Below are 1,153,433 nucleotides of genomic sequence, written 5' to 3' on the forward strand. Positions count from 1 at the left end.
TCCCTCTCATAAGTCAGTCCTGATTTTTTCAATTTTTTTTAAAGTATTGGCAGTGAACCATAAACACAGGTGTACAGGTACAAAAACCTTCTTGGGACTTAAAGACAGAAGATGGCAGTGTCAAAACTAGGCTGAGACTACATCCTCAACATAAGCCATGAGCACAAAGTAACACCTGTACAAGCCACCTTGGCAATACAGCAGGATTCGAGTGGACACCACCTGCACAGAAAAGAGGGTCCAAGCAGATAGGTAAGAGAGATCTGGGAAGCAGATGATATAGTAATTCCTTAAGAGGTCTTTCAAAAAAAGACCTTCCAGCATCACAACATCCTGCTTCTAGTAGGTCTCATTTTCAAAGGAGCATTTTTGCTCCTCAGCTGTTGGCTAACAGATACTGTCATTACTTTGTTCCTATGTCTCAGTCTCTCAGTTGTCCTCCTAGAATAGAAGGCTATGCCACGAAGGCATACATATTTAGTAAATACAGGATCCAATTTATAGGGTAAAACTGAAAAGCATATTACACACAATATTTTCATTAATAAAATCAATTCTTAGCAAAATGATAATCCTAAAAATGTTAAGATAAAGTATTTTTAATAAGATTACCAAAATATTTTTAAAGAAATATAAATACACATATTCTTTGCTGCCCAAATTAAACTTCTAATACTTGTTAACAGTTACAAATGGTCTCTGCTTACAAATGGCAAATATCATGAACTTACACAAAACACATTTACACTCCAATTTTAACTCAATGTATTGGGGGGGGGGGGGGGGGGGGAATAGTTGAATTGAGCCTTTAGCTGTAACCAACCCAAATGGAAGAATACCTGGTTTTACATAAATCAGATTGTGTTCAGACATCTCCACAGTATGGTTCGGTGATATGCAAACTGAGGTGTTTGCAAATTTCTGCTGGAATGTGTTCTACAAACAACTGTGTTGGTTTGTTGTTTTTTTTTTTTTTAAAACTATCCTTCACTGCACGTAGAATACAAGATCTGAATTTTATGTTCTTTACAGAGCAGTGTATTTTTAACCATATTAAACTCTTCTTTTTTAAGGACTGATTTCTGGAAACAGCCTCCCAAAGCAAAACCTACACTTATTAGCTAAATCCTAACTCCATAGGCATATTTACAAACAAGACTGACCACACCTTCCCTAGCATTTACGTCAAGAAAGTTGATTGCTTTTCCTGTTACACCAGAAACTTACCTGGTGCTTTAGTTCAGCTCACCTGCCATGCTGGACATGTTAACCAGCCTCCCCTGGGACTTCCGAAGTAATGGTAAGAAGGTCTTGGACACCTCCACGGCCCCGAAGAAGTTCACCTCCATGCACTGCCTGTACACACTCATGGGGAGCAGCTCACCATCAGCAGGGAAGCCCAGGATGCCCGCATTGTTCACAACTCCCCAAAGCCCTGGGAAGAGGAGAAAGCACATGGCTGTTATAACAGCACCAGCTCCATTAAGGTTAAAGTGATGAGCTGGATGGTGCCTCCAGATCAAAGTAGAGATGATCTGTAGCTATAGATACACGGTATCCCCTCCCCGAGCAGTCATCACTGTTTTTCCTGTGTCTACAAAAGCAGGAGCCATCAAAGCAAATTCCCTGGCTGCCCACAGACATACACAGGACAGAATGGGGCCGACAGGTAAGAGATGTCTTGTAAATAGGTACATTAGTACCCCCATATATCAGCATAAAATCTGTACCTGTATTTTGCACCTTCTCCAAGACTTGTAGATAGGCTTGCTTGACTTGGGTGGGATTGGTTATATCCAGCTGCAGGAGAGAAAGCCTCTGAGAACAGGTCCGCCTCAGGTCCTCAGCTCCAGGGCCGTCCTTATTCAAAACCCCAGCAAACACAACAAAACCTAAGTTATCCAGATACTTAGCCAGCGCGTGTCCAATCCCAGTGTCACTTCCTGAAAGAATCAAAAAGACACGTGAAAAGTCAGTCTGCCCCAAACCATCATCACCATTAAAACAGAGGGACAGAGAGGCACTCATGGGAAACACACACACATAACCAAAAAGAGGATGAAAGGAAGTCACTGAAATATATGAGTAGGAAGGAAGGTTGTGATTCATAGGTGTGAGGAGCTGGTCCTTTGCCTGTTTAGCAAAAGCTGGCAGACCTCCTCTGCTCAGAGCTGAGGGCATCAGCTCATGCTCCCACTGAGAGATCCTAAGACTTACTCCATGCATACAGAAGAAATAAAACCACAGACTGGTTTAATACAAATATTCAGGCTGAAACCTGATAATAAAAGTATCTAGGAAAAAAAAGGAAAAAATAGATCTTAACGTAAAATTTCAGCTGGACAAAGCAATTATATGGCATTGGAATTGACAGAAATTCACTTGCATCAGACTTTCTAGCATCAGACTTATTCCCAAACTTTATCTTGCACACTTTTACATTTACCTATAAAGCAATGAACTGCCAAATACATGAAGCACCACTAAAGCAAGTACACAGCAACAACCATGATCATGATCACCCAACTTCTCCCACCAGGAAAAAATGATAAATATTTAACAAATAAGTCTGTTGATTCACAGGTTTTCATGTCACCTTTCATATGATATTTTGCTGCCACTACCTTAAGAAACTTTTAAGGGTTTCCTGATGTATTTCGTAACTATATTTTCCATTCTGCCCATCTACAGAGAAGCTTCTTACCAATGGAGGAAGCAACTCATCCATCTTCCTACCAAGACTCCCAGTGAAGTGACATAAGACTCTGAAGACAGGAAGGGAATTTATAGGGACACTGCTGCAGCAGTTTTGCAGGAGACAAGGTCAGGAGGGAAATGAAGAGGTTAAGGAATGGATGTGATTTTCACATCATGAAGAGGAGATGTAACAACATGTCCCACAGCACTGCACTGCGCCCTCCTTTGCTGCAAAAAAGCTCCTGTGTGCTGATGTGCAATATCTGTGGAATTATGCCAGGGTTTGCCTACCTCCTGTAATAGCCATTTCTTACATATATGCTCAACTTCCAAACTCATCTGCAGCATGGGTGGAAACCTGACTGTGGGACAAAGGGCTGGGACTTCTGTCAGCATTTTTTTTTTTTTTATTAAACCATTTCTTCATTTGTGGAAGGGCCACAAGACTCCCTATGTAACCTTACCAGAAAGGTAAAGGGTTAATTTATGATTCCAGCACACGTAGAGGGATATTATAATCATTATTGGCAGGCCAGCCCCTGCACTCAAAATCCTTAGTCAATAGAATTTGATTGCCAAAGAGACTCACCTTAATTCATGCTAGATCTTCACTTCTGGGTTTTGTCTTCTATCTAGGACTTCAGTCCCAATAGATGAAAAAATTAATTCCAGGTGACTTGAGAGAAATATGTACTAAATGCCTCAATCAATAAGTGCAAGATGTTGAAACAAATTACTCATGCTCTGTTTAATCCCTTCTTTAAAAAATTGCTTTGGGACATTTTTGAAATCTACAGTTTGTTGAAGATGCACCAGACCGCAGCATACATCACGCCTCACTTCTTACAGCCCTGGCCTGGAAGAGAAGAGATGAACAACCCTACATTCTTGGAATTCCCTGGAAAACATGAGGAGGCCTGCAGAGATCCTAAAGACATGATGGATTTCTGGGCATGGGCGTGGGGTGTCTTCCCCTTTTAGTGAGGAGCAGATTTCTGGGTCAAATCCTTCCCCTTTTGTGCTCCCCAGTAAGTACACAGACATGAAACTATATATGCTATAAGAAAAAGCCCTACAACACAGCTTTAACTGCGAAAGTGGCAGAGTGCTTAAGAACAGGCGTAGCAGCCCTGAGAAGGAGAGAAAATCAATGTTTATTTGGGCCTGCTGCTGGGTTCATCCCCAGCTTTTATCAAAATCAAACCTGATTTGAGTTCCAGACCTGTTATTGATGTCCAGAGAAACTACCTTTCAACTCAAAGTTCAAACAGCATCAGCTTCTTTCAGCTTTAGTTAGGTCCCCCTGTACAGAAGAATTAGATTTCCTCCCCACATATAAAATGACCATTTGTGAACCATTTGAAGATTTATTGAAGAAAGGCAAATCAGTACAGACTGCAACTGAGTCATCGTTGAGAATCCATTGGCAACTCAGCACCGAGCATCAGAGACACCAAGTCGCACACCAGGAATGGAAACTCCAAGGTAACTGGAGGAGTTTGCCCACTGAACACAGAATAACTGAAGCAAGACTTTTATAGTCCCTGCTACTTTGCATCTGCATGATGTTTTTGTTTTTAGAGATGCTGGCTGTCAAGACCATCAAGCCACAGAAAGCATAAAGCACCTGCATGCTCAAGACCGCATTTGAGGACAATGATGCACTTGCTCCCACCAAGAAGATCAATGAAACGTTTCATCAACAACTTTCAGACTGCTCACACACCCAGAGTTACTCATTCAAAAAAGCTTTTTGACAATTGGGCAGTTTTCCCCAGTTGTGGTGCTCCGCTGAATTAAAAATAAATAAATAATGCATAGCAGCAGCTGTACAAGGGCCATCCCGAGAGGACCAGAAAAAAGTTTGACAAAGCCCGGACAGATGAGCACAGAGGTTGCTCCATCCCCTGGCCATAGGCAGCCGTCTCATGAGTGATAGATATGTGGCAGCTGCTCCGAGCACAGCAGCATTCCTCAACCATGCAGGGCTGAAACAGGGGGCAGAGGGGGGAAAAATCACTATTTCCCACGAAATAGCTGCCTCAGGACTTGTCTAAATTGGAGACAAATGACAAAAATTGATGGAAAGGCACCCTGCACCTGTGTGCATGCTGCCACACGCACCTTGCTGTCAGTAAGAGGATGAGCACTGCAGACAGAGCAATTTGACAGAGAAATGTGTTGAGTAAAACCTTCATTTCAATTGATGGAGTGTTTGATTGACTGCATACCAGCCTGGAATCAAAGAAAGATTGAGATGAGCCTCTTCAGATGTGTCAGCTGCCAGAGGTGTCCATGTCCAAACTTGCATTTCTTCAGGACAGTTGCAGCACAGGTACAAAGAAAACATTCACTTGCTGCAATGTAACTCAGTGTTCTTCACTCCCCGGTATTGCCCTAACTCCAGTTCTCCGGAATAAATAAGCTCCAAAAGAGCCTATTTGGGTTTTTGTGTTCTCCCAAAGAACCACTGAAGAGCAGGCTTGCACTCAGGCACCCTCCTGCCTTTTTTAAGTGTGAGCCCGATGCCTGCCCAGTGGAGAGGCACAGAGGCTCTCCCTTCCCATGCGTGATGCCCATCTTCATCCCAGCCACCTGCACAGAAAAACCCTGCTGACTGTCAGGGGAGAGCTTGCTGCTCATCCTCTCCTCCCTTAAGTTTTGTGTTTAATCCCCATAGCAATGCCTGCTAGGGAGATTTAAATCATTTCCATAAAGCAAAATGAGATACTGCAATAAATAGCTATGTAATCCAAAGCAACTTAACTCAGCTTTTCAGAGGGGAAAATGGAAAATAAAACAAACAAAAAAAAAAAAGAACAAGTTAGTGCAAGAACGAGTAGGTAGGCACTCCAATTCAAAGGTTTGATTAACACAGCAACATTTAAAGTTTCAGAAGAAGCAGGAGGAAAGCCATAAAACTACAGAAATGCCATCCCTGCAAACCAAAAGTGGGTTTTGAGTAGATCAGGGTGTTAATACAGAGAGCAAATTCATTAGCTCTGAACTTTCATTTCCAGTGAGAAAAATTACTCACTCCCAAACGATTTCATACCTCATTTCAAAGAGATGGCACCAACCTGGTATCTTGAAATATAGGCATGATATACACAGCGTGTACTATGTAAATGCGCACATCAAAAGATAACTGTACGCCAGTACCTATTGCAGTAAATTCAAGTAAACAAAAGTAATGTATGAGTGTAGTATGCTGAGGGCTTCCAGAAATTAATGTCTCTCCTAAAAAATTAGACCATCATAAGTATTCTTGTGCTTTTTTTTTTTTTCAACCACTTATTTTCACAAGCATATCTAAAAAGCTACTTGTAAAGATTAAATGAGACACTTTAAAAAAAATGGCATCTATTAAGATGCTTTTCTACTTAATTTCAGAGCACTTCTTCACCAGGGAAAGGAAAAAAAAATTTAAAGACATTTCTGGAAAAGCAAATAAATCAAGAAAAGAAAAAAGCAAACCCCTGGGAGCACACGTTTCATAGATTCCTGACCCGAGAACGCAAAGTTTTCCAACACACCTCTGAGAAAAGCCCGGTCTTCGCTTCCTGCAGTGCCTTACCTGTGACGAGCACGGCTTTGTCACCCACGGGCAGTGGCGCCGTGCCACCCAGGTAAGCGGAGGAGACGAGGCACGCACCGCAGAACACCAGCAGCCCTCCGCAAGCCCCCAGCACAGTCCCGCACAGCAGCCCCAGCAAGGCAGGCAGCAGGCTCCAGACCAGCACGCTGCCTTTCTCCACCAGGCTCCTCTTGGCCATGCAGAGCACAGTGGCCCCAAAAATCACAGTGACACCCATGCAGAGCCATCCCAAAGGGCTGCCAGCGAGAGCATCCATCGCCTGGGCAAGTAGCAGGCACGAGCAACCCACCTCACCTCCACAGGGCAAAGCAGGTGCTGCTTGCTGCAGCCCGGTAATATAGGAGCAGGGCCAGGGGGTGGGGCGAGAGAGGGGACTCTGTTTAAAGGTTTGACATAATCTCACTTACCCTTGGCATCTGCAAGGAGCAGGAGCCTTCTGGTTTTCCTTACCTTTTATTCCTTCTGCCTGACAGCTCCACCTTCTGAATAATGTGCCAGCTGGGTAATGATTGATAGCAGCGGGAATGGACATGATGTAGGAATGAAGCACTGGCTTTAGGAAAAAATTTAACCACTGTATGCTTTAAATACATTTCCCCAGAGAGGTTACAAAAACAAAAAAAAACGCTTCCTTTGTGGGAACTGTTGGAATGCCCTGCCTAAAAACTTTGGGTGTAGTTTCAGGGGACTTGGTTTTGATGGGCAGTGACAAAAACGAGCACCTGGCTCAGGTGGCAGGGGAAATGGGAACGGTGGGTGCTGGCCTGCCACGGAAGGCAGTTAGTTAAACAATGACATTTAACACACCTGAGGTGGACTCCTCAGCTGACCTCCGGTGGTGACATTAACCTCTGTTTAGGCAGGAATCACTGGTTCGATACCCGGAGCAAACTGAAGACAAACATGCAATCAACTAACTATATTTGAGAGATCTAACACCTCCCCGGTGTACTCTGAGGATTATTTAAACAAGAAGGAAAGAGTGCTTTAACATCCAGCTGGCTAAAAGGCTTGAAATGCATTTTAGGCATGTTTAACTCTTTAAAAATCTCTGCTAATTGTTTTGAGACCACAACAAGCTAACGTGCTGTAGCTGTTTTTCAGACAGGAAATATACTGCTGCCTACTTCTGTTTAGAAAGTAACGGGGAGATTAAAGTACAGGGTGCATGCCTAGCACGAGATACAGGCATATTTCCATTCGAGTCTTCCTTCTGGGTTTTATGGGGTGGTAAATCTGTTGACTCTGAATTTTTACAGCCAGTAAAAATGTTTACATACCTCTATATGTCGTTTACATTAGAGGTGAAGTCACTTTCTTAAAGGCACATTACCCCAGAGGTCTGCTTGTCATTCACTATGTTGGGAACATTCGTTCATCCCTTCCCTCACAGCAACACTAGTGCAAAAAGTGCAAACTATTTCCACTTGTCTTTGCTATTTGCTGATTCTGCTTTTATTTGTGTGGTATTCCTGAGGTCAGTTATACCCTGCCCTCTGCTAAAGCATCCTCGTGAAGATTTCCTTGGAGAATTTTGCTCTCTCTCACCACTTGGTCTTTACTGCATGGTTGAGATGGTCACAGACATGTTGGCATTTAAAGCATCAGCTCTGGCAGTGGAGGACGCAGCAAGCTGGAGGTTTTGCGGAGTGGGAAAAGGGGCAGAAGTGACCACCTCCAGCCCTCTCTCACCCCAGGTCCCATCAGCCCACAGGGACACCAGTCCTCGTCCCCACACGGTGGTCCCCATTCAAGCCTTCTCCTCTGCCCCATGCACACCTGCCAGGTCCTCTAGTGAAATATATATGTGCACCCCCACACACACACACTCTCAGCTGGAGGGCAGCGATGTGTGGACAGCTGAGGATGCCACACGCAGGCTGTACACGCTCCTGATGCTGTGTGCTGACACAACACCTGTCTGCACCCACCGATGTGCAGGGCAGCCGTGGGAAGGGCTGGTGCAGACTGCTCTGTGTCTGAATTCATGCTGAATTTATATATTGAATACTAAATATAAGCACTGAAGGCCCAGGGGCAGCTTTTAATGAGGGGCTGACCATGTGCTCAGCCTGCAGCGTGTGAATAAAATTACATGTGAATACACACCGTGAGACGGGCTGCTAGTGGAAAGGAGGGCACGATCTACAAGTGGCTAAAAAAAGTTAACTTGGAGTAACCACCTCATGTACTCTCAGCACGTCCTCCGACACCAGCAGAGACAGGTTGCTGCTTGAGGATTTCTCAGTACAATTTTGCAATGAGATAAGTTTTATCATCCCATGCCCACCATCCATCTTAAGAAAGCATCCACTCCTCTCTCCTCCACTTCGGTATGTCTCCAGTCCTCACCAATGTACATTAGCACAAGACTGCAATTGAGCTTGCATTCTTTTCTATTTCTCTGGGCCGTGCCTACTCACGCTGTGAATATTCATCCTTCTCTCTCCTCTTCCTTGACAGTTTTGCTGGCAAACACGGGGCTCCTCCAAATTATCAGGATGTTCCTTCAATAAAAGGTCTGAGTTACAAGGAGGATGGATTTGGGCTAATTAATTTTGAGCTAAGCTTGACCTTCTTCCTTTGCCAGGATATTTGTCTTCCTTCCCAGCTTTTCCAAGCCATCAGACAATAACTCACTGTCCTGTCTCTTTACACCCTGGCAATCTACATATGCTATACTGAAGCCTAAACACTGCTTCCATGGTCATGCCAAACAGCAGAAGAGGAACAATTCAGACCAGCTTCCTGGATGAACTGTCCTGCCATGCGGTTACGATACCTTTGAAAGTCAATTAAAGCAATGGCAAAAGAAGATGCAATATCAATGGCCAGTATCTACAGAAATTATTGAGTCCAAATCCAGTTTGTTTTTTCTCTGAACCCTACAATTATGGCATCTTTCACCCCATTGTATTATCAGTTCAGAAGACTTTCCCTAAGACAGAGAAAAGACACCTCTCCAGTTTGTGGGATCTTCATCATTGCAAGCCTATGTTTGGATTTACATATTCCTCTGAAATGTGGTCAAGTTGGGCCTGTCCATGACTTCTTTGAAATGCACCACTGAGCATTTCTTCTGTTCTAGCCTAGTAATGAGCATTCTTCTGTCTTTGCCTTGCATGGCTCCATTTCTGGTTCAGAAGTGTTCCTGTTGGGTTTTGGTTTATGCCTCCACGGCTATCTAGCATAGCAGCAGCTTCCAGCTCTACGATGGGGTCTTCATGTCCCTGTAACCTTTCCTTGCATCGACTGTCATTTCTTTGGACATGTTTCTCCTGTGCTTTCTTTGTACTTTCCAGTAGTCCACTCGTCAACATTTTTCCTTTCAGCACTTTCCCTTCACCCAGAGGTACCACATGCCTCATCCAATATTTGTTTTCTGTTGATATTTTTCTGTCCCTGCTGCAACATAAATTACATCGTCTGCAAGCATCTCTGCCCAGTCTCTGTTTCCTTTCTCTCTGCCAGTCACCGAATTGTCTTTCAGATCAGGCTGGAAGTTCACACAGAGCCCTTCAGTTTTCCGTTTTGCTCTGTTTTGTTTGCTGATGCAGCCTTTTTGTGTTTCAGCTGTGCAATTCAATGACTGCTGCTCCTGAGAGACCGTGCTTCGTGTGCCTCTGTAAGTAAGGGAACTGCGCTTCAAGTTCTGCGGGCTGGTTCTTGGCTACAAGGTTTTTCTTGGAAAACATAATTTCAGCAGAAAATGGACTGGAATTTGTTTCACCAAATGAATCATTAACCAAGATAGGAAAGTGTTTCTCAGGAGTAAATACATATATAAGTAGCAAAAATATGAAATTATTTACTTTGACTACAGTTTCTGAGAGTACATATCTTCATACATTCGGATTTTGGTGGACTTAATGGCTACACCAGCACTTGTCAGGCTTTACGTCCTGGATGCAGACGTTATTGACCTTGCAAACACAAAACTCATTTGGGCAAACAGACTTTGCACTTACAAATACCACTGAACTCCTATACAAAGGTTGAGATAATCCTTTGCCTTCAGCAATTTATCTATTCATGCACTCAACTTGAAGCACATGAATTGTCCCAGTAAAGACAGCAAAACTATTCATCTGCCTAAAGCTAGGAATGTAGCCAAGTACCTTTGTGAATTAAGGTCTCTGAAAACACAGACATGTACTGAATAAGTGCAAAAAAAGGGTTATGTGCAGCTGAAAATTACGTCTAACCTCTTCTCTATTGTCAAACTACTTCATTAATAGACACTTATGGAAAATAATTCCGGTAGAATAAAATATGTATCTATTGAGGAAAAGTATAAAATATGTATTTACCTCCAAGTTATTGGAGATTTTGTCTTTAGAAATAGAGTAATTGTAAAGACTGGGAATTCAGAGATAAACAGTAGTTCCTGAAGATCACTTGGCAGTGAAGAAAGAGTTGCAGCTCACCATTTCTCAATATTCAATTTTAATAAATGCTAATAATGATAATAATAGTAGGAATAATTATAATAAGTTCCTCAGCTAAATCTCCTGCTACTTTCTCAAGTGTTAGAACCTCGGAATCAAGGAACTTGTACCCATGGTCAAAGCGGACATATAAATCCTTTTGGCAGGTACTCATACAATGCACACCTTAGTTATAAGACCCTCAAGAGAAATAATTGCAGCCTTCATTTCTCATGTGAATTCAATGCCTGCAGCAGCTATACCTGTGGAGTGGGTCTTGTAATAACATGCAATATGAAATGAACCCTTGGGCTGTAAGTTCTGACTTGCTATTTACATGAACTCTAATCACCCTTTTTAAATTTTCTGCAATAGACAAAACATCTTAAATCAGAGAAATAATTAAGATTATGAGCACTCCTCTCTGTATTTGCAAGGGATGTTTTCTTCTGCTTCTTTCAAGAACAGTTGAAAGTGGATTGCACTCTTTCCAAAATAAGTCACTTTTTTATCAACCTAATTGTCGCTATCTTCCAAAAAGACAATGGAATCCAAAAAAAAAAAAAAAAAGGCAATTAGGTACTCTTCAGGAAGTTAGCCAGGAATCATCTCTATGTTATCCTCATGAGAAATTACATTTGTCTGCCTTTCTTCTGTCATCCACTAACACAAAACAGCTTTCACAGAACCACTGGTGTTAGAGAAGAAAAGGTAGCAGTTTATCTTAACCCACTTCTCTGACAGAAAGAGACTCTTCCTTAAAATCTCCTTTGGTACACTGAGAGTAAAATTCCAGCCCTGCCTTAGACAGAGCATGGCACAGTGTTACCTCAGTACAAGAGAAATAAAGATGTAAGCTATACTCTGGGATGGAAAATTAGTTTGTTTTTCCAGCAAGATTTTTATTATATCAACTCTGTTGCCTTCCCTTTCGTTCAGCACTGCCTCTCTGAAGTTAATGGTAGAATCTATGTTCCCAGAATGCAAAGGATTTCCACAATTTGCTGTCTGCTGTCCGACAGTCTGCTCATTTCTTCGGTGATGCTTCTTGAAATGCAACTACAATTTTCCTTGCCTTGCTTCTAGATGGTTTCACAACCATGGGTAAAACAGACCTTATCCACATCAGCAAAAAATACTCCTTACATCTTTTTTTCTGTAACGTTTCCTCCTGCATGTCTCCAAACAATGGCATTTGTGGAGAAACTTCTGTTTCACATCCAACCTTTCTTCCATACTTTTCAATAGTAGATGACAAAACACTTTCAAATATTTGGGTATTATCCATGCAAAAGTCACACAATTTTTATCATAATTAAACTCATAATTAGTGATGTGAAAAGGGAGGCACACAGAAAATTAGGCATACATACTAATCAGAAGTCTGATTAAAGCATGGGTAGACAAACTGAGTAGCAAAGACAGGTAATTTTAGTCATGGAGATGCAGACTTCAGCAATCCCAGCTGATCAGGGCCTCCAGGTTCTCATGGTAGACGATTAGTTCCCATTGGAATCTGGGCCTTATAGCACCCTTATAGACATTTAACCAAATTTAACTTACAGCTAGCATAAACATATCTGTGCTGCATACGTTTTATCATACCTTTAAGTGCAATCGAGGCATGGACCAACTTGTCCAAAGCAAGATTTTGACCAAAAAAAAAAGATCCTCAACTCCAAGCTTATCGGCACTTCTTTCTCTTCCCCCCCAGAAAAGAGTCCCCACAAAGCAGGGGGATTTACTACATCACCAACACAACTTGCTGTTCATAGTAGATAGTGACAACATTTTGAATAAATCATTCTTGTTTGTGCCCCCCAACATGTTATTGAGCTCTGAGCATGGATTCTGTGAAGGGGATGAAAGGAAATGAGTGGAAGCAAGTCCCCATAGTCAGGTGGGTTATTAAATATGCACACCTCTGGTACATCTTCCCTTCCATCTGCAAACTCCTAAAAACACCTCTCCCCTCCTAAAAAGGAATTCACACGTTTTTTTTTCCTCACGGTCTTATCAGCTAGTCTTTGAAATGCAAACTGAAATGAAATGAGATGAAAAATGAAAGATGATTCAGAAAGCATTAAGTGATCAGCCATGACAGTGTGTCAGCTGCCCTAAATGCATTCTGTTTTCTGTCGCTTGAAGGACAAGTCCCTCGCTTTTGAAACGTGAAGCCATGTATTTTTCCTGTTGAGGAATCACGACCTCAGTCCGTGTTTAATCAATGACTTACATTACTGCTTTGATTGAATGTATTTGCTGTGTACCGAATGTCACCAATTTCTCCTTCAATGCAGTTGATCCGAAGGGCTTCCCTGCGGCTTTTCGGCAATGCCTGTGCTGCTGGCAAACTGCTGCAATCTCATTTGAGCGCTGCTGACAAAACCAGCTTTCTGTCAGGAACGACTCAGGGATGGATGATCCTCCCATGGAGCAGGGGGCAAACTAGGTGACCTCTCAAGGTCGTATTCAGGATCTGTGGGGCGGGGGGTTGATGGTGCTATGGCAGGTACCATTTTAGTTTGTGTGTTTGTTTTTTTTTTTCTTTTGGCAAGTGGCTGACAATGGAAAGTCTGTATACTCAGTGTAATTTGTTGTTGTTTTGTTTCCCTTTATTATATTGTCTATCTTCGACATTTTGTATCATGAAGTAACCTTAACCCCTGACTCAAAAATTATCTAGATGTAATATCTAATCCCATTAAAATCACTGTGACTATTCACACATATAAAATTAGATAATGATCAAATAGCTTCCTGAACAAGCATCCAAATACTCATTAGGTCTAAACATTTCCTGAGAGCCCGAGCCCACAGACACTTATGTACATTCTTAAATATAAACATAGCTATCTGTGCACAAGTAAATGACATAAACATTCATATGCATAAACATACCTGCAGAATTAGACCCTGTTGTAAAACCCCTCTCCACCTGGATTTGAGATATCTACATGCCGATAGATTCATGCAAATGAACACACACCATAAAACTATTTACTTCAGTTTCTAGGTAAAACAATTTTCAAGTGCAACTTCTATGAACTTTTACACATTTTGTACTCAATATTAAAATATTGCCAAGCCCCAGGTGGAGTCGTACCCAAATGGGCACAGATTCTATGGGAATAAGTACGCACACATACTTCAAACAAATCATCTCTTGCATGGGATTCCTTCCTGAGCCATGCTTACTTTGTAATTTGTTTTATTAATACTGTAAACTGTCACTTGGCTTTTAATTTTTATTTCAAAGCTGCTTTTTAACAATGTACATGACAGCCTTGGGGCAAGCCTCTCTCATGGATGAGCACATGCACACTTTACTTGAATCACCAAGGGCTATGCACATGTAGCTTCAAAGGCAGATTTGGGACCTATAACTTTAATTCATCCACCAAATGGAGCTCCAAAATCCATTAAGGAAAAATAACTAGTAACCATCTGTCTTTATTCATCAGACTGAAAGCAGTCAATCAAACCTAGTGGACATTTTTACTTTCTTCTTTCTCACTCAACAGCTTTGAACACAGATGCAGCCTTTCCATAATTAAGCTGAGCACAGTAGCTCCTAGACAGATTAATTCTGGAGAGCTTGTCAAAAATGTCAGATGGCATACAGGTTCTCTATCTTGTCCCTGGATTTATATATATATATTTATATATATAAGATTCTGAATACAATTATTAAAATTAACAGCTATCTATAGCCCACACTGTTGACCCATCACAATAACAGCAGTGTTAGGAGAACCTGTTCTCCATGACAAGGTATATTTTTTTCACTCACTGCAGCTCAGGACACCACCTCTGCAGCTGAACAAATGTCCCTGGGAATACAACTGAAGCACAGGATCCAAATGGCCCCCAGAAGGCTGCTACTTTTACTCCCTGCTGAGCCACATTTTCACTAGTGACTGAAGGGCAAAAATCTCTGTAAAGTCATGGACGGTATTTTGAACATGAAGAACCTAAAGGTGTTTCCAGTTAGAGAATTTATATTCTAACAAGCTGGAATATAATTAGATAGTTCACACCCAATAACTGTTCCAGATAAGTTTTTAGGGAAGTTCTCAGATATATAAGATGGTTCCTGTTAACTCTAAGGGGGTAATCACAAATATCCAAGACAGCTTTTAGATCTCGATTACTATTAATAATGAGCTCATATGTGTTTTCAATTTCCCTTTTTCTGAGTTATAACATTTTAAAGCGGAGAGCACCTCCAATTCTTAAGGATTTTATGTTACTTGTTAAATATTCTGGTTTTTCAATTTAACTTTATGATAAAATCTATGGGCTAAAACCAGGATTTAGAAGTGCCAGCCTTTTTTGCTTCCCTTAAATTGGGTTTTTATCTTATTTTTAAATAAAGTAAAAACTCAGATCAAATCTATTTTGGTGATGTTAGATTAGAATTCCAATATCATATAAAAGTGTAAAAGTTCTTATCTTTTTATCTGGTGGGAAGAGTTGGTTACTATTGCTGTTGATTAAACAATGTAGTTTGAAAACAAGTTGTACAAAACAAGGAGAGGCTGTCCCAGAGAATTTCATTGCATGTCTCTGGAAAGGAGAAAAGAAATGTGTTTTCAGAGTAGTCAGGAAAACTAGACCAATTGAAGTACTGATAGAAATGAGCAGATACTGGCCGAACTTCAGGAGCCAAATTCTGCACATGGAATCTATTTGTGTAATTAGCAGTATAATTTTGCTTCCATGTGTTTAATTAGTGATAACTGGCTCATCCATCCCCACAGATGTATTCAAACTGGCAAATGGAGATGAGGCACCCACCTGTACTCAAAAAAGTGGGCAAGTATTAGATAACCTTTACACCTCTAGATAGCAGACTCTACAGCAGAAAATAGACAGAAAAGTTATTTTGAAAAAAAAAAAAAAGTATGCTGGCATGATCTCTCTTTAAATGGTGCTTCTTTCCCTTAGGAACATTTGAGCACTTAACTATCATAAATGTTCTACAAGGCAAGATAGAATTATTGTTCCCACTGTACACACGAATGAACAGAGGCAAAGAAAGGTCATTCCCTAATTAGTCAAAAAATCATAGATTAAAACTCCAGTATTGTAGTGCTCAGTCCTAGACCCTGCTGCTAGAATGTCTTCCCTTTTAATTTCTCCTGTGACATTTCCCAGTTCACCGTTTAGTAACTGCTACGTGGCAGCCAGATAGCCTAACCACAGAGCTGCTCCCTTTGTGCTAGAAGCAATACAAGTAGGAAATGAAAAGGACAGTTTCTTCACCCCAAATGTTATCAGCTAAATTCACAGGAAAGCGCAGGTGTTGGACACAGACACTGAAGAATAGATTGAGTCAGTAGTGATCAACTTGACAGGCTCTTGATTACAAGTAACCTAAAGAGCATCAAATAATGTTTTATAGACATCATAACAGAGTTTTAAGGTCAGCAGTGAATCACACTGTAGATGCTTACACAGGATTTCTACGGAAAATGACAGAAACAAGCAAAAGTAGGAAGCTGAAAAAGTAAGGAGTGGTCAGTGGAGACTGGAATTGCAGACTCATCAGAAGAGGGTGTTAGCATCTCTCTGCTGAATCAGAGAGAAGTGTAGACGATAAAGACATACATGTGTAAAGGGACAGATACAAGTGAAGAAAAATAGTTTTTATGAAGAAAGCCAAGGCTAAACCATAGCCCAGGACTGTACAATAACACATCTGAACAACGGGGCTATGCTCTACAAATTGTCTATTAAAATCAGAGTACAAGTTTACAGTAATGCTAGCTAGAAAGTTAAGAGAAAAGTACAAAGACTTGTAATAAAAAGGAAAGAATTTGAAACAACTATTTTCATCCATTCTTATGAATGCAATTATATACTTCTGTCATGTTGTTATAAAGTCTCTCTGCACAAAGTTCCATTTTACTAAAATGCCAGAGAACATGTAAAGCTTTTATAAAATCAGTATTTATAATGAAAGATGATGAATTATAATGAAAGAAGATGAAGCCTGATCTGAATAGTATTAAAGGTTTGCATTACACTTAGTATGTCACCTGCAAGAGTACAGCTCATCTACTAAAATTGGATAGCTCCATCACCCAGCAGCTTCAGAAAGTGTAACTGCAATACGACAATCACAGCTCAAAGGCTGCAAGTGCAGCCAGAGAATACATGCAACAGAGGGAAAAAAAATTACTACCTCAACCTTTCTTAAGAGTGCTGTTGTGCAGCCCTCCAGCATGATGTGCTAAGTGGGCTATAGCCACCATGCATTAAGTATATTCTATAGTATTTACATACATAGGTTTAGTTTAGCCTTAATTTTTGTACTTAATATTCCCCTTTTCACTCCACAAAAGAGGAAAATAAATTAAAAGTTCATACTCCACAGCACCTTCATCCCAAGATATCAGGCCATGATGTTAACTTCAGCTATTATGGCCAGAAGCAACCAGTGGGTAACTTGTTAAAGAAATTTAATAACTCCAATAATCTAATAATTTTAGTTTTAAGAAGTATAAAGTATGGAACACACAAATGATGTGATTTTGCACAAAGATTACAGATCAAAACTGGATTCAGTGGCAGCAGAGATGCTTTCTTAAAGCACAGTCTACAGGAATTGGAGGCCTGCCTCCTTATTCAGTCCTGGTTGGACTGCTTTATGTCATGTTTATCTTACCAGAGATAATAAGGGAAATAAATTTGCTGTCTAAACGGGGGCATTGTCTGTAGCCTGCTTTCAAAAGGGCCATTCCAACTTTGAAATTCTTTCCCAAGTTAGTAAACTTTAGAACACAATGAGAAGCACTTCCCTGACAAAAAAAAATAATAATAATAATAATAAAAAAAAAAAATCTGGAAAGGCAGAAGCACTGTGATCCCTTTGCAAACACAACACAAGGAGAGTTTGGCTGCATAATGTATTCTCATTAACACTTACAAACTGTGACTCATTTTGTGGGTTTTTTTTTTTTTTTTTAATTACAGTTATGGAAGGCATTTTCTCCATAAGCAGATAAAACATCTCGGAAGGTGAGATGATTCTGACTGATAAGTTACAATGTGTGTGCTACTTACGTGTGATTAACCGCCTGATTTAGTTGATGCCTGTTCCTAGAACGGATTACCTCCACTTATGAGGTTAGGAAAAAGAGCCAGGATCAAAACTACACGAGAAACACAAACAGTGAAGTCCTTTGGCTTTTCCATTAACCATATGGCACTCAAGGGATTCTCACTGGTCATTCAAACTGCATTCCCAGGATTTTCCAGAGTATTTTTAAAGGCAATGTCAGTAACAGACTTGGGGAAAGAATTTTACTAGGTAATGCCTTCCTTTTAAAAGTGCTAAAATGATGACTGCTAAAACAGACATTCTTATGATAATAATAATTGTAAGTTGTTAAAGCTGAAAATGTAAATTGATTAAGCAATAGGATTTCCTCTATAACATTTTGTTCAGATAGTGTATAAAGAATTTATTTGCAGCATTTTTTTTTTTTGTAACTTTAAGATTGCATATTAGATGTGCAAAACTTTCATTATACAGGACATCCAGTTTCTAGAATATGTCATTCTTCTAAATCATTCAGAAGAACATTTCAATTTATACAACTTTTCCATAATGCATCTGGTGTTGTATTCTTACGCATTCCTAGAATGAATGACAAATTAAGCTGATGTACTTCCTGGAATTAATCCAGCATTGTCAACCAGCACAAATCCTGTTTCAACTAGCTGGATACTCTCTGAAAGATAAAGAAGAAATACATTAAGTACAAAGCCCAGTCAGAATTCCTTTGCTACAAAAATCAAACAAAAAATCATATATTTGAGTCCCACAGGTATTCAGGTCTTGCTTTTCCCTCAAAAGTAGAACAAATCAAAATTAGTTATAACCAGATGCTGCACCCACAATTTCTGTTAAGTGGAATGAAAACTAAGAGCAAAAATATCTTGCAGAAAATTACAGTGTTACAGCTCTTGCACACTCCCAGTTGAATAGTTCCCACTTTGAACGTATCCTTCACGTTACCATTCTAGGATAAAACATGTCTGAATAAGACTTTTGAACAAGATAAATGTATTTTATAACTAGCTCGTCTTTGAAACTGTGCCCCACTGTAGAGCAAGGGGATTTACCTTGTTTTGACAAAGAGTCTACAACCATCAGAATTTTGGGTTCTGAACAAATCCATTTCAAAGGCCCGGCTTTGTGCCAGAACCACTTAATTTGAAATGGCTCAGAATGAAGTAATGTATCAGGCCATGATAAAATGTTTACAAATTCTGAATTCTACTAACATTAATTTCATGGTACAGATAAATTATACGGATACATAAGAAAACTGTTATTGTAAATACCGAGATGCCATTAAGTAACGCTTACAGAGGTTATCTAATGTAAATACAGCTGCAGCAAAAAAGAGATTGCATCCTTTTTTGAAGTTGTTTTCCTTTACTTTACTTAGATGTTCAACTTCTTACCTAATCCTTCCTCTGCAAAATAATGTAATTTTTGCAATGTTTTCAAGGTAATTACAAAACTAAAATGGGCAGTATTGTTTCTGATGCCAGTGCCTCTCCTGCTGTTACAAGTGCCAAAAAAGTGAAAGTGGAGTTCCTTCTGACACATCTCTTCTCATCCTCAGCACTGGTACCTGCAGATTTGTTATTCACAGATAGAAAATTAACACAGTACAAGATACAAATTAAAGAACGTATTTTACCTCCAGTTTGTTCTACAGTTTGTTTTGTACAGCACATGATTAGCTGCTTGTGAAGCCGAACTATCCTTTAGATCCCTCCAAATGATCAAAGTAATACATTTCCAACCATCAGCTGGATGTTCAATTATTAGTGTTAATGATTGATAGCAGACTGACATTTTGTTTTTGCTAGCTAAGCATGTAAAACTTCTGCAAACCTACAGATAGCAGAATTAAATTAGAATTTACTACAACAGGGAAGCCGTTCATCATTATCAGCATGGTAAATCAGGGCAGCTGGATGCACTTGAATCACACTTGAAAACTAATCAGACAATTACTGAAATGTAAGTGTATAATTCTGTTCCAAAGGAGTTGCCCGTTTAACTTAGGAGAAGACTTCCTTTAAGTGACTGAATCAAACACATTCAGAATTGCATCCCAAAACCTGTCCTCCCTCACTCTGAAAGCAAAGACATCTGTGAAAGTCTTTTCAAGAATATTTTGCTAACCTTTTCATCAGATGTTTCTCAATGCACTAAGTTTTAAAGCATATAATCTTTTCAGGTACAAAGGGGCTCAATACTTCAGCCCTTAGAGTCCTATGTACTTCCTTTGCATTACAGAAATTATTCATGAAGTAAAGGCAGAGGTTAGGCTAAAATTTGGCCTTTTACCTACGAGGCACCTCAGTGATACTGGATAACATGCTTTTGTACTGTTAAATACTAATATGTTTGTAACCTATTTTAATTTAAATACTAATAGGTTTGTAACCTGTTTTAATTATATGAATACCATTGATATTTCATCAGATTCTGAGGTAATCGTCTATGCTTTAAGAATCCTTGCAAAAATAATCCAAGACATTTTCATCGTCTTTTATAATAATGACTTTTCATATATATATATACAGACTGATGCACTAAATATGACCACAGTGAAACCCTGTTATAAAATTCAAGATAGTCATGGCATGACCGCCTAGGTTATGTCGTTCTGATCTGTGAACAGCTGTACGGAGGGAAAGCTGATTTCTGTCTTCCTATTGTTTCCTGATTCAGCACACATACACTGCGTGAAACACCAAGATGGTAATTAAGCTGTAACGACTGTTACCATGACTCCAAATATAACACTGATATTAACGATGTCAGATACCTGTGCTACATTAACACTATGGTACAACAGCACCCTCTCTCAGGGTGACTGCCGTTAGTGTTGAAATCCTTTCCCTTTCTCAATGTGGAACAGATAGGCTAAGTTTTTCTATTATTGGAACAGGAAAAAGAAACTCTAATACTTGGCTTGTCATCTCCACATCACCAAAAGTATGGCACATTCCACAAGCAATATTGATGGGGAACAGATACCTAAGAAGTCAGTGATAACCCTTTCTGAATGTCTAACTTGCATACTTTCCAAAACTCTTGAAGCCCCATACAACGGGTCTCCTGTTTTATCAATATTTGCGTAGCACCTCCAATTTGAGCTTCAGAAACACAAATGAAACAAGCACAGTGAAAAAGTGCTTCATTAGAGGACAGAAATCGATTTTCTGAAGGTCACTCAGAAAACCCCTATCCAAGCCAAGAACTCAGACTAGCATTTTTATTCATAACCCTGCTCCCCTTTAAAAATATTCCTTTCTAATCTAAATGGAATGTTTGATCCTAATTTTGAACATTCCTGTTCTCTCTACTTCTTCTCACAACACAGATGTTTTGTCTTGTTAGTAGTGCTCTAACCAATTGTTTTTGCACATCTTAGTAAGACCTCTGATGCAGCTTGTTTAGATCTAGTTTTGAGTCTTGTGCTTCTGTCCCAACCCGTTGGTTTAATGAAAAAAAAAAAAAAAAAAAGCAGAATTAAATAATACCAAAAAGAAATCAATTGAGTAATATAAAAACAGTAGACTAAGGTTTATTTCCACAGATGAAATACTACTGCTTCCTGAGATGGTACTGTTGGCATGTTACATTTTGATGACAAAAGTAATTTTACTGGTGAAGTATTTTAAGTTGCAAATAGAATCTGATGAAGTAACATACAATAAAAGAAGAATAAATGAGTTCATTACTCAATCTTTCTACATTATGTGGTTCAGTACAGCTGCTTATTTAGCTCTGTGTAGTTGCTGATTTAAGGAGTTCTTTGCAGTCCGTTTCAGCTTCATTTCGTCTAAGGTTATGGCAGATAACACCCTATTTACAGTGCAAATGGTTCTATCCTGACATATCTTGTCCTAGCATGTAATTGCACATATCAATACAATCTCTTCAATCGACTGCAACACAGTTTGATTCTCTGCATTCTGGGATATACGCAAGATGTGCTATAGCATGGCACCAGCTCTAAATGTCTGGTTCTTTAAAGTGAAAATGGTAGTGGAGACCAGGATTACAGGTTAGAAAAAAAAAGTCAAAAAAAAGTCAAAAAAAGAAACAATCTCAGGCAGGACAAGCATTCTGTCATACAAAAAGTAGAAGTGGAATTCTAGTTATTTGATGGTAATATACAATTTATGATACAGTCAAAAAGTCCATAAAATCTTAGGGAAAAACAGAGTCTCATAGGAAATTAATGAGATAGCATGAACAAATGGATTGTGCAAAATGTAAAGTTTTAAAGTCAAATCTGTCACTGTAAAGTGAGGAATGACTGTTTCCTACTATGTTTTGAAGACCAACTAAACGAATAAATAAATAATTATGACTTCATTATAATGATAGTCATTTAAATTTTACAATATCTTAACCACAGCTTTCTTATATTCATAATATTTACACTAATTATAACATAATCTGACACAATTCTTTCACTGTACATAACCAGGCAGAAAACAAGTAAAAGCAGAATGTAGATGAAGAGAGAGGTCTCAATCCCGCAAACTGTCCTGCACAGACATATCGCAAAGCCCAGGGGACAAACTGTCATACTGAAGTTAACCTATTCAAATGCAAGGATTTACCCACATAACATGGAGAGCAAGGTCAGAGACACAGTTCAGGTAGCTCCAGAATTCTCATATTTAGTGGTTAAGGATATATAAATGATTTTCTATTATTGTTTCTGAGCTAGAATTCTTAATGCCTTTATGAATACACTGCAAGCTATTTTAAGGGATGCTTCAAGGCTGCCTCAAGACCCACTCTTCTGCGCCTACAGACAGCAGACAGGGAATTATAGCATCAGATATGACTGAAGGATGCCTTCTAAGCCAGACACTCCACACATCTACCTAGATGCAGCACCTCTGCATAGTCAGGTTGTTCACAGGCTGACCACAACTGATAAGCATGTGACATGCAAGTCATTTGCTCTGCTCACATGCAACATTTGCTCTATGCCTGAAATTGCTATTTAAGAGCCACAGAGGTTCACCAGAAAAAAATAATTGCTAAAAAAAAAAAAAAATTAGTGCTCATAGTATTCTTTTCAGAATCTGCTTATTTTTAATTCTTGCCATTCATCAATCAAAATAAAACACAGCATATTTTGTCTACTTCTCTCAAGGTTTTGCAAAATGGAAACTCATGTTTTAAGTAGTTTTGACAGTGAATTCACTTTTTGAGTTCTTTTTGACATTCCCCAGGTGACTCACACTGCTTTGAAAGAAAAAGAGAAAATACTACAAAACAGACTTTGAAAGTGTAATTCTATGTTGTTTTCCTATTACTGCTCTCTCTTGTAGGCAGCTTGCACTGGATTTCTGATGCTTAACTCGGGAGCAATTCTGTTGAAGTCAGTCACCATTATACATTGCTTTCCTACTAGTAAAAACATTTCAGCCTCTCCATGAGATTAACACTCTTCTGTTAGCATGCTATACAATACAGGCTTGTGATAAATGAACGTTAGAGTAACTACACGTATTAGTTATTATTTAGCCTTTGTGCAGCACAGATTGCACTGTGAGAATCTGGGACAACTAGCACGACATCAAGCTGTCCCATTTCTTACTCAACGTTATGAGAAATAAAGTTCTTCCAGATTGATGACAATATAACGATAATGAGAACCTCTGTGCTCTAGAGGAGAAAGTGATTTATGTATCAAATTTTTGATCTCTAATGAAATCATCTTCCAAAAATAACTGTAAGGTCTTACATTACACTTTCCAAAACATGAAGCAAGCCTGATGAGGCTCTGTCACCAGGTACTTTTAACACACTTCTGTGAAAATGAGCTCCAGAAGCAGGGCACACCTCAAGCAGGTTCATGGCCCCAGGATACCACAAATACACAGCTCTCCTGAAGGTCACAACCTGTTTGAGGGTGGCCGAGGTATCTTCACACCGGTGTCATCAGCAGCACGGCCTGAGTGGAACTAGACTAATTGGTGCAGTGTATTGTCTCTCAAGCAGTAAACAGAAAGATACTGGGTTTAGCTGGGGGGGGGGAAGTGATTCCAGTGGTAGGCATGTGATGGAAACCAGCATTTAATAATGGGCTCCTGGTGAGGTTGTAATTACGGCTCTTTTTTGCACCACAGAGGCATCTAAAGGCTTTGTGCACACTCGGAGCACCAGGACTAAAAGAAAAAGACAATTAGAAATGAGGGAGAGAGAAAACTAGCTCTATTTTTATTTCAAACTATAAACAGTGGAATGTGACACAGCATGAGAAGGCTCAGGCTTCAAAGATAACCAGAGATTCCCCATCTTAAAGCGCCTCACAGTGAACACCAAGCTCTGCTCAAGCACCGCTGGAGAAGGAAGGGTGGAAAGCAGCATCTGCGGGCACACAGGCTGACACAGCACGGCCCACAGACACCAAAACCCAACGCCCACCGACCCATTGCCCCCCCGGGCCACCCTCCCCTCTTGACGCTTCCCGCCTAAGCGGCCGCCATTTTGTGGCGCGGCGCGGGAACTCCATTTCCCGTGGAGCCCGGCGGCCCCGCGGCGCTGCGGGAAGGCGGCGGCGGGCGGCGCGGAGCAGGAACGGGGCCGGGGCTGAGGTACGGGGCTGGCGGGGCTCCGGCGGTGCCGCGGAGCGGCCTCACACGCAGCGACCTCCGCGGCCAAACGGGCAGGAAGCGGCCGCGGAAAGCCGGGGAGGGATGGCTGAGGGCGTCCCCGGAGCTTCCTAATGGCAGCTGTGGAGTCGCTGTGTTTTCACAACAGGCAGCGCTTCTTCAGCTATAACCTGGCTTGGGAGCAATGCCAGGTTCCACCTTTCCTGGCGTATGGTGGAAGGAAGGGCCTGAATCAAAGCATGAGCTACAGCTGGGAATAACTAAACGCATGTTAGAACTCAGAATGGTTTTAACGTGCATTTTTACTATGTGTTTTATAGGTTGATCTCCTTAAACAGCACCAAAGGCAAAAGGATGGAGGCAGAAAATGTTGCCAAGAAAAGAGTCCTCATTACTGGAGGAGGTGGCTATTTTGGCTTCCGGTTAGTGCATTAAATAGTTATTACATACAAGAATAAAAGTAATAGAGCACTGTTGGTGAGGCAACAGAATCCGGCTGTGAAAGGAAATCTACAGGATTTGAGGCTTGAGATTCCTCACCTCATTCACCCCATCGCCTGACGGTTCCTATTGGGGTCTCATTTTTCAACAAACAAACATACACTGCTTCTGAAAGTTTTAAGCAATTACGTTATTCTGTTTCCATATGTTTGCAAGACAGTTAGTCTTGATATTTAATCAGCCTGGGCAACTTTGTAACAGGAATTTACATTATTATCCTTGAACTACTCAAAATATATAGGGAACAGGAGGAGAGAAATGCCTAGGTTCTTCCAGAAAGCAAATAGAAACACCAGTTAGTGGTGGTGTGTTTTTTTCTTTTATTGTAGTTTCCCCACAATGTTTTTTTCTTTTGTTTTGTTTTCCTCTAAGTAAAGATGGAGCCAGAATAAATTTAAAAATATATTAAAATAGTTAATAGGCTTCTCCTACCTCCAGGTGAAATGTTTCATGCATTATTATGTTATGTATATAACGTGGTTTCTGTCATGTTTCAGTTTAGGTTGTGCCATATACCAAATGGGAGTTGATGTAATTCTCTTTGATGTCACGAAGCCACTTCAACCAGTGCCAGAGGGAATAAAGTTTATGCGAGGGGATGTCTGCTGTCTGTCTGAAGTGGAAGAGGCTCTTAAAGATGTAATCTGCGTATTCCATATTGCTTCCTATGGAATGTCTGGCAGGGAGCAGCTGAACCGAAAACTTATAGAAGATGTTAACGTGAAGGGAACAGAAAATGTCATCCAAGCCTGCAAGAACACAGGAGTGTCAAGTCTGGTTTATACAAGTACATATAATGTGATATTTGGAGGCCAGATTATAGAAAATGGGGATGAATCTCTGCCTTATCTACCTCTTCACCTTCATCCAGATCACTACTCCCGGACGAAATCTTTAGCTGAAATGAAGGTGCTGAAGGCAAATGGTGCTGAGCTTGGAAATGGGAAAGGTATATTAAGGACTTGTGCTCTCCGACCAGCAGGCATCTATGGGCCAGGAGAGCAAAGACATCTTCCAAGAATAGTTAGTTACATTGAAAGGGGACTATTTAAATTTGTATATGGAGATCCTCTCAGTTTAGTAGAATTTGTACATGTAGATAATCTTGTTCAGGCTCACATCCTTGCCTTTGAGGCCCTCAAAGCCACCAAAAAGCACATAGCTGCAGGCCAAGCCTATTTTATTTCAGATGGCAGGCCAGTAAATAACTTTGAATTTTTCCGACCGTTAGTAGAAGGGTTGGGTTATAAGTTCCCAACCTGCCGCCTTCCTCTCTCGCTTGTCTATTTTTTTGCATTCCTTACTGAAGTAGTTCATTTTCTTGTAGGTCATGTTTATAATTTTCAGCCTCTCCTCACTCGCACAGAAGTTTACAAAACCGGTGTCACACATTATTTTAGCATGGAGAAAGCCAGGAAAGAGCTGGGGTATGAGCCTCAAAAATACAGCCTGAATGAAGTGGTTGAGTGGTTTAGAGCTCAGGGCTGTGGACCAAAGCCAAGAAAGTATACCATTATGAAGCTTGTTAGGAATGGAGGATTGCTCGTGTTGTTGATTGCCGTGGTGGCCGCATGGTTTCCATCTGCACTTACATTTTCACACTGAAAAATGAGACACTGAATATCATGGAGTATGGAAGACAGAATTTAGTTATGTTGAGTACTTATTAATTTTGACAGGTATTTAAAAAAAACACACATTTGTGCTATTCAGGTTACAAGATATTTACATTTCTAGCCGCAAGGAAGGGAACTGCTAAGTAAAAAAGATGTAATTTTTATACAAAATTCCTCTTCAAAGTGAAATTAATCAGATCACTAACAAGACGAAGCTTAGTACTACTGCAAACAGCATTTTATTTTCTGGTACAATGGTACACTTAGATTGACCCTTCCTCCCCAACAATGTTATACTCTGCCCTTTTATTCCTAAGAAGTTTCTGCTACATGATCCAGAGGAGAATAAACTTACTCTTTGATCACGTTCCAAAACCAAATTCTGCTTTCCAGCTTGGATGTATATATGCCTGACCAAGAATTTGCCTTAGTTGCTTGATTAACTGTGTAAGTGGTAGACAATAAATGAATGTTTTGGGGTTTGATTTGCTTTTTTAAAAAAATACATTCTGATGTACTTCTGTAAGTAAACTGATACCTAATGACACTTCTGGAAAATGTTGAATTGTTAATAAAATGACAGCAAAGTGCTTGAAGCAACACAGCTCTGTAGATTTTTCAAACTACAATATGCCTGTTTAAAATGAGTTATCTAAAGTGCATTCATAAGAAACAGCTATGATTTTTCCCAGCATTACTGAATGGTTAAACAAAAAAAAATTATCTAAAGGACATCGGGTAAGTGATCACACTCATGTTCCATTGCTTATAAAATCTTTTTAGCCTTTAATAATATTTCTTTAGCACCTGACAGCATTTGAAGAAAACTTCACCTTTGAAGCAGGATGATAAACACACTACACAGTGAAAGTCAGGATTTTGTGAAGTGAGTTTTAAGAATAGAAAATACTTTGCTAGAAACAGTAATGGTCTGTACTTAACAACTCCCTCATCTCTTTCAGTTTAACAATAGGAAGAGATGCTGAGAAACTTCACATCATAATGTTAAATCACAAAGTTGCGTTCCCTAAACTGATAAGCATTACAGTTTCTCAGTATCTCTAGATAAAAACACAGTCCTTCGAGAAGTTCACACTTCTTAGTCTTTCCATTTTAATAGCTGAAAGTACGCTATCTTAAATCAGTTTTATGCAAGTTCCAGTAACTTCAGTTCTGGATTTAAATAGGGAAACAAAGAGGAAGAGTCTTCTATTTCATTGCTGAAAGACTCTCAAAAAATAAAAATGGCTAAATAGAGAAACCAAGCTACAAGTACACAGCCATCTGTGTTTTGAAGATGGAGATATTTTCAGTTAACGTTGACCGAAGCCATTCTTTGAATGTTGAGTTTGTTTCCTCAGTTAATTTTTTTAATCATTGATAATTAGATGTTTAGTTTTACTTGAAATGTGATTTTTCCCCCCTTCATTCCTTCACCACTGTGCATACCATAAAAGAAACTTAATTTAATAGTTAATTTAAGGGACAACTGAAGACGACAATGTTTCAGTGTTCTACCATGCTGATGGCAGAAGGGCCACTTACCAGACGCCGTTAATATACATAATCATAGTTTGCAGAAAGAAGAATCTCGCTTTACGAAAAGATGGAAAAATAAAGACAGTTGTGATCTCATGAAAGCATTGGGCTGCTGTTCTCCTCCCAGCAGGCCCTGTTTTTCAAGTGGAAACCACCTGGTTTGTCTGTCCTCCAAGTACCCTGGTTTTGACATAATGTTATCAGAAATAGATTAAGAGATTTTAATGCTAACAGAAGCAATAGACAAAAGAAAATGTACAAGAAAGTGCACAAGCCTGTTGCATGGCATGAAATACCAATGTGATGGTTCTGATTCTTGTAAAAAGCAGACCTTTTTAAGATGTGGAACAGAACTCCTGTGTCCCAGAGGAATTTCTTCTGCTATTTGCAATAGCTTGGGGAGGGGAGCGCGAACACAAATACCAAAACTGAAGCAGCAAATCCTCCTGCAGAAGCCGAGCAAAACACATGAAGCTCTTCATTTGTCTGGAGTCAAGGACAGAACTTCTCACTGATAACAGAGTAAGAGGCATTATTGTGTCCTAACTGCCCATGACTTATGCGTGAGCACGGGGTACTAAATCAGGCCTAGTTCAGAGAAACAAGCGGGAGCTTGGCAATGGTTATCCCAGACCAAAAAAAAAAAAAAAAAAAAAGGCAGAATCCAGACTACAGAAGAGATGAAGGATACTCTTCTTCTTTTACTTTCCAAAATGAAAAGAGGAAACGTGGCTTAAGGAGTTTAAAATTGCTTGAGTTATGTACATACAAAGCCAGTCACAGCTGCTCTATTTCAAGTATTTTTCAATGAGAATTCTCTCTCCTCCTTCCTGTTTTTTGTTATTACTACTTTTGGATGAGCAGCTGAGTAAACTAAGGTAATTCAATTGTTGTGTCTGTTTCAAAATTGTCATCAATTATTTGTTTTCCTCAAGGTTAATTACCAGAAGAACACACCTAAAAACTGAAAAAGCAGAACTGAAAAATTGCTACTCCACACCATTATTTAACAAATTGTAAAAAGAACAGTGCTGATGTTTTAGGTGAACAGTTTAAGAACACCAATATTCACAAATGAATAGGCGAAGATGACCATTTGGCTCGTCTAACAGCCTCCTAGATGACTTAGGCTAGAGATACCTCATATTGATTGCTACTCAACATGCACACAATTTTTAAGAAAAGACTGATAAAATTTTTCTTCCCAAGACTCCCAAGATACAAATAAATAAATAAATATGAAGACATCATGCCTTCCCCCAGCAACACTTACTCCCATACAATTAAGGTGACCTTGTCAGCAGAAAGGGAACATGCGTTCCAAATTACTACAAACTTCATCTTTGCCTTGTTTATGCTTTATTGTTTGAGTTGATACAAATCTGATACTCACTACAACCAAAGTTAGTATTTACTACTCCTGGAAAAGGTCAGTTAGGAGCTGCAAGTTATATGTGATCTTTGACCTTTTCCTTCTGCAGTGCTCGTTTGTATCCAGATGAAATGCAACAATGACTTCTATGGAAGCAACCAAAGTCAGTTCATCTTAAAAACACAGAGATGCCGTTCTTCTGACCTCCAGCACAACACACCATAACTCTTAACAGACCATTTTTCAGTAAAAACACACTCATGCTGACTCAAATGGCTGGAGATTTTAAGTTGTGAAATTCAATAAACAATGCTTAAATGAAGAAGCATCTGGCATCATTTACATCACCGCTATCAAAAATTATTTATTAAAAATAAGTTATTTTAAGGATTTAAAATAGTTTCTGTAAGAATGTAACAATACAACAGATATTGTTAACTTGAAAAATTTATAAATGTTTTTCCTTCTAGATTATAGAATTAGCACACACATTCAAACCTAGTTTTGTATTAAAACAGCTGCAACTGTGAAAAAGTTGCTAGAGTCTGCCCTGACAAAGAATTGAGAGGTGGGGCTTCAGAGTTAAAACACAATGCAAGAGAAGAGTTAGTACACAGCCTGACCCATCACTCGCACATCAACCAAACAGCCAATGCAGTATTTTCTTTCTGAATACAACATAACGTTTATACTCAGAGGGGAAAAAGAAAGCCTTACTGTAAAATGAAATGGATTTTCATAAATACTGAGTACCACCTCGTAACTTTTGCCATTACATACGTGACATAACATACACACAACTTTCTGAAGGACTATAAAAGGTGCTATTTCTTATGCATTTGGACAACAGCAGCACAAGGAACTCATACGTTCATCGCACAATGGCTGTTCTGTGTCAGGAACATGCAAAATGAAAGTAGTCAAGACAAATGACCCACGTGGGCAATCTGGCTATGTCTGCTCTGGAACTGAACCAAAAAAATAAAATCACAACAACCTGGAGCTCTAGGCTTTGATCTCCCTCAGCCTGAGCATCTTATAGTCTCTTATTTTTTGTAATCAGTACAAGCCCAGCTGGTATTCAGCTGCCTACAGATCCAGTCCCGACTGCAGCAACAGCTTCAGGACCTTCCAAACAGGGCTTTGGGCCCCGTTGTCTGATCAATACTGACAACACAGCATTCTCAAAACATTAAATGAAACCCACATAGGCTGGTGAATGAAATACATAGCACAGGGACTGATCATATGACAAAACAAAACACATCTCAGATCACGCTACAGAACACGCATGCACCAAAGGTCCTCACCTTCCAGCAACAGCAACTGGGTCATCCCATCACGCGTGGATACTGCAGATAAGCACAGCTTTACACAGCAGTATAGGTTATTGCTGTACCTTCAAAATCCACAGTTGATGATTTTTTTTTGCCCCCCCCCCCCCCCTTCCTTTTTTTTTGGCATCCATCTAATCCTTGAAAAGACCAATCAGAGCTGGGGACTGAAGGGATTTCAGGCAGGAAGAAGCCTAGAATTACCTTTAACTTTATCCTCTTCTCTTTTCCAGTTCACTGATTGGTATTAATTTCTCCAGGAAAAAAAATCTGCAGAAGCCACCCCACTGTGGGACACTATTACAGCACTTTCATCTCAAGATAAGTGAGACAAGACTCTTCTCAGAGTAACTAAAACCTCAAAGGGCTTCCTCAAACCATCACTGGTGAATGCACTATGGCATCAATTAAGTGCATCTTGAAACAACAGAAGTCACAGCATGAGGAGGAGCAAGAGCAACTGAGAACTGCTGAGGCAGCTTCATCAGGCAATGAATCCCAAATCCAAGCAGGTTTTCTGTGATCAGAAATACACCATGATGTATGCAACATTTTATGATTCAGACAGAACTTAACTCCTCTGCACACACATGAAAGGTAAACTCATGCATACAGATAGCAAAACTCCACCCATGTAGAGAGAAAGAAACTAGGAATTTGATAGTAGTAACGTAGTACTATCACAAAGATCCAACATATACACAAATTAAGGCAACTGGTTTTAAATATGCCATTCAAGGACTTTCATTCTGCTCTTGCAATAAAACACACTTGCTAATCTAACGAGTTTTCTCATCTGTAGCTCAATGCTCTTCATTTGATTAAAGCTGTAAGAATGACTGTGTATACTATCATTCTTGGATTAGATACATTTTGGGAAAATGGTCTACGCATTTACAGAACACTATCATTTGACGCTACCATCTAACTAGGATTGCAAGATTAAAAATGGACAACTCTTTTAAAAAAAACATTTCTAAGCACATTAGCAGCTGAAAGGGTTTGCAAAATGATACTATACCAAAGTAAATGCTTTTCAGATTTGAAACACCTTTCCTTTCTGCAAATAGATATTTCCTACCACATATATTAAAACCTTTCCTTCCAGTGCTTTAAGGTAGGAATATAAATTCAGAGGGGCTGCAAACACAGGTTTACACATTGTTCCTTTCCTAAACTTTTCAAGAAGAAACGACTACAGTCACAGAGGATATTTGGTTTCAACAAAATTAACATTATTTGGTACTCAAAAAGAGAACAGAAAACTTATAACGAGACAATACAGTATGAGCTATTAGCTGCCCAAAATACTTTATACAGTATCGAAAGTACAATCTGCTGTAACATACATTAAAAAAGAAATGCTGGTGCAAAAGTGCTTTTACAGCATTTAATAAATTAAAAACTCACTACCAGTTAATCTTAAGGAGCCAGGTTGTTAAAGTGGTGAGGTTCCATGCATGTACATTGTTATGAATGTCTTATCTACAGCCTGTGTACACAAATACAGTGGATGATTTAAACTTGTGCTTCAGGTATTGATAAGAAGTGAAGTCTATGCAATTACCCACCCTCCAATTTTAAAGATCTTGAATACACAGAAGTCTGGCCTGCACAGAGGGTACGCTTTGTACAGAATATAAATTATTAGGAATTTAAACAGTTTTTCTTATAACAAGAAATTATTAAGGAAACCCATCTTTTCTCCTCCTCCTCTTCTATTCATTCAGCTTGATGAGATCTGCATGGAGTAGGATGACCAGGATAAATGAATATCTCCTCCTGAATTGCTCCATAAAACTTCCATCAAAGAATGACTGCTTTAGGAGTAGAATTTGCTGTTACTGACTTTCTTCTCTTTTAATCTTAAGGGAAAAAAAAAGAAAAGAAAAAAGAATGAACAGTCAAGTTTACTAGGAATTCCTCAGAAGAAAACAGTTTACTACATTCGTTTTACTTAGACACAAATGGCGAGTAACATATCAGCAACAAGTATTGTTTTTCCTGCAATAAATGGGAATAAACCAGTGATTCACACAGCTGTTCAGCACACATAAAAAGGTAAAAATATTTAAAGAAAAGTCTTCCTCCCATCCGATCAGCTCAGAAGGGAAAAAAGATCTACTTGACTGGTACAAGAAGCTTCTGTCTCCCTCACAATGCAACGGCAGCAGCAAAGGAAACAGACCTTTCTCTCTTAAGCTTTGGATAGTGCACTGACACTTAACTGATAGTTCTGTGCTCTAACAACTAACTACTGCTTTTATCTTTTGCAGCTTGTCTGTCTGGAAGCGTGCTTTGTTCCCACACATTTAATATGTTAATAGCACTGCCAAGGACATAATTCCGATATTGTAGGAGTAAGGTGGCTTGTTTATTTGACTATACAGTCTATTTGGCTGTACATATTTCTAGGCTTTTCTCCTAGAAAGCAGGAGAAAAGAAACTCACAGGATTACATGTTTCATTGTGATCCCTAAAACCAGGATTTCACTGAGCAGACATTTCATTGGGTCTGCTGGCCTCTAGTGGCTTGCAGCCCAGCCTCACCTCAGATATACTCATCCTACTCCAGTCACTCTTTAGATGCTTATTTTAATAAATCTGAGACCTCCTTACCATAAATCATGTTTGGACAGAGCTGCCTTGGGAAGGAGAATGATTATCAACCCACCTGCGGTTGCATGTCTCTTGATATATCTGTAGTTTGTGCTCATTCACATTAAATTCTTTTAATATAGCATCTCTGTTAGGATTCCTTAAATTCACATGGGTGTCATAAAGGAATAGCTGATTATTAAGCTCCTCCTGGCGTTTCCGAAGTTGCCGACATGAGGAATAAAGCTCTTCTTCACTTTCCTTCAAAAGAATATTGGAAATCAATGCACATTGTAAGACAGAACCAAAATGATACAGAACCAACAGACTTTGGGTGGTTATTTTGTTTTCGTAAACACATTCCATTGGTTTTCTAAAATTAATTTTGTATGTTGTTTCTGCAACATTTATGGAAATAAACTAAGTAACTAAGAACACAGTGAAAAAAACTCTTAGGCCCATTATCTAAACCACCATACTTCTAACAGGGGCATCAAGGACATTCCAGGAGTCATGCAGTGTCTGTACCTGGAACATATGTTGGAATATTTTTCCATACACAAAGTATGTCAGCATGTTAAGGAAAGGACAGCAGATGGTGTATCACTGTGGGACATCAGATTATAAATTTTAAAAGACTTTTTTTTAAAAAAACTTATTTTTGACTGCTCCACCATATTTGTGTGTTAGGTGACATTTCTGGCGCTTTCCTATTGAAATCTAGACCGCAGGTGGAAATACTGAATAGTAAATAGGATCTCTAATATTATCAAGTGTCAGACAATCAAGAAAGGACACATCCCTTGTTTCTGTGGAGCTATGACAACCTGCAAAGGAACTGGCTAAGTATTTAAAGTATAATTTGCAGCCATCTGAATTTCTGTTGTTGTATGTGGCCCACAGGAGAATGTCTCAAAATTATCCATAAGCATAAAATAATCATCATGATTCCCTTCATGACTCCAAATTGCTTTAATATTTCAAAACTTTGGATGCACAAGCTGTCTCCTTTATCAAGTTACTAGTGGGCAATAGTATTGGCAGGAACAAAGTCTTAATTTTTACATCAGCAGCAAAACAAGATGCACATCCTACAAGAAATGACATGCAATCAATAAACGTAACAAATCTCAACATTTTCAGAGATGGCATACTAATAAGAATGCCTCTTTTAGCACCCAGTACAGATCTAGGAAAGTTGTCATGTTTAGCAACACACCCATGGGGTTTCAACAGGTAGAGCTTCAAGATCCTTTCCTAACCCTTCTTTTTCCTCCCAAAACATAATCCTACAGCTCCCTGGTATGGCTTGAAGCAAACGGAGCAGCCTCAGTGCTATGCTACTGATTAAGTTGTAAAAAGCTTCTCCCTCAAGAATGGGATGAAACTTCACATTCCCAAATCACAAAGGGAATAAGCAGATTGCTAGTTACCAATTTGCAGGTATAATCATCAAGATGCATACGTGCTACTATTTGTTTGTGCAAAGCTAGACTTTAAAATGATGTTTAAGAATGTCCACTTCAATCTTTATGTTAAAAACATACACTATCAAAGCTGACTGTAATCAGGAAGTGCTGAAGAGGTACACATACTTTCTGAAGCAACTAAATCAAATTTCAAACAAATAAGACATGCTTCTAAATGTAACAACAGCATCAGTAAAACAGAATTTCCGCAGTATCAGGAAGACTGGACAAAAACAACGTAAGGTCCCACATAATAATTCACACCTGTGAATGCTTACTTTGCAATATTCTTGCTTCTCTATTCCTAAAGAATTTTCACAGCCATCTGTAATTTCCCTTTATATCTTTGTATTTCATCTCCAAGAGTATGCAGATGGATTCTGTATATAAACAGGCCTGTTATTACATTATATCATTTTATGGAGGGTCATTATTTTTTTTTAAAAGGAAAAAAGGGGCGGAACAGATGGATAGAAGCTTGATCTTTCCTGATGCTTCTTGAATGATCTGGCAGAAGCTCTAGAAGTTGATTAACTATGGCAAATCTTGGTTTGCAGCCGACTGCCAAACAAAAGGAAAAATGTTTGAAAGTTCTCCTGCAACTGCATTATCACGCAGAGATATCAAACAGTGTGAAAATACAGAGCTGTGCTTCATCTTCATTTGGCCTAAGCAGAAGGGGCTTCAAGAGTGTGAAATGTGCTACTGTCAAAGGACTTGGTGCTGACAGACTGGGAGACATACTACTGCTACGAGCAACACTTTAAGAGATACTCCTGCTCCAGGCAAAGAATGATCTGAATTTCTGAAGAGGAATTAGCAATGTAACTACGCATCATGCCCATGCTCGACAGTTTAGGCAATAGCAAGTTGTTACCAGTTTTCTCAAAGGAAGCAAGACAAAAATATGTAAGTTTATCTGGCCTCCTGTATCAGACTTGCATCCGTGGAATATGAACATTTCAAATGTTATCTTCAAAGGACATGGATCTCTTTTCTTTATATACACCCTTGGTCTCAGCTCCTAGACTTCTCCTTGTCTCCTAACTCTTTGCTAGCCACCAGAAGAAAGCTACCATGGCTACAAAAACTGTGATTACACACAGTCATTTTACATCACATATTCATAAGGTAGCTTTGCAAAAATCTTGACAAAGGACATTTGAAAAAGAGGCTAACATTCATCTGTGAGGAATGTGACCGAGAATTCAAAAATTTCCATTTCAGTATGTGTAACTACAGGCACAAATCTCTCCAGAGACATAAAGACTTACTGTTAGCAGAATCTGATGGTTTAATCAGGAAACATAACGTACACTGGTGTGAACTATAGCATAAGCCTAAATGGTTGTGAATGACTACAAATAATAGGTTGCACTTCCTCCCCCCACACTTCTGAATCAGAAGGGTACTGGAAAACACCCTGAAATCCTCACTTCCCAGAAGTGCCATAAAATTTCATCATTTGTCCTCTATGCCATTGTATTTAATAAAATATTATAATTTAAAAAATGAATATATAGTTATAATTGCATACATATTTAGTTCTATATAGTTACTGTATATTAATATATAAATTATATAGCATAACATACTGTTGAGGTATGGAGACAGTCTGAGAATAAACCTGCTTTAAATCAGCATATAAACAAGCACCTCTGGAGCACCAAGAAATGCTCTTCACAGATCAGCCGCTTTAATGCCTGGCTTCATAAGCAAGGGATGCATCATCATCATTTTTTCCCTTATGTGTGTGAAAATACTAGTACTTCAGTCAGTTTTTTTTACAGAGGCTTAAGAGAAGGAGATTAGAGCTTCAGTAGGAACCAGGATACGTCTTCCATTTGTTGGGTTATTTATGTTAATGAAATACTGGGAGAAGTAAATTTATCTTCTCTTCCTAAAGAGATTTTTTTTTTTTTTAAATGCAGGACCTTAAAAAAATATTCTCAGAAGCGAAGGCCTGAATTTAGCTAGCTTTGCACGGCATCAGGTAGTTAACATTGGAAGACAATATCCATGTTTGTAAAGGAAAAAAAAAATAGAGGTAATTAGTCTTTGCTTCTGCATTATTTCTTTTAACAAGTGAGCAATCTGTGCTCCCCCCCAGAGGAGAGTAACTCAATTTGCATCACTGGTCTTCCCCAATAGCTAAAGAAGTATCAGACTATACCACATCAGAAAACTAAATCTTCGCTTCCCAGTTTCCACAAAGAACCGATAACATAAGCTCTAAGTGCACAAAACAAACCAATAGTTCTCACCAGAACTTGCTGCATTTCACAATGAATCAGAAGCGAGGCTAGCTCTATGTCTTCACTATAACCATTCTTGAGAGGAACTGATCTAAAACCTGGGGAAAACAAACAAACAAATAAAAACATACTCAAAGGAGAACTAGAGTCAAGGCAAATGGTTATCTGCAGTCATCAAAATGGTGCAAACAGTCCTAAGGACTAAGAGATTCTTCTCTGCTCAAATGCTCCATTGCCGAGAGCAGGCTTTGCTATGACAATTACAGAGAAGCAAAAGACAATAATGGCCAAAATGAGAAAAACAAGATTTCACATGCTCTTGAAAACTAAAGCCAGTTGCAGAGAGAATCAGAAAACCTACTTCTGCATATGTCCACAACTAAGGCAATTAATAAAACAAAGCCACTGACACCAAAACAGAATCTCCAATATTTTACTCAGAGCACATAACGCTGTTGCTGAGATGTAGTCCATGGGGAAGACAGTTGAAGACACAGATGTGGTATTAGTAAGGAGATAGGAATAATATCAAAAGTAGTGATCTTATTACTTTCATCTGAAACACAACACAAACTAGAGAGGAAGGAAGAACCTTTATCGGAATCTCCCACTTTCAGAACAAAGAAGTCAGAATTAAACCTCTGGGTCTACAGGTACACAAGAAACTTGTGTTTAACTTCCACAGAGTCATAGCACACTATCAGTAGCAATTTTAACATCTTTGTTGTGTTTTTTGCTGTTGCAAATTTTTGTATGTTTTCCTATTTCAATTTTAAAAAAATCAGAAGGTGAGGGGAGGATTATTTTAAATACTTTCACACTACGCACCCCTTATCATAATAAACAACTAAAGGAGCAGATCAAAAGAGCACTTCTCCTTTGGCGTGTTATAGCTGCTACTGACAGCGAAATCACAATACAACAATGCTGAACCACATTTTTCTGACTTAGCCCCATATTACACCTCCTATTCTTACCTGCTTTGATTCCTTTGATAGGAAAGGTGGCATGTGCTAAGAAATTAGGGTCACTGAACATATCCTCCTCATAAACAACAAATCGCAGAAACGCTAGATTGGGATCATAAATTTCAAATTTCACTTGCTCTGGACACGGCGCCCAAACTGGATTAAGGCCATTGTCATCTGTAATGAAAAGGAAACATTTGCTGTATGAAGCAATAAATTCACTTCATTCATATATGGGTATGTATCCCTGGACATTTTCTGGGAATACAAAGGCCCAAAAATCCTATTTACCATCTGTCTCACGTCGTAACCTCGCTTCAGACAGTTTGTATTTGTTTATTTGTGGGGGGAGACAGGAGGAAGCTTGGCAGGGATGGAAATCCACGAAGAAAGGCTATTATTCGTCTTTAAATATACAAAATCTCCTTGGATGTGTATGTGTAAAAAAAAAAAAAAAAAACCTAATTCATTACTCGTATTCATGAGCCTCATGCTCCATATCACTAAAAGCATGGAAAGTACTGGAAAGACTGATGTACAATTGCTCAATTCTCATACTCATTTCTGGAAGACCAAGTAACTTGGCATGTGCAATACTGCCCGGAATTTTACTGTCTAAGGTCTTGGTCACTCCCCACAAAAATTTAAAATCATAAACCTCTTCTCTGAAGTACTGAAGAGCCACAACACATATTTTGCTCCTTATTCTGTATTTATCTTCCACTGCTGTCTAAGCTATAAGTTTCAGTGGCCTGGATAATTAGATTCAAAGCCTCGTCTACCAGAGGAACACTGCTACATCCAGATACATTAAATCGTGAAAAGACAGCCAGTCAGTTTATTAAAGATTGTTCTGTGTTATCTTCTTACATTTAAAATTCCAATAATCAATTTTTATTTGGCTGCTGGTGAGATACTGTCCCATTTCAGTGCACTTAAATGAAGCTCCTCTAAAGGCAAACACACACACACACACCCCTTATCCAGAACTCACCAGGAGCAAACTTTGATCAAACTTCTTCTGCTTTTCAGGTTACACTAGTTTACAGCCATATATACCCAAGCTGTCTCTGAGGGGATGCCAGTCTTCAAAACCCAAATTTAAATAAACACAGTCTGGATCTCACAGTAGTAACTCCCCACTGGGACCAGAGTTTGGGCAAATGATTATCACTGTGGGAGGCACTTTCAAGACAGCATTTTTTTTTTTTTTTAAAACATGCAGATTACACAAACTTGTGCATAGGCAAAAATTAAAACAATTGTGACTTTCTACAAACTAACAGTTGAGGATTTTTTCAAAAATTCTGATATACATTTAAGTTTCTCAAATTAACTGGCACTGAGGCAACCAGGAAAACAGTAATGTATGACTCACCAGCCAAGAGCAACAGTTACCTAACTCCTCCCCATACAGGTAGCTGACCAACTACAGACATTGTAAATTCATAATCATCACCTACTCATTTTATGCAAGTGCACTCAGAGTATAACCATGTCCCCACGACACAGAAAAGCACAGATACTCACTCACAACTGTTGTCTTGAATTTGTTGTTATCATATTCAGCCCCACAAATTTCTACCTCTACAAAGGGACAAGCAATGCTTCTACCAGGCTTAGGAAGATGGCGAGCACCCAAAACCTGCAAAAGAAACTGCGTTACAACCACCTCCAAAGGAAACTTCACACCGTTATTTCTGTGTGGAAGGTAGCCTACAGAACTGAAGGAGAATTCACTAGAGGAAAAAAAAATAAACCCAGAAACATGCTAAATCTCTCTTGAATATGTTTACATGTATTAAACTATCTGTGCCACCAATAATAATATCCTCCCATTCTTTGGGTGACTCAGTGATTTATGTAATGGCTGACACTCATTGCACAGAGCATGCAGCCACAGATCAAGTTCATAACACAAGTTTACTTATCTTTCTTCAGCCTTTATTACTTATCTACTTTAAGAAATTCCTGCTTTATATTCATGACCCCTGTTTACCTTGTCTCTAAACTGTGGTGAAAAGCAGTTAATGTGTTTCTTCCTTCTCAGAAAACATACTTTTAAATGACATCTCTCTTACTGAATAGCAACTGAGAACAGAAACAAGTTCAATTCACATTTGGCACTAGAAGACAACATATTATAATTTTTTTAAGTGATAAAACCCCATCTCTCTATGAGTACGAAATACTATGATGAATGGGGAAAAAATCAGTTTACTATTTTTTCTGTTTAGTTTCTCTCTTTCATTATAAACATCTTTCATCCACACTGGAAATTTCTAACCTAGTTAGTCTGCTGCTAACCAATCTCCAATAGGACATTTCTATTAAGAAGTCATTAGGTTGGAAATGCACGTTAGTCTATTTTATTAACAATTATATAAAATTATCCTAGGATTGTGCTTTCAATCCTATACCATGTGCTTCATTAGCATAATAAAGATAGTGTTTCCTATCAGGAACCAGTGGAATTACTTTTATTCTCCAACACTGACATTTAAAAACAGTATTTTGACAATCTGTCAGGTCTTGCTATGAAACATAATAGCTTTATTTTTAGTTGTATAGATATTTATGACTTGTAAAAAACAATTTATAAAGGAGATTTACCCTCACTGTCATAATCATCTGCAATTTCCTCTTCGATTCATTTGGCATTGGGTCATATTCTTCATTTCGCATGCTTTCTGGCTGCAGAACATAGCCAGTGCGCCCATTAAGTGAAAACAAGGCATGGTTCAATTGCATGTATTTATCTAGGGAGAGAGTTAAACAGTCATAATAGAAGTGAAAAACATTTGAATAAAGCTAAGGAACTACCAGAATAATGGCTCTTGTGTGCAGTTCCTCCTGGTTGCCAGTATCTCAGAAAGAGCTGGAAAGGTAAGTTGGAAGACTCAGTTCTCTTCAGTAACTGAATTTGACTGGTCATTTCTCACCAATTTTAATCCAAATAAATTCATCTCCATTCACAATTAGTTTCCTATCAGTGTGTCATAAGCTAGCTGGCCCTTATTTGGAAGTTGTGTACAGCTTTCCCTGTGGGTGAACAATGGTTCATCCACCTGAACTTCAGGGTAACTATCTCTGCTTGCTTATCATGAAGAGATAAAGGTGGAATAAACCTTTCAGGGGTAACAAGTGGGTTAGTCTGACTCAGCGACAGGGAGACTGATTTTGGGGGACCAGCTCTAGCAAGGGACTCACATACGCAAGCTAACTTTAGTTTCTGCATCTCCCTTCTTGCTGTGAATTACAAATCAATAGGATAGCAACAATGATTAGAATGGCAGAGGGTCCATAAAGGGGCTCGTTAATGGTGAAATGGAAGGCAGATTAAACCCTTTTTCAAAGGGAATATTACCTGGAGTTTGGAAGTTAAGAGCCACCATCTGAGAGCCACAAAGCCAGAGGCGAAACGGGTCATAGTTCGATGAGTCAACCCTCTGCCCTTTAGGATAGACACGCGTCAGTCCCTTCAGGTTGTATTTCAGCAACTCAACTGGCTTTTGCTTAACAATATTTTCTGCCTTGGTTTCCACGAAAGAACGAATTTCTTTGAAATCAGGATTTTCTACAGAAGGGAGGGAGGAAAAAAGAGTCATTACATTACTAAAGGAAGAAGGAAGTTGACATTTATGCTGTATTTCTACTAACATTTTGGTTCACTTTGTTTTGCTTTGTCCTTTAATGCAGCAATTTCCACTGTTTTAATGCAGACACAGCAAATTGGTTGAACACCAGGTCTGAAAGCTAAAATTGCCTGCCTGCCTCATGTTTTGCAGCAGGACAGATAGTCTGTAGTCATGCTCTCATCTCATCATTGCTAATAATGCACTTCTGACCACTGCAAGACATATTTAAATGAGACATCTTTTCCTAGGTTTAAATGGAGAGAAGGGTGAGCCAGGGTTACCCAATGCCTCAAACAATGACTGTAATTATAATGTCTTAACCATACTGACAGCTTATTAAAAATGTTTGCAAAGAAGCTTAAGGAAGAAGGGCACATTTCCTGGCTTCTCTGGAATAAGAAGTACATATTTCAGTGTCAGATTCTACACCCACACTTACACAGACCCCAGTTCTCATTTATATTATGAAACTATTCCCAATAGCTTACATAAATGGCAAATACACCATTCCTATAGCTTATATAAATGGCAAATGCATAACAAATGCATTTTGAGGGTTCTTACAAACAAATTGCAAGTGTTCAGTCAGACTTTTTAGTCTTCAAAAAAGTCAACTGACACATAAATAGTGAACTTCCCTATGAAAGTTATCTTGAGATGTCTTTAGTCAACTAGGTTAGAAATTTGTGACAGTTGCAAGATCTCTTCTTTTAAAGCCTCCTTTCTAATGGAAATTCACAAACATTGAGAAGCTTTCTAGTCCTTACTGTGATTTTACTGACAGCAAAAATGCAATGCTATGGGAAATGAAAGCCTGGATAGTTTCACAATTGTTCTCGTCTCCTCATTTATGGTCTTGTTTCTTTGTCTCATATGCCACATTTGGCACCACACTTAAGCCTTAACAGGTTGAGATGTACATTCAAAACAATTCTGATAAACCATAGGCTTTTACCTGACATTTTATAGTATGAATATCAAGTTCCCCAGTGTGCAATTCAAATTGCCACTGAAACTCTCCATGGGTGATGCAGAATATTTTTTTCCCGTAGAGAAAGGATAGATTTTATCTTCAGTTCTGTAATTTCAACTAACATCTGTACAGACTAGTAGAAAAGTTAAAATTCAGGTGTAATATTAAAGAAAGTACCTAAATTGTCCTTGGTTTTGCTTGTCGGCTTGCAGTAGATTACCAGATCAGATAATTCAATAGCAATCAATTGATTCTTTTCCCAGTATTTCCTCCTGTTCTCCTGTAAAATTTAACATTTTAGATTACAGATACACTGGATATTATGGTACAGTAACTCCAGGGTATACTCTAACAAAAATAACAAAGTTGATCCATTTCTCTTCACCCAGATTCCTATTTGATATTTAGAACACCTACATAAATGTTGTGTACCCAATTCAGAGAACAGATTAATGAGTGTGTGTTTGTTTCTTAAAGGAAATGTTTCTGAGCTTCCCTGAATCAGTCCTACTCAGGAGCTGGGCAGCAATGCTTTACTTTTAAATAAAATTTAATGTGGTTCTACTCCGCTGTAGATATGTTATTGACTCTATACCTCATGTAAATGCAAATGTATGAAGAAAAAAATGTTAAATGTAGTTAAGTTTCTCACTATTTATCATCTTGAGCAGGACTTAGGTCTTGTTACTAACTCCCAAACAGCTAAACTTAAACCCTATGAGTATCATTCCTGTAATTTTCTATTTGCACATCAAACCAACAGTGTCACGTATGGTAAATCATGTGCAGTCATGTAGACATCATCACTAATAAACCTAGTAGCTACTTCCCTTTTTGTAAGCACCTGCTATGTGGAAGCTGAGCCAAGGTCTTTGCAACCAGAGACATTCCCCAAATGGAGACATTTTGGCTGGAGGCTTTTCAGACATAAGAAGCAATTACAGGATGAACATGTTAGAAGAGCCCCATACTGAACAGCTATTAGCTTTGGTACAAGAGGTTATGAAGCAGCAGCAATTAGGAAGTCTTCCAAAAGAATTCCCTCAACAAGACGAACTGAAGAGGAAAGAAAAATCAGAGAAGCTGATGGGTTTCTACAATGTTTCAATGAACCAGAGATTATACATCGAGGTCCAAGAAAAGCAAAGAGGAATATAGCATTAAGACTTGAAATAGCTTGGGGAAAAAACTGCAAACACAGACCTCATGGTACTTAGTGATACACCAGTTTCCCAGACATTGCACAACAGAATGTGGTGCTCCAAATAGCAAAGAAGCATTTCAAGATGCTGTGAGCTCATCTTTAGACATGACCCTCTAGAGATACCCAAACAGGAGAGCTAGCATTGAACAACAATTCCTAGGAGCATGGCAGGTGTTAGTATTAGAGATGACACGGTATATGAAGCTCAGATATTTTTACTTTTTATATACAATGTACACAGCCCAAAAATAAAGTGAAACCATGTCTGTATCATACTGCAGCATTGTGTTGACTCACTATGCTTTTTCCTTCCCCCAAAATTCAGACTGTTAATTCTATGGGCAAGAAAGGCTTTTCCTTGTCTTTTTCCCCTCCCCATGCTGCAGCCTATCACGTGAGCTTTCAAGAGGCCAAACGGAGAAAAGCCTCCTGATTGACAGAAACAAATTTTAAACCATCTTTGAAGACAGGCTGTTTAATACTTCTCTTACTGTACAGAGGGAGAGAAAGCTGGCAAGCTCCTGAGGAGCCATTGATGTACTATAAAAAACATTCAATTTAGAGACGTTTCTTCTAGGCCGTGTTTCTCTTTTTCTCCTTTTTATTTCTAAATGAAAGCCTTGTAATAAGGACCACATCTCTCTTCCTCCAACAATATGTCAACAGTTCCTGTTGCTTCTTCCCTTGCTGAATTTGCTGTCTCCTCTGCTTGAGATACCAACTTGCTTGCTATAAATAGGATTTTGAAGACCTTCAGAACATTACTGCTCCAGAGGAAGGATAAACAACACAAGCCAACATGATACTGAAACATATTTTCCATCGTTCATACCACCCACTTAGTAATAAAAAGTGAATAAAAGCAAGAAAGGAAAAAGTACACCTAAGCATAGTCAACAGAAGGGCACTTTGATCATGTCAGAAACTTCTTAAATAGACAAGTATTTGGAAACACTATTAAAGAACTAGCAAATCCATAACGTGGCTATTAGTTACAAATAAAGTATTTGCCTAAACAATTACCTATTCAATTCTGCATTCACTGCAAAGCAGAGTTAGTAAGGATGCAAAGGTGCAACAAAGACAGTATTCTACTGAAAAACTCCTGTTAACACAAAACCAACATGTTTTCTGATGACTGGCACTCTGCTATCTTGAGTACTGTTCCCAAAATGGTTCAGGGAACAAGATTCATGGCATCAATAAAACGAACAGACAAGCAGTAACATGCAAGATAGTCTAGGATCAGGTCTTAGCAAGGTTTAGCAGTATATGGTAGCTAAAAAACAAACAGTATTGTAAACTTATAACAGTACGTTATAAAATACCAGGTATATTTTTTTTAATCAATACCAGGTGTGTGTGTATATTTTTTTTTTATTTTTTAATCAATACCTCTTCCGCAGTTTTCCACGTGATTTCACGGATACTTTGGTACCATTCAAAGAGTTCTTCTACTTTATCAGTTGCAAACTCAACACACGGATCTTCTGGATTCTTAGGTTCCAGAATGAAGACAAAAGGCTTTTTGTGTTTCCCTTGTGGCATTTTCACTGTTAAGCAACACAGTAGCAAGAAGTTTATACTAAAATCTAGAAGTAGAAGCTGCCATTGATCTGTTACAACAGCTAGTAGTTGTAACAGCTGGCCATGGTAATAAAAGCTCTTATGGGTCTGAACAGTTAGTATTAACAAGTTTAATTATATTAATTGTATTAGCTGTAGTAATACAAATATTCTTCAAAAACAAATCTTTTATAGTAAAAACAATAAAACTTTCTCAATACAGAAAGCCCACATGTAAGAATCAGAAAATACATACCAACGTTGTATGTATTGAGTACCAGGATGCCACGACATAGAGAGCCTAATGGATTGTCCTCGATAATCTGTGAAAAACATGAGTTAAATCTGACCCTCAGCCTTCTCAATTGCATTTAAAGAATATTAACAAATAATAAATACACACCATTAAATCTACTCTCAGTTTCACTGAAAGCATGCGCTCTGTAATATTTAAAAGCCTACTTCCATATCAAGAATTTCTCGTTCTGAGAAACAGATGAGAACTTCTGTAGTGAGAGTCAAAATGAGGACTGCAACTTCTGCCATGACACAACCACTTGTTTTTCAAGTCTACTTAAAAGCTGCTATCATCAGAAGAAAACAAAAAATCTAATAAACATATTTTCCTCCAAAGGCTCCTGGCAAATCATTGGAAGTACTTAACAACAACAACAGAATAATGTAACATTTTATAACATTTAATATAACATGTAACATTTAATACTCCAAACAAATTAAAACAAATTTAAATGTTAAATGTTAAAACAAATATCTTTATCTTCTTGTCATAAATAGATCTTTGTTCAAGACTCTGGACTAGATTTTTTAGACCCATTTGACAATCAGTATAAAGGTTAGTTATGCATCAAAACATGATCCTGGACTGTGAATATGAGAATGATGTGTTTGGGCACATGGTTTTTCTATGTGCAAATATCTAGGGAGTAATTACACAGGCAAACTAGTTTCAGGCACATTACTGTTTAGATAAGCTTAGATAAGCTATCTGAAAAATCTATACTGGTATGATTTTCATTAGCATGAAACCATTATAACCTCCTAAAACCCAAGCAAATCAGTTATCTCTTTAAGTAGTTTTCCTTGATGAAAGTCCTGACCAAAATACTCGACAGCACAGAGAACAGTGAAGAATGCATTAATTTCTTTATTCTGCATTCCCTCAAACACAACATGCAGAGTCATAGTTCCATAAACTAGATTTCCACTTCCAGAGGGAAAGATCTTATAGGGAAACGCAGCAGACAAACCTTAAACCTCAGACAAGCCTCAAACCTCACCTGGCTTTCAAGCTCAGCAGAGTTATCAGATGACATGTCTTCAACATAATTAGATGGAAAATAGTGTTGGACTTTTTCTCCATAATCCCCCTTCCACCTAAATTAAATTTAAAAAAAAAAAAAAAGAGGAAAAAAATAGTTAAAGAGCTTCAACAGGCCATTAATGAAGCAATAATCTTCAATAAATTGGTCACTGATACCTAACACTAGCTTCTCTAGCTGGCAGTCACCAAAATATAAGTGATGAAGTAGCTAAAAGCTCTAACAAAGTGATCATTAACTATAGTAACAGATCATTTCAGAGGGATTACAGTTACTGTAAACTGCAATAATGACTTAAGAGGCTTTTCCCCCTCCAGTACTAAAAACACTATTATGTGGTTGATTGCACTGCAGAAAACACAGGGAAATATTAGGTTCCCAAGCTTTCTAAGCAATTTGCAAGCCAGCTAAGAAATAAAATCTCTTATGAAAGGAGACCATACAGATAACTCAAAAAGTGGATTTGATTCCTAAGAAGTACCAAGCAGACGAAAAGATACACAGCAATAATGACAATGGTAATAGATGTGTGATTTCCCAGAATAGACAAGTGTTCAGGAAGTATTCATGTAGCAAAGGAAAAATACTGGATACGCTGGGATATGAAGGTTCTGCATAGTGAGGCTTTAGTGCTATAGGGCAGAACAATGAAAAAGACAAGAAAAGAGACTTGAATTTGAGGTTTTTCGGTTTTGTTCAATATACTAGAATTAAGATTCGTAGGACCATAGTTAATAAGCAGCAAATAGTTTTTTAAAAACCTACTATCCAAAGCTTAATTTTTTTTCTCCCATCTAGTAAGTCACTAGAAGTTTTCCTATGAGGAATCTTTGTCCTTACCAGCCTCCAGTTTCTTTTGTGACATTATGAATTAGAGCTCCTCGACAGAAGCTCAATTCATCACTTCTTTTGGCTCTGTAGTCATACAAGGCTTTCACTGTTCTCTGAGGCTTTAAGAGAAGCAAAACAAAGGGGTCATCTATAGGGGGACGGGTCATAAAGTGATCAGTAATGCAATTTTTTATTATTATTTTTTTTATAAAGGGTGGGGAGAATGGAATTAGATTTTTTTTTTTTTAAAGCTTAGAAATTGCAATACTAAAGTTCCAGAGTGACATCTATTGGTGGAAGCAAGTAATGCTACTTAACTGTTATTGTTTGAGTACCAGCTTGGAAAAGAAAAAATATTTAAAAAAAAAAAAGAGTACACCAACATAATTACTGTAGCTAAATAAATAAATAAATAAAATAAAGTGAAATATCAATCAACTATCCTCATCACACGTATTCATATGCATCTGTGGCTTACAGACTTAGATGCAGTCTAAAAGCCTCCACTTCCAAACCACATCAGCTATCCTTCTGGTCATATTTCCTTTAGGAAGACATCTAGTTTCAGCAGAACAAGCAATTGCTTTATCTTGAATTTCCTACCACTTGAATTGATAGTAAATGGTACCAATGTAAACGGTAGTTGCAATGTAAATTCATTAGCCAAAAAAAATTTTTTTCAATTACAGCCGCAGAATTTACAAGCAGGTGAACTTTCATGAGAACCTACAAGTTGAAGGCCCTAACAAGAAGTAGAGAAGTAGCTGTTTGCTGGGTCACTTGTTATTTAATTTTGGGAGCATGCCCGAATAAGCACAATTGATAAATCATAATATGTCCACAAACATTTGGGCAAGAAGTTCCCAAATTCCCAATATAGGTAAATAACACAGGATTTGCACACAAAGTATGTAGGTACAAATTTTAAGAGATACTAGAAGAAAAGTCACACTTTAAAAGTTCTGCTGTCTAGTCCTCCATAAATCAAGCACCCTAACATTTTCAATTAACCTTTTCATTTCTACTAACAGGAAGTCAACGAACAATTCTCATCATTTTCAGAAGTCTAAGAGAAAATGTGAAGGCCATCTCTCCTTAAGCATACCACTGTAGGGTTGATTTCACTGGGTTCCACATACATCTTGACATCATAAAGGGAGTTTATATCTTTTTCCTAAAAATGGAAAAAAAGGAAAAAAGATACGTTACATGAATCAAAAGTTAGAGAAATAATTAATGTTAATGGAACAAGAAATTTTTGCTGAAACCACCTTTCTGACAATATATAGGCAAATAGAAGAGGAGGAAAGCCAGACACCTATGTTAAGCTAATTACTACAGTTGAACACAGCTGAACATGAGTTTGTTATTTAACTTGTCTGCACCTCAGTTTAATGAACAGTTAATACGATGAAACAGCAATGCCTCACCAAGTTCTCTCTTAATAAAATAGTTTCAAGGTTGTGAGTACCGTTCTTGGAACAACAGTGGAAGACAATACCCACGCTCACAATTTCTGTGTTACATTACATTAGTTCCAGCAGTGGTTTCACTGTTAGAAACTCTAAGACAAGAAAAGTGGTTTCAATATACACAGTCATATTTATTCTTTTATTGGCATCTGCATGATCAATTTAAGATCTCTGCCCACTCCCGTAACAGAAGAAATGGACAACTGTGGGTGAAGCTGTTATCAAAAACTTGTCTCAGCAAAGCTACACCTCCATTTCGCAGACTGCTTAAGCTTCCCTGAAGGACATCTATCATAACCAGAACTAAACCCAGCTCCACCAAGTCTAGATCTGGGACTCAAAGGTCCATCACTCACCATGCTGTAGCGCTCCAGCAGCTCCTCAGTCACTGGGTAACGCAATTTCATTTTCCTGTACAGAGGGTGCTTCTCGTAGTACGTTACAAGCTCCACTAAACTCTCAAAATAGGCCGAGGTTCCAAGCACAAAATGGGGACCTTCTTGCCGAATTCGGAAGTGCTTCACCTTCCCCTCAGCTCTGTGAAACAAGTACAGGTGCTGTAGAAGGTATTGGTACTTGGCATAGTGAAAGCACCGGCGCTGCAAACTAGACCAGAATAGCTTTGTGCATCTTAATCATATGAAATTGTTTCTCCCTCTTCCAAAGCATCTTTTATTCAAATCAAATTCCATTTGCCTGATTGAATTCACAAAAAGACATTCTCACTTTTCTACAACATGCAGGGCCTTGGGACAAATCCATGTTTTTGCCTAGATTAAATTTCCCTATTTTTTTTCCCCACTACACATGGGTATTCTGTCACTTTCATACTAACTTAAATGTCTTGAATCAGACAGAGTCCCTCTGGAATCCGCTGCTGCTGATCTGCTCCTGTCCCTAAGCAACAAGACAAACTTGCTTCAAATGTGATTTGATTTGAAGGCACAATGGAGAATGCCGTAAGTCTATACATTTTATTAATGTTGTTACAGGAACCACAGTTTCAAAAATATTTTCCCTGGCAATAAAAGCCTACAAGTAAATAGAAAATAGCTTCATTCTGACAGATAACAAATTAACTTTGGTCAGTTATATGACAAGGCAGGATTTCCAGAGGATAAAGGCCTCGAATTGCTGCTGAACCAGCACCAAAAGGAACTTCAAAATAGCACCCTGCGGCAGGGAGCATCAAAGAAGTGAAGACAGGTCATGCACAGTTCTATATAGGAAGAAAGGGACAGTTGGTGCCCAAATGCTCTTTATAATAGCATAAAGCTTTATTCCAGTCACAGACTAAGGTTGTACAATTTCTTAAATGCTTTTCACTACATGTGGACCTACTATATAAATTAACCATACTAATTACTCAAAATTTGATGGCATGAATTTTATGACTCCAAAAAGCCCATAGTATTTTTAAATGAGAAAAACCAGAACACTGTGGGGCTACTGTGTAATGTATTCATATCCATCTTTTCTCACCTGAAAGTCATGGCAAACGAATCAGGCTCATCTCTCTTCCTAATCAGAAAGGCTCCATCTCGAGGAATTCGCATCAGCATGTCTTCTGCCTCTCCCCGACTCAAGTTGCTATAGTACCAACTACAACAGTCAAAAATCAAAATGGACAAAGGATTACAAAGCTTGTCACATGTCATTCAGTAACAATAACAGTGTTACTGCTGATACTAATGATAGAATTAATGTTACTAATAATAGAATGTTACATATATAATGTTATATATATAACATAATGACATAACATTACTAATGATAGAATCTCAAACACTACAAGAAAAATAATTCATTTAATATTTGTATTTATTTTATATTCAGACAGGCTGAGAGAGTTGGATTCATTCAGCTTAGAGAAGAGAAGGCTCCGGGGAGACCTTGTAGAGACCTTCTGGTACCTAAAGGGGTGCTGCAGGCAAAATGAGGAAGGACTCTTTATTGGGGAGTGCAGTGATAGGACAAGAGGTAATGGTTTTAAACTAAAAAGGGGAGATTGAGATTAGATATAAGGAAGAAATTCTTCACTGTGAGGATGGTGAGACACTGGCACAGGTTGCCCAGAGCAGCTGTGGATGCCCCATCCCTGAAGGTGTTCAAGGCACAGCCGGATGGGGTTTTGAGCAACCTGGTCTAGCAGAAGGTGGGCAGGAGGGCTGAACCTAGATGATCTTTAAGGTCCCTTCCAGCCCAAACCATTCTATCATTCTACAATCTAAATCCTTTCAGTCAGAACTTAATTATGTCTTTCACTGTAAGCACGGTCCTAATGTACCTTCACTGTAGCTGTGACCACTTCTACTGCCAGTACATCTCCACATTATAAATAAATACAGAAAAGCCAAACCCTTAAATTGTACCGTCCTCTCATGCTGGCTTCAGAAGTTATCCGTGGGCACACAGTGACTCCCAGATCACAGTGGGAAAAAAAAGAAACTTAAGGCCACAGATTTATATTTCTCAAGCAAAGGAGATTTTTTTTTCTTGATTGCAGAGAAAACAGATCAAAGGGCAATAACTAGAGTGCTCTGCCAACAAACAAGAGCAAGCTCTTCCCAGGATCTATGTCAGGCAAATAGCAGCTGGAAATAAACACCAAGCTACACTACTCCCAAACAGCATGGGGTCAAGTAAGCCTAACCAACTCTGACAGGGGTCAGTTGGAAGCGGGGATTAGGGAAAAGTAACTCAGTTTGGGCTCACTGCCCCAGTAATAGAAGTTTCCAGATGGCACAGACCATGACCACTTAGTTGACAGGTCACAGTCGACTACTAAATATCTAACCCAGCCCACTGGGTACTGTAAAACATTGAGCAGAGAACGAAGGAATTGCACACTTCCACAGTATTACAGTTCTCACTGATTGTTCTAGCTGTTTCTAGTAAATTGCTTTCCAGGTGACTGCTCTCTGTTTTATCATGTTCTCACAAAGTCAGCGATCTTACTCAGCATTCTACAGGGAAGCTTATTCCTCCGATATCCACAAACAAGCAACACTCAGGTGTGCTCCTGAATCCGTGGAATTTTCTACGCAAAAATCCAAGACCATCAAAAAAATGTACAAATACTCTATATCATAACAGCCCTGGTGCTTGCCTTCTGCTGTACATACTCTTTATTTTCGTGAGGACTGGGATTAGGCACAGCATCCGTCAGACGCAGCTCAAATTCAGCACATCTCAAGTGAGCCTCTTTGTAGTGTTGAATGAGATCATAGATGCTATCAAAAGTGAGGTTGTCTGTCAGATAGTATTTCACAGTGTCCCCATCACTTGAAGAACGGATACGGCAGTGCTGGACTCTACCTGACCTCCTGAAGATGTGAAGAGGGGGATAAGGAAAAGAAAGGTATTTAACAGGTTTTACTCTTAAGTGTTTCCTCAACCATTTCTGGTTAACTGTATTGTAAGCAAGAAATCCTTACTAACTCTTAAAATAACTGAAGTAACAACAGCAACAAAAATCCTGACCAGTGATAATGACAGTCCCAAAAATATTATTTTTCAACCCACAATGGTTCAAAAGGTGACCAACACTTACTCCCTTCAAAGTTTGTTCATTTGTTCTGACAACAACCACCAAACAAAACAAAACCAAACAAAAAAAAAAATCACAGAAAAATCCATTTCCCCCCCAGGGGACTCTTTCATTGAAAAGATCGACCTCTGCTAATAAAGGTAAACTCACTAGACAATGAGTGTGGAAAGTGTGGATCAGTGTGAAAAACAATAATGTATCCTAAAACTAAAAAATCAAATATTGGCCCACTCACTGAAGAAATAACAAATCATACATCCTGACAGAATAGAAAAAGGAAAAAGATATAATAGTGAGTCCCCTCTTGACAACTGCAACACTTCAAATAACGTCTACTTTGCCAAAATGCACTATTCAGTGCATGGAAGTTCTGTTTAGAAGGTAGTCCCTCAATCCCATGAATACCATTCTAGCAAATATAAACACCTTATTCCTATTTACTCTCAGCTACACATGCACATTGACAAAATGCATATATTTTTATGCAATGCCATAAGATAAACAAAACCCATGTAAAGTTTTTATGATGATCACCATACCAGAATGACAAGGTGCAATCATTAGGGAAAGCCTCACTTTCCCTAACTAGGAACGTCCCATCCTTGCCACCCATTTCAGCACAATATTCCTGGAGCAGCTTCTCAGCAGTTGTTCTCCCCTCTTTCATTTTCCCATGGAACCACTTCTCTTTTAAGTGCAGTTCAGTACGTTTTACCTCCTAGACCAGAAAATAAGAATTTTTATTGTCCACTTCTAACTTTATGATTCTAATACAAAGTACTTCTTATTGATATAACAACCTTCTATTTCAGGATTTCAGCTCTTCTCAGATCTAACTCTCCTTCCACAAGCAATCTGATCACCTTCATAGACACACTTGACTCTCTTCCTCAGTCAAGCCACTTCTTTGGATCAGTGACCATCTTAATCCTTATTTAAATATGTAATCAACATATTGAGAAATATGTTGATAAAGTGAAAGAACACAGCAGTGCAAATGCTATTTTACATTTTCAAAGCAAAGCACCCTACTGCAAATTCACAAAGTTTCTATTCCGCTTTTTCCTGGCATCATCTCTGTTCTCACTTACACATTAATGATTTTAATAACATTGACATCTAGGTGAATGGATAAAAGGTTTCGCATGTGCAGAGATCTCTCTGAACTATGCACATACACGTTAGAAATGAAAGAGTATGCATGGAAATCAGAAAAAGTCAGAACAAGAAACCATGGTGAACATAGCTGAGCCTCATGCTTCTGTTTTACCAAGCATGACAGACAAGCAATACACACCTGTGACAAACACTTTGCATGTGTGAAATGAATAGCATGCACTATTGTGCACTGTGGAAAAGGTGCGCTGTATTAGTACGCAACAAACCTTAGTTCATCAGACTGCCTAATCTGAGAACAGCTATACTTAGCCAAAGGCGTATAAGAACTTCGATTGTCAGTGGGCACATCAGCATTAGCATTTAACCACCAAAATCATATCTCCTTGTCCTTGTACTCACCTTTGTATGTCCTCCATTTGCCAAAGGGAAAAAAGATATTTTATTTAAAATAGGGTTAGCTGGAGTACCTTAGCAAAGACCCCTTTTTAAAATATTTATTTGCAGATACATGTGTTATCTGATACAGATCCTCTACAATTTCAGTAATGTCAGCATAAAAATATGCATCTGTAAACACTGAAATAATCTGAGATTAAAAAGAACATGCTTAAGCAATAAAGAGTAGCCATCACCTTTGATGAATCTTCATCAGCATTCTGTTCTATATCATCACTGAATGAAAGCTTTTCATCAGCAATAGCACAGTAGTGCCGAGTCCATTTCTAGAAGTTGAGAGAGATTAAAACCATTAACGAAATGAAGAGAACTAATTATAATTTACAACTAGGTGTAACAGTAAACAGCATGCCGCCTTCTCCTCGCTCACATTTCACGAACTGAGGACATTACACAAATATTGAGAAAATTCATGTACATATTACACAGCTTAGTAGCAAACTTTAGCAAATGTCACATAAACAATACCTGTTCTATTGTGTCCCACATGTAAAGTTCTCCCTGTTGCTTTTTTTCTTCTTTCTTATCTTCTGGGTTCACATCAATGTCTCCCTTCGGCCCTAGTTTTTTGTGCTAAAAAGAAAAGAAAAAAGATTAAACAGCACATTCATATGCTCATAGAGAATTATATATAAAATTGATCATACAGTCTCAGTGCACTCAGTATTACTGGAGTTATTTCCCTTCATTGCCCAGCTTTCTTCTGTTATTGCCATAACAGCAGCTGTTCCACAAAGCTTTATGTAACCTGGGTGGAGTTTATCTCAAAAATGTATATCTCATGATAAAGATTTTAAAAGATAGTACAGATATCATTCAAGCAATGAAGAAACAGTTAGTCTGATAAGAGCTCACAATTCCTTACAGGACAGAAATCTTGAAGTGACACTTGCATAAAAAGAAATAATGACAAGACAATAAACATTCAGCAGAGAGTAGAACATAAGGAAAACCATAAGGAACCAAAAAAATACACACAAAAAAAAATCAAGACCAGAAGAAGAATTAAAATGAAGGGGAATCCACTCTTCTAAAAGAAAAATGATCAGACATGATATCTTGTATGAGAAGAGGGGTGAGTTCTACTTTCTTCTTCTCCTTGTCTTCTAAATCCTAGTTTAGAGAGAACACTACAACTCCAGTGTAGAAACAGAAGAGGTAAACCCAGGAAAGACCTGGGTACTGCTACACAATTAAGCCCAGATCTGTCCAGCAAAAGGCAGGTTACTGCACAGACGGCACCAGTGCTTGTAGGGGAGTTGAGACAGCTCTCAACTAATTGCTACTGAAGTTCATGGGGTTTTTGTGCAGCACATAATTTGGCTGACAGAAAAACACGAGCCAGAATCCTTGAGAAGCATTTTGCATTAAATCCTACTATGTCCTCAGTTACAATGAAAAATGACGATGTGACAATTTAGACCATCCTAATGCAGCAATGAAAAGCTTATGGCAGGGCATGACAGGGAAGAGCAGACACCAAGTGAAAATAGCCCACAGAGCTAATCCTTGCAGAAAAGGTTGAACAGATGAAACTGCAATAGCTGGACTATTCTAAAGGAAGACTAAAAAAAGGAAGCAGACTAGCTACAGCATAAAGGGCAAAATAGATAAGAATAGTTTTTGTTACAACTTCTATGATTTTATTCTTGTAAGACCATTCCTTCTCTGAAAGTACATTAGAAACATTTGTAAGTGATCAGTGTGCTTTCATATACACTCGTTTTCAATTAACTACAGGCTGAAACAATACAACACAAGCTATGTCGAAGGGCAAGGCTCAGCAATTGAAAGTGATCACAAAAAGCAGTGGCTCAAGGGGCTAAAGAACATCAAACACTTGAACTGCAGTTAATGATAGGATTAATCCTCTCATAGCTTGTAGTTTTCAAATACGTTCAGTTCTGTGTCTTCTATAGGAAGATTTCAATTTGACAGGCCTATCTGAAAAATCCCACAGGCCCCTAAAGCAGGACTCAACTTCGTTTACTAACTTTTTCCAGACAAAAGCCAAATACCACAACTAGCTTACTGGCAGGTGCTGATCTATTTACAAAGATTCTTTACTGCTCTTTTAGACAGGAAGGGATGATATGGATGTTCTCTTGTGCAAAGTCACAGTAGTTTGTAATTCCCTTTAAACCAGATCTGTCATGTTATTATTCATGTGCCTATACAATTTCCCTTCTATGCTCTACATCATAACAATAGACAGTTTAGAGAAAGGAAGAAAGAAAAAAAAATTAAGCAGAGATTTGAATTCCCTGCTTCCTGATATTTTGCACCTCACAGTGGGGTGCTATCATTTCCAGTCCTACATTAAAGGACCGTATGCTTATATCCATCTAGATGCATCTATCCATCATTATTTCTTCTGTTCAGCAGTCCAATCCATGTGATGCAGTACTACCACAAGAGCCAGAACACAGAAGCACAGGTAAAAGCAATTATTGTACTATCATGAACAGCCCCCAGATTATCCACCTAATTTTGCCCTTCAATAATTCTACTGCAGTTTCAATCCGAGAAGTCTTCTTTCAGTTTTCTGCCTGATGCACAAGAGTGCCGAGTAAAGCATCTGTATTGCCCAGCAGGTAAGACACCCTCACAGTGACTGCCTTCTAACAAAAGCACCACAGTCTTTCCAAAGTGGTTTACTAAATTGCATATGTAAATCACACTGAGTGAGTAAATGCCAATCAATTTTTGCAGTTCACCAAGTAAGCAGTCCTGACAGCTTAAGTCGGCGGTCTGCAAGTGCTTTGAGTTTTACTTGAAGGACAGACATCCTCTGAAAAAACAGTTATCGTTAATCCTACTTTCTATTCAAGAACATACTTTTAATATTTCTTAGCCAGTCACTAATTGTGTAAGAAGCCTATGAAGAGCATCTGCAGCAATGAACCCTTGCTGAAATTTAGCACTGACATTTCAGGAGTTGGAAGACCTTTAGAAAAGAGCTGACATTCCATCTGGCACTTGAATTAGCAACTTTTATTGCAAAGAAAACCAACAGCAAGCATCTTAATAGGTATCTTTACAGAACTCCGTACAATATTATGAATTGTAACTAGTACACACTTCTAGCATGGGGTTTCTTGTCTCTTCAACAGAAACCAACAGTTAAGCTGTGAAGCCAGAAGTAGCACTGACAGCTTCAGCTCTTGTTTTTATACTTTAGCTACAAGCACACAACACAAGCCTACCTTGATGATGATTTTTTCTTTCAGCTGGGTTGGTGATGGTAGCTGATCTGCACTGGCTTCAACAGGTTTCATTAAAAGCTGATCTCCAAACACCTCCTTGAACACTCTGGCCATGTATCGCTGCTGTTCTACGCTACAGTGCTCTTCAATTGACAGAATGACTGGGTATCTTTGAAGAAAACGAAGGAAAATTATGACATTCAGTTTCTTTTTGATTCAACTGACAAGGCAAGGAAAACACCACCCTCCCTCAATCCTCAGATCAAAGAAAATATTTAAAGCAAACATGAAGACAAAAGGAATAGAGGTAGACACACAACAGATAAGGTCAGAAGGGACCTCCGGAGGCCATCTAGCCCAAGTCCCTTCTTTGGGAAGGCCCAATTCCTAAGTTAGATCAGGTTGCTCAGAGATTTGTCCAGCCACTTTTTGAATATCTGCAAGGACAAAGATTCCTTAAGTGCTTTGGGAACAGTTTCAGTGTTAAGTGTTCTCCCTCCCAATTGTTGGGTAATACTTTTCATGTTAAGGACATCTCAGCACAAGGTTTAGAAGAGCAAAGCAGAGAGGCAGATTAAAATTCATGTTATCAGTTCAGGAAACATTCTATGACTTCTACTCCTAAGACCTCCCTACAACATGAATATCAACCCAACAGATACATTGCTTGTCACTTGTAGTTTGTTTTGATCTTTAAAAAAAAAAAAATCATACTGTTCAGGACTTGAAGTTTCACACTTCAATTCAGTAAAAGAAGACCCAAGCAAGGAGACAGGAACCTCTTTTAAGGTACTCACTAACTTCCCTAGCAGCAAATTGTTATGTAGCAGCACCTTTTCTCAAAAACAAATCAATTAAAGACCCACGTTGGGCAATAATGAAGACCAGGATGTCATTCTTTCATTATTTCTTTTATCTTTAAATCACAGGGAAAAAAGTTCAGTAAGGTCTAAGCATTCAAATACAGGCTTAAGAAACATAAATCAAAGCTTACTCAGATGCAACAAAGGCATGATCTTTGATTGCTTGTACTACATCATCAAATTTGATCTTTGTTGTCCGTGTCCATCCATGGTAAATGATGGGTTTCCCATCAGGACCATCCCAGCAGTCCACTAGGAAAGACAAGCAGTGGAAAAATGAAGACACCAAGTAGTTACTTAACTCTAATAAAAGGAATACAATGTACATTCAGTTCTTCAGAGCGTTTCATACATTGAGTCATACATTCATTTCTAATAAAATATCCTTAGTCTATCTTCTAAAATATTCTAATTATCTATCTCACAGAGGGAATTAAGTTCACTTCGGTAAGAACAATATAAGTAAAATACGGTATAATTTTTTCCCAAAGCATTATTATGTGGGAATCTGGAAAGAATTCAAGCAGCTAAACTGTCCATTTACAAGTTTACATTAATTTTCCATGGAGAAATACACTCTAACAAGTTGGGAGCATATCTATTTTTCTGATTTTAACCCTGAAACTCTAATCTGAGATACCTTTTGCAACATCTAAATTGAATGAAGTCTCTTGTTAATTGTTACAAATGTAAACCAGGAACTAGCTTATTAAGAAACTGGTCAATAAAGTGAAATTCAAGTCAAATCTTTCAATAAGGAACACAAACACAGGGTTGAAGAAGCATACAGACTTAGTAGAGAACAATGGCACAAAGACATCAACTGATTTACAAGCAAGTTAAACAGGATGACAAATAGCACCAAATTACAAAAATCTGAGACTTAGGCTTGTCTGTATTAGATGAAGGCAAATAAGTTTTTTTATCTATCTACACTGCACAAGTAATTCAAATTTAAATCTTATGCTTTCATAAAGTAGATCAAAGATTGAATTGTTTGTGTACAGTGAGAGAGTCAGACAGAACTTCTTGGAATTCCCAGGGAACAAGTACCAGAGCAAGTAAACAGAGCAATAATGAGGCATAACAAAAACTATTTAGGGAATCAGTGTTTTTCATATGACTAACTAAAATTTCAAAAAAGAAACAAACTAGTTCTTGATTTTGGTTCTTTTTTCTTTCTTGGTAAACAGGGGAAACCCTGCTTATATGAAGAGTATGTTATAAACCACTCCAGAAGCTCATTACTCACACTCAATACATCGGCATCCCATTCTAAGGCACCTGATGTAAGCTTCTGTGGAGGATTCACTTCGAAGCTGGTCTCCTGTCAGATATCTAACGAATAAAAGAAAATTGTAAGAGAAGACAGGCAATCAATTTCAATTATTTCCCACTCATTCACTGGGAAAATTTTTTTCTCCTGTTATGAAGGCTGTATGTTGACTCGTTGGGGTTTTTTCCAAACTTGCTATGGAAGAACTGGGCTCTGCTGAACCAAATGCTACCAGATTTTTGAATGGACAAAATTATAGAAGGTTAACATTCAATCTAAACATCAATCAACTCTGACAGGTTCCTGGAGAACAAACCATGAGCTCTGCAACATATACTTACTTGATCATGTTGAGACAATCACAGTGAAGGGATGTGGAGAATATTTGGAGTGATACTACACCATATACTTCAAGTTATCTACCAGTTATATCCATATCCACTTCATTTCATTTCCTGCAATATTTAATTTGTTTGTCTCTCCTCACTCTCTTTACATGCTCTTTCTTTTTATTACAATGCTAGATGAGAAAACTTCCCATTCACTTGAAGGAAGTTCAACTCATCACCACATAGGTTTTAACTTCAGCTAAAGAGCTTGCACACCATGTATTATCAAGGAAAAGGGCTGGATGCCGTAGGCACAAGCTATGGAAATATGCAGCTAAGTTACTAAGCATAGAACACTTCCAGACAAAGCCAATGAATAGCCAAGCCCTGATCAGCAGATATGCTAGTTTAAGGTCCAAATATTCTTTTCCCACTCAGGAAAAGTTTCTGCTTTTTGACATTGTGAACTGTCGACATATCTATCAATAGTGCATACCACCACTGCCTCCTTTCCCAACTCAACAAACCCACTGCCCTTTAGATCACACTACCAGCATAGGATCTTCCCACAGGATAAGTTGGATCCTTACAGCATTCTTATGTTCAGGTACAACTAATGTTGACATAGGCTTAGGAAACGCTGTCAGTGCTTGGAAAAAACAGAAGCTCCTTCAGTAACTTTGATTTCTGAAAACAGAGAGGCTGGAACAGTTTGAAGTTGAGACTAATTTTTCTAACACGACTCAGAGTTTGAGGGTGTTTTTTTTGTTGGTTTGTTTGTTTGTTTTTGGTTTTTTTGTTTTTCCCCCCAGCAGAGCTGATTGTGTCTCAAAATCTATATAAGATATTTAGAGAAGGGGAGAAAGGAAACCCACATGCTGTATTTGCCACATTTATATTACACTTTAGGAAGATTTCACACACCCAGACAGTATATTTCTGGATATTATAATTTAAAATCTTTTACTTTCTCCTAACATGTGCCAGGTCTGTTTGAACAGGGATAGATAATGAGACTTCTGTTAACTTACGTGTTATGAGAAGAAGAAATCCAGTAATGGGACAAAGGATTATTCATGTCCTGCACATCTATTGAATCATATTTCTCATCCCAAATACTGTTTTCTTTTGCAAAAAGGTAAGTGAGGAACTAAAACGCAAAGAGAGAGACTGAATTTAAATGTTTTAAACATACAAGAATATAAGAAACCCAGCAACGTAGCAGGAACATCACAAAGGATCTGTCAACCAATTAACAAACTAGGAGCTAGCAGCAAAAGAAGAAAATCCATGAGAAACTATTAGAAAGCATCATCATTTTACCTCATCAACAAAGAGGAAGGGTTCAGCAGTTTCTCTCATAGTGTCATCTATAAATTTGGTCATTCGTTCTCGGACTTTACTCAGATCTTGTGCCCAAGACTCCTTCAGATAATAAAGTAGAAAAATTTAGATGTGGTGATATGCTATATAAAATCTGATAAAGAACAGAACCCTACAGTTGTGATTAAGGCTTCAATTTCAGATAGCTTACTGACAGTATATTTCTTTGTATTCACATCTTAAGAGTTTCCTCTGTGATGTTTAAGAGGGAAAAAACAGCTGAGTACCTTTACATAGATTGGAGGCCCACAAGATCCACACACACATATGTACATATATGCATGCACACACACAGGAAAAAGCTGGCCTCCTTGAAATATATGCCTTAACTATATTCTGTTCATACATCTAAGTGCAATCTGAATGTACTTTTAACACAGTGAAATGAAGAGAAAAAGAAATTAGCAATCTTATACAGGAAGCATAGATCTCACTTTTCATTCATATTTGCGAGCCTGCAATTTATCAGTACCTAACAAAGATAACACTAGCTAAAAGGATAGGAGGCAAAGACCTGGAATGTGAACAAATTCCAACAGCAGTCTTAGACCCACTCCATTATATCCTTTGTGAATGTCTAGCCTTAAAAATTGGCCTATATATCAAATTATGATTTTTCTTCCACAGTGTCTGTGCTAAATAAGATTACAGAAGGCCATGAAGACAGTTCCAGTACCTGCTTCCACCCTTATCTGCTTGCTGGTATGGAACATCAGACTGGCCCATTCAAGAAGAAAATTACCTTTGACTCGAATGCAAGCAGTCAGCTCATCTTTTTACATACAAGCTGATAAAATGGGGCCATAGCCAAGGTATTACCCCTAGCTGTATCTACGGTGACAGCTGTAACTAGGCCAGGCTATCATGCAGGGTTTATTTCCAACCTTGTCTGTTTATCTACATGACTAAACGAAGACCTGCTAAAACATTATTTACTTTGTCCTGCCTCTCTTCCTCTGGTGCACCTTCAGAGACTTTTATATGGATGAAAAATAATGGTTCTTGTGAACTTCAACAGCGGCAAATAAGAAGAAATCTTTCCAAGACCTAGTAACCTAGTATCATAGCTGACATGAATCACATTCAGTGTCATATCTTTTTTTTTTTTTTTTTTTTTTTTAAAAGGAGCATGTAATATTGAGAGACAGCAAAAAGAGCTCAAAATTTCTGTAACATTCCCACCTGCTGCTCATGTAGCAGGAATCTCTGAAAGTCATGGAGATGAACTGCTGAAGCATCTGGGCGGTCAGTATTTCTTTAAAAAAAAAAAGAGAGAGAGAAAGAGAAAGGAAAATTGAATCTAAAGAAACAACAGAGAAAGTGTCATCAGATGTTATAGCAGAAAATGACAGGGATTTGTATCTTGCATTTACAGTATAAATGTGCTGCCGCCAGGAAGAAACTTTTTATAACTTCAGTGAAATTGAGATTAGGCTTGTAATACTGTATTACCTAATCACTGTAATTTGAGCCTTTAAATAAAACCTCCTGGAGTCCTGATGTATTTTTGATAATGATTCATTGGGAAAAGTACCAAATCTCTGTTCATTGATCTGTAGCAAATGAACAGCATTCACTTCACAGGTGTTTTCTTAAGTTTATTTGAGGCACATGGAGAGACTGTTCTTTTGAATTATCACCGAGCCACACATCCACAGATAATTCCTTCCATGTATTATCTACTACAGTAGATCGCCTGAATAAAACTTCAGGAATAAAAAGGCAAGGCAAGAACGCAGCCACACCAACAAAAAGGCAGCACAGTGCTCTCTGTTTTGTAGGACACAAATGTTGCATCATCTCGTACCAATAAGGCATTTATAACCTTACACATCCTTGAGAAATCTGTGGTTTAAAGCAGTCTCACCAGTTTAATTCACACAGCATGACCAAGGGCTAGGGAAATGCATGGTATACTTAGAACAAACTTTTAAAACAACTTCCTTCATCTGTGGTAATATTCAAAGCTAAGATAAACTGGTTTAATTTGTGGTTAAAATAGTAACAGCACCCGAGACCTCCCTTTTCACTCTGTACACATTTTACTAAATTTTCCAAGTCCACCAAGTGAAACTTGTAGAAACTGTTAGCATCAGTGCTCTGCATGAGTCCAGGCAAAGCCTCTGCACCATACCACTCCAGTTTAAAGTTTTTCCATCAAATTGTCCTTCACTAGTTCTGTTCTGCACTTGGTAAAATCTGAACATGTCAATTTGCTTGTTTGAGTCCATGCCAGTTTTCTTCTTGTCAGAAGGTAAAAAACATTTATCAAATGATAACCAGAACTTATGCCCAGGATAAATTCACCTTTCTGAATGCAATAAGATCTATAATTTCTTTTCACTTACTAAAGCATAAGAACAAAAGCCAGTGAAGTAATTAAAAAGTCCTGCAGCACTGCTACCATATGTGTATTATTTGGAAAAATAATACAAGAGCCTTACCCAAGAATGAACACAGAGGAATCCTTTTTGAATTCATCGAGAATCTTTAAAAAGAAAAAAAAGGGGGGACGGATAAGATTTAAAAAAATAAAAGAACATGCAATTTTCCATCTAATTTCATCTAATAACGACTACTGGTTTGGAAAGGGGAAAAACATGCATTTCCACTCTAGAAAAGCTGCATGCAAGTTGACAAGATACATTTTGAATTAAACGCGTTAGAAAAAAAACTTACTGCCAAGGCTGGCGATTGCACGTCAAGCCTTCCACTGTAAAGGCACATAATTCTCAGGCAAAAAGTTTGCCATTGATAAGACTGTGAATTTTCTGTGGAGCTTTTGTTGCTTGATAGCCCACAAACATTGGAATTACATATCTTCCATCATATTTATGCATTTGAATGTAAAATCTAAATTGCTCCCAGCTTGGAGCAGCCTAGTTGCAGATCACAGGAAACTTATCAACTGCCCCATAGCAGTTGTTGAGCAAATTGAGGAGTTTCTTTGAAATGATCCACAAGTGGCGATAACAAGAGTTTAAGGAAGTCAGATAACCTCTTTATTTTGTGTTTTACTCTTCAACCTTCTGCTTAAGATAATTTTCTAGACTTTTCATAACCAAAAATAAAACCTTATCAGTACATGGAGATTAATAATTACTTCACAACAATTTCAGCATCACTTTTAAGCAGCACAAGAAAGCACTACTGCCAGAGGAAACAACATTGACTTTCACTATCGAAGTTTCCATTTCAACAACTGCAAGTTGAGTCAACAATATGCATGTCATCAATAAAGATATGTACGCAAGTAATTTCAAATCATCCGTTTTCACACAGTTACAAACAGTTCCTAATTTTCAGAGTCACTAAACACATGCAGGTTCCAACTTCATGAATCTTTGCAATTAATACAAGGAAACAGTAGTCAGGCAGTTAATGCACTGCATTTATTTTTCACAAGCACTGTCTGAAGCACGTCATGCTCTGGACTCATCGTTTGTCATCTCTGAGCATGAGACAGGAGAACAATAGCTGTTACTTGATGTTCAGGATATACCCCAGTAGTTTACAGAATGTTCCTTGTAATGCAAGATTAATACAAGTATGAAAAAAATATTGCATCTACCAGCAAACAGGTCAACCAAACCAAATATAAAGACATTCTCTATACCAAACAAACTCACAAGAAAAATTCTTCCTAGAAACCCTATTATATCTGTGCATATCTTTACTACCAATATACAAGAAACAATGTGAATGACTTTTTCATCCTCTTAAGCCAATTGTTGATGGTGACTGTTAACTGTACGTCGAGCACAGTACTATAGTCTTTCTGTTACAAGAATGGGGAAAAATAAAAATGTTAGCAAAAAAACAGTGTTCGCTCTTTGTTCTGATCAGTTTAACATTATGAAGACTAATTATAAAAAAGCTTACCGATCTCTGTTGTTCAAACATGATTTTCTTGTAGAACAAATGAAATTGTTCAAAACTAAGTTCTTCTTTGTGAGCACCTATTTCCTACAATAGAAAGCAGCACGTAGTGAATTTAGAATTCCCTGAAATGCATTTGCACAGCACAGAAGTTACTCCTCTTCTGGCAGCCACCCTCTCACACGTTCAGTTCTACTCTGACTTCATTTGTTTTATGTTTGGGGATTATTTTCTTTTTCTATTTTTTTTTGTTTAAGAACACAAACAAGTAAATAGACTCTTGGTTCATGACACAGTACTCCTAAGCCCACATCTTTGGCCTTTTATTTTGTACCCTGACTATTTCCACTATGTTACTCAAAGTGAAGTAGTGCCTTATTCAGTCATTGTTTGCTGGAGCAACAGAAGCAAAAATGTATGCTTTAAGGGTGGCAAAGTAGAAAGCAGGAAAAGGTGGGGATAATTAAAATTCCTGTAGGAATGGAAAGGACCTTCAGAAGCTATTAGTATTACCATAAATTGGAAGAAGTTATTACTTTGATCATATTGCAAAAGAATTCTTATTCTTATACATGAATTTTATCTTAAACATCCAACAGTTTCCTATGCACTTGCATAGTATCAGCACCAGAACTCCAAGCCCAGTGTTAACTTTAAGCAATCCTACAATGAAAAGTAGGAACATTTATGTCTGTATTTTCCTAAAGCCTTACATACCGGCAAAATCAAACTTAGATAATAATCGATATAATTTATTTAACTGTACATGGTAACAAACAAAAATATACGCAGTAACCTGAATAGAAATATCAACACCTACCAAATAACATGAAACAGATAGAATTTATCAGGTAATTACCGCAAATTTATCCTTCAAGAACTTCATGCTGCTCACTTTGAAGTTTACTTGGGGAAGGACAGTTTTCAGCTCTCTAAGACTAATACTGGAAAAAAGAAAAGATAGAGGAAAAAAAACCAACTTTGTTGTAATCAGCCAGCTACCAGTGTATATATATTTATTTTATTTTAAATCAACACAAAAATGTTACTATTGAAACATTTTGGATAGGACTCATCTCTCATAATTACTAAACTCCTATAAACATAACACCTACATGTAAGCAGGCTAGACACATTTTCTAGTTAGTGGGGAGAAACAGGCATGTCAACTATTTGGGGCATTAAGCTTTTAAACAATACAGTGATGTACAAAAATACATAAAGTATTTAAGCAATACATAGATACAAAGCTAAATTTATTAATTGCTGCAACACTGGCCACACCACTCGAATCATGTCCAACATATACATCAGACATTTTTTGTTGATGGAAGACTCTGTATTAAAAACAAAACTGTAAATAGTTCCATCTGAAAAACTCAATTTCCTTCACATCTTCCCATTCTCTCAACCTCAGAGGTTTCTCTCATCAACCTCCACTCTTGTAGCTATGGCTTCCTTCAGTGCAACCTCAGAGCAGGTAACAAATCTTGCTGTACTTATCCTCAGTGTAAATGGGAGGTAGGGCAATGCTATGATAACTCTTGCATGAACAAAATGAGGGTTGATTTCTATAGGAGCTGGCTGCCTAAATGCTTTAAATGCGCTGTTGGCATAGGTGAGGCAATCCAATAGCTCACTGCTGTTACAAGAAGCAACTGCTCTCTTTGCTCCTGTTGCTGTGGTCCCATTGCTTCCATAGGCCAGCTTGGACACTCAAACCTTCTACTAACCTGATTCAACTTGCTAGGCCAGCAAAAAAAAAAATAAGGCAAAAAGGAGAACTAGTCTTCAAGTCTTCCACTAGCTTCATGAGCTCATTCAGCTCACCTTGTGTCCAAATCAGCATCATACCCAGAATAAGGAAAGAGTCTTGAGTGCCTGATTAGAAGCACATAAAGATGGTGGAGGAAAAGGGAAGAGTGAGACTTTCCCCATTGAGCAGCACCAAGCTGATAGACCAACTCAGTCATCCCCTGCAGCAACTTTTCAGTGGCCTGCTATTCCACTTATCTTTGGATAGCAAAGAACAGAAATTAGGTCTCATTGTAGGACTGAGTCTCAAACTCTGCGTAGGTACTGCTGTGAGGCCCCAATGAGAAAGATACAGCATTAAAGTGGGACATGTGATGGGCACAGGGACAAGTCCTAGACTGGAAGACGAGGGGAATAAAAACTCACAGCAGCAAAGAGAAGCAGGGAAAAGACAAGAGAACATAGGCGCAACATCTGTGGGTGCTATGGCTAATGCCCACAGGACACTAGCCTTGTTTTCTGGGTACTGTTGGTACTGCATTAAGGTGCTCTGCCTTGACCTCCAGTGCAATTCATAAGCCATTAACTCTATGCAAACAAACAGGATCAGAACAGTCACCCAAAAGCAACAAAAGCGATTAGCACCTAGACAAAAGTAACACTTCTGTTCTACAGTATCCATGCAAGCACCTGCCCTGTGAGAGATTCTCATCTCCATTGTGTAGAGAGGGAAAGAGGAAAAGCAAGAAGGAACTTAGCCAAAATCCATGCCAAAGCCAGATTAGAGCTCAGGAAATTCCTGGCTTTCCGCCCTGTCGCCAGACCTCTGGAAAAAAAAGCACTCGTTTTAGGAGCAAGAAGGAGCACTCTGCTCATACCCCAAACACCAAAAACAAGCAATTTCCTCCGGCAAGACAAGCACAAGCCAAAACAAAGAGCTGGGACTTCATTACCACTGGCAAAAATTCCACCTGTTAAGCAGGACTTGCCTGGAAGCCTAACCTTTACAATTACCCTCCCTAGAAACTGCAGCACTAAACAAAATGAAGCCCAGCTCAAACTCCTTTCCTGAAGTTTTCTAAACGCCTGGATCATCTACCAAGAGAACAAATCAAATCACTGCCTTCTTCACAGCATAAGTCCCCAAGATCCTAAGCAGACTGCCTTGTACCAATGAAACAACCCTTAAGCACCCCGTGAAACCTCTTCAGCAGACGTATCACCAGCTACAGCTTCTGTATCTTAACAAAACCAAGCTTTTGCTTCATGGTCCTCTCCCTGAAACACCCTCATTGTAGGGCTAGTTTTACAAAGTGCATCAGCAGGTGTAAATTAAAAACTCTTGTTGTAAAGGATTTGGGCCTTTCACCACTTTGGCCATCTTTGGAAACACTGCTCACACTGAAGCAAGCCACACAACAGCGCAGGCTGTCTGCAGAAGGGTGTTATTTCCTGCAGTAACAGTCTTATTCGCACAGTGAAACATCGTGCTTCATTTTGCTTTCAGGAAAAGGCCTAAATGAGAGGAAACGCATGTTCTTTTCCACACTAAATTACACCTTAGAAAAAAAAAAAACAGAACATTACAAAGAACAAAATCATGGTAAAGTAATATATGTGGGGAAAAGGGGGGTAACATTCTTCACAGTTTTGCACGTTTTCTGGCAACTCTAACTAGAGGTGTGCCGCTGAACTCATTTAGAAAGTCTCCTTTGTTATGCAAAAGCTACAAAACCTACTTCACACATGGAGCTGAAACAAGCTACTGAAATTCAAACGTATGAAGCAATGCAGTACATGGGAGCCTACAACCCATATGTGGTTGTTTTTTTGTTTTGTTTTAAACGTGAGAAGCATCAGCTCAGAGGTGATTCTTTGGCTTTGGCCTATTCAAATATAGGACAAAAACACAAACCCAGATAGCCAAGCCAATTGCATGAAATTATATTCAACACAGCAAGCCCTCAAAAATGAAAGAAAAAAAAAAAAACACCCCACACAACCCGCAACCAGAGATTTTTGCCCTTACTCCAAATGCCTAACTTAGGCTTCCTTCTACAACTATACTCAAGAGTACATTTGTTTCCCACTGTTAAAGCAACTCTTTCACACAATACCGTGTCGTAACAATAGTCCTCCTCCTCTCCCCTAATACACTCAGGTATCTCTTATCTCTTCTTCCTATAAATATTCTGTTCTGTTCTCATTGCAGCTCTGACCCCTGCAGGAAAGCATTCATGTTATTGCTGGGACAACCCTATATCTGGTGTTGGTGCCGTGACTAGTTTCAAACCAAATACCACAAATACTAGTCATGGTCGACCCCCATCAGGATCGAAACCAGGTAAGGCCAACCACCTGAACACCGACCCTGGACCTTTAGCAGCACACGCTGAACTCTGCTTACACAGCCTGATTGTTACAGGTGCCCAAACAAGCTTTTAAAAGCTGGTTCTGCTCTGTCTACATTAGACCATGGTCACTCCAATGCAAACGTGCTTCAGGAATGAGTGAAGAACTTGTGGCAAATCTACACAGGAAAGCTGACAGCAGGTTATACAAACCACGCTGCTGTGGTCCAAACTGCCCCCAGGAAGTATTAAAGGGCAAATGCCTCTGCAAAGCAAGCAACCTAACAAACCTGTGCAGCTGAGCTGAATCTCTGCACTAAGACTGGGAGAAGGCAACCACCTTTCTTTATACTGGCAGGGTAAATCTACACTAACAGCAGAGTATTTATTTCTCATCACTTGTTTCCTCATACTACATAATGAACATAAGTGAATGTTATGAATGTGCTGCATTTAGCAAAAGGCAAATACATGTTTTTAAAGCAAGAGCAAATACCATTTTCAGAGGTCTCATATTTTACATCTCAGGCAAAGTAGTAGTTATTTCCCCTCATTCCGTGTTACAGTCTGCAATGAAAGTTCACTAAAAACAAACTGAACATAAAAAGCAAGCTTCTTACCTATTTCTTCTAGTCTGATCAACAGAATAGATCTGCTTTCTCAGCCAGCTTGAGGAAAAGGAGAAAAAACGGAGTGAAAAAATTTTCATTTGAGAATTATTAAAAAAAAAAAATGATCAATTAAATATCAAAATCCAGAGATGAAATTCAACAGAAGTATTTAAAAATCAGAACATACATCACTAAGTAAAGCAAATACATTTCAGCATAGCATCTAAGTATTCAACCAGTTTTACAACCCTAGTTGTAAATATGTACTATTTTGCTGCTTAATATTGCATTTTAAGGCCACATAAACAACACAGGAAAGGGAAGGGTGTGCACAGCACAAAGGAATAAACAACCAGAAACAGTAAAAATGGAAATTGATACAGTGGGCCAAGACTTCAGCTAATCTAGAGTTACTCCACCAAGTCAATGATCTACGTCAGCTCAGGCTGCTGACTGAAAGATCTTAGATGCATAAAAATTAAAAAAGAGGGGGAAGGGTGGGAGGGCTTAGAGAATTTTTAAGAAAATCCTGATTAAAATGCATGTCAGTTTTAGGTACAGAGCAAAATACTATTAGCAGTATTAACAGTAAATATACACATGCAATTTTGATCTAAAGGATGATCACAGCACGTCAGTATTAAGCTTATCTTCATTTCTCTACAGAAATCACTTTGTCCACTGCACAAACGTAGCCTGAAACCTAGTAGCACTTTGTATAACAGCTCTCTGCAATACCACACAATATATAAAAGCAGGAGGAAGTGAAGAATACTTTCTCCCCAACTGAAACTACAAGTAGGTAAAGACAACATCAATGTCAATATCAAAGTTGCAAAAGTCAGGTAGACTTCAAGGACCGGGAATATATCCTTAAAACAGGTAATAGCAGTGACTCACCCCCAACAAAAAAAAAGTCAGCAGTGATGAAAAGCAATCAAGTACAGAGACAGTGTTAAAAGCTTGTCAACAAAATTGGCATTCTGAACATAAGCAGTTTCGAGCACAACATCTTCAGAAGCACTAAGGGTGCATTTTCACCATCATATTGCTGTCTGCTAAAAAGCAATCGTTTAAAATGTTCGTTTTTATCCTGGCTCTCTCGGGTGAGCTGATCACATTGCCATTTGATGCAATGGTGTCAACAGGGAAAAACTGCAAATGTGCACATAGGAATCATAGGGACACAGAAGCTGCAACACGGACATCTACCAGATCAAGCCTATTGTGACTGCATAAGACATTTGAATTTTCCAAGAACTCAACACAGATCAGATGACCTTGATATTGCATTCAGAGATGTTATTTTTTTGTGGTATATAGAACAAGGCAAACTGCAAGTTCACAGCAGTGTATGAGAAGTGCAGTTCCAGAACATGTATATAGCAAAACAGACATGGAGAGTTTCCATAGGAGCTTTCTGTACCACACACTAACTGGCTAGTAGTTGTTCCTAAGGTAACTGGCAGGCAGCACTTGTTGCACTTCAAGAATTTCTTTGGCATTTTCCGCTTTACATTCCAAAGAGATGTCAAGTCTGACAAAGTGAAAATATTCCTACGTACCTCTCCATGATTGCAGGTGTGGGAGCACTCATGACTTCTTGATACAAGATATTCAAGCCACACAACCATTTATCAGCATCATCTTTAGAATCAGCTGAAAAAAAAATAACATGCTGTGAGAAACATATAAAAGCAGGACATAATTTGTGATGTCTAGATAAACGCTAGTACACAGAGCTGCAGGTTAACCTTCCTCCTTAATAAATCTCATTGCATAAGTCCATGATGTTAATTCCAGAACTAATAACACAATGTAAATTTGAGGGTGAGAGGGCCAGTCCTGGAAACTCCGACAGAACACCTGCTTCCCAGATTAAGTAAATTTTAGTATCTCACCAGAAAGACTATGAAACTGTTGCTGAGTTCTTACCGTAACATAACCAAACTTCATTTTCTCCCCAGGGACCTAGATCACGAGCAACTTGAAGCACACAGAAAAATGAGAATTCAGTGTGTTATAGCGTAAACCTAGCTCGTGATATTCCAAGCAACCTACAAGAAAGCTGTAAATCACTAGCTTTTGATGAACACAACCACCTCCTCTTTTCATAACCATGCCTCTAAACGCAGATTGTCCCAGACTACACTTAGACAAGAGGAACAGAAAGGGAGCAATGTATGAAATTAAAGTAGCTTATATAGAGAATCATAGAATCATTTAAGTTGGAAAAGACCTCTAAGATAACACGTTCTAATATAAGGTAAATTTAAAAAAGGTCTACATAGCTTAACACTGTAACTCAGGTGCATATGCCTTCCAACCTCACAAGCTGGTTTAGGTTTATATCTAGTTTGCCTTTCCATTTCCCAAACCAGAAGAGTCCTCTACATCATTTAACATGATCACACATGTAACATTTCAACCTTACAGAAGCATGATCATGGACTGCGTTCTGGGTACAGCTTTCCCTGAGAAATGCCAATTAAACCATTTTGAGGGCCTTGAATGAGATGATGTCTTTACAGTGTTCAGTCGGACAAAGTCCATTATCTTTAGCAAGCTGGTTCTGAAATTTCATTAAGGCATTCTTCAGTTATAACAGTTCTTAAAAAATATATTTTCACACAGTAGCTCTAATCTGTGCAAATTCTTTAACTAACTTCAAAGCAAAACAGTTTCTCAAAATATGAAGACTACATTTTATTTAAACATGTGTTCAAACAATGCTTTATCCTCCAAGGATAAAACTAGAACCCAGGCTCAGCTCCCCATGGAAATGTTTTTCAATTAGTTACGATTTCAGAAAGAACACCCACTACCAGTGCCAAACCAATTCTTCTCCCAAGACAATTCTGGCCTTTATGACAGCCACCATTCCCTTCTAAGTAGGGACTATTTTATATTGTTTTAAAAAAAATCATGACAAAGTGCTTTAACAAGGAAAAGGATTTCCCCCTTAATTGAAAGTCATATCAGTCATGCTGTTCTCAGTTCAGCATTACGACAATATACCTCAAGGTACTGAGCGTTTTCAAAGTACTGGCAGAAACCTGGTTTTGAGAACTACCGTGGAGGCAGGGTGGGGGGTGTTGGAGGAAATCAATCTGAAATACCTGGCACAGCTGCACTTATTCAAAATTTTCAGACCTCATCCAGCAATGGTAAAACTTGATCTGAAGTTAAAAATCTATTACACTGAATTAGTGACAAACGGTCTTCAATTACCTGTGCACTGGACTGTAAAACCAGGCTTCCAGTTCTGTGATCTATATGCAATCAATTCCCACATATACAAGAAACATTTGCTAGCTCTCTAGAGTATATAATTTCTACATTAAATAAATAAATAAAAAGTACTGCTAGTGTTACAGTGCCTAGAAGGTGATATATTGGTAAACACATACTAAGAGACATGCTATTAATTAGTGCTCAAATAGCTGTTGCCTTCTAATGAGCAATAAGCATTCATCTTCTTAAAACACAGAGCTGTTGACCTGTACAGTGCAAGACAGACTGCAGCAAGTGACTCATGTATGACATCCACAAGTTATACAACCGTTCTGTTTAGACAATATAAGGAAAAAGTCTCACACAATACACTATTTGACAGCAAAATGTTACAAATGGAGCAGTTCACAGACATTAAGGGCTGGCTGAGTAAAAGGTCTCAGGTTTTATGCATTTGGTGCACTCCTGAACTGCCAAGGTTAAAAACCACAGTATTTTTTACATTACTATTTCATCAGTGTATTTGATTGTTCAATATCTAAGTTTAAAGAGGAAACAAAGGAGAAAAAGCTTTACCTGCTAAACTTAAGGTGTTGAGGACAAACTGGGTACCATAAAAAACAGTAAAGCAGTGTTCTTCTCTGTGCCTTGCTTTGCAACGCTCAAAGTCCTTTGAATTCTTTCCTGGGCGAATTTCTTTTATTTCCATCAGATCCACTGAAAGGAAAGTACAGTAAGAAAGTAAGAAAGAACAGTAAGTCTGTCAGTACAACTGCGCTTGAGTTCCAGCACAGCCTGAAACAACAAGACTTAAAACTCAAAGCATATATATATATATTTATATATATATATATATATATATATATAAAAAAACTGTACAAATATAGTTATAGATTTTTATGGGACAAGAAATGGAAATTGCACCAGCCTGCAATCCACAAATCCACAACTAAATGACTCAGTGTATTACTGACTAATATACAACAGCAGAGAAGGACCAAAAGAAGAAGAAGAAGAATTTGTCATATTTTTATCATCTGATTATCACTGACTAGCCATGGGCAAAGTTTGTACACACAGTCCCTTTGGGTTACAGAAGATATGTTTTCATAAGTGGAATTTACACTAAGAAATTTCCAATTACCATGCCAACCGTTCAGAGACAAAAGAACAATACAACTTTTAACTTACCCACCTAAAAATAATGCATTAGATCTTAGATAGTGAGCCAGCCCCCCAGTACAACCACTGACACTTGTACGAAGGAATATTTAAAGAAGGTATACTTGGCACCCTCCAGAAAGTAAAGAGAAAATGCAGCCTAATAATTAAAATTTTTATGAGCCTTCTCCTGGTCAACTCCAAGCAGATCTCAGTCATTTAATATAACCTGTTGCAGCACTTTTAACGTGCTGCTTTCTACAGAACACAGGCACTCATTAGGGCATAGCCAAATGGCAGCGACACTCGAGCACACATCTTAAGTCTGCTCCCTTTTTGTCAACCCCTTCTCATACCGCCTGCAGAAGAGCAGTGAGACAGCACTGAAATAGAAATATGTGCAGTCTCAAGATAAGATACTTATTAGAAAACTGAGGAAGTGGTTTTGTTCTGCCTGTGGACCAGACAAATAAACGGCTCTTCCCGCTTCTGGACAGTCCTGAGTTACAGAATGAAGAGTGAAGAAAAACATTTCACGGCTGCTCTTGAAATGTGTTTATCAGAGCCAGCAAGATCCAAGGAAAATAACTGAGGGTTTCTGTTCGTGCATTTAAGAACACCACAAGATTAAAACCAAGTGCTAAATGAGCACCTTGTCACATTAATAACACACAATGAAAAAGCAACTCGGCTGCTAACAAGGTGCGGGGAGCTGAACGCTGGTTAAGGATTGGGCCTGTGTAACATCGGGTTTCTACGAAACCAACATGGAAAGGAGGGAGACACAAGCAAGGATGTTTATCAAATTAATTCATCTAGGAATTTCTTATTCTTTACAAAGAATTCCAGACCAAACTTCCCACCTGACACTCCTTATTCCTTTTCATTAAGCAACTTCTCTTGAGAAAACAGGGCTTCAAAGGTCAACTTGAACTTTTCCTAGAACACAAACATCTTTCTTAAACTTATTTTTCCTACTGTGATTATCTTCATGATAGAGCACATCTAACGTCTCAACCTCCATGGTTCAGTCACTCTCTCAAACCACGAAACCATCTCCTAAGATCTGCATATCTGGATAGCCAAGGCCCCTAAATTTGTGTGTAAACTTTTAAAACAAATTAGTGACAGAACAACAAGTGACCCACAGCCAACAGCTCCTACTAACGACTCACATCCTCTGACAATCCAGAGTCTCACTTAGATCCCTAGCAGTGTATCTGGACATCCATCCCAAAATGCCAGCATCTGGAAAAGATGGTCTAAGCCCAGCAATCCACATTAGTATCAGCAGAGAAGACTCAGGATGCAGAGATACGAAGTACCTAAGTGGAGGGGGAAAGCAGTCGTGTGGCTGCAATAAATGGCACAGGACTGTACAGCACTCTGGCTCTTGCTAATTACAGGCAATAACAACCCCAGCCATCTCTTCTTTCCCTTCACCCAACAAATCTCTACTGAGAAACACAGGTGTAACTTGAAAGTGAAGCCTACCTTTCATTTCATACTCCCGTAAATCCATGTATATGAAATACCACACCACAAAGACCCCCTCAAAGCATAAACTATAAGCAGCGATAGAACAGATTTCACAACCTGCACCGCTGTTGTCACTTCGAGTGGCTCTTACCTCATACTGACCTCTGAAACAAACGCACAGCCTTGCTTAACGTCTTCCCTCAGTTACATTTACGCTCACAACACTTCTTTTCCTCACCTTATAACCTTTCAATCCTACCATCCCATTCTCTCGCTTGAGTGCACGTGTATATACATATCCACACTCAAGGACTTTTGCATACACAGATTTCACAGTGATACTGCTATTCTTACGTTCTTGTTTTACTCACACCGCTTTACGGACTGGACCATGAGTCTTAGTATCACGATAAGCTCTGCTGGCCCCCCAGGTATGCTAGAGTCACCCTCCACACGGTGCCCATGGCATCTGGAAGGGCTGTTCCCCACTGAACTGAGAAAGGAAGAGCCAGGAAAAGCTGCAACGTGTTTCAGTCTCAAATTAGTAAATCAAGTGCACCAACTCAGCTGTTACTCAGCTGTTACACAGTTACTGTGACCTTTTTATAGCACAATCGAAATGCAACTTCATGCCTGTGCCAGAACTACCAGCACAGTGCCTCAGCCACTCCATCTTCTTACTGCCTTGATGATCTGGAGCCTATCTTCTCAATCCCACATGCAAATTGCAGAGCCATTTGCTGACCTGGCTTCATGGACAGATATTCCTGGGGCCTGATACATCTGAAGAAAGCACAGATCTGGACATACACGGGTTGCAAAGTGTAAAATCAAGTAAAACAGTCTTGTGAGTGTGGTTTCCATAAAACTGTACAAAATTACTGCATTTCCCAAGGAAACATAAATCAAACATGCTCTGTAGAGAAGCTTCTCTAGCTAACCCAGTGAGACAAGGAGGACACTCCCAATGCATTCATTAAGATCCTGAAGATGATGACACTAGTGACAATCAGGAAAACCTACAATGCTAGTTTACATTTCATCCATTTTTTTATGTGGTTATTTCCACGGGTTAAAAGAATCTTCTTGGCAGCCTCATCAGTCATCTATTAATTCTGACAACTTCCTCAAGCAGACTTTAACTAGACCGGACCCCAAGGCACCTTCAGTTACCATCCTGTCTCAGGCTCTGATCTGGATGTGCAGTTTTCATTACATTCGTGCCACTTCAGAGCCTGCAGCTGCTGAACTTCTGCTCTTGAGGTGTTGTGTGCAAATCAGTTAATTCAATGGATCATTACACCACTACACAGCTACTTCCCAAAGACCGCACAGATTGGAAAGCACTGAGCAATTAAGAGTGCCTGCTAGAGCTCTTTACTGCCATAAACTTCACAATAAACCTTTGATCCTCAGCATCTCCGCTGATCTCCATTCAAATAACTTGGCAGCAGAAATCACATTCAGTCACAACGTTACGACTGTGCATCCCTGTTACCTTTCCTTCAGGAGGCAGACGGTAAAACACAACTTGCATTCCACTACAGCAGGTGCTGGACAAGCTCAGCAGGAGACAAGACATAAGGTGAGTGCAGGTAGTGAACAAACAGAACTGCAGAAAACACAACATTGCTGCATACAACAACACTGCTGACTGTCCCAGACGCGCTTTGGGCAGGAACGAGCCAGTCCTGCTATTCAGAGGGAGCAGTTCTGCCTCTGCCCACCCCCAGCGCTCACCCACCACCCATCTCCTGTGGGGAGCAGCCAAGCAGACAACTGGATGCTTAAAACCAGCCAACACTAACAGCAGAACAGCAATGCATTAGCTGGAAGTGCCCATGTAAGTTTACTTATAAAGCATGCTTGCATAGATCGACTTTGGTAAAGTCAGGTAATTGGGGGCTGGAAAGTCAGAACTGCGTATAAATGGGATAAGCCAGAAAACCTTACAGGCTGTCAATCTAGCAAGGTATCTTTGGCAGAAGAGCCGCGACAAGCAGTGTAAAAGTTCAAGTGGGACTGGCAGCATGGACTAGAGTCCTGTAAGATAAGGCTCCTGATTCAAAGTCCAAAGGCCATACGTAGGAGACTTTCATTGTCTGTGGCCACAAAGAATGGTCATATCAGTTATGGACCTAATGGAGCAGGAGAAGAAAAAGCTTACAGAGAGATTCAAAGGAGGCTTGTAGTGTCAGAAATCAGGCCACGAGCATTATTTGCTTCTTTAGGTATTTTCAGCAACAGTCCCAAGAAGTCTTACAGGGAAGCTACTGGCAATGTTTCAGAAAGGAAAATAAGGGACTCTGATCACCCAAATGGTGTGGACCAAGACACAGAGGTGGGCATTGTCTACATGAGTATCTTCACATTTTCATGTGTGTATATAGTTACATTCTGCACAAACACTTCAAAACCAGTTTTTGAAATCCACATCCCCCCTAAAAAAAACAATTTGCATTACAAAATATTCCAAAGAGGGTTTCATTTCAGAAAGGCAGAAACTGCCTCCTGAAACACAGGCTCTGTGCAAATGAGCCCCCAGCGAATGAAGAAAGCCTTCAGTCTCCTTTTGCAAATGCACTTCACAGCGGTTTGTAAGGACAATGGCTTTAGTCTCACTTCTGCAGAATTAAAGATTAACTATACAAGGTGTGTCTTAACAGCCTGTTTTATTCAAAACAGCAGTGAAACACGGATCAAGTGCAACTCTAAAGGGAAAAAGGTAGTAGCTTAGTGTACCACTTATACCAGCAGGCTTTTAAGTAATCAGGCCACACGGAGCTGTCATATACAGTAATAACAAATTACCATTTTACCAACTATAGCTACATTTCAAATTAACAACTTCTCACTAGGCTGCTCAGCAGAGCAGCAACATATTACGACCCTTCCCAGTTTGAAGGACTCTGAATTCAAGGGGCCTTAAACTTCAAAGGGCTATTGGTTTCATATTAAAAATTAAAAAGCACCTTCAGAAAATGAGGTTAGCATAAAGTTTATGTATGTGCCCATAAAAGTTTACATTCTAATCCCTAAAACAAAACAAGAAAGTTGCCGCACAAAACTTTGACTTTGGGGAAAATCTACTGGAGTATCCGCATCTTCCCCTCACTTTGATCAACCACATTCATGGTGCTCAGGTCTGCAAAGTGCTCTAGATTGGATCCTCATTTCACTGGCTGGCCACGTCAGGAAGTCTGGTCACTGTAAGTTAGCATTAAACACTGCAAAAGCGAGCTGCTGAAGTGAAGACATGATTTGAAAACAGCTAAAGGCTACACACATTCTTTTTTTCATTTAACCACAGAAACCAGGCTCTAAATACTCAGCTGAAGACTTACACAAAGATCCCCTGGTAAGAACTGAAACACACCAGTTTCAAAACAGAAAAGGGTGAATTTTAGTGTCCCTTTGAAAAGATACTCTGCAAAGAGTAAGAAGTAAATTCACTTTTGCAATGACATGTTAACAGTTTACAGAATACAGAATAGAAAGAAAAAGAATACGGACCTGGAGTGTTCAATGTGAGTTAAGTTTATTTCTTCTGTTTATTTATGATTGCCTGAAACAGTAAGAAAATTCAGACAGGAAAAAAAAAAGTCTGATAGCAATTATTAAAAAAAAAAATCACTACTAGAAAGGTCAAGCTATCTGACCATTAGCAAGGTCAAGTCTGACATTCAAGCCAAAAGAAGCAGGCATTTCTCAGCAGAATACATAGATATTCACTACTTGTCCCAGAAAGGTACAAATGCTATAAAGTTTACATCATTTTCTCCAAAGGCAAAGAAATACAGTTTTCCACAACAAAGAAAGTTCATATTGACGTTAAAATTTTAATAATGAAATGACTTAGGTGTTTAACTTGATGGAAAAAAAAATCCCTCAACTAAGTTTAAAAATGTAAGCCACTTTCAACAGTGTCTGAGGTGCCTGGGTTTTAATTTAAAAAAATAAAATAAGAATGAAATTCTTAATGCATCTGACAGCTGAAAGGATGCCCAGAACCACAATGTGCTCTCTTTGGCAGGTCATTTTAGCTACGATTTTAAAAGCAAAATCAGAAAAATTTAATTTAGGGGATAATATGCTGCAGGATAACATTCACAAAATACAAAAAGATCTCAATAAATAAATACCCTGTTAGCTACAACAGCACCACCTGTGGCACCAGATCTAAGATTGCCATTACATTAGTTACACATCCCTGCATTTTACCTCACCCTGTAAACTGCATGTGCACTGGTCGGCTCCTAGTATCTACATGACTACGTTATAGATGCTCTGCTGCTCCAACGAGTTTCGATCGTTATCCAGGTGCAACATTTTGCAGTGACGTGGTTTCTACTCGGCAGCGTAACAGTCTAAAAACACACGGTGCAATCTTGCAGATCGAGAAAAAACAGAATCAAAACTTGTGAGTGCTGTTATGTGTACAATGTGCTTTTGTTTCTTGCACTCCCTTTCTTAATATATCCCTGGAAGATGAAAATTACACTTGTACTTACGGATTTTTAAGATGACTAATTTTGTACAAATCTCCTGAGCAGGAAGTAAATCTCAAGTGATTTTTAACAGTCTCTGATAATTCTTTCTACTTTCATACGTCAGATGCATTATTAGTAACACTAAATGAATCTAAGACGGCAAATGTATTTAAGAAGTGGGCCACAGTCATTTTGTTCACAAACTCTGGAAAAAAATGCAGGAAAGAAACAGAAGAGAGAGAACATGAAATTAGCAGCTCTTGTTAATCCTAAAATAAAACATTAGGCACTATCAGTCATATCTTTTGATTAAAAATGAAAGAAGGTATATTAATGCAGCATTTAATAAAAACAGATAGTCCATCTTATACATCTGCACTGAAGAAAAAATAAATGGTTACTACATGTTATACTGAAGCATACCATCAGCATTAAAAGCCTCTATTTAAACAGGCTTGGTCCCTGTGCTCCATAATTTTGCCATTTCGTTAAAAAGAAAAAAAAAAGTAATCAAAAAAGAGAAATTATCTACAGAAATATGTATGCCTGCATTACAGGGAAGCACACATTTGCACAGTCAGTGAAGGCACCACAGACTTCTGAGAGCACAATTCTCCTGGCTGTGAATCATCACTTAACACCAGGATTGATGGAAGAGCATGCAGAAACTTGCATATTTTCCCATGACTAATCAGACTCTAGTCACCACAGACTTTCCCTTAATTCTCCTTGAAGACTTGACATCTGACAAAGAAGGAGGTATCTATTACAGCTCACCTTCCTGAAGACCTACAACTTATCAAGAACTTGCTCTACCAGCTTAGATACCATAACATCTGTGGGGCTTAGTCCACTCACGTGCATGTAAACATGTATATCATGATACAAGGAAATCTGGGAAATGTTATTTGGTAGCACTGAAGTGTGCTCTAAGTCAGCAAAGGCCAGGTGCTGGCACCCCAGACATCTCTTAGCAGAGGACGGACTTCAGCAGTTCCTACTCGCAGCTCCTTCCCCTCTGCCTTTCCCTGCTGTCCAGTAGTTCCCCCACCGCTGTCTCAGCTCCAACAGGACGGTTGTTTGTGGGCCGTGTGGTATCCTAGCAAAGAAACAATGCAGCAGAGCCGCTGACATGGAGGCAGAAGTGACCCCCAGAAGCCACCATGTGTACAACATCTGCTGCACGGCCAGCCTGCGACGGCTCAAAGTGGGGAGAAATAGCACAGGGTGTGACCCAGGGGCCACTGCACAGCCCCATGCAGTTGTAAAGGGTTTGTATGCAACAAAAATACACAGCAGAACCATAGGAAGTGACATGCTGAGCAACACGTTGCAGTAAGTTACGCTCGTACTTGTGTAAGTCACGGCTTCACAGTCACGCATACGGCACACATTGTCTGCAAGAGGGAAATCCATCGCAAATTAAACAATTCCTTCCATACCAGGAAACTGAAGCTGCCTTTTCTGATGCATTGATAAAGCAAACGTTAGTTTAGTTCTGTTCTAGTTACTGAGATAAGTACTTCTTAAATTGCAAATCCATGAACTGCCAGTGGTCAGTGACAGCCACGGGTAAATAAATGCTCCATAGCCACGTCCTGCTGGGTCCCACCTGGACTAGGACAGCACTAGAGGGAGAACACATTTCCCCACCACATCCTTTCCCCTGCTATACAATTGTGGTTGCCAAAAGTCTTCTCTAGAAATAGGCAGCTTCTCAATCAGGCTATGCAGGGAGTGGCTGGGGACTGTGGTCAACCCTCGATTTCTAGGAGGTTTGCTTGTTTTTCCTGGAAATGGAAGGAAAAGTCCCCTTGACCCCACGCACTCTGCATCCGAGTCACCAGCCTTTCATCAAGCCAGCATATCCACAAGGCAGTACTTCTGCAGTGCTCACCAAACCTACTTCTCATTTATGAAAGGACCAGACTTCTACTGAAATAACGGCAGGGGCTCCACTGCAATAAAAGGTAGGGTGCATACAAAGGAAAACAAATGAAATTCTGAGCACCACGAGCAGTCCCATGGTCCACTTCGCAAACACCAGGTTATCCTTATAGTTTAAAATGACGGAGGACAAGGCAGAATAGAGGGAAATGCCAGTTACAAGCAGAAGGCAGAAGAAGCAGCCCCGACATTTTGTAGCCAGTATCTACAAGTGTTTCCCTTGGATGATCTTAGAGCTATTAGGGCATCTAAAATGTCTCTCTGTATAGAACAATAGCAAGATGACTAAAAGAAGCCCAAGCATGGGTGAACACCGTCAGATCTAGCTCAGATCTGCTTCCCTCAGTTATTTGCATAGCTCTCTGCAGACCCACATAAGGAAGCACATGCTGTAGGCATTAATTTTAATACGCTAATGAAATCCCGCATGTTAAACATCTGTGATTAAAACTCTTTGAAAAGGTACACTTCTCCCTTCTATCTATTTTGGTTTTGTACAATGGGTTGTGTTGGACCCAGGTGAACCCAGGGAAGGCAGATACAAGGTACTCTGCAATCTTAGTAGATGACATAAAAAACAACAGCACTGGGAACCTTCCTGGCCTCCACTACACCTGGAAAACACTCTGGTACAGGCAGCCCCTCTCCTTCCATCGCTGATCTTTCCCTTTCATTTAGAAGGAAACTTGCAGCTCTCACAAAATGGAAAACATGGACAATTTTTATTTACTTTTTTTCTTGAAAGGTGCTGATGTACTAGACTCTTCAGACATTACAGGCTGAAAAGAAAGAAAAGACACCTCAAAGTCACTTTATCTGTGTTTGGTCCTACAGCGCGTTACATTTTACACATTGTAAGCAGAAACACAGATTGTACAACAGGATTTGAATTTCATTACATAGAGAAAAATCTACTGTCTTCAGCAAGTCTGATTAGCTTGGAGAAGTTCAACAGCTACCTTGTCCTCCTGAAAATGGAGATAGCATCCAAGAACTCCCTTGGCTTGAAGAACTCTTGGCAGCAAAGCTGTATAGGAAAGAAAGACTGGGCATGCACAGGTTACTTAACCCATCAGGACAACTCTGAGGAAGAAAGTGTGCAGCCACTATTTGGTTGCTCCTTCACCTCTTGCAGGTGGGCAGGGAGGACTGGCATGAACAGAAGAGCTGGTACTCAACGCTCCCTCTCCCCCTCAAGGGACAACAATGAGGTCCCCACGTGGTGTGTTTTGCACGGTCCAATTTGTAAAGCTAGAACAAAGCACCAGCTAAAATAAGACCCTGTGTTTGCAAAATTAAGAAGTGATGTAGCAGTGCTCCAAGCACTGAAGTAAATCCCAAGCAAAAACAAAGTGACCAAGGCCCTCAGTTGCTCTGTTAAAGTCAGCGGACTCTGGGACATACATGAGCTGAAAATTTGGCTCCTCGATTTACTGTTCAAACTGCATACCCTTCCTAAAGGACACAGACAACCTGTACTATTTCATTGGGAGGAAAATACAGAAGCTTCTCACCAGTTCCTTTTTGCTAGAAAATCCCTTCTGTATACGGTGACTCAAGTCTTTCAGAAGGTCAAAGTAAAATCTCCAGTACTCAGGCATCGCATGGTCTGAGCCACGCGACGGAGATGGGAGAGCATTTAATCCAGATTTCCTTGGCTTTGTACATCCTCACTCGTTACCAGGCCAAAGGCCTGGAACTAGGAGCATTCTAAAGAAAGGTAGCTCCATTTTAACTTACTCATCTGGAGAAACACATCTGCACTGAGCAGGAAACAGCCATAATTTTAGCACCTCTTTCACCCTATTCTGACCATAAGGGCTGACAACTTTTAAAAGAAAGGAACCCTTCCATGGGTAATGCAATTCAAAATACATTGTACTGCCACACCGAGAGCTGTGGCATTGCCTAAACATTTCTATCAGTATAGATAACCCTATATCTCCCTTGCACAGATCCATTTATTCCAAAACAGAGGTTGGTTGGTTGTTTTATTATTGTGAGCCTTAACTTAAATCCCTTCCCAAACAATATTAACCAAACCTGAAAATGGTCCTTGTAATAACCTCAGGGTTCATCCATACCAGGCACTGAGCAGAATCACCTCTGCTCGTTTGTACAGATGTCTCCAGCGACTTGTACTTGCTGAACCATCGGGTTTTGAGTAGTACAGTAACTAGCAGCACAGGAACGTGGCCCCACAGAACACGGTACAGGTGGATACACTAATCATTTAACACGTCACTGTGTATTAGATGTCTGTAAGGTATAAAAACCAACAGCAGTATGAAAGCTTACCAGTTATAGATACGGTAAGCAGCTCTTGAGAAAATTAGTATCTGCTGTCTTATTCCAAGCCAGACCCCACAAAGCATAAAAATAATTTAAGATAATTGTGTCTGAAAGAACAGCAAAGCTCTCTTTGTACCAACCTTACAGAAGAGCAGTATGTATCATCACTGTATCTGCAGGCACAAGCCACTGCTTGAGGATCTATGTAAAAAAATGTCACGACTCCAAAAACAACTCCCCATTTTAAAACAGCTCCCTTAAGAAAGTCTACCGACTACATTTGTGTGTTCCCCAACAAGCTTTCATTACAGTAAATGAAAGTTTTACTTCCGTGAACAGTATTATCAAAAAATAAATAAATCCTAACACCAGCATCCTGCATCTCTGCCTTACTTCAGGACGCCTCAGATTTTTCCCACTGCAAATAACACAAAGTACTTATTTTAGAGACCACGCTACTCCACTGAAATCAATGCAGAAGTCTCCTTGATATCCATAATTGTAAAGCTGCAGGTGTCTTTCAGCAGTTTATGCTATCAATTTTTTTTTTAAGATATTTACTCATCTCCTCACAATCAAAAGAGCTTTGCACCCCTGCAGTGCAGAGCATTGACCAGCCTACACTACGAGCTGCTCTGGCTTAGAGGAATTTGAGAGCCCTTTACACACTTAACAGTTCAACAGCAAGAAATTCAGCATTATGATACCCCAAACTCACAACACTACACAGAACAGTTAAGAGAGAGAGAGAGAGAGGAAAAAAAGGTTCTTATTTTCCAAATGAAAGGTATTAGGATACAACAAAAATTGGTCTCCATCCTCTCTATTAGCTCTTTTTGCTTCCCAAAACTTAAGAGCTCTCCTTGCTATCTGATTTAGGAACACAATCCCCCCAGCAGGTGCAAACATTCAGTTCTCTGCCTTCTCTAATGAGCAGTTGCCAAACGAGTTAAAATTGCACACACGACGATCTTAACTTTCTCACCCATGATCAATATTAATTCTTATTGGACTGTAGCACATGGAAATAGCAACCATTAAGATCACATCACAAATGTGTATTGAACAGCAATCTTCAGGATTAAAGAACAGAATATTAAGCAACAATATAATACCTGAGATCATAATACCATACCCTTTGCCACTAAATATATATTTTTCAAATGTGTAAGCTTTCTTAGTTCTTAAGTTCTTAAGTTTTCACAAAGTCAACAAAATCCACCAGTGAATATTTGGGATATTCATACATACATTTATATACTCTCAAGTGAAAATGACTTTTCTCCCGTCACAAAGCTGGTAGCAATTTTTTAGCACAGCTCCGGGGAAATAAAAATTCTTATTCTCCTGTCACTGGTATTCAAGAAGCCCATCCATTTGATTACTAAATACGGAAAGCTCAAATCCATAATTTTTCCACTTTTCAAGCAAAAAGGAAGCCCGAGTGCCAGTTAAAAGGAGTAATAACAAAAATAAAAATAATTAAAAAAAAAAGATTTCCTTCCTCTTCAGTAGAAACACCATCAGCAAGTTAAAGCTGCAGTGACTTTCATTTCAAGCAGATCAGATAGAATTTACCATGAACCAGAACAACACAACAACAGTTCACATCATATTCTGAAACAATGCCTGAAAATATGTCTTGTTTTGGGGAGGGTTCTTTGCTTTGTAAGACAACAGAACAATATTTTGCATATTCATGCTTTGGAGTCTGACATATTCTCATACTTAAAGTTTCCATTAAATATTTCCACTAAATATTTCCACTTAAATATTCCTGAATTTAAAAACACTGCTAGAGTACTTGAATTTTCAGGGAGAGAGGCAGATGTCCTTTGGATAAATTGCAGGTCTATAGCTGAATTCCCTGTTCTGGTAACAGGTGCCTGTGTATCTGGAGGCAAGTCATTATCCTGCTGGATTACGCACGTATGAGTCAAATAAAATATTCACCATCTTTTAAAAGGGTTCAAAATCTATACATAGAGCAAGCAATTTCATTATCAGTACGTATTCCTACACACACGCGGGATGCTTTGCTAAGACTCCAAGTCAAGCACTGAAAAAAGTTGACCCCAAAACCTGGAATGCTCTGGAATACAGACTGTACAGCTTTAAGTTTAGCCACTTTGTGCAAGCGGCTGTGTTATAGTCTTTAACTACATGATCCCATGTTATTTTTTGCTAGAGGACTCTGAGGCCTCATTAACCCAGCAAATGGTCATTTTCTATTTTGCTTTAATCTCATTGTTCTGTGCGTCACCCCAGGCTTTATTTGTAACGTTTATTCAAGCCATGCTCTCATAACTGAATTACTCACCTCCACACAGGACTTTTTTTTGGCACACCTCATTCTGGGATCTGAGCATATCAGAACTAGGAACGTACTTGCATTCACACTCATCACCGTAGGAAGGGATAATTGCCCTAATTTTACACGAGTAACCAGGACACAGCGAAAGGATGATCCAGAGAACCTGTTAATTAGGGTGTCCTAGTCCGATTGCTTTTTCCCAGAACACTATGTATGACCACATTTTCACCACCTATTACAAAAACATTCTCCAGACAAGCAGTCTCTCATTCCATCACATTAGATTTCCTGTTGCAGGTCCAGTCTGTGCAAAGAACAAGACAGGAACCGGTGGAAATAGTAACAAATAGAAATTTAATACTCCTAAGTAGCTTGAAGTGAAGTTGCACAGACAATTCAAAAATCAGGTATCTTCTCAGTGCTTGTCTTTGCAGCCTTACAGATCAATGCATTTTTAGCTTATTGTGGAGTTATAACCAAAAAAAAAAAAAAAAAAAAACTTCTAAAAATCAATAGATGAACTCCATTCTCCTTCTCCCCCGTTTCTTTCATGACACGATGCAGACTTTTTTCCCCACTGAAATTCACATATGTCTGTCAAGCCCCCAGAAAAGTAAGACACCACAGGGAGAAGTATCTGCTTATTCTCCACACCCCTTATCCCCCCACACTTAATTTAGCCTCAGTCTCCCTCATGTTGCTAATCCTCTTCCTTCTCTCAGGCATCGATCAACTTATTTCTCACTGAAATCTTGGTCTCTGTTCATTAAGTTCTAGTCTCGCCTCTGAGATTCCCTGTGCTGTACTTATTCCCCCACTACAATGTACTGGCTCAGCCTTTACTTCTTCACCTCAAAACTCCAAGTTCTTATCACAATTTCAATTCCTAAATTCAACTCCAAGCTTCTCGTATTAGCTGAGGCCAACCAGTAAGCGTCAACTCAGACGGACTGTCCAATCTCTTCATAGAAGGCAAACACCATTTAGCAACTGCACAGAAAATCATGCCCACAAAAAAAGAGTTATCAAATGGTCATATGCAAGCCCTGTAATTAAGTTGTAATAATGGGAGCTGTACAAGCCCCCAAAACTGCAGGCTGAACTTGGTTGACATCAGCCACGTTCAGTAAGAACTGAAAACTAGTTTCACTTTACTCTTGTACCATGGCTTTTGCAGTGCTACGTAGCTTTAAATTCCCCTTCTATTTCCCCACCTAGTTATAGATAGCAGATTTTACCGGTTCAGATATCAACTAGACATTAGCAACCGGGGACCTTCAAATGATCTCATATCTCACAGCTTCATCTTCCTAAGTCATTGGTACTTTCCAGAAATGATCCTAAGTAATGATTTCTAACCTGAAACAACAATTTCCTTAAGAAAATGGAACATTTACTTCAGTTTCCTTGTATTTGGGTGTTTTGATTTTGGGGAGAGAAGGACAAAAAAGTACTAATTGTTTGGATCTACGAGACATCTCAGTGCTTAATGATGGAAAACAGTTCTTACTCAGTAACACAATTCATAGAACACAAGCACCATCACATTCAAAGATGAAAACTGAGAGCAGGGTTTAGGGAAAAAGAACGTTAACCACATACAAGTGTTAGATATCTAACTAAGGAGCTGAAGAAGATTCTTCACCTGCACTGCCCCAATTCACCGTATTCTTGGCAAGTTACCAGACTATTTTCAGCCAAAAGCTTCATTATGTTAACAAAGGCTCATTAAATCAATATTCAACAATTGCATCAATTTATTAAGTAACTCCAGGTTCAGGTACGCTTTGAAAATACTCACAGAAACCTTCAATCTTGTCAGCCGTCTTGCTCCATGCCACCTGCCTGGTTTCCATTATGACTTGTATAGTCCTCCTTTCTGGACTACTCTTCTTAAGACTGAATACTGTCATAACAGTTCCCAGCTCCAAGGTCCTTTTGATCTGGCTTTTCTCATACTCCGGCAGCACCCCATAGTCTATACTCTTTCTGGACATGTTTGGGTTTTTTTTATATCAAACTTTTACGGTTTTCAGTGTGCTGAAAAAGAAAGGAAAGGGAAAGAAAATCAGTATTTAAAACAGCATTTTTATTTCCTTAAGATTATGTTTGTATAAATTAGAGGTACATAATAGCTTTAGGTAATAGACCGCCCATTTAAATGCATGGCATATGCATGGTTAACATTAAGGATAAAATGGCAAGGATTCTGGTAAAGTAGGAATCGTCTTCACAAAGAGAGGTACCAGTGACACTTTGGAGACGTAGTGCTGCACCATCTATTAAACATCGAGAGCCAGGTGGAGCTGCCACTGCTCAATTTCTCAGCAAGAACAATGCCCCTCTTCCAGCTGTACCGTGACACTAACTGCTCCTGCAGTCTTCTAACACAGCAGTACCCGGTGCTCCAGGATAAAATAAAGTGAGCTAAGTTCCATTTAGCCCAAATGCATAAAATCACATTCAAGAATATAATTCCATGTATTCTCTTATGCAAGCACATGTTCAGTTGCATAGATACACGCAGCATTACAAATACAGACTTTCACCTTCAAAACCTCAGCATTATGACCTAGAAGTGTGTGACATAAACATGAAGGGGAAAAAATAAATAAATAAAAGGAGACTGGGAAGAAATAGCAAACAGAATTCTACCTGAATAATCGGACAAAAGAGCAATAACTACAAAGAATACAAAACCTAGAAGTGCCAGTAAAAACAATACCTAGGTCATAACAAAGAAATCCTTTAAGTCCCACAGTATTTAAGAATAAATAAAATTAAAAGACGACACTGGAAGCATGAAAACATTATGTATTCAAACTAAAGCAGAACTCCATTTAAAACCTCTTCTAAATGAGCAATATTCACCATCTCTGTAGCATTTTCTGACATGTTTTCTATCCCCTCTCCTAACAACAGAATAGTGTAAAAGCAATTATACTGCACAGATTGTTTTTATAGCAGTTTATTTCACTCACCAAGACTCCAACTTTTTTGCCGGTATAACCAGTGGCCAAGGAAGGTTTACTTCCTGGGACAGTTAAACAACTTGTGAACAGTTAGCCAAAAAGGGTACTTAGTATAATTATGCATAGAAACCGCCTCTGCCACATCTACCAGGTTTTCTGTAGTTAAGTGTATCACCAACACATTACACATGTAAACCAAGTGTAAAATGTAAGTCTAACACATCACATATTCTGTCTAAGTGTACTTTAACCAAAAAAAAAAAAGAAACAACCACAAAAACTTTGTAGCACTAGGAAGCAAAAAAGAATCTCTGAAGTCTGCAAATAGCAAATACTGTTTTCCCCCCAGGAAACTGTTACTGGTAGATCCAGTGTAGAATAGACTCTCTTAAATATAATCAGGGTTTGAACTTTGTTTATCTTGATTTGAAGACTTTAGGAGTCTCATAAGACATCAGAAAAAGTATCACTTCAAGCCTACTGAGATACTTTCAAGTATCAGATCAGCTTTTACTTACCATTTTATAGGGAACTAAATATCATTAAGTCTTTGCTCATGCAGATTTTTTTCTAACTGACAGAGACAGAACTAGTTCTTTCCAGAAATCACCATTCCTATAAAAGTTTCTTGATTGTTTTCAGGTATTTATAGACTTACGCCCGATAAAAACTTTATGAATTCTATGTTACACTGAAGTTAAATCTTTAGCTCTGGAAACTGAGGGCAATTTCATTTCTGCAACTGTAAAAAAAAATCTGGAAATCGATTTTGTCCTTAGTATTAACGATCAAGCTATCGATATGGAAAAAGAGGTTTGAAGCACAACCAAAATCATCCTCCTCTCTCCCAACTCTTTTTTATATTCATGATACTATCGCCAGAGAGTCAAAAGGCTGTCCCTATGGTGAGCTGCAGCAAGTTTGTTGCTCTTCTTGCCCTGACTTATTACAGAAGCAACAATTTGCTGCTTGAAGAGATTTCCAAAATCTGAGGAGCCTCAAAAGCTCTGTAGCCAGGGTAGCTGTCGTCTTCATATTACACCAGGAAGAGCTGAGAAAAAATGCTGATGATTAAGGCCTAGCTGTCCAATGACAAGGTAACAGAAGAAGTAGTAACATCAGCTTGCGTAAACTCTTACAGCACATGACCTATATGAGAATTTAAACCAGGTGACTGTCTTGATTAGAACAGTAAAGAAAACGAAGCAAAAATATGAGCAAATACAAATACTGAAAGAAATCTTGGCAATGTCTAAAGCATGTCAGCTTATGCACTTTTAAAACTCCATGGCTATGCCTCTCCTAACAGAGTCTGTTTTTCCTCACCGGTATTTGCACGCACACACTCAGAACACATCTTGGCACAAAACGGGCAAAAGAGAGACGTGCATGCAGCAACTCTCATAAATATTAGCAAGTTTCTGTGCTTTGGTCCCACCCACATCGAACAGCTAATTACAAGCTTGATTACTCCTCAGCAAGCTTATTTACAAACAGAGTGCCCTGGAACCTGCTCTTTCATCCACGCACAAAGAAGGAAGTGATATCATTTTCGCCCAAGATACCATTTTCGCCCATTTTGCTGCCAATCTTTCCCCTTAACCTCATCCCTGAGCTGGACAGGTTTACGTGGCCAGCTGAACTTACCTGCAGCAGGCACACTGAGCCACCAGACACAGCATCCCCTTGGGCTCTCTTCCTCTCCCCTCAGTCCACTACTCTCCATCACAAACAGTTTCAGTTTCCGTGTTGATAACTAATTTGACCATGCCACTTCTCGCTTCCCCTTCGTAACTTCTTCCAGCCCTCCTCCCCCTCGCCCCATGTCACGGGCTCCTGACATGCTCTTCACTCTCTTTTCTGCTCTCTCATTAATACCACAAAGCTGTCTTTCAACATCGTGTCACCAACTGCTTTCAGTCCCATCTGTCAGACTTTGAAGCTGCCCCGTGCAATCTTTCCAATCCCTTTTTAAATTCTACCACTTCAGTAAACACTCTTTTTTTCAAGCTAACAGAAAAGCAAACAACAGTCCCTTCTTACCTGCAGGGTGGCCTCTTCTGCATTGCCCACACTGAACCTGAAGTTCCTCTACAGCAGGAACTGTGCCTTACTCCATGTTTTACAAAGCACTGTACAGGTTATATCATGTTTAATATCTATGAGCTTGTTACTGTATCAGAAAAGGGTACTCTGTTTTCCTACTGGTACTGAAATATACATATATACACACATCAATCCTACAACTGAGAACTCTGGACAACTTTTAAGGGTTGTAAGCAATGGCGTATTTTAGTCAGAATGTAACAGATCCTTTTTGACCCCCTGGGACCAGTCAGATTATCATTGAAATTATCGCAGCCTTGCATCTCACAAGATAGCCACAGTCATCTTGTCTTACATTTGTTTTTTCTGTTATTACAATGACTTGTAAAAACAGAAGTGCAAGGAGCAAAAAATAAAGTTAAAAATCTTTGAACAGTGCCTGATTTTCAAAAAAGAGAAAGCAAATAAAAGAAGCCTAGCGTTCTCATTTTGCTCCCTCATTAAGAATTGTAGTGAAACAAACATGTTATGATTGGAACGACATTTAAGCACTTCAGTAATACTGCACAGCAACAATAAAACTCAACTTGTAAATGGATAATTTTTTTCAGGAGCATATAACAAAACACACATCTGCTGTGCCTTTTGCAGTACAAGTTGTAGCTGTAAAATGAAGCATACCTTACAGCAACATGAAAAAGAATTTCTAAATATAACTACTTAATAAAAGGCGATGAAGCATTTTTGAGAGATTAGTCCCTTAGTGCAAAGGAACTGCCTTTCAGAGGTGGCTTCTAAAACAGTTTCCGCTGAATATAATATACTGGACTTCCCCTTTTAAAGTAGCTCTTCCTTCTTAAAAGAGAGTGAATGCTGTTTTTAGTCTACCTTAAATTCTAAGCCAGGTTTTTAACTTACTGTGAAACAATACTGCAGCTGAGGATACCTACTTCATCAGTAAACAGGTGGAAAAAATATCATAGTATTTCATCAACCTATGTGACCATTCCTGTATTGTTTCAGCTACCTGTTCCAGTTTGGGAGTAACTTAGAAGGAACACCACAGGAAGCTTCCTAGCAGTGAAACACAGCAGACCTCCAGAAGAGCTCAAGGAAGCCCTTCATAGCCTTTTCAGTATTGAGAGTCTTCTTAGACCCACACGTGGGTGCCCCTCAGCCTTCTTATACTCATCACTGCACAAATATTTGAATCTACAATATTTCTGTCCATTCACTCAGCAGAACTCCATTATAACCCTCATCAAAACAGTATTTTGATGCCTCTACACCAGAGGAGTATGAGCTACAGGACACCTTTGCATGAAATAAAAGCACTACTGCTCTTCTACAGGAGAACTACTGAAGCCTAAAGTAGGGAGGTCCAGCATTATTCAAATGATTCAACGAGTGATCCAGTAATCACGTAAACATAACTGTAGTTTAGACACAGACACATAACTTCACTTTTGACTGTAGGCACCACAGGTGTGAAAATGTTGGTATCCTGTATGCCATGCAGAATTGGGACCATTTGTTACTTTTTGTGTTGTGACACAGGAGCGATTTCTACATTGTCTTTTACCAAAGAACCTGAATACTTTGAATTAAAGTTGGAAAGACTCATTGCAAGGAAACAAGTGAACACAGACATGGAAAATTACCAATTTAGTCCATCCTCAAAGCTGCATATTTAGTTTTACTTCATTGCAGTACTCCTGAATTTCAAAAGCAAACCTTTTCTGAAGATCATCTACAGTTCTTACCTAGCAGACATCTGATAGAACAGGGAAAGAGAGGAAAAACTGAGAAAAAGTCAAATCACAAAGGTATAGGTTGGCAAAGAACATCTCGGATGAGCACTGCTGAAGCCCCACTCTTGACTTCAGCCATAGGACAGAGCAGGTGCCTTCCCTGCTCCAGGTCAACCAAGAAGTGCAATCTGAAGGTGGACTCAGGTCAATTGCTGTTTTTCCCCATGCTCTGTGCACCGAAGCCTCCATTTATACAAGACCTGCTGCATCCTCTGCCCCTCGCTCTGCCTTCAGGTGCATTTCGGACACCGCCTCACCACGGCACCGCCAGCACGGGTACCCACGGCTCCAATAATTAATAGCAATCAACGCACGGCTCTTCGCAGGGGGGCTTCCCTCCTCACCCCTGGACCCCCTGTCAGACACCCACCACGGCTGAAAAGGTTTCCTTCCCTCCTTCCCCAGCCAGCCTGCAGCAGGCAGCGTCCCCTCTGCCAGCCTCCCCTTGTCCCCTTCACCCCAAAGCCGTCCCCCTGCCCTCGCCCACCTCCTCTCCGCCCTCCTCTCCCCTCCCCGCGGCCGCCCGCCCCCTCACCTGCCGCGGGGAGCAGCCCCCCACCACCAGTACCACCACAGCCGCCCTGCCCACCCCGAGCCCTCACCTGCTCGAGGGGCCGGTGGCTGTCCGGGAGGTGGCGGTGCCGGTGTCGCCGCGCCCCGCCGGGGCTCCCACTTCTGCTTCTGCCCGAACCGGGAAGAGGCGGGGCGCCGCCGGCCACCTACTGGCGTACTGCCCCTCAGGGCGTCCCCTGCCTGCCTGAGGAGAAGGAGAGGGGGCTCGGTCCCGTCCCTCCTCGCCCCTCGTGCTTCCACCTCCCCCGGAGACCAGCTCCCCGCTGCCGCCTCCCCTCAGAGCCGTTCCCCTGTCCCCCTCAGCCGCCCCTGGGGCGGCAGAGAGCCGCCGTGTCCCCATGCGAGGCCTTGTTGCCGAAACCCCTGTGAGAAGCAGGTGCTTGTGTGCCTTAGGTGATCATTAACCTGTCACAGTTTTCATTAAACGCGGAAAGCTCCGTACAATTCCTGCTCGCGATGATCTTTCGAGCCTGTGGTAGCAGGAAGCCGCAGAAGCAGGGATATGAAGCTGACGTACTCGGCTGCTCCTTTGGGGAGGAAATTTCACTCGCTTAGCTGAGAAGCGCTACATGATTGAACAGTATCTTGAGCGGCTGGGTTTACATGAAAGAAAGACAAATGGAAAAGTTTTAAAAACTGTGACAGGGATTATATTTTCAAGTTAAAATTCACTTAATGGGATCCACTACCGCGCACATTGTATGACAACAACTTCAGCTTATGACCTGAAATACCAAAAATATTTCCCAGTTTGGGACTCAGAAGAGTAGGAATAGAAGATGACATACTGTTTTCAGGTCAAGCCTAGATACTGCCATGAAATTTGATGTACCAGTCTTGTCCCAGAGCTATTTCAGTGAACTGGTGAAAAATCCTACATCCGTAGGCAGAATCTCAAAGTCATCACAGAGAACTAGTCATACCATGTTTTTCAGTCAAGACTAAACAAAAAAAAATGTCTAGAAAGCAAAACTAGAGATGGCACAGTGTTTGCAAGGAACAGATCTTCCCATGCAGAGGAAGTTGTGGACAATTCTGCAAAGGCCACTCCATGTTGCTGTGGCAAAATCGATAATCCACATGCTGCTTTCCAAACACAGGTTAAGTCTATTAGAGAGAGCTCTTCACCTGGTGTCCTTCCAACCCTGGTAGCTGGCACAAAGGAGTGAAAAGGACATAGCAGTCCTTAGCAGTCAGACTTGGAATCTGATCTAATCTACTGACAAGAGAAATGTTTTCAAGATTTTCTGTCAGCTTCATAAATGGTTGAACAGTAGTCAAACACTATCTTATTCAGTCAAACACTTATTAATAATTCCACCCTATGCATGCCAAAGCTACTGAAGCAATCTAATATCTGGAATGGGGTATCAACAAGAAGTTCTACAACACCAAGAGCAATACTACTGCTTAGCTCAGAAAGAGAAAAAAAAAAATGCTTCTTGTATCCAGCAAAAGCTGTAAGGAGCAATTTGGGAAACTCTTCCCAAAGGCAAGCTAATAAACCCTTACCAGAGGTAAAAGCATCAGAAGATTTCAAATGAGTATGACTCAGGACCAGAAACTGAAGAATGCATTTGAAACACCACCACCACAAAAGGAAAAAAAAATGTAAAACCTGGTATCTGTGAAAGGATCATTTTAAACGCAAAATAAAAATATGACAATTATAATCTTGCCATTGTTCACTGTTTCATTAACCATCTTGATAAAGACTCTTTAGATTTTTCCAGGTGCTAAACCTGGGAAATGTTTCTTTATAAGGTATGATGTAGTTAAAAGTTCACAGAACATCTTACAGGAGACGTGATACTAAAAGAATGAGAATAGCAGAATATGTATCAATCACATCAACATGTCTCCCATAGTTTGTTTTTAGCTCTTTATCATTAAAACCTTCAGTGTTTTATATTGAAGCTGCCTTTGAAATTATATGAATGGCGACAGAATGCTAGCATCAAGTGGCCAACTTCCCCAGCTGCAAAAGCCGAATACCAGAACATTCATATGACCCAAGCCACAAGGCACATACACCACAGAGAGCTACAGGGTGCAGGTGATCCCAGGCATTTTACAAGCAGGAGATAACAGAATTCTTTGAATCCCATCTGTCAGATGCAGTGTTAATCTGGATACATTGGCAGTGAATCTAAGTTTCAGCAAATATCAGCCTCAGCAGCCCCTCCTGCTACTGCTTCACTAGTACCAAGTCTCCTCACCAGTCGTATGGCATAGCTGCAGCAGAGGAACCACCCTTGAGCAACCCACAAGCCACAAAGGCATGGAGTTGACCATCTTTATGATATTCAGAGTCTTTGCTGCAGAAGTTAAGCAGGGCTGCAAAACATACCAGACTAAGGTCTAGACATACTTCGGTGTGGTTGAGCCTCAGTGGTGCCCTGAAAGACTAAAACCTACTAATTCACAACATTTCTGGCACAACCTTAGGCTTCACTGATAAAACTCTCTTGAAGCTGGAGAGTCGTGAGACAGTGAAAGGAAATATGTATGTGGAAGAAAATCAGCTTCAGTGGAGATCATAACACTGAATTCCAAAAATTGCTGGTTGTAACAAAATCTTAGACATATAGATGGGATAACCAATCCTTAAAAAAAAAAAAAAAAAAAAAAAAAGTGTGACTCAGAAACATCAGCTATTGCTCAGCACATCCAGTACACCAGAAGTAAGAGTACTCAGATGCCCTCACAATCACAACAGAAGATTCAAAGTTACTGTCAGAATCAGCAGCTCCTGCCATCCAGCTTTCAAACCTTGAAAGTGGGACTTCCCAAGCAGACAACAGAATTCCCTGTAAAGAGTATGGACCTCACAGTCACAGATAATTATCAGGTGGCATGGTCAGTCCTCCTTTTTTGTAACAAAAAAATTTGTTTATATATGTGGGCTGGGAAGAGTTGTGGGAAAATTTGTCCTTACATTTGAGGAATCTGGCCCCAGAAAAGCCTGTGTGTTTAAAGGTTAACCACTAGAATATTTTTTCTTTTTTTTTAGCTTAACTTTCTTTTGATAATTTAAAAAGGTTCTTCGCATTGTTAAATAGAATCAAAACTCATATTGTAATATCCAAAGAGAGTTCTCAGTTGGGAGTACATTTTTATATCTCAGTCATAAATCCCCCAGAAAAGGGAATTTATAGGCTTGACATTGACAATTTCTTAATTACAGCCTCAACCCTGTCTTATTGTCATATTTGGTAATGAAGTGTTGATTACTTCCCTGAAGAATAAACAAGGCACAAAAGAGGATCACAGGCCTGGCAAGACAGCCCCATGGATAGAATAAATAATGGTCACAAAACTGGTGCCATTTCCTCACAGGAGCTACAAAGAAAATAAAGCTTTTGTGTAGAGGATAAAAGTTGAATAGCTTTATCCCATCAGTCCCCACTTGTAAAAAATATTAAAGAGTCATTGGGCATGAGGAACAAATATTTTAGAGACCGTCACTGGTAGAGTATCTAGTCTAAGTATTTGCTCACCATCAGAGCACTTGAACTCCTTGGCAGGAGTGCATAGCCTCAGCTAGAATTTCTGGTTTGAGCTGCAAAAACTATAAGCAGAGGCTTCATAGAGAAAAGTTATTTTTCAAGCTTTTCTTTTATGAAATTTTCCTCTGCAGGACTCTGAAACAGACTCTAAACCTGTTGCCAAGAGAACTTGCACACTACTGTATCAGGATTACACGTCAACCCAGTTTCCTATCGGAAAGCAAGTGTCGATTTGTGAGGGGAGAAATCTGTGATCACTAAGGACTGGCTGAAGTCAGTTCCTGTTGGTGGAGTGGCATTAACGCTGCAGAACTGTTTAACTGCTTCTTGGATAGATTTACGAGAGGGCGCGCACACGCACGTCCACACAAACTGTTTGGCTGCTGGGATTCTAGGGCCCAGTGAGTGCATAGGACGTGTTGTTCTTTTATAGCTCCTCTTCGTAAACTCATTTATTTTGTCAAAGTTTTTCCCTGGCCATAGAAAATGATGTTGTTTATGTACAGGGCCTAGTAACCAAGGCTAGTCCTAGACTGGAGGTTGCCTGCAGTGGCCTAGCAGCCATTGCCCAGCTGGCCTATACTAGAACCTTCAGCTATGCCAGGAAGCCTTGATCAAGTTGTAATCATCACCTTTAGTGTCTCAAAGTGCCTTTGTAGCATGAATCCGACCTCTGAGAATATTGTCCAGCTGCAGCAGCACAATTCAAGCAATGAACTTTCCAGAGGAGCCAGCCTCAAACATGTTCATGCCATCTGACAATAAAACAGCCTCTGCACATCTTCCCAACATAGCGGAGTTTGGACTCCTTGCAAAGTGCATTTCTTATTAAAAAAAAATAAAAAAGTGTTCTAGTGTTTACTTGGCTCCATTCTTATCATATTTTCTTTTTAATCTTGGTAAATTATTGTCACAACCGCAATATTTAAAGTAAATATTGATTTAAAATAAACTAAAGTAGCTAACAGAAAAGCTGACATGAAGGAAGGGAGGCTGTGCTTGTAAGTGGCTGGCCTGTTGCCTACTGTGATGTTTGCCTGAGTCCTAAAACATTCAACTACTTCTCACTTAACTCACCTTGTCCCTTGTTATTTGCAAGCACCACGTTTAAAAAAACTCAAAGAATTACTGTCCTAAAAACTTGATAGAATAATACCCCTTGGCATTTCTGAAACAATTTTCATTTATACATGTCAAAACAAATTTAAAAAGGAATAGAAATCATCATTTCACATTTTCAAAGGAATCGAGGCCCACCCAGAGATTGAGGAAGTTTGCCAGAGATCTGATAGGCAGTAGCAAGCCTAGGGCAGAACATCTTCCAGGTTTAATACTAGTGACCTGTCTTAGGAATGGTATTTCCTCACAGCACAACTAGCTATTCCAGAAAAGAAAAAAAAAAAAAAAAAAACCTTTTCATTTCTCAGAACGACTTTTTTTTAAAAAAAGTTTCAGTTTAGCAGAAACTCTTGTCATGTGATTTGGGATGATCAATCAAAAACTAAAAACAGATGTGAGAACATGTGAATTAAGTGTGGTTTTCCTATACACATATTAGCTAGCTAACTGTTCACTCAGTGTCTTGGACTGGTTTTGCCAGCTGTGCATAACACCAGTGTATTTATAGGGCCTGCAGTTACACCTTCAGATGAAACATGAAGTGCTACAGTCAGTGTGTCCACAGCAGCACAATGCCAGCAGCTCTTCACCAGCACCGCTGAGAGTGAGCAATTCTGCCTTACCAAGGCCACAGCTGAACAAAGCTGCAGAAGGCTCTGCAGGGAACCAGGTAACCTTTCCGTCTATGCTTTTAAGCCAATCAAATGAAAATCCTTCAGAAAAAGAATGTGACTGCAGGTGAAAAACAACAACAAAAAGCATTTGGCAATATTTTTCAACGAAGTGAGTTGCCACTCAGCAAGAAAAAGTCCAGATCTTCCCTCTAGTTATCTTTCAGCCTTTCATTTTTTCCCCACTGCAGAGCAGCACCACAGGTGAGCTCAGGAGAGGAAAGCGCTCTGTTATCATGTGCTTTAGCCTCCTGCTCTCACTCGTCATCCCTTCAAGCTCAGAGAGGCAGAAAGAAGCACAACTTCAGGCAGGCTGGGCACGGCGATGAGCAAGGCTAGACTGGAGCATTTCACTCCTGCTCTGAACTAAAGTCACAGGCGCCGTGGTGGGATCATACAGCGTGCTGTGACGACGGGAGGAACAAACCGAGCACTGCTGCAACGTGCTCTCTCACTGATCACTTCCCATTTTCCTCTCATTCTGCTAAACACTTCTTAACATTGGCTTAGCTGCTATGGGTGAAAGTTCTTCTGGGACCATTAGACAGATGTAGCCCCGGTCTTTTTCTACTCTACACATGGCCGATTGCAGGGATTTATTATAGTCTTAGGCCTTCCCTCCAGGCACACAGGAAGGGAGGAGAAGTTTCTTGCATCAGTGCTCACTCATGCAAAGATCAGCTTTAATCCGTCACACGCTGCATTAGAAAAGTTTAGAAAAGCTCTCTGGCTAACCAGAGCACTAGAATTAACTGAGGACAGAGTGAGCACACTGGTCCTATTTACAGATAAGCATGCAATCATGTAAAACACACGTCAAAATTTCACTGAAATGAAAATACAACTGAAAAACTAATGAGGTACTTGAGAGGTTTTTTTCTGAATAGGGGTAGGATGAGAGATACTCTTCTGGGATATGCGTTGCAGGCGCCTGTGCCTTGGAAGAGAGTCCATCTGGTCTATCTCTGTGATCAGCATGTTTGCATAGAATGCAAATCGTGACTGCAACTGCTGTTATCTTTATGCACTGTAGTTATAACTGAATGAGTCACATAAAAGGGTCAAAACCTTCTGTTCTACTTTTTATGATAAACATCTTTTTAACATACAGCGTTAGAGATCCTGTGCGTCAACAGATCAAGGTAGGAGTTGGTACTGAGTGAGGTATGACAAACCCTGGCATAGGGGGCCAGTCTTATTAACATATTTGTTAACAATTTTAAAAATGGGTAAACAAAGGAGAAAATACAGATATGTCTATTAACTACTAAAAGCCTGAATAAATTAGAAATTCAGGGTAGGCTGCTTAAGCTCTCTTGTTTCTCAAGCTGCCCTCAAGCCTGCAGAACAAAACAGAGTAGCTGTGTTAGGGTCTGCTGTGTACTCTGCTCTCAGGCTGGCAGGTGGCAAAGATGTGATACTGCAGCCTGTGCAAATTTGCTGGGGCCCATGTTCTGTTATAATGGTCTCCTGAGTACCTGTGCTGAGTAAATTTAACTTTGCATCTTCAGAAGAACCTCTGTTTACAAAGGATCAATTTTTCAGAAATTCAAACAGATATCATCCATCACATGACATGCTCCATTTCTCAAATACAAGTTTTCATACGTATGTAGTCATACTGTTTTACTTATTTTAAAAACTTTGTATAAGACACTTTGCACATCTCCCACCAGATTTCATTTGTGCTACAAAATTCAGATACTTCACAATACATTTGTAAGTACCAGCTACCAAAACTTCCTCAGTTAACAACGTTTGACTGAAAATCTGAATTTAAACTATGTGTAAACCCTCTTAAGAACAAACATTAGATTTGAACTTTTCCAACAGAGAGAAAAACATGAAAAAATAAACAACCTTCAAGGGAAAATTTCTCTCATTTATTAGGAGACAAATTAGAATAAATGAAGAATCTAAGAATGTGAATTTGCAAATGCTGATTTAGCCAGATCTCCAAATTGGAATGAATTAAAAACAGCTCGGTTATTTTCCAGCCTTAGAAATTTCACACAGACATAGATTGATTCCTCCACTTTCTTTCCTTAGACTGGACTAGTAATTTTAAGATACCACTCCCTCTTTCAAGGAAACTGTCTTTTACATTTCCTGTATGATTAAGACAGTCCTTTTATTCTGGAGCTAAGATACAAAAAAAAATTTACTTTACATGAGGGAAGGCAAAAACTAGAACACAGAGGGCTCTGCCAGGTAATTTAAACCCAACTGTCTTCACTCCAGAACCTTTCTGCCACACATCAGGAATTATTTGACCCCATTTCTATGAAGGATATCTGCCTTGCTGGGTCTCAGAGGCCGCAATACAGAGCTTACCTTTAATCCTGTGCAGAATAATGAATGATATACTGCTGAGATTAGCTAGGCAGTGTCAAACGGAGGTTTCTTCCTCTTTGTGCTCTGATTCCACCTGGGTAAAAGCTTACTGTTAAGACCCCTTAAGCACACAAAATCTCACCAGCCTGAGCCTTTTGTTTAATATAAAATTAAATAAATAATAAAAATTAAAAAAAAAAAAACTGTCACCTGTGATGACAGTCTCTTCTCCTTCAGAAGGGCAGATTTTGTTACGGCTGTTGCTAGCAGAAAAAAAAAATAAAAAAGAAAAAGGAAGTTATAAGAAGGAAAGTGGAACACATGAAGTGTGTCACTTTTCACCAGCAAGACTCTCTCCTCTTTCACCATCTTTATGAGCTGAGCTCTTTCATGATGGGTCACTACCATCACACATTAATAACACATTAATAATGCCCCCGTCTGCGATAAATGCAACAGTTGTTACAGTTTTGTTTTGTCTCGGGTAAATTTTGAATTCTTTGCTCTCTGGTTTCTAAGCCTTTGGGATGCCCTCTCTTCCTGTTTTTAAAATTTGTCTGCAACCAAGGGAGCTCATAATTTACTTTTTTAAGAAACGTTGAGAGTTTCACAGACCCTAGCAATCCCAGCAACTGGGCTTTAAGTAAAACATTTAATACCTTTAACCCTTAGAAAAACAACAAAAATTGAAAGCACTCATTTCTGGTTTGAGATATGCTGCCTGGAAACAAATGGTTTACACGTGGAACATAGGATTTTAAGATTAGACCAGAAGACAACTCCTAGCTTGTTACCCCAGGGGGAAATAGATTAAAATAGGATGGAAGTAGATTATCAGTCAATGCTTGAAATTTTTGACCATTTTTTATTCCATTGAAAACAATGAAATTGTTGAAGCTGAATAGTAGTTTTCTAGTAATTTATATGCAGAGTAATCATACTTTACAGCTTTATAAATCAACAAATATACATGAATCTGTTTGTAAAGAAATAACAGTTTTTAAACAGATTAAAACAGAATCCAAATATTTGTATCAAACCAATGTTCATATAGGCCAAAACAGATATTTTTGAGGTATTTTATGAAAACAAAGTATGACACCATTTGACCAAAAATAAAATATACCAAACTGGGGAAAAAATGGTTCAGAAATGTAACTGGAGAAGTAGCTTCTTAGAGGGCTCCCCTAAAAAAAAAATAAGTAACAAAAACCTGATCCCCACAGGTGACAGGCACCAGCTTTCACGGGTCTGGCAGCACAGATGGAGGCAGCGTGCAGAGCTGCTGACTTGATGACAAAAGCCATCAGAGGAAAGAGGAGACCTTGGCTACTCCTGTGGAAGGAAAGACTCAGTCACAAAGCAAAGACAAGAGCTGAAGTTGCTTTTTGACAGTTTCTGTAGTCTGACAACAGCCAGACTTGTAGCTCTTGGCATTGCAATAGCAGTGCTGCTGCAGAAAGGATATGTTTTGCTAAGAAAATAGCCAAATGAAAGTTACAACAGAAGAAAATATTTATTAACAGGGAAAAACAAAATGTTTTCAGCCTCTTCGGGCAGTTGGCATCAGACAGGTGTTTTGGTGCTGGGGAGGAGACCAGAGAAGGGAGTCAGAAAAGACCCAGGCTGGAGAAGTGGATGCTCTTTGACTTGCCTGCTTGTAAAGAGCAGCTTGCTACCCCCTGAAAATAGAGATGAGGCAAATGGAAAAGCAAGGTGTTGCCAGATTGTGGGTAATTTTTTCTGTGTTTTCTTTTTTCTTTTTCTTTCAAAGAGAGGAAATAATGTGTGCAGAGCAGCAGTGGTTCATAGTGGGTCAGTCAGGAAGTCTGGGGCTGGGTATTTAGAAGACAGATATTTTTATTTCACGTTGTTCTCAGAGAACAGAAGTATGCAAGAAAATATTTTCTTAGCTAAAAATGCAAAATTAGAGTTCACATATAGCTAAGCTATCAATGGACTTCATGTTTCACACTGAAGAATGCAATTTGGAGTAGAAGGTTTTGCAACTGTAGCTGCAGTTATTATAGAAGTGCACAGGGGTTTTAGCTAAAGCCAGCGCTCCGTTGTAACGTAGCAGAGGTAATAGCAGGCAACAGGATAGGAAAGCGATCAGAGATTATTAACTCTGTTCCCACAGGTAAAGAGCTGAGGCATAATGGGTTTAAAGCCGAAGTTTCACGTACATCTTCATCCAGCACTTGTAATGAAAAGAGGCAGTCCCTCCTGCTTCTGCCTCCTGCCAGGTCTACCCCGACTGCTCCCTGCCGCTGGCACAAGTGTTTGTGCAGCTGCTCTGCAAGCACCACCAGAGAACAAAACCATATTGATCTGCCAAAACAAAAACAAGAAGCAAAAAGGGAAGCAATTCAGGGTTGGCCCATGTAGATAACGAGAGGGCAAAGGTATCTGAAAACACAAGTCCAAAACCGACATTACAAATACTGCAAGTAATAGAAAAGAGAGAATCAGCCGTATGTCTTTAAGTTAAGAAATGGCTTTTAATCTTGCCTTTCATTATCATTGCCTGTTAACAGTAAACTAGCTGATAAACTTTACTGCTGTAGATGTTCATGAAAAATGAATGCAACAAAAACACTCGGAAGCTCACAGCAATAGCCCCTGAACAGTACGGTTGGCTGAAATACCTGGAACTCGATCTGCATGCGGCATGGGTTAGTTACATCTAGCTTCTGATGAGGAAGCTGAAAAATTGACTTGGTAATTAAGCAAAGCAATGTGTATTTTAAAATTTGACTATGCAAAATCCAGCCAGCCAGCTAGTGACTGATTCTTACAGTGATGAACACAAAAGGAAAAATCAAGACGTCTATGATTACCTACAAATAAATTAAGACATTCACCGCTGATTTAAAAAAAAAAAAAAAAAGAGTAAGCAATTTGTCAATGATACACAAAAAAAAAAAAAAAAAAAAAAAAAAAAGAGCACTAAGATCATTTTGCAAACAGAAAAGAATTGCCAGGTTTTCTGAAAACCCCCATGATGACAAAAAAAAAAGTAACCACTAACAATTTCTGCTGAAATATTCAAGCAGGAAAGTTGAGCGTATAGCTGCCTGGGAAATTATATTTCTTGCTGGCATATACTTTTTCAAATTTTTTAGACCTTCGAACATCATGGCTTTATTTATGTGTGTGGTGAGACAAAATTCACTGCCTTCCCAGGCCTGTTCAAAAATGGAGTTTAATCATTCTATCAAAAATCAGACTCTACAGAAAAAGTTGCATAGCTGAAGATAAAACAAAATGCAATTGCTCCTCAGTGTATGTAGCACTCATTCTTCACACTACTTTAACCTCATCTTCTTTACATTTTTACTGCTTAAAGCAAAGACAAATATTTGGGGGATAGGCTGGCTGTACTAGGGTGTAATGAAGATGTTCTTTAACCAGTCTTCCCTCCAAGTGGAGAAGGCCAGCAGTCTTTCTGGACATGTCTTAGTTGAGAAAAGACAAGGAAAAACTGGTCATGCTCCTCGTACAGAAGTCCTGGGCTACTGCAGTGGGAAAAAAATCCCAGCCAGGGTGACAATCCTAGATAATCTTACAGGAAATCTTTTTTAAAGAAATTACAGACACGTTTTAGAAGCCGATTTGCAACAACTTGTTCAAAAAAGATACCCTAAAATCCCAAACGCAGGCACTCTTTATTTCGGTACGGTTTGCTATGGGCCCTTGAGAACAAAGGACACAATCAGGACGTAACTAAGGCAGTGCTGTGGTTTTGTAGCATCAGGTCAAAATTCAAACACCGTCTGATGTGCTGCCGTTGCGTGACCACTGTCGGGCCATTTATATTCACATGAGAGCGGCAGTGGCTCATTTGCTTGTCCCTGCAGCTCGGGGCGGAAGTCAGTGTGTCTAAACAAAACTCTTGCAAAGCGCCCGGCAAAAACCAGGGAATGCTATGGAAATCAGCCAGCAGTTCATTTTCTTTCCTCATTTGAACTAGTTTTGGACTGTGAATATGATGGGGGGCCATATGGCAGAGGGTTCAGGGACGGCTTCCCACGTACAAGGAGCAATGCTGCATGGGCACCTCGAGACAACAATAGCACCCAACAAGACTGTGAGCCTTCTTCTAGGGATTCAAAACATTGCATTACAACGTGGCCTTCTCCCAAACCTCTGTATGTGTGCAAAGGGGGCTGCAGTGGTGCAGGTTTGCATTTTGGGGCAGAATTCCCCCTGGGATCACAGCCGCAGCTGTGTTCACCCCCCCCCTCAGCCCCACAGCTGCTCTTCGATACCACTGAGCCAGCTGCTTGTACTTAGAAACTAAATCTGAGTGAGTGTAGCATTGAAAAAATAATTTGTAATTCTGAGGCCAAGATGCCTGCTATACTTACCAAAATTTCTGGTTTCTCAGCCACCATATGATGGAATCACATCTGCCTAAAAAGAAATATATTTAAAAACATCACTTGTTTATGTCAACTTCAATGTCATTTTTACTGGTTTTCTGAAGACAAAGGATTATGTAATAAAAAGAAAGTCAATATTACAGCACTGGGGTTTGAAATTAGTGTGATAAATTGAATTTTAAAACAATGCTGGCCTTCTCGTATACTTACAGATGATAAAACATAACAGAGGGGATGATTTGCAGGTGCTGCCATTGAGAATATAACACAGAAGGAGGCTGCCAAAGTAATATTCCTATTTATATATCTCACATTACAACTATATGTCCCTTCCGTTGCCTTTCCTCAGGAAGAAAAGTTATGGTTTGTGTACTGTAAGCCTGAGTCAGCAAGCTTGCTCCAGCTCCAGCGCCCCTGTAGCTGTCAGTTCTGGCTCTTGGGACCATCTCCTTTAGCCGTGCCCCTGGGAGACCGCAGTCCCCTTTCTACGGGGTTGGAGGTTGCCTTATTACAGTGGTACGAGTTTGGCTTTCTGAGCAGAGGAGAGGAACGTGGACAAAAATAATAATAACAATTGGAAAATGTCAGAGCACTGCACAACTATTTTGCAACCAAGACAGTAAAACAGAAACGCACAGATAATATTACCCAACGACACCCCTGTATGCTGTGGGCCAAAGTCCCTTGTTTGTCTGCGTGGGCGGTGCAGGTGTGCCTCCCCTTGTGCCACTGTCACCTTTGCTGACTCCTGCCTTTGCATTATTCAGACCCGTGAAGTCGTCCCCAAGGTGGTGACGATATCACGTGTGCTGCCTGTTACACACGCCGGGATCTGCACCCTTTCTTTCAGCGCCACCTGTGCTGTCCTTTTAATGACAAACCAAGGATGGCTCGATGAGCGCCAACATCCTAGGCATTTCCATCACCAAGACCGTTACCGACGCCGCGCATTTCTAAGAGCAGTGAAGTTCAGGTCAGAGGCGGAGAGGGGAGACATAACTGCTTTTCTCTGCAGGACAGACAGACTGGACCACCACAAGCACATGGCGTTATTTCCATGCCCTGCAGTGCATGCTGCCTGTGACTGGCACATGGACAGGACACTGAAATACAGGCAGGGTCCCCGCGCTGAAAACAACCCCTCTTCAGCAGCTGATCCACCTCCCTGCTGTGTCCAGTCATCTCACTTCTGCTGTGCTGCTCCTTCTGCGGTACCACGATGCCACTCACTGCCTGCAGCCTGTACTAGCAGACTTTCTGCTCTGGTAGAAATGTTGCTACCTCAGCAGAAGCTTGCAAGTCTCTGGCTTGGCTTCTAAGCACCTTTCTTCATACTGCACACCCACTGTATCTTTTCAACTGATTTCTTTCAAAGTGGGAACAGAATTTAGCGGCTAAATCTACCTGCACCAGCAAAGCCACCTCCAGACAACCCAACAGCCACCAGCACAAGGTCTGCTCCAGCCCTCTGACACCTACAAAACCTTACAGCACCCACAAAACCAGCTCGCTTTCTCTCCACGGCACAGTCCTTCATCCAGTCACAGGGATGAAATTGCACAAAGAGGTCAGACGCGTTCATCCCACTTTCACCAGTTATCTCTGCTCTCCCCAAGGGTCGCACCCCTCCACCTGCCTCTCTCCAGGTGCAGAGCAGAGCCAGCCAGGTGCACATACCAAGGCTGTTAGCTGCTGAAAGGGTTGATCCAGCAGTTATATATTTATTAAGCCAACATATTTAGGTGGAGAAGCTTCTTCTGGAGCCTGCTTGCATTGCTCCACAGCTTTCTGGTTGCTCATTTTCAGGGGCTCTGGAAAACCTGGTTACCCCGAGCACCCCAAGGGACACAGATGTGTCCTTTTGTGCAAAGCAGCTCAGTTGCAGCTGGAAAAACCCACAGAAAGAAGCGGTCTTCCCTTCTCCCTCACCATGAGCAGTGTTCCCCTTGTGCTGACACAGCGTTTGCACAGTGACCCGGATCAGGAACTAATCCAGATTAACACCAGCCTTTTTTTTTTTTTTTTTTTTTTCTTCCCTGGCACCAAGAAACAAGGGCTGCCTTCCTTCTGCCTTATATCTCGTACAAATATGCCATTAAAGTGCTTTTTAGCCTTCAAAATCTTGCCTTGCTCTGTTTCTCAGTAATTTGGCCAGTGTTTATCATTTGATTCATCCACGCAGGCTACTTAATGATCTTTCAAGATAGTTTACAGCAAAGATGGATTAAAGATCAACTTAGCTATTAGCTCAGCTGTTCTAGTCTGTCAGCTTGACTTTCTCCCAGAGACAGTTTAGCAGCTTATCTTCTAAAATCTGCTCTTGCAGATGTAACTTATCTTTGAATATGGCCCATATCCCATGATACAGTGATTTTTGTCTTCTGCAGGCTATATGTTACTAGCCCTTTTACAACAAGCTCTCTGCTTTCTGTAATCGCTCCAGAAACGCACACGCTGATGTGCATCCCGCTGTAAATATTCTCCTGGGATTTAGCAATGGGGAGGTGAAAAAATAAGGACAACCTGGTGCTAGGATTCGGCTCAGTAATGAACGCAGAGCTGCCCAGTTATAACTAGAAATGGATGCAGGATATTGAGATATGGAAATGTGCCTTGTTCAGAAAACCTGAGTTTCTCATAGCCGAGAAGCGGGCTGGATTCAGGCTTTCCTGAGAGTTAGATCTATAATTTGGTACTTTTATGAAATACAGCATTTAGTAGTAACAGTGGGAAGAAGGCCCTAATGGAAAAAAAAAAAAAAAAAAAAAAAAAAAAAAAAAGGTTTTTACTAAAGGTTTCTAAACCTTTAGTAAAAAAAACCTTTTTTTACTAAAGGTTTTAATTCAAAGCAGAGCTCGAGGCTGTGTTTTATCTTCAGGATGAGCAAGGCTTTCCTAGGAAATGGGCCCTTAGGAGGTCTAACGATGGGCATTTTGAGAACCTTGCACGGAGAGCCTCAGCGAAGAGCAAACCGTCGTCATACACCCCAGAAGTGCCGAACAGGGAGCAGCCGCGGGCGGGCCCAGCTTGCTCTGCTGGGTGCCTGTCCCCGTCCCTTCTCCAAGCCCGGCTTTGCGCCCGAACGCGGCGCTGCCCGGGCGGGGGCAGCAGAGATCGCGCTGAGCCCCGAGCCCCGCAGCTCCTGGGGCCGGCAGAGGTCAGGTTCCCTGCTCGACAGGGGCAGCCGAAGAGGGAAATGGTGATGTCTGAGAATCTGCCTCGAGACAGAAGCACGCTGCTTGCCCTCTCACCCTGTCTCCACCCCGCAACTAGGTGGGTTTTAGCAGCAAGTTTCCCTTTCTTTGCGGAAGTGCAGATTTTCAGTCTGCCCAAATGTGATAAATAAATGTTCATTAATGCGCGGAAGCAGAAAACACTAGCTGGAGGCATTGGGGAGGCTTTCTCTTGGGCAGTGCTGCTCACCCTGCCTGCACTGTAGGGCACCGGAGGGCAGCGTTGCAGGGCAGCGATGCAACGCAGTGACGCAGGGCAGCGACGCAGCGCAGCCAAATCCCCCAGGCAGCTGCCACACCATGTGTAAAGAGCTCGGCACTAGGATTTGGCTGCACCCGACCCCGGCTTTCCAGCCTCCGTCAAGCCTGTCCGACTCGGTGGCGTTCGGCGACGATTTTACGAAGGAAATGGTGTCGCTCAGCACCCCGTTAGGCCAAACCCCTGCCATAACTCTTCCCTTGCAGAGCTGAGCAGCTGCCAGGAGGTGGAGCAGCGCACCAGGTGCTAGCCGCTCCTGGTGAGCACCCAGAGCTTTTAGCTCCCCTCGCGCCCCCCCCCCCCCCCAACTTCAGCCAGGCTGATGCTAAGCCTCCATCCAAGGTCAGCTGCCTGCTGACAAGCGCCAGCAAACCAAGCAGAAAGCGCTGATGATAACGTCGCTCATTATCGACCGCGTGCTGGAGGGGGTGTTCGGGAAGGGCCACCCGCTCCCGCACATCGCTAGGTAACGGGGCTGCTCGGGGTGCACTCAGGCACCCAGCGCGGAGCTGCGGAGATAACGCCCTGCTTTGCTGTGTCAGGGCCTGTGCCGTGCTCGCCGCCTTGTCCTTGGGAAAAGCACTTCCTCCCGAGGCTTCAGAGGGCTCTGTTTGACCGCACTCGACTGAGTGGATAACCCCAACGTGAAGAGGCAGCTACATGTACTCTTCTCTGAGCTGCCTCTTGACTCTGTAATCTTTTTTTCCCCTAAAAATGAAGCCTTCAGCTCTTCCTACAAGGCCTCCTTTTACCTCCATGCCCAAGCTACATTGCCAAAGGTCCCCTGTGTCTGCTGGGGACATCGTGGGTTGCGTTGCTCCAGCCAGAAGATGACCGCAAGTGGCTTGGGAGGCGAAGCGTGCTGCAGAAACTGGTGGGACAAAGCGCCCGAACATAAAGCCCATACATCTGATGGCAGCACAGGCAAGCATGGGCTGATGTTTTAAACTGGTCAAAGACAAGTACTGTGATTTGGTTTCGTTTGGACCACTCCGCCTTGAAACAGCTACTCTAATCCTGGTGTAATTTTCTTAAAGGAAAACCGAGAAACTGCAAGATTTCAATGTCGCAGGAACAACATTTTCCACTTAAAAACAAGCAACATGGGAAAATTCCCAAGAAGGTCTCAACAATCAGGCTGGAGTACTGACAAGCATAAACCCTATGATGTCCTTCCATGCCTGTGGTCTATTTAAGCTATAAATCCTGTCTGTTATGCATAGGGATGGCTGTTGAACATCTTGATAAGAGAGGTGTGATTTGTCTGTAAATACACCATACAATGATGTTTTTTAATATTTGGTGTAATAAAGCCTTCTCCTGCAAATATTGCCGTTGGTTACCTCACCGATATGTAACTTTCTGTTGGCAAATCTTTCACAGTAAGGTTATAATAACATCACTCTTTGGCATCTCTGCCAGATTCTCAACTCTTTATTTTCTGTTCTGTCATATAAGCTGAGTAACTTATACGCCTGTTCACTACAAAAGGTGGTTATTATATGTTTGAAGAAAGAGATTTGACAATACCTGCCTTGTAAGAAATACCAACGAAGTAGTGCAGAGTAAAGGCAAAGGAAAAAGCTGTAAATCAAAAGGTGACAAGGCAGTTTTCAGATGGAAGATTAGAACATTGTTAAGGGTTCCACAAACAAATATGGTGAATTATAGACAAAAATCCACTTTCTCGCATTTGTCCCCTGTTGTGGCAGTCCTTTTATGGACGCAAATCCCACTGAAGTCAAATCATGTCTATAAACTAAATTCCAAAATTAATCCATAAGTAGAATCTGTCATGGAAATGCTTATTATTAGTTTGATTTGTACAAGATGTATAGATATGATTTCAAATAAAAGCAACATTATGGAAAAAATTACGTCAATTGCCGGTTTGTCTGAATAAGGAGTGCACAGTATGAATACTCTCCCAAAATAACACATCTGCAGTGATCTAAGCGGAGCTTAGCTAACACTCCCTGCACTGTATTTTTTTTTACGCAGGTAATTTCATGTGAATGCTTAACCACCGCTCTGAAACGACATCAGTCCCCAAGCTCTGACAAATGTATGCCTTGCTCTGCCTGGCAGGGCAGCGATGGACCCTGACCTGACACCAGCACTGCTCTTTGATCCATACCAAGATGCAAGGAGATGCATTTTATCTGATGGAGCGCGAGCACTTTGCGTTTAGCAACTGCACAGAAATGTGCCATCACAGGTCTACCTCCTGCCACACAGGCCAGCAGCCAGGCACGCAACTTGGAGAGCTTAAATAAGGCAGCAGTAGCAGCAGGTGACAGAAAGCCCATTTGGAAGGGGACATTCCCTGTCCCAGAGCAGTCTCCTTAGAAAGGAAAAGGCACCGTCACGTCACGCCGGGAAGGGGAACGTGGCTGGTGCTATTTTGAAGCAGCCGCTCCGGTAAGGGACTGGTAGAGAGGGCTGAACTCCTTCCTGCTGGCTCCACTGACCTACTTCTTGCACACTGCGTGAATAGGGCTAGGCAGTTGTTAATTCCATGCTGAAAACTAAAACGGCTGGGCAGGGACTGCAGCAATGACTATCACATGGCCAATGAACCCTGTGGAACACGGTACTGACCCATGGCAGTGATTGCTGGACAATACCACATTTCAGAAGGATGTTTTGGGCACAGCTAGCAGGAACACAGCCATTGTCTGAATCAAGCGTAATCATTCAAATTATTTGATCAGGTCAAACAGCTTTTGTTATTATTATGCACAGTACTTTACCAAATGCAGAGTTTTTAACTTTATCTCACAAATCACAAAAAAATGAAAGGCATTTTCATGCTGACGATCCAAGCAGTCATGTGCCTCTGTGTGAGCAAGGCTGAGCGAATGAGACTGTCAGCAGGATGAGCACACCGGCAAATTCAGCTTTTCCAACAGCCTGGCTGCGTGTCACAAATCACACGAGCTATACAGCCCCACCATACGTCACACACCGCTCTGCGCTGGCAGGGCTCTCGCGAATCTTCTCTGCCTTTATTTCATCTCATCTGGGCCAGGCAATGCTCAGCTAAATCTGTACTGAGCCACCGCTGCTTGAGTTTTGAATGGTCATCACCCGTACGTGGAAGAGAAATAAGTTAACGAGTTAACCACTCTTTTGGACTTTTAATGAGTTTCTAATGCCTGCACTAAATGACTAACAACTGTTTCAGAAGCTGGGATATGGTATGATATTTGCTTATACTTTGACTCCATACAGGTTTGGTTTTGTGTTGTTTTTTTGCACAATATCTCATTTCTCAATACATTGGCCAACCCAGTTAAACAGCCATCATCAAAACGACCCCCAGATAGCAGCAAGAAAATTGACCCCAATGGTTGCAGCTAGAAAGTCAAGGATCTTTTATCTCCCTTTTTCTCCCAGAATTAGATCCTTGCACCCTAATTCACACGCAACACAGCCCATCTCCACAGTGAGTCGCAATCAAGTCAACTCGTTCTTTGCAGCACAAAGGAAATCACATTTCTTTGAAACACCGAGGAAATCTGAATGTGTGTTCCTGTTTAGCATGATTAAGGTGTCACATAGCACTCCCACACACCCCGACACAGAGAACTTCTTGCCGGCTGCTGATGTCAAAGCAAATCAGCTGAAAACAGTGAGGGCTTCTGAGAAACACAATTAGGACATGCTAGGCAGGCTGCAACGAGCTGCGCAGCTTTGTGTGGCCTGGGCAGCCTTGTGGGCACCGGGGACACCACAGAAGCATCCCACCCCCCCAGCAGGCCTGTGGGATATGCATCGAGCTCATCTTCGGCAGTGTAGTCACTGCATGTGAAAAGCTTGTTATAAAACCCAATACATAACAGCACCTGTACCTGTGGAAAACCATATCATTCAGGAGCATCTCCAAGGCGTGCACCCTTCTTGGCTTGTGCTGTCTCGGTCCCGGTCAACTCGGACGTCTCACTTTTTGCCAGGCCCAGCTCTCATCACCCCGATGGTCCCAGCTGCCATCCTCTTGATTGCCTTCAGCTCTTCCTTCTGTGTATTTTTGCCTGTGCCCTGTGGTTAGTCCACTATTAACATTAATAATTTAGGGAATTGTCTACTTCTGCTGAAATCAATTCCTGTGCTACTGCTGCTAAGTGCTGGGCTGGGCCTAGGCCCAAGAAATGCTGTGACAAGGCCCAAACAAAACAAACGAAATGAAATGAAAGCAGAGGAAAAGAGGATCTCCATCATTCACCACCCCACAAATTTAGGAGGGGATGCCCAAAGCCTAAGAAACATGAGCACCAAATTCCAGCTGAAATCCCTTCCTTTTAGAGCTCTCCCATGGGAGAGTTGTGGCCCTGCTGCTGGAAGAAGTCAGCACCACAGCAGGAGCCCCACAAGGCCCACGCTAAGTCCAAAGGCAAAGCTACTTAGACACAGGCAGTGGGGCTGAGTCAGTGAAAAATACAACACTCTGTGCCTCCACTGCGTTCGCCTAATGGCTGAGGAAAACTGTAAAGGACAAAGTATTTGTGTGAAGCCATTGATCCAAGGGGCTCTTTCTAGGCCCCCGTGACTCCTCCATCCCCCTGCTAATGACCATCCCCAGCACTCACACCAACCTCGTGCAGACCTTGTTTTTACGTGCGTTCACCATCCTGATGGCAGCCTGTTTCCTTGGAAAGGAGAGGAGGAAAAGCACTCTGTGCCTCATGGTTTAACCCAGTGGGGACCGAGTTCTCCTTGTTCTCATTTACTTGCCGGCATCTCACAGTTGCACTGCTGATGGCCACACACAAGGAAACCGTCAATGACAGAGGGCACGGGCTCTGTGAGGGAGCAGAATAACAGAATAACTAAATAACTCAGTGATTTAGAGACCAGGAATGCAGACAGCATGGCTTAACGCTGAGATGGTAAGTTCACCTGTGATACAACATCACCGCAGCTAACTCATCCACGCCACTGAGCCATGCAGCTGGCTGCTTTGCCCTTCCCACTCTGCCAATTCCCTGAACAGCATTTAGCAGAAGGATTTCTATTTTGATCCAAGTGGCTGATTTCTGCCCCTAAACACAGGCTGCCGCTATCACCCAGCAGCAGCAGGCATTTGCCAGCCACTGGGGAACGTGTGTGAGGCTCTGTGAGGAGCTGCCAGCACCCACAAGGGCACCCAGCCCCACCGCCCCGGCTCTCCCTGGCTGGGAGCACAAGGGGGACACCAGCATGCAAATCCCAGCTCGTTCACCTGGCCGGCAGACACACAGGGGCTGGTATGGACGCTGAAAGCCTCTACCTCTACCTGCTTCCTCTCCAAGGGCTCTGCTGAGTCCCTCTGCTCCCCACACCGCCAGCTCTGGGGTTCAAGTCGCTTCCTTAACTCCAGCAATCACAAATCCCTGGCGGCACCTGACAGGGATGTGGGGAGGCACTTTGCTTCCCCACAGGTTTTTGGAGTCCCTGGGCTCCGGGAAGGAATGCAGTGCCAATTGTGACGGGGCATGGACAGAAGCCAGAGCAGCGCGCCGCAGTCACGTAATTAAATAACAAAAATGGATTAGGCAATCTCTGTGCTTCATGTTGACAAGCTTGAAGGGAAGAACAGAACATGTAATCACATGGGGGGGGGGGTCTTTCTTGTTTTATTTTGAAAGAAAGACAACATTACAGCATATAAGATGTGGAAGAGCATGCGCTAATTATGCTGCCCTGGATATTTCTCTCTTGCAGGTTGGAGAACAAGGCTGGGATTGAAGCCCAAGGGAGCAAAGGACCAGAGGAACTGACATTCACTGACAATTAGGCACCCAGCTCATTTAGTCCTTATTCACTAACTTTTGCCCCTCTGTTTGGCTAACCTGAATACAATTTGCTCTCTCATTAGCAACCAGCAATCAGAAGTCACCTGTAATGCTGATTTGCTCCAGGAATAGACAGATATCTACATGGTCTCCTTAACGACAGATCAGCCTAAGCAAAGGGCACAAATTCACACCCTGCTACCAGGAGACGTTTAGGGCTTCCCCCTTTCCATGTTTTCTGCAGTGCTGTTCCTGCTGTACCACCGGGTTTGCAGGGCCTTGTGCGCATGGGCACTACAGGAGCTAACCCAGGGCAGAAGCTGTCTGGAAGCACAAGGAGACTTCCTTGGCTTCCTTCAGGCTTCCTTGGTCAAAGGTGCGAGCCAGGACTGGGGTAAAATTGGAGCAAAGATATCATCTGACCCATACGTGAGGTTTTTTAGCTGAATTGCTTCACTGGCTGAGCAGGCAACTAGGCATCTAGTTATCCAGCTATCCATTTCCAGACCCAAGGATGTAATTTGATGACTCACCAGCGTTCAGGTACCAGTGATGACAGCTGAAGAGTTTTTCCCCAAACAACCGATTTTAGAGATGTAATTAGTTTAGATCCTGTTAAAAAAATCTGCTCCCGATTTTTGTCTTTACAGTGCTAGAGACATCAATATCAAGTAACGCCTTCTGCAGCAGTGACCTGGGTTACCCTGCTTTTGGGAGACATCCAGAGAAACGAGGCTCTTCACTTTTTGAATCACCCTTCCAAAGCGATCTGCAGATAGAGCCTGAGAAGTGACAAATCCAGACTGCTAATAAACATCCTCAGGCTTTAGCAAACGGGCTCCTAAGCTCAGTGAGATCAGGCCAGCACCTTCGGTTCAGCAAAGCCCTCCTGGCACATGCAGGACTGCAGGTATCCTAAGCTGTGACGGGATTCCTGGCAGAGGTGCAGCGAGGCATTTTGCCCTATTTAGGAAATTGCTGGGAACATTATAGGTGACACTATTCGCTGGTGGTGTCATTTGCCCTGACACCTTTGCAGCTGAGCCGTGTGCGGCGTTGCCTTATTTACTCTCCTGGGGTGGCATGAATCAGAGTTGAAAAGTGCAGCGTGCCGGAGCCAGCCCGCGCTCCCCCGACGCGCGAGGATGAGTCACGCAGCGGGGAGATTCTGCCAGGGTCCCTCCTGGGCGACCCGGCGCTGCTCAACACGCCGGAAAATCCATGGATAAAAACAGCCCCGGTGACGCACGGGCGCCGCGCAGCCTCCCCGTGCCTTTTTGGGAAGCTCCCGAAACACCGACGTTTCCTCCAGATCAATAAGCTGGCTGGGAGCTGAAGCAGCCCAGAAAGATGTGGTTTCTGCCTGCACGTTCTCTGCTGTTTCTCTCCGGGAAGGTGGCAGCCCCCAGCACAGGCAGGGGAAGGATTTCTCCTCCACTTCTGTTTAAAACAGGCTGTCCTGCAAGACCTCGTCCTTGCAGAGAAGGTGATGCACGACAAGGAAGGGCTTTTGGTTTTGGAGCAGTTTGCTTTGCCAGGCAGGCCTGCAGTTAGCGCTTTCCCATCTGCAGTAAATAAGTCCATGTGCACAATGTCCCATCCCAACTTCCCCCGGCTGATTTCCTTTCTCCTCGTGTTCTCCTTTCTCCCTCCCTGCTAAATACCACTTGTGGGGTTGTTGCAGGAATCAGAGAGCAAAACCAAGCTGCTTTCTGCAGCGTGCCAGCCTGGCTGTTCAGAATGGGGTTTTCTGGCCTCAAAATCCATAACTCAGCTGTTCCGGTGCTTATCGCCGCTGAGCCTCCAGTTACTGCAGCGATCGCAGTGAGGTCACCGTTTTCCTCAAAGATGATTTCCATGCTATTGTCCTGACTCGGACTACAAAGAAAAGGCACTAACAGGAATATTTCCAGATAAAAATCTCATTAATTTCAACCACAGGCAGCCATGAGTCACTTCCCCTTGGCTACACTCATCTCTTGTGACCAGAAACCGTGCAGTGGAGATCTGGTCCTGTGTAAAATTCATAATTATTTTGAAAGGATATCAATAATTAGTCTAAAAAAAATTCAAGCCTAAAAAAAAATCTTTGTTTTCTCCAGAGATTTGCTGTCTGTTAATCCCCCTAGTTCCTATCACAGCTATACAAGAAAAGTGAACAATTTCACTGCAAAACTGTTGAATATTTCTTCTAAAACACATTTTGGATTTCTAGCAGAGGGTTGGCTTATCCTGGATCTGCCTCTGAGTAAATCGTGTCCTTCTTCCACCAAAAAATAAAGCTGGCTTTAAGCTGATGTTCACCCTTGTCATTCATTCTGTGAGCCCACAGTTGGGTTTACCTCCCCGTGCCATGCAGGATCTCACCCAGTTGGGCTTGCTGTGCCGAGCTTTTCCTTTCCTTCCCTCTCAACCCCCCGGCTCAATTCGGCTGCGCTGTCGGCAGCAGCGCGGCTCGGAGCCTGATTAATTGCAGACCCTGCAGCCTGAAAGCCAGCAGTTTCTCACATGCCAGCAGATGTTGCTCTTTGAGAGAAGAAAAAAAAAAAAAAAAGAAAAAGAAAAAAGAAAAGAAAAAAAAAAAAAGAAAAAGAACTGATCTGTCTTTTTTTTTTTTTTCTTCTCTGAAATAACAACAGCTTGTCCGAGGTCCAGAACCCCATCTACTAAAACAAAAGCCAGAGGAGCACCTCGCTGTGTCGCCAGGCAAACGGAGCTTTTCCATCGGGGTCGTGCGGGGCTGCCTCCTGCCGCGTTGGAAGCGATGCGGGGGCATCTTTTGCCCTGGGAAATCATCTGAGCTTTTAAGCCTGTGCTTAAAATCCACTTAAAAAACAAAAACAAACAAAAATCCCTGAATGCTTAATATCCACTTGGACCTGCCTTAAAAGACACTAAAAAAGAACCTCCTCCATAGCCTTGGTGGGCTCTGGGTTACACTTGTTCACTGGGGGTGAAGGCACAGCGGGACGGGCCCCATCAGCACCCTCCGAACAACCACCTTTGGTGCTGGATTGGTCTTTGGGGACAGGTTTGGCAAAGCCCCTGGGAGCAGGGGGAGCACTGCCCAGGCCACAGCAGGGCTTCAGCTGAGGACTGAGCTGGCGTCGAGGCTTTGTGCAGAGCCAAACCCCTCTCCTCGCTTCAGCCACTTCTCTTCAGCCCGTGGGTTCACTCTGGTGACTAATGACTGCTCTTGGCTGCAAGCAGTGCATTACGAGGCAATAACCAAGCTTTAGGAAGTTTCTCACTTCCACTGACAAAAAGGGGAAAAAAAGGTGCGGGTGGGGGCAGGCTTCCCACAGCATGTGAGCCCAGCGCTAGAAAAACAACAACCCCCCAAAACGAAGCAGCTTCACTCATGAGCGGGCGGAGGCCAGCAGCTCTGAGCCTCCTTGAAGACCTTGGAGTCCATCGCCACTCAAAGTGGACAGGACGTGAATCCTGGTGATGGCCAGGTGTGGACCTGCTGTGTCCCCACTCATCTGCTGGTGGCAGCGATCGCTCCTCATCCTCGGGAAGCCCCAGAGCTGCCGGGACAGCGGCAGGGACAAATGATGGAAGATTTTCCCAAGTAACTTCCACGAGGACAGGGTGCTGGCAGGAGGCTGGGGAGCACGGGGCAGCGCAGAGGGTGCCTGGCCAAGAGGAGGACAGGGAGGAGGAGGAGGAGGTGGAGGAAGGCCACAGGCCGCGTGCTGAAGCGCGGGGCTGCCTGGCGCTCGGGCGGGTTTCCTTGGCAGCCGCAAGCTCAGGGCGCTCACCATACCTAAGTGAAGATTTTGTCACCATGGCAACATTGATGTCATCGGCTTTGCGGTGGAGAGCAGCGCTAACCTCAAGTGCAACTTTTTTTCCTTTTTTTTTTTTTTTTTCCTCTTCCCGTTTTGGGGCTTTTTATTTATTTATTTCAGGAGGAGCTGAGGGTGCAGCCAGTGCGTGGGGGCGATGCCGCAGGAACCCCGCCAGCCCCCGGTCCCACCACGCAACATCTTGGGGTGCTGGGGACCCTGCCACCAGTGCAGGGACAGTGGCGGGATGGTCCCCACACGGGGACAAGGCCAGCAAGTGCCGATGCTTTTACCAGACATCACAACAGCAGGCCACCAGAGAGATAGCAGGTCTGCTCCATTACCACTACCTAGCAGACACCCCACCCCCTGGTTAAACATCAGAGGGTTTATACCCCTCAAAATCCATAAGAAAGCAATTTTCCACAGTGCTGGCACTCATTGCCATCCAGGCACAGCTCTGCTGTGCTCTGCCCAGTTGTCATTGCCTTGCACAGCTCCGGGTGTGTGGGCTTGGGGATATTCGGCCAGCCCCAGCACTGTCTGTCCCATCCAGTGAGGATGGAGAAAGCACCGCGTGGGAGATCAGAGAACCACATGAAATCCCAGTAAGTGGACTTGTTTTGCAATGTTTCTTCTCTCTTGTAAGTAAACAACAATGAACTGGAACTTGCAGCTTTCTAGTATTATGATGCTTAATCCCAAATTCAAAGCATTCCTGATAAATGTGTTCATACAGCCTCCAAGGTTCACAAAACAGTGCAACGCTGACTCTTAGTGCAGCAATAAATAACAAAACCTAGCTCCAAGGTCTCAAAGCACCTGGCAAATGAGTCAGTAACATTAGTTATCCTTAATGTCATCATAATTGGTAAAACATGGAAATAAAACTATCCCAAAGCCAAGGTTTTTGTATTTTAAATATGATATACTGCATACCAAGGATGCTAGCGACACTTCTATTAAAGCGAGAAAATCAACCCCTCATTCAAAGCAAACTTTTCTTTGCTGTCCCCCTCCCCGCAAGAACTTCACATACTTTAATACAAAAATATTGGTTTTATAGTAAAAGCATATGTAAGAATGGGAGCTTTTGGGTGGGAGAGACTGCTAAGATTTTAACATTTATCTACAGTCAACAATTCAACTTCAAAATGTATTCTGTGTTACAATTAAAGGATTAATGCTTTGATATTATAGCCCAGCTGGAACAAGAATTACCAAGAAGCTGGTTACTATATCAACTGCTAGATCTGTGAAGCAAACTCATCAATTTAGGTGTTCAGACCAAGTCAATGCTAGTAATGAAGTGAAAAGGAGCTATGAGCTATATTCTGATATACAGACCTTTGTTTTATCTTTGCAAAGATTCGTAGAAGAAGGACACATATTTACATTGGCAGTGCTATATTGACAGAGTTCTTTCATGACCACTGGGTCACGGTGAGATTTGTGTACATATATATTTAATATCTGATAGGGCCTATTTTATAAGTACAGATACATTACAGTATTTGTTCCACCTGGCAGGTGAAAAGCATTAAAGTGAGATCACCTAAAAAACAAAATCAGGTACGAAGCTAGTAGGAAAAACACCCACATTTTTAATATTACTGGCAAAAAGGATATTCCAAGATCTGTTTTGAATAAAAATGGCTCATCTCAAATATTTACTTATGATATTCCCCAGTCAATAGAAAAGAGAATGGAAAAAAAAAAAATGGATGTTAACATCCACTTAAAACAAGTATTTTGAAGCTTGTACTATATTTAGTTGGCAAAAAGCATTAAAAATTCAAGAGAGCCATGGAGTTGACTGATCCGTTCTAATGGATACATCTGGCTGGCTTCACAGAGGCTGGGAGAGGTCAGCATTGCCTTTAGCGTGAGAACGGTAGTAGCTCTATGGCCTAATTGCTTTGAGATGTATAGAAAGTTTCAAGGAGCTCTTTTCCAGATTAGAAATCCTTGTGTACAAGACACGGGTTTACTCATGCTCCCGGCCATCGGGGAGCAGCAATCCCACAGATAAACAGGCCCGGCTCTGGCTGTTGCTCAGTAGACAGCAGTCACAGGCCGAGCTGGCCTCTGCACTGGCCTTTTAATCTCACCGTTACCATTCCATACCCTTATTATACCCTTACTGCATTTAGGGATTTCTAGCAAAGAGCTCAGGCCCCACACAGATCTGCCAACAAGGGTTTTCCTGCTCACTTCAACACCTTCACACTAAATTTCCAAGAGGACTTCTACCTCAACCTGAGGAGGCTTGATGCACTTTGGAAAACATGTGGGACGAAGAATAGCAGAGAGACTTTCTGTGCCCAGTGCCCCCAGTGCGGGGTGAAGGCCTACTCAAAGCCCGGTGGGCTCTGGGGACACGCAGCCGCCCTCAGATCAGGATGCCCACAGACCACAGGAATCTGCCCTGAGGGCACCCCAGATGCTCCACACCCACTCTGGTGCCACCATCTACCACATCTGCCCACGAGGTCCCACAGCCAGCACTAGGCCAAGAGCCTCAGGCCCTCAGGGTCTGGAGATGGCCTAGAATTGCCCTTTTGTAAAAGGACCACACGAACGTGACACACCAAGCTCTTACCTGGTAAAAATAGATGAGGCAGCTCTTCAAATCACCAGCTGTCAGGCTGCCTACACTTCCCTCAAGCAAATCTGCGATGAATTATCAGGATTTTAGGCCTCTGAGTAGCGATCTAGTACACACCCAGTTGGGAAACTGGAAGTAACCGGTGCTCTGTGAGATTCAGCTCTGTGTTTGGTCTTCCAGAACTCCACACGTAGCTGTGAGCAGCAGGGGAAGCAACAGGAAGGTAGTACAACTGCAGGTTTTTAATGAGAACGTGAGAAAATTGCCCCTGGAACAAGGTAGTGCTGCTGCTTTGTGCTCTTTGGACTTGCTTCAAAGCCACCACACTAGTTTGGGTTGAAAGCCAAACCCCTGCTATTCGCGGTCCCTGGGAAGATGAGCTGCCGTATGAAAACCTCCCAAATGAAATTGGGCAGCTTGTTAATGGCTCGTATTATCAACAAGCTACAGCAGAAAGGAAGACAGAAAAGCATCATTATCCAGGAGGAACTGCCAGGGCACCCTACGAACCCAAGTGCTCTGCTAGAAAAAAACTCAGAAAAACCTTTCTGAGTGCAAGCTCAGATATAGCATCTCCTATTACACCGCATCTAACCCTCCCATTTTGTAACCGATACGAGAACCCCTTTTCCAATGCAATCATTAGAAATTTCTAATGACGTCGCTCAGTAATTGGTGCTGGCTGGATGCCAAAGGCACCTGGCTGGGCACAGAGATGCCTACTGCAAAGCGAGACAGACCACATGCATCATTTTAACAGCAGATCGATCATCGATCATCTGCTAGCTAGCTCCAATCCTTTTTCTCAGAAAAACAGAGATGTAACACAACCCAACATTTATTTATTTATTTATTTTTAAAGAGGGGTCATTCCCCTAAGGAGCCTATTCACAGAAATCCCAATTACTCTCTCCATTTAGGAGAGTGCTGTAGTTGATCCCCCAGAAGGCAGAGCCCTGGTGAGCAGCACGTTATGGCTGGCAGCAGGAACCCACGTCCAAGTATTGCCTGCAGCAACATTTTCGTCTCACCACAGCCAATGCTCTCCTCCTTTGGGCAATGTCTCAGTTCTTCCTCCAGCATCACTGGGATATTTCTGGCTATTCAGGGTCCAGAAAAGCTTTCTAAGGTCCCTGTGTTGTCAGGACTGCTCGTCCTGCTGCGGAGGACAACCCACATGTGGCAATAAGTACCCAGGGGGAAAAGCACTCAAACAGACCGACAGCTTCACCATGGCGCTGCATTATTTCAGAGGGAAAAGCTGAAGTCACAGCTTATGCTCTTTATTAAGGGCCATCCTTCAGGCACTTCTTACCTTGGCTGGGAACACACTCCAAAATGCTTGTTTCTCCATGTCCTAAGGTCTGTTTTGTGGAATAGGACAGAAATATGGACAGAAATAGGAGAATATAGAATATGGACCAGGTAACATAGGCAATGAATGAAAGTGGCTCTTGAAACCAGTGCCAGCAGCTGTTCTAAGTGGGGCCTGATTGGATTTTGTGCCGTCACCCAGCCCACACACCGGAGTGCTTTATCACGGACAGAGGGCAAATCACAAGTGCAGCACCCCACTGGGACGCTGCCCTGCAAAGCACCTCAACACACAGAAACCCCTCTGCAGTCTGGAAATGCCCCAACCTCTCCAGTACTGCCTATGTTAGGGCAGCAACGAGCACAAGTGGCTCCCTACGACACCGTCCTTGGGTAAGCCGTCATCCTCCAGCTCCGGCTCTGCCTCCCACAGCATCCCCAACTCACCGGGCCAGTGAAAGTTTCCTTCAAAGAAAGCACAAAGCACGCAGCTAAAAGATAGTCACTTACAGTTTATTTTTGCCTGAAATTATTTCACATCTCTTTGTACACGGCTACAGAACAGTAGTAGTAAACCATTGGTAAAAGCAACAGTGCTAAGGAAAATGTTGGCATAATTTTTCTTCCTTTTTATTTTTTTTTTCTTCTTTCTTCCCATACTGTATCTGCATACAGTTTGGGATTTGAAGGGGAAAAAAAAAACCTGGCACACTACATGAGTTAAGACTCAATTTCCATTTTATTTATTTAAAAAAAGAAAAAAAGAAAAAAGAAAAAAAGAACATGATTTGGGTAGGGGTTGTCTACATAGCAACAAAGTTTAAAAACAAAAACAAAAAAAGCTTGGCTTCCATTGAATAAGATTAAATATATATATATTTATATATAAAAAATTACATTGGCTGTATGTGAAACCTTGAGGTGCTGAAGAATAAAATAAAGGTGTTAAAACTGAGGAAAAACTTGTTTTTGTTTTTTTCTTTTTAAATAAGCAGCTCTGTACAATGAAGGCTCATTATGAAAAAACAAAAGTCAACAGCATAGTTATAAAAGAAACCACAATTTTAAAAAAATCATCTTCTAAGCAATTGTGGAAGAAAATTTGAAAAAACGTAGCAGTCACATTTACAGACAGGTCAGAGCTATCAGATCAGCAACGAGGCTATGTTTGCAGCCTCCCCAGAGGAACATGCAGAACAATGCGTGCACAGAACAGGTAGGGGGAGGGAGGGAAGGGTGGAGAAGAGGAAAAGGCAAAACAAAAAAAAAGGGGAAAAAAAAAAAGCTTACGCACAAAATGGAGGGAGAGCTTTTTTTTCACTTTTTGAAATATCGGACGTAAACAGAAAACAACAGAGGCAATTTGTGAAATTGACAGAGTTTTGTTATTACCCCATTGGCAAAATAAGTGACAAATTTTCCCTATCATCCATGTTTAAATCTGATGTGGTTTAAAAGACTTAAAGAAAGTTTTCCAGACTTCGGAAGGAAATCTCATTTTTATTAATCTCTGCAACCCCTCCCCCAACAACCATACCTATGATAGATATTTTCCTTCCTATTTAATAACATTTGAGGCATTTTGAAATCAAAAAGACAAGCGATGAATGTGGTGACAGAGGGAGTATAATACAGTCTGCATTACTAAAAGGCAATTCTTCGAGGACATTTCCTTTAAAAAAAATAATAATAACAACAAGACAGCAAACTAGTTTATACAGTACTATACGCAAAAAAGGGTAAAAGAATTAACAATTCATAAATAAAAGACAGGTCCCAGACCTGTTATTTGTGAACCATTTTCTTAAATAGGTGCATTATGTAAATCTTATGTACAACAAAATTACTTTGCATAACAACTGAGAGGACACAGGGTGAGGGGGGGTGAAAATCAGACCGCTTTTGGTTTTCTTCTCTTGAGATTTTTGTAAGTTTGATTTTCTGGAGCAAAACTGGTCAAAGAGGAGTTCGGACTGTGCCAGCCAAGGAAACCCAGGTAAATAATGACAAATGAATATTTTTTTTTCTCCACACGGCATAAAACACAAAGGCAAATAAAATCCACAAAGGTGTTTTTTTTCCTCTTTATATTCCTCTTGCTGCTACAAAGTCCTCTTTTTTCCTCTTTTTTTTTTTTTAAATTCTCTCCTTTTCAATTTAAATTATGTTGATTCCGAAATCACAAAGCTGCAAGAATTCGGCCAGGTCCAGGCCTTCCCTGTCCCCTGACACACACAATTCCTCCACCTCATACCACGACTCCTACCACCAAGTCCCAGCACTCACTGCTCTACAGATATTAGCCAAAAGTTATTTTTTTCCGATTTGTTTTTCTTTGTTTGTTTTAAAACTCTTTTCCTTCCTGTCAGAAGCAAAAGAGAGAGTTGGAGGCAGGGAGAGTTCACCACGCTTCGGTGTAGCGAACATCCACTTCTTTCAGGTTGGGCAGTTTAGCCTGCGTGGGGAAGGAGAAAAAAGAATTAATTACGTGCTTTCAGGACTTAGGCTCTGTTACAACCGACAGCAACTGTGATCAGATCCCAGTCTTTATTTTTTCTACAAACGCTTATCAAAATGTGTTTGTCAAACTGCAGTCGTGACAGCAGCGGACTCAAACTGCAGCAGCTTCCATGCTATGGCACTGCCTGATTTCTCCCTCCATTTATTAAACAAGTTTAGAGAGTGCTAGCAACTTCTGGTGTCTTTGTGGCCTCAATTCCACAGCTCCAATGCATTTGGACTCATTGTTCCCAAATTACCTTGCGCGAGGCAGGTGGTAATCAACTTTTTGCTCTCTTCCTACTTGTCGGTCCCATTTCCACACTCTCTGACCATAATCGTACAGCTAATTCTCCAAACCCGAACACATTTAATTAGGCTAGGGCATAATTGAGAAGTTGAAAGTTTCTAGGAGTCGTTATTACCTCACTCCTTGATTTATGTGCGCGCATATTTTGATAAGAGCTAGTCATAATCCTACAGACACTGCCAGCAAATAATTTTTCAGTTAGGCAATAATGACTTCAGTAGTGGGTGTTTATTTATTGTCTGGTTCAGCCCGCCTGGTACATATGTGGGTGTCTGTGTGTGTGCAAGCGTGTTTAGTGGGGCGGGAGCAGGAGTGAGGAGGAAATGGCATCACTGCCTTGTGCCCCGAATGCTCCTGCAGACTGAGGGGAGAAGAAGGGGAGATTTGTATCAAAAATAAATTCTTTGAAGGCTGAGCTGTTCTCAACAGACCTATAACCACGCGCCCCAGGGTGAGAAACTACTCCCCTCCCTTTGAACGTACACGCTGCTCTAAAAAATGGCCACTACGATTCATCTTGATGAAAGAGGTGAGAAGGGAAAATGTGACGTGTGCCTGCTTTCTCAGCTTTTTTAATCCTGTGCAATCAACACGACTTCGCTTGTCGCCAGTTCTGCTGTCTGCCCTGGTAAGTCACTCTCTTGTGTTGCTGCTGAGGACCGTTCGTGCAACACCAGAGCAGAGGGAACCGGTTTGGAAAACGTGAGCTTCAGCCTCAGGTTAGTGGCAAAAGGGCTCAGAAGCAGGCCTAGGACTGGAGGATCCTTTCAATAGACTCGATTTCAGAGCCCTGGGCCAAATGCAGCATTGACCTTGATTGTCTGTGAATGCCTGGGGCCTGATACAAGCTCCATTGTGTGAACCCATCTGCAAGCCAGCTGTTAATTCCAAGGACGACTTCTTTGCATATACAATTGTGACACAAGTTTTGAAAACTTGATCTTGAAAAATCTGTGCTAGCAGCATTGCAACTGAGTCCCTGGGGGGGAGCCCTGGCTCCACAGCCAGAACTGAAGATATACATTTGCAGTGAATTTTGAAAGCAGAGCAGTTTCAGGACTTGCCACGAGTTTGAAACTCAACCCAAGGTTGTGACCTTTTTGAGTAAACCTGGCACAATCTAAGGTTTCAACACACGACAACATAATGTGGAGTTTCATCTTGAGCACTTAGGTTTATAAGGTAAGACTCTGGGGGGAGATGTGACTCACGCAACACCAGAGTGAAGAAAAAGTCCATGTGAAATCGCACAAGCCAACACATCTCAGTCAGCCTTTGTCTGAAACCACCTGGGGCCATTCCCCTCCCACAGCTCCGCTCTCATTCTTTACCATTTTGCTGAAGTGGCTATAAATTCACAGTACAAATGGCAACACCAGGCATCTTACATATCAAGCTCAAGGGAACTGGGCATTTGTGCAGGTGTTTCTGTTTAAAGCACAGTTCTAGTCCAAGAGGTGTCAAGATAAACTTGCACCTTTCTCAACGCCCTTAATTCTCCCTTTGCATTGTGAACCAAAGCTCTGTAATGCTGTTCATCCACATCACGTTTGGTCCTGCTAACAGTACAAGACATGGCTTTGGAGGTGTGCTCTAGATTTTCCCTGTTTGTGCGTCCTCACGGGTAGCAACCACTATGCTCCTATTCATGAAACCTTCACTGCTGATAGCTCTGGCAAAAAAGGACTTGACTTCATTTCTGATTCCACCTCATGCTCATCCACTCAACAGACCAAACACTTCCTGAGTCCATCAAAGCCAACAACCTCAGAAAGCTGCTTCAGCCATTATCCTCCCAAAATAATCCACATCACTTCAGGTGACTGTCATGTTACCCACTCCACAGGGCCAGTACTCTCTGCACTGGGCACTACCACGCATTTGCTAAATCTGCAAACCCTCTTAAGGCCAGCTAGTTTTATCATCTTTAGCAGGTGTAACTCAGGAGTACCTTGAGATCTTCGTAGGTATCTGCTGAAAGTTTGGTGCTGTTCATATTTAAACTACACAGGCTCTTCATGGCTAGAAGAGAAAACACACACACATATTTAGGATCATGCTGCATTTTCTTGAAACATCAGGCTTATAGTAGGCCAAAGCATAAACGAGACATGACTATGTGCAGCAGTCTCAGGAAAAAGCTGAATAGTGTAAAATATAGAGCTACAAATGCATAAACAGCTGTTTGGGCCCTCATCCAGGAAAAAGTCCCTATTTAGGAAGGGCCATTAAGCATATGCTTAAGTCCACTGACTTCAAAGGAGTTCAGGCAACTTCTCATAATCAGTTTCCTGCACATTATTCTGAGCAGTGCTTGTTCTCAGTGCTTTGCTTGTTGTATGCAGGGGGCACGCTGAACCAGCAGCCCTTCTCCCCCTGACCTATTTCCATTTTGGGCTCCAGCACTTAGCAGAATAGTTTCCTAAGAGGAGCTGTAACTACTGGTCTGTCTGGCATGTCTGTGTAAGATCAAGCCTGTTAAAGGACTCCTTTAAACCCAACAGGCGAGGTTTATAATACACTGTTGGACATAGGGAAGAGTCTCATTGCGGCACGTCATGCAGCGCTCAGTGCAGAGGGGAATCCTGAATGCTGCTTACACAGCCCTGCTCTGCCTTGCCCTACTTAGCTCTGATATTAAACCAGATGAGAATGGCCAGCGTTTAACCTCCCCAAAAAGAAGGAGCAAGACACGCCAGAAAATATGGAACCTGCTGCACACAGTTGCTTATCTCACTAAAAAGCTGCTATGTGGCTCTGCAATCTTCCCCTCCATCACCACAAGCACAGGCTCCTGCGCAGAGCAGGGAGTGTGAAAAAGGCTGGGAAGTCCCAGGGTGATGGGTCACGATGTGAGATTGAGACAAATGACACCAGTACAGTTAGAGGCAAGAGTGAGAGTACAGTCTGGGACAAAACATAAATAAAAAAAATGAACACTTGAAGCATTACTGCAGGCTCAGGTGGCAGTCCTGCTTCCCCTGCCCGCAGCCAGACTCGAGCCAGACTCAAGCAGGCAAGGAGGAGGACGGTTTAAATCTCAGCACAACTATGGCCTGTCCTACGTCACTGTGGTAGCCAAGAACGAAAACTTCTGTGTGAATCACGTGAATTCCTCCAAACCCACACCGTTTCCCTCCATAGCTCGAGTTGGTCACTTACAACTAAGCGCCAGCAGCCCGGCGTCCGTGACGGGCGTCTCGCACAGGTTGAGCACTTGCAGCATCGTGAGGTGTTCCGACAGAAGCCGCAGCCCCGCATCCCCGAACTGTGGGGGCAAGCAAAGCTGCGTTCACGAAAGTGCACAAACAGCGCTGTGCAAACAGCGCACGTTTAGGACAGGGCTTGCAGGTTGTAAATCATTTTGTGGGTTTGAGTACAGGTCTCCTTACTAGCTACCCAGTGCTTATCCACAGGCCACCAGTTAATGAGAACAGCGCCTTTGAAGTCTGCACTGTGTTTGAGGGCTCCCACCCAGGCTATGCAAGATGGCTATGGCAGTCTCAGCCAGCTCCCAACCACATCACAAAAAGTACACAATGCAAGTGGTATTAATTAGCTATTTTGGTCGCAAGAACAATGTACTATTGATTGGTAATTGTTCTATTGACCCACTTCATTTCTGCTGTTTCTAAATTCTGGATTAATGGAAACCAGGATATCACAAAATAAAATGGAATCTAAACTTTTCTCTCTCTTTTTTTTTTTAATCATACAAAAAGCAGTCTCTTTGTCTAGTGAAAATAAATTGATTTTGATCGAAAAGCATCCAAGTTTTCAGATCCAGAAGTTACACTGTTAGGACAAACCCAGAGGAGATAGAATCTGCTTGCTAGTTTTCAGACTATCTTATATCTACTTCTTACTACCCAAACAAAAAGAGGAAAATTTCTGGGATACAAAAATAGTTGGGAAAAAAACAAGACAAGATATTTACATGACATTTTAGTGAAAAAAAGTCCTGCTTCTTGTGGTTGTGCTGGGAACTAACATATTTTTAGTGAGCGCTACGAATAGGTGCTAACAGAAAATAGGGAAAAAACTCTTAGTGGAGAACCTCAGAGACCAAAAACAGCAGGAAAACGTAGAAGAAAAAATTTACTTTAAAAGCTCTTTCAATTAACTGCTGAATGATTTATTCAGTTAAGTTGGTCTCATTTTGCTTACAAAATAACTGCACTCTCATTATAGTTTCCTTATACGTATTCATTATTTTAGTTTATTTTGCTGCTGTTTTTAAAGAAATTCTGGTTGATGAGCACTCAGAGCAATTCACCACCTACATACACTGCATAGACTGTGTGTTTCGCTTGACCAGTTAAGCAGCACAGTGTCTTTTTTTTTGTCCTAAATGGGTGAAAGCATAAGCTCTTCTCAGATGAACAGTGGCACATGTACTGTAAAGTACACAGCATCAACAATGCCTAACTGGAACTTCCAACCCAAGATAAATGCCATCCTTCTTAAATTAAAATTAAAAAAGAAAATCAGTTCCCAAGATGAGCCAGACCATAGAAAGGCCCTGTAAAAATAGCATGCAGACAAGCTCATTCTATGCAAGCCTTTTCACACATTCTTCTCATGCTGACGTAACATGAAATTTCAGAATTAGTCAGCATGGGTTCCTGCTCTGAGTTTCAGTCTGCAAAGCACTTACCTGAGTTGACCACAGGTTCAGCTGCTTGAGTGAAGGCAGTTTAATGAGGTGCTCGGCACAAGCACTTGTTACATTGGTAAAGGCCAGGCTGAGATTTTCCAAATTTCCAAAAGATCCCGAGCTTAGCAAGCGGGCCAGGTCTGCATCCTGAAAGCAAACACAAACCAGATTGATAAGCAAGATTATCAACTCCTCAGCCTGCAATCATCTGCAGTGGTGTCACTGATACTGCTAACCAGCAAGGGTTGCACAATTCTACCACTTGTTTACAGTAACAGAGAACCACACAGAGAAGTTTCTGTTTGTTGGCAAGCAGCTGAGCTCTTGTGGCAGCATTGCTTCACACACCCTGGGAAAAATGCATCCAGACAGTAGACCTCAAATTTTCTTTCCTTGTGTATCCTTATGAGACACCAAGGCTTCAGTTTCAAAACTCATGGTGAAGATGGGCCGTTTAACTTAATGCAGATTTCACAGCAAACGGTGCTCAGACCTGCTACCCTTTTCAGTGAATTTACTCTGGGTTTCCAATGCTCTTATCTGCAACAGTAACGGGTCTCTTTCAGACATCAGTGTGTAAGATCTAGAACTGCAGATTGTCAAGTCTGCTTTTTTTAATGCAAAATCTGGTCCCTGAATCTATGTTCAGATTCAACTGTGCATTCCAAATCTGTGCACCAGTGTAGATCTGACAGCCTGCTGCTTGCACTGGGGTTGGAAACTGGCGTGCAGACCCAAGAGCAGAAATGTGCCCTTGCTTGTGTAAACTCCAGTCATGTTGACAGAGCGAGTGGAAGGGCTCCCCTCTTGACCGACCAAAACCACTGTGCTACGTGGTAAACATTTATCAAGTGTTTAAAGACTTAAAGTGTTCAATATGGAAAGACAAAGCTTGTTTTTCTATTAACGAGATTAACTTACTGTGGACTTGGATGGCAGTGTTAACCTTGTGGGACCACCTTTTCTTTGCTGTAAGAGAGAAGACACTTCGGTCAAAGAGGTTGCCGTTCTACATTTCAGACCAACTGAGGTAGAGAGAGCTTTTCACCAGAACAAACCCTGCTCCAATTTCAAAGCTCCCAGCCAGCCCTTCCACCTCTTCCCTGCTTTTTCTGCATTGACTGATTATTTTCTGAGCGTGCTAGATGCAGGCCTGTTGCTACCCAGGGGACTGCCACTAACCACAGCTAGCAGTCTCCGTGCCATGGGTCAGCATTTCGTCTGACTCGGCCGGCCTTTATTCCCTTGCTTTCACTTTAAAGGAAGCAGCCTTAAAATGCTGGACTCTGAGAGCGAAGGGGGATGTGACTGTGCAGCTGATAAAATCATTTGCTTGACTTTAAAAAGGCATATTCTCTTCAGACAGAGCAAGGGGATTGTAGAAGAGAAATGTAAATGTGAAAAGGGGAAGAGGAAGACTGTAGGTATGTCTGCAGAGGTGAAAAAGTGCTAATGAGAGCAGATTTATCTTCAATCTGTAGACCCTGTCAATAAAATCAGGAAAAATTCATTTTCTCATAGGCTCTAGCTCTGCAGTCCAGACCTAAAGAACACCTCAGTGAAACGTGTATGTCAAAGCATTAAGAAATGCTGGCCAGCCCCAGAACCATTTGCTACTCATATGTCAAAAGGTGGCAGAATTTGACAAGCTGAATTACAAGATTTTAAGGCAGCAAGATTTCACCTTTATTCTTCCATGCAGGTTCTAAGCAGGTTATTGAATATCATTCAGAAACATAGTATGGGATTAGACACATCAGTAAATATCACGCAGCATATACATTCACAGCAAGATCCTTTAAATACTGCTCCCATCCTGTTGTTAGCCAGGAATTTCACACCCTGCTTGTCTTTCTTTTGTACCTCCATTTCTGGAGAGTACAGACCACAATGTGCTATGGCAATACTGCATGCAGGGTGACATACCAGCTCTTTTAACTCCCTCTGCCTGTCACACAGCTGTTCATACATTCTCTTTCCCACGTCTGTGCTTTCCAGGGTAGAGATGATCTGGAGCTGCGTGTCATTATTATCGATGATGTTGTATTCCAGCATCAAACACAAAATCTAATAGCAGAATGAAAGAAGAGTGGTCACTGCAGTCCTTAAATTCATTTTTTTTCCAAATATCCTAATTATCATGGGCATGCTAGTTTAAATTACTGGGTACGTTTTTAGAGCATGCATTATATAGGCTAGATTACAGGATCTTAGCAACATTTACTGACTTCCCAACACAAGAAACACATTTTTTATTGGTAAAGAATGAACTCTAATCTCTGAAAGTCACCCTATCTATCCTGTCTTCCATTAGCGCTCATTCCTTCTGACTGAGAGGTGCAATTACTTTGCATCAGTCCTGGAAGATGGCTTCATGCCACAGCCCTCATCAGAGCAGGTACAATCGATCCAGTATTTCCCAGGTACCGGCAGGACTGCGGAGTGACAGACTCGGGGTATTATGCATGAGCAGCAGAGCCATGCAGCCAGCCAAGTGCTGGGTTTTCCATCCCTAAGTGCTGGGCTTTCTGTGTAAGCAGAATGCAAGTGAGGTGCACCCGGCCTATGAGGCAGATGGGGAAAGGTCTGAGGGGAAGATGATGCTGGGAGATGGCTGCTGTGGCCAGGACACCCTCCAGCTCATGGGGAACACACCTGACTCGCCCCAGGAGCAAGGCAGACTCCGGGAGACAACTCCAGTGGGACACAACCTGCCTCCTCCATGTTGTCCTTCATTTTCAGCTACACATCATATCAATGAAATTATGGAGGGAATAAAAACTTTGCATTTTCATTTTATTTTATAATGAAAAAAATCACATAGCATTATATTGCAAAAATTGCAACTCCTTCCACCTATTTAATCACCCTCTGTTTCTCTTTAAAACGTAAGATGGCATTTATCAAGAAACTTCTCTGAAGAAACCCAGAAAAATAATATTTGCTATTAATGCAAGAAAAATAACCTATCCTAAGCACTAAAAAAATGCATTTTAATACAAGCAAATATTTTTTATAAATGCACTTTCACGGCACTGCTGATTTTGCAAGTGGCAAGGCAAGCATTAGGCATTGAGTCATGGAAAGGTCTCGTTGCCTTGCACCCTGACCCCTCGGTACAGCCTGTACATTCATTGCCATTTATTTCCCACCACAGTCTCTCCAACTGAATCACAGCAAACAATCTCTCGGTCCAAAAATTCTTGCAGCCACCTCTCATGTAATTCACACTCTCATCTGCAGAGCAACAGTATTTCATTCCAGTTAATCAAGGGGAACAAACACAACTACTCGCTACTGGTGTTTGATACGACGCAGACCTGAACTCGGCTTCTCTGGTTCCACTAGATCTAATTCTGGGAAAGGCAGTGTGAAACTGAATCTGAGTGCTGCTCGTAAACCCGTACGACTATGTATGCTTAGGGCTTACCTCTACCATCGTCTGGTTACCCCTCAAAGCCAGTAGCATGCAAGGTCCTAATTTATTTTCAGCCAGTGAAAGCAGGAACTTCTTTGTTTTATAGCAGGATCCCATTAAAATATGAACCTATTTGAGAGACAGAAAGCTGAAATTAGAGATTTGAGCCTAAGAAAAACATGCATTTAGAAGAGAAAATGTTACGCAGTCAAATCTAAGTATTTGCAACAAACCTAAAGAAAAGGAGGCCTTCGTTACTATTATGGCTGCAGTCTCTTGGTGGCTTTATTGCTGATTGGAAGTGACTTTTTGAACAAGGTCAAAACGCACGTCTTTCCTTTCACGTTGCCGTGAAAGGAAAGACGTGCTCCTCCTAAAACTCCCTTGAGTCCTCTAGCTGACAAAAGTGTCCTGCAGACACTCTCCTAGCTCCAGAAAGCACTGGATGATATCACACAACGACACCTATGGCAGGAATGCAAAGCTACTTGTACAAATCAAATACGAGAGTCTCTTCTCACAAAAAAGGTTGGCAATATCATTTCCCATTTAAATGCCCTAAATATTAACTGCAGAGAATTTCGGGTTCCTAGCTGAAAGTCTTATTTTATGGCCCAGGCTGATTCACCTGCTTGCTAGCAGAGCACTATGTGAGAATTTGTAGTTTTCAGGCACCTGCGCAGTCTGAAGTCCACCATGTAGACTCCAAACCAGTATCACCCTGCAATAAGCTTGTAAATACGTTCCCTGCTCCATGGTATTGCCTGGGCTATGTTCAACAGTGCCAAAAATATCACACCCATTCCATGATGGGGTCAGTTCTACAGAGAACATGTGCTACCATGCAATTCTTTTTCCTTGTAGCTTTGCTGCCAGCAAGGCCTTTAGAACACAAAATCTTTTTTTCTTAAGTATCCACCTGCTCAGATGACCTTTAAAAAAGGTGAGCTTCAAGCCAAATGAGATTTTATTTCATACAGTTATCATCATTAAGCTTTTTTGGAGGTTTTCTTGAAAGATGGAAAATACTGATGCTAAGATTAATGTAAGACCCATCTTGGAACAAGAGGTTTTTCAAACCTCATGGTTAGTTGTTAGCAGCTCTTTAAGTATTTATGGACATCCCTGCAAAGGGCACAATAGTACTGCATATTCATGTATGTTAGCACTGTGCTTTCTCATGCACACCATCTCCTGATGCTCATAAATATCGTGGACCACAAAAGCTCTTGGGAGAAAGTATTTAGTTTTGTAGACATTTTCTTTCCAAATACAAAAAGACACAAGACACATGAACCCTTTTGTGAACAGTCTTTGTCCATTCTATTTCACAGATATTGGATCAATCTCAATTTAAGTTAAGAGTACAGCCAGACATACATGTTCTACATGTCCCAAAATGTTCAGCATATGGGAGATGCACGAAGCGTATATCCCCCTGAAAGCCACTTCACTGTATGCCAACAACCAACATCAACAGATGTTTTTCCCCTAGCTAACGGAAGGAAGTAGAAAGTTCCATTTTATTTGATACATGGAGAATTAAGACACAGTGAGACCTATGTGACTTGATCCAGGTGACACAGAAAAACAGTGCCAGCATCAGGGATTCAAATCTGTTATTTTCTTTCCAGTCCTTCTACGAGTTAAAAGCCAAAGTTCAAAAAAGGAAAGTTAACCAAATTCTGACTGCAAGCAATGGATTTGACACCGTAAACATTTAGGTTTCCCAGTGAATACTTGTGGCTTACAGAACCATGAATTAGATATTTTTTTGGAAAAGAAAAAAAAAAAAAAAAAAAACATGTAAAGCTTCTTATCTCCAGCTATGCATTACCTACTTACTGAAGAGAAGTTACTAAACTCACATCATTGCAGACACGTACCATACTGGCAAACAGCTCTCCATCATCATCACACGCCACTCCTCCAGGGCTGTAGAGCTGGAACCAGCCGTCTTTGCCAGCCCGCACACTCAGCAAACATGAGTGGACCTGCCAAAAGAGAAGACATTGGGAAGGTTACAGTTTCTGCCAATGACTACCAGTGTCTCCCACGCTGGACGTACAGAGGTAACTGTAAAACTGGGGGCTGCTGGAAGTTTCATGGTTACTACCCCAATTTACACGTCAGCAAGTCTTTACTCACAAAATCCATTTTTTGTGTTATAAAGGAGGAGGGAAATTATATCACTACTAACTGCATGTCATTTTTCATTCCCTGTACAGAAATCAAACACAAAATGGCTCTAATCTAGAACAGTTCTTTTCACTTGAGGAAAAAAAAAAAAGAAAAAAAAACACAACAAAAGAAGAAAAAGAAAAAAAAAACTCAAATTTCAAAGCTTCTGCTGTTTTCCCCCTGTCCTCCCAGCATGTGTCTATACTTCTGACATGATCTGAATATGAAATGCAGAGGCTGATGGCTTGCTCATTCCGATCACGAAAAACTCTTAGTCTTGCTGTAACAAGACTTCACCAGAGTCTGGGTGAAAGAAGCCAACACAGAAAATGCAACAGGGACACATAAGGTAGAAGATGCACAGAAGAACTGGTACCACTGTAGAGATAACTATATCTAGTCCTACATCTTAACAGAGGAGTCATCATTAAGCTTTTTTTTTTTCCTCCTTTTTTTTTTTCCTCCCTGAAGAGACACAGACATTCTGATTTAATTTTTGAGGAGGTCAGAAGGAAAGTAAAGTCCATGCCCCCTTACTTGGGGACGTAACGATAGTGACAGATGAAATCCTGGTGCCATTCTAAAAAATAAAGCCTTTCTTATTCAGCAAGGGTGACTATTGCTTACAAAGGCTGAAACAATGAAAACCATGAGCTCCGGGCAATGATGACAACACGGGCTCCTCACCGACAGTTCGGGGGAGCTTTCTTCTCTTTATGCTGGCACAAAAATATGAATGTGGATGAGAGGTCCCCTCTGACCCAGCCAGAGCTGATTATGTTAAACACTTTACATGTGCAGCTATGAAGCAGTCAGCCACCGTGAGGCTATGCTACAGCTATGCACTCATTCCAGTAACGTACCTCCTATCCCCTTTCTCCTGCTAATTTATGAGAATTACGGTCATTTGCACACAATGTAACTGAAACACAGCTAAATAAACCCTGCTTTTTTGTAAGCTGTATGGATCCATGGATTTTGCTTCCCTTTTTTTTTCATATGGAACACAAAAAGCTGGGAGAGAATCAAGAAACTGGGGAAATCTTGCTGGTTGCAGTTTACTGAAGAGCAAGGACATCAACTGAGCTCAGACAAGGAGGTGACAACATATAATGCAAGAAACCATTGATACTAAAACAGTATATCCTGAGTGGCTACTAATCCCTCACAGACTCAAGAGCAGCAAAACTACACCATGTTTTGAAACAAACTGCTTCAGGAAGGATCCTCTGAACAAGCATACTCGCAATCTCTCCAATTAATGCTCTGTGAAAATGGTCACTGAACTCACTTCTTGTCTCGGGTCTTCTGCAAATCTCTGAATCACGTATTTCAGCTCCCTAAAACAAAAAAGAAAAGAAAAACAAAAAAGAAATTTAAAAGGACAAGAAAAAGCAGCTGCTGGTTGCAGTATTCACACAAGTGTCACAGTTCTCTTGGATTACACTTTAAACGATGTACTCTAAAGAGAAACAAGTTGAACTGCTTCCACAGGAAGGAAATAGGAGGTCTAAAAGTGATTACCAAGGACACAGTCTATTCAAAACAGTCTAGAAAAGCTTTCAGAGATGTGCAGTGACAAACTGGTTTGTAAATTCTATCAGCATCCAGTGCCTTTGGTCCTTGGGCTCCTGCTGTCGCAGTAAATTACAAAGAAAACTACATCTTTATATTGCTAACAGAACATGCTCACAGCCCCACACAGATAAAAAACCTTAGAGACACAATATTGAATAATGCATCACTGCTGTTATTGACTAGTACAAGTATTTTAAGTAATCACTCCCCTTAACGAAACAAACAAGCTCCAACTTACTTTGTGAATTTCTCATGTGCAAGCGCCCTGAAATTCAAAACAGAATAGCATGAGGATTTGGGAGGAGGAAAGGGAAAAAAGAAAGAAAGAAAGAAAGAAAACACTTTTCATTTCTTTTCAGATAATAAGAGGATTTGCTAAGCAACTGCAGCACACAAGACAAAAAGACAAAAAGAATAATCTTTCCAGAAAAGATCATGTAAAGTCTCCTTCGTTAATCTAGGGGGAAAAAATGAAGAAAAAATAGCACTTGGATTGAATCTTGTGATTCTTCCTGCATTCTGTCTTAAACAAGCATCCAAGGCTAATGTCAGTGGGAGCTTCGGGGTCAGAAGAAACCAAGTGAAAGACTTACAATACAGCTATATAATTATGAACAGAATTTTGGCTACCTCCAACAGTCAGGTGAATTCTTTAATTGCAATGCAATCAAAGTATGCTCACAACTAATTAATATCATACATCAGTAAAGCAATTAATGGTCATTCTGTGAAGTGCCTTGCATCACGGTACGGCTTACACCTCCCCCAGGACTCGAGTTTGACTTAGGCAAATGATGCCTCTGTTGCCTATTTCCAAGCTCTTGCTGTAGCCCAGGTAACCTGGCACAGAGGATTAGACCTCCCTGATTCAAGACACCAGGTCATTAGGGGATGTGATAAGCTAGCAAATTGTACAATTATAGGTTGTAATGTTTGTCCGTGGAGGTCTGCATTTTATAAACACTACTGCTCATTAATAGGTTTCCGAGGGAGCCTGGCTGATCCGTAGGGTAGCTTCTTCATTTAATGCAAAATACAAACGATACAAGTCTCTGTGACGCCAGTGAAGCATCCTCCTCCACTAAATCTCTCACTTTACTCTCCTCCTCCTCACCAGCTTCCCTTCCTTTCTTGTCTGCCTGTCTCTAGTTAACCACTTTTCTCTTTAAGATCATCTTAGAGAATCGGGGAAGGAAGATGAAGGTGAGGAAGACTTTGGGTGCCTCTATCTGCAAAAATCAACTCTGAATCCCACCTCAATAACTGGGGGCACAAAGCCCCTGTTGCAGTCAGGTTTTACCTGACGTTGTTTCACCATAAAACAACATTAACAAGAATTACCCAGTAAATACTAAGACAGGGCAAACTTACTCCTTGGGAAACGGGATAGGCTGAAGCAAGCTGGCCAGGGCTGGTCTCCAGTCATCATAGTCTGACCTGAAAGAGGAACATTTTTATTACCAGGATAGCATGCATGGAATATGGTTTGTCAACAGCTAGTTCGAGGAGTCAAAAGCTTTTTACTGCAGGCATCAACAACTCTTTTGCTTTATTGAGATACTCCAAAGAGCTATGGTGACATTTCCCGTTCCACTTTCAGCACATTCTCCACAGGGACACAATAAATCTGGTATTTACAATGAGAGGCCTTCTTTATGTCAACTTAAAGACATTTGCTGTTTATGAAACCTGTTGACATTTAATCACTAAGTAATACTTTCATCTAGGTTGGTACAGCAATTACCAGGCCATTGCTATTTACAGCTCTATTCTGCATTTAATTGGAATTTATTTTCCTTTGCTAGAAGGCATCGGTCTAGTTGTAGAAAGAAAGATAAGCCCCCATTTTTGACCCACACATAACAAATACAATTCCACAGGCTGATTTAGAAAATAATTGTGTGGCATTCATCTGACACTTTTTTTTGTATACCTTACTTAACTTTTCCAAAGATTGCTGTGCACATTCGCAATTCATTCGAAAATCCCCAAATTAAGAGTGAAAGAGGACAGATGAGGATACCAGTGCAGAGAGCTCAGCGTACCCTGTAAGAGGTGGCTCCTCTCAGTCGTGTTTGCTGCCAGCTGATGCCCTGTTCTATTCTCTGCTGTCAATATACGGCACTGCCCTCCTAGGAGGAGCCACCAGAAGGGGATGTTCACATGAACTAGGGTAAAGAGAACATCCTTTAGCAGCTTTGCAGCCTGCATGGGTCGGCGCAAAGCACCCTGGCAGTGTGTTGTCTCGATCTGCCTGCAGCGCGGCCAGTCCGGCTCCTCGCATAGGAACAGCACCTCCCATGCAGCCACCCGTCTCCTTCAAGTGAGCTCGGACAGCCAGCAATCAGTTACCACTAATTAATTGCAGTAACAACACACTGCACAGCGGGCACGACCATTGTAAGTTGAACGAAGCAAAGAACAGAGAGGAGAAGTGAATCTGGCAAGTCAGCACCAGAACCGGGAACGGAACCCAGCAAGATGGTGCAAAACACTTTGGGGTGTCTGTACAAGACAACGTAGAAGATCCTACAGTCTCCTTTTACCACTGTTACCCTTTGGGTTTCAGTTTCAAAAGCTGGATTATTGGCTGCAGCTTACTGCAAACTTGGCACACAAGTCTGATGTTTCGTTAGGAAGGAACGAAGCGTAATGTTCCCAAACGGACAGCACTACTGATAGCATTAGAAACAGGCAACATATGCACAGGAACTGTTCCAAAATGATGCATTTTTTGCAAAGACAAGGTTCTAAATGGATGCATTTCCAGAAGTCTCACCCACTTTTTGAACCACATAAGAGAGTGGTTTCCATAAACTAAGAGAGGTTAATACCCACGATGTGGGACAGTTCACCAAGGCATGCTCATGGACACAACGAAACTAGGTGTGCCTGAGCAGGGTACTCTTAAGAAGCAACGTAAAAAAAATTTAATTGAAAGAATAATTATCATTTAACAATCCATCAGAGAAGCAATTATCACTTGCCGAAAAGTGGTATGACTCCAGGTTACAAAAACATGTAATATCTCAATAACCAATATAACTCAATATAATGTCTCAAAGTAACCAACGCACAAGAACTAGGATCTCGTAGTAGCTTAGGATATTAAAAAGCAGATGAATGCTGTACAAAAACCCATGGGATGGGTTAGTAGCTCTTCTTCCACAGTACTGTGCAGAAGTCCCAAGTTCAATACAAACACTTTTATTTCCCATGCCATATGCAACTACGTGCCTTTCGGTAGGTACTTCGGCAAACAGCCCTGCCCTTTTCACAGGTGTGTTACCAGACAATCCTAGCATGTACTTTCCCAGCTGTTTCCTTCCTGAAACTCCTCTGCCAACAGGCCAAGAACCACAACACCGTGTTGAGTTCAGGGAGATGTCTCTTCCCCTACCCGCGCTGGTTAAATAACCACAAATGAGCTTAGTCAGGTACGAGGTTGGAGCTAAAAGGCAGGCAGGCCGGCAATGGAGGATGCACTGACCAGGCAAAAACCTCAGCGTTGGTTCTCCCCAGAACACTAAGCAAATAACATTTGAGAGTCTTGGCTATGTCCCCTGATGAATACATCTTTTTGGTTTTCCTCTCCTCTTCTTTAGCATTTGAGGCACAAAGCATATCACATGTCAAACTACAGTTACCCAAAAAAGAAACTTCATGCCCATGCCATTCACTTTAAAAGCCATTGAGCCTAATTTTTGCCCCCATCAAAAATCGTGTTCTGTTTGGTAAGTGCAAGAACATAGTCCGTAGTTCGTGCAAGTGGCCTCTGGGTGCAGCTCAACACTGTGGCACGCACAGACCACAGCGCCTGCCTCCATGTCCTCAAAGAGCCGAGGAGCCTAATGAGCACAATCTTTGTTATTATTATTATGCACATACTTTGGAAATTCCTCCTAAACCAGCGGCTGATTTTACTCTGAAAATGACAGTTTTTTGTTGCTCGATGCAGCGGAAATAACTTCAAGAGCAGAATTTAGAGCAGAGAGACCCAAATGTCAAAAGGCTGAGTGGGAAAACTGAAAGATGCTCAAGGTGTTTCGCATCACGTGAGATAAAGCAGCCACAAATCTTCCCTAGCAGAGTCTTGAAAGCTGAAACCCGCTTCGAGGCTTAGTTCCCGTGACATCTCACGTTAAGTGTTACACCACCAAAATTCCTCCTTGAGCAATCTGGAGAGTTGTGATTAGTAATAATGTGAACCAATCAATTTTTCATGGCTGCTCTTCAAAGGAAATTGCAATGGGAAGAAAAAAAAGCTGCTTTGTAATAGCCCAACACCAAGCAAAACATCGCAGAGAGAACTGGACTGATGAAAGCTGGGGGTTATGTGCTGCATCCATTTGTGGAGCAAGGTCTGCGGGAGAGCAGTGAAAACACACCATCGCCTCCTTTCCTGGGAGAAGAAAGGAAGAAAACTGTCTCCTATGAAATATATAGAGCTCGGTCACATGAGTGGGACCTGAACATAAGATCTATGCAACCTGTAATCCCTTCAATCTGCGCTAGGAAACATGAAACAAACATAGCACAAGAATAAAACTAAACTACTTATTAAAAGCCTACGGTGTTTCTCCTCCTCCCACCTCTTCCCTTTTCAAAAACACTTTATTTCTGTCTGCACTCATCTCATCTACCCTCTTCTTTCATTTCAGACGGCTGCCTTTTTTTTTGTTTTTTTTTGCTCCGTTTGGAGCTCGTGCACAAGCTGGGAGCATTTGAAGCAGGCAGAGAGAGGCAGAGGGATCAGCTCTGGCTGCAGGTAACGACCTGCACCAGGAGCCCGACAAAGCGGCCGTGCTCGTCGTGGCCACCACCTCGGCCAGCCGCAGTATTGCAAAAATAATCCCCCCGCCGCAGTGGATTTGCCTTTGGGCCACGGTTGCCATTGGCCTGTCCACATAATACATTTTCCTTCCCAAGGATCACCTTTCACCAAAATGAAAACCTGCCCATATGTCATGTGCGGCACAAACAATCCAAAACATATTAGCAGCCCAGGGCAACCCTGATAAACATGACACAAGAGAATCCACTGGGGATATGCAGAGCATGCCCCTGACCTATTGGGGAATGCAGAGAAGGCAGGGGAAGCTCCTGCAGACGCTGGCATTTGGAAAGCTGTTGGTCTTATCGCTGAGAGACCACGAGCCCCAAAACCTCTTTGTCTTTAGAGCATAATAAAGAGGCAGTGAGCAACTGCTCAGAAATAGCTCATTTCTTCAGACCAAGCAGCTTGACAAGATCAAACATCTTTTAGACAACTCCATCAGATAATACAAAGACGACCAAGTCCCCCGACTTGGGGTTTTGAAAGAAGCAAATTTAGCACCACCAATTCCCTGATGCATGGCAACATTAACATGCAAGTAAGGAGCTAGACAGTGCTGAGCAGCTCTCAGATCCTCTAATTCAATCTGATGAACAGAAAGATTTCAATTAATTTAGTGCATTTTCTACGCACCAACTTCAGCCTTGTCGCATTCAGGAGGCGCTGGCTGGCATGAGTAACCCTAACAGAGTCCAGGATGCATTAGGGAATATTGACACAGAAGTTTGATCCACTTCTGAGCACAGGACAAAAATATCATGTTCTGCTAGAGACTCCCTCTCCTCTCAAATCTGCCCAGACATCTTAAAATGGTCATCTGCCAACTTCTTAAACTCTATGACTTTACGTTTTCCTTTCGTATGCAATAGTTGTGTTTTGTTGCTCAACTACATTAGAAAAAGGGTCAGAGATATTCTTGGTGCTTTGGAAATGGCCACACAGCTGAATTTTCTATCCTGCACATTTAGCCTTCTGTGCAAAGAGGGAGATCTTACAGTGATCATTAAATAACCGCTGCTACGTTTTAATCAATATTAGAAGCTTTTTATTCACAAGTATGTATTGTGTAGGAGTTAGGTGAACAATAAAATGTCCTCTGCTGAAGATAACTGTTAAGAACTCTTATTTGCTAGACTTTCAATAATTAAAATCTGCCTAAATAAATTACTCCCCTCTGCCCTAAGTTAATTATGTAAAAAAGATATCATTGTTGGTGACTCTTGTTTTGATGATGATATTGAGTCAGACACCTAAAAGAACAATTAAATTCAATGCTAAGCAACTTACTTATGTTTGGCTTACCACTGATATTAATAAGAACATTATTTTAGTGACTGCCCGCTGAGAGCTCAGCTCCTGGATAGCTGTTGTTTTTATAATGAATGTTTTCTTCCTATTGGCATGAACTCCAATTCTGTTTATTCACATTCTCCATTTTTCAAAGTACAGTAACAGTATTTAGAGCATCAGAAAGACTGTTCAAGAAGAGCTTAAGCATGCTAACAGTCAGCATCACAACGGGATTCTCTGGCATTTTTGTCAGTAACTACTGGCCCTTCTACAGTGCTTTTCCAACACTGGTTGTTTATTAAAACGTCCTTCAACATCTTTACCTACATTTACAAGTAAGGGAAATGAGGCACAAAAAGAAGCAACTCATCTTAAGATCTCCCAGTATGCCAGTGGCAGAATCAGGAGCAGAACTAGTTTCTGCAGCAATGTTTTTGGGAGCCAAAAAAATAAAATAAAAAATCAGGGAGTGAACATGAAAAGAAGTGAACCCAATTCAGTGGGGCTACAACAATATATACCAGCTATGGCTCTGCCTTAGAAACTGTCCTATATTTTCATAGGTTGTGATTTCTAAAGTTGGGTGTGGACTTTGGCAAGGCAATCCAACGGAAGTTGCACCAATTGTATAGTATCACTGCTCCTGCACTATACGAGTCTTGTGGGCTTTGCCCTTCAGAATTGCCAGTGTACAATCTGGAAAAGGGCACAAAGCTGCTCTACCCTACAACCTGTGCAACGGCAATAACAGATTACCATTTTCACTGTTGCTGTTGAAGAACTTGATTAAAAATTAAAAAAAGAAAGGACACATCAAAAAAAGTGATTTTAAGGTATGGAGTGAACTAAAATAATTTCTTTGTGCAAGAAATAATATGGGAATGGAGACCTGGCATATCAAACTTTTAAAGTTTAGGGAGACCGTGAGGAAGAACATGCCCGTTTGTGAATTTGTTTATAAGTGTGTGTCAGCTGCATGATGAAACCAAAACCGTCAATACTTAATGAGTTGGCACCCAAGCCAGCATTGGGACTGAGCGAGTTCATAGTGTTTATGGAAAACATCTAGAGTCAAGGGGACAGGGATAAATACACCACATGTTTAATGCAGCACCTGGGTGCATGAAGACTTAGAAGCCATCAGATAAAGCAAAGCCAGATACTGTGCTATTCTAATGCAAACTTTTTTTTTTTTTTTAAGGGGAGAGGAGGCTAGGCAAGGGGGAAAAAATCATCCTTCAGCAACTTCCCACTCAAGAATGTAATAGGAACAGTATCTTGGATTCATTTATCCTGCCTCCAATTCTGGGTGTGTGCTTATGAATGCATTTGCAAGACAGCACAGGAGTGAGTGAAGGCATTATGTTGAAATTGGCATAATATATTCTGAAAACACTGAAAACGTGGGGAAAAACTTTCACAAAATCCTCCATCATGGCACTTCAAGCAGTTCCTAGAGAGTGAATACCCAAGCTGGCATTTGACTTCAGTGTAGCCAAATGCTCACAGTTTACAGAGGAGGCCAAATTTAACCCACTATCATGTAATCTTAAAAAAATCAACTATCACTTCATTAAGCCTTACATTGTTTAATAGTCATTAAAGTTTGCCCACAGACATAAGCAACCCAGTAACAGAGCTGGCTGTCAAAGCCCACAAAACTGTTTCGGGTTGGTTTACTACACTTCATCAACACATGGTTTTATTACAAGCTTCTATCCTGCAGTCTACCTTTTGTGTTACTCCTTCATTTCATTTATTTATCCAGGAGACAAAGAAGCTTTCCCTAAAGAATTTCTTATTCTACATTCCTCTTGAAGATATTCAGAGGATCTGCCTCCCAGGAAACCACAGAGCCATCATATACTAAAGGTTATCTGAGCACTGGTTCATTAATACAGGTTTGCTGTATGAAAGCAATCAGTCAACAAACAGAGGATCTATTGTAACAGAAGTAAATCTGAGCAAGTCCTAAAACATCTACAGACACATGCAGGGAAAACACCTAAGTGAAAGCCACTGGCCTCATCTACCTTCTTCTGAAGCCAGGGGAGCAGTGTTGCCTACCACTGCACCAGCAATGGACCTGTCTTTTCTAGCTTTGTCTCAGGCAATCCCCAGAGCCCTGCAGGAGACAAATAGATCTTTTTTTTTTTTTTTTTTGGTGGCTAAGAACAAAAGAGAAACCACTGGCAACAATATCCTGTCTTCTGTAATATGCCTGAGGCTCACTGTACAAATCAGCTTTCCCTTTTCATCTTCCTAATGCTATTTTTAGTACATATTGGCAGTGCCAGATGTCTCCTTCAGACACTGGCCTCCAGTGTTGGGGATGGATTTATAACCGTGTGCTTGCTGGTCACAGATGTTGACAACGCCAGGCCTGTGGGAAAAGCCCCCCCACTGTTAGGATGACATTGTTCAAAGAGCTGTTTAACACAGTTACTCACAGCATCTTGAGTATTTCGACATAGCAGCCGAGGATCCTGTCTGCCTGGGCGCTGAGCTCAATGCTCATGGTGCTGCAGGTGGGACTGACCATCAAGCAGTCGATCAGGTTGGGCTCGCTGTCATTGCCCACGTTGGCTGTCATCTTCTGGTTAGCCGTGTTGTTGCGCTCCACTTCCACGTGGATCTCGTTCGAAGTGACGATGACTGGTTTGAGCCGCGATTCAGTCAAGGTGGCCTCTTGAGAGACCAGGTCAGGACTCGTGTGAAGAAGGCGGAGGGGGAGATTAGGCTTTCGGTCGCACTGCTGCTGGCAGCCATTCCGAATTTCCTTCAGGCTCGGCGAATTGTCTCGGCTGAATTTTAAAAATAAACAAACAATTTCAATAACCAGACATAACAGCAGAAAGCAGGAGGGAGAGGGCAACACCGAGAAACCAACATCTTTTGCAATTTCCCACTGTGTTTCACCCCAGCCCACCGGATTGCTTTCTCCCGGGTAATCAGATTATTGAAACTAATTAAAAATATTAAAAGGCTCTGATAGGACTGTTCTGCAGCCCCTACTCTGCAAACATTTCAGCTTTTCATTAGTCTAATTGACATGCCAGTTTAGTACAAAGGTGAACTTTCCCATCCAAGTTGTGCAAAGCTGTAACAGGATCCATGTCCAAGTATGTATCTGGCTACAGTACATGCCCAGACATTTGTCTGCAGCCCTCGCGTTTGGAATTTCTGTTGGACATTAAGCAGCCCCTGTCCGTGCTCTACCATGAGGAAAGTCAGATAGCCATAAACAAACAGGAAACATAGCAGAGGGGAACCCTCGGTGTCTACTGGAAACTGGCTCGTGTGTCAGGAACTGCAGCATCTATTTTGTGGTAAGTCAGGAATCAGATTTTCCACGATAATGGAGACAGCATCATGAAACCAGCTCCGGTTCAAAGCTATAGATACCCTGGGATTTCCACGCAACCCCCTTCTTCAGGATCTTACCCTTCTCTTTGCTTTAGGTGTAACATCCACTTCATGTGCCAGAAAGGGAGGAAAACTGAGGCTGCTCTGGGTAGTGCTCAAATCCCAGAGACTGTTGTGGAGCACTCTCACCTTCTGCTATTCTAAACAGCAAAACTCTCATCTTCTGCTATTCTAAACAGCTAAACTCTCGCCTTCTGCTATTCTAAAGGCCAGTTCCAGCTGCTGCCTGCCTCAGAGGAACATCTCAATGGTGGCCAGCGTCAGCACACAGCTGGCTGCTGCACTGCATCCCCAAAGTTCCTGCAGCTTGCAGCACTTCAGTATTGGAAGCGCTGAGCTCCCCAGCTCCCTGTCACACCAGCACTGCTCTCTGGAGCAAGCACAGGAGCCAAAGCTGCGCAGCGATGACATGCCAGCCTCACTGCCACGTAGCATGCCACAGTGAGTACAAGTGAATGGAGATTCGGTATCTTCTTGTCTTCAGATTTTCAAACATGCAAAGCATAACAAATACAGTCACATACCTACAAAAACACGCATGTGACCATACAGAACACCCACATGTAGCACTAGCAATGGGTGGAGCAAGAATGAAGACACGCTCTTGCATACCCACACCCATGCTCATGCCGATCTTGTTTACAGCCTGAATGAAAACTCTTTGACGCCACGAGTTTGGGAGTAACATGCGGTGAACTGAGAATTCATACTGACCTGTTGATAAATTCCTCATAACATGAATAAATGGCTGCTAAGCAGACAGCCACGAGATTTGGCAGGACCCTGGGATGGGGACATTGTCCAGTCGGACCATGCATGCTGAAAAACAAAAGCCAAGACAACGTCACTGCAATGAAAACTTCTGTGGGCAAAAACAGTCAGACAGAACAGGGTGCCAGAACTGGATAGACAGCCTCGGGGAATCTTCAGACAGGCCATAACAGAGTGTTTTAACCCTGCAAATCCCCACCAAATAGTCCTACTTCAGAAGAAGGCTGTGTCCTCGGTTTACTTGATGTAGTACCCCTGAAAGCTCACACGTGATCATTGTGGGGTCTAAAGCTGATGGGAATCTCTCTGTAAATGCTCTGAGTCTCAGCGTATAAAAGGAATATCCATTCACCTCCAGTGTTAAAGGCAGAAAACCCCAGCCATACTTAAGAATAAGCTGAAAAAAACCCTTCAGCAACATCTCCTCATGGGCACCTCTCACTTATTTGCTGTTTGCCAGTACCAAAAAGCACCAGCTACTGTAACAGCTAACTACAGAGGTTAGCAGGGCTGGGAGAAGTAATGTAAGGGTGTGTGCACAGGACTGGAAAACACACTGTAAAATTGAATGTGACTAACCTGTGAATAAACTTCTTCACCACCTCCATTCCAGCATTCAGCTCATTCAAAGCCAGAATGTACTCCTGAGTAAACAGACGCAACCGAGGGCATTTCCCAAAATCCTGTCCAAAAAGGAGAGACTCAGTGAAGACGGTGAAATATGCCTGCAATGTACATTGAAACTGTGGGTTTTCAAAAGAAATCAATTCAAGCACAGCTGAATTCACTCTCTTGTAATGCTGACAGCTTCAGGAGCACAATACCACTGCATGCTGAAGTAATGTGCTACTCACTACTAATGGCATGCTGTACAATCTCCTCTTTCCCCCCAGACCCATTCCAAAACAAAAGGCATGTTCAATGTTCATACGTGCAGTTATTTTTCTTTCATACGTTTAATTTTGTACCTTTATTTTGAAATGCATTTTTTATTGTTGTTCATTTTTGCTTCCACTCGTAACTACACTTAGAAGAGTAACTCAAACATGAACTCACATTTCAATATTTGACATGGTACCTATTCTGCTTTTAGAGAAAATCTTTTTTGACAAGTGACCACTAAACGATCAGTTATAAAACCACAGGTCAGTTCTTTCTCTATTGTACTCCAGGTACAATATGAATTTGACTGGTGAGCTCCACAGTTGCTTCCAGTCAGGAAGGCACCTGCTCACTGAAATCCAGCATCTCCTCGCCTTACCTGCTATTTTGAGATGTGGAAGGAATACAATTGGCTATCTGGTGAATGTTATTCCGCAGCACATTCCTGCTAATTTACACAGGTGTAACCTTATTATGCAGGTGTTACAGAGCTACAAAACTAAATTTCCAAGTGGTGAACAAGGCCTGCTGAGTACAGCAAGCCCTCCCTGTTATCCCTCAAGCAGCTGTCTGGGGAAGAGGAGTCATCCTGAAGAAATAAATGGCAACCGAAATCTTAAAGAAATGCTGCAAGTGGTAACGAACCAGGGGACTATGAAAGGGAAGACACATTCCCAAAGTGCTGAATCCTTCCTTACCTATTTTGGTTTTAGGCACTTCTAATGTACAACCTGTATTAACATCTCATTGGCTGTAAAACTAGGGAAGATCACCAAAAATGTGAATATAGCCCTAGATAGAACAATGTTCCCTTCAAGTCTAGTGTCATTCCTTGCCAGTATGACCCAAGAAAAAGACTGTCAGCGAATCCGTTACAATTCACATCACCGAATATCTAACAGTTCCTTCCAGCAGGTGCAACTTGGTCCAACAGCATGAGACCGCACATGCTTCGTATATCCTCTGGTGCCACTTAATTTCATGGGAACTCCTTGCAAAATAGCTTGTGCAGTTACAATTCATTATTTTTTTCAACCTGTGTAAGTGTCCTAACCGAAATTAGAACAAAAGCCCAAGAGATCATAATGAGCACGTCACTGCTGACAGCTTTAAAATAAAATACCTCCAAAAATAATCTGATGACCTGTCACCATAACACGTACAAAACAAGGCACACTATCAATATTGTTTACTCCTAAAGAATAAAGCAATAGTGCTTGGACTCAAACATTTGGGCTGAGCCCACAACCAGCTGTGATCAAAAGGCAGGGAGAGGCTGCCGAGTGCTCCCAGCACACTCAGCACGTGATAATCTCCAGTCCTGCACGTACTCGGTGCTATCAGCAACACAACGAGCTATCCTCGATCATTTGAAACTTCAAAATAGACAAATGAAGCACTCTTTCTCCGTTTGGTAAGTGGGAAACTGTGGAACAGAACTTGCCATGAACTTATCAAAGACCACAGAGGAAATTAGTGGCAAAGGTTGGAACAGACAGCTAGGTTTCCTGCTCTAAGCACACTAAATTGCACGTGGCCTCCTAAGGTTATGAAGTTTACTGCCAACAGCACTGTCCCCCTGAAGGACTACTTTATTTACATGCACACACACACATTTTCTAAAAGACTATTCAGTACAGAAATCCCCGGGGAGCAGTAAAGTGCCCAAATCCACTCCAATTAATATATGACACCGTAAATTCTCTGACTACACACTGCGGTACAGACATGTTGATTTTCAATCTGCAAATGTTAAGTACAGTAAATATACCCAATTCTCTGAAGCTAACCAAATACAAGCATTACACTATGCATTTAGATTTTACTTGAGACCCCTCAAGAGCTCTGGATTCTTTAAAAAAAAAATCACCCTGAACTCCAAGAATAACATTTACAGAATATTTCATTGAACACTACAGAATATTCAAAAATGTTTACATGTCTGGAGAGCACAGGCACGGAGCCAGGAATACGACCTTTTCGCCATCTTAGGTTTTCTAGCTAGTTCTGTAAACTCGAGGAGTTAAATAATAATAACGTTATAAAAATGAGAAATAAGAACTGTTTTCTACTGGATTCATGCTGTACACAGGAGGACAGTGGATGGTTTCTAAAATTATACCAGTTAGTGAAAAGAAGCTGCTTGTGTAGCTATAGAGTGATGAGACTCATCCTTGAGATCACAGTTAAGTCAACTGCCTTAAATATTTTATTTATTTGTTACTCTTTGCCACAGCTTTGTGATGTAAAGTTTCTTTCACTCACCATGTTGTGTTTGAGAATCCTCTGTACCACTGGCGTGAACACTTCTATCACAACCATCGACCGCGGGCGCTCTCGGCAGTGCTGTAAGGAGCAACAAGTCACTTTGTGAGCTGCAGGATTATCAAAATGAGTCTCCCCTGGCTTCACACCCTGTGCACAGATTAGCCCTTGGATTTTATTAATCTAGGGGTAATTAATCTTTCCTGGGAATAGGATACTTGTAACACCGTTCTCTCCTACAGATTTGCTGATATCTAATAAAAAATTACAACGGGAGCTCATGAACTGTGCAAATTGCTTTCCCTACTGCTTATTCTTCACGAAACTCACTGGAATTTAATAGCTTTTGGGATATATCCCAATATATCAGTCAGAGTAATTCAAGTAGGAAAGGACTTTTGGAGCTCACCTGGCCTAACCCCTGCTCAAGGCAGGGCCAGTTGTGAAGACACTTTAGCCTACTCACTAGCCTTGCCCACTCAAGTTCTGAGTATCGCTGAGGAGGGAGAGTTCATAACCTATAAAAACAATTTCCCTTGCTGCAACTATACACAGCCCATCCCACACCTTTAGAGATAATTAAGTAGCTATCTCTGATAGAGACCAAAAGCATAAAAAAATAAGTGCCCATATAGCTTGGAGGATGAGAGACTGGTGGGTAACACAGAGTCTTGGAGGTATCGGAGTCTGAGACTAGGAATGGCCCTAAGGCTGGCTTATCAAAGTGAAACAAAGTCAGAGTTGTTTCTTGAAACTTGACGATTTCGGCAGGAGTAACTGCTGACAAGTAACTCTGGGTGGGAACTTTAAGCAACATCCAGACTGTTTTACAAGTGTACATCCAGTCTTCAGTAAGCAGATTAAAGCAGACTTGAAACTGAAATGCAAAGAGACCTAGAGAAAAAGTAGTATTTTCAAATCCAGAAGTTTTTCCTCCGAACTGCACAGAAAAGATGCAAAATGCAGCAGAAGCCTGGATTTTCCAGGAAAGAGGATGGGTCCTTATGATCTTTCCACTACCATTACCCCATGACATAAAACCATTACGGCTGAGTTATGCATCACATTACCAACACATCTGAACCCAGTGACTCCAACAATTTTTGCATTAGCTAAATAGAACATACAGTAGGGCATCTCATGTACCCAGACTGGGGTGGGGTAGTCTGAAGATCTTAACTCTCATGGATTATCAATACTGTGCAGTCTGGTGTGTGAAGAGTATGTATCTATTTACCATAATGGTGCTGTCAACTCTTCCGTTATCACCGGTTGTTGACCAAAAGATGAAATCAATTTGGGCATGAGGCAAGGAGTTAAAGAAAAAAGCAACAATCCCCTCAAAGAACTACCCTCATATACAACTATTAGATTTCAGAAAGCTGCTCTAATACCTTGCAGAAGAATTCACAGAGGTCAGGAGGAGGATGGTTGTTTTCCAGCAAAGGTGCAATTGCCTTTAAAAAAATTAAAGAGAGAGAAAAAAAATAATTAGAAGGCTGCAACTGGAGTAAGAGTTCTGCAGGGGAACATTTTTCTTGCAAAACTAAAGGTCACTTTACTTTTAAAAAAGGACAAAAGTATCAGTATAGAAATTAGAGGCGGGCTGTGTGTTTTACACATAAGCTTAAGCACACCCTTGCTGTGAATCCTCTGGAAAGTTTTGCTTTTAACTACATCAGTGTAAATTCATAAAACACAGCAGAGTAACATTTTTATACTGGTTTCAATGAAAACATGAGCTGTAAATCAGTTATTTAGTATGTAATATAGCAAGGACAAATCTGCTTCACTGTTTCGGTAATAACATCTCTCTAAAAGAAAAAAAAAAACAAAAACCCACCAAACAAATACATGTCTTTTATATAAGAGTTCAAGCTCACATACAGCTGATAATTCATGAAAAAAAATACAGCACTGTTCCTACCTGGAAGGCCTCTATTTGTCAAAATCAAGAATATAACTTTTTGCAAGTTGAGATCAACAATTCCTTCTTTGCTGCTACGCCAACTGATGTGGTTATGCTCAGTAAATACATTAGAGGTCATACCTGCCGCTGAGAGTGTAATGAACTTATGTTGTTGTTACTTCCTTTGTAATTTAGGAAATGGTACTAGAACAATGTATTCTCTCTACGTGATGGTGCCTTCGGGCTTTTCCAACCTCGAGCTGAAGGGATTCCCAGTACCCATTTAAAAGTAAGGCTGTAAGCAGCGGCTAGGACATTTTGTATTAAGCAACCGAACACCAGATATTTTATCTGGATGGCATCTGGAGCTTTACTAAGGCAGCCTGTTCTGATTTTTGCTCTCCCTCTCATCTCCTTAAGGCCTTTAGCCACAGTGAGTCTGCTCAAAATGAGCTTGTTTCACAACAGCTGCTTTCACACACGAGCACGTTAAGGTTAATGTGAATTTTAACAATGAAACACCCAGCATATCTGCAAAGATCTGTTTGGGTTACAGGTAACACTTGTGAAGTTTCTGTTCATTCTTGTATGCCATCCTTCTGCAACTATTCACTCTGCCTCTGGCGGTGGCCCAGAGGAGATGGAGAAGGCAACACGATTTTGGTAGGACTAGAGGGTCCTCGCTGCCCACCCACCACCCGAGCTAAACATCTCCCTGGAATCCACCTTTCGAAGTGTCAGCCATGGCACCAGCCAAACCACAGCAGGCAGGTGTTGCAAAATCACCACGTGCTTATACCTGTCCGGCCACTGCCGTCACTGCAGCAGAGATGGGGCTTGGCTGGCTGTCAGCCTAGGAAAAATGGGCTTTTTTGTTCAGCCTCGTTCCTGCTGAATGCAGGGAATAACCGCAGCAGTCACTGTCAAGAGGGTCACAGCTCTGCCTGTACAGTCTGTATGGAGAAGTGGCAGCATAAAGAAGCCCGTGTTTGCCCTCTGTGAAACCTGCTGCCTCACATCGCCCAGTGACGGGCGACTGATCCCCTACCAGGAAGGGACGAGTTGGAATATTGATCTGTTCCAGCAACATCTAGATAGGAAAGGCGGTTTGGTCTGCACAGCAAATCACCGTGTGCTTCTGCGACATGACACAAGCACACAGCAACAGCAGTACCTCCTAATAGCACAGGTTGGCTACATAATGGCAGTGAGCTCTAACAGACAGAAACCTCTGACTCCTTAACGGCTGGGGCACAACCTGCAGAAGGGCAGGACTGACCCAAAGCAGCCTTCACTCAGGATCACTGAATAATTTAGGCTGAAGGGACCTTTGGAGGCCACCTGGTCCAACCTTCCTGCTCACAGCAGGGCTACCTGACATCTTTTATTAAAAAATCCTTCCCCAAAACAACCAGTTTTCACTGGAAGCCTGAACTTTCCTTGGCACTAGAGGAAAATGAAAGCTACAGCAGATCTCAAAGAAAAGTAAATGCCATTTCAGAAACTATCTCCAGCTAAAATGGTATCTTAAGCAGCAGCTACACACAATTCACACCTACTGGCAGCTACATGCTGCCTTGTTTTGCAGAAGGATTCACAGGGACGTGATACGATCAGGTGGTGGTGAAGTTCTAGGTCTGACTGCTGGGAAAATCTCCTGGAAATTGCCAGCGACTGAAATTAAATTACAGTGATGGGGTAGCAATTTCCACCTCTCTGATAAATTTTTGAGATTTCGTGTTTTCTTGCACAAGGAAGAAGGTAGCTATTTGACACACTTATTTCTATGTCTAAATAAATGCAACCGGCGGAAGAGAAACAAGTTGAGGGGGCTATTTCTACAAACCAAGTAAGCAGGGGGTTAAACTGCAGTGACACATACGCATATCCGTACTTAGAAAAACAATCACTTGCTCACATACCATCAGAGATGGAGACATTCTGTATATGGCAGCATTAGCCCCTCAGGAAACTACTAAGCCTAAGGGTTTTATAGGGCACATCTGGAAATGATGTTTTTTGACTATTTAAAGTACATATATAACATTGCACTGTGTAGCCCAGTAAGGAGGCCATTTTGGAAGCAGATTAACCCTACATATGCTGTATAACTTGAAGAGGAAAATATCATTATTCATCTGTGAAGCAAGGAAAGAGGAACAACAAACCACGCAAAAGCCTATAGGCCAAATTGGTTTGATCCAGTTCAAATTCATCAGCACTGATACAAATGCTTTCATATCTGCCCAACTTCAGTAGGGCAGAGGCTTAAGCACTGAGAGAAGTGTTATTGAACCATATGGATTTGTTCCTGGATTTTGACAGAAAGTTACTCACCACAATAATGCTCTCATGGTCTTGAGTGGTTAAGTTGTTGTTCTGCAAGAGTCAAACAGAAGAAATGAATGAGCAAACAGTTCTGAGCTGGCACAGCAGCATACACTGTACTCTCAGCTACCATCAGACACTCACAGAAAGCCTCAAGACTGCCTTTATTTATTTTTAGAATAAAATTAATCAAATTAAAATCATTCTCTTAAAGAAGGTCTTACACAATCTGCTATGAGGGGTTGTGGAAGCTTCCATTTCTTCCTCAGCACCTTCAGATTCAAGTCACCCCAGCCACGAAAGCTAAGCACACAAACACCAGGATGCCAGAGCAGGATTCAATTAACTGGAAAACTAAAGCTAGTGATAGAGTTCTTAAACTTGTTTTCTGTAGCCAGGCTGTATGTTTCTAAGAAAATTAATAAAAGAACTGTTGCATTGTTGTATACCATTTTTGGTAGTAAAACAGCTGCTGCAGTTTTCCTTAAGTTCCTTCTTCTAAAATGGAATCAGTAAAAGCCTACTGGAAGTCACTGGTTTTCAACAGCAAAGTGCTTTTGGCTTTCTCAGCAGCATGATCTATTCAGAGGTTACAGAGCCTACTGCAAGACAAACAGCTGGCAACTTCTTTGGTTATCCCAAATCTTTGCACTTCAGAACTTGGACTTCAAAAACCTGCTTGGCATTAAATTTCCTGTCCACAAAAAGTTAACTATTTGAAATAGATGTAAAAAAGGATAGGTACCTCTGAAGAAGGAGACTATTTTTCTTTGACAGAACTGGCAATAATAAAAAGCTGCGCTATGAATTTATTGGTAGATACATTTGTTGGCCTTGTACAAGGATGATCAGTCTTGCAAACAAAGCCAGTGGAACAGAAGTCAAGGGAAGTTTTACTACTGACTCGAAATAAGACTTGAGTCAGACCCATAACAAATTTACCATGAATAACCGAACAAAACCCCATAGCCTCAAGAGAAATGTTTTTTTGTTTTGTTTCCAGACATCTACCTAACATGGGTCAAATTCTTCTTTTCCCTAAAAAGTACAAGTTCCACTCAAGTCAGCAGAAGTCACGAGCAGATTTAAAGGAAAAATTTTGAAAGCCCAAGTTAAAATAAAACCCACCCACAGACTTTTAACTGTTTGTCTCTCATCAAAAGGTGACAGCGTCTTGCAGGAGCACGGCTGAGATCATACCTCTGAGAGCAGTTTTGAGACAATCTCCAGTGGGGCTTGGTGAATGGAATCGTCCTGAAGCGGAGACGTCAGCGCCATGTCCACCAGCGTCCTGATCTCCTTCAACACCACCTCCCAGCGGCTGGGGTTACTGAGCACCTTCTTGTACTTGTAAATCTTTTTCTGCAAGGAAAATGGAAGGGTCACGTTGACAGCACCGTAAGCCCCTTGAAAAACTGACTTAGACACGTGCCTCCGACAGGCAATCAGCAAGTGGGTTGCTTTGTACTTTGGGTTTTGCCTTTTCTGTTTGCTAAAAATCTGTACTTAACACATTGCAATGGAAAATAAAACCTCGTATGTGTAAATCAACTATTTCCGCGAATGCAATGAAAAAACATAGCTCCTTTTTATCTTGAAAAGAAGTTTTTTAACTCCAGAGCACCTTCCTTTCCATCACCTCCTCCTGCAAACACCTTCCTCATCAGACAAATAACAGATACTCGCTATTGCACTGTTTCCAGAGCCGTAGGACTTTTTAAAGAGAGTTAGTCACAGGGGTTGGAGGGATCAAAACATCATTCCACAGATGTGGCACTCCCCAGTGCCGATTGGTGAATTCACATTCAGAACGAATTACAGTTAACAGTAAAAAAAATCCAACTGATCCACAGGCAGTTTGGGCTTTTCCCCCCAGTTCTTGAAGGATGCCGAGAAGTTGTCGTGACTCCCCAGCTGTGACAGAAACACGCCTGCTGAGTCTCTAAATCCCCCTTGCAGCAGTGTTTCAGTGCTCGGCTGAGCTCCGCTCGCTGCCCAACGCCACCACCCTCACCCCTGCTGCTTCCCCCACCGGCGCTGCCCGCAGCAGCTGGGGAGCAGAAGGCACCTCTTACCTCCTCGGCAGCCACATCGCCGAACGGCTGGCACACAGGCTGCTCGCCAGTATAAATAGCAGTCCCTAGAGGAAAGCCACCCCCCCTAAATTCCCAGAGGTGGCCTGTTGAAACTCTAGAAGTCCAAGGAAGCGACGAGGGGAGTTACAGCACCAACACGAAGCGCTGAGAGCGGCTTGCCAAAGCCACGTCCTCCAGGCACCACGCCGGGAGGGAGCTGCAGGGTTTTGGCTAGCTGACGGGTCCCTTCACTCATCTCTGCCTGCCCAACTCGCCCCCCGATGAACGGGGTGACAAGAAGTCTGGGTACATCTCAGGTTTATTGAACAACACCAGCTGGGCACTAAAACACGGCTGCTTTGCGCTAAATATGGATTTGCATTTCCAGAGAAATCCCAGAAACCGCCTATTTCACGCAGCTTGCAGATTCAGCTGCACCGTCTGAGCGTAATGCCATGAGTGCAATAAAGGCAGGGGACTTTGCAAAGGGTCACTCTGCTTTGTTTTGGTGTGGGTTTTTTTTGCTTTGTTTAATTCTGTTTTGGAGCTTTGCTGCTCCACGCACTTCCCCTTTCACTCGCGCAGGGCAGCTGCCACCAGGCAGGCAGGCTCACTGCTTCCCCAGCAGATCTCATGCTCAACAAAAAACACAGTCACCTCCGTACCCTATCTGAAATATTGAGAACAATACAGAAAAACACAGATTCTGGATGCTCTGGGTTTTTCTGTGCTGCTGGGGAGGGAGACGAGGGTAGCACTGGGCTGACATGTAAAGGGCAGGGCGGGCACAGTGGCGATTTTAAGCTACCAGCGCTACTTCCATTACCATCACAGATTTCTTGGAGCCTTGAATCACGAAGAAGCTTGATTCACAGAGAGTTTAACTTTTGTCTGTTCACACAGTGCGTCTTTTTAGGGTCTTTTTCTTAGACCGACTCCGGCACGAAGCAAAGTTTATGTTTCAAAGCCAAGCAGCCCGCTTTGTCACCTGAAGCAGCTCCTCTCTGAGTAAGGACGTTAAACAACACCGCCAGCTCCACAGATCTGTTTTCCATGCGGAAATGTCCTCCTTGGTCCCGTACTAGGAAGAAATCAAGCTCAAAGCAGAATTCAAAGCTAGATGAGAAGTGGGGCGGGGGGGCAGTGGTTACTGTGCATCGCCTGCTGTGTGCTGCCCCGCTCCCGGGTGTGACGGCGTGGTTGGGGACAGCAGCTCCTTCAGCCAAAGGGACGGCTGCTGAAAGCAAGCTGCTGGCCCCACAGCAGGACCTGAGCACAAATCTCTTCCCTCCGCTGCCAAATCCCCCCTTGCATGGGGGTGGGAGGAGCAAGGGAGGCCTTCTTTCCCTTTTAGAGGCGACCATGAAAAATTAAAGCTCTGTTGATGCTGACGCACGTAAGAGGAAAGCCAGAAGGATTTGTGCTGCGCCAGGGAGACCTCCAAAAGCTCAGAGCAGCAGACAGCAGCTCAAAGGCAGCACCCAGGGAAGCCACCTTTGCACGCACTGTGCCTATCGCTGCCAAAAAAAAGCAGATTTAGCAGTCCCTGCTTCCACCTTTCAGCACAACGGGGTGTGCTGTGCTGGTGCACCGAGCTGCAGCCTTCCAGGGACGTCGCCCAAGTTTGGAGTGATGGTGGGAAAGCAGCTGGAAATAAATAAATAAGTTGGGACGCCGTCCCCAGGAGGGCTGAACTCTGCTGTCCTGAACCTTTGCCCATGGTTACTGTGCTGTTTTTCTCGGCAGAACGTTTTTCACTGTTGAGCGCCTTGCTGAAAGCCTCAATTAAAGCCTGAACCCTATCAGTCGGATACAGAAGCAATTTGCTTTGTATCAGCAAGCCCTTGGCCAGCACCGAGCCATCTGCTCCATTCTACCTGCGCCGGCTCCGGAGCGAGCAGAAACGATCCCTTGGGAGCCTAAAACAAAGCTGCCCGGTGAAGACCCACGCTGGAGAATGGGCTCATGGACACGTGCGAGGAGCTTGTTCTCCCAAACACGGGTGTAAAAGATGCTTTCAGTTGTGTACAAGAAAAATGCTGGGCTGGGAATCCAGTCTCGTGCAGATTTCGCTAACAGCAGCGGCTCCCGAGACCATTCCTGCGAGTGACAATACCACGTGCCAGCGTGGAGTTTGACCCTTCTAGTTACTGACCAGCCAGAACCACACAGCTAACGTCATCCCAAAAATCTCGCTATGCTGACTCTTAAAACAAAACCAGTTGAGTTTAATAAGTACCGAGAAGCAGCAAGGGGAATAAGCGACACCAACAGGGCATCCTTCGTTCTCAAGTCACTCTCATTAATTAAGTCTTGCAGAAACCCAAAGATCTAAGTCTTGGTCCTCTTTCAGGGGAGGAGGAATTGAAGCCTACGTGAGAAAAATTACTTTTCCAGGGTTATTAAGCAAGCATGTGACAAAAATCTGTAGGCAGTGGCTTTTGCCATCAGTGCTCAGAAGCTCGTGAACATTGCTGCGAACAGAAAGTTCAGACGGGTCTATGGTACAGGAAACTTTCAGCTTTTTTTAAATGAGATCTCTGTGTGTTACTCTATCCCATAATGGCTTCATCTGGTAGCTCTTGCTCATTCAGCACCTCTCTGGACAAGAATGGAAATACTGATAGAGCTGACATCTAAAAAAATGGTCTCTAATGCACAGAAATGGAAGGCATGGCACGACTGCCTTTCTTGACCCTAACAAGACCTTGCCTGTAAAGAACATCTTAGAGCAGCCCGCGCACTTGATCCAAAAAAGGCGAGATGAAGTTGGCCTTCTCCTTCACCAAATTTCACCCCTGCTTTGCCATCAGTGGCCAGCAAACATTCTGTATTCTTGAGAACCAGTCTTCCCCTCAGCTACTACTGCCATCTTAACACTAAAATAAATTGCCAGCCCGAACCCAGAGCAGCCAGTTAAATTCTAGTTCTGTGCTCTTTGGTTCTTTTCCTCCCAATATCATTTCTTCTGTGGCCGAGCTCAAGCTACTGCAGGAACATGCATGACTTGGAGGGCTGCGTGTGCCAGTGGCTGTTTATTCCTCGCCGAGCACCGAGGGCAGCTCCAGCAGAAGGGCAAGGTCGCCCTCCTGCCCAGCGGTCCTCCCCAGCTCAGCGAGGGGATGCCCGAGCCAAGCTGGTGCTACAGTTTGCTTTTGATGGAGCTTCAGTAAAATGGAGGTAGCTCTTGCTAGACGTAAGTAGACGAAGGAAAAAAGCACAGAGCAGCCACTGGAACTGTCTTCTCCACCATTGCAGAACTTTCTGTTAAAATGCTACATACCAAGAAACAGGAAAGTTGCTTGCAATGTCCAGTACACGTCTGGCATGTCCTACACAAGTCAGGAGCTGTACCATGTATTCTTGAGCACCACCTGCTGGCATCTCGTCTATTCAATCATTGCCTTTGTGACAACAAAGATGGCATCCCCAGGACTCAGCTAGTTCCCTGTTCTAACACAGGCAGTGCTCAAGGTATTCTGAAAAACAGGTGAGAATAACTTGCTGCTAACAGATAGCTTCCCTGTTAGCAAGGGATAGGCTTGCATCACCAGGTGGATCCACTGAAAGCCTTTCAGCGTTTACCAATATAAAGATAAAAAGCAACTTGACTAAGTCTACAAGAAGTGCCATTCCAGGCAAAGGGCTGGGGCCAGGACCGGTGTATATAAATGCTGGCAAAGTGGGGACGTGGGACTGCTCATGCTGCAGCAAACTCCTCCTGACCTTCAGAAGGTTTTGCTAGGAAAATTCCTGATCCTCCCTTGGTGAAGGTCTACATAAAACTTCATTTCCTGACAATTCATATTAAAAAATTCCAAAGAAATCCACGATATTTACGGCACTGAGATCAGCACCCATGAGCGTAGGCCCTGACTAAATACACCAAGTGACAGTCTCTGCCCCTAGCAGCTCATGGTCTTGATGATTGCATGCAGGAAGGAGAAGCAGAGCAAGAAAGCTGAGGTGATTTCCTTGAGGTACATGGCAGGTCAGAACCAGAGCAAGACTGAGGCCTCCTGACTCTCAGGCCTCGGCCCAGCTGCTACCTGAGGGCACATCTAAATAAAAGCACCACCAACGTGCACGGGGCAAGCAGGCCGAATGCTGACATCCCATCGCTGTGCTTCCCACTCATCTGCCCGCAAGCCTTTTTTCGGCCTACATTCATTAACCTTTTTATTTTCCACTGGTGTCTAGCACCTCGCTCCAGGTCTCGGTTAATCCAAGCAAGAACCTTGGCCACCCAAACCGACGCTGTGTCGAAGCCACCGGAGTTCAGCGGGTTCAGGAGCAGTGACGTGGGTTGACCTGTTACTAATACACAGGCTGGAACAACTGAACAGGCACTTCCCACGGGCACAAAGCTTGTCCTTTGCTCAGATACCACTGGGACAACACCGCTGCAGGACTAAAAGAATGCTGAAATAAACAAAACTTGAAAAGGACGCGCCATGGGTTGCATTTCTGCTTAGGCCAAGAGAGGTGCAATGTGGCTAGGAGACCTGGGGGCTCACAGGGCAGCCCCTCACTCACAACACTGGGCACCTGCGACAGTAATGCACTGGAGAACTTGCTCCCAAAGCATGCTGTATTTATATTACATATACATCCACCTCCTTTGCCCACAGCTGTCCCCTGGCTAGCTGTCCTTCTGGACTTGTGCTCTATGGTGTGTTCGAGACCACTGCAAAGACACCCTTCAGCAAAGGTGGGTGAAAGGCTGAGAAGGAAAGGATATTCTATGCAAGGGAAGAGAAAATAAAATAAAAATAAAATAAAATAAAATAAAATAAAAACATAAAATAAAATAACAAAATAAAATAACAAAATAACAAAATAAAATAACAAAATAAAATAACATCAAATAAAAACGCTGTGCAAGCAGGTCTTAAATTTATAGACTCCACTGAAGACAAACCTGCATGCAAACACAGTGTATGTGCCTCCAAAAATCGAAGGCAACTCAAAAATTGTGGCTTCCTTTTATCCCCCAAGTGGGGAAGGAAGGGGTTCTCTGGTGGACTCACCGCCAAGCAGAGAGACCAGGCTTTGCTTTTGCCCGTCTCTCGCCTTTTTCTCCAGTCCCTGCCCTTCGGTCACCAAGATCCAGGAGCGCAGCTGGCGGATCCAAACCCAGATCTCCCTTAGCTGTGCGTTCGAGATGCCGTTTGCCAGCTAGAAAACGCAAAAGGCCAACTGCGGCTCCAGCTGCACTGAGCATGGGCTAATGCGGTTACTCTCGTAATCAGACCTGTCCACAGGGGAGACGTTTTTTGGCAGGGCTGACTCCGATGCATTCCCCGAAACCCTCCATCCCTGCTTCCATTTCCTTTTGGCAAACGCTCCCATTCTTCAGGCCCCGATTCCAGCATCGGCTTTACACTTCAGGTTGGCAAAACATCAGCTCTCATCCTGCACACAGCAACTGCTGTTCCGTATTTTCCATATCAGAGCCAAGCTGGGGTTTGTTTTTAATGTTGCTTTGGCTATGCGGAATTTCACTATGACTGCAGATATGCTTCGAGCAGAATCACAAGCCACACCTCGCTTGTGAAAAACATTGGTAGAGCCACAGCTGCGGTCTTGGGTTGCAAATCCCATGCAACGTCTCCCCAGAAGAAGAAATGTTTTAAAATACGTTGACCGTGTGGGGTTTGGGGTGGTGTTTCTTTTGGTTTTAAGCTTAAGTCGCACATCACCTTTTTCTCCTGATGTTGGGCAGGAGGAAAATCTTCGTTGCAGTTGATAACCACAGGTGCTGGAAAGCTCTGCCCTAGGTGCATGCTGGTGGGGTTACAAACCCCTCTGGGGCTGTCCTAAACCATTCTGCAGAATGAGTAAGAAAACCTCCACGGAGAGGTTGCTGGAGTCGCAGAGTCAGGGCAGGAGCCAGACACCCTGCTTCATTTACAGCAGTCTGACAGCCTCTGAGTCACCGTCAGAGAAGGTTTCAGACATGCTCAGGCACAACTCTCTCCTCCTCCTCCTGTAGGGCCTCGCCGCTGCCTGCTGCAGCACTTTTGGCCCTTTTTGCCAGCGCAGCAACTGTTTAGCATGGACACTGCCCGGGCATCGGCACCTCTGGGTGCTGCTGCCACAACCCACAGTTTCCAGAGGGGTGCAAGCCTGACATGCACGAGCTGGAGTCAGCAAAATCACATTCCATTAAAAAAAAAACATAAAAAAATATTAAAATAACAGACTACTGGATGAAAAGCAGGAATATGTGTGCACCATTCAGTTCCACGCTCTCCAAAACCTTCAATGGACTAACTGCATTGCAGTGCATGGGAAAAAAACAGCATTAAACTCTAGCAGGAACTGTATGACTGTGGAGTTCAGCATTGAATCAGAGAAAGCAGAAGCCACAAAGCACTGTGACATGAACTGCTATGCAGGTGCAGTCCTGGCTGCGTACAGACCTAGCATTATTGACTGCATTACACGATGCACCTGACACCAAGCCGAAGTGCTCCGGGTTTCCCGTACCTACATATGTGTGCGCTTTATACCCCACACATGACGGCTGTGGCTGTGGAGCCCGGTCCTTGACATCCACCGGCTCTCGGGCTGCAGCGGGAATAAATGACTTTGCCACTGCAGAGACGAGATAGTGCATAGGGGAAAAAAAAGAAAAAAGAAAAAAAAAAAAGGAACACGCACAATCTTATCGTCACTGCACTTTGACCAGGTCTGCCAGAGAAAAAGCCGTGCGCAAGGCCACCGTAGAGAACAGGCAGGCAGCATACCTGCTGTGCAGAAAGCCACCCCACCGACAGTACTGATCCCACTCAGGCACGAGAGCTGTTCATCACCAGGAAAAGGGGACGCTGCCTCATCTGCAAGGCTGCGGAACATATGCCAGTCCTTTCAGGCACGAAGGGACTCTGATGGGAAGGACTTGCCACCCGAGAAATCGCCTCGAATTAGGATTAAGCAGCTGGCTAATGGTAGGAGCTGTTAACAAAAGATAACCTCTGAAAGAGAATCCGGTCCAATTCTGTTTTCTGGGAAATGCCAGTCAGCTTAGGTAGCACCGAGTGGCGTACAGAGCAATTATTTCTTCCCAGATATGCAAACCAGATTAAAAAGCCACGTCATCCCTTTTCCTTAGTACTCTGCTGCTAGCAGTGGGCACCCTCACCTTCTCCTGCCCTCCTCCCCGCTCACCAGTCAGCAAAACCTTCTAAATGGACGTTTACCCACCTGCTTCACTCTCTCCTCCTTGGCAAATGCATTATTTTGCTGAGTTTCCAGCACTTCAGAGCCATAAATGGCTTTGAGATTGACTTCTCTCTCATGTGCACCTGCATCATCAATGTCGTCAGCAAGAGAGATGTGCAGGGCTCGAGGAGCATGTTTGTGTCAGAGAGCTGCTGCAGAGCCTTGGGGAGAGCACAGGCACTGGGTACTGATGTGAGGCTTACAAGCATCTTAAAAGGGACTTTGGGAAAGCAGGGTATTTCTGCCTGCACACCGCAGGGCTTTGGAGCTCTGAATTTCCCAGTTTCTCACGGGGAGATACCAGATTTTAGAGCAGCATCTGCATCTCAGACAGTGCCATCGCTCTGTTCCACATTTTTACGTCCCATCTCACTGCACCAAGTCAGCACAGAACGCCAAAGCCACTGCAGCTTTTTAGCCTACTGAAACACCACCAGATCTCTGCAATTTGCTCGTCTTCTTTCCCCCTCGTACAAACGCTGCACGACGTGCAAATCCAACCAAGACCGCAGCGTTCACGTTCAGCTCTCTGACCCCATGGCTGACATCCTCGCAGAGCATCCCGCATTGCTGGGGTGACACTAACACCGCCGTGCTCTGGGGACAGGCTGATGCAAGCAAGGCGCTGACAATCGCCCCGCTGCCCTCGGTGCATCTTGCCTCTGGCCACACAGCCCGAGGGAGTATTCCCATCTCAAATCCTACAGCAAAGAGCGGTGAGGCAGTGGCTTCTGAATGAAGACAGGGGAACGAAAGAAGTACTTTTACTAGCATTGTTTTCTGCTGCTTTTTTTCTAATTTTGAAACAATTGCTATTTCTGGGGGGAAAAAAAATAAGGAAGTGTGACAGACGCTGGGCATGTGACTCGTAGCAGATGATACAGGCTGTGACACTCGCAACTTTCAGAGTTTTTTGTGGATATTAACAGCAATTTTATAATCCTCTAAGACAACGTATTACGCATACTCTGATGCTCTGGATGCACAGTAATTATATTGAAATAAATAAGAAAAAAAAACATGCAAGGCAGGAAAGAGAAATCTAAAACAACACCTCCATCTCCTTTGCTCCTTCAGGCTCCTGTAAGTCTTCTCCAGACACCCATGAAGTAATTGGCAAGAGTCCTCATAACATCAATAATGCAGAACTGGGTCCCAGCACAGCAGCTTAACAAGGCACTTAGTACGTGCCAACTCCCCGAGTTAGGCTTTCACACCCAATGCGTCGTGCAAGAAGGATAATTACACTCCTGGGAAAGGCTACCAGCACTGTGCTCATACGAGAGCTCCGAAACACCACATTTCTACCTCGCCTCTGCAGCTAGGAACCTTACCGAGAGATCAATTTTGGTGCAGCCCTGTATTAGGGCAGCTACAGAGGAGAAGTTGTAATTTGGTGAAGCTAGTGGTCACCGTGACCTGGAAGTCTTGAATTACAAAAGATTAGTCATATGGTCGGCCCTGGAATAATGCTGAAGAGCAATTTGTCAGGACGAAAAATGAGGATTCCTCTTGGCCAGTAGGGCAGCATTCCTGAGAAGCAGCATACTCCAGCAATTGTAGTTACTCCTCCTCGGAGCCGAGACCTAGGCACACAATAACACCCTGACCTGTTTATTCAGCTGTTTTTGACACCCCTCTATCTTCAGACCTAATATTAGTTTGAATAGGATAGCATCCAAGTCTAGCAGGGAAAATTTAGAGCTGGTCCTGACTTAGCTAAGGCAAGAAAATAACTATCTAGTTTCTACTCAGATTTCACCACTGGCCGATTAATTGGCCAGAGTCCCGCCTCCCTAAAAAAGCCTCTTTTGGCAATGCAGGAGGCAGCTGGGGGTACACAAGCGGGTGCGTAGGGCTGGGCGAGGGCAGAGCAGCGGCTCGGATCCAGGCTGGCATCTCAGCACGGTGCCGAGAGCCTCTTTTGGCCGGACAAAGTGCCGTGCCGACGTGTTCAAAATGCTCAAAACAATAAAAACTGCTCTACCTTCTTAAAACACTTCTAATGATTTATAATGAGAAGAAATGTCTAGATCCAATTCTGTCAGCATCCTGTCTGTTTTTCATCCATCCGTTTTCCCTTCCCCAAGTGAGAGCCGTGCCTTTCTGCTGCTGACAGCATGGTTACCTCCCGCAGACTGTGGTCCCAGAAACAAGAGGCAAGGCCAAGATTTTTTCAAGTGATGCCTGATAACACATGGCCTGAGGCTGATCGAACACGCGTGGGAAAACGAGGGAGCCAACGGACTTCATGTGCTCGTGGAAACGTCCTAAGCCAAAAGTAGTGGGGGAGAATAGTTAACAGCAAAAAATCAATGTGATTTAAAGGCTGCGTGTATGACGAGATTTCCACGGGTAGCTCCTGACTGGCAGCGAGGTTGTTCAGCCCACAGACCAACCATTCCCCAAAGGGTGAGGGGATGGCACCGGAGAGCCCCATGCAAGGCAGCAGGCTGCACCTCACCTCGCCTTTCCATGGGAAGTGTAAGGCAACTGCCAAGCACTTGTGGCCTGCCTGTTGTTTGTCAGGAGCTTGTTCCTTTAAAGCTCATGAGTAGTCAAAGCCCACAATGCTTTTAAAGCCCCGAGGCTTTGAAAGGCAAACCTTAATTCCACAGCTTAGGTTCCCATCAATATATCATTGACTCATACACAGACACAAAAGGGGAAAAAAAAAAGCAGTCATCAGCCTAATTGTATATGAATTATTTGTTGCTTCACCTCAAAATAACAGAAAATGTGAAGTTCTGTGTTCTGCTAAAATACTTGGGGTTTTTAGCTAAAGAAAGCAAAGAAATAGCCAAGACAATTACAGTTGTGTGTGTGCTCCCTAACCACCAAAGAGAGGGTCCGAAGTCCAACAGACACCACCCCAAAGAGCTGCTGTGTCAATGAATAATATTTTCGCTATGAAGCACAGCACAGGGCTCCTGAGTTGTCACAGGGTACCAAAGCTTCCTCTCTCTCAGATCGTAAATCAGGTGATTAAACACAAACGACAGACGTGGGCATTTTCAGCCATAACTGATGTGATTTTTTTCCCGATCTCATAGTTTTAAGGCATGATTTACCGACATTTAAGGCTCTAAATTTTAACGCCATCATTTAGATTCTATATAAGCCCCACTCCTGTATCAGCACTATTTTTAATCATTACCATGGTGACAAAACCGTAAAGGTGCTTTTACACAAGGAAAGCTTCGCCACACTTTTGAGAACAGTTTCTCTTAACTTAATTTTGTGTAGTTTTATAGCACAGAAAAATACCCCCCCCGAACTTTCCCTGTTAGATACAGGTACAGACACTCACACATAGCTGGGCAAATCATCTACTGTATAAAAATATTCTGTGTTAATGGACAGGGAATTCATAACCTGGACACGGTACAAACCAGAGAGGGTCTCATTATTCAGGTCAAGTGTGACTTTACATGACAAGCAATCCCTTTGCAATTAACAGGGCCGCTTGTGCATTGAAGTAACTATTTCCCGAAGACACAGATCAAGCAATCCCTAAGGGAACCAGAGAAATATTAATTCAAAATTAAAGTTATTGAACGAGGGCCAACAATTCTTGTTTTAGCATTCACTGCAAAATGTTTGCAAATCCCAAATGACAGCATTGTTCCAGTTCCCAATTCATGGGAATCAAAACACGGAGTCTGTGTAGAAAATGAATGTGAAAACAAGGGTAATGTGTTTGTTGATGGCGAGTGCGTACACACACGGGGCTGCACAAGCAAGGGCACAAGCAGGCGGTGGAGGGAGGTGGCTGTTCCCCTCCGCTCAGCACTTGGGAGACCACACATGAGCTCTGTGGTCAGTCTGCGGCCTCTCAGCTGGGCTGTCCACGCTCTGAGCAACCTCATTCAACTCCAAAGTAAGCCCTGGGAAGGAAGGGGATGTGGGTGGTGAGAAGACCAGATGATGTTCAGTGGTCCCTTCCAAGCTGAACTACTCTACAATTAACACGTTTTCCCTGTCCCTGCTAGCAGATGGGTAAAATCCCTGATCAGGCAGCATTACTCATGAGAGGACAACCGAGAAGTGGTTAATAGCATCAGTAGGAAAGACAAGATATAGGCAAGCCTTTCGAGAAGATCCAGGTCATAGGCACACAAAGCTCCCAGCCTGAGTCATACTTCACGCTTTACTGCAGCCCTAGGTCTATTCTCTCTGCCCTGGGTCGATTCAGGACATTCCCCCAAAGCCTTCAGCTGCCATGTTTCATTGCTGCATCATTCAGCTAACCAGAAAACACAAGCAATCCACATCTCATAATGCAGGCGGTGTTCAGAGTTTACTATCAAGCATGCTAAAAAGGCCCTGTGTAACCTTTAGGTTACAGGCAAAAGGTTTGCATTTCCCCCAGCGAATGCCAATCTCTACTTGTAGGGCCCATCACAGAAGATGGCCCCAGGACCCCCTGGGAAGACCTCAAGGAGGTTGAATTCCAGAGCAGGGTGGTACTAACCTAGTCAAGTGGTCTTTCCATGACCCATACTTAGAGCACGTGCTGTAGTAGGGCTCAACGTTGTCTAAAGGGGATGGTACCTCTGTGCCACATGTCATACAAGCACACAGAAACAGGCCTTACCCCAAAGACAGCGACATATAAATGGGCAACGAAGCAGACGGATACTGTCAGGGGTACATAGATGGGTATTTGTGTGTGTCCCAAAATTACAAGGTCCAGTACCCATCAAAGCCAAGCTTAGCTGTAGTCATCCCCTACAGAAATGGCTGGTTATCACCGTATCTAGCCTAGATCCAGAACGGGCAATGAACTGCGTGTGTTATCATCTTTTGTGTATCCACAGAAAGTGTTGTTATCTTTATTGATACACTGCTATGACTTATCAGCTTCCAAGTACCAAAGATTATGTATCATGGTTTCAAACCAACCTCCCTGGTTGAAAGGAATGCTTCTTACCCGATGGATTAATGATTTGTTTATGTACGAGGATTTGGACGGTTGTTAACATGTTCTGTTTATTCTCTGAACAACGACAGTTTGGCTTAGCCATAACCCAAAGGAAATCGGGATTTCTAAAAATAGGCTGGGGTGGCCAATAATCTTTTGGGAGTTGCTGATAGCCAGATTAAACAAGAAATTACGCATAACCCTTAGTGGGAGGGTTTCAAATGGAAAACCCCAAGAGAAAATGAGTACATAAGGAACAGACTGCCCCGACATCCAGACTGCCTTCAATAAGCACAGTATTCAAGGAGAAAGTCACACCTAAAAAGCTGTGTAAGCATCTTGACAGCTAGTTAGCTGGATGACACATAAAACCTCTTGGAACTGGATCTAAAACATGGATAATTACATGTTGGGTTTTCTCTCAGTTCTGTTTATCTGTAGCATCTCTTTTATTATTCTCTGGGCTGCAGAAAGAAATTATTTTTGATTTTTATTTCAATGTTTGTCTCTTGGAACAAAAATTATTTCCAGGGTGCTGGCTGGCAAATTGAATTCCCACAGCGTGTTAATCCTTAAAACTGCACCACATAAAAGCTCTCACAGACCTCAGCACCTTTATACAAGGCCAAAGGATACCCGGTAAGTGCCCAAACCTAAGGAGCTTCCCCAGATGTTTAACAATACAACAATTCACTAGAGCCAGCCATTTTCCTGGTAGCTCAGACAACAGGCAGGCCACAACCGAGTCCAACAGCTTGAAGCATAGGAAAAGGAGGCAGAAAGGTATAAACAGAGTCCAGATCTGCTCTCACAGCTGTACTGCATGCATTCCTGTTTTAAGACCAAGGTGGGTATGCCTCAGGCTAATCCCCACTGCTGGGAACTCTGGCTATCAGTTTGCCATCTGCAAAAAGGGGCTGGGGAAGCAAAGTTCTCCTGCTCCATCCACATGCAGAGCCTCGTATGGGGAGGCTCTGGGTTCAGCTGGACCCCCCAGACACTTCCACCCCAGGAATACAAACAACAGCAAGCTCGTCTCCGTGGAGTAGCTGTTCTCCCCTGAGTAACTACTTCGGCTATCTGCACCACTTTGCGTCTGTGCTCTGCATCCCCGCAGAAATGTTTTGACCTATTATTTGCAAGACCACTGGACAAATATATCATTCATCAGCACAACCACCCAATTATAATACAGCTGCGGCGATCACACTGCCAGCTGGTGCTTTGTGTAAATGACCCATTCCAGAAGAATAGACTTCGTGGGGTTTTGTGGGTTCTCTCACTAACTGCTTAATCATCACACCATGCAAATTTCAGAGTGAGATGAACATCGGCACCTGGCTCTTAAAGTCACAGGCTGCAGTGCTAGGGAAGTGGTAAAAGCTTCACCAGGGTACACCGTGCTCCTTCGGTCTCTAGAGGTATACTGCTTGTCCTGCCTCTTAGTTCTGGTGTGGTTTCACTTAAACCTGCCAAATATCCTCCAAAGCAAAGAGCAGAAAGTTACCAGGTGTTCTTCCTCTCTGCTAAGCAATAAAACCCATCAAAACTACCTCCGTGTTAGCAAAGAGGAATTTGTTAGTGTAAAGTACCTGGGCAGTGACTAAACCCTGCCACTGTTCTTATGGGAAAAAGCTACTTGCTATTCTTGGTAAAGGGAAGGTCTTTCGAATCAAGATAATGTTTCGCTTGTTTTTCAAAAGTCAACTTAATGGGGGTGGGGAGGGAAGCAAGGAAGCAAAAAATAAAATCTACTTTGCAACAAGTTAAATTACTCAGAGTTTCCCAAAATGAGAGGCTTGGTCAGAAGCGTTGGAAAGTTTAAGAAACACTCCTTTAAAAACAACTCCCACAGAGCAAAGCTCCCTCTCCATGACCGAAAGGCATGTGAGCAAGCCAGGTCATTCTGCCCAGGCTTTTTCTTCATCGTTAAATTGATGGGGTGGGAGGGGATGGGACCAGGTTGCATCTTTATACGCTCTTCACATTTTTCAGAGCTGCATCTCCAGCCCCGATCTTGGCCTCACTGCAGGAGGGAAGTGGGCACATGCCACCAGGACGGTGTTGCCTCAAACATCCTGCCCGGGGACTAGGTTCTGCTTTTCTCTGATCGTCCTCGCCTGCCAGCGCAGGAGGGAATTAACAGCCAGACGGAGATAGTGTCTCTGCATGCTTTAAGCTTCAATGCCTCTTTGTTATCCTCAGGAGTTGCGAAGAAATCAAGGCCAGCTAGGCATTGTGTTAATGAGACTGTCAAGAGGCCAAAATAAAGTGCCACACCAGGGCCCAGCCTTCTGCTATCAGCACCGCTGTCCCACGCTGATTTGGGCAGCCGGGGGAACAGGCTGGAGAATATGCCAGTGGTCTGGAAAAGGAGATGTCGACACTTGGCTCCTACTGATAAGAACCTGGACCCACTCGGCACACAATGCTGCCAGCCGCTGGTGGCTATACAAAGCCCACAAACCCTGCAGTTTTGTCACACAACTATTTTCCAACAGCAGTGCTATCAGAAACACCTACGGCCAAACCAGTTTGGTGGGAGGGACTTGCTTATATTTTCACATGTGGTTGCTGTCAGCAGGCTGAAATCTTGATAAGCTACGCAGCCAACCTGGCTGGCTTTACTGAAACCCCGCCGAAGAGAAATCCCGAGCTGCAAAGCCGCCGTTTTGTTTCACACCGCCAGGCAGAGGACAACCGCACTCAGCATCTGGCCCAAACTTATTTCCAACTGCATCTCGGATCCATATGGATTCCATCCAAAGGTCAGCAGCTACAGTTTGTGATGAGGAATGTTCTGCTTTGGAGACACAATGTTGTCACTGTGATCCGCTTCCCCTGCCCAGAGCAAGCAGTCCATTGTTCCCACTGAATGCAAGAAAGGGCTCGAAATCTTTGAAATGGACACTGCCTTTAAATCCAAATCATTCAAAGCATGGACACAGACTAATGCTACTTACAGTAAGTGGCTCTGAAAGACACTCTTTCTCCATAGTTTCACCAAAAAAAAGAAAAAAGAAAAAAAGAAAGAAAAAGAAAAGCAACCCAAGTATCCCAAGAGCCCAGAACATGTAATTGGGCTGCAGTCATTCCATAATGCATTGCACTTCACAGTACAAACCCCAAATCACCCAATCTCTGTACTGCTTCTATATGAATTCACTTGCTATCTGCTTTTTTTTGAAATCATCAGATGTTGATAACAATAGGCTACGTAACAAGTGAATGAGTCCAGTCCACTTCATTCACTCTATGAACATGTTGGAACCGCACAAACGTTCTGATTTAGGGTTTGTGGAAGCAAAGAGCCATTCAGGGCTCTCACAACGAAGGAACAGGGAATGTTAAAAAGTAGTATAAGAGACATACAAGGAAACTGTAAAGTGCAGGACTTACCTTCCACTGCAAAGAATGGAACCACTGATCCCTCAGGTAACTGTTTGCAGCCTGTAATAAAAAAAGTTGCAAATAGAATCATTAGTTTCTATCAGTGTTTCAGACCAGTGAGCCAAAACTAAGCAAGTCGCCCATGTGTGCCCTAAAAGTGGCAAGGCTGCACTCGCTGTATTCTTCGAACTTTATGACCTTGGCTAACTTCAACCCCAGCCTCACCAGAGTGAGGGCAACTCTTCGCTCAGAGCTACAATTTGACATTACAACCGATTTATTTTCATGGAAAGCAATGACACAGAGACCTTGCTGCAGATGTAAAATACTGAGCCAAAACCCTACAAAACATGAACCTCCTAGGAAACGGTGTCCAGCCCAAAGACCGTGAAAAATCCTCACTGATTTCAATCAGGATTTGATCAGATCTTTGATGGGTGTAGGACATTTGCTTTTCCCATTAATCGCAGCAAGCAGAGCAAGAAGATGGGCTGACATTTCACTCAGAGGGGTGTTTTCTTTCCATGCGCCAGCCTCCCTTGTCCTGTTCCTCAGCTGGCCACAAGGCAATTCAAATAACGCCGCGGCTCTGTCAGCGATATTAAAACAGAAGGAAAAGCACAACACAGACGTGCACATACATGCACGGACCGCAGCAACTGCATAAATGTTGCAATAACGGCTCCCAGGGATCTCCCCTTTTTGTCCGTATTAAGCAGAGCTGCCAGAAATTCTCAGTGTGGAGCCAGGTTCGTAGCCAATGAAGGAATAGTTCAGCGCTCCCAAAGGTCAAAAGGCTCGGTATCAAAAAATATAAAAGCATCCACAGTGACGTAAATACGCATGCCTTAACAAGGTGACATAAGTTTGAAACATTTGAGTGGGTAGAGATGCCCTTTGGCTTTTCCAGCTCTGTCTCATCCCTGCCAGTTTTACTCACGATGCAAAATGTTTTACACAATCAGTGAAAATTATAGGATAGCCCATCTAGCCACATTAAAAAACGGTGAGGTTTCTTCACTAGAGAAAAAACCACTCGTTTCCTGCAAATTAAAGCATCCCTTCAACAATTTTTACTCTCCAACACCTTTTTAGATAAGTATGCACTGAATTTCACTTCCTGGCAAAGTTCACGGATAACGTCAAGAATACTCGAAGTAAAAATACTGCGTGCAGTCCAAAACTGTGTTTAATCTCAGGGTCAGATACTGATCTCACAGAGAAACAAATTTGGACTGATTTCTCTGAACTAAATGGAGTAAATGCTCTTTTGCATATGTACTACGTGTTATTTGGTTTTATACAGAGATGAGAATCAACTGCTCCTCTAGCAGATCTCTAGGCAATAAAGCAGAATAAATCTATCACAAAAAGTCTTGACTGACCACAACGTTTATCAGAAACAAACTTTCCATCTCAAAAAGTACGCTGACTTATCAGAATATGAATTTGCTACAAACTGAAATAAAAAACATTATTTCCTTCCTTTTTTATGCAATGGAAAATTTTAAAAACATTAAACACTTAGAGTGGGGTTCTTTGGGATATTTTGGTTTGCCAATATTTAACAATTTTCTTTCTGCTATTTACCTAGTATTTTGTATACACATGTATGTTAAAATATGTAAGGCAGACCTTTTACCTATGTATGCTAAAGAACTGAATTTCATTTAATGTTGTTTGTACTGTATTTTAATATAATAAGAAGGTCAAAAAGAAGTTGACACAATAGGACATGAAGAAGATTTTTGCCATAATTAAAAAGAAAGAAAGTAAATATACTTAGGTACTTTCTTTCTCCATCTCTCTCTCTTCCTGCTCCCCCTCCCTTCCCCTCCCCTCCCTTCCTCTCTCTCTCTCAGAAACATTTCATGGAGGGGAACAAAAACTCTAGCAGTGCTTTTTGGATAAATATTCCTGTAGAAGTGAGTGCTCACGATGACTCTAGCTGGAGTTTCATATCTTGTTACTCATGGGAAAAACCTCTGCCAGTGCACAGGGAAAAGACCAGAAGCAGAAGTGGCTGCTGCTGAAGGACAAGACTGTCAGTCGGAACAATCATCAGTGCCAGTAAAACTCAAAAACTGCAGCAGCTGATATTTGGAGTACTCTATCAGGAACTTCAAGTCCATTAACAACTTCGTCAGAAGAATATATGGAGATATTTTTAAACACAGTAACCAAAGTGGGGCCAAAGCCCACAAGCCTGAACATCCAGTCACTTGCCTTTTAAGAAGGGCTGAAAATATTTGTAGGCTTGAGCCCATATATTATGCAACAGCACCATTAACAAGTTACACATCCATTACTTTCTTAGAAAAAAAAAATCATATGCAGATTGAGCATACAGGAGCTATGCTAACTTACTACGACACTGATATTTAAGTTGATAAACCCCAAAATATTCTACGGATATGAGGTACTTCTCTCAAACAGGCAAAACACCAACCTGACTTAATCTCCGGTCTGATCATAACGTGGCTTGAGCCAACATCCACATGAGGCTAAAGAAAGAGCAAGCACTACAGCACTACGTGGGAACTGCTGAGAACCATTAGTAACTGTCCTGTTTTTGTGATGTCAGCAACTACAAGAAGAACTTTAAGAACTGTAAGAACTTTACAAATAAATAGCAAATACTACATATAGATAGATTTAGCAGCCAACTGGAGCCTTACATAAATTGGATGACAGAAACTATTAATGAGGACAACAGCGTCAGGCAGAGGTGGAGACATCAGGGGACTGCAAATACTGGAGGAGAAAACAAAGAAAGAATGATATAAAAGGCAAAAACAAACCAGCAAGGACTTTTTTTCACTTGAAAGCAGTGATCTACAAAAAGCATTTAAGAAGTAAAATTAGCAAAGTGAGGCTGCTCCAAGCACAGGACCAGGCATTGTCTAAGCACAGACAGTTGGCTACTGGAAAGGAGAAGGAATCAAGAAAACTTGCACCTGGATCTAGGTTGTGAGCTTGAATGCTCTAAAGCTAGAACCTGTCTGAGCTCAAGCTTTCTTTCAAGACCACTTCCAAGGAAAACGAAGACAAAGAAGACCAAGTGAACACAAAACTGGGAAAACAAACCGTTAGGGAATCCCCATGCTTCTGTTAGCGATCAGGAGCCAACGGTAAGAAGAACGTAGAAAGCCAGTGGTCATTTCAGCAGCTCCCCACACAGTGTTCAGCACAGATAGGCTGGACTCACGTAACCGGGGCACGGTTATCTCAGGGGAGCTGCCTGCCAGCGGCTCTCCCCCTGGCCGGCAGCAGAGGCTAATCCTGCCAGCGCACCCTTCCGCCCGCTAACCCTGGCGAGCTGCAAAACCACAGCCGTCTGCAGGAAGCACCGGCCCTTGGCAGAGGCCAAGAAGCATCCCGCGTTCCTCCCTCTCTTCCCGGCTTGCACTGAGAAAGGCAGCCCTCAGAAGCACTTCTTTCTTATGGGAAGAAGGGGGAGTTTTGCAGCTGGGGTGACAGACGCCCAGCTGCCTGCCTCCCCGGCCACACCGATGTACTCAGGGCACTGCACATTTCTGAGGTTTGGGGCAACCAGCACCAAAGTTACACTTTGTAACTGTGGAGGGAACTGCAATTCACTGACAGGAGCTGCCCACACATTTATGGTCTGGTCTGATGTGTGCTCCTGGAGGCCAGCACCTCCACACCACCACCTGCCTCTGCGTACTGCAGCTGAGGGCTCAGCCGGTACAACAAAGAGGAGAGAAAGAGACACAAAAGAACTTCAGTGGTTTTTTTTCCCATTTAACTAAGTTTTTCTTACTCTCAGCCTTGCCCACAGAGCACACCATGTTCTCCACCACCACCTCCGACAGCTCCAAAACCCTGCAAGTGCTCCGCCTGCTGCTGCCCCCGGCAGTCAGCGATGAAGCTAGGAAATGTCCAACGTGCTTCACCCCGATCTAGCTGCATAACCATCACTTTGGGTCCCCTGGGGGTTCGCTGTGTTCAGCCCCAGCTGTGCTACAAATTTTGCTCCCAGGCAGAAGGGCTTTAGCAGGTATGGCACAAGGTTTGGGGCTTTTTGCGCAATCAGGGCCTCCCGTTGTTTTCACAGCACAGGAGAAAAGCACTTCAGAAAACAGGAAAGTGTGGTGGTAACAGCTGTAGAAGACGCAGGAAGATTAGAACTAGTTGTAGCTTATTTCTTTGTTATTCCTATGAGCAGGAAGAATACCTGCTTGAAGAATGCCTGCTGTAGGTGGTACTTCTGTGCAGTTCGGGGTTTGGTTTTGTTTTGCTTTTAAAGATGCGTTGACCCTCGTACTGTGTTCTGAGGGATGTTATATTCGAATCTGGGGATGCAAATATTCACTCAGAAAGGAAAAGCCAACCAGGATCGTCTACAGTACCAACTTCACTCACAGGATTCATTTCAACAGTTTCAAAAGGACTGCTCACAGGAGGAAGATTGTACAAGAGATTAAATGCCTGCATATACACAGCTTTGGTCAACGTCAGTGTAAAGTAATGTACAAATACACAGCAAGGGAATTATTTTTTTCTGCACCCAAACTACTTCATTTCTTAGCCAAGAGTAGGAAGACAGTTTGTCATTAAAAAACAGTGAATTTCTAAAAACTAGTGTGTTTTTTTTTCTAGGAAAAATAGGAAATCCAACACTTGTTGCATGCCAGTATCACAGCTAACATAAATATTCACGGCTCCACTGATACCAACGTGCCTACAGCAACCAGCAACTACAGAAAATTTGTCATTTCCATCACACCATACGTGCCATGCCACTGAGTTTCTCTAACAGTAAGCTAGCAGCTCAGCATCCCTCGTTACTGCCATGTACGTCACTCAGAAGAATACAAGAACAGGCTTGTCCACGTGGAAAAAATTCCCAGATTTCTCCTTACACCAGCATCTTTCACACATGGGATTCTGCCATCTGAAAAGATGTTGCAATAAGTGGGATTTAAAGATCCAGATTCTGCTTTTAACTCTTCCTGGGTTTACTACGTGTTTCTTTCTCTTTCCCTTGCTTGCCCTCTGGTCAGCAGAAAGTGGTTTTGTTTTGCTTTCCTCCAGCTGATACCCATTACGGGGGCTCCTTCCCACATTTGCTGCTTCTGAAATTACACTCTGATTTTTCCCAATTACCTTCGATAGGTTATTCCAGCTATTTTACTATGAGTAGCAGAACGCCCTTCAACAACATGCACGCAGCACCCTAAACGCACATCGTGCTTTCCTGCTTTGTGTTTGTAAGACAACAGCACGAAGAGGCCGGTCTATTACTGATACTGAGGAGCTCACACTTCTTCAAAGGCTAAATTTAGTTTATATTTCCCTGGCCTATAGAGCTTGTGTCCAGCGAAACAGCTCCAGCAACACCCCCTCTTGCACCTGCTAGCCTAACTGCAGGAAAGGAAGAAGGAAAAATCCACAAGAGCTGAGTGCTTCGCATCGGAAGGACCAGGGACTGGATCAGCTGGCGAGAGGCAGGAGAACATCGCGCTGCATCGCACACGGAGATGGCTTCTCCATGCGATCCCAGCCCAGATGAAGCCCTTTGCTGCCTGAGAACCAAATAATCCTTCTCCAAAACCCAGGTAGATGCATCCTGTTATCATGATCGGATTTCCTAAGAGGAGCTGCATCACCTCCGGCACTGTTTGTCAGTTCTCATGTGTTAAAATAGGCTGGGATGGGTCAGTGCTGCTATGGGAGGACATTAGGATGATGTAAGGAAAGGTAATGGCACTCTTCCTTCTCTGACTCATCCCTGTGCAGTAACAAGCCAGAAATAGACCTTGGTGACAGCAAACGGGGGGATGAGAGCTTGAACATGGACTTGAACTCTCTCGTGGCATTTATCATGCGTGGCACAGACAAACACACGGAGGATGTCCTAACACGACGCGCCGACATCCCCTTACGGGACTGCTGGGAGCAAATTTCCATTCTAAGGGAAATTCCCGTTGTCCAAAGTTTTCTTCTGCTTCAAATCAGTGAAAAAGAAATGAAATTTTAAACTTCTCTGCAAAATGAAAGATCTGGAAAACCTGTAATTCATTAACCACTACAATGCTTCATTTTATGTCAAACCATGTCAATAGTATCCCATGGTTTTAAAGAATTCAGAAAAATAGCACATACAAAAACAAAACTGAAAGTAATCAGAAATATAAATCGGGGGGAAAGTCAAAAGAGTTCATTTGAACATTTTCTTGTATTTAAAACTCATTTAGATCGACTCTTTGGGGGTGGGGGAAGAGAACAAAACCACAAACAGATTTCACCACAAGTGCACTTCAGAAGAAACATTATTGGGAACGTGTTTTGGACTAGTTTTACTTGTTCCACTATCGCACGCTTCCTGATAGCAGAGTCTGACATTACACCAGAACGTGCTGCTGCTTAGACTAGCAAGGCAGAATGATTTTATAGAAGATTTGAAGTCCCGATTTCTCATGAATATATTGAAGTCTCTTGGAAATCTGAAAATAACTGAAGCATGCAAGGGCTAATTTCTCAGCATCTCAGTTTCCCAGCACCTCGGTGAATAAATCTTTTGGATACTTAAGAGTATTTGTCACATATAACAGAGAATTTCTGCTGAACGCAGTTACTAGGTAAAACCATTTCTTGCATCTTGATTTCTTAAGTATACTTAACTTTTGGTAAACTTTTGGATCTGTGAATACACATTACAGCTGTATATGGGGACTCTATTTTTATACTTCCTCTGATCTGGCCACATTTGATGAATCCAGACACTACTAGGGACTAAATCATACTAAAAACATTTTCAATGTTTGTATTTTCAATTATGTTGAAATACCCATAGAGTTATACTGTAATGCGATCCAGTCTGCACAGACAGTCAACAGCAAACAGAAGAACAGCTCATTCCATTTATCAGTTCCTAGGAGGTTACACAAAGACACCAAGCTTTTTGAAGAAAATACCAAAACATCCACACTTAGATGCTAATTTCTTACAAATGTAATTATTTGTGGGTTTCGTCTGTTTGTTTTAAAGAAACACGTGGCAGGCTGCTTCAGATTCAGCTGTGCATGCCCTACCAAATTCCCTTTAAACTCAGCAGGGAGCTGTGGGTTCAAGTTATCTTCTTTCCTATGAAGGAGGCCAGTAGAGGCAGCCACCAGAAGCTACGGCATAAAGACTTAAAAACCGAATTTTGAAAGTCAGATGCAACTATTCTAGCTGTTGAAACAGACAGAAACATAATCGCTAGCACCGCTAAGCAAATTTATGGAAAAGCAGAGTCAAAATTATCTCAAGAAAAAATCACAATCATCCACCTTGACAAATGAGTTTCTCTCTAATTAATTCAATTAATGGATTAGGCAAGGAAGATTTCATCAATAATGAAGACCCTAATCTAGCTGTTGGGAAACCATGGTTTGTCTGCCTGCCTTCCCTGGTGTCACGCACTGGAGAGTCTTTTCAAACCACAGAATCAGGACTCTGGTGGACTTGCAGCAGCCTGTCTGACATTCAGACTCCCTACGCTCCCTGGAAACGCCTAAAATCAGTAAGACATTTTGAGCCACAAAAATGTGCTAGGCGCCAAGCAGAGGCATGTGCATATGCATTGTGTGCAACAGGCCACGCGTCTGTGCTCCAAGGACATGTAAAAAGATGCACAAATGCTACCTATGCACCAGCAGAGCCCACGTCCATGAGGTTACATGTCCTCAGGTCATCCCAAACTTACTTGAGCTGCACTGGGGGAATGGCTGCAGCCTCCATTTGCAGGGCTGCAAAACGCCAGATTACATCAGTGAGGTAAATGAAAAGGAGCTCCAGAAATATACTCCACAAAGGATGTGGCCACGAATATTTCCACGTACACCTCTACCCATTCCTGAGTGACGGTGTATTTGCTATGTTGAAAATCACCAAAACCTCATGATATTTTTATGACATTCCAAAGCTGTTCCAAACCCCAAGCACAGGAACCACGTGAAGGGCTGAAGTCAGGTTCTGTGCTCTCTGAGCCACTGGTAAACAGCCCTGCACACAGATGGGCCCATCAGCCTGTCTGAAATGAAGGCAAAGGAGACCTGGAGTAATAATAGCACGACCCAGTCTTCCTCGTATTGGTTTCCCAACTCAGAGACAATTTTGTTTCACGCTCCTACAGACATCTGTGCTATGCAGAACACAGGTCAGCTCAGCACCTAGCCCCAGGCTGCTAAATGATGCCACTTGGATTATTTCCTCATTAACTGCAGATCCAGCCAGTTCAGAAGAGCTTTGTCGAAGCCCTCCCTGGATACAGATGGTGCCATGTGCTCTGTGGCCCTACAGGGCCTCCTGCCACCCATTCACCGATGAAAAATAATGACATGCTGGCCTGCGTACCATGGTTCTCGCAGACAAACCATCCAGTAGACACGGTCATCAGAGTCATTGACTATGCTATCACGTATCATTCATTGCATTCCCATTTTTTTAACCCACTGAACTATATTTCCTGCAAAAGTGGTACAGTGAAAATGTGCACACCCAAACACGCAAGATCCATTATGATCAATCTTTTGAAGCTGTTCAGAGCTTTCCAAGAAAAATATCCTATGCAACTTTTCATGACTTACCACAGTTTAAACTGATCTTTCCTTCACAGTTTCTGCAGGAATCGCTCACCCAGTCTGTTCACAATCCTAGTTATGCAAAGTGCATATACACAACCATAACTGTATTCAACTGACAAAAAAACAAATTCCCAAAGGATAACAGCTATCAGTTTGTCTTTGCGACAATGCTGAGAACTCTATATGAGCTAAGCTGGAGTCAATTTAGTCTTTTTCAAGTTACAAATGCTTATAATCTGTCCATGGGCAATCAGCTGGGTTTTCAGTTATTTTTCTTTCCCTACTCCAAACTAGCGTCAGAGGCCAGGGCTGTGGAGTGCACTTCTGTCACTAATGACCTACGAAGTCCTACAAAGCCTCACAAGTGGATGAAGAAATCTGGAATAGTGTAAACGCAGCGTCTTCTGTTGGAAAACAGCACTTAGAGAACTACCAGATGTAGACACCCATACAAATATACACCCCCAATTGAAACCTTTCAGTGAAGGCCAGATACCTTTTAAAAAATACCTGTTAGTTCCAGTGCCAGCTATGGTTTTCCTATACAAATTGGAGGATGATCTTTTTGATTTGTTTCACTCAGGAATAAATGTATAAATAGACTTGTTCCAGGCCCAAATTAATGCGCCTTTCCACAGAGCACTATTTCGATGCATAAAACCATCAAGAAGATTAAATCATTGTGCCCCACAGTTCTCGTTCTGACTGTCAAACAACCTGGAGAGTTTTGGAGGTATCACTCTGAGCAAATTTGCTGGCAGACAGATAACTTGACAGCACTAAGTTCTCTGCCTTTTCTGAGTCCAGCTAATTAGGACTAGATTTCCTGAACAGCAAATAAAAATTCAATGAGATTCATAGTTAGAAAATGAGATTTGTAGTTCTGTGTTTACTGTACCTGCAGTAAGACAGTACCCCCCGGGATTGTGAGCTGTAAACAGTACTTAGGGGCGTTCTCCCAGGACAGCAGTTGAACATCTTCAATAGCACTGTAAGAAATGGAGTTTTCCATGTACCCAGTTGGCTGCAGAAAAACAAGAGAGAGAGGAAAAAAATGTTTACTTAGTCATCAGAAGTTTCACAATTTCAAAGTAAGAACAGCACTATCAAAATTACTCTTGATGTTGAAAGTATCTGCAATATATCTAATTGTAAAACAAAATACCCACACTAGCAATTCAGCAGCGAGATCAGTCCAGCCACTGTCATCCGACTTGTTTGTGTGTTAAGAACACCCACATAAAAACAAACCCAGGCCAGACACAGGTGCATGAAACACCAAAATGCCAAGCTGAATTTGTTTTGGATCCAAAATCAATGGAACCTAATTTCAAGTTGAGCTGAGCTACGAAGGTGCCTGGCTGTATGCTTGCAATCAATGTGAAAAGAAGCATCTCAATCCTACAGACAGAACAGAAGTATATTGTATTTAGGTGGCTTTATTCCGCATTCTCCTTTGTCTCTCTGGCTGCCCTCACCTCTTAAACTCATAAGCAGAAGCAGAGCAACCGGACCTACTCATCACAGCCCATACACAAGTACCAGTCTCCTGCAGAGACTGCTTGATGGCCAGTTTCAAGCGAAAGTTACAATTAAAACATAAATAAGTAGCTGCGCATTGCAATTACATGTACAACGTAAATTGATAGTAGCAAGGAAACCAAGCTAAACATGAAACTCCTCATTAGCATCCCAGTAACTCGCAGGCATTACAGAAGTACAATTATATCTGAAGTGGAGATAAGCTGAAATAACATATATACACGAGCAAACATAAAATCATGTCCTAAACATGAATAAATACACAGATACAGGTGTGTACCTATTGAGAATGCATATATACACTGTACTTTATGCAAGTCTTCATGTATTTGAAGTAGCTGCAGTATTTAACAGACGTCACTTATTTTGCTGTGCTATCGTGTAAGCCAACCGATCGGTATTGCTGTGGCAGAGTAACTATTTTTCTCTACAAACGCTGATTAATCCCACCACGTGGATAAGCCCTCGCGTTGGCCACATCTTGAGAGAGAATGGAGCTTGTTACACTTGTGAATAATTTTCTTACCATTACTGGTTTGCATCTAACTGAAACTTCTCAAACTTACTCCCACTGTGCTCAGTACATAAGTTATTTTTAGCTGCCAGCCTTGAAATAAAGAAAGCAAGGGAGGAACCACATCTACTTCGGGGCAAACAGGGCCACCTCCGAACATCACAACACGGGATTCCTGGGGGCGAGTGTGAAACAAGCAAATGGCATTTGGAAGGTCTCTGCTTTTTATTGGTATGGCTTTCTTCCATAAGTTAAGTGGGTGGTGCATCTGGAAGTCCTACCTTTACGTTACACACTTCATGTGTGTCCCTAAGGGCATAAGGAGCATCGGCCTAAACGCAACGGGGCCCTGTCATGCAGCCTTGATGCTTCAAAGCGCCGGTCTCCTTTTCAGCCAGAATATTCAGCAAGCCTACGAACTACAGGAAGGTTTATTTTACACGAGGCCTTGCTGAAAACAAATTTCAGTGTCTCCTTAACGAAACCCTTGTTATGCAGGAAGCATGATAAACTTCTGCTTATTCATTTACCCACAATATTGTTCTACACTAGTGACTGGAATCCCAGTGGCTTAATGCTGATACTGTACGTCACGCGTTGCCTACTGGAGAGTAATTATCTTGTTCTCACAGGAAGCCGAAGGCCCAGGATCCTTCGGTAATAAGCATTACAACACTCAGGGAAAAATATGAAAACAGCCAGCATAAAATCTAGTATACTCGGGAGGCATAGTTATCAAAAACATGCTCTGAAAGACTGGAGAGGGGAGAAATCCAGGACTAGTAAATGCAAATATAAAATTAAGTGAATCAAAGCAATTTAAATGTCTCTCTCAAGAAGGTGCTGACTGCCCTTAATACCCTCCATTAACTTCAAAGAGGACGTGAAGAACTCTCACAGGATCTGTTCCCAAGAGAAGCCTCCTCTACACCTTAAAGTGTCCATTCAAACAACAGCGAAGACAACCGATCCCGTTCAACTGCAGCTCTTACAAATGACTTCATCCCAGACATAAATCCTGCATAAACTTTTCTTTGAGGAGAAGGGAATAACATTGAGCTCTACAGTCTGCAAAGGATGAGAAGACTGCCTAACCTATAAGGCGAATTATAGAGGTGGCCAATTCCTCCAGATGAAAGCGTTAGGCCACTGGGGTGGTTTACACAGCACTCTGTACGATCCCACCTCCAAACTTTCTACCCAGCCACACCTCACACAAAGCTTCACTACAATTGTTGCCCATCCTATTCAAAAACCCAACAGCCCAAACCTCCTTTAATCCCCGTAAGCACTGCCATATGCATTGTTTCTGTTTACCTTTCAAACACCATGCTCTAGAAAGTGAGGTATTTTCAGAGCTGGTGTTTTTGGAGTTAAAACACGCTATAGACAGTTTCACCTCTGTTTTGCAACAGGAAGTCTAGAGCTAATGATTTGTTACTGCACAGAGCTCCTGAAACGGTGCTTGTAGATGTTGTTGAACACAGAGGATCACTCTCCCACATTAGGGCCGTGCAGAAATGCCCTAAAAGAGAAACCGAAATAGGACAGGAGGCCTCCCAGCGCTGCCAGGGGCTCGTCTGAGATGCTCAGTGCAGAGACCAGTGCAGCAGCTCCATGGAGGCCAGCCCCAACGTCGGTGTCCTTTCCCTAATCCCTGGGCACACACAGATGCAGGACAGTGGTGTTCCCTCATTGTGTTTTCACAAGACCAAGCACGGTTCAGCCGTTTATCAGGAAATGTCCCGAGGTAAAACCACAGCCTGAGTCACTGGTTCCTCTTAAAACACAGGCGATTTTGACATTCAGGTATGTGAATGTCAATCACCGTGAATCACTGTGGTTGATAAATAAGCACTGCAAGCCTCGAACCCTCTCATTTTCCAGCAGGTCTTGCTTGCACAACCCCCCAGAAGCTGCATCCTCACCCACAGCTCACTCCATGGGGAATTCAAATCATACATGCAAGACCAGAAATGCGTATTCACACATTTGAGAATACCTAAAAAAGAAGTGAGACCGACCCTCGGTGGATCACCATGAAGCATCTGGCATCCATCCTGGTTTTATGCAACATCCTCACCTCCGCACGCCTGCTTTGCCTCTGCCCGTACAAATACTTGTTTGGCTGTGGTGTCAGGCCGATGAGGGCACTGATCCTGCTTTTGCCAAAATACCTTTTATCTGGTTCAGACCCATTTGTAACATGAAACAGAAACTGGCATGTTAACATAACGTAGGGGGCAGCACATCACGGGGCAGGGAGCGAGCAGTGAGGACCAGAGTATTGCAGTCTAATTATTGGCATGAGACATTTCACAGTCCAAAACCACAGCATCTTTGAGGAGTAATATATCACACTCAGTTGAAAACGCCTTTATTCAAGAAAATAATAATTCTTAATATTATAGCTGTCATTTTTGAAGGGAGATTTATATTTCTTGGCAAAGCCTGAAATCTATCACATGAAGCAAGATTATGCACTCTTCTCATTCACTCTACAAAATTAATCCTGACTTAGGAAACTTTGGCCTGAGAATCTACGTGTATCCGTTTACAGATTTACAGTCACAGCTTTAACTTCTGGCTAACTATTTGCTGTTGAAAATGCTCTGGAAAACTGTAAGAGACTCATAAATGAAAAAGAAATGTATTAGAACAAACAAAAACCCTAAGTCAAGGAAACATTTTCTCTTCACATTAGCCTTTAGCCTGCTAACGAAATATGCAACTTTTCCGCTGGGAAATCAGGTATGTTTTAAACTCAGTGAGAACGTTGCCTTTTTTTCAGTTCTGCAAAGATTTATTAATCATACAGCTTTGAAACAACTTGGGTCCAGAATAGCCACACACCAAAACCTACTATAAATCAAATCTTGGGGGAATCCAGCACTCCCAAAACTGGAAGAACATTTAGGCTCATGTGTAAGGCTAGTTTTCTCTTAGCATTTCTGGGAAAAGTCAGCAGCAGAAGACTACTCAATAATGCAAAAATCTGCCCACTTGTTTCCATGGGAAATTCTAAAAGGGAAAGAATAAACATGACGTCCATTGTTAATATGAGGCTTGTAGGCACTTACTCATATAACAACGTACTAAACCTTCAGCTGCATATTTTCCAAAGAAAGCATCTAGAAAAGATGAATTCTACAAATATAGATGGTTATTTGCATTAAAACATATTTGGACTGACAACTCCCACCGACATAACAACAATAAAGAATGATTTTCCCAATTAAATACTCTAGCTGGTGGGAGGAAATGGGGCTGTTCCAGCCCCTTGCTCTTCCACTCTCAGGTGCTTATTTCTCTCTTGGCTGCTTTTAAGAAGAAGTATGTTGCTGTGTCCCAGGACAATGAGCACACTGTACTGCATATAAGTTTGCCATACCCAAACAAGACTAGGTCTTGAACAACATGTAAGAAGAGTTGATTGCTCTCAAAACTTTGATGGGAGTGGATACCCTTCAGTCTGCACAGTGAAGGGTAATGGACTCTGAAACTGCTGAAAACAATGGATGATTTGAAATAAATCTCTGTTAAGAGACATCCACGGCTCCAGAGAACACCCCTGCAAATGTAGCTATTTCAGATAAGAGCAATTAACATCTTTGTTCATTAACTATATAACCTATCCGAAGACATTTATCAAGTTAAGCAATTAGTAGTACTACGCCACAATATGCAGCGCAGTACGATTTGTCTCACTCTTGATTTGGAAGAATTTACTGCCATGTACACTTGTCGGAATGACTTGCAAGAACTAAAAGTCACTGTTAACCTCATGAAGATGAATGTAATAGGAAAATAGAAAGGCTACCAGCGGTGAGACACCCAGCTCTGTCCCAAAGCTGCACAAAGGAATTTTGGAGCTTCCTTGGAACAACGTTCTTACCTACCATACTTCCCTGCCCCCTGGCCTGCCTCCATCATCACCATTCCCCTTCTAGCCTCACTGACAAGTTGGAGGTTTCATGTGTTACACCATAAAAAGAGATCTCGCTTGTTCCACGCATCGGGAGTAGGAACGCACTGGGGACAAGGGTGGCCAATCCAGGGACGCATGTGGAAGCCTGTGGAAGGGGCCTCTCCTTGGGGTGAATCTCTATTCTTTCTGCTTGGAGTCCCCTTTTTTCCTACCTGTCTAAAAGTGCAGTAGGGATGCTTGTTGGGGTTTTGGTTGGTTGGTTTTGGAGCTTTTTCATACATGGAACACAGTGGTCCAAACCCTCAGGGCGCAGTGGTCCAAATCCTCTACCCATCTATGTCAGCTGAAGCCAAGGGTACACTAGCACAAAATTAATTACAGGAGCAAAAGGAAGGGTTCTTCCTACCACGTTTATTTTTGTGTGGGTGACTGTGTGTATAAACACCCATGCGTGTATGTGTGTGTGTAAATGTACACACATACACCTGTCTTTCTGTATAGCTACAGAGAGATAATAAAACACAGTAAAAACACATCCTATCTGTGTTTCTCTGGACAAAAACACAGCAGGAATTGTCATATATCCAGTGCAAACTAGCTCAATGTTAGTGATAACATTTAACCAAGAGAGGCCAGATCCTCAACTGAGCCGATCACCCAAAAGATTCCAGTGGAACTTGACGGATTTATACCAGCTGGGAAGCTGACTCACAAATTCAACAGAAATTCAACCAAATCAAGCTTTGCAGCTATTTTTTTGCACCTTCTTTCCTCTAATATTTAAGACAATCGGGACCGAAGGCTGTTGCATTAATTAACCTTACAAAACTTATAAAAATGTAAGAGCTGCCAGGAAAAAACAGATTATCCCAGGCTGTGCAGAAAAAAAAAATAAATTCCACTCTGCAGTGGGTCTGAAGTCTCCATCCTATGGAGCTACAGAAAATGGACAGGGCAGAACTGCTCGCTTTAGAGCTGAGAATCAAAAATAAAAATGGTGTTGTCCATGCTAAGATATATGATCAAGAAAATCACAGAAATCAGAGCAGCTGGCAAAGGGAAGAACTTCAAATTAATTCAGATCTGAAGCAAGTTTAAAGTACAGAACAGAAGTTCATCATTAAGAAGGGAAAATAAGGTCATATTATGGGATATGTACCATGACAGGTGAGTCAAACAAGCAGGAAAAAAGCATTAATTATGTTAACTGAAATGCATATAGAGTTTTTTTAATGAGAAGATTCTTCTCTTTTGCTGTCAAAACCAGCTGAAGAACCACTTTTAAGTGCTCAGTTTATTTTACCAACAGAACTATTTGAATTTCTGGGAGGAAAATAAGACGTGTATCTTGAAGACTTTCTGAAGACACCCATCATCACGATGGCCCTATCCAAGAGTCCATAAAAAAAATCAACCGTTTGTCTTTGTGGCAAGCTTAGCATGGCAAAGGGAACACCACTGACACTTCTAGTAATACTGAATGCTTCTTATTTTCGGTGCTGGAGTCTGAAAATCTCTCAGTGTCCTGCTGAGAGGGATGAGAGCCTGCTGTAAGCTGCACCTGATCCATTGTGGGGCTGGAGGCTGACCGCAGCTTGTCACCGGGATGGCCAGATCCTGGCACAGCTGCCCCAGGCCGGTGAGCAGGAGCTGTGTTTGATGCAACCTCCCATGCTCAGCAGGACTTTGACAGTCATGAGCTGGACTCGCTGGCCACGTGGAGCACCTCTGCTCTTCAGGCGTGTGCTGCAGCCTTCAAAGCCCTGCTGGCTTCAGTGGGGGCAGAGCAGTTTGCAGCTCAGAGAAGGCTCAGAGAGGGCACAGTGACAAAGAGGGATTGCTCATCACCTAGGAATGTATTCCTATATTGCACAGGCTGCCTGGACTGCATTTCTGAAATGCTTTGCAGTTACATAGTATCCCCAATCAAAGGAAAGCAAAGCACTAATAACTGCAAATATTAGCCTCGCAGTGAACTTAGGAAAATTGAAAAGAGGAATCATTATCCCCCGCTTACCAACGTGGAAGAAAATCTCAGCTAAGGTTGCAGCTGCACCATGTTCTCGATCATGCCCTAGGTGACATGAGAACTCTGCGATGTGGGAAAAGAGCTCAGACTTCCTGAGTCCGACCATGTGAACCGGCTCCGAAGGCATCCTCCTCCTTCTCCTCCTCCAAAATTGCACAACCGACCCGTGAGAAGCGCCGTTGTTTAACAGGATCACATTTGCTATCCCTCAGCATTAATCACAGCTATTTCACCCTCCCGAGGAGGAAACGCTCAGCAATTTTGACAAGATGGATGGGTTCTTTTTCTACCTTCCTTGAAATTACTTCAGGGAGGAGGGGACAGGACCAGCCACCACGCGGCAGGGACGTACCTTTCCAGAGTTGCACGGACTTATTGCAGAAGACTGTACACACACGTTCTTCTGCAGAACAAATGTTAGAGAAATATGGGAAAATCCCTGATTTTTGCCCAGAACACGAAGCATCTAGTGACTGCTAAGCAGATCTTTGCTAAGTCACCATAGCAACTATGATGTGACAGAAAACAAAACTGCATCCACAAACCGCTCTCAAGTCAAGGCTGCTCTCTGTTCTCAGTTCTCTTTCAAGAAGTCAGCCTTGTCACACGCTATGAAACGTTTCAAACGCTGACAAACCAGAGAGAGGAAAAGCACTGGGTGTAAGGATTTCAGGCCAAGCCAGCCATGATCGGCGCTAAACAAAAACGCCACCTTTTGATGATTGTTTTAACCAGACAGCCCTGAGAGCTGGAAATGAAAGTTCATCAGCTGATTTCAAAGACAAAGTTGGTCCCTGGGAAAAAAATCAGTCTGTTAAGTAACTGGAAACGTGGCCATACTGACCTGTACTATGAACAGAAAATCTCTGCTCAGTTGTGTTTTTCAGAACTGGCCTCACCGTTCAGAAATCACTGGTCTAGGTAACGGCAGTCGCACGTTTCTGTTGCATATTGTGCTTGCACACACAGTGGTTTTTGCTTTTGGTTTGCAGATCTCCAAGGGCCTGTTGTTCATTATCTCTACTAGGTCAACAAAAGGTGAAGAAGGAAACCACATCTGCTATCAGTAGGGTCACGTCCTCTGCGCAAGGATCTGCACCTCCCATGGAAAATTTTAGCTGAAAACTGGAAAGGCCTCAGGCAGCTGCAAGGGAAGCAAGGCACTCGTCTATATTGCCTGCAAGTACAAGGTCCAACCTGGAAGGTGTTCCCGGTGTGAAACGCTCAATTGGTGGAGAAGGTGAGTTACCAGGATCCCACACCCCATCAGAAATGGGGAATTTGACTCCTGGGCTCTGCCGTCCTGACAGCTCTCACCACCATCCTAGTGCACATCCTAGCTCATTTCTTCCCAAATTTTATTTACAGGACCTAGAAATTAAACCTTTGCAAAACTAAACATAGCATAAACGTGCCATATATTAAGTTCTTGTTCTTCACTTCAACAAGCATTCACCAACACCACTTACCACATCCATGCCTTTCACCTGCAGCCACATGAAAGCATTAAGACACCAGAGTTGAAAGATTTCCAGTAACATTTTTTTCCGTTTCTTTTTAACACACCTTTAACCCCATAGCTCCCAGGACACCACATCCAACCTCAACCTGATGGACAAGTGTAAGACAGGGATTGCAGTAACCCAGCTACGCTTCTGAATTCCCGACAGGGGATGCCCAATGCAGAGGAAGGATGAGCAGACCTAGGGTTCCCAGCAAAATAATAGCACAGCTGCCTGCTCTGTGTTAGATAAGAGAAAGCCCACATCATGGAGAGATACAAATATTCTGTTATGGCTAGTCTCACTAAACCCTCTGCTGCTAGGGGGAAAAAAGTGGGGACCTCCTGAGGACAAGCAATGGCCACTTGAAATGACCTTCTCCTCCCCTTGCTCCAGGAGGTAAGAAAACACGGCAAAACTTCCAGCGCTTTGCTTCACGTCTCATCATTAACAGTAATTCAGACACCTCTACGTAATTTTAAGCAATACCCAGCTCTCGTGTCTGCAGCAGTGATTTCCTCTGGATTTGGGGTCTCTCCCAGAATGACACCCAGGCATGAAGGGAAAGCAAAGCACCGTCTACTCCTCTGCATGAAGCCTCTTGCAAAGCTGTGCCCCACCCGCAGCCTCCTCCACCTTCATCTTCCTCATTGTTTAACGACCTGCCGGCTGTTTGCACTGCAAGGGAGTGCTGCTGTTCAAACAGAGGGTGACTGAAGTATGTGCGGCACCTCCATGGAAGGGAGATGGCGAGGGAACGGAGAGGGAGAAGGCGACTGCAGGGAAATATCAGAGCAAATATTTGAGGAAAGTGTCGGTTGGCTGGTAAACATGCAACGGAGAGAACCTAAATCACCTCCCTGAGCTCCTTCGCAATGCAAAAGAGTACACTGAAGTATTTAAAGTGACGCTTTCTCTTTAGTTTAAAAATAACTAAATAAATTAAATATTTAGCTAAAATCATAAAGATGTTGTGCTCACGAAGGATGGAGCAGTAAGAAACTGGCGTACCCAACCGGCAAATGTTTTGTTTCAATACAATATTTATTAGCCTAGCACATTGTTTCTCAAGATAATTAAGGAAGAGAGCCTAAAGTGAAGCAGGAGTACCTGTTAGCAGCATCTCAGCAGACAGACTTTGAGCGGAAAAACAAAGAGCAACACTACCATCACGCTCTGTGAAACGGCAAACCCACTCATCCAGGCAGCTCTTTACAGGCACGAGGAGAATTCCAAGGAACTGCAATAGTCCCCCAAGGGATCGTGATGAGCACGGCTCCAAAGAGACACATTTCCAGAGAAGCCTTGTTTATTAGAAACTAATTCATCATGCGCTGTTCTCTCCTATGCTGTTTTTTGGAAGACTAAACTGCCTTAGTCCTCTAATAGCATTTTCTGCCCAAATTAAATGGTTCAGCCCTCAACAAGACACACTCACGTATTTCCTCTGCATCCCTTTATAAGGGACTCAGATGTGGGCAATGAAACAGGACCATGTCCTCCCTGCCCCTGCTTCAGGAGCCCAGGGGCTCCCCACCTCACCAGCCATGCAGATGCATCTCTGGGTGATGCAGTTGTGGAAGCTCCCTGCCCAGCCACCAGCTACCGATGCACATCTGAAGGCGAGAAGCAACACAAGAGTTTTCTGGGCTGCAGGACAGATCAGACAACTTTCTGGTTTTCCTCTCCGTATTTATGTGGCCTTGCTTATATCCTCAGCCTATAATGATTACCACAATGCCACTTCTTAAAAGGGACGTTATGTGGCACCCTACCTATCAGCACGGAGATGGCTTATACAACACCACTCCGGAGTGTTATGTGATCACTGAAAAAAACACCCTCCCGGCAAAACGGCTTGGGGTACTAGACTAGGCTGATTTCCCCCCTTCCCATTTCATATCAAAATTTGCTTTAAAATAATTCCAACCTTTGAAACAAGCTAGATCGCCAGGTTGTGTTGGCCTAATGGCTGCAGATTTCACTCCCACCCTTGGCAATTAATTTTTGGTTTTCAAGTTCAAATACACTTTCAGCCTTCCTGTACTCAGTTCTGCAGCAACATCCTTGCCCTCTATCAAGATTACTTTATTAATTTATTTGCTGTCTCTAAAGGAAATAGCTCATTTTTATAAAGCCTTAAATATTGCGACCACAACTTTGTAGATTGAGTTTTCCACCCAGGGAGGATCAAGCAAGAGAAGCATGCCATTGCTGAGCTTTGACCTCAGCAACCAAACAGTTGTTATTATTAGGCCAAGAAACTTCAACCAAGGAAATCTGAATGGCCCTCAGTGAACCATCTGCCCAAAGTTAAAAGAGCTGCAGATTTTCCAGCAGAAAGGCAACGCTACCAAAGTACTTGAACGTGTAGTGGTGAATCTGAATCCAAACCACCGCGGACTTGCAGCCACCGCTGAGTATTACGACTTGGGCTCCAACCCGTGATGACAGTATGACTCGCTGCTTCTCTCTGGCATTTTGGTTTCAGCGGAACACAACAGCTTCCAAATTAGAGGTGCGTTTGAACTCTATACCTGAACACACATCAAGGCTGTTGACCACTTCTGCTTGCATCAGCTTTACCCAAGGCAGGAATGGAAAAAAGGATAACCATTCCTGCCCTCCCCTCTGTAATTAAAATCCACAAATACGCCGCGTCGCTGGATGGCATCGCCGCTGCACAGCCACGGGCATAACGGTGACGGAGGAGAAGTCCTGCTGCCAGGAACCTCCGTCGGGTCCTCCCCGGCTCAGAGCAGCTCTGGGTCACGCACTTTGCTGCCTCTGCAAGTAGAAGACCGAGGACACAACAGACCTGCCCTAAAACTAGCCACCAGCACGGGTTTGTTTCTCAGTATTCACTTTCTTAACATTTTATTTGATAAACTCGACTGTAACTAAACATGGCTGAACAAAACCCTTTGTGAACTTAGTGTTGATATCGGCTTTCTTCCCTCTAATTGCTTTGGCTACCTGGTACTACAGCATTAACACAATGTCACGGCACTATTTTGTTTGCAAGTATGGAGAAAAATCTGGCTTATCAGAAAAAACACCAGAGCAGAACTAGTAGGAAGGGCTGACCACTGAAACTGCATTAGCTTCATTTTCCTACCTACACCTTCCCGGGTAACATTTACAGAAGAATGCTTAATATAGCGATTGTTTATCAATTGTTTCCTCAGAGATAAAGAAACAGGTTAAATATAAAGCATCTTAAAATAAGGTACAGCACCAATGTTACCCTTTGAAAAAGGCCCAAGTGACCAGCAAGCTCCAACTAGAGGTTATCAAGGCATTTTAGGAAGTAGTACTACTGGAAAGAAAACATAAAGCTTGCATAATAAAGTAACCTCTCCCTTTTTCTCTGGCCTTCATCCTGCTGAGAAAGACCTTTTTTCTTTTGGTTTCTGAAAAATATATAATTTTTAAAATATATAACTTTGAATTCCAAAACTAACTCTTTCTTGTTTCCCTGAAAAGAAAAGAAAAAAAAAAAAAAAAAAACAGACCAACTCTTCCTGGAAATGAATAAAGCAGACACCAAAAACAAATTCAACATTTGGAATATAAATGCTGCAGCACACTATTTCCAAATACTCCAACATTTTGCAAGATTTTGTATCACTGAACCCAAATCAAAAACTCAGAGAACAACCGGGGAATGTGCCTCTTTGGTGCAGAGTTAAGTTCAGAACCTAAACTTCAAATTCTGCTCGTTGCACAACAAGAAGTTCAGACTCTCCTCCGGGGTACCGATATAAAGTTTCAGTGTGACCCATATCCCAACACCTCTGCAGCCAGTCCTGAAAGCTCCTGCCAAAACCTCTCTCAAAGCACAGACCAAAGGCTTTACTGTACGTTCAGAGTCACTCCCGTGATGCAAGGATTAGGCATGAAGAAAGAGAGCGCCATATTTTCAAAGGCGCAACTGCCTGTAAGTGTATCTCGTGCATATCAGAGCACGAGGAGCACAGCCACAAAAGCCAGTGCCAGACACGCCACACCTCTAAATTCTTGTCCTGTCTCCCATTTTCTTTTTTATCTCATCTCTCTGAACACGCTGCCTCTACATGCCCAGTTACGAGGAAGACATACCTAGTCATCAACCCCTCGGTTCTTTTATTTGCATTAGTCTTTTCATCAATATTTTCAGTTCCTTTCCAGCATATCATTCATTCGGGAGGTTATTACGGGGAGCTGAAAACACAATGTTCCAGCCCGCTGCTGTGACCTCTGCAGGAGCCAGCGATGCAGCAGTAATGCCTCAGTGGCAGCAGCTGTACTGTAGATGTCACTGAATTCTAACAGCACTCCTTGAAACGCGGCCTGCCCGGGTAATCCTGGCAGTAATCTAGCATTAGATTAAATGCATTGTTGTCAGATGAGAAGTATTACGGGCCTCTAAATATACAGCTGGATATGCACACAATATTAAACAGCATTGCACATAGAGCACTGTCTTCAGGATGAATAGGAGCCCGGGTGCTTTCAACAACAAAGGCTGCATCGTGAAGCACCAAATTGGTTATTTCGGTGGCCACGCTAGGCTTCACTGATGTCAGCGAAGTCAGACTTAACTCTGCCCTTCAATAGCCCGAGCAAGTTATTAAGAAAATTGTGGGTGCACCTCCTTTAGAAGGCCAGGTCCTGCAGAATCGTTTTGAGTCAAGCAACCAGTGGTTGCAACAGCCTTCGTCATACGAGTACAGAACTGAGATTCGGCCCCTGCACTTGTCATCTGGTCCCTCACACTTTCTGGAGCAGAATGAAGAGCTAGTGAATTGTGAATTATGAGTCAATGCAAAACTCACTGGATGAGGTTTGAAGACCTCAGACTAGACAATCACAACGTTTCTTCTCAGGCGTTAAAAACCGTGGTCTTTGACTAAATGCTGTATCCATTCTGTTCTAGAAGGCAAAAAAATCACACTAGGACAAAACAGAATGGCAGCTGTACCATCCTTCCTAAAAACTAAGAGCTGCAGGCTCTCACCACCACCAGAGAAATACGCAGAGATACTGACAAGGCACGGTATGGGAACTGTCCGTCTGCCCTACGAGACACAGAAGTGACAACAGCCATGTCAGTCCACTAAAGTGTTGGATGAGAAGAGCTCAAGAGGCACACACAGAAAAGAATCAAATCACACATTTCCCCATTTGCTGGAGGATGAACCTTGGCTTGGCTGGGGCCCCTTAACAGCACTGAAACCTGTTTGGAATATTCTGATCCAGTTCACATTTGCTGAGGGTCTAGGGAAAATAAATAAATAAACCCCACAGTGATTGAAGCTTTATGGAATTTATTTTTCCTTGATACTCTGCATCACACAACTGTTCTCTGCAGCACCTCATTAGGAGGCCTTGGAGATGACAATCCTGCAGCAATCTTTGATGCCTTATCAGACCTTTCCCAGGCAGGGACGACTCCAGCTGCTCCCCAAGTCAGACACAGAAGATCAGCAGTTTCCAAGCCGTTAGTCGAGGTTGTGCCTCCTTCCTCAAGATCTTAGTCGTCTCCTGAACCATTTTAATCAATTTATGACTCTGCTTAATATGCACTGACATCATCTGGGGACAGAAATCCCCAGCCCAGTCGCCAACACATCTTTAAGATGGCCCAGACTGAACCAGGCCGGGGAAGGAGATGTCTCTGGTGGTGCGGTATGTGACTAATCTGAGGCTGACACTGTTGCCTTGAGCTGTTACCAGGCCTAATGCTCTCTACAAAGCAAAGCATCAAACGTGTGAATTCAGACTACAGACGGGATTCAAGAGGCTAAAAGACGTCCCTCTGAGTTATGTAAATACAGAAGTAGAGTGATGCCAGTAGGGCCGCATGCAACTGTGTTATGGAAAACAAGCACACAATCTGCATCCTGCTTTTCTCCTGAATGGCCCCAAAATGCTCTAGGGATGTCATTTAAACTGTACATGAAACCTGAGAGTTCAGTGCGATGAACTGAGTCCTCATTTCCACAACTCCCATAAGCGATCCAATCAAGCCCAGGAAAATCCAGCCTACAGTGAATCAGACGCCGAGACCCGAAATCAGGTGTCCCGGTTTCTGTACGATGTTCCAGTCCCTGTGTCTCACCCCGCTGCCCAGGAACCAAGCCCAGCCAGATGACTGCCCAAAAAAAGGACTTTCCGGTGGGAAAAGCCCTTCTGACCGAACTTGCTCAGCTGGCCAGGCTCGCGCACACCCTGCTGACAGACGGTGCTACCCAAGCGCAGATCCTGCTGTGCTCACGCTTTGAGCCTCACAGAAAAATCTGACAGATCGCAGGAGCTCTGAGTTTTCAGATCAAGAGGCTTCTAGTGAAGTTTAAATGGGGTTTTGCAGAATGAGCAAACAGCAGCAGCAGAAGTCAGCCACACAGTGCAAACAGGCATCCTACCTTCTCCCTAGTACCCAGACACACTGCAAAGCCTTACACAAAACTTCAACCCCATGCCTTATAAAACTCCTAAAATTCACTGTGAAATGTTACAGATTTTTCTTTTTTTTAAATATTAATTAGTGCTGTCTAATGCACTGGAGACTCAAAGCTAATAGTAATCACAGCTGAGGACTTGCACTCGCTTGGCTGCTCTCACTGAGGTTCTGCAGTTCACAAAACACAAAAGCTCGCCAAGTCAACCTGTCAGTTTTTACAAGTTTCTTCTTTCACTATATTTATGTAAAAAGATATTGAGAGATGAGTCCGGCACCACCCAACAGAAATGGTAAAGCAGAGACAAAAAAAAAAAAACAAACAAAAAAACAACACCCACCCAACCAACCAAAAAAAGCAAATTAAAAAATCTCTGCTTTTTTTTTTTTCCCCCTAGCAACATACATTGCCAGCAAACAGAAGAGTAAATTTAAAAATCCAGTGGGACTGATCAGAAATTACACCTTCTCAGACGCTGGCAGGAATTCATCAGAAAGTTGCAACAATCTCTCTTCTATCAGAAGAAGGTAATCTAGGACGACTTTCTACTGCCGCTGTTCAAATACAAGCCTTAAATTCCTGAACAGGGCAAGAACACTAAAAAACTGAAATCACTGATCTGGCAAACATAACAGCAGGTCTTTTGTGCTCTCATTCTACAACGCTGCACCCGAGTTCCTCACTCGTATCTGCAGAAACTGAAAAATCACTGCACGGTGTAGAGGAGCAGCCCTGAAAATAGCCCCCTGCTTATTGCTTGAATCCTCTTCTCTCAAAAGCGTGTTTGTATTATGTTAAATAACGAATTCTGTGTCTGCAGAATCAGGCTCCCTGTTCAATTAGGAGCTAATTATTTCAATACTGCAAAGCAGAAAACCGAGTCGCCTTTCCAGCTCTACTCAACTTCTTTATAAATTATTCTCAAAGAGCAAATGAGATTTCTCATTCCCGTTGTACTCCAACACGACCAAAACTTACTCCTTGCAGCTCAGAGCCTTTAACACTCTTTCATTTTAGGCACTATTAGGAATAAAAGGACGCCACTACTTCATCCGGCAGTCAAGCAAGCTTTTGAAGCTGCATGTCCACGATGTCAGAAGACAAGAGCAGAACTTAATTTGTGCAGCCGAGCAACTCCTTAAAATCAGCAGGGAGAAGTTCAGCAACACCCAGGCGGGATCTCGGTTCTCTGAATTACATTCCAGAAAATAATCCTGCTTCTAACCAGAACGTGCCTGTTCACAGGGGCAAGAGCCTGAGACAGCGACCTTAAACACACAAGAGGGGACTTTAACAGCCACTCTCCACATGCTTAAAAAGAATAGGAAAAGAAGCGCCGCGTGCTTTTCAGATTTCACTGTACTTTTTTGGATGGTCTTTCTGAACGCTCACTTCTTAGGCTCGGGTTTGCTGTGCTTGGCAGTGTCTTTTGTGTCTTTTGCAACACTGCACACACACACGAATGGCCTGTGGTTTCATGCTTTGCTTCTCATTTAAAACTAACACTTTAACAGTAGCTTTATTTTTGTTAAATAAAAGATTTTTTTTTTCTGAATTCTAACACCTATTTCTCTAACTTTTTAAAACTGACACCCATCACCTTTAGAAGTAGCGTTTTGTCTTTGCCACTTTGATTCACCGACCCTCACTTGTGCTCTTCCTCATCTTTCTGTGCTGTGCTCACCAGAAGCAGCGAGAGCAGGATTTCACTTTGGGCCAGTCAGCTTTGATGCCAGATACATTTTGTTTTGGAGACCCCAAACTGCAAAGAAACGAGCTTAAATAAAGAATACATGAACACACGGAGACACCACTGCAAAATTTTTACGCTTTTGCCCAGTACTTCATGTAACTGCAATCCATCCGCCCCATGCAGGCAATGTGGGGAGGATGGAATGTCCCAGCCAGGGCTACTCCAGCAAAAGCAACGAACGTATTGGAGCACTACTGCAATCTCACACCTATCTGATGCCGGGGAGAGGAAGACCTTAAAGACTTTAAAACCACCATACCTGAAAACTGAAAAATCAGCAGCTCTCTAACTGCACGCCAATGCAGAGGAGCTGATCAGCTGCTACACCGGACCAGCATGGTTCTGCCTTTTTGGCAGCTTTGCCCCAGCTTCCAGCAAGCTGTCCTGCTGATTTTAACAGGTTGCTTTGACCTTTGAGGCTCTGGATGGTTTCTAGGTTGCGTACGCCTTCCGTCAGGCCGTGCTGTAGCCTATACCACTGGCTACCCGCAGGCTTTCTTGCTTAGCTCATTTGGAAATGTTTCCGACGCAGAATCTGCCCTCTCTCTTCAGAGAGTTTCTTTTATTCTTGGCCAAAGGAAACCAAGTACGTCAAATACAAAAAATAAAAGCAGACGACCCAAACCCATTTGCTGTCACCCAGAGACACCTGCTCTGCCGTTGTTTTGTATCAAACAGTGAAAAGAGCACAGCCACCAACTTGAAGAACTGGTGAAAACAAAAACATTTCACCCATCAGATGCTCTATCACAAAGTAGCACGCAACAGCTGAGTTTAGTTTGTTTTCTAAAGCGGCCCTATTAACTCGGTAGAAGTAAGGCCAGCACCACTCCTACGCGGTACGGCACGGGGTTACGCTACCCGTCATTTTTAGAAAGCAGCCAGCCAGCCTGCAAGCTCCCCAAGCTAACAGTCTTCACTAAATCTGCCCCGGCACGCAGCAAGAGCACGGAGGACGTTTCACTGTGTGCTGGAGGAATAAGGGGGAAACACATCCCCTGGGACGGGGGCACCGCTCCCGCTCTTACCCTGGAAGCTCCTGTTGCAAACGCAGCAGCGCGGCTTTGCAAAGCGACAGCTGGCTACCAGCGAGCAGAAGGAAAGCCGCGTTGCTCAGCCTCAGACTCTCCATGTCCATCCCACTTCATTTCTTTGTGCTAAAGCCCTGGAACACGGCAAATACAAAGGCACCACATATTAGCCTTTGTAGGAAAGAGACTGGTAATAGCTACTCTCCAGCACAACTGCAGTTGGCATGGGCTGCCGGTTACTAGCAAAGGCAGAACGAAGGCCAAAAAAAATTGGGTCAGGAGTGTTAAAGCTCCTCTGACCTTGCCTGCTGCCCCCAGCGAGCAAGGGACGGGATACGCTGCGGTGGGAGACCTCACTGTTGATATCCAGTTCCGCAGATAAACAAAGATTTGTTCCTAGAAGCAGATAAACAAACTAAACCAGACACATTTCACAGCAACGTGCAAACGGCGCTGATCGCCACCCAAAAGTCCCCTTTTGATTTAAATTTCAGAAAAAGATCAGCTTACACACTGCAAAATTGTGTTGCAGCTAAAAACCACTCTCCACTTAGACAAGCAAAGCCTTGCCTCATCATATGTGGGATTATCTACCTACGTCACATAGCTGTAGGTCAGAGGAGCCACTATTTCGCCAGCCACTTTCTGAAAAAAGGTGTAAGAAAGAAGCTGCTGCTGCAGAAACTGAAATGCAACGTGACTGCCTTTGCTCCCTCAACTATCCTACTGCCAACTCGAGATGGAAATGTTACAGGCAGCCGAGGAAGCAAATTCCTACAGAAAATATACAAATAATTTACATATAGCCACAACTTCCAAACGTTACACTTTTTTTTTTTTTTTTTTTGAGAAACTCAGAAAGGAATTGCATACAGCATTCAGTCAGTTAGGAGAAGAAACGTGAGACAAATCTTCTTGAAAAATTTGGGCATGCAGCTATGCTGCATGCGGTGTTTGAGTACTAAGTAATCCCTAACTGTGGCCACCTGTGCAAAGAGCAAGTGCCACTTCGCGTGCAGGGCCACGGGAGACCTCGCTTCCCCTTGAGACTCAGTCCCCATCAGGCTGGAGAGTCGCTTTCTGCTCTACGCCCCAGGTTCCCCATCTTCAAATAGGAAGGAATTTTCTTTGTGCGGCACTTTGAGATCCACAGATGAAAGGCATGACAGCAGAACTAGGTCAGACAATTATGATGTGTACAATTATCTCTGCAATTTACATGGCTGGAAAGTGTAATTAAAAATCTAGCTTGCTTTTCTCAAGGATTCTGTTCAAAATCAGGCAGCGTGGTTTTGATTCCAAAACGTAAGATGTACATTTACACTTTGATTCACAGTCACACAACAACGTTTAAAGTAAATGCTGCAGTTTAGAAGAAAGCAGAGAACAAATCTAGGGATTAGCTAGCAGTTGCGTCATTTCCTATGACCTATCTATTACTTTACCAAAACCCTTTAAAGAAAAAAAAAAAAAAAAAAACCTAACACCGACACAAACTTCCTGTACTCTAACCACTGAATGAGCAAGCACGGTTACACTTCAAGAGATCCTCTAAGTAGCTGTACTATTGCACAAGCCGCTGCATACAACACCTAAAAACCAAGTCCCAAGCTGCCGGTTTCCTTCAGCGCTGCCTCACCGTAAATCTAAAAATACGGCTGCACGTACCAGGCGGGCTGCTCCGAACGGTTTCCCTTGAAAAACGTAAGCAAGCCTGCTGGCTTTGCAGTGGAATGCAGTGATAATGCAGCATACACATTTCTGCCTTTCTCTTCTCATGGAACTGAATCCCACCACTCCCCCCCCCCCCGATTTCAATTACCAGTCGACGCAGCGCAAAAACCGCCATCCCGTTTGGCAGCAGCTGGCACCATTTCAAAGAGCATCAGTGGAGAAGCTTAGAAACGAGCGGCATGGGACCGCTTCGAGGTGGTCCTGCCACTGCGGGGAAACTCAGCTTTCCACCCCTCTGCCCTCGCTGAGCACAGATGACATCAGTCTGCAAGGCTGGCCGTGCAGCTCCTTCCCCAGCCCTAATTTCAGCCTTAGGAACATACCAGCCACTCGTAACCAAAATTATCGGGCTCCATCTCCAACACGGCAGCCAACACTGCCTTTGAAGTGGAAACTGAAGCCCAGGGCTCTTTCGCTGTATAAGTATAGTGCAGATAAACACAGGCAACCTCGGCTCCTGGAAGAGGGGAAAGGAGCGAGGGAAGCAATACGCGGCTGACATCTGAGTCGTCTCGGCACTTGGTCTCTCCTCCTCGCATACCTTTGCGCAGGATGGATCTGGAGGAGTGCTGGTATGTTTGCAAAGGGCTCTGGTTGCTCACTGGAGGTATGACGGATGGAGACTGGCAGCTTCTTCTCAGGAAGTGACCGAGAAATGCAGATGCCATCAGTGCAAATGTCGCTTTGCCTGTGCTGCTGTGGATGGGGTCCCTTCTGGCTGCTCCTAATCCCCTGCCCCCCAAATTGCAGAAGGACAAAACACAACAAATGGCACAAAGACTGATGTCACTATCCTCTTTTTTTTTTTTTCCAATCTCATCTTAGCGGTGGCAGCATGGTACAAAGCATGTTTCTAGACAACAGGAAAAAAAAGAAATAAGTAAATCTCACTGAATTCTCCCAGAAGTTATTCATTTCAGTGGGCTGAATTTACCAGAAAAAGAAAAAAAAAAAGAAAAAAAAAAACTCTTGTAACATTCACCCAGACCTCTTTTTCTTGTCTGTTCTATAGGCAAAAGCTAATGCAGGGACATTTTACAGGCTAGTTATACGCTGAAAATGTGGGAAAGTGGACACAGATAACTGCCCAATCTGCACTGCTACCAGGGTTAATGCTGGTCTGGAAGATCTCCAACTGCATCAACATGATACACTCAAAATGTTAAGGCTACGCAAAAGTCGCTGTTGGAGCCCTCAATGCTAAGGGTTTTTTTCTCCTCTATCTCAACTATGTCAGCTGTTACTGGAATTTATCGGTTAAATGGCAGCAGAAGACCATTTAAGTAAAAAGGAGCAACATACCCACAAGGGAATTTATTTTATGATTTGCAACGAGGTGCAAATCCTGGCAACCACTTTAAACAATCAGAGCAAACCTAATTTCCCTTCACTGCAAGGACAGAGAGTATATAAATTCATAACAAACGGAAAAAGGTCTGTCTTCTGATCTACATGAACTTTCCTGGTAGCAACGCTACAATCCCTGCCTTTTTGACAGGGGAACTAAGGCACAGAACTGCCACCTCTGTTCTTACACAGCAAACCATGAGAAAGGCTTCAAGGATGCTTTACCCATAGGTGCCCAAGATGCTGCAATTTCTGCCACTGAGCTTTATATAAATGGGCTTTTATAACATATAAATGGCCCTACACTGTTACGTGCAGGTAACTGAACCACATCCACTGACTACTGTTCCACAAGAAGTTATACGGCTCTGTAAGACTGCTGTCTCTTCTTTTGTCCTCCCTATCTGAACTCCACTAGACTCTAACTAACATTAAACCAAAATGAAGTTGACAGAACAAGGCTTTCCTCAAAGGCCTGGCACAGAGGAAAGGAAAAATAACCTGTTTGAGATGCACAAATATCCACCGACTGCACAAACTATCACTGCAATCCTCTTTGTACATTTGGCTTCCATCAGAGAACAGAATAGGGCAAATAGAAAAGCAGAGTCTCTAAAAGGCAGAGCACTCTCCCAATACTGTTTATAGAGTGCATCTTGTTTAAATGTTTATTTGCATTGATAAATTTAGATGGGTTTTAAACGCAAATGCTCCCTTACTCATGTTGATCTTTCATGGAGACCACTGGTTACATCTGTTAGTGTTTAGACAAGAAACAACAACAAAAAATTTGCAGCTCTTGCAAACATGGGTAACCAACACATTATCATGTGTGTGACTGTGGTGAACTGATGCATTCCTTGCGGAGGAGATGAAAAGGCAGCAGGCAGCAACCCGAAAGCGCCATGCAAGACAGCTGCTCCAATGTCACCACATCTCCGCTGTCTCAGGGGAGCTCGGCAGCTTCCCTGTGTGGCACAGCCCAGTCAGCAGGCAATAAAGGTGATCCTCTGCTTCGTACACAGCCCAGAAAGTGCTCTCTGAACATCTCCTTCTGACTCAGGGCAGGCACAGGGACATTGGTCTCCTGCCACTTACGCCAGTGGCTGGCTGGCCAAGGCGGAGGCACAGCATCAGCAGGCCTTATCGGGGAAGTTTGCAGGAATACTGCTGTCACACCCTGGCAAGTTACTCAGAAAGCTACCCAAAGCCATAAACATTGATTTTAATTCAAGGAAAAGGATAGATCAGAAAGGACTTCTTGTGCTGAAGGAAATCATCACAGCAGTGCCTACACCCAGGACTCCAGCTTCTGCTAGAGCTTTACTCCTGTACCAAAAAGACCAGTCTGAAAAGCAAAACTGGGAAGGACCAGCACCCACCAAGCCCAGAGGTGCAGTGAGGAACCAAACACAATCATCTCCATGCACATCTGAGCCGGTGGATTCAATGGTGTACCCCACAAGGATGGGGCACAGCCCCACCATCCCACTGAGGCCTACAAAGACCAGCCACCAGCAAACTGTCCCAGACATGCTTCTAAGGAAAGAGAGGACCAAAATGATTTAAAAAAAGAGAAAAATAAGGAAAGAATAAATAAGGACAGAAGCCTGTCATCCTCCACCCATTGCTAGGAAGCCGAGGCAGAGGACGGCCTGTGAGCAGGCCCGAAGGCAGACATCCCGAGATGGTTGCTGAGGAACACAGGCATCATTCATAAACACGGCTGTTCCAATAAAGGGCCTCAGAAGTGTGACCACTGTATATTTACACAGTTGCTTTATCTACTGTAGTTAACACGGCATGTTTGCCTCGGTTTTTAAAAGGACAAAGTACCCGTAGGTAGGAGCACTACAGTGGAGATTAAATAAACAAATAGAAACCCCAAGCAAAGCTTGTGAAGAACAGGTCTTCCCCACCTAATGGAGGAAAACAGACCTGTAGAACAAGCAGAGCTGGGGTCCGCAGGCCTAACCATGTGCCAGACCCCACCCATCTGTCCTGAGAAATGACCCCGCTTCCTGCAAAGGTTCGGACCCGAAACACCAGCGATACACATTTATGTCTAGCTCAACATTTTTGGGATGCTTCTATCATGAACCGCTGCCGTCCTAAGAGTTCAACGTCAAGAGGGGAGAAATTATCTGAAGGTCAGCGCTGCCCGTAAGTAAACAACGGAAGAGAGACCCGCACCAGGAGGCACAGACACGTATGAGGGTTCCCGCTTGCACGCAGCTGCTGCCTCTAACAAAAATCGATTGCTGCTTGATGGGAAATGGCTGTGTTGCTGGTCTGAGGGCTAGTCGGTAAATGCACAGCATGGGTGTTGCTTCCTGCTCAACTCGTCGTAAAAGTTGTTGATTGGAGATTATTTTTGTTGTTGTCCTTGCTGTCAACCTCTAGCAAAATGTTAACTAAGTTTTCTGTGCGAAAGATAAACAGGTTCAAATTCCATATGTTAAAAATCCCAGTAGGAACTGCAAGGCATGGACAAAGAACAATCGAATGAGCAACAAGTGTGACGGAGAGAGAGATTACACAACTCAGGACATCAGCTTTCTAGGCCTGCAATTAACAAAAACCTCATCTCAACTCTTAGAATTAACTTCAGTAAGAGAAACTATCGTTGGCCTGTTAAAAAGAAAAAGAAGATGAAGAAGGAAAAAAAAAAGGAAATAGAGTGTGTGTGCATATGAAGAAGAAACTAGAAAACAGGGTAAACAGCCAGCTACTTGTTCATTCAGTCTTCTAAAACAAAGATGAAAAACTCAAACAGAAAGCTGAAAGACTCATTTGTATTTCATGCACAGAGCTGTGTTCCACTCTCTGATCTATCAAATACTTAAGATATGACCAAGTTTCTTACAATCAAACATTTCTGGAATTTCCCATTAATTCTTGGTGACATCTGTGCTCATTTCAACCTAAAGAACTAGCCATGTAGGAACCAGATGCCTGCAGTCCCCATCACAATCAATTTAGCAGCAGATACACAGCTCATCTGAAAAAGGCTCGTGAGTTATCTTAACCCAGTCACCCAAAACTGGAGGCACCCAACCAACCAGCCACTTCCAGAGCTTATCTTTCCACATATCAGTTTCCCCTCAATTAGGCCAGGCTATTAAAACTAAACTGTGAAAGGAGCTATTCATTAAAGTTTTGTCACATCCTTGGATGAAAATGCCCAAAGCAGATGTGAGGAGTTACAAGAGTTGCACTCACAACCCAACATGAATGTAAACAATCAGGGTACATTTGCACATAGCCGGGGAGATTCCCCCTCCTACCTCCCTTCATGCTCCACCGCTCCCTTTACAGAGGACAGCAGCTGTTAGCAAAACAATGAAGGAAACTAGAGTACAAGAATATTTACACCAAGAACGCAAGATTAGATCTCAGCAAGCAATTTTCCCTCTTACTTATACAGGCCAAGTATTCATGCATATATACACACACATGCTCAAAGGATTCTGAAGGAAGAGAGGATCTTCAGCATAATTTCCATCCTTACAGTCATAAAAGCACAGATCACTCTCAGTCAAGTATTATTAGAAATGACCAGATGTTCGAGTTCTGCTTGTAATTACTATTTATACGCCAAACAGTAAAATGATGATAGGCTCCACCCAACTCCCGTACCAGTAGCACGTGACAATGGAGGCCACACACTCCGTGTGAGCAAAATACTGAGTAATTCTTCCTAAAGTTATTTCTAATGCACTTTGTCCGAAGTCAACGTTCTGACCCTGATAAGTCAGAGGAAACGGTATAAACATTTGTTGGAATCACGAGTGTACTTTAATAAGTATATTTTACCTTAGGATGTATTGTACCACCATACTTGCTCGAAAACATGCCTAAAACACTAACATGCTCCTAAAACACTAACCCTTTAACTGGAAAAAATTACAGTCACCACATCTCCTGACAGACTCGAGCAAATGATGTTTTCAGCAATCACAGAGTATTTTCTGCTCACTCTCTTCCACGTTCTCCTTGCTTGCTACCTCGCAGGTTGTTGGGCTCTGAACTCACAGCGTGTACAAGATGGCAAACTGCTCCAAAGGGCTGACAGTCCTGGCAAAAGCTCCTTTTTTCCTCCTCCAGCTCCAGCGACTTACTCACGCCACACTGCCACTCTTGGTAAATGCTCTCCATTAAACACAGCTGTCTGAACAAAGACCACACATCAAGGAGCTGGCAGACCTAATAACACACTATAGAAGATATACAGTGATGATCAAGAAAAACAAGATAGGTCCCCGCAATATGTCCAAGGGCGTTCTGTAGAGAACAGACAAGGCGTTCAGTCATTGAGTAGCTCCTACCACAAAGGCACAGAACGCTGTCTCCCCCTCCAAATTCTCCAAGATGATTTTTTTTTCCTTTCCATGGGTAACCCACATGCAAAGTCATCATTAAAGAGAGTTTCTTTTGAAACAGAAGCTGCTGTTGGAACGAAGTATCAGCCAGATAATGAGAATAGCTGTACTTGGTGCATATAGCACAACCAGAGGCTTTCTCACCTTGGGTGCGCATCCAACCTTTCCCATTCCTTCCACTGAGAAGTGGGCTGGTTCACATTTGTGTTGGGCTGGAGTAGAACACAGTCCATATGCTAAAAGAGAAGTACCATCCCTGAAAAAGGCATAGTTTGCTGTCCATAAACAACCTCCATGAGAATCAGAGCCCTCCCTACACATGGGCAGACACGCTGCAGTGGCCAAATTCATCTCCCCTGCCATGAACTCGTTAATGGCATGTGACATAAAGAAAACGGAGCAGGAGAAATTAACTTCATAGGAAGTGATGCAGAGTGATATTTTGAATGTAACTGATGGAGGAGTTTAATAGTCCCGGTACATGAGTTTGCTGGCAGATCAATTACGCATATTGTGACCTTCATCAGCCCAGACTTTTATCAAAATCCATTTTATGAGAATGTCAGAATGCCATACCACATTGCAGCATTCACATCATTTCTCTTTGCTTCTCTCTCAAAAAAAAAATAAAATTAGAAAACTTCATACAATGCTGAGAAGACTCAATGGAGTTGGACTCGATCTTCGTGGGTCCCTTCCAACTCGGGATATTCTGTAATTCCAAGACTGTGAATACTTCTACAGTCCAGCAGATACTCAAATATGAAAAACTAATTTTCTGCTTATATTCCAATGGAAAGGTTCCTCAGAGTTCCCAAGAGATGAATCAGACATACGCAGCAGTATATCAAAGAAGCCTGAGAAGTCTGTTCACTTGCTTAGATAGGGTCAAAGACACAGTGAAACATTCCCTGCCTGAGCCTCTCTCTACTAGTGTGCTTAGGCCACGGGTGGTCCTTCAGAGGCTGATTTGTCTATCTGCAGCAATTAACAGCTCTAGTCTGCATCTTTGGTTTTCCACTCATCAGAGAGCCCTACCCAGTGAGGCAGCTGTTCCTGGCAGCAGATACTGGCACTGAAAGCAAAAATACAGATGCCAATTTCTCAGCTCAGTGAAAGACTGTATGAGTAAAGCCAAATAAATTGAGCTGTCTCTCTCTGAATGTTCCAGTGTGAGGTCTCTTCCCACCACGGGTCTATTGCCACCAAGCAAACCTTACCAAAGTACTTGTAGAAAATAAGTAAAGTCATTTCATCATGGACCAAATTTACAATATTGTCTCATGACAGACAGTGGACAAGGGACTGAGATCTACCAATATTCCCTTTTTATGAGGGCCAACAAAGGACACTTTGTGGTTGCGGCCTACTACAGGCTGCCTGATCAAGGGGAGCCTGCTGGCAAGGCCTTCTTGCTTCACCTGCAAGCTGAAATCCCCGATGGGGGACTTCAACCACACAGATGTCTGCTGGGAAAGCTGCATGTAAGGCACATGCAAAACAAGGAGGTCATCTGAGACAGCCAGCATGGCTTCACCAACGGCAAATCATGCCTGAGCAGTCTGGTGGCCCTGATCAGAGGACTGGAGCACGTCTCCTAAGAAGAAAGGCTGAGAGAGCTACGAATCTTCAGCCTGGAGAAGAGAAGGCTCTGGGGAGACCTTATAGTGGCCTTCCAGTACCTTAAGAGGGCTTATAAAACAGATGGAGAACAACTTTTTACACAGGCAGGTAGTGATAGGAAAAGGGGGAACAGTTTTAAACTAAAAGAGGGGAGATTTAGGTTACATATAAAAGTATAAGTACTTCTTATATCCTTATTTCTTATTTAATAATATAAGAAATTCAGAGAGTGATCTAGAGGGTGGTACCCTGGCCTAAGGCAGGGGGGTTGGAGCTAGATGACCTTTAAGGTCCCTTCCAATCCAAACCATTCTATATTTCCATATGACTTGCAGTAATTGATACTGATTGACGAAGTTAGTTTGGGGCCCCAGCTCAAAACATCTGCAGATCCTATCCATTGTTCTAGCACAGAACAATGATTTGGGGAAGCATGGCCAGAAGAATAATCTTCCTTCCCAACTTGTGCTTACTGGCCAACCATTTACCTACTTATGGTAAAAACTCCCTAACCCTTGTGCAGTACATGACCCTAGGCTTAGAAAGGTAATACAGTATCTGTGTTGGCAAGTCAATGAGCTTGAACATCCTGTCTGTGTTAGACTTGCATATTAGTGAAACTTTGCTGGTCCCAGTCTAAGTACTCTCAGTGGAATTCGTGATGACGAGCAATTGGTTACCAAATGATGCATGGTGGAAAGCAATACCTCTTGATAAAGTAGTATCTCCTGGTTCTGTAATGGTTACTGCCACTCTAGAAACTGGAAGCACACTCCTCTTTTGAAAAACAAATAGACTGGGTTAGCAGTGTCCGTCAATATACTTGTTAAGGGAATTTGAGATTTTAATACTAAAATTTTAGCTTTTTTAATGAAAGGCTAGTACAATATGTTAGCTCTCAAGCATAACAGGGTATTTTAGGATAAATCTATGACTGGTGCTGTGATTCATAACTACAGATGCAGACAGAATCTGATTTTCTCCTCTGCAGTCCTCAGTTCTTGGCCTGATATGAGCTCAGCTTTAGCAGGCAGGGAGACTTTCCCTAGGATACAAGGTCACTGACCCACCTTTACATTTTACTTTCATAACTCAAGACCTGGCAAAATTCCAACTCAGAAAGCCGAACTAACATCAACAAGTTAATCTTCTATAATTGCAGTGTTGCCTCCAAAATTAGTATATTACCTGATGAAGGAATAAAAAAAAAAACTTCTCACACGCACACAGATTGTACCACGCCTTTCCCAGCAGCAGGGTTTGGGGAGGAGATGTACATTTTAATGTGCTTGGAATTTCAGCATGCAATTGAAGAGGCATGCCTTTCTGCAGCAGACTGGTAGGTGGCTTGCCAGTTCCACATCCCTCCTTGCCATGTGTGTCTCAATGGCAAATGGCTGAAGCAAGAGAGCAGTGAGCAGAAATTCCCCACTTCAGTTTTCAGTCATCCCTGCTTAGATGATTTTTTTTTTTTAATTGGGAGAATTCAAGTTTTCGTTCCCAAAATCCCCAATAATAAAACTGTAGTTATCACAGAACACTAGTTAATCTATAATCTTTACAGGAACAGTGTGGCAAGAACGTACACCTATACTGAAGTTCCTAAGGTTGAATTTGTCCAAACACAGCCAGAACAGGATGACTGCGAGAGTAATCAAAGCCCTGTCCCTGCTGAAAGGCTTAGGGCTGGAATTCACTGGATTGATTAAATTGGTTTTATTTTGAAAGAGAGTTCGGTGCTTGGAAAACGAACATGATAGAGCTGCTTCTCCAGATTACATGAGCCAGCACAACATAAAATAAAGCCCTGGCTGAGAAGCCAACCTTGAAGTTCTTTATTTAACCTACAATCAGTGAAGATGGGCTATTTCTCTCAGGCAGAGTCGTGACCTAACGCCTTCCCTCCTCCTCCATCCCATTTCTGCTTTACCACTGCCCCCTCAGCCGGGCTAGTTCAATCCGTTGCAAGCATGGAAGGTAAATGGGATTAGGGAACTGAGCCAGGCCAAAAATAATCCCCCTCCTTTTTTCTCAGCCCTGATGAATTTCTTCATCTTGCTCGCCAGGCTGCCTGTAAACAGCTGGACCACCCAAGCAAAGGATAGCGTGGGGGCGGGAATGACTGGACAGGAGGACCAAAGAGCTCAAGCCGGCGCTTACAGGGACAACATGTTAGCTTTTGCTGGTGCAGTGCTGGAACAGCTCTGCACCAGCTCAAAAGCACCCTGCTCCTACCACACTGCCCTCCTCTAGGGAGGACGAGACCCCCCGGACTCACACACGTCCTCTTCTAAAAGCTTATTCCCCTTTACTTTTAAACTCAGTCTCACTTCTTTGCACACACTTACACTACAGAAGATTTGTTTCTATTTATAGTCCAGTATTCTTTTACCAAGCACGTTATTTTCAAGCATTTGATTTGGCTTCACAAGACATGCTCAGCTGGTTAGCCAAGAAAGAGCAGAAGGGCAGTGACCCTCCATCATCCATCCTTGCACTGCGTTGAGAATGGCCAGGGGTATTTTCCCCCAAGCAGATTCAGAGAAGAATGTATTGCCAAATACATACGCACTGGATTTCTCTAGGTACAAGCCCAGCTATGCAAAACTGCTGAGCAGCTACCAGCTCCCAATGGCAGCATTACAGACACTGGTTCCCACTAATGGCTCAGCTACCCTGAACAGACACAAATTAAAACTAGCACTTTGGGGCAACGTTTGTTACAAACAACTTCATATTTTACAGCTTCCATTGAAAGCTGGTTGAAAGTTAACTAAGGATTTCACCACTTACTCGAACTGACCAATCCGACACAGTAAGGTCAATGAATAATTTCAGCTGCGCTTTCACACTATCCAAAATATGGAATAATTCCCCAATTCTGCAAACTCCCTCTCCTCCTTCCATTTTGTCTCTTTTAAAGAAGGCCAACTGAAAAACAGAGAAGAAATACAAAGGCACCAAGCCCAGCTGTGCGCAGAGGCCCGGGCAGGAAGCAGTGTCTGGGCACCCCACGCCACTTCGTGCCTGTAGCCTGCTGCTGCTCGCAGCCCTGATGAGCTCTGCTTAGGTAAATGATGAAAAGCAAGTCAAAGCCACGACCAGAGCCTTGAGTCTGTACAAAATGATCTTTGTGAGGAGGCTGTGGAAGCCACGTGGAAAAGCAGTTGTTTTCCTCCGTGGCCAGGCCTGGTTGTGGAAGAATTTCAAGCAGTCACGATCTGTTTCTGAATTTTATCCTTTCTAAGCCCAACAAAAGCCGAGTACACAGGACCTGTGCTACTCCAGTGATAAAGACAAGTACAAACTCTGCCCAAGTATCTCTGGGTTAGTCAACACAGTTGAAACCCTGAGCAGCACGGTGAGGTGCAAGGCCCCGTTTCATGGCTGCCGGAGCAGGTACTTGTGAAAACAAGAACTACGGAGGAACCTCAGCCTGTACCTGTCCATGTTGTAAAGACAGACCTGCCCTGGCTCCCTGCAGCCAGGTACCTGCGTATATTACTCGCTGGTATTTCATGAGGACTGCTCACACACAGTTTCAAGCGTAGCAAAGGAAACCGCTCTCCTCACGCTGCCGATGCTTATCTCTGTCCAAACCAAAAACACAGCGTTAAATATAACTGTTGTTCAAAGGCTCATTTTAGCATCCAACAATCGGAACAGTTTTAAAACACTTGTCTTACATCAAACTATTTTAGCCAAGAGCAGCTCTCAAACTTTAGCAGCACGAATTACAGTTTCATGAATAGCTGAGAGTTCTTGCAGATGCACATACATGCCTCTCTGTTCACAGCTAGACGGCCAAGTTTAAAAAGTGCAAAAAGAAGAGCACATCCAGCAATTGTTTCCATTCAGAATGCCTTTTGTGATCCAAAAGGGGGGAGGGAAGATGGAAGAGATGGGGTTTCCAAATAAGGATGCTGATCTGGAGGCCAAATTTCAGAAACACTGAGCAATCTGTAGTGTTCCTCACCAGCATCTCCAACGGGCTCCGCGCTACTGAAGAAAAAAGGACATTTGTACAAAACTAACTTCAGATTTTGGCAAAGATTAACCAGCTTTAGGGACACTCAAACCATGACCTAGGACACTTTATCTGCCATCCTATATTAGCATATTGAGACACGTTTGGTTTCAAAAGTCACTGCACTTGTGTATTTGTATAGAAGCCTTTGCATTATTAAGCAGAGAACCCTGAATGCATATACACAACCGTTGCCTGCTGACCTACAATGAACTTGTAGACATGTTGATTTTATCTGTTTAACAGATTAGGTTTGCACTGACAGATGGACAATGCTACTGTTAAATTAATTAAAAATGAATACCATTAATGCTGGATGAGCATGAAACAAATTACCTTTGAGGTAAAACACTTCCAAATAGGGGGAAAAGGAAAGCAGTTAATTAGGGTAGACAATAATAGCTCCTTGTTCACCTTTAAAGATACTTACTTGTAAATTCTACCTTTTTCCTTCTGTTTTTCCTGTTGGTTCTTTACTTTTACTAGTAAATCAATTTATTTGCTTACAGTAATTTTATATGATTTTATTTATCGATAATCAATACATTTACTAATGCTTTTACTAGCCTATACTCCTGTATTATCAATTTTATTTGGGTTAGCTAAATGCTAGCGTACTTACATTTATAGAATGTAATGGCAAGCCAAATCATTTTGAATGTACCTTTCATTGAATATAATGTACTGGTCAAGATTTAGAGAACTATTAAAAATACAACCAATCACTCCGTTTTCTACCGTTAGCTTTCTGTTAGCCAAAAAAAAATTAAATTACTATCTCTTCCGGTTTTTCCTAACGGGCATTCTTACAAAGCCCATAGAGCACTTAAATTCTCATTCCCATTCTCCCTACATTTGAGGCAGAAGATTTAGGCTTCTGGGTAACATGCAGCTGGTAAATTTTTCTGACATCACTACGCATACAATTTTGTGAGCGTGCCCACTGAACCATTGTTTGCAAGCAAGCCTTCAAAATTACTAACCAGGGTATAAATTCTGAAGTGCCAGGAAGTCAAACTGAGCTACTCATTTCTTACTATCCACAATTCAATTAGTTGCAAATACCACACCAGCAGCGAACCAGTGGTTCAATTTCTGCTGGCATATAACTCTACAAACTCGTTACAGTGTTCGGATTTTTAAAAAGTAACCTCTCCACTGCATACGTCAGGTATTGATATTTTCCTTATCCAACAAAAAAGCTGGGAGGTGGAGGGAATGAAAAGATTAAGAGTATTTTATGATCTGTTATTTTAAATCTCAACTGTAAGATCAATTGCTGCTGCATTTATCAGTTTTGAACTTTTACATCCAACAACAAAAGATTAAATATGTAGTGACAGAAGAAAACTGTATCTCCACAAAGATAACGAAACACTAGTAACCTCATACGCACCCCAAGCCTACAATGTAAAGGAACTAAAGAACAAAACTTTCCAGTGGTCATGCAGGGGAAAAGAAAAAAAAAAAAAAGGATCATTAGAGAAAACCTAAACAAATCTACTCAAAGAAACACGGACCCAAGTTATTAAAAAGGCCCCAGATGGATATTCTTACTGACTTCAGTGGCAGCACTTCCATGCATAAACTTTGGCCGAATGTATAAAAGGCCGTCAGAGGGCAGATGCATTTTACTGTTTATGATGATCAAGATAAACTGGCAACGGATTCAGAGTTCTGTGTATTTTGGCTCCAGCTGTAAAATTAGCTGGAATATAAGGTTTCGGGTTCAAGGTGGTAAAAGACCTTATAGCCCACAAGCTGCAAGAGGAGGTAGTGGGGAGGCAGAGAATAGCAAGCAGAATGTGGGTAACAGCATGAAGTGTAGCAGTTTGGACAGCCAAACCCTCATAAAACTTTCTCTATTGGGATGTTCATTGAAATCTAAAGGCACGCTCAATTTCCACAGCGGCACAAGTGATAGACTGCCAGGTTCTGGCATCACCTGAATAGCTACAGCACAACCAGCTCTTAATAGGTCCACGTATGATACTGGTATTCTGGGTTTCTGCTCAAAATGGCTCAAATTTAGCACACGAGGCAGCACAGCATTTAATTAAATGCATTTAAATTACTGACAGGGCTTTTTTTTTAATTGCAATTCAAGTAATTATTTTGCCTGGAGTTTGTATAAAATCCTTCTTTTACTTCTCTGCTGGGAGGGCAGGGGAGGTGGAGGAAAGGAGAGATCTCTCATCTTGCCTGTTTCTGGAATACTTTTTTTCCAGGCTGCCGTTTTTCATTCAGTTTCTTTGGCTTGCAGTGCTACTTCCCCACCTTGTAGGCACAGTCCCTGAGCTCTTGGCCCATGCAGCCCAAGGCAAAATGTTGGAACTCTCTCCATGGGACAGGCTCTGCTGGCACCAGCGGGCTGAGAAGGCACCTAAAGCACTTGTCACGTAGCCTCTTCCTCTGTCCCCTGCAGCTGCTGAGCTACTTATGAACTTTGTTGTGCCACACTTTGAAAACGTAAGAGAGAAACCATTAAACAACCACTTTGAACGTGAAAAAGCCATCCGGCATTGCTGCTGAACACAGCTTAATAACAAAGCCCGATTGCAGCCCGGTTGTCACAACAGGATTTAGACTAGCAACTGGGTTTCAAAGGTGAACTTGAACAGCAGATATGAGCAGGTGAAAGGCGTCACAGTGATGTCACCACCCTATTTCACCACACACTGGGCCCAACAAAATAACAATGCAGCTCACGTCCTTCAGTCACGGCTGGACCAAGTCTTGCATCCAAGGATACGTTGTTCTTTGGCCTCTGATCTAAGTCCTCCGATGAGAATATCGATAGTTGCTGTGAAACCGCGGTTATCTGGCATTTTGTTTGAATTTTTAGACAGCACAAATACCTGGGGACAGGTGCACAAAGAGTCAGAGCTGGTGTGACTGCGGCGCCTAGCTTCCAGCTCTAACCAAAAGGTGCCTGTGTGCAGAAAAGGCATTCCTGGAGAGAACAAACCCTGCATCAGACGTGACCTGACACGCACAGACACAAAACCACAATGATATCCCAACTGCGAAATCAGTTAATTCACTTGCACCCGTGATGCCTTAACATCTTCTGGGTAGTTACAAGAAGAAAGCTTAAAAAACAGAAAAAAAGAAAAATCCCAAACATGTAATTCAGTCTTAAATATAACACCAACTTCCCTGGATCCTGAGACACACTAGAAGCCAGACAGACAGTATCAATGCCAGTAGAGATCAATACTCCCACAAAATAGTGTTATGCTGTGCCTAGAAAGCAGAGGGAGCAGTAATAGATATCTAACACAAAAACACCCAACCCTTCAAGAATAGCTGTGCGAGTAGTAGCAACGATTGTACCATACGTACAAGTAATTACTGTCAGGACTCCATCTGGATCCGAAGTTTGGCGACTGTTTTACTATCAGAAGAATCCCCAAGTTAAAACTGAATTTTGAGCTATGAGCCAGTGCCTCCCTGAAATTCTCTTTTCTCCTTCCTGTACAGCCACAGCACCGACCTAAGGATGTTTTTTTGGTTCCACATTCTCATACGGCAGGAGAATTCTGATTCACCCAAGAAATTTTAATTCAGAGGTACAAGCAGTATTATTTTTAGCACAAACAATGCCACTTTTCAGTTCTGAACAATCCTATGGCAGCCTTTTTGTACTCACAATAAATATAAGAAGGTAAAAATAAAAGCAAATAAACATGAGATCTAGGCTTTGCTCTCTCAGACCCTGACAAAAAAAAGCAGAAGCAAGCCCCACACAGCTTTAAACCCAGGGCTTTCAGGTGAAAACATGGAGATTCAGGTTCAAGCTTTGTTCTGTCCAATTTCCTGTCTTTTATAAAGGTCTTATTAGTGCACAAATGAGATCATGCAGGAGGAGCTAATTAACTGTCCTTTCCCACTGCCGCTCACCCTGAGGTCACTCACCTATGTAGAAATCTCCTCAGAACAGAGGATCAAACCCAGGCTCCTTCAATCAGCAAATTACCCTGCCCAAACTATAGCCTCTTCTTTTAGAGGGCATTCTTTCCCACTTTCCTACTACCAACTGCTAGTACTGCTCCCCATTAGTCACTGGCTGAAGGGGAACATAAGAAAACCCTACCCAACTAAAGTAAAAAAAAAAAAAAAAAAAAAAAAAAAAGTGGCAATAGAAGTCAAGGTCCAAAAAATAAGTTTTCAGGTCCGAATAGACTTTTATCCCACTCCAGTTGTAAGGTGCTTATTCCACCTTTAGCAGCAAAACCATCATCAAGGCCAGCATTACAATTCCTCTGCCATAACCTGGAAATTGTGCAGCATGGAGGCAAAGGAGCAGTCCAAACCTAATGAAAGAATTTAAACAGCAAAAGAAAATTTATCATTTTTCTTTGATATTTCTACTCCCAGCATGGAGCTTGTCATTTGGAGTGGCAGGTTTCAAGCAAATATAGCAATGTTGACCAAGAGAAGCTGTTTTTAATACAAATTATTATTAATTGCTGCTTTTTTTTTTTTTTTTAATTGCCTTTTCCTCCCTGAAATTAGCTTGGGAACAGCTGACTACATTATTACATTTAGGCTAGGACTCTGTTTCTGAAGGCAGGAACACGCCTAGGTCTGTAAAGCAAACAGAAATGAAGCTACAGTTCCACCTGCACCGACTTTGTCATACTCGTGAGCTCAAGACGTAACTCAAGTTTCGTCTTAAGCCCGTACCGCTGGTAACTCATCAACCACTTCCTGCTGAGCCAGCCTCTCTGCTCGGCCAGTTCCCGGCCCGGCTCCCGATGTTTCACACTGCAGTCACTCCTTGCTCCGCTCCAGCACTACGGCAGCAGCACCGACGTGACGACCGCACCGACGACAAGCCCAAAAAGGCACCGGATGATTAATGCTTTCATAACCTCTTGTGCAAAGAGCTGACGGCGTTTTACAAGGAAAAACTCAGGTAGAAAGAGAAAATAAATGCGTTTCTGAAGACTGCCCATGGGGTCAGCTACGAAGCAAAAATTTCTCATTTATCACTCAGCAAAAGAAAAACTTGTTATCATCCGACATCTGAACACTACTCATGTCGCCGGAGATCTACTGCAAGTGACCAAAAGTAAACACTCAAAGGTTTCATGCTCAAGCAGAACCGATAACTGATTAACTTGAAATTGATTAATTAGAAAGGTGAATAGAGCGCTGCCTATTTTTGAGGAACTGTGATTAATTCTTCTCATGTACTGAGGGTTTGATATAAAATTATTTTTCCTCGTGCATCTCAACAATTCTTTCTTTACCCCTCCGGCACTGTTCTTCATTGAAATCATACCCAATTTCTGCTTCATCTAAAATTAAATCAAACAGGAAATAATGTACATGTGTGTCTGTTATAGACCCTTCAGCGCCTGAGGAGTACGAGCTGGAGTTAAATGCAGTCAGCAAGGCTGGAGGCTTGTCGGGACCAGATTCCCTCTGCCTGAGCATTGCTTGGACAAAACGTTTGGTTAGGAGGAGACCACGCTGCCCAGGGAGCTCCAGCTCCATGAAGTCAGGATTTGGATGGTGGAGGGACAAATCCGGGACTGCAGGGGCAGGGGGGCCAGGGCAATGCTGTTTGTTTGGTTTTCAGCCACCTGCCAAGTTACCGTGCAGGTCAATACCTATGAATCACATTCTGAGATGGCACACAAAACCTGCTCAGAAATCAATACCACACAGGGATATGGTACCCCTGAGAAGGATTTAGCAGTCTCTTAGCAGTTTACTCCACATCCGAAAAAGTTGCTCTGTTTTTATTTCAAAGGTTGGTTTACTAACTGTAACCGTGTCCTACAGCGGTGAAAGACGGTGTGACTTTTCCAGTAAAAATAGGGATAACTGGGACTATCTTCCGTTCTCATCAGAGAATTATCCTAGAAGTTGAAACGCTTGCTTATTTATTTGGCACGAACAGCCTTATCCAAGGACACATATTCTTCTACAAGGAAACAACCAACCTCAAAACACGACTGGAAAAATGCAATGTCAACACCATATTGTTTCCTGAACTGTTCTATATTAGGTAATACACTATTTTCATCTAGGATACACCTAAACTGTGTAATTACCACAGTACCTCGCCTAAAAACGGGAAGACGCCCACCCGAGGTCTATTGCTGTTCCAAGATGAAGGAAAGAAAAGGGCAAGTGTATTTGGCCAACGCTGCTACCATCTTCACGGCTTTTTCATGACATAAATATAGCACAAAAGCAAATGGCAAGCACTCAGACTAGAGCCTGGAAGTGAACGTGAAAGAAAAGTTATATCTGATGGCATCAAAAAAGCATACTGTGGAGGAGAACGGAGATGAAAATAAAAGGGAAATACTACACAAGGCCATTGTATCAGACTGATCCATCACACAGGGCTAGGAAAAAATGCTCCATGTGACCCGCTGCCTACACTGACCAAGAGATCACTGATTACTCTGACCACAAAGCTTCTGACAGAGGCCACCCTTGTGCTCTGCATCTGCACAGCCAAGAGTGCACAAGAGAACTACTCCAAGACGGGGCTCACCGATACACCATGGCATAGGGAAAACAAACACGACCCGATGAAACATTCCCACTGACAGTTCTGCACCGAAAACAAGTAGCCCTATCTCAGAAGTGTATGAAAATCTCAAGGGCTTCAGAGACAACTAAATAAGTTATTTCTAGCATGCAGGTCTGCCTCACATTAATCTGTTGTTGCATTAGTTGAACAACAAAAGCACTCCAGAGCTGCCAAATCTGAAAAACACACACTACGGAAAGCCAAAGTCTTAGCAGAATGATTTTGTGGGAGGCCGAGGGATTATGAAACAATTCCAGTTTTGAGATCTTCCCAACAGCCCCAAAACCATTTAACAAACAAGTTGGATTTTTAACTTGTCTGTAAAAGGAGATTGCCCAACGTACAGAACATACCTAAATGCATTATGTATGTAGGGTGTCTATGTAAACAAAACCATGTCATTTACAAGCAGCTAAAAAGAGGTTTTTATTTTAAAAAGTCCTGTCTCCCTGTCATTGCAACTTGCGCACTAGAAATCCCATCTGCATGGCTTCCATGGTAACTCTGCAGCACTGCTCATTTTTACATATAATGATCCAGCCACAAAAAGAGCAGCCACTCGAAGCTTAGTCTAAGGCCAGTCTCAAAAGCTACGGGGTGGATTAAAAAAAAAAAAAAGGCTAAAACCCAGAACGAGACAACTTAATATTGGTCTTTATATTGTTCAGCATTATCAGTTAGAACCGTAATGCTCCTTTAAAACAAAACAACAGCAAACAAGCTCACGGAGTTAATTATGTCTTCCCTTCTGCCTGTCAATACAGATGAATACAGCATGCTGCTAAGGTCCCCGGTCACCTGCCACACGTGGAGGACAGCAGCAGCAGGATGGCTGTACCATGCAACATGCAGGACTTCATCCTTCCGCCCCTCCAGTCCGAATCCTCCTGTACTGAAGGCTCTTAGTTTCGGGTCGTGCAATAGGCATTTCAGGACAGGCAGCACCTGGGTGAACCCAGCGCAACTTCCACAATACTTTGTTTACGGCTTGCAGAAAGGTGAAATGGCCTTGGGCACAGGTAAACTACAAAAGGAGTTACGCTTCTGCTGCTGTTTATGTCTCCCCATTTGAAATACAAAATTGTTTTAAATGGCCTCTTGGTTGCACGCTGGGTTCAAACTCTGGTCATTATACTCAGGTAATGAATCAAATTCCCAAACCACGTTGTTCTTGGCATGTGTTTTTGCATAATTATTTCTTTTGTAAAGAGTACGCTACCCCACGGAGCCCTTCTGGCTGTAACATAAATGTTGCTTGCCTCTTTTTTCCAAACAAGGGTTTTGTCTTTGACAGTTTTCAACGCAGGTCATCCACCAGGATCACCTCAATTAAGAAGCGTGCTTTAAAAGCAAGGTCAGGCGAATTTATTGAGAGCAGTCCATCATTCACTGACACCAACAGCACTATTTGCTACACTAAATCACTTCTCAGCTTTTTGACTGAAGTTTAGTGTAGAACTGGATTTATAATTCTTCCATTAAAAAAATACGGCCAAGACTCGTACAACACTGCTCCAAAGTAGCCCTGGGAACATCGAATAATTTCTGCTCCCCAGCAGCTAGCCTTCACGTGTTTACTTAAGAGAAATTCTATAGCATGTCTTAGGTATTTTTTATTTGAACTCAGAAAAGCAACTCTCAAAAAGGAGTCCGACCAATAGGTATGGGGAGAAACACCTGGCAGAGTACTAATGTCATGGCTTAGTGTCCCTGTTAACATTCCTCAGATCTGCCCAGCAGAAAAATCACCACGCAGCAGCAGTCACTGAAAGACACCGCTTTTGGTGGCATCTCTATAACCCAAATATAAAAATGGGACAAGCACTCCCAAACAACACTGTCGGTAACAGCTGGAAAACTGTTGAGTACTGAAAGCTTCTGGTCACTACCAAAGCTGGTTGGACTCAAAGTGGAACAGAGTTCAAAAGTTCTGTTAATTTACTAATTTCCTGATTTCTCCAAGTGTTCACACAGTTTCGAACTGCCTCTTTAAATACGTAGCTAGAAAGGCAGTCTCAGTGTAACTAGAGTCCCCGGAGAGTATCAATGCTCTATAAAGGCCTGATTTGAGTCCCTGCTAAACGGCTGCCCTTTGGACACTAAACAATTAAACCTGTGGAGTAGGAATTACTCTAAGCAGCCACTGAAGTCAGATGACAGTAACAGCATTTTCGCAGACTAGTTTAATTAGACACCTAGCTTTAAACTGTTCAAGTAAGCTGAACTCTATCCCAAGTCTTTCAGCTTGTACCAACAGTCTGGCTGAAGTCCACAGCCCAAGGAAAGAATGACGGGAAGAAGAGAAGACCAAATATTCTTCTCGCAGAGATATCAAGAACACACTCAAGAGATTTACATTTATGCTGTAAACTGTTTCCTTGCATTGCCCTGCAGTATCCACTCACAAGGCACTGACGGCAGTAAATCTTGATTTCCACAGACTTTCCTTACTTTTTTATTATACTGGCAATCACTACTTGAAAAAAGAAACATTCAGAAGAGTTCTATCAGAACAGATAAGCAGAAGTCATTAACCGCTCAAAAAACATTGCCCTTAATGAGAGACCTGCTTAGGGCAAAATAAGCCAGTCTTCAATGGGTAGTTGGGCAATAGGCAGAAGTTTCCAAAGCCCGAACCAAGAGGGCTGCAAGGAAGTTTGATTTCTAGCCTGACAATGCTAGAAAACATTGGGTAAAGGAGAAAAGCAATCAACTCTGCTCAGGCTTCTAAACCCATGATTAGCAGCGCCAGCATTGAACATAAACCGAAGCCACATGCACAGGACCTGCAGGTCTGTACAACAGCCAGAAAGGAGAGAGGGAGGGAGGGAAGCGGCGGCGATCACATTTCAGCCCTTAAGCATCTCATCTCTTTGACCCTCTGTGTCTGATTCCAAGCTCAAATACAGTTCTGACGTCCAGGGTGTCACCCTATCTCCAATTAATCAAAGGAGAGTCCTGTTTAAGTAGCCCCTTCGCAGGAATCCCATGGCCTGGCTTGGAATTTGATCTGTCATAGCTGTCAACAGATCCACATCTTGCTTCTCTCTTGCTTTTGTTTTTCTCAAAGGCAGCTCAGTAAGCCTGGAATGAAACATGCACGGACAAAGCAGAGGGATACAGGGGCCTTTCTGCAGAAGCTAAGCAGCGTTTTTTTGCTGCAACTAGTTCACACAGGTGTTGCAGCCAGGACTGCTAAAGGCATGTTAAATGCTCTGAAGTTACCACTTAACAACACATGACTCAAAAATTGAAGGAGCTCAAAGCTTAATTAAACCTGACAGTCAAAATAAATACCTACCAGGCTCTACTTCAAGAAGCCTGGTGTTTTCTGATCTTGGATTTTTTAATTGTTTACCAGTCCATCAACAAAGCTTCCCGCAGTGCCCCCATGAGCATAAAGGATCTGATCTTTAAACAAACTGCCTAGAGAGACCGGCCTGATAAGCGGTGAAGAAATAATTATGCCATTCAGAAATCAATTTAGTCTCGGGAAGAAATGTATTGCAGCAATTATCTTAAACACGGGGTGAAGTCCATGCAAAATCACTGAGCCAGACTTGAACACAGCACTGTTTCAGTGAAGTATCAGAAAGCTGACAGTATTGTCATCCCTGCACAAGAGAAGAGTGAGACTGACACATCTTTTTCAGTGATTTTTCATCAAAACATGCCTAACTGTGTAGACTGAGATCTCATGCTCCCAGATAGCTGTAGCTTTCAAAAAACACCTTTAGGAAATCGATGCCCAGCCTTCTCAACGCACACCTAACCTTTGTCCTGTCATTCACTGCCGTGCATCTTAGATAAACACCATTTCTTTCCTCGCAGGGTACACCCATCACATGCACGCTGCTAAAACAAAACCTTCACAGCCTGAAGTTATGAGAAATGATTTGAATTTTTTTCTGTACCAGAAAAGCAAGAACTCCCCCACTTTTCCCCAAATAATCTTCTACCCAAAATATCTCAGACTGATCTAAAAATGAACATTGTGCAAATCACCACAGCGCTTTGTGGTCTCATCCTGCAAAACACAGAGGGCTTCTCGTAAGGGCCGGGCACCCTCAACTCCCACCCACTCGCAAAGGAATTTGAGAGACTTAAATTTTGCAGTTTAAACCAAGAACAGGTCTGGCTAGGAATTAACCCTATAGGAAGTAAAATAATAAGAATTCCTCAGATCGGCCACATCCTTAAGGCAACTATGCGGCTGCACAAGCCAAGCAGGTGCACAGGAGGGGGGAATGCAGGGCAGCCCCAGGCTGACAGCCCTGCTGCTCCCAGCACAGATGGAGGCAGCTTAACCACAACTGCACCCTCAGGAGCTTCGACCAGTCTCCAGACCAGACACCCTGTGGCAAAAATCCAGCAGGAACCCCAGGTGTGAAAGGTTTTCCTTTGTCTGTTGCCTCAGAATTATCACAACAGGGCAAAAGAGGGAGGAGAAGGATAAAAAGGAAGGCGGCATCAAGCCTAGAAACAATGTGTTTGGGCCTGGTTCTGATCAGCTAGTGGAATGAGTAAATGAGATAAAATGCAGTCCTCTATCTCCTCACTGTAGCCCCAGTGTCAATTTGCAGAAGTCCTCCTGATTAAGTCCTCCTAATGAAGGTCCTGAGCACCGCCAGGCCTCCAGCTGAGGCGAGAGGCAAAGCAAAATGGAGCTGCCTGCCAGCTCGGCCCAGGGAGCGCCCAGGGCCATGGCGAAGAGCCGGCTGCGACGAAGATCTGTGTTAGCCTCTCGCTTCGAATCCACTTCCTGGCTCTCTTGACCAACAAACCTTTCACCTTGCACGTCTCCCACAAGAGTTCACGAAGCAGACAGCTGAGGCCTACGAAACGAGAACTGGCCGCCAGGACTAACCCACTTCCCCCAGCCCAGCATCTCCCGCTTGCAAAACGCGCTTGCCAAACTCGCCTTCAGCCTGTCACCGCTCTTGTTTTTTTTTTCGAGCTGTCCACTCAGACCATAATCCCACACTTCTACACCGTGTTTTTGACTCGGTTTGAAAATTTCAGTTCTCTCTTGTAGTGCTGTGTTTTTGTTTGTAATGTTTGCGTTCATGAGCCTATGGAAACGCTTTCTGTTTTGCGAAACACAAAGAAGACTGACTGAAGAACTTTGAACTGGCTCATACCTGAGAAAAGGCTTAACAGCTCCTCCAACCTCACTTTCCTCTATTTGTTTTGGGGGTGGGTTATTCTTTTTTGTTGTTGTTGTTTTCTTGGTTTTTTTTTGTTTTGTTTTGCTTTCCTTTTTCCAACATTAGCTATTATTAAGTGATTATACGTGGAGAAATTGCCTACATTTTACAGATGGTGAAACCAAGATACTGAAAATTTACGTGAAGCCATTTTTATGGCCAAGAACATTGAACTTTGCAGCTGCCAGGCTGCTCTGCTGCTCCGTCTCCCATTTTTCTCACCTTTCTCATCTTGAGGAGGCTCAGTGCACATCCGAGGGAGGCCCTGAAGCCAAAAATACCTCTCCTACTGTATCTGTCACGGTGCAACTGTGAGCCCCTAGCACAGCTCTCAGCGTGTCCCACAAGGAAGCCCTCGCCTGGCAGCACCTCCCCATCCTGCTCCCTCAAAGAATTGCTGGTCCAGTAGCATCAACCTACCGGGAATTACAGAGTTAAATTCAGTTAAAACAGGCCATTCCCCTCTACAAAGCTGATTAATGCGCTGAAAACCCAAAGCCAAGACACTAGGAACGGGAAGTGGAATTACCGAACGTGCGTCACTGAGTTTAGGTTCCCCTTTTCTCCTGTTGTTGAATTACTGCGGCTTGCACGCTTTCAGGGCAAAAACTTGAGCTACAGTATGAAAGACCTTCTCCAAATCCACTGAGCTGAAGAACTGCCATCATTTTTGGTGGGATTTCACTAATCGGTTGGTTCCATGAAAAGAAAAAAAGGTTGCTGTGGCTAGTAAAGAGCAACACTCTGCAGCATTTTAATAAGTTAAGCCATTATAACTTGCTCAGCAGAAACGTCAAGAGGTTTTGTTTGCTTAAAAGGAAACAGTTAAAGTAGCTGTTACAGTATTTGCAGTGACTCTTTCCCCAGACTCAGAGCTATTAATGACTGTAATTCTGACTAGAGTGTGATTTAGCAATAGTCACGTTGACCCCGTACAGCGTATCATGGGACCATACAGCTTAAAAGCACTCAGCAAATATTAACCTGGTTATTCCCGAGGATGCAGAATTTTTATTTCTGTTTTTCACATGAGGAAACAGAGACGGAAAGGAAAAGGGTAACACACCAAAGCATCAAAAAACAGAAAGCCAGACCTAGTTCTGGGAAATACTAAAGCCCTAGCTGATGCAGTATATGTTCGGTAATAAAAATGTCCTGTTTTGATTGCAGCACAACGACTTGCTTAAATCAGTCTTGATATTTCAGTGCTACTCACATTGTATATGGCTTGTGCAAACCAGTACTAAAGGTCAGTGTATTTAGCAGCTACATAAAGTTAACATTGTTTATTGAATGCTACTGGCCTAATGGAATAAAAAAGAAAAACACACACACACACACACACCACACAAATAAAGACACAAGGATTTGCTCAGGATGACCACAAGTACAGCAAAACCCTGTTCAGGGTGAGAGAGAATGAATGCCCTCGATTCTTTAAATAATACAGTGCCACTGGGTGCCTGCAATTCTGGTCACAGCAAGTTTCCCACGTGCAGGAAAATTCTTCCCGAGCAAAAAATGGCTTCATTTTCAGAAGGTCCCAGTCTCAATGTTTATCATTCCTCTGCTGCTGTTTGAAAGACCCAGACAAACAGAGCAAAAATCTGACTCACTGAAACGGAGAAAACGTCACAACTGACATGATGTTTATCCTGCGAGTTCGAGCAACTTCTCCAACTAGACAAAGAACTGCTCCAACCACTTGCATCCCTTGTAGTGGTTCCTCCTAGCTGGGTTAATTTCAGGTACATGCCACACTGGCTTTCGTACTCTCCCTTCAACATGGGGAAGGTATATTATTAATTTCCCCTTAGCTGTTACCGGGGGTGGTTCAATTCATTCCCTGAGGGACATAAATGCAGACTTACCAGTACAACTCTTCAGGAAACCGTCAATGACAATGCTAATGAAATGTAAGCGACGCTTGTCTGGTACCACCTGGAAATTAGTACTAACATATTCGTCGAGCAAGCTGAAAACCTGCTTTCCGCAATTTATCTCTGACCTCTAAGGACAAAGGAACAAGGAACAAGCAGCAACAAGAAAGCTATACGACTTAGCAACTGACAAGGGAGGTGTTCTAGCAGTCTTCAGGATCGGAGACAGGGATGCTGACTGATGCTGACCTATTTTCCTGGCCTTTATTACACATTATTACATACTTAGTGGGAAATCAAGTAAGGTACAAACATAGGATCACAGAACACCTTCATCGCAGTAGAAGAAAAGTCACCCACAACTAAGAAATATGCTTTTATTAGATTTTTTTGGTCAATGAAACTAAGAAGAGAAAAGGCTGAATGACACACTACAGTTAAACACTAACCCTTATTTTCCAGTAGCATGTAGTTAAACACTTTACTTCGTGTTTGTACAAGGATTTGAAGATATAAACCTGTCACCAAGTATTAGAAACATCATTTCTCAAAAAAACTTCAGGACTGGTGGGGAAGGTTTGGAACAATTCAGAAAAATTCCTTGAGCATTTCCAGACGGGAATATCGTTTTAAGAACAGCTCATCAGGTTTTTTTCCTTTTAAATCTTTGTACAACTAAAACATAACTTGACTTGAAAAATCTTCGTCACCAAAGGTGTCTGTAATAAAGACAACTGGCTTGCTGTGTTAAAAAAGAGGGTTTTATCTTTTTTTTTTTTTTTCCAGTATTCACTCAGGTTGTTTAACTTGGACTCCAGTAGTTCTTCTTCCACATCTTGCTTTGCCACTGATTTTGGATTTGGTTTCGGACACAAACACATGGTTTAACTTCCCCATCAAAGATACACCAGCAATGCTGCCCAATCATAATGTGTTGTTGGATGGTTTTTGTTTTGTTGTTTTGGTTTTTTTTTGAGAAAAATAGAATATTTTTGAAGCACTACACCATTGATTTGCACTATCTCATTTGAGGCATTTTGTTGGAGGATTGAATTTTGAAGGAAAATAGACTCTAACAGGTAAGGAAAGAGCAGAGCACTTTCAGAGAAAGTTCCCTGGCAGGATCAGACCCATGCAGTGCTTCTCACCTCCAGCACCTCCAGTCAGCAGAGGTGAAGCCAAGCCCCACGTACCACACTAGCAAAGGCTCTCCAGGTCATTAAGAGAAGTTAACCATGCTGTGATTTATCAGATCCACCGGGGTAGCAGTCCGCAGTGGGTATCTTAACAACTGGCAGAACTCATCTGACAATCTTAATGAGTACTAATAAACGTTCCTTTGTTCGCCACCACACCACCAAGCAGTTTGTCACTTGACACGTACCATATGCAAAACTTTGAGGATATTTCAGCAATATTCTTCCTTGAAAATTATACTTCCCAACAGAAAACCGAAGCACTCCCCAATAATTACAACTGTTAGAAATCATGTCCTTCAGTGTATACACTCCTTAGACACTAAGTAAAAGTCTTCTTCAGAACTGAAGTCTCAAGATTTAATCCAAAGGCCAACATAGCCAATTCAAACCTCCCCCAATTTAATTAGCCTTTGCATCAGACTTCTACGCTGCAATTGTGCATGGCTGTAGCTCAGGACGAAGGCATAAGGATCCCGTAAGCATTTACCATCACAAATAGCTCTGTCATGATGAAAAGAGTGTTTGCCAAATCACTTCCTAGTGCACATCTATACCTGGTTTGAAAGCTTCTTGGCTCCAATTCTGCACATTGCAGAGCTCTCACTTTCCAATAGGATTTCAGAGTATGCAGTATTTTGCATTACCAAGACCTATGTGTCCTAGCTGTTGATTCCTCTGGATCTTAAACTCATTTTTAGAATGCTTGATACCTGCACTTTCCTTCCCACTTGGGACTGCTGGAAAGCACAGTCCGAAATTAGCACACGTCTACAGCAAGCTGATTTACTGAACACATATCCCAAATAAAAATAAAAACAAAAACAAAATATAAACATTAAAACTCCAATAAAATGAAACCGTTTTCTCATCATTTCAGAAGAGTCTTTTGTCCCCCCTATAAACTCATCGCCTTCATATTTTCAGTTTATATTTCTATAATTCAAAACATGTTGCTTTTGTTTGGCAGGCTTTACAAATGTAATTTGGTATGCCATCAGTCACATACACAGACCGGGGCTTCCTAGTGGGTTGCTGTTCTTACTTGTATTACTTGAATTACCTTCTATTTGACCTGAACATCATGCAAAATGATATTAAAACAATATTGCTTTAGTAAAACTGTAAGTGAAACCCTCCAAAATGCCTGTGTTGTTTGTTTTTTGGGTTTTGTTTGTTTGTTTGTTTTGGTTCTGTGTACTACAAGTCATTCATATGGTTGTAGCACAGCTTTTTAAACATCCAAGCACATTCTCGTTACGTTCTGCAGACGAACTGGCCACGTTAAAATGGACCGACTTGTGAAAGCCGCTGCTAGAGCATAGCGAGGCTTTCTGTTGGTACCTTCACAACCAGCAAGATGTTCACTTGTTTATGTTGAATCAAAGCAAGCAAACTGCTTACAGTCACTGCGAAACTCTCAACAGAGTGAATTAGATTAGCATGCATTTGGGTTGACGGGTTAGGACAAACATCTCCAGCTTCTCAAAAAAAATCAGAGAGAGGAAAAAAAAAGTTTTCATTTCCCTTTTGGTTTCTCTTTTGCATTCAAAGCCTAGAGCAGCCTCCTCGTTATCCCGTCCGTGACCCCCACGCTGCATGGCGGTGGCTCTGCAGGCAGAGGCAGGCTAAGCAGGGTATCAGTGTTACAGTTTACTATCACCGAGATGACTGCATGTGTAAGAAGCACATTCTTCCCATCACTGCGCTTACTCCATAAGGAAACCAGCGAGGGCACCAGGCCAAAGTCTGGTAGTTAAGCAGACACACTATCAGGTTTCCCACATTCAAAAATCTCGCTGCCAGGGAAGCATGAAAACTGCTTCCTACAGCCTGGGTGGCAGAAGAAAAATTAAGCAAAACCTAGGCAAGACCATTATTCTGCTGATCTGCACGGGGCTTTTAAGATTTTTATCTGGCTGAAGCCCAGCTCTCAAAACACAGGAGCTTCCTCTTATCACCCAGCAGCTCTTTCATTTTCAGTCTCAGTTCTTTTATCATTGTCCCTTGACAGAGCTTTATCTCCAACCGCCCCTTTTTCCAAGCCCCTAAGATCTCCTAAGCAGTTTTTATCTGTCTGCAAACACACATATGAAGGGTGCACCCGCTGCAGCCTCTCTCCCTGCATCTCTGCTAAGCTGGCTCCAGCGAGAAGCTCCAAGCAAGGAAGGAAAACTCCCCGTGACCCTGGCACACAGCTCGTGTTCTGGCAGACTGCTCCCCAGCTCCCAGCCTCCAGGGCAGAGCACGAAACCCACCTTCACGTTCTTCCTGGCGGGACAAAGGCGGGGACCCAAGCTCACACATCCCTTACGCAGGGTCAGTGATGCAGCTCTTGGAGCTTAGGTTGAGGGTGCTACAAGAAGTTAACAGCAGCAAAAGACTGGACTGAGTCAGGAACCAGTTTCCTGGTCCAGAGCCAGCGAGCCCGCCTGGTCAGCCCTTCCAGAAAGGTCACTCTACAAAACAACCAGGTCCAGCCCTGTGTGGGGAGCCAATAAACAGAGTACAGAGGTTCTGACATGGAGTTCAGATGAGGTCCGCACTCGGGGGAAATACTCGTTGCACAGTGCACAAACAAGGGAAACTCAGGGTGAGTGGCCAGTCCAGGCCTGATGTTCCAGAGAGAAAGCAAAACAGCCCTGAACATCCAAGGGATGAGCACCAAACATGGCATCGCGCAGGAAACATAAAGCCGTGTGTATACAAAAGCTCTGCTGAGTGATGAAAGACATGCTAGGACTGAAATCGGTCTTTTTTAGGGCATTTCTCTGCAAAAGATCTCATTTACTGCTGTCCCTGGTATTCACTGTTGCATAATAAGTTCTTAATTGCATGTCCAATTACTGCCACAGAGCCAGCGAAAGCGGCACTGAACATTTACCTCGGGTTAGAGGGTTCACCAGGAAAACCATGGATCAGCTCTGTGCACATGGCTGTTCTGGCTACTCCTGAAAGGTAAATTGTGTGCTCTCAGGCCCCAAGGCAGAATCTGTTACTTACCCGTGTCATGTCTGTACAGAATCCAGCCAGAAAGACACATACTGGCTTGAAGACCAGAGGGAACAAAACTGATTAATAAAAACAGAGGAAGTAATCACCCTGGTCCAGATACTGTGCAATACAATCAGGCAAGTACACATTCCCAACTGTATTTCTATCAGACACAGTCATTGCTACTCCCTTGTTAAAAAGAGTTTTTTTTCTTGAGTAGTCACATATCCATACACAAGGGCAGCGGGAAGGCCAAGAACGTGAATTCGGTACCCATACCACCAGCTCTGACCCCCTAATGTTTCGGGGCAGGCTTGGTCTGATAAGAGCGATTAAAGTATTTGCGATGATTTAAACATGTTTGATGGTCAACTCGCGTGAGGCTGATCGCTCGGCCCAGGTAAGATTTTCTAAAGCATCCTGCCCAGGACAAACCAGAGAGTGGGAAAGAACAGAGGCCAGCACAGAGCGTGCTGGAAACTCTCTTTCCCCACCGCAAGCCAGCAGTGTCTGCATTGCCTCCGGACTTCTGCAACCTCCTGTGACCACTGCCAGTGCTAAGGAGGATCAGCCACAACAGAGACCTGGTAAATCACACGCATCTGAGGACCCAGTGCCAAGCCTACTAAGTCAAAGGGAAGCTTCACGTCAGTTTCAGTGGAAGTTGAGTTTAGCAAAGGGCTGGACAACAGATATGGTTTAATTTAACTTACCCGAACCTGGCCGACCAGAAGACAAAAGCTAAGAATTAAAACAGCAAGTCTCAAACCTGCCCATGTTCTGCAACAAATGGGTCAGTTACTTTTAATCTCCTTGCGCCCGGCAACTGCACTGCTGTTAAGGGTAACACTCCTCTCCCGATACTTTTTTTCCACATAAGCAGCCCTGCTGCCACTAGAACCTTAAACAACAGGAGGTGGCCTGCTCAGTCACGCTTTACTTGCGGGACAGGCCAACTTCAGTGGAGTGCTTAAATGCAATGGAGACACATGCTTGCACAAGGGAAGATAGATGAGGATTAGTTTATCCTAGAGCTTCTTATGATTTGGGGGTTGCTGTTTCTTTTCCTATTGATAACTTCTAAGACATCTGGGCAGAAACATTTGCAAAAGAGCACTACAAAATATTTCCTCTGGTTGCTATCTAAGTGTTGACACGATGCACGCCTCCAAAGAAACTCTTTTCCAGCGTGGCCGTAGCGCGCATCCTGGCCCAACAATAGGAATCACGATGGAGGATCGCAGCGCTGGCAAACATCACGGCTGTTTTAAGAGGCACCGCGTCCCAAGTAACGCAGTTGCTTCAGCTGCACGGATGTCGCACAAGCCGTCTGTTTAAATATTGCAAAGTGGTAATCTCCTGCTTTTGCTACTTTGAAACTGAGGAGGCAAAGGAAAATATTTGAGTGTGCAGTCCTGAGGTCAGAGCTGAAGTTTGATTTGGGTTGGTTTGGATTAAGGAGAAACGTCCAAGAACAACTCACTGATTTACTTTATTTCAGGACTTGGCACACAGCTTGGACCACGTTCAAAATACAACGACACTGCGCCAGAAAATGCTACAGAAAGAGCAGAGATAGGAGACATCTGGACTGTGTTAGGAACTTAGAGCCATAAAGTCCTTTAAAAATATTCTGTTCATGTTGGGACTTCTCTTGTTTTTGTTTCGAACAATCCAAATGTTAAAACTGTGCTTCAAATTAAAAGTTAAAAAATAAAACCAACAACACCCCCATATTCCCCCTCCCCCAAGATGGGTGACCTAAGCCAATTACAAAAGTAAAAACAAGGTTTTAATGATCTCAGACAAAATCCTACAGTGAAAGTGGGAATTTCCAATAATATTGCACCAATGCAAACTTCTTGAGCAAGGAGGTCAGCAAACATGTCCTACAAAACATGGCCTCCTACCATTTAATGCTACATTTAGCATTACCCAGAGGTGCAACCTATCCAGCATATACTGAAAATAGTGGCACTACCCGAAAGGCTTCCTGCTGTCTAAGATGTCATGGCCTGAGTTCTAGGATATAAGTGAAAAAATGCCTTTTAAAATGGTCATTTAATTGTTTCCAGCTTAATTCTGTGTGTTCGGCAGCAGATCACTTTGCAGCTCCTTACATACAGTGCAGCCGCTGTATTTAGGGAAGGCCCTTACAAAAATCAGCAAAGGAGAAGGATTTGGGAAAAGATGTTGCAAATTCTTGGTATTTAACACAGAACGAGAAGAAATGCAGGACAAACTATCCAAAGAGAGCTCCATCAGAAAAATAAACTCATCTCAAACCCCTCCGATGGATGTTGCCTAACTCATTAACCCCCAGAACAAACACACGCAGGGAGAAGGCGCTGCCTGTCCCAAGGGAGGTCCCGCGCCAGTGGCAGAGCTGGAGGAGCAGGGGGGCTCCTGGCTCCGCCGCCACTGCAGAGATGCTATCCCTGTGGAAATGGCTGGATTTTGTCATTTTACCTGCCTCGGGTCACTCAGCTGTTCTGGCTTCCCGCACCGCTGCTCCCAGGGGTACCTGCAGGCCAGCGAAGCGCTGAGATGCAGAGCGCCGAGATGCTCGCCAGGCCCCACGTGGGCAATGCACACGCCTGTGCTAAGCACACATCTGGCTAGCAGGAGAGGAATGCTGCATGGAAATTGTGCTTCCCAAAGCTCGTCGCATGTGAGAAAGAATTTGTCTTACCTTAAAGTATCTATCTTTCATTAAAAGGCAGCTCTGCCCCAACCTGCCCTCCAATTCAAGCTCAATCAGGATGCTGCGGAGCGAATAACAAGCGAACACGGAACATCAGAAGAGTCTGCGCAGCCATATTTAACGGTATGACCAAAGTCAAGGCTCAAAAAAAAATTCAAACAGGTTTGAGTGTAAAGTCCTTAATCTCCCACAGTGAAAGCTGCTAAGGGTGGTTTCACTTAAACAAGGTGCTACCTTCCACTTGCTGGGGATACGCATTTTTTTAGGCAGCCAGTATTTCACTTGCTCCATACTCTTGATTATTTATACCAATTAATAGGACAGAGTATCCCATTCTTCCAAGTACATGCCTTGGCACAGCGAGGACTGTTCTGCCTTCAGCAACATGCATCATTTCCGGCAGCTCAGCTCCAGGAATAGAAAACCAAGGGAAGCAAGGCAGCCAGATAAACAAATCGGTCGGATACCTGAAAACCCTGGAGATACTGTAGCTATTGTCATTTACACCTCACCTCCTCTGAGGCATTCAGGCAATATTCAAAGTAGATTAAAATAAAAGATTTCAGGGGCTTCTTGGAAGTAAGAATAATGCACAGAATTATGCTCACGAGCAAGCAATCCGGTGACTAAATCCTGCAAAGGCCATTTGTGCCTGCACCGAGCACCGCCCCGCTTGCAGCCTGCACTCCACTTGTTCAAAGCTCGATGACACACCTCACTGAAGATCTTTAGTTGTGTTGCCCAAAAATTCCTTAGTATTTTTTATTTTATAGTTCTGATGCCTCTTCTCCCATCTGCAGTAATTTGCAACTGCAACATTTAAGTGTGACTTCTACCAAGTCTGTATCACAGCATTTCACATAAAATTGTCGTCTCTCATTCAAAATATTTTATTTCAAAAGACAAAGAGTAACAGGAGTACAGAAATGACCAGAAATTACCTGCTAGAGACTGCCTGTTAGAGGAACATCTCTGCAAGCAATTAACCCCAGCTGTGACTGTCCTGCAAACAAATCTAGGCAAGGAAGTTCTTCCAACCTAACGGAGCTGGGCCAAACAGAAAACCAGCCCCCCAGTCCAACAACAAGCAAGCCCTCCTCACTGCAGATAATATTCCTTTCTGAGTTATCATGGGAAAGTGGAAAAGCCAAATCGAAGAGGACCGATGCAGGCCTGAGCTATAAAATCCAGATTTCATTTCCTATCGTTCCCCTCGCCCAGGAGCTCAGGGGTGTTTGGATTCTGGGCTGTGGTTTAAGTCCATCTGTGTTCTTCAAGTATAAACATCTTCATTGAAACCAGACTCATCCTGCACAGCCATTCATTTAGTGAGCTCATCTGTGAGAGACACGGACTGGCACATTTCTATGACAACCAAAAAAAAAAAAAAAAAGTAGCAGCTCGGCACAAATTAAACAGCTTTTTAAAGCCTCCCCATTGTTCTTGAGGCTGCTTTCTCCTCCTCTAGCATCTATAGTCATCTCAGATGTAGTGCCCAGAACATCAGCTCTCCATGAAACAGCCCTCTATCCATAGGGAAAGAGGCTTTTTGTTTGTTCTTAAAAGCTTTGGATTAACTCTTGATAAGAAATAGCAGAAGTTCTGTTTTCTCGCCACCAAGAACAAGACAAACCCCAAAACAAACGTCTCCTTTCAAAAACCATCACTCTTTCATTTGCTGGATCTCAATCAGGCTTTATCGGGGCACAGGGAGGTTACTTCAGCACAGCCAGTTGTGCTCAGTGGTTTCTCTTCCCATCCAGTAAGACCAGATAAAAATCACCAGGGAAAAAATAAGAGCATCTTCCCTTCGGAAGGATTTCATACCATGATATACACAAATATAGACAACTATGCCTCTTTGTGCAGCCAAGATGTAGGCTTCAGCTCAGACAACCGGTACACTTTCTAAAAGCACTGCTTATTTGCAAGTTCACACACTGAAGCAATTCAGCACCAGATAAATAAAGCAGCTCTTTCTCTGACATACATTGCCAGTCAATGCCGAATTCACATTGTACTTATGTTTGTTATTGCATCCTCTCAAATCAGGGCCTGCCAGCTTACACAATTCCCTAATTATAAGTAGTTAAGATTGTTTTTACTAGTAGGGTACAGATGCCAAATCACTCTTAGTGATTCCCAACAAAAGAGAAAGATGCTATGAGTAAAAACAATAGAATGGACTCCCAGGATCGAGACGTGCCAAGTCACAAATCATGCCAGAAAAATATCTTGATTTTTTTCAAATCCCATTCTCTCCACCTTCATTTTTTCAGATTTAGTTTTAACCTAGGCTTTGCTGAAATTGGTAACTGGTTGGGTCAGCTGCTAAGCCTCTTTGTGTTCACCACGTGCCATATGACCGCAGAACTAAGAAGTCACAGGAATAAAGAGGTTTTTTTAAACTCGCAGAAACCTCAAGCACAACTTTGTCTACTATGGCCAGCTTTTTCTCTTGGCATCATTAAAGGTTTCCCAGTCAAACAGAGACTGTACCCATCAACTCAATGATTTTCATCTTGACAGTGTTTTGACTTGATCTTTTACTCACAAGTCATTTTGTTTCATTTGCTTCAGACATTTCTCCACACACGACTCAGAGCAGTGATACACCGCCAGGCAAAGCACTGAAATGTTCCCAAAGGCACAGATGAGGGAAAACTCGGTTATTAGTGGATTTAAAAGGTACTTCTCATTACTTAACCAGCTTGCCACAGACAAAGAACATAGCTAGAGAGTTATGGCTGTTCATGGTAAATGCGATGTTGAGTCAGGCACATGAAATCACTGAGACCTACAGGTGGAATTGGGTGCTAGCAAGCCACAAGGTGCTCGAGTCCAGCCCTAAGGTCTCAGTGGTCCTCCCAGCGCTCTCAAAACACGGAGCTGCTGAAAAGGGCATCTCAGCTAGGCCAGCTCTTCTTGGTCACGGACCAGATCAACAGCCGAAAGATGCAATCAGCTTCAGAATGATACATTCAGAAATTCAGTCAAGATATGGGAAACACGATCTTTGACTCATTTTCTAAACCCCCATCGCCCCCCCCAAAAAAAAGTGCAAGTTTTTTGACAAGCAGCTATTACAGTGTTAAACTGTGTGTTCCTGTGCAATGTTTCCCATGTCATAAAACTAATACAGGGATTAAAAACTCAGACTGAAGCAGCGTCTTAGGAAGCCACGTGATAAACTACAGCAAATGCCATGGGACTCATTATGTGCTAGCTCTACCTGGAACGGGCAACACAGTCAGAAACACGGGCACTTAGGGAACACCGCAGTTAGGGTACCTCTGATCCTGAGGCCTGAGATACCACCCAAGGTAAGGATGTTTCCCTAAGTGCAGCACATCCCCTTCTCCAGCGTGACTCTGCAAGCGCTGGGCTGCACTGTTTGCTTTCTGCTGCCTACACAACGCGTTGGATCTGCCTGCTAGGAACACGTTACTATCTGCAGGAGCGTGTTTCCCAGCCATACATATGCTGCCACCCGCCCCGGAACAGGCGAAGACCACACAGTATCATGTTGCATTTCCAGCTCTCTGCAGGGGTATCCTATGCCACGCAGTCTCTCATGAATACAGAGATATGCCACTTCTTCTGAGACCAATGCAATCATCGCAGATGGTTATCAGTTATAAACAGGAAGCATCCATCCTTCTGCAGCTCGTCACTGAAGCAACCAGCAGCAAACAGTCCCCTCCTTGTCTCCACTGCTCACTTCTGTGCACTCAGAAACACATGTCTTTACGCTGCTGCCTCCACCCCTGCAGCTGACAGGGCAGCAAGAAAAAATTGAGGCTGCACGGTGACAGGTTTGGCATAGGACAACATGCCAGGCAATCTATGGAAGCTCTTTTTACAAAGGTTAAGACTTACACAAAGCCAGGGAGCTCCTGCTTTTACCTATAGGGATGAGACTTCCAGCTCCCTGACAAGGAAATGAGGTGATGTGACATGAAGCAGCTCGTGAAGCTCTTCAATTAGTGCATTATGCACAATGGAGACTTCCAGGGAATTATCTGCAACCACAGCAGTGCCTCATTCCCACTGCCGTGGCCCTGAGCATGACTCACTTCCATTCCCATCCTCCTGCTGCAAGAAGAGAGCTAAGGACTGCTCCCGGCCTTCGTTAGTCAGGCAAGGTCTGGAATCAAATGCTGGAGCTACCTGCACAAAACTTGAATAAAGTAGGGTTACTTTACTTTCTGCAACTGTTTGAGCATCGTTATCGTCAGTTCTCCACTCTCCACGACGATTAGGGCTTATGCTGGAGGAGATAACATTTCCATCCCAACTTCGTCGGGGAGCAAGTAAAGAGAGTGCCGTCCTCCACACGGGAGTACGGCAGAGAGAATAACAAACAGTGCCAAGATAACCTGTGACTCCTGAGCTGCAGGAGGCCTGCAAGCAGCACGTCCCCAGCACTGAGCTACGTTTGCAACCAGCAGCAAAGCTGTCCTGGCCCAACACTGCCACAAATCCTAAGCTGAGGGACGAAACAGGCCAGCAAGGAAGAAGAGGACTTCAGGAGCTCGTCCCGGGACCCAGATGCGTGGCCAGGCTCAGCACTATCCTGCAGCAAGACCCCAGGGCACCGCTGCCATTTCCAAACAAGCTCTTTCTAGAAAGTCATGGGGAAGTGGAAGGGGGAGGAAGAGGTTTGAGATACGCGATATGCATCTTAGTGCTCTCAGTCATATGAGAGGGTAGGAAGGTCGGCTGCTTATGCCATGGGGCCCTCCTGCGCTGCCAGACTCTTTCTTGCCATTTTAAGCCAGTTTAGAACAGATTTCACCCTTACTGAACTGGTCTGCAAGGCACAGGGGTGTGAGTGAGGCTGTTTTCACACACTTAGGGGTACTGTAATTTCCACCTAGAAGTATTTTTGCCAGAAGAGGAACAACCCCTGTGTTACAATGCCATTCAAACTTGAGAAAGCCTTTGGTGAATACAGCTTGCAGTCTGTGCATGCTTCACGTGATCTGCAAACTAGGAACACTGGAATTTTAGGCCAGGAGGGTGTCATTGACTAATGGGGATTCTCCTTTCCCTCTGGAGTATAGGTTTATAGAGGAAAAAGATCATGTTCTCCAGGCAAGTTTATACAAAATGATTCATCTCTGGCCAGCTGCAGTCAAGACATCTGCTTGCTTTCACTTCGCTACAGGGAGATTCTCCCCCCACACCTCCAAAGGAGGCCAAGGCATAAAAAGAGGACTTTACGAAACGAGACTGAAGAGGGCAGGTAAGTGACAGAGAGGCCCCGGGTGCCCCTCTGCCCCACTGACAGCACTCCTGTGAAACAAGGCACTGATATAGGGCCGCTCGACCAGCGGCCTGCCCGCTTCCACACCAAGCCTGCGCCCTGCGGCCTGCACCCAGGCCTGCCCAAACACACGAAGGTGTTCCTTTGTTCTGAGAATCCCTCGCACATTCCACATGGGATCACGCAGACGGTCCTCCCATGGTCAAATAAAGTTTGTGAACCCAGGCCTTTATAGCTTTTCCATACTAATCTGCACTCTGGGCATATATCCAATGAAGGCCTCATGTATAGATCACTGGGTTACTAGCTGGCTTGCGTGCTCAGGGGGGAGGGGAAATAACAAGCTCATGACTGCATAATTTAATGCTGCCTGTGCTTTCACTTTTACATGCACAAGTCTTTCTGAATCTAGTCTTACCATAAATAAAGAGTAATAACATTTGCTGAAGAGAAGCTCGGGCCCCTACGTGCTGGAACACACAGGAGCTAACGCCGAATGCATTTACATTAACGCTAACTCCGGCGCAAGGAAGACAAGGTCTTTTCACAAGTGTGCTACAAAAACAGGAAGCAAAGGGGAAAACTTTGCAGTGTTTGGAAACAGCAGAACACTGTTTGTACAGGCTTTTCTTACAAATGCAAAAAAAAAAAAAAAAAAACAAATCTGGTAACGTGAAATCTGAGCACAGCAAGAGCCTCAGATCAGACGCAAGGGTCTCAAGACAGCCGCTCTCAGAAGATCTACAGGTACAGACTGTACAGGCAGGGAGATGCACAGGGTACTTTATTTTTTCCATTTCTGCTAAGAAAGTCTGACAAGTAGAGAGACACAACCTCCCAAACGCTTGACGTTAAAGCTAGATAATGTAACACAACATTGCATCTTTATCTTGGTTAGAGCGGGTGTGATAAGCGAGCAGGCACTAGGAAACGCGCACTCCACCACACTTAAACGCTCCCATTATTTTCTGAACTGCATTAAAAAGGGAAGACGGGTGGCAGGGGCCTCGCCTGCCCCGGGAGGCTGTCCCTGCAGCATAGGAAGCAGCTACACCGTGGACTTCACCCCGGTCCAGTGGCAGCCGGCACCAACGCAGCGACTTCCCCCTGCAGCTGCAGGGCACGGAGCCCATCCCCACTTGAAGCTGCTCCACTGAACGTCCTGCATCGACCCAACCTTGCTTCCCCTGCTCCCTTCAGGCCGCTCAGTGGCACCGGTAAATGCACGCAGCCTGCACAATATATGGGTGATGTGTAAGGGCTGTAAGTCCTGCCCCAGGTTTAACAAACCCAGAAGAAACACCTCGGGTTCAGACCGACAGAGGATGTGTCCTGCACTCGGGTGAGCACCAAGCAGAGCTCGGTACTTTCCCATGTCTTCCATCTCCACGAGGGAGCAGCTTCATACACGGTCAACTCCCACGGCAGATTTGATTTCACCAGATTTAAAGTACATTAGTCAATCCGAGTCACCGGGGACATTTGAAATAACTTGCAATAAATCAGACAAGATTAATTTCAAGGGAGGCAGTGACGTAGCACTGCAAGAAGCATGGAGTTAGTGTTAGAAGAGAAGCCATGAGGAATATTTCTCAATGCCAATGTGCACAGAGGCATTGCAGTCTTCAGGCATATGTCGGGTTCCAAAGGCAGAGCGGTTGCCCAGAAGGGGTATGTCAATATTTAATACCAAAGTGCATGTCTGGTCCTGCTCGTTTCATTTCATTTCAAGCTTTTCCAGCTTTGTTTCCTGATTCATTCACAGCAATCACAAAAGATGAATTATCTAACCTTAGAAAATGTGTTTTCAGGCAGACGAGACATGCTGACTGTGTCCGTACTTTCACCTTCGGTAACAAAGTTCTGTGCCAGAAGAACTTCTGTGTTTTCTCCAACCTCCACATTACTTGGTTACAAAGTAGATGTGATTTTTGGTGCCAGGACTCCGCTGGAGCCACTTGCTCTTGAGGAGAGCAGAAAGAGCCTCTTCTGCACCCCTGGATGTCAGGCTACTCTTTAGTTAAGGATTTGAAAATTTTCCTCAAAAGCTATTGTAATAGCAGTGACTAAAAAATGATGGATCTGAAAGAACCGCAAAGAGTTGAAAGAAAAACTAAACAGAGTAATGACTAATAATTGGCACTTCTGTAACATCTTTCACCAATGATCCTCAGTTCCATACACCAGGAAAGAAAACTGTGTTTCGTAACAGACCAGGCTGGGAATACTACTTTGAGCCCTTACTACACAGCTGGAGTTGCTATTCCTTTTGGAAGAGATATGTGAAGAAACATCAGTCCTCCCGCACTGAACGAGTAAGCTGGAGCTCCCTTTCCAACCCTGTAATCATGCCACCACAACCTCCTTACTACAGGTAGCAGTTTACACCAGTTGCATGGGTTTTCCTCTGGGTTAAAAAATGACAGAATGATGTCTGTAACACGAAGGCTTTTTTCTCTTTCCCCAGACGTACAAATGACCCTCCCTGTTCTGTGTTACTCTCAGATAAGGCACACAATTGTTTCACTGGGCTTGATGCATCTTCCACACGGAAGCAGCAGGCAGCCCGTGTCCCAGCTGCGGCCACTTGGCTACCAAGCAGCATGGCAAGGACGTGGGTGGGCCTCGCTCAGTAAAGTCCGTCGGAGCAGATGGACACCTCCTACACTGCAGAAGCAAATGCTGCTGCTCCTGAAAGAACCACCGGGCCTTGCGCAGCTTCAGTGCTCCCACCTCTCTGACCAAGGCAGGAAGGAGCTGTGCAGGTGACAGACCCGTAGCCACAGCCGGGCACCCTGGAGCCAGAGCATCCTCTGAGCTGCGTGCTCACAGCTCTCCGGCACCCAGAGCCCGGTCTGGCATCGTAACAAGCAGCGCAGAGGAACCTCTCCTCATCCAGCTGTCTCTTCAAGCCGCCAGCAACAACTCTATACTCAGATCCCCGACCAGAATAACCCCACAGCTACAGCAGAAAAACCTACAGCGTTGCACCAGTGTACGCCATCCGGGCCTGGTGCATTGTGTAAGTGCCCATGTAACTTTCTACTTTCAGTTTCCTACCTTCTTATAGTTTACATTGTAGCAGAGAGAAACATGATGTTTTGAGATGCCCCTGCAGTCATGTTCCTCTCGAGTGGCTCCCAAATGTAAGTGCTCAACCTCAGAATGTTTGACTATCAACCGCACGGCGTGGAAGGGAGGAAGAACTGCTGATACTTTTCCAAAAACAGATCACGTCACTGTGATTCTACAGTGAACTTTACAAGACCACTCTCGTGCTGAAAGTTTCAGTTCAGTCAAGGTTTCCCTGACTTACTCTTTACTTCTGAAATCAACCTTAATTGCCCCTAAAGCAAGAGCAAAGCTGGAGCTGCCAGCAGAGACCACCAGAACACGCAAACATGCACACAGCAGAAAGCAGGAGACCTGAACCAGCTGCGCCTGGCTCCCAGCAGACACTCGCTTTGCAGGAAAGCTGCAAGGTAGTAAGGGGAGAGACACTGGGCCACATCCTGCTGTCACTCTCCCACACCTCCCCTGCTTTTTAATGGCATTTACAACCATTAAGCAAATGAGCAGCTATCAACGTCAGAAGAGACAGTGTGTCCTGGTGGCCAGAGACACGTCACTCGGCTCCAGCCCTACCCGATTTATGAGCACTACGGCAAGGTGCTTGAGTCAACACAACCAGGAGATGCGCCCGATTGCTGCTGTCCGACTGGAGACGCCCTAGGGAACCACGGGCACACTCCTCGCGAGGAGCTTCAGGTTGAGGAGCTGCAGGTTGAGCATGAACCGCGAGGGCACGCATGTCGGACAGCGCGATCTGTGCTCCTCTATCTCTCTGATTTCCCCACGCATGAAGACACAGACCAGAAAGCCCTCTGAGACAGCTGAACCACAGCAAAGGCAAAATCCAAAGACTTGCAGAATGAAACAATTACACCACATCCCAAAATCGTATTTTCTGATTGTCTTAAAGGCCAAAAATAATCCTTCTTTTTTGTTGTTGCTGTTGTTCACAGAAGGTCAAACAGACATTCATATTTTTGGAAGAAAACATATACACCCTTAGTATTTTCATTAAAAATTTGGATTCCACTGGGCAAGTTCCAGAAGTGTTTTTGTTTTTTTTTAAAGCAGTTTCTACTTTACTATTAATAATGTCCATGCCTGAAAACGGATAGCGAAGTCATTCTAGTTTTATTTTAGCTGCTTGCACAGATAAAGCAAAAACACAGCCTGCCCACAGTACACACTAACTGTACTACAATTCCAAACAAAATCCCCCATGGTACAAGAGAACCTCATTGCAACAGGAACCAGGCTGGTAAGAGACACCTGCCAATCTCCAAAGTTATATTCGAAGAGTCAAAAGAGACACAGATTAGGAGGAAAGGAGCATTGCCATCTAGAAGAGCAGTATCACAACCTCAGGGCTGAGAAAATTCCACTCTGTGTCATTTGAAAGGTACTGTTGGGAACACACCATGCGCATCTTCAGGAAATTTAGAAGAAAAAAAAAAACAGTTTTATTTTAAAAATCATCAAAAATGTCTACCTGCACACGCATTTCCCTAATCTATATGCTCAATTAGATGTTAATTATCTATAGACAAATAAGGAACACAATTACTTTTTTGTTTACAAAATACTTGCCTTATATTTGGGTTGATATCACCAGAAATCTGATCCAGAAAATACGCATACATGTTTGTAGACGTGCACTCTTCAAAAAATAAGTGTAACTGATTTATAAGAGAAAAAACTATTTCTTGTTATCCCTTGCAGACACAGTTTCTCTTCATGCCCAAGAAAAATATATACAACTATGTATTCTCAAATTCTGCTTCACCTCAGCTTTCTTCAGGCAACGCTTACTGCACCACATGTGATATACTTGTAAACAAAATCTTTCAAAACCTAAAGCCATTTCTGTGTGATTTAAAACCTGAGTTTAAAATTTTTCAAAAGGAGAAAAAGATTTTATTTTATTCAGCACTTCCTTAAGCACTGGAAATCCAAGAAGCAAAAGCCCGTTAGTGATAGCTTCAAGCATCCAACATCCCCATTCCCAGTACCATGAAAAGAGCTCAGCAGTCAGACATATGAGAAGCGTTGGATACATTTTTTATTTGTCTTTTTTAAGCCCTGGTTATTACTCTTCTCCTCAATGAGAGTGAAAGCAATTTTTCCGTGTTAAATTTTTCATGCAATGAGAAAATCACGCAATCTCTCCGTTAGAGGAACGAGAACTTTAGGGACACTGCAGCATACGCTGCGAAGTGCAAAAGCCCCTTCCGCAGAACTAAGCAATAACTCTGAGCAGGCAACAGAAAATAAAAAAAAAAGACCCTTCAAGGGCCCATACAAGGCTCATCCCACTGACATCCCCACTTTGTGCTGCCTCCGAAGTGAAAATGGCCAGAGAAGCGAGCATCAAGCCAGCAGCACCCTCCTAGGCCTGCGAGGAGCCAGGCAGTCACCCACACGCAAGCTTCAGCCAGGACCGGGCACCACTGCTGCCCAAGTGGGGAATCGAGATTGACTTTTTGTCAGGGGGCCTGCTGCTTAAATGGCGAAACAAACCTGACTGCCAGTAATTACATCTGCTGATCCACCATGACCCTGCTGGCTAATTAAATGTTAACCCGCTGCAGCAAAGTGCATGCTTGTCCCCAGCTCTGCGGGGCACGAAGGTCCAGAAGCAGCAGGTGGTCCGTCCCAGCCTAAAGCGCTGCTGTCCTCCAGGGCTATCAGACTGTGGAGAGCAGCCCTCGGCTGCAATTTCGTTGTCCTCAGCCACAGTTTTCGCGGTAGAAGAGAGTCGTGTCAGAATAACTTCGCACCAGGACGCTGCTGTCCGCATGTTGGCATCAAATGGGTGAAATACAACTGCTTCCATACCAGTTGTCTGTCTCATGGGGGGATTTCCAGCAAGGCTTTCCTTGAAAAAGCACTGATCACCCAAGCGCAGCCTGCTCGACATCCATGGATCCTTCAGCCAAGGAAAAGAATGGGGTCTGCATTTCGCAGCAAGCTGTGTGAGCCTGGGGGGCGAGTAGGCCGCGGCCCCCTGCCTGAGCAGCCCGGGGAACTGCAGCAAGCCCCCAGCTCCCTGCGCATGACATCCCTTACCAGCAACGAGTGGTAATCCCCCTCCTCAGATTACCCCGCCGAAGTCGACGGAGCGAGACCAAGAATGTACGTGACCGAGCGTACTTCCAGTTCGCGTTTTAGTCACCGCGACTTGACGGGCTTCTTAGGCTCAATTAGTAACAGGCACACATCTAGCAGGCACGCTTAAATCCAGAAAAACAGATGCCTTTTTCCCCCATGTTCCTCCAAAAAAGGGAAAAAGACTGAAAATTATGTAGAAATACACTGAAATCTCACATTAAATTGGAAGGAAATGGTGTTTGCCATGAGCTCATGCCGTAGACCGTGTAGTCTGCCACCTGGCACCTCACCTGCTCCTGCATTCCCCACTCTGCTGGCCCTGTCCCGTTTGTCATGGGACAGCCCAAGAGGAGAAGTCAAGAAATGACTGTAAGCACTGAAACACCAGTACTGATAACTTTGAGAGTCCACAGACCCTGACACAGGACCCCCTCCTCCCGACCCTTGTCAGTATTTTTAAATTCTCCTGATTTTCAAGCCTGGGAAGTGAAGGCCTTTTAGTTCAGCATCTGGTTCTGACTTCATGTTTTTCTCTGCAACCACAAGAGCTAAACTTCACTCACCACTGACGTGCTCGGTTATAATGTATGCTTTTCAATTGTCTTTTCCCTTTCCTGGTATTGCCCCTGCATTCTTAAATATTGTGCAAAACAGGAAAATTTTACGCAATGATTTAATAATACATTGTTTTTGGCAGCAATTCCAGCCTACCATGTTTCCCTCTCTCTTCTTCCTCAACAGTTTGGTGGAACTATGCACTGAAACAGATCAGTTCCCCAACCCAGTATAAAGACGACAACAAATCTGCAAAAAAATCAAAATCCGCAAAAAATTCAAGTGCTCCCCCATCCAGTTGACACAGCGTTTCTCAACGTGATCCTGAGGAAAGGTTATGTTACTGAGGGCACATCCGTGCACGATGCGCTGTGGTACATGCTAAGGTATCGATCATCTTCTGACATGCAATTGTTTACGGAATTAAGCACTACATATCTGTAAACACTTGCAGACACAGAACAAAACTGAATCAACTAGCTGTGCTCCAAACACTAATAAACAAGCCACAATCTACCCATGCAACCCACAATCTAATTACTTCTAAAGACTCCAAAATGCTTGAACTACTTGAGGTAGATCTCTTCTTTCATAAATCCTATGTGGGGAGTGGAGCAAACCCTATTAATCCAGTTGTGCTTACTAATGCAGAAGACACAAGGAAATGAGAGAAGCCATTTTATTGTATCATGTTAAAACTCGCCTGTTATTTAGGAACTTCATATATATAAACAAATTATCCGCAATAAATTAAACAGCTCCAAAAATCACTCCTCCCTACTTGTTAAGCCTACCATTTTTTTTTCCCCTCCAAAAACGTTCTTCGACGTACACAGTTCTACCAATGATCTGGGTGGGACCAAGGCTTCAGCCTCTGTTTTCCAACTCCTGGTAACAACGCAAACCTAAGCCTGCAAACTGGAACGTCGATGCGGATCGGAGTCAGTTTAGCCTTCCACCTCTGGCAAACCACACATCCCTAGCATGGTTCATACATCCTTTCCTAGAAGAATCCCCAGGCTTTGACAACCCAGCAGACTCGCTCTGTCGCTACCTATGATGCTCCACTACAAAACAAACACAGATGATCTCACAGCTCCACCAAGGCCCAACCCTGTGAGGGATGCTGAGCTCCTCCGGTCCCTGCTGATGCAGGAGGAGGTCTCCATCAGGTACCAGAGGCGATTCCCCCGGGGCACTATTACCACCGTGTAGTGGCAAGCACCGCATCATTAGTCCCCAGCCAAAAAGAAAAGTGTGGCAGAAGTATTTCTGAGTGTCCTTTTTGTTTATGCTCCTAAACATGTAAAATTTACTGGCTGGGTGTTAACACTAATAGCCTTAAGAGCTCTTGCTCTATCGATGAATATAGCTTCTGTTTTCATATTTTATGTAAGCTCTGTGACATATAAACACATACCTTAACACTACTGACTTAGAAATATGCTTTTTAACCACTGTAGGAACTATATACTCAAAAGTACATTTGATAGGCATTAAACAACTTCAAAGAAATACCATTTTAGGTTTTCTTATGCCTAGCTACAGTCTAAGACAGCAATAAAGCAAGTTTCTTACAATGGAGTATTATTCCATTAAATCACGAAGTCTTCAAGAAAAATCTGGGTTTTGGTAGTGCAGACACATGCCTGCCTTTACCACGGAAACAGATTCTCAATTTCAGCAGCACAGATAACATGCAGCAATTTGACTCAATTTGCAGCAAATTCTAAATTACCATGGGTTGTATGCAAACGGCAGGATTCGATGCCTTTTCTGGCATGCCTGAAGAAAATACCTGACGGATAGCAACAAGGTAAACCTGAACGGGGAAAAGCACGTACACCCAAACCTGTACCACTTCCTGTCAAATGAAAACAACCATTTGTAGTACAAAACAATGAGAAGTATTATCTTAAAATAGTAAGTTAGCATTCCGCTGTTACAATGGATCGAAAAAAATATCTTAAATTGCTTTGTTATTTATGCATTCGTATTTATTTACATGGATAACGATGGTAGGCCCATCAAGCTAGTTTCAACTCACATTCGTGAAGTCCCATCAATAGCACATGGCTTGAAGTCAGTACTTGGTTGACTGAACAGACTGTTTACTCTTTTTTTTGTTACTATTCTAGCTAATTCATTATCATTCTATTTTGAATCTGGATAACGCAACAATATTCCTTTTCCAGGAAAGTTTTTTTTTTTTAAATCTCCTTATAAGATTGTTTTGAAACTTCAGAGTTCTGCATAATACTTCCCACTTGAGCTAATTGTTTTTCAAGGGAAATTTAATTTTTAAAAATGTGTTTTTCCAACTAATGGGAACCTGCGCTAAAGTAAACAACGAGTCTGGCTTGATCGGAATTTTTGCTCTATCTTTATAACAAGAAGGAAGGAAAGACATGTAAGAGCACGCTGAAACACATGCAAGTAGCAAAATTGTTGAATTTTAAAAAACAATTAGAAGACAATTTTCTACTCCACTTCTCCTATTTGAAACAGATCAGCCTGCCCTGCCTCATTTAATATTGATTGTGTCTCTAGAAGAAAACATAACTGCAGTACCCTTACCCACTTACATTCTTGTTTCAAGTACATTTCTCATTAGCTACCTTGTCAATACTCTGCTGTCCTCATGCATCATCTTTGCACAGAAGAAAAGTCTAAAGGCACTCAAATCTTTTCAAGATTGTCACCAGCTTGAACACAACACCGCATTACATTCAATGTACCCGTCAAGGGGAAACCAAGAAACATGGAATGGGCCTGAAAAGCCAAAGTTTCCACCTCCTTGAGGGATATTAATGAGTAACATCATGGTTTCAATTACGTCTTATCTTCCCAGACGGGAATTAGAGAGGTCATCCCTAGCCAGTGAAAATGAATCGCTTATTTATTCCTTCCTTGTCCACTGCTGATACTTACGTATTATAAATCTTTCTACTAACCTAGTACCTTAAAACCCATTGTCCTAAACATCAGTCCCAGCTGGGGCAAGAGAAAGAATGGAAGAGAGAAGCAGCGCAGAGACATGAAATGAGCAAGACAGAAAGATATCAGAAGTTCAGTTTCGCCTGCCACCTTTAAAGTACTGAAAATTAAATTTTAACATTTCTGCTGAAGACAGCCATGCCTTATTCTTCACAAAAAAAAAAAAAGGAAAAAATCAAAAAAGAAATATTAAATAGGATTTTATTATTTTGTTTTTATTATCACTGCCCTTCAAGCTGTGCAAGGACAGATCTTAGTAAAAAAAAAAATTAGCAAGGGCAATACATTTGGGTTTGGTAAGTGTTTATAAAATAAACATTATTCTTCCCATGGGGAAGAAAGTCAGATTCATCCCCAAGCAAGCTGTTTTCTGGCAAACAAAGTTTGTAAGCATCAAAATTTCCTACTGGGACTTTGGCATTTAAAATTAAAAAAAAAAATGCAGATCTGTATTTACTTGCACTAAAAATTACCCCTAACCAGCAATAGAATGGAAGCCTGATCAAGATGCAAGTCTACTGGTAAAACTGTAATGGTGAAACTGTAGTATTTTTAAGTAACCAGTTCCTTGAGAAATGAGAAACATGAAGGAAATAATGGAAACAAGATGTAAATCAGATAAAGACCCAACACCTACAGTATGGGACTCCACAAGCTAATATGCTCCCTTTTGTCAGCTAAGTACATATACCAATTTGGAACACAACTGTTACTATTCTTTTTTGATGAGCTTGGGCTTGTTTTAATTGAAAGTCGCTTGTGATCATGGAAGAAAAAGCATTTTGTAAAGATTTTTTTTTCCTCCCTAAAGTTTGCTAAAATATGATGGCCTGAGCACTTGTTCCATTGTGTTCTTGCGTGATGGTGCTTTCGCTATGGAAAGCTCTTTTGTCAGGCACAAAACATGTACCTACCTAATCGAACATGGAAAGTAGTTACATCTTGCAAAAAAACTGTAGGTAGGGTCTCATTATTCACATTTTTATGTGGGCACATACTGTGTCTACCAGTGGAAAACACTGCAGAGGAATAATCCATACACAAAGTAATGCTAGCTCCTACCTCGCAGGCCAGGCATGGACATGTAGGAGCTTGCATGGAGAAGACTTCAAGTCAAATGCACGTTTCATGTCATGTTAAAAAGGAGAGAAAATGCCTAGAATCACCAAATCACCTATCCGCTGCACTCGCAGAGATAGTTTCCCAGATCTGGATTTAGCTGTCATTACAACTTTTGCTTTCAAATGCAAAACAAAGTGATGTTATTTTCCTGTTCAATTTTATTCAAGTTATATAGAATGCAGTAAAACTCGTCACACCAGAGGATTTGCAAAGAGATGATGTGAAGATTAATTAGCAGCTGCTCATAAAGCACCCTGACTGTGGAAAGCCCTTCGTGTAAAAATGACCTTGTTATCAAAGTTGCTGAGTGCGCCCAGTGCCCACTGTCAATGGAAGGTAGGGATATTTTCCTACCGCCCTTGAAAGCCAAATGAGTTGCATTTAAATATCTGCCTTTGGCTTTGGGAGGTTTTGGCACTCTGCCTGTCCCCCACTTCCTTAGAGGGGACCACATATTTTGTTTAAGTCACATTTTTTCACCTTCCGAAAAAAGAGGAAGATCTAGGTATCGCGGAGCCAAAAGATACCTGCTATGCACACCCGCGCATACGCTCAGGCAACAAGTGAACACAGATCGTACCCTAGTTCCCTAATTACTGCCTGGAAACCAAAGACAGTGTGCCACATAATAAAGCATAACAAAGCACGGTTATTTCTGCGAACAACGCTATCTATGTGGTGAGTTAGCGCTGGAAAAAAAAATTGATAAGGCGCAAGACCAAGCATGAAGAGCCCTGCTCAACAAAATGGAGCCTGCACTGGTGCACACGGTGTTTTGGTATCTACTTGCTACTTATGTGCCTAAAATAATTAGGAATGACATCGCTTTAATTAAAAGCACCACCCTATGGGACTTGAGAAATGTTTTCAGGGGCGATTTCTCAGGTGACAGCTCCGCCAGAGAGCAGAGTTTGGCGTCTTCTGCACGAATACAACTTCATGCCTAAGTATTGCCACACTGCAGAGATTAATGTCTGAAGTGCAATCACGCCTCACTCTGCCGGTATCCTTCTCTGCTCAGAAATCATCAGCCATGAATACTGCCGGGAAAACGCCTCATCCCCACCAATATTCAAGTTCCCCTCCGCGCCAACGGCACCTTGATAAAACGAAGTGCTGCGAGAACGACCAGCGCTCGTGTCTTTGCAGGGCTTCCTCCTGCCTTTGCACAGCAGTTCCAGCAAGGAAGGGAAAATATTCCCTCAGAAACATCCTCGGCAGCCCGGGGGAAGCGGGACGCGGGGATGTCATTGTGGCACTGAAGGAGCTGCGTGAGGACGGGCAGCTGGCCTACCTGCAGGATGAAGGGGCTGCTGCTGATGGCCTGCATGGGCACCCCATGGCACGGAGCAGTGTCGGGAGACACGGACATGGCATGGCGTGGTGTCAGGGGACACGGCCACGGCACCCCATGACATGATGCTGGGGTACACAGCCACTGGGCATGATGAAACCCAGCTCTGCGTGCCGGATGAGACCCGTTCAGCCACCCCATTAACAGAAAACCCCACAAAACCCAACCCACGCTCCGGTGCCACGCGTGCCCTACATGACGGTATGTCACTGCACGACAAGCTAAACAAGGGTGGTAAAAGAGCAACCGTGCGATGCCCTGTAGCAAGGCCGGAATGAAACCATTGAGAAAAACGAGGCATTTACCCGTAAATCCCCAAAGGGCCGATGGAAGCCCGGTTACAGAAACCAGCGTGCGGTGCTCACCGTGCGCCGCCAGGGCACAGAGCCGGGGTGCAGCCGGTCCCAGCTGCGCAACCCAGACCCAAACCCGCACGTTCTCACCCCAAAGCCCTATCCCCCGCCCCGTACTCACCGTGGCCGAGGCGACGCCGGTGTCCGCCAGGGTCAAGTGGTGCGGCTCCCAGCGGCGCAGGAACTTGGAGGTGAGGATCTTGCTGAGAAACGTCCGGGGGTGCCGGATGGCGCACACCTGGATGTCCCCCTCCTGCAGCAGCTTGTACCTCATGCCGTTGCAGTGCAGCGGGGGCCGGCGGCAGGGAGCGGCGCCCATTTTGGGGCCCCCCTCGGGCCCGGGTACGTCGGGGGGAGGCGGCCCCTTGCCCTCCTCCGGCTGCTGCTGCTGCCCGCGGTCGCCGCTGCCCCCGCCGGGGCCGCCGCTGCGATCCATGGGCAGCTCGGGGTGGCGGCGCCCGGCCCCGCGGAGGCGGGGGGGGGGGTGGGTTTGAATAAGAGAGATCCGAGGAGGCGGCGAGGTCAGGAAATTAAAAAAAAATGGGGGAAAAAAAAGGGGGGAAAAAGGGGGAAAAAAGGGGGAAAAAGGGAAAAAATGAAAGAAAAAAAAAAAGGGGGGAAAGGGAAAAATTGGAAAAAATGGGAAAAAAGGGGGGGAAGGGTGAAAAAAGGGGGAAAAAAGGATGGGGAAAAGGGGGGGGAAGGAAAAACGGGGGAAAGGGAAAAAAAAGAGGGGGAAAAAAGGAGGAAAAAAAAAAAAGAGGAAAAAAATCGCCGTGGGGGAAGGGATCCGCACACGCCGGGGGGGTTAAGGGGAGAAGGGCAGCGGCCGAGCCCCGGCCTCAGAGTCGGCGGTCCGCCCCCCGGCGGGTCCCCCGGCGGCTCGCACGGCGCCACATCCACGCTGCCGGCCGGGCGGGCGCGGGGCGGGGGCGGCGGTGGTCCCGGCGGGGGCTGCTGCTGCTGCTGCTGCTGCTGGTAGTGCTGCTGCTGCTGCTAGTAGTGCTGCTGCTGCTGGTGGCGGTGGCGGCGGTGCTGGTGCTGGCGGCGGGGGCTGCGGGGCGTCCGGCCGCGGCTCCTTCCTTCCCCCCGGGGCGGGCGCGCGCGTGCATGTAGGTGGGTGCGTGGGTGCCCGCGCGTGGCCGGGCGGTGCGGGGCGGGCGGGCGGGTTTGTGCGGGGGGAGGTCTCTCTCTGCGTGTGTGTGTGTGTGTGTGTGTGTGAGGGGTGTGGATGTGTGTGTGTTTGTGTGTGTGTGTGCGCGCTGTCCCCGCGCGCGCCGCCGCCGCCGCGGGAGGAGGAGGAGGAGGAGGAGGAGGCGGCGGGAGGCTGCCGGCAGCCCTCGCTCCGCTCGCCGGAGCGGCTCCGGGCTCAGCCCATTGGCTGCGGGGGGGTCACGTGCGGCCCGCGCTGACGTCAATGGCCGCGGAGCCGCCGAGGGCAGCGGCGGCGGCAGCGGCGGCGGCCGCGCGAGGTGCGCGGGAAGAGGCGCGCGCGCTGCTGCCGCTCCCGCCCCTCGCCCTTTCCCCTCAGAGGGGCCGCGCCGTGACCGCCGCCGCCGGGACGAGAACAGGGACTCGGGGGGACGGGGACGACGAGGAGGAAGAGGAGGAGGAGGAGGAAGAGGCCGGGGGGAGCCGCCCGGGAAGGGCGGAGGTGCGCGGCCACACACCTGCGCGCCTCGCCGCGGCCGCCTGCCCTCCGCCATGCGGGGAAGCCCCGCGCGGCGCGGGCTGTGAGGAGCGCGTTGGGGAATAAATGGATTTTTTTTCTCTCTTTCTCGTGGTAGACCTCGTTTTCTCGCAGCCCCCGCGCTGGCAGCAGCCCAGGGACGGGGCCGCGGCCCTCAGACGGGTCCGGTGGCTTCGCTCACCTCAGAAAAGGGGTGGGAGAGCCCCGCGCCCGCCGCTCCCCTGAGGCACCTCGGCGGGGCCGTGGTCAGCGGGAGGCTGTGTCCTCCGGTAACCCGGCATCACAACGGCGGTATTCCCCCAAAAATAAATAAATGGGGAAAAAAATAACTCCCTTCCAGGACTTTTAAACCGCTTAGCAGCTTGGTGATGCTGCGCGCAACATGGATGCCGTATCAAGAGACATCGTATCATTTATGCTCAGGTTTTTTCTCATCATTTTAAAAGCCAAGTTGCTCATAGAACTCGGATCTTGTTTGCAGTTTCCCGATTGGAACCGACATGTTAGGACCAATAAAAAAAAATAAATTACTTTTTATGTAATTAATACACACGTTATTAAGCAGTGCAACACACCACTCTGGGTATTGCCAGGGTCACGAATTCAGGAGGAATTTACAGGGCTGTTTTACGCGACGCTAGCAAAACATTTGGAGAAAGTATAAACCCTCATGCTGAGGAGTTTAAACTCATCCTTAATTGAGGGAGGTTGGGAAAGGGAAGATGTGCTGTGTGACGAGCAGATGGTTACACGGCGTGTACCTGCCGCTGGGTTTCTGGCAGCATCTCCCAGTGCAGTTCTCAAAGGAGAGGTCACGATGCCAAGCGAGGTGCCAGCAGCGGAGCCAGGAGCCCGCCCAAGAGAAAACTCTTTCATCTGAAACTCACGTTTGCACTGGGAGTCACACAAATCGTTGGAGAGGCGAGCTGCAACTGGAAGGGTTTGGAAGCTTTTTGCCATAAAGCCTTTTGTACTGGCTGCTGTCAAAGACAACACCTGACTGGACAGACAGCAATTCCTGCGAGCATCACACGTGTTGTTATAAAGCTATTGTATTGAAATAGGCTGGCATTTGACAGCAGAACTGCTGGTTAAACACTTTCAGGAGGGAAGGGGTTTGTAACCTATCAATTACCCGCAAACTCTAGGGATACTTTTGTTGAACGTTAGCATCAAAATTATTTATAAAAAGCTAGGAAGTCGAATGAGTACTCTTAAGTACCAGTTTATAGAATGATGCACAGAATTACACAATTTGGCTAAGGTTAGAAGAAAGGCACTCATTTAATGACATGAACGATACAACCAACAGGAAGACAAAAATCTGTTTTATAGAGATTCAATTTGTCAATATCTAAGAGTCCTGGTAATTACATCCTGAACTTAAACAAACCGCCTGGTTATTATGCACCAAACACTACGAGCAGTTCCCACAGAGCTCCATATTCCATATACCGTGGGGGGTGAACAACACGCACTTTTACAACGAAATCAAATCAGATCTACTCATACGTGTAAATATGTGTGAATCTGCAATAATAATAATAATAATAATAATAATAATAATCTAAATTTTGAAAGGACAGCTTTGCTTAGTTGTAAGCTTTTTACAGCAGGCACTGTCTGTTTCTTGGAGTTCCTTGAATGCCCGGTACAAGGGAGACCTCTTCTTGTTTGACCCGAGGCACTGTTCTGGTACAAACAATAACAGTGTCAACAGCAGGACTATTCGCACACACTCACCTGCACCAACACTTCGATCAGCCAGAACTGCAACCAATGTGGCTATTTTGGTGAAAGTTCGTGCAAACTAGCCACCTGCTCAAACCACTGCTTTAAATCTACCATAGTTGTCGTCTCTGACAGCTGTGTGCCAACGGGAAGACGATATGTAAAGAGTCTGGTGTTTTTAAGTGAATTTCCTGGCAAATTAGAGCAGATGTTTTCAACTCGTGTTCCACAGAAGCTAACAAATAAAGCAAGGGTGGTCGATAGCAGCCAGCCTGGAAGGATCCAAGCTCCCACTGGATATCCGCAGTTCAAAAGTGTTGAAATCCACTGGGATATTGCAAAAGCACGGCACCACCACTAGCGAGTCAAGGACAGAGTTCCGAATCCTCAGCAGTGCTACGCGTTTGCAGCTCACACTGAATCCATGCTCTCAGGCTGCAGGTGTTCTCTCTGGAGGAAACTCAGCACAGAGCGATAAGATCAAGGTATGAAATCTCACATTGCCTGCCAGAATGGGGCAACCAAAAACCCTGTCTGGACAAGTGAAATCCAAACACGCTGCTCGCTGCGCAGCTTGCTGAAACGCACGTTAGCCATCCAACCTGCAGCAAAGGGTTGGGATGTGACCCAAGGCTGAACACGTTAAAACTAACACCGCTTCTCATTTCCCTTATAAACTATATCAAGCTGAAGCTGGATGGATTGTGTTCCCAGCTTTGTGCCTTTCCAAAGTCCCTCTTCTGGCTCTGTGCAGCCCCATAGACATCTCAGGTATACATGCACAGCAGTATTGCACAGTGAATTTTGGGGTTTACTGTATTTTTTTTCTCCCAACAATCCATGTTTTATGAGCAAATCCAGTCAGAAGTTTACTCTGAAAGTGGGACATCATTCATGTAATAAATACTGAGCACGTCATTGATAATAGCGTATCGGTGGAAATGTACCTCTACAGGTGTTTATGGGCATGCTATCAGTTTTGAATAATTCAAAAGTTTGGAAGTTTTTCTTCGAAATACTTCATCTCGGCACTAATCAGTCTCGCTAGCTGTCATGCAGTTTAAGGCAGACTTCTCGGTCAGCAAAAGAGGAATAGAATTGGACGTTTTTTTTTCCATTCTCAAAGCTAATTCAGTTGTGATCTGTATTATTCAGAATTCACCTGCTCAGCTGTACGCTTGTAAAACCAGGAAGGCCCATTTGCAAGTTTCAGCTGTGTGTCCAGTCTTAAAAAAAAGAACTTTTCGTGCATTTCCAGTATTTGGTCTCTTGCCTGTCTACGCTCCAGCCCATCAGGTGTTCTACTGAGGTCATGTGTGGGTGCCGAAACAGAAGCGCTGGCCTGCCTTACCTTCTTAAGCATGGTAATGCCCGTTCATACCCATGTGCTAGAACAAAAACAATGTGACATTCTGAAGGAAAAGACGACAGGCAATTTGTGAGTACTGCTCAGTGCCAATAAGGCAGGTTGTGTAGCAGTGGGGGGCTTGGAAAACCCATGAGAAAACCACTTGAGGTGCCAAAACATAGGCAGGGAAAAAACTATTGCCCAAAGGGACCTTCTGTGAGAGTAAATCCATGCAGTGGCATTGTATGACAAGCTAAATGAGGGGAGTAAAGGAGCAACTGTGGCAAGGGCCAGATATAAATACTGAGATGGCTTAGCAGGGGATGCACTTAAGAGGGGAGAGAGCACTCTCCCCAGAGAGGATTAGCTGGATTTGTAGTACACTTTCAAAGGGAAAACAAGAAAAAGGAATAAAATAAGCCTGTACCCCACCTTTGCATTATTCCTAATTTATTTCACAGATTATGGTATTAACAGATGTTTTGGCAAGCTCTTTCCCTAGTCCAACCAAAGAGGGAAGAAAAAAAATCTGCTTTTATTGTCTCACTGAATTTTTTTGTTAGAGGCTGGAAGGGCCTGCCACATTCATAATTTCTGTTAAAACCAAAAAACACACACAATACAACAATCAAAAAAAAAAAAAGTTGCTATTGTCTGCTCAACACGTTCCTGAGAGTTGTCTGTACAGAGATGTAAGAGAGTTTTTCCAAGCAGAGAAGCAAGCACCAGGAATTCCCAACTTGTGTTCAACGTCCATTTAGACTCTTACGCAGCAGCTGTCCCTCTTACATTTGAACCCTTGATGCATATTAGAGATAATGGAGCTTTCTTCCCTTAGTCACAGAGGTGCTGTGTGGATTATGGAATTCTTTAGTCAATGCTTGCAAATTGCCACTGTTGACTCAGAGCAAATTCCTGCTATCAAACTCACTAGTCAGCTCATTTTCATAACAATGCTGTATTGTTAAAAAATACTTTAAAACCATTCTTCAGTGAAACTGGGGAATACAACAAATTCAAGCAAACACACAAAACATAAAAGAGATGCTGTATCAATACCGCTAAAAGTCCTGCATTTGAAGTTTAAGTTAATCACCACAGTGGCATTAGGAAGATACAGTGAGTCATAAAACTTTGAGAAACTGAATTGTTTCCCAAAAGGATTGATGGACGTTTAAAACCTAACTAGATAAAGATTAAAGAAACCCACCCACCCCCCCGCAAGGAGCAGTTCTGCAGTTGCCCCTAAGGGAAGGATGGGCTTGATTTGGATGCCATTGACCACAGACGCATAAAATTAAGATTGCATTTGCAAGCATCTCTTTCTTTTTGCCAAATCTCTCACCACCCACTTCTTCCGAGCCTAACCTTAACTTTGGGGGACACTTCTACAGATGAAGTCATAAGAGGAAAGTCAGACTCCAGGAATGTGACATCTCTGACGTTCAGATTTTGACTCCTCTCGGATTCACTCAGTCGCTGTGTCCTTGTTTTCCCAGCTGATGGACATCACACGATGGGGCTAACCGCATGCCGCACAGGCTGATGACAAACATGTCTTTGATTCCTCACTGACACAATGCACACTTTTGAGTGCATGATGCAGAAATCATACTTTTTTTTCTGCCTGTCATCATCAGATGCTCCGCTATAAGGGTATGTAGGATGAAGCTGGTGGTATCAATTGCTAGAAGGAGCCTGCCATCTGCTGATCTGAACGGCAATCCAGTCTAGCTTTTACCTGATCTGATATTAGTAGCACGGAGCTCTGTACAAAGCAGGTAAAAATGTCTGAACAGAACCAGCATTAACAGACTTGCTGTGGTAAAGGAATTTATTTAAATGGAAAGAGGAAGTCTCAAGTCTATAACCTCATGTCTAAGTCTGAAGCAAACAGAAACAAAGAGGCAACTAAAATAAACAGACGAGTAGATAGGAAGGAAATCAGCAGAAGGTACAAAAAGAGGAGGAAGAGCCTGAAATTTCTTCTCTGCTTTGCTGCACCCGGTCAGAAAATGAGCCAAGATATCAGCCCTTGTTCCCCTGCATTCACCCTTCTAAGAGACAGCAGCCTTAGGTGGTAAATTTCTTCTGTACGAGCTCCTACCTTCCTCCAGGGCCACCCACATGGCCAGGCACGAAAAAGCCCAGGAAAAACTAAAGCTCCCCACAAAATTCACCAGGCTGCTGCCTCTTTTTCCTTGAAGATGGACGTAAAAAACTTTCATTCGGCACGACCATGGAGAAGTCACCATTTCCATTAAACTGTCTGCATTACTGTAACCTGATCTTCCCAACCCCAGCTAATTCTATTTCATCAATAGTTTACATCCTACCAGCCACACCAAGCTGAGTGCTTGTCAGTCCAAAGTGCACTATTAGGTCTCAACCCTCATAAAACATCACTGTAATAAAAATAAGCATTAAAAGTCAAAGGGAAATGGGATATGATGCAGAGCTGTGAGCTTGTTACAGTAAGGTGAAGTTTCCCCAAAACAGAGGAAGAACAACTAAGAAAGAAAAAGGTAGTCTACAGATTAGGGAAGTGTATCTTCAGTCACTGAACCAACACACTGGGGAAGTGAAATTAGAAGTGGATGAAACACTGAAAGACTTGGATGTTTTCAAAAGCCCACTGAAAATTAAAAAAAAGAAAAAAAAATAAAAAGAAAAAAAGAAAAGAAAAGAAAAGAAAAAGCAGAATGGGAAAGTGTCAAAAGTATTACCAGGATTAATATCCACGGATTCTCTGGTGAAGAGGTGTCATAAAAGGAAGAATGAGAAGATAAAAGAGCATCCTTAATTGTTATTTTTAATAATAAATTCCTGTGTTATGATTGTTTCAACATGACGTTGCATAAAAGGCAGCTGAAGCTCTCCCACTTGTCCTCAGTCCTTTCTTAACATCCCATGCCATGTGCAGGGTTCAGCAGCAAAGAATAAACTCCCATCCAACGACAGTGCACATCATCCAGTGCTTGTGGTTTTGTAAATATATCTAAGGCAGTCCTTGGCCTAAGAAGTCTGAGAAAACAAATACAAAGGACAGAGAGAAGCATCAATTTAACACACTGCTGTTTTTCACAATTTACAGATTCCCAGGTACAACTAAAGAAATCGGCAGTTTGGGTACGCTTTGGTAATTATGCACCTTTTAATTCTTACCAGCAGAGCATAGCTGGTTTCTTGGAAGTATAATATCCTTGGTGTCTTTGCAGTCTAAGGGGAAAATAAGAGAATCTCAGTGATTTGCCTAGGACAGTCCCCAGCTGACATGCAAAAGAGCAGAGCAAGATGATGACAAATCCAGAGAATTACATGAAAAGAACAGATGGTCAGTAATGGTAGATTTCACCCACATGGACAGACTGTACTATACACCTAGAAGAAATGCAACAGACATCATGACCAGAAGAAAAAAAAAAAAAAAGAGCTTAAAGAAAAAATAAGCATACAGTTTGGTAGTGTCCGAGGCTGTATTGACCACAGAAAGCAGGGTTTCTGAGCAACCACACTATTGCAAAAGTGTGTTTTCCATGATATACCAACTCGGTTTCCAATGTATAAGGCCGTTTTTTCGTGATACAGAAAAGATAGGCTACGAGGAACACATCTTGATTAAGATTTTCATTGATGCTGTGGAAAGCTGTAAGACACAGATGCGGAACGAGACGCTAGGAAAGGATCCCCTGTCTGGCACCAGCTCCTGAAGCCATCAGGAGGACGTTGCGAGCACTCTGTCTGGGACAGCTGTTGGTGGAAAACAACCCGCGGATCGGTTAATTTAACTCCATCAGCAAATTGCACCAGTGCAGGTATCAATTTACATCAATTATCACAGCCACGCAGCGGATGGGAGGGTCGGGAGGAGCTGCAGGAGTCAGGCCGTGTAAGGTGTGCAGCACCGAGGCTGTCGGCAGCACGAGCGGTATGAAGGCACTGTGGGTGTCAGGTCGTGCTTGTGAGTACGGCCAGCCTGGGTTTGGCCTCGTCCATTCTGCTGCCAGGAGCAAAGATCAGAGCAGTTCTAAGCACTACCCAATTTCTGACAGCGAAACAAGAAATAAAGAAAATGTTGGGTGAAGTCAGCAGGGCTGGTGCTCTGTGTAGAAAGGTGCAAGCAGGGATCACGGGGCTGGCTTAGCGCTGAATGGTTTAGAGGCATCCTACTGTCTCACTGAGAGCTCGGTGTGAGCGTACAGAGGCAGGTGAATCCCGTGGCTGGAGGATATCTGGGGAGATTTCAGTTAGCTTAGCAGCATTTCTGAATGAAAAACTGCATGTGGGCCAGGAAAGAAAGAAGTCCAGCTAGAGGGTTACTCCAGGCAGCTGTTTCAGTTAACTTCTCCCGTTAAATGGTGGGGTTAACTGAGTACCAGCCGTTAATGAATCTTGGTGTTTCCTAATGCCCTGCACTCTGGGGGCAGCAGGCATTCAGGAGCACAGCTATTTAATGCATTTGGAGCCGTGAAGCTGGGTTCTGGGAATAATTCTTCCCGTCACTGTGCACAGGGACTACAGCAACCATTTCCTAAAGCACAAAGGATGCAAGCAGCTGGGAAGGGAGCCATTTTAAGGTCAAAGAACTAGCTTTCTACTAATGGATCTGAGCACCTGTAAATGAATATCCAAAGGAGAGTTATGGAAATCATGGCAGGCTGATTGTTTCCTTTCATAGGTTTATTTTTAGAAAGAAAAAAGGAAGACAGAGACTGCCCAGAGCAATCAGAGGAGGGAATTTAGGGATGCAGTTCCTGGAATCATTCATTGCCTGGGAAGAGGGGAGGATTTCAGGAAAGGCTGCTGCCCTGTTTTCACACCGACTTAGATTACGAAACTGTGTGGGTTCACACTTGCTATGCAGCTGTAGTTGCCTGTCTTAGGCTAAGCCAATTAGTCCAAAAGAGCGAATAAAGAGAGATCACCTTTAATATGCGGTGCTGCCACTGCTTCCAAAATACTTTCCTGTGGGCACTGAAGCGATGTTTTCACTCATCCACCAGTAAAAACGCAGCCTTAACCCATCTGCCTGTGCCTCTGTGTATATATCTGGGTAATTTAATAAGTGCTGCTGGGTGTTGATTTACGTCATTGTATCTCTATATAAGCATGTCTCTGTGAGCATGCTGTTGGTTGTCTGTGAGCGCTCATTGTTCCTGGTGTGTGTGTGTATGTCTGTGTGCCTCTCTCTGTGCCTGAATGTGGTTTTGTTTAAAATTTTTCCCTAGAAAAAACAAGGAGTCAGACGTTTCATGAGGTTGTTAGTGAAAACCGAGGAGAGGAAGGAGGAGACTGGAAGGGATAATTTACTGAGAAAAAGGGGTAGATTTGGATACAGTTAATCATCTGCCTCAGCGTTCACCAGAGAAGATGGGGGAGTTCATTCCAGACATTAAAACGTCTCAGGGGAGGATCGTATAGATCATGCTAGAAGAGAGATAGAAACAGTAAATTACCTAAAGGCTGACAAAGCAATGGAGCCAGATGTCATCTGATCCCAAAGCAAGAATAAAAGCAGGGAGAGAGAGAAGCTTCCCAAGGTATGCCCAGGATTCCCTTGGAAACTGGGGGTAGAGATTGGGAAAACTACTTCTAACCCCCATCGGCGAGGCAGATCTCTGGAATACTGGATTAATTTTGAACCCATAACCTGGTTCCAGCTGTAATTCCGGCTCATAGGGGAAAGGCATTATTCTGAGTCAGAATGCAGAACAAAAGAACATTAAAATCGAAATAAGTGCAGTTTCCCAACATGCCAGCATCCCTTGAAAAATAAGCCTCAATAATGGCCCAGGAACACTTTCATAACATAAGTCTCCTTGAACCGACAGCAAAAGGGCTCCTACAGATTTTCCAGCTCCGGTGCCCAGATCGCATTGCACATACAGCTTGTTTTCCTGCACTTAAACAATCGTGGGCCTGACTCACCGCCCCTTTGCCATGGTGCTGGGCCAGCTCAGCTGCAGCGTAAACAACCCACCTCGGTGGCACCTCACCAGAGCAAACACGGGGGAGCAGCCGCCGCCGAGCCCTGCACGGTGACGTTCTCCGCTTCAGAGAAGAGAAAGGGGATTCCTATTTCAGAAGGTGCTACACATCGTAAGACCACAGGAGACGTAAGGATTTTCTGGACATTCACTGGATGTGTCCTCATATACCAGAAAAAAACAGGAATTTTTGGCAGTGGTGCTCTAAGGACAGCGATCCTGCTCACACCCAACCTGTACTGGCCTCTGTTAACCAGATATTGTGAACACAGAAGCGTTTGCAAAGTGCTGGGTATGTTACCCATGTCCTCCGTGACACTTTGGCTGTGATTCAGTGTAGTACCTGAGAGGTACCAGGGACGTTTTCTATAAATCCTCTGCAGAGGGACCGACTTGCCTGCTCGGTACAACTCTTCCCTGCCGTGCTATTAGACATGAAGAACATCAGCTCTGGCTGTTACATGCATTTCCTAGAAGAGGTAAAAGAAACAGAGGAAATTAGGTCTAATAGCCCCGCATACAATTCTTCAGATGAAAGTTGCCTAACAAAAATATTTCCTGCAATAAAATACTACCCTCCTTTGTACAGAGCAAAGAATGGCTCGGATTTTGAGGCAGCTGGATACTTGCTAGCTTCCCTATAAAAATCCACACTGAATTCATAAACATTTGATGATCCTGTCCACACTTGTCCTTTTCAAGAAGTTTTCCCCACGGTCCCAGATAGGTTTTCCCTAATTAACACCCTCAAAGTGATTTCTCATTACAGCACACCGTCAGCAGCACCCCCACATGCTTCTCCAGCCTGCTGTCTGTCCTGGTGTCGGTGCTGAGCCCACAGGATGACCACCAGCGGGACCAGGAGCAGCCATGGGACCCATCTGCCATAAAATCCAGCCGGCCATTCCCTGGCGCTCGGTGCGTTACGATGGGATGTGTCAGCCAGGGCTATTGTTTTTAACAGGAAGCAAGTTCAGCCGCCTCTGTAATTTAGATTGCGGGCAATAAGCAGGGGTGTGGTGTGCAAAGCAAACAGCACAGGATTAACAGCTCTTTTCGCCAGGGCTGCGGCCCACTGGATCTTGTCCCCTGGTGGAGAGGGCTTCTCCTGGGGACAGCAGGCAGGAGCTGCCACCCGAGTGGCCTCCGGGTTTCCAACTGGATGGCAAAGATAACAGCACAGACCCACTCTCTGACAGACCTTTAGAGGCCGCTCATCTTGAAATGAGATTACGAGAGAAAATTAAGAACAGTCTTCTCCTTTCAATAGGTCTTTAAAAACAATAACCAGGCTTTACTGTAAATTCATTTATTTACCCTCAGCATGCCAATTCCCAAGCTGTTATCTCCTCTGTGTACCGGGGATATATATAGATTGAAATGTGGCAAGAACACAGAAAGATTTTATTTATTTTGCGTAAGGACAGCGACGTGGGGATTTTTTTTTCCCAGGAAGAAGTCACATCAGAGAGTTTGTTAAAGAAATACTAAGAGGTAAATAAAATCCAAATTATATTTAGTTCATAGGAGGTGACAAACACTAGTCAGGTTGACTATTGCCTGGCTGGAATTCAGTCAGAAACCACTGTCAAACAGAGTACAAAAATACAGGAAGCAGAAGAGAGAGCGTGCATTCAAGTTGGGCCTTGGCCTTGCTAAAGTGGGCACCATTTAGCTGTTTATCGCCAGCATTTTTCCAAACTAGCTCTGAACGCAAGCAGAGGTATCCGCAGTCAAACCCTGGCCTGCGTGCTGTTGACGTCGCCTGAACCACCCGATCTGGATCTCCAGAACAGCCCCACCAACCCCTTATTTTGGATGTTTCACACTATGCAGAGGGCCATTAGCAGCAAACACAAAAACCACGTCCCACCCTGCAGGACCACCACCTCCGGGGCTCTGCACGCGTCCTGTACTGCGCTGCAGCCAGGCACAGACATCATGCCCCGCTGCAGCAGTTACGCACAGGGCAGGTGGATGGAGCACGGGCTGACAGAGGAAAGGTGAAGGTGAGTTTCTTTGTCAAAACAAAGCCTGAGATGAAGCCAGCCTGGACATCAACACAGTGGTGTGCGTTAGCCCGGGAGCAGCCTCAAGTAGAGGATGAGGTCACCACAAGCATTCAGATCCCTGCATCCAGACCTTCTGGGAGACGTCACATGCAGGGCTGAGCTTCGTGCTGATGCCCTAGATCTATCCAGCAAGCAAACCCATTTTAATTCACTCCTAAGGCAGACGCGCCTCCTCTCACCACTCTCTGCCAGCCCTCCTCGCAGCGCCCTGCTGGGTCATCCCTCCCCACAGGGCGAGTTGGTGCTGCGTGGGGAGCATCGGTCTTTCCTGGCACAGCAGCTCATCACCCCACCGGACTGCAAGGAGAATTGGCTGCTAGGGAAGGAGCAAGTGTGTGAGGGGAGATTTTTTAACCTCTTCTTGCCTTGTTCTGTGTAAGAAAGCCCCCCAAACTCTCACTTAGGCAGCCAGTAAAATTGCCTCCTTTGTTCAGCAGGAGGGCAGAAAGGACATCTAACCAGAATGACCGGAACATAACTTCAGGAGTTATTAACATTTGTAAGCATCTGCAGCCACTTCTGTGCTGTCCATCAAATGAACATATAATTACCAAATGATTCCCCTACTTCTTCTTGGTTGTTGGGTTATTAAGTGAAAGCAAAAAATTATACTGCTCACCTGAGATAAAAGAGCCTGTGGAAAGCAGCCTGCCTTACATTAGACTTTGCTATGCTAACAGTGCTGTCTGCAGTCAAGAGTTCCTTCTCTAAGCACTTGAGCACTGTAAAGTGCTTGAGGAGACACCACCTTTGCCTAGAGAGAGATTTGGGGCGAGATTTTGGAAGAAAGGTTTGCATACGAGTAGCGTGATCACTGCTGGAATGCCAGTTTCCTGCTAGACACACACACCGGTTTGCGATCAGGGGCTCTTTTACAAAAGAAGAGTGACCTGCAAAGCCCCAGCCTTTCACATTGCAAAGTGGCGGGGCCGCAAAGTGGCGGGGCGATGCAACCTACATAACGAAGGTGAGTCATCGGGAAAGAAGGATGGAGCTCCAGGGATCTCTTCCTCAGCACAGACCTGCAAACACACCAGAATAATTTGCATTCCACAGCTTGCTTTGCACAATCCACAGATAAAAATCAGGCTTGGCATGGCTGGGATAACTGAGCAGCATTTAGCAGCAGAACAATGGGCCAGCTGGGGAAGCGGGTACTTAGCCAAATACAAGCGGGCAAGTCACTTTGGGCAAGACGGTTACTTGGGGATCGTACTCACCTCCCGGCGCAGGCAAAGTAAACTACAGTTTGACTGCACAGTATGTAAGCACACGCAAACAAAGGCGGTGTCAACGGTCCATTTGCTTCCAGAGCCGTGGCTGGGTTTGCCCCACAGTCCAGCACGTGGCCGGGCTGGCTGCAGGACAGCGGCTGTCCCCAGCAGCTGGGAGCTGGCACGGCCGCATCCTGCCCCTGCCCGGGCTCTGGGCCTTCAGCAGCATCGCACGGCCTGGCCTCCTCGCCCCCTGCAAAGGGGCAGAAGGGGAGTGGACCCCAGCCAGCTTCACGCCAAGCTGAAGGCTCCGATGAGACTTCCCTGTCCCTGCAGCCATCAGACACATGACCGGGTGTGCTCATACTGAAAGAGCACTGGAGGAAGTGGGATTTGGCTCCGTGTGCAAGCAGCGGGGAGCCGGATGAGCTTGGTCTGAAGTACACGACCAAGGCCATGCGTGTTTGCAACACCGCGGCCACCCTCCCCAGGAACCTCTGGCCCTGGCTGCCTCAGCTCTGGCGTGCGGGCTGGGGTCGGGCCAGGGCCACCTGCCAACACCAGAAAGGATGGTGCATGGGGCTGCCCCGCGCTGCCCACCCCCTGCTTTGGGTCTGAGGCCACCTCCGCCTGTGACAGTGGCCACACGGGGAGTTGTTCCCCACCCAGCAGCTGCTGTGGGTTCCCCTGCAGCTGGGGTGAGGCTGGCTCCTTTCTGAACGGAGCCACAATGCTGATGTGGCAGAACAGCCCTGCTGCTGTGGGGCAGGGATTTCTGCGGGTCAGCGTGAGAGCTGCAAGGCTTGGGAGCCAGATGGGCTCCTCGGTGGTCCCCTTGTGGGCATGCTCCAGCACTGGCACATGGGGACCTTGGGGCACTCCGAGCCCCACGACACGACCCAACAACAAAAATGGCATTCAGGCACGACTTACCTCACATGGTAAGAGGAAGTTTACATACGGTTTGCATAATACTTGGGGTGCGAAGTCTCAGAGGAGGTTCTGGCGTCACCAACTAGCCTTGTGAAAGCAAACTGAAGTGTGTGAATCTGCTGAAGAGGCTCCTCAAAATTTGTGAGGGAAGGGACGCCTTCCTCTAACAGAAGCACGGGGGAATACAGCCGAGGCTCCTCTCCCTGGGGAGCATTGCACAACATTTCTGCTGAGGAGTACGGGAGGATTAAGATGACTGGAAAAGCAAAGAGAACGAGCAGGGAGGACTAAGGTGCTGGAGCAGTTTCATCTTGTTCACGCTTCCTCCTTCCAGCAGCATCACTGTGCACTGAAGCATTAAAGGCGAGATTTCTTTGCATCTTGTTGGGCCCTGTGGCAAAGGGAGATATCTGTCTGCCCCAGCAGCTAGGGGCGAGTTTCTGAGCAGGAGTAGTGCAGGAAATTATGCTTACCTCGCTGAAGAAGAAATCAGGTTCTCAGTCAGCTGGCAGCAAGGTTTTCTGTATGCGAGAAGCTCTAAACAGAGTCTTTCCAGTCATGAGGGCATCAGCTGCCTGCGTGGGCAGCCTTTTCTCCCTTCCCCTGCTCTCCACCCCAGGGTGGTGGCTCCGCTCCCCAGGTAACTTCTGGAGGCCCCGCACACTGCTAAGGAGGGCTGAGGGTCTCGGCCATGACGGGTTAGTGCCCTGGGCCAGCAGTCTGTGATACGGCAGCTCGGTTTTCTCCCGTCTAGAAGCAGGGAACAGGACAGACACATCCTCCAAGGCATGAGCTGACTTTGAAGTCAAGAGGACAGGTGATAATCTTCAGTGACTTCCTGGCAGCTCGAAGGATCTGTCCCTCTCTAGCCCGCAAGTCACTTGGTGACAAGAGCAAGGAGCGGAGCTCAGGCCACCAGTGACATTTGTCTGGCATGGAGGAGATTGAAACTACCACAGTTTCTAGTTTCTAGCCATTCTCTGTTTGTAGGAAAATAAACGGTAAAGGTTTGAGGCCTATAGTATAAATAGAAACAGATCGTATTTATGGGAAAGGATATAATATTTTTAGGTAATATTTGTGATTTTGGTGACATTCATGATTTATTACGACTGCAGTGCAGAAACACTAAATCTGCTTTGTGCTTTGGACAAATCACTTAATCATACTGATTCATGGCATCCAAGAGCTAATGAGAAGAGTCTCTTACGCTAAACTTATCACACATGCGAGCTTTGTTTTGCCAGCCAGGACTGTGCCAGGAAAAAGCAAATACCAAAAGATTATAGGCAACGGTAGCGGGTGTAGCAATAAGGATGATCTTGATAATTACGTACCTCCAAGAGAGAGGAGAAACTTGTTTTGACTTGCAAATGGAATAAACCTGTCATAGCTGTGATAGGAGTCACCCAGGCTGGCAAGAAGTAGGTTCTTTTTTTCAGGTCTCTTTAATAAACGGGTACGGTGGGGGAGTGGTGGAAGAGTCTGTGAGAAATTCTGCTGATAAGGCACTTCCCTGGTCCTTCAAATGTTCAGACATCCCGATCTGCTCTGCTTTAATTGAGTGCCATTCCAGGCCCACACAACACTCCCTTGGCTGTCAGTCTGCTACATTCACGGGGGGCTCTGCAAGCCAGATCAGGAACTTTGCAAACACAAAACGTGACCATAGCTCTACATATTTGCTGCACTGGGGACTTTGCAATCTTACTGCTACATATAGACGTCAAACCCAAGAGCGACACCTGCATCATCACAAGTTGGAAACAGGATGTGGTTTAGCCAAAGAAATTTTACAGAAGATTCCTTCCTTCCAGATTTCTCTAGAAAACAGCGCACAATATAGATGCCACGGCTATGATGATGGCTGCTCCCTCTATTAGACTACGTTATTCTGCTGTTCCCCAACTCTGGTAATTGTTGAATTCAATCACAGAGATAGAAAGGACATTGCTCTATTTACTTAATCACAAGTCCAAAGCGTATCCACAGAACTGAACGTCCCACGGAAGTCCTGCAGGAAGATGTTCTCTGGGCACACTGCAAATAGTGGACGAAGTGGAAACGGCAAAAACGTCTAGTTCAAGTCACTTCTACAGGTAGGAACGCATTCAGAAGAATATTGTACTTTCCTTTTCAAACTCAAAAGATTGATTGCCTACTCAAAAGTAGGCAGCAGCTGTGTTATGCCTAGCATATTCCCAGCAGCAAGTAAGGCAAGGAAAAGTTAATCTTGCAGATCCTTATAACAATACATTTGTACAACAAAGCACATCCAAAGAGTGTCTGTCATCTCAAAGGAAGGTCTGGTGCCATTGTAATTACAGCAACTCCAATGAACAGGTTAGGCTAAGGAAAAAAAGAGCCCAGAAAGTTGGAGTGGGCAGTTAATAGTAGGTAAAGAGAAGTTGAATAATGTCCTGCCATGTCAATCACCAGCCCAATATCTGCAGGGTGCAAAGCGCCATCCAGCACGGAAACAAGAGTTGGGAAACACTGGGAACAAATTGAGTGGTGGTGCGCTTGGTTCTGACACTACGTCTCTGAATGGAGACAAATTGAACGTGCCTGTGTTTAAAGCCACTTGTCTGACTTACGAAAAGTATTGCGCTGTTATTTCTGTACGGGGTTGTAATGAGTACAGCACAGTTCTCTGCACAGGGATTGTTTAACCTTAGCCAACGTCCCATACCTGAAGGGTTCATTTCAGAATGTTCTTCTTCGGCCCTTTCCTCGTGTCATTTCTTAACATGTAGGTTACACAATTATTCAGCTGCAAACCAGCTTTGTTTCCATTTTAGCTTGCACAACCTTCTTGCTCTCTTTAAACAAGAACAAGGTAGTGGCTTTTCTTTTTTTTTTTCTCCCAACTTTCATTGAAATATTAATAATAAGACGGAAAATTCCAGGGAGCAGTTATAAAAATGAGAAGGCTGGATTAGCGTACATCAAAGGGAAGCAGGGTTTGCTAACTCTTTTGGTTTACATGTGTGTGATTCACAAACCGCTTTATGAAAATGGAAGAATGATTTAGGAATCACTCAGGTCCTGACAAAAAATAAACTAATAGTAACAACCTAATTTCCATGAAAATGGGCTGGTCTCCAAAGCATCTGCCGAGACCAGACAGCATTGTGCTTGCAGCTTTTGTTTGCTCTTCAAAGCAGGTAGAGCCAGGAATGTTCCCATGCCTCATGGCAAGCTCTAAGATGTGGTATGAGACTTTCAGAAGAGGGAATTTTGCATTTCTGCCTGAATATTTCACACTGCAACAGCAAGGAGAGCAGCACAGGCGTAGCTGAAATGAGGAGACAGACTGAGAGGCAGCAAATGGATTCTGCAGCATTATTGTGCAAGGTGGGGAACTGAGGGCAAGTAAAATCACTGGGAAAGAAGTTAAGGTATAACTGCAAATGAGCAAGACTTGCCTGAAGGATCACCTGACGTCCAAGCCCTTTGCAGAGGTGCCTCAGGCCCGAGAGCATCGCCCTTGGTTCCCCAGGCAGCCGATGGACACAGGCAGGCCCACAGACAGGAGGACAGGCGAGAGCGGCCTTCTGCTCCATGCAGGTGGGAGCAGCACGATGCATCTCGTAGGGGCTGACCTCTTGGATCAGGCGGCTTTTAGCATTTCAAAGCCTGTCTTTTCTTTGTGACTCCTACCCCAACCGAAATAGTCAAGCGGGCGTACAGAGAATCAGCAAAACCCCTCCTGCCCAGGCACCCTGAAAGGGATCCTTACTGCCTGCCCTGCCAGCAAATCACGCTGTGTGTCCCTTAAGGGCTTTCCTACTCCCGGGGCAGGATTAGGGAAGGCGAGAGCAGCACGGGCTGTGGGAAATGTCAGGGCCCCGCTGCCGGGGAGCTGAGCCCTGAGCTCGGCCGCGTCCCTGGGCGCAGGTAGGAAGGGAGCCAAGCGCTGCCACCTGCGGCGAGCTGCCGCTTTCCCGGGTGGCAAAGTTCAAACGCGCGGGGACAGAGCCCCACGGGACAGGGTGCGCCCACGGGCACCGCTGTGAGCGAGGGGGACGTGCCCAGCCCCTCTCCCATCAAAGCAAGCGAGCCAAAAAGCAGCCTGAGATCGCAGCCGCCCGACGTGCTGCTCGCGGCAGAGGCAGCAGGGTGGGGTAGAGTGCTGCGAGGAGGGGAGGCCGCTTTCTTCTCCGAGACAGAAAACATCAAAGATGCCCTGAAAAATTAAAAGCTTCTGGACAGACGCTCTCAGTGTGTTTAAAAAAGCACAGCGGATCAGTTTCAGAGCTCTCTTTCCAAAGGTCTTTCCTGAACACAAAGGGGAAAACACGCATTATATGCAATGGAAAAACACTGCATGCCTGGCATTTAATATTTTTCACCTGTGACCCAGGACTGATGTCTTTTTAACTCCCTGATTTAATCCAACAACAAGTCTCAGGAAGAAAAAACCTTTCAGAGTTTGGAAAGGAGTTGGAAAAAACTAAAGTCACGCTCAACACTTCCCCTTCCCTGGAGAGATAGGAGTACTGCTTGCCCTTTCCTGACGATAAGCATATCCTGGTGGTTAAAAATACATTTGCTCTTACCGTAAATTCTCCATTAGCCAACTCCTTCAAGCCCAGCCCACGGTGTTGGGGTTCACGACTCCTCTGAGACCACGTGTGACAGAGCCAGGCCCATGCAAGTCCAAATACGCTGGAGAAAAAGCAAAAACAACCAGTCGGATCCTGCGGCCATTGGCTTCACCTGGAGCAGCAGTCAAGATCTGCTGAGTGGCAACAACAACATTCAGCTGAGTTACCTGCTCCTTTCCCAAGTCCCTGGGGACTCCCCATTAGTTTTGGCTCTGACTTTAGAGCAAGTTGCAGACAGGAGGCAAAGGCCTATTGAGTTCTGAGCAGCAATTCATTCTTCAGTTAATTCCACGGTTTCCAGTGGTCGTTGTGCCAAAGCACAGAGAGTAGCGGAAGCAGGACTCGCTGCTCCTTTTGGGATGCCAGGGGCCAGCAGCTGGTTACCTGCTCTGCAGAACGCCGTGGCAGCTTCCCCTCCTTCCACACTGCCTTCCTTCTCTTCACCTGGAAACGGGACCTGGTGGAGCCTGCTCAGACCCCTGGGCTCTGCAGGGGCCACGGGTGGCACCTCCTGGCAAGGAGGAACCTCCTGGGAAGAGCCTGGCTCTGCAGGGCTGGGGATGCTCCCCCAGCAGCAATACAGCTCCTAGCCCTTGCTAGGGAGAGAGCTGGTGGGACGCTGCTCGGGGCAGTAGAAGTCCCTTTGTGCCGCGGCTCTTGGCCAGCAGTGGGTGACCGTGCTTGCCTGGGGCACAGACATCGCGGGGGGCCCGGGCCTGGCTGCGGTGCGCAGCCTTGGCACGCATCCTGCCAGGAAGGGGGCGCAGGGAGGCCTCGCTCCCCGGCACTGAGCGCCCCAGCTGAACAGCCTGTTAGATAAACTGCGTCTGGATTTGTTTTGTGCCACCTTAGAAAAATAAAAAATAAAATGAGGGGGATAAAGAGGAAGAAATGGAAATTTCAAGTTATACCTCCGCAGTGCACAAAAGGTAAGGGAAGCCAAGCAGCAGCTCTCCTCCCGCTGTTAGGATTCCAGGCCGTGGAATAAAGATAAATCCAAGTTCACCCTCGTCTCTTTGTTTCCAAGAAGCAGTAAGACAGAGGAGATATGGCAGAACCCATCTACGCAGCCATAACCATGGGAACGCCAGCAACAAAGGTAAATCAACATTAGATTCCCTATCATCAGCCCGTGTTTACACTGGAGGCCTCAGGCTCTCTGCACCAAACTGGCTGGCGGTTCAGGACCTGTGCTTCGCTTTGGGATGGCTTCTGCAGCAAAAGGTTTTTACTGAGCAAACACCCACCTCTCCCTCCTATTCCCCACTGTCTTTTTTAGTCTCACAGCACCCATTTTTGCACTGTTTCAGAGCCATGGAACTGCCATCCCACCCTGCTCCCCCAGCCGAAGCCAGCCCCAAACCTTGGCTTTTCTTCGCATCCGTTTGGCCATGCCTCAATGACTTTTTATTGAAAAAACGGTATATGGAGCTTGGTGAAATCACGGCTTTTCCTGAAGACCAGAGGTATTGGAGTAGGGCTCCCTCCTCTCAAACAGCCAAAAGCCCTTGCTCTGGCTCTGCTCTCGCAGCAGAGGCAGCACAAGCAGAGGCAGTGGCAGACAAACCCTCGAAGGGACAAGCACAGCACGAAGGAAGCGCCCTGCAGCTGCTTGGCATCTTACAAAGCCCAGATCTCCAAACTCAGGAGGTTACGTACGCACAACATAGCATACGAGGGTCGCCAAGTATCTGGCAGCCCTGGAACGAGCTCCATGTACCTGCCCCTGGGAGCAGTTGTGCTTCAGCTCCTTTGCTCCTGTTTTTAAAGGTCATGTGAAAGCGGCAGTACTTGGGAGGACTAACGAAGGTGACTGCAGAGGAGAAGGGAGACCTTCAAACAACTGTCCGAGCTTTTACAGGTGAGCAGAAACTTCTTCTCACTTGCATTTCCCCTGGCGTGGCCACCACCGAGACCCAGGGCCGTGGGCATTTATTGCCTGGACAGAGCCCAGAGGACAGCTCCCGCCCCCCTCGATTTCCTTAGCTTTTCCTCCTCCATTGATTTCCTTTGGGTTTTCCCCTTTGATTAAACTTCTGGCATGTAGGTATGTTTAATAATAAGACAGATAACTCATGGGAGATATTTATAAAACCCACTGCATTTTTTTTCATTCTTCAAAAGACCTTGAGAAAAAAAAATCCTGAACTACGTTTTTCCTTTCTTTTAAAAATAGAAACAACAAAAAAATGATATGAAGCAGTTAACAAGTTTTCAAACCATCAATGTTTTATTTGGTTAGTTTATTAAACACCTTTAAGACAATTAATTTTGGTCTGTACCCTTCTATAAAATAATTCAAGTTCTGAACAAACCTCCAATACATAAAGCAAAGTTACTTTACCATACGCAAATTTCAGATCAAAATACAACACTCTGTTTTCTTACATTTATAAAACCCGATCAAATACAAACAACATTAAAAAAGATAAAACACTTTCACTGATCCTTGGTACAATATTACAGCACAATTTGCACAGTGGCAACTAAGTCCCCAAAGCACAATTCAAATACTTTAAAAAGGGAACCTCCCTTTAGTCACCCAACGTTATACCGAACACGTAAACAAAGCAAGTGCTACTTAATCCAGTAAAATTCTCACGTCCCTTTTTGTATCATGTGCGAGCCACAAAGCAATTCTGCAAGAAAGGTTACCGGTAAGGAACCCAACAGTTTCTCTGCTTTGCTGTTACAATTTTATGTGCGACTACTCCATGAAAATAAATGGATGGAGGTGGACCAGACTCTGCACTGGGCAACTTATGGCAACTAAAGTAAACCAAGAAACATGTATTTTTCTAATAACAGATCATAAAGCTCTTAAAAATAAAATCAGTACCAAATTATCTGTGGGTACAATTTGAGTAACTGCCTTTTTCTTCACTTTCAAGACATCTAATATAGACAGAGTGTTTTCAATTGTTGAGAGTTTGTTCCATTGCAAAACCCAGTGTTTCAACAACAGGTCAAAGTGCCATTAAAATTGCACATTTTTCTTCAGTTCTGAGGATACGTGGTAGCACGCAACGTTCATTTGTTACTAGCCCTAAAAGCTTGCACTTAACGCTAACCTATGAACGACGTGGGATTTCTTATCAAACTGAAACAACAGCAAAAAATAAATTGCATACATGAAAGGATAAAACTGAAGCATTGGTTGACAAACATTCCTTGGAAGTTTCCACTCAGCAAGCCTTACGATAACACCTTGAGAACAGAAAGTAAAATCAGAGCAATAATGGAAGGGTCTGATGTATCCAACTCGGGTTATACTTTGCATAGACAGTCAAGGCAATTGCACAAACACTGTAGTGCAACTCAGAGGGTAGTTTTGCCCACAGTTCTGTAAGCCCCTTCTTTGTCCCCCGCCCTCCCCTCGCCTTAAAACACTAATTTTACTTACAATTCAATAGAAAGCTCTATTAATTTAGTTTCAGTTAACGTGAAAATGTGTACACAATTAAATGGAAAGAATAGAATAATGGATCTAGCTTCTCTCTCCTCCCTCCCCCAAACTCGCATCATATCCAGAAGGATACCGTACACGTTCTGAAGTTTTCCCTATCCATTAACATATTATCCCAACAAATGAAGGAGAATTGCATACTGCATAAATAGCACATATTTAACAATGACTGTGTAAACAATATAGGATGGAAAAAAATGAAAAAACTAGTGAGGTACAGCAAGAACTTTATTTGCTAACTTCGTCTTTTAAGTGCAATTGAAACACTGTGTACTGCCCTTCTCAAAAAAGTCTCTCCATAATTAAGCTATGCTACGAAGATTATTCCCTTAAAGCTACACACCCATGTTGTAACTCATCATACTGACTTAATGCAAATATTTGTGGGGGAAAATTAATTTACAGGGTTAAATAAATCTTTGTAGTATTCAAAAGGAATGATAGTAAAGGGATCTGCCATGGAAAATGTGGTAATATATGTTTTAAAAATATTTCCAATAATTTAAACACAAAACAGTAAGTATAGTTTGAAAAATGCATAGAAACCCTGTCAATATAAAAATCCCCACTAAAATTACACAACTAAGCAATTTTAATCTAAATATTTTATGTGCTTTTCCTATAAAGGCCACTTTGACATACAAATACAAAAAAATTTACATTTCTCCCCAAAATAAATAATTTGCTTCTCAATTAAAAATACTGAATATGGAAGCATAACAAACTTCTTGCAGGCCAACTGCTCATCTGCATTGGCTACTTCTGAAGAAGAAAATCTCCAAATATTGTCAATTACCAAAAGAAATTAAAAAAAAAAACACCTTCAGACTTTGTTCTGCCTAATGCTATGAAAAGCCTGGGCTTAGGGATGGAGAAGTCTGAACCCCTTACACTGTATGTGCCAGGGAGGGAATAGACACAGACATCTGAAGAGAAATTTGCCATTTCTCTCCTGTGCATACACTGAAATCTTTTGAAATCAGGGAAATAAATAAAGGTTAACCTGAATTAAAAGAAAGACAAACTAGGACGTGGAGTTAGGAAGGAGCAGCAGTATGAGGTACACAGTGGGTTAATTAAATGACAAATATAAGTAAACTACTCAGAAGAAGGCATTATAATGTGAGAAGACATGATAAACGGGTAGAGAAGGGCAACTCACAGGACGTAGACCTGGGGGGAAAAAGTGTACTGATGTTAATGGTATCTAGTAGGGGCATGAAGAGGAACACAGGGAACAAACTTCACTGGAAAAATGATGCAACGGGAGAACAAAGAATCTTTAACAACTGTCCTGACCACATGGGCATTTATCCCTGAATTGCAATGGAAGCAGCAAAATCAAACACGTGTACACACGCACAAGCAGTGGAAATGAAAACTTAGACTGGATTTGAGACATCACAGTTACGCATCGCTGTAAGCACCAGACCCACAACTGATCACGGGGACATAAGCAAGACCTAGACCTACCTGGAGGGGCACAGCCCGCCCCAAATGCCTAAAGCACTCTAGAGCAAAGAGATGCAAACGCTGTGAAGTGGCCCCTGACTTACCCCAGTGGGTAAACTGCACTGGTGGATTTACAAGACAAGCTCCAACCAGCAACAACATGGCACTGACAGGAGGGATACACTTTGACACCACTTAGTTCAGACACAAAACACCTAACATCTGGACAGAGGAGGCAGGGGAAGGAGAAGGAAAACCAGTGAACAAGAGCTAGATACAAGATTCCTGGGCAGCCATTTAGTACAAGTTCTCCTAACCTTGGACCAAGGACTGGATTAGGAAGGACACAAGAGCTGTGTATCTTCAGTAGCATAAGGAATCCAGCTCTGAAGCTCTATATTGCATAGTTTGATTGAAGACAGAGTGCTTGCATCTTATTTTTCACTCTTTAAGAAAAGACTTTACACTGTTAGGACAGAGCGTTCCAAGGCCTGGCCCTCAGTGAAAAAAAAAGCAAAAACTCCATTCCCACACAGAACAGAAAGACACACAGAAAACGTATGCATATAAAAAGCCTGAAACAGTAAGCACATCTGTAATGCAGAAGTCGAAGCATGACAGCTGGATGATGGGAGTAAACCGAGCTGTCAAGCTGCATAGCAGTGATGGTAAACATGACCAGGTGAGTGTTTCTACCGTATCACACTGACGTATTTGTGTAGAAAAGGTGACGATATATTCTGACATTATCCTGACAATCACCAGTACCTTAGATTTGACAGAAGGCTGAGCCTTCCTTCACGAGAGCGGTAACAATATGCTCAGGAAAGGCATGACATCCCAACACCCTCCTACTGCTTGGCTCACGGAATACTGGTATCATGACTTTGTTAATCAAGGCAGTTGTTATTTTGTTTTCTTATGCTATAATAGAAGATTTATACTAAGTATGTTAGCCATCATTCACATACGGATTTTAATTCTTTAGTCCAACCCTGCAGGATTCATGGTACTCAATACACAAAGTTTACAGAGAGGAACTCTGAAGGTAGAGCATCTAATTTGAATAAATTTTACTTAAATTTTGCCTTCAAAAGAAAAATCTCAAATTGTCAGGCTCCAACTTCAGATTACTAAACATTAAGTAAGCAAACTGGGAGGCAACTATACATTTCTGTTTACTACAGAAAAACAAAAAAGAGGGTGGAAAACCAGGCAGCCAGGAGCTCCCCGGATAGTTAGGCCTACACTCGTTCCACCCTGCAGAAGTGGTTCCGGAGCCTCCAACACTTCCAGATTTAAGTACACTAGACCAACACATTGGATGTAAGTACAGTAAAACACCACATTGGGTCTCAGATAACAGTCAGCCCGCAAACATTATGGGCAGCAGGGACATCTCCTCATCCCTGTTGCTGGGGAGCAGCTGCAAGGCTCAGGCTGTGCACAGGCCACGTTCAGGCCTGGCGATGGTGCTCCTCGTCAGCCTTCCCTAAAATAAGGGGATCGGGGGTGTGTAGGCTCAGTAGGGCTCCCTGTGGTCTCTTGTTTTCTGGCTGTTTCCCTGTGTGCTGCAGGGAACGCAGCAGCTCCTCACGAAGGCTGCCGGCCCGCGGCTCCTGGACAAGGACAGCCTGGGCAAGCTGGGGTGGCCTGGAGTGCAGTGCCCGACATGAGGCTCTCTCTCGACTTTTCAGGAGTTAAAAGGCTTTTAAATTAACAACTAAGAAACGTTACATCCACAGGACTGTGAAGCCTGTGAAAAGGCAAGGAACTTCACATCTGAAGATGGGCCAGGTTCACAGAGATCCCCCCCAATTCTTCCTGCTGCTTCTGACAGGGCAGGTGCGCAGTTTTCTGACCTCCACAAAACCAAAATCTTTCAGCAACGTGAAGGCATCAAATCACGAAGCTGAGCTGATGATAAGGATTAAACAAAAATACAGACACCACAACAAGGGCAACAACAAGGTTCCTACCCAGGACTAAAATTCGGCTCTTTCCTCCACAGCTTGCATCTACAAGAGCCTCCTCCTCAGACCGCCAGGCTGGGGCCACTCGATGGCCACCCCATGGCAGCATTCGGTGGCTCCTCTCCTACCTCCTGACCCTGGTTGAGCCCTCCTGAGTGACAAAGACCTCGCCAGCCATTTGCTTGCCACAAATGAGGGTTGAGCACATGAAATTTGAGGCAAAAATCCTAACTCAGGCCTGGCCCAACAACATCCAGATGCTCCAACAGCCGCGTAGGTCAGCATGTCCCAAACTGGGAACAACACAGCCAGGTCCTGGGATCTAGCCCAAGAAGATTAATATTTACTGAATAGCCACCATGATGCCAATAGAAGGCTCTGGAATTAGTAGCTAATTGGTACGGCCTGCAGGGACATGAATAGCTCCTTGTTTTATCCCTACTATTTGTGCGCAGCCAGTACAATATTTGCTACATTCAATTCAAAGTTAGTATGAGCTGCTACTTAAAATTTTAGAGGAAGATTTCCCTGTGAAGCGTTTCTTTTTTGTTGTTGTTGTTGTTGCCTTTACAAAGGCAGAAAAAAGGCAGCATTTTTCCCCATTACATTTTTTTTTTTATTATTATTATTATTAAGGCCATTAGGAAGCTGTCTACGAAAAGGGATTTTTTTTTTTTTTGAAGGACTGAATACGCAAAACAAAAACCAGAACAACCACGAGCTGATTATCAGCTCACATTGATACTTTAAGAAGTCAAGCACAGTGTAAGGAATTCAAAAACATGTCAAAATAGCACCTTTAGAATCAGAAAAAAGCATTTTTATTTTTTTAATTCTTTAAACTGATCAAAAACCTGCATACTTGAAGGTCCTAAAGAAAAGGACAAAAATACAATCTCAGGTGCAGAAAATGTGTGTTTATTTGGACACTTTTTCTCATTTATTTGGACAGTAAATAGGGAATTGCATGTAAGAAAGTCCAAATTTGACCTTACAGATAAATCAGTGAATCTCTCTATTGAGAAAATGGATCAAGTTCACAGGCAAAACAGTGCGGAGTAGAAGCAGAGAAAAAAAACATCTGATCTGTCTTTAAAAAGTAGACCTCTACATTTTAGATTTTTTCCTATTTAAAAATCACCAGGACAGTCTTTCAATTGCTTGCTCATTTACAAGTATAACAGTTACTTTCAAGTAATATAATTTTCTATTTACTTTTACAGCAGCTGCAGGTCAACCTTGGTCTTTTTGTACAGAAACATGCATTTAAAATGAAATTAAAGTAAACTGTCCTTGGACAATGGCATCATTCTGCCCTGCTTCTTGTCTGGTTTTATTTTTTATTGAAGGACAAAATGTAATTAAAAAAAAAAATATTTGACAAAGTGCAAAAAAAAATGAGGTAGCTGGGAATAGGGGCTTCCCCCCATGGACCAAAAGGCAGGCTTTGAGCCACAAATAACAACGTACACGGGAGCGTGCTACACGTGTTCTACATAGAGGATTGTTTACAGCTGCTCAGGTGATCTTTAACCTGCAGACACTACGGTTTTACAAGCTTGATGAAAAGTCATTTCATCATCTATTAAGCACTCTCCCCACATACACTGAGTGGCATTGAAGGATGCTAAGATGTACAAGAAGCCAGTGCACAGGAAGATCAAGCTCAAGTTTGCATGGACTTCCTCCAACCTACAGCAGCAAAAGCATTGGATTCAGAAGTAAATTTGGGGCAAGAGTGAAACCTGAGTCCTGCTGGTAAGAGCAAATGACAAAAAAACTGAGGCCAGAAAGCAGTATTATGCAGCAAGGTATGCCCAGCATCTTTTAGTTCGACAGGGTTTTGGGTGGGTAAATTCTCAGCCTTGAGACCTTTCTGGTTCGAGACTTCACCTGAAGATAGGCAACATCCCAGCCACACTTCCACACCCCAAAGGCAGCAAGGGGCAGCAATTACACCAGCTCTGTGACAAAAACAGCCTCTTGCCCCACGGGATGCATACAGCAAGGCCATGCACAGTAAAAGGAGAATCTTGCCACCGTACAGATAATTTTCCTCCCCACTTACACTGTGATATTAAAGACACCTCCTAGAAGTCCACCAGAACACAGCTTGTTGTTTAAATAAGTTAAATTAAGGTACTGACATATTACCATAAATTGCAAAATATAGTCTCAGACCCCTAAATACAAAAAGCAATTACAAGAAGTAAATCATTAGGTTTGGGAAGTTAGTAAGGACAAAAAAAAAGAGCCTAAAATTGACTTAGCAGCTGTTTCCCCAAGTAAACAAAAGCTAGAACAGTTTCAGTTGCTGCAGGCAATCCAGAAGAGTCCTTTGGACTAGTTTAAGACCAGTTCTGAAAGATTTTGAGAAAGTATTTCTTAGGAGGCTACCCCTTGGTTTCCTATCAGCACAAAACTTTAACAAGATCTTCAGCTGCTCTGTTCAACATGACCACCTTGCCAGATACCCCCAGTGTACTATTTCACTTATTCCAATAATTAAATACACTTTGCTTTTTCTGAAATAGTGAAAAACATGACAAGGATGATAATGCTTTCCTACTATCAGCTGTAAATTCACAGAACAGATGCTACCTAGCTGAAGCTTTAGCACGTGAGATCATTAAGTTGAGAAATTCAAGAACAGCCAGTGATGTCTTTTTAGCTAATTTCCTATCACATAAAGAAATTTATACTTTCCAAAATGGCTCTTGCTCTTTATCAAGCGCAGTATTGTTCCACAGTTTTTTTCCTATTCTGAAATCCATGCAGGTGACAGCAGACTTTAGAAAGACATAAATTATACTCGTAAAAGCAGCCCACTGTACAGCTTGCTTAAAGGATATCCTTCAGGCTCTGGTTGGGTTTAAAAGTACAAATGACAGAAACTTGCCCTTGACAAAACCAGAGGATGTCTTCGCATTGGCTGAAAAGGGAAGGAGGAAAGGTAAAGAAAAATCAAGGGCATTAGATGGTGATTCAGAAGCACCTAGCATTAAAAAATTACATGTTCAGGTTTTAATCAATAAAATAATAGATGTTACTTACATTGGGGATGCTTCTTTCTATCCTATTATTGTAATCAAATCCATCAGCTTTTACAAGGGCTCAGGACTGTCTCATTTCATTATGAAAATTCAAGGGCATAGGTAGGCAATGGCATTGAGCATGTTCATTTACTGATGTGCTCTGGCAGGTGTGTATCATTTACACAAAACCCTGCAGAAATACTGGGCAACAAGCTTTAACCTTTTACATTGAAAAGTTCCAGTCTTACAGCTCATTTTTCAAGACATTCAATAGATTATTTCAGCTAACCTTCAAGTATTATTCCTAAACAAATCTGACTCTGTGTTATGATTATTTTTGTAACTCATAAGCAGCTATCCTGAACAAGCTATTTTAAAAAATATCTTTCCAGATTTCGTATTACCAACAAACTTACAACATAATCACCTGTTGGCAGCAATTTCTAGTTTAATGTTCCTATTACTGTTAATACATTTTAGCAAGTGTTGATCTGATTAGGCACTTAGAATGGTTTTAATGTATTCTTTCAGATTACTTGTTAATCAAGAATTGAGACAACTGATTACCAGAGTACAGCACCACTTAAGATTACCAAGAGTCACACAGGCCACAGCTGATCAAAGCTATTACTTTAAAGCCTCATTGCAATCCTTCCTATAGTAATAAATTTCTTGGGAGGAAAAAAAAAAAGAGCAACAGAAAGTAGCAAATGTCTAAAGGCTACAGTACTAGTGACCGCAATGCAGGCCTTAACTCACTCCTCAGCAGTAAGAGAAAATACTCCGAGTTAACACGGAATCAGTAGCCTCTACCTGAAAAAACGAGCATGTACATGTTTAACACAGCACCTGAAAAAGCTGTTTAATTACTCCAAAGAGTTAGGAGAACACAACCCCCAAAACCTTGATGCTTACATTAGAGGCAGAAAGGATCCATACTCTACAGCAAATAAAACCTTGGGAAGTATCACTCTGAGTGGCACAAAAACATACCTTAACCAAAACCTTCAGATTTTAAATTGCCTGCGTCCCTGTTTATATTCACATTTTCTGGGACACAACTTTCCTTCTGCAGATAAGATTAATTCAAACAAATTGTACTTTAGATAAATATGTATAATTTTATATATTAAAACCTATTGTCAGCTGCCATTCATTATATACTTGCATGGCACTAGTGCTCTAATAAAGAGCAGAGTGTCCACATGCATCACATGGAGTGATGGCACAAGGCAGCTGTGAAGAGTAACACAAATCTGCAGAACAGTATTACACAAGAATTAAAGATTTACAGTGTTTTAAGTAACATTCATTAAAAAAAAAAAAGAATCACTACTCTTTTTTTGAACACAGTGAATTTTAAGCATCTCTGTATTTTAACAGAAGAGTTGAATTATTGTTATATACAGAGGAAACCAAAAGTTTGGCACTTGGAACAACTTCTGTTTGTTATTGCATACTGCACTTTGCATGGCAAATGCACATTACCAAAAACCAAGCAGGCTGTACAGACACTGTATTTATCGAGCTGACCAGAGAAACTGCAGTCAAAGCAGGGAAAACATTCCCTAAACCCCTCAATTTTTACACTTTTGCATTTACCAAGTCATGCAGGTACAAGAAATACTGGAGAGAAAAAAAAAAAAAAGAAATTAAGCTGCCTGATGCTTTCTGGAAGGAGAGTTGATAAAGAACAAAGCCAGGCACTTTGGTAGCTTTAATGAAAACACATATTTTTCAAACATATTTTGAGCAAGAATTCTGAATCAGAAGGCAGACTGCGACTTGCAAGTCTTGTGCTGTCAAAATCAAAATGGCTGTGACCTGCCCACAGTTATTAGTGAGCTGGCTTGTAAAATTGCCTTTATTTTCAGATTCACTACTGTCCTTTTGTTTAATTACATATTAATTTGGGTTCAATTCACAGATGAGGTACCTCAAAGCTACCGAAAATCAAGTGACCAGGAACAGCTGAGTCGGTACAGCATTTTCAAAAATCTAAAACTCTAGGAATAGCTGACAAACTACTTGAAGACAGACAGACCGACCTTGCTGTAGTACAACAGAAGACTCTTCAGGACATCCCTTTCTCAGGTTAGAAAGGGAAGGAGAATTTGGAATCCAGTGATGCCTATTTAGGAGCACGAGTGGCTCGACAGAGGCCAGGTGAGGAAGAGGAAGCATGCCTGCTGCACGCCTCCCTCACCTCTGCAGGGCTCTTAGGCCGAAGCCTCGTGTTTATAGTGTTCTCTCTTTTTTCCACTTGTGCAGTCCAACCGTTGTGCTTTACCCTTAGGTCAGCAGTTCCAGAGCCCTTCCAAAACCAATCTGTCGTACATGGAGAAAAGGAAGAAAAAAACTTTTAGGGGGAAATTGTGGTGGGAGCTGCAGTGACGGGAAGAAAAACCACTGCTATTCCCATCTTCTACAACCTCCACCCCATAATTGGGGATTTTCTGATTACAAGTCCTTGGGTTTGTCCAATTCTGCAGCAGGGGAGAGGAAAGGACACAGAGCCAGGACCAAGCCACTCACACCTGCACCATGACCCAGCCCTTGTCTGGGCCCTCCTCCAGACGTGGCAACCTGAAAGCAGCACCCCAAGGACGCAGCCCCGCTGCAAGGTGTGCTGGGCACCATGTCAGCGGCACCCTTCTGCCTTACTGACATTGGCCTCGAGAAACTGGGAAAAAGGGTGCCTACAAATCTGATCCCCAGAAACCAGCCAGCAGCACAGGCTGCTGGTTAAGAAAAACATTCAAGAAGTAATCTGTGAAGGAACTGGCTGGATTTAAGAGTGCTGATTCGCGAGCTGGAAGGAATTAAGTTGGAGCGGCTAGCAAGGCTACCATGCCAAGCAAGGGCTCCTTAACCAAGTTTCTAAACTGCCAAAACATCTGAAAACCCCTGGATTGCAAACTGAGAAAGTTCAGGAGTTGCTTCACGCATGGATCGGCCATCACACGTGGGGTACGCAGCTGCCAGGAAAGCAGGGATAGCTGGGCAGCAGTGTCAAACCCAGTCCAACACCCTGCACACTTGGGAGGCTGGTCAACTCCCTCTGCTCGGCACCTCTGGAATCAAATCCTCTACCAAAGCAAACCACCTTCCACCTCGCACCGAGACCAGCTACCCACCTCAGACACCACCACCTGTGCAACAGAGCTCTCCTGGGGAAAAGGAGAGCCTGAGCTTTGAAGCCCAGCTCCAAACCAGGCAGGGATCTCACATGCCAAGAGAGGCATTCATCACCGAGCTCGCAGATTAGAGCTGGACAGACCCTGAAAGACGAAGGGGTCTTGCCAAAGGGGTGGCTTCCCCTTGCTGCCCTACTGCTTCACCCCACCCTCCTCCGCGCCAAGCCCCGTGCGCCCACCAGCTCTCAGCTCACCAATGCAACACAAATCTTGTTCACCCTGCTTGAAGCAAAGCCAAGGAAGCCAGATTGGAGATCAGAGGAGCGCCCAAATCTTTGACTTGTATCTGCACATGAAGCTCAAGGTGACAGCATCTCTAGAGGCTTGGTCCCTGACCTCCAACCTCGGAGAAAGCAACGTGCTAAGAAATTAAGTTTGTAACTTTTTCAGGTGAGGAGACTTGAGCTTCTTGGTCAAATCTAGCTGAGTAACGGAGTGCATTTATAACACATTCTGGTTACCAGCGGAATTGCTTGCTTTATCTACACTTAAAAAAAAGGAAAGAATACCTACTGTAATCCTACTGTAAGTGTAAACATTTTGTTCATAACTTTGTTTCATAACTGCAAAACACTGCTAATGTATATATGATTTGGATTTATTATGTGCATTTATTACTTAGGTTTTCTGGACACTAAATGCCCACATGTGTACTAGGGAGCTAGGGACTCAAGAGATAGCAGCCTGCACTAGTCTAAATAACATTTTTGAGAGTTTTCTAAGCCACTTAGAAAAACTAAGTTCAAAAGTGAAACAGATGCTTAGAAACATTCAATCTCATCACTTTTGGATATAGGATCTCGGCACTTTGTCTAAGGAAAAAGTAACGTAAATTTTTTTGACAAGGAAGTTTTACAGATAAGCTAACAGCACTTGATTTATTTCACAAGACAGCTGACGATGGAAATAGTGGTTCACATTTCTGTAGTAAAGCATTTATATAAATTTAAAATCTAAAGACATATATATATACACACCAAGTCTACTGCAATGCATAAATATATAAACGTTTTAATACGCCAACTAATATAGGTCAGAAAATTGATGTATGTAATTCAAGTTTTGCAGCACTTCAGCATTGTAAAAAATAAAAAAAATAAATAATTGTCAAGGGATTGACTGCTGCCCTCTCTTGTTGATTTATTTTCACCCCTTCTCTCAGAATCGGAGTAATTCCAGCTACACATCAGCACTGTGGAAGGACTGAGCAGGAGTAAGTTTCAGAATGTCTCTTCGAGGAACATTTAGTTAAATATAACTATTGTACTAGTCTGGGGTTGTTCTTCAGCAGACCTAAGATGATTCAACACAAATGACACAGGTTTACACTAACACAACTGAGGGCAGAGATTGGCTTGTCTGAGGTCCACAAAATTGCAGAGCGGAAAGTATTTTACGTAGTTATAATACTGGTTATACAAAAACTTTTTCTGAAGGGCAGGAAGCCTCATTTCTACTTCCACCTCTCTCGCTTTATTCCTTTTAAATAAATATAGATTACATCCCACCCATCACAAACAACAGTGACTTTAAAAAGTGAGGTAAAGTGTTCTACCAGCTGATTTTTACTACGAACAAAAGTCAGTTAAATATCACTACCGATGTGAACAAGACTTACTAAGAAGTAAAATGCAAGATACCGAATTCTTCACTATAACCACACCATAAAACCCAGCTTTCAAAGTCAAACAGCAGGAAACGAGACTTTGTACCCTAGCATGGAAATTATTAGTAAACCAACTTTTGATCCCAATTCAAAATAGCTATACCAATTTTCCTTAACTGATAGTCAAAAAAAAAAAATCCTCTTTTCTGTGAAACAAATATATCCTTGTCACATTTTACCTTTGTTCCAATAGAGATAAAATGCATCCTTCTATAATCCTCAATCTTAAAAAACATTCTCCTAGTTTTCACGTGATCTGAAGTAAACAGGAACATAACCTATTTTCTTTAATTTCTCAAGTTTTGTTGTCTTTTACTGAGAGCAGCAATTGTCATGAACCGTTCCAAACGCCACTTCCCTTTACTTCAAGAAAACAGCCTCTAAAATCCATGCAGGAACACATGCCGCCCATCTGTACACCAGTTCACCAGGCTATTCAAATGACAGCATAGAAAAAACAGTTCACTTCTCTGTAGTATACTGTATCTGTTTTAGATTAGTCCATTTTAAATATATTAAAAATATTTTTAGGAATGAAAACATTGCAAATGAATGAAAAACGTATGTACACACCTCCACCATTTTTAGGCACAGACCTTAACTTTTGAGGAAGGACTAGAAGTAAAAGGTGCAACAACCAACGTCTCCGGCGGCGTTACAGTCAAACAACAGTCTTTGCAGTATACCAGGGAGGTTGGTTTTCATATAGCTTCTGCGTATTATAGCTATCCAGTCCGAGATAGCACATTTATTCTTATCAGTTCCCCTCAGGGGAAACGCACCTTAGATCTTTTTTGCTTTTCAATAACCTTTGCCAAAGGAATACCAATTCCCACCAGTTCCAGACACAGCAAACCTCCTTCAATAACACGCTTTAAAGTCCAAACGGTTACGACTGAAGGTGTTTCCTTGATTCCCGTTTTTTCCCCCCTCTTCTTTTTAATGTATACGTAAGTTATTTGTCCCCAAAACAAGAACTGAGACTCAAGCTTTTTAAGCATTTAAAACAAAAACAGTTACCATACCAAAGCACAGCATACAGTGTAAGTTTCAGTTGTAATTTCTCAGCTTTTCCTTTATATAGAGCTATATTATGGTGGACTGCGCAGAATTCTTCCAGTCTCCTCCACTGCCAGCACACAGATCACGGAGAAGGTACACGAATGCGGAATAATCCCTGCTGAAGCTGCAGTCGGAAGAGCTTGCAGTTTGCGATCCGCAAAGCTGCACAGCCAGTACGGCGAAGGTCCGATGGAAAGAGTGGCTTAGTGCGCTGCCAGGTTCCCGTGCTTCTTTTAAATTCTCTAACATAGTCATAATTTGTACCTAGACCCACACACACAAAAATAAAATGCTTAAAACATACAGTACCCACCAGCACACTTCACCTCTAAGGCAAACACACGAACAAGAGCATGCACAGGACTGCAAATCAGGTTCTGGATACACGATTCAAGTTATTCTCGAAAGGAAAGGGTGACATTTCTTATCTAATTAAACCCACCACACCAGGAATTTTGCTGTTTCATGTTTCTATAGGAAGCCCTGTTTTACACACAGACACGAAAACATGTAGTCTTCCAAATGTCTTTCAGAGTATGTGGCCAGATACTGAAAGCTGTGAGGAGGAGTACTGAATATGCTCATTAGCACACCTGTATATCTATCACCTCGTGTAGCCACTATCCCATGCAGGTGAACCACAGGATGAGGTCCCAAAACACAAAACCACCTGCCTACCACCGCACAGATAGGATAAACAGCCCCAGGCACTAACATTTTTGCTTCTATTTAGATGAATGAAGTAACACACTCTTGGTCTTGGTCTCTTCTGATCTTCAGAGAGATAATCAACCAAATTATAATGCCTATTTGTTTTTGAGGAGGTCAATGTACAAAACAAACCTGTATAATTCTGTACAACTACCAGAACTCCCCAGAAGACAACAATAACTTAACAGGATGTAATATAAAATTACAGAGTTGAACTCCTAGGTTTTCATTCTAAAAAAATTCAGTCTCATTAGTGCCAAGTATTTAAAAGACTGGAAGAAGACAAGCAACAGAAGTTATTAGTTCTAGTTCTGACCTGTATCAAGATCTCCAATCACGTAAATGCTGGCTCCAATGGGCACGGCTCCATACACGAAAGAAGAACTAGTTGGGATACATAGGTTCTGGTCATTTAGATAAATCCACCTGTAAGAAAACAAAAATAAAAAACTGGTATGTGATTTTTATCCAACACACAAAAAATCCAGGTTCATTTTCCAACCGCCATCTTTGAATCAAAAGCAGAGTGTATAAGTTAATTATTTTTATGTAAAAATTTATGTAAAATTGTCTAGTTCAAGACAGTCCTGGTTCTTCCTAGCTAGGAAAACCAATTGGTACTACTATTTAGGAAATTTTGGATACTTTATCTTGAATTTACTTTATTTCAGAATTGCTTCACTCATCTGTGTAATCTAATCCAAAATAAATTCTTCTTGCAGACACCCAGCAAGAAAGAAAAGCAGGCATGTAAGCCTTTTTTTCCCCCACCAACAGCTACAACAGTCAATTTTCCCTACAAAGAAAATTCTAGTCAATTTTGTCTTCAAATCAGAAAAGTCATAAAAATGTGTAAATCTTAACAGTCCATAGCAGGGGAAATACCATGTTGCTATAGCTAGTCCTCGTTATGAAGCAATGCCTTCCCCCATATAATTCCCTAACTTCTTTCATTGCACTTTACCAGAGACACGAAATTCCCTGCCCAGGAGGAAGAACGCAGCACTTGGCTTAATGCTTAATTTTAAACAAGGCATAAGAGATTGGAACTCAAAATGGTAAGGGATTTGGGGAAAGAAATGCCCGTTCCTTGGAAGTGAAAGAGAACTTCCCAATCACGTATCAGGCTCATTTCAGGCACTTCCCAGCTCGTTGTGTAATCCTACAGCTCCCCTGCGTTCACATTAAGAACATCCCATTTCAACGCCACATCAGCCTGATCTTCCTGCCACGTGAAAAGCAGGTTTCCATGTCAAAGCCTTTGGAAGCCAGGTAAGTATGTACCCCATCACCCCTGAGAGACAGGGGTTTTATAAAGGTGTCCCATTTATCTAGAGTTGTCAGCACCCTCTCCACGGTTTTGAAATCAATTTCTACAAATGCTGCTGCACTTTTGCAGACGCTGTCATAGTTACAATTGATAGATCCTGAAGACATACTAATCAATGTTATTTTAGGTGACTGCTCCCGGATCTTTTATTAAGTAATTTACAGAAAACAGGAAAGTTTGAAAAGCCTTCGACAACAGCACCATCCATTTGCAATGCCACACCTGGTTAATTTGAGGGAAAAGTCAGGAAATACTCTCACGGATATTGCTGGCCTTGGAAAATTCTGTCTCATCCTAACTCATGATTCAGAAGCAAGCCTCTTTCCTGGCACTGAAAGAGAAGCTGCTACATATTAATTGTCTTGGAGAGATCAATTTTTAAAGGCCAAATTAAAGGATGAGCTGCCCATTATTATTATTTTTTTGTCTATGCTATACACTGAACACTACTACAATGCTGCAGAAACCAATGGAAAGGTTTGTAGCTGTCACAGAGGAAAACAAACGAGCAATGAAGAGAGAGGAAATCTTTTGCAGTGATTCAAGAACTCTGTTACACAGCAAAACACTTTTTAGCATATTTCATTAGCTTTCTTTCCTTACTATGGGAAGAGGACACGTTCAATATTTTTATTTTTAGTAGCAAGGTACCTAGAATTAAGAAAACTGAATTAAGTGGTAGAGAAATGGAAGAGGAAGATTATTTTTTTTTAGTGGCAAATAGAATACTACGTCAAGGAAGGAAAAGTACAACACTAGATGGGTTAGGCTAGCTACTGATCAAGTTCGGAAATCACGTGAACATTGGGGATTTGGCTGCACTAGATAATCAAAGCTTTGGAGTTTAAGTGAAAAGAAGTGAGGGACCCAATCGTTTTACTACTGCACAACAAGGAAAGAAAATATTAAAGTATCTGCAGTTGCTTGTGAAAATTCCTTCTCAACCTTTCTCAACACACACACTTTAAAAACAGCCCCAACTTTTCAGGAACACTTACAGCAGTTTTAGCAGTTAAAACTAGGAAGGAACAAAGACAGGAAGGGCAAGGGGTCACGTTTCATCAGAACTTGACTAAGCTCCAGCTCCATGTGGGCTGTGCCTACTGTTGGAACAGTATGGAAAAAACACCATACAAGAAATTCACAGTCTTCAGGAATTTGAAAACACTCCTCGGAACACAGCTCTTACGTACTTCTCCAGGACGGCGCTGCTCAAACGGAATCCGAGAGCGGCAGAGGCACATAACCACGGGCAAAAACAATTACTGTGAAACTGAAATATGCTTCCACAGAAATTAAAAAAAAAAAGCGGGGTGGGGGGGAAGGAATCCTGATTTCTTTCAGTCTTAAAGTGATACAAACAAAAAAATGAGTTTAACTGCTGTATGTACTAAGCGGGATGGTAACTTTTATTTCCAAATGAGAAGTAAATAGAGGCACAATACAGACCCAGTGTATTCCCACACACACGTCACCTTAAGCTCATAGCAGCTGTGAAAGGAAGCCTACAAATGAATGAAAACCTCTTCTGTGCTCTGCTTATCTGACAGCACTATCAGTCAGACAGTTTTCTCATTACATTTGCATAAGCATTTCCTTCTAATGAGATTCCTGCATACCATATGGACGAACCTCCCTAATAGTACAAGTTTGTTTGGTTTACTATTTACATACCACTGAAAGCATTTTCTTATTTCTATGATGTTCCAGAAGCAAAAGGAATGTAGTTGGTTAAAAAAAACACTGCTACAGAACAAGCATCTCACTTTTATTCCCCTAGATATCTGCAAATTTTGATCATTCTTTTGAACTAGGAGCTAGTAAGAATTAAAAATAATAATAACTTAAAAACAAAACAAAAACAAAAAATACTAAACAATCCCACTTACAGAGAACCAGTGGCTATACTCAAGGACAGGGCTCTACCAGCACCTCTGACATACATGTTGCACATCTCTCACATTTTTTAAAATCAATTCTTATCCTGAGCAGTACTTTCAAAACAAGGATGCAATGTATACAGAGCTCAGTCCATAGCCCTTAAAAAAAAAAAAGTCTACATCCTCAAAAAACCCTGCAGCCCAATTGTATATATTTCCTATCCACAGTTTACTTAAATTCACTCATGCACGTCTTAAAAACAGGCTGACAAAACATTTATTAACTGAAAATCTTCAGTTACAGAAGTACTTCAAATATAATAAGAATTACTTACTACATTACCCAGTCCTCATTTCATGTGTATGCTAGTATTCCATCTCACTTCATTTATTTTATTACTTGTTTATGCAGTATAGTTTAACAGGATTCTTAATGTTGGTGGTTTTTTTTTGTTTTTGGCTCATGTGAAGATCTCAGCATATTTCAGTCTTTAGAGAAGCACGTGTCACTGGGAAGAATAACAATTCTGAAAGACTGTGCACAATGAATTATTTTGGACTGTTACTGTCCAAGTAAGCAATATCAAACAAGCTAAGCCTCAGCCCTTTAATCCAATTCAAAACAGATTTATTCCAGTTTATATACTGATGTAAGGGCAAATGCTTACCTAAAACCCGTAACTCGGTTCCTCATGGACTCAGGATGCCTAAGATAACGCTATATCCTTTCCTCTCAGGTAATGGGGGCTGTGTCACACATAAGAAAAACTGATGCAAATCACGCACGTGTGCACTGATGCACATAACCGAACCAGCAATATCTGATGGCTGAATGCAGTACAAAAAGCTTTTTCCAGTCAAAAAGAACGCAAACATGACAGAGTCCTGAAGTTACTTAAACACAGCTGGAAAAGCCTGTAGTTCGTTAGGAAGTATGCAACACCAATATGCAGCTATTCAAAAAGCCGCTATGAATTTTGTTTTGAGAGCTTTCTGGACATACACCGTTAGAATTCATACACTGTGCTTTTGGCCCACTGTTACTAAATAAGCTTCCAAACACAATCCTCCTTTCCACAAGTATTCTCTTTTACCTCAGCTCTTTCAGACTTGTGTCAATCGTATATGCACATAGTCTGTGGTGGTATTTCAGGTTTAAATCAGACAGCTCCAGTATTATTTTTTCATTGTAACTAGAAAAGGAATACACTATTTGGAGTTTCAAGGTGCTTACTTCCTTCATCCTGACTTCTTGAAGCTGCTGATTTGAAGGAGCCTAATTACTATTATTTGTTTCAGAAACTATCACGGAAGAAATAAATGCACTTTTCAATAATAAATTAACCATCTTGTAAGAACTACATAACATTAAGATGAAGAATCAGTCTTTGCATGCATCACGTTAACTATGCACTACGGAACTGGGACGCAGACATTGTTCACCTTTGGTAAAATTTATAGCATCACTTATGCTTTATTCGGAGTAAGGATGCACAGCAGAGCACATGATAACCAGTGCAAGTGGAACTGCTTAACTGATCAAACACACACCCCAGTATTTAGCATATGGTTTTCACAGATTTAAGAGAAGCACATAATTTAAGCTTTCATGCTTCACTCCAAATAAAGCGATTGAGATTTGTTTTCTGCTCTTACTGAATCAGCTGAAACACCCTCATGTTTTCCAGAGAGTCAACTTGCCTTCACTTGGTATTCATTTCATATTTGCAAAACACTATTATAATGAAATTATTATAATATTCCAGATTCAATCTTACTTCAAAGGCCAGTGCCAGACAATAGTGTATTTTGTCTTGGTATTTGGCAGGCAGAACAATTTGCTAACTTCACTTTGAAGCACAGTCCCTTTACGACTATTTTCTCTCTTCCCCAGGCAAGCACAGCTCAGGCTTCTCAGGCACTGCCATGGCTTCGACGAGTGGCACTCATCCTGCACAGCACTCCAACAGTGTCTGAAAAGGGTAAGTGCTAGTCCCCGCTAGCTAATGCTATAAAACAGCGTGGTAACACAGCACCCTCTCCTGGTTAAGTACCATCACTTCTCACTCCGGGGGATGAAAACAGGGGCTCTTCCAAAACCAGAGGGCAGAGGCAGAGAGCTGTGGAGCAGCACAGGGTGCTGGCACCCAGCTGGTAACCAGTCTGGTCTCCCAGGCAGTGCCTGGAGCCCATGAGCAAATTTACACGAGGTTGAACTTTTAAGATCGAATTGTGTGTGCTGTCAAGGCAGAAGGACGAAGCAAAGCAGCCCTCAACACGTGCCTCTGTGAGCAGCTCAGCAGTCACATTACCTGCTGCTACCTCACCTCCCTCTGAGCCAGCACAGCCCTCGTGGCACTCACACAACAGATGAGGTCCTAGATCAAGAGTTGAAGTGACTGGATTTGTATTATAGCGCTACATGAATCCTGTAACACCTCTGGGATGCCACTCCAAGCAAACCCAGAGAAACGCACGTATTAGAAATGCTGCCTTGCAGACACCTGCACTGCAGACAGCAGGTGGCACCACCAACTCACCTGCACTGGGCCAGAAACTGCAAACTTTTTCGAACTACAGGTTATGTGAGCTTACACTGCACCAACCAGCACTGGTAAGAAATTATGAACTGTATATCACCTTCTGAACTATATACCACCTCTTGCCCAAAAGCTTATTAGCTTTTAGCATTTCCTCACACCCCCAAGGGAACAGAAAACACTACGGAGCATCAGCAGCATTAACTTCTCTTATCTGTCTGCTTCCTATAACCACCCTGAAGAGCATTTCTTCTCCAGCTTCTTTTGATTATAGCTAGTTTGTACGTCACTTAAAATAACACAGAAGACCCTTTTAAACAAAAACTAAAGCCTCTTTACATCCATACCTTAGAATAAAATTACATAATAAACCTCCAACTATTATTTCATTTGTGTGTGCTTTTATACAGGTGACAGTCATAAAAAAAAAGTCTTTATATTGTAATACAGACTTAGTAACCTCCATAGTCGACATCTTTTAGATATCTGACAGTAAAGTCTTGCTGCAATTAAGTGGACTGAAAAAGCAAAGTTGTCCAATTTACTGTTACGTGCAAGAAGAAAACACTGGAAGTACTAAAGTTTGCCAATTATGACTGGAGCAAATGCATACAGCTGTAATTAGTTACCTTTTAAACTCATCATGATAAAATTCAGATTTGCATGTCACCATCTCGCTGGCTTGACTGTCATCACGACTCCTGACCCCGCCAAATACATAAAGCTCAGAGGCAACTCCGCAGGCCACTGCCCCAAATCTGAAAATCCAAATAAGAGAGAGGAGGAAAAAAATAATAATAAATAAATAACCAAAAGATATATCAAAACCATTTCATCCATCTGAATTTCCTAATTTTTTACATATATTTTTAGCTGTATATATTTTTTTCAAAATATTATATATTCGACAAAGTTAGATGAGTCATGAATATGTAAAATTATAAGCACCTACTTCAGACCACGTAAATGAACAAAACAGCAAGTACAATTCTGAAGCTCCAATTGAACTACAATTTCTACTTTTCATTTTGCATCAGGATAGTGTTGCTTGTAACACGAGAAGTATATTCCTACAGAATCCATATTTATTGCTTGGATACTTATCTTTACTCAGCCACATCTTGGCATTACAATTACAGGCCACCATGATCAGAAAGACACAGTGAAATTCACAGGGCTTTCTAACAGCAATATTTAGGGATTTGTCAGAGGAGAAAAGGCAGCTACTTCTAATCAGAGCATCAGCACTTCAGTGTTAAAAAGGCTGTACATGTTATCAAGCATAAACTGATATAACGCTGATGACATGAACTGTCAACTCTTCCTTTATTTAAGTAACTAAATAACCAAATGCTTTTGTGACTGTTTTGGAGGTTTCTGACTGAATATACTCTTGCAATCTAGTTCTCCCTCTCCTCCCGCCCTCCGTTTTTACCCACCTTCTTTCTTTCAGAGGACAGATTGCTGTCCACTGCTGAGTCCTAGGGTCATAACACTCAACAGATTCAAAGAGCTTTCCATAGGAGCCTCCACCCATTGCATAGATTTTCTTCTTCATAGCTGCATAGCAGCCAATCTTGAAGATAACAAAGAAAAAAGTACACCTAAGATTATGTGCAAACACACAATAGCAAGCAGTCAAAGCTACCTATATACACATGCACACACATATATTTGGGTTACCTGTACTGCGTGTCAAACAATGCTGTACATTAAAGTCTTCAGCCACAAATTTTATATATAAAGAAGGTGCTCGCTTCATTTTGAGAATTATTTGTTATATTTTCTACTTGAAACAAAGGGTTGGTTTTTAACTGTTTAACAGCAGGTAATGTGACAGTGTACAATGTAGTTCTTACCTTTCTAACCATAGTCAAGTCTGGCTGCTTGGTCCAGGTACGGCTATAAATATCGTAGCTCTCCATAGAGATTAGCTCCCTTTCACCATCCTCACCTCCCAGAATATACAGAATTCCATCAATCTCTACCACACCAAAATTATGTCGTGCCTAAGGAATATCAATAAAGTCAACATGGGGTTTTTCATTTATTTATTAAAAAGGTAAGGCTCAGTCTCACAACAAACATTATTAAACTCTCCAATTAAACAATACAAAGGGTATTCAAACAGCAGCAAAAGCAGAAGGGACCCTGCAGAAATCTAACAACAGAGCTTGGCCATATTTCAGTTTGCATAGCAGTGGCCTCCAAGATGAAGCTGCTGCTTTCAAGTCTCTGCAGTAGGAAAATCTGGACCCATAATCTGTGAAAAGGCAGCCCTTCTGTTTTGTAAACAGCACAGCTGCCTTCGCAGTCTTACTCATAGTAAACAAGAAACATAATGCATCACAATTACAAATGTGGGTTTCCTTTGAGCACAACTACGGCCCTTGGCAGTAAGAGACTTTAATAAGGAAAATCCTGTGGCAAACAACAATTTCTTAATAAACAACCTATGCTGATTTAAGAAGATAAAATACACAGGCACATTAAGAATAACACATACAAATAATAAACTGTTCCTTTTTGATGGGATGCAAACGTGAAGAAGGAAATATTAACTCAAAACTTAAATATGACTGTGCAAGCCAACTTCTGTATGTTGGCCTGTCCTCTGTCTCTTCTGCACAGTCCAATCCCTTTATCCATGTAAGAGTTCTCTTGCATACAAGTAAGGGAAACTTATGCATATTTTCAGAAGGTCAGTCTACACAGAGCATTAAGCATACTGCTTCAGTGTGGAATTCCTGAGGTTCAGCTTTACAGCTATCTCTTCACCAGGTTTTCCAGACCCTACAGTCATTATCGAACCACAAGAAACCACAAGATATAAGTGGAAAGCAATCTTTAGCATGGTTTTGTATGCATAAAATGCAAATGACAGGAGACTCAGAATAAAATTTTGCAAAGCAACAGAACATTTTGCCAAAGTAAAAAAAATAAATAAATAAATTCCAACAGTTAAGTAAGGAGCTTGCCTCATTCATCGGTGGCAAGGAACTCCATGAATTGGTATCTGGATCGTATTTCTCTCCAGAGCTTAGCGTTCCTTTGTTTTCATCTTGACCACCAAGCACAAATAAAAATCCTTCTGTAAAACAAAATACAATGTGATCTTAAAAACAGGATTCACACCTGTACACTGAGCTAGACAACATGACTGGTGAGCTGTATCCTAGACTTTGCTAAGAGGTTCAGACTAGTCTCAAGTCAAACTCTGGGCCGGAGAAAGTAAAAATACATATTTATACCTGTACTTAAGTCTACTGCTGCAGATACTCTTCAAAATATTCAGTGATGCAACAACTAGAATTTACTTAAAACATGAAATACTCCTGGAGAGACAGACGAGTAGGTTCCCACAAAATATTGTGGGAATGGTCATTTTAAGACACTCAGACAACAGGAAGTTTCACAGAATAAAGTGATGTTTTGGCCAGACAAAGGGGAAGCATGAAATAAACCCAGTGCAACCAACCTTAAAAGAAAAAAAAATATTATGAACTGTATCTCATATTTTGAGGCACTAGTAAGTTTTCATAATATTGGCTTTACAAATACAAAGTTCCTCTTTACCTGCTGACAATACTCCATGATTGATCCTTGGAATACTCATAGGAGCAAGTTCAATCCAGAGCTGCCTATTGGGGTCATAAAGAGGACACATGCACCGCATCACTGAGGTTGGTTTCCGTGACCTGAACACAAGGTGAGGAACAAAAACAAAACTGAGACATAGTTTTACAAGTACACTGTTAACCACTTGTGTCTGAAGCTTTTCTGTTCACAGCAATGTACATTCATAAACCGTGGCGTTTACCTGATAAGGAGAAAATCCCCAAACCAAATGCAAGTTTAGTTTTGTACAAACTGATGACATAAAAAGCAGGGGCACCTCATTCATGTTGTATCTGCCCATGTTATTTTTATGAGGAACTTTGAACAAACTGAGAAGAACTGATGGAGATTTTCAGTAATGTCTCAGAAAAGTGAGGGTGCAACTTGATATGCAAAATGTTAAATATCTGAGTATTTTATTTCACTTCTATAAAGAGCAAACTTTTAGAGTGCTAAACTTAAACTGGACAAAACCATCTCCTCCACTGCATGGGTAACTCAAGCAAAGAAAGGGATTGTGTGGAACACAAACTTTCATCTGGCATCTCAGATGCACTGATAATATTCTTTGGAACCACAGCTACTATAAGCAAAACAGTTAAAGCACACATTTGTTATTATTCAGGTTTACTATAGATGCTTTTCACATCATTAGAAAAGCGTTTCTCCAATGTTCTGTGCTCCCTTTGAGTAAAATCTATTCAGTTAAAAAAACAGCCAACATTTACTGAACAAACAACATGACCTACTCTAAGCCTACCACATTTAGAATTTAAGAAAATTATCACAAAATAACTATTTATTGCTGAGCCATTCACAAAGGTATTTTAGGTGTGGCTGACCAACTCAAAACCAAGCTCAAATGAAATACTAACAAGCACAATAGGTGCATGGAAAACACGCTGTGTTCTCAGACGCACTGCGGATGCTGGATGGTTGGATTTGGCCGTTTGTGACAACATGCAATGCCACTTAGTACTTACACTCTTTCTTCTCCACCAACAGTCACGATACACTCAGAGTAGCCCCGGGGCTTGAAGGAGGCCAGCATCGCCTCTCCCTGCTGCGGTGGCGTGAGTGGAATATTGTTGCATTCTTTGACAATCTCCCGTACCAGCGGTTCGCTCATCATCTGCTCCCGTAAGTATGCTGCATCCAGGCCTGACACCCACACTGCTGACATGACATCCTTCATGTGAACCTACAGAAAGAGGCAAATGCAACAACATTCCCCAGACTTTACAGAATAGCACCAAGGCACCTGTACATACAGGTACTTCTGTATGTATCTAAAACTTTAAAGAGTATTTTTGATATTTGGAAGTAGTAGCAAAATCTACAGCAATGATATTAAGAAACCTTTGAAGTTTTACTACAAATGGACCACTTGCTCTCCCTCTCTCTGAGATCAAGATTATGTCATTAAATGCCAAAGGTGTCTTTTTTTTTCTTCTTAACATCTATGAAATAATAAAGACAGCAGATAATATATCATCAACACAGCTTTCACCCTTTTACTACAACCATGCTGTCTGCGTTTCTGGCAAAATTCAGCTCTACAAAAACTACTTCAGCCCTGAAAGAAGTATACCTAGAAAACAAGGCTTAGGAGGAGCAGCTGAGAAAGCCAGGACTATTTAGGACTGAGAAGAGGAGGCTGAGGAGAGACCTCATTGCTCTCTACAGCTACCTGAAAGGAGGCTGCAGTGAGAAGGGTGTCAGTCTCTTTTCTCAGGTGACAAGCGATAGGACGCAAGCCAACATTCTCAAGTTGTGCTGGGGAGCTTTAGATTGGACATTAGGAAGAATAATTTCCACATGGCTAGGGTGGTTAAGCATTGGAACAGGCTGCCCAGGGAAGTGGCAGAGTCACCATCACTGAGTCACCATCACTGGAGGTATTTAAGAGATGTGGATGTGGCGCTTCGGGACATGGTTTAGTGAAGGACTTGGCAGTGCTAGGTTAATGGCTGGACTTGATGATCTTATGGGTCTTTTCCAACCTAAATGGTTCTATTTTAAGCTCCCACCAATTAGAGTAAGCGCAGTGATTTGAATCACATTCAAAAAATAAACCTTTTGATATCCTGACCTTTCTTGATTCTGAATCATGAGAAATCCACCTAATAACCGCTTCAAAGACGTATCTTTCGTTTCCAACATTGAGCTTTTCCATCGACAGTACTTCTTTCAGTTTTTGAGGAGTCAGTTCCAAGAATTCCTCCGTGCTGCTGACATCTCGAAAATGAGTTTCCAGATACTCTGAGGCAAGGTAGTGAACATGATGCAAACAATAGTGCAGTGCAAAGTCCCGAATACCGATACAGTTCTCAGCAGCTATGCAACCTTCTAAAAACTCACAGCAGAGAGTTTTTAAGTCTGTAAGCAACAGGAGATCAGCTGCCTGTACCACATCTTGGATTGTTTCTTCATTTAGCCTGATCTGCAAGAATTAATTTAGAAGTTATCACTACTATCACTGATTTGCTTCATGACATGTCCACATTCATTACACTCATTCTCAGGGGCTGGAAAATGGGAATACTAAAGGGTACAAAAATTATGAGAAATCACTATGACTACTGCATGTTTATAAACCAACAAAAAAACGGGAAGGCATTAGCTTGACTGAAGGTGTCAAGCAAAAGTGTGCACCTGAGGGAACTATGAAATTGCTAATCTAATCTGAGAACCTAAAATGAATTTTGTTGCAATAAACGAGTAACTTTTATAAATGCATGTCCAGAAAAAAAATCCAACCCATATCTGCCTTTTCGTTTTTGACGAACCTTAAAACTAGTTCAGCAATCACTGTCTGGTTCTGAAAAAAATGGACACACCAACTTTAATTCCTGCTAAGGTGACTGGAACAAAGATCTGAATGGGTACACAGCCAGCAAGAGGCCAGAGAACTGGACATGAGGATGCCTGCTGTACTGTAATACATAAGGTCAGTGATGGGGTCTCAACCTCCATTGTTATCAATCCAGTTTTCTTTTACAGTAGTAAAAGGCTGTGTGCTTTAAAGCTGGTTAATGAAGAGAGCCACCATTTTAATACCAGCACTTAACACTGAATCTTTTAGTCCTTCCCCCCGCAGGACAAGAGAGAACTGCAGAGCTCAGTCTCTATTTCACATGCAGAGCCCACGTGTGGGCTTCTTCTGCCTTGCAGTTGTTTCAGTACTAAACTTTATAGTGAGATTCCTGATTGCTATTCTGACAGATAAGCCTATTTTAAATCTCAGGTTATTTTGCCAAACAATTCAATTTCCATCTAGCACATTTTAATATCGTACCTGGCCGCTGAAGATGTAATCTAGTATCTCTTTCATGATATCAACAGATATCCCTTCAAGTTCAATCTTATACGTTGAGCCATCGTCCTTAGGAGGATTGTAATTCAACTTTGTTCTAAGAGGAGAGGAGAAAATGAATCAATAAATAAAAAGCACTCATGACCTGGGCATAGCATTCATTTCTACAGAAATCGACAGTAAACAAGCTATAGATCACTTCAGATAAAACAGAAATGTTAAAACCTTACAATATAATTTGAAAATTGCCTGTCTTGAATTAGCATGAAAAGGCTATATGCACGGTTTCTAATATTGTTCATCACATTTCCAAACAGAACAAATATGTTAGCCTTGCAAACTATTCACGCATCAGAGAGCCAAAGTAATTTTCCCATGGCTCATTCATTGCAAGCATTCATAAACATCACTTAAAACTTCAAAAAGAATGGCAGTTCTGCTGAGAGATGAAACAAGAATTTGCTTTGGTAAAGGTTGAAAAAAAAAAAAAAAACTTGAACAAAAAACAAACAAGCAAACAACCACTGGAATGAGCATATGTGATCAGAATATACACTGGCAGCACAAATATTTTGACTGCATTACCATTTTGTGTAGTTTATGATGTTATCAGCCTAATGCTATGCCTGGCTCTAACTAAACTGTGTGCTCGCAGTTCTAGGAAGCAGACCGTGTTCTGCTCTGCCAGGCTTTAAATATTCATCTACACCAGTGGACACTGTACTCAGGAGCAATTTCTTTAAAAATACCAGGAACAGTTTGATGTGCTTTTGAACAGAATGGAGGAGAAGTGGGGCAGGAAGGAGGAGGAAATAACAATAACGCAGCCAAGTTTGCTTTCCATCAGCTGTAAGTACAAGCACTTTTTCCAGGAAAGACAACTAGGAGTTCAAAGGGAACCCGTCTAGTAAACACAGTCCCAAGAGCTGAAAGATCATTTTGAACTTTATTTCCACACTTTAGGCAACCAAGAATACATTATAAAGACCAGAAAAGTTGTTTCACTGTCTGTATATATACCCATACATTTACATAACCCCTTTAAAGGTATTTCTGTTTTCCTTTGAATATATTCTTACGTACAGTAAGTTTCTTAATGTGAAAAGCTGTGGCTTTGCTAGGCTGAAAACATCTTAATTTGTCACCGTCCTCCACTATCCACACTCATACTACATAAATACATAAATAGGACTTAGCTAAGGGCCAGATTCTGCTTCACTTACTCACACTCAGAATAAATTAGTTTCTCACAAGATACAACTCACATCAAATAAAATCCTAGTCTATAAGGAGCTATTTTTAAGTGTGAATAAGGGCGGTAATTTTAGCCCTTGAGTTAATCATATTTGTGGTCTTGTTCTCACAGAGCTTTCTGAACTGCGAGCAGAACTCCGTCACGAGTCACGCTGCTCCGCTTCACACGGTCGGCTGCAAGAGGGCTGAAGCTGAGCCACCTCGTTCCGTGTTTGTACAGCACCTAGCGCAAGTTACAATACAAATAACAGGACAACAACATAAGTTGGATTAGTAAATTGCTTATTTCCTAACACTGGGAACGCGATGAGGAAAACCAAACACGTTCTGTGAAGCCCCACGTGACTTCCGACAAGGCATGTGGTGCGAAAGCAGGCGCTGATTTGTGGGCTGTCAGCTGAAGTCCTGCAAAGCAAACACGGGGCTCGAGCACCGCTGTACAGCCCGCGTCCCCAGCCGCCCCCTCCTTGCCCACGTGGAATCGGCTTTTGTCATCCCTACGAGCTCCAGCTGAATGAAAGAGCATACGGACATGCACAAACATCTGTTTGCAACTCCAACACAGACCCAAGGTGTCCTTACACAGATTCTTCAAGTCTAGCCGAAGTACCTCAATTTTACTACCTATGTCGATTACACTTGAGCTGGGGGTTTCTGGTTTTACAACAAGAAACTGGCATGGTCCAGCACACAGCAGCATCCACACAGAACCTGGGCCAGCCACACATCATGGGTTTTGGACCTAGTGCAAGGCATGTAATAAACACGTTGCATGCCAGGGCTAATGGGGAGATTAGGGAAAGGACTGGTGCTATTTATCACTAACTTTCATCTCTGCATCACCTGCACACACCCAAGCTAAATCACCTCATTGCACGGACTTTACACGGACGCCTCCTAGTAACAAGAGTGTTGCTCAGAGTTTTTGGGTCTTATCAGGCTAGATGTTCTAATTACTGTGTACCTTTCAGGCCACAGCTGTTATTAACCTGAGAAGAAACAAACCAATAGCTGACGCTTGCCCAGAACAAACTCAAAGCAGAAAAACTAAACTTGTGAGCACATCGATTGATTCCAAAGTTACAGGTACTTGTATGTAGGCAAATATTCACTGTATGCAAATGTATCCCACTCACTTTCGGGTAAGCTTTGTTCCTATCACGTGTCCTGAGAAGCAGTAGTTATCTGTCTGTCTCATAACCTTCATTTGCTAGCTAACAAACTACTGGGTTATCTATTTTGGTGCAAAGATGTCTAACATAAGAACCAAACCCAAAGAGCAGCTGGAGGTGCTCCTTGTTGCTTGTATCGGTACTGCGAGACAGCTGCTGATGGGGAGAAAAAGATTAAAATAAAAGATGAAAGGATGGATTGTAACTAGACTTGGGCTGGAAAAGGTTAAGATGGAAAAGAGTAAAGAGCCTAGTGTGGAAGTGTGGTAAGAAAGCTGAAGGAGGAGAAAGAAGGAGGGGGTATGTAAGAGGAAGGAATGGAGACAGACGTGCCTCCTCTTGCATCACACAGCATCGGCTGTCACCTGCACCCACTTCCACACCTCACCAGCGAAACGAAGTGTGGGCATCCTTGTCATAGCATATGCAACCACCGGAACGAGAAACTTTCCAAACATGTTTGTTCCCAGTTCAGGTGCAGAGTGGACAGCAGGTTGTGAAACACTTAACCCCGGTTCTCTATCAAATTTCACTCCAGAAGAAAAGTTCCAAACCACGCTCGAACAGAGGTTTCCAGTCTGTCAGCACACCAGGCAGAGGGACATTTTCTTTCCCTGTTGTGCTCTTTTCCAAAGTGATCCATTCAGCCCGTGATTTGTGCAGCTGAAACCTGGAAATGGTATTCAGCAAATGAAGGTGCAGAGATGTGTCCAGCCAGATGTGGCTGCTTCTAATACATGTGTGAGAGCTTCCTACTAAGGACAGCATTTCTAATTACTCTAAAAGCATTCTAATTTGCCAAACCACAGCAGAAAAGACTGCCTCAGTCTTCCTCAACTCAGATGAAAGACCAGAACATCAAGGTTTAGACGGAAATAAAAGCCCACAGCCAAGCAGAAAACCCATTATGCAGGAGCACAGCATACCTGAGATGCATACTGAGCTGGGGGAAAACAAGGCAAGGCAACTTCTCTGTCCTATTTTCTTAAGTAATCTCATTTTGAGCAGCTTGACTCCACGCATGTTTTAAAACCATGTGTGTCCCGTCCCCACCCCCCCCCTTTTTTTTTTTTAAAAAAAAAGAGCATCATCATTTTAAGTTGAAATTGCTTCTGGTAACATAAATCAGACGTTCTATAAATCCACAACATCCACGCCAAGCTCTTGTACCTGTCAGGAGAACTGCTTGGCATGTACCATACCTTGAGCATGTGGCACCCAAACAACTGGTTTTATGCTGTGTTCTGATGTTGTGTGTCTACCTTAGACAAATTTAGAATCTGTTCTTCCACATCACTTAAGGAATACAATCCTAATGAGTCATCTCAAATGTCACTGCATAACGCAGAATAAGGAAAAAAATTCCAATACCTCTTCTGTATACGTAAGCAACAACATAAGCAAGGTAAATCATTAAAATAAAAACAAGGTCTTAAGAACAAGTTTTGGTATTGCTAGGAATTACCACTCACATCTAAGAGCATAAAACAGATTTAAAACATTAAAATTAAAACCAGGTAAATTGAAAACTGTCCACAGTTCTCAGTAAAATTAAGACAGATCTTCCAACATACCTCTCATAAAAACAAACACACAAACAAAGGAAACCACAGCCATACTTTGAACCTTACAGCCAAGTCTCTATAACAGCACTGCTGTGGGACACTTAAGATAAATGAGAAGAACATTCAAGCGGGGACCATGTGTCTGAAGACTTGTTTTTCTGACCTTTTACCAATGACCTGAGGGGGTGGAGGGAGATAGCAATACTAACAAAAAGTAATAATAAAAATAAACCAACAAACAACATGAAAAACAAAACAAAGAATTCAGCCACCACCAACAGAGCTTGCTCTCTGGAGTCAGCCACAATTCTGTCGGAATACTTTTATCTTTAAAACCTCTGCCTTATCTGTGAACTGTTATGAAAAGATAACAGATATATTTCTACAACCGTGACAAATTATAGAGAGACCAGCTGTATTCTTGGAACACTTTCATGCTTTGCATGTGGGTATACTGGTACCTAAACAAAACAAAACGTTTCTGCAGACTGCACCCTCCAAAGAGTATGCTCTAGATCACATTCACCTCAAGTAGGTTAAAGATATTTATAGTGAAGAACAATTGGAAAATTTGGGAAACAAAGCCAGTTGCTTTGCTTTTGATGCTTTACAATGGGAAAAGACCAGAGGTTAAAACAAAACCTTTGCCTGCTTTGACATCATTGCACTGCTAACAACGCAGTTCCATTGACTTGCTTACAAAGCTATCAGAAACAAAATTTCAGGAGGCAAGAGGGAAATGCTCTTCTTTTTGAAAGCAGCTCTTTCCAAATTAATGATTTTGCTCCAGATTAGCCATAAGGACTAGTCTACACTACATAAGCTCTGCCAATATTTTTATACTAATGTATTTTGGTATTAAATTAGCAAAACTATCATTCTAAACCAAAGGATAATAAAATCAGTTTTTGCTGATGTATCCTTTATCTGCAGCAATGTTTTGACCTTCTCAAGACGGCATTTTAAAACAAAGCTATATTTCTAACAACAGTTTCTGGCAAAGACACGCACCAAACTTAGAACACGCTCACAGCTATGACTCAGTCCCGAGTCAGAGCAGGATCACTACGAGACACCAGAGAACACCAAAAATGTCAAGCAAGTACTTTAAGGTTTTGCATCAGTAAGGAGAAAAATTTTAAATTCTGGTTTCAATGCAAACATAAGGTCAATTTAGCCTCCTCCTGATCCAGGTTTCCTTACGCGGGTCGAGTCTTCAGACTACAAGTTTAGCACGTTAAATCTGAGTCCTACCTAAACTTCACCAATACAGTGGCCAATTCTTTTTAATTTCTCTGCCTTTATATCTGCAACATTTTCCTCCCATCAAGGCTGATTTTTCTGCATGAAAAAAAATATTAATAATTACGCTATTAAATAGGTCAGACAAAAACATGATGCAGCAGTTCACTCCACCCACCGCCATCCTCCAATACGGCATTTTACAACCAAATCAGAAGGTTCTCTTTGAGGTTGCACCCTGGCCTTTAGCAGTGCACATAAAAGACTGTCTTCACCACACCCTGTAGAGAGTGCCAGCTCTCAGACTGTTTTGGCGGTGCCTGCTGTATGTCTCTCTTTTTAAGATTATCTGTAACTGCAACTTCTGGTCTCAAGGCGAAGTAGTCCACCCAACAGCTCAGCGTAAAAATCTGCAGAAGTTGCTTCAGAAGTTGCTTCCCTTGGTTCAAGGGTAACGACAGCTAGAAATAGCTTAAACTTTTTATAGATGGAAAGATTAGGTCAAAAATTTAAAGCTTTTTTTTTTTTTTTTAATGGGGGGAGGAAAAAATAAAGCAATTCCTTCGACAGCAGCACAGGAGATGTGTTCAAGGCTCATGGGCTTCCCTCAATGAAGAGCTTGTTTACTCTAAAACCTGAAGTTATTCTGACTACACTGAGCTCATCCAGCACTAGGCTGTAATCTCCGTTGGAAATCTACCCTCAACCAGCGTTTCTTGCCTAAACACGCGAGTTAGGCCTAAGTAGACAGAACACACACTTGACTAACAGAGTGTCCAAGAAGGGCCTCTTGGAGCTTCTCAGCCACAAGAAGTAAGGGACACTTTGTTTGTTGGGTTTTCTAGTCAACACTTTGTGTTTGGGACACAACAAACCAGCTGAGCTCACAAACAAGTCAAGAACAAGCAATGTGGAAGAGCTGGCTGCGGGCACCGAGGCCTTGTGCCATGTAGGTGGCACGAGGCAGCGCTAGGCCTCAGCGGCACATGTAGCCAGGAGTGCTCCCCAGCCCTCACCTTGCCCATCGCGTACCTTCCTGTAGCAGGAATACAGTTAACAATGTGGGATTTCTGTGCCAAGGGGTTTAAGAAGGTCATTTGTTTGCTGTTAAGAGGTGGGAAAAGTTATTTAGCCCCCATTCCTCAACCGGCAGCAGGCTAGCTCAATAGAGTACTCATCAAGGCTCTTCCTCGGTTAATGACATCAGTTTCATATTTATGCCATTTTTGTGCTCCACACAGTGCTTGAGCTCACTCACTAAATAGGTGATTCATGAGATTCCATTCCACATCAGCTGAAACTAAGAGCTAGCTCCCTGCTAAACAGCAGTGGTATATCTACTAGGCCGCAGCTTGGAGCTAGGACTGACTTCCTTGGAAGAGCAAAGGAAAACATTTCTGGAATATTGTTTTAAACCTAGAACTGAACTGTACCTTACTTGAAAATGTTTTCTTTCAAATTAGCACTGCTTTTAAGCTTGTTAAAAAAGACATTTTTTTTTGAGAAGGAACAAGTACAATACCTTACCCACACCATTAAAATTATCATTAAATATCCAAGAAACATACAACCATGTAGTATGTCTCTAATAAACTAAACACTCCTGTGACTTATTGCAATCTTATTTGCAAGACACCAATGAACCTGCTGAGAAAACTTGATTTATTCAGGTGTTTATACCTCACTTATCCCGAGAGCACATGGGAGAAAAAAGCAGCATCAGAGTCTAAGAAAGATTTTCACAACTGCCGGTAAGTACAAACGAGAATGGACAAAGTTAGAAGCGCACAAGTAATATTGTAGGACAGCCAGAAGCTGCAATGAGCACTGTCCATCTCTGTGAATCCACCTGAGGAAAGCACCAGCACTCCAAACATGCCAGAAGCTGGAAAACTAAGGCCTGCAAGCCTGTAATGAAAAGCAACAACACAGCCAAGAGGAAAAAGGAAACAGAAGCGTGGATTTCACCAGCACAAGAAGGAAGAGCCAGGAGTCTACAATTCAAAGGACTAGATGCATCCATGAACACTAACAATGCTTGTAGCAGACAGCTTAAAGTCACTCAGGAGATGTAAAACCAACATGCCTGAGGACATAAACCAGCCACTAACTACATGGTATTAAGAAGTTATTTCCTTGATAGGCAACAGGTAGTTTCAGAGCTGTCCATAACAGCTATTTTTTGTTTGCTTGTTTTCTTGGAAATATTAAGCAGTGGCAAAGAAGTAACAGGGGAAGCTAAATAGGGGAGACTCTGGCATGGCAGTGCATAGGTGGCACTACGCTCAGTAGCAGGACTGAGAGGGAAATCTTTGTACTATATGTGAAATAAAAGGTCTAGACAGAGCAAAGAAACAAACTCCTTAAGACCATCAGTTACTTTTCACATTTGTCAGTCTGCACAAGGAAAATGTTCCTTCTGTAGTTGTAGCTGAGACCAATGCAAACGGTACACAAAGGAAGATGTGTCCAGACTCAGCTCCAGATTTTCCTTCCAGCACGTGAGCAGCTTCAGAACAGCCCTGTCCCAACCACAGAATATGATTTAAAAGACGCCAGAAAAATGGTTAATAAAAAAGCCCTTTTAACAACAAAATTGTCTTGCTTGGCAAAAGTTAACATGGGCGCAAAAGCAACCTGCCCCACCTCCTTCAAATCACCCCTCAAACTGTGCACATATAGGAACTGCGCGTCTCCAAACACGAAGACCAAGAAGCGTCATCTCAAGGCTCCTTTGTAAACAGTGTGCTCCGATTTCCTGTTCTCCCTCTGCCTGACGTGCAGCAGCAGCCCAGCTGTATTGTCTGCCTGTTTTCAGCTGGTAAGAGCCTTACTGCTTCCTCCCTCTAGGCCATCTTTAGGGGCTTGTTGGAGCAGGAAGGTAATTAACAACTCCCCACTCAAGCCTGGCATAGCACTTTTCAAAATCCTTTTTACAGCATAATCTCCTCACATACCTTTACCACTGTTGCCCCCAACTACCTGTCCAAACAAAATGCACATTTTGGCACTTCTGAGCTGTGCCAGACAGGAAGTTTCTGGACATGGTTGCGATTTTGATTTATTGCTTCTCAGAGTTTTGGAGACTTACAACTCAGGTATCGCTAAAGCATCACAGGGGATGTTTTAGTGTCACTGGGAAAGAAGCGTTGCCTGATCTGAAAAACGGCTTTAAAAGTTTGGGAGGAAAACCTGGCACCATTTGTTCCTACCTTCCTATAAGAGTTCAAACTGTCAGGGCAGCCTCTAAAGTCCCCAGGAAAGCGACAGAAACCAACCTCTTGTAAGAACGCCTGACTATGGCATGGCTTCACGCCGCTGCTTGTAGCACCAGACTGACAGAAGGGGCAGGCGGACACCTGAAAACTTGGAACGAGCACAAAGCAATTCAGCCGAACCAGCACTTGAGAGAATGGGCTCCTGATCACCAAAGTACTTCCCAGCCTCAGCAGTCATTTGCATTAGTCCCAAACTGAAAGAGTTTTAAAGCACTATGAAAGGTCCCCAAGAATGTCCATTAAAACCAAACAGGCAGCAGGAAATGCGCAGCAGGAGCAACTGGCACACGTCGGCCTCCACCTCGTACGGTTCTGCGATGCCAGTACCAAAAGCTGCCACCTCAGCCTCTCCTTCGCAGACACGCCTGTGCACGAAGCACCCTGAGCAGGCTGCCTGCCCGCAGACTTCGCTACTCCCAGGACGAGCAGCGCAGGCGCTGGGTGACGGAGGACAGGTCATGGCACTTCTCCGCTGAAAGCTGTCTCAGCGCTGGCAGGTTACGGCTTGGGGTCGGAGAAGGGTCTTGCAAGGCCTGCTTCGGCAGGTTGAACGGCGCAGGTAAGAAGCTGGAAATGCTGTCATGTTATTTCTGGTCAGTATCAATCCACAGTAAGCATTTATAAGCAAATGGAAAGTAACGTGTACTCGATCTTACAATTTTTATTTTGGTTTGGCTATATTATGCTCGTCTGGAAAAAGATGAAAATATAGTTACTGCTCCGTTATTAAGTCAGAAAAGCCTCGAGGAACAGTACAGCGTACGTGCACCCATCTGCAATCTGTTCACGCAGATGTGTGAAAACCAAAGACGAAACTTGCTGAGATAACTACAACGACAAAAAAACAATTTTAAATACAGCGCTTAATTGAGACAGCAGAACCACCGCTGCGTGACAGCGCAAAGCCTACCCAGGAACTTGGGTCCCGATACCCTCTACTAACGCAGTTCTCACTGCGCCCCGATGCACAGGCAAGCAGACGGCAAGCCAGCAACATACCGAGAGCTGCAAGTTTCAGCTGGCCACAAACTGCTCATGCCAGACAGTGACAGAGCTGCTTGGATGAGAACATCTGCTGCTACCGCTGAGGATACCAGGAATACTTGGACCTAACCTATCCTATAAAAGGTTTGTGGATATATGCTACAACTTATGCCACTGGTGTGAGCATAGTTTATTCTGTCAAAAGCACTCTTACGCCAGTGTAATTTACACTAGGGTCACAAACTAAACAACTTAAGCCAAAGTAGAGTGTCTTGCGCAATACAACTGTAGCTATGTTACAGCTCCTGCCAGGACAAAAACTGTTAAAAAAACAATGAAGCGCAGAGTTGTTGCTGGGTAGTTACAGCAGAGAAAACCAAGAGCTAACCTGGCTCGAATTTAACTTCTCTGGGATGCAGAGCAGTATCTCCGAGCCAAACCACGCTTTGTCCTATGGCAGTCTCTTCATTAGGAATCTTCATTTTCTCAGGCTCAGGAACATACCACAAGATGTTAGAGATACGCAGGAAGACTTTTCTTTTTTTTACCTCTCGTTATTTTCTTTAATAAATGCCAGGATTTGCTCCAGGAGCACACTAATGGATGAAACAAACCTGCACATATAAGGCAATTCTGTAGGAATTCATACAACCACCCAGGACCTCGCTGCCCCTAAGAGAACTAGAAGCAACTTGGCATTAAGCAGTTGAGGCAAGACCTTAAGCTACCACAAGAATTAGAAGCCTTACTGGTCCCAGACACTGAAAACTCATTGAGTCTGGCACTTTTTCCCTGCACTCACAGAAGCTAGGGTATGGACAAGAAGGACAACACTGGTAAAACATCTGCGCATCTTTCTTCCTCTTCCCACTGCAGCTGCCGCCGTTGAGCCGCGTGGACAGCCCAGTTGCCAAATAACTGGAGGGACGCCACACCACTGCAATTTACAAGTGCCCTACTCGTAACGCTCAGCCAAACAACCTCCATGCAAAGCCCAAACCAGGCAATGCTCCTCTCTCCGTGGCTACACAAATCCTTCAGCATGCTCAGGCTCCGCTCACACCCAGCCACCCCCTCACAACATCCATGCCTACTTATTTTCCTGCTCACGCCCTAAACGAAGCGTTCATGCAAACCATACACAACTTCTGAACCTGCCCACCAACTTGCCCACAGCCACAACACATAATGACATAGCCAGATACAGAAAATGCAATGACAACCAATAATTACAGTGCTTCGCTGCTAAGTTCGACATATCCACTCATTTTTCTTCCAAATTTTACTTCTGAAATTAGTTACTGGATTTTCTGAGCTTTATATTGGAATTTCTCAAATGAAAGCAACTCAAATCAATCGACATTTGGAGACTTTAACAGGCTCTGGTACCAGAGCATGCTTTGGAATCATCTAACCTTAAAATACCATGACATAAAATTCCTGAGTCTCTTTATATAGAAACATAAATCAATCATTTTATTTAAAAAAAAAAACAAAAAAAAACAACACTTAAAATATATGGGACTTGCAGAAACTAGGTACCATAAAGATGCATTTTATCTCTAGAGCCACTGAAACATTAATTTTAGCTGGAACCACAATGCTCCAACACTGGCAACCTACCCGACCGATTCTAGCCAACGTGAAGACCAGCTGGAACACGAAAGAGATGCTGGAATGATGAAAAGAAAGGCAGCACAGGTGGAAATTAGGCTCTGCAAAGGTAGGTAAGACAAACACGTTTCTTTATGTGTTGCAGAAGAATTAGGCACAAGTATTTTTGGTTCTTTGTATCTTGCAAGCCCAAGGACAAGAGATGAGTAAGCTTAAAAAAAATAAAAACCACCACGAAATCATATATTAATGCATGTAACCTACTTTCACACATAGTTAACGAGTTCCTTCATGGGATTTGAATCTGAACAATTTTGAGTTATAAAAAAAAAAAGCCGCAACTCTAATGACTACAAGTTTTGTTGTCGTTAATGCAGTTAGGTCTGAGTCTCTGACTCCTCACACACACCTAACTCGTGTTTCCCAGCACGTTTTTCAGAGGCGAACAACAAAATGCAATACATCAAGATGAAAATCTATGAAAAGGTACTTTCCTGTAGAATGGTATCTTTTACCTACACAGTCTTTTTTGCAGTAAAAAATTTGCATGTTTCATGTATATCTGTACTGCTGTTACAGTAGAACAATTTTTCCAAGACCGTGGCCTCTTTCCACCTAAAGCAAGCCTCCCAAGCCTTAATTTTGGATATGGCATTGGGTCATCTCAAATGTGATGAACAACAGCCTAAAAAAGATTCAGGCATTTGATGAGTATTGAGTCAACTGCTCATGCTTATGTCATGCCTTTGATTTGCCTCTCAACACAGCCTTCCGCAACTGCTTTTCAAAAGCAGCACTGGAAAAAAACAATTATGAGTATGCAAACTCCTTGGTGTGTTTCTTGGAAATCTTCCTTCTCTGTGAATTTGATGCCGTTTTATTTCTGAGCCCTGCCAGCTCGTTGCTATAGGTGGGAAGCACTGTTCCTTCAGGTCTGTCCAGGCTCAACATCCTTTATAAAAGTTAACCACCAACTTTACCTTCCATTTATTTGTAGTTTATACCTGAGGACACTGAGGCCCTTTTACAATGGCCATCATATTGCCTAAAAGCATACAAAACCACGAAATCTGACAGGGGGAAGCTGCACAGCCTCCCCATCCCCAGCCCGCCCAGCACCCGCAGGTTCCGGGAGGACTTGGCAGCAGGCTGCAGCTGGCAGGAACGTCCTCTCACCGGGAAGAGCCTCCTGAAGACTTGCGATAACCCAGCTTTTATGGAGTACCGGAAGACCTGCACCTATTTCGGGTGATATCAAATACCTCTGCTGCCTGCAGACGGCAGGACACACAGACGAGCCCCGCAGTTACCCCTGTTCCACCTTCTCTCGCGCCCGGCTGCTTTTTGGGGCGTTTTTCGCTGGCTCAGCGCCCTGCCCGAAGCCCCCCGGCAGCAGCGGGGCTCCCATGGCTGCTGGGGCCGCCCTGCCCGGCCTGGCAGCGCCGTGCCGAGCCGAGCCGAGCCGTGCCGTACCTGATGTAGGGGCTGGCGGCCGCCAGGATGTTCTTCTGCACCGGGATCTCCTCGCCCTCCAGCACCAGGTGCGCGTCGCAGAAGCGGCTCTCCTCGCGGAACGAGCTGAGGGCCCGCAGTAACCGAGCAGGGTGCTGGGGATCCGACACGGCGCTCGGCCCCGACATGGTGCCGGGTCGGGTCGAGCCGTGCCGAGCCGGACCGGGCCGTGCCGCCACCCTCAGCGCCCGGGCACCATGGCGGCCCGCCCGCCCTGACATCATCTCCCCGCGCCGCCCTGACGGGGCGGGAGCTGCCGCGGCCCGGCCCCGGCCCCGGCCCTCAGCGCCTCCCGGGTCCCCCCTCAGCACCGCGGGGGGGGGTCTGTTCCCCTGAGCCCACCGTCATTTCTTTAAAAATTATTCTCTCGCAGTTCAAACGTGATTAAAATCACTTAAAAAATCACTTTTTTTTTTTTTTTTTTTTTTTTCACGAGCTGGAGGTGAAAATGAGGAGTATTAGCATAAGAAAAAGTAAGAAAATGAGAATTAAATGAGGTGAGATTCGTTTACAGAGTGCCACTTGAGCTGCAGCTGGCAACGTGTCCTCTTCGGGCAAAGATTTTCGTCAGAAGGATTCTTCATGAGGTTTTAGGCCGTGTATTTAACGGGCTTAATTGCACATTAGGAGATAACTTGATTCTGTCTGCTGCTTTTTTTTTTCTTTAACAGCATCCAAAATTTAAGTAGTGAAACTAGATTTGCACCGAGTGAACGTGCTGTAAAAGCTGTGATGTTCTGGATCAGTCGGTGCTGCCAGGTGAGGGCAAACAGAAGCTCGCCATGGCCCCCCGACTCCGATGGGTAAATAAAATTCGGGTTTCTCAGGCTGTGAAGCACCCCACTGCAGTCACTCCTGGGGCTCCGCTTTTGGGGTGAAATGCGCTTTCTGAGGGCCTGCCCTGGTAAAGCTGGGGTGGGCTGCGTGCTTTTTACTACTTGCATTACTTTAAGGCAGTTTCTTTGATGTCAAGCATGGTATTTAAAAATACATGTTTTTGAAATGGGGACAACTTAACATTTTATTTTATAGTTCATTCTAAATCAGCTCGATACCATCTCCCAGTCATTTCAACGCTGGAAAAATTAGAGTAAAGGTATCTGGAAATGTCCCCATAGGAAAGAGAAATGAATGGCTCTACAAAGGCACCATTGTCCTCTCAGAGCTAGACACAACGCTATTTTGTTCTCCAGATGGAGATTTCAGCCAGGACATCTGCACATGTAGACCCTGGGAAGTCAAAACTCTGCACCAAGCGCTTCCTTGTGAAGACTGCAAACCTTTGAGCCAGCGTTTGCCATTCAGCCCTTGCCAGAGTGCTTTCTGACTGGAGAGGGGTCCCGGAGAAGAGTACCGTGCTCTAGCTTTGTTGGGCAGCTTTCAACAGGAATTTTAGAAGCAGCAGAGAATGCGTTTCACATCCTGTGTGATGGCATTAAAAAATCTGTGAGAAACGCCAGCACCTTTGCATCACTTAGTTTTTAATACTACATACCTATCTTAAAATATTAGAAGGCCACTTCTGGCTTGGGTATAATTATCCAGACTGTCAAATGTCCTTATTCTGAGTAAGTACAGCGGAATGCGGAAACGTGGAAGCGATGCAGAGGAAGGCACATCCCCGGATCTCTTGGAGAGTATTGAAAGCAGAGAGCACTGCATCCTGTGCTGCTGGTGAAAGATGTGTTTTGCTTGTTGTTATTAATACTTTGGTAATTGCATACCCAAGGGAGCAGTGGTTTAAATTATTGTGAAAGCTGCCATTGAGTGGCCTGGTTATTTAAAAAGAAAAACACTGGTTTGTCTCTGTGCCTCCTGCACAGACTATTATGTAGGAAAACATAGTTGTATTTCTGGTTTTTAACTTGTCCTAGTAAACAGTGCTTCTGCTTCCTCCTGCTGTGTATGTGGGGCAATGGGCAAAGTGTAACAGATAATATCCACTTCCAGAGAACAAATTAATTATTATGTTTTGTTATTTGTTCCATTTAATGAAGCTCACTGATTAAAAAACAAAACAAAACAAAACAAAAAAACACAACAACAACACCAAACTACTCCTACCAACTAGAGGGCCATTTGTAACATCTTTCAAGTAACTATGTGTGTATACTGATAACCTGATTTTTTTGCTCAACTGTTTTTTTCCTTTAATAGAGTGATCTATCCTTACTATTTTTATATGCAATCACTGAGTGTAGGTTCTTTTTATGCCATTACACTAACTCCACTATTTTTACTGGGCTGATTTTTGGCTTAATTGGTACAAAAGAAGAATCAAACCTTTCTGTTCCTCAAGATTTCATTCACAGTAAAGGATGTCAGGGGAGCAAACCAAATGACAGACTCATTACCATGTGCCATGTTACCACAACAAAAAAACCACAAGCCTTGCAGCCGCTTGGCAAAGCACGTATGCATTCCCCCTTGCTATTGTCAGCCTAGAAATGATACTGTATATTACTGTACTCATGCTAAATGTTTCATTACTATTCCAACTCCTAAAAACAGTCTCAAAGAAATTTGTGATTAGCTATATGGTCTGATCCATATTGTCTGGATCCATATGTAGGAGGATCTGGATCAAACACTGAGACTGGCATATCCAAATTTACATCACTCTTTTTGTCTTCAGATTGACTGCAAACTTGACATTAACCAAATCCTGTGTAATGTTGACCAAGTGAGTATGGCACACTGTTTAAAAAATCATCTCCAAGACAAGTTTGTACAGTTTATTTTCTGCCGTATTTCTACATGAATGTAAATAACACATTTGCTTTCTTACACTAAAGATAACGCATCTGCTTTGGTTTTATGATGAATATCCCCTGTCATATCTTCTCGGCTAGTATGAATTAGCTCCCTAGAAATCAAGTAACTCCTGTATTCAGGAGAACTCATGATCATCTGAAAGCTTAACTCTATGAATTCTCAGATGAAATTCTGGAGACAGACAAAGGAAGTCTCTAATAATGGTTAGACTTTTTATTTATGGCCATCTTATAATTCCAGAAATATTTGTGGAGGCTTGTGAAATACGAACATATGCAGAATAAAAGAAACAGCATCACAGCTGTTAAGTGGTATTTTCCACCCTTAAGTGGTATTTTCCCAACATCCAAAGTCAGTCTGCCATTTCAATACTGCTTCGGTGTTACTTACAAAAATGGAATTCGATTTCTTATTTAGATTATAAAATTCTCTTAAACAGTAGTGGTAATATGCCTTGAAAACACTGAAGGTGACTGTTTTTGCAGACACCTCTCACTGAGGTGTTTATTTCCATTTTCAGGAATTTGTAAACCTTTGAATACCCCAAAGTGCTTACGTACACTCTAGATCTGACCACAGTGACGTTCTTCACATTAAAATTAGGTTGTATATTCTATATGTACTGTAAAGACATTGGCAAAGGGAGTTGGTACAGAGCAAGCAAGAACTGCGGGTGATGTTAGTTCAATTGCTGCTCTGCTGTAAATATCTTATGTAATCACGAACAAGTCACCAAAGCCCAGGTGCTCATGTGATGGGGAGACAGAAAATAACAATGACTTCATTCTGCTTCCTACCTGTAAAACACAGTGAGTAGCAGGGACACTGAGAATAGGTACGCAAAAGAAAGAGATACCCAAGTAGTTTGGTGACACATACAGACCAGATGCGCAGCTAAAACAGATGGATGTATACCTAGTTTTCTCCATCAGTAGAGATACACTTTTAATCAGTAAATACACTTTTACCTAAACAAATTAGTGAATATGTATATCTGAGTTCTGCCAGAAATACACTGCTCTCATTCATACACATACTATTAGTAACAGATTATTAGCAATATTAATAAATATTACATTTCTGTTTATCTTTTAGACAATGTAATCATCGAATTACATGAAATGTCATGTCAGATATTCTCAAGGAAACACGATTTGAATACAAACTGCTTATAACATTAAGATTGAATAACACTGAAGTATAAACGAATGCTACATAAAATATTCAAGTTACTTGGTTTCGTCATCATAAAAAGGAAAAATACACCAAGGAATTATTAGCAAAGCAGGTTTTTTTTTTAGGTTCTAAATTAGAAAGTTATAGCACCTGAATGTAATACTTAACTTTGGTTACAGTGGAGTTTAAGAAATCAAGCACCAAGAAAATGCATTGCCATGAATTAATATAATAGTATCATAGCAGATAGTTTAATGTGAGGTTTTCTAGCAGAAGACAACTTTCATCATGAGCTACAGTCTTGAAACAATCCATGAAATTTTCATGAGCTGTAGACATACGTTATTTATTCCCTATATCACATTAAAAATACTGTACTTCATTTGCTCAGAAAGCTGTATTCTACTTAAATAAAACTACCTTTTTCTCCTATTCCTTTCCCCACAACATTAGCACTTTTTAAAGACTGATCATTCTTCTTTTGGACTAGTTATATGCCAGTTGTGCATATCATTATTTCTAATAAAAGTCATTGCTATCTCTTAAAAGGGATTATATATAGTTATTTAAGAGATCGTATATAATCATTTCTTGCCGTAATATGGTTGCTCCTGAACGACAAAAGGGATATTATTCCACATTCAGTAGAAGGTTGTCTCAGTCTGTGTAATAGGATAAAGAACATTTTACTCAGTCTCAGTCTTCAAAACTTTCTCTGGTATAAACATTCCATGCAGGTCCAGATGCATTTCTACATTTACTCTGGCTCGGCCCAGTTCTTTGAATGTTTTAGCATCCAAGATGAGTAGGAAGGGTGCCTCCTTTGGATCAGATGTCACAACACAGGTCAAAACAACACCTGTGACATACAAATGGAGAATTAGAAGCACATACTAATTACACCAAGCAGAAAAGATAACACTGTCAGGAAATTAGTGTTGTTTCCTAACAATCTGAGAACACAAACTGAAGGTGCTTACGACATGAAGAAGTCTGACTGAGAGAGCTAAAGGACTAATGAATGGTTCTCTTCTGTGCTTTTTCCTAGTCTGCCTGCAGTTCATTAGGATGAAAACAAACAAACACTGAATTATGTCCTTGACAGTCTTGTTGGGCAGCTAAGCAGTGAAACTTGGGACACATCCTTTCAGCTATTTGTCATTTGCCTTTGCACGGAATCGCCTCAGAACACAACTGGATCGAGATTACAGGGATACTTGCAGTGCCACTTCGTGTTCTCATCTCGTAACTATGACTTCCCACTGCTTCAGCTTCTCCTAATGATAAATCCAGTTCCAGTTGGCTCTCTGGACAGTCCTAAGCATTAATTTCATTGTTTATGGGCAGACTGGGACTTTATGCAAGCTGATTTTGCACTATTGCTTGTTTTTCATTTTCTTTTGTCTGCAGGAGCAAAATGGGTGGTACCAATTTTAATCTATCTGTGGAAGCATCAGCCTAGCTTTCTTGTTATGACTGACAACAATGAAACATTTAAGATTTAATACAAAACTCATGTAAATCCAACTTTCAGAATGTTGTTACAATTTTACCATCATCCTCTTCTCTTGCATCAGGGCTGGGAACAAAAATAGGCTCAGATGGCCAGCAGTGGTCAGCTCTCCAGTGGAGCATTTCCTTTGTTTGGACATTCAGTTTTGCAATCTGAATTGTTGTGGACAGAAAAGAAAAATGTCAGTGACCCAGACAATGGTTTATTCCAAAGGTACGTCGTGAACAGACTGCGGGCATGGGGAAGCAACGCTAAGAGTTAAGGAGCAACGAGGCATGTGGCATCACAAAAAGGAAACGCTTGGAAAATGTTAAACTTTGGAGTCGCGTTTAGTGGCTGCATAAGCATAAAATGATCTTTTAATTTTATAAAGACTATTTTACTTCAGCAGTGTTAAAAGAGACACAGATACCATTTCATTAGATTACAATTGCATATGGGCTTTAAGTGTTTTACAAACACAAAGAGGTCATAAGATCTATTTACCCTGCATCATGGGTAAATAATACTCTCACTATACAGAGGAAGAGTACATGGCACCGAACATGCAAGTGACTTGCCCCAAATTACTGCAGTTCTGTTGTAAAGCAGGAAACAGGATTTAAACCTTCCAATTTCTAATCCTGTGAATTATTTTCCTTTTGTTGTGACCTCAATATTTATCAAGGCCTTCTATTGTTAACTAGGGTATATATGCGAGAACAAAGGCTATTAGAAGTGATGTAAAGGTTAAACCAACGGGCAAAAATGCCACACAGATACTGGTACTAACTGAAGGAACAGCGTGCAGATTTTATATCATTAATGGGTCAAGTGCCTGACGAAACCAGCTTCCAGTGGGGACACGTGACATTTTCACCTCAGTTCTATTAAGGGCTTTTCTCTACCCATTCAGATACAGTTTTCTCCTTTTCCTTTTGATGTTTAGTCAGAAAAATAACTTCACACAAAAATGAAATATTCAGGCACTGGAGGAAGAATCTTCTATCCAAGGTGACAGCAGTTTTGCTTACAGACTTTACAGAAGGATCATACGTGGTTGTTGCTGTGACTGCATTCATTAAAGACTAACTGATGTGAAAAAAAATCTTCTAACAGCACTTTATATTTATATTGCTGTTTATATTTGACAAGCAGGGATTATCTGCACTGGAAATCACAAACTTGCATATTTGCTTGAGCTACCGTCAGATGTGCTGCAATAAATTTTCTTGCATCATGCAGAAATCCAGCTTTATTTTGTAATCAGTTGTGATAATTATATAGAAGAACCCACAGCGATCTCAATTTGCTCTCAGAACAGTAATTATAAAGAGTGAGTTTGACTGTACAATACTCTTACCTTCAGCTAGTAGTACTGTGCATCTTAATCTATTTGTTTTCTAGGCTGTCTCCTGAAAGGCTGGTATCATGTGTACACAAAGAATGCATTTACTATCCTCTAACACTCAACTAGTTCTCTAGCAAAAAGTAAAGCTTTCTGAAAAATTTGATATTGTTACAAGTAGTTCTTTTTTTGTTGTTGTTTTTTTGTTAGGTTTCCTAAGGGGAAAAAATATTTATTACAGATGTGTGTCTGCCTAGTACTCTTCTTCCTTTCTCTTACTCTCTTTGTAGCTTTTGGTACATTACGGAAGTTCAACCTAATTTAGCAGGAAAGTGAGGGTCTCAGTAACTGTAGTGTTCAGAAGACTCGGTGGAAATAAAAAGCTGGATGAGGAAGCCTGAGTTTATTAATACTTCATAAGGGGAATGGTACTACATGAGCTTACCCGTAGGAGAATTTAGGCGTTCCATATTTTTCCACATGTGAATGACTCACCAATGGGAAAAGTTTTGACAGAAACCAATTCACTGTTGAATGCAATCTCAAGTCATACCCATAAGAAAGTGTTTGTTTGCTCTTTATTGTTCCCACAGTTTGGCTTAGGGAGGCTGTTTTAATCATACAAGTAAGCTAACGATGTCCAACTTTTCATGTCCCTCCTCTCAAGTGTTGAAGTTTACAAACATAGTACACAACTGCAGTGTTTTCACTTAGAAGCTTTAACTTGATGTTGAAAAATGTTTTGCTGTCTGGAAAACCAAGGTTTAACAGTTTCAGCCCTGGCCTCAGAACCACACACTTTCAATTTGCATGCATGAATGCAAATGAGGCTATATTTTGGGCAAGACTAATAAACCATGGTTTACTAATAACTGCTTAAATTTGATTTGTGTTACATAAATACATTTCCTGACTTTGTACATGTTAATGATACCTTTGTAGGAACTGGACTCCACTGGACTTCTGTTGCATAGACGTATTTGTATTTTTTGCCATTATATCCATAGTTGATGTGAGGCAGTTCTATCCCTAGGTATAACAAAGGCCAAGACTTAGGAACAAAAGAAGAAATATATTTCAAATGTACATTTACATGTGCCAATTTTCAGGAAATGTTACCCTGTGAAAAATTTTGACAGTATTTAAAACTGGTATTGCATATATTTTGTATGTCTGAACTTCTAAAAAGCCAGGGTTGTTGGTTCAAGAATGACAATTTTTCATTCTTAGGGATTCATTGTATTGGAAATTATGAGTGTTGTTTCTTTTTTTATTTTCATAAATACATCAATCAGATGTGAACATCTGAGACATAATTAGAGGCTACCATTCAAAGAAATGACTTTCACTTTAAGTAAATATATACTTTTTGTATATTCCTGTTAACACACATACGCACACGCTCAAGTTTAAAAATCCACGTTCAAAGGTAAACTTCATAAAATACATAACTGAAGTTACTGCTTATAACAGACCAATTTTACTCCTCATAACAGGTAGATTTGTAAGCCATATTAGTAACTGTAAGATCAGACTTGGGACCCTCAAACAACTGTTAGGCATTATTAGAATGAGCTGTTAGGCACTATTAGAATGCACCTATGTGTAAGTGTGTAACAGAAAGTATTTGTATAATGGATATGCCTCACCTTTACATAATATTTCAGGTCGGCAATATATGCTGCCATCTTTCTCTTTTACAGCAGTTGCGGAAGTTGGAAGTGTGACTAAATTAGAACCTACTTCTGCATCCTGAAAGAGACATATGCTGAAAACGTAATGTGTTTCTATGAATATGCTTCTAATTTGGACCTTTCATCAGGTTTGATATTAATATAGACAATTAGGGGGTTAAACAAATATTACAGCTTCAATAAGTTCCTTCATAATGGCATTTATCCTGTAACATTAGATTCTGACCTTTTCATTAAAAATCTTAATATATCATCATGTAACCATTTTGAATTACACTGAGCATTTAGAAAGGTTTAGATACACATGGTTATGTTCCAGAAACACACTAAATAGATTACGTAGATTGCGAATTTGGTAGGAATTCCCACTAAAAGTCACCAAAGGTTAGTTTTTTTGCATCTGCTATTAATCAAGTGCAAAAATAAGCGTGATCCATTCTTGTTTTTAACACTATTGCTGAATTCTTAAGATTGCAGGGTAGGTAGGATAGTTGGCGTGATCCAGCACATCCTTTGCTATTGCTACATAACTGTTTTTGAGACATGAAATAAAGCAAGATTCTAGGATGTAAAAGCAAAAAGTATTATCCATTCTAAATGTATCAAGCAGAAACTTGCCCAAGTTGCTGGGCAGTATAAAATCTTCCCTGCAAGCAATGATGTAAAATTATGTTTTAAATTAAATTGAAAGATAAGATCATTCTTCTTTCTGGTAAACTCAAACTTAAATTAAATCTTCTAATTTTAATAAAACTATTGCAACAGTGGAGAATGTGAATATATTGTATATAGGCTTCCAGTAAAGTGGAAGAAACAGATTGTGCAAAACCTCATGCATGCCTTTCTAACCAACAGTCAGGTTGATATATCTGCTCATATTTGATAGCATGTTACAAGTAGTTGCACAGGTAAGGAAGTTATATATGCTCAAAAGCCCTTTTCTCCATAAAGAAAGGCATCAGAACCTAGATCCACATAACTGTATGTCCAACTGCTTCTTGCCATTTCTCACAGTACACACACAAAACAAAACTCCTGCACACTTTGTGAATATGTTATTTTTAAAGAATCAGAATTTTGCACAAAAGGGCTGGCAACTAATAACTCACCCATTTTTCTAGTTGATAAATTTTAAATTACTGATCAAAGAGCAAGTTAAAAAACCATTTTCTTCCTACCTTGTCATACTGCAGAGGAACAACAAATCGCTTGCAGGTTGGTATGGAGGTAAGTTCGTTGTTCTCTTCAAAGTCTTTACTCAGTTTTTTTAAGTAAAACATGTCATATAAGCTATTGTCTGTGTAGGCAATAATATCAAAAATAATGTGGCCATCCTCTTCATAAGCATTTACATGGTGATAAAGCACCAGAGCATCCGTATAAAACTTGGTGGATACATCTTTTTTAGTCTTCCTGTCTACAAAGTGAAACCATGTCTGAAAGGCAGAAAACATTATTTAAAACCATTAATGAATGATCAACAAACAGTTATTTAGGAAATTGTTTTTCAACAAGTAACCATCTACATTCTAAAGCACCGTCTGTTTCTACTGAAGCATATTAAGAATTCCAGATTTGCTGCTAGAAGGCAAGAACTTCCAACCTAAAGACCAAAAAAATGTAGGAATAAAATGAGTGCACAAGTGCTCTAAACTCATTTCACTGTTGCAAATTACTGTTTGGACTAGGCTGAGGATAGAAGTTTTCCAGTGAACCTGGAAAATCCCCTGGCCCATTTTTCATTTAAATTACTTTGTCTTAGTCCAGAGTTTGTACTATTCTTTGCTGGTGCACTCGACCCCAGTATGCTCCACTTGTTCATGGACAGAAAATGTGGAAGTAAGATCTTCAGAGAACACTTTTTTTTCCCCCTCAGTTGCCACAATGAATTTGGGTTTCTCCACCAATCTGGCTCTCCTATGTGATGCAATGGATCTAGAGCAGACTTCATCCACACTATACAGTGTTCTGCTTGGAGCAGGAGCAATTCTGTGTTTGGGATGCTAGTGCAGTTTTGATTTTCTCTTCTGGCACACATTATTTCTAACAATGCCCAACTATCCTCTTTCTCAAGCACTTCAGCATCGGTATTTATTTGAAACTTTGGAGATGGGAGAAAATATTAAAAAATGCAACTTCTAATAAAAAATATGAAACATGAAAGTCAGTTGTTGAAGAAAAAAGGGTTATTACTTAAATTAATGAACCAGATGAAAGACAGAACAGTGTGGAAGAGATTACTGGCCTGGCTGACTCCATTGCTCAGCATTAGAAAAAATACCTTATCGTCCTTATGGAAGGCAAGGCAGGAAGCCCAGTTCACACCTCGGATGTAAGCAGTTGCCATTTTGACAATATCCAGTTTGAATGGCTGCTCTATGAACACAATATAGTTCTCTGTGATTCCAAAGCTATGGTAGTAGCTTGGTTGAAGCAGCGAGCGAGAAGGGATGGAGCATACCACTTCCAGGTGTTTAAAACAAGATTTCTTCTTTTCTGTTTCTGAACATAAATGATAAAAAATAAGATTACATTTACAATAAATTCCAATTCAATCTTGTGCTTGGATTTTTCCCACATAAGGAGTAGATAAGAATAGGTTCCTCTCAGTTTTATTTGCATTTTCCTGTTTAGAAAATGGCTTGTTTCCTTCTGCAGAATTAACATAGAAGGTTGCATTTGAGTGAAGCAGCACAGTAGTACCACAATGCCAGATCCACTCAGACAGAGACCTCTTGTCTCAGTATTTGACTCCACGGATAAGCATTTTTGGAAGTTCCAGAAGTAGAAAGCTGTTCAATTAAATCAGCAACTTTACATGGGGTTTCAAATGCCCCCGTGGTTTTGAACTTACTTTTACGGAGATGTTCCTGTTCGATCTATAGTGACTTTGTTTGAGCCACAGCTAGGAATAACAAACATCTTTCAACTACGGAAAGTCTCTTGGTTGTGTACACATGAGGACAGACATCACATTAGCAGCTGGTTTTAAACCAAGCATTGTCTTGAAGGAAAAAGAGCAAGTGATTTGCTCTGTGAACAAAGGATGATATTTCTGCAAGCCCTACTGTAGGCCAGGTTAGAGAGGAAATAACTTCATATTAGGTACTATTTGGTATTATGCTTCCCTATAATCACTGTATAAGTATTTTAAGAGCATTTTCATTTATCAAGAAAATTGAATTTTACTACTTCAAACTGTAGAACACTGCCTGACAGACAAAAATTTTTCTGTTCACACCCCCTCTACACATCACAACACAAGGTATGGAAATTCTTGTAGAAGAATTAGTTCACTCTAGTGAATATCTAGTGATAATCAAAGTAGAATTCTTCTAAAAGCAAACTGTAAAAGCAAAGATCTTCACACTGAAACATCCTGTTTGCATAGGATTCAAGATGAACCTTTGTAATAGCATATACTCAGACAGGCTAAGCAGTTAACACTAAGTTCACACTACATTAAAATTAAGAAAATAAGCATTGTGTGTTTGTGGAAGAGCTGTATCATCTCCCTTTGACCTAAGAAGAAAAGAAACTGCTAACAAGTTTCTAAAAAATACTGACAAAAGCCAGATCTTACCTGGCACAGAGGAAGGAATCTTAAATAAAACATATTTTGTTTTCCCTTTATCAACAATTGAAGTACCCATGTTGAGAACATTTCCAGCACTGTCATAGTGTGGATGAGAAGTTGCCACATTTACAGCTACATATTTGTTGTAGTCAACCTGGCAAATGATACAATAGGAGATTTTAGAGATGCATAGGAATATTTATATTAATCATAGCTAACACCCCAAATCCACCAGCCTTTCAACACTGGTAGCCTTCTACTGATGCCACCCAAATGCCTTTAAATTTCAACACTTCAGTCAAATGACTTATGCAAGTACTCAAATGATTTCCTAATTTAAGGCTAAAACAAGGTACAAAATCTGAATTACATTCATCTCTTCCTAGCAGCCACATAAGACAACAGGAGGATTGGCTAAAGAAGCTACTCCACAGATGCCCATTTCATCCTGAAAGCAGTTTATTTAATAGCACTATGAGTCTAGCAGTTTTCTGGAGCAAAAAGATTTCTATTCAATTTAAAGCTTGGGAATTGTACTTAAACTGTAATGCATGATAGGAAAACTCAATGCATATTTCAATATGTCAAGATTTGCTTTTAATAATATCTTGCATAAGGTATTTGAAAAGTAATCATATATAAATGACCTACTGAATTGTTAATTATGTAAATCACTTGATAACTACAGATACATAATAATAGGAATCATCCAAAATAATCACATCATAAGCACGATATGTGGTATTTTGCCTGCAATTGCATACAATTGTGAAACTGCACAAAGCCCAGCTTTTCCCTAAACTGCCTGTGATTTATTTTTGAGCTCCTGAGTTCTTAAATGAACTGGTATCTTCATCATTTCACTTTACCAGGATTTCAAAAAAAGTATTCTGTGCTAGTAAGGAAATAGTAGAAAGAGAAAAGTATCTTTCCAGCTTTGTGTACTGATTCTTATAAATCAGCCTGAAACTGTATTCATTAGAAGGAACCAGAATGACACACAGCCATTTAATACCTTCTCTAGAGTCTCCAGAGTCTGTGGATTAATTTTTCTGATGAAGTTAGTCTCACTGGTAGCATAATAATCATCCCCAGATTTCATAATGTTGATCAGGCAGTTGTCTGTGAACTCGGGAATGGTGTGAGACAAGTATGAGAATGCCCTGCAGAGAGGAAAGTTTCATATTGGTTCATTAGATAAGCTGCAGCTGCAGTTGATTTTACCCCATACGAAGCAGAAGTCACCCTGCGCAGTGTGGGCTGTGCACAGTAGCAGGGTAATGGAGCTGGGTCTGTCTCTCCCCTGCTGTGTCCTCTTCTGGCAGCTTTTCCACTGCCTTAGTGGACAGCGTGAACGGCAGAGGAGATGAAGTTCTTCAACACCCTTAGCCTGGGGGAGGATTAAGGACATGTATGTATGAAACTGTTTTTCCATGCACAAATGGACATTCAGGTCCAGTCCTGCCAACAGCTGTGAGATAGCCACTGTTGTATCAGGATGGGCTAATTACAAGCACTCCTGTGCATACCTCATGAGAATTTGGCCTAACAGTTTCTACCTATAAGTTATTAGGTTTTTCAGGGTGTGCCCTCATAAAATAAATTGATTTATATACTCATTGATGGTGTATTTTTGTTTTCAGTATTATCCCTTATCACAATTATGATTTCAAAGCAGATCTGATTTCACATATAGGGTTCTGTGACAGTTCTTACTAGTGTAGGATTTTATCATACTCATTTGAAACCAAGACAAAGTTGCTCCTATCCCTTACAGACTTAAAATGCCAGTGTTATCCTATTACTGCAGAAAAAAAGAAAAAAAGCATCTTTTATCAGAGCAACAACTCACAATGTATCAAAGTTATAGTTATTTTGCAATAACTATCCATGTTTATGGTCTTACCAAGCATGTAATTTGAGGTCATTAGATGTAGTTCAGCCAGGAATAAAAGATGGATGAACTACTTGCATTTGCCAGGGAACATACAAAGGCAATTTTACAGGCTCATAAATAGCCTGTCATCCTTTCTAACACTATGAAAGTAGCTACTGCAATGACCCCAAGCGGTTGTGATTTTGAACATAAGGTTAGCTCAGGTCTTTGGGTGCAGTACTTCAAAGCACTGCCTGTGACTCAACAATTGAAAAATTTCTTCACTTTCTTTTAGGGGGCAGGGGGCGTAGAAATGGCCTTTAATACAGCTTTTTTTTAAATGTATTTATTTCAGTCATGGATGATTTTCATCTTTTTGCAGAATAAATTTTGAATTAATACTTTCCCCATCTCTTCATCTTTTCCTTTTCTTGCTGCTTCTCCCCTTACAGAATATCAATTTAATAAAATTCCATGAAACACCTGGAAATTACTTGTTTTTTTTCAAAATTACAATGAAATCTACTTGCACTAGTGAATTAAACAGACAATATTACTGATGAAGTGGATTTAGAATATTTGCCTTAGACTAACCCATAGAGCGTATGTTACTGGATGTATCTCCTGGCCTTGTCAGTAGTTGGTAATTGTAAATATACAAAACAGACTTCATGTTTGTATATATGCATCAAGGGTAAACAGAAAGACATCTGTGCTGGAGGGAGAGGTAGATAGCAGAATCTTGTTGGAAAAAGCATTGCTTACTTGGCAAATATGTTTTTGCATGGATCTGGATAAGCCATAGTTCCAAACTCAGACACCACGATTCGGTTTGCTTCTATATTGCAGTTGTATGAGTCACTTCGGAGATACTTACTTCTGTAGTAGACTTCACCTGACAAAGGTCAGACAGGTTTCAATCACATTTCATACTGAGCTCTTTTGAAAATTACCACAGACAAAGCCAGAGAAAGACCCTGTCAAGCAAATATCCTTTAGCAAAGAAAAGCTTGCTGTGGCAGACTCACCAGCCACATAACACCTACGTGTACTATTTTTTTGTAGGGTTATAGCCAGACACCTGGAACATTTTAATGCTAATCAAACTTAAAAGAGAATTAGCAATGTAAAACACCAAGATTTGGCTTGTTGAGCTTTTTGTAAACTGACATGCAATAACTTACCATTTTTAAATGTAAAGCTATGCAGCAGAGCCAAGCCATCAAACCAGTGGTTATATTTAGTGTCCCCTACTGTGTGCATCCCTGGGCCATTTCGGAGAAGTATCCCTTGCAACCAAGTGGGCAACTGACCTGCAAACAAAAATGACATTTCAGTATTCATTCATTTAGGGAAGGGGCATGCTACAGGACAATTTTCCTAAGGGCATAGGCTTCATATAGGCAGATGGACTATAGGTGTAAGTCCAGATTTGTAATAGCATATAATTACATTTGAGTTTGGCTAACTAAAATATGACCTGATCAAAAATGTGGCACTAGTAATATTCTGCATAAATATCAATATATGAGATTACCACATGTACAAGAGATTGCTGGAATGTAATTTTCTAAAAAAACAGGAAGTAAATAAAGTTGGACCTTTCTTCCTTGCACTCAGATATTAAAGTGATGTGTTTAAGCCCTTTTATTCATGCCAGGAAAAGCTAGAGCTTATCAGAAATAAACATATTTTATAGGATATATGACTTGTACTGCCCTTCAGTATATCTATTTAAGCTTTAGGCTAAATGAATTCCAGTAAAAAGTTCTTTAATTAAATTACACAGCATATTGTAGTGTCATTTTGGGAGTGCTTTTGTGACACTAGTCATAATGTTGGTGTTTTGAACACAAATAGTGGGTAGAAATATTATACTGAAAATGTATAAGTACTATTAAGGTTTGAATACAAAATGTTCCTCATCAAATCCCTGCAAGAAATACATTAGCTATCATTTGACATAGAGAATAACAACAATTAAAGAATGTCTTCAGGGTTAAAGAGCTGAGCAGAAGCATATCAGATATGAAATTAAAACCTTCACTTGCTTCTTTGTGTGTATGCCTCCTGAGGGAATATTTATGATCACATACTACTTTTCCACACAATTTCTGCACTGAACATTGTCTCTACATAAAAAAGCTGCTCAGAAATTTAATTCTCCTTACAGTTCAGTTTGTGAGCCCATGTCAGGTATGTCTTTAATAATTCTACCTTTAACAATTTTACCTTTGCAACACATAGAAATGTCCTCCCACAAAAATATTCAATTTTGTCAAAGTTGATGCAGTTGTGGAGAAGTAGCAATGGTTTTGTTGTAAGGCTTTCTGAGATCCTAAAGGGACTTTGACCACTTTCCAAGAGAACAAATCCTGAATTTTGACCATTGTAGGTAAGGGAGGCAAGAATGTTTGCCATTTCTTCAAATAAATGACATTAAGCATAAACCATCCAAATGCAAGGAAGGATATACAGTAAAAGCCAGCTTTGCATAAATATATTCTCAGTCAGGATAGCTGACTAATATTGTGTGCCACAATACTCACACAACTTCATTACAGTTACAGATCTAGAATACATTAGGAAGAGAAAAAAATGTTGACACAATGGATTTGCATTTTATTATTATTGCATTTTGCAAGAGTTTCGAAAACCAAACATTGGGTAAATGTTTGTGACTAGCACATGACTCCTTTGGAGGAAATAGATTTAGAACAAAACTAAATATTCAAGGTAGGTACATATTTTTTGCTTGGCTGATTACTAAACATTAATTACTAAACAAGTTTAGTCTATTGTTATGCCTCAAATACAAGTGTTTCTCTTGTTGTCACTTCCCTTTCTACAGTTTTCTGTTATCTGCAAACAGAAGGTTGTAGATTCTGCATTTTCTCCAGAACTATTGGCAACTGCAGTATGGTGAGTGTAGTCTTTTGTGCTCCTACCCTCTTACCAATGTCATTTAAGACTGTATATCTATACAGTAAGCATGAACTGCTGGTCATGCACCAGCAAACCTTTTGGTAACATTGAGTTGAGGCTAACTGCATGTGTTTTGCTGCAATCAGTCTTCCCTTCCCTCCAGCAAAAATATAATACTTCTGCTGCATTTCAGGTCTTGTGGGATCATTTCTGTTTTGGGGCCCATCATTCAAGAAAAGCAGATATTTCTGTAATTCACTGAAGCTCTTGCAGTGCCTAGGGCTAAAAAATTTGTTTAGTTATTATTCCTCTCTATCAGAATAAAGATGCCCAAGAAGTTCCAGGACACGCCAACAAAATAATTTCCCTTCAATAGGTAATCAGGGAAAAAAGTGATCTTCTGTTTAAAGCACTACAGAACTGATGCAGTTTCTGAAACTCTTGGCATAATTCAGTGTATTTTCTGGCATAATTCCAGTACAAAAAGCAGGGAGCAAATTGGCATCTAGTGAGGTTTTCAGATCAAAATTAATCTTAGTGGGACTTAAGTATCACACTGGGTACCAATCAGCATCCTAAAGTGCCTAAGTAGCTTCAAAAATGTGTCCCTTGTATCTTTTTTGCCTCATGTTTTACCTAAAGCGGCAATAATGATACTTTTCTGTACTATGTGAAGACATGAAAGTAACACAGTAAAATCTCCGAATATTTGGAAGATTATTAAGCATCAGAGCAATCAAGCCTTGTGTGATCACATGGCTATACAGTCTTTAGGACAGTAAGAGTTAATTATTTCTGACGTCAGTAATATGGGGTCATATTTACAATGTACATATTGAGTAACAAGGAGCCAAAACATGGGCAGAGCTCAGGGCTAGCTAAATATTTAGAGGTCTGGGTTCTCTTTAATTTTCATTAGTTGTAAATACTGAATCATCATTACCAATGAAGTAATATTTTGTATACTTAATTTTATTTACTGAACTATTCAATCTTTGTTTAAATAAACCATTCCATAATGCAAATCGGGTATGGTCAATAGTTTTGTTTGCAAAAAACTTCAAATGCTTTCAATAGAAAGATTTTATCTTGAGTGACAAAAATTAGAAAGGCATAAAATCACCTCAAATTAAAACAATGCACTTTGACTAGAAACAAAATCTTTTTCAATTCAGCCATCAAACTGAACAACAGCAACGTCATGCAAGTTGTAATTGCCTGCTTTTATATAGCCTACCTGGGAATTGACTTTAAAATTGGTATTAGATGCCTGCTATTTCTTAGACTATATACTACAAAAGACACAGCATACATTTACTGAATTGGGGTTCTCAGCAACAAACATCTCCTATAGCTGTAGGAAAAAACTCTTTGCCTCCCTCTTCTGTAAGGTAAAACAAGGAGTAAAAATGTTAAGTTGATCAAGCATTCATCCCTAGAAAGCCACCTTAAGCTATCTTGCTGGAGGACACTGCATTTTTTACTGGAATGCCTTCTGAACCGTCTTTTTAACAGCACACAGTGGCATCTGTTACTGCTGCTTATCTATTTAGAATTACTATTGCTAAAGTGTCCCAGTTTTAGTGAACCTCTCCAGAATGCAAGGAAGAGTGTGCTCGGCTGAAAGAACAGCGAGAGGGTAGCGAAGGGTTATGGCAAAGAGAAAATGAAAGTCTAAACAGAGCCATGGGGGAGGGGATGTCACCAGATTAAATTCTGAGTCTTGTCCCTCACTGCCGACTTCAGTGAACCCTGTTCAAACAGACTTTCTGGAAAAATACACAGAAATACCCATAAAGGAAGAAAAATCCCCCAGTCAGGGGCACAAATAAGATCTGAGTTCAGTCCTTTAAACAAAGTTCACTGACATTTCTCCCTTTCTCAGTTTGCTTCTTCTGTGCTGTTTCGGGTGAACAAGTGTTTCAATGTTTACACATTTGAAAACACAAAAATAACAACATGTATTAGAAGAGATTTGCATTCACTTACCTTGCACCTCAGCTTTTATGGGCTCTGGATGTTCTTCTTTGTTTTTATTAAATATCGTTTCCATCTCTCATGTAATCAAACGGTTTCTGTGTCCCCTACGCAGCTGTTCCTGCAGGCGCTGCAGTCCCCTCCTGTCTGGGCTAAGAAAAGCTCTTTCCTGTTACATAGAAGGATAAGGTCAAAGTGTAACTCGAGCTAGTGGCTAGTGGCTTATAGATCGACAATTTATAATAGTTGATCTTTAATCCTTAACACATACACTATAATACTTGCACATTCTCAACTCTTCCACTAATTCAATGGAAGAAAAATGTAACTTGCCTTTTTGCTCTCTGTGAACCTACCTCAAGCAGCCAGGCACACCCAAGGAGTCGTGTAAAATGAATCTGAAGCATCACCTTCAGCACTGCAGAGAAAATTTTAGATACTTTGTAGGGGTGTTTGCCCCAATTGGCAGGAACAGAGACAAGAATAGAAGAAATGTCAACCCACCATTCTGAGTATGGCTTTTTGGAACTGACAAACGTGGGGTGTCATCATTTTCTTTCCATGCTGGAAACTTTAAACTGGGCTATTCTATTAATTAACAAAATACCATCACTGAATGGCCATGTACTTTTTTCATTATATACAAGCTAGTCCAGATTGAACTGAGTGGCACACCTTTGAATTAAACATCTATTCACAAATAAATATTGTAACATATTGTCCCATATGTGACCTGATTCCACCTAGTTATTGGCTCCTTGGAGTCTCTGTGAAAGTATGGCAGGAATAATTAAAAAGAAGGGGGATTTTTAACTTCATTCATTTGTTTCAAGATAAGGTACTTAACTGAGTTCAACGTTGCTAATTTTAAAATCCTCTAGGAAAAGAATTATTTCAATATAAAGCATGTGATTGCAGAGCAAGTCACAGGTTCCATTGAACATGAAGGATAAAAAGATTCTTTGCACAATCATATATTATGCAATTTCATATGGGGTTACCCTAAAATCCGATTTTTTCTGCTAAATCACTGTTGTTCCCAAAATGTTTTAACATCCATTCTTAAGTCTCACTGATCATTTATAAATATCCATATTCATTTTATTGAAAACACAATTTGTGCTGTGGTGACTGCTCTGACTCACTTGTTGCACACATACATCGCTCCTCTCATCCTTACCTTTCGTCTCTTTGATGGCTTATCGTGGAAAATCATCAAGACAGCATGCCTTTTTCTCCATTTGGACAGCACTGACAGAAACAGGTGACTACAAAAATAAGCCAGATAAAAAAGAAAATAGGAGGGTCGGATTTGTTGGAGTCAGTAGTATTAATAAAGAAACTGCATGTTTGAAACAGGAGGCTGTAGAAGTGTCAAAGTCCTCACATGTAGGCACATGCTGACATACATACATAAACGTATATATATACACACATGCATTTATGTGCTTTTATACAGAGATGTAGACTTACTTGTATATGAAAAGCCAACTAAGGGATTTTTTCAGCAATGCTGGAGAGTGAAGAGGATCTGGCAGGAAAGCAAAGCTAATTCTACTTCTCCTAAGCCACAGGGACATTTTGTCTGTCCCTGATGTTCTGCTCTGGTTTAGTATGTTCTCTTCAGCACATCTTCCATTTACACGGCTGCAGCTCTTAATGCTCTGGATTTAATTGTTTGACCTGTGCCTCATAGAAACAGAGGTTGTGTCAGTGGTCTGATCTGTAGCAGTGCTATTTACATACAGCAAGCAAGCAACAAAAGGATTACTGCAAACCATTTTTGCCCTTCTTTACCCTAACTGTTTATGTAGTTTAAGATTCAGCCAACATAAGATAACTGGAAACCTCGTTAAAAGTTACTTTAAGGGAAGAACAAGGAGGTATTGAACACCTTTTGAAATCATCCCGAGTGTGTTTAGTTAGCTAATTTCAGGTGTCTGCCTGTAAGTTTTGTCTGACATTTTGTACAACTTAAAAGAGAGGCCTTGCAAAGTTCTTTTTTCCTGCTTGTCTGTGAAAAATACTTATTTATCAGAGAACACACACTATTTTTTTTTCTGTCTCAGTCATGCTAATAACAGATGACCAGTTCAGTAAGATATGGAGAAATTAGTTTTCTTGCTAACTGTGCAATTTTCCCCTTTTTACCTTGAAATGGATTAATATCAAAGTATTTATTTAAAATTATAATGTGTAATTGTCTGAGGAAGTAGATGTGGATTGGGTGACTCTTCTAATTTTATTATTTCACAAAGTTTCTTTCTCCTTTGTAGAAACATGTTTGATGGGAGAGCATAGAGAAGGTTACAAAATTCCATGTTCTAGAGAACACAAGAGAGAAACCTTTTCTACTCCTCCTTATTATTCTCATTTATTTTGATATTCCACGAGAAAGAAGAAATTCAGTTTTACCAGCAGGACCTTCCCTAAGAGCTAAAGTTCTTTGTCAGCACAAAACTGTGTATCTTTATGATGAATCTGAGGCTCTTCCCTATTAATGTTTTCATGTCTGCTTTTTGGCTTTGGCTCAAACTTCCTATACAGAACAAAATAAAGAAGAGGTTTGAAAAGGGAGCTGCTGCCTTTACCAGGCCTACAGGAAATACAAACCTTTCTGGATTTAGGAGAGACTACCAGACTCTCTCTGATCTTGGGTTTACCAGACACATTATAACTCATACATATAATGTTTACCGGAACATTATAAATTCAGGGAGACCGTGCTGTCTGTATGAAGAACAGACAGTTTTCTGTCGCGTTAGATTTTTCCATTTTATTGAAGTCATTTAATTGAGTAGTTTGCAATGAAGGAAACAAGTGAGAACAGAGTTGTTCACAACTTAGAAGGAAAAGATCTTAGCTGTAATATAAAATTATGAATGTAGTCAAAAGGCATCTATCAGTCTTGCTGCAAGAAGTCACAGTAGAACAGGATCCACAGTGCCTCACCACCATCCAACACCCTGTGTTCAATGGAACAAAGTTTTCCACAGCAGAATAGCATTGTAAGTCTTACTGCTTTCTTGTAAATTTGCAACCGTGCTTACTTTCTGTGTGTATAAATAGTCAAGCATTTTGTACAGCTCAAACTGCTAGCTAATTAAGCTTCTGGTATAACAGTAATGTAATGGCCAGGTGTCTACCTTTGTACTTTTGGGTTCCTTACACAAGAAGTAGATCACTGCCTCGTAAATCAGAGAGACACCAATATTATTCCTTATCTCCATACCGAAATATATGTACTTACTTAATTTACTTTTATCTCAACCTTTCTATTATAAAATTCAGGTTATAATTAAAAGCCATTAACAGAGGTCAAATTACCTGAATATGCCTTTAGGCGGCACTAAGAACTTCCAACTATCAACTGTTATCCATTATTACCGAATAAAGATTTCAACAGTAAAACTGATACGAACTTAGAGTTGTTCTTGCTGAACTCATACTGACTGCTATCTCACCGTACCAGGAGATGTAAGCTCCAACAGTTATCTTTATTAAATACTGTCTTATTGACATGATCTCATTTCAAAAGAAATATGGAAAATTCCTCAGCACCACTGAGGAATAATTCTCTTGCACTGTCCAAGTACAATTACAAAAACAAACCATCATATATAGTTTGTTGACATTTAAATAACAATAGTTTCCATATGTTATTATGAGCAGGTTTTGTTTGGATCAAACCTGCTTTGATCAAATACTGTTTTGATCAGTATCATTTGGTTCAAAGTAATTATTTATGTGGTTTTGGTGAATTTTTTGGGGGGTGAGATTTCAATAAATAACCCTAGCTTGATTAACATTCTTATGTGGCACACGTTTCCTCTTCTTGTCCGTAGTCACACTTCTGCTGTGGGCAGCAATAAAGCACAGGAGCTAGCTGGGAGAGGGGGTGGTGTTTGGGCATCAATTCTCTGGCAAGGGAGGAAAGTCAAGCTACACGCCCAAAGGCAGATGCTTCTAAAGGGACACTTCCTAGGCAAGACCCTCAGTGACTTATCCAGACATCAACTGTGCCAGAAGGTAATCATACACATCCCATAAACAGAAATTATGTCCAACCCAGCAACTCCTGAATGCAGTCCTACTAATCCGTATCCTGACCCTATCATTCCAGGTATGGATTTCTACATTAATCATTGCTCCCTATAAAGATAAGAATTGTTTTCTCTGTTTTTCTAAATGAGATAACATCACAATTGCAACTTGGCAGGACTCACTGGTAAGTTCACTGTGTTGCCACATGGACAATTAGGCATTAGAACAGCAACAAAACCAAACCCTTTGGATTCAGAAAACAACTGGGTCTCACTAAAAGGACAAGCAGCCCAGGAGAGCAGCAAGGAAGGAAGCCTGACTGTGACCCCCCTTCTTAAACCAATTGACAGATGGCCTTTCCTAAAGCAATCTTTAGAGACGGAAGATGTATGTGTACCTAGGGGCTTTTCCCCATCCCTTTCCAGGCAGTCTGCTCTGTACTCAGGACTTCCTATTTGGGTAATAATGAAACAGATCTTCTCAAGAAGCAGATCTGCACACAGTGGGTATGCACGTGACACATTGAAAAGGGAACTCACAGCCTTGGCTCAAGTTAGTGATACCTGAAAATCATCTTTCTTCTACCTCAAAGCTAGAGCAATGTAAAACAAATTTCCATGTATATGATGGTGCACTTCACAGAACAGAGATATAGTTCTATTCCTGATAAAATCTATACATTACATTCAGTAATATTCAGGAATGTGAAGATGGAAATATCCTATAGAGAGTAAATTTACTTGCTCTTCCTCAAGGCAAATGAACAAGAGCCAAAATGAACAGGGGTGTGATTTATTCCTTCCTATTGGCAACTCTTCAATTCTTTAACTCTTTAAGTCTAATACTTTCTGGCCTGTGGAAGAGGATTGTCAAGCTATTCTGCTGTGCTGCCGTGGCCTTTTGAAGCACACAATGCTGAGAGGCTGCACTAGGGTACCCATCGGGGCCACCACGAAGTCAGTGGGGGCACCACGCCTTTCCTCCTTGTCTGCACACCAAGCTTTCCAATAGCCCAGTGAAACTCTGGAACTGATTTTCCTCCGGTGTGGGAGACCAAAGTTCAGAAACAGAAAAGCGTTATGAAAGAGCCACATTCTACTAATAGCAGCAACTGGTCATGGAGAAATTTGCAGTTGGATTCAGGGTGTCCTGAGCTATAGAACTTGTTTATGCTGAATAAGATTTTTTTTTCTTTTTTTTCCCCCCAGATATGCCACTCAGTGATAGGTGTCTAGTTTGGGGTGTGAAAAGCTGATCTGCAAAGGTGTCAAGGCAAGCCTACCACACATACGTACGTTAGATAAGCACTGTGTGTGCTCATCATCCTGATCTGTAAGAATTCAGACATATAAAGCTAAGCATTCCAAATGGCATATCATTGAAATACATAAGCTTAGATTTAAAAAAAAAAAAAAAAAAGTGATTATGAGTACTTTGAGATTTGGCTACCAAATCTGAGACAGTTTTAAGGGGTTCAATTCTTAGGAGTAGTGAAGGCCACCTAGAAGATTTCCTTACAGAATCTCAATGCAAGCCACTTTTTTGTTAACATCTTTTTTTGTGTGTGTGTGCATCATTAATAAAATATGCTTCAGTTTTCTTTCACCTCAACAGCTTCTATTTCCAACAACAACAACAAATTAATAAACCTTGAAGCGTCCTTTGAAAACTAGGAATAAATCATTCATCATTGCCTTTTGTGATGTTTTATATAGCACACTGCTTTGCCAAAGAAACTTTCTCTTTATGCCCACCATCTGGTGTAACTCATAAGGGCAAGTTAGGACTCTGAGAAATCTGCAGGGCCCCCTGTAACATTTCTGGGAAAAACGAAAGACTTATTCCAACAGGCGCAACAGAGTTCACAAACAAAGGACTTATTCATAGCTTTATCACAGCTTGGAGTGAGGGTGTGAAAATATTGAGAAACCTTTGTCACTAATTTCTAGTCAAAGCTTGCAAAGCACAATTGCTTTGCAAAGCACAATTGCCTTGCAAGCCCCATTTCTGCTGGTGAATATGTTTTAGTTTAAGTCACTGGTACATAACACGTGCTTTAAGGGTGGTTGTTACATCAGCCATTCAGGCAGCCAGCTATAGCTGAACAGAAATGAACTAGTCTTGGATATATGTGAGGGGCTCAAAGTTGGTTAAAAAAAAAAACACTTTAAGTAATTCTTAAATTTACTATAGTAATTCTTAAATTTAATAGCCACTTACACAAAGGCAAGCAGGAAAAAATAATAATAATAAATAAACCATTATCCTGTGAAGCTCCCATGTGGACTTCTGGCATAAGAAAACTAATTAAAAATGTGCTTCTGTTGAAGAAGAATGCAAAAAAAAACCAAGTTTCCTACAAAATGGTGAATTCAAGCAGCACTATTTGAAATCGAGCCATTTTTCAGTTATGAGTGAAAAGGGCTTTCAGGAATTTTCTCTCTTCTTGAGGACCCTGGTTGCTAATTTTGATGGTTTTAAAGCAGTATTTTATTTTCTGTAAATGCTTTTCTTTTCCTTGTGGTAAACAGAATAAACTGACAGCCTGCTTTAGTGACACTAAAAGGTATGAAGTCAACAAACTGAAAGAGGAAAACTATCTTTCTTTCATTCCCCATCTGCTGCAGGCAGTTGAAGAGTTACGTAGAGCAACTGTAGATTAGGAAAAAAAAATCACAGTGCTGTAGAAATTGCTAACTGTAGGCTCACTTGGACAGCTTGGCTTCATTTGTAGACATTTCCAAACATTAGTTGTCCTTCTGGGGGCATGTTTCAAAATCCATCAAGGCCAGAGACAAGGCTTCCATCAACTTCAATGGCTTTGGAGCAGATCCACCGAGGACAGCCTGTGGCACCTCCAGCTCTGGCATTTTTAGCAGTATGTTCATGTATTCAGATTTCCAGTTGCAGGGAGAGAACCGGACAATGCTACAGAATCGATCCATCACTCCAGTCAATGGCACTTACTGGAAATACTCAATATCACTGAGTCAGATACCTTTATGTACAGCCTCCTTCTTCATACCTATGTTTTCAGAAACAGGCTGTGTTTCTCATACGTAAGAAGCCAAAATGGAAGGGCTTTCTGCCAGCTTCTCCAAAGCCAGGCAAGTCAGCATGGCCCAAGAAGAAGCAAGCAATCTGAAGGGAACATCACGAAAATACGCAGTGGTAAACTCTGACCAGCAGCTGTCCTCAGCTCTGGCTTTTGCAATAGTGTGGGAGGTCCCAAACTGACACCTATAAGGTTTTGTATGCAGCCCAAAAGGGATTGCTAATCTGCGGGCAAAATCCACAACAGGTTATCAACTGTTTCAGCAGAACCAGCTGATAACCACAGTTACAGGGTCTCTTCCAGGAAAGGAAGGGGTACCTGGGCACTGCCTGGGCCAGATCCATCAGATAATCAGAGTACAGACCGGCCATCCTCAGACGTGGCAAACCCAGGCTGAATGTTTGTATCTCAGCTGCTGCATCAGCCCTCTCTATTAATCAGACAGAAATTCCTGCGGGATCTGGTCCAAGGGTTCCATAGCTGAGATAAGTCTATTATCAAGTTCAGTGGGAGGGGGGACATCTAGCATAGTTACTGTCCTTCCATCACAGGGCATTTTCTTCCCCTTTCCTCTACTCCTCTGCAATTGTCCTACCCATTAAATAATTACCCATGAATCTTCTCTTGAACACATGATCATAATTCTGCTTTATCCAGCTGAGCAAGGTGACTGACTATGAAGTGGAGGTCAAGAAAGGCTTGGGACTGAAGACAATTCTTAAATGTTTACTGGATAGAGTGCACATACTTTACTCTGTAAGAAAGCTTCAGATAGTCAGAGCTGGGCTGGCATACTCTGAGATAAGTGCATTACCTTCAGGTCAATAGTGCAATGCCGGTGGCATTTCTGCAGTGCGGGAATTCAAGCAAGGATCACTGCTTCCTGCATCTCTGTGATGCAGCTCCTGGCTCACTGAGCCCCATCCAAATATAAATGCATGTTCTTTCAGTGTCAAGTTGTGGTGATATAAATTAATAATAGTTGCATCAAATTCGGTGGAGGTAATGCCAAGGACATGAGGATCACAACAGCTACAGATCCTTATTTGTACTGTTTCTGCTAATCCAGTGGCCTTGTAAGCCTGGCAGGTACCTTTTGTAAGGAAGTTCAGAAGTACTTAGGGATTTCAGCTCCAAAATGCTGCTGGACTGGCTTCACAAAGTCCATCAGCAGCCTTTGCAATGTCCACATATGGCTCCCAACTAGTTCTGATGATGAAGGCAGTACTTCCACCATTTCCAAATCACTGTATTAACTTCTAGCCTTGTCTTCCACCTCCGAGCAGGTATAAGTGAAGTAGCTCTGTAGAGTTAAGCAGCTTAGCTTTTAAGGGAAGATGGGAACATTTCACATGGGGTGTGTAATTCTAAACAGACACAACACTTCAAAATACATCCTACTTGGAACAGCTGAGGTTAATCTCAGGATGTGTAAACAGGTGGCCAGGATGAATGATCAGTAATTATAGGCATCGCATTAGCATCCAAAAGAAGCACCTCAAATAATCACACTGAAACAATAATAATTATTAAAACCAAAGTAATCCAAAACAATTAAATGTATCTAGAGGAACACCGTGTGTTTTCCCATTTCATGATTCCTTGTGTTTCTTATTTCCCTCATCCTTCTCTCATTCTTACTGTTGTATCTCATTGTTGTTGTGAAGACATCCAGCTTTAATGCTCACACAATGACACCTTTGATGGAGGAGCTTTATCTCACTTTTGCATATGTCCAGTAACAGCATACATCAACCTTATCTTCTCTGCTCACGAGGAAAGCAATCCTGTAATGGCTTCTCTTCAACCTGACTTCATGTGGAATGACACCTTTACACAATAGGCCTCACAATGGCCATTGCAGTGACTTAGTATCAACACCGGTTGTGTGTATTCTCAGACGCAATTGCCATTATATATTAGAAGCAATCTGTTCCACGTTCTATTGCTGCTGTTGTTGCAAACAGTAAAGAGGAAGGAGGAATACTGATGACATGACAAGGATGACAACTCAAGCTTTTGAAGAAGGCAGCAAAAAGAGTGGTGATGTGATAAGCAACACCAGTGCTACATGGGGCACTGAGCTGAAAATGTGGCTTGGGATCACAGTTCTAATTTTTCTTGCTGTATGTTTGGCTGTGGAGGAGACAACAGTTGAGGAAGGAATCCCTTGCTCAAAGTATCAGCTAGCTTTCAACCACTCATGCTATGAGTTTGTTAGACTCCAGCAATCCTTCAGAAGTGCCCAGAGATGGTGCGAGAGAGGAGGGGGGCACCTTGTCTTTATTGAAAACGACGAAACTCAAGAGTTCTTGCAGAAGCATATTGCCGAGGATCAGGAATGGTGGATAGGACTGATCTCAAACTCCTTGCTGAATGAAACTACTGACGGTAGGTGATTTTGAAATCATGTCTTCTTTAAAACTGTACCAGCCCATGATGCTTACTTACCATGACAGCAAATGCAGTCAATCCCTCTATAGACACCTGCTGAAAAAACAATGTCTTTTGTAGCTGTAACTTCAGTTTTCTATTAAGATGTTCTAGCTGTGTGCTTCACTTCTCAGTTGCATGTTGTCACCTTTTCCGTGGGATCTTGTGCTTGTGCAAACACATGGTGAATTAGATCAGCTGGCTAACCCAGTTAAAAAGATGTGCTGGGTTGGTTCTCCAGTGGACAAGCAAGCTGAGCTAATTCATCACGCTAGGAGATGCTGCAAGATCTGATGCAAGGGAATGGTGGAATTTGGAGGCTGGGAGCACGGGGGAAGCAGTGGTGTCTTTTTTAGTGGCTATATCAGATTATATGTAAAATGAAATTGAAGATCTCTATTCAGACAAAACCGTCTTTGCTTGAGTAGGAGCAGGGATACAGTCTCGCTCTGCAGGCTCTGACTCCTTAGTTGTGTTACTGTGGAAAATAAACACTCAGGAAATGATTACTTTGTTCACAGGGTCAATGATTTGGCTGGACACCTCAAATATAAGCTACAGTAACTGGTACAAGGATCAGCCATCTTCTTTCTCATCCACATGTGGGTACATCCTAAAGAATGCCAAGTATCAGTGGAGTGTGACTGAAAACTGCAGCCAGGAATTTGACTTCATTTGTGAGTTTGGTAAGATACACAACGGCTGGATCTAAGACATGAGCATACTGTATTCACAACTGTGCATAAGTTGTCTTGTTTCTTTCAAAGTGGCTGTGCAATAACCTAAAGCTTATTAAAAATGAACAAGCAAAAAAACGGTAAACCCCATCAGGGGCTCTTTTTCCACTTTGTTGGTGATCTGATCCAAAGAAAGCAAGAACCCTAAAATCACTGGGAGCTGTAGGTGCTCAGCAACTAGCCTGTGAATTCCAGGTTTCCAACAGAGGACTAACAAAATAGAAACAGATCTGAGAGTGAATTGAAATGTGGAGTAGTCCATGTCTACTGTATACATAAACTACTTTAAAGACAGTTTGAGCAGTGCATAACAGCATGTTTGCATATATGAACTGCCATACCACCACAGTACCTGAGCGAGGTGGAACCAGTATGACAGCTCTGTATCTAAACTCGTAATCATAAATATGGGCCAAGGCAAGACCATCAAAATAATTTGTCACGGAAGCAAAAATACAGCTGGGCTTCCAGAGATAACTTTTCTAGCAGCCTGGAGCAAGCAAAAGTGAGAACAAGTTTTTCTTGTTCAGACCCTCCTATCAGGTGAAGTTTGAGGGTTTCCCCAGGACAAGGAAACAGACAGGAGCTTGTCCCTCCTGGTGGCATTTTAGTGTTCAGATAGAAAAAAGTACAGACATTGTGTCCCTGGAGCTGCGGCTTGGAACAGTCCTGGAAAGGAATGCTGGCAGTATGATCCCATTTGACACATAGATATGAGGGGAATTTGTGTTCCTCGCACTTTGCACGTAAACCAGGCATTTAAAACTGGAACTAAGGTCACAAGCACCTGAAGGCAGGTGTGGCTGTAGACTCACTAATATAAATAGTCTTCAAATGCAGTATGCAAATCCAGGTTATCACAAGCCATAGCAGTGCTGCTGCCCTGGTCCAGTACGGTACTACCTCTGACATGATTAACAAATCATTCCACAATCAGCAAAACTAATAATGACTTGATTCCTGTCCTGATCTCTTGTTCCACATCCCCTCCTTATCCTCCCCCTCAGCTCTCCCAGATCACTCCCAGCACTTTCTGCCTCTCCAGATACTTTTCCCTCCGTCCCTGCAGTTCTGCAGCAGCTTCAGAGCTCCGGCTGTACCTGCTGGCAGCTGAATCCCATCATGGAAAAGATAAATGCTGGGTTATGATCTCTACTCCTAGTAGAGGCACTGATACAGCTCTTTCTCTTCCACCTACCTATTGATTTTCATGAAATTTTAGGGTGTTTCGAGGTTTATGTCTATACATCAAATTTGGTTGAAGATGACGGACCTTAAAAATGATTGGGGGAGAGGAAACTGGCAGACAGCATGATGCCTTAAGCTTATTTTCCATGCAAAACCAGACTAACATCATTTTTCCATTACAACATGGTAGACAACTGTCTGTTTGTAAGGAAGCTACCATCTGTTACCATAGGATCTGACTTATACCCCATTAAATTCAAAGAGAGTCTGCATTATTGAACAACGATGCCTACCCATCATTCCATTACCCAGGAAACTGCGAACAGATTAAAGCAATTACAGCCTTGGTTTCCTTATCTACAGCCCATATCCACTAATACACATGCATATTTCAATAACAGACTCCTCTTTTACTACCTTTGCATGCAATGAATTTGATCTAATATCCGAAAGAAACAGGGACATTCTTTTCATTAATTCCTCTGGGTGCTGAATGTTTGGAGGTTCGCACAGCCTGACAGTGCTTTGGTGTTTCTGTAAAATGGGCACAGTGGTGTTTGACTCCCTCACACTCAGTTACTGCAAGACTTGGTTCACAGTAACATCGAGTTCAAAACCTCACATATTTTGAACGTACAGGTAGCTCCAAATGGGATCACTAGTTGAACTGAACCTCTCTGATTCCTGATAACCTCATTTACTTGATCACCTGAGATGTTTATGTGTGCAAAAACTATTAAGCAGACAGACAGCATTCTGCCTTCATCTGCTCTTTGTCTCTGTCCTAGAATCGTGATTCTCAACTCAAGTGAAAACTTTCCTTAGTTCAGTTCACTGTTCTTACTACTTCTATCCGAGCATTTGGTGCTCTGTACGTTAGGAATTTGATGTAGCAAAAATATACAGATTGAACAGGGACTGTCCATAAGAACACAAACCCAGTTCTGGACAGTTTTACATGTAAAAGTTGCTGAGACAGCAAATACTATGGAAACGCTTTATGTAAAGTAAAGAACAAATAAATGCATGAGATAATAGCCTGTATTAGAATATAACAGTAAGTTATTTTTCAAGCTTATTTAGAGAGCTCTAACCTATAAACTGATCATGTTGCTATAGCTACAGCCAGGCTTAGATTTAGCTTTAAATAACAATAGCACACAATTACTGCAGTGTGCACACATTGGCTCTGTTAATCAACATGCTTAAGGGGAATGATCAAAACAGCAGTTGGAGGACAATGTATTTAAAGCTGAGACAGCTGAAACAGAAACATTCTTTTGCAACACTCCCATATGAGAACAGCCTTTTGCATACCCTTCTTCAGGGTATTACGTATCCTGATTACTACAGGATACCAAGAATTCTGAAAGATAATTAACTGTCCCAGATTAATCAAGGAATAAGGTATATGCTTTTAGAGATATGACCTTACTCATTTTAACAGTCCTGCTAAATGATGTCAGTTGAATATTGCACAGGAACAAAGGTGCCTCTGTAGCAGAAATGGGATCAGGTCCTGTACTTAATATGCCAGATCTTCTCCAGCGCAATTATCTGAGTATCATGCAAATCACACACTGCCACAAGGGTTTCTGAAGTAAGAAGTAACTTTAAACCTTCCAGTACTACAGGTCAAACAAATGCTAAGTGTTTCCCACAAAAGTATGTTTATTTTTTTATTTAAAATGTTTTCTTTTATTAAAACTGTTCTCAAATTTTTGCTTAAGACGGTAAAGAGCATAAATCTATTTTTTTGGATTTCCAAAATGGAAAAATATTTGATGCTTTGTTCATTTTTCCATTTTCAGTATTGTTTAGCTTAAAAGGAAGAAAAATAAAACAAAAATAATAATAACAAAAAAGAAGGATATGGAGAACTGTAGCAGGACTTTTCAGAAATTAAAAAAGTTAATTCTGATTTTTTTCCCCCTAATAGAATCTGGTCAGAGCATTGCTTGTGATAATTACAATGCCACTGTACAGTGTGGGTCAGGAGAAGTTATCCAAATTGGAGAGACCTTCTATGGACGGAAGACCCCTCACTACTGTGTATTGGAAACCCCTCTCCAGTATGATACAGATGAAGACTGTAGCTGGATCAGTGTCAAAGACGAAGTAGCAGGTACTATCTTATGGCATTGTTTGTCATACAATACATTCCTGGTCCCTAAAGTATTTCATCTTGTATTTCAGTAGCTTTAGTGAATGGAAAAGTATATTATTCCTAAAATGAAGAGGATCACAAAGAACTTCTGAGATGGAGGAGGGTCCCACAGGAGGCTAAATGGGAAGGAGGGAACAGTGCTAAGAAAAACCAGGCAATAAGAAACACACTGAAGTCAAAGTGCTGTAGGATTTTGTCTAGAAATCAGTGACAAAACATTGCTCCCCTCGCTGGTGTTCTTGTTTCAGTAATCATCTCTCACCTGAGCTGTTATGACAGTCAAAGACAAAAAACACTAATTCATGTAAAACTTCTTTCCAGGACAGTGTCATGGTCTTCAGGCCTGCCAGGTGTCAGCAGATGGCGCTTTCTTTGGAGACCCTTGCCCATCTTCAGGAAGCTATTTGTCTGTTCAATACCACTGCAAGGAAGGTAAGTGGGAGAGGGCTGTCAACACCAAAAGCCTGTTCTGCACTTTGCTGCAACATTGTGAGCATAAGATTTATCTTGAAAATCCCTGTTCCATCCTCAAAGAAGAATCTGGAAGAGTGGTGACCACTCAAAGTATTGAAGGCACAAAAATGTAGCTTTCCTCTCTTAACTGACAGCTCCAGAGGGTTTTTGATAGGACACAAAGCCAGGAAATTCAGACACATAAAACAAGCAAATAAAATTATGTTCTAACATGAATCTTGACCAGTAGATATGGAGAAGAATCAGCTCCCAGTCATGCCACTAATGCACTCAAATTGGCAGCAGTATCAACTCTGCTTTGGAGAAGGCCTGTTCTCAACAATACATGAAAAACAATTGAGTTATGTAAGAATCGCAGACAAACAATGGCACTGAATGCTGTCATTATGTTTTACAGGTCTGCAGCTGGTTGTAACAGATACGTGCTTTATCTTTGAAAACATCACAGTCACTTTGAACTGGCTGCTCTCCCCATACTCTGGCAACCTTTCCTGTATCATCAGCACTGGAGATGGCCACACGGTTGATCCTTACTACCCTCTAACGTAAGATGAGTCCTTTACACATCATCAGACAAAGAGCAAATTTCACTGCTTGCATTTCATTGAATGCTTCAAGATGAGATGTCAAAAATTAATCAGACTGATAACAGACCATACATACAAGATACTTGGATTCTGCAGAAACCTGTTTTGAAATAAATACAAAATGTTATGTCAAGCTGCCAACCACAATCTTTCTTCTGCTTATCGTGACAAGTGATTCCTATTTCTTACTAATGGAATTGAATACAGATCCCTAGCACACAAAATTACTGAAAAAAAATGTCAGTAATTGCCAAAGAAATAGGCAAGTGTTATTTTTTAAGAGTATTTTTAAAGAGTGTTTTTGATAACATTTAAAAAGAATACAGTGGAATTCTGGAATTTTTCTTTTAATTGCATAAAAATTGTGTCTTTGAAAGATCAAACACTTTTCTGCTGGATTTAAAAGTCAGATTTTGTATTGTCCTAGTGCTAGGCACGACATAATATGAATCTAGAAATTTATTTCTCTTCTAATGGAATCCCAACTAGAAAAATAAGAGTAGAAAGAATGAAAACCAAAAAGTCATAATATACTAGAAATAGAAAACATTCCTTCAGAGCTACAGCCACAAGCTTGTAGCTGTAAAGAATAGGAACAAAATCTTTAATAGGGAGCCTTTAAGTGAAATATGCTTGCTAGCTGTAAGGTGAGGCTTGCTGGTTTTATGGGAGGCCCTTTTACTTCACCTACGGCCAGCAGTCATGCTTATCTGTTTTCTGCATTCAGTTTGATACCCACTCTTGCAGGGGCTGCTCTTTCTGTTCCTGTCTTGTCAATGCCACGTTTCTGAAATCCAGTTAGAAAGAAACATTTTACTTCATTAAAACAGAGAATAAAAAATACACATTGTCAAGGATGACGTCTGGATCTATTCTTTTTTAAATTATTATTATTACTTTTTTGCATTTACTAGGTGTCACCATGATAGTTCAGAGAGAATAGTGTCAGGAGTAATACCTCTTTGCCTTCCACGGTGCATGTCATTCAAGAAGGATATCCTTAGGTTCTTTTTACCATCTCCTGATGCTTGTTAGCAGTAATAGCAGCTTCTGCAGACTTCTTCGTATCCATTCATCTCCTGTTACTACCACTACTGGAGCTGTACCAGACCCAGGAAGTGGAGACATTTTTCCAGCATGGCAGTCGCACATACCTAGAGCAAAATAAAATAGCAAGGTTTGAGATCTGACAAAACGCTGAGTAGCCTCAGCTTCCACTGATGTATCCAAAAGAAGATAAATCAGGAATGAAATAAAGAATAGAAAAATCGAGGGCACTGCTACATGCTCTAGTGTGAATAGTCATGTTCATTTCCAGTCTCCTGAGCCAGGTCAGAAATTTGGGAACTGTGACCACTGTTAGCATGTAAGGCTCAAGACTTTCCAGGACAGTTTTCCACAAGCAGCTGTTCTCCTTCTGTTCTAGACTGGCCAGCAGTGTCACATACAGATATTCATCTCCTGGGGAGTTCACAGTTTTTGTGGAGTGCACCACCAGCGAGTGGCATGTGACAGCACAGAGGCGGGTGACTGTTCAAGACAAGATGGACGAACTAAGCCTTACCGGGTGCTACAGCCAGTACGAATCTGGGAACGGCTCTCACTGCCGAACACTCTACGGGGAGGTGTTATGGATCCAAGTTGAACTCAACGGAGGTGAGCTTCATTACTCTGCATGCGTTAAATGGCAGGCTAAATATGATCCTACCCATGGGACAGAAGCAGGATTTTCATTACACAAAACAATCCTTCTTTTTAGTGAATGATTTCCGTCTAATCATTGCATTTCTGCAACTGAATGCTCTCGGCTCCCTTGGAGGGGTTCTTTCTCAGAGGTATTTTGAACATGAGCACAAACCTTTTTTCCCCTCTTCACAGATCTGACAAAGTATGACCACAACTTCAGTCATGTGAATCCACATGAAGTCAGTAGTAGTATTTCTGTATTTGAAGTTAGGAACGCACAGAAATGCCTCCCTAGCAGAGGGTAAGAGGATTCCCCACTGAGCAGGCCATATTTGCTACTGTGTATTTTGTGCTCACTTCAAGCTCCTGGGATCCACATGCTTAAAAAGTGAAATTCAGTAGCATGTGTTTGAACTCTCTTGACTGCCTTAGCACTCCCAGCAGAAAAGAGTCAGATTTCCATAGGGAGCCAAATGGGCACAAAGGCACCAAAAGTGACTTTATTCAAACTAACTGCATTGCTGCAGTACTCTTATGGCTCCTTTGTAAACACCTAAATGCTGCACAAAGCAGCTAGAAGTGGATTGCCTATTACGTAGGCCGTGAGAAATTTTGATCTGTCTTTTTGCAGGTAACGGAGTGACCTACACTGTACTAGCAGATAACGTGACACTCGCTGAATCCAGTGCAAAGGAAGGCATTCTCCCTCACAATCTGACACTTGACAGTGCCGCTCAAGAGCTGCTGGGTCCTGGGATGCATCGGCTGGAAATCCGAGCATCCAGCAACACCACTGCATCAGTGATCTCTGGGAGCATTGCTGTTCACTTAATTGAGCCAGTCTCTGGTCTTCAGGCTGCGTTAGCTTCTCACACTCTGCACCTGGGGGAGAATCTGGAGATAAACGTCTCTGTTCCTCATGGTGCCCCAGATAAGCTGAAGTTTGAGGTGGTTGGATCTAATGAAACTCACTCTCACGAGGAAGACAGCCCTGCAGGGGAACCTCAAACATACTTCATTCCCATGCACTCTGAAGGTACAACATGTTGACATCTCTGTTTCTAAGACACTCACAACTGAGTGGGGGAGTTCACATAAACAGGCACAGCACCCTGGGCTAGGGGACAATAACTTACAGCTGAATTAGATAACTTTTCTAACCATTTCAACCTGTCCTGTAGAAGTGTATGAACAGCACTGGCCTTTAAGCGAGCTAAAAAAATGGAACTGGCAAATGGGTGTCCATAAGGAGACGGAAAGCAAAGTTTCACATGAATTTTGCAATTAAAAAGACATAGTGAACCAGTCATTTTTTCATGACTGTACCTGATACAAGTATAAATGAAGACATTTTCCTGACTCACAAAGCATTTTCCCCCAGTTTGTCCATACGTGTAACTTTTTCAACTTTATACTCCTTTTCACACTAAGGTAATAAAAAACCTGAGAAGTTCTCAGTATGGATGACAAAGAAAAAAGGGAGCTCCATCCTCATCTGCACATCAGTCTCCAACACATAGTTTTTGTTGGACTTATGAATAAGCTTTTTAGCATTTTTTTCTTTTCATTATGAAGAATTCAAAGCCTTTAAAATATGGGATTAGGGAGACTGTCCTTAAGAGTTAATTCAGTGGCAGAAGATAAAAAAGTTTTCTCCTCTAATGAACTATTCAAATCCCATGCCAAAGCTGGAACACCAGAAGCTAATTATGATTTCACTTTATGTTTTAAGAATATTCAATATTAGAAGTTTTAATGGGCCTCCCTATACGCATTTGAACGTCCCTTCCCTTCAAGCAAAACAAGACAGCTGCTCTCTCAAGATGTCTAAACTCATTTGGACTCCAATACTAGCACATCTCTAGATTTCTTTGTTGTATTATCAAAGCCAGCTGACAAAGAACAGCATTGCAAGTGCTAGGACAAGGGCAGCTGAGTTGTTAAAACCTGAGATAAAGAGGAAGACCATTCCCTGAAGAGCCTTCCGGCAGTGGCAAACTCATAAAAACAAACAAAACCAACCAAGAGAAAAGAATAGGATTTTCTCAATGTAATGGATTTTACGTCACAAACATGGACTGGTCTGCTGCTGTTCTAAATTGGTCTTTTGTCTTCTCTAGGTACTTTCCTAGTGAAAGTGGCGGCCATGAATGCCTTCTCAAACATGAGTCTGGATATTGGGTTCATCAATGTGCTGGCAAACACTTCTCATAAAGAAGGTAATTGCATTTATCTGACAGTGCTGTTTTTTACCATATAAATGTCTTTTTGCAATCAGAGCATTTTATGGTGTGTTTATGGTTTGCATCTAGTAATTGCTTTCTTTCCAGCAATAGTGCTGAAAACTTTTGTGGAGGCTTCTTCACGATGAAGGCAGATTCTCTGGCTTTGAAGTGGTCATAAATTAGCATCGCTCTCTCTATATTACATATTCCACATTTGCTATTTGTCCTCAAAATTAAGTAGTGAAGTTTGTGTCCTGGGATGTAGCTCTAAAACCAGGAAATATCTGCATCACAGCAATCATATAAATTGCTGCCAGTAAACACTTCTAGATGGCACATGCATACATTTACAAAAGCAGATTTTACCAGGAATAAACTGACTTTAGTATTTAGACCTTGCCAGCACTTTCCCTCATTTTTTCTCTGTGCATCAACTGAACTTCTTAACCTCTGTGAACTGATTTTGATTTACACCATTATGATTGAAGAATTACAGTGATCTTATTTATAGTATTTATAGTGACAGTTTGTTACAGTTTTACCTCCTGAAAATACACTGTTTATCACAATTCAGGAGTCTGAGTCTTATAGCCCTATCTTTCAGAGTGCCTGTAGTCAAATATTTAAGGTAAATTCACTGAGGACTGTCTGAAAGCTTTATAGGTAGCAATAAAATAGTGTTGGTTTTTTTTTGTTTGTTTGTTTTTGTTTTGTTTTGTTCTGTATTGAACAGGTTCTGCTAAGGAAAAAGGCAGCTCCAAAACAAATACCCCAAAGACAAAAGTAAGTACTATTGAAAGATCTTTCTTTAAAATAGAAATGCTTAGAAATTCCTCTTGCTAGTAAAAGTGCTGCAGAAGATATTAAAAACAGGTATTAGCAACATATTAGATTATGGACTAGATTTTCTGTGCCCCAAATAGTTTAACACAGAATCTACACCAAACATCTCCAAGACAAATGTGTCCACAGGCATTCAACCTACAGTTTGTAAAAGCCTGCAAATAACAATTCCAATATTAGAGAAAATGAACTTTTCACCGTGATCCAGTTTTGGAAGTTGAAATGTGATTAGATGAATTTTTAAATTATCTATGCGACTAATGCGAACTTTTCTTTGAGGGGCTATCTTGCAAGCAGAGTTAATATATTTTTATATTATTTCCAAGTGTTTTCTGCTTCTGTATTGGAATGTTTGAGTCACTTTCTGAAAAAGAAATTTCCAGCTCATGGCAAGCTCAGAAACTAATGATACACTATTTGCTAGCAGCTGCACAAAGTTAAATCGAGAATTGCTAGATATAATGTTTTGTTATCATCTCAAAGGTCTAGTTTTTAACTATAACTCTAGCAGACAGATGTCTGCTATGGGAGACATGCTGCTTCACAAGAAGGCATCATGCTTTACAGATTGGCTGTAAGAATATATTGCATCAGAGGAATATTAAACTAATTCAAAAGTTTATCACAGTTTGTGGCACAAGAAGACAAATTCAGCTACTTTCATCTTCTCTTTATCTACAGCTGTAATGTATCCAATTCTGATAGAAAAGAGAGGTACTAGAAAACGTACTAGAAGACAAATGATTGTCCAAGACTTGAAAGTCTTGGTCCAAAAGAGGAAAAGTAATGTGAATTTCCTAAGTACCTGGATTAATTTTAAAAATAGGAGCTGGGCTCCTAAACAGGTGTGAGTTTGGGAATATCTTGCCACACATAATTTCTCTGTGCGATCTGTTTCTATTCCCATAGCTTCTACTCCATACAAACACTAGTTAGAGAAAGATCATTTAAATTACAGATCTGCATCTGGGGTCTAACCTTACATACCTTTTTCATTTCTATATGAAACAAGATATGTATGTGTTTATACATGCTACTCTCCTAACCGGTACATTTCCTTATTATTTAGGATTACAAAAGAAAAAACAAAATATATATTAAACCGAGTCGCCACGTGGATCCTTTCACAACTGTTACTCTTGGCTGGCCAGATAACAGCGCTAATTCTAGTTTCCTCTGGTCCTGTGGTATGTGCATTTCCTGAAGGTTTTCCACCAATTTCTATTTCATGAGCATTAAACTCATTGTCATGTTAGACCAAGCTGTGAAAATCTGACTAGGGGGTGGTTTAGTCTCTACCTGGCTTTATAAAAGTTTGCCACTTGCTGTGGAACATCCTTCTGCCTTATTCTGGTTTTAACACCCACCTAATCATGGTCTATAATAATGCATAGTACACAGTTCTGTCTTTTCCCAAAGGCGGCTCCTAGGTTTCAGTTTTTCAAGATCTGTCTATCCTAAGCCTTCACCCCGCTAGTGAAGACCTAATTGCAAGTGACTTAAATAGTTAGGCATTTGAAAGGTATGTGTCTCAATAGAACTGCAATAATTAGCATCAAAAGTAATGCAAGAACATTTATGGCTGAAAACAGAACTGAGATTCAGAACATCTGTGTTCTGTCCTCGTATTTATCCCTGACCTCATATATTATTTTGAAGAAATCAGTTTGAACTCTGGTTACCCACTCCGTAAATTGGGTTAAGGAAACTCGCTTACTGTATAAAGCTCTTTGGAGCTGCTGTCGGGCAAGTCCTTTACATGGGACATGGGATGTTACGATTATTCTAATAATAAAAGAAGTGTTCATGCAGGATCTTGCTGGCCTGAGTGGAATGAATGCGTGCAGCACCAGATAATCTTAACCAACCAACGAGAGGTGCAAATCCCACCTTCCTGCCTTCCTCCTCCAAAGTCAGCAGTGACTGTGAAGGTTACAGTCCAAAACCATGGGAATGAAGAGAAACAGGATGAGCAATGTCTCTATGTGACTGCAAAACAAGAACTACAGCTAGAAATCAGGTCTGTTTTCAAACCTTAGTGTTCACTATTTAATATTACTACTACACAAATCTAGGGCAAGGCCACAATTATCATTAATAATAATAGTAGTAATAATTTACTAATTGTTGTAAATCCATTTATTTATTACCATCAAAGGAATTAAAGACAATGGGTCTTGCTGCATTTTCCAGTTCACATTTCTGAACGTAATCCTTTTATAAATTGTGTAATATTCTTCCCAAACCTCTTAGGCATTTTGACTCTCACTACCTCCTTTCAGTGCTGGAGATTTCCATATGCGAACCTCATTGAAATGACAGGAGTAAAAGTTGTAAGATATGTCTGAAATTCCTACTAGACACCCAGATACACATCACTGCTTTAAAAATCTGGTCTTCGGGAAGCTGGAACATCACTGGCATTTCGATGGTCTGTTAATATAATAATTTTAGGAGATTAGGTAGGCTTCACTTGGGAGCCTGAATGAGTTTTTGAACATAAATAGCACCTGGATTCTGCGCCTTAGTCATTGTTGAAAATGGAGATGAAGGTTCCTAAACCTCTTGCTTTAAAATGAAGTATTTCACTATTTGTGAGTCATGTCACCTGGACATATATCACAGGACTTTTGCAGATTTTCATTAAACAAGATTAAAACAACATCAAGGACTATGACATCTCATACAGTTACTGCCTGTAACTACTGCCTTACTTCCTTATAGGTGTGAGGCAAACTGCAAGCCAGTGAACGCTAGTGAGGAAGTTGTTTTGAGTGTCTCTGGACAGAAGGACTCCCAGGCCATATATTATAACTGGTATTTAGATAACACATTCCAAAACAAGGTGAGAGCATCAGATTTGTCAGAAATATTGCACACACAAAAAATAAACATCTATTGTGAGGGAAACCCATGTGGTCTCAGCGGGGGCACATGGGGGGCTTTGGAAACAGATTGAGGATTGAGGTACGGGGGAGCGACGTTTGAGAGTGGTTATAATGGACGGCACCAAATTGCCACCCTGCTCCTGATAAATTGCAACAGAAATCACAGCAAAGAGCGTCTACTGTCAAGTTTTCTTTTCTGTCTGATTTTCAGTCTGCGCCCCTCCCTCCAGCCTGTAGCCTGACTGGTTTCCGGCAGAACTCTTTGAATTTGCTTCAAAGCAACGCATCCATGTTGATAATGAACAGCTCCTTCTTGCAGACACACGGAGAAGCTTTTCAGATTAAAGTAACAGGTAGGGGCAAGCAGGGTTTTTTAGACTCCTTTGAGATAGCCTCTGCCATCCTGACATCATACTGACGTTACATGCACAGAGCCTCGCTGACAAGCAAGAAGTTAAATTATTCCACAAGTTGAGAGCTGTTACTTTACATATGTATTCTTTAAAATAATTAAGAACTATCTTTGTTCTGGGCTGTTGCACAACAGGACAAATTCAGTTATCTTACTCCAAGCTGTTAATGACTTTGTTAAGGCTCATCTGGCAATGATGTTATATTAAATACTTGATTAAATATTCCAGCTTTGCTTTACAATGCAAACACCACCATGTTTTTAATACTTCTTTTCCTCTTACGGCTTATTCAGTAGTGGGATTTCCCTTCTGATTAGGTACACAGCGATGCTTCTGATGCCTGAACAAACCACATCATTGCTAGAATAGGTAAGAGCAATGTCTGCAGCTCACTGCTGCCATGGCATGATTATCGCTGACATTCTGCTCCCTCCACTCCCAGCAGTGACTCAGCGTGGCTACGGGGAGGACACCTACCTCGTGAGCACAGTGCCTCCGCCCCAGGTCCCCAGCTGCGCTGTGTCTCCCAGGGAGGGATCCGTGCTCACCACTTTCACAGTCTCCTGCAGCACTCCATGCTCAGTGGATTCATGCCAATCCAGGCAGCTCACATACTGCTTCTACCTGAACTCAAGTAAGTCCCGAGATGGATGGTTTGGCTGCTTCCCCATGTTTCTGGCAAGCACTGTTACTGACACTACCAAGAGCAAAGCCACAGTCTGCTTCTGCTCCTCAGAGAGTCTAAACATGAGTCAATCAGGCCTGCACAGAGCAAGCCTACAGCCCTCTGTTCTCAGAGAACAGGAGGTGTCTGTGTGAAATCTGGTAGGTAATCCCATCTTTCCTATTTCAGATTCTCTCTTGCACTGTGGCCCAGATCCTGAGCTCTTCCCACTTTATCTTCCACTTGGAGAAGAGGAAAATAATTTCATTGTACACGTGACAATTACCATTAGCAACAACTTTGGTGATACAGTTCAAACTAATGCTTCAGTGAAGGTACACAATACAAACGCTTTATTCAAGTTCTCTCAAGTTGATATTTAATCTGTGTAATATTACATAATAATAATTATTATGTAATAATTATTATAAATATAATGTGTGATATTTAATCCACTTTTGGAACTTCTTCCCATTTTGTACTTATTACATACCTGTGACTGTGCAATAATCATTTCTGTGTCTAACAGAGACTAATCTCTGTGGACTCAAGATAGTCAGAAGATACTTCTGTTTTTTTTCTAAGACAGAATTTTAAAAGATGACCTATTTGGACATTGGGTAGCATAGGTTGTGTTTAGTGAGTCTGGAGTTACTCTCTATAGGGCCCTGAAAACTCCTGCTTTTGTACCAGTAGAGATCCTTATCAGGCCACTAAAACTCCATGTATTTCTCCATGCCTCACACTCAGCAGAGCTTCTTGTCACTGTGGTTTTTTTGTGCAATACACAGGGTAAGGCTTTGGGTTGAATTAGAGTCTGTTTCTTCTTCTTCACAAATTTCTCAGCCAATTGGGTGGAATCAGACATCTTAAAAAGACAGTAGTTTTTCATAGATTGAGATGGAATTGGGTTCTTTTCTTATATTTGGGCATTTCTAAAGATGGCCCATAGGATCTTAGAAAGCAAACATCATTCTAAAGGGTGGTAACAGCAGCATGAGTCTGTTCCAGCTGTACAAGTCAATGACTCCAGTACTTAGTCAGGAGACTGAAGAGGATGGCAAAACTGCCTGGAGAATGTAATTGAAAATAAAACATAATGGTTTAAAAACCATAAAAAAATGGTAGCAGAGTTTTCTGTCCGCTCTAGCTAGGCTGCCAATGAGATGACTGTGGGAACTGTTCAAAGATAACTATAACAGTGTTAGCAAAGTTAAGAGCATTTCTGATTTCTTTATCAGGTTGGACACACAGGTATGATCGATGGAAACCTGACCCTACAGGCCATTGTATCTGAGAAGGCAAACAGCATCCTAAAAGATGGGAACAACAGCTTGAGTCTCTTCCAGCTGTTTAAGTCAGTAACCTCAGTCCTTAATCACGAGACCCAAGAGGAAAACTTTAACATATCTTTACAGACAGACACACGAAAAGAGGTCAGCCAGACACTTGTTTTCTTGCAGTACAATGCGATATAACCGACTCTTTGTATTCTTTGGCAGCTCTTAAGTAATAAGAAGCTCATATATCACCTCCTCAATCAATGGAGATTTCAAGTTTCTGGTATCCACCTCTGTGTTTGGCACAGATTTCAGCTATTTTTTACTACTTGCCCAAGCAAAATAATAATAATAATAATAATAATAATAATAATAATAATAATAATAATATATATATATATATATCATCCATCAGTAAAATAATTCATTCTCAATTGTTAATGCAATAATTTAAACTTATTTGGATGATCTTTTTAAACTTAGAGGTAGCCTGATTTTGCACAAAATTTAAATGTTAATAAAATTGCCTCTCCTGCAGGAGAAATATCCTATCAAAATTTCCCTAAAAGTACTAGATGGCAGGTAATTTTAGTTTGTTTCTTTCGGCTACAAGCTTGTTTCAATTTTAAGCTGATATTTGTACAGTGCTTTGCATGCCTCAGATGTAAAGATCTAGAGAAATGCCATATAATCCTTCAATTGTGATTCATTATTTGACTAACGTCAATTATACATGGCTCTGCTTTCTCTGGAAGTGGCATTTACATAATAATTCACAGACATTAGTACAAAGTCTAAGAAGTAACTCCCCTTGCTATTAATGGATGTTAAGTGTATAAATTCTCTGTGTTGGGAGGTAACAAAACTCATGTAATTACACACTTAGTAAGGCAAGTAGCATCTTGTCAGGAGACCTAATATCAGTTCAAACGATCCTTGTTGTGGAGCCTTATTCTACCACAGAGTTTACAGCAAGCCTGGCTGTCAATATAAAGCACTACTTGCTTAGTCTTCATTAGCATCTTATTCCTTTGCCTAATTATCCCTTTCCATCCCAAGCTGCGAGGGCTGATGCTGACAACTCTCTCTGCTGTCAACGTAACATCAGTGCAGACTGCTCTTCAGATGTCAGAAGTGTTGAAAGAAATCACTCACAGGAGTGAGGAGCTGTCTGCCTCTGCGCAGGTAAGAAGCAACTCACCTTCTGTCTCCTTACACCAACAGTATAGACACTATTGCACCCCACTAACCTTGGAAGAGTTTCAGTGCCTTACAGGTACCTGTTGTTTGCTCTTTTTTTTTTTGCCTGTACCAGTATATATGCCTTGACCAGAAGGGAATACATTTTGCTGTTTTGAGTAAACAAATGTGGACCCACAGGGGTTGTCTCAGCAGTCACTACAATCCAGGGGATAAGTGGCTGGCAGTTACATTCTGTGATACATCTTTAAGATGAAAACCTTAACTTTTAGCAAAAGACAGGCTAGGATGTATATTTTATCTTGTAAAGCACTCTTAGAATCCTGAAGAAAAAGAACCCAGGAAGGTTTTCCTAGAATTGCCCAGATCCATTGGTCCCTGATCCATGCACTGTCACAAAATGCACATAAACAAGCTGCCAGTGAGGCAGGAACAAGGCAGTACCTAAAGGAATCAGGCACAAATGTTCAGATTGCCCTTGCAGAAGTATTTATTGAATCTTATCTGGCAATATGACACCGTTAGTAGATGATGCTATTTATGTGTAAGGAGTGAGCACATGGGAGGACAGAACAAATCATCACTGGGGACGTTTCACAAATACACCAGCAATAAGAAGAGCTGTCCCGATTTCTGACGTACTGTACAGTTGCAGCCAGACAATGGCTTGGGAGCACGTCAGCAGTATGTGGTTAACTTTGGTGAGACAAGAGCAGAGCTCAGTTTCAGCACTCACTCCACGCGAGGCTGCTAAGCACTTGCAGACTGTGGGAATGGACATGTCCAAGCTTGCAATGACTGTTTGGCTCCCTCACCCTGGGCTAAGTGCTGGCCAGTGCTTTCACAACCAATCGTCAGTCAGGGGCTGTGTTTTGGCACAAAATAAATACTGGAAGACTCATTCTTTGGCATTTAGCACAGCACAAGGCCAAAGGTATCACTTGCTGGTAATCCAATAGGTTTTATGGAAACTAAGATTGAAATGTACGTGCACTTGACAATAGAGTTGGATCTTTGGAGTCACCACATAAAAGTACAACCTGATTTACTACGTTATTGTGCATCTAAACTCGTCCTTGTCACTGTGTTTGACAGACATATTTTCTTCAGATGTTATCCATCTTTTCTACGGATTGAATCTGTGGAAGCATGCTGCATTTTTCACGTTAGCTGTGTTACGTGTTAGTATGCCATCTAGTACATCATCAGTATTGGTGTTTCAGGTATTACCCCAGCAGAAATTATTACAGTAAAAGAGGTATAGCCACAAACAGTCCCATGGGATTACTTACACTGCAATACTCAGTAAAAGCCTCAATGACACATGTCTCTTCTGTCACTTGTAGTACCAAAACATTGAAACTTCTCCCTTTATTTCCCCTGCAGGTGGAAGCTAGCAACACACTAAAAGATGTAAGTGCTTCCTTGCTCACTGTAAACACAGAGGACAGCAGAGATGATCAGAAGCTAAAGGATGCAGCCAACTACCTATTTAACGCAGTGAGCAATGTCCTGCAAGCTTCCGTACAAACCAGAGCTGTGAACACTTCAGTGCCAGAGGCAGAACAGGTAATTTTGGTTTGGTCCAGCTTGTAGGGTCCTCTGGCAGAATATTTAACTTGCTTTAGAAAGTTTTTAAGAGTTTTGCTGCTTCATATTTTTAAATTGGCATTGGGTAGGGTTTATTATGACGACAGGGTGGACTTGCCTTTGTGTGCTTTCAGGGCTGAATATACTTCGCTTTCATCTCTGCAAGAGAGTAGGGCATGATATAAATCTAACCTGAGCGAAAAGGTTATGAACTGTTCGAACTCCCCCAGCATAACACACTAATAACACATAACGAATAGGTAATTAGGTCTTGTTTTTCAAGTGACTAAACATTAAAACGCACAGTGAAAGAGCATGAATGTACACACGTGCACAAACATCTTGCATGAAATTGATGTAATTTTTGGAGTCCTTCAAACTTCAATTTGTAGAAATTCTAAATATTAGAATTCCATTTACTGTAAGATATTTGTTTGCTGTATGCAATGTTTTCATGAGAATTACAGAAGTTGAATTGCTGACAAGAATAATTTTCTCTGAGATTAAGAAGCTCATCACCAAGTTTGCCAGCTTTATAAGACACAGTAAAACCGGTATTTCCTCATAAAAAGAAGTAAGGGCAAATAATGTCCAAGTTGCTGATTCTGAGCAGCTGTGTTACAAGTCCCCTCCTCTAATCCTTTTCCAGAGTTCAGTGTCACACCAGCTCCTGAATACAGTTGAAAATCTACAGAGTGCCCTTCTGTTTGGGAAGGAACCGGATGATGAACCCATGGTCATTACCACTCATTCTGCCACCATGTATATAAACAGGTAACTGTAACAACACCCCCTAAATCCTGATAGTTACCCAAATTTTCCCCAAATATCCATTACATTATCCTTCAATGAAACCACCCAACAAAATATTGTAGCATAATGACAGCTTCAACAGTGTGATGAGGCTGCCATTACTGACTAATAGGAAGAACAGCTTGGACCCCGATTAACTTCAGTAAAGCCATCTTAGAAATTCTCACGCTGTGCCTTCTTTGACCAAGGGACAATTTACTGCTACTTCCTGGATCAGGCAGTAGCTGCTTACCTTTGAAAGTCTGTGGAAATCTCAGCCAGTTAAGTTCTTTTCTTCTTTTCCATGTTGCCAATAATGACATGTTATACAGAACTGTAACCGGCCTGGCAGGAACAAATACAATCATGAGGAGCCTGATAAGCATTCTCCATTGCCTATAATTATCCCCAAATTGTTCCTTGAGAGCCCATTTTTCATCCACATTTAACTCTGCGTAAAAATCAAGAGCATGTTCACACAAAGACCAGGTGTATCTTTTGCATAAGTACACCTAAGTGGGTACACCTCCACATCCAGATATGCCAATTCCACCCCTTTTTTGGGTGATATATAGTAGTGTTACGTGGAGTACAACATCAGGGAAATGCACTAAGTAGTTACTGGCAGAGTTAGAAATAGTTTCCCACGTACGTTATACTAATGAAGCAAGAAAACTTTTTTCTAGATTTGAAATCCATACATGATTCTTTTCTTTTCTTTTCTTTTCTTTTCTTTTCTTTTCTTTTCTTTTCTTTTCTTTTCTTTTCCTTTCTTTTCTTTTCTTTTCTTTTCTTTTCTTTTCTTTTCTTTTCTTTTCTTTCTTCTTTCCTTTCCTTTCTCTTCTCTTCTTTTTTCTTTTTCCTTTCCTTTCCTTTCCTTTCCTTTCCTTTCCTTTCCTTTCCTTTCCTTTCCTTTCCTTTCCTTTCCTTTCCTTTTCTTTTTTCTTTTCTTCCTTTTTTTTTTTCAATCTGTTCTGCTTGTGTTCAACCCTAACTGGACTGGACAGATTACAGACAGAAAGCCTGGATGGTACAGCCATTAATATCTCCAATTCCAGCTCTGCCAGCTTTGTTCTTCCAACAGCTTCCTCTCTCAGTGTTTCAGGAATTGATGATGAAACAGTGGATATAAGGGCAAGTAAACAGCTTTTATCTGACTCAATCTGATCTACAACTTACTTTCTTGGTCTAGTGGTTTTAGACTCCTTTTACAGTGAGCATACAAGCACACAAATCATCCCTCCAGTCATAACAAGAACATTATTTGAAATATTTTTCTTGTCAAAGAAGCCTTCTCTTATCTTAATTGCATGAAGTTGGTTGAGCAAGCTGAGGAGGACTGAAAGCTTAAACTCCCCATCCCATTATCCCCTCACATACACTCCTGATTCCTACCTGGATGCTTAGAGAAGGTGATAGAATCAATACTACATACTTATTTGCTCTCTTTGTTTACAACCAGCGCTCTGAGGAGGACACAACAGCTCAGAGTCAATATCACCATTAAAACCAACACGCAGCTGTCCTCTTTCATCCCAGGCAGAAACAAACGAGTCTGAGGCACTCAGACCCTGCAGGAGACACGAGGTCTGTGCATGTCCTGATGATAGCACATCCCTGATCTGAATTAGGAGACTTTGTTTTTTTCCCACAGAACAAGAGATTGCATACTATTGTGATGTTTTTCTAATAGATTTTCTAAAGGCCTCTCAGGTTGATTTGACACTCTAAGGACACTCCTACAATACCTGTAAAACATACACTTTTTTCATTCTGTCTTTTCCAGCTCTGTTTAAACACGTCCAGAACCCCCTTATATCAGTGGAATACTGAAAGTGTCTTACCTGAGCATTAGGAGAGGCTCCTGAATCCTCTCATTGAAATGATGACTCTGACACACTCTTTTATGCATTGCTGTCACAGGAGAAATAGATTTTTGTCCTAATGCCAAGAGGAGTGCCGCAGCTTTGATAGAGTTACTTGCAAAGAGGCTTATGCAATTGCATTTTGATATCTGGTATCTAAAAGACAAAATGGTTACAATGAATGGAAACCCATAAACAGTGTTGTACACATCACCTTTCAGAATCCAAATCACTTTCAAGGTTTGTGTTTGGCCTATCACAGAGCTAAGGCAGGTATTTAAATCTGGATGCAGGCTTCTTATGAGTACTGTTTGGGTCTGAGTTCAAGCCATATCTTTTCAGCAATTTAGACTTTGAATATAATGAAATCTTACCAATAGCTCAAAGCTGATTCTTAATGTCTTGCTAATAGATGGTGAGCTTTGTCATGAATCCCTTTTTCTCCAGCGACACCAGCTTTGACATCAGTGGAACAGTGGGAGGTTTAAGCCTTACTGGTCTGGATGGCTTGATCATACCAGTCAGCAATCTCAAAGAAAACATTGAGGTAAACCCACTATTTTCTATCCCTATCCCTTTTTTCCCTTTTTCTGTTTACAGTCATTTGTGCTACCATCCTCTGTAAGGTGACTACAAATTGTGGTACTGTGTTCACTACAACATATCATGGGATCATGGGTGCCTGCATTTATGAGGGAGGGATTTGTTTGATTTTAAGAATAAAATAACAAAAAGGGTCAGGAAAAATTACTCCAGACTACAGTCATCCCAAAACACAACGTCATGGATGTCAACATCCAACAAGGCAGTACACACATATTACTCCTGTTTGGGCTTCCTAGCCCATGTATAAACTTACATTTAAATAGTTCATATATGCACTTCATGTAGCCAGTATTTCAGTTACAACCTCAGCTCTTACTTACAAAATGCTCCAAGGATCACAGACCTTGTGACGAACCTATGTGGATTTGAAAGGGATTTTTCAGGGGTTAGCTGACAGTATCAAGACAATCACTTTGAAGACAGTATTTTTGTTGGCCATACTTTCCTCATATTATTAAAAAAGATTTTCTAGTGTGTGGCTGTATTGTGCTTATAGATAAAAATAGAAGCAACATGCTTTTCTGTATTTGAAGCTATGTCTTTCTGTTTAAAACCAGATAATGTTACCAAGGCATTCTGCAACTCAGGAAAACAGGATTCTATTGAATCTGGGCAATTTTAGCACTTTCCAAGTCAACGTCACCTCAGAAAACACATCTACAGTGATTTACCTGGAATGTGAACAAGACGTTCCACTAATACTCTACTTAGGGTATGGTTATCGCCCTAATGAAACTAACTATGACCTGAAAAATCATCTGTTCTGTAAGAAAACTACTGGAGGTAAGACAACTTGCTAGTGACCCATAGCTTGGGCATTCTGGGCTTGTGGAACCAAAAGACGGAGCTCTGTGTGTGGTCACTACCCACGGCAAGTTAAGGGCACCCAACATGGGCAACGTGGAGGGCTCATCCACAGCTTTACAGGGTCAGCACATCTATATACTTGCAGAATGAGCCCTGAACATAAGTTCAGACATCTATCTTGAAAGAAAGGTCTCAAAGGAGTTCCAATCTGTCATGCTACCGGAGCAAAGAGTGGGATGCCTTGAACAGTGAGCTGCTAGGGATTATTTGATACCTGTTTCTTTCATTTTGTTCTTTGTTTATTATATGCAACACAGCTGTATTCCGAATTAACATTGAAACTAAAATATTTATGTTCAAGGTGAGACAAACACCTGGGTTCTTAGCCCAGCAGAACTCATTTTTGGAGAGGGAACTTACTACTTCACGGTTTTACAAGATATGGGACTAGATTCCACAGCCCATGACAGGCTAACTATAGCTGTCACTTGCTTCGCATCCCGCTGTGTATTTTGGGATGAGCAGCAGGGGAACTGGAACAGCTATGGATGTCAGGTAAGTAGAGAGAAACATAGCAATGTTTATATTATTTACTTCAAAGCCAGCCCTTATAACCCTCATCTTGTAGTAAAATGATGGCATTGATCTCACACCATAAAATAACATCATTCTGAGATGTTTTAATAAAATCGAGAAGTGAAGGTTAGTCCAGGATGGCTAAATTTCAAATGACATTTCCATTAAACTTCTTGGGATATGCTTATATATAAGGAGAAACCAAACTATTCTGACAAGTCTGTGTCGTATTATGAATGCCTATTTCTGGCTAGACATTGGAATTAATATTCCTGATTGGAATGGGAACAATTCATTCCTGTATTGCAGTTCTCCACACTAACGTACCCATCCCAGCACTGTCTTTTCATTTGCTTGGTAAGTTTTCTTATGCTTTGAAGCCAAATGTTTTATCCAGAAATTTTTCTGGTTTTCAGGTAGGACCAAAAACAAGTCCTAGGAGCACGCAGTGCCTCTGCAACCATCTGACCTTCTTTGGGAGCTCCTTCTTTGTCATACCCAATGCCATTGATGTTAGCAAAACCGCACAGCTATTTGGTACATTTGTGGACAACCCCGTGGTGGTGACCACTGTAGGATGTATCTTTCTGATATATGTGCTTGTAGTTGTTTGGGCTCGAAGGAAAGACATCCAGGATGATGCCAAAGTAAGTCTTCAGCTACTAACGACTGAAAGTATTTAGGCCAATTCCCTCTTTGCCCGGTCTGTTTTAACAGAAGTCTTCAACCAACTCTACTCCCTTCCCTTTGCATAGCTCACAAGATGACCAATTCCTATCCCCAGCTTTAATGCATCCATACTTACCAAACTGCTAACGCACCGCTGGTATTGTGTCACTCTGCAGGTGAAAATCACAGTACTGGAAGACAATGACCCCTTTGCTCAGTATCGTTATCTTGTGACAGTTTTCACAGGACACCGCCGTGGGGCAGCCACAACCTCCAAGGTACCAATGGCACTGTGCAGGGAGAGCTCATGCACTCATTTAGAGAACTGGAGACATAAAGGAGCACCCAAATGCAATTTCTAAGCCAGAAAGTCCTTAGAAAGCAAGGGGAGTATTTCAGAGGAATAATCATATACAGGATTCTGAGATGTGTAAGTCTTCATTTTGCCATCTTACTCTCCAGGTGACTCTCACCCTCTATGGACTAGAAGGGGAGAGTGAGCCACACCATCTAACTGATCCTGATACGCCAGTCTTTGAACGTGGAGGAGTGGATGTTTTCCTGCTCTGTACCCTTTTCCCTCTTGGGGAATTGCAGAGTATTCGACTGTGGCATGATAATTCAGGGGATAATCCATCCTGGTAAGTGTATGCAGGGAAATAATAAAGATTCAAAAATATTTTTACAATGACAACAGTTTTCCTTTCCTAGCACTTACAAATTACCCTTTCTACAGTTCTAGAAAGGAAGTGTTAGTTTCTCTTTTTTTTTTTTTTTTTTCAGAATGAACAGATCAATTCATAATCTAAACTGCAGGACCAGGAGTGCTTCCCATATCCTGCATCAGTATATACCCCTACTACAACCTGCTTCTGTGCTAGGGCAAGACTCTCATCAAACACTGTAGAAGCTATTAAACAAAATTGAGGCACTATGATCAGATGGGAGCTGTAACATGCTCTGGATTAGGTTACCAATCTGAGTACTCAGAAGAACATTTTTCTGGGGCATTGTGCTGCGTGCTCTGTGCCTTACAGCTTACACACAGCCTAAAAAGTCAAAGGCCAGAGGTTGTCCTCCATGGTCCTGTTGAGTCCTGAATTTCAGAGCACTCAGTTACACGTGAATGTGACCTGCATGTTTTCCCTACAGGTATGTGAATCGAGTAGTGGTCCAGGACCTTGCATGGGACCAGAAATGGTACTTCCTCTGTAACTCCTGGCTAGCCATTGATATCGGAGAATGCGTCCTAGATAAAGTGTTCCCAGTAGCTACAGAACAGGACATGAAGCAGTTCAGGTAACATCTGCTTTATGGCCTTTTTGCTGTTAATAGCAATCCGTCTAGAAAAGCAAGTATGCAAAGATAACTCCCTGGACAAAAATGAAAACATGGAGGTCTTTCAAAAGGCTCTCAAAGGGCTCTGAACAAGGAGAAAAGGAAGGATGGTTAACACAGTCTGACTGTTACTCTAGCAGTTACACCACTCTGGAAATGTTGGCATTAAAGAAGGATAGCCGGACAGACATACAGAAACCCAACCATCTTATCTTAAGTGTAATTTGCCTAGAAATGTATATAGGTACTTCATGACTAGCTTCACCACCATGACCACTCCTGTGGCCAGGAGGAAAGGCCATAAAGTAGCCATGTAAATCAAGCCATGGTATTTGATAATTTCTCATAGTTAGTATTTCTTCTGACAGTGCCTACAGGCGTGAACAGGTCAGGACCCTGAACTACAGCTTTATTCTTCCCTCTCCTTTCTAAGTACTCTTGATTTCCCCTTCCTCTTCCCAGCAATCTGTTTTTCATGAAGACCTCCAAGGGTTTCCAGGATGGGCACATCTGGTACTCAGTTTTCAGCCGCTCCCCACGAAGCTCCTTCACACGAGCCCAGCGCGTGTCGTGCTGCTTCTCGCTGCTGCTCTGCACCATGCTGACCAGCATCATGTTCTGGGGGGTGCCAAAGGATCCAGCCGAGCAGAAAATGGATCTGGGTAACAACCATTGTCATTGCTTGGGCAGGAAAATACAGAGACGGCAAAATCTAGAAGCAGGGCAGTTGAACAAACAGGCTTTTTCACAAGATACAGACCTGATGGTTCCTGAGGTTATTTTTACTCTTTCCCTCTGTTTGATCTTGACAGGGAAGATTGAGTTCACATGGCAGGAGGTGATGATTGGCTTTGAGAGCTCCCTCCTCATGTTCCCCATCAACCTGCTCATTGTGCAGATCTTCAGGAACGTACGATCCCGGCCAGCCACGCAGGGCAGAGAGAAGAAGCCGGGAAAGAATGGCCGGGTGTCTCCGAGCCTACCTCCCACCCCACAGGTCAGCCAGGCCGTCTCACTGACTCCAGAGGCTGTGACGAAGGTAAGTCCCTGTGGCTGCTCCCCTGTGAGTCCTGCACTGCCCTCTGCTGCCACGCACTACTCGACATCTCCAGCTGAACAGCAGAAATCTTCCCTGTCAAATGACTTTTAAATTGTCTGAAGTGACAAGCCAAACAAGCTTTGGTGCAAAGCACTCGATTACCCATCTACACAGCCATGGATGAGCACAGGAGGCATCCACCTTCAGAGTGTATTCCACGTGTAGGGAATCCTCATCTTCAGCGAGATCTGCCTCTGTACATCCCAGACTCTAGCACAATTAAGATGTGTGTTCAAAATCACTGTGTTCAGGGGTTAACAGCAAACATCAAACAAGGCAGTGAAGATAAAGCATATCATACACCCAGTCTTCCTCCACTTAGATCCTCAGGCAGGTAAGCTGCATTTCTGAGTCCTGAAACCTGTCTTGCTGAGCTTGTTGAAATCTGCCTGCCACTTCTAGCCCTGTAGGATGTGTTGTCCTTATCCATTCTGTGGATTTTAGCAATTGATGCAGCTCCCAGCCAGTGGTGCCTTCTGAAAACATCAGCTTCAGTCACTGCAGCCCGAGTCACTGCTGTGTTGCTGCTGTCTTTTGTAGGACATTAGAAGAATTGCCAACTCACTCTTTAAAGCCCTGAAGACTCCATCACTCACCTCAGTATCAGATTTTGGAAAATCAACTAACATCAACACGCTTTTGGCATTGGTTGAGGACATCATCTGCCACCAGAACAGAGCTGGGCAAGAGTTTTACGATGAGAGCAAAAAGAAGGATGACCCTATAATTGTGACACTAGGTGCTATGGATATACCAGGTAAACAACACGAGGTGACACACCTACTGAAACCTTTGTAGTGAAATTGATGGTGACACTGGATGTGAGGACCCAAGCTTTTATATTCTGACTCAAAGGCAATTACAGAATCACAGCATAGCTGAGGCTGAAAGGGACCTCTACAGGTCATCTAGTCCACCACGCTGCTCAGAGCAGGGTTGGCTGGAGCAGGTTGCCCAAGACCATGTCCAGCTGGATGTCAAGTATCTCCAAGGATGGAAACTCCACAACTTCTCTGAGCAACCTGTCCCAGTGTTCAACCACCTGTTCAATAAAAAAGCTTTTCTTAGGTTCAGATGGAATCTCCTGTGTTTTAATTTGTGCCCATTGTCTCGTCCTTTCACTGTGCACCATTTACCACCCAGCTGAGTGAAGACGCTGAAATCTCTTTCTTTTGCTGTAGAATGAAATGTTAGCTATCAGCCTGGCTTCAGAGTTGGATCAGTATCTAGTAGCATCAAGACTCACAAATATTAGTTGTTTCACAGTCATTTTGTCCTGCCTGTTTTTTCTATTATTGGCCTCGTGCTGTTGCTCCTTTCAGTCTGACTCTTAACTTAGGCATTGATTTATTTTCAATTAAACAATAATATAAATAATATGTGAACAATATAATAAATAATATATGAACAGTGAACAATCCCACTGATTTCATGAAGACATACATTTGGCTTTCCCAATGAGTATTTGAAGCTACAAAATGCAAAGGTAAATTACGAACAAATTAACACTTGATCTTATCCGACTTTGCTACTGAGGTTTTAGGACTTCTGTCTTACAAAGTTACCTACTCCAGCAGAAGAGTGCTAAGGCTCTATTAACAAAGCTGCATTACGTGTCCTTTTAAATGTCGCTTTGTCACATTCATAATCTTGGGCCCTAATTTTTCTACCCTTTGTACTGAACAGTATTTTAATCTAGGGATAGCCATGCTGATTTTCTCTTTTTTTTTTTTTTGATTCTTTATTTGTAGAAAAAGCAAGAAGCCCAACTCCAGAGAAGGGAATGTGTGAGCGACTGAAATACAATGATTACAACCGTTGCTTGTACATGCAACTCCAGCATGTAGAGCTGGAGTTGGAATTACTGGGGCCCCACAAATTTCAGATGCCTCAGAGTTATACACAAGCTGTTCGTCAGGTTCAGCACATGAAGAACCTCCTGGAGAACCAGATTTGCCCATCAGTGTCCATCAGTGAGAGGTAACTCTTCCCATTTTCAGTATAAGTAAATTCAGGTCATGAATTCAAAACTGTCCAGGATGACGGAGACGAAAATAAGTATTGCTTAATATGCGCTAGATGAGTGTCATAACAGCTGTAGAAACATGTCATACTATTATACTACTGTAGGAGCAACAAAGAAATCTCAATGCATTGAACTGCACATAAAAGAAATAATGACAGATCATTACTCTCTGTCAATTTTGCCTCCAAAACTGAATGTTATAGCACAGTGCCACGTGATCGTACAGCACTGAACGTAATCACTGAGCTCCAAAGTCTCATCAGTCTCTAAAAATGCATGAAGAAAAATGAATAAGTGGACAAAAATATTTCAGGAAAATCTGATAATTATGTTGGAAGTATTGAAAAGAATACCACTAATTATCTTTCTGGCCTTTCTGGCGATCTCACAAGAGATGTATCCAGCAGCTAAAATGCACTCGTGTGTTTATTATTTTCATCAACATTTCTACTGGAGGTTCAATAATGCATAAACTGAGGAGCAAATAAGCCCATCATATTTGTTTTGATTTCAGCTGGTGGCAGCACATTTTCTTGTATTTTTGCTTGCTGTATTTTTTGCTATCCATATATCTATATAACTGCATTAGTTAAGAAAAAAAAAAAAAAGACTATTTTGGTAGAGATTTTAAATCATAAGATGTTGCCAAACCCCACTGAACCTAAAGACTGATTTTGGCTTCTATTCCAGTGCTGAATGATTTTTTCTCTTCTGCTTGACTCTAAAGGTGGTCTCTTACTCCAAGCTACTCTGGTGGTGGAAAGAAAAGTTCCTCTTCCAAAGGGCTGCCCTGGTGGTTTGTGTTCATTGCCTGGTTCCTTGTGGCAGCCACTAGTGGCGTATCTGGGTTCTTCACCATGCTCTATGGGCTGCATTATGGGAAGGAGAACTCCATCAAGTGGCTGATCTCCATGGCTATCTCCTTCTTTGAAAGTCTTTTCATCACACAGCCTTTAAAGGTGAGATACTCAGAAACGCAGCCACTGGCCAACACGAACTCATTCTGCCATCATTCCAGGAAAAGAGGAAAATGTGTTTTAAAGGACCATAGGATTTAACATGTAAAAATTAAAGTTTTTCCCTTTAAAACTAGGGCTAACACAGACCACAGATTTCTGTTGTCATTTGTTGGCACTAACTCCATCAGTTTCATCTCCCCTGTTTTGTCACAATTTAATAGGTGATAAGGTTTCTGACCAAAGAAGATGTGCCACACGGCAAAAACAGTTTAGTTAGGCAGTCTCTAGGGCTTGTGCACTATTCTCATGTTTATGAGCATCAGCTGTAAGACTTCCACAAAGCCAAAGCACAGTTATTCTCCCGCAGTACCTGGATCCAAAGGAGTCCAGGTCAAAGTCTGAGCTTTTTTTATATGAAATAGGCACGTAGTGAGTTTGTAGCTGATTCTTGCAGGTGCTGGGATTTGCTGCCTTTTTTGCTCTGGTTCTGAAGAAGGTGGAACATGAGGATGAAGAAAACATGGCCATTGATGGGCCTTTGTCTGCACCAGGTACCTGTCTGTAAAGTAAAAAATTATTTCAAAAAGTGAAGTGCTCTCCAAGACTTTTGAATGCTTTCTGCATCAATATGTGACTCACAGTGAGGACTTTGCAGGTTATTTTTATATGCCTGAATCTCAGCTGACACGGTTAGCAGAAAGCACTAGAATGCAAAGGTGCTGTGCCTATGAGCCCAGCCATTAGCGTTCCCAAGATCAAGCTAGAAATGGGGACAAAGCTTAGTAAATGATTATGTGTCAGTCACAGAAAATACAAAGACTGCTACATGATAGACGGATAAATTTTGCAGAACACCTGATGAAAGAGTCCACAAGGTCAAAACATAAAAGTCCTATGATATGAAAGTCCTCAGTTTACATTGTTTTCCATATGCACCATGTGTCCCTATTACCAAAGGGTGGCTTCTGCAATCACAATCCTGCCCAAAAAAAGCCAACAGCAGCAGACAGGAGTCCTAGGGCACAGCAAAGAATACTGTTCAACAGCTTCTTCCCTCACCTGGTCAAGCTCTGAGCACATCACCCTTCAAATAGAAATATTTCCTTATAATGTCCAAAGAAGTGAAAAGCAGGATACAGATAAATCTGTTGACTGATGCCAGGTTTTACTGCTCTCACCCACAGGTGATTCAAATCCTCTCTTGGGAGCCCGACGAGACAGCAGAAGCAATATTTATCGGCCACCTCCTGCAGCTGATGTTGAGAAAATGAAAATCAGCTGCATGAAGGAGCAGAAAGCATTTGCCCTCATCAGAGAAATCCTGGGTATTTCCCATATGAAGCTTACCTCATTTTATTCAGTAGTACTTTTACATCAGTGAAAATATTGTTCTCTTGGGTGAAAACATTTTGTTGTGTCTTTAGCCTTTCAGCAGCCACTACAGTGTACAGACCAGCTGCTCAGGGGCAGCTGGAGATGAAAGTGTGGCTAAGGCTGGATTTTATGCTAAAGAGCATACAGACACAAGAGGCTAAACAAAAGTTAGGAAGGGTGGAAGTAGGTCAACAGTTAAATGCAGCTGGAATCAAAAGAGCAATTGGCGGCCATCTTTGCCGGCCACTTTTCTAAGAGGTGTATCTACAGATAGCATTATGTTTTATTGCCTCTGAAAACAATGGCAAGTAATACCTCAATATCACTTGGAATGAAGTTAAAACTACTCATTCCCTTAACAGCTGTCATCACTATGTATGTTCAGCCAGCCTTCCCACTTATTTTCTTGACCACTACTCAGATTCCTACTTGTATTCCAAATGTGATATGCTTAAACCGCAGCACTTTGACTTAGCTTGTGTAAATTCATTAGCACTGGTCAGTCAGATTCTCGCAAAGTATCGCCTTAACCTAATAAGTGATGGCAGCACTAATCAGTCCTGCTATCTATTTTGACCAGCAGTGTTCATTCTGAGCTCACCTGCTGTCTCCTGTTTTTTTTCCAGCCTATGTGGGGTTTTTATGGATGCTGTTGCTGGTTGCCTATGGGCAGAGAGATCCCAACTCCTACTACCTAAACAAGCACATCGAGAGCAGCTTTACAGATGGATTCCATGATGTCTACAGTTACCGGGATTTTTTCACGTGGGCAAAAACCACCTTACTCAAAAATCTTTATGGATCATATACAGGTGCAGAGACTGCTTTGATACCACCTTGTTTCACTTCAGCTTGACAGATGCTGGAACATTATCTTTATACATATCCCCAACTTGTACACGCATATTTGACTGGAGGAGGAGACTATGAGTGCATAAAACTAGGATTCATAATCTGAATACTAGTGGATAACAAAAGCCCCACAGCCTGACCCCAAGTTCCATGTGGCCTGACATTTTCATTATCTTTAATATAATCCACAAGTTTTGCGCTGCATTTTTCCATTTTTCATATTTTACATTGCTCATTTCATACTCAGACATACGCCTCACAGTTTTGCACAAGCTTCTTCCCATAATTAAAAAACCACAACAGAACGACAGATAGATGGCACTATAAAGCTTTTCCTCGGGAGAGCTGTGTCTGCATCATGGCAATGGGAGGCATAATTACGCGCTATCACCGTGTTTCTATCTAGCCTTATCTAGCAACAGATGAGAGCCGTGTTCCAGCTCCCATTTCAGAGTAACTGTGAAAATACATTGGCAGAGCTGTTGCCTGGACAGGACAGGCAATAGCCAACTGTGGCCAAGGAGCAGTGCACACAGCTGTTTGCTGTGTGCCTCCAGGCAGGCTGCTGTTCTGCAGGCCTCTCTTTCCTTTTCTATAAAATATAGACAGATAATAATACTAAACACCATTATCCGTGGATGTTATCTAAGAATTGACTTAAAATCTACACAAGGACTTAATTTTCAGGACTGTTTCACTTACAGAGTTCTTTAAAAAGGAATCTGTAGCAAAATATTAATGTATCAGTGACTCATAAATGAAATGAAGCAATATTATCGGTGGTTCTGTCATATTGCCAGCGCTGCTCTTTTCCCTCTCCCGATCAGGATTCATCACAGACGGCAACTCCAAGCTGGTGGGTAGTGCTCGAATTCGCCAAGTAAGAGTGAAAGGAGACACCTGCCCTGTTTCTCCCAGACTGCAGCGTGTGATTCGGGAATGCCACGCTCCGTACTCCCTACAAACAGAAGACACATCGGACTACGGGGAGCACTGGAACACTTCGGTCTTCGCTAACTCCTCTGACTTGAGCTCAGCATGGCAGTACCAGAGTCAGTCCGAGCTGAGAGGGCAGCCCGTCTGGGGCAAACTTGCCGTCTACAGGGGAGGGGGATACGTGATTCACCTGGGAACTGATCCTAACAATGCCTCCAGGTACCACTCGGTAAATTACTAGTGAATCCTCTGTTTAGGATTCATCTCAGATTCCATCCTGAAGTTTGCTAGCATGGATTATGCTGAATATTGTAGGTTTGACTGTGCTGCCTTCAGTGTAATTTATACTTTTATCATATTTCTCCATGTTAGGTAACAACCAGGATCACAAATTATAATCTGCTTTTCCTAATTTACACGCATAGATTCCAGATTTACATAGCTGCAGAAATAATGTTGAAAAACTAGAAAAACAATCCTATCAGTGTAGTGCTAATCCATCATTGCATCTAGGCTGGCCTTTAACTTCTTAAATACTGCATTTTCTAAGGGTGTGTCAAAGATCGTGAGAAAATAATTTAGCCTAAATCTTTTTATGTTAATGTTCTGTTATCTCATTATAAGCCTCCGCTTGTTTTCCTATCACAGTAAGATCTGTGAAGCTTCTTCATCTCTCTGGTGTTTACACTCTCCTGATCCTTACAGACAATTGAGTTTTTACCTAGAGGGAGGAGAATTAGTGCAATGTGTGTGAATACGAATAGTAACAGGGAATACTTTTAAAAGTGAAATAATAGGAAATGAGGCCTTGAAATCCGGGCCTTGGCAGAATTTGGCAGACAAGAGACATGAGATAGATAAGCAGGAAGTTGTATCCCGCAGGGGTGGAGTTCCAAACCTCTTATCTCTTACAAGTTATCAGAGATAGCTGTGTTTGTACAGGAACTCCTGTGAGGTAAGGGACCTGACGCATCTTAGGTTTAGCACTGGCCAGAGTCTGGTACCTGATTCTCCAGAGGAGCCAAAAAGAAATTTACCACCTAGAGTAAACATCCCCTATCTCCACACCTAATGGGACAGATTTCCTCCCAAACCTCTTAGCTCTGGTTTGCTCTTTCTCATGAAAATGTCACACTTCTGTTCTCCATGTGATACTGTCTCTCTCCTGTGTGAGTTAGATCACTGTCTATATTTTTTCTTTTGGCAGAATTCTCCAGTACCTTTTCAACAGCGTCTGGCTGGACACCTTCACAAGAGCAGTGTTTGTTGAATTTACAGTCTACAATGCCAACGTGAACCTGTTCTGCATTATAAGCCTGATGTTTGAAACCAATGCTTTAGGTGAGAACCTTTTAAGTTACCTAGTTCTGAAGACAGCAAGCAATATATCTACGGAGTGCGTATTTACATACTGACAGTGTTTACTCAGTTCTTGATTCAGTAAAGCAAACAGAAGATTTTAATAAATCTCCTCATAGCAAAATCAATGCAAAGAATTACAAACCATTTAGGAATAAATGTAGGTGTAGTACTTGCTGAGCGCCACAGTAATACAGACCATAATGGCACACATCATGTTTGCTCATGCTTGTTCATCTGCTGATGAAGAAAAGACAGTGCTGACACTTAGTCTAGACTTACACAACAGGAACAAGAAAAAATGTTTCCAAATCATTTAAGTTGATCAATACACTATCAAGACAAAAAGTGCTAATAACAAAATCTGTCTTTTCTGTTGTAGAAGACATTAAATATGGCCATGTAATCATATAATACTTAATCTGGATACAACAGTGAAACTAGATTCTGGTTTGAATATCATACAAAAATATTTGACCTGAGCAGTAGCCTCCCTCAGGTTTCTCCCAGTACTGGAAAATGCCCAAGTCAAACCACAAAACTGAGTTCATTTTCTTTTTAGAGTAAGATTCAGATTTATATCTCCAGGCCCTCCTGTTACATTTTTGCATTTGTAGTCTAATCCAAACCACATATAGTCACGTCTAAATCTCAGTTTGATGGCTGGATTCAGACTCACGTTGACATGAATGTGAGTATGGAGGTCTTATTAGTGAACTTAATTGTTTGAATGAAAACAGAAAGCTGTAATTACTATAGCACTGAGGTGAGCATTGTTATTTTCTAGGGGCCTTCTTCACAAGTGCAGAGCTGCAAAGTGTCCGTCTCTACCCATACACCAACAGCCTCCACATCTTTGTTGTTGCAGCAGAAGTAATTTATTTCCTCTTTATTGTGTACTACATGGTAGTACAGGTGAGATGCAATGGAAAATTCTCTTGACAGCATCACCTGGCTTTGATTTCATTTGCAAAGACTTTAGGACTGTACTTGATTTCAGTAGTGCTGCTGCTGGCTTGCACCAAAGGATGATTGAATCGGATACTCTATTAAATAATAGGAAGGTGACATTTTATTTGGCTGGAATGCTTCTTTTGAGAAGACAATGTGAAATTAGTGCAAGATGTAGTTTCACTGATGTGCACTAGCCTGCTTTATTGTGGAGGGCATAGCCCTAGCCTTTAGAGGTGTATTGTATGATATAGAGTCAGACTCAAACAGTCAAATTCCTGTTTCCATAGGGAAAACTGATGAAGACTCTGAAATGGAGATATTTCCACAGCAAGTGGAATCTCCTGGAGATGGCCATTATATTGATTAGCTGGAGCGCCCTGACAGTGTTTGTGAAGCGCACAATCCTCGGGACTCGAGACATCAGCTACTACCAGGAACACAAAGAGGAGTAAGTACTAATGCTAGCAACTACTACGCTAGCTCCTAGCTGCAGTGCCCTCTTCTGAATCAAGAAGCCCTTCTGCTACAGGACATCCAGCCAGCTAGTGCATAATCTGCCTTGTTACCTGCTGTAAAGAAACATTGGGTAGAGGACAATAATGGCTTATTTTATACCGAATGGAAAATAATAACATTTTCTAAAAACTGGTCACAGCTGCATAGCACCAGTAAGCCCATCCCTTCAATGTTCACATGCATGAAAGAACCTGTCTTCCTTTCTGAGTCGGAATTTGATAGCAAGGTTGTACCAGCTACCTTTAACCTATGACTTCCTAAAAATGAGCAGTTTGTGGGTTACAGCCTGGAGCCTCTATCAGTTTTAGCTAATGCTCTTAAAAATATATATATATATAAATTTAAAAAATACTGTCCTATGCGACTGAGCTTTTTGTGTGCACGCAGCAGGAAGCTCAGACAGGATCTCAAGCAAAAACTCAGCTTAACTCTCCACTGAAAATTAGTTCAGAGTGAGTGGCTTTTCCAGATTTTATGTATTCAAAGGCTCCTATGTGCATGGTCTAATACATTTTTTCTTTGTTTGTAACAGCTGCGTAAGCTTTAATGAAACAGCGAGAGCTGATGCAGTTCTTGGCTACCTGATTGCTTTCCTAGTACTCCTCTCCACAGTGAAACTGTGGCATCTGCTGCGGCTCAACCCTAAACTAAACATGATCACTTCGACTCTAAGGAGGGCTTGGGGGGACATCTCTGGATTCATCACTGTTATCGCAATCATGTTCCTCGCCTATTCCATCGCTGTGAGTGTGACTGTGGGTTCTGTTGTCTGCAGTCTGCATCTAGGTATTGCCAGGTTAAATCAATTATTTCTGAATGGTGACAGTGACGTGGCTTTGAAATGTAAAACTGAATAAAGCTGCCTATCTAAATCTTCGGTTAGAAGCCTGGAGCCTAATTCTTTGTATGAGTGAAAGAAGTGACAATATCCACTTGCCTGTTTCTTTGCAAACTGAATTTTAGTACGAAAACGGAACACTGGGACAAAAAAAAAAAAAAAGAAAAAGATTCTCTGTGTGCAACAGGAGTAACAGAGCAAAGTACAGGAAAAATCATTTTCTGGATAAAGCTCAAACTGGGGAGAGTACACAGAGTACCATTTGCTGTTTGTCTGCTTTTTAGGTGGGAAATAATTATTTTTCTGAATATTTTCCTCTATTTGAGGAATAATAATTACTATGCAAACAAAATGTTCTTTTAATCCTAATGAGATCAGAGAATTATTGGACTGCAACTATGTATGTACATTTACTGTTTTATTTGAAATGTTTTGTGTAAAATTTCTGGCAGAGGGCTATGGGAAATTTGGCATACCTCAATTGCCAAACCACTGAAAAGCTTAAGTGAAAATCATCTGGACCAAAGGAAAAACGTAATGTGAAAGGCAGTCCTGTGACAAACAAGACCTGAGGCAGCTTCATCCTGCCCGATTTCTCATCATCATAGCATTCATTAGCTGATCTTGCAGCATGCACTCTGATTATGATGTAAGATGTGCCTTGTTTCCTCTGCAGACAAACCTGATATTTGGCTGGAAGCTCTACTCTTACAAAACTCTCTTTGATTCAGCAGAGACCATGGTCAGTCTTCAGCTGGGAATCTTCAACTACGAGGAGGTACCCCCTCTGATTTTGAGAAGTTTATTGCTGTGCAATTAGCATCTCAGCTATCAAACGTGCTTTGAACCAGCAAACAGAAGGACTTTCAGTTAGTGCTAGATATGTATCTAATTTTGCAAGTGCCACAGCCTCCTAAAGCAGCCACATTTACTCATTAAATTAAGAAAAAGAGTGAAATATATCTTACATCCCATTCTGAACGTCAGTAGATTCATAATGAACGTTTCATTGAGCAAGCTGCTTACATTTTAACTAGATATGTTACTTGTTGACTACAGGAAAACTTTTGAGATAATTTTCTTAGAAAGCTACAGAAAGAAATGTCAGCAATGCCCTTGCATTTGTTCTGAACACGTACCCATCATCTTCTCAAGAAAGGCAATGCCTACCATAAGCGAACTTCGTTACATTTATTTTTATTATTCTTGACTTTTTCATTAAGTTCTTTCAAATATTACATTATCCTCTGAATGCCTCTGTGGGTTAAGCTCAGACATCTGACTGTGAGGTCCATAGTGGATGTTTTTAGACCATGAATCCAACAGGGTATGGGTAGCTTTGAAGATCAGTAACTGGGCATAACATTTTCAGCTCTACATCCCACTCAAGTTGTTAATCACAAAAAATATATTCCTATGTTATAGCTTACATCAAAATGAGGTTTTTAAATTTCTATACAACCCTTATTTGATATGTGTCCATGACAGTCTGACTGGGCTTCTGCGTAAAGACTGCTAAATAAAAACACACAGAGAAACACACATATTTTACCTATGCTTTGCTAGCTAGGTCATGATGGAGCTTCAGCTGTTAGTTTTTTGGATAAACCATCTCCATACTTATCAAGTTTCAAATCACATGGAACTTTCATACCATTACATTCAAATGCAAACTTAAAAAAAAAAAAAGACTTCCCATATTCACATATGTATATAAAATATTCCATTATCTTTGTACTATATTGTATCAAATTCAAAAGTGACTAAAGGAGAAAATGTATTTTTATATATATAATGTATATATACCATAATTTATTAGCCAGAAGGATTTTCAGAGACCAACTGCTGTGTTAACTGCTTATATGTATTCTCTTTTTAAAAACCAAAATGTGATGTCTTACCTTATTAATACTACAGATCTTGGACTACAATCCAATTTTAGGCTCCTTCTTAATTGGATCCTGCATCATTTTCATGACATTTGTGGTGCTGAATCTCTTCATTTCAGTGATTCTGGTTGCTTTCAGTGAGGAGCAGAAGCACTACCAGGTGTGTTCATCTAAGCTCTTCTGCTGTTCTTTAACATTTATCGTGTAGTGCTTACTCACAATTTAGGTATTCCACCACCTGATGATACCCATGTAAACTCAGTCCTACTTTTAAGAAGTCAACATTTACTCATAAAGCACACTTCAGATTTTCCAGAATTACACTATCCATTCCTGTTCAGGCGAGTCTCTGTTCAGATTTAGTATAAGATCCGTAGCCTTCTGTTCACATACTAAACCCAGTAAGAAGGTTTTAGACTTCTGCCCCAGCTCCACTGAAATCAGTACCAAAACAGCTACCGACTCGATGAGGACTTTACAGAGCCTTTTGACAATGCCACTGAGTGCCTGATCTTTTCAAGCTGTTGGTAGCATGGTGTGAAATTCAGGAGGGCACTACAGTACCATCCAAAATCCCTCTGTATTTTACATAAATTCAGTGGAGAAGAAAAAAATGTTGTTAACAGAAAACAAGATATATTTGGTCTTTCTCATTTACTTCATCTAGAAATAGTGCGTGGCCAGATGCATATACCAGTAGCTGCATGGTAGCCAGCTAGTGAACTCCAGGCTCCAGAAAGCAGAATCTCCATCGTCTCTGACAGAGCCAAAGTTTCTTCTGTAATGTAGAAACCCTCAGGCTACCTGGGACTTTTGTCTTTGATAAATATGTTTGCATGATGTTTTGCTTCAGCAGTTATTTGTGCTCTGTTTAAAGTGAAAATTGAGTTATTTGGCATCAAGTAGTTTTTCTCTTGCAGTTTTCTCTAGCTTCAGCAGAGGCTGTATTTGATTCTAGTCTGTTCAGCCTAGTAACTTATTTCTTGTCATTATTTCAGGCTTCAGAAGAGGAGGAGATTGTGGATCTAATGGTAATGAAACTTTTCAGTTTCTTTGGGATTAAATGCAAGAAGGAAGAAAAGCCTGCCAGTAATGATCAACTGAAGTAATCTGTCAACAATTCACCGATAACCATAATGAAGAGCTTCTTTGTTTGTGGGCAAGCGGTTTTACTTTTTAACTATCAGCTGCAGCGGCTAGACTTAGGTCATCGTGCTTCTGACTGAAACACCATAGCCTCCAACACAAACTGTTGTTGATTGATGTTGTAACAAAGTGTTAGATTAAGACGTTGTATGAAACGTAAGATAAAGTATCCTTTGCGTACTTACAGTAGGCCTGACACCTGTATTTAATAAAAACCGAGTGTTTGTTGCACTGCTGGCTCAAACCGCTTGCTTTTCGTCAAGTGCGCAGCCCTGGGAGATAGCGGCCAGGTCACCCCCTGCCTCCCCAGAGAAGGAGCAGCCACCGGGGCTTTACTGCACGTCCCTGGGGCTTCCCTGCCTTCATCCCTCCAGCCACACACGGCTGAGAGCCCGAGGCAGCCCCGTTCTCCACACCGAACCAACTCCGCGACTTTACCACAGCCGATTCGCCGTGAAGAAATGGCGGCCCCGCCCGCCGCCGTGAGGCACCGCCCCGGCCCAGGGCGCCCGGCAAAGATGGCGTGGTTGGCGGTGCGGCGGCTCGGGCCGGCCCTGGCGCCCCGCTGCCCTCGCCTCACGCTGCGGCCGCCCGCGGCGCGGAGCATGGCCACCAGCTCGCTGGCGCTGTCCGGTGAGTTGCGGGAGGGAGCGGGTGGTAGAGGTCGCTGGGCTGGGTGAGCGGCTCCGGGGGCTTCAGGGCGGCCCGGTGCCTGTTGTCCCTTCCCCCGGGGCTCGGGAGCGGGGGCGCCGCCGCTGTGGGGCAGCCCTCGGGTCCCGGTGCGGGCGGGATGTGCAGAGGGCTGTTCGTTCGCTGCACCTGCTTGCAGCGAGGGATGAGGGCCGGGGTGACATGTCTGCCCCGGGCACGGCGTGGGGTTTAAATGGCAGCCTGCTTCTGGGTCTGCTGGTGTGCCAGGGGGCCGGTGCGGCCCCACAAGATGGCTGGAGCCCACAGGGTGCAGCCGCTGCTGTGCCATGGTTCTGTCAGCGCAGGTTTCTGGTGCTGCTCCAGTTCCTTGCTCCACAAAGAGTTGTGGGGCAGCTGCTGCTCTGCCTTGGTTCTTGCAGCACAGGTTTCTGGTGCTGCTCCAATTCCTCGCTCCACAAGGAGCCGGTTCGCTGCCCTTAGCTGGCAGGGAGCTGGGCGAGCTCCTCGCCATGCTGCTTCAGTGGCCTCGTCCCCTCCTGGCCCCAGCTGGAGGCTTTGCAGAGCGGGCAGCGGGCCTGGCGAAGACACGGGTCACTCCTTGATGTGTTACGCTGGAGCAGCTTGTCAGAGCATCCAAACAATGCCAGTGGCAAAAGGAAAAAGGGGCAAAGAAAGCATGGGTAGGGAGGGCAGGCCTGCAGCAGCCCTGCGGTTAGACCAGTGCAGGCCATCGGGAAATCTGAGCCAAATTTCAGGACCTGGGGCCTGTGCACACTGAAGAAGGTCGGATTGGCCTCACTGGTACCTGGGCAGCGTGGCTATGGGAGCGTTACGGTGGGCTTCTGCCCTGGTGCCCTTTTGCACGTGGATTTACCTCGTTGCCCCTGACGGTATCTGCTGCTGTCGAAACTGCCTTTGAATGGAAGTTAGCCACAGAAGTCTGAAACACAGACCGTGGTACTCTAGGCAATGGAAATGCAGAACAAGTAGGAGAATATGCTGTGGAAGCAATGACTGCCACTAAGAATGGGCAATAATTTCTCTTCTATATAGCCTTATAACCTAGCTGTTTAACTACTGTCTGCTCTAAGTGAAATAAATAGCATTTATTAGTCATTATTTGCAAACTAGATGGGACAAGAGCTAAGCTTTTTTCACTATTCCAGCTGTTTAATATACCCATTGCCTTCTATAGATATAACTTGAAGAAATAACATAAATTATGCTTTTGTTTTAGGCAGAGAGGAAAGATTTTGTATGCCTGTTTGTGGAGGTGTGAGTTTTCCTTCACTCTTCAGGTATATATTTATGAAATATTTAATAGAGGCAGGATAAACTAAATGAAGGTCTGAACTTAGAATATGCTAGTTAAGCTGAAACTAAAGTCGTGTTGAAATGAATGAAGCTAGAGTAAATTTAGCTCCTCTTCTGAAAAAGAACACTCACAGAAGAGATTTGGTGTGCTTTTGACATCTCATGTCCGTTATTTTGATTTATTTGATGTGCTGATGGCATAAGCTCAAAGTTCAGTTTTTGAGATTACTTATTAACTCTTTCTAATTTGACCTGGACTTTACTTACAGTGGGTTTTGCTACATGATTAGAATTTTTAATTTTTCACTTTTTTTTTTAAATGTCCTATGAGAAGCGTATGTGCTCTTCTAGCTGTTGAGAACATTTTACTGCTTTGTTTCAAATTGATCATGGGTGTCTCTTTTTTTTTTTTTTTAAATCTTGCCTTGTACACAAATCTTATACAATATTTTTGTCCTACATAAAAAGATACTGGCTGGTTTCTTCATGACACACATAACATTCATGTTCAGCTTGGGCTTGATGTTCTGGGTTGTTCTCTGTTCTCATGGTTTGTTGTTCATTTCCAATGAAATTCCTATTGCCCATGGGTTTAATATATTGGCCTAAATTGATTTGAAAGACATTTAATTTCTTTTGTTCATTAGAACATGTCCTGAGAGATTTATGCGGATACCAATAATGCTAGCTGAACTTGTAGCTTTTTTTCTTTTAAAGTGGTATTGCATGGAAAAACCCTTATCTTTGCTTATCTTTTTACTCAAAGAGTTTTGTATGCTGTACTTACAAAAAGCACGTTGTGCTACCACCATAAATATAAATGCATATCAAACTTGAGCCATCTTAAAAGACAAACCATTTTTTCACTACAACTGAAACAGCTTGAAACATTACTGACTTAGTTTAAGGATTTTAGCAGATCTAAAGAAAACTGCTTTCCTTCATACACAGGCTTAGAAAAGAAACGAGGCTTTGTAGAAGCTGAATTTCTTTAGGGGTTACAAGGAGGTCAACCTAGAAGAAAGGCCCAAGAAGAGAATTTTGGACTCAGAGGGAAGGTCCAGCTGCACCGCTCAGGCACTAATCTCACAGGAAGCTCTGTTTAAGAAGTTATCTTCTTCAACTTCTGGAACATCCCCTGTGCGATTGGACAGGTGCTATAAGTGAACATTAAAGAGAAAGGAAAGAAAAAATATCTGGGGAAAATCTGGATATGAGGAAAAGGATGAAGCAGGCTGAAAGCACTCTCAGAATAAGAAGAAATATTAGGAATAAAAATACCTGTTTCAATTACTACTTTTGAAGATTTTCCATATGTCTTTATATAAAGAACTGGCTCTAGCAAAAGTTAATATGAGCAGCCCTGAATCTAACAGATCTAAAATATATTCAGAATTGTAAGATTGCTGTGAAGAGATCTAACAGGGTCTTAAATGTGCATATTTAAAATTATTTAGAATAACTACTGTGTTGTTCTAATAGTATTAACAGCAAATTCTTTTAAGTAACCGTTATCTGTTTGAATGGTCTTATTAATTTGACCTATACTAATTGTGCTTAATTTAATGTTGGCACTGATCTATGTAAAATAGGAGAAATAGACTGTATAGGAAATGTCGGGGGATGGAAGGGAATCAGCCACTTAAACTTTGCAAGGTTAAAATGTAAAGGTTAAACTTAAAGGTTGCAACTTCATTTCAGCTGGTGGCTCTATTTAAGTACATCGAATGAGATGCTGTAATGCTGACACTGTTTCAAACTAACACGTCTTTTACACTGGCGTTCTCAGGAATAATAAAGTTGTTGGCAGAAATAAGCACTAAATATGCTTGAAAAGACCCTAAGCTATCATAGAAAAGTGTAAGTGTGACCAAAATACACGTATATGCTTTGGATTTATATTTTACATTTGAACTAAACTATTCCCTTTATTCCTGTAGTTCATCATTCTCTAGATGATTGCAAAGGAACTAGTAATACTTTCAGGCATAATCCTGCCCAGTGAGCTTTACTGTGTCACTAAGCATGTCATGAGCAGAATAAAATGCTTCCATAAATTTTAGTTGCTGCTTTGAATGTTTTCTGGGAGGTAGTGGTGGTGGTGGGGAACAAAACGTTGGGGGGAAAATAAAACAAAAGGGTTAATACCTTTAGTGTATTGTATTTAAGCAAGCAGCATGCCGCTTATTTCTGAAATATCAAGTTTGTTTCATTTTAGCCCGCAAATTCACAGACAAGCATGAATGGATATCAGTTGAAAATGGCATTGGAACAGTAGGAATCAGCAATTTTGCACAGGTATCGATAACCCCCCTTTCTTTTCCTACCCAAGTGTGTAATATTTACTTACACATACCTGCTCTTGCCCTTGCTCTTTGGATAGTTACTGTTTCTTTTTTATTGTTGTAAGTGCATATGCTATATCCACAGAACGAGATTTTTGGACTTGGAGTTATCACATTATTTGAAAAGTGAATGCTGTTTCAGCATTCTGATAAATTCACTTTAGATCAAGCTTATAGAGAGCTGAATGTGATGAGAAAGTTACTGGTTCAGCTGAATTTAAAAGCTCTTTTATTACTTCAGGTCTTACAGGCCTTAGGAGTAAGTGACTCTGTTAAGAGGCTACCATGCACTTTTTAGGTCAAATTCCACTTGAACGTGAATGTGGTGTAGTTCTTTTGGCTAAAGAACAATTGTGAATAGAAGTATAACATGGTATATTTTTCTCATTTTATAATAGTGGGGGGGATCTCCTTGGATTTTTTGTTTTGTTTTGTTTTGCTTTGGTGCATGTACTTGATTTGGAGTAGTCATAGGCAAATTCAGGACAGAGATTTACTATATGTGAAACTTCAAAAAATCTAGCGTGAGAAGCTATCAATGAAGTGCAATTAGTGTTTTTTAGGATAAACAGCATTTCCGGTCATGTTTTCTGCAAATAACACCACTGCTCTATAAGGTCCCTAGGCTTTTGTGAGACAGGGTACATTGCTCACTGTAGAGGTACAAGCCTGTTCCGGTTGAGCTGATTCTTATGGTGATAAGGCTCCTTATTCACTTGGTAAGGACAAACTGTATGCTTCCAGCTGTCTAGTTGTCCCTGTTCCTGGGGAGAAATCACTGCTTTTGTTTTCAAATTACACTAAAAGAAAATTCTTTGTGCCTTGTGCCAAAAGCCTAATTCCCTAAAATCACTGGCAACTTTGTCCTTTAAAACCGTTGTTGCGCTAGCTGGCATTGAGAAGATAAGCAGATGTTCTCTCTCGTTCTGCATGATGAAATCTGTATATAAGCCTTGTAACTCAGCCCGAGGGTTATTAACACTGTAATAGATAATTAATTAGGCATTTGGGTCACCTAACATTTTTTCAAGTGAAATGTTTAAAAAGACAGAGTGACAAATACACAATACTCAAATGATACCTGTGTTTAGAGAGGGAGATGACCTGTTTACATTGGTTCTAGAGTTACTGTATCAGATCTCTCCTACCTGTAGTTTCCTTAGTATGTGCCTTGATGCATTTGTTTTTCTTTTAAGGAAGCACTAGGAGATGTTGTTTACTGTAGTCTTCCAGAAATTGGGACAAAATTGAGTAAACATGGTAAGTTTCAGCTCTAGTTTCTAATGATACTCATTCTACTCATCCTACTCTCCCTTTCTTAAGTCAAATTTTATCAAGTAATCTTTATGTTCATTAATACCGTTACACATCTTCTGGATGCAAAATAAATTCAGGTATTTGTATGACTAGACACAACAGTTTTCAAATACTCATTGGCGTACCACCCGTGATAGTAGAAAGTATTTATTTTTAAAACTGTGAAGAACTTTACTTAAAAATCAACTATTTTAGATATATTTTTGTAATAATTCTGTCTATACTCTGCTTTTAAAACACAGGCTTTGATTTGGACTTGCTTGTGTGTAGGCTGGCTTATCTGTGATTTTGCAGTTATACATTTCATGAGTGACTTGTTGTGAAACACTCAGATTTAATTGATAGCAAACTCTAATTTTTCTGCGCATATACACAATAATTTATGCGTATCGGTTGTGTCATTAGCAGCTTACAAATTGTTACATTCTTAATCATTCAGTTTTTGCAGTTTTCAGTGTTAAAGAGTGTTTTGTTTCACTGTTAAGAGTGAACATTAACAGGTAGAAAGGAAAAGCCTACCCCTGCGGTGCACAGAGCACTGCCTTGCTAGTGTATGAAAAGATTGTTGTTAACTGCAGACACTGTTGAAGAAAAGTGTAAATTTACCGAGGTAAAGTAGCAGGTCTTTCTTTTGCCATCCTTCTTGTGTAACAGGTCTGTGTCAAGCTGTTCAGGCCAAATCTGTTACATTACATTGAATGGTGAATGTTTGACAGAAGTTCTTTCTGTTTAGGGTTTTAGTTAACGAACTTGTAGTTTTGATTTATCTGAAGGAATTTCATTTCCATTTACTTCTCTTTTCTGCCCGTTCTGGCGTTACTCTAACTCCAAGTTTTCCCAGAACATGCTGTTCTCTGAGTCCCTGTGCTGATGCCTGTCTGCTTTTCGGACAGCTCCATGTTCCTCCGGCCTCAGCCTTGTTTGTTTATGGTTTAGAGCTACTCTGGCTAACTTTGCTTCAGGCACTGTTTCCATATGAAACAGGAAAAAAAGGAAGAGCAGCTGGGTGATTCCAGTGTGGCGCTTCTGAATACTAATGAGTGTTTTCCAGTGAGTGCAAGTGTACCATTTGATGGGGTTTTTGAAGAACAAGGGAGGCTCCTGAAATTGTGGCTATTTTGTAACCAAACTATGCATAAAAAGGTCTAAATTGTAGATAGGTGGTTTATTTAGACATCTTGGCGCAATAGTTGGATGTAGTTCCTTCTAACTCTGCGTCATATCATGCTGTAGGGCTTTTGCCAAAGGATTAGCCAAATGTAAGAAATTTCCATTCCTTTTGTAACAGCCAGCTAGCCAGTATTACGCAAGTCCCCCACAATAACTGAGGAGTATAAACGTCAAATTTAGTACTGCTGATCATTTCATAAAGTTGGTAACTTCAACCTCTTTGATAGTTTTCCTTGCTCAACATAAAGGCCTTTTACTGGTAGGCCATCACTAGAATGACTGAAACTAAATTGCGTTGTGTGTTCCCCTCAAAAGCATCAAATCATGTTCTGTGTTTCAGATGAGTTTGGAGCTCTGGAAAGTGTGAAAGCTGCTAGTGAACTCTACTCTCCTCTCACAGGAGAAGTGACTGACATTAATGCTGCCCTTGCCGATAATCCAGGGCTCGTCAATAAATCTTGTTATCAAGATGGTAAGATGTCATGGTTTTTATCTTTCAATAAAGAATACCACCTGGATCCTGGCAGTCTTGCTTGCTAACACAAATAGGTCTGTGATTCCTAGTTCTTCCAGTTTAATGGTATGGAGGCTTAAAATGGAATATATTGAATGTAGTTCAAGCACAATAAAATTTATAGCATAAAAAACACTGTTGTGGTCTTGTCTTGTTGATAATTTATTTTCAAGGTGTTCTTTTCAGACATAGACTGGTTTCATTTAAATCTCTTTCCCTTGATTGCATTTCTCTTTTTTTGATCCTGTAACAAGTCATGATCCTGGGTGGTCAGGGTCTTGTGCTCTTCCTATACAGCCTCTCTTTAACACCAGTGCCAGAGACAGTACCAAATTAGATAACTGATTTGACTTAAAAGGCCACTTCAGGCTGTTTGTTTTTAAAAGTATTGAAACACTGTTTTGCTGCACAGGAAGTCCTGTTGATTCTGTTACAGAGCTTGTAGGAGTATCTTTCTAAGGAAGTAACGTGAATGAATCTTTGGTTATAGGATATTAGCAACTGTTTTTTCTTTTAAATTTCCTAACTACAGGTTGGCTTATCAAGATGACTGTGGAAAACCCTGCTGAACTTGATGAACTGATGAATGAAGATGCCTATGAGAAATACATAAAATCCATCGAGGACTGAGCTGGAATAATCAAATAAACCCATATAAAATATTTCAACGTAGTTTGTCATCAATTAATGAGGTAGAAAATATCCAGTTTTGGCAGCCTGAAAAATATCACTTACATTCACATATGCAGACCATAAATAATTGCAGTGATAAAATGTTTAACATATGCATACCTGCAAGGGATTTTCATTCTAGATTGTCTGATTTATGTAACTTCAGGATGTAAAAAAAACAACAGTGCCTCTCTAACCTCCTAGTATTTTGTACTAATTATAGCTGCAGAGATGATACCAAAAGAAAAGCTATATCAACTACCTCTTTGCATGATTTTTGTTTACTTCTTTGAGTAGTGAAATAAAGAAGGAAAACATAAAGGATTAATAAATTCTGTAATCAACTAGTTCTGCCTTTCCAAAGGTATAGTCCTTGTTTTCTGTTTTACTGTGCTTTCTTACAATGCAGAACTCATGCACTGATCATTTATCAAGGTTCTTGACTGGATTGTTTAGCTTTTTTTTTTGTCTGGACTAAGTAAGCACTACATATGTCACGAGCAATTAAGGAGTTCTACATCTTGTGCCTAGCAATTGTGGTGATTTCACAAGAATAAATACTTTTTGAAAATGGTGTGATAGTAATAGTTTGACATACGCTATAGTAATGTGCGTCGTGGGGATCAAGTAGGCATGCTGCTGTAATGAGGACATAAAAGGAATGAGACTCAAACTTTCCTTTTGCAAACCAGTAAATTAAATCAGCTGATTCCATTAGACTTTCATTCAATGATTCATTCAATGAATCCACAAATGTGCACTCAAAGTGATGTGACATCTAAAGGTACGTTTGAGTTGTACGGACCTGTATTTTAGGAAAATAGTACAGCAGAGGTTTGGACTATAACTTTTTCCTACAATTTTAAAATGGTTATTAGAAGCTAAGCACAAAATGGGAGAGAAAACCAAGTACCTTTCAGTCAATCTAACAGGAAGCAGGTAGATGTTTAATCCATATAAGGTGACAAAGGTAGAATTCCTATTCCTTTGGAAGTTACTTTCAAAAGCACGGCCCTTCTAAACAACTGAAACACACAGTAAGTTATACAAAAACCTCTTTGTCAAAATTCCTAGTGCATAAAGTTGTAGGGCTTTCTTTTAAGATGTAAAAAGATTTAAAAACTTATCAATTATTCACAGTATCATGCAGTATTCATGGCAGTCGCACAGTCAGGGCCATAGGGCTAAGAGCTTGACCCTTGCCTGTGTTAGACTCCCTGATGTCAGGTTAGGGCTGCAACCTCCCTGTATGGTTTCTGGAGGGAAAGCTTATTTCAAATTGGAGTACAGGCAAACAGGTACGAATGCATGGAACTTCCAATTTGGTAACATTTCTTCTCCCAGCTCTTCTAAAAAGATGAGCAATGATACCTAGGCACTTTTCCTGTGTGGTTTAATACTCAGTGTTTAGGTATTCTGCAGCTATTTAGGCTAAGGGATATCTACTGAAGCAAATAATTTTGTATCTTTCTATAATCCATTCAACTACCTGAATTATAGTGCCAAAGTGATGTGTTGTCTCTTGTTTGATGCATACTCCCCAAGCAGTGCTCCCAGTTTTCAAATAATCCTACAACCTCACTACATTCATCATCAGGAGGAACTTTCAGCCAGACCAGCGTGCCTGGGTTGGAGCCAGACTGCAACGCCATAAGTGCAAGTTTGCCAACGTCAACCTGTAATGAATGCCTTTCATCAAAATAAAATGAAAGAGTGAATGTGTTTTAGTTGTGAACTATGACACAATTCTAAATGCTGTATAAACTGGGGAAAAAATAAACATGCTTACCAGTGCGTTCCTATAGAAAATGAATAAAGAAGATGATTTTTTTTACAAAATAACCACTTTATCTGTGGCCTCTTAAATCTTGATCCTGAGCTTGAGGACTTAACACTAATAATTACTGGAAACTAAACATTATAGACTCAGTAGAGAGATTACTTTTAGGGGAAATCATAATTTCCATACTTCTCCCACAATCAATAATCTTGTCTCTGTGTAACATAGAGGTTAATAATATTAACAACTTTTCCCTTACCAATGCTTCATTTCTGTTTCACAGACACCAACCCCTTTATCTCTCAGATTGTCTAACTGAATAATAAAAACTTTTATTCAATCCATATTTAGTTTTGAAGATTTTTATCAAAAGCAGTCCTAAAAAGATTGCTTACCTAAAATTTTGCCTTTTTGAAACTGCAAATTGCTGCCTTTCCCAATGAATCATGACCTATCATGAATGTAAATGCAAATCATGTAATTGTTATTCTGATCAGAGGGGAAAAGTGAATCAATGGTATCAAGCTAAAAGAACAAAACCACATTAATCATAACACTTGGTGTTTTGAAGTGGTGCCATCCCACTACTGCTATGGCTGTGTAGGTTGTACATCATGAGTTCAGGCAACATTACACAGATGTATCAAACTACCGTTGTACACAGCTAGTGAGCCACCAGCTAATTTTAGTAATAAAGATGTTGCATCAAATAGGTTAGTACCATATCTAGCATAGTAAGTATTGGAAATTTGTTTGTATGAAAATATTATTCTACTTCATCAGCAGACTGTTGTGAACATAAAATAAGGACAATGTCAACTTCACTGTCATTAAATTAACAGTACGGCAATTACCTAAGCAGCTCTGATGATTAGATTAGGAGTGTGGCAGATCTGTTTCTAATTCTCCCCCTAACTGGTGTCTCCAGAGAGTTGATGTCCTGTGGATCAGGTACCTCTCTGCTTTTTCTTTGTACTGGCAGATTGGGAATTTGTGTTCTGTAGTAATGGCTCCCGTCACAGAATTTTAATATGCCAAGTGGACATTTAAATGACATAACATCTATCTTCTTGTCACACTGGTCATATGAATAAACAGAGCTGCACCAATAAATCAATCCAGAATGACACCCAGTTCTTCAACTGAGAGTGTGAGGTTTTTCTGTTGTGGTGCTGGGAGACATCACACAGCAAGAGACAACGGAAGTTTCACCACATGCATGACTTATTTTGGAGAAGGAAAAACTAAGAATAGTGCCTAATTCACTAATAACACAAGTTCACTAGTGGGCAGAATGTTCCAGGCTGTCAAAGGATGAGGTGCAGATTTAAATCATTTCAAGTTAAAAAAGAAATAATTGTACAATTTCACCACATGGTGGCACTCAAAATGTTAGAGATGGTACAGTGGAAAGGTAAGGACATGGAAGTGAGGTCAGCCTGTTTTTCTAGCTCAGCTGCTTGTCTGAGAGACACAGCAGTGACTCAGCTTTAGTGTCATTTAATTCCCTAGGTCAATTTCATGATCAGAAAAAATACTAAGAATATCGAAAATCTTCATAAACCACTCCTCACAGAACTGTATGTAACAAGAATTCACTTGAACCCCATTATATTGTATCCCTCATCTTACCACCTTTCTTCTCCCACAGTTCCCTGTTCCTGCAGCATCTCTTGTCAGGCTGTCAAGACGAGGCGTTTGGCCAGGGAGAAGGCTATATGTGCAGTTTAAAATTTTACAGAGTTCTAAGTATTATGCCATCCACTAAGTCATTGGGAGCCTTTCAAATAACCTAGCAGAGTCTGACTGGTAGCTTTGGCAAAGAAAAATGTTCTTCCATCAATGCAACAGGCAAAACTGCTTTTAACATTAATGAAGCTGTATCAGTCTTAGAGAGAATGCAAAATTCACCTACATAATACATAATACATGCCCCTTCTATGGAGAAGAGACATTGTTTTATGTGGTGAAAAGAAACTGGGCTGATGGAAAACTGAACGCCTTTGGGAAAGCCATTCCAGGGGAATTTGACCTTATGGATGTAAGGCAACATGGAAAGAATATTGAGCAGGCAGTGCCAATCAGTGTAAATTACTAGCAAGATATGCTCTAGTTGGCATGAGCCAAACTGTGAGAACAGCCTAGGAGCATCCTCAGTGTAATTCTTTGCTTTCCCCTGACTGTTTGAGACACAGTCCTTGAGGGACAGCCCTTGGCAGAGGAATTTAATCTGTGGTATCTGTATTGGGTAGTTACCCTTGCAATATTGATACCCCTCTCTTCCTGACAAGGCATAATTCAGACACATCAGACCTGATCTATTTTAATGCAGTACAAGTGTCGTACATCCTCTGCTATTAGGCTGTTTTATTTGTCATTTGTTTATACTGTTTAATTATTTATGCTATTGAATGTGTTTTGCTCAGAGATGTATTTTAATGGAGGTGCAGTACTTCTACCTTTCTCTAACCATGAAAGTCAATCCACGAGATAGGAGGATGAGTCTGCATGAGTACTTCTGTTCTTCAGCCATTACCCCCTCCCTTCTTCATTGCAGGGGTCTGGATCAAGAGAAAATGACAGAGAATTAAGTATTGTTTGCAGCTCCTGCCTGTTCTGACCTCCCCCAGTTGTGCCACAGCTGGTAAGTACAGTCAGCTCAGCTACAACTGAAACATTTTTGTCAGCTTTCTGTTAGTCTGAGAGGCATTTCCTCAATCAGTTTGCCTGGTAAATACGTTAGCCAACAAAGAATAGAATACAGATGTTCAAAACCTTGGAAGGAATTTGTCTACTTCCCATGTTTTCGCTATGTCTAAAGAGGTAACATGCACATCCCTGTGCCTATGCGACCTAAGGTAGTATTTCTGGCAGAGAATCTAACAGTCTTGAAAAGGGGCAGCCTTTAGAGCTAGCATAGCCAGCCCCTTCCTCCTTTCTACTATACCTGTACACATGGAGAGCTGCAAGGAAGAACAGGCAGTCATTCTGAGGTCAGAAAAAGCAAATTTGGATGAGTCCTTGAGATTAATTTAGCTAATACCTGGATAGTCTCAATTCTGCATCACCACTGAAAGAAGAAGTATGTGCCCATTAAAGAAACAGCTCTATTACAGCTAGTGCTCAGCATATATGGGGCTTAGAAACCTTCCTCCTAGACCAAGAGGTCCTTCAGCAGTGGAAAATCTAAACCATTATTTAAAAAAAAAAAAGCACAATTGTATTCATGTATCTCACACCTTCCCTCTATGAGAGCCACTCTCTCACCACCTGAAATACTGCTGTTTCTGCACCACCTACCGCCTAGCGCAGGCTTTTAGCAGCTGAATACCAAATTGCACAGACTGCTCCAATTGTTGCTGGTGACCATAGCAATGCAAAACTGGGAAGGATTAAAGCCACAGGCAACTGAAGTGCAAGCATCCCTGTCTGAACTACAGACTGCTACACTGGCTATCTTTGAAACTGCGCCGAGATACAAGACTGTAAAGATAGCTACCTATGTTTATGCCAACTGATAATCCCATCTTATCTTCCTGAGAGCTGATTGCACTTCAGGAGACCAGACTTCCAACCCAACTCAGCATACAACAGCTTCCAGAGAGAATATTCTGAACAGAGACTGCTTGAAGACATGCAGGCTTGAAAACCTGGCCTGAAAGCTGAATATTTGTCTTTGGATGTGCAGGCACATCACCCAAAGCATTCCTACGTGCACTACGGATGAATCAGAACATAGTTGTTTGTTGGTTAAAAAAAAGAGGTTTATATATGCTCGCAATTTGTATCATTAATCTTTAATGACAGCAAGAAGCTACAGGTTTATAAATATATATTTTTTCATAGTTGTGACAACCAGTGACTAGATGCAGTTTTGGTGGAAAATAATCTGAAATACTGTAAGGCTAGGTAAGTTACAAGGCATTACTAGAAAAAGTTGATTTTGAACTTTTGGTGATATCACAGTATTGTTACAAATATTAGAAACAAACATTACTTAGTGAAATACAAACATTGCAGAAGAAACTGCAACCAAAAGTAACTTACTCATAAAGTTTACAGTTAAGAAACAAATTCTTATTTTTTTTTCCAACAAAGTCAAGGTAAATTGAAGAAACAACGATAAAAGCTTGCACATAAGGAGCCCACTCTTAAACAGACAGCATCTCCATTACCAAGAGAAACAATTTACCACTGTGCAGGAGGAGTTAGGTTTGTTTAAACCTCTTCAAGAACCTTAATTTTTTTGTCGCACATTTTTTTGTTAGCTTTCCTGCACTGCAACGTGGATTCCAGTCCTGATCAACTTTAAAAACATATATATATATTAGCTTTCTGAGTTTAAAAGTATAATACAATTTGGTTTATTTCTAAGATACAGGAATACAAAATTTTAAAACTCACAACACTAACACAGTGTTTTCTCCTGGAAGGTGACTAGAGAAAAGTATAACGCATGAGACTTGCATAATTGTATGAAATATTATCTTGCTACTGTTACTCGGAGTATGCTTATGATTTAGTGAAGTCAGATTGCACAAAAAAAAGAGCCTAAAAATATAACACCATTTAAGACATAATTTCCTTAATGACACTTTAACAGAATATTCTACACACAACACAACGATACAGCAACCATAGCAATCAAGTCAATCGCTAAAAAAACAGGTGCACCATAATATTGCATAGAAAGAAATCCCTGGTATAAATACACTTGCACTGGAGACTAGGACTTTTTTCCTGCCTTACTAAATCAACGGACGTAAGTTTTTAAAAAGCGCATCTGACATTTGACATTTTTCTTGGCTATATTCTTTGGAATTACTAGTGCATATGTTATTTCAAGCACAGTTTTATTCTGCATGCTATTGTTTAATATTAAAAAAAAAAAAACAAAAACTGAAAGGAAAGCTGTTTGCCTACCTCCCCCTAAAAATGAAATGTAAAAAGTAAAATAATTGTCTAATGTTGCGTAACAATACAATCAGACCTTTCTCAAAAACAGAAAGCTCAAACAAAACTCAGAATAGCTGAATGAAGAGAATATCCATACAAGATAGGAAACTCCTGGGTTAAAAAACCTGCCTGTAAAATAATTTAAAAGCAATATTCAAAAGCTGGATAAAGAAAGAGTCGAACCTCAGGAACAACCAATAGTTTAATTCCCTTTGATTGTGGAAGACCTACATTCAAGTCCATACACTGATTAAAGAAGTACTCTTACCACCTAACTATTTTGGGACAATTCTCTCATATAAGCTAAACCTGAGAAATCCTTCCTATTGAAACACATACGTTTCCCTGAACATGCTCCATTTTGAAAAATGTCGCCATCTTTCATTAAAAAATCGTGATCCGCTCTACATAAGGCTATTTTTTTTTTTTACTTTACAGCAAAATTGACTACATTTACTTCCTATATTAAACTATATATGCTCATAAAATGTTAATTTTGGTGCTCACAAAGTTTTTAATTTCAGTAGGTAATCCTTCCATATATTCAGAACATGTACACATGAAATGCATACAGGAAACAGAATTACAGATGACTTGCCAAAAGGCCATGCAGTATATAGTTGGAAGGTAGATGTCATTTTCTTTAGATATTCTCTATAGTGAACACTTTAATCCCATGATACAAACTGTGCAGAGAGATCAAGTCCAACTATAAGTTTTAGCTATATGCATTATGCAGCATCAGGTAAATAACAGTAAAAGCTGTAAAGACCATCATGTCTACACAAATAAATTTAATAAAAAACTAGAATTTCTGGTTTCAGATAGAATATATATTTAGAATATCTGTGTAAGTGGTGAATATATACAATAAATATATTTTGTTATATTAACTGTGGTCACAGTTTTTTTACCTAGCTAAATAATTCCAGAGGTGTACCAGGAAGACGCGGTTCTGACAGTAACTTCTTTCACTGTAGTATGGGAAAATATGATCAAATACTTCTGGCTGTTACAGGTGCAGGACTTCTGGCACAGCTGAAAGAGTGTCAGGAATTAGAATTGATTATTAGATTTTTAGTATAAATTTCATTTTAATGAGAACGCCATAGCTGGACTTTTGGTGGGAGCGTGAAGGAACAAATGAGATTTCTTCCTAGGAAATGTTGAAAGGCACATAAAGATTTCAATGTATAGTTAATAATATGTTAAAAAGCAGATTCTGAGTATTTCTGTCGGTTACTTTATGTTTAAAATACAGAATTAGCAGATGTTTGCCTGTTGGCGCTACTGAAAAACATTTCACGTATCTGTAGAGATCACGCATATGCATGAACAGACAGCTGTTTGTTCAAGTGATGCATCTTCCCCTCACATACCCTGCAATAACAAAACGTGTGCACTTGCTCTGCTATTTAATACGATACTGAGGCACACACATTCACAACAAAAAGTTATTTGCAAATGGTAAAAGGAGAAAATAATTAGCCTGAAGTAATGTAAATTTATTGAAAATGAGTATAACATTTCAATTATTTTTTACACTAATGAATAGTAACGTGGTTAGCTAGCTGAAATTCAGTTTACAGTCACTTAATTGTTTTGATCCCTGCTAGGGCTTCTATTGATTAGGGTAGATTTCACAAATATTGCCATAAGAGGCATGGAACCACATGCAAAAACTCTATCAGTTTAAATGTGCACCAGCAAACGTGAATGTGCATCAGACACACAGTACGATTTGACTTACTGTAGGAAGTATCACTATTGCACATAAAATAAGATGGCACGTTTCATAAAGCTACAACTTTGCACAATAAATGACAGACAGGTTTTTACACCTCCAAAGACATAATGAATGTGATTATGAATAATTCACTTAAAAGTGAAGTACGCTACCTAAGGATTATTGCCTTGCCTATACCTTCTAGCATCACTTGGAAAGGAAGGTGGCATGGGCTTTATCCATGCAAATAAAAACAACTGAGCTGTCATTTTTTCCAGAAAAAAAGATTGGCTTGAAGAATTTGTATCCTGAAACATAATTCAAATATTTTACTTTGCCTTCTAAAGTTAACTTTGTGGAACTATGTTCTTTAGAAATGTGTTTTTAAAAAAAAAAAGTTGTCTTGCTCCTTCTTCCATTAAAATTACTGATGCCCTGCCAACTTGAGAAGTACCCTGTTCAGCACAGGCTTTTCTCCTCAAAGCTATCATTTATGTAGATTGTAAGTTCTATTTGGGATTTTTATTTTATTTCACTTCCATTTATACAATGCTTCTAGCAAACCCCGCCTAAATAGCGTCAGGCTGAAAACTAAAGGACTGGAAACCATACATGGATGCTGCCAGTGGAAAAAGTACTCGCAGTCAGTGCACCTAGACATGTTTTTGGAAATCTTGAGAAGAAATTAATGTGATAGAAGTGAAACTGTGTAATCAAAGCAGTGCAGCTTCAGCATATATCACTGATAGGTTTCTGTTAGAACACCTCACACTTCTTCCAAAGATGTCATCAGTAGCATCCTCCACTCAAAGCTGGCTGGGCCAACCTCACCTTTCAAGGCTTTAAATGGAGGTGTTTTTAAGGGCTTCCAGAAGACCAGGTCTTCTACTGGAGTTGAACGTGTATCACTGATAATCTGTGATCAAGCTCAAGCCCATAGTTACCCACGAAACTGAGTGTTGAACTAAACATCAGCTTAATTGCTTAAAAGCTCAGGAGTCAGCTTTCCAAAACATTCTTCTGGTGTATTACATCCTCAAAAGGTTTAATATTCAGATGTATATTGGACAAAGGGGTTAAACGTTCATAAACAAATTATAGCATTGGTTAACCTAAAGCGCACAGAAACTACTTTTTTTCCCTCATATGACATCATTAAGATGCTTCAGAAAAACTGTTGCTGCTTTAGTATATGGGTGAGAAAGGCCAAGCAAAAAAATGTTTTGGAAAGCTCTAACACATAAATAAGGTGTTTGGCTGCATTTCCACCGTATTTCAAAGTGCTTTCAAATAGAGACAATTTCGCTTCCTTCTCTCCAGTATTAAGGCTCTCATAACAAACTAGGTTTAACTAGAAGACACTTGGGCTTTCTTTATCAAACATACTACTTAATATGCATTAATCACGAACAGTTTAAGACCCAAGTTCTGCAATTCTATCTTTATAGATGTGTGCTAGTGATACATAGGGTTACTTCAATACAAGATCAGGGCCTTAATATTCTAAAATGTGAAATACTCAGTAGGTGCTGACAGTATATTTCTTTTATATTCTATTTCTGTGAAGATCACACTGATCAGAAAACTTGTTGGGGAACTAAAACCAAGCTACCAATACTACAGGAAGGCTACAGTTGGTATGATTTCTATTAAACCAGAAAAAGCAGTATAGAGAAATTAAATTAAATGCTCTTTTCCCATCAACTTGCCAGACCATTTTTTCCAGAATTCACAGGTTTAATTATTCTGACTCAACCAGACCCTCAGGAGACAAAAGTGCCCTCAATTCCCACTGAAGTTGAAAGGTTCCATGAGAACCTGGCATTAATCAAGCTGTTTGGGATACTTAACCCTCACAAGGAGCACAAAGAATACAGTTAGAATTACACTTCACTCCTAAACAATCTACAAAAGGTCCAAAATGTTGAATGCCTGATCCTACAGCCCTTCATAATAGGAAGATGACACCAGCATTTGTTCTGCCACTCTCAGAAGTCATCTTTGTAGAAGTCCCTCACCTGCAAACGCAAACGTGCCTAAATCCTGGAAAGCCAGCACCCAGATTTATCACCAGCACAACCTGTATTCAGCCAAACTCCTGAAAAAGCAAGTTTAAAAAGGAAAATGCTGTTCTCTGCTAGAGGACCTCTCTCTTGAGGGCAGAAGTCAACGTACTCTGCAATTTCAATGTTTTTTATTGGTACATCTCTACTTCTATGCAAAGATACTACTTTTCCTCAATCTGACTGACTACATATAGCTAGCCTTGTGAAATCCGCCACTTTCCGGAATTATCCTAAAAATCTGGAACGTTTTGTTTTGCAAAAGGCAAGCTCCTGCCCTTATACCTTAGCATAACAACTTCAATTAGACTGTTAACAGAAATAAAACTGGAAATGTTGCTTGGGATGCAAACCAAAATTATGGATTCAATTCCTGCCACCTCTAATTCTTTGGTGCAACTTCAGGACTATCCTGCCAACCTGATCATGAGCAGCTTTATGGGAACAATCCTACTGAAACAAGCATGACAGATCTTTACAATGTATCACATGGATTTTAAAACAAAGTGCTTGCTTTATAAAACCTGTTAGTAGGCTGTATTTCCATTACTACGTGACACTACTTTTCTTAGCATTTTTCTAAATATGCTTGAATATATGAAACAGGTTTCAAAATTTTAAAATTTAATCTTTGCTACAAACCCATCGGCCATTTTTACAGCATGAGAAATACAGCCATACCTGGGGGTATCTCTTTTGGGGTTCAACACCACCATCTGTCCCCTGCAATTAACACGAGTGACCGCGTCCGCGTGGACGTTGGGGTCTGTGGGGCTCTGGGAAGGGACCCAGCACCTCAACGGAGCCAGGCTTGGTGAGGTGGGCTGAGGAAAGAGGATGGGTGCCCAGGGCAGTGCTGCCTGTGTTTCCAGAACCCAGTGCTGTGGGCACAGCACCCAGGAAGATCTGTTTGCACCAGTGGATCCTGATTTTCACTGATAAGTCCTGCAAATATTGACAGCCTCCCTCCCCTCATTCCAGACCCTCACTGTGCAGCAGCTTTGGTCACGAGCTCGAGGCGGAAAACACCGCGCACACTGCTGCCGTGGGACTTAACACCTCGCGCCCAGCCTTCGTCCTGACTGGAGCCTGAACGCTTATCCATACGCGGCGTTAATAAGATAGAAAAGATAAATAATTTATCTGTAAACGGAATTCAAAAAAATATCTTCTGGCTGCTTACGAAGAAGCTTCTGGAAAGGTGGGCTGGGTGGGCTGCGGTTGGGACGGCGGGAAGGGTGAGGTGAGGTGAGGTGAGGCGAAGCCGGAGGGTGCCATGGCTGTCCCGTGAGGCGAGCTGCAGCCGGAGGGCGCTGGGGCCGTCCTGTGAGGTGAAACAGGGTGCCGCGGCCGCCCTGTGAGGCGAGCCCGGAGGGTGCCGGGTCCCCCTCAGATGAAGTGGATCCAGGCGGTGCTGTCGGGGTCCTGCGGCGGGCAGACGGCGGCCGGGGACAGCGGCCGGCCCCGCAGGCGGTAGTTGGCGCCGCCGTTGTTGTCCCAGTACTCGGCGCCGGCCACGCGGTAGCGGACGGCGAACTCCAGCGTGGCGTCGGCGGTGACGGCGGCGCCGAGGGGCAGGTGGAAGGCGAAGCGGTCGGTGCTGCCGTCGGGGGGGCCGGAGGGCTGGTAGGCGGCGGGCACCTCGGCGCAGCTGGCCCAGCGGTTGAGCGTGTAGCGCACCGACACGGCCTTCTCGTAGGCCAGATTGAGGACGCGCACGGCGCCGCGCAGCCCCGCCGGCTCTGCCCGCACCCACTCCAGCCTCACCTTGTGCTGCCGAACCCGCTCCGCGAAGCCGGGGCTGGCGCCGGGCTGCGGAGGGAAGAGCGGCTCCAGGAGCGGCGGCGGCGGCCCGAAGAGCACCGGCTCCAGCTCGCCCAGCGCCGGAGGCTTCCTGGTCTTGAGGAGGTCGGCGGGGCGCGGAGGCGGCGGTACCCGCGGCAGGTCGGCCTGGCAGAAGTGGCGCACGGAGGTGAGCTCCAGGCCGAGCGAGTCGGCGAAGCGAACCGTCTTGCGGCGCGCCGGGCTCTGCTGCAGCGCCGGCCGCAGGCTGCGGTCGCCGGGCGTGGGCAGCGACTTGGCCCGGCGGCGCTGCGTGGGGCTGGGCGGCACGGCGGGCACCGACGGCTCCCGGCCCCGGGGCGCCGCCGGGGGCTTCTCGGCCGCCGCTTCCCGCACCACGGGCGGCGGCGGCGGCGGTGGAGGAGGGGGAGGATCGCCGTCGGGGCTGCAGCCGCCCTTGCACTGCTCGGCCAGGCTGCCATAGAGGCAGGCGCTGCAGCTGAAGTTGCGCGGCAGGTAGAGCCGGGGCGGCGGGGCGGGCACGGCGCTGTGCAGGGAGCCGGCTTTATCCATCGGGGCGGATGGCGACGGGGGCTAGCGCCCTGCTCGCCGCCTCAGCCCGGCGGCCTCCCCGCTGCGGCCGGCCCCGGGGCCCGCCGGTGGGTGCGGGATGCGCCCCCGCTCGTCATCCTCCTGCCCCCATCGCCTCCTCGGAGCGCGGCCCCGGCTGCTGCCACCGCTCTGCGGCTGCCCTCGCTCTCCTCCTCCTCTTCTTCCTCCTCCTCCTCTTCTTCCTCCTCTTCTTCCTCCTCCTCCTCCTCCGCCTCCGCGCTGCGTTCTGGGTCTTTCCCGGAGGATCTCACCCAGCAGGAGGAGGCGGGCAGGATTCCCCGCTTACGGTTCATTGCGGCGCTCTTCCCCGTCCGACCCGTTACAGAAATAGCTGCTGAAAGGAAGAGGCAAAAGGCTCTGGCAGATTAGAAGGGGGCGATAAGGAACGGCTGGCTCGCGAGCTGGAGCACGCAGTGTACATTTAAAGGAAGAAATCCAGCTAATCCGCTATAATGCGATTAGGGTGCATCTGCCGAATAAAATACACCTGCCAGAGCCCGGCTACAGATTGCCATCTGTAGGGAAAACAGCTCCGGTCTAGACGCGGAGGGCTGATGAAGAAAACACAAACAGCGTTTGTTCTTTTCAGAAAGTTATTTAATAATTGCCAGGCAATATTCAAATGAATTAGAAGTAATGAAAACCAGACCTGGTGCGGGCAGTTCAAGGAGCTAACAGACTAGTTTAGCAAGCCGCTTCATTCCAGTCTTTCCGTAATCTGGTGCTCATTTTTAATTAGTAAATTGCATTAAAAGCAATGATCCTGCCAAAGGCTGAGCCTGAACTGTGTTGACATCTGATTCTCATTTAACTTCTGAGCAGGAGCTTTTACACCTTCGTCATTTTATTTGCAGCACTCGGTGTTCCTTTGCAAGTCTAGGCAGTGGAAATAACGGCTGATGGGATTACCAACGGGACAAGTGAGCCCGGTAAGGACCAAGAGTTTAAAAAAAGCCACCAGGACACAGGGAAAAGCTTCCTGTTGTCTTATATTAAAGCTATTGGCTTTAATTCCTTTCTTAGTAAGTAAGAAAATAATTCCTATGTTATTTCCACTGAGTCCCAAATCTTTTTAATGGCACATGGTTCATAAGTAGGGAATGAAAAAAATATGCCCAGCAGTGTTGAATTTGACAATGTTATACTTCCCAATGATTTGTGGTGGCATTCTCTTAAATTCACAGGATGATCACAATTTTTGAAAAGTCAAATAGTAGTAACATAAAGAATTACATCTGAATTCACTAGCACAGGATCTTATAACTGTCTTACATGTACTTTAACTCATACTACAGGAAGGATTCATTAGGCCGCTTTTCCATGCTTCCCTCACAAAAATGAGCATTTCAAGAAAACGTGAACTCATGCTTGGTTTTCATCTGCTCATATTAATTTAGGGGAGAAAAAGAACTGACCCAAATAGTTGTTGAAACAGGCTTTAAGGCTGCATCCTTTAAAATGCTTTTAGTAATTTATCTGTCACAATGAAAACACTTGATTCTTTTTTTTTTTTTTGCTAATGTTAACTTCACTTTTAAACCACTGGACAGTGAGAAATTTGTTACATTAATGTGTAAAGTCTTTGTGTTTTTAAGCTATTGTGAAACTATCAGAACTAATAAGCTAAAGTGGCTTAAACCTGATTTCGTATAGGAAGGCTTTTCAGTCAGTTTTGGACACGTCTGTGGTATATACTGGCAACAAGACTGGGGTAAGTTAGTTTCTGCTGTATTTTACACAATAGGGATGATTTAGCAGTGTTCAGCTTCCCCTCTTCTGGTAACTTTAGTTGCCTAACTTCTTCTTGTCATAAACTTGTGTAATACTCCTGTTTTTTGGCCTTTTCAAGCCTCTTGTTGCAGCCCACAACCTTGGTAATATTTCGTGGAAAAACAAAACAAAACAAAACAAAAACACAACAACCAACTCCTTTCTTCACTGGTGATTGTAAGCTGTGTAGCTCATGTGAGTGAGTTAAAAATGTAGATTCCCCAAAGTTAGTAAACCGAAGACTGGCATAAAAAGTGAGAAAATCCTGTGATAAGAAAGCAAAAATATAACATGGTGAGCTTTGGACTAGCGAGGTCAAAGCAGCACGAGATGCAGATGGACAACCACATAAACTGATTAATGTAATGAGAATACTTCAGAAATTTCAGTTCATCATTTTTTTTTCTCTTTTTTTTTGCAAAAGAAGGAGTAGAGGGAGACTTCATATAAATGAATGCCCACTGTAAAAAAAATCACAGAATATCCTTGTGGAGTAGAGTTAAAGAAAGCCTTTTACAGGGAATGGGAATTAAATGGTAACTAAATCATCAAAACATCAGTTTACCAGTTAATCCTGGAGGCGCTCAAATTTTCACCTGTGATTTCCCCCAGTGACCTCAAGCTCTGGCACACAGAGGCACCTCAGCCCTGTCTCTCTTGAGCACTGTCACCATGTAAACTCACCAGGAATACCAGGATCCACAGAAGAAGTATTTCTCACTGTAATTTTCTTGATCTAAACATTCTGCTCATGTTGTTCTGAATGTACCATAGGGGTTGCGCTGCTGCTTTTTTTACGCTTTTGCTCATTTCCAAACAGTGAGGCTGTGGGGACACGTACCACATCTTTCACTTCTGAAGGTGTCTTTATTACTAGGCTGGCCTTGCTCTTCCTATGAATTTAAGAAAGATGTGGTAAATTAAACAGTTTGAGGCACTGAAATTTAACAAACATACACAGAAATTCCCTCAAATAGCCCGTAGCCTTGTGCTGTGATGTGGAAAGTGTGGCAAGAGTTTGTAATGGGAAGCGTCAGACACCTTCACTTCTAACAGGAAATTCTTTCAGCTTTGCCTGCTGTAAATAATTGTACACAACAAATGCTAACATTCTTAGAAGTGAGCAAGCACTACCACATATGCAAAAACTATGGCTTAATATATGCAGTGGTAGGCACCCGTACACCACCTCCTCTCTATCTCTATTTAGTTCACAGAATTACGAACATGTAAGTTTAAAAGTCTGTTGTTTTACATTGCTAGCTACATTAAGGACATTATCCAAGGCTCTTTTCTAAATATTAACGTCAGCAGCAATTTGATAATGAAATAATTAGTTCTGACATAGCTAGCCCTTCGAAAGCAATACCCTCTACCTTTTCACTGGAAAATAGTATTTTTATGACAAGACAATTTTGAAGGTTCCCGCAGGACTAGATCAGTCGTCATGTAAATCGTTGAGCTCTGCAGTGTTGCATAAGAAAAGAAAAGGTGTTACATTAAAATTAGTCTCCATTGACTGAGGAAATGGCAATCAGGCATTGTTTTTATTCCTACAGCTTCCTCTCCTTTGGCAGATTTAAATAGCACAACCATAGAATAAAATTTTGTCGTAATAACATTGTCCTACTAACTTTTTGTAGACCAATCACTGCATCTTCCAGCTGGCACCAAAAATTTTAAAGACAGCCTCTTGTTCTGCCTGTGTAGCACTGAGTGACCCTGACATTTCCGCAGTGCCAAACTGCATTTAAAATCAGTCTGATGCCTGAGAATTTCCAGCTAACCAAACGGAACCTGGTCCTCTCTTTTAATACAATTTAAACAATGTGGAGAGCAAAACGGATTCAAATCACTGAAGGCAATGAACTGGGAGCTTTCTTCTGTTGCATTTATTTATTGTCTTGACTCCAGGTAATCTAGGAGAAAGCAGATGCTGGTGCTGGGGAGCATTAAGCAGAACTACGATGGAACCATTAATAGGGGAGGAGTGTCTGAGTGCTGGGGCTTATCCAAAGTGGCCACTGTCACATGTCTGCTCCAACTTTCCAGAACAAGTTTATTTTTAGTAATGAGAATTGTCGGGAGATAAAATGGATGTAAAGGCGAAGTGCATTACGATTACATCAGCTTTTGAGATGAAATTGTGACTCAGTATGTGAATTCAAAAGGTCAGCTTCTACTCTCATTTACATCTGTGCAGCTCTTCTGATGCTGATGAACTATGTAGGTGTTACACTCAAATATCACCGAAGAGTTTAATAATTTTATGTGACTACATGAATCTGGCACTGATATTTACATTCACAGTTTGTAAGCCTTGAATGATCCATTTGTTCTGCATGCGTATATTTAAAAAAAAAGACACCCCCCACACCATTTCATGTTAGTGAATAACTCAGACCTCTAATTTTCCCTGAGAAAATATCTTAGTCAAATCTCAGAGAAATGCCAGATTAGAACTGGGTAATATATCTGAGCGAGGCATAAAAAATTGAAGTATTCTGTTAAAGAACAATTTGAATTATATTGATCTTTAATAGCAAATATTACCATCTCCTAACCAGGATGTGCAGTCTTTAACTATGAGGATGCGAGCTGTGTGATTCACGGAGTTGTATCCAGGATGTTTGGTCTCAGAGATCAGTGAATGTTTTCCACAGGACTGCATGTTCTGACCAACAGAGCTGTGACACTTTGAAGGGTAACTTTGTGGCTGGTTTGTGGGTTGCTTTTTTTGCTTTTTACTTTAAATATCAAGATGCAAAGAAACCTATAGTAATAACAAGAACATAGAATACTAGGAGTTTACCTCAGTTCACGACCTTGTGAATCTGCCTTCTGTACGTCTTGAAGCTCACACACAATTTTATTAGTTAAGCATTAACCACCTCTGTTGACTTAAGTGATTGGCTTAAGACTTCAGGAAAGTGTGTAAGCTATAAAAAGCCCCAAATTAAGACTGCAATGGAAAAAGCAAAGAAAAAAAAAAAAAGGATCTGTCATTTTTCGGAGAAGATGATAAAGAGCATTCCACTTAAAGTATATTTTCTCATACAAATAGTTCTGCTCTTTTTAAACAGATTGCTTGTTTTCAACAAGGATAAGTAACAGCAGTGCTGGGACTCTTTTGGTCCTAAAACTTTTAATGTAGAATTTCATGAAAAGATCTGAATAAATGCACTTTGGGATGTCCCCAAATCCCATTTTCTGCTAAGAGTGTTGGCAACTGTCTTAATGCCGTCCTATAAAATAAACACAGGACTGTTTCTAGCAACTGCAAATGGTCTCAGTAGTGCTTGCTAATGATTCTAGGAATTAAAACATGCACCTCACATCCTTGATTTTAATTTTTACATTTTTCAAATTTAAAGGTCTTTTGGTCAGGCAGCGATTCATTATAAGTGATTAATTGTAATAGATTATTTAGATTCATGGTATTGTAAGATCAGTTTGTCTCCTCATTTTGTATTTGTTTCTTCATCACTTTTTCTTTCATTTCCTTTATTTGGCCATTTCACATCCATTTTCCTCCTGCACACAACTCTTGCCCTATTCATGTTTTTAGACTTTATATAGACTCCCTCCTTCCTCAGTGTGCATTCAGCACTTTGCTTTGGTTTTTCCCACTTTCAAGCTGCCTGGTTCTGTCGTTTCTCCCATTTGTGGTTCTTGGCTGCCCGTCCAAGCCCTCTGAAGGGCTTCAGAGCCCATTCCCACTTGGCATCTCCAGCCACCTCAGCTTCAGGTACGAACACCCACATCCACCTACAGGTGTGTATTTCCCATCCACACCCCCCCCCCCCCCCCCCGGAACCAAGGGGGAAGCCCAGCTCGGAAGAGAGGCCCGGAGCTGAGGGGCAGCCGCCGTCCCCGCCTCGTTTCCTCACAGACAGATCCCCCCGGGGACCTCCCCTCAGGGGCCCGGCGCCATTTTCCCGCCCGGGGCGTTGCCGTGGCGACGTCCCCTCAGGCGGCGGTGGCGGGGCCGGGGCCGGGCGGGATGCGGGGCGCGGGGGGCGGCTGTGGCGGCGGGGGGCGGCGGGCGGTGCGGGCCCTGCTGCGCCTCAGCGACCGCGGCGCCGCCCCGGAGAGCCGGGCCCCGGGCTGCGGCTGGGAGGAGGCCGTGAGTTTTACGGCAGAGTGAATCGTTGACGTTATTTTATAGGGGGTTGGGGCTTTTTATACTCGTTTTTACACGCAGAGTAAAGAAAAAAAGGCATCTGCTTCTCTGAGATGCTGAAGGAGTGACCAGTGCTGACCTGTGACGCATAAATGCGTCAGAGGTTACACTTGTCTCTTCTCTCTGATGGTAAAACGGAAAGTCTGTGCGGAAGGATTATGATAACTCTCAGTTCCTTCTTTCAGTTCAGGAGTTCTTTTCATTTTTTTTTTTTCAGTTCAGGTGTATGCAACACAACAGACTAGGCCTGCTTAGGAATTAAGCTCCTTGTTTTGTACTCAGAAATAACATTGCTGTGTTCATTTACATCAGCCAAGACTATTCCTCCTACGTTTTCCTTACAATGCTCTACCTTGTCTTAGATTTAACATGTTTCTCCATTACCAGGTGCAAGGCTGGGGTACCGCCGATCCACTTGCTTGCTTTCAGCTGCAAAAACAAATCAAGAAATCAAAGGCAAGTGAAACTTCCAACAATTGCCTGCTTTGCTTAGACATGTTGCAAGCTACTGACAAATGTTCAGGCCAAGAAGTCAAGACTACAAGAAATCAATCAAAATCAGAAAGCAAGTTAAGCGTAGAGGCTGATACTGCTTCAGAAGAGATTTCAATCTATTCTAGTAAGTCTAACTGTTCCACAACATATGGCAGTAAAACAGAAATACGTAACAAAAAGGTACACTCTTTCAGAACATGCCAGGGTGAAAAGAAGAACCTGCCAATAAAAGAATACTGTATGTGGAACCTAGAAGATGTGAAAAATCCAGATGCTGTAAAGCATAAAGCGATAAAACCCCAGGCACTTGATGTGCTTGATCCAAATGGCTGTGAATCTTTGACTTCAAAATCTTCACAAGTACTTCCACCTGTGAAACATGCCACTCCCAAGGATACTTCAGACCCTTCCTGGAAGAACAAGCAAGCCATTATCCTTCTGAACACACTCAATGGTACTTCAGTTGAGATTGCTTCCTGCAGTCATGACGCTAAAGGAACAGAGCAAAAGGGTAAAAAAGGAGCTGACACCATGAATGATAAAATGAAGGAAAAAGGAGAAATTCATGAACCATCAGCATTTTTCTCAAGTCATTCAGAGGTCTCCCTCCTGCAGGAAGATCCTCAACAGTTATCCTGGGACTGTGCTCTTACATCTGACAGAAGTATTGCAACCATTCCTAATCCTATTGCTTCCAAAAAGAACATTCATCACGCTTGTACGCAGGTTCCACACACAAAAGGAATACAATACACAAAACATGACATTCGAGGCTCTTTAACCTACAATGCCAGGAACAGGTATGCTGAGGTCAAGGAAGGAAACAAATCAAAAATGCAGGCGGTTCCCCTGCTTTCTGGACTATTACCTTCCCTAAAGGCCACTCACACTGCAAGAGCTGAACTGCCACCTAGACTGAACTAACACTTCTATATTGTAATCTCACGCCTTTTTTTCTCCTTGTTAACTTATGGGGAAAAAAAATAAAATTTCCTTGTGAGCCACTGGGATATTTGTAGTTTTTTAAAATGCTATTAATAGCATAAGCTGATGAATGCCAATTATTTTCACATAGGTTTAGTTTCTTCCTGACCACAAGATAGATCCATTAGTTTTAACAGCTTATTCTGGGGATGAAGTGCAGCCTCTTCATTTAGATTCACTCTGAATGACTACTGTAGCCTACTGTGATAATTACGTATTTGATACTGCTGATCACTGAAACAATGTCTAACTATAAGAACATTCTACTCTGCAAGACCTTTAATAATACCCTTAAAACAGTGCTAAATCCTACTGAGCTTCACAGACAAACGTTTGCATACATTCCTTGCTAATTTGGCACCTAGAAGAAACAGAAATGATCTGGAAAGCAGACAGTGGTGAGACTGACAGTCATTTACAATGTTTGTTCTTGTTTAAAGTAGATTTATTTTTTAATCCTGTTTTCTTTGCTTGTTTCTGTTTAATAGATGTGTATTCATGTATTCTTGTTTCATCTCATCATACTAAGTAGGGCTTCCAGATCAAGTTCTGTTTTGTTTTTGTGTTAAACAAAAAGCAAATTAAAAACCAGCAGTCTTTCCATAGAGACATCAGTAACTGCAATTCAATTGTAGCAGCTTTTTCCCCACAAAGAGCATGTTCCTTCACATTCAGGACAGATTCACTGCAACTTACCCTTCCCCTCTTCTGATGCTTTGATTAAGATTCGGAGTAGGGAAAGATAATATCAGTGCAAGACCCCAATAGGATATAGTTTAAAACAGAGCTTTACATTGAGGAATTCCATAGCTTTTTAGATTTATATCTTTACTAATTAAGCATGTGCATAAATGTAAAGTTTTTAGCAGTTTTCTGGCCTCAACTTGTTAATTGTGTTCAAGTATCCAAACATCACAGCTAGAGAATAATCACCTTCCAGACGTGTAGTTTCAGAGGAAGAAAAGAAAAAAAGATGACAAATATTCTGTGTACCTAAATAAACTATTGTGTGTTTATTCCTTTAAAAAAGGGAAGGATGATGTGGTTTTCTCTCTTCCCCCAGTACTGAAGTGACATGACCTCCAGAGAAGAACACAGGAGTTGAGCGCTAGTGTTAAGTAACAATTCCAAGCTGTTCGCTTTGTCTCATAACATTATTCTTCTGGGAATTGCTTAGGGAAATCTAGAAACCTTTTAGAACAGTAATTTGTATAGCAGGTGTGTAACAATTCTTTAAGCATGTACAGCGGCGTATCAGATTGAGGTGCAGAGCCCTTGCACTGGAGGTTAGAACAGGGCCTCCATTTGGAGGGCAGTAAACTTGATTTTTCAAGCTACAGCACCTCTGTATGGGAGGGGAGTGCCACCTACTGAATGGCTAACAAAATAAGCACTTCTACCAGAAATAGCACAAAGTTGCTCTCAAGGTGTCTTCCGCACTCCTTCGCTCTTCTTGAAGAAGAAAAGCTAAGTATTTCAATCTGAAATGGTAGTATTTTTTTGTACCGGTTTGCTATTTTGTTGTGAATCGAGAAGGAAAATTCTAAAGGTGTTGCTTTGGACAAACATATAATGTGATTATTGTTCAAAAAGTGAACAAGACATCCCTCTGTTCAAATCTTGACAATGTAGTGGTACAGTTTCTCAGTGTTCTTGTCAATGACCTATTTCAACTGTTTTTGCCCAACAAATAGCTACAAAAATTTACTATCTCCCCACTACAGTATTTCCCTCAAAAGTTTTAGCGTAGTTACATTTATAGCAGTCATGTAACAGATCTTTGATAAGTATGCACAACGATACATCAGCTTAAGGTATGGAAAATGAGACATCAGGAGAAATTCACTCTACATAGATTCATACAGGACAGTAAGTATCAATGCTTTGTATTACCTCTACTTAATAAATTACTTAGATTTCATAAAGTGCCTGTATCATACATTATTTTATGTTGCTTTTATGTTGCAAAGTCAATTTATATATACCTTAGGGAAGAATGTATCAATAAGGTTTTGTTTCAATGTGATGCTTTTGTGATATTAAAGAAACAGAGCAGTCAGTGATTTTAAAATAGGGAAATAGGGTAAGTGGGAATATTAATTTCCATTCATATTTTGATGCAGAAGAGTTATCCTTATAGCTGCTACTAAGATCTATATGCATCTTTCATCTCTTTCAAAACTCTAGGTAACTGAAAATCTCCAGCAATGATTTTTTGCAGTCAAGATCTTAGTTGTCAATTTCCAGGAAACATACTTTTTTTGTAGTAGTAGTAGTAACTTTTGTCTTACCTGTTATTCAATCATAGTGCTGCAATTACTCATTCTGACAGAACAGAGACATCCTCTAACAAACCATATTCTTCACTTCTTTGTCCCCTTCCCTCTCACTTCTCTTTTGGCAGTGTCTTTTCCAGTCCTGTGCTTCATATTTAAATATAAAATACAAGCTCTCCAGTGGAAGGATCCTTCACAAACAGTCCCAAGATAAGTAACTTGAGTCCACTTATACTTGTTTCAAGTCCTCTGTTTTTCACTACATAGAAAATTCAAATGTAAATGCATCTATGAAATTAATAACATTAATAACGGTGAGGAAGGGAAGATAGTCTCTCCCACTCAGAGAACAGAAAATATTGCTGCTTCAGCAAGCAAACTGAAAAATGAACTGCATTATCAGTTAACAGTAAGTAAAGCCAAACGTTCATTATAGTGCTTACAAGATGCAGCCACTGCAGACAGCTAACCCATTCTTTATAGAAAAAAAAGTTCAAAGTTGAACCTAAAAACTATATTTCCACTAGTAACTAATACAGAACTTCTGTACTTTGTTTCACAGGTAAAAGTCTTGGGCAGAGATGCTCCTTTCATTGCCCTCAGGTACAAACCAAGTCCCCACTCCCCCAAATACCAGTAAGCAAAATTGTTACTTACAATATGGTTGTAGTAGCTCATGGAGACTTGGCCCAGTCAACCGAGTTTACAGGAGATTCAATTAAAAACTAATTGCAATTTAATCGCCAGCAAATCTCCTGCAAGAAACGATCTTTCCAGGAGGGGAACATTTCTAGCCTACCATAGCAAACCTTTCCATTGTGCTCCCTTAACAAATGGCTTTAAAGAAGAAAGGGATACTGGCCAATTTTGTTCTGCTCACGCTTCTCAGGACAAACAGAAGGATTTGCCAAGAAAGGGGTGTAACAAAAGTCACGCAGCAAAGCTGCTAAGTAAAGAATTGGAACAGAAAGATACAAATTCACAACACTTAAGTCATGATAAACATAATTAACATAACATAATTAAGTTATATGACCTTGAAGACACTGGGTTCTTCTACCCCAGGAAACAGCAGCTTCTTGTTTACATGCAGATTCTCTCAAGAATAAAACCATTCCTGCTTAGGGAAAGGAAATAAACTTAAGTGCTAGATCAACTGGGAGTGTTTCCTGCATTCAAGGTGCCAAAACAAAACAAGCGAAAGGGAATTGGTAACAACAGTGTAAAAATACAATGAGAGAACACCTGAAAGCTAAATCAATGCTTCTGTCTTTTTGTCTTAGGTCCAGACTTCCAAGGGACTGACTCCAGAGAACACTTTGTCAAATCCTGGAGCCTGCCTCTCTTAAATTCAATTGTTTTGACAGAATGCAATCAATCAGCTTGCCAACAAGCAATTTCTTTAAGTGAAGGAAATTCAGAATCTAAACACAAACTGATCCGGGGATGCTTTTACTGCCAACAGAAATAACAGTAAGTTCTCAGCAACACCAAACAAGAAAGTAGTTCAAAAACACGTGGGGCTGATCTCTGAACAGCTATCGGCTTCTTCTCGATCTGTTCTTAATCAAGAGTCAGAATTTGTCCTGCCTTTCAGACTGCCTAGCCATCTTTGCAAGTTTCATGAGGACAGTCTGTTCAAAGTAGCTGACTTTTGTCCACAGGCGAAATCTGCTCTATCTGAATAACAAGCCTGAAATAGCTCAACCCAAACTAAGCAGAATATAATTCCTACAGCAGGAATAGCCTGTTATTCCTGCAAGAGTAGTCAGTTCCTAATACACTGACTCTTTCAAAGATAACTTTAAATGCTCTGAATGGGAATTTACTTTCTAGATACTTACCACATACTGCCCCCTGGAAATACCTTCTATATTTTGCTACCACTGGGGCTGAATGCTGCCTCACACACTTACCTCAGTGTCTGATGGCACTGAAAACAGCAGCCTGGCACACCACAGAGAGCGTTTCAGTCGTGACTATAGCTGCTGTAATAGCACAGATGAACTTTCAGTCACAGAGCATCTGGTCGTTCACCTACTCTGAATTAATATGGAAGTCTGAATTAATATGGAAGTTGACAAGATACACAAGTAAAAATTCAAACATTTTATATTCTCCAACAGAGAATGGTGGGATCATTATTATTAAGCATGGGGACTATACAGAAGGGAACAAGCATCATCCATGCTAGCATAATAGTATTAATTTTTAATAGTATTTTTAATACTATTTTCTCAATTACATACACCATATTGCAAAATAATATGGGCTATTAGAGAAGATTGTGATTTTCTAGCAGGGTACTTTGAAAGCTATTAGTCACAAAGCAGTTAATTTCTGCTTAGGACTTGAGAGATCTTGAAAATTACAGGAGTAGATGAGAGTGAAGAACTCGAAGTAATCCTTCTGTCCTGACAGTCTGCTGTAGAAGAAAGGCACATCAGTGAGCTGCAACTGGAAAGGTATTCCATTGTGCATGCAAGATAATTTAAATTTTGCATTCATTGCTAAGAAGTTTGAGGTGGAGCACCACTACTGCTGCCAGCCTGGATGCTGCTGGTCAAAAGAACCCAGCCCCAGCTACAGACATCCAAGTCAGCGCAGAAGTCTATGCACAGGCTCAGTTAAAGAAGAGAACGTCTCTAATGGGTGTTCCAGGTTCATAAAATGTAGCACCTTGTTATTCTGATTACATTTGTGTTTTAAGTTTAAGCTTCCTAGGATTCATTGGGAAGTAGGAGTACAAACAAAACTCAACTTTTTTGCAGCCTCTGGAGATCAAGGACTGACACTGTAAGATCGCTGTAAGTTACAAAACCTCTACCAAACCAAAAGATAACCAGCTTTCAAAAGGTAAGATGTTAAGGAGGAATGGGTGGTACTTCCTAACAGGCACTGTATGCCCCGCCCAGGCCTCTAGAGGAGATCACAGCCATTAAAACAGAAAGCAAAAATTGGTTGAAGTTAACTTTATTCCAAAATATGTATAATTTACAGGACTAAATAAGTGCTTCATTTGTGAACAAAATGTTTCAATACTTGTGAATAACTTACTAGTAGATTTGTGTAACACTTCAGTTTCCAACATCGGGAAATATGAAACAGTATTTTGGCACAGGATTTTCTCTGCATGCATTAATATACTTAAATGTTTCACAATTGTTAGGACAACATTCCTTCTTTGGGATTGTCACTTGTAAAACAGGTATAAGAAATGAGAACTTGCTTTTCTCTGCTCGTTGCAAGTTTATTGGCTTACATAGCAAGAATCATACATGAACATCCTTTGAAAACTAAATTTGTCCGCTAGATCAAAATCCCACCAGTGATGAGAAAACACATTTTAAGGTCATTTTCCAGACGTATTAACTCACACATGCTTTGGGAAAGGCTCACCCGTGAGACATATTACTCATCCATTCCAAATAGTTACAAGTTTAAATTAGATCATAATCAGTTCTTGAGTTCTGTAAGCTGGAAATAAAGGCTATCTTTCATATCTAGCTTTATTTTATCATAGATGCACTTGCAAATATCTGTAAAATAGAATATTATCAGTCTAGCTCTGCATGTGAGTGCTTGAAGCATGCATGTAAAGCATTACTTGTAAAATGGATGCTGCACGGTCTACGTCATCACAAGTCATCTATTATATTCCATCGCTAGTTATGTTGAAGACACTCCTGAAAAGCCAGTATATGAAAAAGAATCAGAAGTAAAGGACTTCTGTTGTTCAACTAGAGATCAGCAGCTCCTTTGGGAATTTCCACTGTTTCAGGCTGTCTGATTACATTTTCGGTGAAGCAGAAGAGTCGCACACGAGACAAACATAACATCACCCTGACTGCAAGGCAATGCAGAGTTGAACGACGTAGTTCCTTCATGCTCTTCATTGCATAGCAATGGCAATTTAAACAAGAAAATGCAATCATGCTCTAAGCAGCAAATCCTTCTAGCACTCATTTTGATTCGCATCAACCGTAAAAACAAACAAAAAGACAGTAACAAAAGGAACAGAAGATGCAGGTTTGCACCATGCATTGAAGCAGCAACCCTATCCTCATAGTGTTCATACAAAATCATTAATGGAGGTCTGTTTACAGTAGATCTATTCTATTAGGAACTCAAGTATAGCAGCACCTTAAAACAAACATGAATGAAAATGCTTACAAGGCCCACAGCATTAAAAACATTTTGGTGTGAATGTATTTGGAAGAGTATGTTGTACATTAAGGTCATGTTTAAAAAAAAACAACACAAAACATTTCAAAAATAGCTTAAAGGAAGCTACACAGCCTTCACAATAAAGGCAAGTAAGTTTGGTGAATTGTCATGAATTGTCATTTCAGTAACATGCTATTTTGCAAGTTGAGCACCTTATGTTGATTCACTGTGTATTTTATTAGTCTTACTTATCCCATATTTGAAAAGTTATTTAAAAACAAACAAAAAAACCTCAAGATCTCTAAGATCACAATCCTGTCAACGCTTACATCTCTTTTCCAAGCCTCACAAAGATCAATTTACATCTGACTAACCATGTGAGCGTGTTACCAGGATAAAGATTTAAAACAGTGGAAGGCCGTCACCTTTCTTTGTTCCATTGCTTCTACACTCTCAGGGTACATATGGCTAACAGGGAAATTTAACCTTTTGTTTTCAACAGAAAACATGACTGAGAGTGTGCCTTGGAATAAAATTTTGAAAGGAGTGTTGATTACATACATAAGTTACAGGTGCTGAAATGGTTAACAAGACAAGGTCTCCTAAGGCTGTCTTTACAGCTTTTTAAGTTAAACAGCTGTATTATTATTATTTTAAGATTTCATGTCATTTGGAAGTGAGAAGTTTCTAGACACAAACAGCTCTGCATAGCTAAGAACATGTGTCGTTAATAAACTGACTTTAAACTAGCAATGTCTTTTAAGCTGACAGGAAGAGCTAGGGGGAGGATTCGCTCCCTACTCAAAGCAGAAGCAAGTATTTACAAGAGTATTAGGGGAAATAGACGTAACCCTAACTCCTAAAGTAGAAGAAACTTATCTACTCTCATACAAGCTTTTACCATCAAGTGACAAACAAACAAATATGGAAGGCAACAAGACAGGACTTATATTCTGGCTGCTTTGTGCTTCTCATAGAATGCATGTCCCAAATTTGCTTATGTTTCATTTCTGATTTTTCATATGCCTTGAAAGTGGAATGTATTTAACTTTTATAAGTCAGTGTTCTCTCAGAAGCGGAAAGTTTCAAGCAGAACCACTCAATTTTGCCTACACATGTACACAATTGTATTATTCTTAAACACCACAAAACTAAGTTCTGCTAAAATGTATCTGTGACTTATGAATATCTTCAGCTATCTGAAAAAGTGTAAGACACTGATACGTTTATTTTGAAATTGCTTGGAACAAGTTGGATCCATTAGACAGCACAGCTAGCGAATACACCTTTCCTGGCCAATTCTTAACAGATTGCTGTAGTCTCAGTGAGGCTGAAATTATAGTAAACTGAAGGCAAGATTAAAGTTTCTGACAACCTGATGATCCAGAAGTCCCGTGAAGTCTTTGGAAACAGTATTACCACTAGTAATTTGTCAGGCTCTACAGGCATTTTCACTTGTTTTCTGGAGCACCAACTATCCTTCCCAGAGACAAAAGACTGAACTTGCTGAAGCAGCAGTTGATACACAATGGTAAATCTCAGGCTAACTTTCTCCTTAAGCACTAAAGAAAAGCTCAAGCCAAACTACCAAACTACTGACTAATTCAGTTTTAGAGTAGTATTACACAGACATCCAGATTGAGATCCAGTAATTGCAGCATAACATAATTAAGCAGGAAATGCAAAGAGTAAGCACAAGTAATATTAGTATCACTTCCAGATAAAAATATGTGCTAAGAGGCTGTGGAGAATCTGATGTTACTTTTTGTATAGCGGTTCAAGTGGCAGTAGAGGATACAAAAGAGAATTAGCAAAATAGTAAGTCACTACTGATCAATACTTACAATAGAGACAGTGCCTCGAAAATCAAATCAGAGACAAACTGCAGAAAAAGGGAGATAAGTATCATTTCAGTACTACCAAGAAATAGTTCTGATTGAAATTTATTTTGAAAACAATGGCCAAAATAGAAAATTAACCATTTAAAAGAATCTGTTTAATTTTTAAGAGTAAGTAGTATTGATCAACAATTTTTCAGATCAGGTTTCAATAGGTATCCTGTGGGATTCAGGAACTATGAACAGTCTGTTTTAGACTTTGCATTTACACAAAAATAATTAACGTATCCAAAATAAGGGACATATGCCACCAGTGTAGGATCCAAACTTGTTTCTTTTATGGGGAACCAAACTTCTGAAAAAAATACATTAATTTAGGGAAGCAGCTCACTGACAAAAAATGCGGGTACATTTAATGATTTTTTAATACTTTCAATAAGTAACTTCATGTTGTAGTATTGTGTTCATCTAATTAAAGTTCAAACTTTTAAACTGATGAGGAAAGGAAATGGTATTTGCATGTTCTAACAAAACACAAACTTATAAATAATTTTAATTACAAAACACAATAAATGAGTAACAGTCATACTGTAAGACTGTCCACAAAAAATCCCCCCCCCTTTTTTTTTTCTGAGAATCACTGATGTTAAAAGGTTTGGCTTACACCTTAACGACATGGTGATTCTCATTTGGATTTGTAAATTAGCTTCAAAGTCCTTGAAATGCCAGCTGGTCCCTCAGAAGGCTGAAACTCAAAGCCTTCCATAATTCTGTTCCTCATCACTACAGTCCTTCTCTTGCAGAAACAGACCAGCTTTCTATATTCAGAGGTAACAAAGTTTCTCACTTCTGCCTTCTACAGCTGGGGAAAATAGTCTTCCCCAACTCTCAATTCCCTTTATCTCAGTAATCTAGGAATCAGATTTATAGCAGCTCGTGTCAGTCTAGACAACTCGCACACTGACGATGGAGAAGCCTCCGCATGCAGAAGCGCTCTCTGCTATTCCAGCCAGGGGGAAGAACGGAAAAGGAAAAACACTTCTGAAGCCCAAAGATGTAACACGACTAGACAAACACTGCAATGCAATAAATTAACTCAGTTTTGTCATTTACCTTATTTCTCAATTTCAAAGCAGGTAGGTAAACACAAATCAGTCATACCTTACAAAATAAAGAATTAAAAGCTATGTCTTCCTTTTCCAGTATATCCCACCCTCAAGATTAGAGCTGTAGACCTCGTGAAAACTGGTGGGACTTTCCCCAAAGCAAAATTCTTGTACTTTCCCTTGGAAGTACAGTATTTATTTATGCAGTTTCTTCAGCTAGTGCCTGGAAGTGTCTGAACACCCACCTAGAAATGCTGAAAAACTAAAAAGGCAATGCATCCATGGTTTCAGGCCTTTTTTTTTTTTTTTCCTCCTCTCTCCCCAGGAGGAAAATGGAAGTTTCAAGGTTGAAGAGATGATCTCCAGCATCAGTTGAGATACTTATTAGTGTGTTGACTTAACTATGGCAATTTAAAGAGTAGTGGGAAGAGAGAATAAAATGGGAAGGTATTGCTCATTTTCAACAAAACAAGCTAGCTGCACTGGATGAGTAACCAAACTCCCACATCCTTGAGCTGAGGATATGGAGCTGCACACAAAGTGTAGTGAGTCTTCAAAAACTAAGGCTTAGACGAACATCTACTGGTGGGCTGCCTAGTAAATACACAGCCAATAACTCTCCTCTCATAATAGAGGAGTAAAATCTATTACAGGCCCAGGAATTTGACACAAAAATGTTTTGCTTTTCATTAAGGTAACAGCAACTAAAACCTGCCCAGGACAAAACCAGAGGCCTACATTTTGCAAGTATTTTAAGGAGACAAAAATCAGTTAAGGCCGAATTCCAGCATACATTCACAACTGGCTTACATTTTTCATGTAAATGCATCTACTGCAAGTATGGTACCAGGGGTAAAATAAACATAAAATCGAGGGGTCACATGTTTCTCCTTGACAAATCAGTCTGAGTTTTTGGTTACACTCAGCAAACCCTCCAAAAGCTGCAGGCACCACCAGCTGCAGATCCATGTGCAAAAGCAAAACACACCTCCTCTTCCCAAAGGGTTTTGGTGAGCTGATCTTGCAGCTCGGTTGTACAGAGCTCAGTCTGCTTTGTTTCTGGAAGCAGAAGTCCAAATTCCAAAACCAGTAGAGTAGGTGCAGGAGTATCTTAGAGAATTTAATTTCTCACCTTTAATGGTTTTTGTTAAGGTAGTGGAAATATAAACCATTATAACATTTCCCATCTCATATCTTGGTAGAGGCTAGGGGAACTTCAGCAAAAACAAATTATTCCAGTTTTTGAGGCACAAGCATTATAACATTTGCATCTAACACTCAGAAATAATTTAAGCAGATCTCTCCTGAAGACTCTAAAAATATTTTAAGTCCCGTTTATTACACTAGCTAAAAGGACAACATATTTTTCTCTGTAATTATGTATTCTAAGTTATTTTCCTACCATTCAAAGGGCATCAGTGCCACCTGGGGAAAAAAACCTACTGCTCTCTACATTTTTTCTTTTAAAAAAACTCAATGTTCAATAATTCAAGAGTCTACGTGTATCTAAGCCTGTCAGACAGGTGTTTGGAAAACTTATACAGGAGAAAGAACTGTGAAGGCATGAAGTAAAAGACGACAATACAGCTTATTATGTTCATTCCAGATTTAAAATACAAGCTACTAAAAAAAAGTAAACAGAAGTAGCTTACACTAAGAGAATCCTCCCCCGTAAGTTCAGGGAAGCATCTGAATTGGACAGGTCAGGTTTTGGTCCAGCACAACGGAACCCTATATATAAGCCAGAAATAGATATATATGGGACACCTTGGAAAGTTCTTCCGTTTTAACGAAGCAGTATCGGCTTTGTAAAGTCTGAGCAAAAAACATAGGCACCACAAACTTTTGTTTAAGGTTCAAACTTACATTAATGTTATGCCCTCCCCCACCCCTCTTTATGCACACATAGTGTATGTTGAAGTTACACACTCAATAAAGTACCTTCAGCATGAAAAGTCTCTTAGGCCATCTGCACGCAGTAACTACATTCAACAATGCAAAATGGGTGACTTGGTCAATCTCTCTCTCTCCCACCCCAATAATTTAATTTCAAACCACACAAAACAGTTTTGTGACACAGTACTCAATGGCTGGGCTTGTCAGAGCTCTGAAACAAGGAGCACAGCTCTTCACAGGTCTGTGTTTCTACCGAACTGAACTGGGACTCCATTGTATTCCAGGCTAAGTCAGCCAGAAGAAAGTCATCCATTGCTGTCTGTGTCTCGTTGCTGGTAAGGAATAAATTCCCCAGATTCTCAAAGCAGCTGTCCATAGTCTGTGTTTCAGCACTATTGAGCTGGACTTTGCTTTCTATGCTCTGATTAGGTATGTTTTTAGTGGCAGGATATACTTCTGTCTGGGTTTCTGTATCCGATGAGTCAGTACTCATGGAGAAACTAGACTGCTTCAGAATGCTTCCTAAAGGCAGGTGGGTATTACTGTCCAAGAAGAAATTCAAGTCTGTCTGTGTCTGCGTATCAAACATCTCCAAACCTAAGAAGTTAGAATTTCCTCTGCAGCTATACGATTGAGTGGCACTATCTGAAAATAAGAAATCAGTCTGAGTTTCAATGTCCAGCGACTCCAAAACTGGCTCAGAGTTTAGGGTACCAAGCTCACTCTCTTCAGTCTGAGTTTGGATATTGGATGCTGAAAAGAACTCTTCAATGTCAAAGTCTATTCCTGTGCTCTGTGATGGACCAGATGGCAGATGTGTGTCAGCATTAGAGCTAGTCTCGGACAAAAGGCCACGATTATCCAGGGTCTGGCCAGACATGTTTCCTGAAAAGATATTTTCCAGATCACTTAGCAAGTCCATTGTCTGCGTTTGATTATCCATCGTATTTTGAGGTGGAAGTATATTAGTCTGGGTATTAAAGCCGATAAGGGATTCAGACTTCACTGTATCTTGATTGAGGCTCTTGCAATTACTCCTCTGCAGCAAGGCTTGATCTATATTTGCAGCCATTAAGTTGTTTTCTGGAAGCTCAATCTGAGTAGAAACATTATATGATGGATGAACATTGTCAAAGATGTCACCGCACATTACAGCCTGGTCCATTTGCACTCTTCCATCAATGGAGTCCTGTGTTCTGTTGGTTTGAGTCTCTCTAGAAATGCCACATGTAGGGAAACAAGCCTGACTGAAATCATCAGTCTGAGCAGCTATGGATGAAGTCAGTTTGGAAGAAGGCAGCAGCGTCTGCGTTTGTACACTGATGGGTAGTGAAACCTGTGAACTAAATGACAGATCTGTCTGAGAGCAAGAAGACACAGAAGAATCAGGAGTCCAGGCTGCAGCCGGCACAAAGTTCTGTGAAATATAAGATAAGTCAGTCTGTACATTTATTGAAGAAATGTTACTCTTATGACAACCATTCCCTGGTTCTTGACCTGGGCTATTTGGTGCAACCTTGTCCAAGTCAACTTGCACACCAGTACTTACTGGTTCGTTATCACCAGAATTTGTTACTTTTGAGACAGGCATAGTGTCTTTAAATACAAGCGTTTCTGCCTCCAGTGCTGGAATCAGAATCCCTACAGACTGAGGCAAGAAATGAACGGTACTTAAAACTGAACCTTGATTATCAACAGCCACTACAACAGGTTTGACGGAAGAATCTGTTGCAGACACATACACAGGCAAGTGAGCGAGCTGCATCACTGGAAGTTTAACCAAAGCCACCTTGGGCTTTGGCAAAAGCATCTTCGGTGTACATTTTGGCTGTACTTGCTTCGTGAAGTTAGAATTGCAGGAACCTTCAAAAGAGGCCACTAGTTTCACTTCAGATGACTCCAATTCCTGAGTGCCAGGATTACTATTATGTGTATCGATGAGTGCTTTATTTGCTTTCTCTGCCAACTGCTGATTATGTACGGAGGTTTCCATTTTCCTTTTCTTACTAGGAGGATCCCTGTGAATATGAGATCAATAATTTATATTCTCTTCAAGCATAAAACATCTGCCTTCCATGTTTTGAGTCACTGCATTGAAAACAAACTCAAGTCCCAGAGGAGGCTGGAGATGACAGGACAACCAATCCTGATTAACATACCAAAAAATCTCCATGCACTTCAGTTTTGTAAAATTTCATTCCTTACCCTCCCATTTATAAAAAAAAAAAAAAAAAAAAAAAAGAAATTACTTTTTTTTAAATGAAGACCTATGTTCTAAATGGAGGTTGAGGTTTAGAAGCTTTTTTTCCCCTTTGTATGTTAAGCACTCTGATTTGAAGATGTTTACTCTGTTATTTTGATGTGAACTCAGACTGAGTATCGATGAAACAGAGTTTATAAAATTAGCACACAGGTAAAGGTCTCTCATGGAAACAGGATACAATTAGCACTCCTTCACACAAAATTTTGCAGCAGTTCAATCTCCAAGGAAGACAGGCTAGGCCTCAGGAAACAGATTGTCCTTTATGAAATATATATACACACCTTAAGACAACTATGAATCAAAATATGTATATATAGCTTTTTTTAAGAGAAGAATCCACTAAAACTTATGAAGGTGACTAGACTATTCAGGAAAAACTCAACTGCATTGCACACCAGTTACCAGCTGTAAACATTTCCAAATCATCTCTACTTTCACAGAACTGTAAAAGCACTTCCAACAAGCGTTAGCAGTAACTCACTGTTTTATACACAAGGAAAACTGAAAATTGATCTTATTGATTAGACAATCATCACTGCCTGAAACAAAACACAAACTGCTAAAAGCAACAAAACAAAGGAACTGCTGGAGAGTTAAAACAATGTGAGCCAATCTCAAAAGTAATCAACAGAAAGGAGACAAAAAGCCAGTACGTGGGACACCGAGGACTCGGGGATGAATACAAATAGCATTATTTTAATTGATTCTCTTTTACCTGTGCTCCGCAGGAATTTCGTGGCCAGTTCTGTAAATATGAGACAGTAATGCTGGCCTGCTGGCATACGGGCACCCACAAGTACACCGGAAAGTCTTGCCACAGTCCTCTATGTGCCGTTTCAAATACCATTCTGTACCATAGGAGTTACTACATTTATCACATTTGTGCTTCTTTTCAGCATGCATCTTCATAAAGTGCTACAATACACAATGAAAAGTAAACATTAGCCTTCAGCTAAGTTAAAGATGATTTAGAGGAAATATTTACATTTTTTCTTTATTTGTTAAATAGTACTGAAGAGTAGAATTAGAATCTTTTGAAGTCTCATTAGGAAAAGTTACAAGCTTAAAGAATTGAATGGAAACCATTAAAGTTTGTAAATCTGCTTGTACTATGTGCATCTTACAATATATACTACCTTCGAGTTAAGAAAACTTGAGATTGAATAGAAAAGTTTCATTGCCCAAGCTGGAGTACAGGCGACTAGTGGAATGTAACAATTAACAAGTTTTTATTTGCACGTATTTTGTGTATACACAAAATTCATACTATTTTCAGCTCTCTAAGCTGTGAGAATGATCTCCTGGGAGGTGCCTGATCATATTAGCTCTTTATCAGCAGCTTTCACCACTTCAAAATGCAGATAAAAATGTATGTGCCCTAATGCCATAGGAATTTTCTTATTGACATTAATGAACTAAAGATGAATCTTGCCAAAGAGTGTAGCAAGTACATGTTGCAACATGGAGACACTCCTGAGGATCTACAACAGAGCAAACATCAGAACTTTTCATTTATGGCACCAAGTGCTAGGTATCCATCTCCTAGGAGCCAGGCTACCACAGGTGACCAGAGAAGAGTGGGTTTTTAATCACTCACAATGAAACAAGTCACACAGAACTCTATCCATGTAGAGTTTCTGCATATACTTATATATACTGGGTGGCTTTGCTCATATCCAAATGCAAGTGTATGCTCTCTGGAGACGAGATGGTCAGTATCGAATCGATATAAGAATAATACTTTAGGAAAAAGGATTACCTGTTTCACAAGAGAAAATTGGGAAAATGGTCTGTTTGGTCCTCTAGGGCAGCCTTCGATAGGACAGCAGTAGAATTTCTGTGGAGTTTTCAACCCCTTCCTTATTGGTGCATTAAATTTTCCATCCTGAAAAAGAATAAATTGGGAAATTGACAACAATTCTACAGGTCTGCACATTAAAGGCACTGTTCAGAATATACATCAACTTTGGCTCAATTAGTTTATGCAGTGGAAAGATATAATAGAATTTTCCGCGTGTGGATGCTACCTTGCAAATTTATCAGAAATACATCAGAATTACGAAGCAAAATAACAACAAGCTCTACAGAGCACCGGTACTGTACTATTCTACCAAGATATTTGCTTGAGGTTGCAAGTTATACCCATCTTTTGTGTTATTCGAGCCAAAAAGCTTTCCCTACATGCACTACACTACACTGCCAATTCAATGTGGTTTTATTTGTTAGTAGCACAGTCTACTTGAAGCTCTGTTAAAATAAGTCATATATTGTATAACACAATTTTCTGACACTAGAATTTTGCTGGCACTGTTTAGGGTTGACCTGCAATAAAATGAAGAATGCAAGTACATACTGTCACTTAATTCAGATCATAAACCAAAACTCACCTATTCTATGAAACTAACAACTGGTATGCTAACTCTGAACCTCCAAATATGAAGCGACTGATATACCTGTGCATTCCAATAATATATATAATTTACCTCACTGACTTTATCGTATGCATACAACAGAAGAACATAACTGACTCAAAAAGGACCTCAGAAATACATATAAAAAAGACACACTGATGGGATCATCTGGATTGCTCAACAACAAAGAACCATTCCTATTGAGGACACAGCCATGGAAACCAGACAAGACACATCCCTCTAGACATAACCTAACTGAAAGGGTCTCAGTGGAAGCATCAAATAAGTGTCCTAGCAAAAAAAAAAAAAAAAAAGCAAACTATTAGCAAAAAACTGGTGCTCAGAGTAGTTGAGTCTCCTTCCATCGTGAGGCTGAGTACAGGCCGACCAAGTCCCCAGAGCCAGTTAAAGCAGGCCAGCAGGCCATGATGCATCTCCAAGATCATTACTCAGGTGCGAGTTATTGGAGCATGCCCTAATTGAGCTCTGCGTCTGCTTTTCCTCAGCGCGATAACAATCGGAGTACGCACGGGAAGTGCTGAAATGTTGATTTCGTACCACCGACTCCCTAACTACGTTCTCTGGGCAGATCTCCAGCTGCTCCTGCTTACACAGGTTAGACCATCCGTAAGGAATCCGCAACGTGCAGCAGTACGATCAGGTGAAGTAAACACGGAGTACTCACAACAGCTGCCAGAGCAGAGGGGCTCACTGTTTAACCCGCTCTCCTTACTCAGCTACAGCCATAACCCAACAGCTCTGGGTTCTGAGCTACTGGAACCTCGTTTTTTGAAGAAAACCTCTTCTACTTCACCTGCACTTCAGGAATACCACAAAGCAGATTAGTGGGACACTTCAAAGATGCTTTTTTAACTCAAACCTCTCTCCTCTCAATCTAAGATACTCTATGTAAAATATACCTGAAATATCACTTACATTTGCACATGCTCAACACTGCTACTTGCTGACACCGCCACAAGTTCATTTGGATTAATGATGTCTTGTACTCAAAAAAGGAAAGTTTAGAGTCTCTTGACCAAAAACGGTCAGCTGCCAGTTCACATACACACGAAAACCCACCACCAGACTCTCTAAAAATGGAGTTTCTATGCGATGTTTTAACATTTTAAGCACCTTTCTGTACGCACCGCAGCTTTTCCCATGGACAAGCCATTCATAAACAGGCAGGTTTTTATCTCTGCAGAAAAATTTTTGTGAAATTTAGTTGTTCCAGCCCCACTGCGTGCAATTACACTTGTTGACCCCAAATTTACCCAGAAACAATTTTACCAGATGCGACGAACTCAAGTATGCAGGAGGAATAAAAGGTTTACCTTTAATTCAAAACTACATTTGGTCTCTCCCACTGCAGATGAAATCACCAAGCTTTGTAAGCAGCAATTTGAGTTGCTTAGAAGCGTGTTATATTTAATGTTACAATCTAATAAATAACAAGGTAATATGTTCAGGCACTTAACACGTAAACCAGTGTCATATTTTTAAAAACTACCCAAGTACTAATACAGAGAATAAACCCAAGTGTTTAAAAGCTATGTATACACAAGCGATGCATTTTTTCAGTAAAGAGAAGGGCATTTAGCCTTACTATAAAAACCTAGTGTGGTAGTGTAATATTTGCATTTGGGTAACCGACCCAAAGCGCGAGCTGCCCTTTCCTGTCCACCACTGGCTATAGTCTCCTTGCTATCACTGCAATCCACTGAACCCTCTCCTTTACATCAATTCCTCTAGCTGCATTTTTAAAACACACACAAGTCTTCCCCTTCTCTCCCTACAAGAATATAGACAAAAGACAGAAGTATTCAAAAACTTTTCAAGCCTAATATATTAAATGCCAGTTTCTAGCCATTGTCCTCATTTGTTCATTGGTTTAGTTAAGCTAAGGAGCCAGAAAACAAGCAGCTAGAAATCAACACTTCATCATATCTTCTTTGTTAGGCCAAACAAGCCAAGTTCTTCTAATTTCCCTTTGTCAGACACCCTTGCCATTCATCATCCTTAGCTGCCCTTTTCTACACCTCTTTGGGGTTTGTTTTAGCTTATTTGAATCAGATTTCTGCCCGGCAGCAGAGACGGAAGATATCATTCTGAAATATTTCAGGCTCATCCTTCTCGCAGCAGCACTACCCTAAAGGCTCCTATGCCTGTGACCAGGTAATTTCTGTGAGTGTTTCCCATCTCAGTTACTTCTGTTACAAACCAGGACTGGTCAATTCTGTTACCAGTTCACAGGACTACGACTTTGTATCACCACACAAGACCCTGTTTTTACAGGATCATCTCACTTTCTTATGTAAATGCAGTCTTCTGCAGTTACAATACCTCATCACTTTTGTTATTATAAGACATTATTGGTACTAACTGTATTAATGGCAATTAACCACGTCAACCTCCCTTCTCTTCAGCACTACGACATCCTCTTCTTCCCCAGCACTTCTTTACTAGCTCATTTGCTAAGCCCTATTTTCACTAATAGCTCGTGTATCACTAACAAATACGAGCTACTAAGTTCTTTTAGTCTTGGCAATCAGGTCTTTCCTAAACTGTACTTGGTGTCTGCTGCATACGCTCGGAGTACGAGCTCAAAACTTAAAGGATGTCTGCTGAACCTGAACAACCGCTTTAAGCTTCCTTTGTGCCTCTGCTCGTAGATACATGCAAGATACAATGAATAAATACGACAGAAGTTGTTAGTGAATATCACATTTCCACTCATTTTTTCCCCCACTACTTTCAAGCGGAAACTGAAATAGTAAAATTGACAGCAAACATTAACGAGGAAATCTAGTGTGAATATGGAAATAGAGCGACTGGAGAGAGGAGACTGCAAGAATCCTTGAGACTATTTCCTTTTGTTCACCATGAGCTGAAACACATTGTTGACGTTAATTCACCATTTTACTAAACAAACGTTTGTTGTTTACAGGCTGTAGCTACATTTTCAGAAAGCAGCTGGGAATGCTACTCTTGAAGTTGTCCGGGAATAGCATTCATCCTCACACATCCCGCATTGTCATTTGGAGAAAAATAAGGGCATCGTTATGAAATGCCCACACTCAAAAACACGCGGGCTCAGCTGGGCCCCCCCCCGGCCTCCTCCCCCCAACCATACTACATGTTCTCAGCAGTACAACAGCAACGAGGGCGTTCCTCCCAAATGGCATCCACGGGGTTTTGTTGCTGTTATTCAGACATGAAAAAAAATATAAATTAAGATCAGCCCAACTATAACACTCAGTGTTTGGATTATGGTGTTGCTGTTATTCAGGCATTACAAAAATAAATCATAGAATCATTAAGGTTGGAAAAGGCCTCCAAGATCATCTGGTCCAGCCATCATCCTACTGTCAATGTCACCCACAAAACTGTGTCCCGAAGCACCACGTCCAGCCTTTCTTTTCCTTGAACACCCCCAGGGACGGGGACGCCACCACTTTCAGCCCAATTTTAACACTGAGCGCTTGGATTATGATGTTGCTGTTACTGAGGCATTAAAAATTAAATAAAAATGAAATCAGCTCAACTCTTACACTCAGCATTTGGACTGTGATGTTGCCGTTATTGAGGCATTAAAAAATAAATACAATCAGCTTAACTGCAACACTCAGCGTTTGGATGGTGATGCTGACTGATACGGGTGGGAGATGTGGTATGTGGCAGATCACAGGTGGGACCCTGCCTTACCGCAGAAAGGCAATGAAAAAGTGAAATATAAGCACTGAGCGTCCAAGAACTTCACGTTACCGCAGCCGTGCCCAACGCCGGCACAGCAGCGGTTATTTAGCGGCATTCTCCACACCACCGCTCGCACACGCGCTCACCCAGAGCCCTGCACACGCTTTTTCCACAACGGGGGGATTTAAAGGAGGGGGCGGCGGCAGGACCCGGGGCCTCCCTTCCTTCCCCTTCCCCTCCCTCCCGTCAGCGCAGGGCCGCGTGCCGCCAGGCCGGGCCGAGCCCCCCGCCGTGAGGAGCCCGCGGCCCCGCTCCCCCCCCTCCCTCGGGCGGGCGGTACCTGCAGGCGGTGCGCCTTGCTGAGGTGCATGCTGAGCGCCGGGCTGTTGGGCAGCACCTTGCCGCAGCCGGGCACGGTGCACAGGATGTTGGTGCGCACCTGGCACAGCTCCGTCACCGACGGCCGCACCAGCTCCAGGGCGGGAGCCGCCTCCCCGCCGCCGGCCGGCGGCAGCGGCTGCCCCGGCCCCGCGCCCCGCCGCGCCGCCGCCATCTTGGTGTCAGGTGCTCGGCCAGCGCTTCCGCCGCGCGGCGCCGCCCCGCCCCGCCGTCACTGCCCCCCCCCCGGTGTGACGTCACGCCCGCTGTCGTTACGTCACGCCCGCTGCCGTTACGTCACGCCCCGCAGGGGGGAGTCGCAAAGGCCCCGTCGTTGACACCCGTTTGTGGCTGAAAGGGAAAACGTTACCCGGGTGTTCGTGTGCTAGGGGCTGCGGCCTGGCAGCCCCCCCCCGCGACGCTGTTTTTCTGCTCTCCCAGCCTCTTCGTTGCAGAGAAAGTTCCTGTAATTAATAAATAATTGTCTGCTTGCCTGGAAGTTCGGTGTAACAGCCCTGGTTACAGGAAAGTTGTCTGAAAATGAGCGACCAACTTTTACATTGTCCCAAAAGGCAGCGCAGGCTGGCTTTTCCAGAAGCAGACTGCAGGCAAGGTACTTAAAGTGCTTTAGAGAACCGTGAAACCTTATGGTAAATCATTGTCTCAGGCTTTAATTTATTTGGGAGAGCACGTGGCAGGAGGAACACTGCACAGCCTGAAATGCACAGCAGAAGCTTAATGGGTCCGACTCCTGGAATGGAGTTTGAGGAGGTAAGCGTGAGACACTGAGAGCCAACGCTTAATGGATGTAGGCTTCTGTGTCACACAAAACCTGGACTTGTTTCAGACACCTAATGCTATGCTAAGTATTTGGTCAAGATGACATTGAAATCACAGGTGGAAGTGCTAAAAAAATCTGTCACTGGCGGGTATTCCTAACTTCTTACACACTATATAGAGATGGCGAAATCAGGAATCTGGTATCTGCTATGTCATGTTTCAGTAAGCCATGCCAAACAAACTTCTAGGAGAGGACTTTGTTTACACATTTATTTACAGTTTGAAATGAAAAAAACATTTCCATGCAACCTTTGAAAACAGTTACGCTCTGCCATGAAGGTTTTTTGAGAGACTGTCTCTTCATATCAACATATCTGAAGTGAATTGGAAATCCATGGACACAAAGGACCCGTACAATAAGCTTCCAGGTAACAGAATTAAGAAACAAATATATATTCACTGTAACTGAATCTTCAGACCAAAGCTATATCTTATATTAGAAATAATACAGCAAGTTACATAAAAATATCTATATATAACAAATTACTGTTTACCAGAGCTAAAGAACTCCACTGTAAAGCCATTGGTTGCACCACTGAATGTTGCCATCTCCGTTCTGCAATCCTTACGTCCCCATGCTCAAAAAAGTGGTAGCATGAAAAGATTGCAGAAGGATCAAGTCTTCAATGAAAAACACACACTAAAACACGGAATATCTCAAAAGAAAATTATTGCCAATTTCACTGTATTCCTCTAAGATAATATTTCATGAGATTAATACCAATAGCTATAATTTTTAAATTAAGTATTTATTGTTGGCTATTGCCCTTGGTGAGTAAAAACACTGAATTTGAATTAAAATGCAGTAAAGCTAGATGGAAACTTCTTACTGATTTCTTCATTCCCAGAGTCTCTTCTACCCCATGCCCTGCAATCATCTTTAAACATAATTTTCATTTACTAAGACAAAAACATGCCTGGCCTGAAGCAGACTCGTAGTTCCACTTATTTGAATGGGATTGTTCACGTATTTAAAATGGCGCACGTGTTCCGTTTCATCGCTGTGCTGCAGCAAAAATAAGAAGGCCACCTACACTACCGTAGCCATCTATACCCCTGACAGTAAACTGAACAGCTACACACGTCTTACTGTATCTGTATTAGGCTTTAGCTTCTAATAGCAAGTACAGGTAAGAGCACTCATCACATTTAAATTTAAAATAATCATGATTTAAACTTCACAAATACCGGCTTTTTATTTTTTAAGGGCTAGCCTGAAGCCAGAAACAAAAAGCTTTTAAGGGAATATCAAAGAATAAATTAGAATTTTAAAATCTTAAATTTTATTATTATTTAGATTAATATCAGTAGCAAACAAATTGTGTATTTCGATATGAAAAAAAATCTGTTTAAATTAAGGGCTTACAAAGCTTCCTGGAAGGACACCCTTCCTCTCTCTAATTTTAAAATAATTCCTAGCTTTTTGTGGTATGCACGTGAGTAGTGGCGAAAGAGGGGCATCAGCCATACCTGTAGAGAGAAACAGATAATTATAGCTTAACTCAGCCAATATTTACCTTTCATAATTGTCACATAATTGAAAACACAGCTTGAGTATCTACATGTAAACTGTTAAGAATAAACAGGTATGTGTTTAGATGTGAGGTTTTATAGTGGTAACATTTTTATTGTACCAAATTTCTATGCATTTCTAAACCATGCAGACTCTCTCTTATACAAGGTACAAGAAGCAAGTAAAATGATTAAAATATTTCCGTGGATTTTTCCTGCATTTTACAGAGTTGGAACACTTACCTGCTGGCGCCAAGGATTTCAGTGATTCTAGAAGATCTGGGCTAGAAAACTTGACCAGACATCTGAATGGCTCTCTTCTCTCCAAAACATCCATTTTAGGATCACTTTTAAACATTGTCTCAAGCTGTTAACACAAAATTTCCAGGCAGTATAAGAAATGCGTGCATTTTATGCGCTTGTTATCCAAACGGTGTAATATTTGGGGAATCATAAAATCATTTACATTGGAAAAGAAATTGCATTGTCTGTATGACATGACACACTCAGAGGCAAAAACTGTACAGCTGTATGCCAAATAGCTTGTACATCACTATGAGTAGTTACAGCTGTAAGTAACATTTCAACTCAGTTACAATAGACATATTTAATTTTTATCTTCAAACTTTTTGAGTCAAGTACAAAAGTGATTACTAGCCAATGAGGTCACAAAGACGTTCTGCAAGTTTCAGCATACTAAGTGTTTATGAAACTACTGTTATCTCTGAAATTATCAAATGAGTTTGAACAGGTTAACAATGAGGTAGAAGAATCACCTTTTTTTTTTTTTTTTTTAAATTATTTCTTAATGGTAACATGATTCTAGTTGGAGAAATATTTTGTTAATAAAATCAGAGGGTGCCACCCTGTGGTAAACAGTTCTCTGGTGGAAGTGACAGCCAGTTCAAGAACACAGCAAATCATTAAGAATCTCTCAGAGTTTCCAATGTATCTGTTTATCAGATAAAATCAGCATTATCCATGAAGTTAAATGATGGTGTTATATGTAACGTGAGCTTTAAATGTACTTCGAGTAACCATCATTTCTCATGCCTCAAAACATAGCAGGTTTAAGTCTAGCTTTACTACAAAACCAAGTCAAAATGCATAATTAACAAGGTTGAAAGACTGAAACATGATCTAGTGTTCTGACCAAGTCTCGATGCAAATCTGTTTCCAATGCTAGTTTTAACTGATTTATTTTAAAATGTCTTCCTTGAAGTTTGAATAAATACCGTATTTATTATTTGCAATTTAACGTAGCTATAACTATATTAAAATTACAGAAAAATAAAGCAAAATTTATTGACTTCACTACCTTATATTGTGCAAATTCGAGTTTGGGTTGGGGACCATCACCAAAAACTTCCCGATTCACTCTCTGTATTCTTTCTTTCTCACTTTTGTCTTCTTGAATTATCCTTACATCCACTGCAGGGGAAAAAGCAGGGAAGCAAAGAGGAAAAAAATATAATCAGAAACACAAACCAAAAAAAAGACAACCATTCCAGCTGATATAAATATTACTTTTCAGATCAGGTGAATGCTCAAACAAAAAATTGGAAATAATTTTAAAGAATTCATCAGTATCTGTTTCATAAGGTAGTTTGCATCACGTGTATTCTCATTCCTTACCAAGAAAGAAAACAAGCTAACAGGAAAGGAGATACTGCTGATTGCATATTCTTGCTTTCATAAACATGCGTCCAATGATAGTCACAGGGAAAATATTTACCTCTCCTAGTGATACCCATATTATCCAGGGATGGATAATATGTCAATGTAACACAAGCACATTCCCTATTATGAATCTCATTTCATAAGCCAGATATTTTAAAGTGCAAACCTTACAACTAATGACATTCAAACTTCTATTTAATTTCAAATACACATACCATTTTCCGTGGCTACGTTCTTTTCTTGTTTTGGATAGTGGGTCTGGAAGTTCTGGGAAAAAATGAAAAGGAAAAAAAAATAATTTAGTTCACTTCTGCTTTTACAGGCTTTAGCTGAAAAGAACTTTCCAGATTTCTTTTCACTTCTTGTTCTGCAAGTGAGTATTCCAATTTTTGACTACAAGAGTACAAAGCCTAGCTTTATTTTGAGTAAACAATCCTCATCCTACGATATTTGTGAACATTTCCCTAATTACAAGCATTACATGGGTGAGCAGAGTAAGCGTCCATTCTAACAGCTTCCAAATCATTACTCTAAGAAGCCTAATGAAACAATGCTAAAAAGTCCTAGGATTGAATTGGTCAGGCACATAGACTAAGTTTAACCATCAGGAATAATAAAGAGTAAGTGGGATACCAAGTAATTACATCACCACTGTAATGTTACCTTAATGAAAAGCTGTCCACCTCAGTAGTTCAATATTATTGTAACTTGATGATCTCTTGGAAGAGGTGAATTTTTCCCCTGCTAGGGGGTGAGAACTAGGCCTGAAACAAAAAGCAAGACTCATCTTAGGATGTACTTGTGAAGCGGCTCACCTGGCTATATCTCTTAAACACAATATCTTTAAGGGAGTTTAAACAATGACTTCGAAGCTCCATTTCACGGATGTCATGGTAATTGGAAGCAACAATCAGTGCCTTTAAATAAAAATTAAAATTGTTTTAACATCAGCTTTAATTATCACTGTGTTTATAGTATAGAAAAAGATAGTATTTCTAGACATTTTGAGATGTTTTTGTTTCAAGGGGAGCAACTGCTCTTTAACTAGCAGGACTCATGTCTGAAAGATGTTGCATAGATGCTTACAAAGGTTAAGTTAATCTACAAAGCATTGGGGGGATTAACCAAATAATCAGATAGCCTTATCAGATAAAAATACATAAATAAATAAAGCAGATTAATAAAATAATGAAATCACTACTACAGGCATCTGCTAAACAGATGAAGACTACAAACACCGATCATCACGATTTTATGGAAAAAGTTAGTAACATTGCCTGATGAGCTCATGCATTTAATTCTTGACATTGTTTAACTTCAAGAACTGTTAACTATGTTGATTTAACTTCAACTTCTGTAAGACAATTTAACTGAATATTGCCTAACATTTGATTAAAATAGAATAATTTAAGATCAGCAAAAATCACAATAAACTGAGTTTATTCATGATGCACATTCTAAAGGTCACAAAGGTAGAGTCGTGTCCCCCCACCCTTTTTTTTTAACTCAAGACCTAAGGGGAGAAAAATCTCATGCAAATTAAAAGATTTCATTAAGTGACCAATCTTTACCCTTCCTTTTAGAAGCTAACAGAATTATAGATCCACAAGACTGTGGTGGAGTCAGGGTCTACACAGTTTTGTTCTCTACCTGACATAGCAGAGGTAAGTTGCTCTTAAGCACAGAGACAGAAATGAAGACGTAGGGAGTCTGTGAATGGTATACAACGTAGCTGGTTTTGTACTGGTTTGGTTTTGTATATGGTGTTCCCCAGGCAATTCTAATCCAGATTGCATTATCCTCATATTCGCGAAAGCTGATGGTGACCTGAATAGAAAAAGAAAAGTTTTGCTTGAAATGCAAAATGCAGGTGTCCAGAAAAATTAAATCATTAAGCCTGCAATCACAAGACCCAACACAACATACTATACGACTGCTTGAATAAGAAACAAATCCTGCTAGTGTGGTAAGGATTGTATTTAAATCAAATTTCCACAGGAAAATGATAATCTCACAAAAAGAAAAAAAGTCACCTTTCAAACTGTACTATGGCTTATTTTCCCCCTTCAGAAGAACATGTATATCAATGGGAACTGAAATAACTTATTACAAAAATCCCGATTCTGTCTTTTGGGAAAAGAGCAACACAACAAAAACGTGTCTATTTAAATGGAGGACAAGTAGCAATATTTCAAATGTCTGATATTTGAGAAACTAAACTTTTGATCAGCTTAGCTATTTTAGACCTGAACATATTATTTACCACTGTTCAGTGGTAATGCACAGTCAGAATTTTGCGGAGTATTCCTTTTCCTGTTCTTGTAGAATTGCACCTCAGTTACTGTTACTTTCAGCTGCTTTCTATGTTGACTCAGTCTGGGAGACAACAGTGGGAACACTTCCTTAACAAAAAAAATTGCTTTGACGGAGGCACACAGTCAAGCTCTTTGTACAAGTAGGTTGGAAACTGTTTGAACATGTGGACCAATATCACCTCTCAAAGTTTTTTGTAAAGGAGGCTTTTTTTTCCCCCTTTCTTTAAATGAAGATACTGCAAATCTTATTTGAGCTTTATGAACTAAATATGATTACTTGTTAGTCTGATCTGTATTTGTTGCCCTCTACTGTTTGCCAGTGAGAATACTTTGTGTCAAGAAGTGATTAATTATTCAGAGGCATTCTTCTGCTCCCTGGCTTTAACAAAGCAATTAAGCTAAAGGAAAGACTTCTACAAATTGCTCAGCAAAAACAGTAAGATTATAGCACCTCCTTTCAAGATTTTTCTTATCATGCTCATTTTTGTAGTCTTGAAACTGCTTCTTGCTCTTGACAGAGATCTTTCAGTCATTGTAATATAAAATGTCACAGCTAAGTTCTCACAACCATCACAAAATGTCACTTTAAAATCAGAAACTATTTTTAATGCCATATTTTAAGGCAAACTCATATTTTATTTCACTCCAGCATAACTGTAAATTTAATAAAACAAATACGCAATAAATTTTTCCTATTTCTCATGCACTTCTTATCATTCTTACTATTCCCAAATGAATAATTCCATTTCATTTTGATGCAGATTGTAAGAAAAAAAAAGTATCTCACTAATCTTACGGAAACAATCCACTAACACCCAACCTGTGCAACAAATTTAGAATGGATTTTTTTCTTACATTTTTCAAAGCTGACTGAAGTCGTCTTTTAAACTTTTTTTTGAAATTTGTAAAGTCAAACAAGTCTGTTTCTTCCCCTGTTAAACAAGAAAATAAATTCTGTTTATAAAAAAAAGATATCACAGAATTCTGTTTATAAGAACTAGTTAAGAGATATTTTCACAGTTTTGCTGAAACAATATTAAGGAGAAAAATGCTGACGTTGCATAGCCTTTTTAGAAAATCTGTATATTAAATGAGCCTCATTATTGATATATATGTAGGGTTATATATGTTACTATTTGATTAGTAATTACTTTCCAATAATTGCTAGAAAGATTAAAATTAAAAGTATTTGAAAAATATTAAAGATAAATCCGTAACAGACTATATTTTTATTTAAAAGATATGGTATGAGGCAGCACTGCAGTAAGCTGCTAAGGACAGTAATAGCAAGGAAAGGTACTTTACCTGTTTTTTTCATCTGGTAAACACTCCACACTCTTTTGTTGGGATAGATGTTGTTGTCTAGGAAAAACAGGAATTGGTCAATAACATCATCTATCATCAAAAAGTAATTAAAAGAACAAATCATTTTCTACTTTTATGACCAGGTCATTACTTCCGATAAGTCAATATAATTTATTCAGCATTCTTAACTACCATCAATAGCAAACCTAAAAGCCAAATACTTTTTTAATTAAAAGAGATAGGAAGATCTCTTGTAATTTAGTTAAGCAACTAATAAAGGATATTTAATGTTTTAAAGAAGCACTTGACCTAAAACAACCAAGTGTCAATCTAAACTAAAACTGAGAAGTGCAGAGTGTTATATAAGCCAATGATTCTTCTAATCAAGATAGGAATTAGTATTGGAGTGAAATTTCCACACGGAGTATTTGCTGACAGTTTTTGGCCATGTCATGCCCTATTGGAGCAAAATGTTACTTATTTTAGGGTTCAGTGCAAACTGGAGAAGTCTCTACGTTTATAGCTGTGTTCTGGGTGTAACTTACTGCAGTTGACATCTATTTAGAATTTAGGAGAAACAAACATGCTTTGTTGATTTAGAACTTTGGAAATTAAAAAAAAAAAGGTCAGATTCAATAGGATTAATCTAAAATGTCATCTTTTTCCAACAAATGCATCCATGCCTTATTAAGGCACTTGCCACGTAATTAAAGGAGTTAGCAAGTTATTCAATAAAAGGAAAAAGGAAGTTATTTTTATTCATTTTTACTTACAAATTACGTCCAGAATGGCTGCTTGCTTTATGTCTGCAGAATTTTCCTGGAATGAAAAATGACAGAGCATGGTGACTCTCCTGCATTTCCAGAACGCTCTATTGCGCTATTTGACGTGAAAAATCTCAGGACAGGTAGTTTAAATCACACTGCACTTAGGTCCACAGTATCCACGCTCTCCTCTAAGACACCAAAGATGGTCCCAATACATACAATACGGTTTTGAGATATCAATAATGAAAGCTATTTTGGCAGGGTTAAGTGTTTCTTCTGCAGCAATAGCAACAACATCGTCCTTCTAGTCTGATGTACAAGCAATTAGAAAGTAAAATTAAGGGGTGTTAATGACGGTATGCAAAGTTGACTAGTATTTCACTGTTGGGAATTTTAACATGCTTGGTTCTTCATTTAATGTTTAAAGCATAAAAAGATGTAAGAAACTATGACACTACTTGTTATAGACAAGTATTTCAAAAACATATAGTTCTAAAATTCTGATCCTAAGAATAACTTAGTAATTAATTTAATCCTTTTGTGGCAAATAATCTCAGTATGAAATTCAAAGAGAACTATACAAAAGCTACAGAATTTAAGATGTATCAATATTAACTGTATCTGTCACATCTGGGTTATGATACTATATATAGTCCTGTTACACCAGAGTCAGAGTACAGAAGTAGCAGATCAGAAAACTTTTCTGCTTGCAGTGCGCAGAATGGAAATAGTGCTAGACAAGGAAATTTTTCAAGAAATTGAACTTATGAAAATCCTCCCCAAAAAACAAGCAAGTGACATTAAAATGGGAGTGAAAACAAAACAAAAACAAACAACAACAAACAAAAACACAAGAAACCCCACAAACCTGTCTATGTTTAATTCACAAGGAGCAGCATGGAAATTTAGAACACTCAAGTGTCAGCCCAGGTATATATAGCCCCAGAGAGCTCTAGAGAGAACCATTGAATATACAAAACTGTGGAAATCCTCAAAATTTTATATTTATATGAGCTAATGGCAAGTATATGCTTACACAGCAAAATAATCACAGAATCGTCTAGGTTGGAAGAGACCTCCAAGATCATCTAGTCCAACCTCTGTCCTAACACTAACAAGACCTCCACTAAACCATATCACTAAGGACTACATCTAAACGTCTTTTAAAGACCTCCAGGGATGGCGACTCAACCACTTCCCTGGGCAGTCCATTCCAATGCCTAACAACCCTTTCAGTAAAGAAGTTCTTCCCAATATCCAACCTAAACCTCCCCTGGTGCAACTTTAGCCCATTCCCCCTCGTCCTGTCACCAGGCACGTGGGAGAATAGAGCAACCCCCACCTCTCTACAGCCTCTTTTAAGGTACCTATGGAGAGCGATGAGGTCTCCCCTGTGCCTCCTCTTCTCCAGGCTAAACAAACCCAGCTCCCTCAGCCGCTCCTCGTAAGACTTGAATGATAATCATAAGAATGATTATAGCATGTTTGATCATTCCTACAGCACTAAAGATGCTATACAGGAGGCTCCAGCAGACAGAAACTAGTGCTGTTACTACCTGTATTAAAGAGATTTTCACTAGCATTATATAAAGAGTAGACATCTCAATCAACGCCTTCATTTTATAGTTTAGAAACATCCTCATTTTTTAATGAGCTGACACCGTGATCTTAAACTACCTCATGCACCTCATGGCTCCAAACACATACTTCCACGTTCAGTAAGGGCCAACCCTGCACTCCTACCAACCTTGCAAAACTAAGACTGTTACTAGCTTAGCTTGACATTTCCCAGCCTACAACCTATTACTTAATGCTGGATTATGGCCAAATAAAATCCATTTTAACCACTGGCGTTCCAACACGTGCTCTGCCGGTCGCTGACAGGCAGCCCCGAGGAGCAGGATTACCTCACAGAGCTGCACAACCTCCTGAGAAATGCTCTCTTTGGTCTGACGGAAGTTTATAGCGCCCAGCTGGGTCTCGGACAGAAAGCCCCATTTCCGCAGCACGCCCATAATTTCATCGCGGGGGATTTTCAGCACGGTCCTGCGGATGTACTCTGCGACGACCTCATCCATGACGAAAAACACCTGAAAAATTGAAAGATTAAAGGAAATATTAAATATTTCACCCGTGAGGGGGGCGTAGGGGGGGGGAGTGCTGAGGGCTCTGAGCAGAGCCGGCCGGCCCCGCTCCTGTCAGGGCAGGGGGCAGGAGCCCGGCGCTACGGCTCACCCGCTGCGCCTCAGGCAGCGGGCGCAAGGGGGGCACGCAATGCCGCCCACTGCAGCACCACTGGCAGCAGCAGTAGCAATAGCAGCAGTAGCTGCAGTAGCAGCAGCAGCAGCAGCACTAGTAGCGCGCCCGCCTCGCGCCCCGCCAACCGCCGCCCGCCTTTCGAAGCGCCCAATCAGACGCCGCGCCGTGCTCGGGAGGGCCAATGGCAGGAAGCCCCGCTCCGCGCGGCCCCTTCCCGCCGGGCGCACTGAGGCGGCTTCCGGCCGGGACCGAGGCGGGGGCGGTGCTGTGGGGCGGCGCTGGGGGGCTCGGCCCTGGGGAGCGGAGTAAGTGCGGGGGTGGCTCTGAGGGGAGAGGCTCTGAGGAGAGGCTCCTTTATAGGAAAGAGGGGCCTGTGGGGAAGTGTCTTTGCGCAGCTCGGCCTGAGGAGCCGTGTCCTTGTCCTGGTCCTGGCCTGTGCTGGGGCCGGCCTCTGGGTGCCCCTGCTCGCCTCACGCCTTCAGTCCCGGCTCGAGGAGGGCTCCCCGTAGCCCCGTTGTTCTGTCAGGGAGCAAGGGACTGCCCGTCACAGCTCCCTGGGCTTTTCCTCCCGTGCCCCCGCAGTACTTTAAGGACTCCTGGGAGTGTTGAGAGCCACGGGCTGAAAGCAGTGCGGGCTGTCTCTGGGCCTCTTCTGCGTAAGTGCTGGTAATTAGGGGCAGCAGCGCCTTTCTCCTTATAGCGGAGGTGTGTAACGCTAGCAGCGTTTGCCTTCTGCCAACTGCTGTGCAGCTTCCTTGAGCAGCTCCTGGTGCTCAAGGGATGGGGCGTTGCGCTCTGATGGGAGCGTGGTCCTCTTCATCTGTTTCTCTCACGACTGGGAAAATGCTTGTACAGTAGGCAAGGAAATTCTGCTAGTTATTAAATTTTGGTCATCTTACCTGCCTGATTGGGAAGAGAATGAAATAGCAATGAAGTGAAGCCTGGTCTGGTGGAGGCAACTGAAGTACAAGAGCAGCTTGCACAAAACAGGAATTTGTCAACAGTGCCTCATCTTTTGGCATGCTTTAATTTTATACTCCCTGGGTCTTGTCATTCTTGTCTGAATAGTCTTATTTTCCTTCTGAGATCTAATGTAATAGGTCTGTTAATAGCACAATCTTGCAGTCCAGTTTACCTAAACGCCTGAAAACTATGGATGAATGCTCTTGTAAGAAAATATGCATTTGCGCAGTTGGAGCTGTAGTACCAAGATAGTGCTGCAATTAGTCTGCCGAGGAACGTGATCTGTAACTCTCCACTTGGTCTCTTTTTATAAGGACTCTTGAATTTGAAGAAGAAGAACGTGGGGTTTATGTATACAGGACAGCCAAGCTGATCATGATCAGTAGCTTTTGAGTATCTAAGAATAAAATGTGATCCTTCATAGTGGGAAGGCAGCAGGAATAGAAGGAGATCACATCTATAATCTCTTGTGATGTAGTGATGTATTGTACAGTGTAACTTACTGCATATTGTAATAAAAATATACCATTAGTTGTACCTTTGCTACACTGATGCTTGTTGTATGAATAAATCCTTAGGTAATCCATAAGAGATGAAAATGCCCTATTGTGCTTTAGTTGATCTATTACTTTAGTCAGAAATGAAACAGTGGAAATTACTTGGTATTCAATTTGGTGTGCAGCTTGTTTCATTCATTAGGACTAACGCCTTCTTTACTTGCTTTGGTAAGTGTGAAATTGGGTACGATCTCACTTTAACAGGCATTTACTGCTAAGAGTAATGGGAAGGATGTTTAATTGTGGGCAGAAGGCGGTCATGAAAAAGTTAAAATGAATTTCAATCTTGTTTGTCAGACTATTTTCTTATTCTTTAGGCTCAGAGAAAGTAAGTAGAATCTATAAAGAAAATTTTAATGTGGCATCATTCCCCCACACCCCTTTTTTGTGTTTCCTTGCTGCTTACAAGTCTTCAAAAATATGTATCTAAATTATTAATCCCCCTCCATTCTAATATATGATATTGGAAAACCAGTGCGTGGTTTTGAAGACTGAAGTTTAAGAGATCATGACTACTTTTTATAAGATTTAGCCAAAAGTTATTTATTAAAGTGAAGGTGTTTATTCACCATATAATTTATTGGAAATGTTGGCAAGCTAAGGGTCATTCTCAGCGTGCCTACTGGCAACCTAAGAGTAGCAGCATAGAATGACACTAGAATACCCTGATCTAGAAGATGTTAACTGTTACTGAAAGCTGAAAACAGGGTCCTTAGATCAGAGTTCCCCAGGTTTTTGAATTCATGTTAATCAACTGTGATTTCTCACTTCACTGAATCTTCTGAGTACTCTGAGCTATCATCAGAAACATTCATAAGTTAATGTCTATGACTGATAATACTAGGAATGCAGAAATTGTGATCAAATGATCCAGTAAAAGGGGACAACGTTGTGTAACTGAGAACTTGGGACCAAAATGTGAGGGCTTACTCGACTTGGACAGTGAAATAAAGTGCAAAATGAATGTTACCCACGGGATACAGTGGTTTTCTAGGAGTTTGTAGGTCTGCTTGCCTTTCCCTCCTCTGTTAGTGTATTCTTGGTCGCAGTGCTGCCCCGTGGGTGTTACTTGAGTGTGTGCAGCAAATGTAAGCGTTTTGTGGTGCTGTAGAAAGCTCAGTGCTTCGGGTTAAGGATCGTAGTGAGTAATGATGAGGATGCAGTTAGCTGCAGTTTTCATCTTCAGTGTTGACAAACAAGGATTTACGTTTTACTTTTATTAGTCTTTTTTTTGTGATCACTGTGTGAATTTCTGCTTCTTTTTTTCTTTACTATTGTCTTTGGAAACTTGGAAAAAATAAATAAAAGACTTACACGTGCAACTTTTTAAATGGAAAAAAATTGCAAAATTTGGTTTAAAAAAATAGCCTTTTAACACATTCTAATGAAATATGGAAAAAATCTGAGGAAAACGTTTGCCTAAATTGAAACTTCAATAGTTTTCTCCTAAACATGGAAATATTAAGCATTAGGGTAATCAGTGAGCTTAAAAAGGCAACCTCATCTACTTTTCCTTCTACTTCAGGGGAACTAATTGGTTCTTCATTATGGGAGATTCTGGGAAAAGGAGAAAGAAACTGTATTCTTTTCTTCCCTGGATTCCTGATGTGCTGGTCTTACGCTTCATTTGGGAAAGAAGAGGGAATGTACAAAGCCCCTTCCTTCTCCCCACGTCTAGATATTTCCTGTAAGGAGGTCAGGAGGAGAAGCTAGCGACTGGAGAGCAACAAGCACTTCATCCTAGATCTTGTTGTCTTAACAGACGTGTGAGTGAAGTGCATGCAGTGTTCTTGGCCTCTTCTTTTGGGACAGCCTTTTGGTTACCGACTACTGGCTAGGTATCTGCAATTCCATAATACTTGCACATTCCTTCTGTGCATTAAAAATCAATATTTGACAAATTGAACAAGTGTGTAGATAGGTTTAAAGATTAGGGATGGGTGTCAATTCTCAATAATTTGTATGTTGGTTCCTGTTAGGAAGTCTTTAGTGATTTGATATACATAGTACTCAAGATGGCTTGTGCGAGGATTATCTTCCAGGTATTATTTTTCTAAGCAAAAAGTGTCATCACTGGAAATTAAGTATCATTGTCAGAGATACTAAGGCTTTTGATTCTTTAAAAATCTGTTTTATATTGGAAACCATAAAGCTAGAACATCCTTTATTTTCCTCGCTTTAAGATGAACTGCACTTTTAATTCTTTTTTTCCCTGAAGGATAGTGTAGATTTAGAAACTGGTTGAGGAGGTTGACAAAAGCAATCATCTTTATCCATCTCTTCCACCTTCAGAGGCTAATAGTTTATAGAAATTTGCAGTTAGGTCTTAGTTCTTACAACACTTCAACCAAATCATTTAGCTAAATTTATACTCTAATTTTTAACAGGGAAGGACAAACTGCAGAATTCGGAATCTCATATAAAACACATTGAAGGGCAGAACGCTTTTTTGCAACCCAATGAAATATGTCTGTGTGTTTGTGTAGAAGGTTCATCTAAATACTTCTCTCCAAATATTTGCTTCAGATATTAATGTTTGCTTAGCATTCTACAGTCCATTTTCCTCTTAAAATAATTGCTGTATTTTCCTAATATTTTTCCTCTACTTTACTGCTAATATTTCTTCTACAGCAATTTCATGTTTATGCTGACATTCTTTATCCAGCATTTCGGTTAATAGTTTCCTCAGAGTGATTTATATGGCTTTTTCCCAATCTTTCTGCTTACTTTTTTAGTACTTTTTCATACTTAGTGTCCTTATGAGCTATCACCTATATAAAATTCTGTCCATGTGGACTTAAATTTTAGTAAGACGGCAACTTGCTATTTTCATTTTATGTTAGAGCATTATTAAAAAGCAACTAAGGAAACTAACAGCTCATACTCTCCTTTATCATACATGTTTTTGTTACCCTTGAAACTCTTTTTCTCTTTTAGTCATTCCCCTCTGACAAAAATATTTTAGCCTTATGTGATGATTTGTAGATTGCTGGCTCACCTGACACTCCTAAACATAAATATAATATTTAGCACTGATAACACTGTTCAGTCGTGAACTTCAAAAGTACTTGAAGGCTCCAGGTAAGCCTTCCATGACCTCTGTAAGATGTCTTATTTTAATCCCTGGTAGCCTACATGAACTGCATGCTGTATCTGGTAACAACTGGAAAGATCTTAATATTGGAGTGTAACATGAAAAATAAAGTAAGGGGCACTGACCTATGTGTGAACTGGTGTGGCTTCTTGGTCTTGTGACCTGTAAGAGGTGCCATTGGGGATTCATTTGAGTCAGGTGTCATTAGAAGGCTTTTAACTGATGAAATACAACTGTGGTAATTGCTACCTATTTGTGGCATTGATAGCTTTTCTGAGAAAACTTTGCGCACATGGCAGTGATTTCTAATCTTAGTTTAGAAAGAATGATTTTCCTTGAAATGCTCCCTTTGACTTTCTAGCACATGGTGATGTGCATGTTGCCTGTTTCTCTAGAGCGTTACCCTTGCTTTCTTCTTCCGAGACAGCCAGCTCAGATGACAGTTTTAGGAAGAGCAGTCAGAGGCTGAATGATAAAGAGGTTTAATAATCAACCGGGTTCGTACGTGTTAAAGTAATGTGCAGTCATCGAGCAGGTCATCCTCTCAAGGGAATGCTAACTTTGGTGCTATCAAAAATTCTACTGATAAATTTAAAGCATATTGACTTTGTGTGGTGTGCAATCAAAAGCTGGTGGCAATAACACAGCAGGGTTCTTAATCACTTTGCTGTTACAGTCATGCTCCTGCTGTCATATTTCTAAAGGCTCGTTTGTTAATTTATTGAATTGAATGCTGAAGCAACTTGCGTGGTTTCCAGCTTCTGTGCTAGGAGTGTGCGTAGTGTAATGTTAGACTTCCCGATAGCATGGGGGAAGAGTCTTGAAATAAATGACTGGAAGTCTGTGCGGCATGATGCCGAATGTATTCTCGTGGGTCTCCAGAGGCTTGTAAACTTGTTTGGATTTTTAAAATTTTGTTTGCTTGTGGGAATATAATTCTTGTTAAGCAGAATGCATGATGGGAAATACTGAGTAAATTAGTGTAGATAGCTCCTCAAGCCAAATATATTACTTGAGTATTCTAGGAATAGAAGGGTAGATCATAGCTGCCAGCACCGCAGCTGAACACTGGAAGTTTGCAATTGTAAAATCTGACCTCTGAGTACTCATGTTTAGATTGCTTAGTTGGAATGTTAAAATAGCGATGACTGCTTTAGTACAAGGTGTAGCGGTATTTGCCTGATGCTTGCAGCTAGCAAGCTGCTCTCTTTGGGAGGAGGGGGAATGAAAAAAACACTAAATAAACAAGCCAAAAGAGATCTATTTAACTCAGTGGCAGTATGGTTAATACAAGGAGAATTTTGTCAAGATGTCTACTTGTCCTAGTACAAACTGGACGTTTTTTACTTCCCTCCCTGGTACAGTGATCTTCTGCAACAAAGTTGTCATATTATTTCGGTCATTGTTATATCACATTATCATCCCTTGCAACAAAAGATCTTGAAAATTACTTCTGGGAATATGTATATTTTTAAATGGAATGTAAATAATTTTAAAATAATATTTTTAAAAATAATATATATATATTTAAAAAAAATCTCAAATTTGCTTCTGCCTCATAGAGCCCTGCAGAAGAGGACCTGGGGGTCCTGGCTGACATGAAGTTAAACATGATTTAGCAGTGCACCCTTGCGGCAATAAAAGCTAACAGCATATCGGGCTGCATTAGAAGCGTACCTAGCAGATCAAGGGTAGTTACTATTCCCCTCTTCTTGGCGTTCTTGAGGCCACATCTGAAATACTGCGTTCAGCCTTTTTGATCACAAAGAATATAAACTCTCAGTTAAACCTTAATATTTGAGCTCTGCAGATAAACAAAAGGCATGTGCTGGTTTTACTTACCTTACCTGTGTAATATGAACTTTGCATGTTAAGCAGCATTTTTTATTTTTTTGTATAATAATATGTGATAATTTCTTAAGTGGTCAACTTGAACTCTTATTTATACTTTTTTATACTTATACATATTTTAATATTGTTTAATCTTCTCAGATTCTTGGCCTTGAACTACTAACATCATTGCTACCTAAGATGCATCCAGACCTGTCTCCTCATCTGCACACTGAAGAATGTAACCTAATTATCAGTCTGCTCAAGAAATGTCACAAGGAGGTAAGGAGTTCTGAGCAGAGAAAAGAGTGGGTGGGATGGGAAATGAGTGTCAGATAAATTAGTGAGAGTATTATATGATCATAGAGAGAAAAACCTCCTTTAGGCAGATCAGCCAGGAAATGTAACTAGTATACTTTCACTGGAGAGGTATCTGACAACTGCATGTAAAACTTTGTCCGTGATGTCAGTAGGAAATAAAATAAAACTTTAAATTTTCTGTGCTAGTGCTTGACAACTATGGACCTATCTAAAAAAATTAAATAATTTCTGTGCCTTTTAGTACTCTGTGCGTGCGTGTTTCTCTCTCAAAAAAGGCAACTTCAAATGCTGTCTTTTTGTATGCTTGCAGCATTTCTGTATTCCAGCTGTCCGTAGGCCAGATGAGTTAGTCTATTTATAAGCAGATGCGTCGACGGGGATCAGGGCGTGCAGCATGCCTTACGTTCAGTGCTTGGAAAGCTAAATGTGAATGGATACTTTACTTCTTAGTAGGCACCTACTAGGATGTAAAATAGCAAATTGTCTTGAGGCAGCTACAGCTCCTTCATTGGTTCAAGACAGAAACTTCCTCTCCCTCATTTAGCAGCCTTTTTAAAAATTTGATCAGTAGTAAACTTCAGATGTAGAAGAGTCAGCCCCTGCATTGAAAGTTATCTGCAGCATTGTTGCGTTATTGTTTATAATACCCAGTTCTCCGAGTTACTCTAAATACCTGTTCTGTGCAGATATATTTATGTATTAGTACATGAAAAGTTAGTTTAATTTTATTTTCCATGTGGACAAAAGTATATTTAAATGTTGGATATGAATACAATATACAATGGCTTATAAGATCACATGTAATCTACAGTATTTTCACCTCCATGTTCAGATATGTTTATAATTTTTCATAATGTGGTTATCTGTTTTGATCAGAACTCTAAATTTATCTTTCCAAAAGTCATTACAGAAAGAAAAACAAGGCTGACAATACATGAAATGAGTGAAGAAGTTTGGGTGAAAGAGGGATAACATTTTTGAAGATCTGATCTTAAAGTAGCTAAACTAACGTATAAAAAACTTTAGTAGTACCTATTTTTTATGATTTCTACATGACGACAATACAGAGAACAGTTTTAATTGCAAAATCCAGTTTTAATGAGTATACTGTACTGGATTTGTTCAGCAATTTTATTTTGTTGATCTTTGTTACTGCAATGTTTTGAAATGTAAGCAACCTTGGATCTGCTAATGACGTCTCACACACAGCATTTCTTACACAATTGTCTTTCTGTTCCTATGCTCTATGTAGATCTTTTAAACCTAAGATACAGAGTTCTTGGGTAGAACATCTCCAAATTTTAAAATCAAAAGGTATATTAATTGTAAGGTTTGTCTTTCTTGAGTTCTATAGTTTTAGTCTTCCTAAAAATGTTGCTTTAGGAAACTTGAGAGGTTGTAGTGAATTTCTTTTTATTAATCTTTTCTTAGTTGAATTTTTTTTAAACAACATTAATGTTGTACAGGTGCTTAGTAGCTAGAATTAAGCTTGAAGACTCTTTGTACATTAACTACTACGGTATCAAAAGGATTGCCAAATCTAGTGACTGCCACTGTCAGTTAAGAGGGCAATAAAACTCTGATAGGCAATATATATTTAAAATGTCTTGAATTTTCATAATTGCGAAAACAGCCAATCAGGAAAGAAACTACACTCAGATTTGTCCTGCTTGTTGGTACATACATAGTTGGGCTTCCTATGTGTTGACCTGAATCTACAAATACTCATTTACTATTTGAAAGTAATGGCTGACTATTTTTTTTTTTAATGAATGTTAATATACATGTATTTTTAATGTAGTTTATTAGGCTACCTTGAGTTTAATAGAGAGCTGGAACTGAAAGTGATTCAAAGGATTCTGTGACCAATTTGACTTAGGAAGGTATTAGGAACAGCAATAATACAGTCATGCATATGATTATATTCTCTTGTTTTGGTTTGAAGTTCATCTTTTTACATGAAGAGGAATTGCTTTTGTCAGTCTTGTTTTTGCCTATGAGAACATATTTGTGCTGGTGCTCTCAGAACAGAAGGAGTGAAGATGGCTTCTTTCACAACCATTTAAAAGGAAGCAATAAGTTTTTGTTTAAAATTGAAAGGAAATGTACTGAAATAGTGTTTTGAAATTGAAGTCACTGAAATCTGAAGAGTGTGATCTTAATTATAGTTATCAGTGACTACCTGCTGTTTTGTCAAAATGCTGAAATGGCCTTCAGCATTCATTATATATGAAGATCCTTCATGTATAATTTAAATTAATGTTCCTGAGGGGTGAAAAGCCTTATCTTGAATTGTATGTCCAGTATTTGCATTTTCACAAAAGTCAGTTTGATTTATTTTATTCCTAATCTAGGACCTGCCCATTATATCAAGTCTTAGATCTAGTGGGGAGAGGTTAATGGCATTCCTATTCGATGTCATTATTTTGATTATTTTTTTTAACAGCTCTGCTCTTATGCCAAGTGTGTGCCTTAAAAAGACTTATTTTTATAGATGGCAGCTGAAAGAAATGCATATTGTCTTGCACTCATATCGCTGTAATGGGAGTAATAACTATTTTTGGAAAAACAATTCCCCCCCCTCATAATCTGAGCCAAAAAGAGTTGACGGTTTAGGAGTCTGCCTAAATAGATGTGGATTCAACTCACTGTATGCACTAGTAAGAGTGGAGTTAGCTTGAAATGTGGAGTGCTCATCTTGAAATTGGACATACTAGTGTGAGAATAGAATAAAATATTAAATCTGCATTGGCTAAAATATAAATGTTTTAGAAGCAAGATTAGCTTGAAGTAAAGTGACCATTTATCACATGCAACTGCTTCGGTGTCATCTGATGCCCTTTATAAAGCAGAGAGGTATAAACAAGCTAATTATAGCACTGCCATAGTTAAGTGTCTGTCATAAACTTTATTAACCCACTCCTAAATTCAGTCATGTTCTATTGGCTGACATCTGTCTTTGCCCACTATTTGAACTCTTAATAGTGTTCAGCGTGTTTCTATAAATCCATCTAGGCTCTCATCAGCTACAGAAATGTGCATCAGTTTCCCTAATGAAAACTAGGTAACACTTAAGTATGCTCAAGGCCTATAGTTGAGCTGCGTCATAAAGATGATAAATGCATCCTTTTCAACTTTGATATTTGGAGAAACATTAACCATCCCGTTTTTATACTAGTTTTAATGTTTCAGTCACTTAAGTCTAGTGGCTGCATCTTTTGGACCCACAACACATTCTTCACATAGCAGGGATAACGAAGCACCGAGTTCTTTGCCTCCAGGATGCCTGGAAATCTTCCTATGTCTTTATAAATCACAAATGAATTCAGAACGCCGAGTTTTTGTATGTTAACGAAGCCAGTGCTAATTGTAAGACTGATTCCTAGATCAATAAAATGTATGCTCTACGTTTAGACTTAATGGCTCCAGTGTAGGTATCATATTTCAGTCTGATAATACAACATGGTGAGTACCTTAAACTTTCAGCAAGATAGGCATGCTTCAAATGATGTTTAGAAGTACCTAACGTCTAGCTACTCAGTAAAAAAAAGTTACAAAAGCATAATTTTTCAGGAAAAGAGAAGTGGAAAAGACAGCCAGGATATATTGCAAAATCCAAGTGACTTTTAAGAAGCTTAGGGCTTCAGAGGAAGAAACCTTTGAATTGTATTTTTTTTTTTTTTCTTCTCCCTAACTTATTAGCACAACATTTTGAAATTTTTTGGCCATTGCAATGATATTGACCGTGAGATGCGGAAGTGCCTAAAGAAAGAGGTAAGAAATAAACAAGTTAATAAAAGTTAAATATTTAATACAAGAAATTTTAAAGTCAGTGCAATAGAAATTATTGTGTTTTACTAAGTAGTACAAAGCAATAAATAGATAGCCTTGATTCGATATGTAAGCACATTCTGGAGTGAGCTCTTGAAACCTCAATTACTTTCACCTGACAAATTTACCCAAAAAAAAATTTGCATGAACAAGGCCCAAAATGATGTTGAGATCAATGGAACATGCCTCTCTGCCTTTGCTTGCTACTTTTGGCAAGATTTGACACGGGAAGTAACAACTGGGATCACAGAGGATGCTGTTACAGTCAGTATTTTCCTGTGAAGATGTAAATATATGTGCCGATGAGATTTCCTTACAGGTTTTACTATTTCACTGTTTTTCTTGTCAGATTAAAAATCTTGAAATAATTGCAGAGTACAGTTCAGAATGATTGCTTCTTGCACAAAACTTTGTGCAATAATCACTTCTTGTATTTCATGAAACCGGGTGGAAGTCTCAGATACATCATTAACACGTAGTGCAGCTTGGGTGGGTCTCGGATGCATCATTACATGTTGTGCAGTTTGGGTGGGTATCTGGCTTTAACAAATGGCATGGACTATTTTTGGAGATACAAAAATAACCAAATACTTAATTTTAACCAAGCAAATACTGCAAATAGAAACTGACACTTCACAGGTTCCTTCTAGCCAGAACAGTTCGGGCCCCTCTCTTGATGCTCATCCCTCGTTTGGTCTGTGGGAATTAATTTCATCTATACTTGTGTCAAATACCATTTTTCACCCTGTAAAAACTGTAGCACGGATTTGGAAAACAAAGTTCCTTTCCTTGTGACCTTACGTTTTTTTCTTCCATTGAAGCCGTTATATTAAAAAGACTTCTTGAAGGTTACGTTTGTCTGCCTTCTTAAAATATACATTAGTATGGTATTACTATAAAGAACCTGAAAGGTTGTTCACAAGCATAGAATAAGTACAAATGAAATTTCTGAAGATCCATTGTTCTCATTCTACTTTAAAAAAAAAAAAAAAAGGGTTAGTGAAAAAATAGACTAAAAAAATAGTCTGACAACAAATTCATTTTTCAGAAGGCAGACACACTTGCAGTAGTTCATATCTTTTAAAAGCAAAAGAGCCTGACCAGTGCTTTAGAACAGCACCAATGCAACTTTTTTCCTAGTTCGTATGAGACATGTAGCTGTCATACGTAAGATGGATATGTAATTAACTTCCTCCGTAAGATTAACTGATAAGATTAGCTGAATCTTCTTTATTAGAATGTTCTAATACTATTTAGCTTAATAAACTCAAACTTAGAAACAAGTATTTTAATCAAATAAATGTTAATTTTGAAGCAAAAATGAACGAATATAGAGAGATCAACATGAACTGCATTTCTAATATATCAAATATACTGTTTCTGTTCCTGAGTAATAAGTCTACATTTTTAAATTTGACTTATCTGTTTAATGATAATAGCTGATCTATTATTTACCTTATCTTTCTTCCAGTATGAAGCAAACAGGGTCAAGAACCAGGAGACGCGACGGAGAATAATTAATGCTAATAAAAACTCTGAGAAGTGAGCTGTACTGTAGCTGGACAGCTGCGTCTTGATAGTGACACTCGCATAAAAGTTGACAGAATATTTCTTTCAGATCACCACTGTTGAACCTATTGTTTGTGACATGATGGAAAAATAAATGTACTTAAAACATACTTATTCCTACAAAGTCGAACTGAATGTGGAAAAAAAAATGAAAATAATAAATGATCACCCATAAGTTAATTTTTGACCTTGAAAAGAAAAATATTGTGGCAATTCTTTGTTCTGGCATAGTTTTGTTATGACTGTTAAGTAACGATGAATCAGTGTGTGTAGAGTATTATTCATTCAGAGCTGCTATATTCCCAGCCTTGTGTTGAGTTGCATTTATTCCTTCATGTTTAGCAGTTTTTCATTTTTTTTCCTGCAAAACACTGAGTGACTTTTCATTCGCTCCTTGTAATGTTGTGATAACACTGCTTAAATGAATTATTAAAAATAAATTTTAAAGCAACATGGATTAAAATTGGAAGTGGCCTATCAAGCAATAATTGGAGCTCTGGTATTTTTATTGGAACCAAAATCATGAAGTGACCATCTTCTGTTGAGAATATTAAGAAGTCTTTAGAAACTCAGAATGGACATTTTTCAGGGGTTTACAGAGCATCGCCTTGATTTTATGCTGAGCGTAATCAGTGTATGCTGAGTAATGTTGAAGAGGAGCGCTGCCAAAAATACAAGCTACGTTGTTCTTCCACATACGCTTGTTCTAAGGGGGAAGTCAAGTTATGTGCAGTGTGCTCTAGGTGATCCTGCTTGGCAGGAGGGTTGGACTAGGTGATCTTCAGATGCCCCCTCCAACCTCAGCCATTGCAGTGATAGAACTGCTTTTCTGCGTGTCTACTTATTTTTAAATGACTCTTCTGTTTTGCCTAGCAAAAAAAAAGCTATTAAAAAATCCAGTTTTATTGAGCTAAATATAAGCGTCTTGAACGCTTTTGAAGAAAGAGTGCCTATTCTCCAATGAATTCTACAGTTTGTTATAAGAACCATTGTTGATGCACAAAGTTATTCATGCATCTATTTTTTTTGGAACAAAGCTATATTTTGTGTTCTATTTTGAAAGATTACTTAGAAGAATTTTACTTATTTTTCAATACCTGGATGGATCTGGTTAAATCGGTAAAAACTTGACCACAAGTGTATCCTTGTAGAAGGTGAGAGAGAGAGAGAATTCCAAGAAAAACTGAAACAACTACTGCTGTATGTTTTGATGTGCTCTCTGTGTTGTTAGAATAAATAAATGATGCATTATGTAAATTAAACACTTGAGTGGTTGGAAGTGGTGCAGTCTTTTTGTGGGTGTTCTAAGAACACTCTTGAAGACTTTATGGTGAAGCTCCCAAACTGGGAACACTGAATCTTTGATCCTTCTTCCATTTGTGATGACAAAAATCTGCTTCAGGCAAGCTATTAAATAGGATTGGTGTTGCCTGTAATCTATAAATAAATAGAGAATTGTCCTAAAGATTAGGTTGAGAAGCTGGTATCTGAGTGCAAAAGCACTGAAGTTTTCTTTTTTCTTCTTCCATCAGCTTCTGTGAGTCCAGATCTTTCACTAAATAGCAATAAAATAATAATCTAAACCACATAACATAGCTCATTAGTCACAATCATATTTCCAAAGATTAGTGTGCTTAACAAATGAAAGCCCAAGTTTCTTGCACAATTTATATTGATGCTTTAAACTACGCTTAACAATAAATATATTTTACAGATAAGCTTTGTGTAATGAAAGTATGATCACATTCATCTTTCTGGTTTTCTTTGCTAATTCTGTACAAATAGTTCTTTGCTAATTCTGTACGAGTAGTGTGATTTGAGACCACCCCACACTCCTGTGGTTTTCTACCTTTTTTTTTTTTCTTTTTGGGGGGGGGGGTTATATTGCAAAGTTGAACGTGAGGTTGAGAAGTACTAGTGTAATAATATTTACAATTTATCTGCTGAGGAAAGAGGGTAAGGGTTAAATGGTAAATATGGGTGGTTTTTGTTTGCTTCCTGAAGTGAACTGAGTAGTGATTAGGGGACATGTTGGGTGAAATAAACCTTATTTATAAGGACTTTGAAGCCAACTTGTTGTGATGTCTGTTATGCCATAGAGATGTTTTCTCCCCATTGTTCTTTCTGAAAGAGTAACTTTAAGAGAGAAGAAAAGAAATTTGATGGGGCTTTCTGTTGCATCATGTGAGAAGTTCTTAGGCGTTTCTTGTAGGAAAATGAAGAAGGGGGGAGTAAAAGCAGAGGGCAAACAGCAGCTACGATACAGACCTGGCCAGAGCAGTGAGGTTTTCAGATCCAAGAGCCAACACAAGTCTGCAGAATTCAAGGATGGGAGGAGTACACAGCAAGAGGGTGATAGCACTACCCAGTAAAATCCTTTCAGCTCTACCAGAGACACCTGGTAACTGTGCTACCAGCGGTAAAAATCTGCTGCTCTATTGCTCACGTTTGTTTCCAGCTCCTCCAGAAAAGAACCTAGTGTGAAGCCATAAAAGAGGACGTTAGCAGCAGGGTGGTAAAGAAGTTCTTAGAGTATGCTATTTCATTGGTATATCTCTTCCTCAAACTGGGTGGACTTTGTCTTGCTGGGAAATCAAATGCTGATATCTTTTCCTTTTCTTTCAGTAGAAGGAAAGTCTGCTGACCAGCACCGGCACAATGTACGTACAGCAGGGCTAGTTCCTGCTCTGGTGTTAAACTCTGCCTGCAAAGAGCACTGTACTGGTGATCAATTCTATGGGGAATAGTTTAAAACATTAGTTGTCTGTCAGGGGAAATTAATGAGAATTATATTCCAGTGAGTGCTCAGCGGCCAGCTTGCTGTAGATTAACTTAGTACACCATCTGCAGCGAGTGCCCTGGTGCAGGAAAGCTTGCTTTGCCCCACAAACGATACCAGAGCATAAGCAGCACCTATTGCATGTGTGTCCGTGAGCACCATGCTGATACGGAGATAAGAATTCGGTACATCGCTGTTTATCCAATTTAACTTTGATCTGTACTTTCCCGTAGTTAATTTAGTAATTAAGTTGGTAAGCTGTAATATTGGCTTTCATGTATGTGATTATTTATACTGTTTTACACCTCATCCCATGTATGACCTCCATCCTTTTTGCCTAGTTTTTTGGACTTTTAGATGTTTGAATTGAAGGGCCAAAATGTGCCATGTCTGCATGGTTCTTGTATAAAGGACAGGATATACAGATATCCTGTATATACAACAGGATTTGAACCTGATTTTACTGTTAAGCCTGCAGCATTATCTGAACGTTAATATATTATGAATACAGTGTTTGTCTTTTCCCTTTTTCACTCTGGTTGGTAACACCCTCAGGTAATTATGGCAGAGCCATTTGTTGCAGATAAAGACTGTCTGTAGTTTCTAGATGTTGCAGGAGAACCTAGGTTGAGTTGAGCTGACCATTTTTACAGTTTGGGTGAGGACTGTAGTCCTGCAAGTGTTCCGGCCCTTGTCATTTTCTCAGCTGATACACTGGCTATTCGAGCAGTTAGGGTAATTGCTCACACACAGTGATAAGTCGATAGTGAATTTTATAGCTATGCATAACTTCCTGAAAATGAGGGTGCACTCAGAATCCGGTAAGAAATGTAGTCTTGATACACACCGCACAGGAATGATTAATATGAGTAACTATAAAACTGAAGTATGCAGTTGAAAAGTTGGAATTATGCATATTCTGAATCATTGTAATGAATATTTCTAATGTTATTTATACACTTTGCTTTTAGCTTTACACATGAATAGTGACTTAAACAGTCAGGGGGTTCTTAGTGCTGGCACTGCCCATGCTTTAAAAGAATGCATAACATCTAATGTAAAATCTGTCTGATATAAATGAAAACATGGTATGGAATACCTAAAATGATGTAAACAAAGTGAAAAGTATTTCAGAATCTGACAATTTAATTGAAAATTAATTATTAACACTTGTGCTTAAGCAAAGGGATTCTCTGCTTGGACAAAGTAATGGATTTTAGGACTGTAGATTTACGTTACACATTCTGTGTTATTAACATTCACTGGAGTGAAATATCACGGCAAATCTTAATTGTCCCATGACAACCTTGGCTTATTTTATAGAAACTTGCACTTGTAATTCACTAATGTGAATTCTACTTTGCCTAATACAAGTAGGAGGAAACGTCTTCTTTGCTGGAGGTGTTTGTGTCACTCAGGATAAACAGGCGTTTGGTCTAACGGCGCTCCATGGCAGCCATGCTTGCTAAGCAGCAGAGCCTGCTTGTGGAAATTAAGGTCTACTAAGAAAAACTTTCAAGCGATTACTAAAATCACATTATTTTTAGCCTAACAATGGTTCTTGGGAACTGTCATGCTTTATTCTTTTGGTCTGTTGGTGACATTTCAGAGGCTGGGGACTTCGATATGGAGCAGATATGTCAGCCAATGGGACCTGTTTGTGTTTTTTTTTGTTTTGTTTTGTATTGTTTTTTTTTTTTTTTTTTTTTTTTTTTCCAAACAAAAGGTAAGCATGCAGAAAGATCTTTTGGGGGATTCGTTATCTGTAAAAGATCTCACCGATGGCTTTACAAAACTTATCCCAAGAGCAGTAATCAGTCATCTAGAATCTGATGATTTGTTTTGGCTTGGGAAAAATTGTCAAATGTCTTAAAGAATAGAGATGCGTGTGACTAAGTTATATTATGGGAACCTAGATAAACCATCCAGTCCTTACGTTAAGGTTTGCTGACCATGGGGTCACCCAAGTACTCAGAGGATGTTATCGGTGACATCACTGTTGATGCCAAGTTTTCTTGCACAATCCCACCTTATTATCACCCACTTTTTTTTTTTTTTTTTTTTTTTTTTTAAATTACGTTGCTCCCAGAACAGCACGGTTGAAATAAGCAGATTTGGTTGGTCTTTGTTGTCCTCGGTGTTTCACAGGGCCGTGGCACAGCCCTGGGAACCACACCAATCGCGTAAATAATCCTCGCTGGTTGGTTTGGTAGCTTTAGAAGACTACACCTCGCTCCCTCCCAACCCCCGGATTTGTAGTTAGAGCTGTAACAGGTATTTTGGAAAGAGCACCGAGGTGCCTGGTGCAGGTGCTCCTCCTTTCCAAAGTTCAGCTAGATACTTGAACTGGCTGACACACCCGGCTCCAAAAGCCGCCAGGATTGTAAGGTCGTTCTCAAAGACAGCTGGCGGTGTTGCAGTTTATTTTATTAGTGATTCATTTCGGATAGCATTGTGGCCTAGCTGTTAGTTTGTCGCTTGCTTTGTGTGCTACAATACTACAATGTTTCATCGAATAGCACTGGAGACTTTAAGTGTGATTCATGAAGTAATCCAATGGAGATGTCTGTGGGAATTGAAAATTCTACCTTTTAATTCTTTCATTTTTCTGCAGCTTTCACAGCTAAATATTTTTGTAGGTTATTTTGCTGTATTTTGGTTTGCTTCATATTCTCACATTGCTAGTAATGAACATTTATAGTACTTCAGGTGTAAGAGGTGTTAGGCAGCTGTGGTTCCAAGCAGCCCATGTGATCACATTCAATCAGTGTTAAATGCATGCTACTGAATAGTTGTCTTTGGGATGCTGATGGTCCCAATTTAATTTAAACTTCACCCCATTAGTGCTTCCAAAAAACCTCAGCGGAAAATAAATCAAAAATCAAATACCCAAATAAGGAATTCCAAATGGAATAACAGATTTTTTGTAATTAGTCCATAGTGTCTTCATTTAGGTGAGTATACAAGTGTGTGGTATGCAATAGCAAACGGTCCTGAACCTGGCTGCTGTTCACTCTCACACAGCTAGCAGAAAGCGCCCTTGGAGAACGGGTTTTCAGATCCAAGACATTTTCGTGATAAGAGGGTTCTTATATTTTAACTTTGCCCTTACTGTGATGCTGCTGTGTTGCTGTGGGTTCTGTTTTGCAGCATGGCCAACAACAGAAAGAAACCTCAAACTCTCCTCTGCAGCTTCTTGGTATTCAAAATGGAAACTCTTAAATCATCTCCTAGCTCTACCAAGAGCAAAGCATTCTTCCTTGAATTTTTCAGTGCTGGGCTTGTGTTCAAGGGTTTCTGTGCTTGGGGCTGTGTTCAAGGTGAGGGGGAAAATGATGTAGTTGAGCTAAATCTCGTTGGGAAGTTGCGTATTATTGTAGGAAGTCATGCCTCAAGTGGAAACACTTACATGGCCAGTACTCACTGGAGGTGTTCTAATGCTGCGTCTGCTTTTTAGGTCTTACCACGTGTTAAAAGATACTGCACACAGGAGTTGTGCATTGCACGTTATGCTGGGAAACAAGAGAGGCCATACCTGCAAGTGAAGTGAGAATTCTCACTTTAAGCAGAACAGCAGACAGGGAGCCTCGGCTATGAAAAAATCTCAGTTGTGTGGGTTGAGTATCTGGGGAAGAACTTGAGGAGGGTCTTTATAGGGGCTTTTATTTATGGCTTGGTGGGGCTGGCATTGTTTGTGGCTGTAGATCAACAGGGGGCAGTTTTAGCATATTGCTGCGCTCTTCAGCTGAAGTTTCCTTAAGCCCTAACACCAAAAATGGTGCTTAGTGATGTCAGTCGTGCCTGGCAAGCGTAGGTCATATAAACCTTGGTCCCTGCTGTGTCCTTTCCTTGGTCGTTGTGTTGCCGTCTGTTTGTAGCCAAGAGGGTTCCAGAGACTGCACAGCAGTTCTTCTTTTATGTGAGTTATTAGGAAGGGAGAAGAGGAAAAATTAAAGGCAGCAGTGTAGGTTTGTTGAAATTAGTAGTAGTGGTCCAAAGCTACATTTGAAGTTGGGTTGTGCGTGTAAGCATATTTAAGGATATGTGTATGTATAAATATATAAAAACAAATACAACAGTGAAAGAAAGGAAATGGCAAATTTAACCATTTCAGTATTTTTCCTTAAACAACAATAACAATTTATTATAAAAAATACCAGCATTTCGACTTGATCAGGAATGACAAGTAATGCAACTTATTCTTGATGTTGCCATAAACTCTTGTAAGTAATTATAGCTCACTGTCCAAAGTTAAATCACGTTATTATCATCTTCTTTTCAGCTTCCTATCAAAGTGGTAGTGAATAAATGCTTCTACATAGCCCCTTGGGGTCTGTGGTGTATTACAGAGAGACAGCATCTAGCAGATACAGATAAAAATAGCCTGGGGAAACCTCAAGTCTATCAAGACTCCTAGATTTTAGCGAGTGATGGATCTAAAACAAAGACACGGACTTAAACATCTATGAACTTAAGTTCAGATTCAGATCTGTTTTTATTTTACAGCTTCCCCTTATCTCTGTAAGCAGAACCAAAACCGTGGTTTCAAGTCTTTCTCCTCCTGAGGATGAGATTTATGGGCTTGAAATGGAACCCAAATTTGGTGTTTTACGCATTTGCTAGTCTTATTTTTTTAATATATTTTTTTAATGGAACAAAATATGAAAGCTACCTTAGCAGCTGGCTATTTAGTGTTTTACCATAGCTAAATTAGGATTCTCAATTTAAATGTAAAACTGGTCCTTAGGAAGGGGAAGAACACAAGATGCTGCCCTGAGACAGTTGGCAGGTGGCAGGTTCACGTAGCATTTTCCTGAAAACTGACACTCCTTGATCTTGACTTGAAGCCTCGTACTGGAATGATAACAAATTATTCCTGTTGGGCAGAGACCGCTTACAGCACAGGACAACAGTTACAAAGAAAGCGCGTGAAGGAATCAGATCAGATACACTAGAGATTGTCTGTTATAAGCAAGTATGTAGATGGAATTTGAAATTGCAGCTGATTTTCTGCAGAAATTGTATTCTATTACATTATTTTCACAGCAATATTTGAGACATCTTTCCATTAGATAACTTTTGAAATTGTTTTAAAAAAGCGTTCTTTTGTTCTTTTTGGTTTACAAATAGACAGTGGAGCTTGGCTAGTAGTTTTAGTTTGCATGGTTGTGGGGAATTGTTTAATTCTCCATTCTGAGTCCTCTTTCCCTAGGTCAGCAGCCAGCAGTGAGGAACATTAAGTAAAAATAAAACTCCTATTTTTAGTTCAGCTACATAATGTCCTATTTATATTGCTGAAATTTCAGCTAGTACCTGGCCCCTTTCAGTTCAATGAAACATCTCTCCTCCATTAGTCCTCATCGCTCTTTTTCTCATACCTGCCCCACTTGATTCTTTTGCAGCTATTTTTATCGGTTTGGTGATGCTTTTCCGGCAGGGCTCTGTGCTGACAGCTATCAATTCAAGAGATTCATCTCCAAGGAAGGGCAAGTAGCAGCTAGCAGGCAATACGCAAAATTTGGCATAATTGATCCTCAAAATTTAACACGGTGGAATTTTATTTTGAGAAAAAAAAAAAGCTGCAATCATAATGATGTATCAGTCTCTGCAACATCCAGATAAATTTCTCCTTCTGGTTTCAATCCCTCATGACTACTGAAAACAGGTCCTTTAACTTCATTTTCCTCAGGATGATACATGACAGTCATTTTCTTCTTTCCCCATTTGTTTTGTATAACTCTTACACAGCTCACCGTATTAACAAGAGACCAGCGAGAGGGAGAGGAAGAGGAACGTTCACACAAACATCTCATGGTTAGCCAGTAAACTGGCTACTATTTGGAAGAGAAATTGATAAAAATGTGTTAAAAACCTCGGAGTCTAGCAGAAGGCTGGTGTTTTGGCAGGTAAAAGATGGCCCTCAGCACACGACCTGAGAAAAAATGCATTTGCAAAAGCAGTTGTTGCCCTGACCGTGATCTTGGAGATAAGGCAGCCACTGTAACAACAAGAATAGCTCCAAAATACGTTTGTCAGCTTGAGGAGTTACAAGGAAATGTTGATGTGCCAGTGGGCATTGTTCCGCTGCCATCAGAGTGGGCTGCAAAATGGCAATATCACTCGGGTTAAGCCAAGACTAATGCAGAAAAACTCCTAGTTACACCCTGTAATTCACCAGAGACCAGGCACCAAAAATAACTTTTAAAAAACATTTTATTTATTTCCTCCGTCTGATGTATGTTGCTTGGAAGAAAGGAAATGACTTGTAAACCTACTGCTTTTCAACCGGGTTGAGTCATGCTGGAGACTGACGAGGAGCTGGACGGGGGCGGCGGAGGAGGGAATGCAATTCTGGTAATGTGAAGACCTTGTCATTGTGTGGCAAAGTTTGAGTTTTAAGAGCCATCATTATGCTTGAGAGAAATCTTTGCACAATGTGTGTGAGACACGCATGATGCCAGATGTACTGTGCTGGAAGAGATGGAGCAAGTAGTTTGCCAGGCACGGCTGGTGTATTATAACGGGTAGCAAAGCCTGATGGCCAAAACGGCTGTTCTTGGGGAAAATGGGGGGCTGCTTTCAAACGACAAAAACCAATGTAAACCCGCAACTTAAAAAGTGAACAACAAACCCTCTAACCCATGCTGCTTCACAAAATTCGGTGTTAGAGGTACAGAACACTTTTTATAAGTAGGTTCCACTTATAAATAGCTCCATATTGCCATGAAATTTCAGGTATCTTCAGAACAACAAAAAAGCTACTGTTTGTGAGTTCCCCATTTCACCTCCTTATTTGAATACAGATCTAAAGAGAATTTCTCCTTCTCAGAGAGCTCAATAGTTTTTTTGTTTGTTTGTTTGTTTTTTTCCTTCTTTAATATGCATGTTTTTATATCAGAAGCAATGACAAATGAAAAATAACAGGTGCAAATACAGGAAAAAGTACATACTGCTGCTCTGTCTCAAAACCTCCATCAGTAGTTGGGTAAAAGACTCCTTTTGGAGAGAAGGACGGTGGTTGGGAGGAGGTTAGGTGGGATAAATGTGTAATTCTGTTGTCAGATTCGGTATTGCAGACCTGAGGTGGAGACTGTGCTGAGTTTATGGTGGCTTCCTGGGTAAAGAAATCCCCATTTTTAACCTTCTTTACCTTTAACGAGTTCTGATAACTTCATGTCTTGTAGCAAACATCCGAGTTATTCATTAAATGACTAATATTCTTGCACTTTATACAGTCATAAATAATGTGTGTTAGATGTGACCATTCCTGGCAGAGCTCCAAACTCTGTTTCTGCAAATAAACATTTGTTTGCCTTCTACTTAATAACAATTGAGGGAACGAAGATACTGCTGTAGTATTTTTGCAAATAGTTGGAGTGTTTACTCCAACATTTTCCCAAATTGTTATTTTTTAGTGACAAGCACCCGCCTCCTTCCTGATTTCCCATCCTCCCCTCACCTTTCGCTTTGAGCAGAATCCTTTCCAAAGCATTCGGGTGGATCTGACCCAAGTACAAATACGTTAAATTACGCCATTGTTCTGTTTTTCCTGAAGTTTTTTTTTTCCTTTGTCTAATGCAAACCCATTTGATGCTGTCTTCTTGGCTTTCTGGTACGCAGAGTGTAAATGTACCATAGCCTTTCAATAATTTCCGCATGTTTAATTTCAGTATCTCTTTTTCTTTTCATAAACTTTGCAAACAGTTCCAAATGGGTGAATTTTGTAGACATGGTGCATTACTTGTTTCTGGCACCGTAAAAGCCAACTTAGTATAGCTACATCTGCATTTGCGATTAAACATCTGCATTTAGAGGCTGGTTTAAGACAGGAGAAGAGTGATGAGGTAATACCCTTCATTCATGTTAGAGAAGGACACTGGAGCCAAACTTTTATTTGAACTGTATGAAAAGCAGGTATTGTTCTAGAGCACAAAATGTGACAATAAAATAGGAATACGTGGCTTGCTTTTGCACGCATGCGTTCTGCCTGCTGTGAATGAGAGGTCATGGCTGACAATGAGGCCAGTGTGTAAAAACAGTTTGTGTCCCTGTGTCCTTGATCTAAGGTCCTTAGTGCACTGAGCATGGTTAAAGTATTTGTCCATCAGCAGAATATTTACAAAAATGGTGAATAGTTGTTTATGGTGGTGCTCAAGCTTGTCTGTTTCTTGGACGCTACCAGAGTAGACTGGTTTTGTGCACATCTGTTGGATTGTGTTAACCAGCCCATCAAATTAAACTCTGGGTGAAGTTCTACCAGGAAGGTACTAACGAACCTGGTGGTGACGCAGAACCCAGTAATTTTTGGAGGTGGTCAATCCCTGCTTTGATCTCTCTCTTCCCCTGCCACTTTTCCTTCAAAGGCTGTCAAAGAGTGACCCATCAAAGCAATCTGACAAAGGGCGGCAGCAGCAGCAAATTGACAGTCTGGAAGAAGATGGTCAGGGAAACCATTGCTGAAATACTGACCTGTGTTGGTCTACCTATAGAAAATAGAGCTAGAAACGTTAGTTCAGGAAAAAAGTAAATCATGAAGGAGTGCTGAGACAAATCTGGTTTTCCTGAGTAGACCTGGGTTCTGGAAATCAGAATGATTGTTGTAATTGGCAAGAACAATCGTGCAATTGCATTTTGCGAACTAGCTGAGAAAACATCATTTCATGGAAGGCAGAGCAAGGTATGAGTTTACATGTTTCAGAAAGCCATTCTTGGCACCGCTGAACATCATTTTACCTGTGTATAAACAATAAAGCATGAGGGCCAGAAGAAAGGCATGCATGGACCTCTGAGAATGTACAGAATCTGTTTTTCTTCAAAGGACTGAGCATCCTAAGGTCATTAAAATGCCATAAAATCTTCATTTTTGAACACAGTTTTGGACCTCCTGTGTAACAAGAGGCAAAACCAGAGGTGAACAGGCAGGACTTAGAAAAGACAGCCCCCAAATCTCCGTGTGATGGTCTAAACACTGAGTTCTCTGGCATGCTGCTGCCCTTTCACTTGAAATGGGGCATGGAATAGGTGACTGGCCTGGGCATCCTGAGCTCTCTACTGACCTGGACGCTTTTTAAGTCTTGGTTTTGATCATTCGGCATTCTCTAACCCGTTTTCCTATCTCTAAACCCTCTTAGGGAGAAAAAAAAGTCTAATCCATATTGTGAATTTCTGCTTCTGCATGAAGATTTTGCGTTCTTGAGCTCATTGCTCTCAAGGAGTACACTTGAAGGAGAAGGCAACACAGATGTATTTGTCCCTCTTGTCCCAAATGCCTAGTCATTAAAATGCACCAGTCTTAGCAAGCTCTATGTGAATTTTTTGTAATATTTTGGGACAATAATATTTCCTAAGTGATTGAAGTGCAGCACGGGCTGATAGGATCAAAAAACACTGCTCCAGAAAAACTTCTAGTTGGTTAAGCAGGCTTCTTCCCTCAAGAGTAGTTCTGAACCTGGTCTTTCTTTGGACCGTTCGTTTGCCACTAATTCACGTTTTGCATTTGTGTCAGTAGGATTTATCTGCTCTGATGGTGATGTCCCAAGCTCTGCAGGTTTTTGCTTCAGTTGGGTAAGTAGAAAAAAGTGATAAAATTAACAAGTGTATGCCTCCTTTACTTCAGCTGTGGCAAAATCCAATTGCTCCATCAATTTGAGTGACAGCTTTGGACAAGAAATTATCATGTTTATTTTCCTCCCAGTAATCTTGCTCATTGTTAAAGGACAGGTGAGTAGATACTGTTTCTCTGCTGCTAGTGTTCATGACAGCATAGAAAATCAGCTTTAAGTAGGTGTGTTTTAGAAATGTATGTTTTTCAGTCCTTGTCAGGGATTGGAATTTGTTGGCTGTTATGGTTTTAGTTGCTAGTTAACATATTTTGGGATTTTTTTATTCCTGGGACCTGTGTCACAGATGCCTGTGGCTCATTGAGTGCTCTGTGTATGTTTTCCATGGTAAAGATTAATACGAGCGTTAGACCTGTACACAAACTCCTATTTGTCATCCTTTTGGTTTGAAGTGAGAACTGACCATTGAATCCGAAAGTTGCCGTCCTGTTTGAAAGCAGTTAAACTGAATTTATACAATTTATTTTACAGAGAAATAAAATTAAAGCAGATAAAGATCCTCTTCACTACTGCTGTCAAATTCTCTGTTAATGGTGGCACACAAAGAAGAGGATGAACGTTTTATTTGTTGTTTCTTTACTGCTAACATGAAGCTGTTACTCTTGATTAGGATTTAAAGCAGTGACTTTCCTAGGAAATTATTCATGACTTGATATTTACTACCTTGAGTGCCTAATTTGTATGCGTTCTCATGAATTTTATCCTTTTCTAAACTCTTAGATGTGTCCTTTTCCCCTTTTCCTGTATCTCCATTACTGTATATAAACATAAACAAACACAAATTAAGATATTAATTAGGTTTTGATAACAGTATTTGCAATAGGAACCCTCCGTTGCCTGATGGTTTGAGCAGTAAATGCCACGTAATGGTGTTACAACTAAGACTTTCCACACTAGTGTGATCTGTTTTGATTTTCAGGGAGATTTAACATCTTTGAGGTCTTCCTTGCTGCTTTTCCCTCTGAAGTTTTCCTAAATTCTGGACAAAGGGGCCCTTTTTGGACAATCAGCCCAAGTTCCGTGAAGGAGTTTCTGCATTCCCCTCCAAGTGCTCTCATCTCACGGCCTTATTAACCTTTAAGACAGAACTTTTCTCGTGCAATGGTGCATAACCACAGAGGCCAACCCTTATAACCTCTCTGTTCTTATTAGGTAAGAAACTTTAACAAGTGTTAGGTCTTCTGTGCCTTGGCTCTTTGTCTCAGCGCTGTTCTCTCTCCCAGCGTACCGCAGCTTGTAGCAGTGCTGAGCCACACTGATATGGTCAGCGAAACTCCTGTGGCTGCTGCAGGAGCCGTGCACGTGGCCGTGCTCACCTCTGTCCCCGTCCCATCTGCTGCTTCCAGACGTGTGGGGTCCTGGGCGGGGTAAGCGGATTTCCTTGGGTGGTTGTGCCTGGTGTGTGATTTTTCCCTACTTCTGCTTGAGCTGGTGGTGATTCCAGAGGCAACAAAGCATCTCATTGACAGTCATCCTGGAAGAATTGTGTTGTTTTCTTTATTAAGCTGAGTTTATAAGACAGAGACTGGTGTGGGCTTAGTTCAAGTAAGTTAGAACAGCCTGGAGGGTTTTCGGTGCTATACCAGCAATCTCCTGTGTACCAATGGCAGCATCCCTACTGCAGTGTAAATCGCTGGGTAGCTCAGCATACCTTTTATTTAGCCGAATATAAATAAACAGCAGGATACTTGAAAGAAATAACACTCCAGAGAAAACACAATCCTCGTGCAATTAGAGCATTTCTATTTAGATAATTGCTCACTGAAATTATAAGCTTGGATCTAATCCTCAAAGGATACAGAAAATTGGCAGTTCCAGGATGATCTGCTTCTTTCACTCTTTTTTTCCCTTCCTAATACATAAGTATCTTTGTTTCTCAAACCCTAAATGCTGTTTGGTTGGGGTTTTTTTTTGGCCTTTTTTTCTGCTATGGTGAGAGTGATACCGAAAATGATGGAATAGCAAAGGATGCCCTGGAGATAATCTAATTTTTGAGGGAATCTGTGGAGAAGAGTGATAACAAGCATGGTAATATACTGCTGTTTGAAAGAAAAACATGACCTCATGCAGTTACGGAGGGGCTTGCCCTAATTATGAGTGCAGACAAGGTGGTCACCAGGGTGTTGGTGAGACAGGCAGCGGTCCCTGCAAATGAGTATTTACCTCAGTGAGACCGTTCTCTCTTACCCTCTTTCTGAGGGAGCCATGGTCACTGTGAATGTATATATATTTTATATTTCTAAGAACTGTACCATGGTGCTTAGACAAGGAGGTAAAAATAAAGTTCTGTTTTACTGACTTTGGATGTGAGTTTAGGAAGGTGGACTCCCTTTCTTTGCATCTTTTCCCATCTCTTCATAGTGGGTATTACCAGCCATGGGTAGACTGCTTTGAGTTACTTTACATACTTTTTTTTTTCCTTTCCTTCTCTGTTTGTAGATAGATATCTATTTTTAATCCTTAAAATTTGTGTTAAACTGAGATTCTCTAAAGCCAGAAAACTGGAAATGCAGAGATGCTTCGCTGTTAGACAGCTCATGAGAGGGCTCTGAAAAAACAGTGTTTGACCCAGAAAGAGAGTGTTTTCAAATACCGGTATGTAAAAAAAATAAAATAAAATCCCCTATAATCCATGTTACGGCTTTGTTCAGTTGTGTTTTCTTAAGTGTTTCCTCAATTCTCTGTTTGCAACTCATTTTATGAGACATTTTTGCACTTGCAGTTTTATAGAAACACTTGCTGCCTTGAACACCTGCCAGAGAGTAGATTTGTACGAATGGAACTAGAATAAAGAATTTAGAACACATTGCAGTTCATAAGATTAAAATCAGAAGTTTTGAAAATAACATTTCAACACAGAGAAATTATAGAAAAATGATCAAATTTGTTGACAAAGCAAAACGTGAAGCCAGTAAAGCAGTATAGGAATTACCCTTACTAGTATTGAAAACTAACACTGTATTTATATGAGAAAACTCCAGATCAGAAAAGTCAAACGTTGTCTTGTGTATGACTGAGAAATGCTTACTGGCTAGAGTAATAAAATAAGCCTTGAACTTTTTGCATGTGCAGTTTCTTTCTGCATATTCCAGAGCTCAGATTTTTTTCACAAATCTAGGGAAAAATGGGTGTGTAACCATACACAGTTTCTGTGCACTAGGCCTCTTCCCCAGCTCTTTAACGTTTTAGGGAAGGGAAAGGGAGTGGGTGTGAAAGTATGGGGGCAGTTGGAGAAGCCACCCTGTAAATGGTATGGGATTGTGTCATTCTGCTTCATAAAGGACATCCTCAAACCGTCGTTCACTCCTTAATCCTACTTCTGCATAACGCATATTCATCTAATCTGTTCTTGGTTCTCCACGTGATGCCCACCACCGAACATCACAGAGAGGCTTGCTGAATTTCTCTCCTTTTCGGGACCGCTGTGAGTTAGATCCTCGGGGCCTTGCCCTACTCTTTTGTCCAAACCCGGAAGTTCTGGGGGCAGGAGAACGAGGTGAAACTACTTATTTTCCTTCCACCCTAGAGTGTGATGGCACGTATCGGTTCCAGTCTAGCATAAAGTAAAGCGCACAGCTTTTGCCTCGAAGGACTGTTTTTATTGATTTGGATTTGGTAAAATATAGAAACAGTCTGCTCAGTATTCTCCCCGTTCGTGGTCAGTTTGACACTCCCAAACGGGCGCAGAGAAAACCCGCAACAATTGAAGATTATTCTGAGCTGAGGAAATGCTTGTTGACAAATTTCCTTGATTTTAATTTTCAGTCATGCTGTTAGATCAAGGCACAGCAGACTTAATGGCTGATGAAGTCATCCACATTTTCCTTTGTTGCTTGTGGTCTGCTGAATGTTCGCTTGTATTACTGCAGGACGAGAGTTTATGAAGTTAATGTGTTGTTATCAAAGCCGTTTACTGGGGCCATTATACACCTCTTTTTTTCTCCTTTTTAGCAGTCAGCCATCTGCAAGAGCTATTCATTGTAGCCAAATGATTGTGATAGCGTTCAGTTGGGGCATAAACAACAGCAGAGCTGCTTTCATTAGCAAAGGGCACGCAGAATCAATGGCTGGGGCTGATTCCTTCATTCTTAAACTTGTATCAGTGCAATTCATATTTAAGTGGTTAAAGCGGTTAACTTCTGATTTACGTGAGCTCAAGTGAAAGCAGATACAGGTCCGTGGACTGGCACTAATCATGTTGATGGGAAACCATTTACATTACTGCCAAACCTTTTTTTAAATTTATTATCATTACAGTGGCAGTGAACAAAAGCCAGAGTAAATCATAAATTTCACTATCTGTAATAGGTGAGAAACTGAGGAATCTTCTAGTGGCAGCCCCAAATTAATTCTCAACAGTCATTTATCTTCATTGTTTTCTACAGAGATTGGCTGAATGTTTTTAATACACATAGCTTTATATGAGCACTGATTATAAAATATTGTTACTTTTCTTGGTGTTAAAACACTCTTCGCTGGTTGTATAGTATTTGTCCCAGAGAGAAAAACAGCAGAAGGGGCTCCCGTGTAGTTTTCATTCCAGTAGCTTTTCAAAGACTATTAAAAAAAATAAAATCTCATGAATCTGAATTTAGGCGGCTAGATTGCTGCATTTCTGTGGGGAGTATATCGCAGATGAAGCAGGCTTTCTCAGGGGGGATTATACCTCATTACTTGGGCGAGGTAATTGGTAGTGCAAACCCCACGGAAGCATCAGCTTCGTCTGCAGACACAAGATACCTGAGCTGTCTGGAATAACCTCATTTTCTGGTCTTAAAAAAAGAGACACTTGTGCATTTAAACGTGAATTTAACTGGGGTGTGTCTATGTGTTGCTGAAGGAAATGATTCCACGTTTTGCCCTACTGAATGCTGGCAGGACTCACACCTCCTGTGCCACCTCGTGCTACCTGCCCGCGTGCCGCGGGGCTCTCAGCAATGAGGAGCACGTGCAGGAAGCATGGCAAGAAAAAAGCTGACCTTGGATGGGTCTGCACGGGGCAGCTTTAGGGAGTGGATTAAATTCGTCCTCAGAAAACTTCCCCAGAATGCATTAAAACTTTAGTTAGTTTTTCTAACTAAAAACTAAAGAACAATGTCACTTGGTGAGATTGGTATCTGCAGTGGGCAGGAGGAAATTGAAGAGCTCTGAAGGTTTTCATCTGAGCTTGTTACCATTGTGTTGCAGAAATGCAGTTGCCATAGCTAAGGTGTAATTAGCTTTTAAGGTAATATTATAGTGATTTTGAATGAGCTTCCCTAAAATATGGAGCAGCTCTACCTTTTTGTTTTGTTTTGTTTCCACAATAAGACAGTGCATTAAAAAAAAAAAATGTTCTCACATACACTAGCACGCATGTGCTCTCACACTTGATTTTTTTTTTTTTTTTTAAACCACGCAAACAATGAAACATAAATGCAGGACAAATATTGTAATTGTGATATGCATGAGCAATAAGTGTAATTTTGAACATGACAATAGTATCTGTTGTGCTCCAAAGCAGAAAAACCACATCTTTCCTGCACTGACAGAAGCAATAGTAAAAGTTAAAACATCATTTCTCAGGTTCTATAAACCAAACTGACTGATGTGCTGTCTGCTGAAATATACATTGCCTCAAAATTGATGCTGCTGTTATTTTTTATATGTCTAAACTTTTAGTGATTTGTCTTCCTTAAAGACAGAGAGAAGAGGTGGGGGCAAGAGATTCCCAGCATCTGCCCATAATGACGAATTCTTTTTATTCTGTATTTCAAATCTTTCTTGATCAAAACCATGCCATTCTCTGAACTGCGTCTCAAGAAGGAAAAATAGTTTTCAGCCTCGAAGGCAAGAATTAAACAGCTTCCCCTAGAGGGCTTTAAAACTAATAGCAAGGGTGAACATGCTTGTAATTACTCATTCTGGTGTTTTAGGGTTGGAAAATGTAAAGTAAAACAATCTGAATTGTCTTTCTAAATTGTTGCACAGTGAAAGATTTTCTTGTCATGAGAAGGAAAAGGATAGGAGATCATGAACCTAACAGAGAGGAAGACCCGGGATGGTTTAAAACTGTCTTGCAATATAGTTAGTTTACTCTTTTCTGGGCCATTACTTGTGTGTTTTATCCATTGGAGAGGAAGCATAATATTTCTCAAGTGAGATAAATTAGCCCTTCTCCTCTCTGCCATTTATATGTTGAAGCTCTGAAGCCATGGCTTCCTGCTGACTTTACTCCAGGATACAGCAAGACCCCAGCTGGAGAGGGCCTTCCCCTGCTTTTCCCCTTCCCCAATTTTTGCCTTGTTCAATAAAAAGTCATTATTTGTCTGCTTAGCATCCTGTGATGCCTAAGGGGGTCAGTTAAGTGCTGCTCCTTGCATGAGGGAGAGGAGGAGTGGGTCGGAGGGGGAAGGGCAGGGGACACATTTCCAACTTTCATTAGCCTAAATTTTTCTGAGTACGCTAATCTGGTCTGTTTGGCTGAAGAGGTTTTTGGTGCCATTGGAAGCGAGCAGCTGGGAGCTGCAGTGAAGGGGCAGCGACCTGCACAGCTGAGATGTCGATCAGTGTCTGGGAGAAAGCCTTCCACCAGCACAGCTATTTGCAAGGTGGGTATTTATCCACACCCCCAGGTCCTTCTCTCTGCAGAGCTGAGCTAATAAACTAATAAAACAGATGCCTGTGTACAAAGCCTTAGATATGTGTTGCTGAAAGCTTTTCATGTTTATATTTTATTATCTTGTATTATATGTTATTCTTTTCTATTTGGCAGATAAAGGACCTTAGACTATTGGAATAGAAAGCACAAGGAAGGGTTAATATGTCTCAGGAAAGTATACTGGCTCTTGAATGTACTGTCAGTTAAAGGATTAGCAAAGATCTTATTTCATAGTTGCAAGACAAATTTGATAATACACCGCTCTTTATTTTCTTTTTTCCCATTGGTTGAATGACTGATTTCTTCAGGAATTAATAGATACATCTTCCTTCTCTTCCCATTTCATGATCAAAGCCACTGAAGACCCACAGGAAGATGAGCAGAGAAGAGCTGGTGGCAGAGGCCGTGTGCGGTGGTATTGCCAGTCTAGTGTCCTTAGTTCTTAATTAAGTAGTGATTGAGGATGCATGGCATTGTCTTAGCAAGAAGGATGGATTCAAATTAAAACAAGCCATCAGCTCTAAATTCTTTTTCTCCAGTTCTCCCTCTCTCATTTTTGGAGGAAACCTGGGTAAGGATGAGTGCTGAATCCCTCTGCAGTGCCGAGCTGTTCAGCCAGGAGCTGGGTGAAGGTGCCATCTGCCTCCGCTCTGGCATGGGTGATGTTGGCCATCCCTGGCTGCCCTGTGCCACTTCGATGCAGAGCAAACCTGTTCATTTTCAAAGATTGGGAACAATGTCCTTAAACAGCAATACATGGAGTGTGTTCCTTTATGGGGCACGGGCTGTGGGAGTATGATTTGTACTTACACCTTGAGTTCTCCATCCTGTTAGAAGGCAAGGCAGTAGTCCAATCTGTTATGAAAATTCTTATTACAAAACTGTCATTGCAAGAGATGAGTACACATAGAAAAGAAAACACACTTAGGGCAGGTAAAAAATTTGCCAAGGAGATTTTCTTAGATCTTCACCTTCATCACCCTCTTTGTTGTCATTGTTTTCTTCATGATTCTCTTTTTCTGAAAAGTTTGTAAAATGACAAGAGCACAGCACTTGGAAAATAAAACTTGGATAAATGATTATCTAATGCAGCAGAAACTGACATTAAAATATTACAGAAACAAGTTTTATTTGCTGAAGCAAAGTCTTCAGGGCAGATCATAGCAACTGAAGTTGGTTATTTAGCCTTTTGGAGAACTGGTGATACTTTGTGATGGGAGATCAGAAGCATTATTGAAATATGATAAAAATCAGCTGCACATTCTGAAATTAGCAACGTTATTTCTTCTGGCTGTTTCGTTTTTCCTAGGGTTCAGTACCTTCTACAGGGTAGCGCACACTGGAGGACCTTTGAAATGAAAACATCCTAGGTTCGATATTTGTGTCATGCCCACAGGAGAAAAAATATTTCGGTATAAGTATATAATAAGCAAGATTCTCCACAAATGTAAATTACTGCAGCTCTGTTTATTTTAGTAGATCATACTATATAACGTGCAATTTAGGGATCTGGTTTGGAATAATGTTCTTTACAATATTTAATGCCATGTATATTTCCATCAATCTTTCTTGCAGCTTAACTAAAAAACTAGCAAATATCTATGTTAAAAAAAAAAATCCCACCAGAAGGATTTTGTTTGAGCAGTTTGTGAGAGGAGGAATAACCAACTATTGTATTTAAGCTTCTGCATTGTACTTGCAGTGAAAATAACAGAAGTCTTAGCCTGGATCATGTATCGGTTTTAAAATAGAGAAACCTAGTTTGAGAAATTGATGTGATCTCAGCCTCCTGCTGGGTTCACTCACACCTGTAACAGAATATTGAGCGTTGATATGCTTGGGTACATCAGTGCTTTTGGGCAGATGATACAGACTGGTAAAAATCTGGTACCGTTTCTCACAGATCAGTAAGAAGTTGGGTGAACAATTTTTACAGGATGTACTTTTGCCTTTAATTGTATAAAAATGTTGAGAATACTGTAGTTACTCTCATGGAAACTGTCTGCTGTGGTGTCATTCTCATCTACCCCACCTCTGAAATTCTGAAGAAAAAGTATGTAAATGTGTCAACTGAGCTGCATTTGTGATCTCATAAGTGCTGTGAACAGCTCAGATTCTTCTCAGTGTACCTGTCTGAATGTTTGTGCCTCCCAGTAGATCCAGTGATGGGCAACTGGCTGTGCCATGAGGCTTCGGTCTAAGTGCTGCCGAAAAGACCACGAGATCTGAATACAGGAAACTTCAGGGCATGTCAGAAAGGGAAAGAAGAAAGGTTATAGTACATGAGGACTAAGGAGGCTTAAAAAAAAAAAAAAAGCTGAGTTTTTTCTTGTGGTTATAGGATTTGTTACAGTGATTCTTGCACATGAATGTATGCATTCACGACCACCTTTGGATGTACATAAGCAGTACACATACTTTTCCGTTCTGCGTTATGCCTCCTCCTCCTCCTCTCAGCGGTAGTGAAAACTGTTCCTGCAGATGCTGGCAACAACCGTGTGTGGAGACTGAAGCAAGGAAGCCAGGGCTTTGAGTAATAAATGCACACTTATCCGGTAGCGTGTGTGTTTTCCGAGGTACTTAGAGTTCAAAAAGAGTAAGTTATTTTGGGAGTTTTCAGCATTGCTTCGTGGTTAATTCCTTTTCTGTATCAGCAAGAATTCATGTCTAGCTCTTGCTCCACATGTACCTGAGTGAGGGGGATAGTAACATAAGCTCTGTTAAGAAAGGTGGTGTCATAGGGAAGATCTGCTCGGTTAAATATTCTGCAGCCTGTTCTGCAGTGCTCAGTAGATGCATGAGTCCGAGTTTGTGCCTGCCCCATGAAAAAGCTGAAGCTTTGGTTGCTGCTTTCCAGTTTACTGTAGGGTTGTATGTCAGCTGAGTTGAATGTTGAGTGTGGTATCCCTTCCGTAGATCTTTTATGCACATTTTAGGCTGGATATTAGGAGAAATGTCGTTACTGAAAGGGTTGTGGGGCATTGGGACAGGCTGCCCAGGGAGGTGGCTGAGTCACTGTCCCCGGCGGGCTTCAGGAAACGTGGAGATATAGAACCTGCAGCACGGTGTAGTGATGGACTTGTCGGTACTAGGTTGAAGGTTGGACTAGATGATCTTAGAGGTCTTTTCCAACCTGAATGATTCTAGAAAATGTTGAAAAAAATATTTCCAAATTTGCTAGAAAAGTCGCAATTTCAAGGCTGACATTTGTGAATTAACTTCCTGTACATTAAATGGCCAGCAGCTTGGTATTTTGCTCTTTTATGTTTTTTTTCCAGTGGCTTGGTACAACATTCAGACTCAGCCATGTAGACAAGCTGATGAATTCCTTCAGAGGCTTTCTGCTCTAACACATTTGTCTTGTAATCATTTTTTTCAAAATGGTCTGAGAAATGTGTGAGTGCTATTCGCCTTCTACAGGTAATAAGCTGAAACAAGCAAAGTTAATGACAGTTTATACTAACACTGGTTGCCTAGATAGGGACATCGGGGACCTAAGTTACAGCTTTCAGCCACCAAATGGTATGTTATGATCAGGGAACAGCTTCCACGGCAGGTAGGCAGCATGCAGAACCGCCATACCCAAGGACCTCCAGTCAGAAGCTCTGAAGTTGTGGAACAGTCTGATTCAAAAGATTTTTCAGCCGTGAGGAAGTAAAGCAGAGATGGGGACGAAATCAGTTTCCTAGATGCGATGTTCAGGTGTCCTAACACGAGGCTGTCCTCTTTTCGCTTGCCTTTCTCTTCGCACTGCCACCCCTTTTGTTTCAGATGTGCTTGTGGACTTCAGCAATGCCGTAAGAGGAACCAGCCTTTTTCTCCAAACAGATCAAGCCCAGCGTGTAGCCGTCCTGAGCAGCAGGGAGGATGGAAAAGAACAGTATGGACTTCCACCACCTAGGGCCCTATTATACTGCATACTCTATGGGATGTTTCCACAAGTGCCAGTTCTGCTGGCACCTTGCATAGCACTTCCAAGTTCTTTGCTTTCCTTCCCTCCTGCGAAGTCTTATCCTGCCAAATTGTGTTTTAGTTCTCTTCCCTATTTATCTCCTGTTCTGCCCTATCTAGACAGACTACTGGCACGAATGTTTCAAGTCTGGCAAAGACATTATCACCCGAAAACAGAGTTGCAGTGCTGTGCCCTACCTTGGTAGGGCTGCAAAGCCAGGAGGATTTCTGTAGCAGAGCTGTAGCTTGCTGAGCTGCTGCCGTGCAATACCCGAGCATGTTTTTGTGAGAGGCTTTGTTGGGTTTCCTGTGTAATGATTTGTTTACTTACAGCATAAAGCAAATAATCAGGCTGAGTACCGCTCCTAAATGGAACCAGAGTAACCTTGTGTAACCTCTTATTACTTTCTGTGATAAAACCTTTGTAATAGACAGGCTTGCTCCGTGAGCTCATACCTCGTTCTAGAGGCTGGCCCTGCAACAAGAACATTTAACTGCTTAAGCAAAGCTGCTCTTAGCTCAGAGTGTGGAAGACATGTTTGTTTTTTTTTGTCTCAAGATGTGCAAAATCCGGTCTTCGCTGCTGAGCCTGTGTGGTTATATGTTGTATGTAGTCTCATACAGAAAACATGCTACTGTGTTGACTCTGCATATGCCTATAAAACAAGACTGCTTAGTGGGAGCTTTGGCTATATTTATAGCCCTCTATTTTCTTCAGTGCATAAGAATAACCAGGCATCCTGTCTTTTTATTTTTTAGCAGCAAGTTCTCCACCTATTCAGAGATTTTACTGTGTCATTTATATCAACGTTTTAACTGTAGGAACAAACGCTGTGTGTATCTGGCCACTGGTCTAAGAGCTGTGCTGCGGCCTTACTCAGTGACACGGAGGAGATAATTTTTTTGTACAAGTACCCTTTGGCAATTCCTGCTGACAGAGGTAATAACAATAGGAAATGATGATATTTTAATGGAGGTCAATATTTCAAAAATATCAAGTATATTGTAGTGAAATTTTGCAGTTGTCCACAGAGCATCCCAAAGGCATATTTAGGGTGCATTAAACCCCAAATGTTTTGTGTTTGTTTTAAAACTCTTATGAAAGATAGAGCACAGTAGAAGGGAAACTTGTCCATGATGTGTGGTTTTGTTTGCCGTGCACGCAGCAGACTGTCTGTAGCTTGTATTTCCCTTTTCCGGAGCAGATTGCCTCGACTTGCGCGCTTGCAAAATGTGCAAGTACAGTTGAGCATCTGTAGTCCTTAGGTTTCAATCTGTGGATGTTCTTGTTCGTGTGTGTAAGCTGGGAGCTGCAAAGTAAAGCTCAGAGATCCGTGTGCCCAGCTGTGCAGACACGTAATGCAGTTTTGGTGGTCTGAACACCCGTGGTATCTCTTAAAGGTAACAGAAAGAGGGATGACTTGACATTGTTGAAACGCGTTACTGGAAGGGGAGAAATGTTGAAGGCTGTTAATAGCTTTACTTTCCTTCCCCCATGTGAATTATGTATGTTGTAATAAAAGACCAAGTGTATGTTGGGAAGAATGAGTAATTGAATGAACTGTCATATCTCCTTCCCACTCACCAGCTTGTGGGATCCAGCTCGGGACCGTTAGCGGTGATCTCAGCTGCGGGGCAGTAGATGTGAAGTTCACAGCTCATCTAGCATACTCACAGTTAAAAATGTTTGCTCCTTGCTTCAAAGGCATCACTATGAGCTCTCACACGAGGATTCCAGTAGACCTCATAAAAAGTCACAGTCTGTGAATTGCAAACACAAAAGGGAAAAGGCTCGGTAAATAAAACTGCACTTGAGTCTTGCAAGTAGTTCTAGAGATATTCAGCCTTTGATTTATGCAGTTGATATTTTCAGGTGTATTCCTCTCAAGTGTAACTTCCATCATAGGTCATACTAAAAGAGCTGGAGTTCTTCAGTACAAGAGTTAAAATAGCTCAATCAGCAAGGAAGCAAAGTTTTCAGGTTTGCAATGACAGGCTGGATGGAGTAAGTAATTTCTTCTAAAAGTAACTTTCCCTGGGTGTGATGTATTTTAAAGCGTGTTTGGTAATGAATGCTATAGTTAAATTGAGACTTGCATGGTAAGCCTGTTTTATAAACTCATTTCTATTCAGCAGATATTTTTTATCTTCCTAGGAGATGATTTTGTATGACTTTAGATTTTGAGCAAGACTGCAAAATCTTTCCTCTATTCTGTCCAAGCTTCTTATCTACATTCAGCCCAAATAATATTTTCTGAGTGTTTTTAATATTCATCAGGGTCACGAGCCAAACCACATTACCGATCTCTTTGGACATTTTGTTCCCCAAAATTTCACCCCCTTTCATTCTTGTGGCCTCCCTCCTTGTCCCTGCTTTCGTTGCTGTTTCCCAGGGAGGCCTCTCTCTGCCTTGGATACATTTCTTCCGAACTGGGAACTGGTTTTGCTCTCCTGCAAAAGAAAAAACATAGAGAGCTTAGAAATTCCACAGCAGTATTAAAAATAAAGCCAAGGTCTAGAAAGCCTTCAGTGATGCAACTGATGTCGTTTGATTTTCTGAGGTTTCCTGAAAAAGACAGGAAAATCAGGACTTGGCATGCCTATGATAAAATGTTTTAGGAAACCTCTGCTTCCCTATATGCTTTTCTCCTTAAGGTTAGAGAGATATCCAGTATTCTTGAGAAATACCAAAGTGTGATTCAACCAAAAAAAATTGCATCGTATTTTAAATTCATAATCCCTGGTAATAGAAGTTTCACTTGTTTAGAAATCACGGAATCACCATTTAATAAGGAAAATTTATGTAGCTTTTGTATATCTCAAATGAGCACATAGTTCTTAGGTAAGTAGAAAACATTACATTAAACTTATGTGTACATATGTTGAAAACCAAAAAGAAAACTGACAATCTTTCATAAACAGAAGTTTGATTAATTTAATACTAATGTTTCCTAATCTCCTGCTCTTCTGAGAATCACTTTTAACAGGATATTGATTCTGTTTACAAAAAAAGAACCAGTTTATTAATATAATATTGGAATTGTGCCCAGATGGAAATATGTACTGCCTTGCAGCTATCTGTCTTATATTGGAGCTGAATGCTGAGGTTCACCCACCATCCACAAGCAGTATCTGACTTTACAGTAAAGGACTTTGGGGACTTTTTTCATTTGTTTTTCTTCCTATATATCCTTGGTAGATTTTCCGTAGAGATTACATGACTGGTATCTGCTGAAGGTGTTGTCCAGTGCAAGTTAAAGTGTCTAGGTTTTCAGCAGGAGATCCCAAGCTCTAAACCTGACATTTCTAATGTGGAAATCAGCCTAAGCTTTGTCACGGGTCTCAGTCTAGATAGAGGTATGCCTCTAGGAGGGATTTGTAGACACCATTTGTACAATATGCATTATTTATTTGCAAATGTAATTGTTCAGTGACTAATTTCTCAGTCACTTTATTTTGCATTTTATTAAATTTCTAGCTCCACACTTATCTCATATGTGGCTGAATCGTTAGTCTGTGTGATGTTTTTTTTTTCAGAGGAAACTTCATACCTCAGAAAAATATAGTCATGCAAATGTAGAGTGGTATGTTTGTATGGAACAAACATACAGCTCCCTTCCCCTCTGGTATCTGAGCTTTTTTAAAAAATATATATTTTTATTGTCTCTCTTTTGCCTTAATCAGTTGACCACTTTTGGAGCTTAGCACAGGAATTCGGTTGGAAGAGGAAACTGGTAGTGAAGCAAGGTGCTTCATTGATCCAATCTGGTTTAGGCAATTTCAGTGACAATACCTAAATATCTTTGCAGTTTGAGACTAGAACCAGTTCAGATGTCACACTGCAGGTTTTGCAGGAGCAGAGAATTGAACCTGCATTTTGTACAGCAGGCATACCACCACCTTAACACGCTTCCTTGTTTTCTCTCTGTAAGCTGGCTTTCAAATACAATGGTATTGATGCATTTAGAAATGCACGTATGCCCACAAGAAAAATAAATACTAGATTGTAGCTAACATATATTGTAAACAAGGGAGAAGAAATTGCATCTGCTGGGATGTGGCTGAGTTCAGCTCTATTGGCTGGAGTTTAATTTGGGGAAAAATTTCTCATAAATATGATTAAAGAATATAATAGAGCATCTAATATTTGTCTGGTAAATGACTGGTTGTGTACGAAAACCTCTCAGTCTTCCACCCTCACAGATCATTTAAACTCCATCATTCCTTGGGGTTTTAAAATTGCTTTGAGTATTTTTAAAAGGGGCTGTTGGGTGGAGGTGAGTGGGCAGCGCTCCTCTTGAGCTGCAATAGCCTCTGGTTTAAAATCCCTAATTCATCGCTCTTCCTGTTGGAAACTTGAAGACCTGAGTCTGTGAGCTAAATCTACATAGGAAATTTAGGTCTTACATTGGCCCGCATTGCAATGCCTGAGCCTTGAGGTTAAGTGATCCACAGCAAGTTTGGTGCTGAGGTATCTGCACAGGTTAGATGTCTGAGCAGGGGATCTGTAACCAAGCAGGAAAACTCAATAAAATTGCGAAAAGCTCACTGGAGAACAGTAGGTAGTATCTCTTCATTATCATAGCTTTTTTTTTTTCTTTTTTTTTTTTTTTCTTTTTTTCCCCCAGATTATGGAATGTGGAAGCTGTAGCTGTGGTACCCTGACCTGCTCGGTGGATGAATCTACCTCCTGCAACATCCAAAGGTACACCCCAGACAGTGAACAGCACACTTACCAGTGACGAAAGACTTTCTCTGAACCTCCTATTAAAAAGGTTTTGCTCTGCAAAGAGCCGTTAGATGGTCAGTAGGCCAGGGAGAGAAGAAGCCTATGGCTGTGGCTGAGGGATTGGGGCATTTGCCTGGGAGAGCGGGAGTGAGCTTCCAGCTCTGCTCCAGCAGCGTGGCTTTGTGCATCGGCACAGCTGGAAAACAAGCTGCTGGGCGCCTTGGGCAGGCGAGTCCTGGGCAGTGTGGTGACTAACTTGAGGTGGATTTGGGCAAAAGCAAGGCAGAGAACTGAGCAGCAGCAGATGCAACCTAATCTTTATTTCTTGGCTGGCGCTGCTGCTCAGCGGTCTCCTGGATGACTCAGTTACCCGGTGAAATCAGCCTTCTGAATCCGAAGGAAAAAAGCCGCTTTTATGACACGGGTAGGCTCTTCCCTGGTAATCTGTTCACAAGATAGAACATTAACCTGCTGCAAATCATCCTCCTATAATATAAATGTCATCTTCCTTAATGTTCAAAGTGCGGATTTTACACAGTGAAAACTGGGAATTCTTGCCGAATAGAAATGTTCTTATTTTAGAGCATTAATTGAGTTGCAGGTTGAGAGCCTCACTGCAAGCATGTGGGGTTTGCTTTTTGTACTTTGTTGGTTGTAATTCCTTTCATAGCAGTTGAAGATGACCTATTTTTGTAGCGTATCAGGTCAGATTTGAATCTAAAAAATGTCCCATTCTTCTTGGCAAATGAAAGAGACCTTCCTCCTGTTTTAAAAAGTTAGCCATTTCTATGCATATAACCCGCGGTCTGCTGCTTTCATTAAAAACAGAAACAATCCGTGATGTTATGTCTTATAGATCATATGCAGGTAGAACACAGGCAAAACTAATCCAAGCCTCCTCACCTCTAATATCTCAGTCCAGCTCTGTTTTGTAAAGTGATTTGAGGACTTACTTTCAAAAAAAGGTTCTTAATTTCATGTTTTTAAACATGTAGATGTTACACATGAGAAAAACACGACTGTCTGGTAGCTGTGTCACTGCACACATGCTCAAAATGCGGCCTCAGCTCAGAAAAGTGGGCAGTTTTGGTTTTTAAAAGATTGTCACAATTCTAAATCAACAGTTTGCCTGAACACAGAGAAAAATTGCCAGTGAAGACACAGAAGACGAGTTCTCCAAAGCAGTTGTGTGAATTTGGTACCTAATTTCCATTAATGCAAATTTTGAAAAAATTGCATGAGGAGAGGCCCTATTTCCTTTGACTTGGAAGGAGCCCCTCGATGCCATCGTAATGGTAGTCTTAAAAACATGTGAAATGGTGGCCTCAAGAAATCTGAGGGTTTTGATGGTGCAGAAATATGCCCTGTTGATTTGCAAATCATAAAATAATTTTGGCTGCAGTGGCCTGCCAAGCTTTCATTTAACACAGATTAAAAATAAAATTTCGAATTACTGTGTACATGTATAAAGTATCTGTCATCACAGTGATGTATGAATGTTACTTCAGCTTAGATTTAAGAACAAGCAGCACCTTTTCTGGAACCAGGGCCCGTGTTCACAGCAGCCTATTGTTAATTAGTCTTAAAAACACCAACGGCTCTTACTGTGGGGTATAAAGGTACTGTGAGCTACTCTGGGACACGTTATAGTGTCAGGTAGTTATTGCATTTATACCACAAGTAGAGAACTCCTGTCAGCAGAAAGAGGAGCTGTTAGAAAATCAAAATGTCTCTGTACTTGGTGTCATGCGTTGTTATCTTCTAAAGATAATAATGTAAGTACATTATCAACATTTTTCACTCCAGTAGATTTTATTTCGTTTCTGCTATGATTGCAGTTTTGTGGGACTGCATTTCAACTTCATCCTTACACTTTTTATTCCCCTGACCCTTTTATCTTCATTAACATAGTTTTCAGTTTTAAGTATTAGCAATTTCTTGTGGTTGTAATTAATCCTGACTGTGCTGACTTTCTTTTCCTTACTGCACTTTTTGCTTACACACAGACTTCTGCCTACCTAGCCATATCTAGCCTTAGCAAAACGTTTTGGTGCCTCCGCTACCAAGTTCACTCTCGCCTTGAATGCCTTGCCCTTTGCAGAGTCGTGTTGGGAACAGGTTTCTGCTGTGTCACCCACTGCCTGTTCAGCGCATGGGCTTCCTGACAAGCTCTTCCTTGTTTCCTTGGGGGTTTTTCATTATGACTATGCAGAAGAGCTGCTGGCATGACTGCTACTGTGTATTAATTTGTTCTTTCGTTAAGAATATGAATCAAAAAAATATATTTTTTCATTTCAGTCCCTTTACAGTGGAAATCCTTGGTGCTTGTGGCTTGTCTTTTTCAGTGTTTTAAATATCTTCTTTTTTTTTTTTCTTTTAACTTGTGTAGCTCCTGTTAGAGAAGGTGTGCTTTCCAACAAGAGCCCCTCCTCTGTGACCTAGAGCTGTCTCGCAGCCTGCCTGCAGCATGGCCACTGGGCAGTGGACGTTGGAATCCTTTCTGGTCTTAAAGGGATTTGCATAGTGCATGAAAATTAAATGCAGTCTATTGCTGAATATTTTTGCACTTTTTTTTAGTAATTACATATTATTATAGTGCTATTTAAATACAACCTGACTAAAGCTTTTATTAGTACTTTACTACTTAATTAACAACTATTGCTGAAAACAGTCTCTGTACTTAGATTTATTCCCGCTTAAGCATCCGTCCTGATGAAATCTGTCTCCCCATTTGAAGGAATATTTGACATTCTGTGGGATGTTTTTTCTTGGCTGTTTCTTGAAAGTGAGCCACTTATTTAGTGCTGAGTATCTGAAATTATTTAAAACACTCCGTGCTTATGCTTTCTGCATAAAAATTGCAGAGATATATAAATAAAATTCTCAACAATAATTCACATCCTTATCTGGGTGAAGAGCCTGTATACAACGTTTCCAAGTTGTAAAGTGTTCAGATTCTTCTGCTGCTAAATCAGCAATTGCATCTGTCTTGTGGTGCCACTTCTTGTGCCGTTTCGTTGGGTCTCTTACTTCCCCACCTTACTTGCAAAGAGTGTAACCTGGTATAACCTGTAGGTGTTATTTCCCACACTGAGGAGTGTACACAAAGAAGGAGTTTGGATGTAGAAGTGCAGGAACAGGCAAATCATGGTCTGTTTGTAACTGGTAAATTTTTTAAGACTTTTTTTTGGCGGAGGAGTGCTGGGTGTATGGAGCAGTGCTCTGGAGCTCGGTAGGATTCCTGGGAATTAGTGCTGGGGTGATGCTGGAAGATTTCTTAGAGCTTTCAGCGTACAGGAAAGATGTGTCATGATTTCCTTCCATAAACTGCAAGCATAATACTGCAAGCTGACGATCTTTTACATTCCTCTTCCCTTATGAATTTCAGATGGAGTAATTTACCATCATACCCAGGAAATTTGCTTTAAGAACTGGAGTTCTGCAGAACCTGATTCTGTTTTCACACTTGTGTAAGCCAAGTGGGAGCCAAGACAGGATCGCTCACAGTAACTGATGTTGGTTTCCCATCAGAGTTATTCTTTGGTCATACTTCTGTATTGCCAGTCCAGTCCTGTATTTCCGTGAGGTGCTGGTGGAAAGGCATGCAGCGTTTGAAGAGATAACCACCTTGGTGCTGTGCGCCTCGGAGGGAGGCTGCCATCTTTGAAGTGTCCTAGGTTTTTATCCACTGGCTGAGCTCATGGTCAGCTCAAATGTATCTTTGGTGCAGATTTGGCTGCCTCATCTAAAGCTTCTACTACGGGTGCTACTGCCTGGAGGAGGGACAGGGCTGAGGGTTGGGGTAAAAGTCCTTTCAGCCCCTCCAGCAGGGTTTGGCAGGGCTCCTCTCCTAATGCCACAGGCGATGGTTGTCTCTAAACTTTGGGCTTAGGCTTTACAAGGGCTGATAGATGGGAGAAAAATTCTGTCATAGATCTGACTGGGGAAGCCAACTGTGAGTATTTCTACCTGGCCACACATCAGATGGCTGTACAAACTAGTTTCATGGTCCAGCCTTAATCCAGGGCAGGACGAACAGTAACACTAAGTGGGTGTTACCAGCCCTGAGTTGAATTCCTGCAGAAGATGGCTCAGGCTGTGGGGTTCAGTGGGGCAACCTGTGAAGAAATTACTAATTTGTGTCAGCGTTTGTAGGATTGAGCAGCGTGAGGCACAGCCCAGGTAGCTGTTCTCAGCCTTTAGCTGGAAGCCATATCTGTGCATTAATGGGGTAGCTGGAAGGATAATTACCCTTACCTAGCACTGTGAAGGCAATAACTAGAGGCTTTTTTCCCCCCCCTTTCCCTCCCCTCCTCCACAGGTGTCCACTGTGGTTTATACACCTGCGAAGAGTGAGTAAGAAAGTCGGTATAAAATGCTGCCATTCTGGTTTGGCAGTGTTTAACAACCTTGTAAATGAGTGTTGAGATTTTCAGGTGGAGCATCAGGTCCTCTTTCAAGTCTTTTTAAATTTTTTTAATCCTCAATCTTTTTGTCCTTTTTTTTTTTTTTTTTTTAATCCTGAATAGAAAATCAAGGGTGATCTTGCAAAGTGATGCTTCAATGGGGAATTTCTGAAGAGGGATTAATTTAAAAATGATTTAGGAAATCTCATGATTTCATCAAACACTCCACCAGAATACTGTGAAGCAAAGCAGCATGCACAGATATTCCTTTGGGAATATGACAGATCAGTTGAACTGTGTTTTTGGTAGGAAAATGGACTCCTTTTTCTGTCTGTGCAAGTATTCAGTGTTATAGATTATAATGCCCTCATGAAACCCTTCTGAACTCAGCCTTGGAGGGATGTCAGTGGGAGTTTTGTCAGAGGAAGGATTGTAGGGCTGGACTGATGCATGTTCATGAACCTCTTTTCTATCAGTTTGCTGATTACTATTTTCTTAAGCACTTCTCCTTCATTAACATTTGAGAACCCCTGTAAGTCGGAGGAATACTGAGATGGTTTCCTGTACTAGTGGAGAGTAAAATCCATTATTATTTTTTTTCTTTTTATAAAGTGTTTTCATTCTGTTTGTAAGAAAAGCGTTGTCTGGAGTGAGGGTTAAATGCATTCTTGACACTTGATTCCCTGCCCTGGCTGCTGACTCACCAGTCGGTTGGCACGGGGCCACCGAGGTTGTGGTGGGTGTTTGCCGAGCACTCGGATCACGCATGGAGTGCTGTCGGATCTTCTCGTACCTAACTGAAATGGCTAGGAAAAGCTTTAGCCCTTCAAATCGGCTGTATTGCAGCCTATTTCCTCCTGGTTCGCTTTTTAGCCTTTCAGTGGATGGTAGCATAAGTGGCTTTATTTTAGGAAATTTTACGTAGCGAGGACCTGTGTCTGTGTTCCAGCTGCTGACAGCCACGTCTGGAAGACGAATCTTACCAGTGTGTTTGGAGGTATTTCTTTCCAATAGGCATGACATTGGCATACAGGAAAATATGTCTATCTTTTATCCTGTTACATGTAAGTACATGAAAAAGAAAAGGTCCTGTTTTTCCGGTCTGGCTAATCCAGGCACAGCGTGGTGCTGGAGACAGCATGGATGTTATGATCATGTTGTCCATTGCTGTTTTTGGATGAGCCTGGCCACTGGCATAAGAAACTTAGAGGTTGCTTTATAGTTAGAAACTTACAGTTCTCTGGACTTCATGCCAGGAGCAGCCCTGCGCAGAGCAGTGATGCAAGGTCGTTGTGGCAGGAAATCCCACAGAGGGCTGGACCACTGATATTATTAAGGCTTGTTTTAAGAAATAAAGGGAGGATTAGGGTCGAGCAATTGCTGACTCCATACCCTACACGGCAAGCAGTGGGCATGCCGCTGCCTATCAGCAAAGCCGTGCTCATTTGACCCCTACCCCTGGAACAGCAGGGAGTCCCTTGGCAGCACGGCTGGCTGCAGGTTCGAGTGGTTGTTCATTATAAGCCTAATGGCAAAAAGTGGCCTTGGAGGGAATTGTGTGCCTGAGTCTGAGTCCCTGACAAACTGCTCACTGCAGCTGCATACAAAATAAACAAATGAGAGGCTAAGATATTGCAGATCTTGAATAACTGGGCACAGGAAGAGTTTTATGTGAAAGCCTTTGTCCGTTTAAAGAACCTCTTGTACAAAATGAATACCCTAGAGCCTGGTAGGTAGCAAAGGTAATCACTAACCAAAAGGCTGGCAGGACAGCAGTATGAAAATGCTGATCTTTTAGGAGTGATAGAAATTGTAGCACTTAGAAACACGTTTCTGGATTACTGTACATAGCTTACTTCTAGATAATAGTAATTAACTTAATCCTAACAAGTCCAGATTGCTACTTACTGTTTAAATCATTTTTCATTATAGAACCTCTAATGTCACATGCAGCTTTTTATCTAATGCCTTAGGAGGCAGTGTTAGTTCGATAGCCTCTGTTTCAAACATGACCCTTAATTGCAAAGAGCATTTTCATTTTTATAGTTGTGCACCAACATATTTCTATGACTGATGAATGACATGAGTTATATAGCCATCCAGAATTCAAATTAATAAACATGACTGAAAAGTTGAAGGAGGTTAAAACATAGTAGAGTACTTCTTCCTACTAACAAGAATCAGTGATGAAATTGCAAATGTTTAACTTCATTAAAAAATTCTTAGCCAGTGGTGTTAAATTTTGACGAAAAGCTGTGGAGCTTTGCCTCATGTGTCACATTATTTTTCAAAGAACATGACTACCAGATATTCCCAGCACTGTTATGGTGAAGGAGTTGGCAGTAGTGTCTGTCAGCCAGTGGGCTGGAGCTAGAAGTAACTGAAGTCGGAAGGAGGATCTCCATTGATGTTGGTGGATTTTGACTTAGATTACTGATTTGTTCCAGTGCCAGGAAGTGATCAAGGAAAAGCAATATTGTTAAACTGAGGAGTTTTCAAGTTACTTCTGCATTACCGTCTTCTGCTGTGTCTGGTTTGTGTACTGTGGGGAAGGCGTGGTAGGGGCCACAGGTTTCCAGTGGGGTCCCGACACGCCGTTTTTGCTAGGAATGGGAAATGAGGTCATACAGACAGTGCTGTGTCTGTCACTGCAGCCACATGGCCTCTCCTTGTGGAAGGAGGATGTTTGCTTATTACATGGAAATTCACTGAAGGATAGGTGAAAATGTAATTGCTAGAATTGCTCCTGACTCATTAAGTAGCATTACTATTTTTGCACCAAGTTGGATGAGGATGGCATTCTGTGAATTGTGTCATGTTAAAATATGTTGTGGAGCTCACAATAATTAACCCCCCTCCCCAAACAATTAGGGTCACTTTCCAATACCATATAGCTGGAGATTATATATGTGTTTAGATATTCCTGTGGAACCAGGCTGCAGCAGGAACCTAGTTCTTATAACGGTAGAGGCTTTGCATAAAGTCTCCGTTGCTTCTTGTGCGTTTCTGGTCCTTGCTTCGTGCTCTGTGTTAAGTCATTTATTCCCTACTAAACAATAAATGTTTCCTTTTTCTGAAATGAAAATTCCTTTCTTTCTCCCATAGCACTTCTTGACAGTTCCAGGTGAAAATTACCATGTCAGGCCAAATGGACTTAATAATTGGTATCCAGCAAAGCTCTGAAGGGCTCTATTTTTACTGTACCTCTGTAATGAGCAAATTTTGTAAAACTGAGGAGAGTATAAATTAAGGCAAAGTGTTACTAGCACAATTTAAATAGTTTGAATTCTAGCGCAGGTTGTTACTCTGGTTTTCTTAGTAATTTGAAACTCTCCATGCTATGACAGTAGGTTGTTTTTGTGGAAAAGTCAGACAGAAGAGTCTTAAACAGATGCATCACATTATTAAATTGTACGATCTTCTGGTCTTCTTACAGGAAAAACGGGGCACAAGGGAGAGGTGAATTTCACCCTTTGACTTTCTCCTCCTCGACCAAACGTCCTTCAAGATCAGCCCCTGAGACTTGATTTGCTTTCAGTGCCCCCCGCCTTTAAAATGGCATTCTCCCGCTTTTCTCAGGTGCTTGCACTTGCTGATTCAAAGCCTCTCCTTGTCCTTTCCATATGCAATATTGTTCCTGTCTGTTAATCAGAACCCAAAATGAGAAATGGCGTATTGTAGTTTATGTAGTGTTTTGGCCTGTTTGAGTACTTTCGAGATCTTAAAGCAAGTAGGATGGCTGCCTGCCTGTTCTTTTCTATGTGCAATTCATAAACTAATCTGTTGTCTAATTAGTGTTGCAGTCCCCTTTAAATACACTGACTTACTGGGTTCTTCTGTTGGTACATGAATTTACAACCACAAGGACCAACACTTACCTTGCTAATTAAAAACTGAATTTGTAATATTTAAGTGGATTTTTAATATTAAAGATTTTTTACTTTCCATTAAAATGATCTATTTAAAAATAAAATGTTGGCATTCTGTGTTAAGATCAAACCTTACCAATAAAATGTTTAGATGAGGAAGGTGTCATAACTCCTTCAGCATGTGCACATCGCTTACAGTCAAGTGTAAACTCGAATTAATTCATGACAAGAGTCATTATAATAAATAATTGGATTTGTTGATGGTGAAGCAAGACTAAATTGCCTAACCCTCTGCTCTAAATAGCTGACCACAGTTTTTACTAACAGTGTCTGTCGTGTTAGAGCTAACCAATGTAATTGTTAGAACATGGTTGTTGTCCTTTGAGTCAAGTGTATGTCATTGTTTCAGCTCTTGCTGTATAGGTGGTTTGGATAATGCTGTCTCCCTGTAAAAATACCCTTCCTTTTCTGCCCCAGGACCAGTTTCATAGCTACTCTTCCAGTCATGGGCAGTACATGATTGGAAACACCACTCAGGGATGCTTAAAGCCAAACAAAGGGGGTTCTGGCTGAATTCAGACCTCCTTGGCAGACAGCACTTCAAATGCAAATTCACTCCTGTGGGGCCAAAACTCTGGATGCAGTAGGTGGTTCTGAGTAGATATGCTCTAGGTGACATGTACATGTCAATAGTGGAACTGATAGTGGTGTAGAAGGTGTCCTAGAAATACAGTTATAAGACAGTCCTCGGTGGTTTTCTTGGGTTTGATCATGAAATGGTAAGATTGATCATGATGAATGATTATTGAAGCATTTTCTACTGCCTTCTTTTTTTTTGCCATAAAAAATAGTTTTAAATTTAATTTCTCTTTTAAAAAGCTCCTTGTATGCTTACTTTCTTGAAAAGGCAAGAGCCTGTGAATAGTTTTAGCATATATAATGCAATATAATATGTAATGTTTGAGTCTGTGGCTACTACTTATCACATTCAATCCGATTACATAAAGCTGGAAATCACTGCAGTGAAATGAAGTTTCAATGTTTTTATTCAAAGCAGCTTCTCACAATGTATAAATACTGCATATTAACACACATGAAAAATACAACTTCTAAGGCACCCAGAAATGTGTCCATACACTAGTTACAGGACCATCAACAAATAAATTGTGTACAATTTGATCTAGACAGTCAATATTTGATATATCAGAAGATACAAGTCCCTCAGTACTGTACCAGTTTCAGAAAATATTTACAACACTGTGATATAGGGGTGCCTGTACCCTTATAATATTATAATATGTACTCATTACAAATATTAGAAACTGTTTTAGTCTGTTCCATGGCATTCTGACAAAATAACTTAAGGGCCTAATTTGCAAAGTTCTACAATTAATTACTTGTGCAAGTTCTGAAAATAAATTTACATTGACATAATTTGTGAATTTTTGGTTCTTTGCTTCATCTCAGAGGTTTGGTAATAAGCCTTACCAATAGACATGCCATCCTAGCTGAACGTCACTCCTTTCCCAATAGGTCAGTGGATACATCTTTTCCCCTTACACTCGACGTAGATGAGAATACAGTGTTCGTAGCAGAAAGAGACTATTTGATCTTCAGTACAAATGTCAAAGTAGTTCACTGGCTAAGGAACTAATGCTTTGTTAGAATAATGCAATTCTTTGGTCCTTTGTTTTCATGGAAGGCATAATATTTTTATTCACTAAAAATTCAAATCCCGTCTGTGAGTAAGCAAGCTAGTGAATGACTTTCAGTGTAGTATTTAAAGTAGCAGTAAAGAGATTTAATATGGCTTAAAACATACGGTTAATTGGGCAGACACAGATAACACATCTAGGATAGCGAGTACCCAAATGTACTATGATTAAGATTGTCTATAAGTCTCTTATGTAAACTTCTTTAGTGTCTCCTAACGAGTGGTGGCTTTAGCCAGATTTGACTTTTATAGACCCAGCCACACAAAGCCTGAGATTAAACTACTGTGGTTGGGAGCACAAATGCACAGTTTATATATAACAAAGCCCACGCTGTCTAGTCTAACTATGTTGTTCAAATAAACAACCCGTATTATCCTTTTCACAAGAAAAACTTAAGGCCCTGTACTCTGATTTGCTAACTTTCTTACAGCAATTATTTGGGGAAGTCCTTAGTACTACATAAGAATTATGTAGCTTTAAAGATTTCTTGTACCTAATGGTAAGGCTTATTCACAAATGCAATACATTTATAAATTACATTTAAAACTGTAAATGCTGGCAAAATAATTAAAAAAATAATAACAAAACAAAACAAACCTCAAACAAAATGGTCTGTTTATCCCTAACATTAAAAGAGCATTATATTCTAATGAAAAAACTATTGGCACAAAACCATTATATTATAGATTAAAAGAACAGTTAATAGTAGTGAAAAAGATTGCCTAAAACGCATACCCTAACCTACCACAGAAATATAAAAGTTTATATTCTGAAAATATATACTGTATTAAAGTTTGTAAGCTTATTCATTTAAACAGAAATGTACTGAAATAGTAAACTAAGCAACACTTATCTACAGCAAAAATATACATGCAGGACAACACAAAATAAATTGCTTACCTTTAATATCTACAAATGCAAAACTGTAGATTTTTAAAGATTGTACAAAACAATTTACACAAGAATAAAATAACATACTTAACAACAAATTGCATTTATAATCTTAAATACTGTGAATATTAGTAAAGGTACCCAGACTAATATGTACAGTACATTGAAATATCTGAATACCTAGTAAGGACAGGAACACAAGAGAAAATTGACTCTGATCTTTAAATACTGGAAAAGAAGCTTTTGACATTATCATTCTTTTCTTGAAGGGAAAATAGATTCCATGAAAACTAGACTGTAACTGTATAGATATGAATAATTAAAAGTGTTAACTATGGTTAACGCTTGCTTTAATGGAAAAATAATTATAGAAAATGTATTTCAACCATTCCTTTGTCATAAAAAATGCTAAGATACAGACATTTGAAAAATCAGATGAAATGATGCGCTTTAAAGGTCTAACGACTTATGATTCTTCTTTGAAAATCTCACATAGAAAGCATACCTTCACATTGCTGAGCAATTTTCCCATATTTATCTACAAAAACCAAGCATAGTATTGAAATAAACTTCCTAACATCTTATTAACAATGACTAGGAGATATGGCTCTCTGGACAGGAAGAAAGGAAATAAAGGAAATTGAGGAATCATGGTATTTTCATTGCTTTTTTTTTATGTTTTTAACTTCTGAAGTCATATGCTGGAGGCCTGATTGTGCAAACCCTTGTGCAGGTGAGTGGTTTTCCCTTGCGTAACCCCTCTGCTCCGACCGGGAGCGCTGTCCTGGTGCCTCAGTGCTGCCGCGGCTCCGGGGCATTGCTGGCAGCTTGTGGAAATAAGTGAGTATTGGCATAAAATGGGTGGGCTATCTGTCACCTCAGATGGTGCTTGGGAGAGCATTGTGTCAGACATTTCTAAAGGAGTTACCTGTTTTGATAGGATTTCTTGGAAATACTTAAACAGGCTGGTTAGAAGGCAGATTTTGTCTTTTAATGAAGAAGTTCCATGAGAACTCCTGCCTTCGGGGTAATGATTTCCTTAAAATTCAGCGGTACAATTAGGCCATAGAAACAGCACTTTTAATTATTTGTGGAACAAGAAATGTTATAAAGATGTGTTGAGGCTCCTGCTTCTTGTAATCACCTGTTAGCTAACTTTACAAAGGCTTTGTTGAAACTCTTCATGGAAAGACCGGGAGGGACAAGACCTAACAGCCTTGTTTGCAGAGCGGAAACCATAAGCGACACACTGAGCTCAAGGATGGAGAGCAAGTGCAGAAATTACAAAGCAAAAAAAATGTGCAAAGCTTCTGCTTCAAGAGGCTTTAATTTGGGCGTGCTAAAATGGCAGCTGAAGTCATGGAGCACGCTCGGGTTAGTTCCTTGTTAATTGCTTTGCTGGCAAGGAAGAAAGGAGAGGGATCCAGTGTTCCCAAGTCAGTCAGTGCCACTGAGAAGTCCTAGGATCACTTTCTAAAAAAGCAGATTGGGTTTCTCTTGTTCATCGCAGACTGTTTTTATGGATAGCCATGAGTTGCTGTAGCCAGGTGGTGGGGTGGCCAGATGTGGAGAGCCAGGAGAAGCCAAACAAAGCTTCTCCCTCCCCTTAGCTTGATACCTAGCACCGTGTATATACACTGCTGGCCCACACCCAAAGGCCTCCAGAGCAGGAATTGTCTCACACCTGAGGAGTCAGGCAACTAGACTAAGGCTCATAAGGATTGGTTTTCAGACTTCAGACCAAAAGGGATGCCTAAACCTGAAGAACAGTACGATGCCAAGTGACGGCACCACTCACCCTGTTACTGACATCCGGCTAACAGGAATATAGTAAACGTAAATGAAGCATCTTGTTGGCAAGCCCTTCAGTGCTCCTCAAGAAGGCAGAAAGTGAAGAGAGACTTAGGGGGGACTCACTATTTCAGAATCCACTTTTTTTTTTTCTCTTAACCCTGGCAAATGAATCAGTTCCATGATTTTTGTACAATTTTACACATACAGGAGCACACCCGTGGCTGTTTCTTGCAGTGCCCACAGCATGCTGTGTGTTTTCCATATACTCTTTATTTTTCTACATATTTTGCTGCTAAAAATGTGTTTGTATTCTCATGTGATACCATTAATTTGGTCAAGGGAAGTATGAAAATAAGATCAGTGATCAATAAACAGCTGAATATGAACACAAAATAAATAAGTTAAATAAATTTAACAAAGAAAAAAAATCCTAATAGTTTTTTGTAAACCTAACTTTACATATTATACATATAAATTACCAGATTTTTCCATTACACTGTTAGAACTTAGAAAAAAAATAATTAAAACATTTCAAAAGTGTGGTGTTTGGGTCTACAAAATATTATGCTGACCCGGTTCTTAGATTGAGCCCTCTGTGTCAGCCCAGATGTGTCGCGACAGCAAGGATAAGTTAAGAAGGACAGACAAAATACCTCCTCACCGATGGTGTGCCCTATTGGGCCTTGGGGGTGCTTCTCAGCACATGGAATGTATACTTCTTTCGGGATGAGCGTGTGAAAGATGCAGCCCTCTGTAGAAATTATGTGCACTGAACAAGCCTGCCTATGTCTCGGTTACACGAAATCAAACCAGCTACAAGCAGCCGTGTAGCTCACAAGGAAATCGACACAACCATATGCAGTAGGGTACACTGTCACAAATTCCTCAATGATGCATTGCCTCTGCTTTTCAAACACAGGTAATGTTTGACTCTGGTCACAACTGGAGCATTTTCTGTTGAAGTCAGGCCAAGACATCAGACTTCATAAATTTTGTCTTGCAAGTAGCTGAATAATGAATCCAGTCCTTTGGAAGAACTCCACAGCTGTTTTAGCATCTGACACTCTTTCTCGTTCACATCTTCAAGGCCGGATTTCAGGAAGCTCCGCACGAGACACTTGGACTCTTCCAATACCTAAAGCCAAAACATCGCTCAGTATTTTATTCTAAATCTGACAAACTTATTATGGATAATGGTGTGAACAGCATTTTATACTACAAACACTGTTTTCCAATCTAAATAACCCTTTTGGGCACAGAAGTCAGAACTGGTTTACAGCTATAACCCCGCTGGCTGATGGAGGTTTGTGCATTAGTGCCAACATTTTTAAGGAATGAGGGATTCTGAAGGGCCTGGATTTATTGAAGGTCCGCTATGCAGTATTACTGGAAGGAGGAGAACTCCCTCCTGTTGAAAATGTGATCCCTTGAAATGAAAATGTTTTCTGTAAAGTAGTCTTTAAGGCTATGGAGGATGGAAAGCCAAATGTGGATGTCCGCCTTTAACAGTTGTTCTCCATGCATCATTTCCGTACCAGAACAGAAATGAGGAGGAATGGGCTTTTACTGCAAATACCTTTAGAGTTTATTTTCTTAAATGCTTATAAGAGTGAAATATTTAATAACAGAAGGGCATTTAGTGAAAAAAGCACCCCCTGACTGTGTTCTGGAGGTAGATTTGCTTAGCGTAATGCAATCAGTCACAAGAAATCACTGGAGTTTTTCCATCGGAAAGCCCAGTCTCAGGTCCTTCATAGTTGATGCAGGTTCCCGAAGGCATGAACAACTCTAGTTTCTCCCAGAACCATTTTTGGACCCAATGAGATTGCCTCCTGTAAATTTATTTTCTAATATATAATGCAAATATGTATCTCACAAGGAGCCCAACTAGCCAAACAAAACTATAATAATTCATAAACTGCTGAATTTTGGGGACAGAAGATTTAATTTAAAACTAATACAGCCCTAATGGTTAAAGGAGAGGCAGCCTTGTCGACACCTACAAATTAAGCCCAGTTCCTATCTGTTTTAGGTTTCAACAATATTAATCCAGAATAATATTTCTGTAACTCAAGTAAATGGCACTGACTGTAAATAGCGTGGCCTGCGCATTTTTTTTCTCTGTTTGTGAACAAGTATCCACAGCAACTTGGGATGAGCTCCTCACATGCACTGTTTTTGTGACTTCAGCCTGGCTGGCACTGAGGATCTCAGGGAGTAAACCTGGTCTTGGAGAGTTTTAACTCTCGTCCTAGTCCACAAGTTAGCACTGCTCTTTCCAACAGGTCTCAGGAGAAGATTTCCTTGGCAGCCAATAGCCGTGAAAGAAAGAAAAATTCTCAGTAAGGCCCAGAGGTTTTCCCAACTCATAATGCACATTATATCAGTGTGATCAAATAAGCTTATGCTACATTTCCAGAGTTTCATTCTGAATGTCTTCGGTGAGATCTAATCTACACTTCATTTAATTAAAAATCTCCTGTGTCTCTACCTTCTCTTTTACAACAGATCTTTTAAATGAAACTAAGGGATGCCAAGAGAGTTTCAGGCATAAGAAGTATAAAAATAAATGGTAGCAATTTGCACTTCAGTTAGTGCAGTTCTACTGCAGCCTGTATCATGTTCTTCACTGCATTTTTTTAAAACAAGGATGTGCCTGGAATGGGAGCATAGCTGCCTGAAGGGGAGAACCTTAGAAAGTAAAAATAGGAAAGGATTTTCTTTCAACTTCTATATACACAACAGGGCAGTCATAATACTGCGGCCAGAGTGCATGCAAATCCCCCGTGTCTGAATCCCGTCGCAGTGGACGTTAGCTGGCACTACCCCTCCCTTCGGGTGCTCGCGTAGGACGTTGTGCGGAGTCAGGAACTAGGCAGGTGCACAAGAGAAGGCAGTCAGCTGAAACATAGCGGGCCAGGACAGTGTGAAAGGCAAATAGGTTTTCTTCCTGGCCCTGCAGAGACTTCCTAGTATAGTTGCATTGTTTCAGACTCTCTTCATGAAAGAAACCTGTGCTGAAATTCCCTTTCAAAATCTGTGGCAGGGGCGGCTCCACACATTGAATAAATGTGGAGATGGGGAAGTGAAAACCCTCCCTGCGCCTGAAAAATTGGAATCTCCACGAGACTGCTGATCCCGATCCTGATTTTCTGTTGCTAGCCCTCTTCCACGGTTATGGCTGAGGACCTGCTTTCTGACATGATGAGCCTCGGGAGCACACCTTACCTCTGCAAAGCGTAACTTAGTCACAAAGCAGTTGGACTCCTTACCACTGCACTGCAGGACGCCATTTCCTTCACCCGCAGCATCACTTCTTGGCTAAACGTTGTTGGCCAGAATACTTGGGACACTAGTCCTCTGCTGCAGGCTTCCTGCGCTGTCAGCTTTCTCCCACAGAACAACATTTCATTTGCCTGTGAAACCAAAAGATTACTTGAGATCTTGGGTCAAAATTCCTTTTTCCTTAATTTTCCATGATTCCTTTTTGCTTTAAAATTTTCTTCCACACCTGCCTGCTATTTTGCAAGATTAAATTTACAAATGGTTTGCTGTATCTTTCCATACTGCAAAATACTTCAAAAGGAGTTTTGGTAGCTATTTAAGGACTGTGCAGGTGGCCAGAGCACAGCATGGGTTTCACGTAAGTGAAATGTGCTGGCATGCACGATGAATCCGTATTGCTGATTTTATGAGAGTAAATGTCGGTGATACAGCGTTACTGTGCCGAGTCATGGAACAGAGCATGAAATACTTTGTGGGGCAAATTCTGCATTGTTATTCTGGTAAAAACTAAGCAGCCTTACTGGAATTACTAGGGATCTACTTTAGGGAAGCAGATAACAGAATCCAGCTCCATTACTGTGCAGTGCTAACGCAACACAAAGTATTCTGTAGCATCATTCTGCTAATGCGTTTCTTCCCTTTTCTACCATAATCTTGACAATTTTTGCTTTTTCAAACTGTGTTCAGTCTTTCTTGCATACAGTATGTGCAATTTATTGAATTCAGAGATCATTTTGTGAAAAGAAATTGGTAGGCATTAGATGAACTTTCCATGGATTACATTTCCATCTATGACAATTCAGAGAAACAGTTGTTTTCTGTTTTAATTTTTAAAGAGAGAAAGAACAGCATGAATTTAACAAAGGTTCTTCAGCAGTTTTAGGTGGAAAACCTTACCAGTGCAACACCCAGAATTTGTGGGAATGTGTAAGATGAGCAGCCAGCTGGAGTGAGTCGGATTGTTGCATATGGTGTCTGAAACCATGCCTTCTCACTTGCCCAAACGATATCACATAGTGGCAAAATAGAAGCTCCTAACCCAAGAGCAGGGCCGTTGATAGCAACCACAATTGGCTTCTTAAACTGAATAAAAGCTTTAACAAAATCCCTAAAATAAAAAAATAAAAGAAAGATCTTGAATACAGAAGTAACACTTAGATGAATTCCCGAGCTTAAAAGTATTTAATCTGAAAACAAATCAGAACCACAGATGAACACAATAAATGCCATGGCCCATTTTTATGAGGTCAGAATTGCAAGATATTTTCTACTTCACACACACAAAATGACTCTCATACTTAGCTATTTAATCATTCAGAGTACCTGGCATATTAAATACTTTTGCATATGTTGTGTACGAACTGGCTAATTGGAATGGACTGACTGCTGTGCTTTGGCAGAATGGTGTGGTTAGGGTCAGTGTTACTTGTAGACCAGTAACTCATGAGTTTGTACATAGTGCTTCTCCGTTTGTTCCAGAATGGCTCGTATGGACTCTGATGGTCTGGTTTGGCCAACTTGATGAACATATAGCATGAAGGACAAGAAACCGTAGGAGTATTGTTGAGTATTTATGTTTTCAAGAAGTTCTTTTGAAAATCTTATCTTAAAGGTTACTGCAAGTCCCATCAGTGGCTTGGGAGACAGTGAATGCTCATGGCACACCCGCTGAAAGAACAAGACCCCCAGAGGGGATTCAGAGAGAAAGAGAAATGTTTGAGCAGGAAAGAATTTCATGAGAGGTCTGTTGGGTCTTCATTGCAATTGACTTGGGCAGAGGCATAACGAAGTAGATACCCTTGCCCACCTACAACTGAAAATGTGAAGCAATGGGAAATAACAGGGAAGTAAATGTGATCCAATTCATCTGGATGAATGAATTGGAACATATTAAATTCCGTGTACTGAGGAGATACTTGAAATAAGTCACCTACCAGAAACTGTGGAAAGACATCTGTTGAGTGGAACAGCCTATACACCAATTAGGAAAAAAACGAGTGTAACTGAGAGCAAATTCTGGGCTCCAGCAGCTCAGCGCACAGCAGGTATATGAAGGCAAACAAGATGCTCAGTTATTTTAGAAAAGAGACATATATAAATCAAGCTCAGAACAAAAGAGGTTATTCTGTTCCAGCCTTGGGTATTTATTAGATCCAGAGTGCATCGTTGCTGACTGATTTGAGGAAAGAATGTGATTTTTTGTCAAAGGTGCCCTTCAATGAGTTGCAGATCTCTCCCTGAGGTCATGAGGACCGAGACTCGTGCTTCTGGGAACAGGAGGTGTGCCTTGCAGGTCAGAGTGCTGATTTGGCAAAAAAGATAAGTATTTTATTGGACCGAAGTGCAAGGACTTTGGCTATATTTTAAATGGAAACAAAGAGTCTGATGTCTCTTAAGCATTAAGTGTTCAATGACTGAGTTCTGTTTTTTAAGCCATCTAGTAAGGATTTGATTTTTGACTTTGAGAAAATAGTCATAGGAATAAAAGAGAAGATCAGAGAAAAGACAAAGTGGCTGAAATAAGGAACACCGTATGTATGTGTTCAAAACGATCTCTAGAGGATGGCACGGTTATGGAGAGTTGAGGTTCATTTTTGTTTGCAGAAGCAATGCTGTTCCCTTGTCTTGTTATTTCTTGTTTATGGGCTTGAGTAGTGACTGCGGATCACTGCACCTGATCAATTCCAGAGTTTTGAGATCCGTAGTAATGTCATCAACTCTGCTAGTAGGACTACACATGGGAAAGAGGGGTGTAACAAATGATAGGCAAAAAGAACAAGCAATATGGCTAAGTGATGGCAGCAGATCTGAGGACCATGTGGAGGCAGAAGAAGATTTGTGGAGAAAAGCAGAAAGCAAGTGGAACCTGGAAGTGACTGTGGAAGAGAGATTAGTGGTGTGGAGAGGAAACAGGGATATGATGGGCAGGAGGAACAAAGCAGAACACGTTAATGAAGGGGAAGGGATGAAGGAAATGTGAAATCTTCATATGAGTGAGCAAGGAAGGAAGGCCTGGAGGTGGGGTGAAAGTGGAGCAGATCATTGGGAAGACACTGAGCCTCTGTCACAAGGGGAGGACGGGGAACAGAGTATGGCACAACGGATGGCTATGGAACATACCACCTATAGGATGGAATGGAAAGCTAAAATATTGGGAGCTTACAAGGGGAACAAATGCCTGTATTTGGTCTGCAGAAGCTGCACTCCACTTATCGGTGTTCCCTGCTTAGGACATCACTGTTTCAGCGAGTTCTCTGTCCTCAGAACCTGGCATGTTCCTGTGCCTCCAAACCAGAAGTTCACGTGTAGCTGCTGGCATAGAAGATCCTTGTTTCAATTCAAGGAAGTCTTTGAAAAGGACTGAAAGTTGTAATTGTTGCTTGACAGCAGAACCTGAAGCTTGAAGGTAGGAAAGTGTCATGTACAGAAGGCTTTGTTTTCGCTAGAGGAGGTCTGGAAAGCTGACCGTCAGACACACTTTGGGATGCCTCTGCGTTGTTGCAGTGCTGCAGTCAGGGCTCATAAACATGTCCAAGTCTGTAAAGAAGCTCAGCAAGTAAGGTCGTCCGTCCTTTCTTCTGACCATACCCAGAATTTTACATATCGGGTCCTGTCCTGGTACCTGTCTGGTGGTGCGACAAGGCAGGCTGGTGCTGGGAATGCTTCCCACGAGTCTCTTGAGTACAGGACTCTGCAGGCCATGCATGTGTAGCTGCTGTGCAGTCATCTGTCTGCCTTTTCCCTGCTGCAGGAGTGCAATGCCAGGCACGTGTCTGGATGGTGGCTGGAGAGAAGCAGCAGCACCACGCATCTGTGAGCTGCAAGCCCCAAAGGCAGCGGATGAGGACGGGGGCCAAAGGAATACATCGTTCGTGTGAGATGAGATTTGGTGGGTATTTAAACTTTAGTTTTGACTTGTGGTCAGTATACGGGATCCGCAGTTTAGAAAGGGAAAACACATGGTAATGAAGACTTTAATTTCATGTTTGTAGAAGCATGCTACTCTAACTTGATGTAGAGCAGTGAAGGCAGAGATGCGTTAATGTGTTTGAGGACATCCTAGCCACTGAAAAAGGGAAGCCTACATTTTTACTACTCTTATTATAGTGTATTTTCCATGAGTTGAGTCCTTTTTCACAGAAAGCACAGACAGTGCTAAATGGAAAACGTAGTGTATTGTTTCCAGAAGTACAATAAAAATCTATTTCCAGTGGGCCTGAAGCCGACATTCTTGACGAGAAGTACATTGTACGAGCACTTCAGGAGTGTTTGGTGAGCCCAAGGACAGGAAAACAGTCTTGCAGTCTGACTTACTGTCATTTAAATGTTGAATCGGTAACTATACCTGTGTATTAAATGTGTGTAGGTAATTGTGTACATATATAACAATACCTTTCTACACAATATTTACACAAATAGTATTAAATTTGTATCTTTTCAGGGAGTGCGAGTGTGCCTGTGTTTTCAAACAAGAATAGTGATTTTCTTCCCTCCCATTTTCTTTTTTTTTTTGGTTCTGCATTTTTAAAAATGCCTCGTATTTAAGAAATACTTAGGATGTATCCTTCAAAGGGATTTTTTTTTTAATATCACTAAGTGATACTCAAGCATAGCTAAAGTGTTAAAAACAGGTCATGATTTATTATGTTTAAGAAGTACATTTTAATTCTTTCAAAATATTTTGAGAATTTCAAAAGTATTAAAGTGAGAATCAAAACTGATCTGCATTACTTGTAACCAAGATAATTGGTGGTTAACACATCACATAACAACTGTACCTACTCTCATATTTTATAAATACATCCAAAATACATGTCCATTGTAAGACAAATTCTTTAATGTTCCTTCATAGATTTGTTAGAATTTGCTGCTTAAAATTTTAAAGCTCTCAGAAGAATCGTATTTGTAGGAAGTAAAAAATTAAAGAGACCAAACCCTCTGCTGGTACAGACTGGTGAAATACCACTGACTTCAGTGGGGTGATGTTGATTTAAACTGGAAGATCTGCCAAATATGAATAAAGTATACCTTGTGGATAATGGAAAGATTTGGTGATGTATTGTGCAGATTGATTTGTAGACTGCATGTCATAAACCCTGGATTTCTATTAAGGTAACATGATATATATATATATAAGGAAAGTCACATTTTAGTTATGAAAATAAAACTACATTTGCATATATATTAAGTAATTTAAATTTAAGAAAGAGTGGAGACCCTTCTAATAAGGTTCTGAAATACAGTGGAAAACTGCTGTTTCAACAGAATATGACTAAACCATGGATTCCCATTTGTACTGAAATTCATTAAAATGATGAACATTAAAACAAGTAAAATATCTGCCTTTCAGGAACCACTTTAGAAAATGAAGCAATAGCGAATTTGGAAAAACAACAACAAAGTTGTATTTGAATTTGGAGGATTAATTTGAAGTATTAAATACAGAAAAGTGGAATAAAATAAATCCCTGTGGATAGTTAGCACTGGAATAAATGTGCTTTCTTTTGTAATAAGGAAAGGTCCAAGGTTCTTACTAAACAAATTTGTAGGACTATAATTAGAAGGCAATCAACACTTAAATATACAACATTTTTGGACCTGATAAATATCTTTATAATCACACACTGCATTTCATAATTTAGAGATCATAGGTAAGCTTGGGTCACCTTATAGCTTCTGCAATCCTAGTGCTTTCCTTTCTTCTGTCATTGGATAACCTGCCAATTAAATATGAGTAATCTAGGCCACTACAGAATACACTTCCCACTGCGCTGAGAAGTAAGAGTTTACTGTCATCAGCTGATGCATTGCACAATGCTCTCCGAACTTCCTTCATGATCTGTGGATAAAGAAAAGTAAACAATTCGACATGCATGCCGTTGCAATATCATTTCCCTACTTTTACAAACCTTATTGATTTTGAGAGACTTAAATTTTGGGCACTATTAATACTTACATCAATGATATATATTTATATAATTTTAATAGAATGATAACACTGAGAGTTTGCAAAATATTTTGTCTTTGGAAGTGCTTTGCAGATGCTTATTAATTTAAAGAGGTTTTAGAGCTTGGCTGTTCTTTGCTTGTTCTATGGGAAATTCTAGCTAGCTTATGCTATTTGCTTACAATTTAATAATTTCAAATACCACTTTTTTGTTTTCAAAATTCAGTGTACATCACTGTAACACAACAATAGCCTTTAAACCTCAACAGGTTGTAAATAAAATCTGTAAACCCCATCTTTCAGTTCTTCAACTGCTTTGGTTTGTATGGCTTGAACCAGAGCGAGGTAGCACAAGAGGACATCGTATACAACATCATGACAAATATATTATTCATTTTTCTGCGGTCAGTGATATTGTTACAGCCTACAAAAGTTAGAACAAAAATGCCACTAGAGAGAGAGACATTTTTACACTCTGATTTAGGACTGGATCAAGCTATTAATCACACCATAAATCAAACTAATCAAAATCTGTATGGGATTGAGCTGCTGCTATTGTAAGAAAATAGCCTTTCATCTGAGTACAATTGTTTTCTTAATGATTTTTAAAAGGAAATGTTATTTCATGAACTTCTGATGAGCAACCTGTCACAGTTCAGCACAGTTCGTAAGCTGTAATCGATTTAAGCAATTTGAGCTTCCCCTCTTCTCGTCAGTGCTTTGCTCTTTGCTTCAGTAGGGCCCTGATTTCACCTAGTGTGGCACTGCCTGGGCTTGAACATCCTCGTGTGTTCAAGCACCTCCTATGCACAGGGCCCTGCTCAGCCAATTTTTTCTCATTTGTTCTCAGAGTAAATTTAAGTAAAAGACAGCACAAGGTGGATGGGGCATCAAATTTGGTTTCTCTGAGAGAAAACCAAGATTTTTAGCTTGTGATTATTTCTGTTCACTACCTTCTTTTTCCCCCAAAAAAATCTTTAGATCTCCAAAGTGCTGTATTTAAGAAACACAGAAGTTTTATTTTTACTCTTCTAAATAGGTAGACTTCTATTAGAAATGTTGTGGTTTCTGCGAACAAGTTTGAACTTGTATGTTCATGCCATGGAGTGCGGTGCTACCTGTCTGCTTTCCATACGTTTGCATAAAAACACCCCGTTGTTACTGGCTGCTGAGGCTGGGACGTGAGAAAGCAGGTGGTGAATTCTAGGTGCTTTACTACACGTGCTTTACTTTTACACGTGCACTTCGGAGCTGCTGCACTACTGAGTATGTGGCAGTGGGTGGAAGTGAAGCAATTAAAAGCAGCAGAATGTGGATGTGCATTAGAAATTCTTGTGCAGGTACAAAAATGGCATTAGGAATATTGCAAGTACTGGTTCTTCTAAGAATCTGAGAAGCTGTTTAGCCCTCAGTTGGTAAAAATACAGGCAAAACTGCACATTTTGTAAAGGGCAAACAAAGGCAAAAAAAACCCAACAAATCTCTGTCCAAAGTTGAAAAAGAAACTTTAGAAGGTGGTAGATATTAGAAATAAAAAATACATATTTTGATTTTCTTAGTTCCATGTGAGTGCAAGATTGCCTGTCCCCAGAATCTGCTCTTTCTTAGGGAAGGCGTATAAATAATATCACAGACTAACACTCAAACATTTTTATGTACACTGAGGAGCTCTGCCACGAAGTGGTACTCTGTTCACTGAGTTCCCCTTCTGTTCCCCTTCCTGCAGTGACATTTGCTTATGTGCCACCTCTTTGATGTTACCGCTGCTATCCTTCAAACACATCCCTACCACTACAACCCTGGCTCCTTTTTATCTTACCCCTTAGTGATTTGGATTGCTAAAGCCATCTTAGAGTTGGTACACCAAAATTTGGAGCAGAGATTTTACTACCTTTAGGAAGAACCAATATTCTCCTGTCACTGTTTTTTCAGTGTTTTGGAGAGAGGGATATTGAAGGTCCATTTGTAGGAATTGATTTCTGGCATATGGTTGAAAATGAGGAGGCTCTGACAATGTTCCGGAGAGTATTTTTGAGCAGGAGTGGAAATTTATTTCCACTGCTTCCCTAATTTCTAGCAAAAGAAAACAGCATGACAAAATGGAAAAACGTAATGTAGAAGTGTTTTTGATCTCCAAAAGATTTTTTTGTTTGTTTGTTTTGTTTTTGGAAATATCTGTAAGTTTGATGTTAATGCCATTATTAAAAGGTGCTCAGAGCTCACTGGAATATACTGAATCCAGTGAAGTCAGTTGTCACTCCCTTGTTCTGTGACATGACTCCTTGGCTGTGCCGCCCCAAATTCACCTGGTTACCTTGTCGCCTTGTCCCTCAGCCTATCTGCATCCAGCCTGCTGTGCTCTGTTGCTTCTGAATGCGTGGCACCGTGGCTTTCAGCACTGATTATTTAGGTATGGATATTTCCCTGTAGATGTTTATATGATTACAGCAAACCTACTAACAATAAAATACGATAAAAGAGACGGTTTGGGTTTAAGGTTAGAGAACTGTGTATTAAACTGCACTACTCTAAATATAATTTTGGTTCAGAACCTGCTCTCTGTGTTTAAGTATGAATTTCTATTTAATGCAGCAATGAATTCAGTTTACGTATAGAGAGATGCTATGTGTTTTAGTTCCATTTCTTTATCAGATTCTAAACTCTTTTTCTCTCTTCCACAGTACTTAAGCCTTCCTTCATTTTGGTATAACTGTGGCATTTGTCCAATTAATTTTTTTTCTTTCTGTAATGGACCAGACCTAATGCCACTATTTGCAGGGCTCCACAGCAGTATTCTCCAGTTCCAAGCTTTTTTTTTTTTTAATTAGTTTTTTTTTAATGTCCTTTTAGGCAATTATCACTTGTGGGGGCAGTATTTTTATTTGCATTTATTTGAATAACATTTATGAAGAAGCTTTATACAAAACAGTATGGCCCAGTCCTTCAGCTTATGAAAATCTATCAGCTTATAAATTCAGACCAACCCTAATGCTTCACTTACTGATTTATTGAAACCCAAATATATAATAAAATTATCACTTTCTCAAAAGTTGCTCATTTTTTTTAATCCTGTCAAGAAAACAAGTTGGTTAGTCCTTTAATAGGACACCTTGTATTGCAAAACAAACATAAAATGTTTAAAGGTTTCATTAAACTTCTAAAAGTTTATTTTAATGCCTTTCACAGGACAGAGGAAGTTTTAAAAGGCATTTGGTGCCCTTTGCTTTCAATATCGCTTACATTCTGGGGAAATCAGGAAGCTGGGAATTTATCGCCTTAATTATACAAAGTGTCTTCAACAGAAGTCTCTCGTTTATATAAATAGAAATACTAGATTAAAAGGTTAACTTCTCTGAATCTCTGAGGATTTGTTATTGATATCCTTACAGGTAAATATTCTGTAAATATTACAGTAAAACAAAATTTTAAAGCCATTCAGTTGTTCTTGGAGCCTCTTCCTCAATTGTGCCTTTTTACACAAATGCACTTTTTGTTACTCACTGGCTCTTTATGCAAACAGATTCTGAGTCCTTTCTGTTTGACAAACAGAGGAGTTACGAACCTGTAAGGCTGGCTTCAGGCATAAGTGTGGCCAAAGAAATAATTTGTCTTTGTATGTGAGCAAAAATACAGAAAACAGTAAAATTGTATCTGCTCCCCCACCTTTTTTATTTTAAAAAGTCAGAAAAGTTGTAAGTAAGGAAAAGCGAAGGCAAGGCAGTGCTCCAAAATGCACCTGGTAGAACTTTAAACCCTTCGGTTCTCATGGCTAGAAATTTGAAACCTGCCTCTTTTGTAGGTGAACTGTACTTGAGGTAGTTATATCCATCTTCAGTGCACACATTAGCTGTTTGGGGTACGTTTTGTGTTTAATTCAGTGGAATATTAATTCCTATCTGTATTAATAATATGCCGTAAAAACAGTGGAAGGGTCCATTTAATTGAAACAGAACTTGCAATGTGCTTAGATAAAACAGCAGCAGCATCAAAATTGGAGAATGAACTTCAGAAGCAGCACAAGGCCTGTGAGAGACAATGCCCTAATGGAAGCAGTAATGATGAAATATTTTTGCATATCTGCTTTAGAAATTAATTTTAAAAGTGGCAAGCCCGAGCCACTGCAAAACCAAACCAAAACCAAACCAAAACGAAACAATCAAAAAACCAAGCTATGCCATTTCATGACACTGGCTTGAAAGTTTTATAAGGTCTTGTAAAATGTAAGGAAGGATTTCTACAGTCCCTGTACATTTTGTAGAAAAATCTCAATTACTGTAGCGGCACTGAGCCAACTTCGGTCAGCGCAAATGCTGCTGGAAGAGCCTTGACACATTTTGTGCTAAACCACAGGTGTGATGTGGTTACCAAAATGTAGGATGAAGATTCAGGTAGACTTTTCTAAGCCTTTTATTTTTTATTTTTTTTTCCTTGTAGAAGTAAGTTTCCTGGCCACAAGTGCAGTATCATGTCAGTGATAAGGAGGCAAAGTTTTGTTTTGAGTCAGCTTTGACGTGCAGAACACTGTGCCGTAATTCTAAAGTTCTTAGTTATTTTAATTAAAGTGAAATTAAAGCAGAAATAGCAGAGGGCAACAGATGAACAAAATGATTGGATTCCATCTGAAGATTAAGGTAAAACCCAAAGGGAAGCAGTGGAGCAGGGGTGTTTACAGGTGAGAGTGATTTTTTATGAGATTAATTTTATAATGATTGTGGGCAATGCACACCTTTCCCTTTTTTTATTTATTTTTTCCTAATGTGGGTGGCTGAGAATAACCAGACCGCTATTTTGACCACACTGAGTCAACCTGCTCTCTGCAAGTTAATCATTTTCTATTTGGCAAACATAATTTACTGAATGTTTAATCGAGCTTGAAGTTAGCGTTTCTTTTGGCAAAATGAAACACACTCTCTTACATCTTGTAGGAGTTTGGGGTTTGTGCCTTTCTATTCAGTGGTGCTGTAAGGGGCCAAAATAAAATTGTTGGACCTTCCCTGAACTACTCCGTCAGTTTATCTTAGGTCATGGGTGACAAACTGTAGGGACAGCACATTCAACATACTCCTTTCAGTTTCTTAAATTTTTGCTGAATTTACCAACATGGGAGGTGCTGGATTTTGTGGCGAGTGCCCAAGGGCTGCAGCCTGGAGCGAGGCCAAATAAGCAGTTTCATGGTTGCCAGCAAGCAGCCTTCAGAGGCTAACAGCTTTCAATTGCTCTCAGCCTGGATGAGTTTTAAACAGACAAGTGCAGAGAGCTCATTACCTTGATTAATTCCTGGCTATCCAGATTCTGGTCAGTAAAGTAGTTCTTTGAAATGTATTTCCGAGCTGTCAAAGGAGCTCCCATAAAGGTTCTAGAAATAGTCAATGCTGGTGATGCAAGGAGAGGACTATTACGTGCTCATCATTTATTCTTAGGCAGAGGTGGGCTCCAGGCATATTGAAAGTTTTGAAAGAACGAAACAGATTGGTTTGGCAGACCTGAAGAGCTTGAATTAATTCATTGGGCAGTGCATTTGAACGCTGCTGATGTGGAACAGCACAGCCAGCAGTGTAAAGATATGTCTGTTCAGCCTGAACATGCTAAGTCCTTGATTTCCTACCTTTTTTCAGGCCCTTGAGCTCTTCATTTAAATTACCTGCAGTGTCAATTAGTGGCAATTAATACATGGATGGAATGATGGATTTGATGCAATCATCTAGCGTGTTTTTAGGGACTAGTATTAAAAGCAGGTGTTTGGTGTTCTGAGTTAATTACTGAGATAGTCCTTTTAAATATTAAATAGACTAAAAACTAGGAGCGATAAAGGTATGTACCGACAGTTTCAACTATTTAGTATAATTCTAGGTATTAAAGTCCATGTGTATGTGTGCATTTGGGAAGGTGGAGTCAAATTTAGGGCCCACAGCTTCTCAGCCCTTCCTGTGACCACGTAGTACAAGCTACAAGCCTGACCGTAAGTGTATAATGTTTTGGAACAAGGGAATTCATTAGTATTGTGTATATATTGAACATCTTTATGCAATTCAGCTGAGACTAGAACCCTTAATTGGCAAAGATTTCATAACTAAAGATTTCATAAAGTGATTCAGAAAACAAGCAATTAGGGATTGAGGTATAGTTTTACTGTTACTGTTTCAGGATATAGCCTCAAATACCTCCATATGCAACAACTGGAGCACTGTTTAAATTAATATAACGAAAGAGACCAGATTTCTACTAAGGACGGTAAATATCAATTACTTCAGCATGTGAATAACAGCTTCATACAGCTCCATGCTGGAAGTACAGACTGTCATTCCTTTCCTTCCTTCCGGTTTTCAGTTTCAGACATGCCAATTCAAAATCAATTTCCATTGCATTTTTTTCAATAGAAATCCCAACCATGGAAAAATTAAATATAACTGAACTCCATAATTTCTTTTTTAAGATAATAAATTAGCATGAAAATACATAGAATACAGCTCAAGTGCAGTGTTTCCAAGATAACCCACACATCAGCATGGTTTCTTTGGCTTTTAGGGCTGCATGCTTACCTCTGGGGTCAGTGCATTGTTATCTGAAGTCTGACTCGAGAGCAAAATATGTGTGAAACCATCTTCTTTCCGGACTACAATGTCCCTGAACCGGCAGTTACTTTCATTTTGACGCACGCTGTATCTCAGTCTCTTATCGAAGACATAATCTTTTTCCCCATCTAGTTTCCTTTTCACAGTGCTGTGTAGATTCAAGCTGCCATTGGCCAGAGAAGAACCTTTCAGATGGAAATAATCAGAGCATAATTATGTCTATACTTTCAAAGAAATGGAGTCATACTTTTTATTAGTTTAAACATAATGCAATATTTACAATAGCCTCTACATGATAAGTTTGGTAAATCAGAAATATGCCTGTCTAGTCAAATATAGCCTCAAGCCATTCCTATTATTCTTTAAAGCCTGTATATTCCAACATGCAGTTCCTTTTTGTTCTCTGATCAGACAACCACTGGGTCAAATGACTTGTAGCATGTGGGACTGGTACTCTTAATGGGATTCAGCTCTGCTTTGAAGATGAAAGCAGTTGTATCATGGTCTGTCCTATCACTTTGGGGTGATCCCTGAATTCATTAGGAAATTCGAATTCAGCTTTGGACAAACTTGACAAGGCAAGTTTCATCCAAATTCCATCTTTCAAAGTTACATTTTCTTTCTTTTATGACGACCAAAAAGAAAAGTGATTATGAAATGATAATTTTAACACAGGTTGTCTCTCATTGCACATCTCTATGTGATGGCAAGTTAGGGGAGTTCTTACTGAGCTGATAGATACCACAACTGGATTTCCCTTCCCTCTACCCATATGGTTAGCATTAGAAGTAGCAGTTAGCCATCACTGCTCTGATCCCAAGCTTCTCCTCATTACATTTTGCAGTCACAATAATAAGCTGACTTCTGACTAACAGATACGATGTTGATATTGGACCTCGTATATTGAAAGGATTAATGCCGATGCCATTTTGGAGGGTATCCAGCATTAGGAAAAAAAACACAGAACTATGAAAATAAAGACAAAAGTTCCTTCTGAAACATAAATGAGAGTAATAACAGTTTATGCTGTAAAAGCAGGTTATTTTGACATACAGTTTGTATGACCTGTATGTTATTATTTTGCTCATCTTTGCAGTTCCGTTGCAATAGGCAATGCGTCGGAAAATCTTTACAAGATTTCTATGCAAGACTCCTTTTCTAATTATAGAAGTTTCACACAATTGCCATTAAAAGTAAAGCAGGGAGAGGTTATTGATGAACAGGGAGGAACAGGGATTAAAGCCACTCTGTTCATTGAAATAGTTTCCAAATGTTTTTGTTTGTTTGTTTGTTTAAATAGACGTAAAGCTACGATACTCCCTCTTAGAGAAAGGCTAAGATGCAAACCTTGCCAATGCAAACTAATTCCAGCATCTGGGATGAAACAGCTGAGAATTTTTAAAGGGGAGATGACATGAATAGAACATAATTTAAATTTTATAGCTTAAATGACCACTCTCCAATTAAAAATGCTCTGTTGGAGTGCAATTGAATGGTAAATTCATAACAGATCACTCTCTAAAGCAAAACCAGTTACCTTCCATTTATGTCAGCTACGTTTCAACTTGATGTTTGTGTAGCTAACTGAATGGTCTGGTGGCTCACAATTGGCAATGGCCTGTGGAATTGTTCAGTAGGTGAAATACCCGTGTACACCCTGCAGTTATGATATGTGATGTTAAAAATATGTAGAGTGCTTCAGAGTAATTATTCAGAGTACTTAACTGGTACCTCCCTTGGCTTCTTCATAGAATGGGTGTGCATGGTGTACACACACATCTACATACAGAAATGTATGTTTGTTAAAAAGTCTGCTATTTCTGTCAGTCATAAAACTCTTTTCATAGTTAAACTAAGAGATCCCATCCAAAACATTGTCCTTATTGTAATAAAGAGAGGATTTATCTGGTGCAAATGAATGTCTGTGACAAATTAGGTTAAATCATCAATTTGAAAAAAAAAGTATTTGAAGCCAGCCAAATTTGAAATTTTCAAGAATTGAAATAATTAGTATAATATAGCGAAACAAATTAACTATTTGATTTGGGTAGACATGCAGATATTATATTTTTATCTACTCAGTCCTTACTATATTGCTCGACCCAGCAACAAACTACTAGGATATGAAGAGGTAAAACTCCCAGAAAAGTATAAAGAACTTATAAAACCAGAGGCATGAATGAACATTAAGTGGAATATGTGTCCGACTGACTGTACTGATAATCTACCTAGCGTAGAAGATTAAGCTACATCTATTTTAAATACAGACACTAAGAGAATGGTAGAAGATTAATTCACACAGCTAATCCAGATCAGCAAAAAGCCTCACAGAAATAATTTATTTCATTTTTTTTGTCACATTCTTCCTTGTTCGAGTAATGTAGTTGCTCTGTAAATTAAACATATGATGTAAGAAATTATAGATCTTATCTGTATTCTAACTGCCTGCACGCCAGCTGACAAAAAACTTAACCTCGGCAGAGAAATATCTAAATTAAATTTGAGAGAAACGTAAATGGAAAAGCGCAATTTCCAAGAATGGATGATTAACAGAACAAGATGCAGTGAGTAAATTGTTGTCTCAGTGTATACAGTGCATCCTTGTAATCTTGTTTAATCTGATAAACCAGAGAAAATGATCAGCAAAATCCAAAGACAACACTCCTGCGAGATCAGGCCAATTTAGCATGTCTGCTGCAGAGATGTGATGGAGCTACTGAAGCCTTGCTCTGGAGCCACTAAAGCATCCAGATTGTCTTTGCATGAGCTTTAATAGTTAGCACCTGCTTAACGCACACAAGGGTAACAGTACCTCAGCATGTCAGAATGAAAAATGGCTGTGTCAGGAAAAAAGAGGCCTTCACAAAGCAATCTGTAATGCATGTGAAATAAATTACGGACATCACGAATTAAGTGAGGAGGCTTTAGGTACTTCTAAACGTGGTTTACCGGCTTAGCAGTGAGTATATGATGCTCAGTCCAAGTACAAATTGGAAGCAGAAAATAATTCTTCCTGTACGGGGAGAGTAATGTAATCATTAACTTTTTTGTGAAGGTACCTAAACACATACCGGTATTTAGAAGTTTCAGTATTTCTTAAGGGAACTTAAGACATTTCCACACCACTGGTGCATGCAGTACTCCTCCGAAAATGGCAATAATGGATGCTACTTAAGGAGGACACCCAAGTTGGCCACTTTCTGCAGTCCTTTGCCCTAATATCATCCCTCATATTGGACAGGAATATGAGAAGACTGATCCTTCCCATTTCCTTCAGTATTTCCTCGTGGACCTTTCCATGGATTTCTCTAATCCCTTTCTGAGCCTGTTGATGCTGTCTGTCTCTGCAGCCTCCTGTGGTATGAGTTTGAGAAGTTTAGTAACCACTACACAGAGGAGAATTTCCTTTCATCTGCGCTTTTATCTGACGTTCCACCAGTTTCAGTGAGGGGTCCCTAGTTCGGCTATTGAGGGATTTAACGCACAACAGTTCCACATTTATTTTACCAGAGGCCTTGGTGATGTTATAAACTTTGATCACATCCCCTCTCAGCCTCCCTCTCTCCAAAAGGAAAACTCTTTTGTCTTGTAATCCACAACATCGTCTGAGCTGCCGGTCCCTGTACCTTGTACTGCACTACCACCAAAGGGGAGGACATGTCACGATGTTCCCGTTGCTGCCGTTGGAACGGGAAGGTGCCTAAAGACTCCAGATCGCTCTGGGGTTCTGTTATACTGGGCACTGCAGGAAACAGATCAGAAATTTGTAGTCTAAAAAAAATGAGGCAGACAAAGAGTAGGAGATGAGAGAGCAGAAAACGTGCAGTAAGCCTCAGATCCATCCCTCTGGGCTTTCGAGGGCTTGGATCTCCGCATCTCCTTCCTCTGCTCTGCTGTTTCCACTCCAAGAGACAACAGACACCTCAACCCACCCTTACTTTCCGATCCTTTTTTTCTCATTTTCATCACAGCTACCCATTCGGTGTGAGGAAGCAGTCTCTGTGCCACCACTTGGTGCCGGCACTAGGGTACCGGCCGGCAGCCACACCATGAGCAACTGCTCTAGCTGGAAAAAACCTTCCTGCAAAACCTTCCTTAATTTTCCAACAGATCGGGTTCATCTTGTAGGCTCAAGAGTACTGAAAGGGGAGGGGATGGGGATAACGACCAGGATGTCATGGGAAGAAGGGCTGGGCTGCTCCTTTTGTTAGCAGCACGCATTTATGCTGACCGAAAAGGAGCTATGGGTTTCATTTTTCTAGGTGAAATCAACCACATTCCCTTATTCTGCCTGGTAAAACAGCTTGGCATTCCTCTCAGCCTTTCTCTGCCTCCTTTCTGTCTTTCTTGTGGGCAATGGTTAATACTGTACATACTTAAAGGCAGTGCTCTGGTGATAATTTACTAATAATTTCAGACTTCTTCAGCTAAGGGAGCATCTGTAAGATATCTAAAAGCAATGGGTTTTTATGCAAACTGAGAAAGCAAGCATATTTGGTTGTCTCTTACTGCCAGTATTTCTCCAGAATAAATAAAACAGAACAAGCTAAAAAAACAAGAGGAAACAGTGACTAAGTTCATAGAGAAAATTTAAATTAAGGGCACCATGAGACTACAAAGATTTTCGTAATGGAGAAAAACAGTGGTTAGTGATACATGACAAGCAAAAATTCTTCAGCAGATGGCACAGAAATAGAGCGATGTAGGAAAGGAGAGAGGAAATTAAAAGGGGCTGGTTTTTGATGCTGTCAAGAGACCTGACAAAACAATCACTCTCAATTACAATGTATGGAGAGAAACGGCGAGGTGATAACAGGAGACAACAAATGTCACCAGAAGGAATGCTATTGTTAGCTCCTGAGAGCATTGGTGGATGTTCTCGTGCAGAGGTTTTCAACATGTTCCCATTTGCAGACCCTTAAATAACTGTCAGTAAAGATGACTGCCCTCCTTCTGAAGGGAAGTGCAGATGTCAGGAGAGGTTTTATACAAGAGGTCTGTCCCAGCTCCAGCACGTCGGGGTTCTTGGCCTCCACTAGGGCGCGAATAATTTCGTGCAAACATCTGTAGATGTACACACATCTTTCTGGGGTAAATTGCCTGTTCGTGAGAGTTTTATCTATGGGTTGAGCAGGAAACTATTATCCCCAAGAGGATGTACAAAACCAAACACAAATTGGTGGAAGTCTGTCCGAGCCACCAAAAACTAGTTTTCAAATAGTTATTTGTTTCAACAGAGCTGACAGCGTGCAGGGCATACCACAAGCAAACAGAAAAGATATTTTTTGATTAGCTGTAGTATGTAGGGTAGTTGTTATATTGCTTGGCTCCATACACTGGGAGTCAAACATCAGTATAATGCAAAGGAATACTGGTTCTGGCTGATGGCTTTTGGAGTCTTTCACTTGTACTCTTCGTCTCTAGACCAACTGAACTTAAAATTTCTAAATACACTTCCTGTGCGCTCCGTACACTTAGCTGCGAAATGAGGCTGCCATTTGTTTGGGCTTCATACAGGCAAGCTCAAAACTGACACAGATGTCTGCTTTGTAGGATCCTGCACGGGGCTGTCCGGGAGCCGCAGGGTCCGGGAGCCAAACCCAGGTCCTCCGGGCTCCGGCTTTGTTCTACATATAGCGACTAGGAGCCCTGCGAGCGCTGGTGGGGCACGCCGGGCTTTCAGCCTCCAGACTCGGTGGCAGACAGCCTGAAACCTCTGGCATAGCTGGCTGCCTCCAAGCTAAACGTGGGAGTCCTGCCAAGCAGACTGCCACAGAGCTCCAGGTCTCGGGGGACGGAGCCTTGGGACCTTGGCTCAGATCTAGAGAAAGTTTTGAAACCCAAGATGTTTGGAACAGACCTTCTGTTATTCAATAAGTTGGCATTTTTTGTCTGAAACTTTCTTCATTTGTGATTTGTAAAATTTCAGAGCAGTTTTAGTGTGACATCTACCCTGATTAAAACAGGGCTGTGGCTCTAACTGACATATGGCAGGGGCATGCTGGCATCCTCCGCACCACTTCCCTGCGAGGGTGAGTGCTGAGGAGTTCATAAATTGTTGGAACTGGTGAGGAGTAGTGCGAGGCTCTCTGATCTGACATTAAAATGATGCAAATTCCTATAGCAGGAAACATGCCTTCTCAAGCTCTAGGAAAAAGAGCTAGTGATTTTATTTTGACCACTTGCTCTTGGTAGTCTCATCTACCCTCTTTGTAGCTTTCTCTCTCCACTGTGCATGTGCTGAGTATCACAGAGCAAGACGGGAAGCATTAGCTGCTAGGCCAGGAGCCCTCTGTACATGGCCAAACTCTGGGCTGCTTTGGCACAGCAGTTTTCTACTGAGCACTCTTAAAGGGATTGTTTGGACAGGGCTGGTGGATACCATTCACTGGGTTCTGTGGGGACAAACAGCAGGCTCATTTGACCTTACAGTCCTTTGTAGCCCTTTGGTTCTTCATTAAAAAAACCCCTCGGCATTATGGGAATTAATGCACTGTAAAGACGCATTTTATATCAGAACTTCCACAATTCATAACATATAACAAATGCATTAAAAAATCATTAGAACCAATGAGAAAGCAAAGAAAATCACTTTATACACACCTGTAGTTAGATATGCAAGTCTTTTTAGGGAAGCACCTAACTTTTTAAGTAGACTCATGTAAGCTCAAATCGATCAAAACCCAGAATCCTGAGCTCTCAGTTGTAAGTGTCATTGACATCATCTGGGCCGCTCACGCATTTAGAGCTGGCCATACATTTTGCTAGTGTGCTTTTAAGAAGATACTTGATGCCTGAATTGCAGCAGTCGTAAGATGCAAGTATGAAGACTATGCAAAGACAGCTCTACTTCCCAAATCCAGTAGCATTTTCTAGGTTGCCAGTAGGGCAGAAAATGGAAAGCTGAGCGATATAATTTATGTTGACTTTTGAAAAGTTTTTGGCAGGGCGATTCACAAGAAGCTGTTAAGGAAATGAGTGCTATCATGGGCTACGGAAAGTGGCTAACAGAAATAAATAATTGGAACAAATGGTTACTTTTCATCATGTCAAATGTTTAGGAGTTGGCTGCCCCAAGGACCTGCAGAAGGATTAGTTTACTTCTTGTATGTATTAATGAAGTGGGAAGAGAAGTATGAGAGGAAAATTTGAAGAGAATACCAAATAAGTAGAGTAAAATCGAGGAAAGATTTTGAAGAGCTTCACTGAGTCATAACAAAAAGGTGAATTGGCAACAGTAAAGCAGATTAAATGCATAATGAAAGGAATCATACATATAGCTGTGTTCTAAATTAACTGCAACCAGCAAGAAAAATAATGAAGAGCAACTGTGTATCACTCAATGAAAAGCTTTATGCAGTGCATAACAGCGGAAAAAATCATACGCAAAAGACTGTGTTGCCACTATATCAGTAAGCAGGAGGAAATCATTTGGAAAGGCTCCGGCTGTTTTTAAAAGGTATTAAAAAAACAACACCAAAACCAACACATACCAAAAGTAAAGGTCAAAAAAACCCAAACCCCCAAACATAACAAAACAAAACAAAAAATACAACCAAACAATCATGAACTTGATCAAATTAAATATGGATGCGAGGAACTTTCTGCCACAAAGCATCATCAAGGCTGTAAGTTTGGTGGGATGAAAAAAGATTGTACATATATAGGTAATGAGAAGCCACACAATTGCATTAAACTGCACAATATTTTATAGATAACATAAATTTATGTTCTCTGAGAACCTATTCTTTGAGAACTAAGCCAGTCAGTAACTAGAGGGATTAGGAAGAAATTTTTCCTGTAGGCAAATTGCCTCATTCACTTCAAGGCTGTTTGTACCTTGCAGTAATGTCAGTAATGTGTCTTGCAAGTTCTGGTGTTCCTAGTCACTGCCAAACACGAGGCTCTGGAAGGTCTGAGTATTCCTCCGCACTGACTACATTAATCCTTAAGAACCTGAACGTTACCCAGACATACTTACCAGGATACTGATAGTATAGAAAAACAAAGTTTCAGCATTATACATACCTCGGTTGTCATTCCTACTACATGCCTTGTCAGCATTGCCCCATAAGGGCTTCCTACTGGCAAGACCTGCAACAAAGCCCACACTGCTTTGTGCCACTCCGTGGGAAATGGAAGAAGCCAACTGACAAAAAAATGCCACAGTGTATTGGGAAAGGGGCGTGAAACTTGGTTATGTGCTTCTCACCACACCCCTTGTTTAGCCTGACAATGATTTTTCCATGAGTGGACTCTTTGCTTGCAGTTTCTGCAGTTACCCCCCCCTCAAAAGACGGTAGTTGTTTAAATCACATACCAATTCCGTTCACAACAGGTGAGTCGTTACTGACTTCCAACACACTGGGCAAATTTTGTTCTCCTTCATGATCATTTATATCCATGTTTTGCTGTTGTGAGCCATTCCCAAAATGTCTAGAATCTTTTTCATGACTGCCATCTCCATTCTGCAGACCATTATGTGGCTTTTTCAGTGGCATGATCTGTAAACCGCTGGGAGTAGTTCGGTAAGTTACAGTTTTAGCAGCCCTGTCATTAGCAGCTGCTGGCTTTGCTGCGTATCCTCTTTTCTGTTTTTGAAGAGAGGGATTAATTCTCTTCCTTTTGTGTGCTGACCCTTTAGCCTTCCCAGATTCAGAAGGTCTATGTGATATTTTCTCAACAGATGACCCTCGACTTTCCCGTAAAAATTTTGGAGTGCTGGCCTGTTTCCCATGTCTTGATCGCTTTTCTCTAGTAACATGTAGTCCATTGAACTCGTCAATAAATTCCTCACAATGTAGGAGATGATGTTCGGGTTCCCAGGTGTCTTCGTTGCTTCCGTAGCCTTTCCATCTGATGAGATATTCCCATTTGCCCTTCTTGTTCTTCCTTTTGTCTACAATCCTCTCCACCTAAAAAAAAAAATAATCAAAAAAGTATCATATTAGAAAGAAAAGCAGTTTGGTCATGAGAAATGTATTCTTCATTTGCAGCTAGGAAGGCCTCCTTGACATTGTAAAGCAGCTTTAGTATTCATGAGATTCAGCTCCTACAACACGGTGCCTAAAATATGAAATGACTCCGACATTGAAAGCCTACCCAGGCTAGCCAAAAGGCAGCAACCTATTTTCCTGATTAAAGCTTATCTTAATTTCATAGGATGCAGTCCAACACTATATTCCCGTTGGATCCTATATAGACCACGCTGCGTGCTGATGAGGACCTAATTGCTGTGTATATAGCCGCTCGACATAACGGTTAGGGATCAGAGTTACATGTTTCTGTTCGACAAAGAATTCCCAGGAACAGACCTGGCAACACATGAGAGGAATGCAGTAGCCCCGGCGGTATTTTGACAGCAAGGCCATTTTCCCTTCTAAAAATATTAAGAAGAGACATAAAACGCCTGATCAAACCTGAGCTGGGAACCTGCAAGAGCCAAAATGTGAAAAAACAAGAGAGACCCTGAAGATCAGTACTGAAGGCATGATTTCTTTAAAAATCTGTTTGTAAAATGAGCCTGCTACTGCTACATTCCTCAGCTACCTCTTGTCTGAAAGAGCTGGATAAAGCATCTTTTGCTATACTGTCAGCTCCTGAGCATTCTCCTGAATTCACACACAGATTAGGTACCTGTAAATGCCTTCTTTGTGTCTTGAAGCTATCCTGAACAGAGAACCATTAGAACAAATTACATTATTTTTACACCAAAAAATGATTGCCATTACTGCCATCTGAGCGTGAATTAACAGTACCATGCTGCTGTGGACAGCAGACCGTGCAACTAGGGAAGTCTTTGTGCTATCCCAGCACTGGCAAGGTCTCAGCTAGAGGGAGAGTGCATATGAGAACCCAAGCACAATTAGTGATCTATATTGGCTTGTGAGTGAAACTCAAAGAGAATTGTTTTTGAGAAGAGGGGAAACGTAACAACAATCCTAAGTGAGTTAGGGATAGATGTGCAAAGGTAGAAGTAAATGATTCTGTGTGGATTGGACAGCAAGTCACAGGTTTAAATGGCATCAGGTGACATGTAGACAACCCATTAGGAAAATCTTTGTGATGGTAAAAATAATTAAGCACTAGATAGATAACTTTAGGAAGGTATAGAAGGTTTTAGAAGAAACAACTTTTGTCAGACCAACATCTGCCATGAGTAGAAACTGTTGGAAAATGGAGTATGGTTAGAAAACCTTTTGTGGTCTCTCCCAAGTTTTATTTTCTGATTTTTTTAATTTTTTTTTTACTTCTTGAAAGTGTGGCTTATGAGGAATAAAGATGCGACTAGTGAAAAAAACACATTATTGTTAAACAAAAGCACCGTTATTAATTTAGAAGAAATAAATAAATAGATAGCTAATGTAAGAGTTTTCACTGCTCATCAAAGAAAAAATGTCTCATGTAAAGAACAACAGTGGAATCTGTATGGAGAATTTAACCTTGGAGAAGGGCAATCACAGCGGTGTAAGTAATTGTTCTTTTTAGGTCCCCTGTTAGAGCAAACCAATGGATTAATTCTGTCTGTTCACTGGCTGGAACTGTACATTCATAGAAATCTTGGTGGGTTCCCCAAAGGCGTCTGAATGTAATTAGCAACTAAACATTATACTTCCATCTCGATTCATTTACCTGGGAACTGTGCTAAGATATCTGGGTCTGAGTCATAGTGGCCAGCTTCCCTCCATCTCCAGGGCACTCAGCTGCAGCATCCCAAACAGCTCATCCCTGTGCTCTGTCTTATCAAATATCTGCATAGAACCACTGTAGAAGCAAAGCAAGGAATCATCTGTACTCTGAATTTAGCACAGTCCCCTTCAGGATTGCTCAGTGTGGCAAAACAATTAACTGGAGCTCAGTCTAGGAAGTTTGAGATCATTTGTCTGAAAAGAGGAAAAGTACTCACAGAAAAATGAACTGTCTTTTTGTGTCCTCATTTTGGGACGAGTGGCTTTCAATTGTTGAACTAATAGACTTACTCTGATCTTGTGGACTTCACAGGGATCAGCTGTCCAAATTATCCCTGGCTTTGAAATACTTCTTATCCTCCTGTCTGGGACCAGCTGGTAAGACTACATCAACCTGTGGAACTCCGTAGTGGCCTGTGGTTATCTGCGGATTTGTTACTTTAATTACTGCAGCTCAGTATACCAAGGAGCAAAACATATATATATAAATATATCCTGGGGAAAAAATTAAATTGCTGCTAAACTCAGTAGACCGCAGCTATCATTAGTGCAGAGAATTTGGTTTAGCACTCTTCTGCTTGTACGAGCTACACAATGCATGCGCTTCCCCCTTATTTAATTGAGGATTTCAGGCTTGGAACACAAGCTCTGTGTCAGGTTGATGCTACCTCGGAGTATCTTAGGTATTTCTTTTGATGGATTGCACCAGTTGTGTTGCCCTACTTGCTCACTGAAGGAAGAGCCTCAGAACGGATGGACAAATAACTTGCCATTTTCAGAATCATGTACAAAAACATCTCTTCAACCTCACCTTTTTTCTCTCATACACATATGTTTAAATTTATCTATACTCTTTACCCATTTTCACATTGTTGCTCTGCTACAAGGAGGAAAAGTAAAGGGAAGAAGTTCCTTGGAAATTTTATTTATTTTTTTATTTTGGAAAACACAAAATTATTTTGGTGATGAGACATTATGCATTTCAATTAAGAGGATAAAAGGAAAAAAACACGAGTAGTCTTTGTTCCTGGAAACAAAATACTGGCAACGGAGAATGTGATTAACCAGTTCAAAACAACACATCATGAGGGGACAACAGAAGTATTTATGAAATTGGGTCAAATTTAATAAACGGTTTCAGAAAAGGTATTCAGAAAGCAAATATATTTGGGAGAGACTAAGCATTTCATTACAGCGTTTTCAGAACAAAGCTATCAGTGTTTCACTTCAAATTTAACTAAATAAAACTAAGATGAAAAGGTTAAAGAGGAACTAAGTAACCTAAAGACAAAATGTTTTGTTTCTGATCAACCCCATTTTCAGTTTATTGTTTTGCTGGGGAGAAAATGAAAAAAAAAATGTGGGTTGATCCAAACTTATTTCTTGTCATTGAGTTTTTTGGTTCAGCCATCAAAACCACTGGCTTGACTAATGATGCATAAAAAGTCTGAGTAGATATTTACCTCGTCCTCATTACTGTCTCATTGTTCATTACTGAGTGCATTTGTGGGTAGCATCAAACATGCTTGACCTCTAAACATAGTCTCTTTTCTCTCTCGCGGCTTTAAGTTCTCCATTGATTTTTATCCCCTTCAGAGTGCCACTGTGTTTTTTTACTGCATATAGTGAAGTGCTTTAGCGTGAGCATAAATATCAGTTTGTTACCCACACCTGGTACAGTCTGTCCCATTTTCCTTCTATTCACAGTCCATGGTAATAATGAATAGCCTTTCTGCATTTACTTCAGGTTATACAAGTTCATATGAGTTTTCTTAATGAGAAGTAATTCTGTGACAGCTAGTGATTAATAGAAATAATACTTTCATTCGTTTCCCAGAATAAACAATACATGGTCTTGGGGATATGCAGAAAATACCTACAGCTTCTGTGTCTGATTTTCCATTTCCCCTCTGTTCTGTCTTTAATGACAACTGAATAAAATCTTCCTAAAAGTGACTTTGGTAAAGTCACTTGGTTTGCCAAATTTGGTCACATTTGGTTTGCCAAATCCTTGAATTCACTATATTTGGTTTGGAAAGTGAGTAAAGTCTAATAAAACAAAAATGACTGCAGAAAAAGTGTAATGGAGGGGTATCACAGTTAGGAGAGTGCTAGAACTGACATATCCCATTACTTGCCTGGACTCTGTCTCTCTCTCCATCTCTACTAATTCTGGGTGATTTGGGGAGCTGATATGTCACTATATAAATACGTTTAAAGAAAACAAATAAAATAAGACAATAGCATCTGTGCAAGTGCACTTACAACATACTCTTTAGCTTCCAAGCAGTCTTAAACCTAACAGTATGCACAACTGCAGAAACTAGAATGAAAGTCATTAATGAAATCTTTTTGTTTAAAAATTTTACATTCTAAACTTACTGTGAAATTAAAAAAAAAATACCAGACAAGTATGGTACAAATATGTAGAGCTTCATAAACTCAGTGATATGATCTGGTGATCAAGTGCACATTTTCCTTCTTCACAAGATTCAGGGTCAAAATCACCCATTTAACCACAGTGTTATTGCGATAGGGCAATTACCGTTCAATTATTTCTATAGATACAATTGCAAAATCAGAGCACTGTATACTCATCTCACAGTTCACAGCAGTTCTACAGAATATACAAAAAATCTTTATGCTCCCAGAAAATCACCTTCTGGGAGATCAGTCAACTTGCAGAAAGGTTTGGAAGACTGCGTATCTGCTCAGTGATTTCCAAAATACAAGTCATCGCTTCTTTATCCATGCATATCTATGTAAACAATTTAAACTGTAATCTGTGATGCTCAGATGGTCTCTTTGAGCATATAGCACAGAGCAGCAGACTGATTTCATGACACACTAGAAAAACTGCTTTTCATTACTCTAAATTACAGCCCTTGTACTGTTTTATACATATATTTTTTTTCTACGGAGATCTTTGTCCTGTGTTGTGCTTCAGGCTGTTGGAAGGGATGTAGATGTGTTTTTGAAGAAGGTGCCAAGTAAAGAAAGGCAGTAAGACTTCTGAGAGAGATAAATGCCATCTGATTCAGCAAGTTTGTTTTCTGAAAATTCATTATTGCCCTAACTTCCTCCTTTTTGTAACCTCCTCTTGAAGAAATAATGTAATCGTTAGCTTTAATATCTCGCTTGCTTGGATTTGTGACTTGTGTTTCTCTTGTATTTTTATTTAATTTCTCAAAAAAACTGCCAATCAGAGCATTTGTTTCAGATGTAAGAAAAATATGGGAGCGTATCTTCTGAAAGGGTCAGTATCCATGTTAGTAAAATAATGCTGGAATGGATGCTCAGTCTCTCCTCAGCATCTCATCCACAGTTTAAAAACAGAGTAGATCCAGTTAATGTGCCAGCTACAAATCCCCCCCGGTAGTAAATTTGTATAGTTACCTGGAAGGAAATGAAAATGAAAGGGCTAGATACTCACAAAAATAAATGAGAAGACATTCCTGATCTGAATTATTCACAGGCAAAACCTCAATTGACATCTTCCCAGGAAGATGTTGATGTCAAGAAGACACTGCTTTTTATTCTCTTCCCTTTTTCTCTTTGTAAGCATATGAATTTCTAATTTTTTAATATCTTCTCAGGATCAGAAGAGGTGTTTAACATGCTAGTGAAATTCTACAACTTTTGTATTTTCACTGGAAAAAAAACTGTGAGTCTCATATTAAACTCAAGCCACTGCTTTAGGTATACATGTCCTCCAACACATGGACACGAAGGCAGACGAAGAAAATGCTGTTCAAACACCTGTTGCTCTTCTCTGGGTGTTGGATTTTCATGTCCTGATGGACAGCAGCGCCGCGCAGGCTGCCTGCTCCGTGCGTCGGTGTGCCGGTTATCTGGGAGAGCAGAAGGACACCGCCAGCCATGTTTTACTACAGGGGTGAGGAGGCAATTCGAAATTACTGCTACAAGTGCTCTTTTCACATTCCTAAGACTTTTCTGGACCCAGCATTTTGTCTGCCTAAGTACAGTCTGTTAACTATCTACCCTGGCATCCAGATATTTTAAAGAAACTGAAACAAGCCGAGCTCTATGCTTCCACGTGCAACGTGATTTCCGCTTTGTGTAAGGGGTCTTCTGGCAGAAGAAGCTCGCGTTTATTACCAGTTTAGATAAAACAAAGCCCTGGCTGATAGCCTGCAGAGAAGCAACCAGCCACAGCTTCCATGCAGGCCCGTATCTGTAGTGGCTTTACACCGTTTTTCTTGGAAGCCCCACCTTTCTCTGAAATGCAGTCTCATTCAAACTGAAACTCTGCTCTGGCCTCTCAGTTGTTCATTTCTGGAAACTGCCCTGGTGCCACATCTCCAGCTCCACACCCGGTCTGTTTGCTCCTTTGATCTTATTTGTCCCTCTGGCTACCTCTGCTAATAGAACCCATTGCCATGCCCTTGCCTGCTGTATTTTTGTTTGTTGCAGTTTCTCCTGGTTATAGTCTCATCCCTCTTGGTCTCTTAGAGCCACTCTCCCCCGCCATGTAACTTTAAGGATATAATCTAAATCACTTTTTTTGTATTAGCATATTGAAGTGTATGTGCATAAACCGTACTTGTGGTGGATGTGCCAGAATCATTGTGGGTGTTTGAGCAGGTAGGAGCAATAATACACCCAAGGATCTTCCACTGGAAGAAGGGGATTTTTGTATGAACCTGTACTGTCTCTTGATAAAGGACTGGAAAAGGAAAATTAAAAAATGATGCAGGGACCAGGAAGAGACTTCCTGATCAGCATGTCCCTGTCATTGCAGGCAATTGCATCATATAAACTGTTTCCTGTTGCACACGTTAATGATGCCAAACAAATTTCTGCCCTGGGCTTGTTATTGATAGGTTGCATAGCAAACAGACGGCAGTTCTGCAATGTAATCATTTTGTAAAAAATACCGAAAGTTTCCACTTGGAAAACAAATCAGTTTTCTAAGGTGCAAAGATGCCCTAAAAAAATAGAGAAGCTCTTTAGCAGTGGGCTAAGGTAATCTTGACCATGCTCCATACATGTAAGAAGAGCGGTACTTCTCCCTCTGCAGTCCAGCTGTGCACCCATGTCGCCAAAAGAACGGGTTGTACAAAGGGTGGCAGACCTCTTCAGGTCTGTCCTCAGGAAATGGTTTAAATCCCTTTTACTTAGAAACAGTAATCAACACATTCAACGTGGAAATCCAGACATCATGGGGGTTTCTATTTGTTTTAAAGTGTAACGATGAATTTCATTTATCAAGTCATCATTTTCTTTTCTATAGTAAATTAGTTCGTGATTGGTTTTCAGTGTTTGCATTTCTTAAGGAAAGGAAAACAAGAAGCAGGGCATACCAAATGTCCTTTACGTTAGAAATTAAAGTCAGTTCTTTCAGAATGAATCCCATAGTTCTATCTAGAACAGTTGATTTTGATAAAGAACGCTTACTTTTATTTCAGTAGTAAAGTGCAGCTGGTGATTTTTACTATAATACTCAATTTGTTTTGCACATTATAGTGCACACTTTAAATTTGGAAATAACAGATATTTTCTTGGTGTGTAGATTAACAAAGGAAAAAATAGATGATGTTCTTATTTACTGCCACAAGTGAGATAGATGTGGATGAAGTTTGCTTGAAGCAGAACTGTTCTTGTAAAGTCTATTGCTGTGGCAAGCACAGATGACTAAAAGATGAATGAGAAATCTAAATGCAAGGAGACAAAATATTTTGCGAAGCTCTACAAAGAGCTGGTTGTTTTGGACACATGTATGGCTCTCAGCTTTCTACACTGTGGATTATGTCCTGGGCTGTTTCTCTGCTGAATTCAGTGAGGTTCTCCAGTTTTATACCACCTCAGAGTTTGTGTGTGGGGAAGGTGCGTATTTGTCAGAGAAGATGAGTTCAGAACAAGCAAAACATAGTAAGGTCCTGATTCTGCCAATGCTTTCTTTAAGGGATATCAGCAGGATTATGCCCAATTTACTCAGGTGCACATAAAATCAAAGTAGGAATCCCTGGGACTTAAACCATGAGATTTTTTAAATTTTTATTTAAAAAGCAGTTTATAGGAACAGGGAGAGGACTTGAAGAGACTCTAAGCAAACCAGTGTTTATATGAACATATCATGGTTCTTTCAGTAAAACTGTCTGGAATGTGTTAAAGATACGTCTCTAAAGAGATAGAGAACTGTGTATGCAGTATTTAAAAAATAAAAATAAGGCTATCTTGACTATCGCTAACACTAGCGCTTTTCACCAACACTAAATAAGCCCAGAAATTCAGGAATTGTTAATTTATGTAAAAGATGAACCTGAAATCATTGGATTGAATTAATGCTGTCTGTCTGCTTTTATGTTCATTTTCATTTTGTTCTCCCGTTACCTTGCTCAGTTCTAGCTTATTTTAGTGTTCCGTTGTACCGTTCACTCACTCTTTTTCTCCACCATATGGACTTCATTCAAATTCAACTCAAGGCCAGGACTTCAGTTCAGCACGTTTAAATGCATCCCAAAGCTTAGCCAGAAGTGAAGATCCCACAAAAAAAATAATACAAAGGTTCAGCTATAATACACTATAAATAAATATTTGAACTACTCTGCTGTACTACCACTCGGTGACTCATTGCTTTACAAATGCCACTGGTACAACTGTCATAAAATAAACCACACGTTCTTGTGTGGTAGGTAGAAAAATATTTTCTTATCCCTTTTACAGAAAAGCGGTAGACTTGAGCATGAAAAAGTGAAGCCTGGTTTTTGAGGAGCTGTTTGCCACTCTGTGGTTTCCATAGGTGCTGGGGACTCAGGATTTCACTGTGGGCATGAGCTTCAGCTGCTCAGAGAGGCTTTACCAACCTCATACTGTGTGATGCCTGGGAAGAACTGTCCAAAGGCAGCCAGTTGGCTTTGCAAAGGTTTTGTGCTGTGGGGACGATGGGTGACACCAAGAGGGTGCAGCCTACTGAGGGACACCAGGGCTCACAAGGTGACTGTGGCCAGCTATGTGTTCATTGTACACCACCCTCGCCTTGCTGAAGTACTGTAAGCATTGCAGAACTGAGCTCTACAGCGATCTTTGAAAGAGGACGATCTAATAGCTTTGCAGATATTTTTGAGGAACTTGTCCTTTATTGCAATATCTTGGGAAAAATTAAAGCTCTGTTTTGGAAAACATGTGAAATGGACAATCAGAGCAGGTGCCAGGTAGTTACTCCAATATAAGGGATATGGAACAGCAATTTTGGGGTATGGTCTGTAAAGGGACAGAATACATTTTCTAGCTGCTGTATACAGGGAGACACAAGTATCTTTGAAATGATCGGATTTGATGGGCAGCAACCCAAACAATCCCCAACCTATGGGCCTGAATGTGAGTAAGGATGGTATTCCCTCCATCGTGACTGAGACAGGAGGGAGAAGAAAATGAAGAACTCTGTCCGTGTTGTATTAACGGCTGGGCAGGGACGAGGAGATGTCAGAAAGATAAATCATACATCCGCTTCGTGCTTTCTATCCAAACCAGAATAGGAGGCAACTGGCTTGGAGCGTCCATATAGCAAAGGCAGTGACAGTCACATTTGTGAGCAATACCACCCAGGGAGAGGCTTTGGAAGGAAAGGGCTAAAAATAGACAACTTTGTACAATATACTAGAAGGTTGAGGGGCAATCCTCTGAATGAAAAGCTGAAGTAGCAGTTTGTAAAGTAGTAGGATAATGAGAGAAGCAAAGTCACAAAACATAAAGGTGTTCAGAACTCAGTAGAATTCGTCATTTTCCTGGTTACACAAATGAAGGCAATGTGATGGCAGAATACAGAAGTGAGCCAAAAAGAAAGGTAGAGCACAAGGAGGAATAAAGAAACATGCTTTAGGCGACTGTAATGCCATGTATCCAGGATACCAGTGCAACATCACGGAAGGATGGCACATACAGGTTCAAAAATTAGCTGTGGAACAGTAATTATCAAAAGGAAGAATAATACACCACTGTCCCCTCAGAAATAGCATTCAGATGAGTAGGGTCAGCAGACCAAATTGTTACCTTAATTATTACATCGGTTTTCAGTGCAGATTGAATTTGTGTTCCAGATCTGGGTTGTGCCCAGCGTAAAACTGGCTTACTGCTGGTGCCTGGAAGGAACAAGCTCTCTTACGGACTGTAATATAGGCAGTTACGAAAGCTGTCAACATTCTTCAGACTGATGCATTTAAAAACATCTGAGAGCACCTAGCTAGAAATCTGCATTTAAAAAGTGGGGACAGAGCTCTAAAAGTGGAAATGTGAAGGAATAAAAGGGTTTGAGCAACTGGACAGACTCTGTGCGGGGAAGACGCCAGCTCACAGCATGGATGAAAGGCACACAGGGATGAAACCCATCCCTGCATGTACGAATGGGCCGAGGCTGTGCCAGGCCAGGCCGAGCACACCGTGCCCACAGCACGCTCAGGGCCGCGGGCCTCCACACATTGCCACTGGCAGTGGTGAGCCCCCGGGGGCTGCTGCCAAAGCGACAACCCCAGGCTGCCTGTCCACTGTTCCTAAATCCTCCTGGAAGCTGACTTGCCTTGCCGTCGGTGACTCCTGTCTCAGCCTTGGTAATTCACCCAAGCCACAGAGGTGTTAAGTGGTGAGACCCCCGTTACTCTTGGTGATAGGGTTTCAGCCCTGCGTTAGCCGTACTTCCAGCCACAGGGGTTGTGGCAGACTGGAATCCTGCACTCCTTCCTGAGAGATCCCAAGCAGCAACACGGCGGTTTCTCTGGCAGAGGCACAGATCCTGCCATCTTGTTCAAAACGCCTGTCGGCTCACTGTAGGGTACTGCAGAGGCATGGGCCACCTCTCGGTGCTGACAGCTACCATCTCTTTCTGTTGGTAGGTCATGCGGATCTCTCAAGCTTCAGGGGGAGACTGGAACTCTGATGAAGCTGAGGAACCATTTAGAAACGTCTGTGCTTGAAGCAGTATCGAATATGTAAGTAGTGAATATATTAGTGGGGAAATTTTCCATCCATTTGTTAGTCAGATTCCTAACTTGGTGGCTGTCGTAATGCCTCAGCTGCTCCTGGATGCATTTACAGCAATGGTGAGGCAAAGGGCTTTGTTCCCTGGGCCTCTGTAAAATGGGGCACTATATGTTTATAAATGTAGGGTTTTTAGATTTATTCCCTACATTCGTCTCACTGGGATTAGACTAGTATATGTTCTCTCCGTGGCACTATGCCAGTCACAGACTGAGGCTGTGAAGGCTGCAGCTGTCTGCTTATTATTAATTGAGAGTCAGTGCAGAGACCAACACACACGGGTTGGTGCTCCAACACCCATACTGTTTTCCACATAGTTTATGAATGGAAGTTTAAGTTCACAATTTAGTATACGAAACCTCTAGGTCACATTCAATACTAAGGTTCCACTTGCAAATGGTTTATGAAATTACAGAAAAGAGTTTTAACAAATGCCTAATAAGTTATTAGAGACTCTCATGAATCTTGCACCTAATTAATCTTCTAATGAGTCTGTGATAGTCTTGTGGTATTCCCACAGCCATCCCTAACACAAACTATACATATCGTCCAATACTGGAACAGGTGTCCGGAGAGGCTTTGGAATATTCATCCTTGGAGATACTCGGATCTTGCCTGAACAAGACCATGAGTAACGTAATTAAGTTGGTGCTGCTTGCAAGAAGGGGGTTGAACCAGATGGCCTCCAAAAGTCCCTTCCAACCTACGCTATTCCAAGAATCAGTGAAACATAGGTTTTGCCAAAAATATTTACTGATTTATTAATTCTTTTCTACTTGAAAAAGCGGCTGAATTTAGGAAACAGAGTTCTATTCAGTCTGTGGAAATGGGCACATAAACTGACTCAGTTACGCTGAGTTTAGATTTACCAGGCTGCTGGAAGGGAGTTTCCCATAAGCAGCTCTGAACTTCCTTCTTTCCTTGACCTGATATCATCAGGGATTGTTGACTCACAGGTCATACAGCAAGAGCAGTCTGCTCTCTGAGATGTACTCGGGAGAGATGTGTTGGAGGACCAAGGTCAGCTTGATCACAAGGTTAAAAGTAACTTAGTCATTAAATTGGCATTTTTTAATACCAAGATACATTGTGAAGTAAATATCCCCATTTATGGTCACACCTGTGCATTTTCACTCTTTGTATGAGCATTCACTATTTATGGTATGAGCAGGACAAGCAAATGTGTGGTAAATTGGGGGGTGAACGAACAACACGTGGCATGATAGCAGCTATAAATTTGCTCTTCATCCAATGTGAAGGAAATAAAGCCAGCCTGAATCCAAGAGGGAGAAGTTGCTTGCTGTACTTTATCACAAAGATAGGAGGAATCATGCTAATAAAAATGTACTTGTAATTCTCATCCTGGAGGTTTGTGCAGATACAGTAAGAGAACATAGCACAGAATGCTTAGGTGGGGCTCGAAAGCCTGGGCTTGTGTTTCAAGTCACCACCTCAACTGCTCACTTCATCTTTATATGCTTTATCTGAAACGATCACCTCCTCTGTAAAGTGATTTCAGGTCTGGTGTTGAAAATGGGAAAGGTGCACTGAAATAATTTTTATGTACAGCAGTCTGAAAAATGAAAATTTTAATGAAGCAAATCTGTTTAAAATGGGAAAATAGATTGTTTAACTTACATTGAATTTCTGCATTTAGTGTTTGTGCTAGCTGCAGCTTGTACTTAGCAGTTTTGTAGTAGATTACCCAATGTAATGTCCCTAGCATACTTGGGGAGGGGTAAGAGACTCATAAGATGAATACAGATTTTATTTTGCTGGGAAAAAGAATGTGCCTGGGTTAGATGGCTCTGGAATTACATAACAAATTTTTGATCATGCCAACCTGTCCTTGTCTCCAAGGAGCAGTTGTGTACAAAGGCATACATAGAAAAAACAATGTAGAAATAAACAGAAACACAATGGAAGAGTGTTATATTCTTACTACTTCAACAAGAACACTGATAAACATTGGGGAAAGCATTACTTTTATTATGCTTGTCAGCTGTAGCCTAATAATAGAACAATAACCTAATCTTTTTGGAGTATTTCATGGGTATTAACTAAACTTGAAATCTAGAACACAACTAAGCTTGTCTTCTAGATATGGAGGAAAAGTATTTTATGTAGATATTTTGAAGATTTCAAGATGGTATGCACATGACTAAAGTGTTTAGTTTGATTCCAAGGAAACAAGAAACTTTTGGTGGTCATGGAAAAAGGATTTAAACAAACTGACAGTTTCCGATAATTGAAGAATTTCCCTAGAGAGTAGTATGTTTTTGCCCAATTAGTACTCTGAAACATTATTTTCATAGTTACAAAGCACCATGCAAATCTATCCTACTAATCCATGGATACTAATGATCATTACTATTATTTAATAGCATGACAGGTGGAGCCTGGAGCTACGAACACTTTAAATATGTATTATGCCATAAAGTTTTACTTGTTCTTAAAATTAAATGGTCAGAATATGTTGATCAGAAAATCTAGTATAGAGTGTCTGTCACATCAGTGCTAATGATTGCTAGTGTGCTCCAAAACCAATGATGTCAGTTTTGTAGTATAAAAATTTGGTGTTATTCTGGAAAAGACCTTGCCCTTGGCTGCTGAATGTCACATGCAGTGTTCTGAATATGCACTGTGCAGTACAGGGCAAATCCAAAATGTGCATTACCGTATGCTACATTATCTTTACAATTTCTGCTTTGTTGACTCTGTTAATGTACACAATTACAGACAGTCAGTGCAAATTTTAAAAGGCAAGTTCACACCCGTGAATTACTTTTAAAGGGAATCTGAGATACTTTACAACACGTGTAAGGATATATGCTAGTTAGATGACAGCCACTGGGGAAAACTGAATGGAGCGTTCTTCGGTTTCCCTCTAAACTGCTGGAGTCTTCTGAAGGTGACAGTGAGGGAGAACAAAGCATATGAGTCACCTCTACATCTCCTACATTTTCTTGGAAATGCTTCTTACTCACATGAGCACTCTTGGGTGCTAAGTAACTTCCCCAGATGGACATATAATATAAAGTAATTTTTATTCAAGATAATCAAAATGTCGGAAAATCTCTTGACTTTCAACTGTTTGGTGATGTACTTTCTTAATTTTTAAATAACCTTCTTAATACCACATGTATTAATAATGGAGAGTCCTGTCCAATTTTCAACATAAGAATCTATTTGGCTTCAATTTCTTATAGTAGATTTTTGGAGAGCAAAGAGATTTTTCAGGCTCTCTTCTAACTCTGAGTTTGTATTTTAGGATCTAGGTTCTTTCCTGTCTAATGCCTATCTAGTTAGAGGATGTGTAATCAGCAATATGAAATCTAACTATGCAGGTAGTTGTAGGCATTGCTCAATGAATGGCATCCTCTGATAATCTACATATGCTGCAGGCACAGTGAGAAAATTCGTAATTCTAAAGAATTAGATTCTGAAATTGTTTGTGACAGTATGAAGTAGTAAAAATGCTGCCACATGAGAGTGATATGCACTTTATAGTATATTCACACATGAGAACTTATTCTTGACCAGTTGGTCACCATGCTTTCTTAAAACTCTAGGTATTTAACCATTTTTTAAAATACAAAGCTAATAATATCCTGTTCATCAGATATTCTCGTAATAATGGTGAAATACTCTGCATGTTTGAGCTTGAGCTTTCCAACATTTTAAGCTTGCATTTCTAGCATAAATTTACTGCATAGCATAAGCTAAAATTAAAAATAGAAGACTAATAAAATAAGAATGATCTTCCAGAATGAATGGCATATGATACCAACAATATTTTTCTCTGTCACCAGTGTTGCCTTTTTTGCTAAACAATTGGGCTGTGGCTATAAAACTTTTGGGGATGTAGTGTCTTGATAACATTTTGAAAAACGGTAGAGTACAGATCTAGAATAAGTTTTATATGCCACGGCACAGAAGTACCACTGCTGCTGGAGTGACATTGTTCATTTAAGAGGCACCCATGTTTCTCTTGTGTGACGGCCCAGACTTGATTATTTATCTGTCACAGCATTACTTACAGGCTCACAGATTGATAGATTTGAAGGCCAGAAGGGACGAGTCTATCCATCTAGCCTGTCTTGGGTAACACAGGAATGGTTTACATTCAGCAGTTCCGTACCGGGTCCCAAGTTTTGATGTAGTTAAGCCACATCTATTAGAAAACCATCACACCTTGATTTGAAGAAATTCACAGAAAGTGCGCCATTACTGTTAGGGAAACTTCCTAAGTGCCATAAGTAAAATGCTATAACCTTTATGTTAAAAAGTGTATCTAATTTCTAATTTTTGTAGGGTAAACTTCCAGCCACTGGCACCTTTTATATCTCCGTTAGCTGATTTAATTCTCCAAACCTTAAATCCTGCAGAGTGGTTGGCAGCTAACTGCACAGGTGGTCTCCACATTTCTTTAGGTTTTGTAGAATTTTGGTGCTAAAATGGTGGCTGTGTCTAAAATTCGGAGTTGCTTCAGAAGCCATATTCTAAAACTTCGTCACAAACGCTAGAGCTCATTAATGTGTTTGAAGTTCAAATTAACTTATTGCATATAATTTTGAGGGAAAACATTTTTATGCAATAACTGCATTCAGAAGGCCAACACAAGACAACTTGTTTTCTTTGTGAAGCGTGTACCTCTTAAAGATGGGACAGCTGTGACTAAAGACAAAGGCAAAATTAAATAAAAGGAAGATATGCAGGGTGTTCAGTTCCATGCCCCAGTTTTATTCCCGCTATGCAAAAATTTTACTACTTATTGTCTTAAATCTGTACCCATGTGTTCAGTCATATGGCCAAAGAGAACAGCTTCCCCCTGTGCTATACTGGATTATTGCATACAACTATATAATTGCCCACATCTGTCTACAAACTGCTTTACATCCACATAAATCTGTACCCTTTCTTGCTGAAACAGGACAGGAATATTCTCATCTGTTTGTGAAAAATTCAAATGCCAGATATTTATCTGAATTTATTTTGAGTCATAATAACAGGTAGTACAAACCTTACAAAGAAGTCATATCTAAAAGTTACACATGCTGTAAAAATTTAGTAATCTGCCTTTAAAAATGAAATTCTCAGTGTTTGATTTTTTAAAAGCACATGCTATGAATGCAAAAATACTAATTAAACCAATTAAAACACTTTAGGAGTACTCTGAAAGCAGGCACATAAAGTACTAATCAAATGTAAGGAAAGACTTTAAATACTTTGAATTTGCTGGTTTGTATATATATTTTTTTACCATAGATAAGTACATTAAAGCCTTTTTATCTTGAGAGTTGCAAGGATTAGTATCCTTTGTGTGTGCCTGAAAATAAGACAGGAGTTGGTTTTGCTGACCTGAGAAATCATTTACTAGGCATGATTCACCAAAAATTTGTTGTGGGAACTGAAGGAGTAACAGAATTTTCTTCTCAACCTCAAACTTATTAAATAGTTTGTTGAGACTGTCGGGGTATGTAAAAGAACTGCTGTCACTTTAGAGCAGACAGAACCAAAAATTACACGATTTCCTCAAATGAAATTAATGACTAGTGAATCAATTTCCATTAAAATAACCCAGTTCTGCATTTCAGAGATCAGGGAACTCTATGGGGTAAATTCAGCCAGTAGTTTGCATTATTGGTACATGAGCTCACTGGGCCAGGGCAGCTGAGTAGGAAAGAGATTTTCTTTCACTGATTAAGTACAGAAGCGACACTTCCCTGTCCTTCGAATCCTTTTGTTGCCTATATGAAAGCTGTACATATTGAGCTTAATTTTGAGGCCATGGACTCAGGTGTGGGCAACTTCCCCATGCATGGAAGAGAGGCCATTAGGTGCCAGAGAGCCGGGGATGGGCAGCAGGGCTGGTGGATGACTTCCTAAAGACGAGGCCAGCAACATCCAGGGAAATTCCACAGAGCAAGATGGAGGAATGGGAGAAGATGGGATGGAAAATGGATGGAGCAGCGTTAAGCACAGAAGAAGTGCCTTGGAGCTTGCAGAGTAGAACAAGTGGTTTGGGGTTAGGAATGATCTTGAAATCACTGTACATACTGCCTAAATTATGTGTCCCTGCTGGTGAAGAAAGTGACTGCATTAGCCATGTGTCACATGGAAGATTTACTACTTTCTTAAGCTACAAACACAAAAAATAGAGCAGCACAGATCTATCATAAGGAAAGATACCACAGCAAGATGTGTGTTCTGGGACATCATCATTTTCCTGAAAGAGCACCATCACCTCTTGCACTATAAGGATTATGGAGAGATGTGAATATTTTCATTTAAGGGCCAGGCCCTCAGGTATGTTTTGTTTCTAGACACCTGAAAACTTTTTCAAAATGTTTCATAAAAAAGAAAGGAAACATGGCTTTATCAAACAGCAGTATAGCAATATATTTTTAATATATCTGTAAATTACATGTTCCCCCAAGTAATGCTAGCACCTAGCATGTCAGATCTTTCCCTAATTATCTGTGTCAAAAGCTGCAAATTACGTCTTGGTAGAAGTCACAAAGTATTACACCAGTGGTAGATTCTGGTGCGTTATTTAAACAGTGCTATCCTCATAGCTATGTACAACCAAATCTCTCCAGCATTGTAATGAGCAAGGTAAACTTGGTCACTTAAAAGTCCTGTTTTGTTAAATGACTTTTATAAAAATATGCAGCCCCAGGGCTTTTAATTTTCTTGGTATATCTACCATACTTATCAGCTTTTGGTATTAAAGCATATTGGAATAATTTTATAAAGGTTATTTTTTTTTTAGTTTTTGAATGTTACAAAGTAGACATTCCCCAAATATATAATTTACAATTCATGTCCATTAATGAGGCTGTCCTGTAGCCAGAAAACATGTGTGATAGTACATTCCTTTTAAAACCATGCCAGTTCACCACCCTGAGTCATTTTTAGGTTTCTGTGATGAATGTTTTTTTCTGCAGAGGAGGCCTCAGAGTCTGCTGGCTGGCTGGGTCTTTCCTCCAGTGTGTTTTCAGTCCTAACCACTACGGGAGTTGGGCATCAGCAATCCTTTCCAGAAGCAACCTTTAAATTTAGGACCAGGAGGGGAGAACCCTGCTCATTTTAAGACAGTCTGATCCAGATATCCATTTCTCTTGATGGGAGTGATTACATGATATGGCTGTCTGTGATGAAGAGTTGATAGCCATAACTGTAGAATTAATGATTTCTTTCCATCCTGTTTTCCTAAAAGTGAGATAAATGGTGCTGCAATGAATTTTGCCCTTTGAAGGTCAGTGTATATCCTGCACACGAAACAAATCCTTGCCGTTCATGTTTTAGAAGAACAATATTAACATTCATGAATGTTTCAACTTCAGCCATGTGATGAGCTTGGTTAACAGAAGTGCCAGCTGCCTACCTTCTTGGGGTACGTATTTCATTTCACAGAGCAAAGCAGTTTGTTTCTACATGAGGTTTACCTTCTGTGAAAATCTGCGAACAGGGTGACCTGGGGCAGTGGAAGCCATTTGCAGTACAATGTCATTTAAGCTCTGCTCAGAGAAGTCTGATCACCTTGATGCTGCAAACAGCTGCGAAATAAAGCAGGTGAACTCTTACACCAGGGTCACTGATGTTGCTGAGATTGGTGCAGCATGGGGTTGGCGCAGTTTTTCAGAGCTCCACAGTGTACTTGGTTCAAAGGTCGGGTTGAGAGCACTGCTTTGCAGGACTGAGAACTCCAGAGAAGCTCTCGGTCCTATATAGGATTTATTAAGCTCATTAAAATAACACCCAGTCCTAAATGAGCCGCAGCTTTGCTTAGCCTCTGTTGTGGCTCTTGCAGCTCACAGAGTGTGATTGCCTCGCACAATAGCAGCGAGAAGCCACAGATCGAAAGCAGCTGCCTCCATGTTTGAAAAGGGGAACGTTCTCCTCACAGCTCGCAGTTTCTGTCCCAGACGTGCTGCAGCTACTGGTTTACCCCAGTCAGAGACGTCTCTGTTTGAGTCAGAGCTTCGTGAAACCTTCTCAGAAATGGAGCTGAAGACCAGTCACTTCAAAAGAAAAAAACCCAACACACAACAAAATGACTGTAGAATGCTCTTGGTTCATCCTGTCTTGCTCAGAGGCACTGTATCTGTTACTGCAAAGCCGTATTACGCTCCTCTATAATCAGAGGGGGAATGACAAGGGAGGCCTTGCTCTCAGTCCTCCTGTGAGATCTGAGGCCGCTCACGCAGCTCCTCGGCTAGCCCCGAGGCTTACTTCCAAATCTTGAATAAGTGATACATCAAATATTAAATATCCAGTAGGCAATCCCCAGATATCCCCTCACTGCCTGTACGTGTATGTATTTAAATACACATCCAAACCAGACCTTGGTGATTTTCAGTCCTAGACAACACACTCAGTGCCCAACTCTGCATTTGGAAAGAGCAGCTGCCGTGAGCCCGCGACTCACCAGCAGTGCTTGTGATCTTTGGGTGGCCATAGGAGCAACAGCAGCTGGACGTGAAGTGAGAAAGGTGTTTAGGAAAGTTGTTAGAGCTGTTCTGAGCTGCAGTAAAACCCAGAATTTATTTGGGAATCTAGAACTTCTGCAGAAGTTAGGTTAAGCTAGAAATTATATCAAGCACTTAAGGTATTCCGTCTTGGCTTGGGATGAAACAGCATTTAAGAGCGTTCTCCTTGGTTTGTGTACTGTACTTTGGACACATACCTTGAGATGGACTATAGAAAATCAATGGGTGTATACACTAAGAGCAATGGAGATTGTATATCCAAAGTAAAAGGGACACATTTACACACTTTAATTTGTCATTAAACAAGACTCTTTTTCCTTAATACTAAGTAGGCTACAAGAGGAGCAGTTAATAGCACAGGAGAAAAACTGCATCATTCATGGTAAAAATGGAAGGTCCAGTTCACGTTAAAAAAAGACCTGCCTTTGTCTTCTAAACACAGCAGGTTGTCAGCGGTATTTGATATGAGTAAATGAAGCACAAAAAATAACAGCAGCACAGTTGCAGAACAATTCAAATCACAGCTCACAGCAGCTTGTCAATAAGTGGTAACCATGCACACACTTCAATATTTGATACCACTTCTAAGAGTGAGAAATGTGCTACCCCTGGCACTCACTGGAAACGCTCTAAGTAATGTCACGTCAAAGAGCCAAAGCGTAGGACGGTCAAACAATGCAGGAAAAAGATCCAGCATCCTTTGTGTAGACTGATGGCAAAGCGAGGGGATATGTTATTCAGTTGGGAGAAACAGGAGTCTTCCATCACGGCAATGCTCCCATCCCTGGCAGTGTCCAAGTCCAGGCTGGATGGGGCTGTGGGCAGCCTGGGCTGCTGGGAGGGGTCCGTCAGCTCCCCCGAAAGAGCAAACGTCCCGCTAGTGTGTACACAGTGGCACAACAGCTTCTAAAATAATAAAAACCTGCTGCCAAAGAGGTGAAGCTGATACCTGTTGCTTCTTTCAGTTTCCTGTTAATTTCATCATTGTTTCCATAGCATGGTGTGTTTTGCCAACCATACATTGTGTATTAATATGCATTATTATTATTTATCTGTAGCATATAGCAGTATTAGGTAAGTAATAGTTACTGTTTGTTTAAAACACTGTCATGCTCCCTGTCATCTCTACTAATCATCTTTTTGCTATTACAGTACATCAGTTCTGATATTTCCGCACAGAAGTAAATTACAAGCCAGTGGTAACACTGAATTACACAAGACTGGAAGTTGCTTTTCAACTTTTCACATTTTGGGATTATGAACAGCTTGAGCTTGTGCACCCAGCCTCTGTTACAGTCCAGCCTGCAGTTACTGCAGCAAAATAGTGTCATTCCATTATCAGTCATAACCACTAAGACTTATTCCTTCATGAACTTCCAGCTTATTTCCCCTGCAGACACGTGGAAACATTTTAGTACATAAATGTAACTTACCCTACAATTCCATGTACTTATTGTGTGATCCAAAACTTCTCCACCTCCTTTCCTATATGGATTTTAATACCTGAATCGTATTCCTATTTAATTTAAAGCCATGCTGTTATGCCCTACAGTTAGCGAACCTAGAAGGTTGTTACTTCCTCTGCTTATTTAGAGGCAAATTCAACCACTTCTCATCCAAAGGCAGCTTTCTTATGGTCTATCCTCCTAAATCCATGCGTTCATTGCTGCATTGTACTCAACTATTCCTTCCTTACATTAATCAGCAAAAAAACCTTTGTGAGCAACATCTTTGCATTCTGAGTCTCAAAATCCATTTATGAGCCCAGTAAGCATTACTGTGCATTTTGTTTCTCTAAGAGTTGTATTTAGCAGGAATTCCCCAGTACCTCTCCTCTGAGATTTCCTGTGCTAAACCACCTGATAACCTATTGCAAAAAGATTTCTGAAAAACAAATTAATCAGGTGTATTAATGTGATAATGTGATTTTATATTTTGCAACAGTCCCTTCTCCAAAAAAGGGAAATGATTTAACAGTTAAAAAAAAATATTAGAGCAAATACCAACTGTGTAACATTTCAATTGAAGTTCATTAGCATAATCATGCAAATGTTACAAAGTAGTCTCAAAAAACTATATAACGTCATATTGTTTTGTAATTCCCCTCTTATTACTAAGACCAGTAAGATATATAAGCAAGGCTCTCTCCTTTGTAGTTAGCCTGACATCTGAGAACAGTTTAAAATACCACTTCTCACTGCAGTGACTGCTAAGTGATGTCAAGAAAAAGTTAATATTTGTATATATGAAAGAATATAACAAGTTGAGCTCATCAGTTAAAGATTAGACTGTTCATATCTAAGCATATTAGTAATCACCATTTCTGGGAAAAACACACACACACAAAACAAAGAAAAAAAATACACCACATAGCAACTTTGTGTGTTTGTTAGATGTTAGTGGCTTTTTAATATATATTCAGGTGAGTCCTTAAAGATTGATGAGCATTAACAATCCTGTACAGCACTGAGGAAGCCTATGAAGATTATTGAAAAATGTACATAGAGAAAAGTTGTGAATGTTTGTGGATGCTGAGCTGCTTTTCTTTTGAAAGTGAAAGCTATTTTTATTCATAAGAAACATTTAATCACATTAATATGACTTTCTAATAATACTGACTTAAGAAATTGCCTGATTCTATGCTCAAGTGTTTTTTAGTATATCCTTATCCCTTTACCCCAGTTCTTACACACAGCCATGGCAGTGAGCCAACACTTCGTTTTTATTCTGCGTGTTTGTTTTGATGTTACTTCATCACCTCCTCCATCCTCCTAGTCTTCTGTTTGCTCCTTCCACCTGTTGTATCTTGTTGGGAGCCTGGACTGAGAGGTTTCTAAAACAGAAAGTGACCTTTTCTGCATCAGGGAGTGACCCACTATTCTGATTTGTCCTTTAGTTTGTAAGGATACTAATTAGCAATGATTAGCAATTAGAATACCAGAACACAACTTGTAAGGCAAGTATGTTTGTGATCTCTACAGACCACATCAACATCTTAATCAATACCCATGTTTGTTTAATGACTGTGGTATGTACGAACCTAAGAAGTACCACACAAGGTCAGACTAGAGGTCCACTAGCTCCACGCTGTGTATATTCTGATAGAAATTAATACTGGATGCTTAGGAAAATAGAATCTATAGAGTAAATGCTGCCCTTGCTCTTCCCTCCTGGCTTCTTATAATTAGCAGTTTAAGGATTTCTTTGTACTGAAAGGTATAAAGGGATCTATCCTCCAAGAAGCTGCTTTACCATTCTTCGAAACCGTTTACAGTTTTGACTTCTGCAACACCCTGTGACAAAGAGTTCCACGATTTAACTACTGTGAAGTAGTTCTTTGTCTCAGCCCTCTGCCTGATCGTTTCATTTGCTGCATGCCTTTTCTTGCGCAATGAGAAATAGCATTCATCACTGGATTAACTAATCATCCTCCATTTGTCTTTTCCACAGTCCTCCACAATTCATATCTTCCACAATCTCTTCTTCTGCCAGCCAGAAAGTTGCCATAAGGTGTCTTTTCACTGACAGCCACTCCGCGCCTCGCAATGCCCCAGTTGCCCTTCTGCCTTCCTTTCTGAAGTGGGTGCAGCTCTGCAGATGTGAAAGCACAACGGTATTCCCCAGTGACACAAGGACGACCATCTTCTGTTTCGTTCTCAATGGCGTTTATAACAACACACAGAATTCTGCTTGCCTGAGGTTTACCTCCGATAAGCAGTACTCTGGCCCCATGCTCTGGGCACCCTTTCAGAGCTGGAACACATTTTCCGGTTTAGTTTCACCTTAAGGGAGCATGGTCAGTGCTCTGCAAGGCTGTTCTGTGACGCAGACGCAGGTGTGAGGTCATGGAAAGACTCACTTCAAAAGCAGGCACCTGACCCAAATTAAAATACTAATGTAGACACACCCAAAGCCTTTCCACAACAATTCCAAGATATCTCCTGAATAGTAACGGCTTCTTCAAGGCTCATTGTTATGCAGGTATAGTCAGGATTAGTTTTCCTTTGATGATTAGCTTGCATTTGTAAACACTGAATTTCAGCTGCTGCCATCCAGCTCTTCACTGCCAACCTTTCTTTTGACAGTGCTAATAATAATTTATAGATTATCAGCAACAAATGTGGTTACTTCAAATAGCAGAGGAGTCTGTTGTACAACACAGGTCCTGGTACTGGTATTTGGAAACTCTGTCATGACCACCCTTCACTGCTTCCTCTCCGCGATTTAGGCTGCCCAAGAGATGACCAACCCTTTGGGACCACAGCTTTGTTTCATTAGCTCCTGGGGGTTCTTACCAAAAGGGTTTTTAAAAAAACATTTACAGTGGCCATAGCCATTCCTATCCACTTGTTCATTGACTCCAGGAGTTCTGTGAGATGTGACCTACCTCTAAAAATTTGTGGTAACTCTTCTCCAAAACAAGGCATGTTCACATGTATCTGCTGATTCTATCTCTTTCTCCAGGTGCTACTACTTTGCATACAATGGAGCTCAGACTTGGGGACCGTAGTCCCTTGTACCCCTTCTTAATTCATCGGGTGCTGAGCCCCTGTCAGTAGCTACATGTTTATAAGATGATTTCAAAAAAAAACCACAAATCTAAATTAACACAGTGAAGCGCCTTATAGAAGAGAATATCCTCATTGTCCTTCTTTTGCCCTTCTGAAGGAATGGGCAGTGACTTTTGTGGGTGGCCCTTGAGAAATCTAGCAAAGCCCAAGTGGGACAACTGCTGTTTTTTAAAGAAAAGTGTATGATAGATGTTTTCAATACTGGTTTTGTTTTAGTGCTGTGCTGTAGTCTACTGATCATGTTGCTACCATTAGGAGTCATCTTTCTTTGGTAAGCCAGAAGAATATTTTTTTTCCTACACAGATCCATCATATCAAATTATTGTGCAAGTTTTTAGAAATATAACAGATTTCCAACAATATTTTACATTATGACTGATAATGAGACAGTATTGAAATCTACATGTTCTCTATGTAATAGAAGAGAACAGACTGAAGTGTGTTTCCTTTCAGCTCTGCTGAAACAAAGAGTGTGATGGTGTTATTCAATGGGCCAAAAGGACAATTTTCATTTTGTCAAAACCAGAATATTTTCATTTGCATAAACATGAAGTGAGACAGCTTCTATATACCCCACTATTGGTTGCCCTACACTGCAAATATTTTATGTTAAATAGTTTGATGTATTCTGTCCTAATAATTTAGGCATCAGAAACAATTAAATAGTTAATAAATATATATCTTTTTTGCCAATGTCAAAATGCCAGTGTCACAAAACATGTTGCAGAAGTTTTCTGAAAAATATATGGGTAAGGAGGAACAACAAAAAGGGATTGCACTGATGAAAACATACAGAGCCAAGAAACTGTAATACTGCTAAAAGTCAAATGAATGGACAAAGAAATGCTATTTACAGCATAGCTGGCCATGACAATTACTCCATTGATTAAAAAAAAAAAAAGCCAATTTATTTCAATATTAGATCACATTTAAATTTTGCCATTATTTAAACTAGTCTCTCTCTAAATATTTTAACTTTCAGAAACAATAACTAAACAATGAGTTTACTGCCAGCTTTTAATTTTGAACCAAAGACCAAAGCCAAAGTAAAACACTGTATTTGTCATTCAGAAAGCATTACAAACATTTATCTTTAATTGTTTTAATCTTCTGTTAGCTATAAACCCTGAAATTGGTCAATGAAGGGAAGCACGTTTAGTGCCATGGCTTTGCTTAGGGGGAAAGTCTTCGCATGTTTAAGCCTTCGAGGGTGATACAGAGCATATTTTCAGTAGTCTTTCCAAACAGGAGCATTCTTGTAACATGCATCTTGAGATAAACTACACTTGATCCAGATAAAGCACTTTGTAACGATCAGGATTGTAAGAAAATTGGAACATGCATAAGAAATCGATTGGTGTTCGCTATCCCAAAATACACCCAGCAGTTTCCAGTGTAATAAGGAAGTTGGAGTAGTGGTAACAGTGACGTTGTAGGTAAACAAGACAGTCATTATGGGCAGTGTAATGTTCCATATGCAGCTCGATGCTGGAATTTCTTACTAAGATAATGAATATTGCTGGAGTTATCCAGTTATGCTTTTGAAACTCACTCAGCATCATTTATTTAGAGAAATCCAAGACCCATGCAGAAGGCACCTCAGGTTAACTGTTTTTTGTTGGCACTATACCTCCATTTAATGTATCGTCCAGTTTAGGATTAAAGAATACTGTCTGCACTGCAAATTGCACCTAATTTGGACAGTCCTGTAAACTTCCATCAGGCAGTAAGATTTCTACCTGCTGTGAACAATGCTGCTCACAGGTTACCTTATTTGGGCTACAGTTGGCTTCAAAAAATTGACTTTCTTAACAATTCAATGACAACATGTAGGTAAATAGCTGAGTCTTCAAAATACTCGTTAGTAAACCTTTTCCACTTAAAAAAAAAAACAAAAACAAAAAACAAGACAAATAAGAGAAAGAAAGGTGTTAATTACAGATGACCAGATGCTCAGCTGGTGGGAACAAACCCAACATTACCAAAGCCAGCATTGCATCCATGGCCTCTCATTCTACAGCAGGAGCAGATGCTTAACTCTATTCTACATCCCCCAGATCCTACCTCAAGCCACTGCCTTCTGCTTGTAAAATGTCTTGTTTCTTCAGCATGGGACTGTTATGTCAATAAAGAGGTTGATTTAAATTGGGAAATGATAGTGTTTACTTAAATAGACTGTTTTTTTTGCAAGTCACCTCTGCTTTAGAAAGTACATGCATGAAACACTTTAACATAGATTTCTGCTTTCCAGTAGAGTTCTGTAAGCAGGCTTGTGTCTCTTCTAGAAATGACTCAATTGAAAGAGATGCGAGATGGAAACAATAGTGCTCAAAAACCTACATTTGTAAACCTCACTTTTGTAAAACAAAGATTATTTTTTACGGTCCGCATCTGCAAACCAAACCCAGCATCCAAAAGTTGAGTTCTCTGATTTGCATGTCTCCACATGTAATAACAACTCAGTAGGCCAGACCGTGCCATTACTATCTTCAAGTGTTGACTTTGCTGGTACCTGAGTGCAGGTATAAGTGACAGATGTTGCAACTCACCTGGAAATAAATTATCTTTCTGGTGGATCACATAAGCTGAAGTAAACGGCGGCTCATTCTTACACAGCTAAGATTTAACTGAAACCTGTCACTGAGGTGGATGAGCCTCCTTTCAATGGGCATTGTATCATTTCAGTAAGAAGATAGCATTTTTTAAAACGTCACTTTCCCAAACAGAGCAACACTTTAATGCAAAAATTGCTCAGTTTAAAGAGTGACTTTATTACTGTGATCCAGAAATATATGCATGTGACAGTCCCCTTCAGAGACTGAGCTATAATCTTTAGATCACTTACCTACAGTGGTGTAATATAATCTGACACCATGTTAAAAGAAGACTTCAGATTTTGACATCGTTGTCACTGTCTAATTGTGTTTATTATATATAAAACCCAAAAATATTAAATAAAGAAGAGCATCAAAGTCAGCTTCATGAGCATCTCTATGATACTGATAATTGATTCATATATTCATCAATAAAATAAAATTTTATTGCATTCATCAGGATGCTCTGTGTTAGGAAAAATAAAGTTAGGTACACTGTTCATACTGATTTTTTTTCCTTTCAAGCCATCTTACACACTTTAATAGCAGAACCTTTGTGAAAGAACTATTTGTATTAAGATAATGTGGGAACTAGATTCAAGATGGAGAATACAAAATATTACTTCAAGTCACTGACAACAACTTAAATGTGAATCAACAAATTTGGTATTTAAGAGTAAATACATTACCCTTTCTGTTGGTTACCAGAATTGAAAAGGATTTCCTATCAACACATCCAACGATGTATTTAAATCATAAAGCAAAATAGGGCTGTCTTCCTAAAGGCCACTATGAATAAATACCCTTTTGTGAGTCTTTTATTTTTAGTTTGCTATTTCTAAGGAATATGCAGCATAGCTCTTTAATATTTAACAGGTCATCTCTTACAAGAAAGAAAAAAGAAAAAAAAAAAAAGGAAAGGAATATTCCACGACTCTCTTACCTGCCCAGAAAAGCTTGAAGTCATAAGAATATGGAATTCAAGCAATTCAAAACTAGTATTTTATATAGCCTGGAAATTACACTGAAGTACACATACATTCGTTACTGTTAAAGAAAAATAAATATATATTTACTTAAAAATAAAAACATTGAAACTAATACCTACCTTCTAACGTTTAACGGAAGTAACTCTCTTTTGATGTAAAATGTCTTGGTTCTAATACACAAATCTAGAACTGACTACCAGTAAACAGAACTCCCAATGGGTGTTCTTTAGCTCCTGGAATAAATAGGCAACTGCATTATGGTTCTAAAAGAAATTTTATCAGAGGTATTTCAGGTGATCAGAAGTTATTTTTAATTAGAGAAAGGCACCCAGTTAACCAAACGCTGAGGTTATTTTGTTCGTGGTCTTATTTTGCATTAATATACAGATACTCAGTGAATTCATCTTTAATTTGGAAAGGTTAAAAAGTTTTTTAAAGATCTTAGCAGTAAAAAAAAAAAAAAAAAAAAAATGGATGAACTGTCAGGATTAATACGCACATCTATTTCCAAAACTTAAAATTTTATACTCAAGTTCCTTGAGTGCCACCAACATACAAGAAGTTAGCAGAAGTAATACAAAGTGTACTTTTAAAATGTGCTTTATCATGACTCCTAAATCAAGATTGGCTGTAACAAACATAATTTTGCAGCCAGTATTAAAGACTCTCAGTTGCAGAGGTATTTATTATTGTTGACTTGTTTGCTGAGGTTCAGTAAGAATCCTTGAAGGACTCAGATATTACTAATGGAGTCAAAAGGGAATCAGAAGTGTAGTACAACTGTGGGATGTTACCATAAGCCCAATGTCACTCATTTATACCAACGGCCCCAATGTATTTCAAGCTGAAGTCCTGAAGCTGTTCAGGGGTCATCTACATAACATTTTACTTGTGCAGCAGGACAGAAAAGAGTGGTGTATCCAAGCAAGAAAGGTGTCAGCTCTGAAGGCACTTCATCTCACCTGCTAACTGGTACAGAACATCCCAGTTTTAAGAGGTTCTTTCTAATGTGTGCCTCTGATGAGGTTGGTTGTTGGGGACAGGAAGGTACAAGGAGGCCATGCCAAGTCATTTTTTAAATGAAACCACCATCTACAAACTTGCAACTTATTACACATACAAACTCTTCCAGCTTTCTTGACATTTCCTATGACCTCAGTCATGGAGAACTTCACAGCGGAGATGTGAAGTGTAGCTGGATTGATAACCTAAGACTTGCACATACTTTTTTCCCCAGCGTGTCCAACATGTAGATGAAGATTTTACACCAGGACCAGCTGAGAAGGTTGTATTTCAGACACCTCAAACAAGAAATGCATAGCCATGCTTCCACTTACCTGTTCTGGTGGATACAGTTCTACCATATGACACAAAGATAAGCAAAAGTAGTTCACATGAAGGAACAAAGAAAGGAAGTGATTCAGAGGCTTCAAACCACAACACTAACAATTCACATTCATCCATATGAATGCCTGCAGAATACCGGGCATAAAACTGCCTGCAACCTGGGCTAAGAGCCTGCCCTCTCGCAGAACACCTCCACACCAGGTTACTGCTTGAGCAACACCACCCGTATGCCAAGCAGCAGTACTCAACGCACAGCCCACATCCAACTGCCAAATGCCATCACCTTATAATAAGGCAAAGATCATTTAAAAAAAATAAAGTAGATGTAGATTTTTAAAATAATGAGTAGGAGCTAGAACAGCGCGGCTACCATTAACCCAAGAGGTGTTAGTTTTATTTCTTTTCAGAACTAACCAAAACATCTCGTGAAAACTTAGACAAGACCAGACAAAGATCCTCTACACATCCCAGCAGTTACTAATACAAAATTGTATCACTAAGTTTTTCTGGTCAAAGTTGTTCTACACAGAACTCCCACTGGCTACACTGGAGTCCAGACAGCAATACAGTTGACATGCAATAGCCTTAAAATTACAAAGTAACATGACAGAGATCGCAAAATGGTGGGGAAAAGGTCAATGGTACTATTCAAATCATCATGTGCTTCTGATCATTTAACACCACTTAGGAGAGCGTAAGTGCTTTCCACTTCAAAGGTCTGTGTCCCACTCAGTAAAATAAAGTCCTAATAGAGCAGTGTCATCCCGTAACTATGACCTTTGTCAGGGACTTTGAAAGACTGCAACGAAGTACAACACATCTACATGAAACCTGCTGGATCCTCCAGTTCTTGCTCTAAGAATCGACACCAGATCACCAACCAGACTCAAAGTCCGACCACGTCCGCCGCAGCGGTTACTGCACACCCAAGCACACGCCGATGCCTGGGCAGCGCCTGAGCACCAGCTGGAAGGTGATCGGCTCCCAGACCTCGAACCACGCACTCTGGACACCCAGGGCACGAGTGGCCGTGTCACCAGGAATTGTGGAGCCCCGCGGGGTGCTCTAGACCAAGATCTGGCGTGGGACATCCAGTCCTTTCTGCTCTTCTTGGATGGCAGAGCTCCACGCCGGTTCCATTTGCTGGAGCTGGGTATTTAAAACACCTGGGGTCCGCTCCCTCTCATTTTTTAATCCCTGCTTCCTCCCTTCTTCTCCGGCACGCTCAGGGCAGCCTGACTCGTTCTCGGAGTCCGGGCGCTACAACTGGGTGCCCGAGGCCAAAATCCGGCCGGGGCCAGCCTCCTTTCCCCCTCCTGCCCCCGACCTGGGCTGCGGCGGGCCGGGGGCACCCCACCTCGCCCCCCGGCCGGAGCGGGGCCGCGCCGAACTTGGCGGGGCCGGGGCCGCCCCGCAGAGCTCCGCAAAGCCCCGCACGGCCCCGCAGCCCCGCACGGCCCCATACAGCCCCGCAAAGCCCCGCGCCCCCGGCCGCCGCCCCCGGGGGGCGAGGTGAGGCGACCTGGCGTCGGCTCCTGCACTTTGCACGGCGGGCGCGGAGCCGCCTCCATCCCTGCGCCTCCCGGCAGCGCCAGGGCGCATTTTTTCGCACTAATCTGCACATTCAGCACGTCCAGAGCGCCTGCGACTTTACCTGGACTTTCTCCACTCTCCGGGCTCATCGCACTGCGATCACCTCCCCATCCTACCGCTAACTCTCGCTCTCCTTCACTCCTTCCTCCTTCCCTCTCGCAAGGCCTGCTAAGACCGAGCCCGATGGAAAGTAGAGAGAGAGAAAGAGAAAGAGAGAGGCAGAGGGAAGGGAGGGCAGCCGCTCCATCCCTCCCTCCCCCCCCCCGGCACACACGCCAGCCCTTTTCCCCCCACCCCAGCCCTTCCCTCGGCGATTTCCTCCGCTCTTCGGGAACTAAGGGGGCTCTCAAACGCTGCCCTCCGCGGCGCCCCCCCGCCGCCCGCCCGCCCCGCGGCCCCCCGCTACCTCGTAGAGGTCCCCCGAAGCCATGCTGGGGTGCGGGACCGGGCTTCTCCGCGCCGTCTCCCCTTCTCTCCACCTCTCCCGCTCCCCCTTCTCTCTGTTGAGTAAACTGTGTTTTGCAGAATGACAGGCTTCGGGGCTGGCTGTGCGCAGAATCAGAGGCGAGGAGAGGCAGAGAGGCAGGCGGCGGGGCTGGCGTAACCACCACCAGCAGCAGCAGCAGCGGCAGCAGCAGCTCGGGCGCACAGCGCCCAGAGCCGCGTCTCCCCCGCGGCGGGGCCGGCACCCACTTCCTCGCACCCCCCTCCCCGGCCTCGCCCGACGCCCCCCTTGCCCGCCCGGGGGGGCCCCGGCACGGCTCCCCCCTTACCCCCCGCCAGGGAAAGTCCCGGGGCCGTTCGGAGGGCGGCCTCCTCTTTTGCTTTCCTTCCCCCCCCCCCTTCACCCCCCGCCCCTTTTCTCCTTCTTTCCGAGCCGGGAGCGCTTCAAACTCTTTCCGCGGCCAAAATTAATAAATAAATTAATTAATAAAAAAATGAAAATGGAGGGGGGGGGCGGGGGGAACCAGAGGCGGCGCGGCGGGCCGGGCCCACGCCGCCCGCCCAAGGTCACGGCGCGGTGTGCGGGGAGCCTCGGGCGGCCCCGGCCGCCACCTTCCCGCCCCCTCGGCGCCTCATGGCCGCCCCACCCACCCCACGGCCGTCGGCGAGGAAAATGGAGGTGGCGGGGATCCTTCCGACGGTCCCCCTCGCCCCCCGAGGAAGGTTGCAGCTCCGGGGAGGATGGCGGGGTTCTGGCCCCATTTTGCACCCGCCCTGAACCAGGCGATGAGGAGCCTTCTCCCTGCGCCCTTTCAGCCATTTTGCAAATTAGCTGGCCCTCTCCAGGAAATGGAAGCCACTGACCTCCTGCCACTTGGTCTTCGTGCAGGAGCATGCGGCGGTCAGCCCTCCCATGCAGCATGGAGCTGGTGGCCGCCTCCATCTCAGAACCTTCTGGGCCTTCTCCTCAGAGGTGTCCTCCTCAAGTGCTGCCACCATGGGGCTGCCCACATGGAGATGCCATGGCCTCCTCCTGGCCCAGCGTGGTGGCCTCCATGAGGCACATCTCTTGCATGAAGGCGCTCCGTGAAGGAAGGGGGCCCGTTTCTCTGGAGGTTTCTCAAGTAGCAAGGCGTTTTCCTGCAGTTTCGTGGCTGTATGTTGTGAGAGATTTGTTTCACCAGGTAAAGTGCGAGTGTCCTCTCAATATTAGGTTTCTTGATATGAAGGAGTGAAGTTGGGCTTTGCTCTGGTCAGCTCTTCACGTTTTAGCTTCACAATGATCCTGCTGTAGTAGTTTTTACTGGCTTTTAGACTCCATGTTTTCACCTTAATAACTAATGTATAACTAGTAGTCATTGCTCCAGAGTTTGGGAGCGATGCTGAACGCTGTGCTTGGTTGTGGCTTTTGTTCATCTTCATTTTATTGGCATTTCTCATGTTTTGCATTCAGTCCTTCTTGTAACATTGCACTCCATGTTAATGTGAGACTTGGCACCATCCACACTATTATCTGAGTAGCAGATTGGAGTCAGTTATTGAGGGTAATATAGTAAGTTTGAGTATGGTTAATATATGTCGCTGGTATGGAGCACTGAATTATTTGTGAAATTTCATTTATGACCCCTCAATTCCAGCAAGTTCCAAGTGGGGTAGAGCCAAAGACTCTTCCAACTGAGAGGATTCTTACTTGAAATATCGATATTGGTTGGATATTTTCAACGTTGTCACCCTTTGTCATGAAAGTAGGAAATAACGCATGCACATATAGGTTTTGATTGACCCAATCTCCTGAACTGTGAATATTACCTCTGGTGATTATGAACTTGCTAGCTAACCAGTTTAGTATTGACTTACAGTTCAATAAAAACTATCTTATAGTAGTTTGGAGCTTAAAGACATTTATGGTTCATGTGGTCTACAGGATGGTGCAATAATGTTGAATTCCTAAGGACAAGCAACTCTGCTTATGTAAAACGTACCTGTCGTCTTAACTAAAGTAGCTGGAGGATTTTTCTCTGCTTGCCAATTTGCCGGCAATATTTGGATTTTTGAGACTTGATATTGAGGAGTAAAATGTTGAAAGGATTAACAAATACTGTAAACTACTCATGCCTTTAGACATTTTAACAATTAACGCAGCAAAAAGTTCTTAATTCATAATAAATGCATTACTTAAAAATCACACCCCATAGTTTCATCTTGAGAAATACATTATTGTGTCTTATAGTAAACTGAATTTTATTTTTACATTAGCAAATCACCTCTTCATGGTTCTCATTGAGCAAAATATTCCTTCAGTAAGTAGATGAGCAGACATTTTAATACGTTTCTCTTTAGAACCTGTTTTATTACACCTACTGTTTTGGTGCTTTCTTCAGCCGTAAACGAAATGGCAGTCAAGCCCCGTGAGTCATTTTTCAGATATGCTCTTTAATATCCATTCTCTGAAATTGTTGCCTGTCCTTGTAGTATCAGCTCACTCCAAAGATGTCTTGAATGAATTAAAGAATGTCCCATCCCAAGCTGTAGAAGAATATACGTCTTCTCTTTCAAGACAGGTCTAATAACCAGGCAGTTCTTTCTGGGCTTTGGTGCTATTCTGCTCTCAGATGACTAAAATTAGAACAACCAACCTTGCACCATGTTGGGAGAAATATCCGTGAGCTGGTGGTCTATATTTTTGAAAAGTGTGTTTACATTGCATGGTGTTTAGATTATGTTAATGCTGTCAATAGTGTTGGTGTAAGATTTACAACCCAAACAAATATTAGTTTGGGAGTTTTGAAAAGATGAATGCTTTAGTAAATACTTTGAAGAGGGGAAACATCTTTTTCCTGATTACTCATTCCTTGTTTTAGAGTACACAGTCTCTTGGGATGCAGTGGTGTGTGAGTCAATAGTGAGGAGCAAAAAGAGGGCTTTTGCGATTGTCAAATATGGGAAAAGTTAATTGTGGTTTCAGTGTATTTCCCTGCCGTTTAGCAGAAGATAAGGTTTTAAGTTTTTAAAAAAATCCAACTGACCTTCATTTGTCCATCAGGTCTCTAATGTAACTAGTCAAGTCATGCAGCATATCTCTGAGTCTTCTGGAAAAAATAGAAATAATTAAATTTATTACCTATTTTTTGAAAAAAATCTCTGGTGAGAGATTTTCTGGAAATAAATATTTACCAATTTTAATTGTCTTCAAAAGTCAATATCTTTACTATAAAATAAAATTACAAAAATCTGGATTTTGCAACACAAATTACGAATTCTAAACCGAATGTTTTTGCTAAATATGTGATTATGCATTACTCTTATTGTTTTGCTGCCTTCTCCTATTTCCCATCCCAAGAGAGTAATGCAAGCAAGGGAGACATTCCAAGTGTGATACGTCACATTTGAACACTTCTTTGGGTTTGGTTGATGCTCTGGTTTCCACTACTTTAATTACAGGAATTATCTCTCAGATTGAATAAACTTAAAAACGAAACTATTATATTTCAGAAAGCTAAAATACTGTTATCATAGCTGTGCCATTGATTTGTTATTGATTGTTTAGTCAGTCTGTCCAGTGCTATGCAAATGCTATAGATATTGTGCAGTCACTGATACACTTCCCCCTAGGAGCATACAGTCTAATAGTGCATTTTGGCAGCAAGCTCTAAGAAGAGTCACTGTAAAGGACTGCATTGTGTCTTCAAGAGTAAGCCAAATGATGGGAGACGATAATTTGGAAAACAAAGGAGTCGAGAGAAATCCTGTATTAGGTGGCAGGGAGGTATTAAAATTAAATGAGAGAAGGGTGAAAACAAGGCGTGGGTGAGAGGAAGGAGAGAAGGACAAGGAGCCAAAGGTGAATGCAAGGAGAAAGCTGTGTGAAGCCTTGGCTGCACAAAAAAAAAAATGAATATTTTAGTACCAGCAACTGGAAGTGAAGCAGGGAGTACAGTAACACAATATCTGTCTCCAACCAAAGAAGGAAGGATGACCAGAACACAAAAAAACGTCAGTCAGGGTAAAAATGAAAGAAAGTTTTAGTGAGTTCATGAAGGAAGAGCTGGCAGGAAATGGTGAGTGTCTACAGCAGGAAGAGGAGAGTCACTTATGACACCACTGTTCTGCCTGCGTGATAGGCAGCATGATGGACTTCCTAGGGTTTGGTGCATGACGGACTTCCTAGGGTTTGGTGCTGTGATGCTGTGTGGCTCTTGGGGCCAAAAGAGCTAGAATACTCCAGGGAAGCTGTCAGGAAGATTATCAAAGATCAGTCATATAGGAGTTGCCAAATAAGATGAGGAAGTCTTTACCATAGAGATAATACCTAAAAATCAGAGAATAGATGAACATGAAAGGAAACTAGGAAAGCACCATTTTTTTTAATAATCGATTTATATATTTTGTGGCAAGAAGTAAAAAGCCCAAAATGTTTTGCACTGTGCCATGCTGTCTTTGAAAGCAAACAAGTAGTTGTGATCATTTGATTCTGATGCTGAATTAATGTCTTCCTCCAAACTCTTCTTTGGATCTTATAACATGCAATTACCTATCATCAAGAGGAAGCATTTGAAACAGAATCTGAAATGACACAGTATAATGAAGCAAACAATAATGTATACAAAACACAGTGATGTTATTTGTTAGTGTACACCAAATGCCACAGAAGAGAACCTTTTGGGTGTTGAAAGGATGTTTTATAGCAGCTGTCCTGAAAACCATTTTTACTTCCCACAAACAGAACAGATTCTGTTTTCGTAAGTATGGCCAATATAATTTTGCTTCATTCTGGGAAGGGGAAAAAATGAAACTTTGACCAAGAGTGTGTGGAAAAATGGATGCCAACTAAGATGCATGGAAGAAGACGTAAATATCTGTCATGGTTAATACTTCATATGGGAATCCGTATGGTGCAGTATGTGTATGTGTCATTATTTATCTGGACTTAGAATATAAGTAAGTCCTGTTGCTTAGTACATAGGTGCTTGTCAGTTAATTTCGATGGGAAATATTTCATATTAGGTATAGTGTGTGCCCTGGTTCTGTGAGCTGATTCCTGTGATTTATTGATTTTAACAGATTTCCGTGCAAGTATGAGGATCAACTCATTGCAGTCAGCTTGACATCACGTGAGGAAAAACTGCCTTAAGAATGAAGGCATGGGATGGTGTGTCGTAGGAGAAGGAACAGAGATAGTGTATATGAATGTCAGGAAAAAAAGAAAGTACGGAAATTACCCTGCTAGAGGAGACTTCGCTGTCAAAACAGTGTTTCCCTAAACCAGTACAAGCAGTGTTCTGTAACTGCAGTCATTGAAAAGAGCAAGAAGAAAACCTGGTAGTAAGACTTACCAGATAGATGTGGCTCAGAATTGGCTTCTGGTGTGAGTCAGCAAAGGTATGTTTTCCGTGAATTATTGTCACAGCCCCGTAACAGCCATTGTAGAGGATGTTTTACCAGAACACATACTTGGTCTGGAACATAAATGGCCATGTAGGACCTCACTCAAAGAACATGGAAATGAACGGAAGTGTTCTTCTGGCCTTTATGATTTTGGGTGCCTTCCACAGCTGTTCACCTCTCCTTTTCTGGTTCCTCTTGCCGTCCTGTTTTGTCATTTACAATTTCATTTTATGAAACTGAACCATGTCTGACAACAAGGACTGAAGCTAATCATTGTTGTGTCTTTTCTTATATTGAAAATTAAGATAGCTTTGTCTTTGGCTGAACACATTGGTTCTTTGCCAGTACCTCCCAAAGACACTAAAAATAACATCTTTCCCTGTTCTGCTCCCTCTTGTTTGCAAATGCTGTTCTTCCACCTGACATGTGGTCATAGATAGTAGAAAGGTACCCGAACGGTACTTTTAAAACCAAAAGAGCTGCTAACTTTGACTAGTGATTAAAAAAAAAAAAAAAAAAAAAGGGATCTACATGTGGGAAAGTGTAGATCATGTAGAAATAAATTTCATATGGGAACTCTCTTTCAAAATTGGCAGCACAACAGTTTTCAACAGATTTAGGAAGTCATTGTATACATTAAGTGGGAGAAAATGACAAGTGTTATTTTCTTATATTCCTGTATATCTTGAACATCAGGTAAGAATCCATGGTAAGACACATTGGGTTTTGGTCTAGTTTTTATGTGGGTAGAAACAGAAGTGTGAAGTAGATAACTCAAGTGCTTTGTTCTGTTAAGCAAAAAATGGAGTTGTGTGAATACCTAAGAATGTTAGAAGTTGTAATGCAACGTGGGACTTAAAACTTGGACAGTGCCAATTAAAGGAAGTTGGGTCAAGTTTTATCAGTGCTATCTGGACAAGCTGCATAAGAATCCTTATAAAGAAACCACTGAAATAAATATATATATATATATATATATATATATATATATTTAGATATATATATATAAAGAAAACACTGAAATAACTGAAAAATTCTCTTAAGAGGAAACACCTGACAAATTCAGTATTATTTACATATGAAGTATATAAATATTCGGTGATCATGGTATATTACAGCATATTAGTAAGCTAATTGATATATTTCCCTGAAATTTTGTGCTATTAAAATTGCACTGAGCTAACAATATCTACTAATATACAAATATGCAGGGTTTTAAGGTGTACTTGTGTATATTTGTATGTTAAGCAATACTATGTTTTGTGTTTTTTTTAAATCATGGACTCATTTTGGGTCTCTGTATTTGCCACTCACAAAACATCCTCTGTATAGCTAGGCTATTCATGAGGGCAGCACAATGAGAAGCAGTAACTCTGAATGGTTATAGTAATAACTCTGAAACCATGCAAGGACAGATAACAATTCAGAAAACTAGAAGACTTCTTCCTTACTAATGAGGGGAAATATGGAGCCTGATCTATTTATGAAAAGGATTAATTACATAAAGTCAATACTTGTGAGGGTGGAGAACCTGAAGCTAGAAGTCCAAGTGCCTCCACGTCCATTTTTCTATGTTTATGTGCAAAAAACATAATACACCAAAGTGTTTCAAAAGTACATACGTTTATTAGAGAATCACAGAATAATGGATATTGGAGAAAAACCTCCTTAGATCATCTAGTCCATCTCAAAGCAGGATCAACCAGAATGCATTTGCTCAGAACCTTCTCCACTTGTGTTTTGAACATCTTCTTCAAGGATGGAGATTCTTCAGCCTGTCTGAGCAACTTGTTCCAGTGTTCAACCACCCTCACAGTAAAAAAAAAAAAAATAAAAAAATTTTTACATAAGATTAAATGGATATTTAAATTAGAATTCATAAAGCTATATTTAATCAGTTTATTTTATATGAGATTTTCAAAATACTTTCCAAAATAAGAAACATTAGTATCTTGAACATGATGGTCTAAAAAATGAAATGTAACAAGGTACGATGATTCTCCAGATCATAGCAAGCTGCATAGTCAGGGACAAAATCCATGTCACAACTCTCAGGCTCTTGCTCCAGCAATTGATTAAATTATATGTGGCATTGTTTCTGATTACATTCTTTAAGCAGGGACTTCTTTCTGCAGTTACAGGATTCTTGGGACCTGGATATTATGTTGGATTTCATTCAATAAAATGCATATATGTTATATTTGAGTATTCTAACACAGCTTAAAATATTATCAAGTGCTAGTAAAGGATTAGCTACTCTTTGCCTGGAAATGTAAGACTTTTAGATCTTGACAAAATGGGAAAAGCCTATTGTAGTCCAGGGAGAAGTAATGTTAATTTTGTCTGATGGGCATTCAGAAATTCTTTCTAATGTTACTAGTGACATACTTTTTGAAAATGAATGTATTTACAAAAAAATTGCTGAGGAGTATGAAAGTTAAAATGTAAAGGATTTATTTTTTTTAAATTTTCCTAAGATGTTTTATGTTTTGAAATAATATATATTATGGTGGCTTATAGTACAATCAGCACTTTTAAAATATGTAAATATTTCATACGTGTCAATTATTTGTAATTATAGATACCTTTAAACACAAGCTAGTGGAACTCTCCATTTACATACAAGGGCTGTTGTTGGGTTTCATAATATCTCTAAGAAGAGAATTATACCCACTGTGAATGAATATACAACAGGCTACATTACAGTACGTACCTAACTATGCTAATCCTTAGGACTGCTTTTTAGGGTAAGGGCTATAAACCAGGCCTTATGGAACCCAGTATTTGCATTGCATTTATTTGCAGGAGAAGTACACTTCAAAAGCATACTTATGCATTTTTTGACAACATGCAAAACAGCAGTTTCTAGTTCTTAGACATTATTCTAATTTTTGTATACTTTCATTTTTATTTTAAGGCGTTAAACATTCTTAACTGTAGAAATGTTAAGAATTTAACTTTATCAGTTGTAGCACCAGAGTAACTATTAAAAGTTCTAACTCCTTTTACGGTACTGATTTACAAATAAGGAACCATTTACCTTCATTTTAGTGTCTCTACCAGGCTGCGTCAGTATAGATGAGCTGGCAGCCAGCCCACTCGTGGTAGGCATGGACTAGTTCACAGCCTCCATAACAGGGCTTTCTTAAACCATGATGGACGGACCTAAAGTGAGAGTTAAAAGAAGTAAATGCGAAAGACTGATTCACTTACCAGTGTGAATTCTTGAAAAGTCAGGGAAGGGTAAAACCTATGTAGAGAGGAGTATCAGGTCTGTACCTTTGCACTGAAACCCAGATTTCTTACCCAGTCCGGTTGGAACAAAGCAAGTTGGAGAGTATTAAAAGGCACAGCCTGAAAGCAGGCATTTCAGTGAATTTAAAGTAATGACTTCAGTGTAGCAACAGCAATTCACCTTCCCTGAAATTCTGGCCTGGAGTCTAACTGGAAGTAAATCATATCTCAGTAGGAACCAAAGAGGTGACTTGCTCCCAGCTCACCTCATCACTTAGTATTACTGTGTGTGATATTAGTTCTATAATAATGCATTAATTTTACTTCTTTCACTGTTCTCTTGGCAACATGTTACTTCTGGTTCAGAGTTTCCTGAAAGCAGAAGCTGTATTTTTGTTGCAGTTTGGCGTTCTGGTCAGTTGTAGTTGTAATTCTCATTGACTTACATTACTTTGTGTTCCCTCTCTGGTTAAACGGACCAAAGCAAATAAGCCTATCTAAGCTTACTGTATGGATTTAACAGCTGAGTTTTGTCTGTTTGTCAGCTCATGCAGCATATTATTTGTAAGTATATTGTATAGATAATTTTTCATACAGGACTGTGCTGAATATTGATGATAGTATCATCGGATAACAAGCTTGTTTTGCTTTGTGTTACGTTGGACAGCCTCTCAGTTACACTTGTTGGTGCACAAAACAGTCCATTCTCATTTAATTCTGGGTAATAACAGACAATTTTCTATTCTGATTTTAATGACAATGCAGTTTCAGAACGTGGCAACTAAGAATCTCTTTGAAAAGGGCTCCCCAGTTCCACCCAGAAGGAGGTGGGTCTAGATGGACCTCCAGATGTTGTTTTCACGCTCTCATATTCTGTAAAACCAGAGGAAAAGATCTGGGGTTTTCTGCTTGATCTCTAACTGAAGTTCTAAGGATTTTACTCCTTGAAATTGCAACTGTTAACATCATGTCAGTACATAGTTATTCGAAATAAAAGTGTTCAAATTACCTTGTGTGGGTGGAGGTAATCTGTGCAGCCTTGAACTGCAAATAGTAATTAAAAAGGGTGGTAGCAGGATGTATCCTGGGCAAGAGCTCTTGCTCTCTGCGCTGCTGTGTGCTCTCTGCTCGCTGCGTTGTGTACCAGTGCAACTGTAGCTGGAGGAGGGCTGGAAGTAAGTAAACTGGTGAGAAAATCATGATTGCCCGTGGTTGTGATGATGCTGTGTACCACTCAAATGTGATTTCCAGCAAGTAGACCATACATACAGCTGGGCGTTTATAATTTCTGAGTGGCTAGAATCTATTTTCTACATCTTCATGTTCGGTCACATGCCTTTATATTTAGGTTTCAAGCTATATCAAAGTCCATCTCTTGAACTTTTCTCGAATGCTAGCAATACAAGTCCGTCACAGGGCAGGGCAACCCAAAGACACGATTGCTTGATGGCTGCCTGATGATTCTTGTATGTGCTCGCCAGCTTTTGGCATTTGGAAAGTGGTAGGGCTGGCAAATGTGCTTGGACAGTCTTTGTGCCTTAGTGGTCTTGGCGCTGTGTGGTTAGCAGCAGCTGCAATTTGAAAATGAGTTTCTTGGAGGCTTTAGGACGTGGTAAGCCTGTTGCAAGGGGTAGGTTCCCTGGTTCCGAAAGGAGCACAGCCAGTGCTTGAACTGAGAGCTGTCCTGACTGTCCCACAGAGTGTGTAGCAGACTGTGTGCTACCCTCCCATGCATCTGCACAGGGATTGAGTTGTAGTCACAGTGTAAAAGGGAAGAGAATCCTTGTGGTAAGGTCTGCCTGCTCTCTTCCCAGCAGATCTTGCTAGTTTTCCATGTTTCACCGGGTAGCTTGGGCTGCTACCTGCTTCTCTCTTGGGCTTCTCCTGATGGAGAAGAAAGTTCTTGGGACTGGTGATGCCAAAACAGTGCGATGTCCAACAGGGTGCAAATGCCAGGAGCCGGGACTGATTCAGCCAATGCTATGGCAAAGGTGCTGCCTTGCTTCTGACTTGGGTCACAGCTGTGCAGTGTCCAAAACAAGGCAGTTGCCTTTCCGTGCGCATACCAGCTGCCCCGTGCCACCTCCCTTCCTTTCAGCAAGCATCATCCCCTTGTTGCCCCATCTGCAAATCCTGTGCTGACCCACCCATACGTCTCACCAGGGCCAGCAGTGCATCTGGGCGTGGTGCTGCCTGCTGTGATGTACTTCTTGTAGGTCACGGTCGTGTTGGGCTGTGCTCTGTGCTTGACTCGTTCGTGTGATTGCTTCAGAGGTGGTGACAGGAGCAGAGGGAGAGCTGCCCTTGCCCCTTACTCACGCAGCCAGTCATGCTCGGTATTTGCCTCCTTGCCAACTCTACCCGTGCAATCGCTTGAAAGACTGAAAAAGCAGTTAACATGGAGGAAGGCTCATAAAAAAGCAGTCTGCTCCCTGTTAGAAAAGGAAGCTATGCCTGTGAAGTAAGTTTTGGAGTCTTGAGTTTCAGGTCTAAATGAACTGTTACCCATGTCATAAAAACCAGCCACTTTTTCTGGCAGTCTCAAAAGGCTAACAGTGGGTATAAAAAGGGAATTTCTGTGCCATCGTAAGTGGTGGTCTGCTTTGCCCAAAGGTTATGCTGTCTTTTCTTGAGAAATCCATTATTATGTCTCGGTCCTTGTGGTTGTTAGCTGTCACCTTTGTTGGACAGTAAAATTCCTAACAGGGCAAACCTTGCCCTTCCTTTCACCAGCCCAACAAGATAGAAGGAACTGAGTCCATGAGCTGGCTGCTTTTAGCTGCATTGGTAGGTGGCACCCTCCAAAGCACCTTTTCTTCTTCTCATTTATAAAACATATTTCTACAAAACATAGTGAAGAATATTAATTAATGCATGTAGCTGGTATGTGCATTAATTTCAAATATAATAGACATATTGAGCTATCTCCCTTCAGGAAGTACAGATCAGAGTATTAATTTCTCTCAATAGCATTCATGAGTGAGCACTGACATGGGGGAAATTTCGTATGTGGGCAGAGAACATTTTCCACAGTAACACTGTTGTGTCCAGAAAGTTAGAAAAAGAAACTTTATTTCTTGTCAGAAGACAGAGACTACAGACATCAGGAGTTGTTACTGTAACAAAAGGGAGCAGTAACAGATAAAACTTTTCTAACTTGGCTGAAATTTTAAACCCAGTAACTGAACAGCTACATTAGCAGCTGCTCCTTTGGCCTGTCATCGGTCTTGAAAGCCATGCACGACATGGCGGCCTTAAAGGCTCTTATAATATACTCCCAGCTCTCTTTTAAGTAGAAATTACTCTGTATTACTAAAAGGTAGTCCATCACTTTAGAATTCAGATGACCCAAGGAGGGAAGAAAAGTGGGTATGTGTCAAAGGAGAGGTACCAACCTTACCCTTGGCCTAAGCTGGTCTGTGGAATGTAATGTTTACACAGGTTTCTTCCTGGATAGAAGGTATTGCTACTGACGTACTGTGGTAGCTTCAGAATGTATTTTATAAAGTTCGGCTGAGCCACAGCAGTGACACATTGTACTTGATAAAGCTAGATATAAAGGATTAATTTTCTAGTTTGTGTCTTTCTTTCTGTGTGCCCATGATAGATGACATGACAAGAGAGTCCCAAATGCACTCTGAATACTAAATCATTCATAAATGCCGTTGATCAGTATTCACCTTTCAGGATGGCAAATGCACTGATTCCCTTGATCTCACTTTTTTTCTCCAGTGCTTCTTGGCAATGGACTTAGATGAGGAACGGTGGAGCAGTGCTGAGGCTCCTCTCCCCGCTCCAGGGCATCAGATGTGTTCGCTGTGCGAGACAGAGATGTGGCGCCTCTCAGATCTATCATCTTGAAATTCCTTTACAGGGAAAAGTTCAGGGTAGAATTTATAATGAAATTTACTGAGTAGAACACAAACAAAAACCAAACCAAAAAAACGCACACCAAAATCACCCAAAAACTAACACCCTGAGAAAAAAGAGAGAGAAAAGACGTAGAATTAAAATTCTTTCACTCAGCTCAATGCTAGTTTGTTCATCCAACACTTTGTGTTACTAACTTTTAGATGTTCACAGTTTCCTAGTTCCTAGTTTCTAGACTCTTAACTAATCTCATCATTAAGGAGCTTTTTCTAGTATGTGAGCTAATGTTCCTTTTGCGTTTTTTGCATCAAAATCGTGCTGACTCACCAAATGTGATTATATCGTGTTTTTTTTTTTTATTTTTCTTTCCCATTTTGGTGTTGTATTTTTCACATTTCTTTTCCCAGAAGTATGTTAATTGTATCCATGGAAGTCCATGGATGATACAATTGTACTAATCTTTGTGTGGTATTGTAGCCTGTAACTTAACTTTCAGGACACATCCACCCCCTTTGGATTTAGCTAAAAGCTTCTGGAAAATTGAGACTGATTTCAGTGGCTTTTGACTGGACACTTAAGAACACATTGTAGCATAAGGATCTAAAAAAGACTTGTTTTGTTCAACATAGAAGGAGGAAAAACTGAGAGATGGGGGAAGAAATGCAAGACATAAAAAAGAGCTTTTAAAGCTAAAGAGCAGTATTTGTTTATGGAAAAAAAATGGGTCTAAAACTGGCCATTAATATATTCTGGCTGGAAATCAGAAGAAGGTTCATGAATTGTCTGAGGTTCTGGAACAAGCTATGAGTGAGGTAGGTAGGGGATTCAGAAAAAGAATGGCTGCTTTTAAGGTAGAGCTCAATACTTTGAAAAGAGTTATATAACACGGTGCCTACGGACTGCATCTGATGACTCAGGAGAACCCTTCCAGTCCCGTGTTCCTAAATTTTCCTGAGCAATTCAAGCAAAAAAAAAAAAAAAAAAGAAAGAAAATGTCAATTTTAAATAATTTGTAACTCAGCTCAGCCTGAGTACAAGTTAATGGCATAAAGAAAAGGCACTTTTTTTAGCTTAAGGGCATTCTGCCTTCTGTATTTTAAAGGCCTGTGGCAAACCATGGCAGCATGTCAAAATAGTCATAAGAATCTTTTAAAATATAAGGGTTTAGACATTACAAATATGGGATCTGCTAATAGCAGTAATGTTTAGTGTCTTTTACAAAAGTTCTGGATTAGAAAAGATAACTTGGGGGACATGGAAAACCAAGTTCCATTCTCATTGTGTGTTGAGGGAAACATTGGTATAAGGGAAAATGGGTTAAGGGAAAATGAATTGTGCTAACGTGAATTATTTGTGGCCCAGGACTGGTCTGTAGCAATTACATGTGCAGTACCCAAGCATTGTGGAGAGGCTTAACTGCACAAGGAGTTGTAAGAGATGTTCTTCTTCATTAATTTGTTGGTAAAAAGCTTCATACATTTTGCAGATAAATGGTGTTGTGTGTCCAGACCGTTGGTTCAGTAACTAAATTCTCCCTTTCCTCTGTTGACACAAATACTTTTTTAGTGCTGTAAATGTAGAACTCCACAGTAAGGCTGTGAAAACCAGGAGAAGATACGTTAAGCCATGTTCTTGTTCGCAAGCTTTCCTTTCGGTATTTGAGATTTTCTTATGCAGCAGGCTCACTAGAAACTCTTTCTTTGGCCTAGATTAATCCCTACAAGCGGAATACAAATTACTTTGTACTCGTGGATTAAGAGTTGGTTAACGAGGACAGCTGCTACTACCTCGGCGGTGTGGCTGAATTTCCTATGAGCCAAAGGCCTCTCCGAGAGGGCACTCCTCACCTGCAATCTTGAGAGCAAAACCTATCTGAGAAATGACTAGTCAGTGCATTTTCTTCCTGGTCTAATCACATTCCTCCTGAGTCAGCAAAACCCACTGTGGGGCTTCAGCAGCTATTTCTGGGTCCCTGAAGGGAGGTGGGGATTGCAGGAAGCTTGCAGCGTTGCTCTGCTACTACTAGCAAATTTATCAGTGTCAGTGGTTTCCAGACTCTTAGTCTGAACATTAAAACTAGTAGTTGCAAGTAGGACGTTTTTCGTCAAAACTTTTTTTTTTTTTCTGGAAAGAAAATGGCTTTTCAATTAAATAGTACTTTTGGGAAGGGGGAGTAACAACGTTTGTTGGTACATTTTTTCTTTTCTTAGAATATGAAAACATCCAAATGTTCTCAATTCTGATAATCCAAAACATGTTTTATACAGACCCCCCCCTCCCGATTTTAATAAAATGTTTTTGTATGTGATTAAAACTTTCCATGAAAGAAAAAATCTAGCTTCCCAGCTGCCTCTTCCCTGTACTGTTTGGCTTTCCACAGGTGGAGCTTGTCTGAGGGAGTTTTGAATCCCTTACAGCTGCCATAAGTAGGGTAAAATATTTTTTTTTTATTGCAATATTTGTTGAGTGTCTATCCTTGCTTGGTGTTAGCCAACACTTACAAAGACACATTAAAAAAATGTTTCTGTTCTTGTGTAGTGTAGTACTGGCATTTTCTATAGTGAAAAGGTTAGCGTTTTAGTATGCTACATTTCTATGTAAAGAATATTTAAATTTTCAACTAAAATGTGCTAAAACAATGCTGGGTTGTCTTTTAACATCCATTACTAACTATTCGAATTCTCCAAAGTGCAGGAGGATACTTTATGCTGCTAATGACTGACTGACCTTTATATTAACACCACTTTGAAGACAGTTTAGTGGCTTACCTCTTTAGTGAAATTAATAAATTCAGGGGTTCCATTAATAAGTATTTTGATCCATAGTTCTGCTTTAAAACATAATTATATGTTACTCACCATGTTCCTTATACTCCGCTGTGTTCTGTCTCTTCATTCAAAAGCTGGCCTGCGATGTAGTCATATTTCCATTCTTTCTTTCATCCCTAAAGCCACATCTTGAAATCAGTGGGGCCACATCATGGAACAGAAAAGTATTTGGCACTGCATCGTCTGAGAGTCCTGTCTCTCCATACATTGTTCTTACTGTAACTGCAAAACATATGTCCCATTACTTCTGTGGGGGAAATATCAAGTAGGATGTAGAACGTCGACTACAGTATTGGGGGAGAGCATCACGGCGAAGGTGGCCTCTTGAATAAATGCTGGGACCTGATGACCCGCGACTGGCATTGCTGGTCCAGCTTTCCAAATGGTGGTGAAATTCTGACACCAAGTACACGATAGGCATTGGTTGCTTCCTGCTGTAAGACTTAACACTTTTCTTTCTAAAGCTGTGATATTTCTCTCGCCTGTTCTTTTTTTAGAAGACTGATGTTTGAGAATATGCTGAATACATTTCCCCTTTTTTCATGTTAGCAACTAAGTCTCTCATTGAGCTTTCGGGCAAGCAAGAAGGTAGTTAGGCGTTTAAATGTTATCATCATTGTTATGTGAGAAGAACTGGGATAGAAAGTTTTAATTCATCTGCAACTACTTATCCAAAACACTTTGTCAAGTCTTTCCTGCAAAGAAGCTGCAACAGTCATGAGTCAGCAGTGTGTCCTGAATGACTCAGCAGTTTCTGATTATGGTATTGCAGCAAAACGGGTGCAGTTGGAAAGAAAAGGCAGCAGAAACGAAAGCATGTGACTTCAGTATTAGCACAGGTTCTTGGTGTGGACAAAATGTCATCCACAGACTGTTACACCCTCTGCCTTCACAAAAGACCGAGGGAGGCGGTTATGTGGAGATTTCCTGCTCCGATGTCACCACTCTGCGTCTGTGATTGCAGTCTGCCATGTTGCATCTCTGGTGATGTTTTCTGCAGCACTGATTTCTGCCAAACAGAGCAACCTGGTTCGTGCACACAGTTTCTCACACAGGGATATCACCTTGTGTTTGTGAGCATCACCACCCGTTTGTCTGCATGAGGCAGGGAGACTCGTGCACCCAAATGGATTTCATGCTTGTCAGTTTAGTCACTTGTATATGTAGGTTCCAGCATGCCGAGCTTGAAGGGATTTGGCTATGAGATGTGCATATACTATGGTGTAGTAGCAAGTTGAAAACTAATTTCACTACTGGTATGTGTATTTTAAGCATTGGTTCCAAAAAAGGCAGAATTTCTTAGGTGTATCTAAGTATTTTCTATTTAGTGTTACTTACCATTGCACAAGGCAAACCAATGATTGCGATCCATGGTGTTTCTCCTTCCTTTTGCATCTGCTGTGACTCTAACACTTGGTATCTACCATCACAAACACTTACTTTGGAAAGTATAACTATATTACAAGAAAGGCCAACTGCATTAAATTGTTATGGAACAGCGTTTTTGTTGAAGCCCATGCCTTTTCATTTTAAAGCTTACATGATGACATCAAAGATCAATAAATGGTTAATGTGTTATATTTCAGTGGTGAGGAAAGAGCAGATTAAGAACTGTTATAAAAAGCAATTGTACTTTTTCAATGGTTACAGCTTTGCATTTTGACTTGGGGTATTACTTATGCAATTGCCATATTCCCATGACTCCGTCATAAAGAAGTTGTGAAATTCAATAGTGTATCCTGGCCAGGTAAATAAATGGGGACAAAATATTATGATGGCTTTCACATTTCGTATCCTATGTGTTTTATCTCAGATAAATAGTCTCGATAAATGTTACAGTATATGCATTCATGCCACAGATATTGTATTTGATTCCTAATGGGTCATAAAGTGCCTTTTGCAGACCTTCAAGGAAATGTTAGTCTGTTCTATGGAAAATATATTTCAGTACTAAATTTACTTTAAACCACTTTGCCCTACTGAACCTGTCTTAAATTTCTAAATTGTGTGGATACTAAAATTTATGTTTGGGGTTGATCTGACTTAGTTACAAAGATCTTAATTCCACTGAAGGGAAGTAGCACAAGTGGGTTTCTCTGCATCCTGTTGCATTTTAAGATGTTCAATATTATATTAACATAGGAATAATATCAATACCTGTTATAAGCTGCATGAATTTTACAATTTTTAAGTTATAAAACAAAAGTAATTTACAATATTGCATAAGAGTAAATTTAAATTATGTTACAGAGGTGTCTCTATATTGAATGGATTCTTCACTGTTGTTTAACACAGTTGATGCCTTAAGTGATGTGACTGATAATATAAACAAAAATGATGGTGTTAAAACAGAGGATAGAGGCAGCATCAGCTTTGATCACTTGAATATGAACTTATATAAAGTTTTGTGTTAATACAGTAAATGAGAATAATATTTAGCTAAAGTAGCTTTTCATCATTTTTTTGACTCAAGTCACAAGTTGGTGTATTAACCCTTAAATCAACTTGGGAAGTTATAGAAAAGTTGGAAGTCTACCTTTGTAAAGTAATATTCCGTAAGTGATACCTTTGAAATAAGTCTGTTTCATCTAAGACCAGAGTTTGGTAAATCTGAAAAGAGAGGAGCTGTTAATTCTAAGTAGAATACGGCACTTGTTGATATAACCAAATGTAGAGTTACATCTAGATGACAGTGTTAGTTTTGCATTTATTTTAGTATTTAGGATGATGCAGTCCCAGATGATTCCGTTTATGTATAATGGAAAGTTCTTGTACGTTGCTGAGACAAGGCTCGTACATCATTTCTCTTAGTTGTTCCATACAGTTTAGTACAAGAATAACTAGTTAATGTTTGCAAGATGTTGGTAAATCTTAGAATCTAAGTTAATTAAGAATCATCATATTTATTTGTTACATGTTACTGAGGATTACATATGCATTATAGCTATGGTCTTTGAATTGTTTCTGATAGTAATTTATCTTTGAGCTAAAGAAAGTGGATGGTTAAAATGTCAGTTTAGTGAAGCTGGAGCTGAAGTCTTCAACTGGGCTCCATCCAGAATGCCAAGAAACTCCAAGGGAGTTTTCCTCAACTTGTAGGAGGTAGTAGAAAGTTATTTAATATTCAGGATCTGTCGATGCTGAAGAAGAACTTAAAGCATATAGTAATATTTGGCTTAATATTTGTGAGGAAAAGTGCGATGACAACCAGCCAGCATGTCCATGGCTGCTGCTTAGACCTGGTGTTAGCTCAGGGAACCGCTGGGACCCGTCCACTTCCAGCAACATTTTTGAATGACTTCCCGTCAAATGAAATGGGATGGAGCCAGATCCTTCATCTGAAATATATCAGTATATTTTTCAAGCAGTAAATTTCAGTAAGTGATGGGAGAATTACACAGAAAAAAAGGCATGGGAATATACTTGGGCACATAAATGCAGTCACCTTCAAATTAAAATTCTTTTATCCAAAAACTGAAGTCTAAGCAAGTTAATCATCCTGTTAAGTCAGCTCAGGTATCCAACAGACTCTCAGAAAAATCTGTTGAGCATCAAAATTAAAACAGTAAAGAGGTACAGAAGCGAGCACTGACAACTGAACCTACCTTGATCCTTTTCCCCTTTTCCCCCAGGAGCTCTCAAAAGAAGGCTGACAAGGTAGCTGCCATCACTTTTGCTACTTAGCCAGAACGGCGATTTACCTGCGCGGCTGTTGCTAGACATGATCTGTTCCACCACGCAAGAGCAATTTGTTTAAAGCCTGTCAGAAGTTCACTACTCTAATAAGAGAGTGATCCCTGTAACCTGCAGTAAGAGTAATTAAAGATTTAAGTGTTACAAACTTTTGTGTGTCTTACACACACGTTCTAGAAATATTTTATGTACACAAAACTGCCTCAGACTGACTCCCTCGAGGTCGGTGATGTATTTCCATTCCCATAGTGAGGTTAAGACTTCATAAGACGGAGTGATAAAAATCAGAATTAAAATGTGAATTGTAGGGAGACTTGTGCCCTCTCCAGAGATAATGTAGTAATTGTTACCCTGTAAAAGGCAGGATAAAATGGAAAAATGTCCAACTACTTGTGCTATCAGTGTTTCAAAGCAGATCCTCAGAGACTGTTTTTCTAACAAGTGGAAGTAATCTTTTTTTTCCCTATTTAAAATTACTTTAAAGATTTTTTTTTTCAGTTGTGAAGAATTAAGAGAGGCTCTGTTGCTTTTTCTTCAGCAAACAAACAAGTGTCTCACCATAGTCTACACGCCTCTGCACGTGATGCTCCACCAAACATCATGTGTGTGTGTCCACATGGACACTGTGCTGGGGAAGAAGAGGTTGTACACAAAGCTGTTTTTGAAAAGGCATGAGCCATCTGCCTGGACTCACAGACCTTTCATCACAGCAGTGATCCATCGAGTATGCTTTTCTGTTCTTAACAAGTCCTGAAAGTCAGGAAGCCAGTGACTCAAAATCTTCTGTATGGAATGCCCTGACTAAAGGATTTTATGAGGTGCGTAATGTCTGTGCTTCCTACCTACCAGGTTGACTTTTGCAGCTCAAAGTCTGGCATGCCGACACATCAGCAGCTAAACATCTCTCAAGGGCTGAGACCAAGGGGTTTTCAAACTTCGCCCCACCTTTTTGTAGCTGAGATGTATAATGAACAGGGAGGCCAGGGAACACCGAGTTTTAGAAAGCAAGTTTTGCCTGTTCAGGTTAGTTAATTCGGTCATGTTTTCTTCATCTCTTTTAACAGAGAACATACAAGCTGTTGCCTTGAATTTTCTGACCTAATAGACAAGCAATTTGTTGGTCTTTCCAGTCGTTAATAGGGGGCTTTATGTGAGGTATCAATCACTGCTTTAGTGCTGTAAAGATTTGTCACGCGTCCTTAGAAAGATTTAGGAACTGTAATTTCTAAGTTGTTAATTGCTTTTTTCCAAGAACTGTATGCCTCTGGGCCTGCCTTTCTTTTTTTAGTGTAGACAGTTCTGAGAGTTTTGAAGTTTTTCCTTGCATTAAATTTTGAAGAGTTCTATCCTGAGTTGGTGGAAAACAAATTGCTTACTTGTTGTTATAGCTAATAGTTTCAAACTGTGTGTATTGCATTTGAGAAAGACATGGATAGAGAAATTTCTAGTGTCATATCCCATTACAGTGTGAAATTCTATGAAAGTTAAAGCACATTGAAAAATTGCATTGTCTTCCCCAGCATTTAGTTTGAAGACAGACAGACCTCACAAAAATGTCAAAATTCAGTGAACTCCATATTAAATGTAATGAGCTTTTGGCTTTGGTACTGCCAGAATTGCTGGCAGATGGAAATGCTATTTAAAGCCTTCATAGGACCTTTCTACTATTTTCTGGTGCAAGTTTTTTCAAGAATGGTTAATACACATGGACAGTTTGTTGTTAAGTCAATGCTGTCATTTAGCTTAAATAGACATTCACAGTATTTAGCTCTTTAATGTACTTCAGACAATCAATCATAAACCTTTTCAGGCTCCTGTTTGCTAGGCTGAACCTAAGTTCATCCAGTTTTCTTGTGGAAGATAAGGTCTGCCTTTCCCATTCATCTTAGTAATGATTTTCTGTGCTTGATTCAGTTTGTGTTCATTTTTCTTGAATGGGGGCTGCCGAGGCTATGCATAATGCTGGGACAGGAGTGATTCCGGTATCCTGTGGAGTGACAGAATGAAAACGTTTCACCTGCTGTCTGCTAACCTTGAACCCCAGACTCACAGAATTGTTGAGACTGGAAGAGGCTTGGAGAAATCAGAGTCTGACCTCCCTGCTCAAAGCAGGGTCAGCATATCAGCCAACTGGTGATCAGTCAGCTCAACGTGTCAGCGTAATTCTTGCTAGTCATTGGGGAAAAAAAAAAAAGAAAACTGGGTATTGAGAAAAAATCCGGAAAAAAATAGCGAAAACAGAAAGCATTATAATGTCACTGCATATGGTGCATTTGATCCATAAAACTGTATATACAGTTTGGTTCTATGTGTTAAAGGAAATGCAGTAGAACTCCAGAAGCTGCAGAGGAAAATCATGGAGACGGAATTCCCTGCCTTTTGTTGTACAAGTCTGGACTGAAAACATAGTATTTGATGAATTTTTAAGTGCTGCATTTCTTTCCTTTTTTTTTTTTTTTGGATTGAAGACTCATTGCAAAACTGACTTGCACATGATGGAAACCATCGGAATTATTTCCTCCCAAAGAGAATAAAAGCAATGCGCAAGTAGAGCCCGTGAGTTTACTGGCATTAATTATATGGTAGTGATATTTTGTGTGTGACAGAAGAATAAAGTCATGCTTTTATCAGTGGCATTTATATTAGCATTCTTTTCCATGGAAGATCTGTGGGTGACAAAATATTGATGTTTCTTAAGCTATTATTGTTTTATTATGGCATTGATGTTATTAATATACTGTTGTTATGCTAATGTATTGCTAGGGTTTGTGTCTCAGAGGTTCGTCCACAAAATATACACTGAATGTAGAGAATGTGCGAAGTACGGAATTGTTAGATTCACTGAGCTTCTGTATTACATATGTGAGAAGTTAATTTTACTATATATATTGATATACATTTATACATATCCAAAAAACTCAGAAAAGAATTGTGCAGTTCCTACTCAACCAGTGAACTCTTTTTGTGAAATGGAGAGCAGAATCCGTATGGGATTTTTGAGTAGCAGAACTTCCAGTTCACCATTTCTTACTGCTTTGCAGTGACTATATTTATTTGAATATATGTTCAGTGTCAAAAGCTTATCACTTTTGCTATAGGTCACTGCATTCCTGGGTTATTTTGCTGAAGGTAGCTGCCCTTCTGTGACGTCCACAAGCAGATTACAAGTTAGCCCTATAAATTGGCCTTTATCTAGCTGCTTTATTGTTAATATCGATAATAAGGAATGAATATTAATTTTTCCTTCACTTCTTGAAGTAGTCAGTTCAGAATGGGAATCCTGCATTCCCTTGCTGCCTGCCACAGTGTTTTCATAGCATCTTCCCACCTGCTGTTTGAGATGCTTTGGATCAGTCCCCTGATGATGCTCCTACGCTGGGAAAGAGAAACCCATAAAGTTGCTTGAAGGAGGGACAGAGCTGATTAAATGACTGTAAACAACCTGATCAGAGAGGCTGAAAAATATTTTCCATACTCTCATCAAATATAAAGCCATTTGCATGAAAGGTATCAAGCATAGAGGAAATACGACTTGACTCATCTGCTCCATTTTTTTCAAAAGGTCCGCAGTCCAACATAAGCGAGGTGAATTCTGATCAGCAGGTACACTTATCTAGGGTCTTGGAGAAGGGATTTGTCATGAAGTTGCCTGAAATGCAAAGCCATGGTGCTAGAATAATGCCGTAATGGAAGATCAAACTCATTCTTTCTGGTACATTAGCCTAATTTTTGTAATGCCTTCCCATGTGCATGTAAGATCCTTGATGCATGGAGCGATGCTGGCATAAGTTATTAGCTCTGTGCCCCAATTTGTTTGTTCATCCTGGATAGTCATAAAATATGTTTGTTTCAGACTAAAGCTGCTTTCTAATTAGATGATACTGAACTATTTTGTTTGCTTGCTTTTGTTGCTGTTGTTTATTTTTTATATAAGAATATTTGGGGGAAGAAGCTAAGGTTTTGGTCTTTTAAAATCATCTTTTCAAGAATAAGGGCTTGGAATCCATTGCAAATACCTAGCTGTCTACGTCAGCATGTAATTGTTGACATTGCTTGTTTGTGATAGCAAACCAGTTAGTAAAAGACTTGGAGCATAAGCTTTGTGATAGATATTTCCAAAACTGTGGTGATCGGTATTTACTGTTAAGTCTGGCAATGTGTTATAAATTAATGATGACTCAATTTTTCCCTTTAAATTCATTCATCAGAATGTCCAAATTAGATTATACTGACTCCAGGCTTTTGCTTTAACAGACTGCAAACCCCTGTGGAAAAATGCTGTGAAATTTAATAGGAACAAGAATAGTAAGATTCTACAAGAATTTAATAAAGTCCCATGGAAACTTTTAGAATTACCATAGAAATGAATAGTAAGTGATACCTTAGGTAGACTTTTGAAATAGCTCATAAAACTGTATGGCAGTGATATAACTTTCTAGAAAATTACGAAGATTATTTTTGGGGGAAAAATTCAAAGCATCAAAAGATTTTTTTTAATTTCCAAAAGAATGTTTTCATGCAGGAACGTTGGAGCCGAACCTGTCATTAAGATGTCAGATCTGTAATGGCAGAGCCCAGCTGAATACAGCCTCTTCTGAGCTGCATCAGTCACTTCTCCATTCCAAGCATTGCCATCGAGTCGAGGAGGGGTGCCACACCTCCCGGCCAGCTCGGGACGTTGAACCAACTTGTGGCTTCAGCTGAGCCCTCAGAAAAAAATTTCGATTCTTATCACTTCTGGTTTGAGGTATTTCCCTGTATGCAGGAAGGTCCCATCGTGCAGCCTCCTTTACAGAGCTGTCCTTTCTGCTCCCTTTACTGGGACAACTAATGGAGAAATTCTTAAAGGAACGTCAAGGCTTCAACAGGAGAAGGAAGGAGCTGTAAGAAAGTTACCCAGAAAGGTTCAGCTCCAATGAAAGACAGAAACATGTTTGTGCCTCGCTTTGTGGGGCAGTTTGTAGTGCAGACTACCCCAGTAAAATGATGTTTAGTCATGATGATGACAGAGCTTCCCTCCCCGCAGCTGAAAGCTAGCACAATAAAGAATAACTTCGCTCTAGTTGAGCATATATTGTACATTGTGAAATGCTAAGCACTGAAGATAAGGATAAGAAAACAAAACAAAAAAATTTCTATTTCCTAGTGGGTCTGAGATGAATCACATGGCTGGGTGTGGAACAGTCTGTGACCTTCCACCCAAGCACAGTTTCTGATGAACTGAGAAGCTTTGTAAAGTTGTTTCTCTAACTGAATTGCAGAGCTTGATCATCCAAAACACTTTCAAAACACGAAGAAACATTTTGAACTTGACTTCTAAAATATTGCTTTAGTTGTTTGGTGCAAATGATTGCTAATTTAATATGTTTTTTGGTTTGAGGCATTTCTTTGCCATTACAGAAGTCATAAATGCTCTCATTTTTTTAGCCTGATTTCCTGAGTTCTGTATACAGACATTGCTCATATGATTAGCTTGCAAGAGGGTTGTGCTGTGTTCTAGAATGGGCATTTTATTTCCCATTTTATTCCATATCCCAGCTTCAAAAGGTGTTTGAACAACTGTTCTTGAACACCTTTTTTTTTTTTTATAACCCTAATCATCTTTTCCTGTCCCTTAGTCTGTTTTTTGGATTTTTCCACTCTTTCTCTGAAGGGTTTGAATTCTAAGGAGGTGTTAGCACATTTTAATTTGCCTCTTTTTTTTTTTATACTGGAATATTTCAATAGGGCTGTTTTTTTTTTTTTTTTTTTTTGTTTTCAAATAACAGCTATTCCATTGTTAATATTCAGAGAGGATGGTTTGACCTATAAGCTCAACTTTTGTGATCGTTTCTGGAAACTTGCGGGCCATCTGCTAGGTATTTTTAAAGAAAAATAAATGTCCATAAAACTTCAGGAGGCATCACAGATATGTGTAAATCCGTTCCTTGCCTTTTCCGTCATAAAGAACAAATGATTCAATATTTTCTATTTCCTGGAAGAGAAACTATACTACCAGTAAAGATTTAACTTAAAGCAAATTCAGCAAAATTTTGTGAGATTCATTCTGAAAACAGAAGGTGTTTTGATAAAAATCACTGTGTTGCCAACTGGAATGTGACTGAGTTCCTTTAAGAAAGGTCAGCCTTTGGTACAGCTGGTTTTAGAGGGTAACTCTTTGCAGACTCTGACAGCAAGAAAAGCTACTCTCATCTGTTTTGTCTAATGCTTTTATACTTTGGAGGACGTTACACTGTAACCACGGTGTATGCAGTAACTGCTTTCCTCGGGATACTCCCAGTGTGCGAAGTACATTGCTCACAAATAAGGGTTTTCACATGCTGAGAAGAAATTGGCAAATAGTTTAAATACATAATAGGAGCTGTAATAAGGTTTCCATTAATACTCCAGTAGAAAAATGTTGCAGTGGTCAAATATTTTGCCGTTAAAGAACGGGCTAACAACGAGGAATGTATTTCTGCTGGATATGATATCTAACTGATTAAAAAAAAAATAAAAGGAGAAATGCCTGGTCAAGCCCAAGGATCGAGGATGGCATTTGCCACACTCTTGGTTTTGGCTTAATGTTTCCCATCTAAATCAGTGGCAGAGTGCACACGGACTCCAGTGTAAGCAGAATGTGTCCAAACACAGAATTGTTTTTAAAAAAATACCAGGAAAATACATTATCTCCCTCAAAATATACAGCCAGCCTAAAATTACTTCTAATATTAGACCATTTTTTCGAGGAAAATTATTATGTTTAAGAAAAATCATATCTAATTTAGACAATCAGTTATAAGAAGTGAAAATAAATTCACAGTATTGAAAACACTAACAGGTTAGCATAAGCAAAGCTCTCCAGACAAGAGCAGTGAAATAGCCAAGTTCTCACACATACTGAGAATAATATTATGGGCATTTCTAAAAACTTGGTAGAAATTAATATTTAATTATGCACGACCTGCTCTTTTATCTTGATTCTGCTGCAGTCCTGCTGCTCGGAACTAGAAAAGCAACCTCAGTGGAGGAAGTAAAGTGGGCTCTTTCATACTCGTTCTCCAGCAAAGCCCAAAGCCTTCACATAAATGCCATCAGCATTTATAAAACATGTAAAAATGAGTCTCCTTGTTAACTGATATCTGGCACAATTCTTGGAATGGATGCTGACGTTCTGGTCTGTATGTTCCATTATGCAAAGGGCATGGGGTTTGGCCACAGACTGCTAGCAGAGAAATCCTTTACTGTAGGAGGACTCCCTGCTGGGGCTTCAGAGCTGGACCTCAGCCCAGGATCTCTCTCCTTCCTAATATCTGCTCTGTCTTCTGCACCAAGTAGGGCTCTAGTGAAGGAGAGGCTCTGTTTCTGTCTGATAGATTTCTTACTGTGTTTGTAGGTCCCCAATATGGCTGCAAATCTATACAAAGGGGAAAAAGGGTTCAGAGCACTGTGTCTTGTACGACCTTATTTCTCTGTCCAGAAGTGAGTATTAAATATCTTACTGAGAATTTTAATGCCAAGGTTAACATAATTTCTTCTTGAACTAGTTCACTATGATGAAGTAGAATTGTTCAGGAGACAGATTGCTGAGAGCAGAAGATTATTAAGTGCAATTCACTCTGTTAAACTGAGCAATATGCATCACTAAATTGAGCTTTTCTCAGTGCTGGGTGGTCATTCTTCTATTTGTATGGTAAAGTGAGGGGATTGGAACCAAATTCCCTGCTTGGATATGATCATTATACCAATTCCCAACATCTGAGCTCCTAATTATGATTTACTAAGAATTTGGCACGAAGCCCAGATCCCTTCAGGAACCAGAATTCAGTGTCCCCAGTGGACTGGCGACGATTCCCGTGCCAGCCCGTGCAGCAGTGGTGGATCCCCAGGTGTCAGCCCCCAGGGTTATGGGACAGCAACGCTTCCTCGCATCAAGATCCTCGCATCGAGACCAGCCATCATATTTGCTACTATTTGCACTAGTGATGGAAATATTTGTGTAGATATTTCAGTTTAGCAGCTTTCAGGATAGATGAGAAAGGCTGCTGAATCATATTGCATTATTGGGTAATAATATTGACGTCTGGTCAACTTGTCATTCTTCTTCCCAATAAGCTGAAGCAATGTAGTATTATTTGGAGAGTTTTTCATACTGTAATTAACTGTAAACAGCAAGGTAGGATGGTTTTCAAAATATTCCTCAGTAAGCTATCTCCAGCTCCTAGAACCAGTCATTGTCTCCATTTGTTATTAAAAACTCAGTCATTTTATATATGTAAAAGCAGATTAAAAAAAACCTTCCTTGACTGGTATAATGCTGGTCACCTAATCTTCTGGGGTTCATTTTGTGGACAACCACCATTAACATGAATCTTCCAGCCTGTATTAAGCTCTGAGTTTCTCCAGTTCAATACGCTTTAAAATTTCTGACTGTTCTGTTAATGTGTGCGGACAGGGAAAGATGCAAAGCTTTCCTTATTAGAAAGAAATACAAGAGTTCATTTGGGCCTAGTGTAGACAGAATGAGATGACTCCATTTGAAGGGGTGACTCCTTTGAAGTCCATTGCATCATTTATACCAGTAGAAAATGTATCTTTTTGCATGGCTCTTTGCTGTTGTAAATATTAACCTACAAGAATTTGGCAGCACAGTGAGACTGTTCTGCTGACTGAGGCAGGACTGCTGTCCTGCACCGAACATGTGGAGAATCATCATATATTTGAGGTATCTTTTTTTTTTTCATTTCACTTCATAATCATGATTCATAATTTTTTCATTTCACTTCATAATCCTTTAAAATAATACAATAATTTTAGTTGCCAGAAAATGTTTGTATGGACCAAGCTTGTAAACATTTTTATTGCCTCCCTTCTTTTATGCTTATATATTAGTTCTTTGGAAGACTGTCTTTTTGAAGACTGGGCCATTCAGATTTATAAATTTATGAAATAACATCAGTATACACATATACTAAAGACCTAGAAGCAGAGGAAATATCAGATTAAATATGAGAGTTATTTTCATTTCCTAATGCAGGGCCAGTTCTGCCCTTTATGTGAAATGCAGGTGACTTCTATGCAGCTGCAGAGGAATTTGACCTTCAAATAGTTTTTCAGCAATGAGTAGGCACCTTCTTTTGTTTTTAATTCAGTCATATAAAATTATCACCTTAATTACAACGAGAATTGTAAGATCTTGGCCTTCTGCTTAAGTTTTCAGGACCCTCTTGTTGCTTAGTTTAGTGAGCGAAGATACTGTGTTTTCTTTTGTAGTGTAATACCCTCCATTTAGTACCATTTCCATTCCTTCAAACAGTGCAATTCTTCAGCACAGGCAGAGTTGGGGCTCACTCATCAGTAAATATGGATTTAATAAATACTTTACAGCTGCTTCATTTACATATAGTTGTATACTTATTTCTTAAGGAGAAATTAGCTTCAAATTCCATCAATAGAAACTGTTTCAGTTGTAATCTGTAACTGACAGATGTATGAAAAGCAACGTTTAACACGATCATGAAAGTCCCAGGACTGAAATGTCATAAGTCAGGACCAAACAGTCTTGGGAAAGGTTAGTGGTGATGCCTACAAAAAAGATACCAAAACTGCACTATATTTTTTCTGTCAATAATTACTATCCTTTCGGTAAAAAATTTGTTTAATCAGACTTTTAATTTCACAAATGCAAACAGAAAACACGGTAAATGGACTGAATTTAAAAGTTTAGCTAAAAGGAATAGACCAAATTTTTGAAGCTTAGCAAGTGAAAAATAGAGAATGACCTAGTGTTGTAGCGACACTACTAACAGTGACAGTTTGGGCATTGGCTGCTGAAGAAGTGATAATTTAATATTTTGATTTCTGCAGAAGAAACTTAGGGAGTTTCATGCATCCTGAGTGCAGGTTTCTGTATTCATTTTCAGGGCTGCCTCCTCTTTTACAAAGTGCTGTCCTCCTCTACGCAGTTCTGTTGTTTTCACAACCGTATTGCACAGCAGACAATTTCCTGTAAATTGACAAATAAGGTAGGTCTTCGGTGTAATTTGGAAAGCAGCATTTACGTCTGAACTTCTCGCCTCTGTGAAGATGTGACTTTCTGTGGATCAAAATTGTTTGTGGATTTTTCCTTTATTTTGCAACAAGGTGATCAAGTAGGTTGTGTTTTAAAAAACAAACAAACAAAAAAAAACAAACAGCAATGCTAGAGCTTATTTCACACATTCAATTGGATTTCTTAAAATATATTGGTGGGTGAAGTCTACATTTAGAGCTTTGAATAGGCAAAGAATAAGATCTTGTAGAATAATGATTGTTTCCTATACTTTTTTTTCTTTTTTTTCGAGCAGAGGTGAATCAGAGATGGCCCCATGTGAAATCAAACACAAACGCACCTCCTTTTCTGACCAGGAGTGGAGACATGGCTCCTGCCAGGTGGAGAGCCGTGCCCGTGGTAGGCTTTCCCCGTCCGCCGCGCGGGCTGGTGTGCTGGAGGAAGCCGGCAGAGCCACCGGCGTGACCCAGCCTTCTATAATTAGATCCTGATGTAAACGACAAAGTTCAGCTGTAACTACTCAACTTTCATAAAACTGCTTTTGTCATTGCTTCATGTGTGCTGCTCTACTGAGCAAGCAGGTATCGAAGCTGATGCTAAAAACACGATGTTATTTTTACAGCGACCTTTCTAAATAACCTTAAAGTGGTGTCATTTGGATCAAATCAGAGCTGTTGGTAGTTCATTAGGCTCATGTCACTGTGCACTTGCCTCCAAAACATTTAATCAAATATCCCCAGGAGTCATTTAATGCACTTAATCTGACATGAGACTGTCTTCTTTCCCATTTTAAATAAAATTGTAATAAGTTTTGGCTTTGATATGAAAAAAATAGAAGGAAATGTTTAGCTATTTTGATTTTTTAAGGGTTGAAGGGACAAGGTCTGTCCATCAGAATGAAGAAATCACTGTTTAGTTGTCACTTAAACTTATCCCTTAAAATTTAATTATACCCGTGTTACTTATTCTGATGCTGTAATTATTTTCAAATCGTTTTTGTGGGAGGTGAAGATCATCTAATAAAAACAGGTACTAGTTACAGAAATAACTTAAAGCTAATAGTACTCTTAAAAAAATAACCCAGCTATCCTGTACTTGAAAGCAGTTTGATAATTAAACCGAACAATTTAAAAAGCAAAAGAAGCAAAGCAATTGGAAAGGAAGTAATTTCTATAACTAGCAAATATTTAAATAGAACAGGACTATTTCCTGCAGTGTATGATTCTTTGCAGAGTGTTTCGAACAGTTGAACTCACAACAGGAAGTAATTTGCTGTTGAAAATAAGATCACATGAAACTCACTGCCTATAGTGATAAAAGGGAAGTACTTCACTTGGTAAAACTGCTAGCTAATGTGAAGGCATCAGAGCGGGGTAATGACGCTGCGTGTTCTAAATTAGTGTGGAATGTCAGAAACTGGGGTAGAGAAAACATGACAATCACATGTAACAAGCATTAAATGAGCCCGGGTCCCACTGGACATCAGATTACATGACATAGCTGTTTGGAAACATCAACATCTTTTTCATAGGGGCCTGGAAGTGTGAATCCAATTAAAAAAAAAAAAAAAGTATGTTTTAGCTCACTGCACTGTCACACATACAGAAAAAATGATGGGAGTGAATAAAATTCTTTTTAAATTCCTGTGCAGACTGAGGTGCAAGTATGGACATGCAAGTAGAAAATTAAACACAAGGAAAGCCAATTTACATTTTTCCTCTGAAGTGACGATAGGAAGGATGATGTTTGACAATGTCTGATTATCCACATAGAGAGAGTAAACCATGGCACTTGTCATTTTGAAGTATCACCCTTTTGAATGGAAATAGGGCAATCTTTTTTGGAGGTTGATGAAAAAAAAATAAATTCTTAACATTAATCAATGCAAAAGGATTAAAATTTTTCTGGAGTTACACAAAGTCACTCCTGTCAGCTGTCAGCTACTACCTATGTCCTATTTACTAATATCTTTGACAAGACAGTATTTTTTGGAGAAGTCTTTATGTTTAATTTCATGTCTATTCCACATTTTCTTACCATGTTGTCACCCTTGAAGGACCTTTGACACCTTGAAGCCTGAAACTGCTGCTGGACCCACTGTCCTTATATTCTTAAAATACTCGAGGCAGGACCACCGCACTTTCAAAGCAATCTCTTTTCTTATGGCCTAGAGCCAAAACTCGCAGGAATGGTTCAGTTGACTTTGGTAGCCCTTGTATCTGGGTTTTAGAAACGGTAGATCTGTTGAGAATATCTTTGTAAGGAATCGTTCTTAGAAAATATTTACTTACTCGTTCTTTCTCTGGTACAGTCAGGCAGTATTTGAATAGTAGTTTGGCCGTTATTAGCAGGAATAAGAATAGGGTCATCTGCTCTAATATGCACTTAATTCACAAATGGGATAGTACGGCATATTCTTGACATATATCAGTGCTAATGTACTCTTTTGAATTTATAACAAAAGAAGTTTAGTTCTATGCTTCAGCGTTAAATTATTATTATAATCTGAATTTTAATTAAGTCTTTGCTATAGAAACATGTCATTTTAATGCTCTCGGTAATAAAATAATACATTATTTTAAGTAAGTAGCTGGAGAGATGTTATGGTAATGGTTGACATCAAATGTGTTTGCACTCATTTTAGGGGTAGAACTGTTCTTATTTCTAGGTGTAACACAGTGGCATGATTGATCATTTTTTCTGTCTTATGCCAAAGTATGCACATATGTAAGTAAAAATCTTCTGCGATTCTAAATTAGTAACAAGTGCTTTCTCAGTGGAAATGTTGTTGCTTAGTGTCATGTGTTTCATTTTGCCAGGAGTCACACAGTGCCTTCCTTCCTCTCACTGGGGTCGGTGGGACTTTGGTAGAGAAGTCAGCTGGAATTACTTGGCCCTTCATTAGCTGCTCCCTGTCTTTTCACAGGGTGTTATGAGAGCAGGGAGATTCCTCTGCTTCCTTGGGATATTACAGTGCAGATGTCCCATATATCCACTGTAGTGCAGGATTGCACTGCTCAGGATTGTGGCTGCTCTGAAAGTTGAGCAGTCCGCACAAGAAAGTAGGTTGTGAGCCAGACATTAGTAGTTTTGTGCAGTTTAAGAAGATTTGCTCTTTTAGTCGCTTTGTCCCAGAATCACAAAGCAACAGGCCTGGATTCAGCTCAAAATATGCAGGTTATAGTTATTTAATTCCCTAAGTTTTTGTACAGGTGGGACTCTTGTTAAGTTGAAGGTTACTGGTAGAATGAAATTATTTGAAGTCTTATTTTTCACAACGCTTGTTAATTTTGCAGTTTCTGCTCGTAGTTTTTCAAATAACCTCCTTTAATCACAACATGCCACACTGACAAAAGTTACTTACTTAGTAAGCATGTCATACCACAACATTTATGCGTATTCGTGGAAAAACAGAAAAAAAACATGGTATGAAAGTTGCTTCAGACCCAATGCAATCACATACTTGCTGATAATTTACATGTGTATTACACAACTATTTATTCAGCCTTTAAAAGGGGAAAAAATCAGTTACCAAAGCAACTGCTATATTGTGTATTACTAATGGTATTTTTAAGATAAAGAACATTGGTAAGGCACACACATCGGTATCTCTTAGGAACAAGTACACGCTTCGCAAAGGGGAAAAACACCAGGACTATTGTAATCACCACATTTAAAAGGAAAAAAAAAAAAGAATTTCTGACCTGTTTGCTAAGTATTTCCTTATAATTGAGATTTATCACAGTTTTACAGCATTGCAAAATATTCAGACAAGATTTTTAGGTAATATTCAGGAAAAACCAAAGGGAAATTGTAGTAAGCAACAGCAAAGGCTAAGTGAAATACTTTCTCATTTGGGATAAGTCAGGTAGATCAGGCAATATTTGCAATCTACAGCATGCAGATGAACAGGCAACATTTATGTAATTACAGAAAAAGGCTCTATAAATACAAGCCATGGATAGTTTTCTTCCTTTCTCTTCTGCTCAGCCAGTAGAATAGTCCTCTGTCATTGCTCGAAGAGCTGAGAACATAATGTGCTCTGTATTTCTTGCCACAGAGCAAATGCTTGGGACAGAAGATGTTTGCGTATCACTGTTATGGGCCAAACAACTATGATTCTGTGTCATAGTGGAAAATAATAGCACATGACGTAAGCTTCAGTAAATCATTTTTGTCCTAAGTGCACTTAGAACTGAGTTACAGACTTTTAAAATGCCTGTTTCTGCTCGTTCTGGCATTCCAAGAGGGCACAGAAGAGTACAGCCAGTTTACGAAGAGTTGGATTTTATAAATCATATTCCAGCCTTTTCTGATAACAGCATGCTCATGAGTACACTGATGTTTCCTTGATTCTAGTTGCACTTCAGAATTGTTTACAAGATAATAGTTTCAAAAAAAAATCCTGGTCCGTGGTGGCTCACTGTAGCCGGTGCATTGTAAGTGCCTAATGTTGATCAAAGTCCTTCAGATGGGATAAGTGATGCTATTTCTGAACACTATAGTGTGTTTCAAATTTTTTTTTTGTAAATCTGTAGGGTTATGAATGTGAACATAGCTTTCTGGAAGTATTAGACAAAGATCTGTTTCCAGAAACCCTGGAATTTTTTATTTTATTTTTTTTTTCAGAAATGCTTGCATCCTCACTTGTTCCCTGCAGAACCTTGTATCTGTGACCAGCCAAGGTAAAGCAGTTGTCAGACTGAACCTAGCGGGGCTACTCTGGTGTTCTACATGAAAATTAAGATGTTCTGGAACAAATATTTTGCTTATGGTGTTTAAAAAAATAATAATTAAAAAAAAAAAAAGGCTATGTATGACTTGACCAAAGTCAGTCCTGCTCTAAGAGCTGATCACCTCCGTGAAAGACCAGTCCATTCAGGCTCTGGATTATTCACTTAAATAAAGTTACCTATGTGATTTTGTGGCTGAGGAGCAGAGATGGTAATGAGCACCCAAGAAATGTTACATTTATGCAAAGTAGGAAAAAAGAAACACAAACCAACAAAAACAATCCACAAAGGATGTTTTCTGGATTTTATTTTAAAGGAGCATTTGCCCAGCTCTGGGTCAGACTTTCAGAGCTGCATAAATAAGACAAATTCCAATGAAAGAAGTGTGGCTGGGTTTTTCTACAACTCGTCGTGAACTAGTCTGTTTGCTTAGTGAGAAAAAAATGATTTATGTGATATTACTAATCTGTCCTGTAACTTCTTCAGTCATTTATGTTGCTGGCTGAATAATGCTTCAAGTTTCCTGCTCTCCTATCTGATGAATAACAGCAACGTCTAAGTCCATTGTTAATCCAGTATTAGTCATTTCACCACTCAGGTGCAGTGTCAGTCTCTGTCACCTGGTTCCAGGTAATCATCTGGGTAAGAATTTTGGGAGAAGCACGAGCCATGGGTCGGGGCATGCATTCTCTTTGTGGTTGAGCCCTGCAGAATACTTCAGGAGAACTTTTGTTTCTGAAATGAAGATTGAAGTAGATAAGACATTGAAGTCCATGCAGCAGTCTCCATTTTCTCTGTAAATTGTAGAAATCCTATTGGCATCTGGTGGAAAGTAGGTATGAAACATTTAAAGATATCTCATTGCGTCTACTATGCCCTGGTGGAAATGGATGATTCATATTAAGAATCCAAGAGTATCGCTTTCAGCAAAGAGGTGAAGATGTGAGCAAAGGTGTGAGAAGAGATGCATCTATTTTAATTTGTCTTTACTCTTCAACTCTGCATACTAAGGGCTTTTCCTGGCTCCCTCTGCTGGCTATGAAGCTGGCTTAGCATTTTTTTTCCCCTATGATATTATTTTTGCTGATTAAAATAGCTATGGCAGCTTTGTATCTGTCTCGGCCTCCCACCCCCTACTATCCAGCTCTACGCATTCTTCTGTGCTTAAACACACGATTGTTTTTATGACTAATTCCTCTCCTTCCTTGTTAGATTACTGTGTAATTCATAGTTAAAAAGGAATCCATTCTTTTAAAAAGCAATTGGTTACTTCAAGAACATAAACAAAGGAGCAAAAAAAGAGAAAAATCGTGGAGTTCCTGAAATATTAAGTAGTAATTTCCAGTATGAGCTGACTTTTTATCAACACTGAAGTTAAATAATGAAAGAAAATAATAACAACAGAGTAGGAGCAGAAGTCCCAACTACGAAATGTTTGTATTATGCTTTATACAATGCCTTTTTCCTAGTCACCTTAGAGTTGAAATACTGCACCTGCTTTATAGTATTTAAGCAATATTAATACTTTGGCCTGACACAGAATTTCCATCTCTAGAATATTTAAGTACAAACTGATTTAATCTGTCAGTTCTCCAGTGGAGGAGGTAATAAATATCATGAGAGATATATCCCAGAACATCCCCAGTCCACAGTAGGGGACACTAATCTGTTAAGATTATGTAAAACAACAAGTCAAACAAGCAAACAAAACAAAAGAAACAAAACAAAAAAACCCAAACCCACCAACCTTTGTTCAGATACTTGCTTTTAATTCTGCGTTCCACCACCTGGATCTAGTTTTCTACTGCATGTGCAGTTAGGCACAATTATTAGTATCTAGTCGGTCATTAGCAGACACAGTCATGATATCTGTGCGTGATTTTGGTATTTGCACAAATATCCCATTTAAAGATCATCTGAAAGTGGGGCAATGTTTTACCTTAAGCCACAGAAAAATGATGAGTGCTGCGGCCAGGTGTGTATTAGCTGACCAGGAACAGCAACTGCTTCTGTGCTCGCTGTTCTAAACCACTTTGGGGGTTTTGAAAATGCTGCCCTGCACCTGTGGGGCTCGCTGCATTGCCAGAGCTAACGGGTAAGCATGGTGATAGGCAGAAACTTGGGTCAATTCTATCTCGTATTACTCCTGCTGCCGTAATATAGGATTGCTGTGGGATCTTGAATGTTTTTATCCCCCCAGCTTCCTGCTGAGATGATGTTATTGCTTGGGTTAAAGGCTAAGTGAATTTGTGTATGTACACACTCCAGTCAAATACACGATCGCTAATAATCTGCATAGCATGAATGGAAAAGCCTTGCAGATGTGGTAACACAGACCTTCACTTAAACTAGTAATTCACATTTGCTTTGAGGCGAGCTGCTACAGTCTGGGTTGGAGATTGCACTTCCTTCTGAATTTTGTGCTGCCCTTCTCCTAAAACTCTTTTGGTTGTTTTTATTTAACAAATGAATAGAAACTTAAACTTAATGCTTCTTGAAAATTTTCTATGAAAACTTTTCTATATATTAAAAACAAATTTTTTACCAAGTGAAAAAATTAAGTTTTTAGTGCAGTAAAATAACTCCAATCAAAATGATCAAAATGGTTAAACTTAAGAAAATAGCTTGAAAGTTTGCATTTTTTTGGGACAAAAAAATCTATATTTTGAGTGCTGGGGGAAGAGAGAAAGAAGATAGCAATTCTGTCATGTTTTGACTAACTTCTCTTGGAAGAGTCCTTGATGTTCTGAGCTGTAAGTTCTCATGGTATTATGAACTATGTAAACTGATATTTGTAGTTTTGGATCAGTCATAAAACCTGAGATCCTGACCTTATCTTGCAGCTCTTGTTTAACATTTGATTCATTAAATCAATTAAGTTACAGAAGTGAGTTATTGTGGTACAAATAATCATCGCTTCGTAAGATTCCCACCACCCTACCTGGTTGCCTTTCCCTATTTATTTCTGGCATTTGCTGCAATTCTTTTTGCTAGAAGAGCTCCCATGTTTCCAGAGATGAGGGTAATAGGATCCTGGCTACTTAGGAAATTAAAAGCTGCAACTCGACAACAATTTACATACAGGCCAGTCACATCAGTCTATTCAGAGAAAATATCGCAAATGGTGTACTATCCACACAATGTCTTTCCTCAAAGATGAATAAAGACTTAATGTGAAGGCTCGTCATATTTTGGAAGGTGTCCTGTAGACTGTGCTTACAGATTTTCAGACCCTTATCATTACATTTTCTGTTAAAACTAAAGTAAGACACATAGACTGTCGGTTGGTGAAAGATTTCTGTGTATTCCATGAAATTTTTTGAACTTCTTAACAGATGGAAACTTCTTTCTGATGGAAACGGGATAGCTGGGAGAGGTCAAGGGTAAGAACGGGCCATCTCTTAGTAAGGTGATGTTGTGTGATTTCGCCTTATAAATTGTTTTCATTCAGAAGAGGAATCTTTTAAATGTTAAAATACAGTTCATCCAGTTGCTAGTTTTTTTTTCTTTTTTTTTTTTTTTTCTGTTCATAGTTCCTGTTAGATAGAGCTGTCTTTTCACTGAGGTTTCTCACGTGCCAGATGCCCTCCGTGTATTGCCCTGCTGTTTAATGTGAAGCAAACGGGGTAGCTTATCTAACATGACAGGTACAGCCGTCTGCTGCCAAAGCTGTGACAGGACTGACCAGGTTTATCTGGGTGAGTGGTCGTCTTGATGGTGCAACATGGGAGCAGCGGGTCCAGTGGATGAACTGGAACAATACAAGGAGACACATGGCCTCTGAAGTGGAAAAGCTGAGGCAGACTAGATGCTAATGTGCTATATAAAGGCATCAGAAGCTGACGAGTGAAATTAGGATGGAGATTTTGGGGCTGTAGTGGAGGATGTTTGGAGTTCCTATCTCTTAGAAAGTCTGGTAAGACCCCATTCGCAATGAAATAGGATGTAAGTCCATCATTGTGCAGTTAGGCAGATGGCTGTACATGTGAGACAGTGGAGGAGTCTCTCAGTGCTAAAACTAATAAGGTGTAGACTTCCCAATGTCAATGCACTGTAATTACACACAGGAGTATCTGAGGGTCTGAGAAAGAGGTGCGATGTCTCTACTATTTCTGGCACTGATTCTTGGTGTTTCTTCCATTTGCAGACCCTCTGTGCCATTTTCTGATGAGAAAACCCACCCCTGAGGGCATAATTGATATTAATGAGGTGTAAATGACAGATGAAGTGACAGGTGATAGTGTCATCAACCAAAGAAATAAAGAACACTATCATGAACAAGCACAAAACATTCACAGGACAGAAATGAACTGTAAATAGTATTGTTGGACAGGTTATATATTTTTTTAAAGGTAATGCACTGGAAAAAAGATAATCAGAGCATGAAATATTAGCATGAAATGGCTCTGACTATTGTAGCTCTTAGCAAACATTTTTGTCAGGGCTTATATTGTAGGGGATTGAGGAAGATGATTCATTTATTTGTTTAAGAGTGACAGTGAAAGAAGACATGCATGGCCATGGTAAGCTGGTATTTTACAATTTCTGTTTATGAAAGAAGAGGTTGTTGTTTATGGGTCACCACATAAATAAAGGAAGAGAAGGAAAGATGAGATTTAGCAAAGGTCATGAAAGCTTTAATCTGGAAGTGTATGACGTATGTCCTGATGTGTTAAATTCCCTTGAAGTCTGGCAGGATGTGAGGTTTTCACTATGTTTTTTTTTTTCTTGATACGCTGATGGACTGATTCATACCTGTCCAGCCACTCACAATCCATCTACTTTTTTAATCACTAAAACACCTAAAAGCTGCCTTCCAATTTACCAGCACCTGTACGAGCCCAGACTTGAAGAAAGGGCTGAGTTTAAGATGATCAGCACACAGGTAATTCATTTCCACCCTCATTCTGGCCTAAATTTCCCACACATTTTGTAACAGTGGGTTTGGGTCTTTTTTGTGGCTGATACCCCTTCAGGTTTCCCCAGGCTGCTGGCCTCAGCTCTGTTTGGCTGGAGATGCTGTTAACTCTTCCCATTCCCCTTGCTGTGGCACAGTTGTCTGCAGAGCCCCCTTATTTTGGAGGCATAACTGCAAAGGGCTGACAGAAATTTGACTTGGCCTCGTGCTTCACATGCTGTTCTGCATCACAAGCCTGAGCACCGCTCCTCTAGGGTGCTGTGGGGTAAGGCTTAGCTCAGCATAACCTCTGCAAGAGCCTGATGGCTTTTTGGTGAAGTCTGACCTGTGGCTGCTCATATGTGCCTCTTGCAGGCTTTCTGATCACTTTGATTGCTATTCTATTTCTATCATCTTGACTTTGGAAGAAATTTTCCATAAGCTATGCGGTAAATTACTGGTCTTAGTTGTAGGCGATTTAACAGTGAACCTGGTATTAACAGGAGTCGTATCAACCTTATGATACATTCTTGTATCAATTGTACAATGTATGGAAATCTCGCCCTGCTCTGCAGTCATGTCCTCTTAATTATTTTCTTAATTAGTAATGACCTTCTTCAGTGCCTCATCGATGCTTTTGTAATAGCTCCCTGTATTTGGATGCCTGATGTTCCTTATTCAATTCTTCTTCAGCTGAAAATCCGTCTGCATGCTATAAGCTAAAATATGAGTTGTTTGGGGATTACCAAGCAACATCTGGTTAATATATGTTTTTGTAGGGTGAGATACACAATAGTTTTCTGTAGCAAAAATAACTTATGAAACCCAAAATGGGAAAAACATGATACGCTTGCTATCGTGTACGTTTATGACTCAGTAGGATTTATTAAGGCCTAGTGTAGTTTGGACCATTTGTAGCTCAATGGAATGAGAAAACCCCTGTTACTGGATTTAGCTGAGGAGCTGCAGCTCTTTTATTTCTCCAAGAACACCGTCAGCTGGATCCCAGTCCCGTTCAGTCAGCTGGCTTGGATCAGCTGGATCAACTTCTCTTGGTGTAAGTAGGAGTTGGAGTGGGATGGAGTTGCATAAATTGCTACATGTGGCTGATACTGGAGGATAGAATTTGAATTCCCTTTGTATTTTTTTCTTCTGAAAACCAAATAAAAAGGTAAAAAAAATACTAGTGTCATTAGTTACAATTCTAATATTTTAGTGTCAGGAAAAATGCAGACCGTGTCTCATTAATTCTTGCTCTGATGCTTGTTCAGGATTCGTTGTTTTTATTTAACACTTGAAGTTATAATTGTATTACTGGCACTCACAGGTCACACCAAATGTCTATCTGATTGGACGACCAAAAACTTTTACAAACTTGTTTCTGATGTGGATACTTAAATTAAAAATTCACAATGCACTTTCCTGAGATATTTTGCAACATTCCTTTAAAATTCAGTGTTCCAGTGAGCAATCTTCATTTGATACAATTTTCATGGGAAGTAATCACAGAAGGTTGCAATGCAGTCGCAGCAGATTTGTTCGGAAGTTCAGTGGCATTTGGTTGGGAGTCTTTGCAGGGACCTTGCTTCTCACTTGGTGATGCACGATGGTAAATTCCTCCATCCTACTGCTGCTTGGCATGTTGGCCACTCCTGGGCTGCTTGTGCTGGTGTTGTGTTACTCAGTGTCCTGAAAATAAGTCCTTTAAAACGTGCTAGCTAAACTATTTTGTCTTTTCTTTTAGAAGGAGTGTGTAATGAAGCCAGTTTGCTCTGATTTGATAGTGGGATGTTTCACTGGGTAATCTGGTTCCTGTGTCAGGCTACGCATCTGTTGCTCAGCGTGAATAGCAAAATTACGTGATTTAGCTGTCACCAGCTGATTTAATGTCAGTGGATGTGGGGGCTAGTAATCAATTCAGATACAACTATTTAACTTGCATTCTCTGGGAGTCTCTTGCCACAATAGGAGGGAGCACAGCAAAACGCTCTGCTTTTCCAAAACATCCCTTGATCTTATGATTTGACAAAATTTGTTTTGAGAGAGTTTTGTTGCAAGCCTCCAGAAAGAAATTGGCAACTCATCCATAGTCCCCTTAGGGTGATATCTTCAGTGATTTATGTAGGAGTCTGTGGAGCTGAATATGTGGGGAGATTATTTTTGACATTCCTGGCTTGGAGAAATTATGCATTTTGTATGGCTGGATGCACTAGTTTTCAGGTGGCACTGATTTTTTCAGGGTAAAAAATAATGATAGCTAATACATGTTTTCACATTTAATTATTTTAATTGTATTTTAATTTAGTTTTCTAATCAGAAGTATCATTTTCTTGCTACTTGAATTTAAGTGATTGTGAGGAGTTTCAATCACAGATGTTTAAAGAACTAATTAATGTTGAAATAAATGCATAAAGTCGAAATATTTATTCTGTTTTCCCTTCTGTTCTGTAGGAATTCAGCTCCTTCAAGTGTTGGAGTTGCAATGAGATTCTGCTGGGAGAGCCTGACAGGACATTCAGGTACAGACGTGATAAGTCTCTAGAAATCACAGTGTGATTGCCTAAAACTTCCTAAAATGAGGCTGAACTCAGGGGCCTTTTTATCTCTAGATATGCTTTCCTCTCTAAAAATATGAATGGACTTACTTATTTGAAGGCAATATTTACCCGTATTCTGGCTCTATTTTTTTTAAATTAGTTCCTCTTCTATGTCCTTCTGAAGTAAGAAGCATGAGACTCTCTCCCTGAGCATCACAGGTGACTGAGCATTTCAAAGCACTCAGTATTTTTATTTGTATCACTGCCTGTGGTACACACACAGGCATCCACAAACTCTTACCCCTCTGCCTGTTCTCTTTTAAATTTGTCTCGAATCATTTTTTTAGTGGCTTGCTAGCTACATCAGTCTTGTCCCTCATCCCTCAGAGACTGCTATGCCCTCATCAGGTTGATTTCCTGATCCCATTCAGTTAGTGGAATTTCCAGTAATTTCATGTAATTTTGGGTCCCCGTACTATGCTCCTTTCCTTCTGATGCTGTCATTTAACTTCCTTCTCACCCTGTCATCAGTAAGGTCTCATAGCTGAGGTACAGCCAACTCCATTTCCTGTCCTCAATGTGCTTTCAAGATAGCTCTTTGGTTTTCTTTGACACCCACCTTCTACTCCCACTCCTTCACTGTGGTTCCCTCATCACGGAAATGTCTGCTCGGATCGAATACACAAATGTGCTCCGGGAGCTCTGCTCTCACAGAGGAAAATAGTTGTCGGAGGGCTGCGAATAAAACAGGCTCTGAGCTGAATGGAGCGGCTGCTTTTAGGATGAGAAGCATTGCAGTGCATTGCAGAGCAGCATGATTTGGATGAGGTATAAATGACTCACTTAAAGCCATTCCTTGTTTTTTTCTGTGAACCAAATGTGTTTCTAAGCTGAGAGAATGAATGTGACATAAACCTGGAAAGGAGACTCCAGATCATTGTGGCATTCCGTGGTTTCGTTAGTGTGGCAGACTGCGTGTAGTATGGTTTCTTGACAGTTAGAAATAGGTTTTGGTTTGCCTACACACTTGAAACCGAACCAAGAGACTTTCCTGTTTTCTTAACATATGATCAGCAAACATAACTCTTGTTACACTACATACGTAATTCCCATAATATTGTCAGTTGTGCCCTGATGTAACGTGTAAAGACACAGAGGATCATTTCTTCAGGAGATGTAAGCTGGAGAGGATGAGAGGTGTTCTGACAGCCAGGCACTCACACACCAGATCTTTCTTTCCCATCCTTGAAACAGAAAAAACTGAGCCTGTACGAGTGTTCTGGATGGGCAATTGGTAGGTAGGCTCCAATACCACAGCAGATGCCATTCTCCAGCTTGAAGCAGAGAAGGTATGTTGGAGGCAACAGAGACAAGCAAATGCTTCAGATGGAGTTGCATAATACCTATTATCGAAAAAATAATTGAGCGATAATGTAAGTCTGTAGCTCTTTCTCTTCAGTTGGGATAGTTTAAGCTTTCCAGTATCAACTTGTACTTATCAGATAGTAATGCATCAGCATTAGTGTACCTGTCAGAGAATCGCGGGGTACAAGCAGCATTTGCTAGATGGACTGCAGCAGTTTATACAGATAAGATCTTTATTATAAGAGTGGTTACTAGAGATTCAGCCAAAGTTGTGCTAAGCACTGCATAAATGACCAAGCTGAAGCAAAACAAATCATTTCACACGTGCCAGTGACCGAACTGAAAGGAGAAAGCGGGCTTTTTGGTTCGTGCCTACCTCAGACCGTGCTATCTTTGCATGTAAAAAGTGGCAGCAGAGATAAATGCCAGAAAAATATGCGGTGTCCATCCTCACATCTTTAAAACTGTTTGCAAAATAGGTATTTTTGAGCCACTAGTAAACATATACATTTTGTTCTTAAAAAAGAAACAGGTAAGGCTCATTTTGTTGGTAGATTATCCGAGGGGATTATTTCCCTGTGAGTATCCTGGTTGGCAGTGAGGGCTGCAGCAAAACCCTTGAGTGTGTCAGGCTGTGTGCATGCTGGCTGGAAGGCTTCTTTGGGATTTGTTGGCTTTATGTACCATGTTGGTTCACTTACCATGGCTGGTTTGATTATGTAGTGTCTGAAATAAACAAATATATCGTACCACAGCGATTATTCACTGTTTGTTTGTTTTGTTTTTAGATTGGGGTTCCAGTATTCTCTTGCTTAGAAAGATCAAGAAAGCATGACTTGCACTTCTAACATTGTTTTCTAATTTTTGGAAAAGAGACTAATGACAATGAGCGGTGTCCGATGATAATAGTAATACTAGTGTGTTGTTCAAGGCAAGTTAAAACAGGGAAAGGCAAATGATAGCAGTGAGTCAGCCTTTCAGAGCAAACAACTAGCACAGACTTTTACTCTGGGTGACACTATCACAACGCACTCGACCAGAAAATCCTCTACCAGAGGCCTTTTCTGAAGATGTCACAGAGAGAAAAACGCTCAGTGTAGTAGCCATATATATTGAGAATGATCAAGGGAAGATTTAGGAAAAACTAAAGAGCTGAAAATCTAATTTCAGATATGAGGAAAATGTTGGACCCATAAATAAATTATAGCCATGGAACATTTAGAATTGCAGAATTAATTATAGCCTTAATAGAAGGCTGAGAGCGAGAGCCTACTGTGAAGGCATTACCGGGCTGATTAAGGCCAGTCTTGGAAACAGAACAGTCATGAATATCTGTTTTGAATGACACCTGAAAATGCTGGTGTAGAAACCCAGCATGGAGTTACGCAATCTCATATACGAAGGAGAGGTATGTGCCAGAGGCCAGGCAGACATCTGACTTGCAACTGATACTTCCATTCTGCTTTGTGTGTTAAGATCAGTTATCACACCAGTGATAAGCACAACTGTCTTGAAAATCAGGCCTATTTTTATGGAAATGTTAAGTTGCGTTTTGTTTTTCTGGCATATTTTTGTAATTTTGCTGTCTCCTTTAGTCAGAATAGTTCTTCAGATTGGCCGTTATAAAACTAGCGTGGAATTTTGGTATATATGAACAAACTGTGTTTGGAATATGCCACCAAGTAGTTGATGGATAAATAAAGAAAAAAATGATCTTTTTCAACCTGTCTGAAGAAAGCAGTCATAATTTTCTGAGTTAATTATTTTCTATGAGCAAGAGAATTATTAAAATAGAAATTACACTGGGTTTTCTGAAGTAGATAACAGAGAACGTTTTTTCCAAATTGTGAATTCAATTATGGGCTGTAGTAAGAAGGGTGATGTTACCAATCTCATTGATAGGCAATTTGTCCAGGACGTAGTATTCATAGATTTGCAGAGTGCGTCTTTCATCCTGCAAGTACAACATGTTCTTGTGTAATTTTACTCAGGTGATCAATTTAAATTATAAGATTAGGAACAAGTAGACATCTGTGGACGGCAGTGGTGTGTCATACTCCCAGACCTCGCGTCAAGGATGGGATGGTGGTAAGGATGGTTAGTATGATTATGATTCATCTCTGCCTGTTTATTTATGATGAGGTTAAATGATCGTAGATTGGCTGCCGTCCAGTGAAATGGCTGAAGCGTGGATAGACGCAGGACACGCTCATCAGTAAATTTCAAAATAAATTTTGGATTTAGTTGAACTTTTTGAAGATGGCATTGAGGCTGATGGCAGTTGCCCTCTTCAGATCTTCATAAACATCCTGTGTGTGGCTGAAGCCATTGTTGTGGAGCCATGACAAAGCTGAGATGTAGGAAACACTGTACATTTTGCCTCAGCAGATAACTGGAAGTATGCCACGGTGCTTTTTCTTTTCTTTCACTTTGAGAGTTTAGACTTTCCATGTCAGGAATATTAGAATATTTGTGCATGAGAGTAGGTGCTGTTGCTCACAGCAAAAGCTGAATATTGGTAGAAAACATTTCCATTTCTAACAACAGCAGAACACTTATTTTGAGATACAGAGTTGCATATACTACCCTGCTCTGCAGGTTTCCATTTTCTCAGCTAACATCTGTAAATAACTTTCAGCTTGTCCCTATTGATTCCCCAGCTGCTCTATCTCCCTTGTCGCTAATGTCAGAGACAGATGAGTCTCGAGGGGAGTGCGAGAAGGCTGGAACAGGAGTGCTGCAAAGAGCCATGGAGCAGTTGGGATGCTCCAGTTGGTCACCAGCGTTCTGGCACCAAGAGTCTGGAAATTCATTGAAGTCATACAGGTTTTCTGAAAATCCACCCTGAACATTTACACATGAACAGCAAAAAGCATGAGTTTACTTTGTATTTAATAGTGAATCATCTTCCTTTTCCTTCTTTTATTCTGTTTCCTCTGGGTTTTATCTTCCACTCACTGAATTCAATAGCAAAACTCAAATTAGCTTAAGTGGGACAAGATCAGTTCCCGTGCCAGGAGGAATTATTATAATAAGGTGAAGATAATCTGGCATTTGATGTTTTATGTAATGATAGCGTGATATTTTCAGGATTATATTTACCTATGAGTTCTGAGTGAGGTTACGGAGCTACTGCCTGGTAATGTTTTCCACTGTAGATATGAAATCATACACAGACTGTATTTTACAGGCTGGTGGTATCGGAGGGTCAGTAAGCATCAGAACTTATTCCAGTCTAAGCAGTGGACACTGCAATAGCTGATCATTAAATAAACATGACTGTCAGATTTGTCCTCAGCTATTTAGAAGATGGTAATTTCTTTGGAATCTGGAGTACGAGACTGTGTGTTAAGGCTCGGACTTCAGTACCACGGATGCCTTCTAGGTAGGAATGCAAATAATCTCTGAGAAAAAGGGAGCAGACACAGGGCTTTACCTCATTGATAGGAAGAGCATTTTTAGCTGTAGAACAGCTTAAAAAAAGAGCAAAACTGCTTGCCTAGAAAGGACAGCAAAACCAAGGGAGGGTTTGTGAATCAGAGATGAAAATAGATACAGGAGAGGAGAGTCAAGTGCTACAGAAAGGCCAAGGCAAAAAGCAATGCCAGAGCCCCTTAGGCCAAGCAAAACTTAGATGTACCTACCAACGCCGGCAGGTCCAAAAGCATTAGGTTCACTGATGGTTGTTGCACAGCTGATGTATATATGCAGAGAAAATCTGACACATCCCAGCTGGGTCAGGCATACTGCACATTTGTACACAGCCTGTGCATCATATGTGCAGTGAAGTTGATGCAGTGCTCTATGCATATGTGATTCAGCGTTCTTGTGAGCTGGCCATTTTTGCAGGATATCCAGGCATCCAGCGTTTAGACAAATGTATTCAGTCACTGCTCAGAGCAGCACAGAGAGAGAGATTTCCTGCTATAAACCACGGAGTAGTATCCACACTGGGAGAGCTGGCAGGTCTGTTGAACATACCTGGATCCAATGCATTTGGGACCCAAACACAGCTGTGTGTGAGCTCAACGAGGAAGATACAACTCCCAAAGTTTTCAGCCTGCATAGAACAGGATTGTGTTCACAAAGCCTACTCCTATTAGCTTGGAGAAAAAATATAAAATAATAATAAAAAAAAACCACAACCCCCCAAAATTTTGGATGAAGGTCAGCTTGAGTAATGCTGCATTTATTCTTACAGATTCTTTTTACTCATTACATTCAGTTCCCTCCCTTCTCTCTCAAATTTGTCTGTTCATCACTTCCAGCCCACCTGCTCCAGCTTTGCTCTCTTATTCCTTTCTTTCTGGTTTTCCCTTCCTCTGTGCATACACAGCCTCCAGTTTCTCCTTTATACTCCTGTCCCGTGAGGCAGCATTTGTGCAAGTTGTGTTCCTTACTTAACAGGATTTGTGTGTTGTTTTTTATTTTTTCCTTACCACTATACTAGGAAGGTGAGTCCCAGGGCAATTAGGGATACACATGTCAACAACTGAGTCTCATGAAAACTGCAGAGCTGGAAGTTTGCTGCATCTGTGTTTTATTTTATTTGAAGTGGTTTAGTATCTTGTGTAAGTTCCTGTCAAAAGCCATGGTGCTCTTCGTGTTTCATGGACACCTGGAATTGTTTGAGAGACTCAGTTTTATGGTTAAAGTTCCTGGGTGAATAAATAATACGCAGTTTAATAAGGGGTGAAGCAACATGGATGTTAACCTAAAATAACAGCACAGAATCATTTTCATGGCCTTCACCAGTGTTCATGAGAGTCAACGGGAGGTTCATTGGCTTCAGTGGGATTTTCATCAAGTCTGTTGGGAATACTGTACTAAACCTCACTCTAGACAGCAAGCTTTATAATACACGGTACATAAAATGAAGTAACAATTGTCTGGAAAAAAATAATAGACTGAAGCCAAAGGCCAATACAAATCAGCTGTCATGGAAGGCTCAAAGGTTGTTCAGGTCCTCCGTAAATGTTCCGTGTGTGTGATAAGGGTATGTGAGAGTACACTTTACAGTGAGAAACTACCTGTTTAGCTGGGGTGCGTGTATTTTGCGAGGTATTAATGGGATTGCAGTAATTAGTGGGACTGCAATGTTTCCTCAAGAATGTCTGCGTGTGATGAGATCTCCTAATGTGAGCCCTCACCACATACCTGCCAGGGAAGGTGTTTCAGGTGACATAGCACTGCCAGTGGCATTGAAAAGTCACCCTTACTTTCTACCTTCACTGTTCATGTTCATTAATGGAGACAAACTCTCAAATCTGTCTGAGTCATTAACATTAGCAAAGTATTTGAAAATTGCTAAATGTCTTGAGATGTTTGTAGAAACAGAAGTAAATACTGCAAGCAAAATAATGGATATTAATAATTTCCTTGCTCATTCAAGATTAATGATGTCAGGGTTAATTACCGCCCTATAAATACCCAAACAAATAAAATAGATTAGGCAAGTATTATCTGAGCATTTGCCTGGCTATCTGGCTTTCTCAGGATCATTAACTATTGACTTTTCAGAACTTGTTTCTAACTGACTTTAAATTTACAGTATAGAATACTTGCAAAGAATGTCTAGAATTTTTTTTAACCACTTATGAAGTTTCTTTCCACCAAATACATATGTACCACAGAATAATTACCCTTAGGTCTGGCATGCAAGAAATATGAACCAACAATCGAGAAGTTGTGATTAGATCAATTGGTTTAGAAGCACTGCCTGAAAATTATTCCCATATCTTCTATTAAGAAAAAGTAAGAGTTTAATGCAGCAACATAATCTGTTCTTTGACCTCCTCTATGAGTTGGAAAACAACATAGACAATGAATAAAACGTTTAGCCTGAAAAAAAAAAAGGGTTAATCACTTCTTTTAAAAAGGAAAAATAGCTAGTGGTAGCCATAATTCTGCTGAATATTTTGCATAAAAAGTCCTTTTATACAAAGCTGAAAGACTTAACCTGGTACTCTGTCTTCAAAGTGTCTGGAGATGCATAACATGATGTTGTATTTAACAAAAATATTACAGGTATGATTAGTTATATCTGAATATACCTCATATCCTAGTCACTTTTGCCTTGATTGTAATGTTTAAATAGCTTTTGTTTTAGCTTAGAATCTGAGGATGCTTTTGAAAGGTGCAGACTGCTGCTATTGGACAACTTTTTGGTATATCAAAAAATGTGGCAAGAAGTTTAAAACGTTACACTCGTTAAATGCTGACTCTAGGGCCTCGACCTACAAGGCATGCTAAAAATCCTCTTTAAGTGGTAAAAGTGTGCGCATGGATTTGTGTATACTTATGTATATAAGAGTCTATTGCTATTTTGCAGTTGAGAAAGCTGGAGGACAGACAAAACTAAGTTAATTTCCCACAGACAGACAGTGAGTCAGTGACAGAACTGATAAATAAACCACCGGTCCTGTTGAGATAGACTGAGCAAAAGCCACGGCGTGGGACTTTGACAGACACAACACCAACCATAACACAGATGCAGATTACTTAAATGCTCTGCTCTGGTCACCCCTTCTCTAGATAATTTCAGCTGGGACTCGTTAATGGAGAAGAAGCTCTTGCAGGCCAAATCTGATCACTGCTTCTAGCCGTCGGCCTGCGTGGCTGTTAGGAGTTGGTATCTGTAAGTCATCGAGCCACCTGCCTGCAGATAACCTGGCCTCTGGTGGCTGTGTGTGTGTGTGTGAGTAACTGGGTGATGGGAGGAGATGGAGGAGGGAAGGAGTGTCAAGGACGTGCCTGTTGCTGTCTGAAGGAGGTTAGTGCCATGCGTAACATACTTCAACTAAGCTACTCTACAATTCCCTTAGTTCTTTTAATTATATAAAACTGTAATGGTTACTGATCATTACTTACATTTATAACAGGGAAACTCAAAAGAGAAACAGCTGACTAAAAATGACACACTAAAGCATCAGGTACAGGTTTGTAAATACAGCAGCTCAGATTTTTGCAGTGATGAAAACCAATTCACCCAGCACATCTTTTTGTCTTCATTTCAGCGGGTCTTTAAAAAGTCAGTCATAAAGTACTAGAATGGTGAATTAAAATTGGAATTTTGTAGAATGAACTCAGTAACAATTACTACTACCACTGAATTAATTCATATAAATATTTTATTCAAAGAATTCTTTGCCTTCCTTTTAGCTCCAGGTAACTTCTGATACGAGGTGCTAAGTGGAAATAGCAGATCTTAATCAACAGATGCAAGTGTTTCTTGTGGCATAAAATTAAACTGATCAGAAAAAATGGTTGGTGGTAACTTGCAAAATTTTACTGACAAGTGAACTGTGTTTAATAACAATCTAAAAAAGTTGAACAAATACCTCTTTTTTTCCACAAAAATACAATTTTATTTGCCACTTTGTAGGACCAGGCTCTAACTTTACAGTCTGCCCTGGTATATTTGCTGCTCCAGGCGCAGGATTGAATCCTGATTCCTTCTGTTCTTCTGGGGGGCTAGTAAAATGCTTCACCCATTTTCTTTTTTTTTTTTGAACCAATGCATCTTCTGGGTAGCTAGCTTTGATAATAAGCGGAAATTTTGTTGTCCGAATTGTAGAATATGTTGCAGCAAGAAACTTTTTAGTGCATCCTTTCCTTTGGCATTGTGTGGCAGCCTTGAGAAAAGCAGTGTGGGTGCTCCTGCAGTAAGGTATGGGTCAAGGCAGCTCTGTGTGAAAGATCTATCAAATTAGCTCTCTATGGACTTCATCATTTGATTGATACTATGCACAATTAATTGTTAAAATATTTTCTTTCTCTCCAAAACTGAACATACTGAAAATTAATACATAGTTATATAGTGGTAGGTTTGCTGCCTCCTTTCATATGTCAGCAGCCCATGCTGCAAATTATGCTGTCACCCTCTCAGATGTCTTGTCATGCCTTTCACCCATCTCTTTTTGCTTTATCTGCTTGATAACATCTCACCTGTCTTAAGCACTCAGGCTGCAGCCTTTCCTGCCAGTTGTGCTTCTTCTAATTTCCCTGTGCGCATAACAAAGTTTTGAATCTCTTCTGTCCTTCAGCAGAGCTGATGTTTAATACATACTACATCTTTCCAAAAAATAAAAATAAAAATCTGTCCCTGATCGTCTTTCATATTTCTTCACCCATTTCTGTTGCTCTTGAATGTTTTGTTCTTGTTGTATTTATGACAACATGGTGTATTGATACTCTTGTCCTACATATATTAATCTGTCTGTTCTATTGCTTCTTTATTCCATTGGATTTTATTAAGTACTGCTCCATTATTCATTCATGTATTTCTCTGTTAAAATATAAATTCATTTTTAGAGAAATTTTCTCCTTTCTAGATGCCTGATACTATCCTGATGAAATTCACCTTACTTGATGGAGAATTTTCACGTTCTGTGAATTTTCTTCAGCTTCTCTGAAGCTTCATGAAAAAAAATCCTATACACTTTAGTAAAAAGAAACTTTCTTTGTGGAAAGCAATGTGCCTTATTCAGTAACATTATTTTATGGCATCTTGAGAGCAAACAATAGACAGTCCACACCTCTTTCCTTAGCTCAATCTTTGAGCTTCCTTTTACCTGTTGTATATGCAGGTATGTATATGCATGTTGGATGTAAGACTCACAAATGTGTGCTTTTACATATTTATGTATTATATACACACACAAGTATAGATGTATGTTGGACATATTTGCATGGATAACTATGGAAAATAACCATTTATGGTGAAAGTAGATTAAAAATAACTGATTTCTTGGAACAGATCACACTTAAAACCTTTGAGGATTTATTACTTGGGGGCAGCAGGTACCCTGAGTATTATAGGATTGTCATGGTGAAAGCTGTGAAGGCCTTCTTGCTTGTAAACTCCAGAGAGTGGAGACATAGCTGGTTGGGAAAGTTGAGGATACTTCTTTGGCTTGCCTTTGATATCATGAACATACAGTAATCACACTTAAAAAACAGAGAAACAAACATTGTCAAATGTAAGGATACAGAGGAACACATCCCTTATTACTGGGTGTCTTTTTTTACATTTATTTTTATGCTTGATTATGTGACATGACTGGGAGAATGTGTGTAAAACAGTTCTGTAAACACACTGCTAGAAATACAGCCTCTCTAAATATAGGACAATGGACTCCTGAAAACCACTTTTCTATTTAAAAATAGCTCTAGAAATAGAGCTCTAAATTAATAAAAACCCTTATGAAAAGTCTCTTAGTTAGGCAAAAAAGGATACAATAATTTAAAGGCAAGCACAGTGAAAATGGCAGTTTTAAAATTAATAGTTGTGTAGAAATGCTGGAGAATTTTAAGCAGCGTTTCTTATTGAAAACCTCTCTGAACTCTCAACTTCATACCTAAGATAATTGAAGGAAAATTAAATTTACCCTTAGGACTATTTGTAGGAAAGTCTTCTAATAACGTTTATATTTAGCAGATAATAGTACGTTTATGGTGGTCACAGCCTGCCTAATAGAGCTGTAATAGATACATTGTGTATTTAATCAATATCGATGAATAACAACTTCTATTTATTAACTGTAATGGCACCATGGTTAATTTTAGCCTGCATTGGAGGGATATCTGTATTTTGTTAGACAAAGACTATGTATTTTTTTTTTTTTGAAAAAACCCACTATAACTGGTTTTATCAAGGCTTTTTAAAGATTCAGTGACTGCTTATTATACATCAAATGTCTAATCTTTTTTCATTTCCAGTATAATGCATATTTTCACCTGTTGATAGGTATTACAAGATGCTCAACTAGCATAAGTAAAAGTCAATGTGCACATAAATTCTACCAAATACCTCTGTGCTATTGGCATCACAAATTATAGCTGCTCTTAAACATTTGCAATATTTTCTCAGTTAGATCATGCTATTGAATATGTTTTCCACTGAAAATTATGAGAAATACAGCATGTTATTACTGTGAAATATCTTAGATAATCAAATTACTACATAGTCTCCTTGGTTCTTTTTGCTGACTCTGGCTGCTTCCTCGTTCTCCAAGACGAGCTTCAGTCATCTCCCACATCTCGATGCTTTTTGTGGAGATGGTGAGTAGCTTCTTAACCTGTCGTTCATTGGTGGGTTTTGGTCCCATGATTAATTGGGAAGCAAAATTCTATGTCTGTTGATTTATAGCACAGTCTTCCTGGAGTTGTGAGGTGTCCAGAGAACACTAGCCCTCGAGATGCAATCTGTCGGCAGCTCCTGGGCTACCAGAGAATGTGAGGCTGCTGGAAGTCTGGTGGAGGTGGCACTGTCACCTCTGAGTCTCAGCTGATTCCTCACTGACAGTGTGAGAACCGAGACAGCCAAATTTATATTCACAGTTGTAAATTACTGCACTCCCTATGATCTATCCCTTTGTCTCCAGCTTAGAAGAATGTATACGAATTATTACAGTTTACAAGAAGTTATGCTTAATTCAATGGAGGATAAAAGAGGTCTTTAAAACAAGCTGAGAAAGTCTTTGAGATGTTTCACAACCAGTTTAAGTGATACCGTTGCTGGGCTTCGAGGCTGGCCTCACCCAGCTTATGGAAGTCACGCATGTGATGTGCTGCTTTTGTGCTGCTTAGATTCACGTTCAAGGCAGCCCTTTGTAGGAGTGAAATGGCAGTTATCTGACTCACCTCTCGAGCTGATACGATGTACCTTTCCTTGCCATCGCTGTTAGAAGCTACTACATCAATGGAAGGAGCAGTATTATCTGGATGAAATGTGAATGTCACAAGAATGGGCTGTATCAGACCATCTTCTAGTTCTGTATTTTTAGTATTCAGATCAGCCACCGAGGGAAGGCATCTTCCATAACAGAGCCATAGCAGTCAGAGCTGAAATGCTGACTTGTGCTAGGGGTGTTCCAAGAATGTTTAAACTCTCATCTATGCTACGTTTGAACTTGGTTTTGCTTTTTGCTTCAAAGGCAAGTAAAAGTTGAAGGTTTTGATTATGATATTGCTAAAACTCCACATCATTTTCAGGGTTCATTTTATTCTGTAAATGACATAAAACTCATGGCTTCAGTAACTAATAATATTTCTCATATTAGATTATTAGAGAACCAGATAAGTCTGGTGTCATTTTATTTAGAACCCTTAGGAAATACTCTGCTAAAACACTTTCCATTGAGGACCGGAGATGGTGTAAATCCATGTGCTATTAACCCATTTGTGCTCAGCTCTGTACTGTACAGGAATGCAGCCTGAGATGAAGTAAGATTGAAGAGCTCTGGGTTTAATTCCTCGTATCTCACAGATTTCCCATGTGGCCTTGAGCAAATCACTTACTCTTTTGATTCTGTCTGGAAACAGAGAGAGCAGGATTTTCCTGCCTCACAGGCATACTGTAAGCATGTCGTCTACTCAGACACTGTGGTGTGGGGGGGCCATGGGGATATGTAAAGCAGACAGATGTGTTACTGCTCCTTCTCAGGAGCAGATTCAGCAGAGAACAGCGTTCTCAGGCTTTCCACAGAGCTTGTGAAGTTAACACATTTTCTGCCCTACCCCCCTTTCATAAAAAAATATTTAAAATTCTTCCACCACATTTTTTTAATCAACAATAGCTGCTCTAAATCTGTATCTCCGTTGGTGTATTTGGAAAGCAGTTGCAGCATGAAGGATGAAGCTCTGTGAGGACGTAAGAGAACAAGATTCTCTTTAATTTGAATTCTGACAAACGTGTGCATGCCTCACTTTCTCTGTCACCTCACTCCCCGTTGTCCCCCGTGGCCTCGTTCTAAAACTGAAATCTGTTGATGTTGATCTATCTGTTGAAACGCTGCTACACAGACATATTATGAGAGAAATCAGCAGTCACAGGGCATCCAAACTGAACACAGCAGGGAGGATAATAACCAAAAATTAAGCCTATTGCCAAGGAAAATAATTCAATGATAGCTAACTTAGCAGTCAATTTTAACAAAAAAGGGGATAATTTTACACAAAAAATGGGTGGCGTGCACTTTGTGCTGTGGGATATGTAACTAATGGTTTTACCCAAGCATCTGACATGACAATTCTGCCTCCCAACCGGGAGATTTCTCCCTCCAGTGCACTCTTAATTTTACAGAGCACTGGGTCGCTGCCTCTGTCTCCTTGGGCTGCCTTGCACCACTGCATCCCAGGGGTATGCAGAGCATTGTAGCAGAAGGGTGGGTTTTGCGGCCTAGGCCACTTGACTTTAAGATCATTCTCAGTGAGAGTAAAACCAGAACAAAAAAGTGGAACTGTGATTTCTTTAGGATTTAGATGGACATTGTCACAGCAAAAAGCACGTGAAGAAAAAGCATCCAAAAGCGTTGTAAAACTTGCTAATACCAGTTTGAACTGTTGTTATATATAAGGCTTTAAAAATGTGAGATTTTCCCCTGTTCAGTCAGTGGCTTATGAAGAACGTGGCCTTACTTCCAGCTGAGGTTGTCCTTGTGGGTGTCCTTCCACAGGCCTGGTTCATATAGCATCTTAACGCATATGGTGGGAATTTCTCATGTATGCATTTCATGGAGGGGGAAATAAAGCTTGGGGAGATTTAGTGACTGCTTCAAAACCCACGTGAAGTCCTTGGAAAGACTACTTTGGATTTGAACCAGGTCCCAAGGGACTTGTCTGCTGCTGTACGGGGAGTCTGACCAGGGAATTGACCTTATCTCACCCAGCAGCCTGCTCTTTGAACGAGAACATCCGTGCCCTCTTTTTTAAGCAACTCTTTGAGGGCAAATTTGACTGTCATGTAAATTAGATGGGGTATTTCGGGTTCTTGAAAGGAGTTTTTTGAGCATCTGAAGAAGCTAGTGTGGTTTACGTGAAATTTGGGTGAATGGTGCTTAACGTGAGTTTTGGTAGCCTCCTTGTATGTGTTGCATTAGTATATATAGTGGGCCTTAGTTTTGCTTAGTTTGAGTAGAAAATAATAATGTCTATTTTCTGTGGTTTGGATTACCCACTCATCTTTTATGAACGAAGGAGGTCTTGTGGGGAGACTTAGGATTATTGGGTAAACCAACTGATACAGCTGTAAAATTGGACAAGCCCTCAAAATGAGACTCCTAGCAACTAGAAACTAATAAGTACCATGAAAATCTGAGTTACTTTGTCTTTCTAAAAATTCCTGAGGCGAAGAAAATGTCTCTTATATCATGTAAATCAAGCTTTTCTCACTTAGCCATAGCTCATTGCATCTACTCTGTTAACATGTTTATACTCATGCCCTGTCAAGGCTCTTTGTGCTAATCGTTGTACACATGTGGGATTGTATGGGGTAAGGTAGGATCAGAACGGTACGTTGGTCTGTGACATCTAGACACACCTGAGTCACGGAAACAAACCTAGATAGCAGGTAACAAATGTGTATAAAAGCAATTTTACTTCAAAAATACCTTTTAGGTATGGGATTAACATAATTTTTTTATTGCTTTCACAGAAAAGATCATATTATCCACATATGCTCTGCTAAGCATTAAGTAACTTGTAGATAGCCGAGGAAGTCTTTCAGAGAGAGTGGTAGTTTACTGGTTTGAGGGACGTGACAGTGGTGTTTCCAACGGAGTTACTAGCGCTTTAGTCATGTGCAGGGCTGCTGTGACAGGTACACAAGAGGGGAAGTGGGAAAAGGTCTTTCTTCCCTTAGCAATTTTGTTTACTTCTTTATCAGAGGCAGTTGAATACTAGATCGTCCAACCTGCAGCCTTTTAGGTTGTTTTCCTTTCACGTGACAGACCATCTCTGAATAAAATGTCCCGTAAGTGCTTGCTGTTTAGCCCCCTGGCTCTGACCTCCCCAGGTACAGAGATGTCCCATTTGCTCTCTGACTGCAGGGGCACGTTACACAGCCTTCACCCGCCAAGTGCCTTTACCTGGCCCTGCTGGTGTGGAGCAGGTGCAGCCGCGTGCAACCCAGCTGGGAGCTCCTGCAATTGAGCAGCATTGGCTGCTGGTTAAAGGTACCTAAAAGTTGTACGAAAGGGGCTCAGGAATATGGAGGCAACCACTCCAAAGAGCAATCTGAGCATCTGTGAAAAGCCTGCTGCACCTCTTTATACTGCTGTTACAACCCACTCGCCCTCCATGCCCACCGTGATGCTCGCGTGCGTGCGGTGCTCTGTATCGAAATGGAAGGCAAATATCTCCTTTCTCACAGGTACGAGACCTTTCCTTCAGAAGGCTTCATCTCTTCATACCTATCGCTGATATTTAGTCATTGCGTTAAGTTTAGGCAGCATTCTCCCTCAGCTGTGCTTTTTTCCTCTGATGTTATTAGTAATTAATATCTGTACATACATAAATCCTCTTTTAGCAGAGCAGAGCTGGTGAGCGCCAGACCTCCCAGACTCAAAGCACGTTTCCTGCATGCGACAGGAGTGAATACAGTGTCAAGAGTCACAGATTTCATTTTGCTGAAGTAATGCTAACTTACATTATTTTGTGCAAGATTACAAAGAAAGATTGTGATATTTTATTACGCTGTCAATCAGGCTGCAGCCCAGCTCTCGCCTGAGTGCAGAGCCCTCTCCCCCCTTCCTCCTCAAACAAAGCAAACAGAAAACCACACGCTTTTTGAAGGTGTTTATCATGAAAAGTATGGAGCATGGTGACACCTTCAAATGGAATAGAAAAAAACATGCCAAATCAGATCCATTGTGAAGTAAAGAGAGCAGGTGGATTTCATGAATATATATGTGTATTTACTGGGCCTGGAAGATTTCTGTAAAAATGAGGATGAAGTAAATCAGTACAAAGTACGTGGCAATGGAATGAATTTCTGTAGAACAGAAGTTTTTTTATTGGAGAAACATAATAATTATTTTCCGCCACCCATAGCTGCAGACGGAGTGCTCTGCTAATGAAAGATAGTGCAGATATTGGCTGCGAAAGAATACAGAAAAATTACAGGCCCTGACAAAAGGGTTTGTTTTTCATTTACTAACTTTTCTTCCCTGCGTTTTCCCTCGAGTTACCTTGTTTTGTGTACAAGAGATTCGGGGGGCGGGGGAGGGTGGCGCATGGCATGCATGGGCAATTACTTTGCATACTCATTTCAATCATAATCCATTCAGAGTGATAAAACTGAAATCAAACGTAATTTATAATCTAGAACATTGCAGCTAGAGCTTTTTAAATATTACAGCTGCAATGTGATTTGATGAAATCCCTTACAATCATTCAGCTCTTTTAAAACCAAAACACATTTATCCATAAGTGACAATTACATCTTCATTTTTTCTTCTGAATATTCGGCGTGTTGTTGTGGTTTGGGGGATGATCTTATGTAAGTAAGGATTGCTGGTTGCATGTAACGCTGTTTATTTTCAGACCCCCACCTCTCCTGAACCTGTTCCATGGGCTGTCATTTGCACAATACTGCTAATCAATACGAAATGATGCGCCACTGGTAGGTGGTTAAAAAGAAAAAAAAACTTCGAGTGGGGCTTACCCAGTTGTAGTAGCTGTCTTGTTAACACCACCGTCATGTGTTCTGAAATGACACTGCACAGTAATTCCACTATGTAAGTGCTATGATATGAGTGGCATTTAATTCCATGTTTAGAAAGCCCAAACCAGCATGAGATGATTGTACATCCTCTCTCCTAGCACACACAGGGAGAGGAGTTCCCCTAGACATGACACGGAGTGTAATTTCTTAGTTATTGATTTGTTTTATTTCCAAAAAGCCAATTGTGAGCGAATCCCAGTAGCCTGACGCTGAGTACATCTGTAGCACATTTCTGAGTAAGCTGCTGCCAAACCAGTTTCTGTTTTGTCCACAGAAGCTGATCTCTTCTGTGTGGTTAATTGCCATTATCTTTCCTTTATTTGTTACATCAGAAATGCCTAGCTGTTTTTTCATCATTCTGTAAAACACTGCAGCATTATTCGCTTTGGCAGAGAACGCCTGGGGGTGTTGAGTCCAAAGTTGACACTCATTGGAAGGACTCTCCGATTTCTGCAGGCTTTGGATTGTGTTCGAGTGTCTTTCTTTCCCCGCTTTCCAGCACCAGCTGCAAAGCCTGTTTGCTTCTGGTTGCAGCTTCCTGCCTCTTGTTCTTCAAGCAGCCTCGTTTCAGGTCTGGTGCGCTTCTTAGAGTTGTGCGGAAATTGGAAATTCCCTCTTTGAGGTTTTAAATTTGATTTAATTCTCTACTGAGACAAATGCTCTCTCCCTCCTCCCCCTTTGACTGTGAATTCTTCAGGAAGAGAAATGTTTTGCATTTTCTTTGGGGAAAAAAAAAGGCTTGAACTTCTTCGTGGAGTAAGTGATCACTTTCAGGGACATAGCAGAGGATCAGAGCTCCCCAGCTGGGCTTGAAAATCCAATAATGAGGCAATGAGGAAAGTCCAGTGGAGAAGGAAAGCCAAAACCACAAAGCTGGGACAATATGAAGCAGTAGGTACTTTATACGAGGTAAAGGAGTGGCCTGAAGTGTATATTCTTGGATTTGCCATCCTCAAGAGGTTAAAAATGTTGAGTTGGATGTTCCAAAGCAATCATCTGTTTTGCTGAAAAGACCCCGAGTTCTTGTTCTTTTCTTTGAAGTTTCAAATTTCTGCTGCTCTTTCTAGCGTATCAGAGACATACCATTAATATTTGCAGATACTTTGAGAGGTGGTCCTGGGGTGCTGCAGCTGGTCTCGTCCTTCCCATCTGCTGATCTGAAAGCTGCTGCTTTCCAGTCCCGACCAAACATGTTCCTTGCATTGCATTGCATGTGCAGCTATCCCCCAGCTCCGTCCTTCACCCTCAGCCCTGACTCTGCTTGGGTTTAGTCTCCAGACTGAGCAAGGCCAGCTGCAGAAAGGATCCTTTTGCTCCTGCCCTTTTCTGTCCCGTTCTGAAAAGAGAGCTTAGGAAAAAAGAGCTTTTTCCTACTGCTGGTGGCTGTTGACAGAGAGGAGCAGAGCTGATGAGCCTGTCCCAGGAGGTGTGGAGAAGTGGGGCGGGCAGACAGAAGGAAGGCTTACGAAGAGTTCAGTAGAGCCGCAGAGAGGCTAATGATATCAAGAGGGAACGGGAATAATCTGATAACATCTTTTGGATTTGAGGGCATGCTCACCAGCAGAACTCTGTTTACAGGGGTGAAAAGTAAGAGAGCCGGACAGGAGCAAGTCAAGGCAGGAGCCAGGATTTCTGTACTTAAAAGCCTGAGATGGGCCTGAGTAAATATTGCTGTGCTGGGTGAGGAAGAAGTGAAAAGGGGAAAAAATCCTGAAAAGTATGCAGAATTGTGTTACTGTGTTCTAAACACAATGCTGTTTAAAATGTAGTTGTTTCGAAATAACACTTTCAGATAAAATAACAATAGAACCAGTCTAACTTTTCAAGCTGCTTGGATTTTAATGGAAGTATATGTTCTGATTAGATTCCTCTGTCCAACTCTATATTTAATTAATTTGATAGTATTGACATTAATTTTCTTTCCTTCTTTTAATCGGTCAGCCTTATTGCTGTTTCCTGCTTTGTGTTTGTTATTAGTAAATGCATGTTTTTGCAGAATGTGGCACAGCAGAAGACAGTAAGAAGGACTGAATATGAAAGGGGACAAAAATAAACTTTACCTGGTAATGCGCCGCATGTTTTCTGGCTTCCCACATGGTGTGCTTACTTTCTACTTTTATCATATTTTTATGTTCTTCATATTGTATGAAGTGGTTTACCTGAACCTAAAAATAGAGCTAGTAAAAGTATATTAACGTTTGAACTAGTTCAGTCTGAAGGTTCTCGTTTTAGCTGATGGCATCGCTGGTTTTCATTATAGTTGATTTTTTTTTCCTTTGGTATGAAAGAAAGGCAAGAGAGTTGGGTTTAGACAATTTGGTAAAAAGCCTTAGTGATTCAAAAGCAGCAAGTCTCAGTGATTGTGTGTAGTTGGTAGAACTACATCTCTGTAAGTCTCTGTAAAAGGATGATGCTACTTCAAGTGACCAAGGTATTTTGTGTGAATGATCTGTAGAATTGTAATTGTTTATGCAAATGTAATTTGACTGCTAGTGTATAGAAAACATTAAAAATGTACGTTTTTTTGTGCTAATACACCAATTTAATGCATTTTAAAATATGATTGCATATGGATGATACCTGGAGGATTGCATGCTCTGTGCTGAGTGTAATAGGTTAAGTGTTAAAACATAAATCCGTTGTGAAACACTTGTGAACGGGATGATGGGAAGACTAAAGGAATCTGTACAAACATCTGCTTTCTTCTGTTGGGAGCTGTAGAGATTACTTGTGTCTTTACTCTCTTGCTAGGGTAGTGTATCACATTTTCTCTTTTTTGTTCCTATGTTTCAAAATCAATATTGTGTCTGCAGTTTCAGTTTTCTTATCTGCTGCCTTCGTGGGGCTAGACAACAAAATCAGTCATGAAAAATATTAACAATGGAGATTTTTTTAACAATATAGTTTTGGATGAGTATTCCAAAATAACATCATGTCCTTTTAATGACTGAGTTTCAGGGTGTGACCATAGATCAAGAAAACCTAAAGCATTGACTTGCTCTATACCTGTTCTTAATATTGCAGTGACAAATCCCCACAAAAGGCCACTTGGAAGCATTTTATTTGTGTTTTGTGTTGCAATTATTCATTGCAGAGAAGCTCTAACTACCTCACCTGAGACCTCTTACCAGTAGCTGCTGTATAATCACTCAAAAAAAAAGGCAACACAGAGAAGAATAAAGAATGTTATTTTCACTATTTTACAAATGGATAGACAGACACAAAGAGACTGGGGGTTGTCCTGGATCATGCATATGTTGCAGAAATAAGTTGGACATTTTTAAAATAGTCTAAGATCTGAATGAATCCTGGTGCAGTTCCTCAAACCAACAGTCTTCTTTGGTCATTAGTAAAAAGAATAACAATGTTAATACCGAGTTTAAATCTTGGTATTATTTTCCCCAAAATATTAAAGAGGAGAAAATTCAGACAGAGTATGTGTATTAAGGCAGAAAGAATAGAAGTAGAATGTGTTAGGCAATTATAATCTTTGTCCTAAAATGTGGAGGCCTAGCTTTTAGAAAATACTTCTCATTCATCACAGGTACGGAATTCTGCTCTTTATACATGCAGAATTTGTTTAGCAAGCAGTGAAAGTAAAGTTGTTTTTTGTTTGTTTGTTTTTTAAATGTCTTCGAAAGCAAGATTCCCTTGCTTTTCTATCAGTTCCTGTGCTGACGTAAGCTGGGACCCAAGCCTTGGACGTGCATGGTGCACACCAAGCGTGGTGCACTGGAAGACGTGCCTGCAAGAGCAGGGTTTGCCACATAGAGAAGTATTTTAGTTGTGTCAGCACAGGACTGAAACTAGGCCGATTATCTCTATGCACAGGCTCGTTTATTATCTTGGGCACAGCATCAAACTGATAAGGCTTTTGGACTTGAACTGGCATCTCCACAAGAGTGTTCAGCTGGGGTTGATGCTAGCAAGGGCATTCCCGCAGTGTGCTTCCCTGCACTGCAGACACATTTACTGTCTCTTCTCAGCCCATGCCTTAGGTAGGTGGCAGAGAGACCAGGATCTTCCGAGAGGCTGGCTCTAGTTTGGCAGTAAGCTTCTCATTCCCAACTCCCAGTTTTGGAGGGGTGCTGAGTACTTACATCTTCAACTGGAGACAACAACGACGCAGGTACTCAGCGCACCTCGACGTAGGTTATTCATTTCATCATTTCTTGCCAATTTTCAGCATTCAGCTTCCCAGGACTGCCTTCCTAGCGTGTCTAGACTTATTCACAATCCACGCCTTTGAAGATCATTAACACTACTGACTAGACGTGTGGGATTAGAGGTGGGTATTTAATGAGAGTGCTGTTGTTTCTCCATGCCTTTTGGGGGCTGGGATGAAACATGATTTAGAAGCTTGGATTTTGGAAGATGATATATGTAAAACCGGTCTCTCTGCATACACTGAGGGGTTGTTTGAAGAACAAGTGACTTCCATCTCTATACGTCAGTATGTGACGGATCAAACAGAAAGTGCCACCTCACTTTAATGTTTTTTTAGCTGGAAAACAGCTGACTAAATGTATATGAACAAATACCTTGGGACACCTCACTATTTGTGTTTTTTTTTTAGAACCAGTTTAAGTAAATCTACATTCAAACTCTGTCTAGCAGTTTTCTCTCTGGTTTGGGATTAAGCCAGCTAAATTTGTGTTAAGACGTACTAAAATTGGGTGAAGAATGCTAGTTTTGGAATGATCTGGAGCTGATGCTTCAGATGTGGCTGACGCATGATTAGGATAATTTCTTAAAGGACAATGGGGTCTCGTGTATCCTATGTTTATGTGAGAGCACAGGGAATAAGAATCCTTGTGGGAGTGAAGATGCAAGTTGGTGCTACCAGAAGACTTTCTTTAACATATGTCATTCAGGAGAGAAGGTTGAAAACTTGCAGTCCTTTCAGCTTGAATCTGTATTACCTGGCTTTTCAAAGATAGAGATGTTTTTTGAAAAGAGAGTTGTTAGTGGAAAATTTTCTTGAACATTCTCTAGATCAATTTTCTTGAAACTTATTTTCAGAATATATCTCCTGTCTTACTTGTCATTGGAGGAGTCCATATTGGTGAAATACTACCTATGCTACTTCAGGCCAGGAAGACAGCTGGCAGCAGTCAGACAAATTTAAAGACTTTTTTTTTTTTCCTTCTCATAAATGTGACAGATTTTATGGCCTGTCCCTCACCATTTTAAAACACCTATTCTGGAGGTTCCAGACTGACTGCGTTTGGGTCTCCTTTGAGCTTCTACACTGTGAATAAGATCTGGAGCAATCTATGATCAAATTTTAATGAGCAGTAGTCATACTATCCACAGGCATAGATCACACAGCCAATGTTAGTGGTTAGAACTACACACATCTAAAACAGATGCCTTTTTCATCATTGTCTCTGCGTTACTCTTCTCTGGGGATATAAAATAGCATTTAAGAATCCTCCCAAGGGTGCATTCGTGGAGCAGATAAGACAATTCCTTCAGCTAGATTGCAGCTGTAATTCTTTTCAATTGTAATTGCCGGCTGGAGAGGTGCCTGCAGGCCAGAGCAATGCTGTTCTTTACATTAGTTTCTTTGAAAAGAAGGGGAAATATAAACCTGGTGATTGTTTCGAAGATTTTTTTTCCAGGTGTTGTCAGGCGAACTCAAAATACCAAAGTATCTTAGTAAAATAGAAAATAAATAATAACAAAACCCCCATGGTTTCCTCCTTTGGCAGGCTCTAGGTTTACATACTTGGGTTGGGAAAGCTGTCCCACAGTTGGAAGCCTGTATTGCAGTCAACTGCCTCTCATCACAGTGTGTTCTAGGTGAGAAGACTACAGTCTCTCTCCCTTAACTGCTCATTTATTTCTGTGTTGCTTTGTTTGTGGCAAAGAATGAAATGTTCTCTCTCCAAACATTCTGACATTTGGCAGGGATTGAGGAAGGAAGCGCTGTGCCAAAGCAAATCCCTGAGCAAAAGCTGCAGAGGACTTACTATTTTTACTTTTTTGTCCTGAGAAAATCTGTGAGATGATGGAGTCATGCTGCAACTGCTGTTCCAAAAGGTGGCCATTTGTGTAACGACAAATGGAATCAAATAAATTAATGTGGTGTAATTTAGCAATACTTGACTTAGCAAAACGGTGTTGTGCCAGATCTTCATTGCCGTAAGTTGACTTGATGCAGGTGCAAAGATGTGTGCCAGTCCTGAGGCAGAACTGAGACCAGTGGGAGTTGAGTAGAAAGCTTGCCAAGTATAATGTTTATTAATTTTACACTTGCTAAGGGATAGCTCTGTAGTTTATTGCTGTGTCACACCGCTTTCAGGCAATCTATACTGGAAGATGATCAGTTGCAATGCGTAGGGCTTGGGCTGAAGAGCACTTTGTATTGTTGAACATCAGAAGGGGAAGGGCAGGACTGGCATGTAGCCATACAACAGCTGGGGAGGAGCACCTCCTGAACCGAGGGATTGAAAGTCCCCATGGCTTTTCATGTTGTAAATCAGTGTCCGGTCTCTGCACCGTGCTTGAGCAGTTCCCTAGATCACTGACGTGATTTGAGGTTAGATGTAGGACTCAATGGGTGAATTTAGGTTGGCTTTGTAAAGATCCAATCAAAACTGTCCACTCTAGTCTTGGAACATGAAAGGGTGTAAGACTCCTTCACAAGTCCAAAGAGAAGTCCAGAATTAGGCTACTTATTAAATGGCTTGTTTTCAAGAATACCAAGCATTTGTCTTTCCAGTTGCAGTCAGTAAGCACTTTTGGCAATCTGCCCAATTCAAATATGGTTTTAGAAATATTTACACAGGTTTCTATTTTTAATAATCTTCATCTTTATTCTTGTAGCAGCTTTTATATTAACCGAAAAAAAAAATAGAAAAAGCTTTTGAGTTCAGTTAAAAACTGCTGATTTGACAAATCTGTTTTCTCCATAAAGCTGCATGATGGGAGTGTGGTTAAATCCAGTGGCCTCGTCCTGGCATAAGGAATAGTGGATTGCACATGGCATATCCATTTCACTCAAAGCCTTATGCAGCCAGCCTTGGGCTCATTACTCCAGAAATACATTTTCCCTGAAAAATGAGTCTATGTAAATTTTAGAACTCAAAAGTACAATTCAGCTCTGAAAACAGCCAGAGCGGTTTGAGAAATTCACATGAGTAGTTTGAGAAATGAGGTGAATCGTTGTTCCTCAGAGGTTTTTTTATACTAATAAACTGCTGTGGCGTTTTGTTTTTTCATGAAAATTATGAGTCATGTTGTTTCACATACAAGAAATTTAATCAACAAAGTTGGTGTAGTGGAGTGAGCGTACATTTAGCTTGCATGATTCTTGATTTTCCAGAACGGGGATTTTTTATACCTGACAATACGGAATTGTTTGGTTGCCTGTTGACTGTAAGAGATGTTTGTTTATAAGACCCAAAACCAGTGGGCTGGTTTGCTGAGTTTAGTCTGGATTCTGAAAGACTCATGACTTAAAAAGACTGTTAGAGGAAGGCCTAAAGAATTAAGAAATATACAACAACTGAGAAAAACACTGCTTTTTTATTGTCTTCTTTCTCTCTCTCAAGTAATTTCACATAATTCAGAATTGGGTTGTCTTTCACCGTCACTATCTTTAGCCAAGGCCCCCCTGACAAATGATGCTGTTACTATACCCTATTAACTAGTAGTCAGTTGGCTCAGCAGATGTACGAATGATATTTTAAAAGATGATGAAAATGTATTGGGGACACATTCAGAGGAGTAGACCCAGTCTTCTGGTGTAGACAGTGGGACATGAGTTATCAGAATTCTCTTTAAATGACACAAAGTCAAGATCTTGGTCTCAGTTATACCCATCTGCTGTTGTAAGAAAGTCAAAGTTCAAAACGAAGTAGCTCCTTCTTTAGTTTGCACTCTGCACATATTGCAACACTGATAAGGAGGAAATAAAAAAGAATGAAGAATAAAAATATGAAGCCATGTAAAATAAATACAACTTAACATGAAATTTGTACACTCCAAATGCTCAAGGAAAAACATAGCTTTAGGCACCAGTCCCTATTCCTTTCATTGCGGGCTAAAGCAAATGGAATGGATGAATTCCATACTGCCCTTTAGAGAATGTTAAGATTTTTATGTCAGTTGAATGTGAGGGGAAAGCAAAAGAGTCTCTTACCCGTTTATACCGGCAGACAATGAAAAATGATTCTCTTTCAAATAGATAACAACCTTACCTTCATCCCAGCAATACCTAAAATGGTCTGGAATGGCTTTTCATTATCTAGCTTACACATCTGAAAAATGAAAGGCAAGAAGAATAGAAACAGGAAGCCAGTTCCTTTTGATGGATGCAGTTTCACTTCTAACAGCGCTCTTGAAATGCACATTCTCAGACACGTTTGCCCAATAATTTTCAGAGCAAAGTCCTTGGGGGGATTTCCCAAATGACTGCTGTATGCATTAAGAGGAACTAAGGCTTTTCTCCCTCTTTTCTTTCCAGAGGTATGTATTTGTGTGCAGAATGCTTGGCCCAGATCCTCAGATGCTAGATAGGCAAATACATACCATAGCTGAAATTTGCCCTGCAGTGATGCTCATCTCTGCACAAACTGCCAGCACAGCACCTTCTGTTGTGTAAGGCCAATTTTAGGTTCTTAATGTGGTTCTTCTGTAGTACATAAGAATTTATGTAGATCATTGCACTGGGGTAAATTTTCCTTATTTGCAACCAGAAGAGATTCCAGTGCCATTCCCTGTGCAATTTCAAGCCATGCTTAAGAAATGCTGCATCACATACTCTTGGTTTCTGTAGTTCATGAAATAGTTGTCATCTTATCTCTACTTTGATTATTGCTACCTTGAATTGAACGTATGGCTGTGGTTTGGCACTGCCCATCTCCCAGAATTTAGTGACAGGCAGTCTGATGGAATGGAGATAGGAGGTTCTTGGGAGAGGCTTCCTTGTACAATACAGACTCCAAACTTAGGGATTATTATTCTTAAATGGCTAGATAGCACTGTGGTTTCTCTGACACTGGTCAAAATTCTGTGCATGTGGGGAAAAAGAAAAAAAAATTCAGGGGAATTTTTCAGTTTTGGGTGCATCTCAGCGACAGGCTTTGTCTATTGGATCAAGGAGGAGGATGGGAAAATAATGAGAGAAAAACCTTCTAATAAATTATGTAAATCCTTTGGTCTATAAGAATAGCAAATGTGGCTGGTTTGGATTGTTTTTCCCTGTACTTCTCTTCTATTCATTGCAGAACTGGGAAGTGCAAAGGGCAGAGAACTTTCTGGACTGTGGCTGCAGATCATTTAGCACAAGTGGATCTTGGTCTTGTTGAGGAGCTGGGAGTTCCTTTGAGCACTAAAACTAAGAATTATTGTTAATTTTATTGACTTAAGACACAAGCCTTTAACATTTTCTCTGTTTCTCCATTCAAACTTAATTATTTAAATGCCTAACTTGTTTATAGCTTACAAAACCATTGTTTTGGGGACATTTTACTGAATAATAGGGCAAAACAGAGAAGAAGTTCATTTAAAAATGGAAAGATTTGGACTGCATCCAGCTTCTGAGCCTTGCTTGCTTGCTTAGAGAGAGGAACAGCAATAATATGCTTCAGGGTAAAATACTGTGACTTAACTGCATCTGTTGTGTGACTGATGATGCTATAAGGTTTGACAAACATTGGCTCATTGTCCTTTATTTCTCCTAATGTCTCATGTATTTTTTTTTTTAGTAATATTAATTGGTGATAATAACTGGAAGTTCATGGACAACTTTTTGTGAAGGTTGTAAAACGCCAGCAACATATGTGGTTATCTTTAAGGAATGGTATGGAAATCCTAGAGTGATCTGAAATGGGGAGGAAAATGCTGATACTAGGAGTTTGGTCTTGATCTGTGAAAGAGATAGTGACTTGGTATCCCTGTTACTGCAATAACATTTTACTAGACATTGCTATGTTAAATACTTATAAATGATTCATATGTAAAAACAAAAACCAAAGTGGAATGTATTTGCACTACCCATTCATGCCCAAATTATTGTTGAGATGCATAAAGCTGTTGCAATTAGTATCACTTCTAAAAGGTTTATTTAATCTTAATATTATATGTGGATCTGAGGCAGTACCATGAGGCATTTCATAGGCTCCCAAGATCTACTGCATTCCTTTACCAAGCTGTTTTCTGTGCCTGTTCCTTCTGCTTTGCTGCATGTGTTTGATGTGAATGATGCTATGAGAGAAAAGCATAAATGCATACCTTGAATACTGAGCTTAGTGTTATATTGGGTGTCCTAACAGACAGCAGGCTGTTAAAGAGAGGCTGGACTGGGTGTGCTGAAAAAGCAGAACAATGAGAAAAAAAAGCAGAACATTGCCTGAGACAGATATTTCAAGATATTTCAATGGAATCACCTGGACTGAAAATTACAGACTTGATCTGCCGAAGTAAAAGGATTCAAACACTTACAAATGCTGACTGTCTCCAGTGCTGTGGTTACACATGCCTGCCAAATGTTCCGGATAATATGAGTCTTTAAGCTTTCGGCAGCAGCTGGAACCTGGTAACACCTGGAGGATCCCTGTTGCATTTGGTGGATGCTGTTGCAGATAGCAAGAAAATCTCTTCAGTTCTCCCTGTTATGTTGCAGAGTGCTTTATTTTGCTGTCTTTCTGTGCTGGCAGAGAGAGACCATTAGACACAAATGACATATTTAATTTATCTCAGACAAGCCATTTACAAGCTTGTCCGGTGTTTCCTATGACTTTGACCCTTCCCTACAAATAAATAACACTGGAGTTCTGCCACTGGTTTCAATTTGAGGAGAATTGGGTTCCAGCAGAGGGTACAATTCATGGGACAGTAGTTAATACAGCAATTCCTATAGCAGTGTTCAGCTTCTATTAGTCTCCGTGGGTGCACCAAGTCTCTAGTGGTAGAAGCCTAGGGAGACCTGGCTTTGAAGTGTATCTGGAAAGTGATCATAAAAAAGATATATTCCTCAATTTCACCACTTGCAAAACTTCCATTGTTAGGCTCCAAAAGCACAGTTATGGCCAACATGACAGATATTAGGAGGCAAAACCATAGGTACACTGGATAGGAGAGGAACACAAAAGGCCCACAAAGAATACTGACCTTGTTTGCAAGTAATGGAAAATATTGGTGCCAAAAACAGCTGGAGCTAGAGTTATAGCTGGAAAAAAGAAGAAGAAATAAAAAAAAAAAGCAGGGAATATGCTGACTCTTGTTTTACACTACTTAGCAAAGCTGGGGGTGATTTAGGATCACTTCCCAACACAATCCCAAAAATAAATGCTGTGGCCATGGGTGATAATATAAATTACACATCAGTGACAGTAAATTAAGACTTCTGCCCTGACTATATACCTGAAAAGCACGAGGATCAAAGAGTCAAGGCTCTACAATTCAGAAATAAATGACCACTACGAGGTTTCCACCTAAAGCAGGTTCAAAACCTGCCTGTTACTGAAGGGCGCTTACAGAACACTGCTTTGGGTTCAGTGTAGCAGCAGACCTTTCTTTCAGCTGGTTGTCCAGCAGTCACTTAAATCTGGTCACAGTGGTTTTACCTAAAATGCCCTTGTTAAATACAGGTTTGATGTGAATATTCTTTTATTATTATTTTTTCCAATCGGTACAAAGCAGATCTGTACAGACCATTGCTCCATCACTCCAGTACAGAAGTGTCTTGTCATAGTAGTGAAGGACCGTCACACCTTGCACACCATGTTATTTTCATTGCTAGCATAGCGAGTAGAAAAGCGTCACAACCAAGTTTCCTCTTGGCAGGATTTATGTTGCCTAATTTTAAATATCTACAGCGTAGATGTCAAAGTAAGAGCTCATTATCCAAACTCGCCGTGCAATCAGGGGAGAGAAATGGGCACTTCTAAGGCTGAGCTAATCAATAATTCACCAAAGAAGGTGAGGGAAGCTACCTTTTTTCATTCGCAGAGTCTCAGGAATCAATATGTTGGATGTGAGAGAGTTTCCATTCTTCTTGTTATACTTCTCAGGTCTTTAATTCTCTTGTTAAGTAGTTGCAAGTGTTTCAATGTGGATATTAAAACCCCTCCCCAGATTTAATAACAATGGTATTTTTCTAGTATAAACAATGGAGTACTTTGTTTATGCTTTCATTGCATTTAAAACAGTTTCAAAGTATTGTATATACAACTATTATGGAGTGAGTTAGTAGTACTGCTTGTAAATATTTCTTAGAGCTGTTAAGCCATTTTAGAGGCTTTGAGTAAATATATACCACTATCAAAACCGAGCAGCATGGTTAAACAGCAGTGTAAAAGAAGGCTTTTATAAATAAAGAAGCATCTGGCTCAAAATGGGAGGTGGAAAAGAGCCGTTTAAATATGAAAACAGACCATATATAAATATAAAACCATGAGGCAGACCTAAGAAGATTTTGAGGAACAACTAGCTGAAGGCATAAAACCATTGAAGAAAAATACCTTTTCCTCCAGAGAAGAGATTCTGCCAGAGAAGCTGCTTAGCCAATGGATGTGTAAAATGCACAAGCAAGAAAAATGACATGGCAGAGAAGCTGAGTGAATTATTTGCATTGGTGTTCATGCTAGAGGAACGTGTGATTTTTTCCTTTATGGTGCCAAGGCTGAAGACCTGTTTTGTGTTAAAGTCCTGGTAGGAGAGATTTTAGAAGAAACGGAAATGAAAAAATGAATACAACGAAGCTGTAATAATTTTTCTCATTTTTTATTAGAAAGAGAACTAATGTTGTCCTCTAGACATGTTGGCTGGGAATCTGTGCTGTGTAATGTATTCGTAACTGAACTACAGAAAGAGCAGGAGTGGTGAGTTGATCAGGATTTCTGGTGATGAATTATTTTTGAAGATGAATGTCAAAATCTAAGGTGAGAAAAGTGATTCTAGAATCATTTATGAACCTTTCTCCGAAAATGTCCCCTCAATACTTCGATCCAGTGGAGAGTGCTAATGGTGTGTTGTGAACTATTAGGATGAAAATGAAAAACATAATAAAAAATTGCTGTAAGATGGTGCACTCAATGGTGCAGATACATTTTGAATATGTTGTGCAGTTCTATCCATCTACCCCTAAAATAACATGGAATTAGGAAAGGCAGAGAGGGTATCAGCAGTGATCAAGCACGGATGGCCACAGAAGAGAGACCAATAGCCTGAGACTGCTCAGCGGGAAAGAGGGTGCCCAGCAGTCATGGGACAGAGGTTTTAAACGGCAAGTTGAAGGTGGAAATACTGGTTTCAATTTCTCTCAACACAGCACCTATAAGGCATGAGATAGCACGTCTGAGCTGCAGCTTTAAAGCAAACAAAAGGAAGTACTCATTTTGCACAGCACACAATTAAGTCATGGGATCCATGCTACAGGATGTTTCGTATGCCAAAAGTATATATAGGTTTGAAAATGATTAGACAATTCATGAAAGAAAGGTCCATTGAGGGCTACTAAACAGGAAGATGCTGATGTAAGCTCCAGTTCAGGAAGTCCCCAGGCTACAGGTTGCCAGGAGTGGTGGAAGTTACAGGGGGACTGCTCGGGGCGTCTTTCTGCTCACATCTGCTCCTGGTCACTGCCCCCGGGGAGCGAGCAGTGGTTAGTTCGTGCTCTGGTCGTTGCATGCAGCTGCTGACATGCCGTGTTTTGGAACCTCTATCTTAGGATATTAAAAGTGAAGGAAGAACTGTATTTAATTTTCTTTGCTCCTGCAGTTTGTCTGTTTCATGCATTTCACTTGGTTTTGGTGATGAAACTGGACCACTGGATGCATTTCCAGTTACAGCGTGCTCACTGTCTAGTTCTCCAGCACTACCACCATTACACCAAGCGGGGATGTCTGGTGCTCCTGGACAACGCTGCCAAATAAGAGAAAAGAAACTGTCAAAAAGATATGGAAGAAAACAAAATAACGAGAGTATTTCTATTCACACTGCATTCTGAATTGGTCTTCTACTGATGACTCTGTTTGAAATGCCAGTAGTTAATTTTGGCTCATTGTTAGTATTTTAACCCAATTCCCCAGGAATTCAGCACCTTCAGAGGAGTTTGCTGCCCATATCCCTTTCTGGTAGGAGTTTTGATCTCTTCAGCCCTGGTTTCTCATAACAGGTGTGGTGGGTGTTCCTCCCATGTTGGGGACTGCTCCTTAAAGGCAGAGTTAGAACAGGAAAGAGCAATTATAAACATTATATTTTAGGGAAAATCTATCTAAATATGAGCTACCCAGAATAAAACAAGTCCTTTCTGGTGGTAACAGCCAAGTGTAATCTTTCTATCGGATGGAAATGTAACGTGAAATCACTCTTTGTTATATTTTGCTGCCACACTAATGGAATCCCCAAATTCACTCAGCCTATCTGCCAGCTGCCGTGTCCGGAGAGGAGCAATGCAGCCAAGGAAATCTAACCCCAGAAGAGAAATTCCAGACAGAATCCAGTGACATTTAGATCCTCCAGAGTATATTACAGAGATCTTAAGGACTACTACAATTAGTAAGCACAATAGCAAAGATTTTTAGTAGCAATATAATAAAGACAGACTCTTAAATGATGCAGGAATTTGACTATTTCTTGTTAAAAGACTTTACAGTTTCCTGTTGTTAGGTTGATATCTTGACAACATTTGATTTTCCTTAAGATGTTTACTTTAAACCAACACGTAGAAGGTCAGACGGCAAGGATTATACTTTACATGGTGACATATTGCCTTTAACATTTGTAAGCCCTATAGTGTGCTGCTAAGGAATGATGTGGTCAGCTGAAAAGATCCCACCAGCTCAGCTTAGCCAGCAGATTGTTCTTTCCAGTAGACATTTCTATAATTAGATGTTTGGAAAAAGAAAGGATGTTATTTGTTAGTACAATTTCAGTTCAAATGCATACACCAATACTTTGAGCTGAGAAGTATGTATTTGAAAGAAGTGGAACTGGAAACATGTTCACTCTAGGTGTATCTTTTTCCCATTTCACAAAAATGAATATGAAGCTCAAGTGAGTTTGAGGTTTTGGTAGCTTTCCTTTTTACCTTTTCAAATTGCTCCTTTTTTTTTTTTAACCTTTTTCCTGTGTTCAAATTATCAATATGTTAATGTTCATTTTGATAAATTATCATCTTGTTTGCTCATCAGCCTAAGTTGTCCCTCATAATTGCTAATGCTCCATTGAAAAGCTAGTTAGATTTCCCCTTTCCATTGCTTCTACTAGACAGTTGTTTCAGAATTTCACTGATTTTTAGAAATGTCCTCCAGGTTTCCACAACATATTTGTTTAATGCTAGCATTGTCTTTTTCCTTAAGCAGTTCTTCTTCCTATTTCTCACATGTATATCTGGAACCGGTGACTGCATCTTCTCAGCCTTGGTTTTGCTTGGCCAAAGAAATTACACTCATTAAAAATACTTATAACAATTTGTAAGGCAGATCATTTGACTTCCTGGACTTCTGAGCATAAAGTTTAAAGTTTTAAAGTATAACGTTTTCCTTTATACCAATCCTTTTTTCCCCTTTAAAACAGATAATGGAATTGTACCATTGTTTAGATAAAGGCTGTTTTGTACTGTGTATCTGCAGAGTTGCTGTTCATCTGACTTCTCTTCCACGTTTTTCTTCAGATAGTACTTCACGTAGGTTTACAGAAGGGGATTGAAGTGCCTTCTTTGCATTATTTTCAAAGATTTAGTTGTTTGAGTGCCCAGATCTGAGTTAACATGTTTCAGCCTTGTAGCAATTATGTAGTGACAATTAGCATTTCAGATATATCTGTATATTTCATTTACAGTCTCTGAAGTTTCTATGGAAAATGATGAATCTGAGCCCATCAAAATGAGCTTGTAATTACTTTCCTGTGATTTTTTTTTTTCCAAAGAGAAAATATCAGAAAAAGCATGATGATGCATTATTCAACTGTACTTTTTCATAGTCTAAATATGTGTTGATGTCCATCCTCTGAACTATGTTCTTGTCGTTGCACAGAGAACTGGTTTATCTCCAAAGATTGTCCTGAGGCTCCTCTTGGTCTGCACAAACACTTGCCCAGTAATCTGTGTATCAGTAGTAACGTGATCCAGAGTCCTTTCTGCCACTTCTAGGTCATGCCCAGCTCTTGAATGCAGTGCCTCAGGTTGCTGTGAATCAGCCTTTTCCAGTGTAGGTAATCTGGCAGGGAGCACAAAATTGTGCGGTTTTGCTGCAGCCATGAAAACTTACAATACTTCTGTGGAAACCAGAGAATATATCAGTGTCAGGCTAGTCTGCAATAGCCTTAGTCAGGTCTGGGCCCTATGCCAAAATTCATGTCATTTCATTGCTTTTTACTTGTAATGGATAATAGCGCTGCTGTGACCAATTCTTTTTTTTTTTTTTTCCCCTATGTACAGGCTGAAATTCTGCCACAGGATCAGAGACACTTGAGAAGGCCAACCTCAATTTGGTTGCGCGGAATGAGTTACTGATTTCTTAACCTTACCATGAATTTCCTTTACTTGTTAGTTAGTGTGAGACCAATAATAATTATTAATGAATTTATTTAATAGGCAATATAGATACTGTAGTATTGCTGAGCTGCACTCTACTGTTACTTAGACAAGCATATGCTATTTCTTTTTCAAGTGTTTTTATTTTACTTATCATGTACATCAAATTTAAAAAACAAACAAACAAACATACTTGGGTAAATCATAGGTATTTAAACACGGGCATTTGGAGGTTTCTTAGACCAGGGCACAAATTTCTTAAAACTGAGATGGGGAGTCAATGAGAGTCTTTGCATCAATGAGGGCAAAGCCTGGCATAATTTCATCAGTTTTGGAGAGACCAAAGTTATACCCAAACACTAGAAACCAGAGGAGATTACAGTAAATACTAGTAAGAACTGTATATATTTTGGGTTCGGAAGATACATGAATGTTTTGTATTACAGATATATTAAGGAAAATAATTACATGAATGTTTTGTATTACAGATATATTAAGGAAAATAATTACTGAATTTAAAAGAAAAAAAATGATTATCTTCTTTAGAATTTATTCAACCTTCTTCCAGAATTTTACCAAACATCTCTCCCAGTCGCATTCGTTATAAGTTGTTTAAAACCCAACCAATCCATAAAAAGGAGACAATTCCCCATTATGCTGTCAACTTTTGTAGTGTTTTCTGTACAGTTGCCTCTAGCATGCTCTTGGTGTCCTGCCCATTAATTTCTAAGAGACTTCTTCCACGTGGGAGCTGGCTCTTTTATCTAAGCAATTTGCTTTTTTCTGCTGTTCACCTGCCCTTTGCTGTGCGCGTTTCTTGGGTAGCTGTGTCACACTGCAAGCCTTTCCTGCAGCAAGCCCTCACGCTCACTGCTCATGGAAGCTTTCTAGCCCCAAATTAGCAAAGTTCCCACACCACAGCAGGCGTGCTGAGCAGGTGAGCACCTATATAGCCACAGCCAGGCTCCGCAGGTTTGTCTGCTCCCCTGGAGGCAGCAGCCGGGTGTCGGGCAGGGTTGTTCAAGGGCCGTAGGCTCACCCTGGGGCGGTGAAGCAAAGAGTGTGAAATGGTACGCGGGGCGTTGCTTCACACACCCGGGGAGTTACCGTTTGCGGGCAGTTTTAGGAAGTGTTATCTGCGGTGGTGGGACTACAAAGTGCAAGTGGCAGATATCGTGTGAAGAAGCAGCCACACCAAAACTGCTGCTGCTGACCTTGGGCCTGGTGACTGGTGAGGCCATTGGTGCCGTCTGGAGCCTCGCTGCTCCCTGAGCCAGCAGGGAAGGGAAGGGGCAGGCTGGGATGGGATGGGAAGGGATGGGAACAACACTGCCACCATCATTTCCCGGAGCAGGGAAACCTCCCTGGGAAACACAGCGGGGAGCTGGGCCCCCAAATATAACACCTGTATTTGGATGTGTAGCCTTCTATTTTATTTTCGCCCCTTCTTTTACCATTGGTTAAATTTCTGCCCGAATTCTTCAGCGGGCCTGCACGTAGGACAGCTGCTCGGGCACCCACAGATGGAGCAAGGTCGTGTGTAACGGGGGCGAGATGGAGGCTCCATGGCAGCTCCTCCGCTCCCTGCCTGGTGACAGGAAAAATAGATCCGCAGGTCCCCGTAGTCTGAAGCTGTGGTTTATTCAAGTAAATTACATTTTTTTTGAGTTATTTATTATTATGCTTTTGCTCAGTTATCAAATTGGAAGCAAATGGTGGAAGAATTTGCTTTGCATGTAAATGAGAAAGGCTGAAACTACTTCTCTTCACCGCGGCACTTTGCGTACCGTCTCCTTAAGCCCAAATGGCTAATCTTTCTGTAATGAACTGGAGTATGTATTTTCACACGAGTAGTTTCAGTGACTTTAGTGAGATTTCATGCATTAATAGGCAAGCAAGATTTTACCTTTGAGAGCACCAAATCCTTTTGGAAAAATCCTATAATGCTTAAGTAGAAATGAAACCAAAGAATTTATAGATTAATGATTCAAGCCTACGGAACCTAAGGGATGGTTTTCATAGCTTCTTTTAAACATCTGGTAACGTTTTGCATTGCTGTTATGTTTACATGGGGTTAATATACTGAGTAGCAGTAACATGAATTGCAGGGAAGTGAGCAATGGAGTGCCAATGGCCACAAGTATAGGGGAAGAAGCAGCAGAAATCATCCTTATTAGCAGTCTGTTGGTAGTTGCTCTCAAACACTTTGTAACACTTTATTAATATTTTAAGGGACGTCTTAATAATTATTCCTTTTATAAATTACTTAAAAATGTACTCTAAATATAAAGTGTGATCACGTATCCTGGCCCACTTGAGTGCTGGAGGTGGAATTTTGTTCTGTGTGTTCTCGGGTTTGTCCAAGCATCAGTAAAATAGGTCCTCTTTCCTATCGTATCTGCCAAATGTAATCAACCTAAGCAAAAGAATGCAGTCTTTCTCCACTAATAAATATACTAGAAAAATTTGTATAACACTCTGCAATTATGACTTGGGCAAAGATCCTCTACCTTTGACTGGGAAGGAGGCAGGCTACCCATTTTGTGATCCTTACCTTACCCAGATGATATCAGATTCAATGAAAAGCTGTTAATTCACAAACATGGATCTTAGGTTAGACCTTTTAAGAGTTAAGTAGTTATTTATTAGGAAGAAACCAGGATTTGTCCCTCTGTGGTGGCACAAATGCTGGATTTCAAAATAGGCAAATGCAAACCAGGAAAAGCAGATCATATTTGAGAGGATCGTGCTTATATAAACTTGTTTATTGGGGGAATTCACTTTCAGTGATTTATTATTCAGCTTGTGCAACATATAGCGCAGCAATACACAAGCCTGTTTGCGAAAGCTGAACAACTGCCGTTGGAAGAGTGGGGCCTTTTTTCCCTTTATGTTACAAGGATGAGCAGATGTTAAGCAACACTACGCTATTTTATGACTGAGCTTTATAAAGGCTAGCAATATGTATTGAAAAGTGTTGAGGTATGTTTTCTGTTAGAGACTGATAAAAAAAATTAATGACATCTGGAATTTTAAAGAAAAGTAAAAATTGCTTCATTTAAATCAGCTGTCATAAGGACAAAATTAACATGCAGAACATGGATTCCTGAAAGGATGTACGTGTGGTGTTGTAAATGGCTATCAATGTATGGGGAAAGGAGAACGTGAATTAAAACAATCGAGGAGGGAAACATTATGTAATCATTAGGAAGAAAGGATGAAGCTAACTGGTTTCCTGAAGTGAGCAATTCAGGCTACAATAATGAGAACTTTTTTTTAAGAGTGAAAATTCAAATAACTTACTTTTGATATCCTCTTCCTTGAGTAATAATTATGCATGATTTCTACAGAAATGCTCTTCTCATAGTCAGTCTATGAATATAAGAAACTATATTACTAATTTTTTCACTCTTTGTAATGTTTCTAATCTTCATTAATGGCCTTCATTATTATTCAGTTATTCAGTTTTAGAAAAGCCTGCCAGTTATGCCAAATTATGTAGGGATATATGAAATTCTATGGGTGTTTTTATGCCAGATGCTAGAATGATAAGTGAATATTTGTTCTTACAATATGAGAAAAGTGAATTGGTGCCGATATAGGACACTTTATGACCAGCCAGTAACGTCCCAGGTTGTACCTGCAAGCAAGAACGTTTGAATCGCAGAATTAGAAAATACAGACTCAAAATGATAGAAAACATTATTCTTGGGTTTATCATTTCTTCCAACTGTTTGGTGTAGTGCCCAAGCAATCTGTGATAAGTTTTGTCATACAGACTAAATCAGTGGGCTTATTTTTTAAATCTCCTACCGCTTTCTAACCAACACAGTTGCCAGAATTCCTTCATGGCATTCATTTTCATTTTCCCCATTCACAAGCACAAACTCTGTCTGAATACTAGCGACCTGATTTAAATGGTTATCAGCATCGCTGTAACACAGAGTCATTTTCTGTTGCTTTTTTTTGCTCTCTGGTTAAGGATATGCTGTCCTTATTTGCTTAATAAATGGGCAGTTAAGGATCTTCATTTTTTATGCTTGCTGCACATTCATGTTTTATTATTATTTTATTCTTTCTATTTATAGATTTTATATTAACATTTGATGAATTTTCCACATAAACGGCAATGCTTGATGTAATTCATATCACTCTTAATATGTACAATTTGCATATATTATCCCAAGCAATGACCTAGTAAATGAATTAAATAAGCCTTGGTAATAAGAATGACATAGCTGAGCCCATTTAGACAACAGAAGACAATGACTTACCAAAGCAGGGCAGAACTGAGAAAACACAGGCACCATCTCAGAATACGCTATATATTCTAATCCATCCCAGCCTCCATTGCAAAGACACAAACACCTTCAAAGAATGAACCGGTGTCTGAATGAAATAGTTAAGGGTAATAGTTTTGGTTCTGCTGGTGAGCACAAATAAACATATTCTTGAGAAACAAATCCACCACTCAGTTATATGTGGTGTTTATTATTTTTGAACCTAAAATCATTAAATTAATTATATCGTGTACATAAAAGCAACAGGGGAAGAATCGTAATTGCTGGCACTGTGCAAGCTGGGCTGCTGGCTCTTCTTTCTTGAGGAACCACCACAAAGCAACCACTTTAGAAAGAGAATGGCAAACATTCAGAGTGATGGAGCCGGAGTGTTAACCAGCTTCTAGGTAGGTTCCTGTATGTCTGCTTCACCTGATAACATTCCTGTTGCTGTCTATTATACTAAGTAACTGTTACCCAGCTAAGATGCATCTCCTGAAAGCTATAATCAAATCCATTTGGATTGCATAAGTTCTGTAAGATTTACTGAGACAAGATAATCATTAAAATTTATGCGTTTCATGCAAGAAACTACCACCATATGACTGGAACATTCTCAAGGAAGTGTTTATTCCTTTGGTGATTATTCAGTGTTAATATTAATTTAACGTATTATTAAATCCCTCTGTCATGGTCATGCATTTATTCTTTTTTTTTTCTCTTTGTGATTCATATTTAGGTTATTGGGCTTGATTCTTTTTTCTCACAGATTCTTACACTAGCTTCATAGGAGCTATTTGTAATTTACATTAATTTCATGCTATTGGAATTATTCTCAGTGATCTCATTGTGAGTTTTTTCCTGTCCTTTCAATTGTTCTCTGCTTTCCCATTGGCAACTCTGGAAATGCCAGGCTTTGCCTACAAAAATTAATTACTTCAAGCTAAACTTCTTTGCCTTGATGGGAAAGAAAGTTGAGTCTGTACAATGAAGCCATTATACCTGCAGTAAATTGAGAAAATGTTTTTATTCTTTTATCCCAGTGTAATTTTTTTGGTGAAATAACTTCGTTGTGATCTTCTGTGGTCCATTTTTCCTATTAGGCCACCAAATCTTCTAACATTTCTCTGCACCTTCACAATTAGATAGGTGACTGGAAAGACACATTTATTCATTACAAATTATATTTGATGGACGGGCCAATCTATTTCCCTTGGTGCTCCTGATAAAACTTAAACCAAAAATACAATCAAGGTAAAATGAGTAATAACACGCTCAGAATTTCATGGGAACATCACAAACACCCTTTGAAAGCCAGCACGTTTTTTTTACTAGCGCTCTATTCCGTGTAAAGAGCCAGCTCTCTTTTGAATCCAGTTCTCCTCAACCGTCTAGATGAAGAGGCAGCCTACTCTGGAAAGGAACAATCCCAATCTATTTTATAGCAAAGGCAGAAGCTTTTCTGCAGCTGAAAACCCCATATGGAGAACACTCTACTGCCAAATTTCTATCTATTAAGTTGAACAGGATCCAGCATATGTGGCTCCCTTGATTACAGTGCTGACCGAAATGTGCAAAGAGAAATGTGTTCTTTTAAACAGACAGCTCCTAAGACAATTTGGGCTTGGAGGTTTATAAAATTCAAATTCCACCTGGATACATATAATCATTGAGGGACAAAACCCAGAGCTCTACCATTTTATGTTCCTGGTAAGATGCATTGCCTACCAGAGAATAAAGTAGCTGCTGCATTCTGCACTAGCCAATTTCTCTAGCTCATTTTAAAGGGTAATTTAAGCCTCTTTTTTGTCCTTCAGTATGCCTCTCTGATGACAAAACCAGTTTTCTAATTTGCAACTGCTGGTAAGGTCCGTCCACAGTTTGATCCAAGGGTAAAGCTATGTTAGACACTTGAAACCAGCTCACGCAGGTACTGGTGGCACAAACTGGCCCCATTACGGGCAGGTCGGTGCAGACCACAGAAACCAGCCAAGAAGCAGAGCAGGTAGTTGGGGGCAGCTGACTTAGACCTAAACTGCAGCTGTGTTGCTTGTAGCTGGGGCCGTGCAGTCTCCAGGCCTGCCTTTGGCAGTGCTGCAGAGGCATATCAGACTGGGTCGTTGCTCTGAGCAGCTGTATTTGTTGGAAAAGCCCAGTTCTTTCAGGTTTTGTCACCTCTGATTCCTCCTTACAAGATCTCTGAGCTGATGAGGCAACTCAGAAGCAATGGCTTAGCTGGCATTTAATAGACAGAAGAAGTGTAACAGGTTGCAATAGCATCTTAACACGATAAGGGAGCCTACATGGCCAGTTTATTTGTGTCTGGTTTGAGGGGAGTCCTGCATATTGGAGTCCGTATGTGTCAGCTCTGCCAGAGTCAACAGAGGAACCCAAGACAAATTCAAGCAACTCGGTAGCTACAGCAGAGCGCCTGGCACACCGTGCCTCTGCACCACCGTAATGTCTCTGTACATGTACATTTTGTTGGTGTCAGTTCGCTGTTGTTCAGTTTAGGAGTTGGCCTTGCTCAGCTAACAAGCCCTGTCTGGGCAGTAGCAGCTTAAGGGGCTCAGATACGGGTTTGGGCCATGGAAGACATTGAGCCAGGTAGGTGCTGACTTCAAACCAGTGTGTGAGCTGAGGGAATAGGCTGCCTGTGAATTAGGGCACTCATTAGAAGAGAATAGGAAAACTGTCCTGGTGTCCTGGCCAATATAGAGAGATGGGGTGACATTCTCACTTATTGCTACTCCATGTATAGTGTCAGGTTTATGGAAAGTCTTTCAGAGTCAGTGGGATGTAGGCATTTAACCTGCTTAAGTACTTTTGTAAATCCCTTTGGGCATCCACCTAAACTGCAAGGCAACAGAGAGCTTTACATTTTCAAAGGCAAAGTAGGGACATTAAGCAATTAATCCTCACAATGGTCCTGTGAACTGTTGTCATCTAGGTGGAAGAGGAGACTGAAATGAAGAAACTAAGGTTATGGGGAGATGTACAGAAACATGGGATCTCTTGGTAATCAACCCTATAGTTATTTCCTTCCTCTTATTCTGTCTGGCTGTTATTTGTAGATGATTAAAGTTAGATCCGTAGACTTCCTGCATGAATAAAATTTCAACTCTGACTCACCTGCCATCCTATTAAGAAAATATAATAGAAAATGAGAACATATCACATGTGTTTTCTCAGGTTTCAATTGTTTTCAGAGGCCCAGGCAGCATGGAAAAGTGGTTAGTAATGCACTGCTCAAAAACATTTACAAATCATCAGTCTTTGAAAGATTGCTTTTTGATTAAAAAAAAAAAAAAGGTATTTGCCTGTCTCCATTGACCAAATCTCTATAATAGGAATGAAAGTTGGAGGAAATAGGTACAAAGAGGAAAGCAGCAGTTGTGTGCCAGGATTTTTTAAGTGAAGTGATTAGACAGTGCTGTTCTTTGGAAGGGCTGGAGATGGACAATAACCATGACTTTCTGGGTTCCCTGGGGAGGGGTTGCATGGACATGTGGGAGTCCCATGCACTGAGATGAGGCCTCTCTGCAAATATTGCAAGCACAGATCGGTGAATAACTGCAGAGGTAAAGGCCAGCATCTTCCACAGTGGATGGTCTGCAGATGCCGTTAGTGAAGATGTCCAGTAGCATGGAGCAGTACTTATCGTCCTTGCTGTGCCAAGTCAGCAGTCTGTGCGTGATGGCTCTTGTCCATGGTGGGATATGCCAAGCATCTGGCTAAGCCCTACGGAGTGTGAGGCTGAGGGACTGGTAAATCCCATGTGCCTCACAGGCAAACTTAGTCACTGCGGGCACCTACGTGGATCAAGACAGTGGGAGAAATCCACTGAAAGTTTTCATTTACCTCATGAAAAGAAAAAAAAAGTTGCAAAATGTCAATTGTAGATGCTATTGTAAATTCCAACAAGCAAACATCACGTTATGTAGCAAATGCCCGGTCCAGAACCATGTTCAGTCTCTGTACAGTCCAATTTAAGGATAATCTTTGATCTTAACCTAGCTATACTAGTGCATTGCTAGCTTTTGTATTCAGAAAGATTAAGCCAAAGACCATTCAGCAGGAAAGAAATTCCATTTTTCTTCCATCCTAGAGATGTACTGTCCAGATACCTAATAAGTTGAAATAACCAAATAAAGGACTATTTCTTAGAAAAAGGACACCTCTTCAGTGTGTGTCCTGTGTAGTCTAGAGCTGAATTTTAACAAATTAGTCAGAACTGCATGAATATTTCTTGAGCAGAAATCTGAGGAGCAGAGCTAGACAGAAATTAGGACAAGCATTTAATAATTTTCCTCTCTTCTTCATTAACATTTGATTCTTACAAGTACTTCACGACTAGTCTTAACTCACAGTAAACTCACTGGCCAGTTCTCGATGTCTTGGTTTAAGGGGCACGTGAGATCTTTTGGTACGAATTATTTATTTTTAATCATTTGTTTGCAAAGCCTTAATTTGCTATTTAATCAGGCAGTATACATCTGTCTAGGAAAGTGAATTGCTGTCTTGGAGGATGACACTGAAGACAGCACTGGCTCTATATCCAATAGCAGCAAAACCAGAATTGAGTCCCAGTCCATTAGTCTAAGCACTGGACCATGCAGTGTTTCCAATCAGAAAGCTCAGACTTATTTTTTTGTTAATTATTCTTGGTTTATTGTATATGTGGTATCACTCAGGGTTCAAACCTGGTCTGTAAGATTCAGGAGGTTTACTTTCCAGCTTAGCCTGGAAAAGGCCAGCAGTTGACTCTTGCTGCTCAATCAGCCCAGAAAGGCATTTCCCCAAGGATATTTGGATTCATTTCAAGTTCACAAAACTTGGATTTCAGATTGATTCCCGTACCTGTTTTTGCCCAGTTCCTGTGTTTTCCCTTCTCGGAGTTGTATTTGCCCAGGAGAACCATAGAAAGTTGGCTTTTTCTGAGACATCTGTGCAACATTAGATAATATTGTCATCAAGACACTAGTATTATTGCATTGCATTTCATCACTCAGGCAGTGTCTGCTCAATGTTCATCCTGTGCTGTGTTGTCAGTTCGAGGCACATGACCTCACGCTTGCAAAATATGATCAGGAAATAGCTTTGTGGTTTTCTTGATATGGAAGTCCTTTTCATAACGCCTGAAGTGCTCGGCAACTTGTAGTGGTGCATCCGAAAAATAATTGTGTAAAAAAGCAGAGGTGCAATGACAGCATGTTAGTTTCAATTCTTAATTTTTACTGGTGATACGCAAATAGCGACTTTGGTGAAATCCTGACTTCACTGAGTCAGTGGCAGAATTTCCACTGACTTTTCTGAGGCTGGGATATATTGGTCTAGCTTGACCCACCGAAATGACTGACAGAGCTAATATCGTACTGTTTCTCAAATGTTATTAATTTAAATATAAGTAAACTATGTCAAAACATGTAACATGCAAATATCTGTGGTTGAGAAAGATCCCTTACTCCTAGTTGCGAGCCCAAATTATTCTAACACTGAAAGACACTGCAGCATTTACAAGCAGTGTAGCAGAACTTTGAGGAAGTCATTGCTGATGTCTGAGAACTCTAACATTTACAAACATTAAATGAACACAAACATATATTTTTATGCTTGCTATTCCAGACCCATGAAACTTATCTGAAAGGTTGCGAGACAAGGGACTGAAAATGAATCTATTACACAATTGCTGCAGGGAGTTGCTGAGCACAGTAATTAATTGCTGGTGTATTCATTTGCGGCAGGAGGAGCAGCAGAAGGAAAATATCTCATTGAATTTAGAATTGTATTTATTCATGTATGCACTGTGGTGTTACAGCACAATTATTATTTGACACATTGGAAGCAGACTTGTGTTCCGTTAGTTGCTTAAGCTATGTGCTATTATTGGGCGATCTACAAAAATGCACAAAAACTTTGAGAGATACATTCAGATTTATAATTGATGTCTCACAGATCTCAGCATGGCATTCTCAAAACCCAGTGAGAGAAATATGAAGCTCTGCTTGGCATCGTGTATGGTTAGCGCATGGCCCCCTAACATGCTGATTTTTCCACAGGGGCAGCTGGGAGAAAATCTTGAGTTCGTAGGTCAGCAATCTCTGTTGCATAGCTCTGTTTTTTTATCCGAGTCTGGAAGGAGACGCGGGTGCAAGCCAGCCTGCGCTGCTTTCCAGTTTCCAGTGGTGTTGGCACCAGTCCACGGGCAGCCGCTCATCCAGCATTCCTGGCTGGAGGATCATTGCAGCAGCTATATAATGTGTCAGCCAAGAGGAAGCAAGAAGGAAAAGGAAAGTGGAGTTATGAAGTTAAAACCAAGAAAATAAAAATTCCAGGCAGCTGTAGAGGGGCAATGGCTGCTGGTAGGGGTAATGATTTATTCGGTGAATCTGTTGCAGTTTCTAATATAACCTCTGTAGTCTGACTCACAGCACTATTACTGCAGGTAATGGTGAGCTTGATCCTGTCCTCCTGCCCAAGGAGCGGTGCCCTGCCCCGGGGAATCTCGTGGGCTCCAAGTGATAGAGCAGGAGTATTTTACACCAACAAGGGGAAGCAGGTTTGAAGTGGTTATTCTTGAAAATTTTGTAAAGAAACCAAGAGCTTCCTCTAGGCCTTTTAAACAGCCTAAATGAACAAGAAGTTAACCTCTCCTTCCTATCAGGCTGATGAAAGAAACAAACACAAGCGATGACAGGACTATATTACTCTATTAATATGACAGATTCTAATTTGTGAGAATAAATGAACCACATTCGGGGCTTTATTACTTTCAGAAATTCTAAAATCAATGCAAGATATGCCATAAACATCATTCTTGGCAGGCAGTCATTGAGGTAAACATATAACTCAAAGATAGCTTGAACTGAATTCTGACCAATTTAGCAAGTAATAAGCAAGGCAGTCTGTGATAAGAACATTAAAAAGAAGAGACACTAACAGAGTTAGGAACAGATGGTATCCATAAATAATGTTGAAATAATAATAATATTTTAAATTTATATATGATGCCTTTCAGTCTGGAAAATCCCACAATGCCTTACAAAACTGAATTTAAAACACAAACTTAAACTGGAATGCAGCATTTCTGGTGTGAAATATGACAGTTGTTTGAGAGCCCAAGCAATGCCAAGTCGTTTGGGACAGCAAGAGAATAAGAATTTGAGTTCATTGCCATTGCAGTACGAGCTTGGGTTGAATTTTATTTCTTTCATCTCCTCTAATCTCCTTAATCTATCATCACCGATGGTGTCTGGATACACTGCCATTATACATCGCTCTTATTCGGAAAGACCAGTCTCCTTCCTGTTAATGATATCAGATGAGAGGTTGATTTTATTTATTAAAAACTAGAAATGATCAGCAATTTGGCTTTATCCTATGCAAAAAAATGACACTCTCAGCACAAACACCTCCCGAGGTCAAGTAGCAACAGCAGTTCTGTACATCCTTGTGCGGGGAATATTAGCTCCTGTGTCAGTCTAAATTCTGAAGCCTGCGTCTTTCACTGCAGAGCATAATTGCTCCTTCCGAGCACTTAGTAGCTCAGCCTAACTTGAGGCTGCCTTCTGATCTCAGATAAACCCAGGCAATCCTTCTGGCTTTAGTGGGATTATGCCAACATAAGTGAAACTAAAATTTCCCCCACAGTGCATGAGAGTTGATAGGTGTGTAAGGCACTGTGTGACATTTGAAAGCTGCAATGGAAAAGTGCTGGAGGATGATAGGGGAAAATCATACACTGTGTACACAGAGCAGTGGAAACTATTTAAAGCAGCTCCAGCCTCCTGCATTCTGCGTAGTCCCTTCCCAGGGAGAAAGATGTTACATGATAGCCTGGATATTTGAACAAATGGGCTCTGTATTATAGAAATAATAGAAAACATTGAATACTTCTGAGTGATGAATGACACAATCTATTCACAAGAATGCTGAAAACAAATCAGAAAGGGTTGATGGTTAAAATTAATTCATCTTTAATACTTTCCCATTCGATTCTATAGGAATCAGCCAACATGTTCCCATTCCAGGCTCACATTTTTGATAACGGCATCTCCAAGGACTTTTTATGTCAGATGAGCTTTATAGCAAGCTTAATGGGGTAACTCCCCTGGAAGTCGCAGCTCCTGGTAGAAATACTCCAAGGTACTCAAATAGCTTAGAATATTGGAGCATTTCTTGAGAATGGGGGTTTTCCTTGTAAAAACAGAAAAAGAGGTTGGTAACACGAATTTATCTGAAATTAACTTTTTAACCCTTCCAAAAAGCTATTCTAGCTTGTACTTATTAAACACTTGTAGCTTAGTCTGGATGTAAATATTTTCCATTCATAGGATTCCTGTACTGTCATTGCACTGAGCCCGTGAAGGGTTTCTGTGATGGCGTGGGACTCAGGTGTGAGCAGATTTGCCCTGTGTGCACGGAGAATAATGACAGCCTGCCCTGGGCGGTAAAGAAAACCTGGCACCTGTGTGCTGCCACTTATTATTGTCAAAGCTACCGTTGGCAGCGCATTCGTTCTACGTTTTGAAGCAGATGATGATTTAGACGGCAACATGAGCTAATCTGTTGTGCAGTGCTACTCATAGCTCACTGGGATCCCTTCCACTGGGAGGACGTTGGATGGTCAATGGATGGACTGGATGTTGCTGTACTCTCAGCAGTATTTCTTAAACTATATAGGGTAAAATCTGCTATAAATTAGCAGAACTTCCATTGGATCCAGGTTTGCTTCTACTGGTGTTGAGTCAAACCATGTATTTTTTGGATGGAAAGGAAGAGAGGGAGACAGAAATTACGTTGTCACATACACAGCAGACATTAGCATGGAGATAGCTTCATGTTACTGAACTGTTGTCTTGAACATCATAGCAAATAGAGTTTTGTCATTTAATATGTATCAGTTATGCATTGAAAAGTCCACTCTAAATCCAGCATGCATTTGCTTTGCAGGAAATACAAATCTGTGATTTAATCATGGCAATTTGTGCAGGAATACTTGGACTGTCAGCTTAGGTGACAAACTGTAACTCATGCTTGATTCTTATTTGTACCAGCAGGGTGCTCATGTAAGGGCATGCATACCTACATGCGTGGGTTCATTAGTCGTATCTGAGACCATTGCAATATTTCAAAAGGTTTCTTAATTTTCGACCTGCTTTTGTGAAATAGTGGACAGTCTCATGTTCATTTCTGTTCATTTGCATCATGGGAATTTACAACACAGTGCATTTGTTTCCTGATTTTATTTTTGCAGTGCCATATCTTCAATTCGTCAGAATGCAGTTGTTAGTTTGAATGAAAAATTAGTTTAAAAACCTACAGGTCCCCGTGGGTCACAGTTGATGCTACATCAGGGCTTCTGTTCCATCATTTCAGAGCCTTGAAGCTGGCGCCTGCAAGCTGTTACAGACAGGAGCTCTCCGTGTAGGCTCGGCACAGTGACACGGGTGACCTCGGTCTGCCTTGTGATGGGGACACATCCCTAGCTGAGGAGCCTGCCACTGGAACTGACCTCTTATCAGCAGTCTGCATGGAGGGGCTGAGTTTGGGCTGGGCACAAACATACAGCACCACGCCCCACCACCTGCCGGCACCCCTTGGTGCTTTGCGACCAGCTCCCGGATCCATCCTTCTTGGGAAATGTGCTTCCAAAACCACCTTCCTGCCCTTCTGGGAGCTGCTTTGGCCCTACATGCTAGACTCCGCTGCCTACCCAGACTCCCATGGGGATACTTCTTTCAAATGTTTTGTGTTTATTTTTGTTTTTTGTTTCTTTTGAGCTGAGACACAAGGAAGAGAAAATGTGTTTCAGTTATCCTTGCTGCAGTCTCTGCTCTTTATTTCTGTTAATACAGGACGTCATCTTTCAGGCCTGTCACCATGGTATGATCCTTAAATGCCAAATTCATGTGAAAACATAGAACCAGCTTATAAGAAAAGGGTCATTCTGTAGCCTGCTCTCTGAGCATTGTGTTAGTTGTACTTTGTGCACAGCCTTATCTTTGCCATACAGACTCCCAGTTTGTAGGAGATATGTCCGCAGGTCTGTCTACACGTATGTACATATTTCTGGCCGGTTTAAAAGTTCAGTTCCAGCTGAAATTAAGAAAAAGGTCTGAGCATTAAACATAAACCACTACTAACAACCGCTTCGCATAAATTCCCTCTGGATGATTTCTTTTCTGTGTCTTCTGGAGGGTGACATTCATTCTCACGAGCTGTGGTAAGACCACAGTGAGCTGGCTGACCACAGTAACTGCTGCATGTCGTTCTGCTTGCTGCAGATTAAGAGCACCGAAGGTATCTCTCCTCCTTTTTTTTTTTTTTTCCTCTTTTTCTCACTTGCAGAACAACTGAGAAAGGACAAGGCTGAGATATTTCCTCAGTGTTGCATTGTGCCTCCCCCTGCATGGTGCAGAAAGGAGTGAGGGAGAGAGGATGAAAAGAGCAGTTGGACTATCGCGACCCTGGTGTCACCCGACTGCTCACAAAACATGGGGTCGACAGAGACTGAGGCCTCAAAACACCGAGGCTGGAGGAGGCAGGGCTGTAAACCTTTCCTGCACTAGCCTGCAGAATAATTGCTGCTCCATATGATTTCTGTTTGTCTCCAAAAGCGCTTTTTGCAGTAGGAATAGCGTTCTATAAATGTTCCGTATTTATTATTTTGCTGGAGTGAATTGGCTATGCTGAACTTAGATCAATAAAATGAGAAAAAGAAGAAAAAAACAGCCAAAGATAAAAGAAACGCGGAGAGCCGTGCATTCCAGAATAAACACAGCACTCCTTGCCGTGGTACAGGCACTGTTTGTGCCTGGCTTCTCAACAGGGGTTCTTGCACATCCAGTAACTTTGTTTGTATTTTGTAAATTAGCAGATGGTTCTTTGATACAAAGGAGAAAGTGTTCCCACATCAGACTGAGCCTCCTTCTCTGTCTTCTCCCCCCTCTGTTATTAAACAAATCATAGGGGGAGAGACGACCACGATGACTAAATGCAAAGGGGAGAGGGAGCAAAGGAAAAAAATATGTGTAAGTTAACTGTGAAGTTTGATTTATGCTGGCTGCAATAAAGCAAAAAAATGGAAGTCAACAGAAGATACTCTTATTTCCAACATTTCTAAGCTATGCTCCTGGAGACAGGGTGCAGCCAGATAAGAATTTGCAATCCTTTTCACTGCCTCGATTATTAGAGGCCTTCCAGTGGAGGTTGCCTAAATCTCATCAGTTGAGGGAATTACTCAGGTAAGTGTGTCATGGCTGATGTGCAGGAACAATTTTGTCCCTGTTGTGTCACCACGTCGGGGTGCAGCCTGTGTCCTGGCGGTACATCCAAGGCATGGTGCCTGTTTACCAGAACACTCGGGCTTGATCTTGGCTGGACCCTCAAGGCAGTGATTTGAGTAATGTAACAGCAATTAAATAAGGCTCTTACAGACTAGATCTGTCTAAAGCATATTCCACATTGAACCAAACAGCCTTTTTAATTGCTAGTCTGAAATTTCTTTGGAAATGTTATTGCTGCAATAGTCAACTCTCCCCTCATTTACTTGAAACCTTGTCTACAGAGATATTTTGTTGATAACTATAATGTGTTTCTTTCTGCTTGTGTATTTAAAGTATATATGTACGAGAAATAGTGCCCTTTGGGGCAGGTCTTCTCTTTCTGATCTGTTTGTACAAGACCCAGCATTGTTGGGGTCCCAGTCCATGATAGAACCAAAGAAGTACAACAGTACTGTAGATAAAGAGCTACTCTATCTGAAGTTAAACTTCCATTTAGTCACTATTCAGCACTTTCCCCTACAGCTCTTTGCACCAGAAGTCTTGCACGAAGAAGTTCCTTTGCTGTTCCTGTCTTTGTATCTGTCTGGTCCCATTGACCAAACTGCCAGTGGAAGATTGTCATTGGCCCTAGTAAGAGTAACAGACCCAAGAGTAATGGGTTCTTGCTTGTTTTAGGATGAAAGATAAAATGCTTTCCTCTTAAGCTTTGCCTGAAATGTAGCATGTGTCCAAAGGTGGAACAAATTATGGCTACTTTACCCACAAACACTGGGTAGCAGTTTAAGGGAAAATTTACCCAAGTACTTGTGCAGAGACTGACAGTTTATGATAAAACCGAGATGGATTTAATGCTAGCAACAAGTAATACTGTAAGCAGAGGAAAAAGAAATTAAGAGAAAAAGTTGCATTATATATAGGAAAAATATGTACCATGGAAAAATACATGTCCAACACTAAACATGGGCACAAGCCCAGTGCTTCTCATTTTACAATCACTGAGAGTGGCTCCATTGACTTCCAGGGGACTTGAATGGGATCCAGCTCCAAATTTGGCTTTCTTAGCTCATGATTACTCCTCTTGGAATTAATAGTATTTCTTGAATTAGGACAAAAGGACATTTTTGATACTACAACTCTTGCCCTCAGTACTTCATTACATTATATATATGATCCAAGAGAGAACCCTTTCAAGGTAATGCCTGTTAGTGGCGTGCATACATTTACAGTGATGTTTTGTTCTGTTTTCTAACATATGTCTTAAGACATATATATAGAGAGAGTTAAACTATCTAGAGAAGTTGAAGGAGTCACCAGTCTACCTGCTAGAAGTTCCCAGTATCATTAAGAGTGTGCATGGGTGGTAAATTGTCTGTTGGATTTATTTGATTTATTTGCTCGTTTTGATTGCTTGGTGGTTAATCTATGGGCACTCCCCATTTCTTTCTTGTGTTTATCACCTGGGCGTAAATGGGTAGTTGCTTGTCATGGGGAACTTGGGTTTAAAAACTGAGAACAGCTCCCTGCACATTGCAGATCCATGTCCACTGGGCAGTGCTGGTAGCTGAGGCAGATTGCAATAATTATCTGATTTACTTACAGCTCTTTTGTTTGATGAACATGTAAGACCTTTTCAATGAATACTTTGTATTCTGAGCTAAAACACGGTTTCTGACTGTTCTTTTGGCATACAACTGTGAAACTCATTTTCTGCGGCAGAAAAACTTGAACTGTGTAAAAACTTTGCATTTTTTATGAATATTCATTTAATATTTATAATTATTTTGGTCTTGCTTATGTACTCCCCTTGTTTTCTAATATTCAAACCATCTTTTTGGTAAGTAATTTGAATGTTGGTACTGACAAGTGTTTTCTCCGATGATGCCTATCACACCCACGGCATGTTGTTCTAAATGGCGCAAGAAAATAGTGGTCTAGAACCGCAACATGCTCAGCAAAACGGCTCTACTCCTGCTCGACAGGGCGAATGCCTGCATGCTTTTCAAAGCAACTGGTTTAGCACTCTTCATTTGCAAAGAGGGAAGGGAGAGGAGAGAGAAACGCTACTCTGAGAGCAGCTTGTCACATGCTGACCTACTTTTCCAACCAATCTGTGTGCAGCCGGAGCTGCTGTTGTGTTGACATTACATAGCCGAGCTAAAGCAAACCCAGCAGAATCCGTGGCCTTAGAGCTGGGCTCGGGAGAAGACAAAAGGCCTTCTGGGTTCCAGGTGAGTTGCAGACACGCAGGCACTGCAGGGCTGGGAGGCAGCGAGCTGATTTTCAGATCTGTCTCGTGCCTGCTCTTCCCCATCAGATGCAAAGGAGATTATGTTCCCGTAACGAGGCCACTTGGTGCCTAATCTCCCAGGTACAGTCGTGTCTAAAGCAGATGTTGTTCGTCCGGGGAGGGTCTCCTTATCTGCGTGGGGGACACGGCCAAGGAGCTGAATTGGTGGCTCTTATCAGCATTTTCTCTCTCCTGACAGGAAAACCAGGATAACAAGGGAAGAGGGGTGTGCCTGTGAGAAAGGCAGGGATGCCCATTTGTCATGCCTGTCTTTGACTCCATTTTAGCCACTAGGGATTATTTGCAGATGATGCAAATTAGAGTAGCCATAGAGCTCCCCTAATCTCCTGCAGAGGGGACAAGTTGTACAGAGCCTGCAGACCAGGGAATGGAAACCTTTTAAATGTCCATACCTCTGTATCTGTGCTGTTAGGGTATTGTTGGATCCTAATGTTTAACTCATGATCTTTGTTTTTTTTTTTTTTTTTTCTTTTTTTTTTACTAGCTATCGTTAAGTTTTGAAGAACTTCGTTTCTTGATGTGCCACACATCTGTAACTCCTGCTGTATATACTGGGGAGAGGTACTGCTACCTCTTGAGAAATATGAGCAAGTATGTTGTGTCATCACCACATCAGTTTTTATCATTTCAACCAATGTTTTCAGAGATTTGTAATTTCCAAAGCAAATACTGCTCCTTTGCCCATGAAAGCCTCTTTTCCCCTGATGGAAACGATTCTGGTTTATTCTTAGCAGCTTGTTGCAGATATCTCCATTAATGTGGCTTGTTACTAAAACATTTTTTTATGACTAGTGGTACCTTAAAGCAAGAGCTCTGTTGATTCTGAGAGGGAGGAAGACCCTAAAACTTTGGTTTTGAAAACATGGTGCTTCCTTTTCAAGTTTACACTGTTCCAGAGATTTCTTTTTACAAATTGTTGCTTTGTGTCTCCTCTAGAGAGGGTATTTGTAACAGGACGCAGGTAAGATGCCTTGAGACCCATTTATTTATTTGGGTCCTACAGAAATACAGTGGGCCTCAGCTTAGCAGAACAAGTGAAATAGTGAAAATGAATGAAATCAGAGCCTCAAAAAATAATAATAAAAAATAAACAAGGTCTAGTAGAAACCGGTTACTAGTAGGTGAAGCGTTACTGGGACTTACTGTACCCTGTTGCTGGAATCCTTGGTGGACATTTTAGCACAGAGCGATGGCATATGAACAGTAAGTACACCGACTGCTGTGCCCTGCCTCCCTGCCTGTGGCACCCTCATCCCACATCAGAACTGCCTTTTTGTGAGCTGGCTTCATCTGCTTTCCAAGTGGATTAAAACAGGCACTTGTAGGGTGGACGAAGAGAGTCCTTGGATAAAGCGAGCACAGAACACTGAGTGCAGTTGTTATGCTGAACTTCCCCACAGAGATTTGGGTATTTTAAAAATCGCTCAGTAGAGTGGGTTCTGCTTCTTCCTAGGAACATGCTAGTGGGGGAACATTTGTCATCTGCCCTTCTGCTGAGTCCTTGTTTCTGGGATAGAGGTTTTCCTCTCCACCCCATTACCATTTCTCTGCAGCCATTGCCTATTGCTAAGTGTTTCTTGGCTACCTGAATTTGCCATCCCGTAAGCCATGCAGGGCATGCAGGGCTGGAAGCTTCACAGGCTGCGTTCGGTGGTGTGCTGCTTGGTTTTGGGAGGATGGGATTCAAGGGTTTGGGTCTGCATGAATCTCCTGCCTTGGGGCAGTGCTCAGCCTCACTGCCTCACGCACATATGGTCCGAATCTTCCTACACCTGAACCATGAAAGCCAATGGAGAACTCATAGGTGGTGAGAACTGCTATTATTGTAGCACTCAAAACCTTAAAAACTTTTTAGTTAACAGTCTTAACTTTTTGTGAATTTGTGAATTTTTAGGTAGTTTTACAGTTCAGAGAGAATCACAGCAAAATAGATTGGTTCCCTACACCTGCCATTTCTTTCATCTTTGTCATTGCTTAATGTTTCTATTTAATTTACATTAATTTCATTTTAAGTGTCTGTTATTTAAGGATCTCTTGTTAACTACAGGTAGTGGTAGGAACTGTGCTAGGAACAATGAATTCTAGTCCCAGCTTTCATCCTTCCCCATTTGGCAGTGTCTGAGCCTGAAGAGCCAGGACCACATCCAGGCTCTCCACACTGAGACAAGATCTGGGAGTGCACGTCTCTCTTCCCTACCATGACGCCTGTGGAAACCCATAGCTGAAAAAGAGTTTCAGTCTAATCCAGCCAAATCTACCCGGTCCCTGTTCTGCATGATCTGACTGCCACGATCACTACACTGCTCTGCAGCGTGCAGATTGTAGCCTGCAAAAAACCTTAGGTGAGATTCTTAATCCTCCTGCTTCAGTTTCCTGTGCTGTGCAAATAGTCAGACCCTCACTGACTAGCACACGGATCGATTCCTTACCATCGGGAAAGAGATTTGAAAACCTAAAGCAGTAACTTCACGATGATGTTTAATCAGTATTGTGTGTTTAATGTTAACGTTGCTGTTATGTGAAAGCTTGTTGACAAATTCAGGATACATTTTTAAATTTCTTTGGAAAAGTCTGTAAATTTAAAGTCTTTTAAAGTAATGTCACTATAAAGTCCTTGTCCAGCAGCATGCGGTTTATAATCCTGTAACAGCAGTGTTCCAGCCTGTGTTTTATGGATGTGGACTGGAGAGATGCGATGCGTTAATGGCTTCTCAATAAGCAAAGCTTATAGCCCTGTTCTTTCCCAACATCAGAGGTGTGACCTGATTGTGGTGGGTTTACTTCTGCTGAAAGCACAATCAATGTCTGGTATTTTCAATACCATGGAGATAAAAAAAAGTGCATTACATTTTTCAGCAGGAATATCACTTCCAGCAGGAGTAGAACAAATAGACCTTTCTAGCTGTTTACATGAACAGACTTTCAAGTGTATCCTCCAGTTCCCTTGGCAGGTAATTTTTAAAACTTGTATCAATGGAAAACAAAACTGAGTTAGTCAAGTGCCTCTTCAGAGTCCTGAATGAAATGCGGGCTCCCATCTTGCTCACTCAGGTGAGGTGCTGCCCAGTGAATCTGTGTAACTACCAGCCCGCTAACCTGTCCTGTTAGAAAACAGAGCTGAGCTGCCTGATGCTGCCCACGGCTGCGGGCGCTGAGCACACCTTGGGTCTTCTCATTGTAGGGGATATCTATGCAGTAGGGACCTTGCTCCTGCTCAGAGCCCAGCATCAGGAGGATCCATCGTCAAGGGTCTGGGAAGCTTTTGGGATGCTGCATACATCCTACCTGTGCCCCCTGTACTGTGGGCACTATAAAAGCTGGGGCCAAATGCAGCTGTGTGCAGACACAGCTAAAGCCACACTAGGACCACGGAAGCTGCACCAAAAGGTATTAATTCCTTCAGCTGCTCCAGTAAATCTTTTTCCACCACAAACATACACTGAGAGTTGCTCCTGCCCAAAAGAGACCTGTGGGACAGAATCAGTGTCAGAAAGGTTAAGTAACTCAGTCCATAATTGCAGAGACTTGTCCATAATTTCCAATTCTCTGTGCAGAAAAGGAAGGCTTTTCTTTCCATTAGACCATGCAGTTAAAGGCAGAGAGAACCTGGCCATCGTGTGCAAATCCTCTAAGTTTAATAGTTTCCTCATTTGACATAGATTTGCAAGCCAAGGTGATTAATGAGTCATAAATATAATGCTACAGTGATCCTTAAAATAAACAACACTCCTTGATTTGAAAATCCCGGGAGATGAGTTTTAATTTCTCTAACCAATCTGGGAATGTAAAAGATTTTCCTGCAGTGCCTTATTGATATAATTTGACCTTGCTGAGCAGTGGAGCTCCCCGATGGAGGTGTGGGGGGAAGGAGGGGGTGTGCGGGCACACATGCAAAGTGCTCTTACTATGCCTCTATTCAAATTCTCCTTCCATATTCTCGTAAGAACAAGCTCTCTGAGAACCAAAAATAGCACAGACGGAAAATATTCTCACAAGATGATTGTCACACAAATAAGAATAGTTTCTCTTTAACCCATTCTCTTATCAGCTCAGCTCCCTGCAGGCTTCTGATCCTCTGCTGGTGCTTTACTTCAGCCAGTGGCCAAGAACCTATTCATGAAAAGCAACAATTTAATGGTAATAAAATTTCTCTGTGGTTGACAGTGTGCCACTAAGCTGGATTAAATGAAGTGTGTTTACCTTGTTTTAACAGCATTAAAGTATTGCTTCAGTGATGGCAATTTGCAGTGTTTGTAACGGGCTGGTTTGGAGTTTTGGTGACTGTTTCTCTGGGTCCTTTCTAGCACTGCCATTTCCACCTCCTAATGCTTTGTTGGTTTCAATAGGGTTGCACAAAATGCACGTCTGACCCAAATTCTTCCTGCCAATCACAATTTCCTCTATAGAAAGAAAAGGTGAATTAATGGCGAAGCCTTTATTTATTTTTATTACTGCAGCACCTGCAAGCCTCGATTCTGGAAGAGGAGAAAAAGGCCTGGGAGAGGCTACAAGGAAACCAGGAACCAATACTGCTCCACGCAAAAAGCAACCAAACCGTTGTGGTTTTTTTTTGTAGGTACCACGGCAGAGTATGGGCATGAAGAGGTTGAATGAGAAGTATGAAGCTGTGGATATTTCTAGGGAGCTCCTGCAAAGTGAGAGGAAGCTTCTTTGAAACTCCAGCAAGTGGGTGGCGTGACCTAGCAGCACCCGTGCATCAAGGTGGATGCTGGCGATGCAGGCGATAAATCCAATGGTCTGCCAGAGAGGGAGTGTTAGAGAGTGGGGAGGTGGCAAAGGGATGCAGAGAGAGAGGGACAGAGGAGAGCTGATCCCATAAAATCCTATATTATCCGGATTGCTCTGGGGAAATGCACCCTATAGTTAACAGTGGTCTGCAAATGAGCTTCTCTGTCAACAGTTACCGTTGTACGATGGCATGTTAATTCCTGTACTTCTGTGATAGACAGTTACATATAAATAAAAGCTATCGCCCTGTTCTTTTATTTGAATTTGTTTATAGACTATGGAGAAAAGCTGATGGTTGCATATTTACCACACAACAGATGTTCATAGTTCGCAGGCACATCATCTGCCCAATTGCCCATGGCTTTGTCTATTGCAATTATTTTTTCCCATATGTACATATTGGGTCATATTCCAGCTCGGAGACAAAGAGGGTGTTATTTTTCCTTCCTCTGGAGCTACTGAGGTCAGTTGGGCTTCTGACAAGGGCTGTCGCATCCCGAAGAAGAGCCCCGAAACCATGCCCATGGCAGTAACTTGGAAGGGAGTGATTGATGAGCTCCCAGTCGCACCTCTGCTACAGAGCCTTCTGTTTTGGGCATGATCCTCAGCTCACCCATGGTGCCTTACCCCAGAAAGGCTGATGCACTTGGGGTATTCCTGCAAGGACACCATGTACTGACTGTGAGAGAACTTGGAAAAACCTGTCCCATGATGTTTCCATGCTGGTTAATGCAGGGGGAGTTTGTGGGTAGTCTGAGCACAGGAACAGTGGAGTGCTGAATGCTGCCCAGACAAGCAGACATATTTTACTGCCATAAGTAGCTAAAGAATTACTGTCCTCCCTTCTTTTCAGTAGTAATAACCTGGGATGGTCTGGATTCTCTGTGCACAAGGGTTGCCAGTGAAATTCCAGGCCAAGAAGGAGTTGGGAGATGCACTTTCCTAAGGAGAGAGGCTACTGCTGGTGACCTGCCTGGTGACGGCTTGGCTCCGCACAAGGATTCGTGCACGAGGATTTCCCTGGATTTGGAAACAGGCCCTACGTTTTTAGCTCACACACCGAGCTAATGTGCTGCTTAGCTTCCCTTTGTGGTTTCGTGTCCTTGGCAGTAACCTGTACCGAGCAGCGCTTGCCTCTGCCGTTCTGGTGTGGGCAAGCGATTCCGGCCCAGCTACACAGCTTGTGCTCGAGCCCTGAATCAGAGCGATGTAGTCCTGCAAGGAACCCGGTGCCATCTGACTGCAGTGCAGTGCTGGGAGATGTGGTGCAGGGCAGGGAGAACACAGCTCGCTCTGAACAGCCCGCTTTGACTTTGGGCAGCCTATCCACCAGGCACAGTATAGCCAGCTGGGGATGATCAGCCTTGCTGAGAGGTAAGCATAATGAGGTAGACACAGAGATATCCTGCAGGTATCCTTCTGCAGCTCGTAATTATTCTTAGAAAACTTTTCCTGATATACAGCCTATATATTGCGTTCTCTGAATTAAATCAGTTCTTCTGTTATCCATCACATATTCTTGTTTACTGTGTTGGAAGCTCCTATTATATTCCCCAGAGTCTTCCCCTTTCTAGACCAAACAAATAGAGAAGAAATTCAGCCTTTCCTTATGGAAGGATGTTTTCCTCTCAAATTTGTCTACATTTTTGGTAAAATACGGTGTTCTAAACTGCACCCTAAGAGGAGTTTCACTGATGCTTAATGAAAGGGAATGATTACTTCCTATGGCATGCATCACTCTTATTAATACATCGTTGAATGAGCTTTACTTTTTTTCTTGCAGTGTATCATAGTGTTGAGTCATATTCCACCTGTGTCCTCCAAAACTCCCAGCACTCATTTTGCAGTAGTGTTATTTAACCAGTTATTTCTTAGTTTGTATTTGTTCATTTGATTTCTCCTTCCTTTACTCGGTACTTCACACTTGCCTTTATTGAATTTTTTGCTTGATCTAAGGACGTTTCTTCAATTCATCGAGGCTGTTCTGAATTCTGAAAGAATCTTTTAAAACACTTGCAGTCTTCCCTAGCACCCACAGCTTCTGCACTGTCCTTTCTATGAGCTGAGTCATTAACAAGAACACCAAATCGACCTGGTTTCGGGACAGATCCTTAGGGGGACCTTGCTTGACAGGTCCAGAGATGCTCAATACCTGTGGGAGGGGAAATCGGTGTTTGAACATAAGCTTTGGTCTTAATTTGGAAATAGCAAGGCATTAGGGCAGTTCATGTATCCATTTTAAGTGAAGCTTCATGAAACACGGTGAACAAATATTACACACATGCATCGTCTGTGCAAGCTACCCTGTGACTTAGTGCTGCCCAGCATACAAATGCCACGCTCTGCCTTTGCACCGTGAATCCGCACAGTACCCCAACGGAGTTATAAATATACATCCTCCTTCAGTTTGAGAAGTAAGAAGAGGATGCAGATGGGTGAGAACTGTTCCAGTGCAGCTCGCGCTCTCACCCGGCGCATAATGAGATCAGAATGCAGGCAGGAATGTGTGGAGGAGTGGAGCTGGCAAGGATTCACCAGCCTGAATTATTCTAAGCCTATTCCATCCCTAATCAAACCTTTTTCCTTTTTTTTTTTTCTTTTTCAGTGAAGGTGCTTTATGGAGATGCTTCTGTTTGAACATAAGAGTCAAGCCCTTTTTGCTACATGAGCAAATCCTACTTGACAGGATATTGCTCTTCCAATGAATTTTTGGTGTGCTGGGCTTCTTATCATAGCCTCCTTTACTATGGTTATTTTGGAGCACTTGGCATTTCCCTGCTATGTAGCCAATTTGCTGGATGCTGGCAAGTATGAAATTGGATCTTTAAAAGGATTCCAGATCATTTTTGATGCTAATATAAATCTTAAGAAAAGCCAACAAAACAAAAACAGAAAAGAGGGTGTGCAGGGCAGCAGCACGTGAGTTACCCAGACTTGTTTACATCCTGATTTGCCAAAGATACAGCTTGACCCCAGCGTAACCTTGAAATCTCCACAGCAAGAGGAAATACTATGTAAATTAGAGCAGCCCAAACAAAGCAGGGAGACAGGAGTTGGGTGTGCAGAGCAAGCTGGAGAGGCAAGCTTTGCAAATGCTTTGCCATCAAGAAGAAATAGGCACAAATTTCTTTTTATCTAGGATGTAACGTCTGTGAAAAACAACGTTACTAACCAAAGATGGCACTGCTCATTTTACACCACCACACCTCTTTCACATCGCATAGGCACAGCATGCTTGCCCTTGCCAGCCTGTGAAACCACGCCGTAAGCAAGATCAGGTGAGAGGGCCCAGGGAAATGTCCTCCCGCCCAAGCGCTGCGGCTGTGAGATGGGCTTTAAGAGGTGTCAGTGGTGTCTTGGGGCCCTGCCACAGGAGCAGAGTAAGGCCTCCTGCTTCTGAAGTACCAAATAGTGGAGAGCAGGTGGTGGTGGTGGGCAAGGCCTGTGTCAGCCTGCTGCAGGAAGGGGAGAGGCCTACCAAGGGTCCGCAGCTCAGGCGGGGGCGCTTCAGCGGGGCTGGGGTAAGGCGGATCACTGTTTCCTCTTCTGTACTGGGACTAATGGTGTGGCTCAGCATTAAGCCTGACTGGCAAAGAGACGTATGGGAAAAGTAATGATGTCGTTCTTCCAGGGAGTTAAGAGCTTTCCAACCCGTTCAGCTCGTTGTCTGGGCACCCCACGCAGCACCCCGAGCATGTCTAACCACAGCCGTGCCACGCACAGATGCAGCTTCCCCAGCCCCTCACCGTGCTAGGAGGATTTTATTCCTTGCCTTGTTATTTGGAATTGATTTCAAGAGAGGGAAGGTGGTTCCCAGGCTGACCCCTCTTTGCCCTCGGACCCACGAGGCTGTTAATCTCTGAATTCTCATCTCCAGGAGCAGGGAGCACAGCAGTGGCGAGCAGTATTTTCAGCCTGGCAGAGTACAATTATCGAGCCCACTGTAGGCTCTCGCAAAGCCCAGAAGAAGCACAGCTTGTAGCCAGAAGCATGTTCACAACCAGGGTAGTTTAGGAGGTAATACTGAGATATCACGGGGAGAAAAAAAGAGAGAACTTTATGCCCCAGCACTGTCAATATCCTTCCTGAAATCTCTGTTAAAAAGGTTCTCCACCATGAATTTCACTGAAGTGTCTGGGGAGAGCCTCACCTAGCACGAGCATCGTGTGATGCCAGGAGCAGCAGGCTCTCACCTGACAACACAACGTCAAATTTCTTGCACTTGGAGAAATGAGCATTGTCCATGGAGCAGGGTTGAACCGGGCTGTTGTGCTCAGATGTTTTATTCCCTGAATCGTTGGGGGCTCACCAGGGGCCATGCTCTTCAGGCCTTCCTCAAGACGATGTGAGTGGTCCACTTGGGGCCCAAGTGCCTTCCAGAAAGAATAGAAGTGCCAGAATTTGTTCAGGTTGTTGAGAAATAAGAAGTATGTTGTTCATAAAGATGTCTGTGAACATTTTGTAGCATTTGCTTGCCTGTTCTCTCCCACTGGCTACACATGCATGCACTACACACAGTTACTGCTCCTTGTCAGAATAGAACCCCACCCCGCTGAAGTATAAAATGACATTTAGGTAGATATATTCATTTAAGCAAAATATGTTTCCTATGTACACTAATTGGCATAAGAGTCTTACTTTAAATGCATAGATTTCTAATCCTAGGAAAGTTGCTTAGCCAATAAAATGTTGTGTGCTTGAACAGGAGAAGGTTGAAAGAAAATTAAAGCGTGGAAAGAAGAATGGATCTGCTAAAGTAAAGGCAGTGGGGGCAGCTGAGGAAATATTTGGGCAGCCTCAGTTGTCCTTTATTCCAGTCCACAGCAAGTCTATAAGTTTGGAGGGGTCTGTGCAGAGGAAAAAATACTATTCAATAGGAGTGTTGGTGGCCAAGCCTAGCTCTCACGTGCAGTGTTGCTCTGTAACAGCATGGAATGTGAAAGCAGCTGAGTGAAAACTTCTCTCTCCAGTGGAGACCACAGGGTTCAGCTAAGTCTGAAACTCTGCCTTTTTAATTCATTGTCTCTTTAGATTTTGACTGTGTGGGAAATCTTCATTCCTACTTGCACAGAAATTTATGAAATAAATGGGAAATGTAGCTTCTTAATATTTAATTTGCTTGGTGATTAAAAGAAATTAGTTTCAGGCATTGAGCAGTTTGGCAGACCTCTATTAATTTTTATGAAGAAATATTTGCCTGACTTCTTTCAGAGAATTTATATGAAAAGAATAATTATTAAATCTTCTCCCATCTGTATCTTCTTAATAAGGACATATCTAATGTGAATAATCAGAAATTAAATCCTAATAGAGTGGTCATATGTTAAGTGTAACATAGTCCATACGTCATAAATAACATGTAGGTTGTGAAGTTAAAATAGACAATGTCCAAAAGTGTTTCAGATGTAGAATTTATTTGCAGATATTCAAGACAACCGGGCAGAATCGGGTACTTAATTCAGGCTTCACTTCAGCATTTAGGAGTTCAAGCCATATAAAGTTTCAGTGTCTTTGAAAATCTGTGCCTTGCTTTTTGTAATCATTAGCGAAGAAAAGGACCTGTTGCAGTCTCGTGGTTTTGAGATAGTGCTAAGATAATTTACACAGTGGTAACCGGGTCACTGCCAAGCTAAAATGGAAAGACCTTTCTTTGGTATGTGTGTAATGGAAAGTGTGATATTTTCAAATGCAGAATGATCAATGAAACAATACTTAGCCAATGTTCTTCGGACACAGTAATGATGAAGTAGGCTTTCAGATTACTGATTTCAGGTTTGTATTAATCTTTTTCATCATAACTTTGTAAGTAAGGCTTTTGCTATTGCGTTTGCTTTAGTACACTGAACTGGTAGTCTGATTGCAAGTTTTGAGAAGTAAGCATCGTTCTATAGATACAGCTTTGGGATAAAATTATTTTAATTTTTGATGGTTTCATTATTTGTGCCCACCACTAAATTATCTCCAAACATTGTGCTGTGGCTAACGGCTAACATGGGGCTCCCAGAGAAATATTCACCTCTTAGGGAACATTTATTCATATGCGGTTTCATAAGACAGCACAAAAACTAGGTGAATGTAATTTGGAAAATGAAAGTGGGACGAGAAAATGATTTGTGTCCCAGGCAGCAGTGAAAGGAGCAGTTTTGTGACACCACCTTCTTTGCCCTCCTGTGCCTGGTGTGATGCCCGGGTGAGAGGCCATAAAAAACTGTCAAAACTGTCATTTCCCACCAATAAATCTAGAAAGAGGTAAGTTTTGTCTGAATGCGGCGGGGTAAAAATAGGGCAAATAAAGACTGAGAGGCACAGGGTATGTGAACACCACCAGGCTGGCTGGTGGCAGGGAACCAAGCTGTCTTTGAGCAAGGAGGTACAGGGTCTGCCCGGGCTGCTCTTAGACCAGCGCTGTGTGAGTGGGCTGTGCTAGCAGCACTGCAGCGTAGCTCTTCTTGCAGGTGAGTCCCACCTGACGGGAAGAAACCTGGGAAAGCCGAAAGTGCTCCCAGTTGCCTGCAGAACATGCAATGCCCCTGGGTTGCAGCACAGGGCAGCTTGCTGCTGCCCTGGAATTGCTCTGCACAACTACTGTAGTGCAGGACTGTCTCCTCGCCAATGTTATTATTGATGTCATATATCACATAGAATCCTAGTTGTTTTCTGATTCCCCCATTGATAAAGACTTTTAATCTTCCTTCATGTGCCTTGGTTTAGTGCTGTAGGTGCACCTACACTTCTGCCTTCCAGAGGAAACGGTGCATGTGTGCCTGTCTTCATGCAGGGACAGCACAAGCAGGCAAACCCAGAAAGATTTTAATTAGGTTAAGGATAAGTTTCAAAGAGGATATAAGCCTCTAAAATGTAGACATAACCAGAGCTTGCCATGGGGCATGTGTGTCCATCTGCTGCTGTGGAGGGCAGTGCAGAGGCAGCCACTGGCTTCTGCCTCCAAGACCAAGCTGTGGGCCAGGCTCCAAGTTCTGCTCTTTCAGGCTCTTTTTTTCTTTCTTTTTTTTTTTTTTTTTTCCTCCCTTGGAACAATAAGGTTTCACTTTTACTTTGGACTCCATCTCAGATTTATGTTGACCATTAGTCATACCCTGTACATGCATCTATAAATAAAAATCAGACTCAAACTGTGCCCCCGCCTGCCCGCCACTGTACTACTGGCTACAATAAAATGCTTCTCCAGCAAACTCTTGCCTCTTGCTAAATAGTCTGACTCATGTTTTCTGGTTAGGGAAAAGGGAGTGGCATCCTGCAAGGCCTGCAAACCCCAGAGCAGCGCCATGTGCTGCAGCCAGTGTGCAGTATGGAAAGGAAAATACAGCCTTTGTTTGCTTAGCTTTATGGTTGAAATGTAATTAATGGCAAGTGGGTCAAAAGTATGGATTAAAAAATCATGCTGTAAGTTAAATTATCGTATGTTAAAAGAGGAGTCCTAAAATATATATATATTTTTTAAATCGGTGTAGGGCTATTAAAAAAGCCTTCTAGTCTGATTGTTGAAAAAATGCAGACACATGGAAATATTCTTATAGTTTCCAGATTACTTTCTTTCCAGTGTGTTTAAAATAGCTCTATTTTTTGTTGTTGTTTTGGGAGCTATTCCTGTTTAATAATAATTTCCAAATTTTCTCATAAGCAGGATCAAAATATTAATTAAGATACTTAATTATCAATGATACTTGAGTAACAATCTCAGCCAAAAAAAATCAAAAACAAAAACATAAAATTATATCAATATATTTTAAAAGTAATGTAGGAACCTTTGTGAAAATCCCACCCCCCAAATTACATTAATGACAACTGTTATTTTTCTTTTTAGATGTTGTTTTCTTTTCTTCGTTAGATTTTCAGTCAAGCCTTTTGCTACATGAAAAAGACGGCAGAAGTATGCAGGTCATACTCGGTGTATTAATATAAAAATTTGCTGTAATTGAAAAGAAGTGGAACCAACCTCTTGCACTCAGTTTGCCTAATATCATCCAGTGTAAGAAGTCAGAACATTTCTGAGAGAAGCATTAGCATCCACAGTGCTTACAGCAATCTTTATATACTTAGCAAGGAAAAACAACCCAAGGACAAACCAGAAAGCCAAGCCTCCAGGGTTACAAACTGGCCTTTACTGTGTCCAATGGCATTCCTTTTAGGTTTAACCGAGCTGTGAGATGTTAAAAATCACTATTGCCCTTCTCTCTTGGGAGATCCTCAGGGAAATTCAGTCATTTGCTAAAATCACTGAACTCTGCGGATCCCAGCACATGCTGCCAGCAGCACAGGAGCAGACACTGAGAGCATTGTCCTGAGGATGCCTGCGTGGTTTGGGCAGAGCAAGGTGGGATCATCCTCACCATTGAGCATCCCACCCTTGTTTTACCCAAGATCTGTTTTTGCTGGTTCACAACCCCACTTTTGGAGCACTGTATGAACCCAGCATGTAGCGCTAAAAATGCAGTAAGATCTTCTGAAGGTAACAGCCTTCCCCTGTTCTGAGCTCATGTATATTTTGCCCCATTCTCCAGTGCTGAGAACCTGTTTTGGGTAGTGAGGAATCAGTCCTCCTGCTGGTATTCATTCACAGCAGAGAGAGCATGTTAAAAGGTGTGCAGGACACAAATGTTTTCTTTAATCTGAGACTTTAAAAATCCAGTCTAGTACCTGGAAGATGGCAAAAATCTACTCAGAAGACTGAGAAATATCAGAATTATGGTAATTATGCAAGCAGTATTCATTTCTATGCATGGAGGTATTATGATCCTGGACTACAAGGTCACATTTTGTCTCTGACAGCCTGCCTGCCACAATGCACAGGCTGGATGCACAAGGGAGACAAATTAAGATTGCATGTGCAGCTGTAAATGTGACATTTGGAATGTCTGAAATGGAACAGAAATAGCATTATGTCAATGTAGATTTTTGTGTGCATACAAATAAGCTTGTGGCTTATGTTCACCTCTCGCAGGTGCTGGGGCTTTGGTACTTGTTGTACTTAGTGGCTCTGCACTTGTCACTTCTAGAAACTGGTGGAAGCACAGTGGTGGAATGAAGATGTTCTTCCTTAGGTTCTTGCACCTAGGTAAGGTGTGTTTCACTGCACCTTGAGTATGCTTTTCAAATTACTATTGATGTTAAAGGTACATTAACTCATCACAGGTCTGTTAAGACTATTGATAGTCTTCTGCTATAGTAAGATTTTTTCCCCGATTTTCTCTTCCCTGTCCTCATCCGTATTGGCCTGTCTGCTCTGTATCTCCTTTATGCAACGCTGAAAAACCTGAGAGGTTGCTAAATGAATACCAGATTTTATTTATATAGAAAAAATATTTTTGAGCCTTAACTAGCCAAACTACAAAAACAAAGTTTGCAAAGCTCATATTGTATGAGTTCATGTTGTATGGGCATCTTGAAAGATGACCAGAATGACTTGGACGTAGTGGCATCCAGCGCCTCCGTTTGGCTGTGCATGTCTGCGTTGCTGACTATCGCAAGCTTGCATGCAGAAACCATGCTTGGGCTCCCTTGTTGTGAAACCTTGGCTTGGAATGGTAAAATAACAAACAACTATTAGCCTGTTTGCTGAAAACAGAATGCAAAATTAGATTAGATGATAATGTCTCTTTAAAAGAACATATTTGTTAATTATTTCATAGGAAGTTTTTACAAAGAGATGTTGTGATAAGTAAAGTCAAAACCTCACCTTGCATAGAATCTGCTTAGGTAGCTGTACGTACTGGAAAAGTGGGTGGTGGGGTGGTTGCATAAAGAGATAGGCTGCTGGGAATGGAAAATGACTTTTTTGGCTCTGCTACCTATGCTTGAATGAATGCTACGGACTTAACGGGAAGAGAGCGATAAGGAATGTAGCAGCTGCTGGGAACCGTGAGCTAAGAGCTGGTTTGCTTCAAGCCACTAACCCTCAGGGAAGACTTGGAAGGTCCCAGTGAGCTTGAAAGATAACAGCCTGCACTGGCACGGTGAAAGGAGAGCTGAAGGACACATGGAAATACCACCTTCTACAGTGTCACTGGACCAGCCGTAGTCAGACCCCCCAGGCCTTACTTTGACCTGCACTGCTAGCAGGGCTTTGACCGCTCTAGAACAGCCCTCAGTCTGTGCATAGGCTGGAACCGCTTTCTTCAAAATCTACTTCCATTTTTGTATCACTTAATACAAATTCGATCGATACAGCACTTTATGAAATGTGTTATTAAGATGTGTACTGAGCTGATTGTTTTACTACTTTGTTTGCAGTACAAATCTGCTTCTTGAATATCCAAAAAGATACTGAAGATATTTTGTGTCCTCTGTTATCATAACCATTGCTTAATTCCTTAATAAAGATGCAAACGGCTTAATGGATTATGGAGAAAAGGAAAAGAAGTGTCTGACTATATGGTGTCATCTCCATGCAGGAAGTTTAAACCAGAGTGAAACTGTCTCTCACAGATATGACAAAAAGCAAAAGCATTTTACCACAAAGCGATGACTTTTTCTTGAAGAAGGTGCTCTTTATCCCAGAAACAACATGAGCATGACATGATGTGGCAGTTACCATAGCAACTAATTATTTTTTATTGAACAACAAGAATAAGCACAATAGCTTCACAAAACCCAGCATATCTTGGCAAGCAAGTTAAAATATCCCAGGGCATCATCAACTTGTGCAGTCATCATATTTAGTTTCTTTTTTTTTTCCTTTCAGAGTTTTTTATTTCTTTTAAAAATGAATGAATACATTTGATTACGAGTCAGAAAAGGTATTTTACTTTTTCATCTGCCTTATTCCTGTAACGAAACCTTCCTTGCGTTGTTGCACTACTGATGCACTGTGGTCATTTAAGTTACGATAGGAAATGCCTGCCTTGGTTGTGCTCTTGAATTGATGAGACAAAATTTCCGGTAGGTGCCCAAGTGACGAGTGAAAGGTTGACAATTTAGCTGACAGGAGAACATGTTGAGGAAAACGGAACAGATGGGGGTCTTGAAAATACCATTCCCTTGAAGTTTGTGGAATCAGTTATTTCACAATAATAGCACAAAGCAGAATCTTGTTCTGTAATTACAAGGCTAAAGGAGAGATGGTTTTGATCCAGATATTATTGATTTAGTAACTGTGGTTAATAAAGTAATTCAGAAATTGTAGTGTGATTCAGGCCTGGCTGAAGGCAACTGCACATTCTTTTATTTAGAGTCCCTTTTAATAAATTGGATTTAACTTTAATGAACATCACATTGAGTCATAGGTGATGTGTTGATGTTATCAGAGTTGGTGGGACTTTTGCAATGCTTGCACACTGTTGTCCGGATAGAAAAAGAAGAGAGGAGAAAGACCATGACCCTCGTTACTTGTTCCTTTAACATCCAGAAATATGTGGGTTTGGATAGATTACTTCAGAAATACTGCTGTTTGTAGTAGCAAATCCCACAATGTTAGTGAAGATTCCCGTCCTGTGTTAGAGCTCATGTATGTAACTCGGTCTGTGTAATTCTCTGTGCTAAACTTACACTCTCACTTCTGTTATTGCAGACCATCTTGAAGGCAAGTATAATATTAGCCTCTGTAGCACTATTGCTGCTATACTTTCAATTATGCATGCAGGCTCATCTGAGGACAAATTAGATATACTGCCAAAGCCAAAACATTTCAGGAATTTTTCTGAAAAAAAATGTTCTCCATCTGATATATAGGAACGAATGAAGAAAATCTCCATCTTGGTTCTGCTGTTTAGGGTGACCTTATAACTGAATATCACTGGTTTAGTTCTAGCTTCAGTTAGGGGAAAAAAAGAAAAAAAAAAGAGATCCCTCAACCACATATTCAACCTCAAAGTCAATATTTTGATTTGGTTCAGAGCCGGTTGCGTTAAACCAGTTAAGGTCAGATTTAGTCTGGAGAGGCTGCAAAATTACAGGATCAAATAACACATGATGTACTGTGAAACTTAACTGCATTAGAGGTTGCATAAACAGAATTAATATTACTTAACATTGCACCAACATCTGAAGTACTAAGAAATCTGAGTGAATGTGATTGAAAACCTCCCCGGATAGTAAAGTACAGTTGTGTGGTGGAGCTTGGAGGAGAGGAGGTGGTGCTCCTGTGCGGTAGGGTCTTTTGCTTTGAGTCACGGCTGAATCAACGCACCAGCCCGGGGGTTAAGGGAAATGGCCACTGAAAGGAATGGGACAAATTAGCCATTGTCATGCTGTCACCGTTGGCTGTCCTCTCACTGAAGCACAAAGGAAAGACAGATTTGTTTGCTGCTGCTGAAGATTCAGTGGTTCTGCTTGTCGGGTTGTGATTTAAGTGCCCCACAGTTGTGAACGAGATGAAGTAATTCTGCCAACCTAAAAATGCTCCTGAGAAGCTCTCAAACTATGCTAGTAAAAGGGCTGTAACTAACCTCCCACCAGCTTTGGTTAAGACCCCTATAACGCGTTTCTAATTTTGGTAGTTGCGATGAAAGTCCCAGTTTGCTTCTGCTGGTGTGGGTACAGAGGCAAAAACTGCTGGCGAAGGGGAGCGACGGGATAGTTCATGGGGTGTTGGAAATTCTCATGTCCCTGTAGGATGGAGCACTTCCCATTAGTTTTGTCAGTCACATGATTCTTCAGTTCTTAGTGAGTATTTGGAGGCAATGCTCAAGCTCTTTCTGGCAATGTTGAAGAAACTCCGCGGATCATCTCTTTTTAAGAAAAGATCTGGCTGTGTGATCATCAGGAAGAAAGCAAGACTGAGAAGGAGTGCTAGATGGAAAACTAAAATGTTGACACACCCCCAGCCAAAGAACTTTTAAGATTTATGTAAATAGTTGAATTTTGATTCATAAATGCTAGTAGCATTTTTGAATTATATCTTGCTGAAACTCTGAATGCTAAGATGGCAAAAATACTTGGTCCTGTTGATTTGATTTACTATAACACAGCCTGGCGTGTTAAAAACTGTTTACAGAAAAATGCTTAATCCTTTTAAAAACCATAAATGGGATCATGGTCTGCGTAGAAATACTGGATTCATTCATGAAATGTAGAGCATTGGGCAAATTGACACAGAAGCTAGGAGATGTATAGTTCTGTGATGACAAACTATAAAGATAAACAAGCCTTTGTGGAACCTACTGTGAAAAGGAATCATTTATTAGAAAGATGCATGCTTTCTCAAGCTTTTCATTTTCTTCCTGGCACTCTGTACAAGGTACTCCAGACACCACTAACAGAGCAGTGCCTGGAGGATTCGCCAAGAGCTGAAATTACAGCATAATGGGCTGGGGACTGGGCAGAGAGGATCCCTGTAACTGCAAGCATACACACCAGCTGAAAATGTATTTCTAAATGTGGATTGTGGTTATAATAGCTCAAAAAGAAATTTATTTTTATCATTCAACTAAAACCATGCAGCCAATCGATACAGATGAGCTCCAACAGTATAGTTCGCATTCCCCAGACTGAGCAGTAATGACTCATGAGAGTGATCCCTATTCATAAGTGTAGGCAACACAAGTCAACTCCTGAGCGAGTACAGGTTGAGGGGCAGACTGTCATTGACTTCTTCACTTGCATAACCTGATTATATTGCATCTAGGAGCGTGATGCTGACAGCATTTTGTTGTTGCCATTGGAGTACAAGGACAATGGGCTGCAAATCAGAAGTTCAGGGCAATTCAGTTGTGTTATGTTTAAACATTATTTTGAAATGGAATATAACATAATATTATAGTGAAGTAGATTTGACTGTCCAGTCACCTTTATACCACGCTGGCAGTGATGGGGCCTTGGAGGAATAGCATATTATATTATGTTTATGCCCAGCTCAATATTCTTTTACAGTATCATAAGTTTAAAGGTGCTTTCTTGTAAATGAGAACCAGGAACTGTGATTTTTTTGCTGATGATTTCCTTTGTCTGGGATTTTCTACTGTGTTGAAGTGCTAAGAATACAATATCCAGTGCTGTATAATCATACAGACGATTTTCTTTCAGATCAGTACCTGGCTTGGTATTTACCAGGAGAAATACTTGGCTTTATCACATAGGCTTTTGCTAGAAGATTTAGTCCTGCAGCTCAGTGACGTGATCTTCATTTAACTTACTATTAGCATAAGAAAAAAATAAGGAGAAAATAGCGTCTGCCATTGCCTAGAGGACCAATATTTTATATTTTTTTCAGTATAGGTCTATAATATAGCTGGATTTTTCTGATGATAAATATCAAGCCTTATAGAAAGAGTTATGGAGTTCTGGTCTGTAATGGTAAATGGTGTGCAGGGAGTTACAGCACTCCTACTATAAGGCCCCAAATGCCTTGACTTCTTATTGCTTTTTTAAGCAGAAATACGTCTAAGTATGTTGCAACACAAAAGAAGGAAACTAGACTAGAATCATGTAAGTTGTAAGTAAAATAATAATGCAGTACTTGTCCGTGACATGTATTTCCTCCCGCCCGCCCCAAACTGGAAATCTTTATCACAAAGGTAACTTTCTTTCCTCTCCAAGGGATTTTAAATGGGAAGTAGCAATAAAGGATGTAGCCAAACTGTGGCAAAAAACACAAATGTAAACTTGGGCTAGTGAAAGTTTGCTTCTACCTGAAAATTCTGCTGAGTGTTATAACATAGTCCCACTATGTTTAAATCACACTGTGGATATATCTGTACTGCAGTGTAATGGCAAATACCCAAACTAACATTAAACTAGTTGCTCACATACCAACAGCAATCTAGCTGTGGAGACACTTAGCACCAGTATTAATTAGCTGACGTCGAGCTCTGCGCTGCTTCAGGCAGAATGCTAGGGATGCACTGTGGATGCACTACCTGCCTCGTCTAAAGCCAATTCAGAAAACTGCATCGTTGCAGGAGTAATGGCAGTTGTAGGCTGTATCTTTTGACAGCCATGTATTTTTTGAAGCAAAAGCCTCTTCTGAATAGGAGCAGAGGAAACAGTTGATTATCTGTGGAAGAGGCATTTACTAGGAGGGAAGGAGCTCTTCATGCTCTCAGACTTAAAAGTATCTCCACCAAAGCCTTCAATTTTCTTTAGAGATCTATAAAGTAGCCCTCCTGGGCCCGTATGTGATGTGAAGCCATACATCAAGTTGTTTCTGATAAAGGCACTGTGCCCTCCACAAAAAAGTTTGAACTGGCAGACAAATCTCATAGCATTAGCACTTGCTTTACTTTTCAAGAAAAAAAGCATCAGGCACTTAGACGCTGGCATGTTCTAATCTGAATAAAGCAGCACAATGAATTGTCTTAGCAGCATGCTTGGAAGAACAGCATTTCCTCCTATCCACTGCCTCCCACTCTGAAGTTTGTAGGAGATCCTGTATATATTACAGCAGACGTATAGTATGCACTGATTGTGCTGCGGGAACTTGCTCACAGGCAGCCAGAAGGGTTTCATTTCACAAGTACGCTTCTGTGGCAACACATGAGGACTGTAGTGAGGGGAAGAATTTCCCTTTTATCTGAACTTCAGCTGGAGCCAAAGCAGTGAAAGATGCTGAGTGGTCTTGTTTGAGCCTTGTAGAGCAGTTAGCCACATGCTTAGGAGGCACATTTGTGTTCAGCCCCGCTGACATCAGTGGCACTTGTATGCCCATACTTTGCAGCAGCGAGGGCAGTGCACTCCCACATAGCTGCATGTGGCCTTTGGCATACTTGCTGTTGCAAAATGTCATTTAGGAAAACCTACTACAGATGGTTCATTTTTCACCCTACGAGTATGCAGAAATGAGGTTTTGTCTGCAGTGAGGACATGCAAAGCTGTGAGCAGTCCAACTCACGGAGCCACAGTCACACCTTTAGGTCTTGTCCGGCAGGGACGTCCTGCACTGCACCTTGTATTTGGTTGTATTTGCATGGCAAGACATCCCCTTGCCGTAAGGCTCCTTAAGGACTAGCCCTAGCAGGCTACACCTGATTAATTTAAAAGTGATTATCATAATCTGTAGCGCCATTCCTGGACTGCAGACATTGCAAGGACAAATGAGAGCTGATCTCAGCCTGTGAACTGTTGTTCACAGATAATGTAGTGTTAAATTGAAATGTCGTTTATGGAGAAGTCTTCAGGAACAGCTTCTGAAATCACAGTGTTTGGAAGAGCAGCAGTCAGTCAAGAACAGGTATGTGATCCATTGTGTATATCAGGTGCAAGACTGACATGTTAAGTATCCTCCTTAGTTTGCATTTGATACTGAGACCCAATTGCAGTAATCGCATTTAAGGATGGCACCAGAACCTCTAGCCTTGTTCTCATAAGGGAGTTTCAGTAAGAGGCTGCTCCTCTTTCCTGAGTTGGAAATAACAAATCTGGCAGGTTAAGAGGCACATACCCTCCTACAGGTACTCTCTGGAACTGCCCCGTTCTCTGCAAAGCGCAGCAAGTGGCGGTGTGTCTGCAAGGCCTGCCTGAGCCCTTAGCACCTCCTCAGTCTCCCACGAGCTGGGCAAGAACCAAGCAAGCATGTATGGACTTGGGTGTGCAAAGCATGGGGCCAGACGTAGAGGAGTTGCTGATATACTGTTTGTCCTACAAATTAGAGAACACCCCGCAGCTGTTGCACATTTTTCAAAATAAGGTTTATTTGCAAAACCCCACATGAATGTATAAAAACATGATTTATTTCTTAAGGATACTTACGGTCATCTTGAAGTACTGGATATTTCCTGCACTAAAGGAGGTTATTTAAAGGAAAGTTTAGTCCTGGTGCTCTTGAAGCATTTCTTAGCATCCACTATTTTAAGCATTACCAAGGGTCAGGAAACGAGCTGAGGATCAGCCGTATGCTTAGAATTTTTTTGGCAGGATGGAGTTGACTGAACGCTTTAGCTAAGCAAAGAAGATAGAGGGTCAACTTGAAAAATTGGAAGTGGCATATCTGGGCAGTCTTAATGAGACACACGCAGGTGTGGGTCAATTCTCATGACTACACATCAAGCTTAGAATCACACGAATCCAAACCCCAGTGTATATTGGCAGGGAGTGTGGAGATTTAGATTAAGTTTAATTACAGTTTAGCAACTTATGGAACATGAAAGAATAAGGCAGCTATCCATGTTATTGTGTAAACCTTGAGTAGGTAAAGCAAATGAGAAAATACATTTTATTAGGGTTTTCATTTATATACAATATGAATACGTATGTGAGTGTTTGCTATTATGTGTATGTATGCACACATGAGGTTAAGCAGTTGTCCCTCTAGAATATCTGCAGGGGTTACTTAATATGATCATTTTCTTAGAACAGTTCTTTCCTTTCATTAATACATTTTTAATATCATACAGTACAACAATAATATGCAAAAAAAACCCTTACAGCTTAAAAAATGCAAAGATCTGTATAAAATAACAGAAGATACAATGCTTCGGTCACTTTACTAGCCCCTTTTTTTACACTTTCAAGAAAATAGGCAAATGACAGCAAGAACAGAAATATAAACTCTTGGAAGCTGCAAATATGGTTAAGACTACCCACAAATTCTTCACATTTGAGTGCCTTGTGAAATGTGACAGGTTACTATATTTTTTGTCATCAGTGGATTTCATAGACCATTTTAATGATGTGCAAACATTTTACATTAAAAAGCAATTATCAGCCTGTTAAAAAAGTTGCACAATACTGCAGACTTTGTCCAACAGCTCAGTCACTTTGTAGACAAATATGTTGTAAATCATTAGCTGTAGGTTCTAGAGAGATTCTGTTGGAGATGCCTACAAAGTAGTACTGAGAACAATGAAATTCACCCCATTATTGACCGAGATCAAAAAACAAACAAACTCTTCAGTGGCTGAAAGGTACATCTGCTCTTTGAAAGGCATAGTTTAGTGCTCCGTAAATTCAAGGAGCATCACTCGTGCAATCTTTGGAATCAATATTTGAATAAGCAATTGTCACGTCTGCCAATGCTGCATTGAGTAATTGAAAGTCATTAGTTTTAAAGGGCAACACTGGAAATGTAGAGTCGATATGCATTGATATGTTTTCTTTAGTCAATAATGTGGCCAATAGTCAATCTTCTTGGCTGATAAGCACATCTGCAGTTTTATATCAGGTTATTTACTATTAACTTTGGTGTATACCATATCACCTCTTACGGACAGTAGGTCCATATCCAAAGAAGGATAATGTTAACAACACCAGAGAGAGAGACAGGTTCAGTGCATATATTTGTTACTTTTGCCAAGGATGAATTTTGCAGGGCACTACCAGATCTTCCCTGACAGACTATCAGCAATAAAACAATTACTAGAAAGAGTAGCTCTTGTGTAATTCAAAAGGAAGATAACAACAGATGAAAAAAGCAGCAGGAAAACTCATGGTGAAAAATGCCTTGTGTTGTTGACACTGTTTCCTTCATGCTTCTGTGAAGGTATGTTTAATTTGGGAACAGTGTTCCCCAAAATGGCTAAATCCTCCCTGCCCTCCATCTAGGTGCGATCCCACAGCGTCTCTGGCTGGGGGCAGGGCAGTTGGGCTCTGCCGTGGGCTTCAGGGGGGCTCCTGGGGCTGCAGAGCCCTGGGACCCTTCCTGGCTCAGCAGCTCCTTGAGGGGCTCTTGGTGGTTTGTCCCACCCAGCAGCCAGATGTGGAAATACCTCCAGTTGTTCTTGGCAGTTGGATGTGTCCCTTGGCTCAGGCTGTAAGTCTCTGTTTTGCTTCTGATTCCTCTTTTGCCAAGACTGCCCAGGCTTCTCTGGCCACCTTTGATCCCTTTTGCAAATGCTGCTTGTAGGATATGCACCCTGGCTTCTCGACCCTTCTCTTGGCTTCTCATCATGCTTTCTACTTCCCCTTCAGCTCAGGAGTTTTTAGTTTCTCAGCCCAAATTGGGATCGTGCTTTCCTGCTTAAACCCTTGTCTGAGCCAAACTCTTTTTTTTTTGTCTTTTCTGGTTTTGGGCAGAGATGCATCTCTTTGGGTATCGGTGCCTGCTTCCAAACCCCGCAGGGTCTGGCTGCCCGGGTCCTGCCTGACAGGCCCCACAATTCGGTGAGATCGGTGGTTTTACGTGTGGGGGCCGTGGGTGTCCCTGGAGATCACGTTGAGTTTGTTGTGGAAGTTGGGCATGTAAAACGGTAAGTCTGCACAGATGTGGTTGGTTGTAGGCTGTTCTTTTAAGTAGTCATCACATATGAAACGCTGCTTACATGTTCCTAACGCTGTTAGTGCTGTTGCCGTCAGTGGTTATGAACGCATATGTCTCTTGTTAATAGGTGCCAGGTGTAGTTTCAAGTCTGTCACTAGCACTTCATGGAAAATACTTCCATGTATCTTTTCAATTGAAAAACGTTCTTCCACATTACTTTGTGTTCTAAGACTTCATATAATATAGCTTCTTCACTGTTGCATGCGTATACCCACATTTTCGGTCGATCATTTGACACCTTGAACAGGAAAAGCACACAAAAAAGCCTGGGATCAGTCAGTCTCAAACCGCATCCTCCACATGTCCTCCACTGAGCTTTTGAGCAGAGGATTTATCACCCTGCAGAGTGAACATCTCCTACTGTAATCATAAAACCTCACCACTATTTCAAGTGATATGTAATACATGTGTGGCAGCTGAGCTGGTGCAGCCCCTGGACCTCTGTTTACATCCGTGTCCCCGAGCACAATAACTGGAAGTGGAGAAGGAGCCTGCCGTCAGGGAGCTCCATCCGGTCAGGCTGCAATGGCTGCCACCAGATAACAAAAGCCCCTCAGCAGGGTGCTCTGGCCTCCACACACGCTCAGGACAGGGCTGTGTGCTTTGTGTGAAGCCTGCTGGCTGCTAACAAACTGTCCTGTTGGTTTTTATGCTCGGAGAAGATGGGTTTCATACAGCTCTCAAGAGGCTGGCTGTGGAAATGTGTATTTTTGGTGCTGGAGGCCTCCACCTCGGGCATCGACCAAAATGGCAGCTGTCACAGGGGACTGCAAATGGAGTGGTGTTCAATACGTGCTGGAGCAGGAAGGCAGAGGCAAGCGGAATTGGTCACCTGCTGTGTATAATGCCAGATACATGAAAATAACCAGTGACTGTATGAAATGAGTCGTCTATAGGCTGAAGGTTTGATATGCCAAATTTGAAAGGTATAAGCTGGAGGAAGAATGTGTTCCCTCCAGAAAAAAATTAAGGTATTTTACCCCAGCTCTTTGTCATTGTTGTTTTTGTTTTTTACTTGAATGAGAGACTGTTCTGACTCAGACTTTAATTTGAAAATGAGTTTCCAATATTCCCCTGGTGAATATAACATAACATATATAGATTCTTACTATGAAGAAGACTAACATGTAACCCAAATCCTTGCACTTAGACTTTACATCTCATTTTTAGATGTTCAGTTTCCCAAGAAGGAATTTTTTAAATGAAATAACTTCATAGTCCAACTCAGTAATTCTGATTTTAAATATATCTAAAGAAATGCACAGAGGATGCTGAGTACAGTGTTTCTGTGGAATGGCATTTGGACTTGGTTGAAGTTTAGTAACATGAAACAATACATTAGAGTTAAAACATCCTGGAAATAAAGAAGAATATAGTGCTTTGAAATTTAAATATATTAAATGAAAATAAAATACCATTGGTAAGTTACATTCATGGATTATGTTTACTGCATTTACCAATAAGAACTAGAATGATGCAGCCAACTTCAGAGGTGGGTCAAAAATGCATTTTACAGTTCTGGTAGACTAACTGTGGTGGTTTAAAAGACTGTCACTCCAGTTGTCTAACAAATCCCTCTTCAGGTATCCATGAATGAGCAGCACATGTTTAAAGTAACACCCCGGGAAATAAGCTGTGGCATCTCAAGCATAACTTACATCCCATTTGGCTGACATTAACCTCTGGCATGAAGGATGAGGTAGAGACCTAGAAACATGAATGGCTTAGACTGCTACTCCCAAATGTACTACAGCTCGACTCACAAAGCTCCTTCATCTTCTTCTGACCTCAGCAATGTATGCAGGCTCAGGTAGGATGAGGTCTTTAGTTGGTCAGACTCAGATTGGAGAGATGTGATAGATATGTCAACAGACAAGAAATTGGGGGATGATATGTGCAGTAAACCTCAGAATCTAGCGATGTCACTGGACCTTTTTCAAATGACTGTAGTGATTTTTTAACCTGATATTGTGAATATGTATTTTTATTCATGATAAAATGCTCCAGAAAGGAAGTAGAGTTTTGTGCAAAGCCAGCTGTTTATATTTGAAAGTGAGGTTGTAATTACCCATCCTTATTCATACTGTAAAAAGTGGTTAGCACTTTATCAAGGCAAATATTTGAGCTTATCACCCTATGAAAATACTCCTTTTATCAGCATAAACTGGGGGGGAAAATATCTTACTAAGAAAAAAGAAAAATTCTTTCCAGGGATTGGTGATACTGTGAATTGTCGTGCTTGGGGTAATACTTCTGTGAACTGACAGATAAGCTTAGAAAACTCAAAGTTCAGAATAAATAAAAAATTGATGGTATTAATGTGAAAACCTCTTTTGTGTGTTGTTAGAACTAGGGCAGATTCTTATATCTTTGGCTTTGCAGTACTATCAGCTTCCACACTTCTGTCATAAGTGCTAAAATACTAATGTTTGTAGAAGTTCAATCCTTTAAATAAAAATTTTAGCTTTTACTTCAGAAAACAGATTTATGTCTGGATAAAGAAGCTTTAAGTATGAGCAGTGTTTATACAAAAAATAATCAAGAAAGTATAATCGAGTATTTCCGCTTGAAGAAGTATTCCCTCTTAAAGCAGAAACATGCAACAAAACCAGATGAGTTATCTATCTCTTTGGTAGTTCACTAATTTATATCAGAATCTTATCATCAGGAGAACAAGAGAGGCGAGGCCAAAGAGAGACACCACGGACATTTCTAATTTCATCTCATGATTTTGGGGGTTTGGTTTGTGATTCTAATAGTACGTGGCAGTGCTGTACTTACCTGACTGGTTATGTTATCCTCCAAGTAATTACATACGTAAATTTTCTCGGGGGACCACATTAAATGTTGCACCACAGATTATTTCTTCAATAGCCAGAATATCTCCTCATGCAGAAACTCTTTTCTTAGAATAATATCCTGTTACTCTTTTAGCCGTAGACTGCTTTTGAAATAGTCAGACATTTCTGGTGCCTAAACATTTTTGTCACTACTTGTTTTCTATGTGGTACAACACGTCTGGAAGATTGATGTTTATCTTCTGATTGTCCATTATCAATTTTAAATCTGAATGGCACGTGCACGGCAATTTATCCCTGCCTATGGAAATGGATTGCCAAGAAGGGTTATAAAGAATTGCACTGTCTTCCAGGGTAAAAAGCTGGTCTACTATTTAAGTGAAATTATTTGATTAGCTCAGGAAACTAATAGTTCATAAATAATTGAACTCGAAACTCAACCCTTCAAATGGATAAGATTCAGCATCATGAGAGATCTTATATGCTTTGGTTTTGTTGCTGAGGGCTTGGAAATATACTGTGTAGATATCAAAAAGCTGTCAAGCAAGATTTCTAACAGGCTGAGAGCACTGAGAAAAGAGTTAGTTAAAGTCTAAGCATGAGTGATAGTGTTTGCATAGTAAAGCAGTGATTATAGCACTGCTGGACTGTAAGGATATGACTAATGTTATACTGAGCTAGTAATGCTTATGAAGCTTGAAAAAACATATAACACAAATTATTTTTCTCTCCTGAAAATGACACTTGAAATCTACTCAGACAAACTGAATTGGTTCCCACACGAAGCCCTGCAGGGAAAAAGTATGTGCCAAAGACAGACAAGAGGGAAGTATAGTTGTTTGCAGACATATTGCTACCAGTCACATTGGCTTTCAGGACATACTGAAGCTGTGTGGACAGTCAGCTGCTGAAGGTCCTGCTTGTGAGGTCTTCAGGGCACCCATTTGGCATTTCTGATCTGAACTGAATGAAGAGGTTTCTTAGCATTTGCTGTCCCTACTCAACCCTTGAACACAGCTGTGCTTATAAAATGGTGGCTAGTTACTGCAAAACTATTATGCCTAAATGAAAAAATCTGGACAATTTATGAGAGTAACTCGTAATGAAGATGAGTGAAACCTGAGGTTCTTGCACCATTGTGTTATCTCTGAGCTGGGGCAGAGGCTGGGCAGTGTGCTCTTTGGGCTAGTCTTGGCACAGCTACCTGTCGAGGGAAAGGGATGTTTTGAGAAGAATATGAGTAGGTTATAATCTCAGTAGAAATTAGGCAGTCATTTTTAGGTGAGAATTAGGCATTGAAGGTGACTTCCCAGTGAGCCTTCTCTTGAGGAAAAGTTTTTCCTCTCTGTGTTATTTGTGATTGCTAAGAGTAGTGAAAAGTAAATTAAGAAAGAGAAGTTTTAAAATAATAACAGTGCTTCAAAAAAACTATGTTTGCATTGCTTTCTTCATCAAGAAATTTGAGAAGGCAGGTGAAAAGTTAACTAAAAATACAAAATAAAGGGTCATTTATTTTCAGCTAATATTTTGGTATCTGATCATTTGCTGTGTAGTGTTACAGAAAAGTGCCTGGTTGCTTTACATTTCTTTCTCCACCCATCCTGATTCTCAGGTGCTGTTTAGGTAATTGGAGTAGTTACTGAGCACCTGCAATAAATACTCTTGTCATTGGGTAGGTATAGAGGAAGACGGGTAATTTATGTGGCTGATATGCTGGAAAGGAGAAAGTGGGGAATTGGAAGCCTATACTGACAGTGGAACATGGCTTCTCAATGATGTAGTTGAAGTAATGTTGTTTCCCTAAAGATGAAGACAAAAGAATTTTTTGGGAGGCTGGCCTGGGTCAAAATTCCTACCCCTGTGAGGAGAGGTGATGAGACCACCAACATCCCTCATCCCACACATTGAGGCAGCTCTGTTGAGAGCGAACCTGTAGGTCAGGAGCAGGCAGTGGGAAGCAGTGGTTTGTCTGGGTTGTTTGTGTTGCTTCAGCAGCAGGCTCCTGCCCTCCTGCCACAGGGGGGTGAGGAAGCCCCAGCTGCTGTGTGCTTGGGGCCCTTGCAGCCTATAAAGCAATTCACCTGGGTGCCAACTTGGTGCTGCAGAGTGCAAGGTTTATAGTGTGAACCCTCTCATGAATTCTCAAGTTTGCTTAGGCTGGAGAGTTGGGGAATGCTGGTAATTAATATTAAGAGATTTTCTTTGGAATGGGAAGTTGGTTTACTACATGGCTGAGCTCTCCTGTGGACTGATGTAACAGTATTTTAGGGGAGAAGACTTAGGCATGTTGCCTGAAGACTCCAAAACTACTGACTATGGTGCATGAAGAAGTCTTACTGACTTCAGACATATTTCTTTAATAAGTTGAATTATAGCATTACCCTGGGATCTAATCAAGCAGAAGCTCCTGTTGCACTTCTCCTGGATGGTATGCCAACTGTGAGATGGAAGGTAGGTTGTGTCCCAAAGATGCTTATAATCCAGGCACTGTTAGCAAGACTAGAGAAAATGCTGTATGCGAAGAGTTTATGGAATTGAATTGCCAGCTATCTGTGGGCTTTTATAGAAAACACCACCCAGGTGGTGTCATGTGGGAGAAGTTCTGAAATGTCTGCTGTATTAAGGCTTTTCTGCTGTCCCCAGCGGTGTCCCCAATTTCCTGATGTTGGGTGGCTAGAGTGAAAGCCATGGCTTTGAATCTTATAGTGACAACCAGGAAAGAGAGGAGAGAGGGCTTTTTCCCTCCTGAATTTTGGTTTTGAAATTAAACTATATCTTAAGTGAAGAATACCTCTTCAGGATGTCACAATATCTGAGAGTCATGGTATCACAGATGAGTTGGGTACAGGTGTTCTTGGAATGTTGCTAGTCCTAGATCCTTCATTTTATCATGGAGCTGTGGAGTCAGAGCAGAAACTCGCCAACCATCTGTATCAGAAAACTTATTTCAGATAGAATTGTAAGTACTCAGTAGGGGTCCAATTTTAGACAGCCCTAAAATGTGACCTTTAAACGGTGCTGTTTCACACTCCTGCAGTAATTGTGCCTCTGGAAAGCTTCATTCCTGCATCTCTCTATCATCTGCACAGTCCTGCAATCTCTGATCATCTGATTTATTTTGGCGTCATTTGAAGCTTATGATGTTTGTGTGGTCTCTTGGTTTTCCAATTTCTTTGTTTTCTTGGTTAATGCCTGCAATGGGAAACCACTCCTGATTACCTTGGAATAGCTTGCCATATTCTTATCACCTGGTTACCTGCCTTTGGGTAATACTTGTTTCTTGGCCCTTCTGAAAACGAAGATGCTATCAAGACAGAATTATTATTGAAGCTTCTTTCTATCACACTTTTTTCCCCCTTGTACTTGATTTACCTTTGTATTTTTCTTATACAACTTGAGAAATCTCTTTGAAGGTATATTTTGGGATTGATTATATTTTTTTTCTCCTTTTCTCCTTTCTGTTTCTTTAACTTAATTAAAATGTAAGATGGTGATAGCAAGTAAAAAGGAAAATCGATATCAAGATGAACTATTTTAAGCTCATTAGTAAACATTCAATTAGGCATTTTGTATTATGGGTAAAGAATGAAAATATTTATTCAGAGCAAAGGTACTTCAATTAAAAGAAGCTTTTATTTTCATTTTTGAAAATCTCTGAAGAAATATGCACAGTTTTCACTTTTTGCCTCCTCCATGCCAAACGTATGTAATAAAATCTCTTCTGGAGTTCGAGCAATTCATTCCTACGGCCCCTAATTCACTCCCAAATAAAGCAGCATACAATAGAGTCTTTCCTCCACAGTACATTTACCCTGCCAAAAATAATGTCTACTTGCAAACATAAGTGTCTTTTAGAAGGATTATTTCTGAAGAAAAAATGAAATACCAGTGCCTATTTAAACACATTAATAGGAATGCAACTGATGCAATAAGAGTAAATTCTGTTTAAAAGTTTTTGGCCTGGAGCCTCACTTTCATCGGTTCTGCTCCTGGATTGTGCATGTAGAAGTAGAGGAATGTAGTAATGCCTTACCCTCCAGACCCCAGGGTGAAGATAAGATCGTCACTGTGATGCCAGAACCTTTGTGTGGCGTGGGAAGGCCAAAGCAGAAGATAAAGGGTGTTGAATATCCCGTGTCTGGTGCCTGGAACATCAAGCGGGATTTGGGATGTGGCTTTAAAGCGGTAATAGGGTGAGGGGAGCAGCTGCAGAGACCAAGCCGGTGCCTGCAGCACCGCTGAGCCTTCCCTTGGGAGCAGCCGTCTCCCTCTTACCTGCAGCCTTCCCTTGGTGGAGGGAGGATGGCGAGACCTCTTCTGCCTTCTCTTGGAAGGAGACTTCTATGGATGACTAGAAGGGAGTAGTGAGAACCTGAGTGGTGAAAATAAGAGCTTTTTCTTCCCTGTATGTTGTTCTCTAAACCTTCACTAAACAAACCCTACTCAGAAGCTATATTAGGGAAAATGCAAGTTAGGTAATGCCTTGGAAGGCATTTGTAAGGAACTCTATTACAGGCTCTCTGTGGGTATCACAGCGGGCTCAGATGCTGTGTCTCCATGTGCTAACATACTGTCCGTGTCCGGAGAGGTATTTTTGCCCTGAATCAAGCTGCCAAGACTTCTGAATGAGAATACCCCTCCAAATGGTGCAGTGTTTTGTCGTTAATTCTGTACAGAAAATCAGCAGCGTCCTTGTACTGAGGTTCTTGTATCAAGAGCTTTTTGGTGAGAAGTGAGTGCCTGACCCAGGCACAAAATGCACAAATACTCATTTGCAAAAGTGTTGGACAAGCACAGTTGACAAGAAGCAGTTTTTCAGGAACAGGTAGCAGCAACAGCAAAGAACGATCTGCTCGTACTGGTCCAAACTGCAGGACTGGAGCCTCTTTTACCCAGCAAACAATCACTATAAATTAATACTACTACCGTGTAAGAAATTACTTTCAACCCAAGCTATGGCATTTTAGAAAGGCCAAATTTGAATAACATGCATAATGAGTTTGGCCAATTAATTAGCTAATATCAATATAAAGTGAGAATGCGATGGGCCTGTTTTCCATAGATACCAAGACCCTTTTATATCAGCTGTTTGGCAGGAAGATATTGTTCAAAGTTGTTAAAAACCATTCCAAATGTGTCCCCGTATTTTCATACAGCTGCTATTCATCAGCGAGAACTAAGCAGATACTGTAAAAATATCTGTGAATACAGATTCAGGTTTGCAAATTAATTGCTGAGCCATATTTATGCCTCTTTTGTATTCCCTTTCTGTGAGCACAACTGAAATACACAATCAAGATGCCCATGGAAAGCACTTGCAAGCTCAAGTGCTTGTGGGGAGGGAGTTGTAAATTTGTGTGCTCAAATATTGATGGGGAAGGAGTGCTACTGGTGTGCTTAAGCGTGTGCCTAGGTTTCCATCTCCTTGCAAATTTGGCCAAGTAAAGTTTAAGGTTGTGCTTTCAAAAACCACAGATTTTTTTCTTTAAACTTACTCTCTGTGAATGCAGTATTTGCATTTGGAAACTGACTCTGAAGCTGAGCTAGGTATGTTACAGAGCTGTACAGTATAATAACATATTAGTCAATTGTTATGTTCATAGTTAATGAGGATAACGTGAGGGATGTTTTTAAAAGTTCGAGGAATTTCTAAGAAACGCTTAGATTTATCAGTCTTTGGTTATTTCCAGTTGTGGAAATAAATCAGTATTTCTCTCACTCTATGCAATTCATTTATTTTTGGAGTTATAATGTGTCACAATTCAAGATCAGATTAGGGTCAATTTACACTAAGTCTTCTTTTGAAACTATTATATAACTGAGCCCTAGTAGGTCACTATGTCCTGCTCTGCATACAGAAAGCTCCCAGACTGTGTCTATAAATAAAGATCAAGCTAAACCAGACAAGCTGCTTGAGTCTAATATTGGGAAGATCATTTTGTGCTACCTTCTGCAAATAATTACGCTGGAGTCCAAGCGAGAAAGGAGCACGCTATCATCTGGTGTATGCCACGCATACAGAGTGAAAAAGATTATCTTTGTGCATTAGTGGCAGCATTAATAAATAACCTTTTCTAGCTCTTGGTAAACTTCAGGACTAAAATATGAGCCGGAGAGGTGTGTGGCTTTTATTTGTCCATTTGCTTACCTATCATATTTTGTGTTGTGGTGTAAGAAGACAAAATCGGATGGCATGGTGTGTTTGTGAAATGCTGTTGCCCTAGTTACCAGCCTCATATCAGGGTGAAGGTTGACAGTGTGGGCTCATTCCTTAATCTCAGCTCAGGTTGCTCATAAGGGGAAAGGCTTTAATGTTAACTGAGCCTGTCTTTGGTTTGAGGAGTTGGGCCTTTAACAATGCACCGGGGAATATTTCTTCTTTGTGGCTGTCATAGCTTGTCTGGGGAATGGGGAAGGGAATTGTGTGGTGGGGGAGGGCGAACCTCACTACCGTGAAGCTTATTAAATTATGGAGGAGGGGATTACTGGTGGGAGCAGGGCTGTGGGCTCTGGCAGCCGTTGGAGGAACCTTTTGTGTTGCAGGCTGGCAGAGGACAGTTTTTGTTACAGCCCCTTCTACGCCGCCGGATAGGATTGCTTTGTGGCGAGCACTGTGTAGCCGGGAAGGTTTCGTTTCAGCCAGGGTGACAGAAGAAGGTGCAGAGTTTAGCTGTAGGCTAGTAGGTGTGTGCCAAGGTACCCTCCCTCCTTAACAGCCCCCTGTGCTGTTAAAGGATGAATTAATGGTGCTGGTCCCACCCTCAGCTCAGCTGGGCAGGAATGGTTCAGGTTGAGGCTGTCATCCTGGGGAGGCACCTGCTCTGCTGGGATTAACTCTGTAACACCCTCCTTTTTTCTTGTAAAACTCCCTGAAAAACACAAAAATGCTGCTTGCATGCCACCCGAGATCTTTGGTGATCCAAGACCGCCAAATGTGGTGTTGGAGGGGATGGTATCAGGATTTAATTGAGAAAGCGAACGCGAGGCAAAATTTAAGGGACAAACAGCCTTACAAGGGAAAGGCATTGGAAGTGAGAGATCAATATCCCCTGCTAGGCTGGTCTGTGCTGGTCTTTCCTGCATTACCCAGGACCTTTGTATTCTGGTAAGCAAAGGCATTAGTGCTCATGGAGCAATAACCCCGTCCTCCAGCTAAACGTCTGGGAGATGCAGGTGGAGCGTGTGTTACCAAAAGGATCTGCTGTCATTCCTCAGCTTATGATAGTGCCTTTTTAATTTGTTCTTGAGACATTAATTTTCCTTGCCAACTATTGCTTGTTTTCAGCCATCCATTATAAAGGGGGCAGTCCAGGATATTTGTGTGCTATCATGACAGATATTTCATACTTTTTAGTGTTCTGTAAAGATAGTGCCATGAAGAAATCACCTGAAGATAAGACCCTCTGTGCTTGATAACAGTTAGCCGGAGACCTATAAATCATCAGTACAGTTGCTTTTCATATCTTCTTTTCCATGTGCTGCATTTAACTGTGGTTTGCTCTGTTTGCAGGGAGCAGGTTGCAGGCTGTGGGGTAAGAACACAAACCCACAGGCCACATTCCTTGTGCTCCATGTTTACTTTCCTTCAGCTCTCTTCCTTGACCTATTCCTGGAGTTTACACATCAAGATAAGGTTTTTTCTAACTGCCAGTCAGGCGAGCTTAACCCCGAATCTAATAATTAACTTGTGTTGTGCTTCTTACATCAGCAACCACCACAATCAATAATGGGGCGAGAGCTGGAGTTTAGCTGGCTGCTTTGCAAATGATGCTCGAGGCGAAAAGGAGCGGAGTGGCTGTTGCACAGCTGTATTCTCTCCAGCTGCCCAGGCCCCGCTATGACAGCCTGCTTTTGTAGATTAAGGAGCTGATTTGCAGGGAGTATAAATCATTGTAGCCCTATTGACTTCAATAGGGGATCTTTCTCTTTCTTCCCCATATGTTCGTATGAGAGTTTGTACCCTTTCCCTTCTGTTTCTGCTCTTTCTCTTCAAGAGCCAGCAGTGTGGTCCCTTCTGTGCCGAGTTGAAAAAAAAAAAGAGCTGAAACGGGGTGAGCATGCAAAAACTTTGAAATAATCCCATTCACACATACAAATTGCAGTAGCTACATACTAGATGTTATGCAGTTAACGAGGTGTGTGCATTCATAGCGACTGGGCACGTAACAGCACATACGTTTCTTAAGAAGTACTCCAAAAATCAATACTTAACACCACCCTGGCAGAGAGAGAAGCAGCAGGGCCCGGGCTGGCAGAGCTGAAGGAGCTGAGCAGCCACAGTGGATATGGAGATGAGACTTGGTGCTCAGGAGCAGAAGGGATGCATTTGGCCCGGTGATATACTTCGCATACTCCTAAATGCACTTTCCAGGCTTTTCCTATCAAGATGATTTATAATTATTGCGGATGGTGTCTAGGCTAATCCATGATGAGAACTCTCTTAAGCTCCTGACAAATTTGAATCTGTGTCCGTGTATCTCATCGGGAGTGTGGAGGCATCTCTCTGACATGCTGCCGAAATACAAGTGACAGTGATTGTGGGTGGCCAGAACTGAATCAATGTAAATACATAACATGCACGACTTTCTTTTAATACTATCAAAGAATGAAACGTTTCCTTTTTAAATTATTGAAAGGAAGCATAATTATTGACTGATATCATCTTACCACTAAACATAGTTTTCTTACCTAAGTGGTGGTAATGGGGTAGACAAGAGAAAGGGATGCTACAGAGCCCAAAGTTGTCAAAATGTAGTACGCTAAATGAGGCAGATAGGAAGAGCAAAGCACCCTCAAAGACCACATTAAAACTTGGTGGTTGAGTAGCTCTAATAATAGGAGAATATCTTTATATTTTGACTGAGTACAGATCTTAGAAAATAGCTGGATAACATACTGTTTACTGCAGAGGTAATCTGTGGTTTTCCTCCAAAAGTACGTGGTCACAACTCAACAATTATAAATACTCTCCCTGGACACGCTTAAACAGTGAGAATCAAGCAGATGAAACTCTGCCCACTTCAAGCTTTAATGAATGTCTGAGCAATATTAAGCCACTAATTGACTTGTACTGTAGGTCAACGAAGAAGTGAAATCTGCAGTTAATGTCTGCTCAACTATATCTTGCTGAAAGCCTGCGTTAGGCCAAGATGCTCAGTAGGGGCTGTGGTGGTGAGCAGCCGGTGAAAATCACAATTTTATACATTTTAATATGACCACATTACTGTGGACATGCAAACAACATCTGGCAAATGGTGCAGGAGCAGTTATGTGGATGACAGCCCATTTGCTATTCTGTACCTAATAAAACATTGAGAAAATATCTGTACAGGACAGTATTTTTCATGGTGAGACTCATTCTAAGTTTCAGGCAGAGCTGTGTTAAGACAATTTGGTCTCCTTTTCTGGTTGTAGCCTGTGCTCCTTCTTCTACTGCTTTTTCACTATCCTGTTGCATTTCAAGCTCCTGTTACCGCCTCCTTCCCTTCCATCTTCTTTCTGGGCAGGAGAAATAGAGGGCATTAGCAAATTGCTTATATGTAATACTTGTTCAGTCCTGCACTTATCTATGGCTTAAATTATACTTCTGACACCTTGGCTTCAGGGAGTTAGAGTTACAAGAAGCTTTCCTCCTTTCTAATGCTGCACTGAGAACAGGCTTCATACCTAGCTAGAGCACAATGGGTGGTTTGTATTTAAGTACGTATGAAAGATTGATCACAGTTTTAATTGTAGTAATCCTGAGAAATATGTTGAAGAAGTTCTGGTTTCTTAAAGGTCATCAAGGAACAAAAGTTCTCACTCAGAAATGTTCTGATCTCCTCTGTGCGGTGGTAAATACGGGGTAATTCCAGTGGCTTCAGTGGTGGAAGATGGATTTATACTGGAGCATCTGCTACCAGATTCTGGCTCATCAAATACTTAAAACTCCTGTAATATTGGGACATAGTCTGCCTAAACAAAACGTCTTTGAAAGATCCACATCTGGAATGCACCTGCTTTTGCCAAGTTGGCTAAGTCTCTTTCCTAGGGATTTCATCCTGGCGTTTCAGCTGATGGTTCGTCTCTATTTCACTTAGTTTTCTGCCTCGTGCATGAGAAGATGGGATTCAGTCCTTTCAGTTCACCTCCTTTTTTCATCTCTGAAAATGAGTTCCCAAACCAATTGTCCCTGTGTTCAGAAGATCATGACGCTGTTTGTGTGTTGTCCCTGCCATCTGTGTCTGCTGTGTGATATTTTTCTGGGCAGAAGGCTCTTTGCTGTTATACACGGAGCAGAAGGGTCGTGACTCAGGGAGGAAACATGTAGCTCACGCCTGATGAACGTCCTTACTGGTCACTGCTGAAGGCTTGTGGTAGTAACTCTTATTAATTCCGAGCTATGTTTACATGAGAATGTCTGAGTGATTTAGTAAGCATGGTAATTGCGTATACAAGCAAATGAGTAGATGTATGTTTTTGACCAGATATCAAGTTGTGAATGTCCAGCGTATAAATTTTAAATATTTGCAACTAGCAGCTTCCAAGTAACTACAGATCAAGAACCATCTGTAGGAGGTATTTGGCAAATAAATTTAAATAATGAATACAGCTAAGATGATCATGATCTACTTGCAGACAACACTCACAGACAAGTGTAAGTGTTATGAATTATTCAGCCAATTCTATTCAGAATTACAATCTTTTTTAGAACTGTAATTAGTGAGCCAAAAGAGGAAGTATAAGGCACACTAACAAAGGTCTATTCTGCGCTAGTTCTTCTGAAAGATTAAAATGAAATGCAGACAGTTTGGAAGCCACAGCCCTTGTTTTAGAATTGTCATCTGCTCTGTTTGCTGACAGTGACTTTTGGTGCTTGTTTACTGCAATTGACTTAGTTACAGCATAAGTTACACATGTTTATCTTCGTAGTGTGATGCTAAGCTGGCATCTGCCAAGTTTAAAAGTCATAATAGGTGCTATTAGTCATTGAGATGATCCAATGGAATAACGATTGCTGTGACAACAAAACTGCATTGTCTTTATTTAAATCATGAGAGTTTCTAAACAGAATTTTGGGTGGGCTCTATCTGCTCACAGGGGAGAGGATTTTAGTGTCTTAAAGGCTAGCAGGAGCAGAAACCAGGGAGAAATGTACAGCTGGTGGTCATGGAAACAGTTATCAGAATAATTTCAATTAACCAAGCAAAATATATTGTTTGTGTCCTTCTTGTTTGTTCAGGGCAACAGAGAGTTTAAAGTATCTGCTGCTTGCATCAGAAACTTCATTTCTGGTGGGTTTCTGAAGCAGCCGTTTCAAGCCATACCAAGCTGAAATTGCCTTGCAAGTCCTTGGCAATAATGATAGTTCATATTATTCTTTTTGCTTTTTCAAAAGTGGCTTAAAATACAAATTCTTGGGAGTTTGAGAGGCTTTTTAAATTTTAAATGAAGGAAAAAGTGTATAGTTAACAGCCCTTGTCAAGGCTTTAAGCTGTTAAGGCCTGAGGCATCTCCTAACAAAGCCAGTGACCAAATGTCCTGGGACCTTCATGAGAAGATGGCCGGCTGCTGGTCCTGCCTTGCCTCTGGTGCCTTGGACAACTGTGGGCAAGGAGGAAGGCACAGCAAGTGCATGTGAAACACAGTGTCTTTCCGCAGTCTTTGAAAGCCTGGGCGGCCACCTGTATCATGGCTGGCTTTGCATAATGCCTGCCACACACATGAACTCAGCAATCCCATGGATGGTTACATTTCCAGGGCCTCCGCTCGGCTGCGAACCTGCGGACTCTGAAGGCTGCACAATGTTTAGGAAGACCATCTTTTATTCATTGTCAGTGCTCGAAGAGTAAAATATCGGGCTGTTGGAATATGGGAGAGAAGCAGGCAACAGGGCTGGGAAAAGTCCTGTGCTAACGCCCCCGTGGCGATGCGGTGGGGAACACCCAGCTATGTGGGGCTTGGTGCCGTGTACCTGTAAATGTTCCTTACCTGTGGGCTGCCTGGGCCAGAGGCAGAGCCCCTTCCAGTCGGAGGCAGCTGGCCACAGGAGATGTATGCTTACTTAATGGGTAATAATGGTTTTATTTTTCAGGCCTGTGTCGAGGGAATTGGTTGAAAAGGATTTAGTCAAGGCACCGACAATTACCTGTTGTATTTTTACTGCGTCTTTCCTTTAGAAGTTTTTTCTTCGTGTTCCCTTTTCTCCCATTCTGCTGTGCGCGTGCACCTGTAAATAGCTGAAGCCAAATGCTCTAAAAATGCCAGAAAGGAAATGCTGAAGTAAATGCAACAAAATGAAATAGCAAGGAAAAAAAATATAATAATGATGACAGTGTTGTGGTTTAGCCCGGCTGGCAGCTAAACACCACACAGCCGTTCGCTCACCCTCCCCCCTCCCTCTCTGGGATGGGGGAGAGAAACAGGAAAGTGAAGCCTGTGAGTTGAGATAAAGACAGTTTATTAAGACAGGGAAATAATAACAATAATAATAATAGTATTAATAATAATAATGTGTACAAAATAAGTGATGCACAATGCAATTGCTCACCACCCGTTGACCGATGCCCGGCCTATTCCCGAGCAGCCGGCCCCCCCCACCCCGGCTAGCCACCCCTATATATTGTTCAGCATGACGTCAGATGGTATGGAATACCCCTTTGGCCGGTTTGGGTCAGCTGTCCTGGGTCTGTCCCCTCCCAGCTCCTGCTGCATCCCTAGCCTGCTCGCTAGCAGGACAGAGCGAGAAGCTGAAAAGTCCTTGGCTTGGTGTAAGCACTGCTCTACAACAATTAAAACATCAGCACGTTATCAGCGCTCTTCTCATCCTAATCCAAAACATAGCACCCTACCAGTTACTAGGAGGAAAATTAACTCTGTCCTAGCTGAAACCAGGACAGATATCCACCCCTTATTCCATACCATTTATGTCATGCTCAGGTTACACTCTTTCCAATACCTTCTAATTAATCACCATTTTCATCTATGATATATAGCAATCATGGTAGTGATGACATACAGTATTATATGATAATTAACATACTACAATTCAACTCATGGGCTATTCTCACCCAGTATTAGGTCCCCTTGAGGTACACACCGGACCTCCCCATTCTTTTGCATTACCCACCAAGTGCATCCAGGTCCCTGAGCAAAAGCAATCCCACGAATGGGTTTGCCTTTTCCTGAGGCAGGAGTAGCCCAGACTGTCTTACCCAGCATGTTTCTTACGTGCACTACAGGAACTTTATCCCCTTCTACAGTGCGTAACAGGTTTGATTGGGCAGGTCCAGCTCGGTTGGCAGATCCTCTAGTATTGACTAACCAGGTGGCCTTTGCCAAATGTGTATCCCAATTTTTGAATGTCCCAGCACCCATTGCTTTGTCAATGCCTGCATCTCTAGCAAGGGATCCCAGACGCCTGGCTTCCCTGCCCTCTAATTCCACACAATTGGCTCCAGTGTCCCAGCACCGGAGCAGCCAGGTGACAAGCCGCTCACCTATACAGTGACCAAAATCTTTTCGCACATCTCGTAGCTCACGCTGGTATTGGGTTTGGGTAGTTACTGTTGATTTTCTGACATCCTCAGCCTCATCTTCATCCTCCTGCACGTTTGATGGCCCAGCCCTGTCTTCTCCATACCTAGACCTAGCAGAAGACTGTCTGCGTTCTAAATGACCTGAGTCTCTATACCATTTTTTCACCTTGTCTACAGGGGCAACTTGCACTGCTACAGCTCGCTTCTCTGACCCAGCTACAGGGTCTGCCACAGGGGTTGGAATACCCTCTGCAGGGGCAACTTGCACTGCTACAGTTCGTTTCTCTGACCCAGCCACAGGAGTGGGAGCGGCTGCAAGGGCTGGAACGGCTGCAGGGTCTGTCACTAGGTTGATATCAATTGCAGCTCGATAGGCACAAGCCAGACCCCAGCACGCTACAGTAATTTGTGTCACTTTGGAACTGCCAGAGTCATGACACCTTTTTTTCAAGCATTCTACCAGTTTTTTAGGATTTTGCAGTTGTTCAGGGGTGAATGTCCAAAACACTGGAGGTGCCCACTGCTCTAGAAACCTGCCCATATCCTCCCACACTCCCTGCCACTCACAACTATCCCGCCTCAAGACAGATCTCCAGAGGAGATTCCTAAGTAGTTGTTTAACCTTAAACAAAACCTGAAGCGCATTCAGGAGACATAACAACAAGAACATGCTGGTCTGAGTATCCCAAGGATATTCAACATCTTGGAGAGCTACCGTAACTAGCTCGGGGGATAAGAGGGTGGTGAAGGAGGAAGGGAGAGTGAACAGGTAGGAAAAAATATCTTCCCCTGTCCCCTCCACAGATTGACTCCCTGACGAAAAAAGGCAATAGGTGTAATTGCTAATAGTTTCTGAGATATGGTTGCCGAAGTATAGAGTCAACGACAGTGCTGAGTACAAATACCAGGTTAGAGTCATGACCAGAAATCTCATCATTTCATAAGCCATCGTTACACCACACAGTACCATAACAATCTTAAACCAGGGCCCGGAAAGGATAAACAGCACGACAGGGAGCACATACAGAAAGTAACATGCTATAAAACTCAATTTGGGAAACAGGCACAGCAGACTTGAGATTAAGGCAATCAACATTGTGACTAGCAACTATTAAGCAGGTCGAATACTTATACCAATTTTAGTTTAACACACTCTGGTCAAATCTGTCTATCTCAACCCTTCGGGCCCCACGTTGGGCGCCAAATGGACTGTTGTGGTTTAGCCTGGCTGGCAGCTAAACACCACACAGCCGTTCGCTCACCCTCCCCCCTCCCTCTCTGGGATGGGGGAGAGAAACAGGAAAGTGAAGCCTGTGAGTTGAGATAAAGACAGTTTATTAAGACAGGAAAATAATAACAATAATAATAATAATAGTATTAATAATAATAATGTGTACGAAATAAGTGATGCACAATGCAATTGCTCACCACCCGTTGACCGATGCCCAGCCTATCCCCGAGCAGCCGCCCCCCCCACCCCGGCTAGCCACCCCTATATATTGTTCAGCATGATGTCAGATGGTATGGAATACCCCTTTGGCCAGTTTGGGTCAGCTGTCCTGGGTCTGTCCCCTCCCAGCTCCTGCTGTATCCCTAGCCTGCTCGCTAGCAGGACAGAGCGAGAAGCTGAAAAGTCCTTGGCTTGGTGTAAGCACTGCTCTACAACAATTAAAACATCAGCATGTTATCAGCGCTCTTCTCATCCTAATCCAAAACATAGCACCCTACCAGCTACTAGGAGGAAAATTAACACTGTCCTAGCTGAAACCAGGACACAGAGCAATTCTTGAGAGGAACCAGACAGTTTAAAAAGTCAGAACTGAAGTGGACAGCACAACCCAGCCAGTGGCTGAGCAAAGCACGACAGGAAGGGAAACAAGCTCACGTGTGGATGGTGTAGAAGGAGAAGTCATGAACATTTACCTTACAACATTGGTAGCTGATTTAATAATTCAGTACATGGATGTGCCCATCCAGTGCAATGGCAGGGTGTGTTTTTGTTTGTGGAAGCTACGGGGACTCCCCTACTCCCCTACTCCATCATCAAAGCATTGTTAATCAGTCATGTGTAGTCTAGAACCAGTCATAATGATTTGAAAAGATCTTAACACCATTTATCTGTTGTGTGGTCTTTGTGCATTTGTTCATTGGATGTGTAAAACATCAGCCAAAAATAATTTACAGCAATTACTTCCAGTGACAGGCCAATGTAAATTCTCACAAGCAGAGGATGACTATGTGAAAATAATTATACATGAATATCCAGCTGAGATCTTTTGAGCCACTAGAAAAGGGTAGTTTGTAAGTGGTGGTGTAACTGGAGTGATTGCACATGCACAATCATGTTAATGCTATAGAAAAGTTTTAAGACATCCAACTGGGCTAAGTTGCAGATGCAGAATTATACCCAGGAATATTTTGTCCTGTAAAATTGCGAGTTCAAAATTTGGTCAGGCTTTAAAAGTCTTTTTCAACAGAAAAATACCGCAACTGATTTGAACACTTGGGCTTTAAAGACATGTGGGCCCTCTGAAAACTCTAATTCTGGCTCATAATATGAGTATCTTCAGGACAGTACAGCACTGAACTAGCATTGTCATGTATAATTCAGCAATGTATGCAATGCGTATTTCAGCGTAGTTAAAATTTCTAGTGTTGCTAAAAAAAGATGTATTAGAAGATAATCTATGCATGCAAACCAAGGAAGCGAGAGAAGGACTAAGGGTCTAAAGAGGCAGGAGGGGTATCATGGTGCAAGAAGTAGGTCTGGAAATCTGTGACAGTGCAGTTGCAAGGAGATAAAAAACAAGTGAAGTGTGATGTCTCTAAATGATCATATCTATGATATGTATTTGTCGTGGTTAGTCATCCTGTGCTGAATAATGACCTGCATCGTTATCCTGTTTTGGTAACCCGAAAGGTAGCTAGCTATGTTGGGATGTGTTTTAGAGCTCAAAGTTTGCACTGAGTGTACTGGTTTTATACTGTAGTCATGGGAACTCTCGGTCTTCAAGCACTATGTGTAATGAATAATATATTATGAGACTATTCACTAAGATTTCTTGTATGCTATAATATTAACAATTTCCCACATGTGGGATTCATATTCATCCTTCTGTGTATTGAAGGATAGCATAAGTAGATGTCTATTGTGCAGCAAACACACTCTGATGTAGTACTTATTAAAATTATTTCCAGATCATGCAGACTGCAGGCATAAAATACCTCCTAATCTTGTAAAGTTATTAATGAAATAAAATAGTGTTGTGGATTACTCACAAGGAGAACTTAAAAACAAGCTCCACATTTAAGTGACAGATTCCATAAAAGTCCATATCCAGAGGCTGGCAGCAGTGTGGGCTAAGACTGGCCATGCTGTGTATTGTGCTCCACTTGGCGGATGTGGTGCCATAAATTGTAGACAGGTCCTGAAGGATCATTAAGCACATTGCTAGGCAGCTGTGGTCTCCAGTTCTTGGGCACATTTTCAAGTCTTGGCATGCCGAAATATTAATTTCTGATTGAGATAATGTAGCACACAGCCCTTGAGTTTAATATGCAGAAGTAATTGTTTCTACAGGAGATGACTGAATCCCCAGCTAATGGACTGAGTGGGTGTGCGAGTGGGCCAGGTTGATTTGATACGTGGTTTGGTCTTGGGTGAGTGATGGGGTCTTGGCTGGTTAACTTCAAATACAGGCTCTCCTCGTGCTGGTTCAGGGGTAGGGGCTGCTCTCTGCATGTTCACTTGTGCCCAGGGACAGAGCTGACACACAAGACTGATCCTCATAGGTCTGAGGATTGGTTGGCACAGTGGGTGGAGGAAGGTCGGAAGAGTTTATCCTGTCACAGTAGGGCAGTACCCACGCGCTTCTCTCTGCTTGACACGCTCGGCCCCATTTTACTTTAGCACCATGTTCTGGGGTCTTAGAGGAAGGCTTGCACTTGAACATTGACCTGGGCATGGTGTGCCAACACAGATCTCTTCCATCTGACACCTTTTTAGCAGAATTGTGGAAAGTTACTGTGAATAAGCATAACGGAGAAAGAGGGTTTTTTTACAAGCATTATGTTGGGTTTCACCTCTTACAATTTAAGAGCCAGATTTTATGCCCTTTACATCTCTGTGGTTCAGGTAACAGCATATAGGCAGTCATTTCCTTTTCTGAATTTTCTGAAAAGTGCCCTGGACTTTTTACGAAAGTTTTTGGAACTCGATTGTTGGATGGGATACAGCTCTTGAATGAATAACAGATTATGCTGATGTCTTGATACCATTTTTGTAGTTCTGTAAATCACTGTGACTTTTATAATGCCCTCTAACTCAAATGTAAATTTGCTCCTGTAGATACTTTACCCTGACCACGTTTGCTGAAGCTGGCATTGCTTTCAATACTGATGTAGAGGAGTATATTACATACAGTGTGCGCGGCTGCATCATTCCCTGTTCTAAATGTATCCTACAGATAGAGAGTCCCATTAAGTTACTCTTGGCTCTGCTTCATACGGACATTATTCAAACACTTCATGAAGCTGGACTGCAGAAAAAAGTGCCTAAACCTGGTACTCCTTTGTTACAGCAGCTTTCACGGAGGCAGGGCTTCCCTGTAGAGGCTCCCAGCAAAAGGCTGTGCAAGGATGCCTCCGGAAGAATAGTAGGGTTTGGGGTTTTTTGGTATGGTCGAATACAATTTACATAGGGCAGAGGCCATAAACAATCAAGAGAGATATGTAGCACTACTTCCACAGCTTGTACTGGCAGAGATCTCTGGTGATGTTGATGCATATGTTCACAGGTCTTTCACTTAGAGTACTGCCAGTCGTACCTTGTTTGAGTCACGGTAGATGGAGATTTCCTGTTGTTGATGTGACAGTGGGGAACGTTTTTCCACAATTTTTTTTGCATTCTTTGAAGATTAGCAATGCAATCACACCAAGAAGTAGGTTTTCAAATGGGCGTATCTGACAATCAGAAACAGATTGAATTTATAAGACACGTTTGTGTGCTCATATTTGTTTTTTGTGGACTGCAGATGTGCTCCCAACGTCAGTAGGTGTGTGTAGACGTTATCACCGACTTGTGAAAAACAAAGTCTGTTTGACGCTGGTAGGTAGATAGCCTGGCAAATATTGCGGCGCTGATTCAAAATGAGGCTCTGAATGTGCAGTTATTGTCCCTTGCTTAAACATCTCTTTAGTAGGAGAGCAATGTCAGGCATTTTCTCATACTGTTGAGAAACCCTGCCATGGGGAAATCAGTCATAGTTCAGATGAGACCAATTACTTCATTGCAGAGATTAATTGCAAGTGCAGGAATGGTGGGGAATGGAGGCTAGGACGATGCTTTCTGCTTCAAGTTGCATGCGACTGATTGTAAGGCAAGGAAGAGGGTATGGCTGTTATGTGATTTTATTGCAGGATTTGAGTTGTTGCAATGTATGGTTTGGGAGCAAAAAGAAGAAAGGTGAATTTAAAGGCCTTTGGGATGCTGAGTACTTTATTGTTAGTGGATGTGAAGCGAGCTAATTTAGAGAGCAGCAGCGTTTTCGTGCTTATTTCACAAACTCAAGGACGCAATGCACAGACATGGTCGTTCTGTTGTCTGCCATCTAATGGCTAGACAAAGCAAAAGTAACCTGGTTTCAGCCTGTGGTCTATGAATCACTGGGGATTCTGGAGCAAAATACAGATAAAAATAAACAAATGCAAGCTTTTGCTCAAAAGTTTAGATGTGTTACACTGGGGCATAGAATACCATTAAAAATCACTTGATGCCACAGTAGAAAATTGCTAAAAGCTAGTAAAGAATTCCATCTTTGCCTGGCAATATATTGTTTTTAAACACTGCATGTCCTAAAGCAAATATCAATCTCTGTGTGAATGAAAATTCATAATTTGAGACATTTTAGTTTTCCTTTATTTTCTTTTTGAGCAGGTGAATAACTCTGTTCCTCTTTCTTTTCCCTGGTTTCCCCCTCCACTGATATGCATGCCCCCGTTCTTTTATTATAATGCACAATAGAGATGATCTCTCACCGGTGGGGAATGTTAACACACACCTATGCCTTTCCCTCTTGGGCAGACCACAATGGCATCCGCAATAACTGACACCAGTTCCACCGCACGGAGAAAGTGCTTGAGGTAAATCTCTGCGAGAATAACAAAGCAGAGATGGGGAGATGTTCTGGTTTAATATCCGCTCCATCTTCCTTATCTATATTAGAAACGTCTGTCACTAAGGATGTCTGAGTAGAGCTGAAATTATGAAGCACCTTCCAGATTCCTTTATCTCCTGGAGCAACATTAATACTTATAACTAATAAAGGATACTGGGTGAAGGAAACTCCATTGTTTGCCTGTGCTGGTGCATTTGTTTAGGAAGCATGCCTTTTAATTCCATAATGTTATATGAAATGCCTTCATCTGCTCTGAGAAAATAGCCACTTTTGTTATTCTTTGTGAAATAGAAGCTGAAGATAGCAGGCTTGCTCACAAAAGCCCTGATTTGAGTATGCTAATGTTAATTTAAGCATTTAGTTGCCAAATTTTCTTGTGACGAATTTTTTTGTTGTGTGCACATGTAATATTTGTATATCCATTATTCCCCATGTTTCTCTGATTCACAGGCACTGAGTAAATATTGTCTTTGATTATGATCTACAGCAGAAGTCAAACAAGACACCATAAAATGGGACTCCTGTTCCTAGACAAAAATCTCCTTTTTCCTCTGCCTTTCCCTGGGAATCCAGGGGAACTTATTTCCACACCCAAAGGGCTTATGAGCTTCCTTTTTTTGGTTGATACTTCCAATCTAAACATTACAGATTATGGTAATTTCTAATATGGCATCTGGTTTAAGTAATGCTGTGGATGAATAAATTTCTCTCTCCTTGTAGTTTTGCTGTTTTGAACGCAAATGGTGCAAATCGATGTTACCTCCCTCGATAGGAAATGGTGAGCAATGGAACAGTTAAAAATAAATTTCTGAGTAATAAAACTGTGCCAATAGGAAAAATTTCATGCCTTATCTCTTAGAACATCATCAGGGAGGGAAAGCGGGTGGAAACCCTTAACTATTTTTGTGAAACGCTGAAAACAAGATCTGATAAATGTGTTTTCCGATGTTCTAACCTACAGCAGAAGGTGAAATGCATTACTTTAAGTGAGGTACTGTGGGTGTGTGAAATACATTAAAACCCAGTGAAACATCCCACTTTGCAAAAACAAACCTATCAGTTGGCTACCACCTACCGTAGTGGTAACTTCACTGGGGCAGCAATGTAGGAAAAGTTGCAGGTAAGCCCTATAGCGATGGTTTAAAGTCTTTTCAATAGGCTGGTGGCTTCACAGCTGCTCTTCCTAAAAACAGGGACTTGTTTCATTCATTGCCTTTATGAGGAGCCTACAGCTAAGTAGCACTGTATTGTACTGGTGTACTCTTGTGCACTAGCACAGACACCTCTGCAAGAATTAGGGGGGAGCTAAGTTTTTGTCACTAGCTTCTGTTTTGTGGTTTGATGAACCAAGAGTCTCACTTTTATTACTCAAATTCTTCCAAAGTGGGGCACACAAGGGGCAAGTAAAGCTTGTGTGAATGCAGAATAATTTTAAGTCAGTGAAGTCATTCTGCTGAAACAGTGGTAGGAAGAAGTGGTCCTGCAAGCTGTTAGTCCAAGGACTGTTTTGCCATGTGTGATGGCCAATGGCAAGTAGCACCCCAGAATCACAGATCATTTAGGCTGGAAAAAGCCTTCGAGATCACCAAGTCTAACCAACTGTCAGCCTGACCTTCTGAGCACCACCACTAAACCGTGTCCCTCAGTGCCACATCCACACGTCTCTTAAACACCTCCAGGGGTGGGGATCCCACCAACTCCCTGGGCAGCCCGTTCCAATGCCTCACCACCTCTCAGTGAAGAAATTCCTCCTAATGTCCAATCTAAACCTCCAGCGGTGCAGCTGTATAGCTGTCTTACTCAGTTGCAACAAAACAGTGAAAATGTCTAGATTTCTTTTTGATCCAGCTGGCGTAGACTCAAGATGATGGTATCTTTTGTGTATCATTTTAACTGTTAGATTGAGAAATTTCACTCAAATGATGGTGTAGAGCCAGGGACACTGAAAAGGGTAATCAGGTCAAAGGCAGGCTTAGGTATTTTTGGAAAAGAGGAAGAATAATCCTTACTACAGCATGGCCCAAAACAATAAGCCCAGCTGTCCAAGGGAGGATGCATGCACTCACACCTCGTGTCCTCTTGTTACGCCTCAACTCTGAAGAATTTTGACTTAAATTGATATTGCCTTTAAAAATAAAGTGCACCCTGTTCTATGTAACTATTGAAAATTCCTCAGAAATAAACTCTGAGGGCTTTTGTTATCATTTAGGGATAATTTGCAGAGATGACAAAAAAAAAAAAAAAAAAAGGGACCAAAAATAGTGTACTTGGACTAGCTGATTTTCTGCTTGGTTGCAACCTGGGGATTTAACTTTTTCCCCTCTCAAATTGTTTTCAAACTCAAGAAATGAGCTCTGATTGCCTGTGGTTTTTCCTTTCCTGCTACTCCCTGTGTTTCTTACAGGGGTCTGTGTCTGGTCGCACTGTGCCCGCAAACATGAATGTCCAGAATTCAGAGAGAGAAATCAGTGCTGTGATCTGAGCAGATACACCGTGTACCTCTGCTGTTATGCCTAATTAACTTAGGACATTCTAAGCTTTCTCTTGAAGCATCAGTGTTCCTTTCCCCCATGGATGCTGTGAAGTCCCACAGTGAGCCTGGTTGTTATGACCTAATTTTTCCACAAACTGAGAGATTTAATTTGTGCAGGTGCCAGGCAAAGGGAGCACAAACCTGGAATTCTCCCGGCTCCTCTAATTTAGCTGACTGAGACTTGAAAAATCAATAGGGGAATTATCTTGCTGTCTCTAGGTAGTAACTTAATAACAAACATGATTAAAAGGGTGACATCAGTTTATTTAGGAAAACTGAGGCTTTTTCTGTGGGTCCACTCCAGCATTTGTGTCCTGCAGTGCTGACACAGTGGAGCTGGGATTGGTTCCTCTGGCTGGGGAAACCCTCAGAAGTTGTGCTGTCACTGTTTAATTCAAAAACTAACTGAATAACTCTTCAAAATAATATTAATTCCTAATTGCATTTTTAGATATGGTTGTGGTGGTTTATTAAGCTGATTTTTTCAGGTTCGCTGTCATTAACGCTTATGATCAGATAGGTTCTAAAGGGAATCCAGTGTAGTCCACAAACTGATGTAGTTAATAGTAGCTGCGTATACAAGATTTATGTACATATACATGCATGTCATACATAATACTTCTGTAAACAAAATGCTGTCTAAGTTTTGTCCTTGTGTCTTCCATAAGTCTGAAGAATTTCTCACTGAAGTTACATTGGCAAGTGCTATAAATATATTACAAAATGCAGTCTGAAAATTCATTTATTGGCAGTAAGAGAATTTAATATTTAACATCTTAGCACTTCCTAGATAAACTGTGAACATCCTAATTGCTGTTAATGAATGCGGTATACTTCAGACCATTTTGACTTAATATTGAATACCACCTTCCTCACCATTACACTTCTAAAAATCTTATCACGTAAATGCACTTACCAGAAAAAATACAAATGCTTAAATTCCAGCAAGTATGCATAAGTGACAAATTAGTAGTTCAGTATTTAAAAAATGCTTTATCACTTACACGGTTTGTGTATCCCTTTCATTGCATCCCACGGTTATATTAAATTAACGTACAAATGTGAGACTACAGAGCTACATACATCTTAAGTTAAGCTGAAGTTAAAACTGAAAAATACACAATTTGATACTTCTAGGTGTATTGTGTAAAGTGAACAAAATGATAATTTTGTGTTTAAAAAAAAAAGTAACCACAGAAAGCCAGACTACCAAATGCACTGAATATACATTAAATTAACTATTTAAATTTATTAAATTGGCAGATGAGAAAAATTTATGAGTGAACAACTGTCTTGAATGAATCAGCTGGCATAAGTTGTTGTCCCATGAGGGACATGCAAGATTATATGCTAAGGAAAACCCACGCTACTTTACTTTGAAAGTGGGAGGCTGACCCTATGAGAACTTCCTATTTTAGTTTATTTTGAGGATCCCAAATGCATGCTACTGACAATCTTTTTTCTTGGCTAATTGTCTAACTTGCATGTTACAATTGAACCTGAAAGCTGCTTTTCAATGAACAACAGACATTCTTGACACCGTCAACACTCACTTGACAAAATGATCATCTATGAAATTAATCTCTTAATATATTTCTTACTTTTTGACCTACTCCCAGTCAACTGCTAACTAGTTAATTAGTAAAATCTTTGCTGGTTCACATAAATGACAATTTAAACGACATAGTTTGGCGGTTGTGGTGCTCAAAAACCTTAAAATATTTCCTTGTTTTTTGCCTTGACCATTCCATTCCTTCTCAATGACCCGCCTTTGCTCAGATCGATGTGCTCATAAAGGGTTTCCGACTAGGATTGTTGGGGAGTTCACTATTGTTATCTCCCTTTCCTGCTGAAAGACATGAATGAAACGTTGACACGTGTTCAGTTTGCTTTTGCTAATAGAAAATAGGAACAAATTACCAGGAAATGAAATGGAGTGTTTCAATTTATGCTCTCTAGTCAAGATGTTGCCAAAATTGTATACTACTACAGTGCTTTCTAGGAAACCTGATTAGAGACTGTGCTGGTAAGAGTCTCTGGCAGAAGCACAGCTGAGCCCGTGCGTTTGCATAACATTTGTTACTATGCACATCATTATAAATGGACCAAACTTTGCCCTCTTATCTGCATCTACGCCTCTCATAGGAACAGTGAAATAAACTAATTCGTGAACAGTATTTGACCCTTGGAGAACAACATGCATCTGCTTAAGGCCATTTTTCCATAGAAAAACATTTTTCAGCAAAATGATTTAGCATGTGTTTAATTTTAATGATTTGGCTTAAGTGTCTTTTTGAGTGCTTTATCAAGCTACAGCAATCATCAGCTGCTTAATAAATATTGGATTAAAGTCTGTAAAGGGAACTAACATGCGTATCAGAAAAAGAAAAATGAAAGAGCATTGCCAGATATTACGCTTTTCTCTTTGTAATGTACTACTGTGTGGTATGGGCTGATGTATATTTTTCACTGATGCTGGAAATTACAACGCCAATACTATTTTTGACAGAAAAAAAAGTGGAACAGGCACTGTAATTCTGGCAGTTTGCTGGACCTACACAGCAAAACCTCCACAGAATTTCATGCTGTTAGAGAAAACTACAGAAACAAAGCTATTTTCCCCAAACATGTTACGAGCAGTTGAAATTCAGCAATGCTTTTGGGTATGTGCTGAAATTAAAAATCTGGTCTTTGAATTAGTAGCCATTTGACATTAGTAGCCTATAGTTAGGATAGTAGTAGAATAAAGGTTTACTAACATGTGGCAATAAATAAGTTGGATTTCTGAAATTGTCCCAACAAAAGCAGAGAAGGTAACAAATAGAAAAGTGTTTTTTTAAAGCGTTGTCACATGTCAGTATATTGGTTCATTACAAAATAACTTAAAATGGTTATTTTCCAGTGCACGTTTCAAAAACACTCTAGCAGTAAAGATATTCTTGCACTGCACTGACTATAGCAGTGTCATCAATAGCTGCCCATTTGATTTCCTTACCCTTAGAATTTTGAATAGACCTGCCCAGCTGGATTGCTGTGCTTAATTTCCATCAACCTGGGCCTCTGTGCTTTTGGGTTGACTTCCTCTTAATATGCAGCAGGACTGAATCTTGCTCTCTACTGGGTGATCTTGATCTCCTGGGTGTTGAGTCTGTCTGCTAATCTTTGAGATTGCAAAGCTCAGACACCTTCAGCTCCCAGGAGCAGGACCAACCCTCTCAGATTTTTCAGTGAAATACAGCCTTTCCAAGCTGTTCAGCAAAGTCAGAGCAAACACTCAGATTGGAAAAAACCACCAGGTTTTGATATCTCTCCTTTGTGTAAGTTTTGAGTGATACATAACATAACCCTAATAGCAAATTGCTGACTCCATATCCACTGAGACATTCAGTGATTTATCAGTTTCATAACCTCAACCACAATTCATGTGATGTACTACAACGATCCCTGAGCAGTATTCAACAGATTCATTTTTCCTTTCATCCTCATAGCTATCCCACATATTTTTCTTCTGTTATATCTAGAAAAAAATGGTCTTGCGATAAATTGAAGACAAACAATCTGATACTTTAAAGTTTAAATAATAACTTGATAAAATTTTCATTTAATCTGCATAACCTGAGATGATTTGTAGTACAAATATGATTGGACAATATTTTGAATGCAGGCTCAGCTCAGACTCCCCTTGCTTCCACAATTGTAGTGAATAATCACATGCAAAGTTGAGCTTGACTTTGGGATGACAGGGGATAAAGGCTTGTAGCCATGCTTACCTTGATTAAAAGCCTGCAGCGTGGCCAGAACAGGGATCCTGTACCCGCTTCTGTCCTGACCTCCCAGAACCAAGAGGACAAAACAGCCGTGAGAGTTAGTCTGGGACACTACCATCCCGTGTCTTCAGAACAGAAAGGATTTTTAGGCAGCTTAACCTTAAGGAAGGCCTTTTACCAGTGCATCTGTTTTAAAGGCATGCAACAATAGGTATCTGGTCTCCAGAGCTGCCATTTGAATATGGACCTGGTTTGGGGGACATGAGCTTCAACCCACCCTTTGACTCATGTCAAGTACAGCTCACATGTTGTATCTATCTAAAGGCTTAGTTACCAAAAGTTTTGGTTTAATTATGGCACTGTTTACCATTGCCAGCAAACTAGTAGTAGTTTTACATTAGAATGCTGGATCAACTTTGTCTGCTTGAACTTCTCAGTCCAGAAAATACATAATGAAACTGTTGCTTCAGTCCACAGAAATTGGAAGACAAAGATAGTTTCTTCTTTCACTTCTTTTCCCTTAGAAAACTCAAACAAACAAACAAACAAAACACCCAGGAGTTGAAGACAGGGCAGCACTTAGTCCCCTACTGACATGAACTATGTTATTTACATTTGTATTCTTTAGTTCATGTAACTGGTTAGTCTGGGTCACAGGGACATATTTATATGCATACGTGCACACGATCTGTGACTTCCCATGAGGTGATTTCTCCTCCAACAGTGAGAAATTTAAGTAGAATGACTTAACTGCAAGAATAGCTCGAACATCCAATAGAAAGCTCTTTAAGTATTTTGCTTTATTTTGCTCTTCTGAACATCAAGACAAACATACAACATTTTGGTATTTGCATTATGATTTGCTCACACAAATTGGTAGAGCTACAACAGAATATTAAATTGGCAACATTTTAGTCCTGACAGTTAGATGTTATGTAAAATTTGTAAGTGCTATGTTTGATATTAACTATCAATAAGTAATATTAGTTTAACAAGTAGAGCTACATCACTGTCTGAAAATATTGCCATACTAGGCCTATTCGCATGGGTTCTGAATAACGATCAGGAGATACTCTTTATCTGCAAAAAGATATAAAAATATTTAGTTAAAATATTTTATCTTCTTTCCTGATAAATATCCCATATTAACCTATTCCTCTTCAACTTTGTGTATAAAATATATGAAAAGACATTCTTATAAAAAAAAAAAAGTAATTTTATTAAAAAAAAGTTTTCAGATCAAAAAACTGTCATAAATGTTAACTATACCATTTAAAATTATTTTAGTAAGCAGAATATTTGCCTTCAAGAAGCTTTAAAGATATTTTAACAAGAGGAAAAAAGTCATAAGAGAAGCACCTGGAAGCTAGCACTTGTTATAAGCTAGCACTTGTTATAATAAACTTTTGACATCTGCAGCCTCTTCTGCAGGTGCAGAGATCTTCTTTCAGTTCACTAGCTAGTTTATTCAAAATTGAGAACCCCATTTAGAGATGAAAAAACAGAAAAGATTTGAATAGACTTTACTATGAATAAATTCTAAACATGACAGTCTTTGCCTACTAGTTCTAAAAGCTTAAGGAAGTTTTAGAAGGAATTCAGTTGGATAGGTATTTAATATCTATTTTAATGAAACATTTCTTAAAACTACCCAGGGAATTTGATAGGTTTATATCTGCTTTGGAAAGTTAAGAAGGCTACCTCTTGACTTGTTCTGTTGCCTCCAATCTTGAGTAGTCTAAACCCCGTACATTAAAATGTTAACGTATCTGTTTTCATGGTGAATATACATTTTTTCATATACATATTTTTAAAATGCATTTTCTACAGTAGCCTTATTCATGAACAGTTAAAAGAAACTTACGAGGACTCTACGATTCTACCATTTTTAATAGAAATACTACCTGGAGCTACCATGATTTCATGTTTCTTTGATCTGATCCTGAGAAAGGTTAGATCATTCTGAGGATCAATATCTCTCACTGTGCTCCTCGCTTTCATGGTGAGCTGACAAAGAAGACCTGCATACTGGACTGTTGTAGAGTTATCAAGAGTTGTCCTTATTGGAATTCCTGAAAACAAATAGTTTTCTAACTCAGTCATTCAGTTAATTTGCATATTCATATACCGCAGATCATAACAGAAATAAAACAAATATTTTTTTTTTTTTGGGGGGGGTTGTTTGCAGCAGAAAGGAGTTACTGATTTCAGGTATCTACATGTCTTTTAAAGGATAATATTAATCAGTGACAATTAAGCATTGAGTTGCCTTATGAAACCTTTGAAAGAGCCTAACTGCCGTTTAAGGCTCTTAAATGTCTATCAAATTCTGTTCTTTAGTACTTAACCAGTTTTGGTGCTTCATCAGTTTAAAAGTTGTCACTGGGATTGTATCTTGGCTGCGAGATTCTAAGCCATACTTTAGCTGCAGCACTTGGCATGTGCAGTGATAGAAATTACACGTTCCCAGTGAAATACCAAGAGCAATCAAGGGGCAGAAGTGGCATGTTTGCATTTGTCAAGCAAAACCACTCTTAGAACAGTCCCTTACAATTACATGCAAAATATTGACAATTCAGAGTACAGTGTATTGATCCAACTATTAAAAATGTGATTACCTAAGATTGTTGATGATTTAATGAATCATTATCAATAATTTGTCAAATCATGTTTTTTTATGTTAATAGGCTGCCAGGTGAAACTAAACACGGGTCACAGTTATCTTGCAAGTATGAACCTATCTGGCTTTTAAAAGTTTGTTTCGCTAATAAAAATAAATAAATTATTCAACCTCCTAACAAAGATGATAGATTAGAAGCTGGCAAGGCAATTTTCTCTTTGCATACATTTGCAATGCGTCTTCCAGATGGACAGGATAGGAATACAAAAATAGATTAATATGAGTCAAGTTTGATTTATGAAAGAATTAGCATGCAAAGATCGCGAATGCCAGGTAAGAAATTAGAGGCAAATGAATAAAATAAATAATAGAACCTCCTCAGACACTAGATTATTCCATAGTTTTCCTAGCACACCATTATTTGAATCACTTGAAATCGGTGTTGTCATGAGAAATAATCGTGCGTTGGTATGATGTGTAGTGAAGTGTAAGAGGATGACCCAGTACATACTTTGTGTCTAATGTTTATTACAGAGATTGAAATTGAGATTTTAACAGAAACAAGCAGGTGTTCCCAAGCACTGCATTAGCATGAGAATATCTATATAGTCAGGGCATTAAATAGTAAGTCACTTAAAAGCAGCAATGAATGTGTCAGGTTTATATGACCTCGTATCTAAATGATCACTTCAACAAATACAGCACTTTTAATGGAAGTGGTAAATGTTAAGTGATCCTCCAAGGTCTAATAATAACCTGAAAATGGGTTGACAGTAGTGACATCCTCAGATTAAAGCTAGTCTGTGTTTACTTTAGGACAAATTCTCTTTGCCTCTGGCCCCAAAATTAGAGAAAGGCAAATAAATCCCTCATTAGAAATGCTGTAGTGTGTTCCTTCACAAATGTGAAGGATAGCAACAGTACGAGATTTCCAAAATGAACAATGTATACGTGGCTTAGTGTTTCAATGAAAAACTCAACACTGAGCATTGAAATAAATGGCAGGCTGTTTGCATCAGGAATCTTTCATTTGCTGTTTCACTTGAATACTACTTCACCTAAGTATTACCTACACTAATAAGAAGTCTTAGTAAAAGATATTTTAGTGAAGAACAATGTTTTATCTCGTAGGGAACCTGAACAATCTGAGAAACTTCATTGTTGTGCCATTGGTTAAAATAATTTTACTGTGATTCATTCAAGTTGTACACTTGTTTTAAATATTTCAGCAGTGAGAGAAATTAAACTTTTTTGTATAGGAAGATTTGAAAGAACTAGATGGAACAGTGCCACATGGTCTGCAGGTTTGTGAGGATGAGAAAGTTTGAACAGCATGTGGAGGGACTTTATACCTTGTCTTGAATAGTCTAATGTACAAAAAAAGCAGAACTGGAATGTGGAATGTTCTTCCTCTGCTGTAAATTGAAGCTGTGATGGAAGGAATGTGTAACAGCCTTTGAAGAAGCATGCTGTTGTCATGAGTGCTCTGCACAGCTCTATCTGAGCATCCCTCAGTAGCACAGAGCTACCACAGGTAAAGATAAACTGCAGTAGTACACCCAAGAGGGAAAACATATTAAACCAAGAAGGCAACTGTTTCAAGACATTCAATGTAAGAAAAGGGTTATTTTTCTAGTAGGTTCTGTGGTTGGTTTTGCCTTCAGAAATGTATCAGCCCGCAAACTCAGCAAGGACCATTTGTGTTATTTAAGTGGTTGGTTTTGTTCACTTGGAGTTTGCAGCTACCTCTAAGTGCCCACTGGATCAAGTCACTTTCTGTTTATTTAAACAGAATACAGAAACAGCTGAAACAATACCTGTTCTGAAACTAGCCTGTTTCCGTTTAGTAAACAGCTGTATCTAGAAATGAGTGCAAAGTAGCCTTTCCATTACTGTTTGCCAGGCTATGCACTTCTTGACCTGCATCTAAACTGCTGCTAGAGCAGTAGATTTTGGGGGGCACTGTAGAAGTGAAGGAAGTGAACCAAATTTTAGGGAAGGTAATTGAGTGAGTTGTCTTATTTGTAAAGGAATGATTAAAACAAAGATAAACCTGAGAAGCTTAGCTTCTGAAAACTGATTTCTGTGACCAGTTTTGCTTTTGGCTTGCAGTTTTCTGTATCAAAGCCAAAGTTTGCCTGACATGAAACTTGCTCACCCTAGTATGATGACACACCAAGACATGATTTAAAGAACTTCTGAACTTTTAGTAGGGCCAAGGAGCAGCTCCCAGCAGTGGAATACCAACTTTGTTTGGCAGACACCAAATTATGGACTGAAAAATGGCCGCAAAAGCAAGAGTAGCATATTCTCTCTTTCTGTAACCTACCAAGAGATGTTCAAGACCTGGTTCTGAAAAATAAAGTACAGTTTAGTTAAACAGGGATAATTAATAATACAAAAGAGCTTAAATTAAATGAAGGTTATGATGCTTCTAGTCATTCCATCAGAGGAGACTTATGTCAGAGGTCTTGACTTTTCTTTCCATTAACTCGCATCCAAAGCTGTGTTGCACAGGGGGCTTTGAGGCATGGCCATGAACCAACTTTTCATGCCTTATGGTGAAACACATGCTCTTGAAAACAGCATTTTCACAAAACGTTGCAAGCAGACTGCTTCAACACCTCACAACCTCTGCAGTGTTTTACTTCAGAGGGAACTTCTCGCCACTACAGGGCTGCCTGCTCGGAGAAAGTCGGTGGCGCTTTACCTTCCGCGTTGATGACCATAGTCGCAATGACCCCTTTGTGGGCTTGGATCCTCTTTAGGGTTTCGTCCACTTCAGCCTACGAGCAGAGAGCACACCTCAGCCCTCCCGCGGCCCCCCGGCCCCTCGCCCACCTCCCCGCTCCCCTCCCGCCCCGTCCCCCTCAGGGCCGCGGGCGGCGCCATTACCATGGCCGGGCCGTTGCTAGGGAGCGGCGGAAGTGACGGCGGCGGCGGCGGCCCGGGCCCGGGGACCGGCGTGGACCCCGGAGGGGAGGTCCCGAGCCCCCGGGCCCGGCCCGCCTCAGGCGGCGTGCTGGGGGAGGCTGGGGGCCGGGAGCTCTGCTGGGGAACTGGGGATGGCCCGTGCTTGGAGCAGGGAGCAGCACAAGCAACGAACTTGGCTTGATCGTTGCACTGCTTGCCTTTTTGTTCTTTATTTTAACGTTGAAGCTTGCACTAGCTAAATCCCAAAGATACCAGTTCGGTTGCTGTCATCACAAACAGGCGTTCCCCTCGTGTCGAGTGCTCCTTTATCTGCTCTCTGTGTCCCCCCAAGTGTTACCGCACCGTGTGGGCACGCAGAGTGTGCTTGGCACCGCTGGAAGTTTCCCCGTCCCATCCTGCCGTGCTGCGACACCCGCACGAAGACAGGCACCGAGCTTTGCATGGGGTGTCGTCTGCTGCTGGGACTCGCTGCACCTTTCAGATGGCTGTAGGTTACTTTTACAACGCGGCTCTGTACTGAATTACCCCTGTATTGCAATTCTCTCTTCCCAAAGCAGCTGGGGATCAGACTTCAGGTGTAACACCTCTGAAGCGCCACTCCTGTTCCTTTCCGTGCCCCCAGGAAATAATGCCAATGTGTTCAAAAGACTCTACATAGTATTCCACAAGGGGAGTAATTTTCTTTATCTTCTGAGCTGAATATGAAGCTTCTATAGTTGTTCTTACTGAAATGACTTTCTGCTGCTTTACCATAAAGAGTTATCACATTTACAAAAATTTGGTGTCATGGGGAGGCATCTTCTCCCCCCACACCTTTTTTTTTTTTTTTTTCCCCACGTTAAATGGAGTGGTCTTAAGAACAAATTAACAAGCTAGTTATTCATCTGCAACTTTTTAAGGACTGGATTGCATTTGAAACTTGCAACAATATATCAGCACGTAATTTAATGCAGTTTATGGCCTTACGTTGGAAAGAAAATAACTTCAGGCTGTGGGATTGCTCTATCTGTTGCAACAACATTACTCTAGGAGTTTATTAAGTTTCAGACTGGCAGGGGCTTGCATAAATTATAAACGTTGTCGGTGTGCCTTCAGATAAGCATTAAACTGCATTTAGGATCTGATTTATGAAGGAGGGGGAAAATGATCGGAACCATCAGTGTATTTGTTTCAGAAACTACCACAGTGGGAGTTAACCCGATGTCCTATGACGTGCTGCACAAAGCAGTTAAGAACACTGTGCCTGTGGTACTGGTCCATCTGAGTGACCCCGTATCAGCTGTGTGAGTCGCGGCTCACCTGCGAGCAATGTAGCCAGCAGTGCAATTTGCCTCGATACACCTGTGCAGTTTTGCTACAGTAAGGACTATGGTGTTTTGCATTTTTGGAATTGAGATATCCTTACAGATACTTTTTTATTTTTTTTTAGACAATTGGAAGCACTGGTGCATGATTATTGAATCTGACTGGAACATCTGTTGGGCAATTTTGTTTTAGTACCGTCGATATATGTTCTTAAATGAAAACTTATAGATTGTAAAATGTGAACCTGATCCTGCTGTCATTGTTAGTCACGGGACAGGTCTTTGCTATTATCAGTCCAATTAAGGTCAGTTCACTGTAGGTTAGCATGCTGGAAGGGGTAGTGGTGATTTTATCCCCAGTAACCAGGCTGGCAGTTCCAGGAATATGGAAAAATGAAACGGAAAGGACGTTATTCCACTTACTCTGCTGCCACATTGATATTGTTTAGTTTTTAAGGTTTCTTTCAAGAATGCCATTTTCCTTCAGGGATGCAAGATGCCTATTTGTCTTTTTAAAACCAATAAAAATACCAGCTCCACTTTGCAAAATATACTGAACTGGAGCCAAAATGGCAGCTAGCATGATACAGGATTACTCTGGGAAGCATTGTTTATGCTCAGCATTAAAGACTGAAATACGCAGACTCTTACAGACATTCAGATAGGGTTTATCTCAGATTTAGACTTGTAACAATAAATGAAAGTATTTCCTTGATGACTTGAAATTTAACTGAGTATTCAGATTCCAAGCAACATTATTCTTTGGTACACAGTAGCAAATACAGTATTAAGAACAGGGTGTTACTGCTTGAGAATCAGGAACTCTTCATAATCTGGGACCGAAATCTTGGAAATGCTTACCCATGTGAATAAGTTTTAAGTATTTGTTAGTAAAAGTAGCAAGTGAGCACCTTCTTAATTTCAGGTGCTTGGATTTACAGTGTGGTATTTGAACTCTTAAAATTTCTGCATTTTCAGTTATTTTTGAGGAAAATAATCAACTGAAGGATGGAAAATACTTAAAGCTATTCCCATTTTTTTTTTTTTTTTTCATGCTGTGGCAGAAAATACAACTCTCCACATGGAAACTAGGAAGAGGACTTTGCTGGTAAGTGCAAGAGAATTTAATTCTTTCTTTATTTCTTGGACTTGGACACCCAGAAAGAGGGAGAGAGGAGGTTAAGGTTGAAATCAGGATTGAATCAATTTATAATCTTACAGTAATCGGATAAGAAGGCAGAGTGATCTGGTAAAACAGATGCTTAAACATAAAAGGAATATTCTATACAAATTATTGGTACATACAGGTGGAGTCATTCAGAATTTTGTTTTAAAAAAAATTTCAGTCTTGTATGCCGTTGTATTTCCATTTTCAGGGTTATTGCTTAAATTGTTTGTAGTGCAACATTTATACCAAAACAAGTCCCATGGATAGAAGTACATCAGAATTAAAGAAAATCACTTTTCTTGACTCGAAGTTGTAAGCACTTCTTTCATCATTTTTGAAGGCTTAAGTACATCTTTCCCATCTCCCAGGGAACTGCTATTGAAAAGATCAACTCCTCTTTTCTCCAAAGCCCCTGTATGTACCAACGTTGTGCCTATGTGGCCCTTTGTTAAAGTACGCCCAGCTGACGAGATCCGGTGTGAGTCAGAGGTGGTGATGCCAGGCCTGCATTCCTTCCCGGCTTCCTCTGTGCAGTGGTTGGATACAGATTGTTTGGAGTGAGTGGGGGAGCATGAAGTGGTTGATGGATTCTTCCACGTGGGATGCTCTTACATGGAGGAGGGATATGAGAGTAGAGGAGATGCAGACAGCCTCTGCACTATGACATTTTTTCCTTTAGGTAAGTCAGATGCTAAAAACAAGATTGAAAAAAAATTATATTTTAAGCTAGCACATTTTAACTTCCACTGGTACTGAATGCAAATCACACACGGTCGGTTAATTATTGCATCTTGGCTCAGGAGATGACTACTACTCGTACTTGATTATCTGGTCAGAGCTTTAACCTGACACTGAAACTGCTATAGGATCTGTGGTCCTGCATTGTGAATGCTTTTGGCAGGCTAAGATATTAAAAAAAAACCACAACATTTTTAGTCTTGATGGTAGATGGAACATACAGAATAAACCATTTTGGGGCAATTATTATGTATTTTGTCCTTTAATAATTCTGCAGGGAGCAATCAGGTATTGTCAGCAGCTCCTTCTAGGTGTGAAATAAAATAAAACACACAATGCATATTACTCAATTAAAAACTTATTCCATTTCTCTGTTTGCAATTTTTAAATTAAATTTAATTTTTGTTTAAAAGAGACTTCCTGAAAAGGTGAGAATTAAGGTAAACATAGTAAAGCTAGTCATTCTTGCAGTGCTATAATCAAAACTGTAGGGAAGTTCTTGCCTTTCTCCACCTGAAAAAGGCCTTGGAGGAAGCATTTGATCTAGAGTGGATGGATCTTTCCCAATCTCACTGTCTGTTAATAAAGTTTTGTTTTAATCTTCTGTTACCTCCATGAATCCAAATATTATAAACTGGGAAAGTATTTAAGAAAGACTGTATGCCATGTAGGCGTGTACGAAACAATTTTAAAAATTTAATCTGTAAATAAATGACAGAATGAAAATTAATTCAAAATACTTCGTGTAAAGATTCACAACTTTTGAGCAGTTTCCCATGCTTTTTCCCTTCTGTGTGAGGAATTTCTAGCTTACATCCTCTAGATGGTGCTGCAACTACAGCGTATTGAAGTGAAGTCGATGTCAGGTTTTGAAGAAACTTTTGCTTGTTAAAAGGCTGACTCACTTAAGTCACGTAACGTACAAAAGGATTAATGACTTCAGCTAGGCTTACAGGTTTACGCAAGGTAGAATCAACATAGGTTGATTGTTTATCCTCAGCTGGTTAAGAGCAGAACAGGTATTTTATAGACAGAGGAGACTTGCAGAAACTGTTCCGTGGTCAAATTATCCCCTCATCTCCTGAAATGTCTATAAAGCACCTCCTTAGCGCATCCATACCTCGAGTGCTGATGAGGGCAGAGGTGACCAACTGTAGCCCGTGGTGCTGATTAAGTGACAGCAATAAGCCTCTTAAGACTTCCAGCAGATGTTGCTGCTTTTGTATGCTAATGGAAACTTTACGAACCATTTTCTCTTCCTTCTGAGAGCAGATGTAAGTACATGAAAATCGCTTCCTTATATCAAGAGCAAATTGATAATAACCTTGGTTCAATTGTAAGGCAGAATCTGTAGAGGCACTTTATTTGATAATTGCAGAAAGCTTATGCGCAGCTTCATCAAAATTAATATTTGATATTCTGCCAGCTTTCCTTGTACTGAAGCAGTCAGGCAAAATCTGTGCTGTGAGCACATTGCTACCTGGGTTTTTAAGCCCTCCACTTCCCTTCCACTACCACGTTCCCTTTCTCACCTCTGTTCTTAAGGTAGCCACTGCCACCCCCCTCCACCGTGCTTATTTCAGGGTGTCAAGGTTAGTCAGAACTGGCACGTTAGCTTATCAGAGGGGCTCCTGAGCATGGGACATTTTGGTGACCTAATGTGATGCTCTGTGTGGTCTTTTGTGAATATATAATAAAAGAATTGTACATCACAAAGGAGGATGTTGTGCAATATGCTGATGTTCCACTTCCTGCCTTGGTAGGAGATACCCACTGAAGAGGCAGTAAGAGTTTAGAGAATGACCTGGAATGGCTGAATCATATTGAGCTTAATACTGTTAGCACAGTGAAGGCTGTGTTTGTGATTAACTTTTATGGAAACATTGGGCTCCAGGAGTGTGAAAACACAGGAGCATCATTTGGGAGGGGACCAACTCTATGGTCTCTGTTACAACGGTGCCTTAAATAGATGTAGACCGTGTCTTTTTTAAGATTAAGAAAGAACTTGAATATCTTTGTAAGACTTCTGTCTGTAAAGGTATATTTGGACGGTAAAGGAAAGGCCTGAGCCATGGGACCATATTGTAAAACTTCATTTCACTTGGGTGATTGCATCTTTCCTGATATAAGTTGACATCTTGCATTGTAGATTCTTAGTGAGGCTGGAAAAAACTGGTCAGTGTTTTCCAAATAAATAACTTAAGTGTTTTTGTGTTTTTATTTTATGAGATAGAATACTGGTGGCCTCCTCACTTGACACTATTAAAACACCTATAACATTCTTGATAGGAAAGAAAGTTTACTTGCTGGCCAGACCTCATTTTGGGTTGCAGCAGCCTGTCTGCAGTTCGGCTATATTTTTTCTTAGATGTTGCAATAGTGTTTCTGGGCTGACGAGTGACAGCAGCTAAAATCCAGTGTATTTACCTCCTTTCTTAAATATCTACATAGTGTTATTTGTCCTCTTTAAAGGACAGCTGTCCTTCATTCCAGCAGATGAATGACCTTAAAATCTATGAAGTCTGCATATCTATTTTTTATATTGCTGATGCACTTTGGTTTGACAGTTGTGTACAGTAAGAACGTGAGTTTCTGAGACCTGTTCTGGGTACTAAGTGTACACACGCACATTCAAAAGTTAAACAAAGAAAACCAGAAAATAGGTGGTTCCCTGACCACCACCAGTTAAAGGTTAAATGCCTTTCTTTAGTACCTTGCATGTCTGCAGCGTAGTGGCTAACCTTGGGTTGCAGCAGCCTGTAGGTGTTAGTAGAAGAAGGGGTTGAGACCTTTTAGCAATGAAAGCCTTCTTCATGCTCTGTGGTGTTGAGATGTGAGAACCAGCATTCAGCTGTCCTAGCTGCTTGTAATTGCCATCCTGGGAGAGGGAATGGCTACTGCTGGACTCCAGGCAAGTTGTCTTTATACGTAATCATCAAAATGAGTACAGGAATATAACTGTCAATGGAGACGAAACTAGTAGAAAATTGGGGTAAAATTTATTTACCTAATTGACATTTTTTGTACAAGAAATATTTTGGACAAGAAATATATTTCCCATTACTTGAGTGTTCAGGGTGTCTCATCAAAGTCCCATTAAAACTACAGTCCTTGAATGCGTCCTGTAGTTGGAAGCTGGATGCTCATATTTATTATTTCTTCATCTCAGTTTGGTCCAGAGGTAGGCATTCCAAAATAACATATGAAGTCAGTGTTTTAAACCTTACAAATGTGAAAACACCTCAGCAAGCACACACACATAATTAGATATCATGAGATTTCTCCATCACCAATGATACCAGCTCATTTACTACAGAAAGACTGCTTGAAGCAATGTTACTATTAGTTTTTCCTAAAGGCTGTTTTAAACATAAAGTTTGCAAAGTTAGTTGTTAAGAGTTATTGGAACTTGCTCACAGGCCAATGATGAGGGAATTAGTTAGAACTGAGTATGAAGAACCAGACATCAGAACTAATGCTGCTGGAACCTTGTTCTTTTGGTATTGGAGGTAGGTTTTGTATTGTTTTTAACCCTCCCTTGTTAAGAAAGGAATCTCAAGATTGCATATCAGTGTCCAAAAGCAGAAATAAATTTAGTAGGAAAATAGAAGACTTCTAGAGGTGATCTGTGGCCGCTGTAAGACTTCTTGGAAGGGTAAGGCTTTATACTACATTGAGTTGTTTTATAACCCACCATTGCATCCTCACCAGTCATGTTCTTCCTGCATATATCACTCTAACTTTGTGAACCTTTAAATACTTTCGTCACCTTCTTTATCTCCATTACCAGCAAAATGCATTATTCAGTCCAGTCCTTCTACAGCCAGCCGGCTTAGCAAAACCCCCACAGAACGCTAGTGCTAAATGTACAGTGGAGCGGCGTCAAAGCAGCATCTTGTGACGAACTTCTCGAGCGCTCTTGGAACTGGCAAGCTGTCAAGTAAATTTAAATATATGACTTTGACATCATTCGAGAGAAACCAGAAGCCGCAGTGAAATACTGTATGCTGTCTTTCATGTGGTGGAAATGTTTCTACGAGGCTGTACATGCAAATTAAAAAATAGCCATTGGCACATTGTTTCCAAGTAACCAACATATAAACATGGGTAGGTGCTCTCTAAACACAACTTGCATTACACCATCAATCATGATTCTTGGGATTCCGTGTTCTCTTTCAAGTGGACGTCTTGGTGCATCATCGGTAGCAGTGATCCATGATGCGAGGGCAGCAGCTCCTGTCAGGTGCCAGATGTTGAAAGCTCTTTTCAGTCTAATCCAGCCCTTTCCCCCTGCTTTGTGCATCCTATGAATGTTTTCTCAAAAGAGAGTATCCCACTTCTTGGATATAAATTTTCACAACAGCTTACTGAGTGGGGTGATTTGCTTTGTTTCTTCTGGGAAGGTCTTGTCTCCTATGCAAACTGACCTTTCAGAAGGTGCCAATTACCAGATTGTCTGAATAGATCACAGCCTGGGACAGCATATCCCAGCAGCCCCCTGAGTTCATGGGAATTTGTGAAATAGGAAACTGCAGCTCCAGAAGGTGGTGGTGTCCTGCCTTTATTCCTAACATCCTAGTGTCTTTCCTGGATTTTATACAATATCCAGCTTGAAATCTTCTCCTCTATATTTGAGGTAGTTTTCTGATTGTCTAAACAATTTTTCTGAACTTACATCGCACTGTATGTTTGTGTCTTTTCCCCAATTTCTCCTTTTGTCATTATTTTAATTTGATCTATTAAGTATTTAATAATAAAAAAAATCTCCTTTCATCCACTGAGATTGTGGGTGAGTAAAAATTCAGAAGTCTTGCCACCTTCCTTATGTACAAAAGCTATTACAAGGAAATAAGTTCCGTAGCAATTCAGTGTTAAAGTGTTATCACAATTTGTAAGTGACGTAGCAGTGTGATGGTATTTACAGGTTTTCAGGCTGTGATCCTCTTGATAAAAGAAATGATCTCTGCTGCGATATGAGTCTGTTGTTTGACAGCATTTGTCAGTGTCTTCCTCTTCTCTGACAACTGAATGTGAGCCTTTTTAGCTTGCGTAGCCCAAGGGTTTATACTGAACAAACTCAGACTCTCATGTCAATATAATAAACAGCTTTTTTTCTAGACTTAAAATCCTTCTAAAGAAATGCCAGCAATAGTTGCCAAGCAAACGCCGAGAATAAATCTGAGAGGAACTTTCATTCATATCCACATTAAAATCAAATTTTATTTCTGACTCTAGACTAAGCTTGCTGGACATAAGTGAAGTTTTGGTTTCAGTAAGCTGACTAGGCAGGTGGGATGCAATTCAGGGAAGCCACCCTTAGCCCTTAGTCACCACTAGCATTGGGTTTTGTGGTGTTGTTGCTGTTTATAATGTGCGTATGTGTGTATATATGCTATGTTTTCAAGTTGCATATGATGGATATAATTTTCTTCAGAAAGTCAGCTTTTAACTCCTATCAGCAAGCCTCTAATCTGACGTTTATTCTGACCTGCTCCTATGCTTTAATCCTTATTTTGCCAGTCTACAATGGTTCAACCGTGCTGGCTTCAGCAGGTGTAATTTCTGCATGTCTGGGAGATGAGAATTGGCTTCAAGGGCTGCGAGGAAGATGTTAAAATGCATTCTTAGGTACTGATCCTGGGATGTCCGGAGTGAAACCTGTGCAGCTCAGGTTATTTTAAATGTGTGATGCCATATACTGATTGTGACTCCTCTGATGGGGTGTTTCCTCCCCCAGTTTATAGTGATGTAACAGTCATTGTCCATGACAGCAGATCACTGAGAGCTGTGCCAACGGCAGGTCCCTGAGATGTCTGCGTAGTTGTGGCGTCGAAGCGTTAGAGAGGATGTTCAAGTAGTGCTTTTTGGTCAAGCAAGATGGACATGATGTGGAGCCACGAGAAGGTGAGCCTATATTCCATGTCTAAAGAAAGTAAGCCAGCAGGGGAGGCTGTAGTTTGGCCCCCAGTTTGGTGGGTGTGTGCCAGCAGTCAGACAGTTCCTTGGTAGGATCTCTTCATGTGCACATGCATACACTCTGCCCTCCTGATCAAAGTTGTGGGTTTATTTTTTTTTCCCCCCTTATGTAATTTCTAAAGGGAGTTTCTGTACCTTGCTCCTATCATCATGGATTGCACTTGGTCCTGATAAGTTTCCTGTGATACGACTGCTGCCACTACTCCTGTGCCTTCAGTGCACTTGACTCCTTGACTGCTGACATGATGAAGGTGGATCAGATGCAAGGTTCTGAGAAAAATCAATACTTTGAAGAATGTTCTGAACATTTCTTACCGGAAATTTTACAGTTTCTAGGAAATAACCAAGTCGTGCAGTTGTTCTTGCGATTGGGCAAGGTACTTTAATGTGGCCTTAGAAACGGAACCTTTCCGGATGTTTGCTGCTTCATGAATGGCACTTGATTAAGTAATGCTCATCTTTGGTCAAAAATACCTTTTAGTTTGGATTTGATCAGCCAGTTGAGCCACAGTGATGTATCTCTATTTCTGGCCTAGTTTTTTGCTAAGTAGGAATGCTGCACTAAACATAACTATCTAAGCAACCTTAACCACATTCTAGGTTTTCTAGAAAACCTACTGAAGAACTGAAATTTTAAACTATTGATAAACGTCTAGTTAGTCAACCACTTTTTGAAGATAAGAGCTTTGAAGCAAGTCTGGGCTTTTCTGTGCAGCCTTTTAAATTCCAGCTGGGACCGGTTGGTCTTTAACAAGAGCCAACCAAGGCTACAGGTTGAAACCAATTTACTACAGATCCTCCACTCTTCCACCATTTGGAACTTCAAAATCTCCTAGGAGAAGCTGTAATAATCAACTTGGCAGATTAAGTACAGCTGCTGCCACTTGCAGGCCTTTTTCCTGCTCAAATTCTAGAGACCAACAATTGTTTGGGGCTACCCCGTGTACTTCTAACTTGGAACAAATTTCCTGCTTCCTTGTGGGTTTGTTGCTGTACTGAGCAAAGGAGGGCAGCCACCTGAGGAAGTTCGGCCACACGGTACGGGGGAGGCTTACATCCCCGTCTCCTTCCTTTGCAATGGCCTGGCTCTCTTCGCATTAACGTCACCGATCCACAGTGGATCGGAGCTCTGAGTCCTCCAGAGTCCTCTGGACCAGTACCTTTTGCCTGACAATATTCAGAATGTGGTGTTTTTGTAGGCAAGTGAGGAACATTTTGCTGTATAAATCCTAAAACGAAAGCATCGTTTTTCTGTGCGAACAATTCCCCTCGTGCTGGGGATCTTTAGCCGTGTAACCCGACGATGAATCAGAAGGCCTTGGCCTCTAATGATGTGTTGTATGATCCTGAGCAAACCGCCTCGCTTCCCGCGCCCCCGCCTCACCTCCCGCTCGGTGCCCTGTCAGGTTTCCAAGCGCGGGCCTCGTGCTGCATGCTCCGGCGGGGCCCCTAAATACTGCCGCTGTATAAAATACGAGTAATTCTTCTCACAAATAGGAATGCAGGCTGGGAATTTCAAAAGGGCAGAAGAATGCGTCGGTTTTCATGGGCTCCTTTAAAAGTCAGAGCTTTATGCTCAGAGGCTTAAGGCAGCTTGCTGAGACCCAGCCCTGTTGCTGTTGGCTTCAGCGATGGAGGACAGCAGGACAGATTCCAGAGATCTTCTGTTTTATCTGTCTACCCTTTTAGGTGTCGCGAGGGAGAATTTTAGTGCAACAGACTGAACCTCAGATAAGATTACATGCTGTAATTACCAGTGGGATTTATTTGTCCAATTCTTTGAGCAGTGAGTGGAAAAATGCGTATATATCCCTTAAGTAAAGAAAAGGCATGTGTGTGTGATTTTCCACTCTTAACTAAGTAAAGAGTAAGATGACATGCAAGTACGGATTGGGAAAAAGGTAAATAAATAAAAATTATCAAATCAAACATTCAGATTTTTCATGTACCTAATAGGAGTAGTTGGATAGTTACTGAATGGCTGTAAGGTTTGGTATTTAAAGGCTTATTTTTAAGCTGTAAATGTAAACTAAATTAAACTGATAGTTTTAATTAAACTTGAATTGGCTGTGGTATTATGCCACTTTAAAAGCCACCGGAGACTCTCAAGTTGCATTTAAAACCTAGTATTGTAATTAGTGATATCTACATTTATTATGATGATAGCTGCACATAAATGTATTCAGTACTAAACAAAGCTATGAAATGTAAACAGCTCTAATAACCATGTTGATTTCAGCTAGGCTATATTTCCTTGGTCATCCTCTTAGATGAGCTTAGATATGAAAACTAAGCTTTAGAAAGCTAATCAGGAGAAAAGGTAAAAATCAGGGGACAACATCAAATACTTTCCCTTGAAGTTAAAGAACTGTTATGAGATGTAATCTTCTGATCTTGTCTGCCACCTCCTTGTCTAGGCCGCTGCTACAATTTCCATGCTAACTGGTGTATCTTGCAGACTTTCGTTCGTTTTTATCACATGGTGTCTCAGGAAAAAAGGAAAGCATGGCTGTAGCTAGCATCAGGAGCTCCTAGTTGCAGCGCCATCCTTCCACCTGCTGGACTCACCAACTGCTTTCAGTGCTGTGAAAACTGAGTATGGGGCTGCTGGTGGGGGAATGCTGTCCTGTAACCTGAGTGCTAATGTCAGTGCAAAGTAGGGTAAAATTTTCTTCTACTATTATTCTCAGCACTGCAAACCCCTCTCTTGTGAGCCTTTTGTTTCTTAAGTGAATTTTATGGTCTCCCTGGGTTCATGAGGCTCCATCAGTGCTGCCTGAACCCCCTGTGGTTTCAGCCTGTTACGCTTTGCTGTCTTTGCGTGGGCCTCGCTTGGGGTTTTTAGGACATGCTTATTTCTCTGGGAAAGAGTGGGATTTGTCCTGCTTTCCACATCATTGACTTCTGTTTAATTAGCTTCCTATTAAGTGAAGGAGGTATAAGCATGAGGGAGTGGCGAAGAGAAGTACTTTACAGAATTGAGTCAGGAAGAACAGCTTTTCTGTGGGAATATAAAACAACTGTGGTCCACTAGCTGAGATAAAATTCCTGTATTAATTCTATGAGCTTCTTGACTGTTCCAGAGGAAGGACACTGTCTCAAATCCTAAGGTGAAAAGTGTGTAAGCCTTCCTTGTACTAAGCTGCTGGAGTGGTTCCTGGCATAATTTGGCTCCTAGCTAAGTGAGCTATATCAGCATCCTTGGGTTGTTCCAAGAACTGCCTAACTCCTTGGTTTCAGGTTGTCCTTTTCTTCCAGGTGCAAAGCAAGTTTTACTAGGGTCTCAGAAGTGCTTTTGCTGGAGATTTTTCCTATAGCTGTAGTCGTCATTTTAAGATTTTCTTATGCTGTGTTGACCGTAGCGTGCACTGTAAAGGGGCTGAGATCGGGGGAGAAGATCTAACTGAAGGTTTTAGAGTAATTTCTGTAGAACCATATTGATTTCATCTCCATTAAATTCATGGAGTTTTCCCATAAGGGCTTTTTAATTTAACTGTTGCTAAAAAATGCTGCACAAATTACCTGGCAAGAATGCTGTGGAGTTATAAGTCCTTCAGGCAGTCCCTTAAAGGCAGAGCAGTAAAGTTGGGTGAACTATTCACAGCCAGGAGTTTTCATTCAATGAATTTACCACTTTGTCTGTTAGCAGATTACTGACAAACAGCCACTGACTTTTTATGAATTTGTTCATTATCCCAAATTATTCAATGCCTGGTTTATGCAATGCAGTTTCAGCTTCAGGGCTGCTGGCAAACTGATCCACAAGTATTGTTTGAATACCACTGTTTGTAATTCTTACCGAAAAGCCCTATAAAACTCAATAGCGGCCTGGTGTTTTATTTCTGGGCACGTCTATAAAACTTAGCAGAAAATTATATCCTTGCCATAAAATTCTATAGCTTGGTTTAAAGTAGTTATAATTTTCTACTGATTTCTGTGTGGTTTTAGTATCGTTTATATATAAAAAATGTTTCATCACTCTTAGTCTCTCAAGTTTTTGTAGTTTCTGAAAACAGAATGAGTTGATGATTTGGATGTAAATCTTTGGAAATTGACCTCTTTTATCCTTGGGTTTGTTCAGTTAAACATCAATTATGTTGATGTCTGTTATAACTCTCTTTTTCACTATTGGAGTGTGAATGTCCTGCTTGATTTTGTCTACTATTATTAATCCTGAAATGAAAACTGAGGCATATAAAACGGGACTGCATAATATGTAAGTTCATTAGATTTCTCAGTCCTTTTGAGTGGAATTAAATGTTCTGGACTGTGACAGATCAACAAGGAGTGAGGTTTCATTAGTGAGAACCAGGCTTCACTCAAATTCCAAGGTATCTCTGAATTTTGGAAGTGCTTTCTTGGTCCAAACATGCACCTTTGAAGTAGTAGGGGTCTGTGAGACTCTAACACTGACATCATTCCATTGACATAAATATCTTTGGAGATCCATCAACTTAAATGAATTGATGAAGATACAAAATTCCCTTTTGATATGTTGTGTTAGCTTTGTTTTATTACACTTCGGTTGTTTTTAAATGTTCCCCACTGGCATAACAAGTAAAGATACAAGTGCAATGAGAATGCTTCTGAGGATGAAGGCTGTCAACCTTTCTTCCTTGGGTGGCTGAGTCATATTTAGTTTTGATTTTGCTACTTTTTTTTTTAGTTTATTTTAAAAAAAAGGCAAAAAGAAACAAAAGGCATCTTTTTTCTCCTTGTAGACTGTGGTTCTCTTAAATTCAGGGTAACAAGAGGGCAGCACATGAAGCTTTTGTATCCATCTTTGTTGGGTCATTCAAATTGCAGCTGTCCTACTGGAAACTGGTATTTGACATTTTCTTAGGTCGTACCCTTTTTATTCCACCACACCCACCAAGAAGTTGGAATCCCTCCTGCCTCACCCCCTTACAACACCCATTACATATTTCAATGCTATTGCAGTATATTCGGGAACCTGTAAGTGATGTTCTGTACGATTGTCTTCCTACTGTCCTATCCTGGCATAAGGTGTGTGTCTAGAGCTGGTGTAAAGGAGGAATGGCAGCTTTTATGGAGTTCCTTTTAACTTAGGGGAAAATGAGTTAAATGGATCAATTTCTTATTACCCGCTGCAGTTAAAGAGAATGTTAGAGATTTCATCAGCATTCGTTTACTACATTATTAATAAAGTTATCATTAAAATCTCAACAGTCGCTATGCAAAGCTATTTGAACTATCACAGTTGTCTTTTATACTTAGCATGGGAATAAACTGCAGCATCTCAAACCACAGTGTATCGTGGTGCCCGCGTGCTTGAAAGCTGGTGTAAATCTGCCGTGCGCTTCTTGAATCTGTAGTACCTGAGTGTTTAACAGCTGTGGTGTGCATACATGTTTTGTCTTTAGGTAATCTGGTAAATCACAGTATATGGTAATAAAAAATATATCTGGTAATAAAAAGTGCTTAGTTTTCCTATCACTTGATCATGAGAACTTCCTTGATTCAAATTTTATATTGAAACGTTTTCTTCGGAGACACCAGTTCTGGAAAGAAGTGGGCATGATTCACGTACATGGCTGTGCGTAAAATCAAGTTGTACTGTGTGGTTAATGCTTCCCAAGTTGAGTGTATACTTCCTTGGGAAGACTCTTTAGACATTTGGATAAAACCCATAAAAAGGCTTAATATCAAACATTAATCTCTTGGGATCAAAAGATGTACTGCATGGCTGAAATAAGGAATGATAAGGTGTTGAGGTCATTCATGGAAAAAACAGTCTGTCCTGTGAGCTTACAAGGGCTTCCCTGAAGTAACTTTTGTCTTTAGGTCTGACTAAATAAGGATATATTTCTTTTGCTCTTTTGATTGAAATGCTCAGTGGGACTGAGCTGTTTTGCAGTTTGTAATTGAGCATTTGCTGCATTAAGGTACGTGTAGATTGCAGTTGCTCTTGAGGCAGAGGCAAGTTGCCCTTGGTGAAACGTCTGGGAGTAAACTCGTCGGAGAAACTTGTATATTGCTGTCAGGGAGACGTCTTATCACTTGTTTTCCATGGTGTGTTTTGAACAGCGTCTCCAACACATAATGTTTCAGGTATTCTAACCTAAAATGCCACAGCTCATTGAAATGTTTAAAAAAGTCTACAGTGAACTATCACTGAAACAATCTGACATTATGGAGCGTATGCAGCTTTCACTGCTCAAGAGCTACATTGGCCGTGTTACCGTACTAATCAAAAGATGTGTTCTCAGCAAAGACTTCACATGTCAATCTACAGGGCTGCTCCAGAACACCAGTCACCTAGTGTTTTTACTATGCTTTGAATGTGTGAGATGCTGGCTGTTCAGTACTGATTTTAAATAGGATAATTTTATTATCCTAAATAAAGAACATCACAGAGGAAAAAGCTTTTATTTTGCTATTATTTTTTTTCAAGTCCTTGGGAAAGATTATTTGCAATGTCCTTGCATGCCCAGTAGCATCTTTGCATGATCTTTTGATCATTTTGTCAAATTAATATGCTTATTATTATCGCCTTGAAGAGGTTTTTCAGCCCACAAAGCATGTAAGTTTTATGATAATGAGAAGCTCTTAGTGAAACTAGCAGTCAGCATCTGGAACATTATAAAGCATATTAAAATGGCTGAAGACACCTACTCTGCTCCTTATCCCAATATGAGAAGTAAAATATTTAGCACCTGCAAAGCATCATGCCAGGCTTCGTAAGAGTATTCTTGTAAGTTGTGAGCGGCATTGCATAGCAGGGATGCTAGCAGGGATTGCCCTCCTGCCAGCTCCGTCTGTGATAAGGAACTTCCCAGGAGTGTGACATTAGCAATAACAATAAGGCTCATCACACTTTTGGAATACATTTGCAAGGGGGCAAAGAAGAAAAAAAAAGTCATTAATGTCCTATGCTTTTCTCTGTGCTTTCCACATGGAGACCTGGAAGCCTTCTTGGTTTGGAATCTGTCATCTGGAACAGCTTTCTCTTGAGAACACCGTGTACGTCGTCGTGCATGGGAACACCACTGCTCCTCCCTCCAAGTGGAGCTCCGAAAAAATGCAGTCTCCTGTGCTGGGCCTGGTAGAGCACTTCCAGGGACCTCTGCCACAGAAAGGAAAGAGTGCTCCACTGGCGTCTGTCTCATTTACAGGGGCATCTAATCTGGTTGCCTATATTCTCGTTCTTTTAACAGATTCCCCCCACCCTCCCTCCTCCCCCAACAACAACAACAACAAGAAACCACAATCAAACCCAAACAATCAAGTCAACCAAACAAAAAACATGCAAAAAAAGTAAAAAAAAAAAAAAAAACACCAAATCAAACAACCCCCACCTCCCAGGTCTCATTCTTCTTTCTGGACTTAGTACCCATCGCTGAATCGATTTTGCTGCCTTCCCTCCTGCTGTGTGCTGGTATAAACAGGAAGATGAGGCCTTGTGTGTGTTCATTTGCTTCTTGATCTGATTTATGATGCTCACATCTAGTGCTGACTTTAGCTTCTTGTTCTGTGCCAGCACAGTTTATGAAATGTAACTGAATTGCTATCGCTCTCCCTGGCTTCAGCTGATGGCCCTCTGTTTTCAAACTAGCAGCCGAGAAGCAGTTCATTTGCCTCAATCCACCGTTTGCCTCTCCTGGCTCGATGGGAAATTGGATCCCGCTTCTCCCTTTGGTCACCCTTTCTCTTGAGCTATAGAGACCAGCTAGTCTTCACTCACCATCATCTCTTTTCCAACAACCTCAATTATTTTTGCAGCCCTTTGATGCAACCTTTACAAATGTTTTCTCCCAACTAAGTGTGAATGGAACGATGAGTAGTATTGTGAATTTGAACTTTGTTTCTTACAAAATTCCTCAACAGCTTGAACAGATCTATTTTGCACTTTTATTTATGCTTTTCAGTGTCTCTCTTCTTTGCCTTTTTATTCTTTATTTGGATGTTTTTCTCTGGAAACCTCTTTGCTAAGGAAATAGAGTGAGAAATACTGAGCTGATTTTAATGTCAATTTTCCAAAATCCACATCAGTGTAACTTAAGTGTGAATTATTTCTTTGCATTTTTTCATGTGATCCATTTGGACCTGTCCCATTCTTTCCCATCCATGTACTTGGGTAAGAACACTGGGTTCAGAAATGACACTTGACCTTGGCTTTCTATGGGGAAGGCAGCCTAAGAAATGGGACTCTGTGCTTCAGCACACCTGGGTATATTAGGAGGACAGATATATATATATATATATATATATATATATATATATATATATATATATGAGGCTCAGATCTAGGAATCTGAGCTGACTGTATTTTGTGGCATTTCTGACTTAAAATTTGCTAGGTTGTGAACTTATAGTGATTTCTTGGGCATATCATCATAGTTAGGTGCTGTCTTTTATTTTCATTTTGGAATGTATTTTACACTCTTGATATGTTCAAACTGTACCGCTGAGAACTCTCTAAAGACAGAAGTGTGAAGAACTAACCTGGGGCTGACTTCCAAAGGATCCCCACGTTCATTATCACGGGAATAATTTACCAGTAGAGCTTTGTTCCTGTTCTGACACTGGAAGGTTTACTCAGATCTTTCTCAAGTTCTCAACAAATATCTAAGAATTCAGCTCTTCTATAACCAGCATTTCTGCTTTCGTCATGTGAAAACTCATGCTCCTTTTTCTGACGGACTAAAAGATATAGATGGGAAACTAAGTGGCAACTAGTAAATGACTCATCTTATAGAAATATCATGTATCTGTCTAAGCTGACACCACCTCACTCAGAATACACTTCTGGTGAGGCTTCCTGAAGATGTGTTAAGCTTGTGGAAGTGCCTGTTCATAGTGAGTCGCCTGGTGCTATTTAGAAATACCTTCAGAATTAACTTATCTTCTCATAAATTTCGTCTCTTAGCAGTTTTCCTTCCTTTGGAAATCTTGATCATGGAAATTCTTGTGAAATTTGGGTAGCAGCAAAGCCCATGCAAATTCATTTAATAGCTGAAGGGAGTATTGCTAGCAAATTCTCCATAGTTACTCCAGCGAGGAAATGGTTGTTTGTTAGTATCCTGTTTCTGCTTAAGTTCAGTGCGTCAGACACTGAAGGTACATAGCCAAGGAAGGCCAAGAAGTTAGATCTGTGTCACCCTCATTGATGGTTATCTTTATTTGATCTTTCTCTAGTCTTCTCTGAGACCTTCTAAGAATCATTAGCATCCTTAGGGGTGTGAGTTAGATTTAAAAATGCCTTTTCCTTATGACCTAAATGTATTGTCCATACACATGCATTTTCTGCTTAAAATCTTACATCTCTTCAGCAATTGAAACTTGACCTCTTTGACAGAATACCACTGAGCTGTGAGAAACCTCATCCTTTTAAGTAACCTCTTCATTTGAGAACATGTCCTACTTACTCTTTCCTAGAAATATTTTCCAAGAGTCATCATTGAAGACAGGCTATTTATCAGATAATTGCATTTTTCCTGTATGTTTTGTATAAAAGGACAAATCTCAGTCCATCTCAGGGCTGAAGAAACTGCATTCACTCATCAAGAAAATGCAGAATAATCTCACTGGATGTGAGCTCATGCCAGGCAGAAAAACTGTTCAGTGTCAGTCAGTATGAAAGATGCTTCAATTTCCATCCTTCGGCCTTCCAGGAAACATCCTGGCCTTCTCAGAAAGACTGGGAAAGAATGTTCCCTGGAATACTGGTGGGCACTGAGGCATGTCTGACATGAAGTCCCCACGTAGCGTGGTTCATGTATTCACATAACTGACCAGATGGAGACATTGCTTAGGTTTCTATTCTTTTAAGGAAGGTATTTTGTCATGTGTGGCTTTTCAAGAAAGAAAAACACGGTTGCTGATTTCTTTATGCAATTTCCTGTTCCCTTCCCAATTTTTTTTGAAATTGACCATGCTCTCATATTCGGAGAAAAACAGTACAGTCCAAAAAAAATCAACAGAACCCAAGTCCTCTCCTTTAGAGTCTGATTAAAGAATTGCATTTCCCCAACAGCCATGTCGCAAGATGCCAAGTGCAGAAGGCGTTAATCATCTGTACCTTATCTCTATGAGAAGCCGTCTTCAAAGCAGAAAGGAGGAGAGCTCTACCCTCGAGATAAATGGCATATCGTAAATAGTGTGAGGCACTCAGATACTGTGATTATGAGCTCTATAGAAATGCCTATAAATAATACTAGGAGATGCCCAGATATTGGAGCTTACTTATGAAAATAAATAAACCACATAAAGATCTGACAAGATTCAAGCTTTTCTCAAGTATGAGGACACTTCACTTTGATTTTCTCCTTTCTGTCTGAGGGCAGAACCCGTCGTGCAGGGACTAGGTCCCCACTCGTAACTTGCAGTCCCTTGATGAACAATGAAGCAAACTGCAGTGTAAGACAGCATGAAAGCATCAAGGAAGGAAAGCTTCAACAGGCACGCTTAATTGTGTATCCTTTCCAAATTTTGAATTTAAAAATAAAAAATAGTCTGAAGGCAGCAACTTCTAGAGTCTGAAACTTGAGATTTGTACCCATGGAACGTGGAAGTGCAGGTTCTGATACAACAAAGCAAGAGGCAGATTGCTACTGGCTGCAGTGGGAGCATTAGATAAAGGCTTCACGGAGGTACTCCTGGCAATAATGCATTAGCTTCTGGTGACTTCCCCACTTCTCTGCTGGAGAGCTGTCATTCATTCAGCAAGATCAATATCTAAAGAGAAAAAGATGCATTGATTGGAATTAATCCTTTTTGTATGTGATTTTTTTTTCCCTAGGCAATTTTGGGCTGTTCAAGTTCTGCTTAGTTTTACTTTCTCACCAAATGTTTTGCTGCTAATACTACTTTTCTCTTATAGGCTGCGGATAGCCCTTGAAATCACTTACACGATGAGTACGTTCAGAGACTCTGAAGTGCACACTCGGTGTTGTCAAGATCACAGAATTAGCCTGCTCAGTTGTCAGCTATGTTAATGAGCCTCACTGGTGGTGAAATTCAGTTGCAATGTGGGTATTTGGATATCCACAAAGCAACAAGTACTGCAGTGAAGTGAAGACAATTACTCCTAAATTAGAAATAATGTTTAAGCAGAGATTACTGTATTTGCCCAGCTCAGTGCAGCATGTTTCTAGGGGAGCACATGCAGATCTCTGCCTCGTGTACAAAGACAAATGCTTTACAGTAAAGTGCCATGGATATTTTTCAGGTCTTAGAAAGTACTTTTATTTGTCTCTTCTGATACTCTGCTCTTTCATTTGAAGAAAGTATTAATCAGCATTTAAAATAAGGGAGGAAAGCTGCCTTTCTTTTATATGGTCAACTTTCTTCTACCTCATCACTCATAAATGAAGAGGTACAAATCCAGTTTTACTGATGTTCTTGACTCTGTACAGTGCTGGTAAGCATCTGAGGGGAGTAGGATCCCCCTCAGATATTTCTTGGAGCATGCCGAGAACGTGTGTTCCCTATAGTATACATGGCTAGAACTGTTGGGTTTTGAAGCTCGAAGAGTTACAACAAAGGTGGTGAGTCCCCTGGGAAGGTTCTGAGGAAAAAGACATTGCTGAGAAAGATTATTGAGTTTTTCTTTTGATTGGACATAAATTAGGCACAAGCTTGAGGAGTGTTTGGGGTTTTGTTGGTTCTGTGGCACGCACACTGCAAGGTTCCTCTTTGGGATGTGGTACTTAACCCACAGTTGTGCTCTGCACACAACAAAAAGAGGAGTTGAGTGCAGTATGCAGCCTAGAGAACTGGGTGCCTCTGCTGTTTACCAGCACAGCCTTCACCTGTGGATGAAAATTGGCTGAAAGCTGGCAAAATTTCAACTCACCAAGCAAAGCAGGTTTCATTTTTCCTGTGGCGTGAGGGTGAATTTTTGGATCTTGTCTACGTCTCAGTAATCCAGCATTAGCACTTGGGGGTTAGGTTTCTTCTGCAAAATGTTTCTTCATCTTGATCTTTATAACCAGGACACTAGAAGTTATTTCACTACATAGAACAGAATATTTTTCTGGTTCTACAAATCTGGTCTGTCTTTGCAGAGCTGCTTAATGCACTTGGACTGGAAGTAGTTATGGCATCTATTGGACAGAACTCATTGACTCAAAATATAACACCTCTGTGATCCAGAATCTCCTTTCCATTTTTTTTTTTTTTTTTTTTTGTAGATGACCGATATTCATGGCAGCGTTCACACAAAAGCTGTGTCACCCGGCCATTTGATGAATGTCTTTCTCTTTCCCTCTTCCAGCCTTGGTGGCTTTCCTGTGTGCATGGAAATTTACTTGGTCAGTTCTCAGAAGTAATAAAATTTATGGGAATTTGGGCCAAGTACTATAGTTTAGAAATATTTTGGTATGCGGTTATTTCAGTAAAGTACACTCAAAGCTTGCTCACTCTTTCAAGCCTCCAATATGTGTTTTTTGAGGAGGAGAAATAAAAAGTGAGGAAACACTGGCTCACTGAAGTGTTGAATATTCTGTTCCTATAAACTAAGTCATAAATCAAGAGCAGTTTCAAAACTGTAGTTTGATGGTATATAGATGGATTGATTGATTAGACTTCTGATTATATGTATAAATGTCAAGCAATTTCATTAGCTAGTAGTCTAGTGGGCATTTATTATGACCAAATACCTGCCTAGAGTAGTATATAGTTTCAGAGTAATTATTTTATATTTAATGGGGACTGTCAGGGCCTTTGCCCGCATACTGCCATGAAGTCTTAGTATCTGTGTAGCACTTGTCAGATGAGCCCCGGGTTCTCTGTAAGATGGCAGTAAATGCTGCTGGGAAACGAGGGGGTCCCAGTGGGCCAGCTCTTCAGAGCTGCAGCTGTGTACAGAGTCTAATAATTATGAACACAGTGTGATATCTTTGCTATCGCTTGCGAGTACAGTTCCTGCAGGTGATATTTGCATGCGGTACTGGTAAATGTATACGTGTACCAAACAGGTTAGCTTTGTGCTTCAATTTTATGCAGATGTGGTCTCATCCTAGGAAGCTTTAAAATTGAGCCATTTGTATGCTAGCGTTTGCTTTTCTGTAGACACATCCATTTCTGGATTTTGTGCTATTATGAAATGAGCCTACGAGCTCGTGAGTTTGTTTAATGACACAGAAAGAAAATTCCTATGTAGTTTTCTTTTTTCCTGTTTATTGTTGGGAAATGTTGATGTTTGGACATTGATGTTTTTCTCCTCTAGTCATCAATTAAGAACAATTCTTAAGTGAGGTTATTGCTGCTATCTTTTTCTGAAAACCTAAAACCTCACATTATTAGAAATTGTTCCCATTGTCAGAGGAAATAAAGTTGTAAGAAAAAGACAAGTGGAATTTTAAAATCTGTGATTTAAGATATTTCACTAGCAGGATCAGGCTGTCATATTGCTTGATAGATCCAAACCAGAGAGGAATGGTGTGAAAACATTTGAAAGACTAAATAAATAAATAAATAGAAGGTTAAAAGATTTTCTGGGGGTCTCCACACATTGAATAGTCATCAATTCTGTTACCAGAATGGCTCCTGGAATACATCTGAAGATGCCAGTGAGAACATGGTCTCTCCTCTAATTAAATTCTCATCTTTGCCCAAATGGTTGAAAGGGCAACTGTCTTAAACCTTTGAACTTTATTTGTAATACAAAGCTTCAATTAGATAAAATACAATAATTAGCAAATCTTTTATCTTTGGGCATAATTAAATCTTTAAGGAAGGACACCTTAATCAATGACTTGTAATGACAAGTTCATAAATTAATTAATTCTTCCAATGAGTGTCTGGCAGAAATCAATGAGTGTTAAAAGAGATTTGGGATGAGGGGACACCGCTATAGAAACACTGTAGCTCAATTACATTTGGTTTAAAGACTCTCATTCATAAAGAATTAGCTTGTTCAAAAGATGATGTATTATTTAAAAGCAGATCATTAAAATATTAACCTCTAATATTGTACAGCCTTCTTGGTGATCTTCCATCTCTACATATATATGTACTTGACCACAATTCATGATTAGCTCTTTGTGTTGGTTCTCTACCAACATATAGAGTTAGTTTGCTGTTGAGTCCTAGCATCAAGTCTTGTTACTGAAACTAGGTCTTGGCTGAGCAGCCTTGGTGTGAGCAGCCTCCTTCACTTCCCTGGTAAGGATCTCCCATCCAGGAGAAAACTCGCACAATTAAGCTCGACATGCTTAAAGATTCTTCCCCTGAGAGCTTCCTATGTTCCTGCCCATCTAACACTTTATACTGTGGAAAATTACATAGCCATTAACTTGAGGGTTTTCTCTTGGTATGAGGATGGTAAAGTGAAGAAATAAAATGAAGTCACAGTAGGATTTGTGTCTCTGTTTGAGAGCTCTTCTGACCAGAGGTGGGCCCATGCAAACCTCATGAAGTTCAACAAGGCCAAGCACCAGTACCTGCACCTAGATTGGGTCCCAAGCACCTCTCTGACTCCTGTCTCCCACTAATTCTGATCTTCTGGTTTTGCTGACCAAAAATGACAGCAGCTTTGCAGTATTTTGTCTGTGGGATGCTCTGACTAAATCCTGGTCCTTTCTTTCTTTGTCGAAGTATCGTGCAGGTGCTTGCAGATATGTTATTTTGGTGCAACATTAGTATCACACTCCCTTCTTTGCCCATGCTAATACTTTAAAGTTGAGGAGGAAAAGTTGCAAGTAGTTTAGTGGCAATTTCCTTTCATTATGATTTTCCTGGGTTTCATAGCATTTAGAGTATCTCTGTGAATGTAGCTTCTGTCAGATTTTGAATGTGCTTATCTGAGGTGTGAGGGTTTTACTAGATTTTCTGATCTTCCTCTTATTTCTTGCAATCTCTTGCCACAACAGGCAGCAAGAAGTTTGATACAGGCGTGTGGAGAGTAAGTTCTGCAGCTAAAGAGTGATCATCTTTAGAGAAAAGGGGATGGTACAGTTGCTAAATCACTGCAGTTGAGTTTCTCTTGGATTCGTAAAACAAGAATTACAAACAGGCACTCTGTTGTGCCTTTCTCTCCATCTCTATATAAATTGGGCGCCGTGATTAACAAGTGCAAATGGTCCCAGAAGTTTTTACAGCAAGCCTGGGCTGCCAGCAGGCTGGGAGCTGTAGTCCCCCAAATCTGGCTGGCAGAGCTGCAGCCGCCGGAGGCTGCTCGTGTTTGCTTTGCCTGGCAGCCAAGAGGAAGAGCTCTTTGGCCAAGCTGCAGGAATAGGCCTGGTCTAGTCACAGCCAGTGGTGATCCTCTCCGGCTGGAAGATCTCGCCGGACTAGACTAAACATGTGGAGATACTGTGGTGGAGGCAATCAGGAAGGAGAGCTGAGGGTATTGCAGCAGGGAAAGAGCAGGACGTGCCAGAGCTTGAGGGTACGGGGCGCAGGGGAGGCCGGCAGCGCATGTAGGAACCCAGTGGGCTGCATTTCAGCCAGAGGAGACAAAGGCATAGCAAGCTGTGCTTTCATCTCCCTTCTCATTTATGGAATGCAAAACTGTCATTAGGTTTACACTGCCCAACAGTATTTAAATAATTCCAACTTCCTATAGCATATTAATACATTGCATTATAAACTTCGTTTTTGGGCAGTGGAAATACACAGCTTTTAGAATGATCAATTCTTTTTGTTGTGTGAGGCACTGATTGTCAGATAAAGTAGAAATGTTAGCGATTTCCGATTTGAAACTTGTTAAACAGCACAACAGATGGAAAGTTCTGTTCAGCGTATGAGTGTCCAGATCTGTCACTGATTAAAAGAAGGGTAGCATATGCTGGTAGCCGGTCTTGATAAGTATCTCTTCAGAATAGTGAGACAAGTTTCCCTTCTGCATAATCCAGTGGCCCTGCCACTGGCAGGGACTGTGCTGCTCCTCACACGTTGCAAAGATCAGGTGCTCTCCTGTAAAACTGCATTATATATATACAATATATATATATATATCAGAGCATCTTTGGGCAGATTTGTTCACTATCTGGATGTTCGCTCTTCTTCAGAAGGGTGATAGGAATCTAAACCTCTTGCCTCTTCAGATATATTCTCCCTTCAGAGCTGTCATCCAGGTTGTCAAAACTTATCCTTAGCACGTTTCAGCTTTAAAGGTCCTCTTATCAACACCACAACATTCTTGTCCATCCCATTACAGCTTGTCAATGAGAGCCTTTGAGTATTTGGTTTGAAGCAGCCTAGGAATCTTTTGCTAAATTCCTTCAAAAGAATTTAAATAGTCCTAATGACCATATTACCTTACAGGCTTTTAAGTGTTTCACCAGCTGCTTGAATCAATGCGCTATAAATTGTAAGCCTTTCTGCAGTAATCTCAGCATTTGTTTGGGAGTTAAATATTAACAGATTTTTTTTCGTTCTCTCAGACAGGAGGCTCACGCACCTGCTCTGTTCCCTGCAGGGTTTGTTAGAAGTGAATATTGCATTCCTCTCGAGTGCTCTGGGTGCTGTTCTCTGTGTACGTGCTTTACATGGGGCCAGTTTGAAGAAGACTTACTGATGTCTGGACCTCTGCACCTCTTGCAAACATGCCTTCTTTCTGGTAGAAATCTTGGTTGGCAGAATGCCCGGCTGCATAGGAAAGCTGTGTGGCTGAGCAGTGGATTTAACACAACGATGCAGTTAACTCACTGCTGTGCCCTTTACGAGGCTTTATTCTGCACCACTACTGTCTGTTTTTCAGCATGCTGGTGCTTGAGGTTGTTCAAGAAGATAGAGGAAAAAGCAAAGAAAAATTATAAATATAAAAGACAAGTTAGTAACGCATATCTGCTAAATATTAGAAGCTACGTTAAGTGGTTAGGCCACATCAATACAACAGGTGTACCTTAGGTATTTGTCTTTTAAAGACAAAGAGGGACTGCCTCCCACACATATTTCAGAATGAATCTGAAATGTGTTTTTATCACTTACAATGATTTCCATCAGAGAATAATAAAGAGATTTGATGCCTAGGGTACTTAATGTTCTGTGATGTATAGTGTAATAGCTATTTTAAGTGTAGGAAATACCCTAATAAGAAGCAGTTCGCTAGTGTGCTGATCTAGTTGATTCTTATCGTAGCATTCTCTGTAAAATAGTAATTGAAAGATATGACAATACAGATTTTTGATTAAACTTTGGCATCCGATACACTCAAGCAGAGTTAGGCAGATCACTTCAAGAGCTTTAAAAAAAAATGTAACATTTGTTTTTGATGATACCTTTTCTTTTATGACCTTTGCTAGATACATTAGTTAATGAGGTGAAGTACTCTGAATCTATAAAGAAAAAAATTAAGCCCAAAACATGTTAAATATTTTCTCATAAAAGAAGCACAATGAATCGAGCCTGTACTTTTTAAGGCCTATTATTTAACTGGCTGTAGACTTCAATTTTTTTGTTTTTTTTTTGAAGTAGGTATTTAAGTCATTACCAAAACCCTAAGTTTATAAGCCATTTCCTTCTCCTACACCTCCTGGCTTCCCCTCTCTAACCTCTTTCCACCTCTGTCCCCATGAAAGGCTGAAAACCGTTTTGTTTGTGTTGTGGTATGGCAGTTACAGGCTTTATCAGGAATGAGCCATGCAGCATGAACTGTTCTGTCCTTAATCCATCGTGGTTGATGTGTTTTCTACTGTATTCCCCTTGTATCTCTTTTTTTTTCTTTTTTTTTCCTTTTTTTTTTCCCATGTTCCTATATATGCTAGCTTGTTAGATTCACCTGCTCCCATGTCACTTCATGTGGAGTCTGTCCAAAATACAATATTACCTTTCTTGCTTGTTCATATACTTTCCTGAAGGATTTATCTTATTATATTTTTACAAGCTCCAGTTCAGCAGAATTTTTAAGGAGAATCCAGTTTCATGCTGAATAAAGCTAGTCCCCTTCGGTCTTCTGGGATTCACGACCACGTGGTTTTGTCATTCTGAATAAATTCTCTGCCCATTGACTTTCTGTTGGTCTTGAAGTCTCCTTTTGCTGGCTTTAATTCTCAGTCCTTACCTCAGTCTTGTAGTAGGTATCTCTGAGGAGAAACCTCAGTCCTTAATAACTTCAAGATACTCTTTTTTGGTTTGCTTTTATTTTTATTTTTAATTTCAGGCCAAGGATCTCCAGCTGTGCAGTCAGACCTCTGGGATAGCTGAGCACTGAGAGTATAAATGTAAATGATACAGTCACTGCACCAGCGGCATCATCTCTGATGAACGTCAGGGAGTTGCTTTCCTGCCAAGTCTTAACTGAGGACTCAGTTTTCATTTGTGAGTGCAGGGCTCTGGGGCTTCTCAGGGACGTTATGTGCTTTCATTTTCATTTGCCTGGGATGGGAAATCAGCACTGCTTGGAAAGGGTGGCATATTTAACCTCCCTCCCCCAATTACACTGGTGCCAATAGATGGGAGTCAGCTTAAATATATCCTCCTACTAACTACTGATGGACTGGCGCTAAATGTTTATTTTGGCTTAAAGGGACACTGCTGAGATGGTAATCAGCAGATGATTTTGTTTCAAATTTTCCATTCAGTGCATAGTTTTCTGGCTGACTGACTTGGCTTTGTGTTTCAACAGATATATGTATATACATGGTTATCCAGTGGTCTATATGGAAGTAACAAGGTTGCCTTCACTCACTTATAATATGCATTCATGAAAGAGAGCGTAACTTAAACAGTTCATTGCAGATGTTACTAAAAATGCTCTGAGCTAGGAAAAAAAAAAAACATGCAAAAACTGAATGTACTTCTCTTTGGTTGTGCTTGCTTTTTGTAGGCGACTTTCTGGCTTTAAGCGCCCTCTCTGCTTTTGTCTTAGTGCAGTGGTGCTGTATGCTAGCATCTAAAAGGCAGGTAGACAACAGGGTGGCTTCTTTTCTAAGTGATCACAAAATCCTAGTGTATTTTTGTAATAGAGCTAATGTTCAGTTGGATGTGTCGCTTTTGGGTGTTCTGCCATGGCCCTCTACGTTATAACTCCACCTTCTGGCCTCACAAAGTAATAAGTTGTTAGCACTGGGTACATCGTTCTTGGTTTGGAAGAAGACATACTTTACAAACAGTGACAGCAAAGGAAGAAGAGAAGCTGCCCTTTTGTTATTCCCTCCTATTGGGAGGTTGTGATTTTTGTGAGTTTGTGTGTTCGTCTTTGATCTAAGCATGGCGGTGATCTGGACCAGCCTGTCAATACATTATCTGCAGCGTTGCATAATGATGTGCAGAGGAAGTTTTGTAAATCCTTTAAACCAAAAGGCTTTGACTTGAATTTGTCATTTAGAATCTAACTTTATTTGCACCCACCCTCTTCACTATTAAGAACGGAAAAAAAATCAAGGCATCCACAACGCTTTCTACAGAGCACGGTGTTTAAAGAAGTGAAAGTCTCAGATGAAGGGCGTACAGCAGGGCAGTTGGTGTAGCCTGTTCAACATTACGTGCATGTGATATTTATCATAGGTCATTAGTGATATGTACTTGGGCATCTTGCAGTATTCCTGCCATTTTTTATTTTTTTTTAAGAACACGTGGGAGAAGATGAATTGAGTGATACAAGTGATGCTATGGCTACCACATGGCTGTTCCGTAATTGTGAGGTGCTGATCATGTGCTGCCAGCTGGGAGGCACCGCCGAGGTTAGGCAATGCTGACTCGGAGGGGAGTGGTGCCGCGATGCAATCTGCTCCTGGCCTTGGAGTTGATGAAGCCAGGTAGCATCCTTCCTGAGGCCTGCCTTCATGAAAATGTGCTGCCACTGACTTGCCAAGTAACAAAGATAACAAAAATGAGGATTGAGGCAGGTTGTCGGTGGTTTGCCTTTTAGTACAACCCAGCTTCTTAGCTATAAGTAGTGATGCCCTGGTGGAAGTCAAGGGAGCTTCAGTCACTGGCACTTGTGAAGGGGCAGGGAAGGGGCTGCAATTTCAGCCACCTCCGTCTCATTGCTTCCCTCAGCACCTGGGCAATGGAACCAAAACTACAAAAAAACTTCAGGACTAGGTTTTAGTTTTAGAAGTAATTCCAGTTCCTCAATGGCTTTTGGAATTTGGCCCATATTTTTTTGCCTCAAAAATCCTCAGAGAGGAAAGGTATGGATAGGTTATGTGCACTCTCTTACAAGAGACCACAGCAGAACTGTGAGGTGCTCATCTCTGAAGGAAATGCAGGTTTAAAAACTTCTATGTGGTAATGGCCAACCATCTCAGTATCCCACCAGGATCCTAAAAGCTCATTTATTCCTTTCTGGCCACATGAAAAGATGTATGGGTCAACTGAGTCATCCTGGGTTTGAAGTAGATTTCACTGGCAAACTGTCATGAAACATGATAACTCTAAACTTACATATTATTAAAAGTAGAATTCATAAACAGAAAGAGTTGCTGGAATACACAAAATTTCAAGATCTATAAACTTGAATATCTGCACCTCTGACTTTCGGGCTCAAGCCAGGCACAGATGCAATTACTGAAGTGGGTCCAGCAATTCCATGCTCAGGTATGAAATATGGGCGTGAAGTTTGGGTAGGGAATTAGTAGTATAAAATCTACATTGACAATACTGTATATCCAAGTCTAAATTTTGGAATTTGGCTCAAATATATTGCAAGTCTATCAATAGCATATAAACACTTAGGATGTGATCCGATGATACAGCTGTAGCATTGCAAGCTAAAATCCTGATAATGGGACTTCTGCCATTGCCTTCAGTGGAGCCAGAAAGCATTTCCTCACGACGTTACATGATAATTAAGGTTGGCTATGAAGTCACTTCTCCATCCGTACTAGACCTGGGGGTCTACACTGAAGCCAGCTCTGTGTATGTGGCTCTTGTTACTCGTGGTTCCAGCGCATAGCGAGGGGCTCAGCCACCCAAAAAGGCCAGCAGTAGGCCCCTATTCTTTCAACTCCTGTCTGTTTGCAGGCAGAAGGAGGGGAGGGAGGGAGGAAGGGTTCAGGACCATCTGTTCTCAGGGAAGGCTGACCTGCAGGTGGGCCACAGCAGAGGCTGACCTATCTGGAAGTGTATCAGACCTTTTGGGGTCAGGCTGAGCTGCTGCAGAGAGCTGTGTGTTGGAGTTTATAATTGGTCCCTTGAGAGTGATGATGCCTTTGATGTTGTCCCTTATCAGCAGTGTGCGCCGATAGTGCCTGGATGACTCGCCTGAATTCATGTAAGAAGCTGGTGGGGCTGCAAGAACTGCTTGAACTTAGATGGTCTGGGATTTTAGGTTAGCATTGGAAACCCTGCACCCTGCTTCCTTGCGCTTTGTTTCAGGGCATGTCTTTAGCAGTGACTCCTGCAGTGGGCTGAAAGCAGAATTTGCACGAAGCTGAGCTACTTTTAATATTTGTTGTCACTTTTTGAAAGCCTCAAAATATGACTTTTTTCCCAGTAAAGTAGCTAGAGATGTAAAAAATCAATGATGGAAACAGTTAATAGACTTCAGGGCAATCGGAGGGCTTTGGCTTCTACTGCAAAATATTAACAGCTGTAATTTGACCTCTTAGCCAATTAATTTTGGCCAGTGTAAAATTCCATACACTAAATCTGTTTACGATACTTCACTATTCTAGGCATCTGATACTGTGCCAAGACCTTAATATGTCTCAGTGAACAGAGGTCAAGTCATGGCCTTAAAATGAAGACTCGAAATATAAGCTGTGCGTGGGTGGGTAGCCTCATGTCCCTAAGGGGCTTATGAGTTCCTTTTCTATTGCTGTATGATCTGAAACTCTGGTCACTGCTCTCTGTATTACCTTCTTGTATTTCTTAATCAAAATAAATCCATTTTGCAGTTCAGAAATGACTTCTCTTTTTCGCAGTTTATCCGGACCGTTATGTTTTTCACACACGGCTTTAATTAAGCATGCTAGCAGTTATCTGTTGTCTGTGTCGTACATCTGCTCCAAAACTCATCTTTATTAGATTTCCTTGACACTTCTAAGTTATATCCATCTTGTACTTCGGGGTGAAACAATTGTATCCTGGTGATTCTGCCTGTGCTACCCAGTCCTTTAACACTTCATTTTCCTGTCTTTGGCTTTTGGGTTTGAATTTCACTCCGTTAAAGTCTGCAAACTTCAGTGAAAAGAAGTGGACTGATTTTGGATTTAAAAGGTGGTGGTTTGTTGTGGGGTTTCTTGTTTTTTTTTTTTTTTTCCTTCCACTTTGCAGAGGGAATCGTATTGATTGCTGCATGGCAGGATGCCAAGCTGTGTTAGGTTTTGATTATTTCTGCATGTATACCAGCTTGATGGAAGCCTAATTCGGTTCCTTCAGCTGACACCAAGCCATGTGGGTGTGACTGGTGTTTGGTGGTACACCAGATGAGCAGGCACACCGCAGCCTGCGCCACCAGAGCCATGCAACTGTGCAGCTCGGCGTAACAGGCTCGGGGCAACCAGGGTCTAAATTGCATCAAATCTGTGAAAGTTGACTTCCAGGTAGAGGGCTGGGCCACTGCTTGGTTCTCGAGAGCCAGATGATGTGTTTTATATCATAATGAAAAAAGCAGCTTTCTGAGATACTCAGTACTTCTCATGTACACATTTTATTAAAATCTACTGTTGGCGTGTTCTGAGCAGCTTTTTGTGCAGGATGGAAATGCTGTTTGCAGTAAGTTAAAGGTGTGCCAAGCTGCCTGAAAGTAACGAGTGAGGGAAGTGAGTATCTGTTGTTCCACAGGCGTGGATGTGTTAGTAATCATGTCTGAGACCTTGAGAAACTTCTGTGACAGGAAACAAAGCCTAACAAGTTGATATACGAGTCAGTGTCCAAAATGTTTGAATCTCTAGTTATAGCACTGTATAGTACTACTAGGTATAGTACTATAGTACTTCTGGATATAGTACTGTTTACTAGATATAGTACTGTATAAAAGACAGACTTTGAAGTCTTATAATGAAGGCTGCCAGTAATAAAGCATCCTAACTAGTGCTAGGAAGTTGAAGAACTTTGGAGGCCAAATCCTTGATTTGCTTAAGCCTGATTTATATTGAATTTGGCAGAGATGTGCTGGCTAGCCAGAAGTCCAGTCCTTGGCTCAAAATACTTTTTGGGCAGGGGAGAAGTGGTGAGGAGAATAGGGAGTGAAGAGACCAAAATTAAAAAAAAGCACAAGAACAAATTGCTTTAGTCATTTCCATTTTGAATTTACTTAGCCATTAAAACAAATGAGATTGTCTTTGTCTGTGATATATAGATCCCAGCTGATGTAAAGGGTATGAAAATAGTTAATGGCTTAAAGAAAAAAAAAACAAGAGGGTTTGTATTATCTTAGGAGATTGTCTCTGTAAAGCTGTTCCCCAGGTACCACCAGGTGGTGTTGAATTTTGCATACCTTGTACATTCGAAAGAATAAGATTTTTCAAAGGAAATAAATTACAAAACCCCATGCAGCTAAGGTTGCTTCTTTAAGTGGAAAAAATTAGTCCAATTTTCCAGCAGCTGGAAGCTGAAGTGTTTTGATGGTGTAATAGTGATACCCTTTGACTGAAGTTGGACAACCTGGATCATAGATCGTGGAAAATGTCGCCTGTAGCAAGCCCGTTTGTTTTGGGGGCTGCTTTCTAACCTGTCACACTAGAGAGCACCAGGGAAGCTCAGACTGGAGCAGCACAGCCTGAAGTCGTGTGTCTGGGCAGCTTTGGGAGGGCTGTTCTCGGTCTGCCCCTCTGCCCTGCATTGCTTTCCTCATAACGTTGAGGGACAAGAGAGTGACAGGAGAGTTTTTCATAGCGGGGAGGTTTCTCCCACCTTTAAAACTTGCTCCATTGTGAAATGGGTGGAACATGCAAGTGAAAACTACTGAATGAAGGTGTACGAGGTATGGGGCTATCCCAGTATTTCAGAATAGGATTTAATCAGATATTTTTTATGATGGGGATAGGGAAAGGAAAGGGGAGAAACAGCATTGAGGATGCATGCTCTTCTGATTCAAATATTTGAGGTTTCTTCAGTCCTGTGAAAAAAGTCAGATTTTTGTCAGTATTAGGCCAACAACTATTTTCTTTTTCAGTGCGAAAGGTTTTTCAAACAGACCACCAGATGGTAGTGTTTCCTTTGTAATTAGAGCTGTGATTTCAATGAAGCAACTACTCTTGTTTGGCACAGGTCACTCAAGGACTGCTCAATATATAGCAGAAGTAGAGATATGCAAGTCAGGAGTACTAATAGTTAAATAACCAACAACGACAACAAAAAAAATGCGTGTGTGTGGGGATCTGTAATCTTCAGCCAAGGGAGGCAATAAAGGACACGGTGGAGCCCTCTGTGTTACAGATAAGCTGCTAGCCAGGAGTCATAGAAGTATCACAGGTGATTAAAGCAATAAAGCATGAGGCAAGCTGGAAATAGTCAATCTTCTGCAACAGCGAGAGTTTCTGTTCAACTGCAGTGCTTTTCCTAAGTGTCAGACACGATTTTGTTGTTCAGCTGGGGCGTGCAGTATCGCTTACTGCAAAAAGTTTGGCTGGCAAGTGGATAGAGCACTGAGGTGGTGGATTTAGGAGGTCAAAATTACCTGGTGGTGGTGTCTGATCTTGGGCACATCTCTTCATCAGTACGTGCCGTGTTTTTTTTAGGAGAGGGCAAGGTTACTGATAGCTCTTACCAAGTTCTTAGAGTGACTTAAAATATTCAGGAATGCAGTATTATTATTTCAGCTGCACATGGCTCTCATCAGCGACTGTCTCAGATAACGTATTTGGGTCAGTTTGCCTAAATGTTTTGAAAGGCCTCGTTTTATTCAATGTCAGGATTAGAAGAAGTTGTGAAATGTCACGCTGTGTGGCCGAGTGCATACAGCAGGGTGTGACAGAGGGGTTTTAAAGGCAGTCCTGCCTGGGAGCTGCATACCAGGAGTGTTTGGTACGTTTCTGAGTAGAGACCGATGGAGAAATACTGCAGAAGGTTACTGCAAATACTTGGATGTCTTTTAAATGAAGGAGCCTAGATCTGTGTGGTCACTTCATTTGTTCTTCCTTTGGAATACTCCAACAAACAGTCTCAGTTTGGGGAGGGTAATGGGCACAAGGATGAAAAGATACCTGACTAGTAGTGGCGCCTACAATTTCAGTAGAAGGTTTTTATGACTATTTTTATTTTTCATGTTATTCTTTTCATAGAACAATGTCACTATATGCAACATAGGATGTCAGCAAATCTTGGTCCTAATTCCCAATGGGAAAACCAGAGTATGCCCCTCTTTGTGTCATGCTCTGAGTTCCTCCCTTACCCCTCTAGCCTGACTTCTGTCGTCTTCTGTCTCCGTTCCGAAAAATCCTACTTTTTTGCCTCAGGGACAGGTGCATTTCCACTGAAAAGGCTTTCTGAACCTGTGAGGATACAGACTGGGGAACTTTTGAGCTAAGGATCTGCAACAGGTAGATTTTTCTGTGCAGCGTTATGCAGGTGAATGTAGAATAAAATCTGCATCACAGCATCACAACGGTTTGCTTGAAGTGGGATGTGTGCTTGCAGAGTCATGTCCCGCAGTCTTTGGAGTGCTCTGGTAATTACAGAACACAAAACTTGCTGCTGGGTCTGCTTTAGGTTTTGAGGTGAGCAAGTACTAATCAAACAGCTTTTAAAATCTATACCTGGGATGTTTCCGATCACTTTAAACCGATGGGCACATATTTGTGCTATGGAAACATTAGAAACGACGTGTTTGGATACTTTGCCTGATCTACAGAAGTGTGTGCTCATAAAACAGCGAAGCCAAGAGCTTTGGGCTGAGCTCTTCAGACTTTTCAGAGTCCCAAGAAGGTCCAAAAGCAAACCAACAGCAACTGTCCAGCAAAGAGAGATCGCCAAGTGAGCAGGTAAACTCACGGTGAAAACACGTAGCATAGCTGAGCTCACTGTGCTTTTTGAGGCTCCTGTATTGTTTCCTATATGCTGGGTGTGATTGCAGCCCTTTGTGCATCATTTCCAAACCACTGAAAAACGAGTGGATTTGCTTGGGTACAAAAGACAAGCAGAACAGAGAGCTGATTCTGCTACCAAAGGAGAAAAAATGTCTTTGAACGTATCTGCTTTTAATAATGTTTTCTTAGAGATGCATTTTAGTTGTGGAAGGAGTCTGTTTCCCAGCTGCAAGTGGCTTCTGCAGAATTTCACTGGGATAACTAAAGGCTGTTTTTCTTATTGCAACATGCCCCATCTTCAGGTAGTCATTTTGATTCTCATGTTGTATGTATGTCATTCCTCACAGTTTTAAGATTTTGTCAGCATCTATCTTGCACTGTTCAATCAGGCACTGGTTGCATGGAACAAAGTGTTTCAACTGAGTAATGAAGCACTGCTCTGGTGCTACAGTGCCACTGTGGACATTTCTGGTTTTATTGACTTGAACTAAAATATCAGCCAGGAAAACAGGAAATGTATCGGTTCCAAATTTTTAACTTTATTTATATGGTTCAAATGTTATTTAATTGACATACTATCTTTTTTATTATTTTTTTTTTTTCCTATTGGGCTATCCCTATGTCTTTTAGAAGCGGAATCTTTAAAAACAGAAACACAAGGCTGGTTTTAAGAGAAGATCCACTAATAGGATGTGGTAAATACCGAACACTGGACCTGTAATCCAAGTTTTGATAAAAACCAAACATCCAGCAGAGGAGGAATGCCACGCCTCTCTTTCCAGAGCACTTAAGGCTCTCTACAAAAAGAAAAGTGCAGGGTGTGTGTATGTGCGTGTTTGCTTTTCCCCAGTGCTCAGATCCTAAACTATTCCTAAAGATTTTTCAGTACTTTGTTTTGCTAAGATCTTTGTCCTGTGAGCATTTCTGTCCTCTTCAGAACTTAATAGCCTTGGTTTTGTGCATGATTAAAGAAAAGGAGCATGTTTTTGACCCATTACCCTGCATCTCCTTTTGAGGTGCATGCCATGTGCACGCCAAGGCAGGAATGTTGTGCCCGTGCCTCCAGCCGCCTGCCTTCTGTTTGAGTTGCTTTTGTAAAGGTTGTGCTTACCTAGGGCTGGTGCTGGAGCATGCTGCCATATCCATGCAAGTCCTCAGGCGAACAGAAGAAAAATGTTATGTATGGATGTTAATACGTTGTTAATGTTCCTTACAGCAACAGGGACCTTAGAATCAGGGCACGGTGAGCACCATTTGGCTGGGTTAAAATGATGCTTGTAAGTAACTTTAAATCAAGAAAAAATTCTTAGCAGTGATAAAAAACAGTTCTGTGGAGAAGGAAATGTCCTGTGCTGTCATGCACAGTTCTGGAAACCCAGCTAAACATCCCTGCAGTGTAGAGCTGCATCCCCACTAAATTCGGAGGGCATATTGCAGAGGAAAGTTCCCCTGTCATTGCCTCAGCTCTATGGTGTCTTTTCACGGGGAAATAGCAAAGGATTTGCTGCCTCTCATCCAGGGACTTGGCGTGTAGCGAGGAGCGTGGTTACTTGCTGCCTGTTCAACCAGGGCTGAGCTTGTGTTGGGAAGGGAAGGAGGGTGTGGGAAGCAGCCTTTTTCTGCTGCCTGGCTGCATTTTTCTGTGCCCGTCTTTGCTTGCCACTGGGTTATAATCATCTGCCCAGTTGCCTAGATTTCCAGAGGAAGGACAGAAAACGGAGCTGTAGCCGTCAGTATAGCTGGAACAAGTTTTGGTTTCCTTTTCTACATAGGCTCATTTCAAATAAGCAAATCACAGCCATCATCCCTCTGGAGTTAAACAAATTACACAAATCCCTTGCAGGAGTGAGGGACCCCAGGAGGAGCTGTGGTCAGGTCCGACAGCAGAATTAATTTATGCCCATCTCTGTCACAAAAAAGTAAATAGCATTTGAATTTGGTTGTCGTAAGCTCCTGAGGTTGATCAGTCAGACGTAAAGCAAAATTGGAGCCGGTTTCCAGTCTCTCTCACTGCCTCCCATCCTGCTGCTGTCAGAGTGATTCTCCTTTTTCTTATTTTGTTTTTCCCTCAGTATGGGATGTCCATCACAGGCCTAAATCTCCGAAATACTGATTTTGATCAGCTAAACCTCCTTTATTTTCAAATAAGTTCCAGTCGCTGTACACATTTGATTGGCGCTTTTCCCCAGCAACCTAATGCTCAGTTTGGAGTAATGGGAACACAAACCATTAATAAAAGATTAAAGAAAAAGCAAAACACCAGGATTTAAAATTCCAAACATATCTCTGTAGACTGTCTTTATAAAAGGCAGTTTCTTCGGCAGGCGTTGAAATGCAATTCTTCCTACGCATTAATAATAAGATCAGACATGAACTTTCAGATTGCTGTGCTGAGCAAAATGGATGTAGTTCTTTTAAGTCCATAAAAATAAAGAAAATCAGATTTTAAGAACCAAGATCACACTTGAGCACAGTTGGAAAACTACAGCATGTTACCAAAACTTCATTAAACTGTCATAGGCTTTTTCTGTACATTTCCTTTCACAGTCGTCTTGATTGCCAAGATATTTGTGTGTAAATACTCTTTTCTAGCCGGGTTCCCCCTCCTCGGATGCTATTTGTGACAACACAGCCATTCCCGTGGGGACTGCGAGGTGCCATGTCAGGAACAGCAGTGACCTTGCGAGCCTGCCGGAGGGCAGAGGTGGTCGGAATGGCCAAGGCAGGAAAAGTGGAAAAATATGTGGGGAAAAATGAGGGAACTCTAACAAGATGTGGATAAAGTACCGGTGCGTGAGGTTGTTTTTGTTCTTTAAGGTTCACCGGCTTGCACTGTGCAAAGCTTTGCTTTCTGGCATGAAAATCCCTGTTTTTGGCTTTGGAGCATATGTTGTGGGACATGCAGCGAAAGAGAGCTTTCCTCTACTAAGATGAGCAACATGAGGTAAACTTAGCCTGAGAAGTGTAACTCTGTCCCAGCTTCCAGAAAACGGAGCATTAAATCAGAGCCTTATAACCACTTAATGCTTCTCTAATGCTTAACACGTGGAAATGGTATTGAATCTTCACAACTGCCCAACGCTAGAAGTAAGTGCTAGAGTCCTCGCTTAAAATTGGTGAATGTGTGATAATGTGAACAGTAAGTGAACTCTCGTGGGGTGACTCATCGAATCACTGGCAGCAGTGGGGCAAAACCTAGAAATTCCTATCTTTATAGTCTCGTGCTTTTTCTCTGGATCAGATTTGCCTTTCAGGGAAAACACCATTTTCAGACTTGATCTGTTCAGTTGTGATACAGCCTCACTCCTACCAACATTGTTATGCTGTTTTAGAGACAGGTAAGCCTAGGGTTACCAGAGCATATTCATCTCTTAAATGTCCACAAGATCTTTTATGCGTAGAACTCATACAGATGCTTATGCAACAAATGTGTGAGCTGAATGGAGCTGAAATGGGCTCACCCTTCTGTATGCGGATGTCTGCAAATTGAGCATCATGTATGCAAAGCATCCCCTTTTGCAGGGTTTTGAGTCTCTCTCTCTCTTCTCACGCATGCCAGGTCTGCACTAACTCCTGATTTATATCACTTTAAGTGAGAGGAGAATCAAGGCCTTTGACTTGTAAGTCTCGCTGAAAACACATTTTTATGGTCAGGGTTATAATGGAAATGCTGACAAACTCAGACACTTAACTATAACTGCACGGAGTGTGACGCGATAATAAAGATATGTTTTACTGCCAAACTGTCTTGTGGAGACATTAGGGGAATGATGTTTTTCAGATTCTCTGTTGTAAATATGCATAGTTTGGCAAGGAAAAGGTGTTTGCCAGGTCAAAGTCGCTGCTCCGAAAAAGAATGCAATAACAAAATAATGTAAATAGTGAAGCACCCAGCATCTCTGATATAAGTTACCAGCTCTGAAGAGTGAACTGCCGAATTATTATTTCTTATGTTCGTGCGTCAAACATAGTATATCAGCACGCCATTAATTCAGTGTCAGCAGTATTGATTCTCTATGCATGTAACTCCCATTGAGATCATTAGTGGGTCTGTTTGTGAAAGGACTACAGGCACTCATGTCACTGAAACGTATGAAGTTCATGTTTGTGGGGGTTCTTTTACATGTGGAACTTCAACAGAAAGACCCTTCACTGTTCAAAAACCTATCTCTAGTCTTATGGTGAAAAGCTGCCATTTATTTCAGTCTGAAGCAGACAAATGAGGCTTTCATCCAGTCCTGGGTTTGAATGTAAGGGGAATAGGGCCAGTTTTACTCCTAAGCATCTTTTGTAAGTAGGCCCCTCTCTATTAGAGCTGAATGAATTACTATTTTTGAGGTTTTGTTTCTCTTTTCCGTAGTGCTAAAATAATGGTTTCTCCGGGTGAAGATTTTTGAAAATACTTTGTTTTGTCAACGCTGCAACCCCCACCCCAGACCTGAGACTGAGTCAACTGAGAGTTGAGCTTAGTGATGGGCAGAGTTTGTTTATTTTTTGTCTTTATTTTTTATTTTTTTCCAAATGCCCTTCACAATCTACTCCACTTTCTCACTTTCTGTTCCTCCCAAGAGCAAAGCAGAGGCTTATTTGCTGTAGTGACATTTCTGAAAATCTGCGTGGCAGCATCACTGTTGCCTATGGAGTAGTCATCATGTTCAATTTTGTTGATCCTGTATTTGTTAGCTGAAAAGCAAACCCATCTATTTATCTTCAAAGTCTGTTTTCCCAGGTTTCCGTTGCTTAAAGAGCTATACCCAGCTACAGCAGAGTCCCTGACTGCAAAAGCCGGCGATATTAATGTTTTGCTCGGCCATCCTAATGCTCAGTGTGATGTTTTGGAAGTGTTCTGTCTTGTCAGCCTGTTGTTTTTGCAGTCTGTGTTGATTTGGGTGTCAGCTATGTTTCCAATAAACTTCTGAACCCAGGTTACTTTCTAGTGGGGAAGAAAAGAGATGCTTTGTTTGCCATGCTATGAAAATTAAAGAGCAAGGACTTTCAAAAATAGGAGCCTACAGTTAGGATCCTTAGCCTGCGTTTAGATTTTGAAGGCAGTGGCCTCGTTTTCAAAAGGGCTGTGCATCCAGGAGATCCTGTTTGGAGCCAGTGGTTATACCTGTCAGAGTCCTGGCCTTGGACCATGGTTTTTAATGCTCCACTTGAGTGGGGTTTAATGTCTAATATCGAATTTACTTATTTGTAGCCACATGGTGTTGCGTGGGGGTTTGACGTAGTTGCTGGTACAGCAATATTGTGAGATCAATGACACAGAGGCAGTGCAGTGACTGTGACATGTAGCTGTGTCACGATACACACGTGGTTGCCATTGCTGGTCCGCCTTCTCCCCGTGGCAGTGCTGGGCCCCCCGTCACTGGGAGGGAGCACGTGGGCTGAAGCCAGCTCGAGCCTGTTGCCTTCTTCAAGGTTCACGTTGGTCACTCAGGTTAGAGACTCAGGTCTGAGCCACGTACGTTTACCGTGCTGCCCTGGCTGGCTCGGGAAGGTGATCCTCTCTCTTGATTATTTTAAGAAAGGCCATTTACACAAGTCAGTCCACTCAACTGATACAGCTGTTAGTCTAAAACAAAGGCCATCCTGTGATCCCATTTTGCTAAGTTCAGTTTTCTTCACGATATCATGGGCACGTCATCCCTGCCTGTCTTCTCTGACCGATTTCCTTGGCAGGAGGTCGGTGCTCAGCCACAGTACCCTGCTGGGACTCCTCAGGAGCAAAAACTGTAAGTGCTGGTGGCAGGCGCAGCTGGGATTGTATTTCCCTTCTGTGCGTGCTTGTGATTTTGGGGGAGGCTGAAAGGGAAGGAATAAAACTTTCTGGACTAAAGTTTTCCATATTGGGTTTCTATTCTGTAGAGAGCCTAGCTCATGAAGTTTAGAAGAAAATTCTCTCTTTTGTTTTCAGTTAGGAGCAAAACAAATACACTAAAGAAATAAAATAAGAGTTGCAATGAATTATTGTACTTCACTCTATTGAGCTTCATTTATGAAGACAATTTTGGCATACAGGATTTGGAGTAAAATTTCTCTGGCCACATTTTCAAGCAGAAGCAAGACAAGTAGTCTTTACAAATAAGTGGTTGGAACAAATTATTTCACTTTCAAGCCAACAGATCAATGGTAAAAGGAAAGAAGCTTATGATGCTTCCAAGTGAAGATTACATCCTTTTGTATATGGAAAATAAGGTATTAGCTAATTCAGTCTTTAAGACAGAGCCATGCAGTGCTCTGGGGCCGGGCCTGTGTACCACCAGAGGCTGCAACGTGTCATGGGCAAATTTGCAGAGCATCCCTGCGATCTAGCTCCTGTGACTTATTGGTGCAGCACTGTCTTAGAATAAAAGTGCAAAATGAAATGATGAAGAGCATAATGAGCATCTTCTGAATGTTTCCATGTCCTTTGTCTTTCTGCTATCAGCTGCAACCAAACTTCACGTGGCTATTTTTAGCATGGAGGTCACACATGTCCTCAGTGCTCTCTGGCAAGCCCACACAGCAAGCTTTGCCAACGGCTAAGCTGGATTTCCTAGAAGAAACAAGTCATGTAAAAGTTGGTAGCTGAGACGGGAAAGCAACTGCTGGGCTCCGACTGCTCCGTTTCTTGCCATAACCAGTAGGCAGTGCTCCTATGGCTAGTGGAAGCAAGAGGTTCACAAACAAACAGCAAATTATATCATATTCTGAAGAGTTTCTTAGGAATATACCAATTTAATGCTTTTTTTTGAGCAAACAGAAAAATCCTATGGCATATGCATCCACCATTTTGAGCATTAATCTTGAGGTCAGGATATGCCTGTTGGGTATTTTCCTCTTAATGAAGTAACTTGCTGCAGAGGTGCCATAATATTCTAGCAATCTACATGTTCTCTGGCCAAAGTACTTAAAGTTTTAGCTCCTTCTTGAATATGTTGGTTGGAAACATGCCGTTTTTAGAAGCTAGATATCTTTTATTGGATTTGATGGGAAATATAAATTGGGTTTGGAAAAGGGCTAACCGTTCAAGCCCTCGATTCTCCCTATTAAGATTTTCCTTGCAACTTGGCCTCTTTTAAACTCCCATCTCGTGCATACTCTTTTCTAATCTGATACCTCAGCGTACATATCTAAACATGATCAGTGACAGTTTTAGCTGCGGGGTGAGACTTTCTGTGACAAGGGCAGTGAGCTCTGATTTGAGACCATTCATTGCAAGTGACTTCAGCTGTCTCTTCAAGTGACATCCAGCTACTTGAGGAATGAGGGATGACGAAAGTTCTTTGGACAGAAAACTTTCACTGACAAGAAGGTGACAGGTCCTTGCACAGCTGGTCTCTGATATGCCTTGGAAGAGGCCTACATAGTTACTAATTTAAGTTTAGCGGTGGCTGCAAGCATGGAGCAGACAAGTTCTTGTAGATTTGTAACTCATCTGCAGGAATGACAGGAGTTGGAGCTACACTTACGGTGCTTGCATTGTTGTATAACATTTCCAATAGCCCATGTTTATTTAAAGAACTAAGTAAACTGAACTGCAAGCTATTCTCATTCTCATTAATGCTTCTTAATATGTAGCTGAACATGGTGTATTCTCTTAATTTGTTCATTTATTTAAAGTGGATACTGACCTTTTTTTAATGGTCTGTCAAGTTGTAGTAATGGTATCCTCAGTCTTCAGGCTGTCTATTCTGTCTTATTTTTTTTCCTGTCCTAATTTTCCCCAATGTCTCCTATCAGTTTTTCAGCTCTAGAGGTGTTAGCAAGAATGAGAACTCTACTGCGTGGGATGTGGGTGGCTGCTGTTTTAAAGGGACATCTTGCCTCACTCAGAACAAGTGTGTGCAACTCCTAAATCACCGTGCGATGTGCCCACCATTGCTCCTGTTGGCAAAAAAAAATCGAGAGATCCTTGTAAACTAGGAGGAGGGTGGTGTGGCCTGAACGTGCACAGGTGAGCTCTTTCCACAGCACTTGGCTAAGTGCCTGCCATTGATTGGGAGCTGTGGCTTTGTCATTTGTGTTTGCTGGCATCCAGTTAGCAACACGGGAGTGTTGATCCCAGCTCTGCCACCAGCCACTTTTTGGCCTCTGTCATATAGTATGTCATGTAAGTAACTGCTGATTGCTTTTGTGTCTGTGTATATGCAGTAAAGGTTTAAATGTTGAAAGTTTCCACTGTGAGGAATCCTCACCTGAGAAGGAAGTGTTTACTCTTCAAATGTCAGGTAGCTCTTGGAATAAAACATGATGGAAACCTAAAAAATAATAATAAAAATTGTGGCCCTTGAGGTCCAGACATAAGGTGACTTATTGCTGGCATTTGAATAACAATGCTGTTGTGGGAGATCTGATGGCAGAGGCTCCTCCCTTCCTGCCATCACTCAGGACTCCTCTTCCCACTGCCTTTTCTGCTGGCTTTTTGCGTGGTTGGGCTGTGTCCCCAGCAGTGACTTTATATTATTTTTGAAGTATCTCATTTCACAGCTGTGATTTAGAGCATGGCCACAGAAATGGTCGAAGAGGCCCAGCTGCTAGGACGGTCACCTCCAGTGTGTGTGGTGCAGAGGGGTGAGCCTGCCAAGCGCATCAGCCCAGCTGCTGACAGGAGAGCAATGCTCAAGCCCTGTTGGGATGGACTATTAAAGGCAAGATAGGCGAAGTGAGACTAATTGTTGCAAAGGGAGTAATGGAGACCGTGGCAACCCCAGCGCTGGGTGGCCTTAAGCTGGGCTCCAGGGAAAGCGTGGCCATTTACACCCCTCGAAAATTTGTCCTCTTCTGTGCATGGCAATGTTATGTCATACCATCAATGGAGTTTCAGCTCTCCTGTAATGTCCTTACTTCTTGTATCTGAGACATTGCCTGGTTTACATTTAAGATTACAGAAATGCAATCTGTTTCTCAGCAGTTGTGTTTCAGCCTACAGCTGGTGTAAGTCAGCAGAGCTCAATTGCCCGCACAGGAGTCATAGCATTTGCAGCCGCTGAGGGTTGGCTCTCAGCAAATAAACACCAGTGTATTATTGCACAGATTTGACCTCGTTTGTTTTTTTCCATCTCCTTGACACATCGTTGTGCAAATTGTCACTGAAACAAGGGAGTAGGAGAGGAGATGATTAAATATTACATAAGGATAATAAGGTGTGAGTAAAAATATTTCTGTGGCTTAACATGTATGTGTTTTTTGGAAATTTCTTTGCTAGCTGGAAAATGTGAGCTCTGTGTAATGCCAAATAAACAGTTTGCTGTAGATATTCAAAAGGACCAAGTGCACCTCTTACAGATGCTTTGTTGACAGGTAAAAAATGACATATCTATTATTCATGTCGAGCAGGCTGACAGGAGGAATGTTGCCCTAACTTTCGCTTGGTAAGAGAGGAAAGTGGAAAGCACTGTAGCTTGTAACGGCAATCCTGTTTGTTTACAGGATCCTTGTCTTTTCTGTAGGCTGATTTGTAATATGTCTGAGCTGAAGCTTGGTAGGCCTTGGCACTACAGTGACAAAACTTCCTTTGATTTCAGCAGGACTGTAATTTGGCTTCGGGTATGCATGTTTATGACTAAGGTCACAGAAACCTGGTGCAGACAATGGTTTTTGTTTGATTTTTTTTTTTTTTTTGGAAGTCACTATCTGTAAAGGAGTGATGCTTGGCTCTCTGACAGCAAACCTTTGATTTTTAATGACTCATCTGCATGAGCTGATAAAACATTTAATGTTGTGAGGCCCTTTCCTGGAGGGTTGGCTTAACAGACTGTTGCATCAGAGATGTGTATGTACAAAAAAACAACGTTTGCAAGTGACTGAGGCTTTTCTTGGTGTAGCTGGTATGCTTTTTTTTTTTTTTTAATTTCATGAGAACTATGTGTACATACAGAATAACAGTATATTGTAAGGTGACTGCTTCATTGATGGTTACGCATTGCTGACTGTTGAAGTGTGATGTAAGTTTTGTGGAAGAAAGGAAACATGCTTGCTACCTGTAACGTGAAAGCTGTGGCAGACAGCACATCTCCAGCTTACCTAGAAAGCTGACCAAATCAAGGGGCTCAGCCCTTCAGTCATTAAGATCAACGTGGTTTTGTTTTTTTTCCAGTTGCTCTTCTCTCGCTTTCAAATGTATGTCCCAGGCCTTCTCTGCTTTTGTATCTGCCCTGCATTTCTAGGATTTTAGTGCGATGTGAGTAATGCAGAATTGCTTGTCAATGAAAATTGTTCAATTCAGCCTTGTGGTGTAGAGGAGGACAATGTGGAAAACAACCCTAGAAAGCACTGATAATAGGGATGTTGTTATCAGCACCAAGATGCCACATCTACTGTCAGAACTGGGTATCACATGTAAGTTCACCGTGAGTAAATGTGGAGGTGTCTGTGCTCTGTTCCCAGTCAGGTGATACTTGTCCTCTGAAATCTTGGGACTCTGGTGGAGGGAGCCAGGTGGAGGTGTGCCTAAAAGTGGGTGCTCATCACAGAGATGATGAAGCTGCATGTGTCTCAGGGATCAGAATCTGTCCTTGGACTTAATGCTGACTAAGTACATTTGAAAATAAAATAAAATGAAACAACTTAGTGCAACTAATGAACTTTGCGTTAACTTCTCTTCTGCCGTTTGCTCCCAAGCACTGCCCTGAAGCAGTGGCAACACCTCTGTGCGGTGCTGCACGGCGAGGCGCTGACTTCGTGCTGGCTTTGTGGCACGTTGCGTGCCCTCACCACAGAGGCCAGGAGCCTCTTGCACGACGCCTCCCCAGCTGCCCTTGCCATGCTTCTCATACCTCGTAAAAGCAGGTGTGTTCTGCACCCACAGCATTCCTGTGTCTCTTCAGGGGATAAAGGCAGATGCAGAGCCAAAGGGAAATATCCCTATAAAATGCTCGTTATATTTATTGCACTCTTTCTCAGGATGGACTCGTCAGGGCCTCAGGCAGGTTGTGTGTTGCAGTTGGGTTCACTGTTCTCATTTGGATTCCCATAGGCTCCGAGGACAGACCTAAGAGGCAAGGTCAGGAACAGGGAGCCATTTGGTTGGTTCGGACCATCTGATATTTTCACATTGTACATCCACAAAGGCTGACCCAAGGCTTCCAGTGGGCTGGCTGCCCTGTAACAGCGAGACAAGGGTTGCTTCGGCATCGCACAAAGAAGTGAGCATGGAGAAGTGTAGTTAGTATTGCCCAGGTCTACAACACTTGGCAGAGCAGCGTGGCTCTGCAAGGACTCTTGTGCAGGACAAGGGGAGCAGCATAACTTAGCCCATGTGGCAGGACCCTTAGGAAGGGATTGCATCTTGTTCAGACCTGGTATTGTGTCTGGCAATGGCTAAAAGTCACAGGTTGACCCAACATATTTCATCACTGCCTGACTTCTGTTGTGTGGAAGTAGAAATGCCTAAGGCCTCGTATTTACCTGCTTCTGGTTTCTCAAGAACCTAAGCATAGATTTATCTGTATAAGAAAATTAATTTTGTTCAAGAGAGAATTTGAAACAGAATGCAGAAATGATTCTGGAACAGGGCAAGTAAAATAGTTACTTAAATCATCTCCATGTCCTCTGATAAACAGATCAGGAAGCTGGACAAATTACTGAATAACGTGTCCAGCGGTGTTCGCAGTGTTGTTTTCACCTGAGCCTGAGGAATGTGAGGCCGAATTTCAGCTGACTATATTGCATTCCTCTCTAGAGCCAGAAATAGGATTTTAGCTGTTAGAAATTGATTAATGAAGGTATTGTTATTTAGACCAGACCCTCAGGCTTAAATTTTAGCATAAATGACCAAACCAGGCCGTTTGTTAGATGGCACAGCTTTAAAAACCATTTGTCTAGTTCAGAAGCAGAAAATATAATGACTTTTCATTGTTTCAGGTCTTTTATAGTCTACCTTGCTGCCCAAAATGACCATGCCCAATTCCCTTTTTTTTTTTTTTTCCCCACACTGAACCTGTGTGGCATTGTATTAACATGGCACATGAAGATCCCGAGGTGAAAATAAATCTAGAAAGATAAATATCAAACTTTGAGATGCTGTTCCGTGTAACTGAATGTTTATCTGAACTTCACGCACAACATCCAGTTAGATAATTTGCCCACAAGGCAAGTTTGTTTTGTTTTTCACAATGTTCTGCTACTTGAGATTATTTATTCACCACAGCAGAGCAATGGACTAGCCTGATTTGTTAAGCAAGCACTGTGAGGATAGATAATGCTGGATTATCTTTCGTGGAAAACTGGAGTGAGAAGCAATGAACTATCACCCAGTGCGTCATGTTCCAGGACGGGCTAGAAAAACTGGTACGGGTGCAACTGTGGAGGTAAGAGGAGAGTCCTCTCCTGTGGAAGTGTCTTTTCCTGCTGATCCCTTCTGTTTGGCCTGTAATAACCTTACACCAATATTGGGAAAAAAAATATATATATCTTTTTATAAAGAAAGAAAAAAGAATTGAGAAGAAATCAATATGTCAGTAGTTAACTGCTTGAATGTATGTTTAATTAGCCAAATTAAAATGAGGTATTTGTTCCACCAATAAGCACAAAAACCTTATTTTAGGCTTAACTCAAGTTTTATAGTTAGTGCTGTCTTAGACATTCCTTTGCATTTAAGAATCATTCTTGCATTAATGTGTTTGACAGGGGAAGTCGAGCTAATGTGCTGCATTAATTGTAGAGCATCTTGCAAGGCGTTGTCACAGGAGTTCTGTTCCTTTAAACCTTTGTGTATGTGAAGTTAAACTGCTCACTAAAAATTTAGCAAACAAACTGCAGCCAAAAAAAACATCTGCTTTGGACATGACTTACTTTATTTTCTAGCAGGAGGGCTCCATATATCAGTGCCTTGCCTTGTCTAATTTCATTAATATGATCTTGTGTCCATCCTGTGGCAGTTTAATAGACATTATTTGTGGCCTCCATCAAATAAAGCATTGACCATAAATCCAACTTCACGTAAATGAAGATATAAATGTCAATCTGCATTACTGTATAATATTTATTATTTTAATTAAATGAAACTGATTGTGACATTTATTAGATCACAAGTTCCTTGTTAATGGCAATGGATAGCAAAAAAATGTTTATTTTAGAATAGAAAAAAAATCTGCTTGTTTTAAGTAATTTTTCTCTTAATATTATTGCTTTAGGTTAGCAGATTTTGGGATCTCTGAGGAACATAATGTCTGTGCGTCTTTCTGGGACACAGTCTAGTTAGTGATGCCAAATATGACACGCACAGCAGAAATATCAAGCAACAAATGTATTAGGAAGGTGAACACACTGTTTTTGTTAGTCACTTCATAATACAAGTATTTACATTTAACTGAACCAATTTTTTTCTACTTCAGATTGGATAACTCCTGCTATTTAAAGTCAGATATTCTATGTTTATGATAGTAGTATTTAAACTTTTTTCAACATAAGGATAATACAGACTAACTTAAACGATGTCATTTCCAAAGTATTGTGAAAAATACAGAAAATCTGTAATTTTAAAACTCTGAAGTCCAATCCTGTGTAATTTAGTCCCAAAGATAGAAATCCATTACAAATTACAGAGTGTTCGTATTTATTCTTCTTTGGTTGTTTTGTTGTGCTTTTAATGTACAAAAAGCATAATACATAGTATTTGCACTGGGTATAGGAAAGGAATTTGATAAAATTCGAGGGTCTTGATGCTGGCAAAATTCCTTTATCTGGCAAATCTCATATGTCAGTAAGAAGTGTAAGAATGAGGGCTTGATATCTGTTACGTTTCTTTGCTTGCAGAGAGTCAGATTTTATCAAAACTGAATTTACAACAGCCTATTTAGTGGAAGAACAGCCTTTCTATGTCAAAGATAGGTCATCAGCTTCTTACCAAATAGGCTGTGTTCAAAAAAGAATCCAGATGATGAAGATGTTAAATTTTATTTGGGAAACAAAATAACTGAGTTATAGCCTTATCATTTTCTATCAGAAAATATTGATCCTGATCCCGTTAGTGATGCAGTCAGTGGCAAAACTTCAGCTAACTTATTTGGAAGTGTGGAAGCTTCAGAAACCAAGATTTAAAAAAAAATCCTCTTTTATGTGCATTTCATTTACATCTATGTTTTTCACAATTATTCCTTGAAAATGAATGGAAATATTCACACTGTCTTTAAAAGAAAACTTACTTGGATCTTTAAACATCTGAGACACTATTTTCAGGGTAATTTCACAATGTTTTCTGGAGATCCTGGGTATCTTTCACAATGAGGCTAAAGTAATTTTAAGCAGGAAAACACAACATTGTCTAAATTTCAGATCACTTTTAAGTAAAAATGTTTTTGGCATGTTTGTAACACCTCTGGACATGAGGTCCCTGTCTGTATCAAACACTATTGCTCGGCTCTAACTTAATTCCATTAAAGAGGAGAAAATTCTGGTCCTGGAGATTATCCTTTTGGTCAGTATTAACCAGGTTTGTTCATAATAGTCTTTAAGTAATTACTAGGTGTTCTCTATTCCAGCTAAATGTCCAGTGTTATATGTCATGACATAGAACAAAAAGATTTAGGAAAAGCAAAGCTGAGAAAAACTGGTACAAAGCTGAGACTATAATCAGAGTAAAAGACAACATTTACAGTTTCAGGTGTTGCTCTCTTGCATTTATTTTTTTTTTCTTCAGTGAAATCATTTAGGAAAAGGAAAAACTTTTCCAAAATCTAAAACCAAATGAAGTGGAGCCAAGAATACTTCTGAAATTGAGTTGTACTTTTAAATTAGGAGTTTTATGCCGGTATATTTTTTTCAGCAAGTGCTTAAATTTTTTTTTCACAAGTTGGTTTGCAGTCATGTAGATACATAACTATGTAACACTCGTGTATTCCTCTTGAATTTACTGTGATGCATTTTTTTCCTAGATTTCCTCCGTGCTTATAAAAATGATCTGTGCTTGTATAGATTTATAGTATTTTCTTTAAGCCTTTCTAGTAGCTAAAATGGATAGATCTTGGACCCATGTTAAAAATTCCTCTGTGTTGCACTGAGGAGGTGAAAGCATTCTTCTTTCTTTTCACAGTTGTAAAGAAATTGAGAATTAGCATTGTCAAGATAACCACCTACTGTGCTCCGCTTATTGCTTTTTTCAAACTTGGTTTTACATTCTCTGTAGCTCAGAAGACTGAGAGAGATTTGTACATACAGATGCTGTGTGAGAAATCATTTCATCTCCAAATGCTGGTCCTGACGATGAACTTTGATGTTCAGCACCTGCTGCAATGCCTCACCTGAATATTGCAACACCGTAACCTGGTCCTTTGCTCCAAAGCCTTGCTGGCTGCCAGGCCAAGGTCACTGCTCGTGTGCTGGCACATCAGATGCTTTTTAACGTAGTTGTTCGGTCCTGTTGTAATCCTGTAATGCAGTCAAACCAAATTCACCTCCAGAGACGTACTTTTGATACTCAGTCATGTTTGTTAGACAAGATCTTTTTTTTTTTGTCATCATGTACAACACTAAATTGTTAAATGTTCTCACAAGCTGTCTTTGATTACGTTTCTGTTCTTTTCGTGTGTCAATACTGCAGTGATTTCCTGAAACTATCCTAACCATCTTTAGTTTCAAGTCCATTTCAGTGTCAACTTAGGTTGTGTAGCTTTCTGCTACCAAAATGATTTTGAAGGATTCTGTAAACACTTTGCACTTTATTCCAGAAATTGAGAGGGGTCCATTCCGTAAGTCTTATCAGTCTTCAGTCATTCTAGTTTCTTGATTCCTTGTTCTAACATGATTTTCATTTCCTTCTGTGTTTCTTCTTCCCCTGGGAAATTAATCTGAGTTCTGACATGTGTTCCCCATCTTCTTTGTTGAATCTGTGAGGCAAAGAATTGATGTTGTTCTTAGTAGGGGCTATGCCTTCTGTCAATAAACTACACTTTCTGCTGCTTAAAGGCATTGTCTTTTCTACTATTGGTTCTTGTTTGTGTACCTAAAAATAACCAAATCCTGCCTTCAAATAAAAACAAACAAACCCTTCAAATAAAAGATTTTTTTTTTCTTGTGCTCTCTTCAGTCTTCTCTGGATGTCCCACTTCCCTGCTGTAGCCTGATCCATCCCACCTCCTTCCAAATGCTGATTGAGCCTCTGATTACACTTGCATCTTTTCTTCTGTGCAAAGCGTGAAGGAATCTGGTCTTCTAGGTTCATTTTCTGAAGTGTCACTGGTTTCTTCAGTTACTTTGGGCAAGTCACTTAATCTCACTGTGGTGCAGTTTATCCACTATAAAGTAAGTCTAATAATCCTTGCCCGCTTTGCTGAGCCCCGAATCTTGTTTGCCTTCTTTACATGTGCAGTCCTGAGGGTATTATAAAGCTTCAATTATTAATGTTTGGAAAGTGCTTTGAGATCTTTGGATGGAAATCCCTGTATAATCATATTTAGCACTTAGCAATTCACAGCACAGTATAGACGCTACGTAATCCTCAGGATACTCCTGTGAGACAGAATTACCTGTCAATACAATTATTATCCTCACTTTACTGGATAGGGAGGCAGAAGGATTAGGACCTAATCCTGCTTCTCTTCAAATATATGGGAGTTCTTCTCTTGACTTCAGCAGGAGCTGGAAGAAGTCTTCTCTGATGCGTCAAGTTTTGGGCTGCCTGGGATTCCAACCCACACTCAACCTCACGTACCCTCCTTCCTCTCCATAGTTTAGTATTTCCTAGTCGTGTTACCTAGACTTTTTTACGCGATTCATTTTTGATCTTCCTCTTTACAGTTCTGTTCTAGTTACCTTTTATGTTCTTTTCTCTTTTATATTTCCTGTACCTTTTGAAGTCCCAGTGGCTTTACTTTCTGATGCCGCATGTAACCCTGGGAAATATATCATCCATGGAATTTTCCACATCACCTTTTCAATTCTTTTCCTTCAGTGATTTATCCAGTTCAGTTCTTTCCCTCTTCTTAACATCTTTATTTTTCTGCTGGATATGTTACTGCAAACTGCTGTCTTTGGAACACAGCTTCTATAGTTTACCTTATCAAATTCCTGCTCAAGAGATATCTTAGAATAGTTTTCTTGTGAATGTTGTATGAAGTGCCTTACCGTGGTTATAATAATTCCAATACTGTGATTATGCTATGACGCCCTTTATTTCTCCCAGTTATTTTAGTCTGTTCCAATATTAGACAAAGTAGACCAGCCGCACGCTGTGGACACTCAGGATCCACAGTCTTCCCCTTAAAATGCTAACCAAAGCAGTGCTATAAAAAGACTGCAGGAACAAGTCTTTAAAATCTGAATAAAAATTATTTTAAGAAGGGCCTTATGTGAAGGAGAATTTGGATGACAGACCACTGTAAGTTCATTCTTCACAGAAATAACTTGAGTACTAAAACTTGTTTGTCAAAGAAAAAAAATCAGTCTTGCTGAGTTGTTGTATAATGCAAAGATGTAACAAGAAATTCCCCCTTAATATGAGATGCTGACTACACTCTTTCAGGAGCAGGAAAATGAATAAAATCTGTGTAAAAATAATGAAACCAAGCAATTACCTTTTTGTCACACCAACTGCGCTTCTCTGCATGTTGGCCCGCTTTGTTCACGGGACCATTTTGGAGTACACCATTGATCAAAGTAAATAAAGTTACCATCCGTACCCAACCATGTCTGAAGACACAGGCACTTTTGAGTAAAGAGAACATCGGTGGAGCCCTTGGAAGAGCATTCATGGCTGGGGCTGGGCCATAGCTGCTTTTGGCCATTCGCCTTTCTTCAGTTGAGCTTTGGAAGACCTTCCACATCCCCTCTGAGCAGTGCTGCGAAAGGCATTTGGACAGAAGCCAGGATATATTCATTGCCATGGGCTCTTAGTGGCCAGTATAATACCTCTGGGAAAGGCAATGTTAAGCTAATTAAAAGCTAGCATTAATAGCACCATATTTCTAGCAGTTTCTTTGCTTGAAACAGCTATTATTGAGCATTAGAAGTAAAATCAGCTCTATAAAAAGTAAACAGTTTTGTAGTAATGTGACTATGACCTATAAAGTGACAATCTGACATTAATTTTTAAGGATCATATATTCACATATGCTGGCATTGTAGAGCAAGTAACACGACTGGAAGGAGGCCTATGCATTTGGAGAATGCATTTACAGTTTAACATGCTGTTACAAATGTAAGGAGGCTCCCTCTCTCTCCCTCTAATTTTTTTCACCAGCTTGACAGTTTTTCAAACATATTCACTGTCAGCCCTAACAACCTGTCAACAACTGCCATTATGTGAAAATTGCAAAGACTTGCTTGAGCACTGTGAAAACTGACAGACATGCCACAAGGATAAGTTCCTCAGAAACAGAGGGCTAAAACTTTTGAAAGGTGCTCCAGCCCTTCCAAGGCAAAATGAACAGTCAGATATCAGGGAAAAAAACCCATACACTTGTCACATCTGATATCTATTTCTTTTCCCCTCAAATTGAGGTGTATGTGAAAGAATAAAACATAGATTAGGACAAACTGTGCAACTTACTAGAGTTTGTGCAATTTTCCTCACTGTCAAACATATATGCAAGAAAGGCCAAGTTTATTCTGGGTGTAAATCCAGTGTCTGTGTAGCTTCTACAAATCCCAGGGAACAAAGGGAAAATTCACTCTTGTAGAAAAGCTTCTACAAATGGAATATTCTTTTTTTCTGTGTCTTATTGTAATTGATTTTATTTCTTTTTAAATAATTGCTAGAATGTCGGGCTCGGAACTGATCCTGCAGTGTGCTGAGCACCTTTTGGGGCTGGTTGTCTTATTCCATACACACGTGTTGCACAGCTGTAATTCCACTGACATCCATGAATTTACCAGCTTCTGAAACTGGTCTAAAGGAGAGCATCTGTCTCTCCCATTGAAATAAAATGGTCTGATCAGGTTTGTGGAGGAAATATGTATGAGGATGAGCTTTGATCCTATGCTAATAACACTGCATAGCCAATGAGATCACTGGGGACTCTGCTCTCTGAAAATTTTATGGAAAATTGGCATCTGAACTCCAGGTGAGCCCGTTAATAGCACTGGGAGATGTTCAGGAGGGCAGAGCAGCCAGGAGAATTCTTTAGCTATGAAAATTTTCGGCTCTCAGTTATTGTTTCATTGTAGGTGTTGTTCTGAATTGAAGATGCTGCCTCCCGGTGCGCGTACCCCTCCTCTGATTGCTAGACCTGATGGACTCTCAAGTCATATTCCTGTTACATCTCCTTCTCATTTGAAGCCCCATGTGACTTTAGTAGAAGGCTGTGCACTGAACTTAATTAGAAAATTCATGTACAGTTAGCTTTGAAATGTGCCCCGTGGTGCTGAGCTGCTGGAAGAGTTTTAAATCCTAAACATTCTCCATTTTTGTCATTTACCACCAGTCCTGTGGGAACGTATCTGTGCCTTGATTTATGCATCGATTCTCCCAGGATTTCTGAACATAAGCCCGTGTGCAGGGAAGAGATTTGAATATGCCTATTTCTGTTGTTTTAGTATTAAAAAAATAAATGCAGTGACGTTGAATTTTCTTTTGTTGAATGCATATGAAATGGGGCATGCATGAGTCTAAAGGAAATTGGAGGCATGAGTCTTCTATACTGGATATGAGATTGCAGCTAATTATGAAAAAGTGGAAATACTTTTTGGTTTTACATTATAAGAATATTGTAATGAAGTAAAGAAATGCTTACTGTGTAGTATATAAGCTATGAGTTACACACGTTTGAGGCCTAGCTAGAAAGTGACCACTGAGTGAGCCTTGGAAGATGCTCAACAGCTTGCTCATTCACTATCACTGAACTGTTAGCGGTAGTGAAGCACGTTCTGGTGGCTCAGCATCTACTTTTCAGCTCGTTCATATCTGTCATCTGTGACGGAGGGCAATTAATTCAAGCCTTGGGTCTATATTTCCCAGCTGCGGGGTAGCATTGTGATAGTCCTTTGCTACTTGGGAGCTGGGAGAACAAAGCTGGAGTTGAAGGAGCTGAGATCATCCAGTGATGAAGCAAGAGAAATGCCTAGGCAATTAGGTAGGAGGGTTGCTTTGCTTGGATGACTATCAGAAGCTGGGTGGGGTGGACAGAGAGGAGAAAGAAAATCAAGTGGAAGCTATGGCAAGAACCTCTGGCAGAAATCACTTTGTTGTAATGCCCCGGCAGGATATGCCCGAGGGGTGTTTTGGGACCTGGGCATGGCTTCTGCTTGCCTTCTAGCAAAGTCTGTTGCATTCGCCAGGCTGCTTTCTGTGGTGGTGATTAGCTTGGGAGGCTGTGCACAGGGTGGGTGTAGGGCTGAGTATGAGCTCATGTTGGGGTAGGCTGTGTTGCTTACAAGGCCAATAGTGTTCCCTTACAAATGTCTCATTTTCTTTAAATATCCTCTGACACAAACTTAGAAAAGCCCTTCTAAAATATACTTACTAATAGTTATCCAAAAACAACTCATTTTGCCCATTATTTGACCGAGTAAGAAGAGGATTAATTTTTTAAAAAGAGCTTTTCACTAAGATATGCTTAATTTCCTATTAGCCTTAACCTCAGAGTTATGCCATATACCATATTCTGGTCCTGTAAAACAAAGTTCATTGTGGGGGAAGACACCTTAAGTGGACCAAAATAACATGACTCTGAAAGACAGAAAACTTGTTCTTGAATTTACTTCTTCTTTAACTTCTTTGTTCCCCATTTTCTATTTCATTTGTATTCATAAAAATAAGAATAATATTCATAGCATACCCTCTTAAGGTAGATTTTCTTTGGGATAAAAAAGATTTCAAGTGTTTAACAATGCTTACTGTAAGTAGCATTTAAAGTAATGTCTTTTTTCCTTTTGTAACCCATCATATTCAGTTCCTATACAGTCTTCTCTTCTCTTCTCTTCTCTTCTCTTCTCTTCTCTTCTCTTCTCTTCTCTTCTCTTCTCTTCTCTTCTCTTCTCTTCTCTTCTCTTCTCTTCTCTTCTCTTCTCTTCTCTTCTCTTCTCTTTTTTTTTTTTACTGATTGCTTTTTGTTTTGATACTTCTGAACTACACAAGAAAGACGTGTCTTTTGGTTTAATGTTTATCTGGTGGTCTAATCTTGGGTCACAGACGAATTTAAATCAAAGCTTCAATGATATTTATCTAATTGAGTCTAAGTTGTGGCAGCCCGTTGCAAGATTGTGGGGAGATCTGAAAAAATATTTGAGATGGTCATCTAATCCTCTGGTTGCAGGGGGTTGCCTTTTGCCTTCCCATGATTTCATTGTCGTTCTTAAGATGGAGATTGTTCAGGTAATACAGTGAGCTGAAATAGTATCTGTTTTTTATTAAACTGAAGACTGCCTGTGTATTTTCAGTGTCCTTCAGTACTTGTGGGGATATGTAAGGTTATAAATCATGGAAGGAAAACACTGTAGCACCATTTCAATAAAACATCCTGCTCTAGAGTGTCTGGGACAGAGAGCATGAGTGTTTCACTACTTTCATGGAGCATAATAAGTCACTCAGAAGACAAAGTGCTTGTAATTTCTTGTTATACTCTCTAACATTCTTGGGCAGGATTCCCATCCAGGGATACTACCTAAAGACAAAGGACCTGTTTCTTCAGAGTAATCTCCTTTCTCTAGAAAGTACTTAGGTAAAAATTGGAGCATTTCCCCATATCAGGAACATTCTTGGTTTTGCTGCACAGCTCTCAGAAAGTCATTGTAAATGCATACAAAAGCTTCCTTGACCATTGTGTAATCAAAGTACCTTCTTCCTTACCTGCACTTCTTTCTGACCAACTTCTGTGATCCTATATTCATGTTGACTTGCTTGATCCACAAAAAATCCTATAAAACTCATGGAATTCTTGTAGGTTAACTAACGGGTGCCAAGACCTAGCTAGGACCAGAATGGGACTCGTATGCATTTCCTATGAGGACTTTGATTTGCTGGGGACAGGTTTCAGTGGTCCATCTTCACACATCTGTGAAGAAATATCGATTCCAAGGATTCCAGAGACATTTGATGGCTTCAGGAAGGAAGGCTCATGTTTTTTTCATCCACCACCATTCCAGTTCATCTTTTTCAAACCCCTCTGTGACTCCGGAGTTCAGGCACCAAGCATTACTTGTCTGCCTCAGTCAGTCACTTTTGACATCAAGTGTACTTGATCTGGGGCTGGTAGTTTACTTCAAACATTGTTCATATGAATGGGTCTGGCAGCTGGGAGACTGCGAAAAAAAAGTGCATGAACAGTGATTCTTGTTTTCTGTCTTCAAAACAGATCTATTGTACGGTTTCTGCTGGCTGTTTTGAAGAGCCTTGACTTTGAAGCTGGAGAGAAATCATTATCTAAGTCGCATTCATTTAAAGTTGAGGCCTGTGGTCTCATAAGCGATCACTCACATTAGCCTTATGAACCTTCTTCATGGATGGGTGAGAAGAATATTGCCTTATTGTAAAGCAATTTAAATAAGGGAAAAAAATCTATGCGCTGTGAATGCACACAGTATATTACATGTGTTTATACATTATGCATCCCAACTCCTACCATTTGCTTATAGATCACAGCTGTTTCTTTTCTCTCTTGACCTCCTTTAGCTTGTGACATGCTCTGCTATCATTTTCTAATATTATTTTCACTATTGAAACTGCTATCTTTTCCTTTTTCCTATTGTCAGATAATTGGTCATCTTTTGTTGTGTCTTAGAGCTTGAACTCAGAAATCGAACTGTCCTGAATTTTTATTTTATTCTATTTTTTTATTATCTTTTTTAGGAATGACAACTCATGTTTATTTGATTTTTAAATTTATGTAGCAGGTCTTTCTCTAACACTCAGATCTCACCTAGAGCTTTTTCCTAAGGGTCTAAAAACGCCTTCCAAAGAAGGTAGATCTGTTGTCTCTGTTTAACACAGAGATGACTGAGACACTAAGATGAGTGCTTTGCTTAGAGAGAGAAAGCAGATAGTGGAAACAGGCAGAGAATGAGCGAGTGTAATGCTATTCAGGCACTTCTCAGGAGCATTGCAAGAGGTTTCTGTGCTGAAGTCACGTTCTGAGGCTTGTTCCAGGACAATGTTCTCTGCCACTTCCACTCAGCAATTACCTGGAATTTGTCAAAAGCATTTGGAAAAACTCCATATGATAGGGATCCACGAAGGCTCCTGACTCATGACATTTCTGGTCACTGTGTCCCTGTTTAACTGCTGCAGGTAATTCCCAATGCCTGTGGGGTTTACCAGTGTGTAGCATGACGTGCTTCATGGCAGGGGAAGCTGAGGTGGAGATGTGCTGCCGCCTGCGTGGCAAACCCAGTTCAGAGGCAGGATGTGAGGCAGACCTCTGCCACCAGCCACACCTCTGCCTTGATGAGGAGCCTCCTCCTAGGGGCAGAATGGGCTGGAGCAGTACCTAAAGTCAAAGCAACACTTGATACGAGTGCACAGCACAGGCAGGGCGGAGGGTAAAACCAGAGTGGTAGTGGAAGGGGGTGAGGAGGAAAGGATGTGGTGGGTCCTAATTCAGTGCAGCTTCACGCAAACAGCACAGGGAGAGTTATAGGAACGTCTGTGAAATGGAGAAGTGGGTATCATAAATGGGGTAAGTCAATGACAATTGGTGAAATTACACCTTTGTGTCATATTCTATCAGTAATTTCCTCCTGCTATATTTGGGTCATCTCCCATTAGCAGTAAGGGGATCGAATGGTGACCAACCCACCTTTTTTGAATTACTAATTTAGGAAAGTGGAAAAAAGAATTGGGCCACAGTATGTGAATCATCCCAGATAAAGGTCAGACATTACTGCTCTGTACTCCCTTCGTTTTACCAAAAGATACTCGAGCTTTTTACAGTCAGGCAGCCAATAACGGCCTCAGTGTGTAAGGAGACCTAATAAACTTGTGAAAATGCAAGAAATCAGACGGAGCAGTCTAGAAAACCAAATGAATGATTGGAGGCAATTGTAGTTTTGGTAACACTGTGACTCCAGCAGCAGCCAGCTCTCCTGGAGCCCCATCTTTTTGGGTGCCATCTGTAGCAGGATACAGATGTGAACGCCTTGGTCTTAGGATGCTGTACTGATCTGCCAGTCTCTGTCAAATATAAGCAGTTTTCACATAAAACCAATGGAGATACCGATTCAGGTAAACCAATAAACAATATCGCTGCTCAGTTTTGCTGATTGCCCGTCGCAGCTCTCATTTAGGAGGAGAAAACGACATGAAATTTTGGTTTTGGTACATTTGTTCGTATGGGTTATTAGGCTGTGTGCAAGTTTCCTTTGAGCTTTCTTTAAACAAGTGAGCAAAACTGTGTCATAAAGCAAAAGGCTCTCCCCGAGGAGTTTTCTGTTCTGTCTCAGCCAGATACGAACCATTGGGATCAAAAGCAAAAGGCCCTGGAGATATTTAGATATCTGAAGGAAAAGCAAGAGATTTCGATGAAGGAGGAGGGTGGCTTTTTGGTCCAGAAAAACTTTACAGGGTACTGGTGCACATCTCAGGTGAGTTTAGGCAAAGGTCATGAGCAACCCACTTCTTGCTGCTGGGCGTGGAGACAGCTACTGATCTTTGGGAGCAATTTCTTGGTTTCAGTATCTCCCAGTGGCGACTCTCCAAAGAAATCGTCTGGGTTTTTTGATGCTGTTGTACTAACAGGTTTTGACTGACTGTATGAAGTCCGTTAAATTATGCATGAGATGTGCATTTTGCCCAGTTTGAACTGTCCACACTAATGGAAGGACTAATGTTAGATGAACAGCATCTCGTAACTGATGTGATTCTTAACTGGCAGGCAGTGGGCTGTCAGTGTGAGCGTGCAGGAAACCCAAACACACGACCACGGAACAGAAACCGTGACAGGGTGTATGCAGAAGGGGAAATTGGAGTGTGCTGAGAAAACAAATAACTACAGGCCACTCTTAGGCAAGTAAACAAACAGTGTGAACAGCCACATCCTAATTTTTTTTGATTAATGGAAGGATAACTATCGGAGTGTGATGTAGGTAGAGGTAGGCTTTGTCTGGCTCAAGCTGTGGTAGAGTGCCAAGAAATGAAATCTCAGAACCTCCCGTACTGAGATCAAGGTCTCAGAGGTTTGACCCAGCCCAGGAGACCTCAGGACTCAGACACTTATTCATATGTCATACAAAATAGGACTTTTTTTCAGGCTTTGAGGGACTCCTCTGGCTCAGTCCATCTGGCGAATTGCAGCCTTTCACTTCAGAACAACAACAACAAAGTCCTGCAATGCTCGGCAGCATATTGGGCAGTGAGGCCATAGGAGGAAGCCCAATGTGCTGTTAAACAGCTGTTTGGATCCCTGTTTACAGGGAGAATGATGAGCTTAGGAACAGTTTTGCATTTTCCTCTAGACGTGCTCCATTTCAGGGTTTCCGCAGACAGCTGGAAGTCTGCTGAGGGCTTTGACAGGCCCCATCATTTCACCCTGCGCACTTGTGTACGTTTCGGGGCTGTGTTTAGCTTGGCTTTTTCCCTTGCACACAGGAGCTGTGAGGTCCCTGCGTGAAACCAGTTGTGTTTCTTGAGCTGGGCTACGCAGCAAAACGAAAAAGCACATCTGGGAACTCTTCATCTTGCAAAAGCTCAGGTGCCCTCCTTCCCTTCTGTTACCGCGAGGATTTCATGGGTTGCATGTGGAGGGAAGAAAATCAGAGGAGCAAGTGGGGGCTTAAATGGCTTCCTGATCTCACTGGGCTGTTCTCTGCAAAGCACGGCTGGGGGGATAGGAAGGGGAAGAGAGGGATGGTTACGGGAGTGTCTGCTCTGCTCTGGAGGCCACTCTCCCCCTTAGTCTGGGTAACCATAAGAATTGTGAAATTTAGTATATTTTGTATTTTTAAGATTTCACCTCAAACCATTCATGTTAGAAACATATTTCACTGGTAAATGAAAGCTGAAATTCTTAGCTGGAGCAGGACTCCAAGAGCTAAAGCTTTAAAAATCGTCCTGGGAGCATAATCCCCCAACAGATATGGGGGTCCTTGGGAATGTCCTTTGTGTATGTTTACTTTGTTCCATCTCCCTGCCTGTTTGTTGAGTAATATCAGTATTGACTTCTGTGCTTTGTTGTTAGAAAAATCTTAATTTGATTATTTTAATGAACAGAATCCCTACAAGTAATAACTTTGTGCACAATTAAGTATTTTCAGGTCCTGAGAATAAGAGAAGCCCGTGCCTATTGCAGCCGGTGATAAAAAACTTCTCCATATAGGGTACTTTGCCAATTGGACTAGTTTTTCCAAGCGGATTATCCTTTCCTTTCCTTTCCTTTCCTTTCCTTTCCTTTCCTTTCCTTTCCTTTCCTTTCCTTTCCTTTCCTTTCCTTTCCTTTCCTTTCCTTTCCTTTCCTTTCCTTTCCTTTCCTTTTTCCTTTTCCTTTCCTTTCCTTTCCTTTCCTTTCCTTTCCTTTCCTTCCTTTCCTTTCCTTTCCTTTCCTTTCCTTTCCTTTCCTTTCCTTTCCTTTCCTTTCCTTCCTTTCCTTTCCTTTCCTTTCCTTTCCTTTCCTTTCCTTTCCTTTCCTTTCCTTTCCTTTCCTTTCCTTTCCTTTCCTTTCCTTTCCTTTCCTTTCCTTTCCTTTCCTTTCCTTTCCTTTCCTTTCCTTTCCTTTCCTTTCCTTTCCTTTTTTTTTAATATTGGGCTTGAATTTGTGAGATACTTCTTCAGGGTTTCGTTTTGCTCTCTTCTTCATACTGGAGGAAAGTAAGTCTCAGATGTGTCGTAACTCTTGTTAATTCCTTGTTTTTCAGAGATTTCCAGCTCCCTGTGTTGCTTAGAGCTATAGAGCCTCCTCTATAGGAAATTTATGTTTTAGTGGGCTTCAGGCATACCTTCATGTCTCTGCAAGGCTGGGAGGGAACAGGCCAGACATGCAAGATTGAGAGTTTTAAAAATGAACTTCCCAAGAAGGTTGTCTGGGTGATTTGTGGTTGGATTCTTGAAAGATCTCCTACATGGTTTAGAAGGGACAGGTACTATTACATGCTTGTGAGTTTTCATGTTCACTGGTTTTCAGAAGCTTTGAGGGAATGCTTTTAAAATGTGTAAATTTGGGAGTGTAGCTCTTGCTGTCCTTCAGTGGAACTTTTTATCCTCATTCCTCGAATTACTTTGAAATTGCAACATAATCATTAAGTTGTCCAGAACATGTTTTAAAAAAAATGTACAACTTAAGTATAAACAATGCTTTAATATTAAAAGAAGACACCCTTAAATATATAAAGGTATATGTATCAGCTTTTAGTGTCATTTAGTGTCAAAAAAAAATTGTCTAAAAGACAATTTCTAGAATAACATTCTCATCTTAGTGGTAAAAAACGGCAGAGCAAAATAAAACAGTTCCTATTTTCCCAGTATCTCTGGACTGCAAAAAGCAGGACTCCAAAGGGAGATTGCAAAGGTCATGGAAACTGTTAAACCACAGTTTAAGACGGCGGTCGTGCTCTCCGTATTCTGTTTTTCTAACCTTGTGTTTGCACGTATTTTTTCAGCTGCTTTGCTTCAGAATCCCTTAGATCAATAATAAGAGGTGTAGTAATATTCCTGCTGTTAAAACAGTGTCAGCGAGTAACCTGTGAGCCCAGCTCTTTCTTGCAGAGAATCCGAGGCTCAGAGGATAGCGAGTCTGTACAGCTGTCACTTGTAACAGCAGTTCTTGCTGGATACACCTAGAAATAAGGTTTCTGTTGTCAACCACTGAAAGAGTTAATAGAATGACTTAAGGGGAAAAAATGCATTTCCATCTGAGATCTACAGCTAGGTTTATGAGCTTGCCTTGTCCAGGCAGGTGCAAAACATAGGAGGGAAGAGTTAAAGATGGAATATACATCTGAGATGAGATCCTGTTTGGGTCTGAAAACAAGACATTTTTTCTCCTCCTCTGGGAGCTCTGCAATTTAAGTAAAGAAAGCAGGTGCAAAGTACTCTGAAGACCAGCAGCTGAATAAGTCGAAAAGAATTTTAAGTACAAGGATGCTGTGCTCCTCGCAGCAATGACAGAAATCAGTTTTGGAGGTTGCACTGGGCCTTCCATAAAATATCAGTGGACAGACCTGGGTTTAAATAGATGTTTGAACTGCTTGTTTTATTGACAGGCTGTCATAGCATGAAAGGGGAAAATAGAGAACCACTGCTAACAGCTGCAAACCTAAATAAATAGCTGCCATGCTGTGGGTCAGTGCTTCCTTTTTGGTGCCTGCAGTAGATTCTTGAAAGGGTGGAGAAGGGCAGTGAACTCCCATATGGCTTCGCAAAATTTCACGAGCCGGCAGTGTCCCAAAAAACAGACACTGTAACCATTTGTAGGAAAGAGGTTTGCTGTTTTACAGCTCTAGGAGGGTGGAGGGGATGTTCTGTCTACACCTACGGGAACAAGGTCCCTGCTATGAGGAACTTACATTTCAGTCAAGACCTTATATGACAGGTGAGATGTCCAAACGAAGTTAGCCGTGTATGAATGGGTAGTTGGGAAGGCAGAGAGGTAGTGAATTGCCTCAGTAAAAGCATTCAGTGATCATGAAGAATAGGTTCCTGTGGTTTTGCTGACTTCCTGCATGCCTCACAGAAGAAATGAGTTTTCAGAAGGAATTTATGTAAGACCAGGAGAGCCTACAGGCTAGTAGGGATGGCTTTCCATGGAGAATAGCACCTGCTCAGTGCAGGAGATACGGGAAGATAGGGCTGGCATTACTTGGTGCATGATTTATAGGAACTGTGCAAGAAGTAGGAATCAATGAAGTTTCTCAAGGATTGCAACGAGCAGTGTGCAAATACTGCAATGAACAGTTTTGTGTCTACAATAGCAGCGTTACTAATATGCCTCGAGAATGTAAAGAACAATTCTGTAGTCAGTGTTCTGTAGCTCCAGTAATCAAGTGATGCAAAAAGTTGGAAATGAAAATCCCTGTTAGTTCATCTCCCCCTACAAAGGGATGTTTCCTTTGTTATATATGATAGTAATTAGTTTGCTTGCAAGGGGAGGAAGTATGGAACAGAAGAGATTTAAAATAGTGATGGAGAGCCCAGACCTGAGAGGATGAGACTGCAGCAGAGGATTATCAGGACGGAGAGCAGTAGTAAGTACTTTCCCCCTCCAAAACACTGCATAGATATTAAGCAATTAATCTGCACAAATGAGCCATGAAAATGATCAGTGGCTTTGTTGAAGTCCAAACACAGTGAAATTGTGTTTCAGATTTGGGACTTAATGTTCCCAGTCTTATGGCTTAAATGGGAAGAAGAGAGAGATCTCAAAGAGCTGTCAATCCTGTGTGAGCATCCAGGACCACCACTGCATTGCCCAGAGGTGGATTGCTGGAAGCTCCTTTCACAGATTTAAAGGAAGCTAGGACAGACTACAGAGATGCATAACATAAGCCCTACAGTTTCACTAGTGATTAGTCTTCAAGTTCTGTTACTCGTGATGGAACCAAAGTATACCTTTTCAAAAGAAGGCTTTGGTTTTTGCCTTCTAAAGCATAAATAATTTGGCACATTACTTTAAAACTTGTTTCAATAATTACTTAGCTTTCCTCCCACCCTCTCGTTTTACATAAAGAAATTGTAAAGAGGAGATCTTTAAAGACTGAAGTTAATTGTTCCATTCTATATGGATATAGACTTAGGTATTGTTGCACTTCTGCTGATTGTCTTACAAAGCCAGAAATATAAATAGTACTTTCTTGATTTTTTTCCAAATCTCTTCTATTCAATCCAGAAACATTCTGTGTTCTGCTAGCATTTTTGAAATTATTTTTCAGCTGTTATGCTATGGCTTATGCAGCAAATAACAGGTGTGTGTGTGTTTTCAATTCTGGGATTTGCTCTTGGAGAAAAATAATTAACACTGGCAGGAGTTTGATTGCATTAATTCACCAAAAGAAACACCCAAACGATAAATCCATAGTGGGAGAACTGCCCATATGTTACAGATTGGCTTAACATGGATGAGGCATTAAATAAACTAAGTCTGAAAAATAAAAACCTTATCAGCTTTATTAGCGTTGAACTCTGTGGCTTCCACTGGGGCTGACACACTTAATTAAAGATGCTCTGGTCTAATTAGGTTGCACATCAAAAATACAAATACAAGTTGTTTTTTTTTTTAAGACTTATCTGAGCTCCAATTCCCAGTGATGCGAATATTTATTTTATTCAGTTAGTCTCCACCTAGAACAAGTGTTGCTGGGTTAGCTAACACTAAAATACAGGGGCTGAAGTATTTAGATTTCTTGCACTGAATGAGGCTGGCTCAGATCTGTAATGTCTGCATATCCAAGGATGACAAGTGTGGGCTAGGGAGAAAGAAGATTTTATTCTGAATTTTAAATCATTATCTGATTCTATTTGACTGGCTTAATTCTATTGGTGACTAGCTCATGAAGAAATCCATCACCTTCATTTGTTTTACTACCCATGGGATTGATTCCCCTGTGGGTCCGGTCCAACCTCTATCGAGGTCAGTGGAAAGACTGACATCGATTAAATAGAAGATGGTTCAGAATCAATGGAAATGCTGCATGTCAAAACGGAGGAGTGTTCCTTCTTTCTAGGATCTCCTTTGCTTTAAAAACTAAATCTTTTACTATCAAACAGGAGAAATCTACCATACCCTGCTGTGTGCTCCCATGATTTTCTCTCGTTGGGCGAGGATGAGGGGCTTTTGATTCAGCGCCTCTAGTACTTGTAGTAAGGTCTTTGCTTTCAAATTGATCTTGGGACATGATGACCTTGTCAGCCTTTTGCTGAAGTTTTTGTACTATTTTTTGCAGTTTTGTTTTTCTTTTTTCTTGTAATTTTGCTTAATGTAAATTGCAGTCACAGCTGACATCAATGGCTTCATATGCTCTTCTGTCCAAGACAACAGGTCTAAACCCAACCTCCCGTGTACCAGAAACAATTTTCACTCCAGATGATGGCATTTGCACAAATCTAAATTACTGTGAACAAAATTCTTCAGTTTCTAATGGCTATCTAACAAGATAATTATAACTCAGCCAAATATGTAGGGCCTGAAGAAAGGTATAAAAGGAGAGGGCTTCAAAGCCTTTCATTAATGGAAAACACAAGCACATGTATAGCTTTTTAGCTATATCACTGATTTCTGGTGCTGTTTTGGTAGCTCTAAATCTGAAGTGGCATCCAGACCTCCCTCAGTGACAGAGGAGGGCTGAGATCCCTGGCACGGGGACTGTGGCTCTCACTGATTTTACTCCGTTTCTGAAACCTGAGCCTACATGCTGGAAAATGGACACCTAAAAAGAAATGGTTGGCCGCAGTTTTACGTCTGGCCTCGTTTATGACTGTGAACACGCTAATGTTTCCCAAATATTATCTCTGTAACATCCTCTTGTGGACTTACTTTGCTTTTGTACATTCAGTGTTAATTTTCATTTTTCTGAGTGATTAAAAAGTGCTCAGACTGCCTCGTGCAGTTTGCTGGTTCAGGGTTAGTTACTGAATTAGGATTTTGGAATCATTTAAAACTGTTTCTTGGAGAAAGGAGACAGGCAGTTCTGATTTATTAAGAGTGACTTAGTGTTAAATGGAGTGCAACTCAAATGGCAAGCTGCCTTGAGCTATTTTGGCTTTGTTTCCTGCTTTGCTCATTGTGTGTGTGTACTTCTGTGTGTACATACATACGAATGCAAATCTCACGCCAGAGCTGAAGAAAGCAACACAGTCTCCTTGCTCAATCAGTGATCTACCTTGGGATATCTAAGTACTGTAAGTGGATGCGATGTCCCAGAGCCTGAATTATTCTTTTTAATTATTTCTGCTGAACAAATCTACAGTAACGACACAGCTCCACAAGCTGGCCTGATGTGCTGTGTCCCATAATCGAGAGCAATTCCAGGATCCACATTCTCCATTATCTGCTTGAGTAAGGACATAAATACAATTAGAATAGGTACTTGAAGACAGCACTGAACCGAGGAGAGATGCAGTGCTATAAGGACAAGTCCTGTTGAGACGCTGCTTGGTCTGGTTCTGGCCCAGGTACAGTGACCCTGGCAAACACCACGAGGGGCCTGCCGTGGTGCTGCTGCTGCTTCCACCTTCTTCCTTTGTGGGCCAGGTTACTAAGTTGTTTTTCTCACAGTGGATAGCACAGAATGCCACACATCTATAACCTGTAGTATGATTTGCTGCTTTTCTCAATGTACTGCTTTTTTCAGGCTCTTGAGAGAGAAAAGGTTTGATGCATAAATTGTGAGCCATGGCAGAAAACGTGGCCTTGTATGCTTTTCTATTAGTATCAGCCGTCTCAGAGTGGAGTGGCAGCTTTATCAGTGAATATCCAGCAATTTTTTCAGATGAAGTTAGACATTTAGGAATAGATGCACCTCTTTCTACTTTCTGAACATACATTTTGTTATGACACCTTACGGAACTCATTTTAAACTCTGCTTCAGGGCAAAAATATTTATGGCACGCTTTAAATAAAACATATTATGTGTTTTGTACAAACATATGTATCATTGTCCCCCTAGCTGGAGCTGATATAATTTCTGACACCAAGTGCTACGCCTCATGCAAAATTCATGACATGTCATTGCATAAGAATGAATGTGTTCCTTTAAAATACAGGCCTTTCAGCCATGATAACCACTTAGTCTTCAGATTCAGGAACCAAAATCCTTCCTTGCTGTGACTGTTTGAGTAAACCGCTGTGTCAGTGACTGGCAGCCTACCTACACAGGAGTGTAGGTGCTAGTTTGAGCGTGACTTTCTCCCACAGATGATCTTCATGTCTAAGTCAATGTTATTTTTGGTCTATATTCAACGTAAATCAGCCCTTCTTTAGACTAGCAACAGGGCTGGTCATGAAGCTTGTCTGTCTGACGGGTACATAAGCCATACCCTTGTTAAAAGCATTCAATACTGAAACTTTTCAATTTTTAATCCTTTGTTATAAAAAGAGAGAGGGTAAAAAAATAGTTCTGTCAGCAACATATATGTGGCAGAAGATTATTCAGTCATAATGTAGTGCTGTGTAGGTGTTGTAGGCATAGATGAAATCTGCGTAGTGCATAGCATAATGTAAAAGTGGCCTCTGGCCTCATGGCTGAGTGAAATGAACAAAGAAGGGGGCACAACAATAGGGGTGGGGAAAAATGATGACAGGAGGGGGAAAAAAAAGTGCCCCTCAGGGGAGATTGGAGTAGAAGGGAGCAGTGCCAGGCCCAGCCTTCTAGCCAGTGCTCTGCTCCCTTCCTAGGGACAGGGTCAGCAGCCCCAGCTGGGAGCTGTTGTCCCTAATTCTCCTCTCCTATGTACGAGGCCACAGAGCGGTGTTCAGGAAGTTCATCCCCATCTCTGTCAGCTCTTCTGTCAGTGGCTTCATCTCTGCTGTGTAAAAGGGGCAGGGTAGGGGCTCGGTAGGTTGAGTTGATGGTGGGACTTGATGATCTTGAAGGTCTTTTCCAACCTAGGTGATTCTGTGAATCTCCCATAGAAGTTATTTCTGGTCTCAGCTAGGAAAAGTTCTTCTAATTGCTGCTTTCCCACTTGCGGAGTCCAGCGAGGGGTTTTCATCGCCTGGCTCTGAGGAGGTGTGTGAGGGGGTGACAAAGGGTCTGCAGACAGACGCAAGGTTCAAGGCCTGCTGGAGGGGTGTTGGTGGCCTGGGCAGAAGAAGGGATGGCCTGCAGCCATGCTGTTTGGACTGGACCCTAGAGCAAGCTCTCATGTCCAGTTTTCCTCTCAGAAATAACCTCTCGGCTTACCCCCAAAGGAGCCCAGAGTGCTTTGCTATGGTCATAGCAGCTGAGGCAATGTAGGTACTCCTGTCAGCTGTCTGTATGGAAGTTGCCAACAAGTCAAAGGCACATTAAAGAACAGAAGTCCCATGTCACAGAGACTCTTTTCTTCAACCCTCAGTGGTACTTAGTATCCCCTAATTCCATGTTTCTGTGTCAGTTATAGTAGTTTGGTAAATCTGGTTCCATCCAGTGTGCCACAGAAGAACGTGATTATTTTTTGAGCAGCTGAGGGGGTGATGAAAGCATGACTTCAAAAAGGAAAAATTCAATAAAGATTGGAAAGTTAAGAATAAAAATAATTAAAATGAGGGCACTGTTCCTAAACAGTCCTGCACCAGCTGTACTGATTGCAGGATATGCATGCAGCTACGCAAGGGTTCTTGAAGAGATCCAGCACTTGGCTTTCACCTGGGAGAGGCTGCACGGTGGCTGAGTGGAAGTCTGCCTGGCACTGTAATGCATACAGGATGGTTTTTAAGACCATGTTTTCTAGTACATTAAAGGCCCAGTTCTCTGACAGCTACTGCCCCCTAAAACTGTGCTGGATGTTGATAAAATGCAGCAAGGTCTATTGAGTCCTCGTACAAAGGCTGAAAAGTGTTGTCTCTTATTTCAGCACAAACATCATCTTGTGCAGAAAATTACTGCTCTGACACACCTGGCTCCATCTCCCTGCTATTAAACCGATTAATACAACAAATGATATTTTATAATAAATACGTGTCACTTTTATGATTTTAACTGGTCTTTTGATTTGTTTCCTATTTTATGTTGTTTAGACAGACTGATTTAGACAGTTAAAAATCCACTTAAGCATGATACATTGTGGCTGCCTGACAGACAATAACATTGATATATACGACTAGATGAATCTCTAATTAGATTTTGGCAGCACTGTCACAGTCAGGGAAAGTTTCCCCAAGTACTCCATTGAAATGATATTTTATGCAACCTTGTGTAACAAAGGCCATTTTTAATTAAGCAGGTCCCCTCAAAAGGACATTAAACTTAATGTACTTTTTTCAGTGGCCTTTGCCCTTGCAGTATCTGCCTTTTCAAATATGATCTTTGGTAGAATGACTTAGATTGTATATTTAAATAAAGTACATAAATCAGATTAAAATAGATGTAAAACAAACAAAAAAGTGATAACTGAAGCTTGCTCTGAATGCTATAAGTAAAATTAGTTGTAAGTATGGGAGCAACAGTCATTTGATAAATTATTGTTGTTATTTGTATAGTCAAGGAAAATGTCATTTAGAACCAGAGAATGATTATATGATTGCATGATAATATCAATATTCTCTAAATCTCATCTTTTATGAACGCTTCAAAGTAACTATAGAATAGAAGAGACTATTAAGGAAATGGAAAACTATTTCCAGTAACATCTACCTAAAATACTGCAGGTTAGTGTCAGAACTGGAGAGAGGCCTGCAGATACTAGTGCAATATAAATGGGAAACACCAAGTACGTCCAGCTATGCTGCAGTTAATGGTGATGTACATCATTTTATTTTCTCCAAAGCTGCAGTGAGCTAGATGTTAAAATCTGCATCACTTGACTTACACTTATCATGGTAGCTGCATGTGAAAGACATAAAAGGGGCAATCAAGTTTCCTCTTCCAGGTCTGGACTGTTGCTCAGGTTTCATCGAGACTGCAGAGAACAGATGTGAGCACAGGATCCCGAGTACTAACCTGGTACTATCTAACTGGCCTGCTTGTATACAAGTGAAATACAAGCTTTCCCAGTAGATGTTTACAGCTTAGAGAAAAACAAACAATAAAAGTGCTATTCCTTTATCCTAGCATTTAATGAGTGAAGATCAATTTATTCCTAAATACATAATAAGAAATCTCTAGTGATGCTAACTGGAGTTGTGTGTGAGGATTCTCTACATCAGAAAAAGCAGTTGAGGAGGATGGTACTTTGGGATGAGCCAGAATGTCCAGAGTCTGCTGAACATTTTCCAGTCTGGTCAACTTGAATGAGAGCAGAGCATTTTATTTGTTTTGATCCTAAAGAGATGAATTCTCTTATTAGTAAAAGAAGGGCTGTTGGGCACTCGTTGATGGCTGTAGCAATTCTGGCTTTAATTGCAAGAAGCGCAGAATTCTACCTAGTCTATTCAGACCTTCTATACATATCACTAAGGAGGTCATTCTGTTGATTTTCCTATATAAAGAAGTTAGCAAGGTAATTTGAAGTGTGAAGGCAGAGTGTATCCCACTAATGTCCTGTGTGGACATGTGTGGTGCCTTTTAAAGCAAGAGTTGGGCTAGGGCTTTTCATAGGAAGATAATACACATGAAAACACAAGTGAGAATTTACTGTCACCATTCCATCTGTATTAATTCCAAAAGTGAATGGCAACTGCAACATTTGAGAAGTCTTACTTCACTCCCATGCCAGTGAGCAATTTTGTATAAAACTATCCTTTGCATATGTTTTTGACAAGTTGGAGTGCAATAAACTGAAGAGCATATACATTTCTTTACAGAAACAAATTCTGTGGACCAAATAATGTGGTGTGATCAAGTGAACTGAAATGCCATACTCTGCAGAACTGCAAGAAAAAGATAAGTTCTTAATTTCATTTTTTCTGCTTACTATTTTTTTTCTAGTTGCAAATTTACTTGGAAGCATTAGATTTCAATTGTCACAGCTCATATTTTGGAATGCATTTTTGGCTTTGTACTAGTATTCAGGGAGATTTTCTTAGCAACTTTGAATGGAGAAAGTAAGTTTACCAACCTTTGCTCTACACTGCAATTTGTGAGGAAGACTTGGTTAAGGTCAATTTATAATTCCCAAACATGCATGCTCTTTAAGGGAGCATGCTCGACACCTACTAGCTTCTTAATGCTGTCATGGTAAGCCTTGTCAGGAAAAAATACAACCTTGAGTGCAGTTTCAGATGACCATTTCTAGGATGTTTAGCTAATGTTCTAACCACCCCTCTCTGTCTCCTTCTTGAGCTCTAAATTTATTTGCTTAGGCATTTAAGCCCTGTTCTAGGGCAGGAGCTCATTTTTTCCCTATAACCCCCATTTGTTTTAAACAGTAGATCTGATCTCTTCTCTACTGATGAGAAAGATAGGAGGCTGTTAGCACTGGTACTATTTATATTGTGCTAATAGGTTTAAACCCTCTCACTGAGCAGTGCTGGTGGTTTAAAATAATGACTAGGCAATAATTTTTTCCCAGGACAGGTGTACAAATAGTACCAAAAAGAGAGTGCTGCTCAGGGTCAGACTATGAAAAGAATGGTGTCCCAGATTATAGTGCAAGATGAAACTGTTTCATATGCTATTAAGATCTGACAACACAGGGTTTCAGTTTTAGCCACCAAGACTTATCTGCTGTCATTAACAAGATCCACATGAATCTAATACTCAGACCTGAGTCATAGTCATCTCAACTTCTGTTCTCAAAACTATTCATTTGAACAGGGATGGAGTGGCCCTAGCAGTCATTGGCTTCAGTTGGCCCCAAAGCTGCACCCACAAAATCCTGGCCTTGCACTGATTGTCACAATTGTCTGCAGTTTCCAAAACCTCCCGGAATTCCTATTGTAACTGTACGAGATGTGAATAATGGAAAGACAATGAATCACTCCTGACTTCAGGCATAATAAGACAGCATATCTAATCTGTGCTAACTGACCATGGCCCTATTGTTTCATTAAATATCAAGTTCTTTGATAGCAATATTTGTTTCCAGCAATGGAGACTTTTTTTTTTTTTTTTTTGTAAATATTTTTCACTAGAAAATTATAAACCAAGCCAAAATGTTTTATTTTCTACTGGTTTTGTTTTCAGCTCCACACTTCTTACTTTTTATAATAGAAACTATTTTTGTCTTTCCCATTTTAAAAATGTCCATACTGAGCCAGCCCTGATATTCACACTGCAACATCTACTTTCCAAGAAATCACACTGAAATATTTTTCAATAAACGAATTAATTGTGTAGAGCAGAAGGTGGAGAGTAAGTTTAAATCAAATGTAAAATGTTGTAAGTTTAAAATGTGATTTAAAGTACGGGCAAAAAGAGAGGCAGATCCTTTTGACCTTAATGGTTCATCACCTATTTAAATCTCTAAGCAAATGTCAGTGAAATTGCTGTACCTGGATAATACTGTGCCAGTATTTACAAGTTCGTGAGACATGAGTGTGGAGGAATCCAGCAGTATTTGTTTGTTCAGCAGGTACGCATTTTGAGTCCTGTAGTCAAATAGCAGCTATTACAACCTTGCTAACAATAACTTTCAGGATGATACAATCAAAACATTATATGCTTTTGCTGAAGGTAGCAGCGTCATTGTAAAAGTGGTATGTTTGAATGGTAGTCTTAATACCTGCATTGCACACACTTTTTTCCCCTCAGGACACTAGGCTTGTGAGATAATATATACAGTACTTCAGAACGTAACAAAGCTCTCATTAACTTCCGAATGTAGAATTCACCTACCCCACGTTTTAGTGTGGATTTATACCATCTGATTTGCAGAAGCAGTTAAAGATTCTCAAGTCGGCAGTCAAACAGTTTTATTCTGTGCTTAGTTATGGCAGTATCAGAGATTTTCCACCAATGGAAAAGATGTCAGCTTGGCAAAGTATGTAGTTTACTTCTTTGGAAGTTGTAGTGCCTCTATGTCCTTCCCGATATCTCTTTTGTTTGTTCTGTTAGCATTTTACAATAGTGAGAATCACATGACCCGTGTTTAATTTGGTTATAATGTTTTCTTTCTTCTGGTTAAACTGTAGAGATAAGTTACTGTTCAGTCCAAGGTCTTGGATTTTAAATGAACAGCTAGCTGTTCCTTCATTCATCACTTTCTACCTGAATGACAAACCACGAGCATAAGAAAGGAAGGTAACACAAGGGCCACAAACAGCGACATAAATTGTAGCTTTGCTGAGAGTACTTGATTGTTGTAGAATACCTTCTACTCAGTAATTCAAAGCACTTTACAAATACTGCTGTTTTAAACTTCTTAGCATTCTTGAGTACCAAGGAAATGTTATTTTCCCATACTGCAAACGAGCGTACAGACGAACAGAAATCAAATTCCTTGGTAGCTTTATGACTTGTGCTGTCTTGGTCTTCTGGACTACCAAATCCCAGTTTCATCTGAAGTCATTATACTGGTCATGCGTTGGTCAGAGCAAACGTCTGAGCCAGTCTAACCACCATAGGAATGACTGATGCTGGTTTCTCCGAGTCTGCCATCCTTGCCTAGGAATTGGAGGGGATAGAGGCAAGAGGTTTGTTCCGGAGGCTCTCCGGCTGTCCTTGTAGGGTAGGTCTGGCTAAGTCTCTGCTGGAAAATAAAAAAAAAAAAAAAAAGGGAGTCTGCTGTTTAGCTGAGACTCCCTTTGTGAGAAACCATTTGTAAAGAACCATTAGCACAGGGTTGGACACCATTTCCACTGTAAAACCTTTGCCCCAGGGAACATACAAACCACCGATTATGACACCAGTCCTTCCTGTGTTTAGAATAACAAGAAACTTAATAGCAATGAATCTGAGCAACATTTAACATAGCCTCTGGCAAACACTGTTTGCTCTTTTAAGGTTATCTGTTGACCCTAAAAGCATAGCGAGCAAAGCTCAGTGACCAGGTTCCTACTGGAAGATATCCCTGTAGCAGGCAGTTGGCAACACAGAACAGGTACCAGGATATTTGTATTTGCATCAGAAACCTACAGAAAGGCCCTGATTCCTCAGCCTCATCGTGCTGTTTAAGTGAAGATCAAACTACTTGATGTAGAAAGATACAGCCAAGAAAATAGGAGATGCTTGAAATGATCTTACTGTCCTTAATCCTCCTTCCCCATCACAGACTGATTTTTAGTTTTATTTTTTATTTCAGAAGAAATTTATCGGTAGGGAAAATTGGAAGGAAGAGAAAGACCAGGCATGGTACAGTTGTTGTCCTCCATAGAGAACTGTCTTGGAGGAGGTATCAGGGTGAAAAGGAGAAGTAAAGGGAAGAGGAAAAAAAAATCCTTATGGTTGGCAAGTGTTGCCACTGTGGTGGTCAGTGGATGTTTTCCACATGTCTACGTGAGGGCAGCAGGGATCTTGGAGCTTGTTTTTCTTCTGTGTGCAGCACAGCACGTTGGCCTAGATTTTATTGCTGTGACCTGAACTCATCTTTGTACCGTAAGGGAAATACTTGCAGTGCTTTACAGATCTCAGAGACAGTCTCATTTTCTCAGCACAGAGCTAATATATCAAGCTAATTTACTGCCGTAGTGTGTTGCAAAGCCTATATAATATTGAGTAAACATTGTTGGCTTATACATTAACTGTAACTAAAACCCTGTGCAAACTTTATTCTGGCTTCGGGATTTTCCTTGAAGGAGTGACTAGGAAGGGAAGGGTAGAGGTTTCTTCTTTCTCTTTCTTTCTTCTTCTTTTCTACTTTTTTTTTTTCCCTTTAAATCTGTTAATTTTAGCTCAAGTGATGGGAATGGTTAGAAGCTTTCTTCATGGATCCTTTTCGTTGTCAGGATCCCTTAGCAGTGTTTAATGTGGTTTCTTTTTCCTATTTGGTATGCAAATATAACTGAAGAAAATAAGAATCTGGGTGTCTGTCTGCTTTGGACACTTAGTGGAGCTGCTATGCCTTTGTATGGCTAAGAGTTACAATGTTTTGGATGATCTTCTAAAAAAGGGAACCAAATATTTCGTTCTTTATCTAGGACTACTAATCCAAGGATTGTAATGTGCTTTACCAGCAGCAATTAATTAGAAAATAAAACACTCATGTAAGGAATATCCTTTAAAAAGGAAGCAGGATACCACCACAATATCCTTTTATTCAGTGAAGAGAAATGCATGTATTTGACATGTTAAAACCATTGAAATTCAATTAAAAAAAGTTGTGGTCATTTGCAAAATTTCTCAGTGACCTTGTTGTATTGATGAACATACTGAAGTCGTAGTATGTAAGTAGCTCAGTATCAGACAAAAATGGTATACGAGCAACTTCAGGATTAATAATCCTGACTCTCAGAGCTCACTCTTGTCAAGAGAGCTTTCTGAAAGCAAGCTGTGAAAATGATCCTCCTATCCATTAGCAGTGCACAACTGCTGCTCTCAGCGAGCCGTGAAGGAACTGAAGGGATCTTCTGAAGGTATTTCATTTGGTACCATAAAAATCTGGCTGCGCTCAGTCCAGCCAGCACCTGAACAAAGCAGGTATCCGGCTTCGTGTCTGAGGATTGTTCAGATACTTGGTGACTGCTGAAGTAATAAGGCACTGATGGGAGAAACCAGCAGTGGAATGATGATATGCAGGAAGCTCATAAATCCAGTCTATCGGAAGAGATGGCAGGAACACCATTGCTTTGGAAACTTAAGAGTAGACTGGTTGCTTTTGTAGAAAGTGCCCTCGAGGAAACCTGTCCTAGAAAGGTGTTGGGAAAAGCATTTTTCTGTGTGCAATTCCTGTGAAGCTATTTTTCTGTCCACTGTGTATATTTCTTTATTTATGGTAACCATATGTTCTAGTTTTACTGGGACTTTCCCAGTTTCTCATGTGGTACTGTCCCAGTGTGCTGGGAGCATGAAATAACATTAATCAAAAAATGTAAGGGCTTTATTTGTATTCAGGGCATATTGCTCTGCAGAGTAAAATTCATTTTGTCTTTACTGTGAACGTACTTTCCAGTGGACGAGTGTTAATCTTATTGAACAGTGGTAGGAACGAAGAACAAAACATCAGAGCTGTTGTTTTGCTCAAAGTGAATATTAATGTCACCTATTCCGTGTTTCATGATAAACGCAGTTTGTGAATCACTGGAAAAAATTCTCTCCCAGGAGAAGGAGCCAAATGTCACTACTAGGCTCACTACTAGACAAGAGGGACATCAGCATTTGTTCTTGAAAAGCAATCGCATGTGTCTTCTGCATGAGTCTGGCAGCCCCAAAATGAGTCACTAAGAAGTATCCCATTCTTTTGTTTATAAAATCTAATCGCTTTTAACCACTCTGGGTTTCTACTGCATGGGGCCAGAGGTTGGGGTAGGAATACCTACCACCTCTCCTCTCAGCTCGCATTCCTATATTTCCTCCTTTTAACAGTTTACTACTGTTGGGGCCTGATTTGCACGTGCCACGTTCCATACAGTCTGTGATGTTTTTTGAGCTTGCTACAAAAAGAAAAAAGATAATTTCTCACTGTTTTTCTTGCACTGGGGGTGGGAGGAAAGCAGCCTCTGGATTGTCTTCTGTTTCTTCTTCAAGGAAAGCCAACTGAGTCATATTTTTGTTTTCTATCAGACGAGGAAGGGTAAACAGATTACATGGGAGCCCATTTCTTCTTTTCAGATATGAGTTAGACTTGGACCTGAATTTTGGACTTTAACAATCTCTGGGGAAATCATCAGGCACGTGCTCTTCCCGCCCCAAGTTCAGTAACTTAAAGAGTGTTTTTTTATACCATTAGTTTTGTGGTGAGTCTGGAGGTCAAAAGTCTACAGCGGAACAAGACTTGTTTTTTGGTCCTTCCTAAACCGGGAATAAATGGACACTATAAACCTAATCTGAACCCTGGTGGGAGCAATGGAAAAACTACCACTGACTTTGGGGTTTGGATCAGGCCCTCTTTAGAGATTCCGTTTTCACATGTGCAAACGAAATCCTGCAAGAAAAATACCTTTTAGTTACAGATTTCATTACGAACTTTGAATTCATACCAGTCTTGTTGATCTTGCTTTGGAAATTCTTAATATAGTATCAGAGGAATACGGATAATGTTTGAATTGTACAGATAATACTAGAAAGAAATACTATACTTACCAGAGAGGAAAGGAAGAGAAGGTAGCTCATTACGTGCAGTTATGAGTCTGCTATTTTTCTTCACTGGGATTGCAGAATTTTTGAGATATGCTTTCCCCGTGCTTGGGAATCTAAAATCTTCCCTAGTTTTCTAACATTTGTATAAGTTCCTTATTGACTCCAGTATTAGCTACCATTGTCTTGGAGTAGAGAATATTCATGTTTAACAGCTCACCCAAAGTCTCAAAATCCTTAATGGATTGTAGAGGGCCTTTACTTCTCAAAGTCATGTGCTGATGGAACTGAAGAGTTCTGCTTCCCTGTCCGTGATTTTACTCATCCAACCACCATGCTGCTCATCATTTTATGATCAGCTAGCAACCTTTTTCAATGCCAATTGGATTTTTCAGATAAAGCCACTAATTTTGATTGTGCATTAGAAATCAGCTTTCAATGGTATTTCAATTAACCTTGCTATTAAAGAAATTGCTTTTTGCCAATACTCAATGGTTGGTTGACATTCAGGGAACACATGACTCCTTTTAATACAATCTGTATTGAAAGAGCAACCTGCATTTGTTGTCTTCGGACTAGCTTCTTGTAGTTTGGGTAGTTTTCAATATAGCTGAAATACAGCAGATTAGAAACAAATGCACAAAGTATTTTAGGTTAAAAGCTTTCAAACATGCTCTGCTATATTCCATTTAGCCACCTTGGTTAGATTTGCTAAAATATCTGTATTGGGGAAATTTATATAGAGTAGGAGGGACAAGGACTTGGGACAAGAGCTCAGCAGTGTGGAAATGTGTGTTTCAGTCGATACCCAGCTAAGCAGTGAGGTTCAGAAACCAATGCTGTCCCTAGCGCAGAGAGTTCCCCCTGGATTGCTTCGCAGCCCTATTGGGTGGCTCACTATTGCAGGGTGCATCGGTCCTCTTCAAGGTGAGGTTACCTCGATTTGAGCTTTTGACTTGATAAAATGATTTTGAAAGTCCTGAGAGAAGAGGATCTCAGGAGAATGGGAGTTAATTGTTTTCACCCAAAATGTTGTTCCTAACTGCCTGAGCTCCAGGCGGCTTTGCAGCAAGCAGGGGCCACACAGTCCTTTGAGGAAACACTGCCCGAGACTGGGACTTGTACAGCCGGGTTCCTGCCAAAGTGCATCGGTTGGTCATAGTGCATTTCAGAGCAATGAGGAAAGTATAGGAAATCCTGCATGTCCTCCTCGATATAGATCAGGCTGCTATGTAAATAACCTATGGAAAGTCAGGGCCACCAGTGCAAATCCAGGAAAATGGGGCTATGGCTGGACAGATGTGCAAAACATTTTGGGACAGACTCTGGGAATTATTTTGCAGCAGCAAAAAGTCTTTGAAGGGTACTGGTGCTGTATTTTATACCAGGCAATGGCTTTTATCATCGCACCGAAAATTGTAGTCATGTCTTCTGGTGGGAGATACTAGGAGCACGCTGAATGTGGGGTTGCAGAAGAGATAATTACTTCACCGTGCCCAGCTTTATATTTAGCATAGGGTGAGTCAGTGGTGTTTTATTTTGTTTAGCAAAATACTGAATAATCAGGGCTAAATGCCCAACATGCATGTTTTCTACTGTTTCAGTGGATTTTCCTATGGTCATTTGAAGTACATACATTTGCTTTTGAACAAAAGCAAGCGCACAGCGCCATGATGTTAGATGTTAACGAATGTGAGACTGTGTTTGTAGCAACTTGCAAGGTTCAGTCTGTGTATACCCTACAAAGATTGCTTGTTTAGGAATGGAAAAATACATGTAGAAATCATGCACATTTTGCATATGAGCTCGTTCATGCAGGAATCTGATAATCTGGCTCCAGACATTGTTCAAGGGATTTCTAGTGGGCATCTGGCTCCGTGGAGTTTATCAGTTGTGCTCAAAGCAGTCCAGCCTGCTTTCAAATTTCATTGTTTGTTTTGAGACAAAAAGTCACATCCTCTGCCTCCAATTTGCTTTTTAATTCCTGAAGACCCCAAAGGTTAAAACCATCCAGTCAGAAAGAGAAGTGAGCTTTTCTGCTTTTACATCTTTAATTGAAATCTGAGCCAAACGACCCAGCCAGTGCTTGAGAACTTGAACTAACTGAGAAGTAAAGACCAATCTGAAATTACAGCAGATGATACAACAGAGCATTAAACAAGAATATAAAAAAAATATATAAAAAAGAGGCAGCCAAGTTGTCAGCAGCATACCAGTATTTTAGATAATCCCCTCTGGGCCATTTTCTTAACAACCACCAGTTGTGTTTATCCAAAGATTAGCGTAGAGACTTTTGATTTTACAGTGCATGTTCCCCATTTACTTTTAAAAAATATTTATATATTTTTAGATATATATATATCACTTAGTATTCCATGTGAGGCAAATAATACCACGTTGATCTAGGTTTTATTGGCAGTGTATTTAATATTTGGGACGGGGTCTGTAGTAAAGGGAAAGCAAAAATCTGTGGTCCTGTGGGCTGAGGATTCGAGCCAAATGTTTGGGTCCCAGGAAATTGGCCAAGCCTGGATGCTCACAGTGTCAACTTGCACGTACAGTACATAGTTTAATTTTTTATCATGAGTCTTTTTTTAAAAGAAGCTGTTTGCCATTTCAGCTCTGCTCACAAGACGAGAAATCAGCTGAATCAGTTAAAAATAAAAATCTTCCTTTGACTTAATGTGACAGTAGGGTTTTGCCCAAATAGGAGTAGAGATCTACTGTGCTAGAAAAAGGGAGAAGGGGAATTGTATGAATATGGCTTTCACAATGCTGCCCAGTCCTGTTCCAAAAGGGAGGAAAGGATTTGCCAGCAATTGCAAACAGAGGTTTGGGTTTCTGCCTGTTTTAAGAGATTTCTCTCATTTTAATAAATTTTTGAGTAGAAATATTAGAAAGGAACTGTCAAAAAGGATTATTATTTTTGCATCTGATTTTGACACCCTTAGCTACTTTTTTTAAACAGGAAAGTTGCATTAAAACAGTAGAAATCCTGAAATAAGAGTGGCTTTATCTCAGCTCCTTTACTGGATCAAATCCTCGATCAATTGGAAACAGGTGTAAGTTAAAATGAAGCAGGAGTGTTCACACTGAGATTGGCCCTGGTTTAATGAAATTGATTTTTCAGATCAATTTAAATTGAGCTCATGCAATTTGTTCTGTTATTTAAATGAAGCCTGCAGGAGTAGTCTTGGAATGAGGGACGGTATACGATACGAGTAAGACTATCTGAATCAGGACCATTATTATTATTTACGGGAATCTACTTTTCAATGAATTATATATTTTTTTCAAATTAGGGGGTAGCAGCCATAATAGGCCACTGGTGTTGGCTCCATTGATAATTATACCATTTTTCTCCTTTTCATAATTTTCCTAGTATGAACTGTGCTATTTTAGCAGAAAGTGTTAATTATTTTATCAACAATTGGCAGACCCTGCTTCAATTTACTGGTTTCCCTTTAACCAAAACAAAGATTACAGGCCCTGTTCCATAGCTCAGCTGCTAAATCTTTACTAAGAAACTTGGGAACCCCTTTCTCATGAAACACTGTGTAAAGCTTTAAGCACTCTTTGAAGCTGAGTTGTATTAAATGATAGACAAAAAAAGCCCTCTGAAGAATTGGTGCTTAATTACAACTTAATTAGCATAATTATGCATGCTAATAGCATCTCAAATGAATAGCAGTTGTCAGGAGGTTGGGACCATCTGTAAGAGTGTCGGATTAATACATCATTTTTTATTTCTAACAACGCTGTAACTCTTTCCCTGAAAGTGATTTTCATTAATCAAGTTCATTTTTATTATATAGAAAATTTGGCATTTTTCATTATGGGCCATTATCCGTTTCCCCATGCAGTCCTAATACAATACTAATGAGACCCCATGTGGCTACTCCACACTGACAATGGTAGTACAGGTGTATTATTATAATTGTTACAAACAGCACATTGTACCTCAGGACTAGTAGAGTTCTAATCTCAAGATATCAGGGTTTCTACTTGGTACCTTCCCTTGGGTCCAGTACAATTTCCAGAGCTTTATGAAAAACATACATGTTTGTGGTTATGAGGAAGCAGATTTAAAGAGATAGAAGCATGTTTGTTTTAGAGCTGGAAACTTCAGAGTTCAGTGAGATGCTTTTGAGATATTTTTTTTTCTAGCTCTGCTAAGCTTTGAGCTTAACAGAAATTGCTTGCTCCAAAGAGCTGCTGCAGGGAGCAGGGATGATGCAGTGGATACTCTAAAAGCATCAGTATTTACTTAAGATTTTTTTTTTGTGTGTGTGTCGAGGCGTTCAAACCCCAGAAGTATTATTCACCATAAAATTCAGTAATGGAAAGGCAGTGAAAAAATCTTCCTGGATATCTGAATGTCCCTGGAAAAAAATGTCAGTAGCCCTCTAGCCAAGCTCTAGTGGCACACGGTGTGTACGTGCACACACAAAGTTGCACCTGAAAGTTTACAACTTTTGCATTTGATCAGTTGGCCAGACTCTGCTGTGAGCGGTGCTACTGAAAATCCGAAGTGCTGTGATTTAATTCTGTGGACTTAGTTCAGATTTCCAGTGCAGCAGCTTAGTGCACAGCTGACCTTAACGCTTGTGTTTTAGCTTTAACTAATTGGTTAATGTTTGCTTTGTAGAGTCAAAAAGCTCCGTGTAAGCTCTAAGGATTATTTTTATTTAGTGGCATGTTGGTATATTCATGCCTAATGCTTGTGTTTGATTTTTTTTCCCAAATGCGCTGTTTTTTTTTTTTTTTTTTTTTTTTTTTTTTCAGATGAGATTTTCCCAAGGGATTTTTTTCTCTTACTTTCCCTAAATAGCCTTCTGAAAACCAAAGGCCTTCCAGTAAATTCTGATTTCCTTTGGTGGCCTGACTACAGAATGAATGGAGCAGTTCTGGAAATGCATTTTTAAGGAGAGGGAGTGAAAGGGAGAGGAGAGGAGGACAATCAACAAAGCTGCTGTGCCCGTATTTATCAGGCTGCCAGTGGGAGCCGAGCAGTTCAGACTGCACTTCTAATCAACCCTAAACAAAAGAACATTGAAAATAGCTCAACTGACACAGTCCTCGTCATAACTCAGGAACTGGTGGCAGGCACCAGTAAATCCTGCTCTCTTGTTGTTGTTCATGAATATATTTGTGCACATAAACCCCTCTTCAACATCTTCTGGGGTTAGGCATCTCTATGGAACAACCCCATCAACTTTTCCCCCACCGTTCAATCAATCCGGGCTGGAGACAAATGCCCTGTGGCTTAGGAACAGGTGGAGGTTGAGAAAATGGGGCCTGGCCAGGATCGAATGAAGATTGCATGTAAATTAGCAGCATAAATATGTAAAACAAAAGCTCAGCAGAGACTATTTGTCCTGCTGTGCAGCTACTCAAGGCATGATGTGGACCCTGGGTAAAATATCAGCGGCACCCTGAGATTAAGCCTGGCTCTCGGCGTCTAATGCGCTCGAATGTCATTTTACACTGAAAATGTAACATGAGCAGGCGAGATGGTATTTAAATGGGAACTGGAAATTGCTGGGACAGTACCACAGCCTGTTTTCCATTGCTCTGCTCTGTCATCTCCTCTTCAGAGCCCCGGGCAGGCAGGGAAAGTGCCCCGTGGTTCAAGCCTCGTTTCGAGGGCAGCAAACTGTTCCTGCTGGGCTACCAGCATAGCCTTTGTCTGCTGACTGAATCTCTGTGCTGCCTGGTTATTTCTTACTTGAAAAATTGAGAGGGATTAATCCTGGAGTGCACCGAACACCCAGAAAGACACTGACACGGAGGTCCTATAAATGAGTTAAAATCTGAGTGTGCCCAGGCTTGCCCCCATCCGACAGCGTGCGGCATCCTGGGCGGGTGTGCTCGGAGCTGGACGTCTTTTGCTCAGGGCCTTTAGAGAAGGCTTAGTTGTAGTGCCTTGGATAATGTTTTCTGGTATCATTAAGCATCTTCTGGAGAACTAAGAATACAACTTCAAAGGAATGTCACCTGCAGCATTTGCATTCAGAGTTTTTAAGAGGAACACTGGCGGTTGCTGCAGCCCTTGGACGATGTAAGGTGATTTAACTCCTGTGTCCCTGAACAAGGCAAAAGGTGAAGCTCTTAAAAAAAACCCACAACTCCTCCAAAATACGAAAGCAGAAGGAAACTAATAAAAATCAACAAACACCTTTCCTTTTTCGCTTGTTCTTCTTCGGTTCTGGATTTAACTGTGGATTAAAGAAATCTCAGTGTCCAGCCTTGATGGCCGAGGGAGGGCTCGGAGCAGAGGAGCCCTTGCTGCAGGAGGGACGAGATGTTGCCCGCTGCAGCTGGGAGCAGTCCTGGAGAGGGAACGGAGAGCACCAGGGAGCTGGGCGGTATCTGGGGGACATGTTGCTGGTCTTATTTATCAGTTGGAGTGATTTGTTATTTTTAGCTTTTTATTTATTTTTTTTCTTTTCTAACCCCTCAGTCCTCTTACAGATCCTGCCTCTCAGCCCTGCGAAATAATCCTGGAACGGTTTGTCTCTCTTTCTGTGATTCCTCCTAACCTTTTGCTCTACTGCAAAGTGCAGAGGGATTAATTTTCACTGATAGCATAAAACTGGGGGAAAAGCAAGCTAAAGAACCAGAAACCCAACGCTGCTGAAAGCTTGGATGGCAAAACAGCATCCTGTCCGGGCCTGGTGCAAGGAAGCAGCTCTCTCTGTTGTCATGTGTTAATTTTGCTTGAATTGGCTTCTACACGTGAAACCCAGGGTATGCAGTGATTACAGCAGAGAATGGGTGCAGCGATCCAACGCCAATAAAGTACTGGCACATGGGAGCTGGTTATTAGTTTACATGAAAAGAATCGCAGGGCGGAGGCTATAAGTAGAAGCAAAATATGTGCTGCAGATGGCTGTCTGTTGACTTTGCTATGGACAGATTATGTTTTACAGAGATAAAAGAGTAATCATAAACTGGATGTCCTGCCAGAAGAGTCTATGTACTTGAGCAATAGACTCGGACTATGGGGTTAGTCTCCAAGTTCATATTAAGTATGTATTTTCAAGAAATTTGTGGATTCTCAGATTCATTATTTAGTTAATCATAAAAAAGAGTTCCAGGCCATGGAGCTTGGGCCTGAATCCAAGCCTTTGCCAGATTTAGCAGATTTGGAACGAGCGTTTCCCTTTTGAGCTGGAGCTGTGTTGACTGTGGTGATTCTTAATGTGAGAAGCAAAGCCCCGGAGATGTGGGCACCTTGTAGCTCCACGCTGGGACGTGTGGCACGTATGGACGAGTGGCAGCTGGCACCTGAACCTCTTGATCAGGAGGGGTGCGGGTGTTCTTCCAGCCCTCAGACACGGTTCGCTGGTTGTGGCCCCGAGCGGAGAATTTCCGAGGCAGAGCAAGGCCCTTTCTTTTTTTTTGCTGCATGCTCCTTCCACATCTGTGCTGAGCTTTTCTCGTGGTACACTTTAAACTAGAAAAGTCCCTAAACTGTCTCTGTGGCTAAAACCCACTGTACAGTATCCCGCGTGACTTTTTTCTGGCAATAGTGGAAGGATTTTGCCAGCAGATTCCTGGTATCTGCTTGAGGAGTTCAGGAGCACGCCGCTGAAGTCTCTGTGAGCGTTTGTAAAGGTTGTGTGCAGCCGGGGGAAAGCACACTTGTTGGGCTTTAATAAAAGACCTGTTAGTTGGGTGCTTAACAGCATTCTTATTAATGCATAAAACTTCCATTGTTTCTTAATTTACTTGAAAGGGTTGTTTAGACCTTTAATTGCCCTATAACAATATAGTGATACTAAGTTAGATTTCAATCAACATACTCATGAATTGCCAGTATTTTAGCAATAAATTGCTAGCTAATAAACTTGTAGCTTCCTTTGTAAATGCCAGCTAAAGGCCTAAACATTCCTCGCAGAGTTAATTGCACATTTAGTGCTCATGTAATTTTGAATTAATTACAGGCCAAATGGATTTATGTTCTATGTACTTAATAAACCTTGGTAAGTGCCCTTTTAACAATCAGTTGGTATTTAGCATCCTATTTGTGTAAAAAGAATGACTTATGACACTGGGTCAGGATGTTTCCACCACGTGCTTACGTGCTGGCTGCAGTGCCTGGTGGCTTGTGCATGGTTCAGGACCGGGAGGTGCAGAATTAAATGAGTGCAGGTGGGAATCCAGCAGAGGCCTGTGAAGATTTCTTGTATCCCAGACTGATCCCATAGTGAGGGGTTGGAGTCTGTGGAGGTTTCCAGAACCCACTGAGTGAGCGAAAGGATTGGTGCTGGTTTTGTTTTAGGTTGGGGCTGTACTGCAAATGTAGAACATCTCTCTGTAACAGTTCAGGGCACTGCATGAATCAGTGGCAAAACAAGAGGAGCACTCAACTCCCTGCAGAAATGGAAGAAAAAGTCCCTACCAGACCGCTGATTCGATGTGCTTTTGCAAAGTACTCTTCTGTCAGCCTCAGACTAGTAGCCTAGTGAGAAATATGCTTCCTGCCCAGCTAAGTATTCAATATATAAAATTATAAAAAGCTTTAAATCTGTCAACGCTGGTAGCTTAGGCCTACATTATAAACACAAGGATGGATGTTTAGGTAGGTAGGTAAACTAACTCCTTGCCATAATCGCTCCCAGCAGCTGATCTTTTGCGGGTCATTTTGCTTTGAAAACACTAAGCATGAAGAAGTTCACTTGAGTCCTTGTGTATGAGCTATCCTGAAGCTCTGGGGTCTTTGTTTGTGGTGTGCTGTGAGCAGCGTGTAAGGTATTTGGCCTCGTGGCTTTGCACATGTGTGCACTCAGAGTTCTTCTTTTCTAAGGAAGAGCAACCTCCTCCTGAAAGGCTTCGCAGCCTTTAACACGCACAAATGGCAACCTGTAGGATGCGGGCTTTTGAAAATTTAATTATTGACCTTTATTAATTTTCTCTCTCCTTTGCAGATAACATATCATTTAGTGCATTTTAATATGTAGCGAGTGCTCAGTAATAATATTTCAGGGAGATATTGCTGTCAAGTCGTAGCGGTGCTCGGGTGTTGGTGTGACAGGAAATCCCCGCTCCGAACAGGGCACAGACGAGCAGGCTTTTGCCCTCTTTACGTAGAGATAAAGGCTGAGCAACTTGGGAATATAGAGGCAGGTCAGGGTGAAGAGAAGAGGGCAACAATAAAATGAAAAAGCAGTTCCTTAGGGCCTGAAATGGAGTTCTACATAAAACAGAATTGTATAAGTTCTTCCACTGCTGTGAAAATGTCTGATTTCCCTTGTTGTCGAGAGGTCGGGAAGGCAGGTTTACAAGCACCAGATAACTGATGCAGCAGTATTACTAAAGATGTTCCTCTTTTTGTCCTGGTGAATACCATTCAGAGAAAGTGTTACACCGGCGGACTTGAAGTATCTAAATAACCAAGGCATCTCGTTCTTTGATGGAATGGAATAACTTAAGTATAAATTTACCGACGTTGTACTGAAAATATAGCTGCTGTGTTTTGAAGCGGACGCACATTGAACCATGAGATGTTGGTGACCGGGGGATAAAACAGCAGCATGCCACGTAGCAGGCATCCCAAGTGAAGCAAAGGTAGTTGTAAACTGATAAAATCGGTAATCACTTGTTAATATCAGCTACAGAGCACAGCCAGGATATCAGGGGTTGAATTTGGAGTTAAAAAGCTCTCTGTTTACACCTGACACTCCAACAGATATGAATGGAAGAGGAGACCACCTCTTAATGATCTCAAAGCATATGTTTTTTATGAAATGGGGAAATTGGCTCAGGCTCCCGTCAGATACAGCCTCCACTGTAGCTCCAAGCTCAGCCTCACAAACCAGGATTGATTTTGCTTGCTCTGTACAACATGGAGAAGCAGATGTATCACATATATTAATGAGCAGTTCTGCCCATCAGGGAAGCAATATTGCCAACCCCAAATGCTCAAAGAATAGAAGATGGAATGACAACAGTAATAATAAATGTAGCTCTGTTTCACGCTCACATTTCTAAGCACCTCCCTTAATTTTTCCCCTTCGAGTCTCTGTAGCCAAGTGGGCTAGAAGCTAAAATCCTCTGGAGCTGAGCAGTTGTCTCTAATTAAATACCACCTCTTCTGAGATGTGTGACAAAGTTGCAGAACTGGCTTGTTCTGGTGGTTTTTTGTAGGCATTTTCCTAGAGGCTTGTTTTATATTCACCAAAGTAAAACTCCTCAGTTAAAAACCGCTGTGCAATGGTCCCCAGGACCTTTTCCTAGCCTAGGCAGGGAAGGACTTTTTGGTCTTCTTATCTCTGTAAAACGCCCTGTGGAAGGACATCCATTAGGCTCTTCTCACAGTTGTTTTCCTCTGGATGCTGCCTCTCAGGTGATAATTAACCAGCAGATCTTCCTCATCCAAAATCCCTTTCTTGCTGCAGCTTCCCAAAGTGTAGGGTGGTGGTACCATGACAGGGGCTGAAGTGTCTGCATGCCACACAATGTGTATTGAAAGCCTGGTGTGGCAGGGAAGTGGTGCTCTACCTCCTACCCCTTTAGAACCCAGTGAAATCCTTCCTATGACAATTTTTTTTCACCTTTTATTTTTTTTTTTCCAAAAATGTGGTGTTTTGTTTGTTTTCCCAAGGAGAAAATCAGCTCATCCTTTCAGGTGTGGGTGTGGGGAAAGTTGAAAAAGTCTGCCTTGGGATTTTTTATTTTGAATAAAATTCTTCTTGTATAAATGCTCAAGGTTTTGTTTTGACATTTTCAAAATAAATCTGACTTCCTGTGGCATCTTTGGTTAGTATAAAACAACAACAACAACAAAAAAACAACAACCAACCAAACATTCACCCCCCAAACTTGACGAGAAAGTTACATAAAAGGGGCTAAAAGTTTTCTGCTGGCCCCTCGTAAATTATTTTCTCATTTTTGTTTCATTCTGAAAAGTGACTCTCCCCAGAACTAATGCAGGTCAAAGAATAAACTGGGGCAGCAGGAAATTTAGGGACAGAATAAAAAAAATTTGGGACAGTCAGCGAGGTGAAGAGATAAGGAAAGATGTTCATTGGATGGCAAAAGTTTTAAAAAGGGCCTTGCATTAATTGTGCTCAGGTTGTGCACAGGGATTTAAGAAAGCCCTGCCAAATAAACAATGAGGACACTGAAGTGTGGAGGAAGTTGCAAGTTTTATTAATTATGCTCACTAATGCGAAGATGAGAAAATTAGCCAGGTTCTAAGCAGAAATTTTTGGTTAAACATGCAGATGCTTGAATATATTGTCTTCAGAAAGAAAGTAGAAGTACTCAGCTCCTCACAGGACTGAAGACTTTGAGCTGCATTAAAGTCACGAAGCCTTACTGCCCTACTTTATCTGAACCCCAAGAAGACAAAAATGGAGGCTCCTAAATCTCCCGTTTAACCTCATTTCCGCTGTTTTCCCCATAACTAAGCTTGGCATCTTTGTTATGTTGCCTGCTCGGTGTCTAAAGGACTTGCTCTTTGGCTGGGCACATCTGTCACAAGTGTTTGCTTCTCCGAAAGTCAAATTCTGCAGCCTGTGGAGAGCCTTCAATTTCGTGCAACTGTGTTTGATATCCCCTCTGTAATTAATATAAATGAGTTTGCTGTAAGAAAAGAAGGCCACGAATCCTGCTTTGGGCAGGACCAGAGGTCGCAGCAGCATACGCGTGCCTGTACGATGTGCTGTCCTGGCTGTGCCCATCCCCAGCAGACCGAGGCTGTCCCACAGCAGCTGTGGGAATGGAGGTCTCTCCCACCTACTTGGTGCTGCGCTGAAATTCAGGAGCCGTGGATATTTTCACCTCTTCAAGGCCTAACTACCGCACCCCTCAGAGCTCCAGTCCCAAAGGGATGGATTTATCATGCCACTTTCCTTTGCTAAATGGCCTAGAACACTGACGGACATCCCTTCACAAAGGTATAGTTAAAATTAACAGTGCAAGATGCTGCCCAAGAATCGCAAATGCTAGACAGGGACCCAGCTGCAACTTCTTACATTGCTGATAGCATTTCCGCGTGTGAGTTAGGTTACTCACATCATTAAGCACTTGCAGGAATATTCTCTGTACTTATACACCATCAGCCTTTATAATCTTTCTAGCCCAGACCCCTGGAGCTCTGCTTTGTGTTCAGGTGGCAGGCTCAGTGATTTATCTGATGCAGGCGCTTCGTGCCCCACTTGTGTGATGTTCCAGCTTCTCTGGGCTTAGTGCAAGCAGTTGCATGCACCAAAATGGCCAAAAGGTAAAAGCAAACCAACTTGTACGTTGGACGCTTTTTGCGTTTTGCAGCTGGAGCCAAACTGAATGGTGCTGAGGACTCCAGCGGGCTGGCTCTGGGTGACACCAGTGATCATAGATCAGACTTTTGTACAAACATAAAGGCTCACTGGCAGGTCAGAGAGGACCAGAGAACTCTTCTCTGTATCATTTTGGAGGATTTTAGAACAGTTTTTCCCTTTAATAGTTCAAACGCGCTACATGTCTACACTACTTCTGTGTGTACTTGAGGCCAAAGAGAATTGCTATGTATCTTAATTAGAGGATGGAAATAACCAGCAGTTCCATCCTCCATGGAAATTCCTCATGCAGAACAAAGGCAGATTATAACCTCATGTACTTATTTTCTTGTCATTGCAAACTGCGCAGCTTTTTGTGACTCCAAAATCACCATTTGGAGAAGGTCTGAGCAAAACTGGGGTTTCAGATCCTTTCCCTGTCTGTGTACTTATAGAGTGTGGTGCTCTGAAATAAGGCTGGAATTTGTCAGTGAAATAATTACAGCCACTGCCACGGAACTCTGAATTTTCAGAATTTAGTTTTCTTTCTTCGTTTAGTCCTTTTATCACCAATGCACTTTTATCATTTTCTCGGTTTTCTTTTTTATCTTGTCTTCCTACAGGCGTGTTTATCACTCTTTTTAGTGTGCATATGTCTCTTGCTTCCCTTCCCAATGACTTCTATTTTGGGGCCTATTTCGCAAAATTTGACAGACAATATGGGTGTCAAGGTTAAGTGCCTCCAAGTTGTGTGAGAACAGATGTCTGGGTGCGCTCAGCTCTCATAAGACAGAGGAAAATCCACTCAAGAGCTTGCACTGGAGACTCAGGAGGGGTGGGAAGGCAACAGCTTTAAGTTCCAGTGCCCACAGGCCAAACTGACTGAAATTTTTCCATTTAACCCTATAATTTTACAAAGCTTGCTTAGAGAGAAAGCTATGTGTGGCCTAAGAAAGAAATCAGATGAATAATAAAACCAAAACCTTTTGAAATATGTATTTAGAGTTGCATGAAGCTGGAGAAAAGAAAGAATAAAAAGAACAGAGTAGGAAAATATGTTTTGACGTTTTAGGAGTTTGAATATTTGAAAAAATACGAAAACGTTTGGAAGGATGAAAATGTGTTCTACTAATGGAGGGTAGAAACCACTCCAAAGTACTGTGTATTTTATTTTATTTTTTCATTTTTGACTGGCCTTAGCTTGGTTGCATCTCCCTTCTGCATGGTGTGCAGCCCCCACCCTCAGACGTGCTCCCCACTTCCTGAACTCTTTAAGCAAGGGATGTGCCAGGATATGCCAGTATTCTTGATACCCGAAACAACAGCAGGACATAAAGACCTACCACACAAGTAATATTTTTTAGCTTTTTCTTTCCCAGTACCCTCCCTCACTCCGTCATCAGCCAAAGCACAGCTTGGTCTTTCAGCTGTGGATGTGCCAAGAATAACTTGGAGGCAGGATCTTCCTGGGAGTCTCATTTTCCTCTTTGAAAGCAGGAGGCAATGGTGAGCTGTGGAATCAAGCCTGAGCTCCATCTTCAACATCTGGAAGAAGTCAGCAGCAGATAGAGTCATGAGGCCTGCTCCAACGCCCACAGAAAAGGAGCATTTCCCCTGTGGTCCTGGCCCTCCATAACTCACATCTCTCTGTGTTGCTGGTCTGACAAAACTCCCAGAGACAAATACCCTCGCACTTGGATCCAGAAAGTCAGGGTAAATAAACTTGGCATTTTAGGTCCTTATCTCAGGAAGTCATCAATAATGCCCACTTGTTCTTGAGCCTGTCAAATCCGTTGACAAATAAGGGTGAAGACATCTCCCCTTCTTTCTTTTAAAGCTAGCTTCAAGCCAGCAAAGTCTCCTTATTTACTGTTCCCTCAGCTTCACCATCATCATAATGTAACACAGCCTTCTTGGAGTCAAGCCTAGTCAGGGTACGTTTGTTTTTAGAAAAAACTTTTGGTGCAGGAATTTGTCCTATTGCTAGAACAGAAAGATTCATTTTTATCCCGAGCCCTGGTGTCAGCATGTTCCTTTGGATGATAAGGTACCTTCCCATGCCTCCGTTTGCCACCCTGCCCCGTGCAGGTCACGATCCCTGGCATCTTAGCACTTTGAGCTCTGGGTAACACACTGTCAAGGGGATCTTGTGCTCAAACGCTGTGCTTTCCTCTCTGAGAATGGCTGGGGGCGCCTTTCCTGATGGGAGCTGCAGCTCTCAGGATAAAGATGCTCCCTTGGTAAGGAGGGGGAGGTATTATTTTTGACTAATGTTGTTATTGGCTCTCAGCTAGCTAGCTGAGCTGACTCGCTAGCACTCATACGTGATTATGCAAGATTCCAATGTAACAAATGGGTTTAATTATAAGAACAGGATACATCATAATTGTTTAATGTAATTAATAGTGTTTTATTTATGTCCTATGTGGTAAGACCAGAATGGGAAGGGGATACATGAGGCACTGTTTGGAAGGCAAGTCGAGATATGAAGTAAATACCATGAAATAAAGACAGTGCCTCTGATGCCACTAGACTCCTTTAATAGGCACTACTGCAGGCATGGTAGTGGTGATTATCCACTCTCATGTCCTGAAGCAGACTTTATACGTTAGAATATAGTGTTACAGAAGTTTCTGCTTTTTCTGGTGGCAAATGTTTTTTCTAGTGTGTCGAGAAAAGGAAAACTTAATTCACATTCACCGCAGACAGCTTCTTCCTCTGCTTTTGACATTTAACCCTATGCTCAGGGGCCCAGAGCCTGCTAAATCCATGCTCCCAGCCCTTAGCCCTAACATCTCGTGTCAAAATTCCTGACTTCCAGCAACCAGGGATTAAAGCGAAACAAAAGTTGGAGCGAAGGACTTTCTCCCCATCTCTCCCCTTCCATTACATTCAAGCCGCACTTCCTGCACCCGCTATAAATATTTAAAGCAGCAGCAGCCAGCGCTCACGGATTGGGACGGAAGCAGAAACCTAACCGTGTCTGCGCCCTCCTCTGCAGCGGCACGAGCAGCCAGAGGTCGTGTGCATTGCTAATGAGGTCGTCTGCCCGCTGCGTGCATGGCAAGCAACGGGAAACTGCAGCGAGGGCTTTAATTGCTAGCCGTGGTTTGCAGCCTTGGAGGAGTTGGAGGAAGCTTTGTAATAACGTAGATCTGGGCGATCGTGGTTATGTAAGAGGCTGTAATTAGTAAAAATGCTGAAAAATGCGTCTCTTTCTACAGCCTCCATGAAGTAGATCCTAATGGAGTTTCTCTATCTGAAATTTACTTTCTTCTGTCTTTTGTGTGCAAATTCCCTCTGGAATGACAGCTTTAAAAAAAAAAAAAAAAGAAAAGAAAGAGAGAGAGAAAACTTTGGGAAGACAGGGAATTAAAATCTAAGTATAAATTCATAACAAACCCAAATGTTTAAAAACATGGAGTTCCCGACTAGTGTTCCCAAGCTAATTTGCTTTTACCCTATTGTGGAACCACATGTCCCTCTTCTTTCTTCTGTATCATGTTAGCTACTTTCTGCGAAGCTATTTTGGGCACAAGGATTTTGCTGAGGAATTTGAGAAGTCCGTGACCTCTCCTGTAATTTCTTGGCAGCCACTTTAGAGGTAACAGGACTTTTAATTACGTGTACATCATGGCACTGGCTTAGAATAATCTAACACCCTGTCTTTCGTGCAGACTGAAGAAGTACTCCCACAGAAAAGCATGACAGCCCTGTTAAAGCATTGCCTATTTTAAGTCTCTACTTGATATTTTGGAATTTGTTCATTTCAACGTCTTTTACTGAAAAGTAGAAATCCTGCAGTGATACTTTTTTCCTATTGCTGATGGACGATTGGGCAGGGAGAAGAGCATGCAGTGGAGATGAGCGTGTCTGTATTGCAAACAAATTGGTTGTGTGCATGTAACAGGTAGCGGGGAGAAAACTACTGTTTTTAGAAAGTTTTTTCCTTTTTTATTACTCCACTTAGAGCTGAAATAATTTTGTTTGAGTTCTGGCTCCATGGTATGTGAGGTATCAGATGGGACTGTTTATGCCAAGAGAACGATAACAGTCTGGACGAGCTCTCAGGTCTACGGATTCCTAATCCAGACCCTTGTAAGAAAAACATTTGGTATCGTACTTTTCATCCACACCACACACTTAATAGGCGGTTTGTTCCCACTTAGAAGTGGGTCTAAGGTTTCCCCTGAGCCTTGGAAGGGCTCACGCTTGGACAGTGGATGATGTCAGGGTCTTACAGAGTGAGCAACGGGAAGCCTTGCTCCTGGAAGACTGTATTGACTTGTACGAAGAACAAGCTTGTTCCTGTGATTTTATTCCGGATAAAGAGGCGTCTGTAGTAACTCTGTGCAGCCTGAGAGAGGCTCCTTAGGACTTTTGAAGATGACATTTGATTTGCAGCCAGAATAACAGAGTTCCACCTAGACAACACAAGGCTTTTCTGCATAAGCTCTCTTTAGGAAAAGATTGTATCATAAATGATTTGAAGCATTTCCTTAGGCATTTAGTATCATCTTTAAGAACCAGATTTATCCACCCGAGAGGTCAATGGGAATCCTTCCGCTGACTTCAAGGTGGTTAAGTGAGGCATTTATTTTCCATCCTTTAAAAACAAAATCTCCGTGACTTTTGCTTATATTATTCTTCCTTTTTTTTTTTTTTTTTAAATTCTGCTGCTGAACGCCTCTCTGGTATTAGTCTTTTAATCTCCAAGATAAAAAAGAAAAGGAAAAAAAAAATGCTGATAAGTGGAGACTGGACAGCGGATGCATCAGCTCTGTGATTATCTTACTATGTTTGGACATTGAAACTGAGAAGTGCTGCCAATTGCAGCCCGTCCACGGGGACTGCTGAATTCTGTCAATGAATGTTGTTCGATCTCTTTTTTTACTAGCTGCTGTTGCTATCTTTTTGGACCTACTAACACTCAAGTCAATATCTGAAAGGCTATGTGGATAGGGAGACTCGGTTTGCTCCCTGAGTTGGTAGCAGAGGTTATATATTATAAATCATATGCTATTACTTGATGAATCTGGATCATAATCTAAGGGAGACATACAGCTGGCGTGTTTTTCTCAGCTGCCCTACCAGGATTAATTACAACATATTTCTAATCAGTGCTCTTTTTCAAAAATAAAAGCTGTGAAATAATAATTCTTGGGAAAATGTTTGACCCTTAGCCTTCGGTTATCTTACTACAGGCAAACGTAAATCAGGTGGCATGGCTGATGTACAGCGAAAGCCTCAGGCCGGCCAAGGCTGCGGAGTCCTTCTCTGATTCCTCTGAAGTATTGAGGATCGGGGAGTTGGGTAGGTCAACCGTAAGGCCAGGTACAGTTAGTTTGAGGCAGGAGTGGCAGCTTTCTTAAAATTAGGGAATGGCTGTGCACACACACACCACCCCACACGCACGAGCCCCCGACAGCAAGCTGCTTGTGCAGGGCTGTGGACAAAGCTGCTGGGATTAAAGCGGAGTCGTCCCGTGCTGACTGATACCAGCAGTTAATGAGCTGTTGCCTGCAATGTTTAATGCTGTGTGTAATCAGTCACTAATTGTAGAAACAACTGATTTCGGGGAGTTCCTGGCAATTTTGACATGTTTGTAATAGCAGGAGTGTGCTAAAACAGAATAAAAAAGGCATGCTTTTGTCTCGAGCAAAGCCCAGCCGCGTGGCTTGGGAATAGGAGAGCCTCACCTCGGACTGTCAGTGGAACCAGAAGGTGGGTATTAAATATCTGTCTCTAAAACAGTCCGTAATTGTTCCTGTTGCAAGTAACATTAATCTAAGAAGTTCGGAGGCAATATTGCTTGTTTTCAGCTTTGAAGGAATTTATGCTTTCGGCTCACCTGATGACATGTCAAAGTATTAACCTGGCACAGGGCATGGGTGTGGGGGGAAGCGATGTGTTAATTTCCGTTCCCTTATGAATCAATCGATAAACAAACTGTAATGTCACTATAAATCTTAGAAAAATTGCCTGCTAGGAAAATGTGAACATTTTTATGCAGTTCCTGCTTTCAGAAGCTTGAGTAAAGAATAGCCCTGAAGTATGCTAAGTCTGAATGCTAAGGTTAAATCAGCAACGCAATCAGTCAGCGCGGCTTTGCCTTCAACATGCAAAATTAATATCACCGTAGGATCTCTCCATCTTAGTCCTGTTCCACCCTGGTGGCGTGTCAGAAAAGGTGGCGAGGCAGCGCGCTACCTGAGCTCTGCCGGTACCCTCTCTGCTTCTGCTTGATGCAGATTTATCACACTTACAGGCTAAATCTCGCTAAGCTACAGAGAGCTTTTAAGACAATTATACCGCAGTGTCCCCTTTCTGCAAGAGTCACAGCCATAATCTTGCTAAGCAGCAGTGCAAGAGCAAGTTGGATAATTAATCTGCAGTCTTTGCCTTTCATTCGTAATGACTTACTCACTTGCTTTAAAAAATGTAAGGCATCTCCTAGGTGGCTTGCCTTCTTAATGTAAATCCTTGAGAGGTATATTTTTGATCTCTGTGTTTTTTCTTATGGTCTGACCTATGCCTGTGCTCATAGGCCTGGTGGGAGGTGAACGCGTGATACCGTGTGCTTGGTATCTCCAGAACTGGGCCCGTGATCGATTTCTGTGATCACAGGTGAGGTGCTCAACAGCCCCAGCCCAAAGAGAAGGGAAGTATGGAAACTGTGGCTCAACAGGAGGAGCTTGGGCAAAATTGTTCTTTCCACTTTGCTGCTCCCCACCAACTCCAGCAAATTATGTGCTCGCACCAGCCTGGAGGAGATGTTGTCATTGGCAGTTTTAAGCATAGCTTTCCATCAGTGTAAACGTGGGGAAAGATATATTGTTATGTTAGATTATCGTGGTTAACCCAGTACTGCTCCTTCTGTGGGCTAACATATTGCAAAGCTTGTTTCTTCCCAACTGTCCCAGCCATAAAATTGTGTGCAACATCCTGCCAGTTAACAGGGCTTCATCTTCTAGTGAGTACTTGCCAAGAGAGGAAATGCTGTCTGAAATTAAAAGGTATGGAGATCCCCGCACAAGGCGGCATGCTTTTGTTTCAATCAAATATATCACAGGAATTAATTTGTGAATTAATTCTTATGGAGTTAACAAGAGATAACAAGCTAAAAGCAGTTATCTGGTGGTGGATCTCGGTCCACCCACAGAGCCAGGGACTTGTATTCCATCTGTTGTTAGAACAATCAGTAAGAAAAAGGAAAGAGCTTAAGAATTGAGAATTATTGTGCCTATTGTGCTATTCGTATAGGCAAGTTCTCCATGCAGCTCCCAACCTGTTGGCAGGTCAGGTTTGGTTGTATTTTTCAGATGTTTTGGGGGAGAGCTCTGCTGCAGTGACTGTTAGTGGAACTAGGGCAGGCTCTAGTAGCTGGTGATCTGGAGCTACCTGGTTTTAGAGAAGAGTAGCTCGTACTCATACCAACCAACTGTATCGAAGAGCTTTTCCTGCAGTAGTGCTTACAGAAAGGAAGTGGGAAAGGGAGAAAAGTATTTATATCCTTCACTTAAGTTTGTTTGGCATCCTCATAGACAGCTTCAGAAGATAAAGCTGGCACAAGAAATATGTCGGGTGTATACTAATGTGATCTTTAAAGAAAAAAAAAGAACACTTATTGCAAATCCCAGCGCTATAACTTTTTCGTGTAATTATGGCAGGTCCTGGTCATTTGCAATGTTAGCAGCTCCAAGCTTCACTTAATGTTTTCAGCGCTGCATTTATCCAATCCACCGCTAATAATTTTTAGTAGACTTCCTGTGAAAATGTAATCATTAAAGAAATGTAAAAAAAAAAAGTCAGGCCTCCTTGGATCTATCATATTAAACGCAATATTTTTAGCACACTAAACCTGTCAGCTTAACTTATGGCTGCTGCAACCCAGCCAGGGCAGGTACAGCACCCAGCGCCATGCGATGTTGAGGGGGGGACCCTTGTGTACCCCTACTGGGGTGTAGGGCACGCAGCTTTATAGGACAGGACAGCCTTACGTGATGCCTCTTCCCCTTCCTCAGGGCTCGCTGGTGCCTGACCTGCGGAACTGGGTTTGCGGGGCGAGGGGACTGGAGCCCTGCCTTTGGCGTGTGCACACACTTGCAGCAAGGCTGAGGTCAGAGCAGAAGAATGCTGCTGTAATTCTGGCTCCAGGCAAGGGAGCATAATGGGACTCCAGGTCTGGCTCAGCCAAAGATTTTCTGTATGATCCTGGTCAAGTCACTTAATTACTTTTGCCTCATTTCTCAGTTGTACGGTGTATATCCTAAGGCTTCAGTTACCTGCCTTGTCTGTTTAAATCAAACTCCGTTTGAAGCAAGGCCTGTACAATGAGACTGTACTGTTAATTGGAGTCTCTGGGTGATAGTGTAATTGCGTGTAGTGTAATAACAACATTTCCCTGCAATTTGCATCAGCTTTGCCACTGAATCAGGCCCCTGCAATGATTACATTTCCATACAGCTCCTGTTGCATATCGGAGCACAAAACTTAGGTTGGCCCATTACCCGTGGGCTAAGCGCACCCAGGGGATTTATCCACGAGGCCACTGAAGTCAAAGGCAGACCTCCCCACTAATTTCCCTGGAGCTGGGATCTCACCCCAAATCGCTGCTGCTGGAGGAGCGCCGTGTGGGAGACCTGCTACTGAGTCCTCCCATGCTGCTGGCGCTGTGTGTGTGGCCACTGTGGGAGCGATTTCTCCAGCTAATTCAGCTCAGGTGGCCGGGACCTGGGGCTGGGCTCCTCTGCTCGCACCGTGGGGGCCGGTGCTGCTGCATACAGCCTGGGGGAAGAGGTTCAGGACAAGTGGAACCAAGCAGCGTTCATCCCCTTAAGAGTCAGGGTTGTATTCAAAGCCTTCATGGAAAATAAACAAAGTTTCACTTGATTTTAAAAGAAACAAGCGGAACATAGAATTAGCAAACTAACCTTCGCCATACAGTTTCAGTGACATTTTGAACGGCGTTGCATGATCTGGAATGAACCGTCCCGACAGAAATTGCTGTTTTGTAACTGTAAATAAAACACTGCTGAAACCTAAGCTTATGTAAATATTTTTAAATGGGAAGAACCCAGACAAAATGTAATGCGAAGTTGGGGCTGATTCTGATTTAGATCGGATCTGCCAGTGTAACTCAGCTGCCTGCGATGGAGCCTATGGTAATTGGGTCTGAAGTGAGTGGTTACGAGCGGATTGTTCTCATGATTTTGTGCAGCAGTGCGCAGGAAGGGAGAAACCCAAGCCCATTCAAAGGGCCTGCACAAGTGCTGTGAATCTCATGTGTTCCACTTAAACTCCTCAGAATGGGGCTTAAATAGGAAATTAATCAAAGAAATCAATACAAGGTCAAATGGTGTTTGTTTACCCCTGGAGTAGACAGGAGTGAAAAACGCATTTGCAGTGGGAGTCTATGAAGTTGAGAGGGTTTCGCTGACTTTCAGGATGAATTCGGCTGGGAACCCAAGTGAATAATAAGTAGTGACTGATGAGGAAAACTTCCAATTTTGTATGGTGTGTGAGCAAGAGCTTCCATTTTTCCCAACTTTAGAAGTGCCTAGGAGGAGTATTCAGGTTCAAATTTCCTTTTTATTATTCAAAATGGGAATATTTAATCCACAGAATTAGTCATGTTTAAATAAATTTAAAGTGTATGTGTGTGTTTTTGCCAATCCAAAAGCAAGAGGTGGAGCATCTTGTTACGGAGGAGGACCTGGAGTATACGACAAGTTTTCACCTGCTGTGAAATGCTCTGTCACAGTCTGGATACACACCGAGCAGATTTTAGCTGTTGCCCAACATCTTGTTTCTGCACCCATTTAAATCAGCAGAGAAGACTCACAATCTTTGCTGGTGAGTGAGCAGTTTAACTCTGAAAGTAGTAAACTACAGTTTAATATGGAAAAGGTGGGATCTAACGCTGCAGATAATCTGCAGTTGCCATTAATTTATGGATTAGTCTACACACACCCTTACCACCTCAAAGAATGTTTATAGTAGAAGCTCTTCCATCTGTGTGTGTGTGCATGTGTGTATGCATGCATAAAATCTATGTGTAGAAGTAGCTAAGAATTTACCAGGTGCACCTTCTATTAATAGCAGGAGGGAATATTCTCCTCCAGCACAGCCTCTGCTCGCTGTAGATAGAGCTGTCAGATACTCCCTATATAATGGGCTAAATCATACCCAGCATATTCATTAATAAAGTAAAAATTCAAGTGAATATGAATTGAAGTGAATGCATATCTCAGTAAAAGAGCTGTGTAGCTCTGTCTCACGTTGATACGTAAGTATGGATAGACACGTGTTTAGACAATATCAAGGATTCAGTTGCAGTGGTGACTTCCCAAGATGAGGCCATGTGCAGAGGGACAGGAGCTGGTATTTGTTGTTAACTCTGAACTTTGGGTCCTGAGGTTCCTGTTACAGTCAGTGGGGCGAGGTCAATGCCACCAGAGGATAAAGCAAAGTGCCTGGGCAAGTTAGGCTCTTACCTCTTTTTCTAGCAGCTATATTAGGTGGTGAACATATTCTCTGAATTTCAGACATGCTAACGTTGGTCTATTTATATCCTCATCATCTGAAAAGGTAGGGTCTGTCTGCTGCAGGATAAGATAGACACATGGCAGTACCTTCATCCACTAAGTTCAGTAAAACCCTGAGTCGACTGAGCAAAGTGCTTTAATAAGTGCAGTGGGGTTTGGAGTCTGTGCCTTGGAATTATTCCTTCTTTTGAGTTACACTAATGCATCTAATAAATTAACAAGTAAAGGGATATCTTAATGCCAAACAAACCTTTAATTTTGAACTAAAATTCTTTTGTACATTTAGCCTGCCGCCTACCAGGCTAGTTGTGGTCAAGAAGTACTTTGTTTTTGTACCACAGGATGTTTTCCCCTGTGATATTTGAAGTTCTTCTGATTATTTTCAAATCTTTCATAAGCAGATATACTGAATGTGTATATAGTGTCCAGTCAAGGGGTGGGACTGGAGGCAAGGGTGCCATAATACCCCTCTCCAGGTCCTAGGGGATTTGTCCGTGTGGATTGTGGGTTGGCTGGCTTAGAATGTGCCCGGGGATGGCACAACAAACATGTATTTATGTGGGAGTTCATTCTGACTCTGAATTTGAGCTTGCTGAAGCCTTTTAGAAAGCCAGAACACATGCAAATGACACCAGGTTGGCAGACATACGTTATCAGAAGCTTTGGAATTTATTATTTTCAAAGAGTTTCTGCCTGCATCTCTTACAGTAGTGAGATGGCCAAATACCTTGATTCGACTTCTGGCTCTTACTGCTTTGCATTTTAACGTCGTCAGTTGCAAAGCAGCTAGAGACGGGCAGCATTCTTTTTTGCTGCTTGCAAATGAGTAAGCAGTGGCCAAAATGATAAAAAATATAACATCCAGCCTGCATGTGTGCTGCAAGTTTGAGGTCTAGATGCCGCAGACCCCTCACTAATGGAAGGAGCCATGGCTTCACGCTGTCCATTGACATCTGTAGGTGCTTTTGATGTTGGTGGGAGTTTTGCTGTTGACTTGAACAGGGCCAAGATTTTTCTTGAGCAGAATGTTCCCACAAATCTGGATTGATTTGTGTGTGTCTTCAGGTTTCCTCTCAGCGCTATTTGAATGTCCCAAGAAGTAAAATAAACGCCACTGATGCATTCATATAATTTTCAATTATTTGTGTAACACAAAAACAATAGTTTCCACGTCTGTTGTGTGATTTATGTTTCCATAATGCACAACTGGTGCTTTGACATGCTGCAGAAGAGAATTTGTTGGACACGGTAATACTGATGGAAAAATGTTCTCTCTATTTAGATGTCATGACTATTTTCTTTTTCAAGTGAAAATTCTAGTGTCACATACAAATGTTACCTTTTCCCCTGATTATCTTGTACAAAGCTAATAGTTTTGGAATAGATACAGATTTTTAATGCAATGCTATGGTTCTGGTTTATAGAAAAATGGATCAATTACTAAGGCAGGCTTCAAAGAGGGAGACTGCCCTAAGTTATAAATGGCTCAGTCCTTTAATTCTGTCATAATCCTATTTGATATATAGTTCTCAGTGCTTCTGAATCCTTTTAGGGCTCTTTGATCAAGTGAGTACTTTCAAATGTGATGCCTCCTGTCATCTAACCCACTAAAAATAACACAACTTGCCATTTAATTTCTGGAAACATTCGTTTTCCTTACTTTTTTTTTTTTTTTCAGTAGAGTTTAAAAAAAAAAAAAGCCTGACTTTCATACTAGCTTATTTAAGAAGAGAAAGAAGGCCTGCTGGAAACAACACTTTTTTGTTTTTTTAGTCAAAGGCTGCCTCCAATATTTCTGCTTTCGTTGATGGCCTGAGCTCTAACAGGGACAGGCTGCTGCATCGAGTGCATCATCAGCCAGTAGATGCTGATTTTCCAGGCTTCACTGAGGATTTAAATAATTGAGAATATTAGATGGGTGAGAGGTGCCAGGACATCGCAGAAAGCTTCTCTTTCCAGAAGCAGCAAATGATTTAGCATGTATATGGAGGATACCTTACCAAATGTCTTGAAACTCAACTCTGAGGAGCAGATCTGTGTAAAGTGCCTCAGATACGGCTTTTTCCAGCATCCTCTGAGTCTTTTCCAGATCAGGTCGTGGGACTCATTAAATGTGCATGTATGATATAGATCCTTTTTTTTACTCCCCATTTTTAAAAGAGCACCAGGAAATTGTGCAGTTACTAATCCCGAGTTAATATTTTTTACATTATGGTGATGTGGTGCCAGAACTCCTGCTTTTCTGTTGGGCACTATAACTGATGTAACTGCCAGTCAAAATTCATTTCTGTAAAGAGGAAAAGTAGTCATGGCGGTGGGAGGTTTGATATTTGGCATAGAGAAGGTCTTTGTTTTCCTTCTCCTTTGCAAATGCTGCAGTGTTAAACTCGGAATTGGTGTTCTTTGTTCCTGCAACTGACGTGCACCTAGGTTAGCAGGTCCACCGACTTCATGAAGAGTGCAAAAGAGGGACTGTAGGGTCAGGTTGTCCAGCTTCGTGCAAGGTGTCAGCTTTTCCAGTTGGAAATTGGCAGCTCCTGGTGCTACACTTGGTAGCTTCCTGCAGGAGAACCTTGGTCTGGGGCCCCAGAATCCCAGGAGGAAAACCTAACTCCTGCAGGAAAGGCTAGCTCGGCGCCTTCTTTTAACCCAGCCAGCCACATCTTCCAGGGGATCATTGTATCCTGGGAAGGGAAAACACTGGAGGAGTGTGCCTGAGGTGAGTCTTTGCAGACCTCTCTCATCAATGCGAAGTGCATTTGAACGTTGTATTCTTGGAACCCAGGGAACTGCAGCTCTGTGGGGAGCTGTGGTGCAGACATCCAGCGATGGCAGCATGCAGAATTTGGCTTCTTTTCTACCTCTGCACCTCAACGCAAAAGCCAGTCAGCTCCTGGCTCTCTTACACATGGCTGTGCCTTGTCTTCCCACAGACCTCTCCCTTAGAAAGGTGAGGAGGATAGGTTAAAGCTTCAGTTTCACCGTGAATTCTCTAAAAAGTTAGATTAAATGTCAGTGTCTGTCACTTAGAGCAATTAGGTTCTCATACAGCCTTCCAAATGAAGTGATGGGGGCACAATAGCCAACTGCTGGCTTGTAAAAAGGCAGTGCAATGATGCAGCTGCCTGTGGCTGCAGAGGACTGGATGCCTTCTCCCACAGAAATGGATCATCCCAAACAATGTGTGTCCCTGTTTCAGACCAGCTCTTCATCAGCATTAAAGCAGTAGAACAGACCGTCCTGTAGTTCCAACCTGTTCAGATGTTATTTTGCTCCTGCTTCCAGGTTACTGTATGTTCAGCTGGAAACCTGAGCATTTTGAACTCCTGAACCACCATCTGCTCAGTCTATACAGTCTGTTTATCACAGGGTTTAAGTGCACTGTAAGGTTCAAACTGTTTTATGGAGTCCTGCCAGCTGAAATGAAATATTAGTTGCTGTATATTTTGAAAAACTGTCGCTTTGTAGGCCAAAAGAGCTTGGAGATCCCAGGTGGTAATCAAAGAGCAGTGTCACATTTTTCATGGTTAGGGGCTCCACTGGTCTCCAGATTCTTCAGAAACCCAACTGATGAAGGAACCAATCAAACTTAGATCTGAATTAAATCCCAAACTCCACCACTGGAGACCTTCATCACCAAAAATAACAACCGTCGCAAAAAGCCAAGCCTTGTGAAAACAAACACACAAAGCACCCATGTGGGGTGTTCAGCTTCATGTTAAATACATCCCTCCTTGGAAAACAGAAGGTAAACATGTGGTGCTGTAAGCTCCTCTTCCTGGGTAAAGGGGTTCTAATCCGTCACCCCTAAGGTTGTGGGCTAAGTGCTGGGGCTCCTCTCAGTTCCCCCATCCTCAGAGCAGATCACTGCGGACAAGAGAGAAGGCAGCTTCAGCCCTTGGACCTGTAATGCAATTAGTGAAAATTAGGTCTGATTCTGCACCTTACTCAGCACTCTGCTAATCCTGTTAAGGCTACACTCAGATGTTTGTTAGCGGTGGGGATTGCCGAGCCTTTTAACCAGACCTAGTGCCGAGTGAAACACTTACTGCTGCAGACCTTTCCTGCTCTGGATCTCGTCCTCGCAGCACAGCCGCAGTGCCCTTCGCCAGCCCTGGACTCGCGGTAGCCATGTGCTGCTCTGCTGAGGCCGGGCTTGCGGGGCTGGAGAGCGACAGCCAGGCCGAGGTGAAAGCCGGGTGGCTGAGGGAATGTCTTCGGAAGGCGTTTCCACCAGCATCCTGCCAGTTTCATAGGCTGTGTGTCCTGAGGTTGATGTCTCACGGTGGGTCCTGTGAGGTGAGGAGTAGCACAAGTGAGGGAAATGGTGGATCAATCCTTTTCCTTTCCCATGTGCTGCTTCTCGCTGTGGGCTTCGGAGCTGGCCTGAGGCCTGAGCGTGGCTCCTGGCCCTGGGCAGGACCCTCGGCAAGGGCAGGCCCTGGCCTTGGGAAAGGGGGGACAGGGAAGCAGGATTAGTCCTGGGACGAGCTCAGAGCGTGCAGCTGTCCCAGCTGAGACACTTGCCAGCCTTCTAAATAAACCCACTTGAGCCACTCTTTCTCTTTTCTGATCAAAGAATGAAGTGGCTTAAGCTGGATAAAGCCTGCGTTGGTGACAGACTTTGCTGCTGGGGCCAGCTCGTGCATTTCCTTCGTTTAGCAATGGCTTTTAAGGATTTTGATCTAATTCTTTGGGTCTTAAAGACAGACAGAAAATTCTTACACTTAATCATACATTTTTCTTTTAATTATGGAGTTTGGCAGCTTTAAAGTGTAATACCACCTCCGCAGTGTTTCCTGTAGGATGTGCTATTAAAAGGTATTGTTTTATATTGCATTCCCATTTTCCTGCGGCTGATTTTAACACAGAGCAGCTTAAGAAGCCACAACAGAGAGCAGTTTGCTCGTTACTTTTCAAGGAGAAATTGTTTTGAGTGAATGTATAACCTCTAGAGCCCCAGAACACATCTGATTTCCCCTCACCTCTGCTGTGACTCGTTCCGTCACATGGGACTATTGATAATAATGTATCTTCTTACTGTACTGCTCAGTACATTCTCCTGTAGGTAGATCTGGTTAGAAAGCACTTGAAGTTTCCTTACACATCTCCACTTCCCCAAGGGATCAATGTCTTGATGGATCACATTCAAATGCGTTCAACATCTCACGGAGGGTGTGCAAAAGGACAACAGAATCGCTTTCACTCTATCCATATCCATTTCCCACTGCACTCCCTGTTTTACAACTATTGGCATGCCGGGAGGGAACAGCGCTTCTCAAGGTCACGGGAGGTGGAAAATCGCCTCTGTCAGGGTACAGAAACTTTGAATTGGTACAGCAAAGGCATGACCTTTCTCCAGCTCTGAGGAGAAGGTAGTGGGATTTGCTGGTGGTGGCAGTACGTGTGCGTGTACAGTGGGGTTGTGGTGGTCTGGGGATTTTTTAGCCTTTGCAAATAAGGTTGAGCGCTTAGTTTTAAAAAGGTCATCGTAATCTTTGCGTTTTCAAGGTAAGAATAGCTTCCTAAGTTTCCTGACTTTGCATTGCAGGAGTGAAGGAGAATATGATGCCAGGATTATAGCATTCCTCCCTCACTTTACAGTGGGATCTCTACATGTACCTTACAAAAATGCAACAGTTTTATGCATTGTACTCTTGCTGTTTCAACTAAGTAGAGTTGTTTCATCAGTATTAAAAAGGAGATTCTGACAGACCCTAGCCCGGGAGTGTCCAGTAGCTAACAGTCACTTTAAGATGATTTTGCTGTGGCTCTTGCAGAGGTGAGAATAGAACTTGAATCTTCCACATCTGAGATGAGCCCACGCCATTTGGTTTCAGAGAAAGCAAGGAAGAAGTACACCACTTTCTTGCAGCCTGGAGGTGGAATGTAAATTCCCCATGACCCTATCCTGGCAGAATCTCTCCCAAATTGAAATGATGCATTTTGGAGCTGCCAAAAGGAACGCTTGTCAGGGTTTGTGCAACTCACTTCAGCGATGTGCTTTTGAGAGTGAATACAGAATAGACAAGTGCATGCAGCATCCCACGAGGCATCCAATTACTGCTGGAACTTTCTGCCATGGATCTCTCTAAATTTTTTTCAATCAAAATCATGATTTATGGAATTTTCTGGGAGGAAATTTCATTATTGTCAGAATACATTCATCCTCCGCTGGGGAAAGCAAACGGAGTATTTTATTTCCACTTGGACTTGTGGAGGCTGTGGCTTGTAGAACCAAATTACACTTTGGATCCCACGGACATGCAGTCGGTCTCTACCTGAACTGCCAGGGCATCTTACGTGAGTTGTAGTCTTCTGGTGCTGCACGTACCAGAGCGCCAAGCTTCAGCATCCTTAAGGCAACCTTAATCTCGCATGATCTCCAGCTGAGCTAGCGCTTGTGCCACAGGAACCCGACGGCTGCCAGCTGAGGAAGGGGGACCTGGTGACTCAGATCTAGTGTCCATATGCAATAAAAGCCGTATTAAACAGGGAACAGCTGATTTTGCTCTGCAAAGACCCGCAGATTTCATAGCCTTGTAAAAGCAGGAACCAGATGTATATTTTAATGAAATGTAATGAATTCAGGATTGGCCTGCCAACAAGGGAGGAACGCAGAGATGATAGGAACTGAAGTGAGGTATTTATTCATTTCTCTGCAGAATTTATTGGGTCAAAACCAAGAAAGATTTAAGCTGAGCTTTTCAAAGTGGGGTAGGTTCCCAGGTCCTGCTGACAGGAGCTGCGGGGCATACTCTCTCTTGGTTTTCTGGAAAATCTAAATGGCCTCCATGGAGTTTTTTTTCCTACTCTTTTTCCTATGTCCTTGAAGTGCTGTGAAATGGGTGGTGCTCATATGTGATGGGTAAATCTTTCTTTCTTGAGAAAGGTGGCTTAGATAATGTATCACATCATGTATAACACCCTTACAGTGCCAATCACAGAGCATCTCAGGTGATTCCTTAGCTAAGAAACATGTCAGATAGGGATGTTTATTGCCCTCACTTTACAAACTGAGAGACAGAATGAGCTACATGTAATCACACAACTGGATCAGAAAGATACTCTGGATTTCACAGTAGGTTTATTTTTCATGTGTTCTGTTAGCATTGGCTCAGATTTATTTCCTAGCAGTGATCACATCCCTATTAGCACACGGCCGCACGGTGTTAGTTTCCATACAGCCTAATTTATTAGTGGTGTTTCTGCGAAGGCTTCGTAGCCGGAAAAGATCCCCACATACCATGTGTGAGGAGAGCTGCTTAAAATCAGCCTGCCTCTTCTTGTCTGGAAGGTGACATTTCAGCACATACGGCTTTCCACAACTTACACTTTTTTTTTTTTTTCACTTTGCAAGAGATATTTTGTAAATATTTGTCAGTTTGCCAATGTTTGTGCTCCTTGCAGCCCTGAACAAAGCTTGTTACTGTTAGTGAACATATCTGCCTTTCTTGGCGTCTTTCCATGTCATTCTTAGGATTCCACGTGTTTTTAACATACTACAAATAAATTTTATTGCCATTAGTTCTGCTGACCCTTATTTCCTTTTACCTCTCATATCAGCTTTCTGCAATTCTTAGTTTCTCATTTTTATCCATAGTTTTCAGTTCTTTTCCTCTTTCCTCCCCCAGTTGTTATCTATTCCTTTTATATACCCTTGGTATTTATAAGTAGCTGCTTTCCCTTCTCTCTCCATTTTGCCTGCTGGATCCTTCTTTCTCACTTGTGTATTTCTGAGCTAATTAATAATGCTCTCAGTTATCCATCCCCACTTTCTGTTTGCATTCTAGGTACTAGTGCAGGTGACAAGATTGGTTTAGCCCATAACCATGCAGAACCAGCCAGATTTAGGGCCAGGACAGAAAGAAACCTAAAGATCTCTTTTACATTTGACTCTGCTCTTACTTTTTCCGAATGCCGCAGGATGGTGACTGACGAATTTCCACTTGTCCCTAGGATGACTGAGGCAGATATAAATAAACCACATGTGACCCTGCAAGGAGTGTGAGGGGTTGAAATCCCATCTCAAATAATCAATCCCACTGCAATTTCCTAAGTAAGGCTGGAGAAGGGATAAGAGTCGGCTGTACTGAGCAGCAGCGATTGGCCTGGGTTAGCCCGGATTGCCTAGGAATGGCGAGGTTGTTTGAGTGGCCAGCTGAACACAGACCTTCAGCGAGGGGATGGACAGAGGGCCTGGGCTTGCTTCTAGGTGGCAGGGAGCAGTTAGCAATGAGCTGTACAACTCCAGAGGTTCCGGGCAAAACGTTATCAGTTTATCACATAGTCTGTATGGACATTTTTGTGAATAGAGGGGCAGATCCTTGCTCAGGAATTTGTTGTCCTTTTGTTTTTTTCCCTGCTCTGTTCTTGGAATAGGCCATTGTTTTCATGTTTCTGAAGCGGAGGCTTGCAAGTTTTTATGTCGGGTTCTTGCAAATAGAGCAAAAAACAACCTTAGGTTCAACCATGGCTAAGAGAAGCGAGGTAACCTCAACCTGGTCTGTGGGCTTACCTGTTGGAAAAGTAACATACGCTTTGGCCTGAGAAACATGCTCATGGTAGTGGACCTGGCAGCAGAGTAGTGGATGTGTTGCTCATTGCAAATGAGTTCCCTGGCAGCAGGACGTGGGGATGAGTGCCTACTGCTGATCAGGGCTGTGCCCAGCTCTAGCTCCATCTAGAAAGCCTTTGCTTTTCTGAGTGCTTCAAATCAATATAAGTTAATAAACAAACAACAGACCATAAACAACAGTGGCTATGGAGCTGTTAAAATGCAAGCAATCAAACTATATTTAACCCACTTTCTCACATTAATGCTGTGTGAGGGTGCATAGTTAAAACACTACTATTAGCCTGGTAGCAGATATTGCTCAAAGGAAACAATAATTGGTTCTTCCCAGGTGTTATTTTGATGGAGGCTTCTTTGGGGCCATCTGAAGAAGTCAGCTGGGCTTGAGCACACCCGCAGGTCCGTGTAGGGTGGCTGGGAGCTGGACTCCTGCAGGTCGGTGAGAAAGTGTCAGACCAGCCGCCAGGAGCGGGGCTGCTGCGTGATGCAGGTGCCCAGGCTGTAAGTGCCACCGTTAAGATGTCAAAAAATGGACTGGGTTTCATTATTGCTCTGAGATCTGTTTGGTCCCAACTCAACCACCGTCTGGCTTCAGGATAGCATCTTTGTAGTTCTCTGAAGCTCACCTGAGATGTCCATGCTTGTGTTACAAAATCAGCATTTAATACTAAATGATATATCCATGTCCTTTGGGACGTACGTCCTCATGTAGGCTTCATTTCAGTACGGTCTCTACTTCCAGTGTTAAAACTTCCTCCTTGCTTTGTGTTTCAGGCTCTCCTGATCTGATATAGTTGTCCAGTTTTAATTATTTTATGGTTTCTGGCATAATCTAGCACCCTGCTGAGGTATCTCTGTTCCATTTCATTCTGGTGCAGACATGGAGCGATCCCATCCAGGGCAGCTTCTGAAAGCACAAGTCTCTGTATGCCTCAGTTATAGTATGTACCAAATACGTAAAAACGTGGGCTCCTTTTGCAATACACGAAAGTGCTACGTTTTTGTACAAGCACAGAGCAGAGCATCTCTCCTGCAGCACCTGTGCCACATGGATAGCAATGGTAAAGGGAAGGGGGAGGAAGGATGTGGCTATACTTCGTACATCTCCGCGGAGAGTCCCCATCAGCTAAACTTGGATGCAGGATGCTCACAACCTCAGTGTCCTGACTGGTTAGGGCCTCCTTGCACAGAAGAGCTGTCTAGAGAACATGGAGCAGCTGAGAACCCCTATTAGGACAGTGGGTTTGGAGCTTTCTTTGCGCTGAAGCTGAGACCAGAACTTCTTCTCAACAGCCTACATGTCAGGAAAACATCCTTCCTTCTGCCTCACATAGATACACACATGCATATTCAAACCTTTCTCCTTTTTCTAATCTATATGTGTGTAAGGGTTATATACGTAAATGTACCTATACACCACATCCACCCTCCCCTCTACCTATTGTAATGTTTTTAAACATTTGTGATTATACAGCATCTTGTAAAGAATTATGAAGTTCATAATTATTTATAAAGTTAATACTTATAATGAAATGGTTGCACTTTGATGTCTGTATATGTTTTCTAAGCTAGGATGACCTATATTGTAGAGGTATTATGTATACTAGGTGATGCAGCGATTGGCTTGGGAATTACCCATGTTTAATGAACACTAAAATTAGAATTTGACTGAAATCCACATAAATGGCTCGACAGCAAGTTTGACTGCCCCTGGGGAGCTGTGGGCAGCTCAAATTTACCCACAGGCATTTTTGGAAATGTTTTTTTTGAATCAGCATAGTGTGCTTTTTGGAGCAGAGAGTGCAGCTTGCACTTTAAACTCCCCTCTCTTCACCTTGTCCCCTATTTTGGTGTTGAAAAGCTCTCCGTGGAGAATAGAGCATGAAGTTTGTTGCAGGTATGATATATGCTACCCTCTATCACGTTTTTGCAGTACATGCCGTAGGAAGCCTTCTGCTTTCCCTACTTGGTGGCCGTGTTGCTTGGACTCTTACAATTTGGAATTTCCAAATATTTAATTTCTTCCATAGGTCTGTGTACTTTGGATGGTGTGAGACGTGGTGTAGCTGTTTTATACCTTGTTCTCCACCATTGCAGCATTAAAAGCATGCATCCAGAGTTAATACTAGCTTTTGGAGATGAGGGTTTTGTGTTTTCTTGTTAGAGGCTTGTTCCCTAACTCTGGGACAGGATGAATCTGCCCGCTGTGCCTTTCTCTTACCCTAGGAAAAGGCTTTAATTATCCTGCAGGAAGCCTGTTTATATCCTGACTATTAGATACCAGTCACTGAGGGGAAAAAGATTCCTCCAAGATAACACACAGCACTTCCCATTTTGCGCAGAAAAAAAGGTGAGTCTCATTTGCCTTGTGTTAGCCCCAAACTGGAGGCAGGAGATGCCTCATTTCTGTGGGGCAGGAGGTGCACAAGCAGGCAGCCCTCTGCTCCTCTCGCCGGCCGTGTCCCAGCAGCCGACGTGTGCCACCGAGCTGTGCCACATCCCGTGTGTGCCCCAGGAGAGCAGGAGCCTGGCTTCTGCTGCGGAGCCACGCAGGAGTCATAGGAGCTTATGGCGTCTTTAATTCACAGTCCAGTTGTGCGAGATCCCATGTGGAAAAATGCTGCAATTAGAATTGTTGTCCACAGTCAGTGTGAGACTTCTTCGTGTGGCTCAAGGAGAAAACTGGTAATTTAAGAAGCCAGCATTCTGCCGGAGAAAACCTCCAGGAAAATGAATATCCCGGATTGTAAGGGGAATGCATCGTGTTATTGGTGGGCTCATCTGTGGGACTTGACTTCTCTCAGGAGGCATAGATCTCCTCTTAGGATGCACCTTGAGGAAGCTCTAGGTAAAATGGAAAATGTTAACACTGTTTTTGAGCTGTTTTATTGGGGGGTTTGACATGGCACGGCTGTAAAGAATTCAGTCCACCATTGCCTGGTTAATTGGTGTGGTCTGAATTCATTCTTTGCAGCTTTATGCTCTGAAGCCTGAACTGTAGCCTGGCCTTTTAAAACTTAAGTCTACATAGTGTCTTTTCTCTCTTCTCTTCTCTTCTCTTCTCTTCTCTTCTCTTCTCTTCTCTTCTCTTCTCTTCTCTTCTCTTCTCTTCTCTTCTCTTCTCTTCTCTTCTCTTCTCTTCTCTTCTCTTCTCTTTCTTCTCTTCTCTTCTCTTCTCTTCTCTTCTCTTCTCTTCTCTTCTCTTCTCTTCTCTTCTCTTCTCTTCTCTTCTCTTCTCTTTCTTTTTCGTTTTCTTTTTCTTTTTCTTTTTCTTTTTCTTTTTCTTTTTCTTTTTCTTTTTCTTTTTCTTTTTCTTTTTCTTAATTTTGTCTTGCTTCATAGCTGTGGGATGTTGACTTAGCTGGCAACGGACAAGCCTTTTTATTTCTTCTGACTGCTTCTGCAAAGCTTGATGGGGAATTTGCATAATCAATGAGGTAACCCTGTCACCCCAAACATGGAGTCTTTAAAGAGAATAGTTTTATGCAAATTAGATATTGATGGTGTAATGATTAATTGGCCCCAAGCCTTTGTTAATATGCAATTGTTGTAGTGCAACATGCATTTGTAATTATTTCAGTTTGGTTGTTCAAACAAGTGGTGGGCATTTAATTGCTTGCAGCAGTTGAAGAGGCAGGATATCAGAGAGAAAAACAAAGGGCTGGTTAACCAGTTATCTGATATAATGTTAGATTTCCTTTGTGTATATTGCGTTACCACGGTCAGATTGGTAGGTGATAAAAAACAGTGCAACTCTCCTGGTAGATACAGAGCTATTCTGAAACGTTCCTGAAGTCAGATTTCATGGTCGTATTTGGTGTTGGTCATCTGGGAGTTAGGATTGTGAACAATGTTGTTTATTGCTGTTGGTTATTATTATTAAAAAGAAACCGCTTTGGTTCCAAAGGTTGCAAGGAGTTAGAAGTCTGCATTCGAGCAAAACTGCTTGGAAGGCTGGTTCAAGCAAGCAAATCAGTATCGGAGCCACTTTACATTCTCCAAGGTGCTCATCTGCTCTGTGTGGCTTCCCTGCTAGTTTGATACCTGTTCGCCTTTCCTTTTGCCTCTACATCTGCGCTTACCAGACAGGAAAAAGCTGGTGTTTCTGGAGGAGAAGAATCCTACTTCTCCATGACTGCCCTTACCCTACTGTCTGTGTCAGCTTTCCATAGCATGTGAGTTTGTGACACTTTCACTTAGAGACTACATCTAAAGTTCTGAAGCTCCTCTCTTAGGACAAAGGTAATTTGGAGGGGACAGCAGAGGGATCCACCTAGGAACAGTGAACAGAAAGGAAGCAGCTGAGTATTATTATGATCTTCCAAAAATGAACTCTGTTAATAATTATATATACTTAAGTAGCAATAGGGCACGAGAGTAGAAGCTGAAGTATGGACTAGAGATAGAATGGGAGTGGGTAGAGTGTCACAGATCCTTTCTGGAAGGGTAGCAGGATGCTGCCTAACTCAGCAGCCGAGTTACTTAGAAATGGTGTGGTTTTTATCCTCTGTTCCAGCAAAGGAGACACTGGAAGTGGGAGGCCTGTGTATGCACTATCAGTAGGACTTGGCTTAGCAGTGATGTGCTGCTAGGAGCCTAAAGGCACGATCTTCTGGGTTCCGTATTCCTGCTTTGGTTTCTTGTCTCCCCAAATCCCTTTCCCAAATTCCAGATGTTTAGATAGATTCTTTACTGCATTCTGTCTCTTGTGCCAAGAGGCCATAGACTGGTCGTCCCCAGGCTCCAAGCAGGGAATCTCCTCGTCTCAGGAGACACTCGTGTGTAAAACAGGAAGGAAGCAGACATGGCAGCTGCTGGACACTGCTCCAGTTATTTCTGAGGCAGAGACCTACTAAAAGCACCAAGTTTTAATGCAGCATTTTTAGACTAAATGCAATGCATAGCAATAAATTGCATCCTAGAAAGGATATAATGAACACTTCTACCATAATCTGTAAAGAATCCACCATCCTATCTTAGAGATACCACTGTACGTCTGAAAAAATGTTATTGGAGTGAATGAAGTCTCTCAGTTTATACTGGCCTAGAAAACTTAATCCGCAGTCTTTATTCTCTTACTTTGCACATATATTTAAAGAATAATATATAATTTTAAAATGTATATTATTTATCCCTAAGTATATTTGTAGGATAAATAAAAAATTTGCATGATAAAGCAGATGAGCAATTCAAAGATGTTCTGGTCTCCTGGGTAGATTTGAATTTAAGCAGGTATTGTTATGCATTTTACGGAAATGTACATTGAAAGAAGAACTCTGAGTATTATACCAATACTCCAGAACAGTCATGAAAATTTAAGCTTTGTAAACTGCTTAACTTGTGTTTTCTTAATACTCTTGTAGTTTAAAGGAGCTAAAGTGTTTTATTATTATTATTTAAAATTAACGTTCTCTTCAACTTCTCCACCAAACTTCAAGCAAATGTTTACGAGCAAGTTACAGAATAAAGCTCCAAAGAAATAGTTCGCAGCGGAAACATGGCCCAGTACTTACTGGGGCAATATGGTTATTCAGCTCCAGTGCCAAATTTGTAATCCAAATGACAGCGTCTCACCTATCCGCAACACAAGAGAATGTCAACTCCGACATCAATCTTGGGTTATATTTCATCAGAACAAGTATATTCTGTGCTTAAGATAGTCTAGAGGACTGTAATAATTATTAAAACAAACCATCATAGATAGCTTTCTGCTAAAAGGGTAGTGACAGGTTTTCATGTAAAATCAATCTCTGGATTAAACAAAAAATCATTATGGTAGAAGAAGAAAGATAATTTAAATAACTAATTATCCTTTCTGTTCATACTCTAAGTAGCTCTGTAGGAAATAGGTGGAGTGTGTGGTCAAAATGTTTAAAATGCCAGACCATCATCTCCCTGAGGCAGGGTGGCTGTCTTTGTTTTTGTCACTGGAGCGATTAAAAACCTTAGATAGTCTGGCGAGCTAATGAAGATGAGAGTATTGTGGAGTTAATCACGGAAAAGATTTGAAGACACAATGGTAATACCAGGGGAAGAGCTGGCAGTGGGAATTCCAACTGCAATTTATTTTTTCCTTTACTTTTGAAATCACAAATCTCAAGTTGCCAGCTACGTGGTTGCTTTTGTCACATCCTGCTGGTGCTGAAACAATTGTGCCACGTGGAGTAAGGAGTGCTGTGACTGCTGAGCTCCCCGTGTCTGCCTGAAAGACCAAATTCTGCTATTCTGTGTGGGGTCCTGGTAGCAGTCGTAACCTTTGGAGCCCTTTTGTTTAGTTCGTTGTCATTTTCTAGCACGTGAATGTCCAGAATAACTGATTTCATCCCTGTTCGAGGTAGCGATGGAAGGAAGAGCTGTTGATACGGCAGTATTGGCATGTGTAGAGGGGATTTTTAGCTATTTTCTGTCAGTGGCATTGTGATAAGGGCTGCCTTTCACAAACATAGCGGTGTGAAAAGCGTGCCGAGTTGCTTTATCCCCATGGATTCTCAGAGAACAGAGAAACCCATGACCCTGTTAGAAAGTTACCTACTGGGCCAAACTCGAAGGTGAAATCTAAGCCGTTGCAAATTATACATTGGTAGGAGCATGGTGGGAACTCTAAATCGATGGAAGTAAAGGCAGCCGTGAGTGGAGACTTTGACACAAAATTCCCCCCTCTTACTAGCTGCTTTTCACGCCTCCTCCCTGCAGAACACGCGGAGGCTGAGAGTCCTTGTGGCTCGAGCTCTTTCCGAGCTGGTCATTTACCCAGCCACACTCCTCACCTTTGGCGGCGTCCCTGGGACCTCATGTCGGTCCGTGCCCTTTACCGCTCCCGACAGCTAGAGGAGTGTTTGCTGTTTGCCAGGAAGCTCCCAGAGCTAACTGCTGAAGTGCATTGCAACCCTGGTGGCGGCAGGGCAGGTGGACACGTGGATGTCGAGTCCGATCAGGGCTCTGTCCGTAATAATTTGCTCTTGCTGGAGAGCGAGACCGCAGCTGGATGCGTCGCGGTGAGCAGAGCGGGAGGCTAAGCGTTTCCCTGCTGATTGATGGCTGCAGAGATGTGATAAATGTTAGAACGGTTGCAGCAATAATGATCCTGTGTTGTCCAAGAGGTTGCATTAATTTAATTAGATTTGTACTCGAGTCAGAGATGACCTGCCTCTACGCAGTGTCTTAAGCCGTCAACACGCACTGGAGGTGTACAAGGGGGGGTTGCTGTCTTTTTTTACTTCATAGACAATAAATCCTAGATCAAAGCAAAAACAAGCAATGATACATGTAATTTTTTAACAGAAACTCTATAAATATTCAGCGCTGCTGTTTGGCAACATTAAGAAATCACTGAAAAATGCAGTCATTGCTAAATGTGTTCATTTGAGAGGTTTGCTCTTACAAATGTGAATCTTCAAAGGCCATGAAACTTAACAATAGCTTCTCAGCATTAGACAGAGAGTTAATTATAACATCTCTCACACAGGCAAGGTAACTAAACCAAATCTGTATCCCTCTTTAGTTTTCAGCCTGCTGAGTGAGTGCTGTCAGAAGGAATTTGCCTCACTGCAGGTGCTTGGTGCTGTCAGCAGTGCCTGTCGGGAGGTCCTGCCAGTTCTCCTGCAGGATTACCCGGTGCAGAGACGGAGTGTGCACTTCACTTAGGCTGGGGAGCACAACGTGCCAGAGACAAAGGAGAAGCAAAGAAAAGGTTAAGTTCCCGAATTTTTAATTGAGCTCCGAGTGACTGTTTGTGAATAATTGGTTGTGTCAAAACGTAATGATTGCTGGCTTGGGAAGCTGCAGCCTTTCACCCGGAGGTCACTGGCTCAAATCTGGACTGTGCTGGCTGTAATGACGGGTGTTCAATACCAGCTAATGTGAAATGAATTGCTGATCTCTGCCCAGCTTCTACTGGATAAGCATCTGCATCACCGACGGATTGTGCTGGGAGTCTCGGCAAAGGCAGCATCCAGAAGTAATCCCCTCCTTTTTATGTGAGTTCCCTGCCGAGAATTGGTTGTCTGGTCCCTGAGACCTGGCACTATTGCTCCAGCAGCTTTATTAATGCAGTGGAAAGAGGAGAACTTCACTTCTCAATGTTTCCTGCCCAGCAACTTTTGTGTGCATTTGGTGAAACCTCAGCAATCCTTCACTAACTGTGAGGAGCCCTTCGCAGTACTAACAGGGCTACTGGCACCCAGGGCATCAGTATTAATCACTGAGGATTGTTCTCTGGGGCCTGGACATGGTCGTTTCACTCCCTATTTAAAAATATTTTTGAGTGTTCATCTTCCGGAGACAGGGAAATAAAAATGATAGCCCTTGCAAAACAACATTAACCCACATTATCGCTCCCCTAGCTGTGTCATGAGCCATTCTTTCTGCTGCTAGAGTTAGTGTGAGATCTGTCACCGTAAGTCTCCCAGAGCACAGGGAATATTTCTGAGCACACCTGTGGCTGTATGTGCCTGCCGAAAACACGCCGTTCTGCGGGCAGTGGGGGTGTGCCGCAGGGATTTGCTGCGGTTCCTCAGCAGATCAAAGCAGTCCAGCAGCCGTGGGGTTTCACTAGTTCAAGGAACAAGGAGCAGATTATAAATTTGTTTATGCATCCCGGCATAAACAAACAAAAGGTACTTCTGGGCTTCCAGAGTGTTTTCTGTGAGTACAGCTGGCCTTTACAGGTGCTATAATGGCACTGTAGAGTGTCTGTGGCACCTTTGAAAAAGTGCAAACCTTCAGGACAGGGAACCCAGATGAGAAAGCTTCATAAACTTCTAAGTTGATGCCAATTGTTTCCAAAGAACCCAGCTCAGCTTTAGCTGCTTAAGGCCATTCTTGGCTTGTGTATTTAGGGTGAAATATTTTTCCTACTGTACTTTTGTCATTGATTTCAAAAGCGAAAGGGGTTTCCCCTTGACTCAGCGGGTTTGAAGGACTTTGAATCAGTATCAGTGTCATGAGCTCATGAAATCCTTTTTCTTATCGGAGTTATTTGGTGGTGAGTTGCTTTACACTCTTCATTGAGAATCCGGGAGGGTGTAAGGATGCACGTTCTCCTATTTCCTATTCCTCTGCGTTACCCAAACAGCTGGATCCTCACACAGACTCTTGTGGGAATGGCGAAGGTTACGAACCAAGCTGTTCTCCTGGACTGGGGACCCTCTCCAGACACATTCCAGCTGAGAGTGCTGGCATTTGAATGAGAGAAGGTCTTGACATCTTAATTCTGGACTAGCAGGTATCACTCCCCATGCAAATATAATTTCATAGAGTGTGAGCAAGTAACATATGTCCAGCCCCCGCACTGCAGAAGCCCTAGGGAATGGGCAACTGAAGTCCAAAAGCCAAATGTATTTCCTGATTAATTGGGCCCTTGAGGCTTTTGGGTGACATTAAAGAATCTGCCAGTCATTTTCCCCCCGTCTCGCCTCTTCCTTTAGGTAGTAAGTAGTAAAATAATAAAATCTGCTTTCAAGACCTCATTACGATGAGGCACTTCGTTCCAGATGCTTTGTACCTTCTGGGAAACCTCGTCGTGGAGGGGGTAGGATGCATATCTTGAAAGCTTACTTTATCTACAGAAAGAATACAAGTCTGGTACTCTGCTTCCAGCCAAGGGTACTGGCTTAGACAGTGTCCACTGTGTTCTCAAACTCCAGTGGATTGAAGAGGGAGCTTTTGGGATGAAAGGTTGGACTTAGAAAGGGAGCCATTTCCTAAAGACAGAAAATACCCGCAGGTTTAAGAGGTCAGTAGTGTTATAAAAACTGTGATTATAGCTCTCTTTGGCTGACTTCAGGGGAAGGAACCTGGATGTACGAGCACCTTGAGATGCAGAGCTCAGGGAGAGCTTGGTCTCTTCTTATCTACAGTGCAAGTGAGGCAGGGTGCTGAGCGTCTTCCGCTTCAGGGCTGCACGGTTGTAGTGGGCACTGGTGCGAAAGAAGTGGTCCCATCTCTAAGAATGCAAATGATACTCTTCCATATGAAATGAATTTTCCCTGTGTGGCCTGGCCCGGGAGCGGTGACTCTCTAAGCAACAGTTCAATGTTTTTAGAGAGTTCTATATTTTTAATTGATTTAGTTTTAACTGCTCAGGGTGGCATGATTGATCGCCAGAACCATGCGTGATGAATCTAGCCCCTTCCAGCTGTATCTGAGAAGAAGGGCTGCTGTGTCATCCTGGTCCTAGAGGAAATTTCCTTCCGTCGTAATTTCATGACAGAACTTGGCTCCACGGTGTCAGCTGGCCAGTAGGGTTCGGCCCCTGAGTGCTTGGCCTTTCCCCCTGGGGTGGGACAGCAGGTCCCTGCACGGTCTCAGAAGGGCCCACGGTTCTTTTTGCTGCCTTCGCCACGGACGTGGCTGCGTTTTTACGTGGCACAGGTAAGGGGGAGCTCCCCGATGAGGGCCAGCACCGGCGTGCACCACCGCGTGACAGCCCCGTGGCGTCCTCGTGAAACTGCACCCAGTCGGAGGGAAGCGGAGAGGAGCTATATGGCTATTAGAGTAAAACATAACCGCCTGTCAGAGAGAAGTACTGACAACATGCACGGCAAGCGCCGCCATCTAATGCCTGTCAGCAGCAGCGGGTAGTTTTTAACATTGTTCATATTCCTCAGTGAACGCGCTTGAATTGGCGGAGACAAGGATGGAGTTGACACGGGCAGGTCCTGTCAGCTCGCATCCGGGGGCGAGCTGCGTGCAGCCACAGCCCGCTCCTGACAGCTGCGCCCAGACGCTGGCGTCTTTGGGACGTGGGGAGCCCAAGGAGGGCAGGGCAGGTCCCAGCCCGAGCTGCACCTCGTCCCGAGGAGGTGAGGTCTGCTTGGAGCGTAAGGAGAAAAGGAGAAAAACGGGGGGAGAAGGAGCAAGGAAAAAACAATGCCTGTTATGTTTCATGTCAATGTTGCTGTCATTAGGTAGTCGGAAAGATTTCAAACGGATAAACTCCCCTTTGGGATGGCAGCCCGCCTTGGCAGCCAATTTTAGGCTTTGATTTGATTGATAAACTCTTTGTGACAAGGAAGGATAAAAGAGGCCCCTAGTTTGGTACATATAAATAGGAAATTAGCTGGCAAAGTTGTCAAAGATAATTAACTCTCTGATTCTGGGTGTCTATTCAGGTTGACATACTGAAATTATTTAGAAATGCACATGTCAACGCTCTGACAGAATTTGGTGCTGATCAGATAAACAGTTTTTGAGATGCCTGATTGTAAAATGATGTAAGAGCTTAGCTGGTGGTTTTATCATTATGCATTCTCTTAGCAGCAGCAGGTATCAAACGGCAGCCCCAGCCTTTAATGTGCCGGTTCGGAGATCTGGAGACAAACTTTAGCACTGTACTTCACAGCACTTAGCTGCTTGTTCTCTTCCTTGCCCCTAGGTTAAAAAAAAATACTAACAATGTGCTAAATTCCTGGGTGTTCCTCTGCTCCTCATCCTTTCCCCAGGCACAATTGGAAGTAAAAAAGATAAGGGTCTGCAAGATAAGAGGTCTGAAAGCCCTGGCATTTTGTTACTTCTTCAGAAGAGATAAACCACTCACTGCTATGAGCCCAAACTCTGAGATTGGCAAGGTTAGGAAAGGGCTACAGGAAAAAATCGGTGACTCTGAACACTGTCTTTAGAGTGGCTCCTGTTAAAGCAACGGCAGAGAGCAACCAATATATTTAGCATTGCAACCTCAGCGTCTTACCCGCCGTCCCTTGTTTGCATCTCGTCTGGAGCGGTCGGTGCAGCACTACAGTCACAGTCCCTTCCTGGAGCATACCTTCTGAATGGGATTTGGTTTCCAAGTCCCATCTGTGCCCTCGGAAAAGTTAAACTCGATGTGTAGGTGTTGTACAGCAGAGGTGAGGGCACTGCAGTCTGTCAGAGTAACCCGACTTTGTTTCTTTCTTGGGTATTCCCTCCCTCTGCAAGTGTTTTTCAGCCTCCAAACAATAGCTGCTCCTCGGCAATGGGAAGGTGCAGCCACCATGACATGTGTCTAGCTCGATGCAACAGAGCTGGCCTTGGATTCCCTTAAAGCACTAGGGTGTTGGGTGGGTTGTAGGCTGAAATGCCTCGTGCCAGAAAGCACCAGCGCCCCAGTTCTGCGAGTGACTGTGGCAGCACCCAGTCAACTACAGTGCTGCTCTCAGCAAGTTGGGGTTTCGAAGCCTGCAGAGTCTCAACTGACTCCGGACACTGCCTGTAGTCTTGCAGCTTTCTGTCACATCTTGAAAGCTGCCACTCGCCCCATGTTTGCAGACAGACAGCTTTGCTTGACTGCTTCTCTTTTGAGAGTCCTGTCCAAGGTGAGTCCTGAAGGAAGTGGAAGGGAAATGAATAAAGGATCAGTGTGACACATCACTGCATCTGCCTAGGGGATAAAGGAGACAGTGTTAAAAACCACTGGAAAAATAATAGGCATCTTCCATGCAGAGTCTCTGCCTTGTTCTGTTTGCATGCAGATAGCTTCCCCGTATCCTGCTTAAGCTACTGCTGCTCTCTGAAACTGCCCACTGCCTGCCTGCAGCCTTCTTGTACCTTTCCAACCACGGCTTTTGAGGCAATGTGAGCATGTAAAACATCTCTGCCATGCAGACAGCAAGAGCTGGCACATTCAGATCAAGACTTTAGTGAGTTGCTGCCTCTCTGCCAAACCTCCCTCAGCGTATACAGGCACCAGGCTTTGATCATGCTGTCGATGAGGAGCACCAGAATCTTCCAAAGACCTACCCCAAAACCACACCAAGTACCGAACCTCCCACAGGACTCACAAAGGGTAGGCAGAAGTTCGCTGTAACTCCATACCAATGAATGTGCTAGTGTCCTCCGAGTCAAAATGACAACGACGCATGCATTATTCTCCCTGAGAGCCCCGCGGCTCCTTTTTATCATATTTTGCACTCATTTGTACAATGAACAATCTCCTGCCTCCCATCACTTACTTACACATCAAGGAGCTTTTTGTCTGTTTATAAATAGGGTCTCACTTGACATAACACAATTCATGATATTGTTTCCTCATCCATAAGCATTTCTGTAGTGCTCATTTCAGCATTTACATTCTGCAACCATCTTGTACAACTAGGCACCCTAGGGGCCAGGAATTGGGCTCGAGCAGTAAGATCTTATTTTTCCCTTTTTTTGCTGTTCACCTTAGCAAGAGAGTTCAAGAATGAAGGTTTGTGATGGCTAATAAGGGAATGGAGGCAGATAACTATTCTAAGTGCAAGTGCTTTATAAAAAGATACCCTAAACACTGCCGTCCTGGTGTTATTATGTTCATCATGTCTAATTCATACCTCCCAGCACATGGCAGTGGGGGTCTGTTCACAGAGAAACTGATACTCATGTATAATGCAGCATGATCTAACCTGCCATATAGATCACTGTTTTAGGATGAGTTATCTCTGAGCTGCATGCCCCTGTGTTGCATGGCATCTATCTTACAATAGGTTTGTAACTTATCACAATTGAAACCAAAGGAATGAAGCAGAAGGAAATGCACTTTTCTCTTGAGTGGTTCTCGTTAGAGCTTAGTTGAAATGTAGCATCTTACAGAGACTGTTTATACACAATTTGATGATGAAGGCTGTGCTACAGGCAACCTGGAAACATGAAATAGGGCTTTAATCATAACACTTCCACATTTCTCCATTGGGAGCTGTAGGTGTGCAGTGCCTTGGAATAGCAACCTGCTTTTATTTTGATGCCCAACATGGATTTGTGTGCCTGGGATTAGATATGCAGATTTGAAAATGAAGTCCACGTATGCCAGAGGTACCCAGAAGGCAGAAGCCTCACAGAAGGACCTGGGTAGGTGGCAAACCGAACATCAGTCAGCTTTATGCCTCTGTAGTAAAGAAACCAGCAGCATCCTGGGCTGCATTAGGAGGAGCATTGCCAGAAGGCTGATGCAGGTAATTATTTCCCTCTGCTCAGCACCTGGGGATCTGCAGTGCTGTGTCTGCTTCTGGGCACCCAGTACAAGGAAGACATGAACATCCCAAAGAGAACAGTGAAGGGCCACAGAGATGATTAAGGGACGGAAGAATCTGACTTGTAGGGAGGGAAAGAGAACTGAGGTTTCTCCAGGTTTTCAGCCTGGAGAAAAGAAGACTCCAGGCATTTCTCACCAGTTTGTATCAGCATCTGATGGTGGCAGTAACGGAGACAGAGCCTGACTCTTCTCAGTGGTGCAAAAATTGAAATACAGAAAATTCTGTTTAAATATAAAATTGTTTTTTTTCAGTGTGATGGTGGTCAGACACTTCAGCAGGTTACTCAGAGACTGTGGAGTCTCCATCCTTGGAGAAATTCAGAACTCCACTGGACACGCTGCAGAGAACCTGCTGTAGCTGACCTGGCTTGAGCAGAGGGGTTGACTAGAAGATCTCTACAGGTTCCTTACAAACCCGTGATTCTGTGGTACTGTGAATATTTTCCATCCATTTGGAAATACGTCTCCTAGTATGGAGTCGCCTTTTCCACAAAAGACAAGTGTTCTTCTAAGGAGAGGTGCATAGGTTATTATGTCCTGGAGCAGAAGCAACTTCCTCATAAGTTGTTGGCAGATGCTTGACACATCTGTTTGCTTTAGACTTGCACTGAAAACGCATTTCTGTTCCTGCATCACATGTGTCAAATTCGGCTTCTGGGGAAATGTACAGATGTTCACACAAAGAGAAGAAAAAAACATGACACAGGAGTATGTCATGGTTGTTGGTACATCATACAATGTATTAACGAGGAAAATATGTTTCCTTTAATTAAAATGTTTTGCCTAGGATTAAGATATGTTTTGATTTCAACAGGATTTTCTGTGTGTGTGGTTAAATAAACACATCGGATGTGTGTGCACAGCAATGCTCACGTGCTGCTCTTCCCATCGGGCTGTAAGGGTGAGCCCAGTGATGACAGTGAGGGTGCTGCAGGGATTTTTGCAGGAACCTGCGTGCCAATCCTTCTGTTGCCTTTCATCTGCTACTTCTTCATGTGGTTTACTTTTCTGCAGGAACGTAGATAGTGTGTAGGGAACAATCTGAGGCTTCTGAGGAGTTAAAAGTGGGAAATAGCTGAAAAACCCAGTAAGTGCTACACATGCCATGAGGGCTGGGAAGCAGTGGTGTATTAAGGGAAATAAACTGAATGAGAAAGAGGTCTTTTGCCCTTCTTCAATTCATTGTTCTTGTGGAACTTAAAAAACAGTAGCTATTCCATTTGATTCCCATGTGTCGGCCACATGAACATGCTGTCTGTGCATACCCTTTTTCCATTTCTCCGTACTGGATTTCTAGGCAGAGGTCCACATGTTTCAAAGGTGCCATAAATTTTACTTCTAGTGGGTTTGGGAGCTAGAGTCTTCTCTAGCACAGTATGCAACCTTTGTTTTACCCAGTTCCAGACCTGAGAACTTCCTACCTATTTTCCTCCTCTCCTGCAATCACAGGTTATTTTTTTCCAACATATAGGACAACGCGGGTGGTCTTGAATGACCTGAACAGGCAATCTCTGGCCGTTCTGTTTCTGCAGTCACATCGTCACTTGGGAGTTTTGTAGTCTCCTGCTCTGCACATGGAGCCGAAAGAGTTTAAGCTGTCAATAATTCGGTTTTCTTCCCGTAGTATTCAGATGCCTAGTACCTTGGAAACTCAGGGTGCCTTTGTGGTGTCTGACTTTCATCCCAGCTGTGCCAGAAGCCCTTTGCAGTTCTAGGGAAGCTGGTGTCTAGTTCTGGGCTCCGAGGTCAGGATCCGAGCACTGCTCTGTAACTTGCAGCCAGCAGCAAGAGCAAATGGTAAAACTCCCTTCCCCTGTCACCGTCCGCTATCTGAGATACTGTAGCTAAATCCTCTTCCCCCAAAAGACAAATGCTGAGGCATTTCAGGTACCGCACTTATAACTGTTGGCATATACATTTGCCTAAAAATTCTGACTCACATTGCACAGAGGGAACAAAAACCTCCGAGCTCAGGACCCACATCTGCTCCGCAGCTGCACCAAGCAGTGAATTTATCATCGGCTTTTGTGATGCAGGGTAAACTATGACAAATCTCATCTTCCTAACTAATTAATGGAAGGCCTTGGGAATATCTCAGCCTGAGAAAAGGAGTACAGGAGTGGAAAAAGGGAACGACTGTGGAACTTTTTTTTTTTTTTTTTTTAAACAGGAGAAGGAAAAAATGAGCCTTAGTAGCAAAGAAAGAACAGAAAATAGAATTTCCAAACTTCTTTTGGAAAACAGAATTACAAAATCAGTGGATAAAAGGCAACTTGCTGGATCTACTGATGATTTGAATTTTAGTAGTGCATTTGATGTGGTTTCTCATGACATTCCCACTTGCAAAACAAGTTTACACATTGGGTTGGGTATAAACATTGTGTCGTAAGGACTGCAAACTGGCTGGAGGATAATTATTAACAGCAACGTGTCTTGTTTTGGGGAGGTCTTTAGCAGAGCTTGGCAGCAAGATGGGGTTTATGTAGATACTTAGCTACTGTGGTTTGAGAGAAAGCTGTACGAATAAAATCTTTAGAGGTTGAGTGGACAGTGAAGCTGCCCAGATATGTCCACATAGAGCTATAGAGGATGGGCAGGTGGACAGAAAGCACCACAATATGATACAATATGGAAAATGAAAAGCTAATACATGAGGAAAACCTCCTTCGGGGGGAAAAACCTAGAAGAACTTTTTGCTGAGACCTGAGGTGATTGATGACAAAAAAAAAATATATATGTATATATGGTGCGATGACATGGCAAGAAGACGGTGCCAGATGGCATGGGGAGCAGAGGCAGGCATTTCTTGAGGTTATCAGAGCGGGGTTGTAAGAACGGCCTTCTTCAACCCCTCTCTGATAAGACTTTGCCCAGGATGGTGTGTTTCATCCTTGAGACTCCACTGAGTGGAAATTCAGAGGAAATCAGCACATGTGGGGCTGTGTTTATGTGCACACAAGTGACAGTGGCTCAGCCTCTGAGAGCTGCTGAAACCAGGGGCAGGGATGTGAATGAGTAGTGACTGCATGGAGGAATGCAAAAGGCATAAACACCATGACATTAGGCAAAAAGTTACAGGGTTTTGTTAAGGGATTGCTAAGAATAATACAAACGAAACTATCAACTGGAAAATTGAAGCGGGCTATTAGTGAAAACATCCTGAATGGATGAGGTCATTGAGGCTGGAACATTCTCCCCTGGGGCTTTTAAATCCAGTTTGGGGAACGCACTCAGCGCCGTGCTGTGGGGATGCACTTCGTGCTGCCTTCGTGCTGGAGGGTAGGTGAGATGGGCTGGTTTTTACTTTGTGTGAACTTCTCGGGGCTACAAGATCCTGTGCTTACTGGGTTTTCACACCTCAAAGTCTTCCACCAAGCACGCCCCATATCAGCTATCAGTGAAAAGTCAAAACTTTCTTCACCATTTGGCCAAAACAGTGTGAGGCCTCCCTGAGGTGCAGAAATTTCTGCGTGTATGTTTTCGAAGTGGGTGCATGGGACGAAGTCCTCTGGAGAGCGTGGCCCTTCTGCACATGGGCGTAGAGACCGAGAGCCCTATGGGACTGCTACGTGTAGAAACACAGGGTGCTGCAGGCACGTCCGAGGGCGTGTGGACGGACAGATTAATGGGAATTTGTGCGGTTCATTGGTTGTGCAGAGCTCTGAACAATCAAATCCCTTCAGATCACTCCACTAGCTGGATTGCTTATGACAAAATCACAGGTTTTTCTCCAACACTTTTTAATCTCCATCTTGAAAAAAATTGGAAATGACATGGTAAAGTAAGGCCAATTAACATGAACAATTGCAGTTTATTTGCTTCCACTGTTTTACAGCATGCAGTCTGGTAGAGCAACATGCGTTACTTTTTTTGGAGACATCAAAATAAATAAGTAAATAAATACATGACCCTGTGGGCTTACAGACTGAGTCAAAGAGCAGAGATTATTCCTGGCACTGCTCTCAGAAAAAATTGTTTCCTTTGAAAACACCAGACATTGACAGTTTTGCATCAGGACAAAATTAGGATGAGGTGAAATCTCTCCATTCAAATTGTGTCAATTCAGCAGATGTTTCAGACAGTTCCGGAAGGTAGAAAGAAATGAATAGAGACTAGAAACCAAAAACAACCCCAGATCCCTTGAGACAAAGGTTACTATTTCTCTCCCTATCGACTCTCCTTTATTTCTAGTGAGATAGGGTTATCTAGGCATTTACATTCATATTTTAGTCCTGCGTGTAGCACTTTTGTATACAAAAGATGTCAGAGCTTTTAGCAAAGAGGGTAAAGTGTCATTATCTCAATTTTGCAGGTAAGGAAACAGAAGCACACAAAGGTGCTGAGACTTGCTGGCAAAGCACACAGCACACCACCAGCAGAGCCCCGCACCTGATAGATGATCCCGGGTGTTTGCCTTTGGGCCGTGTCATCTGTCATCTTAATGGTACAAACATTTTGGATTTAGTCGTACTGTAAAAGCAAAGGACTTAGAAAGAAAGAAAAAAATAAAAGCCAGTGCAGAAATTTGCCCACTAAAATCAAAACATCTAATTGAAAAACTTCTAAGAAATAAATGTCATGTTATTGTTCTCTCCTAGGGAAATGCTCTCAATTAGGACTTTAGAAATGTTAGGCCGTGCCCACCCTCATTCTACAAATTAAAACCAGCTATGCTTGAGAGAAGCTACTAAGGAGAGTTAGTCAGTAAAAACACAAGTGATTATTCTAACATCTCATATTCTTTTACCAAAACAAAATAACATAAGCTTGGAGACTGACTGACTTCTATCATAAACGTTAGCATGCTGTGCTTGGACCTCTGGAGATCTGGCGAAAACCGAAATGTTCTGTCTCCACGTAGGTTTCTGCTAATGGATTTTCCATGCATCCCTTGTTTCAGTTTCTCTTACCGTGTGTGGGATGCAGAAACTCGCTGCTGCTCTGGGCAGTATCAGTTCCTGCTACTACCTTAAAAACATCAAGAGGCTGATTGCACACTACTTTTTTATTATGCGCTGTGTGTTTTTAGGGGAGAAAGGAGCATTGTTTTCTACCATTTTAACTTTGTGTTCTGAAAAAGGTATCAGGCTGGGAAAGAGCAAGTTTCTCTTTCAGCCTGTTATGTGCTATGCTGATGTGTTTTAAGTGTGCTCTCAGTTTGTGTGCATCAGTGAATTTCATCCACGTGTTGCATGTGAATTATATTAATACTTTGATCCCCAGTCCTTGAGTTCTCCACTGCACAAGTCTCTCTATCATCAGTGAGGAAGGGGTAAAAACAACAAAAAGGGATCGAGGTGATCACTGCCTGAGGAACTTCCAATCTTATTTTAAGCATTGTCCTTGCAGGAGAGCTCATAAGCAGAACAATCTAAACACGTTTTCTTGCAGCTCCTATGCATTTCAGCTAATCAGTTTTCAAATGCTGCCCTTCCCATTCTTAATTCGCTTCCATTTAAGTATTGCTGGGATTTAAGAAGCTGCAAAGATTAAGCAGAACGCCTGCCTGCCCATATCCCATCTGCACAGCACAAGCACCAGGACAAGAAGGTAACGCAGTCTTTGTGAAGCATGGGAAAAACATTCTCTTCCTTTATTAAAAGAAGGACAGGTCTTACTGCTATACCCTTGCCACCTTTCCAGCCCTGCTACTTGTAGTGAAATTGACCCTGAAAAAGCACTTTGCCAACACTCTTTGAGTTTTGTTAGTTTGAGAGAGTTAGGAAAATGTTTTTAGAGATTTCTTCATTATTTGTTCCATTTGCTTTTAGTATTTGTTTACCTCTCACAAATAAAAAATGTACAATGGGAATAAAAAGAGCCATGATTTTGAGATTTTTTAAGGTCGATGGCTCTTTTTACATCATAGCGCTCACCTAACGTTTTCCAATTTTTCTCTACAGCCATATGGACTAGAAATTCAAGCTTAAGAAAAAGACAACACAAAAATCACCGAAGCTTAGGTTCTCATGCAGTCTCTTGATTTAAGCCACACTTTAAAAAAACATTAGCTATTGCAAGGGTCAATAAAATCACTAGAGGTTGCAACACAGAGTGGGAGGAGTGGCTCACCCGCTGTAAATTTGCCTGCCTCCCCGAAGTCAGTGGAGCTAGGGCTCTTTGCACCAGCTGACATGCCTGTCCCAACGTTTTTTGACTTACAATTGTTTTTTGATTTAAGGGAAATGGTTAAAGTGTGGCCATCTGGCTCACACTGAAACTGGAGAGGGAGAGTCTCTTTGGCTCTGTTTCTCTTACAAATAAGTCAGCCTCTGAAGCTTATTTAATATACTTAAAAAAAAAATGAATAGAATGAAACAGCAAAAAATGCAGAATGAGACCCTATAAAAGCTGCATGATGAAGTGCTTGTACACAAGATACCGTTATAATTATGTGCATCACAGCAACACGTTTCTGCTTTCCAGAAGAACGAGGGCTCAGCCTGGGCGAGTTGCCCTTGAGTCCTGTGCGGGGCTGAGGGCACTGCAGGAGCTCCGGGGCTGGGAGCCCTGGTGCAGGTGAGGAAGTGCCTCTTCAGCTGGAAGCTGAGCACTGCAACCTAGCTGCCAAGGACGGGGACTTCTCAGGTTCTCTGATGCATGCCTTAACTTTCTTATTGCTGTTGCCTCATCTGTAGCTGTCCCAGACTCTGGGCTTTTACAAGGACTGTTTCGTGGGATACGTAGCCCCCAAATAAAGGAGGGCTTCCTTTCTCCCCAGCTAGTGCCTCACAGGCAGTTCTTACGACTAGATTAACCTCTCACTGCTGCTTTCACACACACACAAAAAGCCCCAAACTTCACCTAAGCAGGGAAAACACAGGAAGTTTTCTTTGGTAGAAGATTCAGGTGGAAGTGGCACGAGTTGCCATAGTTACCCTGTTTGATAAAGGTGTAAACTGTACTTCATCCTTTCAACCTTTTTCTTATCTTGGTTTTGTTTTGACTATCTGGTATAGTTTTTATTACTTAGTATAGTTTGGTGATTACTGTTGCAGCCTCTGAATTTCTCTTTTTATAAGAATGTACTGTACTGTGCTTTAGAATATGCAGAATGTTTGCTGTATACAGGATGCTGCATATTCTAGAAAAAATACATGACTCTGTTTTACTATGAAGTCTTTAACCTGGGATTTTCATGTACCAAAAGGGGAGGGTAATAACAAGTTAGGCATAGTGAGATAATGCCACACAATCCTAGGTATTGTTGTACATGGAGGCTAGGTTTTGCCACTCTAATTTCTCTCTGGGTTTTCCTTACTCTCTGAGAAACCTCGCTGCAAGAAATAAAGCTTCTACTGCCGTATGTGCTAATCTACATAAATGAGAATGCAAGAATCTGACCTCTAATATTACTGAGAGTTATATTTTTACAGTGTAAAAACGTGTCACTCCATGGGCACACCGCTGGTTCCAAGTGAACTGTGGGATGCTGCTCTGTACCAGTAAGGCCACTTGAATCCAACCTGAACATTATTCCTAGGTGAAATTCAAAGTATTTCCAGTACTTGTTTGTCATCATTTTTAGTAGCTTTGCACCTGGTTTATGATGCTCCAAGAGGAGAGCTGCTCTACTTTTTTTCTTTTTAACTTTTTTTCCTATTTTTAATGCCTTTTTACACTAAATGAACAATGAGTTTGTTCTTAGAGATCCCAGCGCAACACAGTGGCACCCCTCTCACTGCTGCCTTGCTATGTGAGAGGAACAAAAGCCAGCAAGCAGTGATGACAACCACGTAATCCAGTGTTTCGCAGCCCTCTATCTCAGGGAAAAAGCTGCGTCTTGGTGCCACTCCAGGACAGGTGAATATCTGCTCCTGTCTGAGACTCAGCAGGAGGCGGGGAGACTTCCACAATCCCTCTTTTCCTGCAGTACGTTCAGCCCCCGCAGTGCGTGGAGATGCCGAGGACTTGTTAGTATTGAAATCGGAATAATTGGCCTTTTCCTGATCATCTTTCTCAGTCAGAGGGGAAAGAGAGGCATCGATATCACTTTCTGGGGAGCACATGCAAGCCAGATGTGGCAAAGTGCTATTTGGACTACTGGGAACCTGGCTCCTCCTAGCTGTCCTGCAGTCATCTACGCTCAGGGCAGAGCATGAGCCTGCCTACCACCCAACATTATCAGGCAGGAAAATCTCAGAAGCACGAAGAATAGATGTAAAAGGAAACCAAGAGAATGGATTAATGGCTAATGCAGCAGCTTTCTTGCACATTTGAGGTGCCTGAATTACTTCGTCATGTGCTACATCCTAAAGAAGCTCTTGTGAGTTAGCTGACAGGACAGATGACAGTTTAAGTGTTGGGTTTATCAAGGGCTGCTGTGGAGAGGTGAAGCAGAGATCAGACACATTCCTGGTCCAGCCGGTGCTACTCAAGGGGACGTCTGAGTGCTCCAGCGTGTTACTCTTTATGGCCAACCCAAAAGCTCTTTTCCCCGCTTAAATAAGAAGTCATATGCCTCATGAAAAGAGTTTAGCTCCACGAGGCTGTAGCAGCATGGGGATGTACAACTGGATCTGAAGCACAGTTCTGAGAAACCCGTGCTTTTTTTGTACGTGCAGCACTGAGGTTGCTCATTTTCCGTGACTACCTCAGAGCAAGGACCCTCCAACAAAGGCTTTCTGTCGGGCAGAGGTAGCTCAGATTCACTGTCACAAAGGTACTGTCTGTCATTATTCCTGAGTGTCTTTCCTGCCTTTCCTTAGAGCATTAGCAATGCAATAAAGTGGATTCACTTAGAGAATGTGGGGAAGGTTTCATAACCACTGAGTCTCAACTCTTTTTGTCCCCGGAGACTGAAGTTACAGGTTTTGCCGTGCTGCAGAAGTTCGGATTTTCCTGGGTGATGCTAACTCCTTGTTTCCACTTCCTTCAGTGCTTTCACTACTGGTGAAGTGTTTCATTGTACGTGATGCTCTGCAGCCATGCTGGATTGTAGTGCCTTCTGTCCATTAATCTTCCTTATTGTTTCCAAATTTCTTTTGTTCTCTTTGTCAGCACAGACCAATGAAGTGCAGCCCTCAGCCAAGATCTTAAAACGATCTAAATAGCTGCGTAGACACCTGGTCTTTGAAAGAATGATGTAGTTTTCTCCTATGAGTCTAATTATAGTTGCTAATGCATTGATCCATAGAAAAAATGGGCCCGCATAGTAACTGTATGGTCAAAGCTGCCAGAGGGAGTAGTTAAGGGAAAGATACGCTGCATTAGATGGAGCTTCATAGCCCCGCGGAGCTGTGAGAGATCTCAAACTCCTCTCTGTTCTCTGTGCTGCTGAATTGCTCTTAGGCCTAACAGATCTTCTTTGTATCAACCTATAAATACAGCTGTGTCTACTGGATTTTGCCCAAGGGCTTGTACATCATAGTTTGCTAAATTTTAATCATGCTTATGTTTGCATTTGAGTGCAGTTCACATGTCCCATAAAGCCCTTAATCCTCAGTTTGCCATCCCAGGCAAAATGCCCAGTCTCAGCTGAGGCCTTCCTAGCAAACTGCTCTGACTCCATTGACTTCTCACCACGTTCTCTAATGCATTTATGGATCTGATAAGAGCTCTGCTACAGACCCACACTCCTTCTACCAGCAATATAAGCTGCTGTTGATACTGTTCGTTAAGAAATACTGTACAGCATTCTGTCAAACAAATGAAATTCATCCATCTCTCCCCGTGAGTTTTAAAAAAGTTTCGTCCTATCAGCGTGGAGGCACAGTGACAGCTGGAAAATATTTTAGCACAACTGCATGGAAACACTGAATTTTTTCTAAGAGGTTTGAAAAGCATGTTGTAATTATTGTTTGACTCCTTTGTATACAGTGTTGCAAGATTACTCCTTTTTAAAAAACAAATTAGCTGTGCAGTTTGCATTCAATTTCTGCATGCAATTACCGTGATCACATGTGTAGTTCACATAACTGCACATAAAAACTGTCAGAGTTCTCTGTTGGCTGATGTAAAGTGCACACGCTGTTGTTGTTCACATGCGTTGGTTCGGCTGGCTGATTTGCAAATCTGCCCCTGCTTGTGGCCTGCTTTCCAGAGCTGTACTTGCTTCAATTTCACTAAATGGCATCTCTCAATCAGTCCTTAAAATTAACAACTGCAGACTGAGTTGTGTTCGTCTGACAAGGATAGACCTTCTCCTAGAACAAATTATTCAAAGGAGTTTCTTTTTTTTTTTTTTATTTCCTTCCCTTTGATGTAAGGTAGTACAAAGGAATCCAGGACATGGCTTTTCAGAAAAGACTTCTGAAATATCCTATGGGCGGCACTTTATTTGTGTGCAGTTCTACTCTCAGAATATTGCTTGAAACTGTTGTGAATGTGCTTGTTAAGATTTGCATGTGCTAAGTGCAGTACGTTGAACACCATCCCCAATCTGCTTCCAAGTTAAAATATAGCCTCCTCGTGCGTGGTGCTCTGATGGAAGCACTTGCAAAAACTGCACTGTGCACAGGCCCAGGATCCGACTCTGAAAACAGAGCAATAATATGATTACTATCACTCTTGAAGCAGTTAAAAAATCAAAACAAAACAGTGAACTACATTTTAGAGTTTCCATTCTGTTTTGCTTTTATTTTTATGTTGTAACTTAAAAGCTTCAGGCTGCAGCAGAAATAGAAATCCCTAAAAATATGAAACATAAGTAAGAAGAGAGACTCTTCAGCTTGGTTACATGTCAAACACACGTGTGAAGGAAATCTGTGGTGCAGAGAGAGTAATTTTGCCAACAAAGTGTGCCATACACCAAGCTGGTGGCAATGTCAGCACTGAGAACCAGGTCTTCTGGCTCTCAGTCTTTTGCCCTTACCACCAGACCAATACAATAACATGTCGTTTCCATATGTTATTGTATATTTATTTCTGTATTGCTCTCCCTCTTTTTCCAGGTTATTATCAAAATATAAGAAATTACTGACTTTTTCTTGAATTTCCTAGGAGATATTTTTACATCTACTTAAAACCCAGCACCTTTTATGCTAACATCCTTTGGCCTTTGCAAGCCCTCTTTGTCTTCATCTAAGGCTCCAGAGGGAAAAGCTATTCATCTTTACTTCCTTAATTTGTCCTTCTTTAGACACTGGCCAACTTCTTCTGATTTTTTTGTTCTGAGCTAGATTTGAATAGTTCTGAAGCTTCAGAGCTTGGGGATATGGGTAGCACAGTCGGGGCAAGAAAAAATTGAGTTCCTCAGAGGTGGTAGGACTAGATGAGGCCCCACCACTGAATGTAGTGAAGAAACTACAAAACTGTAGAAATGCCTCAGGTCTTCTGATGCTGCTTAAATAGCACTGGTAAAAATAGTATTTGTATTGCCACTGAGCGAAAAAGGGAGGGATTATTTTTGATCCTTTGAGTTTCCTCCCAAAGATAGAGGTCCGGATCGTACAGAAGCCCTTGACCTAACACAGCCTTGTTGGGTCACACGACGACCTACCACAGGTTGTCCACTTAGGAAACGTGTTACTGAGGAAAGAGATGGTGACTGTGGAGAAAAGGAAAGAGAAAAAGGAGCCCTGTGTTAATGCCGTGACTCAGAAATTACAGTAGGACTATTTTCTTGGTCCCTAAAACAAGGCACAAAGCCTCGGAAGAAAATATTTATTAAGCCACAGATGGCAAAGCTGAGCCTCTGATTTCCCTAAATCCTTAAGAGGATTGTGGTACAGCTTATAGGAGCATCTTAGTAGCTGGATGCTCAGCTTCTTATTAGATATGTCATACATACATACAGCCACAGTGACTTGAGCAGAGAAAGTGTTTGCATTACAGCTTTACTAATTGCGTACCTTAAATTAGGAGAACAGAAAACTATTTTTTCTTTTCTCTTTTATATTTGTGGAATGCTTTTCTAGTGAAGGATGCAGGGGTACTGGGGTAAATGATATTTTTAAAGGAAAAGCCAGTGAGAGAGATTTTCATGTTTGCCAATTTTTACATGAGGGTAACTTGCACATTTCCTAAATGAAAGAAAACACTGGTCAATGTGAATGGGAGCAGGAGAGAGGCCACACAGCAGTCCTGTTATTTCACCAAACTGAGCAGAAATAATTACCCTCTTCTGCTGTACCACATGTGTCTTGGGTGATTTCTTAGTGCAAGTCTCTTGTTTGTCATTATTACCGAGAGGGAGTTTTTGAGCTAAGTGCTGCCTGGAAAAGATCTTCAAAGTACGACCATATAAACCATCTATCCTTAGTTAATTTCTGCAGCTTTAGGGAAACAAAACCATGTATATTGCTTGACAAAATTAGTTGGATTATAGGACAGTGACAATTAAGTTTACATTAGTGTTTTCTTCACATTGAAACAATAGATTTCAAAGCATTGCTAGCAGCCAAACCCAAGGAAGATAGTCCTTTTATACGCAGTCATGCCCTAAATGTTGACAAATTGCAGTTAATTGTTGAACTTCAGCTTTTTCAACAGATTCACAGATTAATTTAGTGCTATCCAGTTATAAAGCAGCACAGTATAGCAACTGTGCTCGTCTCTTCTGTATTTTGCTAGATCAAAGAACCAAATCAGTGCAGAGATTTAGGCAGAGTCTGGTTGTTCTTCTCCAGAAAAGACCCAGAGACAGCCCAGCGTGGATGCAGGGTGGGTGATCAGGAAAACAAGATCTTGGGTTACAACGAGGAGTGAACAAAATGGACAGTGTACATGCATGTAGAGAACTCAGCAGTGATAATAGTCACTTCTCAATTACTAAAAACATTAAAAAAATGCTATAAATACTAAAACCAGCAGGTAACAATGACTCTGAAATGCATTTATAAATAACTGAAATAAGGTCAGCTGGTGCAAAAATAAAGCGTGTTGTAAAATGTGTAGGACCATGATTTTTCCACTCCATAACCGAGACACACCTACCAATTCATTACTACCACAGAGGAAACATTAGCTCATAGAATGAATAATATTTTCTCCTTGCTGACATACCAGACTTCCTAGTTCATGCAAATTCAGAAGTACAAAGGTGATTTTTTTTTTTTTTTGATGTTGACTTTAATACATTTGTATTTTTTTTTAATTTCTGAACATCCATTGGAAAGTGATTCTAACTGCCCTGCCGCAGATATCAGCTAAAATACGTTGGCTGTCTGGAGAAGAAAGAAAGTGCTGCATATATTTGAATGGTGAAAAAAATCTGTGGTTTCTGGTTAGCTCTGAACAAGCCATCAAGGATGAGTTGTTCCTTAATGGCATGATTGATTATGTCATGAGAAAATATACCATGCCAGACAGAGATCATCTGTGATAAAAGCAACCGTGCAATTACGGCAATGAACTGGGCCATTTTGCCAGCTGAAGGGGAGAGCTGGGGAAGTTGTCATGGAATTTAAAGAGTGCCTTGCGTAAAGCTGGATCGGGATCGCAAACCTGTTCTGTTGGATAATTTGCGCTGCAGAAAAACCTGAATATTTATTGTTGGTAGCAGTGTTCTGGAATCAGTAGGTGGCTTCCTAGATCAGCTGCTTCTCAGCTTCATTTCAATGTTTGTAGGATAGTTTGGGGGCAATTGTGTTCCAGAACAGCTGGATGGAACTGGAGTGCACACCAGAAAAGTTCTGTCCCTGGCAGAGGTGTTGTTAGAGTTTGCTCAAGACTTTCCTCCCTAATTAAATGGGTGTCTTCCTTGACTTTGATCTTATGAGTCACTCACCTAGAAGTTACTTAAGTTCTGCAAGACATCCCTGGATAAGTCCCTCAGTTTATTTATATCTTTAAGATGATTTAATACCAAGTTAATGATTTAGGGACCTATCTGATTCCCAGAAAAGCCAGCCAGAGACTTCTCGCTGCCCCCATCTAACCAACTGGGTATAATACCTACTTACATTTAAATACCGTTTACATTTCCACAAAAGAATTTATATTGCTTTCTAATACCTTGAATGCAGAGCTTTTTATAGCTTACTACCCCATAAATCGTTAATCCTTACTTTAAAAGTTATTTTTTATTAGAAATAGAACAGAAAACAGAGCTCCAAGTACAGACCTAAACCCTTCACTTTTTGAGAGGTTCCAGCTTCAGGCACCTTGAACATAAAATTCATTCTGTGGCTTTGGCCACAGACTAAACAGAAAATAAGCCTATTCTGAGGTTCCAATTTGACCATATGGTAATTTCTTCTGAGATTAGTTGGCCTGATGGCTTTGTGACACTGGAAGGGGGTTGAAATCAGAAAAGATAATTCCTTGCTCTCTGCTGAAGAGAAGCAAAATTGATTTATTGTTGTTTTTTTAGAGAGTTCTGTTTCTAGAGACAGCAGAGAAAAGCTAATTCAACCAGGAAGTCTTCCTGTTTTCCAAGACAAATCTGTCTGTTACTCTGCCATTGACTTCAGTAGATGTAGAATTAGTAGCCAAGGAGTACAGGAGTAGCTAAGAAATTCAGTCCTTGACTTTGCAAATCTAATGCATAGATTTTATTTTTATTTTTTAATTGGGAACTTCTGTTTTATAAAATCACTGGTGGCACATACCAACTTCATGAGGGAATCTCAAAACCTTGGGAAGTTCAGACACAAAGCCCATGCTGTGGTAAGCCTATCTATCTGCTTTGGCTGTTCATGCCACCGAGGCACCCAGCTCCACATCCAGTTCCACTCCTGCCTCACTGGAGCGGGTGCGGAGCCATGAGGATGAAGCATGGCTGCTGGTGAACACACACGACAGCAAAGATAATAATTAGCACAAAGTGATGTGGTAGAGCATCTAGCCCACATTGGGGACAGTATGGAGCCTTACCACCCACGAGGGATCTCTGGGATGATAGCTTAATTGAGAGGAGTTGCTCAAGCATGTACCACACCTGGCACAGAGTTAGAAACTTCTGCTTCGGGAAATGTTTTAACAAGTTGTTTTCCTTTTTCTGTTGTCACCTGAACCAGAAGATTCTGGGGCCTGCTTATTGCATAGACACACCTCAGTTTATGCATCAAACCTGTTTCATTTTGGTTTGGTTTGTGCTTTCTTTTTTTTTTTTTTTTTTTAACTGGTTGTGTTCATGTACTGAGGCCTCTCCTGCGCTTCAGATCCCAATCCAAACAGTAAATGGGAGGTTGCAGAAGAAAGCCACCACGAGCGCACAGGTGAGAGGTGGAGTGCCTTACATCATTCCAAAGAACACAATCATTGCTGCTCAGTCACACTTTTGTCCAGGCTCCAATTTTTATGAAGATTATCTGTAGAAAAAATGAATATTGAATGTTAGCCTCATAAATCTAAGTTGTACTGGATGATTTATAACAAGTGTTGGAAGGCCAGTTCTACCTTACCAACCGTGATTTGAAGTTAAGCACAAAACGTAGCAGTCATATCAACAGTATACACCAAAGTAAAAAACTAACAACCCTGCCCTGCCTAACAACTCCTTTTTGGAAGACACCATTGCCTTTTTTGCTTTCCTCAAAATAAATAAGTAAATTAAATTGCAGCACATCTGGAAGAATAACTAATTTGAGCTACTTTGGACAAAGGGGAGAGAATCAATTCATATGTCAAATGTCTTCAAAGGACAGTGAAGATCCTAGTCTTAAGTACAGAGTGGGCTGCAGCTTGAGTGTTCTGGGTGATAAGTGTTATAGCTCTCTGTAGTGACAGAGCTCACGACTGAGTGCTGCAGGTGTTAAGTTGCTGGTCTGGTACGGTCTGGGTCTAAAAAGGGACCTAGAGCTGCTAAGAGAATTGATGCCTTTTGCACAGCCTTCAGTTTCTGGATGACTTCAGGGTGGGAATCCCAACAGATCATTGCGTGAAACATGAGTCATGATAGTCAAGGGGAAAGAAAAGTGTCTTACGTCAGTGTTGGTGGAGACACGCGAATAAAGGCAGTGGGAAGCTGGTTGTCCAGAAGAAACTGGGGATCTTATCAGGTTTTGTAAGTTGTGAAACTAGGTGGCAGCCAGCTTTCTATATCTGGAGCAGATGTGAATGTGCTCCCTCCTTGTCTGCTGTTCTCAATCTATGCCACTTTCAGGTAAAAAAAAAAAAGACGGTTTTCATCCTGACATCACTGGGACTGATGTTATCTCACTCCTAGTAGCCTTGCATGTGCATTTAATGAAAGGAAGCATAAAGCTGAAACTTTGTAAAAGATGCATTTAGAGCACAGAAGTCGATAAGGGTGTCAAGTACGTACAGGTGACCTGCTAATATTTGGATATCTGAGAGTGAACATCTCTCTTTTCTTTGTACCCTCTCAGAAGAGACAATCAACCAAGCAGTTAGCATGGCCTGTCCCATGGCCGTGCTGGCACACAGGTTGACAGAGGTCAAGGTGGTCTGAGCCCCTGCAGTGCAGCGAGCCATTTAGCTGTGTTTTCAGTGAGGGGAAAGACAAGAGAAAATTTAAAGCAAATATCCCGTTGCCACTTGCCTCCTACTAGTCCAGAACCAAGTCACAGGCTTGTTTCCTTATGAAAGCACACGATAGTGTTTCATTCCAGAGACCCTGCCGTCTGCTGCCCAGCAAGCAGACTCAAAGGTAGGCTTTTCAGCTTAATCCCCCGAGGCCTAACCACTTTTGGGAAAGTTAAGCACTGCTGAAAGCTTCTGGTGTTGAGCAGGGAGCCTATAGCCATGCAATGACCACCGCTAAGCAGAGGCTGAGGGGTCTGGTTGCAGCCCCCTGTGTGTTAAAGCTGCGAAGTCTCCAAGTGCAGTTCCTCTGGATGCAAACAGCATTCCTCTGCTGGGGTGGCAAATGATACCTTCCTCCCTGCAGGGCCTCACCATATCACCAAAACTTGTTTACTCTGTAATTTAGAGTTCATTGTAATCTAAATGGAGATTTTTTTTAGCAATGCAAATAGGGCTGTACAGAATGTAATACATTTTATGTATCGCTACTGTTTATTATGGCCATATAACTTATCACTCATCACGCAGACCGGATTGCAAAACACAACGTTTCAAACACACTTTAACTCTCAGATCGTGATCAGTAAAAAGAATATATTATACTTATAATATGCTCTTTCCCTCACAGTATTTTACTGCAGAAACCCCATTTTGCAAGAAAGCATTTCAAGGAATAAAAAAACAATCTTGATTCAAGTGCAGAAGTTGTTTCTGGTTGTGTAAAGTGGGCAGACATTGAATTGGTCCCTTTATTTGATTTTCTGAAGCATCCTATTGTACTGGCTGATGTGCATAGGTGGGGAAGCCTGCTATGAACCCCAAAATTCAGAGTACTAGAAGATAATCTTCCGTAATGACCTAATGCTACCATAAATAATCACAGCTGGGCATAGCTAGAACAGTCTACTCAACTCTTTAAGGTACAGCAGGTCAGGAACAGCGATGTTCTTGCTGGAAAAAGGAAAAAGGAAAAAGGACTTCTCTCTCTTTGGCCTGTAGGAGGTGATCTAGGTTTACATCTTCTGTAATGTACAGGCTGTTGTAAAGTGATAAGCAGACTCAATAAAAATGAAATTAAAACAGTGCCCGGTGGAGTGGGATGAAGTGGTTAATATTTGTTGCATACCCTGACGCTGGACTTTGATCCTCTGACAACACCCACCACTCTCCTGGTGACATTGCAGATAAATGATTCCCTTCAGTGAGGAAAACAAGTGATAAAGTGATAAATTATTCAATCACTGTCAGTGGAATATTGGGCCTCTTATGCAGCTCAGAGATTAGAAATCTTTTATCAGCTGATTGCAGTTCTAAGTGTATGCGTTCAGATTGTCTCCAAGAAGCCTGGTTCTAGGAGCGCTCCTGACCTACCCAGCTCCTCCTGTACATTTAAGAGGGCAGTGTGGCTCCAGAGCAGGTAACCCAGGGAAGCTTGGAACCTGCATCCAGGGAGGCTTTGAGGACATGGACACATGATGCCACAGCTGCTCTGGTCTGCTGTTGGCAACAGTCTTGTGCTCGGGGAGGAAAGTGGAACTAAATGGCACCTAGAGGTTTCATCCCATCTCTCCAGCTCCTTCCAGTGCCACAACTTCACCAGTGCTGTGCTGAGTGCTGATGTGCTCTGGTTCTTACGCAGCACTCATCGGTATCATATCTGAGACTGTGTTGCAAGCGCTGCACAGGTGGGGGTGTGCCAGGAGATCCGAGTGCCTCAGGCATCCATTGGAATTCCCTTCCAGCACAAGCACCTGGGTTCTTTCCCACAGTAAAATGAGCAAGAGGATTAGGTTGTGATATCTGTGGGGATTTTGGCCTGAAGTGGAACTGGGGGCATGGCTGAGGAATATGAATGGATTGAGGAAATGCTACCATGCCTAAAGACCCTGGTGATTTTAGCTGAGTGTTGTCATAAGGTGTTTTTCAGCAATAATATGAGGGGTAAGAATGTTCCCCGTAAGAGACAGTGATGCTGGAGGGAGACACTCAGAAATCAATGCAGGTATTTGGCAAACCGGAATATCTGACGGTGTTGGAATTAGCAAAGCTGTTTTAGCATTTCGTCTGCCAATATCCACTCTGGTAAATAAGAATTTCATTTTTATTGATGTAATTGCAATCAGCAAAATGTTTTGTAAAAAGAGAAGATCTGTGAATTGTGTGCTTCTGTAAATTTTTCTCTCATACCATAAATTCAGACTGGATGTGACATTTTACTCTGCTTTGATTAGGGTGCTTTCATTTAATTTCAGCAATTTGGTAACACTGAAATAATGTGAAAGTGGTAGCAAGTAGTTTGCATTTGAATATATTATCTTCTGTCTCACCAGCAACAGAAGTTGCATGTACATAGGTAGATAGTAGCATAAGAGCCACCAGTACTGACTATTCCATAAGTAGTTTTTTACCCTTCCTTCCTTCCTTCCTTCCTTCCTTCCTTCCTTCCTTCCTTCCTTCCTTCCTTCCTTCCTCCCTCCCTCCCTCCCTCCCTCCCTCCCTCCCTCCCATCCTTTTCCTTTCTTCCTCCCTCCCTCCCTTTCTCTTTTTCTTTCTCCTTCTCTCTCTCTCTTTAAATAATTAAAAAGCCCTCTGAAATCACAGTCGCCCTGAAGTAGCTGCTGTAAGATGGTAGCAGTAAAGCTGTCATTTCTGGAAACACCATTGAGGAACTTCCGCAGTTTATTTGCTGAGTGATCAGGGAGGCTGTCAAGGCATAACAGATTTGGAAGCAAACCGTCCACTGTTCAGAGCTGCATGGCTCATCAGAACAGCAGTGCAGCTAAATCCTCGGTGATGTAAATAGCTGTCAGCTCTCAATTAAATCGGGATGGCTTCGTAACAGTGCTTTGCCATACCTTTCAGATAAGTGAGCCTATTGTTTTCAGTGCCAGAGCAACTCCTGAACGTGCGTAGTGCTGCCCAGAGCGTGCTGCTTGTACCTGTTCTTTTCAATGCACAGCACAGTGAATATGAACAGGAGAGAAAATGCCTCGTACCTTTTGCTCTGGCTAAGATGTATTGCTGTACACGGGTCAGAAAAAAACACTGGCTGAAGTGCAAGGAGGAAACAGCCTAGTTCAACACGGTTGGTGACCCAGGGGAGGCGGCCTCAGCTTCAGGTTTACTGCTGGTCTTGGTAGCATCTAGTAGCGTTCTCATGATCTTGGCTGAAAGGAGGCAGATTGCCTCACCTGCTGCTCCATCCATTTCTTTTTCTCTGTGAAGTGCATAGTCATGAACATAAACAAGTATTTGCAGCCATGTACATGTGCACAGGGCAGCCTGGATTAAAACATAAACTGAATAAGCTTTACAGTACTTTCTCCAAGAATCCAATTAAAAAAAATATGCTTTCCATCACAAACATGCTATCAACCCAGAAATGATACTTTATATTCCCAGGACTGATGATTGATAGTATTTCAATCAAAATTTGATTATAATAATCCTAACCTGTTTAATACAAGCCCTGTAGAGCCTTTTACTTTATTTTATTTTTCTAACTGAATGAAAATACTAACTGCCATCATCAAAAAAGGAAAAAAAATAAAGCTTCAGGTGATACTGAGGTAGTTTAAACTCATTTCAGCAGAGACTCTTTAAACTAAGGGCAAATGTTTTCTATAAAGCTGCTCTTTCTGAACACCAGCGTTTACGAAAATTACATCCACTAAATCTATGGGTCTTTCTCATGGATGTTTTATCTAATTCCAGCTTTGCTAGCACGTCACAAGATTGTGCTTTTGGTAGGTTTCCAGTTGTCTGGTAGAAATCCAGTTGCTTATTCACGGATGAAATCTGAACAAGATGGAAGATACTGCAATGAGTGGAATTACCTTTTGGCTTTGATGAGTTGGTCTGGAACTGGAGGGAGAAACAAAATTCTATTATAGATAATTTTCCCTCTCCAGCTTTATTTATTTCCTTTCTCTCCACTGCATCCTTACACTTTTCTCTGGGCACTTGGCAAATATGCAAGTGCTGTTAATATTGCTCCTTGGCTGAACATTAAAAGCATATTTTTGAACATGACTGCTAACTCCTCCCTGTCTTGCACCTCACTGATATGCCTGGATCCTCTTGGCTCCATGCCTGGGATTGTACATGTTCTTGGAATATCCCAAGGGAGATCCCGTCAAACAACTTCTGTTCACATGACCTAATGCTTGTTTGAAAGTGCCTGTTCTTTCAGCTTCTTTCTTTTAACATCTGAGTTTTAAAGTGCAGGTATTATATTGGCCTTTGGAGAAGTTTGCTTCAACCCAGGTAACTTGTTTTTGCCTGGGCATGAAAAATTTTACTGGAAACTACACCATGCTCATGTGAATACGGAGTTATAATGGGTCACTGGACATTTGCCTTAAAGACAGAACACAAACAATGAAAATACATCAACCTTTAGCCCACAATCATCATGTGTGGTATCTGTGTAATAAATATAATGCCTTGTGCAGAGTTCAAGGCTCACATATTTAAAGGCTGAGGGATTTTCTTCCCACCAGGTTAAAAAGCAAAATGTTGCTGTTATAGCTAAAGATGTTTTGTTTTTAAATTTAAAATATATTGTGAATAATATGAAAAAATATAGAAAAGCTCAAATGCAAGCTAGTCAATATAGGATATTTTTATCTACCATTGCAGTCTACATCACTTCTGTATTAACCATCTCAAGCTAAAATATGCCAGACCATTTGGGCCTTTGTATAATGATGTTGTGATTTATTGCACTCTCAGTTTCCATCCTGCAGCAATTACCAGAAGAGCTGATAATGGTCTGCAATTTGTTTTCCAGAACTGGGAGTAGCTGCCAGCAAGAGCCGCTCGTAGGGAAAGGTAGTGGCTGTTTACCTGGATGGCTCAGCCAGACCGGAGAGGACAGGTCAGTGACGGTCCCCCGAGAATACAGAATGAAGCACCAGCCTGTAGAACTGATAACAGCTGTTCCTTCCAAGATGGTGCAATGGGATACAACAGAAAATCTGTCGTGGTATTAAAATTCTGTAAAAAAGATGAGACCTGGCTAAAGTAATTCTTCCTCCCCTCCAGTTCACCCATTAAGATTTGTTTTCTAAGACATGTCCTTGATGTCATGGATCAAGTGACACACCCCCTGGTTTTAAGAGCTCACAGTTCTAGCTATTGGTGGAGGTTCCTTATAATGGAACTTACTGTAAGCACCTGTTATGGTTATATGGAGTCTTTATGGTGTTAGAGCTGTTTCCTGTTTTGAACCAGCTTCTTGATGACCTAAGAGTCAACGTTTCAAAGCTCAGCAGGCATTTTTCAGAATTTGAACCTTCCCTCAGCTGTGACAACTATTTATCAGCTGTCAAGAGAAGAGATCCTGTGAATCTCACTGCAGAAGACATATATTTGGGTTTCCTTAACTATCAAAAGCATAGTTCTCTTTAATAGGAAAGAGCTTGCAGGCAAGAGGAAAGTGATTTGACACAAGGTGTCATGGTTTAGATCTTGGTAAACATGCAGAGGAGGATTTCAGCAGGTCAACTGAGGACATCAGATAGTTCCCAAATATTTGGAAGACTGAGAAAAAGCTTCCAAAAATAAATACGATAAATACTGATTGTATTCTTCTCCCTTCTTCATGCACTCTTCATTAGGCTCAGAGTCTTAAGTTATAGCATGGTAAAATGGGCTTCTACTGTGCCCATTTAAAGGAACAGTTAAATGGCATGCCTCCATCCAAATGGACCGTATCTGTTCCTGTAAGATGGCTGGAAAGAGATGAAGGATTCCTATTGGCACTCCCATTGGTAGAAGTCAGATCTCACTTTGAACAGAAGGGTATGGATCACAGCCGTTAGCAGAACTAAATCCTGTCCTGTGTCAAGACAGTGTAACAACCGGGGAGGATTGTAGGTGGCAAGCACAGGTAAATAAAGACTCTGCATTATTAATTCTTTCTTCTCTGTGCTTTCTTTCACATATACACTTCTGTTTTCCAGTGTTCTCTCCTGCAGTCTCCAAAGTCAATGGGATTCCCCCTAGGTTTTCAGCAAGAACAGGAGCTTCAACAACTGCAGGCACTTTAATACATTTCTACTTTGGCAAGAGGCCATAAATATTTTCCCATCATCCTTCTGCCCAGTAGCAGCAACTCACCTTTTTGGGAGCTCATTTTGCTCCTAAACACTTTCTGAAAGTCACTTTTCACTGAGTAACCAAAATAACCAGGTTTTAATTGTGGCTAAGAACAAGGTCCAAAGTGTGATTTCTTATATTTCTTCGGTTCATCTAGAGTAAATAGGGGCTTATCTGTGGAGCTGTCTAGGTTTTGTACTTCTGTGATATCTGGAAACTATAGCCCAAGATCTCAGAGGAAACTTTGAACCCACTGTACTAGTTTAAACAGGTTTGTGGCCTTTGGCTTTTTAATCTTTCCCTTGGTTCACTCTTAGATTTGAGTGATTGCCGAGTTGTGTAAAAGCCTGGAAATTGGATATTAATCTTGAAACTCTTCTTTAGGTTCTTTTCCCATGGAGGAAGTTGCACATTAAACCTTGCCCATCCAGTTGGGCACAGAAGAAAGTCTTCCACTTTTATTTCAACTTGAATTCTCAATGAGAATGGAGGAAATGCAGCATTTTGCAAGGGTAGATACTGAAGCAGCAAAAGACTGTGAAGATGTCTTTGTTTAAATGCCTTTATGCCTAATTCTCATTAATAATACGGCTTTGCGCTCACATCAAACCTTTCCAGTAACGATGTCAAAATGTTTTGCAAATTATGATCCACAGAAAATACATACTTTTATCTTATTGTGGCTTCACAGACTAGGCTGTGCTTGAGGTGGGAAGAAATTATGATTTTTATATGCCTCAACTGGCCTAACACCAGAATACATTAACCATTTGCCTACTCTATTATTTTAGCCACTATTGAATTTCTACCACCCTTTTTAAGAAACAGAGATTTCAGTAATGATTCCATATGGATTAGTAGTATTTAAGGAAGGTTGTTTCCGAAGAGGTATATATTAGTCTTAATATATTTTCTGTGGAAGAATGTGTTGGACTTAAGAGTAAATTATCAAAAAGACCCACTTTTCATATCAGAAGTTCAGCTCACAAATCACATAATGCTTTTGAAAACTCTACCTTACTTGACTACCCTTCAGTCTTTGCCCATGTTATTCCTCTTGGTTTAGGAATTCCAGTCAGTGCTCAGTTGATATGAAAACCAGACAAATAGAACAAATTAGTAATACAAGTGGTTCTTCTCATGTATGTATGCATATATAAATAATACTCAAGGTTTATGCCTGGTAGCATTTTTTATCTTCAGTTGTGGTACATGGAGAAAGTGTTTAGCATAACCACACCCTGGTTATTTAAATAAATTTCATTTTTGCCTGTTTATGCAGGTGACGAAAATGATGCTTCCATTCATCCACAGATGGATGCAGTACGAAGGGTTCCTTGAGAACTCCAGAGGACTTGAACTTACTCCAGCTTTAAGAATAATAACATCAATTTTTCTATCTGAAAGATTTTAAGATATAGAGAGAGCTGTCACCAGTTCCAACACATTGAGTGTGGGCCTAGGTCAGACCATGGTAATCTCTAGGAACTGGACGTTTGGAAAAGCCTGAAGTGACTTGTAGCTTGGGTGAACGAGCCAAAATGAGAGTTCAGCAAGTATATGTCCTAAAGGTGGTGTCTTTGTCCAGTGCAATTCAGAGTAGATCCAGTACAGTTAGGGATTCCCATTTGGTTTCTTGAGTCTGTGCTAATTTACCCCATTTTTGTTCTAACGCTTTGCTCCTGTCAGGCTTGCAAAAAGCAAAATGCATTTGCAAGTCTAATAATGTGGGTGAAACTAGTAATTACTGTACATACTTCTGGAAGATCTATAATATAATTAGCAGCTGCTGTGAGTTGCAAGATGACAATGAGAGAAGATTTATGTGCTTCCTTTTAACTCAAGCACAGTTTACTTTGATAAATACAATTCTGAGATAAGAATAAGTGCAGATTGCATTGGCCAATCCCTGCTGTGACACTGAGATATGTATTACCTCCGTGCTCCAATTATCCAAAATGATGTTGCTTTCCCTTTTTCTCTGCTTTGGTTGCCTCTTTAAGTGCTCTCTACCGCCCTTGCCAAAGGGGTGCAATTATCCCTACAGGTTAAACCTCTTGATTTTGGGTGGAGAAGTTGTGTAAACGTGTTGCCAGTGTGGCGGCTTGGTGAATCAAATTTTCTGCCCTTACATAACTTCTTTCATTAAGAGTCCCACCTGGCTGTCTGCTGTTTGGGTAAGAAAATGACTAAAACCAGTGAGTAAAGAGAGCTCTTTATGTCCTGGTCTGCCTGGCCTCTCGCCATTGCAGTGCTGCCAAAACTCATTGCTGGTCTGCCCCTTGACATCTCTAACATTGCAGCAGAGAGGGTCTCCCCTTTATGTAGGTGGCTGCCTTTAAAGAATCATTTACCATCTGTCTTGACATCATTGAGCAGAAACTGGCCAAAAGGCCAAGTGAACTGACTGTGAGCAGGGTCTTCACAAACCTTGAAACTCGAGATGGGAACCTTGCTGGCACTAAGTCCAGCTCTCTTACATTTCTTCAAATATCCCGAGGATTCTCAGTGTTTGAAGGCCAGCTCTACCACAGGTGAGTGCACTTGCTGACACAACTGTGACCAGAAAGGAGCAATGAATGAAGTTCTGCTGCTGCCCTTCAGGATTGCAAAGCAGGTTACAGGGGCATAAACTCTCTGTTGAAGATCTTCCTCCCTTTCCACCCATGTCTTGTATAGTGAAGACAGATAAATTCCACGTATTTAAAGCTGTCTGTGCTCAGAGGTGTCGAGATTTACTTCTTCTACTGCCTCCTCAAAGAAGGTGGAGTGAAGGTCAAGACAGCAGTGCAACTGAATGTATGACTGAAGCTAATGAAAGCCTGTTCTCCTGAAACATCCTTATTAGTGAGCTCACTGTGTGAGGAACACCTCTGTAACCTGCCAGCCGTTGGCTCTGTTGTACTTGGTGTTGTGTAGTTCACTGATTAGAAACAATACTAGATGCACTTATGATAAACTCTTTGTTGGACCTCTAATCTCTGCAAGGCTGGGCTCATTTGAAATGTGAAAGCAGACTACGTGCTATGCAGCACTACACTTTGGTTAGGTAATGACTAAAACACCAAAGAAAAGATCATGACAATAATAATAATAATGATGATGATGCTGATAAAAATAAAATGATGTAATAGGAAAATCTCTCATGTTACGTTTACTTAGTCCAAGCAATTTAGAGGAAAACTCCCAGTTCCCAAAAGTCAGATTGGGAAAGAAATTCCCAGACAGCAAAACTAAAGGCAGTGTTGTTATTTGTTTATGGAGCTGCTTTTTTTTGGGGAAAAAGGAGACAGTTTAGATTCAAAACTTCGAAGTTGCCTGAGACACAGATAGAGCTAAATAGTGATAATGTACAACTCTGGATTTGACTTCTTGCAGTTGTAAGAGAAGAAAACATTTGCTTGCTGTTTCAGTCATTTATAAAAGCATCCCTGGTTTCTTCATGATTTTTTCCCAAATGTCACAATTTTTATTCCAATTCAGAAATAATTCAACTGTTTTTTACAAAGGGATTAGAACTAATGAAAGTTTTTCTGCTGATTTTGGTAGGATTTGGGAAAAACAAACAAACAAACAACAAAAAAAACCAACAACCAAAAGATAATAAGCTCTAACCGCTATATTTTCTGGATCAGTCTTGTAGTAGTACCACTGCTCTCCCTAAAAACTGCAGGATGATCTGGGGCCTCATCCAACTCATGCTGACATCTTTCCACTCAAATAGGATCCTCGGTGAAAAAAATTAGAGTTGATTACTCAGTAAATGTAATGCATTGTCTGTTACAGGTCTTTCAGTTACTCTTGCATTTGTTCCAAAGCTTGGTAAAAGATGCTTAGGAGAACTGCACATTATTACAGGCCTATGGTTGAATTCTATCCTTTTTATTTTATAGATTTCTTTTATTAACATAAAAAAAAGAGCAGGAAATTTATGAAAATGCAGGCCACGTCAACTCAGTTCAATCATCATCTGTCTCAGTTCTAACGGGAAGAGCCTGAAGAAGGCCCTATGGCCAACTTGTCAGCTCTAATCTTCCCTTCTATTCTTAGCGGATATTTTATTAACACTTTTTAAGACTGTTTTTTATTTATTTTGCAGTCTACATGCTGAGGCAGCAGCTAGTTTGTTTCTCTTCATCTTTCTCTCTCTTTGTCTCTTCTTGCTTTCTGTTTCATGAGAGAGGAGTTGGCTCTTCTGGCATCAGAGTCCACAAATCATGGTAAAAGGGATTGTTGCAGTTTTCATAAATGTGGTGTTACTTGAAAATTATAGACTGCAACTGCTTATTGCAGTTCTGTGCAATGGCTGTAAATTGGGCCCTGTATCTTTCTGGTGACAGTCATTCCTGCAACAGGCCTTTTAGGAAATTGGAAGGGAAATTAAACAAGAGCAAGGGGTAGCTTTCCTTTTATCTTTGACATGCCTTCCTGAAATCCTTATCTATCATATTCAGGCAGAGATGTTACTGAATCGGTGGTGGATTTAGATGTTGCCTGTTTCTGAAACTGCGGACTGCTGATCCTGCGCACCCTTTGAGGCAGATCTGTTGACGGGGTCTAGATCCACATGACATTTTACGTATGATGGACCAGGATGACATGGCACCAATGGAATGCATTATTTCTCCATATTCGGTGTTCATTTATTTATCAATCAACTCTCTCAAGCGAGTTTAAAAGGATTGAGCTGAATATGCTATAGCCATAGGTAGGGAATGGTTTACAGAGAAGATTGAGTGGTCAGTAAAGAAAGGCTACGTGGTGACTTTCTTTCTTTCTTTCATAGGAGACAGAAAAATGTACTGAACTCTCTTTTATCCCTGTTTTTTGTCCTTCTCTATTTGTTGGTTGCCTGGACCACAGATCCAGGCATGCAGAAGTGAACAGGCCTACCTGCTGGTTTTGCAGGATGGACATGGAGGGAGCAGAACAGTGGTTGTCTGCTCACCTTACTCACTGACCTACTTGCCTGCGCCAGAGCATGGGATGGTAGGTAGTGCGTAGAAATTCACTGAACTACTAATCCCACCTTCCCATCCCCTGTGAGGAAGGGGACTGCAACTGCAACTGCAGTCGAGGCCTTCTTGAGCTGATGCATCTTACTCACCACCCTATGTGCTGGGATGTGCCCAGTCCTAATCCAGCCCTGCAGTCCTGGCCTTCTGTCAAGTTTGGTTTGATGGGAAGGGCTCCTCACCTAACCTTACCTTTCTCTTCACCACAGAATTTGCCTCAAATGAACTCTGTGTTGACACTCACGCAGGCAAAAAGCCTCTGTCTGGAAAGGCCTTTTCTGTTCTACAGAAGAAGAACACGTTAATTCTGGCTATGGCAGTTCCTCTAGGCTCACACCTCTGACACACCCAATATTAAAGAAAGTTTAAACAAGCACTTACCCTTAAGGGTGGGAGGGATGCTCAGATTTATCACCTTACCACACCCCAGATGCAGTCCTGGTTTCCTCTAGGCCCTGTTAGAGCAACCAGGCTCTTTCCTTGTGTGTGGTAAATGGCCTCCACATTGTGGTTTGTCTCACTTAGCAGTCTCTTGCTCCACAATATTCCTTACTGCAAGAAAACCGTCAGGTACAACAGCACGTTCTCACACAGGTTGAAGAGAATCAGCCAGTGCTACAAATGTACTAAGTCACGGATGTAATACCCTCATGCATCTCAAACCAAAACAGAAACCTGACCTTGAAACACCTGTAGCTCTCCAGCGTTTCTGATAGAGTTGCCACTGGAACAATACCTAACCAAAAAAAAAAACCACAGAATGACAAATCCTTAGACACGCCTGGTGAGAACTGGCACAGAGGTGTAATTTTGCTAAGCGCTCTGCCAGGGCAAAGCCTTTCTCACTCCCTATGCCATGTTTAAAGGGACACGAACAAGTTAAAAGACAGTTTAAAGCATCAGTTTCCTCATCTTTGCTATAAGTGTTGCTTTTGATTATTCTGAATAATAGATCGTAAGAAAGCAAATTTACTTTTGATCTTGAATACCACACGCTTACTTTTCACTAAGCTGAAACAAAGAAGACCTAGAGCTCAATTTCACTTTTTTTCCTGTCCCCTCTTTGTTTTCATGTACAAGCACAGTGCTTCAATGTTCAGGTTGTAGATGATGCCAAGGAAAACTGAAGTCCAAACCAAGAAGCTGCTTTCAGTGGAATTTAGAAAAACAAATGCAGAAAGCTTTCTGTTGCTCATTTTATTTCATTTTTAATAAATCTAAATTTTGGGTCAACTCAACCTGACAGTATTTATCTAAATAAACATGCAATAGTTATGGGAATGAGAACTGAACCTTAAATCAGAGGAGGAGGAGACTTTGATTAGCATTTGGCTAGGAAGAAGGAACGCTTCTAAAGCAATAGGATTTGAAGGCCTTGCCATATTCACACTGAAGTGGGTATACATTTTACCAGTGACTTTAAGGGAAGTAGAATCAGACTCCAAATTGGTGAGTCTGCATTACTTTATAACTCTTATGCAAATCTAGTACTTCTAACTAACTTCAGTTTTTAGCCATAGAGCTAACTGGAGGGGTTATTTGGAGTTGCCTTAAACTTATATCCTGCTAAATGATTTACTGAATATCGAGATACCTATAATCCTGGAATTAGACCTACTGGGATATAAATCCCTGAAGCGCGCAAGCAGTTAAATAAGGACTAAACGGAAAAAGAAAAACCCATCTAATCCTTTCCATGCTAAGGTATATAATAGCACAAAATTGGAAAAATCCATCTTCCACACCAAATAAAGAGTAATTACAAATAAAGGCAAGAACATTATCCAAAAGTATTAGGAGCTAGCAAAGTACTGTGATCAAATAGAGCAACAAACAATTCATGAAAGAAAGGGAAACTTCATAAATATTCATGTAGGTGTTTTAAAGCGTCTGCACTGACACAAAGTAGAGCTTCTTTTGTATGCACTTTATCAAAAATCTTAGGGAGCCCTATTCCTTACCTTTATTGCAAAGTTGTCCTTTTTCTGTGCCAGGAGAGCATATGCAAAGCTCTCATAAGGAGAGTGAAACCCTGGGCTGGCTTTGCTAAGGCCTGTGAAACTGCTGCCTTATTGTGAGTAAACATGGACTGGATTGTCTGATGGAAATTAGCAGTCTGCTTCCAAAACCTGCTTTGGGCAGGGGAAAACTATCCAAGGATTTGAGTGGCCCAAGAATCAAGCCCCGTTAGTATCCTTGTTGCTCTGTGCTGTCCACTCCAGAGGGGCTGATAACACAGTTCGCGTTTCAGATGGCCAAACTCGGGAATGAGATCCCCAGTTCTGGTTGCACTGTGCAAGAGGTGAACTGACCGCATGTGCTTTGTAGGGGGAAATACAACTGTGTGCAAGTAATGGAGTCAGAAGAACTTGGAAGGACCTCAGCATGATTCAGTGCTGATGCAAAATACTGCACACTACTGAAGAAAGGAGGAGAGAAAAAAAGTTTAAGCTTATAGAATGGTCTTTTGCACAGCTGTTGCTGAAAGGGAGCAAACGATGTTGGTTTGACAGAGTGTGTGAGGCAGTGTGCAAGGCAGTATCTCTTCGAACAAGGGTTATTATATTCACTGCAGTTATCCTGTGGGAAAGGAAGTAATATGCTTCCATCCTAATTCCTGAAATGTTCCTGGAAGAGCCAGCTGATGAACGGACTGTGGTACTTCCAGTGCCTTGTCTGGTCATTCTAAAATTGATTTCACAAATATTTCATGTGTGTCAGGTGGGCTGATGAGGAAGAGAAGAAATCTAAGAACAATTGATCCCACTCTTGCTCTGCTATACATCCTTACCACCTTAATATTGCAGAAGTTGGTCTGTCTCCTGCAGTCCTGACGTTAAGTAATTAGAAGCAATTCCCTCAATAAGATGACTTGCATGTGAACAGTGATAAATGCTGCAGGATCTGGCCCTGCACCACTACTAGAAGGATGCGATTTTGTACAAATAGTGGCATTCATGTGCAAGGAGTGAATGGGTTACTTTGATCATTTAACAAAACGAGCAGAGACAGGTAATTAATTGTGGCTAGTAAATATTTGCCCAGTGTTCACAAGTATGAGCGGATCATGGTTATTCTGCCTCTGGGGCTATCTGTGCATAATTTCCTTTGTTTGGCAACATAATGTGCATTCCAGACGCCAGGGAAGAGTCGTATAATCCTTTTATGGTGGAACCTGTGTGTTTACCAATTCCCCCGTACAGTTTGTGTGCAGGTAGCTGCAGCTCGTTTCTGCCCACTTACCTGGTGCTGTGTATCCGTGCTGGAGGAGCAGCGGACACCTGCCCGTTTCAGGAGCCAGTAATGTGCCTTGGCCAAATGCGGTATGCTAAAATCATGGGCTTCCAAGACCGCTCTGAATCTCAAGGCAATTTCATATGTTTTGCCCTTCAACAGACGATTTATATTAGTGAGCTGTGGAGTCAGCGTTTCCCTTCATAAATCTTGTTCTACAATAGACATTATTGAGGTGGAGAAGTTACCGGGTTCACAGACCAGAGTTTCTCACATACCACGCTACAAGGTGTGTGTCCTACGCTGGCGCCTTAGCATTATTCACCGGAGACTGGCTTTTCTGGGAGCCCAGAGGATATGTAGCAGAGCCACCACTGACTCCAGCCCTTCTGAAACTTGCTGATAGGTCAAAAGAGCTTCCTTAGATTTTTTTTTTCTTATTTTTTTTTTCTTTTTTCTTGGAGATGCACATTTAAGGTGCTCCTCCAACAAATACCAGGGAGAGCAAAGGCAGATAAATGCTAAGCTTCCTTTGCATTCCACAAGAGGTCCCAGCCGGTCTTTTTCTTCCAGCAGCAACCCTGGGGCAGAAGGTGATGCATTTTATTTCCTCTCACATATGCAAAACAAAGCCTTAATAAGGCTTGACATAGCTGTTCTTCTCCATGTATATTTTAGGGGGTTTTCTCTGAAAATCTCACTGGATGCAGGGTGGCCTTAGACTTTCTAAGCTCTTTGGCTGGAATTCTATTCAGAATTTTATCACAGAACTTTGCACTTGGATGAATTTCACCCATAGTTTCTATTTCACCTATATTACAGATTTTTAAGGCCAGCAGGAACCATTATAATCATCTTGGCTGATTCCCGTAAGCCAGAGGATTTCACTTACTGATTCCAGCATTGAGCTTGTGGTAGATCTATAGCACATAGTTTAGAAATACATTCGACTTTGATGTAAAAACTTAAGTGACAGGGAGTTTGTCCTAGGTAGTTTACTGCCCATCCTGGCTTGCTTTTTTGGATCAATCATCTGGCTTACAGAATTTCGGCTCTACAAGAAGAAGAAGCAAAATATAATGGTGTCTTCCTCTGTAATTCCCATTTTACCTCAAGCAGGACTAAGCACTGCAAATACTGAAATTTATTTTTTACAAATCAGTGCACACATATTTTCAGAATTTCAAAGAAATCGTACATTAAAACACTACACCCTGAGAGGAGAAGTTTTTTTTCTTTAAAGTATTTGCAATGAAGTTCCTATATGTTATACAGAGATGTAATTTTTCTGGCAGTTAAAGTGTTTCTTTATATTCTTGGAGGCCTCATTCTGGGAAACTGTGAAGTTAAAAAATATTAATGCTGTTTAGCAATCCAACACAGAACTAGAAGTTGACAATTTGCTTTCAAAGATGAAGATGTGTATTGTGTGTGCTGAAAAAGCATCTTGATCTACACTGGTCGTGCTGCAATCAAACTCTGCCTAATTAGATCTGTACAATTCACGGTGAACACAGTCAGCTTTGTTATCTGGTCAAACCTCTGCGAGCTTGCCCTTTTGAAAGTTTGTTGAGTCCATTGCTCTCATTTCTTTGTTGAGAAACAGTGACACAGAATTCAGATTTCATGCCTCACCACGGACTTGTTTGCTCGGTACATGCACACATGGCATAGGATGCAGAGCATATTTACTACAGCTGACGGGTAAAGGAGAGAAAAATCATCTTCATGTGCAAATAAGAAATCAGAGGGAAAAATGAACAAACAAACCTTCTCCTTTGCGTTTTATTTCAGGATTGAAATATGTCTTGGATTATGTAGGAACAAGATTTCATTGCCTCTGAAAATGTTCACTGCTGGCAATAGATAGCCTTAGCCTCAAGTTCCGCAGCACAAGTCCCGTTGACACGAACAGGACTGTGATTCTACCCTGTGTCTGTTGGTCCGTGAGACACACAGAGCAGCTCTTCTGCAGATGTGATTATATCTGACCCAGTCAAATGACGATAAGTGAGATCTCTCTCAAGGCTCCAATTATTTCCATCTGCTAAAGGAAGGATGCACTTGAAACAGGTGTCTTCTGGCCTTTTCAACTCTAGGTGGCCAACCTCCAACTGGCTCAATGGTGGGACTATTCACACAGGAAGGGGAAACATCCCTGCATGCGCACTTCCTTTTACAACTAATGCTCGTGCCATGAAGAAGCTGTCTGAGATATTTCAACAGGTTTCAGATTCAACTCTTCATCTAGAGAAACAGTTTGACACAGAGATTTGCTGCCCATTTCATCTTAAATAGCCTGGCTATCATTTGAACTAAATTCTCAAATCAGTAGTCCTGGAGCAATGTCTTTTTATTTGTTTCTTTTAACTTAAAAAAACCAAACCAAACCAAAAAAACAACAACAACAACAAAAAAAAACCACCATCATGCTATAGCTTTACATTTAAGTTTTTGCCCTTTCATTTATTTATTTTTCCTAACAGGGATGAGCCTTAAGCACAGGTGGCTGCTGTGGCTCTTTATTTCTGCTGATAGCTATTGACCTGCCAACTAGCTATTCTCTTGGTAATAGTAAACAGATTCTTAATGGTTAAACTTCCTTCCATTTGAATTTTGTAGTCCAAAAATAATCTAGTATTTTATTAGCCAGGGAACGTATTATTAAACACATACATCATTCTTACCAGTCTGTACCTCTGTAAACCTAAGTAGTTTTGAGTCAATATTTTAGGTTTTGTTGCATGTGGTTTGCTTTTGTTTTGTTTTCTTAAAAAAAAAAAAAAGGACAGGACCCCAAACAGTGGAAATTAGAAAGTGAACTGAGTGATTAGTAAGTAAGTAGAAGGCCTGGGAGCGAGAAGCTATGCACAATTTTGACAGTGTGTTTGAAACTACATGAGAAAGAGTATCTGACAAGTAGCAGACTCCTTGCTGGCTATGATAGACTCAGAAGTCAATAGTTGATTTCAAGGAGTTTATTTCTCTGGATTATCTTGGTTTATATGAGTTATGACGCCTATATTTTTTATTTATTTTTTGCTATCTACATTACTTGTTTAAATTGTACAAATCCATCATACTTTCTCAGCTATTATAAGAAAGGCAAGATCTTCTTGGCATCAACTAGATGACCCCTTGAGTTAACTAATTATGAGAGTATTGGAGCTTTCATGCGTGAATGTGATCTGGGCAAGACCCGTCCTAGTGTAGCCAAACAAACCATATGGAATTTATATCTCAGTCGGTATATGGGAAAACGACATTATTTACTCCAGGACATGGTAATGCTCTTATTGACTTTGTGAGTCTTTGTGAATGAGTGCTAATGCTCGTGGAGTTGACAGACTGATATCACAGGCTAGGCCAATGTACGATCCAGCAGGCTCTGGTCAACCTCTTGCACAGGCTGCTCTGCCAAAGGACTTCAGCCTTCACCTACAACACCCTTGTTTTTCCATTACTAAGACTTTCCTAAACACAGAGAGCCAAAGAGTCATATTAACACATGCACGCATGCCAGAAGGCACACTATGTCTCTGTAACCAGGAAGCACACTCGTTATATAACAATGGACAGGGCTATTCACCTTTGTTTTTCATCTGGGTTAACCTTTGCCACCTTACTTAATATCATTTAGGTGACCTAATACATTATTTAAGTGAACTGTAGCTGGCCAGAGTATCCAAATTTCCTTTTCCCATAATAATGAGAAAAGACAGCTTTACTTTTCCTCTTGTTGCCCTGTCCTATTGTGCTCTTTTAGGAATGTCTGTGAGTACAATATGGGTGGCTCCCCTCAGCTGGACATCCCGCTGCATGGCTTAAAATTGCAAAGTTACCAGTTGTAAGAGTTGTAAGGACTTTTACTATCAACATGGCTGCTGCTTCTCTTGAGCAAAACTTTAATTCCCTTTGGTTTTCAAAATGTGTCCCTGCTCTGCCTTAGGGGACATAAATTTTTCTACCTTTTGAAATTTTAACTAAAAAAGAAATCAAAAGGGGATTTTCTGGGTTGTTCAGTTCTTGAAACAACCTGTGGTCACAGATGGCTAGTCTCTTGTTTCTCCATGGAGTGGAAGGCTCAAGAGGAGACCAGGAATTAAATGGCATAAAGATCAAATGGCCAAATCTAAAAGTAGGGTCTGGCTAAAATGTTTTCTTTTCCTTTAGTAACTTTTAATGACAAAAGTCTCCTTATTCCAAATTCTTTCCTTTCATTTTTTTTTCCTTTTTTTTTTTCTTTCCTTTTTTTTTTCCCCATAAAAACGGTATTATTTAGATTTTTTTTTTGTTCTTTTTCAAGAGATATTTTTCAAAATCTGACTTTTTTAGTCATTTGCAGTTTTTACCCTGCTTCCCAAACCCATGTAGAATTTAAAAAGTGTATTTCTGATTTTTTAATGTAAAACCAAACTTTACAGGCCACATGATCCCTTCTTGTGAATAATGAAAGCCAAATACAGTGGAAAGAACTAGGGAAGAGAAAACATGGGCATAATTGGTTTGGGGATGGGACAGCAGGGTCAGAGAAGGGACTGCTCCAGAAACAGAAGCCCTTGCAAGGTGTCCCCATGGCGGGGCTGCTCCTCCTGAAGCCATCCATCAGACAGCTCTGTTTTTCACTGCTTCTCTTGCAGAGCCGTGTCGGGAGGGTCCCTCACAGTTGACCTGAGAAAGGTAAATGTGGCCTTGAGTGGCATTGCTTCCTCCTAAAACTGCACGGAGTTGGCGAGCTCTGTGGGGCACCCAGCGCTGCTCGTTAGCCTGGCCTCACATCTCAGCAGCAGCCTGCCCAGACCTCTGCTCCTCAGGCCTCTGCTGTGCCCCTAACACCACAGGCACAAAGAATTTTGGCTAAGTCTGTACTGAAGTTTGATTTAATAAATCCCTTTAATAAGTGCAACAAAGGAACAGAAAAGATCCCTTTGGTGGCTGAGCCAGCTTAAATGAGCAGAATGCTTCACAATTAACAATCCAGCAGTGCGCTTCAAATGCTTGGCTTTATAAAGAGCAAAGTGAAAAATACTTGCAAAGCATTCAGATAAATCTTTGTTTTAGATGGGTATGGAAGCACTGTTATAGCCACTGACCACCACCAGTTATCATAAGGCCATACAGCTCCAGGTCACTCTCACAAAATGGTTGCCAATATCTTCTCAGCAAACTCCCTATTGATTGCATAAATACAGTACAGTACCCATGAGGTAGTGTTGACCTGTCACATAGTAAAGATGTGGCAAGCCCCATAATTCATTACCAGTTGGAAATAGAACATCATTGGAGAGATAAGGATAACAATGACTTTCCATCCAATGATAAATTACTAGCAGCTGCATTATTTTCCCTCACTTATATATGGCTCTCTTTATTGAATTTAGCTTGAGATAAATAAATGATCTGCCAGGAGCCTGGTTAATATTACTTCTCTGGGACCCATTTCAGGCCCAACTAGGCTTTTGCTGATAATATCTTTAAGCTTTTCAGTAGGGAGAGACATAACATTTGTTTCTGACAAGAACCCTATGTCGCCTTATCTGTTTCATTTGAGAGGCCGTCGACCTCAGCTTCTTTAGTTAAAATGAGAGCTTTACTGTAGAGGCTAAGTTCTTGAACTTGACTCTCTTCTTACAATGAGATTATATGTCCTGGTTGTAAATTTGAAGCCACACATGATATACAGTTATTCTTAGCATTTCCTGTTGATCACAGGGTGGTATTGATTGCCCTGCTTTTGAATCCTTCTTCTATTGGTTTGTGAAGAAATTCCATCTTTTTTATATTATTATTTTTCACCCTGTGATAATCTGCGAGCTTGTCAATGCACATTTACATTTAACTTCACGCATTTGTTCCATTTGAAAATGACAGTATTTTTTCACAGTTTCTCCCTCCTCCTCCCTTCTTAGGAAGAAGGCAGCTTAACAAACCCATATCCACTAGGCTAAAAAATGAAAAGAGCAGTCTAAGAGCAAAAGATTAACTCTTTCTGTGAGTCAGCATGCCAAGGAAGGCACTTGAATGCCTGAAATTCTTTTTATTACCATTAATAATTTATCTGCTGCTTCAGAGAGTCTTCCCTGTGCAGATACTGTTGGGTGAGACAAGGCAGGGACAGGATGGAGTGGAGGCAGCAGATGTATTCAGCCTGTGCCGCAGTCCTGCACTAACTGCTTGGATACCTTGAACGGGGTATTTTTGTTATTTCTGGGAAGCCCTATCATCAGGTTATAGATTACAATCAGACAGTTGCCATTTTTCATACAGTGTGAATTAGAGAAAATTAAACTCAACCACTTCTTATAAAGCCTGTCATAAATAAACTGGCTGGTGGTGTTAAATATAAGTCCAGCCACAGTTTGATTCACATTACAGAGAACAAAGAACACGTTCTGTTTTAACACTCCATCATCGTTATTGTTATTTATACTATAGTAATGCCTAAAGGCTCCAGCTGAGTTTGGAGCCCCCATCTGCTAAATGCATAATCAGACTTGCCTCGGAGAGTTTACAGTAGGAACAGGCAAGTCAGAAGGAGCAAGAGAAAACCCTATTAGACCTTCCCGTCCCTTTTGCTTTACAGTTGGAAACTGAGGCAAAAAGAAGGAAAGAGATTTGCTGAAGGCAAAATCTTTGGCTAATTTAGCAACTGCCAAGCAATCGTGTGAGTTTCTGCCAAGTGTCTTGATGTAAGATCATTTTCTACGGCTTTTTGGGGGGTCACCTGTCTCCTTTATGCTTTCCCACTGGGCAAAAGTTAGAAGATAAAATGGAAATGTGATAATAAATCTCTTTTATCTGATGTTGGAAGAATTCGTGGTTAGGAAAAGAGGCACACCCTAAATAGCATCTTGCATAGATTTCTGTAAGAGAAGATATAATCTGTGCGCATATTAATTTTAATTTGAAAAATGTCATCTTGAAGTAAATAAGGAAAGTTTGTCTTTTTATATAATAGGAATAGTTTTGGCATGTACCGGTCATTTCCCATGTCGAATCAGAAGATAAAAAATATGGCACAGTGCTCCTAAAAGACATAAAGGTTAATTTTTATTAAATCAGAAAAATAGGATAGTCATGTGACACACAGTGTCAGCCCTGACCATTTCCTGCTTATCCTGAGAGACCGACAGGATCTTCTCACCACTAATTATTAGCTAAACTCTTCAGAAATTAATTTCACATACAATCACAAACACAACCAGCAGGAAAAAAAAAGGGGGGAATGGCGGATATCAAATAAATTCCTTGCTGCCAATGAATGATAATGCATTTTGCATTTCTGCTGTGCTGCCATTCTAATGTTTCCCTGAATACCCTGAAAGTATCGGGATGATATTCACACGCGCACACAAAGCCCAATTAAAGAGGCTTCATGCAGAGCTTTCCATAGAAGACTGAATTAACTCCCGTGCCTTTGTGTATACGCGATGTGTGAGCAGGGAGGGGAGGGGAGGAGGGCTGCAGCAGCCTTGTGTTAATCCCCAGAGCGACCTGGAACAATGTTTTCGGGGGTTTCTCACCACAGATTCCAGCAGCTTTGTTACCAGATTACTTCAATCTCCACATTTTCAATGTGATGTCCTGTTTGGGCCTGGAGGGGTGTGGGTTGCTTCTAGGAGAGGCAAAGCCATGGGACAGCCCTCCCCTCTGGCACAGCAGTGTCACCGCAGCAGGAAAAGCGGATGCGGATCACTGAAGATTTGCTCTCTGGTGGCTCTTCTTGCTGAGATCCTTCTGCAGTGGTGGTTTGGTGAGCCTGGAAACCAAACTGCTTCAGTGACTTGACCAACAGCTAGAGGGGGGCTCAACTGGCAACAACCCCCTTTTGGACTTACAGAACATCCTTCCTGGCTAGGCAGTGACTGCTGGTTATTTCCCCGCAATACTGGCAGTGACTATTACCAGCCATGTGGCACTCGTCTGCACCTCTGTCCTTTGTTCGCTCTTCCAAGGAGGACTCATGATCCGTTTTCTCCTTCCCACAGAAGTGATTGTGCTACACAAGCCACATCTCTTACACAAAGTGGTTTCTTCATCTACTTTGAGGCTACCAGAGAATATAATCTTTAGCGTGCTGTTGAGAGCTTTTACAGCATTGCTGTCAGTACATCTTCGACAAGAATCTTTTGCAAACTTTGCCAGAGGAAGTGTACCTTCTGTATCTACCTGTAAATCTTGTCTGGTTCACCTGAACCACAGACTTCTTGGTATTGATACTTAGCCTCAGCTCTGTCCACCTAGTTACTGAATGCTGCAGCAACTTCCCTGCTAGCCAGATATAATCTTTGCAGGCAATTAGACCCAGGCTTACGCTTTGGTGATAATTTTTAGCCCTTCTGCTGGAGTCACCCCCTGTACAGCTGATTTGGAGCAGCAGATCACAGCAGTGCTCCGGAGTTCACTTCAGCGTAAGGCGTGCAGAGCGAACCTGCCTTCTTCCTGATGGTTCGGGAAGAGCGGTGCGGTGTTAGTCATCTGCGGTATTCGTCACAGAGGCCTGGGCTCCAGCCAGCTGCTCAATTCACGTTATTGGCTCAGCAAGAAAAATGCCACCGATGTTGACCTTGTCCTAAATATGCAGCCCCAATCCCTATGCCACCAGCTGTCCAGAGCAGCCTTTTAAAGACTGATTGTATCTGCATTCTGGTTGCTAAAATTTTTTGGGTTTCTGTTATTTCAACTCTGTGGTCACGGCAAAGCAGATCCCTCAATAGCTTAGCTTTCTCATTAGCCAAAGGCACCACTCTAGGCTATGCTGGTACTGACAAGGCTGGAGAACAGGGCTCTCTTTAAGTGAAAAAGCACTGCCTTTTCCCCCTCGCATTCATACAAGTTAAACACGACTTCTCGTTTCTGTCATTCATCCTATTAAGTAAAGCCCAGATTGCCAAGTGCAACCTCATTTGCCAGTTTCCAGGGATGGCAAGCGTATATATCTGAATCATAAACCCTGAAGGAAGGGCCTTATCTGATGTGGTACACCAGCCTTAATGGGGCTGGTAGATGCAGCTGCATCACCTTGGGTAAGAACTTTATCAGAGCCTCTTATAAATAGCATGCCTGACGTTACATGCATTATGCCGAAGGACACAGGTGTTTATATTTACAGACCTAGTACTTACCTGCTTTAAGTGATTCTTTGGTGGTAAGATCTAACTGAGTAATTTTCTAAACTGGTTTAATTCAGTTTGAAATTCCAGCTCTGCAGCAAGATTTTGGAGCAAATGCAGTTTGACTAGTTATCGTCGTCTCTGCCTTACTTGTAGGATGGGGATGCATAATGTGGGGATGATGTAAGAGCAGGAATGTGAGTGAAGGAAGGCTTTCTTCACTTGTAGCCATTACTGCTGAACATGTTGTTCTGATGTTTTAGCCACAAAGGCCTACGTGTCCTTATAAATGCAAAATTTCCTTCTTTTTCCTTGAGCAGATGGAAGACTTAGATGGAAAGGAATAAAAACATAATTTGCCAGAGCCCTCAATTAATCATAATCAAGTTTGTGCATGTTATACTCTACAAGGGTAACAACAATGAAACAGAGGGAGAAAAGGATGCTTTCCTCAGGCAATTCTGAAGACATAAAAGCAATAAAAGAGCATACTTCAAAATAATGTGGAGATATATGACTGCACTAAATAAAAATGCTTCTTTAACGTACTGTAAAAGTAAAGATGTTTAGTTAGATTTATCATTCTTGTTATAGACGCAAATTCATCCCCTGGACTATGCCATTGGCTCTGAAAGCATCCAAGGGATGGTTAAGGCCCACTATTTTCTGTAATTACTCTACCATTGTTTCATTTGTTAACCATCTAACTAGACTGTTCATTCTCTTTACTCCGAGGTAATGTATGGGACACTTTGATCCTGCATATACAGACTTTTTACTTTAATACTACATTTAACCCATTTTTTATTTGGTTTGCTTTGGTTTGCTTTTAGTTTGCATGAATTGCATCCAAACCTGTGAAACTACATTTTTTAAACTAGTTTTGCTAATAGCAACACATGTTAATTGAAAGCAACCCCACTCCCCAAATCCTCACTAGATTGATTTTGAAACATTACAAACCAGTGACATTCATTTCTGCAGCCTCATTCAACCATTGCAATGAGCAAATGAAACAATTGTTTTATTTGTAAGAGGAGATTATCCCTTCAAGGCAGATAGAAGGATAGTGCCTACAGAACCCCATTTGCAGGCACAAAGAGCGCTTAGTCAATTTTTGGCAGTGATACTGAAGCTATTAGTTTTGGATATGAGTTCACTGATGTTCAGTGCTGTAGATTTCCAGTTAGTTCATGAAGGGCCTTTAAAATTACACACAGAGCTTCATTAATTGCCTCAGAAAAGCAGCAACAAATACCAGGCCCTCAAAGTGTCTGTGCACAGAATGGCCATTGATCTCAATGAATATTCCTCACTGGAGGACTGATCCTACCTCCTGGGAAGGCAGGCACAGTTTTTCCATTGGTTGCAGCAGGCATTGGCTCAAAGTACAAGAGCTTTTGCAAGATCAGGTCCCACTAGCTGCTCTCGGCCTATCTATCTATTTAATTATGTATTTGTTTTATATGTACGTATACACACATACATATACATGATCTTAACTCGGTTTGTTAAAAATTTAACTCAAATTGGAGACCAATACAGGATACCAAAGATGGGGCCTTAAAAAGGAATGAAATCTAAACTTAGCTTTGAGGTCTTGAAGGGTTTTTTGCTCTTTTCCCAATTGAAAGAGGAGTGTTTGAACATTTCTTCTACACCTTACTATCTGTAAAAGAGAATTTCCTGTGCCTTCCTTGCAAACTGCACAACCCCATGTGATCCCTGATCACAACAAATTGATTTATTTAAATAAAAATAATGGTCTTCTTTCCTTTTGCCAGACCCAGCGGCAAAATCCCATGTAACCCTGATCAGCAAATTGATATACTTATCTTCTTTTGCCCTCCTTTCTCGAACCCAAACAATATCACCCTGATCCCCAAGTAATAAGAAAATGATTTATGCAAACAAAAATAATTATCTTTCTTTGCTCTCCACCCTCTAACTGTATAATCTCAGCAGCTCCTTGTTTAACGAATTGATTTATTTAGATTAAACAAATGGTGATCTCCTTTTGACCTCTCTGGAGCACCCCAGTGGCAGGCTCCTCTCACTGTCACCACCTTCCCCATCCAGTTAGAGGGACGTATTTTAAAATATAGTAGCATTCCTAACTAACCTTGATACTTGGTGATGGCTTTAATCAAAGTTCACAGGAGCTCTGTTACCGTGCCATGAATTTAGGACACATTTTCTCTGAAAAATAATAAACGTAAATGGAATGTACCTTCCTCCATATTGTTTATGGCTGGGAAATCAGTTCCTTAAGAGGAACTCTGCAGAGGGCGACTCTGTGCAGCTTGTCTACACAGTCTCCCCCGTTTAGCAACCCCTAAGTGCCTTTCCAGATAGAGCTTGAAAGCACTGGCAAACCCAGAGCACAAATAAGTGCTCCGCTCCCTCACCTAAAACTCTGACAGAGCCATCTAGTGCCAGCCTGCTCGGTGACAAACACCAGCAACAGCAGATGGATGAGATCATAAACTCAAAGGACTTCATCCATTAGGTTTTAAGGGTCTGTCAAACCACAGTTGGTATTGGGAGGACTCTGGCAAAACTTTTGGAGGTGAGAAGAGCAGCAGAATCTTGCTTAAGAGCCATTAACTAGATCTTTTGGAAAAATATTCTATATTTCCACATTTGAAAAACATTCCACTGAAGACTATAAATACATATATATATATATATGTTTATGTATGTGTTACTGTTCTGTTTTTATTTAAGATTGTATTTTCTGTGCTGTCGAACAAGTATCTCTGTTTTGTGCAGCTGCTACTTAAATAGTCATTTTGGCATTATACAGAATTACATAATTATATGTGCTTTAAGCAAAAGTGCAAATAGTCCCACTTAACACCTAATCATGTGATATCTGTTGTGAAATGCTGGTGGAGGAGCCAATAGATATGACTGTTACTTTGCTATTAGCTCTGGTTCTTTGGAGGCGAGTATGGACTGCAGCTGGAATTTGGCATAGATGGAAGAGGGATTATGTGATAGTGGGAGCCTGAGTGTATTGTATATAGAAACATTCCTTCCTCGACGAGTTTCTGTGGTGTGTAATACTCTGAGTAGGACATTGGTGTTAAACAGTCTTCCAGATTTTGAAATACTCCATGATTTTTTTTGCAGTTCATTCACAACTGTGTGTCTGCTTTGGTTTCAGACCCGCTTGAGTTCTCCAACAGAAGACAGTAACATGACACAAATGGTAGCACAAGGCTCTTACTGTTCCATTCAATAAGTGAGTCTCTGTGGATGGATTATAACTCCCAAAATGTTGCAAAGAGAGGTAAGAATGATCGTATAGCACTGAAAATGTTAATTCATTCCAAAGCCAGCAAGTTTTCATTCCTTTGAATCCTTCCCCTTCAAGGTACGGCACTCTTTGTGACCCTTTGGAAATGTATGGAAAAATCAATAAGAAAGATTATTTTATTGTCATTGGGAAATAATCTTTCTTTTTCAGTAATTTTAAGCAAGTTTTATAATGATGGACATTGAATTGGGAATCACCATCTGAAAAACTTGGTCATGTCCTTTGATATGTAAGCTCTTCATATGAAATTCAAATGAAAGGGGAGAACATAAACTGATCAAGAAGTTGCAAAGTAGACATACAGACAGTTCTAAAGCTTTTCAAAACTCACACTTGTCTCTTCCTATTTTAAACATTTTTTTTTCTTCCAAAAGCCAAATAATTGTGGCTTTTGCATCTGAACACCTTTGCATATATAGTGTCAAAATGTGCTTGTATATTTGTTTCAGAAGATTCAATTTATTAGAGCTTTAGTCCCTGATCCTCATCTTGCATTACCTTTACTCCTGACACATCAAAGTACAATTGAGATGAGACTCAGATTATAGTGGTATACAAAAATGTTCCCATGGAAAAAAATAATAATAAAAAAATCTTGTTCTGAAAGAGTGTGGAAGATTCTAGCTGCAGCCTTTTAAAAAATTTGGCCCTATGTATTGGGTTGCCAGAGAGGCAAGTATTTCTCCTGAAGATGGGCTGGAATTAGTATAACATGAAATAATGTCAATGATAACGGTAAGAGGATTAAACAGCAGTTCTGATGTTATTGAATGGTTTGCAGGGACCATATTAAACAGCCACATCAGTCCACAGGTCAGCCCTGCAGTTCTTCTACTGAGCAAACACAAATGTGGAGTTCCCTTTCATGGTCATCATTTCATGCCTTTGACATATCTTAGACTCTTGGGACTCAGTGGTATATTTACAGCCTGAACATTAAAGATTCCCTTTTTTAGATTCTTAGTGGACACCAACGTTTAAATTGGTAGTAACAGGAAAGAGCAGGGACACTGGTGATGGTCTCCAGTGCAATACAAGCAAGTAAGGGAAAAATTAAGCTGCTGGAAAGTTCCCTGATGGGGAGCTTGATGGACTTTTTCAGTTGCTGACAAAAATTCTCCTTAAGGATCCAGTCAGTTTTAAATCTCTTTTTCTTCTGGGTTGATCTTCCCTGCATTTTGCCAAAGCAGACTGTGAAGTTGCAGTGGTTGAATTTCACAAGGCTAGAGGACTTCGGCTCATGTCAGTGCTGCCAGGCCTCTGTGCTTGTTCAAAGTTTGTGTAGGTCTGCTGGGACTACAAATTGGCCAGAAGAAATTGAGGGAACAGTGTGTCTTACGATATTCCTGTTCCTTTTCTATTCCAAGAGAAACTTTGGCAGTTCTTTAACATTTTCCTCAGTTTTTTGTTCGTCTGAAAGCAGGAATCAGAAATGAAGAAAACAAATAAAGCAACTATGTGATAAGCAGCTTCCTTTTTTTTTTTTTTTTTTTTCTTTGTATAAATGCATGCATGCATATAGTAAGGAAACAAGGGGACAGATTTTTTTTATTTTTTTTTATCTGAACGGTATTACCTGGCTCAGTCCTGCAGCTTTCAAATAATGATATAAATACAGCTAAGCTATGTGTGAATGTAGCATTACTGAAAGTAAAGGTTATTGACAAAGAGTTCTTGTAGAAAGGAGAAGATAAATCAGCTGATAAATTACAGAGCCCTTGGTCAATAATTGTTTAATATGACACAAATTTTAAGTGAAATTTACAGCACACAACCACTCCACATGTAGCCACTTCTTCCTGCAAGATGAAATAAACATGCAACCAGACAGCATAGCAATGAATTACACTCAACCTCAGAAATGTTTTAGCATGTCTCCAAGAGTGGCTGCCTGCTTCAGTGATGGATTATAACTTAGCATGGGATCCCACAGGCATGGCAAGGTATTTATGTAGTGTTCTGATTGCTCAGACACTTGGAACAAATGTATAGCCAGTGCTAACAGGAATCAGAGTATCACTATCTCCCACTTTATTTCATTTATTTATATTTAGCAAGTGCTGGAATACTGCAAGCCACCAAGCACAACTGTAGCTGGAATATGGTTTCCAAAGCTTATTCACAGTAGCTCATATTCACAGTGGGTAATGGTATATTACTCCATAAGTAGTTCCATCGATTTCAGGGGGTCCATTAGTAGAAAGAGGTGCTATTCTGTGTAGCTGCGTATATCTCAATTTGGTCCCATGTCTGAGATATAGAAAGAGCTTGTTTACTGTTCTGTTTTTAAATGCATGAACAGTTTGAAAAAAACCTACTCCTGGTCCTCACCAAAAGGCTAATAATATTGCAAAATACTAATGAGGTAGGTAGAGAGCTGGTTTTGCAATATTTCAGTGCTTTGCAGAAAACAATGCTACATGCTCTTTAGTTGATATGTAGACAGATCTGCATCCCACGTGCTGTTTTCAGCTCTGGACTTAAACCGATCCAAAATTTCAAAGAGAAAAGTAAAAGCTGATATTCACATCAGTAGCAAAGAACATCAGGTGATGTTGATTTAAAGAAAACATTAATCAATCCAGATTTGCTTGGAACTGGGCCCAGGTTCACTCAACAGGTTGGTGAACCTTAGCAAATCTTTCTATGAATCTGTTTTGTGTTTTGACTTCGTAACATGATCTGAAATCATCTGAGTTTCATGTGATTTTGTTGAGCACATTTTGGAATGCTCGCAGGGGGTGAATCCAGGGAAACACAGAGATGCTGTATTTTGCATGATGCGTTAAGGTAAGCTGTATTTCACTCTTACTGACACTCCTTGATACCAAATGGAAGAATGGTGTTGATGCTGTCAGTGCAATTTTAAAAGAGGAGACAATCACTATCTGTCAACATTCCTGTGTCTACGGTAGTCTTTGATTCAGAGCCAAGAGACAGTTTTCAAATTGTATCCTAAATGATGGTAGCATACATTTTGGACTGTTATTTTCCCCCCTGTTTTTGGTAAATGTCAGAATTTTTACTGCATAGACAGATACTGGAGTTCTGAGGAGGATGTTAAGTTTTTTGATGTATACTGGTTTAAAGACATTATGTAGTGCTAGAAAAGATTAAGATTTTATTGTAAGCCTGTGGATAAACAACTTGCGTTTTAACTTTGTTCTGTTTGCATCTGACTTCATAAATAGATGTACACAACCTCCATAGCTGAGTATGAAGTATTTAAGGTCCATCTACCTCGATCAGGTCAAAAATATGATGAGGTGGCATTTTCTATTCATTTTATTTCTCGTCCGAGCTAGAGCCCAGAGCAATAGAGATGTGATACACTCAACACAAGAAGCAAAATCTGGTTCATCAGAGCGTGCCAATTTTTTGATTCAGTTTCAGAGTGAGCAACAGAATCATTTTTCTAGAGTTGGGATCTTGGAGAGAAAGGCTGATAGGAGGAGCTGTTATTTTTTTTACACTGTTTTATGGCCTCATAATTGAGATACATTTGTAGATCAGTATTATGAGAGGTGGCCTAGGGAAGAGGAGCAGGACGGTTCATGGAGGATGGGTCAGTGAGTGTAGCTTAGTGTCCTAGCATATATACAAGCTCAAACTAGGTAGTTTAATGGTATTTTCTGGCCTTAAACCTGAGAAATCTCTGAAGAGGGAAAAATCAGTCTGCAAAGGTAGAAATTAGGAAAAAATGTAACAGGCCACAGCATCCTTTAATGCCCCTGAGGTTCTGCCCCTCATAACCCATCAGACAGACTGTGCCATAGCCAGATTGAATTGTCCTGTCAGTACACTTAGAAGTACAGTAGGAAGGAAAACCGGTTTGCCAATTGTACTCAAGCTGAAGCTGACATCTTTATTTTCCTCTAAAAGAGTTGTGTTTGCACCCGCTTGTATCACTGCATTTTTCCACTAAGGTTGTCTGACTTATTTAACTTGACACACAGAGCACCCCTCAGAGGTCTTTGAGATTCAAACCAACATTGGAAGTGACAGCCCAGATAACATAGGTAATCATATCGGTCCTTGTGGGACTGCACTGACTACTTTTTAATTGATAATTCCAAGTTTCTGTAATAAATTTATTTCTTAATTATATTCACCATGTCATACACGGTAGCTAATGATTACCACTCGTTTAAGTTTGCAGCCTAGGAGACATGCTCCTCCCCAGCATGTAATCATGATTTTCCTTCTAAATTAAGATTTTCTGAGAAAGGAAATGAACAAAAGCTGCACATTAAATCCACTTCCTCCCAAATAAAGGAAGGTAAATTTTAGGTACTAAATTAGATAAGTGATTTTAATTAGCTGATCATTTCAGAAGGATCATAAAACATTTAAATAACACTGAAGTTATGTATATTTAAGCAGTTTTATAGAGAATTAAAGTCTTAAATGGTAAATTTAAAATGTAAATACAAAAGTCGATGGAGGAATGTTAATTGCTTTTTCTAAGTTTCTCACATAGGCTGGGATGTTACGAGAGGTATCAAGAATTACAGTCATAGTAATAATGTGCCCAATCCAAAGCTTATTGAAGTCCTTGGAATTTTTCCATGGATTTTAGCAGCCATTGTATCAAAACAACAAATGCCTTTAACTGTCCAATTTACAGTGAAAGTTGTGTGACTAAATTATATCTGTGATGTCAATATTCTAAAATAACCATGTATTTCTACTTAAGCTTCCTTTTAGAAGCCAAGAAATTTAAGCTGACCTTACAAACTTACCCAGAACCCTTTGAAAAAAGTAAAAATACCTTGGCAGGTAGTTTGCATCAGAAGAAATGCTTACATACCAGGAGAAGCTGTTATGTTTGGGCAACAAAACATGTCAACAAATTGGGTTATTGTGAATATGAAATCTCACATGCCTGTCCATACCTCACTAATACTTTTACATTATTTTTTTATTCAAGTAGATCGAATCAAAACTTAATTTTACAGTTTAGTTAGTCACAATGTTTGAAACTTATAAATTAAAATCAGGGATAGTAAGGCTGAAAAATCATGATATGTGCATTTGTGTAAGTTCCTCATTTTAATTCTCCTGGAAATGAATATCCCATTGGAAAGAGGAGCTCAGAAAGGGGACAGCAGCAGGTTACCTTGATCCCCTGCAACTATTTGCTCTTCTGGGAGATCACAAAAGAAGCAGGACCACATCTCCTCCTCCTCACCATGCAAGCATTTTACTCCACGTAGACGAAAGAATGCAGGGAACAGATGTGTTAAGAGCACAGTAGTCTCCTGTGCCCAAGGGAAAAATCACAAAGAAACAATTTTTTCTTCAGAAAAGATTCCCCACCCCCCACCCCCCCAAAATGATTTATTTCAGAATTTCGTAGTAGATCACAAAGTGCAATGTTTGTTTTCATCTTGTCAGTGCTGAGATGAGTTTGATTGCCTTTTCTAGTGGAAAGCAGAGGGCTGTGCCAGCTCCGTGGCCGGCAGCCTCGGTGGTGCACGGCCTACAGGTGCGCGGCCTACAGGTGCTGTCTGCCAGCGGCCTGCTAGGGCCCTGCCCGGCCTCAGGGGCTGGGGAGAGGCGTGTGCTCCTGGTTCAGGGCTTGTGGAGAAGCCACCCTACAGGCCCGGCAGAAGCACTACGTGAGGGTAGAAGTGAAGCCAGTGTAAACACAGTCTTCCCTTTTTCTTCAAAGCGTGTAACATCCCCGTTGCGCACCGTCCGAGGCACGTGAGCTAGGGCTTTCCTCCGCCTGTTCCTTCAGCTGTTGAACGGGGACATTATTATGCTCTTGTCTTGGATGCTGAGGGGGTTAATTAATTATGTGCATGAAACCCTTTGAGATTCTCAGATGAAAGGTGGCTTTAGAATTGTTAGGTGTTATTATAAGAAAAAAGAATGATTTTATTGCTTCATGTTAATGGTTAACATCTGCACCACAAAACCTGCTTGATCACATAAAGATTCTACTAAGCATTTAATCCTAATTTGCAGGCTGATGCATATTCATTTTATTTAGAAGATTAATTTAGTCATCAAAGGTTAATCTGCCTCGGGTTTGTAATTAGACAGAGCGGTGACTTGGCGTCTCTGGGCTCACCCAGGTTGCACTGGGGTTTTGGAGTGGGCAGGGCTGTAACTGTCACCAATTTTCACTTCCAGCTAGCACTCAGAGAAGACTTAATTTTTGAAAGTAAATGGTGAGTGCTAAAAGCCCCGGCCAGTTCGAAGATGAAAACAGAAAAGAGAAATGCAGGCAGATGAACAACCCACTTCGTGAATTTCAGAATGCTGGTTTAATTCATCCCCTGGCAGGCATACTCAATGAAATGTCAGAGGATTAAGCGAGTGTTTTTGTATGTATATGTAAAAATTTTTAACAGATTTCATACTGCTTTGCTGCATGAGTCCTGCCCCTCTTTCAATGTTGCTGATTAGCAGTGTGCAGAAGGATTCTGAGATGAAAGATTGGGAGGTTTTCTGCTTGAAATCTCAGATTTTAACTTTTAGCTGATGCGACGTTGTTAGAAGGCTATACAATACATCCTGTAGCTGCTTGTCCCTCTGAAAATTAAGCCTTTTGTGCTCTAGGCTGACTTCTTTAATGAAAAGTCACTTAAGAAAATGTGGTCCTTATGGAGAACAAAAATAATGTTTCCTTTGCAGGTACACCAGAAGGCATCTTTAATTACTGTTTATAAAGCTGGCTATTACTTAAGTGTGAAGAATTATTAGTGGCATTGTGTTGTCTTTTGAAGTAAGGAAGAACAGTTGCTTCTTCTTTGTCATGTCCTCACCTCTCCCCTGATGCAAAGCAGTTGGAGGAGTGTGATATAACAGGGTGTGTACTGCATGCTGCTGGGCTTTAGAGACGTCATTAGGTAGCGAGATCCCACTGCAAACACAGGCAGGATGCTGGGAGGCCAGTGTGACATGGAACGTGCTCATCTGTACTGTGCTAGCGTGTCTGTGGCGATGCTGTGAGCAGGGAGAGGATTTTCAAACAGTACCTGTGTGACTTGGGGATCCAGCTCACAGCAGGTTGGATGGGGGAGTTTTAGCGTAGTAGATAAGACTGGGAAATTGCAGGTGAAAAACTTGCAAATTTTCAGTTTGCCCTAAAAAAATTGTTCTACCCCATGTAAAATCAATCCATGCTGGAAAATAAGTACTATAAATGTAAATCACGATACTAGAATTTAGGAAGTTGGCAAACTTTTTACGTTTCAGTGCAGCTTGGCTTTGACTGGGTTCAGAATCCAGATTCTAGAGAGTTACTGCTTTTTTTTTTTCCCCCGCACAGTTCTCACATCTCTGTTATGATTTGCCAGATTTCCCCTCCTCTTTCTGGTGCAGAACCTCAAGAGCATCCAAGAAGGGATTTTGGAGGCCATAAACAGTTCTTAATTGAGAACAGCCCCAAATCAAGTTAAGTGCCAGCTTGACTATCGGAATGTAAATGAAACTGTTTTATTAAAGCATTGTATCTTAATTATTATGAGAACAAGTGGCCTAACATGAGAAAGCTTTTAACATAGCAGCTATTTTCTTGAGAGCTGGTAGGTTGATTCTGAGTGGATGGTTACAGCTATGGCTTCTTGTCTTTTCTGCGTTCATTTTTACTTGTTCTGATGATGGTTTACTGGCTTTCATTTGGACTTGAGGTGAACTTCCAGCTCGCTGGTAAACTGAGATTGGTTGAGCTACTGCACCTGAGGCCTGTTGTGAAAAGCAGATTTCCTATTTCCAGTTTAAAAGGCTGGAGAAGTTTTCTTCGTGTTTTGAAGGAAGTTAAAAGTGTTTTGGATTGATGATTTGCAAAGCTAGGACATGTTGCTGGGTGACCCATTACTTGTCAACTGTAAATACTTGTCACTTTGCTCTTTACAGCAAAGATAGCCAGCCATGCAATGAGAGTACATGATTGCATTACATGATTACACTACAGCATTTGAAAACAAAAAGAAAAAAGAAGGCAGGAATACATGTCAGTGTAAGCAAGTATTGAAAAACAGTGTTAGTTACTGTTATATGGTTCAAGCCTTTCTCTTCTAGCCAAGAAACTGGGAGTGGAATAATCACACACGTTTGCCACAGGTTTTAGACTGCTTCTGCTAACTTAGTCGTGTACTCAACCTGAGCCTTTAGTGTCTTCACTTGCATCTTAATTTTGAGTTGATTTGTATGAACTGCAGATAGGTACCACTAAAACGTGGATTGTGAGCTTCATCTGTCATCCCTGCTGCTATATCATTGACTTCAGTGAGCTTCCAGAGGAATGAGTTTGGCCGCAAGAGGATGTGAACTGTCAAGAAGACAAACCTCTTCGTCATCCATTTGAAATGTTTGTGGGAAAGAATATCCTAAATATTTAGCAGGTTGTGTAATTTGAGAGGCAACACGTTTTTTTTTTTTTTTTCCTCCCTACCTTTCCATTTTCTTCATTTAATAAAGGAAAACCTTGCCTTAGGCCTAGTGTGCTTATGACGGGGAAAAAATATCTGCCAGAATCTCCATTATTGCTCAGGCCTGTATATATTGTTATTGCTCTTGTATTTGTAATAGCAAAAGGTGACTACTCCTCTTAAGAAAAATTCCGTTTGCAGAAAAATGCCCTCTTCCCTGCACCTTTCAAACCCAGCACACCAAATAAGAAGTCCAGGAGGGTATACGTTTGTAAAGTGAATGCAGCAGCACTCATAGCAGTGTATGTGTAAGGACTGGACCTACACGCTGGGCATGCAGTGATGTGCCTGGGTGATGCATGTCTTAGAATCAGGAGGTAGCAGAGAAGTCATAAAGCCAGTTCATCTTCCTCTCCCTTGCACTGTTTTGGAAGTAAGCAAAGCCACACAGACAGCCCTCTTGGGGTGCCAGTCAAATCTACCACATCCCACCCTCGCTTTGGGTGGACAGAAGCCCTAACGTGGATCGTCAGTGCTGCAAACTTCAGACATCCCCACAAAGGTCCCCTATTTCAGCACTTAGTAAAGACAGCCAACAGATTGCTTGCGTCAACCAGCTACAAAGATCTTGCCCCTTCATATTTTGACTACAGGGAGCTGCAATGAGTCAGGCTTGGGTGGAGGGGGGAGATCCTCCACCCAGATTGCTAGCTCAAGCTTGCCACTGCTTTATCTTGTGCTCTTAGGCAATGTGTTAAGTTCTACTTCTGGAAGACCTTGGGGTTAAAATCTTAAAGCAAAAGTGCAGAACATCACAAGTACATATTAATGGCCAACAGCTACCTGTTGAATTTTTGTATGTACTAGGACCCTGATAGACACCCCCATCTGTTAACTGAGGTGTTTCACACTTGATCCATTAAAAGGTGTGGCACAACACTCATGAATTCTGCTGAGCATGGGCAATATTGTCACTGCTCTCAGTGGAGCCATTCAGTATGTGTGCATAATGGCAAGTTCCCAGTGTATATGTAAACATACATGTTTAGGCATCATTGGATTTGCATAGTGCTGTCCACAAAAGTCAACATTTTAAGGCTTTTAAAGCATGCTTAGCATTCCTCCTTTGTGCTTGACAATTCTGAGGCAGACTCTTGTTGACTGGGATCATCTAGGCTGTAGGTCCCTGGCACTGGTATTGTTCTCTCAAATGAGTTGATTACGGTTCCAAGACCGGTTGCATGTACCTTCAAAGGATGAGAAACCAGCACCTCCTTTGGCTGGCAAGGCTTCTGTGCAACTGAGTGCTTCTCTTTCCCAGCAGAAAGGACCGTGCCTTCTGCCTTTGCCCTTGCCTAAGGGTGAGTCGTCTTTATTACAGTTCCCCTATGGGCACAGGAAGTCATATTATATAAGAAATCATTTTGCAACCCTATTTCTACTGATCATTGCCACTCCTACCATAATAACAGACAGATGCAATATTCACGATTCATGTTTCCATTATTTTTCTGCTATGGTTTGCATGTGTTTTCCATTTAATTGCAGTATATGAATTTCTGCTCTCTCATTTTTTCCCTTCTCACATTCAAAGTTGAATTTGATATCTGTGATATATAGATAGGCCTGTGGTAAATCATTTGATGCACTTTACACTCTTCAGGCTGAGTCTCTGCAAATCTCTTAAGTGCTCTGAACGTTTTCCAGTTTTGTTTGTAATGCAATAGTATCTGGGATACTATTGTAATATCTGCACAAGACAGAAGAGTAGCACAAGCATTTAAAGACCTTTGCTTAACAACAGCAACAATGCCAAAAACGATCGTAACCATTTATACTTTTCAGAGAACTCTTTGCACTATTATATCTCAAAACAAATTGCAAAGGACTTTGCAGAGGAAGAAAACTGAGGTGCAATACTGTGAGATGACCTGGATACTACCAACAGAGTAGTGACAGTCCTCAAATAGAAACCAGATTTTTGTGACTGATCTACTCAATGGGAAGTATGATTCAAAATAATTTATACAGGAAGAACTTGTGGTGTGCTACTTGTCAGATTCTTTCTTTACCAACATGTATCACTGCGTTTGTATTGAGCATGCTGTAAAACTCGAGAAAGGAAATTTCAGGTCAAGTTTTATATGGAAGAAGCCAGCTAAAATAGAGAGGTACAGAATTTTCAGAGAGCCTTTAGTAACTGCTTATTCATGCAATATTTTAAAATGAATTATTGGAAATCTTACTAACAGTGGGTTCTGCCTCCTTCTCTCCTTTCAGGCTAGAAAGAGTGGAATTATGCTCCCAGGAAGAAAAATCCAGAGTAAGAGCACGGGTTTAATGGACATACTTTGGATTTACACCAGCATCCTGAAAGCAGAATCGTCCCCCGTAGATGTGGCAGTATCACCGTAGCTTTCTCCAGGTAATACACAACCCTTGTTTTTTTCTGAGTGGAATCATTTCTGATTGCAATGACTTCTACGGATCCATTCACTGTGTAAATGACACACTTAAAAAAAATAATGCGTGAATGCCCACTTAGTTTTCACAACTGCCCACAAAGGTTGTGAAGGCTTGATATACTCTATTGAGTAAATAACCATAAATAAAACAGGCTGTTAAAAATCTTTAACTATGCATTATGCCATTAAACGATACTGTTTGGAAAGAGCTGTGGTGTTTGGGAAAAATTATACATGTTTTTAACAACTGTCCAAATATATATTTACACATACTTTCAGATGTACACAAAGCTATCTCTACAGCAACTCTTGGGGCCCTAAAAGTTTTATTCAGCATTCTTTGAGTATAGTGTTTTTAGTAGCTTAATCACCACAAGGAGAGAGAGGTGGCAGCTAATCATAGGGAGAAATGCTGATTTCGACAGAGCAAGAATATGAGGATGTCTTTGAACCTAAAGGTCAGGACCTGCAAAGTCACTTGTAGCTTACTTCTCCCACAACCTTCAGCAGCAAATGGCAAAATATCGATAAGGGATGTATGTAACATACTTCTGTAATGAGTGGACATACATTTCTAGATCATACAGGTTTTTAATACCTGGTTGTTCAACCAGGTTAGTAAAGAGGTTTTCTTTTTTGCTATCCTAGGTCAGTTCTAGCTGGAACTAAAGCTATTACCACTGTTTTATGTATTTATTTATTTTTTATGTGTATGTCATCTATAATGCAGATATTTTGTGTTTCTGGGTTCCCTAGACTCAGAATATTGGAGATATTCGGTGTCCTAATTCCTATTCAGTCCAGGAGCAGCAGAATCTCTGGTCTTCTTCTGGCTTTGTTGTTTAACATGGATATGGTTTGTTACTTGAAAGACAAAATTTCTTCAGATAAGGAACTTCAGAGCAGGGACCTTGCTTTCCTGCTTGCCTGTGATGTTATCGAGCAATAATCCTTGTTAAGTAAGGATGAATGTTCAAACATGATCAGGCTGGTGAAATATCTTTTTGGCTGCAGAGGAGATCTGGCAGAGTCTCCCTCCGCCTTTGGATCACTTTGTAGATCTTACTTTCACTGGCCAGTTTACTTCTGAGTGGGGTGAGGGTTTGTGTGTAGGGTCATCAGCTTCTCCCTACTGCTGAAGCACATGAGGCACCACCTCAGACTGAGATCTTACCTGCATCTATCTGAGAGTAATGCTCTACAAAGACATGTTTTGATTGTAAAGCTCTAGAACCAAGTTCTCTGAATCTGTGTCAGCTGAAAAGGTGTTTTGGATTTCACCAGATTGTTTTATTGCATGCTAGAGAGCTCCTGTATTAAGAAGACTTGTCTTAAGCAATCCTCGTAGTATTCCTGTGAGAGGTGGTTACATTTTAAATATGGTAAGTCAATCTGTCCTCCACCTCTCATGGGCAACCTGATCAGGCCCCATGGGGCAAAGTTAATAGAGTCTTGCAATATCTAAAATGCCCCTTTACAAGCGACACCATTCACTTTTGGGTTGTGCTACTCATTTGCTAATTCCCGTCTCCTTGCAAAATGTTTGAGGTAGTTCTCCGGGACTCTGATTTCTCCGTTTGACTTGTTAGGAATGAACATGGCCCTGTGTTTTTGGATAGTTGTCAATTTAACCAATTAAAAGAACGTCTTTGGATAGTTATCAGAAGCTGGAGCTGAAAACATGTTTGCAATTACTGATGACATAGCTGTTTCTATTTGCTGTTCTCTCTTTTAATTCCAGAAAGTGATATTTTTTTTGGCAGTAGATATGAGAAAATATGTCACTGTGTATAATTACAAAATGCTGTTCATTTCTGTCTTGTAACTGTGGGGGGTTAGTTGGTACAATACATTTGGTTCGTTCTTGGCTCACTCAGCTGCATGACACACTCTTAAGTATATTATTAATTATCGTGTTAATATTCATTACCATGTTAATTTCCATGGGATCATATAATTCTACATGCCTCTAAATTGACGTTCAAGTGTATATGCAAGCATGAAAAACACTGAATGATGTCCTAGGCGTTTCTACTAAGCCTTAAATAAAATCATATCCCATACCTTCTCCTCTAGGAGAATGGTTTTGTTTTTTTAAAGAGACTTTAACCCCACCATGATATTTGCTACAAAACAAGGTTCATCCCTGTGAATGGGCTTTGCACAGAGCTGCTTCAAATATTCCTTGTGCTTTCAGCCAGATTCTGAATACAAATCCTCAGCACTAGCTTTACTTCAATTTCCTAGATTGCATCTGCCACCTCATCAGAGCAATCGGACTGTTGAACACTAAAGAAACTGTATAATATTTCTGGTGGCTTGTATTTTTCACTTGATATGTAACAAATATGTGAATAATGGCTCTATAAGAATCTGTGAATTTTTCAGTAGATAGCAAATCGTTTTGCAAGAGAGACTTCTACTAGAAACAGCAACTTGCAAGCAGCAAATTTTGGGATAAGTGGTGAGCCTCAATTTAAATGCCGGTCACCCAGAGATTTATAAGAAAAGGCTTGCTACATGGGCTACATAACATTGCAGATATTTCAGGTTCAGCCTCCTGTGAGCAGTGACCATCCTTACCTGGAGCCACTGAAAGCAAGGGAAATGTTCTATTATTTCTGAATCTGTATCAGACTTCTAATGTGTGTGTCTGTGTGGAAGCACGAGGGCACATAACAGCTGACAGAAATGCTCTGTTTTTTCCAGAGAGCAGGTCCGTCTAGCTCACAGTTGTTCATTTCTGAAAACACCTTTGATTCGGAGGGAGTGCACCTACTGCAGCATCTAGGCTATCGTGTGTGTGTGTGGTTTTGGTTTTGTTTTTTTCTCTAATTCCAGGGAAGTTTTAAAAAGTTTCAGTGATACTCACTATCCACTTTTATTTCTCATATCTTAGGGAACTCACGGTGTTAAGGGAAGAGAGAGGGGTGGCTTTAGCTTCTTGCCTTAGCTGGTGGGTTGCTGTTCTTGGGCAGGCGTAAGGGCAATGCCATGAAACTAGGTTGGGGCCACAGCACTGAAAATTTTATTGTATTGGAAAGAATAGCTCATTGCCAAAGTCCCTGTAGAGCAATATATCTCAGGGACAGTTATGCAGCACAATATTCTCAAAACATGCATGTAAATAAATGGTATGGGTTTAGCTCTGTTGTCATGGATGTCTTTCCCCAAGTAAAAGTCAGGGCTATTGTGAAGAAGATTCCCCTAAGAAGCCCTGCACCTGAACACTCAGAGCTCCTGTTCTCAGCTGGGATTTAGTAGTCTTGGTTCTAGGTGGCAGCAGAGCCCTTCTCAAACCCACCGAGTCGTGTGGGGTACACCTGCCCTCTGTAATTACGTGCAGAGATCCCCAGATAGGCTGCCTCTGTAAGCAGCACGGCCGCATCAGCCTGTTCAGAGAGCAGAGCTTGTAGAGCAGGGGCACTGCTGCACCGACAGGTCCATGCCGCTGCTGGAGCGAGAGCTGCTGCCTGTGCAAGGCTGTGCAGGCAGCTCTGCTTCTTCACAGATCCTTATTTGTTTCTGCAGAAGTTGCATCTTCTTCTGTACTTCAGCTCCCCTTCGTAGGGCAGGACTCCCCGGCACTATGTCTTTCTGTCTGCAAATAGTAGAAGCAGTTCTGGGCACAGATGAAGCCTACCAAGCATTTGTGTATTGCCTACCACAGCGAGCTCTGCTCTTCTAAGAGACATCAATATGCTGCTAAAATAATAACAATAATGGTGATAATAATAATAATAACAGTTATTTGGTCAACAGGTTGTATTCAGAAGTCATAAGGCTTATTTTAGGCTATCAGACCTATTTGAACACAGCCATTTAGAAATGTGAAATCTAATTCAGTATATTTATATACTTCTTTTAAAGTGAAATTAGCATTTCATCTGAAAATAGTAATGGAAAGAAAATTGCTTGGTCCAGCAAGGTATACCAGAGATTCATGCAACTGCATTTAGACGTGATGATAGAATAATTGTTTTCCATCAAGCAAACCAAAGAAGAATCTGTAATAAAATTTTACAAGTTAGCTGCCACTAAGAATAAACTCAAGAGCACTATATGAAATGAATTGGGTTTTTTAACTGAATCTTCTCTCAGGACAATAACTCTAATGTAGAGCCAAGGTCTGAGGAGGTCACCTGCAGAAAGCCCTCCTGGGGCATCTCAGAGGAGAAAGGAAATATTCTTCTCCCTGTCAGGTTCACTTCATGTCCTAATATGTCTGAGGATGTGCACTGAAAATGTAATACACAGTCACCATTATGAGGGTTCAGATAACAAGGGTCATTAAGAAATCTCTGAGGATAACAAACTTAACCCTGTATGAACTTAAGGATCATATCCTGCTCCTAATGCAAAGAGTAAGTCAGGTTGATTGTAATTGTGACTGAGCTAAAATGTCACTTACCATTAGAATCCTTTTTATTTTTTAATTACAGTATTTCTCTAAAAATATATGTAAAAATTCGTAACTGGCATCTACCAAACATAATCTGTAGTGATTTTTTTCAGTACTGTATGGAGGAACATCTGGATTTCCTATTAATGAAACATTTGTCATATCTGCGATTCAGTGTATGCATGAATGGGGTGTGGTAATTCAGTGCAGGATCACAAATTAAAATGCATATTGAGAAATCTCCCTGTTTGTCATCACAAGTGTTTCTAGCTCCACGGGCTCTGTTCAGGCCCTTGGGGTAAAGCAGGGTGTATTGCGACTCTTCCCGAGTGCAGAGGATGATGTATGCTTTCCGAAGAATGCGCAATACTCCCGGTTATGAATAATCGTAGATAGTATTTTGTTTTCAGTATGCGGCCTCGCAGCTGGATGCACCAGGGCGAGGTGCTCAGAGGAGGTTTTGGGGGATTCCCGTGTTAGCCGTGTGCAGTACCCAGTGCAGAGGGCTTGGAGTTGTTCTGTCAGTGACAGCGTGAAGGATTCCTTACTGTTGGAGCTGTGAAAATCCTTGCCCGAGCATGAGGATGCCATCAGTTTGAACAATTACAAATTACAATGATATTAAAGTATCCAAGCAGCACTTGGCAGAAGTCAGCAGGGACAGGAATTATCACATTCTTTGCTCTCCAGTCATGCTGGGGCTGTTCTCTTGGTTCCTGTGCCCCACATCTTGCATGAGGAAGCCAGGTTGGCAAAGATCTGATTAGCAGTCTTCCTTCCGTGACCTCCGAAAAGTTGCTTATACCAGTGAAGGAGCTTGGCTAAGCATAGAGTTTTCAGTATGTTCTGTTTACTTAAGGGGATTTAGGTACTTACAGAAAACTCTACGTAGATATTGACTAACTGCAAGGATTATGGATGAACTTTATTTATTTTTTTAGCCCTGCTCCTAACTCAGTTCAAGTCAGTCAGGCTTTTTGGCTTGATAAGTTGGGGAAGTCTTTTGTTCATAGCAAAAAAAAAGGATCCCTTGGGTATCTTTCAAGAACAAGAATGATAGAAGGAGCCTTCTTTACTTTACAGCAGCTTCAGTTGTTTGTGCCCATTTGTCAGTAGCATCCATCTCTGCATCTCTGAGGTACTGCCAGGGTGTTGCATACAACAAAGCCATCTCCTTTCTCTTGGGACCAGGCGGAACTTTTGTCTCATCGGATTTTGTTTCTTAGAAACATTTTTTTGATTCCCGATGATTGGACGAACTGGCTAATGGCTTATTTTCTTCCTTTTTTTTCCTCTTTGTTTGGCCACTGCACACACAATTATATTCCCTTTTTTGTGTGATCCAAGCTGTAGTTGCTAACTGAAGGCACTAAGCAGCATAGTCTCTGGGATGCTCATAGACACGTGATTTCTGGGGAGAGGCAAAATCTGAGTCCCTGTAAGATGGGAATCCCTGTTTTCTGTGGTCCCATGATGAAATAGACTCAGCCTAATTCTTCTCTCTGTACAATAAATCAGAAATTATTTTCTCGGACTGAAAAGGGGTTGCAAAGAGATAAAACTAGAGATAGGAGACTTATTGCCCTTCTTTCTTTAGAACATGCAGTTGGTTAAATTCCTGCGCTTCTCAGATAGCGTTGAGCATCGTGCAAGTGATCATTCAGTCTGTGGGGAGTGGGATACAATCAGGATGCTAACGTGCTGTGAATGCAGCTGTTTCTTCCTTGATGTCACCATGCTTTGACTCACCTTTGCTGCCAAGGTATTTGCTCACCTTTCTCCATTTGTAACTCAGATCTATACCTGCACGCATTTGCAAGTGAGATTTGTACAAGACAATTTTATGCTTGAAAAGGGAGAATCACTTTACAGCTATACCTGTTGTCTGTGTAAACGTATTGAGGCTTGACATCCTTGCAAGAATTCCTTTCACTCCGTGCCTCTGGTTCTCTTTGTCAGTACGAAACAGCACATGCATAGTTCTAAGTGCTGAAAATCAAATAATGACGTGATATATTACCTTCTTCCCCCCAGTGCTCTAAATATGGCTCCACTTTGAAATTACGTGCACTACAGAATATTCAGTTGCAGCACATTGCTGGCATACAGTTTTTAAATTGTTAGTGTTTGGCAGCCCTTGGTTTTTAAATTCCTACTGATCACAAGTAGCTGGCACTAATCAGCTCCAATAGAGCTTATGGTACTGTGTACCTTCTTAAATGGCTGGAGTGCAGATATACATCTAAAACTCCCATTTATAATAGCCACATGCCAGAAACACTTTACTCTGAGCAGGGTTTTTATTTTACTTTTTACATCTCTCACATTTTACATCTGGTTCAACAGTTCTGAAGGAAACTACATCTGATGTGATAGCAGGAGATCTATATCACACATCTCAAAACCTGCCAGAAATGCAATTTAAATATAGTTTTGGACAGAGTAAAAAAGTATTATTGGTATCAGATGTCTGGGCAGTGAGAAGTTGAGCTGTGTCTCTGCTTGATTTTTTTTAATTTTTTTTTGCACAGAAGGAAATCATAAGGTGAAGTCCTGGTTCTCCTGGTTCTACTTAAACCAGGGAGAGTTTTCCCATTAATTTCAGTCGTCAGAGTTTCACCTTGCAGCTGTGAAGCAACTACCAAGTTCAAGTAAAACTGTATAGTCTGAGTGGTGAAGGCAGACCTAAATATGGCCTTTTGCAGAGAGCAGCAGAGATTGGTTTGGTTTTTCAGTTTGGATAACTACCACCTGTACTGTGTCACAGACTTCAGAGAGAACTTTTCTAGTATTTGGATTCACCAAAAGTTTGGGCAGGGAAAGCTGCTCCTGGTGTATCTCACTTTATTCCAGTTTATTTTCATGGTGCAAGTGTAGAAATACCTGGAGTTTCAGATAATCTAATTTAAGTCAGTAGGAGTTTTATGCCTTGCTCATCCGAGAGTGCACATACCAGCAGAACTGAGCTTCTGAGTTTTGTCAGTCATTCATCGGTAACGACAGAAAGCAGGACATGCTCATTGCGTCTCTCCCAGTTAGCACCTCCTATGGCTCGGGTATGAAGGGGCTGCGTGCACATCATCTGCACGTTTATTTGGGTTTAGTTGCTTGGAAATAAGACTGCCTGCACTTTCAGTAATTACAACTTTAAGAACGTTGATGCTCAGGGTTTGCTGAAAGTTAGACCTCGCTGAACCAGGGCACTGAAAACTGCTAAGAGCATCTGTCGGTCAAGGGGTAAGAAACATTTTCAGCCTCTTTGATGTCAACAATAAGCCAAAGCATATATGGAAGTAGCCCAGCTGAATTCTTGTGCCAGGTGGGTAAGAAATGTCACGGCACTGAGTTGGGGACTGTGCAGACAAAGGTTTACTTTATTATTACTACCATAATTATTACTATTTTATACCCCTGATCACCAGTGAAGGACCAGGGCCCCAGTGTGACAGGCAATGCGAAGACATGTTCCAGCTTTTGTTTTGAAGCACGCTACATTTTTGTCTTATTACTTTCGATCATAATCCAGCACCAAAAGAAATCAAAAGCTGTCTCTGAATTCAGTGAGAGCTGAGGGCATGCGAAAGCTCGCAGGAAATGCTCAGCGTGTTGTCAGGATCAGGCCCGTAATGTGTAACTCCAGCCTAGAAAACTCATTTCCTTTGAAGCTCAGTTGAGTGTTACTACTACACATCAGCATGTTGCACCACACAGAGTATATCAAATTTGATGTCATTTTTTTTTCTTCCTTTTTCCCTGGGAACCTGTAAATATCCTCTGGTAGCAAAACCAGAGAGGAATAAATTCTCCTCGATGTATTTACAAATGTGAGAAGCTTTTCAAGTTGTATTTGCAATTCTCTTTCTTGCAATGACCTCTATTTTCATAATCCTTCATGGAATATCATGGTTTAAAGAGCTTTCTCTCCCTGCTGTTTTTGTTAAAAGGTTTTTGGTGTGATATTTGGAAAGTCAAATTCTGCATTTAAATGTTGTGTTTTCACAGATATAAATGAAAGAGGCCATATTTATCTTTTTTCCTTCCTTTCCCCTTTTCTGGAAACATCAAGCAATTCTGCTCCTCTGCATGTATTGTTAACTAAACCATGAGAGCATACGGCAGCTTTAATAGTAAAGCAATTGTGATTACATCTTGCTTGTAATTACATTTATTTCCTCACATATGTCCAAAAAGGCAAGCATTAGTTTGGCCTGTGTAGGCATGTGTTAATGGCAGGAAAATCATCTGGCAGCTTGACAGCAAGGAAAATAGCTTACAGTCACTTAAAGTCTTTCATGTCATGGACACTTGCAAAGACGCTGGGCGCTCAGTTTCTTGCTCGCATGCTTTTAAAATCAATTGCATTTTGAGAGATGGGGAATTTGTTATATGCTGCGGATTTGCATCTAAATAATCAAAATATGAAGAGAGAGGAATAGTAAGGTATGGGTGCGTGATCACAAATACGAAAACCCAGTAATGGCACTCCAAGGGACCAATCCGCAAATAGCCGTGGGCCCCATGCTTTGCTGTATGCTACACCTGCAGCTGTCCGTGACAAAAAGGCAGACAAATAAAGAGTTATGGGATGGATTCTGTGACTCTTGTGTCCACGTACAATCGCATTGATTTAATTGACTGTATGTGGAGGCCAGCACAATTCAGAGCGACCTATAGGGTCACATTTGCTCCTGTTAAAACAAGGCTTTGCCAGCCACTGCATTTCTGGCAGAAAATGGCTCCAGCAATAAGCAATCTTTTTAACACAAGCCTGGCTAGAATTTTTACAGACAAATTTATGACAAAGGCAAAATTGCATGCATATTCGCAGAGAAAAAAAGAAGTTTCGTATGTGAAATGATAAATGTACTTTTGCTTTTAATGTCAACGAGAAAGTCTGCAAAGATCTTCAAAAGCTGCGTTTCTGATTCAGCTGAGCAGTGTCTGTCTGATCTGATCTGTCTGATCCCAAATGCTGTGCTAGAAGAGTGAGCGTTTTTCACTGTTCATAAGTCACGAACTAGGCCAATTTGTCGCAAAATTGCCTGAAATTAGAGATACATGAAATCTTGTCAGTAGCGAGACATTTGGATCTTCAGTCTTGTGTGCTTGCCTTCCTCTGCCATGGCCATCTCAACTAATTGACTGTACTCTCCAGTGGAAGAGAAGAGAGAAGAGAGAAGAGAGAAGAGAGAAGAGAGAAGAGAAGAGAAGAGAAGAGAAGAGAAGAGAAGAGAAGAGAAGAGAAAAAAGAGAAGAGGACAAGAGGAGAAGAGAAGATGACAAGAGAAAAGAGAAGAGGAGAAGAGAAGAGAAGAGAAGAGAAAAAAGAGAAGAGGACAAGAGGAGAAGAGAAGAGAAGAGAAGAGAAGAGAAAAAAGAGAAGAGAAGAGAAGGAAAGAAGAGAAGAGAAGAGAAGAGAAGAGAAGAGAGAAGAGGAGTACCCACCCAGAGGAAGAAAGCTCTCTAAAGGCATGTCTTCATCCCATGTTAGATCCTTCCCACATTTGTGGGTGCAGACCAGACATTTGATTGCCAATATTTGTGGTCTCTGAGTTCACAATTTATGGCCCCAGCTGTAGGCATCATTACTGAAAATTTATTCATGAAGAGGTAAATACATGAACAAATGTTAATTTGCACATCCAGTTCAGCAACAGTTTGTAAGTGTGTACAATTTAATATTTTTCTTCCTTAACTAGAGAGGCTCCCTGAAGAGATGCTCCACAAATCCCAGTTGATATAACTGATACAAGTTACAGCTGAGTTCACTGGGGGAGGCTGGCATTCCCTGGCTTACCGGTACCAGTAAGGAATCACCGCACTGGTTTTGGCTGAGTACTTAGGCTGGGCAGCCAGGGCAGCCAAAGAAATACTCACACCATCAGAACTGGTTCTGCCCTCCAGGCAGCATGGACAAAGAAACAGCAAAATAATCCTAGAGGTTGTTTACTGGGTATGTTGCTGCTGTTTACAAGGGCAAGGCATTTTCTAGTTTTCTTGAGGCAATAAAACTCCAAGCGAATGCTGGGCACACTTCTGCTGGCATAGTTCTGCTCTTCTGTCTTTGTAGACATCCCCGTCCTTTAGCTGCTCACAGTATGGGCAGTCATTAAATCTTTTAAAATGGAATTTGTGAGGATAGCCAAGAGCCACTATAGGAATAAAATCCAGTTTTGTTATTGTTGTTTTTCCATTTGTTTAGTTTTGTTTTTGGCTACTTTGTAGGTTTATTGTGTTTAGCATTCCCTGTCTCTCAAACCTCCCATTGAGTGAAAAACTTCCAACAGCAAGAGCACGGAGCAGCTATCCTGGTTACTGACATCGTTTTCCTCTGAGAGGAAGAGCCTAAATGCTCTTCTCTAAGCATCATAAGCAGTGGTATGATTATGATTTGATGTGGCAATGGGATGAGGAAGCAATGAAGGACTTACTATGGATAAAACTAGAAAATAAAAGTGCATGATCTGTGTTGCACTGCAGAAACGGGGCTTGTCTTCTGAGTGAACTGAGGGCAAGTGCCAACATCTGAGCCCTGGGTGAGGAAAAGCAGAAGGCTGGACTGGAGTTTCGGTCTGTTCCCCGTGACAGAATTCAGAGTGCTGAAAAATCTGGCTTTCGATCTATTTCTGGATTTGTATGCTGTGTCTCTAAGAATTATGTTAGCTTTTTGCATCCTGCCATCTGAAAATGTTAATATTTAGAGGATTTTTTTTTTCATAAAAACAGCAACAACATGGAAAATATTAACAGGAAACATTTAGATGCTACAGGAAATTACAGCTGTGAAGAGTGTTTCATATTGTGTTAGCAGAAGATTGAATGAGGCTTCTTCCCATCCGAACTTTTAAATCCCTGAAGAGAAGGCACGTTTCTGACTCCGTGCCTGCCCCCAGGTGGTATGAAATACGTGAAGAGCAGGTATTATTGTCTACTTTGCTTTCACTGGCCAAACAATCAGCAGATATTCTTACCTTTTAAGACAAATGAGTTGCATAGCTCCTAGGCATCATGAATTTAGTGAAATGGAGATAACCCCTTTATAGCTATCCGAGTCTGAGCACGACATTGCAGGCAGTGTTGGCAGTGGGACACGAGTGTCCGGCAGGCAATGCCTGCCTGGGCCTGCCTGGGATCCTGCTTTCTGTAGTGCAGGGTGATCGACAGTTGCTCCTCCTTCCCTCACATCAGCAAGGGCATCAGTATTTCAGAAATGCTCTCAGGGCACAAGTGGTCTGTAAAGACACCCAAGGCTCAAGCTCACCAGCAACCTAGAGCTGGCAAGTTCAGGGTGAGCAATGGAGCTGCCTGAACAGACAGGTGAATTCAGGTATGCTGAACTTTGTTTTGTTAGCTGGCTAGCATAAGTCTAGTCTGGTTACTTCAATATTAATTTTATGATGTGTATCCCTCAAGCACTGTTGTGAATCACATCAGCTGACTGACTTGCTCTCAGATCCTGCCCACGTTCCTTCATATGAAGCTTATTTTCTGACCTGGTTGACCTGGAGAGAACATTGGTGCTGGATGAGCCTTTCCATGGGAAGATGTGCTTACTTCATCCCGGTCAGAAAACTCCCTGGAACTAATGCACAGAAACAGCAACAAACAAACAAAAAGAGAGAGAGAAAAAAAGATCGAGAATTCTTGAGAGGAATTCAGAGATAAGTGCTGACTGTGGTGTCATGAGCGTAGGGAGCCAACAGAAGGGTGCCTGTGAGCTCTGCAGCTTTGCTCTGTTTGTAATTTCAGACCAGCCACCGCACTGGAGAGGTCTGTCCTGGCAGTGCAGGAGCTCTCATTAGGGTTGTCTGCACTCCCTGTATATCCACTTTCTACACCCACAGGATGGCATCAATTCTGCATGTACTCATACTCGCAAAACTGCCGTGCTCTGCAGTCTGCAAGGGGCGGATGTACCTGATCTGCCTCAAACTAACAAATCCCCCTGTGCATGGAAATAAAACAAACCTCAGAAGGGGGGCAAGTTCCCTCTTCTGAGATGATCAGATGCTAAAATACACTTTCTTTTGAGCTGTATTCTGTTGGGCAGACAGCTATTGATGTGGTCCCCATTGTCACTTAGGTATTTGGTCTATTCATTATTTTCATTTATATTGTTTATGTAAAGCACCTAGAGGCCTGTGATAAGCAAATTTCATCGAATAAAATAAGCCAACTTTAGTAGGTCAATTAGCATTCTCCAAAGATCATACATTTTAGCAGGGAGTTTTGCAGTTTACTGCTGTTGTCTAAGGAGAAAATGAAAAGTAAACCCCTCCTCTCTTATACAGTGTCAAGTACCAACTCTAAATTAGAATGTTACTTATTCTTACTGAAACTGGGAATTCGCCGTATGAGCTGACTAATCACAATGCTGTGCTCTGATTTCATTTCTGGAGACCATCCAATGGAAATAGCCCGCTTTTACCTACTGGGAAGAAATAGGCAAATACGGTCATGTTGCTAATATGTGTACTCAGTATATCAGCTCTTTCCAGGTTGCTTGCTAAATGCAGCTTAAGAATGTTCTAAGATACAGACGGGGAGATTTGTAATGAGACCAAGCCAATGCATTTCTGGCGTCTGTTGTTTGCTTTACAGTCGTAAAATCAATAAAACTTCGGTGTACCAAAGAATATAGCTCAGTAATACAGCGGTGTGCGCTGATGGAAGTTGTCCTGGTGTAGAATTTATTTTAGGTTCAAACATTATGAGCTTCCTTTTTTCCCTACTTACACACCTTCTGGCTCTTTCATTGCCTCCTTCCCCTCACTTGCTTGTCCTCCTTAACGGAGGCCTTTGAGATGCTTTTTCTTCTGCTTAAGTTTTCTTTGGTTCTTTCTTGATGCCTTTCTGCTCGATGGTCTTTCTCCTTTCTAGGTATCTTTTGACTATGATTTTTTCACTACTAAGAGTGCTAACAACTTATATGTTTAGAGTACCATGCTAAAACTATTTTAGTTTACTAAGGTCAACCTGCCTTAAGTTAGGTAAAATTAGGTACCTTTATAACTCCTCATCCAAGTAAGTGCCCTAATTTTTACTCACAGTTTCACTTACTTTTAGTTCTGGACTTGAGAGCCTGTTGATGTTTCTGCTGTGCTAACTTAGGGTTAAACTTCATGCCATATTCAAGCAGACCAAGCCCTATGAGCTGTCTGTTCTCGTAGTCTGCATCATGTCTGTTCTTACTGTGGGCTGTATTTGTGAAGTTGACCTTCCCAGGAATCAATCTCAGAAGCATGGTGTTTTTTTTTTTTAGTTTGTTGGTGGTTTTTTTTTGGCTAATGTTGCTCTAACCAAATGGCACAGAAGAGGTGGGTAGAATGGTTGGGAGTGAAGAACAAGGATCAGCAGGATCACTGCTGCCTGGCCTCCTGTGCTCAAGGTTCAGGAGCCTGGGGAATTTCCAAACAGACACAAAAGCGCGGTCTATGCCACTGCAGAGATGGCCAGTCATCCGGGGGCCTTCAGCGCAGCTCCTGAAAGGCACTCGGGTGTCTGACTGCAGTTGGTTCTGGTGCCTTCAGTGATGATGCAAACACAAATTATTAATGAATTGGTGAAATTGGCACAGCTCTTCTTGGTCAGAGTAGAAAAACAAGCTGATTTAAGGAAAATCGATCTTTTAAAATGTTCAGAATGACTATTTTCATATGGCAATGTGAAATACTATTTTTTTTTCAATAAATAGGGGACATAAATATCTAAAGCAGTTCTCACCCCTGCAAAACCATTTGCTTGATTTCCCTTGGTTGCTGATGGTGTTCATCAGCCTAGTCATCCAGTGACTATTTCTCTAAACCAGATCTTTTCCATTAGTCATTGGTATTTCTTCTTCCTACCTCATTCTTTCACTAGTCACCCAAAAGGTATTGTACAGTACCTTGCAATCCAGTTATCCTGGTTTTGATGAGAATACATACATTATTCTGATTTGTGATTGCTGTAGGCTCTGAAAACTTGTCTTTGCTCAACCCACAGAAATCATCCTTACAGACATTGCATGCTACATAGGCGTAGGAAGGTCAGCTTTGATGGTGGCTTCAGAACTTAGTGATTCTCGTCAGTGCTGAGAACCAAACCAAGCAAAATTGGATAGCAGCCTACTCACATCCAGCCACATTCCACTGCTAATATTGTGTCGATAGACTTTTAATCTTGGAATGTAAGAAAACGAACCAAAGCCAAAACAAAACTGAGAACCAACTACCACCCTGAACCTAGGGAGATTTTATCTATTTTTTTTTTCCTGGGGTATAATAAATTAAACATAGTATGAAATGCAAAAAGGTTACATTGAGACATATAATATTTGAAGGTTTAATTCATTTTTCTAGTGTATAAGACACAAGGCTATTAAATTTTTAAAGCAGTGATCTCCTGAAGTCCCTACTTTATGAGGGCTTTCTTCATAAAGATAAATGGTTTCCTTGCCAAATCAAATGCAGATTTGAAACAAATTAAGTTAATGTTCAACAGTACAAGGTAGAATGGATGGGGGAACTGTTTTATTTTGCATTGTAATAACCATATACACCTAAATCAATAGCTGTGGAAAAAAAGGCAATAATATCACGTAACTACAGGAAATGAAATATAGTGAGATGAAGGGGGGAGCGGGTTGCAGAATGAAAGGATTTGTATTGGAATAATGACATTTCATTAAAAAGGGAAGGAGTGCTATTGAATATAAGTCCATACCAGTAAATTCTATTTCTTATAATAACACTTGAGATGAGTTAATGTTGCCCAAGTATTGTGATAAAGCATCTTGCTGGATTCCTTTCTTATATTACGCTGTAATTTTATGTTAAAAGAAAAATTCAAAATGTTAAAGAGGCAGTGTATGTTTTCTGAAGTGCTTTCTATTTCTCTTAATGTTTCATTTAACTCGTTATATTATCCTGTGCTCCTGCAATCTGAGCAGGAGGAAGTTTATCAGTGTGTAAGCTCATCTTGAAGAAACAAAACAAAATGTGAATTCGGCACTGGCGAAAGGTATTGGATGGAGAGTGCTGGGGATTAAAGCCCTCTCTTTATCCCCAGCGCAGGCTCAGGCTGGTGAGTAACAATGCAGGCTGATAGCAGGGTGAACCTGCACTCCCTGCGATACAGAGGATCAGATTCTCAGCTGGTGTAAGTGAACAGCAGCAAGTGAAGGTAGAGTAGGTAATGCTGCTGAGTGAGGATGTCTGTGATCTTTTTTTTCAAAGTATCTTAGAAAGAAATCCTGGTTCCCCTGGTGTCACTGGCAAAAATCCCACTGATTTCAAGAGGATAAGGATTTTGACCTCTGTCTTTCCATTTATCACCTCTGAAGCCTCCCTGAAAGAACCAGTTAGAAAGGAAAATACTCCACGTGCTTCACTTCAGTCATTTCTCTCACACACTGCCTCCTTTTGAGATTGCCCACAAAGGGACCGGTCCCACTGACTGGACAACTGAGAGATGCATGTGACTACCAGAAATCAAAACGAGACCGTACCGTTTATGTCACCCGTGTCAGATCAAGCGTAGCTCCGTGGAGGGACCAGCTCCTTTCGGTCTTTTGCGTGAATGGTATCTGCCGAAACAGGAACTGGGTGTCAGCGTGGGCATCACAGCCGAGCCTCTGCTGAGTGATCATCTGGAAAATCACTTGTAGTGTTCAGGGGCATATAGGATTGTAGAGAAAGTAAGGCTGACAGTGTCATAATGCCTTCGTGTCAGTGATATAAGTGTGGTGGGAACGTGGACGTCAGACAGCTGCCTCAGAGCTTCTTTCTACTGTTCCTCACACAGCGTGTGCCAAGCACATGAAACAGTTATTAGCCCTTTCAGCAGGTTTTGCACCCTGTCTTCTTTTGCAGACAGGCCTAAAAATGCCACGGCAGCAGGGTCTATAAGAGAGAGCATTAGAGCTACACCTGGATTTGTATAGTAATGAAGAGAGGTTCTGGAACTTGCCTGTGGTTTCCTGAGTTGCACGCTGTGGGGGAAAGGTTAAAAAAAGAGCTCAACCCATGAGAACACGGTACCTCTTTGTATTGATCTCATGTCATAGCACCAAGGCTTCTGTTTCTTGTGGAGTATTTCTGCCAATTGCAGAAATCAAGTGATGCTTTCCTTAGATTTTCTGTACTAATTACACAAAATTACCTTGGTGAAAAATTCATGAAAATTTAGAGAACGTTTTGATAAAACTTGGCTTATCATTTAGGGCCTTGGAAAGTGGGGCACCTTGCTTCCCCATCATAGAGGAGACGTTTCTGTGCAGAGATTCCAACTTAATTTCTTTGAACAGACATCTGAACAATCCCCTGTGCACAGTTAAAGGACGAAACCTGTCCACATGCACAGAGCTCTGCATCATTGTGTCCCCAATACAATTTGCATCTGTGTTGTTCCTACTCATACCCTGGGCAGCCAATGAGCCATCCCTTTGTGTTGAGCCAGTGGGGGAGCTTGCTTTGAATTATTTTTATACTCATAATGAGCTATGTACTTGACTTGTTGGTTCATTTGTTTTAATAGGGATGGGTCAAGCTTTCTAAAGCAAATTTCAGACCTCATTCAGTTTGAAGAGACTCATCCCTAAGAGCACTCTGAAAGTGTATGTATCTGTATCGGAGGTTGTCTCAATTCCTTAGCCTGCTTCCAAATAAGATCCAAATATGAGCTCACTGAAGCAAATCAACTTTTCAGAACTGCATATTGTGAAATCAGTACCCATCTCTATCAGCAGGAATTGATATCATTGTATTGCTGAACAATCCAGGGTTCATCAAATTCTTATTAATATATCTCACCTGAGCACATCGTGGGCTACAGTTTTCATGCAGTGAGTATCTGTTTCAGAAACATTATTTATAGCCTCTCCTGTTGTAAGTTCATCAGCTAAGATGTCATTAGGCTTATGCCAAGGGGCTTGGGGTGACTGATAGCATCTGAGGATTTGGCTGTCTCCCACTCACGGAATGAGTGAAATGGGTGCTCAGTGGAATTAAATTGTTTTGTTAAAAAAAAAAAAAAAAAAAAAAAAAGGTATACCCAGATCCTCATGTAAAATGCCACAGGGAGTTTCATTTCAGAATACATAGAACTAATCAAGCTCTGATTTGTGCATTGCTATCACTTTTTCTGGTCTCTGTTTCTTCTGGATAGGACACCTGGGATATGATCCTTTCAAATTGCCTTTTAATTTTACTCCCCATGAAATTAATTATTGACAAGTCCTAGGATCTGAGCCACTCTAACCAACTGTTCATGGATTTGTCATGTACGCTTACCAGTAAAATTCACAAGTCAGACTGTACTATAAATTATATAAGTCAATTGGAGAACAGAAACAGTGCTGCATGCTTTATCTAAACAATAAACACAGTTTTAATGATAAATATTCATTCTGAACTTTCCAGGAACAACTTGTAGCATAAAAAAATTTACTGCAGAAATTCTCAGATAGTGATTTTAGATAATGGCTAAATGTAAGAATTTCACTGTGTTACAGGAACAGTAAAAACAGATGAAATACATTGAATAAAGATTTTATTGTGAGTTATTTGCTCAGCTCTGTAGCACCATCAATTTTTTCTCCCTATATAAAAATAATGAAGTCAATAAATGTGTTTAGGTGACCTCTGAGACTTACAAAAAGGATGTTATGAGATGGGTGAATACTGGATACAGTATTTCATTCAGATGCTGAACAGCTGTTGTGGTAGACAATGCTGGCATCCTGTTTTTCACCATTGATGCTAATGTAAATTGGTTTGTGATTGTATATATACACTCTATCATATTGTGCCAATGCAAAAAAGACGACTAGCCTGTCAACCACTCTGTCCCACCTGTTTGTGCAATTTTCTAATGTGTAATTAGAAATCATAAATCAGGAAGCATGGTGATCAGTACGGGAATCTGCCCCAGTGTTGCTGATACCCAGCCTGTTGGCTGAATTTGGCCACAGCCTCCTTGTGAAACACACGGGGCCATATTGTAGCCCTGGTGATTTCAGCAGGCATGAGACAGAGATATAAATGGTTACCTTTTTTTTTTTTCTTTTCTTTTCTGGAAATGTAGATTTTATTCTAATGCCTTTCTGAACATCTGGACTCTGTCGTGACCCTGTCCGAATGGACTGTTAATTGTTCCATCTCCTTTCCAAACGAATGGTCCCAGCTTGCTGCACATCGTGTCGGATATTAGCAAAGATTTGTTGTGCCACTGAATTGCTTGTGTACTCTATAGAAAGTCTCACTTAGCTCACCATGGAATAAGCAGGGAGCACACAGCTAGGTGCAATTTTCTCGTTCCCAACCACTCAGCTCCCACGAAACACGAAATGTGAGGGGCTGACACCGTGTGCTGTCCTCGGATGTAGCGGCGTGCTCCTGTGAAGTTATCTGCCCTGGTACCTGTCTTGGCACAAATGCTGCGTACGCAGAAATCCGAAAAATATTTGTCAAGGAGATATACAAATTAGCACTTTAGGACTAATTCTTATGCAGATTAAATACGTATGTCAGTTGTGCATTTTTCCTTTGCAGGATGATGAAAACCAGAGGAATTATGCGTTAACATCAACAATTAACAACACTATGAGAATTCTGCATTAGCTTAACCACATTTTCTGTATATTTTCTCTGAGTTCAGTATTTACTTTCTTTGCAGTCGGACAGCTATTCAAAAGGAGGTGCCCACCTTGTCAATTACTGAATGACCTCCTTTGTAAATTGACAAGAGTGTGCGATTTGCCCTGGAGCATCTTTTTAAGTAATTAGTGCAAATCAGTCAATAGATCTGTGTTAGCAACACCTTCAAAATTGCACTAGTTTGGAAATGTTGCAGTCTATTATATGTTATTTCTTTTAAGTGCCATTGGTTTAAAATGTGAGAAAATTATCAATTTTGAAAAACAGATCGGAGCACTTTGATTATGCAGCTTTTGCTTCAGAGAGCTTTATGCGTTTATTCAGCAGACTGTTGACACTGTACCTGCAGTTTTCCACTTATTATAAAAGTGCTTTCAAGGTGTTGCTCCGCAGACTGCTCCCACTGAAAATGAGGATATAGAGCAATGCTTTTGACCTGCGTGCATGTGGCCTCTTCCAAAACAAACTTGCACACAGTCTGTGACGTTCAGGCAGCTCCGTGTGATATTTTATTCACATACGTATCCTCTGCCTTTGCTCAGTTACAGTGGTGGCAACCCAAGTGGATGGGCTCTGTTCTTACTTTGGGATGGGAGGGACTGCTGCTGAAGAGGGTGTTGGCTGCAGAGGGTGTTTGCTTGGGGGTGGGGGATTTGTGATTCAAAAGACCCGTTCAAAAGTCCATGTTATCATGTCAGGGAGTCACTCGTGACTGCCAGACACCACTGGCTCTTTAGCTCTTTGGGTGTGACTCTTTCATCTACAGTGCATGGACGCTGAATTGCTCCAACCAGCTCTTTGCCCCTCACTGAATTCTTGCTCGTGGAGGCCAGTCTTTTATTAGCAGGATTATTTTTTTAACAGAGGGAGCTATCATTTCAGTCTCTGCCTTTGTCAGATTTTGTGGTTTTGCAACTGTGTGTTCCTGTTTCCTTTTCAAAGTCTGCCTTTCAAACCCCGGGGAGGCTGACTCCAGTGAGTCTGCCTGCCACGAGGAGTGCTCTCAGAAGCACATCTAGAGGCCTCCGCTCCTTCATATTCATACACTGAAGTCCTCTTGTTTGTTGCTCGTATGAATAATTAAAAATAGTTTTTCGGTAGTTTAGAAAATTGAATCAAAACAGAAAAATAGTCTGAGATCCTAATAGGTACCAGCTTTGCAAATGCTGACCACTGTAGGCCCTTCATCCCCAGGAAGAACCTTGCCTGCCTTCCCAGCTGCGCTCAGAAAATGAGCTGTTTAGACGACTAAAAGCCAGGGATTTTATTTTATTTTATTTTATTTTTTTTTAAGAACTGTAATTAAGCAATCATAACAGCCTTTTAAAGAAATACAGCTTGCATTTACATTTTAACATGCACTTCTGGTGTTTGTTTAACTTTATTTCTTTTTCACCCCATTTGAACATAATAGAAAATCTACAGCAGGCTTTCTGAACGCTCCCACTCCTCCAGCCTGTCACAGCCTGTGTGCCGCTAACCAGAGCCCTCCAGACTCAAGCTGGCAGGATGCCTGCCGCTGTCACCAGTCTACGAGAAGTGGGTTTCAACTGAAAAGCCAACCATTTAGAAAGAGGCATTGTTTCACCCACCCTCAGATCAGGATCTTTCAAAGCAATTAAAACTTAATTTTGATCAGAAATCATGTATGTTCGTCTCAGCTGCATAAAGTTCAGCGTTCCCCGGAGTCAGAGATCTGGGCCGGCTTTTCAGAAAGGCTCAGCATGCACCAACTCTTGTTGAGAACAACAGGGTGCTTCTCGGGACTGAACGCCTTTGAAAATCTGATCATGTCACTTTATTTATTTATGTAGATTTGCGAATGCACAAGTATATACAACATGCCCAGAAACAAGCACGCTCACATACATGACAGCTCTAGGGCCTGGATTTTCAAAGGAGCCTGGGAGAATTTGTTGAGAGATGGGTGCCTAATTAAAATTCAGCTCCTTCCTGCCTTTGGCATTACTTAAACCTACAGCTAAATTAATACCAAAACATGACTAAAGGGCAGCAGTATAATTCAGTAAAACCCACAAGAAGCAAGCTAGGCAAATTAGCCTTCCTTTCACCAGCCTTACGTTTCCCCATTTCTTATTTTTGAGTATGGAAGGAAGATGACAAATGAATGCCAGGTCTCTGTAAAACGCTGCCTGTAGGTGGGAGTCTTCAGATTGTCTGGGGTCAGGAGCTCTCTCTGTCCATATAATGCTTGTAGTAAAAGGGGTCTGAGTGTTGTTGGGACTTCAACGTGCTGTTGCATGGGTCTGTGCAAACCAAAGCTGGGTAACAGAGCACTTTTGGGTACATGGCACTAGAACTGCAAAGTCATAGCAGAAACAGTGTACTGTCCCCCTTCAGTATACTGCAAAACAAGCCAACAAACACAACCCTTGCTTTAGGATTCCTGAGAATCTTCTTTATCTATATTTACAAAAAGAAAATCTGTCATCCTGGAAGATGATTTATCAAACCAATGGTTTTTATGGCAGTACACAGTGCTGTTTGCGTTCTACCCTTGGTCCCAGGAGGGAGGAGGGCAACTGAGTCCAGTGCCTCGCATCTCTGCTTTATCTAATACAGATGCTGTGAACAGCTCACCAGAGTAGGAAGTGGAATATGTTGAAAAGGAAGCCTTTTCACATCACCACGAATCTAGAAATCTTTGCTGCCTAGTATATATCCTCAACAGGTAGTTTGGAAAAAGAGTGTAGCAGACGATGATTTTTGTTCTCCTGAAACTGTTGTGGGGAGGCAGGGAGTTGAACATCCCTCTTTCGTAGCCCAGGTGAGAGCTAGTTTGTAAGCATTGTACAGAATTGCTTCTCCAGCAGCTGAATTTTAAAGGAAAGTGGCCGCAAATACATTTTGCAGGAGACGTGATCTCTCTCTGTTTCTGTTTTTCTTAGAAAAGTTTGGTAGGACTGGGCCTCTGAGAAATGTAGGAGAGGATTTTGAATTCATGTGTCTTGCTCATATTTAATAGGAAACCAGTACCGAATCGGTCCTCCTGAGCTGGTGCTGGATATGCACAGAGGCAGAAAATGGTGGTGAAACAGGCAGGTAGCTGTGAGCTCGGTACCTCTGACCAAGGGTGTAGGACCCCTGGCAGGGGGTGAGGGCTCACCATTTTGTGCTTTTGCTCACGGGTTCTGCATGAATCCAGCTTAACTCAGGGCATTGAGCCCTGACAGAGAGCAGTTTGAAACTGTTTGGTCAAATGTTTTGTTCTCTGATTGTCGGTGTCGGTCTGTGCTTTTCTCTGTGAGCTGCTTTATGGAGTTAGAAAGAATGAATCCCAAACCACTTTTGTTTCCAGAAAGCAGTCAGGTTTGCTGCAGGTCTCTCGCTTGTGCTTTCGGATGGTACTGACAGTGGAAAATGGATTTTTAATTAAAAAGAAAAGGCATTAACAAACACCTCACATCAAAGCAACTGGTCTCTAACCTAACTAGCCCAGGATGCTTGCCCCTGCTAGGCTCCTGGACAAACACACTTCACCACTGTGATCTTAAGAGGCTGTAGTATCTTTCAGACAAGCTCATTCCTTAGACTTAATTAAAACCTAGTTCACTCCTTTATTCAATTTATGAGGCCGAGCCAGTAGGATTAAGCGATTACAGGCAAAAAGCCCCATTTGTGAAACACTCATAAGCTCAAGCTGCTAGACTGCTCAGTTGTACTCCATTAAATTAATAAGGAATGAATAGACTGATCCATTATGAATAAAGCTGTGGGGAGCCTCAGCATTGCCTCAGACTCTCTGCACACTCCTTAGAGAACATTTGTGCAAAATGATTATGTTCATATTCATTCAATTGGAATTCTATAAAAGTGGAATGCATAAATTACTCTAAAGATGGGGAGTTTATCTTAAACATTAACTATGTGAGTGAATTAATAAGACTATTATAAAACCATTAGCATTCAGTGTATTTACCTACGTATGCTGCATACCTAAACTAAATTCAACAATTGTTCCTAATTGCTATTCTTGTTGTGTGATCAAGCTGTGGTTCATTTTCCCGTGTAGTCATAATATTTATGAATTAGGTTTTCTGTTAAAACTTCTGAATCCCCCTTTCCCAGCCAGCTTTACATATGCTCCTATAGTTTTTCAGAATACCATAAAATACTGGACTATAATTCATTGGGAGATGAAAGAGATGCTTACAGATGTGTTAAACTACAACACTGAATAGCACCTGTGAGCATACGTGCTGTCAGTCAAGCCTTGGTCTGTTATAAAGTAATGGGGGAGGAAGGAGGCTAGCGACTCCTGGGTCAGTCTCCCTGAATTTACTGCTGTCCTGCAGGATCAAGCAGAAATTGCAGAATACAGAGGGGTGCAGGATTCATCCACCAGCCTTTGTCATGTCGTGAGCATGCACAGTCTGTTTCTCCTGGAAGAGCTCCAAGTGACTAGAAAGGTAAATAAATGATTGAAAAAACACAAACAAACCAACCAACCAACCAAACAAACAAACAAAAAAAACACGAGAGCGTAGGTTGGTGAAAAAAAAAAAAGGCAGGTTGTAGAAGAGTACCACAGGTGTGATGATAAGGCTGTAAAAGCAAGTGCTCAGGCAGTGAGTAGAGGTGTGCTGCAGGATGAGGGAAGTTAGGACAGACTCTTAGAGCAGGCAACTTCTGCTCCTGTCCTGCATCTCCCTTTGTGTCTTTTGACATTCACTCTGACAGAGCAACCACAGTAGTAGACCTTATGGGGTTACTGAGTTAATTTGCCAGGGATTCAGCTGAAACAAACAAAAAACCAAACAACACCCCCTGCATCAGTAGGACTGATTCAATGTGATCACAATGAAATGGCAATGAGGGATATCTAGGCATGATGTTATTTTCGATGCTGTTCCTAAGCAGAGCAAGGAAGTTACATGTTAACATAGGTTAGCTAGCACGTCTGACCTTCATTGTTCCCAGTGGAAACAGTGACAGTCTATTAGTCCTCCACAAGGGATATCACTGTCTCTCAGCAGCTCTGAAAATCCCCCAGGACACTCCTGGAACAACAATAATTCAGCAGGAGTTCACACGACGTTAGAGCTCTGTGAAATGTTTGTAACAAATCTTGCCTGGATTGAGAGGGGGATGTGGTAGGAAGGGGCAGAAGGATTGGTTTGAGCTCAGCCGTGTTTCAGAGGAAACACGAACCTTCCCGGCAAGTCTGACCAGGTGGGAGTTTTGCAAATCTTACTAGTTATAAAGGAAAATCTTGCTAGTTTTCTTGAAATGAAATAGCCAAATAGATAAAAGAAAGGGGCAATCAGTTTTTTACTTAATCTTGCTTCTGAAGTAGAAATATCAACCTCAAAATCTGAATGTTAAAATGAAAGACAGAATTTAAACGAAGAAACTTGTAGGGGCTAAAAGACAAGGAGATTTTCAGCTGAGCTCTTAGGAAATGGAGTGACAGAGTTTTAATACAGTTGGTACAAAGAGTAGTTGAATCAAGGTATGATTGCGTTGGATACCAAAATAATGCTATGTATGGATAAGTAAATCTATAGAAAATTTTGACACATTAAGTGGCTGCTAAAATCTTTTCATGGGTGTACTTTTAACATATAAGTGTAGGAGTAAAGAAACACTTAGGTCAACTACTGGATTTCTTAGACTTGATCTTCAGTTACACTATCCTTTATAGTGTCCTTTATAGCAGCACATTATATCTTTCAAATATTCATACACGCTTCAGCCTGTAGCATGCTTGTGTTGTGTCTCCTGGCCTAAACTGGAGCAGAGCCTGGTGGTGCTTACAGAGGGGAGAGTGATGCCTGTACGTAGATGTCCTGATCCAGCACTCCAGAATTAAGGAGATACACAACATGGATAATCTCTACTCGCTGTTTCAGAGGTCTTTCGATTGGGAGGTGTATCTCAAGACACAGAGTTACCTGATGTCACCAGGGCCCTTGGATGGCTTAATCTAGGCTTGATAGGATTAATAAATGAATTCTTGACTGAGCCTGCATGTGAAGTCTGTATTGAAGAAAGGCTTATTCTTTGGCCCAACTCCAAAAGAAACTAATCATCATGAACTTCATGCAGATTTACGATTATTCTTTCTATAGAAAGGGCCAGTACTTCCTCACCGTAGTGAAAAGCCTGCAGGAAGGAGAAAGCCAAACATACACAGAACAAACGTGGTATATGGGTTTGTTTCCTTGAAACCCTTCCCTTGGATTTTCTACTTGTTCACGGAAAACTGATGTGGAAGTGCTATCATGTATTAAAACAGATAGAATCGTCGCGCTCATCTCAACTCCAAGAGACAGAAATATCATACAGCCTTATTTTTTCAAGAGAGATGATATCACTAAATGAAGTGATAAGAAAGAAAGTTACTGTGATAGTACAAAATACGTCCGCTGGCTGCCTTCAGCAGAGCGATCTTTTATGTTCAAACTATTACTCACAGTACAGATTATTCAAATGCTGTTCTTCTATGGTGCTCTCTTGGATGATCTATGAAGGCTGTAGAAGTCAGCGAAAAGAATTGTATCATTTCTGATTGTTCCTAAAAAATGGTAGTAAAATAATATATTTATAAAATTTCAGAACACAAATACATACACATATTGGGAATACAGTATTATAGCAAGGGTTTTAAAAATGCTATTTAATAATCAGATTTTTAATAAACTTCTAGAATATGCAGAAAAAATAATGAAAAGCTATATCCTGCTCATCCAGGATTTGGGGTTTTCTTCTTTTTTTTTTTTTTTTTTTTCCTTTTATTTATTTTTTGTTATTTAAAGGAGGTTGAAAAAGGTTTTGCAATCTATTTCCAACATTGGGTTTTTAGATATGCATTGATTTGTTAGATTATCTCCTGCTCATAGGATTTTGTTAGACAAGGCTGAGGAACAGTCATTAGAATGAAAGCCAGAGCTCTTTCACAGAGTTTTTCCCTGGTCTCGATATAGCTTTTTGCCTTTACTTCCTTTCTTTAGTGCTAAATTTTTCCACATTAAAACATGATTTTCCTGCCTCTTACATTAAAAGGATATAGTGGCTGGGCAGAGGTAAGGCAGGGGCTGTCGAATTCTTTCGTTTTATAAGGCAACAAACCAGTGGTCAAAAAGCTCCAGTGCCTAGCCCAAAAGAAGATTAAAATCACTTGGCCAGCCAGGCAATGCAAGATAGCAGCAAGTCTTCTGTGATCCTTGCAAGTGATTAGTGTATTGCTGGTACCATGGGGACTGTTAATCCTTGTGACTTAAACTAAGTAGTGTAACTACAGATGTTACTACTTTGTAGATTCTGCATTATTTGGATCTCATTAACGTGTGACATGGTTTATGAGCTCCATGATATGTGGTGTGTGAATGGGTATACAAGGACAGGGGGTGCCTCCCACTTGGGGGGCTGTGTAAAGGCGGAGTTCATTTGGTGCACATGCAGGAAGGGTGGGCATAAATCTTCTTAACTGAGGAGAATTAAGAAACTGCTTGCTTCTTCCTTGTCCTTGCCTCAGAGGCTAAATGGGATGTGTGGTTAAAGCACAGCAGCAGCTGGGATTATGTTCCTGGTGATGGTGTTCCAGGTTACTGGAACATGCCGCTGGAGCCATTCTCTGGGCACCAGGTAGCCTTTGTCTCCTGCAAAAGCCCTTGCACCAGTGCTGATGCTGGACACAGCATTCTGTGTGGTCCTGAGTATCTGCAAGGGTATTGAATAATGACAGGTTGAGGGAAAGGTGCTTACTAATTGACAGTGCAGGAGGGTGGGGTCCTCTGGAGACAAGGTTGTCAGGACACAACCCGGTGTTCAGAGGGATGCTGCAGTGATGGGTCTGTTAGGAGTACAGAACTTTATACTGCTTGGGTCCCCTCGTCCCCCTCTGCACTGACAGCTGTGGGAGTGTCTCCGCTATGTTTTATTCAAACTGAAAATAGCAATTTAACCCCTGTTCCTCCGTCGTAGACAACAAATACTGCTTTGTAGTATTGATGATCCCAGCTTGGCTATCATTTTTCCTTGACATGAAATCTAATATCAACTCTTTGAAAGACAAATTTGATAAATGGTGACAGCAGATACCGTGGATAACACCTACACGAGTATCTATGTTCCAGGATATCAGTTTTTCACATGTTGTACTGATATTTATGGATTTTGTGTGCTCAGAACCACTGCTACCACCACGACATGGAAGCAGAAACAGCTACTGTACATGGAAGTGATGAGTTGTTTCCTCCTGAACTCTACATAGATAGGTGTTTGTTTGACAACTTGTTGTGGAAAATGGAGCAAGGAGATGTTCCTAGTGGTGAGAGGAAGAGAGAGACTTTTCCCTTTTTGAGCACTATGGATCACTTGCATTTCTTAAGCTGCTGTGATAATACATTCCTGTTTGTCTTTGACAGAGATTCCTTCCTTGACTCAGTGAAGCAACAGGTAATGATACGCTTACACTCGTTAGATTTGTCTTCGGATGTTTGCATTCCAATGTAAACATATCATATAGATATCTGCCCCTCAAAAACAAGCAAAACCTCAAAGAATAGCACCGCCCACGTGTTTACATGACAGGAGTCCTAAGGAGGAAACCAGTCATAATGTTTGCTTTCTGGGATGTATATACTTAGTATATACTTATATACTAAGTACATGATTAGCCTGGGAAACTAAGAGAGGCATAGAAACTCAAACCTGGCAAAATCAGCCTCCTGCCTAAACGACAGCCCTCAGGAGTACAGTCTGAAACTGAGATGGAAAAGGGGGTATTTAAGGTGCAAGGAGCCAGTAGAATTGTCCCAGGAGCTGGCACTGTTTTCCTTTGTAATGTTCGCTGTAGTGCTTGCTGAAGAACAAATTGGTGGGAAGAGGGTACTGACCCCTTTGATTTTAAAGTGGGTCTTGGTCTTCTGGCAGATTGACTACTCTGTTAAAAAGTAATTCCCATGCAAGCACAATGCTGCCAAGGTTGAGAGGGCTAAAGGTCAGCTTGGTAATAAATGATATATATATATATAAAATAGTCTAGGAAGAAGTTCTAAGGTTTTCCAAAGTTTGAACAGGGATAATTGGCCTGTTTGGTAATTTTCCATTTCTTATAATATCTTGCCTTTTTTGGCCAATTTGCCCTCTTTTTACATGTTGCATTTTGGCCAGTTTCCCTAAAAGCCTGCTAAATACCCTGCATATACTAAATGATTGCAAACTGAATGACCACATAACAATGGCTTTACAGTTTAGATTGCATCTAGCTCTGCATCCCATAGTGCCAGCACGACTGGGCTCAGTACCATGCCATGCCAGTCCCAGTGTACTGACGTTTTGTTGTGCCATGGCTATATTGCGAATTAATGGATGAAGCTGCACTGTCTCTTTTGGTCTGCAAGCAAGTAATTCCAAAGAGCAGTATCCCCCATAGGGTAATAAACTCTTTAATAACAGTAATGTAGCAACCACAATCATGAAAAAAGTGATTACATTCTACATAAAAATATAAAAGCTCATTTGATCCTAAGGTCCCCACTGGCACATTACCTGGACTTTTATTTAAAATATAACATCTCTTACTTACATCTTATTCAGGTCCTTTGTTAACACTAATATAAAACTCCAGTAAAATTGTCATTGGAGGAATTTAATAAGGAGTGGGCATGGCTCAGTGATCCATGCTGCTAATTCTGAGTTCTTCCATCAATCTCATCTGGAAAAGTGTGAAATGCTCTGTTACAGTGTTTCATTACTGAACCCCGCTTTGCATATGCAAATGGAGTGAAGGTACATAAGATCCCTTCTTTAAAAGCTGGGCTCTTCCCTCTCCTAAAATAGGAATGCTTCTACCATTGCGTCTCATAAAATGTAAGAGTCCCTTCTTGTCTGCTGGCTTGCTCTCATTCATGATGGTGTTTTCCTGCAAATCCACACTAACTCCAAGACTCTAGAATGACACCAGGGGATTTTCTTCCATGTGTATGTCTGGGGATCTGAAAGCAAAAGCTAGCCAAACCCTACTCTGAAGTCTACCTTGCTGTATTTCTGTCTAGGCCAGGAAAGCAACCCTGCTAAATATTGCTTGCCTCCCATTATAGATAGTATAGAAGTTACTGAGCCCGTGGGCAGACTTCAAAAGAATCTGAAATCCAGCAGCAAATTTTTGCTCTGTCCCTTCTTGTAATCTGTACAGTTGAGCAGAAATCTATTCAGACATTTCCCATTTCCTCCTTCTTCTGTCAGTACCACATTATTTCCTATTGAAGGCTCTAGCCTTTCTGTCACATCCCCGAGGAACGAATCCCCTGTGCTGTAAGTAGGAATGCATGGCAAGCCACTAGGCAGCAGCCAGTGCAGTGGGCACAGTTTTGTTCTAGAAAGTGTGCTGGCCTAGATGTGAATGGAAGGATGGGGTTTTATAGGAGTTATATTCTCAAATCAGAGACAGATCTGAACATATAGAAAGTGTGTTAGCAGTTAAAAGACGTTAGCAAACCCCCCCGTGAGGTTTAGCAAGGGCACTGAGGTGAGCTTCAACGCTGTGGTAAAATAGGTTTCTGTACCCCTGGTGCTGAAGCGTTGTGTGTTCTCAGAGGCCAGGGGCCTACCTTCATTTCCAAGTGTGCAAATTGATACATGTCAAATGGAAGCAGACTAATTTAGGTAAAGAAACACACTGTTTCCTACTTTTCAAGTATATGAACGTTATGGACAGTCATCCCAGGAGCTTCCTCAAAAGTGTGTGTGACCATTTAGCATCTATAGCCCCCCTTGCATGACATACTCCCTCCAGCAGCTGCTGAACACATCAAATATGTCATATATGTTGTAACCCTCTCTAATCCTGTTTTTACTCCCATTCTTTGATCGTATCCAGTCTCACTAGATGTGTATGGTCAATCAGAGCTCTAGGGCAAGGATTGCCTCTTTGTCATATGTGCAGATAGGCATGTAATGCAACAGGACTGGTGTTTCTAGGTGTTAGTGCAAGACAAATACATAACAGTAATCAAGGTAATAAGACTTCCTGAAATGAATACGATAAAAAGATCATGCCTTTTCAAAACAGGAGCTGCCAAAAATCCTTCTACCTGAACAGAAGGTGACAAGTCCCTACAAAGAGAGAAGTTGTGTTGCAAAACTTTCTTGTGTTCTCCTCCATGGAGCTGACTGCAGCATCAAGAAATATTTTAAAACGCCTTTGTTTTTGAAGTGATGAGCCTTTTAAAAATAATATTGCATGGATAGCCCTAGTGAATAGGAACTGAGGGAGACACATGCTACCATGGTTGTTCTTTTACTAGTCATTGACTGGAAATGCTCACAAAAGGAATAAAAAGTACATTTGCCTTGTTAATACAATTTGTATTACATATTCATAAACCATTTTATAAAGCTCCCAAGGAAAAATTCAATTGTACTGAAAGCACATAATGGTAGAGCGGCCATACAGAAAACAGGCAGCATGTTACAGAATTAACTGCACAATGAATGAAATGCTATGTCTATAATGAAGCCATTCAGATATAAATTATGGGAGAGAAGATGAAATGTTTGTTAAGCAATAAAGCTTGCAACTGTACATGTGAAATTGAATGGGATTTATCATAAAATATTGTGGAGGATACAGGCTGAATATGTGTTACAAATTGACCGAATTAAAAATAATCCAAGGAAAGCAAGCAAAGGGGGACTGAAAATTTTAGGAAATGAGTTCATAAGCTTTTTAGCTCTGACCCAAAGTCCCCTGGTGCCAAGAAAAAGAGAGGCAAGAAAATAAGAACAGAATAATTTCTTAGAGGACCACAGTTATGTTGTCTTAATTTTAACCTCCTAAATTTTGTCAAATAATCAGACTCCCTGTTGAACAAATAGCATCTCAGTGGAGTGGAGAGTAGAGAATTTGGCCTAACAGTGTTTGCTTAGTATGATTTACAGTGGAAGATTTTTTCCCCTGAACTGTTTATCTCAGTAAGACTTGTTCTGAGGGCAGGATAGATGATATTTTGGTTGGACCTTAAAGAGATATGCGGTATGTTTTCCCAAAAGACCTTACCAGATATCTCAATGCAAACAGTAGAGTTGCTAAAGAACACATTCTGTGGGATCCCATACCAAGCGTCACTGAAGTCCACTTCTCAAAATCACATAGCCTGTGCATTAGCTTTTACTTCCATAAACTGAATATACCTATAGTTTTTACAACATGATAGAAATATTGTGCTTATGAACAAAAAGTATTCACAGAATCCTTAGTATTAGATTTAAAATTCAAATAGATGTTTATGAGATATGGGGATAAAAAGCGGGCAGGATAATTTCCAGCCACAAATAACATTTGTAGCTATGGAAACGTAGGAGAACCTAAGAAAAAAGAGAGAAATCAGAGCTGGAGAATCTGTGCCTGAGAGGGTTAAGGGCATTGCCCCTTTTCTGAAACTTGGATGCCTTTTAGGGCCTCTCTGTCTTTCTCAAGCGGTGCACAATGGCCATTTCTCTGCGTAGTTAAACATATACAGAGAAGTCTGTGGAGCTTCTGTAGGAGCTTTAATGGACACGCTGGGATCCTGCAGGCAGTCTGGTGTGAAGATAAGTGAAGCCAAGTGCCACAGCCATGGCTGACGTGGTCTTTATGTGTCTGCTAACCCCAAAATCACTATTTCTGCAGGTGCGTTTCACTCTGGTGGCATTTGGATCAGGGCCGGACAGACAGAAGGAATGAACACATAGCTTTCCCCTGATTAATGCATCAGACTAACTGGTAGATTTCGTTTAATCTCTTTGACCATGCAGCCTAACAGAACCCTTTCTGTCTCGCCTTTTCTTGCTATTTAATAAATAAAGGGATTCCCCTCCTCAGAGCCACATGTAAAAGCACTTTGAGTTGTTCTCCAGCAGAGTTTTAATTTCGAGAGGCAATGCTGAGCCTCTGTGGAACGGGTGCTGCTGGACCATTTACTGCAGGGCTAAATATAAATAAGTGAGGAGAAATTAACTCAAGTAGACTCCATTTTGCTTCCCTGCCGAAAGGATGCACTTACCCAGGTGTAAGATATTCTGTGGATTTTTTGTTGCCTTGTTTCAATGGAAAAAAACACACTGAGTACAAACATACATTGGCCTCCTGCAGTGTATCAAGAGGGGCTGGTAACGTTACCCATTTAAGAAACGTGGCATGTGCCCAGCACTTTTGGACTGAATTTTATTCACAGGAATCAGGCTATGAAAACCCTCATTCCTACAGAGGAAGAAAAGCCTGTTAACTTGTCAGTCTGCATCTGAAAGGCCATGGGTTCAAAGCTGCTCATCAGTGTTGGTTGACATTCCCCTTTAGTGCCTTTGGAAGTATCAAGTTTGCAGTTATTGACTGCATTGCTGAGTTATCTTTTGTATAAGCACAATGTCCATGAGGGGCAGAAGGCTGGGGATATGTTCACCATGCATTTTAAGACATGGTTGATTTGATTTTCTCATTTCTTTTTTTTTTTCCTCTAAGCATATTTCTTTCAAACTTAAACAGTAAATTGTAACAATATTATTGATTGTGTTCTGTTCATGGAGCAATGGCATCCGTTTGCTGTTTTTTTAAATGATTTGCTCAGGGGTGTGGAAAGAAGTAGGGGAGGTGAAATACCTTTTTCCCCTAGAGATGAAGGCTTTCCAGTTGAGATCAGTGCCACAGCAATCTGGGATCTATTAGCACCGTACCAGGCCAGGCAGATCCACTGAACATGAAGGCTTTCTCTGCACTTCAGTAAGAGACTCAGGACTTCACCTCTAGACCTTAATATTGAAATGTCTTGTTTTTCTTTGATTAGCAACTAAATTCCCACACAATCTGAATAAATCTGGGGGAGAATTCTCTGGGAGCACAAGAACTGTAAAGCTGGTTGAGGGGAAAAACATGACATATGTAATCTGCCCTGGGCAAAGAAAATGCATCAAGTTTTGAAATACTGCATGCAGGCAATTGAACAGAAAGTGAATTGTGGACAGAAACACAACATTCAGTTGCTAGAACAACAGTGAGGATGTCTCATTCAATTCTGTCTTTGTACTGTTTACTTTACATTATTGCAAGTGAAGAAGCAATATCACTCAATGAGGCAAATTTCATTCTTAGATACATGCGCATAATTATCAGTGACCTTTTAGATCTGAGAGAGAATTGATTTTGACGAGAGCTATACTTTCTGCTCTTAGGGCAGGGTCTTGCCCAATTTGTTCTACATGCTCAACAGTCATTATCTGCATGAGCCAATCATGGGGATTGGCTATTATTGATAGATCTTCCAGGAATTATGTCAAAGTTAGGTAAAAAAAAGAGAGGAAGAAAGAAATTAACATGAACATTTTATTTTATTTTTTTTCCCAATCAGATACATGTTTCAGTAGCTCTTGCTAAAGTGGTAAAATCTACCCAGCAGGATGAAATTGATATGAAAAGTTTATTAAGAAAAGCAATTTAACAAATCCTTCAGACACAGGGGAATATTACTGTGGATAAACTAATCTGGAAAAATTAAAATCATCCTCCAAGAGCAATTTGGCTATTGCGAGATGCACAAATCTGAACCAAACCTTCTTCTAAGGTTCATCAAAATATTACTGTAATATTCTGCTATCCTGAAACAGGATTGCTGGGTTTTATGACACACTGTAACAGGAGGTCAAGGGGCTCTTATGACACATGTATAATGCCCACATAGCAGAAGGAAGAAACAGTGAGTGCTCAAGCTCGTGTGTCTGGTAATTTTAGGTGTCGTGATTAAATGCTGAGTCCGGCATCTCTGGAAGAATATCTGTTGGGCCCAGCAGGAGCTCTCAGCGCTCTGACTCAGATGGAAGAGTGCTTTGTGTCTTCCTAAATGAAGGTCCAGATCCTGCTCTGGATGGCTGACAGTTGTGTGGTGCGTGCCAGAATCTCCCTCTGGCTTTATGGAAAGCGGTAGGTACTCTGCGCCTACATGTCTCTACTTGTTTACGCAAAAAATTTGGCTCCCAAAATTAGCGAGTGCTTTTCAAGAATTTTGTCCAAACAGTTTGCTGCAGTGAGTCAGTAGCAGAGGTATGAATAGAGCCCAGGGCTCCTCACTCCTGGCCCCGTGCACTAACCACCAAGACCATTTACTTTTCTAGCCAGGGCCAGAGAAAAGATGTGAAAATACCACAGGCAAAATTTGTTTTTTTGCAATTTTTCCACTCAGTTTTGCAGACTCAGGAGGTTTGGTTAGCTTTCCACGTTGAGCAAGAGCCTAATGTTGGCTTTGCTGTGGAATTTTTCATTTCTAGGTGTATGAAAGATGAGTCTTTCCTCTTGCTTTCCCCACTGTCCTCTGCTTGAAGGAGAGCGTAGACATATGTTGAGTCCTTTTCCCTTTGGAGATGGTAAGTGGGACAGAAAGATGGGTGAACAAGGAGAATGGGGGCATGGTGCACGTGTGATGGGAACCCTTGCTGGCCTCAGTCTCAATCATGAAGAGAACAAAGAGGATGGGGCAAACGGGCAGGCCAGGAAGAGCAAATGGCTGACAGTCCGGGTCCGTGCTGTTGATTACATCCTCTGGTGATCCAGTCGGGGAATCAACAGGCTGATTGTGCCCAGTCATTAAGGAAAGGCATGTCTGTAATTAATGGCAAAGGGCCTGATACAATAAAAGGCATGTCTGCCTTCTGCATTGCAAAGCCCACATAGGGCTGCAAAAGACGCCAAAGAAAATCAATGTTAAGCAGCTTGTATGGATTTGTGCAGGCCTATACAGTGCCAAAGTCCAGACATATTTCTCATTGAGCTGAGTCCTCATATGTTTTATTTATAATTTAGTGCTAAAATTTATGAAGGAGATGCATGGCAGAGGGAGAGCCCATAACCTTGTCATTTCGTTTCTTAAAGCAGCAGCTACTAGGTCTAGGAAAGAGTTATGTCCTCCTTCTTCTCTCTGAATCCCCAGCATAAAATGTAACCCAGTAGAAATTTTTTTCACTCCGAGTTTGTTTTCACTGAATCGGCTGTACAGCTGAGTTGCCCATTGCTTGACAGGCAGCAAGTTTCTATCAAAGTCACTAAGTGCCAATCATTTGCTCTAAACTAAATCACTTCAAATGTTATTCATCAAGCATGCCATGTTACATTATAGACTTCTATAATTCAGACACTTAAGGTATGAAAGAAATGAATTTCCTGTATTATTTTCCATAAAAACAAGTAAACAGCACTGGGTGCCTTTTTAAAGTCAATTGGAGGATTGATTTTAATTCAAATTGTATTTCAGAATAGTTCAAGCACTCACCACTTGAAGCTGTAATCTTGAGACTTTAAATACGGATGCTATAATTTCAGAATGTCACATGCTTTAAACATTTGTATTGAAATTTAAGCCATTGCCATAAGATAATAAAAAGAGCGTACATTAAAATGTATTAAACATGACAGCAGCATTCACAACCCTGTTTGGAGGGAGGAAGGATTTTAACAGAATGCAATATTTAGCGGTCTCTTTTGTGTTGTTGTGCCACGATGTCAGAATTACATTTTCCCCGAAGCTGTGGATTGGGCTTTCCCCCTCTGACATCAGCCACATTTGTATTATGAAGCTCAGATGAAACAATAAGGTGCAGGGTTTCTGCTGGCTTATATTCAACCTGATCAGCACTGCAGACCTAGCAGAACTTAATTGAATTGTACTTGAAAGCTTAAAGTGAGGAGGCTGCCAGCAAAAGAACATAGTTTACTGCAATGGAGAAGACCTAATGGGGGAAGAACCTCAAAATGTTTTGTTCTGTTAAATTGCCAAGAACAGGTAAGAGTCCAAAACTCACACAACACTCCTGGGTAAGCATCCAAAAGTTGCATACATTTTCGTGTTCATTTGAATTACCCAAATGGCCTGGTTCAGCGGAATCTGAGCTGGGAGTCTAAGGGAAAGGGCTGTCACATGAGATGTCTAGTTAAATTTAGTTAAACGGTTAAATATTACCGCTTCTATAAGCAAAAGAAAAGAAATTTCACCTAATCCAAAACATTTCACATTTTCTTTAACAAAAACATTTGTTTCCTCTCTTATCCCCCCCTTTTTGTGCCATAAATATGTCAGTTGTTTAAAAGATGTGACTGCCCTTATAAATGTATCAAAGATAAGCTAGGTTGTAAAGGATTCAGGTTCATGAACTGTGTTTATAGAGTCTATTGTTTAGTACTCATGAATAATTGATTCTTGTCCTTCCTGCACAAATATTCAATCAGATACCATTCAAATTGATAGCAGGTGTCTGATCTAGGAAAAAATGGCTATGTTCTTTGACTTGAGATGTGATTGTAATACAACACAACTTCAGCAATGGAGTACAGAGGAGTATCACACATTTCAAACGGGACCTCTTGAGTGAGAGTTTCTAATTAAAACACCATACAGTGTAACTGTCTGGTATGTTTTAGATAAGTAACCATCCCAAAGCACATTTATTACATTTATTTTTATGTATGTATATGTGAAATGGAGAAAAGGTCATTATTTTCAAAAATTGCTTGCTCCAATAAGAGGTTACATCGTGGAGAGAGAAGAATACAGTTTTATGTAGATTGTCACTCTGTAGGATTCTTACATTCCCAATATTAAAAAAAAAAAAAGACTATGATTTCCCCAGACCATGTGATGACCAGGAGACATAGAATAATTGCATTATGTGATACATTATTTAAGATCCAGTAAGAAGGTGCCTGTTCCTTAAAGTGCAGATTCTTTTCAGAAGAGTTACAACTTTCCTTTACTGGAAGCTTCCTGTAAATCAGTTTATACTGAAGCAAAACAAAATGTACATAGAAACAGAGCAGGGAGCAGGACCTGCTAGTGTATCCTTGAACCTTGGAGCAGTGCTCGTTTCTTGCTCAGGGAGGTTTGTTGATGTGAGCTCAGTTATGCCTGAGATGGCGAGAGGAGCTGCAGAGTGAGCGTAGATATATAACCAGAATTTTGCTCCCAGGCACATGAAAATAAATCTGAGAAGTCAGAGGTCCAATATGCTCCAACTAAAGCCAATACAAGTTTGGTCATTGAATTAACCAAGAGAAAAATCAGGACTTAGTTAGTAGTATGGAATACAGAGTATTTTCCACATGTAATTTACTGATAGTAGTAGGAACTCTTTGGAAAAGAGTTGAGCAAATACAAATATATATATATATATATATATATATATATATACTTTATGCCTCTTCATTCTGACCCATTGCTACCCAATGCATGGGTCTCCTTGCATTCTGCAAGGGTATTTTCAGAGTCACTGTTTTTTACCTTATTTCCCTCTCCTTCTGACCCCCTGAATTTAATGCTTAAAGATACAAAATTGGAAGCTATGGAAAGAATTTTCTTCTGGTTGCCAGCGAAGACAATTTTCTCTATTTCTATATTTAAAGCACTTTTGACCTCTTTCCTATCAAAATGACTGTAGGTTCAGAAAAGAGGTTCTGCTGTATAGCATTCGTGGCCTGTGCAGTCTTTGGCCATGCACGTTTGCTTACCAATGTGGAAGGATAACGTTTACAGGTAGGATGAGCTCAGACCTGTCATTAGATCAATGAATGGTCATGTGAGGATTAGACTTTTTATAAACCCATTGGATTTATACATTTGAACCGGGTAGTTGATTGCAGTGGATAGTTGTTCCACATCCGTCAACTCGCTAGCTCTCATGCATTTCCAAGAAAGCAATTCAGCTGCTGAGTTTTAACTCTCATTGTTTATTTCCATCTCTAATCACGGCTGGAAATTCTTGAATGGCATCAAGTATGCTCCCCCACTTCTCTCTCAAACCTTTCAGACCCATCTTACAACCCTCCATGCACTTGATCCATCCAGTCGCCCAACACACGAACATTTCAGAAAGTTGCAGCTTTCTGCTTGCAGTGGGAAGGGGATGAGGTACTGTATCTGCTATACTAGCTGCCAGAATCCAGGTGTATCGAGAGAGCTTTGCTCTCGTCGATTGAAAAACCCTTTTTGGGTTGCTTATTTGAGTAAAGCATTTCTGCTTTAGAGTGACATAAAATCAAAAAGTTCTCTCTCTTTTCTTTTTCGAATACTAAACAACTGTCTGCTTCTGAAGGTTCAAACAAGTGCTTTAGTTGTACACTGTCTGCTCAGGATTCCTGTGCATAAAACCCGGTATTTTTAGGGAGTGCAGACCCTGAAGCCAGTAGCATGCTAAAATGCTCAATCTTCCATAAATATTACCCTTCCCCTGACCTTCCTTTATTTTCCATGCTGGATTCCACTTCTGAATCTATTCATTTTGAATAGGCAGCAAAATCCTTCCCTGGAATAGACAACACAGATACACCTTGCCAGCTGTAGCAGTTCGTAATGTATATATTATTGAAATATTGGCCGTGGTTTCTGAAACCACAAACAGAATTAGTTGTACCCAGAGAAACATACTTTCTTTTGGTGGCTTGAGTAGCCAACAATTACTAAAAATACCCTCCTCCTTTCTGTAATTTCAGAAGATAACATAGTATTTAGTGCACAAGTGACATAACACATGAATCAGCTCTTCATAAAAACATCTTTTTTTCCCATGGTATGTTAAAAATATTCAGATGGGGCAGCATACAAAAACAGCAATTTCTTTCTGTTCTCTATTAAGAGCATTTAATGCTTGCTAAAGGTTTCAAGTTTCCTGCCTTCCAGTATTAAAGTTTCTCTTTGGCCAAACTCAGACGTGTACCTGGCCCTGCAACTGCTTTACTCGCCTGCCTAACCTTAAGCAGAGGAGTAACTGCAGGGAAGTTTCTTACTGCTTCAGGTGGCAGTGGCATACAGAGACTGTGTGAGATGGATCCTCTCTTGGAACATGCAGCGAGCGGTGACTTTTGGCACTGCATAGAGCTGAGACAGGGGGAGGCCAAAGAGCAAAGGATCTTGTATCAATGTAGTAATGAGCCTAAAACCCCAAAACAAAACTTTTGGTAAAACTTTTGGTGATCTGGACTCTGGTGGTATTCTTTGGCTTGGGATTCTTCCTTTAAGAAGAATAAATCTTAATAAGCCAGGATTTGGTGCTGTGTTCTGTGCACTTCTTTGGTGAGATATCACCAAACAGCAAAACCATTCTAATAACCTGTGGTTGCTGGAAGGTGTATGAAGAGAACGATTATTTTTTCTATACTTAGTTTTCTGCAAATTTAAACTCCCTGAATTTACTCATTCTTTTCTCAGATGTGCAGAGCCAGCCATATATGAGCAATCTGTGGAGTAATGCCTTACCTATAACAGGATACCTTGTGCTTGGGGTTGGAAGTCGGCTGCTCTGTATATTCCAATTGAACTTTTAAGAATGTCCAGCTTTTCTCCTGTTTAGTTCTCCAGGAAGATCTTAGAATGAATTAATCAATTTATTAGAAATGAAGTAGCAGCATGCGTTTCTATTAAACATATGCTAAATGATGATCTCTGAGAATTATAGAAGATGAAGAAAGCCCCAAAGCATGGTAGGAAATTATATGTCGTGCCTACCTTTTTAAAGGGAGAAAAGGAAAGGACCAGGAATTCATAAACCAGTCAGCCCAATAGCTATTCCTGGAAATACACTGGAACAAATCTTTAAAAATTCATATCTAACTATTCAAATGATAAGGAGGTTGTAAAAGATAGCATAAGATTGAAGTGGTTTGTTCTCAGCAAATGCATCTGATTTCTTTCTCTGAAAGAATAAGCATCCTGGGGTAAGGAGAAAGATGTTGCTGAAATATCGTGATTTCAGCTTTTGTTTTTGTCTCATATAATGACCTTGTGAAGAATTAGGGAAAAAATTCCAGTAGGGAACACAATTGAAGAACTGCATTGGGCACCCTGTTTTAAATATCGAGAAGGAATATTAAATTGAGAGGAGTGTGACAAGAAAATCTGGGATTTACAGAACATGAGCTGTGAAGAAAAGTTGTGGGAACTGATAAACCTACAGAGAAATCATCCTGATAGTCTTTCCAATATAAGAAAGTTGCGCAAAGGATGGCGCTTATTGTTCTCTCTCCACTTGAGGGAATTCAAAAGAAACCAATTTAATTTTCAGTCAAGATGCATTAGGATGACTGGGGGGAAAACTTTCTAACCACAAGGGGAATTGAGTAATGATGCAGACTTCATCAGAGGGTTTCCAGAGCAGGGCAGACAGATGTTAAGGGGGGTCTGGCACTGCTAACAATTCAAAGGCTGGGGAGGTCCTCTCCAGGCCCACGTTATTACCTGTGAAGAGCAACGCGAGAGAAAAGAGGAAAAGCTACTGCCAAGAGAATATGAATGGATGGCGGTTTTATCAGATGTTGATAAATAGCTCTTTCTTAGAGATGGGGCTGATACGACTTTCTGAAAAATAAGGTTTTGTCTCTGGAAACTGATGGTGATATATGCATTTTTAGATGTATAGGAAAACAATGTAAGATGTTAGAAAGACATAGCATACTAGTGATAGACTATCACAGACTTTGTTTATGTATTGTGATAATAGGCCTAACTTATTTTAAACGTCAGTTACACTGTGATCTAATAAAAGATTAGTTGTGGATTTTTTTTTTTTAAGTAACTTTTACTATACTCACATACAGTTTTAATTCACATCCAAATTTTTGTAGGCCTCTTGAGACCTTATAATAATAGGACAGGAGAGAATGATGCAGAATTCATTTTAATTTGCTTGTCTTGGAATACCCTTTGCTGTTTATATTACAGATTTCAACATACATCTCAGAGGGTCAGAGCAAGTATAAATATCTATACCAATTTAAAAATGTACCATTTTTGGAACCTGTCATATACTCTCTGGTAAGGCATGCTATTTATCATCTTACGAGGCCCATTTTTCTTGGATGTATGTGAAAAAATCTGTAGAGCTCATGTACAGGATCCCAAAAGCTGTAGCTGGGAGCATAACGTAAGCCCAAAGTGCTCAATTTTAAATGCACCTTGCTTTTCTACAGCACTTGGCTGTCTGGATCTCAGAGTGCTTTCAAATTTGAATGAGGTAAGTTCACAAAGTTCCGAAGAACGTGATAGTTGTTATTGATTTTATGCCTATTATTTAACAACATTATCCTCCAGTGAAAATGCTGGTGTTAAAATTATTACCCACCTTGATTCCACAGCCCAAACTGAAAATCTAGTTATGTGTCTGAGGTCACCTGAAAGTTTATTCTGTTTCTTCCTTTGCCTGCTTCCCTTCCATCACTTTAGTATCGATAAAGAAGAATACAAAACCAACGGTGGCCGGTCTCTGAGCTCAGTTTTCATCGAAAGCCAGCAGGCATCAGCTAATTCATTCTTGTCATGCCTCTGCCATGCGCAATCCACATTTTCAGAAGTGGCCGTACTTCATTTCAGGTGCCTATTTAGATGCTCAGTAACCTTAGCATGTGGAAATGATGCATCTGCTCAGGTTTAGGATACTGGGGCTTTAAGGCATGCTTTGTCTTTGGGGCAGCAGGGACAGAGGCTCTGCAGACAGCCCTGCCACTCGCACCCCTGGCTCCCCACTGCCAGTGGCAGAATGGCTCTAGAATCCACATTTCAACAGCGATTTCAACAGTTCTTGATCACTCTCGATGAGTGTTTAGGTACTCCCAGAATTATACCCCCACAACACGTGCTGTTGAATAGCTGAGCTGTAGAATATTGCTTTGGTCTGCTGTCACTTGGCTGCTTGCATTTCCACTTGCTCATCAGCAGTGACCTGCCTGCAGTCTCAGCTGGCTGGACTTAAAAAGTTCTACCAATAACAATAATCAGAAGTACATGAAAGGAAGTATATATATTATATATATATATATATGTATATTTTGTAATGGTAGAGCTCAGATGTGCCGATCTTTTAGCTCATTAATGTTAGACAATTATATATTGCACTTTTATAAGTTAAAAAAAGGAAACTTCACCTAATCCAAAATATCTCACAGTTTCTTCAATAAAAATGTTTCTTCTTTTATCCCCCTTGCTTTTTTTTTTTTTTTTCCTGCCATAAAGGTCATCCTTGCTATGTCTGTTGAGATCCCCGGCAACCAAAAAGTATTAGAGCTGCCACTAAGTAAATTAAATTGACAAAAAACATGTCTAAAATGGCTGGCAGACTGCTCCCATTGGGTTATTTTATGCTATGCCACAGATTTTAAACAGTTAAGAAAACCAATTAGCATCAAGCAAGCATACAATACCATTTTGTTCCGTAATTCTACCTGTCACTTTTTTATTTCCCATTTCATTCTCATCTTTCTTCATAATTGGATGCAAAAGTGCTAAGCTGTAACTATTTGTGCGAAGAAAGATGAGAGACAGAACCTGAGCAGATCAGCGTGTGTATCAGAAGCTGCGCGTTGTGAAAAACCAAAATCAGTTCGAAAGTGATGATTCAACCAATAATATACGGTATGATATATGTAACGAACTGGGAAGCTGGAAAGAGCTGAGCCTTGGGTGGCTTAACTGCTCTAATAGATGCTGTGTTTTACAGACCAATGCTTGAACATCTGTATTGGATAGTTTCTGGTGAGGAAACAGCAGTAGCCATAAAATACTCAGCAATATCCTATATATAACAATGAAGGTTTGAGGACAAGGACACTAGGTTATGTATTTCATTCTTTTGCTTTACTGAGAACTTGAACAACAACAAAAAGCAGGCGGACAGGCGACTGATGTAATGTCTCCTTTGACACAGATTGCATTCCAACGTTTTTAATAACTCATTTTCCCAAGGGTGGGGTGATGGGGGATGCTTTAAATATTCCCTGAAGTGTTTTTTTTTAAAAAAAGACATGCTCCCGGCTTTCTGGTAGTCTCCGGCACTTTGCGTGCAGTCCTCTAGCCCCGAGGAACCCAGCTCTGAGAGCGGGATGCCGGCTAGCTGAAGGGCAGTGATTTTCAATGCTATCCATCTTTTAACAACGGTCTGGAAACGAGCAGATGCTGCTGATTGCACAGTGATGACTGAGTGGCGGAACAGGGGTGGAGGAGCACCCATCTTCCCCCTTTCAGCTTGGCCTGAGCTTGCAGCAGCACAATGTAGACAACATAATTAGGGTGCACAGATGCCTGTCTTTTGCACAACTGCTTCTTTGGCACTGAATTCATGGTTTAATTCTCACTGGCTTGCAGGTTAAAAGCACTGGATGATATCAGTGGGGACTGCCAGGTACTCAGGATCTTTTCAGTGCCAGACCAGAAGTGATCCATCCGTAGTCATTTCTAACCGTTTGCATGAATGTGTTGGTGTGATGCACGCACCAGGAGACTCATTCTAGCTCTTCCCACATTTCGTGCTTCTCTTTGAAGTGGTTCACAACTCATGTGCGTACTGTGGACAATTTTCATCTTCAGTGATGCAGCATCCCATTGGTCCTTGCTTCCATCTCCGAAGCTCTCCGCAGAGATTTCTGCTCCCTTATCTTTTTCTGGAGTGGACTGAGCCAAGATTTGAGCGCTTCCCCAGCTAACTTCTGTTTATGGTATATTTACTAGAGTGAACAGCCTCTGCTGTTTATTACAGCCAATGTGTGTTCAAGTTATACTCATCACAGAGCTGTTAGTCAATGTTTGACTCCGCACAGATATAGGAGGGGGCATTTTCAATTACTTGCAAGGATGTTCTGGATGGCTTGTTTTTTTCCTGTCTCAAAATTGCCAGGTGCTCTGAGTCCTTCCCAAAGCTGTAGAAATTTGCTTTGCACTGCTTAAGACTTATGCTTGAGGCTTAAAAAGATGTGTGTGGTGTTGCTGTAGCTGTGCTTACACTTGTTGCACTGAGAACTCCGAAAGGGATAAAGCTACCTTGGAAGATGCCTGCAAAAGCCAGACAAATCAGCATAATGTCTCTGGCCTTTGGCTGGGTTTGCCTTTACACCCTGGTGAGATAATTTACCTTTCTCAGCTGTGTATTGATGTGATACATGTTAATTCTACAAACCCACGTAGTCTACAGAAGCAGCCTGGCATCTGTAGTACCTACACGATATTAGGGGCTCTGATTGATTTTATCCTGTATTACGTAAAACACTTTTTGGCTATCTATAATGCAATATGGCTATGAACAGATTCTGCTCCCTGCAATTATGGGGAATTGAGGGAGGAGTGCACAGGGCCTAGACAACTTCACGGAGAGGTTTCCTCACAGACAGACTGCAGGCAGATAACTACACCTGTACCAAAATCTTGTAGTCTTTCAGACACTCCTGCTTCTGCCTTGAAACACGCTGGTGAGTATGGCCAAGTGAACTAGGAAACCCAGCACACGCTGTGTTGGTTTCTTCAAGCCTACACAATCCCAGGCATTAAGCTAGCCCCTCTCAGACCGCATTTCCAAAATGAGACTCCTCAGATAACTCCCTGTATCCCTTTAAATAACAGTGACTTCTTCAGTAACCTGCTTTTAGTACTGATATTATACTTTTGAGGTAAGTAGTCATTGAAACATTTTTTTTTTTTTTTTTTACATGGGGAAATGGGGAAAGCAGGAAGGAAGAAGATCCTATTTGCTTCTCTGACACGCTCTGAAATCCTCAGGGCACATGGCTGAAGGTACTTGTTTATTGGTGGCATTTTCCAAATATACTTTGCTCTAAGTAACGTGTTCTTAGGAAGTGAAGTTTTGTATGTATGAAGTTTTATTGCTGTAGCTCATTCCTGGAGTATGTAACTGGTGGATTGGTGATTTTTCAAGGAACAAAAAGTGTTTCCTTATTTCTAATATATATATATATATATATCCAACATTGTATTTGCAAATATTGAGGATTAAAAGAATATTTTGTATCTTGGCCAAAGGTGCCTTTGACAAATTTGCATCATGTCTTTACTTCTTTAATTAACTATTTCAACTGTTTTTAGCTCCTGTTTCTGCAGTTTTAGTTCTGCTTCAACAACTTCCGCTGCACCATAAGAAGAACCTCCTTTCCCTGTGATTTTTAATATAGGTTATTAAATCTATACATGCTGCACAGTTCTAAAATGAAAATTGATTACATGATCATTAAGGAAAAAGGATTACATGGTTGCAGGTATACTGTGCGCCTTGTGGGACAGTGGGCACTCGAAACCTGAACAGCCGTGTTTGGTGAGCAGGCGGACAGATTCCCTGACGGTTTGCTGTAGCAGTAGCATTCGGACATGGGAACCAGCACGGAGGCTGTAATTGCAGCCAGAGGAAAAAAATGTGCGTGTGCTGTTACACAAGGCTGTTGTGCCAAGCTCCGCCATGTTCCTTTGGTTAGCACTTGGAAAATAGATAATGACATTTGGTACTGCAAAGCACATTAATTTTGGTGGAATAGCTGCTCAAAAGGATTTAGCAGAATGAGAAGCATTTGAGGTGAATCGGTAAGATCCTGCTGTGCACCCTCTCCCTTGTGCTGTGTGGCACTTGGGGATCTCTTTCTGCATTTTCCATGACATCAGACTTGTTGCTGCTCTTCCTTCCTGGCTTGCACGTCTCTCTGGGTCATCTCTGCTTTATTTGGAGTGCCGAGTTTGTTCTTTCCTGTCCATCCTAAAACTTCACCTCTGCCAGGGAGCTCCACGAGACTGAAGGAGGATACGCTTTCCCACCATCCGTGGGGAAACTGGTTTATCCCAAATCCATCTTTGCCTTTTCAAAACTCCCTCTTCTGGGGTTGAAAGGAACATCCAAATGATGTCTGTTCTTTGGGTGATTTAATTCTTTGTCTTTCTTGCATTTTGAAGTGTCTAATTAAAATGAATTAAAGATAATAAAAATGAGCAATAACTCTAAGACCGACATCCAGAGAGTCTGACTCTGCTATTGCTCATGTATTTTTGGAGGTGATTTGCTTCTTCTAGGGTTGCTTTGACTCCTTAGTTGGTACTGTAATAAAGTGAGAGACAGACTGATGTAGTCATAGCCACAGCTCAAAGTCAGTGTAATTAATATTATTTCACACGTAGCTTTTAATCCGAAGAATTGGAAGGGCAGAGTCCCAGTTTAACCAAAGTACATAAATATGTCCCTGACTCAAGTGTGCGAAGTCAGGGGGCTGCTTGCAGAGTTAAGAAAGTCCTTCAGTGTTTCCTGAACTAGAGAGCACTCTTTTTCCATCATAATATAATATTTTGCACAACCAAAACACAGAGGTCAGGAGGCCAGAAAATTAGCACAAGCTGTAACACTCCTGTAAAGAGGGGGGTGGGAGGGATGGGTGGAAACAAAACCTAAAACCATTCATACATTTTAAATGGTTTCCCTTCCCTCCATTCATGCAATGATATAGAACAGCTGGTCATGAAACCTGGCCGCATATTTGTTAAATGGGAACAGATTACTAAATCAAATTTGTTGACTAATTTTCAAGTATGTGGCCTTGAGATATTAAAAAAAAAAAAAAAAAAGGTGGTGGTGGGGTTTGTATTGGCTAAAGAGGAGGGGGTGGTAAGAGCAGGCCAGTGGTATGAACATTTCATGCTGGTGGGATATGGGTGGGGGGGAGGGAATTGAATCGCTAACTTTCGTGTGAGTACCCAGCTAAAACCTCAGGGAATTTTATATAGTGCATGTTGTCAGTATTTTAATCATCCACAGCTGTCAAAACTCTTGTAACCCGCCTCTTCTATTTAAAATGTGTCTTCTAGGCATAAAATAATTAAAGGTGCAGGACCATAAGGTAGGCTCAGAGCCGCTGCAATGTGACAAAACTCCACATATGAAAGGCATTATTTCAGGAAGTTTTAAATATAAATTTTGTTTTGTCAGAAGGCTGCAGGGCACACATTTTCTATACTGTCAAGCTTGATAGTAACAATATTTATATTTCAAATAAAAAGATTAAATTGCAGTCTTATGTGTTTCTGGTTTTCACATAGTTTTTACCAGTGTATCATAGTGTTCCATATCAGTGTGTCATCGAAACTTTTTTTTTTGCTGACACCAGTTTTGCTTTATTGTAATATTAAGTCTTGTACTGTCAGTCCCTGAATTGAAATAATGAGGGCAGACAGTAGTTTAGTTGAGTTACCTATATCTTTCCTTTCCTCACCCCCCGCCCCCCAAACAAACCTGAAAACAACACAACATAAAAATGAATTCCTTCAAGAAGGCAACTGCAAAGGCAGAGATTTGGAGGCTGTTGGTGTGCAGTGTCTGTGTGTGCGTGCACGTGCTCACATGTGTATTTGTATAAGCTGTGGGCTTGCCATGTGTGCAGTTCAAGACCCTACCTTGCAAGTTCTCATTCAGCCTACCAAAATGCCTGCATACTTTCCAAATGGATTAAAGTTTAGCATGAGGTATGGATGGAAGAGTAGGAGAGGGCAGCTTCGTTTATGAATATTTTGATCTTCTCTATTTGTTTGTTTTTATATTAAAAGAACTAACCCAAAGAATGAGTGCCTTGGTTGTTTTGAGCGGTCTGCTTGGCAAGCCTTTTGTGCCACTGCTTGTTAGCTGTTATTTGTGAACTTTCTGTTAATGCCCATAGGCCCTTCGCTCTGCATTGTTCGGAGCTTTGCAGTCCCAGGAGTTTGAGTCCCAGGGCTGGGTTTGTGTTGTCTGTGCAGCATCAGGGCTTGACAGAACAATGGGGAGAAATGTGAAAAGGTTCTGACTCAGGCTCATGTTTGAACGGCCAATTGGAGTCACTCAGCCTGCCAGCTGGGGCTGGGTTTGCTCCTTTTGGGTTGAATTGTGAACGTTTCATCACAGCCCCTTTGTGTCAGCTTGCAGCTGGCAGAAATTTCCTGTGCAAATTCCTCCACTTCTACCCTCTGCAGGATGGCGAGGATTTTTTTCCCTGGTGTTGGACAGTGCTGGCTGATGCGTACAACTTCTCTGACCATGATGTGGTTGATAGACTGGGATAATCAGAACAGCGAGTCAAAACTTGGGTTCTCTAGAAACTACTGTGCAATTGCTATGAGCTTGGGCATGGCATGGGCTTGAGTCTTCTCTCTGTCTTGCTGCTGAATGATGCATCTTTCTGTTGCTTTAAGCCTTTGGTCTGTCATTAGTCCAGTCATGATTTTACAATAATGAAAATAAATTATAAAACAGCACTAATAATGATGTTGTGATGGAAAATGAGGAGGGTGTGCTGCTAAGGCAACTCATGAGGAACCAAATGCAAAAAGTACATTTCCATAGAACTTCTCATGCAAGGAATATTTACTTCTTTTATATTTACAACAGTGACCAGCTTAATATAGTTTACTGGGTTTTATAACAGGAAAAGTAAACTGCATGCCCCAAATATGTTAGCTAATAAGTGACAGATCTGACCATGTGATTCACATGAACGTCCTTGTGACTCCCCAGTTCTCTTGGTATTTTATGCCATTTTATCAGCTCTAAAACTGCCTAGAGAATAACTTCCTACTCGTAGAAACCCCTGGATATTCAAAAGCTATTCAAAGGTATGAACGAAACCAAAAAGGTTTCGAGTTTTTTTAATTGCTGCTGCTATACCTCAATAAATATGTTTTGTTTCATTCCATAATTGGCCAAGAACTTTCCACTCCGTTGTACAAACTGATTAGAAAGTTTCATGGTTTATATGAAGTACATGAGGATAAAACGTCAATACAAAGACTGTGCCCAGTGAAGAACAGCCTTTCCTTTTCCACACATAAATCTGTGCCTGTGTGCGTTATGCTCCTAAATGCTTTGCAGAAGTGGCCAGCCTGCTGAACTAATCAGAGTTGGAACAATAGGGGAAGATATTTTAAAGTAAAGTTATGTACAGTTGGAAAAGTGGAAACAACAGGTTGCACTATCCATTCTGTACTCAAAATCTGATCTCGCCTAACATCCTCAACCACTTTTTTACCTTTTTTTTTTTTTTTTTTTTTTCCAGCTTGAACTGATGGAGATACAAATTAGGCTATTGCAGCACACACATTTCAAATGAGGGAGGCCTATTCCGATGGAAACATCTGGTTTCATTACACCAGGTACACCTGCATGAAATTACATCTGTGCTGAAAGTCCTTTAACAGACTTTGGTAATTAAACTCAGGCAATCTAATCAAAGAAAGGCATGGAGAAGGTGATACATGAAGCCTCATTCTCTGCCATGTAAATAAACTGCATTAGTATATTGGGTCTTTCAAGAAATGGTTAACATCAACAGCTTGCAATTGAATAGATTTCATGTTAAAAACAGCCTTCCATAGTATATCCATAATATATATTCTGATCTTCCAAACAAATCCCCAGGGTGCTGTTTGGATTTATTGCACTTAATAGCATATTGTTTGGAGTGTACAATGTGTGGGTCCAACTGAGTTTTACTGGGATATTCCGTGGCTCAATTTCCTTTCAATATGTAACCGTGTCCTTTTCAAATTTTGCTCTAAAGCCTTGTGTAGCTGACTGCTTTGCTCTTTGCTTTATCAACTGGTTTCTAAAATGTAAAGGCTAACCTTGACCTGAGCCCTGACAGGGAGCTCACTCGTTGCAGAGACACTATGATAGCTGGGGTTTCTTTCCTTGTGTGTCGTCACTGTGCACTGCACGGCATCTGAGCCTGGAATGGGCTCAAAGAGGAGTTCTGGCATTGAGTCTTAGTTGTCTTGTGAGTCTCACGAACAGAGATGGTTTCCCACCCTGGAGCAGGTTCGGTGTTAGCCCTGTGTGGCATGCAGGCACTTCTGGCTTTGTTTGCGTGAGATTTTACCATCTGGCAGTGTCACCTGGAAGGCATAAATAAAGCCATTGTTTCACTGATCCTATCAAGGGTTGCATATATTTTCCTTGTCAGAAAGTGCAGAATAGATCCAGCAGAAATCATACACAATATTGCTACTACTGTTAAAGGATAGCAAGGTTAATACTTCTGGCTTTGGGAAGAATTCCAGCATTTCTTTATGGAGCTGATTTTTTTTCATATAATTCTTTTCTCTGAAAGCTGATTTTTAGTCCACAGTAAAAAATTTAAACGCAAAATTTTCATCGTGGTAATAAATGCCCTTGCAAAAATTAGTAAGTTTTCCAGACATTCTCTGGAGAAAGAACAGTCCTTGGAGCATAGCTGGAAGTGAAGGACTCATGCTGGAAACCAGCTTTTTGGTAGAATGTCTCCTTGTCTGCTTTCGAAGCAGCATATTGCTAATCACCTGACCTTTGAACAAATGCAACTTATTTGTTCGGGGTCCTTTCATCCATGTTAGTCCAGATGTGTCTTTTAAAACCATATTCCTTCTGTTGATGCTCGATTGATGTTCTCAGAATCCCTTTCGATGTACATGCCCTCCAGGGTGGGCCACGGAGCGGTGCGGGACTAGGGTGAGCCCGAAGGGAGAAGCGAGCTCCAGAGCTGAAAGGTCATCTCCTCCGGAGTAATCTCCTGTTTGAAAGGGGAATGTTTTAAACCAGTTGCCTCTGCAGGCTGCTGCTACTCTGCCTTGCTACAAGTCTAGGACCAAAGAGATCTTTCCACGTGGGGTGCGTTTAGACGTAGCGACTAGAGCCAGGAGCGGGCTATAAGCTTCCCTCTCGCCCTGGGGAGCTCATCTCCTGTCAAACTTGCCATGCTTGGCCACTGTGAGTACAACACACACACCGTCCCTGCACAGGTGCTTTCCCCATGAGGCCGTTTGATGCTTTGGGCCGAGAGCCAAGTGTGCATGTGGAGCTGTGGCACGCACGGTGCCCCGCAAAAAGTTTTTCCCTCCTTCTCTAGCATCTGTAAATACAGTGTAGATAGTGTTCCCTTGCTGTTTACAAAAGTGAAAAAAAAAAGGCAGTGGCAGTAAACTTTCTGCAAAGCCTGAGCCTACCAAAGATTTAAAGGATTGACATTTGCATTACATTTTTCCCCACCCAGTCCTCCTCATTAGCTGGATATCTTTATTCTCTAAATATTTACCACCTAAACCAAATTTACAGTTTAATTTGCTGCATAAAATCATTTATTGACTGATAAAGCTCATTACTGAGGCCTAGCCCAGGCTGTAGCCTGCCATGACAGTTTTAATTCTTGTAGCAGCAGGCTACCGCAAGAGAAAAACAATCCTGTCACATTAACGGCAGGGGTCTAAATTATTCAAATACACTAAATCCTCCCAGAACAGTTCCCCTGCTCATAATTTGTCTTTTCTTGCCAACAATTAACTAGCAATATTCTAAGTTAACAATGCCAACTCTTTTGAAATCTCAAGGAAAATGGAAACATATACATGCAACAAATGCTTTTAGAATGGAATACATCAAAAGGCAATGCTGGGAAACTTCTCAGAAGTGTAGGCATTTAAATGGACCCTCTGCTTTCTTTAGTGCAGGAAGAATTTGCTGGGTATTTGTGTGTGTGTACAGATGGGTTTGATATGGAGTTTTGCTGTCTGGTGGCAGAGCTTCACGGCTACTTACACCAGCTGGTGGCCCAGTCAGTGGCCCTCCCATGGCTGATGTTTATCAGTTCTATTGAAGTTACAGAAGAGTGCTCTTGTCCTCTTCCATGTTCTCTCTTCTATTGTAGCTTTTGCTGTCTTCATAATTACGATTTATTACAAATAATTACAATAGTAAGTGTAACATACTGCGACAAAACCCCTTAAGATGCTATGAATAGAATCAACTTTGAAAGGTATAGGTCAAAGTAGCTGACAGTAGGCATCTTGCAGAAGCTGAAGGTCTGAATCCATCCCAGTTAGGTCTCAGAGCTTTCTTTCCATGTCAACCCATGGAATATGGGCTGGCAGGTAGTCTTGAAACAAACCTCTAGCTAGAACAATTTACAAAGTCAATAGAAAAACTGCTCAATTTGGTTTCTGTCGTGTGCATATGTGGATCCGTATGTCAATAGCCACAAATACATGCTGGAATGCTGAGCAAAGAGGAGTTTGAGATCACTCCAGTGATGATGAGGAGTTAAAATTTCCTATAAGGGAAAAAACATTTTTATTCTGCAGAGGATGGTCCAATTCATGTGTCCTTCTGTATGTATGACAAGTGCAACCCATCTATTACAGTCCATGATGGGTAATAGTAAAGTCTTTAGTATTCTGGTGTCTTATATAGACATAGCACTTTGTATCATTTCAGAACCTAAAGTCCATATTTCTCTTGTCCTATTCATTTTCACCCTTCAATTTTTGTGGTGGTTCTAGTGCAGAATAGCTTCTTGTGGAAGCCTTCAAAGTGAAAATGATGGCTCCAATTTGTGACCCAATAGCTTTGACATTGTCTGTATGTTTGCTTGAGTTTACAAAAGACTGCTTTTCTTATTTAATCCTTTAATGCTAGAGCAGTCAGAAAAACACAGTAATTCTTTCTGGTGTGCCCTTAGTGACAATATTAACTCTGTCTTGAAATTCTCAGTTTTTAAACTTATAATGTGTCTTCTTATCCCTTCCTATAGCACACAAAGTACTTTAATATTGGGACATCATAGATCTCTGAAAATATGTGTAAAGGTAGGATAGGGTTAAAATATAAAAAAAGAATATACAGGATTATGCATTATTTGCTAGTTCTCTATATCAGCATTTTGCAAGATGCGGCTACATATCTGATGATGATGATGTGCAAAATGACTGAAATTCCCCATCATTGTGATTTACTTCTGAAGGTATCTGTTTTTCTAGCCATTCTGAGTGGTGTTTGAGCAGGCAGTAGTACCTGACGGTGTGTGTATGTCTTTATTTGAGCTAGTATCTACAGCAAGGAATGTATGTAGTGTGAGAACAGGGGTCCTGTAGAAGATTTCATATGTGTTTTCAAGTAGCCACAACCTTTCCCATTCACATACCCATGTAAGCAGAACTGTCCTTCGGCATTTGTGCTCTGAAAGCATGTGCTCTGTTGCTGAAGATGGAAGGGAGTATCTTGTTTGATATCTTAGATCAAGTTTTACTGGAAGATATATGCTGAATTTCTGGCTGAAAGTATGCTGGGGCATCTTGCGTGTAGATCCTAGCTTCCAACTTCCCGTCTTCTTATTTTCTCTTTCTATGACATCTCAGTCATCTTCTTGTATTTATTAATGCTTCTACTACCTCAGGGCAGTCACCAGAGTCTGTAGTTTGTCCCTAGATGACAGAGGTGTCTCTCACACACACCTGAGCACTTCCCCTGCGCGGTGCCGTGTTTGCAACTGCGGGATCGGATTCTCGCTGTAGGAACCGCGGAGACATCGGTGAATTCAGCAGAGTTCTGCGGATTTACACCTCCCTGGAGCCCCGGTTGACGTAATCCCAGCTTGGTCAGTGCGGGCTCCCTTTGCCTGTGTGCCCCGGTTATCACAGGCTGGGACGAAGCCGCAGGGAGCTTGACCTGTGCTTGTTTATTTCCAACGTGCCCACAACTGCAACAAAACCCTGCTGCTCCGAATGCGCTGTTCCGGCTCCTCTGTGTGCATGAGGCCTGGAGACTGAAGCTGGTTAATTGTGGCAAATGTGGTTTTCTGGGACATCTAAGGGTTATGTCACTTTTCTAAAAATCTCTTTGATCTTGAATCAAAAGAAGTGGGTGGGTTTTTAACGTCGTCTTAACTGTGTGGCTTTTACAAATTAAAAACCTACTGGAAATTGGTTATACAATATACGCTTGTGTTTCTCTAAGACTGATGAGACCACCTTTGACTCTAAGCTGCTTTTCCTAGCAGATCATCAGGGAAATTCTGGTAACAAACAGTTGGGAAAAGCTAGAGGGAGCTTTTGAAATAAGAACTGTGCTTTTCTCTGTATTTTGCAAGCCAAGGCTTTAATTTACAATAAGCACAATAAGGGCAGAAATGAAGCAGTTAGTGTGCTGTCTCACTTCACTAGGCAAAATACTCGAAAGAAGCACTTTTTTATTCTGTCCTTGTCACTAACACAATCCCAGCCTTAAATACTATCTAGGATCTGATTCATATCCCACTGATTTGGCCAGAATCTTGTAATTTGCTGGACTTTTCATTAGGCTGCCTGTCTCCTACTACCTTGTAGCTCTATATGCATTTCTATAGTCTTACGGCTTTCTTCTCAACTGTTTCAACCTCAACTGTTTGCACTCATATATGTGTGCTGTGAGCCGAGGCCATGGAGCTGAGAAGCTTTTTGCATTAATGGAACCTGTCTTGTACCAAAGGAGATCTGATAGACTTAACAAATAAGTAAATGCAAGCCTATTGAACACTAGTATTGGAAACTTTCTGTGTACAGTACTTTGAGGTATCCTGTGGACTTCGAAATATCTCTGAAATACAAGCTGAAAACTACTTGTTTAATTTATGCAATGTTTCTTACATTTTGTAAGTGAATGAATGAAACGTCTAAAATGTGTTTGCCTTTATCATGTTTGAAAATCGGATTTCATAGCTCTAGTATCTGATATAATAGGAATGAAATAAGGCCTATGTTCTTCAAGTTATGCTTTTGCTGTCATACTTTCATGGTAGCAAGAGTAAAGACATTGATGAATTCCTGCCTGTTGGAAAAACATATTGGATGCTTCAAGTAGTTTGACAAATTTATCAGAGTGTTGAAAAAAGGAAAAAAAGTGTAAGCTTTTCTTGAACAATAATACTTATCACTGCCCCTATTGTCTGGATGAAACCAAAGAAAAAGTATTGGTGGTACCCAGTTGTATTTCATTCTTCTCTGTGAAAGAAATTAGATTTCTTATTGTATATATTCATATGAAAATATGCCCGGTCTGTTCTAAGTATTGTTTGTGGGTAAGTTACTTGCCAAATACCTGCATACAGGAAAGACATTCAAATACCATCACTTTATTTTATTGTTTCCTTGCGGGTACTGTATTCACAACCAGAGTATATATTAAATTTCTGTCATATATGTATACATGAGGGAAAGATTATATTTTTTGCCAAGCAACCAGTTCTTTGGTACAATTGATATTTGGAGGGATAACTTAAAACAATTGTAAAGGATCATATTTTCAAGGAGACTAATGCCCTCAAGTTCTTCCTCGGGTCTCTGGTTTAACCACCCATACTCACTAGTTGGTACAGACAAATGTAAGACAGAAGCAGCTGAATTAAAAAAAAAAAAAGTTTAGAAACAGAACCTAGTATTCTTCTGAGCTGCTGAGCTCTTTTTAAAAAAAGGGCTATTTACTAAACAGGACCCGTGTTGAAAATCTGCCTTCACTCCATTTGCTAATGTGGGAAAGTTGACGTCCTGGCTCTGCACCACTCGTAATGCCAGAAGCCTACTGGTCTTCCACTGCTTGGGATCTGTAGGCACAAAGTAGTGTTGAGATAAATGCCTGAGAGCAATTGCCATGATCTCATTTTGTCTCCATTCGTATGACATACACTTGTTGGCTCCTGAAGCCCTATTTGACTCAAGGCTACTATATACATCTCATTTCTTTCATGTGAGCTTTTAAAAGGCTCATCTGATAAGGTCTGAGTAGCTTATGTGCGTATCTACTTGGTTATACCCAAAGCTTAATTCTCTCTGTCCTAAATGGAACTTTTCTGCCATTTAGTTCAAATGCTACTTTGTAAGGAAGTTGCTGTTCTGTTCCTGTTATTAAATACTCATGATTCTTTGGGGGCACATCACAGAGTTTTGAGTTTTTGTTGGGTTGAATTCTGCCCTTGGATACAAATGTACAATTCCCAGAGTGATCTGCAGAGAATTAATCTGTCATTAGCAATATTGGGTGTAGTGTGTCTAATTCCCATGCACCACCCTGAAAATTTCCACCACCCCCACAAATGTAACAGAAAAGAGGACTATTCCATTTATTCTTTTTTATATGCAAATGAGACTTAAAATAATTGTTTGATAATGACATGGTTTTTTTTGTTGTTGTTGTTGTTGTTTGGAAATATCTCTTGACAATAATTTATCCTGCAATTATTGTTGCTTAGTCCTATCCTTATAATTAAGGCCAAGAAAGTGTTGTTCATCACCTCATTAGATGTTTTCTCTTTCAGAATGCCTGACTCTCTTTAACACAGCCAAGAGCTGATAAAGCCACTTGTATGCAGAGCTGGCTGCCTGCACATCTTTGATCTTTTTTTTCCCCCTTCTTCAAGAATATGACTTTGTGAAGTAGTTGCTGCTGCAGTTTCAGTTTGTTGTTTTAAACAGTTCAGCTGCTATAAATACTCATTCACTTTGATTTTCAATTGCCCTTGTAAAGCAATTGTTTTTGTTGTTGTTGTTGTTGGATTCCCACTGAATAGATAGCCCTCCTGCCTCTTTCTTTTTTTCTTTTTTTTTTTTTCTTTTCTGATGTGATTAAAATATAACTTTATTTTTTGAGCTTTTCTACAGTTCACTTTTTCCTGAAAAGGAAAAATATCAGACCTAACAAGTGCTCCCAACTGAAGAATTCTTCTGACTTCTGTTTTGCCTTTCCCTTGGTTTTAATGATGGGAAACTGGGTGAGGGAAGTGCCTTGTCTGAGGCCATGCACAAAATCAGCAACATCTATCAGGTCTTTGATAGAAACCTGTGACAGAAATCTCACTTTTTTCTGTTGTACTTTTCCTCCTTTATTTTTTTTTTTTTTTTTTGCATTTGAAAATAGTCTGGTTCCAAAAATGTATTTCTTGAGCCTTTTCTGTTGTCTGAGATATCAGTGGTCATGCTCCTGCAGAGATCCATCCCCCTGTGAATGCCTGTGTGCACCTTGAATCCTCTGTCGTCACTAGGGATAGTGGTTATGGAAACCCTAGCTAAGGGTTGAGGAAGGGAAATTGGAGTTATTTTTAAGTCAAGTATTTTAAAGGTCCTTATGATCTTCCAACTCTAAAAGAGGCTCTCAGGTATGTATCTACTATTGTAATTCACATTTTTCCCTGCTCTATCAATTATATTTTCAAGTGTTATATCTTAGGAGGAATGAGTTCCAGTTTGTTGGCTCTTTCAGGGCTAAAAATTAGGGACAAAATAAAAACCTTCGTGAAACTCCACACGGGGAAGGGCACATCCTTTTGTCATTTCTTGCCATACCTTGCTATTCCTGGCACGTTTGTGTTTCTTTTGTTTCATCCCTTACCTAGTTGCTTTTATTGTGCAGCTCCCTTGTTTCCCTTTCTCCACAATTTCTCCCAGCTGCAGCAAAGACCTTTACAAGTTTGAGGGACACACACATAAGATGACTTGAATTAGGAGGAGGCCAAACCTTCACAGTTGTGCCAACATCCTGGTTGTGAACAGAGATAGAGAGGCCTTGAACGTATGCCACATAATGCATGTGTGTATACATAAATATGTGTGGGGAATGAAGCGCTCTCTTCTGGGACATTTCTACTTCTAGACAGTTTAATAACAGAAGCTAAGATTACTCCTTACACCTCTGCTTCAGCTTATCCCATGGTAAGATAAAGTAGCAGCCACTGAATTAGTAAGCCTATGGTACTTTGAATACATTTGTTTCATTATATTGTTTATTATTATTATTATTATTATTATTAGGCAAGTGCCAGTGTAATACATCAGCAATCATTTATTGAGTATTATTCAATGCTCTGAGTAACTTTTATCTGCCTCATTTAAATTGTCCAGCAATGACCAAGGCTACAAAGCCAGAAGCACAGGGTTAAGACCATAAGTCATCCTTCAGTTTTAAAGGGGCTCCTCAGCCACTGAAAGTTCACTTGTCGGTTCAGGGATTTTGATGAATTGGGGCCTAATAGCTGGGGGGAGTGGAGTGATTATTTTGGTAGCTGTGAGTGCAGGTAGGGAAGCTCCTGAAACCTGGAGGAACAGCAATCATAGCTGTGCTAAGCCACTTAACTGATTAAAATGACCCAGTGACTCATTTAAATAAGAGATTACTTGCTCAGGCTTGAAGTGCCTAGTAGTAGTTGATCTTGACTATTTGTTTAATCTAATATAAGTGAATTTCAATGTTAGCACAGACAGCTGTGTTTACACCTGAAAGATTGTTGTTTAAAATAAGAGTTAAAATGAACCCCCATCCCTTTTCTTTTTATGTGGAGTAGTCCCCAGATATAGAAGGCTTGGATATTTCTTCTCCTGCTTTAATAAAATGAGCGCTTGGTGGCAGGGATAAAAATGCGGTTGTGGTGAATAAAAGAGAGGTCACTTATTTTATGCTGAAGGAGGGGAATGCCCTTACACCAGCTGCTTGGGATCCCAGGAGGGGCTCATGTTCACACACTCTTGTGATGGCCAGGTGCATGCTCTGCTGCTGTACAAGTATGAGAAACGTGTTTTGCATTCATGCAGAAACTGGAGATGGTCAAGGAGAAGAAGTCTACTGGGAATTACTATTATATATGAGGTTACCACCTCCAGGCCAGAAAGGCAGAGGGCAGAGAAGGCTCTGGGGAGGTAGCAGCAGCTGCCTGCCCTGGGCTCCTGTGGGGCACTGCAGGGGCTGTATGTGGGGCATGGCTCCACGGGGACCTTTGGTCCTATATGTCCATTCGTATGCTCTTGTGACTTCCAGTCCAGCATGATCTCATTTAGCCAAGCTGTTCTGGAACATCGAGTAGTGAAAATACAGCTTGGGATAAGGTCCCAGAAGGGGAAAAAGTCCCCAGAGACTGTTCAGAGATCTCAGTAAGGCAGACCTCTGCCGCCTCAGCAGCTGGACATCATCAGAGGGAAGCAAACAGAATTGAAATGCTCTTCCAGACAGCAAAGAGTATGAGCAACAGGGCAAACAGCAGGACGTTAGTGAGATGCAGAGAAGAAGCCAGAAATACCGTCATCATTTCTTACCATGACATGGCTAGGGCAAACGGAGCTGCCCTGGGAGGAGCAGCAAGGCTGTGTCTCTGTCTCACCTGTGTGTAAGAAGCTACATCAGGGTGGACAGGGGAAAAGCAAGGCCTGCACAAAGATAACAACTGGGGGAACAAATTTAAACCAAAGGCCTTTACATAACTGCAGAGAACAGGAAAGCTTAACCCTGAGAAAGAAAGTGTTGGTTAGTTGTCCCAGAAGCTGGGCTCCTCGTGGAGTGATGGAAACACTCATCATAATGAAATAAAAATGAAATACCTCTTTTGGATATTCCAGGACCTTAACTGGTGAAATGCTCTGGCCTCCTGACAACAATTCAGTTACTCATGTGTATGTATTCACGTCTGACCCAGATTTGCACTGGGTGATGCAGAAACCAGCGGCCCACTTGAAAGCAGGCATTTGCTTCTTAGCTCCAAATCTCATGCCTAATTTCAGTGTCAAGGAGGAAAGAAATTGGATTCTCCCACCTCAGGAAAGAGAGGCCTCTGATGGCCGAGGGTGGCTCAGGCCTCTAATGGCTGAGGGCGACTCAGGCCTCTGGTGGCCGAGGGCGATTCAGGCAGATGTGGTGTTGATCCAGTCCCACAGACGACAGGGACCCACACGCTACCACTCAGCTCATGACAGTATCCTCTGTTCCAGATGCTCCCTGAACTGCACAAGTAAAAGGATCTTCCAAACCACTGAGTAGAGATCCCGTCTAATTATGTCCCTCTTACAGTGTGCAGCTGGCCGCCCTTGCTTTTATCACTAAAGCCTCTTAAGCAAGTCACTGGAGCTGCACGCCCGTGTGTTTCAGTGGCATTCAAATCCTCTAGAACTCATTAGAGCAGCTTTAGCGGTAGCTACCTGGCAGCTTAAATCTCTCAGAAATTAGTTAAAAGACACTCCAGAACAAAGTGGTGAATTCCAGATGCTCAAGTGCGCCTTGGCATGGCTGTATTGTGCACGTAAATGTGTCTGCGTGCCCGAGAATCCTGGTTTTGTCAGCTCATATGGTCTACACCTGTACTTTGTTGGCAACACAGCCGGCTTCAGTTTTGAAGATTCACAGGAACAAATCTCAGCTGTCACTTTGCTGTTTTCCTGTGTGAATGCGTGAGGGGTACTTTTGTTTCTTAAGTTGGGAAACCTTAAATGTTCTATGATGAAATAACCTGTCACGTGAAAAATGAGTTATTTCTCTTTTCCTTCCTTCCTTCCTTCCTTCCTTCCTTCCTTCCTTCCTTCCTTCCTTCCTTCCTTCCTTCCTTCCTTCTTTCTCTCTTTCTTTCTTTGTCTCTCTTTCTCTTTCTTTCTCTTTCTCTTTCTCTTTCTCTTTCTTTCTCTTTCTCTTTCTCTTTCTCTTTCTCTTTCTCTTTCTCTTTCTCTTTCTCTTTCTCTTTCTCTTTCTCTTTCTCTTTCTCTTTCTCTTTCTCTTTCTCTTTCTCTTCTCTTTCTCTTTTTACATATTTAAACTAACAGGTAAGGGGTAGGAAAAAGCAGAAACTTTTTCAAGGCCTGGTTTTACCAGCTGAAACGGAGCTAAATATTGGAAATAGAGTAAAATTTGAAGCACAGCCTCAGTAACTTAAAATTGTAATCTAGGGATGTGAGATCCTCAGGCCCTCTTCAGGTTCTTCCTTATTCAGTCAAGAGATTGTTTGATACCATCATTTGTGGCCTGCTTGTTCAAAGATAAAAAGTATCCCTCATTTTTGCTGCTTTTTCATCTTGCATTTGTTGTCTTTCTGGTCTGCAGTCTCTGATGTAAAAATTAGTCTGATTTTTCTCTTAATCATTTGTACTCAGGTGATGGTATTAAAAATGGCTTCCATCCTGGCCTGTGCCTGTTGTACACCATGAGTAATACGTTAGCTTGGGAAGCATAACTGGAAAAGCAATTTCTAGGCATTGAGCAATGCAGCACTTGTATATCCTGTATCCATGAAGGCTGGGCTCCAGCAAACTGTCCTAACAAGGTGAATTGTGTGAATTGACTGTAATGCTGGACACGGAAAGGTACACATCAGGGCTTTGTATGGCTGAGCACATATTTAGCAAGGTCTTGATTTGTAGTGAGATTTCTAGTAGTGGTGAAGGCAAGATTTAGTTTCCAAGCCAGTCCGTGACTTTTGTGAAAAATGCCATTCTGACAAATATATTTGGGTTCTATGGACACTGATTTGTTCTGAGTCACTGGCGTCCCACCAATTCATTTTATTTAAACCATTGAAGATTAATAAAAGTGTTGAGGCTTTTAGCTGCAATCACTGTGGACTGCATTGGAGCCAAAATTCTGGTGGCAAAATTCCTGAGCTAACTGGTTTCCACTTTCAAGTTAAATTTTAAAAACCATTATGATGATTAATCCAGGCTAATTATTGTTGTCAGGAACACTAAACCGAGTGTGGGGCCTCCAGACTGTCTCATGTCATGCTGCTTCATTGATTATTTTGTTCCCTCCTTGAAGTATGTTGTTCTGTGAGCAGCAGCAGACTGTAGCCTTCATGGGATGTCCTCAAGTGCTCCTGGAGTTAAACATCAATTTCTATTTAGATTCAGTGAAAAAATAAAAAGTCCAGAAAGCAAATAAAGATAATCATTTGGGGTTGGACATTGCCTCTGCTCATGTTTGGGTGCCCTTACATTTTTCTGTGTGTGGTTGATTCTGGAACACAATCCTCTACAGCTTCACAGCACTGCCAGCTTGCGTGCCTGAGCGTTTCGCTGTGATTAAAGTTGATTTAAAAAAATCAGGGGGGGCAGGAGGTGATGTACCATTCACCTGGCTGTGCCTGGAGAAGGTAATTGATTCTTGAGAGAGTCTTATGGCTGCAGGAGAGCTGTATCTCCTCGGGGTGTTGGGTGTTGATGCAATCAAAAGGGCTAAAATTGTGTATTAGGTGATGGAATTTGATCTTCAACATGTAGGGGCAGATTTTATATGTAGCATACCAAGGAGTATGCCGGTCAGATTTGCATGACAATATTTCATTGCCTGGGAAATGTGTAGGACATGGAATGAAATACAGCCTTGGGGAAACAACAGTTTTGTCCAAAGAAATGAAGAGATACTAATTTCGTAAAATTGCACAGATATTCAGTAGGTGCAACTCTGGAACAGGAGCCAGTGTTTTCTTTGTTAGGTCCTGTCAGTACAGCAAATCAATCACAGTGCACAAACTTGAATTTCAGCTGGTAGAGCCAGTCTCCATTGCACCTGTGCTGTTCCGTCATTGCTCTAAATAGAACATGGTGGGTTAGATTTCTTTTTTTAAAGACAAGTAGAAAAGATGATACACTTAAGTAAAAAATGAAATTTAAATAAGTATGAAACTGTGGTTTATAGTAATAACTTAGGTGCATCTGATCTTCAAATTAAACACTTGTATGTCCTCTGGGACACCTATAAAGGAGGTAAACAACAGAGGTATATGCCTGCTAGTCTTCCATTAGAAAAAATGGGTGGAGATTTGACCCTGTTACTTAACAGGGTGGCTGGTGCTGCAGGGCATCTTTATTACTCTGCTACTAATGGGAGAAGTGATGGGAACCAGGGCAGGAAAAAAACATTTCTATGACTAAGTGAAGGATGTAACCTCACATTTCATATATGGATTATTACAGTGAAGCTGTTAGCTATTTGTCATTAACCAAACAGGTATTTAGACGATCAGGGCGAAATAATTAAATCGTCATGGTATGAAAACATCTGAAAAAAACTGGCGCCTAAAACCTAAAATGTTTTCCTCTAGACTGTAGGTACTGTTTGGGAAGAGTAAATGTTCTACTCTCCATGGTTTTCATGGGAAAGATATTGTTAGCCACTCTTCTTGCTACTCAGTTCTTTCAGCATTAGGACACTGCTACAGGCTGAGCAGCATATCCTTTGAGCAGAGTCTGTGGCTAAATGCCTGACATTTTCACTCCATCACTCACCTGCAATGCTGATGGACATTTGCAGGTGTTTGGGTCTTACCATTATCATTCTCCATAGGCCCAGGGCCTAAACCAGTAAGTGTTCAATGAGATCATTTCACCCATCACCCTGTACCAGGTAGCCCCTCAGTAGCTTTGTAGAGAGAGGTCCTGCATTGCCCTGAAGAGGTGTCTGCCTTATTTCTCTTTTTTTCTATAAGCAGCACAGCCTATAGTGTATGTATATACTATAGGCTGTGCTACTCAGAGCTGGTTTGTGTGAGGGGAATGAGGCACAAGGCATATGACTTTAAGAAATCACTCTGCATTGCCTTGAAGGGTGTTACCTGTTGCTGCTTAGTAAGTGTTTGTTTCTTTTCAACACTAATCTCTCACAAAATGTTTAACTTAAAAACCTTGGAGGCTTGCAGAATTGATAGAAACTGGCAGAGCCAGCTCAGGGTAGGCTTCTCAGCTGCAGCTGCCCTTTCCCTGGGGGAGGCATGAGAAAAGGCTTCTTTTGGGAAGACATGCAATAGCACATTACTTCATTTCGTTTCTCTCTGGAACAACTCCTGAACTGGGAGTCTACTCCGGCTCTGTGTGTTATAGTGTAAAGGGAATGAGGAAGCCCTGTAAGTTATTCTTTAACTTCCTTTGCAATAGTTTCTTTTTTGCTCACCCAGGGTTGGGTGGTACTGCTGGTATTGCTTTGGATTCCCAGTGGGATGGGTACAGCTTTTCAAACCTGAAGTGAAAGCAGCAGCAGAGGAGCTGCCAAGCTCTCAGGCAGACCCTGCCCTCTCCCCACGTGAGCCAGACGAAGCTTGAAGCCATGTGTGACTGTTCCCTGCTGTGCCTTTGCACTCCAGCATCCCTCGTCCAGCTGACACCCCTTCCCTTTCTGCTGCTGCTTCTGCGCTGTCCGCACCTCCTCCACTGATAACTTCGTCTTCTCTCCTGCTGCCCTCCTACATCTCCTCCTTGTGACGCCTTCAAAACCCTCCTAGTGTCTGATTTCTGCCTCTGACTGTCTTCTCACCACCTCCTCTGTATCCAGTTCTTTAAGCATGATTCAAGTGTATTTCAGTCTCATCATCTCGCAAAATGAATGGGTGGGTGTACAGACAAGCTCGTGATGTGGCTCTACTCTAATCTTCCTGAAAGGTTTTCCCTTTCTTTGCTCCTTTGTTCATATTACCCCTTACTGTGCTCCTGGAATTTCCAACCCAGATGATAAATTAGGACAGTGGGGACTGTAAAAGATAAGGTAATAATAGAAATGAAATAGGAGGCCAGGTCTTTAGCTGGAGTAAATCAGCTGCTGATCTAAACCAGCTGGGGATTTGGCCCACTCTAAAATGAAACTACAGGATAGGAAGAATCCATATAATTATTCCCCAAAGAGCACTTTTGTCATGATGCCAGACTGATGTTTCTATTCTTGTTTTTAAAATAATGTGTTTTAGAAAGTGATTGTCTTATTATTGCCCACCTGTGGTCCCAATATTGGTTCTTCCAAAAATGAACATGCCAAGTCCTTAAGGCACTCTGTGGTGGCTCTTAAAATGGTTCCCTTCAGCACCTGGAGTTTCTCTTAAAAAGTGCTAATCCAAAAAGACACAAGACCCACATTTGTTTCACTGCCTAGGTCTTAGCGGCTGCAAAAGGCTGTACCTCGAAGTTTAGTGACTCCCAAACAGATTCTGCCTTAAATTCCACTTTGTCGTTTTGAGTTAGTTACCTACCTGCAAACTCTCTTTAGTTTTAGGTTTGAACTGTTACACACAGCCAAAAGGGCTTACTGTGGAGATTAACAAAGGTTTTACATTGTGGGGCGAGAGCAGTATCACATAACCGATACGAAAGTATTACCGATTATATGCTTGGTCCATGGCTCTGGTGTTGTAGTGGGAAGATGTATGGATTTTGTTCATGTCATGTATATATCTGCACCCAACTTACAACATCCAAGATACACTCCTCTGTTTTTTTTTGTTCGTTTGTTTTTTTTTGAATTTTCATGGAAGACACCCCCTTCCTTCCTCTTCCAGGAAAGATGCCATTTGCAATTATATCCAATATCACCCAACTCTTGCTCAACTTTGGGCTATTTCTGTGTTTGTTACTTTGCATAACCAGACAAAGAATGAATTAAAACCTGACAGTTTATCTTCTGAGTGTTATGATAGCTGAGTTTTCTAGATGGCAGTCTGAAGTCTGCTATTGCTTGCAGTCTCTATCAAAGTGCAAGTCAAGGAGATCATCTTTACCAATCATTAACAACAAGGCTGGCATAAAGGGCTAAGTCTAGTAATTATAATAATAATAATTAAAAAAAAATTAACAACTCTCACTGTAGGCTCAGTTCAGCCTCACCAACCATGACATGTCCTTTCTTGCATGTAGCAACAAAAATAGACCCAAGTGCTGAAGGAGAAAAAAAAAAAAAAAAGAAATAAAAGAAAACCCAATTTGTTCCCTATTAGGCTGCTGAAAAGCTTAAACCCATTTCTATTCCAGTTAGTAGCTAAGTGAAAATGTAACTGCTTTATATATTTCACTAGAATTAAACTTAAACCTACAGAATTAGGTTTATTAATTTCTGTCAGTGCTCAATGGGGAAATAAGAGTGCCCATTCATTAAGAATACACAATTACTGCAGACAAAAATGAAGCACAGTGCTATTAACCATAATAAAAATGTTGAACACTGTGGAAATTTTCATTAAATAGAATCTATTCCTTATATGACTCTACTTAATCCTTTCTGTCTTTTTTTTTCCCCTTTGTGTTCTCCATCTCATTTTATTTTATTACTTAGCTTTTGTGTATGTTTCTTAATGTAATTATGATTAAATATTTTTGGTAGTAAACCGTATTATTTCATTAAAAAAAAAACAACTGTCCTCACACTTACTTCAGTGAAAAGTAGTCTTTAGAAAACAATACAAGCATTAAGTAGAGTTTCGTTCTTATTATAGCTCATGAACATAAAAGAGAAACAGACAAAATAAGAAAGAAAACTGTATCAGCCTGTCCAAAATGTAATTGACTTCATGGAGCAGATCCATAGGGAGTACACTGGTGGACCAGAATTAATCCACTGAAATCAACTAAAATCAAAATGGTGATGATGTCAGAAAATAAATAAATAACTATTCTAGAAAGACCGTGTGTGTTTAGGCTCTTCTAGGAACATTTAAGACAAAATTATTATGTATGAAGAAAATGCTTTCAGAATTTTATTATCTTCACATACTACTTTGGGAAGTCAGCGACCCTCCATCTAGACTGAATTCTTTATACCAAACAATATGTCATCTGAGGGACAAGGCTTTAATTGCTTGAGAAGGATCATCAGTTAGTAAATATGATATGGATTAGCTGATGACTTCAGCTCATGAAACTCTATTGAAGCCAATGGGATTATGATCATTTCCAATAAATAAAGACTTGTCTCCAGATGAGTTAAAAATGATTGTGACAGTGCCTGGTTCAGTGGATGACCTGCATTTCTTGCACAGAAGTAAATGAATAATAAATAACTATGCCCTGTTCATCAAAGATATTTATTTAACCTGAGGGGTACATTATTAAAGACCTCCTTAGGCATGTCAAAGAGGATTTTGCTCATGTTCTTGTACTCTGGGGTCGTGAGCGGTTTTCAGCTTGTCATTGCTGGCCCACAACACCAGGAGATTGGTAAGGAAAGCCTGCGGGCCTGGGGAGAAGAATGGTGGAGAGACTTGGGTCCTGTCGGTCGGGCCTAGGGAGGAAGGGATGAAACGAACCTCGGTGTTCACCTCAGGTAAACGTGAGGCTGGATTTGAGGACTGTAGGTTGAACTTCTTTGGATGAGCTGCACACAGCATTGGCATTATTTTGGAATAGCACCGTGCTTCAGTGCCATGCTGGCGAAGTTGAGACTGCTCTCTAGAGCAGCTGGGCCTCTGCTCGGCCTGCAGTCACAGGCAGGTCTGTAACACAGAATACACGTGTGGTGCTGAACAGAGCGAGAGGTTACAACCTAGTCGATTCCTAGGCCGCCATTTCTAGTGAAATTCAGCCTTGATTCTTCCCTGAATGTGTCTCCTCCCTGACTGTCTTATGATAAAGGGATTTCCCAGGTTAATGTTTTTCAGCTCACCCTGGCAACTCTTGAAAAAGGGAATGGGTATTTCTTAATTTGTGCCATATTGACTGATGACCTTGAGAGATTTCTTATGCTTCGTGCGCTTTCTATTTTTACAGAAATTATTTAAATTCTATCTCCTGATTAACAAATTAAGGAGACTGACAGGACACTTACATTGCTCTACTGTATTTTGTGCAAGCTGAGGCAAGGTACCTGACTCCAGGCAGAAGCACGGACCTTCTGGGTTAAGCCTTCTGCTCCTCTGTTGGTACTTCCAGGTCTCCGGGAGCGATTTCAGCTGGCTCACTGTAATTCGTTGTCTGAAGCGGTCTGTGGATGCAATCGAATGAAAACATAAAAGATTTTTGACCAACTAGCTGCTGTGCCAGGACAAATGACTCTTGTGCTCACAAATAAGGTAGTCTAAATGCTACCATTTGCACTTATGAAGGATTGTATCAAAAGCCTTTTCAGAGCTGGTCAGATAGGTTATTTATAGATCTTTTTCTTGGATGACCTGATTGATGATATGCAGATGGTCAAGGGGGCATTAGCTTATTCTAAAGCCTTATTGTATCCAGAGTTGTTTGAAGTCTAGCTGCTTATTTCTCTCTGTTAATAGCACCTTTCAGTTTGGGACTTGGTTGCAAGCTTGGATGTTCTGATAGCTTGTGTTTCTTTATCCCATTTTCACCAAGCAGCTGAATGGGACACTTGTTTGTCTCCTTGGCATTTAAACACTGGAAAAAAAGAAAAAAAAAAAAGACACACTGAGACAGGAAAGATGGGAAACCACTATGTCTGTCCACCTCCACATCCACCAATAATGGAGCACACAACTCTGTTTCCATTCGTTTCCACATTGGGATGTCCTCTACTGTTACAACTCTGAATCAGAGAGAAATTGCCGTGACCTTTTTAGTTCTTGGATTTAATAATGGAAGAAGTGAGGTGTGGAAACATATAGATGGATTACAGCCAAAATAGACTGTTTTCTGAATAGACCTAGACTACTTAGCATTCAGTAAACAGCTTTAATACAGGACAGTAAAAACTGCCTATGCACTTATTACCTTGATATGGTTAACTAGTCAGAGTATAACCATGGAAATATGAGCGCATTTCAATAAACACACAAAATGGCTTCATTTTCAAAGTACAGTAGTTCCCCTAGGTATTCTAAAATCTATTCTTCAGTAGACAAATATTCATTTTCTTTCAGCATTAATTGTAGCATTGTTGCTGATAATGTTTCCTGCATTATACTCAGCTGCCTCATACTGTGGATAAGAGAAATCAGATTGAGAGCAGGAACAGAAAATACTAAGATTGCAGCTGCATCTCCTGGGGAAATTATTGCCATTTCAAATGTCAGTCAGCCTGATTCATTATTAAGGGGGAGCACAAGACACCTCCTGCTTGAAAATTGGTCTGGACAGGAATGGCAAGCTGGTTTTATTGTTACTATCCTGATGATGTAACCTTATCAAAATATGCGCAGGTTCTATTTCATCTCCACTACAAGCATAACCTTTGATATCCTGGGTAGTGGCTAAATTAATCCACTCCTTCAGAAAAAATGTGATTTCAAACATGACAAAACCCTCCTGTTGTTAAAGAACATTTATCTGCTTTACTTTCATTTGCATTTTCCATAAATTGAGTAGCAGGAAGTGTGAAACACCTGAAGTTCAAAGTCTCTGGAATGCACAGATGTTGATTTTCATTATAGACTCCAAAGATTGGCTCCTAAGCAACACTGCAGAGATTTTTTTGTAACTTAACCACCTTCCATTGGTGTGCTGGGACTCTGAGAACTCTCCAAAGAGCAATACAGCAGATTCCTGGAGGACCAGGAATGGCTGCTGTGCCAGAGAGAGAACTGAAGTTATTGTCAAGTAACCTTTTGGTTATCTGATGGGATATTTCCTTAGTTTGACTGGTTTCTTTTTTAAAGATAAAGTTGCTAATATCACAATGCTTTTGTTCTTTTAATACACCTCTGCCCAAAGACATAAAAGTGTGTTGGCAACTCAGACTGTCAGTTGACCTTCTCTTACTTTGGTATCTATCATGCACAGTGGTGTGTGTACTCTGTGCTCCCATATGCCTTCGCTGGTGCTGCCTGCTTGGATTTTGTCCTCTGACAAAAACAGAAGAATGAAAATGCCTGAATGCGCACTCCCTGTGGTGAATGCTGGGGATGTCTCTCTGGGGTTTCATGAGTATTGTCCTGCTAAACAAGTTCGCACAGCATTTTGTGACATCTGTGGCTACAAATCTGTGTCTGAAGCAGACCTGTGGTATTTCACACTTGGTGTTGCTTAAAGCAGTCTCAGTATGGGTATTTTCAAGACTATGTAGCTTTTCTTTTTACCCAGTGGAGAAAGCTGTCTGTTTAAACTGTCCTGTCCAAACAGTCACACATGATGCTTTCTGTGAGTACCATCCAACACAGAATTTGGTTCTTTTTGGCAAAGGGAAGTCCACGGCTCAAAATTCTAGCCCTCCCTTTGCCATCACAAGCAGTCAATGAACCCCATCTCTGCTTAATGGGTATAAACGTGTATTATTGTTTATTGCCATATAAATGGAAAGAAAGTCTCTTTGTTCAGAAGTTATCCCTCTTTCCCCTCTGGAAGGAGACATTTCAGTGGAGACTTTTGGATTAGAGGCACAGAGGAAATAAAACAAGTCAATAATGACACATTTTTTAGCATCTGCACGTGAAACTGAAACTGTTTCTGAATGCCTAACACCTTGCTTGTGCTTGTATATCTAATACGAACACCATGCTTGAATTGACTAAGAATTTATAGCAGGGGGAAAAGAAAGCAGAACTAAAATCCCACTCACCCTGTGGTACCATTAATTGATATTTCCCAATTTCCATTCTTTTTGTTGGAAAATTCCAAAGACCTATTTCAATCAAGATAGATGCAGAGCTGCATTGCCACTAATGGCAGAGTAAAGTTATCTTCTTTACTCATCCTATCAAATTTATAGCTTCAGCCGGAAAAATCCCTGCAAATGCTTCTGAAGGATTAACAGAGGTGTCAAATCTTACCTTGCAAGAGAAACACTTTTTGTTCCCTTTGTGACTTCTGTGCAATTTCATGACTGTGGGTATTGACTCTCCATGTCAGACATTTCGACAGTATCTGCTGACAGGTGTCTGTATCAATCATGAGAGCAGTCCTGAGGACATGACCCATGCACCGAGAAGAGATGCAGGCTTGTCCTGAATTACAGCCATGAAGCACTCAACACAATTGTGGCCAGGTCAGGTTCGCACTTCACTGATCCTCAGCAGGTCGTTCAGGCCAGTTTCAGTCCACCCAGACGGCCAGCAGCCCCTGGGACCCATCATAGCATATGAGAATTAGTTTATTCTTTAACTGACAAAACAAGGACGGTATTTCCTTTATTTAGTGTAGCTAGAGAGGATCGCTATTAAAATTGATAAACTTTGGCAGATGTTTATCAATTTCTTTAGCTTGAAGAGATGGTAAAATGTGATAACTGCACACAAGGTTATGTGCTTGTCCTTTTCTTTCAAACCCTTGTCGTGATGATCTCGGTTACCTTGCAGTGCTGTGCTGTTAAATCGTCCAACAGGGAGTGATGTAACATCAGACATGTGCAGAACCTGCTTGAGTGGCACCCGAAATTGCTGTGCTGGTTTGCGGGGATGAGTCATAGGAGGAAGTCTCTAGAAGAGTATTGCACAAAGCATAAAGGATCTGAGGTAAAAAATGTAAAGAAGAGTGTTGGGGTGAGGATGCTGGATCTTTATATACAGATAAAATAGTGCTGAAATGCTGATAAAGCGAACATCATTTCAGAGCACACGAAACCTACAATTTACATCAACTGAATGTGAAGAGGGAAAAGAACAAACACAAACCATTATGGAAACAAGTTCAGCCATATTTGTAATGAAGCAAATCTTGTGATGGCGCGTGCACATATTTTAGTGCACGCTCTGCAGTATGAGAACATTTAATTCTACTTGCAAGTTAGTAATTTGCATATTTGTCCCAAATAATAATTGAGAAAGAGCTTGTAAAGTATTTACCATTTAGTTTGCTCTGTTGATGATGGTCCGGAACTGGAAGGGCTTCCTGCAGCAAATGTGTAAATGCAGAGAGTATCTAAGGTCAACTCTTGATACAGTTGAATCTTGCAATTTTGGGCTTTTTGGGTAAATAGTGTTCAGAAAGGATTCAGTTTGGACTGAGGAAACCATTTCAATCAGCTGGTCCAGTGGTGTGCGCAGGGCTGGCTGCTAAGGATCCAGCTCAAGCACACCCTTGCCCATCACATGTTCCTTTCTTTTCTTCTCATTCACATATCAGTTGATTTTGCACTAGCTTCTGGGGCTGTGCTAACCCAAGCAAAATTGTTACGTGTTTCTCTGCTACCATCCTCTGAAGGGCAAAATCTTCTGTTGCTGCAAAAGACGTGTTTGCCCTGCAGTGGACCTGCATGGGGTTTGCCTGATCCAAGCCAGAGTGCCACAGGCACCATGGTGAGGAAAGCAATGGCAAGGTTTACTGCAGATGAACCACCACGAAACATCTCTGTAGGAACTAAGGGGCCTTGACACCTTTATGAATATTTAAAAAAAAATAAAATAAATGTAGGAAAGCTTTGCTTTTTACTTTTTTTTTCAGACATGGTGCAAAACAGAGAAGAAAGTCTGGGGTCAGTCTGTCTGTCCCCTCACTGCAGAAGTGAGCAGCATTGCCATTAACAAAACAGCTAGAAATCCTACTTTTTCTGATTGAAGGAAACCAAAGACCAATGTGTTCTGAGTGACATCAAATAGGAAGCAATAAGTTATATCTTCACAGTTTTGGAGACAAATATTGAAATGATCATGAATATAAATCTCCTGAGAAGTTCTTTGTAAAACATCTATCAATGCAAAGCAACGGATCAGTTTCTGCAAGACAGGATATTTAAAAAAAGCCCTATAAAACGTTAGTGCAGCTTTTTAATGTGATGGTGAGAAAACTGAGGCTGGCTTTAATTTCCACCTGACAAGAAGGATATCACAGAACAAAGAGATTGCTGTATTTCTGGCAAAACGTGCAGCAGTCATTTTCAGAACCTGATACCTGGTGTTAGCAGAGCTATTTGGGTCTGAAGTGTGTGTGGATATTGAGAGTATGCTCAGCTCACTCTGGAAAGTTGAGGACAGAAGAGAATTCCATCTTTTTTACAAGCACTTCAGACAGCTGAATGTGCTTTACTTCCACAAAGACATTACCTGCATGCAACCTGAGCAATTGCAAGCATAATGATTCCTGCAGTCACAGCAAGGGTCTTTTTCTGAATTGTTTCGTGTCAGTCAAGATTAAGCAAATAATAAATAATTAAGAAAATGTTTGCAGAAAACTGAAATAAAATTTATAAAAACCTCTTGCTTTAGCTTGCTTTTGCAAGCTAGTAGGAGAATATAGTAAAGATTTTTTATTTGCTGGCTCAAAAACCAGAACTGGAAAGAAGTTAGCTAACTTTCATGGAACAAAAAATATGAGTGTTTCTGTCAACACTTAAAAAATTACTTTAGTGTGATACACCTGAAAATAATCTGCTTTTAGGACCAAGAGTGTCTGTAGTATATCAAATAAAATCTCTCTCTTGATTTTTTTTCTGTGGTCATGTTGTTAAAAAGCTTTAAAATTTATGTTTTTGTTTTGGCAAAAAATACAAAATTGATGAAAAATTATGGCTGATAATGCAAGTTGGAATGAATAACTATAGATATATGTTGATTTTAGCTGCTGATTCTGAATAGCAATAAATCTTGAATTCTACCAACCCAACCTATGGGAGGCTTTCAGCGCAGTCAACCACAAAATGCAGTCGAACCACTCACATAGCATAATTAGAGCAGATGCTGGTATAACATGCAACTGCTGTTCACGCGTTATTGTGTGAAATCCTGACTTTCCTGTTTATTTGTTTGTTTTGCTTTGTTTTGTTTTCTTCCTTCCCTAGTCCTTACTAAGACAGCTTTTAGAAATACTCCACTAAAAACCAGAAAGGACCACGCTATTTTTTTTTTTCCAGAAGCAGCCCAGAACAATTTTGAGTGTCTGTGTGTATGATCTATTCTGCACAGTGTATTTTAAAAAGGAAAGCTAAGTGTTTGCTAGTGATGAGGGACATATAACTGGACAGCAGCAGGAACACTGAGAAGTATCCTGATTGAATGCAGACTGAACTGAGAAATACAGTTTTATTCCCAGCTTCTAACCTGCAGCGTTGCCTCTTTCCCACTGTTTCTCTTCTCAAACTGTTTTGACAAGCTGGACTGTTGACCAAGCTGTACAAGGGATGAAAACTCCTTTTCCAGTAGCCCATGTAGCAGAACGGGGCCCCAGTCTTGGTTGAGAAATCAAGTCAGTGCTGTGATGTAAATGAAAAACACACAGAATGAATGGAAATCGGGGGGGTTCATAAATTCACCTTCCTGAATGCAAAGTGTTTGGCTTTTATTTATTTATTTTTTTCTGGATTTGTTGTAAATGGTTTGAAATGATGCTCTCCAGCTGACAGAAGATCATTCAGCATTAGCTATTTAAAAACTTTCACTGAAATGGAGTGAAATAAGTTTGTTATTTATGAAGTTCATCTCACAAGTCCCCAATTTGGTGAGAACAGTTTTATTTCGCTTCACATTTAAAACCCGCAAATAGCTGAATTAATTTAACTAAAATGAGCATTCTCAAGATGACCCGTACAGGGGAAAAAAATTCAACCCAACTGTACTTTAATCTAGAAGCCATCAAAGCCTTCTTGAGACATGTATTATTGTAGGGCTCAGAAAAAATAAACAGTTTATGTAGAAGATTAAGAAACAGTTTGGATTTCGCTTTTGACATATCTTGTCTCCAAATCATAGCTGAGGATTTATTAGAACACTATCATGTCAAAGCTACCTCATTTATATGATAACACATCTGTAATGTTTTACAAGTGCAGCAGTCCTCGTTCAGAATGTTGCTTTTTAAGTCCTAAATTACAGTACCTGGAGAGGTATGCATAATTATAGTGCATGTTAGCAAATGATAGGATGCATTTTCCCCTAGGCTCTCTGCATTAATCATCAGCAGAGTGGGTGCAATAAAATCATAATTGCTTCTTCAAAAGTTATAATCTAACTTATACAACTTTAAGTTAGTTGTATGGCAATATGATATCGACTGTCATGTAGCAAGCCCGTTTCCTTCATTTCCTTAAAATTAAGGCAGTGTTGCTCGGTGGTGAACTGTAATTAGCATCATTTTCATTTACAGATTTAGGTTTTAGATCCTCAGTGAGTGCATCATGGTGTAAGCTCCAAGCTTGATGAAACGATGCTGATTTACATGTGCTGAGGGCCTCTGGGCTGATTCTTGCTTATGTGGTAGGCTGCTTGCAGTCAGTTCGGTGGATGATTAACCTCTTCTTCTATCTCTTTAACTAGCAATTGTATCTGGAAAAAAGATTGTGTCAAGGAAAGCAGTCATTTTACATACGAATTCTGTTTAGTGTTCTTTTGCTTAAATAGTAGTTTCAAGAAGGGAAAACGAGAAGGAATATTTTGCTGTGGATGGAAGACTGTGTGCTGCTAGTGTCATCGTGGCAGGGCACAGCTTCATGCTCCCCACAGCAGCCAGGACGAGGGGAGGTCCTGCACCCTTCCCTTCCTCCCCATCTGTGTGCTCCGGTGGCTTCCCTGGTCAGCAGTGATGATTGTTTGACCTCGCAGTGATTCAGTTCAGAGATTTAAACTGGCAGGAAACTCAATCTCCCCTCCTTGGCTGAATAGTTTCATGCTAGTTTTGCTTCCTGAATTCTCTCCTTTTATTGTCAGATGAACGCCAGTGACCCTGTGTCAGGCTGTATAATAGGTAAGTGTAGGATGGCATCATTTAAAGACACATTAACTGTCATAAACTCAAGCCTGCAATCAAAGATCACAGCAAACCTTTAATTATTTAGGAAACATCACTGATGTAATCAATACAACTTACAAAAACAAATGTTTAACTCTAATTCATTGCCTCTTAAGTTGATACATATGCATGAACACATGCATGCATGACACGCATATGTACACACACGTGTATATATATATATATATACATATGTATATATATATACACACATAAAATCAAGCTTATGTTCTTTGAAGTTTGGCCAACTTTTCAGTGTGGTTGCAACATTCATGTGTATAAAGGCATGTCCGCAGGGCCTATTGCAGGGTATGTGTTCTCAAAGGACTCAGAAGGTTAATGGATGTGATAACAAAGCAAGTTTTTTTCAGTTTTGCACAATCGTATTCCTTAAGATCAAGTCTGTAAATTAAGACCTAAACCTACATATTGAAGGCTGGATCCTGCAAGCTAGGCATTCTGGCTCCAATCCAATAAAGCACTTAAATATGTGTTTTAACATTTGGTGCATGACTTGTTATGGTATGACTTCAAAGAGATTTCTTTCGCTTAAAATTAAGCACGTGCTTAAACACTGTGATATGTATTTGAATAAGCCATGTACAAATGGCTGAGCCACTGCCAGAGAGCAACCTTGTTTCTTCACTGAGCAAATGTAATCATGAAGAAACAAAACAAAACAAAACAAAACAAAAAAACAGAAGACTCCACCTTTTCTAAATAGTGTTTCCATTGTTGTTTTGTGCCTAATTTGCACAGGAACATAAATATTCACACTTCTTTCCAAACCTTTAAACACTTGGAGGAATGTGTTTGACTGAGCTGTAACATCGAGGTCAGGGGAGGGGTTCTGTTCTCCCTTCTGCTCTCGGTGCTGGCTGCCTCCCTTTCAATGCCTTGATTCAGCGTGCATATTTACAGCGTGTTCCTTTGCCATGGACAGATAAAATCGTGGCAATTCCTCCCAGCATGTACTGAAACATCCAGCGAGGCAGTTGGTATGTGAAGGTGTATTCCCAAGTTGCAAGGCACATGCAAATTATGCTCAACCACTGCTTGCATCCAGATTTGCCCTTCTGTGAGTCTGGTTTTATTAGCATGGCGATTACATACTTTAATACTTGTTTTGCATGGGATTAAGCTGCATGCTTGTAAAATGCATTCTGTTGCTAAACAACATAATTCCTGAAAAGGGCTTAGAAGCATCTGAAAATAATGTGTTTCACACCAATTGAAATGTTTGCTGAAATGCAGAAAATTGGAAGTTATTCGCCACTGTTCACTGTCTTGTTCAGTTTTTGGAGGAAATTGTCTTTAAGGTAAAAGGCTTTCCACCATTAGTGCCAGAAGCAGAAGATAAAATAAATGGAAGACACAGAAATATCCTGCTAGTCAGGGCATCTTCCCTTAATTTTGTAAGTTTTTAAAGTCTTTTTAAGCCTTTTGGAGATCTGAATTTTGTTTGAGTCTTAGATTTGCTGTTGTTAATAGCCAGTGCTGTTAAGCAACCAGATTTCTCAGAATTAAAAAAGCTCTTTCATTAGCAAAAAGGTACCCTGCAGTTGTGCATTTAGGCACCATGTGCAGTTTGGGGAAAACTAATCTTGAAAAAAACAAGTTGACATCATTTTTGCAGACAGTAAAATTAGTGTTATGTTATTTTAAAATGCACCCCAAGTCACAGCCATCTGCTGTGTTTCAGGGCACACTGCCTCCTCCAAAATCATGCTTATCTTTAAATTTTCCTTTCATAAACAGTTGGCAAATATGACATCAATTTAAGCTATAATGACCACATTTAATTTTCATTTTAAATTTATTCTGTTACTATATATTGGTATCCTGGTTGATGCCAAGTCAGCCAGCCACAGGTCTGGTTTTCATTTATGCATTGAACTTCTTTAGGTTAGACATGCTCAAGAGTCCTGGTGTAATGCATAACCCTAATTATAACTTAGAATTAAGCTACTGCTGACTGCAGCATTCTAGGCAGGGGAATCAAAGAATGTATCTAATGAAAAAAACACAACTCCACCCCTCACTAGTGCCTTATCTTTAAACATTTTTTTATGTTACTTTTTTTTTTTTTTTTTAGATTGAGTGCATAATACAGCTATAAAAGAGCAGTTTAGATAATATAGTCAGCCTGTTAGTTTATATATGTCTACTCTGAGCTTAAGGGCTTTCTCTTTACTTTGAATTGGGCCTTACTTCTTATTAAAATGCTACAAGCTTTTAAGAGATTGTAGTATCACAGACCAGCAATAGCTCAACGTACTAATATATCATTATGTTGGACCTATGTCTGTGCACTATAAAAGCCCGTTACTGCTTAAGCTGGTTGAAATATTTTTGTAAAATGCTTGGTCTTCAATGAGAAATGCCTTTTCAACCATGTAGAACTTTGAGGGGGAAATTCCTGGAATATTCTGACAAAAATGGCTTTTTTATGGCAAAACTTTATAAATCCAATTCAAAACACTGCTCAGTGTATTGAAGATAAAAATCCTGGGTTTTCCTCACATTTTTATATAAATGAAAATATTTTTAAGGTCAAGGTCTTGTGATCAAGACTGAGTTTCATACATTGGATTGACTTGGTGGTAACTGCACGGAGAGGAATGGTAGGGTGGTATCATCTGGGTCACTACTCCCAGAACAACTCCATTCCTATTAACAGAAGCAGACATTTTCGAGGGGGAGATGATTAATTCAGAACTGATGAGCCACGCTTCATGGGTCAGAAGGAAATGTGGCCTGGGGAGATGCCACAGTCATGAAAAGGAGATGAAGAAGAAGACTGATGAGCTGGGAGGAGCACCAGGCTCCAGTGGGACGCCAGGACATGGTGCCTAGAGCTTGAGTCAGTAGCAGAGATCAGAGCGGCATCACAGGGGGACACCCTGTAGTGTTTGCACACACTTTCCGTATGAAATAGAGAGCAGGTGAAAGTCACTGAGAGGTACCTTTGTGCACCTGCTTCTCTGCTCTCCCTTGGCCACGATGCCAAGAAATCACCGTCCCCCTCTCCTTCAGCAACACTTGCAGATGCTGCCCCTAATTCTGCTCATTTTTCCTGGCTCCACGGAAAGGCAATACCGCCATTTCCTTAGAATTAGTCCAGACAAATGCTGGGCTATGTGGTTGGAGATGATGATCCTTTGCCACTGAAATATGAGACTTTGTGTTTTAGTTCCTGTAATGGTTCTTATGCTTGACTGCCATCCGTAGGAGGCTAGTCAGTAAGAGTTATGCTCTGTGTGATAAAATACTAATGTTTTTCTTCTTTGGGAATAGAAAAATGAAAGAATTCTGGGCTTGTACCAGCATTCCACTTGTTCCGCGTGGGCATTTAGCAGTACTGCCAGGAGTTGGTAAGATTTACAGCCCTGGTGTAAATGAAAGCAGACAGAAGCAATGGAGAAACAGGCTGCACAAGCCTGGGGGCTTGTCCGCGCACAATAGTAGCATCGGTTCAGCTGCAAAATCCATTTAGCTAAACCAGTGTATGTCTGTGATTGGACACACTTAAATTGGTTTATAACCAGCTTACATCAAATTAGTTTAAATCAGGAAGTTACCATAATAGCTGCATCAACCACTAATTGTCTAATTTTTGGATGAGATGGTTGCAAACCAATAGCCTTGCCTCCACACATTTTGCACCACTTTAGATCAATTTAAAAACTGTTAAGCGCGTGCAACTTTTGTACGTAGGCCAGCCCTAAATCCCAAAGTTTGGGAGAGCTGGGCTGAGGAACGCGCGGGGGCTCCCTGATAGCTGGGGGCTGCAGCACATTCGCTTGAAGTTGGTGGGAAAGAAGACTAGAGGTGCTTTAAAGCAAGAATGGGACACAAGATATTCATTTCCCAGAAGAGTTAATTGCTCTATATGAGGAAAAAATACTAGGTAATGAAGTTCTGGGGTTTTAGGGGTTTTAGCAAGCCGTGTTCACAAGCACGGGGAGCTCACACACAAGCTCTACAAGAGCCGCCCAAGCCAGCAGGGTTCCTGCTGCAGTGACCGTGAGCTGGAGCAGCCCTGAGCTTCTCTAGGTTTAATCAAAGGATAACAGCCCCCAGCAGGCAAGGAGGGACATGTTCCAGCTCTCAAGCCACTCAGGAATGAGCAGGAACAGGAAACGTTGTTGAACTTTCAATATATGTTAATGGCGTTTCAGAGTTTTTTGGAAAGGCGAGACCCTCAGGACCAAAAAGGCAGGCGGCTTGAAAGCATGACATTGTGGACATGAAGTCAACAGGAGAGTGACACTGCACACGGGGTTATCTCAACATTTCTACAACTAAAAATGGGCTGGATTGTTTTCCAAAATGAGCTTTTGCAGAGCAGAGAGAAAGCCTCTGATTTCAAGGGTTCCTAAAATACTTTTGGAATGAAACTCTCTGAAATGTTCTGTGGGTGTTGAGCGCTGCAGTGCTCAGTAGTACTCGAGCTCTGAGTTCACACCATTAAAGCTTTGTCGACAGTATTGAAAGCAGTCCTCTAACACTCTGAAGCAAGCTCAAGAGGCTGTATTTATGTTCTCAGGCTGACTTTAGGGCTGTTGCTGGCAAGCTGTCAATAAAGAAACTTATTAGGCAGGGAGACAGCTTGCAATCGAGAGTTGTTTAAGCCGTTCTCTTATGAATGGGACACAAAGGTGAACAGAATGAACTTGCTGCTTGTTTAGCAAACGGCAGCACAACGTAGCTGTTTTATCAAGGTAACTCTGTTCTGAATGCCCAGCAGTTCATGCACCAGAGAGCTTTTTCTGTCTGAAATACTCCTTCTCCACTCTGCAAGTGTATTTGCTAGAAGCTTTTTTTTTTCTTCCTTTTTTTATTTTATTTTATTTTTTTTTTTAAGAAATAGGAGGGAAAATCATTTTTCTGTTCTTCCATCTTACGTTTCGTTTCTTGAATGTTTGGGAGAGCGAGGCAGCATTGTTTTCCCAGCAGTGGAAAAGATAATGATGCATTTCACATGAATGAGGCTTATGATATTTTCATACTTCATGAAAGTGGGTTGAGATGCTGTGATGAGGAGTATTGTACCCACCAGATAATCCTAATGGACTTGAGAGCAATGAATTTTGGAATAATGCTTCTGTTAAAGTTTAACTTGCAGAGAAATTGAAATAGCTTTGAGAAACAGTGTGAATTTGATGTCCAAAGGAAAAATAGCACTTAGAGAAAAGAACAGTCTTCTTCTGTAAGAAATGTATTTCTTCCAGTATGTAAGCCGTCCTTAAGGACTGAAGTGGTCCAAGTGAAGAACGTGTGAAAAAGAAAATGAATGGAAAAGGAATGGACCTCTAAGGGGTCTTACTAAAAACTAAATCACATTTTTTTGGGGAACGTTTCCTTCACTCCAGACAGTTATGTGTTGGGCTGGGGGGAACTTGTGATAAAACCAAGGTGAGCAACTAGCTTACCATTTTTCATATTGTGGTTCAAACCCAAGTTACAGTTACAGCACTTGATGTATAGCTGGTACCCTATTTATAAGAGAAGGCTGGCTTTCCAAAAGCCCTCTTAGCGTAAGTTATAGTCAGCTCTAAGAAGCACAGCAGATCTGGTTATAGACATACCGTTTCTGGATCACGGTCGTGGTGATTCGTTTTGTTTCAGATTTCACTAGCTCCAGCAGGGAGTCCACCCTCCTCAGTTAATACTGGGAATGGTCTTGGCCCCCTTTGTTTGCCGTGCGAGGGCTGGTTGCCAATGCGCAGTACTAAAGTCACATTTTCACTTGCATTCTGGGCAATACCTCCCACATTTTGGACTCTGCAGTATTCAGTGTAAATGGTTCCTTAGAGCTACTTTGGCAGCCAAAAAGAGCAATATTGTATTTAAGTTCTGGCACTGCCACTTGCTGAATTGTCAACACAGCTGTAGCAGACCTCCAGGTCTGGATATATCTGGCTAAAGCAGAAGATCACTACATTTCAAGATGGGACTCCATGTAATCCATGCCATTCAAGATCTGGTCTGGGGCAGCCAAGCAGAAATGTCACTCCTTTCTGCCAAAGGTATTTCAGCAATGAATTCAACATTGTTCTGGAGGAAAGAGGGGACAGAGGTGAATTCCTGGAGAAGTTCACCTTTGTAGGGCATGACACCTTCTTCCAGTAGGGTCTACCAGAAAGGTCTGCTGTGGACAAGTTGAAACTTTATTTTCTTAAGAAAAGAGCAAAAACAACATCTGTTCTTTGGAGTCATAACAGACTTTAGGTGAATGTATTTGGGCCAGAAAAATCCCTTTCCCAGAAAAAATGGTGGAAAGGGAGAATAATTAGAAGTGGATAGTCTTGTGGTTACTATAAGCATACTGGTAGTCTTCTGCATTACCTGTTGGGATAGGGATATCTGTTTGCCAGCCTCTGACTGATTAGCAACCAGCTACCCAATTTATATAATGGCAAGTTTACTTCTTTGTCAAGCAATTTATGAGAGAGTTTAGTTTATTTAAAAGAGGGATTTTTGACAATAGCTTCAAGCTCATCTAAGTGTGATGTGCCCTGGAAGCACTTACATATGTGCTCCAGCCCTGCCTCCAGCAACACATTTCTGCTTCCTCCTTGGGGCAGACACTGATGCCCATGGGGCTGTGTAGTGCGATATATCAGGGCACTGCCGTGGTTGAGATCTAATTGTGGATTTCTTTTTTTTTTTTTCTTTACCGTGCACAAAGGTGGTGGTGCAAACATGTTGGAGGCCTGGGAACCACTCATTTTAGCAGCAGTAACCTTTATTCACCTTGACTTGGATCGTGTCCCTACCACAACATTAATAAACCAGCACACTCAAAGCAAGAAAGTAGTATAAAGAAGTACAGAGCATGTTTGCTACAGAGTTTTGACGTTTGCTTTCCTGGTGGTGCCACCATGGTAGTAGACCTGATTTCCGTCCAAAATGAGCATTTGAGAATTCATCTTCTGGGCAAAAAGGGCCACAGCTTTCAAGAGCGCTTTCTGCCCCCAGAAGCCATCCAGGATTATTTATGCTGATCCCCAGTAAATTCAAACAGACATGAGAAATCCCTTGAACACGGGAGTTTCCAGGAAGAATGTCTCCCTTGGCTTAGCTTGGCATGGGCGGTGGCAGGCACTGTGATATACTGATGCTGACACTGTTGAAAGTTCCTTAGGGGTCCGCTTTAAAATACAGTGCAGCACATGCAAGAAATTTGTTCGCTGGTTTAAAAAGTACTGTACTGTTGGCAGTGGGGGAAAAAATGAGTGCAGGCAAGTAAAGCTCCATCATGTTGCTGTGATAAAGGGAGACCACGGAGCTCCGCTCCTTGCCGGGCTGCATTGCGTACAACTTCCAAGTGCCTCCTGGTTCCCAGAGCAAACTGTCCCTCGGGGTACTGCCAGGATAAGGTACCCTTGAAGATGAAGCCAAGCTGTCTTACAAGGATGCTGATGGGGTTGCAGACGCCTAGCCACCACAGTGTGGTGATTTGGGGCAGCACAGCTATTGGAGCTGAAGTGTGCTGGAAATAAATCAGCCATCTACGTGAGCCCACCTGTCTGGTACCTAACGAGAACAAACAGGCTGGAAGAGTCTAGTGAGCCTGCTTGCTGCTGCTGGAGATTATTTTTTCCTTTGGAACAAACTATGGTGTATTAAAGTTTCTCTTTATTGTGTCAAGGAGTGACAGAGACTGACTGTAAATTGCATGGCAGAGCACCCTCAGCCTCATGAATCATCGGCTGTAATGCTTCAGGAATGGACAAGCCAGAGAGGTACTGCGAGAAACGGGCATTTCTTGTGTTGTTCTCATACTTCCTGGCGTACTCTGCCATGTGAATCTGCCCTCCTGAAATCCATAAAACCCGCAAGCAGGCTCTCAAACATTTAATTTGAAAGATCTCTGTTTAAATCATTTTTGACTTGTGCCAGGGCAAGCCTGTCCTCCAGTTAATTACGCTCTAAGCACACAGAGAGCTAGTGAAAACAGTCGCTTCATAACCATTTTCTTTTTGTAAATTCTACATACTTAGATGTGCATCATTTAATCATAATACAGCCATATGCATGCAGCGTAGCTTTTCTGGAAACCGGAATTAGCTAGAAGACATTTGGGTCTATTGTTGAAACGCGTTTGTATGGGGAAAAGCTCTTTGAGCACTCCAAATGGGTTTGAGCTCCCAGGCCTTGTAGGAGTGGAGGAAAGTTCATGTCAGGAATGTTCCTCAGCTCTCTGCTGGCTGCACTGCACCAAATACATACTCAGTGCAGTTTTAAAGTAAAGTTCACTGCCTGGCAGGGCTGTTAACTTGCACTAGAAGCTAAAAGAGGGACTAAGCTGCTGGATGTAGGGCAAAGATTAATCTCATTTATGGGCAATTTTGGGGGTGTGTACACCTGGTCCACAAAGATTTGCTTTAGTTGTTTCAACATGATTCTGAAATAGAGCAGAGGAACATCGCTTTGTTAGATATTTTTGTGTTTTGCAGATATTAAAAAAACTATAGTAAACTTAATTCAAACATATTTGCCTAACTAGGCAGTGCTTTAATTTGCGTGTTGGTCTAAGCATATCTCTGGGTGCCTTGAAAGATCTGGGGAAGGCATGTGCTTGAGTCAGTGTCTTAAAAACTATTAGTGAACAGCCTCAGAAATTGTTGCATCCAGAGGAGACCGCTGTGGCACCCTCGCCAGAAGCTCTGGGGCTGGATGCTGAGCTTGCAGTCATGTTTTGCCAGCAGAACTTTGCTGCAGTCACAGGGGCTTTATCCCAGGGGGAACAGGGTCTGAGTCAGTCCAGCATCTTCTGGTGCTCTTTGATACCCAGCTGAGCTTCTCTGCCAAAATCCCAACTGATGGAGGGAGAGGATGGTGAAACCATAGGGCATTCCAAGAAATTGCTGAAAAGCTTTGGGTAAACTTAAGAAAACTATGTAATAATCTCTGGATAGGTACCCTGCTGCCATCCACTTTCCTGGATTAAAGCTGTCAAAACTTGCTTAGAAAACTTTGAAGAGAATTTACCAATATGGCTTTAGTTTCCACAATGCTCGTTGCTAAAAGGGCAGATACTCCAAGTGTTACTTGGCTGAAACTATTAATTAACGGGCACTTACAGAACTCTCTGTGGCTATAGAGTTGCAACACAAATTTTCAGAGGAAATGAACATGAAAGGCTGCAGCCCATCTTGCAGCCAGCTGTTGGCCACCAGCTGAATACTCCCTCAGAGGGCTAATGTGGAACATACCTTGGTAAGTTTAAAAGCCATACTTTTGGGATCCCTTCATTTGGGTGGGATTCTATTAATTTTTACAGTAATTCTTTGCCTAGCAATCAGTTCAAGAGATTTAGTCATTTTTCCTCTGGCCACAGTGGCTTTTTGTCATCCAAACAGCCTTCATCCTGCACTGGGTCTCGTGTATGGTGCCAGACACACACAGCTCCAGCACCCACAGTTGGTGACAGCTGAGGCTCCCTTAAATGAAGAAGAGAAAAGAAGTGAGTGAAGGACAGGAGGATGAAGAGGAAAAGGAAGATGGTGAGAAAGGAAGGGAGAGCAGCTGGGGAAGGGAAGCTGACTGCAAATGCGTTTATCCTTCCCTGGTAAATTCAGAGCAGGAGCAGCTCCAGGAGGGAGTGCTGCTAGCTGGTGCTACCTGGCCTAGGTCTAGCTTGTTGTTGTGCTGACACATATCAGGAAACAACCCCCCTCTCTCTTACCAGTGCTCCTGAATATCGATTCCTAATCCCACGACCTGGCCATTATTTGAAACTCAAGCTTGCCGCAAAGGGGAGTGGTAAAACATAGGTCAAGGACAAGCTTGCCTTCCATGCCTGCAGCAACTTAGCAAGTGCTTTGTGAAAGCCGTTTTGCCATGAATGGATAAAAAAAAAACATATTCAGCATGAATAAAACATGACAGCGATGTGCTAGCAAACCGTGATCTATTTTGACTGTGATAACAGCATAAACCTCAATGGGTGAGGACAAGATCACAGCGCATTGAAACTCTGAAGTCAGCTCAACGTGAGCACGGCCCACTCGAACTTCGCTGCCGCTCCTGCAACGCGCTGTGACTGTGATGTGCGTGCGGCGAGAGCAAAGTGACATGAGCATGGCGTGACAGCCATGCCAGGAAAGATAAGGTGCTTGCTGCTTGTGGCCAGTTAGCCGTGTGAATGCGAAATGTACGGGGCAGTTTGTGAAGAGCTGGTAGTAATCATTTGTGTGAATGGTTTTGACTGAAGAGCATTTGGTTCTGCATATACGACACAGATTACTACTGTAGCAAGCCTCCCTAAACATTCAGTTACCACAGCTGTTGGCTGGAAGATTCACGCTATTTAAAGGGCCTTCTGATGTTTGATGCTGCCCCTCTTTGTCTTGGCTTAATACCACATAGACCAGTGACAGATTATTAACTGAGATACATATGAAGATCGATATAATATAAAGATCAACATGTCCTTGAGTTTAGTGCACATAATTTCATAGGGAAGTGTTTTTTCCCCTCTCCATTTAGCTTGATTATTCAAGAGTTCTTTAACCATTACAACAGAAGCCTTTTCAGAAGAAGAGCATTTTTCTTTCACCCTAGTTGCTATGAGAACATGAATCATCTCTTTAGCACAATAGCAACAACTGTAGTGCTTAAGTGCATCCACTGATTTTTTACTGTTTGTTCTTTGCTCTCAACAAGATAAGCTGTTGTTATTTCTTTCTTCTTGAACAAGCATAACATGATTGCTGAAGCAGTAGGAATAATTGGACCAAATAGTGAGGCAGTTAATGTAAACAGAAAGAATTCATCTCTTTCAAGTACAGTAAATTGTCCTCCAAAAATATGGAAATCTTGTCTATTTCTTGTTGTGCCCTAGAGCAAATTTTGTTGAGTTTGTTGTCACATCATTATTTTCGGACTCTGTGAAATTGCTAATGAGGAACAGGCTGCTTTCATTGGAGCCGTTGTGTGTGTTTAGGGCTGTGATGAGATGTATATGGACCGGGGCTAAATCACAGGCAGAGGGAAGGTTAATGTTCTCCTTGAACTAAACATCTACCACAGGTGGCAGTTCTCTCTAAGATTGTTGCCAGGGAGCCCGGTTGTGTGAGGGTGGGGTTGGCTTCAGCTGCACTGAATTTAGTTTCTGAGTGAGCAATTATAAACTATGTAATGGGGGATGCAAGGTTCTTTTGGGTAGCTGAGGTAGGCATGAATGCTGTCCTGGAGGAAGAGAATGCCAAGAACCCTTTTGCTTGATCCTTAAGACTATGAGCTGTTGCTTTAGATGACCTTGGGAATTGTAAGCGTGTTTTTAAATTTCTTAAATAACCAGTAAAATTAGTTATTCTGTCTGTGAGAGTGAGAATTATTGAGTGTAATCTGTGTATTCCTTTTCAAGCTACTCTTTTGTTTGCTCTGTACTCAGCGTTAAGGGCAGTATTTTCACAGCAATTTCTTTTGGTGAGTAAAATGGCTCCTCCAGAAAAGTCTCCTTGAAGAGCGAGGGCTGGTGGACTTATTTCAGTAGTGCCTTGGGGCTGGCTAATTGTTCTTTACTTTCCTAAAGCCTGCCTTTGAAGCTCAGCTACAAAGATGTTTGTGGAAATCAATGCCGGTTGTAGATGAGAGATAGTGGAGATGAAACTTCTAGATGGGAAAGGACAAGGTGTTGTGAGAAGTTTGTGAAAGCACTTGAATGATTTGAGGCCAGTGGCCCATGCTAGGACTTACGTGCTTAACTTAAAAAGGAGCTTTGGTTCCATACTTGTTTGGCACCTGTGGTTTGCATAATCCATGGTGCCTTTTAAAGATAAGAATAAATGCTAAGTGAATGTGTTTAGACAGGTGAGATGTCTAATGATCATTTGAGACAATTTTCCCAGCAGCACTCTTAGATTTTAATTATTTATGGATCTGTAAGTACATCCTATGCACTGCTGTAGTATGTGGGAATTAGAATGTGGAAAAAAGAAAAGGCTTATAATTCAAGCAGTATTTCTGATGGTGTCAAATTATTATGCCAATAAAACATGTAAAATCTCTTCAAGATCAAACAGACATTTGATGTGGTGATTCTGATTTGGAAGGGAGAAAAAAAGATTGTTATCTGGTACTTCTAGCTCTGAGTAGATGAAAGCAATGGCTCTGACCTTGGCTAAAGTAAATTAATACAACTCCATTGACTGTAGGGAAACAGCATGGATTTATACCAAGTGATGGATCTGTTCTTACTACTTGATGATAAAATCTAGAGATTAGGCTTCTTCATCAATTTTTGTCGGAGAACTAAAGAAAGAAAAGATAATGGGGCTATGAGCAGGGGTATGGTTCAGTATTATTCTGATCTTAAACATCTAATCTCAGGGGAAAGAGGTCTGAATACTTGTCTTGGATCTTCCTTAGGTCTGATGAACCGCTTTAACCATTGTACTTAGCTGTTTGCACCTAGTATTATACTGAACTAAACAAAGATTATAAGCAATTAAAGGAATAGTATTACAATGACTTTTGTTTAGAGTGCCTCATTAATTTGTATTATGGTGTTAATGTAGGGTAATCCGCCAACATTATTCAAACATAAAAATACCTGGGTAATCTGGTAGACCACACTGAGCTTCTTATCGCTGTTTTTGGATACTTTCTGCAAATAACTAGGACCTGGTTAAGCTATATTTAAAATGGCACATTTCCCCATTTTAATAAGTCTTGAGGCTTCTATTGCTTCAACAGCAAGAAAACAGAGGCAATCAATGATTATTAATAGAAATAAAGCCTTACAGGTATACATTCAGAAATTACTACGTGATAGTGAAATTTGGGGGGAATTAACTAGATTTTGATGGTTTAATCATGATTTGTATGAGTTGACCTCAAACATAGAATCATAATGAAATGTATAGACAGTTTAGTGAAATCTGATGTTGTTATGCTTGAGCGATTATTCACCACTACTTACTGTCAGGAGTGTATATGTTTTGTTCTCTGATTTAGTGAAAACTAGGCTTTGGGAACTCAGTATATTGCTTTGAGTGTGGGCCTTGTTACATCTCATGGAAATGAGTGGTAGAACTTGAGCTAGTTTCCAAGGAACTGGGGCTGATCTTGATTGGTCCTCTTTACAAGCAAAGTTCTTGGGGCAGGCCATGCTTTACACAACTATACAGAAATTTTTGTTTGTATCTTGTAGGCAAGGATTGTTTCACAAAGCTGTGACAACCTTTCCTTATGGCACATGAATATCTGACTTCTATAAAACATTTTAAGGAAAATGTGAAATCCTACAATTACTTTGTTTTATAAATATATAGTGACTTCCATTATTTAAGATCTTTTTTAAAAAAAAAAAAAAACTGTTTGAAATTAGCCATTAAGAACATCGTTTCAAGCCTGAGCTTGAATGGAGTGAATATTAACTGCCAGTAATGACCATTTTTTCAGGAATTATGGCTTTAAATCGTGGACATATGAAGTATCTAATATGTAGTTTTTGTATCTGGATCATTAGCAAAACAAGTATCTTCACTTTTATATGTGAAATATTACATGAAATTTTAAATGCAATCTAGGAGTGCTATTCTGTCCCCTCTTGTTTTCAGTTAATGTCTTTGTATTTGAATGCTATTACTCATTATATCCTGAAGTCTGATTTAAAAAAAAAAAAAAACCAACAACAAACACTTTGAGCTCTGCTGAAATATAAGGAATGGTTTTAATGTCAGTGTCTTGGATTGAGACATGATTGCTTCTAGGTCTTCTGTGTCCTTTGTGAAAATTGGAAATTCACTGCTGACACAAAAACAAGTTCCTAAGATAGCAGGGCCCTTGGAGCCTTTGGGATATAGGTTCAAGCTCCACAATAAGGCTGATAGGCTATTTGAACCAGTTTTTCCCTACAAGGTCTGCTTGGCTCCTGAAAATGTTTTGTGCAAGAGCAAAAGGTGGAGAGTGGTACATCTTTACCTCCTGACTCTGCAGTGCCCTTGTGGGTGGGTGCAGGCTCTGGTTTTGTGCAGAGCACAGCATCCAGCCATGTGAGACTGCAAAAGCAGCTTCTTCTGTCCTTCAGAAGCCTAACACATGCTGAGCTCATTGCACATGGTTCTCATTTGATATCCCTGTCTGAGCTGCAGAAGTGCAAAATGTCTTAAAGACTTCATAACAAAAATAAATCTTGCTGATTCTGATCCATTGAAACAAAAATTAACATAAACTCATTATCAGCAGGATCTTAATTTGATTTTTTTTGCCTTCCAACTTTTAAAGAGGTGTTCATCTTTAAAATCCCCACATAACAGAGAACTGATTTTTCCCACCCCTTGTATGCAGCATCATCAAGACATAGACTGTTTCTGGCCATCTGAGTATAATAACGAGGCAGCTGCACAGCTCACTTTGTTTGTACCTATTTGGGCTCAGACCTGTTGCAGTGTCCTCTGGATGAACCTTTCTCATCTCAGACCCTGCAATTTGATGTATGCTCCAAGCATTGGTTAAAGACCAAGTTTCAGCAGTTCATTTACTCTGTGTGAAATTTAGTGGATTTAAATCATCACCTTTTTGGTGAGACATGCCAGTTTGAAGCTCGGAGATCTTGTGGCTTTGTTTTTAAATAATGTCTGGGGTTGGGCTTCAGCCTTTGGCTTTCAGACCTGTCCGTGTGTTGCATAGACTTGCCAAGTAAATCAGTACAATTTATGCTATCATAAACCATTACATGTGGGATTTTTGTGAGAATTGAGTAGGAGAATTGCATGCCTATATGTGTATATGTATGAGCAAAAATTGGACAAAGTGTATTGAATTGTTTGAATTAGTACTGACCTATTTAAATGGCTTTCATGTATGCCTCTGTAGCTTATTTTAGTGTAACTGTCAGAAGGGGATTTTGTCCTACTCCAGATCTCGTGCTAATGTTTGAGTGCATCCTGTGCAATAACCTTCAACTGTAATTAAAGTTCATGTAACAATTCATTTTGTAGTGAAACTAATCCCCACCAAACTGTCTTTAAATCTAATATGAGGTTGCTTTTGCTTTTAAAACTGAAGGTTGGTTTTATCTATATGAAATCTGCTCTAGGTACTTAGTCCTGTTTTTCTGTTTTTCTTGCAGTGTTCGTCAGAATTGTCCCAGATTAGGATTGCTGTTGGCCAGCATGACAACCTGGGACCTCTGCCTGAGAAGTGCATTGAGGTAGGTGAAATCACTAAGAATTTCCACTGACCATGTCACTTTGCATGCAGCAAACGCATTCTTATGCTGAAATAAATGAACTTACAAGATGTTAGCGTGGGATAACTATAGTTTTACTTTGATATAGCCTGGTTTGTAAATTTTTATCCTGCAGACATGCATGCATAACAACTTTAACCATATTATCACTACTGCACAAGCTAGTGTTATAAAAATGCAACTGAAGCTGAACTTAAATATATGTGTAAGTGCAAAGCACTTACCTTCCATAACACAGTTGGGCTTGTATGATAAAGATATATCCTTAATTTAGCTTGAGAAATCACCAGACTCATTGTGTTGATGGTATGACCTAAACTAATCTTCTGTCCAGAGTTTCAAAGATGAAAAAAAATTCAGAAAACTAATCTAGCACAATGTTGATAGTGCGTGATGGCTGAGAGGTTGTAACATTATTTTAAAATATTATAATGTAGCTGATGTGGGATTTTCTGTAATGCAACATCAGTCATCTGTTATTTGCTTCAGACTATATTTACATGGAAGAATAAGACTAAAAAACCCAGTGGGTTTGTTATTAATCAAGGTACGGGTTATCATAAATGGTGGTAATGCTTTTCTTTTTCTATTTTTTTCCTATTACTGGATTTTATGAAATATGTAAGATATTTAGCAACATGAAACATAATGTAACCTGCCATTTTCTTTGATACTGCTTTTCACTTCTCTAAATCAAATGGGAGTGCTGCAAGGTGCCCAGGCCCTTTAATATTGTTATACACAGTAGACTGCATAAACTGAGTAAACTTTAAAGCCGATCATACGCCTACCTTCCATCTACACTCAAACACCAGAACAGAAAATTCTGGAGTAAGCACTGTAAGGGAATACTGGTCTGCTGGTAAAGAAACTATCCTGAGTATCAGTTGGGTTCAATCTCAATTCACTGGTTTAAAAAACCTCCATTTCTTGGAGGGTTTTGGGGTTTGAAGCCTATCCTATGCTCTAGAGTTGCTCTCTGGCAGGTCTTCCTACTGCTGAGGAAGGAATTTGCTACTGAAGAATAGTCTGAAAAGCTACTGGAAGGGCTGAAACCATCTGGCTTTGAAGCAGGAAAAATGTTGAAGTGTTGTCAGTATGGGCATGAGTTAGTTTTCTTGAGTATAATTCTTCTTGCTTTGAGAACCTGGGCTACAATTTCCATTTTCAAAAGATTTCAAAGACTGTTTCCACTTTTTTTGTGCAAAGGGCTTCTTTTGTTGTTATTTACCCTGTATATCCAGCTAAATATTTACGTCTCTGTGATATGTGCTGTATAGAAAAGTTGCAAAAGTTGTTCCAGACATGGGGATTTTATGATACAGCCAGATAAGTGTGGTGTGAGAATGAAAGAAGGAAATTGCAAGAGCTGTAATAAAGAATTGGAGTGGAAGTACAAGTTTTGCTCTGTCTATAGGATATCTTGGACAAGTTTCCAGTACTGACATCTCTACTGTAATCCAAAGCTTGGCCACAATTGATTGCTGTAGTTTCCAGACTCATCCTGTGTTCATCATAGGAAACAAAACTACCAAGTTATTTTAAAGTAATAGCATGGCATCTGCAAGATTCCCAGTTTTTCCAAATAGCATCTTGGGTGAACCACAAGAGATGCATCTTACAGGGCCACAGTCTGCTCCAGCAAGTCTGGAGTAGCTCCACTGACTTGAATGGAAAATTGAAAGGATCCAGGAACTCTGAATCTTTTTCCTTTTAAAGTCTTGGACAGTCGCATTAAAATGGTGAAGGGGGAAAAATAAGTTTATAGTTGATGTGCAGATTGAGGATGTTAGGGAGATGAAAGACTGAAAACCATGTCCATAGCCTGTCTTGCAGGCAGTGTATTTTCCAGAGCTTAAGTGCCTGCTATTAAGAAGTTGTCGTTCAGCAATGGTTACCACAGTATCAACAACTGAAATACCACAGCTGATGTAGGAAATATAATAACTAGTTTTCACAGGAGTTTCAGGGTAGGAAATATATGTGCTGTCTCCAAAGACAGTCTTTCTAATGCCTATTTATATAGCAAGGTTCATCTTTATGCTGTTACTAACTCCAGATGTTACTTCCAGCAGGCCATGGCAAAACAGAATCCAAAGGATAAATGGGAAAGTAGGCAAATGAATTGATAGAAGGCACTTTTGCATAAACAGACTCTTTCTGGAGCAAGATAGGCATATATGAAGTCTTTGTTGTGGCTTTTAACTCAAAATTGGATGCTTTTCTAAATGTTGTGATCTGATGTTTTTAGGCTTTTGTGTGGAGAAATTCAGGTTTGTATTGCCCTAATTCAATATTCATAATGATCGTTCTGACCTTGGATAGTTACCCACTTGTTGTTTTGAGTTGTGTTTTTTTGAGGAGTCATTTTTTTAGTGACTGTGATCAAAGTGAATTAAATCTCAGTCCACCACAACAGTGAAATTATCTGAAAACATTCCACATCTTTGTGTCAAATCAATATTTTTCCATTTAATAGCAACTGATTATTCACTCTTCACACATCAATTTAGTAGCATATGTATTCAAATACTACTTCAAGCAGAATAAAGTTCTTCCTTTCTTGTGCCATCCAGCTTTTGCTTCCAGTGGTGTCTGGAGAAAAGAGTGAATGGGAAAACCACCAAATGTAACTATCAAAATTTCAAACCTTGGAAACTGATGGAGAAGGGGTGTGCTACACAAACTATGACTATGGAGCAGGAGGGTAGTGTTTTTGGGAAGCCTGCCCAAAATAAGTTTTATTCTGTGCTGAATTTCAAGGTTCCTTTTTTACTTGGATCTGTGTGGCTTTGTTTCCTTCTGAAAAGTCAGAAATTCAGTTGTCTGGTGCCCCAGCTTTGTTCTAAGATACTGAAAGTCTGAAAGATTTCCAGGCTACATATGAAGGCTCTATAAATCTACAATTGGACCACTGCAGCTAAGATTAGCCACATATATTACACCTTACCAAAATCTAATACAAACCAATTGTGGTCTAGTGGATAACTTCCATAACTGTAAACATGAAGATTCAAAGGATTCCTGGCTTGTACAGATAAGAGGTTAAAATGCCATTCTGAAGATAACTACAGTAATTAGGTTCAAGTTTTTTGATGTGGCTGGAAGGAGACTTCAGGCTCTCTAACTTCATGTTCTTTCAGAAAGTTTCTAACAATGCTTTCTTCCAAAAGTGTTAGATGTTAAAATTCTCAACAATACTCACAAAATATGGCTCTTATGCTGAGCTTAATTGAATCTGGTTATTTATTATACAACATAAAATGTATTTATTACATGGGACGTGTTCAAGAACGTCTCCATTTACCATATGTTTTCCAAAGTGCTTTACACAGTGCAAATTGAAAAAGATAAATCTGCATAGTGAAACCACCAAGGGTCAGGTAGTCCAACCTGAGTCTTTAGAGCCAACCACAGACTAATTCCTCTCAAGATGCCTCAGATATGTATTGCTTACATTGGAAAAAGGGCAGCCCAAATTCTGCAGTGCTTCCTTCTGCTGTTCTTGTTTATCTCTAACAGTTTGTCAAGTATATTCACCCAGATTTTGCTCACTCATTTGCACATGATTTTCCATTCCCCTCCGCCCCCTTCCTTCCCTGTCAGTTATCATTTGTTATAGTCAGTGCTGTCGTGGCATTGTCCGGTTGTATAAAAAGCACTATCCATTTAATGTCTGCTTATTTTGGCCACAGCATGTGAATGGCAGGGAAACTTGAATGGCATAGTGTTGGCTGAAACCAGGGTCTAGGAAGCACAGGAAAAAGGTTTTGGTGGTGTTTCAGATTCTGCAAAGCTATTTACTGTTCTTGTGATCTTGCAATTCCTGGTGAGTCACCATGAATGTATGGCCTCACTCCATTATGAATCCAAGACTATAAATATTAATAGTTCTTTAAATACCTTTTTGTTCTTCCTTTATCTTGAAGACTAGTTAGGATGAATTTTTGAGTGAAGGGGAAAGAGGTGGTAACTATTTTGCTCTTTTGCAATAAGCTGTCCATAAAATCATACCAAACAGGTCCTGGAGCTTTTTAAAATCTGTCCAGCTTTTTGTGCTGTCTTGCAGTGGGTAACAATTCAAACTTCTGAGGCAGTCTGTTCTAAGGACATTGTGAATGTCTTCCAATGTATTTGCACTTAGTTGTAAAACAGCGAGTCTTCCATATTTAGCAAATCCTTTCTTGTAAACACAAATTTGTCTAGTCAGTTATGTCTGGTTTTACATAAATGCACACGTGACCTGATTATTTCAACAATGCTTAAACTGGGTAGAGGGACAATCATATGCCAGGTCTGCCCTGCCTTCTGTCTCACAATAAGGGTAGTCAGTTCCCAGTGAAACAAATAAGACCTGGGAGATGGACGTCCCAGCTGTGACCACAACAGATAATAAAATCCTTCCCAGGTATTGGTGCATCTTAGGTTAGATTAGCTTAATTAAATCTAAGGACTAAACCTTGCTGAAAGTTTTCTATTAAGTTTTTATTTATGCTTGTACTAAAATCGTTACTTGGGTTGAAAGATGCTTGTTATGTAGTTTAAAAAAAAAAACAAATCTTTGAACACTTGAGATGAATCCAGATGGAAATTTATCTGATATTGTAGCTGAAAATGGCACATTTCTCTGACCTGAAAAATCTTTAAGCTGTAACAGCTATTTTTGGTGAGTTTGATAATGTCTTTTGAATTGGTAAACTTGTTTCCTAAACCAAAGACCAAGATGTTGGTGCCTGGAGTTTAATCATTATCAAGTTTCCTCCTGTAATATTAAATTAAATGTCTGCTCAGTACAGCTTCAGCTGAGCTGCTGACCTTGTGCTGTTGTCAGATGAACTTCAGATTGCAAAATCCATGTTCAGTTTTTGTTTTTCCAAGCCACATGGTAACATCTCAGTGACATGGTAGTAGTTGTTGACTCACAGCTACTGCAGTTTTGAGCAGTGGGGTTCTGGCCTCTGCATAGTGTGGTGAGCCTCTTCCAGTCACTGCTCAGAAAATAATTGTGCATCGAGGCAAAAAGGTCGGTTTTGTCCCTATGACCTGAGTGGGAAAGGCATGTGGCTTTAAGTCATGCTATGCTGCTCAGCAGACATGTAGTTCTTTGTCATGGGGATTCTACTATCAGGAGAGTAACTTAAATTGCCATGGAGAATATTTGCATGTTCAATTTATAGAAACACAGTTTAAGTAATATAATATTTTTACAATAAAACTTGCCTTGGATCAAGCCAAAACTGAAATATACTGCAGTTTAAACAGAGCAGGAATAAGTATCCCACACTGGGTTAATTTAATTTTGCATTCAGATGTTCAGATGAATGATAGAGCAGATGGGACTGTGACCAATTCCTAACAAAGTATAGACAGATGATACTTTTTTAGCATTTATTCTTAAGAGCTGTCAGGAGTGGCTAAGGATAATAGAAGCCCACTTTTACTCTTGTTTCTTAGAGTTGGGGTTACACTTCATATGCAATGCTCCCCTGTAACTTCTCTGCTTACAGTACGGAGTATCAACATTAATTTTACTCACTGCTAAAAAAAGCAGTACTCCTTACTTTCTGATGGGCTTAGGGGAGTAGCATAACTTCAGTCCATGGTTAAAATTCTGCTCTTTTCCAGATCGTAGAATGAATGAACCTGTTGAATGAACCTGTTTAATGAACCTGTTTGGCAGTAGGGCAAGACATATATATAAAAGCTACATCAGCTATTAGGAAAGCTTGGTAAATACTCTAGCACTTATTGATCAAACACTTTTATACAAATGAGCTGTCATTTAAAATGGCTGTAATTTCTTTCTTGAAGATAAAATTAACCATATCCCGGATGTCCCTAATCCTTTTAGTTTTCCTCTCCTGGATTGCCACTAGCAGATAACCAACAGTTCTTTCTACTTCTCAAGTTTCCCAGACTAAATATCCTGAGGCAGCCACATCTGCAGTCCTATCTAATCATGGAATTGAGGGTGGGAATAACAGAACCAAATTAACAAAGAGCCATCATTAGGAAAGCCACTGATGGTCAACCATGATTGAAATTGGACTGGTTTTCAGGCACATGCTAGTATTTCAGAAGCACTGTACCTGGGACTAGTTCTCCTGCTGAAGGCTCACTTTAAATTTGCAAGCATGGAGACACTTTGTAATGCTAACTGGAATAAGGTAGATGATGGCGAAGCCAATTTAGTGAAGTTTACAGCAAGGAAATGATAAACAGAAAACAAAACAGCACCCAGAAAGTTGGATTTCCAGGCAAAACCACTGTCTAGAAGCAGGGGAAACAAAGCAGCAGCTTTTCTGTCACTTTATAAAGTGACAATGGAGAGTAAAGATCAGAAAGTAAAGATAAATCTGTTTTACTGTCTCTCTGGGGAAAGGATGAAAAGCAAGCAAAATGCTGTTGAAATGAATAATGCCTTGAACAGTGGAGTAGCTGATAAATGTTCAAGTTGTATGAACTTGAACAGAATGCAATTGTAAAGTGTTTGTTTTCTAACCTAAACTCAAATTGAAGATAGTAAGGATGTTCATAGTGAAGAGCATTGATGTGTGGGTTTGGAGACTTTAAAGATGGTCTCATTTGAGACCAAACCATTTAATAAATGAGATTCATACTGATTCTTGGTAAAGAGCTGCAGCTAGAGGCGGGTGCAGAACCCTCAGTGCATCTCAACTATGGAAGGGCATTGGTCATCAAATTGCTGAATTTGTTCTGTGTTCTCAGGCCACCAGTGGACTAGTTTCTATTGGACTGTATGGCGAGCAGCAACTGTGTCCTAACAATGCTGACAGACTGCAAAAATATAAGCAAGTGCTAGTTATGCCACTTGGTGTCCACTGCCAGTTAGGGACTTAGCAAAGAAATCTGTGAATCAAGAAATACCGGTCCTTGGACTGTATCTAGTTGACAGACTGAAGGGCCAGCATTTGCTATTCAATCAAAAAAATCCTTGTTTGCTAATACAACATTATAATGATTAAAATGTCAGAATATTTCCGATAGTTGAACACTGAAAGGGGGCTCATTTTGGGTGTCTAATACATATGTGTTTAACATGGCTGTCTGTGCCAGTGGTGCCTCTCTGCTGCTGAAGTAGAGAAGATGAGCTCTAACCTCAGACACTTAGTTTGGGGACTTAAAATTAGGCAGTGCAAATGTGTATTTGGGCCATGGTGTTGAGTTGTAATGTCTGTGCAGAACTAGGTAACCATCTATGTTGATTTCACTTGAGTTTTTAAATGAGAAAATTGATTCAAGCTGAATAAGGACTAGCTGGAGCTGAGAAGAGCTGAGCTGCTCTCTCCCTGGATGGCCTGTGAAGGCTTCCAGCCACATTGGAAGAAGTTCTCTGCAGTGCACGGTCACCTTGAACAGTAACTTCAGTTTAGCCATTCCCTCATCCCCATTTGTATATTGCATCTGCATGAAAGTTGTTTAGAGAAGATGAAGTAACCTCAGTGAACGAATGGGAAGGAACAAGGGAAGCGGAGGTGGAGATCTGCAGGAGGTGGGAAGAAGTCCCCTTGTCCTGGAAGCGGAGTTGCACTGCCAGCATCTCTGTTAAAAGCTCTATTAAATGACAGGCTGCAAGCCATGGAAACACAGTATTGCCTTGTGTTACTGCCCTGCAGAGAGTTGACAAAATGCTATTTCAGTCTTTATTTTTAAATATATAAACGTATTCTACTGGCAACAATTCAGAATTTGAAAGGAATGAAGGTCATGTAGTGCTCTCTAATCCAAATTTTTTTGAACAAATGGCTTCCCTGTTGCTTTTTGCTTCCATCTTCATGCCATAACTAAAGAAAAGAAGCTAAGTCATTAGTATACTCTGCTGGTTTTCAATATTCTTTGTACAAAGTTATGGGGAAAGTAATCAATAAACTTTTTTGTTTCTTGTAGTCTCTGGGTTGTAGTGTGATTGCAGTGGAACTGAGAGCAGAGATCCATCTTTAATGCTGCTTCTTTTCCCAGTAGAGCTTATGAGCCAATACACATTGTTTACTCAAGGGGCCATATGCAGCTAATCTTTATGGAAATAAAAGATGAAAATATTCATATCCAGCAACATTTAGCTAACTTGTTTTTTCCCCATCTAAGTAGGGCAGGTAAACACATCCCTGATACAGAGTAAATCACTTGTTTGAAGGATTTTATTATTTTCCCTATTCTTTTCTGTATGTCTTGAACTAAGAAAAATAAATCCATAAAAAGAATACATTAACCTAGTATAGGTGCATTGAATATCTGCTGCTACATTCTGCACAGTATAATTCTCATCTGATTTACTTCAAAACACTGTGATCCCAGCTGTAGAATAGCAACAAATGCAAACTAAAAATTCTTAGAATTACTGATTTAAAAAGTTCTCTCTTTTTAATAGCATAAAATCAGCTGGGACCAGATGGTGTAGCACAATCTCCATCCACATCCTTCAGCAGGAGAGCATCTGATGGTTTTCAAATTCAACTTTTTAAGTAAAATCCTTAAATGCCAGGTAAAGGCCAGAGCCTTAGGTAAAAGGTTCCGGAACCAGAAAATCTCAGGTGGTCGTCAAATGGAGCAAAACCAATTTGTCTTTGGGATCTGGAATATTACATGGTTGCTTACCCCACATTGCCCTCTTGCACAAAGGAAAAGGTGACTTTATTTTTGTAGTACTGGGGGACTTCCCACATGTGAGCCAAAAACAAGTGCTATTTCTGGAAGCAATGACTAAATATTTACCGAGTCAATAGTATGTGACATGTTTGCAGTCTTGGTGTCCGTAAATGGTGAGGATGTTCTGAAGGAGCTACTTGTGGTTTTTTAAAACAACAAGGCACCACCTTTGGACTGAATGAGCACAAGGTGATTTACTTGACTGTAAGAGGAAAGATAAGTCAGGATAAGTTTCTGTAAAAACATTAGATTTCCGAAGGACAAGCACTGATAAATTAATGACCGCGGTGAAGTCTTCTGGACTCAAGAGCTTGTAGGCTTGGAAGTAGAGGAAGCATGGAATTTGTCCCAATCTCTGGACCATGTATCCCAAAAACATGAGGATGGGCTACAGATCTCTGGAGCTATGACCCTTGTCTTACAGGATTCCCTGCATATTTCCATAACCTCTTCATTTTAGGGTAGCGTGCTTTTATTGGGTAAGACAAAAAAAAAAATAGTCTTATTACAGCAAGTCAAATGTCTGCAAGGAAAGTTCAAAAAGAAATGGAAAACAAAGCCCCTAGGCAAATGGCTGAGACAACTGCCATAGAGGTGACTTTATAAATAAACCAGGAACAGCTGAACCTCACCCTCCTCACAGAGGGCCCCCAGACAAGTCCTCCTTTGCCCTGTGGACTGCTGCTCCACCATCACTTTTAGGCAACAGCTGCTGAGTGGGATGGCTTTCCTTTCATCCCTACTGCCTTCTTTCTGTGCCTGGCTGCAGGTTCCTGTTGCCTCACCCAGGCCAGTGTTACGGTTGGTTCACTGAAATGGTTAATCCAGCAGTAATACTAAAAGATAAGCCTGCAGCTGACTTGTTACTGACATTGCTCACCCTGAAGCCTTCCCATGCCATGGGGGTAAAGAGGAAATCTAGCCCCAGGTGATGGGGCATCTCATCCAGAGGGAAATGCCACTGATATGGGTGGCAAGTGTTCATGGACCCATCTCCTAGGGTGAACGCTAACTCAGCTTCTCTGCAGGTGCGTGCCCTAAAAGACATTAAAAGGGTGGTGAGAACGCTGCTCTGCCAGGCTAACTGGGAATGTAGTAGGTGTGAGAAGATGTGCAGCTCGGTTTGTTCCAGTCTGGTGGAGTTACTTGGCATCTGATCCAGCCTCTTCAGAGTGAAGTGGTTCACTCTCACTTGCAAATGACTGCATAAATAGAAAATAACAAAAGGCACAAAATTGGACTTTGCTGGGTAATGAGGAGGGTGGAGAGAATCCTGCCTGTAATGCTGTGGAAGAGAGTCTTGCTTTTTTTGCCTTTATCAGATGAATGACCATGAAATGTGTACTAATCTATCAGAAGGGTAGGAAATAGGTAAGTGGTTTTAAGACCTCATTTGTTTAATGAAGTAAAATGCAGAGGAAAGACAATCCGTGTAGATATACCCCCTTGGTCATTTATCATTGCAAGCACTCATAACAACCACGCCAAATTCAAGCTTCAGGTTATTCACTAATAGCCATAGGCAAATGAAATTAGCATACTGGTGAATAAATTAATCCTGGTCCAAGAGCAAACTTGTGTATTCCTGTGAAGCACTGAAGTGCAGTGCAAAAGTGTTTTTTTATTCCACAGGGTGTGGATAACACCAGAGATACTCTGGCCATGTAGAGTAAGCAGAACGTCATCCAGATAATACCAGTAGGCTGGGAAAGGCAGGAGAGTGTTGGGTTGGAAATGACAAGGAAGATGCTCAACAGCATTCCTCTTAATGTACTCAGCAACTGTTTGTATCTAATATGCAGCAAAGTAACTTTGCCTTACCTGAAATATAAAAGACCAACAACAAACAGAAAATGCACTTCACCTTAGAATGAAGACACTATGGAAATAAGCAGATAATTCCCTAAACTGCCTATTTCTTGTCTTTCCTGTTGAAAGCATTGGAGACTTGACTTTTATCTGTAGATAACCAATGATTTCAAATGTCTGGTGCATGTGGGCAAGGGATGAGTCTCACTACAGTTGTTTTTTCACTTGTCTTTCCGAGAAGCAGTCCTGAAAAAAGTAGGGGGATTTTTTACATGAGAAATGCTGTGTAGTATCACTATAGTTTCCCATTATAATGCTTAAATTGTAGTGAGGGTTTAAAAAAAAAAAAGGCATCATGCCTCCCCAAAAGTTCTCAGATAGCAGCATCTAATGGGTAAAAGATTAGGAAGGGGGAAAAGAGAGGGATAAAGCAATGAGCTGATGATGCGGTTAACCCTTGCAAGTACCTCTTGAAGATAATATTATTCAGAAATTGTTATGAATATTTGTGGATGTAAAAAAAAAAAAATAAAATCCTACCACCATATCCTTTCTGTTGGGAAACTTGTTAGGTGTTTGCCAACAGGTGAGGTAAGGCAAGGTGTAATCGACAGCTGTAATTCTTCAACCAGTCACAGTGACGTTACTCCCTGCCTACATCTGGTGTTCCCAACTTCAAAGGCTCTTACTGCTGCTTGTCGATGGCACTGGTCCCTGCTGGCACCTTTGCTGCAGGGGGAAGGACTAAGAAGCATAGATGTAAGGGGCAGGCGTCTTCGTCTTACTAGCTACTGGTTCAAGAGAGCAAAAAAGCTTTGCTGGCCTTCCATTTCTTCCTTTTTTTGCCAATACTGTGTATCTGGTTGGTAATTTTTTCCCTCTAGAAAACAAAGAAGAGTGAAGTCAAAGATTCCTAGACCAGATGACTCTGGTATGACCTTGTGCATAATCGGTCTAGTTTGACTTCTTTTCTAGCTACCAAATATCCAGAAAAATACTGCTCCAATCAATTATGGACCATGAAATGTTGCTTTGCTATTACATTGAATAAAAAGAGTCCCCTGAACAAAAAGGGACTGGTGCAGCACCCTTCTGGTACAGGAGAGATTATCTATATTGTACAGGGCTCTGAGAAAATTTGATACACAGGATAGGTATGAGGATTGAAAAGATAGGACACTGGAATTTTATTTATCCTTGCCCCACAATATTTTCTTACTGGTTTTGCCGCCTCTTTAAGATCACTTCTAATTGGAGATAACTCGAATTTTTCATTTTGTCGGGCGTGTGGTGACAGGTCTGCTGTAAAAACAAACATTCCCCGTGCAGCGCAGTCCATCACTGTAAGCCACTCAGCGCTCTTGTTGCAGTGATATAAATGGATCTTCGTGCAATGAGATAGTGATTAATAGCAGGTAGAGCACAGTGCGCAAAGATGTGGTACTGTATTCCTTCCCCCCCAACAGTTGTCATTTAATGCACTTTGTCAGGAGCAGTTTTATATAATAGACATGGGAAGATCCATAAAAGTAACATCTGAGACTGCAGTAGGGCAAGTATTGATTTATTTGTTACAATAAAATTTTTGTCATTACTATGCAATTGCTCTATCTCTGGAAGAATTGATATATGTTTTTGGAAGCTACAACCCACTGTGAAAACTTTTTTTTTTGTCTTCCATAATTTCCTGTAACTCTTCTAAAGAACCATTATTCCTTATTACATAGGCCTGGCATGCCACCTATTTAGATAAATGCCTGAACAAGTGTGCAGTAAATATTCACAGCAGCTCATGTTTCAACTATATATGCCACTAATTAGATAATTTAGTGGCTCAAATAAGTAAATACAAAAGTAGAAGTAGACCTGAGAAAACAGTGGAGTAAAATGTTCAGTCATTGTCATTCTGTGGACCAGGATACCAATTTTTATTCTGTTTCAAGTGACTAGTACACTGTAAATGTGAGAAATAAGGAGAAAAATGGGAAAAAATCCACTACTTTACACTGTTATACAGGTGAAATAACAAAGGATCAGGGAAAGTTCTTAGTATTGACTCCTTTATGTTACATCTGTTTATCCAGATGTTTTTGGCCTCTTTCTTGCCAATAGCTCAGGGAACATCCCATATTGAGTGTACCCAGAACTTCAATATCTGGAGCCCTTTGTTTGAAGATCTCAAAGCCCTTGTTGAAGGGGAGCAGCAGCATCTTCTCATTTGCCAGAGAAAAATCAGCATGTGACTCCCACAAGGTCATGTCAGAAAGCCCCCACTCAAATAAGCTGCTGTTTTTTGTTGTTTTTTTTTGCCGTTGTTTGCCTTTTAAGGTAGATAATGCAGTGCTTAGAAGTGTTAGTAGGAGTCAGGGCCTCACTGTGCCAGGGAATCCCATATGTGAACTCAAGTGCTGTGGAACTGATACAAGAAATCTGGCAAATGCTTTTTCCATATCAAACTATTTTTTTTCAGAATTTTCCAGCCTGTTGACAAGTTTACAGTTTTCATTGCAATTTCCTTACTTTGTCAGCTCTGTCAAATCTTTAAATTAGATTTTCCCTCGATGAAACACACAGATCCTGAAATTGTTAAGCAATTGTATTAGGCAGGATTGAGACAACAAATGCAAGGAACATCAGCACCAGCTGTAGGGACCAGCAGTAGTAGTACCTGAGTGAAGGCACCATAGACCATCAGGTTGGTGCAATTCAGTCTTGGTCATTGTGTGAACACTGTCTGATACAGCAGATTATCATCATTTATATTTGTTGCTTTTATTGTTATTGCTGATCCTAGTAAAGTACACTTTTGCTCATGCAAAATCATTTTCACAAGCAACTTTAACATAAATCGTAAGGCTCCAAGCTTCCCTTTCAGGTAACCCGTTTATTCAGGGCAAAAGGTTCATGTACTAAGGTCTCTCAGCCTGGTAGTCACTGAAAGTTTTGATTCTAAAAGCATGATTCACGTTGCTCAGTGTAAGCACTGGGATTAGGGGATGAGCTTGTGTGAGGGGTTGAGAGCACTGGAGTTAGACTGGGAGAAGCTCCGATGGTGAGTGGCAAAAATGTGGTGAGGGCCAGCTTCAGCTGGTAGGAGATGAAGTAGTTGAGGTGCCGTGATGAGCCCGTGATGAGCAGATCTTGCCATGTCCTAATCTGTGGAGGAGCTCTTCCTGGAAGATCCTCAAGCAGGGCTAGTACAAATGGGGTTCTTTAAGGACAATGTTACAGGCTTGACTCTGTCTTTTATCATCTTAAGGGCTTTAAGGTGGTTTCAACATTGATTTTCATGTCTGAGCTTTTCCATGCTGGATTCTCATTATTGCTCAGATAACACAATCTACAAATATTTGTGGTTACCAATTAGCTGATAAAAAATATGAGGATTGCGTGACTTGGTAGTTAGGCCCATCTGAGGATATTCAGTATCATCTAAGGTTAGTATCCAACAACAGCCAAATGAACACTCAAGAGGTCAATAAACTGCAAATAAGATTTATAGACTGTTTTTCCAGAATCAAACTGCTTGAAAAGAACTTTTCTTCACATTTTACATAGACTTGGTAGCACTTCGTTGTCATTTGTAAATTGATCAAACCCGAATCATTTACCAGTCCATAATGTCCGTATTGGTGCTGCCTGATATCAACACAAAAATATGTAATAAATAAAAGATACTATTTTGGCTTTAATTTATGGTATCCAAGGAATATACTATTTTCCAGTAGTGAGATAATTTCCAGCTATTCAGAGCTAAGCAGAAATATCATACCACATCACTAAACATCCGTGGTTTATACAAAAATATAGATTTCCTTTAAGTGCTTTACTTAAGTCTTTGGTAAGTCATATTTATGTTATTATTGTTTATGTTCCGAGAAGTCAGTAGGAGGACAGCATTGTTGCAGTTTATGTGGTTTCATGATTCACACTTGACGAGGTAGCTATCAAATGAGGGGAAAGGAACCACTGACAAGTTTATAGCCGTGCTGTACCATAGGACACACGGAAGAACACAACAGTGCAGCCAGGTTGCTGCGGTTTCTGAATCAGTATTTTATTTTCCCAAACAAGTTTTTGTTTTCATCTGCTAACATCAGCCCACCCAGAAAGGCATAATTTTCACCTGAAATTTGATTTTGCCATTGCTAGAATATACTAATCTGGTTAAATATGAGCACCTCACAGCTGATAACACTTGGAATTTGCAAGGTTCAATGTTTTGCAGAGACTTCAGTTGAATTCTGAGTGCGACCAGTCCTAAACTGAAGTGCAAGCAGAAGAAAAAGAGACCATAAAGAGTAATGATTGTGAACGGAGCAAGCAGCAAGTGTCGGGTTCTTATGATGATGTAATTGGGCAGACCCAGATTAGGAAGGTTTTGTCTCTGACCATCCTGATGCAGATTTTTTCCTTGTGATGTCATGAGTTTATTGTATTGTTACGTTGTCAGCTTTGCCCGAATTTCCAGAATGTACTTACCAATCCCAAGAGGGAACAGCAAAACTGATGCAGTGGATGTGGTCAGGACAGACAGATGACAGTGGCACAGCAACAATCTGTGTGTGCAGGGAGTTTTTATATCAAAATTGTTTCTGCCTTTTGGAACTGCTTTTATTTGTTACCTATCTGCTAAAAGTAGCTGTAGGAAAACAGGCTGGTACCTTGTTTAAGGCACCAAGGTGTAGGTATATTTGTCATTTCATGAGACTGATAGGTCAAGGCAAAGATACCAGTAAACTAACTTTAATCAGATGAGGTCTGAAGTGCTCTGAAGCTTCATTTCTACCAGATTTACTGAGTTTGGAATCAACCTCCATTAAAATTTTCAAGCAGTTCAGGTTAGAGTGTATAATAATGCTGGTAGATGGAGCTGGGACTTGTTTCTGAGCCAGTGAGCCATCAGGAAAGTGCACTGCAGAAAGAAGATCCCTTGTCCCGTGTTTCCCTGCACAACAAAAAAACAAGATAAGGAGGATGACAATAAAAAAGGCAGGGCTAGGTCCTGGACTGTTTTGCCTCCCTGTCCAACTTAAGGCTTTCAGGTAATACACACCAACAGGAAAGGCAGAGGGATTAAATGCTAGCCTTATGCTGAGCTACAGGAAAGGAAGGAAGAGTGTTTGCTTGTCTGTCTTCGATTGTTACTTCTGAGAGAGGCAGGCAGGGTCATTCAGCCCTCCTTTGCTCGACCAAAACCTGAAGGGATGTGAAAGCAAGCCAGTTCTTGAAAATGTCTTCCTTTTGGCTCTTTCCAACACGATTCAATGTGTTTATTATTGTTTGGATGCTTAGGGATCACTGAGTAGGGAGTTTTATCTCAGACCGAGTTCACAGGGCTTGGACTCTGCTCTCTGAAGTTGGTGTCAGAAGCACTGTGCAGAGCTGAAGTGAACCATGATCATTTCAATATTTTTCAGCTTTCCTATCTGATATCTCCCTCCAAGTCTTCAAGGATTTTTCTTCCACTCCTTATAGAGCAAAACTTAAATACATATTTTTCTAAGAGATTGCTGTCTGATTTTTCCTTAAGTTAAACCATGTGTTTTGTTGGAAACTTTAGATGTTTATCTGTTTTTTAAGTTTTTTTTCCCTTTATACTTTTACCCTCTCCTTAGGGAACAACAAAGCAAAACACAAAAGTCTCATCCAGACAACGTTAGAAGGACAAGAGATAAAACAGGGCTATATTTGCTCACAGAAATGTTTAAGACTCCTGCTTGCAAAGCTCTGTATTTTTGTGGATGAAGACCAGTGAATGCAGAGCCTTGCATGTTGGCTCCATGGGGAACACTACGGTGAAGCTGCTTCTTGTTCCTCTAGGAAAGTGGACAAAGTCGATGTAGACAGCAGCAGAAGTACTTGCCTTCTGTAAAATAATTAAAATCTCTTAATAGGATGCTTGTTTTTCTAGTGCTGGAAATAAAGGGCCCTGTTTGTGTTCTTGATAGCTGTGAATTTGGCACCTCCAAGAGGGCTATGAGATTTCTATTTTTATTAACTGGGTACATTATTAGAAAAAAGAGAACACAGTATGCAACAGACCAAGAACAGAGAACAGATATCTTCAGACTGAATTTCTCATATTGCCAGACACAAATTTTATGCTGCTGCATAACCATTCAGGGACCATGCTCCCCTGGGAGAAAAGTGCTAGGTCTCCGCTGGTGGAAAGGATTTCCCCCTATAGAAAGGCATTTCCAAATAAAAAATGAAATCCTCTCCATGTCTCACTGATGTGGGTCAGAAGGAAATCTGCAATCATAAACGAGTCCTATCTTCTGCTGTTCCGTGTCATCTAAAGTTCCTTATGCTCTAAAAGCAACCGTGCAGTTCTGTCTATTAGCCTAAGGCTCATCCAGGAATCCTAAATCATGGTAGGTGATAAACATAAATTTCTGCATATTTGTGAGTGGCTGTCCCATCTTTTTTTTTGTGTGCTTCAAGATTAAACAACTCTCCTTCCCCACCACAGACATCTTGGCTTTTAAGAAAATTCTTCATTACAGAAAAACGCTATTTTCTTCAGTATCTTTGGCCTTTTTGAACATTGCTGTCAGGGGAAGCAGCACAGACTGGAGAGTGGGGGAGGCAAGAAGGCTAGGGCATTCTGATGGGAGATGATCTTAAAGCAGCAGAAGTCCTTGTTAGATTGGGCTCTGGGGTCACTCGTGCAGAAAACTGGCCCCCAAACCCCCAGGGTCCGGAGGGATCGCTGAAATAGAAGCTCTCAGGCTTCCAGGCTCCGAGCATGCCTGAACGCCCCTGGCTCATGGGACTGCTGTTTTGTTGTGGCGTTTAAATGTGCTGTAAAAGCTGTGGTGAATCTCTCTGGAGTGTTGTAGGTGGAAATGTTTGCAAAGTGGGGATGCTGCAGACTCTTGTTTTAACAGTCAACTGACTTGTTCCAACAGCTGCACAGCTGGTCACGTTGGTCGAGGGTAAAAGCATATCTGGTAACCTTTGTGCGGCCCTAACAAGCAGGTACACACGGATTTCCAGAACAAAACAGCCATAAACCGCAGCGACACTGTTACAGCAACAAATGAGAGCTAAATTTAGACCCTGGGTAAAAGGGTGACACTGTATGGTGGCATTTCACTGGTTTGCATTGTGCTGGCATATTAAAAGTTAAGAGAAATACATAGCTCACTACTGGTGTAGTTGTCTTGGGGATTGTTAGGGAGAATATTAACTTAAGGAGCTCAGCTTAATGCAGGGACGTAACTTAAAAGGAGTTGTGAACAGAGCAGGAACCTAGCTTTGTAGGAGAAAATGAGGAAACAGCTGGAGAATGGGGCCAACCTCACCCTGGCAGTGAGTGGCATTAGGGATGAGGTATCAGGCCAGTAGTCTCCTTTTCAGCCTGTGGGATGTGTTTCCTACTTTCGAAACCGGTATCGCAGTCATCAATGAAATGATAGTTCATGTACAACACGTAATCCTCCGGCCTGGGTGGTGGAAACTTTGCTTTGGAAGAGAAATCGGAGTGTGAAACCAAACTTCACTGCAAAACAGAAAGGGTTTGGAGGGAGGAGGGATAGATTAGTCTCACTTCACTGAAGCAAGTCATGCTACAGAGCTTTATGCTGCCTGAGGAATGGGCTTGTGCAGGGATGAAATGACTAGAGTATTACTGTTCTGCCTTAAACTGCTGTAAAGGATTTTTTTCTGGGAATTTATGGTGGCATATAGGAGTGTTTATGTGAACAGGGAAAAGAAAAAAATACATTCTGTAATATCCCAACCATGTGTGCTTGCTAGGCTTAGCTTAATTTTCCTTTGAATGAATTTTAATTTCAGCCTTTTCCCCCCTCCATATTCCCCCATATCTGGTTTTTCTCCCTTGCTTCCGCTGCTGTTACTGTGCTCAGCAACATGATGAATTGCAAGAAATGTATTTTTAACTAGTCAGTCTGCAAAGGACCATGTCCAAAAGAACCGTGCAAGCGATATACAGAGCATAAAAACGCTGTGGAAATTGAAGTTGATGAGGCTGCATGTACATCAACATGTGGGGATGTATAAGGAGAGTGCAGCAAAAGGGTTTGAACTTTAGTCAGTTATAAGAACTGACTCTGTAATGCCTTTTGAAGCTCTTTGCATCCGTATATTTTATTCACCGTAATGAGTAATGTACTTCTAATGGATTATTTCATCTCCCAGGGGACAGTCTGACCCTTCTCACCTCTCCTTATCATAGGCGTAAGTGGCCACGGGGGAGGCAAAATGTGTTTTACCCTTCCCCAAAGGGTGTGTTGCAGAAGTCCCACAAAATTAATTTACTGACCCACTTTGTGGCTGTCAAGGATTTGATCTCAACTACGTGGCCATGGGCGCTGCACCTTGCCTGTAGCCTGGGCTGGGGAGAGGAGCATGGCTGGAGGTGGAGAGCCATTCCCTGCAGGGTGAAGCAAAGCAAAGTCAGCTATAGTGCTTTTAGTGTCCTGGGAGAGACAGGATCCAGAGGTACTTTGACATGAATACAAATTTACTACTAAATCCTTATCTATGTTTTATACTTCTTTACCCCTCAGTTTAAATGTCCCGATGAGTATTTCTTACATCCAATTAAATTTCAGTAGCTCATTTGGTCATCTGAAATAAAATCTTCATTTACATATTCTATGTTATCCTTATTTACGTAGGCAGCTTATGCACACATCCAACTTTTAAAGTAAAGACAGAGCCTCTGACTAGAAAGGTACATGAACGCAAGTGTTTACACTGCTGGTATGTGCCAGAGAAAGTATAAAACAAGGGTATGTCTATAAACTGGCACGTTCAGGAAAAGACATTTCTAAAATCCTATTGCTGTTCTCTTCCCCTTGTGATGAATTTAAAATATAGAAGGTTGGCATGCGGGAAAAATGTGAATTTCTGCATCTGATCTAGGTCTACACGATGAATATCTAAGAAGCGAGCAATTTGTCAGGAGTTTTCAGACTGAGGTGCCTATTGCACATGGCTTGTAGTGAACAATGATTTACAATTCCCTGTGAAAGCTTTTCTGCACTGAAAAGCTAATAGATGATGTTGCTATTTAAGTGCGAAGAGAATCTCTTCAGCCCTCAAAGGTTAGGATCAAATAAAAAGTTGCATTCCCTGGAATACACAAGAGAGAAGTTATATCCTGAACCGATGTGTCCTTGTTATTTATCTGTTTGAATTCATTTAGAAATAAATGTTTTCTCCACCAGGGAAATATTTTATTTTAGTATGAAGAGTCATTGAGCATGTACGTCTGGCTTGGAACAAAATTAGCTGTGATATTAAACTCATGTTCAAAGGTATATTGGCAAACATTCGCATAGAGGCCAGAAAATACTCATTACTCTTCTTTGATTCTATAAAGCTGGCAGAAGATTTCCTTATTAATACCCACACTGCTACCTGGTGATTGAGAGCTGGACTTAGTGCCTCAGAGATGAGACAATTCCTTGAGGGCTTCTGGAGTCTGTCTTGGTATAGGGATCTTCTATGAATTCTGGTTGCAGTCGTAAAGTCACTGCTATGAAAAACTGTGGCCTCTCGGATTGCTGCAGATACTGAATCTGTCCTTTTCTTACAAGGCCTGTCACGTACCAGTACAGTGACTGTGGAGGGTCCCTTATCTTAATGCCTGGGTGCAGGGCAGTGAGCCAAGAGAAGTGATTTTCTCCCCTCAGGACAGGGAAGTGAGGACTCTGGTGATTTTTCAGGCAGAAATCTTCTTGAACAAGAAGTCATGGAGGAACAAGAAACACAGAAGTAGCTGTGAGAAAGGAAAAGGTGATTTCTTAAGGGAGAAAGCCAACATAATGGCAGGACCCAGACTAAGCCAAGGAAAGCTGGCAAGTTGACTGAAGCACTATTTCTGAAAAGAGGCCATGAGACAGCAGAAAAAAATCCTCATCAGCTAATGAGCTGAGCTTCCTGTCCAAAGTAACGAGGAGTCCAAGAGAAGGAAATAAATATAAGCATCGTTATTTTTGTTTATGTATCTCCCTACTTCATGATAAGTGACAGGGATTTGTTTTGTACTTGGACACACATACGATATGTGAAGGATCCTTGTGTTTAGAGTTGGTGACTCCTAACATTGAAACCCTCTGGTTGGAGATGATCCACTCTGATTTATCATCATCCACAGATGATGCTTTACTTTCTTTTCCCAGCAGTGAGTTTTTATATTTTCTTCAGTGCTAGCGTAAAGATGACCACTCTTTGCCAGTGTTTCTGGCTTTCTGTCAACACTGAGGAGCTCTGAACCAGGGGACAGAGGATAATAGAACATGTTTGGGGTTTGCTCTCCTGAGAGCTCTTCAGTGCAAATTCGTTTAGGAAATTTTAAGGCTGGTGTGAACTGTGCCTTTTGCATCTGAAATAGAAGAGCTTTCCCCCCTCCTTTCTGAGGGAGTTTGGGTTTTGTGTCCCACGTTGTCTATCCGTGTCACACAGCCTGTGTGGATTTGTAGTGCCAGGATGTGAACGTTCCCTGAACTCAAAACCCCTGGAGAAGGGGGGAGGCAGGGTGAGAGGAGGAGGAGGAGGGATGAGGAGAGGAGGCAGATGCAGTGTTTGTTCTGTCTTGGGTCCTATTCTAGCTTTTCTTCCATTACTCCACAATATCTTGTACAAATATTTTAAATGAAACTGCCATTTTCCTCAGGTAAACAGCGTGCGGGCTCTGCTGCCTTCCTCTTTGCTTTTTTTCTCCGATCCCTCTTTCTCAGCTTTACAGTCCAGATGGCAATATTCACAGCCTTAATTCATATTTAGTAAGTCAATAAAGCCCCCCCATCCCTTTTCCCCCTCCTTTGTTATCCACCTGTGTGAGGACCAAAGGACGCATGAGGACAGGCTGTGCGGCCTAGTCCCTCCGTGCTGGGGGCACTCGGGGCAGGAGAGCTTTGCGTCCCCTCATTGCAGGTGGGCAGCTCAGGGTGCTGCTCCACCTGTCAGACTCCCCTCTGTCTAATTAATGGGCAAAACTGTTTTTCCATCAACTTTAATGGAAGCTGGGTTGTGTCTATTTGTGTGCATGGTGAGTGTGTGAAATTGGAGCTGGTGGAGCCTTCTTCATGGAGCAGAACAGCCTGGGACTGTGCTGAGATGGGGAAAGCCTTCGTTACACAAATGAGCTTCATTTTGTCATGTCAGAGCTGCTGTTAGCAGTGGTGCTGCTCCTCATTCCTTTTCTATGCAATTCAAGCTGTGTTAAGCCCTGGTGAGAGGATTTAAAATGTGTTTTTGAACTTGAGAAATGACAGGGACCTCTGGCGTGGGGTATAAAACATAATTCCTTCCACTCCATTGCTTTTCAGCATCAGTACAGCAGAAAGCAGACCTGAACATGCAGCACAGGGGGCATACTTGGTCACCTTTTTCTCTCTACAAGATATCTCTTTAAAATTAGTTGAGGTGCATTGATTTGAGAAGGCCAGGAGCGGGGGCCAGAGGAAGAGGAGATGCTACTTGCTTTCTTTCAGAGCTATTTACTGACCAGCTATTATTTTGGTCTTTTGTATTACTGAGAAATTCATACATTGTATTTGCCTTTTGTATAAGACTCTCAACAAGCATTTCTTTGTCAGCCTTACAAAGGGCAATAAACTCTGTGTTGCAAATAAGCCTCAGTAACTGCTGGACATTATGACTAATTGTAATGCAGCATATATCCTTGAGGACTATAAACCTATATTAAAAGACAATGGTTGAGAGAAAAGCTATTGAATCGAGATAGTACTCATGTAACCCCATGGGGGCTCAACAGACAACAAGGAGGCCATTGATACAAGCTCTAATACAAAAAGCCACATAGACAGAGAGTCATCCAAACCAGTATGGTGTGTGGATGACCACATACTTCAGTTTAATGCTGCTTTTGTTTTGTTCTCACTTACAGGCAGACAACACACACTGGAACATCAGAATTAGTTCTGTTTAGATTGCTGCAGAGAGAACAAAGGGACAAACGAGAAAAGCAGTGCCCCCCTCACCTTCTGGTTGTGTGCTAGTGCTTCTGAAATCTGTCCCAGGCCCAGGGTGAATTTTGCAATGCAAGTGAAAGAAAGCAGGCTATTGTCTTTTTCTTTTTTCCTCCACTAAAGACTGAGCAATGTTAAAAGTTTCTCTTCCTATCTCTCTCACTTTTTTTTTTTCCTCTTTGCATGTCCTAAATAAGTTTGGGTTCGATTCTATAACTGATCTGAAAACACCAAATGAGCTCAGCTCTGTTTTCAGCTAGGACATGAAAATATAAGCAGTCAGTTTTTAAAAAGCACTGCCACTGAGGGCAGAATTGAATCAGAAGTTGGGAGGAAATTCAGGTTTGGGAATCACAGTCTTGGCTCTCATCTCCTGGGGTGGTTGTATCTTGGGGCTGGGTGCGTTTTTGTACCATAATGTTGTATTAGTCGCTTAATGGGCTGCACTACAAATCAATTCCATCTCTGGATGTTTTCTCCGTTAGCATTTCTGCTAAATGGGGCCCATCTTTGCTTAAAGTCAATGAGACTGTGTCTGCAGCAGTAAGTGGACAAGTGACACAGCCCGGTCATGGGCCCTGTGAGTTCCCTGGTGTATGTGCAGCCTGTAGGTCTGGGATAGTGTTGTAAGTCCTGATGGAGTTTTCAAAAGTTTGAGATATATTTTTACTTCATTTCTGACATGAGATGGGGATTGTTTTCATTATTGGTGACCTGTAGCTTACCCCAAATCAGTGTTTTTCAAGCAGGTGAGATACACGTGCTCCCTTGTCCTGGCAGTAGTGGCATTTTGGATTTTGCACCAAAACAAGAGCTCAGCAGGAGAAACGGGCTGTGGTAGGAATTGACATATGCAAGCCTCAATTACAAATATACCGATAGTTTTGATTTTCAAATTTATGCTCTTATGCTTCAGAGCATTTGGTGAAATGCTCTGGAGTTCAGCAGCTTGTTCAGGAACAGGTTTCATCCCATGGCCAGCGTGCAAAGGAAAACAACCATCTTTTTGTACTGGTTTCTTCTTTTAAAGAGAATAGACACTTTTGTACAAAGCCTGAGGATGGGATTTGAGAGATTTCGGCACGGTGCCCGGGCCCGGCTGTGTACTTACTCTGTCCCCTGGGCGAGTGATTCCCTCCTGGCCACATCTGTAGTAGCACCACTCAGTGCAATGGGTTGGAGACAGTGCCGTGGCCCTGTGCACGCCTGTGCCCTCTGCTCATGCCGTGCCCAGCCTCCCCCTCACTGCCCTCCCCGGCTGTCCGAGGCCATGGCCTGGTGCCAGTGGGCACTGACCCGGAGCTCAGTGCGAGGCGAGTGGGACGGCGACTGGCATGGCATGCTCCAGTGCTTCATCCCCTTTCCTGGCCTGGAACTGGGGCCAGCTGTGTCGTGCCTCCGGTTTGTAATGTGGTGAAGATGCTAGTTCTTTTTCCTCAGTTTTACCCATCTGTTGAGGTTTGCTGTTGCAGCAGGTGTCTACTCACGGCTACAGGACAGATAAATACAATTCATCAAGTTCACTTGCTCAAGCCCTGCGTAGGACCTGATTTTTCTCTCGTTGCTCACACCATTTCTTTATCACCAGATGCCCCTCAGACTTTTCTGCAGATTGCTCTCTTTAACTTCCCCCTAATCTGACTTTATTTCTTCTTTCATGTGGTACATTTTGCTTAATCCTGGTTTCTCAATAATGTCTGCCTGGCAGCTCCATCAGATTTTGTTCTGTGAAGGAGTTAGCTCTAAAGAAACTCCTGAAATGGGAGCTATGCTCTTACTGGAGCCAACATTTTACCCAGTGAATTAGTCCCAGAAGAATGAATGAGACAATTTGCATGCTTAGCATTAGGCACACTGAAGTCCTTCACTAAATCAGGTCTAATGCACACACTGAACTTGCTCTGACTTAGTAGAAGGGCTGCAGTCCAAAAAAGCACAATTTAAAGTCACCATGTGAAAACCCAGTTTTGTTGTGGCTGGTGCCAAAGTTGTCTGCAGTCCCCATGAACCAGGATGCCACCTCAGCTAAGACAAAACACCCCAACAGCACAAAGCCTGCAGCCAGAAGTCCTGCAGCAAAGGAACCCCATCTTATATTGGGGGAATCAGGTTTTATAAGAGTTAACCTAAAAATTGAAGCGAGGTAATTCCATATGAATCTCTCTGCCTTTTTCCTGTTTAAATAATTTTGTTTCTTTTTTAACTGACTTCAGAAAAGAATAAGAGAAAAAAAAATGAATCCTCCTATTTGTTAAATTAGCCTAAAGCAAACAAACTGAAACTTCTTGATGTTGTCCACTGTAATTCATTATTCTGGCGCAGTACCTTTTTCTTTTTTTTTTTTTTCTCCTTTCCATTGCCTGAATAATGTTCTTTGAAGACTACATCATCAATAAACCACTCTGGTGAGGTTTAGAGGGCCTAGAATAATGAATAACAATTAGGGGCATTTAAAAGGTAATATTTTTTCCTGCAATTTGGGAATTGATTTATGAAATTGGGGATCCTCCAGTTTCATCAAATAAATGGTTTCTTAAACCAATTCTTCTTACCGTCATGGTAACACCTTTAGATCTGGCAGAGTTAGTGAGCTTTCTTTCCAACTTATTGTTTTTGATGTAAATGAAGCATCTCTCAACTTGTACAATTAACATAATTCTTCTGTAAAAACATTACAAATTTTATTTTCTTCAACCCAGTTAAATTAGTGCAATACCAGTTTTATAGTGGGAACCATCCTGCATGTGATGGTTTATTTATTGATAAAATTAAAGCCATGGATATGTTTCCTTGTGGCATTTCTTAAAAATGTGTTGGGATTTAAAGGCCTGATGAGCACACCTCAGAAATGGAGCAGTGGTGTTAGCTTAGATGAGGGAGTAAAAGGTCAAAGTCCTGCTTAGCTTGGAGAAAGAGGATCATATGTGGAGAAAGAGCCAGTGAAATCAATAAGTGGATGTGCTACAGACCAGAGGAATGGGAGGGTGCGGTAGGATTTTCACAATCACCCAAATGACAAAAGTGCTGTTATCCTTAAAAATAGCTTTAGAAAGGCCTAACCATTATGGCCACTGAATGGCATGGTGCCGAACTGACCTATGTCTCTTGCTCAGTCCCAGCAAGCTTTCTGATTCACTCGAAACAACCAGCCCCTGGGACATTTCCAGTATCTTGCTGGTGGGTCTCCTAATGGAATTAAACTGTAATACCTTGCACTCTGCTGGGGATAAACACAAGGATAAAAAGATGCTGAAGAAATAGTCTTTTTCACGGATCCTTAACCCTCTTTAGAAGTACAAGCCAGAATAACAACTTTCTGGAGGCTATAGGTAGAGAAAACCCTCAAGGCAGAGTATGTAAAATTTTGACAAGCATGAGAATTTCCTCGTCAACTTCAAAAAGGGCATGCCATACAACTTCCAGCAAACAAATATTTAATGCAGCCAAAAATATTGCTAATACACATTGCAAATATTTGAAAAATGTGAATTTGCGAATAAATCTCACTTATTCTACCGACTTTCCTCATCCGGTGCTGGGTGGTGTATTAAACAGTAGCTTTTGTACTTCTAACATCACATCTTGGATGTTTTTCCAGAAGGGGTTGCTCAGCCTGGGTTGTGAATCTGTAATGCAGAGATGGGAAAAGGGAAAGATGATCCTGAAATTTCCCAGAATTCAAAAGCAAGGGCAGCATCTCCCCAAATCCTTCCAGCAAACACACTCAGGGATCACCTCACATAGCACTGTTCTCACCCTTAGGCTAATGACTCCTCTGTTTCTAAAGTAGAAGAGTGTGGAAAGCAACACCTCTAAATGTCTGCAGGGCTCTGAGCATGGATGTCCCTGTCTGTTCTCCTACAGGTGACTCACACAAGGATTTATAAGACTTCCTGTGCTTCCTGGGTATGCCCTAGTCATATCCCACGTTTACTTTAGGTTTGTACAAACATGGGCAAGTTGCTTTTGGGTCACTATGAGCATTTCTGGAGCCTTAGGAGTGTTCTAACTCCTCCGTGTCTTGGCTCACTTGGAGATACCGAGTGTGGTTTATGCCCCTCCTGTTCAACCCTGTTTGATGGGAAGTATGAAAGCAAGAAAAAGTTTTTACCCTGGCAGGACTCTGTCAGTGTGTCTTGGAGAAAGCTGGAGAAAAGTTTGGAGATGCCCAGTAGGATAGAGAGATGCAGAACTGTCAGATCAGACTTTATGATGTGGCACCAGATAGGTGGTCTGGAGAGCAGACAGATTCTTGCTGTCTCATACTGTTTTCACACATTCAAGTGTGTGTTTTCAGAAAGAGGAAAAAACAGCTTAAAAAAAGTTCATTGTTTTAATTTAGGAGGTCTTTCTAAATGCTGTCAAGTAGAGAAATGATATGGCTATCACAGTGTTTATGAATCAACAGCTTTTATGGTACTTAAATACGAAACACGATTTCTTTTTGCTACTTGTAAAGTAGGCAGTTTTGAAAACAAAAGGTTTATGTTTTCCCCACTGCAATCCTATGGTCTGAATATCTGTCACTCCTTTTCATGAGATCAGCCTGAAGCTGCTAAACCCTAATTCCCTCAACAGACAACAGCCGTAGTGCCAGGGAGGGATTGCCTGGGATGTAGGTTCCAGAAACATGTGAATCACCCCAGCACTGTGCAGCTTTTTGTGCTTCACTCCCGCAACTTCAGCGGGAAAATAAAAGTAATTAGAAAGCTCCATTTGGCACCAATGCTGCTACTTTGAAAGTGACCTACTAAGCTGCAAACTATTTCCCCCCCTCTCCTTTCTTCTCCACCCCGCTCGCAATCTAAATCTAAAATCTGGTCATCTCTGACATGATGCTGTTTGGAATTGAGCTGCTGCAGTTCATGCACATTCCTGTTATGTTTAGAAACAGTTGATAAAGGATCTTGAAATATTTATGTTGGACATCTCCATGTGTGTCAATAGTGCCATGTCCTCCCTGTTGCCAAATTCTGTCTCTTTTTATTATTTTGATATATGGTGGGTTATTGTAGAGCACTTGCTTCTGTACTCCTTCAAATGCTTGAGTTATTCCATAGTTCCTCTCCGAGAGTCATTTGCTGCAGCTGTGACATTACTCATGGTTATCCCTTAACCTAATTAGTTCAGTTTATTTACTCTGTGAGAAGGGAAGTGCAGGATAAAGAGAGTATTGTGATACAGCCCATACTGCAAACTGCAGCAGAGGTGAGCCAGAAGAGTTTTCGTGAATCTGATATTAGAGGTCTGCTGCTGGAAGGGGAGGGAGGGGATATTATGGTTTCTGGTCTTTAAAGGGCTGTCAAACCATCCAGTTTATATAGAGAGAGACGCGAGGAGAGACAGAAAAAGATGAACTAGCTGCCTCAATGTTTGAGTGATTGGCCAATGTAATGAAAGTTTTGCAATCCTTTGTAAGCAGAAGTAATGTGATAGCAAGGGAACACTAGGGGATCCATTAGATTTGCATACTAATAATCCATCACAGTGATGAAATTAATTCAGTTGCGTCTTATTGCATACTCCATATGAAACAGTAGTGGTAAAAACATCTAAAATATGGATTCCTCAACATTTCAATGAAATTCTATGTAGTAGGTATGCAAAGCAGCTGAATGTAGAAGTGCTTGTTAAAACACAGCAAAAACAGGAAAGACATATTTCCTAAAGAGAAGTAATTGTTTGATTTAAGGCTGTCTGTGCAGCACAACAGTTCTTAAATGTAAAAAATTGGGAGTCATCTAAATATCCATTTTTAGGACCTAAGTATTGATTTACATGTCCAAATAGACCCACCTCCCCCAGCCAGGCTTTGGCTGATTAGAATGAAATAATTTTTTTCTAGCCGTAATTACAATATTTGTTTATTTTGAGGTAGATTTAATGTGCCATATAATTAACTGTTGCATAAAATTAAGCTATAAAGCATACTATTATCTCTCAGGCTTTTTTCAGGGCTGTATGAGATTGTCACATATGGCACTGGTTGTTGATAACTAACTAATGAAATGATACCATCACACAGAGGCTGTTTCTCAGTATCCGTTCCTACTGATAAGAAGTTATCTGTCTTGATATTGATTTGACATCTATCTGCTCTGTATGTGACTTTGGAAACTAATGACTGAGGTTGTACTGAATATTCAGAGATAAATTTTCAGATGAGCAGAGGGCCAGCCTTCCTATTTCTCAGAAGCTTTTTTTTTTTTTTCCAGCCTGCTAATGAACCGTGGGTGCAAGCATTAGCTCTGAGACAGCTTTTTATGATTGAAGATCAGATAATCTAAGGGCTAATATTTGTGCTTGCAATGCATTGTATAGGAGGAAACCAGGAGTGTAAATATTGATGACATTCTGGCAAAATGAAGGGCAGTTTTCTTAAAGTGCCACACTCAAAATGCTGTTTATTTCCTCAAATTACAGCTTGATTTCAGCTGACCAACTCAGCAAAGCTGAAAATTATGAGCAAAGTGCATGGCTGTCATTGGCCACACCACTGGAGATCTGGAGTGTATGGAAAGGAACGAACTGGTGTGGTACCTGGGGGCTAGTGGGCCACTTCTGTGTGCCAAAGAGCAGTGGGATGTGTAGGTCTGGTAGGGTGTGAATGGGGCTGTGATGGGAAAATGGGTCATCTGGTGGCCATGATGTCCTTGCCACTTTTGTTGACATACTTTTGCTCCTCGCATGCAGTCATACCTTGAAGCTGTCAAGCAATCCAAGATGTCTTTGGTTCTGGCTTGGCATGTGTCAGGAGTCTGGGGTCTCCCGTAAGGCAAAGGTTGAAAAGAAAACACCAGTAACGCGAGCCCTCTGAGGTTGGTCAACATGATTTTATCATGTGAATTTATGCTGCCTAACAGCAGGCGCTGAAAGAGAATAAGTGGAAAAAATCCTGCTGAGGGCAATACAGAGTGAGAGCATCCTTGCTTAGGTGAATTGTCCTCTGGAGAAGCCCCAGTGAAAGCCGTGCAGGACCGGCCCTGAGGATTTGTGGAGGGTACATAGGCACGTGGTGCAGTAGGAGAAAACACTCGGTGCTGAGTACCCAATGTCCACGGGACTCATGTAAATGAGGATTTTAATTTGGATTTTCATTACTCTCATCCTTTCAGCCCAGGCACCCATTAGCTATTGCAGCACTTCAGGTGCATCCCTGGAGAATGCCTTCTGGTTTCATTTAATCCAAAGAGGTTTCTATGCCCACCTGTGCCGTGAACCAAAGCATATTAAGTGAGGAGACAGACTTCAGAAGGGCTCTCCTGATGCAACGCAAACTCCTAATGAGGACATGTTGTTCAGTGCCGGACAAAGGGGATAGGAATGCTTTCCTTTGGGTTCATATCCAGTGTCAATGAAATCCGGAGGGGTGAACGGGTGATGAATGTTTGCATGTGTCTATGGAGCTGGTGCCACATTAGAAAGCTCTGTTCTTCAGTGCTCATGCTAGCTATTTAACCTTTTTGAACTGCCTTTGCCCAGGCTGCTGTATGCTGCATTCTTTTCTCAGTCCATTGCATTTTGTTTTCCGTATTACACCATTTTTTTAGTGTTTCCATATTTATGAATTCATCCATCTACAATAACAATTACAGTTGGAATGTTTACTTTGCCTGATAACATTTACAGTTCATCTACTGGGCAAATACTTGCTATTCCTTGCTTATTTTTTTAAATATATATTATTAGAAGAGATTTTGTAAAATTTAATTCATTCCTCCCAAATATGTTCCATTTCAAACAATTGGCAGGAACAAAAAAACAATCGGAACAAAACAAAGCAGCTCCATCTTCCCCAAAGAACTACAAAAGGGAGTTGAGAAAGGTAATGTACCGGCAAAGATAAAACCAAAATCTAGCATTTCATTTTAGGGTTTTTTGTTTGGTTGGTTTTCCTGGAGGTTGTATAACACTGTGTGCAATTATGGGCAACCGAAGACCCCATTTTGTTTGGGAGGAAACAACACAGGGCTGACATTTACCCCCATGTGCTACGTCTCAAGTGCTTGATGCCAATGTGTAGTTGAGCAAAAATGTTCATTAGGGGAGTTCCTGCCCCCTGTCACGAGTCGCAGCAGTCTGAGAGGCTTTCTCATGCTGCTGTGCCGGTGTCTGGGCAGCCAGCAGCCTACTCCTGATCCCAATGAAGGAGAGGGGCTGGTGCTGGCTGCTTGTACCCACAGAGGTTTCCCTCCTTTAGTGGGAAACCAGTTGGTGCCACTGTGACTCCCTGGGGCTACATGGCAGCTGCGTTGCTGGCCCCACAACCTCTTGCTGACCTGTGTGGTTGTAAAGGTGGGTGCAGGTGTTTCGGTGCCTGCGCAGGGGCAGGACGCGTGGAGGACTTGTCCAGCTGCGGAGCAAAGCATGCCCTGCACCATCCACCCTGCTGCATTAAAGCAGTTACTGCTCTGTGCAGCGCATGGGAGTTAATTTAGTGCAGAGAGCTGAGAGACTTGATTTTATGTGCATTGGAAGGAAGTTGGCACTCGTTTTTGGACTGCGCGTTGCTCTCTGCCTTGATGAACTAAGCAGATACTGTACCATGAAAGGGAAGAGGAAGCTGAAACTTGGAATAATGTGCCTGTTTGTCTCACAGCGTGCTGCTGCTCATGATGTTGAGTTGGCAAGAGTCCTGCTCTGCCTGGAGAACGCAGCCATAGGCTCTGGTTGCGGGAGGATGAGCCCGTTGTTATCTGGCAGGGTTGGTGAGAAAGGAAAGGAAGGCTGATTCTGGCCAGATGGGGGATACGTCCTCAGCGTGAGAAAAGCGCGCGTGGCAGTGGATTGTGTTCTGACAAAAGAAGCGAGCGAGAGCCCTACGGTAGGTGTCACAGAGTGGGGAGCTGCCAGCCAGGCGGGACAATAGGTATTGTCAGGAAACACCTGGCTCCAAAAGGAAGCTAACGGGACCTGCCGGAGAATTAATGGGGTTGTCATAAAACGTGCGTATTGACAGGTTCTGCAAATGTATCAGGCAAAGAGAATCCAACCCTTTGTGAGGAGGCAGGAAAGTCCTTCAGCTGAACTGTGTTTTAATTTCAAACAGTTTCATATAGTTATTCTCCGGGGTTAGATCAGTCAAGATACTCTCCATGTGTTAGGACTGAGTATCTGGGGGAACAGGCTCGTAGGGAGGAGCCCCAGGCCTGTACATTTGGACAGTGGAAGGAGTCTGCTCAACACCTCCTAAGTGGGATTTAATTAGTAGGAGAGACCAAGCCCTGAATGTTCACTTTCCCCAAAATGTTAGCAAACTCGTGACCAGATAGGTAGTAACGGGTGAGTAACCTAATTAACAGAGGCTCAGAAGTTGTGCATTAAACTTGTACAGAACAGAAACAGCAGTGAAGAAAACCTCTTTAAGATGTGAGAGAATGCAGATAAGAGGATGTAAGAATAAGATAAGGAAAGTAAAGGTGGAGAACAAAAAAGAGCACTGCCCAAGAGGTTAAAGTAAGAGAAAAGCCTTCCAGGTACACACAGAGCTGATGGGGCCAGAGAGAAATCATCAGCACACCAAGAGCTACCGAGCACACACGATTTGCTGGTGGGGGAGGTGGGTGCTGTGTGGATTCAGACCCTAAACGGCGTGTTTAGCAGTGCAAGCTATCTTCCAGATGTCTTGAACTTCTATTTTTATTTGGCTAGAGTCTGTCCATGTTATTGTAAACAGAGGAAACTAGCCTAAGTTCCTAAAAGTGGGTATCTGAAAATGTTACAGATGGCCATAAATTGCATGATCACATATGGGCGTGGAGCAGAGCAGGGCAGCATCGCTGGCATGAGAGCAAACCCAAATCTGAGACACGATGTCTGTTGCTCCACATTTGGTACCGCACTAATCCAATCCTGGTGGCTGCAGATCTGAGCTCATATCCCTATGCTATGCTCGCAGACGTGACCTGGAGAGGACAGGTCCAGGTCACCAGAAGCCACCTTAACCCCAGTATTGTTATGTTCCAATGGTTTTAAGGAGGAAGAAATACAACACACGGAGAAAAAAGTAAAGAAAAAGGAAAATATGAAACAGGAGAAGGGTGAGGGGATAGCACACAGAGGCTGAGAGGAATAAGCACAGGTTGACTATGGGCCGAGGGGAACGTAGGGGGACTGGAAAGAGAGGATCAGTGCAGGCACCTATTGCCACAGGAATAGTGCAGGGCTCACTGCACAAATGGCTGCAAGTGTCCAAAGTGGCTGGAGTCAGGCCTGTGGTGGGGATGTCAGGTATGAGAATTGTCTGAGAGCCTTTTTTTCTTATTTTTATTTTTTAACTTTTGTGTCATGGATTAGTAATTGCACTTTCCCATTTGTAACTCTGTATTGCTGTGATAATTTCTGGCGGTTTGTGTGTCAGTGGATAAGGAAACAAAGTGGGGAACAGTTTTTGTTTTCCATTGCATTTTGACAGAACAGCGAGGGAGGTGTGGAATGGGCTACCTTGTTATCCATTTCATGGCTTATCCTTTCAAACTGAAAGGACTTTTCCTTTTTCTCTATTTAGGAGCATAATCCAGAATCAATTCTTGTGAAGATCATAGGCAATGCTAATCATCTCCATCCTATCTGGGATGAATAAAGTCAGTTATCCTGCTCCGCCTGCGGTGTCAGACCTGCATTGGTGGGCTCTGCCGCAACCCACACGGTTTTCATCACTGCTAAGAACTTAGATCCCCCATGTCTTTACCATGCCAAATAATAAGAAGAAGTGCTTTAAGTGTGCACCTGTGTAAGCTATTTTTATGAGACAAAAAGGCTTCCTGGTCCCTTGTTGGAACATTTATGTGATGGAAGTAAGAAATATGGTATTGTGTTGCTGGGGGGGAATAATTCCTTAATTACCCGAGGCATGTCTGAGTAATCTTGGAAAGGTTGTCATGAACAGCATGGTATCAGCTCTGCGACTGTAAAGAACAAGAACCAATAATGTAACAACCCAATTTGTTCTGGCAAATAACAACCCAGGTCAAAGAGGTTGGGGGGGAGTAAATTGAAAAATTTACCCAATGGCAAAGTGCTCAGACTTTTTCTGAAAATACAATTTCAGCAGTGCTGATTCTGAGGTGCTAGAGGTAATAAAATGGAGGATAAAATAGGGGAGCTAACCAAGGTGGTTTTTCAGATGATGGTGGTTCTGGCTGCAGGCAGGGAGGGAAGCATTGCCTGGGCTGCAGAAGCATGGCTGGAAAGCAGAGGCTTCTGTCTCCTGCTTTTGGGCACCTTTTTCTTAGTTGGCTTCCCCCTCCCCCCCCAAACATCTTTCTTCATTCACAAATCACACCTGCTGGGGGTCAGATTTTACCTTCCTTAGAGTTTCCAATTGTCCTGTAAAAGTCTCTGTAGGAATCGGTTTAATCCATCTTCCGCCTCTGTGGATTTTGCACCTTCTGCACTTGCTGCTCGTTGAGCTCTAGGTAAAGGTGGGTTAGGGAGAGCTTGGCTGTGTCATCCCTCCCACTGCCTTTCTGGTACTGGAGCATCATTCCTTCTGGGTTTGCCAAAACAGCTTTCACCTTCCTCTCTCTCATTACTTTTATACCTATATTTCTTTCAATAATTAAATTTCTGTCAGCTCTGGATTCCAGCATTACTTGTCCATGCAACAGTTGCTTCACCATCACCATGTTTCCTGCAGAAAAACAGTGAAAAATAAAGTCAACTTTGGATTAAAAATAATCATAATGATAAAATATTATTTTCTAGTGGGGCAGGATTTCAAAATCGTGGTAGAGAACTGTGGACAAAAGTGTTTGTTTCAAGTGTTTCCAGTGATGGTACAACTGAATATATATGTTTTTTTTTTTTTTAAGAATTACAAAACTATGAATTTGTGATGAAAGCCTTGATGGCTTTATGAATAAGTGCTAGTTGATGCTATTTAAGTAGGATTCAATTAAATCTTCATAAAATGAACAGAGTGAAAAGGCTTGACATGAACTGAGGCCCAGGAAGGCAAATTGCCATGTATGAACTGTTCCATGGAAATCAGATTACTTTTCATAGCTGCAAAAATGTGCTTAGCTTAAACATATTGGGCCAAATTCTGTTCTCATTTATGCATGTGTAATAGGGAACTAAGTACAATATTTGGGTAAATCTATTTCAAATAATTAGTTGATAGTCTTGGAGGGAAAAGAAACCATTTCTAATTTAAATATTGGCATATTCTGTTTTTCAAACAGATGTTCAGACTCTTATATTTTGGCATCCCAAGATGAAAAGATAGTAGAATTGCACAAGAGGGTTTTTATGGAGGCTGTCAAAGGAAATGAGAAAACTCTTGGGCCAAAATTCAAACAAGTTCTATACATAGTTTCCCACAAATTTCTCATCCTGAGAGCTGTGGGGAATCCCACTGACTTTAGAAATTCCCTTCCCCATTGTACGGCCTGCAGGATTGGGGCCCTACAGAACACAACAGGGTTGTCATGGCCCTGTGGAGGTAGATGGCAAAATGCCTTTGGCATAAACAAAGTCAGACTTTTCCCTATTATCTTCTTCAGAGACATAATTAAACCTGCCTGCCCCCCTTTTTTCTTCCCAAGATAGTTCAATCCCTTTGCTGTTTTACCAAGATTTTAATTTGAAATCTGAAGTAAATTTTTACCTTGATATGCTTCTATAGCTTTCAAATATATAATAAAGTGGAGTATATGCATTATTACCAAATATGGATCCATGGAACTGACTCTCTTGAAAATAAATCTAAAATGTTTTTTTTTTTTAAACCAGTGGGTGTCTTTGTTCTGCATTTACTCTCAACACTTTTTAATGCAATAAAAAAAAAAAAAAAACTGAAACAAATTAACATTATATCACTTTTGAATTTGCATGTAAAACTGCATTGGTATGTACTGGAAAAACAATTTCCCTGGCTGTTTTCAGAATTGCAAACTTTATTCTTTTCCCCTTTACAAAAATCCTTTGTGTTAGGAAAACATTAAATCAGTTTCATAGGATGCTGGGATACAATAATGCTAAATGATTTTCCCAAGCTCTAGTGCCAAAGCCTGTGGCAGAAGCAGGAGTAGAGTTGCTATATCATACTCTTAGTCCAGCCTCATATACAGTCTTTCCTTTTCCATCTATGCTGCAAATCAGAATATTTACTGGACTAAAACCACTCCTGCTTGAAATAGTAGTTGTAATTCCCTCCTTTCCCCCAGTTGTACTGATATGATGAAACTGATAATAGCAAAATGACTTTTGATTTACTATAGAGTAAGAGAAAAGAAAGACCCATAGATTAAAAAAAAATCCATTTGTATTAATTAGAGGCATTTACACTATCAAGCACATTCCTAGCATTTAGTAATAATGGAAAATGAAATCTCACCGCTATTCTTTCTCCGTGTGGAAATTCATGTTCAAATCTCTATTTGTACAATGTCTTGATTTAAGGTATCACAAGTATTTGTTTTCTCTGCAAGCTACCAGTGAACATGTTTTTCTCTAAGTGTGGTGTAATCATAAATGAAAGTAATAAGGTAGGAGATGCACAGGAATAAATTGCATGAGTTCAACTCGCCTGATGTGACTTCCATTTGTTTCAACTCTATCACTCAGTTGTATTTTATTTTCCATGAAGAAATGGCTGGGGAAACAGTCCCATGCTCTTTAGAGAGTCTGGGGGCTCAAAGTTTTTTCAACCAATTTCTGCCACCTTGAATTTTATCATGCCATCTACCTATATGTGCAGATGCCCTCTTTACATTTATGAGTTAGTCTTCAATACCTAAATTGCACATCCAGGGTATTTAATGCATTGTCATGAGGGTTGGGGTTATATAGTTGGGGTTTTATATATATATATATATATATATAATATATATAAAGGCTTATTAATTCAACAACGGTCAAGGTAGTTAAGATTAAGTCAAGGTGTATAGAATTTTGTGCATGTATTTTTATCAATGCTCACATAGGTAGGTCTCTTCTTCATGAGATCTTAAACCAGGTGTTGCAAATGTCACTTGACCTGATGGGGTGAGTTGTACAAGGTTTGGATTCTTGTTGCCAATCCTGCCAAGTTTATGTTGCTTCTTCTGGGGCTGTGGACACCACACAATAGTGGACAATACAAGATTAATATAAGCTTGAGGATGGGTTTATCTCTTGTGAGAAAAGTTAGTCTCTGCTGACTGGCCAAATCCATTTTTAGAACTAGTAATAATAAAAATAAAGTCAGTTTGGCAGCCCAGCATTGGCAGCCCAATTAATTCACGTTGACTTCCTTGAATTGCTTTTGTCCAATCAAAATTTAAAAGCTAAAAAAGTCAATATTTAATTTCAGCATTCTCAGCTGAAAGGACTTTCTGCAATTTTTACATAAAAAGTAATCCAAAGTCTTTTGTTCAGATTGAGTATATTTTTTTCTTGGCCAGGCAAAAACAAACGAAAACATAAAAATAAAATAATAAAACAAACAAAAAGCCCCAAACCATCAGCTACTTTTGCACATTCACAGCTCTTGGATTTGCAAGCTTTGTAGTGCTGACCCCAAGAGCAAGTAGAGCAGGTCACGCTCTGGGTGCCAGCCGCAAAAGGCTTTAGCAGAGCTCTCTGATGTGCTTGGTGTCCTTCTGCTGTGATGGAAGTGTAAGAATGGATTGCAGTGACCTAAAGCAGTTGGAGACTTCCCATAGTTGGGGGAATTCTCAAACATGCAGTTGTGGCCATCTTCCATCCCCTTCACATGACTCAGGCAGTGTAAAAGGGCAGCTAACTGGGAAAAAAATCTGGCTCACGTTTGGCTTGGAGAAGAGCTCTTGAGAGTAGAGGCTTATACAAAATTAATCTGAACCATCCTTATTTCTTGGAGCCATAAATCTGGGCAGTAAATTGTTCAAGAACAGGTTTCTTTATAAGATCTCCAGGACTTATTACTTCTCAGTGGGATGGAAATTGCGTGAAAAACTGCTTTGTTTAGGTATTCTGGCAAGCCTCCATCTTGTTTTAGAAGATATACTGGATAGAATTTAGTGGAATTTTCTGATCTGCAGTGTTCTGAATTCCTTTTATGTTTTGGGCAGTGGCTTGGGGAAGTAGTATTTGCTCCTGAACAATTTTCACACCCCCATGCTGCTTTTCTTTGTAGAAAGGTTGTGAGCATGGAGCACACATTCATAGGAGGGCATTTGACAGGCATAATTAAATATACAATTCTAGCACTTCAAAATGCTCCCCTCCTCCAGAAAGGGAGGTCTCTACTCATTAGGATCAGAGTGCTCCATGACAAAGTTCCTGAGTGGTCTCTCCTAGGGAAATGGTAGTCAGTATAATGCTAATGGCCACAGCCCAGAGAGCAAACTGTATCAGAGCTGAGTTGAAAGTCTTCCATGCTTTTCTAGGCTCCATCACATTCCCCAGTTTTCTATAGACTGCTTGGCTACCATGGTCCCTCTAGCTCTGTGCCTTTGCCAGATCTCTTCTTCCCTGTCCGCAGTGAGTGACGGGGCAGTGATTTGCTGTCTCTGCAGTTTTAGGGTCCCGTGAATCCTTGGGTGCACATTGCTTAATACTCAGAACTAAGTAACTTGTTGGCACAATGGCATCTCTTGTTCTGTTACTTCACCTGCCAACTTTTCCCTAGCACAGGCAAATTCTCTCTCTCCTTCCATTAGTGCACAAAACAAGACTTTTAGAAGCTGCCAAGAGTCCCCTATAGGACCAAGGGACTTGGATGTCACAAAGCATCCTCTCCGGCTGCCTGTGATCAACAGTAACCTTACTGTATTTCCCCACCTTGATGAAAGGCAGCTCACAAGATTAAAATAACAGGCTGCAAAAGCAAATGCGGTATTATACCATGTTAATCCTCTGACACAGCATTCATCTAAATGCCACAATGGCTGTGATACTCCTGTACAGGCATGTGATTCATTTACCACTATTTGCCATAATTATCCTGCTCAGAATTAGAAAGGATTAAATGAAACTTGGTGGTCCATGCACTTAAGACAAGTGATGAATTTTTTTTTTTTATAAGTGGTCCTAATCACCTTTGTTAAGCATTTTCACATAATCACTGTTTTTAACAACAATTTATTGCAATAGCTGTTTGTTAGTAGCCATTTGTCATCAAACATTAAATATGCCTTTGATTTTCTTGTGATTTATCTTGATGTTTTGAAAGAATGGCCATGTGGTTAGTTGTGTACTACAAATTATGATGGTTATAAAAATTGTAAATTACCTCCCTCTGTGATGTAAGCTGCTGTTCAATATAACTAATGGAGCTTGTTCAAAACGAAGATGTTTGGACCAGATTCTGATCACCGTTGGTGTTGATGTAGTCTTATTGAACTAAAGAATTTAAGCTAGTCTTTTGGTTTAGCTCATAAACAAATTTGTGCTGCGAATCTCCGTCAGAACTTTAACATTTTCTTCTCTGGTTCACATTTGAAAAATAATTTTTCTAAATACCATTTAGAAAACAAGAGGATCTGAGATGAATACAATACATTTTGCTTATGAACTGGGTAGATCAGAGGATTTGAATAATATACTATGTCTATATACACAATGATTATGATAGTAGTAAAAGTGAAATGGATGTTCAGATATGGAGTTTAAAATTACATCGAGACCTAATTTCTCATTTCATGTATCATTTTTTTTTTTGCAAGAGATACAAGTTGCTGAAGTACAGCTCTGAGGAGGTTTGGGGACTAACTCTAAACCATAGTCAAGCAATAATGCTCCCTCTGAGCCTCTTTTTACATCTAAAATATGGTATACCATCTCCACTATCTGTAAAATAGGTGTGGATATTTGGAAATTTACTATTGAAAAAAAATCCACTGCGGTCAAAAGGTTCCCAAGGCTTCAAGGTTCAAAAGAATCTGATCTATTTGCTGTGTTCCAATGTGAAGAGTTGACTGTAGTATCACAGGTCCCCCTCTATGGTGCCTCTGGAAACTGCAAAGGTTATTGCCGTGAGACAGGAACAGTCTCTATCTACTTTAATTTCTAAAAAGTCACTTGAACCTAAGCAAACTGGTAAAAATTGTTCCCCAGGACAGGTGACAGAGGTCCAGGCTGCTGAGACCAGAAACAAGGTATTTTTTACCTTGAGAATAATTATTCTGGGCAGGAGTTAGGTTTGGGAAATCACACTGAATATACCCATGGTGATGTTGGAAGAGAGGAAAGATTGACCCTTATTTCTTAAAGGCGTAAGATAACAGGCTGTAAGGTGGCCACCTGAAAGAGGTGAAATAACTTACCCGTGACTTGATAAAGCTGACCTCCAGCCACGTGTTGAACCATCAGATGCCTTTAGCCACATTTTTAGAGAGCTGTGGAGAGGGGATCTCTGGCCATGTTTCTCAGGATGAAAATGTGCGCCCGTTCCCAGGGCCAAGCTGCTGGGCACCGCGTCCCCAGCCAGGCATTCAGCTGAATGAAGCCCGAGTGGCACCACTGGGCCACCAAAGCTCAAGGTAGAAAAGGAAATGGTTAGAAAATGAAAATGTTCTTGGTTGCACAACAGGTCATTGCTAAAGCTAGGAAGGCTACCTAGGCTAGGCAGTCTTACCTTAACTGCTGAAATGCAGTACTGTTTCCACTAGATCCTGTGCTTTGTCTTGTCTTTCTGTCTTATTAAAGAAGAAGAAAAAAGCTCTATATTCTCTTCCATAAGAAATATGAATTTTCTCCTAGTAAAGTGCAAAAATTGCTAAGGGTCAAATAAATCAAAGTATTTTTTCAAGAGAGTTGTGTTGTCCCGGATTTTCACTTCTTAATAAAATATTTTGTGTGTTTTGTGATCAAAGAGTCACCAGCATCATTAAGTTTTAAGTCATGCTTTGTAGTGACCTTAATAAAAAAATGTTAAGCTCATATAACATCATAGTTATTCAGTCTTCCACATGGCAACACCTCAGTTTTAGGAATAAGTTTATGACAGTCGTATATTTTAGGAAGAGATGTAAGGATGTCCTCTTCACAGCCCATTAGCAAAGTTGCTAAGTCATGACTTTGCTAGAGCACCAAATACGCTGTTGACAATTAAATATTTGTCCCCCTCTGTAGTCTTATATACCCACATCAAATTAAGAAAAAGTAATCAACTGAGCAGGAATGAGCACTGCAAACCTTCTGCATTACATACTTGTATAAGTTTAGCTAAGATTGGTGGTGTAGTTTAAACAGATACTTTAAATTACAGTGATCTGGCCTCAAATCAGCTGTATTAAAGAATTCGACTCAGTATTTTTGAATGCAGACAAGGAGACTTGGCTCACCTACACAGTGCAAATGACAGAGGACAATACTAGTGCTGGTACTACCAAGGGACAACACCAAGTGACTACCTTGGTACTACCAAGGGACAAGGAATTTACTTTCTGCAAAAAGTTGACAAAGCTGCACTGCCTCAAGAAAGTGGTGGTGTTACAAAGCCTTGCATGGAAATGCCAAAGACTTTTTTCTTTAATGATTCTACTTCTGAATTAATTAAAATGCTGTTTGGATTGATTGTGCTGTGTGCATTAGGATAATAAGCAAAGACAAACTTTGATATCACTGGGATCCCTCACTGGTGAATAAATGCTTCGGCAGTGTGCATATCTGTTGCACAGTTTATATGATAATAAATATGCCTTTTATTTCTCAGTTCTGGCATCTCTGTACTGTTTTATGAATCAGACCTTATTGATTAAGAAAGAGAAGACTTAGAAGAGAAGCAAAGAAGCCCTGTGAAGTCGGAAGCTAGGCATAATTAGTTTGCACGGGTTTTGTTGTTAGAGTTTCAGGTATCAAATCAATAGAGTAACATTAATAATTAAGGAGTTGGATAAATATACGAAGTCCTAGATTAGAGCTTTGAGCTTTAAAATGTTCACATAAAAGGTTTTTCTTAGGCTCTAAATGTTCGAAAGTGCTATGATGTGACTTCTCAGCTACAGATACCATTAAGAAATACCAGGCTACTGTACCAGGGAGAGATTTGGATATCTCCAGGCTGGGGACTACCTACTGTATGTGCGGGGAAGAGCTGGCAGCACTTTTGCATGGTTTGTCTTTCCTTGGCTGCAACTGAGGGGGGGGGAGGAATTGGAAATAGATCACATAGTAGGAGACGAGAGCAATGTTAGGAATGTTTATAAGTCTAAGCAGAGAATGCTGCTTTTTTGTACTGCTTCCTCAGTGAGAATACCCCGAATGTGGCAGGATGTCAGAAAGCCACATGCCTTCCAAAAGGATCCAAGGGACAAAAACTAGCCTGCTACCTCAGCACCCGCTGCCGCTGTCGTCCTACAGCGTGCTCTGAACAGGGCAGGGAGGGCTCCTCCTTTTTCCTAATTCAGTGGACTCGTTACTTTGCTGAGTTTAGTCTTTCTCTATCATATAAAGATATGAATATAATTAAGAAACATAGGTATTAGTTTTCTGTCATGACAGTCTGTAAGTCAAGAATAATGTTAATACTTCCTCTCCAAGTGGTTTACTTTTCACCATGCTATTTTTTAGCAGATAATCTAAACCAGATGTTTCAGTTTTGGTGTAATTAAGTGGCTTTTGGGGTAAGCTGGCTCACTTGAGATTATCAAAACATATGTATCTCTTACTCCTTTTGAATCCCTTCTGTTACGACTTCCATTTGGAAGCACATCCAAACCACTTTTGAGTAACTTACTTTAATTATTAGTTAAGTTAGAATACTGACATAAGCTATCCAAAAAGCTGTGCAGTAGAGCGGCTGATAATACCCTGACTGACATCACTGGACCATTTTCCATTGGCATTGCTTGTACAAAGAGTGTAGGGAATTTTCTGTGGGACTTGCCCAGGAGGAATATAATATTTCTAATTGCCTTAATGGTTGCTTTTTCTCTCTTCGTGCAAGTAAATAGGAAGAAGATGATCGGGGGACAGACAAAGTATGTGTGATAATATGATCTGCACAACAATACTGACATGGCAATCTGTGGGGATAAGATAGAAAACAGAATATTTTCCTTCTGGAAACAGGAGGGGTGGAACTAGGCTAGACGGTGAAGTCTGCTAGAGGAAATGGAAAGGTCCATATGGTGGCTGCCCTATCTATGAAAAGTCAGTCAAATTAGTTCAAATTGTGACCAAGCGAAGTTTTTGCCGAGCTGACTCTGCATCGAAGCAGCCAGTGACGACTTATGTGATTCCCCATGTCGGCTGGGTGCAGGTAACTTCTGCCTGGTGAGACATCTTCCATCCTCAGCAGCCAGATCTGGAAGTCGTTGGTTTGTACCGCGGGTAATAGGTGTGCTGCTTCTGGCTGGAAGCATGGTGCAAACCTACAGCGAGTCCTGAAAGTCCTATTTATTCTGCTGAGTACCTGATAACTGCCTTAAAAATATAGTGAGACTAATGTAGCAATGCATTTAAACAGCTTGACAAAGGTGTCTGGAAATACTTCTAATTCAGAACTAAAAAGTTGGCATACCTTTCTATGCAGAGTGATGGGATGACATTTTTAAGCCTTGTGTTTAATATTTTGCGTTAGTTAGGATGTCATTTCTCACTTCCCAGCAGAAATGGTCTTTAATTTGTACAAAATAATTTCTCTTTATTTGAAGGAATAAGAGAGGCCAAACTACTGAAGTTATTCTTGAGAGATTCATTCTGGTTTTGTTTATTAGGAAAATTATAAGGGATTTGTTTGTTTCTCCCTGTGCGCCTGTTTGAAAGTCATCTCTTGCAGGCCTAGATGCTCTGGAGAAGGTTTTGGAGGCTTGCATCACTCCCAGTAGCCCGTGTTTCTCATTCCTGTGAGGGCAGGAGCACTGACTCCTTAATACCACGACCCGGGTTGTAGAGCCGCAAAAGCACAAAAGAGCTGCACAGCAGCCGCGAATACAGCCGAGATATTGGCAAAAGTTCCCAACTCAAGGTCTGTAGCAGGGCTGGGAAAGACATTTCAGAAGCTGGTTTCCACTGGGCTGTGGCTTCATTAGTGGTATAAGTGAATTAATTAGCCGTGTGGTTCCACCAGATTCCTGAGGAGGAATTACTAATTACTTGCATTGTGATTACAGATGGAAAATGTACTTCAATAGAATTTTGTGTGATTGCAATCTGTTAAAAAAAAAAAAAAAGTTGATGAGAAACCAAGAGAGATAGCCAAGAGGACAGCCTCCTTAGTATTCAAGTTGTGTGACCCTGCACAGGCCATACCCAGTGTAAGTAAGACTGTGAGGATTCAGCTGCTCGCAACCTTGATTCTGTGATCACAAAAAGTTTTACAAGCCCCAGATGAGGCTAGGAATCCCACTACCCAGGCTAGTGAGCAACCATTCCCATTCTTTGATCTCAGTGGCTCATGGCTGTGCATTATATGAAAAATAGTAGGAAGGCATTCCTTTCACTTCACAAACAAATCAGAACTAGTGATTGGGGGATCAGCTTCATGGCTTGTGTAAGTTATGTACGCTTTTGCTTCTACACTGTAAGATAGAGATATCCAGTACAGGATGAATATATTCCACCATGTTCCACTAGTTTCTACGTGTCCACATGGGGAGTATGTGGAGAGCTGGCTGGGAGTGCTGATTCCTACTGTCTTTCATGGGAATCTCCCCTGTTAAGTGCAGCGCCAAGAGATAAGAGGTTGTGAAGAAGGTAGGCCTTGCCATACCCCGTTCTCTCCCTGTTTTCAGTGGAGTTTCTTAAACAAAAGTGCTCCATGCAAGAAAAATATTTTCTTCATCATCATAGTAACAAAACCTGAAAACCCTTTAGCAAGGCCACCCAAGCTCTCAGGGTTTTGAGCATAGGAAAACAAACACTTAGAAAAGCCACTGCACAGACTGCAGATGGATCCCAAAAAGCCCTGTCAGAGTTCCAGGCTACATGACAAGTCCAGCGAAACAGTAGCTGTTATCTCCAGAGTTCGGGCAGCACGAGATAGCAGCTGGGAACATGTGTGCAGTAATGGATTTCTTCACGTCGAGGGCTGGGTTTTACATGTGTCTTTATTTCTCAACTGAATGTGGTAAAGTTGGAACTGCTAAAACGTAATGGCTAGCTTAATTAAAGCAATTTAGTGGAGACTCCTAGATGCCTTCTGATATAAAAGATACAATTTAAACAAAATATAAGAAGCTAGTCATTACTATCCCAGCTTAAATTTAGGAGAGTCTTTGGATATTCAGTGGGTCTAGGCTCAGCCAGTGCACACTGGAAATTTCCATTCCAAGCCTTTATTAATTACGTTTATACAATTTACTTTCATTATCCATTTTTTGACATCAGATTCTTTCACTTATTTGTACTGTGTATTTTTATTGCGGATTGTTGGCACAGTAATTCCATATATTATCCGAATCTATAATTTTGGCCTGAATTAGTGTTTTATATACTGTATTTTAATGGCAAAACTTAATCACAAGTCCACAGTGGACGGAGCTGGCACACTCAGCCTGCTTCTATCTTCAGCTCTGTACTTTACATTAAGGACAGCGAGCCAAATGCTCAATGGCACACAATCGTGGTCTGTGCGCACAGCTGTGATGGGATCGAGAGAGCTGGTTATTAGTCCCTGGTGCCGGCCTGTGGGCCTGGGATCTGCCAAAGCCACCGAGGAGAAGAGGAGTGGGAGCGATGGTGAGGAGGAGGCAGGCAGGGATGTGTGCAGCGTGCTCTGGCCGTGCCTTCCCCACCTTCCCCGCTCCCCAGGGCAAGGGGAGAAGGAGCTGGAGTTGGCTGCCCTGTCTCTGTGCTGGCTAGAGGCCCCTCCGTACAGCACAATGACAAAGAGGGGAGGAAAACAAGAAACGAGCCCTTTGTTCTGGTGGTGAATAGATACTCAATCCTGTACAAAATGGACTTTCCCCCCGTTTTGTTTTTGTGCTGTTATAATGCTAGTGGCTTCCGTGGAGTCGTCGCTGATTCTCGTTGGCATGAAGGGAGGCTTAGGCCTGTGATGTGTTGGGCCGAAGGGTCAGCAGCAGTCAGAAGTCAGGCCTCTGGTGCCTCCTGTTTGTCTGCACGAGTCACTGAGGGGAGGCCGCAGCGCACACGGCTGTGCCTGGCCTCACCCTTACCTTCCATGTTAATTTAGACTGGATAAAAGACTGCTGTCCATGCTTTGACCTCTCACCTGAGTGTTAATTCTGTTCTTCTTAGATTGATTATTTCACATATTTTTAACCAAATCCTCTTCGACAAATCTAACCGTTGGTAAAATCACCCAGGTTTTCCTCACAGCATTGGGCTAACAGAGTATAGTGCAACTATTTGAGTAAGGAAAGGAGCTTTGTAAGCATTGTGCTCCCTAAAGGATACGAATAAGCAGTATGTTCTGGCTGAAATACTGTGCAGCAGCCTGTTTTGGACAATGTATTTGCAATTAACCCTTGGTTGATATCTCCCATTGCAAAATAACCCAGTAGTGAAAAACTGTTTACTTGAAGAAAGCATAATTGTTTGACTATTGTAAACGAATTGCTTGTCCCCGATAACTGACCACTTCTCAGAATCTTACCAAAGCAGTCAAAAATAACTTTGTCTGGATAATGGCTTTGGCTGCATTCAGTATCCTCCCTGGAGCTTGTTGCTGCAGTATCAATGTATCAGATGAATCGATGCTGTCGGTGCAATAATTTTAGGCAGAAGACAAAACCACTTCAAAGAGTATAATGACTTGAGAGTTTGTCAATAAGATGTCTTAATGTTTTTGACAACACCCATTTTGTTGACACAGTGGGTGAGGAAGCCTGACATCATTTATTGTGTCAAGTGAACAGATTTAGCTGCTGGTGAACCACATGGTAAATTACACTTTTCCCCCTTCCTGTTTGTTTGAGCTATCAATCCTGTTTTCCTTTTGGAAGCTGATGATTACTTTTTTTTTTCCCATCAACTAAAAGACAATTTCATTATTTCTCAGGAAAGAAAAGGAGTGCAATTTCAGAATCCCTCTGGAAAGTGTCTCTGAAGTGCCATTAATTCATGTTTAGCAAACTAGTTGAATAAGATAGCTCACTTTTTATTTTAGTGATAGAATGGGATAGCTTTATTTATAAATGTGGATCTTTTACAAGCTAAAATCTGTTTTTACCATGCATGGCAAGTTCCCAGCTAATTTAAAACATTTAAAGATATGCAAAACCACTTAGAGAGTTGAAAAATATGTAAAGATATGTAAAGACACTAAGTATCTTGTTCACTACTATAATAACAGAAAAATCAAGACTGTGTTTTGACTTGGGATTTTATCTTTAGAGGTCTTTGTAGAGCTTTTTTTTTTCTTCTTTCTTTTCTGTACCTGTGTGTGGGTTTAGTTTCTTCAAATGTTTTCCCTTCTTGTCTACTTAATCCTTATAAACTTTGATAGTCTTTCATAATGATAAATATTATTCATATAGGGAAGTCCATAAAGATTGTTGTTCATCAGTATTTGTCTTCACACTTTGAAGTCTCCTAATTACACGAAGATAGATACGTTAAACAATTACCTAAATGCTCAAAAGAGAAAGAACAAAGGAAATAAGGAGTGATGTAATCCCCGAGGGAATCACGTTGCTCTCTCCAGGAGGAAGCTGTTCTCTTAAAGTTGGCACAACTATTGAGATGCTCAGCTGTCACTTTCTTCTCACATTTATTCTGAATGAACACAATCCATCCATCAGTGCTTAAAGAGTTTTCTAACAGTACATTGACCTTGAATGCGGCACATTGATTTTCAGTAACGCATCGCAAATAGGGTCGTTACTGAGTCATCCAGCAGTGGATGTGATTGGGAACAGATTTCTGAAATTCCAATACTGTGCCACCTGCCTCCGATGATGGATCGTTCTACTGTTCCCCATCAATCCTCACCTCCTGCTAAAAAATGTGACACCTGTATGAAATTTATCATTATATACAACACAAGGCAAAAACAAACTGTTACAGTGGGGCCTTTTCAACAGCCTCCGCTCCTCTTGTGCGGATGGTTTACAGCGGCATTTATTTGCGGAGGTGCTTCTTGCAGAAGGGCTGGGTGGCGATGGTGACAGAGATGTAAGCACTATAGGGAATTAGTGCTGCAACTGGGGCAGAGCAATAGACAAAAACAGTCTGGATCTTAAGCTGTTAGAGGTTAACGCTAGATCAATTAGGGTGATTGTTCTGTAGATTGTAATGGACAAATATACGTATACAGAAAGAGCATTAGTGAAATTATGGAGGAAGAACAAATAGAAATTAACGGATGTTAAAGTAAAAATCAAACTGGGAAAGATTTTGTGTTCTTCTAAAATGCCTGACAGTCTCACTGTGGCAGGGAAAAGGATCTTTCAAAATGATTATCTGAAAGTACAGTTGAAAGAAAGGTGCTTATATTTCTTCTGGAGTTTGTAAGTGTGAAGTAAATTAATGTTTCTCCTCCCATTATGCCTCTGGATGAAAGGTAAGGACAAGGGCCCGGGTCCTTAGACGTTTTTAGGTCCCTGATTTCCACTGAGATCAAGCAGGATTTGGCCACTCTTTAGATTTCAGGTTTATGACTTCTGAAGCAGTGAAGGAGGAATAATCTCTCCTTTTCTTGAAATTGGCATTTGTTTTGGGTACAGTGACTCTGTAACCAAGCTGATGCATCACTGTTTGGTTATTCATTTAAAATGGTTAAGAATTAACTACTGCTGTAAGCAGGCTGGGAAGGTAAAAGGCCTGGTGGTTTGTATAGTGGTAAATTTTACATTCCTACTTATTTCACTCAGTTGCAGCTGATGCTAAGAATTTTGAAAATAATTTAGTAGACTATTAATTTGTTCTCTCTCCACCTGTGGGCAATTTTGCAATGATTTTATTAAAAATATGTATAGTATATACTCCACAAGAAGAATAAAACCCGATACCAGAATAAGAAATAACCATCTGAAAATGAAGTCAAGGTCACAGTTATTTCCTTTCTAGGTATTATTGTTCCTCCCTGATGCCTAATTTCTAGGTAAATCAAGAGGGCCTTGTTGGCCAAAGTACAATACAGTCAGGCTATTAAGGACCATTGTGGAAAGAGTTAATATCTATGTTGCAGCTGCTTTCTAGTGAACAATGTACCCATCGCTCCTCTTCCATACCAGTGTCAGCCTATCTGCTGGTCACTGTGGTGGCACTTGATGTTTGACCGGCTTCTCTGGATCCTTCAGGCTTACTTCAGACCTGGTCCAACCTCCTTTGAGTGCATGGGATTGGATAACAGTGATCTGCCATCACTGGGCAAAATTAGCCTCCAGCATCACCCCAAGACTCACAGTCAGCAAGCATGGACCCAGGAGTACCGGAGTGGTATACTCCTTGTGAAACGCATCCTACGAGAAGTGATGTCCTCTTTCACCCTGTTGGATTGTTACATGAACGGACCGTAAGCAACGTCATCATACAAAAGGGATGATGAGGTCCTTGTTTTAAAAGGATAGTATCTTTTGGGACACATATAAACAAGCTTTTCTTGACATCGCTGCCAGTGCTGATGACGATGAATGGCTATATGCACATCTAAAACCTCTGTAAGATCTTCTCTTTGCTTCTTGAAGCCTTATGTTACTTATGCTGCCTTCTTCCAGCAGCCTTTTTCAGAACGTGATTGTTGCAGGTGTCTAGCAGACAACTTTGCACTCCAAGCAAGCCATCAGAGGCCTTCAGGTATCCTGTGGCATATAGCTCCAAGGTATGTGTCTTCTAGAAGCACAACAGTCTCTCGGTAAACAGGTAGATTGACCTGTGCTCCTTGCTAAATCTCTCAATAAGCCACAACTATTTTAAGCATGAGAGAAGACAAACTAAAGAGAAAATACAGTCCTGCTGGTAGGGAGAGAGGAGAGGAGTCTGCAGTTCGGTCTGCTCCCAGCCCTGTTATAAATGTCATGTACAACCCTGGACATCTTACTTAGTTTCATTGTATCTCAGATTTCTCTTCAGTAGAGCTGGCATCATAAAATGTGCTATTGTCAAGTAGGTCAATTGAGGTTTAACACAGAGTAGTGAATCAAAGATAAAGCACAGCAAGGAAGGCAGACATCATCTAAGCAGAGCACAAGCCACAGAAATCTGATCTGGATTTCTGAAATTATGCTGGGGGAAGGGGGAGGAAAGTTTCAGAAGTGGGGTTTCTGTTCTGGGGTTTGGACCTACCCAACCTCTCCCTTGAACTGCTGTTTCCTGTGGGGGCGGCTGCTGAAACTTGAACTACTCGGGTAGAGTGAGGCTGCATGGGGGGAGAGGGCAGCAGCAAGATTCAGAGCTGTGTCTTGAGTTTTTTTCAAAGCATGAGGGTGGTTCTGGATGCTCGCTTCTGGGTTTGTGCCCACCTCCAGTTTAGCATGTTAGTTTGTGTGCTTTTCACCATAACCATTACCTTGGAGTTCTACTAAAGATATCACCACCTTAGTCTAATTATAAGTTAACAGCCTGAGAGAACTCAGACTGATCTGAGTTTTAAAATTTATGGCTTACTGACATAAAAACCTAAAGTATGGGCCGATGTCAGGCTCGGCCATCTGTAGACTACACTAGGGGATGATAGCTTGGTGAGAATTAAGAACTACCTACACTGTAGTAGTGGTGTAATAGTTCAGGTCTGCTCTAATTAGAGAGACAACCTGAGAGTCACCCATGAGTCCAAATCACGTCCTACTGCCCTTTTCCATTGTGTCAAAGAAGCATTTGTGACACACTGTGCTCCAGCCAACAGGAGCAGCATAGGGCACATGCCTGCTTTTCCAGCTCAGGCTGTAGCAGAGTTTCAAGAAGTTATAGCTTGCTGGCTTAATGTGTAAAAGGAAGAGCTGTTGTGATACGATATAAAGGAAAAGGCCAAAATTTCAGCCCCTGCTAAGTCACAGACACATGCTGCTCGGCTTTATCCTTCCACAAAACTACCTGTCCACAAAAAAAATGAAATAAAATAATGTTACTGGTAGTGACTTCATAGGATTTGGACAACCACTTTTTCAGATCTATGTTTGTAGCCCTTTCACCTGCCCACTGCTGAATTCCTGTGTTCACAGGCATGTTTGATCCCACATCACCTGGGATGGGTTGGGATAGCAGGAAAAAAAGCAAGGTGAAAGGAAAGGCATGCAAACATCAAGAAAGAATCTGACCTCACTTAAATCAAAGAGATTCCACCAATGCTAGACTTTTGACTCCTGAGGACAGAAAAGGCCCCTTTTTGGTGCTGGTATTTGATGCTTGCACTTGACTTACTTGGTTGGGTTAGGTCCCATGCAGCATGACAGTCACTGAGCTCATGAGCTGGGGTGGCTGAGGGATGTCCACACAGCCCCTTCTGCTGCCTCTGCCTCAGGGTGAATGTTTTGGGGAAAGGGGCAGGAAGGGAGTCACCATCTTTAACTGTGGCCATTAAAGCCACTGAAGCTCTTCTCTCCGATGAGGAGAGCAGGGGGAGGAAAAGCCTTGAATGGGGAGAAAAGATAGAGTTAGGTTATATGGGTTTATTTGGAGCTAAGTGTTTAACCCCTGCATCTGACTACTGTAAAACCATGTTTAGAATTGTAAAATAGATTATAATCATGCTTACTGTTCATCTGGGATGTTGTGAGTTTCAGTTCTTTGCTACAGAGTACTTTGACCTCCTCAGATAAGTGTTGCTATAAATCTAAAAGATACGGATCATCAGAAGAGCTAGTGAAAGATATTTTATTTGAGATAGGTTGAATATACTTCTACATGTATTTTATAAAGATGTGCATTTGTTTAGCTCTGGATATCAGAATTATGTGAAACCAAATTCAGTTGATGTGCTACTTATATAAACCTAGCTTAGTTTTTCATAAAGCAATTCATTGTCTGTATATTTTTCCCAGGCACATTCTGCATACGTCTCTGGTCACTCTAAACAAGCAGCAGAATTTTGTCCCAGCAGAAGTAAAAGCCATTAATGCTAGAAAGAATTAAGAATCAGTTGATATTTGAATAATAAGTCTTATTTCTCAGGGCTATATAAGTCAAACAGTTCAATTCCCTCAAGTCTGAAAGACCCACATCAACACACAAAAATGTGAAGTTTAAAAAAGTTAAATTGTATTTGATTTTGCCTTCTTTCCTGTTAGTTACACCAGAGGTTACCCTGGACAGTGAGAGAGTGCTCACAGTTTACTTCTCTGTCTGCAAGGAACTGTTTTTTGTGCTGTGAATACATCTTAATACCCTAACACACTTTAATACACCTTAATACCCTAAATATAACAGTTTGTGCTGCAGTTTTCTTCCTTTCTGTGGGTGCTACACCCCAAATTCACCAGGACTGATGACCATCTGCAGTGCTGCAGCATGGAAGGCAGCAGCGCTGGAGGGACGAGCTCTCAGCACCCCTCTTCAGCACAAGCCTGCTGTTTGCAGCAGAGCAGCAGCAACATGGAAATAATTATCAGGCCTCTCCTCATTATTGGTCTGTAGCCGTTCAGAAAGAAGATGTCCGAGTGGGAACAGAAAACCATGCTGCATGTCAGCAGGTGTGAGTTAGGAAGTGGCAGAGTGCCCTTAGGAAACCCTGGCCACCCGTTCTCCCGGCTGGGGCAAGAAAGCAAAACTCATTCATGTGCATAGGCACGGCAGCGCTGCTGCAGGAACAAAGCTGTTTCAAAATATTTGTTGCCTGAGTTGAACTGTTTTAAGCTCAGTGCCTCTTCCCTGCCATGCCTCCCCACGCTCACAATGGATAAACCCTTGCTGTGGTTCCCCAGTTTTAAGTGAAGTTGCTTCTCCTTTATATTATTGTAAGAGGACAGTCCGTCCTGGGGTTTCTGGCTTGGAAAGGGTCTTCTTCAAATTGGTGGCTACTCTGGGGAGTTACAACAAACCTACCTTATGGTGGGTGTGGATTCCCACATGTTCCTCTGAAGCATCTGGAGCTGGTGCTGCTGGAGACAGACAACACAGTACAGGAACTTCTGTTACAGTCGGTTGGGTGCTTTTCCCCTGGAATTAAACAAAACAGCTCTTTATCTCGAATTCACAGCTCTCCATAGCTGGACCTGGTTGCCACTTCTTCTGTGTGTGTGTACCTAATAAGTGGCAGCATGTCGTTTGTTCCACAAGTAAGCTTTTCACCTCAATCAAATCCATAGTTGGAAATATCAATTGAAAAATTGTCCTTTTCGTGTTAAGCGGCCTAAGATCTTACGGTATGCCTTACCTCAGCCACGTTGGCAATTAGGCCATCAATCCGCAGAATTAACTTCAGCGAGACATTAGTCATTCTTGGAAACTGCAGTGCTCATTTCTCTCTCTCTTTCGTATTTAAATGGTAGGATTTTCAAGCATATTTTTATGGACCTAATTAACGCATGTGACAGGCTTCTGGTGTAAGGTGGAAGAAATGACAATTAGACATCTTGGAATAAGCACATTCCAGAGGGTGCACAAGCAAGTCTTTATGCAGGGCGCTGTGGGAGAAAGTGCTCAGCAACAAAGCAGCGATGTGTTTTCCTTTGAAACAACAGTATTGGGGCGAAAAAAAGAAAACGATTCATTAGCATTTGTGAGGGAAGTTTGCAATAACCCTGCGTGTTTTGTAATCCTGCGGTTTTGTAGTCTTCTACGTGGTAACTGTTGTGCTATTAAAAGCCTTAATTTAAGTTCCTACTTCGGACCCTGGAGATCAGGATGAGGTTAATCTCAGTGACACTGGTTAGCCACCAGATTTTGTTTTGTGTCTGAAGAGATGCTGCATTGCTGACGCACCAAATTCAAGGTGGACTTGACTTTTTTTTCACCATGTAAGATTAAGCTTGTTTTCCATGTACTTCTACTGTACCTTGTTATGTGGCCGGACTCTCTGGAGCTCTCATGGTGTTACCAGTTCATCATGTAACCAGTTCACCTTGCTGTGCAGGACTCTGTTAAAAAGGAAATGTAAATGAAACAAGCTAACATTAATGACAGTATTCCTATATCCAGATACGTCATCTCTGCAGGCTAACACTGAAGAAAAAATGATAACATGTTATATAACAGACTATGGTAATTATACCCTCTCAGTCCCAGATTACTCTCCAAACAGAAAAGAATAAATGGGAACAATATACGATGTTTTAATAAAGCAACCCCCTGATTTACAGAACTCTGGTACAGTATATTGTAGCATAAAGAAGGAGCCAGGTATTCTTTGATATACTTTGACTAGTCAGATATCAGTTCAGGGCTTTTTCAGTTTGAAACACAAAGCAGAGGTTTGCCAGACACCATGGGACTGCTAGGAAGAAGTAACAGTTTTATTTTTGTGGTGTATGATAGAAAAACAGTTGCAAAGTTCAGGCTGTCTTGAGGTGATGTCCTTACTCACTTGAAGGCAGAGGGAGCATCACCACTGGCAGCACAAGCGATGTCCACAATTTAACTTCGTCCAGCCAAAGTGGAGTATCATCTCAAACTGCCATGGGCTGATAGGAGGCAAAGCTAGGAAATATTTGCCACCTCCCCATCTTGCTCAGGTATTTCTGCAGCCCTGCCTGTGTCTGCTCAGCGATGAAGTTAAAACAGACAGTGGCTAAACTGCATTATCTCCCCATGAGCAGGCAACCGCAGTGCTCTACAACTGTTTACACTGTGAGATAATTAATGGATGTAAACGCAGGGAGCTCCACGATACACGTGCTTCCTGGCCGAGGCCCAGCAGAAGGCTGGCTCTGTCCTGGGTTCAAAGTACCCACCCTGCCCAGGAGAGCAGGGCTTGGATGTCTGGAGAACTGGCCCTGGCTTCCCCTAAGACACCAGGGGGCAAGTGAGGGGATGGGGTCCTGCTTGTGCCCAACTTCTCCCCTATGGGAGGTTGCACTGTGGGGAGGGTAGGAGGAGCTGGTCTTCACACCAAGGGGTTTGCATGCTGCCAAGGTACATCTAATACCTGCAGGTAATGAGCTCCACCTAGGATGAGGTCCCTAGAGCTTTGGGCAAGTCATTTTTTAGGTTGTGTTTGAAGGTTACATTGACAAGCAAAGTAAGTACACAGAAAATGAAAGTAGCTCTTCGTGGGGCTATAAGATAAGTCTACATACATTGTTTAATGTCTGCATGGAGACACAAGTGACAGTATCTTTAACTTCTAGTACATGTATATATACACCGAGTTGTCACTTTCTTGGTATAAGATTGTGCCTATAAAATGATTAGTGTTCTACTGATTGTTTTAAAATAACTCAAGCAGCATCTGAATTTATTTACATACATGATATTGCCTTTCATAAACACAGCTGTATGCAGAATGCCAATTCAAGGATATTTTTGGAAGTTCATCCAACAGTTCAGCTGGGATAAAGGCAGCTCACTAACCCAATCTCTTTTCACTCCCGAAGGCTATGGACCCTGTAGGTAGCTACCACCTCCTTTTTGGTTCTGTGCCCTGAACTCCTAGAGACGTGCAGGGGCTTGGGATGATTGACTGGACCCATAGGCTTGTGCTGCAGCTGGTGGAGGAACTGATTGCTCCTGCTGGGAGAGGGTAACCCGTGCTGGGCAGTAGCCACCATCCAGCACACCTTTGCCTTTTTCCTAAATGGCAGTTTGGGTGTCTAGGGCTGGAGATAAAGGAATAGACAGTGGGGTCAAACCTCTGTTCCCTCCAGGAGTCCTGCTGCTTGAAGCATCTCCCTGCTTTGTTCATACCCTGCTCTTCTGCCGTCTTTGTGCTCTGAGAGCCTGTGCTGAGTGACAGCAGAATTATGGATATAGGTCAAATTCCATTAAGACCACACCTTTAGCAGAGCGCATTCACCCTATGGAATTTAATATTGCTCTTCGTTTAGTGATTTCCTTCTCCCCAGTTGTTTGCTTTTGAATTTAGGATAATATAAGTCATTATTTGAAGTAGGCTATTTAGAAAGCCCTGCACTGTTATTATTTAGTAAGCCAGAGTTACATTATCACTGGCTTCAATCTATGTTTGATGAAAAGATTTTTCCTATTTAAGAGGCAGAAAAAAAAAGTAGAAGTCTTTAATGGTTTTTGTACCTATTCCAAGATCATCAACATGCAGTATAATTAGAAAGTTCTTGTCTCGTTTAAAATCTTTTTTCTGTCTCATGGGACTTCAGCATTAAAAATGCAAGATTTATGTATATCATATAATTATTTATTTGTAGTACAGCAGCACTTAGAGGTATCATTCAATCTGGGGCCCCATTTATGTGAAAGTCTGTATTAGCAATAGCTCTATTGAGTCAGACTAAGAAATCCCAAGCTGAAATTGTGCTAAATATTGTACAAATATATTGCAGTGATCACTGGCTGGAAGAACGTATATTATAAATAGTAAAGATGAACAAATAGTTAAGACAGGAGAAAGGAAGTATTACTCACCCAAATATGTCAGGTGAGGAAATTGAAGCATGTCATGATCCAAGACTAGATTTAGGTATTTAGAAAGTTAAGTTAGGAACCTGAAGATGCAGTGAGATAAGTCGTGGGGTAGGAAGAGGAAGTCTGTGGCCTAACTCCTGCTGGAATGCAGTGGGAGTTCGGTACCAATTTAAACATTTTTAATAATGCCAAAAAGTGAGGGTTTTAGACACCTAAAGGTCTTTGTTGCTGTGGTCCTTGTAGCGATTTATGTGCCTCACACATGTAGCACTGCTTGGCATCCTGGCAACTGAACCAAGGAGTCTCAGGGCCTTGTGCAGTGCTTCCAACCAGAAAGCCAGAGAGAGAATTTTGTTGCTTGCTTTTGTTCACAGTGAATTTCGTAGGTCTGTGGCCTGGCTCACTGGAAAAAGACAATGATTTCCTGGCTAATCAAACCTGTATTAAACCTAGGAGGAATTCATGTCACCAGGCAGCCTTCCAGACCATTTTGAAAACTAAATACTAACAGGATTTATTATCCCCCTGTGCTTCTTTCTCTTTCTTGGAGTACTGAGTGTAGCATGTGACTTTCTTTGATTATTCGGGCTATTTGCTCTTCATATTTTACATTTCTGAGTTACAGTAATTCCTGGAAGACAAAAATAATAATAAAAACACCAAAACAAAACATTTTCATAAAGACTGGTACACAAAAGGCAGTTTGTTAAACCATTACTAAGAAAGCAAAGGAATTAGTAAGTAGGAGAGGTTAGTTTTTTGGCTAGTTGACAAAACTAGAAGTAGACACTTAAGGACGAATAGTCCCAAGATTTATCTTTTTAAGATCTTCCCAAACAGCTAGAAACTGACCAAGAGTCAACAGACAGCTGCCTTCAGTTAAGTGCAGGATTTGGCCTAGTGGGTTCATAAGAGAGTGAGTTTAACTAGTCAGATGGGAAAGGGAAATGTTAACTGGTTTGGCTGAAAGTCTCTGGAGCTGTATAAAATCCATATCCATATGAAAGTAAGTTGTTCCTCACGAAAAAGCAACTCTAAAAAGTTGGGGGGGGGAGGGGGGGGAAGGGAAGGAATCTAACCAAATGTAGCTTATAAACCTTTTAAAGGTTTTGGACTGGGTTTGACACTCGAATGCTGTATTTTGCAAAGTCCAAAAAGTCGTAGGAGTGAATAGCAAATTGGGCCACGTTTCTTTTGATTCACATAGGGCTGTTGGAATGTAGAAGGAGATGTCTAAATTAATATACATATGTGTTCTTTGTATTAACAATCCCATTAAACTCTGCTGCCCTTCCCACCCACCCCCCGGTTCAGAAATATATCCTATCATTAGCTGCTATCTAGAATCGACAGTAGAGTAATTTGAACTCTGGCTCCCAAGGGCCTCCTCCTTTACTTCCTGCTCTAGGAATAAGGTGTGTATTGATTAGATATCAGGCTGTAATTGGGCTCCAATCTCTCTGCCTCAAGATATATGATGGAGATGACAGGAAACAGATACCCTGTTGCTACTTGTAAATAGTCTGGTTGAACAAAATGGTTTGTAACCACTTCAGTGCCATAGTCTTTTATTACCAGAATAGAGTTGCTTTATCACTTAGTTTGATGGCATTTCTAAGGGAAATAATGTCTTTCTCTCTGAAGAAGCTAAAATAATTTTTAACAAATTGAATTCCTCTTTTGAGGACCAAAAATAATTATCTAATGGTGCACAGCTTGGTATAATTATATAGTGAGCATGTCACAGGCATAAAATTAATTAAGTCCATAACCCCAATCTGGCATCCATTGACTAATTTAAAAAAAGATGGTGTTCAGAATGAGGATGTCGAAAGAAGGTGCTTGTGGTAGTCGAAGACCTGGAATTATTCATGGCTTAGCTGTTCCAAGATGTTCTCTCCTATACATCAGTTGTACCAGGCTAAATATGAGTCTGTTGAAAACAAAAGTGCAGAGTAGTGCAGCTATCTTGCTTTAGTAGGTCACATAAGCAACTTAAATCTTGGTTTGAGGACAGATACACACTGTCTAAACTTCAAGCAAATCTCAAGCTTGTAATATTAAAAAATATGTCCTGTTTGTGGGATGATTTTCTCACAATTTGAAAAAAAATGCATCTTTTACCATTCATACAGAAGCCTTGGAAAAAATCTAGAAATCATAGACCAAGGATGAAAAACTGTAGCCCTTTGAGAAGTAACAGACTTGGGTTTGTTTTCTGAACTTATCTTTTGGGCTTTTTTTTTTTCTTTTTTTTTTTTTTTTAATCCTACTAAAGCGAATCCAGAACAGGCAATCAGTTTATTCTGATCAGTGATTTATCTGTGAGATTTGTAGAGTCTAGTGTGAAGGTTTCAAAGCTGTGTACCGAAGTAACTAATGTGTTGCAATAACATACTTAGCACATGATAAGGCAAACCACAGAGAAAATAGAAGGGAAAAAGCACATTCCCTGGCTGAGAAGTTATTGAATGTTTAAAGCTTGGGAGCAAATAGTTTAGGGAGAAGTAGATTTCAATGACTTCCACTCTGTAAATAAATTGCAAAATCTAATGCTCTAGTACTTCATTTGTCTCTTTCAAGTGTATTTTGGATGGCATTTGTATCACATTTATACCCCCAAAGATAGTTTGATTTTGCATACAAGACATTTATATTCTGCGGCTCCTCAGAGTGACCTTAATGTGATTTATTGACAAAGGGAGCTAGAGCTATTCTATTTTTTGAGCAATAGCAGAAGGGAGAAGAAGAAAATATTAGTAGTTTTTAATAAGATCTACCATGTATTCATATATTACCTATGCTGCATATTACATGCATTGCTGTTGTTATTAGAGGCAGATTTTTTCTTTCCTTCTTTTCTCCTTTCCTCCTTACTTTTTCTTTCATTTTCTTTCTTTTCCTTGTAGTAACTGTTTTTCTTTGTGTTTGTCCCAGTATTGCACCAGTGTAACTCCACATGCTTCATCTGACTTTTTTTCTGACTTGACTTCAATAGTGAAGAGAGATGTGATTGTATTGTCTCTTTCCTCTCTCCCATGTGCCGTATCTTCGCTATTGACACATTACATTTAAATCACACAACATTCCTCCTAACCAGATCTCTGAAAGTCCAAATGCTTTGACTTTCAGTTAAAAAAGAAGCAAGGAATAATAACTTTTACAGTGATTGATCTGTAGTAGCGTTTGCCCTGTTTATGAAAGAGTAAGAAAGCAGTCCTATGAGTTCAGTGCTCTGCTTTTAGACCTGAGGAGTTAGAATACGAAAATCGATGAGAGTAACACCGAAGTAGGAAGTAATGAACGGAAGGAAAAGCTTTTAGCTGTAATCTGCTTGGATCTCAAAACAAGGTGTCTAACCACAGCAAGGGAACAAGGCTGCAGATCATGACACCTGTGGACCCACTGAGCAGACACTGTCACTGATAAACTTTTAATGTTCCCCATCCTTGTTGCAGATGGAGCCCTCTAAGTTGAAATACAGTGAAGGTGTATTATGCAGACTGCACTTTTAGGTGAATTTGGGGAATGACTCAAATTTGCAGGTGAGCTGGTAGAGATGCCTGAAGTTGTTCCTGCCCTTCATATCACTGTGCACACTGATGCTCTCCTGGAGGTTGCTCCCTAAGTACCATGTGTAACTCCAAACTCCAGATCTAACCACTTAGTTTCAACTCTAAGGGTTTCACTTGTGCATTTCAGCCCTGCAGAATGTGTCCCAGTCTCCTTCCCCGTGCTGCTCCCCTTAGAAATACCAACAGGCATCTGTCAGAGAAGGTTTGGCTGGGGCTCTACTTTAATTTCATATGTTTATAGGACTGTCAAACAAAAATGAAGCAAGACGAGATCCACCTCATCACATAGCTAACCATAAAAGGTTAATGCTTCATGCACACTAATGCGGTCCTTAGGTTCCTGAAACAGGGACCAGGGCGTGAAACATTTTGTGGGCTCATATGGGCTTGGTATCTTTCCATTTAGCTGCTTTTCAGGTTGTGGATTGCTTTGTGATAATCTCCTTTCTTCACAGGGACAAAGTGGAAGGGGCAATACGACCATATTTAACTCACTTATGCGTGCAAACATACCCACGCAAGCATACACCCATGTATTTCTCAGAGAAAGCAGAAAGAAGTGACTGTTCTTTACCAAACTGCTATCAGTGCGGTGTCTTCAGAAATCCTGCTTGGACCACAGAGAGGGTGGGGCAGAAGATCTGTGGAAAGGGTAGTATTAGGAAACTTGGAACATGGGAATTTATGGCTGTCAAGGTTAATTTTGAGGTTTATAAATTATGGAAATCATGGCAAATAGCAAGTTTGATTTTCAAAAAGAGCAAATCCTTGATTTCTGGTCTAAATTGTGGAATTTGAGATTCTCATTTGCTCTTCTGTCTGACGCTAACAGTATTTCTAGATGGCAGACAAAACTGCATTACATTTTATTAATATAATTACTCTTAAAGTAATTTGTCCCATTTCATTTCTTTGTCTCCTGGCAATTTCAGACAGTCAGCAGGCCAGTCAATTAGAGACCAGTGGAACACACATTTTATTACGAAGGATCAACTAAATGCTGTCGATATAGGATGTACTTACCTTACAGAACATGTCTGCGCAGTCTGGTGCTGTCACCGGCTCGCTCCAAGCTACTGGGGCAGGAGCCAGCTTTGGTCAGGAAGTCATTTAGACACATTAGGGTGTGAATGTGGCTGCATTAAAAAGATCCGCCTCTCAGGTGGATTTATCAGCGTCCTTCATGGTTTTATGCTAACATGGCTATGTGCCTTCCAGGCCAGAGCTGGCTGTGAGTTGGAGTCTGGGCAGTTCTCTAATAGGGTCCAAATGTAGGCACGGCTGTCATTCTTCCCCTGCAAACTCTTCTCTGAGAGTAGGTTCTCTTGGCTTCGTCTCCTCTTGTCGTGCAAATCAGGCTGAAATCAGCAGAATTAGGTAAATGTAGAGGAGATAAGTAAGCCAGCACTCTTCATCCATTAGGACGGCTCAGCTGAGTTAGGACGATAGATTTGAGCAAGGATTTGCAAGATAGGGCCTTTAATCAGAAGAAACCTACATGGAAAATCTGCTTAATCGGGAAGTCTCCCAGGGACCTGGCTGAAGAGCCAATGTTTCTAAAAAGCTTTGATTGATTCTTAATGGGGACAATAATTCTGTTTAATGCGAATATCTTCAGATGATTTAATGTTGCTTTGGGCATTTTATATATCTTGGTTTTACACTGGTCTTGTTTGTTTGCTTTTCTACCAGGGAGTGCTGTGCACAGCTCTGCTCCAGCTGTTTGGCTGTAGGAACTGCATGCTGCTGTATTCAAGTCAAAAGTTGTAGATAAACCAATGAAAGGAAGTAAAAAGGTGTTTTGATGAGGACTAGCTTGGTAGCCCTAGGCTGTGGAGATGAGACAGCAAACACAGAACAAAATCCAACAGTTTGGCCTTATTTTTTTTTTCCAACACATCACAAGTGTTCCTCATGTGATGGATGTTGTGTGCGTCTGCCAAAAGCCAGCTGTGTCAGATATCAGAAGAGAACAAACTGTTGCAAAGAGGAGCAAGCAGTCCAGGTAGATATGAAACTGAGTAGACTTACTGCATGAGAACAAACTCACGCTTTGTGCACATCCCCATTACCCCGGAGATGTGCTTTCTGCATTAGAAATTTGACTGTGCATTTTGCAGCTGCCCCAGCCATTCTTAAACACTGGCTAAAACAAAAATCCCAGAGAGACTTTGATTTTGCAAATGCTTGGATCTGATCTGAAGCACAAAGCTCAACTTCCCCCTCCGTTGCCGAATTTTCTTAGTTTATCTTCTAGTGCAAACGCTACAAAGTTAGCTAATGAAAGCACGCCACCATTAAAGGAAAAGAGGTCCTCACCATTCATCATTCCCCCGCTGTCATTTTCTTAATTTAAGAACTAGTCTTTGTGTCCATTATTGCAGTGTATTTCTTCAGGATGTAATGGTGGGAGGGAGGAGCCCAAAGAATAGGACACATTGATGAAGTTCCTCTGTCAGATGCCAGGTTTTGGCTGTATTCTTGGAAAATTTTGCTCTTTCTATTAACTGATGTGTAATCCAAAGTAGGGAGATATTGTGTGCTGGTTTCTGACCTTTGAAAACACTAAATCATGAAAACATCTGATTTATTGGATTTCTCCTCCCTCCCCATAATCTTGCCAAAGTGGTCATGACCACAATAAGTGAACTGAAGTGACTTTGGTATTTGTATCATATATAAAATGTTTATTTTGGGATGTAGTTTGTGAAAATATTAATGTAAGACAGTTTTGGCCAGAATGGAGCTTATAAAGAAGTAACATTTAATCATTAGAGACTTAACTGCGCTCAGGCTGAACAGTGGTGTTCAAGATGACTTCTTGAATCAATTTATTCTATTTCTGGTATTAAGCTTCAACCTGGCAGGGTCCTAGGGTTGTCCATAATTCTGTAGATAATACTACGTCAGTGTGCTCTTAAGTACTGTCTGTAGCATTCTGCATTGGATTTATTGGAAAGTCACTGTCTTTAAAAAAGGAGGTTTGTTGGTTAGGCAATAACATATCTTGGAACAGAGATACAGGTCTTTCTGTGCTGTACCAGACAAATGACATGTTTCTTCAATACCAAATACCTTGAAGAAGGTAGAAACTTGAAGTAAAATAGTATGAAGTAACCTTTCTGTCAGATAAAGTCCCATAAAGATATTCTTTGGTCTTGCAATATGTTAACTGTTCTGGTCACAACTGAGCCAATATATAAAATATGTTTGGTTTTAAACACATACGATTCCTCTGACTTCTGCTTGCAGGCCTGTTGTGCCAGGGACTGGCATATAGCCTTAACAGAGGAATTTGATATTCCTCTTCAAAAGAAAACATAGACTGAGGTTGTCATCTGATTTCTTTTTAAAATCCCTTAGGCACATGATGCATTTATATGTAAAACATATAGAGTGTACACAGCTCAGAACCCTAATAAAGGGCTGTGAACACGCACATTATTTTATTCTCTGTTGATGCCCAATGAATTCCAAAGGTAAATTTGTGTAAATTTGTTTGCTGATTAAATTTTAAAAGATTTGCTTCTAAAGTTGCTGCCTTTTTGCAGTCCCTCGTAACACATGCAGCTTCACTATGGTGGACCTGCATGTCTGCGCTGTCCTTCAGCAAGAACAGTGCTTTCTCCAATGCCCGCCAAGGCATCGGTGCATGGCACCACTAATGAGAAACTTGACATCTTCTTGGAGGTACCAAGGTACAGGAATGGTTGTCTTATGTGTTTTGGGGCAATTTTGGATTTGGTAAATTGAAGCTGTTGTGGAGGTTGTATCTATTCCTAGGTCAGGTCAGGTTATGCGTTGCCCGGAGTGACTTTCTTTTGCACAAGCATTGGAACATCCACATCCTGAGGCTTAGCTCTTCTTTTTTACCCTAAAAAACCTCCCTCCGTTAGCCTTTTGGAAAATGATAACGTCAGTGAGGTCACTGTGGAATTAGATGTTAGGCAAACCACTGGATATTTTGTTAAATAAAATGGTCCTTGCCAATATTTTGTAATCAGTTCTTTAAGTTTTAACCACATCTTAAAGTTAAAATATGGCTGTGTCTATGAATGGATAGATAAACTTGTGTGTGTGTATACAGTAAGGCCTAAACCCCTCATTAATTTCAGTTCTTTTTTCATCTCAGAGATCTTTTAAATAGATAAACAGCAGTTCTAAAATCTGAACTCAAGGATGAAAAACTTAATGTGTTTTTAAGATACTAAGAAGGAGACATATACAAGGAGCTGGCTATTTCTAAGCAAGAAAAATGCCTTTGAAAATCTTTCTATAGTCCAGGTATCTTCAAAACCACATTTGATGGGGATCTAATCTCTGTGTTCAATAACATCATCATTAAACATTAACACATCACAAACAACATGTTTACAATTTTAACATTACTTTTCAGGATCAGGTTTAAATTATGGTCTGTACAAAGACTGTAGGTCCTATTCCTTCGTTCTTTTTTTTTTTTTCGTATTTTGTTAAGAAAGATGTATTTACTTTCTATAAAATGAGTATTTAATACCAAGTGAAAAGATGAATTGCAAATGTTCTCTGTTGACTTAAAGACTTTGTCGTCATTGCTCTGCTAGGAGAAAAAAGCTTCATCATTAAGAGATGAACACTAGAGATGCACAGGGTTGGCCACAACCTGAAATAAAAAAGACAACAGTTCAGATAAGCTGTTACTTATTGTGGGAGAAGAAAGGGCTTTGGTTCACAGATGCTCTGCACGCGACAGTGAGACACTGCACACATCATCACACAACTTCTTACTGCAGGTTTCCTATGAAAACATATTTTTCTCCTTTTCTGGTCACAATAGACCATATTACATCTTGCACTGAAGCAGACCTGTACATGTTGGTATGTAAGTTCTGAGACTTCCTCAACTGTCAGACTTAGCACTGAGAAGCTTTACATCACCAGAAAATAAATGATTCCTAGTTTGGCCATAGTTTTTAAAACACTTTTAAAATCCCTCAAATGTTACTTTTTAGCTTGCTATTTTTTTTTTTTTTTTTTATGTATTTACAAGCTTTCAGGTAATTTTTCAGTCTCTCAGTTCAGCCACTCCCTGTAATGCGACTGTTTTCTCTACTTCTCTCAAACACAGATTTACAAAGCCTTGGGTGCTCTCGCCTCCTCCTCCTCATCAGTCTGTATTTTGGTTATATAATGCAAAGGCAAACACACAACACAAAGCTTTGCAGCCCTTCTAGGAATGAAACACTGAACTAATCTGTAGAAGTTGATATAAACAAATACACAACTGTGCAGGGTGCTACTTAGGTAGGTGGGTTTGCAACCATTGCACATAGCTTGCCCACGCACATTCTCAGGCAGATCTCTGATTTAAGATGGTTTCAGGGCTCTTGATTCCTCCAGAAGACCTAAATATCTTTCTGTGAGCATCAGGCCTTACAACATTTTTCAAGTCAAGGTTTCAAAAATAATGATTAATTTCTGGCAATTCTGGTTACATGTTTCTTCATTCTTCAGGAAACCTTTCTGAAGAAGGTCTGAGGATCATCAAGGTCTGGGCAAGTGAGGTCTTGTCAAACATTTACAAACAAATGTTCTTAAAATTGAATAGCTTGTTTAGCGGCAAGAAGTATTATTTCCTTATCTCTGGTTGTTCCTTTCTTTCTTTACTAAGATATCGCTTTCCTGTGTACTATTAAATTCCTCATCCTGTTAGAAGGGAAAAAAAAGAGAAATATTGTACTCAACTGCGTGGACATATTGTCATTGTGGTTTCCTATTAACTTTTTGCTGATTCCTGCTTACTTATCATGTGCTTTAATGTTCTGTTACACTTTCCAGCAGCAGTGTGTCTCTAGTGCTTTGTCTCTGAAGCACTAAAACTTACTGTTCGCTACTTTGCTGTTGTTGTCTTCATCATGTAAAATAGCCTCCTTAGGATCACAAGAACAACGGGGCCAGTTATTTTAATCAAATGATATTTTTCAGGATCTGGAAAGGTTGCAATATCTGCCTCTGCTATGACCCCTAAAACAAAATCACTTCCATTCACATTATTATCTTCTGTGTGTGGGAAACAGCCAGAGTCTGAATATTCTTTTTATCCTTCCCCCATCTTTTTTTTTTCTTTTTTTTTTTTGTACTTGCTTGGTTCCTGTTGAAAATGCATCTAACCTATAAAGGAACAGCCTCCTCAGTGTTCATTCCCCAGCATTCTCCAAATATTCACATTCTTAAAATACCGTCTTCTTCCTTATTTTCTCAATTCTTTACTTGTTTACACTCAAAAGCTTCTTTGTAGCTGCCTACACGGAGCTGGGAAAACATATAGTCTAGTCCTCCTTTATTTAAATGTACAGTAGATTCTTAATGTCTTTGTTACCAGATACTAGCAAGCTTTATTGAGGACAAATCCATATGCCAGTGAAATTGTACAACATGAACGTTCCCAAATGTATGCAATGTTCCTCAGATTAATTGGATTCCATGGGGTATATTCTCATCACAATGTGCAAAGATTTTAAAAATATAACTCCCATTAATGTTAATGGGAGTCACATGCTCAAATTCCAGCAATTCTAGATAGGAATATGCATAAATGGCATCGCTTTACATGAAACCAGTGTCTACCTTACTGTGAAGTATTACAAATAATGATTAGAGTTTCCTTCCATGGACTGGAAGGGAACAAATGCTACCAAATCACCTCTTTAAAACACTGTATTGCTAACATTGTTGGTCAAAAATCTCACACTGAGCTACATAAATAATTTGTCACTGGAAATTTTGCTGTGTGCTGTTACAGAGTAAAATATACCTGTTCAGCAATCACAGTTAAAAAATAATAGAAATGAGCATGAAAGAACATTCTCTTTAGCAGAAGGAAAGACTCATCATTTTTCTTGTTAGTGCATCCAGTTTTCATGGAACTTGAGTTTATATGTACACAATCAGGAGATTTTTGAGAATCCTACTGACTTCTCAATGTTGGCTGTTTAATAATGATTTTCTTAAACCAGAACAATAGCCTTGGTTGCAAGTATGTTTCCAGGTATTACTGACAATAGTTAACAGTAACATTCTTTTACAGTGTTGGATGTTTTTAAAGCAGGTATTACAGGGTGGAACATAAACAGAACAAAACAAACTTCTCATGAAACAGACAAAATAATTTACTATGCATCATAAACAAATAACCATGGAAATTGCACTCCGACATCATTAAGGAAGTTTTGGATTATTTTACATCAGTCTTTTCAAATTTGTTAATTATCGTCTGCATGTTCATCAGTTAACTAGTCACTCTTAGACTAGTCGTTAAAGGAATGAGTAACAATTGCACATTTGTTGTTTGATCATGGCAAACATAATTATAGCACTATTATGTGTCTGAACTTGAACCACCAAGAATTTAAGGTAGTTTGAGGGTCCCTCTGTCTTACAAGACGTAGCTGAAGTGTTCCATAAACACTTTATATTTTCAGTATGTGTTTTTTTGATTGCATTGTCCACCATAGTAAGACATAAACTCTCAATAGTAACTTGTTCTTGAACTTGTTCTTGATTTAGAGGTCTCTGGACTAAAAAAAAAAAAAATAAAAAAAATCATAGCTTTACTTTAAAGTCGTGGGCTACTTAGTTCAGGAGGAAAAACAAAAACAAAAAACCCTACAAACAAACACTATGGAGAGGAAGAAAAACTGTTGTGGACATTTTAGAGCTACCAATGGCATATGAAGTTCAATATTTAAATGACTTTCAACACTGGCCAGTACTGGGAGTGTCAGAGTAACTTCTTGAGGGACAGCTGTGAACTCGTTTGGTTTTGTGGAAGTTTCATCCCATTTTCTATCAAGCAGTAAAGAGTTTATATTCTGAAGCATGCAAGATTTATACCTTTTTATGAGTCTTCTGGCATAAATGGAGATGTTTGCATATTCTGTTTAAACTAATTATTTTTATGTGAGTCTTGCCAAATTCTGAGCTTATAATTGGGTTGGTTGTTTTAACTGAATAGATTAAATATTGTAATGAGTTGATGAAGTAGGATGGCTTTGTGGTCTAGGACAGATACTGATAATGTTGGACATGGATTCTTAAAGGTGAGATGATAAAAAGTGTATGGCTAAAGAAGGCGATGTGATACTGCTGTCATAACGCTCTCTGTGCATAGCTTGTCCATCTTGAAGCCCTATAGAGCTTGACTATGATTATTCCTGAAATATTTAACCCCATACCTTATGTGTTTGTTGTCACACTCTGGTATGAATATGCAAAGAAAGAACAGTAACAGTAAAATGATGGAAATAAATAAGTCTGACAGCATTGTAGAAGAATGAGATTAAATCAGTGTTGAGCAGAAAGGTGACAGTGAGTGTAGGGAGGACTGAAGTCAAAATCAGACTCCGAGTTACAGTGAAAGTAGGCAGACAAGTTTGTTAGATGAACACTGTTGTGTCTTCCTGAAGTCTGCATGAGTGAAGCACTCAATCCAGAATTTGTTCTTAGGTGGCTTGTCCCCATGAGTTCAGTTTAGAGAAGCGGTTGCTCAGCCTCGAGAAGAGAAGGCCTTAACTGGCCTACACGTACCTAAAGGAGGCCTACAAGAAAGTTGGAGAGGGACTCCTTATCAGGGTGATAGGACAAAGGGTTATGTCTTTAAACTAAAAGAGAGTGGATTTAGATTAGATGTTATGAAGAAATTCTTTACTTTGAGGGTGGTGAGGGACTGGAACAAAATTCCCAGAGAAGCTGTGGATGCCCCATTCCTGGAGGTGTTCAGGGCCAGGCTGGATGGGGCTTTGAGCAACCTGGTCTGGTGGAGGGTGTCCCTGCCCATGGCAGGGGGTTGGAATTAGATGGTCTTTAAGCTCCCTTTCAACCCAAGCCATTCTGCTTGAAATCCTGCAATTGAGTAATCAGAGCAGATTTCTGATAGCACATTGATTCCCATGCAAAGTAATTTTGTAGTCTCCAGGGTAGGATTATGTTTTCTTTGTAACAGGATGCAATGGCCTGGGAAAAAGAAATCATTCATATAGCAAGAGCAGACATAACTGCTAATGAAAATTACAGCCTGTTTCTATATCCCTCACTTGCTCCTGTAGGAAAATACTACTGTAATGTTATGTAATCATAGGATAGGTTTTCTGTTCCTTAAACAACCAGGCCACAAACAGAAGGGACAGAAAGAGGATAATTCTGTATGACATAATTGGATATGGAAGTAGGCCAAACTGCTTGATTCTACTGGAAAGATCCCAAATACCGTGTATGGAAGATTATTGTGGGAGGGAGAAGCAACACCTTTGCTTGGTTTATATGACATACATGTGGGAGAGGCTGAGGAAAGGAGCACAAAATGCCTCTGGTCTTCAATGAAAGGTCCTCTGATGCCTGTCTCAGAAGAAAACGCTCAACCTCCTAACTTCTCATCTTCTCTCAAAGTTATATGGAAAAATATAATGGTTTGTACAATTCAGCCAGGAGTTGTGGTTGTTGTGTGGTCAGTTCTAAGGGAGGAGTCCTTTAATCCATAAAAATATTTCAGTGGACTGTCCAAATTTGAGTCTCTTTTGGTCAGTATTGGACTTCTATCAGCTATAGCATTCCATCCTCAAACATCACATTTTTGGGCTAGTTCCTCTGATACTGGCAGTCCCCTGTTCCTCAAAATGATGCCATGCAGACAAGCATTAGATCAGCTGGTTTGTACAATCCTACTTATAGAGAAGCATTCAGAGGTTGGGAGATGGCTATCTCTGATCACATGTCAACATCTTCAAAACTCATCTAGGTATGAGCAAACTGTTGCTCAAATAAAGCTCAATTCCTTCCTGCTTATTCAGTGCTTTGCTTATTATACCAATTTGCAAGCTTTCTGTCTGCACCATCATGTTTCTTATGCTGGCTTCCCTACAGTCTAGTGATTCATTTACGTCTCGAAACAGAAATCTTTGTCATAAGGGTTACCTGAGTATCTGAGAAACTAATTTAACCCCAAGCTCAACAATTGTGGAAATTAGAGATTTTATGTAGTCTTTGCCTTTTCCCTCCTACTCCTGTTTCCTCAGGCTTTTTACTCACTTCTGCTTCTACCACTTCCATGCTTGGAAAGGGTAGAAACTTTTTCATCTTTTTCTCCCACATTTTTCCTCCCTGATTTCCCTGCATCTTATCACCAATTGATTTGTATGTTTGAGTCATGGTAAAAACTGAATGTTTCATCTTAACCAACCACCTCCACTCTCTGTCCTGTCTCCCAGTCCTGCCATGTGAGCATCATATTTGACTCATCTCTTGTCTTCATGTTGCATCATCACACGAGTGGCCAGAAGTTCTGTTAAAATGCTCATGTTGACTTAGGATTAAGTTGGCAGATAAAGGGTTCGCTGGTAATTTCCATTAGGTTAGACTGTTCCAAGAACTAGAACAATCCTTCTTCAGCATCTTCGTCTATCAGATAGTGTATCTAGCTGGTGTTAAACTGGGAAGAGATTAATTGAGGTGGTTTGAATGATTCACCCTCAGGCCAGAAAGGGCACTGCACAGGGCCAGATTGTGCCAGAGTGTTGTTTAATTGGAAGGAAAGGCACCGAGTGATTTTTCTTCCCTTCACTGGTTTTGTACACAGTGACCCAGAATGAATGTGTCCTTTTAGTCAAGCTAGATACAGAAATTGTTCCTTCTGAGCATCCTTGTGCAGACTGCAAGCAAAGACATCAGGAAGAGCAGGGGTGGGTTCACAAACAGTTGCCAAGAATCAGTGGTGGTTCCATAGGTACAGTTCTCAGTAGTGGAGCTGGTACTTTGGGGTATTTTAAGGGTATTAGCCTAATTTATCAGCTGCACTAAAAAGCTGGAGTCTGAAATAAAAGGAGAAATAAACACTAAGCAGCCTTCAGTGAGCAAAACCTGGACAAAAAGGCTGTGTTCTAGGTCAAAGCTTAGTTTAAAAAACTATCTTCATTTAAAAAACATTAAAAAAAAATCCATTTCCAATTTAGTGGAAATAAGACGGCCCATCAGACTTGTCACTGGAGTGTGAAAGAAGACTGGTCTGCAGGTGACATAAAGGATTTGGTGTGACAGGGAGCAGGATAAGTATCATGGTGCTATTTTTGAGGACTGGAGATACATAGAGAGGAGAGAGCAGGTGTAGATCTTTCTCCTGGCCTACTGCTCACATTGTTCTCCATATTAGGCTTGTCCTTGCTTGATTCCCCTACTGATATAAACATTTTAAATGGAAAATGCAATATGTAAAATTATATGGAAGGGCCATGAAACACCTGCCTAACATGTTCATCTCTGAACGTCCCTTTGTACATAGGTAAAATAAATTTTAATTTGAGTGGCCTAAGGCTGAGGATTGATGCTCTCTGTTTATTTGGAATGCCTCTTTAACACTGTCTTCAGACTTTCGCAGTCCCTCAGTTAATCTTGCTGGAAAACTCACTTGTGAAGAAGCGTTGACCATCACAGTAAAGGATGCCTCATCTTTATTCCTTCTAATCTGCCTTTGTGTGGGTTCCTTCCACTGTGTTTCGGCTCCCATTGCTAAGCATTATACTTGTGAAAACTGCTTGCTTATTAAAAAAAAAATGGGGAAGAAAGAGAGGGGAAAAAAAAGACTTGTGAGCCTACGGTGAGCTTAATTAACATCACTGGAGGGACAGCAGTAAAGTACTTACCAGGGCTATAGTAAACCTTGCAAGACATGAACAAGTCAAAATATTATTGACGTATTCAATTATTTGCAGTTGTGGGGGTTTTGCCTTCTCAGACGACTCGTGAAAATAATAAAGCGCTTAAAAGTTCCACTCTCACTTGGCTGCCCCAGCGCGCTCGCAGCAGCACAGCGTGCTGCCCTGGGAGGGAGCTGCGCCGGAGCCAGCGCGGGCCGGGAGCGCTGAGAAAGCAATGCATGCAGTCCCCGAGGAGGGGAGCAGCTCATGTACATCTCCAGGGGCTCTTCCTGCATGGCCTGTATTATTTAGTTTACTATTATTAGCATTTCTAAGACGCCAATCGCTATGGTAACTGGGTGCCCGTAATAACTGCATTTATGGGATTCTTTTCGCCAACAGTTTCTCCGCACTTCGCCATGGCTAATTGCTTTCACCTCTCGTATGTGGCACGTTGCTCTCTGGGTTATCAGACCTGAGGACTTTTCACAGATGAGAAGGTTGAGGTGCAGGGGGGGTAAGGGCCAAGTCTTCACGGGTCTCCTCTCTCCTGGACCTGCCTCTCCACAGCAAACCGATGTTCCTGAGGCTTCCTAGAGGTGCATTGCAATAGGGACTTTAACCAACCATGCCCTGTAGACTTTGTCTACTCTTTAAATTGCGCTCATTGCTTTCCTTCCGCTTGTTGAGCCTTTGAGAACCAGTGCTGGGAGCCAGGGAGGGCTTTGGTTGAATGATCTTGATGCAAACATTTCTCACAGCTCTTCAGCTGTGCATTTTGCAAACAGGCATGGGGAGCATGGTGGCTCCACAGCAGGTGTAAAGAAGGACCACAGGAGGTCTCAGCACCAGAAGAGTGGTCGCACAGCTCAGTTGTGCCCCCGTCAGCTTCAGAGGCACAGCCAGTCTTGGCCACATGGCACTGGCACCAGGGATATTCGCTGACGGACTGTGGTGACACAAGTTTCGGACACCTAGGGGAAATCCCAGGCACGCAGCAGGACCGCAGGGCAGCAGTCTCCTTCCTGCATTCCCCCTTGGTTTTCAGCAGCAGTCAGCACTCGGTGGTTGCAATCACCCACCGGCTCAATAGTGTCATTTTTAATCCCGTTAATACTTCTCTTTTTAAGATCATCTCAGCTTGGAGGCCCTGTGGAGGCCGAATGGCAGGAAGCCTGTAAGCTCTGGGGTTGTGCAGGGGAAAGGCACGGTTTGCAGCAGTGCCCCTATGCACATCACGGGAAGAATTATGGTTGATTTTCACATATATCCATAACATCTGTGTAGCTAATAAAATTGACGGAGTTTGTCATAATCAGCCTGTACTCTCCAGTGGGAGAATTATGTCTGAGCATTTGGAAATCTCATGCACAGGCAGTTACGGAGGGAATATGCTGTGAAGACTGAGCTGCTTCTGCTCAGCAATGGGAACGTGTGTCAAAATGCAACGTCTGCTTCTGCGCTGCAGCAGGGCTCTTGGAATGAGTGTGCTGGTAAAAGGGACACAGGTATTACCTAAAAACCTGTATGTTTGTGTGCCCACTCACTGTCACAAGTTATATTAAGGTAAAATATGTTCAGGTTTCAAAAAGGTAAAAGGGCTGGAGGCAGGTGGGTAGGACGGAGGGGTGCTCCTGCAGCTGCCTGGGTGCTTCCTGAGGTCCAGCAACCAAAAGCTGCAGGGGGTGTCACTAACTGAGCAGGGCAAAGAAGCATCAGGCCTCTTAGTCCTTGAATGGCAGGAAAGTGAGAAATTGGCACATTTGGTCAAGTTGCTGCTTTGTAGAAAATCATAGAGCATCACCTTGTAAAAATGTTATTTAATGTGGTACTTGGTGATTTTTATTTTTATTTTTTTTCCTGTTGTGATGAAGAGCTGTTAAAATCCATGCTGGGTAGCCAGATCACGTATAATCAGCTGATAGCTCTCAGGGTCCTCAGGAAAAAAAGCAGACAATGCTGCAAAGACAAATTCCAATCACATTTGTTTTATAAGCAGAGATAGTTGAAGTTTCACATGTGATGGACTGAGAAACAGCACTCGAGAGATTCATACATTCTGTATTTGCTTACTGCATTTTGTTGGGCACAGGTTTAAACAAAATGGGTCTTACATCCAAAATGTAATCTGGATGTCTGTGAACAGAAGGCAGCAGAGGAACACAAACCATTTGGGCATCCAGTTCCTTTGCCTGCAAACACTTCTTTCTGCAAAGCGGAAACACTTCTTTCTGCATAGCAAAGTGGGCAACATTTAGCGGTCTGTTAAATATACAGACTGATTTTTAGGGTAATGATTTGCTGAAAGTCTGGAAAATGTGTATTTCTGATTGAGCCAGTTCTGTATGTCCCTCTTGTTCAGAGTCCTGTCAGCGCTGAGACTTAAAAACCCCTCACATTAGCATCTGATGTTTCTCATTAGGCTCATAAAGAATACAAATGAAATGCATCTCTTCTGCAACTCCCCTGTCTTTTTGGGATGGCTGTAGCCGTTCCTGTTTCGCTTTTTGAGACTCTTTCTATTTACATTTGGCACCTGACCCAAAACACCTCTGTTTCAGAGCATTTCGGATCAAACCCTTGCTGCCCAAAGAAGCAAGCACTGAGCTGCCATTTAAAAGTGAGTTCAAGTCTTTTATTGTTTTAGATCCAATGATAATAAAGACAAATGCATTGGATTAATAATGCTCCTACCTTGAAATTTAATTTAAAATCCCTTGTAATGTAATCACATTTGGGTGTGCCATTACCCAGATGGAGAGAAATTTGTTTTGTTGAGAAATTACTTTAGCATAAGAATGACTTGAGTTTATTAACAGGGAAAAACATGACTCCCCTCCCCAGCCACTCCCCATGCATTCCAAAAATAAGAAACTCATTTCAACATGGACATTACTGGTTAAAAAATAATTACACATAATGAAATGTCATATTTCACACATACTCCCTGCAAACCACGCTTCTTAGTCTTCCCCAAAACACTGCAGGGTGTAACCAGCTCTTTCTTCCTCCTTCATGAAAAGAATATTTCACAATGGAATTGTGTGATGACAAAAAAAAAATGATGCTGGAAAAGCATCACTACCCAGAGAGACATAAGGAATTGCCACAGGCCACTGCATATAATCCCACACAATATTAAGTAGTCATTGTATCTCTTTCCAAGGCTTCATTCTTCTTTTGTGACCTACAGCCTCAATGAGAGTTTTTACAGAAATAGAGAGCCATGGAACAACAAATTTGGGAACCGTGTCATTTGACAAAAAATGTTTGGCTTAGAATGTTATTCTTTTTAATGTATCTTTCAGCTGCTGTCATTAAAATTGTTAAATAACATTAGAAACGTGTTCTGTCAATTACCTTGGGGACAAGTATAAAATATTGGGCTGTTAAATGCACGCCACAAAAAAAAATAATAAAACTGCACAGAGCAAATGCTGCGTGATGAACTTGCTTAGGTCGGTGTTTGCAGTGCTGAACATGTGGCAGCACACCTCAGCCTCTTTACGGAGCCTCTCCGCTGTGGGGACAACTCTAATTAGTTGTGATTAGATATTCACAAATCAGGGAGATGCTTTCCGTAAATGTTTGCTTGCACTTGAAAGCAGATTTCTGGTGCTGACAGTTTCACTGCAGGACCCCTTGCAAAATGCAGATGCTATAACCACATATGCACTGTGTGTGCAGTCCACGGCGTGCAGTGAGGCCCCTTTGCCAGTCAAGTTCTGTGCTATTTCTTCAAGCAACGCTTTGGTGGGACTTACTGATACTTATTTTGTTAAATTTATTCAGTATGTGAAGAAACGTGCACATCACTCCATGTTAAACTGAATCTCACATTAATTTTGTGCCTGAGAACAAGAATATGCAACATACACATTAATGCTAACTGGTTTCTAATTAGATATTTCTTAATATGGGACATGCCATATATTCATGCAGACAGGTATTGCAGCTTTATGAGCTTTGGTTTGGATGGATAAAATGATTTTATTTATACAATATTCCTTTTAAAATAAATTTATAGAGATGAGATGAGCCTGTGGCACTACTAAGAAAAGAGACTGCTGAGATTATCTAATGATTATCACTGCTACAGTAGAGTGGGATAATGGTGCTAAGCTTCTGTGGCAACATTCTTGCAAATTCCAGGGATTTTTGAGGACAGCAAGAGGGAAACCAAAGGTGTTTCAGTTTTCTTTAATGCTTAAAGCTTCACCCTGAACTAAAATAGGTAGAAAAGTTGGAAGAATGACAGGACAAAGCAGGCAGGTGAGGAACTGATTGGAAACCACAGGAGCAAAATAAAGACAGGGAAGGAGATTTGATGAAACATTTTTAATTTCTTTCCTCAAACTAAACAGTTATGTGGAAAAAAAATACTCATTTAAATATTGAAATTTTAAAAATGTTGAACAGACTAAATTCTCTCAGTTTAATGTCCTAGCCTAATTCTGCCTATAGTTAGCAATACCTAATGGTAGCACTTATTAACCCTGGCTAATACTTTTTTTAGGAAATGATTTTGTAAAATTGCAGGGTATTTTATTTTTATTATTTTTGCTGGATGTCTGGGAGAGGTTATATAGCCACCCGTAACCCACTCCATCCTCAAATCCAGGCATGCTTTAGATTCAGAGCTTTGAAAACCAGCTAAATTTACACCCTGCTCACTCTGGAAATAAATCTGCTCATTTAGATGAGGTCTCATTTGAAATGGCTTAGCCCAATAATTAATCATTTCATTCCCTTTATATATTTGTGGGTATTTGAAAGAAGTTTGATTAGTTACCAGTGATTACACTTCCCAACACCCTGCTAAGGAAATAATAAAATAAAACCCGTCAGGCTTTTGGAAAGGATTACCGAGGCTGAATTTGTGCTGGATTTAATGGAGACTTGCTAAGTGGCAATTATTTGTCTGCATTTAACAGGAACTCCATAATGAAATGGTTATCAGCCAGGAGTTGTACTGAGTTTGTTTTAAACCCCGTGATGGGAAGATACTCTGCAATGAGCAAAGCAGTGATAGCTCCTATGCTTCTCCCCAGGCACTGGCAGACACAGAGGCAGGAGGAGAGCTGCAGCATGGTTTTTATTTCCCCAGCACAGGTCCCACTGCCCCAGACCCATCCTCTGCCCAGCCCCAAGGGACAGCCAGCCTCTTCCCGCTCCGTCATTGGTGCTGGTTCAATACACACAAGAAAACAGACAAGCTCAGTTACTGATTTGTTTTTTTCTAACTGCACTAAATTATTTTAAGGAGTCCTGAGGTTTAGATCTGATGGTGTTTGCCTAATCCCAAGGTTTCTGCTTGCGAGGAGCTACAGAGGGGAAAAGATTGTGTCAGTCTGAATGGATGCTGCACATCTGATGCTGCCCATTGTTTCTTATCTATATTGCGGCCGCAGTGGAGGAATGTCAGAGTTCAACATACCCATGCTGTTTAACCTGGTCCTATTATCACAATGACCTTAACCAGCTAGGCAGTTCACAGAGTAGGCATTAAACAGAGCATGAGATGAATTTAATGGATTACTAGGGAGTATGTTATTGCAAGGAAAAGCACCTGTGGAGCAACATATTTACCTCAGTTCCACTGAGTGAGCATGTTGAAAGTGAATTGGCACAGCCTTCTGCTTTCTGAAAGGAAGTATTTTGTCATTCTTCATGCTTTCATTAAGAGGATTTAAGGCAGAGGATGCTGAAATGGTTCAGTGTTGGCACAAAAAAAAAAAAAAAAAAAAAAAGTAGATTAATAGTGAAGCTTGAAAATAGTAAAGCATCTGATTTTTGCTTTTCCATCAACAAGCCTAATAAACCAGGATGAAACTATTAACATACAAATAGACAATCTTCTGATTAAAACAGCAGCAGCCAGCCCAGCCTGAAAAAGACCTCTTCATGCAGAAAGCAATTATGATAGTGAATGTTGTCCGATTCTTCCACTTTCACTTGCAACAAACCTAGAAAATCAAAATTTAACTAATCATAATTTTACAGAAGACACTGGTGTTATTTAAAAACTAAGATGCTCTGGATTTTTATGATCACTATTGGTATTTCAGAAGCCCCCAGATCCTCTGTAAGCTTTTACGTCTTTGAATTTCTACTCTATAAATAAGGGAAACTAAGCCTGTGGGGGTAAATATTGTGGGAAACCTCCCCAGAGTAAAGGCAGGAATTATCCTGTATTATGCTACTACAGTATACTTACTTTTCTTTCCTCTATCTCCTCCACAATGGTGTTTTATAGAAAGAATATGCTTATTGGCCTAACAATTAGTGATTTACTATATAACATATCCATCCCTATAGTAAAAACAATGTTATTTCTTTACTACTAACACTATACTGTACAAAAGAGATCAGGTCCTCAGTTTCTGCAACTTGATTGACTTCAGTAAGTTTACTACAGCCAAAGATCTGATTTTGTATTGGGAGTCTTTTTCTGTTGGAGTCTTTTTCAATTAGTTTTCACCTGCTGCAGACATGGATTTCAGCTCATCATCCTGGAGGGCCTTTTTTTTTATATATTTTTTTTTTTACATTGATAACTTCTTAATGGTTATATTTGGTTGTATAAAAGTGGTGCTTCCAATAATGGCATTATACTTTGACCACGATATTTAGAAAATGCTCATTTTGTCATATATATTTATTGAGTTTCATTTAACAGTCTGCTCCCCAGTGATGATAATCTAGTGGAAAGAAGTTTCCTGATTCTAGAGTCAATCCATGACGACCAATACCACTAAACTACTTTTGCATAGAAGATATTTTGTTTTGTCACGAAATGAATCACTGGGACAGGAGAATTTTCTCTCGTGACAAAGCAAATCCTGTTTCCTGTTTACATGGACATTTGCTCCTTGCACAAGCGATCACAAAAGCCTGGCCAGAAGCGTGCTCATTCCTCTGAGCCGGGAGGCTTTGCGGTAACGCTGTGCTGCCTAATTCCAGCTTAAGCAGGTGGAGTATAAGTGGTACCCAGCCCTTCCAAATTTCCTCTTGCCCCCATTCAGATGGGGTGTAAATACATGCCTAAATCCCTCCTCACTCAGTAAGGTGCAGAGGCTCACCTGTAATTTGAAGCACGTGTTTAAGTCCAGTTGATTTTCTAGGTGGGCATGTGCATATGGTGAGATACATTTTTTTCCAGGTCTTGAAAGTTAATATATCCTGTTACTTCTGGAGGAAGGAGTCAAGCTGCATTTCTTCCAGGTGGAGGTAGGAGTTTCTGTAGAGTGTCTGAAGGGATCATTTCACCCAAGAGAAGCTCTTCTCTTGGGTGTTTTAAAAAGAAATCTTAACACGGTAACTCCAAAATATAGACACCTTTTGGTACCTGTCCTAATTTCAGATATTGAGGCAAGTCTGCATTTAACATGTGAATCTGTTAGCCCATCTTTCAGTTTCCTTTTTATCTCACAAAACTTATTTTGAACATTCCTTTCTAGCCAGGCATAAAACTAGCAAGTTCTCATTGTTTAGATGGTCTAAAACTTGATCATCATACATTATGGAAGAGTTTAGTGTTGGAGCATGGTGGGACGTGGTTTCACACAGAGTTAAAAACCTAATTGGACAGCTAAAGTGGCCTCCAAATGGGCAGACGCTCCTTTGCGCTACAAAATTAGTTGCATTGGCTATCAATTGGGTGGCCTAATGATGTAGCCAGGCAGCCCAGGGTTTTCATTTGTGAGTAATATTAATTGTGGGTGTTAACTGAAGAGAGAAGAAGTGATGAAGTTACCACTCAGTACTTGGATGAAATGCTTTCTAAAGTAAACTCCAAAATGCCTTTATGTCATTTGAGTTGAGTGGTATAAAACATTAAGGTGGAAAATGTTTGGCGGGTCCCAGACCTGGTGGTTAATCGTGCATCCCATGAGTGCCACCTTTGGCTGCACATACTGCGAGGGAAAAGGAGCTGAAGCTGTGTGTAAAGAATATTTCTAGGTAAATGTACAGCATTCAGTGGTGAGGTTGTGCATTTCTCTAGATATCATTTGAAATAATTTATCTGTTGTTCATATTCTTGTTTTGGTTTTAGTTACCAACATGACACCTTTACGAGTAAACAAAATTTCAGCACTGCACTGTACACAGTGTGTTCTTGAAAAAAAATATGTAGAAATGCCCACAGATTATTGTTGTCCTTGATTTTGGTTTTCAAGCACTGTATTCTGGCTCACTGCTCCTAAGTCTGGAGTAAATGGGCTGGGCGAGCAGCATTCAGATCTCAGTTCAATATGCAAGGCAAATAAATTATGCAATTATCTGATACAGTCACAGAGTAACATCATATGGAAACTAATGGTTCTAAATCAAGACCACATGTTTTTAAGAGGATTATGAAGCTAAGTGATATGCAGCTAAATGTCATCTATTTGCAAAGAATTGAGGAATTAAAAAAAAAATCCTTTTGAAGATTCTAGTGAATATAGTAATTGTAAAAACACTTGCCAGGATTTTTCTAAGGTCAATGTCAAAAAGTCTGAAATTCAGACAGAAATGACTGTTGCTTACAATCCTTTCTGAATGGGATTCCTGATTGCCCTTCACTGGGGTCTGATGACTTCCCCATGGAAAACTGCACATCTGAACTGATGATTTCGAGCAGTGGGTGACCCCACAAATTTTCAGATCTTTAGATTTTTTTTTTATAAATTCCATTAAAATGGACCATTCTCTATTCTCCAAGATTTAAAATCTAAAATTCTCTGAGATGCTTTCTGCATCTTTCAGCTCTATTTTTTTTTTAAGAAGTACATTTATTGTATCCAATGCCCTATGTTTGCAGTACATTGACAAAAGACCTTCATATTTTCCCTACCTAGATACTGAGCAGAGTTCTTTAGCTCACGTCTGTCACTGAGGACTACATGTGGTTGCTAAGCCTCCGCTATCACACAAAAGGGTGGAGACAGGGTAGCAGTTTTCTCTGGGAGAGAGACAGATAGATGATCATGCCAAGTCGCACAGAAGTATTGGCAATGGCTTTCTTGGGGAGAGATTGAGACAGCTTTTGACAGGAGCCAACACCCATTTTCAGATTAAAAACGTTCATCCCACCAGCTAGCTCCCCAGTCTCTTCTCCAGCAGACACTGGTCTGGGAAAACACCCACTGCTGCGTGTCTGAGGCCAGGGGAGATCCTGTGACTTGCTCTGCGGTTCGTAGATCTGCAGTACCCACCCTGCTTCTGCTCAGGCTCTCTTTTTATTGCATTTTTGCCTGCATATACACTATTACAAACAGCCAGTTGGCTACATTTAAATGTAAGAATATGTTGAAGCAGGTTTCTGCCTGCTAGTTGTCTCCTTTATGAATGTGCCATTTGTCTCAGTACCAGTCTGGTCTTTGTTTTATATCATCTCACCCTTTGCTGTTTGCCATGCCCCGCTCACAGGTGCCAGGACCCCAACTGAGCTCACAGCTCTTTGGGTTAATGTAGGAGGGACAAGAGACTCTGCGGTCAGTACGTGCATGTACTTTTAGCTGTATTCTGGCCCAAAGGAATTCTGTTTGTCCTATGTTCTTCTCTCAAGAGTGTATTTAGACTAGCTATAGTTTGGGTGCTAGCTTACATAAGTCCCGTTCTCTGGTTTGGATTTTGGTGCTGGTAATATAAACCTGCTTATTCAGTTAACTTGCTCAACTGAATCAAAGTGATTTGGGTAGGTTTGGTATAGAGACCTGAAACACTTAGCCAGAAGGAGGAAATTCCCAAATCATTTAAAATCTCATTGACTGAAGCAACCAAATAATATATCACATTTAAACTTGTGTATAAAAGACACTAAAGATCCTTATAGCTAAGTCATTAAAGTACATTTTAAGACTGAAAATGGGAGAGTATTTCCAAATGCGCATTTCAAAATAGACATTACAGGATTGCCAGAGACTTTTGGAAATCAAGGAGATAGCAGTATCTTCCATTTAGATAACATAGAAAACGAGTGCTGCAAGTTCTGGAAGGACCATGGAGCACAGGGATGGGGATCAGGAAGCAGAGGTAAGGAAGGGCGGTTTGTAGGCTTTATTGTGTCCCAAGACTCAGCATCCTATTTTCTATGCTAAAGGAACATGCCGTGTTGGTTTTCTGCAATAAGCAGGATATTGTTTAGGTCCTTTTCCAACAAAGTATTATCAAGTTCAGTGTTTTGCTTTTAATAGAGGGCAACAGAAACAAAGTTCAGATCACCATATGCAGATGTTACAGGGACACACATGTACAAGATAAGGTGCTTCCTACCACAGGAAGGCTATTTTAACTGTTAGTTTTTAAGCTGATATTTACGAAGGAAGGAAAGTCAAAGGCAACAATAATTAATGTCATCATTACGGTCCAGATTTTCGAAGGAACACAGTGGGATTAGGAGCTCAATTCTTTCAATTTTCCAGTAGACTTTAGCACAAAATTAGGCAGCATTTAAAAGACGAGTGCCAAAATCTAGGATTTTTTTTTTTTTTAATGGAATCTATGTTCTGTTCAAGTGTATGGATTACAAATGGAAAAGAGCATTAACAAAAGGGAAGGTAAATTCAGAGACCTCACCATCTTTCCCATGTTAATGGTTCTCAGCAGAACATGCTGAGCTTTGTGACTTTTTCTTTATCATTAAAACCATTTTTGTTATTTGCTGAATGGTTAAAATTTCTTTTCCTGGATAATTTAGGGAGGTAGCTGTTCATCATATGGAATGATAAAAAAAAAAAAAGGCAGCAAAAGTCTTTTCAATTGGGTTAGTTTGCAGCCCTATAGAGCCACGCTTCATGAGTTTATTTGCATTGTCAGTAGAATCTAAAGTAATTTAATTCATGGTAGGGAGCGCATGTTAATGACTCCACTTGGTGGTTAAAGGTAGTGTGCGCCTCCCTTCTTACTCAGTGCTTCTGGTCTGGAAGCAGGTCAATAGATCAAAAATACATGCTATTTCATGGGCGGTAAAGACCCTATGGTGCCTATGTGATTCTTCAGAGATGCTTTTACACATCACAAAAACTACCAGTAAGTTTACCAACTCGAAGGCTGAATTAATGTCATCAAGAGCTAGCTATACACCCACCCAGCTGCTGGTGGGACAGGAAGGGAGGGAGCTCTGTTGTCAGCCGAACAGCGTTCATGCTTTCATAACTTCCTCCCTTTTTGGCTTGTTCTCACTCCTGGCCTACACAGGCTTGAAAAACTGTATAAAGGAAGCAAAAGAAAAGGTATTTCAAAGAATGAAATTAAGAATTGTAAAGATCTTTGAATAACTAGTGTTTTCAAACTGGGTTAAAGCAGACTTACAGTAATCTGACATGATGTAATCCTAGTGAAGTTGCAGGAAAGCAGAAATTAAGTATTTATTTGAGGTATTACAGTGTCTGGTATAAGATATTGTTAAGTTCTGTCAGTAACTCATTATATATTTATTTAAAAAAATAAGAACTTAAAAGAAAAAAGAAGTTTCAGATTAGAATGCGGTCGCTGTACATGCATTATACATGCTTCTCCTTCTGTTCCACTAATGGATCCTGACTGCCAGAACAGCGAAACGAACCATTGAAATTAGCGGAACTAAGACCCAGATCTATTAGAAATTTTCACTTGCCTCCAGTGTAGAATTTCAGACAGATCCCTGATTTCTGTGAAGCATTCCCAAACTATCATAGATATGCTGTTAAATAAGCTTTCTGTCAAAGGGAATGGGTAGAAGTCACTGAATCTTCTGCTTCCTAATGGCCAGACACCAAAGACATAAAAAACAAAGGATGAAGCATCTCTAGTAGCATGTCATTAATGCTGGTGGCAAGTTGAGGAAGTACCGGGGAAAGAAACGTCAATAGCAGAAGAGGCTGAGATAAATGAAGCAGTAGTCATCAGCATGGAAATGCCACCTTAATTATACCAGGTCCTAAAAGAGCTAAGTCAAGGCAGATTTATAGTACTGAAAGTTAAAACTAAGAAGCACAAGCCACCCATCCAGGCTTCACTACCAAGCAGGACAATATGAAGTGCAGTTCTCAGGTCTGTTAGGTGTAGGCTGTATTGCAAGTCATAGCTGGAAGATAATAAACACCTCTTGCCTTTCAGTCCTTGATGGTCTCGCACTACTGCAAGAGTCACCATTGCACAAATCTACAAGTTGTAAGCTAAGACCAGAGATGGAGTATTATTGCAGGTGAAAATGTCTTTATGGATCATCAGAGAAGTAAAACATGCAACATAATTCATTGGCTACAACAGTCACCCTCTGAAGGGGAAAAATGTTGGTGAAAACGTCATTAAAATACACTGCAGAGTGGTCAACAGTCAGATCTTCAGTACAGAGAACTTATCAGAAAAACCTCCAGTATTAAATTCTGCTTCCTTTTTAATGCTGCCCAAGCATGCTGTGCTTTTGCCAAAATAGTGGAAGTCAAAGCCTTTACTGGGAATTTCCATACTTCTGTGGCTTTAAGTTATATCCTTTTTTTTTTTTTTTTTTTTTTTTTTTTTTTTTTTTTTTGTGTCATGGGAAGTTTTAGTGTCTGGAAAATTTGAGACACTAAAGGAATCCAAAAAAATGTATATGCTGGGGAGGGGTTTGGGCTTCTTCTGAATCCCGGTCAGACTCTGGAAAACAGAACCAAACCTCAGAACCAAAAATTCCTTCATGATTTTTCAACATTTCTGCTAATGCCGAGTTCCAGGGTCTGGTTTACATTGGGAAACCTTGACTCCTGGCTCTGAAGGGTTCAATTAGTCAAAATGGTTGGCAGATGGAAAAAATAATTAAGTTCCATCCACTGTTTTGTACAATAAAAATAGACTGAAGACACAATGGCCTTACCTTGAACTTTGCAGGCCTACGTCACATAATGATAAAGTGGGAGTCAGCTCTTAAAACCTGGATTATCTACCAGCACACGTACGGAGTGCCAAGCCGGGCTGCGAGGCGGAGATGCACCACAACCTTGCAGGCTGTGCACATGATTATTAATTTAATGATTTTAGCTCAGATTGAAGATGTAAATTCTAGCAATGAGAAATAGCTTCACATGGATATTATGAGATTACCAAAACCTCACAGTAGTAGTAATAACAGTAATCATCTGTTATTTGAAGAGATGCTGAAATCCATGGAAATTTTAAAATATTATTCTTAGAAATCTTTCTCCTAGATGTTTTGTCTTTCCTGAAAGTGATGGAAAAGCAGATTGATAACACTTTTGATAAATAGATTGTTTTTATTTTGTGCTTAAATACAGACTTAGATACCTAGCTTTAAGGACTCAACTTTGACAATACAGTTGTGGAGCAGAAACATAACCTATGCCCTATGTTTCTTATAAAAAAGATTTGTACTCCAAGTATCCCATAAGATAGGTGGGGCAAAGAATGATACTCAATGTTATGCAGCTGGTCATTTTGAATGATGAATATATTCACAACGACATGTAAAGAAATAGCCAGGCATGGAAAGAAAATTTGTGAATTGGGAAGTATGACTTCCCACTGCAAATGATTTATTACGAAATAAGTGAAAATTTCACAGTCAAATTGATGTTCCAAGTAATAAATGATATAACAAAAGTGGACAAATTGTCCACCATTGTCAGTAGTAGTACTTGACAGTATAGGACACATGGGCTAAATCTCTGAGTATAGAATGAAATTCCCAGCTGGTGGGAATTAGTAGACCACAGCTGAGGTTCTAGATAGTAATATTAATAAACTTTTCTAGGAAGTGTAAGAGCTCTGCATATCCGTGCTTGCACATCTATAGTTTTATATCCATTCTTGGCTGTTGCTCTGTTTCGTATGCATCTGAATATTTAACATGTAAAGAAATGGAGGAACAAATTGCATTGCTCTCAGTGCAAGTCTGATCAAGCTCTGAAAGGTGAAGTAAGTCTGCTTCCTACTGCTCATGTCCTTCCTTCTATTCCCTAAACATCTGCCAGGTATTCTTTGATTTTCATCTCTTTCACTGTGTTTTTTTTCTCTCCTGTTTCCCTGCCTGAGCCTGCCCTGCCCCAGTGGGGCACTAGCCCCCGGTACCACCACACGTGCCTTCTCCGAGGCTATGCTATGTCCTTGAGCAGCGTTGCTGATCCAGGGTGAGGATGGGCGTACATGGGGTGGCTCCTGACATGTATTATGAAGTGTTGTGGTCATGCTCATGTGGTTGAACCACGGGACTGGTGCCACATTTCAGAGAAGTGACGTTTACCTTTGCGATTGCTCCGATGGTTTGGACTCCCCGGAGTGCAGAGCAGATGGCCCCCACCTTTATCTTCAGGGACCATCTCATATTTATTCATGGTGGTAGTGCAGAAAAGCCACTGAATCCATCCCAACTTGTATGGTATTTAGAGGGATAAAGACATTGTACTAAGCCTGGGAATCATTAGGTGGCTGCCTTGCAGCCAAGGGTGTTTGGATGGGGCTCTGATTTCCAGCTGGCAAAAGGAGGATAATCTTTTTCTCCTTCAACTGCTGAGGCTGTCAGCAGCAACCTTGCTGAACTACCTCATAGTTCTTGAGGGTTGTGCGATAGGAGAGTGGATGTCCTGTTCAATGAACCCTAAAAATGTCTTTGACGGGGGTGGGTGTCTGTACAAATTCAGAGCCTGCTTTTTAGTGCTTATCATGGTTTGGGTCAAAGCGCTGGATGTGTCTGACAGTCTCCTTGTGGGATACAGTGGTGGATCCTAGCATTTAAAGTAGAAGGTGTCAAGGATAGAGAGTCTTAAGAGACAGAATTTTTCATTTGGATCATAATGTAAATTCACCCCACCTGAGCCTCCAAGTGAGCCTTCAGAGCCCTGATTTCTCTAACCTCTCAAGGGCCAAGCTCCTGGGCTCAGCCTGGCCTAACACACATGCTTCTGACTTGACACAGCTGTCCTAGAGACCAGGAAAAATCAATGAATATGCTGTGTTAAACCCAGGGAGGATTATCAGAAGGGATGTGCTAATGAATTCCATGCGATATGCTGCAGCAGGCCAGTCTTACAGAGAGCGTGGACGTACAGAAATAAGTCAGGAGGAAACCTGCCTCGGCCTGATCCCTGAGCAGGCTGTTACTCAGAGGAAGGGCTATTCCCTGCGATGCCGCTAACATCACCGGCTTGGCGTGAGGTGTGGTACCCTGCCCTGCAAAGGCAGAGCCTGTGCCGTGCACATCAGAGCAGGCAGTACATCTTGTTGTCTGCTGCGACTCATAAGGTAGAGGCTTTGATGTATGTCCAGGATCTGGCCACTGTGATGCAAGATGCACTGCAAAACCTGCTTTTCAGGCAGCACATCTGTAACTATGGGATCTTTGCACACAAAATCTTGTCCATCAGGAAGCCTGGATTGATGATTGATCCTAGGGATTTCCTTAAGAGGAGTTCCTTCTCCTAGAATTGACACTAGTGGCCTCCACCTTCTGGGAAGCCCGAAGCCGCCTCACACTTGGTTACGTGAATAACCAAGGCAAAGGCTTTGGGGTTTGTTTAAAAGCAGTTCAGTTCCAGTATCAGTGTTCCCATAGAAAATATTAAAATGCCTTTATGTATGATGTTTTGTAATTGAATTGAATCGTAATACCCCATTTACTAAATATACCGCACTGAAAGCCTCTAGGTTTTCCCTAGCAAAGTTGCTGTGCCAGCTGGTGACGAGAAACTGTTGTGATAGTTTTTCTACTTTTCTCACCCACTTTCTTGTAACTCACTATCCTCAGCTTTATTTCTTTTTCACTAGTCTGTTTCCAGCTCTTCTCTTTGGCAGTGGTTGCTCTCCCATGCCTATGTGCCTGCATGCACACACACAGGCTGAGGCAGGTGCTTGTAATCTGACTTCACAATTCACCCCTCTCCCTTGCTAATTGTAAGAAAAGAGGGAAGGAAGATTGAAAACAAAAGTGTTACACAGAGACAAACGAGGCAGAAATAGAAATTCGAGGATATGCTGGTTGTAAGGGATGCCCAAAAATTTCCTTCTGGAATACTGAGTCTCAGTACTTTGCTTTGCTGCTCTCCTTTCAGCTGTTCAGGCCAGGTTGCTTGGTAGACTTACTGCCAAATGCTATTATAACCAAGCTGCTCTGATCTTTAGCCAAATCTTAGGAAAGAAGTGGGTGTGCTGAAGCACTGGTGAGCCAGTGAGAGAACACTTCACCATGGCTGGAATGGCAAACGTGACTGTACAGATGAGAGCTGCTGCAGTAGGGCTACGCCACTACCAGGGGTCTAATTTCAGCTGCTACATGCAGGGAACAGCAACCCTGAATGTCTAGAACATATGACGGTGTCACCTACAGCAGCACACGACATGGGTAACATGAACAACGTCTTTGAAAGTATTCCTCTGCCTCTTTGGGTACCCAAGACAATTGTTCAGGCTTTGCTGACATGACCCCAGGCTGTGCTGACTCCATGCAGATCCCAGGCAGGAATAAGTGAGGCTGTACTGAAACTCGTGCCCATGCTGTCCTGGTGAGGAATCATCCAGCAGCTGGGAAGGCTCCTGTCCACTTGTGGGCTTGGGGTGGGCTTTGTGGCTGTGCCTGGCCAGCTTTGGGCAAGGGCAGCTGGAAATGTGTGGAAGGAAATGAGGAAGGCAGACCTGGGAGCGCAAGGGCTTTCTGAGTTCATCCCGCTACAGCGCATGAATGGAGGGCTGAAAATCCATTTAAACATATCAATCTCTGCAAGACCTTGCTCCATTTTAGTTACTAGAAACAATGTCCAAGCAAAAGAAAAACAACAACAACAACAAAAACACAACATTAAATATCTATTCACAAATGCAGTGAGCTTGCTGGTTCCCCAATCTTGCACTGACTCCCTGCCATACATCTCTAGTAAGAGTGACTATTTGCTTAGCAGATGCGCTGAAGTCATGCAGAGTTCAAATATACTGTACCCATCAAGATGCAAATCCTAAATTTCATTTGCATTGTCGTGTTGTAAGGATGTCATGTGCAGGTTGGGATTTTGTCTCCACCCCCCCAAGCCCTTTCAAATGTGTTTATTCACGTTGTTTATTTTCATTTCCCAGTTTCCACATGTCCCTCAGTCAGATTTTCTGTTAGCAAGACTGAGAGACGAATAACATATGTTACCCCACAACTGACCTTGAAGGGGAACTGAAGAAACCATCTTCCCTAGGGCTGAGATGTAATTCAGACACGAGCGTGCTTGATAGAGGTCCTTTCCTGCAAAGACACTGCCAACTGCATTGCAAGCCCTCGAAGCATTTCTGCCTGTATCAATTGCAAAGCGTGCAGTGCGTACCAGGGGGATGGTGAAGATTTAGCCTTCTGTGCCATCACTCCCTCAGCTCTCATAAGCGAGACAAACAAATTCTTTGTGTCTCAGAAGAATCAGATAATTCAGCCAACTCCTCGCAGTCCTGGCTTTTCACCTGGGGGAGCAGGCTTGCTGATCCTGCCCAGGTTAAAACGACTGAAAATCAATTTGGTTTGACAGCTGTGGAAAAAAAAAAAAAAAAAAAAAGGATGCTCAAACTGTTGAGCAACAAAGGCTCTTCAAGCCGTTACAAAATGAAACACAAAAAGAAGCTGTTGTCTATGACCTTCCTACAGGATTTTGATTCATGGCAGTCTGGCCAGATCCAGTCCCATCTGATATGGCTGGTTCCTTGCACACCGTTCTTGGGAAGAAGCAGCCCTCAAGAAGGACCATCCTCCTTGCCCCATTCCCTTGCGCATGGCCAAGCCAGGTATGTCAGACAGAGGGTGGGTGCTTCCACGTGGCCTTTGCCTGATGTTTTAGTCTGGGCAACAACCCTGCAGCCTGATTTGGAGATCCTGCTCTGCTGCCCAGCTCATTTTACCTTTGAAACAGCAAAACGTGGGTGCCCTCATCCACGGAAGCAGGCTCCAGAGGTTGTCTGTGGAGGAGCTTTGTGGGTGTACAAACAAGTAGGTTAATTTTGTAGTTCTTGCAGGAAAGAACATGATTAAAAAATTAAAAAGCCAGCAATCTCTTATGAGGAGCAAAACTGTGTGTTGTTTGCAAATATAACCCCAGTCTGAGAACTGGGGATACTGGGAGATGAAATGGAGGTGGTGTAAGAGCTGATGCAGAACTGGAGATTGACTCCAAGGCTCTCTGCTGGAAGCTCCACCTTTTTGCCACCTTTTGCCCCATGGACATCAGCCTTCCTGGTCCTGCCACCCCACATTGACCCCAGGAGCTCCTGTAATTTGCTCCCTTTTTTTCCAGTATCTCCAGCTGGTGGTCAAGCTACATCCATGGTTCATTTCTTTACCTGGGGAACATGATTGTTCTGTTTCCTACAATAATTCAGAATTGAATTATTTATTTGCCTCAAGGGACAGGCGCTTGGGAAAGAGGCAGTCCATGTGAGTAAGTTTCATAGCCTTCCTTATTAGCTGTGTGTCACCAGCCTGGGAAATTTCAAATCGACACAGAGCTAAAACACAGAAAGGAGATAAATGCCACATTTGGTGTGACTTGCCAGTTCTGACACACAGAAACACCAAACACGTACCCAGTACCAGACAAATCCCAGAGTCACACAAATTGGAATCCACAAACCTGCCTCCGTACTTATCGCTTAGTAACAACTTCATATAAATTTTCCCGTGTAATTAAAATGTCTTTCCTGAGCCAAAAATGAAATTTTCTTTACAGCAGGCAAGCATTACATAAAATTAGTTTTCTCTCTAGTTTCTGTCAGTTGAATGAGTTTGAAAAAAAAAAAATTTCTTTTGAAGAAACCTATTTGGGGAGGTAGCAGATTTCTTATCCTAATATTTTAGGTTAGCATGGAAGGAGAAAAGTAAACTGTGCATAGATCGCAGCTGGCCTGGTATCAGCTGGGGAGCTGGATGCGGTGGATGTTTCCATAGGTTTATGGGTACCAATTATTGCTGACGCTGTATGTAGGCGAAATATTGCTATGAAGCTTTTACCAAAAACAAAATAAAATAAAATAAAAGTTAATGCTCACAGCAGCCCAGTAATACCTCCTGTTAGGACATCTATTTTGAGGAGAGGTGAGAGGGGTCATGTACAAATTTTCTTCATATTTTTAAACTGTAGCTGCTGATTTTGGCTGCTTTCACTTCTTCCAGCTCACCAATGACTCTTGCCCTTCAGCGGTGCTCAGCAGCTCCTGGGAGATGTGGAGCTTTTGACAGGCATTGCTCTTGGCCAGTTTGGTGTTCAGCAATCCTCCCCTTGCTCCTTACCCTCTCCATCTTCCTCCACCCAAGTAAATATATAGCTTAGTAGCCACTTTTGAAAATGTACATTCTGCTGTCTCTCAGATGTGTCAATGGGCTCACTGGCGTTACAGGTCAGGACTTCTATCACCACACTAAAATGGCCCTATTGGCAGAGGAGCAGCACTCAGAAAATAACACTTTGAACCTGTCAAGTCTGATTTACGGAAAGCTTCCATGATTTAGAAAAGCAAAAAGCAATGATTGCTTTCTACTCCACCCTAATTTTAATTATAAAAAATGCTAGTATAGTTTTCCATTTGACATCCCTCTAAAGGAAATCACTAGCATTGGAGTAAATCTTCCAAATAAACATATTTCTCAGACATAAACATGGTAAATCTCTTCTTTTGAGAAAGACATAAAGAATGGTTAACTTAAAATATGCATATAATAACATTACCCACAGCTTCTCATGTTTAAAAAGATTCCATATGCAGGGAAAACCCATAAAATAAAACCCAAGAAATGCTGCATCCTCCTTCTATTAATTTGAAACAGTCACTTAATGGGAAAAAGGAAAAAAAGAGAAAAAGAAAATTGGTGGAACAGAATTATTTTATTTTTTTTCTTAGAAAATCCCAAACAAATCAGTAACTCCAACATTCCAATCTCTTCATCCTGTTCTTAGTGGTGTATTAATATGTAAACTCAATACTTGTGCTGAAAAATAGCTTTGGGTAAGGAAAAATGGTAGCAAATTCCAGGGTGGCCTTGCTAGCATTTTTGATTGAAAAAAAACTTGGAGAAATGTTGTTGTTTTAGGATGATGAGAACTGCTGCCATCTTTTGTGGTTTACCCAGGATTGTCCCAAGTTCGACTGTTGTCTCTGGTTTGGTTTAAAACCTAAAAAGGGGCCAACAACTGCGGCTCCCTGTCTCCCCCAGGTCCCCCACTCTTTCCCCACGTTTAGATGAGGGATTGACTTTAAAATAGGCTCACCGAAGCAGCTCTCTACTTAAATCCTATACATAAACCAGCCTGCTTTTCTTGCTGGAAGAGTTTGTATCTCCAGAAAGCTCTGTCCTTGTTGTGGGCTGAGATGGACTAAGCTGGCGATTAAGACTGGGATTTGGGCTGGTTTTGCCTTTGACTTGATTTAGGAATTTCAGCAAGTCGCTGTCACCCCCTTACCTTCCTTCTGCCCCCTCTGTGCCTCCTGGCAGGAGGGTGCTGGCCTGCAGGTGCTGATGGCTCCCTGATGGGCACCAAACGCCCAAGGAGCAGAGTAGAGCTCAGGACCACACACACCCCATGCACAGTCCCCACAATTAAATAGGGCTGGGGGGGGGTTCCCGAGCCCAAAGGCAGACAAGTGGGTGCGTTCCCAGTCCGTACACCCCAATTCCTCCTCGGGCAGTGCAGCCGTGGAGGGGTTAAAGCGGGCCGGGCCTGCGGCTCCCAGCTGCGTGCACTGGCGGCCTGCACTGCCAGGGGAGCTGGGCTGGGCCAGCTGCGCTGAATTAAGTAATTCCCCCCAGTCAGCGAGAAAAGGGCTGTGTCTCTAGCACTGGGATTAGCACTGGGGGGAGTTCGGTTTTTATGGTAGGGAAGGAGGTGGAAAAAAAAAAAAAAGGCAACAACCCTGCCTTTGCCTGATTCCTCACTTTCGCTGCGGCTTGGGAGAGTTTAGGCTGCGCAAAAGCTGCCCGGAGAGGAGATCTCTTGGCAGTGGGGTGAAGAGAAGCCCGACCCGCTGACTTCTCTGGTTAGCATCCCGGCTGGGGAGATGCTCGTTTTGCCCAAAAGCTTGGGTGAGGCAGTCAGCTGGAGTTCAAGATCCAGGGACTTAATGTCCCATGACTGACCGTAGCTTGTTTGACCTGTAGTGCAGATCTAGAGCGTAAGGAGCAGAAGTATTTTTATGGTATGTGCTGAGCCTGCTCTCCCTGACTGAAACACCTCCTGGAAAATGAATAATTGAACATACATGTGACAATGTATAGCCCATTCTTCAAACACAACCTGAAATGGGGCAGAATATCCTCCAAGTTCCTAGGCTTTTTCTCCTGCTAACCGCATAGGATTGGCTATAAAATCTATAGAGACAATGCTTTGTAGCAAGAAGTCGTTTCAGCCCACGCTCCTGAGCAGTGGTCTTCAATTGTGAATTTTTTACTCTAAGCGGTGTGCTGAATTTCTGCCTTCTATCTGAGCTGGAGTAGAAGGAAAAAACAAATCAGTTCTGATTTTTTTTCATTTACTGAGCCACGCTGCTCCCTGCTAAAATCAAGAGACGTTACTGTTGGCACAGCAGGCTTAAACTCACTACTGTGCTTTGCATCTTTTAATAAAGGAAGAAAGTGATTGAATGAGATTGTCTATTAGTTGCCTTGGATCAGCAGTTTCTTCTTTGTAGTGATGCAACAGATTGTTTTCCGAATAATACAGTAAGAATAGGCTCAGCGTGCAAAGCCCTGTAAACCGTCTGAAGAAAAAGCTGTGGCCTTTTTTTCCCTGCTTGCTTCCAAGCCAGTAGCTGCTTCTAATATTCCTGTATCCAATATGAGCACAGTGCTGTGCCTAGCACACATCTAATGTTTGTCAAGGGCTCTAATTGTTTGTTAGGAGAAAGAGACGTTGAAGAGAGCAGAGTGGAAACAATACAGGAGGAGGGATGGTCTTGTGAGGAACTGCCTGGGTTGTGTTTTGGGGCAGTTTGGTTCATTTCCTGGCTCTGCTATGTCCTTCTCACGTGATCTTGGGAAAGTCTCCTAATCTGCTTCTCAGTGCAGTAAGAGGCACCGTCTTGTCTCTTGTACATAGTATGTGTCAAGTAAATACCTATAGTCTGTGCTAATATATACCTATAGAGTGTAGTAAGGTGATAAAGCAAGAACCGATTCTGTAAACAGTTGTGATGCCCAGGGCACAGGGTCCTGTTTTCACAGCACATCAGTTACATAGCAAAGCCCAAATGAATTCTGCCCTTCTAATTCGTGACAATGTTCATTTTCTGAATGCTGACTTTGGGTAGATGCTTATTTTTAGCTTGTATATGAGTGTGCACCAGAATGAAAGGGGAGGCTTTCCCACACCAAGCATTTTGTTTTCCATATAAATGCCTGTCGCATAATATTACGGACAAGTAAAGGCTTCTTACTGCTCATAAGGTGTTATGGTAATCCTTCACGGAGTCCTTTTAATGAATAAACTAGGAATGCTTCATGAGTCGTTTATTAAGGGTTAATGATGTATCTTCTCTCTTTGGCATCATTCCCAGCCTAAATCAAGCCTGCTTCATCTCATATGGATATGAAAGACAAACTGTACAGATTGAAAACATCTGTATACTGAGTGAATGAACCACATGGCAGCAGTGTCATGCAGAGATTTACTTAAAACTGTCCCCTTTTGTTTGACTTTAGAGGAACAGCACAAATAAATACAGTAGGTTCTGTTTAAACAAAGAGGACTCTGATCAATAGAGGTTTGTATAGCTTACGACCTTCAACTATAAACAAAAAATTGGGGTAAACCCCACATGTCTCAGGTCAATTGCCATCTTATTTACTTTATTACACCGCTAATGTTCTAATCTGTCTTACATATGAAATGCTTTTCACAAGCAGCCTTACTTTGCTTCTCCATTTTTGCCAGAGATAAAAGGAAAGTTGTGTTTGCTGTTCAGAGCAACCTGTGAGTGTGGCTCTGAGGGTGCTGTGAATTTTGCGTATCGGTGTAAGCAGAGGTCAGACACACCAGTTCAGGCAGATTTCGAATTCCAGTAGATTTTGGTTGAGGTTTCCAGTAGGTTTCTGTGTTTTGGGAGGGGGGGTTCAAGCATCCACAAAGAAAATCAAAATGGTTTGTGGCTCACCATAACCAAAGCTGTGCACAAGAAACAGAGCAGAGGCAGTGCTAGATAGAAAGTGCTAACTCTGTTCTGTCTGCAAACAGAGGTTATCCCTTCTGCACAGACACTTGAAAACATTTGCAAATATCTGCTAGAGACTGACCCTGTGAGTTTTTATTATTATTTTTGTTACTGTCTCCCAGCAAGATTAAGTAATTCCAAATACTGAGGGGATGACTCTCCTGCATGTGTTCTGTCCTCATATCTCCACATAACTAGCATAAATTGTAATTATTTTGTTTTCTGGCACATTTTATAATTTTCTAGAGGGGGGAGGCTATCACCATATCTTGTTTCTGGCCATCTTTTTCTTCCCTGTCTAACTTTTAATCCTTGTGGTTGATGTTAACAGAAGACAAAAAAGGGGAAATCGTGGGGAAGATTTGCATGTACAAGTTCATAAAAACAGGCAGCAAGGAAGAGATGGGCCCCAGCCATGCCTTACCCAATGGATACCACTACAACATGAGCCCTCACCAGGCAGAGGTGCCAGTCTAGGTACACGAAGCCATGAGAAACCAGATTTATTAGCATTGCTGCTCAGACAGTTATTCAGGTGTTTTTCTTTGCTGGGGGCATTCCTGTTCCTGTTGACTCTACTATTTTCAACTTCAGCGTTATCTGCTGTGATCTAAGAAACACTTCACTCCTGCTTCAGGTGCATTTTGTTGTAGAACTCAAATACTTTGGTGGGCAACAGCGGGGTGAGTACCACTGGGTATGTCTTTCCTCAGAGCTTTGAGAGATCTGGAGAGAGATTTCTGGAGATTGGCTTTGAATTATTTTATTTTATTTTTTCAGTTTAATAGAAAAGGAGCACCCAGACTGCTCACCTATCTGAGATCTTGTTCCACTAGCCAGGTGGCTTTTGATCCATGAAGCAGCATCTCAGCTGCATACCTCACTGGAAGAAAATCTTACAGACATTGAAGTTTTGCAACTGAACAGTTATGCGCTTGTCTTGCTTCCAGCATTTCTTCACAGTCCCCATTTAGGCCTAGAAACTAGAGCTGCAAGTTCTAGTCTCAGCAGTAACGTCTCCCCCGTCATTAAATAATTGAGTTAGTTCTGCAAGCTCCAACCCAACGCAGAGACACTACCTCATAGCTGGTGGGTCGCTGGCAGCAGGTTTGACAAAACCCTTTGAGGGTGGCTAGTGGAGGCTCTTTCCTGGCAGGTTCAAGCTTGGTTTGTTAGGTCAGTGGGGAGACAGACGGGGCGAACCACGCTGCTCCCTTGCCAACCCACGCTGGCCGAGGTTGGTTACATTTTGGCTGTACCTTTCAATGCAGCATCAGGAAGACAGAAGAAGAGCCTGTGGTCCTTCGCTGAGTAAGAGAAGCAAATTGAGGTATTGGAGTCCTCAGGAGATGCTGTTTTGCTGCCCTCTAGGCAAAGATTAAAGCTTAAAATGTGGAAGTTAAAGAAAACACTGTCCTGGGCACACCGATGCAAAGCAAGAGGTTGAGAAGGTAGGAATAATTCTTGTGGGACTTCATTAAGGTGTGAATATAAGATCTCTAAGAGATCTCCGGGCTCAGATAAGCGAGATCCAGTGGTGTACAACAAAGAATTATCAGGAAAGGCATCATAATTACAAAGTACTTTTATATTAAAATGATGTCATGTAATAGGTTGAAGAACAAAAAATATGTAAGCCGTGCAGATCTTCTTTATCTAAATAATTGTTTTCTTATGCATTAAGCAGCAAACTTCTCATATAATTCCTGCCCTTTAATGGTAAACCTTATTAAATAAAGACTTTGAAACTATTTTAACATTTCAGTAGTACATTTCATCTTGAGGATGCATCACTGAAATGCTACAGGGAAGCATGGAAATACGGAACAGCTTAGAGAATGAAGGCTTAATAGGGAATGTGTCATTACAGGACTCTATAGCAAATATATAACCTCCTTTAAAAGTGTATGAACTATTGTATGGAGGATCAGATTTTTTTAAACGATCAAATATATAATGGTGTGACATTGAACTTTCAGGATTTTCTCATAGGTCTTTATTTTCCTTAGATCTGTTCCCTGAGGAAAGTTCTTTATTTCTCTCATGTGAAGAATAATACTGAGATCTGCCTACGGAAAACTACGTTCTAGGAGGAAGAATCACAAAGAACTTTTCTTTTAGACTTTCCTTTAAGAGGTCCACACCATGATAAGCAAAATGAAATGAAATGGAAGATGAAAGGTAATCAGGAGTGAACCAATGTTTGCAGTGGTTAGACCACAAGCTCTAAAGCTTTATGATCAGTCTGTGTGTATATCGCAACAGTTCCTAGGAAGACATTTTCACAGATCATATGTTACAAAAACAAATAAACAAAGAAAACCCAATGAGATAAAAATAATAGTTGATCCAGAAGTGTGTGAGTCTCATCCCCTAAATCAAAGCAGATGCAATGACCTTAGAAACAAGTGGTCCTTGACTGCTGCCCACACAAAGCAGAAAACATCAAGGATGTGAAAAATGAGTTCCTGTTACTTGTGAACCAAAACACGTTATTGCATTGTGAATGTTTCTTCCTTCTTTGCCAAATTATCTTCCTGGCGTATCAGAATAGGTGAACCTCTTGGAGATTGTTTGGAAGATACCACCACACAGGAACTCAGTCTTGTCAACAGGGCTCCGCTGGTTTCTTTGCCAGCCTGTGGCACTGGGACAGCTGTACTGTGAGCTGCAGAAAAGCTGAGAGCTGAGTGACCTTCCTCTGTTTGCTCACTGAGGGCATGTCTCCATGCTGCTGTTGGATCTTTTTATCTGCTTATGCCACTGGTGACCATGACCCTTTCTTTCTCACCTGGGCTTGAGACTGACCTGCCTCACTCCTGAGCTGGATTAGATCTTATTTGACTCGTATTTCTTTCACTGCCAGGATCAGGAACCTTTTTTGTTCAGTCCTGCTTACCTTAGGCAACTGCCATTGAGCTTCCTTCTTTTCACTGGTGAAGGTATTTGCCCAGGAGAGCCATCTACATCAATTTCAGTATTTGCAAGTGTTCTCATTCTCTGCAGATTTCTGAAACAGGAAATCAGAAGCTGCTTTGTGTAGATATCTGCTATATTCTGAATGGATTCTCATGTCCTAAAATTTAATTTGTCCTGTGGTTTGGTTACTTCGTTCCAGTGGGCAGTATAGAAGTGTGAGTGTTGTCTGGTGAACAAGAAGTGCATTTCCAGGCAGAAATAGTTTAAGAATATACCATTTTTCACTGAAGAGAAGGTGGACATTTAACAAATGCAAAGTTGTAAATGGATTTGTAGAGCAACAACGGCATTAACCTTCTCTTTTGTAGCATGTCAGGATGTAGATGGCTTCTGGGGAGAGAATACAGCATCTCTGAGATGCTAGAGTGAAATACTATTTCTTCAAAGGTTCCTTCCAGCCTACACTCTCCTATAAGCTGGGGTTTGAAGCTATTAATTACTTTCCAAGAGAAGAATGGAAACGAAGGAAAGAAAAGCATATAGGGATTGCTTCTGGAAATAGCCACCCATTCTTCTCAGAGCTGTAGAAACATTCAAAAAATGTCTCCTCAAGCAATAAAGTCTCTTTGTTTTAATAGATCTGCTACTAGCAAACTTCCACAGCCACAGTTTATAGTTGGGAGTGTCTCTGTAGAGCCACACGGAGAACATGGGCTGTTTCCTTGGGGCACAAGGGTTGCGATTGTACCCTTGGAGGCTGAGTTCTCTCCACCTGCACAAGTGACTGTCCCCTGACACATAGGAACAGCTTTTTGGCTTCGTGAGATACCTTTAGATTTTCTCTCAAAGCCTTGCCACATTGTGGTCTAGATCAGCATTTCGGGCATTTCTGTTAGCACCCCTTATCCTTTCACTAAACTCTTATAGGCTGATTTCATTACTAACGATACCAGAGTGATTAGACTTTGAGTACAGGGAAGGCGAAGAGAGGAGAAGAGAAGAGAGGAGAAGAGAAGAAAAAAAGAAAAAAGAAAGGAGAGAAAGTGGCACAGAAAATGACGAAAATTGTGTCTCTCTCAAGGGTGACAGACTTCTTGTTGCTAGCAGGAAAAGGCAACAGCACTCATTGCTTGCTCTAGTTGGTAGGGTTTAAAATTTCAGCAGAGAGTTATTGCAATGATGAGCCAGTTCAGTCCAAATTGCTGTAACACTAGCAAAGAGCAGTTTACCTGTTTGGAAGAGAAGGGCTCATCAATACTGTAAAGTTTACATGCAGTCAGTCTCAGGATCTCTTTCCCCTCAACTGCTGGAACACTAAACCCTCAGCTGCCTCTTACAGCACTGCTCAGAGAAGAGAAAATATTACGAATGAATGTTTCTAAATCCCTCATTCAGTGTGCTGAGGGCCAGAGCCTGAAGTAAGACTCCTGATAAATATGGGGATCCAAATCTGGCCCTGTGAGAGCTATCATCTATTATACTCCAGCAAAGAAGTGAGCTGATGTTAAGATCTTACTGCTCATTGCAAAGCTTATTTTGTTACATCAGCAGGCCACAAGGTTCAATAAACTATGTGGCCTTTATCTGTTCCATATGTACTGGCTGCCTCCTGTAGTTCGTATGTATTTTTACGGTATATGTGCTTTAACAAGGGAATCTGATGCCTTTAGACAGTAGAAATGCAAATTAATTCTTCAGTCTGTAAAACCCAGCTTAAATTTGATTCCGTGTCACAAAATAATGCCAGTAGTTGCAGTTTTTGTTTTCCAGATACAGGCTTCCAGAGGGGCTTGTTCCTCCGGGGATTTTATAGGCATTGAAATTTGATGGATTAATTGTTAATAAAAGTTAGATTGGGTAAGTGAACACAAACAGCATAGTGAGTTTAGTGTTTACTTTGGCTCCCAAACATTTTTAAAGGGAGGTTTTGAACTGAGATGCCAGACAGATTTTTTTAGTTTTGCACCTAGAAAATTATTTAACTGTGGAACAATCCATGCCATCAAAGCCAGAGGGTTTTTTTTGTTTTTGTTTTTTAATCTTTATCGTTTTACCACTATCTGCTGTCAGGATCTTACTGTACAATAGTGACCTCTGATGTAAAGGAATCAGGAATGCCACTCGCAAACCCTACTGCACAGCCTTGCCGAGCAATTATAAGCCTATTCATCAGCAGCCAAATGGCTTAGAAAGGGAGGGACGTGTGTGCATGTGCGCACAGACACACGTACACACACAGACAACTGGAAATCTGTTGATAAAATTGAAGAGCTCAAGAATGAAGGATCTGGAGCTGTTAATTTTTATAGCTGATACAGATACTAATATTTTATGAGGTTTAGAACTATCAATATAAAAAAAAAAAGTAATATGTAGCTTTGCCCTTTTTGTTTTAATACAGAGATAAAAGTATCGCTTGAATAGAGCAGCATTGTGGTTAACAGACCTCTTTATGGGCAGACTTATCATTCTGCTTCCTTTTGTTAATATTTATAAAAACAGAAGGATGTTTTTGCCTGATCTTAGGCAAAATCCACAAGTTGGTTTCTTTAAAGAGGCACCTCCCCTGCTCACTTATCTCAAGGCACATTTCAGTTAAATAGCAGGGGTGGGTTGATACTAGCTAGCTTTTGTGTGTTGTACTTTGGGGAATGGCTCCCTTTAAATGCAGACTCCGAGCTTACACTGGGGATTTGGATGAGAGATTCCCACTGCAGAATTAACGTGACGGCGAACATCCAACCTCTGCAGAAGTGCTGTCATGTGAGGGGTGTCTCCTTTAAGTGCTCTCCATCGTTCGTTCAGAAAGTTACAGCTGCACCAGAGGGCTCACCGGTGGGCTGGTTGGGTTTGCAGAGGCCACAAGGTAGTCCTTGAGGTCAGGGAAAGAAATTGCAATAGGATGGAACAGAAACTGGGGAGAATCTGGGCTCCAGGCCATAGGAGAAGTCTACGTTCATGACCCTTTACTGTAAATAATATTACACCTTTAGGAATAATAACAGAAACATTTATTTCCAGCTTACTCAACAGAAGATGCCAAAGATGTACTTTGAAGAAACAGAGCATTTGAAGAAATGTGATATTGTATTGGATACAGCTTTAAGAAATATGTTAATGTAATAAGAGTCTCTCAGTAAGATGAAATGTCTTTTTATGTGTAGAGCAAGGGTGATCTCAGAGGCAGGACCCTGAACTGGCATTCAGGTGATCCACCCTCTGCTCTTACCAGCCACAGACTTCCTCTCTGATGTTATGTATCCTTGCAATAGTTTGACAGCCTTTAAAGTATGAAAAACCTTTTTTGTGCTCCACAGGAAAGCTGTGTGAAAAGACAACTATTTGCAAAGTTGTCAAGTCTTCAAGCGATGAAGGTCATATAAACCTATGGATAGATCAGTTTCGTGGTAAATGCTAGTAGTTGTGATTTTGTAGCAATATATTTGTGATTACCACAAATATATAGGGAGCAGGAGGATGTGATGCAACCTAAGCTCTAAGCTATCCTTGTGTGATCTTATTCTTTACATTTTCTTAAAAGGTTTTATGAAAACTTAAAAGCCCCAGGGAATAATATCTATCTATCTATCAATCTATCTATCTATTTATCTATATCTCTATACATACATTATGGAACAATTATGCCGTTTAAAACAACCCTCAATAGAGTAATCCCTGTTTTCCAGCTTCTGGAAAAGGAAAGCTGGAGTTTTCCAAAGTCATTGCAATCCCAATGTAAACATTTCGGAAAAACACACATGTTTAGGAAGTACTTTGATGATATGTGAGGTTCAGTGGATTCTTCAATATATTGAAAGAAAGATGTGTGTGCTTTGTAACCTGAGCCCTGGCTGGGCATCAAGCTTCCCATAAGGTATTCTGCCGAGCTGCAGCCGAGAGACCTGATACCAATAATGGTCCAAGAATTCAAGGTGTTCGTTAATATTCAGCTATAATGAATGCAGCATGTGTTTTTGAATAAACTGCATGCTTGAATGAGAACCTCTCATTCAAGAAGCTGAGGTGCACAGTATAGTGATTAGACTCGGCAAAAAACAGTTTTTTTTTATGGATGACACCAGCCAGCTAATAGTAATTGCTAACAGCGCATGTCCTGTAGCGTCACTCGCGGAAGCAAGAGGCTGAGCTGTTTGGTTGTCCCAAACCATTCGACACTGGTAGATCCCAAGGGAGTGCTGTGACTACGAAGTCCCTGCTGGTTGGCACAAATCTGCTTTGCATTAGAGCACAGTTGTTTCAAGCTTGATATATGTTTGGCTGAATGCTCAGCCCTTTTCATTCTGGTTGATTTGTTAAAATTTTGCTTGCTTCCCGTAAACTAAAAATGGCTCTGCTTTCTAGAAACCATTTGTTTGAGCTTCTAAGGAGAATCTGTTTCGGTTACAACAAATCAGTCCAGTAACCCACACTAGCAGTGCAAAACTTTGAATTTGTTATGGAAGAAGTAAAAAACAGAGCCCAAGTATTTAGCCTTGTGATACCAAAAACTTCACCAACCCCAAAAGGGGTCTTCACGCTTCAAAGCAAGCAGGATCTGTCCCCCAGAGGTCACTTAGGTCCAGCCTGTGGTGTGTACCACCAGTGGTGAACATGCAAGGGAGGTATTATCATCCTGATATGTTCAGGTTTGGGGCCAAAATATCTTTTCAGTTGCATAATGGGGTATTAGGGTGGAGGCTCTCATTTCCATATTGTTCAGATGATCTTCTTTATACACGGAAGTGAGATGTTCTAATACCCTTATCTTACCTTACATAACTCCAGATGTTAATCATCAAAAAAATGATCCAGCCCTTTTTAATATGAGGGAATGAAATGATAAGGCCTGAATTAATTTTTCAGTTTTCTCTTGATAAACCTTAACTCTGAGATGGCAAAGGAGGTGGATTCAGTAGACTTCTCAGTAACCTGCAGCTGTAATTACATCAGCCTAAGTGTTCTCCTTTTCTCTTTAAAAAGCATGTTTGCATTAACTTTAGAATGGAAATTCCTAAAGGGTTAATTGGAAGAAGGCATTTGGTGCTCTTTTTTACATTAGGAGGAAGTCTCAGGGAGACTCCTCTTATGGAGGAAGGTAATAGCTTAAGAAACAGCAATCTGGAAAAAGAATCAAAGGGTATTTATAGCATGTAGCAATAGTTTAATGAGTTTTCATCATTTCCACTTCTAGTCAACCAACCTCATGAGCCACCAATACTCTAAAAAGTGGTTTAAAGTGATTATTCACTTTGGTACTATTCCTCATTATGAGTAGAGCAAATGCTTCTGAAACCAGTGTGGAGGGGGGTTTCAAAGTGAAACCATTTTTTTAGAAGTATGACTGCATATCTCTATAAAGTTGCTTATGGTTCCACTTTCCACACCCTATAAATAATAATAATGATTGAAAATAACAAAAGCTTCCCACTCAGACCAATTTACTGCAATTTTCCTTTCACCGTCTTATTCAGTTTCTTTAATCTTTAAGCTATCTCCGAATTGCCGCTGGATTTCAGACACATGTATGCAGATAATGAGCTTAGACGCAGATATTACACAAGATCAGGTTTATCAGATATAGGCACTTTTAATTCGTCGGTCCTTTACTATTCCTTTTTGGATTCCCACTTTCTAGTAACGGTAGAAAATTTTCAGAAGATATTCTCCCGGTCTCACTTCTCCAACTGAAGCAAGAAAATCTCACCGGATGGGACTTAAACGCAGAAGGAGCACTTAAAGGAAGGCTGCAATCTGCATGCCACACCTCTGCCCTCTCTTGTACACAATGGAAAGCCCGTCAACGTTACTGTAAATTGTGATGGCTCAGTCCAGAGAAACCATATTTTGCACCTCATCTGGTCTAAATATTGAGTTTACGAGTGAATGTTGCTTTGCATTATGTGTTATAGATGCTTTATGTTTATTTAAGAACTCAGTTTGCAGGAATGTTTTCCAGACATGCGGTTTACCGCAATAGACAGTTGTTGATATTCCGATCCCAAGAGCGTTAGAATATGTTTAGAAATTGCGACACTTTTAAAACCAGATGTTCTACATAAGCTACACAAAAAAGGGGGTGGGGGAACAAATAGAACTGTCATTTGGCATGAAAACAGCCTGTGTTAAAGCAAAGGCAAACACATACCAAGTGAAATAAACGCAGTGAACTGCCCTCAACCCTTTCCTCCTTTTGTAAGTAACTATTTTAACAAAAGATGGAAAATCCCAGCTCCCAGATGGTGTGGGAAGGGAGAAGGAAGGCTTTCAGGTCCAGATTCGCATCTGAAGGAAACTGCTGGATCTTACTCCTGTGATGGATCAAACCAGAATGACAGAGCTGGGCAACTTCAAGCAGAGAAAGAAAATAAATCTGGATTCAAAGCCCAGCACAGAATGTTGTTTTCTGTTTCTTTTTAAAGGTAAATGATCATAACTGAGGAGGCAAAGAATGATATGCCCTGCATAGTAAATCGCCATAAAGATATTCCTCCCAGCAGCCAGGGGATGATGGCACACACTGCCCTGCTGTGCGGGATGATTTCATGGAGAAATTTCTGCAAACAGATGGGGGATCCTGCACCAGGGACTGTCTTGGAGATTGAGTATCTCAAAATTCCTCACCTGTAGGTATCTAGTGTGAGAGCACAGTTGGGCAGCAGAGCAACTGGGGCTCACAGCCATCTCCAGCTGATGAGAAAGTGTCTCTTTCCATTTAATCTCTTGCTGTTTGCTCTTCTGACTTTAAATTATTTCCCTTGTTCATTATAAAAGCAGAAGGCGAAAGAGCTTCTCATAGACCAACCTCATGCAGATTAGCATAGGTTAGCGTAATCAATGACAATACTATAGGGGTCCTTACAGAAAAAGAATAAGAGCAGCTGGCGGCCAAAAGGAAAGGAAACCAAGTCACCTTTGTTTTCCTTTACAACAGCATGCCACAGAGGTAGAAACATATTACCAGCAAGACTGAAGTCACGCGCGTGAAACAGTTTAAGCTACTAAAACAATTCATGCATTTGCCCAAAGATTGATAATTTTGTATTTGTAAGATAAAAGTGGTAACATCTACCAAACAGCCTGGTTTGAAAACAGTTAAATCAAAGCTGTAAAGAAAAGTGTTGTGCAAACACGGCTTCACCAGCAGGTCTCCGGAGCGCTGAGTGTCGGAGCTGTTGGGACCCTCCTGTATCACTTCAGAGCTGCAGCAAACCTACTCTGCACGCTGGTGCTGTTTTTTTCGCAGTTTGGCAGACTGCAAAGAAACAGCCTCATTTATAAGTTGGTGGTTTCATGGGAAGGCAATTTACTTATGTTAAAAACTGCCCTGCCAGCTTAGTCACTCTGCCTTCATTGAACAGAAGACTCCTACTAACATTGGATCATTTCATTAGTCCAGCTTCAAAGAATTAACACAGTAGTAGGATCTGCCCACTGACTCATTCTGCTCATGAGTACCTGAAAAGCCAGCTCTGAAACTCTTACTAGGTCTGCCTCACCAAAGACAATTTATGGCGGAAGTTCATGTACATATTTATTTTGTTGCTAAAGAGTTTGCTGGCATACTTCAAAGTGTGGGCTATTGCCTGTTCAGGTTTATTGCCTGCTTGAGTGAATTATTGCCTACCTGAACAGGCCTGCTGAGCAATAGTTCAAATTAAAACGTGTCATTTATCATGTTCACACCAATCCAAAATGACCGCAAAACCCAAGGTGTAATTATTGCCAGCCTCTGACTGCAGAGCTATCATAGCAAGCTCTCAGCCAATGGGGAATACTGGTTCCTCTCTTCAAAGGAAATCTGCTTCTTTCTTCATAATCAACAAATATGACCCTAGCATTAACAGTAATACTGTTTCACATGCTGATATTCACCACTGAAACCAACTTTTAAATATGGTGGAAAAGCGTGGCATGGATCCCATCCAAGATGAGTTTTTCTTCATCTGTAATTATGGACCCAAGATTTTACATTAAAATCTCTTTGAAAATACAAGTCTTGCTCTTCTCACCAGTATCTGGAGAGTATGTTGTCACGTGGCCTAGAATGATGGTGTTATTTTTGTCGTCACTATTTTTATTGCTACCACTTTTAAAATTTCAGAAAATAAATGAAAGCAGAATCTCAGCACCGGCATGGGCTGTGGACTCTCAAATGTTTCTATAGCTGTAGTCAGCTAAGGCTCTACATCCGTGTTCTGCTCCATCATCTTCTATCCCTGTTGTTTATTGTGTCATCTTTTCATATTCTTTGATATATCCCAGGGTTTGTGTCACATTTTAACCTAAAACTTGTAGGGCTACAGCTGCCTATGGTATGTATATGAAAGCAGGGAAAAGCAACAATGTATAAAACAGTGTGCTGTTCCTCACATCCCTCCCTAACCCTGCCTGGCTCATCCAGGACTTCTGAGCTTTTTCTGGATAATGTAAATCTTCTGAAGCAAGAGAGAAATAAACCTTTTTTTCTGTGTCTTTACTAAGGCATGCTTTTTTCTTTTTATTGTTGTAGGACCCGAAAGGAAAGAAACTATTCAAACAAGAACCAAAACATCAGAAAACAAAAATCAGAAAGCATCTGCTTTAATGGAAGTATGGTTTGAAAGCTTTATGTTTTTGGTCTGTGTAAACACATAAGTGTAAGTACAGGGAGAAAAAAAATAAAAGAGGATTTAGTCTGATCAGAAAACTCCTGTGTGATGCAGTTCCCATGCACTGGGACTGAAGTTGGACTGGGACTGCAGCATGTGGTCAGGCTTGCTGTAGCTCATTGACAGACCCGGTTCCGAGCATCCAGATTCCTTTCTCACTTCTCCGTGAACCATAGCAGGTCTCTGCAGCTAAACAATTCTCAAATTATGGAGTTTGCATCCTGATCTGAATTTTGCAACTCAAGCCTACCTGTGGTTATGCAGTCAGACAGCAAAGCCAACAAGCCAAGAGCAACGCCTAGTCACTGACTTTGATCTAGAAATAGTTATTATCCTGCTATCTACATTACAAAACATCCAGTTTGCTAAACCTGGGTTATCTACTGATTTGGCTTCATTTGATAGACAGGAGCAGTTCCAGCAGGGAGAGCTTCACATCCTGAAATGATGCATCTTTCAGAAAACTGATAAGCGATAAACCTTACAAAACCTGTGAGTGGGAAATGATATTTCTGTCCACCTCCCAGCTGCCTCTCTCCAGTTAATCCTAAACAGCACCACTGGTGGCCTTTGCAGATGAGATGGAGAAGTGGGTGAATTAATGCTTCACCAGACCAGAGCTGAGACCCACCAGCAGGCAGCAAGAGGAAGCAGACACTTCTAATGGGAAGTACATCACTGTGGTTATGTAGAGGATTTCGGTTTCTCAAGCTTATGCAGACTTTCAGGAGGGTAAATGATTTGTTTTCAAACCATCTCTTTGAATTTATTTCTCTTGGAAGCTTGGTGGGAAATTACTTAAAAAGGAAGTCACTTTGAATTCTCTCCTGTTCACTCCAGATGAGAAGAAACTCTTCTTTCTCTGAAGAGTGAATTTGGGTCACAGTGCGGTAGCGTTCAGTCCTCACGCTGAATTACTTGCTGAACATGTGGTAGTGTTTTGCGACATGGTCTATGAACTGGGAAGTAAGCTGAGCTCACCCAACCCATTTCATTTATGGCTTTACACAAGTAAATAAGTATGTTTTCAGCCACTCAACACAAGAATGGCTTGCAAATTGCAACCGCCATTGCCTGGGAGGTTAAAGGTTAAGCTTTTCAACAGGTCAGACTACAGTGCTAATTCACCTCAGTAGTGAGTCCCAGGCAGCCTGTAATGCATATTTGTGGTGGTTGTGTTTGTATAGCATACACATAAAATGAAAACCGTATGACAGAGGTTAGTCCTCTTAAATGGTTGTCACATTGACTTGGGTAGCTTTTGTACAGTTATCCATATGTTAGCCAAGATTCTGGTGGTATTTTTGTATAAATTTTATTGACGTGGTGAGCTAAATTGGGTAATTTCATAGCTATTATAATCAGCCAGTGGCCCAAGCAATGCACTGCTTTGTTTATCGTGAAAATGTTACTAACTGGTCTGGCCAGGTTCAGCCTCCAGCGGTGGCCCTCCTCCAAATGTGGAAAAGCCATTTTTCTGACAGAGAGGTTTCAGACAGGCAATGCTTGTGTTCTTGAGCCACAAAAGCACCGATGCTGTGGGCTGAGGGCTCAGCCCCTGTCACCAGATGTCTTTCTTGAGTGTTACACAGACGAGGAGAGGAACTTGTGAGAACTTCCTGAGCTCAGTTCACAAGTGTTAAAGCTTGGACTAAGGCCTGGATTAACAGAGATGTCTGAGTTTACAGCCTAAATTAGGCACGTAGACTCCCGTATATATATATATTTAAGAGAGAGAGGTGCTCTCAGGGAAATGTGCTTGCCCCCTGTGGGTGCCAGTCCCATCAGCTCTAAGAGGGCCCCAGGTAATGAAGATCCTGGTGCAGACATCTCAGCTGGACACCTGCAGTGCTGTGCGTGTGGGCCTAGGTGGCTACATGTCATGTCAAAGAGCCACCTCGAGTGGTTTCTTCAGAGGGCTTGTGTTATTGTGTGACCTTGTGTACTACTTCGTGGACAGCCACTACACGTAGGTGTGATCCTGTTGACAGTGCTGTTGATATTAGTTTGGCAAGCCAAAGGGCAGTGTCTGGGTGACCAAAAGAAGCCATTTAACACCCTTTGTTGGCAAAGAAGTATCAAAATTTCCTCCTCTGCAAGGCAGGAAGAGCAGGCACAGCCCTAGACTTCCGCCCTGAGATCCTTCCTAACCAAGATGCCCTTCTCCAAGGGAGCAGCTGTGACCTTTAAGGTCTGTGTCATGGCACATCAAGATGTGCTCGTGTGCACATACTCGTTGCTCTGTTGCAAAGCAGGTGAATCTCAAAACTTAGTATACAGTCAATTCTGGAGAGATTTCTGCCGAAAGGTGAAATATCTACCAAATAAATGAGAAGCCTGAGAGTGCATGTAGCAGGAGATGAGCAAGATGTTTTGAGAAAATCTGATTCCCAGCTCCCAGAGTTCCTCTGTGTCCCCTAGAAAAGAAGATGAGTGGTCCCCAGCTTTGGTGAAATGCTTGATGGAGCTGGCAACATCACTCTGGCTTAACCCTGGCTATAAATGATGCTTACATTTCAAAAGCATTTTTAAATAATATTTTTCATAAGTATAAGCTAAAGTAGTTACTTTCCACCAGGGTCATGGAGAGTTCACTAAATGCTGATAGACTGTATTCTGTATTAATGGTGCTAAGCTAACTGCCTCACAGAACTGCCAGAGCCCTTTATTTAAAGAAATAGCACTGTATTTCACAAGAAAATATTTTTAAAGCTTTCCCTACCGATAATTTGTCTAAAGAGAGACAGGTCTAATTATTTATATTGAATCTGGAAAGCCCAGAATTGGATGTGTTCAATAAGATACATGCTTTATTTGAATATACATTTAGAGCAGTGTGCAACACAGATCATTAAAGCATTTTGTTTTCTTTTTATTTAACGGAATATCAGCAATTAGGTTCTTCAGCTAATTATTGGATCTTATAAATGATTCTTCAAAAAACAGCTACGAGGATTAGACTGTGCCTTTATACGGAGCTCTGAGAAAGGATTTCCATGCAGCAAGAGGAGAATCGCCATGCGGATTGCATTTTCTTCTCTTCGGCGAGGGGAAGGGTCTGCAGCTCATCTGTATCAGTTCATCTTTATCACCAAGCCAGCTGGACATAGGACACTTGTTCATCTGACCACAAGCATATCAGGAACTGGGGGCTCGTTTCTAGTAGTAGGTAAGATCCTTACTACCTTGCATGAGAAATACAGGTCATAAACTAGTCCTTGCTGGTACATATGTAAATTCCCTGTTAGTGGTGGTTTGAAGTGTGGTATTAGTTGGACACCAGTTCTTATTACAGTCATACATTTGAAGTGACTTTAAAGCAAAAATACTAGAAAAACGATATAGATTAAATAAATTCTCCCCATCAAGGCAGTGCAACCCATTGAAATCCACATGATTGCACTGAGAATCCTCTACATTAAGGGCTTGGTAATGCAGCCCATACCCTGGCAGCACTGAGATGAAATCCAGAAACTGCAATATCTTGAGAAGGGCAGGTTCAGCTTCTTGAGTGATAAACTGTCCGTAAATGTAGTGATAGAAATTGAGGGTCATATTTCATGGGAAAACAGATCCTGAGACTCTTACCAGTTGGATTCTCAGTGCATGCAAGCTGGTTTCAGTTTATTGTTTTAGAGAAGGTGTGCTCTTACATATCTGTGTAAGATGGCATCGAGTGACCCCAAACAAACCTGAGTTAAAGTACATAGAGAGACAATTAGTCAGGCACTTAACCAGGAGCTTGGTGTTAAGCATGCAAATCGAGGGGAGCTACATAACTTTGTTAAGATGAATTCAGTGGTATTATCTGTATGTTAAAAGTTAAGCACTGAACTTACCTGTTGTATTATATCAGGTTCTAATAGCTTGCAGACTCGCTTACAAATTTAAGATGTTTAATGTGTTTACCACAGACTCTTGCTCTTGTCATGCATCAGGAATTGATTGTTGCTCACAAACAAGTGTGGTAGTGCCAATGTAGCCCTGCTTTTATGAAGCCAGGGACAGAGAGCTGGTAGGAAGCTGGACATGGACAGAGCAGATGAACAAGGCAGGTCTTCAGCAGCTCACTAGCAGCAGGTCAGGTTTTCCAGAGCCCTCAAGGCTGAGCAAACATCACTAGTTTTGGTGTTAACCCCAGGGAGCGCAGTGTTAGCTCACTGCTGCATGCTTTTGAAGACTTTTGCTCATCAGGTTGGAAATAGAAGGAGAAGAACATTGTGTTCTCCATGCAGCTGTCAAGGACTAAGCTCTGGTCTTTGCTCACTCACTATGATGTGTAACTACATTTGGGAAGTACTCTCATCTCATCATTGATCTGGAGACAACTACGTTTTTCTCTCAGGACTCAGCGTGAATAAAGGTGATGGACCTCGAGACCTTGCCAAGTGAAACCTCTGTGTCAGAGAGACATGAGAGCTGGGCCACCCCACCTGGCTCCATCTTCGTGTGTATGGGAAGGTCTGGGGTGATTTAGGGAAGAAACCAGTATTCCCACTCATTAGCAATCAAGACAGAAATGTTCCTGAGTGATGTACTCAGCACCTTCAGTTCTCACTGAGGTAGAGTTCCTTTGGGACTACTTTCATGTGTCTTTAGGGGATATAACCAAATTATACCACATGAGAGCTTGTAATTTTAATGTTATGCTGTGAGTGAAAAACTATAAACATAACAGGAAAGACTGGATGTTTTCCATTCATATTTTTAGAAAGGTTGCTCTCATCTGTACACATTAGTTTTTCAGCATCTCTGGCAAGATTTAAATGAATTGTTTAACTGGAATTGAAAAGCAAGTCTTACTTTTAAATAAAGCCAATAAAAGCTCTTTTTTTTCTCTCTCTCTCTCTCTTTTTTTTTTTAATTCTTAGAATATTACTGTAGAAGATAAAGGTCAAAACCAGATCCACGAGGTGATAAGGCTAACAAGATACTGAACCTCTAACCTCACAGGCAGGAGGCAGATCATTTTAGAGAAATGACTGGCTATAATCAGAAGTACGGTCAGGACTAGTGGAGTCATAAGGTTTTAATCAGCAGCACTTCCATCTTGTGGCAGTCTGTTGTGATGGGGACTGTAGCTCGTGCGGAGCCGGGAGCGGCGTGGGGCCTTGTGAACAAGCCACAGCTCCAAGGACTGCTCTCTGTTTGGTGTAAAAAGTGGAGGAAGCCAGGACCTGGCCCTGCCTGGAAAGGTTGGCTTGAACTTTCAGTCTCCTGTCTTCTGGTACTTGGGAAATCTGTAAAAAATGGTGAGTCGGAACCCAGCAGGAGACTTTTTGGTTCAGAGAGCAAAACCTGCCCAAGAGGAGCACTTGGACGGTGGGTGAGCTGCGCTTGCTGCTTGGCCTGGCCAGGCTGAAGCTGGAGATGTTCTTACAAGCTAAACCCACACCTTTGAGGGCAGCAAACCCATTCTGCTTTGTGTTAGAGGTGGTAGCTTTTGCTCCTCGCTCCACAAAGCTTAAAATTCCCATTTTCTTAGGTAAGGATGGGATCTACTTGCTGGAAAAGTCAATCATCTGCATTGTAGAGCAGGAGATGTTTTATGCCCACCCCCCCCCACACACAAAACCACTCTCCAGTATTTCCAGGCTTCCCCCTTTTGCTATTAAGACAAGATTTTCTCCTGCAACTGAACAGTAAATGTTTCATAAACTGTTCCTCCGTCTGCAAGTGGACCTTGAAAATTGATTATTTTTTTGTTTGTTTCTTTTAGTCTCCAAATGTTTCTGCCATTATAAGACAGGCAGTTATTTTGCTAGGAAGGAATGTGAAGAATTAGAGAAGTTGAAAGCGATTAGGGCTCTGTCTTTTAAGACAGAGACATTCACAAAGCCTGGCATTCAGCCTGCACCGAGCGAGCATCATAAGACACCCTGAAGCCTTGAAATCCCTCAGTTTTAAACCCCACGGGGTGGCTTTTGCATTATCAGGGAAGAGATGATATTGCAGAGACTATTTTCTTCATATTTTAAAGGTCTATGAGTTAATATTTATTCTAAGTAGTTGTTTATTTTTGGATACTTTTATTGTTTCTAGGAAGGCCACAAAGAGTTCAATGTTATGGAGAAATGGTTACTTTGTATTTATGGTTAAAGCAAAAACAAGAAGAAAAAAGAAAGTGCCAAACAATCCTGCCCCAGTTCTTTATTTAAGGAGACAATGTACTTTCCACCCATGCACAGGCAGTGCTTTATAGGCTGTATAATAAAACGCTGTTCCAGATATTGTCTAAACAGAAACAGATTTAACCCTGCTGTTGTGACTTGCATTGCTGGGTAATGAAAGTTTTCAATCTGGTTTTACTTTGTTTTATGCTCGCTGGAGAACTGCACATCCACAAAGCCCTGCCTTATGCACAGAGACCTGTTGTTCCAATGCCATCTGCTTGTGTATGAATGGTGAGCATCCCCCAAAACCACAACAACAACAACCAAAACACAAGGATTTGGCCTTTTCTGATAGGTAAAGAACTGTAGTTCAGCCCTTGAAGTGATATTTTCTGCAAAGACCATCTTATAAAACAGAACCCAGTGGTTTCCAGTGAGAGTTTAAGGTGCATATGGCAATGAGGTGGTGGTGCCTCTTGCTTCTTTTTTTGATGAGAGGTCCAAAACCTAAGAATTTCTATTGCCTATGCAGTCGTCTACTAATGGCATACTCAAAACTGCTGAAAAGACTCTTTAATTTAAGTTGGCTTGGAAAGTTACCCATCGCTGTGTTACCTAAAGCAATCTCCAAGTGTTTCTCCACAAGGGAAAAGACCTGTGATAACAGAAGATCCCTGAAGATCAGAGAACAAAAGATGGGCTGCAGCACATGCACATCAGGAAACGGTCCATTACTCATGACTTGCTCCATTTCCGTACACCAACGGGGGTCACCCTGTCACTGAGGACCAGGGAGATTATAACAATAATATAAATACTGCTTTATTTACAATTTTACAAGAAAATAGCTTTCCATGGTCATTACAGAGAGACTGTTTTCTTAAAGTTTCCACAAATAAAACACTCTCAGAGTACAGTAGGAAGTTTGCAATTTGAAGTGTTTTGCAGTGGGACTAAAGGCGTATTTCCATGTGTCACAGAGCCGGGGCCAGCTGTTGGGGCATGAACTAAGAACTAGGAAGAACGAGATTCTCCTCTTTGTTCCTCTACAGATTTCCTGTGTGACCTTGAGCAAGTTACTGAGTTTCGCTGCCTCTGTGTACTGGCAGTATTCTGCTAGCTTCCCTTTTATACCCCATGATGGTCCCTTTTATGCTCCATTATCCGGAATACTGCACCCAGCAGCATTGTCATTGCGGTGATGGGGAACCTGTGCCATAGGATTTTTGCATACCCAGAAAATTAACATCTGGGCAATAAAGGTATTGTATATACAGAAAAAGCTGCCCATTCACATTCCCTTAGGTCTGTGTTTGTGCCAGCTCCCTGCAGCCTGACCCGTGCAATTACCTGCTCGAAAGTGGTCTGGTCCCTTTGGGGAGGCAGGAGGGGGGTACCTATGCTCCTCTGGCTGGCACTGCCTGGGATTGCTGGGGATCGCAGGGACTGGCTCATGGTGCTTTTCCCATCTGCAGGTCAGAGGTAACAGCGTTCTCCTGCTGCGTGAGAAACTGTGTGGATGAATACAAGTGACACTAAGGGCAGGCATCGTTCTCATAATGCGTGTCTTACAAGTGTTGGAGGTAGTCACTATAACAACAGCGCCTCAAATTTGTGTCCACTTGAACTGCTCCGTCTCTGTAATCGCCGAGCAAGAATGAGCAGGTATGACTCTGATTCTTATCATCCAGCATTAAAACACAGCAATCACCCCAGCCCACCTCTTAGTATTCATTTTACTTATTAAAGCTTTCCAACAAGTCTCTGCAGTGATGTTATCTGCTAAATTGTGTGAGGTTTCTGATCATTAAGTGGATTGGTCTTCAAAGAGCTAAATGAAAATGAGCAATAAATATCAGTGTTACTTAGGTCATGTAGTGAAAAATGACAAGGAGACCAAAAGACCTTCTGGCAACAGTAGAACAAACAGATGTGAAATATATTCACTAACGCTTCTTGTGGGTTTTTATAAAGTTTCTCAATACTTTTAATTATTTGGAAAAGCAAGTTAAAATGGAGAAGCGGACTTGGTCATAAGCTAGAAGAGTTAGGAACTCCTTAAAACCCTAGCTTTTTTGTTCCGTTGCTGTAAGCTGAAGTTATGTACTTTAATCCTGTACTAACTTTCCTCTCTGCAGAAGGGGCATTGTAATATTTATGTATGTGCTGGAGAAGGTATGATTATGGCAATTTCTACAGTGCTTTGCACATACACAGATACATTTCAGAAGGTGAGCCTCCCGCTGGTGGGTGTACAGAGGAGCTTGAAGTTTTGCACCTGCAATTGTATTTCCTGTATGTAACTGAGCACTTGTACCAGTAGAAACCTGACTGCAGAGGTAAATGAGGCAGCGGTGGTTGCAGTAACTTCTACTTGTGTCTCTGCTTTCATTCACTTGGAAAAATAAGCAGCCACAATGGTTGCCAGGGCAAATTGCATCCTCTACCAGGGAGTATGAAAATCGCCCACACAAAGCACTGTAAGGAATACTAAATAATTGCGTGATTTCTTTGGTAGTATTTTAAGGAATGATTTTTATGCAGGCAAAAAAGTAATGAAAAAAAAATTCAGAATGCTGCAACTTCTTGTGTTTTAATTACACTTTCTAGTCCCTTTCCTGTAGCGTAAGTTATGACAGCACCACTGTAAATGGTAGCTGTCTGCCTGTATAAGCAGCCTGGCCATCTCTCTCTTAGAGTTGAGAATTTCTCTGGTAATAAAAATAGCAAGACGTGGCTGTACTCTTCCCTTTGTCTCTTTTAATGTCTTAGCTGTTGGCATCTCCTTCGCAGTAACTGAGGCATGCTGAGTTAGAAGCATACCCAAAAGGGAAGCGGGGATTCAAACAGAGTTGGAAGATGGAGGCAAACAGAGAAAACTGGAAGGAAGAGTCAACTTTTCAAACAGAAAAGAAAGAAATCTCTAACCTAGAAATGCGCAAGCCTAAAGGTGACAGTCGTTTCCTATTTCTGTGAAGACTGTTGGGGTTTCTCTAAAGGAAGTAGGGGGTGGGGAGAGGACAGTTCCTGGTATTTTCCTGAGATTAGAAAGCAGAGAAAAGTTATCAGGCTTCCTATGTGACTACAAAGAAGTGTCTCGGAAAGTGTGAACTCCACTGAAGTACCATTTCATCTTGTTTGGTAGGGGCTGAGATACCGTGATGATAGCTGTAAAGGAGACAAGAAATCTTTGCTCATATGTGACCCCACAGTATTGTTCCCTGTGTATAAGGGAAAAAAAAATATCTAGTTCAATGCCAGAATGGTTCAGGGAAGGGTTAGAAGTGCCTTGACTCCATCTTTCCTGGTACTCAGTAACGCCTGAGTCATTTATACCTAAGGAGTGTGCACCCTTTGCAGCAGGACACCTTCCAGCCATGTATAGATGATTGGGCCTAGCTGCCATGTGAGGACTTAAACCTAACATACCTGAAACATTTGTCCACCTTGGTGAAATATTTCTTCACAAAAGGTAGCAGCAATGAAAGAGTCAATATGAGATCTCTGTAGCAAGTCTGTTAAGTGGTTTCTGAAGATCTTCAAACAGGACTCTAAAATAAATCAAAACAGTGCAAAAGGGTAAATGGTAAAATTTATAGTTCAAAATTAAATTATGCAGTACTTTTTAAACATAATATTTTAAACTTCCTTGGAGCATCATAAAACTTTTAAATTATGCCTGTGGTCTGGCATGACGTGCAATACTACAGCTCCCATTCTGCAGATAGGTAAATCAGGCACAACATGGGGAAATGAAGGCTTGAACGTGTGTCCTAGGTACAGACAGCAGGGTGTAGGGATACGCATCGCCTGGTCAAGGCGATGTGGTCGAGGGCTGCCTCCTGTCTCCCTTTCCCTGGTCTATACAGAGATTATCCATCTGCAGAGAAAAGGAAGGGGCCCAATGCAGAGGTTTTGGCAGCTCTTAGAGGATCAGGCCTCTACTGGCTTGGGCAAGGGCATAAAGTCAAGCGGTTGTGTTAGAGTGGATTTTGCTCCCATTTTCAGGTTAATAGGTATTCAGCTGAGGAGGGCAGTTATTGTACAGGGAGAAAATTGTTATATAAATATGTACTGAGGTGAAGCAACTCAGAGTGAAGATTAGAAAAAAGAAAATCCCAATCTCAGGTCTCTGCTCCTAAAATATGAGGATCTAAAGCTGAAACGGTTTGGCGTGCTCTGAAACCTAGTGTGCAGGGCCCGTGTTTTTAAAGATGTCATTTTGCATTTGTTGCATCGGTTAGGATTTACATACACTTCTGTGAAATCTGGGCCATAAATGTTGATTTTAAACAAAGACATTTCCATAGGATCTTTATTGTCTGTGTAGTGGTAAAGTGCTATGAATAATTTTTCCCAGGTGCTTAAACAGGTGGTGTCTTCAAGGGAAGCAGGGCTTCTTTCATGTTCCCTATAATTTGTGCTGTCTTGAGCCTTCATTGTCAATATCTTGGGTTAACGTTTATGGCTGTTAGAAATGTGTCTTCCCCACAAAGATGCTTGGTACCCAGCTCCATGGTTGGAATATAAGTGCTACTGTTATTTATTTGCAGGGAAGGAAATAACACAGTGGCTCTATTTGCTACTCCTAAATTTATTTTCTCTTCTTTTGTGCAGTGTAAAAATGTTAGTCATCTCCAATGGCCCTTGGAAATAAGCTTTCCAAATATATTCTCATACTCTATACAGATGCACTGATGACATTCCAGCAGTTCAGCAAGGGAAAATCTGAAATAGTGGCACTAAATGACAAGGAAAAAATCACTGGGGAGAAAACTCTCCATAAAAATCTGAGGATGATTATGGAGCATATGGAAATATTGCCAGTGCTGGACAGCATACTCGTTGAGCCCTCATTTCTCAGACATCATTGATTAAAGGTGGATGGAAAAGTGCCATACAAAACAGCAGACTCACAGGCTTCAGCTTCTGTTTCCATCTGCTCTTTGAGCTGCAAGTTCAAACCTGCATGACAAAATTGGGATTTTTAATCTTATGCTTAGGACTCAAGCAAAAAGAGCTGGACTGAGAAAGGTCTGGATTGCTGCTGTTAACATAGAATACTTGTGAAACAATGGCACTTTCATTAGGAGTTTGCATTCAGAAATGGGAAGCAAGCTGTGGCAGTCAAGTTTGAAAATATGGACTGATACGACTGTGAGTTTCCATTTCCTCGTTAAGTTTTTTGAAAAGCCATAATACTTGCTTTCCTAAGAAGCATGTGTCCTGGACTTGGATTTATCAGCCCTTTTAAAAGCAATGGACGTGTATGCTTGCTGAGATCCATCAATTCTGAGGGCATGTATAAGCTGTATAAACATTTCCATGTGGTTTTGGGGTCTCCCTCAGTGATGTCCTATGTCCATCCTGTCCACGCTCATTTATTCTGACAGGCAGAGAGTCCTCTGTGACTGATGACACTGCAAAAGTAAGTGATTGACCCTTCCCCGGTGTATATATGTGCAGAGATTATCCATCTGCACAGAAAAGGGAGAGGGAAACTGCACATAGACTTCAGGGGGCTGCTGGAAGGAGCTAGTGCTCTGACAATTCATGATATCACTTGTTCAGCCAAAGAGCTCAAAGAAGTAAGAAGCAGAGATATGGTACTATATGCCAATATAACACCTCTGCTTCTCCAGCCACATGTAGATCATCCCTGGGATAACAGCAATAGCTGAAGTGGATGTATATATAAATATATATGTATATATTTGTCAGTATATTTATATATAGACTTTTGTGGGTATTTTTTTGTTTGTTTGTTTGTTTGTTTTAGGAAAGAAAAAGTAGTGATTAAGGTAAGTAAGCTGAAGCAGACTGAGTGTCTACTTCATTCAAAAATAATCCGAAATACGTTTTTCTTCTTCCTTCTCCTCATTTTTCCAGCCATATGGATTTGCCAGTTCACTGCATCAACGCATGTTTATAACACAGCATTTCTTCAGCAGCTGTCACTATCTCATAATGCCATAGTACATCTTGTGTGCTGAGTTCCAGGCCACGATACGATAGAAAACAGCTTACGCTTAAAAAAAAAAAAAAAAAAAAACCAACAACAAAAAAACCCACCTCTCTTGACATCCATTTGGAGACTGGTTGTGGACTTCAGAGAAGGCAGAGAGAAATGCTAGCAGCCCTCCCAAATGTGTCCACTGTTCCAGCTGTGTGTCAAGCCTGCTAATTCACCAGTGGTGCTTGATGTTTAGCAACATACAGTTTAGGGTACGTTTGACAGAGAAGTGCTGTTTTTCTCCCATTGCTAACCTGAAGCATGCAAGTTGGCTACTGGGTGTAGTGTGGGGTGCTGACTTGCTAATGGGTGTTTACAGTCTAGGAAAAAGCTGGATGAAAATAGGACATAGGTACACCCCAAACAAAAGTTGTGTGTGAGATTTGGATATTTCATTGAATTGGATCACAGTTGTCCTCAGTCTGGCCTTAATGATGTACTCACTGCAGGATCACAGCTGAGATATGCAAACATTGATTAGTGTGTGATCTTGTTCCTAGGCCAAAAGACAAAGGATCTGTAAGAATTGACCTAAAATGATATTGTCTGAAAGGGGTAGAGAAGTATTGAGGCTATCGGCTGTTGTTCCCATCATCTTCCTTGCCTGGAAGCCCTGAGACAGGGCCAAGAGGTAGGGAAAATGCTCTATAGGCTCTATAGACTCTCTTGTCACATTGTCATTTGCTGCATACCCATTTTGGGCCAAAATGTAGGATTTGTTGTGTGCGTGACTGCAGCTCATCTCATTGTGTGAGAACATGCGTGGGTGTTGGGTCACAGGGAAAAAAAGAACATCTTGCCCTTTTTCTCATGTAATCAGAAAGTGCTTGAATTTGGTCACGTTGGGGCTACCCCAACTGAAGGCTTGGCCACCTAGACTGTATTTAATGCAGATATTCAGGTTGTGGTACTTTTTCAGAAATTCAGTAGGTGTGACTTTCAGCTCACGCTTATCCTTTGACCGTCACAAGAGCAGGAAGAAAGTGGTTGATTTTTTTTCTTTCCTTTTTTTTTTTTTCCCCTCTAATGAATATTATGACATGATAGCTTGAATTATCAACATGTCTTATAACATGTTGCAGATGGTGGTTTAATGATGTAACATCCCTTCATAGAAAAGAAAACACATACCTGGTAGTTAGCTTGAACTTGATCAGATAGCAGCAGATCACAAATTGGTGTTGCTATTTCCTCTCACGTGATCCTGTTTGATGATATTTTACAAAAAGAAACCAGGAAACATTTCTTCTTATAGCAGTCATTAGCAGAGAAAGAGCAATTGTACAGTACTAAGATTATCCAGCAGCAAAAAGAACATCCTAATCCCAGACATGAGAGACAGGATGTCCATTAGGAATGGTAGCCACTGATCAATAGTCTAATTTAGCATAGAAAGGTTTTATTGCTTTGGGAGCTGGAAGAAGAGAGGGAGGTATTGCAATGTCTTTAGTTCCAGTCCTGCCTCTGCTGCTGATTCACCCCAAAGAAACACTGGCTGACTCCACTGCTTTTCCACAGCCGTAGGATCAAGCAATAATTTTAAAATAGCAGAGCATTATGTATTTTGAATGTGCATTTGATTATGTATGGGGCAGCACAAAGGAAGAAAATCCATTTCGGATGACATCAAGAGTAAGCTGACATTTGTCTACAGCTCATTTATGATAAATTCAGCAAATTTCTGGGCCCTCAGCAAAGAAAATAATAACCAAAAATTATTTTCAGAAATTTGTTGCCTTTTTCAATTTTTGAAATTAAAAAAAAAAAAAAGATAAAATTCTAAAACAAAACTTTGAAAACTTCGTTTGCTAGAAATATGCAAATATCACCGACAGGGTATTAATGTTTTCAGAACACCTCTGTTCCCCTGTCCCCTCCTGTGCTTCTCAGAAAGGAGATTTTAACCGTGAGCTGGTGAAGCGCATCACCTTCAGTGGAACTCAGCTGCCAGAGGTTTTTCTAACCAGATGAAGGGGTAAAAGTTGCTTTTATTGCACAAATTGGATAATTAAGAGAAAGCATTACCAGTAAAAACTGTATGTGCCGGAATTTATATCAGGGTCAAGTAGCCACATGGGTACGGAACGGTTCTCATCCTTGTTCTGCCTCCTCTGAGGAATTGCTCCTGGTGTAAAACCCAGGGAGGGCAAGTCTAGCATAATGCAGGAAGAGTGATAAAATTGTGGGAGCAGAGTCTAATAGATTTTCAAGGAGACTGAGTAGGAGCCAGTGAAGGTAGCAGTGAGGCATAGAAAGCAAAAGTACACCAGGCCTTATTTAATTATCTTTTTCACAGTGCATTAATCATCACAAAAACAGGATTATGCCTATTTTTACATCAGGGTTGGAGGGTAATACAAATGTCATTTTGTGCACTGTCTGTCATTAGCAACTGTTAAATTAAAGGTTTGAAGAGCAAAATAATGAAGGGAGGCTGCTCCCTTGACCTATTTTTCACCAACTTCTTCCCCTTTGACCTCTGAATCTGAATTTCCCTTATCAAATCATCGTCTGATTTCCTATGACTGTTCTTGCTTTCCCCAGCCCCCACAGCCGTTCTGGTGTTTGTTGTTCCCATGACCTCGCTCTTCAGCTGTCTTATTTTATGTGCTGGTTTGACAGTCAGTCATTTTTTTCTTCCTAAAGCATCCATAACTCCTTGCTCTCTGGTAATCTCTCTCCTTCTCCAGTTGCTCTTCCAGAAGCACTGCTGGTGTCCCCAGTGACCTCAGGCTCCTTTGCCATCTGCTCAAACACTTGCCCACTAGTTATCATGTCCCAAGCCTCCATCCTGGCCTTATCCCTACTTTATACCTTCTCCACATTAAGGAGATGTAGGTTTCAGGTGTACCTAACATGCCTATTGTCTTGCTCCTTGTTTCTTTCTGCGTTCCTGTTTTCCTCTTTGAATTCCTTGCTCTGCCTCTGCCATCTCCGTCATTGTTCCTGGTTCCTCCTTTTTGCCTCCACCCTTGAAATAATTTAAATAACTCCACTTTTTGCTATGGTCTCAATCCAGATGTGACCATAATCTGGTGTTTCAAAAAGAGGCACACACAAAAGTTTGGTTAGTTATATGCTTAGAGTAAGGTTTAATGATGTGGGATCCTTTCTCACCCCCACAAGGGCAATAAATGAGTCATGAAGTTAAATATACTATGCTTGCATAGTTATTCATCCTACACTTGGGGAAGTATAGGTTCTGTACTGAATTTGTATGTGGCAGTTGTCTCAGTGATGGCTCAGGTTGACTGCTGCAGAAAACCATGTACTTTTTAATGTTCTTAAAAGACTCACCTTGCATTTCACCAGCAATTCCCTTTGAATGCATGGGAGAATTTCTAGGTCTGAATTTATGGGAGGGGGCTTAAAAAAAAATTTAAAAATGAAGAAGTGCACATTGTCTTCTTGGGTGGAATTTATCCTAATCTTTTCAACTCTTTTTAGTCATGTTTCAGTATAAGCCCTGACATACAGCTCAACTTTTCCCTACATACACCTTTGATTGCTCTGTATTCTCTCTGGTTTGGACATACAGGGGTGTGATTATAGCCAAGTTAGGCAAAATTTCAGTTGGTGTATAAGATGCTGTGTTTTTCAGGGGGATGAAATAGTGGAACATAAATCTGAAATCCAGACTATGATATTTCCAGTGATTTAGGGATATGGAATGAATCAGATCAGTCACAGCTCTGATTTTGGTGGAATGTGCAGGAATATATCTTCTCACCCTAGCTGTGATCAGACTTTATTGCCCATACCTCCACCTGAGCTGTGGACAATCGACTGCATCTGTTTCTACTTTACTAATTTGATCTACCTAGGGAAACTACTCTTGCAGGAACTTTAAAGACGAAAAATAACACCAATTATATTCTCTAATACAACTGATCTCTAAGCACCCATGTGTAGGTCTCTGATTCTGTACAGTCCTACTGCTGACCCAGTAAGAAGGGATTTTATAATGATCTGAAAGCCTTCTTTCCAAGGACTGTGCATAAACACACTGCAAAAGCATGTGTGTAGGCAAATACACCCAAACTGTCGGTTAGAATAAATAAGATTAAATATATGAAGCTCCAAAAATTTACCCATTTGTGCAACAATGGGCGAATAAACATAGCAAAACCTCTTTTGGGTTTTTGTCTTTCCTGTTCTTGTGCACTAGCCTGTGTAACATTGGTTGCACTTGGAACTGAAGTCAAATCTGCTTTTCTGCTACTGCACCCACACCAAAGGTATTGGGAAGTAGCTGAAATATTTCACAGAAAACAACAGTTGTGTTCATGTGTTTTCTTTTAATACAGTATAAAAGAGATGACATTTTAAAATTAACCAAAACCAGTTACTTTTTCATGCCATTGAAAAGTCCCCTCTTGAACTCACTGGCATGTTAGCATATCCCCAGACAGGGATAGTTAGATGGATTTGTATTATACTAATAAATCTTATAATTCAAGATTTTAACAAGGACAGAAACATTACAGTTTTATTCAGGAAGCTGGTATCTGGTTAGGTTCTGAAGAAATACCTCTATGAGTAGGTTACTCTGTCAGCTCGGTGCAGCAGGTATTTTTCACCTTGCTCCAGAGAAGGTGGGAGGATATAGTAACTGATGAAGACAGGATACCAGACAAGATGGAGCATTGGCTTGATTCCATATGATAATTTCAGCTTAATTGTTTTGCCTTTAGGCTGCTGTATCTGATTAGACTAGTCTCTAGCTGATCCAAGGTTAAGAGAATGCAAAACCACTGTAGGGTTGTGCTAAACACAATGCAGCCAGACCAAATAATCTGGGTCAGTTATACATGCAGATCTACAGATATAGGCACACATGCAGTTTTGCATAGGAACATAACATACAGTAGCTCCAAATTTAGGAGGGGAATTAGCAATTTGCTGAGATAAAAGTTGTGGCCTCTACAGTAGGCTGTGTAATCATATAAATAAATATAAAAGTCCATTTTCGAGCAGCGTTCTTTTAATACTAATTGGATGCAAAAATCTTATCACATTAGTAACCTTCATACCTTTATAATAAGTCTTTTATTGTATTAGCCAGCTTGGTTTTCACTAATATGATACAAAAGACTTGCTAATATATTAGGAAAGTCACTAACACTATTAATTTACTAGATAAATTACTTCTCTATCTTGAAACTTTAAATGAAATGGAATTCACTAATCCTAATTGGTTTGCCTTCTACCAGAATTATTTCCCATTAGTTCAGCATGTTTTCTTTTTTCATACTTGAACAGAAGAGATTTCTTAAACTCAAAGCCTTGGGGTACAGTATATGGGTTTATTAATTATCAGGTATTCATTCAAGGGGGTTAATTAAGCAATAACTTTCCATTGACTGGAATATACAAAGGAATAAAAGGCTTGACTTGTCCTGCTGATTAAAGCACTGAGGCCATTGTGTCATCATTTTGTTCCACTTGGTTGTGGAGGAATAAAGATTTTTCCACTATTTCATATAATTGGCTGAGAGCTCAGAGACCCCATTCCTTGTGTACAGGAACTTTGTTGTTTTGTTGATTTTTGCCCTTTTTTTCACCCCGTCTCTGCATGGCAGCGAGCGCTGTGACCTTTCCTCGTGGCTATGGACCTCGGTGCTGTGACCACGTTTTGCCACCTGGACTTGAGAATTGCAATGCAGCAAAGAGAGCTGAATGCATGGGGAAACAAGGAGCTGGTGCTGAACGCAAGCAGCCTGCTGAGTAAGCAGGATATGTTGCTGTAAGCACATGACACCGATGCTGAGGAATCGGTACTTGGCTGCGTATTGGCTTCCAGGCAGAGTTTATGGTGTTGGCTTTGACGTTTGGGCCTAATTCAAACCTCTTTGGAATCAGTGGAAAGACTTGCCATGTACTTCAATTGATTTTGGACTGGGCCCAGAAATCTCTGAATAGCTTGTCTATGTGAGAGACACCCTCTCTTCTCAGGGGATATTGCCTCATCTTTTGAGAGGAGCGGCTTGTCAGCTAGAACATCTTTTCTGTGAAAGGGAGTGCGCTGCTCTCAAGTGAGGACTTGAGCCTCTCGCGAGGGCTACTCCACTCTGTGGCTCGTCCTGCAGAGACTTGACTCTGCTGGCTTTTAGGGCATACCTCTGAGAAGTGGATCCTCTGAGGGCATGAATTAATATATTAGAATAGGTGGAAGAGAAAGGGGGTTTTCCTAGAGTTTTCTAGGTCCAACTGAACTCCGTTTCCTCTAACAGCCTCCCCGGGGCCGTGGCAATCTGTTTTAATTAGAGCAGCCTCCGAGTATCTCTCGATTATGCTGAGGAATGGGGCTTCGTGGAGAATTTAGCTGACCCAAGCTGTAGGAGCGCGAAGGCCGTCATTGCGCAGGCCTCCCACGTACCCTCATTTGCACTCTGTAAGTCTTCAGCCCGAGCCAGCTCTCTGCTGTCCAGGCTCTGGAATCCGTTTATAAAAGAAGCTTGTGGTTGTGTCTGTTTGTTGGTAAACGCATATTATACGCGAGCTGGAGCTGGCTGGCTGGCTGAAACTGCAGCTCGCAATCAGCCGTGCATCACTGAGTCAGCGCATCCCGAAGCCTTAGCACATCTCTGCCCAGGGGAAGCGGGGCTCGGTCCACACCACACCCAGGAAGGTGGGGCCTCCGGGTACCAGCGCAGGAGCCCACTCATCCCAGCCAGAGGAGGAGAAGGAGGTGGAGCTGCAAGCCGAAAAAGTGTGTGATATTAGAGCGAGTGCTGAGTTTATTCTCCCAACAAGCGTTAGCATGCTTTTCTCATTTGATTGTTTTGGTGATTGTGGTAAAGTGCAGATGTTATGCAATGGCAGGACTGGTAACACTGGCCACTGCCAACTATAGTGCCAGGAATCATTTATAAGCTTCCCAGCAATGAGCTCTGTCAGCACATGCTTCACCTCCTGTAACCATTGCAGGCACCACCAGTGAGCCAAGCCATGTAGTGGGTAAGATGTCCCCTCCATTGGGGAGGACCACACCAGTCCTCTGGAAGAAAGTCTCCTTGCCCCCTTGAATTCTCCTTGTTTTGGCCACCCCATCCTCTTTCAACTCGTGCAAACTAGCTCTGCAGCTCAGCCAGAGAAGCTGAAGTGCCAGCATCACCTAACCAAGTGGGACGTTTTGGTAAAATGAAAAGATTTCAAAATCTCAACAAGAAAGGCTGTAAGATTGCCTTGAGTGTTTGAAATAATGTATGTATGCATATATCCAGGTATACCTGTATAACTACACGAGCCAAGTGACTTGCTTTGGCTTGCTTATCATTCTAAGACATAAAACAGGTAATCTAGCTTTATTTGACACCTATGATAATCATCCAAGAAAATGAGAGGCTGTGTAATGGAGGTCTATAAACAGGTCTTGCAGGTCATTCACACAAGTTGGCTGTGTGCGACAGGGCTCTATGGAAACCTGGCTGTAAACACGGACTTGGATCAAGCGCTTCTCCACTGACAGAAAAGACAAAAACTAAAGCTGTGCAAAACTGAGTAAGTCTCAGAAAATGATTCACCCTGTTAATTAATTTTCCATTTTGGTTCATGGAATGCCCTTAGGTGGCTGCAGTGGGCTCGGATTTCTTTCTGGGCAGAGTTCACCTATGCACAAGGACTGGGAAGCACTCCTCTCCCACCCTCCATACTCCGAGGAACCATGGCAGAATCCTTTAAGGAAATATTTTCCTTTACCCAAATCATTCTGAATCATCCTAATTTCTTAAGGCACAGTCACATGTGGCTCAGAGGCTAATTTAATTGCCACCACAGCGGGATGCTGGGAAGCCTGTCCTCTTGCCTTGTTAAGCAATGTCCCATTCAGTTCTCATCGAAATGTCCCCAACTGCAAATTTCTCTCATGACAGCCACCAGTAAAAGCAGCTGCATGTGTGAGCAGTCCTTTTGCAGAGGGTGCAGTGTTCTTTGGGTTCGTTTCAGAGTCGTCTTTGTGCTAGAGCTCTTCATTTACTGTTTGAATCAAGAATTCTTAAAATAAGGCAGAGCCGGTGAGCAGAATCTGGCAAGCATTCCCTGAACGTGCAGAATTCAAACGCCTTTGCTCTGCCATCTCGTACCAGTACAGCCGGAGCAAACTCATGCTGCAACGTGAACGCGCACACACTGGTTTTATGTAAAGTTTGTGTGGTCATTGAAGTTCAGTAAAAACAGTTTGCTTGCTTGCTTTTGAGTAATAACAAATGGAGAGCTTTGCTCCAGCCGTTTCATTCCATGATTTACAATTACATCCTTAGGCACAGTTTTCCCACTGAAATGCTTTACTCTGATCAGGAGACAGAATGAAAAGAGTGGAAAGAGTCCCCATGTCATGCCCCGGGCCATCCTAGGGAGGGGATAGGCAATTCTGTGTCTTATCTCTCCCAGCTCTCCCCCTACAATATGCTTGGAGAAATGACTAAGCTGGGGAGAGGAGCTGGAGCAATATGAAGTAGGTGTGTAGGAGGTTGCCAGTGGGGTTGTTCCAGCTTCTGCTGGGAGTCACCTTGACCCAGCATTACAAAGGAAATGTGAAACTAAATTTCTTCTTTCCATTCCTGCCCTGCAAACTGCATAGCATAAAATGTATCACTTTCTTATTTTCAAATAGCATTTCTGTATGCATTATTAATGTAACTAAAACCCAAAACTTCAATTTATCATTCCCTGGACACTCACACTTGGAAACATGTGTTATATCATTGTCTGTTTAGTGATGGTGTTAAGTTCTAGCTGGAAAAGAGACGCATGGTGTTGGGAACTGTATCTTTCCCAAAGGGAACACCAAAGTCTTACTTTTTTTCAGGACGACAGAGTGCAAGCGTCTCCCCAAGCTCTGGTTGTAGGGGAACAGCAGGGTAATGAGAGGCCATGGTCCATTTTACTCTATCCCACCAGGCGGGAGCTAGAATTTGTCTGCCTCTGCCATTGTGCCTTCATTAATCAGTGATTTGACTGTTTTCCCCCTTCCAGTGTTTCCCTGATAAACATCAGTTTAAAACCCAAACCTGTAGCCCACTAATAAATCATGGTTATTTTGGTCTATCAAGCTTTCATCTGGCTCAGCCTTAACTTTCCCCTGCCCTGAGGAAGACTTATATTAGGGTACTCCATAAGGTGCCAGAAACAGAAGAAGGTTTATGTAGCTGGGGGTTTTTAGCAAAACCACCAGAAACCCTAAAGCGCCCAAGAAAAGTTGCCAGCGGAAGAATGTGTTCTCCTAGTCGGATTGGCAGAAAAAAATACAGACACCTCTAAAAAGCCCAGTGGGGATGGCAGTTTGGGCCCAGTGAGACTGTAAAGTGGTTTCCATCAGAGCGATATGAAGTCGATAAAGGTATTTCCTCCGATTTTAAAGGATCAGGAGTCACGGCTGCTTTGGGGTGTGGATGGAGATGGGAGCTTCTTGGATCTTTGTTTCCTCTTTGCCAGGTGGGAAAATAGCTCATTGTGGAAGGCTGAAGGATGAGAGCCGGCTGGTGTTAGCACGCACACCTTCTGGAGGCCTATGCCTTCAGGCAGGAATTAGACAAGATAGTTGAGTTGAGGCTGCAAGAATTGCTCCTGAAACACCCTGGTGGAGCGTAAGATTTCCTTGCTAATGAGTAGCACCTGCACTCTGCTGTGCCTGGGAGAAGGTGGCTGCTTAACTCTGGGTACTGTCAGCGAAGGCCAGGATTTTGACTCCTGTAATTAGCAGCTAACGTCAGGACTTTGGTGTGCCAGGCAGCAAAGGGGTCCCTTCTCTAAACATCTGCCCCCAGAGCCCCACTAGGAGGAAAAAAATATGAGCAGAGGGGATTAAAGTGACAGCCCCCATGATCTGGCATATGTCACTGCCTCCAAGGCTGATTTAACTGGGCAGCAGGTACAGGAGACAAATATTCACCAGAGGAGCTGGAGAAAATGGAGGCGAGGCAGAATGAGATAAAACCTATTAGAGAGAGTGTTTTACAGTGCAATTCCTTCAGGGGCTGGGAAGGAAGGAGAAAGCTCACCATAAATGGAAAATGGCTTGAACTGTAATTAATTCACCTTGTCCCAGCTTTTTACCACATTTCTACTGTATTTCCATGCAAGAGAAAAAAATGCACCGAAACTCACGTTTGGTATTTTTTAAGTTCATGACAGTAGTATTAGGTAGTATATTTGCTGTATGTATGAAAGTGCTTCAGATGGTCTTGGACTTAAACTCCATATGAAATAATCAACCCTGACTGAAAGGGCATTTATTGGGAAGGCAGTATGAGAACAGATGCTGCTGCTGGTTGAACTGCCTGACTCCTGCAAATTAACAACGTAAAGGAGAGGTTTTCTTGGAAATCTGTAGGCAAGAGCCTAAGCTCCACTGCTTGCCCTTAGCCACATGGGTGTCCGAAATGGTGAAGGCAACTCCCCTTCCAAAGCTTCTGGTCACACAAAGGCAATCTGCGATGAGACAGTCAGCTCAGATTCTCTTTGGCTCATACCTTAACAAAAAGAGGCTGGGAAATCAGGCTCTGTTCAACATTTCTAGCACAAGCTGTAGTAGATTCCAACTTTCCTGTGTGGGTTCTGCAGGTAAACGTAAGCCTGTACCACATGTATTTTGCCTCTCGCAGTGGTGTCAAGGACTTAAGAAACACCGTAAGGTTTGATAGGTCTGGAGCCAGAATTCACATAATGACTTTTGCTATTTAGAACTAAAGCAGATAAAAATGACAGGATTCCAGTGAAGGTCTTGGCTGTCCCCAGGTTCAAGGATGCTTGGATCAGCGGCGGGAGTCCGATAGGAAATCAAGGCTAAAGTTTGTACTTCCCCCTTTGTTATTGTTGAATATACAGAAAAAAATATATATATATATGCAAAGAAACAAAGTATATATACTTCTGCAGCCTAAGAGCTGGTTGCAATACTGCATGCTTTTATGTAGAACTCAATAAAATGCATTTGCAAACATAATTACAGATCCAGCAGTGTTCTCTAATAATGGATTATATAAAGCATGTTATGAAATGCATTCATATCAGGTTCTTGGCAAATTATACTACCTACTCTAACCAAGTGTTATAAAACCAATTATTGGTATATAGGAATTACAGACACAATGTATGCACCCCTTAAATAAAATACATTTTCGGATGGTTGTAAAATGTACTGTAGAGGGTGGTGGAGTTACTTGGAGAATGCTGGAGGCAGCAGTGCTGGAGAGGAAGGCATTTTGGGGGAAAATATGCTGATAAATGGCTCTTCAATGCACAGCAGTCGACAGTTGGCTCAAGGCCTATAGGTTGATCCAGTTGTCCTTATGTGCCACGGTGTTTTGTCCTGTTTTGTCATGCTGTAAATTCCCACCAAACTATGTAGGACTTCACTCAGCTAGGTAACAAATGAAAAAAATTAAGATCGTAGTCCAGAATTCACATCAAGCGTTTATGATGTTGCTTCACTTTGCTGGATTCCCACCTGAAGGCTTTATCCAAAACCCTTTCAGCTGAGTGGAAATTTACTATTGAATTGGACAATCTCTGGATAAAGTCTTGGTTTAATTTTGTCAGATTATTTCTTTAGGGCAGAAGGGATGTTATTCTGAGTTATTAGGTTATGAATGTTGCTGTGTCATGAGGAAAACAAATGGATTTCTTGTTCTACTTCCTCATCACAAACAACAACCTCTAGTAAAAGATAAGCAGAACCAGTACAGATAAAAAGGAAGCCCCTTTCCTTTTCTCACTGCAGTGAACCTTTACCCAAACTCTCTTTTTTTGCATGGTTCCTGTTGTTGTTCATATATTTCCTATTTCTGCCTAGGTCTGGAAGCATAGTCACAACCACACATGTTCATGTCATCTTGTTTGTTTCTTCAGAAAAATCTTCTCCAGCCCAGGTTTTCTGTAACTGTATGTTTGAGTGGTTTGTGAAAGTAGGCAGAGCACAAACCATGGTTACTGCTTCTAGGAACTACACACTCACCTTAAGCACGCAGTTGCAGAAACTTGTCCCTCAAATATATCAGATAAAACTTGTTAGAGAATAAAGTACACTTGATTGCATGCCCAAAGCCCAGCTCTACAGATCGAGGGACCTGACTGCAATTGAGTGAGTTGCCCTTTCAAGCTGTTTTCCTGCATATTTTTCTTATGAAAGCTAAGTAGGAGAGTATGGTGTATAGCCACTCTTATGCAGACATGAGATTGAGACACATGCTTAAACACAGAAACTTAGATTTATTTCCTTAAGAGCAGCTACACTGATAATTTGCAAGTACATCTTTCCTCCAAGGACCGCAAAGCACTTTGCAAATGTTGTTGGAGGCTCACAATGTTCTTGCACTTGGGTAAACTTGATCTTAGAGAGGTTAAGTGATTTACTCAAGGTTGCCCAGTAAATCAGAGGTAGAGGTAGGAAGTGAAACAGGATCATGACTGCAAATGATATCCTTTAACCTTCGGAGGTGCTACTGTGTGTAAATAAAGGCCTGACCTTGCTAGCCTTACTCATGTGAGCAGTCTCTGAATTAATGGAACGACTTGCATGAGAAAAGGGCTGCAATGTCGGCCTCTTTAGCCCTTTCTTCCTGAAGCATTTAATATTTCCCAAGAGGTGCTGTTGGCTTCACCTCATACCAAAGTGTCTTATAGCAACAACGACAACAGTAACAGAAATCTGTTTCATGTTTTCCCCCTAGTACGCTAAAGTCAAGATCCAACGCAAGAGCCCTCTGTCTGCGTAGGTGCTAAACCACTGGGACCTGGAGACACTTGTCATTTCTTGGAAGTGGGCTCTGACTTCTGTGCTTTTCTCCTTCACAGGGAAAGGAGAGATTTTGTGTCACGATATGGACCTAGAGATTCCTCAGCTGGTAAAAAAAAAAAAAAAATGTGGTCCATATTTCTTCTCAGCAACAACTCGGCTCTCCCCCAACTTCAGCAATCACAGAGACTAATATGTAAGAAAGACCATATTAAAAATATGATGTAAAAATATGTCTTTAATAAAGGGAAAGGAGAATTCCAAAACTCTTTCTTGTTTCTCTGCAGAAAAAGGGTTCCTAGCTACAAGCCACTTTTTGCCTATTTAAATGTGTGTGCTTCTTATTCCCCTTTACGGGGTTTCAAATGAATGAAGAGGTAGATGAGAGAACGACACTGGGAGTAAATTAGGTGAGTTATATAAATGCAAAATAACGAGCAGATTTCAATGTTAACACACGTGGCAGAGATTTCTCCTGCAAGAAATAAATGAGGGAACCTACAGCATCTGAAGAGAAATCAGCTGAGTGAACTCCACCGCCTGCTCCAGCGTGCAGATATGTGAAACTGCCACATACAGTGAAAGTGGAAGCAACTACTGAAACCTGCAAAAGCAACAATTCCCTGAAGCTTGAACTTCTTCGATAAAGGGAAAGAGATCATTAACTGCGAGCGGGGATAGCTTGCGGAGGAGGAAAAAAAAACACCCTTTAACTCTGGAGTTTTTAAAAGTGCCCTTGTTTGTTTTCTTGGCAGGGGAATGGAGCATTTGGCACCCATCCTTGGAAGGTGGCCCGGCTGTAAAAATGCTGGGGTTGGCCCTTTCCATGCTGTTGCTAAGCCGATGGCCCAATAGCTGGCTGGGGCCCTCCAAACCCCACCCCGCGCTCCGGCCGGATCCAGGCTGTATTAAAAGGCTCTCTTCTCCCACTTGCTAGTAATATATATATATATATATATATATATATATATATATATATATATTTAAGCCAAAGAAGTGCCGAGTTTATGCAAGCAAAACTGACCCAGCTGATGCCAAGAGGAGCTGGAGAGCAGCAGCCCGTGCCCCACGCCTGCTCCGCAGAGCCCCGCGGGGATGGGGCTGCGGTGCCCGGCTCCTGTCTGACTCGTTCTGCTCCCCTCCTGCTCCCTGCCTGCACAGCCGCAAGGTATAGGGCAGAACTGAAGGCTTTTTTTTTTTTTTCTTCCCCCCACTCCCTTTTTCTTTTTTAATAACTTTATCAACTCTGAACCCCGGGATGATTTGTGCGTTTCACTCTCCCTGTTTACTCTCGGTTAGAATTTGGATACTTTCCATTTCTCAGTTAAAAAACTCTTTTTTTTCCCCCTTTTTTCTTTTCTTTTTTTTTTTTTTTTTTTTTTCCCTTGGTTGTTAGTGGTTTTGCATGAAAGGGCATTGTTAACTCTTTCACAGTCCGTTTGGAAACGGCTCTGTTGGCTCAGCTGTTACAGGCGTTTCTGGAAGAGCAAAATAAAGTGCTGGGTTTCAAAAACGTAGGCTGAAAAGAAGAGCAGTGATGGAAAAGATTTAAATTGAAACTGCTACCATAGGAAAAGCAGAGCTAGGAGAGCAGAGCGCCTATTATTTATTTACAAGAGCCCTGCCAGTGTTGTACTAGACGAGGCCTCTCTGAACTGATGCTTGGTAGATGCCCTGTGAGGGCGGCTGTGTGGGGTGTCCCGTGTCAATGGGCACCTCTCCCTGTCTCAGTGCGTGCAAGGAGCATTGCTTTTGTATGCACAAAGGGGAACACATGCTTTTTTGCTGCCTAACTATAAACGAAGCCAAAGGTGCACCTTTCTGCTGAGGGTGGCTAAAGTGTGGTGCCTGTGAGGGACCAGGAGGTCCCTGACAGCGGGGACTCACAAAACATGTGGGAAGAGCCGGGGAAATTTTCACTGGGAGTCGTGAAAAGCGGAGGATTAATTTTCCCTTTTGTCCATAGAGATAAGAGGCTGGGAAGTTGGCATCTGTCATTTAAAGCCTTTTTCCTCTTCATCAACAGTTGCAGCTGCAGAAAGTGGGTCCATCCCGGCTGCTGCAGGAGGCTGAGCTGCGCGCATGTGTGCGCTCGCACTGCCGGGAAGAGCTCGCCCAGCTGAAGTCCTTGAGCTTTGAGTGAATGCTAGAAACTGAGATGACTTAAATATTTGGCAGCAGCTAGGATAAGTTATCTTTTTTCTTTTAAAAAATAACATGTTATGCAATCAGGTTTTATTATATTTATGGGTATTTATTCTTTCTGTAGATGATAAAATAATCTTGGTGAAACCAATAGGAATGTAAATTTAAAATTTCAGGCTATTGGTGAATTAAATGACACAACATTTCTTGTAAAAGTTCTAAAAGCACATAAAAAAAAAAAACTATATTTGCACATCCTGTGGTAATTAGCACATGAATATTTTCCATTTTTAGTCTTTGAAAAAATACTTTTAGAGTGGTTGAAACAAGTACATATTTTTCCAGCATCCTCCACTGCCTTTTCGTATGATTGCTGCTCTTAAATACTTGTATGCACCTTGGTATGCATGTTTGTTGTGCCTGTTAGTTCAGTTTTGTAGAACAAATGGAGAAAACTAAAATATGGATTTTTAACCACTACAACATTCCCTGCAGACAGGGCTTTTTGTACTGCCATAGAAATGCAGCAGCTCAGAGGAAGAACACAGCATGTAATTCTACATACATCACAGCCCTTTTTTATTGCTCTTACCACATCAGCTGAATGGAGAATTATGAAAACTATGTCCCTGATTCTGTAAAGATTTTAAAAAGAGGCTTAACTTTGGACATGCAGGTAACTTCAAAGGGAATTAAGTGAAAATATAAGATGTGAGTGGTTCATGACAGGCAGATGCATTAGAGAGAATGATCTACACAAAACTTGATCCAGAAGCTCAGGAATTACATTAATTGACCTTTGTGAGCTAAACAAAAGCTCACTGAAAATTATGTTCAGAAGCTAAACTGAAGTAATTTTAAAAAATAAAACCCAGTGAAATGAATATTCATATTATGGAGTGTCCTCTGACTTGTCTATAGGCAAGGGGACTGGCACTGTGGAAGGTTGTGGGAGTATTGTCACTGATTTTACTGAGGACAGAATTTTGCCCAAAACACTTACTCTTCTCCTGGCTTTGAGTTTTTTTTATTAACTCTGACATTGTTTCCTACATCTATGCTGTCACATTGCATGGGGTGCAAAACCATTCTAAAATTAACAACGGACTTGAGCTGCAGAGCACGGCTCATTGATCAAACCTCTGAATCCATCTCGACAAAGTTTGATTAGATGTTTGATTCAAGCCTACTGTATAGACACATCTCTTTGTACATTCACAATTTTGTTGGCACACCTGTTGTGGCCTGGTTGGGAAATTTTGTGCATGTAGCAAATCCTGGTCTAATGGGGCAAACTAAGCATCGATTTTGTTTCACCATGTCGGAGCAAGCTATGTCAACTACTGCACATCACTTTGTGATCATGCTAAAGCCGCTCCGACAAAGAGCCACCTCAGCAAGCTGTCATTTTAATGTTTTATCCATTTTCTTTTTGTGTATGTGTGCTCCACATTTCAGTGAAGCCTCATCCCTCCTGCCCACCGCCATAGGCTACAAGTCTGTTGCAAAACTCAAGTCTCGAATGTGTCACATATAATGAAAGAGAAAAATTCCACCCAAAATATTCTGATTGCTGGTGCTCATGCTGAAATCCCCTCCTGGTCAGGAAGAGGGAAGGACAAGCGAGACGCTGGTTGTGACACCTGCATGGGGGCATTGCTAGACCTTTTGCAGCCGAGAGAATTTCCCTCACACCAGCACACCACCCCCGTGTACTCGCTGCAGTGGGAATCCTTACATGCCTCCCTCCTGCAGCCAGACGCAGGATGCCTGTGTCCATTTATCTCCTCAAACTAAACTGAGCAGCTATATTGCAATACTGCAAATTAGAGGCCTTCTATATCATAATTTTAAAGCACTTTAGCTTGTTTTATCATTTAGCTCTTTATTCATCTAACTAGTTAGGATTTTTAAGATCTAATCTAGTTCCCATTAAGACACAGAGGAGAATTCCTCTCACTGTGAAGTGTTGTATCTTGGGAAGTCAAAATCTTTGGTATCTGCCTGAGACATTTATATTTTACAGACTTTAACAACTCAGCCTATAGATTTTTCTTCATCAGTGGGGAAGTTTTATTCTTATCCCCATTTTACAGGATGAAATCTCTTATTCAGTCAAGTATGTGAGCATGTGCCAGTTTCAACAGAGCTGGTGGAATCTTTCCAGGATAGACTAGGTTTGCCAAAAGTGCAATCTGAAGTGGAAAACTATTCACAAATTCAGGTTGAATGTAACAAAGAGTTTTGTCAGAAATAAAACTGGGGGAATTTCTTTTCTCGGGAAAGTTTAAATGTTTCATATCAGTATTTTCAAAATAAACTATGTCATTCTGACCTTTTTAAAGCCAGTTACATTTCAAAATTAACCTTTTTTTTGTTCATGACTTTTGCAAGTAACACAATAAAGGGAATATTAGAGTTCTTGCTATAGGAGCAAATTGTCACTGCTTTAAATTTATTTTTGACATTTTGAAATGGAGTGTTTTTTTCACCTAGAGCTGTTTGTTGTTTAATTTTTGCTTTAAAAATGCAAACAAAATGCAAACTTCCATTCTAGATCAATCAAAGCAAGCTGAATTGACCCAAAATGAAACTCTAGGGAGATTTTATGCTTGTTGCACTAAAACATTAGGTGTTTTGGGGTCAACCCCACCTGATTAATTTTTTTTTTCCAGTTTGCCATTCAGCCACCAGACCGAAGGGAACACGTTCATACAGCTCCAACTCGAACAGCTTAACAGCCCTATTGTTCTCGGTTGACTTCTGTGAAGCTACCGGTGCTGGAGTCAACCACGTGCCTTGGAGTCTCACTGAACCAGCGCCTAAACAAACAAGAGAAAGTCAAATGGGGAGACGGGCACAGCCCAGCTCCCAGCCCTGGCTTCCTGGCTCAAGACCCTTTTTCTCCTCCAGGTTTGCCCTGCTGAGCTCTCTACAACACATCAGGCTTATGGGGAAAGGGTGTGGGCTGAAAGGGGAATGATTTTGTTTGCAGCATTTGGCTTCGACACACTCGGAGTAGTGTGTAAGGTGAGTGGCAAAGGAAAGGGGTGGTACGTCAAACATGCCTGGGTGAATCTGGAACTGAGATCTGGGTGAAAACTTTCAGCAGTTCTTATGTTAGGCAAAAAAGTGCTTCTCCCTCTTATGAACATAATGTCCTGTAAGTAAAGGCCCAGGTCACTTCAGGTACTTATCAAGAGCTTGCTCATCTTCTCTTATCTCAGAATGGCTTGTCTTTACAATACAAAATGATAAAGTGAGTTGGAATAATTTTACAAGAATGACAGTCTGTTAAGGCAAAAAAAAAAAAAAAAAGATACACATTTAAACACATACCTCTAAATAGCATAATTAGGTTTTGAAGTTTCAAACAGTGTGCTTTAAAAAACAGATCCCAACCAGCCAAAATAGAAGGAAACATGATCCAAAGGATGCTTACTACACACCAAAATATTTTCCACCAAACTAAGTTTTATTAACTTCTCACTGCCATGTGATATGTATCTGCAGCTCATTCATACTGCCTTAATTTGTTGCTGCGTGTGACAAGTTGTAGTCAGATGTAGCCTGACACACCGTGGGATGTGGAGTACACATATAGCATGCTAAGACAGTTAAAAACCAAAGACAAACAGCTCCAAAGAGAGAGGTGAGCAGCATGATCCAGCCTGTGTCCATGAGAGGGAGAGTATTTGAAATGGCACACCTTCTACTTCCAAGTAAATAAATGCTGATTGCGTGCTATAGCTGGGAATTAACAAGATAATTCAATCCAGTGTTCCCACAGATGTCTTTGTTTCTTTTCTTCCCTGTGTACTAGTTAATGCTCTTTGTAATGGCATTTTTATATATTTTTTTTTTTCTTTCTGTCAATGTATAGTGAAAACCAGGGTGTCCGGACATGTAAAACCCGTAGAAATGAGAAGGATGGAACAGCTTGCGGTCTGCTGGAGAAAGAGGCGAACCCAGAGGCTGCTGTGGTAACATGATGCTCCACGAATGAAGATCTTCTGGTCCCTGTGATGTTGGCAACAGCACCAGCAATTCAAACCAAGGCAGTAGGCAGCTTGTGGGGGTGAGGCAGTGAAGGTGTGTTAAGAGTTAGTAGCTCCCACCCTGCAGAGCTAGCTTTGTTTTTGACCAGCTTTGGGTTCCCCTTCTAAAGACGTGAAATATTTCTGGGCTACAACTATAGGAGTTTCATTGTCCAGGATTTGTCTGGTGGCAGGATGATCCCTTCATTGTCTGCAGGTTCAGGGAGAAGCTCCTGCCCTGGTAAAGCAATGCTAGCTGCATTCAAATTACTAAAAAGTTTGGCAGGAAACAGGTGACATTTTGTCTTTTAGTGAATGAAGACATTAGTAATTATGACAATGAGCTAACATTGAAAGGATCATTATAAAACCACACAACAAAATACATCTTTGCTCCTTATGTCTCAAGTATAGGGTTCATTAAACATGCAGCGTAGCCAGCTGGTCAAAAGAGGTGATTCTTCCCCTGTATTTAGTGCTGGTGTGGCCTCACCTTGAATATTGTGTGCGGTTCTGGGCTCCACAATATAAAAAGGATGTTAAGGTCTGTGAATGCATCCAGAGCAGGACAACAAAGCTGCTAAAAGGACTGGAAGGCATGTCCTGTGGGGAGAGGCTGAGGACACGTGGGTTGTCTAGTCTGGAGAAGAGGAGGCTGAGAGACAGCCTTGCTGCTCTCTGCAACTCCCTGAGGAGGGGAGGTGCAGAGGGAGGCCCTGCTCTCCATCGGCCTCTGCTCCCTGGTCACTAAGGGCAGGATGTGCAGGAACGGCACAAAGCTCTGCCAGGGGAGGTTCAGGCTGGGCATTAGGAAAAAAAAATATGTACTGTGAGGGTGGTCAAACACTGGAACAGGTTTGCTAGTGAGGTTGTTGGTGCCTCCTACCTGTCGGTGTTCAGGAGGCATTTGGGTAATGCCCTCAGTAACATGCTGTAAGCTTTGGTTAGCCCTGAGGTGGTCAGGCAGTTGGACTCAAAGAACTTTGTAGGTCCCTTCCAACAGAACTATTCTATTCTATTCTATTCTATTCTGTTCTGTTCTGTTCTGTTCATATGCTCATCTATGTCTCTGGGGTACTGGGATCCAGAGTTTTGGGGTATATCTCAGATAGGATTTTTGCACCTAGAAAACTAATTGACACTAACATAATGAAGGAGCATGTATTTGGACCACAAAGGACAGTGAAACTCCAGGTAAACATGGCAGTAATTTGTAATAAACTCTTTCAAGCTTCAGTTTGTGAAGACTCTGATTTTTTGACCAAGTGAAAGCTGCCTTCATTTAAGTCCCTTTGGGCTTAGCCTTATGAGAGTCTGGCTGAGAAATGGAGTGGTTTCAGTGATTATCCAAGTTTATCTTAAAGTATTCTTAAAGCTGGATCTGTAGCATTGCACTGCCTTGCTCTGAGTAGCAGAAAGATGAACTGGGCAAGTGCTGCATCTGGTTAGTGTTTCTACAGACTGTGCAGGATGATCACTCATCCAGAAAGGAACACTTTCCACTCTATGTGAGCATCAGTGGAAATGCTGAGCATGTTCAGCACTGTTCTCTTTTTATCATAGAAAAGTGACATTCTCTATGGACCTGCTCCAAAGCCCGATTGTGTCAATGAAAGGACTCCTATTGACTTCAGTGTGACTTGGAGTGGTTCCTAAAAATGGGAACAAAGCAGCAGACTTCATAAATCTTCTGATGTGGTCCTTAAAGCAAGAATTCAGACCCCATGGAGCAAAGGTTTGTGATTACAAAGATGATTTGGACTCTCTTTCTTCCTGAACTGAACCATTCAGGTCTTACTGAAGTTTTGTTCTTTGAGAAAAATCATGTGCCAATCAGCATGGGGGACAGTTAGTCTGTTAAATGCTACATTATACCTTTTACTTTTTATTATTGTGTGAGGATTGATTAAAGCAATCAGTGACCCTGTGCTCGGGAACAGAAGAAAAAAAAAAAAAGACAAAGAAAAGCAAATGGAGCCATGGGGCTAAAATATGTTGCTGAGAAGTGGAACAATTGAAAGCGTGTGTGAGAGAGGAATTACCACAGCACTGTTGGCACTGAGGTGGCATTGAGAGGCCTTAAACTATCATAAAGCACACGCTGGCAGAATCTCATCCTGCACCTTTACAGTAATGCAGACTTTTTTTTTAATGGATGAGCTTCTTGGCATGAGAGAAGAGGTGCACACTGATGACCAGCTTCCCCCCTCACAGGCAGTGCTCATCAGCAGTTGCTGCTTTCAGCAGTTCTTTGCCTAGGCCTTTCCTAGGGAAGTTTTTTAAAGGGTAATTAGAAAATTAACAGGAGTCGAACCTCTGTGTTCCTTTGGGCCATTGACAGAAAGCCCCCTTTATTTCCTCTCCTGGTGGAAATGTCCTTTCCTTCTCTCCCTTTAGACCTGTTGCGTGTCCTCCGTAACTTAGTGTTGTGCCTGACCATGTTAAAACACGTGGGAAAGGAAAGTCTGCTCACTGTATGACTTTCTGTCATGACTCTTTCAGCCTTTGACTCACAAGCATAATTTGGTTTTATCACTCCAAAGTGCACTGTAGATGCCTGGTTTGCAAGGCACATAATGTGAACCATCATGTTACTGTGTGGAACCTCTTTTCCACACTTCTCTATATGTCAGTCAACCTTTTAATTTGATTAGGAGGTTAATTTGCATGGTACCGTGTGTATTCTTTTACTGGAATATATATACTATGAAATGTATGATGTAAGTTAATCCAAAGCTAAGGAGGCCAATAAAAGCTAGTTCCTTAAGGAGGAAGAAAAAAGAATACAGCTCAATGGAAGAAAGGCTTGGTAGAAATCCAGAGTCCTGACTCATTGTTAGCCTCAAGAGCGTCCTGACTAGCATCAACGTGTTCTGGAAGCAATGTGATTTTCCTACCGTATTAGCAAAAAATAATATAATGTAATGCTAAAACAATGGGACATACCAGAAAATTTCCACTGAGAAATGGTACCTCAGTCATATGCCCGTGGCAGAACGATTTCCATCCGCTCATATAATCTGAGCATATGGCAAAGTTGCACAAGTTTGTGCACACTGAGAAAAAGTGAGCAGCTCTTTTAGGTGCTTAGACTATTCCTCCAATACCAAATGCTTCAGAAAGCTAGTAAATAGAATACAAAATATATTTCTATTTGTGGGAGACACCCAGTCAAGAGGGAACACTAGGAATGTACAGTGTAGCTGCAGAGGAGCATTCAGCCTTTATGGATATCTGAAAAATACCTCCATGGCTTTCTACCCATGTTTCTCCATAAATGTAATCTCAAAAATATATACAATTTGGAAGTGATGGTGTCCTGGAAGCTTGGCTAGTGTGAGCTCACAGTTATCTTTTACTTGATCCTGTGAAATAAATTATATGCAGCAAATCCCCACTGCAGATAAATTCTTCTCCATCTGTTTTTCTATAAGAGAAAAAAAATATAAAATTACTTTCATGCAACAATTGCACAAGCAAGTCATAAGCTTAAAGACAAAGGAGAAGAAAGTTAGAATATTTTCTGGTTTCATGCCAAAGATTTTTAAGATAAAAATTCTCTGAAAGTAACTGCAATAAACCAATTACTGTTGATCTTGAACAATCCTCAAGTTAAATTAAATTCAATTTTGCTTAAATATTTATTAGGAGCAAAAGAAAACATAAATGCAGAAAAAAAAATCTTTATGTCTTAATTATCATCTTTTTCCCACAATGTCTCCTACTCTGAAATGAGGTCATTGGATTTTAGTAACCCGTCCAAGTGCAGTGCAAAATATATTTCAAGGCAGAACAAGAGTTCACCTCTCAAAAGGAAAGGGGTTAACGAAAATATAAAACTGTGTGAGAGAGAAAACACTCAATGCCTAAGGAAGTATAGTTTTACCTGCAAGGAACAAAAAAGTTGGTCTGCATCCACTGCATGGACATAGACATAAACAAATCTCAGCGGGGGCTAAACATGAACAAATAGCTAAAGCCTGATCAAACACAGGCTGAACTTAGCAGAAAAGCTCACAAATCAGAGTTGCTTTATCTTAAAATAAATAAATAAATAAATGTTAGATTTTAAAATAAAACAGGTACAATCTTGTAATTATATGAATCAATAATGTTTATAGCAAAAGCAACAGAACGTACTTAAAGTTATAATTATAGTTTGCAGGTCACTTAAATGCCTGGCTTGGACAGTCCGTAAAGAGAATATGGCCAAGCTCTATGGATAATAGCCTGAATAAATAGGGAAGTTGTAGAAGTATGGCTAATGAAAAATAAGCATTCTTATGGGGAAATGGAGAGTGACAGTAGGAATTAAGGTGATCCAGTGTCTCAGGTGTACCGTGGGAACAAGTACTGCAAACATTGTATGTGCTTTCCTGACTAGCTAGGAAATCTGGAAAGGGTATAAAAACCAAATTGCTTGATGCTTACTTCAGTCCCTCTTGAATCACAGCATTTTATTTAGGAGTTTGTAGGCAGTGAAGATTTTTTCCACTTTTATATTTGTTGTGCTTTTCTGTCTCTGTTAAATGTCTATCAAAAGTGCTGTAACCCCACTCAAAATCCAAAACCCCAAAATGCATAAAGGCAAATAATCCAAATGTCAAACGTAACCATAAGCAATTAGTCAATCCATCAGAGCAAAAACAATCAAACCACATCCTTCTCTTTCCTCTCTGGAGACTCATGTACAGCTAATTATAACCCAACAAGAGCACTTTGAGGAAAAGGAAGAAAGGAAGAGCTGTGAGTTTTGACCCCATTCTAGAAAACGATTGTCTCCAGGTGCTTTGGTGCAAGTGCTTCAGCTGGTGACATCCCAAAGTAAAAGTTCAAATGAAGAGCCTGAGTTACGCCCAGAGATCAGCTGGAGCACATTGCACCACCTGCAGCGTGTATGAACACCTCTGAAGGCTATAACAACCCCAGCCTGCAACTTGCTGAGTGTTCCTGCTGTCTTTCAAGTGTATCTTTTGAATGGCTTTGCACTCAAGTCTGTGTTGGAAAGGCCATGAAAAAATTAGATGAGGTTTTCTTCTGGTAATACAAGCAAGACCATCTTGAGTGGTTTGCAACACACGGGTGCTGCACTTCCTAATGCCACTCTTTCCAGAAGTGTGGGGTAGTCCTAGTGTGTTATCTCCCTACAGCCTCTACTAAAGTGTAAAATCATAACTATGTTTCTGTGAGAAGTATTTAGGTAACAATTTTAGGGAAAAGACTTGGCTTTCTGTTGACTGTCCTGCACCGAGGACACTGCTGTAAAGAGTTTCTTGGTGCTGTGGCCTCAGTGTCTTCCTCGAGGCCTACCTCAGAGTTCCTTCTGTGAGGCCTACCTCATGTCCTTGAGAACCTAACTTTAACTTCTAAGTATTTTATTAAGGATATGCTTTCCTAGGTGTGACTGTATTGTTATGAATCTACCTGAAATTGTCTTCTGCAAGTGTGCTGGCTTCCATTTGTAAGAAAGTTGTTCTGTCTGTACTGCTGGGCATTTCTTTTGTTTGTTTGCTTTTGTCAGAGGCTAACAGTACACGAGCTGCAGTTTTCATGTGATCATTCTTGAAATTGCTTCATGCTCAGAGAAATGTGTGGGTGTTCTTTCTGTGTATTTTCTTTAAATAGTAAGTGAAAACAGTAATACAAGAACAAAAAAAAAAATGCGCTGTGAGATTCTGTGCCTTTTCTGCCATTTTCATCTTTCATTCATCTAATGAGCTTATTTTTACTTCCTGTCTTTCAGCCCCCACTTTGTATTAACAAGTTCTCCCTTGATTTCATTGACTCTCCTTGCCCACGGTGGCCTTTTTTAATAATTTATTCAATATGTTTATTCTTCTGAAAGTACAGGCTGCCAAGAGAGGTTGTGGAATTGTCATCATTGGCTCAACTAGACACCCATCTATTAGGGATTATTTAAGGATAAGGAAATCAATCCCACTGTGATTCAAGAGGAGGAGGGGATGGATTAAATGACCTGGTAGAATAGTCTCCTCTAGTTCAAATTATTCTGTGTTTTGTTTTTATTTTTTTGTTGTTGTTCTAAATTCTTTTTGATCTCAATTTCCTATTTTTTTTAGATAATGTTCTCTTGTGTTCATATTCTTTGAAAGTGTGAAGAATTTGCATGAACCAATTTTTATTAGTTCCCTTGAGAATGTTAAAAACTTCAATTAGGTCACTGTGAAGTCTCTTTTCCAGAGTGAAATTCCTTAATCTTCCTTAATAACTTAAATCTTTGAAAACTGATGTTGTTCAGCAATGCATTTTCCTCAAAAGTAATTATATACCAGCTAAGTTGCTACGTAACAGTCAGCTCTGTGTTGTGCTCTAAATATAATAATTCTTTGGATTTTGTGGAGCCCATTAGCCCTGATGGGCTAGAAACACGACCCTCAGTACAGAGGTGCAATCTGGGAGATGATAGCAATTTCCCGTTTCCAAGAGGACAGCATTTTTCTTTTTGCACAGGAATATCTCACAGTGTAAACAGGTACCCTGACTGTATTTCTTAGTAGATCAGCTCCATTAGAATTTTAGGATTATTTTAACAACAATGAGCAAGGAAATCCATGAGGCAAATCTGAATTAACAGGCTGAGGAATGATGCAAGCTCTGTCTTTCATTTCGTGTATATATTATCATCTTTGCACTGTGTTTGCTGTATTTTCCAGTAGACTGCACAATATATTTAATACTATAGCTAATCAAAAGCTGAAATCCTTTCACCGGGTGGTGAAAGTTACAGAGGACTATTGGTCCATGTAGATTAAAACTTTCCTACCAGCTCTAATCAGGTGAACCTGCCTGGAAATACACAAAAAAAATGTGGATTGAAGACAGTGGGAAGAGATGAGGTGCCAGGGACCAGAAAGTGACCCGGTGTTCTCTTGTTTGTCCTATATTATCCCTGGTCTACACAATCTTAAAAAGTTAGGGACTGAGGCCAGATTTCAAGGTGCAGACACTCCCCAGCCTGAAAGACTGACATTGATTAGTGCCATTAAATAGTTTCCCTTGGTTTTTTAATCCTCCTTTTTTATGAGTTCACTGACTTCCAGGGTGTCTTCAAAACTTGTATTCATTTTATGGACAAAAAGATGCAGATGCTTTGCAGTTAATGCTGTGGGTATCACACTCAAGTGATAAGGGTTTCTGACTTGCTTCCATCTCAGCTTGGGTGATGCTCTTTGAGGGTACGAGATGATTTGTGCTGAAGTTATCATGTTGATCCTTGTCCTCATTCCACATACAGTAGGTAAGGGTGCGTGTGTTGAGGGTGGAGGAGGAGGAAGAAGAAAGAAAAAAATTGTCATGAAATGTGATTAAGAAAAGTAACCAAAATCAAGTGAGTTTTGTAAAGCAACCAAGGTAAACAGATTCCAGCAAACACCCCATAGTGTCACACGTTCTTTACCTTCTCTGCTTTCTCCTGGTGCTTTTAGCCACTTTCTAGAGTATTCTCTACGCCAAAAGTGGCACTTGTACAATTCAATTTTCCATTGCCATGCTGAGAACTCCTGCTGTTTTAGTCCTACTCTTTTGTCAAGTAACAATTCTTTAATTATTCTGTAATAATTTCAGTGATATTTTCCTTAAACCCTGTAGGTATTTTCTTGAGGGTATGCACTGGCTTGGCATTGACATTATGTGTGTGTGACTTTGGCAAGGAAAAGATATTTCTTCTCTCCATTTGCTTTATTTCCTGCAAATCTCCATACACTTCATTTCTGTTTTGTAATCTGAGGTCACATTTCTGCACACACATTGGGTTACAACAGCCTGATCATGGCAAAATCGGGATGTTTCCTTTTACCCTCACAGGAGCAGCCTTCTCTCTGTGTTCTCTCACAGATTCACAAGTGACATACCTTACCTTTCTGTCTCCCTCAGCATCTCAAGAAGAAAAAGACATTAGAGGACGGGATGGAACCAGAAGTGTCTTGACAGCAACATTCCTACAGTGTAGCAACCTCTAAAGACGCTGTATTGGGATCCCTCTGGGGCATGAAGCCATCTCCTGCACCAGCAGTTGTCCTGTCCATCCAGGCGTGGTTGGGGTCACCCTCCAACAAACGCTTGCCAAGTATAGGGGAACAAATTTAAAGCTAATGCAAGGCATGTCTCCAGGACAGCGTCCTCTGACTTTGTTTTGTGTCATATCAGGCTTCAAGTATTACATTGTGTTGTCATGCCAGGATATTTTTAATGTCCTAGAGACTGAAAACAACAAAAAAATGTTTTGTCTCTTGGCTGAAGGATTTGCTCATATTTGTTCCAGTCTAATTTAACTCCAGTTGAATTCAGAGCATCCTGTTTCTAGACTCAGCTTAACCTTGGGACATACATATTCTGATATGTCTGTTTACTTCAAATACCATGCTTTAGCAAAACAGTCAGTGCTTGTAATAACTGAATAGCTGCTTCCTTACAATACCCACTAAAAGACACTGCAAGAAAAAGAGCTCAGATTCACAGGATTAAAAACAAAAACAAAAACAAAACTTGCCAAATTATGAGTTTTAAAAGTTTACATGACATTCTTTGTTAAAGTCAACAGTAATCAAGTTCAAAGTGGGAATAGAAGACCAATGGCACTCATATAACACTGAAAATGCAAACCACTTAAGAGGCTATTGTACAACAGTGTAGTAAAGTTTCTGGCACTAATAGTCATGTTATTTAGATAAATACGGACACATATTTGTGTGTATGTATGGCACATGTGCACCCCAGCCATTATTCAGCCCTAATGATGCCAGAGTTCTATTGAAGAGAATATCAATTGGAAATGGTGCCTGAAAATATCATGTTTTCCTCGTTTGGGGGTGAAGGGAAAGGAGAGCACTGGACTACAGGGCACAGTGACTAGGCTTACGTTAGGAAAGCCTGTGTTCCTATATGTTCCTGTTTCTGTTTTCTTATTGTGAGGGAAATAAAATGGGAGAAGGAAGTGGCAGTGTGTGAAGAAAAGATCTTTCCTATAGACGTGTCTTGATCGCTGGACTTAGAGTTTCAGAGCTATGATCATTTCATGGAACATTTTTAGCTGAGAAAACAAAGACTCCTAAAATTAATACAGCGTTCGTACAGTTAATACAATCCTCCTTGGCAGGAATAGACATCCACCATTTTAGCAAGGAAGAGACAAACGTGTTGGTATGTAAATCTGTTTTTTTTTTCCAGATAGCCAGAATGCCATCACTGGGGATTTCCTGCCCCATCTCTCCTGAAGCGGGGCTGTATCCATTCCACCACCCCCACACACAAGGAACAAGATCTCAGACATGTCTAGTGATGGTTACCAGAATACATGGGATTGCTTTAGTATAGCAGAAACTAAATGCAATGGGTAACGTGGAGACCATGAACTTGTCTCAGGTATATATTTAGCCCCCTTTTTAAGTGGCTGACAAGTCCTTTCTTTCAGATTTCCCTTGTATCTAGGAGGTGGCACAAGGACTAAAAGTGGCAAACCTGTAGGACTCACGGCTTTCGGGGGATGTAACATTGACTCACCGAAGTCAAGGCAAGTGCTGATTTGGGATGGAGGAGGTCCAACACACACGAAGTGTCAGCTGGCCCCTAGCAGTCAGCCTGCTGGCTGAAGTCAGCTATAGTTTTGTGTGCGAGCTGTAATGCTATCTGTGCTCAGGACTGCCGTGTAGTTGTCCTCTATTTAAAGCTACTATCAGCAGGTTTTGGGACCTCCAGATCTGATACTGAATGGTCGTGGCTAGGCTGTGGAACAACGTGGTAGAGCTTGTTTATAATAATCTTTGAAAAAAAAAAAAAATGGCTTGTCGTCATATCACAGTGTTCCTGATTATGTGTTACATACTGAAGCTATTTAACACACAACATTAACAACCTACAACTCACAATGCTTTATAAAGCCAGCCAGTATCTCAATTCTTATTTTGCAATATTTACACTCGAATTTTTATGGGACACAAGTTGATTTCCCAACCAAAGTTTGTTGAATGGATGTTTGTGGTGGACAATCATATCAGCATGTGTGCTCACACGGAGCACAAGCTTTTCAGTGCCTCCCAGCAAACAATACACACGCTGAACTCCAAGTGACCCAGTTGTCTTTGCTAATCACTCGCTGATTACTGGCTAATCAGTGCCTTGTTTAGAGCAGCTAAGCCAAAACCACTCTCCGCTATGCTGCACTTGGAAAGTGGGATGCATTTTTTGGTCATCGTTTCTGTGCTAGTAGAGGTGGACGATGAAATGCTGCCTTGTGCGGGGCCCTGTGGCTGTAGGTAGCTCAGGGGTGGTGTCTGAGTGCAGACTTCCATGGGCATTGTTTAAATGTGAACTTATCTTTTGTTACTGGATTTTTGTGCAGGCAAGAGAAGGGAGTTGTAAACCTTCCTGTGATAGTTGCTCCAATAAGATGATCCCTTTTGGCAGCATGCTGCATGCTTCAGCAAACAAAGTGAGTCTCTTCAGAGCTAACATTATCCTTGTCCTTGGATGGAAGAGTACAGACAATGGGTTAGTCTTTTTGCCACCATGTTTATTAAATGGTTAATCAGCTATACAGGGTTAAATTTCACCCTGGGGATTTTTAGGATGGACGTTCTGGTCAAACTTACCTTGTTGTCAAACAAGTGCCTATAGTTTTAAAACAGGAAATAGAGCCATTTTTGTGTGTTTTACAATGTTTCTTATGATGAAGGACACACTCATGGCATGGCTTGTTCCAGAGTCTTGCTGATCTAAAAAAGCCCTACCCTGAACATAAGAACCAGTGAATTAGTGCAAGCCCACCAGTTTCTACTTCTGAAAGCTCTGTTTTGCTGTTAGTACGTTATGATCTAATGGGTACAATTTTAATGAACATGAAGTGTGTTTTTCATGTTGTTTTTTTTTCTATTTTCTCTTCATTTGTTAATTTGCTAATTTGCCACAAGAATAATCCATGTTGAAAAGCGGAATGTTTTGTTTTACAAATCCCCAGGCTAGCTAATCTGTGTCATTCATACATTAACTTTTAACTTCTTTAAGTCTGCATGGAAAGGCTTCTGAACACAGCCGAAAATGAGTTTAATGTATCACTTTATTAAAAATATTATACCTTCTGATCTCACTAGCAGTTTCTGTTCATTTGAGGTGCAGGACAGGAATTGCAAGGTAAGAAATGAGGCTTATTAGCAGGGCTATTGAATATGAATAAGGCTATCAGCTTTCATTTTATTCTCCCTCACCAGTAAGCATGAAGAAGTGAGGTGTTCTGTACGGATATATATGAGTGTAAAAGGTATATGTTTGAAATACAATCAACACTGGGAGAAAACACCATGGGCTCTCTAATATCTTAAATTCTATAAACTATGGATTTCCATGGACCAAAGGGAATGAAAAATGGGACTGGCCCCAAAAATCTGCAGACTTCTAAACTAGCTGGCACTCTGGTTGGGCTGTCAGCTATAAACTTGGACACATTTGTTCACACGTATCATAAACAGAGGGTATAAAATAACAGGGCTGAACTTTGTTTAAGAAACTTGCTATTAGAAATGTGCCAGGACATCACAGTAAAAGGCAAAATTTATCAAAATTTATGGGGTTTAAAATTTCCTCTCAAAGTTAAAAGTAGGCTTGTGTTTTCTTTTTTGCCTGACCCTCATCACCTTTCCAGTGAGAGGGAGCCAATTCATGAAGGAAGTTGGCTTTTCCTAAAGGCAGATTTGAAATTTCGTGCAAGATGTTACAATTTCCTAGTTTTTCTGCATGCCAAGAAGAACTCTTTCCATTAATTTTCCCAGAAAAACAAAACACGCAAGGTACATAGTCTTCAAAATGTTGAGACAATTCAGCTACAAATGTTTGCAACATTCAGCCCTGGTTTTTAAAGTAAACGTTTCTCAGGGAAGAGATGTCTCTGCTTGGGAGTAGAAAGACCATGATACCCAAGCCCCTCGCTCTCCTTTCTGACCACCCTCTGGCATCCCAAAGGAATCACTGCACCCCTCTCCCCTTTGCCTTTCCTGAAGTGGGAGATTAGAGACTGGTTTTGCTCTGTTTATTTTTATGGCGCCTTGCATTTCATAGGCCCAACTGCCGCTGTATTTTATACATATTTTAATGCCATTCAAGAAGTATTTGGTATTTATACTTCCAAATCACTGAACAGAAAACTGGACTGGAAGGGCCATGCTTTGAACAGAAACCTGCTGTAGAAGAGAAACCTGCTCAGTCATCTGTGAAGTACTAGGAGATATGTAACTCTTTCCCTTTTTCTAATAATGCTTTTTTTCCTAAGCTTTTGTCCTGTTTTGGTTTTGCTCTTTGTCCTTTCCAGAAGCCTTAATGTAATATTTGCAGTCCACTTTTAATCCTTCCTTCTTGGTAGATGAATCTCCTTCTTCCTTTGTTGTTAGAAGCACTTTTTCTCCCTGGTCCTGGGAATTCATCTATTCGTTTCGTCTTCAATCTGCAATGCCGAGCAGATTGTTTGATAGTGCAGGGTGACACACGTGCTTTTTAAAACAACTGTTGTCTTTATTCTTCTGGCAGCAAATGCCACTGCTGTCAAATAAAGTAAAATTGACTCCCACAGGAAAGCTTAAAGAGTCAGAGGTGCCATTGCAAATTCTGGCATAGGCTGTTTGGAAACCTTTTTCTTGTTGTTTGGCAGGACATGTGCTCAGTCCCTGAACACGCTGCTCAGAAGCTGTTACAAAATATAGAAGACAATAAATACTAAGCAAGTTAAATTTTTATCTGCTTTGAGAGATAGGAGTCTGAACGTCTAACACACTAGAATTCATTTGACAAGAACAAGAGCTCTCGTGGCAGTATTGTAAATGAAAAGCTGTTAGGCAGGCAGTACCTTCCCCAATGTCATGTTTTTCTTAGAACTGGGGCATATATTACACACAAATTTGAGATTATCTCTAACAATTATCTAAAATTAACTGTGGTTTTCTAATGAAAAACATTAAGAGAGGGATCTGATAAGAGGTGGGCCTATTTATAATACTTGCTATGAGGAAAAAAAAGGTTTGCTACTCTGAGAGAAACCAAAATGCACCGTGAGTCGGAGTATAAAAGAACATTAGCTTCCTTTCCTTTACTCATTAGCAGCGGTGCTGGGAATTTATCATATCTAACGGTGGTTAACAGAGAAGAGCCAACTCCAAGAAGTGCTCCCATTTCTGTGTTCCTTTCAGCGCTGTGTCAGTCTCTCTTGTAACATCTCTGCTCTTACAGAGCTTGCACACACTGTGCGTTGTAACACATTGCCACTCTGAGCACTCCTTGCTGCTTTTCTTCCCACAGCATGTCGGGAAGAGGCACCAGCTCAGCCAACCAAAGCAAGTTCACCTCTGTTTGGTGCTGCAACAACACCAGCCCCATGCGTACCTCGAGTCTGATTGCCATGGGGTTGCTCTGGGTGAGCCCTGTGGACATCTCATGGGAGCATGCTCACGCCACAACCATTATCTCTCTTCAAGCAGCATGCCTGCAATGTCAAACCTCCGAAGCTGAGAGCATTAGCTCCTGAAGAGCCCCGGGGCCATGAAGAGGCTCTTTTTTCCAAATCACACCCTATATTACAGGCCAGAGAAGCAGTCTCCAAAGAGATGCTGTGGTTTCTCTTTTGGCTTTTTGCTCAACTTGGACTGCACAGAGCTGGGTTCAGGGACTTGGTTCACAAACAAGGGAGCACAATGAGGAACGTCTGAAAGCTCTGATTACTAAGCCCATCTGAAATTTGGCAGTTTCATTTTGTGGAGTTTCTACAAGCACATTTACACACTTAAGTTCTTGCCTTCCCTTAACTTGAGTTTAAAAGAACCCAAAGTCTGAGCGAGACTCACAAAATTCAGAGCATCTCGCCTAAAATTCACATGTCGAATGAATACATATGCTGACTAAACATTAATACAAGTCATTCCAGGGTTAGCCTGACTTGCCTGAAAGGTCGACAGATTTCTGACAAACCTTTCAATGAACCTATCACAGCTTCTGATTTGAAGGAGCCACAGAAACCAGGTGGATTTTGTTGTGAGCCATTTTCCATAGTTCCACTTATCAGTCATGTGAGCATGGGTAATTATTTTCACCTCGTGTTTGCTAGCGCTGATTTACTTTGTATTTGACTGGTCTTTAAAAAAGAAAATCTTTAATCTAAACCAAACAACCCTTAATGCAACCAAATGTTTGGATGAAGAAAGGGCAAATGTCTGTGTGTTTGTGAGAGCGGCACCAATAAAAATAACACAGACATCATCTGGTATCATAATGCCAACAGGCAATAACCTAAAATATAGAATAATTAGAATAAACTAAAGAGGCACGTCACTGAAAGGTTGAGAGAAGTTTCACTGTCTCTTCAGGATACTGATTTTGACTGGTGGAGAGGTTTACAAAACTTAGACACAATTTCTACAAAAGGATGGTAAATCTGACTGCTTTTTTATTTTTTATTTTTTCATTTTTTACAGAACAACTCTTAACTTTGAGAAACTTCCACATGAGAAATGTTTTCTCAGCTGCTAAGGTTAATTAGGAAACACAAGGATTGGTTTTGTTATATTTTCCTCTGAATAGGAGTGAAGTTATTTCACGCAATTTTTTTACACAACTCCGCTGTGTGATGGGCTGCATACAGAGTAGTTTATTTATACCACTTTATCTCACACCTGTTTGGATACTGGCTGTTTTATGGTATTTAAACATACTATTTCTTGCCAATTGCTTTATCTCCACAGTTCCTGCTTTTGCTGCAAATGTTTCTTATTAACTCTAAAAGAAACATCAATTGCTCCCTGAGCATTATTAGCGAGGACAAAAATAACATAATTGTTAGTTACTTCCAACATGTTATCACTGCAGACCTATAAAATAGACATTCTTTCAAAATACTGTAGGGGCTCTTTTACTCTGCTGAAAATAAATAATACATGTTTTAAGCACTTGTTATTTCACAGGAATTTTGTTTTTAAGTGGGAAAAAACCCTGATCAAGAAATCAGCAAGTCTCACTGCTGCATGGCATGCTTTTCTGAGCCGTTTCACTGTGCCATGCCTGAACACACCTCTCCATCTGCCAGAGCCCCAGTGTACAATATAATGTTGGACAGAGACCCGCAGTGGGGGCACACAAAATTGGTCACATAGAAAATGTGTTGTCCCACAGGGATGCCTTCCTCTGGCGTGAGTATTTCTCTCTGTAGCCTCAGGGTCATGGTTCTGATGGTAGCGATGCTTAACCGTGCAATTTGGTGAGGGCTATCCCTCTGCACATGCTGTCATGGGGTTCAGCAGTATCCAGAGCCCAAGGATTATTAAAAGACCTTCATGCCACAAAGTCCCTCTGAGGTAGAACAGCATTGTCCATTCTGCAGAGGTGGAATGAATCCGAAGTGATTTGCTTGAAATCCAGTGGATGGATATTTATCATTGGCAAGGAGGCCACACTCACGCCCGTACTTCACATAGGTCCCAGAGCCATGTGGTGAGGGTGCCAGGCCAATGGCCCATATTCCTAAATACCTGTCCCTTAGGCAGCATGTCCTGGTGCTGCTGTTCCTGGGACAGGGGCTCCTTACTGCCTGTGTCGACTCCTATCAGCTCAGCCTGGGCTGCAATTGAACATTCATCCTCCATTACTTCCCCATAAATCCATAATATATTGTTATATTAATGGCCAGATAGGTACAAGACAAGGGGGAAAGAAGTGCTGAAGTATATGTCCATGACTGAGAGGGGCTGAATACCTACCTCAGTGCACTTATTTGCCTAGTGCAAGCCCTTATTTCATTACAAGTGTCAGGCGAATAACCTCGATCGCAGACGGGACACAACAGGACTGCCTCGAGAGAGGAGTTAGCTTTCAAAGCAAACTGCTCCAACCAGGCAGCCTCGCTCCATTCCTCATTTCTGAAGCAGGTTCTTTCATCCATAGCCAGAGCACACACCACCCTCCATTCTTCTTACTTGGGTGGTGTTTTTACTGGAGGCATTGCTGGATCTGAGCTTCATGCTATCCTGCCTTACTGCTACTGTTTAAAACCTGTCCGACTTGAAGACACGTGTCAATGCTGCATTTAGAGCACAGCAAATCATCTCTTTTTATTTATAATCAAAATAATGCAATTTTATACAAGCCAAATATCTGGCTATGGAGGTAGCCCCACGTGAGCCTTCAGAATGAAACTTGAGATCTGCCATGCCTTGCCAATTAGGGAGTTTTACAACAAAAAGTAGAATTTCCAAAGGGCAGAATTTCTAACTCAAATTTGCCTTCAGTGATCCTCAAGGGTTGGAGTTTAGCTCTGAAACCACAAACTAAATAGGACTGTTTGTTGGCTGGGTATTTTTGTCGTTTCCTTTAGGCTTTGCTGTATCAACATGAAGCTCAAAAAGCTCAATTTGCATTTACACTCAGGTGCATTTGCACTGCCCTTTGTCAAAACAAACAAACAAACAAGCAAACCAGTTTTTCAAAGCTCATTCCCTACAAGCTTAATGAGAGGTTTCTTGCACTGAAACATCTGGTTTTAGTCACTGCTGGTTGGAGGATACTGACAATTCCCGTGTTCTTAAAATGCAGGGAAATTGGTGCTAATCCTGGGCCTGGGGAACTAGCACGATTCCAGCCAAAATAGCTCTTGCAACTGTAATCATTCACTGCTATTAGATATTTTATGGGGCATCAGAAAATGGGTTCCTTCTTATACAACGACTTCTTAAACTAACATTGAGACTTCTGCGTAAGTGAGAAGAAGGCTCAAAATCTGTGCAAATTAAACAGAGATGTGTGACTGATGAATCACATACCAACCAGCAGTGCCTGATTGCATTAGCTTTATTAATTTCTGTAATGCATACCATACAATAGAGGCTTCATCTTCAAGGAAAAGTTTCAGGAGGTTGGCAGAGGAGAATTTACAAATTAAGTTGGCTTGGCTTAAACATGGTCTGAGCTATCTGCGTAGCACAACATGGCGTGGTGCCTCTGCTCAAAACTTCTGGAGAAAGGTACTCTCAGGCACAATGTACGAATGTGCTGCTGTTTGTAAGACTAGACCTTTAAATCACACTTCAGTCATGAACATTTTCCAAGTACTTTCCAACAATATATCACATTGCTCAACAGTTTAAGACTGTCTGACAGAAGACTGTGTAAACTAGTAGCAAGTTAAATAGGCCACAGGCATGGGCCAGTGATACAGACCCATCATCTTTCCATGGTTCAAGTTAAAATCTACTTTCTCAGACTTTCATAATGTTTTAATATCTTTTTTTCTTTCTTGAATTCGTTAGTGTTAGGGAAGAGTGAGCTAAGTTAGGTTTGGAAATCCTAACTCTCATTTTTACTAAGTCACTTCCAAGCCTGGAGCAGCACATATGGTCTGCTTCCATTTGTGTATACTGTACACATAATCTCCTGAAAACAGTGATTCTTAGGAGGTTTTGGCCAAGAGGGTCTGAAATTCCTTAAGATTTCACTGCAATTGAACACAACCCTTGTCTTAATTAAGTCTCTCATCTGAACGCAGCCTAACCCTAAATTGAATCCATCTCCAGGCATGAACATCTTTCTCACCACTCCATATTTTATGCTCTATTTATTCTTGTCTATTTTTCTTCTTTTATCAGGACAGCCTTGTCCAGTTCTTAGATGTGAACGAGTTGTTCACCTCTGGTTTACAGGTGTTGCTCAATGCGGCAAGTAATATATACACACACAAGGAAAAGAAATTCAGTGTGAGAGAGTTTTTATGTTCTTTACCATCACACTGAATACGTAAGTCCTGCCTTAGTGTTTTCATCATTCTACTCAGTTACTGGAATTATTTATCTATAGCCAGAACTATAGCTCTTGTTTTACTATTTAATGCTTAAAAACCCTTAACAAATGTTAAAACAGAAACAAATTGTCTTTTATCTATTTCACTGCTCATAATAAAACTGCTTTTTCCTGCAGTAGGACAGAACTAGAAATAAACAAGCACCCATCACAGATGCTCACCAGCCTCATGTTTCCATCAGCATGCTGCAGAAAGCAAAAGCAGTTAATAGAAACCTGTGTGTAATTATTTACTGAGTGGTTTGCAGCACATCCGTGCCCACTGTGTTTGTAAACTGGCCAACATTTTGACTCACATAGGGGAAACATGCGAAATGCTGGATATCTGTCACACAAAAACTCCAGTGTAAATAAATAAAGCTATGTAGGACGTCTCCCACAGTCTGCACCACATCACAACTGCTCTTACACAAGACATCTGTAGGCACAGCAGAGATAACAGCGTACCGTCCGTGCCTCCAGCATCCCTTTATCCCAAGGCTGGCGAGAGCTCTCTCTCCTCTTTGTAGACATGTAATGAAGCCTATGCAAAGCTGTCTGCCCAGCTCCAGCTGACAAAGCAGAGGAAGAAATCACCCTCCTCAGCAGTGCAGAAGCTCATCCTGTAACATGCCAGCCCCAGCAGGTTTGCAGCCCTGCACCTCAGCCAGCCCCATGCCCCACGTCTTGCTGCACACCAGGCGGTGGGAATGGTTCACTACTGCAGCACCATGCTCATGAATCCATCTCTTTGGAGAGCAGATGGAGAGAGGAGGTACCTGCCTTGACAGGGAGGTGCTGGGTGTGCGTACCTCAAGGAGAAATGAAAAACTATCTGCTAAGCCCCTGCCGACACTGGGAGCCATGAATCCCCTTGCCATCGAGGAGCCCTGTTGGTGGCAATGAATCTTCAACAGCCACTTGCCTCTGAATACGGCAACACACAAACACACAGTTCTTTTGTGGCCTTCTCCTGGGCTGGTCCTGCTCAGAGCTGAGCATTTCAACAAACAAAATTCATTTTGGAGAGGGTATAAGGGCCTGGTTCAAGAGCCGTTAGAGTCGATGGTGTGAAATGCTGCTGCCCATTGCAGCACAGGGATGGCTCACACCGCTGAGAAGTCATTCCCTCCTGTCCAAAACTCTTTGGCTCACATATTGTAAGCAATATTTCAAAAGCTTCACATACTTTTGGAGTGTGTTCTTGAGTTTGGTAGGTGAACTGCTGGGAATTTGTTTCTAATGTAGGTAATTTAAACCAACTATTCAAATATGTGACCTTTAAAAATACTGGAGAATTTTGACATATTTCGGATCTCTGATAAGGCTGTACTTTAAAAAAGATAAAAGCTAAGAAAATGTCTCCTGCTGTTTCTGTTTATAAATTGAGATTAAGGGGGAAAAAATAAACAAATTTGTCTACTTGTTTCCTTAGCTGACATACCAGTTTTGGTCAGTGAAAAAAAATGGACTTCCAAATAAACTCATGACCTGTTTTGTTTTTGAAGGGGGAATTCCCTGGGGAATAATATTTTCTAAAAGCTTGCTGCAGACAAGGTATGTGCTTTATCTCTTAATGCTGGTTGTTGTGATGCGCTGAGAAGAGCAATTGCAAGCTACACTGCAGCTTCACAAAGTTGTACTTTAACAAACCAATGACTACTAGTGAAACACTTGGAAAAAGTTTTACAAATGCATTAATTATTAGCTGTGTATTTTTCATTCAGTAATCTTCTCCCTGACCTCATTGATATTTGGGTAAATCAGTTAATTCTGTTGAAGCTCATGGAGCTACTTTTGTTTATGTAAACTGTGAGGAAAATTTTCTTCAGGAAAAAAAACAACACCAAAACACATTTTAAAAGCATACTTACTAAAAGACCTTTGCCTCTATTAAATTCTACTTTTTGGTCCTGTATGCTTTTAAACTTGCTAAGAACCAGATTCTAAATTAAGATTAGAGCAGTGCATCAGTTTCCAATTGATTGTTTTACAGATGTTTAAAAGGAAGTATGTTATCAATATAGATAATAATCTCAATCAAAATATTCAGTGAATGCTAAAGTTATTCTTTTCTCATTTAAATAGAAAGATCTAGCCAAGACCATGCTTTCTGAAATTCAAAAAACAAACAAACAAACAAAAAAAAAATCAGCTCAGTTGAACAACCTATTTCATTAGTACTTTTTAATGGTTTCGTTGTTTTCTTTTTTTTTTTTTTTTTCATGTGGAAATCAGATGTGATTTCATGTCCTCCTCTAAGATGAGTGCTTGGAATGAGATCATTGCAGCATCATGTACACCTAGACCTGAAACACTAAAACATCCAGAAAAAGAAGTGATTTTAAATGATCTTTCTTGGTGTCCTTTAATGAAAGAACTTTTTTTTTTTTTTTAAACATATATATATATATAATTGAGATTTCTGTCCCAGAAATACACTATCTTCCAGCAGCTGGGAGTGAGATTGACAGATATAAATGTATTTTGAAATTGGATAAACAGAATACTTCTAAAATTGAAATTTTAGTGTTTGGCTATCATCTAAAAGTTACCAGTACCAACCATAGCTGGTGACAGCCATAAGCAGCAATCACAAAGTAGCTACAGAAGACATTTACCATCTTTTATTATTTTTGACTGACTACTTCATGATATTTTTAATACTGCTTTAGAAGGTAAAAGTCTGAATACCAAAACCTAGCTGAACTTAACCTTGTATCGTACTTAGCTTTGGAACAAGTCATTTGGGGCTTAGTGCTTTGTTATTTCTCCAGACCATTTTTCTAACCACTGCTTAAAAACTGAGCTGCCACCCCAGTTTTGAAGGGAAAAATAGAAAGATTGAGAAATATTTAACAAATAGAAAGAAAAATAAATTTAACGCACAGGTGATGGACTGAGTCATAGACATCTCTTTGCACCTTCCTATTTTGTCTCTGTAGCACTGCACAGAGGGTAACACCCCAGGGAAATATAACCATAGGGGACACATAGGGACAAGACCAATGTGAAATGAATGACCAAAATGTTGTGTGCCAAATATAAGCGCAACCTTGACCTGGTACATCCTGCACAAGCTGCTTAGCATTTCAGTCAAAGGGAGGAGAGGAGCTATCAGATAATGGCATGTGGGCCTTACAGACCCAGGAGTGGGCAAAAGGCATCGCTCATTATTCCATCAAGGACTCCACATGCCAGTCTATGCAATCTGATTTGCAATCAATTGCAAGTGATTACACATTGTTTATCATCGATTGGCACAAGGAATCCTTGAGAGAATAATGAGCTGCAGCTGATGACAATCAGAGACTACTGTCTCGTTGCAAGTTTGATTGCACATCCTTCCACTGGTGCAATCGAGCACCCACCACCACCACAAAGCACGACAATAAATAAATAAATAAAGGGTGGGATGGGAAAGCAAAATGTTAAAAAAGCTCATTTGAAAAATAAAGCCTAAATGAAAGTTCTTTGGTATGATATTTGCAAGGCTAACGTCATTAGAACACTTTGGATTAGAAATGCAATAAAAAGATTCCAATAGATCTTCCAGCTTACCTCTTGGCAAAACAACATCTGGACACCATGCAATCATTTCTTTAAATAAGCAGGAGAAATTTTGGACTAAGACATCTAAAGGAAATCTATTATTTTTAAGTAAAGCATGCAGCCAAGTTAGAGGCCTAGAAAGAAAAAAGGAAATTTTAAGATAATCACCGAATACCTCCTGGTTACCAGAAATTCACCTGTTCTTCACAGCGTGGTCTTTCTATCAACAAATATACAGACAGCAAAAGTAAGTACCTACATCGTGCTGAAGCCATGGGCATTAACAGTTCAGCATATAGCTTTTTACAAGTGAGATACCCAGGCCTAAATGTTCTAGAAAACAGCAATGAGAATAACAAGCATCAGAGGAACTAAGGATGATGAATTTATTGCGTGCCCTGCATGGTGTACACAATGATTAATACCGGAGACAGATTCTGTAATGGCAAATTTGCTTAAAAAGTAGCAGCGACTGTAGTTGTGTCTGGTACCTGGCTCAGTACCAATGGATATGTGATGGAAAATACACAGATTTCTTCAGTAGGGATTTCATTTTTGGAAGTTTACATTCAAGTTAAGTCTTGAAAACTTTTCCAATGGTCCCAGCAGCATCTGCAGGAATTGTGCCGTTGGCTTGCTTCAAAGTGAGAGGTTGGCCTTCTGATCTGGAAATTACCTCTATGCAAATGAAGCTATATGTGTGCATATATATATATATATATATATATATATATTTGTATGTGTATGTATTATATATTTTGAGATCTTGTGTTTCATATAGTTATCACGTTGTTATTGCTGCCTCGCTGGGGGTCAGCTGTCCACCGCCAGCATCTGGGGTTCATACCCTGTATGTCAGCTTGTATGTTCTCCAGGATCTGTGGCTCCTATTTTTAGCATTTTGGACAACATGGATTCCAGTTGGGGTTATCCCACTTGAGGTGATTGTTCAAAAAATTTATCATATTCCAGGGAGCAAATTTTTTTGGAGGAACCATCAGTCAGTGGCTGAATTAGGTGTCCTAAGATCTCAATAAAGCTGTGAAAGAAATGAGATTAAAGTTGTTTCTTTATGTGCCAGAGAAACAGCAGAAGAGACCCATGTCTACAGGCTCCCATTTCAGAGCCTAGTGCTAAAATACCCCCCAAAACTCAGTGATTTCTGACAATGACACCAAGCATGACTTAGCCCTCTCCTTACTGAGAAATGTTGAGTGGAGTTGAACTGGCTTGTTAGCACAGAATACAATGTACTTGGTCTCAAACTGTAAATCAATATCTGTATCTGAGAGGTGACATTTCAACAACTGTGAAATGCTGGAGCCTGTTAGGATCTTTTATTTTTTTTTTTAAGTGTCAGATTATAAACTTCATAAATAAATGATGAGTGCACCTCTTACAACACCATGTGTGTTTGTGTGTGCTTGTGTCAGCAGCTTTCTGGATGTAAGCACAGTGACCCTGGAAAAAATAGTCTCTACAGGTTTATACACTTGCCTGTTACTGTAAAGTTTTAATTAAGCATTGACATACCCTGAAACATTTAAATAGACTCAGACCCTGGAGAAGTGAAAGAAATAACAGAAACATAAAGCTGGAAGAGTTCTGGAGGGGTCATCTGGTCCATCCTCTTGCCCCAAGGCAAAACAAGAGAGGCTTAGGAAATCCCCAACACATCTTTGTTGAATTCATTCCTTAAAACCACCTCACCTCCACCACTTCCTCGGGCGACCTATTTCAGTGCTTCTACACTCCAAACCATCGAACAAATTTTTCCTAATATCTAACCTGAGTTTTCCATCCTGAAGTTTAAGCTATGCAGACAAATAACCAAGCTGGGCAGGGGAAAAAAAGAAAAGGATTTCTGGTGACAAAGAGGAGCTGGACAAAGGCAAGGGACATATTTAACTGAAAAATGGACTTGAAGTGAATGTAAAGAAGAAAGGCCATGCAGACGAGGCTGTGTAGGTCTTTGGATAAGGAAGAGGCTAGAAGAAAACATCATCTGGGAGGGAAGGAGAAGAGCCCCTGAGAATAATTTTTCAATGATTTTTCCGTTTCCCTGTTTATCCTCTTCATAACTTGTTTCTCTTGCATCTCTCCATGCTGCTCAGCTTCTCCCTTCTAAATGCCATATGCTTTCTCCCTATACTTACTTTTTTTTTTTCTTCTTCTATGGGGTTCATTGACCAAACAATATACTCAATTGTCAGAAAGCAGCACGCGTAGGGAATTTCTGAGGCCAAACATGCAAGCGATGAGCATTAGTGACTATAGCTGAATGCATATACCAGTAGTTGTGCATATTAATACTTCTTTATACCTTGTGGGCAGCTAAAGAATGAAAATGTTTAACCAATTTCACATAATTTACATAAAAACCGGCTTTTAAAGGGCTTTAACCCTCAGTTTATTAACCCTCCCAGCACATCCATGCAGCAATGGTGGTCCTAGTTTACATGAAACAATGAGAGAAACCCAAGTGGATAGAAGATGAAAAAATAATAAAAAAAAATCAAATCAAAATTAACATTACTAAGATCTTGCATTATTAAAAGAATACAGGAACCAAAGTGTTAGTAATTTATTATTAGCAGGATTCTGGTGAAAGACAAAAATAAAGTTTTTATGACTTTGGCTTCTTAGATGTTGCAGTGACATTTTAATTTAATTGAAAGCTAATAATTTACTAGTTCCCCACTTCTGAGTAGCAGAAAGCCATTGCAAGAACAGCAGTCAATTTTCAGCTCTATTTGTGTCTGCATCATGGTTAAAAAAAAAATCCTCATTTCAGGAGACCACAAGAAACGTGGTGAGGTGATCACACACAATAGAGAGGCTGAAGTTATCAATAGAGCAATTTACAATAATTGTATTTGCAAATTGAACATCATTACAATAACAATAAGCATAAAATCCTGAAAAGATACTTGATGCTCTTGAGTAATTACATGCAATTAATTTGTATCTAATTCCAGACTCTGGCACGCTCTGTTCTAGCCTTTCTCAGAAATAGTTGCTGGCAATGAAAAAATAAGATGTTGCCCAGGCCACCTCTGCTGGGAAAGCTTTATGTTGTGCAAGAAGGGCTCAGATTTGGCAAAGAGAAATGGTGAATCTGCAGGGAAACGTCTGAAGGATCGCAGTTTGTCCCATGTACGTGTGATAACAGTATTTATGCCATTATTCCAGTTCAGGTCTTTGGCTCTCCCTTCTCACGTTTCCTATGCTGGCTCATGCTGAACGGTTCCCCCATAGACAGTATGGTTATATCTGTTTTGCTGTGGCCAAATCAAGACAAGGAAGAGAAGACCTTAAGGTCTCAGCTAATGTTTTCTTCTCCTATGCTGATAAGTGAGGAGTAAAAGAATTTGAGCCTCTTCTTCCCAAACTGATGAATGCTTGTCGCCAAACAGTTTATATTCTCACAGTGTTACTGAAGAAAGGAAACTAAGGACCCTGCAGTATTTCTGAACCATGCTTCTTCTCTGGCCATTGATCAGAAGGTTTACGGAGATCTTCAGAGCCAAACGCTCCCTGAAAAAAAAATAAATAAATAAATAGAGAGAGAGAGAGAGAGAGAAAGACAGCAATTGAGTAAGAGATTTTAGAGTGCAAAGATTTTAGAGTCCAAATGCAAAAATGGCTCAGAATGCAAGGGCTTGGTTTCATGAGCATATATTTTAGAGAAATCCATATTATTCAATGTGTCTTGGCACAAAGTTCCATGTCATAGCTCACTGCTGGTATTGATTTTCATCTACTGTTCTTTTTAAAAGTTCAGTTTCCACTTTTAAAGGAAGAATGGGGGTGAGGTGGAGATTAGGGAAATTAGAAAGAGGGTAGCTGACACTTTCACTGCTTCACTTCTCAATGCACCGACCTACTCATGGCTAAGATGACTGAAATCATTCATTAATATATATTGACATATTTTTTACCTCACCCACGATCAGACACAAGGAAAAATGATGTGTTCACTTGAGCAGATGGCAGTTCCAGGTGTACACATGGACTAGTTTGGTTATTTTGGGAGATGCACATTGTACTGCACACAAGTATCCCAAGGGGTACATGGGTGTGGCAAAAACCTCCCCAGCTTGCTTTTACCCTACCAGAAATGATGTCTTGCAGACAAGAATTCACCAAAAATATTTTGGCACTCATTCTGAATTATCTGAAATATCACTGCTATCTTGGAAGCTACTCACAAATCAGCATATGGCCATCCATCACCTCTAGCCATTCTGTGTGCGAGGAGGTAAAATAAAAATATGGAGGTATGGAGCATAGGGACTTCTGCCTTGAACTATTACTCATCTAGGTAGGAGAAAATGGGATCCCACCTGGACAGAAAGACTGGCACTGTGGAAAGGGCCGGTGGGCGTGCAATGGGGCTGGGCACAGCTCGGGGCAGGCTGGGTGAGGTGCTGGGGCAGGTAGGCGCCCGCCTTCGGTCCTGCAGGCACTCCACGTGGGGATTTCAATATGAAAGGCACACGTATGTGTGCGTGCTGCTAGATCCCAAATCCCTGTCCTCTGCTGTTTGTTGTTATTGCAAGCGGCCCTGCACTGCTTTTTCTCTTGAGCAAGCATGAGTGTGTACATATATATATATAAATATGTATAAGTATAGGTATGCATATCATAGAAATTAAACCATACAATCTGCAAGCTCAGCTTTGATGTTAACACAGTAAAGCAACATGCTTTATTTGAAATGGCTTGTGAATAAATATTGTTGCAGGCATCACAAAATGAGAGAAGTCAAAACTGTTCCACACCATAGTGTGGAGACCCACTATAACTGGGTCAGTTGTATAGCAGAAGGCAGGAGGAGCCAGTTGTTAATGACTCAAAATACCGAACCCTTAAATTAGAAAGCCTTCTCTGAAGGGTTCCTGAGAGTCACCTCAATCTGACGTTAAGGGAGATCTGTTCAATGTGCATGCTTTTTCTGGAGGGAGCTGGTGTAGATGACAAAAGAGCAGTCTGCCACTGCCTGCTTGCTTGGAGGGAAGCATGTAAAAGTAATCCAGCTGTGGAAATGAGTGCTGGAATAAAAGTAGTGTTGGTAAAGGGTAAATCTCCCTGAAATGGAGAGCAGTTAGCTGCAGCGAAGCTTTAGCACTCGAGTTTTTGCTTTTTTGCATACGCATCAGATGCTGCCGGGAAGGTGACACTCAGAAATGTAGTCGCAATTGTTTGTTTTGGAAATTAAGTTTTGTGCTAAAGGACACACACACCTCAGGACTGCTAGCTCTAACAGCTACTTCAGTTTCAGTAAACCCAGTGGATAAATGAAATGAGTGAAACCAAGAAAAAAAGCTTCTGACTCACATCCTCTCTCTCTTCTGACTGTAATAAGAAATATCTTGAAAGCAAAATATACCATTTTATGTTATCAATAAACTCCCCATAGAGTTTATGATAGAGTTATTTCCCTCTGTCTGAACACTAAGGAGGTGTCAGGGACAGAAAAATACTATTTTTTTTTTTTTTTTACCTGTTTCAGAAATTTGGTTGTGGTGCAGCTCAGAATGAAACTGCGCTAAAGGAAAACAAAGTATAACCTGAGAGAGCATAATTGATAGCTTGGAGACTAGGGAGCTAATTTAGCAGGTTGGAGACCCAGACAAAAATCCCTAAACTACCTAAAAACCTTTGTCTCAAAATGTGTACCTTTTGGCCAAAAGTTATCATTTTGACAAAGTAGATTTTTCAGCAGAGGTCTTTTAAACAGCTCACCAGCATGCTAAATCAAATCCTCCTCTTCTCATTCTCCACTTGACTTCCTCCAGTGTTTAGGGTTGTAATGCCAGAACAGCAATAATCAATAGCCCAGAAAATTGTAGTATTACATGTCACTGTAATGACTCGAATGCTAGTATTTGTGTTAGCTTCTTATCCAGCTGTGGTGATGCCTACTGATTGGAAAAGAAGAACACTTGCAATAAAGCTCCTCTGAAATTATCCTCCCAACGTGTGCACACAGCAGCTGGGAACCTTGTGATAACAAGCAAGTCAATCTTCACCTCCTCATTGTCTTCATTTAATCGATGGGTGGGTCTATTGCCTGCCCGGAGTATTTGGCAGAGGAGCTTTCCCCCATTTGGCTCTAGGAAAGAGGGTAAGAGAAATTGGGTTCTCTTCTGTCTTGGGAAAACAGTGCTCCACATAGTCTGAGGGATTTTCATCCCAACCTATTTATTCAGTGGGATGGAAAATATTGAAATGTGATTACATGGAAATTACACTGAGATGTGAATGTGTGTGATGCACAGAGTTGTGTTGACTGTGGCTTCTGTCATTTGCCTGGCAGATCTCATGGATTCAATGGGATTTATGCTGGAGTTTTGTCTCTGAATAATATTTCCTTGTCTCTCTTTCTCTTCTGAGCTACTGTATTCCCTGGTTTCCAGATCTCTAATACTTCCAAAATGCCAGAAGAGCTGCTCATAGCCTCCTAGAGCTCAGATAATATACATATCTACTGTGTGCATTGCACAGGGTATTGGTGTGTGAAGCAAACTGGAACCCTGTGGCTGCATTCTGGCATTTTATCTTGCCCCTGTAAGGGGGCTGCTGGTTTCGGAAGAGCAGCTGGCTCCTGATGGGCCACAACAATGCAGAATGCTGGGAACTAGCCCAAGGGCCCCACCAGACTGCCACCTGACAGGCTTCAACAGGGCTCCAGGTCAGAAGGAGCAAAGAGGATTGCATTTGGGGAGGTTGTTTTTCAGGAGAAGTGGTTTCACTTTGCTGAAACAGGCAATCTTTACGGGACAGGACACTGTCTTTATGGGACGCCACATATCATTCAAGGGTTTCTTTAGTCTTTCTCTGGTCTTGCTTCCCTCTTGTTTAAAGGGTGATTGTTAGGCTTTTCTAATCCAGTTCTTAATGGGAAGGTAGAAACTTGCTTTCTTTGCTTCTTATACCCCTTTGAGGAGCTCTTTGTGGTTGTTGAATTGATTAACTGGTAGAAGACCCAACAGTTACTCTCCTCTGTCAAGTACTTTCCATAGTTTTGGGGAAAGAGCTTGGAGCAAATGTGAGGCTCTGTTTCTCTGGCTCTGTTGTATTTCTAGAGGTGGTGGAGGCAAGCAGTGCAAACCCAGGCCAAGGCACTAGGCTTCTTTTAGTAACAGGGATGGAAGATGCATTTGTTCTCCCTGATCAGTCCTCCAAAATGTGTGCATTTTCCCATCCCCAACTGATGCCAAGTCAAGTCTCTTCTAGAGCTTACAATGGATGCCTGTGGGCTGAGGACACGATACAAAGTGTGATGTCACCAGGGCAACCTTCCTAGGGCTAGAATGAAATTCTGGTGAGATCAGATTAAATCATATGTCTTGCTTTCAATAAAGCACGTTTTCTTCCCCCCTCCAAGTTTGTCTTTGGAGATGACAATGAGTTCCTTTGATACAGACAAATGAAGATGGAGCAACTTCTGCTAAACACTTTTATAGGAGCTGGCTTTCGTGATTTTTTTTTTTTTTTTTCGCCCTCAAGAATCTCTCCTGTGTATGCTGCTCTCATTACATATAGAGCTCTTTGCTGAACGTAGTTAAGACACAGCATTTTAAAGCCTAGAACTGGTGTTTCTTTTTTTCAAGAGGGTGTTAACAGGAGGTTACAATTATACATACATTTTAATATGTAACTCTCTATTGTAAACAACTCACTCTCAATATGTCTGGCTTTTGTTTGCTGTAAAGTTATACATTATATTTGGATTAATGATTCACTTGGCTGTATAGTAATTTCTCTGTATAGGTACAATCTCACTCAGTCATCCTAGATTATTTTTTAACATAATCTAATTTGAAAAAGAAAACCTCATCCCTGTTTATAAAAACATTATTTGTTCCTGGCTTTCATACATGTTTGGAGGAAAGAAATGAGTGATACTGAATAATAACTAGCACTCGGTCTCTCTAACCACAAATTATGCACCTCTATTTGCAATTTATTTTAAATGTTCATTGTTGTTGTTTTAACACTTTCTATTTGTGCATTCTCTCATCTCTCTGTGCAGAGTTTTATGTTCATAACTCTGCTGAATCCATACCCATAAACGTACGTACCCGAGCTGGATTGTGGAGTGTGAGCTCATGTAAAGGCACAAGGGGCAGCCAGATGCTTCTGTGGTTACTGCGAGATGGGGCTCAAACTCATAAACCCGTGGGTGGAGAAACACAAAGACCAAGTATTGCACCACCCAGCACGACCCAGTTCATATAGAAATGGGGGCGTGTGAATATTTGTTGTTGGTACTGGAGCAAAGCGGAAATAGGGAGGAATTATTCCCAAATGGCTTCCTCCCTCTTCTCTGCTGGGGTGTGTCTTTGAGATATGATGTAGCTCAGTGAGGAAGAACACACGATCCCATCTATATCTAACAAATATTTCTGAAGCATTAACGCAGATGCCTTTCTGAATAAGATCCCTCCTATGGTATGTTCATTATGTGGAGATGTAGGGAAGGAATCTTTGGATGGACATGCTGGAAAATGCTGATCTTCCCATTCGAAGAAAGCTTTTGTTTTAAATGTTTTGGATGCTGGATCAGGGTAATGACATCAAAGGACTGTGGGGTGGTATCTCATTCTGCATGTGCTAAATGTGTTTTCATCAGTGTTCAAGGCTTGCTGTAAAAACATCAGAACTAGAAATGCTGGTCATAAAGTGACCCTTATAAAAGGCAAGTAAGGGGGCTGAACAGAGCCTCCGTACTACTGTTGACATGGGCTATTCACAGTGAAATGGGGGTATAATATTAAAATAGCTGAGGCATATTGCTGAGAATCCAGAGGTAGGAGTTTGGGCCGCTAATAAGTACGATTTTGTCTGCTCAATCAGGAAAGCATATGGTTAAAATCCTGTAGGTTTTCCTTTCATGGGTCATAGAAATAAATGTGACTTAATGGACCAGCTCCCTGGACATCCCTGTGTTGGATTGTGCAGATGATCATGAATATCTTGAATATCTTCATTTTCACGTGTCTACATTCACAGCTGCTCAGTTCACAGTGTAACTGCTCCAGAGAAGCTACAAGGAAGGTGCCAGGAAAGGGGAGCAGTACCAGTGAAATCCCATCTCCATCAAAACAGAGGGCAGCATTCCTCAGATAAGGGCTCCCACTAACCCAGCCTCCTGCTTGCCCTCTCCCCCAAGAAGTAATGCTGTGAACTAGGAAACAAATCAGTTCTGTTTAATGGTGTTGTCTGGTCAGCCATAGATCTAATACTTGCAGAAACCAGGTTCAGTAATCCTGAATATAGACTTTTAACAGATTATGAAGAGGAAAACAATCTCTCTTTTCAGACAACACAAAAGATGAATTTTTCAATATGTCTTGTTAATTCTATGTAGAGATTTTGCATAAGCATTAAAGAACATTTCTACACATTCATTTATGACTCCTAATCTATTTGATGTTCTTTTTAAGCAAGATAAATAACATTTTCCAATTCTACCCTTTCAGAAGTGTACAGATCCAACCTAATATTATGAAATGGAGAGATCTGTCTCTATTTTTACCCAGAAGTAACGTGTAATATACTGAATTCCATAGTCAAGTTAGCTGATAGCATGGAAATGGTAAGGAATACTTTTCATTTGCATCACTGGCTGCAGAGTTGAGCAAGTCCAGCATGGAAAGGCTCCAGGCAGCTCTGAAAACCAAAGGAAGAGTTTGTTAGCTTCAGAAACTGAAGCATGAGACTTCATGGGGATGAGATGACCTTTCATATGAGCACAGCATGGTTGGGAAATGAGTGTACAGGGTCTGAGTTGACTTAATCTTATATCTGCCTTTTCTGCTGAGGAACGCCAAGCTACTGCATGTAACATAAGCCCTGGCCTAATACTCCCACGGCTCAAGCTATAAACCCAATGTTTTAGCCAATTTATGGCTCTTAAATGTGGATGAGAGGCATGTGAAGACACTATTTACAGTCCAAAAACTGGGAAAAATGAACCCTTAAAGAGCTGCAGTTCACAGAAAGGAAAGCTGAATGCATGCAGGTATGCTCAAGCAAAAGATATGTACAGGGAAATATATGAAAGAATTAATATCTTCAAAGAGACCCAGGGCAGAGGGGTGGCTTCAGCACAGGCACAGCAATGTGCAAAGAAATAGTGAATGTAACATTCTTGTGTGCTAAACTGAGATAGTTTCCTTCCCTCCAAAGACTATTCAATATGTAGTGAATTTATTTCATCCTAAAGCAAGGAAAAATTTTGGAAACCAAGATTGAGGAAAAAGATTTGTTCTTCTAACATTGTGATATGTTAACTATGTTAAAAAAGAAACCTTAGTTTTACTAGAAAAATGATTGACTCAGGTATGGCTGTGATGGAGAGTACAAAACTGGCAGCACTAACCCAGCTCCTTCCCCATCAGGCTGATTCAGTTGGAGCAGCATGGTGCTTTGCATTTCTGAAAATGAAGCCACTTATTCAAGAGGGTCGAATAAACAAGTGTAATTACACCTGTAGTTTGAGTTTCTCCATTAATGTATGTTCTTACACCGTGCTTTTTGTAGCCCCAGCAGCAAGAATGAATTGAAATTACACACGAAAGGGGTTCCTTTCATCTCCTCACTGCTCTGCTAGGCCGCAGGGCGATGCTGGGAGCCTGACTCCTTGCTATGTTCTTCCAGTATTGCTCTTCATTATAATCAGCTGGATCAGTGGTCTTGGGACCTAGAGTAATGTAATAAAATTATTTCATCTCTGGACATGAAATTGAACTCCCTTATACTGCAGTCAACGGAGTTGTTACCTTCAAACAAGCTTGTGCTTTCCAGCCTAGTTTTTTTTTTTTTTAAAGATATCTGAAAATCTTCTGAAAATGTGCTGCTTTCTTCAAATCGAGAACTTGTCAAAATTATCTCCTGAGGTGGGAACCCTCAAGTACTCATTTCCTGAAAAGTTCAACTTTGCTAATCACAGTCAGATGCTAGCCAACGTAACAGGTCCTCCCCAGGCTAGTAACAGCCTTCTCAGAAATCTAACTTCCCATCTCCTGTGATAACATTATCTTGATAGTGGCTTTGAGTAATTTTTGTGGATATTTACATGGTGTCTACTGACTTTCCTCCTGCCTTTAAGGGTCTAGTCCAAAGTCCAGTGAGAGACTTTCTGCTGCCTTCAAAAAAAAATTAGATAAGGCCCTTGAAAAGATCATTCATTTGGGGAAAATATGTTCTCCCTGCAAGTACTTACATGCTGCTGGGTTTGCATCTTTGCTAAAGGGATCGCAGGCTCTATAGCGTATGTGTGAGTCATGCTGGTGAATCAGAGTTTTCCCTGGTTTTCAAACTGTGGTTTTCTTTGTAATAAAGCATTCATTGTATTTTCACAGCCAAAGCTCTACCATCACTCTCATAGACATACAAACTAAAGGGAGAAGCTATCCATGGGCTTAAGTATCTTATGCAAATAATAGGGGCAGTGCTAGATTGATTCTTTTTTGTCTTTTTTTTTTTTTTTAAATTGTATCTCCTTAAAGGTCCAACATGAGTTTCTTGCACTGGTTTCAAAACACAGGAACAGTTAAGCTGATAGGTATTTTGGTCAGGAGTCAGGCGTTTCTATCAATTAAGCTATCTTCTGTAAATCTGAGCTTTCTGGACAAAAAATGCACCTATTTCTCCAGAGAGTAACTGACTGCTACTCTATGATGGATGTGGAGTTCAACAAAAAGCGTATGATGCACTGCATGGTGCTAATTATCTGGTATTTTGCTGTTCTGTCTTCATCCTTCTCTCTACAATATTAATCCTCTAGGCATTTCTGTTGTGGAAATAGTTTTGAAACTGTAGAAACAAATGCCATTTGGGGTGTTTGGCTCAGGTTCCTGGTTAGTGTAAATCATAACTGACTGACGTGTATTTGTATTGATATTTATAACCTGGGAATCCAGGCTGTTACCATCTTCTTTGTCCTTTCACAGGATAATCTGGGACCTCCAGATCCCAAAGGATATGTGAAGCCCCCCACTGTATATTTCCTACAATCCTGCCACCCCCAACAACTGAAGTACTGATGGGAGGTGAAGTTGATGAACCTCCTAGATCCTTTCCTTGCTAGACATTGTGATACATCAAGTTGTTTGCAACACAAAATTAGTTCATACCAGATTTAAAAAAAAAAAAAAAAAAAAAGGAAAAAAAAAGGCAATTTCCTTAATCATTAGCAAGAAAAAGAGAACAGAAATAGAGGAGAAAAAGATCTGAAAAGATTTTGGAACAACGGTTTTTAGGGTGTTTGATTTACTATTCAAGTGTGCACAGCTGCTGCTTGGGGGGGAAAAGGCACCATGCCAAGTAGGAGAGACAAGGGTAGAACAGCAGCAAGAGAGGAGAAGAATGTTTGCAGACTGGGCTATTAAATGGGCTTGGAAATAGTTTCCCTCATTCCTCCCTGCATAAAAAACTTGTCTGCTTCAGAATCCCACCAGCTCAGACACCACCAAGGTTTTGCTGGTGTCGTGTGCTGGTGGTAGGACCAGAACCCACCTCACATTGCTCCAGAAGAGTTCTCCCTGAAGGTGAATTTGGCTGCATTAACCATGCCTGTATTGATAGTGCCTCTCACACAGTCGGGTCGGAGAGATGCAATTATCCTTATGGTTGAAACAACAGCAGTCAGTGCTCCCTGCAGCACTGCGGGCTCTCAGCATGGCAGGAGTGCCACTAGGGTTGGGACCAAAAACCCTTACCAAAACCGATCACAGTGGTTGGTTCCTTACTTTTCAGCAACGTGAAGGATGTCTCCCTTTGGACCCAGAGAGCTGTCATCATTCAAGCATTGCTATGCTTGCACAGACACAGATTGACTTGCTCTTAATAGCATTGATCAGCTCGCTCAGATGACAGTACTACAACCCAGCCATTATTCTACCGCTCCCATGACTGGGCAGCTAAAACTTTTCTTTGCTTCCTTCAATGCTGTTTTAGTTGTCTGCATCTCCTTGGTCTCGCTCACAGTTTGCACTGTTGGAAGGTTTTAGCAGTGCTCTACTCTTGCTCTGAGATGCATGGGCACGGGCTGATCCTCGGGCAGCGGGTCCAGGCTGCTTGCTGCCAGCAAAGGGAGGCTCTGACCCAGCTTTCTCTGTGCTCTGCACTGATCGGTGCTCAGCAAAGGAGAAGAACTGGGTTTGTGTTACTGGTTTGGATTACTTTGTTTATGAGAATCTCGCTTTTAGTGATTAATGTCTGCACGTTATACAAGAGCAGCTTCAAATTTCTCTTTGAAGCATGGCTCTAGAAGTACTGCCAGATAATATTTCTTCTCAGTCAAATGATTCCTTTTCTATGGAAAATGGGAATGCTTTGTCAGTTGCAAAAGATCCTAATATGGTACAACTTGTCATCTTATTTACAAACACAGCCTCTTTATTCCAGTAAGAGGTGAACACACTGCACAAACATTGAACTGCTCAAACTTACCATAAAATAAGCTGGCACTGCCTTCCCAAGTGACCAGTTCAAACGATTAACCAAACCAGCTATTGAATTTCACAGAGAGGGCTCTGGACGCAACATCTGCTTTTGCCTATTCTCTGCTAGTCACAGCTTTCTGATCTTCCAGCACTCATTTGGGAGCAGGCTTTGGATGAGCTGGAATTACTTCAGTCTGATTTTTTTCTTAACAAGTTATTTCTATCCTCTCCCCAGTAGTTTAGGCACAATTTCTTTTACCTTTTAGGAAGTGTAATGTTTTAAGGAGACATTTATTTAATTCCTATTGCTACTGGGTTTTTGAGATGTGATTTATCATGCTCAGTGGTCATGACAAACACACTATAGCCAAGTACGAGAAGAATTATTTGAATGCAGATTGACACGAAGGAAATTTTTCAGAGGAGCTTATGTGCCTAAGGTGTATAAATCCCATTGACTTTGAAGTTTTTACCTAATATCATCCTAATGATCTTAAGAGTTCAGTTGTCTGGTTTAGTAATTATAAATCCAATTTTCAAAAGCGCCCATCAGGCTTTTGCAAATGGAACTGAAGTTCTTAAGTCACTAAAGAACTTCAGAAATTTTTATTTCATATCTGCAACATTAGTTTTCATTAAACCAGAATAGAAATCAATGTGACTAGCAAACAGGTAAACTGATGAGCTGTGTATTAGGACCTTGCTGTCATCCTTGTTGTCTGTTCAGGCAGAGTGTGATAGTGTCAAGGGTACAGCATCTGGAACAAGTGACCTATGGTACATCATACTTCTATCCAAACCATGGTTACCATCTCATTTTATTCCTTCTTGTGTTTTGTTTTATTTGGTGTGTATTGTGTAAACTCAAATTCTTGTTTATGATAATGTTAGCATTTTAAAATTTTGTTATGGACTTTGCTTAGGAGATGGTTCAGTGTTCCCTCTGTGATAAGTTGTGCTGAGCACCTTTGTGTGATCAGCTGGCCAGAGATCTCTAAGCTTTTCTTTGTCATCATGCTAATGGCCCCAGAGGATGATTTGGGGTTTTGTCCCATTCAGTTTTAAAAGACCCATGTAACAGGTGTTTTGCCTCACTTCCTGCCCAGAACTTCTTGTTCAATTTAATATTGGTTGCTGTTTAGAAATCTTACCAATTTTCAGACAGAGTATTTTTGACTAGTTTCATTCTTTGTCTCACTTTTTTTTTTTTGGGTGACTCCCCTTTGCCATTGTTTATTAAATTTAGATCCCACTGCCATTTGCCAAGTGTAGCAGTGTCAATGGTTAAATATGTCCTTGCAATCAAACCTCTTGAGAATGTTACCCATTAACATTGCTCCTGAAGAGATCTTTTTTTTTTTTTGAGTTATTAATACCAATGCTATATTAGATGTAGTTATCAGTTGATATCTTCACCCATGAAAAAATGTATTTATAGCTCCAGATAGATTCTCACTGTAATGGTTTTGGGGAAATTTGAAAATAGATGTTTTAGAGCAAGGTATTTTGTTGTTGCTGGTTCCCCCCCGCTGCCCCAGTTTAAAAATTTGTGTGTGTATGCATCTGCCTTGCAATCAATTTGTGGTCATTTGGCTGTTTATCCTTTACGACAGAACAATTCAGCTGGTCTGATTGATCTACTGATTATAAGCAACAAAAATGACAATAAAGGGCAAGTCTTTTTGTGAGGTTGCGATTTTCAATTCAAGAGTTAGAAAAGAAAGAATCTCAGTTTGAACTGTGGTTTTAGGCTTCATTTTTCTTCCCTTTCCAGTGTGACGCAGTTTTTCCAACTTGTGTAAATAGTATGCCAAAAGTTTTGAAAAACTCTAATGCTAACACCTGTGGTGATCTGTTCATCTGAAGGTGAATTTTGATCCACATTTCAGTGTTTCACATAAAAACACAGGCTCCTATTCATTCATTTGTATGTGTAATCCTGGATTTCTTTTCTTCTCCTTTCAGCCCCGCTTCTTTTTTGGCCTGTTTGACTTCTCAGTTGATTCACTGTGTCTGAAACTTATGACAAATCTAATTTGGAATGGTTTCCACAAATGGCACAGCAGATGTCGGCTAGTGGCCAGTAAATGACATAAGATAAATACCTGGTATTCCCCTCAAAAATATATGATTTTTTTAGAGGAAGACAGTTGTGACTGCAAAGGTATTCATCTTCCTAGTTTATATGCTTACAGGTGATTTCAGACAACAGCATCCTCTTTGCAAGTTCACTGAATTCTGGGAAATGAACTGATCAATATAGCCTTCTCCTTTTTTATGGAATTGAAATTAAATTCATCAGAACAATCCAAACACTGATTAAGACTAAATATTAGCTGATTTTGGTTGAATCATTTTTTTGTTTTCATCCTTTTCCTACCTGGTATCTCAATCTCAAAATTACTTTTGAATGTCACACGTGGTACCACAACTGAAGCACTGCTTAAAATAAAACATGACCAATTATTTCTTTATTTACTACTAAATGAACATTGTCAAATTAAAATATTATCTAATTTTCCAAATGTTGTAAAGCTGAAGGAAAGAAAAATAAAGGAAAAGGTCTAAACCCTTGGGACCTTTCTGAAAAGGTCATTATTGCAAATGACTAGAAATATGAATTTTATCCAAGACACAAGCCTGCTCTATGAGGCAAGGTGGGTTTCTAACTGGTTTACCAATTCATAGTTTTGGAAGCAGTTTACTCCCTTGATCTTCATGTTCAAAGCTTTTCCACAAAGACTTTGGTTCACGCTTTGGAGCAGCCCCATGGTAACCCAGATCCTTTATGTCAAGCATATGGGAAATATTTGGACTAAATTGGTTTACTGGTTCACCAGAAAGTGGAAGAGGACTGTTGAAATCTAGGTGTCTCCCTGCAAGATTTTAGATGTGGCTGTAGTGGCTTAAAAACAGAGAAAACAATGCCCACCAATCTGAAAAGTTACTGAAATTTGTAATGCATTATGTCCTGCAGATCCAAATTAGGAGCTAATGAAAACTCCCAGTCTTTCTTCTCTGCTGTTTGCTGTGAGGTAATATGCTCTGGATTCACATGAACTCAAATAAACCTAATCCGAAAGGATGACCTTGTGAGGATCCATTTCTGAAAATGCTTTCTAGCTACCCAGACTAGGCGAGCAAGTCGGTCAAGCTTTCCTTTGGACAGCCATAAAGCATTCCCCAGTGGTTTCCAGGGTCAGGAAAAATTGCAGTGGGCCTTCTTGACATGCTTCAAAACATCTCAGCTCACCAATAACCGTTGTTTTAGGGAACGTTAGGCTGTTAAAGATAGCTTAACAGCACAGAACTAGACCCTATGTTAAACCAGCTAGCAGCCACATATACCTACCTCATGGCAACTCAGCTGCACAACCTACCCTATATAATGGGCATCTTTCTCTGTATAGGAAAACCCTTCCCATAAATGCTGTTAATCTCATTTTAACCATAGTTTTGTAAATACAATGACATGGTCAATGGTCCCACCGAGACCACATTTCCCAATAATGAGGGAAATGGTATTTACAGGAAAGATTTAAATATTTCTCTTGTACCAGAGCATGCATTTTTGCATGTAGTATATGAACCCCTTAATACAACTATGACTAATGTACCCATATAATTAAATTTTTACAGCATTCCAGTGTGTCAGTGTCAAATGTTTGCCTCCAGTTGCCCTCCCCATAACACTGTCAAATAAACTCCTTTTTATATTTAGTGCCTGCCTGCCTCCTTCCACACCATGTGAAATCGAGGTTTCATCATCATCCTCACGGAGACAGGAAAACTGCCTCCTGCTTCCTCTTGTCCCAGCAGCGACCCCTGAGCTTTTAACTTGCCATTTCAAGTCTGCTGTTCTGCAGAAGGATCACATGTATTTTTATTCAGCTTGACAGGCAGGGATTAGAATTTGAATTTCGAGTTAGCAGATAATATGAATATGCAAATAAAAGGAAGTAAACCATATATAAAACTATATATATTTTTTTTTCATTTGCAGTTTTCCTAGTAGAAAAGTGAGGTTTTTCCATTAACCAGATAGCTGCTTGGAAATGATTTGTGGAAAGATAAAGCAGGAAAAAAAACAAGCTTAAAGCTAGTGATTGTTAGGACATCAAAGCCAGGTGAAAAGGTCCACAAGGCACCTCTAGGTTGTATCTCCCTAAATAACAAAAAGGTTTATGTGTGGGGATAAAAGGGGATTACACCCCAAATCAGGCATCACCAGGAAAATAAAGACATTGTTTAGTTCAGTCTGTTTAATCTTCTCTTTACAACATGGGCAGGTCATCATGCAATCTCCCTGAATCCCTAGGTAAGCACTAAGCTGTTGCCTTTAATTAGTCTGCAAGTTATAGTTTGAATGCAGGGACCTGACATCTCAATTAGGTATGCAAGATAAGAGTCCAATAAATGATTTCTCAAGTCTAATATTCTACGGTGAGGCCTTCTGGAGCACCAACGCAATGGGAGATCTCACAGCGCAGCAGATGCAAACAGGGGCATTCAAGGTGTGCTGCTCTAAAAGCCCCACTGCATGCTGCTTTAAATGCCTGTTATTTGAACAGGTTCTAGAAAATAACCTTTCATTAATATCATTAGCAGTAGACTGGGGCCAAGGCCATTAGCTGCCTAGGAGCTGTAGATATGGTTGAATCTACATGACAATAAGAGGTTGTTTTCAGGAATTTATCAATCAACTGCAAATGAACCTTTCAGGCTGAAAAGTTTCTCCAGCAGTAGATTTTCACCAAGGAGTAAACCAAGATGAAAGCCAGGACTTCTGGTGGTGCCAGTTTCCTTTTCTGATGGGGAACGTTGTTCCTCCTGGTACAAGCTTGAGCTCTGCGCCTTGGGGTTTCTGTCTTTTTTTTAGAGCACTAGGGACATTTAATCTTCTTGCAAATTATTGAGCATTTGCCACTCAATACAACAACAAAAACCCCCGAAACACAACAACAAACAACAATCAATGGGAAAGGCATTTGTAAGTATGATGGGGCTACTCGTATGAGAAACTGGGTAACATAATCCAAGGAAGTATTGAAAACAAGCCAGGCTTGACCTAGAGAGACTGAAGTCCTTTTTTCACCTGGACCACAAAACAAGGTTTAGTTTACATCAGAAGAGATTAAGAGGCAATAATGCAGCTCCTAAATTCAGGATGTTTAAATACCTAGTGGAAAGCGTAATCCTGAATTTGGTGCTTCAGTTGCCAGGTAAGGAGTCTGAAAATAGCTCAGTGCCCAGGAATGGGATTTGTAACAATGAGGACAGTCAGCAGGAGACTGCCTAAGCAGTCTTATGGGAAATGCCAAGGGAAAGAGTTAGGGGTTTTCCTGTGGACCAAGCAGAGATCTTTCCTTTTTAAAAAATTCATTATCTTAAGTCTTCTGTGGACACTTGAACCCTGAATCCTTTCCCATAAGGAGGCTGGGAAGAGGTAGGGCCAGTCAGGGAGAGGCAGGGTGCTGAGAGCCATCATTCAGGGCATTGGTGCCCTCCTGTCTTCTGCCTAGTGGAAGCCAAACCCATGTCTCTTTCCTTGTCCTGCTGAGCTTCCTCAGTGCACAGCTGTAGGGCTTGAGTCATTTAATCCCTCCCCGTGGAAAATGTTCCCCTTCTTGCAGAGCACTGCAGCATTCCTTGAGTGGGAGAAGGGAAAACTTGTGCCTCGGGCCCCAGCAGATTTTAGGTGATTTCCTAATCTCCAAGATTAGGAGAGGGAAATACAGAGGATCTAAACTGGTGCGTGCTTACCTACATGCTACCTAAATTTCACATTCAGTGATTAATTCCTTTGGAGAGAGTACCTGAACTGCCGTGTCAGTGGGTAAGCAGCAAGCTGGTTCAAACAAACAAGAGATTTCAGCAGGGGCTTACTCATAAGAATTTTCATATCTCATTAACCAGTTGATTCTGCAAACCTCCCCCCACTCTTTAATTTTTTTCCCCCATCTCTTTCCCTTGGCATGCTTCCTATTTCTCACAGCAGCAGCTGTGCACAGTTGAATAGTAAATCAAACACCCTAAAAACTGTTGTTTTAATACAATGTCTAAGATTTCCCAATTCTCTTTTCCTCCCTTATTTTTCTTGATAACCATTCTGGCTCATCTTTGTCTGGTAGTAAAATAACTAAATCTGGTAGCAAAAGCCTGACCTGTATTTTCATTTTTTTGTGGAAATTAGTGGGTAGGTTAGTAAGTGAAAAGCAAGTAATCCATGAGCAGTTTAGATAAGTGGATATTACAGGCTTGTGTTGTTAATTGGTATTAAATACATTTTTTAAATTACATTTCAGTAGCAAATGACTTTTCTCATCAGAGTCTCTTGTGGCAGAGCTATTTCTTTCTTCATCATGGTTATAAGTCTTTGGAGAAATCAGTGTACACATCCCCTGCAGCCTTCATTTCAACCTCTCCCTGGGCCACGCCATCTGGCAGTGTCATCTTTATCCAAGTCCTCAGGTGCCTCTGTTGGCCTGAAAAACCTTCTGAAAGCAGGTTGAGTTCTCCATGTCTTAGAGACATCCTCTCTAGGACGAAAGCACCTTCACGGGCTCCCGAAGGTGCTTGGAGGCTTCCCAGCCCATGGCACAGCAATGGAGGTGGCTTCCTGGCTCGAGAAAGGGTGAATGAATCCCCACCGGCAAGGCTGCAGCTCTTTGAAACTGGTAGTTTGCAGTAATCAGGAGCTCAATCTGCTGAAGAAGTTATTGAACTTTTGTTATCTCTGTACAGCTTGGCTTGTCTAGTGTGGGACACACGACTTCTGATTACACACAGCACTAGGGTTTGGGTGTGGGTTTTTTTGTTGTTTTGTTTTTAATCTGGGTTGTGTGGCAGGACCAACCAATGGTAAACCCATCTCACTGAAATGCTGTTATGAGTTAGGAGGAAAACTGTTTTGATTATGCTTGCAATGTGCAAATTGCAGATACAGTGCCAGAGACACTACCAGTGCAGTGAAACTGCACGCGGGGGGAAATGTCCTTGCCTTCAAGAGTGGCCTTTGTGATCCCTTCAGCTTTGAGAGGCACCATCTGAGCACCCCAGAGACAGAGACAGGGCAGGGAGTACATACAGCAATCGCATCAGCCTGAAGCAACTTTTTTTTTTTTTTTTTCTAATAAGTCTCTGAGAGCAGCAGCAAAATCTCTGTGTTGCTATCAGCAGAGCCGGGCTAATAACATTGCCTTTGTGACATGCTTGGTGACAAAAGCCAGGAAGTTCAAAGATAAGGCCAAGACCACATCCTTGACTCCAGCCATTCTGAGAAAAAAAAAAAAAAAAAAATTGATGACAAGACAGGGAGAGGAAATGCCAGCCTTAGCTGAGTCCTCACAGCTTTTGTTGAGGTCCCTCAGAGCCTGATGAGGAGGAGACAGCCATGGCAATGCATAGCACTGCTGCCAGTAGTTGGCTGCTCGCTCCTGAAAGACTGCTCTGGTGGGGATGGAAAGAGGTCCCGAGTGCCCACTGGGAGCTCATATCCTTCATGGATGCTTTGGGTCCACACTGCAATTCTGCATTACCTTTGGGCAAATTTCTGGTTGAAGCTGGGTAGCCTTTGTGAGGTACTAGAGAGACTCTGGGAACCAAGAGATATGGAAGTGTAATATAGCATCCTGGCTGCCCACTTCTCTTTTTCTGGAACGACTTATGGGGAAATCACTGCTACTACCTCTCTTTATGTTCCTGCTCCCTTCTTGTGGGACATTATGCTTTTTGTGGCTTTTAGTCTTTTGAAGTCAAGTTTGTTATAGAGTCTTGGTGAGTGCTTTGTGGCTTATGGCAGTGTGTAGGCGAAGAAAAAGGACAGGGCTGTGCCAAAGGCAGTTTGGTCTCTCTTGGTAGAACCAGCTGTTAAAATCAAAGCCAGTTTCCTAAAACATCTTTAAAAACCACTCCAGCAAGCTTTGCTCCCTGCTGCTCAGTGCCCCTGTCTTCTCGAAGCCACACCACCCATGCTTTTTTTGGCAGAATGCTCTCCTCCTTTCCTACTGAAGTTGTAACCCCAAAGCCTCCGCCCATGGTCCCATGCCTGGCACTGGTTTGTGCTGGTCTGACAGCACGGCCAGCAAGAGAACGGGGCTGGGAACAGACTTTCTGCAGAACTTTCTGGGCTAAATATCTGTAATGTGGGACCGCAGTGACTGATTGGCCCCGAAGTACATGTGTTAGCAGTGTACAGTACTGCAGCCAGCATTAATGATTTGTGGACAGGTCGTAGTATTTCAACCAAGCAGATTAATACCTCACCTGGTACACGAGTCTCGTGCAGCAGCACAAGTTGTGCGCTGTCCCCAGAAGACCATAACAGCTATTCCAGAGCTGCTACCATCTAACCAGCAAATAAATATTTCGGCACATGAGCTCATTTAAAAATGCGGACTATATCCTGATAGGCTACAACGTCTCCTCTAGGTACACGCAGGCTGAGGGCACTATCTATAAAGCAGATTTTTGACCCAGTGGACCTCGGCTGGCAGGCAGATGTGTGTGCCCAGGCAGCAAGCTGGCAGGCTTGGCTTCGCTGGGAAGACAGCAAGCCCCAGGCCTGGAGCAACATCTTGTTTCATCAAATAGTATGTCTTCCCCTTCCCACCCTGCTCCTTGTTTCTTCTTCTCTTCCCTTCTTTTCCAAGGTTCTTTCCCAAGCAAGGAGCTAAAGACATGAATATTTTAAAAGCTTTAAAAAATGTTTTTGAGTTAAAAATTAGTCTGCAAAATGACACTTTAAGAAGTACCATACTGGGGTTCCTTTTCCAGGCATGTTTGAATGGGATGGATTTTGCTTTTGCATTTAAGGGCTGTCTTTCAGCAGACAACTAACTTCTGCCTCCCACCTCAAAGGACACCTCCAGATCTGCTCCAAAAGCCTTTCTCTCTGCCCTGACTTTTTCAGTCAAGTTTCTCCAAAGCACGTTTCCAAGGCTGAGGGAAAAGGTCCGGAAATAGGTTAAGCATTAGTTCCCATTAAAAAGATTGATTTGGTATTGAAGTTAGGGAACCAGATAAGCTCAGAGGAATACTGGTGAGATAGAACTCTGCCTTCCCTTGCAGTTGGTGCTCCCCCTGTTAAAGGTTTGGGGGCTCCTACCCTAATCCCCCCAGATGGTCTGGTGAGTACACTGACATTAGCTGGCTTCAGTCCACGATGGAAAGTGTCTGTATCATAGGATTCCTCACCAAAAAAAGACTCTTTTGTGCTGAAATACCAATTTAAGCTGAGATCAGAGCCTGTAGATAATGGCTAACACCATCCTTGTTTCTGTCTATCCCATGGGGAGGCATCTTCATGCCACAAACACAAAAAGATGAAGGTAACCCCCAAAAATGAAGCTGGGATTTTGGGGATAGGTGTCCTGATTTTCAGAGGTGCTGAGCATTCTGTGTAGTTCAGCACTAATTGGATTTGCTACTCTGAAAATCAAGGCACTTCATTTTTTTTGCTGCTAAACACCAAGATTTAGGGCTTAATTTCAAAAGAGGTTTCAAATATACCCAGAAAAGCAAGAACCTATTTTAGATGATGTTAAGTCCTAACTGCTCTTCTGTGGTTTTGAAAATCTTTCCCACTCTCCCCAAATTTGAAAACATTGTCTTCAAATGCTGTCAAGCTACAGCTCCTCAGTAATGCTAAAATTCACTTGAAAGAATATATTTAAAAATGAATACACTCAAAGATTATGCGTGGATTCGTATGCATGGATTCATAGACATTGTCTCATAGACAACAACTGCAGAATATTGAATCTCATATTGAAGAATCATTTCACAGTGCTTTACTGTGTGTTTTAGTCCTATCTCTTTGCATCTATTTCAGAAGCCCATATATGTCATCATTCATCTCTCTCCTTGAAACAACAGAATTACAGAATTTGCTTTCTGAAAAGTGTTGAGGTATACTTTTTTTAAAACAAAACAAAAAACACAATCCCTCTGGCTCTAGCAGAAGGGATCTGTGTGGGGATTTGCCCTTTGAGGAAGGTGAAGGGTGCAGCTGGAGTTCAAAATAATCTGGATTTGGGCTTTATCTAGCGCTCCCCAGGCTTGTGAAGGCACAAGAAATCTGGTGAATTAATCTACTATGGAGGGGGATGCTTTGCCACAACCACCAGATACCCAATTGTACTCAGGATGTTTTTCATTACAAGAACTTAGACTCTGCAGGGAAGGGGAAGCGGGGGGAGGAGGACTTCAAGCAGAAACAAACACTAGCTCTGGTCAAAAAATCTGACGTCTTTGCAAACATCCCTTGCATCCCTGCATGGAAAGGGTTCTTGGGGAGATTTTTTAGAAAATCAACAGCAAGAGTCTCTTCTCCCCAGCAGTATTTCTTGATGATGACAGAGCCCCTCTTTCCCCTCCCCCCTTGCTATCAGCTGGCTAATCTGCCTGCACATTCTGACACACAGCTGCGAGAGATGAAAACTGTACTGTTGATAGATGAAACTTTGGATAAGATTACATGGTTTTGAATATCTTGATGACATATTTGTCTGAAAAGTCTTTTAGAGGACAGCCTAATATAAATGCACGGAAATGTTTCTAATGACTAGCATTTGTCTACGTACTTGGTTTGGAAGATTAACATTCACGTGTTCTTCGACTGTCATTTGCATTTGTATGTGGAGGCAAACTTTTCAATAATCACTTCTTCATGCCGAGAAGAGTTAACAATTTATTCAAAATACACAAGGCCAAATTAGTCCCTTCTGTACGGCTGGGAGCTTTGGTGGAGTTGCACCAGCGGTGGGTTTGGCTCTGCGCACACTGTGGCAGCCGCAGCAACGTGCCTGCGAGTCTGACCTTGCCCGTGGTAATGACAAAGGTCCCCCTGTTAGAATGACGGAGAACACTGCAGAGCAAAAAGGCGGGGGAAATATAGCAAGGTCAGGACAATTGCATCTTTCATCTGTTTTGCCATGCTGAACCCTGGGTTGTTTGCAATTTTGCACTGATAAATGAATGCAGCAAGACTTTCTGGAGTGTTTTCATTCTTATTTTCACAACACCTAGTACTGTGGTTGGGTCTCCAGAGTCCCATTTTTCAGCTGGAAGAGGGCAAGGAGAGCTTTCTTTTGACAAGTTTGCTGCTACCAGTGAGAGGGCAGTACCTGGATGCTTTCGAATCATCCTCTGGCCTACAGTCTTCTAAATTTTAGGTGCCTCCATCACTTCAGACAGTTGGCCTTCAAGAACTCTTGAAGAAAAGAAGCTTCCATTCCTAAAACGTGCAATTACTTCTGGAAACCTAGCCCCATTCAAGTCACAGCAAGGATCTATCTTTATTCACTGATCTTAGTTTTGCTATTATGTGAAAAGTATTGATGGAGGAACTTGCTGAGGGTCAGAAAGGGCAGCGGCCGACCATACATTAACTTGTACCTTTACATTCTGTTGTCTGCTAATCATGCAAAAAATAACTGAGACTCATCTGTGCTGCAGTAATGTGAGGCTTCTTCCCTTCTGCTTCCTGCAGGCGGTATAAACTGAAGATACTGGTCAAATCTGGCCCCTAGATGATGTGTTCCAGATGTCTAGGCTAAAAAAATGTAACCCAACAGTACAGAGCTGCACTTCTGAAAGGGTGGGGTGTCCTTCCCTAGGGCATGCAGGAAAAGGAGCTACAGGAGCCACTCGATTCACAGCACTGGATGGTGCTCAGCACAGCCGGGAGAAGAGGCAGCATGTGGGACGGGGAGTTGCAGGGCTGAATATTTTATGAAATTTTGTGGGGGTGAGGAAAGATGAACACTTGCAGAGACTGGTGGAGCTGCGCATCCCTGAGGGCTTTGGCCGGTTGCTTAAACATAAATGAACCTTTCGATCTGTCTTTCGTGAGCTCAAAACCAGCTCCGTGAAACGTAGGTACCACGATGCACCATGAGCATTATTTGTGTACTGATGCTGTGGCATATATGGTTCTCTGGTTATGGGAAAAGACTCACCCCTTGGTGTTGCTCACTGTTGTTCTGAGCTGCCCACAGGTTGTGCAAACCCTGAAGGAGGATGCTGCACCCACCAGTGACCAGGAAAGAGCAGGAAGGGAACCTCCTAAGCCGTTTCTCTGCATGGGAAGAATTGTTAGGAGGACAGCAATGCACATCTCGATGGGCGGTTCATCTGTCCTCTTAACACACACTACTGTATCATTTTCCAATCACCTGTCACAACTGTGAGACTTCTCATTATAGATTAGGTATTTTAGCACAGAAGAGTTATTTAGAGCTAAAGTTTCCCTAATATTTGAAAATATCACGATTACTTGGCTGCTTCCTCTTGAGTACTGCACGTTTCTTAAAAAAGCTTCTGGGCTGAACATGCCTTTGTCTGGCAATGCTGTGCAATCACGGATACAATTTCATTTTGCTTCCTTTTCACATACCACCATGTCTCTGTAGACTTGCATTGACACTCTTTCCCCTTTCGGAATATGTTGACATCTTGATGTCTTCTCCATAGACTCACACTGACACAGTGTTAGGGACTTTGTGATGACACCGCAGCCCACGTTAGTGAATGGTGAAATAGCCCTGTCACAAGCTATATTATGAAATATCAAAACTGTTTAAAAATGTAGTTTTCCGCAAAATAAAGGAAAAAAAATATCCTGTGGGCCTTGAGGACTTATCTCGAGGACTGATCTGCTCAGTTATTTACGAATACGAATGCTTAAAGAGAGCATTTTAACCTGTGAAAAATATAAAGAGCTTAATGCCCACGAAATAATCAAAAATCACAGTAACTAGGAATGATGTTCTTGACTTGTGAAAACACCTTGTGACACTTGACCAATACAGGTACTTTAAAACTCTGTTGGAACTGGTATATGACACTAAATGTTTTTCCTTATGAGAAGCAAAATGGCCAAACTTGAACTGGCCAAAATCAGTGTTTTTCTGTTTGTTTGTTTTGTTTTATTTTCCGCCAGTTAAGATTATTCATCATGATAAATGCAGGATCAGGAATACTTCTTTTCAGAAATAATGGCATAAATGACTCCAGTGCACCCAGTTAATTTCTTCTGAAAATTACTCCAGCACACATTATTAATTTTTGTTGAAAATGACTTTGATGCTTGACCGGGTTTTGTCAGAGTTTATTAATGAAGGCCTCACTAAGTATGGAGACAACTGGTTTCTCTGTTTCTTGAGACAGTCATGAGAATTTGAAATAGGTCAGGTGAAGATGGGTGAGATTGTCCAGGCTTTACCTCTTTGCTACTCTTTTTAACCACTAAAGACTGCAACAAGTGCAATATAAGAATGAAGAAAATAATAGCTTTAAAAGAGGTGCAGTTGTTAAAGAGAATTTCTCCTGTTAATATCTGGGACAGTCATTGGATCTAGGATGAGATAACTTGGACAGATCAACAAGCTAAGACAAATAGTTTTGATTTCTTTGTTTGTTTATGGAAAAATAGCACATTTACTCAAGAATGTTGGAGAGGTGATTTTGTCTCTTAATCCAAAAAGTGATTAATAGTAGGGCAGGCAGACATGCAGTTGGAATTTGACCACACAGGACAGAGTTCATGAGACAGATTCAACCCTAGTTTAAATGCTACATGGTCTAATGAGCCTCAGTATCTAGTTATTTTCTCAAATGTCTGCCTTGCAGACACCTCAGAGCTGGAATCGGAAAATCCAGCTGTGTTCTTGCTGCTTCTCACAACACAGTGTAATTAGAACGTGCTGATAACTTTGTTGATGCATGAGAGATAAAAATCCATTCTACCTCATGCTGGTGGTAAAAACGTGGTTTCATCAGGAAAGAGAGCAGATATGAATTAAAAACAAACTGAGGAAGACAGTATCATTTTCACCAACACACTTCTCTGACATCACCAACATCAGCATGTGTTGTACACTGTTGCTTTACTTCTTGCATGGCATTAATCTCAGCTGTTAGTCAGGACTCCATGGTGCTAGACGCTGCAGAGAAGAAAAAGAAGTGCTCACATCCTTGGAAATCCTCATGTCAAGAAGCTGTCTACCTAGCAGCTCCCACTGCAGAGCTCTTTGTGAAGACCTTCTGCTACTCCAGAGTAATGTCTCTAGGGGAGCTAATTTCTCTTGTGCATCCTGGGACAAACGTGACTAAATGTCATGTCCCCTACTTGCTTTTTTATGAATAGGGGACATGACATTTAGTCAAGTTTTCCATGCTAAGAATTTCATGTTACATATTGTTAAAGATGACTGAAATAGGTTATGTACACATCAAAATGAGTGAACTTTTACCTTTCCTATTGCAAGCTATCCGTGACATCCTTGGAAATCATTGACTTCTTAGCTATTGACATTGTTGGGGGAAGGGAAAAAAGGTTCATCTTGCAGGAAATGCTGACTCAGAGATTTCTCAAGAAAATCTACTTTCTTAGCTGAAGAAGAAAGATTCATTATTTGCTCATCTCAGTGAAATCTAATTGTGATATTTATATTCTGTATTAATTTGATTCAGTAAAGATTTCCAACATAGGCAAAGAAGCCAATCGTAATAATTTGTTCTGAAGCTTTTATTACTATTGTGTTTTGAATGCAGGTATTAAAACAGCAGTGGAGCAGCAGATGCTATCCCTTGCAGATTGCTAAAAATGCTACCTAGGCAATTCCTAAAAGAATGAGCCCTTCCAATGGGAAGAAGTGGCAAGACTCCTGTTGACTTCAGTTGGGTATAGATTTCATGTAGTAAATATAGGGCATAATCTTGGGATGGTGTTACTTGCTGAGGAATGGTTAACGTCATTTGCAAGGAACAGTTTACAGTAGCTTTGACTTCTTTTTACTTTATAGAGACACATTCCATATATGAAAGTGTCTGCTTTGCATTAAAAGCAAGTTTTCTTCTGAAGTTGAATAAACCTCCTTAAAAAGATGAGACTGTTGGTACCAGTAGCTGTGACTTAGTGTATGTTTTTTCTACATTCTCAAATACTCATTACAATTCCTACTTATTTTATAGCAATATCACACAATAAACATTTCTTTTCTGATTAAGGGATTGAAAGAGAACTGAATTATAAACAGTATTAATATAAAAGGGAATTTCTATCTGGTGCTCTGTAGGCCTGAGTTTATTTGACCTTAAACAATCAGTCTGAAGAAGTCACATCAGCTGCTGTACACATTCCACATTACTGAGGAATTAAATTAAGCAGCTTTAATATCTGTGAAATGGCACAGGCCTGAAAGAGAATCATTCCAATTTATGGACTTTGTATCTGATTTACTAGTGCATGTCTAGCAATTCCAGAGCCACCAATTGCTTTAAGACCACCTCCAAAGTGTTTTTATCACTTACAGTAAATGTGCTAACATAATGTTTTAATTAAACATTTAAAGTGCATCAAACAAAATTTATTGATGCTGCCAGAAAGAAAGAAGAAGAAAAAAGGAAAAATTCTGCTATTTGCAAAATACCCTGGTGTATGCACCAAATAGTGTGACCCCTGTAAGATTGCTCTTAAACATTTCAGCTAGTGCCTATAAATTAAACAAAAGCTTCTCCACCCCTCCAACCCCTCATTTTCCATCCCCATCCTCCAAATCATGCTTTGTGCATAAAAACATGGTAAGAGCTTGTTGAAAGCTATTCAGCCATAATATCAAATGGTTGGGAACACTGCATTTATTTTTGCTCCTTGAACACAGGCCTGATATTGAAATGATATAAAAGTCCCAGCAGCATTTTATATTGATGTTGGCATTAAAAATGCTTTTTCCGTTAGTGAGAGAAGAGTTCCCCCTTAAAAAAATATAAGGCAATACCAGGCCTATCAAAACTTTATCATCCTGTTACCACTTGGGCACGGTATTAAATATTCACAACTGAAGCTGGTTTTCATTAAAAATCCTTTTCCCTTCTGCACTGGGGATCACAGACCTGACACGGATCCAGAATTCCTATAACCCTTTAGAAAAGAGAAAAGTAGGCATGGCATTGACATCACCTGAAAAGACGCACTTAGATTTCATCCATTCTTGGTTTCGAGTTTGCAGAAATGATGAGGGGTGGCAGGGGCAGAGATTGGCCCTGGGAGCACTGCCATCCTCACCACCTCCTCCAGTTCTGCTCTTCACTCTCCAGGAAGGTGGACCTCAGGGAATATGTAGTTCAGTGCAGAGAGGCTATCTGCAGAGGGCTAAATTATGATTTATTCTTTATGGCACCAAAACTACAGGCATGTTATTTGTATACACAATATAGCTTGGGTTTTCTTAGTAGGGAAAGAATATTTTCCTGATAAAGCATTCATTTTATACACTGACAATCATGGCAGGTTTGGCTTCCTACCTATCTGTCGTCATATATGAGAGAACAGTGGGTCATAATATGAATGGAAAGCATATTTCCGTACCAAAGAGACTTATACATGCTGGTGCCTACAGATGGGAATCTAAGCAATTCTTGTTAAGGTCAGTACTGCCTGCTAACAAGCTGGTATACAAACGTAAAGTGCATTTAATTTATATTATGTTATATTATATTACATTATATTACATATCATCCTCAATTGAATTTGCTCCGTTTGTTCAAACCCAATAAATATAAACATCACATGTTTGGAAAGGAAATGAGCAAGGAACCCAATAGCTGTTGGATCTGCCAGGAAACTATAGGCAAGGCAAAATGCCATGGCAGAACAGAGAACTGGTTATTGCTGGGAGACTAGTACTTTTATTAAGAGAAATACAAACAAACAAACCAACTGAAACAAAATGAAAAGGACAAGTAACTTTATCCTTAGGGATCAGAACCCTAACATTTTTGCATGTCATTCAATCACAGGTTGCATGAAATCTGCTATGATGTCTAACACGAGGTGGAACAATTAATTTAACAGTAGTAAGTCAGTGACGTGAGAACCACAGCTAACTCTTCATCCTTTGTTACCTCCTCTCACATACAGACTCCCCCCATTTCTGCTTAACCATGTCTCAGAAGACAGAACTAATGCAGGGTGTTACTGTGGTT

The 1,153,433-nt window shown here is 41.2% G+C and overlaps 16 protein-coding genes and 11 long non-coding RNA genes across 65 annotated transcripts in view; 15 read left to right on the forward strand and 12 right to left on the reverse strand.

The window, feature by feature from the left end:
• Positions 1-6,919, reverse strand: part of HSD17B2 (hydroxysteroid 17-beta dehydrogenase 2) — a 10,403-nt gene extending 3,484 nt beyond the window's left edge. The window contains exons 1-3 of one of the 2 annotated variants that reach the window (XM_040571401.1): positions 6,746-6,919; positions 1,731-1,943; positions 1,250-1,435 (exon numbers count right to left, since the gene is read on the reverse strand). In XM_040571401.1, the coding sequence (XP_040427335.1) occupies positions 1,250-1,435; positions 1,731-1,943; positions 6,746-6,827 (481 nt within the window). In that variant the 5' untranslated portion in view covers positions 6,828-6,919. Of the gene's footprint in view, positions 1-1,249; positions 1,436-1,730; positions 1,944-6,274; positions 6,606-6,745 lie in introns of those variants that run through there. The other variant, XM_040571400.1, reaches the window with a different exon arrangement.
• A 17,055-nt stretch (positions 6,920-23,974) lies between these two features.
• SDR42E1 (short chain dehydrogenase/reductase family 42E, member 1) lies at positions 23,975-30,910 on the forward strand. Of its 3 annotated transcripts, none has more exons than XM_040571592.1 (3): positions 23,975-24,387; positions 24,726-24,827; positions 25,409-30,910. In XM_040571592.1, exons 2-3 carry the CDS (start codon positions 24,773-24,775, stop codon positions 26,509-26,511), a joined length of 1,158 nt encoding a protein of 385 aa, XP_040427526.1. In that variant the 5' UTR covers positions 23,975-24,387; positions 24,726-24,772; the 3' UTR covers positions 26,512-30,910. The 3 variants fall into 3 exon arrangements, with proteins under 3 accessions (XP_040427526.1, XP_040427524.1, XP_040427525.1); XM_040571590.1 differs by having other exon boundaries at positions 23,979-24,387; positions 25,404-30,910; XM_040571591.1 differs by lacking the exon at positions 23,975-24,387 and adding an exon at positions 24,402-24,596 and having other exon boundaries at positions 25,404-30,910.
• On the reverse strand, positions 29,402-101,895 carry PLCG2 (phospholipase C gamma 2). Of its 2 annotated transcripts, none has more exons than XM_040571589.1 (33): positions 101,812-101,895; positions 88,578-88,816; positions 73,670-73,810; positions 71,425-71,518; positions 69,869-69,916; positions 66,002-66,086; positions 65,146-65,229; positions 63,708-63,751; positions 62,446-62,518; positions 61,204-61,305; positions 60,912-61,030; positions 59,528-59,613; positions 58,407-58,527; positions 57,413-57,581; positions 54,675-54,779; positions 54,383-54,472; positions 53,171-53,349; positions 52,207-52,407; positions 50,564-50,683; positions 49,438-49,618; positions 48,715-48,783; positions 47,619-47,728; positions 46,737-46,833; positions 45,695-45,761; positions 45,268-45,425; positions 42,846-42,948; positions 41,425-41,634; positions 40,671-40,816; positions 39,588-39,702; positions 38,067-38,234; positions 37,099-37,187; positions 33,442-33,626; positions 29,402-32,632 (listed from the first exon to the last, which is right to left on the reverse strand). In XM_040571589.1, exons 2-33 carry the CDS (start codon positions 88,771-88,773, stop codon positions 32,590-32,592), a joined length of 3,798 nt encoding a protein of 1,265 aa, XP_040427523.1. In that variant the 5' UTR covers positions 88,774-88,816; positions 101,812-101,895; the 3' UTR covers positions 29,402-32,589. The 2 variants fall into 2 exon arrangements, with proteins under 2 accessions (XP_040427523.1, XP_040427522.1); XM_040571588.1 differs by lacking the exon at positions 101,812-101,895 and adding an exon at positions 94,208-94,650.
• Positions 101,896-109,861: 7,966 nt separating this feature from the next.
• On the reverse strand, positions 109,862-118,185 carry LOC121076948. Of its 2 annotated transcripts, none has more exons than XR_005823821.1 (4): positions 115,996-116,113; positions 114,910-115,249; positions 114,295-114,490; positions 109,862-113,729 (listed from the first exon to the last, which is right to left on the reverse strand). It is a non-coding gene; the product is annotated as an uncharacterized LOC121076948 (long non-coding RNA). The 2 variants fall into 2 exon arrangements; XR_005823820.1 differs by adding an exon at positions 118,175-118,185 and having other exon boundaries at positions 109,864-113,729; positions 114,910-117,858.
• Positions 118,186-125,285: 7,100 nt separating this feature from the next.
• On the reverse strand, positions 125,286-252,592 carry LOC121076938 (c-Maf inducing protein). Its single transcript, XM_040571593.1, has 21 exons — positions 252,083-252,592; positions 182,635-182,760; positions 173,152-173,202; positions 156,727-156,888; positions 155,536-155,577; positions 152,684-152,746; positions 151,290-151,370; positions 148,722-148,825; positions 148,086-148,190; positions 146,396-146,749; positions 139,190-139,255; positions 138,057-138,083; positions 137,532-137,580; positions 135,946-136,053; positions 134,072-134,188; positions 132,568-132,708; positions 131,563-131,610; positions 130,642-130,788; positions 129,147-129,252; positions 127,936-128,006; positions 125,286-125,630 (listed from the first exon to the last, which is right to left on the reverse strand). The coding sequence occupies exons 1-21, from the start codon at positions 252,395-252,397 to the stop codon at positions 125,577-125,579; spliced, it is 2,337 nt and encodes a 778-aa protein (XP_040427527.1). The 5' UTR covers positions 252,398-252,592; the 3' UTR covers positions 125,286-125,576.
• Positions 252,079-283,648, forward strand: LOC121076949. Of its 5 annotated transcripts, none has more exons than XR_005823824.1 (4): positions 252,079-252,152; positions 253,493-273,201; positions 273,317-273,407; positions 283,400-283,648. It is a non-coding gene; the product is annotated as an uncharacterized LOC121076949 (long non-coding RNA). The 5 variants fall into 5 exon arrangements; XR_005823823.1 differs by having other exon boundaries at positions 253,493-272,645; positions 272,857-273,407; XR_005823826.1 differs by having other exon boundaries at positions 253,493-272,645.
• Positions 273,766-313,637, reverse strand: GAN (gigaxonin). Its single transcript, XM_040571597.1, has 11 exons — positions 313,375-313,637; positions 300,775-300,889; positions 299,569-299,919; positions 298,460-298,677; positions 297,435-297,556; positions 296,837-296,949; positions 295,718-295,867; positions 295,298-295,434; positions 294,488-294,616; positions 288,425-288,534; positions 273,766-287,661 (listed from the first exon to the last, which is right to left on the reverse strand). Exons 1-11 carry the CDS (start codon positions 313,635-313,637, stop codon positions 287,480-287,482), a joined length of 1,890 nt encoding a protein of 629 aa, XP_040427531.1. The 3' UTR covers positions 273,766-287,479.
• Positions 313,638-313,748: 111 nt separating this feature from the next.
• Positions 313,749-317,912, forward strand: LOC121076947. Of its 2 annotated transcripts, none has more exons than XR_005823818.1 (3): positions 313,749-313,886; positions 314,085-314,216; positions 314,607-315,305. It is a non-coding gene; the product is annotated as an uncharacterized LOC121076947 (long non-coding RNA). The 2 variants fall into 2 exon arrangements; XR_005823819.1 differs by having other exon boundaries at positions 313,771-313,910; positions 314,607-317,912.
• On the reverse strand, positions 317,490-379,337 carry BCO1 (beta-carotene oxygenase 1). 2 transcript variants are annotated; one of them, XM_040571598.1, is made up of 16 exons: positions 379,195-379,337; positions 362,364-362,540; positions 360,773-360,864; positions 333,434-333,521; positions 332,610-332,671; positions 332,266-332,422; positions 328,536-328,664; positions 328,117-328,246; positions 326,491-326,638; positions 325,482-325,629; positions 324,180-324,400; positions 323,077-323,334; positions 321,854-321,956; positions 321,139-321,233; positions 318,918-319,029; positions 317,490-318,223 (listed from the first exon to the last, which is right to left on the reverse strand). In XM_040571598.1, exons 6-16 carry the CDS (start codon positions 332,327-332,329, stop codon positions 318,051-318,053), a joined length of 1,581 nt encoding a protein of 526 aa, XP_040427532.1. In that variant the 5' UTR covers positions 332,330-332,422; positions 332,610-332,671; positions 333,434-333,521; positions 360,773-360,864; positions 362,364-362,540; positions 379,195-379,337; the 3' UTR covers positions 317,490-318,050. The 2 variants fall into 2 exon arrangements, with proteins under 2 accessions (XP_040427532.1, XP_040427533.1); XM_040571599.1 differs by lacking the exon at positions 379,195-379,337 and having other exon boundaries at positions 362,364-362,575.
• On the forward strand, positions 341,356-380,695 carry LOC121076906 (polycystic kidney disease protein 1-like 2). Its single transcript, XM_040571549.1, has 43 exons — positions 341,356-341,743; positions 342,307-342,471; positions 345,650-345,835; positions 346,199-346,309; positions 346,749-346,896; positions 348,365-348,594; positions 349,256-349,660; positions 350,745-350,843; positions 351,583-351,632; positions 352,762-352,879; positions 353,505-353,683; positions 354,382-354,537; positions 354,792-354,933; positions 355,436-355,753; positions 355,847-355,992; positions 356,899-357,093; positions 357,997-358,245; positions 359,524-359,706; positions 360,377-360,501; positions 361,527-361,653; positions 362,797-362,931; positions 363,548-363,773; positions 364,159-364,352; positions 364,790-365,020; positions 365,219-365,320; positions 365,505-365,683; positions 366,195-366,341; positions 366,843-367,042; positions 367,193-367,419; positions 368,020-368,236; positions 369,231-369,444; positions 370,233-370,464; positions 370,919-371,015; positions 371,649-371,789; positions 372,465-372,650; positions 373,518-373,845; positions 374,834-374,967; positions 375,773-375,900; positions 376,227-376,387; positions 376,988-377,198; positions 377,970-378,071; positions 379,211-379,342; positions 380,181-380,695. Exons 1-43 carry the CDS (start codon positions 341,356-341,358, stop codon positions 380,289-380,291), a joined length of 7,755 nt encoding a protein of 2,584 aa, XP_040427483.1. The 3' UTR covers positions 380,292-380,695.
• On the forward strand, positions 359,207-361,874 carry LOC121076945 (polycystic kidney disease protein 1-like 2). Its single transcript, XM_040571604.1, has 3 exons — positions 359,207-359,706; positions 360,377-360,501; positions 361,527-361,874. Exons 1-3 carry the CDS (start codon positions 359,416-359,418, stop codon positions 361,684-361,686), a joined length of 576 nt encoding a protein of 191 aa, XP_040427538.1. The 5' UTR covers positions 359,207-359,415; the 3' UTR covers positions 361,687-361,874.
• Positions 380,696-380,829: 134 nt separating the features above from the next.
• On the forward strand, positions 380,830-388,882 carry GCSH (glycine cleavage system protein H). The gene is made up of 5 exons (XM_040571605.1): positions 380,830-380,961; positions 384,512-384,591; positions 385,835-385,898; positions 387,466-387,597; positions 388,172-388,882. Exons 1-5 carry the CDS (start codon positions 380,847-380,849, stop codon positions 388,267-388,269), a joined length of 489 nt encoding a protein of 162 aa, XP_040427539.1. The 5' UTR covers positions 380,830-380,846; the 3' UTR covers positions 388,270-388,882.
• LOC121076944 (protein phosphatase 1 regulatory subunit 3E-like) lies at positions 388,447-406,955 on the reverse strand. Of its 6 annotated transcripts, none has more exons than XR_005823814.1 (3): positions 395,962-406,955; positions 392,551-392,652; positions 388,447-390,542 (listed from the first exon to the last, which is right to left on the reverse strand). XR_005823814.1 is itself a non-coding variant. In XM_040571602.1 (2 exons), the coding sequence occupies exon 2, from the start codon at positions 401,189-401,191 to the stop codon at positions 400,226-400,228; it is 966 nt and encodes a 321-aa protein (XP_040427536.1). In that variant the 5' UTR covers positions 401,192-403,893; positions 405,813-406,955; the 3' UTR covers positions 393,934-400,225. The 6 variants fall into 6 exon arrangements, 2 of the variants coding, with proteins under 2 accessions (XP_040427536.1, XP_040427535.1); XR_005823816.1 differs by lacking the exon at positions 388,447-390,542 and having other exon boundaries at positions 390,596-392,652; positions 395,962-396,085; positions 399,826-406,955; XR_005823817.1 differs by lacking the exon at positions 388,447-390,542 and having other exon boundaries at positions 390,596-392,652; positions 400,020-406,955.
• C12H16orf46 (chromosome 12 C16orf46 homolog) lies at positions 406,755-408,602 on the forward strand. Its single transcript, XM_040571600.1, has 2 exons — positions 406,755-407,126; positions 407,571-408,602. Exons 1-2 carry the CDS (start codon positions 407,004-407,006, stop codon positions 408,600-408,602), a joined length of 1,155 nt encoding a protein of 384 aa, XP_040427534.1. The 5' UTR covers positions 406,755-407,003.
• On the reverse strand, positions 408,082-428,845 carry ATMIN (ATM interactor). 12 transcript variants are annotated; one of them, XR_005823812.1, is made up of 7 exons: positions 428,656-428,819; positions 423,968-424,093; positions 422,924-423,123; positions 419,991-421,963; positions 419,702-419,780; positions 416,950-416,987; positions 413,896-414,785 (listed from the first exon to the last, which is right to left on the reverse strand). XR_005823812.1 is itself a non-coding variant. In XM_040571596.1 (4 exons), exons 1-4 carry the CDS (start codon positions 428,683-428,685, stop codon positions 420,133-420,135), a joined length of 2,187 nt encoding a protein of 728 aa, XP_040427530.1. In that variant the 5' UTR covers positions 428,686-428,845; the 3' UTR covers positions 413,896-420,132. The 12 variants fall into 12 exon arrangements, 1 of the variants encoding a protein (XP_040427530.1); XR_005823811.1 differs by lacking the exons at positions 413,896-414,785; positions 419,702-419,780 and adding an exon at positions 408,082-412,980; XR_005823806.1 differs by lacking the exon at positions 413,896-414,785 and adding an exon at positions 408,082-412,980 and having other exon boundaries at positions 419,702-421,963.
• Positions 428,846-429,729: 884 nt separating this feature from the next.
• CENPN (centromere protein N) lies at positions 429,730-439,485 on the reverse strand. Of its 2 annotated transcripts, none has more exons than XM_040571610.1 (11): positions 439,348-439,485; positions 439,020-439,202; positions 437,119-437,164; positions 436,346-436,402; positions 435,896-435,972; positions 434,376-434,552; positions 433,541-433,642; positions 432,941-432,992; positions 432,364-432,476; positions 431,289-431,412; positions 429,730-431,003 (listed from the first exon to the last, which is right to left on the reverse strand). In XM_040571610.1, exons 2-11 carry the CDS (start codon positions 439,188-439,190, stop codon positions 430,888-430,890), a joined length of 1,035 nt encoding a protein of 344 aa, XP_040427544.1. In that variant the 5' UTR covers positions 439,191-439,202; positions 439,348-439,485; the 3' UTR covers positions 429,730-430,887. The 2 variants fall into 2 exon arrangements, with proteins under 2 accessions (XP_040427544.1, XP_040427543.1); XM_040571609.1 differs by having other exon boundaries at positions 436,346-436,435.
• Positions 439,486-439,513: 28 nt separating this feature from the next.
• CMC2 (C-X9-C motif containing 2) lies at positions 439,514-528,130 on the forward strand. 4 transcript variants are annotated; one of them, XM_040571611.1, is made up of 5 exons: positions 439,514-439,676; positions 445,978-446,097; positions 479,155-479,231; positions 527,272-527,367; positions 527,981-528,112. In XM_040571611.1, exons 2-5 carry the CDS (start codon positions 446,017-446,019, stop codon positions 528,033-528,035), a joined length of 309 nt encoding a protein of 102 aa, XP_040427545.1. In that variant the 5' UTR covers positions 439,514-439,676; positions 445,978-446,016; the 3' UTR covers positions 528,036-528,112. The 4 variants fall into 4 exon arrangements, with proteins under 4 accessions (XP_040427545.1, XP_040427547.1, XP_040427546.1 ...); XM_040571612.1 differs by lacking the exon at positions 439,514-439,676 and adding an exon at positions 439,734-440,076 and having other exon boundaries at positions 527,981-528,130; XM_040571613.1 differs by lacking the exons at positions 479,155-479,231; positions 527,272-527,367; positions 527,981-528,112 and adding exons at positions 449,839-449,910; positions 451,439-452,021 and having other exon boundaries at positions 439,553-439,676.
• CDYL2 (chromodomain Y like 2) lies at positions 488,559-547,816 on the reverse strand. Of its 2 annotated transcripts, none has more exons than XM_040571607.1 (7): positions 547,412-547,816; positions 516,055-516,649; positions 507,702-507,919; positions 500,882-501,054; positions 496,113-496,323; positions 495,203-495,346; positions 488,559-493,065 (listed from the first exon to the last, which is right to left on the reverse strand). In XM_040571607.1, the coding sequence occupies exons 1-7, from the start codon at positions 547,433-547,435 to the stop codon at positions 492,907-492,909; spliced, it is 1,524 nt and encodes a 507-aa protein (XP_040427541.1). In that variant the 5' UTR covers positions 547,436-547,816; the 3' UTR covers positions 488,559-492,906. The 2 variants fall into 2 exon arrangements, with proteins under 2 accessions (XP_040427541.1, XP_040427542.1); XM_040571608.1 differs by lacking the exon at positions 547,412-547,816 and adding an exon at positions 547,067-547,257.
• Positions 547,817-693,361: 145,545 nt separating this feature from the next.
• On the reverse strand, positions 693,362-698,171 carry DYNLRB2 (dynein light chain roadblock-type 2). Its single transcript, XM_040571395.1, has 4 exons — positions 698,094-698,171; positions 697,909-697,984; positions 694,483-694,650; positions 693,362-693,658 (listed from the first exon to the last, which is right to left on the reverse strand). Exons 1-4 carry the CDS (start codon positions 698,094-698,096, stop codon positions 693,615-693,617), a joined length of 291 nt encoding a protein of 96 aa, XP_040427329.1. The 5' UTR covers positions 698,097-698,171; the 3' UTR covers positions 693,362-693,614.
• Positions 698,172-700,489: 2,318 nt separating this feature from the next.
• On the forward strand, positions 700,490-701,161 carry LOC121076786. Its single transcript, XR_005823708.1, has 2 exons — positions 700,490-700,544; positions 700,973-701,161. It is a non-coding gene; the product is annotated as an uncharacterized LOC121076786 (long non-coding RNA).
• Positions 701,162-707,121: 5,960 nt separating this feature from the next.
• Positions 707,122-734,072, forward strand: LOC121076787. Its single transcript, XR_005823709.1, has 3 exons — positions 707,122-707,246; positions 732,575-732,658; positions 733,775-734,072. It is a non-coding gene; the product is annotated as an uncharacterized LOC121076787 (long non-coding RNA).
• Positions 734,073-789,760: 55,688 nt separating this feature from the next.
• LOC121076784 lies at positions 789,761-900,139 on the forward strand. The gene is made up of 5 exons (XR_005823707.1): positions 789,761-790,175; positions 864,043-864,168; positions 874,860-875,004; positions 898,399-898,512; positions 899,956-900,139. It is a non-coding gene; the product is annotated as an uncharacterized LOC121076784 (long non-coding RNA).
• Positions 900,140-960,858: 60,719 nt separating this feature from the next.
• Positions 960,859-972,585, forward strand: LOC121076781. 3 transcript variants are annotated; one of them, XR_005823705.1, is made up of 4 exons: positions 960,859-960,988; positions 964,809-964,879; positions 970,544-970,647; positions 972,122-972,585. It is a non-coding gene; the product is annotated as an uncharacterized LOC121076781 (long non-coding RNA). The 3 variants fall into 3 exon arrangements; XR_005823703.1 differs by having other exon boundaries at positions 964,799-964,879; positions 970,544-972,585; XR_005823704.1 differs by having other exon boundaries at positions 960,862-960,988; positions 970,544-972,585.
• A 7,283-nt stretch (positions 972,586-979,868) lies between these two features.
• Positions 979,869-981,069, forward strand: LOC121076783. Its single transcript, XR_005823706.1, has 2 exons — positions 979,869-979,955; positions 981,013-981,069. It is a non-coding gene; the product is annotated as an uncharacterized LOC121076783 (long non-coding RNA).
• Positions 981,070-1,050,777: 69,708 nt separating this feature from the next.
• On the reverse strand, positions 1,050,778-1,053,244 carry LOC121076695. The gene is made up of 3 exons (XR_005823663.1): positions 1,053,151-1,053,244; positions 1,052,991-1,053,071; positions 1,050,778-1,052,533 (listed from the first exon to the last, which is right to left on the reverse strand). It is a non-coding gene; the product is annotated as an uncharacterized LOC121076695 (long non-coding RNA).
• Positions 1,053,245-1,061,041: 7,797 nt separating this feature from the next.
• LOC121076660 lies at positions 1,061,042-1,110,196 on the forward strand. 5 transcript variants are annotated; one of them, XR_005823652.1, is made up of 11 exons: positions 1,061,043-1,061,188; positions 1,070,436-1,071,306; positions 1,073,466-1,073,743; positions 1,078,163-1,078,352; positions 1,096,425-1,096,604; positions 1,097,463-1,098,257; positions 1,100,257-1,100,494; positions 1,101,465-1,101,673; positions 1,103,182-1,103,353; positions 1,108,874-1,108,966; positions 1,109,512-1,110,196. It is a non-coding gene; the product is annotated as an uncharacterized LOC121076660 (long non-coding RNA). The 5 variants fall into 5 exon arrangements; XR_005823649.1 differs by lacking the exon at positions 1,108,874-1,108,966 and having other exon boundaries at positions 1,061,042-1,061,188; positions 1,100,257-1,100,611; XR_005823648.1 differs by lacking the exon at positions 1,108,874-1,108,966 and having other exon boundaries at positions 1,061,044-1,061,188.
• An 18,804-nt stretch (positions 1,110,197-1,129,000) lies between these two features.
• LOC121076661 lies at positions 1,129,001-1,135,193 on the forward strand. The gene is made up of 2 exons (XR_005823654.1): positions 1,129,001-1,129,114; positions 1,134,951-1,135,193. It is a non-coding gene; the product is annotated as an uncharacterized LOC121076661 (long non-coding RNA).
• The last annotated feature ends 18,240 nt before the right edge of the window (positions 1,135,194-1,153,433 follow it).

Source organism: Cygnus olor, chromosome 12 (genome assembly GCF_009769625.2).
Source record: "Cygnus olor isolate bCygOlo1 chromosome 12, bCygOlo1.pri.v2, whole genome shotgun sequence".
In the NCBI taxonomy this organism is placed as follows: Eukaryota; Metazoa; Chordata; class Aves; order Anseriformes; family Anatidae; genus Cygnus; species Cygnus olor.

Excerpts from the sequence above, each read along its gene's own strand:
- CENPN (XM_040571609.1), bottom strand. The coding sequence starts at position 439,190 with ATGGATGAGGTCGTCGCAGAGTACATCCGCAGGACCGTGCTGAAAATC. Across the intron at positions 437,165-439,019 it reads AGGTTGTGCAGCTCTGTGAG|GAAAATTCTGCAGACATAAA; the intron begins GTAATCCTGCTC and ends TTTTCATTCCAG. Across the intron at positions 436,436-437,118 it reads AGCCATTCTGGACGTAATTT|ATGATGTTATTGACCAATTC; the intron begins GTAAGTAAAAAT and ends TTTTGATGATAG.
- LOC121076906 (XM_040571549.1), top strand. The coding sequence starts at position 341,356 with ATGACAACTCAAGCTTTTGAAGAAGGCAGCAAAAAGAGTGGTGATGTG. Across the intron at positions 357,094-357,996 it reads AGACAGACACACGAAAAGAG|CTGCGAGGGCTGATGCTGAC; the intron begins GTCAGCCAGACA and ends TTCCATCCCAAG. Across the intron at positions 365,684-366,194 it reads TCAGGGGATAATCCATCCTG|GTATGTGAATCGAGTAGTGG; the intron begins GTAAGTGTATGC and ends TTTTCCCTACAG.
- GAN (XM_040571597.1), bottom strand. The coding sequence starts at position 313,637 with ATGATGTCAGGGCGGGCGGGCCGCCATGGTGCCCGGGCGCTGAGGGTG. Across the intron at positions 300,890-313,374 it reads GCCGCCAGCCCCTACATCAG|AACAAAGTTGAATTACAATC; the intron begins GTACGGCACGGC and ends CTCTCCTCTTAG. Across the intron at positions 297,557-298,459 it reads GTTGGTGGAGAAGAAAGAGT|GTCACGGAAACCAACCTCAG; the intron begins GTAAGTACTAAG and ends CCTTGTGTTCAG.
- CDYL2 (XM_040571607.1), bottom strand. The coding sequence starts at position 547,435 with ATGGCTTCGGGGGACCTCTACGAG. Across the intron at positions 507,920-516,054 it reads ACCTGTTGTGAACGGAATTG|GTTCTTCTCTGGCCAATGGC; the intron begins GTATGTGATTTA and ends TCCATCTGAAAG. Across the intron at positions 495,347-496,112 it reads AAATTCTGGGTGTTGCACTG|GCAAATGAAATGTTGTTCTG; the intron begins GTAAGGTTTTCC and ends TTGGTTTCACAG.
- ATMIN (XM_040571596.1), bottom strand. The coding sequence starts at position 428,685 with ATGCACCTCAGCAAGGCGCACCGCCTGCAG. Across the intron at positions 424,094-428,655 it reads GCAAGGCGCACCGCCTGCAG|GATGGAAAATTTAATGCACC; the intron begins GTACCGCCCGCC and ends ATTCTTTTTCAG. Across the intron at positions 421,964-422,923 it reads GAAATTCCTGCGGAGCACAG|GGATCCTCCTAGTAAGAAAA; the intron begins GTAAAAGAGAAT and ends TCATATTCACAG.
- PLCG2 (XM_040571589.1), bottom strand. The coding sequence starts at position 88,773 with ATGTCCAGAAAGAGTATAGACTATGGGGTGCTGCCGGAGTATGAGAAA. Across the intron at positions 66,087-69,868 it reads GATCAGACTAGAAGAAATAG|TATTAGTCTTAGAGAGCTGA; the intron begins GTAAGAAGCTTG and ends TCTTTTTTCCAG. Across the intron at positions 45,426-45,694 it reads ACTCAATACATACAACGTTG|TGAAAATGCCACAAGGGAAA; the intron begins GTATGTATTTTC and ends GTTGCTTAACAG.
- C12H16orf46 (XM_040571600.1), top strand. The coding sequence starts at position 407,004 with ATGCGGGGCGCGGGGGGCGGCTGTGGCGGCGGGGGGCGGCGGGCGGTG. Across the intron at positions 407,127-407,570 it reads GCTGCGGCTGGGAGGAGGCC|GTGCAAGGCTGGGGTACCGC; the intron begins GTGAGTTTTACG and ends CTCCATTACCAG.
- LOC121076944 (XM_040571602.1), bottom strand. The coding sequence starts at position 401,191 with ATGGATAAAGCCGGCTCCCTGCACAGCGCCGTGCCCGCCCCGCCGCCC.
- LOC121076945 (XM_040571604.1), top strand. The coding sequence starts at position 359,416 with ATGGGATTACTTACACTGCAATACTCAGTAAAAGCCTCAATGACACAT. Across the intron at positions 359,707-360,376 it reads CAGTGCCAGAGGCAGAACAG|AGTTCAGTGTCACACCAGCT; the intron begins GTAATTTTGGTT and ends ATCCTTTTCCAG. Across the intron at positions 360,502-361,526 it reads GCCACCATGTATATAAACAG|ATTACAGACAGAAAGCCTGG; the intron begins GTAACTGTAACA and ends TGGACTGGACAG.
- SDR42E1 (XM_040571590.1), top strand. The coding sequence starts at position 24,760 with ATGGAGGCAGAAAATGTTGCCAAGAAAAGAGTCCTCATTACTGGAGGA. Across the intron at positions 24,828-25,403 it reads GGTGGCTATTTTGGCTTCCG|TTTAGGTTGTGCCATATACC; the intron begins GTTAGTGCATTA and ends GTCATGTTTCAG.
- DYNLRB2 (XM_040571395.1), bottom strand. Across the intron at positions 694,651-697,908 it reads TATGGTCATCAACGCGGAAG|GAATTCCAATAAGGACAACT; the intron begins GTAAAGCGCCAC and ends ATTTGTTTTCAG. Across the intron at positions 693,659-694,482 it reads TGAAATCATGGTAGCTCCAG|ATAAAGAGTATCTCCTGATC; the intron begins GTAGTATTTCTA and ends ATCTTTTTGCAG.
- LOC121076938 (XM_040571593.1), bottom strand. The coding sequence starts at position 252,397 with ATGGATCGCAGCGGCGGCCCCGGCGGGGGCAGCGGCGACCGCGGGCAG. Across the intron at positions 132,709-134,071 it reads GTAACCAGACGATGGTAGAG|ATTTTGTGTTTGATGCTGGA; the intron begins GTAAGCCCTAAG and ends TTCTGCTATTAG. Across the intron at positions 130,789-131,562 it reads CACTGCCATCCAAGTCCACA|GATGCAGACCTGGCCCGCTT; the intron begins GTAAGTTAATCT and ends GTTTGCTTTCAG.
- BCO1 (XM_040571598.1), bottom strand. The coding sequence starts at position 332,329 with ATGGAAACGATATTTAATAAAAACAAAGAAGAACATCCAGAGCCCATA. Across the intron at positions 328,665-332,265 it reads CATAAAAGCTGAGGTGCAAG|GTCAGTTGCCCACTTGGTTG; the intron begins GTAAGTGAATGC and ends TTTTGTTTGCAG. Across the intron at positions 325,630-326,490 it reads CTCTGGAGACTCTAGAGAAG|GTTGACTACAACAAATATGT; the intron begins GTATTAAATGGC and ends ATCATTTGCCAG.
- GCSH (XM_040571605.1), top strand. The coding sequence starts at position 380,847 with ATGGCGTGGTTGGCGGTGCGGCGGCTCGGGCCGGCCCTGGCGCCCCGC. Across the intron at positions 380,962-384,511 it reads CAGCTCGCTGGCGCTGTCCG|CCCGCAAATTCACAGACAAG; the intron begins GTGAGTTGCGGG and ends GTTTCATTTTAG. Across the intron at positions 387,598-388,171 it reads TAAATCTTGTTATCAAGATG|GTTGGCTTATCAAGATGACT; the intron begins GTAAGATGTCAT and ends TCCTAACTACAG.
- CMC2 (XM_040571611.1), top strand. The coding sequence starts at position 446,017 with ATGCATCCAGACCTGTCTCCTCATCTGCACACTGAAGAATGTAACCTA. Across the intron at positions 479,232-527,271 it reads ACCTCCTGCAACATCCAAAG|GTCATGCGGATCTCTCAAGC; the intron begins GTACACCCCAGA and ends TTCTGTTGGTAG. Across the intron at positions 527,368-527,980 it reads CTTGAAGCAGTATCGAATAT|GTGTCCGGAGAGGCTTTGGA; the intron begins GTAAGTAGTGAA and ends ATACTGGAACAG.